Genomic DNA, 901,026 nt, shown 5'->3' with positions numbered 1-901,026 from the left:
CACACATTAGAGGGAGGATCTTACCTGGGAATGACACAAAAACCCACACATACATTAAGCAAAATAGAAATATCGCCTCCCGACCCCACCCCCACCCACCATGGCCCCCTCCACCTCTTCCCCCCTTTTTTCTTCCTAATGTAACCCTAATGTCTCAACAAATGAAACTGGCATATGGAAAATGTAACTTGAAAAAAGAGACGTTGCGCATACCTTTGTAAACCAAGAAAACTTTAATAATTTTTTTTTTAAAAAAATAATCCACCTTCTGCAAACTCAGTGACTAGAAGAAGATGTGCTTGCGGTTGTTATATGCCCTTACGGTCTGCAAGTGCTGAGCTTCGTGCAGCTGTCCAGCAACACGGGAGCAAAGACTGGCAAGTGCCTCAAAATGGCAGCCGTATATTAAGAGCGGATCAGAAAGGGGATATGATTCTTTTGGAAATCATCTCCAACAATGTGACCTCGGGAAGATTTTACGCAAATCTTTTAAGAGGTCGGAGGAAAAGAAGTCATATTTAGGGATGACATCATCAAATTTATGCAACCTGGAGATTTCCCCCAAAGAGTATAATGGAGATATTGGCTCATAAAAAATGTACTGAAAATTGCCAAGGAAATGTTGACAAAAAAAATAGCCCGTAATGAAGTACTTCAGAAGTACTGCAGATGGATGTATATAATTCCGCTGGCCCCAACAGCTGAAACAGAGAATACTTGTTTTGGATTTTTTTATTTTAAATCATTGGCAAAGAAAACTATAAAGCCCCTAGTGCTGTTGTTCTTTCTTAAATTCATCACTAATCCTTTGCACTTCGTTTATGTTTCAGAGAAGTTGCGGGTAATGGCATTCTCGTCGACATTTCTTGATAGGAGATTGTTCTCAATGCCTCCAGGAGACAGCTCAGCATGATAAATCTAGTCCCATGCCATTAAACTCTAAAGGTATTACGGATGGAGTTTTCACAGGAGCCATTTAAGTGGTGCTTTGGAAAGGGGAAATGATCGCAAGTCCCATTTCTCAGGAGGTTTTGCCCCACTGCACAGCTGGGGCCAATTAGACAGACATTTGCAAAACGGGAGAATGAAAAGATGGGCGGTGATGGGGAGGGGGACATAAACAAATTTCTTCTTTTGGTAACACTTCAAGAGCAAAAATAATAAAGGCCCATGAATATACCCAAAGACCATAAGTAGACATCCCTGCGGATATGCATATAGCACAGGGGTCAGCAAACTTTTTCAGCAGGGGGCCAGTCCACTGTCCCTCAGACCTTGTGGGGGGCCGGACTATATTTTGAAAAAAATATATGAACGAATTCCTATGCCCCACAAATAACCCAGAGATGCATTTTAAATAAAAGCACACATTCTACTCATGTAAAAAAAAACCAGGCAGGCCCCACAAATAACACAGAGACGCATTTTAAATAAGAGCACACATTCTACTTATGTAAAAACACGATCTGTCCGCGGGCCGGATTGAGAAGGCGATTGGTCCGCACCCGGCCCACGGACCCTAGGTTGCCTACCCCTGATATAGCACATTCTGTTTTGCTAGGGAAAAAACCAGCAGGATTATTTGTACATCTAATGAAATCACATGCCCCCAAATCTTGGGGGCTTTCAATTAAAGCACTTATTAACCCTGAAACCATTCAGGCACACAATGGCTGCTGGTTGGCATTTAGCATGGCAGTGAATTTTCCAGGAAAAACTGCCCACCTGGGCTAGGAAAATAGGGCTCAAACTTGAATTGCCTGGAGGAACCCTGCAAGCAAAGCAGGACTGCAATGGCACTCTCCTGTTTGTAATCCCTAGCAACTCGTATTCAAAAGTGCAGGAGGTAATGAGGCCTTTGGTGCAGGAGGTAATGAGGCCATCATATCTGGAAACAGACAAATTAATAGACGAGAATCCTTATTCCCTTCTAAAGATGTCCAAGCTGGTGTCATCACTTCATCATGTGATGAAATACTTCTTTTTGGCTGTCCTGAGTCTGTCCGTCACTCAAGTTCATCAAATGAACCTAAATTCTAGTATTGCAGGAGAGGAAGAAGAACATCTATTATCTATCTATCATCTATCTATCTATCTATCTATCTATCTATCTATCTATCTATCATCTACCTATCTATCTATCTATCTATCTATCATCTATCTATCATCTATCTATCTATATCTATCTATCTATATCTATCTATCTATCTATCTATCTATCTATCTATCATCTATCTATCTATCATCTATCATCTATCTATCTAATCTCTATCTATCTATCATCCATCTATCATCTATCTATCTATCTATCTATCTATCTATCTATCTATCTATCTATCTATCTATATCATCTATCTATCTATCATCTATCTATCTATCTATCTATCTATCTATCTATCTATCTATCTATCATCATCTATCATCTATCCACTTTCTCCCTATCACGCATCTATCAAACTGCTGCTCACTCACCTTCAATCAATACCTTTTTGGTTATCTTTTCCAGCTCACTGATATCCTTCCTTCCTGAGGTCCAGCAACCAAGGCGGAATCCAAACACATAAAAAACGCTGTGAAAATGCTTTTTTAAAATAAAGTTTTAAAAACATATATTGAATTTATCATAAGCTCACCATCACCTTCTACTGTTAGATTTGTATAATGCACTTAAAACGCACTTAAAGTGTTATATTTGCAGCTGAGTCCCAGAACTGAACACAAAACATGCCAACTGCAGCCGCAGTCACATCACAGGATGCAACTGCTGTTGGTGTCGTGGTTTGTTATGTAACTACTTTAGGAGTGAGGTACATCTGGACCAAACCCAGAAAGAGATTATGATAACTTTAGGTAGCAAAACACCATTGTCGATTTCCCCTTCATCGGCCACATTGGAGTCGAATCAAACTCAGCTCCACACAGTGGCGTAGCGTGGGTTGTCAGCACCCGGGGCAAGGCAAGTAATTTGCGCCCTCTAACCCGTGGATTTTAGTAGGGGCAGAGAGCTGCGAGTGCGAGCACGCCCCCCCCAGATGTTGCGCCCAGTGCGGCCAGCCCCCCCTGCACCCCCCACGTTACGCCACTGGCTCCACATGTATAACAGAATAACAAGGAGTTCATCCCTTGTTATCTCTTCCCTGGCTTCCCATTTATCCATTGAAATCTATAAAAAAAGTTTCTCTCCGGAGCTGTAACAACCCAACCAGAAACCTGGATATGAGCTTTAAAGTCTTTCAGTAGGAATTAAGGTTTTTGTCCTTTAACTATGAATACTTAAGAGCGATGAAAAGCCAAATAGGGGTCAAAACCCATAAATCATGCTGGGATTATGTTTGAAAGTTGATGACTTGCTTTTTTTTGGCATAGTATGTCTTCCCTATACAAACTCAAGATCAAATTTTATAGGGCAAGACCAAAGAGAGGGGGAGGGGACATACTACTTTTAATCCTAATAGGCACCAAACAGAGTAGTTAAAGCTCTAGGATTTTAGGTAGAAGGAAGATGAACTATAGCTGATTTTGTTAAACATCGTTTTCATGGCATTAATATTTCATTCAGTGACAAAAAATAAGATTTTTGAAAGTGCAAGTGCAGGACTTCTCAAAGCAAATATTAGCACAGGAGGAATGAATCATGTCTTTTCTGTTTGTCTCTTCATTTTAACGATCAAACTGTGCTTTTGTTGTAGCTGGATCAACGGGAAATGATGATGACTGGCTTATATAAAAATGGCAATGACTAATTTTTTTGAGTAAGTGGGTATAAATAATCTTTCATTACAAAATATCAGTGCCCGGTGCCTTCTGAACTAAGATTTTCTTTCATTCTGGAATAAGAAGAACCATGAAAGAAGGAAAGTTACCATCTTTTGTGCAGTCTGTGATTGGAGAAGCTAGACTAGGAATTGGGGACCTCTGATCCTCCTGATATTGGACTACAACTCCTACCATACCCAATCATTTGCTATGGGTGATGGGGGTTGTAGTCCAGCAACATCTGGAGGGCCACGAATTCATCATCCCTGAGTTAGACAGTTTGAAACAATCTGCTGTACATGACACTGGGCTTCTAAAAGTAGGTAAAGGTAAAGGGACCCCTGACCAGTAGGTCCAGTCGTGGCCGACTCTGGGGTTGTGGCCCTCATCTCGCTTTATTGGCCAATGGAGCCAGCTTCCGGGTCATGTGGCCAGCATGACTAAGCCGCTTCTGGCGAACCAGAGCAGCGCACGGAAACGCCGTTTACCTTCCTGCCGGAGCGGTACCTATTTATCTACTTGCACTTTGACGTGCTTTTGAACTGCTACGTTGGCAGGAACAGGGACCAAGCAACGGGAGCTCACCCCGTCGTGGGGATTTGAACCGCTGACCTTCTGATTGGCAAGTCCTAGGCTCTGTGGTTTAACCCACAGCGCCACCTGCGTCCCTTTCGCCACCCGCGTCCCTTAAAAGTAGTTGGAGCCAAACTAAGATCTATTCTACAGCTAGACTTCTTCTAAGCAGAATTGCCTTCCTTCAGACCTCTTGGCACCTACTTATTGAAAAAAAACTTCCCAGTTCTACCCGATTTTATGGATTTACCCTTTCAAGTTTAACTTTTAAAAAAAGTTCTCATAAAATCCAGAAAACTTGACAAATATTGCAAGTTGTATAGTGCAGTTTTGCATTTTTTTAAAAAAACCTCACCACAGGAATTTTAATCCATAATATACTGCTTATGTTATGCATATTAAATCAAAGCTTTTATGCCTTTCTGTGAATCAAGACCTTATCTCACTCTGTAACACAGAACCTAATTTTCTTATGCGTCCACTTGCCTTAGATTCCATATAGAATCATTGCCGTGATCTAGAGCTCCGCAAGAGAACCAGTGACACACAGAGCTCCCACAAATCCACAGATTTTAAAGTAGAAAGAAATCCCACCGTGTGTGGCAGCTTTGTTCCCTCTTCCACAGATATGAATGGGGATGGCCTTGTGCATACAGTAGTGCTTGAGCAAATATTGTGCTGCTTGACTGGGTAAACTATTAACCCAAAATTAAACCATAAGCAGAACCCTGGAGCCAAGAGTCCTGACAGGACGGCTTATGCTACATGTTATTAACGCCTTTGTGCATTAATTAGACTTATGAGGCTGGTTATTCCACACTAAGATCAGTATTTTTGTTTGCGCCACACATATCTTTCTACGTCTCCCCCAAATATCTTAAATATCTTAATTTTCTATAGTACCCCTCAAAACAAGTGTTATCTCCTCTTTTCACTCTGTCCCTCAGCAGTGACAATTTCATTTCAGGAAAGGAAGGAGAAGGGCGAGGAAAACACAGTTTCCATCTGAACATACCATACAAAAGTAAATATTTTAATCTTTATAATGAGTCAGACCCTGATTAAGTTAGTTGCAACTTAGTTCCCACTGAAATCAGTGCAGTGGAAGACATTGCTAATTCTTCACATAGACTTCCATGGGGCCCAATTAACTGATCGCCTGGATCCTGCCCAACGTGAATACGATTATAGCGGAATGTGGCATTTTTGCATGATTACTGGATTCCAGGTGTTAAATCATCATGTTTATACATTAGCCTTGTTTTATTTGGCCATGATACGCAATCCTAACCTTTCAGTGGTGTATTTACTTGGAAATGAGACATACAGATTTCAATAGCATTTACTTCCCATTAAGTGTGCTCAGTATTCAGCCTCAGAAATGGTTTTATAGAACAAACAGACCCATATACAAAAGCAGCCTTCCTCTTCTTCTGCAAAGTTCTTTGTTGCTCTAGGCAGTTCAGTTCTAAGTAAACAGATATGAAATGGGCCAGCTCGGGTGAAGAGAATGCAGATGACATCTTGATTGCCATCTGAATATTATGTTATAATGCTGAGCCAAATCTGCCCTCCAGTTTCTGAAAAGTTTTCCTCCCCTATGAAAGAGGCTACCATTTTTTCTGTTTTATTCTCAGAGCTTTTGTAAAAGAATTTCTTCAGAGTTTCGGTGAATGCAGAGTTTTGAGCTTGCCTTATTGTTATAGGGTGGGTGACGGTTGTATTTTTTTTTCATATCCAACCAACGTTTCTCTAGCATTCTGCAGCACACTTGCCCTTACTGATTTGGGTTATGCAAAGACTGGATCACTTGGGAATCACCACATAGTGCATACTGGTGATATTATTTGAAGAATGAAATAAAAGACATTCATGAATACCCATCAGCCAACTCTGAAGTAAAGTAACAGTGACAAAATATTCTCACACCCTCGAGAATTTTACTGAAATTTTCTCTACCCTTTGATATCAAGAGCGAGCCAGCAGTAAATCACATTGTGCAAGTTGGAGTTAACCCTTTATTAGCAAAAACATGATGTGCACAAGAGTGTCAGGCCTAATGAGCACAGCAACTAATGTCCAGTAGGTCTTGCCCCCATGAAGCAGTTGCTGAGACTGAGCGTCCCCACCTCCCCTAAGCTTGCTTCTCAGCAATCAGACTGGGCATCGCCAATCTCTCCTCCACCCTTTCCATGCCTCTTCTGGTCCTGAAAGACATGGGGGGAAAGGGAGCTTGTCACAGAAGGGGGAGACACCAACCACCTGACTCATCTCTGTCTCTTGATCTCCTTCCTCTTCTGCTTCTGCCTCTGATTCTGAACTGATCTCTGCCACAGATTCTGTCCCAGCTCACTAAGTCCTTTCCAACACCGCCTTTTCCCAGCCTTCTCCCTTTTCTCTCTGTGACCACTCATTGTTGTCCCACCACCACACTCTGGGTTCTAAGCCTTCTTCCTTTGGTGGTTCCCCATCTGTTTCCTCCTCCCGTTCCTCTGCGTCCAACCAGTCCATGACATTTGACAAGTTTCTAATGCGATTTCTTTTCTCACTAATTGCTATAGAATGGTTGGGGGGAGGGGGACAGGTCCGTCTGTCCCCCACAGTGCTATTCTGTTTACTAACCATAATGATCAGATTCTAGACGGTGGTGCAATGACTATATGAGGAAGATTACAGGTTGTATACAAGGCTGCATGAGCAGAGCTCCAATTGCACAGCAAGATTCCACTTCCTCTAGAGGAACTTGCCAAATCTTCTAGATGGTACACAGGAAAGAAGAGGAGCCAGGGGAAGTTTCATTGCTCAATGCAGAAGTCTGCTCCATGAGCATTACGACAGCCTTGGATACAACCTTCTGTATTTTCTTTAGGATGCAGGATTTTTGCAGGTCTCTTGTGGACGAATCAAGTTGCCATTTCCTCATCAACCTCCTCTCTTCCTGTGCTCTCTCTCTCCTCTCCAAATGAGTGATGCTACTGACTTTTCTTTTACTTATTTATTGCAAAGCAGGTAGGAACTGGTCTGATGCCAAGAAATTGCTTTCTTCCCAAAATTTAAAATGACACCAAAATAAGCTAGAAGGATGGGCTAAACATTTAATTTGAAACTACATCAAATAGATTTTTCTTCATCAGGTTGAAGGAGAAGGGAGATTCTTGAACTTGAAAGTCAGTCTGAGATGAAGATTAATTCTAATTAGGGTTTAGGAGCGTGGCAACTTTGTTGATAAATGAGTTTCTTCTTTCTCTTTCACATGCTTTTCTTCCCATCGAAAGATTTCCCTAGGATGCAGTATGGTCTCATTATATACAGAAAGTAAGTCATACACATCATAGAAAAGCTACTGTCAGTAGGAAAGATAGATGACTTCCAAAATCAATGTTATCCAGAGCTTCTCAGCATCATCTTATGAAATCACCTTAACTTGGGCTTAGGGAATGGAATCTTCCTTTGGCTGTGTTTTCAAATATTCTGAACATTTTCTATGTGCAGTTTTATAAAGTCATTTAGCAGTGGTACTCTGTGAACACTTGATGGTACCAGTTTGTAGAGATAGAAGAGAAATTCAATCCAGTATGCATATAAAGGTAAACTCACCTAATTCATCACTTTCCAAAACAAGATACAAGCCGTAGCCCAGGTGTCCTTTGAAAAATTGTGCTTCTCCAAATTTTGCAGTGCAGATCTCCAATCAAGTAATGTGCTAAGATCAAATGTGCAGGTGCTAAGAGCAAATGTGCATATCCATGCACACATTAGTGAAAATAACGTACCCCAAAAAGGCTTTGCATTAGGGGAAGTAGCTTTGCAAAAAAAAAAAAATTGTATATTAAGCAAAAATGCATAGAAAATGTCATTGCGAGAAGAAATTCACACTAAAATGCTGAATTACAGGAAATATAGAAGCTCTAAATGTGATGCATTTCTTTTGGGCTGCATTCAGACAGCACCTTATCCATCTCGCCAACATATCCTTGTCTGTAAATTTTCTCATTTTATGTGATCCTTCATACGATGTAAAAACCACTTCTGGAAATCTACTGGAACCTAGTGAAAATTTAGCACTCCTTTTCATGTAAATTGTTTCCAGGAAAAATGCATTTGCAACCCCATTAACTTGGAAAATTATGGGAGTTTTGCATTGTAATTTCCCCATAGTTTTCGTGATAATGCAGTGTTGCTCACATGACAAAATGTGGGGCAGTATCTTGGCATACAGTTCTTTCCTGATGTTTAAAATTTAGCATGACATGCTAGTACATCAGTCGTAAAGCCACTATTCCATAATGCAACAGGTAGAAATAAGGACAAAAGTGCCAACATTATAAGCAGGAAAACTAACACAGCAAACCCCATGCCAGAATGCACCTTTGGGCTGGATCTAGACACATCAAAGAAGCGATTCAGTTAAACATGTTGTCAACTTCATACAGAGAAATCCTGTTGGCTAAAAATGGGACTCCCCAGCATCATCTGGTGTGACAGTGTTAAAACGCATTATGTTTACAAATGTAGCTGAGTCCTCGCTTACATAGGAGGTTAATTATTTTAACTAAATCGCCAGATTGGACCAAACTATCCAATGATGGCTCAGTGAATTTCCTTCAGTGTAAATGTCACAATGAAGTGCATAATGGCAAGCGTCCTCAATCACCTGTACTCCACAGATACAACGACATCAGTAAAAAGTGAAGATCTGATCATGTCCCTTCAGTGATTGAGTTGACGTGGCTTGGAATCTCAATGCGTGAACTGTCTTACCGAGGACAAAAGATGTTAAATCATGGAAGCAGCTTTCAAGAATGTGTTCTGTTTGATGAAACAGATGTGAAGAAATTTAGAAGAGTAATTTTCCCCCACAGTCTTGAGAACTTCCTTTAATCGAGCTTTGATAAATTTGTGTGCATGTACGTACATGGTCCAAACAGTTGGCATTTCCAGTTTGCACTGAGATGTCCAATTAGCTGAGGATGTGAATGTGATTTGTTCTCACAAACGCTTTCCTAATGAACACAAATGTACCGCTATCATCCAGCTGCAATGCACAAATGCCAGCATGAGAATACAGAACTCAGATCTGCACCCACAAGATGCCAGTGTGGCAGGAAGATCTTCGAGTACAGCAGTTGTGACTGGTGCCAATTGGGACTGGTAGGGCAGGGAGATCAACAATATGTGGAGCCAGAGTCAATGGAAGAGTCAGCCCCTCACTGGCTGAGAGCTGACGGAGGTTGGTTGGGCAGTATCCTATTCACTCTAATAGACCAGCCTCCACTGAAGTATGGAGCTTATACACCCATCTAAACCCAACCAGACCATTCACTGGAGATCCCTTGGATGAGGTCAAGGTATTCCTACTTGGCCTCTGCTAGTGGGTGAACCCCACCAATGAGGTGGGCAGAAACTACTGCCTGTGCAATATCCAACAATGGTAGTCACATACCCTCCAACATTTCAATGATGAAAATTGGGATGTCCCATTCAACAACAAATTTTATTATTCCTTCCCCACCCATTTGACCAGGTTGCCCCAACCACTCTGGGCAGCTTCCAACATATATAAAAACAGAATAAAACATTAATAACTTCAGGGCTATCTTCAGATGTCTTCCATAGGTTGTATAGGGATTGATCTCCTTGGCTCAGGGATTGCATAACTCCATACCCTCCAACATTTCTCTGATGAAAACAGGGTCAACCTAAGGAAAAGTGGGACATTCCAGGATCAAATCAGATAGCAGGACTGTCCCTGGAAGGTAAGGACACTTGGGGGGGGGGTCTGTAGTCATAATAACCCTCCAAAAAAATGAATGAAAAGGAGGTGGAGCTGGGCTGGCATAGGATCTGCTGGATCCTGACCCAGCCCTGCTTCCACCATGTGATGGCAAGAGGCCTAGTCTTGGCCTCTGGCAGCTAATGTAGCAAAGAGGCATTCCTGCCCCTCTTTTCCCTGGAGCTTCTGCTCTGACTGGTTTGTGCTACACCAATTCATTAATCCCCACCACTGCCAGCGCTGGGTTTGGATTAGACATCAGAAAAGGTTTGGGCAACTTTGTGAAGGATAAGGCTATTGATCACTGCCATCCATGACTTGATCATGGATGGAGGACTTGACCTGGCATGTGTAACAGAGACTTGGTTGGGTGAAGCAGATGGGCCTGTCCTTGCCGCTGCTTGTCCACCAGGTTTCTCTTACGCACAGCAACCCAGGTCATGTGGGCGGGGAGGGGGGGGTTGCAGTGATTTTTAGGAAGTCATTAGTTTGCACCAGGCATCCTATTGGGAAGACCCAGTTTTCTGAGTGCATGTTCTGGAAGTTGGGCAATAGGGGCAGTACAGGATTCCTTTTGGTGTACTGACCTCCCCGCTGCACCAAGGATTCCCTGCCCGAGCTGCTTCAGGTCGTGGCGGATGTTCTCCTGGAGACACCTAGTTTGGTTGTCCTAGGGGATTTTAACATCCATGCCAGGGCATAAATAATAAATTATTATTATTATTATTATTGGCTGCTAGCCATGGTGGTTATGTTCTGCCTCCATTGCCAGCGGCTCTATGTCTTGGAATGCTGGTTACTGGGAATTGCAAGTGCAGTTGCACTCAGTTCCTGCTTGCAGGCTTCCAAAGACATCTGGTGCTGCTCTGTAGGAACAGGAAGCCAGATGAGATGAGCCTTTTGACTGATTCAGTAGGGCTTTGATGTTATTCTCTTTATCTCGCCGTGGACTTTTCAAAGGGGACATCAACTGTTGATCTCCATATCTTGGGCCCATATGAGAATTGTTGGAGGAATTGCACTGAAGCTTTAAGTTTAATGCAGATGAGATGGCAGGCCCAATTTCTTCTCTCTGACAAAGCTACACCCCCCCACCCCCCATTGAGCTTTTAAATAACACGGCTGTCAAATATCCATTTGTGGTGAATCGGGTACTGTGCAATGACAATCGTCTTCGTTTTGCTATAATTGCCATTCGTACATCAATCCTAAATTCCACAAAAACTCAGTCAGATTAAAGGAGGACCATCTAATTTCTCTGCAATAAGTTTATTTGTGGGTGAGTGCCGGTACAGTGGTACCTTGGAAGTCGAACGGAATCCTTTCCTGAAGTCTGTTTGACTTCCAAATTGTTTGGAAACTAAGCTGCGGCTTCCAGTTGGCTGCAGGAAGCTCCTGCAGCCAATCAGAAGCTGTGGAAGCCATGTCAGATGTTCAGGTTTCAAAGAACGTTCGCAAACTGGAACACTCACTTCTGAGTTTGTGGCGTTCGGGAGACAAAACATTTGATTCACAAGGCATTTGGGATCCAAGGTACGACTGTATTAGAAAATCATCAGGGTTGTTGTTGTTTTTTTAAAAAAGTTTATTTTGTGATGATGACAAGCAGGGGCGCTAGCTAGTGAGGGTTCTTGGTTTTCCGCTGCCCCATTAATTTTCAAGGAGGGGATTGGGGGCCCTCAATATCCTACAGTGATGTGTTCATGCCTGTCGTATGACATGCTCACGTCACTCGCACACTGCATGACATGTCTGCGCCACACACACAAGCTGTGTGGCATGGGTGTGGCACATCAGCATGTTGTGCAGAGTGCATGTGTGACGTGAGCACTTTGCACAGCGCCAGCCCTCCCAGTTGCCTGATGACAGGTAACACGATCCAATGCAAGCTTACTCATAAGTGAGTTCTGCTGTTATTCCCACACTTACTATCACACACTTAAGAGAGAGAAAGCCCTATTGAATATTACTGAACTTATACCTGTTATATGTATAGGATTGTATGGTACATGCAGGTCACATTAAGTGCTAAGAGGCCACAGTTTACAGGCTTCAGGGAATCAGATCCCTCCCCCGGTGGCAATCCAGAATCAGAGAAATGATAAAAGTTCTTACAAATTATTTATTCAATAATTTACAGAGAATGATGAAGGAAAGCAGCCTTCCTTAATAATGGTGTTGCTCCAAGTCAATTCTCACCCCACTACATCGCCCCTATTCGATGTCACTCCTGCATCGGCTAATCTGAGTTTTCTGCCTCTGAGTTCTCTGTTCACCTACCCTCAATGCCCGTCTGGTCCTGGGAGAAGGTGGTCAGGAATACTTTCCATGGACACTGAGTCTGTCAGCTGTCTCTCCCCCGGTTGTTGTTGTTGTTGTTGTTGTTGTTGTTGTTGTTGTTCTTCTTCTTCTTCTTCTTCTTCTTCTTCTTCTTCTTCCTCTTCCTCTTCCTCTTCCTCTTCCTCTTCTTCCTCTTCTTCCAATATTTCCCAGCTTCTGCCCTCTGCAGCCTGTGAACTATGCCCTTCGGCAAACCACTGTTCTAAACCTATACTGTCCTCCTGTTCTTAGGAAGGTTCATTCCTCTTCAGTCCAGCCCATGACAACAGTCTTATTAAAATTACATCTTCAGCTCATTTTTTTAAAAAAAGGTTGTCAGCCTTATTCTAGTGAACAGATGCAAGGAGAAGTATGGTTTCACACACCATCCATTGCATTGTTGATGTTTCCCTGAACCTGCCTAACCCATTCTGAAACAGATGCTGCTTTCTCAATCAATGATTGCTTCCTGGCATATCGTTCAGTGCTAAAGTGGCTGTGGTGTTGTTGAAAAACACAGCTGACACCCCACATAGGATAATGGACATAGCAACGAAATGGCTGAATCCCTCCAAGTGTGGGAGAAAGGTTTTACAGTCATACCTTGGGTTACAGACGCTTCAGGTTGCATTTTTTCTGGTTAAAGGTAAAGGTAAAGGGACCCCATTAGGTCCAGTCGTGACCGACTCTGGGGTTTCGGCGCTCATCTCGCTTTACTGGCAGAGGGAGCCAGTGTACAGCTTCCAGGTCATGTGGCCATCATGACTAAGCCCTTCTGGCGAACCAGAGCAGTGCACAGAAACACTGTTTACCTTCCCGCTGGAGCGGTACCTATTTATCTACTTGCACTTTGATGTGCTTTCGAACTGCTAGGTTGGCGGGAGCAGGGACCGAGCAACGGGAGCTCACCTCGGTTTGGGGATTTGAACCGCTGACCTTCTGATTGGCAAGTCCTAGGCTCTGTGATTTAACCCACAGCAGAAGTACCAGAATGGGTTACTTCCGGGTTTCGGCGGTCATGCATGCACAGAAATGCCGATTCGCAACCCACGCATGCACAGATGCTCCACTGTGGGTTACAAACACTGCAGGTTGCGAACGTGCATCCCGCATGGATCACGTTCGCAACCCGAGTGTCCACTGTATATCACTTTGTCTAAATGCAAGCATACCCCAAAGCTGCGAAATGGTTGGGGCGAAGTTCAGTGCTTTTCCTCTCTTCTGTCTTGATACTTCTCCAAGAGAGACTGTCCTTCCAATGCCTTCGCCAACTCCATGCTACTAGCACTAATAAAAAAATACTGCCCTACCTTGCAAACTGATATCCCAATACTACAACGCAATTAAGCATGCAGTGCAGCCTATTCTATTGGTTACAATATAATACTACTTTCAAACCTAATTTCAGGGAAGGCTTTTATAGGCTCTGAAGGCACCTGCCTTTGAGAAAGGTGTGATCAACGTTACTGCCCTCTCACAATTAACAGATTGGTTGCCCTCTCCAGCTAAAGCAGTTATTCCACTATTTATAAATAGCAATATAAATAGCAATATCTGAATAAGACTCTCGGAAAGGACAAAGGTTGATGCACTTTTAAACAATCAGGCTTTCACTTACTGTATGTCTTAAATGACAAGGTCATCTGAGAATAGGTCAGTAAAGAATAGCAGTCTATTTAAGGATGTAGCAACTTGGAATTAAGAGTACCAAAAATCACAAGGAAAAGCAGTGAAGGCTGAAATGCTACAGATAACATGAGAAACATTCCCTCCCTCCCCCACCACAAAAAAGTCAAGATATGGCTCATTATTTACTTTTAGGACCTTGTCTATGAAAGAACTGAATGCAAAAGAGACATCTTTACTGTGGATATTTATGTCAGAGATAAACAATGAATACAGACAATCTGCCCTCCTCTCGCACAGAGAACATAAAGTATTATTTAGTATTGCTTCAATATTTAAGGGAAACACTGAACACACCATTATCCCCTTAGGATCTTTCAGCGTTCAGCCGCTCCCTCTTTATAGCTAGATAAAGGCATTTGCAGCTGTTTTTCCTGCAGAACAAAAAATGACCTTCCTTGGCCAACAAGGCTAATCAAAGGGAAGAGGTCCCATAGGACACGGGCACTCCTCTTTCCCTTAGTGCCACAGTTCGAATATATTTGACTCATAGTTACCTGCTTAGCCTATCATCATAATTCTTTAAAAAATTAACATGAGGGCTATTCATAAGTGTACAATGCAGCATATTACAGCTTTTTTAAAAGTTATATTGTTATGTTTTTAAAGAGAGAGCCCTTGGGCTAAATTAAAACGATAACTGGATTCATCCCAGTACTGTCAGGAAATAATTGCGGTAAGAGGTGGTAAATAGGCACTTGGCCAGCCTTATAGTGGCAACCACTCAGTTTCAACTAGACCAATTTTCCTTGGGAAATGTTTAGAAACCTCTTGTGATCATTGATTTATGGAGATTAGCAGCAGCAGGGGGCTAGCTTTCCCAATACAAGTTTCAAATGCATTGCATACTTGTACCATTCCATAATTTTAGTAGAAATAGTTCATTTTAAGTCAGATCCAGATGTCCATCTGACTGGTATCTTCAACCGGGGCAGCATCAGCTGATGGCCAATACACACTGTGGTCTGTGGTGCCCATCAGATTTGGGCCTGTCGCTTTGCAGGAAGCTCCCCATTGCAGAAGTTCACTTCCAATTCAGGGAGAGCAGTGTCCCTAGGAATGGTGACATGATGGAGTGGATAGGACCAGAAAACATGCCCTCCCCTTCACCTCACAGGTTTTAGAAAAAATGTGAGTAAACTGAATGCTTACAAATTTTAAAATCTTTAGCCAGCTTATGAATGAAAACGATGCCAAAGCTTATTAAGAAATAAGTGATCATCATCCTGTGCGCTTTTCCCTTCACAATGTACTCTGTAAAAGTGTCTGAAAAGGTCCTGTTGAAAGAATGGGTTTCCCAAACCCAAAACTGACTGTGAAGGCAGTTTGAAACTGCACCAAAATCCCTATTTTTCCTTAGCTAAAATCCATGAACTTGAGCTCGGAGTCAATGTATAAACAAAAACCCGGCTGGGCTCGAAGCTCTCTCCCTTATCAGTCCGTGGCGGCAAAGAGTGACCTTGCCAAGTTCCAGTAGAGCAGGGATGATGCGTCTGTGCCTTATCTTATGTGCTGACCACAAAAGACGCACAGACTCAATCTGGGAACAGCACCACAGCATGTTCTCGGAGATGACGACCTCTTCCTCCAAGATAAGACTAGGAAGAGGAAGTTACAGATAGGTAGCTGTGTTGGTCTGCCATAGTCAAAACAAAAAAAAATTCCTTCCAGTAGCACCTTAAAGACCAACTAAGTTAGTTCTTGGTATGAGCTTTCGTGTGCATGCACACTTCTTCAGATACTTCTTCAGGTATCTGAAGAAGTGTGCATGCACACGAAAGCTCATACCAAGAACTAACTTAGTTGGTCTTTAAGGTGCTACTGGAAGGATTTTTTTTTTTTTTAGGAAGAGGAAGATCCTTTTATGGTCAGAAGTACAGGAATGAATTCCCTTTTATGGTTAAGAATACCAGAGCAAGAACATATGTGATGTCAACCTGCGTACATAAGCTGACGTGGTTGGATTTATATGGGAAGGAGGGAGAAGGTGCCTGGAGGATATATATACTGCATGAAACTTGTCATTTCTTTGGACTTGCTGTGGACTTGATCACGCAAGTGCCTTCTGCTATCCGGAGAGCAGAATAAACTCTTTCTTTGAATCAATCTCGGTGTCATTTGACTTCCTTCCTCCTGTCCCAGAGCAACGCAGACCCAATCGGTGAACTCCAATAAGGCTACACTGTCACAGGTCAATGCCAACCAGGCAGCCCCCAATGGTAGCGCCACCAGTATGTCCTTGACAGCTGATCATAGGATGGCTGATAATGGGGAAGACTTACAACCAATCCAGGATTGGCACTGTGTGCCAGCTTTCTCTTCTTAATCTATTGTCACATGAACACTGCACATTGAAAGCGCTCTTACACTACTCTAACTATAATAACTCGCCCCAAAGAATCCTCTAGTTTGTAAGGGCCTCCTAAGAAGTCTCAGCACAGCACCCTTAATGAACTACAGTGCCCAAGATTCTTTGGGGAGAAGCCACAGCTCTTTAACTGGTACAGAAGCGCTTTCAATGTATGATACAGATGTGGCCTAAGTGTTGCCCTTGCAGAAACACTGTAGGAAGGAGGACGAGAAACAGACTAGAATTCCTGCGTGTTGCATGCCATTGACTCCGGCTCTCCTTACTCTTGGTGTCCTTGCATTCCACGCTTACCAGCCCCTATGGGCACTAGTCACCATGGGTCCTGTTCAGTGTGACTGCATAGAGAAAATGCATGCTCTCTATTTGCCAAGCTGCACCAGCACAACTTTGGTTCTTGCAGTTCTCAAATGGCGCTAGCCACCTGCCACCCGCGCCTCTTTGTCCACTTTGGTTTTGCATTAAAGACCAGCTGCTGAACTGTAATAATGAAGTGCTCTTGCAAATGCATTGTGACAAAGCAGAAATGCACCCTCTGTCTAGCAAAATGCAGTTACTAAGCCATATTGTGCAACATCATGGCTTTTTATGTATGACCCCCCCCCCCATCCATAAGGTGCACAGTGGAGGATGTGATAAGGGTGCATGCTTCTCTTGCCCCTTCTTTAGGTATGTTGAAGATGAACTATTATTATTATTATTTATACCCCACCCACTCTGGGTGGCTCCCAACAAAATATTAAAAACACGATAAAACATCAAACATTAAAAACTTCCCTAAACAGGGCTGCCTGTTCCACAGGGAGGGTGTTCCACAGGGCGGGTGCCACTACCAAGAAGGCCCTCTGCCTGGTTCCCTGCAACCTCACTTCTCGCAGTGAGGGAACTGCCAGAAGGCCCTTGGAGCTGGACCTCAGTGAACGACGGGGGTGGAGAATCACATGAAATGAATCACATTTCAGAACTATTTTCCCTACTGCCATTGCTCATTAATATTCTTATAAAGTTTTCGTGAGAGAAGGGCTTTCCATTGTTGTTCTTCTTTCCTTTCATTTTAACAAGACAGAATAAGTGATACATTGACTTTGGCTTCTGTGAGAGGTGGGAGGAGGAAGGATGTATGGAAAAGTAATGGTGTGGACAGCCTCACTCCATTACTTTCCATGTGGTTTATTCTGTTGTATCCATTATATCACCCTCGCTTCCAAAAAGATCTACGAACTCTTTTTCTCATCCTTCGCTCATGATGGGGAATGTTATAAACTGCATTTCAATGCTCCAAACAGAATAGGAGGTGTTCAGCTTGTCAGGATTCGAGTTGATTTTGAAACATGGCTGCAAATACAAACCCTAATGCAAATGATAGTTTCAAAGCACTAATTCTATTTCCTCCTTGTGCCGTACAACATGAGGAATATATAATGGCTTGTACAAAACATGGTATGCAACATTCTGTGGAGCATTCTAGAAAGAAAAGAAAAAATCTTTAACAAGGTTATAATTACTTTCTCTGCAAGTGTGACATGCATATAATTTTTTTCTTGCCCAGGCAGGAACATTGTGTGGGATTGTGACAATGGTGAAACCAAGATGGAGACTGGAGTTGGGTCAAATGAGGCCAATTCTTTATTGAGTACAGTGGAAAGCAGAGCTGGCATGTCAGTAGGGCAAGGGTTCATGGTTCCCTGAGAGAAAGGTGAAAAGAAATCCTAACCCAGTAGCCAATTTAGATTGGGAGGGGAAAAAATCTTTTCTGGCCCTGTCAACCAATGACCAAGGATCCCAGTGAGGCTCTAACCTCTTGTGGGGAGCTCACATGAGTGAATGGCCCTGAGTCCTTGTTGTTGTTGTTTAGTCGTTTAGTCGTGTTCGACTCTTCGTGATCCCATGGACCAGAGCACGCCAGGCACTCCTGTCTTCCACTGCCTCCCACAGTTTGGTCAGACTCATGTTTGTAGCTTCGAGAACACTGTCCAACCATCTCGTCCTCTGTCGTCCCCTTCTCCTTGTGCCCTCCATCTTTCCCAGCATCAGGGTCTTTTCCAGGGAGTCTTCTCTTCTCATGAGGTGGCCAAAGTCTTGGAGCCTCAGCTTCAGGATCTGTCCTTCCAGTGAGCACTCAGGGCTGATTTCCTTAAGAATGGATACATTTGATCTTCTTGCAGTCCATGGGACTCTCAAGAGTCTCCTCCAGCATCATAATTCAAAAGCATCAATTCTTCGGCAATCAGCCTTCTTTATAGTCCAGCTCTCACTTCCATACATCAGTACTGGGAAAACCATAGCTTTTACACCTTTGTTGGTAAGGTGATGTCTCTATTTTTTAAGATGTTGTCTAGGTTTGCCATCGCCTTTCTCCCAAGGAGCAGGCGTCTTTTAATTTCGTGACTGCTGTCACAATCTGCAGTGATCATGGAGCCCAAGAAAGTAAAATCTCTCACTGCCTCCATTTCTTCCCCTTCTATTTGCCAGGAGGTGATGGGACCAGTGAGTCCTTGTGGTTGAGGCCAATTAAGGCCTCAGCCTCTTCTACATCTTGTGAAATCCCATGGGATGGTGACACCCCACAAGGTCCCACAGGAACTCATCAGTGGAGATGCAACTCCACCTCTCCCTCTGAAATCCAGGCCCTGCAAAACTAAGCAAAGTTGCCACACATGCAGGTCATGCCCTGATCCAGGCTTCTAAAACTTTAGAGAGTTTGATCTGGAACACAAAGAAAGGGAAGGCGAGAGAAAGAATGTTTCAAGATTGGGCACATTTTTATTGGTTCTGAACCAGATTACCACCTGACATTACAGCGGCACCTTGGTTCTCAAATGCCTTGGTACTCAAACACCTTGGTTCCCAAACACCAAAAACCCAGAAGTAAGTGTTCCGGTTTTTGAACATTTCTCAGAAGACAAACATCCGCTGCGACTGTTGTTTCCGGAGCACCTGCACTAATCAGAAGTTGCACCTTGGTTTTCAAACATTTTGGAAGTCAAACGGACTTCCGGAATGGATTAAGTTTGGCGCTTCTGTTTTTGATATTTATTTTGTGTTTTTGTGGCTTTTTCGGTTAATTTATTTTTGTGACAGTGTGGAACCCAGTTCAGCTACTAATTGATTGATTGAGTGACTGCGAAAATGGATAAAGGCCCCCATCCAAACAATGACTACCATCAGTGCTGCTAAGAAAAAAATGCAATTTTAATTTTTATCATCTACAAATACTGTCTTATTTATTTTATAGTCCAGTACATTGATTATTGCTTTCATTTTATGCATCAGTGGTCTTGTTAGATGGTAAAATTCATGTTAAATTGCTGCTTTAGGGTTGTTTTTAAAAGTCTGGAACGGGTTAATACGTTTTGCATTACTTTCTATGGGAAAGTGCGCCTTGGTTTTGGAATGCTTTGGTTTTGGAACGGACTTCCAGAAAGATTAAGTCTGAAAACCAAGGTAGTACCACTGTATGTAAGTCTTCATTTTAGCCATTTTCTAGGCTTCCTCAGAATGCAGAAATTGCTGTCAGTCATTGACTTCTCTACACACACACACACACACACACACACACACACACACACAGAGAGAGAGAGAGAGAGAGAGAGAGAGAGAGAGAGAGAGAGAGAGAGAGAGAGAGAATATGTTGCCATCAATTGCATGGTTCTTGGGTGTGTACTTTTTTAAAGAAGAAATGCTACCGAAAGTTTGCCCAGTTTCATTTCCCACCAGGCATCAGTGACTGACACAGTTAATCCTGATAAACAAACCCCTCTTCTTGAATATCCTTTTCCAACTTTGCCTGCCTTTGAGGTTTACATCGTTGAGGGGAGCAGATACACTCTCAGCAAATGGGGCAGTCTTGATGCAATGATGCATTTAGCATTGATGCAATGCTAAATATTTATAGATGTACTGGTATAATCTTCTTGGGAGAAAAGCAATGACAAACCTAGACAGCATCTTAAAAAGTAGAGACATCACCTTGCCAACAAAGGTCTGTATAGTTAAAGCTATGGTTTTCCCAGTAGTGATGTATGGAAGTGAGAGCTGGACCATAGAGAAGGCTGATCGCCGAAGAATTGATGCTTTTGAATTATGGTGCTGGAGGAGACTCTTGAAAGACCCATGGACTGCAAGAAGATCAAACTGATCCATTCTTAAGGAAATCAGCCCTAAGTGTTCACTGGAAGAACAGATCCTGAAGCTGAGGCTCCAGTACTTTGGCCACCTCATGAGAAGAGAAGACTCCCTGGAAAAGACCCTGATGTTGGGAAAGATGGAGGGCACAAGGAGAAGGGGATGACAGATGCCGAGATGGTTGAATAGTGTTCTCGAAGCTACCAGCATGAGTTTGATCAAACTGCGGAAGGCAGTGGAAGACAGGAGTGCCTGGCGTGCTCTGGTCTATGGGGTCACAAAGAGTCGGACACGACTAAACGACTAAACAACAACAACTGGTATAATATACAGCATCTTATCCAGCTGTGACCCTGTAAATTGGCTTTTTAAAAGCTTGGTGGGTTGTTGTTGTTGTTGTTTCAAATGCAGTGCTCTAGGAGAAAAAAATGTGGTGTTTTATTTTTAAACCCCTCAGAACTTTAAACCCCTTTAGAATTTTTCTCCTAACACATCAAGGGCTTCCAAAACTTTCCCAAAAATAAATAAATCTCATTGTACCCTTTTCACTAATTGGGAACCAGTGATTTAGAACATTTGGTATTTCCTAACAATTGTAACAACAGCAACAAAAATCCCATGCACTACATGCATTTAAGAACCATATCTGAAGAAGTGTGAATGCACACAAAAGCTTATAACCAGAACACACTTAGTTGGTCTCTAAGAACCATACAATTATGAATCAAATGCATAATCTCTAACAAGGCTTTTTTTCGTAGGACATTTCAACTCTTCGATACTCTGATGAGAAACATTTCTCCTGTGTGACATTAAATGAGAGAGGGAAAGAATCTCAAAATGCTAATGGTTTACCATACATACATTAAAATATCTCTAAATCCCTCAAGAGTTAAAGGGCACTGAATGGGGGTTGGAAAAACTTATTTTAAGAAGAAATTAATAGAAGTGCATAATTTTGAATTCTCTTAAGTCTTGGGTCTACTCCAATTAGTTTTATTTCAGGTTTGAAGAAGGTTAATATTGGACTCTGAGTAGTAAAGCAATTTCCACACACACACACACACACACACACACACACACACACACACACACACCTTCAATCTTTTCCCCCTATCCCTGATGAAAGAGTTAATAGGGCCTTCATTTCCTCTTTCCACCTAAGCTAGCCTATATTTTTGAATGCGAGGGTGGTTTCAAAGTCTGATGTTCTCAATTATGTGCTCTTGTCAATGTAGAACTACAGTCTCCGGCCCCAACTAAAAATGTTCAGGGCAAAACACCTGTTGTGGGGGGACGGGACCTTAGAAGTTTTGCTCAGCATCCTAGTATGTAAATGAATCACCCTTTACAAATACAACATTGTAATAAGTTTAAAGAACCACTTGTCCAATGTGTATGGTCACAATGTTTCACACATGGGGCTAAATGGGGATTTTCTTTTATTTTAAGAGTTTTTTTCTTTCAGAAACAAACCTGACCTTTAAAAGAAAAAAAAGATGGTTGCCAAATGAGGCACCAACGAAGTTCTTTTCAGGGAGGAAAACAAGCTCCGGATCCACTGTCGATGAATGTCACATGAATATTGTCTGATTTCCTGATGAACTTATTTTTGTGGGCAGAATTCATAGCTCATTATTTTCAAAATTGTAGATTCATTAAGGTGAAGACCAAGGACATCTCTACTCTGGGGTTTACAGCTGTTTGTGTTCCCATTTAATTTATGTAGTCTACGTACCATTACCCTCAAGCAATATGAGTCTTGATGTTTCCCCCTGTAAATTAAGGTTTACCCAAGAAGGGGATAATCTGATAAATAGGGGGAAAATAAGTCTCCAAACCACTCTGCTCAGGGTTTCTGCTTCTCAGAATGCTCCCTCCTCTGAGAATGTTTCAGACTTGAGCACTCTTCTTCCCATACATCATAGAAGAAACTTGGCAAAGCTTAAAATTCTCAGTTTTGCCCCAACTCTTCTCCCTAGTCCTTAGTTTCCTAGAACATTTAATAATTCTTCTTCGTTGTACAACTCTTTTTTTCCATATGGCAGAAAGTAGGAAACTATTGAGTGTGCAAACATATTTTTCAAATACAAAACAACTTGACAACTTTTGGCATCCGGCGTGTATTTTAAAACTTCCACAGAGATATATTCTATTATGTCAGGGTTATGCTGTTTCTGCTTAGACAGCTGGTAATTCCAAAAGAATGAGCCGCAAATAAAAAAAAGTATACAGCTGATATTAATGCTGCTGAACATAAGCACTTCAAAACATGGGTGCCAAAATGCAGGCTCACGAGCTGATATATAGGTCCCTCAGTAAATAGCCCCATTTGTTAGGTGTTCCAACAGCCCTAGTGAATCAACTCAAGTCCACATTAAGAGGGACTGTCATGATTTAGGCCTAATTAAAACATGACTAATAGTTTAATCTTTAAAATGCTTGCACCAGCAAATCTAAGTTTTGTATGGTTTGGTTCACAATGTCTCTATAAGATTCCTAGCACTGAAGGAGGGGGACTTATGGGGTACTAATATAAGAACCGATACTCATATAAGGGGAAATGTTCTTGCACACATTTTCAAGCTCCTCCCATACCACCTCATTTCCTTTTCCCAAAACTGCATTGAAGAAGCATAATCGAATACAGAGGCTGAATAGTGGTGAACAGACAAAGGTACATTATGGAGTGTTCTCAGAAGAGGAATTACACACCTCTATGAAACCCCCTTTTCACTCCTGTTTTTTTGGGGGGAGGGGGACATTCAGGTCCACCATACCCAGTGCTATTTTCTAGAAAAAGAGGTGCTGGAACTCACCATGAATACCTCCCTTGTGGCGCCCACCTGAGAGGTGTCGGAACTGAGTTCCAGTGAGTTTCAGCTGAAGAAAAAAGCCCTGGCCATACCTAACTATGAAACTGTCCCACTAGTTCAGGCTTCCTCAACCTCAGCCCTTCAGATTTTTTGGCCTACAACTCCCATGATCCCTAGCTATCAGGACCAGCGGTCAGGGATGATGGGAATTGTAGTCTCAAAACATCTGGAGGACTGAGTTCAGGGAAGCCTGCACTAGTTTATCAAAATAATTTTCTTTTTTGCCATATCCCAAAGTACTTTCTCCTTGATTAACCATAGTATGGCTCTTGCGGGCCTGGCTTTGTAACATATGGCGCACATGAATTCTAACAGGAGTCTGCATTACCTCCTGTACTGAAGAGGGAAGTCTCACTTCGAGAAGACTGAAGTTCTGCCAACACTAACAATTACTTTATAACCTTTTGGTGAAAGAAGAATAGCTGGGAAGAGGAAGGTGTGCAGCTGCAGACATTCCAATTCATTGACTAATTGTTTTCTCCAGCAAACAAAGGAAGATTAATTATAACACCAAAGGTTAAGTATCCATTCAGGCTGCCTGCACCAGCAGTTTTTCATGTGTTCTGTTCACACAGTTCCCTTTCCCTGCCTTCTGTTAAGGTGAGGGCAGCTCTGTCCACATGAGATTGGAGCACATGAGGACAGGGGACGGGACCATGGTTGCTTGGCAACATCAGGCTGTTTCATTCATGAAGCCAATGAAATAGCCCCCAAGGAGAGCTTGCCCGCCTACTCTTGGCAACTTCAGCCAAAACATGGCAACTAGGGATGCTGGATAATTCCAACAGATACAGAAACTGGAGTGGAAATTGTCAATGTTATTCATCCCAGTCCAGAACAGAAATCAGCCCAAGAAACACGATCCATATTTGCTGTTGTTGCTTTTAACTTGCAAATGATAAGTTATTGATTATAATCACTCCCATTTGCATCGTGTTTCCTTTGCTTTGAAAGGAATGGTGTGGAATAACATAAAGACAACGTAATTAAATATGTAAATTACACAAGTTATGTAATTTCATCACAGAGGACAGGGAGCTGGAGAATGCAGTCTTTGGTGGAAGATGAACTGCAGCAAAACAGAAACAGTGCAGTATGAGACACAAACAGGGCAGAATGAAAAATGATACCTTCTTATATCCCAAATGGCAACACACCTTCTATATCAGATTATGGCAGTGTGAAACCAGCTTGATAGGGCCAAGCAGGGTTTTTGCTTTGTCTTTTTGCTCCCTTAAATGAATTGGCCAGGAAGGGAGAGTGGAAATCTTCTAAGATTGATACAGCTCCTGAGCTAGCTCATAATGGAAAAGATTACATTGGCACACTCTAATTTCTAGTTTTCAGCCTTGGTTAATACTTTGTCCTATGTTTTGGACTATGGTTTCCATTGTCCTTCACCACTGTCCATACTTGCTAGGATGTTGAGAATTTAATTCCAAAACATCAGGAGTGTAACAGGTTAGGGAAACCAGGGATAAGAGCTTGAGTAAGTGGCAAGATCAGTCATGGCAGATGATCAGTTGTTCCATAAAGCTGTGGCCTTATTATACCCAAGCTATATAAATATTATAGATGCAGGTGGCGCTGTGCATTAAACCACAGAGCCTAGGAAGGTCGGCGGTTCGAATCCCTGCAACGGGGTGAGCTCCTGTTGCTTGGTCCCTGCTCCTGCCAACCTAGCAGTTCGGAAGCACGTCAAAGTGCACGTAGATAAATAGGTACCGCTCCAGCGGGAAGATAAACGGCATTTCTGTGCACTGCTCTGGTTCGCCAGAAGCGGCTTAGTCATGCTGGCCACATGACCCGGAAGCTGTACACTGGCTCCCTCGGCCAATAAAGCGAGATGAGCACCACAACCCCAGAGTCATCCACAACTGGACCTAATGGTCAGGGGTCCTTTTACCTTTATATATTATGTAACTTCATTAATGGGTAGAAGGTAGGGAGAGACAAAACATTCTATTTTCAGTTCATGTCCATTCCACACATGCTCTTTCACAAATGCATTCTGCTACATTCCTGCATGTGTGTGTTCTGTAAAAAAAAATGCAAACATTTACATTTAAATACATGATTTCTACATTTTATCACAAAACATTGTTTAAATTTGAATTCTATCTTAATGTACACATTTCCAAGATGTATTTGTCCTAAATTACTTTTTTATACATATTTTGATACATTGAGTTGAGAACTATATTGCACAATTCAAGAAGTGCAAAATCTGAAGGATAATTATGCTCTTGTCTACGTATTAACTTTTTAGTAGCTCTCATTTTTGGAATTTGAAAGTTGAAAAATTCAACTACACTGTACTCCTAACATTCTACCGTAGTTACATTCCAGCCATGCCAAAGTTGGAGGTTTCTAAGCACACATCTCTAGGCAAGGCTAGGAAGAGACATTATCACAGCTGAAGCAAACAAGGCAGCCAGTCAAAAGCACACAGGTGTAGCCTGTATGGAGGAGGTTCTGCCTGGAGACAGCTTCTCACCTGGAGAGTTTCATTTGGGATGAAGTAACAAGGTGTCCTCTCCCCACCCCTTTAAGGACTGGTCAGCAGATTGGTCAGGTGTTCGGATCCAGGGTGTGATCACTTATGTCATGTGGTCGGCTTTCATCTGAAACTCATTGACTGAAGCTTGCCCTGTGGATTCTTAGCTTGTTACGGATCTTGTTGCCCGTTCACTCCCTTCGAGGCCCAGTTGCCGTGTGTTTTCATTTCTGGGGTGAGTAATCATTTAGTTAGTGGCATTTCCTTTTGTTTTTACGCTTTGGTCACCAAATATGCAAAAATAAAATAAAATAAATAAATCTTAAAAGCACTCTCATTTCCATATTGCCATCCTTTTCCAAATGGTATAAAGTATGTTGTGTAAGGTAGGGAGCTGTGTGTAGAAATTCCTTGTGGATTTTTGATGGAGTTGCTTGTTGTTGACAACCACAGAAGAGTTCGTCTCCCGAACGCCAGGGGATTCCGAGATTAAGAGGAACTCGTTTGCCTTGACGTTTTGTGATAGCAGAGCTATTTGTTAAGCCTTTCCATGGCCTAAAGCTTTTTCATGGAGTTGCTGCCATGAAAGCAATTTGTTGTTGATGCTAGTCCAAAAACTATAAACAAACCATGATCTTTAGACAAACATTTAAAGATATATCCTAAAATGCCACGATTTATTTATTTTTTTTATTTTTTGCATCGCCAGAATGTATTCCCTCTGCAGCTACCCCATGTGCATTATGCATTTATGTAAAATACACTCACCCTGAAGGAATCCTTTGAAATTTTCATCATCATTCCAAAGGGGGAAATTATGGACTGGGTTCTACTTATGCAATCCAGAAATAGGCTTGCAAGTTACTGTATAATTTAATTCTTTAATTTGCATATAAAGTTAAATGTTGCTATCTTCCTTTGGTTGAAGTTTGATTGATGGCTATAAAATCATCCTTTAACTATTGTCTTTGATTAATTTTCTTTCTTTTTTTTAGAGCTTGCAGTTCCATTTTGTCTTTTCTGTAATTGATTTTTTGAATTCTTTGGCTGTGATTATTTCGGTTGGAGATACTTTTTTACACAGTGTTGCAAGACCACCTTGAAAGCTCATTATAATGTTTAGTTAGAAAGCAGCTCCTTCATTTAACCTACCGAATCCTCAATTATTTTGAACACCATGACATTTAAATTAGAGAATATACCTGTTTGCAATCACTAATCCATTTGCGTTGCCCATTAAGGCTGATACCTACCGCGTTATTTCACAGTCATTGCAGGAATTTTATCTGTGTTATTGGTTTCTGGTTTTTTGACTTATTTTTTTTTCTGTGGCAACAGCTAAATCTGGGATTCTAAATCATATGAGCTGCTGCAAATTATTATTTAGAATGGAGAACACCAACTGCTGCATCAGCACAGCACATTGATCTGCACCATTACACACTAACCTCGGGTGTTGTTTTTGTGCATTAGAATGGATTAATGCTTGCTAGGCCAGCAACAGACTTGGGTGGAGAGGAGAAAGGAGAGAAACATCTGGTGCTCCTTCAGCCCAGCAGTCCCCAGGAATACTTGGGCTCAGGAGACCACATGGTCAAGCAGCTATGCAGCAGCTACCAAGATTTCTTTGACCAGGTGAAAATAATGCAGTACCTCTGCAAGAAACCACAAGCTTATAGCACCCACTGTAGTTGGCAATAGACAGATAGCAATCTTTGGATTTATGACTTGGCCACCACTTTCCTGGATACAACAAATAAATTATCAGCTGGGATAAGTGCATATGGGGTGATGCCATTTTTCTCTTCTAGTCAACTTGACCTGATCTATGAAGCCATTTTCCTTGGCCACTATACCACAGGCTTTGTTGTAGACTTCCTGCATCTAGGAGTTGCTGTAACTGCTTTTGGCAACCATAGCTGGGCAGGCCATCACCGATTAGCTGGACGATGTGGCTTTGTTATTCATGAGCATGAGTTGCTGGGTTTTGTCTACCTTCATTCACAAAGTGAACAGGAGAAGGGCATAGCGCCCAGCACAATTCTTTTGTGAATTAAAATCACCCTAAATTAACAGGTCATACTAAGTTAAACAAGCAGTTCTGCTCCACCTGCTTGCCAAGGATGGGTTGGGCATCATCTCAGATCCATCCATCCATCCATCCATCTCTCTTATTGTTTCAGAGAGACAGACAGAAATTAGGGGTGGATGCAAATCTGGTCATGATTAGACTAGACTCATTGAAATAAATGGGTCATAGGATAAGTTAGTCATGATTAACCATACTCCCACTGAATTCAGTAGGCCTATTCCAAGCATGGGCCAAGCCCTTAGAACTTAAAGCAATTTCAGTGTTGTTGTTGGTACAGTATGGTATGGTTGGGCCAGGATTTACAAGGCTCAGAGAATAGACACTTCATTTCACGGCTATACCTGAACATGAGCAGAATACAGATGCAAAAGTTATTCAAGCTGTAGACTATATTGTTTTATCAATAATTTGACTTTACTTTGCTGCACACTCCAAAGGAAGGATGTTGCTTTAGCTACATTAATGCAAATCACTATACCACTGAGGTTTTCAAATACCCTTTACTTTACTGAATTAATAAGGTCTTAAAACTCCTTGACAAGTAAAATTCTGCATGCATTGAGGGGGGAAATGTCCTGTAAGAAATCTGGAAAGTATAACACGCCACATTACAATACTGTGATTCTAATTCTTTAATTGTACCTTGTTCCTACCCCCCAAAAAAATATCCAGTAAACCCTCTAACTTCTTGTACAGCGGTACCTCGGGTTAAGTACTTAATTCGTTCTGGAGGTCTGTTCTTAACCTGAAACTGTTCTTAACCTGAAGCACCACTTTAGCTAATGGGACCACACCACCAGAGCACGATTTCTGTTCTCATCCTGAAGCAAAGTTCTTAACCCGAGGTACTATTTCTGGGTTAGCGGAGTCTGTAACCTGAAGCGTATGTAACCCGAGGTACCACAGTATATTACTTGAACACAACTCCAATTCCTATGAATGTTTAAAGCAATAGTGGGAACCTTTTTTCTCATGAGGGACACATTTGCTTGAGACTCTATGTCCATATAAGGGAGGTGATGTGGGTTAAACCACAGAGCCTAGGACTTACCGATCAGAAGGTCGGCGGTTCGAATCCCCGCGACGGTGTGAGCTCTCATTGCTTGGTCCCTGCTCCTGCCAACCTAGCAGTTCAAAAGCATGTCAAAGTGCAAGTAGATAAATAGGTACCGCTCTGGCAGGAAGGTAAACGGCATTTCCGTGTGCTGCTCTGGTTCACCAGAAGCGGCTTAGTCATGCTGGCCACATGACCCGGAAGCTGTACATAGGCTCCCTCGGCCAATAAAGCGAGATGAGCGCCGCAACCCCAGAGTCTTTCAGGACTGGACCTAATGGTCAGGGGTCCCTTTACCTTTACTATATGTCCATATGCCAGCAGTGGGTATGGTTGAAGCGAGTGGTAAGCAGTTACCCTCTGTTATCACACAAGACTGCATAGCTGACAAACACTAGAACCCATGCTAGGCATGCCGACGAGTGGCTAAATCAGGTGTGAGGAAACATGGCCTTCCAGAGGTTGCTGAACTTTAGCTCTCACCATCCCTGGCCATTGGCCATGCTTGCTGGGACACACGGGAACTGTACTTCAGCAACATCTGGATGCCAAATATTAAGCAAACACATAAAGGGGTGTCCCCAGAGATGTCTGTTCTAGCCCTTCCCCATCCTCATTTCCGTCTCTCTCCACAACTCGCAGAGTGAACTTCTGAAGTGGGGGGCCTCCTGTACTTGTGGGGGCTCCCTGTGCCTTTTAGAACCTTGGAAAACCGGGACTCTAAAATGTGAAGTGTGCCTCCATATGGGCAGGGTCCCTGCATTAAGGTCCATAAATAGCAACACCTTAGAGGTCTCGGGCCCTAAGGAAGTCAGATTAGCCTCAACCAGAGCCAGGGCCTTTTCAACACTGGCTGGTGGAACGCTCTGTCTCATGAGACCAGGGCCCTGCAGGATCTGATTTCTTTCCACAGGGCCTGTAAGACAGAGTTCTTCTGCCTGGCCTCCAGCTTGGAATCAATTTAATTCCCTCCCCCCTCTTTCTTTTTTTCCTTTCTTCTTCTGTGTTGGAATTCCTATTTGGGGACTTCCCTGGCTTTTTTCTGGCCCATGTAGGACCAGTCTGGATAGTTAACCTTGGTGAAGACTTGATGTTTTTATCCCCCAAAAAGTTTTTGATTGAGTTTCCACTGAAATGAGGCTGCATTTTAATGTTTTACTGTTGTAGTTTAATCTTGTTTTTTAAGCTGTATTTAAATCCATTGTTTTTATATTTGGTGTCAGCTGCCCTGAGCTTGGTCTTGGCTGGGGAGGGTGGGGTATAAATAAATCATCATCATCATTATCATCATCATCATCAGAAGCCCTTCTCAAGACCAAGCACTTTCATTTCCTGGCCAAATGTTGGGAATAATATTTACTTGTTGCTGTAGATACCTCAGGAGGGTCTGTTGCCTGTGGCGAAGGAAAATATACCTGCTCCTATTCCATGTGCAAAAGCTAACAGGACAGGCTGTTGAAACACTGGTGTTGAAACAGCATCACCCACTCTACCTGAGAGCAGCAGAGTAGCTTAGGAGGTGGAGGGCAGGCCCAGGTGGCATGCACAGTCCTGTCTGTCAAAATCTGCCCACTTGGTTGGCATCTGTGTTGCGAGACAATGGAAGGGTGCACCTTGGGGGTTGAAGCAGACAACTCCCTCTGCCCAGTGGGAAGCCTGGCCCTGCTTCCTCCACAGCTTGTAGGAGGAAGGTCTACAGCCAGCAACATCCTTTCCACCAATCGTTATGAGAATCATTGCGCTCGGACCTAAGATGAAGTTGTGCATCTGCCAGACCCGCTCTAGTTTTAGGCAGCTTGCAGACGAACACATATCTTTTCACCAGACTGAGCTGGCTGTATGCTGCTGAGGTATGCCTCATAAAAAAGTGATGATAAATGAAAATGAAAACCCTAGGTGTCCTGCCAAGACATACCATTAGCATTGCCAGGATTTCCTTTAAGTTATAGTCTCGTTTCTTTTTTCCTGTTTAGCACTCTGTGGAGGTGTGGTGTCCTTCGGGATTAAGATGAGCATCATCTCCAAGCATATTATCGCTATTCGATTTAGTACAGTGTGCTGGCGCTGGTTGGTAGTATTTCTTTTACACTCTGCTTAGCTTACTGATGCCGTGTGTTAAGGGAGAGAATGAAAGTGGGGAAAGAGAAAGGATAAAGGAGCCGAGGTGGTAATCAATAATGAAATACAGCAACTGAAAGTCAGTGAGGATGTTTACCCAGGCTTTATAGAAGGAGCAGGCAAGAAAAGTTGGAAATTGATCATTAACTCTGACCAAAACATCAGCCCTTGAACAGAATCATTGTTCTAACTGAACTTTTGGAAAACAGGAGAGCATAGCAAGTGGCTTCCACAGACAGCTATGCAGAAGTGATGTATCTGTACTCTACAGGGAATTTTTTGATAGAACTCTGTTTAGGTAAACTCCGGTAATTCTAAAGCAAGATATCAGTGTTTTCAGGGCCCCAAACAACTCAGAGCTTAGGGCAGCTGCTCCTAGCACAGACTGTACTCCCCTTCTCTGCCTTTCCAGGGACCAGAGAATCCCTGTTTATCATGCAGGGAAGTAGATTACCATTCCCCAACATTTCCTTTATCTTCTTTATCTTGTATCAAGAGCCAGCCTGCGCCTTCAACATCAACAAGGTCAGCAATATTTTGGGGGGCAGTGGGCACATTTTGGAATTTTGCAAAAGTGCTGTGAGGGTGCCAGACACAACATCACGGTTGTTGTGGGGCTGCGGCGTATCACCAAATGGCTGCCATGCAGTGTGCTGCGTAACACAAAACAGTGTGACAGAATGGCGGCCACATCAAAAGGAGCAGAAAAAGAGATGGGAGCGCATAACAGTGTGGACAGGATCCACATCAGCTGCCCCACTAAAGGGGGGAAATGCAACTACATCACACACTGCCATGCTTGCTCACAAAGAGCAGGTCTTTGAACCCCTCTACAGTTCAGAAGAGATGGAAGGATGGACTTTTCCTGACATCTAATGAAGTGTCTCATTGCTCTTGTGTTCAGGAAAGTGTGCTTGTGCATCTGGTTGGCCAGGATCATGGGCCATTAACCTGATCTATCAAGGGCTCCTCTTACATTAACTAAGCAGGAATAGCAAACTGTCTCTACTTTATTGCGGATTTTTCAGGGAATATTTACTGAGAACATTCGCAGGTGCCATAGGAGTTACCAAGAAGGCAGACAGGCACCTGCAAACATGCCTTCACCTACAGTAGCAACCCCCTTGACCAGAGCTAAACAAGGTGGCAGGCTAAGCCTCCATCTCTTCAGCCTAGGTCATGACATTGCTGGTGGCTGGGATGCCAAGTGCAGAATCTTTGTGGAATACTTAGACACTACATTTCCCCACCCCAAGGGTGCTGTTGACTGCATAAAGTACGTTTTGAGGCAAACAGCAGCCAGGTGTGGTGGGTATTTGAAGTGAAGCACCAAATGAGGTTGCTTTTCCATCAAAATAAAAGTGGCAGCATTAAGTAAACTCTTTTTTAAAAAAAGTATAATTGGCATTCCTTGGATTCTGGACCCAAGAAACGCAGTGATTATCAGGCCCACGAACCTTCTCCCCTTGTCACTGATGCAGAAGGGCAATAGTGCAGTGCTGGAGTATTTGCTTTGCACCAGAAGGTTCCTGGTTCAACATCTCTGGCATCTCAAGGTAGGGCTGGAAGTGTGTCCTGTTGAAAACCCTGGGGAGTCACCGCCAGTGTCCAAGCTAGATGGGCCAGTTTTCTGATTCAGAATAAAGCAGCTTCCCATGTTCGTTTCCTAGATCAGCTTGTCCATTTCTATGTGGATATCCAAACTCCCTCACTGCAATGGGCCTCTGACTGACACGATATTCATTACCAAAATGGACTAAGTTGGCCGTCAGTGCTTTCATTAATGGCAGAAAGTTTGCTCTTGCATGAATAAACATGAGGTGGCGTAATTTGACTGATATCAAAAGAGCATCTCACCACCTCCCAAGCAGAATGGGATCATTCTCCCTTGCATACACTATGCCGGTTTCCTAGGTAACATGTGATCTCTTGCCTTCCTTAACAGTCGTGATGCCAACAAACATTACAGACAGTAATAGGTGTTTGTTACAGCTGAAGATGTGAGTACTCTGATGATAGCATGATAAATCTTAATGTGAAAATGGGATGCCACATTAGTGACAGGCTAGCTGTAATTCCCCTGCTCTCTGCTTTTTCTTCATAAGCAGGTTGATGGCACTCAATATTTGCTGGGTTCTTTGTGCTCCACACTATAACTCACAGCAAAGTTTTAAACATGAATTTCCTCGGGAGGAAAACTTTATTCCAAAGCTGAAACAACCCTGCTGGGAAATTTTCACCATACATTACCCCCCCCCAAAAAAAAATCTCAATCTTGCCCTCATGATGGTGTGGTTAAAATACTCTGGTTTTTAAAGAGGGAACTGTGTCTGTTTCATGAATTATTAACAGATATATTTGGAATATTATTTCTTCTTCTTCTTTTGCGATTACTCGTAGCCAAGAAAGATGTCTTCCATAAACACGGTTTTGATAGTGAGTCCTTAAGTGACTGTGGAGGCCAATTCTGGATCCACACATCCTTCCACAGTGGAGACATTGGTTTCCAGGTGGGAGTTAATCACCATGTGGATATAGACCACCTTTCAGCAAAGTTCTTAAGGTGGTTGATAAGGTGACATTCAACACCAGTAAAACAATCTAAAAAGTGAGCTGGGGAGGGAGAATCTTAGGCAGATGAACTGCCTTTCCATATGCCTTGCAGGGTTTCTGCTGTCACAATGGGAACTATGTGTGTAAGGGATCATTTTCCCTTTTTCTACCCTGTTCATTCATATATTTTTCATTTTAAAACACAAAAACATATACATAAATACCATCTCATATATTCCAATGGGTGGGAAATAAACCACACCAGCTCTTGGGCTGACTTAGTGATGCCACATTTGAACACACTAATTGGAGCTACATGGGAAGTGACAAGGTCAGTGTTCACCAAACTATAAACATCCACCTTCATTAGCTTTGGTTTGATCGATACGCATAAATTTGCCAACTTGCATATCTGGCCACACTGTTAGTTCAGCTTTACTTTTTAAAAGTATGTGGGGAAACTATTATCTCAAGCCTAAATTTATGCATTTTATTTCATTCATTAGAAGCATGTAAATTTTTAATTTCCCATTAGCTAGCAATGAAAACCAACTTTTTAAACCCCTCATTCTTATGATTGCAAAGAAAAGAAGCCGACATTCTTATGCTTGGGTGGGAGACAGATTTGTGCCTCAATTACTTGAGATAGGACAGGGACTGAGGTCTGCTGGAAGGCGTCCTGGCCAATGGTGGTTCACTTTGGTGGCTTGGAAATTGGCCTTGCCACCTCCTTCTCACAAACACAGCAGCGTAAACTGAAAGACACAGCTTGGCCCCATCTGTGTAAAACCACAGAGACTTTTTGCTGAACTGCAGTCTCCCTTCAAATTAAGCTTAAGCAATTTTAACATAATAATAACGATAATGTTTTAATTGATTTAAATCTAAAGACCATGACTTTTTATGGTTAAGATAGCGCAACCAATGGCTCCCAGGAGCCTAGATGGACTTCCAGTAGAATTAGTCTCCCTGTCAGAATATCCAAATTACAGTGTAACTATTTTGAAGGCAAAAACAGCTCCATATTTACAAATACTGCAGTATTTATTTAGCATGGCAACTCTGTCTACGCTGAGCTTGATGTTAATTAAGGAAGCCAAGAATAAAAATTGCTTTGGCCTCAGATGTAAGGAGGTTTCCTTTTTTAGCCAAAACATTTTGAATCCTACTGTGGTGCCACAAAGCTTTTAGTTCTGTAAACCATCATGAAGCACAGTTTGCATCAAAGCTGCTATTCCGATTCAAGTGGCAATGTACTGATGATACCATCTAATGGGAAAACTGCACATTTGGGAACTTTCTTCCCTTTCTCTGCATTTGTGCATTAAAAAACTTCATAATCGGACATCCTTTGTCAGGGGCTTTGTTGGTAGGAAAGGAGGAGGTCGGCCCACCATGTTTTGCTGCCTGAGGTAGAGCAGAAAATGATACTCTCGCCTCTCAAGTCTCAAGGCTCAAAGGGCCCAAGAATCTATCAAGGTTCTTTGTTTTTACACCAGAGACAGAAATCCCACAAGTGTGTCTCTTTTAATACCAATATAATCATAATAAATTAAATAACCAACAATTTGCTGAGGCGGCTAACTCACTCTGGCCAAGCCCGAGAAAGGCTCACTTACAGGCCCACTCTTATTTACCGTAGGCCCTAAAACCAAAACCAGAACAGGGAACCTGTGGTCCTCCTCACCTCCCATTCACCTCAATCTGCCTGGTTGATGGACAAGGCTGATGGGCACTGGAGTCCTAAAGGCTCCCCAACTTTAGCCTAAAAAAATTCTAAGCTCTTACAGATCCTCCAAGTGTCCCTATTTTCCAGGGACAGTTCTGGATTTACAGAAGCCATCCCAGTTTTTTAAAATTTGATCTCGGAATGTCCCACTTTTCCTTAGGATGTGCCTATTTTCATCAGAGAAATGTTGGAGGGTATGGTGGGATGTCCCTATTTTGATCAGAAAAACGTTGGTGGGCATGGTCAGTTATGCAAACCCCGAGCCAAGGAGATAAATAACTATGCAACCTTCAGAAGACTTCTGAAGGCAACCCTGTACAGGGAAGTTTTAATGCTGGATGTTTTATTTTAATGTATTTTTAATCTTTGTTGGAAGCCGCCCAGAGTGGCTGGGGAAATCCAGCCAAATGGGCGGGGTACAAATAATAAATTACTATTACTATTATGCTTTTAGGAAGCCATTCAGAGTAGCTGGGGAAACCCAGTCAAATGGGCAGGGAATAACAACAACGACAACAACAACAACAACAACAACAACAATAATAATGGGATAGGACACCCCTCTTTTCATTGGAGAAATGTTGGAGGGTATCCACTTAACCCATTTTTCCATTTGATATGCACCTTGAGGACTATATTTCAGAAACAATACATGGAGAAGAGGACAGTACTCTTTTATTATGACAGTTGTATAGAAGTGAAGTAAAACCAGTGTGTATGTGTTTTCCCTACCCCTGCATACAACAGCTGCCCGCAGCTTCTGCACTTTAAACAGAAGCTGGGCGGAGAAAATTAGCAGGTGAAGCTTAAATATTTATGTCAGGTTGCTGCGAAGGATACAGGAGCAGTGCAAAACAAATGTCCCTCTCTATGGCCAACTGTCTCTTCAACACAGCTGTTAACGTTCCCACAGTCTATTTTTCTGCCTGTGGTCTGTCTGCGTGCCTGATAGCATCATGCAAGCTGTCACGGTCTGACAGGAACTTGTCACGTAAAATGGAGAGCTCTAGGGTTGACCCAAGCTGTGCCGATGTGGCACTCATTGATGCCCACAACGCCATAGTGCTCTTGGCAGGGCCTGCATTTTGGTAAGGTGCTGAAAAGCTAACACAAATAATGCTGAATCTTCACTCCTGAGGAAAGGTTCCATCTTGAAAGCTTGCCTTTTGCAATGTCCTTATCCTTCTTTCAGTGCCTAGTTAATTATTTATTATTTCAACATTTTTGGGCAGGTGGGTGTCCCTTTCAGAGCAGAGCAAAATCAGACCAGGGGCAACAGATTGAAACCAAATCCATATATAAAATTTATATCCTGCCGTCCTTCCCCAAGGAACCTAGGGCAGCAAACTACAAGATAGATCATCTTGTTATTTACGATAAAAAAATAAAATGTAAGTCACAGAGCCAGGCACTAATACCCTGTAAATGCCTGAACAAACAAGCAAAAGTGTTCAGCTGGCATACGAATATGAGAAAACAGACTCCATTGTTATATTTTTGGTGCCCATTGAAGGCTTTCCTTTCAACAAAACTTCTAAGTGAAGATTTTTATCCCAGTCAGTATTTGATTTAAATCTGTTTCTGTATATGTAATGAATTATTTTACATATGCTTTTATTGTATTGTGAAATCTCTCTCTCTTAGGAAGTGTTGCACAATTGGAATTAATTAGGTAATAATAATAATTCATTGCTGTGGGGGGTGGACAGGGAGTGAAATGCTTGTGAGGTTATTGCCTCAGATGCTGAAACAGGAGGGGCTCCATTTCTAGTCTACCTAAGGCAGCAAAATGTGCTGGCTATTTCTTTATGAAGTGAGTGGTACTGGCTGTCCGGTCATTGGTGGTGGGAAGGAAGGGCTTGGAGCTGCCATACATCCTCTTCACACTGCGTTGTGTGAGTCAGCGTGGAGTCATCATTAAAGGGTTAGACCAGGACCTCAGTGACCTGGGTTCAAATCCCCACTCAGCCACATTGCTCACCAGGGGTGGGCCAACTAAGTATCTTTCAGCCAGATCTACCTTACGGAGTTGTTGTGAAAATTAAATGTATGTTTGTGCGTGGGGAATGGAACAGACCCACGGCTGTTGTTGTGACGCCTTGAAGGAAAGTTGGGATATAAAAGGAGTACATATGTGCGTCTCAAATCTTGTTGTTATTTAGTCGTTTAGTCGTGACCGACTCTTCGTGACCCCATGGACCAGAGCACGCCAGGCACTCCTGTCTTCCACTGCCTCCCGCAGTTTGGTCAAACTCATGCTGGTAGCTTCGAGAACACTGCCCAACCATCTCGTCCTCTGTCATCCCCTTCTCCTTGTGCCCTCCATCTTTCCCAACATCAGGGTCTTTTCCAGGGAGTCTTCTCTTCTCATGAGATGGCCAAAGTATTGGAGCCTCAGCTTCACGATCTGTCCTTCCAGTGAGCACTCAGGGCTGATTTCCTTAAGAATGGATAGGTTTGATCTTCTTGCAGTCCATGGGACTCTCAAGAGTCTCCTCCAGCACCATAATTCAAAAGTCTCAAATCTTAATTGTGTTCATATGAGGCCTTGATTCAAAATTCATGCAGGGCTATATATGAGGATGCTCACTTGGTATGAGGGTATGGAGACAAGTTTAAAAAGGAAGGCACTGCTGGGAAACTCTTAACAATTTTATTCAAACCAAGAAAAATGAGGTGTTTATTTTAGGCTTCCAATACTATTAAAAATCTGCACTTCGCAAGCTGCCTCTCTAAGTAAAAGACCGCTTAGCAACTGAGCATGATGAATCTATTTTGACAGGTGATTGCCCAGGCAAATAATACATCATCTTATTTCAGAAAGCGAGAAAGGAATCCTTCTGTTGGCATCTGCCTAGCCTCCCCCCAGTTTTAAAGCACTTCTATTTCACCTGGGTATTGCTAGTTACTTATGAGAACCTTTTGTCCTCTGGCTTTCATTATTCATAAGGACCAGTCCCATAAAAGATTGAAGATACCTAGCAACAACCAAGATTAATTCATACCATTTCATGAAATTCATTTGAACAGGCAGTTGGGGCATGGAACCTTGAACACATGCTAATTATATGGAGGGCAGGAAAATCGGGGAATGTCCAAAAATATGCAAAATGCAGATGAAAATTTAAAAAGCTGTTTCATATTTCTAATATATATATATTTAATGGTCTAGTTTCATGCAGAACCAGAGGGGGTCGGAATCTTCTTTAACAATTAAAAAATGGTCACTGAAAGAGATTGGGAGTTTCTACCCAGTATTTTTTCAATGATTCCAGTATTTTTTCAATGATTTGTAGATTCGTGGTCCAACCCAGCAGTGATTTGATGCACCTATCTCCCGTTGAAGTCAATGGAGCAAATAGTACAGTTAAATAATAAACAAATCTTCAACATGTCCATAAAATAACCATTCTCAAGTCCTTTGTTTGGATTTAGGTTTTAAGTTTATAATTAGTAATCAATACAGTGGTACTTCGGGTTAAGTACTTAATTCGTTCTGGAGGTCCGTACTTAACCTGAAACTGTTCTTAACCTGAAGCACCACTTTAGCTAATGGGGCCTTCCACTGCCGCTGCGCCGCCGGAGCATGATTTCTGTTCTCATCCTGAAGCAAAGTTCTTAACCCGAGGTACTATTTCTGGGTTAGCGGAGTCTGTAACCTGAAGCATATGTAACCTGAAGCGTATGTAACTCGAGGTACCACTGTATATTCCCACTAGAATCTTAGCCCTAGGCCAATACCAGTGTTTGCCTGCTTTCTTGTTTTGAAAGAATTATTTCTCAGATAGAAATGGCCTGATTTTAGACAGGGAAATATTTCCTCAAATATCAATTAATTATTGACAGTCCTCTCTAGAACTGAAATCAAAACTAGCAGTGTTTGTTGGGAATACATTGCCTAAAGACCAAGTCTTCTAAAAAAGGTCAGCTATCATGTGTTCCATCTTGTGTCCTCTGAAGCTATTCCATGCATTTGTGACACATGTGTATCAGGCAAAGGTTTAAACGTTTGTGCTGTAGCTCTGCAGGTGTTAACACCAATATTTCTCTCTCCATCCTTTGTCTCAGTGTCTCAAATAACACTTTATCATTTGTAGCAAATTATTGCCAAATACATTTGCTTACTTCCACTAAGGATCATTTGGCAATCTAAGCACTTGGGTTACAAAAAGTCAATTTAGCAATTAGTTACGGAATAGTGCAATATTGTAAATAATGCATCCATTGCTGTTCAGCAATATTTAAAAAGGTTTGGGAACCACTGAACATCAAGAAGCATCAATGATAGAGGTTTTCCCCCTCTTGGTAATGTTTTAAATATGTTTATGTTTTTTGTTTTTTATTTTGTTATCATAAATCATTTTCAGGCGTTTTGTTTGCAAGTAGCATGCATTCAATAAACCTAGGGTTGCCATATTTAGAAAAGAGAAAACCCGGACACCAAATTTCATGAGCTTTTTTTTGGGGGGGGGGGCAAAGTTGTTGAGCTTTTTGACACGATTTGTGAGGGCCAAATCCTGGATATGCCTGGGAAACCCCAGACACATATGGCAGCCCTATATAAACCTAACCTAACCAACAAGCTGTGGGAACTATAGTTTGTGGGCAAATAACACATTTTGCATGCGAAATGTCCCTGGTTCAATTCCTGGTATCTCCAACTGAAAGGAACTGGTAAGAAGTAATGGGGAAGACCTGTGCCTGATACCCTTGAGAACCACTGCCAAGTCAGGCTGAATAATATCAGGCAAAAAAGAGAAAGGGTTGAGCTATGTTTACATTTCCAGAAAGGTAGCCATGTTAGTTTGTTGCATCAACAGGCCCTACTCCATGAAATCTCATGCTGTAATAAGTTTCTAAGTCTTTAAGGTACCACAAGACTCTTGGGTCTGGAAACCAAGCCTTATGAGGAACAGTTGAAGGAACTGAGTATGTTCATCCTGGTAAAGAGGAGACTGAGAGAAGCGATGATAACTTCCCAATATCTAAAGGGCTGCCACATGGAAGATGGAGCAAGCGTGTTTTTAACATCATCATCAGTTATTAAATTTGCTTACCGTTGCTTACCCGCAGGTCTGGAGGGTAGGATCCAAACCAATGGCTTTGAGTGACAAGAAAGAAGAGTCTGACTCAACATCAGGAAGAACCTTCTGACGGTAAGTTCTGCTTGAACGGATTACCATGAAAGGTGGTTGACTCTCCTTCTGTGGATGTTTTTAAGCTGAGGTCTGACGGCCTTCTGTCGTATAGGATTTAGTTGAGATTACTGCATTGCAGGGTGTTGGAATAGATCACCCTTGGGTTCCCTTCTAACTTTGCAATTCCATGATTCTAGAGTTTGATTTGTAGTTACATGCCTATGTTTGTCCTCTTCATTCTCTGAAGAATCTGCTGCAGTTGAATGCCAATGTAAATTGACATTCAGAAACTTTGCAAATGTATAATAGGGAAGGGGGCTGCATTGTGCATGTGCAGTAGAGACCAGAATTCCTGGACCTTTATAAAAATTATGTTTAAATTGGAATCTTAGAAGCCGGAACATGTCATGTCATAGTACTGCAAGTGCACTGCAGGAACAGCTAAATTGGTAAAGAAAAGGCATTTTATGTGCGTTGTATATGCAATACAACACTGTGACACCAGATGGCGCTGTGGAGTCCAGTCTTTCCCTACTGGATTTCCCTATATGAGTTTACAACACGTTTAACTGAAACTCTTCTTTGATGTGTCTAGATCCAGCCCAAATCTCCACTTCTCTTCCAGGTACGGAATATCACTGTCCTGTGTTGCATCTAATAGTATTTCTTATCTCTGGAGAGACACCTGCACACAATACACAGACAGACCTTGTCAAACAAGTTACCTTTGGAGATGGAAGCTGTGTTCAGGGGTTATTCCTAAGAGGGCATTTTCCAAATCATGTACGGACACATACACCATCCCCCGCCCCCACTACACACCACCCACTCTACTTGGATTTTCCTTGTATTGAGCAAGAAAGGCAGAGTGCAAGTGCATTTGGCTGAAGTCACAACCCTTCCCCAGCTGTCGGGATGCTTATAAGCAGTCAACTGAATATGCCTACAACCTCCATTAAGGCCTGCCTGCTCATCACAGGGAAGCAGAGATGAGGATGTTGAAGGCGGGGTTTGCTTGCATGGTCCCACAGCCCTCTTCATGTGTTCACAATGAATGCCGATGAATGCCGTTTCAGAGGTGAAAACCTTTCTTGGAATATAATTGAAGGGTGATAAAAAAAATACTTACAAATATTCTCATGCACATAAAATGAACAGGGCCGTGCAGGTGAGAGGCTTACCCCAACCAATGCATGTTCAAGCATCTGCTCACGTAGTTCAAACTTTGTTCAACGAATGAGCGTTGGATAGGGTGGGGCTGGCCACTGTGATAAAGTCTCTTACCCTCAAATTGTCTATTTTGCTTGCCTAAGAGCATTTGCAATGGGCTTTTGATGAAGAAAATGAGAAGAGACGTGCAAACCTTTCACACTCTTACACACATTCAAGATTGCATTGAGAACATAAAAGTAGCATATTCATCTGTGTAGAGCTGCAAGAGCAGCGTACCAGATTATTTTTTTAAATTAAATAGCATTTGGATGAGTTGTAATCCTGGTTGTTTGAGAATGGCTGTGTTTAATAAATCATGGTCAATTGTAAACACATTTCTGGAGTTGCGCCGGCCTCTTTTATGGTGCCTAGAACCAAGGAGGCTCTCTAGCCAGGAAACAATTATCCTCTGCTTTGGCCAGCTGTGTAAATGAGACCTAGTCCACGTGTTACCTGGATGGCTAGAGCTGTGTGGTTTTTAGTTCTACATCATGTGTATTAAGAGAAATGGCATTGTTGAATTCAAAGCGTGTGAGTCACACAGTGTGTGTGTTTCGCCAAGACAAAAATAACAAATGAAGGTCGGTCTAAAATCCTATGGCCCACATACGCCACTAATTTTGCCTTGCTATGCTGTTGTTTTAAAGCCATCCAGACCACTTTGTATTCCTGCCGGAGTCTGTGATGTGCTTCCCATGTAAATGACAGATAGAGAGTCCACATTAACATCCACTGGCATGCAGAATTCATGAGCCTGGCCTTCAATAATTATGTCAATCTATAAAATAATAAACTCTTTGTTCTTTCTATTGGCCTGCTGGGATTTGAGCCAAGAGGCTCAATCCTTGAAGCCTATTCTCCATAGAGCTGATGGCTGGAAAATTAATTGTCAAAAAAGGGGGAGGGAACGTAAACTGCAGCTCTTTATATATGCATTTATTTATGGCCATGGGTGTTTGGACTTTATTGAATAGTGTGAAGCTTTCAATAACATATTACATGCTACATTTAATACGGGTACCTTCATATTATTGTTTATCACTAGTAACTATATTGGGTTGTATCCAGTTAAAGGACCTAAGCTAGTTACGTCCATTCATTCAAATGGGTCTATTTTGAGTATGACTACCATTGGATACAGCCCATTGATTTGGATCCCAATATACGGATGTTCACAGAAGAAAATGTTCCCACCCACTTCTGCCGTCACCAGCAAATTTCATTTCATCTTCATCCCATGTTGTTCAGGAGCTGCACTCAATCCTCCAGACACTTTTCTTAGTGAATGCAGATGAGAAAGGGGGATGAGATTTCTTTCTATTTCACAAGAGGAGAGAAATGATGAAGATGATATAGCAACGTTAATGCTCTTGGTGCTTTACAAGTACAAGGTTATAGGACCCTGCCCTGGGGAAATCTAAAACCTGTCTCAACCTGCACACATGGGTTTTCAAACAATATAACTTTTACAAATTTCCTATGAGGGTGGCACAAGGTTCAGAAAATGTATTAAGACCCCCAATGACCCTCACTACAGGCTCAAATAATTCATTCTAGTTAGTAGTCTACTTACCTTTAGGTGGCAACTAGCTTTGCCAGAGTGGTGCTTTTAGAAGGAAATGGAGGCTGGCAGGTCAAAGGCCCAATCTCCTAAACAGACCGCTTCCAAGTCCTGTTCCGACAAATACTACCCAACAAACCTTTTGCTCTTGTAGAATGGTACCTGCAACTCAGAGAGTTGGATTTGACTGTGGGTCTTAAGTTGCTTATCTAGGTAAATAGATAGATAGGCAGACTGCAGAGTAGTGACTCTGTTCCTCAGAGACATATACCGGTAATGTAACTGTTAATTATTCCTCTATAGGCCCTGTTTCCATCCTCAGGTGTCCAGTCTTGATTTCAACATTTCAGAGGCTTGTAAGATATGTTCTCATGGTTTTTCTTTGTTCCAGTTAGAATAAGAGAATTGTAGATTTGGAAGGACCATGAGGGTAATCTAGACCAAACCCCTGCAAGACAGATAACTTTTGCCCAGTGTGGAGCTCAAACCCATGAACCTGAAATTAAGAGTCTCATGAGCTATTGACTGAGCTATCCAGTTACTAGACCTTCCTTCTTATCTTTTCTCCACTATCAGACTTACCCATGTTTTACTGTTTGGATCCTTTGCTTGACTGCTTGAGGGAAGGGCATAACTCAGTGGTAGAGAAAATGGATGCTGAAGGTTTTGTTCAATTCCTTCACATCTGCAGGAGGCTTCATTTAGACTATGTACACCTTTTCCTCCATCTGGGAATGAGTGGTTGGATATATATTCCAACCACAATGTCTCACAATGTGTCTCTCTTCCACTCTCCTTCCTTATGCATAGAAAGGGTTCAGGAGGGCCAATTGCTGAACCAGAGCAGCAAGTTTAGCTTGCACCCAGTCATATGTTTTGTGATGTTTCAATCACATTTTCCCAACATCTACAGTGGTACCTTGGGATGCGAATGGGATCCGTTCTGGAGCCCCGTTCGCATCCTGAACAGAACATAGGCCGTGATTTCGCGTCTCGTTTCTCCGCTTCCGTGCATGATGTCATTTTGACCGTCTGCGCATGCGCGAGCGGCGAAACCTGGAAGTAACATGCTCCATTACTTCTGGGTCGCTGCGGAGCACAACCCAAAAATACTTATCCTGAAGCGTATTTATCTCGAGGTATGACTGTACTTTAAATGCAGGACCTGAAACCCAAAGGGACACAAGTACCTTATCTTGGTACTTCTGTAGCACACAACATTTCCAAATATCCCTTTTGATGCCTGACAGCTAAAGACGGAAATATCATCATCCAGTGGCAAACCACTTTTTGAAATATGTAGAAAACCCTCATTTCATTTCATTTAAAAGGATCAAAACCACCAAGTGGTTTTCTTTTAACTCTTGTTAACAATTTTCTCAGGCAATAGAAAGGGAGGGGGAGCCTCTTCCTCGAGATAGTGGTTGCCTGCTCTCCCCTGAATAGTCATATAGACCATGGATTGACAGTCTGTGGCAGCTTCTTATGTCTTTATAGGTTCTTGATTGATGTAACTAATTTCTAGAATTATGCTATTCTGAATTTTTTATTTATTTAATCAGAGTGATATCAAGAAATGCCACATTTCTTCAGCATATTGCCACAGGTATTTTACAGCTTCCTCCTCCATTTCCATGTTTTTTAGTAAATAATTTATTATGTTCTTTTCAAGGAAGAGGAAGTAACTGTCCTCACCATCTGATGACTAAACAGTCAGTAAGTTGGAGTGCTCTAAGACTTAATAGATGTTGCGAGAAGACCTCAAGGACAGCACAGCATCATCTTAGCGACTCCCGAGCTACCCCAATGAGGTAGTAAACAGGTTCCCATACAGCAACCAGTCATATCTGAAGAAACGACCATGTCAATTTGTATCCATCCCTTGTTCAATACAGTGTTACCTCGGGTTAAGTACTTAATTTGTTCCGGAGGTCCGTTCTTAACCTGAAACTGTTCTTATGATGAAACACCACTTTAGCTAATGGGGCCTCCCACTGCTGCCGAAGCATGAATTCTGTTCTCATCCTGAAGCAAAGTTCTTAACCCTAGGTACTATTTCTGGGTTAGTGGAGTCTGTAACCTGAAGCGTACGTAACCTGAAGTGTATGTAACCTGAGGTACCACTGTATTTCCTTTTTGCTCATCGCTCAACATTCATTTCTGTTCTGTGGCTACCATTTATCGCAGTATCAGTCAGAAAATCTTGGGATGAGTGATGCATGGGGTTAGCAGTCGCATACCACATTTCCAAGATTGAACTTTGGTGGTATGTATGCACGCCCTCCCATCCCCTCCCCAAACCCTTTTTGTCTTAATTTGTACTGTTGGATTTGCAAACATATTACAAATTCTGACCAGCAATGTCCACCCACCGCCCATGCCCTAATTCTCCTTCAGTTTTGTTCACCAGTCCCGTCCCCCCTGCCTGACACCCTTATACCTTTGCTCAATTGTACTCATAGTTTCCACTGTCTACATTGATTCTGCAGTCGCAAACAAAACACCCTTGTACACTTCCATCTTCTTGAGGGATGGTGCTTTGTTTTTAATTTCTGCATACCTAGAAAGTCCCTCGTGTATGCAGAAACCACCATCTTATTATTGGGGCAGCTTCCAAACTTGGTAGGCAGGCACAGGAACACCCAAGTTTGGCGATGCAGAATCCAAATGGCAGTTGTTCCGCTCATTACGCAGAGAGGTTCAGCAAGTCAGCATGCAGTGGGACAATGCAATGCACAAAAATCCTCCACGCGTTCTTAACATTTAGGCTTCATCCTTTATTAGGTAGTGAATAAGAGACATAAAAATGATTGTTTGTTGCTTACAGCTGAAGTCTACGAGAGACTCGTCTGTGTGAGTGAGAGAGAGAAAGATAGGGACAGAGAGAAAGAGAAATGTTTGCATACAGCACTGTGATGACAAGAGAAGGGGAGGACCGGGGGGGGGGGAGGGAGAGAGAGATTTAAGCAACTTAAAAGAGCATGGACCAGCTGATGAAAAGAGTAGGAATGACTCTTTTATTTCTAGCAAAACTTTGATTATCTCTGCCATTTGTACTGTGCCTCCATACATGCCACAGGCCAAAATATTAAAAGAACAAATCTATTCGTTTTGATAAGAGCAGTAGCATGACTTCAGTTTTGCATATTATGCCATATGTGAAAAATCCTTTCCAAGGCAGCTCTGCCTTTGGCACATCCTCAGTACTCTATGGCTAGGTTCTCAGTGGTTTCCTTCTGTGGCCACAAGCTAAGGCTCTATGGGCCAATTTAAAAAAATCAAAAACCCATAAAACTTGGCTTGAAAAAACCACTGCCATGTGTGCACATGCCGGAGTGCTGAGGATATTGTCCTTATTGCAGCTACATTGTAAAAAAAATTAAAAGCCGAGACATATTGCTGGAGCACATCTCACAGTTGTCGTGGAGATGCCATCTAAAACAGCTTCCACATAGAAGATAATCCCTGTACTGGCCACAGTACCTCCCACTCCCATGTCCCCAGTGACTCAGAATGCGGTAACTCTTATCTGTGTGACAAGCACTACAGAACATCCAGGACAGAGGCGATTTTCCCATGGAAAGGCTATTTTCAGTAGCATCCCAATAATAGCTGTAATATGTTCATGCTGTAAGGTGGGGGGGGGGGAGAGGAATATGTGGCCCTCCTTAAGTCATTGGACTCCAGTTCTCATCAGTCCCAACCAGGGACGATGGGATTTGTAAGTCAGCAACTTATGGAAAGAAACAGGCTGTTTTGGAATCAGGGCCAGTTACTGGTCTAATTAGTGTGGTCAGATCGGGTTAATTGTGCTCACTTTTATGGGGCACTGGACCAAGCTTTCTATAGAAGTATTATTTCCAAAAGTGCTATGTTGCAAGATCCCAATGCTTTAGGAATAAATCTGTTCATCAGCTTACAGGGAACTAATGGTTATTCAACATCCTGAAGTACGGATTTTGAAATTCCTCATATTAAAGATGCTGAGCGTTTCGCTTAATGAAAGTGCATGAAGACCACTAAATTCCTCAACTGACTTCCTATATCTGGTTAAAGATTAAGACAGTCCAAAAACAAAACAAAAAAACAAAAAAGGTGCTTTATCTTCAAGGCACAAACATTTGCAAGTAAAATGGGTGATTTTTTTTTCTAAAATTGTTCATAAAGAGCTATCTTTGTAAATTAACATGTAAAAGAAAAATGAATCTCTTTGGATTTTGGAGGCACATAATGGGCTGGATCAAGTGCTCCATGCTGTCAGATCTAACTTCCTCCTGCAGCCCCCATGCCCTTTGAACATCTGCGGCGGGGGGCGGGGGCAGGGTTTCATTGGCTTCAATCCCCTTCTGCAAATAGCAAGTACCTTTCTGAGAATGGAAGAACCTCTCCTCTTCACAAAAGGGCACCTTTGGACCCAACCTTTTATTCTTGGAACAGCACAAACTTCCTTCTTCCTCCTTTTACTTTATCATAATGCATATGTAAAGTGTGTGTGTGTGTGTGTGTGATGGACGGACACGTGTGCACACATACACCCCTTATAAGTGGACAGCTTTTTCTTTAAAAAAAACAAGCAAACCCACAAAAGTAAATACAAATGAATAACTCTTGGTCAATATTCTCTAAGCATAAAAATCCTCAAGTGCTAATATTTAAAAAACATGTGAATGTTTTAGCAAATCTATGGCCAATGTTTTGCATCACTAGCATTTTATGAATAGCCTTTAATCTCCTGCTCCCCACTTAATTCAAAAAATATGGTTTACTTTTTTTGTAGCTAAAATCTACTTGCAGGCACTGCAGCTGCAAATCAGTATGGCTGAATCTGACTGAGCAGATCATCTCATATTATTTATAATATCCTTTTCAGCTCTCTGTGGGGGAAAAAATGTCAGCAGCAAATATCAGAGATTCAAAACATGTGCATTCCTTCCCCATCTTCTCTGCTGTTTGTTGCCAACCACTTATTGACCCATATCTAAAACTGAATGGCTATATATAATTATTATATATATATATATTCTTTATAAGTTTTTTTTTTAACTCTGGCATATATACAGTATAGCTCTATAGATCTCCAATACTTCATTTTTTTCAAACCCTCACAGTGAACATGTGTCCTGAAGAGGTTACTACATAAAGGCCAGGGACAGGGTTTAGGGTTCAAGGGTTCTACCTGTTCCACACAAGTATATGTGACTATCTCATAAGACACATCTTCACATATATTTAAATGGATCATATCAGTAGCAATGTACATTATTAACCCATATCACAACCCCCGTAACAAATGCTCCTTCTTTGTCTGCTCACTTGTGTGGGTTAAAACAAAGTATTTCACAAGCTTGGCTCCCTTTCCTAGACAAGACCAATGCTCAGTTTTATTAGTGTCTGACACAGGGTTCCCCCAAACTTGGGTCTCCAGCTGTTTCTGGACTAAAATTCCCATTAGGAGTTGCAGTCCAAAAACAGTTGGAGACCCAAGTTTGGGAAATATGCAGTAACTTCCATGTAACATGAGGTTGACGTTATCCACTCAGCAGTCCTGAACTGGCTTAGCTGTCATTTCCTCTTTCCACCAGACTTTAGGAGTCTAGTTCTACAGGAGAGCATCCAGGGATCCTCAAAGGAGAATTCTCAGTGCCTCACCAAAGGTTGATTTCCAGAAATCTTTGGCAAAGGCTGTAGCATTAAAGTGGGGACATGGCAAAAAACAACAGCAACAGGTGCAGTCCAAGATAGAAGTTGGCTGCCAGCATCAATAGGTGACCTGAGGTAAGGGAAGGTCCCATGTCCCTGCTGCTGACCATCTGATAGCGGTGTTGCAGGCAAGAGTAGCGAGGCCAGCAATGTGCACTGTCCGCTGCACAGAATGGGTGTAGCTGCCCCTACCTCCACACTGCCACATATTGCTGACTCTTGGCTGAAGAGCAAAGGCCAGTTTCCTCTAGCCTGTGACCTCATAGGTTTCTGCTGATAATGCTAATGCAAGTTCAGATTAGTGCAGGTTAAGGTCTCTATTACCACTGAGCAATTTGCACACACTGTGTCTCTTCAGTAGTCCCCAGGCAAACATGCAGGGAAATTCAAGAGCAGCATCACTTTCTTCTTCTTGCCTGGATAGTGAATCCCTAGTCCCTTTAAATAACGCTGCAAGGTACATTAAAAATTCTGGACAATTTAAAAAAAAGCAGCTTGGGATGATGCAAGAAGGGCAAAATAGAGGGCCTGCTGTTCGAAAAGAAGAGGTCTTGCTGCACATTGCTGGATGGAGTTTGGCTCCAGTGCAGCTCATTCAGTGCTTGCAGGGAAATCGTCATCCCTTTTCTGAACATGACTCATTGGCAAATTTTGAATACGGGAGAGAGACTAACGCTGCAATCCTAGGCATGTGTACTCGGAAGCAAGTTTCCCTAAGTGCAATGGGGCTGACTCCCACACTATGTGCGCATAGGATTGTAGACCATAATTGCTACCTAGGTCTATGATCATTTGTGGCAAACCACTTGAGAAAGAGATGATAACGTTTACTTCTTCTCGGTTTGTGAACCTAGTGGCATACATAGAGACACAATACTAGTGTTTAACAAGACATCTATTGTATCTACTGTTACTCAGATAAATAGGAAATGCTGACTTGGCAGGAGCATTGGTAAGAGTACTACTATTCACAGTGTTTATGTTCCCCGCCCCTCCCCCTTTTATTCTACAGAATTAAGTATTTTATGTACATTGGAACCGATTAATGCCCTTGAGACAATTGTGTTTTGCTGTTTCGTAAGCAGGAAAGACACTGCAGGGGAGATATGTGCCAAAAAAAGCACAGTCGAATATATATATATATATATATATATATATATATATATATATATATATATATATATATATATATAATGGTATAATGGTTACTTCTAAAGTGGTAATATTTAAGAAAAATTCTCATCTGGAGAAAATACTGCCTCTTTCCCCTCTTTAGAATTTGTTCGGGTCTCTTATCAAAAGTCCTAGCTCTTCGATTTTATTTTTATATATTTATTTATATATATATATAGTTTGTTTTACTTTAAACTATAAATTAACACTGCATAGTTCATTGTTCTTGTTTTGCTTTTGCTCTGAAAAATTATTGCAGTACAATTAATTCCTTCCCGGAGTTCAGTACGGAGCAAACAGGACAGGCGTGTGGGTGGTCCGTATAGGCCCCGGCGCAGGTCGAAGGAGTGCCGGAGGGAGTGCTGAAGTCTGAAAGAGGGTCGCTGGTGGGGCTGTTCGAAGACTGAAAGGGGAATTTACAGCCACAGCAGCAGCTGCTGCGGCAGCTGCTAGTGGGTTTGGTAGAATCCGTGGAGCCATTGGTTTTGAAGGTTCCTTTGAAAATACTAGTTTCACCTGTGGGAGAAAAAGGGAAAAAACAAACAATAAGTATTACTTGCGCAGATTGCCCACAATGAAGATAGCTTTTCAGAGGTGGCATTAAGTGGCATTTCAGGCAGAAAGGTGAATCAGAAGTTTTAAAGGAAGACAAAATTGAAGAAAGGATATGTGTGGAAGTTTATCTTTTTGCTACAAATTTGCTTTGACACTGGACAAAATGGGACATGGAATTTTGTTGAGAAAGAGTTGCTTGCTTGCTTGCTTGCTTGTTTTACCTCCCCAAACTGACCACTACATTTTCACTCAGTTAAAAGCACCCCGCATTATCAGCCCTGTGGTCATCATTATTACATACTGGTTATTTTCTGATGCGTTAGTCACATTCCTACTTAGTGGATTTTGACCCACGCCCTTCATTCCTCCAAGCATCTCAGGACAGTGATCTAATTTCAGCTTAATTTCTTCTTCTTCTTCTTCTTCTTCTTCTTCTTCTTCTTCTTCTTCTTCTTCTTCTTCTTCTTCTTCTTCTTCTTCTTCTTCTTCTCCACCATACATTGGAGGAGGGGCAAAAAAAGAAATAAGCCCTGGAAAGGAGTGTGGTGTTCTTCTTTTTAACTCTGCAGCACTCTGTGGTTTCCAGTTGTTGGTGTGCTTCCTGGAATGCCCATAGGAGACCCCAAGGCCCTCCTGTAGATATTCCATGAAGTGTGTTGACCAAGGAGGCCGCATGCAGAGCACTGGAGACAGAGTGTGATGCAAGGAGTTGTTTTAAAAGCTAAAATGAATCTTTTAACCTAAAAAACAAAACCACTGACATTCACCCAGGCCTACAACAGATGGAGGAATCCCTCCCTCTGCTTACTTCACAGTGGGGTGGGGGATGTCTGAAGTTGGTAGGAATAACTAGTTTTATTCTCTTAACAAAGCAGAAGAGGCCAAGAGAACGTGACAATGGCTCCCAGTTAGCTCAGTGCTCTGTCTCTCTATTTTCTTCACATTCAGTATCCTAGGAATTATAGGCAAGCCTCCTCTGGCCAAACTCAAAAATTAATTGAGCTTTGCAATTGCTACAACTGAACACTTGGAGAAACCTCATTGGGAGGCCTAAGTATCAGGTTAGAAAACTTGGAAATGCCCAAGGAATCTCTGCTCTGCTTTCCCTGATAGTCTCTCCCAAACTTGGGAAAATGGAAAAGAGGTAGCCAGTAGCTGATGGCTTCCTTTCACACAGAAGTCCCAGGGCCTCTTCTGAGCTGGAAGTGAAACAATTTGCTGCCTAGGATCATGGAGCTTGACTTTAAACATCATTTTGTAGCCAAGGCAACTCGCAATGTAGCTGGAGATCATGGGGTTTGCAGTCAAGGCTACAGATGGAGCAGGATTCTATTTGGTTTGCTTTTTGCAATATACTGGCAGTGCTCCTTTCTGTCAGAAAGCAACTCCTAGTCAGATAATGCACCTTGATTTTTTCATACAGTTTTTGTGCACAAATAGTGCACACAAAAGAGCATATTCTGCGTTATAAAAATGCATGCAAAACGTTCTTACAAAACACTGAAAAAATGCATGTGACATAGGTGTCCAAAATGTGTGCAAATTAAATGCAACCATTTCATGCATTCTTGTGGTGGGGGTGGGAGGAAATAGCCTTACAGACTGTAGTGAAATGGACCTGTGATTCAGCACCAGACAAACTGAAGCAAGATGGAATTAGGTTGCTCAGTTCATTCCCAGTCAAGCCATATGATCCATGGCTGCAAATGTCCCAAATCTCAATGATGCTTTTAAGTAGTGCTAGGACAACCATGCCATGAAAACAACATGACCAGGATTGTTCACAAGCCCAGCTTCTGTGCCTGTAAAAGTCCTGCCAATACACACCTGAACCAGTCTTCCATTAATTATTATTAGCAGTAGTATTAAATTTTCTATACCACCCTTCATTCAAGGATCACAGGATAGTTTACAATATAAAAACACAAAAATAACTTAGCAACAAGCAAAAACAATACCACCCCCACCCCCAGTCTAAAAGACCATAGATTGTTTAATTGGCCCAAAGGCCTGGGAGAAGAGGAATGTTTTTGACTGGTGCCCAAAGATATGTAACAAAGGGGCCAGGCGAGTCTCTCTAGGAAGAGCATTCCACAAAAGGGGAGCCACCACAGAAAAGGTCCAGCAATAACACCCACCCACACCCACGGGGAGCTTCTCAGAAAACCCATTTGCTTACCCCAAGTGGGTGTGTTCCCTTCTGGAGTTTGTTGTAGGGACTGTATTTGGGTTTCGGGGGCTTTCCAGCAGCTCTGTCTTTGTGCCTTCTACTGCTTATGTGCTGTTGGAAAGCAAGCAGTGTTGTTATTTATTATTGTTATTGTATAAATAACACGCTTTCCGTTGGCTTCAGCACCAAACACCTCTGGTCACCCAAAATCCAATTTGCTCAACCTAGTCCAATACCAAAATTATTAGTCGCAATAGTAAATCCGTTTCATTATCACAGTTTTATATGTTTGGAAAGAGAGCTCTCTCTCTCTCTCTCTCTCTCTCTCTCTCTCTCTCTCGCTCTCTCATGCATCGTAATAATTTTGTTGGCTTATCTGCCATGATGAAAACACCTACATTTGTTTCTTTAATTGATTTAGAGCAGGGTTTCCCAAACTTGGGACTACAACTCCCATCATCCCTAGCTAGCAGGACCAGTGGTCAGGGATAATGGGAATTGTAGTCCAAAACCAACTGGAGACCCAAGTTTGGGAAACCCTGATTTAGAGGAATCACATACAGCCCTTTGCAAAAGCCACAGGATGGTTTCTAACAAGCACATTCTACTTAAGTTAACCAGACCGTAGCTCAGTGTTAACGTTAGAGAGTCACTGCCAGTCAGTGTAGACAGTACTGAACTAGATGGACCAATGGTCTGACTCTTGATAAGGCAGCTTCCTATATTCCTATTGAATTGGAAAATGGTCTAAACAGGAGGCCACCTGGGGACAACATGGAAGCCACACAATTTAGGAGGAACAGCTAAATTGAACGTTCCTCCGTGAACCATTTTGGTATTTATTGTACTGCGGTGTTTTAATTCTAATTGTTTTGTGAGATGACTTGATCCTTAGGGTGCAATAGCAGCAGCAGCCTAAAAAAGCAGGGTAGACGTGAAAGAAAGAAACAGCCACCAATTGTAATCTTGTGCTAATGTTTCTAGGATGGCTATATACAATGATGAGATGCTGCAAAAGAGGATGTTTTGGCAAGTGTAGGTTCTCTCTCCCCCTCTACCGACCTTCAGAACAAGGCAAGCTGAACCTGCCCAAATTTCCTCTTCTACCATAGCAGAAGAGACTGGTGTAACTAATCACTCAAGATGCAGCTATCAAACTTCCCCTTAAGAAGAGCTTATAATACAGACTTTTTCAGGACAGAGAGCTGCCTTGGTCTTTTGGTCTTTATGTGCAGCTTTTGTCCAAGGTCATCTAAGCAGCTGGCTTGAACTGCTCCCAATGGCAAACAATTTGTTTGCAGTGTTTCATCTTGCAGAGGAACCTCCTGCAAGTTCACAACCAAAAGTCAACAATTTGGAGGTCTTATAGGTGGAGGCATTTAATGTTTAGGAAGCTGGTGCAGATGACCAGGCTCTTTCTACTGCTCTTCATGGCAGTGGGTCTACATGGGCTGGCCCATTTGTGTGGGAAAATCCCACATGGGAATGTTGCCGCATGGGGAAATGTGCACAGTGACCACCAGTTTCTTCACATAGTAGGTTGCTGCAGAAACAAGTCGTGATGCCGTTCAGGAGTAAGCAGTTTGGAGTTCTGATCTGTCTAGCTTGTAACGTTCAGCCGCATTCTGAAATGAGTTATCTTCTGGCTCAGATCTGAGAAGAATTCCTCAGCTCTGCCCATCCTTACTGATTTGCTCTTGGCAGCAGCCCCTATTCTTCACCTCCTTCCTCTCTACGTTCCTCCAGCAGTGGAATGTTGCAATTCTAGGTGCAAAAGGACCCTGGAAGATGTAGAATGTGAATGGGATGCTGGAACTCTCAGGTGTGCTGTGACAAGTTTGCAATGCCTTCGTGTTGACTTAGATGCCGTTGTTGTGGCAAGGTGTTTTTAGCAAAATGGCCAGCCGTATGACCTTTAAATCCTTGCCCATTCAGGCCAGCTGTGTTCCTCTGTGTGTGTGTATCTTTGAGGGTCCAGGGTGTGGGAAATACATCCTAAAGAAGTATGAATGAATTTATTAATACGGTCCAAGACCAGCGTCATCCTAAAGAAGTAGTTATATGCCTACTCCTGAATAAACTCACTCTTGACCCAGATATTTATGACAAACACCCATTTTGGGTGGGAGGTGCCTGAGAAAGTAATGCTGGTTCAGCTTCAGACTTTCTTGTAAAAGAACATTATCTGGACCCATTTTGATCTTGGTTCAGGCTTTGTGTTAAGACTTAATTTGTCTTACCCTTTATTGGGAGAGAGGGAGTGCAACCCATTTTCATTCTCCTTGAACTCTCAATGGGTTTTGGTAATCGACCATGTTATCCTCCTGGACTGGTTCTGTGGGCTGGGAGTGGAAGGTCCTCTGTTACAGTGGTTCTACTCCTTCTTTTAAGGCTAGTTCTACAGAGTAGCATTGGGTGACGTTATTTCAGCTCCCTGACAATTGTGCTATGGAGTGCTGCAGGGGTACTATTGGAGCCACTAGGAGCGATCATTGGGGAATTTGGAGCACAGTGTCAACAATATGCTGATGACACCCAGAAGGAAATGGCTGTAAGCACATGGCATCATTGCTTAAATTACTACTAATCTGCCACCAGACTAAGTTCAAGGTGATGCTATTGACCTATAAAGCAGTGGCTTGCAAAAACTATGCTGGGCTCGCAGGGTGCCGCAGGCAGGTGTGTGCCTTGGCCCTGCGAGCCCAGCACTGCTTTTGTGAGTGGTGCAGGACTTGCAGGGAGGGCGCTGTGAGTGTTGCGTCCTTCTCACGGCGCCCTCCAATCGGAGGGTGGCTGAGAAGGACACCACAGGCTTGCACCCTGGCCCCTGTAAGCCCAGTGCTATGGTGCTGCTAGCAGTCACAGAAGCTAGGGCGCATGTCTGTTGCATCCTTCTCACTGCCCTCCAGCAACTGCTCATGATGGGGCATGGCGCCATGATGTGCCCCCTCCCCCCAAAACTGCTCAGGGTGACGGCTCCCTCAGCCCCCCCCCCCATTGATATAAAGCCCTAAACGTCTTAGGACCAGGTTACTTGAGAGTACAGAATCTTATACTGTATATAGATCTGCCTAGTCACTACCTAGTCACTAAGATTACTAGATCAGACTCTCTTGCCTCTCCCAAATCCAGCTGGTGATAACCGGGGAGAGCCTTCTCTGTGGAGGCACCCAGTCTTTAGCAACAACTCTCCTGAGACAGACAAGTGCTGACCTTGACTTATTTTAGGCAGTATTTGGAGATTTACTTATTTTCCCAAGCATTTGCTACTATTAATACCTAGCTTTTAGCATTTCTGTTATCTACTGTGGACATGGTATATTTTCTGGTTTTATTATACTGATTTTTATGGACATTGTTTTGAACTAACCTGAAATTTCTAATGCAGAACAGTTTACTAATGTAATAATAATAATAATAATAATAATAATAATAATAATAATAATACCAGCACATTGTCAGAGGGAGCAATTTAAAACTCTGCACCAACAATTATTGGGATAGCATGCTAAATTCCAATTGTCCTTTGACAAGCCTACTTTATCTGCATAAAAAATTCAACACATTTAGTTTCTATTAATATTTGGGGGAACACCCTTGTCCAGGATTTTTTAAAGCCTTATAAGTTCCAAAATGTATTGGGCTATTCCTTCTGTTCTCTCACACTTTCTCCCAGCATAAAGCAGGTCTGTGTAGCTTCTGTAATAAAATCCCTTGACAAGTCCACCATTCCGAAAGATAGACAAAGACACTGTTTTACAGAAATATAGATTTGCTGAGCTGATTGAAATGCAAGTTGTGTAATGAAAATTTGAAGGTGTTGTTTCTCCAGTCCAAAGAACAATCAATTTACAAAAACAAGCCATACTCCTCGGAGAAAATTATTCAGTCTTCTGCAAAAAGTACACACCTTCCCACACATTTGCGTACACAGTATCGCAAAGCAAATAAAATGACAGAATGTGTGAGACAAGGTATATTGTAGCATTCTCAATGAATACAACTTAGAGCAATTTTCCACATTCATTGACAGTTTTGAGAAAATACACTATAGTGGGATGGGAAACTATATTGAAAATAAAATGAAAAGAACAACGTAAAGAAGTTAAGCATAATAAAACAGTGTTCTTAGGCTATGTTTGAAGCAAAAGGAAGAATATGAAAGTAGTAGGTCATCTGCATGGAGAAGATGGAGAAATGCTATTGGATGACAGGGATGCCCAACTTTGTGATAACAGAATAAATGATGCAAGGAGGGAGCTGCAGCCCAATATAGGAAAAGACATGGTAAGGGAACACCTAAATTCAGATCTTCAGGGCCTGATGAGCTGCACCCAAGGGTACTAAAGGAGGTTGCAGATGGGATCTCATAGATGGAATCTCAGAGCCTCTGTCTATAATCTTTGAGAATTATTGGAGACCAGGTGAGGTTCCTGCAGACTGGAGGCAAGAAAATGTTGCCCCCATCTGCAAAAAAAGGGGGGGCCCAGGTAACTACTTACTGGTCAGCTTGACACTAATACCAGGAAAGGGGGGGCCCAGGTAACTACTTACTGGTCAGCTTGACACTAATACCAGGAAAGGAACTGGAACAGATAATCAAAGAGTTGGCCTGTAAGCACTAAGAACCCAAACCAATGACTTTCAAGTTACAAGAAAGGAAATTACAATTAAACATCAGGCAGAATTTTATGACGATAAGAGTGTAATGAACTCCCTCAGAAGATAGTGGACTTGCCTTCCTTGGAGGTTTTTAAGCAGAGGTTGGATGGTCATCTGTCATGGATGCTTTAGCTGAGCTTCCTGCAATGCAGGGAGTTAGACTAGATGACCATTGGGATCCCTTCCATCTCCACAGTTCTATGACTCTGTGAAATGTGCTGATCATTGATAGGGAACTTGTGGTCCTGCAGATATTTTTGAACTACAACTCCAATCATCCTCGGACCACTGGTAAGAGTTGGAGTCACACATCACCTAGAGCACAGCAGGTTTCCCATCACTGGTGCAGACGACAAACAATAGTATCAAGAGGGCTGGTCCACACACCTAGCTCCCCGAGCACAACAACTTCATGAACATATGGGACCACTGTTGGACCTCATAGTTGGGTTGCACTGAAGGAGATATTCCACTTCTCCATTATACACATGTAAATGCTGTGTCTTCTGTGATAGTGAAACAACTTTCTGGAGCCATGGTGCTGTTGCTGCAGAAATCACAGAGCTACCTGAGTGTCCCCGTGTAGAGGTGCCAGTTCCTGGTGTGCTGATATGGTGCAGCCTAGTCATATTGCTGTCAGTAGCCTCCTAAATTCCTAAAGCAGGGAGCTGGCATGGTGTGTGAACCAACTCTAATGATCACTGAACTTCTAGAGAGTGGGGCACATGTCCCGGGAGTTTCCATACCTGTTTAAGTTGTGTCTCAGAATTTACGTGCACATCACAAATTTCACAGTGAAATGTTTTGTTCTGAAGTCCCGTGTTTCCTTTATTAATGGGTCCTTTGCCTTTGACACCTGCCCTGGGAAAGGCTTTGATTGTTCCACTCCCATTTCGAGCTTCCAGCATAGTTTTGTGCTTTGTGCCTGGAGATATTAGACAAGGAAATAAAAAGTTATTTCAGCAAAGTTGTGTTCATTAGTCCTTTTGTTTTGGTCAACATGTTGCAGGTCTTGCCTCCCCCTCCCAATGGCATCATGGGCACCAATCTGCATTCCCTGTATTACCAATATAATAATTAAGTAATATTTCATTACCTCACATTTAAATATTAAATGATGCCCATGTACGCACTGAAGCAAACTGCCATGAATATGTTGTGACATGGTAGGAGAAGCCAGAGGTGAAGTTTAAATGGATGCTTTACTACTACTACTACTACTACTACTACTACTACTACTACTACTACTATTATTATTATCACCTCCCACTGTGACTGAAACATGTCCTGCACTGAAAGAGAAAACCATGATAATCTCTTTAAGATGTTGGTCTGAGTCATTACCACACTTTTCAGAGCGGTTTATCAACAGAGAGTTGGAATTTTGATGCTGCTGCTACAGAAATAATTGGCATCCTCTCAAAGCGACCTTTCAGAGGAAAATTTGGCTGTTGGTTGGAATACATTCTAGAAAACCTTTGCCTTTAGGGTTTAGGCCCAGCCTATCAAAGGACTATACTCTGCCATATGAACCTGCCCGGGCTCTGAGATCTTCATGAGATGCCCTTCTCTGAAAGGAGCCCATCAAAATGAAGGGAAGCTAAACAGCAGTGCCTTTTGTCCCTTTTTAAGATCTTGTTGTTTCAGTGGGTCTTTCGCAGGGAAATTTTCTAGTGGAGACTTCAGCAAAGGGGTCAGCTCTGCCTGTATTGTTTCATGGTACTATTCCCTCAACAGTGGGGAGTCCAGGGTAGCATTACATGGTCCATTTCCATTTTTATGTGCTTGCCATGGTCTTTTTGTATACAAATGTGTTATTGAACAAGTATTATGAGAGTTATGAAGGAAAGCACAGAGAATCAGCACAGAGCACTGTGAGCACGGAGCATGCAAAGCAACTAGAGTACTCTAAAATCCCCAAAGACTCTTTCTGCCAGCTGAAAGCCTCTTGACAACTCTTCTGTTTTCAAGCTGCTCTCTTTTCCAGGTATCTTGGTCCGCAGTTCACAAAGTGAGCAAGCCTATTTCAGTCTCTGCCTTGCCTCTCAGTAGGTGCAAGCTGAACATACAAATGGCAAGGGTGATCTGCTTGCCCTTTTAGTGATTAAGCCATGGCAGAACCGAAGGGACACTTCAAATTGCAGGGCAATGTGCCTCATATTACCATTAATGGGAAGGAAGGCAAACCTGCAGCAGTTCCAAAACTGGTTCCAGAAATATTGAAAAAACAAAAATAGGAAAGCAAACTACATGAGATTCCGGTTTAAGAAATGTGGTTCCATGAAACAGAACAACAACAACAAAAAAAAACTGAATGCAATATTGGCATTCCCATAGCTGCCAAAATAGCAGTGTTAACACTAACATTATAAAATATCCAGCTAAATGGTGCAATGTCCTCTGAAGGAAAGCACCACTGGTTCTGTATTTGACTATAATGAACTTGTAACAATATACATTATTTCACCTATGATATGAACTATGATAATGACAGACATAGGTGGGTATACAAATATATATGAATGAATGAAATATTTGAGTAGGGCAAATGTTAGAAATGATATAATACTATTGGTTATGATATACACATGCACATTCAAACATTTCTTATTACTAAACCATTTTGGACCTACGGCAATCAGAAAATTTTGGAAATAAAAGTTCCCCTTGAAAATAGAACCAAAACCCAAGCTGCTGGGGCACATTGACATGCATAGAGCACTTATCCTTATTTTAAAAATGCTAATTAAATACATGCTCCTTGATGTACGAGTGTTCATGGTGCAATAACCATGACCAATGAGAGAGGCAGATTGGATATGGAATGTTTTCATAACTAATCAAACTAATTCCACAAACTGATTATAAATTTAGGAGAAAGGCAGAATAATATTGGGTGATATCCAGGTTTAGTAATACTTTGAGAAGACACAATTAAATCCATTTGATTTCAGGGAATCTTCTCTGAGTATGAGTTATGTGGCTGGCATCAATTCGTTTTAAATGTCTGGACTAAGCAAAATAGTTTTACGGAATAAAGACAGATATGTCATAGAGTAAAAGGTGTTGAATTCAATTACAGTTACTTTTGTTTTACTGTAAATGAATTTTAATATCTAAAATGTAGGATGTTTTTGGTCTTAAAAAAGAAAACAACACCTTTATAAAGAGTGAGCAGGCCTTTTGGATTGGCTTCACTGATGCATCTGGTTTAGATTAAAGCCTAAGAGTACTAAAGTACATAGAGAGAGGAAATCCTCAACCACGAGAGAGGTTCAGCGCTGGAAAAACACACTTTGGTTTTGGAGATTGTGGGATTTTCCCCACAAATGTTTAGAATTGAGAGTATTTGCCAATCATGTTTTTGACATAGAGCATTCTGCCCTGACATTATCAAAAGTGTATAGTTCAGATGGCTTAAAAGTGCTCTGCAAAGGGCATATCAAGAGTGGTGCTGAAGACTTTTAAGCTGGGGCATGTCACTTGTGAATGCTCTTAATGTTGAAGAATAAATGGAAAACTGCCATTTTAAAACAAAAATGCATATAGTCAATTCAACTCACTGGATTTTACGATGTGGGAAATGCGAAAGCCACTTCTGAAAACTACCTAACTCAGAGAGTCCACCCCTACCAGATTGTGCATTTCCTTTTATGTGCAGCAATGCCAATTAATGTTCCGTTTGGGACCGGGGACAAACGGAAGTATGCAAAGTAGGGCGAGACAGAGAGCATAAGCAGTCACGCCCTTCCAGAACATAATATTTGGAACGGTTAGAAACGTAAGAAATTTAAGGAAGCGGATCGCTTGCATGAAGCGCAATCACTCATTTTCTCTTTTGTGGCAGATTTTCTCCGTGTTGTTTTTATTCTTCAATACTTAACAAATTCCATGTAATTGCTGGCTTTCCACCACCTCCCCACCCCCACAGCCCTGCAAGCAATCTAATCTATTTGGAGAAGATAATTGCAGGGCTCTTTAGCCAGGAAAGAAATTGCTGTATCTCACCACTGTTGTGCGCCTCCAGTTGTGAGGCGGAGTTGACAGCAACCTTGCATAGTGAACAGTAGAGCAGCCGCTTGGCCTTTTCTTCCTCTGTCTCTCCCAAAGAGCATGTGGTGGTGTTGCTGCTGCTAGCGGCTACCGTGGGGAGTTTTTCAACTTTGGAGGTGATTTCCGTTGTCATGACACTGCTCTTCCGAATTTCGACCGTTGTGGTGGTTGATATTGCTGGTGCCTCTATTGTGTTGCCTGCTTTAAAGATAAGGAGAAGAAGATATAAGCAACAAAATACATCTCATGTAGTGTGGATGAGAATGAGAAAGTGACTGACAGAACATTTTTCCAGGTAAAGGGTTTCCTGGCAGTCGCAATGTAATGTCAACTTTGCAATGAAGATTTACGGCATAGACAACGTGTTCAAAACCACACTGCTGCATTATGTTTATGAATCTGAAAAGGGTGGAAGAGCCCCCTTTCCCCAAGCATGTAGAATTGCAAGGTACCACCCCCTGAATCAGGGACGCGGGTGGCGCTGTGGGTTAAACCTCAGCGCCTAGGACTTGCCGATCGCATGGTCGGCAGTTCGAATCCCCGCGGTGGGGTGCGCTCCCGTCGTTCGGTCCCAGCGCCTGCCAACCTAGCAGTTCGAAAGCACCCCCGGGTGCAAGTAGATAAATAGGGACCGCTTACCAGCGGGAAGGTAAACGGCTTTCCGTGTGCTGCGCTGGCTCGCCAGATGCAGCTTGTCACGCTGGCCACGTGACCCGGAAGTGTCTGTGGACATTGCTGGCTCCCGGCCTATAGAGTGAGATGAGCGCACAACCCTAGAGTCTGTCAAGACTGGCCCGAATGGGCAGGGGTACCTTTAACTTTTTAGCTCCTGAATCAATTAATTGTCCATCTTTGTGAGAACTGGGGGGGGGGGAGAGGGAATGCTGTGTCTGTATCTTTGTGCCTTAAGGACCAAAGCAAAAAGAAATAAATTAACAAATAAAGACATATGGCGACTATTTCACTGCACACTGTTTATAACCCAAAGCAATACGAGTTCGGTGAAATACATTTAAAAATAGGAGTTTTGAAGACGGCGTTGTATAATAATCATAAAATTTTGTAATTAAGTTTCCAAATAATCTAAACTGCGAAGTATTGCCTGCTTTATTTTTCTTTTTCTTTTTAGCTGATAGCAATGAATTTGTTTTAATTAGTTCTAAATCTGAATTTCTCCTGGGACCTCAAAGTAGCAAACTGGTCGGCACGCAATACGGGAGCCAGGAACACTGTTCCAAGTCTGATCAGCAGAAAACAGTGTTCATGAAACAGGAAGGCAACTGATCTTATGTTGCTGAAAGCACGTGCCAAAGAATGTTACTTTTAAAAGTAATATTTATATAAATTTGCTGATAGACAAATGATAGCATCCAATTCCTCTTTACCTGTGGAGTGTGGTCTACCAAAGTAAATTGTAGCTGAGTAGTGTGGCCTGCTAGCTGCTTGGCCACTATGTTTCTGCAAATGATATTTGTATTCTGCTTTTCTCAACAAAAATGTTGAGCTCAAATGGCTCAACAACAACAATTTTAAAAATTAACAAACTGTAATCGTATCAAAACGAAACAGCATATGAATAAGGCAAAACAATAAACAAATTCATCCAATAATTGGTTCGTGGGCAGCATTCAGCCACAAATTTGCAAGCCTTGTCTATTCAACTCATTGATACTTTTCATAGAATAGAAAATAATTCCATGCCCTCCAACATCTTGAGTTCCCAAACCAGGTCGTATGTCTTCCTGCCTGTGCTCCTACATGAGTTGCGTGAGATCATGGAGCCAAAAATATGTGCTTTTCTGGAGCTATGCTAGCATGGTGCCCCAAAACGTACATTTTGGGGTGCCGTGCAAAATCATCCTCCCCAAATGTGTTCGGGGGTGCTTTTTGGAGGCAAGATCTTGGTGCAAAATTATGAGAGATCGTGACACCCAAAATGATCACCGTGCTCTCGTGCGAGAAAATGGGGTGTTCCTTTTTTCCCGGGACACTTGCGGGGTATGTAGTTCTGTATGAAGTATGTCATTTATCCAGAATCCAAGCAAAGAGCACCTAATGAAAGCAGAAGTTTACTGAACGAAATACATCCAAATGGGTTTCAAACCGAACATTCTTTTGCAAAATGCTAGCATTCAGTATAACCTTTGACACAAGGAAAAAAATATCTAGGAGCATGTGTATGCGCACATAAAACATTTATATGTGGGAATCTATTACCACAATCCACCACCCCATCTGAAGAGTGGCTTCCTATTCCACTGATTTATGTTCACTGTATTTCAGAATTCCTCACTATATAGCTTGGTGAAAAGACGCTGAATCACGATAATGTTCCTGAAATATGCGTATGTGTGTTTGTGTGCATATTTTCACATTAATACATGTAAACAAATTGTATGGGTGCACGTTTTTGTCTTTTTTGGCCCGTCTGGAGGTTTATAAGTAAGAAGTAGCTATTTACATATGAGAAACACAAAATACTATGTATATCAGACTACTTCTGGGTTAACGAGAGCTCACTGCCAATACTATGTATATCAGACTACACTGCCCTGCCCTATAGATCAGCTTAAGTAGTAAGCCGCACCGCTATAGCACACCAGAGTATCACAGAAAACCTAAACTCCATCCCTCATCCCAAGTTGTAATCTAGACATGAAGTACACAATAAGTTTTTGCCTCGCTGGTACCAAAGTGGTGCATCCTTCTGTGTCGTTGATGACCCTAGATGCTGCTTCAGTACAGAGCAAGCAGTTCAACACACTATGACTGGATCACTTGGGGGTTGTTGTTTTTTCAGCAGCAAGAGCAGAGATGGGACAAGAGTCAGATCTAAAGATAGTGGCGCTTTACCCTGATCCTGCTGTGCCATCTCCCTGATCTTTATTTATCTGTTGATATTATTTTGTTTAAAATCAAAATGTCTTTGGCTTTCAATCAAAGACAAAAAAAAAAAAACCTACAGTGGAACAGATCAAACGTTACAAATGCAAACAGAGCCAGCAGAGAAGTGACAAAGCACAAAAAAAGGCTGCTCTAAAATAAATGGGAAGTCTGGGCAAGTAAAGATAAGACTTAGACTGCCACTGAAAATTAATCGAAGTAGGTGATGCAGTAGCAGCCAGCATGGTAGGGTGGAGCTGCAGGTTACATGGACAAGGCAGGGGTGGGGCAGGGTGGTAACCTAGTTGGAGATGTGTGGGCGCACTTGCAGGAGCACAGGATTTGCTCCACGGGTGCACCTACACAGTCCCATGCTGCCTTGCCCTGCCTCAGCTCTATCCAGGTAAGTTGCGATAACGCTGGTGTTTGGAGGGAGGTGCTCTGTGTCTCTGCCCTGCTGCAATTGCAGGTAAGCCGCCCTGGGCAAGAGCATTCCACCCAAAAAAGTGTGTTTCCAGGTTGCCTCTGCCTGATTATTTATGGTAGGGACACTCAGATACAGATATTAATGTGCAGCAAGTTCACGTGCAAAGTGGCAACATGTGCACAAATGTTTTCTCCTGTGGGAGAAAAATCGGGAGAATGGTGCATTGGAACATAGGGAGCTGTCTTATACAGTGGTACCTTGGTTTGCATACATCTTGGTTTGCATACATTTTGGATTACAAACACGTCAAACCTGAAAGTGCATGTCTCTGTTTGCAACCTTTTTTTTTTATTACAAACAATTTTGGGGGAGAGGCCCCATTGGCGAAAGTGCACCTTGGGTTACAACCTGTTTTGGTTTACAAACGGACCTCTGGAACGGATTATGGTTGAAAATCAAGGTAGCACTGTACTGAGTCAGAACATTTGTTCGCCTAGCTCGGTACTGACTATTCAGTCCTGCAGTGGATTTCTAGGATATCGGAGAGGGAGCAATCCCAGCCCTGCCTGGAGATGCCTAAGGACTGTAGGCCGACTTGCTAAGAGTAGAGATGGGCAAAAACCAGCCACCCCTAATTCAAAACTTTGACAACTGAAACAGCTCCTGAAGGGGTTTGGGAGCAGCGGCCTTGCAATTCTTAAAGAACAAAAAGCTTCTTGCCACTTCCCCTTCTTTTCTTGAAAATCTCCCCCCACTTTGAAATGTCTTCCCTGCCTTTTTATCATTTAAAGCAATGCAGCAGTAGCAGATCAAGCTGCGACCACTATTATTCCTCCCTCCCTAGCGAATCAATGTGAAGGAAGAATTGTAGCCACCAGAGCTCTGCTGCTTGCCACCACGCTATGGATGCTGTCAGCAAGCCAGTGGCTTTAAAAACAGTTTATTAAAGGGTTACACAAGAAAGGAAAATAGAAAAAAAAAATGAAGGCAAGAAGCACTTCCCATGCTAGAAGTGTAATCCCCCTCCTTTCCCCCCTGAATCACTTTTGGCCTTCTCCCTTAATCATTCTGCCTTTTCTCTTTCATTTTCCTTCTGGGGTTCAGCCAAAATACGCCTCCCCAATCTGTCTGAAGCCCTGAAGTGAAACAAATGAGGACCAGCTTTTATTCTGAGACACTTTGAGTTTGTGGAATGACCTCCTGTGGGAGAAGAATGAAGAGAACTATAATATTTAGGAGTTTTATACTTAGGTTGAAAAAGGCTTTTTTCCTAGAAATATTCTGCAGGTAACTTCCTACCACTGGTAGCACAGAACCAATTCCTCCATTTCAACCGGCAGGAATATACTCTGCTTCTCTTTCCTTCATTCTGTGATTTTCCTTTCGGAATTTTTAGACCTACGGTTTCAACATGATTAAAGTGTAAGTCATCTCTCCATGCAGGGAGACAATCAGCTCTAACAACCCTAGAGGTGAAACAAAAATTGCCTCTATAGGCGGGAGATATAATCATGCAGTATAATTAGAGTAGTCAGTCATGCTCTCTGGGGGAAAGGTGTGAAGCGTAGTAAAAGGAGAAAGAATAGAGCATTTATTCCTTCCTTGAAAACCCCTCCTGCCCTTTTCCATCCCAGTGTCGCTTGATCAATTCATTTGGTTAACATAATTTGACACTTAAAACCACCTGTCGCATCATGCACGTGCATTTCAAAAAGGGGAGCACTGAAATAACATTTTCTGGTCTCAACAGCAAATACAAAGCCTTTGTCTTTTGACAGAAAGCAGAAAAAATTAAAGAAGATGTTAAACTACCACAAGCCCAATTATCAAATGCCTTGGTACCATGCAAAAGCCTTGGTAATGATATGAGTTCAAAAAATCACCCCTATTTGTTCTTCGTCCAAGTTCAGTGCATCTTCAGTTGTGTAGCCTGACCAGCTCATTTAAGAGGATTTGATTAGCCTACCAGTTAAGTCAATTACATTGCAATCTTAATACATATCCAGCCCTGAATGCAGTGGGGCAGCACTGAAAACCAAATGGTACTCAAGTCCCAAGTCAGTTTCACTCTGAGGATCTGAAGAACTGTGTTAGCATTTGTTGCTATGGGTATAGTGTGTCATCCCAGCCCTTGAAGACATAATGCAGTGACTCAGAGATCTGGAAGGAAGTTGGAAATGCATTCAGTACACACGTGAAATGAATTATTTTGGTGATGTGGGCAAGCTGCATCATGCTATTTTCATACTAATGACCTGCAGTAATTATTCATTCTTGCAAGTGTTGCCACTCTGCTTTGGCACTGCCAGGAACACTAATATCACATGGAACAGGATGTCAGCATCCAATAAAGAGGGATGATTAGAATTCACAACAGTTCTCTTTCTGATCTTAATCCTAATATAAACAGAGCTCTTAGGAAGTCTATAAAGGAGTAAACCTTGAATGAAGTGGCAAACATAAATCCAAAAGTTTATTTTCATACTAAAACAGTACCAGAATGTACATAAATAGTATCTGATGCCCCCCATTAAAGTGCAAGACACCTACTAAAAGAGGAACATTATTTAAAGGAGCTAAGCACATAGGATTAATTTTGTGTCCCAAATATACCTTTCTGAATTTTCGTTGTGCTATGAACATAAATCCTCTCTGTGTTTTTTTTTTGCAATTAGAATCTTGCCTTATATAAATTAGTTCTGATCTGGGGGAAAAAACACACCAGAAGATGCTGTGCAGTGTTACAATGAACATTTAAGTCTTTGCCCATTTACCGGTAATTTGGAAAGGGGGACCAAAGCTCCTTTCATCAGGGCATAACAAAAACAAAGAGGAGAGGCTTACATAACGCACATACTGTATTGAAGAAGAGCTGATGCTAGGGATTGTTTAACTGCAGTGTTCAAGCTGATGGAATTCCAGAGCTGCCCCCTAGGAGCCAGGTTCAAACACTTGAAGCTCATAAGAGCCAAACAAGGCCAGTTCATAAGGGATAGACTGTACCTGATTTTGCCTGGGAGCTCCCCATCACTAAACTTAGTCTGCAAGAATAGGTGAGATCTGATTCCTTGCAGTAGCAAATGCTTCAGTCTTAAGGCATATGTTGTCATGGGCAGCTCTAGGAGTTTTTCATTCCTCCTGGCTCAATCTGGTTGGCTCTGACCAGTGACAGGGCCTTATCAGTGTTGGTTCCCCATTTGTGGAATGTCCTCTCTGAAGAGGTGCAGCCATTGCCCTAATTACATTTAGGGAGGAATTTAAAAACATTCCTATTTACCTGGGGATTTGATGGCTGAAAGATACTATTCCTGGCAACCTTGTAGTAATTAGCTGTTTTAATTTTAATTCAAACACTTTATATGCCGCTTAGCCACAATCGTCTCTAAATAACTTACAAGGATACAATACAAAAGGGCAAGAACCAGTTAAAGCTATAAAATTAAACTTCAGTTAGAACACTATGAGGAGTGGGCTGGTGATTTATTTTCATTTATTTTTAACTTTTAACATGTTTTTAAATGTTTCTTTATTTTATTTTTCTGCCCTGGTTTTCTTTGTGAGGATAGAAAGTTAATTAATGAACAAATAAAAATCTGTTGGAGCTCCTGAGAGCAATGGATGCTTCTGAGCAACCTTGGGAGCCTTCAGTTCTGCCAGGACTGGAAAGTTATGGATGAGTCATTGAGTCAATAGAGGTCTACAATTTCTGGCAATAAAGAAGCAAAGGGAAAGCTACTTTTTTTTGCAGGAAAAAAGAATTTTTATTATTTAACCAACAATCCTAACACACACACATAAAGCTGATGGCTGGAGGAATGGTTTCTTCCTGCTACCCCCCGCCCACTGGCAAAGAGGAGTGCTGCTAATGGTTTTGCGCTTCCCCTATGGTGAAGGACCTAGCTGTGCCCAGGTGGGCAGAAAGCTACTGCCTGCAGTTTTTTCACAAGTACCAGCAGATGGAAACCCTGCTCATCAGAGCATGGGATGTGAAGGTAGATCTGCTGCTCCACTCTCCCCCCCCGCCCGACTTAGGATTTTTCCATTACTTTACCAGTTCAAATGTACTACATCAATGTACCTTGCAGAAACAGAAAAAACCCCTGCTTTTTATAGAGGAAACACCTGGAATCGTTAGATATAAACATTGCAATATTACCCACTTGTCTGTACCTTTGAAGAATTTTGCTACTCGTCACCCCTATCTCCAGAACTGTGCGAGATCCCAGGAGTTCTAGGCACTTACCCAGGGTCTGTGTTTCCTTTGGGGGGGAAATGAGCCACAGCAGAGGCTGTAGTGCCATTGTGATATGTGGTTTATTTGCGCATACCTACAACCTGAGCCTACAATGGAGGAGTGCACAGCATGCATACTCCAAGAGGCTCTGGCTTTTCCCATAGGTGCCCCAACATCATTGCTCTCTGACTCTCTCTCTCTCCCCAGACGGCTGCTTCCTAACTGCAATTCCAAAAGCTCTCCCTGAAACTGGCACTATCTTTCAAACAAAATGCTCAGTTGAGGGAGGGAGGGAGTCCACTTATTTGTAAATGAGATTCACCTTTGATTCTTTGTGTTGCCTAAATGTTTTTTTTTTTTTATAAAAATTTTTATTAAGATTTTTTACAGATACATATTTAACAAACAAAATAGGTTTCATAACATCTTTTCATTCTATTGCGGACTCCCTCACGTCTCCCGCTTCCACTCTCATCATTAAAAACGAATTTTTCCAAGCAAATTATCATCTTGTTTATACTCTTAAGTGCAATGTTTAGGTTAAACTCAAATAAAAGATTATAATTTAATGGTAGACAGTTATTTCTGCTCTGGCTTCCTTGTTAGGATTCAACCAAATTACAATACTTTTGTAAATAAATCTTAAATTTCTTCCAGTCTTCTTCAACCCTCTCCTCTCCCAGGTCGCGGATTCTGCCAGTCATCTCGGCCAGTTGCATATAGTCCATCAGCTGCATCTGCCATTCTTCCAGTGTTGGTAGATCTTGGGTTTTCCAACTCTTAGCAATAAGTATCCTTGCCGCCGTTGTAGCGTACATAAAAAATGTTCTATCCTTCTTTAACACGTTCTGGCCGACCATGCCCAGAAGGAAGGCCTCTGGTTTCTTGGTGAAGGTATACTTAAATACCTTTTTTAACTCATTATATATCATTTCCCAAAAGGCCTTCACTTTAGGGCAGGTCCACCAGAGGTGAAAGAATGTTCCTTCATTTTCCTTACATTTCCAACATTTGTTATCAGACGAATGGTGTATTTTAGCCAATTTCACTGGGGTCATGTACCATCTATATATCATTTTCATTACATTTTCCTTCAGAGCATTACATGCTGTGAAGTTCAGCCCGGTAGTCCATAACCTTTCCCAGTCCTCAAACATAATGTTGTGCCCAATATCCTGGGCCCACTTTATCATAGCCGATTTAACCAATTCGTCTTGTGTGTTCCATTTCAGCAGCAAGTTATACATTTTTGAAAGTACCTTGGTCTTAGGTTCTAGCAGTTCTGTCTCCAGTTTCGATTTCTCCACCTGGAATCCTAACTTTTTATCAATCTTAAACACTTCCTTAATCTGAGCATAGTGTAACCAGTCTCGCACTTTATCTTTCATTTTCTCTAAACTCTGCAGTTTCCAATTGTCTCCATCCCTTTCTAGTATTTCCCAATATTTTGGCCAATTGGCCTCCATATTGGGTCTTTTTCGGGCCTTAGCCTCCAAAGGTGACAGCCACCTCGGTGTTTTGTTTTCTAATAAGTCTTTGTATCTTGTCCAGACATTAAATATTGCTTTTCTGACAATATGGTTCTTAAAGACCTTGTTGATCTTAACCTTGTCATACCATAAATATGCATGCCATCCAAATGCATTGTTAAAACCTTCCAAATCCAGCACATCCGTGTCCTCCAGAAGTAGCCAGTCTTTTAGCCAGCAGAAAGCTGCGGCTTCATAGTACAACTTTAAGTCTGGCAGGGCAAAGCCCCCTCTTTCTTTTGCGTCCGTTAATATCTTAAACTTAATTCTGGGCTTTTTGCCCTGCCAGACAAATTTGGAGATATCTTTCTGCCACTTCCGGAAGCACTCCGTTTTATCTACAATCTGCAATGTCTGAAACAAAAATAACATTTTTGGCAATACATTCATCTTAATAGCAGCTATTCGACCTAACAATGAAAGTTTCAGTTTTGACCAGCTATCCAAGTCTCTCTTAATTTCAGACCAACATTTTTCATAATTATCTTTAAACAGACTCAAATTCTTTGCTGTCATGTTTACCCCTAGGTATTTAACTTTCTTAACCACAGTTAACTCTGTCTCTCTCTGAAACCGTTCCGACTCAATATCTGTCAAGTTTTTTCCCAACACCTTGGTTTTTTGCTTATTTAGTTTAAATCCCGCCACCCGACCAAAATCCTGGATTAGTTGTAGTACTCTTTTCGTACTAGATTCTGGCTCCTGTAATGTCAGAACTAAGTCATCTGCAAACGCTTTAAGTTTGTATTGTTTCGCTCCGACCTGTATCCCTTCCACCAACCTGTCCCCTCTAATCGTGTTCAAGAGCACCTCCAGGACCGAGATAAATAGTAACGGGGAAATCGGACAGCCTTGTCGTGTTCCTTTTTCAATTTTAAACTCTTCTGTAACCACATTGTTAACTATCAGTTTAGCCTTTTGTTCTGAATATATTGCATCAATCCCATTCTCAAACCCCCGGCCCACTCCCATTTCTTTTAGATTCCCTTTCATAAACTTCCAGGATATGTTATCAAAGGCCTTCTCCGCGTCTATAAAAATTAAAACAGCTTTAGTATTTATGTCTGTTTGTAAAAGCTCCAATATATCTATAATGTTCCTTGTATTGGCAGACATATGTCTACCTGGGAGAAAGCCTGCCTGGTCTTTATGGATTACTTTGTTTAAAACCCTCTTGAATCTACTTGCCAAAACGTCTGCGAATATTTTGTAATCCACATTTAAAAGGGAGATGGGACGGTAGTTCTTAAGCTGTGTCTTTTCAGTTTCCGATTTTGGTATCAATGTGATGAAAGCTTCTTTCCACGATTCTGGCGCCTTCTTCCCCTCTAAAATTTCATTGCTGACCTCCATCAGTGGTTGTATCAAATAGTCTTTCAATGTCTTATAATACTTGGAGGTCAGCCCATCTGGTCCTGGTGATTTGCCCTGTTTCATATTTTGGATGGCCTGCTCAATCTCTTGTCGTATTATTTTGCCATTCAGATCCAGTGACTTTCCGTAGTGCAGGCCTAGAATCTTGTCCCTTTCCTCCTTTGATCTCAATATTATCAAACAGTCTCTGGGCTTCTCCTTCTTTATAAGTCTTCCAAGCCTAAAAGCAGATAGTATTTTAAAGTCTTTTTCTTCTAAGTTCCAAAACTTGGAAAATTCCTTGGTAAGGAACTCAGTTAAGTTACCTTCTTCCACTTCTGGAATTGAGCGTATCCTTAAATTGGCCTCCCTGTTCCGAAGTTCTGTCATGGAAAAGTAGATCTGGTGTTCTCCTACTTGTTTGCTGAGTGGTCTTACTTCTTTTTCAAGCTGTCCCAATCTTTGGCTAGTGTCTTCCGCCAGTTTCCGATTTTCACCTACAGCCTCCTTCAATTCTCCAATAGATTGAACATTCTGTGCAACTTGTCCAGTTAGTCTATTTAAACTTTCTGTGTTTAAGTCAATTTTAGCTGATTGCTGGTCAGCCTTTCTGTCCAGAGCCTCCAATTTTTCAAAAATTTTCTCCAAAATAGTGCCACTTGCTCCTGAGGCCATATCTTCCAGTTGTAATTCCTCAGTTTCTCCCTCCCCTGATTGTAGCAGGGAGGCCGCTTCTGCCTCAGGAGGCAAAGTAGTAGGCAAAGCAGGCACAGATGATCTACGCTGTGAGACTGTCGGTAAAGTTAACGTTGTTTGTCTGGTTCTTCCCCTTTTTCTTGTTCCACTCATTCCAAAGTTATCTAAAAGCCAAGGTCAAACTGAATTGTTCCCATGAGAAAGTAAGAGCCCAGATGGTAACACTCAAACAGGAGGCCGGGAAAGAGAAAGTAAAACAAAGTCACTGCTGTAAATCCAAAAATCCTCTAGGTGGAGCTTAGAATGTCTTTGGGGAGGAAGTCCAATCCAATTGAAGTTAGTAAGTCTGAATTGATCTCCAAAGATCTTCACAAAGATAAGTTTTAGCAGAGTTAAAACTTAAAGCCAAACATTGTTTCCAAAAGTGCTTAGACCACAAGTGTTTCAAAGTAACAAATTCAAACTCAGTATGTTCCAAAGTTCAGATTCAAAGTATCCAAAGCTTGCAGGCTGACTGCTCAGTTACTCAGGCAGCTCCAGTACCTGGGTTTCTTACTTTTATTTGTAATCCAATAGATCAACAGAAGACAGGTACCCTTGTCTCAATGAAGGTCCAAAAAACAGCCACTTAAAGTCTTTAAATCAGCCAGAAACAACAGTTTAAATAGATGCCAGATCAGTCAATGCAAAAAATTACTCTTTGTCTCCACTCCTCCTGCTCTTTACTTTCAAGTTCAGTGTCAGCGGAAGACGGACTTCCTGTTTTTCGTCACTCCGCTTTCAGCCAAATTCACAATTTTTAGAGGCTTTAGAAGTATAGTGTCCAAATTACTCCCGGGTTGTTGCTTTCCAAAGTTAGCAGTTTCAAGAAGAAAGGTCAGCGCTCACCGGCAACAGCGACGCGGCTTCGCTCCGTTGATCGCGCAACGACCCACAGCGCCGCTACCCCCTCCGCGGTCCGGAGCCCCTTACGGGGTCCCTTCGTCGTTTTAGGGGCTGCTTTTGGCGCCCGCCGGGTCTCAGGACCACAGGCTTCTGCTGCCTGTGGTTTTCCTGGATGGGTCCCCGCTTCGCCGTAGCGGGCGACCCGTTTCAACGGAGCTACCCTCTCCCGTTCAGGAGCTGGCAGCCATTGCCGTTCGCGCCGCCTCCGGAAGTGTTTGTGTTGCCTAAATGGCTCATCCCCAGGCTAACACCTCAAAAGGAAATCTGACATAATTGGCTCTTAACATGTGTTGATTTCCTATGATTTAGGCATGTCTAATACAGTTTAGGAAGTCTGCCTAATGCAATTAGCTTTTCACACATACTGATTCCAGAGGATTAAAAGTGGTTAACACACAGCTCAAGAACACACATGGTTCTAGCTATCACCTACACAGGAGACTAGCCTACCTTAATTAGCTTCTAACACCCCAAGCCTTAATTAAATTCTGGCACCTACAAACCCATAACAGTATTCAATATCTGCATATTGTGAAGAGCACAGTGTCTTGTCCTAAGAAGGAGGAAGGGAGCTTTTACAATACATATTACACTGACAGTCCAAATTCTGCAGGGCTTTCTTAAAACAGCATTCTGGTATCAATTTAGAATTATGATATACAAAACTCTCTATAAACCGTGCCTACGAAGTGCATGTAACACTGATTGTTACACGAACAGATTGCTGTGCAAACCCACAGTGCGTACAATAATACGAATTCATGAACTGAATTTGCCAGAATTTTCCACTTATGTAGAATGCAGATGCAATGCAACAACGCTTTCTACAATCTAATAAAAGTTTAAACAAACTCTTAATCACAAACAGGAAGTTTGTAGTATTTTAACTACAAATTGAAGACACCCCCAGTCATACTCAATGCATACAAAGATCAGCTTGGATCTGGAGCTCCCGAGAGTGAAACTCTGCTCATGAGACTGACCTGCTGGTGGAAGGTGAGGGAGGCAATTTCTACCTATTTCTCTTTCCGCCTGCTGCACCCTTGCTCTTGAAAATCTGCTCTCAAAGCTTGGAGGGGGGGGGGGTCCTCTCAAACAATGTGAGCATTCACATAAGGGACTGCAGGGGCACTGGTGAAACATACAGAACCACAGAACTATAGTTGGAAGGAACCAGGTGGATCATCTAGTTCAAACCCTGGCAGTGCAGGAATCTTTCACTCAACATGGGGCTTGAGCCCACAGCTCTGAGATTAAGAGTCTTATGCTGAGCTATCCTTCATCCCCTACCCTTTTTCCAATTGCTATCAATTTTGGCGGGTGGCAGATGTCCTTTGGTTTGTGAAAAGGCAACTCAGCATGCAACCCATGGCAAGAGCGAGAAGATAATGTGGGCTGTGTGGGAATGCCATTAGCATTTTCCCCCTTGCTGCATGCATGGAAGGAGGTGAATCCTAGAAATGCAGGACATTAACACTAAAAGTATCACATGAAACAGCTCTTGTTGCAAAAAAGAAATACGACAGACCTCCTTATTTTAGCCCATATAGTCTATCGCTGTGTTGGAGGAAAGCAAGGAGAAAGGCAAACCTAGGAGCATAATGACCGCTCCCTGCGGCGTGGACGCTTGCAGCCCCTAATCTGGAGCGGCTTCAACAGCATAGGCTTGGCTTTGCCTTCCCTCAGGTGGGATACCTGGAGGTCTCCGCCTACCTCAGTCAGTTGTCCAATCCCACCTGGGGGAAGTGTTGCCAAGGAGACCAGGCCAGGTAGGGGAGGGATTACCTAATAGAAAGTGCAGGGAGGGAGACAGAAATCCATCCAGGCCAGGAATTTCAGCACCTTGTGCTCTCCAGCGAAACCTGATTTGACTACGTTCTCGAAGTGACTTGTTTTTATTAATTAGTAGTACACAGCTTTGTAATGGAATCTGTATTCTGTCTCAGCCATGAGTCCCTCCAGTTCGATGCACAGTTCATCAATCCTGAAAGAAATTAACTGCAGGAATGGGATGCATACATCCGTGCTGAAGTTAATTGAACGAAACTGGCAGGAGCAACAGTTGGAGGTGAAGAGCTGGCGGGGGGGGGGGAGCAAAGTGAGGAAGGATGAGGCAATTTTATGAATTTGGGGAACTTTTCCGATAAACGTCATTTAAAGGAAGATGACTGCAAACGAGTGAGGAGAGGGGAGGAGAACCAATTTATTCTGGATCTATTTTAAGTAACCTTGGTTTTGACTAGATTTGGAAGCTGTCCTTTCAAGCCTATAATATAGATTTCTCCTCAGTGAGGCAGAAATAGAAACTGCTTTCAGAAACTATGAATGAAAGGCTCTCTCTGCTCAAGGAGCTTTAGGGGAAAGTGTTGCTGGCGCAAGCTGCTGCTCTTGCCATTTAATTAATGAGACTTGTGTGTTGAGGAAGAGGGGGGAAATCAATTTTAAAAATCAGGACAAAGGACAATGATTTGAGCGTTAAAAGTAGAGCTTACAATCAAGAGCAGAGAGGATCATACTCATTTTCGTCCCAGCTGCGCTGTTAAAGAAACACATTTTCAATTTGGACTCTGGCTTCAAGGTTAAACACAAGGTTAAGTGCTGGGTTGAGATTCGATAGCAGTATTGTTATTTGGGAGGCTGCAGTACAAGATTAACCATGTAAAATGTTGGTTTTAAGAGTAGGAACATAAACTCCAAATGGTGTTTTTAATCATACATTAGTGTTACTGTCATAGATTTCTAGGATGCACATCCTTTCTTGCAAGCAACAAGAGGCAGGGGTACCATTGCATTCAACTCAATGTTAAGCCACTTTTCAGTCTCACTTTCCACTCATTTTCTTTCTTTGTACCTCACCCCTCACAATTCTCACAACACAAGTGAAAACATACTTTGTTGCTTTTTCCTCTGGGTGTTCTGTTGGAAACACATACAATAAGCTTGATTTTCAAAACAGACGTTGACCATTTTAAAGTGTGAGCTTTTCTAATTCACAGTGAAATCGTACACATATTTAGCTGGAAATAACTCACACTGTGTTCAATGGGCAACTGCGCATAGGCTTGCAGTCCCCATCAATCAAAATCATTAGTGTGTTGTTGTTTTTAGAGCCCTGTCTTATGGACAGGCAGTTACAAATGGGCAAGTGTTACAGAAACCTGCCTATAGCACTTGAGTGACCATTTTATGTCATACACTGATTAAAAGGGAAGTTATATCATTTTCCTGTGTTGATTTATGAAGACTGATGAGATGTCATAGCAAGAACATCCAAACAGGAGCAAGGCAACCAGAGTAACTGAGTACATGCATTCAGGTGAACACTTTCAGAGGGAAAGATTCAGCTCCCTTGCTGTAGGCACACTTAAAGTGTTGTGACCAGGCTGTCAAGCTGGCTATTCATTATGCACTAAAAGATGGCTGTAATGTTTGATCATAAGTCATAACAAAAAGTGTCTCTGAGGGGTATTGGATGTAAAGAGTCCTAACTGAAACTAAGCTGCCAGCCACTAAATCCTGCCATTTCCCCCATTCTTATTGCTTGGTGGCTGATTAATAGTTCATCGGCTCTGAGACTCAAATCCTAGTTCCCATTTACTGATCTTCTGCTTTGAGTTTTGTTCTTGTGGACATTAAAATACTTTGTCAAGAGCTTCGCCCTTAAAAGATCAAAACTGAACTCATAACACTATTTTGCCCAGGTCAGGGGTGCCAATAAAATATTTGGGGGGGGGGCGTGGAGATCACACCCCTGCTGGACCAGAGGCACTGCTGAGTTCCACCTATTTCTGCTAAGTGATCTACCTATTTCTGCTACAGTCAATCGGACCAAAGTTTCAACAGCAAACCATTGCACTGGTTATACCTGGACAGTTTTCTTTGTAGCTGGAAAGTTTCAAAATAGAAAATTGGTGCTGCACGTCCCAGGTTTGTTTAAAAGCGGCATGTTGTGGATACTATCTCAGATGAAGTCAGTGAAAACATTGACAGTGCCTTGCTCCATTTACTTTTTAAAGCAATACAATCTATGACCCCTTTTGTGCTCCCCTAATAATTTCCATTCCTCTTGCAGTCAACACATCGTTAAGAAAACAGAGTAGATTGATAACAATTAGCCTGCTAGTTACTACTTGAATTTAACTGAACACAAATGTTTACGATTACCCTAGTAGCATATGTTTAGCCCATTTCTTCTGTATTATTTTATGATGGATCACTTTACATTTGCTAAACAAGCTGACCTAAACAACCTTGAGATATATCTATCTCTGGCATAGAGTACAATACTTAAAGCACACCGGTGGCAGAAATGCTAAAACAGCTTCCCTTCCTGTCCTGAGAAATATTTTCTTCATCTGTTCCAGAAGGGGTTATGATTTCTGGAAGGACATATTAGAAGCAAAGAGCTTCTAATAAATTTCATAGCCCTTATGTCATGGGTTGGCAAACTAAGGCCCGGGGTGTGTGTGTGTGGATCTGATCCAATCACCTTCTAAATCTGGCCCGCGGACAGTCCGGGAATCAGCGTGTTTTTACATAATGTGTCCTTTTATTTAACGCATCTCTGGGTTATTTGTGGGGCCTGCCGGTGTTTTTACATGAGTAGAATGTGTGCTTTTATTCAAAATGCATCTCTGGGTTATTCGTGGGGCATAGGAATTCGTTCATTCCTTCCCCCAAAAAATATAGTCTGCCCCCCCCACAAGGTCTGAGGGAGAGTGGACCAGCTCCCTGCTGAAAAAGGGTTGCTGACCCCTGTTTTATGTGAATGAAAATTGATTTCCAGGATCAACTTTTCTTACTGTGCATTGCATCGTGCACTACGGTTTCACAGTGGTTCGTTATATTTGTTTTCCAAACCTTTAGAACTCATTTTGCAGAAGCAAAGGCACTGATATAAGTTGTTTGGCATGTGAATTTCAGAGATGGCAGCATCATGTTTGAAGTTTAATCAAAGTTACACTAACTGATCAATGGCTCTCTCAAGAAACCATAGATTTTCTCCCCACCCTCTGTTGTATGAATGGACTGGAAGACATCCATATTTGGCATCAATTCCCATACTGTAGGTCTGAGGCTCGGACAGCTATTTCAAAAGAGGTTGAAGAGCAGAATTTAAAGGACAGATATGAAACCATGAGAGCAACCATATATACACCCAGGGTAAGTGTGGTTCGTAATGCAAAAAGTCTTTTTAAATCACCCAACGTGTAAGTTGCAAGTACTATTTAGCATATTTATTTCCTCTGCACACACAACTCTAATGAGAAACAGTACATCTACACTGCAGAAACTAGTGGGGGTTTTTTTGTTCCAGAAGTACCTCACAAACTTTATTCATTAGTTTGGGGGCAAGAAGCTTGAGAATAGGTTCCATTAAGGATAACAAGCGAAAGAGCTGCTACTGGATATTACAGAATACTGAATGACACAAGATTTAAAAATGCAATTGCAAGAGGTTATGTTGAAATAATGACAACAAAAATCAGATATATATATATAAATGATTTCTTTTTCTTTATTTAAAAAAAAATCTCAATTAAAGACTGCATAATTGAAATGTTTACATTTTAAATTTCAAATCTAATACTCCTAGGGTCTACTCAACTTGAGCACTGTCATTTCAATGGATGTCAATGTGAAAGTTGAAGATGTACTTAAACCTCTCCCCATTGTAATTAATGGAGTTTTAAAGTGCCTAACTTTGGCTGAATTGTGTGTCCTTATTTTTGAATATGCAGTAAGCTTTTAAATTTGCCGAAACGACTTACTATCTGAGGACATTCATAGTTCACAAATCTTGAGTTTGTTGGGTTTCTGCTTTCTGATGCTGAATATATAGCCAATTGTTCTTTGAAATTCCCTTCCTTCTTCCTTCCTTCTTTTTTATATGACAGTTCCAGTATCTTGCAGGCTGTCACTTCATAACCAATACTTTTGATTTAGAATGGCTGCTGTTAAATCACCTATCAAACTCACACAGCTTTCACTCCATTTAACCTATGGGTCAAACTCGCATTCCACCCATGTTCTGTTAACGTTGCTTAGACAAAGATACTGCTGGGACAGTGGTGTAGCCGGGACTTTGCACATAGTACAATCTTTAGTAGCAATAGTCTTGTTTGCCATGCAGTACAGAGCAAAATGAATTCGAAAAGTATGTTGATGTCTTTGAGTTCCTTAAGCTACTGATTTCTGAGCAAAGGATACTGTATTTCATTTTTAACTTACCAACTAAAAATTAACGTTCTAAGTGCTCTCTCTCTCTCTCTCTCTCTCTCTCTCTCACACACACACACACACACAGAGAGAGAGAAATGAACACTTACAATGATTCAATGAAAGCAAATTAATAGTCCTCCCTTCGCTATATGTATACAGTATATCAACACTGCACCAAGGATTCTCATCCAAAATAATAAGTGCAGTCAACCACAACAATTTTCTGACAAACTGTTATGAAAACCTATTAAATTTATGAGAAAAACACAAACACATGCAATATTCATGGAAGGCTGATGCGTCATGCAATTCCAGCGAAACTAGGCACAAGGCTCCACACCACATTCAGAGCAATGTCAGAACTGTCTCTTAAACTCTGTGTTTGCACTTTTAATAATATAAGAGGTGCTCCAGTGTTCTCAAGATTATTGCTGGTGTTTTATCTGCCCAACCTTAATATTCCTATCTCCCAAGAGAAGACCAACCTGTATTCATTTAAGAAATATTCTGAACGGCTGGAAAGGCAAGGACATAAATACTACGAAGAGTTTAAATAGAGTTCATTTAAAAAAAACCACCTTTAAGAAACCATTCATGTTTTGAAATAATAAGTATAAAGGTAAAGGTACCCCTGTCCGTATGGGCCAGTCGTAACCGACTCTAGGGTTGCGTGCTCATCTCGCTCAAGAGGCCAGGAGCCGGCGCTGTACGAAGACACTTCCGGGTCACGTGGCCAGCGTGATGAAGCTGCATCTGGCGAGCCAGCACCAGTGCCGCACACGGAAACACCGTTTACCTTCCCGCTATAAAGCGGTACCTATTTATCTACTTGAACTTAGGGGTGCTTTCGAACTGCTAGGTGGGCAGGAGCTCACCCCGCCGTGGGGATTCGAACCACCAACCTTACGATCAGCAAGTCCTAGGCACTGAGGTTTTACCCACAGCGCCACCCGCGTCCCCTTTAAGACACCTTTAAGAAACCATTCATGTTTTGAAATAATAAGTATAGTCACTGGCAAAAGTGGTGGGGGAAGACCCCCCAGAGAAAAAGAAAGAACATAAAAATGGTCAAGCAGAATCTATGGTCTGTTTGTGTGTTAAGTCACAACCCACATTTTGTCCAAAGCAACACTATACTTTTAAAGTTGTACCATACCACTTTAAACAGGCATGGCTTCCCCCAAAGAACCCCGGGAAAGGTGCTGTTAAGGGTGCTGACAGTTGCTAGATGATCCTTTTTTCCCTCACAAAGATACAGTTTTCAGAGTGGCTTAATAATTTTATATATATATATATAATATTTTATTGAGTTTCTTTTCTTACAGTCAAAGATATAAAGCTTAAGAAAAAAAGAAAAAGATCAAAAAGAGAAAGAAATATATAAAAAAATCCAACTTTCCATAATGTTTTTTAACAATCCAACTAGACTTCCCCACATCCTCCAAACCCTGCGTTCTTTGTGATAAAAAACGTCAGCAATTTGTTACCTTGTTTCCTAACTTATTGTAACTTTCAATTTATCATGTTTCTAAGTTCATGTTTTGCATCCCAATTCTTGTATATTTAAAATAAACATGATAAAATTATTTCATGATTCTGCCTCTTCTTTCTTATACCTTAATTCTCAGTTCACATCATCAAGTTACAGAAGCTAAATTTTCCTAATCATGCATTTTTCTTAACATTCATACAGCTTATAATGTTTTTGCAAATAATCCTTAAATTTTTTCCAGTCCTCTTCCATTGTTTCCTCTCCCAAGTCTCGGATTCTGCCAGTCATTTCGGCCAGTTCCATATAGTCCCTCAACTGTGTCTGCCATTCCTCCAGCGTGGGTAAATCTTGTAACTTCCAGTACTTTGCAATGAGAATTCTTGCTGCAGTAGTAGCATACATAAAGAAAGTTCTGTCCTTTTTTAACACTTTCTGGTCCACCATGCCCAGAAGGAGGGCCTCTGGTTTCTTGGGAAAGGTATACCTAAATACCTTTTTTAACTCATTGTAGATCACTTCCCAGAAGGCCTTCACTTTTGGGGAGGTCCACCAGAGGTGAAAGCAACACTATACTTTTAAAGTTGTACCATACCACTTTAAACAGGCATGGCTTCCCCCAAAGAACCCCGGGAAAGGTGCTGTTAAGGGTGCTGACAGTTGCTAGATGATCCTTTTTTCCCTCACAAAGATACAGTTTTCAGAGTGGCTTAATAATTAATCCCTCTGAGAATTGTAGCTCTGTGAGGAGACTAGGATTATCATAACAACTTTCAGCTCCCTTAACAAACTACACTTCCCAGGGTTAGCTGTTAAATCACACTAACCAGTAGTACTTGAGAAATCAGAGTTTCTATGTTTCTCTTTTCTTCAGAGCAATTAAAATATTTCATTTATATAGCAAATTGCTTTCAAACAATATACTTTGTTCAACTGTATTGGGGTTGGCAATACAAAGGAATGACAGTGTTATGACTCACATCTGTTTTTATACAATATACTGGTGCATGATTCAACGTAAGCAAAGTACGAACAGGGTTTTTGAGCTCTATCAGTTGCAGAATTATCTCCTTGGTGATTGATCTACAAAACAATCTCCCTTGTGATGTCTCCATATACCCAACACCATCCACCTTTAAAACATTTGAGAGTGCTTCTCATTCCTAGTTGGTATATTATTTTCAGATTCTTCTTCATTATTTATAGTGTAAAACTGCATTTCTACACAAGTCACTTTGAATTTTATTAAGAAAAGTGGTACATAAATGTATTTAGGCTGCAATATTCAAAAGCCATTGGCAGAACGTTTCAAAATCCGAGAACACTGTAAGTAACTTCAAAGGGAGCCTGTGACACCATTGCAATGGATCAAGAGGTTCAATGCTCTCATTTGTGGACTGAACAAAGCCAAAGGCTTTTTAACACATTGTATACATTAATTGGTGCCTGTTGAGGCCTCTCATGCTTGGTCGCTATCCCTGGTCAGTCAGAGCAGAGCACAAATGTCTGGGCGGCCGTTAGGGAAATTCCCCTGCTGCCTGGACATCTGGCTCAAGTTCCTGCCTGATGCAGCATCTTAAATGGGCCAATCGGTAGCCTCCCTAGTGGGTGTGCCTTGCAGTCTGGGAGGGCATTGGCTGCACACCTGCCCTCATGGCTGGCAAGGCATAAAAGCCAGCAGCACTATCTGGCCTCAGCGTAGTCATCCAAAGTAATTTCACGAATTACCTCTGTTAATTACACAAATGTCACTACCTGTAAGGGATGCGGGTGGCGCTGTGGGTTAAACCACAGAGCCTAGGACTTGCTGATCAGAAGGTCGGCAGTTCAAATCCCAGTGACAGGGTGAGCTCCCATTGCTCGGTCCCTGCTCCTGCCAACCTAGCAATCCGAAAGCACGTCAAAGTGCAAGAGGATAAATAGGTACCGCTCTGGTGGGAAGGCAAACAGCGTTTCCGTGCGCTGCTCTGGTTCGCCAGAAGCGGCTTAGTCATGCTGGCCACATAACCTGGAAGCTGTATGCTGGCTCCCTCGGCCAATAAAGCGAGATGAGCACCGCAACCCCAGAGTCGGCCACAACTGGACTTAATGGTCAGGGGTCCCTTTACTTTTACCTTACACTACCTGTATTTTTTGGTATTTCATTTTCCCCTGACTTGGCACTGTTTATAATTCCACTCCACTTCTCTGCCCCCCCCCCAATTTTTTCCAATATACCGGTAAATCACGATAACGCTTCATGAATCTGTTGAAGAGGCCTACAGTCCACAAAACCTTATGCCGTAATACATTTGTTAGTCTTCAAAATGCATTAAGACTCTCTGCTGATTTTGCCACCCCTCTGCAAATTATGGTACATTCACAATTATTCAAGGCCATTTAACAGTGACAGAGTACTATGCCTGGTGAGCAATTCATGTGAAGTTGTTCAACCTCCAGATTCTTGGATTTCCAACATTTGCCAACAAACTGTTCCATAAAGGGGTGTGCAATGGTGTGAGACAGGTTGCGGCACAAAAACAACTTGGCACAGTAGTTTGGCACTAGACTGATTTAAAGGGATGGCAGGGTACTTGCTTGGTTGTGTGAACAGGGGCTAAAAGCAGAAAATAATTGCCACTTCAGCCATAAATATGCAGTGAAAGAAACAAAATCCATCCTTTACCAACTTGGACTGCAAGGATTGTATGTGGTTAAATGGCGTCAACGAGGAATTCATCCGTTTTCAGCAATCATGACCGGGTCCCCTGAGCATCAGACAAGTGCACATTCATGTACTGTGCGTGCTTTACTTTCAAAGCAGAACAATTAAAGGACAAAACAGAAACATCCGTTAATGAGGACACATTGATTCACACATTATTCAAGGAGCATGAAACAATAGCTAACAAAACTGAGTTAATGGATTGCAGGGCTTTTATTAAACAAACTGTACATGTTAAGTGGCAAATGTTTTAAGCTGTAACTGGAGAAGATGCTCCCGTCTTCCATTTTGCCCTTAATGGATCCCAGATGTCAGCTCTGCCCTTCAGCTTCCTAATGAGCCACAGCTGCGAGTTCCTCTTTTCAAAGCCAGCCTCTAAGACAATTCTCATACTGAGACTTCCTCTTTATGAGGTCATCTGGAAGGGAGATGGAACATGACCCCATGCGTAGTTTCAAAAATCTGAAACTGACGGAAAAGTCAATCAAATAACCTAATTTGACCTTTTGCCAAACGGCAGCCCAACTGAAATAATTACCAATACTCAGCTCAGTAATTCACAACTGACTAGTACACAACTTCCAGGAGGCTTTTGAGCTTTGGTGCAAAGATGGCAAGCGATTAGGGCAGGGTCGTTTTGGAGCTGCAGTTTGGGTCATTTGTGTGGGATGCCACATCTATTTTTAGTACCACGCTTGCCTCTAAAGCAGCAACAGCAAAAAAAAATAATGCCGGCCCAGAACTGGATGTTATGAAACCAACTGCCAACTAAAGATGGATCAGGCCCAAACCGTTCAAATGCTTTCACGAAATAAATGTGGCCTGAGAACCACTCTGAAAGGGAGCACACAGGTCAAGAGGCAGAGTACAGCATATAAATGCATGCTTTGTTCAGGGGCTTGTTTCTGTACACATTTGACCTGACTGTAGAGTTCTAAAAGGGGATTTCGCTCCTCTCCATTTAGGGCAGTTGTCTCAATAAAAGTGAAGTAGGTTGCCAATCACCCAACATTAAAACTAAAGAATCTAGGACAATAAACAGGGTAGGGCAGCCCAAAGCTAAGCGCTTTTACACCCCATTGTTTTCCTTGGTAAAATTAAAAAAAAGTAAAGGTAAAGGACCCCTGACAATTAAGTCTAGTTGTGAATGACTCTGGGGTTGCAGCCCTCATCTTTCTTTACTGGCCAAGGGAGCCGACATTTTTTAGCAGACAGTTTTTCCAGGTCATGTGGCCATGTGGTCAGTTTTTCCAGGTCATGACTAAGCCGCTTCTGGTGAACCAGAGCAGCACACAGAAACGCCGTTTACCTTGCCACCGGAGCAGTACCTATTTATCTACTTGCACTTGACTTGCTTTCGAACTGCTAGGTGGGGGCAGGAGATGGGACCGAGCAACAGGAGCTCACCCTGTTGCGGGGATTCGAACCACGACCTTCCAATCGGCAAGCCCAAGGCTCAGTGGTTTACACCACAGCGCCACCCGCGTCCCCGGTTAAATACGTGCTTAAATTATCCTATTAAAATAATGAAAGGGGCAGTCCTAGGGATGTTTAGTCAGAGATGCAGCTCACTTAAATCAACAGTGCTTCCTTATTAATTTGTTTTTTAAAAACGCCTATGCCATAGGTGTTTATTCTATATTGTTTTTAAACCAATATTTTGTTGTCCCTGGAAAATAGGGACACTTGGAGGGTCTGTGTTCTAGAAACTGGAATGCAGTATTCCTGTACTTCAAATCACCCAGTAGTATACACATAAAGCCTCACTTAACCCACCCACTCCCTTTGCCCTTAAGATAGCTCAAAGACATTATTTTTTTTTTTGTTTTTTTGCTATTCAGCTCTTGGAACCTTTTCGTCCTTCTTAAAGTCCTTTCAACAAACCCACATTATACATGTTCCAGATTAGAAGCAGCTGTACAAACAGTGTAGCAAGTACGGAGAGCCTTAATAAAGTAATTTTCCTCCAACTTATACACTACCTTTCTCTACATCAGTCCAATTCTCAATCATGTAATTCTGCCTCTTTAGCTTTGTTTTCATTATTACATGGCCACCTCCCCTACCCCACACTTTGTGGATTTGCTCTGACTGTTGCCACGGGCACATCATTCCTAATTTTGGTTTGTAACTTGCATAACTTTCCAGCTTCTGTGGAGGATTATGCTATGTGCCTCTTCTGTACTTTAACATTAGGGTCCTTGAGGATTTCCAACTGACCTGCAACAGTGAAAATTGACCTCAGTGGGAAGGACGAGACACAGATTTAACACCATGGTGTCCTCCAGATATTTTGGACTACGGTCTCCATCATCCCCAGGCAGCATGACTAACAGTCAGCGATGATGGGAGTCAAACAACTTGTGGAGGGTACCACATTGGTTTTAGAACTTGCAGTGATAGCCTATAGAAGGAGCTCTCTCACCACCTTAGGCAATTCCACAGAGTCTCTCTGTATCAAGTGCCAAAACCCGTCTGGGTAGCAAGAATTCAGAATCTCAGGCTTTCCTGGGTTTTCACTTTCCTTTCTCAGTTAGTTTCTGGGACACTGATCTATTATTTCCAGCTCTGCAGCCAGCTGCCCCCAGAGACACTTCTGACTATCCACCGTGCTTTTAAATATTAGGGTTCATGATGGCCCAAACCTGCACTGAACACACATCCAGAATGAACTGCACAGTACTGTCTCAGGTGCTTTATCTAGCCAGGTCTCAGTAATCAATGCAACATCAAGGGTCTTATTATGAATTCAAATTATAAATAGCTGGTGCTTATTTTATCACCTTTTTTGTTAGAGGGCAACCTGTGACAGGCAGGAACATCTCATGCCTCAATTTCCAAGTCTTCTGTGACCGATGAGGAATGAAACCAAGTGATTTCATCCGAGTTCAACATTATCTGTACTTTGCATAAATATTTTACTGCATCCTGTGTCGCCATAGGTGACAAATGCATGAAATTCTTTCTTGGTTGCTCATTCTTATAAAGGTAAAACAGAAATGCACCCATGGAAAGGCAACATTAGTGTTTAAGTGACCATTTTTAAACGTGGATTTATTTTCTCTATTCTAACATGGGGCTATATTTATAGGCACAAATAACCATAATAGACTTACTACACACACACACACTTACTTTGTGGTGATATCTTATTCATTTGTTTTTGTTTAGCTATAAAGTTTCTATAAATTCTTGTGACAGCATACAATTGACAACCAATTTTTTTTAAAAGAAAAAAAACCCCAACCCAAACACAATTAAAACCCAGTGGAAAATGCTAAAATCAGTGCCAAAGTGTTCTGAAGTAGTTTGTGTGCAATGGACAGTAGGCCTGATTCCATGGGAAGGGAATTCAACAGATGCCAGAACCATTCCAAAATATGGATCTCTCTAGTCATCACCCATGTAACCTCAGATGGCGAGGTGGGAAGATAAACATCTCAATCAAGAAGATAGAATTTGGGCAGGATTTTGATGTTAAAAAGGGTGCTCCCTCAGCCAGGTCCAAAATCATTTAGAGCTTTGTAGGTTATAACCAGCACTCCAAACTGCACTCAGAAATGGACTGGCAGTCAGCATAGCTGTTTACATACCAGTGAATATATTCTCTATAACAAGTCTCAGTTAGAAGCCTAGCTGCAGTTTCAAAGGATTTGGAAAAGGCATCTTCATGCTCAGTGCATTATGTGGTGCGTGGATAACCGCCTCCAGATTATCTCTGTCCAGGAGTGAGAGGACAATGACTTTGTTTTTCAAGCACTTCACAAAAATGGTCACAGCAAGGAACTGGGGATTCCTTTATATTAGGGGGTGGGGGACTTCAGACCTGGGGGCCCCATGTGGCCCTATGTGCCCCTCTGGGTTCTTTTCAGGCCATGCCCCCTCCTTGGGCAACACCCTTCACTGGCCTTGTGCTGAATCCATCTCAAGTGTTTTTGCCTGGCTAGAGCATTTCCTTCAACTGTGATAGCTGTTCTTGCTTGCCTGAAGGGAGCTGTACTAATGAATACATGTTATGTAGAGAAACCTCTGGTTTTTGTGTGACTGGAATGCGGCTTATTCCACAAAGATGAGAGTCACATCTGTTGCCCTGCCTACCTTTGCCTTTCAAACTGCCTGCCACTGGAAGGTGGACACAAGGGAATGTGGTCCTGATGCTGCAAAGGGTTCCCCAACCCTACTTTACATCATCATGGGAGGCCCAACTGGAATATGCCCTGCTCCACTTGGGATAGCTCCATTGGACCACATGAAAGAATTTCAGTGGTAGCAGAAATGGTGGTGATGATGATGATTGATATATTGTACTAAAATTGTCCATCGTAGCAAGAAAAGCACAATATAACTGTTGTCTCGTTTTATGCGTATAATTCACTCCAACAGCTGGAGTAAAATGGAACTGCTTGATTTTGACGGTTGTCACCTCTATCTTATATCAGTTTTAGAAACTGGGTTCTAAAGCAATCATATTGTAATGCGTTAGCTGGAAAAATATTTGCATCTGGAGAAGGTTCACCATTTGTTACCACACCAGAGTTATGACTGCAATGTGGTTACTGTGTGAAAAGATGGGGTTTCAGTGAAGAGGTGAATCCTATCTCAGAAACCCAGATGTTCAGAATTTGTTTCTGGGAACTCGGTGATGACGGGTGTGCACTCAGATGCAGGCAGAGGCTTCCCAACTAATGCATAATATGGTTAATTTAAGCCCCCAACTTTTAACTAAAGCAGATTTCAGTGTAAGATAGAGCTGAGCTGCCACTAAAATTAAGCACTACGGTCCTGAAATGTAACATGAGGAACGTGATTAATATGCACTGTGGGCAGAGCACTTGGTACACTTAACTACCATGAGTTAAACCACTCAATGAAATATAATAGAACAGAAGTAGCCTCCCTCTCGCATCCATCCTTACTAATGATTTAATTTATACTTGAGAGGGTTTAGCGAAGGGAGGGGGAGAAGGGAGCTTGCAAAGACGACAGGCCTGGGCAAAATGTTCCTTGATGTAAATTTAGTGGCAATGACATCAGCAAGCTAATGGATTTAATTGTTACATCTGAAGAATGAAAATTTTGGTATTTAAGCCACTATTGTGAAATGTTTCAGCAGAGCTCATTTTAGTAACTTCATCCCAACAGCCGGGGACTATTTTTAGTGCTCTCTCTTGATTAAACAAACATTTAAATGACGAATGCAAGAGCCATTTCACACAAGCTTTTAGGCTGAAAAAGAACATACTTGTTACAGGAAAGTGTCCAACAGTTCACAGACCTGCAGAGAATTGGTGGTGCAATGAAATTATGTCACATCCACTCAGTCCCTTCTAGCAGCAAATAATCACTCCCTACAGCATTATCAGAAAACCCCAAGAAACAATATTGTGCTGTCTTATGGTATGATTGCTGTGAGGCAATCGGCTGCTCTAAATCAGCAACATATGCAGTATCAATAAAATAAGGGGCCATTTATGAAAAGGTTTAACTTTTATTTGCCATCTGGCCACCGCTTTCTAATAGGTTTACGGGTGGATGGCTATAGGTTTTAATTTGTATTTTTAACTAATAAAAATAAATAACTCTGAAGTCTTAAAATCCCTTGGTTTGGTTTATTTTGATTAAGTGCACACATTAAAATATGATAGTGCTGCCAGCAGTGAGCAGAAGTAGGCATCTGGAAGCCAGATTCAGTGCTGTAAGTTACGAAAAGAGAGCGAAAAGGAATAGATATGCAAGCTCTTGAGAGGAGAGAGTAAAGGCTGCATAAAACGGCGAGCCAAGAAGCAACGAAATGAAAAGACTGGGCACTTGATATGTTACTATTTTGTTATGGGAATAAAACTATTTGTGGGAAATACATGGACCTGAGAATCCAGATTATATGAAGTTCCTCCTTTACAATTTTGGACATAGCAGTAACTGACTTGAATAAAGCTAAAGGTAAAGGGACCCCTGACCATTAGGTCCAGTCGTGGCCAACTCTGGGGTTGTGGTGCTCATCTCGCTTTATTGGCCGAGGGAGCTGGCGTACAGCTTCTGGGTCAACTAAGCTACTTCTGGTGAACCAGAGAAGCGCACGGAAACACCGTTTACCTTCCCGCCAGAGCGGTACCTATTTATCTACTTGCACTTTGACGTGCTTTCGAATTGCTAGGTTGGCAGGAGCAGGGACCGAGCAACGGGAGCTCACCCCATCGCGGGGATTCGAACCGCCGACCTTCTGATCGGCAAGCCCTAGGCTCTGTGGTTTAACCCACAGCGCCACCCGCGTCCCTAACTGACTTGAATACCCCATATCAAACACATCCTGAATGCTATGTTGACTGCACATGTAGCTAATAGCAGAAGTGTGTTTGATCCATCAACAAGATTTCACATAGGGTGTCCACAATGTTGGAACAACCAACACTAGCATTTTCCCCTTTGAAATTTGGCAAAAGGTTGTACTGCAATGACAAAATAGACATCCCCATGCTTGATTCTGTCTGGGGCCACTGTCTGGGGCCACTTCTGTTGAGGTGGAACAGCTTTGTCCTGGTACTTCGGAAACAAAACACAATAAGGATGAAAAGTAAATAGGAAAGGAAACAAGCTAGGGTAGTGTTATCAAAAGTTGTGGTGTGACACATTGGTGTGGCAAGAGAGAACGGAAAGTGTGGTGGGCAGATTCAAGGACAACAAATAAGCTTTTAAACAATTCAGTATAGTATAGTATCAATATACATAGATAGAGCAAAATATGGGTCGATGTCATTTAAAAATGAGGGCAAGAACATCAAGTGATACTGAAGACAATCCTAGTTGTGTTTTCCAATGCATTTCTCATCAATAAAGAAAATTAGTGTGGCATGAGCAATTTTTTATTCTGAAAGTGTGACCCAGAGAAAAATGCCTGAGAACCAATGAATTAGGGGATCAGGGTCAACGTGGCATTATTGTGAGGTATATTTCCTGCTAATTGATGTTATTTGAATGGACTTTGCTCCATAGTCTCTCTTTTGTTGTTATAAGACTGGTGAGAGTGTAGAGAAGGGCCTTAAACAATGAAATGCCCCTTGCACTCTGCATTGCTAAAAACCTTTTTTTTTTTTTTTGCACAGGCTGGTATTTCATGTTTAGGATTTCTAGTATGCACTACTCTTGTTGGACTTATTTTTTCTGAATTTGTTCTTTAAACTTTGCTGTAAGTCACCTTGTGTGTTCAGTTTCTGAACGGAAAAGCAACTCATATACCAACCAGCCAATCTTTGTCCCTACATAGGTGGGATATTTTTTAGGCTGAACTGCAAACCTGCTTTCTTTCAACCATAGAACAGCCATTCTTGTGCATGGATATTTATGATCTGTGATGCCCAATGAAACAACAATTAATTAGGGAGTAAATGTTCCCAAAGCGAATAATCAGGAATGGGTGTTTAGAGCTTATCATGGAATTACAGGAAGTAGCCTCAGTCTGACACAACTGAATTAAAAGGCATCACAAAATGAAGCTACTGGAAAACAGAGCATAACTGGTTTAGTGCTCAAATGACTATAACACTTACTGGATGAGTTGGAAGTTGAAGCAAAGGAGTTTAAGGAGTTAATATCAAATCTGCCATAATTTAGAAAAACTATTCTGCTTTGCCAGACCTACAAGGTTTGAAACTTATTTCACCATTGACAACGCTCTAATTATCTATCATCACTGATGTCCAACAACAGCCTAAATAAACTTGTGAATATTTCCACTTTCCACCTGAAGAGGTCAGGATGTGTCAATATAACCCCTCATCAGGCACTCCAAATAATGTGTGATGGCTCTAACTGAGTAGATGGCAGGTGAACATGCATGATGTCCCTCTCTTCAATATACCCACAAGCACCAGCTCCTCTTCTTCCTCCTCCTCTTCTGACCTCTGTGCATTGAACAAGAAGGTCTTAATGGAAGGTCTAACCACATTTTGCTGAACACAGAATCCTCCTCTCATTGCACAGGATTCCCAATGGCTGGAGGATTCTAACTGTTCAACTTAATGCTGTTAGAATTCCCCTTTATACCTTCATGCTGAATGCGTAAAGGATAGGGGAGGGGGATTGGATGCAGGACTTGTGTTCGTGAGTGTGTGTACCCTCCCCATTTTAAGCCCAGGAACATTCTTATGAACATCTGAAAAAGGCTATTGGCTTCAGAGGATGAGGCCTTGTAATGTTGCTGCTGTCGACTTCTTGGTTGGTTAGAGCATGGTGCTGATAAGGCCTCTCCTCTTCACGGAGGGGAGGTGTTGTGAGCAGGAACCGCTTCCTGCACTCGCAGGGGGTGTAACTCAGCCCCCTGCGTCACTGAATCCTGTGCCCACCACTGACTCTCCCTTCATGTTCCTGGCTTCCTTGGATCACCTGCCCACCCTCCCTTAGGTTTCTTCCTTTGTTTCTTGACCTTGCTATGGACTTCAGTTGCTCGCCTTGGTTGTCCAGGGGGCCTGATAGGATTTTTTTTCCCTCTTGGCAGATTGGCACCAGCCACTTGTTTTTTCGCCTACCTCGTAGCAAATCGTCACAACTTTGTAAAGTCTGGTGGTTAGGCATTGGAAAACGCGTTGTGTGTTCGAGGGGAGGTTGTGGCCATCACCTCCCCTCCCCTTGAAGGGTAGTCAGTTAACGGAATCCGGCGGTTGTGGTTCCTGTCCGACGCCCTGATGGTGGCTAGGGCCATGGCACGATCCCTGGTGACTCTAGGGGAAAGCTTCCAGTTGATTTGCATCAACAAGCTCCCCCTAATGGTTTGTTAACCCTTGTATGAGTCCCAGCAGAGCGGGCAGGAGTCAAGTATAGTCTGTCCAATCCAGTGCCTGAGCCAATACCACTCACATTCTGTGACCAATAAAGTTGTGGCCTTCTTAGCCCATTAACCTATATACTTGTGTCCATGTGTATTATTTTATCTCCAAGCGGGGGCTGGGCCTCGACTCACAATGTCAAGGTTGCAGGTTCGATCCCTGTATGGGACAGCTACATATTCCTGCATTGCAGTGGGTTGAACTAGATGTTCCTCAGTGTCCCTTCCAACTCTATGATTCTATGATTCTGTGCTGAGAAGCCACTAATCCAATGTTATGCTTTTGATGCATTATGGTCTATTTAATCTAATCTTGAGGCGGTCCCTTCTGCTTTTATGCACAAAGACCGTTCAATAAATATGCAAAATTAAGGAGGCAATTAACATTTGAACACAACTCTACATCCTAATTGTGGTGGGCACTAAACTTATAAAATCTGAGGGTAAAAACAACCCTAAACACCACCACAGAGAATCATAAACGACAGGGGTGGGACTAGGAAAGCCACAACACAAAATGCAAATTTCATCATAGCATCAGATTGAAAAGAATTAAAACACGCAGACATTACCAACTAGCATTGTTTGAAAATCATGCTAGCACAAACACAAGCAGGCTTCTGATTTTAAAACCACCACTAAACTCCACTAGAAGGATGCCATGAGAACATATAAACACAGAATATAAAATCACAAAATTTATATTTTATAAGCCCGAAACCCCACAGAACACCATGAAGATAACATGAGTCAAAATCAGTAAAATGACCCATCTACCACTGTATATAAGCAACACACGAGCACAATGCAGAGCAGCCCACATAGCCTAAAGCTGGCAGTTCAAACAGAGACTTGAATGCAGATTTCATCAGTCCTAGTTTAACCCTCATTAACTCTACATACTGGTTCTTCCAATTGTGCCACATCTGATATTGTTGGTGATGTGTTGGAATAGCATTTGGTGATTAATGTACACCCTCGACTGCACCACTATAACCTAAGTGCCCTCATTTCAGACACGGGGAAAATAATCAGCACTAATGATTCTCAGACAAGTGCTTTTGGGCAATTGTCAAAGCGTTTGGGGAAAGCAAGAAAATGCAAAATGCTGCTCTTGCCAATTACTCACATAGCTCATCCTTGATTCCCTCCCCCTTTTAGTTTTCTCATGGAGGTGGCTCATGGAAAGAATGGCTATGTTACTTTAAATGCCCTTCGACACAAGCAGAAAAGGAGGAGCAGAACAGTAGAGGAGCCAGGATGCTAAAGCACAAAGATAGGGCTCAAAGTTTGCTGCAGCTACTAAAAAATTATTGCTCCATAAAGATTGCAGGGAGCGGGAGCTTTGCCCTTGGGTTGGACAGAATTTCTTTGTGTTTTAATGCCAGACTCGCACTAAAACAGATTAGCACGTTGGCACTTGTTTAAGCAATCAAAAGTGAGGCAGATTACTCATGCTGACCCAGGGAAAGGATTTGAAAATGCAGTGGGAAAGAAAGCTTTATGTTTCATTAGCCACTTTGGTATAGTAATATATTAAATGAATAAAGCTATATTTAAAAAACAAACAAACAAACAAATCCATACTGCACTATTCACATTCAGAAGAAAATTATACTGATATTCTTTTGCCACCATGTCCTAGTTTGTCAAAGGACAGAATCTGGAAATTGGTGGAAATAGGGACAATACTACATTTTCTATTCACCTCTTAGATGAAGTAGGAAAGTGGTGGGAAAGAGTGTCCAAGTTCCTAAAACAGGCTCACAACTTCCATGTTTCCTAACGAGCACTGAACTATTTAGACAGTTTAAAGGTAGGAAAAATGGCATTGTAAAACGGGACTAAATGGGTTTGAACCACAGTACTTCAGATTAGCTTGGGAGTTCAACTGACTTAAGTAAAAAGGAGCTAATTACCACTACACACACACACACACACACACACACACACACACACACACACACAATATTAGGTATTAACTAGGCGCAGGGACTGCTTGAGTTCAAATTGAGACCCAGTAATTGGTTACTTGCACATGCAACAATGAGAGTTCCGACCAGCTTTTGTACTGCTAACTAATTCTAGGCTCCTGTTACCTATTTACCATGTATTCATCTCCCAATTGGTAAAGATACCCAACACTAGTGGGGTTTTTTCTGGGAATACTCAAGGGTAGGCAGTACCAGCGTATTATATTTACTTGTTCACTGCAAGGATGGTGAACCTGCAGCCCTCCGGATGTTCTTTGTGCACCTCTGGCCATTAGCCTTGTGGTCCAGCAGCACCAGGAGTAGCACAGGTTCGCCATCCCTGATTTATAGAGCGCAAATGTTTCTATGCAAGTACACAAACACTGAGCTTCTATGCAAGTATGCAAATGCTGAGAAGTGACACACGGTGCAGTCTCATTGATACCCTATCCCAGCTTAGATGCAAGCAGGCTAAAAGTGGGTTGAATACCTAAACACACAAAGAATCCTTTAATTTTAATGCTGGGCTTCTGGAGAGTGAGAGCCGAGGCTAAATACTAGCCAACATGCCAGGCCGTGTCTATAGAAACAGAGCGCCTTCAATCACTGGCTGTTATTGTAGCAAAATTACAACCTGCCAAAAAGCACTCTGCTCTGTCAGTTGCTCTGTGGCTGCAGAAGCAAGGGGGAAGGATTCCTGACCTCTTTCACTGTCCTGAGAACCAAATCTTGTTTACTGGCTGCACCACCTACATCCCCCAAAAGACCAGCATGGAAGATCAGCCTGACACAAACTGGGAGTAAATACCTCTTGACAATTCCACCTCTTTGCTACCATAAATTTGGGTTTTTTAGAAGTTTGCTTCTCCTTTGAGGTAGCATTTTTCTGCCCTTCCTCGGAGTTTGTTCCCTAGCCTGGCTCAAGTGAACTTCTCTGGCATCCCAGTTTGAAATATTAAGTAGTCCGTTTTCCTGGTGCCTACAAAATTTGCACCTGGTACTATCTTTCTGAAACCAGGAAAGTCTGCTGCCCTGGAGAGGTATCAAAATGCCTGGAAATTTGATGGCTGTTGGACACCAAAGTTGCAGGCAGCAGAAAAGCAATTGTGTCTCCTACTGAAATCAGTGACAGACAAGAAATGAATAGGGCTTGCACAATGAATAAATGAATATCCAATGAGTAATGAAAGGGATGTAATTCTAACAAGTAAGTAGTAAAACAAATGAAATTTCCGAAAATGAAAATAAATGGAAGTATAGTGTCCCGATCAAGGGCAGTATCAGTCCTGCTCTATTCTGCCACAGCTGGAATACTGTGTCCAATTCTGGGCACCACAATTTAAGAAGGATGTTGACAAGTTGGATCGTGTGCAGAGGAGGGCAACTAAGATGATCAAGCCTTATGAGGAATGCTTGAAGGAGCTGTGTATGTTTAGCCTGGAAAAGAGGAGTCAGGGGAGAGATGTTGTTGTTGTTGTTTAGTCGTGTCTGACTCTTCGTGACCATGGACCAGAGCACGCCAGGCATTCCTGTCTTCCACTGCCTCCCGCAGTTTGGTCAAACTCATGCTGGTAGCTTCGAGAACACTGTCCAACCATCTCGTCCTCTGTCGTCCCCTTCTCCTTGTGCCCTCCATCTTTCCCAACATCAGGGTCTTGGGAGATATGATAGCCATCTTTAAATAGCTGTTACACGGAGGTTAGAGCAAGCTTGTTTTCTTCTACTCTGGAGCCTAGGACCCGAACCAATGGCTTCAATTTACAAGAGATTCCAGCTAACATCATAAAGAACAGACTCCCATGTGAGGTGGTGTACTGACCTCCTTCCTTGAAGGTTTTTAAGCAGAGATTGGATGGACACCTGTCATGTATGATCTAGCTGAGATTTCTGCACTGCAAGGGGTTGGACTAGATGACCCTCTGGGTACCTTCCAATTCTACAGTTCTGATTTTCTGATTAATTTTTATTGCACACTCTTTTTCATGGATTCTAGCTCATTAATGCTAATGCTCTACTAGATCAGTTGCTTTTATGGTGCCACATGACATGTGAAGGTTTAACTGTTGCAGCTCACCACCAACTTGTGGTGTAATGAAAAAATAATACTGCAACCTTTTAGAAGTGGGGAGGATGCATTTCTCTTTCATCTTGGTTTTAATGTATCTGTGTGGGATTTGTTTTGTGTAGGGTTGCAAATCGCTTTTGGTTGCTCTGGGCTAGATAAAGTGGCTGACAAATTGAATAAATAAATAAAATAAATATGGTGACTATAATGGCAGTTCATGCCAAATGGCTCAACCTTGGTGCAGATATGGAATGTTTATACTTCTGATGGCTTGGAGCACAAAGTTCAGTGACTTGTAATGCTCATTCGATGGCGTACATTGTGACCTATGAATGATTCTGCAACTCACATTGGAACAAAAACACCTCACTCACTCACACCCACCCACCCACTCCCTCACTCACTCCAGCCCCCTTCCTTCCTCCCACCCAGCATTTATGGAGATTTGTCCCATGGTGATGTCATCAGGTGTGCACCAGGATCAGAGTTTACTTGCAACTGGGATTGAAATAAATTACCATACTTTACCGTCTATAAGACGCCCCCATGTATAAGACCCCCCTATTTTGGGGGACTCAGATTTAAGAAAATGAGGGGAGATGGCCCCAAGTTGTTGGGATTCTCCCCCCATGCAGCTGCGGGCACGAAACACTCCCTAGATAGTTTCCCACTCGCAGTGGTATCGGGGGAAATTGCACTCCTGCAACCGTCCAGTGTGTGCACAAACCGCTTCTCCCCTCCCCATGCCATTATCCGTGTATTGGACGACCCCAGATTTTTGACACGATTTTTGAGTCAAAAAAACCTTGTCTAATACATGGAAAAATACGGTAAACTATTTTGTGATGGGGATGGAAATAGCTCAGCTTGCCAGGCCCAATTGCAAACTGAACCATTCACTATTCCCCCATTGATAGTTTCTTTCGTACCTTCAGAATGATAAAAGATGCATGGTGTGAAATAAGCATCTCTACATGAAACACAGTGAACCTATCATGGATGGCAGTTGTTGCAGTGGGAAATGAATTTGGTCCCTTCTGGCTATCTTTGATCACCATGACTACAAGCAACGTAGTGTTATAAGTTTGGGGGGCCGCAAGACTTCCCTAAGTTCCTGGAACCAGGAAACAGAATTTAACCAGATGCAGCAGGAATTCAACTGCTAAGAATGGTTGAGTCATTAAGCAAACAAAGGCAGGGATATGTGCTATTAGCAGAGACTGCATCAGGCAGCAGATGGGTGGGGGCCCTCCTCCAGCTCAGAGTTAATTAGCAGAGTTGTGTTTTAGGATTGCAGCTTGCCTGATGTGAGCTGGGGTGGTGGGGTGGGGTGTCAAGTCTGTAAGCAGCAAACTGGGACAAAGGGCCATGGCTGATTTCTGCTGGCATCCAAGAATGTGGTCCTGGGAGAAGCAAAAACTCTCTTGGAGTATAATGCCGTGAGCCCTTCCACCATATATGCGTATATAAACCATATATCGGGGTCAGCAATCTTTTTCATCCGTGGGCCAGTGGGGGGAAATGAAAAAATTCCTATGTCCCACAAATAACCCAGAGATGCATTTTAAATAAAAGCACACATTCTACTCATGTAAAAACACGCTGATTCCCGAACCGTCCATGGGCCAGATTGAGAAGGTGAATGGGCCGCATCCGGCCCACGAGCCTTAGGTTGCCTAACCGTGCCATCAGAAAGACACCATGGTCTACATTATGCCTCATTTCCAAAGGAGCCCCCTGGAATCTCGCACTGCTGTGGAGATTGGGGTGTGGTGTGTAACAACACTACACCGTGTCATTGCTGAAGTTTCTTGCATTCCATTGCATGTGCCATGTGTTTCTAGCCTGCCAACCATTAATAAACAGAATCAGAGGTGTGCTTGATCAAATTAAACATTTAAATCTCTCTGGCTTGCTTGTTGTGTGCTGCACCTAAGCTGTGTGTGCTATCTGGCTTGAAATCCTGGTGACATCTTTTTTGCAGATGCGTGAGTGAGAATTTCAGGCCTCTGCAAACTAATTGCACAGTTGATTACTTGAGTGCACATACTGCGGACTTTTTTTGAAAAATAAAGCTTGAAATTTACAGTGAGGTATACAAGTAAACTCCTTCAAAACTCCTATCAGGGTTTTCTAGCTTTCATACGAATACTGAGTGGCCTAATTTTTTATTAACATCATAGGAACAAATTAATTTACAGTGAAAGACTAACTTTACTGTAGCAGTTAACACTGCATTTACATGCCTCTATAATTTACTTCACTTAGACTGTCTCCTATATTAATATTCATTATAAAAGCCCTCTCCTAATATTACTTGATTTGACAGGAATGCATTAGCTATGACAAATGCTTTATAACACACTCACACAATATTAACACAAGCAGAATGCATGGTAATTGCAGTTACTTAAACAATAAGGCTGGCATTTCCAATTTGTTTCTATTCGTGCAAAATTCTGCATCTGCGTATAAGTGAAAATTCTGTACAAACATTTCATTAAAAAGTAAAAGCTATCATCAAGAATGATGTGCGAGATCTCTGGCATTTATTATTCTTTGGATATTATGCTTATCAAAGGAAAAAGAAGTACAGTGACGGTTCACTGTGTGTAAAACACAAAAACAAACCTCCCTGAAAACAGAAAACTAGCAGAACAGGCAGTGGGCTGGACTAGCACCATGCTCCCTGATGTGCTAGTTTAAAAAAAGAAAGAAAAAAATCAAGGGAGATTTTCACACAGGAAAAACTTTGTTTTTAATACTGTATTTTATTAACGTTAGGTGCACTGGGCTTTGTATGAGGAAGAGAAGAATACAAAAACAATTAATCAATGAAAAGAATAATAAGTGTCTGATATACACTTCATTTCTCATGTTTTCATTCTAATTGTAAAAGAGGTACTTTTTCATCTACAATAGTGGTTCTCAAACTTTTTGCAGTGGATGGAGCCTTTAAACAAATCTTTCATGGAACCCTTGCAATAAAGTATTCTAAAATGGTTTGGGGTTTTTTAAAGGGGAGGGGGGAGTTGATTATTGGGAGAGCAAGCAAGTGGGGGCCTGCCAGAGCGGCAACATTTGAAAACAGCAACTTTGAGGCTTTGAAAACTTCCCTGCCAGGCTGCTATCTTCTCTGATGGGAAAATTCTTTCACATCCTTAAGGCTCCAGACCCACATATTTAACTCTTGCTGCCGCTAAGCTGCAGCTCAATGGCAGGTGTTAAGAAGGGGATGAGGGATTGTGGGTCCAAGCATAGTGAAGCTGAAGAGTTAATAGTAGGTGGAGCAAGAGAAGGGGTTAGGCAGGACCATGAACACATCTTTATATTCTTAAGGTGCTGCTTTGCACAACTTAAAAGCTTGGTTTACTAAATATATTTTTAAGGTGAATGAGCGATATGTGTGGTCTGACAGAAGAGATCATAACTGCTTGGCTCCTGCTTGTTCTGCCACTAAGCTTAGCATGTCATCTCATCCTGAGCTCAAAGTTTAGCTCTCCCAGACAAACAATGAGCAGTAAACCACAGGACAAACCTTGGGTGAGTGGGTTAAACCATGAGCCTGCGTTCGAACAACACACTAAGCCAAAACATGGCTTAGCACAGCATAGTAGCAGAGTCGTTCCTCCAGAACCTTGCTCATGTATGCGTAGCCATGGTTTGGCTTAGTGTTATATTTCAAACCAGAATACTTTGATAAGATGACAAGATGATAACGCTAGAAGACAAGAAGGAGACGAGGCTCTGGCTCCCGGAGGGTCTCTGTCTAGTAGGAAACATCCTACCTGTCTATAATGATGAGCCTTCTCTAGTACTAATATTACCCTAATGAATTCTACTTTTGGAGCTAAAAACTGGGTGCCTTAAAACCCATACAGCCTTTTTAAAGACCTTCTCCAAAGCCTTTCATTCACTATGTTTCAATCTGACATGTACATTGGTTTGGAAGAACCGGGGAGGTTATTTTAGTCTGGCTTCGAAAAATAATGAGAACATCATGAAAGACTGCATCAGAATGCTTCCAACCATTTAATGACCTTTTGATAAAAATTGTCGGCAGATATTTAACCGGTGGGAGTAGGCTGATGTTGGCTATAGAACAGCAGGCAGGATCACTTAATTGGGTGGTGGATTAAAGGAATAATCGACTGGTAGATGTCTCGGGTGAGTTTACTCCTATTTTGAATTTTTCTTGTAGCTATTAAACCAGCAGAGTAGAAAATAGACACATTTGGATGACAAATTGGGAACGCTAGTTGTAATAAGGAATAAAACTGTAGAACAGATGTCTCAGGACTCCCATGACAAGGTGAATGAGCTAAAAAGCTCATTTTAGAGTAGGCTAGCTTATTGCATGCAAAAATGAGATAGCTTGGAAAACCCAGCAAGGAAATATGATAAACAACTTAGGACTTTTTGCTACCAAAGTAGACAAGTGTCTTGTAAAGAACATACTAATCTTTAGCTCTGCCTTATGATCATCATCTGATCAAAATGCTTACACACACACACACACACACACACACACACACACACACTAGAAAATTAGTAGATAGGATTCTTAAACCCAGGATTTGGGGGGGGGGGAGGAAGTCATGTGCTTGGCACCTGGCACGGGTGAGCTTCACCAGCAGTTGTAATGTCAAGGAAGTGCTTTAAATTACAGACCATCAAACATTAGGCACAGCTGATATCTTGTAGAATAAATTTATTGGGGAAATGTAGGTCAGATGTGTCACACGTGTTTCAGCAAAGAATTCTAAAGGAAAATCAAGAATATTTGAAGTTGCTGCATTAGAGGAAAAATAAGGCAGCTCTATTCAGAGAGCAATTTATGCACTGTGGCTAATTGGGCTGACTTTGATTGCTGCTTAATCACTCTCACTGTGGATATGTGGGGAATACAGGTAAGATGCAGACCCTTGACAGGCAGCTTATGCCCTGGGGAAGGTAATGCAAATAGGTTCCCTTTCCCCTCTAAAAAGCCAAGCCACGTTTCTTCATAGACAACAGTTAGGGGGCCTCCAGATTGCCTCTTTACTGAGCACTCATCATGATTTGATAGTCACAAAAGTTGACACAGAGCTCAAATTATGCCGGGTCTCTATTGAGCATTCATACTGATTTGCTGGTGGGGCAGTTATGCAACGATGAGCATTTATCCTACACTCATCCTGATTTGCTTGCAGGGTATTTATATGTCTTCCTGTTAGTCAGGACTCTTCCACACTTCTGCTTGTTCTGGAAATTCAGGGGAACTCGAATTTAGCACTAAAAAGCAGTTTTCCCCGGGGGAAAGCAGCAGGACAAGAAGAAGTGTACATAAAACCTCAGTTACCCACCCCACACCAAACCACCAAAAGCCCCTTCTTTATAGAGCAGATTCACTGCGCTAGGGCAACAGAGTGCTTTAACTAACCTACTTCAATTTTGCAAACCTAAAGTTCTAGAATATGCTTGAATCCCATAGGTATCTTAAAAGTTTGGGGAGGGGGAAGCAACCAAGAAGTAGGGGGTGCAATTTATCCCTAGGAACATGCTAATATCATCCTTGCATCCATTAAAGCTATATTAATGATGATGATAATGATAATTATTACTGTATATAAATATTTTTTATAACTATATAAATGTAAAGAAGCTGATTTTAGAATACTCAGGGTAGAATTTTGAGTTTAAAGTCCATAAGAGCCACAAATGGCTGCTGAGTGGCAATATTAGCACTGCCCTATATCTCAACTGAATATTTCCTGCCCACTCCTTTCCTTCTCCTACTTCCACTTCTGTCAACTGTTACGCTTTCCTCCATTGCTCCTTTTCAGTCTAGTGCTTTGAAGCAGCAGCTGCTGCAATAGCCTATGTCACCTGAACTCCATTTAGGGAGCGGGCCTGCCAAATTGGTGCTGTGTGTCATTTCAGCCTGTTCACCATCTGTTCACCATCAGTGGCCAGTTATGGGTTTAGGAGAGAAGCTCTGAGTGGAAATGCAGGAAATAATCATGCCTTTTTTCCTTTTCTTTTTAAAGCAGAAAGATGTCTGTTGGCACTGACGGCTTCTCACTTTCTGCCCGGATCTTAAATTTATTTTAAACCCAATTATCTCTGTGTTTTGCAGAATGCCATGGCCCTCATGCATGTTTCCCAATCTCACCTATTGTTTCAGCTTCGACTGCTCCTGTATTTCATTCTTTTCCCCATCAGCACCCACAGGCAAAACTACGAACATATCAACACTTCCCTTGTCAGAAGATAATTTGTCATGGTACAGTTGTTTGAGCAGGAATGTATACCCAGATTATAGTTATAGACTGTGAGAAGGGGGTGGGGGAGAAATATTGCATGCAATTTCTGGGCATTCCTCAGACATTACTTTTACTGCTCTCCAAAGATAAACTTTCCTATTTGTTAAGTATCTGTTATATAAATTTCAGTTTGATCTGGTTCTAAAACTCCAAAGCAGTATCAGGGCTTGTGATCCTGGCTGGATAATGGTCAGGGTCTGTGGCTTTTCCATTGGCCTGTTTTACCCCCTACAGGCCCAGATGAAGACAAAATTTATGAGATATATAAAACTAGGCAGGCAGGCAGGCCAAAAAGATGGCAAAGAAAAGTAAAGAAGGCGACTTGAGCTCATATTTTCCATGGGTGCAAACAGGTATTGGAATTAACACACGTGCACCAATCAAAACCAGATTATTTGATAACTTGGTCCAAAAAAATTGAGTTATGTCTAGATGTGGTATAAAGGTTCAAGTAACTGATCAACCACTCCAAAACATCCAGGGTGAAGGAATCCGGAGTCGAAAATCTTGCAATCAGCAGATCCATGTAAATGCTTTCTCTTTTTTCTTTTGGAAGTAAAGCTAAGAGTCAAGCTATAATTTCCAGACATAGAGTAGGATTTGGAGCCTTCTGGACAGGGAGTTCATGCTTCTGTGGCTGGGCCCATTCACCAAAAGTTTAGTGGTAGTGCCCGTCATAAATAATTGAAGGATACACCAAAGATGGTTTGACAAAAATTGTGGGCATTCCATTAGCTTGTTGGCAGAGCCTCTGATTTCAATGGAAATATAATCCACATGCTTCAACCTCTCATTTAAGTTAAAATAAAAAATAAGCCTCTTTTCCGTCAAGAAATGCACAAACCAATAAACAAAAATATAATCCAAACAAATATAAACAAGCAAACAAACAAATATGAACACAGCATGTCCTATAAAAGTTTCCATCCAAAATAAGCCATCCATTTGGAGTTCAAACACCTGCTGGAGTTAAACAAACAACAACAACGATATGTAGACTACCAGACTTTCATGCACTTAATGGCTTCTGCTTCCCAATGTTAAGTAATTCCGGATCATTCTTAAGCCTTGAATGGAATCCAATGAATGTTAGTGCATTGGCCAGGGTTCAGTATGGTGTGCACCACCAAATTTACCAGGGATGAGTGGGAGAGAAGATGGTCACTGTCATGCCCTTGTGGGGGGTGGGGGCATTGTGGCCATGTTCTCTGGAGCCCCTATCCGTGACTTATCCAGGGCACATACCTGAGTATGCCTTGTGGTGCTGTGAACTTTCTTCCTGAATGTACTTGCTGGGTCACTTGCTGAAGCGGCTAAGTTCTATTACATCATGTAGACATTCCATTTATGCGCGAGGAACATTAAACACAATGGGGGTGACTTCAGAGCAAACATATATAGAATTGTGATGTTAATGTCATTTAAACTGCTGTAGTCTAAAGCATTTTTAAAAATGCACTCCAGGAGATGTCAATGCCCTGATTCAGCGAGTGCTCTAGTATTACTCCATTTGCCTACAGCTCCGCCCAGAATCATTCTGTGCCCCAAAGGCTAATGGTATAAGCAAGATAACAAATGGCTCTTTCCCTTCCTGCTTTGCATCGCACAGGGGCTGGCCTTTCCCATAACCTCCATTACCAAAACATTCAAAGTTTTCTGGTGATAGTTTATCTGTGGAGTCAGTCAACTGAAATCTTGACCAATGTGCTGTTGCCAACACCTCACGCACCATTTAAACATATATATTTTTATACATGATATAGTGGTGGTGATGGCAATAAGACCTCCTCTCAGCTTACTTCAGATCTCACATTAATCTCTCAAACATAGCTTTATAAAGCTGTTTTTTATTTTTATTTGTTTTCCCCAAAGGCACAGGTTGAAAGTACGAACATGATTTCCAAAGAACTTAGCAGGAGGGTTTCCTCAGTAGCACACATGCTTTTGATCAGTATTATCAGAGATCTAAATACCCGCTTTTCTTGGCTACTTCCCCATGCCATGAGGCATTAAAGAGTTGCCTTTTTACAAGCAATATCAACCTAGGCGTCCCCCCCCCCTTTTCTATCTTTACTACTCTGTATAGTGTGTATAGGCAGAAAAAATGATCCAGTACAACAGGATGTACTAAATCAGAAACTTTCATATCATCTCTAGGCTATCCATAGTCTCAAGCTGAGAATTCACTCCCTGAGGCTGATATTTGTGCTTGCAAAACTGAAGATTGCAGAGACTAAAGCTGAACCCAAGACAAATCTAATGTATTTGTTTCTCCATGGAGTTGTAGTCTCTCTTCCATATCTGCTAAGGTTCACCATTCAGGAGTTATTTTTACCACACCACAATAATGAATACAGTGGTACCTCTGGTTATGAACGCTTCTGGTTATGAATGCTTTAGGTTACGAGCTCTGCTAAGCTGGAAGTAGCTGCTCCTGGTTGCGAACTTTGCCCCAGGATGCGAATGGAAATTGTGCACCTCTGGCGCACGTGCAGTGGGAGGCTCCATTAGCGAAAGCATGTCTCAGGATAAGAATGGTTTCAACTTAAGAATGGACCTCCAGAACGAATTAAGTTCGTAACCAGAGGTACCACTGTATCCAGAATCTTTGTGTGTCAGAAACTTTCCTTTTACACCATTTGAGATTTTTTAAAGGTGAAATTTTGCAGGCTTTAGAACCAAGGCTGTAAGGCTTAGAAAGGGTTCATTGTTCCAAATGACATGAAAATACTGTGCAACCCTATTAATCAAAATGCCTTTTACAAGATTACCATCATTTTACTGCTATGCTTTTTTCAAAAGCCCCTTTTTCATTCTTCACTTATATTGGCCCTTCTCCCAGAGGTAAAACTACCATTCATCATTGGCACAAGCTAATTTTATTAATGCATAAAAATTAGCATTGCCCATTGCCTTGCACCGAGACTTTAAAAATTACCAAGTAGATAAGGGGCAAAACCTACTGATTTGCTTTCTGTGCTGTTTTATAGCTGCTAAAGTAGTTAGTCCTTTCAAGATACAGTAACGAGTTTTAGATCATTTCGTGAAATCATTCTTAGCACAGGAATAACTTCCAGTCGTTGATGCCTTTGTTACCCTTCCTTTCCGTGTTAACCACCAAGCCTTGATACTATTCAACCTCTGTCGCAGGCTGTTGAATGGATCTGGCAACATAGAATGCATATAGATAACCTTCTTAAAAGCTCAATAGGAGGAACACCTAAGCCCTATTTGGCCATTCTACTTATGGTTAACAATACACTTGGGTGGGAAGCCGTGCTGCACTGAATAGTCCTTCCCTTTGGCATGTGTACACAGAATGTAAATGTCTGGAGAGAAAGCCTTCACTTGTAGGTGATTTGGAACCCTTGAGGAGCGTGCTTGGATAGGACTTGATGGGAGTTGCAATGCAATACCTTTACCTGGATCCCTTGGGAAACTATGTTCCATGGTCTCTTGTTGCCATTATCTGCAGTCCCCAAAGTTCTACAACATCCAGGGATACCAATGTAGCCACCACTGAACTAAGCAAAAGCTGGTTCATGGTTGATACTGGGTTGAGTGGAGTAGAAGGGCCAGTGTGGATTTCTGTCTTCTTGGTCCAGTGTTTCACCCTTCCTCCTCAAGGAGTTCATGATGTCATTCTTGATTCTCCTCCTGCCATCTTTGTATCTAACTTGTGAGGTAACTTTGTTTGAGAATCTAAGAGGTTCTTGCCCTATGCCTCTAATTGTTCCTGGGTCCCAAATTACCTCCTATGCTATAAGGTAGGGGAGCAACCTAAATACTATTTGGACGTATGACGCATCTTTCCGCTTTATGAAAACTGGGCAACTGAGAAGTACAGAGCCAAAGGTGGAACCTGTAAGTGCGATGCTTTTTGTTGCTTCTGATATAAGCTCTCTAAGATTCAGACTGGCACCTCAGCAGTGGAGCGACTGAGAGGGTAGGAGAGAAATTAGGGAGGATGGCAGGAAAAGGGAAGTAGGCTGGAGGACTAGGGAGACCATGGAGCACTGCAGGAGTCAAGAGAGAGAATGCATGTGCATAGACAAATCAGATGCAGTATAAATTACCCTCTTAAAACTGCATGTTTCCATGGGTCCTGCCCCCCAAATTCCCATCAAATCATAGATCATATATGATTTTTTAAAAAATCCAGTACTGCTGTAATAAAAAACATTTAATCTGCCATGATCCCTGAGATGTTTTTGGACAGACTCATACTTTCTCTCCAATCAATAACTATAGCACATCTGAGAGAGAGTCTTCTTGGGAACTCTGATGATTTTCTGCTGGCAGACAACAACCAAAACCAAACCAAACCAAACCTCTAATGGCCACGGTATACATGCTGGAATTTCCTTAAGTAGTTACTACTAGAAGTGTGCATGCACACAAAAGCTTACACCCAGAACAAACTTAGTTGGTCTCTAAGGTGCTACTGGACATTTTTTAAAATTTTTATTTACTTATCTGTTTTGTTCATTTTATAGATGAGTTTTAACTGGCTTGTCTTTATGTTTGAATTTGCATTTTACTGTATTTTATTCTGTTTCATTATTTTATTTTATTTCATTTTATTGTGTTTGCATTTTATTGCTGTTAGCACCTTTGATTTAATGAAACACAATAAAAATTTGACGGAAAGGCAGAACCCAAATTTAATAAATAAGCAAAACAACAACAACAACAACAACAACCCTATGGGTTAGATTACATAGAGGCTGTGACTTGCTAATTCGTGGTTGATTGAGGAACTGATTGTGGGCTTCCAGTGTGCAAAATGAATCACATTCTCAGTTCGGGAGACAGCACTGAATTGTAACTGAGTTAACCATTAGTAGACCTGCACCACCAACACTGAGAACATCTAGGAAACCAAAGAATCGAACTGCAGAGTCTAAAGGGGAATAAAGGAGCATCTAGGTCAGTGTCCTACCCCAAACTTAAGACCAATCACACACCCAGTAGATGCAATCCAGACCACAAAGTAGCAAAAACACAAAATGCAACTTGTTGAGCAGATGCTCCAAATGATTTCATCAAGTAGGACTAGCCACATGTATAGACTGTGGAAATAAGCACCAGAAGTGTTTTGCATGGTTCAAGAGCACTTTGAAGAGAATCAAACATTCCCGACAGACATGAAAATGTTTAGAAACAGAAATCCTGAGATTACTTCATAATTGGTTGTCACAGTAGCTCTGCTTTGGCCAAAGTGATCAGTCTTTATGATTCTTTTCCATCACCTTTTTCTGTTTTCTACTATTTCCTACTATTTCTATTACTACTTGGTTTTTGTTCTTGTTTCTTTACTTGATAAAACTGCCACAAGCCTGCAATTACAACAATTTGGTATTTTGAGACAGATTCTTTTAAAAATATTTCAAGCCAGTATGATTCAGCTGACAGAATGTTGAAATGATGAAAGATCATAAACATCTGGGTTCCAATCCCCCCTCCCTGCAACAAGTTCATTGCAGAAACCACACTCTCTCAGCCTTCAAACAAAGTTGCTGTAATGACAATTATAGAACGCTGTTTGCTGATAAAATGCATAAGGAAAGAAGGTTGCACCTGTGGATACAACCTTTATTGATAACAGGTATCAACAAGCAAAACCCCTCTCTGATTGCTTGAGAAAAGAAAGCCACACCAACAAACCTAGGAACACTGTTTTTGGAAAGGATCAGTCTTAAAAACTGGGAGCATTCGTAAAAGCAGATGACCATGTATAAAGACTTCCAAACCAAGGCTATGCAAGTTTGCGCTGTGCTAAACTGCACTGTAGAAAATCCCTTGGTATCAAATGGCCTGCCACCCACAGTAGCTACTTGGCAGGGGGTTGGACTCGATGACCCTTGTGGTCTCTTCCAACTCTATGATTCTATGATTCTATTCTATGAAAAAACAAACGACTTGACTCATTTCACATTTCTCTTTTCAGCAAGTCTTTTATGTATGCACTTTATGAGTCTGCATACAACAAGCACATGACAGAAAGTGACAAGATCATGTGCATGTGAGGTACTGCAACCGTCTGCCTTTGAAGTTTCCTGGACAGCGGCTCAGATTTTAAATACCAGGTTACTCAAATTCCATCTCCTTCACTAGCTGCCTGCAATTCTTTTGACTACCAGGAGAAGGAAAACATGCACACACACACACACACACACACACACACACACAATCTGTTCTCAACGCATATTTTTCAGACTCCGAAAGCAACCATAATAAGTAACCATAATAATATATATCAGTCACACTTACCTGTTTCTGAGAAGTGTAGGTATTATCCTGCTTGAAATCATGGAACACCCATTTGAAATAATAATGCAGTGCTTAAAAAATTGTGACAATAAAGCTTTGATAAACAATGCTTTTTATCACAGGCTCCCAGTCTCAATTAGTGCTATTTTTAAGCTAAAAATGTGTCACAGCTGACTGCAGAGAGAGAGAGGGAGAGGGGGGAGAGAGAGAGAGAGAGAGAGAGAGAGAGAGAGAGAGAGAGAGAGAGAGAGAACGGCTGCATATAGACTACAAGTTCCTGAGAATTTCTATTTAATTGTTTGCTTGCCCTAGACATTACTCATCTTACACGTATGCATTCATGCCTGAAATAATGACAAGTCACTTTGTGCACAAGAGAAATCCGTTACACAACTCGTCATGATTACCTTACTCTCATAAGTTTACTGCGAAGAAGAAAGAAATCAATATTACATAGAATGATGGATCAAGCATGAATCAATGTGGCAAGCACATAACCAAACGGACATGGCGGTAAACAAGAAAAACAACAACAACGACAATAACAACAACAAAAGAAATAAACCACAACAGAGATTATCGCTTAACCTGTTTTGTCAGAGCTGGCATTGATGGTATTGGTAGTGATGGAAGTGAAGGTAGTCTTTGCGCTGTCCTTGGTAGTTACAGATTTCTGCTTATTTTTCATGGCTTCCAGTGCTTTGAGCTTCTTGGCATGTTTAGTGCCTTTGTAGTGGGCCGCAGCCTGGCTCTACAAAGGAGAAGAAAATGAACCATGCAATCAGGCTCATTTCTAAACTGGCATTCTCTGTATTAGTACAAATACAGACCACCTTTCAATAATGGGTACCATTCGCCATACCAAGGCAGTGAACCAAACTGCAGAATTATTTTTAGAATTGTATTTTGGAAACAGTGAGCTACTACATTATAAATATTGCACAGGGTTATCTGGCTTTCTCAACCCATATAACAAATTCCTTTCAGAATTTTGGCAAATAATTATTCTTCCTCTCCAGGGAATGGAACAAGGAGACACACTCCCCCCCACTTGCAGTTAGCTATTAACTTGAATATGGATTAAAAGGGGATTTGATTTTAAAGGCAGAAGTGGAAATGTTTCAAGCAGACACAAAAGGGAAATCATGCCTAACTTCGCAATGTAAAAGATAGCCTTCGACCAATCCGAGGCCTTTTTGCAAAATTCAAAATGAGTGACATTGCTTTGTAGCACAGTGCTAAAACTTGCAACATCTCCAGATGGTGAAGCTTTTTGGTGGCGTTAGAGTGAAACTATGACTAATTTGTAGGGGACATAGTGGACACTAATTGTCAAGGGATTAGCTTAGCACATGTGGGTTTCCTACCTGTTGACCGGCTAATGCTTGCATATAGTAAAAACACCTATGGCCTGTATCCAGGAGGGCTCACATGTGGTAAAATAACCCCTTGACATTCACCAAATGAAGCAGCCGTGCTCGCCTACTTCATTCCAGAACTGGCATTCCAAAGTAGTCATGACTTCACTCCAACTCTGTCAATATTGGAAACCTGGTGAGCAACTCTGACTTAAATCTCTTGCCCCGTTGTTCAAACTATCTTGCTAGTGAAGGCCACTTGGTTGCGAAGACCACAACTCAGTTAAAATATATGTGGGTGTGTGGGTGGTATTTGGTACGAAAAAACACAATTTGTCCCTAGCATGAGAAAAAAACAAAATCCAGAGACCAGAATGGAGCTCTGCAGATAGGAACTGGCTGAATTCTAAATGGCTGCAATAATTATTGGTGTAAGAGATAAGGTTAGGTGCCCCTCACATACCTCAATGGTGTATCTGAGTGTACCTCTTTATTTTCTCCAATACAAATGAATGGCTGCCATTCACAACTATAGGAAAACGCAGAATCTTGGGACTGTTGTTATAGAAGCAAATCTTGCCTCTGTGTGACACTGTGTGGCTAAACTTTGCTGACATGGCTCCCACTGCAATACACTTGCAGTGCACAAGCCTTCCCTTCCTTACATGGCAGATACTTTGCTAATTCACTATCCAGGTGAAATGATACTCTCCCCAATCTCACTCCTTTGTACATGCCTTTTCTCCGTGCCCATCCAGTCCACTTCTCTAACCTGCTGTCCACATGTGAATGTAGCGTTTCATTAGGGTTTGCATGTGTAAAATCCAATGCGTGTAGGCTCTCTGGGAAATTGATCATGTTTTTCAGGCCGTCCCCACATTGATCGGGGGAGACTGCTTGGCCTGGTGATCTTGGAGATGGAACAGCCACATGGAGAGGTAGTGAAATCTTACATTTCACCATGCATGGAAGAGCGTACATGAATTGGGTTTGTGCCTTCTTTATACAGAAGTGTGATCGAAATGCTCTGGTTTATACAATGAGATCCATATGTGCATGGATTACTTATTATTCTTTCATGAGTGGAGATGATATTTCAGGGCAAGCTTTGAATACAGCTTGAAATGGGGTTTTGCAGAACATTCCTAAGATTAAAGAGAATAGGCCAGTCATGTCACATGGAACACCATATCAGTACTCACCAAGATATAAGGTCATGCTGTAATCACTGAGCCTATGCTTTCTACGTTTATTCATTTACCTAACAGCTGGATAAACAGTAGTTTATCTACACTACACTTGTTTATCTACAGAAACTGGTCTATTATTCCGAACTGCAATGTAGCAAATCTTTATGTACAAAACCAAATGCTTAAGTAGTGACTATCATTGCTAAAGGGCAGGTCACTTAAAAATTTGTGCAGCTTGACTACAGAGGACTATTCAGCTGTGCTCATAGTCAAAAGTATCAATGATCTTTTTTTTAAGGTATTGTGGCAGGTACCCTTATTGAAAGAACACTGGACAGTGGAGATATTAATTAGAAACAACTTGGAAAAAAAATAGCACAATCATGCATCTTTTACGGTTTTCAAACAACACATAACATTAAGAGACATACTGTAAGCCAAATGTGAACAGTTAAGAGGTGTTAATTGCTATTAAATTGAAAGACCAATGTTAGGTTAGGATGGCATAAATAAAATGGCAGCATATCATAAACATTCACGTCATCATTGCCATGTGTTTGTTTCTGTAGTCCAACAGCGTTGGGGTTTTTTTAAAGCTGTTCTCTAATTGGAACTAGATTTCAATACTGTCTATTTGACTCTGTATTCCATCAAAATAAAACTGTCATAATTTTTCCTGCTTTAATTTCCATATTATTTCATTACTTCAAGTTGTTCACTGTTATCTTTTTTACTAACGGATTATACAACACTTGTTCATATGCTGAGTCCACTCTGATCCCACACCCCAACTTCAGTGAAAGGTACACAGGCATAAAAATACATCATAATGCACTGGATTGGAATTTATCAGATTTATGTCTTCTGAAATATAAAATGAAACTGCACTCAGCGCACAGGTAAAACTGAATAGCAAACGTCCCATGGAGTGCTGGAACTTCCTCTACTCTCAGATGCATTTAAATGCCTTGTGTTAAAGTTTCAGAATGTAAATCTTTAATTTCCATAGGGATATGAAGGCATATAAGGTTGCTTCAAGATAAGTAGAGTTGGCAGATTAATGGTACTTCTATGTGGGAAAGATAGATTGTTTGCCAACAGATTTAACCAGTTTTTAAATAAAACTACACCAGAGATTCCTTCCTGAACCTTTAGAGTTGAACTGGAAATAAATAAATAAATAAATAAATAAATAAATAAATAAATAAATAAATAAAATGTCATTGTGTTTTCCTGTAAAGTAAATTGTAAGAATGGAAAAAGAGTGGGAAGATCGGACAGTGGTGGACTTTCCTTCACTGGTGGTTTTTGAGCAGAGGTTGCATAGCCATCTATCATAGATGCTTTAGTTGAGATTCCTAAATTGCAGGGGGTCGTACTTGATGACCCTCTGGGTCCCTTTCAACTCCACAGTTCTATAATTCTATTATACTGCATTCCCCTATGATATTTGTGCAATACACAATAGTAATATTTGACTGAATAATTTAATTTACCATATTTTTCGCCCTATAGGACGCCCTGGCCCATAGGATGCACCTAGATTTGGGTGGGGGAAATTATTTTGTGCGCAGCTTTGGCATCGCTCTGGGAGCTTGAGCAACCTTTGGGAGCCTGGCGCAGCTTCGCGCCGGGCTCCGGAGGGTTGCGCGGAGCTTCCCTCTTCCCCTGGGAGGGGAAAAGTGCGTCCTATAGGGCGAAAAATACGGTACCAAGTTAAAATTACAAAAAAGGGAGGGGAAGAGACAATAAGCTTCACCATAAAATGCCATCTTCTTGAAGCAAAAGGGCTAAAATCTGACAGATTGGGGGAAAATGTAATTATGCCAGAATGTCATGCAGAAAAGGAAAAATGGAGCCACAGCCTGAACCTGAGTGGAAACCCTGATGCAGAACTGTGGAAGGAGACTGGGTGACTGATTGTACCATTTTATCCAGGGTTGGAAAGAAGCATACATACTGTGACATTCCTTAAGATAATAGTGGCAGAAAATGAAAAGTACATTGAAAAGGAATTTTAAAATCATTTATAGCAATCTTCTAGAAAGACTAGTGCTATGCAAGAAAGCAGTGCTTGCATTTATTTGGCAATCCGCAAGAAAACTTCTGTCACGGTGAGTTTAGAATATATTGTTTAATTTTACCTGCATCTGCGAATCCCAGGCATAATGAGGTGGTGTAAAAATCAAATTAACAAAGGAAGATTTGATGGCTTCTTGTTCCTGCACATTGTGGGACCTCTGTCCCACCACCAGGCAAACAACAACAACTAAGGTATCTACAATGTAGATCTATTTTCATTTTACTTATAATGTGTGTATGAATTATCGATACTTGTTCAGGACTTACAACAAGTGTAAGGATTAGTTCAACACTATTGCTTATCTTTTATTTTTATTCAACATACAATTTCTTTACTCTTTGATCATCTAATCAATAACTTACACAAGAAGTCTTCAACTGAGTAATGACTGAGAAGGTTTTGAAAGATCTTACCCATACCAACATGTCTGCCTAATGCTAAAATTGCTAGAAGGAAAACTGACTAAAGAGTATTTTAAAGTGGAAAAAGACAAACCTAAGTATGAACTCCTGGGACGTGGGTGGCACTGTGTTCTAAACAACAGAGCCTAGGGCTTGCTGATCAGAAGGTTTGCGGTTCGAATCCCCGTAACGGGGTGAGCTCCCGTTGTTCGGTCCCAGCTCCTGCCCATCTAGCAGTTCGAAAGCACGTCAAAGTGCAAGTAGATAAATAGGTACCACCTCCGGCGGTAAGGTAAATGGCATTTCTGTGTGCTGCTCCGGTTCACCAGAAGTGGCTTAGCCATGCTGGCCATATGACTCAGAAGCTGTCTGTGGATAAACACCGGCTCCCTCGACCAGTAAAGCGAGATGAGCGCGCAACCCCAGAGTCGTCCACGACTGGACCTAATGCTCAGGTGTACCATTACCTTTACCTTTAAGTATGAACTCCTACATGACTAAGGCATAAACACTGTGTTGCACTGCTAAATTAAAGGTAAAGGACCCCTGACAGTTAAGTCCAGTCGCAAACAACTATAGGGTTGTGGCACTCATCTCGCTTTACTGGCCGAGGGAGCCGACGTTTGTCCACAGACAGTTTGTCTTAAAGCTAAGAAATGCAGATAAATGCACAGGTGCATAAATAGTTGTTGTCTTATGAGTCCAGGGAGTAAAGATACAAGAAAGGTACAAGGAACATATACTGAAACGTTTTTTGGAAAGACTATCAAGAGTTTATCAGACAAAATTCCGAAGCACTTTCCCTGTGAAAACCTGCCCTTTACTGCTGAACCAGAGTGACCAGCAAAAAGCCTGAACTGCCATTTGCTTTGATTCAGCATTAAAGAGCAAGCTTTCCTGGCGAAAGGGTTGAGGCAAAAAAAGTGCTCAGACAGGGAACTTTAAAGTGCACACCTGTGCCTAGAAAGTGTGGGGCAAAAGTTAAGTGTGGATAAGCCCCTAGAGATCTCTAGATTTCCCCCCAACTTCTGCCTTTCATTTGGTGCAAGAAAGAATCAGCAAAGCAGCAACAAGAAGCCCTCCTACACACACAATTTTCATATTCAGTTATTCACACTGCAGAACCAATGTTTTGCAATTTTGCAGTCATCAGCACTGAGGCTGCTACCCTGAAATTACTATATATTATGTATCCCTCATTCATTTATGGATATTCAAAATGTACTTGCCCTTTGGTACACCCAACCTCCAGACTTTTAAATTAACCGTAATTACATTTTGTTAGATGTGTTTTAATGTCAGAAATATTTGAAACCTAAAAACCTCTGCTATTTCGGAATCAAGTGCATAACCTTAATGTAGGAGGCCCTCCAGTAATGAGCTACTTTATGTATATTCCCCCACTGTTACAGCTCCAGAAAGCTACTCTTCTAGAAAATCAAACTGAACTGGAGGTGGAACATGGGGCCCAGTTTTTTTCTCCCTCACGTAGCAACTGCAATTATCATCTGATTGGCTGATTTATTCAGCCTTCCCTAATGCTACCTTTCTTTGTGACAGTGATTTCAACAAGTAAAATAGCACCTGTTTCAATGGGTGGAAAGTTTTCACAAGGAGACTTTATTAAACACTGGATAAATTGCCAATCAAATGGAAACCTCCATGGTTTCGGCGGGGGAAGAAGAAACACAATTTCAACATACACAGTTCACATGGTCATCTAAACCTTTCATTTATTTTCCTAGTTAAATTTCACTCTAATTTTTGAATTACACATTCGGAAACAAAAACATTGACCTGCAAACGAGGATGTGGTTTTCTCTTTCTAGATGTGAAGTTAGAATTGTGCATATTGAACACCTGTATTCATATAAATAAAATCAAGGAAAACCTCTCTATGTGCATGTTTGGCGGATGGGAACTAACATCCAAACTACAAAACTGGGAACACACACACATTCCTATAACACCCAAGAATTATGAGACATTTCTTAAAATTAATATTTTAAAAGGACAATTTTCTAGAGATGATAGAAGAAGAAAAGCAGCTTATAATTATTATAATAATAATTTTATTATTTATATCTCGCCCATCTGGCTGGGTTTCCCCAACCATTTGTTAATTCTCATTAATTTTAGTTGAAAAGAATATCATGGCACCTTATATAAAACTAATGCTTTCCTGAAACTCAATTTAAAGCAGAAATCTTTGTAACAGCTCCAGCTGAAGCAAAATGGGAGCACACTTACCTGCCCTTAAGTCTATCCTCTCAGATTAGCTGAAAACTTCCTATTGACTGTTCTTTATCTTGTGAACAAAATAAATAAACGAAACTTGAGTGGGTGAGAATAATGTTGCCAACTTGAGTGTTTTCACCTTGTACCTGTTGCTAGGGAAACCACTTCTTTTGTCCGTATACAATCAAAACAGCAGCTTTGCTGAACTTGGAATTAAAGAGCTGTGATTGGGTCTCAACTCCGAGATGAAAAAGGAAGAAAAGTGGCATGAGGAATATAAAAAGAGTATCAGAAATAATGCAGGATCGCTGACAAAAAAATAAATCGGGTTTACTCATTTGTCCTTTTATTCCTTGATTATATGAAAATAAAGGAATGGTAAATCCAAACTAGGATGATCAGGTTGTCCTTTTCTGGTCACCCTAAAACAAGCATTTTGCATACATAAAGAACCCTGAGACACCTGAAAGATCAACAAATTTCTGCAACAAAATGCTTCTGTGGCTCAAACCCCACTTTGTCAGGTACATGAACCTTGCAAGTTGGCAACGAACCTCAAAAACCAACCACATACTAGGCACAAATTCTGAATACTGTGCTTTCTGATTTGGTGCTTAGTTACATTCTGACTGCATGGGCCGTTGATAAGATGCATGCAGCTTGGATTAATGTGTGTTGTCTTAGTTGCTAAGAGACTGCTTTTTTGCATGTTTGGTAGTCTCAGTTTCCATCTGACACCAATGACTGAGTAACAGAACTACTAGAACTGGCATTCTGAGAGCAAACAACATATATATGGAAGAAAAAAATCTTGCACAAATTTAATGGCATCTGGGATGCTTTGAATACAACATGCCATTTGCTATATGACCTGGAGCTCCATCTGACTCCTTACCAGTCAACACAAAAACCAACCCTCCAATAAAATTAATGAAGCTATCACCCTGCATTAAGGCTTGTTAGATCAGACCAAAAACCCATCTAATTCAGCATCTACTTTAGGGTGGTCATGCAAGCTACATTTCGCTGGAGTCCTCTCATCTACACCATTATTAAAGTGCAGGAACCCTGGATTCTTTTCCACATGGTCAGTCTAATCCTGTTCCTATAGTGTGTAATTGGGAGCTTCCAAGAAGCCCACGAGAAAGACCTGAAGGAAATACAGTAACTCTCTCCCTCATTGTTGTTCCCCTAGAATTATTAATGGAAGTCCTAATATTAATGGAAGTTGGGGGTCTCCAGTTTCATTTCAGATTGACTTTTGGCACAGAGAAAATGTTTTTACGTCCACAAGTAGACAGCTTGATATCTATTATTCTAAGGAAGAACAGAACAGTAACTCAATACACCACATGGCATTTATGGCATTATAATGGAAACAGACATGTAATGCACTCACATATCTGATTGTTGAAGCATCTGATCACATCTCAAACTTCCCTTAGAGGAAAATGCAAAGCCAGTGTATGAGGTTTGGCTTACAGAGCAAGGAGAGCTTTTAATATTCTCCCTCCACCACCTGCCAGTCAATATTTGGAATACTTAATCTTCATTGTAGCCTAAATTGCTGAAATTATAGGAGGTTTTCCAAAGGAACTTCAGGAGTGAGCTATTTCCAAATCGTACTTGAATCTGTGAGGACAAAATACCAGCATTCAGACTGAACAAACTCAGTTGGGGCAATTCAAGAGATCGGATCCATACAATCTTTGAATAAGCAGCTGACCTTCTTAATAACAGAAGTGTTCACACCATTCACTGCTGGAAAGAAAATTGTTATATTTTTGTCACTCTTTCTCTGCTTTTGAGGCATTCTGTATTCAGTATATTACCCTTAATGATAAAATGAAATGGCTTCAGCCAGCAAGTGTTTTCCCCTGTGGGTAGGTATTAACAGTTTACTTTTTGCAGAGGAGTGCACAAATATGATTAGCTTTTGCAAATTGCTGCTTATTCTGTTACTTGTAAGTAATTTTAATATTATTAACCGTGTAAACAGATGCTTTTCCCCACTATATATACAGCAGTAATGAGCTAATTTAATGTGTGAAAGACAACAAAGCAACTTCAAGAATGAGCTATTTCCGTGAATATTTTAATTTCCCTTGAAATCTATCATGAAAACCAACCATGAACAAATTACTTGACAAGTCCTCCTGTGTTAAAACTGGGAGTTTTAAAAAGTAGGTGTTCATAAGAATCTTACACAACTTTAAATTAACTGTTCTGAAACATCTAAATCTAAACCTTGCTTTCTCATTACTCACTAAATTCCTCCAGGGGCGGGGGAACAATTGGCATATCTTTTATGAGACACAACCACCCAGAATTGACAAAAATCATGCAGGAGATTTCAAAATCATGGACAAAATGGGAGTTGGGTGGGAATCACAGAATAGCATTAGGAGAGGTATAACTGTTAGATTGTGTTGATGAAAAAGTCTGACTACACCCAATTTTCTTCATCTAGCATTTTGTTTAAGTAGATATACAAAAAACTCTTCAAGTGAATCACCTATACCATTCATTTAAATAATTCGGTTTATGTTTCCTGGACTGATTCCAAATCTTTACCTTAATCTTGATTTATTTACTTTTTAGGACTAGTAGCCATTTGATCCAATAGTATAATGTTGAAACTGGGGGCTTTTAAACATGAGATGTCCTTCCTAGGTTTAGGGCTCGTCCACATTTTTGTTTGTCTCAGGTCTGAGCAGTTTTCCGCTTGACCCACATTTTCTAGGCATGGGTCGGAGTGGTTTTCTCCTTGCTTTGCTCCATTCCCAGGGAAAACCCACTCTTGAGCTCTGAGTCGGAGCAAATGTCAATCTGGAGAAAACCGAAATTGCCATTTGCTCTGATTGAGCGCTAGAGAGCAGTTTTCCCTGGGAGAAAGCAGTGGGACAAGAAGAAATGTGGATAAGTCCTTATTTGTAAGAAAGTGGTCAGACCAAACTAATTTTAAGTAGCTCCACCACTGCATGACATGCAGGTGGTCAAGCTGCTTTCAGTGTTGGATGTCTACACATCTTGTTTATAGCAATAAATCACTCCACTTAGATGTGCAGTCTTACAAAAAAAAAACCCCTCCTCAATGAAAATAAAATATAGCAGTTGTGAAGCCACATTATTTATAGTTGCACAATTTCCTTCTCAGAGGAGCCGACGTGGTTCTTAGATAGTCTTCACTTAGTGGGGGCTGGGGAGATGGTATAGAGGGTAGCTATGTTTGGGGCAATTGTTTTTATCTGTAAGTTGCCTTGAGTCCTGTCAGCGGAAAGATATCCCTATCATCTATCTATCTATCTATCTATCCATCCACACACACACACACATATATATACATACCAGGGATAGGCAACCTAAGGCCCAGGGGCTAGATGCAGCCCAATTGCATTCTCAATCCAGCCTGCAGACGGTCTGGGAATCAGCATGTTTTTACATGAGTAGAATGTGTCCTTTTATTTAAAATTCATCTCTGGGTTATTTGTGGGGCATAGGAATTCATTCATTCCCCCCCCCCAAAAAAATGGTCTGGCCTACCACATACATAGTCTGAGGGATGGTGGACCTGCCCACGGCTGCAAAAAGGTTGCTGACCTCTGATATATATATATATATACACACATACATATACTGCTTCCATTTTGCCAACTGACAAGCGACTGCCAATGTGCAGGTCCTTTTAGACCCAGAAAAGGGCAGAATGGGGCTCAGGTGGGGTGAAACAGGGCAGAATGGGGTGGAGCAGTCTCCACCAATGCACCTGGGAAACAGGAACGGAACCTCCGTGCAAAATGTTTGCTGCCTGTACACACACACACAAAATAGAAAGAGCTGCCACTCAGCAGTGCAGTCATAACCATCCACTTCACCTGATCAACTACTACTGTCTCCCATCCTGACAGCTGATAGGGCTAGACCTGCATCAGCACAGACCCGAACCATGTGCCTTCAGACCACATTCACATAACTGAATTTAAAAAGCAAGAGATAATCCATTGAGAAAACTGTGCTTGTATTAAGTAACGCTCATGTTAGGTAATGATAGAAAACCATAGCACTTGAACACAGCCACTCTGTTCTCAACAAGTATATTCAATGGCACATTGTCTGATATTGTGCAATGTAGTTATTTCCTGTCATTACGAGTTTCACATTAGTCAGGTGAGTGACCAACCTCCACTTTGCAGACCATCCCAAACTCAACCTTACAAACAATGCAACTTTATTATATGGCTTCTGCTCTGCTTCCTCTTGCCCAGTGTCTTCTTCCTCTGCGTGTCTTGATTCATTAAGATAATATTTTACTTTAAATCATTATCCCATCACAGCATTGTAACTGATTAGTTGCACCATAATGTGCAGATTTATCTCTTGGATGTATTTTAGTTTTTTATAATAAACATATTCCACAGGTCTCCTTTCTACTGAAAGAACTTCACTAACAAATGCCTAACCTTGCAGAATATCTCTGCTTACCAAACCACAAACTATACGAAAAGCCCAGCATTCTGGAAAGCATTTTGGTAATAGCAAATGTCACATACTTCTCTCATTAGTTTTAGTGGGTGGGCCTATTAATTAACATTTGCTTTAAGTATTTTTGAAATACCATTCTTTCCAAGTAATAATTTAGCTACATAAAGCACATCTTCCAGAGGTTCTGTCTTCTGTAAAATGGGGAACTGACATTCCTTGCAAATGTGAGTTAGAGCAAAATCTGTGGTGAAACAATTATTAGATATGCACAACACTGTTCATTGTGCTTATCTATTTACTCTTCATAGTTTCTGACTCAGTGGCCTGGTTTGCACTTAGTGTTAAACCATGGTTTACATAAACAGTACTTAATAAAACATGACTTAGTATTATGTGCAAATCCAGCACAGTGCCTTAATTATGTTTTATTTGCTATGGTTTGTTAGCAAAAAAATAACCTGACCTAAACTATGGTTTAATGGGAACTCAGACAGATTCTGAACTATGGTTTAAGTATATGTTTGTTTGTTTGTCCCATTCACATTTCACTGTAAGATATAGAGATGATACCAAGAGTGGCTGAAAAATGAAATTACCCAGCTCTTGCTGGGTGTGTTAGCAAAGATGATGTCATTGCTAGGTCTGCCTGGTAAAATGATCATTTCCTCACTCAACTTCTCTACTTCTGTCCCTTCTTAACAGATTGCATCTCTTTACAGAGGTTTCTTCACTGTGATCTGCCTTTACTGCACAGCTGGGATGTGGAGAGGAAAGCTTAAACAGAACGTTAAAGGGGCTATTGTCCTTTATGACCAGCTTTCATCACTTTACTCAAATGTTTTACTCAAGTTTTAAAAAAACAAACTGCTGCTAGCACTTTACAAATCATGGCTGTTCAAATTAGCATAGTGCTTTAAAAAATGTTTTAAAAGCAAGAATACCTCAACTGAGATAGCCACATTGTTAAGTATGCAACACACCCACCCACCACATATTTATCTTAAGTCCCCCCTCCCAAAAGCAGCAGGGATGTTAGCAGCAGCAGCAGCAGCACAGACTCCCTTGGAACGAACCCAAACTTTATAAACACATGGACACAATGTGGTCCCACCCTTCAATCTTTTCCCTCAAAAGAGAAGAGTCAAGTTATGGGACATGAAATCTTGCCTGCTAAAGAGCTTGAGTTCCTTCTCTTCAATTTTTTTCTTTTCCAGAATGTGTGGAACAATGTTTGATTGTGTCTTCCCAATGAGATATATTCAAACACTTCACTTTTGGGGGGGAGGGGAGTGATTTGAGTACCATCTAAAGGGTGGGGAGTAATGGTACAGAGTAACATTTAAGGTGACAGAGGAAAGAGCTAGAAACTAAGTGGAAACTGGCAGTTTAAAACAATAAGCTGAGAGCTCTGAGAACATTTCGACACCCTTACTCTCAGAGACAGCCAATGAGATGGGCCATTGGGACGTGGTGAAGCCACAGCAGTAGTAAAGGTAAAGGTAAAGGGACCCCTGACCGTTAGGTCCAGTCATGGACGACTCTGGGGTTGCGGTGCTCAACTCACTTTATTGGCTGAGGGAGCCGGCGTATAGCTTCCGGGTCATGTGGCCAGCATGACTAAGCCGCTTCTGGCGAACCAGAGCAGCGCACGGAAACGCCATTTACCCTCCCGCCGGAGCAGTACCTATTTATCTACTTGCACTTCATGCTTTCGAACTGCTAGGTTGGCAGGAGCTGGGACCGAACAACGGGAGCTCACCCCATCGCGGGGATTTGAACCACCGACCTTCTGATCGGCAAGCCCTAGGCTCTGTGGTTTAACCCACAGCGCGGGTGCTGCAAAGATTTTTGGTATTTCAAGTAGAGTGTGTGAAGGAGCAAGAGGTAGATGGTAAGCAGGCAGGAGCAGTGGGGGAACAAGCCACAATTTCACAAAACAACCCAAGGTTTGTTTGATCATCTGTGAGGTTTGTTATATATATAGTGAGGTTTGTTTTGTGAACTATGGTTTAGCTTTGGCTCAGCATCATTTGTGAAGCTGGCCATTGTGCCTATTTATCAGAGGCTCTGCCATGAGTTTAATCTGAACTTGTGTGGTGTCCAGCAGGACCATACCACTAGTGCAAAGTCATTTCCAGTGCAAAGAATGTCCTGGCATCACTTCAACCCACTCATACAACCGTTCTGCCAAGCAACATAAATACTTAGGAGAATACGAGATGTATCTGCACTCTGGCTGCAATGATTCCAATGCAACTTTTCCGCCAAGGCTACAATGCTATGACATTGTTCATTCTTAATGTCCCCAGTTTCTGTCTCCCCCCATGCACCCAGTCTTTAACAGTAATTGCTCCAGATTCTGGATTACTGCCACATCTGCTCACAACTAATAAATGAAAGTCTATCATATTTCCAATATGAACCAGATATTTTCCCTTCCAGCTCACAGACTTAAGATGTATTATCACCTTCAGGCTTCTTATACATGGTGAAACTAATAGGCTTCTTCAAGCGTATCACTAGTCGGGAAAAGGCTTAAAGCTGGCAAGCTAAGCCAGGGGCTTTCTGGTGCAAATTTGCCAGTAGGGCAAGAAGTTGTCCACTGGGAATGAATTAGAATCTACAGCGGAACAGTTTATTCAGCTGAAAGGGAACATTCCTTTCAGCCTACCTAATGCACATGTATTGTTAACTTGTGGGGGTTCCATGAGTTCAGCAGAGGAACTGTGGACTGCAGTTCAAAGAAGGTTTAGTGACAGGAACCTAGGTTTGCACATACAAGCTAGTTCCCTGCAATGAGAGGCAAGCAGGTTTTCTTTTTTTAGGGGTGGGGAAATCTCTCATACGTCCTTACCCCTTCCTTTGTTTCACTCCAGGTCTTAAACTATGGACAGCACATTTTAAAAAATAGCATTGGAACTTCTTTTTCTAGCAGCATAGTAATGTATTAAAATATGCACCTCCACCAATACCAACCCTACTAAAGGTCTTTACACCTCTTGGAACACTTTCCCTCTGCAGATACTAACAGATGTGGGCCTTATTCACCTCTGCGCCTGAGTGGGAAAACACTTAATTCTGTTGCTCTTGCCAGCATTTCGAATTGTCCCGCCTCTTCCATGTGGCTAGAGAAGATCAGCCATGAGAAATTTTAGGATATATCAAAACAATGGACAGGATAGGCACATTTATCCAACAGATAATTGGAAACAGGTAATATCCTAAAGATTATAGACACCCTACAATTCTGACACATCTGCAAATCCTACTTGGTTGAGACTCTACACTAGCATAATATTTAAAATGGTCCTGACTCAAGCTCTTTTATACTTTTAAGGCCCTGCCATCATCCAATTTAGCTTATTAGAACTGAAAGAGCCTGCAGAAGGAACTTATTATCTTTGACAATATTTGCTTCATCCTACAGAACGAATTAAACTGCATGTGCATAGTTGCGTAAGATTTGCAAAGGTTACAGCTCCTCTTCTTCTTTTTAGGCATTAATTTAACATGCAGGTTAAAAAGAAAATTAGAGATAGTACTTCTTGTGTCTGTAATTGATTAAGGGGCTGGCTTTACTTATGCCTGTTCGGTGTATCTCCATTGATTGCAGTGCATGAGCAACACACAAAAAGCATAGCAAAACAGATTAGAAACTGGCCACAAATATCAGTGTAACATTGCCTTATCCTATTTGGTGTTGATACACGAGAATCTCACAAGCAGACACTGAATCACTCCCAGTTCAAAGGACCCCAAAGTGCCAATCCATCACTCATCACTTGGTAAATGCACTTTTGCACATGCTGAATACCCTGTGGTGAAACTAAAGGCCAGCCTTTTACTGCAGGCAATTCATGTTTCAGTACACAGCACATTTAAATGCAGTCATCCTCTGTTAGTCCAGCAATTCAACAAAAACGTGTTGGAAGGAACATAGCGCAGTAGCTCTAGTCGCAACTACTCTTCCCGGTTACAATCAAGGTGTTTGCTTTATAGTGTTTGCAGCATAATGTGGTTGAACATTTTGTAAGAAAGAGAGGTCACATGCCTCAATGCAGAGGGTTGGATTAGAGAAGTGGTGGCCAAACTCGGCCCTCCAGATGTTTTGAGACTACAACTCCCATCATCCCTAGCTAACAGAACCAGTGGGCAGGGATGATGGGAATTGTAGTCCCAAAAACATCTAGAGGGCCGAGTTTGGCCACCAATGGATTAGAGGAACCTCAGGGTCCCTTCCAACTCTACAATTCTATGATTTTAAGTTTCCAAGATGCTGTGCACAAAAATTCTAATAATCAGTGCTTACAGAATTCTCTGTCTCATGGCACATTTTTCCTACCTGGTGAATTTGGATTTCCCCAATCCTAGGAAAACCCAAAATGTACAGCAAAATGCAAACCCTATCTGCTTCCACCTGGTGTGCTGCTGTTTGCAATCTTTTCAGTTAAGGTGGCACCAGAAATATCTGTGTGATCTGACACAAGCAGGATTGCGGTGGGAATCCAGAATTTCTGTTTGTTTGCAGAATGGAAGGGAAAGGAGGAGGGCTTTGTGCTGCTTTCCCAATTCCAGTCACTCACTGTAGACTGGAGAAAAGACCTGGAGGACAAGGCATGGCTTTGCTTTGGATGGAAGATGAAGGTTTATATGCAGACCTTATAGCTTCTTAAACCTTGCTAGCACATTGGCTTTCAAATGCCCTCACAAAGCAGTGGTTTGGGTCCTTTAGGACTCAAAGGAGCCACACTGAATTGGCTGTTTGGCTTGTGAAACTGTGGGTTGAATTCGGATTCCTGCCCTTGTGTGGACCTGCCCTCTGAATCAACATCTAATTCAGAGCCTGTTGAGACTTTCTAAAAGCCATAAATCCAGCTTAGAGCTTAAGAAAAAGCCAAGAAACAGTGTGGACTACCACAACAGGCTAAGAACAAATTAAAATTAAACAGATTTGCATGTCTACCAAAATGCACAAGGGACAAGCTTTGATCATGTCTGGTTTGGACATAATGATAAGCTTTAGGTGAGCTTTGGGCTTGTGTGCTCCCACCGCTTTCTCAAGCACAGCTGTAAGGCACTTTCAGATTTGCCAAAACCAGAAGCAACTAATCCAGTGAGATAGAGCCACAGTAGCTCCTTAACAGTGGCTTTGCTGCAGCTTACTGAGAGGGAGAGCTGGCAATATATTGGTTGTGCGGGCCCAATGGTGGAGCCATTCTGGCACTCCTCCTGGTACCTCCACAAAGTTCTCCTTCCCTCCGCACCACCTTTTCCTTCCGTCCTGGTAACTGGCTAGCATTAATGTTCCACCTCACCAGGTGAGTCACTTCTGACTACAACCATGATTTGTTGAAACAAACCAATTGCAAACCGTAGTCAAAGAAGTTGGCGTGTTCCAACAAGATATAGTTAAGACGAATCAAAATTTAGGGTTCGGCTACAACACTAAACTTTGGTTAAATTAAAAAGGGAGCAGTATATTTCCCTGGCGTGCACAACAGGGAATAGTGCACATGTCCATGCCTTCCTGAGATCTGTCTTCGTAATAATGGTTTAATGTTAAGTGCAAACTGGGCCATTGCCTTCAAACAGCGAACCTTGTGCAGCACGATCCTATTTATGCTTTCAAGAAGTAAATCCTACAGTTTCAGTGAGGTTTATGTTCAAGTATGTGGGCATCAGGTTTAGACATAAGAAGCTACATTTAGTACTGTGTATAAACCATGGATTTGGCCAGGCAGAACCTGAATAATAAACATCAAATGCCTTGTCATTTTTAAGTAATGTTCAATAATCCATCTCAAGGGAGATAAAAATTTCATTTGCCATACTTCATATTTCTTTGCAGCTCCAAATACTGATATTCACTTATTGCTGTTGCTTTGCACCTGCTTATCATTACAATGGGCTTCATTGTAAGCATTTATCACCACATACAATTTTGATAGAAACATTATATTACAGGATAAATAGATGAATAATGACAGATAAATTATGGCAATCTGTTCAACTAGGATTATAATAGAAAAGAGATATCAGATCTGAGTATACAGCAGCCAGATTTATTTTTATTCTTTTTATTTTAAAGAGCAGTGAGGACTGATAGGTCTTTGGAAAAGTAATACAGTTTGCTATAAACTTTTAATACCACAACATGGTCATATTGATTATTAAACCATAAAAAATAAATAAAGTGCTACAAAGTGAAATATGTTTGTGTGTGCAAGTGATGGAACTCTGGTTCAAGGAAAAGATTTACTCAAGAAGACAAATAGTGTTTTCTACCCTGAGATCATTCAATTTCTGTTAAGAAAAATCATCAGGTTAGAATACAACAAAGCAAGTTCTCTGGAGCGAGTGCTTCATCTTTTAAAAATTACTGTATGCACATTACTGTCTTATTAAAAGAAAACATTTGCCAGTGGTTTTATAATATTCTGTGAAACAGAATAAGTGATACTGAATTTTGCAGGTCTAATGGAAATTTGATACCATCTGTTTCCTAGCATTGCTTAAGGTAATTAACATAATTGATCACTGTCCTAAAATATGGCCAGAAGGAATAGGGAAACTAGCTTTTACTAATTAAACCATTTATAGAGAGAGAAAATATGAGATTTTAATCAAGTCCCTTTCTTGTGGTTCTCTAATACTTTAATTTGTCATTTCTACTTGGTGCTTTGGAAATATCATATTTATAGGAAATATAACATTATCCATATTCATTCATTCAATTTTTATACCGCCCTTTACCTGAAGATCACAGGGCAGTTTACAATATAAGAACACAAAAATATGTAACATAGTAACAAACAAAAAACAATAACCTCTCCACACACAGTTTAAAAGGGCATAGATTTCTTAATTAGCCAAAGGCTATATCTTGTGCTTCTGATGTTGTATAAGAATACCTCATGATTTTGTAGCCTGCATTTCTTTTCCTGCTTACATGACCTCTAGAACCCTGGTAAATCTTCACATTGATCTGCATCATTGCTTACAGCAGTAAACCTGTATCAGAATCTACTATATTTAGCAAGTGCAAAACCTAATTAAAAGTTATGTGAGTTCTAAAGTAGAATAAAGCTGCAATCCTATACCCAAAATCAATAGGATCTACTTCTGAGTAGACTCGCCCGCTGGCACTGCAGATCACTTCTTTCAATGGAGCTCTGGCCTATTTGAAACAGATCCATACACAAATACTAAAATATACTTTAGAATAGCCCACAATGAGTTTCCAACACAGCAATACATCACTGGCTCATGAGTCTTCTAGGAGAGGCTCCAAAATAGTACCACAGCTTTAATGTACCTTTAATGAGTCTGTTCTACATCAGGGTTATAGCATCACCTAAGCTGAACTCAGCAAATGATCCAGATTCTTGGATACGTACAAGGCTGGTGACTTCTTGCAAGCACAGGTACTGGGGAGACTGCATGGGGTAAACAGTTCTGTTGCAGTTCAAAGAATGTTGCTGTACAGCCGCTACTTAGTGGAATGGCAAGTGAACTCTCCCACGTTTCATGGAGGAACACTGGTTCACTAACACACAGAGGAAAACAAGTGGCAGGGAGAACCTGCCCCTCTTTCCCCACCAAATTGCCAAGTGAAAGGGTAAAACACTTGCATAAAGAACAGACGCCCCAGTGGTGGGTCAGGTCACTCAACTCAAAAGATGTCGTATGGCAATGCCAGAACCAGTAAGCAGGTAGGCCCAGATGCTATTCCTGGTTTCTCTTGAACTGTCAGTGGCTAGCAAAAGCTGAGAGATGTATCTCAAACATGCAACATCTGGGTTCACGTGCAATCGTGCAGGCATTAGCTAGCTGTCTCTAAGTCCTGTCACATGTATTTGCTGCCAAAACCGTATTTAAGAGGAGTAATACTCCCTACATCTTGCCTGTGCAAATGAACCTGTAGCAGCACCAGCGTTGCCACATTTTTCAGTAACAGTAGGCTCATAATTTATTTAAAGAAATTAATTTACTCTTTAGTCACTTACACTGCCATCCTATAACACTTACCTGGGAAAAAGTTCCATTTGATTCAATAAGTGTGCTTCAGGGCAGACATGTGGAGGATTGCGTTGTTAAGAAATTAAAGCAAGGATCAGCAACATGATGCCCACGGGCACCCATACACCAACACAGATCTTTGATGGTGCCCACGGAATCCCCTGCCTCCCCGAACCAGTGAATTTCGGCTTGAAAGAAGCATTCCATTGTAGCCAATAGAATGGGTTATGATATGTGCTTGGTTGCTGTGTGTGTGTGTGACACCCATAACAGTTTCTCAAGCTGAAATGTGCCTGCTGGCCCAAAAAGGTTAGCGTCCCCTGAATTAAACCTCTGCCCTGCTAGCAGTTACCTAGTTATTTATAGTGAACATTGATTATAAAGTGTTACCTTAACCAAATTAAACCACATCCCTGAGTCAACTCTTAAATATTAGTGAAGATTGCTCCTTCCCTTGAGCAAAAGCACAGTGTCATCTTTTAATTTGTAATTCATGTATTAATAATTGCTGTGATATTTGTACAGTGAAATGAAACATATTGCAACCCAGGATGACATTTCAGTATTCAAATCCATCTAACTAAGAGTAATCTGAATTCACAAGACCTACAATCAAAGAGAAAAGTGACAAGTGCAAGGGGAGTGATAGATAGATGAAAGTACTTTTGACAAAAGCTGTGAAGTGAGTTCCCACTGAGGGATGATTTTCGCTAGTCTCCAGGTATAACATTATGCACACTGATGAGCTGATCAACAGTACAGAACTTCTACCCAGCTGTAATCAAGAGTGATTGATGGTTGGGACAAAAAAAGTTGATTATCATGACAAGACCACTGATGCAGAGAAAATAAGCAGCGCTGGAGAAAGGAGAAATCCTATTCTCAGAATATCCCTAAAGACTTCTTTATAAGGCATACAAGAAGGCGTTTTATGCTTTTAACAATGTGCTTCAGTACAAATGCAACCTATTTATGCAGCAGTGTCCCCACCAACTACACACTTAAACCTGCAGAAACCCACCAGAACAAGATTTGTAAGTCATTTCACTCAAAACTCATTTTTTCAAAGCTCTATCTATCAAGAGTGCAGGTCAATACTATGAATACACCTGTATGTTTGTTCTTGCAGGGGGAAAAAAGCATATTTCTGAGAGCTGCAGGGGACTCATTTGAAACTGCCTTTTTGGATTTCATCTGCAGAAGCAGTGAGTCCCTGATGGCAATTTTAGACCTTTAAATGCTTCATTTTCAATTCATATCAAAACAGAAGCTTAATCCAAAGTGACATACCTTTATAAATATTGTTTCAATGTGAATAAAAATGCACTTAGCTCAAGATAAGCATAGCTTAACATTGGTATTTAGTTCAGTTTCCAAATTGCACTTTTTCAGCAATTAATATGAGCTCTGAGAACCTGAAACACTATTCCAAGTAAATATCGTCAGCAGCGAAAATTCAGCACCGTAGATTTTTGCTCCGAAATTGATTCATACAACTTACAGTATGTCCACCGTACACAAGCTAGCTGAACTGTGGGATTGGTCATAAGCAGGCTGCTCTGCACTGCAAGTCATTATGTACAGAATACTCACATCGTGAATCCAGTAATTTCCTTTGTGTCATCACAATTTTGTACCCTTTGGGGGTACAAAAGGGTGCACTGTGGCATAGACAGGAAAGGCCAGATGAGTCACAGCACATCAATACTCCACAGTTTAGGGTAGTTTTTATGTGACGGCATCTTGTAGTTTGTTCAGGTACATCAATAATTGTTCTCAGTTTAAAACCAGAGAATCTGTTTAGTAAGGACAGCGGTAGCTGCAGACTTCCTATGCTTCAGATGACCTGAAACTGTATCACAGGTAAATATTGCTGGCCAACTCACTGAAGAAATACTAAGATAAATGATGACTAAATGAAGCTGTGGACCTGTGTCAATAATATTGCTATTTTAATAATGAGGAGTATAAACAAACCATTATACACACACACACATACATATACATATATATATATATATATATATATATATATATATATATATATATATATATATATATATATATATGCTTTCGTAGATTTATATATATACACTGCCCATCTGGCTGGGAGGTGGTTTCACAGGATGGGCACCTCTACTGAGAAGGCCCTCTGCCTGTTTCCCTGTAAGCTCACTTCTCACAGTGAGGAAACTGCCAGAAGGCCCACGGCACTGTGTCAGGGCAGAACAATGGGGGTGGAGACGCTCCTTCAGGTATACTGGGCTGAGGCCATTTAGGACTTTAAAGGTCAGAACCAACAATTTGAATTGTGCCTGTTATGTGGTCTGGGTGGCTGCTCCCAGTCACCAGTCTAGCTGCCGCATTCTGGATTAGTTGCAGTTTCCGGGTCACCTTCAAAGGTAGCCCCACGTAGAGCGCATTGCAGTAGTCCAAGTGGAAGATAACCAGAGCATGTGCCACTCTGGCGAGACAGTCTGCGGGCAGGTAGGGTCTCAGCCTGTGTACCAGATGGAGCTGGTAGATAGCTGCCCTGGACACAGAATTGACCTGTGCCTCCATGGACAGCTGTGAGTCCAAAATGACTCCCAGGCTACGCACCTGGTCTTTCAGGGGCACAGTTGCCCCACTCAGGACCAGGGAGTCCCCCACACCTGCCCGCCCCCTGTCTCCCAAAAATAGTACTTCTGTCTTGTCAGGATTCAACCTCAATCCATTAGCCGACATCCATCCTCCAACTGCCTCCAGGCATTTACACAGGACCTTCACGACCTTCACTGGTTCTGATTTAAAAGAGAGGTAGAGCTGGGTATCATCTGCATACTGATGAACACCCAGCCCAAACTCTCTGATGATCTCTCCCAGTGGCTTCATATACATATTAAAAAGCATGGGGGAGAGGACGGAACCCTGAGGCACCGCACAAGTGAGAGCCCAGGGGTCTGAACATTCATCCCCCAACACCACTTTCTGGACACGGCCAAGGAGAAAGGAGTGGAACCACTGTATAACAGTGCCCCCAGCTCCTCTAAACGGTGCGGAAGGATGTCATGATTGATGGCAGCAAAAGCCACTGAGGGATCCAGCAGAACTAGGAAACAGCTTTCACCCTTGTCCCTAGCTTGCCAGAGATCATCAACCAGTGCGACCAAGGCAGTTTCAGTCCCATGATGAGGCCTGAACCCCAACTAGAAGGGATCAAATGGTCCCCATCCTCCAGGCAAGCCTGGAGTTGTTCAGCAACCACTCATTCAATCACTTTGCCCAAGAATGGAAGATTTGAGATTGGGCGATAGTTGGCTGTATCGGCCAGGTCCAGAGATGTTTTTTTTAAGAAGCGGTTTAATGACCACCTCTTTTAGCAGGGCTGGGAGGACTCCCTGACCGAGGGAAGCATTCACTACTCTGCAGAGCCCATCGCCCAGCCCTTTCCGACTCACTTTTATGTACCTCTTGCCATCAGCCCACCCCATCCACAATTTGGCCAAACATTCTCAACTGAGAACTTTTTGCCTGGCTCTAGATGCGGGGGGGGGGGGGGGGAATGAACTGAGCTAAAGTATTCAAATAGTTTTTACAGCACAACATTAGGGCCATCCAGTTTCAGACTGAGTTCAAGTGCTATTACCAGCTTCTAAAATTATGTCTTAGGAAAAATATGGTAATGTTTCAAAATTTGCAGCACATGCCTATAAAAGCAGAAGCCATCGCATATCCAACTGTGCAAAAATGTATTAGGATGTTCTCAAATTAGTTATGTGTTCTGTATAAATGCAGGGCATTGTCCATTATTTGATTAGGCTTCCTAAGGCAGAATATCAAGATGTTCTGATGTTCTATACACTTTCTGTGTTATATTGATAGAAACGTCAGATATTCACTGAGAATATTAACATGAACAACGTCCTAGTATTCCCCCCCCCTTTTCATTACAGTGGTACCACGGGTTACATATCCCTCTGGATACGTAAACTTGCAAACATGGCAAACATGGCACGTGTGCGTGCACAGAAGCGATCTGCATGCTGCGCGCATGCGCAGAAGGGTGCCTCCAGTTATGGACTTTTCAGGATATGGCCAGGTCTCCGGAATGGATCCCATCCGTAACCAGAGGTACCACTATATTTTTCAGTTGCCAATATATACCAGACTTTGTAGAAAAGCAAGAAAATAAGGTTGGCATATTCTGAAGAGCAAAAAAGAGGACACATTTGCTGACTTCTAACAATGGATCGCTATGATGACTCTTCCCATGAAAAAGAGGGTGTGTCCTGGAAAAAGAGGACATATGGCAACCCTAAAATATGCCAATGTATTCCACACATGAGAAAATATTGGGAATGTTACATCCGAGTGGCAAGCCACCGGCCCCTCAAACCATGTCCAGCTCTTCCCCAAGCCTTTTTCCCCTACCACATTTGCCTGTGCAGCTGAAGAGAAGTTTACCAGGCACTGTGGTTTGTTTTCTTCCAGTCGGCCTAGGCACCTATCTGCTCTTTCTTTCCCTCCATGATCAGCAGGCTTCCATATAACTTTATCTATAGCTATATATAATTCAAGCTGTAGAACTGAAATTGCAGAAAGGAGAACCGAAAGAGAAAAGCTGAGCCGATGAGTATCAAGTAATCATATACATTATTGCTCCATAACCATGAGGCAAATGTGAAATAATATCATACAGGTTCCATTGCCAAAAAAGCAAAGCAAAGCAAAAACCCAAACCCATTATCTCATGCATACATATTTTTAAGAAGATATAAATTATCTACTTACATCCGAATTAAATCTCAACTGGCAAATGTTGCACGATATGATTTGCTTTCTTCTGTGAGGAAGAGGAACCCCAAACGTATGATTTATTACAGCTTTTTGAATTGGGTCCATCTGCAACAAAAGGAGGAGAAATAAAAGCTTTTCTATTCTCTTGGAAGTCTGCCAATTCTGCTAACAATGCTTAATGGAATTTACACACTGCCAATGGATCGTATCCAACCAAGCTTTACACAGAGTAGACCCACTGAAATTAACAGACTTACATTAGCCATGTCCATTAATTCAAGTTCATCTATGCTGAGTATGACTCCCACTGGATACAACCCAAAGTCTTATTTTCTTTTTAAACATTAGCAGTACAACCCTTGTAAGTCTTCTTAAAAGTAAGTATCACGGAGTTCAATGGGGCTTTCCTTCCAAATAAGTGTGCACAGGATTGCAGCCCAAGATACCACTTTCTTTCTATCTGTACAGTATAGATGTAGCAATTTTATTTTATTTTAAGCAAAAAATAAAAATTGGGTGTAAATGAAACAAAGAGCTCTGAAGGGCACACCGGACACAAATTTGGAAAATCGCACTGCAAGAAATTGATGGATCTGAAAGAAATGTGCTGAACATTCTGACATGTCAGACTGTTCTTTCTTAACTTTAGTTAGTTACTACACAAGATCTGAATGTTTCCTCCCTTGCTTCAGCGTTAAAGAAACTCACTTCAACTTTCACATATATTGTGTTTTTCTGGCACAGAAAGTGGGATCATTTCTCCTTCTTGGCTCTTTTTAGTGTGTCTGCAGTAACTCTCAAGTGGGAAGAATATGGTGAAAGAAGCATGCTATAAGACAAATTAAGATAGAAGACTCAAGGGAAAATAGAAAGGAACAAGTAGTAGAATGGATTATTGTGTCAAGGACTCATTGTGCAGTTACTTTTAGCTCTCGCTTGCTTCACGAGATTTCTAAATCATTAAGATTTTTTGATGTTTAAATATTTATTATTGAGCAATGAGAGACATATTTTGCATTTTATTTGAAGTGCAAAAAAGGATAAATATATCACAGATGCAAAGAAAAATGACAAGTTCTTTATTTTTGCAACATGGCCAACCTATTTCAGCTACAAATGCTTTCCTTGCTTCTTCATGAAGCAATCTCAAAACTTTCTGTTCTCAAAGACCATGGGTAGGCAAACTAAGGCCTTGGGGCCGGATCTGGCCCAATCACCTTCTAAATCTGGGTCAGGGAATCAGTGTGTTTTTCTATGAGTAGAATGTGTCCTTTTATTTAAAATGCATCTCTGGATTATTTGTGGGGCATAGGAATTCATTCTCTCTCTCCCCCCCCCCAAATATAGTCCAGCTCCCCACATGAGGGACAGTGGACCGGCCCTCTGCTGAAAAAAAATTGCTGACCCTTGTAAGACTAATAGAGAGAATCAGTAATAAAATAACACGAAAGCAGAAAGGCATGGAAGAAGAAACTATCACCACACATGTCGCTACCCATATTGCAGAACACTGCTCCACAGAGGGAAAACAATAGGGCTATGCTTTTCTAAGCAGTTGAAAATGGCCACAAAAGTGGCAGTTGGAAAAAAATGGGAGGACTACAGAGGAAACACAGGAATGAAGTGGATCTGGAGTTATGTCATCTGAATTCTCCAGAACAACTGAATAAGAGGACTGTATATGGAGACCTCCAATTTTCCACCTCCATTTGCTGGTGGTGGATTGGCACAAGCCATTTTGGAGGGAGTGCCAGGCCTAATGAGCACAGCAACTCTTCTCAGCAGATCTGGCCCCTATGAGGCAGTTGTGCAGACTGAAGGTCCCTGCATTCCCACAGCTACCTAAGTCTCTGTCTTCCCTGGGTCTTTCCCAAGCAACCTGAGACTACGCTGGTGTGCCTGTCTCTGTTGCTCCCTCTTCATACCTCTTCTGGTCCTGGGAGATCGGGGTGGGGGGGCTTGTCATTGCACCAAGGGGCGGCACCCTGGCTTCTTCACCAGCCTCACTCATCTCTGCTTCTTGGCCTCCCTCGTCTCCTGCTTCCGCTTCCGGACTTCTCTCTGCCACAAACTCTCCCTGCTCACTAAACCCTGTTACCTCTTCAGCTTTCTACACCACCACCTCCCAGTCTTCTCCCTGTTCTCCATCTGACCACTCATTGTCACCCCCAACACCAATTCCTGGGCTCTGCCTGAGCTCTTTTTCCTTGGGGATTCACCAGCTGGTGCCTCCTACCATTCCTCTGCTTTCAGCCAGTCCATGACACCGGGGGGGGGGGGTGTCAGGGAACTGACATCGGAGCCAGAAGTGGAGGCAGGGCTCCCAAGCGAAGCCGGAGAAGGGCCAAGCAGGGAGAGAGGGGACTCATCAGCTGGGGAAGGAAATCAGCGTAACACCAGGGATAAAGGGGGGGCGGATGGGGGAATCGGAGAGAGGGCTCCAGGACTCTTCTCTGGAGACCAGCGGGGAGAGCACAGGTCCTCCGCTACCCACACCCACCCTGCACAGAAGACTTCCGCGCAGGGAAAGTACGTGTAGACTTGGCGTCAAAGAACTTCTTTGCTGGAAGAAGTTCAAGAAATGCCCACTGACGGATTCTGCTAGCGACTGAACAGCCACGAAGTGGAGGGCTGTCCAGCCAGGAAAGGTTTAACCAGGCTACCTAGCCAGGAGTGGCAGCAACTTACACACGAGCAACCCCATATAACCATTACAAGGGGGTGAGAGAAAGCCTTGTTGTCTCTATGGTAAGTCTCCCGCCCCCACTCCAAATGACAGGAATCGCTTCATACCACCTAGTTTGGGTTCCTTTAACTCCTTTTTTGGGGGTTTGCCTGAAATGCCCATCCCAAATCAGGTGAACCTCAAAACAGTGGCAAAAAGGAATACAGGCCTAGTATCTATTTGAGCCCTAGTAGCAATAACTGCAAGCACCCTTAAATCTGAATTTAATGCCAACACATTGAATCAAATTCTTCATTCATGATCTCTTAAAACAGAACCCATGACCATTTTTCAAGCACAGATATGAAACATATGAGTCAGCTAGCTTTTCTATGTATGGAAGGGATTCTAGGAAAAACAAACATCTCTTGAGATCAAGCACTATAAATAGGACACGAGAACATTTATTATTATGGTACTGATTATGACCCGGGACTGACTGCACAACAAAGGCATAATAATAAAGCCCCTGGTTCCAGAAGATGCCATTCTGCATCCCAACAGAAAAATCTACTGGACTTACCTATATCAACCGAAGCACACAAAAATGTCCTATGCTGTACTCACAAAGTGTATTTCTCTTATTAAGGATCTAGGATTCTACAGGCTACAAAATGTATCTCTAAAATGTGAACCTCATGATTTGTGCTTGTAGTTCTATATGCAAAGAGGTTTAGATGGCAGCCAAAGTGATTAAGAAAAGCCGGTTCAGATGCAGAAATCTGTACTCTGCCAATTGCTGTTTGATACAGCAAGTCAGAATTGCTTTTCCAAATATAACTCCATAAATCCCAGTCCCTAACAAAGTCAGGGCAGACAGGCAAGTGAGGGTGAGTGAACTAGAATTATATTAGGCTCTAGGATTTTCTCCTAGAGTAGTTTTGTGGGGAGGGGGAGGGGAAGGCTGCCAACCCATAAAGTTTTAAATAAATATTAGGTAAGTGCCCAAATGTTTGTTACAGGAAAGGGCTGCTGGCAAGTGGACCACACATACCCTCACCCATACACATTTGTGAACTCTGAGAAACTGAGAAAAAAAGGGCAGGGAATATGAATGGTCTGCTTGAATCAGAAGAACAAAGTAAAAGAAATGGACCATCAGGACAGATAAAGCGGAATATATTAGAAATCTGATATTGATTATTTAGAAACATATTCTCAACAATCTGTATATAAAGATAGCAGGCATTATAGTTCCTTGTTCTTTTCTCTAACTTTTCCAGGAACCTGCCTGTGAAACCCCTAAATGTTTATTCAAAGCCCTTTCCTCTGCATTTGAAATCCTGAAATCCCCTTTTTTGGAATAACCTCCTGGTTTTAGTGCAGCATGCAAATAATCCTGCAAGTTACCATTTTTCAGTCTCATCAAATGGTGTTTGGGCTCTAACCATGTGAAAAGCACAAGGGAATATATGAATGCTATGCTATGAATTGCCAGTAGTATCTTTATTCTGTAATCCCCTCCATCACCACGTTTGTTCCGTTTAGGTGCTTTTTAAAGGTTGGAAGCCTACATGCACTTACGTGGGGGTAAATTCCATTAAACTTAATGTGGCTTACATCTGAGTAGCAGGGAGCCAACAGGATTGGCCTGAGTAAATGTGGCAGGGTAGGCTGTCGTCTCAACACAGGTAAGACAAACACAGCTGTAGGCTTAAACTGGATCATTTACTTAATATTACTTGCTACAACAGAAGAAAGGTGAAAGAGAAACTAAACCCACAAGTTATGGGCCCAAGGATACCCAAGAGTTCCCAGTCATCCTTATGACTTACTTGTAGCTGCCTACAAGGAAACTTCCAAAAATGCCTGCTGACCTAAAGCCAGTAAGACTAAGCCTTATAGCTATGTCTGCCATCCTTGAGATGAGACAAAGCACCTACGCTGCAACATAGAATAAAGGTGGCATGTATTTTGCTCCACTGGCAAAAGCCACTATACTCCACATGGGTCTGCCACTGAAGATAACTTGGAAACATCAACTGGTCCCCCCCCCCAAAAGACCCCAAATACTTTCTGGGGTACCTCGTTTCCAATGAAGGATTTTCAAATGAATGTTTAAAGCCCTAAACAACTTAGCCTCCATCTCACAGAATCAAAGTTGGAAGGGGACCCGAGAATCATCTAGTCCAACCCCCTGCAATGCAGCTGCCCCTTACGGGGATCGAACCTTCAACTTTGGCGTTGCCAGCACCACACTCTAACCAACCATGTAAATCAGGCATAGGCAACCTCGGCCCTCCAGATGTTTTGGGACTACAACTCCCATGATCCCTAGCTAACAGGACCAGTGGTCAGGGATGATGGGAACTGCAGTCTCGAAACATCTGGAGGGTCGAGGTTGCCTATGCCTGATCTAATTGAGGGTGTCCTCCCTACAGACCTTCTGAAATATTAAGATTGGCAGAGGGGGCCTCTTGGTAGTTTTGCCATACTAGGTAGCTTGGGGGGGGGGTGGTAGCCTGGGAGAGGACATTCTTTGTGACATTGTGGAAATCCCTTCCCACTTTCACTATGCAGGTTTTTTGTATGCCTAACTTATCGAATGTCTGCCTGTCAAAAAGCAAGAGCTTTGCTCCCCTCCAATGCCCACCTTGACCCATGTAAACAACTCAAGTTTAATGAGTTGTGAACTGGTTACATCACTGTAGGTCTTTGTTCAATTGCTCCTAGGCTAGCAATGCTACGTTCATTGCAAGATCAGGCATGCAGTTTCTGATTGAAGAGGTCAGGAGTCAAAAGAGAATTAAGATTTACAGCAACCAAGGTTCAGGTGCACATGCTTGGATAAATTCCAGATTAAACTGTTAAACAGCAAGCAGTGTATTCTAAGAGTATGTGTTGTGATTATTTATTTATACCTCATAATAACTGCAGCAATACTCTCAGCAAAGGTCAAAAAGCCACTCTTCTCTTTTGTTCTTTTTTCTATTTTTGAGTAAAACAGGCTTTGAAGCTTTGTCCTGGATACACCCATTTAAGAATTTAAACCAGCAACAACAGCCCATCCCCAAGGATTGGCCTATTTTTCTCTCAAGGGTGGAAAAGCATTTATTCACACACACACACTCCATACGTTACTGCTACGTTACATACGTTACATACATCAACTTCCCCTTCCTACCCTGGCCACACATACACCAAATTTTCTTTATTAAATAAAAATAACCATCACACCAAGAGACTCAGATCCCCCCCACCCCCAAATGTAGAATATCAACACTGGATGAATTTGCAGAGCTGATGTAACTCATTATTCTCAAGCACAATACAGTGGTACCTCAGGTTAAGTACTTAATTCATTCCGGGGGTCCGTTCTTAACCTGAAACAGTTCTTAACCTGAAGCACCACTTTAGCTAATGGGGCCTCCTGCTGCCACCATGTTGCCAAAGCACGATTTCTGTTCTCATCCTGAAGCAAAGTTCTTAACCCGAGGTACTATTTCTGGGTTAGCAGAATCTGCAACCTGAAACGTATGTAACCCGAGGTACCACTGTACCCCCCTCTCAAAATATGGATAGTGATACACTCCCAACATTCTGCACGAAAATAGGGATAATCTGTGGTTTAGAATGAAATGTCTCTATTTTCATGAGGAATGTTGGAGGGTGCTATGGAGGTATGAGTTTTATTTGTATTTTTGAAAAGGTAACGTGGGGGGGGGATTAAATCAAATCTGAGTGGGGAAAACCATGAATTTCTACGTTTGCTGCTCCCTTTTACTTTAGTCACACAGCCATAGCTTTACTGAAATACACCCCAGATTTGTCAATTATTTCTCTGGCCAACAATCACTTCTGCACCAGGAAAGACAGGAGTGCTCGGGTGGGCAGCTTCAAAGTACCAGTAATTCTCCATTGTCTGAATCTAAAGAAAAATCTAGAGTGACCCACATACAAAGGAAGCTCATAGAATGAGTTCAAAACGACACACGTCCATTGTTTAGAGGAAGGAATCCTGGGTCATTTTGAAGCCGTTTGAGGGTTGTAAATTTCTCTATAAGCATTCATCGGCTACAAACACTAAAGGCAGGAGGAGGGCAGAATCTCATACTACATGAATATAATTTAAAAGTACATGGATATCCATGGATATCAAGGATTTCACCAGTACAAAATCGATACGGACAACAACCTCAGCCCAAAGGATGTCCATACCATATATCTCAATAAAGTATCTCCAGCATTATACCTACAACATCTATCAGATGATTTCTTGTCTTTAGTCTCTTCTTCAAGAAAAAACGTAACTATGCAGCCCTGTTCATTAAATGTAACTAACTATAAAAGGTAAAGGTAAAAGATTCCTGACAGTTAAGTCCAGTCGCAAACAACTCTGGGGTTGTGGTGCTCATCTCGCTTTACTGTCTGAGGGAGCCGGTGTTTGTCTGCAGAGTTTTTCCAGGTCATGTGGCCAGCATGACTAAGTTGCTTCTGTTGAAACCAGATCAGTGCACGGAAACACCGTTTACCTTCCTGCCGGAGCAGTACCTATTTATCTACTTGCACTTTGACGTGCTTTCGAACTGCTAGGTTGGCAGGAGCTGGGACCGAGCAACGGGAGCTCACCCCGTCACGGGGATTCAAACCACCGACCTTCTGATTGGCAAGCCCAAGGCTCAGTGGTTTAGACCACAGCGCCACCCGTGTCCCTGTAACAAACTATAGCTAAGATCATTTCCATTGGCCCTATATGTAGAATTTGGAAACATGATCTCCAGATTTTTACTGAGCATGCATGAGGCCAGTGGACCTAGCTTCATTTCTCCCCATCTGCATGTTCATATCCACAGATATGTCACATGAGCAGAGCTCACATAGCTGAATATTAACATTAAGATTTTAAAGCTATCAAACCACAGATATAGCTACAGAGCACGCTAAGTAAAGTTTGCATTGCTAATGAGAGGGAGTGCCTACATTGTGTGCAATCAGCAGATAACCTGGTCTGTCGATCCACATGGTCATGTTAATAATTACTTCTAATAACCCACATAATGTTACCCAGGACATCTCTATGCCTGTGAAACACAGCTGGTTTTCTCAATACTCTATCTACCAGATCAATAATCAACACTGGGAATAAACAAAGGAGCCAGCAGAGGGAACTTGCTTGTCAAAATACCTAATAATAGAAGAAAAAATAAATCCCTATAAACTCATTTTCAATACAGATGAGAACCAATGATGCAAAGCTCTTAAAAATGCATGTTCTAGATGTGCTGTCATGCATGACTCATCCCTTTATAGCTGATTTATTCAGTGTTGCTTCAGTAATTATGATAAATAATTAGGCAGTGATTTGAAATTCTACATAATAAGTTCTAGCATTTTTACATATTTTTTGTGAACCGCTGCTTCTGGTCGTATCAATGAAAAGTTTAACACTATGATAAACTGCTTCTCACACATTTGAGATAGAAATACGTATCTGTTTGAAGCCATCAAATTCAGCCAGGGAAAAAAAATCTGTCATCTATAGATAAAGCAACATAATGAGCAGCTGGTGTCTTAAATGTTCCTCTTTTTGTGAAGGCAATCAATCTCCCCACCCCTTCCGTACCTACAAAGCCACCTCAAACTCTGTAGTGTTCAACTTTTTCATATTAAAGCTCTTAGTATCTGAAGCCTTGTGATAAACCAAGCAGATGCCCTTCATGAAAATGGCGTTTTAGAGGTACTTAAATTATCATATCACTACATCATCAAAAATTCTTTCCTAATTTTCACAACCACTTTCTTGCATGCTTTTAAATTATTACATTAAATGTTAACATTTTGTACTTTGGGTAACACACCTATTAATTCCCATGCTCACAACCACACCATCAACTAAATCCCAGTGTGAACACATGGAAACAGGGGGGGGGGATAAATTTGCGAAGCAGAAGCGTGCTTCTTGTGTTCAGCAAAATGAGGGGACAGAATGCTGGTTCTACCACTTCAAGCTGAAGTTGGGGGGGGGGTAGCTATTTTTGAATATCTCCTTCCATTAGAGTTACTCCCTGTAACAGCAGTGCAGCAGACAAGGGGATGAACTTGAACGTTTCTCCATGATGTGCTAATACTTCAACTGCAGGGAGTTGCTGTTTTTTTATTTTTATTTAATTTTTTAATTTATTTATTTTTTTAAAAAATAATTGCATAAGCATTCAAATTAAGGTGACTAAGGGTCCTGCTTTACAGTGTCCTCTGTTTGAAGTGCTGTCAGAAGACAACCCTCTGTTTGAAGAAGTTCCCTGCACTGTGCAAATCCATGTTCTCCTCGGTACTCTTTTCTTGCAATTACTCTTTTTGGCCATGTGCCACTGGCCACACTAATTCAGGCATCCCTCTACCTGTAGTGACACAGTAATAGCACTAGTCAAAGGTAAACGTCAACCAGTGTGGGTGCAGTCATGATCACATACATTTACTCTCCAACACTTAATTATCTTGTGCATGCTTATGCTATTTGGCTGCTTACTTCAAAGGGTTACTCACTGTAGATGCCAATTAAATGGTACGATGGGGCATATTCTGTTACACACACATGCAACAAAACATCAAAGGTATGACGATTGGATTTCGTCCAACACATCAGAATTCCCCAGAAACTGGCTCCCAAACAAGCAAATTCTATGCTTACTTGGACGGGCAAAAAAATAAGAGATTGAAATAACAATTAATGTGTCATGAATGTTTTCAAGTTTATTGTGAATTTCGGAACAAAAAGCTGCGAAGGGTAATGATCATTACATAACAGTTCCCAGTAGGATGCTTTACATGTGAAAGATCTTCCTAGAGCTAGACCAAATGCAGTAATTGGCTTTTAATGACAGCACTGCCTTTAATCATTCATGGCAAACTAATACAGTATCTTTGCCAGACACAGAACTTGCTGTATGGACTTTATTAATTTCTGTGCAACTGGGCCCTACAGGGAATATTCCTGTGAATGACTAAAGGTCTTCAGGGACCATTTACTATGTACACAGCTACTTCAGAAATGTGATTATCTAAATAGAAATATTGCTACAAACTAATTTTTTTGGGGGGGAAGGGGAGGTCCTACTAGCACCTATGCCTATCATGATTCATACAAGGCTAATAAAATATTGTGCCGTTATTGTGATGGAAATGTAAAATACAGCCAGCGCTGAGTATTTAAACAATGATGCCTATCAATAGGCCAGATGGGATTAGTCTTCAGGGGGTTTTTTAATTGAAAAGTTTTCTAGGCAACCTTTTAGGATCATGTCTCCACAAGACAGCTTCCAGTAGATAAAACACAATACATAAAGTAAAAAACACCACGCCACCAAAATAACACAAAACACCATAAAACAATAGTAGCACCTGACAATCATTAAAATACCTTGTCTGATTATTTCCCAACACATTATGCGGAGGAGGAAGAAGCGTATACCATACCATACCATATTTATTTATAGCATCATAGACTTACTGCAAAATACAACTGAAGTAACACCCAAAATACACTTTACCATCTCCCCCAAATACACCTTAACCTTTGGGAAATTGACCACATGATATTAACCTATCCATGTTGGACTGTTCACAAGTAATTCAGTCCCAATATCACACCCCATATGAACAGCCCGTGGTGTCAGAAGTGAGACAGGCATTAGGTGGAGGCAAGGTGTGTTAGTTTCTGTTATCACTGTGCAGCTGCGTGGAGTCACAGGACTCTGTTTACATTCTAGCGACCTTGCAGTCTCACGGAATAGGAGACGGGATGTGACGTTAGTGGTTTCCTGTTTCCTTTGTTCCTTTGTTCGGTTGCTCTCTGCTTTCATAGAGAGAGGATATCTTTTCTGTTCTGCGTAGATTGTAGCAGTGCCGTAGCGTGGGGGGTGCAGGGGGGGCCGGCCGCACCGGGCACAACATCTGGGGGTTAGGGTTAGGGAAGCAAATCCATGGGTTAGGGGGCGCAAATCCAAGGGTTAGGGGGCGCAAATCCATGGGTTAGGGGGCACAAATTACTTGCCTTGCCCCGGGTGCTGACAACCCACGCTACGCCACTGCAATGTAGCTCATATTGTCTCATCCTTCCCTGTGCTGGGAACTCTGCTGACTGAAGAATGTGCCTTGAAGCTCTTGCTTCTCCATCACACCATTAGAGGAACAGTGAGACAAAATATTGTCTGTGACTGCAAGATCCTGGCTCTTTTCAGTGTCACTGCCATCTACTTCAGGTAGCATGAACAGAAGTGTTCACTGACTCTGCATTCAGCCTAGATTATGAGGTGATTGGGGGTGATTCAGGTGAGGTTTCTACAGTCCCAGGTTGGATTGCATGGTTCACAAGGCATCACAAGGTGGATCAAAGACCACCTAATTTCCTGAATCACTCTATGGTTTTGGGCAGGCATAGGCAAACTCGGCTCTCCAGATGTTTTGAGACTACGATTCCCATCATTCCTGACCACTGGTCCTGTTAGCTAGGGATGATGGGAGTTGCAGTCCCAGAACATCTGGAGGGCCGAGTTTGACTATGCCTGGACTTGGTTGTCCAAAAGAACACAGCAACTTGCCATTTAAAATAGAGTGAACAATGCATCTTGTTTTATTAAAACACACATACACCAAAAAACGAAACAAAAAACAAACTAACCAACCTAGCTGACTAGGAAAAGGTACTAAGCTCTAGTGGAGAGGAGGTGGAGTGGAGAGAAGTAGAGGGATATTTCATTTTGATGGACAGGTCTGTGTTTTAATCACAGTGAATGATATTCCCAGGGCACTGCAATCACAGTGATTTGTAGGAGGGATGTTTGCAAAATTTAAGAGAGTAGAGACATTCTGCCTTTTCTCCCCCTATGTTCAGCTGTACAGCTTCTTGTGATTTATTTGCTCCTTTTCATACTAAGCCCTTTCTGTTTTTCAACAAACATCTGCTTTAATTGTTACTTTTTATTCCATATGTTTTAAACTTCTTAGATTTTCCATACCTCTTTTGCTGCATGCATTTAGTTCACTTTAACTGACATTCAGAAAGGCAGCAAGCTTCATCTCCTCAGAATTGGCAACCAGGCTTACAACTGCATCAAATTCTGGCAGAAACCTTACACTTACGCGCGCGCGCGCGCACACACACACACACACACACACAAATCATGGCTGAATCTTAACGGAATTTGGCAGACTTAATCCACTCTGGAGGAGCTGCAAATTTGCCTGCAAATTTCATCCACTTATGTGAAGAAGCTACAGTCAGTTTTAGGTTCCCCATTATAGTAAATGTGGGAAGGACAGGGTTTTGGCTTTAACAGAAGTTCTTCAGATCCAAATAACTAATCAAACTGAAAAATCAGAGCAATTCCAAATTCACTGTTTTATTTATTTACCAAGTATTAGTAAGACAAAGGAGATGGCGTTGGACTTCTGGAGGAAGAGAGGGGAACCTGCCCTGTTGTATATGGGGGGGGGGCTGTGTGGAGAGAGTCTCCTCCTTTAAATCCCTGGGAGTTTACCTTAGTGAGGATCTTACTTGGAAAATCAACATAACACAGGTGGTCAGAGAGGCCCAACAAAGACTCAATTTCCTCAGAGTCTTGCGAAAGAATAAAGTTAAACAACAACTGATGAACTCCTTTTACCACAATAGAAAGTCTCCTTTCATATTGTATCACAGTGTGGTATGCTGGCCTGACATGCACAGATAGAAAGTCTCTACAGAGGGTTGTGAATACAGCACATGAGATCATGGGCTGTCCCTTGAGTCCACTAGGTAACATCGCAAGGGATCATTGCCTTAGGAGAGCGAGAAAAATTCTCAGAGATGACTCACACCCTGGCCATCACCTCTTTAATCTTCTACCCTCGGGCAGGAGATATAGAAGTATATTCAGCCGTACCAACAGGCTAAAAAATAGCTTCTATCCGTGGACTGTTGAATGGAAAATAACACAGCAAAATTGACTTGCAAGGTAGTGTGTTGTTTGATAAGAGAGTGTTTGGGCGGGGAGGGAGGCTCATTTAATTTCATTGTACACAGGTTGACAATAAAGGTATTGTTGGTTATTTAATTATTTTCATTAATATACTGCCTTTCATCACAAGATCAGCTTCACTATTGATGCCAATATAAGGTGAATCTTGTGGCTGTTGCACATTCCTTGTATTTATACAATTTTTGTATACATATATATTTTAAAGTGTGTGTGTGTGTCCAGTACCTGATACACAGTACCGGTTCACACCTGTGTGAACAGTATACACCTTTGAAGAAGCTGATGTTGAGTGATGTCTCCTGAAATCCTACATAACAACTTGTTTCCAAAAATATGCTCTAAAAATTATGTTAGCTGCCCATTAAATGCCAAAAACGATCAGGGAGACAAATGAAATCAGGCAATATGTGGTTTCTATAAGAAGCAGAATTGAACCCAATGCTTCTAAAGTCCTATACATTCAGTTTCTTTATATATATCTCTGAGCTGACATTTAAAGAAATAAGATTATATCTCTCTTCTTAGCGAAAGAAAAAAACACAAAACGAGATGGTTAGCAAGGGTGAATAATGAAAAGATAGCATAAGGCTTTGATTCTGTGGTTGTATCCAAGATCTGTTCAGTCACAAACTCCTAATCCATTTCAAACTCAACAAAAGTTCTTCTTCAGTTAAAAACCTATTGATAACCTATTTATCTAGCAGAACCATGCTGCTTCTGTTGCAACATGTTTGCCACTCTTCAGTCTCCTTGCAATTAATAAGGTTCAATATGGTAAGGGGCTTAAATAGCATCCTTCCATTCTCTCTGCCCACTATGAAGTGGAAGCCACACAGCACCTATAACAGTTCAATCAGTCGTAAGAACATTCAGCCAAAAGGCCTAAATGGTGCCTAAAAGGCTGGACACATCTGTGAGCCAGTTGGGCAAGAGAGGCAAGAATGGGAAAATCCTTGGCTCTGATTGGTTCATTCTGAAGGTGATCTGAAGAGGCGGGCAGGGCTTGATCCCTATTTAAGGCAGTCTCTCCGTTTGCAGCATCATCTGACCTTCCTCCCTGTCTCCCAGTGTGCTTCAGGATCACAACTAGGGAGCAATGTAGGAATTTTTCTGAAGAAATTGCTTCATTTTGTCTGTCCTGAATCCACAGATGCCCTGGTTATTTCATTGGATGAGCCCAGGTTTCAGAATTCTGAGTGATGAATAAACATTTCTTCCTGCTTTTCCAACACCATGAATCAAAGGTGGAAAAAAATGCATGGCACAAAGTCTCAAAGGTTTTGGTATACATCTGTAAGTACTCTATGTGGTGCACATGAATGGCACCACAGGGGAAATGTTGGGACGCAGAATGGATTGTATGTCCCTCACATAAAACATAGGTTTGTATTTCATATCATGGAAGCATTTCCTTCAATATTCCATTCTGAACAAGTTTCACTACTGACAATGTACTCTATTGCTCTTCCTCCTCCTCCTCTGCTCTTCCCCAAAGCATCCTTCAAATATAGTGTATTAGATCATTTTATCATGTTTTTCAATCAGCTAGAGAAGAAATCTGATTGTCCGTGCCTTGGAATTCTATGTAGCTTATGACTGAAGATGAATTGTACTTTGGTTGCCTGCACGCGAAGCCAAAGACCAGCAACAATGCAAACAAGCAAAATTTATTGTGAAACCCCAGGGATCAGTTTGCAGCATTTCTAATGCTGTTAAGAGCATACAGTTTCCTGGAGAGACAAACTCATCTGAACTGCAAAGGAGGTTCAGTATAGCAATAAAACCATCAAGGATTTATTCAACACAAAAAATTGGACTGAACCAGCCCCCCCCCCATGACCTTTTCATAATCAAACCGCAATAATAATGTAAACAGGGCCAAGAGGCTGGGGGAGCTCTGGCAAAATAAACATGTTTCTGTTTTTCTGTTTCAACATAAAACATTAGAACTGAAGATTCCTAACATATCATGCAGGCTCTGTTTGTGTAGTCTACTCTATGGTGTCAGCCTGCACTTTCCATAATTATTACTGTGTTTACAAATGCAAGGATGTGGGGTCAATCAGATCCCTTGTCTGCTACAACCAGTTAGCTAAGAATGGGTAGCCTGTTGTGAAATATTTTAAAGTACAGTGGTACCTCAGGTTAAGTACTTAATTCGTTCCGGAGGTCCCTACTTAACCTGAAACTGTTCTTAACCTGAAGCACTACTTTAGCTAATGGGGCCTCCTGCTGCTGCCGCACCGCCGGAGCACTATTTCTGTTCTTATCCTGAAGCAAAGTTCTTAACCTGAAGCACTATTTCTGGGTTAGCGGAGTCTGTAATCTGAAGCATCTGTAACTCAAGGTACCACTGTAGTAACATGTTAGGTTTCACTTTTGGAAAACAAAAACAAAACAGCTGCCCTCCACAGGGCAGTAGGAATTCGGTATATGTGCAACATATATAGGTTGTGCTTTTCAGTACAGTATAGAGAGATTTTGGAACTGGACAGGAAACTATGGTGCTCTGAGCATCCTATTATAATTCTGCAGAATGGCGCTATCAGTGTCAGTCTCAGCACAGCACGCTGTCATTATATGGATCTTCCCATCCCATTCTCACCAGGCATATGCTGCTCACATATTCTCACAGGTTAGCCCAAATAACAAATCCAGAATCTACTGAACATTTACACAACCAAGAAGCTTTTTTCAAAGTAGCGTTTTAGAAAAGTAATGCACAATGGCTATGGTGCCACAAGAACTGGTATAAGCTACTGTAATTTTACTAGAATTGTCACCCAAGTTTTCAATATCCATCATATAGCTCCACTTTACTTCTTCTGTGGTTAGTGAGAACAACCCATGGTCACACTATGGTTTCATATCATGCTGTGATATGATATGAATATCGCAAGCTGAGATATCCCAAGGAGAACTGTGGCTAGAGTAGAGCCTTGCAGGAAGAAGAGAGGAAGGAAGGGGAAGTGTGTGAGCTCTAGGCTTGACACAGCTCATGCCTTATATTGAAGGGACGATTGCTTACCTGTGGCCCTCAATATGCTGCTGGACTATAACTCCCATCAGCCCTAGCCAGCATGGCCAATGGCCAGAGACGCTGGGATTTGTAGTCAAGCAACATCTTGGAAAACCATGGTTTCCTATTATGCCTGAATGTAACCATGATTTCAAGTACTCCATAACTTCAGGATCAGACTATGTTTTACCAGGGCTTTTTTTTTTCCTTAGGTGGGCGCCATTGCCATCATAAGAGAACAAGGGAAGCATTCTTGGTGAGTTGTGGTACCTCTTTTTTTAGAAAAACAGCACTGTGTTTTACTACCATAGGTAGCTAAAAAAGTAATTTGGGGTTTTCTTTCTTTAAGTAAAGGTATGGGAGGGATCAGATTTGCAATGCAAGCAATTGGGGGGGGGGGTAATTCCTACTGGTGAAATAGGACCTTCCTCCCACCCTGACCAGGTCTCATTGTAGCAGTGGAGGAGCTTGGGGTCTCAAATGTCAACAACACGCTGGACAACACCAAAATTCACCTCCACCTCTCACACTCCATTCTAAATAATTGTTGTAGTGCCCCCGAGGTTCCACGGCATTCACTCTTTTCTAATTCTGCCACTGATTGCAATGTGATGGAGGAGTATTTTTTGCAGGGAGATCAGCTTGAGAAAGATAGATTAAGCCTACCCTCCCCACATGCTGTGGCCTAGCAGTCTGAACAGGTCTTCAGATCATTCCAACTGGAGCATCTTAAATTATTGAGAAGGCACTAGCTCAGGGGTAGATCATATATGTAGCATTCAGAAGAACCCAGATTGATTATCTCACATCCAACAACCAGAAAATTACAATTAGAGAACACGCGATGTACTAAGAAATGTACAACTTGCTGTTGCATTAATGCTCCTTGAACAGCATGAACATATTGCTAATGGTGGTCAATTACTATACAAATACCCTGTAATTGCACTTGTTAAAAGATGGACATGGTATGCTGCCGTGGAGGGAGGGGCACAAAAATGAGAAATGACTGGTACATGATGCAGGTTAATTGTTAAGAAAGAGAGTATCTGGCTTCTCTTCTCATCGACAGCACTTACACTGATGCAAACAAGGGAAAAACCCAGATCTTCAAACCAGCATGCTGAAAGTCTCGTATTTCTATAATCATGCTTTTGCTGTCTAAGATTAATCAGGCAAGTTAATGATGCAAAAAATTACATTTATAATCCAGTCTGAATACAGCTGTACAGCAAGCTAAGATCTAAGTGCTATTAAGGTAAATGGAATTAATGGGCTGTCCCTGGCAATCTTTCTATCTATCACTTACTAATTAACATTATTCTGTAAAGAATAATTTGTGGTGAGAAAAATATACAACCCAACTAGGCCAAATTTGCAATGGACAGTGTTGTTAATGGATTGTCCTACAGGTTGGTACCAGATGGTACTCTGGGTTTAGTTTGTCAGTTTACAAGAAACTGTCATCTGGGACTGAAATTGGAGAAAAACCTTTATTATAGAGGCAAGTTATCTCCACCACAGATGAACTTGGAGATAACGTCCACTTCAGCTAATAACCAAAGTGTCAAGTAGGAGATGGTGGAAAAAGTAATCTTAGATGTATGCTTGCTATAGTTGGGATCTTATCTTGTTCTCCATCACAATATTCAAGGGGAACCTCGGGTTGTGTTGGCTTGTTCAATTTCTCCACTTTTTTGATCTCATCACTGTGGGGAGATATCAACGTCTGAATCAGGATGTCCCAATTCAGGAGGTTTTAAAAGCTGACTTAATGCAGGTATTTTTCAGGCCCAAGAGCTGGTCTGGATTTTTCATAAAAGTGTTATGGGCAGCACAAAATATCAGTTTCACAGAAGAAAAACTGGTGGTGCTCAGAACCCGCCCCCCTTCCCTCAAAGAACAGGCAAAACACAACCCACAACTAAAACAGACACACACATCCCTCAAAAAAACAACAACCCCAGATACCCAAGTAAAATGCAAGTCACTAGTTTATGAAACACTGGTTTTTCTTCAGAACAGAATCCAAGATTACTGAGATTCAAACAATCCTAATAATACACAAGATACAAATCCCTCTTTAGATCAATCCTCTGTTCTTTTGCAGGCCTGGAAGATATCTCCATTCAGACATTTACGATTATCTGCATTAAGAGGAGTAGAAGTGCAGAGAAGGAATTCCAAAACCAATGTCCCACGAGCTCCCCACTGCTTTGGTACACAGTGTTGTGTGAGCACATTGTTTCGCACAGGGGAGGGACTGTATTGCAGCCAAGGTTATTTTCATTAGACATATTTCTTCTTTTCTTCATGCATGGGAAGTGGTAGCATAGAGAATAGAAACATTCCAGAGTAATTAAAATCTGAAATGAATTATTCAATTCGATTAAAAATGAAAGGAATTATTTAAATGGTTAGGCGCATTGTCTTATATTTTAGCGACACTGACTTTGCATTTAAATTTCAAATATTCGTTGAGTAGAGGCACTGTTGCAAGTTTATAAATTAAAATTCTATTTTAAAAAAAATTAATGTACTTTTCTAACTTTATCCTTAAGTTGCCTTTGGATAAATAAATGAGTAAAGAATCTATGATACTGCCAAAAGAGTCAAGCAAAGAAAAAAGAATTACATTGGCTTGGATTGCACGCCCTGCTAAGCAACAACATGAAAGTATTGCACTCTTGGAAAGGAGATCAGTGTTTTACTCCTCCACTGTCATATTGTTCCTTTGTTGTGCTGTTCTAAGATGAACCATGCTTTGGCTTATTGGTTAGCCTGCAGAAAGCTGAAGTGTGAGTTTGGATTTGGATAACACACACAGCCAAACTATGGCTGAGCTCATTATAGCACAACAGCAAAATGACAGAGGAGGAGCAAAACAGCTGTGATCTCTCCTGGAGCTCGTATGGTCCCATTCACATAATAAGCCATGGTTTGGCTGCCCGTTGACACAATATAAAAGGTAAAGAGACCCCTGACCGTTAGGTCCAGTCGTGGCCAACTCTGGGGTTGCAGCGCTCATCTCGCTTTATTGGCCGAGGGAGCCGGCATACAGCTTCTGGGTCATGTGGCCAGCATGACTAAGCCACTTCTGGAGAACCAGAGCAGCGCACGGAAATGCCGTTTACCTTCCTGCCGGAGCGGTACCTATTTATCAACTTGCAATTGACATGCTTTCGAACTGCTAGGTTGGCAGGAGCAGGGACCAAGCAACAGGAGCTCACCCCGTCGCGGGATTCGAACCGCCGACCTTCTGATCGGCAAGTCCTAGGCTCTCTGGTTTAACCCACAGCGTCACCCGCGTCACAATATAGAGCAGTTCTTATAGCTCTGCGTAGCTTACATGACAAATAAGGGAAACCCCCCCCCTCAATTATTGGCACATCTTGAAAAAAAAGTACGGTTTCATTTATCTGGACCTTTTTTTCTTCGTACTTTATGTGCATCTTTTAAATGAGGCATTCTGTTTATCAGCTGAATTGCCTGATTACTTTCATGTTTATTAGAATATATTCAAGGGCAAGTGCCACAGTTTATGGATTCAGAAGGTTCTGCATGCTCTGTTCATTGCCTCCAGTTAGATGGACCTGTGCAGATAAGGGAACAGCTGGTCAGAGTACACAATACAGGGCGAGACGAACCAATAGGGATGAAGCTTCATAGAGAGGAGAAAAGAAGGCCTGGCTTTAATTGTCAGGAATGATGAGAAGTGTAGTCCAAAGCATGTGGAAAGCACCAGGTTGGCGAAAAGGCAGCCCTGTTCTACCCTGTGGAACTAGAGCAACTACAGCCTAAGAGTCATTATCTGTCATTAGTTTTCAGCACTTTATTTCCCTATACTAGAAATATCAAGGAAATTCTAATTGGATCAATTTTACCCAACCTTCATTAAATCATAGAAACATTTCTCCAAAAGGTATGCGACCTACATAATTTTAGATTGGTTGCCTCCCAGTTTTCTTTCAGAAATAGCAGTGGATGTTCTCAACTCTGCACAGTGACATCACTTGGTGGTAATCCTGACCACCTCCTTCTGTGTAAACTTTCCCTCCCCAAAAACTGGGCTTTTGCCCATTTAATTGAAGCACGCAACAAGCATATGTTCTGCTCAAGTAACTGTGAGAAGTTCAAAGTATCATATCTAAACAGTCTGCAGTCTCTCAATGCCTTCAAGGCACCACACTCCTGGAAATGACTCTTTAATTTGAAGCCGACATAAAACTTTAATTTATTGAAAAGTGCTGCTGCTTTTTGATGGGGAGGCAATTTCTGTGTACCCAGTAGAGAATGATGTCAAGACTTAATTAAAAGCAGCAATTCACATATGAACACCGTCCCTGCTTAAATTTGTCCCGTGTTCTAGCTGCAGGAAGAAGAAAGGATGAAACACCAGTTATTGCATGCAGCACTTACACCAGGCATGGGCAAACTCCAGCCCTCCAGATGTTTGGGACTACAATTCCCATCATCCCTAGCTAACAGGACCAGTGTTAAGGGATGATGGGAATTGTAGTCCCAAACATCTGGAGGGCTGGAGTTTGCCTAGGCCTGACTTACACCATGATCAAATCCTACGGTACAGAACAAAAAGTGTCTTTTAGGTGTGAGACTTGTTCCATACTAATACTGCAGCACAGCTAGACAACTGTTTCGCATCCATCTTGTCCTCTCCAGCATTTTTACAGGCCTGGGCAAGTAATCTAATTAGAACTGAGTTGCATAGAAATGTCCCAGAACGCTTTTTCCCCCCAGGGAGAGGAGAGAATCTATATTTTTTTTTCGTCCCCTCTCAAGATAAAAAAAGTAAGTTTGCATAAGTAAGTTCTCTGAAAGTTCTCCATCCTCTTTTGTGTTCGATGTTACCCCCCACAGACCCCCGGCACCTTTGCACCAGGGCATCATGGTGGATCCAAAAACCATGGCCAGCCTCCCAATGCAGTTGCTGCTGTTACCACTTGGAGCAGCAGCAATTTTAAAAACACAAAACAAAACCTTTTTTAAAAAATGTTTAATTTTATACCTTATGCATTTAAATTTAGATGCAAGGTCCCTGCTCCTGCCAACCTAGCAGTTCGAAAGCACGTCAAAGTGCAAGTAGATAAATAGGTACTGCTCCGGCGGGCAGGTAAACGGCGTTTCCGTGTGCTGCTCTGGTTCGCCAGAAGCGACTTAGTCATGCTGGCCACATGACCCAGAAGCGGTCTGCAGCCAAACACCGGCTCCCTCGGCCAGTAAAGTGTATAGGAACAAATGCTGGAGAAGGATTGCCTACTATGGGAATAAGCCAAAATCTTCATCAAATATGTCTGTTTTGAGGGAGGATAATATAGTCTTGCCTTTCCTTGAAAGGCAGGCTCAGGCTGTGTGTGCAAAAATCACCTAGCAGACTACGTAGCATATTACGTATGTGTGTGTGGCGTCACACCACTGCTGTCGCAGTGAGATCAAACACGGGGAAAGCTTCCAATCCTTCTCGCACCATGGCACAAAGGTGTGAAATCTTTTCACCCTTCCTTGCCCTCACCACGGATGCTTTGGGTACTTGGGTCACATAAAATGTAGTAATTTCTAAGGTGGCTAGTGCGGCAAAGTGATTTTTTCTTGGCTGGGGCACCAATACAGTTCTTTGCCAAGGTACACCTTTGGTTCAAGATGTCAAAAAATGAGCTAATTCCAGTTCACATCGACCTCTTTGCAAAATGAACTAGTTTGGTATGCATTCAGTTCCCACTCCATCCAAACGAACCTTGGCAATTTCCCTCCTAGCATTCAGAAAGTTACAGTGAGCTTTGTAGAACTGGAGTTATGAAAAAAATGCATTGACCAGTTTTAAAGCTCTAAGATGAGATCCCTAAACCCAAATTGCTTTAGCTAATAGAACAGAAATTTTCACTGCCTAATTTCTAAGCACATAAAGATGAAAACAGTAATATTTTAGTGAAGGGGTAAAAAGACTACAGCGAGTGGAATCCAAACATTCCTTTCCTCTGATGAATGGAATCTTTCCATCAAAGGACGACTCCTGTCAGAGAAAGGGAACCTCTGAACCCAACCCTCTGTTTACACAGTTTGTGGGAGAACAGCTATCTAAAGTTAAAACCTCTCATTTAGAACTTCGTTTAAAATGTTCTATTTGTAAACATCTACTTTTGCAGCCAACAATTAATCCATATAGAGGAGCACATAAATAAAAGACAATCAGCTTCCCGCTACAATAGAAAGGCAAATATATATGTTCTAGGCAAAACTAAAGACGTGAATGTCTAGGCTGTTTTCTGCAAGAACAATAGAAATAAGAAAGCTGCTAATTCCTACCCAACCTCTAACTCTCAATGTTCGTACTCAACTTCCAACTCCCCAATTTGGAAAAGCAACCCCCCACCATGTCTCTTTATTCAAAATTATAAAATTGTATTTCTTCAAGAAGCATTGTTCAAGCATCTGTTTCTCTTGCCTTGCACCTTCCAAAGAAACAGCTGAAAGCCTAAAATGAGAAGTATTGCATCACTTTTTTTTTTCTATTAAGACGAGTTTGATGCCCCTATACATATGGATTACGTAGATATTAAATCATATCCGCAAGTATCAGGAAAATATTAGCGTGGCAGGAATTAGTAGAACAATATAGACAGGACACTAATGTACTTAATTATAACTTTTTATACGAAGGAACGAACTATACATGACACTAAATGCAGTGCTGCCAATCCCTGATTATTTAACAATAAACATATGGAGGGGAGGCTGATTTAATCAGCACACAGGGAAAGGAGGTTCTAACTCCTCTTTTCCCAGGCTGTACTGCTATTAGTCTGAATAAAGATCTCATCGTTACTTGCAAGTAAGAGCCACTCTTGTGCTTTTGGGCAGAAGCTTGGCAATTTTTACTGTTTGGTTTCTGGAAGAATATCACATGAAACAAGCTACCAACTTTCAAATTCATAATTAAATCCTAATCAGATAGATATTTTCAAATACCAAATAAATACTATTAATATTCACCTGTTAAGCACAGCCAAATTGCTTAGTACAACTGCATGTCTACTGGAAAATTCTACATACCATTGCATGTCAATTATCACTGCACAGCATCTGTTAGGTAAAGGTAAAGGGACCCCTGACCATTAGGTCCAGTCGTGGCCGACTCTGGGGTTGTGGCGCTCATCTCACTTTATTGGCTGAGGGAGCCGGAGTATAGCTTCTGAGTCATGTGGCCAGCATGACTAAGCCGCTTCTAGCGAACCAGAGTAGGGCACGGAAACGCCGTTTAGCTTCCCACTGGAGCGGTACCTATTTATCTACTTGCACTTGACGTGCTTTCGAACTGCTAGGTTGGCAGAAGCAGGGACCGAGCAATGGGAACTCACCCCGTCGTGGGGATTCAAACCACCGACCTTCTGATCAGCAAGTCCTAGGCTCTATGGTTTAACCCACAGCGCCACCCGCGTCCCTTTTACAGCATCTGTTAAGTACTGTCAAAAACCAAATGCTATCCATGCCAAATATCAAATGCATTTAAATACTAAATAACAATTGTGTTTAAATTATCCATTTATGTCAGGTACTGAAATAAAACATCAAATTTAATGCAAATAAATATCAGGTGTCAAAAAGTGATCTTAGATAACAAATATTTGCACGAGGGAACTGCTCAATAGGTTCCAGTGGGTGGAGTGTGCGAGCAGTAATGGCCGCTTACTGCCCTACCCGGTGAGTCGCGGTTATGGCCCGACACAGCACCTCCTCTCCTTCCTGGCATGCCACACCGCCTTTGCCTGCCTCCCTGTGCCCCTCGGCACGGGTTCCCGCCAAAACCCATCTATTCAAACAGATCAATCCACGGCAGCCACAGAGGGGTGAGGCTGGGCGAGCGGACCTGAGAGAGGCAGGCTTCCCTCAGGTCTGCCCATCATCTATTTAGCCCGGCTGACCCCCAAGCGCAGCACCCGATTGGCCGGGAGTGTCATCTGCATAGGGCTAGTGTGCCGTAGAGCTTCTCTCAGCGTTTGGGGGGTTGCCTGCGTAAACCTGTGTTTTGCAATGGATCCACCCCCAAATACACCCTGTCATGCCTCAGTCCTCCTACAGGAGGACTGAGAGGGATACACACCCAATCCCCATGCCAGGGGTGCCCAAACGTTTTTCAAAGAGGACCAGATTTGATGAAGTGAACATGCATGAGGGCTGACCAAAGCTGTTGACCTTTTCTTATGATTGAAGTTGTTGTTTTTTTAGGAGATAGACTGCCACAGGGGCTGGATTAAACTGACCGGCAGGCCGGGTTAGGCCCCCAAAATGGACTTTGGACATGCCTGGCCTATGCCAAGGCTTCCTACATCTGGAATCAATAAAGCTGTGGCCATTTCAAATCCCAGACAGTTGTCACGTCCATTCATTTACCACTCTATAGTCGGGAGCACTGGGTTTGGGGGCTGTGCGGCTGGGCACGCAATTTGAATCGGCTGCAAATGCCTTACCTATTTCCAGCACTGAATTTCAGTAACAAATTGCACCAAATGTATCCGGTCTGCATCCACATAATACAAGTCCCTGACCGTAACAACAAATTATGTGTATGAATTATTTGGGCAAAACATTTCACACTACTTAAACACCTCCACACACTCTTCTCCTGCATGCACAATTTTGTTTTGTTTTGTTTTAATTGGCAGATGTGAACAGAGGGCTGGTGGCACTCAACTTGCCTGTTGCATTTTCCCTGCTGTAGCACCTCCTAGTAAGACATACTACCCCCCCCCCCGTCAGCAGTACGCTGTGTAAAAGGTAAAGGTAAAGGGACCCCTGACCATTAGGTCCAGTCGTGGCCAACTCTGGGGTTGCGGCGCGCATCTCGCTTTATTGGCCGAGGGAGCCAGCGTACAGCTTCCAGGTCATATGGCCAGCATGACAAAGCCGCTTCTAGCGAACCAGAGTGGGGCACGGAAACGCCGTTTACCTTCCCACTATTTATCTACTTGCACTTTGATGTGCTTTCGAACCGCTGGTTATATTGTTATGCTTAAGGCAACAGAAAGACCCTCCCTTTGGTTCCCATGAGTTTTCAGTTCTGGCTTTTCAGAGCTTCTCTCATGCTTTGACTTGTCGCTACAATATTTTAAATTAATATTTTAAAAGGTGTTGGATATCTGTTTCAAAAATAGCCAAAGTTGCTCAGAGGGAAGGCCATATACATGGAAGAGCAAGCTTTGCCAGTAGCTTAGCTATAAGCGACACTGATGAAATCAGGCAGCTGTAGCCATCAGCTCTGGTATACTTAGACTTCTGGGATTATGTTTTCCAAGTCATGGGAGCGTTCCTGCAATTTGCTCTAAAACTATAACATGTAAATCCATGTCTGGATGTTACAATAAACCATAGTTTACCACCCTGATCGTCCCCATTCCAGGGGATCATGTCCTCCCCTTCTCTCTCCTCTTCTTATATAGCCATGGAGATGTTCTTTTTGGAGTTATCTCAGCTTGCCATATCAATTGAACCATAAAAGCTTATACCCAGAACAAACTTAGTTTATATATATATATATATATTGATTGCCTCAGACCAACACGGCTACCTACCTGAACAAAAAAACCTGGTTCTTATTGACCATGATTTGGTTGAAACAAGAGAGCTTTGAATCCTGGTTTACAAGACTGCCTTGCTTCAATAAACCATAGGTAAGTGCTTAGACACGATGTGAAACAGATTAGCTCAAACTCAGAAGATTAAGCTTCTTATCACCTCTTTGCAGTTGTGCCTGCAGAGGAGGAGGAAGTGCATGGGTCTGCAGTGAGACTACACTCATTCCCATCACAATAAACCATGGTGATTAAAGCTATTAATTTATGGGAAAGCCCTTCCCAGAACCTCAACACACACAAGTCTTTCTTATGGGCAATACTTTCTTGCAGTATTATGGTTGCAGTGGCAATCTATAACTGGTGACTTATGCAAGCTACAGCTACAAAATAAAGCACGCTTAACAGTGTAATTCTCAGTTACAGATAGGTAGCCGTGTTGGTCTGCCATAGTCAAAACAAAAAAAATTCCTTCCAGTAGCACCTTAAAGACCAACTAAGTTAGTTCTTGGTATGAGCTTTCGTGTGCATGCACACTTCTTCAGATAACATAGTGTAATTCTCAGAATGAGGTTCCATCGAGTCCCTGGTTCAGGATTGCAGACTATGTTAATTTTGAGGAATCGCCCTACACAAAGTGGAAGATCCACACGGTAACTGGTGATTCATATTATGGCTCCCACATGGAATCACCATGCTGAAGTTTCCAGTTGATCTCCAAATGGAAGGTTATTTTGAGGGGGTTGCTGCCGTTTTTAGCATATTACGGATAAAAAGACATAAAAAACAGGGTGTATTCTCGTATCGAATTACTCTATACAGTATTATATTACTATAATATACACTACATTATATTACTATATTACTCTATATTGCTCTTCATATTTATTATTTGCAAAAATGCTTGCTTCATATTTTTTTAAAATTGAAGATTAAGTACAACCATTTTATAAAATCAAAGATGATGGGAAAAGCCTATACTGTAAAAACAATATAAAATATTATTTTGCTGTTTTGCAAAACTGACATAGGCACCGCTGGTACCAGCTCTTTGGGAAGTCCTGTCTGTATGAATAATAAAAAAAGATATTCAACAGGCTTTGAAGGGTTGCCACAGGCACTTTACCACTAGTCTTGTTTAGACCAACTGGTACTGAACACATGAGGTGCTCAGTGTTAACGACAGAGTTCAGGTCTTACCGACTACCATATTGTGATTCAAAGGAATTTCTCTTGCACATCACATGGACAAGTGGCCCTGAATATTTGCCTTTCCTTTAACCCACTGGATAAATTTATTGGCCCTTCTTGTATCGAGAGTCTATACAGTGGTACCTCTGGTTAAGAACTAAATTCGTTCTGGAGGTCCGTTCTTAACCTGAAACTGTTCTTAACCTCAGGTACCACTTTAGCTAATGGGGCCTTCCGCTGCCACCGCACTGCCACTGTGTGATTTCTGTTCTCATCCTGAAGCAAAGTTCTTAACCCGAGGTACTATTTCTGGGTTAGTGGAGTTTGTAACCTGAAGTGCCTGTAACCCGTGGTACCACTGTAATCCCACTATAATCCCAATGTTCCTCAGATTCTTTTGCAGCTATTTGAAATTGAAATACTTTATTGTCACTTGTACAACTTGTATACAGTGAGATTACATATTTGTGTTTAACATAAGGAATGCTTCCTCTTACCTATTCCAAACCATAAATTTAGGCTGTCCTGAATTTCATCAGTGCCCAAAATTATAGAGTTTTGAGGGTGAAAGAATAACATACTTTCAGCCATTCTCTTTACATATCATTAATTATTTGGTAATATAAAGATCTGATAGGTGTCACATCATCCCTGAAAATGTTTTATGATTCTTTCCCTTTCGTTTCTGACCTACATTGGCCTTTTAGTTCAGCTATTCTGACACAGATTAGTGCAGCACATAAAACCTGGCTGCGGCTATTTCTTCCCACACTGAATAAATCACTCTAAAGCAGGGTATAAATATATATTAGCAGTAAATTGTCAGGAGATGATATCCTGTTAAAAAGGTAGCTTGCTCTAGAGTATTCAGCTAAAAGCCAGCATGCAGAGACTGCTAAGCTCCAGCTTCCTCTGATTATAAGCAGTGCTGCTTTCAAGGCGGCAAAAAAACTCCATTACTTATAGGACTGTAGAGACTAAGGCTGTTAAAATATCTGCAAAGTACTGTATGTCTTAACCCTAGGCTCCTCATGCAGACCAAGTGCCATCAAAGACAATGGAACAGGACCAGTAATTTCCTCTACTTCAATTGACAGATAAGCAGGTTTATTGATCGGGTGCTTGATTTCTTAATGTAGACAATAATTAATTTGAGGAATTCATTTCCACAGGAAGTTGTGATGGCCACAGCGAACTTTAAAAAGGTTGAGACAAGTTCATGGAAAATGGGTCTGTCAATGACTATTTAATAGCTACAAATAGAACAACATTGTTCAGAGGAAGCAGACTTACTTCTCCAATCAGCAGACTTCCAAAATTAGTCCCTACCTCTTTTGAATCTTCTCTACAGAGAGCCAGCCCTGGCATTTTTTTGGACAAAACTGAGCTGCAGAACTGTGGCCAAGAGATGTGCATGTTCTTGTTCTGAAACTATATAGAAAAGGGAAGAAAAGTTGGAACACAAATTCCCGGAACTCTGAAACACAGTGAATGAAAAATAAAAATCTGTATCATGAGAATGCCTGTTTCCTCCATCTAATTGTAATCTAAAGAGTTGGAAAAGGGGATGTACTTTCTGATGAAATGTTGTGCATTCATTAATAAAGCATATACATTGTATGGTATTTCCACAATCCTTTCTTCAATGATAAAGTGCACACCAGTTTATTTCCTCTAATAAATCCCATTCTGTAGTTCCTTACTTGATGTACTAACTTCTAAGTCTACAAAATATTCATTGTCTTAAAAGGATTTCATTCTCTGAAAGACACACTTTAACAAAGCTTTGTTAAGACAACAACATATGGAGGAAAAAACACATCTCTCTATGTTTTAAATGCACTTCTGGGAAAATGTCAGAAACATTCCATTTATCTCCCACTTTGTAATGCTTGTTTGTGGAAGAGTAACTTTAATTCAAGAGTTACTCAACTCTTATTACATGACAGTGAATAGGCCCTGTCATTCTCCTAATCTAATCCTGCGGGGTGGGGGAGGAGGAGAGAGAGAAATATTTGCAAGGCAGATGGCGGAGGTGATGCTTTTTGACATTATGACTGCAAGACTTTATGTCCATATTGCCTTTGCATATTTATTGTATTCTATTTGAATACAACTTAAGGACTCTACTGTATGATTCTTTAAGAAAGGTATTGTACTTTGATGCAAATATGATTAACAATCCCCCACTATAAAAAGACAAACATAGCTGGCTTAAAATTAAGTAGAGATCACAATGGAAACTCTACACCTAACTTTAAAGTACCATACAGCATAACACAGATTTATGTGTTGACAAGTCAACCAATATGAATGTTTTAATGCAGTTATATAAATATAGCAGATTCATTTTGAACATTATATAGTCACATGTTCATTTATATTTGTTTCTTTGAATTTTGAATGCATTCTCATTGTCATTTTTAACTATCTGTGGCTAATACTATATCCATTAGAGAAGCTCTTACTGTTGAATTATGGCATTTCAACAAGTTGAGCCTTCATGTTTTAACCATAAGCATGTAGATTATGCTCACAAATGGAAAAACAAAGTCCACACCCTCAGTATTGGATTGCATATTTTGCTAACAGAGTAAAATATATTAGCATCTATTTATTACATACAATATGTTCAGCATCTACCGTTCAGGCTCTTGAAATGCTGAACTATTAATCCATCTGTGTCCTGGATGTGATGGGCAAGAACACAGAGAATGTGAATAGATGGTCAATGTGAAATGGGGAATAAGTACTAAAAGTCGATAGGACTGAGGCAAAATTGATATGGGAAAGGATTGCTTTTCCTGAACATTTTATCACTCCCATGCAAAGCATGCATCCATTTTGGGCATTTTGAGGTATTCATGAAAGGAGCAAATCTGTTCATAGACTGTTCACAGTTGAGTGGGATACATGCAGCCCTTTCAATGCCAACAAAAGACTGTGAACAAACAACATTCACTCTCTTGCTCAGTTGAAACAGTCTCTCATTTCAGTTGGCAGGCCTGACTTTTCTGAAACAGAGGTCTCAGACCCTCCAAGTGTCGCCAGCCCCGGATTTATAGAAACCGTCCCAGTTTCTGATTTGATCCCGGAATGTCCCGATTTCCCTTAGGACGTCCCTATTTTCATTGGATTAATGTTGGAGCCAATGGAGTTATGCGACCCTGAGCCAAGGAGATAGGCAGCCTTGTATAGGGAAGTTTTTAAGTTTATAAGTGTTCAATGTTTTATAATGCTTTAATATATGTTGGAAGCCTCCCAGAGTGGCTGGGGCAACCCAATCAAATGGGTGGAGTATTAATAAATAGAAGAAGAGGAGAAGGAGGAGGAGGACGTCCCTAGTTTCATGGGAGAAATGTTGCAGGTTTGTGTACTACAAATAACATTTTCAAAGTGAGCCAACAGTTCTCTGCTCCCTAAAATCCCACTGGTTTTCATCATTGCTCATAACTGCTAGGCACTTACACACTTTGAACATTTTGCTCTGTGCTGTTTGCTCTGTGCTGTTTACTAGGGATTTCCTACTTATTTCTTTGAGTCCTTTCCTTTTTTCAAAAGTCAATGTATTCAAGACCACAACAATTGTGTGATCCTTTGTTCTGGGGTACACAACAACCACTTTCTGTCCAAGAAGTCATTTTTCTTATTCTTTTCAATATTTTTTCATTCTCTTTATAAAAAGCAACTCTTTTTCTTCTCCCAAAGAAAAAAATGGAGCTCTATTTGTGCAGTTTTGAGATAAGTTCGAAGAACAAGTGGAATAATTTCATATTTTTGCCTCTGGAGATTAGACAAACAAAAAAAAATGGAATTAAATTAGATTTCAAGCCAACATTCCTCCAACAACAACAATGAACAGATTGGGAAGAAGGAGGCAGAAAAAAGTTTCTTCCAAATGTGTCACATTGCATTTTCTTTTCTGCAATACCAAATATGATGGCTTAAGTTCCAGCAGGTTTTCCCTTCTTTTATCCAAAAGCCATGGCTGAACTTGCACATACCCAGAATTTTGTATGGCTTTGTAAGCAAAGGTGTAATTTGTTACCTGAGCTTTCATAAATATAACATAATTAAGGCACTTCTTAAACCAATATGAATAATTTTACAGCACTATTTTAGTCTACATAGTCATTTACAATCCACCCCCCTTTGTTCCTCGCAACAGCCACAGCCCACAGGAGGTGATTCAGTTTTGTTGACTCATAGAACTAAGATTGCCGTATTTCCAACAGAGCAAGAAATCCAGCCATTGTTCACTTGGGTATGTTAAATCATGTAAATACATACACATTGTGAACTGAATGGACTGACTTAAAATACTGCATATTACTGCTGCCTGTCATGGAGGAGTGGGGCCCACAGGTGTTTCACCTGGGGCTTCAGTTATCAACTGGAAAGATACCTAATACAAGGTTAACATGGACATATACATGGAAGAAGGTAGCAAGTCAGTAGACTGATGGAAATCAGGTGGGAGAATAAAAATATACAGAAACCAGGATGGTTCTTAGAGAGCAGAACGACACAAAACCCTACTGAGCCTTCCTATGTTTATTCAGACCTTATGACTGAAGAAGCCTTGCCCCTTGGTTGAGAGAACTTAAAGAAACAGCACTCTGTTTCACCATTAACCTCTAAGCCACTCATCTAGCTGTATCTTTTGATGTCTAAATGAAGGGATGCTAAGGTAGTTCAAGAGTGGACAAGGAAACAAGTTGAGATTGTCCACCTGAGTTTTCTGAATTGCTGGTTATGCTCCTACATTGTTTTACCAACAGAGATCTGTGGACTATTGCTATTGAAGACTTACTTTCATCAAGTTTGAGGATGGAAAGACATCTGGAGCTACTTCTTCTGGACTTGTATTTATATACAGGTATGCCTCCTTGGCCCCCAAGGCACTGCATGAAATCAGAGTATTGAAATACACCTTCTAAACGGATTGGGATAGCTTCTAGATTTTCAAGTATCGTTTACCCATACCCACAACTGGCTGAAACCAAGAGCTACATCTACACAGGATCATTATACAAAGGGGTGCAAAAAGGAAGACACCAAGCACTCTCATCATACACAAGTGGGGAAACGGCCATTTCAAACCAATTATACAAGCCGTTTCTATTAGAGCAACTCATTGGCTTGAAAATAAAAGTCTAGGGGTAACAAGTGTCCATATAAGCGTGGCTGATGTGGTTTTTCTGCTAAGAGAACAAATGCTTCTGTACACAGTGCATAATCTGGTTCAGATCTAAAAAAAAATGTCCATGATTTGTGGCCATGCACTCCCCTCCACCCCTCCCCTCCTTCATTTGGTACACCTCTCTGCAGACCCAGGAAACGACACTGGGCTTGCCTTAGACAGCAAACATTCACCGCCTCCCAGAACCACCATTACTGTTGGTCCTTCTCCCAGTCCTCTCGCTCCTCTAACTGCTGCTTCCTCTCCACCAGGGGTGCTGCGTTGCTCCCAAGGATCTTTAAACTTGGTTGGTCCTTTACAGGAATTTGCCACCATTGTTGCAAAGTGGTGCTGGCACTTTGGGTGATCTTGCCCTTAACGTCTCTCTCAGAAAGGACCCCTTTCTCAGCACGATGCATGGAATACCTGTGGCCGCCTCTGACACATAGTGAGGTGGAAGGAAGGAGAGACCAGCAGTGAGAGGAGCAGAAGGGGCAATCAATCTGTTATGGCTGGCCCTGTGGGAGCACACATTCTGTCACCCTCTGAGCCACATGGCTATCTTTGAGAAGGGAGCAATGACAATAAAGATATTATTATTATTATTATTTATTATTATTATTAGAAATATATTGTGGAATGCTGAACCACAGTTTCTCCTGCTAAAACCAGGAAAATATGGTTTAAAGCTGCTGACCCAAATTCTGACACCCAAAATGTCTGTCCGTCTTCATCCTATGCTTTTCTTTCTCTGGATCTACTTTATTGTGTGTGTTTCCTTTTTAAATCCTTTAGACATTTCCCTTTCATGTTACCTTATACTGCCTGTGCAACCCTGTTCCAATGCTGCAGTGTGTTGGACAACACTGCAATGATTGGATTTGGCAGTGTTCCTTTGCCTTTTCTTTTCATTTCAGAATCTTAGCAACATTGGCACCAATACTGGCGTGCTGAAAAACTCTCATTTCATGTATTATATATCCATGCTCCAGTGAGCTGATGACATACATTTTATCCTCACAAGAACTCTGAGGTACATTAAAGAGAGTGGGCAAGGGGAGGGGACTTTTGGTTTGTCTTGTCCTTGTTTTTTATTATGTATTTTGTGTTTTTATCTTGTATTTCTATGCTGTGAACCGCCCTGAGATCTACAGATGAAGAGCAGTATACAAATTTAGCAACCTGGGAAGGTAGCCCATCCAAGAGAAGGAAAACTCTGATCCTAAACCTCTGCTACCTTGCAGGATAGGGAGAAGAAAGGGCTAAAGAGCAAACCCTACACAAATCCAGAGTGGAGTCCCTAAGACAGTTGGATGGTACCTTGTATACCTTGTATGCTTTGGACCACATCAGCAAGGCTGAGAGGAGGGTCTTGTCATCTGGGCACCCCAGGACCTTCCTACACCCTGCCCACGCTTGCGCCCCAGGGAGGTCACTTCAATGCTGCTAACACAGCAGTTTGACTTTACCCCTGGAGGAACACTCCATTGTCTCTTGATACAGAAGGATGCCAGCAACAGGCCACGGCTGAGTTTCAGGGCTGACTGGAGATTTGCCTCCAGATCTCCCTAATCATAGCTCCCTAGTTATAACTCTAGTGACTAGACCACACTAACTCACCTTCCATCTAATTATTATTAGGAAACTAATAGCAGTTTTGGGATGCGGATGGCGCTGTGGGTTAAACACAGAGACTAGGGCTTGCCGATCAGAAGGTTAGCGGTTCGAATCCCCATGACGGGGTGAACTCCTGTTGCTCAGTCCCTGCTCCTGCCAACCTAGCAGTTCGAAAGCACGTCAAAGTGCAAGTAGATAAATAGGTACCGCTCTGGCGGGAAGGTAAACGGTGTTTCCGTGCGCTGCTCTGGTTCGCCAGAAGCGGCTTAGTCATGCTGGCCACATGACCCGGAAGCTGTACGCCATCTCCCTCGGCCTATAGAGCGAGATGAGTGCCACAACCCCAGAGTTGGCCACGACTGGACCTAATGGTCAGGGGTCCCTTTACCTTTACCTTTAATAGCAGTTTTAATAAATTACATTTTTCTACATTAGATGTTTGGCAACTTCTTTGCATCTTTGAAGTAATATAAATGTTTTGTATATCTCTATAAATCTTATCTGAATTCTACAGACAGCAGCAGGGTTCATTTCGAGTTTTATTCAGGTTTTATTCTCAGTGAATGCATGTCACTTTAAAGCAGCACATTACCTGGGTACATCCTGCAAGTAACAGTATCAAAGGTGTCATTTCAACTATGTCATCAGCTCTTTGAATTGTACTTGAAAAAGCATCCAGGGTGCTATCACTAGAAGCACACAACCGAATTATTCTTTATAAATAAATCTTCAGAATACCCTATTGTTTGTATTCCATGGCTATGAGATGGAACGACCTTATGTAAATGCCACCATAGCAGTTTCTCTCACAGGTGTAGCCAAATTGCTTTTCTATAAATGTCATTGCAATGATTACTTTCCCTCCCTTCAAAATGTGCTTGGAAGCCATGGTAGTAAAAAACTTAAGAGGGTGCCGGGTAGAAAACATATAAAGGGCAGGTACAGAAATTACATATGTTACGATTGATACAGAATGTTTACAACTGTGTGGATTCAGTGCTAATAGAAATATCTGTGATATAGGCAGGGCTCCCCCCCCCCCAGCCGGAACTCAGTTCTGGCAACTCTCAGGCAGGCACCATTGCCATTCTAAGAGAACAAGGGAGAAGTTCATTGTTAAGTTGTGGGTGAACATATCAGACGACACAGTGATTCTTCAAACAGCTCTTGTTTATTCACAGGCCAGAACTGAACTGAACTGAAGGGTTCAGCCAGCCTGCTTATATAGAGCTCCAGTACAACGTTGCTGTAACAACTTTCTAAAACTATCCAATCACTGAACGTCACTTTTGATCCTTCATTTGCATAACTATCTACAGTATCCCCCTGCTGGCCCTGGGTGAGAACTTCAGTACATAACACCCATAGTGAGCTCTGGCACCTGTTTTTTCTAGAAAAATAGCACTGAATATAGGTGGGAAGCAGCCATTGCTTCTCATATTTAAAATGAAAATGAAAATCCCTCTGAAATGTTACTATGAAAATTACAACACAAAACCTACTAAAAGTTCAAATATATATAGTTAACATTCAAATAATGTGAATAATGTATTCTAAATACAATCTGATTTTAATAAAGTATGTCACCATTTAGATCACCTATCATGAACTGCTTCACTGTCAATATCAATCACCACATTTAAGCATTTTAAATACAGTGGTACCTCGGGTTACAGACGCTTCAGGTTACAGACTCCACTAACCCAGAAATATTACCTCGGGTTAAGAACTTTGCTTCAGGATGAGAACAGAAATCGTGCAGCAGCGGCGCAGTGGCAGCAGGAGGCCCCATTAGCTAAAGTGGTGCTTCAGATTAAGAACAGTTTCAGGTTAAGAACAGACCTCCAGAACGAATTAAGTTCTTAACCCAAGGTACCACTGTACATGGAAGTGACAATAAGGGAATAATCCAGACTCCACTTTCATTAATTCTAAACAGTCAATCAGTGATTTACACACACACACACACACACACACACACACACACCCTTCACTATTGGCATTCTGTACTTGGATACCTGTATCCGATTCTTCAAATTTTCAAGTTGTACAAGGTCTGGAATTCTAAATTTATCTTCTATTATATAAGTCTGTCTCCCACTGTGTACATATGATCGCTGCAGGGTAGACAATACAAACATATTTTATTTAGTTCACACCAGGAAGGGACTCAAGACGAATGTGTTCCTAACAATGTGTCACTTGAGGAACTCAAACAACCACGGATCATGCCAGTGGGAAGAGAAGACGCTTAAATATTTCAAGTAATTTTGAGATGCAGGCTAATGCATATCTCAGGCATATCTCTCTCTCAGAGATGGGCAGATTCTGGGCCTGCAGGATCTACTTTGCTATTTACTAGAACTCCAAAGTCCGTGTGCTAGATTTTGGGACTTAGGGTCTCTGCTGAAGGGGCCTTGATGTCACATAAGCCCTAAACCAGAGGGCAATGCAGTAAGCATCTCAAGTACAGTGGTACCTCAGGTTACATACGCTTTAGGTTACATACTCCGCTAACCCAGAAATATTACCTCAGGCTAAGAAGTTTGCTTCAGCATGAGAACAGAAATCGTACTCTGGTGGCGTGGCGGCAGCAGGAGCCCCATTAGCTAAAGTGGTGCTTCAGGTTAAGAACAGTTTCAGGTTAAGATCGGACCTCTGGAATGAATTAAGTACTTAACCCAAGGTACCCCTGTATAGTTTAACTTTAGAATCAGAAAACATGCCACCCCGTCTTTTGACAAGCCACTCCTGAGACAGAGGGGTGAGTTCAGCCACCGCGAAAACAGCATGCCAGATCACATGATTCAGCTAGCTCTTATATTCTTATATTAGCATCTGACACAAAATAAGGACTTCCTGTGTGAAATGAGAAAGAGTGAGAAGTCCTGGAGTTTTGTACAATCATCTGAATGCAATGAAAGAGGTTTTCTGGATGGTATCCTGTTTAACCTGGGCCTCCCCCGGCCACAGAGAAATTGGTAAATAAGAATGGTCCTGAATGACTTGCCCCCCCCCCCCTGTTCAGGCTAGGACTGTGGCCCCCTAAGTTATTTCTGTGCAGTCTCTGGACGTTTATAGTCCACAAACAATTATATTTATACAAATTAAACTGTAAAGCATAAAGAACACCCACTTTTTTCTTTTTTTACAAAAATAAAAAATAGACTGTGCATATGCTTGTCTCAGCAACAACTACATTGTGGTTTCCCACTCACCCCCACCCCAGTTTTTACTCTTTTAACCTTTCTGCTTGGAGTAATTAAGTCATTTCTTTAAGCGGTTGCTTTTGACTAATTGCAGCTTTTAAAGAACAGGTTAATAACCGCCATCCATATTTAAACTGCAGATTTTAAGACTGATGCTTATTATGCCATCCAGTAAAGATTTTACAGAATAAAATAACCATTGATCTTTTCCAGCCAGGCACTATTAAAACAAAAGCTGTAAACTCCAGCTGATTAAAACATTACTTAAATGCTTTATTAAAAAAAATTTAAGCATTTTCACTCATCAAGATTTGACAAATCTGAAGAGCACTTCATTTAATTAACTTGGTGAGAACGTTTTGCATGCAAAGCGAGCGCCCAAGGGACATCCAGTGCACAGAAAGTGATTGTGCTATTATTGTGCAGGATGCTACAACTTACAGAGAGCTAGTTAATCTCACTTCCCATTGTGCCATGCCTCCTAGCACATGTAGAAGGCAGGAAGAGATAACTGGAAGAGTCTTATGCATAAATTCTAAGAATTTTTTATATATTGAAAAACCTCATAAAAATATGACTATGATTCTTTCTCATGCCCAAGTCTAAATCCACAGTCCTTCAATTCATTTCCCCCCTACTCAAGTTACTGAAGGCCTTTACAGTAAAGACTTAATGGAAAGAAACACACGCATCACCCTCAGCCACTTTGAACTGAGGAGGTAAGCTCAACACACATAGCCAAATTATGAGGATGTAAAAAAAATAAATTAAGAATTAAAAGTGTTCTAAGAAAGAGAGAGGGAAAAGGCCTTTTGTCAGAGAAATAAAACTATCACGAAACTGGAAGACAGTTCATCCAATGAGCTACATAGGGATTTGAACCCTGGTTTCCCGGGTCTTAGTCCAACATACTACCCAACTATGTCACACCGACTGTAAAGTGCATGGTTTTAGAGGTCAAGATCAGCATCTGAAATTGGGTTAGAAATACCTAGGCAGTTAATATAAGCAGTACAGTGGTACCTCGGGTTACATACGCTTCAGGTTACAGATTCCGCTAACCCAGAAATAGTACCTTGGGTTAAGAACTTTGCTTCAGGATGAGAACAGAAATCGTGCTCCAGCGGCGAGGCAGCAGCAGGAGGCCACATTAGCTAAAGTGGTGCTTCAGGTTAAGAACAGTTTCAGGTTAAGAATGGACCTCCGGAACGAATTAAATACTTAACCTGAGGTACCACTGTACATAATGAGTATTCCCCCAAGTGTTCTAGTTGTTGCATTCTGTACCAACTCAACTTTAGAAACCGCCTTCAAAGGCAGCCTCATGTTCAGGAATTCAAAGCATATAACTCTGAGGCTAAGCCCACCTGCTCTACCTAGGTCCAAAGGTAGTCAGTTATCAGAAATTGAGGCAAGAGGTACTGACTTGGTGGTCCAGTGTATATTGGACAGGGATTTAGTCCTGTTTGTCCCCAACCAATTCCAGGAAGAGTAAGAAAATGAGAAACAAACACACCAACCAACAACAACCACATCAGCCTTTTTACAGTGGTAGACCAGAGTAGGTCAGATTAACAAGGCCATTTTTGCCTCATTTCCCCAGCATCTATGCCTCAGCCCACCCACAATATTCCAGGAACTACATTAACCAGATACAATCCCCTGCATAGGCATGCATACGTAAAGATGAGGTGGTCTAGCAGAGGTTGTGGCGAGGCCAGGAAATTTAAGTCTTCATTTTGTTTATTTTTTAACCCATTAGCTTTTTTGAAAAGGTTTGGTGTCTTGACTGATTCTCCCTCTCCCCAGCCCCCTCACACATAGACTGAGATACAGAAAGAAGGAGATGGAAAGGAGTCATAAACTAATCTGTCATTTACCTTCCCCAATATCCCCCTACAACTTTGCAAATAAGAGGAAAAGCTGATTTATTTCCATCTAGTCCCAAGAAGCAGAACTATCTGAACTAGCACTAGAAACTTAAGGGCTATCTTCTATTAAATTTTAATCTTACTTTCCAAACTTTTTGTTGTTGTTGTCGTTCAGAAACAAAGTACTAAATTCAAAATCTGCTGTGAAAGTTATTTTGAAAATAAAATAAACATGCTTGAAAGTTTTAATCTTGATTGATTCACATTGAGTGAATTGCTAAATGAAATGTTTTAAATGACAGCATTTTGTTTTGCTAGCCTTTTCTTAACTTCCTGTTAAAATAATCCTGTAAGCTTTTATTAAATTGCCTGGGTAATTGTGGAGAACCACAAGTAATAAGAGACAGCAAGCATAAGTAAAGCAAGATGCTTTTTTCTTAAAATATGGCCAGCTCTGAGTACATGATCCAATAGCAAAAATTTCCCCAACTTTTTGGAATATAATCTGACGTTATAGAGATGCACCTGCAATTTTGCCTAGGAATGCAGCAAAATCAAATAAGATTTGACTGTCTTTGCTAATCGAAAAGACAAAAAGTCTCCAGCCAACTCACTATGACCTCTAAACCTTTCCTTTCCCCTTAAAAGGAACATTCAGAGGTAAAAAATATATCTATTCTCTGCAACAGCTCTATAAAAATTATAGCCTTGGCCCAATGATCCTCAGCTCACAGAGGTTGGGGCTTTTTGCTTCCAAGTTAAAAAATTATTGGCAATGATTTTCTATTACCACATACACCTATAAAAAAGAAATGCTGATTTAGAGTAAATTGAAGTCACCACGCTGCATTTTGTCACAGCCATTCCTTCCTGGAACCAGAAAATATTGGCAGAATCTCATCTACTTTGAAGGACACTACACCTACTTGAGGGGAAGTGTCATATGATTCCCTCCTTTCAGTTAACTCAGAAATCATATAAATGTGTCTAAGCCAAAATCTGATAGTTGCTTGTTTTATTGCTTGCTGCAACCATGGTTGGACGTAAATATTTTTTGTTCTTCTACTGCCCTCCCACCACATATATGTTAGAACTCCTGCTCCATGATTGCAGTCATGGGATTTTTGTCTATCACATGACGGTGTATGTTTTGACTCCACAGAGTGGGAAGTGACAGAGACAGGATGTTTGTGTTACTGTGTTCCGTGAAGTGGGACTATTGTCCTTTGTCCTTTTTCTCTTTGCTATCTGAGAGAGAGGGAGCCATGTTGCAGTGCTCCGTGTGTGTTTATATGTAAATAAAGTAGATTAGCCAAAATGCTGAGTTGCTGAGGTCTGTTATGCAAGCTGCAAAGACTCTGTGGATCCCCAAGTGTGCCGATGTCTGTTGGCATCAGTCACTGTGATGTTCGGGCAGAAGAAAGCTTTTGAAGCTCACGAACGAACGACCAGGAGGAAGAGAACATGCCAGTCAGGCATGTGTCTCTGCCAGGGTCCTACCTGAGAGTAGGATGAGCTCCTGACAATATTATCCGTCTGCAAGAGGAAAGGGGATCATGTGGCCCTAGAGATGTTGTTTGACGTCCAACAGCCCCAGACAGCATAGTCTGGGATGGTGAAAGGTGTACTCCAACAGCTTGTGGAGGGCTGCAGGTTTCTGATTCCCAATCCACAGCTGAATAAACACTACAGCAAAAAGCCATTGTTGCAATGTCACTCTGCTGCTATAAAAAAATATTTTAAAGCCGATTTTATGCTGTGAACCACCCTGAGATGGTAAACAAATTTAATAAATAAAATAAAATAAAAATACATAAACACCCTGTAATGGGAAAAGGGGGCTGCTCATGCGTAAGCGTTTAAGCCCTCCAAGCTTTACCATCAGTTCCTAAACTTTCCCAGTCCGCGGAGCCATGGGTGCATGGCTACCTCAATCGCTGGCAGAATCCGTCAGTGGGCGCTTCCGGAATTTACGCCAACATAAGAGTTCCTTGACGGAAACTCTCCTTCTGGATTCTCTGCGTGACAGTTTCCTCCGTGGAGTGGGCGTCCCCAGCAGAGGTCCTGAGCCCTCCCCGCTGTTCTCACTGGAAACATCTTGGAGCCCTTCCTCCGATTGAGTTTCTGCAGGAACTCTCTCTCTCCCCCTAGGGGTTCCTTCCTCAGCATCCGAAGGTCTCCTAGCCTCCTTGAGCCCTTCCACCACCTGACTCTCCGATGGCAGTTCCCTGACACACCCTAAGTCCCACAACCTCTTTTGACAAAGAAAATCAGGTGTAGCCTTCAAATTGTACTTCAATTTATTTTACTACAACTTGTCAGCCATAAAGTTTCTGGTCCAGTGTGATTCCAGAAAACACTGGGGAAACACATTTGGATACTATCTTCTAGGAGAGGTTGGTGCTTTCGGCTGGTGCTCTTGCACAGCGCTGGCCTCACTGCCACCCTGCCCTGCCCCATACCATCCCAGTAAGCAGTCAACTGTAGCCATGCCAGCTTCTTCTGCCATCTTCCTTTGAAGTATACTCCGTGCAGCTGAAAATCCACTTAGCAACACCACTAGCAACCAAACCTGGTCTATTGAAATATATCACTTGTATCAGTTGGACTCTTGTGTTGTCTGCTTGCTAACAAAGCAATAAGCATACAATGATAAAGTATCTAGCCAGTAAGGACTCCAGTATGAGAGAGACTAAATGAGCCGTTACTCAGCAATTTATCAGTTTCTCTCTTTTTTTATTAAAGGACCAGGCATTGCCTCATTCCTATGCAAGCCTGTTAGGCTCTTTCTATAAAAAGTCCCCTTTTAACTCTTCCCCTCTACAACACCCCATAGCTAAGAATTTACTAATGTGTTTCCTCTTCCCAGCCTGAGGTCGCCAGCTTTTTAGTACAGTGGTACCTCAGGTTAAGTACTTAATTCATTCCGGAGGTTCGTTCTTAACCTGAAACTGTTCTTAACCTGAAGCACCACTTTAGCTAATGGGGCCTCCTGCTGCCGCCATGCCACCAGAGCATGATTTCTGTTCTCATCCTGAAACAAAGTTCTTAACCCGAGGTACTATTTCTGGGTTGGCGGAGTCTGTAACCTGAAGCATATGTAACCTGAAGCGTATGTAACCTGAGGTACCACTGTATTTCATCAAATATGCTAAGCCCCTTCTAATGTAAAGGAATCTCTTAAACCTTCCCTTAAGCAACCTGTTCTATCTTCTTCATTTTCTACTATTAAATCCACAGAAGGGACAAACTTCTTTGGCCTCAGCTACGATTCTATATTCTGTGACATCACTTCAGTAAGACTAATCCCGTGATATATATTGGAACCACTGTATCTTGCAGATGTGAATTGTTTTAACTGGTTTAAATAGTGTATTATGGTAAACAAATAGTAGGCTTGGAGTAGCAGCCATGGAAGGGATGGGGGATTTCTATTGGCAAGGTAACCACAGAATGGTTAAACATGCTTCCTCAAACCTTGCATGAAATTCCTGCGCATCACATGGAATTTGGTTCTAAGGCAGGGGTGGGGTAGGTAACAACCCAGATAGTGTAAGGTTACCAGATTTTTTTCAATGAATCCAGGGACACTTTACAACTTCAATAGATTTTGTATGGGGACTGATGTGTAAATCCAGGGACTGTCCCCAGTAAACAGGGACGTCCTTTTTATTATTATTATTATTTATACCCCACTCATCTGACTGCGTTTCCCCAGCCACTTTGGGCGGCTTCCAACAAAGATTAAAATTACATTAAAATGTCTGAACAAAAAAAAAAAATCCTTCCAGTAGCACCTTAAAGACCAACTAAGTTAGTTCTTGGTATGAGCTTTCGTGTGCATGCACACTTCTTCAGATACTTCTTCAGTGTGCATGCACACGAAAGCTCATACCAAGAACTAACTTAGTTGGTCTTTAAGGTGTTACTGGAAGGAATTTTTTTGTTGTTGTTTTGACTATGGCAGACCAACACGGCTACCTATCTGTAATTAAAATGTCTGGTAACCTTAAGATAGTGGCTGATTTCATCTGGCTCTTTGGGATCTCCTCTCACTCACCAGTTGCCCAGCAGGGAGAAGTTGAGACAGAGCAGGGCTTTGATGTTGCACAAAGTGTGCACATGTAGCTCTTTCCTCTCTGAGAATATTTACTGTAAAGATAAAGGTAAAGGACCCCTGGATAGTTAAGTCCAGTCAAAGGAGACTATGGGGTTGTGGCACTCATCTCATTTGCAGGCCGAGAGAGCTGGCGTTTGTCCACAGACAGCTTTCTGAGTCATGCGGCCAGCATGACTAAATCGCTTCTGGTGCAATGGAACACGTAATGGAAACCAGAGCGCATGGAAACACCATTTACCTTCCCGCCACAGCAGTACCTATTTATCTACTTCAACTGGCATGCTTTTAAACTGCTAGATTGGCAGGAGCTGGGACAGAGCAAAGGAAGCTCACTCCGTCACGGGGATTCAAACTGCCAACCTTCCATCAGCAAGCCCAAGAGGCTCAGTGGTTTAGACCACAGCACCACCTGCGTCCCAATATCTACTGTAGGAAAATCTAATTGGTGGTAGAAATGCCTAAGCAAAGAGGCAAATGTCTGTTCATTGAAAACAGGCAAAAAAGTGTCCATCCTGACTACCTGGGAAGCACCAACTCAAAGGATTTGTCGTGTTGGGATGCAGCTTCGGGTTATTGGCCCTTATTGAGCCCATCACTGCATCCATGTTCTGGTCTGCAGACTGTGCAGCCCCGTAATTCAGAGAAGTAGTGCTGGGTGTCATTCTGGATATTGATGACATCTCATTCCAAATTACCTACCCCAGCAGCTTCATACAGACATTAAACGGCACTGGGAACAAGATGGAATCCTGTGGGACTCCACTGCCTAGCCACTGAACAGCAACCTCACAATACCAGTCTCTGAAACCTGCCCTGGAGATAGGATCAAAACCACTGCAACATGGTGCCTCCAATTTGAGGTCTACATATATGGCCCAATAAGATATCATGTCCAATTGTATCAAAAGCCACTGGGAAATTAAGGAGTAGAAACAAGGGTATATTCTCTCTAGTGAAAATATTTATATCAGGAAGCAACAACTGAAAATACATTTAAATGGGTTTCATTGATACTTTAACTGTTGTAATTAGGAAAATATTTGCATTTTATGCTATCTGATTTTGCAGCTATAATGTAATGTAAGCTATTAAATTGGCATCGCTTGTCTCGGGAGACAATTGAAAAGTGTGCCGTCAGGGGCGAAGTCAAACCATTGGAGAGTTAAAACATCTTGAAAATGTACTTGGCAAATGAATCCACCCCCTCCATTCTCTCTCTCTAATATATAGATATATAGATATATAGATATATAGATATATAGATATATAGATATACCAATATAGATATAGATATATAGAGATATAGATATAGATACACACACATACATACAGGTTACGATGAAAGTTAGGAAACAAAATTGTGTGGCGTACATATAGATAAATGCATTCAGAAGTAGAATCAGTAAAATGTTCATTCCTTTCCACTAGATAAACTCTTACTGAACCCATGAACCTGAAACTTCTCCAGGGCTTTCACAGCAGTCTACAGTTTTCAGCTTAAATGGCTGAGTTGTTAACATTTCTTTCTAAATATGACTTGGGGGTACGCATACACTACACAATTAAGCGCATAGCACCTACAAATGTTCCGCTAACCAGATTGCTAATTAGCATGCTGTTTTTATATAATGCTTCATAAAGCTCTACTTAATGCAATCAGATGGCAAGATCATTGAAAGTTACCTCAGTTGCTGCTGTGCAAGAAATCTCTTGGCTTGCACTATCCCCAGAGAAACATTTTGCTAGCCTATTGTTTTCCCCCACATAATATTGATTAATTTCGGAATCAAGGGTGAAAACAGTGGTTGCCACCTCCTCTGTAGGTCTGATCCTCTAGCCCAAATGCCTGCCCCCTCTATTATCACATTCACCAAAACAATAACAGTGACTCTGCATAGTAGTCACAGCGCAGAGTACTTTGTGTAAAACAAAAAATCCTCTTTCTACTTCCAGTAATTATTTGCAGTACTGTGATATCTATAATTCTCTCTATGCTCCAACCCTGCTAGATGCCATACATGGAAAATGGAGGGAAATTATTCCCCTCTCCAGACAGTTTGTTTTTATTTAACAAACTTTATAGACCACTTACTGGGCAGAAGAACCGGTTTATGAAGAACAATATAAAATATTCATTTTTAAGTAGCGATAAAACCAAACATTAAAAACAAGTTGATGTGACATTGGGTGTCCCCCCCTCAAAATATACACAAAACCAGAAATTTAAAAACAAAAGCATGTCATAAAATTACATGCTTGAATAGGCTTGCCAAAGCAAAAACCTTTTTAAAAAAGAAGGCCTTCATTTATTTTATTTAGTTTGTCCCCAAAATCATCACATAGTTGTACCTAGAAACTTTGTCAGAATGTTCACCAATCACAAATAAAGTTTGATAAATAAAAAAATGATCCCAGGGATTACCCTGCTAAATAAGCAGGCCTGGTAATAGGATCTACCCAGCAACTTATTTGGGTCAAGGTTTAGCTAGTTCTAGCAAAAGGGATGAGAAATCTTATGAGGGGCAAATCTCATGTGGACAGGATTTCTTTCTACCTATAAGATATTTCAAGGTCTTTATTGAAGATATTTTAGGTCACCCTTCACTCCTAAAATCTGAAGGGTATTTAATTTAAAATAAAGTAGTAGCAGAACCCTGAAGAGCAAACAGCATCCCAACATAAGTAGGAAGTTAGAAAAACAACTTTTAGGGGTTCACTTTGGTTTTTCAAATTTCAGTAGCACCCCATGCAAGCCCAACATTTAGCAACCCCCTCACCTCCCATTCTGCTCAATTCACTACAACACAGTTGCAATGCCCTCCTGGGCTCAGCACCTAGTGTGGCAGAACTGGTCACACTGCCTTAAATCCATCTCCGCTTTTGGTACAATACATGACAGTTGCACCCAACCACAGTCACCCCTATTATGGCAGGTCATCAACAACCAAATTAAACGTGATGGTTACTTGTTGCATCATATACCCGCCACACCCAAGTTGCAGGCATTGGGGGGGGGGGGGTTTCACCAGGGTTGTAAAAGTGGGAAAGGTTTTTAAACCCTTTCTGCCTCTGCAGAGGTCCAAATGAAACACCCTTCTGCAGCTGCAATCTGCCCTTGGAGCAGCGGAAGCTTCCGTTGGTGACACTGAGAGCTTGTCTCCCAGAGCTACCAGCAACTGTCACAAGGCAGTTCTAACTGGGATTGCAGGAGAGCAGGTTAAATCTTCCCTTCACACGTGTTACCAATCCTGGAATAAATCAGCTACATGGCTACTATTTATTAAATGGTTTTTTTTAAAAAAAAAAAATCCAACAGCAGGAATGTGTTTCATGCCATGCCAAGTTTGGCTCTAAGGTTTTCACTTCCACCTTCCATCTCTTATATGAGACTAGCAAGGTAGCACGATGACATGCAGTCTAAATGGAATATCGGCATCTGCCAGGAAGTGGCATTTCATGCTTTGTGGTGGGCTGATGACCATATGCCGTTATTGCTATGTACTGAATTCACAAGCTCTGAGTGCCTTCTGGCGGTTCCCTCACTGCGAGAAGTGAAGTTACAGGGAACCAGGGCCTTCTCGGTAGTGGTGCCCACCCTGTGGAACAGCCTCCCATCAGATGTCAAGGAGGCATCTGAAGGCAGCCCTGTTTAGGGAAGTTTTTAATGTTTGATGTTTTATGGTAATTTAAATATTTTGTTGGAAGCCATGCAGAGTGGCTGGGGAAACCCAGCCAGATGGGCAGGGTATAAATAATAAATTATATTTATTAATTATTATTATTATTATTAACAGTTTTACCACACAAACAGGCAGTTCAGACATCGAAGGACACAGATTGCATTGGATCACATTTACTTCATTTTAGAAAATGAAGAAACTTTGCTAAGTGTAAACTGCAGCATTTTTCTTTAATTTATCATTGGAGCATGCATAATATCAGAGTGGAACAGTCCTATATATTATGGTATATTTTGGATTTATCACTGGAAATTAAAATGGATGGTTACATTTACTCAGATCAATCTGGCAAGAAACACACATACACACAGAGGAAAATTCTCAGAAGCTATGTAATAAATGTAAAATCACTGTTTGAGGAGTATAAACTCTCTTCAGAGACATTAAAAGGTATGTCCTTGTCAAACTGTCCTGTTAAGTCAAATCTAATTTGTAGCCTATCTTTCCTTAGGCTGATAATGTTCTAGTGAATTTGACATGTCTCCGTAGATTTCTCAGACTGGGATGAACTTACAGAAGCTTCCAGAAATACACGAGACTTTCTCAGCCAATGAATGTGTTTACAAAATGTCATTAACAGGCTTGGGCATCAAAACACAGTGTGGCCTATGTTTCAGTACTATATAGGTCAAAGAGGCAAATGGAGCTCAAAGTGTGATACGGCATGTCAGAAAACTGAAGCAGAATGCAAAGGTCATATTGCTAAGCATACACACACACACTATGGCATGTGTGATGAAGCCCAGAAGCTCCATCCCAAAGTGATCGAATTTCACACAAGAGTATTTGGCTAAATAGCAAAGCAGCAAACTTAGGTAGCTTGTCATCCACAGCACAATCCTGTTTCTAGATACAATAGAACTTCTACTTTCAAGAGTCTCCATTCGCGGACATTCCAAGTTGTGACCACAGCAAACCTGAAAGTAATTGGCGGGTTTGCCACCATTCATGCATGTGCAGGAGCGGTGATCACCATTTGCACCTGCGCAGAAGCAGTGATCGCCGTTCGCGCATGTGCAGAAGCAGGCAATCACTGCACAATGGCGCCTCTCCCAGCGACCCGTTTCATAAGGACAGGCCTCCGGAATGGATTGTGGTCATGAGTAGAGGTTCCACTATTTATCTACTTGCACTTTGATGTGCTTTTGAACTGCTAGGTTGGCAGGAGCAGGGACTGAGCAACGGGAGCTCACCCCGTCACAGGGATTCGAACCGCCCACCTTCTGATTGGCAAGTCCTAGGCTCTGTGGTTTAACCCACAGAGCCACCCATGTCCCATGTACGGTAAAAAAACTGTTCATTAGTCGTACTTTATTTGTACAATTAATGGATATGTTTTCTTTTAAAACTTTGGGTTGTATCCAGACAATCATTTGCCTAAAGACCTCCCCACAGCAACCCCCTGAACATTGTCCCTAGTCTGCTCATGGGGTCAAGGAGTCATCCACAACTGCACCAAGGAAGATACAGGGAATGGCAGCAGCAGCAGGGTTACCATATTTCAAACACTGAACATTTTACCAATTTCTGCTGCTAGAGACAGCAATGTTCCAGATATGTCCGGGGAATTCTGGATGTATGGCAACCCTAAGCAGGAGAGAGTAACTGGCTGAAATCAGACAGAGCTACCTTGCCCAGGCTGGTTTTCAGGATAAACTCATACTACTCTGGTTACAACCCCCCTTTGTTAATAAGAGCTGAGAAGCTGTTTCCATTTTATTTATTTTTCAGATTTATCAGCTGCTCCACAGAAAGAAGCTACCATGGAAGTGCACAACAAGGTAAAATACAAAGATACAGACTCAATAATCTAAAAGAAAAGGCACCCCCCTAAAAAAACTATTTCTACAATTGTACAGTTAATTTTCCATAAAAAGACTGAGAAAGCGTTTTAGGGAAAGTAATCTTAAAGAAAAATGACTTCAGTGGCCACCTAAATATCAGAACCTAGAGACGTGTCTAACATCAGCTGGCAACAGATCCCAAGGGGCTGGAACACTTGTTCGAATTTCAGGAATACAAAGGCACTTCCGGCAACCTTGATTTACATTCTTGTCTTCAAGTGTGTGGTTTACACACACACACACACACACACAAACAATGACCCTTGGCATTCTCAGTCAGAGGTGCTTTGTTTTTGTTTTGTTTTTAGAAATAATAAACTTGCATGCTATCACTCAGGGATTAATCGGCCTGTGTTAATTATTTGTCAGCAAAAATAATTTAAATACTTATTTTGAGCAATTGCTTAGAACCCATGAGCAAACGCTGTTAAATATTAATTCATATTTAATTACTAGAAAATGCAGGGATGGACATGTTCTTTCATTAGCCCCGATAATTTCCATTACTAATCAGACATATACAAATTAGAAGTAAATTACTCTTCTGTGGTATGGGTTTGTTTTCCTGCTAATTCTCCAGGGGATTTGCCCCCCTGAACCCTATAACTGTTGCACGTCAAACAACCACGGGTGGGAGCTGCATATGTGTGAGCACTGATTATCTCTTTGGCTTGAAATATTTTTTTTAAAAAAATATATATGAGGAGTTCAATGGATGACATAAGAGATGGAAACGACATCTGCAGTAGAGTACTTACTGCATTGAAGTTGGGGAAGAGATTGACAGCTGCTGCTGTGTCCAGAGGGAATGGAAGAAAGGGTTTGATATCCAACGGAGGCTGCAGGGCTGGGGCTGGAGGACGTACCAGGGCTGGAAGAGCAGGGCTCTGGCATGTACCTCCTATACAAAGAAAGGAGGGGAAAGAAAAAAAAAAAGTGAAATCATACATAATAGATTTTTTATCTGGTTTCATTGTATTGTAGATAACAGGCACTTAAAACTAAGTCAGTTAAGAGTGTCAGCCATCAGTCTCTTTGGCTTGGCAGCCTGGCAGGAATACACACACACACACACACACACACACACACACACACACACAAGCCTGCCAGGCTCTTCAACTGTGCTGAAGGGCCACTACTCTCTGTGGAGGCAATGGCTCATGTGCCATGAAAACGTTGCTTGGGCAAAGGCATAAAGCACAGGTTTCCATTCCCCCACCCCTCCAATCTAATCAGTTCAACAAAACAGATGGTTGTGTAACTTTGAGGACCTCACACTTTGGGTCTTTAAGGAATGATTCTGTGTTTTACCGCATACCCTCCAAACTTTCTCCGATGAAAACAGGGACATCCTGCCATACACTCCAATGTTTGGAGGGTCTGTTACTGTCTTCCTCTTTCTGCCTGTCTGTGCTTAATGAAGCACCAAATAAGGTCGAATGAAGCCAAATAACCATCTGATTCGTCTTACAAAGCCACACACACATATAGGACTCCATGGCAGAAGGGAAACAGCTTAGAAGACAGGTGGGGTTGGAGGAGAGAAGGAATGAGTGAGGAAAAGAATGAACACATCTCCCATACTTTTATGTTCCATATCACCCCTCCTTAAGCAGTTTGTCTAGGATTTCTTGTTCGAAGACTTGTCCCCCCTTTTTTTTACACTCAAGGGGCTTCTGGCATATCTTCCACATGGGAAAGTAATATAATATGCAACTTGAGTTTTCTATTGTTTCCACAAAGAAGTCCCATTATGAACAGAAAGAAAGACCTCTTGGTTTTGTGAATTTAATAATAATAAAATGAACATTTGTGTTTAGAACACTTTTCAAGGTTTTCTCTTTGCTCTTAATAAAATGAACTAATGTTATTTCTCCAAACTAATTACGACGCTTTACAGTGAACTTTAAAGGCTAATCTTACCAAGCAGCCTGAAGAACTGAGTAAGAACCTGCTCTCTTAAAAAAGAACAAAATGTGGTATTAAGCTATTCTCTGAAATTCTGACCAAAACAGTTCTTCAGTATAACTGACAAGCTCTATAGACTATTGTCACAGGTTAGGGTGATCAAGAATTGCAGTGAGCTAGTGTCCCCTGCTAATGCTGTTTCTGAGCATTTTCTGGGACCCAGATGGAAATGAAGCAATTCCTTTGCATACTGATAAGCAGGCACCTGCTAAACACGGACCTCAATTTTTCTTGTGGTTTGCCCCCATCACAGACCACAACAGTTGTCTGAAAGCTGGGAATATTCAAGTCCTATCTCTGCTTACAATGACTCCTGTATTTTTTTGGTATAGTTCCAGAACATCAATTTACAGCTAATTAAGATTCTTTGAATCCTGTGAAATTCTTAAAATATGCCTGTATTCTCTTAATCTGACAGGCGGGTAGCAGACTGCAAAAACTGGCAAGGGAGTGTCCAAACCCCCACCACCACCTAAACAAACAAACAAACAAACAAACAAACAAACAAACAGAGCACCCCACAAACAAAATGCAATGGTCATTTTCCTCCCTGCTGAAAATATTCCACTGAAAGGTAAAGAATGAATAGAAGGTAAGAAACTTGATTCCTTTATATAAGGTAAGAGGTTCTTTTCCAATTACAATTCTTATATAAAATCATTGGATGGATTCACTTCGAATGTGTTAACTGCAGCCAGAAAAGCTCTTAACCAGAGTTGCATTTTAATACATCTAATTGAAGGCTCACAGTAAATGATTGAATTAACTTGCTATATCAAATTATCAACTCTCCTACTTTTGGTAGGAAATCTGCTGGAGACAAAATTATGTGACAACACGCTTTTACCATCTTTTCAATTGCTCTCTAAAACACCTGACAAAAAAAAAGTTTAGCGAAAGGGAAGCACTGGTCTTATAAATCAAGTATATCAATTTATGGCTCATATTTATTTCACATTGTACACTGACTTCCATGGAATCTCTTGTGATTTACAACACTTGTGAAAGTGGAAATTGAATCCGACCTTTAGAAGAGCGCCATTATGGGAGGGGAAGTGATAAAAGAATAATACAAGTCAGCACTCATCTTAGGCAACCAGACAGTCATTTATCAGCTGCTTAAATATTGGCTAAATTGACCTGGGGGAGTCAGAAGTATTTAAGGCACTGCTGTGAGAAACTTGGCTAGATAGACTGTTACTTTGGTTCAGTACTTCAGTGCAATATTGTAATTGAACAGAAGAGATTAAATAAGAATGACTGTTATAGCATACAGAAAAAGGGCAGCTAGCCCTGTGCCCTCCAGATATTGTCTGATCCCTCTCCCAAGACCCCAAGCTCATGGAGGAGGCCAAATCCAACAGAATCGTGGACAGCCACAGATTGGCCACTCCCAATAAAGAGGGCTGCATCTAAGATCTATGGGTTCTATTTACATTTTCAAAAAAGGGAAGGCTCTTTGGTCACTGAGGATGATGCAAGGGTTGGTTGTAATATTGATTTTCATAAGGTCTTTGTCAGCACTAATCTAATATCTTGGGATTTGACTAACTGAACATTGGGAAGCTTGAGAATTTCCAGGCAGATGGGATAGCATTTTTATAAATCCACAGAGTTCACAGCAAGAAATTCCCAGATATCACCCAAACACTTTGGCCAGATCTCTAAGTCCATGATCTCTTCCGAATTCAGCAGAACACCCAGAGCACCTCATTTATCAGAGCCACTAGTTGCATTAGGTACAAAATACAATCTGAAATTTCAGTGTGCTTGCCTGACTGCTTGGCCCTTGGATCATTAACAAACTAGAACACTCAATGACACACAATTGCCAATACAACTCAAGTGCGTATCTTAGGGTTTATCCAAGCCTTGTCTGACAGTAATGCACTACATCTGTCTGGCTCCTGGACATATTGGTCGTGCCCATGTCTCTGAATGACAAATCTATTTTGGAATATCACGAACTTGGCAAATCCATACCCAAGAATATCACCAATAGTAAAAACTCTCATTTCCTTCTTGTCCCAAAGATTTGCTCCATGCTTCTTACCCAAGTCACAGCAGGTACAGCCATGTGTTACGCTCCATGCAAACCTAATGACTTAAATGTGTGTTAGCTGGCAAATCCTGCCTGTGAAATAGACATAGGACTTTTCTAATCAATGAATGTGAGTCTAAATCTACCTTCAGTTTCTAAAAGATGTCATACTGCTGGCATATAGATAAAATTAAATGAGGGAGATATGCAGGACAAATGAAGCGACAGGACAGCATATCCACCAAGACTCTTTCCTTCCCCATCAGAAATCTGACAGTTTTGCCTGAACTTGAACTTATGATTTATTTTAAAGACATGATGTCTGAATGGCAGCAGGTACAATGACTCACTCTAGACTGACCTTTTCCCAGAGGGAGGGGGAAGCCTCTGTACAATCCCAATAAGCAATATCCACCACACCAGTTGCTGTGCTCTTAGTTTCTCAAGGAAAGGGCAGGGGAACATACTAATAACCTTGATCATTTTACAGCATCAGTACTGGAAGACTCTTCCAAATAAATTAGGAGTTAAGAGTCACACAAAAACATGTAAGGAGTGTGTGTGTGAGAGGGGGGAGGGAGGGAGGGAGAGGGAGAGAAAGAGGTATTGGCATTTACTTCATATACACTATCCAATTGGATAGCGTATAACAACTACACAACTATATTCCTGCTAGGAGGAGCGTGGCATTTTACTATCAATTCAAAATTGCAGTTCTAGCTCTTGGAAAACACAAAACCGTTATGCCTTAGCTGAAGCAATATTGCCTGGATTCTTAACAATGGAGCAATTGTTTGGAAAGTCCCATACCTACATGCCTTCTTACATAAAGTGCACAGTGATTCGTGCAGCAAAATTCTAAGCATGCTTACTCAGAAGCATATCCCATTCTGCACAGTTGGAATGACTCTCAAGAAAGTGTACAGTACATATGATTTCCACATTAAAATGCATCATTTTAAAAAGCAGCATGAGAAATGGGTTTAGGCAAAATCAAACTCTGTCTGAGTGTAGGAGATACTTTACAATACAGTTGTACCTCGGGTTACATACACTTCAGGTTACAGCTGCTTCAGATTACAGACTCTGCTAACCCAGAAATAGTACCTCGGGTTAAGAAGTTTGTTTCAGGATAAGAACAGAAATTGCGTCGCGGTGGCACAGTGGCAGTGTGAGGCCCCATTAGCTAAAGTGGTGCTTCAGGTTAAGAACAGTTTCAGGTTAAGAACAGACCTCCAGAACGAATTAAGTTCTTAACCTCTTAACCCGAGGTACCACTGTACTGAAGGTTCCCTGTACCTTCCAGTGATTCTTTCACTTCTGTTTGATGCTACATCAGGAAACCGAGGGCTGTTGATCTGAGGGCTATGACAACATTCCAACTATGGGATCAGATACAGTCTAACAGAACATAAAATGTTATGAATATGTAAATAAACAAGATGCATGATATTTCCACAGCAGTAACAACTTGAAGCTCCTAAGCTGACTGTGACATTAACAGATATAAAAAAATGCAAAGTGGCAGCAGTTTCCCCCATGTTTATGTAAATTGATTTCAACATACATAATACATGCACACTAAGATAACAAACATTTTAAATGTTGGGCATTTGATTCTTACACAAATTGCTTTTGTTGCATCTCAAGTAATTTGTATTTGCACTATTCAGTTATGTCCATGCGTGCATAATATATTTGCAAATGGCAATCACATCTTTCCATCCTTCTCTAGTTTAAAGGATTATTTCAAGCGCTATTCCAAAGAGCTTGCTACGGCACTCCTCTTTTGATTGTCCTTTGTAAGTATGAAAGCAAAGACAAAAGACCTTTAGGACAAGAAAAGTCCAGTACACTCTGAGTGCATTGATTTTATCATTGTTCATAACTGCTCATCAGTGTTCCACTCTTGTAAAAACTATTCAAGTTTTTTAGCAGTGAGAAGTACTATTTACATCTCTCCCCTGCTAACCATTTGTTAACATCTCGGACAGCTGCATGCACCATTTTCTGCTGTGTGTGAAGTAGATAGAAAGAAGAATTTGCTTCTGGGGAATCTATAGATCCTATCACTGTGAATGTGCCCATTTCTAAACTCTTTCCTGTCAGCTGTACGATTAGTCTCAAGAAGCAGATATCTTATCAGAATCCTTCTCTCAAATATGCTTGCCAGCCCATATTTTGTAAACCCAAGGATTTCAGTCCTAGGATTTTTAAAGTTACTATCCTCTGAAATTCCCTAAAAAGATGGAGCAACCTTATATTGACATTTATATGTTCAAGTCAACCTTAAAAAAATAAAATCATTTGTACATAAGTACGAAGTTTTTAACAGTTGATCACCCCACAAAGCTCAAAATAAATTAGCAGCCAGAAGAACACTAGCTCTGCAATAATAAGACCTATAAGTTTAATTACTTCAGACACTGCAGTTGGATTCAGAAAATGAAGCTTTTAATATCATGAGGAAACAAAGAATGGCTATAATTATTTTTCCTTTGGGCAGAACTGGGTGAAAGTTGCAGGCATAGTAGCCCCTCCTCAGGGGGAGTGGCTTACGAAGGAGAGTGAAAATGGTGCCATCCTGGGTTGTTGGTGGCAAGTCTGAAGTATGTGTACCAATGCAGTACAGTGCGGGCCTGGCTGCTGTTTTAGGGGTCACTTTTCATCATCTGGTTCCTGCTAAGTGTGTTTCGTTTGTTAATTGAGCCCCTCGCTGCTAATCAGAGGCTTCCTGTTAAGTCTGTCCGCTGTTGAATCCTGAGCACCCACGCAACACAGAGGTGATATTTGCGTTTTGGTTTGTGTGGCTTTTTCAGTTTTTTGACTGTGACTTCATTTTATGGGGCTGACCTGTGGCTTGTGGCTTGTGGCTCTGTTTTTGTGACTTGTTTCTGTAACTGTGTGGAACCCAGTTCAGCTACTGGTTGATTGTGTGACTGCAGAAATGGATAAAAGCCCCCTCCCCCCAAGCAATGACTATCATCAGTGCACGTAAGGGGAAAATGTAATTTTTTTCCATCTACAATTCTGTCTTATTTATTTTATAGTGCAGTACACTGATTATTGCCTTCATTCTATGGATCAATAGTCTCGTTAGACAGTAAAATTTGTGTTAAATTGCTGTTTTAGGGGGCGTTTTTCATTGTCTAGAACGGATCAATCCATTTTCAATTACTTTCTATGGGAAAGCACGCCTTGTTTTAAGTCTGCTTTGTTTTAAGACCAGACTTCCGGAAAGGATTAAATCAAGGTACCACTGTACCACCAACAATTCAGAGTCCCCTGAACGCACCATCTCTGCTTCACCTGGCACCAAGGAATGCAGTGCCACCACTCAGAAGGTGCCACTACCTCTGCCTTCCCACTCACAAGCTACAACTAAACCTGTCAAATTGGATAAAACAATCCACTTACTTTGTACTGGGCACCTGGGCATATTCCCTCATAAATAGATCAATTCCAGGATTTTTGTAGAACGAGAGCACTGATATTTTGCTGAATTTCCAGCATAGTTCCCAGTTTTGACTGCATTACACAGTTCTTGAAGGGGAGGGGGGACATTAATACCCTTGCATGTCTAGCATATTGCTGGCATCCGCTGACCCATTTGTTGTATGCAGCTGCAAATCTACATACTTAAAATTAGCATTGATATCTTCCTTATTGCAACTAGGTTATATGTTTGCAACGAAGCTACTTTTTCTCTTTCTCTCAAGTGTTTTCAGTATAGAAAGTGTGCATTTAAAATGTTGCACCACTGTCTCTGTGTTGGATAATGATATTACAGGGGGTGGAGAAAAACTGAGCCACATATTGATTGATCACATGGAGAAGCTATTATTTCCTGACATCTAGCTACAAGTGAATGTGTTTCACACTTGAGAGAGGGAACGAGGGGATAATTTTTTCAGAGGTTGGAAATGGAGCAAGACACTTCAAAATAATAAAAAAAAAAGGATGGAAAAAATGAATGCCATTTTTTCAACCAGTTCTTTTGTTAAACTGAAAACATCTGAAACTTTCAACTTGCCATTGACTTTGTCATCATTGAAGATAAATTATTGTTTTTGACTAGCCTGAGTAAATTTCATTTTTTCCTCTATATATACATAATTAATAATGATGGTTTGGCGGAGCAGATATTAACTTTCCAGCTTTATTTCTGAACAGCTCTTTCCAAAGAACGTGGACAGAAAAAATGTAAAATGTATGAACGCCACTATGGAAAATTTTAAAACTTTTTGGCATTTCCATGTGACATAAATTGTAAATCTACATTTTTAAAATATTGATGTCTAGGATTTGCCAAAATATCAACTTCTATGTCCCTTCTCTTTTTATTCATGACATTCCCTTGTGTCTTAAGAGGTAAGTGAACAAGACTTTTTAGTTTGTTTCACATATACCATATATGCTTTCCCCACTGGCTTCTGATTTAAGGAATCTCAGGGATGGATAAACAGCAAATCTCCAAGATGTTGCTGTGCTATAGCTGCCATAATCCTTGACCACTGTTCATCCTGGCTGGTGCTGATGGAACATCTGGAGGGTCAAATATTTCTATCCAATGTATGCATGCACTTGTAAATGTACTTGTTCACAACATGTGCTGCATGCATGTTTGAATGAACATGATTGTACACACATCTCAGTGTTGATTCACTTGGCATTTTTGGGTGGTAATATCCAGTCTAAGTGAAACAGCTTGGGTTTTGGGTAGATGGCGCACAAAGGAATCACTTGACCATTCACTGGCATCATACAACAACTAAAAAATACTCATGTGAATCTTCAATACCCCTGGCAATGTTGAACAAATTATTTTCTTGGGAAATGTGGCATGACTCATGCTCTTAACAATGAAAATGACATAATCATTATCTATTTGAAACATTCAAACATATTAATATAAAGCCACCTTTCATTCTATTGTCGTTTGCTAATTAGAACGATTGATTGATAGGCATCTGATGTGTTTTATCTTAGCTTTGACTAGAAAATTAAATTAAAATGAATTCATTTCTACTGAACTGAATTAATTTCTAATGGAGCTGGTGTCCCTGTTCCCTTCAATGCTGTAGTTCTTGAATATGCATCTAAATTGGACATTTAAAAAGAATTGAACGCTGAGAACACCAAATCTTCTTCATCTTCAAAAGACAGGAGTTCCACATACATGCACCTATGTTACACAATCCAACTTTCTTCAAGTAAGAAGGAACAACTATCTAGCAATAGCAAAATATTCTCACCGTGTTGGACATCTGGTGTCTCCCCCCCCCCCCGTCATTTAACAAATGCTTAAGTTTCATATTCATCAATTGACAGATAACATGAGAGCTTAATGTAGTTCCTAATCAAGGAGGTGTTTTTAACTGAAAATTTGAAGTGGAGGCAACACATGCTGCTCTTGATCCCACATGACTGTGAAATCATCTGTGAAATAAGGAGATCAGAAGAAGAGCAGTGTGTTCCTTTGTGGACACATTGTGTAATTATTTTGGTTGAAACAGAGCATTGTTCTCTGGGTACAAAAGCAACAATGTTGTTTTGTTTAGGAGAGAGAGGCAAGAAAACCAGAAACATAGTACCTGATATTTCCCAAAACCTCTTAAATATTCTACAGATCGAGTTTTTTAAACAAGGACTGCGTGGCTTTCTTTATGATGAAAGTGTTCCGGATTAGATCCTCTGTTATTTACTCTGAGCCTAAGCTGTGGTTCAGCAAATAAAGCGTTAAGGTAAACTGCAGGGAGGAAAGACGTGAAATAATAGCTATGTTTGCCCTGCACAGATCTTGGCCCTGTCCCTGCTATTTAGGCTATGCCAAAAGGGACTGTACAATAATTGCTTCCCACTGCTCCTTACTCTAGCTCTGCTGTTTGAAGAAGTGCTATTCTCATGGGGGTTGGAAGAAACATGTACTGGCAGGAAATGCTAGCAGCTAAAACCCAGCTTTCACATTCCAAATGGATACTCATCCCAAGGCTTATTAGCATTGTAACTTTATATATATATATATATATATATATATATATATATATATATATATGTATGTATGTATTTTAATTGCCAGCATCCTATCTTAAATATCATTTGATACTTGGATTAGGGTTGCCATATTTCAACAGGTAAAAATATGGACACCCCCCAAAGTTGTTGAGCCAGAAAAGGTTATCTTAGATACATAAATACATCAGACCTGTATTGCTGAAACTGTTAAAAGGAATAGACAAGAAAATGGGTAAAGAAAAAAGAGAAAAAGCTTTGATTTTATCCCCTGGATCCTGCAACACCAAAAGAGGGCCAATGTGGAAGAAAAATACACAGCACTGTAACATCTAATTATCCAATTTTTTAAAAATATACCAATTTATAAGTTACATAACCAGTACAGAATACTGGGCCGGCCAGAGCTGTGCAGTTGAAATGATCAAACTTCCACGCAGTAGCTCATAACAAAAGTCCCACACTTTTCTTCAAAAGTTCTAGTACTTTTGAATGAAAGGATATATACATATGATCTTCAATTAATTCCACTCCAGGGAATATCAGTTCCAGGTCACCTGCGTGCATACTTGTTGATTTCAAGGGGCAAATTCTATGTGTCACACACACACCCTTAACAAACAGAACTTTCAGATTTTAACTCTCACACTTTCCCCCTCTTGAGTTTTGCCAATAAAAACAGTTCAGACATCTGACTGAGAGTCATTGTGTGTAAAACGGTGAAGCAATGACAGATCAGCAATGAACCCTGATGTGAGAGCAATGAGTCGAACTCTTACAGTCATCTGAGATCTAACACAGGGATTGACAATTAACTCTTATTTTCTCTCCTACTCCCACAGGCAACTTAAATAATACAAATGCTAGATTGTTCTTTGACACGCTGCTAGTATATATGACAAAACAGGTGGGCAGAGTAAGCCTGACCCCACAGCTCTACTGGTAAAGAAAGAGCAGAGATTGCAGGCATCTTTGCTGCCTGAAAAGATGAACTCTGTTGGTGGGCAGGCCTCATATGCTGCAGAGTCCCTTGTTATGAATACAGAAAACTCTGTAGGCAAAGATCTACCATGAGTATTCCTGCTGACAATAGCTGGTGTTACAGCACACATTGGGATGGGCAAGTTGAAGGTAGCCTTTTAATCTTATAAGGCCTCATTATTCACTGGTGAGGCGCCCCCATCTATGCCAGCCTAGAATTGCATACCTCCCTCAAGTGTCTTGGGGAAAAACAGGACATCCTGGTTTTCCCCCCTGCAAGAGCACAGTAGCCTTTTTGGTCACAGTGATCGTATGTGATTTTGCACCAAGATTCCCCCCCCCCAAAAAAAAAAACCTGTGGCTTTTTCAGGGCCACAATCTTGTGCAACACTCTGAAAATGTGTGAGAGCACAGCACTGAGAAATGTGTGTCTTTTGGGCTCTGTTATCTGAGATGGGAGCATGGACAGGAAGACATGCATCCTAGTTTTGGGACTCGACATGTTGGGGGGTATTGAATTGGCATAAATAATTATCACACCATTGAAATCTGTGGGAAACAGTTACGAAGAGAATTGGATGCACACAAGGGGAAAACAAAATACATCTAACACCTTAGCTCCTGCTCTAAGCTAGAATGACTTTGGATGATACACCACCCTATAATAATATTTATTTTATATTATTATGGCATTTCATTAGTATGAAGTAAAAACATTTGTATAGCAGCGATTCCACTGGTGGCTGGACTAGATGGCCCTTGGTGTCCCTTCCCAACCTACAATTCTATATTCATAACAAAGAGGTTGCAAATGAGTCATTAAAAATTATGGCTATACACAAACCCACCAAACACTACATGCTCATCTGACTCACTCAGGAATCCTGAAAACTACAGTTTACAACTCGTAGCAAACTTAAAAGCTAGTTACCAGGAATCTTAGGAGGAGGGTGCTTCAAATGTGTGGTGTGTATGCAATGATAATACAAATTCCCTACACCTGTTAAATACACCTTAAATATAAACATTATTATTTTTTTTTTTTATAAAAAATTTTATTAAGATTTTTTACAGATACATATTTAACAAACAGAATAGGTTTCATAACATCCTTTCATTCTATTGCGGACTCCCTCACGTCTCCCGCTAAATACACCTTAAATATAAACATTAAAACCCAAGAAATCTATTGCTAGTCACTGTAATGCTACGTTAATGTAAAGGTCTTGTACTTTGTGACACCTAATATGCAAGGAAATCAAGACCCAGTAAGTTACTTTCTTTCACAGATTGGCTTAATAGATGTTGGAAGTATACCCTTGATGGTTACACTAACATGGTTTCTTAGATTAAGAGAACAGAGTATCAGACAGGACAGCTATAATATAACATTGCATTAGAGAAGGGTTTTGTACAGAATCGCTGGCCTACCTGGCAGCATGTCAGTATGTCAAATCCCTAGTCCAGGGTCAACCAACTTGTCCAAAGCCCAAACCAAAGCAACAGTCCCACAGAGATCGTGGAGTATACAAGCTGAGGTCCATCAACATGGGCAGTTGAGCAGACATAGCACCTCAGCTTTGCTGCCCTTTTGCACTTTGCATGCTGATTGCAGCATCTGGGCTTGGAGGCATGTGACCCTAATCTGTTCTGAGCCTACTTCAGCTGAGGAATCACACACCTCCTCTCAGAGCTAGTGAGCCCTATCTAATCAGCTAGGAAGCTGGTCTATGGGCCTTTGCCTGCTTCAACCAGCCTCTTAGAGAGCCACTCCTGCTGCTCCCTACATGTCAAAGCCTGCCATGTTCGTGGAGACAGGGCCCCCTCTGGCTCTTGGTGATGGGTCCTGCTGCTCTGGTTCCTGCACACTGACCCCCATCCCCTCGTCATCTTCCATTGCCCCGTGAGTACTGCCTATACCAACCTCTTCTTCCCCAACCCCAGCTTGCCCCAGTGTGTCCCACTCATGGCTCCACCCCCTCGCCAGGTTCCTATTGCTCCTCCCTGTTGTTCTGCCAGTTCATGACAGGTTTTCACCAGGTACTAATTATGGGTTTACAATTGAGCATGAGAAGGCAAGCTTAAGTTGTTTACAATTGTTTTGCGTATGTGAAGCAAGCTGTTTCATTATTTATGCAACTGTTGGTCTTGAGTTAAGAAGTATTGCTGTAAGTTATTTCTAGTAAAGTCTTTTGGAATGTATCCACAGGGTTGTTGTTGTTTTTTTAAAAAAATGATCATTAGTGTTGAGATTATTATCTAGTTTTTTTATGTATGTAGCATCTATAATGCTGTTTATAGCTAACTTAAGAAAAACTGAAAAGACCAACATCTACTCTCACATCAGAGTGCAATGTCTGTGTGTGTGTGTGTGTGTGTGTGAGAGAGAGAGAGAGAGAGAGAGAGAGAGAGAGAGAGAGAGAGAGGAGAGACGATGCCTCACCTATTTTCTTCTATTATGGCATTTCGTTGTATTTAACTAAATATTGTAGACATCCAACACAAAGTGGTTTCAAACACATCACACATTTAAGGCACTTTTAAAGCACATGCACTCAGTAATCCTGGGAACTGGAGATTACCCCACCTCCCAATCTGCAATTCCTAGTACTCTTAACAAACTACACTTCCCATAATTCTGGATGGGGAAGTAAATATATAAGGCTGGGGTGCTGTTTATGGAGTTTTTTGTATCTTTATTTTAGAGTTATGTGGAAATGGCTCTTTGGTTTTGTATTTTTAATGTTTTACTTATTGGGTATGACTTGCTATGTTGTAGTTACAGGGGCTTTTTAATGTTGTAAGCTGCCTTGAGCATGGTTTGAATTGTGGAAAGGTGGTATACAATTAAATAATGTATGTATGCCATCAGTGATCAAGACAAATCCCCACCACCATTAAATACACCTTAAATATAAACATTAAAACCCCAGGGGAGAGTTTGCTAGCAAATCTATTGCTAGATACTGTAATGCCACATTAATGTAAAGGCATTGTATTTGCTGACATTTAAAAAGCTTTGACCTGGCAAGTTCCACAGTTGGTTTTTCCTAATATTTTTATAAAGGTCATGTTTATGGTATAATAAGCACACACGTGCAAGAATTGTTAATCAAAGGACTCTTATATCATCAGCAGATTTTCAAAGTTTCTCCTCCACTCTCTTCTGAACATAACTTGCTCTTTCAAGAGAACCACAACGGGATTAAAAAATAAAATTATTTCTTCCTCTCTTATGTTGCTATCATGTCTTGAAATGAGTGCCGTGTTATTGTGAATGGAACCTTACACTATCTACTCAGAAGTAAGTCCCACTGTATTCAAAGGAGCTTACTCCCAGGTAACTGGGTACAGACTGGGCAGCCTTACACTGCAATCCTAAACATTTGTACTTAGAAGTCCCACTGAGTTCAATAGGATTTACTCTCTGGTATGTTCCTGATCATTCTCACAGTTTCCATCATCATCATCACCATATCCCATCTTTTCCACCTGACAGGGATTCAAGGCAACTAATAGCTAAAAAATAATTTCATTATTCCATTTATCTGTGGAAGGTGTTGTATACAATCCCTTCCTTTGCATATTTTTTCTTTAAAACAATCCTGCGAGTCAGGTTCAGCAGAGGGATCCAATGTAGATGTGCATATGACGTCTATGCGTGCAGCAAGATCAAACATGGGAGAAGCTTCCTGATGTAGAAGAGAAGAAGAGTTTGGATTTGATATCCCGCCTTTCACTCCCCTTCAGGAGTCTCAAAGCGGCTAGCATTCTCCTCTTCCCTTCCTCCCCCACAACAAACACCCTGTGAGGTGAGTGGGACTGAGAAACTTCAGAGAAGTGTGACTGGCCCAAGGTCACCCAGCAGCTGCATGTGGAGGAGCGGAGACGCGAACCCAGTTCCTCAGATTACGAGACTACCGCTCTTAACCACTACACCACACTGGCTCTGTAGAATAGGATGTCCCTATTTTCACCTGAGAAATGTTCGAGAGTACTGTATGTAGGATGCCAGCAACTCAAAGCATATAGCAAAATACTAAGGGCAAAATCAAGCCAAGTGAAGCATTTTCAGTCCCTTTATTTCAACAGGAAAGCCAACCATGACCTCAGTCAAAGGGACCTAAAATGGTAGGACTGGGCCCTATGTTTATTCAGCTAGTTCAAAACTATCAAATATTCATTGTTTTTGTTTTGATTTCTTTAGAATTCAGCGCATTACTTTATTAAATACACGCTGTAACTTGAACCACCCTGAGCTGACTAAAATATGGATTAAAGTAGTGTTTAAAGGTATCATTTACAAAGGCACAATAGAGTACTTATCTAACTGAGATGGCGGGATAAGATATTTTGGGGTTTGTTTGTTTTTTACTAGTACTTACAAAGGAAAAACCTGAATGGGGCCAAAGGCTGGATAGATTTCACAATGGGATTAGACATTTATAAGGTTTTTATAAGTTTTGTAGTTAGCTATCACTTACATTTACAAGTGTTATAAACATCTATGCTGTCAGGCATAAACTAGTCAACAATTGATGCGGGTTTCGAAATAGCTTTTTTCTTTGTTCAACAATTGTGTTATTGAGGTTCTGCCAAATCAAGGATCTGAAATTGACTCTCTGGCTCTGGATCTCTCTCAGACTGAACATAAGCCAATAGTTACAAGGCCCAAGCTCAGCCGTGTCAAATGGAACTTCCTACAGGCTTTAACTTTCCCATCTAGTACTCTAGTATGGTAAGCATGAGCTGCTGGTCCTTTCTCTCTCTCAGGACAGGAGCTAAGAGTAGACTGCTATTCCACAAGTGTTTTGCTCCACATTCTGAAAGGTAATGGGTATCTTCTAGGCCACCTCCATGTCTCCATGACAGAAGACGAGGAGTTCCATAGGATAACACAACACAACAGAGAAGGCTGGGACTACAGGGAGGACCTCCCCTAGAGACCAAAAGGCTTGGGCAACACCTTGGATTGGTGATGCAACACCTTCAACTGGGTGTCAAAGCAAACATGCAGCCAACACAGTTGTATTCTGTATTTTTAGTTATGCTAAAAAACCAATTTGCCAGCATACTTATACTGTACTGCAGTTTCATGTTTTATGGTTATTGTATTTTAGTATTATTATAAAGTGATGTACTTTATTATTTTCATTTTGTGAGCAACCCAGTGAGCATTATTATTGGTCAGCCAATATAAATTGCTGTAAATAAAACTTACCAATAGCGTGCAACTATAGAGTTTATTATATCTATACTATAGAGTTTACTATATCACCCATCTCACAGTGCAGGACCATCAACATATTAAGTGTGCAGATCAACTCACACAAGCAGACCACAAGAACATTACTGTGAGGTGCCTATATAAGCAATAACAGTAGATGGTGTGTATAAGTAAACCAAGCTATGTGTTTGGTTGATACCTCTCCCCAACAGGCTGTGGAAAAACTCCACAATGACCTCTTAAAAATGGTGGACTGGCAACAAAACAGACAGTTCAATGTAGAAACACAGTTCAGTGGCAAATCACATGCTTTGTGTGCATAAGCTCCCAGGTTCCATTTTTGACATCTCCACTTAGAGGAATCAGGGAGGTAGCAGATGACAAGAAAGACTTCTGCCCAAGACCCTGGATAACCACGACCAATCAGTGCAGACCAGCCTGGGCTATTATGAACCAATGGGGCTGTTTCATATGTTTACATATGGTTGTTCAGGTTCAATGCACCTAAGTGAAACACAATTTACGAAAGAGGCAGAAACCCCCAACTTCACATGTGCAGCTAGAATTGGCATAGCTAACTAGGAATGACATCTTGACAACAAAGTGGGTAGTGGAATGCAAATGTTAACTCAGTCTGCAAGCAGCAGTGAAAAAGGCAACAGAAGGATAATATGACATTTATATAACCAGTGGTTAGGGCTGTATTTTGCATAGTGTGTACTACTACTACTACTACTAATAATATTAACAACAATTTTATTTATTTGCTCCAGCCACTGGGGGGCTCCCAACAAAAATAGTAAAAACACAATACAACATCAAATACTAAAAAATAGGATAAACGTATCCTATCTCAGATCAATCCTAAAGCTGGAAAAGGCACAAAAGGGACAACAATGATCAAGAGATTGAAGCACTTCCCTTATGACATATGGTTTGGGAGGCTATTCTTTTAAAAGGAAAAAAAGACTACTAGTAAGGACCCAGTGAAGGCTTAAAGGATAGAGAAAAAGGGAAGTACTTTTTCACACAATGCATAATTCACATGGATTTGCTGCCACTAGATGTGCTACAGGCTTAGATGGCTTTGACAGAAGATTAGAGAAGGGGGGGGGGGGAATCATGTTTATTAGGTCAGTCATGGGAAGAGTTGAATGAGAACAGCCAATCTAATCCAGCATTCTGCTTCGCACAGTGGACAACCTGATGCAGCAGTCTTCTCCCACAGTTGTCCCCTAGCAAGTGGTACTCAGAGTCATGCTGCTTTTTGATCTTGGATATAGTATCTATAGCCATCATGATTTGTAGCCACGGAAAGCCTTAAACTCCATGAATTTGTTCAATGCCCTTTTAAAGCCATCAAAACTGGTGGACATCATAAAGTCTCCTGGTAGTGAATCCCATGGTATTATTTTCTTTTTTATTGCCATTATTTTCACAACATTCAGCAGCTACAAGCTATGGTGACAAAAATGGAACCTCCAAGTTCCAAGTACCAGTTGCTTGATGCAAAGAGCAGAAAGGCATGTTCATGCCAAGTCCTTCTTTGGGGTTCCCCCCACCAAAAGTCTTTCTTTGGCCAACAGGATGCAGAACTATATGGACTTTCAGTCTGCTCCAGCAAGGTTTTGCTTATACAGTGGTTCCTCGGTTTAAGAACAGCCCTGTCTACGAACTATTCAGTTTACAAACCCCACAAAACCGGAAGTAGTGTCCCGGTTTGAAAACTTTACCTCGGTCTAAGAACTGAATCCGAACAGTGGAAGGGCACCGGCGGCAGGAGGCCTCATTAGGGAAAGTGCGCCTCGGTTTAAGAACGGTTTCAGTTTAAGAACGGACTTCCGGAATGGATTGAGTTCATAAAGCGAGGTACCACTGTATTCTTAAAATACTAACCCAATTATTCCTTCTGAACTCCAGATAGGGTGATCAATAAGACTGGGTATAGGCAGTAGTCAGAACTATCACAAAGGGAATCTTACTGGAAAGGAAAGCTGAGCTTTATCATGCTTTGCATCAAAATAATTCCCACACAATTTCACTGTAGGATTGTCCTGTAGCAAAACGGATGATCTAATCTCAGTAAGCAGAGGATGCCAAACTTTCCCTACTAAAATCTGTTAAGAGTTCCTATATTAAAATACACCACATTAATAAAAAAAAAACTGATCCTTTTTCTTGTGAAGAATACAAATATGGAACATATCAGTGGGGTAAAAAAAAAAAAAAGCAAAACAAATAGTAATTTGACCAACACTGATATGTAAACGATTTCTTTTTTAAAAAAACAAAATGTACACTAGACAGCATCTTCAAAAGTAGAGACATCACCTTGCCAACAAAGGTCCGTATAGTAAAAGCTATAGTTTTCCCAGTAGTGAAGTATGGAAGTGAAAGCTGGACCATAAAGAAGGCTGATCGCCAAAGAATTGATGCTTTTGAATTATGGTGCTGGAGGAGACTCTTGAGAGTCCCATGGACTGCAAGAACAACAAACCTATCCATTCTTAAGGAAATCAGCCCTGAGTGCTCACTGGAAGGACAGATCGTGAACCTGAGGCTCCAATACTTTGGCCACCTCATGAGAAGAGAAGACTCCCTGGAAAAGACCCTGATGTTGGGAAAGATGGAGGGCACAAGGAGAAGGGGACAACAGAGGACGAGATGGTTGGATAGTGTTATCGAAGCTACCAGCAGGAGTTTGACCAAACTGCGGGAGGCAGTGGAAGACAGGGGTGCCTGGCGTGCTATGTTCCATGGGGTCACGAAGAGTCGGACATGACTAAACAACAACAACGCTACACTCCATAATGAAAGGATATGAAATTGAGAGGTTAACTAAAATTACACAATTTTTATTGAGAAAATGTGCAGATCAGATACAGCTTTCTCCTACATTACCCCAACTGCTACTAAATAACAAGAAGATAATGATGATTCACAATGCTACAAGCTCACGAAGCAAAATGACAAAATACTGTCCCTTCTGGACCAAGGAATGAGTTACTTGAAACACCACCAATTGTTAATGATTTAGAATAAAACCCTTTCATAAACAGGGCTGCTGTCCCTAATGCAGTTGGCACAAAGCGTGGAAGATAGGCAAAGAATTAGCTGACAGCAGAGCAGCATCTGGATATATGAGTTGAGAGTCATAAGAGAAGAGAAAGTGTATTTTTAGGAATAAATATAGCTCAGCTATTGGTAAGTGATGCTCCCCACTAAATTCAATAGCTGATACTGAAGGAGGAAAGGGATAGGGAAGGAGCATACTTTTGACTTACTGCTGGCACCAGCTTCACACATAACGATTTCCTCAGAAAACATTTAAGTGCAGACATTATACATGCATCTTTAAGAACTCGCATTCACATACATGTATCTGGCCCAATCTGTTGGAGTTACAACAGTATATGAGCTGTGTCACTGAGCTTGTATACATATTTGTATAGGCTGCAGGTTGTCTCCAGGGTTACCTGAATATTCCATCTGCTAGTCTCTGGAGAAAGTGACAATATGACAGTTAAACCGTTGCCTTGCTAGCTTGAAATTTATGTTCTTTTCAATGCGTTGTAAATAGTCATTTATGAAGTTTTTAAATATGTACTTCAGTTGCATGTTGAATTTTTTTTTTCTGTCAACACAATCATCTGCGTTTCATGTATCTTTACAAAAGTGTGGGAGGTGCAGGGGGTGGAGAGAGTAGGGAACAAAACAGAAATATTGAGTTCTTATAGGAAAGTGTTTTGGCTTCCACCTTCTTCAGCTGCTGTGATGTAAATTAAAGGGTGTTGTAACTGAGGTAGCAATTATAGAACACTGAGGATGGAATATTCAGCTGTGTTGCATTTGCTCTAACTGCTCTTTAAAGCTGAATTGCAGCAAACACTATCCGAGTGTTCAGTGGATTGCCATTTGCTCCAATTCAGCTTTAAAGAGCAGGTTTTAACAGGGAAAACTCAGGAGCAAAAACAGGAAAGGCGCTCAGACACAGAGCTTTAAAGCACAGACGATGCCTAGAAAATGAAGAGGAAAGTGTGTATGATCCCTGAATTGAAGCCATGCGGTGAGGTTAAGCTGTCAAACCTATATACCCATCTATATTGTAATATCGAGGCTGTGATTCCTTGGGTCGAAGTGGTTTGCAACTGGTTAAACCCCTATCACCATTTCATAGAACTAAATGGTCTTACAAAAAATACATAGTCAACTAGATAATGCATCATTATCAGATTTAATTTATATACCGCTTACTTGCCATACGGCTTGTGAGCAGTTTCCAAATACAGTATAAAATCAATTGCAAAATATGGTGACACATAATTAAAATACACAATAAACAACTGCATCAAAACATTAATATGAGTATCCATAATTAAAATGAATGGGTGAAGAAGCCCATTAAAACAGCATAACAACTAAATAAAACTTTGAATCCTGAAATATAATTATTTGGTACTTATTTCAATAATGCAATTTAGTTTTTTACATGCATATTTGCCAAAATACAAGAAATCCAATGTAAATCTTGAAAGCATTGCAACAGGAATGAGGGAAGCTCCAAAGTCCACTTTCCACCTTCAGGTACAGATGTTCCCCTGGTGTGAACAAGTATAACATACTCCTCTTTGTGTCTAAATCTATCTGATTTAATTTCCATCAGGGGGAAAACTGGAAGTGCAAACTCTTGTACATACTGTGCTGGGGGCGGGTGTATGGTTCGATGTGCAGTATTTTGGACAGTATCTGTGTATTAAGATAGCAATGATGGAAGAAAAAAATTTCTGAACTACTACAGTAATGATTCTTTAGAAGTTTCTTTGCCATTTTCTGTTTCAGTGTTAAAGTAGAAAGTATTAAGTGACTGTAGAGGTATCTGTGTCTGTCGTGTGTGTGTGTGTGTGTGTGTGTGTGTGTTTGCATATTTGCATAACTTATCAGTTTCACTGCTTCTGTTTGCAGCCTTTGCACACAATTCTTTGATCTTATAAATGGTGTGGATTAATTAATTAATCCTGAATCCTGGTGGTGAATGGGAGAAACTAGAGAGAGACACAGTCCCTCCTCCTACAGATGAAATTGACAAGCGGTCTTATAAGAGTGCAGATCAATTTTGTCCACCACAGCTAGGGGAACTCTCTGGATTTTCCTTTCCAGTGAGTGGGCACAATCCAAGTTAACACCTGGCAGCCACATTTCAGACCAGTCTCAGTTTCCAAGTATTCTTCAAAGGCACACTCATGCAGAGCACAGTACAGAATGTATATTGCACAATCATGAATTACCACTTCAGTATCATGTCTATTTGGAAAACAGCACAGCTAATGCTGTCATCAGCTGTCACATGGGAATCCTGGACCAGCGTGGACTCAAGAGCACAGCCAAGTTCTTGTGCAACTAAATTTCTAGAATGGGCAGCTGGATATACAAGCTGTTGGGGCAACGAGAAGGAAGACGGAAGAGAAACACAACCCTTTTCATGAGACTAGAAGGTGCCATTGTAAAAGATGAGTTTCTGTGGATATGTGAAATCATGGAATGTAACAGCAGAAATCTATATGGAAATAAAGGAAAAAGTTTTGCACTTCCCTAATGAGAAATGCATGATTAAGTGAGGGGAAATGTACACAAATGTATTGGCTGCATCTCACTGTCAAGTGCCAACAAGTAGCACCCATTCCATCTGACTGCAGAAGAGGAAGAGATGGGAAACAGGGCCACTCTAGGTTTTCCTCTCCCTGAACTCTTTTCATTCGAGCTGATCATTTTGAAAAGGGTTCAGGGATAGGAAAACTTGCTTGTTTTCTTCTTCTCTCCTCTGCCCTTTTCCTTTTTTGTTGTGTCTTTTAGAATCTTGACACTCCAGGCAGGGACTGTGCTGTTTCTTACTGATTTTATGTAAGGTGCTCTGGAAGCAGGGCAAATAAACAAAAACAAGACATTTACAAAAATGACGGGTTTCTGTTCCTTCAGTTTTGCCCTGCTGCAAGCATCAAATGACAAGCTTTGTCTCTATTCAATTCTGGCCATATAACTAAACTCTTTCTTCTTCTGTAAAGCAGTAAGAAGTTATGTATTCAGAGATAATTCATACAAAAGTGTTTCATGAACAGATGTTAATATAATATTGCTACACATATTCATGAGTAGCTAAGTGCAAAAATGACTGATATAAGAATGAGTGTGTGTGTGTGTGTGTGCATTTGAGTACCTATGAGGTATGTAACATAGCAGGCTAAAGTGAAAAAGTATAGGTACTTCTCCTTTCCTTTATCTCTGCACCATCAAAATACATCACAGTATTATCCTTTCCTTTTTCAACAGCTTTCACCTTAACCAATAAGATTCTATATCCTGTAGCCAAGCCCCCCTCCAGCATTCTCAATACCAGTTTTACTACATATACTATGTGGAGAGGATTGGATATCTGCATGCAATCTCATGCAGAATACTAACCTTCGTAGAATTAAATGGTTTGGGGGCTTTATTTACTAGGAAGTGCCATGAAACCTGCAAAATTTCCATACAGAATTCATGTGAAATCCATCTTTCTGAAACCTTTTACAACTTGGCTTTCCAGTTCAGAAATGCTTGAGGTGTATAGTAATAACAACATAATTGAATCAAGTTAAAATCGTGATTAAAACTATAAAACATGGTAAACATTAAAAACCAAGACTATGATAGCGCAAAGCTGCATGTGCACTTTGAAGAGAGCTAGATGTGCAATCAAATGTGCCTTTAACATTTTTTGCTCTGTTTTACATTGAAAAAATGCCTTGTATATTCAACCATTCATGTTACTCTGGCTGTGTATGTGGGTCTCCCCACCAACAGCTTTGCCATACTGTGGTGTATTCAACGCACTAAATTGATATATAGGTATTGATATCAAAGTGCCCCGAAGCTTGACAAAATGGAAAGCCTTTTAAGTGTCTCTCAAGCTATGGATCTATTGTGCCTTTTAAGGGAGAGAATTCCAGCGCAGGCAAGACTTCAGATATTTAGAGGGGGAAGCAAATCTCACTGAAAGGTCCAAAGGCCTGCTCTTGGATATGCTGAAGTTTAGTTTGCAGGGGGGGGGGTTCCACTGCCTTTCCATCACATTTTTTCATATATTTTTTTCAACTGACAGTGCTCATACCTTTCAGTTGAAAAGCACTACTCCTGAAAAATAATCACAGATAGTTTGATACACAGGATATGGAAAGATTTTTTAATTTAGATTTTTTGTGGTGCTCTGCTCCACATGCCAAAGAAAATGAATCTCAGAAATGGAACCTTGCTGAATCTACAGATCTTAGCAAAGCGGAGAATAAATGGGAGAAGGCGCTTCAAGATATTTAAGGTAGTGTGCAAGCAATATTAACCAACTTTGCAAAAGCGCACAGGATGATGACACAAATGATGAAAAGAGCAATAGGAGTCTGCCCTGGTGTTGAGATTTTTAGGGAAAGCCATTCTCAACGCCTTGTTACCAGGATGGGTGCAATGACACTGGAAAAGGGTGGGGCCTCACTTATAGACTGACCTCCCTCTGAGGTGTGGTTGATGTGACTTCTTTTCAGTGCCAAATATATCTATTTACCCAGGCATGCCAGTTACTTGTGTTGTGCAATGGGATGACCTACAACAGGGGTCAGCAAACTTTTTCAGCAGGTGGCCGGTCCACTGTCCCTCATACCTTGTTGGGGGCTGGACTATATTTTTTTTTGGGGGGGGGGATGAACGAATTCCTATGCCCCACAAATAACCCAGAGATGCATTTCACATAAATCACACATTCTACTCATCTAAAAACACCAGGCAGGCCCCACAAAGAACCCAGAGATGCATTTTAAATAAAAGGGCACATTCTACTCATGTAAAAACACGCTGTGGGCTGGATTTAGATGGAGATTGGGCCGCATCCGGCCCCCGGGCCTTAGTTTGCCTACCCATGACCTACAACATTATGTATTGCTATAGCATGTGTTTATAATCTATGTTTTTAACTGATGTATTTTTATCTGCTCTTGTTCAGTTGTATCTTTAAAGTACCTTTTTTGTTTGTAACCCACCTGATAACAGCAAGAATGAATGGCAATATAGACATTTCTCAAATAAATAATAAACAAAGGTTGCCTGATTTATTTTAACCTAAAGCTCAGTGCATGTGAAGGAGACTAAACAAATAAAACAAGTCATATTTTCACAAATAGCTGAAATTATATACCAATGAAGTTTGCACAGCTTGTATAAACATTTTCCATCAAGGGCTAGCACTCACTGCATTCCAAATATTAAGTGGATTTCAGGTGCAAGTCCAGTCTTTGGAATGAGAGTGGTCTCACGACATTCCAAAGACCAAGTGCATCTCTCTCAAAATATAAAATAAAATTGCTTTTTTGAATGATACTGATCCAGTTCTACACTTCTGTCCCAATGACTGATGGCGCAGTCCCTTGTAGATCTTTGGCTAATTTGCTGCCATTTATATTTGGACAACATCCATAGAATTTCTCCTTGGATAAAGACAGACGTCAAACAGGGAGTGTTACCAGTGCTTTATTATATTCTTTTGACAACTAAATTATACTTTGAACCACAATGATATATGCAGTGCACACAGCTGTTGCGTGTTGCTATGCAAAATCTGTTGCTAACACATGTAGAAAAATCAGCATTTTGCTCTGTGTACCCTGCATTTAAGCTGGGAGGGGAGCATTCAATTGGCTGTGGTGTTTAAGTACATTAGCACACACATCTTCAAAATCAGTAGAAGGAAAGCAAATAAAAGTATCTTTGGCCAAGTAGCAGCAGTGCCGACAAAACTGAGAGTAGGTTTTTGTAAGTGAAAAGCTACAATGGAAATAATGCTGAAGAAAAGGGTTGCCATACATCCAGAATTTCCCGGACATAACCGGAATACTGCAGTCGGAAGCAGTGCCTGGGCGGAAATCAGTGAAATGTTTGGGGAACTCCAGACATGTGTCATTTCTCGCAATTTCCCTTAAAAAGAGCTCAAAAACATCAAATTTTTTTGCATTTATGCCAGCAACTTTCAGCAAACTTAAAAAAGCTCAACAACTTTTGAGTCCAGATTTTCATTTTTGAAATATGGCAACCCTACCTAAACACTTAACACAAACTAGGTAAGGTTCACATTTCATCCATAGACCCACTAATTATGTGTTTTGGTATCACTGAGCATTTTGTGCAATGGGTGAAGTTCATGAATAGTTGACAGATGTTGAATCCCTAGAAATAGGAGAATAATAAAGCTATTTAAATGCAAGCAGATAAACCTAAATTGTTCAGTCTAAGAGGTAGCAGAAAGAAGTATACTTGGCTTTGTCTTGTTTGGCTTACTCAACAACAAACTACTGCCTCTTAATGACCCACATAGTGATGAGCTCAAACACAAATGCTACCTAAGGATATTGAATAGATCAAACACTTCAGAGAAAACTTTTAACCACATTACTTTCATCATCTTTCTCTCTCCAAACAATCTTCAGATATAGCAAGAAGATACTTCTCCATCAGCATAAGATTCTGAAAACAAGCATGAAGGATTAACTAAAAATTAGGTGCACTCCTTTCAGAGATGTGACTTCTTGGGAAACAGGGATGGGGTGATGTGACTGCATTTGAAGCAGAGGAGACTGAAGAGCAAACTCCTCAATGTGTTTGCAAACAGAAAGGACCAAATCCCAATCAAAAGGGCTCAAAATCTGAAATCCAATAAAATGTCTTAAAGTAATGTCCCACTGTCAATAGCCTGTTCTGTGAAGTTATTGGTCTTGTGAGAGGAAACCGAGAAAGCCCCAGTAAATGAGCTGCAGTCCAGGTGATTTTCCACACAATGCTTGTGGAGTTTAATTTTCACACAATGCACAAAAAGGATGTACTTCGTTTTTACAGAGCTAACAAAGAACTTCTTTGATACAGTCATTAAATGGGAAAGCTTGACAATCCAGGTGTACCACATAGAGACAGACAGACCCTCCAAGTGTCCCTATTTTCCAGAGATAATCCTGGATTTATAGAAGCTGTCCCAGTTTCTGATTTGATCCCAGAATGTCCCACTTTTCCTTAGGACAGCCCTAGTTTCATCAGAGAAATTATGGTGGGTTGGTGGGTATCCAACATTGAAGCCATCTGAAGGCAGCCCTGTACAGGAAAGGTTTTTTAATGTTTTATTATGCTTTTATATATATTGGAAGCCACCCAGAATGGCTGGGGCAACCTAGTCATACAGGCAGGGTTTGTTTGTTTGTTTGTTTGTTTGTTGAATAGGGTGTCCCTATTTTCATCAGAGAAATGTTGGAGTGTATGCAGAGAGAGAGAGAGACAGAGTGCTCTTTGCAGAATTTCAATACGGTCTTCATGCAAAAAACTAGATTAGAATGAGAATGCTCAAAACAGTTTAGTGTTTAGAAAGTACAAAATGGCTAGGTAAAATAAGTGTTTCTGGTTTGGTTTTCTTTAAACTACCAGGATGTGCAGATAATCTGCCCTAATCTACCAGGACTTTTATTTTACAATGATATATTGTAACTCTGCTGGTGTTGACAAATATCTCAGACTATCGCAGACCTTGGTTCTAGCTGATTTAACTCATATCAGGGGGCATATAATGATGGTTACATGTGCATTTTTTTGTCACACTGGTGAGGGAAAAAATACCAGAGGAAAAACTAGATGTGATTGAATGTATGATCCAGTCACTTGGACAAGTGTGTGCACAAGCTGAAAACCTAAGAAGTCAAATTTACAAGCTTCCCTCCCACCTCTGTAGTGAGACCTGAGTGGCTCTTTTAGGTAGAGGTGAAATTGGGAAGGGAATTGAAACCCCTTGTCAGTTTCACCTCTGCAGTGAAGGGGCTTCTCTCCACTGGCAGGTGGGAAGAAAGCTTGTCAGTTCTGCTGCTGCTGTTTGCGGCCTTTTTGTGAGAACTGGATAATGCACACTTAGTGCTGAAAATGTAAGTCATGGAGCCACGAATTTGCATATGTAAAATACAAGCGTGCATTTGCCAGCTCTCTCATAACACACGTCCATGTGTACAACCACTCTTTCATGGCTTAAACCAGAGTGTTGTTTGGAAAAGTAAGGATATCCATGACGCCCTATGGGCATTCTGACATTATGTCAGAATCATGGTGATTCTGCAGAAAGAAAGTCATTAGTATCACATATCTCTAGTTCTCTCTTCTTTGCACCGGACCCAGGTATCGCTCTCACACTCTGTGGGGCTGCAGGGTGGGGTTTACTAACAGGCAAACTAAGTCTCTCCCTTGAGCCTCCATTTTTTAGGGGCTTGAAATAGTTGAAGAGGAAAAGGTCACGTCAATCAGGCAATCCACCTTAGCAAATAAGCACTTATGATAAATTCAGTATAAGAGTACCCTTGCCAGTCAAAGAAAGGAAAAAAAACCACATGGAGAAACATCTCTTTTTTTACACTGCCACAGTAAGAATTCATTTCAGCTAGCAAGCCCAGGAGAGTGAGGTGTGAGGAAAGTCCCTACTTTTCAAAGAAATACTGTGCATTTGTTTAAAAAGATTCTATTAAATGTGATTGTAAGTTGGCTCTGATAGAAGCAGACAAAAGGCTATCCAGGCGAAAAACCACAAGTAAGACACTAGCCTAGCTGGAGCTTTATACAGCCTGAGTGTGGCTCCCATACTCCTTTAAAATGCCCCAGGAAAGTTATGGGTCACCCTCAGTTTGCACAGAGAACACTGCCTCAGCTTATATCTGCATTATAGTCCATCATCCCAACACTTTGTGTTGCCTCCTACCAATTTTCCATCAAACAAATATTGCTCACCAGACAGTTCCAAAGTGGCACTTTTAAGTTAACTCTGCTCTGATGGGAAGACATTTCTTCCTAGTTTAAACAATGCAAACTTCAAATACTAAAAGAAAATGGAAAGGGATTGAGTGGGAGACCTTGTCTCTGAATACTTCCAGCTCCCTCTTGAAAGCAGGGGTTGTGTAGTTGTTCTTTCAGCTGTGTCACAATCTCTTTTAGATTACCACCAAACACAGGTAACAATCTGAAGCGAAAACAACCAGATTCCAAGTGAGCATATAGGTCTGGTAGGAGGGTCCCAAAAGGGTTTGACGAATTGAAAGGAGTTCAATACTAGCAAAATATAATTCCTACCCGAAAGTTGGCAGCTATATTGTAAAGTAGGTTAACCTTGAATGTTTAAACATGTGCTGGTGACTGATGAGTGTTTACCATAGAGAAACACACATATGCATACAAGTGCATGGGTGCTTATAGTATCTGCTACGTCTACCACATTCCCATTACCAACAAGAAATGTGGGTATGCCCACCATGGGAAGATACCACAGGTAAGTGGGTAGCCTTATGCTCGTAATGAAGATAATTTATTGCATTTCTGAGATGTGCTGGTAAAAAGCAGATCCCACCCCTCTAGATTAATTTTGACATGTGGCCAAGATTGCCCACCTCTTAGTCACCTGACATTTTCATTATATCAGATGACTGGCAGGTGGCCAGCCCTACCCACCTATCAAAGTTGACCCATGGGTGGAAGAAGACAAAGATCTGGCCCACTCCCAATTTATATGCTAAGAGAGACTCAAGGCAAGTATAAAAAATTAAGGTACAAAATATGAAACTAAGCAACAAGGACAACACAAATACAGTGGTACCTTTGTTCTCAAACTTAATCCATTCTGGGAGTCCGTTCGACTCCCAAAATGGTTCGAAAACCAAGGTACAGCTTCCGATTGGCTGCAGGAGCTTCCTGCACTCTATCGGAAGCTGTGTTGGACATTCAGCACCCGAAAAACGTTCGCAAACTGGAACACTCACTTCTGGGGTGCGGCGTTCAGGAGCTGATTTGTTCGGGAGCCAAGGTACCACTGTCCTTTTAATATGCTAAATGCAGCAGCTGGTTGAAAATGCCCAGCAGAAAAATAACTTGTAAGACTCAGCAGATACTATCAAAAACCATCAAACGCTGGGAAGTAGAAGAAGAGTTTGGATTTGATATCCCGCCTTTCACTCCCCTTCAGGAGTCTCAAAGCAGCTAACACACTCTGTGAGGTGAGTGGGGCTGAGAGACTTCAGAGAAGTGTGACTGGCCCAAGGTCACCCAGCAGCTGCATGTGGAGGAGCGGGGAATCAAACCCGGATCACCAGATTACGAATCTACCATTCTTAACCACTACACCACACTGGCTCTCAGTAGAGGATGTTTGCACTCAGCAAAAATATGTTGCTGTTAATGGTAACTTTCTCCATATCAAAGTCATTAACTACTAGATATTGATTTAGAAAACACAGTCAGATTTTTTTTGCTTTTTGCTTTTTTAAAAGATCCATCACTTATGGGAATATTTATAGATTATAATTTTCAGTAGGAGTCACACCTAGCCTTATGAGGTCCCTCTCCGAGGGTCTTCTGCTGGTTCCCTCATTGCGAAAAGGGAAGTTACAGGGAACCAGGCAGAGGGCCTTCTCGGTAGTGGTGCCCTCCCTGTGGAACACCCTCCCTTCAGATGTCAAGATAAAGTACTATACAACTTTTAAAAGACATCTGAAGGCAGCCCTCTATCAGGAAGTTTTTAATGTTTGATGCTTTATTATGTTTTATGTATTTGTAAGCTGCCCAGTGTTCCACAAGGCTTGACGATCCCTCAGACTTTCTTGTGAAGCAAGGTGGAGTCCTTGGGGCAATGGAAGCACATGGTTTTAAGATTACAAGTGAAAAATCAGGAACTACATATTTCCATTTAAAAGTACAGTTCCCAGGCTCCCCTGCAACAGTGGATGGTCTCTGCACACTCTTGAGCCTCTGTTGTACTAGGAAACTAATAATTTAAGGATTAAATCTCTGCAATTGTCAAATAACATTTAAGCCGTTTGGGAGGACGACGCACCAGTCATAAAAAAGTACTGAGGAAGATCTCCCATGGGTATCTTTCTAAGCTTCCTTGGACTCAGCAACCTCACAGAAAATTTCAACCTTCTCTGAGAAAGCTCAGAAAATCCAATTCAATCCAGAGGTTGCTCATCGTCACTAGTTTTCCAGCTGCTGCTTAGTGCTAAGAATAGACTCTACATCTTAGATTATTTTTAAGAAACTCAAAATTTGGATATTGACTTTGATTTTGAGATCCAAGTTCCAAAAGAACATGGGCATAAGTGGCATAGTTTACATTTCAGATTCAAGTAGGGCATTTTGAAGCACAACCCAACTTTCTTTGGCTATCACCACTAGTGTGAAATTCTGTAAAAGTCACTGGCAATCAGTGCAGACAGTACTGAGATAAAAGGGCCATTGCTCTAACTCTGTGTAGGGCAGTTTCTTAGGGCAACTGCCCTATGAATGCCAGGCAAACCAAACAAATTGTTTTCTGTTCTTCCTTCACATCTCAAATGATGTAAACCTAGCATAGCTACTGATTCATGTAAACAGCAGGTTTTGCAAAAAGCTTAGGACTGAATGGACCTGAAGACAGAAATCTTCTGCCAAACACACTGTGATATAAATAATTGGTTTTCATACTCCACAAGCTTTAGGTGTTAAAGTCACATGAATCTGAATAAATATAATTGATAGATTAAATAAGGTAATGAATACATATTTATATAGAGAAATATATCTTCAATATCTTTACTCTGGGTCGTATGGGGACATTAAGGCTGTTGCAAAATATATTCGTGTATGTGTTCTGAAAAGATTTTAGAAGCGTATCATGGTGAGGTTTGTAAAGTTGAGCAATGTAAGAGATTATTTTTTTCTATTTGCAGTAATCCCTTCCTTCCTAATGGGTCTTCTTATGACTTGATCCTAAGATTGGTTTGCACCAGCAAGTGAGTGTAGTTCTTCCAATTGTTCTACCACCACAAAGTCCTAGAACATGTCATTCTGGTACCAAAAGAATGTGGTGTTGGTGGTGTAAACAAATGATCTTACCATATTCCGTAAAAACAACTACAACAATACACCACCCCCAGTGATGCAACTACCTGAGCAATGCCCATAAGATTTAGGTTGTTATAAGTTGTTCAACTGCAGGTTAAGTTCATGTAGGCACACAGCTGGAGAGTTTGTTGTTTCCAGCTGCAGCGTTTGCCAACAATGCTAGAACAGTCCTAGAACAATATGCTTTTCATCTAATAGTCAAATCCTTGACAGAATAAATGCTTTTGATAAATGGCGAGCCTTGACAGAAAGTGACTGGATTGGCTTCCACAGGCAATGTTGACAAACAATAACCCATTTGCTAAACACTGGACTGTAGAGATAATAGTGGCTCCGATTTGTGCTGAGTAGTGACTCAGCTAAGTGAAAACAAAAATCCAGGGATCTTGAATGCTCTGCCAAGGTAAGTTGCTTGCCAATTTTCCTTCTGCATTTACAGCTAAAAATCTTGTCAAAGCTCCACTTTTAAATCTATTGATCCTTACCATAAGGATGGGGTACTGTATTGGAAAACACAAGCATTATCATCTCCTGTCCTCATGAGTTACTACACTCTATAGTAAGCAAGGTCAAGAAGGGGGGTTGCTTTTTTCCCTGATTGCTTATCCAAAATGTGAAAGCCTTCTCCCCAGGATCTAAAAAAAGATAAACACGTTTCTTGATTTTACACCACTATAGATAGGCCATATTAATCAGATGCAATATATTTTTTTTGATTGAAGTAAAGCATATGGATCTGAAAGAGCCCTGCTAAAATATCAACTAGCTCTAAATGTACTGCTAACAGACACCACAGGGTATTCTTGGTATTGTAGCTGGTGTGAATTGCCATTAAAAACTGAAAGACTTTAGGGTGTAAAAAACAATCAAGGAGTTGTTCAAACTGCATGTAATAGCCAAGATCCAGATTCTCATGCTATTAGTCACAGTGAATAATACCATTTTCCACAAACACATCAGTTGAAATAGACACAGCTCCATGTAAGACTATTTTGAATGGTTAGCATTTAGCTAACCACCCTAGCATTTAGGGTGGAATGTGTTCAGGGCATCAGATATGATTACATTTTAAGGAAGGCACTTTTAAACTGCTTTCTGTCCTGTTGAACTGGACTGTATACAGACACAGACACACACACACACATGTACTTAAAAAGTCCTCTTTTAATCTGAGTTTCTCAGGTGTTCTTTTGAAATCTAGTTCAGAGGTGAGATAGCTTTTTCAACCCGAGAGCCACATTCCCACTTGGTCAATCGTTTGGGGGCCACATGCCGGTGGTACAGGGGGCCAGAGTCAAAAGTAAGCAAAGCAATGAACGTAAATGTGGACTTTTTACAGTTGCTTATCTTCCACGCACACTCACACATCTCTTGGTCATCCACCTAGCCAAGCAAGAGGCATTGGATTTGTTCAAGGACAAATCCAAGCTAGGCAAAACCACTCAAGAGGAGCATGGAGCAGGACCCGTAAGGGCTGTGGTCTCAGGAGAGTCCCAAGAGTCAGACAGAGAAGCCAGGAAGGCCATGTTTGCCCCCCCCCCCAGGCCTAAGGTCCCCAACCCCAGCAGAAGATGCAGTAGACCCATCTCAGGGCAAATCAGGGCTCCATGGGAACCTAGATGTGCCCTGGAAATGGAGGAGATGATGATTAATTGGATGAGGCAATGGGGCAGAGAGAAGCTTTCCCGGTGATCAGAACTGATAAGCTTTCAAAACAGGCAAATTTAAATATCTCACATGGGCCCATTTGTGTCAGCTCATATATCACCCAAAGATAGAGCACTTAATACCTCACTACCAAATCTGTGAACTGCCTCCATCTTGGGGTCAATTGCTATGAAAGCTCTGCCTGTGGCATTTAATCTGTATTTCACATGTGCAAACAACTGTTTCGCGTTGCTTTCATCAAGTGATAAGTATGCCTGTGTGCATCAATTCTACTTGGCAATTTTTTAAAAAAATGAAAAGACAAAGAATAGTGGAGCTTCCTGTGACACAACCGCTGGGTCTGTGGCACGTGGGGCTTGTACAGGTGCGCTGAAACCTGTCCATGTGTGACTCAGTGTAGGAATTGAAGGAAGCCAGGTCTGCATCATCAAACATCCAGGAAAGCCTAAGGCAGAGGACACATTGGATAGGGCAGTGTATTCCTCACTCCACGCAGCTCTTTGCCACTATCACTTGATCAACCTCAAATGGAGCTTGTGTTTGTGTTGCTCATGCCGCTCCCATCTGCTTTGGGATTGCAGAAATATGACTGGGGAAGAAAATAGCTGGTATGGGGAGGGTTAGGTTCTCCTCTATGGTCATTTTCTGCTGTCATTTGCCTTGCCCAAGGACTTGCGTTGACACTGCTTCACTGGACAGCCTAGGTCTGTGACCGAAGGGACAAAGATGAATTGTACCTGCAAAAGCCCTGGGGTGACTTAAATGTAGTGTGGGGCAGAAATGACAAACAGTGCCCAAATCAAAGCACTCTTATACAGGGTGAGCTACAGTTTAAGAACAGGGAGGGAATTGCTGCTGGATCAGACAAAGGGCCCTCCAATCCAATGGCATGGCCTGGATAGCTCAGTTGGTTAGAGCGTGCTGCTGATAACACCAAGGTTGCAGGTTTGATCCCTGTATGGGACAGTTGCATATTCCTGCATTGCAGGGGGTTGGACTAGATGACCCTCAGGGTCCTTTCCTGCAGGTATAAGGTGATGTACAAATTTAAGAAATAAAATAATAAATAAAACTCTACAATTCTATGTTTCTATGTGTTTCCCATAGCAGGCTAACTGGCTCCAATAAGCTTCCCAGGAGTTCATTATGGCAGTGGACACACAACCATGGTTTGTATTCAGTTACACGGTGTCTTGACTTAGTAGTTCATCCATATAGCTGCCACTGCTAATACTGTAGACTTATCTTGCATGATTTGGTTTTATTTAAAATGCTATTTAATTTAGGTTTTTATGGGCCACCCGGACCATCCTCAGTGCATGTCCCCCAGCCTCAACCCTTTACAATATTACCTCGGGTTAAGAACTTAATTCGTTCCAGAGGTCCGTTCTTAACCTGAAACTGTTCTTAACCTGAGGTACCACTTTAGCTAATGGGGCACCCGCTCCCGCCATGTGATTTCTGTTCTCATCCTGAAGCAAAATTCTTAACCTGAGGTGCTATTTCTGGGTTAGTGGAGTCTGTAATCTGAAGTGTCTGTAACCTGCAGTGTCTGTAACCCGAGGTACCACTGTTTTTGTTTCAAAGGAAAAAAACCAGAACCCCATGGCTGATCTGTCTACACTTAAAAATGCTTCTACTCCAAGTCATTCATCCAACGGAGGTCCACAGACTTCATTCAGGTGGTCTGCAGCATGCAGTAAATAATTATACATTATAATTGAGACAAGAGGAAGAAAAAAATCATGAAGTGGTCTGCCAGTACCCTCAGCCATTTTCAAGTGGGAGAAAACGTTTGGGAACCACAGGTCTATTGCCATTGCAGGCAAATCTCCTTGCAAGCGTCTCAGATTCATAATATGAAGCCTTTATCTCATACTGGCAGTCAAATGTGACTACAGGAGATGGTTTTTGGTTCAGTGGCAGAGCGAATGCTCTGTATGCAAAAGGTCCTAAGATCAATCCCTGACATTTCCAAGTAGGGATGGAAAAGATTCCTGTCCAATATCTTAGAGAATTGCGGCTAGTCAGTTTATACGGAGCTAGATGGACCAGTGATCTGACATATTATATTGCAAGTTCCTGTTTTCCTAACTCTTGGCAGTTATGAAAGCAGAACAAATGTCTTTCAGGTCCTGCTGCATTCAATTTGCTTTTGTTTGGGGTTTTGTTTTTAAAGTAATTATTTCCATGATAATTATGAAACAAACTTCATGTGAAGTTTTTTGGAAGCAGCTACCATTCTAATGTGGGTCTGAAACAGCATTGAATCTTTACAAAATTGCGCTGTTGATAATCACGGTGCCTGCTAGCGGTAGCTACACATTTTATTCATTCGTTCGTTTTACATTATACTGCTTTTCTAGGAAAATACTTCAGGATGGTTTCTATGTTCTCCCTAATGGGCAATGTTTGGACAAATGAATGAAATCATCTACATGCTGATGTAGAAATCTTTGCAAATTACATTTTGTCACATCTTGTGGTGACTTCTATGACTGCATATGCCGGAAACTAGTTACTGAAAGCAGTATCACCAAACAAAATAGGGTTTAAATTCAAATAAAAAAATATGGAGCATAGCAGAGCAAAATTGTGCAGGGTAGGTTACGAGAGAGAGAGAAAGAGAATTGAAACAGATCTTCCTTCCTTTCTGTGCAGGTGTGTGTGTGTGTGTGTGTGTGTGTGTGTGTGTTACTATTTCTCGCAAGTTGACCGAAAAAAAATTCTTGCAAGTTGACCTACAAACATATGAGCTAAACATATAAAAATGCATAAATACATAACTTTAAGAACTACCAATAACATTATTCCACTGGATTAACAATAGTTAATCCAACAGAACTTAAAATAGTGTGTAAACAGAATATAAACATCACATCAGTAGCCTCCTTAAAATCATTCCCCCAAAAATTGTAGAAAGAAAAGATAGGTCTTGAAGGCTTTCTTCCATATTTATATGGATGTGACCTGCCTTATCAGGCCATCAATAAGAAAGCCTCTCCCATGTGTCTGCCAATCTTACTGTTCTCATAGGTGGAAAAATAAGCAGAGTAGTCTGGATCATGTTCAGATATGACTTTTAAGGCTGATATCAGGAAAGCCTATAGTTCTAGGTTAGAAAGAGCCTTCCAAAATCTCCACATTTCTCAGGCCCTCCCATGGCTATACAGTGTTACCTCTGGTTACAAACTTAATTCATTCCGGAGGCCCGTTCTTAACCTGAAACCGTTCTTAACCTCAGGTACCACTTTAGCTAATGGGGCCTTTTGCTGCCTCTGCACAGCCGGAGCACGATTTCTGTTCTCATCCTGGAGCAAAGTTCTTAACCCGAGGTAGTACTTCCAGGTTAGCGGAGTCTGTAACCCTAAGTGTTTGTAACCCGAGGTACCACTGTATTAGAGAACAGGAATTTTTCCAGGTGTGTGTGTTTGTGAAGAGCAAATTAGAACATTGAAACAGGGAGCAGAAAAGCTAAGAATCTGGAGATTATGGTTCACAAAGAGGGGTGCAATTTATGTTGGGAAGGATAATCCACGTTCTGTCCTGAGGTTGAAGACTTGACACCCTTCACACAAGAAGTCAAAATCATCTGCTTTGATAATATGATGGCCATGTTAGGGCCTTCCTTTCACAGAAGGCAGAAAGTGCTCCTAGAGCCACCCCACAAGGCCTCATCACAAAGCTTCAATCCAGATTTCCACCAACTCTGCTTGGAATGGACGTCAAGGCATCTGGAAGGTCTTCTCCAACTGAGCTTGGCTGAGCTCTTCCAGGACAACATAAGCTATCACAGGGATCCACTCCATGCCCTTTGGAACCTAATCTTAAATCTGCTCTTTTCTGCCTGCATCTTGCCTGGGCTCCTCCATCCTGCTGCCAATTGTTCTAGATTCAAGCCAAAAGCTGCTATAGAAAAATAAGGGCAGAGGGACCGTATAGTGCATAGATACGACAGGACAGAAGGGCTCAAGCCATGGAGCTCCTCTCAGCATGCTTGGCCTTCATGCAAACACATGACCTTTAGCTTCATTTCATGTTTATTCTTTGTATCTCGTCTTGACAAGTAGTATGGTATTGTTAAACATTCTGTAAGATGCTTTGAACACTACTTGAGCTAACAAAAATTAATGGAGATCCAAGGACTAGCATATGTAATGTACAAGAGTATGTGGGATTGAATAAATTGTGAATGAGTTGGAGGCAGGAGGGGGAAACTGCATGCTCTCCAATATTTCTCCGATGAAAATAGGAACAGCCCATAATGATCGTTTTACTATTTCTACCCCACACATCTTATTGGGTTGCCCCAGCACTCTGGGCAGCTTCCAACATATATAAAAACATAATAAAACATTAGACATTAAAAAAACTTCCCTATACAGGGTTGCCTTCAGACGGCTCTGGAGTTATATAACTCTATACCCTCCAACATTTATCCAATGAAAATAGGGACATTCTAAGGATATGTCGGGAAGGTAAACGGCATTTCCATGTGCTGCTCTGGTTCGCCAGAAGCGGCTTAATCATGCTGGCCACATGACCTGGAAGCTGTATGCCGGCTTCCTCGGCCAGTAAAGCGAGATGAGCGCTTCAAACCCAGAGTCGGTCGCGACTGGACCTAATGGTCAGGGGTCCCCTTTACCTTTAAGGATAGAGGGTACATTCCAGGATCAAATCAGAAACTGGGACAGCTTCTCTCAATCAGGGGTGTCCCTGGAAAATAGGGACACTTGAAGGGTCTGGAACTGCTTCTGACATACCCAAACACATGACAAAACAGAGGGCAGTAAAAACTGGGGAAAGCAGTCCCAAACAACACAGGGAACAGCAATATTTCTGTAGCAACATCTCCAAAATTAATTTCATACAACCAGGCTGCAGTTTCAAATATTTGTTAGGCAACCATTGTGTTCAAACCAGGCTGACCTGTGCTCCAGTGCCCTTCCATATAACGAGGTTAATGAGGCAACTGAGTGAAGCATCTTTCCATACTCAGCCCTAGCAATTTGATTTGAGGGCTTCGGGTCTTGGGTATTTTTGTCCAGAATAAGGTCTCTTATTCTCCTCTTAAGGCTGCCATTCATCTGTGAAATTCAGTTGTAACACTAATCTTTGCAGCAAATTATATGTAATAGCCCACTTCTCAAAAAGCAAGGCAATACAGTTCTTACTGAATGTTAAGAGCATTTCACAGTCTAATGTAAAATGCAAATATTTTCTTCTCAAGGTCAGTTATCTGAGCAAATATGAGTTGTGATCTCCTTCACAGAATTTTGTTTAAAGGAGATAAGACATTGTGGATATATTGAATAATCTGTAACAATTAAAGGAAGGATTGCTAAAATGAGGAATGACTACCAAGTATATCACAGATAATATATATATATATATATATATATATGCAGGTTTTGGTGTCCTCGGGTGTCTTCCCGTGTAAAAGTTGGGGTGTCTAGGCGACGTTTCGACGAGGTCTCACTCGTCATCTTCAGGCTGGTGCTTTCGGCTTCTTGTTACTGGAACAGAGCAGGATCTCAGTGTTTGAGTTCCTATAAATACTGTTGAGGGGGTGTGGTGTATAGCCTCCAATGTTCTGGGCAGAGAGGAAGTTCCCAGGCTAGTGTGCCTTTTCTTCTTTTGTTCCTTAATTACTTGAGGGATATCTTGAGTGATTTCTTGAGTGATATCCTGAGTACCACTTAGGTGGGTCATTAGGTGTGGATTAGTTGCTAAAGTCTTTGTGTCTTGACCTCTTGAACTTTGTGAAGAGTTTTTCTGAGAAGATGGCTGTACTGCACTTAGTTGTGCTCTGGCTTGGCTTCGTGTATAGGGGCGAGCTGTGGTTTTGTGGCCTGTGTCAGCCAGATCTGTGTAGGGATTGCAGGGGGGTGCAGCATCCGGAGGTGCCACCATGGTTTGGCTACTGGATGGTGTCTGTAATTTATCTGTGGAGAGGGTCTGGGTTTGGGTCTGGTGTGGTTGATTGGTGATGGCGTTCTGTGTGCCTCTGGATCTGGTGTCAGTTTTTGTGGGGAGGGCTAATTTCCAGATGTCTGGCAAGCGGGATGTGTCGTCACGCTTGTTCATGTTGTGAGGGTGTTTCTCTATCTCGATGGCTTCCATGATTATTCTCTTGTGGTGATGTTCCATGTTAAAGAGCAATTTGGAATCTGCAAAATTAATTTCGTGTCCTGTTTCTTTCATGTGTTGGAAAAGAGAGGAAGTTTTTTCTTCTTTTTTGACGGCATTCTTGTGTTCTGCGATACGTGCATTTATTCGTCTGTTTGTTTGTCCAATGTACGTGGCTGGGCAGACTTTGCAGGGTATTTCATAGACCCCTTGGTTTTCCAACTGGATTTTATCCTTGGGGTTTCTGAGGATATTGGCTATTTTTTGGTTGGTGCAAAAGGCTGTTTTGATATTGTGTTTATGGAGGATTTTGCTAATTTTATCTGTAGTGCCCTTGATATAAGGAAGGAGGGCCATGCCATTGTTTTCTTCTGTGTCTTGGTTTTTGGGGGGTGTTTCTTTTTATCTCTCTTCACACAAGTGCCCATTAATGAAGCCTTGACAGCCATTCAAAACAAATACAATCCCCCCGAATACATCTTGGACCTGACCAACCACTGCCTAACCAACACGTACTTCATCCACAATGGACAAAGATACAAACAGATAGAAGGAGCACCTATGGGATCACCCCTCTCACCGGTCATCGCAAACCTGTACATGGAACACTTTGAAACCAATGCTTTAGACAAGTCAGAACACAAACCCAAACTTTGGCTCAGATATGTTGACGACACCTTTGTAATTTGGCCACACGGGAAGGAAAAACTGGATAGCTTCCTCACACATCTCAACAGCCTACACCCCAAAATACAATTCACTATGGAAATAGAAGCCAACAACCAACTTCCCTTCCTTGACGTCCTAATCTACAAAAAACCTGATGGCTCCCTAGGACACACTATCTACCGGAAAAAAACACACACCAACCGCTACTTACATGCACAATCACACCACCACCCTGCACAAATAAACTCCGTAGCCAAGACTCTCATCTCCAGAACCAAACGCCTGGCTGACAAAGACCACTTGACAACTGAGTTACAGAATCTCTCAAATGTGTTAATTGCCAATGGATACCAGCAAAACAGGGTTACGAAGCTAATCCAAAAAGAAACACCCCCCAAAAACCAAGACACAGAAGAAAACAATGGCATGGCCCTCCTTCCTTATATCAAGGGCACTACAGATAAAATTAGCAAAATCCTCCATAAACACAATATCAAAACAGCCTTTTGCACCAACCAAAAAATAGCCAATATCCTCAGAAACCCCAAGGATAAAATCCAGTTGGAAAACCAAGGGGTCTATGAAATACCCTGCAAAGTCTGCCCAGCCACGTACATTGGACAAACAAACAGACGAATAAATGCACGTATCGCAGAACACAAGAATGCCGTCAAAAAAGAAGAAAAAACTTCCTCTCTTTTCCAACACATGAAAGAAACAGGACACGAAATTAATTTTGCAGATTCCAAATTGCTCTTTAACATGGAACATCACCACAAGAGAATAATCATGGAAGCCATCGAGATAGAGAAACACCCTCACAACATGAACAAGCGTGACGACACATCCCGCTTGCCAGACATCTGGAAATTAGCCCTCCCCACAAAAACTGACACCAGATCCAGAGGCACACAGAACGCCATCACCAATCAACCACACCAGACCCAAACCCAGACCCTCTCCACAGATAAATTACAGACACCATCCAGTAGCCAAACCATGGTGGCACCTCCGGATGCTGCACCCCCCTGCAATCCCTACACAGATCTGGCTGACACAGGCCACAAAACCACAGCTCGCCCCTATACACGAAGCCAAGCCAGAGCACAACTAAGTGCAGTACAGCCATCTTCTCAGAAAAACTCTTCACAAAGTTCAAGAGGTCAAGACACAAAGACTTTAGCAACTAATCCACACCTAATGACCCACCTAAGTGGTACTCAGGATATCACTCAAGAAATCACTCAAGATATCCCTCAAGTAATTAAGGAACAAAAGAAGAAAAGGCACACTAGCCTGGGAACTTCCTCTCTGCCCAGAACATTGGAGGCTATACACCACACCCCCTCAACAGTATTTATAGGAACTCAAACACTGAGATCCTGCTCTGTTCCAGTAACAAGAAGCCGAAAGCACCAGCCTGAAGATGACGAGTGAGACCTCGTCGAAACGTCGCCTAGACACCCCAACTTTTACACGGGAAGACACCCGAGGACACCAAAACCTGCATTCCTGTACCCGTGAAAATCTACGAAAGCATATATATATATATATATATATATATATATATATATATATATATATACTGGACATACACAAATTAGAAACATAAACCAAAATACTATTCACTTTCAATATATATTACTGTACATGAGGGCTTTTTTTCAGCCAGAACTTGCCAGAACTTAATTCCAGCACTTCTCAGGTGGGTGCCATTGCCATTGCCGTTCCAAGAGAACGAGAAAGGTGTTCATGGTGAGTTCTGGCACCTCTTTTTCTAGAAAAATAACACTGCTGTACATAACAGTCAATGCCCATCGCATAATCCAATGGAAGGATAATGGTTAATATCATGAGCTATGTGCCCTGAAATCATGGGTTCAGATTTCCGTTTTACTCATGAAGTCACTTTAAGGAGGCCATTATTTCTTCAGCCTCTGGAAAACAGTAAGAAGGAATTAATAATACTGGTCTACCTTACAAAGGCTGAAGGAAGGTTTCATGAAACAATATATGTGGAAAAACTTTAATCCCTAAGGAACATTACTGTATAAGTACTGCTTACTATAATTTTATGCATAGTACCATTAGTAGTACTAATAGCATAATGGTTTCCAGTTGGGAGTGGGGAAGTATATTATGGCATGTGGTGCTAATGACAGTTGTAAGAAATTTCCTTAAGGAAAATACAGCTCTTCACTATCACATTTTGTTTGAATAAATGTTTCAAGTTAGAAGCCACTGTGAAGCATGAAACTGTCAATTAATATGTTTGAGCAATTTCGCCACTTGCAAAGAGGTATATTGGGAGTGCCTATTATCAAAAGAATGCATGTAACTTATCTTTTAAACAAACCTCCCATATTTTCATAAAATTCCTGCAGCCAGAGAAATGTCCAATAAACAAGCATGTGATATGTCCACAACACTTTGTAAGCAGAAGATACTACAGGAATTTGTAATGTTTCTGCTTGCTAATGATTATTCCACAAAATGCTTTCTCCCTGTTAATGTATTTATCTACCCCCTATTTCAGAATACACACTTTACATTTTGCAATATGAAACATGCCAAGGGGTATATTTTTGAATTTCATGATTCTCCAACTTGATTCTCTTCAGAAACATTCTTCTTTCGCAATCAACATCCATTATGTATTAACAGCCCAGTTTTATTGCTTACGCTGATTGTAAAATACTGTGCAGTGAACAGCTCAGTATAAATGGTGTCTGAAAGCATTTTATTTTTTAATGTGTCGTCTTAAAGATTTGCTCTGATTCATTCTTCCATACATGAAGATAAGCAGAACTAGAAAGAGGAGGTTTCGCCTGTATATAACCTTCCACAATACACGCTGCAGCTTCTTCTAAACAAATCGGAACTCTTGAAGCACTTTCCATGAAATGGCAAGTGATTTATTTCATATTTCCAATATATATTTTCTTTAAAGTGCCTCTGAGATTTGTGGGGAGGGGGGCATATTTTCTCTCATGACTCATCCACCATGAATTTCTCATTTACGAAACTATGTTAGAAGTAAAAAGTGATATTCAATGAAGGAATATGAAGGCTGACAAGATCATATCCACTGCTGTATTCACAATACTAGAGAACTGGCCCTAGTAAGTGCTAAACTGCATGGGAGAATGTGACAGATTTCTCTGCTGCTTCCATTTACAGAGGACCGTGCACTCTCCCAAAACAGATAGGCGCTGATAGATTAAGCACATTGTTGCTATATATTTCGCCGTAAAATACAGAGAGAGAGCAGCAAGAGTAATGGAAGCGTCTCAAACATGGCAGTACTGCAGCAAAAACAGTTAAGAGGAAAGCATTGCCAGAGTAGGCTGTTCCTCTTGTAGCATCCCTCTTTAGAAGAACATTTCTACAAAATGGGGTGATTTGTATACACGCTGCCATCATTCCGTTGCAGAGGTTATAGGATTTTCAGAGCTAGCATGCACAATCATGTAATTGCAGTATTACCGAAGCATTTATTCTGATTGACATCGTGGCTGGCTCACAAACCCCCTCAAAAATGCCTTTTCCTTCAAGCTACATCTCTCCTGAGCGCGAGGAAAGAAGCGCATGTTGCATTTAAACCTCAGCAAACTCACATGCCACGGGTGAACCTGGGGCCTTGCAATAGTGCTAAATGACGACCCAGGATGGGAGATTGGAGTATACTTTATAATATCGACTGCGCTGTAAGGATAAATATCGGCAGTAGTAGATACTTCATGTCAGATCTATTAAAATAGATGAGGCCTACTGGAAGCAAATGATCTGTCAGTCATAACAGTGTTCCTGTGTGAACCAGAATCTACTGCACAGGAGTAGAGCAAGTCCCCAGGTACCACTTTGTAATATTACCTCCATAGCACTGACAACCACCCACAGTCTTTTTTTAACATGTGGAGAAGGTTCACAGCAGATTCCTTTTCCAGTACTAAATGATTGAGATAATTAACCTAGACAGATGTGCATGTTTTTTTTTAAAAAAAACCAAATCTAATGTAAAATATGCTACAAATATTACTTGCCAATATTTACATGCTTTAGACTTGATTCTTGTGAGAGGTTCTATGAGCGCAACATAAACCACATTGGATCATGTAGTGTTTGGTAGGAATGATCTTTGCCTAAGGCCCGGAAGAGGGGCTGCCAGTCAGAACTGGCAATACTGTGCTGGGTGGGGTAGAAGAATGTACTATGCTATATATAGGAGTTAGAGCTGCACATGAGCACAGTGCTCTAATTCCTTATGGCCCATTAATTCATGGGACATACGTAGGACAACATCTTGGCTGATTGTGCCCATGATTAGACATAGAATCAGAGTTGGAAGGGACTCTGAGGAACACCCAGACCAACCCCCTGCAATCCAGGCTAAGGTGAGCGAAGGTCTCATTGAAATCAATGGGACAAGTTAGTCACAACTTAAAACTTCCATTTTATCACATGGTAGCTAAATTCAGCTAGCTCAGTCTGAATCCACCCCACTGAAAATATCATTAAAACAAACAACGTAACAGTCACCCCAATCTCAACAGAGTCAGTGGGAATAGATAATTCTGCTGCAATTCCACCAGAAGATCAAAGTGATAAACTCTAGTCATTTGAAAAGATGTATGAAAAGATTATGAAGCCAATCCGCATCTGGTGAGCAGAAAATAAAATGTTATCAATTATAGCACATATCGACTACATCCATGATTTTATTAAGAGATGAAAATGGGTGCCCAAAGGTGAGTTTAGAAAGAGGCTATATATGCACAGGAGCAAATTTCAGCCATGAAAAATGTGCATACAATCTATAGAAATGTTTGGAGCAGGCAGAGGAGGTCGGTTCCTAGCTAGTCTGTTTTCAAGCTTTGAAACGCAGTGGGTGGTATGCTGTACCATAACATTACCCTAATTAGAAGCATTTTAATGGTAGGGCCTAGTAAAGTGAATAAAATGTTTACCTGCAGGACAAATTTTCCTGTCTCTTGTAAAACTTTTAACATAGCTTAGCAACACTTTACATAAAGCCACCCAAAAGATGCAGAAGAAAGAAGAAATTTCAAAAGAGAACTAGCATTGCAGTTTTGCAAACCTACATAAATATATATGCATGCTTTTCATACATCTATTTTCTAAATATAGTGCGCTTATTATATGCCATTGTTCTCCTGAAGAAAGGGACCGTGAATGGTGCTCAGCCTTCCATTTGGTCAAGGCTGTCCAAGTTAAGGCTGTTTCATTCTATTCTAGCAGGGACAGGTGAGATTATAAGCTTTAGACTTCTGTCAGTATGAACAAGAGACTCTCCACAATAGCTAGAGAAAATCAAGAAAGCAGGATTTAGGCTGTGTGCTCTGAACATGATCTACTATTGAAAAGGAACTCCCTCCCCTATTTGAACAAGAAGGTCAGGAAGAATAAAGTATGCCCAAAAGCTGCCTAACTGCAGTCTTAGTTACTGAGCCCTCTTAGGCGGCAGATTCCCTATACTGTAAAGTGACATGATGATGCTCCACAATAAATAATTAAAAACTTAAATCAGAGTGCACATCCAGATTAATTTGTGAATGGCTGATCAATGCATCCAGTAAAAGACACTTTGAACAGTGAAACCATGCTGAACAAAACATTAAGCCCTCGGACCCTTATGACACAAGTAAAAGAACATCCCAAAAGATTCATTTTATTCATTACAGAGCAGATGGCTTGCACCTAGTGTCAATGAAACCTGCAGCTGCAGTCATATGTAACATTGATCACAGGTCTTTGCCAAGATCAAAGACACAACTATTGCAAAACTGAGTACAGAGAAATCTATCCTAATAGCTCCCCTAGCAGCACATCTAAGTACCATTATTAAAGGGGACGCCTCCAAGAAGAGAAACATAGGTAGCTGAAATCCCAACTTTTAAAATTGCATATAGGAAAAATACTTTTGCTCACTGAGACCTTCTGGAAAGCACAGAACTGACAATATCAGACACTGCGACGATAAAAGAAATTGTTGCTTCCCCACCTCCTCATCTAACGATGTACAAGAATTTAACACTTCCCCTCTTCAACAAGACAAGATTTACAAAGGAATTAAAGTTTTCTGGGAGATGTGCAGACAACTTTCAATACAGGGTACATTTACTGTATTGCTTCAGGGAAATTGGGGAGGTGGCGGAACACTCTATGAAATACTGAAATGAATGAGGATGGCATGTGCTAGCAGAAATAAAAATGGAATTTACTGGAAATGAAAATGGAACTGACATAAACCTAGCAGAATACGCAAGGAAGACTTCCTCGAAGTGCCAAGTCAACTCTTGGTTTAATATTTAATGAAAGAAAGCTGCTGACCAGCCCAGGATTCCCCTGCTTTCTAGTTGTACATCACTGAACATCATTCAGCTGCTTTATAAACTCTAGCTTAGTTTCCAAGTCAGGATAAGAGGAGATTCCCCCTTTCATGTTCTTAAGACACGAATTCTTTCCTCGCAGCAAGTTGTAGTTTGTATCCTATGGTCTCTGCGAGCTCTCGGCGTTGCAGTGCTAGGCTACTAAACATACACAAACACTTCTGAGCTCCAGCATGTTTCTCTGCTAGGAGACATGCAGTCAGTTGCGGCTAATAAACCCGAGGAAGCTCTCCCATCGGAACTCAGCGCCGCACAAACATTTCGAACCGCTCCAAGATCTTCCGGAGCCTTCTCAGCCCCCACCATGCGTTCGTTGCCTGGCGCGCTGGGCTGGCAAGATCCAGAGATCTGGGAATCTCTGCGGGGGGGGGGAGTATTCGGTAAAGGAGCCAAGAGCTGCGCCGAGAGAGAAAGGCATTGTGTTTCTCCTCTCTCGGAATCGAAGCGAAAGGGGGCTTTTCTATGGGAATGGCTAAAAATAGTTGCGCAGAGACTTCAGAATCCCAGATCGTGCGGCAATGGCTCGTACATTCTGGCATTAAGTTTGCCTCCAACTTCCCACGCTCCGCAAGCCTCGCTGCAGATGGCACACAGGTTCATTTTGGGGTGGGGGCGGTGGGGGACGCCAGCGGGGGGTGGCGATCCTCGCCGTTAGCCGGAGCTATTTGCGCGTAAACAGAGCGAAGGCACGACGAGCAAAGACAGGCGTGCGGAGCAGCCTGAGACAATGGAATCCTCCTTTGCAACAGCTTGTGTGTTTGCGCGCGTGTGTGTGGTGTGTGTGAATGAAGTGGTCTGGCTTCCCGAAGCAGCGAAATGCACCCACGGAGAATGAGAAAGACAAACACACACACACACACACACACACACACAAAACATTCACAGTCCGTCCTGCCGGAGAGAAAGAAGATGCGAGGCACCAGCAGAGACTTACCAAAATACATTATGTTTCTCATTAACCATGCAGCCAGGATCCGCGCGCTGTGCGTTCAGCATTAGCTCCCGCGCCGAGGTGCTGCGATGCAAAGCGGAGCGAGCCGCTTTCATGCTACTACTACATAGTGTGGAAATTTCCCAGCCTCGGAGAGAGAGAGAGACCGAGAGCGAGAGAGCGAGCAGCGTGAGCCTCCTTGGGATCAGGGCTTTGAAGGCAGTCTTCTTCTCCCTGATACAATCCCTCACTGATTTAGCATTGACTCTCGCTGCATGCTGCACTGCCCATTCTTACTGTAATCTGACTCCTCCTTGTGATGTCCTTGCCGTGCCTGTGACATCAAGGCGAGGAGTACTACACAAAACACATTTCTTCCCTCTTCTCCCCTTTGCGTGGGTTTTCTTGCCAAGACCCCGGGTTGAAAGTAACGCTGCCTCTCGCTAAATCTTATATAATAAGGCAGGCGCGCGCGCACACACAGACACACTCACGCTGGCATCAAAGGGAACCACTGACACAGTGTGTTGCAGAAGGGTGGGGTGAGGGCGTGCGAGACAAAGCTGGTATTGTTTTAACATATCTCACTACCGCTAAGGGAATGGTAAGCTCTTAAGTGCCCTGTGTTGGCAGAAGCAGCTCGGTGCCAACGGAGGTGGTGATGAGTGTTGAGTTCTGATGGCAAAGAAAAAGGTGTTGGGGGCTCAAACCTGCCTGGAAGGTCTTACTCACCTGCAACCACAAGCCCACATGAATGGGAACTAACTGTGAATGGGGTAAAAAAGGGACGCGGGTGGCACTGTGGTCTAAACCAATGAGCTGCTTGGGTTTGTGATCAAAAGATCAGTGGTTCGAATCCCCATGATGGGGTGAGCTCCCGTTGCTCTGTCCCAGCTCCTGCCAACCTAGCAGTTCGAAAGCACACCAGTGCAAGTAGATAAATAGGTACTGCTGTGGCGGGAAGGTAAATGGCGTTTCTGTGTGATCTGGTTTCCAGCACGGTGTTCCATTGCGCCAGAAGCGGTTTAGTTCTGCTGGCCACATGACCCGAAAAGCTGTCTGTGGACAAATGCTGGCTCCCTCGGCCTGAAAATGACATGAGCGCCGCAACCCCATAGTCGCCTTTGGCTGGACCTAACCATCCAGGAGTCCTTTACCTTTACTTTAATAGTGAGTGGGAGCAGAAAGGCACTCTGCATATGTTCAGGGTCTGTTGAACATGGCTAAAAGGATAGGAAATTAAGGGCCCAGGTGATAATGTGAGATGGGTGTGACTTGCAACAAAATGTTGCAGTGGGACGTGTTCCTGTTCATGGTCAGCCAGCTAGCTCCTCTTCCAGAATCCTCACTCCATCATACTCCCCACCCACTCAGAGAGCAACCTGTGCCCACTGAGCATGCTCAGTCTTTGCTAGCTGTTTGGGACCCCAGGTTCCCAGTTCCTCCAAGCCTGTTGCTGCCTCATTTCTTGTGCTGAGATGGTATTGTTCTAGCTACATAACAACTCTCACTCTGAGAATGAGTCTAGTATTTGTATATAGGATATGTGCCGCCCCAAAGATGCAATCTTGGCAATTCCTTGGCTCATGCTAAACCCAGATTATGCAAATTAAAAGTTCTATCAAAGTTATTTTAAGCAAAGTATTGCATTTCTCCGCCAATCCCAGCTCCAAATGAAATAAACAGTGCTGGCAGTGCATACCATCAAAGTCTTGTGTGAATCACCTCTCTGTCATCACAGTGCCACACACAGATGACGACATAAGCATCGTATTGCCTAATTATCATAGATTTGTATTGGCAAATCTAATTCCCTTTTAATAAAGAGAAGGGAATAGAGTGATATAATGAGGACCCAGCCCTTTCATTGCTTTGCTCAGGATGCAAGCAACAAGAATATGCTAATAGAAGAAGATGGAAGAAGAAGATCTGGTCTTCTTGTCTATAAGAAAAAATGGATGTCTTAGGCCAGTTCACACATGACCTGAGACACTATTGCAACTGACATCTTGGAATGGGGGTAGGCAGCAGTCTCTGGAGACAGAGATCAAAGACACAGATACTAAAATGCACTTGTACTTCTAAGAGGAGGTGCCCCAGGTCAGATGTGATGCAAATTGACAAGGCAGCATGTGGAAGGCTGCACTGCCCATGTCTACAGGATGTTGTTTTTCATTATGATCAATTGTTAATTCCTTGGGTAGCAATATCAGTTTCAGATATGCTGAAGAAAATAAGAGCCCTAAAATTAAAAGTCAAAGCACATGGAAGTACTTATCTTTAAAAAACGGAATCTAATGGGACGAATGCTTTATTCCTTCAGAAAGAGGATTGGCAGATATAATACACAACTAAGCACAACAACTTAGTCCTAAAGGCGCCAATAAAATAAGCCCTGTTTCATTCCAGCAGTGAAGGAACCACAAACATCTAAAGAGAAGAGAAATCATGGGTGTTGCAGAATCAGCAAGGAAAAGGCCTGCAGTTTATCCCTTTCCTGGTTTGATTGGAGGACTGCAGGGAAGGAAGAGTAGGCGAAGGTATCACACCCATCACTATATCCAGCAGATAAAGTATGCAGATCCATTAATTTTAAATTCAGATGAGGCAGTGGTACTGTCTAAGCATGAAGCAGGTGAGTTTCCACAGAAGGCAGACCTTTCCTTTTGTCTCAAGTACTGCAGACAAAATATCAGCAAGTTTATGGACACCTAAGGCTGGAAGGGGTTTAAGCAGAAAGTTGTTCCTTCAGTCCCTCAACATCACATGCAGGTGCATTCCCTAAATTATTTTTTTGAAGAGAACCCAGAAATAAAGAGCCTTCTAGGTGCAGGTCAAAGCCCCTACTTGCACTGCTTTACACAGAAGCAAACCCCACCCACAAGGTGTCCACAGCCCTGTGTAGGAGGAACCCATCCCTTTGTTCTAGATCAGTACCTCCCAACCTCCGCCCACCACAGACCACTTGGAGATTGCTGAGGGTCTTGATGGACCACTTAATTTTTATCCTTCTTGCAACAGTTGTAATGCACTGTTCTAGATGCTGTACAGTTTTTCATTGTGTTTTTACAGGCATGCCACAAACTACCTGAATGAAGCTCATGGACTACCAGACCGTAGTCTGGGAACCCCCGTTCTAGAATCTAGAATCATTGCCATGATCCATCCCTCACTCAAGGAATCACCAGCTGATTATGATCTCATGCAACACAAACAGCTAAGATCTTGCAAATCTTCAGGACCCAACAAATTAATAGTCCCACAGGCCCTATCCTAGGATTAAGAAGTTTTGAACTCTGTGAACTAGTGAGTAGACATATGCAGCATTGCAGGGCAAACACTGTATTCACTAATTATTGGAAGTCGAGATCAGCCTCACTATGTCTTTTGAACCTTGGTATACACTGCCTTTGTTTTTCCAGTATTTATTTTCCAGTTATGAGGACAAGAAACATGCATTTTTACATTGTGTTTTGGTCCTGGGAACAAAACTATTTTCTAAGTCCTGTTTATTGCTGGGAATGAACATCTTCACCACCATAATAAAGCACAAAAATAAAATTACCAAGACCCACTGCAGCTGCAGAATCTAACCAAAGTCAGAAATATATTCAAAATTAACCATTTAGCGTTGCTGTTTGCACTTCTGTAACGGAACATATGAAAAAGCAAGTCAGCAGCCCATCTTTCTGGCAAAAATTCACAAAACAAATTGAATGCAACTCTGAGCCAGATTCTGTATTTGTTTACTTCTTTGCATCTTCACAGCAATTTACAAAAAAAGCTTCAAATTTTCAATTTAACTTGAGCCAAGTTTCACCCCCTCCACCCAAATGAGTTGCATAAATGTAAACAAAAGAGAATTTGTCCATATAGCAGTCAGTCAGTGATGCATTTCAAACATGCAGCACTTTAAGAAGCAGCTTCCAAGTTCACATTCTTATAATTCATGTAGGGAAGAAGCCAAAAAAACAGTCTCTATACCGAGACATGTGTCTGGGAAAGCTCTTGGAAGATTGCCTTCCATTCAGAAATCTCAGATGGGGTTGAAACCACACGCATGCAGTTGGCTGCTGTAGGTTTTTTTAATGGACAGGTCCATTAACATTTCATTTATATTCCGCCTTTTCTCCAAAGACCTCAATAGTTCTGCACTCCCTACAACACAGCATGCCTCTGAGGTAGGTTAGAGAATGACTGACCCAAAGTTACCTAGTGAGCTCCGTGGCTTACTAGGGATTTGGACCTGGGCACACCCCACCTATTCTGATGCTCTAATATTATGGCACACTGATTCTTAATAAACATTAAAGAGCATGGGTTGGGCAAAGGATTCTGTGAAGGGAAAAGAGATCCAGGGATTAAAGGATGTGTGAGATGGGCAAGAAAACTGTAGTCTTCCACAGCCTTCCACAGCCACAGAAGGTACTGTATTCCTCAATAACTGGCTCAGTGGTATCTCAGCTATACATTACTCAATGCTTGTGATATCACTGGCTGCATCCACAAAACAATACATACAGTATCTTTTTATATTTTATATATATATATATATATATATATATATATATATATATATATATATATATATGCAGGTTTTGGTGTCCTCGGGTGTCTTCCCGTGTAAAAGTTGGGGTGTCTAGGCGACGTTTCGACGAGGTCTCACTCGTCATCTTCAGGCTGGTGCTTTCGGCTTCTTGTTACTGGAACAGAGCAGGATCTCAGTGTTTGAGTTCCTATAAATACTGTTGAGGGGGTGTGGTGTATAGCCTCCAATGTTCTGGGCAGAGAGGAAGTTCCCAGGCTAGTGTGCCTTTTCTTCTTTTGTTCCTTAATTACTTGAGGGATATCTTGAGTGATTTCTTGAGTGATATCCTGAGTACCACTTAGGTGGGTCATTAGGTGTGGATTAGTTGCTAAAGTCTTTGTGTCTTGACCTCTTGAACTTTGTGAAGAGTTTTTCTGAGAAGATGGCTGTACTGCACTTAGTTGTGCTCTGGCTTGGCTTCGTGTATAGGGGCGCCTAGACACCCCAACTTTTACACGGGAAGACACCCGAGGACACCAAAACCTGCATTCCTGTACCCGTGAAAATCTACGAAAGCATATATATATATATATATATATATATATATATATATATATATATATATAATTTGTAAACCACTTTGAGGTTTTTTACCATCAAGCAGTGCATAAATTTTATGAATAAAATGATTTATCCGACTACACTATATAATAAAATTGTAAGGTGCTATCATGCTGTTTTCATTGGCTGTTTTCTAAGAAGTAATTCCCACAGAGTTCAGAGAGATTTACCCTCCTTTAAATGGGTACAGAATTTGAATTTTCTAATGATTCCTAGCATGGAAGTTGTATTTTGCACAGCTGTCCTGCACTGGTTCAACATGAGCTATCCACTACAACCCCAAGGTCTCATTCCTGGTCGGACACTACCTGTTGAGTGCCCAGTTCAGCGTATATGTGAAATTAAGGAAGATTTTGCCCTGACATGCATCATTTTACACTTGTTCACAATGAATTCACTTTGCCATGTTACCACCCATTCACTCAACACGGAGATGTCTTTTTAGGACTCTTCACATTTTGTTTTAATGACCCTGAACAAATTATTATTGGCAGTTCACAATATAAAAAATACAGGATAAAAGCACAAATTTAGTATCGTCAACAAACTTGGCCACCTCACTGCTCACCTCTAACACTAGATGGTTCATGAACAAGTTAAAAAGCACAAGTCCCACTACTAATCCTTGGAGAACACAGGACTCTCCATTAGGAGAACTGTCCATTTATTCCTACACTCTGCTTCCTGTTACTTAACCAATTCCTGATTCACAAGAGGATTTCTCTTATTCTGTGACAGCTAACTTTATTCAGGAGTCTTTTGTGAGATACCTTGCAACACAATCACCTCTGCTGACACACTCAAAAAACTCTAGTTACAGGTAGGTAGCCGTGTTGGTCTGCCGTAATTGAAACAAAATAAAATAATTTGTTTAAAAAATCCTTCCAGCAGCACCTTAGAGACCAACTAAGTTAGTTACAGTATTGGTATGAGCTTTCATGTGCATGCACACTTCTTCAGTCTCTAAGGTGCTACTGGAAGGATTTTTTTTAAAAAAAAATTATTTTGTTTCAAAAAAAAACTCAAAAAGCTTAGTGAGACAGGATAGGATTCCCTTGCAGAAGCCATGGTAGCTGTGCTTCAGCAAGGCTTGTCCTTCTAAATGCTTTGTTATTTTATCTTTAACAATACTTTCCAGCACTTTTACGTGGATGGATGTTAAGCTGTTTATGTGCTAGTTTTTTGAGAAAATCTGGAATGTGTATGCATATAGTACATATATAATCTTATAAATATAATAATGCATGCAATAATGCATGAACTGTTTGCATTTTTAGCAGAACTGGGGTGGGCGGGAGTGAGTTATTTCTCACTAAGGGGTGAAGTGAGAATTGGGGGGAGGGGGAATCCATCCCAAATAAAGGGTTGTGTGGATACAAGTGATGGCATGCCTGAAGAGTTATAAAGAAAGGAGAGCATTCCATTTTTTATATATAATTGCTCACTTTTTTTGGCTTGCAAAAAGTACTACACTTCAAAGGCTCAAAGCAAAGGGCTTCCTATGAATCTTCTTAATGAATTCAAATCCTGTCTTATTTTCTAAACTTCATCCCAACTGATGGCTCACACATTGCCCCATGCTAAGAATAAAAACGTCACTTGCAGGCATGCCTTCCACAAACACAAATTAATATTTAATAAAATTAATGTGCCTGCTCCTCAACTATTGAGGTTTCCTGGAAGCCTCTCTTTTGCTTTTGCAAACTTGCAGGAGGCAACCAATAATAGATCTATCCTTGGATTCTTACTGGTTGCCTATGATGAATTTCAATTTGAGAAGCTGATGAGAAGGTTTTCTGTGAATATGTGCAACAGTGCATCCAGGGACCGTTTTGTTGGCAGAAATGTAATAATGTGCAACAAAAGACACAGGATGACAAAACGTTATCAGTTTAGATGCCTTGTACGGTAGGTGAAAAGTTCTTGCACACTTGAGAGGTTTCCAATTCCCCCCCCCCAAAAAAATCATCTTTTACTCCTAGACAGCTATTGGAAACCTAAATGTACTGTACTGTAATATAAAATAAAAAGAGATTGGCAAAAAAGATTATATTTAATCTTTATGTTTGCTTCTCCCAATCCATTGCTAAAACATTTCGGAAAGTTAAACTAAAATTAACTTTTGCAAATTTTAGTGAAAGAAAATCCATTCACAACAACGTGAGAAGCCAAAAGCAATTGAAAATGTTTCCAAGTGTGCAGAATCTTCAGCTTCAAGTCAAACACAGTAAGTGCCCTGGCAAGATATGTATATTATCTTTGTATCCATCTAGAACTGTTTCAGGAAGAAACTGCAGAAAAAAAATATTTCCAAGGCTCTCCTGAGACTGACAGCCAATAACAACATTTATGCACTTGTGGTCCACTTCCTTTGCATGATGGCACCACCCAAGAATTCACATGTAGCATCATTTGTTTGAAAGTGCTTCTAACATTTTTAAAAAGCAACAACCCTATCTTGCATTCATCACTCACTCTCTCACACACACACAAACCCATTTTTGCAGGTGCAACTTTTGTGTATATTAACAAAATAATCTAATAAATTGGTTAAGATACTTGCATATGTAATCACATCTAATGAAATGTGTCATTCTTTTATCCATTTATATTTAACTATTCACTATATAGCTCCCCGCCCCCCCCCCAAATGGGGTGTTAGGGGAAGGTTAGTACAGTGGTACCTCAGGTTAAGAACTTAATTCTTTCCAGAGGTCCGTTCTTAACCTGAAACTGTTCTTAACCTGTGGTACCACTTTAGCTAATGGGGCCTCCCGCTGCCACTGCGCAATTTCTGTTCTTACCCTGAAGCAAAGTTCTTAACCCGAGGTACTATTTCTGGGTTAGTGGAGTCTGTAACCTGAAGCATCTGTAATTTGAAGCGTCTGTAACCCGAGGTACCACTGTACCTCTGCTGAGAGACTTGTTGTGCTGCTTCTGGGGTAGTTTGTCCACCTTGATCCCCATCCTGCACTGTTCTCACCTGTGGCTCCTAGAAGCTGTCAGCATGTGACAGCATCCACACCCCAGGAAACAGCTTTGACTGGAAGGCTAAACCAGGTGAGGGAACCGATAGGGCTCAAACCCTCGGTGAGTTAGGGACTTCCTCTGCATGTGAAGATAGGCCCTGACAGGTTGAGCAGATGAGACCCATAGTGGGTCCAATGGTCAAGAAGGCAGTTTTTGAACATGCTGTAGAGGGAAGATGGGGCTCATCAAACTGGGAAGTTAGCCCATCTAGGAAAAGAAAAACTCTAATCCTAAACATCAGATGCCTTGCAGCTATACTCATTCATGAGAAAGGCTTCAGGAGTAAAACCCAAAGAAAAATCCATACCTTGCAGGACGTTTTTGAGAGGAATAAACCCCACACAAATCCAGAGTGGGGTCCCTAAGACAGCTGGATGGCACCTTGTATGCCTCCTTCCAGCAATTCCTGAAGCCAAGCTTGTGCCAAACACATTGCTCTGCTTTCCTTTGGACCACATCAGCAAGGCCGAGGGTCTTGTCGTCTGGGCAGCCCACCAGGACCTCCACACACTCCCCAAGAGGTCACCCCGGTACTACTAACACAGAAAAATAAAATGCAGAAGGCAGCAGTTCCAAGTTACTGGTCTCTATTCCACAGCAGGTGCTGTTATTTGGCTACACCTCTGGAGGTGCACTCTATTGTCGATGCGGAGTTTGATGACCCCTGATATAGCCCCTCCACAAAAGTCTCTGCCCACAGGCTTACAATTTAAAAAACACAGTGCAAAAAGAAAAAGAGAAAGGGAGAAGGAAAATGCAAAATTGGGTGCCAATTGTTAAAGTTAAACCATAATCCTCTGTTCAAGAGCAAGATTTCTAGAAGTTGTTCAATTTTGCCAATCCCCAAAGATTAATCCAACTTTGGGGGTACATTTCCACTCCAACGGCATACTTCAGCCCAGTGGCATTTTATAATGGCAATATAGCAACTTGGTTCTGTGCCTAAAAGAAGCACATGCTAATTCCACTTCCCAAATTGCATTTCTTTTCTAGAATCATAGAATACGGGGATCAAACTTGCAACCTTGGCAATATGAGCACCATGCTCTAACCGACTAAGCTATTAAGGCTGAGGCTGCTGAGTTTTTGTGTCCTTTTAAAAAAATTATTTTTTATTAAAGATTTTCTTGATTTACTAGTCACAAGAGCAGTTCGCTCAATTTTCCTGTCCTCACTAGACAAAACTACCAAATGTGGTGGCTGTTGTGTGTATGCTGTTTTTTTTACCCTTGAATCAGAGGTGTCAGTTCTGGAAATCTGCAATATTTGTCACCATGAATACTATTTAACTGCAGCAGTACCCAAAGGAACTCTGTATTGCCGCCTGTGAATACGACTGGAGGGACTTAATTAATCTTCCTGTCACTTCCATGATGCTTTTCATTAGTTTAGCTGCTATCTGATCAACTGGCCCTTTCTCTATTGGAAATGGCTTTCCAGAACCTGTTTCTGCAGCATTTTCAAGAGGTAAACAAAGACTCACCTTTGACGGGAAGAGTCTTTGCAAGTCTTAGCCGTGCAGACTTTATCAGTTCAATTATAGTTCTTGCAGCAGTTATATCTGCAACAATGCAGGGTTTTCAACAGATTTGAGAACTATGAAAATAACTAATATTGAAAGATGTGGAGAATTCTTTTTTAAAGTCAAACTAATATCATTTCCCCCATCTTAATTTCAGATTAAATATTTTGCCACATAAAGTATCTTCCCCTTAAAAACACTACCAAAATTCTCCTTTTCACTAATTATGCCTACTATATCTTCCACTCCAAATTCAGTCAATATTCATGGGAAATAATATTCTTTAGGAATGGGTATTGATCAAAAATGTGTATCAGATGGTGATTTTACTTAATGTGCTGGTAACACTGGTAATTTGCTAATACGGCTGTCTCATGGTTCAATGTGAATCCAAATGTATTTCTACCTGTTTCACACAAGCATGCAGCAATCTGTCAACACTGCTCATGCAGAATATGACCTTCATCACTGCCTGTAGCATCTAAGGGCTCCACAATCATTAATGGATGTTTAGTTTCCCAATGCTCCTGTAAGGTAGAGAAGCATTATCTCTGTGGTGCAGATGACTGACTGATGCACAAAGCAGATTAAAAACAGTGGCAGGCAACACCATCGTTTAACTCTCTCAAGCCCTTCAAAACAACTCCACACAGAGGAATGCTGTAATGCAGCACAATAAACCCCAGGGATGGAGAATTCTCACATGTGAAGTGTCACTTGCCTTTGAATACTCTCGCATCACACGCGGTGCAGACCCAATGGCAGAACCAATCGGATGCTCCTAGCACTGCACCTGCACATTCCTGCCCTGGCTGCTACCCTACCTCACCCCAACACCATCCCAGTAAGCAACAGTGATACCACTGTAGGATGCAGCGTTCCCCGCTTCCCACTGCCCACTCTTCCAGGCTACAGTCCTGGGAATAATTTGCTCGGAATAAGTCCCAGGAAGCTTCCAATAAAATACACACAGGATTTTGCTTTTTATTTTCTCACCCTTCAATCATGGGTAAAAAAACCCCAACAACTTCCAGGTGTTAACCTTGGACAGAAAAAGGTCATTTCCAAACAGAATATCATATTATAACCAGCATGCTTGCCTTGAAAAGAAATAAAGGCAAGGAACCAAATTCTGCTAAAAAATTCGTTTACTCTAGACGAGAGTGAGACTTTAAAAAATATTATTTTGTAAACACCTAGGATTAACTGGTTTTCAAGAAATATATGTAAAAGGTTGTGGGTTATTTGTCTTGTATTATGCCACTAGCTATCAAAACTATTCCCAATTCACTTCTAAAGAATTAACTTGCAAAGGAGAGCTTTTTCTGTGCTCCCACCTTTTCATCTGACTGACAGAGCCTTTTGGCCTCTAATTTTGACAGTTAATTTGCATAGCCAAATACTGGTCTATGTCTGGGCACCACTGTCTACTTATATTCTTTCCTGCAATTCTCTTTTGATGTTCCATGACTCCAAATTTAATTATGACTCCTGAAAATACTCGGCCACTATTTTTGTCTATTCAGTAACTCTATCCTCTTTGCCTTGAACAGATTAAAAAGTAGGACTTAAACATGGTCTACCTAACCCCCACTCCCGGCGATAAATTAGCATCACAATTTATCATTTAAATACTATGCTTCTCGACTGCATGATGAGCAACATTTTTAATCACTAGATTGAGAAGCCTGGTTTTTCAGAATGTACCAGAAGCTCATTCTCTTTCCCCTCTCCTTCTTTCTTTCTTTCTTTCTTTCTTTCTTTCTTTCTTTCTTTCTTTCTTTCTTTCTTTCTTTCTTTCTTTCTCTCTCTCTCTCTCTCTCTCTCTCTCTCTCTCTCTCTCTCTCTCTCTCTCTCTCTCTCTCTCTCTTTCTCTTTCTCTCTCACTGTCTGCCAAGGATGGTTGGTTGCTGTTTCTTTAATAGGAGTTAATTAAGAAGAAATAGATGGGAATCTGTGTGTGCATTCTTGAAAGAGACACACTTCAGAACACGAGGAAAGGGACCTGAAAGTGACCAGGTAAAGAGCAGAGAGTAGACACCCAGGGTGCATATCAGATTTGGATGAATCCTAAGTCAAAGCAGGGTGCCCCAGAAAGCTTGTCATGGGTGAAGCAGGATCTCTATGAGGCAGCATTTGTTGAAGCAGGGATTCCTGAAGCACTTTTTGGTGCCTCACATATCCAGGTTTCAAACAAATGCTACAGGCAAGTTTCTGCTAAAAGCAAAATTAAATGTCTTTAAGGTTACCATAAGGAAGAAATGCACTATTGCTTGCAAGAAGCAGCAGTAATTTCTGCAGTTATTGATTGTGACTGTTCTACTACTTCTTATTACTCACTGTCTCCCTGTGTTGTCTTCACTGACACATCAGTATGATCAGAAGGAATTGTTTTACCCAGGTTGGATCTAGACACATCAAAGAAGCGTTTCAGTTAAACGCATTGTAAACTTTATATGAGAAATCGGGTTAGCAAAAACAGAACTCTTCAGCGCCATCTGGTGTCACAGTGTTACAATGCATTTACAACACATATAATGCACTTTTTCTTTGCCAATGCAGCTGAGTCCCCAGAATGTGAATTTCTTTTAGTTCCTCTCTGCCCCCCATAAGCTTTTATAGGTGCCTATTTTTGTTTTGTTTCTTTACCAAGGAATATTGCTCTCATGTTTGCAATTCGCCAACAAAACACATGGGGGAGATTAAGTCCCTTCTTTTTTACCTGTCCCAAATCTGTAAAGGTTGACCTTGCAAGAAAACCACTTCTAACATTTGACACAATTTATTCCCTCAGAAATGGTGACTTTGCCTGCAGATTTCATCTAGGTCTATCCCAAAATAAACATAAGTTATATATGTTTCCTTAGAAAACGTTTAATGATACCCAGGACAGCAAAACCTGGACCTATTCACCTGTATTTTTGCAGGTCTTATTCATTCTGGAAGGGGTACTATGCCAACAAATTTTATCCACTTATGTAATACAATAAAAAATGTTATAGCCATTTCCCCTCAATAATTTTCCATTAATGGAGTGGGGATAATGCAGACACACAAGGACCCCTGAGACAAAATAGCCAGGCTGTTCTTCAAACACCAATTCAGGGGCTGAACTGAATCTTCTCTTTGGTGCACACATCAAGTATGCATGTGCAAGTGTGCATGAAGAAGCACCAGTTTCACAGTTTGGAAGAGACAGAGGCATAGAGAGAGAGAGAGTGCTGAGTTGCTGAACATACATTGTGTGTGCAGGCCCTCTTTGGAGGGATATTACATTCGTTGTGAACCGCCCTGAGTTCTATGGGTATAGGGTGTTATACAAATTTAATAAATTGTTGTTGTTGTATGTGGTAATGGATCTCCTCCCTTACATGAGTGCCTCTTATGCCTCCACTTTTACTATACTTATGCAATTGTTTTAAAAAAATGCATTTACATTATGTTACAAAATATTACAAAATTACCATTTAGGTCTAGTGCTCTTGCAGCCAAAGGGGGGATAGGTAGCACTGGCCCTAAACCTATCACCACTTGGGGAACTGGAGAGAATGCAACAGACAGACAGATGATAGCTTGATAGAGGTCTTAGTGATGTTGCTACAAAAAAAATTCAAAGGAATAGATGGGGAGAGACCAGGAGCTCACCAAGACAGTAGGTAAGTTACTCTATTTGATTTTTTTGTCACCGAAGTACGCTACAGGATCCTGCCCTTGCTGGAGACCCACAGAGATAAAATAGATTGCTCGCCTCTTCTTCCCTTTGGCAAATGATTGTACTGTTGAAATGGTGACGAGATCGCACTGGCCTATTTATTCTGAATGTTTGTAGGTGATGCCAATAAAGGTTTGATGATGATGATGATGATGGGGAAATCTGTCAATTTTTCAGTTTCTCATTTTTCCAATCTTAAGTTTAGTTCATCCATTTCTGCATACACTTGTGAATGGACAGGCTGCAGTTATATGGAAGGCTGTAATATAATACATATGGTTTTCCATTGTTGGTTGATATTATTATATGTTTTAAATGATGCAACTTGGTCTTTAGAATACATATACACTTATACTTGCTATTAAGTCAATATGTCAAGAAAGGCTTCCACATAGCTTCCTCTCTGAAGAAAATATGGCCTTAAGTATGTTTTTTTAAATGTTTTTCATGTTAATCTGTATGGCTATTGCTTGCCAAGACCCAAAATGGAATGACTGTGTATGCAATATTTACTGTATTTCATTATAAAGCAGTACTGGCAAACATACTCAAGGGACGATACCTCCACACATGGAATGATGCTTCTGCTCTCTCCGTGCCATTAAAATTTATACTGCAGTGAGGTAGAGAGCAACAGGGAGAATAAGCAGGAGACAACTTGTAATAGAATATTTGCATCAACAGCACATGTAACTAACACACACACACACACACACACACACACACTGTACTACAACTCCCCGGAAATCATTCCTGTGTAACAGCTGAGACATGTGGCAAGATATAAAGAGCCCGCGCTGGATCAAACCAAGGGTCCATCTATCTAGTATCCTGTTTCCCACAATGGCCAACTAGATGCTTCTGGAAAGCCCACAATCAGTGATATTGCTGCAGGAATGCTGTGGCTGTATCCGTAAACATCCCTAGTCTGATATTACATCCTTCACGAGACTGTCGCCTTTGGCGGGTGAGGCAGAGTTGTTAAGCTGCATTGCATGGATAAGATTTTGAATAACTGAACTGGCCTAATTGCATCAGTCATCTTTTACTCTCCCCCATGCTGTCTTTCCTGAGAGGTAACAGAGAATTTTGTAAATGTAGTACAGACATTGGGGTAATTGGGGGGGGGGGCAGAGTGAAGAAGAAAGCAACTGAAGTAGAGAAGAGGTTTGCCCACTTCTTCACTGTGAAACAAGGAAAGGGAATACAACTGAGTTTCCAGTGGCCGCACCTACATATATGATAATAATAATAATAATAATAATAATAATAATAATAATAATAATAATTTATTTATACCCCATCCACTCTGGGCAGCTCCCAATCGAATATTAAGAACACAATACAGTGGTACCTCAGGTTAAGAACTTAATTCGTTCCGGAGGTCCGTTCTTAACCTGAAACTGTTCTTAACCTGAGGTACCACTTTAGCTAATGGGGCCTCCGCGGCTGCCGCGCCGCTGAGGCGTGATTTCTGTTCTCATCCTGAAGCAAAGTTCTTAACCTGAGGTACTATTTCTGGGTTAGCGGAGTCTGTAACCTGAAGCGTCTGTAACCTGAGGTACCACTGTAAAGCATTAAACATAAAAAACTTCCCTAAACAGCAGGGCCTCCGTAAAGCCTTTTAAAACTACACTGTTTCAAACCAGGTGGCCCTATGTTGCTCTCTGAATATCTGAATGAGCTTTCTTTTGGTTCATGCACATTGCCAGTGACTGTTGGGTTACTTCTGTAACAAAAGGCTACCATTATCATAATATTTCTGTGGTTTGCCAAGACTACAGTAATGTCAACAGTCTCAAGACCTCAAAACAGTGAGTCCTGCCAATAGAAGCAGGTGCCCAACCAGCTTCTGCAATAGCACAGGAGGAAAGGTGGCTGCTATGGTATCTCCTGGTTTAATTCACGCAATATGGCATTTCCAACATGGGAGTCGATTCTCTGCGGGGGAACTATGTGAAACCTGGGTGGTAAATACACAAGTTTCTATTTTGCCATATGAGCACACTTTCTGCCATGTGTGCTTGAACACAAGTATATTCAAGCTATAAAGAAGAATCTATGGCACTTACTGCACAGAAATAACTTCCCTATGGGAAATACGTCTTTTGTGAAGTGGCCTTCCTAACAGAAGAGTGATCGTGTCTGTGTGCAGCTGAAATTGACTTTGAGTTCTAATCCCCTTCTTGACACATATACCTTTGTCAGACAAATATCTTTGATAATTAGCTTTCCCGGGAGAATCAACCCAAAGGAAAATATTTATATGAGGGGGGAAATGAGAAAACTGACTCATTCAATTTAGAGTTTATATAATAAGCGAGAAAACACAAAAAGAATATTCCCTACAAAAGTGTTTGAATGCACAGGGCTTAACACCAGAAATATTTAAAACTTCAGATCAGAACCATATTAGCTGAAAGAAGGCAAATAATTCAAAAAGCAAGTACTATTTCAAATTCCAGCTTTAGCTTCAAAAGCTTAATGTTAGTGCCCTAGTTTCACGTAGATGCCTCAACAAACTTCTTCAAGCTAAGGTAATTTAAGAATGGTTTGCTAGGGACATTTCATGTATGGTAAGAGCTCTTACATCAAACATATTGCAGTTAAGTACCCAGCACTTTTCTTGGCAACGTTGCACTTAAGACTACTTTAGTTGAGAGCACATAGATCAGAAATGAGGCAACCTCAGAGGGACTTGGCAGAACCAAGATGAATCTAAAGCACTGAAGAAATATTAAGATTCTCTGGAGGAAACAAATTTTCAGGTAACTTTCCTTTTTTGGGTTGTTGTTTTTACCACATAGCTGTTTTGGTGCTGCCTATTTAACAAGACAGTAGAGTACTGCTGCTATCCTGATCCCAATAGACTGAGCAATAAGGAATAAATGAATAGAATACTTTCATGGAAACAACACTAAGAATGTAGGGTATTTTAAACAAATAGGCTTGTAGATGGATCCCACTGACTTGCAATATTGTAACACCTAGTTGTCTCCAACGAGGAAAGCAACCTGGCCTAGAAACCCTCATCTGCTACAACATGATAACAAACTAAGAGTTACGGCAGCTCAAGGATTTTGCTGTTAATATCCATTATTCAGAATACAGAAGATCCACATTTACTTCACAACTGATCATAGAAAGACATATCCTTCCATGCCAAATTTTAATTACGGTAAATAAATAATAATAATAATAATAATAATAATTTATTTATACCCCGCCCATCTGGCTGGGTTTCCCCAGCCACCCTGGGTGGCTTCCAACAAAATATAGTCCATCAAACATTAAAAGCTTCTCTAAACAGGGCTGCCTTCAGATGTCTTCTAAAAGTCTGGTACAGTGGTACATCGGGTTACAGACGCTTCAGGTTACATACACTTCAGGTTACATACACTTCAGGTTACAGACTCCACTAACCCAGAAATAGTACCTCGGGTTAAGAACTTTGCTTCAGGATGAGAACAGAAATTGTGCGGTGGCGGAACAGCAGCAGTGGGAGGCCCCATTAACTAAAGCGGTACCTCTGGTTCAGAACAGTTTCGGGTTAAGAATGAACCTCTGGAACGAATTAAGTTCTTAACCTGAGGTACCACTGTAGTTGTTTTTCTCTTTGACATCTGGTGGGAGGGCATTCCACAGGGCGGGTGCCACTACCGAGAAGGCCCTCTGCCTGGTTCCCTGTAACTTGGCTTCTCGCAGCGAGGGAAATCAGCTTACTGACTCTTCCTACTGAGAGCATTGCATAGCAAAAAGTTTGTTGTTTGTCTATTGAAGGCCCAAAGATGAAAGGACCAAACTACGGTACTTTTGGTGGGAAGTCCATTATTTTTGTTCTTTACATATTCTTAAAATTAATATCAGCTGCAAACTAGGAATTGAGGAGGGCAGAATAATTGGCAGCATGGCTACTCAAGGGAGAGGAGGAATACAGAAAGAGAAGCTGAGAATTTTGATTGGACAAATGAGAGAACGAGTTATGTAGCCATACTGTTGTTGTTCATTAAACAACAGCAACAAGCAGCCTTGAGAAAACTGCAGGATTATTCTTCACAACTACTTTGGGCCAAAGCTAGATATAACCAGAGATGCAATTTCTGGGTGATAGAAATAAGTCTTGGTGACGGTAGAATGGATGTGGAAGTAACAAAAATCCTGACTCTCACTATTTGAATAGAACCTGACCTTCCGTCTTCTTAAAATGACCTTTTGGATAGAGATAGAATGATGACCTTCTAAGAGACATTTTATTCTAGTATTTCAAAGCAGAACCACAGTTTGTCAGTTATTGATTTTAATTGCAGTTTAGCATTTGTATTGTTAAATGAAATTGTCCTCACTAGTAAACTGCCATATCAATACTCTGAACATTCCACTGTATTAGTACTGGGACACAGAAACAAAAATATTGTGCGAGGTCAGATTTTCCTGGGAGCTTTTGACCCACATAATTTCAGTAAAGTTCCCTTGCAAAAAATCTACATTGAGTTAAGATGGGTCTCAAATAGTAAAACAAGCTAAACGACGTCTCAAAAAAATCTAACTTTTCTTAAACTTAGTAAGAAAAACTGCTTATTGTTGATGTTGTTGTTGTTGTTGTTGTTGTTGTTGTTGTTGTTGTTGTCAATTCAATAACAAACAGAAGATGATTTTCTGCATTGGCAAAGGAATGAACTAAATGGCCTTTAAGGTTCAGTCTAATCACTATTCTTGTGTTTCATTTGAACTGATTCCCAACATCCGCAATCCACTCTTCACAATTCACCCCACATTTAAAGCACATCCAGCAAACATTTAAAGTGCATGTGCTTATCCCAGAGAATCCTAGGAAATGTAGTTTGCTTGCAGTACTGGGAATCATAGCTCTGGAAGGGGGCAACTACAGTTGCTAGGATTCTTTGGAGGGAAATCATGAGTTTAAAATGTGTGTTGGGTGTGCTTTAAATATATGCTGTGGATCTGCCCTGAGAGGGTGAGGGGAAGGTAATAAACACCCCCCTTGTCCTGATCTTTCCCTTGAGGAATATGAGGGATGATATGCAAGTTAAGGATCTAGTGCAGGGGTCAGCAAGGTTTACCTCACCTGGGCCGGTTCACTCCAGCAGAGATCCCTCTGTGGGCCAGATCTCGGGCGCACGGCCGCAATTTCAGACGTCTGCCCAGATACGATTTCCGATGTCTGTGCCTGCGCAGATGCAATTTTCGGCATTTGACCATGTGCAGCCACAATTTGCAGCACCGTGGAAGTGAGTCCCCGTACCCCGTTGCGCTGGTTTAGCACAGCACACGGGGACTCGCCGAGCAGGCGGCTTGAAGAAGTAGTAGTAGTAGTAGTTTGGATTTGATATCCCACTTTATCACTACCCGAAGGAGTCTCAAAGCAGCTAATATTCTCCTTCCCTTCCTCCCCCACAACAAACACTCTGTGAGGTGAGCAAGGCTGAGAGACTTCAGAGAAGTGTGACTAGCCCAAGGTCACCCAACATGTGGAGGAGTGGGGAATCGAGCCCGGTTCACCAGATTACAAGTCCACTGCTCTTAACCACTACAGCACCCTGGCTTGGTTCGGGGATGGCTCGTGGGCCGGTTAAACGACCCCTGTGGGCCGCTTGTGGCCCATGGGCCTTAGGTTGCCTACCCCTCATCTAGTGAGCACACACCCCATGCCACAAAGCTGCCACAGAAGGGAACAAAACTTTAAAATACTTCCCGTCGCCTGCCTCAGAGGTCTCTTCAAGAAGCGTGTGGAACCACTCTGTAATTATTTCTATGCAGATTCCATACATGCTGTGCAGAGTCATACGGGTCAGTTCTCCCATCCCACATCACTAAAGAAATACTATAGATGAAAATGTCAACCTGTATTTTTAGGTATATAATGGTATATTATTTTCTTGCAGTCATTAGTGAATGCTTCCCCCCACCCATTAGAAAGCTTGCAAAAGTTGTCAGCTTTCAAACAACAGCTTTGTAATAAATACTCCTGCGCCCTTCAAACAGGCAACATTTTCCAAGCCTTAACACCACATTAAATCATGCTGCCAATAATATCTTTGGGAGGGGAAAAATTGAATTCTTCAAGCTTGAATTTAATTACTTTATGTAAACTAGAAAATGTCCACAATACACTTTGAGCGAACAGCTTATCTTGGCAATTGTTAAATTTTGTTTTGTTTGAAATATTTGCATTTTGATAACTTTGCTCTCCTATACGCGGCATTTATTGATCTTTGTCAGGAACCCATTTTCGGTACACTGTGTTACCTTTATTTTGCATAAAGATTGAACTGGAGCACTTTTCTTATATAGTACTTAAGGTGGGGGTTTTTGTTTGCTTTTTTTAAAAAAATGCTTTTCAGAGAATGCAAGATGGAAAATCAGAAAGTCAAAACATAAGACAGATTTGTGGTGTTTTTGCTGCTTTCCTTTGTGTCAGTTGCTTGATAGCGATACCAAAATTGTTCACAGTTCAGAAACACATTTCTGAGGCATGAATACTCACTGAACTCATGAAAGCCCAGATGACAAGAATTGCACTTTATATTTAGAACGTTGGCCTCTTTTTCCAGATAGCAGTATACTAAATGCTATTTGTTCTATTTATTTATTTTTGTTTGAAGTTATCACTACTGGTTTGCAAAAAAAGCAGATCAGCAAAATCCTCTCTCTTCCCCACCCCCACCCTCTGCATGCAGAATTCAATGCCAATGAGTGTTACATTGTGGAAACAATGGATGCCCCTCCTTTTATCTGACGGACCGAAACTAAACTGAAAAGCATTTTACAATCAATCAAGCAAGACCTGTCCCCACCTGCACTTAATGGTTGCTCTTGAAATCCATGGCAGAACAATTCTTTTTAGTGAATCTGGAAGGGAATTGCATCAGAAACTTTGCACACTACAGTACATATTTCCAGCAAAACGTATAACTCTTCACATCCTTTCTATTTCTTAAATTCTAGAAAGCTCAGGAAGCAGCTGAAACATGTCAATATAGAGCCTGATGCTTACCAAATCAGTAAATCAGTTTTCCTGGCATGAGCGCGGTGTCCATGGGCAACTATTTTGCACACAACAATATTTTTAAAGAAAGAATACTGAAGTGATTTATCTATTTCAGGGGTAGCTAATAAGGAGGTGCCCTCCCATTGTTGTTGTTGAATTACAATTCCTATCATTCTTGATCATTGACCATGCTGGCTTGGGCTGATAGAAATTTTATGCTATTAACTTCTGAAGGGCACCACTTGGCTATTCCAGGGGTGTGTGTGTGTGTGTGTGTGTGTGTGTGATATATTCAGCTCTGTTCTACAAGCCCCACATGCCTATGGAACAGCAGTGATTTCTATTGAAATGCTTCCCATTTCCCCCCAAAAGTGACACCCAGAGCTAAACTCTTGCCTCAGATTAAAAACAAGAGGGCACCTCAGATAAACAGCAGTCATGAAGGATTATCTGGGATGGAATGTGGAAATTTTGATAAGATGAATGCAGCCATGCTGCAAATAGAGTCCAGCTGCATATCACAGCTGATCTGGCTCCAACAGCTCTCCAAAAAAATGGAGCATGGTATATCCCAAAAGGGGACAATTTAAGTACAAAATCACACATGCTTGCACGCTACTATATTTCTGGTGGCTGAAACCACGGAGCTAGCTATTTCAAAGAAAATGTCATTGGATCACTTAGTTGCCATTCTGCAGTTTCTTCAGAAATGGTTTTATTATTCAAAGGAAAGCAGAGAACACACAGTATGACTATGTACAAAGTCTACTGCAAATATTTTCAGACCGCTATGTTGCTTTGGCAATTTTTCCTATGATGTATAGATTACTCCTCCCACCCCAAATGTTGAGCAACCAAGAAAGCTGCTGCCATTGCTTCATTATTTTTTGCAGGCCTAAATAATAACCAGTCTCTCTGTTTGAACCCCATAATGCCTTGAAAACCGTGCACGTACAGACATCTGAATGCTCTTCAGGAGTCACACTACTAGACCACTGTTTATTGCTATAATATTAATAAAAATAATTTATTATTTATACCCCGCCCATCTGGCTGCGCCTCCCCAGCCACTCTGGGTGGCTTCCAAGAAATAATTGCTGCAGGCATTGGCAGACTTTGGGCTCTCAAACTTCAGTGGTAACCTGTGCAACGCTAAAAATTGGCACCCTCTACCAACATTGTTGTGGTGACCCCTTCAGCACGGCAACCTGTGTAGCCACACTGATCTCACAACCCAAAAACCGCCTCTGTTGCATATTCTCTCCACTTCCTTCTCATGCACAGCTGCAATGAGAACTTTCTGCTTCCATTTTGAAATCACTGCTGCTTGTTGTTCATCTAAACCAGGGCTGAATATAGACATATATAAAAAGCACTGTGAAAATGCTATTTTAAAAAATGTTTTAAAATATATAGAGAATTTACCATTAGCTCACCATCGCCATCTAGTGTCACATTTGTATAATGCACTTAAAACACACTTAAACGTTATATTTGCAGCTGTATAGCTGAGTCCCAGGACAAAACTGTGATTAATTCTAACTATGGTTTTGTGTCCCTACCCCCACAAACAAGCTAACTACAAACTGGTTTATAAATGAGGTGTATATAAACTAGGACACAGGAGAAAAGCACAAAGCAAAACAGGAGCAGGATGTGGAGTTTGAAGGGTTGCTATTAAGTGTTAGATTCTGATCTACTTAGTTTAGGTGCATCTTAGAGGCTGGTTTGCCATACCTAGAAGGAAGCTGAACTAACTGGATTTGAATGTATGGATTAGAGCTTTAGAAGAGTCTTGAACTGAATGAGATGAGGATATTCATTTTTTAAAAAAAACATTTACACTAAAGATATGCAGAAGCTGCAAAAGCATGTACATGAGCTTTAAGAACTGACACATATCTATTCAAAATTGCAACATGGAAAAAAAATGTGTTCTGTATAGCTGTGTTATTTTGAGCAGCAGATTCTGCCCACAGAATTTACATAAATCTTATTTAAGAATGTATGAGGGAGCTGATGGGTATCAGGCATCAAATAAAGGCCTGTCAAAGAGCTGACTCTCGATAAGGTATGGCAGCCATTGGCTTGGCAAATCTCAATGTGAAAACTCCAGACGATCAATACTGTATTAATCATTTAGTCTCTGCTAGCTGAAAATACACTTCTTCCCAGGGAAAAGCTCTGGCACCTGTCAATATAGCAAATATTGTCACTTTGGAAAAGCAGGCTTAATAATTATGGTAGGAAGCTCTAAATTGAATTAGTAGAAGGAGCTTTGAAATAACTGTCGGAATACAGGAGCTTTAACTTCTGTGAGGGTTTTCGCACCAAATGGAGGTCAACGTCCCAAGGAGAACCAGTGACAGAGGTCTATGGATTCCTAAGTTCTTCAAGCCTTCCGAAGGTTCCAGAAAGATGGGGGGGGGAGGGACAAGAAAAATGAACAAACATATATTTGCTGTTGTTTATCTCTGCACTGCCGGTTAATGGTTTGTGTATAGGACACATTCACCACTGCAGTTGCAGGTACCTGTATCTCTTAGGATGAAAATATTACACAAAGCTAGTCAAAAGGTTGCATTTGATGACAGAACAGTTATTGACATGACATGAAAACAGGAAAAGCCCTTCCCATGAGTCAATTTGCAAAAGCGAAGTTTTACTGCAGCTAACAGGGTGCCACGGGGCAAATGGATGTGACTATCATAAAAAGGGGTGAAATATCCTTTTAAAAACAACAACAACAACAACAACTTGTGTTTTCTTTTTTCCTCTTCAGAATGGAAAGAAATGGGATGCCTATACAGTTATTGTAGAAAGTTGTAGTTTCAGAGGCAGTATTGGAAGCATCCCTGTTCAATGTTTACGCAACTATAGTTTAGTGTCATGTTTTAACCAAGCCAATATATCTTGCATAGAAGAAAAGGCTGAGGAGAAAATCCTACAGAAATCTAGAGTGGAGTCCCTAAGTCAGTTGGATGGTGCCTTAAAATCCTTCTGCTGGCAACTCCTGCAGCCAAGCTGGTGCCAAACACATTGCTCTGCTTTTCTTTGGACCACATCAGCGAGGCCGAGGGAGGAGGTCTTGTCGTCTGGGCAGCCCACCAGGACCTCCATACATGCCCCAATTAGGTCACTCCGGTACTAGTAACACAGAAAAATAAAATGCCTCAATACCCCATCCCACCTGCCTGCAGAGGTATAGCTGGAGGAGGCACTGGGTGCCACACCACGGGGGCAGCTCTTACCACAGGGCCTGCAGCGCACCCGAGCCACATGTCTCTCCTGGGAGTGACGCGGTGGCTTGGGTGCCTGCAGGCCCTGCACTGCCCAAAATCACAGCGTGGGGCTTGGATCTGCCCTCTGCCTCCCACTCAACCACCCTACAGCTGAGGTGGCAGCGAGGCTCCACGCAGCGCACCCTGCCCGAGTGGCTGGCTACACCGCTGCCTGCCTGACTTTAATAGCATCAGAGGCAGTATATGGTAAAGAACTCCTTCATCACTCTCCAGTATTAATTACAGTCCAAGCCAGACTATAACGCTAGGTGTTATAATTCTTGCCTAAAGTATCAACATACATGGACTATATTAAATTAGAAATAGGAAATTGATGGATCAGAGGTTTGTCATCTAACTTCCAGGGTAGTCCATGATCCCAGGGATCTCTTCATTATTTATTAAGCACACTCAGTCTGTCCCCCACCTCTAGTGCCAACAGCAACAGCAAAACTTTAGTATGCAATGCAGCAGCTCAGCTTCCATTCGCCTGTGTTTAAAATGAGACTCTGGATTCAACATAGTAGGGGAGGACAACTGCCAAAGCCTCTGCTAACTGTTCACAGTTGGAAAGTGGGTGTTGCAGACTTGGCTTGTGCCTCAGCCCATACATGAGTAAGTCAATGGGTGGTGCCAATACATTGGATTTGCCTCCCTTGGCTCAGCTCAAAACGTGATCCCTGTGCAGAATTATCTGCTCTCTTTAAAAGGGAGAGCAGAAGAAAAATCAAAAACAATAAGGATCAGGATTTAAAGGTCCCAAGGCAAAGAGGAGGATGTTCTCCTACATATGCAAGTATGTGTGAGTGGTGCTTATAAAAGGCACAAGACAAGTCACCCACTTTCTGACTGCGAACAGCTAGCGGAGGCTTTGGCAGTCCCAGTGACGTAGCGTGGGGGTGTAGGGGGGCCCGGGCGCAACATCTGGGGGGGGCGCTCGCACTCACAGTGCTAAAATCAGTGCTAAAATCCACGGGTTAGGGGGCGCAAATTACTTGCCTTGCCCCGGGTGCTGACAACCCACGCTACGCCACTGGGCAGTCCTCCTCCCCTATGTTGAATCCAGAGTCTCAGATTGTTGTTGTTTAGTCATTTAGTTGTGTCCAACTCTTCGTGACCCCAAGGACAAGAGCAGGCCAGGCACTCCTGTCTTCCACTGCCTCCCGCAGTTTGGTCAGACTCATGTTTGTAGCTCAGTTGAGTCTCAGCTTAAACACAGGCAAATTGAACTAAGTGCATATAGGATCAAAGGCTTAGAGAACTTTCAGAAGAGTATATGGTATGAAGGCAAGGACACAATGGCTGTTCAACACCATCCCAGTGGCTGTTGCTTGGTACAGATGAAAGCACATTAGCGAAAACAAATCCATTCTCTCCCCCCTCTCACTCTCACTTCATTTTGCACCTTCAAGTGGGGCTAAGGAGCAAAAGAGAAAAGAAGTGCAAAACTGAAACTTACATGAAATTGACTGGAACAAAAGATCAAGAGGCATGCCTGTAGGGTAATTGGCAAACAAACCAAATGTCCCTCCCTGCAAATTTTAGTTCTGCAATTGAGAAAAACATATGATGCAGAGCACCTTGACATTGTTTGAATATCTTCATTGTCTTCATTGTTATAGATTAAGTTAGCATGGATTGTGCAAGGATCCCTTGCCATCCAAACTTTTATGTGTATTTTTAGAAAAGGAGGAAGAATTCAGAAAGATGACCCTGGAGATGGGGGAAGGAGGCAGCAGAAGCTGAAGAAACAGCCACTGAAGGGTGGAAAAATAGGATTCTCACTCTTTTGGGGGAGGTGTTGGGTTTTCTTTTTTAAAATTTATTGAAAACGACTAGCCATAATAACAAAAGCAACTCACCCAATCATAATTTAGCTAACTCTGTTGTGGTATGAACATAGTTACAGATCTAGAGTTAGTGTTAGCAATTAGTAAGCTGATAGAACTTAGATAGTATTTGGAGTATTAAAGGGAAGATCCCATGCCAGTGGAAAAAAACAGACTAGGGCCTCACCTGGTATAGAGGCCATTAACACAACAAAAGTGTTGATGTCCCATCACAGAGAAATCATTGGGTCTGTGCCTCCAGAGATTGTCAAGGTTATGCAGAGTGATGAAGGCAAAGTCGCAGAAAAATTGCTAACTTTAAAAACCAGGCTTGGAATAGGGAGGGTGAGCAGATTGATGGGGAGGAGTTGCTTGGAGCAGAGATTTCCTGCGAACAAGAAATAAAAATGGGCAGAACTGGAGGCAGAGGCCATGAGGGGCAAAACCATCTTAGCAGGCTGGGGCAGAGAAACAGGAGTCGTGTGCAGGATGCCTTGAATTCCGGTGCTGTGCTGCTGTGGGGAGATGTAGTGCTGTGAACTCTCTTCCTCCACCGAGACCCAGGTATATATAGGTGTAAAATATATATTGTATCTTAAAACACTACAGTTGCTGACGTGCCTGGATTCCCAATGGAAACACAACCCTTCGTAAGCGCCTAGAACCCCCTAGAATCTTGGGTTGGGGGGTGGCATACAACTTCTGCAACAATATTGTTGACCTCCACTCCCAATATCCACAGCAGTGCAAGATTCCAAGGAGTTCCACACACTTACCTGGGGTCTGTGCTTCTTTTCGGACAATGAGGCACAGGGGAGACTGTGGTGTCTTTAAGATATATGGTTTGTTTACACATACATACAACCAGAGCCTACAATTGAGGGAAACACAGGTTCTGGCTTCTCTCAGAGGCACAGCAACATCATTGTTCTCTCTCTCTCTCTCTCTCTCTCTCTCTCTCTCTGCAGCCCACAGCTTACTAACTTCATTTTTACATAACTCCTAACTGCCGTTCTAAAACTTTCTCTTAAAACACTGGCATTTTAAACTAAACTCTCATTTGAGGAAGGAAGGAAACCAACTTATTTGCGAATGAGATTCACCTTTGATCCTTTGTGTTGCCTAGATGGCTCATCTCCAGGCGAACAACTCAAAAGGAAATTATCTGATTTAATTAGCTCTTAACACATGTTGATTTCCTATTAAAAGTGTCTAATACATGGTTAAAGTAGTTTGCCAAACATAGCTTTTCATGCATGCTTATTCCAGAAGAATAAAAGTGTCTAACTACACAGCTCAAATGCACACATGGGCCTAGCCATCGTCTCACACAAGAGACTAGCCTCTCCTAATTAGCTTCTAATGCCTCAAACCTTAATTAAATCTACACACTCATATCTTTCTCTCACACATTCGTTCACACCCAGAGAGAGAGCAATGTGATTCTTATTAAGCCAATGGAAGCTCTTCCTATGTGCAGAATTTCAGAGGGAAGACTAACTTGTGCTTCCAGGAAGGGTTTGCTATTCAATGAAAAAGAAGAGTTTGGATTTGCTATCCCACTTTATCACTACCCGAAGGAGTCTCAAAGCGGCAAACAATCTCCTTTTCCCTTCCTCCCCCACAACAAACACTCTGTGAGGTGAGTGGGGCTGAGAGACTTCAGAGAAGTATGACTAGCCCAAGGTCACCCAGCAGCTGCATGTGGAGGAGCAGGGAATCAAACCCAGTTCACCAGATTATGAGTCTAGCGCTCTTAACCACTGTACCACACTGGCTCTAGAACTGACTCTACTGGCTCTAGAACCAACCAAAGGGAGGGGGTGTTCCTTTGCTCAAAGGTGGAAGACCTTCACATAAAAGTTCACACAATGAGAGTATAAACAACATTATCAAAACAAGTTTGTAAGCCACTTTTACCGTGTAAACCATTTGGATAACATTTTTTTTAAAAAAAGCATACAAATATTTCAAATTAAATAACTAAATAATGCTTGAACTCAAGCCACAGCACCAAATCCCAGCTGACTTCTGGGACTGATATTTGTAAAAGCAACTGCCTGCCATACAAGTGGACCTTCTGCTCACAATACTGATCACATGGGCAATGGATTTAGTATGTCACATTCAAATAATACACATTGTTTAAAAATCTTATGGGATAAATCACTATTACTTAACAATAGACCTTAAAGATATTGCGATGGGATTCAGCGTTACAAGATCAGTCCACCTAGTAATCAGTTTCTTCACCCTGGTCCTTATCAGTTCACTACAGGAAATTATTGTCTGTGGTGGCAAAAGTATTTGCAATAAGTATTACAAGTCCACACACACACAAACTCATGTGAAACCTGAAAGCATGAAAAATGAAGGTATTAGGAAGTATGGTATATTCCCTCAATTTCAATACAACCACTTATTTTGCTTTTGGCCTACTTTAAAGTGAACATTACCTTCAAAATCTTTTCTGTCAAACTGAAGACATACACGGATGTCAAATTTGCTGCTTGAATCGCCCGAAATGATGACTAAAAAACATTCAACAGAGTGTAGGTTAGCCAGTATCTAATCTAAACGACATGAAAGTGCTATTTTATGGTCTATAGAAATGGTGCTATTAATTATAGACATTGGAGAAAAAATATTACAAGGTTCTCTAGAGAGAAAAGCAGGGAAAAGATCGCTAAACAGTTATAGTGCTCATGATGTTTCACAACTCTTGCTGCTATAAAGCTAGAAAAATTAGTGGGCTGGGATCAATATTTCACAAATAAAGAATGTGCAAGAGCAGTGTATCTGAAATACAGAGACGTCTGTAAAAGGGTATCTGGAAAATTCTGTTCATTCAGCACACACACACATCTCTTTTGTTCCTTTTTAACAATACAGCCTTTTAAGAAAACAACTTAATTTCTGACCCAAGAATGAGGCAGGTAGAAGGATGGGCTCCCTGAGGCAGCAGCAGGGAGAGAAAAACAAATTTAGGGTTGAAATTTCAAGGTACCTCTGTAGGAAAGTTGGGGTGGGGATGAGGTGGTAGACAAACTACAATATTTGTGAAACTAGCTACTCATAATTTTAGTTATAGTGTTTGTCTGTGTCAGGTTGAACTAAAGCAAGTATTCTACATTGGAATCAAATGTGTTGGTATATATGCCTTCTTGTCATTTATCTTTTTGCCATGCATTTTCTATTAGCCTCCCATCTATGCCTTCTGTGTTGTTTGACTACAAGTAAGAAGAGTTGTGGCTTTCCATTCCTCGAGGTCTATTGAGCCATAGGTTCCAAGCAACTTTGTAAATTTATTTATCATCATCATCATCATCATCATCATTATTTATACCCCACCCATCTGGCTGGGTTTCCCCAACCACTCTGGGAGGCTCCCAACAAAACATTAAAAATACCATCAAACATTAAAAACTTCCCTAAACAGGGCTGCCTTCAAATGTCTTCTAAAAGTCAGATAGTTGTTTATTTCCTTGACATCTGATGGGAGGGTGTTCCACAGGGCGGGTGCCACTACTGAGAAGGCCCTCTGCCTGGTTCCCTGTAACCTCACTTCACACAGGGAGGGAACTGTCAGAAGGCCCTCAGAGCTAGATCTCAGCAATGGGGGTGGAGATGCTCCTTCAGGAAAAGTGATGTCACTTGCCTTTGAAATTGTCTATATTTGTCAAGTGATACCATTGGATAATCATTATCTAAGCAAGCAGAATATTGTCCTGAGACTCCCCCTTTCTTTTCTTTCTTTCGCTTACTGTCTTCACCTACTTCCTAATTGGTTCAGAAAAGACTAGATGCTTATTTTCTCAGTGTCTTAAATTGTGTAACAAAAAGACATCAGTATATAAAATACAGTTCTGACAAGTTGGAAACACCCACAGGGCTTTAATCTGAAATGTTGCAGTCCTGTCAAACATATTCAAAATCATAAATACACTAATTATAGTCACTGTGTTATCCAAAAATCAAGCTTTGCTGGTACTCAAATGATTAAAGAAACACTACTTCAGAATGCCTCCCATTGTGCAATAACTACATTTTGGAAGTATATAGTATGACACATGCCAGAATGATAAGGCCATTTATATCTTCAGTGCTTGGTAAATCATAAAACCGAGTAACATTCTAAGTAATTTCTCAAGCATTAAAGCTTTTTAATGACTGAATAATAGAAGTATGCTAATGAACTAAATCATTTTTGTGTGTACATGCACATTATCTTTCAAACCAGAACCAAATTCCCAACTAAATCTCTGAATATAAATTCTTAGGCTTATGTATGATTATTTTTGTAGTTGTGGTTAAAAATAATAATATTAATTTCAGTAAACACAAACTGCTGGTTTTTAAGCTCATTACAGTAGATGTGCTTATGTTTCTAACAAGTAACTAGTCATTGTCGATTTTGCTTACTTTTTGTTTATTTTTATTATCAGAAGATGACCTTGTTTTTAACATGGTTGCAATTTAAGATGGTTACAATTTTTAATAAGCAGCTAAGAGAAATGTACCATTTGTAGAACAGTAGATCTGACTTGGAAATGGTTTTGCTGCTTTCAGTTACACCTTTTCTTCTCTAAGCTGAGCTCTGAAAAGAAAATATGGTTCTGCAAACTTCAGAAAAAGTTGGCTCTCTCCTTTTTCATCACAACCAAACACAAATGCCACACAGCAGTTAATCAATTGTTTTGAAAACTGTTTCCTTCTTTTAAAAGAAACATTAATTTACACCTGTCATGTAAGAATAAACTAAAAGGGCAGACAGCCCATCTGAAGCTACAAGAAAATGGCTGTAATGCAAGCTGGAACTAAAGTGATTTAGAAATGGTTGTATAGAGTGAATCAATTCTGGGTGACACCATCAGAAAAGGGGGCCATGTAGATGATTTGTATATAGCAGGAACGTCCAACAGGTAGATCATGATCTACCAGTAGATGACTGGACTTCTGTGGTAGATCAATGGTAGATCACTGGCTCCCCCCAAAGAAGCTCAACAACTTTGATCTGAACCCCCCAAATCAGGGCTTTCCTTCCTAAAAAAAAGTTCAACATCTTTTATCTGAACTCCCAGAAACAGGGCTTTCCTTCCTAAAAAAAACTCAACAACTTTGACCTGAACCCCCCAAAATGGGGTAGATAACTGTCAGTTTTTAACACTGCGAGTAGATCTTGGGAGCTGGCCACCCCTGGTATATACCGACAGTTTGTTAGCAGAACACTGCAAAGTAAAGCATACCCTACAAGTGTCCTGGAAAAAACGGGACATCCCATTTTCTCATACAAGAGTACGGTGGCCATTTGGGCTCTGATATATTGCCCCCTCAAAAGCAGTTTTTCAGGGTTGCAATCTCGTGTGGCACCCCAAAATATGTGTTTTGGGGTGCTGTGAAAGCACATCCCTGAAAAAGCATGTCTCATGCAAGTCAAGAGAGCACTGTTGAGAAGATGTGCATCCCGGTTTTGAGGCTCAGTATGTTGGAGGGTATGAGTAGAGTTTGTTCCTTCTAATCAGATTTCTGTGGTTCATTTGTAATTCTGCAAATACCCAGCATTCAACCAACTGAAATGCACATGTACAATGAAAATCCCAATGGTAAGAAAGACGAGCACAAATGATAAGAACACAAAGGACTGACTACTCTTCAACAGGGCAATTTCTGCAAGTTTACTCAGAATCAAGTTCCACTGTGTAAGTATGTACAGGTATGTACATACTTTCCAGGTAAGTATGTACAGTATTGCAACATAAACATAAGTACACCCTAATATGTGTGTAGATCAGATCCAAAAAAGAGAGTATATGGAGAAAATGTACATCAGAATCCAGTGATCATATATATTGGTCTTCCTGCAGACATATCAAAGAGTTAGTACTTATGCAAACCTGAAGGCACTTCTTAAATCCTCACAGATTTTACAGAACAGAAATTTAAGGACAGGAAGATTAAGACAACAGATGACATCTTCCTTGACATGTTTCTGATAATTAGTGTCAAATGCTGTGAAAGGACCATGGCCATCTTACTGTCAGAAGGATCTATGGGATAGAGTCAGCTGTCCTCATGCTTGTCTAAATGTAAATGCTAAGCATTCAAGGCACATTGATGTGGGCACACCAAAATACCAGTCACTGAACTTAAATCCCCAAGTTGCTCCTTTTCAGAGATAAAAAAAATATTAACAGAGAATGAAAGAACAGATCGGTTTTCTTCTATCCCTACTGCTTTCTTACTGTGTGCCCCAAACTAGCGGAAGCGAGCCAAAGTTTCTAGACTGCTTTAGTGGAAAGATAAGTGCATAATTCTGCTGCAAATAGATTTGACATATAGCAATGGCCTCTTTCGCTTGTCATGGTAAGCCAAACTATTGCTTACCAGGACCATGCAAAAGTACTGGTTCCTGGATAGGAGGTTGTACCTGCTCTACCTCCTCCTGGTGCTTTCAGCACAATGCAAGTTAAGCCAAGGTTTGGCTTAATGTATCACCTGAACTCAAGATGGTGGCTGAGGTTTCTCCTCCTTAACCACAATTCATAACCACAGGACAAACTTTGGCTACATATTGTGGTTAAGGAGGAGAGATATTACACACAATCCGAGGACCAGAGAGGAGCAAAGTGGATGGATGATTAGTACCATCACCCTAATGATCCATTGCTATTTTCTTTTATATATATATATATATATATATATATATATATATATATATATATATACACACACACACACACACACACACACACACACATACACAGTGGTACCTCAGGTAAAGAACTTAATTCGTTCTGGAGGTCCGTTCTTAACCTGAAACTGTTCTTAACCTGAGGTACCACTTTAGCTAATGGGGCCTCCCGCTGCTGCCATGCAATTTCTGTTCTCATCCTGAAGCAAAGTTCGTAACCCAAGGTACTATTGCTGGATTCTGTGACCTGACGCGTCTGTAACCCGAGGTACCACTGTATGTGTGTGTATATACATATGTATATATCTATATCTATATCTATCTTCTATCTATCTATCATCTATCTATCTATCTATCTATCTATCTATCTATCTATCTATCTATCATCTATCTATCTATCTATGGAGTACTAATAAATACAGAAAGAGGAAATGTAGGGGTGGATTCAGTTGTCATTTCTCTTGTCAATAGTTTGACAGCACAGCAAACACCCAAGGTTTTCATCTGAAAGTGAAATTCAAGATCCCATTACTATAAGTACAGAACCATCTGCTGGATATGACAAATGTCAGCTGGTCATTTCCCCCCTCTGTGCCAAGAGTGGTCTATTCAAATTATGTGTTCGCTACATAAAATGGTAGAGGTGAGGAAATGCAGCACACAAGCACAAATGCAGCCATTTGTTTGGAAGATTCAATTACATCTCTTCCAGACAGAACCTGACTTGCTATCATCCCCACTGACACACTTTCATATTGTAGAGCCTGAAATTTACAGTAAGTGCTTTACCCTCTTTCTTTCTACACACCAAACCGGAGGACTTTCAGCCACTTCAAAAGCGCAGAGTCAAAATCTGTGTTTAAGTTACTGACATCGTCTAATAAATCATGCAAAGCACTCAAAGCCCTTGGGGTTGTTTGCAGAGAAGATGCAATGTTTACAGTTACATGTCTGGTCTGATTCAGAGTGCATATTACGTTTAATGTATGGTACAGACGCATAAAGCATTCAGGGGATGGCAGTCACATCTAATGAAAATACTCTCTGGGTATATAATGCTAGATACTGTGCTATGAAGATGCATGTTTGTAGTCACTTGCACCCAGAAAATATACTCCTATGTGTGTATATGAAAATACCAAGCTATGACGCAGATAAGTCACACCTTTACAGCAGTACATAACATGTACTTATAAATCTGCAGTGCTGGGAGGAGAAGGACCATCATCCAAGCCACTCCCCACAGAAGCCACTGTGTTGCTCAGACCTCAGCACAACACAGGCACAAAACAGAAGTGATTAAGCAACAGTCCCACCCCAAGGCATTTTCAGATAAAATATTTCTAGCCATTGACAGACAGCAGAGTTTGTACAGATGTAAGTAAACTTCCATATTACTTTGAATTCTACACTATACAAAATGGAAAGGTGCATTTAATGCGAAGTTGAAAACCAATATAAATGCACCAATTAGTGGTGCAACCTGAAATCAGTGTAGCACCTAGCAGAGACTTTTTAAATTCAAAATATTTGTGAATTACTTGTGATTTACATCCAAGCAACATATAGAACCACATAGGTCACACCATGTATTTAAATGATATGGCTTTCCCATGAGGATTATCAGCTCAAACACTCTTAATAAATGCAGATTTTGTGACTTTAGCACCAACCAGATTTTTCTTTACCCCACCCCGACCCCTTAGCAACCTTATAAAGAGCTCTGGAGAACTTGAAAGCTTGTTCACTATTTTGACATGTTTTGGTTGATCTTGATAAAAGTACTGCCTGACTGTAGTCTAGTTTTAGTAATCTATGAACTCAAAGTTATAGCATAGATGTACATAACACCACGGAAGTTGGTCTGATACATCCAGGAACCTCACCAAAATGCTTGAGGGGTTGCATCTCTACAGGCACATACCTGCACAGGTGGTGGGATTGTCCCAAAATCCAACCCTTTTGGACAGCAGTCCTACAAGAAATATGTAAAAGAACTAAACAGGTATTAGAAGCCACCCCACAACCGGCCCAATTGAATATTTTCCAAGACAATGAGGCACACTCACACTATAAAGAGCTTATAACCCACCCACTCTCAGCAGCCAGAAGCATCAGAGCTAGCCACTGGAGGGACCTGTCAGGAATGAACATGGACCACTGGTACCAAACTGTATGGGAAACAGCCTTTCTAGAAAAGCTAACCGACAAACTGAAACTATCAGGGGGACAAATAAAAGAGGGTGCCTTCACCCCAGTGTGGCTCCCCTTTATTACACATAGCCAAACAAGGCAACAGGAACCCACTGACAGCTTGCAAATCAATATGGCGAACTTGACCCAACAACTCCTGACCTCGTACTTGCAAACCAAACTCACCTCAGTCAACTGAAGGCAACCAACCATGCTCTGGACCCCCCAATGTCTCTCAATGCCTATGAAAATGAAAACTTATAAATGAATAGAAAAGAACCTACCCAAGTGACGCCGACACAAAAACCTCACACATACACTATTGCAAAAGAATGAACGTTCACTACCCCCTTCTCCCCACCTCTTCTCCCCCAACCTTATACTGTATACAACATTAAAGTCTCACATCAAATATAACTGACCTGTAAAAAAGAATTGATAATCTGAAAAGAAAGACAATGTATGTACTTTTGTAACCCAGGAAAATCTTTAATAAAAACAAATTTTTAAAGTTACATTATAGTCATTGTGCACAAAAATGATGCCCTAATAAGGTGATCGTGTTTCTTGCTTTAAAGAGGATAATCCCCTTTTTGAAGAGCTATCTAGTCTAAGTTTGGTTTCAGGGCAAAAAACAGTAGGAAGGGACAGAAGGAGACTTAAAGAGTTAATAACAGGACAGCAGACTGAGCAGACAATATAGGTCACTTGCTCACAGTCTTAACCACTATAGTGAGATGAATCATAGTCCGACTTGAACTATAGTAATTATTTCTAAATTTCCATCCATTCATTTAGATTAACACATGCAGATTTTATGCACATCTGTGTGCTCATTTGTCCTCTTTTTAAGAGATGCATTTTCTCCCTTACGGCAACATGTTAAATGGTCAATCTGGATCCAATCTAAACACACACACCAATCAGCAGTTTCGCAGGGAAGTGAGATTGGGACAAACTAAATCCAGCTCTTCTCACTCCCTCTCCAAACAGCTGATTGGCACTGATTGAGCTCTTCTCACTCCCTCTCCAAACAGCTGATTGGCACTATTCAGAGATTTTAACCTCAGTATTTTGCAGCTCCAGCTGGTCAATTGGGATGCGGAGTCGCATGCATAGCTGCTGTTTGTGGTGTGATTTCCCATCCCACCAGGGATACACACATGGAGGAAACCTGTATCTGCATGTGTATATCCAATTGAATTAGGGCGGGCACCCCCAAACTCAGTCCTCCAGCTGTTGTTGGACTACAGTTCCTGTCATCCCTGACCACTGGTCCTGTTAGCTAGGGATGATGGGAGTTGTAGTCCCAAAACAGCTGGAGGGCCGAGTTTGGGGATGCCTGAATTAGGGCAACGGTGAAGGAGTGGTTTATTATACTTTGCCTACTGAGCATTGCTTATAGATATCCAACCCAATTTCAAGGCGCAAGTTTGGACCTATACAGCCTTCCATGGGTTTCAAGGGCCACCTCTTTTCCATATTAAGCTACCCTGAGATCATTACCTGAGGCCCTTCTCAGAGGGTAGCAGCAAGAGAACTGGTCTTTTCTGTGGCAGCTTCTTGCTTATGCAATGCTTTCCCCAGCCATGGTATAGCGTGGGTTGCTAGGGCACGTGGTCACACAGAAGGAAGGGAAACAAAGTATACACATGTGCATACAACTGCCTAATGGCATCCATGTCACCCAGAGATCACAGCTGCAAAAATAAGAAAATAAGAGTCATTTCGTTGTCTGGAGAGGTCATTCCCAAGTTCGCATGGGAAACCGTTCAACGGAACCCAGCAAACAAAGTGTGCAGCTTTACTGAGGCAGCACCAGGTGTTGAAATTTTGTACTCCTAACAATTTTGCACCTGGGCCAACTGCCCTTTGCTCCCCCCCTCCACACACACTCTAACACCCCAGGAAGCTCATCTGGTGTCAACACTGTCATCTTTCCAGTGCCTTTTTTTCTGCCAGGCATTTCAACAATAATGGCTAAGCTTTGCTGGCTGATTTTGGTGTTCACATTGCTGTTGGCTGGTGTGTTTTTGGTATATATATATGAAAATCTACGAAAGCATATATATATATATATATATATATATATATATATATATATATAGTGATATTTAAAACGAACACTTTATTTGTACTGTTTAGTGGATACGTAATTATCACTTTTAATAAATTGCTTCAGGACTTCCTTTGTGATTCTTGTAAATGACGGGCAATTTTAATAAACTATTATCTGGTAACACATCTGGTAATCATCATCTGTAACAAATGCATTTTTCATTTATTACAAAAAACCTTCATGAATATAAATAGGTTAAACAAACAGTGCAGCCGTACGTGTCTACTCAAAAGTAATTCTTTGAGTTTGATGGGGCTTACTCCAAAGTAAGAGGGTATAGCATTGGAGCTTAACTGAAACCATTCTGGGGTTGCCATATTTCAAGAGGTGAAGATCTGGACACAAAAAAGTTGTTGGGCCCCTCCACCACTGCCAAGCCAGAGCACCCCACACCATATACCAAGCCTGAACCAGAGCCCGGGTCGCCCATGCCAGAGCCAGAACCCAGGTTGCCTGAGCCAGGGCCTGGACTATAGCCTCCCACACACAGAAAAATAATTTAAACCCAAAATCCAGGACATTTGCTTTAAAATGTAAATCCCACCCCCTGGATGGGTATGTAGGACCCCCAAAAAAGGACATGTCTGAGAATTTCCAGACATATGGCAACCCTAAACTATGAGAAAGAAGCATTTTTTAAAAAAAAAATACCTACCACAGCAAATATGTCATTCTAAGCACATAATTCAGTGATAAAATCTTTCTTTGAAAACTCTCTTTTTTGAATGTTGAAAAAAAAAGATATGCTTTTCCTGGCAGCTTACAAGTACAGTGTCATCTTCAAAGACAACGGAGCTTTCTCAGTGGTGAAAGAGGAAAATTAATTTGATTTAATTAAAACTAAGAAACACTAGCAAAGGGCTCATTGCTCTTTTTGCTCTCCTGTAAAGTCTCCTCTTTGACCTCTAAGCCATGGAGTGTTAATTTGGTTTCAGTGCAAGCTAGTTTAAAATTTGCATGCATGAAAATGGATCATCATATGCAAATCCTAGAAGTACCAACCTAATACTGCTGAAGGTTTTTGTTTTGTTTTGTTACTTCATCTCACTTTTACACGGATCTTGAAACAGTGTGGCAGACTGAAAAAGACAAATAGTATTGTTGGAAAATAGATAATCCTGCCTGCCTGCTTCCTTGGTGGGATTTGATGCTTGCTACATTGACATTGATCCATGTGTTTTTGCACAGAACCCTGGAAATATCCCTCTGGCTCTTGGGCAGCGCAGAGTTAAGCTCAACTCTTTTTCTTCTGTTTGCCCCTTGGCAAATACTACTGTTTCCAGCTCAGAAAATATGTGCGCAGATGTGCGTTTGCAAAAGGGTTAAGGGTTCATTTCAGCCTGGATCACCAACCAACATTTCTGAAACACAGAATACATGATATGAAGCACAATGTGTGCATTTTATGTCCATGTGACAATGAAATGCACTTTATTTCTTCCGTTATGCTTTGTGCTCCTTTAGAATATATGTTGGAATGTAGACATTATCCGTTAAGGAAATAACCAGTGTGCAATAGACTGGAGTTAGAATTAGTACACAATTTATTCAGGTTTCAAAATACAGCGGCACAGCAAGTTGACATAACACTGTGTTACTTGCCCTAGAGGCATCAATTCCAATTTGCCTTGGATAATAAATAAATTTGGTCAAGTCATCTAGAGCTGTGCATGAGTAAACATATTCAGATGTGGATTTCCTCCCCATAATGCAGAAATGGCTTCATGAATTATAGGCTATTTTTGTAAAAGCAAATGTTCTCTCCCTTACTGAATATGCAGTGCACATTGAAATAATAAATATATAGCATATATAGAATATAATGTATTTATTTGTTGTTGCAGTGGTGGATCAAGAGCTTAAGGAAGAAACGTGCTCATTGTACATTCACAGTCCATTCCTTTTTTGTGAATCAGGGTCAGAAATGTGTCAGGAAAACATTCACTCTGTATAATATGGCGCCAGAATACTCACATTCGGAATCTTGACTGAAATGTATTGAAATGAGCTAAGCTTCATTTCACAAAATTAGGCTGTAATCATTCCTTCTCATCAATATTATCTTCCTGGTTGTTGGCTCCCTCCCCCAATATTATTATTTTACTGCTTTTCTTTTGTAGAAATAAACTATGCAGCATTGTACCAATATATTTAAGAGCTGATCTCCAGACCTGAATGGAATTTTAAAGTGCTACCAGAAAATTAATACGGCAAACTAATATAGCTAATTATTGCTGGTTACAACAGCATGGTGCTAATAACGCCATGGTTGCAGGTTTGATCTCCATATGGGATAGCTGCATATTCCTGCATTGCAGAGGGTTGGACTAGATGATCCTCAGGATCCCTTCCAACTCTACAATTCTATTATTAATATAGCAGTATCATTTTTTCCATATTTAACAGATTAACTGTAAATATCTGCAATATATACCATTTGGTAATACGTTCATGAACAAAATTACTTCATGGCTAGAGCATATTTCTTGGAATCTCTTGATTTCTGTGCTTGCTCTTTTGGTTGCAATCATCGGACACCCACCTTTCCAAAAGAGTGGACTCACCACTTCTTTCCCCTAGGGCATGAAAGACTATCTCAACTAATGTCAACAGTTGGATGACCTGAAACTGCACCTCAATACTGTGACTGTTTCTTTAGAAGCACTCTGTAAATGGGCAAGCCCCTTGGAGTTCTGCCAGTCAGGCCATCTTACGAAGTTACCAAAGGCAAAGCAAATTCAAAAAGTGAGAAGAGCTAGGAACATTTGGGTGGTCTTTTATTCAGATGCAAATAAGCAAAGGATATCAAGCTGGAAAAGTATATGACATGTTGGCACTGCTGCTATTTGTTTAGTTAGGGTGTGGGTGTGGGTGCGTGGGTGTGCGTGTGTCAATAACGCATACCAGAGAGGTGGGGAGGAAGAGGACTAAGTAGTCCATCATCTTGCCTCAGAGTTTTCTGAATTTTCCTACACAATGCTTTTTTAAAAAAAACAACTCAAGTATTTCCAAGATTGGCTTGAGAACATTGGGAAAGAGTGGCTGCAGTCCTCCCTTTCCTGTCAAGCAAAAGATCCCTGACTCTAGAGAAGTAGTATGACAGAAGCACTGGCTCCCCCCAAAAAACAGAAGTGGACACTCTTTGTCCTATCAAAGAAGCATGGGACCTGCATTTCTTCTAATTCCCAATTTTAACATGCTCAATAGTTCTTTGAACTGCTACCTGTTTCACCTATTCAGTTATTATTCTTTTAAAAACAATTCCACATTCCTTCTTAACTTAAAACGAGACTTCTGTCCCATTACACACTTTCTAAAATATTTAATCTTTCTATACATCATCAAAACAACCTAATCCTAAATTACTGAAACATTTGTCACTCATTTGACTTTTGGAGACAAATAATATACATTATAAGAAATGATGGGGATAAAAGGGGGACTTGGCCCAGTGTTGATTTTATTTAATTGGATTGGGGAGGACATTCCAAAAGAAATGGAATATTTAATAAGGAAATTAAGAACGTCAGCAAAAATTGTGTGAGTGTGTAATTGGCAAAGTCAAATTCTTTCTATATGGTAATGTTAGAGCTTGCCCAAAATGGACAAATATTAACAGACTTTATCCCTAGGAGAAGAGGTGGCATTCAGAATTTTATACTTGTTGAGTGGTGGTCATTTAAAAAATATATATTAGAACAGAAAACATATTAATGTAACGCTTGACAGGATTTTGTTTTTGTAAGCATGTTTTGTAACTGTATATTAATAATGATTTACAAACTTAAAAAACAAGGAAATTTGTCACACAAATTCTACATAGAATTTACTGCAGAGATTGGCACCACTTGCTCAGTCCATCAGTATATACTCACTTGTCTTCCTTCTACAGTATATCTGATATGCTTACTTTTTCAGTAAAAGGTACATTATTTGCTGCTTTTCTGCATAATACCCAGCAGTATGTCTTGCTATCAGAAAACTGGTTGGCAACGTAACATTTTTCAAATGCTGTTTAAAATATTCTGCAGAATTACAGCCAAACTAAATGATATGGCAAGAATTCCATGAGGTCCAAAAAGAGGTTTCCCTGGTTATTTCAAGGGCAAATGCTGGTGAATGAATATTCAGATTGGAGTGATAGCACTGGGGTAACTTGAAAGTTTCCTCCGGTAGGTCCCATACAGTCACATTTACCCTTCATGATATCCTTTTGTACATCTCCCACCATCTTATCTAATTCCACAATTAAGAAATTGTCACTGATGTTATTTTTGGCCACCAGTGCAAACTCAACCAAGTATGGGAAGCGGATAACTCTTAAGTCCACTAACAACCAACTACAGATATTGAAAGTATTCCATTTTTGAAATGCAGCTTTAAAAGAGTTACAGGTAGGTAGCCATGTTGGTCTGCCATTGTCAAAACAAAATTAAAAATTCCTTCCAGTAGCACCTTAAAAGGTAAAGGGACCCCTGACCATTAGGTCCAGTCGTGGCCGACTCTGGGGTTGCGGCGCTCATCTCACTTTATTGGCCGAGGGAGCCGGCGTACAGCTTCCAGGTCATGTGGCCAGCATGACTAAGCCACTTCTGGCAAACCAGAAACGCAGCACATGGAAACGCTGTTTACCTTCCCACCAGAGCGGTACCTATTTATCTACTTGCACTTTGACGTGCTTTCGAACTGCTAGGTTGGCAGGAGCTGGGACCGAGCAATGGGAGCTCACCCCATCGCGGGGATTCGAACCGCCGACCTTCTGATTGGCAAGTCCTAGGCTCTGTGGTGAGACCAACTAAGTTAGTTATTGGTATGAGCTTTCCTGTGCATGCACACTTCTTCAGATACACGAAAGCTCATACCAATAAAAAACTTAGTTTGTCTCTAAGTTGCTACTGGAAGGATTTTTTTAAAATTTTGTTTCAACTATGGCAGACCAAAACGGTTACCTATCCGTAACTAGAACTATGGAAGGCACCACATTGAGCTGCATGAAATGGAAGTCCATCAACGTGTGTATCTGAAGAAGTGTGCATGCACACAAAAGCTGATACCAATTACAAACTTAGTTGGTCTCTACGGTGCTACTGAAAGGAATTTTATTATTTAGCTTTAAAAGAAGTTGACAATATCTTTTCTGGGACCCCATGAATATTCACATTTCATAACTTTGAACTGCATTAATAAATTAGAATGTTTTCCACAAGTCCCGCCCTTGCACATCAAATATGGTGCAAGAGTGTATTAACAGAATCCAGTTAACAAAGTATAGACACAAGACAGGTGGCTGCCTTGCAGAACAGATTCAACTCAACACAAAATCAACCTCTGATTTTCCCTAGGGTGTCATTTCTGGCACATGAAGATGGATACCATCTTACAATATAGCAACCTTGACGCTGCTCTTCTATGGGATAGTACAAATATGTGAGGACTGAGTTATGTTCATTCCATGCAAAATGCATGTATTCAAAATGCATGGTTACAAACCTGCTGAATACGTTGACCTGCATGCACACTCAAGCACACATGTGCACTCACACCCCTGTATGCACTGTGTTCTTTCATAAATAGATACAGAATTCTGAGAACCACTTATTTCTTACCACCAGGCACTGGAAGATTTATCAAATTGTGGAATATACTGGAAATGTGAGCAAAGGATATATTGGACTCAGTAGCAACATTTTAAAAGTAATTCGAGTGAAAACTCAACTAGTAAAGCAAAATATAATTATAACAGTAGAATAAAAAATGAATAACCACAGAAGACTCGCATACTCAAATCAGTAAATCAGATTTTGTGGTAACACGTTGCAACAAATGTTATTTCTTTTCTGTGGGCCCTTAGGAGAAGCTTTCTGCTCATTTCTTTACACAAAGGAAGGTCAATTTATGTTGATGATTCAAATGGTGCTCTGCATCAAACTTGGGGTGGGGGGAACCTGTCATTTTATTGAAAAATCATTCAATTATTAAACTGCTTAATGATGCAAGGAGAACAAAATGCAACCCTCACCAAGAATTTACAATACACATTGCATTCCATTACCTTCACAAAATGAGGTGTTTCTGTCCTCTCAAGCTAACACAGGACAGCTATCTTTGCAGCCCATAAAACTGAAAGGGGCTCATGATGACCTGAAAATGTATATTGCTTCTGTCAAATTCCTGACAATGAAGAGCACAGTGAGCTAGAAGACCTCACATTTCAAAAGGAAACAATCAATATCCCTGAAGATAATTTTAATATGCTATGAAGTTTCTCAGCAAGACCCTAAGTTGACATTGTAGAACACATAATCATGTTTGAGATTGTATTCATACTTTAGCACCCTACTCTTCTACCAAAGTAGGTAGCATAAACACACACACACACCGGAAACATTCCTTAAAGTCACATTAACAATGCAATTCTATGCATGTTCAGATAGAAGTCCTACTAGTGGTATTCAGATGTTATGAAAAACAATAGTTTTTTGGTCTTGGGATCATGTGCTTCCTCTTCCCTATGCCTCCTCTGATGTAACGGCAAGAAAGAGATCAGAAGCTTTCACTTATGCAGCTTAGCATGACATCTGAACCCTAAACTGTGGCTGATCATGACTATTGTTTTTGAAGCAAGCCTAGTTGGGTTGTTTCAATAAAACATACAGTGAAATTTTGCAAACAAAAAATAAAAGTCTGATTTTAGCTATCAGTCTCCCTCTTCTGAACCCCATAGCCAATATGAACTAACAGGACGTAGATAAGACTTACAAGTGGTAGAAAGGTAAATTAGTTCTCAGCCAAGTGATCTATTCCTCAAAGAGTTACAATGTTAACTCCATATACATCAACCCGCTCTGTGTTAGATGGTGGGTCTGTATAATGAGGGAAGCTCAGCTCTAGCCCAATGTTGTAGTCTCGTTGCTGAGCAACACTGTGGTAAGCTCAGTGGAGTGGGAGGCCAGCCAATGAAAAGCAACTCTGGGGTGTACTTGCCTGGAGGCAGAGTCATCATTCAAAGTCAGGTCTAGTCCTAGGGCTGAGCAAACAACAATCCACGTGGTCAGATGGTCCAGGGGTCAGGGAATGGCCAAGACAAGCAGCAAGCCAGGACCAGGAACTACAGCCGTTGTTACCAGCATCTGATTGCTGCTGGAAGCTCTGTTTAAGAAGGCTAAAGCCAACTGATTCTCATCATCGCCTTCTCTTCTGTGTCCTTGAAGGCTGATCAGTTGCAGGTGGAATCACTTCGCCTTCTCCCCCTTCAGCAGGCGAAGCCAGCTCCTGGCCCATGACACCCACTATTACTTCCTCTGTCTGGTAGCAGCTCTCCAGGGACTTGGCCAGAACAGATTCCATCACCTGCTACCTGATCCTTTTATAGGTGGACAGGCCTGGCATTGGACCTGGAACTAGCATGTGCTCTTCTACTGAGCTATTGTCCCTTCTGCAAAGGATGGCTACTCGGTGTGTGAGAATGTTAAGGCCTTTCTATTAAAGACACTCTTGTTATTGCTACTGATGACAATGGACCTGACCCGAACTAGGAATACACTGAAAACTGAAATCCAATTATGGTGTTCTGAATCCCCATACATTCTAGATGTCAAGTTTACAAGAACCAAGTGAAACTGGTTGTATCTTCCTCTAATGTAACCCATGCATCCCAAGATTATGTTTTAATGGGCTAGCAAAACAGCTATTTGAAACACAAATTAACTGTGATAGAAAGTAAGCAAGCAGAGATTATGCCTGATAGAAATATTCTCCACACAGATGTGACTTCTTGTGTAATGGAATATAATAAGCATAATTGCTTTGATGTGGTGCAAACCCAGACATAAAAGCTCTGAATATACTGTGGCTGATACCAGCATAATTATATTCTATTTTTTAAATGGTGGTTTCCTTCCCTGCTCCAAGAAGACAGTTACTAACTAAATTGGTAAATGCCTTACCAACAAATATGACGTAGCATGCCATTACATTTTAGAAATGGAATGAACAATATCCAAAAAGTGGAAGGAAAGCCATTATCTCTTTCAAACCAAAAATCTCTTATCATCTATACACACACTCAGTAAAAAAATACGTTCATGACCTAAAAGTACTCATTTTAAGATACTTAGTAAGAATCACACTGTGTAATACATTGTGTTGTTACTGTCCTTGGAGTTCTGTATGTGGTAACCTTTCGAGATCCTGAACGCTCCCTTGGAAACACTGTTCAATGGAGTAACCCCATGAAGGTGGGATCTGAATGACCAAGTGGGTAGGGCTGATGATGTGACTCTTACCAGACATTATGGTGAGATGTGCATGTATGCATTTACATGCGTACTTAGTTAGAATAGCCAGCGCTGAGGGCCTTCTGGCGGTTCCCTCATTGCAAGAAGTGAGATTACAGGGAACCAGACAGAGGGCCTTCTCGGTAGTGGCGCCAGCCCTGTGGAACGCCCTCCCTTCAGATGTGAAGGAAATAAGCAGCTATCTTCTCTTTAAAAGACATCTGAAGGCAGCCCTGTTTAGGGAGGTTTTTAATATTTAATGCTGTCTTGTTTTTAACACTTGATTGAAAGCTGCCCAGAGTGGCTGGGGAAACTCAGCCAGATGGGCAGGGTATAAATAATAAATTATTATTATTATTATTATTATTATTATTATTATTATTATTATTATTATTAGTGATGTGGACTTTGGGTGGGTTCACATCCCAACTCAACCATGAATCTCATTGGGGAAAAATTAAGCTAGCTTTTAGAAATATTAAGCAAGTTCCTTTCGTTTTATCTTTGAGATGTTTGCTAAAAAACCAACAACAACTAAAAACACCCAACTAAAAATAATTCTAAAATGTCAATGAAATGAGTGACATATATGGGCATTTGTATATACTTCAGAACCACCAAATGACTGATATACCAAGAACATGGAAGGATAGATATTCTTATAAAATATTAATGGACCATGTGAATGAAAAAGTTGAGAAAGAGAAAATGGAAGATTTCCAGCAACGAATATCCACTTCCTTTATCTGCTATGTTGTTTTGCTTTATTGTGTTGAGTTATAAGATTTCTATCCCACATTTATCACATATAGCTGCCAGGAGGCTGTGTGCTCGCTTGTGAATTTTCTGTCATTATGGCAGCTGTGTTTGGATGGTCTCAATGTGATTTTTGTGCGGTGACCCGTTAACTCAACAGGAGAAGTGTAGGTAGAAGCTAAACCACTTACAGGTGCTAAGGTGACTAGCAGGCTTTGGCCAAACTAAGACTTAATATCCATTACTTCTTCAATTCAGTGAAAGATAGCCCTGCTATCGGAGAAAGTAAAGGAGTGTTCATTGACAAACTGAACTAGAAGGGAGTGAAATCTCCTGTCTCTGGTAACCAATAGTCTGGATTGAGGTTAGATTTTAAATTCCATCTCACCTATGCCTCAAATTTCAGCCTGTTTCTTTTATTGCATAGAACCCTATAGAACAGGCATAGGCAAACTTGGCCCTCCAGATGTTTTGGGACTACAACTCCCATCATCCCTGACCACTGGTCCTGTTAGCTAGGGATGATGGGAGTTGTAGTCCCAAAACATCTGGAGGGCCAAGTTTGCCTATGCTTGCTATAGAAGTCCAGGAGGACTGAGTCACATCCTATTTACTTAATGTCATTTCTTCACCTTCATTATCCAACCCTAGGCCCCCTTTCTTAGGTTGACACTAGAGTCTAGTGAAACTATGACAGTGTCTTTTAATGGTAAATTTACTTTTTGCATTCAGGAAAGTAGGGTAGGGATCCCACTCCCAATGGTCAGCCTTCCATCCTCAGAGTTCCCTCTTATTCTGCCTCTCATCATTTTCTTCCTTCTTTCCTTCTTCCTTCCTTTCTATCTTCTTTTTATGCTCCAGGATTTGCACCAACCCCTGCTTTGCCCCCATCCCTCAACTATCTCAAACATGGCTACGTAGGAAAGACTGTAAATTGGAAACGCCGCCACAGCACCTTAGGCCACAAAATTATCTAAGATACTGTTGCTAAAACAAAGCAGCAATCTATTATCTTGGAGACTAAACTCAAGAATACTAATAATGAATAATAAAGCAGGCACCACTCTTGTTTCATAGCTGTACTTGGAGCAATCAGGCTGAAAACAACTGTGTTAATGCAGATATAAAACCCGTGTAGGTGAAAGGCCCATTAGACATGCTCTTTTATTTGGAACAGAAAGAGCCAGGTGCTAAACATTTGATCTGTCCACTGCTGTGATGGGGTTGCTCTCTTTATGCTGGAAGTGCTCCAGTAGTTAATGTTTTCTCATTAGTGTACAGTATGTCTCTCCTGGATGGCTATGTTCCTGTTAATGATCTCTCTCCATTAGCGTATAACCACCCCGGAAAGATATAAAAATACACTACTTGATTCACTTCCAATGCTGTCTGTTCACACTACCCCTTTTGTTGTGTGGCAGCATTCCAGGATTTCATCTTTCCATTGTTACTCTTCTCCCCTTTTGGTTGGCTGAGTTCCAGTGTTTGATCTACTGTAACTCAACATTAAGCACTTGATTCCTCTACATCAATTTTGTCCCACCTGGGATGGGTATATTCCAGTACTTAATCAATCCACCTCTCAATTAAGGATTACAGACTTTACTCTCCCTTCTATTTACACCAGACTAAATTAAGTTACAGAAGTTTAAAGGAGGCCAGTGTAGCATCTACTTCTGCTATCAACATTAGATAATCTTGTATTTATTTAATAGCAATTTGAAGATGTACAGATTGGCTAGCAATTAAACAATGGGGTCTCTGCTACCTTCTTTAACTACTCAGACCAAATTATATCATACTATACTAAATACTAAAAATAATATTTTTGTGCCCAAACCAATATTTTGTGTCCATTATGCAAACCAATATTTTATTTTTAAAAAAATATAAACTGAAATGAAATTAAAGAGTTATCATAACAACTTTTCATCCTGATTGTCTGCTACAGTTGTGCAAGCTGAATTTATAGACCACTGAACACTGGTTCGAATGTCACATGCAATCCAAGTTTTGTGTATATCATGTCATTTGACTTGCTGTTGCTATGTGTGATGTGGAATGAAATCCAGTGGGGGTCCTTTTAATAATACAGCAACCTGAACAAAGCCAGGTTGTGTTCATTACTCTTCATTGACCATTCCACTCTTCCATTGATCCTCCCCCCTTGATTTCCAGACACATAAACAGGATGCCTTTGGTGAATCCCATCTGCCAGGAATATGGTAAGCAGTCCCGTTTTCAGCTGACAGCTTTCCAGAAATCATTTCCTAGCTCCAAAAGGTACCACAAGTGCCTTCCTGACTATGTGAATCTCATCTGCTTGGTTGACACCATCTATCTGTGATGCTGGCCACCCTGGCTAAACATGATACGTATGGAATAGGATACCTCTGTTCTCATTCATCTGAACAATTATATATTGGTATTCATAAAAAATACCAGAGGAATTTATAATTGTACGTTAAACCATACAATAAAAATCATATAAAGCTAAAATCAGAAATCAGCTAACTATTGTGGAAATGTATACAGTATTCTTAATTGCTTTTGCCTGATGGAACAGAAAAGTTTTCAACAGGGATTTAAAAACTGAAACAGAAGCCACATGCTGAAGAGTGTTCCACAACACAGGGATGATGACATAAAGTCTTGGTTTCTTATTGTCAAATGAGCCTCACCTTTTCAGGGGGCGAACCACAATACTCCTGCAGATGATCTCTGTGACTGAGCTGGGATATAAGGGTTCAGGTGGTCCCTGAATTCTTCAGGGCTTTGCAAATCAACACAAGGACCTTGTACCTGGTTTGGTAGTAGATGGGCAGCCAGCGCAACTGTTTTAACAATGGTGTCACATTTTCTCAACCAGAAGCTCTCCTCAGAAATCTGAATGCACTAGCTGGAGCTTCCAAACCAGCCCCACTTCCTTTGAACATCCATGGGTATTTTATGCTGAATCTACATCAGTGACCCCTATGTGTGTGAGTATGCGCACTCTTCAAAAGTAACCTTCTTAAACATTTGTTTTACCTTTAACATAAAGTACCGTACCTCTCTGCTTTCCCTTTTTCCCTTATGGCTTATTCCTAATAAAACGTCTCTCCTAATTTGGACTTGAAGCTTGGAGTAAATTAATGACAAACCCAAGGGGCTGTTTTCTTCCCACTAGCTAAGCCACTCGGAGTCCATTTACCTCCTTTTGTCTAAGAGGAGATAAGATGAAAACAAGCTGCACATGCCCAAAATGTCATGAGGGTTCTAGTTGATTGCTACCTTCCAAGCAGATACTTAGCACTTAGCTCTGGATTTCCTATCAGGCCAGAATTATAATTAAAACAGAGATAGTGGCAGGAAACAAAAACAATACCAAGCATGCTCAACTGGTTGATGTCCCAAGGCAGTTTGATTCAAAATAGTATCCAACTATGTTCAAGCATAAACAAAAACCTGTCCCTTGATCTCAGAAGCCATCATGGAAAATTTAGATATATCTTAAGACGTGTCCAAATGCATAGCAAGCAAACAAACAACTTTCCAAAATATATAATAGGCTAGTAGCTTTGTACACATCATTGCTTGGGAATTCTAAGGCTGGGTTCACATGGCAACTCATTCCTTTTTTACCACTTCTCTCTGTTAATTTCTGCATTATATTTGAGCTTTCACATGATGTAAAAGTCGCTTTTTGGAACTACAGTGGAATATAGTGTCGTGTTCATTTCCATGTTACTTGCTTCCGGGGGGGGGCGGTTTGCAAATAATGTGGAAACGACTGCTAAAATTGTACTTCAGTTCCAAAGGTGGCTTTTACAACATGTGAAAGCTCAAACGTAATGTGGAAATTAACAATTTGGGAAATGTTGTGGAAATGGAATAAACTACCATGTGAACGCAGCCTGGGAGAGGAGGGGATAGCGCAATTTTGAAAGATTCACAAAATCATCTTGATTTCAAAAATTGTATCCAACTGTATCAAAAAAATAGATAAAAAGCTGCTTTTTGATACCAGGAGTCAACATGCAAAATCTGGTTACAGTATCTTAAGAAGTGTCCAAAATAGTTAGTGGATTGTAGGCAGCTAAAAAATCATGTCCATAAAAAGCCAACCCAAAACATATGAGGTGAAGGACAAGATGTCGCCTACCACTAGGTGTGGTTTTTCAACACTGTGATATATCACCAGCCAAATATCATGATATACCAATATATCATGGTGTCTGAAATAAGGATGGAACTATGTAGAGGTGAACGGGGTAATGTTCTGGCAACTGCTACTACTTAAGGTTGTAAAACATTTTTACTTACTGGTACCTTTAACATATTGTTACAACTGTTATTTTATAATACAGAGCAACAGGGACGGCAGGGATCATGAGAGAAATGATTACTGGCTTCACACATTTCCCCCCACATTGTGATTTTTTTTACATAGCATATACACAAACACATCTATTGCCATGTCGAATATTATGAAACTGTTACCACGATGTGGATTTCAAACTGAATTTGGTGCCTGAAATCGGGCAGAAATGTTGCCTTGACAAGGTATTCTTAATCTCATGCCCTTGAAAAAGATTACCAATGTTGCACATTTTTTAGTCATACAAGGCCTACTAATATTTGCTATATATTCATTTTCCAATACAGTGGTACCTCGGGTTAAGTACTTAATTCGTTCCAGAGGTCCGTACTTAACCTGAAACTGTTCTTAACCTGAAGCACCACTTTAGCTAATGGGGCCTCCTGCTGCTGCCACGCCGCCAGAGCACAATTTCTGTTCTCATCCTGAAGCAAAGTTCTTAACCTGAAGCACTATTTCTGGGTTAGCAGAGTCTGTAACCTGAAGCGTATGTAACCTGAGGTACCACTGTATCATTTTGAAGCCTTGCCTCTTCTTTTGCCTCCTTTGGGTTTGGGTGCAGCACCTATATTTTCCTTCAGTAACGTTTTTCAGGCTTTTCATGCTTCCAAAGATGTATGCTTCACACAACACAGTCAAGTCAATAATGAAATTTTGCACTGTCATCACAGTTCCCCTCATTTTGCTTAGAGCCTTCTGGCATTTCAAAGCTTGCCAGAAACATAGGTTGTGAACATTTCTTGTACTAGGAAAAGGAAAGGAAACCATCCACCTCTTAATATACTATATATTAGAGCAAGATATTGGATAAAATTAATAAAAAAAAATATGCACAGTACCTGTTCCTCCCATTTAAGAGTTTATTACTGCAACAATAATATGCTATTTGATAGACAGGCATTCAAAACAAACAGTGCACTGCAGAAGACAGCCTATTTGTAAAAGTGGAATGTTTAGTCTCATCTCATGCTTCAGGCAGCTTATAAAAATATGGCATTAGACAGCAGTAAGATCAGCAAACATGCATGACACAGAAAAAAGACAAGTATAGGAAAATATTTGCATACGAATTGATGAAAAGTTACCAGGTCTCTTGTTTATTTTATTTTTTTAAGTGCTTTTTGTCTCCATAGAAATGCAGCAAAAAGCACCGTGCAAAGTAATTAGTGTAAAGATTGATGCAACAGAAAAGAGCTTATCTCATCATTGAAAGATGGTCTGTCACCAGTACTAAGTGTTTTCTAGAGGGAGGAGATACATTGTCAAGCAATATAACAAGGAACTGCACTGCTTTCAAATCTGTAAGTAGAAATTGCTGTCTCATACACGGCAGTTTTTCTGCAGAAAATCTATGGAGGTGAACGGAATCTGATTGTAATGCCAACTCTGACAATTAGAGAACCACTGCATTGTTTTGCACATGTTTGACTAAGGAGCACAAGAAACTGTCTTACACAGAGTTAGATCATTATCAGTCCATATAGACAATACAAAGCTAGGAAGGCCAGAGGCTGTCCTCCCAGATTTTCAAGAATATTTCCAGCCTTTTTTAAAAAAAAGATATGCCAGTCGTAGCAACAGAATAAATCTTTTTTGTGAATAATTATTGGGGAAATCAGTGGGACTCAAAATTATGGAGGCATAGAAACTTGAGGTTTTTAGTAAGGCAAGTCTGACAAATGTTTGACAAAATGTCTTAATGAAGAATCCAGAAGCAGGGATATAATACACTGTGTTAGAAGACCTAGTTAGCTTGTCACATCTGGAATAGCAACACAAGGTGAGAAGTCATTACTGAGGAGAAAGCAAAGATCTAGGGAGCTAATCAGAAAGAGATGCCCCCAGATGGATGGAGATTGCAATACAAGGAAACAGAAGGAGACGGAAAAAAGAACTAAGTACCGTATTTTTTGCTCTATAAGACTCACTTTCTCCTTCCTAAAAAGTAAGGGGAAATGTGTGTGTGTCTTATGGAGCAAATTCAGGCTGCACAGCTATCCCAGAAGCCAGAACAGCAAGAGGGATTGCTGCTTTCACTGCACAGTGATCCCTCTTGCTGTTCTGGCTTCTGAGATTCAGAATATTTTTTTCTTGTTTTCCTCCTCCAAAAACTAGGTTCGTCTTATGGTCTGGTGCATCTTATAAAGTGAAAAAGGAGGTGGGGGAGGAATTCTGGGATGGAGGAACTAGATCTGGAATAACTAAGTAACTGTGGGAGAGAAGCTGAATAAAAAATGGGAGCAGGATCAGAAGCACTGGAGGTCATCTATGCTTGCAAGTTTATGGACCTTCACACGCAAGAACCTATAGCATTATATGTATTGCTTTCAAAGATGCATTGTTCAAATATATATGTTTTAATTCTATTAAAGTTTAATTGTTTTTTATTTAAATAATTGCTTCATTCCTATGTTTTTTGCTGTTTCTATTTTATCTGTAAGCTGCCTTGAGTCCCTGACAGGGGAAAAGATGGGATAAAAAGTACCAAAGAATAATCACCTTGGCCTTATTCAATAGCTTGTTCTTTGCAGGATAGGATTATCCTCTGAATAGGATAATTCAGAGAGATTCTTCTCAAGAAGCATTGGTGTCAGTATGGGAAAACTGGAACGTATAGTGTTTAAGTGCAGCCCATAGTGTTGCTGTGCACAGACATCTAGAGAAAAGTGTGTTGTAGGACAAGGATTGGGTAGGATGTATTGGTCTTTTTGCTGACAAACCAGATGCACATGATCATGTTTGACCTAGCCAGCTTTCTAGTTATGGTTTTCTCTATTAAAAAGGAATGGGCTGAATCCCATTATGATTGACTGCCAGCACAATTTAGCACAATGAAGGTAGATGAAGAATATCAGATAACAGGGGACTGACAAGTCCTTTTGTTAAAGTGTTAAGTTACATTATAAATGAGCGGGATCCTGTTTGTGATGGGTTATGTAGGGTTTTTTATTGCAGAAGATATTGGATATTGCAATGCATTATCCTTTTAGTATGTTTTAATTATATTTTGATGGGAGTTCACTTTTTATTGCTCTAATGCATGACTGACGGTGCTCTTTAGCTGGGTAATAAAGGTTTCTAATTCAAATGAGAAGCATATACAAATCCCAAGTAACATTCAACTATATGTATCTGCAAAGGCTTACAGCATAACCATGTGAAGATTTTAATCTGTGATCAAATCAGCTGCCTGCAGAAACAGCCGTGACTTCCTGATCTGGTCATTATCTGTTCTGCTCCCCAATTTGTTCTTGGGGGGAGGGGTGCTTTTGAGGAGGAGTTGCTCTTTGCTCTGCCACTGAGGCCAAGACATCCAGAAATACCTTAGAAAAGGAATTGGGCAACTCATCAGTGTCACTCCTGGGATGAGTTTCTGCCATCTAGCCAACTTCCTGTAGGAAGAGCTATATGGCAGGAACAATCCTGTTCTCCTCATCTGTACAGTGCTGTATGCTGAGCTCCCAGGTGTGGTCCAAGAGGAGAGTGTGTCTGGTATGGGGTTGCTCTCTGCCCTGCTGCCAAGAACAAAAACCTGAAAACAACTTAAATATAAAAGTGCTTTTACACACACACACACACACACACACACACACACACAGACACACACACTTATTCTGCCTCTCTTTCCTCATATAACCAAAGGCAGCGTACAAGTGGTTCAGCTGCAGTGACCCATAAAGGCACCATTTGAAGAGCTTTTGTTTGAAAGCAGTATATCGATAAATATTTAGGTTTATATTCCCAGTGAACTCATTATTTGTCCTAGGTAGCTTATGAGTAGAATGCATCCTTAATATTGAATAACCATCATGAAGTATCTTCTTAGTTGGTCAATAGTAAATTATTATCCAAGCATTATAACAGAGCTATTAGAAACTTTAAAATATATTTATGCATCTTTAATGAAGCATTCCAAATGCACACTGGGAGCCATGCGGATTTCTTCTGCACTGTAAGCATGTTCGTGCAAAAGGGGGATATGTGCAAGTTGCAGCATATGCTACACCAATTCAGTTACAGCATCACTAAAACTTATAGGTGGGTTGTTTCCTCATTGTGTTCAGATGGGGAGGAAACTAGGGGCATGGCAGTAGAAGCAAAATGTAGCCCTCTAAAATGTCACCACGCATGTCTCAAACTGTCCACCCCCCCAAAAAAATGCACAAAGGAGCTTATTTTTATGTACTGGGTTTTCCAGAAATGGATAAATATGGATTAAATGATTAAAAACTGTGGACTGGGATTTTGATGCCAGCAGCATTTTGGTGGATCATAAAAAGAACCCCCTGAACATGAGTGGCACTGAATCCATAATGCATTTCCGTTGGAAGCCCCTCAAAAGGGTCAACACCAATGGCTTTAAAAATGCATTTCAATTGTCAGATCCCTTAAAACTGATAGCTAAATTCCTCAGTCCCTTTTAAAACTAATGGATCTAAGACAATTTAAGTGCACCCACATAGGCTTAAGTGGTCCTTGGATTGTACTATGAGCAGCAATTCTGCTTCCAGATCTCTACGTTTAGAAGTCAGTCTCTGCAGGACTACAAGTTCAAGACTGTCTGCACCGTCAATCAGCCAATATTTTCTGAGTTCCCCCTTTCAGCCAAGCATCCAAAGTGGAAGCAAAGCCAATTGTTCTTCTTTAAAACAGGTGGTGAGAATGGTACTACACGTAGGAATATTGGCCTCATTCGCCTGTCACAGTAAACCATAGTTGATTACTTACTACAAATACACCTATCTGGCCAGTTTAATCTTCCCTGCAAGTGCATGGGAGAAACAAACTATGATCCCTGGCTGAGCATTATGGCCAAATCATGTTCAGGGTTTGTTTTGCTCCACATAAATCAAGATCTGTAACCCAAGTTTGTGCTCTGAATGAAACAAACCATTAACGCTAGTTCAAATGTAACACTAAGTCAGGGGTCATGGCTTGTTTCTCCAGCACACTAGCAGGAAGGTACAAGCTTGGGCCAGACTGGCATGTTCACTGTGATGCGCAAACTGGGCCATTAACATAAGAACAGAAACAAGCCTAGGTGAACATACAGTGGTACCTTGGTTTAAGAACAGCTTAATTTATGAACAACTTGGAATAAGAACGCTGCAAACCCGGAAGTAGGTGTTTTGGTTTGTGAACTTTGCCTTGGAAGCAGAACATGTTCTGCTTCCTGTTGAGTGTGTTCCATATGTAAATTCAGTCCCCTGCTGCTAATCAGAGGCTTCCTGTTGAGTCTGTCGGCTGTTGAGTCCTGAGCACCCACACAACACAGAGGTGATATTTGGAGCTTTTGTTTTTGCTATTTTTTGCATTTTTGTTTGTGTGGCTATTTCATATTTTTTTTGACTGTGACTTGTTCTTCGTTTTATGGGACTGACTTGTGACTGTGGCTTGTGACTTCATTTTTGTGACTGTGGCTTGTTACTTTGTTTTTGTGACTTGTTTTTGTGACTGTGTGGAACCCAGTTCAGCTACTGGTTGATTGTGTGACTGTGGAAATGGATAAAAGCCCCCATCCAAACAATGACTATCATCAGTGCATATAAGAAAAAAAAATTGAATTTTTATCATCTACAATACTGTCTTATTTATTTTATAGTACATGATGGCATGCAAAACTTATTCATCTCCTAAAACAATGCTCTTGACCTTACTGAATGATCTTTGTGTACTGTTCGGTCAGATGCACAGACAAGGTAAATCATCGTTCATAGGACCAAACCTGGGTAATAACATATCTCAATGTTATTTAACTACAAAAACTTCTTATTACTGATTAAATTGTTCTGGGTTTACACATTGTTCATTTTTTCTCTCCCTATCTAACATTTAGCTTTGATCAATGTTATGTACCAAGTTGAATAGGATCCAAAATGCAGCAGTCTGATTGGTCCACAGGAGCCACCCAATCCAGCTCCAGGTAGAAGTGAATCCGCAACCTGATTGGCCTACAGGAGAATCTTGGAATAGCCAATCACGTGGGGCCCATTGTGTAAATAATTTATATAAAGCAGACATTCTGGGGGAACTTCCATTCCTTCTCACTACTATGAGCTGAATAAAGAGCATGAAATCCACTCTCGACTCTGAATATATTTCAATCAGAAAAGCTCAAGAATTTCCCACTGCTTACAAAAGCTCTTAATAGTGTAATTCTGTACATGTCTGCTAAGAAGTAAACCATACTGAGTTTAATAGAGTTTACTCCCAAGTCAGGATTGTAACTTCCATTTACTTTTCCATCTCCCTCTAGTTTTCAGCTTTGGCCCCAATGAGCATGGCTCTCTCTCCTTCACATCAAACTTTTATGACACCTTCACTGTGTATAGTCCACACCACATATTTAATAAAGTGGACTTGGATTTCCCCCCATTAAAGTAGATAATGTTCTTGGGTGAACAGTTCCAGTTAGACAACAGTCCCAAAATAGGAATGATCCAATTAGAGGGGAATACAATAGCCAGCTGTTCTCAATATCCTTTAGTTTTATCGTAGATGTCTCAGTAATTTCCCCTCCAGATCTAATGTAAACTAGCTCTTTTCCTACATCCTTAGAAACCTTCCAGTTTTAGGCATTCATGAACTTATCATGAACATGCAACAGGGAAAGCAGAAGGTCTTCCAAATGATAATAGCCAATTACATACAGATTTTTCAAGATCACGCAAGCAATCATACTACAAGTGATTTCTCTTCCTCATCATATACACAGTCAATACTTGTATTTAATTGTTGCACAAAAATATTTTCTGAATCAGCAATACTGAAACATTATTTTAAAATATAACAAAAAATAATAGTTCAAATACATTTGCACATTTTAAGAATGTTATTGTGTGTATCCAAATCTTCACATTTTGCTCTTTATTAATATGACAGTATACTAGATTCAGGTAGGTAGCATTGTCCAGTAGCACCTTAGAGACCAACTAAGTTTGATCTGGGTTTAAGCTTTTGTGTGCATGCACACTTCTTCAGATACACTGAATCAGAAATTATCAGACAGTATACTGATTATCTCATCAGTATTGGATCATTTGCCTCCTGTGGGCACTCAAAACCCATAGCTTTTTAAATCGGTATATGTTGTATTCAATATCTATCACTTCAGAAACCAAAATCTTGAAAACACAAAATGGTTCTACATAAATTATTTCTGTCTAAATGCAGAGCCATCATGGTGACAGAGCCTACACTCAAAAGGAGACACAGGGGATCAATTTATTCATGTCCTTATGATATTGCTGCTCTCTGCTATCTTTGCAGCTGCTTTATGTTAATGTAGATATTTTGCATTAAGAATTATGTCCTAAAGCAAATTGCCAAGAAGGGGGAGAATAGATTTTAGGTTCTAGAATACTGCAGAATGCTCACAGTATACTGATATTTGTAATAAATCTGCTTTACCAAGCTTATGTAATATAAGCAAGAGTTATTTTCCAAACAAAAGTTTGGAAACACCTGTTGTTGCTACACACCACTATCTAAGTGAAAGAAAAAAGCACGATGGAGAGTCAAGATAGCAGTTAATTACAATAGAATTTTCTGACCACAAAATACTTGTGGCTTTTAAAAAACTTAACCAGCCCCCAACCACCAGATATCGTCACATTCTAATTAAGATGAAAACAAGGCTGTGTTGGGTGAGTATAAAGATATCCCATTCAGGAGAAGGCGGTGTCTTAGATATATTATGCCAAAACCAGTAAGAGCTTTGCAGGTCAAAAGTATCATCACAAACTGGGCATAAAAACAACAGCTATCCCAGGCAGGTCCTCAAACACTGGAATAAGAGATAACAGAAAATACATTAAATATGATCAACATATATTAGCTGTATTCTCTTTCTGTCCACCATTGAGCTTTTGTTGGTTCCTGAAAGCATACTGAATTCACTGTTAAAAATTACCTTCATTAAGAAATCACTTTGGAAACCTTAGTGATGGCTATCTGGGAATGAGTAATGGGTGCTTTGTTTCCTACCATATTAAAGAAATGACAACAGAACATAGTATGTATCACCAGCAGATTATACTGTAAGTTGATAAGGATGCCTTCCTAATCCATATGGGTAGATTTATGTCACTGATTTGATAGCACAAGACGGCTTCACTGCAAGAGCTCCATTATTTATTGTTTAATGGTCTGGCGCTACAAAGGCTAGGCGATGGAAAATATGTTAAATTTCTTTTAAAGTCCCTGGTGCTATCTAATGTAGATTCATTTTTGCTTTTTAAAAAAATGAGATAGCGCGCAATCTTTTGCTCCCTCTTCTTCCCGCAGATTTTATTTGCAATTTTTCATTTACTACCACTCTTTTATCAACAGGTGCAACCTGATGGCATTTTACAGCACTCATTGGCTGTCTTTTCTAGGATATTTGAGTCTTCCCATTTTCTGGTACTACCTTACAGTATGTCCCTCCTACTGAAGTTCATTGCATAACACTAAGGTAATGATATCAGAATTTAAGAATCAAAAGAGGAAGAGATGAAGGTTTCTTCCCTATCAAAGAAGTCATCACCTCTCATGTTCTCATGCAACAGGAAGCCTAAAACCAACAGTTCTCCTGAAACTAGTCCTGGAGATTTGATCCCTAAACCTACCACCTTGCTGTTACAGCTAGTGTGCATAGAGTACCCAGGTTGATTCAGCAGGTGCTGGTTTTGCCGGTGTGATTTTATAGATCAAGATCATAATGACTTGGGACTCAGCTAGATTGGTAAAGAAAGAGTTTTATATGTGTTGTATATGCAATATGCGGGACTCAGGTGGCGCTGTGGGTTAAAGCCTCAGCGCCTAGGACTTGCCGATCGAAAGGTCGGCGGTTCGAATCCCTGCGGCGGGGTGCGCTCCCGCTGCTCGGTCCCAGCGCCTGCCAACCTAGCAGTTCGAAAGCACCTCTGGGTGCAAGTAGATAAATAGGGACCGCTTACCAGCGGGAAGGTAAACGGCGTTTCCGTGTGCGGCTCTGGCTCGCCAGATGCAGCTTTGTCACGCTGGCCACGTGACCCGGAAGTGTTTCCGGACAGCGCTGGCCCCTGGCCTCTTGAGTGAGATGGGCGCACAACCCCAGAGTCTGTCAAGACTGGCCCGTACGGGCAGGGGTACCTTTACCTTTACCTTTATATGCAATATAATACTGTGACACCAGATGGCTCGGTGGAGTCCCATCTTTCCCAACCGGATTTCCCTGTATGAGTTTACAACGCGTTTAACTGAGACGCTTCTTTGATGTGTCTAGATCCTGCCTCGGGTTCACATCCTGATTTCGCCATGAAGTTCACTGAGTGACCTTGAAGTTCACTGAGTGATCTTGCAGAAACCTTTTCATCTCAGCGTAACCTGAAAGACTCATCACTTTCTTCCATACAGCCACTATCTCTTCTTACTGACCTCTCCTGCCTCTTCCTGTTTGTTCAGAATTGATCCTTCTCTGCTATCCTTTCTGATATTGTGGTGACATGAGATAGACCTTTTTCTGTGGCTGCTTCCACATTGTGGAATTCCTCTTAAAAGAGGTTAGACTGACTCCCTTTTTCTTATCTTTCCACCAGAAGTCCAGGACGTTCCTGTTCAGGCAAACATGTAGAAACTAAGGTGCAAATGATGCTGATTACTAGGCTCTTGCTGAGGAAAAGTGTATTTTAATTGCTGGTTTAAAATATGTTGTATTTTATTTTAATTATTATTATTATATAAGTCAGAGGACCTTCTTGGTAGTGGCACCCAACCTGTGGAATGCCCTCCCATCAGCTATCAAGGATATAGCTGATGGTACCTTGGGTTAAGAACTTAATTCGTTCTGGAGGTCCATTCTTAACCTGAAACTGTTCTTAACCTGAAGCACCACTTTAGCTAATGGGGCCTCCCGCTGCTGCCACGCCATTGGAGCGCGATTTCTGTTCTCATCCTGAAGCAAAGTTCTTAACCCAAGGTACTATTTCTGGGTTAGCGGAGTCTGTAACCTGAAGCGTATGTAACCCAAGGTACCACTGTAACTATAGAACCTTCAGAAGACATCTGAAGGCAGCGCTGTATAGAGAAGCTTTTTAATGTGTCATGTTTTATTGTGTTTTTACCTATGTTGGAATCCACCTAGAGCGGCTGCGGCCACCCAGTCAGATGGGCGGGGTAACAACAACAACAACAACAACAACAACAACATTTGGTTTTATTATTATGTATTTTATACTTGATGTTTCTAAATGTTTTAAGCCACTTTGAACCCCAATTCAGAAGAAAGGTGGGATATGAATATATGTAAATAACAACAACAACAACCCAGAATTGGACACAGTTTTCCAAATGAGCTAGGATCCCAGCTTCCTACCCGAAACCACTTAGGAGTGTGATGTTGATGGTGCTGCCCAGGCCAAACAAACCTAGGTCAAGCTCAGGGAATCAATCTAGGTCTGGGATACAATCCAGAGGTAAGACTGGGGCAAAAGTTCAGGGTAAATACCACAGGGAGTCGAAACATGTTAAAGCACACTTAGAAGGATTGACAATGGTTCAGGAGCAACGATCCAAGGCCCTGTGCCGTTTCCAACAACTGGAAGACGTCAGAGGGAGGCTTTATGTACTCTGGCCTCCTAGAAAATACTCAAGCAACAACTGCTGGTGATGAAGGTGTTTCAAGGACTGCTTGGTCTCAGAGAAACCCCTTAAAATTGCACAGTAGCTCTGCATCCATAAGGTGGAATCTGAATCATCACTTTTCAACCTGGAGCCAGACTTCTTGGCACCAACGTTTTCATGGACTGGGAGGTAGCTCCTCCTCTGACAGCACCAAGGGTTCTTCAGTGGGTCCCCCCATGGAGGGCCTTTCAAGAGCTCCTTAAGTGCTGGTTCCAAAGACCCCAGCTTGCTGCCCCAGATCATTAGACCAGGAGTAGGCAACCTAAGGCCTGGGGGCCAGATGCAGCCCAATCACCTTCTAAATCCGGCCTGTGGATGGTCTGGGAATCAGCATGTTTTTACATGAGTAGAATGTGTCCTTTTATTTAAAATGCATCTCTGGGTTATTTGTGGGGCATAGGAATTCGTTCATTATTATTTTTCCAAAATATAGTCCGGCCCACCACATGGTCTGAGGGACGGTGGACCGGCACACGGCTGAAAAAGGTTGCTGACCCCTGCCTTAGACGTGTGGAAGAGGATTCATTCTCTAATATATTTGTGTCCAGAATGAGGTCTGGGCTAGGCATGTTGCCATATGTCCTCTTTTTCCAGGACACATCCTCCTTTTCAGGGGTAAAATTGAATTTGCCAAAATATTCAGGGAGGTTTCTTTGATGCCAGATTTTGCAGTGTCCCTCCCTGGCGCCCTCCGATGTCAATCTAGTGTATGCGCTCCTGCTCCCACACCCCCTCCCTCCCCCCTTCCCAGGTGCTGGCAAATGTGTCCTCTTTTTTGCTCTTCAAAATATGGCAACCCTGAACTTAGCCCTTACTTTCGTTAACTCTTTTATCTGCAATTTTGTTGCCTGTTCATCAGGCTTGGGGAAATCATTTTGGAGCTCCTCACAAAGCATTATCCCTGCCACTTACTTCCTTTCATTGTGATGACAGCATTTCCCCCTACCTCCTGATTTCAATCTTTTAATCAGTTCTTAATCCATAACCATATCTGCTGTCTTATCCCTATGTCTTATCCCTCTTGAGCAACTCCATTCTTTTCAATAGGGCTTGAAAGGATCAGCTCCCAAGCCAGCAATTCAGTTTTTTACTAACTGTATGAAATTTATCCAGAGAAGGAAACTTAGAGGAAGTTTAAAACTTACACATTTTAATGCTTTATGCTAAAGGCATTTTTCAAATCCATACTTGATAAACTTTATTTGTAAATGAATACTTAAACAATACTTTCATTTTCTTTTCCTTATTTCCCTCTTTTGTTAGAATCAAATCCCATCTTTACTTTGTGTCCATTTGGCATCTTAAAAGGAAAAAAAGTTTCTTAAATTAAGCTTGTGTGTGTGTGTGTGTGTGTGTGTGTGTGTGTGTGTGAGAATCATCTGGATATTAAACCATAGCAATTCCTTGCCACTTAATAAGGCCTGTATGTAAATAATAGGATGCCTTCTCAGAGGATCTGCAATCTTTAAAAATAGTTCAGCATTAGTCACTTAAATGTATCCTGTAGATGGCTGCCTAATTTGCTTCTCCATTTTTTATTTCTTTTCAAGTTTTGTGAACTTTCAGTGTTTAATTTGCCATTAAAAAAACACACACACACATTTCTAAGCCTTTGTTCCTTTCAATGCATTCCTCCATATCAAAGATCGCATTGCATTCTATGTAATTTAAACTAGACCTATTGCATGTTTGTGAGTCATGACTTTGATTACATGCGCTTTACAGATGAAAAGAAGAACTGCAAACTGCTTTCCCCCTTCTAAGCTTAAAATGCAAAGACCGCAAATGACTTTTAAAATAAATAAATACATTACATTATTTTGGCTGAATGTGCAAGGAGAACTAAGGAACTTACAGACATGCCTGAGCCATTTTGCCAAAATTTGCTTAGATTAACCCTGGGCACATCCACATGTCAATTTATTGAGGACTCAGTGTTGCTCATGCATGCAAGTTTTTCACAGTGTCTACATGGTATCACACACACACCCCATATGAATATCATCCCCTATTATTTTCTCATTTAAATTGCTTTTACTATTTCTGCAGAAAATCCCCAAAGTGTAAACAACCCACAGAAAGAGTAAATTGAGGGAGAGGGTTGAGGAAGGCAATAAACTCAGTCCGAGCTGGAATTATAGCACCTTTAAATATGGGGCAAACAGCACCTTAAGGATGACTTTCCATTGAAAAGCAATGCAGGTGGGGGATATTAAACCTGTTTTTTCTCTGCACCACATTCCTAATCTGGACTGCAGTCTCTAGTGGCTACTTTGCTGGTATGGGAGGGCAGAAGACAGAAAGGCAGAGCCAGTGTTTTGGCCCCCGGTCCTGAGCCTATATTTTATTTTATTTTATTTTGGGAAGTCTTTTAGGGACATCTAAGTCTCCTTTTATTGTCAGGCATGTTTCACGCCTAACATGTAGCTCAGTTCTGAAATAATACAGTTAAGAATTCTACAAACTCATCAAATCATAGGGTTGGAAGGGACTCTGAGGACCATCTAGTCGAACTCCTTGCAATGCAGGAATATGGAGGTGTCCCTTACAGGGATCAAACTTGGGAGTAACCCTGGTGTTGTCAGAACCACACTCTAACCTACAGCGCTATTCTTCAGCTCATTCTATGTAATTGGCTCAAGAGGCATGGGAACATAGAGTTTTGCTTTGCTATAACACTGAAGGGCTAATTCCATAGCCTGCCCCTTAATCTTCAAGTGTTGGCATCCACCTTGCCAACTCTGTGATCTTAGGAAGGAGGCCACTCTATCAGACTTGTGCTTAGCCAAGCAGCATCTTCTTAGAAGGAATGTTGTCTGACCAACCTCCTTGCTCCTTCTCCTTTTGCCTCTAGAGCAACGATGGGTAGACTGTGGCCATCTAGATGTTGTTGACTACAGCTCTCACCATCTCTAACTGCAAATGATGGGAGTCCAACAAAAACTGAAGGCTGCTAATTTCCCCATTCCTGCTCTAGGGGCTCGTTTCCCCTGTTTTGAACAGGGGAAATAAGTTGCTAGAAATAATTTTTAAAAAGAGAGAAATCCAGCCATCCAACACCTAGGTAAAGGTAAAGGTACCCCAGACCGTTAGGTCCAGTTGTGGACAACTCTGGGGTTGCAGCACTCTTCTCACTCTATAGGCCGAGGGAGTTGGCGTTTGTCTGCAGACAGCTTCTGGGTCATGTGGCCAGCATGACTAAGCTGCTTCTGGCAAACCAGAGCAGCACACGGAAATGCTGTTAACCTTCCCACTGAAGTGGTACCTATTTATCTACTTCCACTTTCAAACTGCTAGGTGGACAGGACCTGGGAGTGAACAACGGAAGCTCACCCTATAGCAGGGATTCGAACCACCAACCTTCTGATCGGCAAGCCCCAAAGGCTCAGTGGTTTAGACCACAGCGCCACCCGCATCCCATATCTAATACCTACATTCCTCTATTAATGCTTGGCTGAGATGAAGTCTGATATGTCTTACTCCTTCCAAGGATAGCAAGAGGGGAGCTAGAACTTAAAACCTCTCTAGCTATCTCTCCACTTAGGCCTGCTTCAGGAAGGAATATATTTATTTCTACATTTTTAAAAAAAAAAATACCAAGGAATTTAATAAAACTTCAGTTCTGAAATCAAATTTACTTGTGTGGTTTCTCTCTCTTATTCTCCCTCCCTCTCTCCCTCTCTCTCTGGTCAGAATCTCATGCCACATGAACATCCACGTTACGTATGCCCCCCCAAAAATTAGGCTGTATTTTATCCACAGCCTGATCCCCATGAACAAAGGGATGTTATATGCGGCCCTGTGAGTTCCAAAAATAATTCTTAAGGGCCATCCTACTAGAACCAGAAACAGACAACACTCCTGTGCTTATGAATTTTACTATGCAAATACTCACCAGGATAAATATAGTGCGGTGCATGTTTTGCTTCTGACTGCCCCACACACCCTGCTCCATCCAAGTATTTGAAATCAAAACTACTTTCAAAGTCAATCTCAGACTTCAGAAATGTGCATAAAAGCTCTGTGACAAATGAACACGTGCGAGCCGGCTCCCAAAGTTGGCGTTTGGATTAAATGCTAGAAAAACACACTTGACGCTTCAATATGACCCCACATCTTCTTCTAATTTATACTAAAAGAGGAGATGTTTGCATTTCTTCGCCCACCAAAGGCTTTGTGATACAAGATCTCATTTCATCATGTTATCTGAATTATGGCATTATCTGTCCCCATCAGGGCCTCTTGTGCAGAATAACAATGTCAGCACGAACTCTGTGCTGAATTTAGCTTTCTGGTCATGTTATCACAAATTGGTTTGAGTACACAGCTTGCAAGGGAGGTGGGGGGGGGGGAGGTAAATGACAAATCAAATAATCCACAAAGGAAGAAAGAATAAAAAAGATATAACAGGGAAGGAGGCGGGTGGGAGAAGCAGATTTAATACCTTCTTTCTTGTCAATGGATTGTTATGGGATGATGCCAAACAGAATCATATCAGAAATGTTCGCAGATGTATGAACATCACTTTATGGATCGTTAATTTGTATCAAATCTATAGAGGCTAGGTGCTGCTATAATGGAGGACCAGAACAGCAATTTCAGGTAAATTAGAAAAAGAGCAATATCATCACTATCTATGAAAAAGCAAATTTGATAGGGAATCTAGGATATTACAAAGATCTCACCCATTATCATGATAATGTTAGGGGAACTGTATCTGCTCAGTTCTGGCAGATTCAATACTGGCTAGTTCAAATGCTACAAGCAATAGAAGTTTTAATAAGTTTTTTTGGGGGGGGAGGAGAGGAACTCTGCCAAATGATTCCCCACTAGTGGGGAAGACCTTCATATAGCCCACTCTTTACATAGACCATTGAAATAGCCAGGAGAACACACACACACACACATACACTCACACACACACACTAATTCTGCCTTGGACCCTGTCGTATTTTAAATAAAATTTATTCTATTGAATATCTAAGTGATATTCTTACAGTTTTTAGGTAAAGTGTTCATTATATTATTCACTGTACACTGGATGATATTATACAATATAATATTATATTATTCACTTTACACTGTACACCTGTCCATTGCTTCTGAACAATGTAGTTGTGATATAAACTGTTACAGGTAGGTATATTTCTGTGAAACAAAGTAAATATTGTTTGAATACTGTTATACTGAATTGCTTTTGATAATGTATTACTGGATAGTTATGCTTATATTCTAAATTTAAGAACAAAAATATAAAAACCTGTCGTGATCACAGAGGGCACATTTTCTAATCAAACGACACACCATATTTTAAGAATAGATTTCCTGCCCAGTTCTCAATGCATTTCTCAGCATGTTTTCACGGAATATGGGCTCCCTCCGGTGGAGAAGTTAACACCCACGGAATTCCACAGCTGCCGATTTCAAGCTGCATAATCTAATAAATAAATTTTTAGCCATATATACCAGAAAGGGTCCAAAATAGAATGATATGGGCTTTTCCTTAAAATGCCGCACATGGTGGGGCGTTTTGTTGTTTGTTTTGTGTATGGTGTGTCTCGTATTAAACCTAGTGGCTATATTAATCACACAGGAATTTCCTATATGAAGCTTAATTTGAAACAGCCAGGCAGCTTATTCAAAGGAGAAGCAGCTGCTTTTGGTAAAGCAGGTGTAGTGCGATGCCAATAGCCCAGTCTCCAACCACAGATGGGCAGTGCAATCCTATGCTTGTGAACTAAAGACTAAGTCTCACCGTTTTCAGTGGAACTAAAGAGGTCACCAATGTAGCAACCAAGGGTGGTCCTATACTCACAGAGGCCTTTCCTAGTGCCTGCAAGGTCTCCTCCCTGCTCCCTCCTGAAATTAGACTTGACAGAAACATTCTATTGTCGCCGATAGAATAGGTGGTAGTGGTAGTGGTGGTGGGTGGGTGGGTGTGGTACCCACAACAATTTCTCTAGTTTGCAAATGGGCCCATGGGCCACAATCATTTTGTAACCCCACCCTAGCAAGTGTTTTTAAGACTACAGCCTTAATCTCTGAACAGTAGATTACTAGACAGTAGTAAAAATCATTGTGTCCCAAATGAGCATTGAACCTTCCGGGTGAAGTGGCATAGCTGGCCCACTTCCTGTGTTCTCTGGCCAAAGGAGCAGACCTAACAAAGAAAGCGTGTAGACAGGCAAACTGGGGACCTCAGGAGGAGGATAAAAGGAAGAGGCTCCTAACATCCAAAAGGCCTCTGTGCCCCTTGTGTGTGAGAGAAAAAAGAGAGCAGAAAATTTGAAGGAAAGACCAGGAGCTCAAAGTTTAGTCCCCTCCTGGAGACAGAAGGCCAAGGCAAGGAAGACAGAAGACAAAACCAAGCAGGGCCAAGGAACACAGCTGTGTGTCAGGTCCCACTGCATATCAACAGTCAATAGCCCGATTACTCCAAACCCAATGAAGGCCAATAAAATTAGGAACAGTGTTGAATAGATGAAAAAAGGATGCCCTTCCCCAAAGACCAGTCACAGCATATCCTATCCCCCCCCAAAAAAAATCCTACTTAGCCACACATGGTGACTGGCAAAGCCCCACACTGCTCAGAGTGTGAGAGGGTGGGATGCTGAAAAGAGACAAAGAGGAAGTCCTTGGGTCAACAGAGGACATGTGGGGAATCCCTCCCTCCCTTCCTCTGTTGTAAGCCTTTCTCCTCCAAGGTAGGGGGTATATTCACCCCCCCAACTAAAGGCTGGGGTGGGCATTATCACTGCCTTCATTGGCCAATGCCAGTGATGCTGAAATGATAATAATGATGATAATTTATTAATTGTACCCCGTCCACCTGACTGGGCTGCCCCAGCCACTCTGGGTGCCTTCCAGCATATATAAAAACATAGCAAAACATTAAACCTTAAAAAGCTTCCCTATACAGGGCGGTAAAGAGAGACTAGTGTCAGCTAAAAGATCCATTCACTTGTCACAAATCTTCACGCAGTGCTTAAATCCTACACCCTCTGTCTTCTTTTTAAGTGCAGGATCTGAATCCAGCCCAGGCAGGGGCAGAAAAACAGCATGTGAAAGTAATGAAGAGTTATCAGAACCAATACAAGATTATTCCTCTTCCTTTACCTCTTGAAGATGTCCCACACACCTCAGCACAAGATTCCTCCTTCTGCAGAACGAGGAAACTGCTATAAGTTTATAAATATATCTAAGACCAGAGCTATCTAGAACCAGAACTATCTAGAAGTGCATGGGCAAAATTGTGACCTCATACCATTGTTAAGATTGTGCTCCACTGCTTTTAACAAGAATATTGGGTTTTTCTCTAGTTTCATCAGACTCCTGTATAAAGCTGAACTATCTCCAGAGCAGTAAAAGGACATGACACCTGCACATTTGCAAGTGCTACTAAATTAGCTGTCTACACTGGAGAGTTAGTCCAAGAAAAATGGCTCTTCCTCCAGGCAGAACACCACTCTAATATTCTCATAAACTGGTTCTGGGTGTCTTTGACACACAAGGCCATACATGCTTTAAGGACATAAAACTGTATTTGCTTCAAGTACAGAGGCTAAGATACAGATAGGATGTGACAGAAACAAAACTATAAATTTTCTAACCCCAGACTTCACCCGAGATCAGACCCATTCTCAGCAAATCTACAAATGTATGTGACAGACTTCTCTTCCTGCTTATTTGGAATTCCACAGTTGCCTTATATCTTTATGAACTGAGTAGTTGAGTTTCATTTTTGGGGGGTGGGGTGGGGGTGTCATTTTTTTAAATTCTGTAATAAATATTATCTTCCTGTCATGTCAAGATCACAGGTCTGGTTCACCCTGGGGCTTGTTATATCCCATCCTGGAATAATCGCAGCCCTCAAGGTTTGACTTCTTCAAAAGTAAGAGCAAGAGTTCAGCCTTTTTTCAGAAGACATACCTAGACAGGCTAAAAGTCCTTATATTTCATCCTAAGTAAAGGTAAAGGGACCCCTGGACAGTTAAGTTAATCTTGAGTATGCAGTGCTTAGTTGTGGTTACATAGCAGAAAGGAAAAGGGACTGCAAATGCCCCAAAGCCATGGAATTGAAGAGAAGCTTCAGAGCTAAGTCTTGGTAGGCTCTGGCTCAAATTTAGTCTTCTGATATGATCTCCTGCAGGTGAGGAAGGTAGAAGATGGTTGGTGATTAGAGTTGGCAAAAAGTGGGAGGCAAAATAGAAGTACAAGCTGGATGGACAGGCAGGCAAAGTGCTGTGAGGAATCCAGTAGCAGCTTGGACTGTTCCCTACATAGGAGGCACCCAAAATAGGCCAATTCCCAACTTGGGCTTTGACCACCTAGTTTACTGGCCTATTTTAGATACAGTGTATATCCCTGAGATTGCTTATTGATTGCTTATTGATGGTTTTATTCAGATTTATGTATATTTTAAAACTCATTTGATTTTATATCTTTTCAATATTTTAGTGTTGCAATTTTATTCTGCATATAGTTTCGAAATGCTTTGATGGGAAGTGGTCTATAATTTTTTTTATTAAAAAAAAAATACTTTTATCAATCTCAGGAGCCAGGCCAGAACCTGAGGATTTTCAGGGGAAGCTAAAAAATCCTTGTTTCTTTGTGTCACCTAATAAGGCACCAACAATCGCATGGTCAGCGGTTCGAATCCCTGTGGTGGGGTGCGCTCCCGTCGTTCGGTCCCAGCGCCTGCCAACCTAGCAGTTTGAAAGCATCCCCGGGTGCAAGTAGATAAATAGGGACCGCTTACCAGCGGGAAGGTAAACGGCGTTCCGTGTGCTGCGCTGGCTCGCCAGATGCAGCTTGTCACGCTGGCCACATGACCCGGAAGTGTCAGCGGACAGCGCTGGCTCCCGGCCTATAGAGTGAGATGAGTGCACAACCCTAGAGTCTGGCAAGACTGGCCCGTATGGGCAGGGGTACCTTTACCTTTAATAAGGCACCAAATTATTAAGCTCCTTCAAGTCAGTTATATTGGTGGCACCCGAGTGCAACAAAGACCATAGCAGTTCTACAGCTCTCTTATTGTGATCCACCAGAGAACCATAAGAGAGCAAATCACTTTGGACTCACTTTGAGATCCTTTTGCAGGGAGAACTAACAAGGGGAAATCCTGCAACAACCTTTGAAGGGCCAGGTTGAGGCTGTGTGCAGCCAGAAGTCCCATAGGAGTAGCCCTCTGTTAGTTTTTTGTAACACTGATTGCACATATGAATGACTTCCCATAATCCCTCAATCAGCATACAGAAGACTTGATCACAACACGGAACTTAACTACGTCAAATGCATGCATTTAAACGTATTCTGTTCCTAGTGCATATTAAGTACACAACTGCTTACACTAAGTTTATGTGAGCGGCCAACATCCAGAAACACTATACTATTCCAACCTTGTATGCCAAAGTGATGGTTGCTGAACAGCAGGGATTTGGTTTCTGTGGGAAACTATGTTATTTATTTATTTTAGGCATCTATAAGTAGATTTTCTGCCAAATTGGCACTCAAAGTGGTGAACTGCTTCAATAAAAGTGACAGAAAACTCACTTAATTGCACCTTGGAAAAAGATCATGAGATTCTGTACAGCATTTCAGTTAAGTATATAATATAATCATTATAGTCAAAGCTATTCTGTTTAGAGTTCCTGCTTTTGTTTTCCTTAACAGAAAATATCCACACAAGCCGGTGTTATCAAGCCAAAATCTACCGTATTATACAGACGACCCCCAATTTGCTTGGGGGTGTTGTTCTGGGATAGCAGAGTGCAATATGCCTATTATGCCCCTGCCCCACCCCCTTTCCCAGCCACTTCTGGGTTGCCACAATGCACACATGTGTGCAATCACATGTCAATTGGACATGTGTAAATCAGTCATTGCCAAGAGAGAGAGAGCATACATACATACATACACACAACCCCATTGCACTGCATGGCCTACAATGATGTAGAAGCCCTTTTGGTTTCCAATGACTTTCTGGTCTGAACAAAAAAAATTCCTTCCAGTAGCACCTTAAAGACCAACTAAGTTAGTTCTTGGTATGAGCTTTCGTGTGCATGCACACTTCTTCAGATACTGAAGTGCTACAGCCAATGCTTTTCATTCTGTTTGTGAAAAGTGATATTCAACAGCTGAGGGTGCTTTACTTGCATACACTGTGATAAATATACAGCTACTGGAGTCTGTTTATGTAGAAAGACCCTCAAGCCTAACAAGGGCTCATTTTTTATGAGTTGTGTGTTTTGGGGGCTCAAAATATGCCATTGTTGTATAGCTAGAAAGGGACACTGTAAGCCGAAATAAAGCTGCTTGATATTTATCAGTTGATTCCCAGCTTTGTTTTTGCTGGTGAGCTCTCTTAGGGGCTGAGTTATGATGGCTAGATTTGGGATTAAAAAGCCACAATATTGGCAAGGCCAAGGAGCTTCCTTAGCTAAAATGAAGTCTGTGGCTCTGCAGCTTCTTGCACGGCTGCCACATTCTTTGGCTCAGGAGAAAGAAAACATGAAAGGGAAAAAACCAAACAACTCACATTGTATTCACACTTCCCAGGATTCAGTGTGAGATTGTATTGCAAATAATCCAAAACTGTTTCAAGGGTGTCATCATGTGGCTTCTGATTTGCTCCAAACAAAAGAATGTCATCATTGAGGTTCAAGGCACCAGGGAGCCCGGCTAGAGTTTCTTGGATTACATTCTCAAAAATTTCAGCAGAAGACGAGACACCAAAGCTTAGTCTTTGTATCACCCAAGGTGAAAGTGAGAGATAAATATGGTGATATATCTAGAGCCAGGGTGAAACTCAAGCTGCTGATATGCAGCTCTCAGATAAAGTTTGGAGCGGATTCTTGCCCCATTTTGGTCTGAAATAAGAATATGAATCTTACCTTTAAGGTCGTTGCAATAATTCACCCTTTCCTGCTCTTTCCTGTCCTTTTCCTGTTTTCCTTAATGTTACATTTACTTTAATGCCATAATGGTGCCAGACACTGTCAATCTGTTGTTATTATGAGCCCTATTCAGGCATGCTGCTTGCATGTAAAAGCTACACGTGAGCAGGGTGAATAGGACAAAGCACAGTAAGCTCCACGCCCTTGCAATTCTGTACCAGTCACCCTCCACAAGTCAAATGGTGAAGTCTGAAGCAGGGAGCCTCGTCTACTCATGAAGGTTGCCTATAGGATTTGAAATCCCAATTTACAATTGAATGGAAAATACCCACATCAGGTCCAGGGAGCTTTGAGTCTGCAGATCCAAGGCCGCCGCCAGCATCCCAGAACACCCCAATTTAGCCCCTGTTGCCAGTAGAGACCATCAGCAGGCTCCTTCTATAGACCTATCAGAGGCCTCCAGGGCAGGCAGGGTAGGCAGCCTGCTGCAACCAGTGGAGAACATCTCCCCCAACAGAGGAGCTCTTCTGCATAATCCTAATCCTCTCTGGTGAGGGTTAGGATGGCTCCGGATTTTCCCAAAAAGGCTTTTTATTTCCTTTGGTGAGTCACATGACTTCCAAGTGCTTAGCATTTTTGAGATAAAAATGAATATTGTTCCATTTAGAAGAACACTTCTTCATGTGTGCTTTTGCAGTTGGCTGCACAGAGGTAAGAAGGGCTGAATTTAGATTACACCAATTAGAATAAGCCTTTCTGCCGATATTTTTTTTTCAGGCTTCCACTTGTTATTCTTCTAATTCCTTTGTTGCTAAGGAACACTGCCGCAGGAGATATTAGAATTACCTGCTATTAAGGTAATCAAGGGAGCTAGGAGTGGACAAAAGAGTTGAGCCCATTAAATCACTATAAGTAGCAGCACTTAACTGAATGCAAATAAGGGTGCCAAATTTTGTCAAGCTAGGCGGATGTCCACGTCCAAGAAATAATGGTAAGAATAGATGGCAGATTGCATAAAATACCAGGATGATAGCAATCATGTATACAGTAGTAACAATAAAGCTGAATTTATGTTAGCAGAGTTTCATGGGAACCACTCTGGGTCCCAAAGTGGGTAATGTCTAAAAGAAGAAACAACATGGGGCTTCTGAACGATGTAATGTCTTCCCCATGCAGCTACTGACAGTGCTGACATGGAAAGGAGGTACATCATTCACTCAATCCAAATTCTTCCTGCATATGTTACTGGAGTGCCATGGGATTCAAACAGCTAAAAGTGCTTTCCACGCTACTCTGGTTATGAACATAAAAACCACCCCTACATGGAATCTCCTTAAATACATGCACTACTATAAAACACAACTGAAAAATTAGTTTTGTGATGGTACGTTCTTCCACAATCTTAGTTTTGTGGTACATTGTCTTCTATACTATGTTACATGGAAATGAGCCAATTAAATGAAAGATTCATTTGTTAACCCCTCCTATGCTTCCATACACAGCATTGCACCCCTGAAGGGTAATGAAGTGTACCGTACTGACATCCATGCAATGTTATTTAAATTGCCACCCAACCGCCTCACCCTGCCCTGCCCTGTATTTTGCCAGAACAAAGGTGGCAAACCTAGTTGTGTGGAATATCCTCATGTCAGTGCTGTATGGAGATTCGTGTCATTTATGTGAATAAATTCCATACTAAATAATATGCTACACCACGTGAAGAGCCTCTACGGTCAAAGTAGGTCAGCATACACCTTCTGCTTTTCATAATGCAAAATACAAGACAGTCTACAGCTCTTTTTTAAAACCATGAAGCCCACAAAAGGCTACTTGTATTGTACACAGTATTTAAATCCAATTAATGTTACCACCTTAACTGTTTGGTTTTGACATAGAGATTAAAATTAAAGGTCCGCCTTCATGGGGACTAGGTGTGTGTGTGTGTGTGTGTGTGTGTGTGTGTGTGTGGTGTTGTTGTTGTTGTTGTTGGATCACAGTGTTGGTTTGTAATGGTTACTCATGTAATGATCCATCTGTCAAGTTTTTCCCAACAGCGGCTGTTAAAATTAGAAGAGGGTATGTTGTTGGTTATTTTTATTCACAGCCAGATTAATTCAAGACCTAAAGTAATCGGTTTGCATTATATAGCCTTTCATGCAGTTTGCTCAGATTTATAGCTTGGTTGCTTTAGTCTCATACTTGCGAAACAGCTGCTAGGCATTTAGCTAATATCATGCTGTACACAAGTGGATTCTGATTGTTCATTTGAAGTCATACGCCAACAACAACGTTACGGAAAATATGCCATAATGCTAAATCTTTATCTGGGAGGGGAGCATTTACCACGTAATGTCCTAAACCTACAGTGTCCATTACTCATGACACACCATAGTCAACCCTGCGTTAACTCACCAAGTGGTTGGGTTGTGATTCTGGTTCTAGACTATCTATTCATTAGAGCTTCTCAGCTAATCTAGACCAACTACTCCAGGAATAACAAAATTGAGAAAGAAATTAAAATAATTTGATACTTTTAAATCAAAATAATAATACTTTCTAATACCTTATGAATGTACCATACACACATTTGGAGTTAATGAATGACAACGTCAATGAAAAATACTCAGTTTTCATAGCTCCACAACAGTTTTTCTGTTGTCTTTGTTGAGAACCGTAGATGTGATTGAATTAAATAAAACCAATTAAACCTTTCCCTCATTTGATTGTGTTTCTGCCAATGGATCGTATCTGCTAAAGCCCATTCCGCTTTCTCATTAAAATGCAGCTCCTAGCTGAACAAGCCTAACTGGCAAGAAGTCACTAAACATAATTGTTTGAAATATGAATATTTCTAAAAACAGTGCATTTTGATTACAGTCATCTGTTTAGATGAGGTGGCATTTTACTGTGATTGTATTTCAACAGAAAGGGATATTTTATCTTATGGCTAAAGAGGTGATAAATAGAAAGCTTGACAGAAATAATCCACTGAACACAACCTTCAAAACAAATGTACTTTGCACACCAAATGCTACATTTGGATTTAATTCTTTTTTAAAGCATTCTTCCATAATGCAATTTATATTCATAATCAGCATGGCAGCATGAAAGACTAATACACAGAGTGGTATTAGTGTCTCTGTTCATTAAGAAGCAAAGTATTAATATTTTAATTCATGGCATGTTTGGATCCGATTCTCAGCAGACATTCAAGCTTCTTAATCTGAAACACACATTTCAGAAGATAAAAAATAAGGACAAGTGTGGTGATTGAAACTAGGAAAGCAGACTTTAAAAATTTTAATATTACATAATGAAGCACAATCTATTCTCTGTTTATGTTGTTGAATGGCTAAAAACAGTTGCTTGAAGGAATGTAACCAGAGAAACATCTATGCATCTAAACTGGTTCATGCACACGGATGGGTTCTGTCTATGTTTTCAGGATTACAGTTCTTCCTTAACACAAGGTTAATAAGTGAGAGTGGGGGAGAGCTAAGCAGTTAGTTCTCGTAACATTCAGAAAGAGAGGGAAAGCAAGCATGAGTTATTTTCTTGCATTTGTAAGCTCTGGCCACATGGATTTCTCAAATTCCTTGCTTTTCCAAATTCCTAAACTCAATTTGTCTGGAGTTACAGATAAACAGTCTTCCATAGAGTTCAACCTTTTCCGTGAAAAAAATTGAGCACTTATATAGTTACCTTACACACACACACACACAGAGAGAGAGAGAGAGAGAGAGAGAGAGCCCACCTTCTATCTTTAGAATACACAGGTCATCTACTTCTATATAACCTGTCTTACAATGATAGACCAGTGCTGTCTATTTCAACTTGCAGCACTTATTCAGAGTTCAGATTTCCGGTAGATGCCTTCTCTGTTGTGTATATCCCATGAAAAGCCTCTAAGGTGCTTCTGCTGCCTCTCTGATTATTAGTTCAGAACAAAGGAAGCAGTCCAATCAGTAATACATCTGCCTAATAAAGAAGCAGTTACTACAGTGTGGTGTTGGAGAGAGCCAACGTGGTATACTGCTAAGAGTGTGAGATAAGAATCCGGGAGACCGGAGTTTCAATCCCCACTCGGCGATGAAGCGCACTGGGCGACCTTTGGACAATCATTCACTCTTAGCTTAACCAACTCCACAGGGTTGTTAGGATAAAGTGGGGAGGAAGAGACACCTATGTACACTACTTTGAACTCCTTGAGTGTCAAGCTCAGAGAGACCTCCCTTCCCTTTGGTAACTTCACAGATAAGAATTAATGAGCAGTTGATAGATTTATAGTCCTTTTATTGCAGCTTCATGTTGTGATCACAAATACACAGCTCTCTGCAAGGAGGCCAGTTGTCTACTCTAACCCTTCCTTACAACTTCCGCAGCAAGAAAGGCGCCAACTGGAAGTTCCTCCCTCCCTCTGCCTCCTTTGTTCTCTGATACATTCAGACCTCCGAGTCAGGGGACAGGGGGTGGTCCCCCATACTCTCAATTGACGTCTCTCCTAGCTGTCCCCTCCCTTCTGCTTCTCCTGTCATTATCTCATAGCTGGGTAGCTCCTCTATAAGCTGTTCAGCTTCTGTGTCTGTATCTGCCTTTCTCTCTGCTTTTGAAAACCCTGGGGGGGGGGAGAATATTCCCCCTCCTCTTCTGAGAGAAGCTGATCTGCCTGCGACAGCATTCCCCCATCTTCAGATTCAGACCATTCCCTAACACTGAGAAAAGGTGGGATATAAATGAAACAAACAAACAAAGAAAGAATGGGTACTGTGTAATTTTTGTGCAATTTTCTTGGAAGAACTCAGGTCCCAATTCAGTTGCCCAAGGTGAATTGGGGACCTGAGTAAATCTCACATTATCCCTCTGGCCCCGCAATAAACAGTTTTAGTGTATTGACTGGTGTTCCCTCACTTTTTTGCATGGGAGGGGGAGAAGAGGGCAGCATCTTATCCTGGGACGTTATGTAAGCATAACATGTGCACTGTAACCTGTTCATCACCTGTTTTCCAAACCCATCCCTAGTTTATAAGGAGGCAACCAAATGATAATCAACTACTGTCTGTACACGAGTTAAATGAAGAAGCAGGGAAATTTCATGGAGATCCTGGATGTCAGACACCATGTCTGTTCTATGTTGGTCTATTACAGCCTGATAATGAAATTAAGCACAGAAAAGGGGAAAGATGTCATTATTTCACTTTAAGATTTGAATCATGATCTTTATCCCCCAGTTAAACAGCATACAGCTTAGAGAATGAAGACCTCCTTGATGAAAATACCAGGCTGCCTGTGGAGCAAATGGATGTGTCAACTCAATGCTGCTGAACAGCAAGACTGTCTGAACTATTTTATATTTCCTATTGTTAGGTATTGAGAATGTACTTTCTACTGATCTAGAGAGCTGTAAGAAACCATGAAGAAAATAAGGAGTACTGTGTGGACTTTGAACAAACCGGTAAGCCACTGTGGACTAAGGATTTCTATAATTTCTGAATGTAAGCATTGCCCCTGACCCGGATTTCCCACCTGGTCAAAGAAATTACAAAAATCTAATTTTTATAGAATACTAGACGGACACTATACAAATATAACAAATAATCAGCAGCTGAACTGATAACGGCAGCACTGCTTTCTGCCCACCTATAGTGGTGAAAGTATGGCACAGCAGAAAGCAGGCCAGTAGCAACCCCACCTGTGTCCCAACTTAAAAGCTAAGGTCAGGATTTCTGATGTCTTGACCTAGTTTGTACTGCAATCTAGGTAAAGCATGTTCAAAAATAGTTTCCAAAGTGCTTTTTTAAAAAGAACTTCAGTGATCACTGCTGTAAAAATTGTAACATGGGAATAGTTTTGGACAAATGCAGGAAGAATCAAGGATTTTATCAGAGAGAGAGAGAGAGAGAGAGAGAGAGAGAGAGAGAGAGAGAGAGAGCATGAAAGGGAGCATGAAAACTTATTTTGATTTTTCTACACTCATGGTTTTTAATTGAAACTATTTATTCATGGTTTTAATCCTAACAGTTTACTAACTGAATAATAGGATAAGCTTCACAGGCTGAAAAGCATGATATTAAACAAAAAGACGAACATAAGCTGTGAAGTTGAAAAAAGCTCATTGACTCAGATCCACTGTAAAGTAACAACAAATCCTGTTGTTTCTCTTTCTATTTATCAGAGGACTCATTCATTCATTCATCCATTCATTCATTCCAGAGGGGGCACCCTAATGGCGCCATGTGTCACAAGTCTTGGAAGCACCCTCTGGTTGCCACTGAGCTACTGGGTGAAATCCAAGGTATTCATACTTGCATATAAAACCCTAAGTTTAATGGAGCTTACTCCCAGGTGCGTGGAAACAGGACTGCGGAATAAGTAGTGCAGAAATCAGGCCCCAGCAGAACATTATAGCTTTTAACAGCACCAGTGCTTCAATCCATTATGCTGCTCTGCTCAATTGGGTCAACCAGCACTTCCAGGTGTGTTAGTGGAATTAAGCAAACTTGGCACAAAAGTGGAGAAGCGGCATGGAAGTGTCTAGGCAAATAACTGGTGAACAATCCTAGATTATACAGTAGTGGCCAAAATTGTGGAAATCTTTTGGAGAAAGTGTATTTTCGAGGTTTGATGGCTCATAACACCACCTTTTTTTGGAGTAATACCATAAAATAATACCATCTTTCCATTGATATATTATTTTATGGTATTACGCCCCCCCAAAAAAAGTGGTGCTATGAGCCAAAACACGATGACACCTGATTGGCTCTCTAAACACTCCTTTTTCTGGTTATTTGGCTATAACTTTTGATAGAATACAGATAATTGAACAAACTTTGTTGCATTACATTCTTCATTAGATTATCTTTCCATTGATATGTAATTTTATGGTATTACTTTTTAAAAAAGTAGTTTTATGAGCCATCAAACCTCAAAAATACACTTTCTCCAAAAGGTTTCCACAATTTTGGAACTAGTGTACCTATCAATATTATCACAAAGCATTGGTCTGATAAACAGTTACTACAGTTCTGCGACTGACCTGCAGCAGAGCTAGACAAACTGACTCATTTTGCTACAGTGGTATCCTGGACAAATCAGATCAGCATCCTTCCTTCTATGCACTGTTGAAGTTATGCACATCTCTGAATATCAGCTGTTAGGCTAATCCACTGCAATGAACCCATTGGGCAAGGCAGACACCTGTTGTTAATCCACTCTGGCTTTGGCTCTTGGCTTCACTGCAGGCATTTCTTTTGCTCACTAGTGACCTTTGGAGAGTAGCTTTATACAACTGCTTTGTATTAGCAAGTTTTACTATGGAGACAACAGAAACAAGACTTGAATCTCTGTGCTGCAAAACAAAGCACAGCAATACTGAAAAGGGTTATTAATGGAAGACGTCAAAAGTTATTACGAAAATCACTTACTGCTTATTTAAACCCAACACTTACTGCATATATAAACCTTGTCACAGTGCAAGGCTGAAACAAATGACAACTTTTTTAAATCTAGGTAAAGAGGCCTGTAATCCAAAATGTCTTTGATCAATGCTCCATTTGTGGTTCTCACGTCTTTTTAACCATTATTCAGTCTGATGTATTTGACCTTTAGGATAAAATAAGGCCAATGGCTTTTACATTTATTTGCTCCATTGTGTCACTGTAATTGAGTTCACCTAGAGAGACATCTGAAATTTTAATAACAATAATCGCTTAGGCACTAAATTTGGTGCTTTTAATCATAGGGGGCAAATGGCCTCTTTTCAGCTAATCTGCTAAGTGGGAAAAAAATTGAAGTACTGCACTCCTGAGTGATGACCATCTCTCTTATTTTAATGGTACTGTTTGCCTCAGTTTCCATCATCTTTTGATAACTTTAGATTCTGGTAATTTGGGGAGTTATTCTGAATGAGGGGTTTGAACAAAAGATTATGTGTTGCACATTAAACAAGACTGAGTTCTATAGCATAGGAGCTCACAGAACCCTAGTATTTGATGAGGGTGGCGCTGTGGTCTAAACCATTGAGCCTCTTGGGTTTGTCAATCGGAAGGCCGGTGGTTCAAATCTGAGCCACGGGGTGAGCTCCCTTTGTTCTGTCCCAGCTTCTGCCAGTTTAGCAGTTTGAAAGCACACCAGTGAAGTAGATAAATAGGTACCAATGTGACAGGAAGGTAAACAGTATTTCTGTGGGCTCTGGCACTCGTCACTGTCCTCCTCACACCAGTAGCAGTTTAGTCATGCTGGCCACATGACCCAGGCAAACACCAGCTCCCTCGGCCTGAAAAGCAAGGTGAGCGCCGCACCCCACAATCGCTTTTGACTGGACTTAACTGTCCATGGGTCCTTTACCATTTACCTTTACTAGTATTCCATTCTGTTTACTGAATTGGGAAGCTGGTACAGCCAGTGCATGCTGGGAAACACAATTCCTTCAACTTTTTACCTTCACATTGTGTTTGAGCCCTTACTTTAATATATATAGTAGCAAAACAGAGATGACTGGCAAAAATCATGATTGCCTGAGCCAAGACCTCCCAGCAAGTAATCTAGTCAGCTCAGGAAGTAGGATTCTCTCTTTCCCAATTCAGAACTCAACTATGTTGCAGATCAAGGTTTGACACACCTGGTCAAACAGAACAATGCCATTTATACCATACTTCCTGATAACCAAACTCCAGCAGAAAACATGGCTGAGACACGATTACAATCATTAAGCCCACTCTAATTTCCAACTTTTAGTAAGGAGACCCCACCTAACCTCTAAAAGGGTGGAGAAAACTTTAGTTTCTCCTTCTTACTTCATCTTAACCTCACTTCCAGCAGTGGCTGATTTTGGGGAGCTCAAATGGTTTGGTCAAGTTGGGCGCTGAGCCTTGGGGGTGCCACAGGGGCCACTGCAACTATGATTAAAATGGAATGCTAAAAGCGGGAGGGTTAGCAAATTTTGGTGTTGCACAGGGCACCACTGAAATTTGAGACCCCAAGGTCTGCCACTGCTTCCAGGCATTCCTATGAAACTAAATTCCCATAAAACAGATTGGATTTGGGTGCTTTGAATACTCTTCTTTTATCTGAATCCCACTATGTGCTAGGAGCATTTCAGTGCAGCACAGCACACTGGACCAAGAAGCTCTTTGGTAAAGGCATTCTATTGCCCGGCTGCAATAGCAGAGCTTTTTGAGTATAAGAGCTGGAAATCCTACAAAAACCTAAGGCGTAGACTCCCTGGCCCAAGCTTCTGGTTCTGACCAACACAGGCACACATTGCTACCAATTAACAGGATCCCCTCTATGCATTGGAAATATAACTTTAAATCTCCTTTCTGCCTTCTGGAGTTTCATGTCAAGTGGGGACGCTCCACCCTTTTTCATCCATGTCGTTAGCATGGTAATATTTTTACTCTTTTAAGAACTTATTTTATTTAGGGTTGTAAATGTATTAGGTTAAATGTACCCATGAATTTATGTTTATATGCTGCACCACACTTGATTAGCTGGTAACTGAATTCCTTTTCTCACCCATCTGTAATAAACATCTTTTTAAGCGTGCTGTTGTTGTGGGTGTAAATCCCTAGGATTCTGAACTTCTTAGATGTAATTTCAGAGTAGCACGCCGCTGACCCATGTAAAAGATCCCTCTCTTACAGAAGTGTGTGTAGGGGTTACATGTGAAACACACACACACACAAGCTTTTTTTAAAGAAATACATACCACCCAGAGTGGTGTAATAGGCCAATTTCTATGTAGGAAAAAATAGATAATAAGGCAAGGTGTTTCTGGACTTCTGATTGTTTCTCGATTATTTCCAGATATACAGATATTTCCAGATATACAAAAAAAGTAGTATTTTATTCATGATTGCATTCTCATTTCAGTTCTCAGACAAAGTTTCTTCTCCAAAGTACCTGTGACTCTAAGGGATCATCTTAAGTGAAAGTCTAAGTGAACATGTGACTGGGTAATGAAGTAAAGCTGCACTCCATAAACTGAAGGAAAGAAGCAGTGTGTCCAAGCTGAGCCACTTTCTTCCCCAAATCATCTTCCTACATGGATTAATCACCTTGTTTGCCTTAGTTGTGCTTCACTTTGCTGAACTCCCGCTTTCAACAGGGATGCACAGGTGCTACCTCCCTTTATTCACCACTCACTAAAGTATTGGTCTATACCTAACTCAATAAAATGCCTGGAGTCCCCCGTCCCCTGCAACAGGCATCACTTAGCTTGGAGCAGGGATGTGTACTGTCAATTGACGTTGATGATATCATTCACTGCACATAATCACAGCTGCCTGCACAGAAGTGGGGAGCTCTCTTGTGCTCCTCTGCTGGGCTGGGAGAGCAAGAGGAATGGCTGTTAATTTTAGGCCCAGAGTGCTGCATTCATATGCATAATCAACCATTGTTGTTATGCTAGGCAACGGATCCAAGTCTGGAATCCATCAAATCTACCTGACTATTTAGAAACAGCCAGGAAAAATGATATACATTTTGCTTAGATGACTTATTATTATTATTATTATTATTATTATTATTATTATTATTTGTTCTGCTTTACGGTGTGGCTTGGATCCAGCCCAAGTCAGAAGAGATCAGTGGGACTTTTATCGTGACTAACATCTCATTGATTTCAATAGGACCCAAGTTCAACTAACTTAGTCTACCCCATTGTCTCCAAAAGCAACTCACATTACACACACATACACAGAGAGAGAGAGAGAGAGAAAGGGAGGGAGGGAGGGAGAGAGAGAGAGAGACCCTGGTCTTGTTTACAAACCACAGTGGACGCTCGGGTTGCAAACGTGATCTGGGTGGGATGCATGTTCGCAACCAGCGTCTGTGCATCTGCGCATGCACAGGTTTCGTTTCGGCACTTCTGAGCATGCACAAAGCGCAATTTAGTGCTTCTGTGCATACACGACCGCCAAAACCCAGAAATAACCCGTTGCGGTACTTCCGGGTTTCGGCGGTCCACAACCTGAAAAAACGCAACCTGAAGTGGCTGTAACCCAAGGTATGACTGTATAAAGACAAAATGCACAAGGGGGAGAAAGAAAAGGTGGAGAAGATGAATCAGTTTGTTAATGGCAAAATGAAGAGGTAAATTGTGAATAGCATTGATATCTGTTCGGAGACAGGCGGATTTTCATTTGCTGGTGTTCTTTTCTGGATAGAAGGAATTCAACTACCTGATAGCACCTTAGTTCTCTAACTTGTGACAGAGGGCAGGGTATGCTTCCCCTTGCTTCTCCAGTCTCAGGGCAAATGGTATTAAAGATAATGTAAAAAGAGCACATGGGCGGGGGGTGCGTGCATGCAAAAATAGAGCTAGACAATTCACCTTCTACAGATTTTGCAACTTCCTTAGCAGCACTCAGTTTATGCAAACTGGAAGGTGGTAGACTCTCCTTTCAATGTTTTTTAAGCAGAAGTTTGATGGACATCTGAAAGGGATTCTTTGGGGGTACCTTCTAACTCCATGATTCTATGAAACAATAACCCCAAATATGGGAAGTATAATATGGGAAGTATAAAATTCACAATAAAATTTAATGTGTATTTTCACTGGCATTGCTTCTGTTTATAGAGTACATATATGGTGTCTGCCTTTTGGAAAAGTTATTGCTTGTGATAACCTCCTTTCTGTAACAAGCAACATGCAACACATCTATCAGCTATTACCTCTATTTTAATATTTATACTTTCAAATCCAATCTATAGGCCAAACAAAGTTTTCTACTCATTCAGCTGCCTAAGACACAGCCCTCCAGGACCCTTTCCGGCAAAAGTTCAATTGGAACAAATTGGATTTTCAAAAACACTGAGCATCTCTTGAGCATGGTTGCGCACTTGTGCAACTCACATTATAGCAACTGATTCCAGTGGCACTAAACTGACTAAATCAAAATACATAACAATATTGTGGATCAGATTGTACCTATGCCAATTCAGAACTGAAGCTGCTGCAAATCTTAGATGAATTTAACATTCAAACAACCGTACTGATAGCTATTCTGTCAAAGGGGCAGACTGAGGCTACAATCCTATGCACAGTAATCAGAGAACAATCCCACTTAAACCAGTGTGACTTTTTTTTAGTATTCATGCACAGGACTGCGCTATAAATATTATGATGTTGCAGGGAATATAAAGTCAGTTGGTTATCTGTTTTAATTTCTGTGTGGTTTTATTGTACAGATGTATTGTATAGATGTAAACCGCTTTGGTCTTTTAAAAAAGAAACTGTGGTATACAAATATTTTTATAAAGGAAGGAAAGGAATTGCTTAGACCTCACCCTCAAGCAAGTTCTTACACTGCAAATTTGATAACTAACTGCTGCTTTTTATCTCAGTAGGGAAACAAACTTGTGTTTGAGAGTCTCGTGAAAACAGAAATGTGTAGTTTGCCTCTAAAACTAGTTTCATAGCTTATCTCTTACTTTCTCAGCTTATTCTAGTTGAAGCAATTGTAGACACTCTCCCCCTCAAAAAGCCAATCTAGCACTGATCAAAGCATGGCACATTTCTGCATTGTGCAGTCCAAAGTGAATTCTGCAAGACTGTTGCACTTTGTTGCAAAAGGAAACACATGAAATTCCAAGGCAAGAACTATGCTAAAATATAACCAGGATTGCTTGCAAGGAGTGAGGGAGAGGGGGAATTTAAACATCCTTCTGCCAATAATCAGCGAAGCATAATATTGCATTCAAAGAGCAGTCAAGATTCCTAATTCTCTAGCCCACACACATGAAAATGCCTCAGTTCTTAAACTCTTATGTTTGCTAAAATACAGTCAGAATAAAATATTTAAAAAACAAGCCAATAATAATTATGAAAATAATAACACATTATAGGAACTTTATAGATTTCATAATTCTCACCTTTAAAAAAATAAAGGCATACATGCATTAACTTACCCAACAGCATTGCAGTCTCTTCTAATGAAAAGAAAGCTGGTAGTACAAATCTTCTTAAGCCTCCAGTGGCATGAAAACTATTACAGAAATGAATAGAATAAAGTCTCCTGAGCCTTTCCCCTGCCGGCCTGTTTTACAAAAACCAGTAAGGATCACACTGAGAAGTGTCAAAGCTGAATAAGCCACTAGCAATTGGACATATAGCCTCAGGGCAGTTAGCTTTTTCATAGGTGATCATTTGATTTTGTCCAGAAAAAGATGACTCCTACAATATGCAGGGAAACAATGCACAATCTGCTACAGACAGCAGGCTGAGACATGTAGACAAAGAATCAGTTTTCTTCAAAAGACTTGGATGAGAGAGCTTGTCACAGAAAAATAACTCAGCCACCCTGAAATTACATCAAACCAATCCATCTAAATTCTGTCAATCTGCTGCTTTTCTCATTGCATTTTAAGAGCTGTTCAACTGCAGCGTGGCAGAGTCCCTGCATTTATGGTGTAATTTATGATCACAAGAGCACCTCTCCTTTCCCCCTTACATATTCAAATGCATGTTTGAGCACTACAGAAAGCAAGTTGCAATCAAATACATTTGTCCTAGCTCTATTAACCAGGGCTTAAATTTAAGAGCTAGACCTTTATTGATATATTTGTTTAAGGTATTCAATAACCACGATCCTATTCTCTAATCTAGGAGGAATCCACTTCCATACATTAAAAATCGAGTGCATAGCCATGAAGAATTTGAAAGTAAGGGGTTTACAAACTACTACTACTACTACTACTAGGAGATAAAGTGAAATAAAGGCACCCACATTTGCATTTCTATGTATACTTTGCTTGCATGCTTGAACTATTTCTTATTTATAATAAAAAAAAATTAAAAGAGTGTCATTATGCAGACTGCATTGGAAGATTTGTAGTGCCTCATCACAATCCTGGATTTGCATGAAGTCAGAGCTGGGTAGGGGAGCAGAAGAGAAGGCAGGTTGCACAACAGAAGTGGCCGTGATATGGGAATGAGATGAGAGGAACACTGAGGGTGAAAGTAGTGGCTTAAAACAATGGGAGGGGTGTGAATAGACTCAAAAGGGAAGAACACAGGGGTTACAAGGAGAAATAGCTCATATGGGTACAATACAGAAGCTAACACCTTTGAACAGTACTCAAACTTCACCCTCTTCCATTCCTCAGCTGCCTCAGGTGAGATAAATATAGGATGTGGAATCCTCAAATATTCCATAATACCTTCACACAATGTATTTCACTCTTGGTACCATGTATTATCTCCAACACAAAATGCCAGATTCAAGTATTTTATTAACCAGCAAACATCCATACATGCACAACATCAATCAACTGAACTTAACGTTCTTTAACTGAACAATAATGATAATAATAATTTTTTATTTGTACCCCGCCCTCCACGGCCGGAGCCGGGCTCAGAGTGGCTAACATCATATAAATAATACAATATGCAACAAGCCAAGTGACTGGATTGCTATTAAAATTATGTTCATCTAAAAAGATACAACGGCAAATAACATAATGGGGGGTGCAAAGAGGGCTGCAAAATAGGAGAGGACAGGAGACGTGCATGTGGGGGCGATCTGCGTGGAAGGAGGACTTGAGAAAAGGAAGAGGTAGGAGAAAGGGGTGAATGTACTAACAAGGTATGTGTGTGCAAAGGGGAGCTGGGGAATAGGAAAGAGGAGGAGGTGCATGAAAATGAAGGTGGTCTGCGTGCAAGGGGGAGCTGCTTCCGTGGCTGAATTGGACCAGTCAGGAGCAGAACCAGAGCACTGGCTGGCTGGGATGCTGGAACAAAAGAGAGGGAAGAGATAAAACCCTCCCCTCACCCTCTATTGATTCCCCCATGATCCACACCCAACCAACTTTGCCTCCACAACCCCCTCAGCTTCCACCCCAGTTGTATTAAGCCCCCTACAGTATTTATAACCACAATCCCTACGCAACCCCACCTCTTGCCCTTCAGCGCCCCACGGCCAGCATTTGTAGAAGACCCTATTTTGCCACCTAGGAAATGCCCCCCCCAGCACACATGCACATAACACCCCCATTCAGCTCTATTCTATTAACATACTATTTCACAAACCCAATATTAGCATACTACTGAATCCTACCACTTGAATATAATATTGATGCTTAACCACTGTAGTGCAATGCAATCCTGTTCATGGTTACTCCAAAGCAAGTCCATTGTTGTTCCATGAAACTTATTCAAAATCATGGAAACCTAGGATTGAAGCCTTAAGCATCCCAAAATACCAGAGCAATGGGTTTGTGTTAACATGGAATACATATAGAACAAAGGTGGGTGGGTGTGTTTAAAACCATTTCTATAGTATAAGTTACTTCTGGATAAACAAAGGCAGGAAGATATGTTTAATATTTAACAGATAGTGTGACATATAAATTGCCCCAAATGATTGATGCACTATAGTAAGAACTTGGAAATTAATTAATGATTATGTCTGGTAGCAAAGAGCACACAATCAGCAGTCATATATAATTCAGCCAAAACATGCCATTTCATTTTGGGATTTGTCATTATGACGTACATTGCCAACAGCATTTTTACTAACCAGATTAATTTTGCTGAATAAATTGATTTCAGATACGCGCGCACACACACACACACACACACACACACAAACACACATACAATTAGTTTAGAGTACTGAATCTGACTAACACAGAAGTATAAAAAGGCATCTAATTTGAATCAAGCATCCTTTGGTTTGCTGATGAATAGCAAGCCAAAGGCAGCACAACCAACTGCTAACAAAAAGTTATGCTTTCTGTGAATTAATGGGGGGGAAATAGCGAAACACATGTAGCTCTGCATAGCTGGCAATTAAAAAATAAATAAATAAGAAAGTTCAGAATTTCATAATTTACAAATTCATGATGTTTCAAGGAAACTGAGGAGAAGACATGGATCATAGTCCTAGGTGAAGCATTCTAGAACACTCAATTTCAATATCCCTTAAATTTCAAAAAGTACTGTGCGTTATCTCTGTCAAAAAATAAGAGTGATTGCTTCAATAGATATGCACACAGATATGCTCACATCCTGGAGCCATGTGAAATCAATCAATCAAAGTAAGTATAAATATATCTATCTGAACTTTGATGGTTCCACATAGATTGAGGTTTCGAGATAGATTTGCGATTTGAAAAGGATATACAAACTGCACACAGCTTAGTCTAATTGCTACACACTGTTATAACTTTACACTAAGTAAAAGGAAAAGCCACTTGTGTATTGTAAATTGGATTTGGTCTGCTCCCTGTGGGATTGTAATACTAACAGTCAAATCAAAGAGTTTTAGCTCCATTTAATCCTTCTACAATCTGCTTTTTTCCCCCTTCAGTGCAGAGCCACTGAAGCCAAATGATTCCCAGTGCCATAAAGTCCAACTGATTTATCCCCCTGCTGGGGAAAGTCAATAGAACAACCTACAGCCTGATATCCTGCACATCATGCACCCAACAAATCAAAAGGGGTTGACAGCCCTCCAATTCAACCATGCATGTGTTTTCTGCTGGCGGTAGACACTACAATATGTTGCTTTCATTAATGTGCTTTTCATCTAAGTGCACTAATAACAACTATCCCCACCACCACCAGAGTGCTACACTTCTTATGGTAATCCTAATTCTGTGCCAGAAGCAAGCTGGTTTTCATTTCCAGTTCCTTCTCTGAGATTTAATTTTCAGCTGCATTGCTGTCAGTAGCAGACAGTGGGAAGGGGTGGCGACACTCACCTGACAGCTGTGTGACTACTGCTTACAGGGGAGGGACAAGGTGGCAGGCAGGGAGACTGGTGCAGTGCAAATGCACCAGACTGGCTCTGCTGGTGCACTTACACTGCGCCATCCTACCTGCCACCTTGCTCCTCCTCTTCCATGTATACCACTTTGTGATCCTTGAAAGATAAAGGTGGCATACAGGTGCAGCAAGGGCCTTAATTGCCAGAAATTGGGGGAAAAGAATTTGTGCCAACAACAAAAAAAGGAATGGCGGGATAAATTCTTAGATTATACTGAACTGGCCAGATTAACAGAGACAATCAGGGGACAACCCAGACAAGAATTTCAAAAAGAATGGGGGAAATGCAGAGAACACTTTACCAAACATTGCCCCAAAATATATCCCTGGACTTGTTTCGATTAATTTCTACAGGGGACTTTGTGGTTTTTTAAGTCATAACTAGGAAAATTTGTAATAATCACATATAAAAGAAACAGTACACAAGAAGTAAATAAGGAGGCTATTTACAGGATAAATGAAGTCTTTTATTCTTATGTTATATTTTCTTTATGTAAGGGGATGGGAGTTTAATTCTGATAAATTGTCAATGGTGTTGGGTTCGTTTTTTTGTATGAGTTTTTGTGGACTACGTTGTAAACAGTTGCACTCCCAGCTGTTACATTAGCAGTTCAATCCTATGCATGGTTACTCAAAAGTAAAAGGGGTGGCCCACCCATGAGGCAAGGAGAGGCCACCACCTCAAGTGGCAGAATCCACAGGGGCAGCAGATTCCAATTTAGATTTTTATTCAAGGCCAACCCACCCATAAGACATGGTGAGGCAAGGTGAAGAAATTGCCTCAGGCAGCAGGACCCACCAGGAAAGCAGATTCCTATGTTGAACTGGGAAATGGGAGCCATTTTGGGGTCCACCTCAGGTGCCAAAATGTCTTGGCCCGGCCCTGTCAGTGGGGCTTGCTCCCTAGAACTGCATATGACAGAGCTTTCCAAATTTCCCACGTTTGTGTTATAGAAAAAATTCCAGGGTGAGAGACTACTCAACAGCCCAGCTCATTGGGGTGCAAGTCTATGTGGTCAGTAAGAGAAGGAAATTCCAGCCAAGTAATTTGGAGCAAAACAGTGGTCAATAGACCACAATCTTTGTTGTTGCACAACAGGTCCCCACAGGAGTAAGAACCCCGAGCATGGGGTGACATCCCCTTTTAAAACTTCCCTCTTTCCCCCAGAATTCACTTCGAGAAGCATCATTGACACATCATCGCTACATCACTAGCATGTCACAAATGGGGAGGGCTATACAAGGGTTACACAAGTTCAACATTAGGTCACTTTATCAGACACCTTTTCCAACACCTCTTAAGTACCCATCACCAAAAGAACAATAAAACTCTTTACATATCCTTGCCCTCAGAACTTGTCTGGAGATGGGCTTTCAGAACACCTGACTTGCTAAACTGCCTCTGCGGATGTCTATTGTTGCCCTATTGGTCACTCCCTGGGTGGGGTGCCATGTACGCTTGGGGAATTATGGCGGGATGCCCTGTCCCTACTGCCTGCAGTGATTTCCTGCTTCTTGGTTCATGTAGGGAGTTGGAGCCCAAATTCACCTTTCTTTAAGGGTTAGAACAGCATTGGAATGAGGAGAGTCGGTGAAAGTATGGATTTCCTACGAATTTATAAAGCTAGGTTTCTTCCCTGAGCTGCCAAGTCGAAAGGATACATTCTGGCATAATATTTGTTACATTGTAACAACTTTAAAGATGTACCCCCCCCTGTCATTTCCGTAACAGTGGTGACACACTTTTTAGATATGCATCATTTCGCAACACAGTACAGTGGTACCTCGGGTTAAGTACTTAATTCGTTCCGGAGGTCCGTACTTAACCTGAAACTGTTCTTAACCTGAAGCACCACTTTAGCTAATGGGGCCTCCTGCTGCCGCCGTGCCGCCAGAGCACGATTTCTGTTCTCATCCTGAAGCAAAGTTCTTAACCTAAAGCACTATTTCTGGGTTAGCGGAGTCTGTAACCTGAAGCATATGTAACCCGAGGTACCACTGTAATCCAGTTTGACTAGCAAACCAGAGGTTAAACTTACCCCTTTCCAGCCCTGGGAGCAGTGTGGGGAGAGTTCCCACAACACTGCAGTCAACACACTAACGTGTCATGACAAAACAGTTTGGAAAGCTCTGGTACTGTATATGGAATTGCAGCCCAATATTCTTTTAAAGCGAATCTATTTAGTTTCTTTACAAATTTCTGGGACATAAAAGCATTCTTATGTGTACTTGTAAGGCAACACTTGCAGCGTTCTGTAACTAATCCTGACAACCATCTAAAGATCAAACTGATGTATGCAATAAAATACCTAATGCCACTTGGTAGGTCACATATTATGACCACTTATTTCAGTCATCTGAGTAATAGCATGAAACAGCTAATGCACTTCACTCCCTCCCCTGGCCCACCCATTCATTCTTTTAGAATCAGTTACGGTTCCAGAGTTCTTGTGAAATATCTTCTTTGGATATTTATGCAATACACAACTTCTTGCTCTCGTTTAACAAAGATTTAGCACCACAATGGTTTCTGAAACTTATGAGATATGTTCAATCTTTTAACTGGCTTTTAAACTAAGTAATCAATTGAAAGATTGAAATTAATTTTTCCTACTCGTGCAACAAAACTACTGTCAGGGGTTCAGAAGGAGAGACACAGGAGGGGGAGCAAATGGAGAGTGAGGAGGAAGAGGACGAAGGGGGTGCAGGCAGTGACAGTTACCAGAGTCGTGACTCAAGCCTCTCTAGCGAATCGGAGGACTCACAGAAGGGAGCACCGATGGCCAGAGCGAGGGAGGTTCCAGGGGAGAAACCTCAGGAGGGAGGGGCCAGCGGGGAGTCTCTGAGCAGCAGCTGGAAATCGGGACCAGCTTCCCCACCTGAGCGCAGTGGGGAGGGGGAGTCCCAGGAGTCGGGACCAGTGTTCTTGCCACCGGCGGGAGGAGAGGAGGCAGGGTTGGCCACGCCCACATCCGGAAGCGGGGAAACGGTCAGAAGGAAGGTTACCGGCTGGGCGCGCGCGCCAAGTTCAAATGTACAGGCGAGCGGCACAGTAGGGAGTCCGGACAGGGAGCCAGGTCCTAAAGCCCGCCGGAAGGAAGGGTGGAGCTCAGGGGGGTCAGCGTCAGAGGAATCGAGGAAAGAGATAACCCCTGAGGGCAGAAGGACCCAGCGTAGGAAGGAGCAGCGTAGGAGGTGGAGCAAAGCGAGAATCTTAAAGTGGTGTGGCTTTAGCAGCGAGTCAGAGGGGACTTAGCCGATCTAGCGTCAAGACGTGGGGTCTGCGCGCCCAGAGCTTGGAAATGGAAACTAAACTTCAATAAAGACTTTTGTATATAAGATCCACTGGGCGTTGGTCCTCTGTGAGCTGGGACCTAGCGGCAGTCCCTGACAACTACTGTTTGCATCTTTATGCTAGCCAACATTTACTGTATTTTTTGCTCCATAAGACTCACTTTTTCCCTCCTAAAAAGTAAGGGGAAATGTGTGTGTGTCTTATGGAGCAAATGCAGGCTGTGCAGCTATCCCAGAAGCCAGAACAGCAAGAGGGATTGCTGCTTTCACTGCACAGTGATCCCTCTTGCTGTTCTGGCTTCTGAGATTCAGAATATTTTTTTTCTTGTTTTCCTCCTAGGTGCGTCTTGTGGTCTGGTGCGTCTTATAAAGAGTAAAATACGGTACTTACTGACGCCAATTTCCTCTGAGCCCAGTCAGCTTCAGTGCTGTGTAGCAAGAAAGCTTTTTATTTTAAAAACAGAAGCTACTGCATTTAACCTAAGAGACAAACTATCTGCTTGTCTTAAAAAAACCATTTTAAAGATTTATTTTCTTTTTATCAAATATGCTTTAAGGAAGAAGAAAGTGCCACATTCCCTGCAACTTGGAAGAGTCTCCATCAAGTTTTTATCTGCCATCAGTTCCACTGATTAATCAGAAACAAATTTTAATATGCAATTAAAGGTTTAGTCGACTAATTACATTGATTAATCAGCTGAAGTCCTAGTTTTCAATTAAACAGCATGTGGCATATTATTGTAATATAATATAACTCGAGTCTCAGGCTCGGTTTGCATAACTGTTTTAGCCTGCACTAACTTTTCTTGCTGCTGTTTCAAATCAGATCATGGCAATTTCTAGCTTGTGCTTCCACAAGATGACCCTGGAGTGTGTATGCTGATTTTAAAGTACTTCAGCTTTCCTCATCTGGCCGTAAGCACTGCATGTAGTATAATCAGTAATTCCCTTCCTGTCAAGCAGGCCCATAAATACAATCACAAAGAAAAAATAATGTCTTATCTGGAATGTCCATGGTTATAGCTGACACTTCCCAGTGAGAAATCAACATGATCATTGAAGCATCTTTTTCAGTTATCACATGCATTGCTGCCAAGCGCAGCATCTCTGTAACCATTGATGTGCCAGTCCAGCTGCCAATTCCCCCGAACAACTATATCTATCAGACTGCTTCACACAGGAGAATTTCAAGTGTCTCAACCAGCAGCGGTATGCAAACAGTGAAGCCATGTAGTTGACCTCCAGAATATCTTGGATACAATGTTGTAGTTGGAGTAAATTAAACATACCCTCCAACATTTCTCTGATGAAAATAGGGATGAACTACTACTACTACTACTAATTTTATTATTGATACCCTAGCCATCTGACTGGGTTACCCCAGCCACTCTGGGCAGCTTCCAACATATATAAAACATAATAAAACATTAAACATTAAAAAACTTCCCTATACAGGGCTGGTCGGAGAACTCCATACCCTCCAACATTTCTCGGATGAAAATAGGGACGTCCTAAGGAAAAGTGGGATATTCTGGGGTCAAATCAGAAAGTGGGACAGCTTCTGAAAATCCAGGACTGTCCCTGGGGAAAAGGGACACTTGGAGGGTCTGAATCGAATTGTACTGTAAATACGCAGGGAATAGAGGCAGCAAGAATCTTTGTTGTACTGCCATACAAATACTGAATTTAAAAATTTCTGTTGGAAAGAATGGGAGCAGGGAAAAGGCTTAGCTGTCCTCATATAACACCAGGCGGAGATCTTCATCGTATCAGCTGAATGGCATTAACTACAGCAACTGGGTGAAATGAGGTAATGAGAATGTTCAGCATGCTAGTGACCTTATCATGCTAATACACATGTAGACTAATTCATGAATCTATATATAACTTCCAATGGGCAGTGCTTATAGCTACCTGGCACTACACCACACTCAAATAGTTTGTTCGGTACAATAAGCTCTGTTTTCAAGACACAACAACAGAATCAGTAATTGTGTAAGGCCATATGGTATACCAGCTCTGAATCAAAAGCCAAATTACTTCCTTATAATCAATAATAGAATACACTGCCGCCGAGCTACAGTGAAACTTTGAAAATGGCCTTTAGAAGTTTACATCAAAGAATCCACATCTATCAAGGGAATAAGACAATTCCCTTGGAAAGTTAAGGACTGCTCTGAATGTATTTTTGTGTGTTTGCACCTTAAGGGCAAAGATTGCCTCTGAGCAGAGTGTGACTGGCTAATGACAGACTAGGACCCAGCATCAAGGTGATCTTCTGAAATTTCAGGAACAGAGTGATCCCTTCTGAAAAATGGCAATACAGTGGTACCTCGGGTTAAGTACTTAATTCATTCCGGAGATCCGTTCTTAACCTGAAACTGTTCTTAACCTGAAGCACCACTTTAGCTAATGGGGCCTGCTGCTGCTGCCATGCCGCCGGAGCACGATTTCTGTTCTCATCATGAAGCAAAGTTCTTAACCCGAGGTACTATTTCTGGATTAGCGGAGTCTGTAACCTGAAGCGTATGTAACCTGAAGTGTATGTAACCTGAAGCATATGTAACCAGAGGTACCACTGTAGTATGGAATGATTGTAACCCTGAGCAGAAGCACTTGACAACATTGTTACAGGGTCCCACTTGTGTATATGATTAGGTGTGTGGATGAGTGGGTGTGCATGTGCATCTACATCATCATCACCACCACCAACACCATCATTATTGATAGAGTTATGTTCATTCTACATCTCATAACATGAGGACAGGTTCAGTGCTCTGTTCCTTAAAAAGTAAGCTAAAAAGAAAACAACATATTCAGAAACTAGGGGAGGGTGGTACTGTATATTGTACAAATCACACTGCTTTTCATTTTGATGCTTATTTTACAGATGCATAGTGTGCAGAAATTCAAGAGATGAATATTTCCTCGGCATGAAGATGTAGTGATGAGAAACTTCATCCTGCTCAGCTTCTGCTTTTTGTGCAGCTGTTAGAAATATAACAACTACTCAAGAAGTATAACAACTATTCAGAAATTAAAAAGGAGCCCACCATAGCTGTAGCCAGCAACATGCACAAATAAGATGATTTTGCATTTGGAAGTGACGAGTTACTTGGATTGAGAATATTAATAGATGAATCAGTGTGAATCAGCAGGATTAATCAAACTAATGCATTAATCAATTAATGTAGTGACTGCACATCAAAAGCAAAGCCTTGATTAAAGTGCTTAGCTCTGGAGGAAACCAGATCCACATCAATGTACTATAAGGGTGTTCAAGCTGCCGGCACTGTCATTAACGGGCTTAAAAAAAAAAATCTCTTGATTGCTTCGCTATTAAAATGTGGTGTGTTCAGAATCCTGTATGTTTGGATGAGGAAACACACACACACGAGAGAGAGAGAAATATACACAAAAAATATGCCCTGACAGCTGATGGTTTTATGCTGGTCTTAAATTGTATTTAGTTGTTGTGTTGATGCTTGTTTTAGATAGATTTTCTTGCTGCTGTGTTTTAAATATATATAATTGGTATTTTGAATGTCTCTGTAAAACCATCTTGAGAACCTAATTATGTGTTTGAGCACTCTGCTACGCTGGGCCTCAAAGCATCAAGGGCCTTTGCAGAATAGAGTCCCTAATTAGTGGTTTTACTTCCTTCTTGTTAATGCAGGACTCAAATAATATTACAGCGTGTTTTGCTCCAGGCAGTTTAATCAAGGTGTGGAGACATAAGATTATAGTACCAACACTACAAATCCCATGGACGATTTTGCCAGAGTGAAGTTGTTCATATTGGAATTCTGCCCCAAGGCTGGGTAATTATATTCAAAACTACATTCCTTACCCATTGCCATTATTGCAGAGTTTTCTTTTTTTAGAATAGATGCTGGGGGGGGGCATTCTAAACACTGTGTACTATAAGGAAGAGCATGTACAAATGTACTAGCTCCACCCACCATTGCCATCCCTGTTGCCCTTCAATGTGTTTTTAAATAAATCTTGCTACAAAAACATATACTGTATTTTTTGTTCTATAAGACTCACTTTTCCCCTCCTAAAAAGTAAGAGGAAATGTGTGTGCGTCTTATGGAGCGAATGCAGGCTGCGCAGCTATCCCAGAAGCCAGAACAGCAATGTGTACCATCTGCCACTGTAATCTGTGTCAGTTTGTATAACTGCTTTTTTCTACATAGGGCAAAGAGGAGGCAAGAGCACAATTATGCATGTGCAGGATTTGTTCAGAAAAACAACCGTTATCTGAGACAATACTCACACTTTCTATGATGAAATAGGGAGGAAAGGCAGACTACTCTACAAAAATTAAGTGACAGGTTTTGCACATTTCTATATGTGGTGCTCACTACAAGCCCAAACAATATTTCTCCTCAGAAGTAAGTCCCAGTGTGTAATTGTGTATAAAACTGTCACCTCAATATGAGAGATCTACATTGCTTGTGGAGGGTGGGGAACTATTTAAAAAATCACTACTACTATCTTCTTTGGACAGGATCATGAATTTTCATTTATACTGTAATAGCTCAAAGTTCAAAACTTCTTCAGAAATTAAAAGGGGGGGGGGGAGATAGTTTGAAGAACAGAGTTTGATGTTCATAATGATAAGGAATGTTCTTAATTGTAGAAAATGCCTCTTAGCCGCAACATTTATCAGTGAAAACTGAATAGCAAACAGTTAAAATCAACAGCATTTTTGAAAAAAATATATGAATATAATTCCTAGTTAATCTTGAAGTACGGTAAAAGCATGTGATTGGCAGTACAGCAACAATAAAAACAAGAGATGGAGGTTTACCTTTATTACACTGTTATTAGTTCACTGTTCAATGGTAATTAGATTCCATTTTGATACCAAGTCATTTTTTAAAGTATTTGGTCACCAAATATTTACCAAATGTAACATTTTCAAAGGCACTGCTCATTTTAATGAGAGTAGGCCTTTTAATCTTGCCTGCTAAATGAAGTTGATAGAATAAAGGAATCTCAACAAAGGCAGCATTAGGTTTCTACGCTAATTTTATGCACTTGCAATCCTGTTATGAAATATAAGGGACAGAAAGTCCAAAGAGAGAGAGAGAGTATGTAAAAGCAATTCAATAAAGAGTTTTCATTAGTTAGGAAACTTAATTTAATATGAGAAGTTTAATAAAAGTGGAATTGTGATGTAATGGTAAAAGCATTCCTATGAAAAACTTAAAAAGTGTATATACCATGAACTGTCTTGAGGTAATATACCACATGACTAACAGAGCAGCCTAGACACAGAGTTACAGCCATTAACTAATTACTGATTACTAAATAAATTACGTCTTGTTTTCTTGAATTTGAAAACAGAGCCTACCAAATACTACCAAAATATGACAACATCAGCATATTTTAAAAATGTGATGACTGAATGCTTACAGACTTCCAACTGTACGAATTAATTCAACAGGAACCTCAAAAATCTTGGCATTTGGAGTGGTAACATATGGTTTTTGAGACTTTTTTCTATTTAAGTCTGGCTCACATACTTGCATTTCTAGAGAAACTGACTCTGAACCAACAATGTGTGAATGTAGCAGATAGGACCACTATCAGAACACCAGCAATCATATCTATTATCTGTTCAGCTGAGAAAAAGAAAGGAGGGAGAGAGGGGGAAACAATCTCCACTCTTCATTCCAAACAACTTATCATTGTACAGTGGACCCTCTAGTTACGTACCGCTCTGGATATGTAACTTTTGGGTTACGAACGCAGCAGAAGCGCGCCGTGCGCAGAAGCGGCACCTCTACTACGGACGTTTCACATTGCGGATGGACCCCTGGAACGGATTTAATTCATATCCGGAGGGTCTACTGTATTTGATAGTTTTCTGATTAGGCTATAAGCAACTGGATCAACAGTGGAAATTTTCTCCACAGCACCTGTTTGTAAATGCAGAATACACATATGAAAACCCTGATGCTTTCTCATATGTCCCTTAGCTACATATTAGTTTGATAGGGGGAAATGAACACTTAGAAGCCCAACAACAGGCTTTGTGACCCCACTTGTAAAGAACATAGAATCGGATCCATCCAAATTTATCCATATTTAAGTCCCATTGTCTTAAGTACAACTTAACCCTCTATTCGGAGCTTTTTCCCCAGGCGGAATTCACAGGAACTCAGTTCCGGCACCTCTCAGGTGGCCACCTTTGCCATTCTAATAGAACGAGGGAGGTGTTCGTGGTGAGCTCCGGCACCTCTTTTTCAAGAAAAGTAGCACCGCCTCTATCCATAGCCACATGGTTTTAGCCTCAATCCATATGCATATTGTAGTTTCTTTAGAAATGCAGCCGTTTGATATATTTCCCTGTTAGTATTTCATGCCACCAATGCTGCACATGAGATTGGTGTAAATCGCATGCCTGTCTGGGAAGAGTGTGGGAATGGAAAACAGTCTTATCTCTTCCGCTGTATGTACTACAGTGGTACCTTGCAAGACGAATGCCTCGTAAGATGAAAAACTCGCAAGACAAAAGAGTTTTTCATTTTTTGAGTTGCTTCGCAAGACGAATTTCCCTATGGGCTTGCTTCGCAAGACGTCTTGCAAGTTTGTTTCCTTTTTCTTAAAACCGTTAATACCCAGGGTGCATTGCTTGAAGAGGTGCAGTTGCGACTTGACTTCGAGGAGCAACTCATAGCACGCGGTGTGGTAGCCTTTTTTGAGGTTTTTGAAGACTTTGGTGATCCGTGCTTTGCAAGACGAAAAATTCGCAAGACGAAAAAACTCGCAGAACGAATTAATTTCGTCTTGCAAGGTACCACTGTATTTGTACTGTACTTTTGCTTTTACTTCTGCCTGTTCTTCTCTCAGAGCAGGAGAGAGAGAGAGAGAGAGAGAGAGAGAGAGAGAGAGACCATGATTCTTGTCTCTGTACATAGTGTGTAAATAAAACACACTATCTTAGATGAGCTCTACGATGTCTCACGCTTCTTGCTATGTTATGCTAGAAGATTAGTGTACATATATCATTTGATATATGTCGCTGAAGCGCACTGGAGAAGAAGGGAAATGCCTTTTCCAGAGCTGCGTATACCGGAGGACGCTCGGAGTTCGGGGGCTGCAGGGGCACCCTAGCTTCCACCCAGTTTGAAAACACAGGCTATGGTTAAGCTGAGATAGGACACCTTTCAGACAGCCATCGAGCATGCACAGCTGACAGCGCATGCACAGATAAACAACATCCTTGAATAGGAGTTCAGTAGGGGGGAATCAAAGCAGGTAATTTGCATTGGGTGAAGACACTTTACCCCCTCTCTGGTGTATACAACAAGTGCATATATGACTTGAAATTGGAGCACAGGGTTGGGGAATGGTGGGGGGGGGGTGACCTAATTGTGTTTTAAGCCACTAATGTGCAGAAAGCATAGATCAATTTAGGATTGCCACCAGTGCAAATGCTAGCTTTGGTTTTGATAGGAAGGCAGGCTCCTGAACAACGTATATTGAAAAATATGTTTAAAATGTCAAACATGAAGGTTTAGAAAATGGCAGGTATAAAAGAATTGCCTGTGTTTATTGCTGCCATGCTATTTTTATGACTTGCATGAATTCTTTATGCTTCAAAGCATTATAAGACGTCATGGTAAAATAGAAAAAATGAAGATGTTGATTTAATAAAGCCTGGGGTGCTTTTTAAAAATAAGGTGTGCCTGCTAGGATGTCTAAAACATCCGTTTTTGACACTAGGTTATAATTTGGATACGAAATAAAGATTTGTGTTGATGTGTGAGATTTGTGTTAAACTGCAATACTTTATTCAAGCACAATGAAAGAAAAGTAAAAATATTACATAGAGATACACATACAGAATCATATATGTGCAATAGAAACACACATATAGAATCATAAAATTGGAAGGGATCTTAAAGATTATGTAGACCAGGCATGGCCAAACTTGGCCCTCCAGCTGTTTTGGGACTACAATTCCCATCACCCCTGACCACTAGTCCTGTTAGCTAGGGATGATGGGAGTTGTAGTCCCAAAACAGCTGGAGGGCCAAGTTTGGCCATGCCTGATGTAGACCAAGCCCCTGATCTAGGAGGATACAATTACAGCATCTCTGACAGATGGCATACAGCCTCTTCTTAAATATTCTAACCAAGGTATTCAAAACGTAGACCAAATGAAATCCTTGAATAGTCAGCCTCCATCAGTGCAAACGGTAGCCAGCAGCACATAAAGCATTTGGCATTCAGTGTGGGTCTTTATCCAGACAACATGACACATTAAATTTTCTTATCTCAAAGCCCTCTAGGAACTCACAGGGCATGTTGGTCCACATCTGAGAATTATTAAAATGCCTTTTTTCTTTTCCATTTACAGACTTATTCAAATATGCAAAAAAGCACTCCCTTATTTTTGTACGCCTGGTTTCTCTTCCAAAGTGATATGCCTCCAATAATTTAAGTTCCCTTTTAGTGGGAATTATGATACAACTGCAAATAAAATGGCATAAGCAGAATTTAAATGTTGTGGCAAATTGTTTTAATGTGAACTAATTTGGGCTACCTTAAGCAGATGCAACAGAGGACAGGTCAACTGTACCTCTAATAGCTGTATAGGAATTTTTCAAGCTCATCGTATCACAGTGCTATATGAGTAAACAGGGCGGGGAGAAGCAACACCTGCAAAGGGGTATTTTTACCTTCTAATGGAAGTGACCATGGGGGAAACTAGCAATCATAACTACATGATAGAACTGGGATAATGGGGTTTAAAATCCACTAGCTCTCTTCCAAATGAATGTCGTTTACATATTCATGCTAGGACAATGTAGTATCACCACACTGGATGGATTAAAATGTATTTTGATCTATCACAAGGTCAAGTGATTTACAAAAGGGGGCTTTAATGCATTGTGAAATGTGATATTTGTGCACGCAGGTAGTAGCACAACTGACTGTGCAGCTAGCTATTAAGTGGAAACAGCTGTTTCCAACCTCTAGAGAAACCTCACACCTGACTTCTGATTAATATTCCGGCTCCACTATATGCAGGCTAGAGTTATTGTAATGGACACAAAAATAATTCATTTGGAAATAGAGTGAAACAAACTAAAAACATACAAAACTGTGGTGTGCTCGATTATTACTGGTGTGGGAAGGAGGGGGGTCTGGCTACAATCCAGTTCCCAGCAAAGGGAATTTATTTGTCCAGTCAAATTCACTACCTAAAGGATAGCTTCCAAATACATTGTGTCATCACCACTGAATGTTATTTCTGAAGAATACCAACTGCGTGTCAAATTTGTACTGGTATGAAGAGTGCTTAGGAACAAATTGTTTTTGTTCCACAGACAGAAACATGCAAGTATCATGTGGGTTTCCTTCCAGGTAAAGTAGAAGCTCTAGCAGATTCAGCGGACAAGACCAATAGTGGGTCTAACTGTTAAGAAGATTGTTTCTGCATGTGCTGTAGAGGGAAGTGAGGGGCAGATGGGGCTTGGGAAGGCAGCCCAACTAGGAGAAGGAAAACTCTGATCCTAAACCAGTGTTTCCCAACCTTGGGCCTCCAGCTGTTTTTGAACTACAATTCCCATCATCCCTGACCACTGGTCTTGCTAGCTAGGGATGATGGGAGTTGTAGGCCAAAAACATCTGGAGGCCCAAGGTTGGGAAACACTGTCCTAAACATTGGCTGCTTCATAGGACATCTTCAGGAGAAGAAAAGGCTAAGGAGTAAACCCTATACAAGACGGCTGAATGATGCCTTGCGTGCCCCCTTCACCAACTCCTGCATCCAAGGTGGTGCCAAATATATTGCTCTGCTTTCCTATGGACCACATCAGCGAGGCCAAGAGTGGAGTCTTGTTGTTCGGGTAACCTCCATGAAGTCTGCTCAGGCTTGCACCCCAGGGAGGTCACTTTGGTGCTGTTAATGCAACAAATTGACTTCACCCCCAGAGGGGGCACTCCATTGTCTCTTGAGACAGACAGATGCCAACAACAACATATTCAATGGCATTGCAGGTCAATGCCTATATGGGACAGCTGCATATTCCTGCTAATTCAGGGGGTTGGACTAGATGATACCGAGGGTCCCTTAAAACTCTACAATTCTATAGTTCTCTGGCAAGTTCTATCACCAGGAAGAGTTCAGCATCCAGTGGTTTTCTCAATGAAACCTGGAGAGAAGTAGGAAATACTAGTGGTATAAAAAGGGGGAGGAGGGACAGGAAGGAGGTAAGAAGGGATGGCAAACAAAAAAGGAAGGTGGAAACACACAGGAAATGGGAAGGTTTAATGTGGACCAGGACTTATTGGAATTCAAATAACCGGAGTGTCATCTTTCACCTTAATGTTACAGCTGAACAGCTGTGGCTGAGATGTAAACAATTTACTGAAGACCACACAATAGCAACAATGAGACTGGAACACAGATCTGTCATATATGCTTCATTCTGCTGGGCTAAACTTGCTCATAGGTCCCACAACTTTTGCGAGTGACCATTTGTTGGGAGAGGGGGTTAAACACGAGACCAGGTGTAATATATTCGTGGGAAAATATAACAATAATAAATAATAACCTTTTCAGAACATCTCCTAGCACAAACACACATTCTCTCACTCTCTAACTCTCTCTCTCTCTCTCTCTCTCTCTCTCTCTCTCTCTCTCTCTCACACACACACACACACACACACACATTGTCATCATAGTCATCTGTAAAGTATTCATTTCTTTCAAATCATTATATCATCCTGAGTTGACCTACATGTGGAAATGTTATGAAAATAAACTAGGCAAAGCTGCTAAACGGTTCTCCTCCAATAAGCAACGAAGATCAAGCCCTGGGGTTGAATTTTAAACTATTTTTGTTCTGCGATACATCATACACCAATTGCCCTAGAGAGCTGCACAAAACAGAGTAAGAAATAATCTGGAAATGTCTGCAGATAATTGTTTTAACAACAAGAAAAAGGAGGAGAGGGGGAGGAAGAGGAGACCCATAACTCAAAACCAACAGTACTTTTAAGCCAAACACTACCCATGGGAACTAAAACTGATGATTCTGTTAGATACCCAAATGTATGGTTATTGTATTCTAGAGAACAGAACATCTATGTCATTATGGATGTATACATGAAACGTGTATAATAGGCTTTGGTTACTCTGAGCTTCTGGAACTCTGCACCAATAAATAACTTCTGTGATGAGACCAAAGTTTGAACACTGCATTAGAATTTATACATTGCACTTTAATGGGTTTTTATTGTGCAGAATCTTTCATTCCTTTTACTTTTCACACAAACAGGGAAAGAAAAATTGAGACTTGTAGTACATTAGGCAGCAACAAAGATGAAAGTGAAATAAGTGGTGGGAACTTGCAGGTACCTGTCCTATTGCTTAGAAGCCTCTGCAAAATCATTCTTTTTTTCTCAGGACTGTTTATGTCTGAAGGTCAGGGCTGGCACCACACTTCAGGGAGTCTTCGACACAGTGCTGAAAATGCTCCCCCTGAGCCTGTCAACTCTGCCTACTGTTGCATGGGAGGGTGTTAAGCACCTTCTCTCCCAACATCACCTCCTCACCAAAACTAAGGGCAGGACACTATTTTGTGTGAGGGCAGCAACAGCACACCCTCCCACTGGTCTGTATCCACTACCCTCCCTGTTAGGACCCCAAAGCTATTTCAGCACCACTGCTTTTGAGCTTGGCCCAAGGTCAGCTCCCATCAGTGTTCGAAATTAGCCAGGCGCAAGGCGCATTTTGCACCTGGCTATTAACCACTTGTGACCAAGTGAAGATACCTGGGTGCCAGGATCATTGGATCATGGGTGCATGCCTGGGGATCATTGAATCTTGGCTCTTTTCACACACTAATACCACATCCTGTAGAATTCTATCAGAAGAAGAAGAAGAATTTGGACTTGATATCCTGCCTTTCACTCCCCTTAAGGAGTCTCAAAGCAGCTAACAATCTCCTTTCCCTTCTTCCCCCACAACAAGCACTCTGTGAGGTGAGTGGGGCTGAGAGACTTCAGAGAAGTGTGACTAGCCCAAGGTCACCCAGCAGCTGCATGTGGAGGAGCGGGGAAGCGAACCCGGTTCACCAGATTACAAGTCCACCACTCTTAACCACTACACCATGCTGGCTCCCAGTATCCATTATATTTTATCTGCACGATCAGAATGAATTTCAGAAACCAACATGTTTTTTTCTCTGCAGGAGCAGGAGTGAATAATGTTATAGTTAATTGTTGTAGCTTGACTTCACTCACCCCGCTCCACTGCCCTGCTCACAGTTGTGAAGAACATTCTTACAATATGAGTTTATTTTTATTGTTTTTCGAGAAAGCTTTTAAGCATATGGTCTGGTTGCCTCTACTATGTAAACCCTGTTGTATGTCTGTCTTTAAAGTATTAATAACAGCAAGAGTCCTGTGATACCTAAAATGGTGTAGGCTTTCATGGACTACAGCCCATGTCATCAAATGCACGATGTAAGATATTAATAAAGGAAATCCCTGACTAGAGCCATATTTCAAACACAAGAACAGTCAGGAACACTGAACATCTACCGTCTGTTTCTAAATATATAGATACTACATGTTCTATGATGTTTATAGTTGACATCTCGCTAACTGTTCTAAATGCTGGGGAAACAGACAAAGTAAATCTTAGGTCCAACATTTTATTCCCTACTGAACATTAGGGCATCATGATGAGTCCCATGCCTTCCTTTGTGGCATGCTTTGACCTTACCAAGCTGGTGAAATGGAGGTGGGGAGGGACTTCACCTTGGAAAAAACTAGTCAGTAGATTCCTGCCAGTAAGTTTCCTACCAAAAATTGAAAAATGTTGGTTTTCAAGAGAGCAATAATAGAGCAATGCAAAGCATGCATTAATTGGTAGATGCATAAAAGTCAACATGTGCAACTGTAATCTGGACTTCTAAAAATATTTGAAATACTAATTTCTAATGGAACAAATGGAATATATTCAAGCTTGGTTGCTTTTGTCCTTTTGATTCTGGAACTCATTCCTGAGCTTGCTCTGCACAAATGCCAGAATGCTTTATTTTGCTTCATCACAGATTAATTGGTTTTATGGCAACTACAAATAGATTACTTCATCATCAGGATAACAGAGTACCAGGTTTCAGCCTCACAAACTTGTTTTGATCCTTTTAAATGAGAGGGCTATAAAACAGAACGGTTAAGCATGCCACCTGTCAAGAAGCAGATAGACTTGTCTTTCATTTCAATCTAGTACGGTTGGTAACTTAATATAACGTATCTGCAAATCCTCAAGAAATTTCACTGAGGTTAGAAGATAAAGTACAACAAGTTAATGTGCAATAAGAATCTCTTTGTGCCGTTTGCATGACTACATGACATCAGCGTGACTAAGAACGTGAGCTGGTGCAATCTGTTCCCTTTATAAGTTACTGGATCATTGAAAAAGTCTCTCCTCCCCACCCTCAATGAAGGGAGGGGGGGACAAGAACAGGAGAAAGCTTTGTATCCCATGCAGCATAGTTTATTGCTAGCAAAATTTCCAGCCATGGCTGAAGTCCTATGAAACACATATTTAATATTCATGCTTATTTTTCTGTACAGGATTACAGTGGGCTATGTCCAACTAAGTTCTCCTTAGAGTAGTCATGTCCATTAATTTCAGTGTGTCTACTCCAAGCATGAGTGGCACTGAATTTAACAGAGTATGCATACAAATTATGTTTTCCTAGAAATGAGTGGGAAATTTATGAAGGATTATTAGACTTTGGTATGAAGATACAACTGGAGGCTGCCTTTTCATCAGCGTTTTATGGCCATAAAACCAAGGGGATGTGATTAATGGTTATCAAAACCATGGGAATGTGATCAATGGTTATCAAAACCAAAGAACAGTTAAAAGCTCCAGTTTCTCAGTGCAGTTTGCCAAGACCTGCAACTTCTTCCCTCTAAATGGCCATGTGAGATCAAGTGCCCAATGAAAACAACAACAGTAGAAGAGCCAGTGGACAGCAAGAGAACACATGAATTCATCATTATTGGCTTACATAAGTTTCATAGAATTATAGAACAGTAGATTTGGAAGGGACCCTGAGGATCATCTAGTCCAACCCCCTGCAAAGCAGGAATATGCATCTGTCCTGTAGGGGGATCGAACCTGCAACCTTGGTATTATCAGCACCATGCTCTAACCAACTGAGTTATGTTTCTTTAGCTTTCATAATTTGTCAGTAAAATGCTAAAATCCTGCCATTCCTTTACTCTTCCTTTTTCATATTTTAAACTTCCCTGCTAGTTCGAGCTCTTATCAAAATGGCAGTCCAAATTCTTTAGTATAAGTGAAAACCTATCCATGGCAGTACCTTGGAGCATTTTAAAGTCAAAAAACACCTATTAATTATATTGAACATTATTTGTGCTATTGTATATTCTTTGGAGTTTTTTCATGAAATTACTGTCATTGTATATTAAGTTTTGATTCACTGAAAATTATATTTAAAAAATATACAACTCTAGGATGTGAATCCAAGTATTGATATAATTCAGAACCAACATTCAGTAAAGCAAGACTCTGGAGTTGTATCATAACAATTAAAACAATTTGCATCAGACCACCAGAGACCACCAGTGGTCTGCAAGCCTCATTCAGGCCGTCCGCCACATGCCTGTGCATATGTGGTTGAATATAGGAAATGGAACATCCATCACATTTAATATTCATATTTTAAATTGCATTTTGATTGCTTATTTTATTTCTTGTATATGTATTTTATTAGTTTGAATTCTATGAAATTACAATTAAAATACAACTAAAAATCATGCAGTATCTAGCACAATACACTGCAATTGCAGCACCAGGCAGAACAACCATTAAGTTGTCTGCCAATACCTTTAGCGATTTTCATGTGGTCCATGGGAAATAAAAGTTTGAGAACCACTGATTTAGGCACTTCATAACTTATTTCTAATGAGGCTATGTGAAGTTTGAACTTTTATATCCGTATGAAAAATCGACCATATATATTACATTGCTAAGATACCATTGTAAAGTTCCCATTTTGAAAATGTCCCAGGTTAGCTTATCTAGCAAGATTTTCCAAATCAGTTGACTATTTGTTAGTTCCTCAGCCCGTAAAGCAAATCACTAGAGATCCTCAAAATCAGCTTTCCACATTCAGCTGCTTATGGAGGCCTAGTGACTCACTGATGTGTAAATAATTGACTCATCAAGCAAAAAGACACAAAAGCAAATAGATCAATATCCCACTTGCAAACTTGCTTACAGAGCTCAGAAAAACCTCAATTCACTTTATTTCCTTTATTTCATTCAATGAGTCAATTAACTCTGCAGAGCCCTATGATCTAATTCAGCATGTATAATGATCAACAATTGCTGACACTTTTGATTAAACTTTTAAATTGCCTCTTAATATAATATAATGTGGGAGGGTGGGGCAGGGGCACAGCTATTGACTGAAGTATTCTAAAATGTAAGACACTGACTCAAGTTCTGAGAAGCCCAAATAGCCACTTCAGGTGAAGGGAACCAATAGCTTTTAACGTTATCTCACATCAGCATCACATGAATTTTGAGCAAGGGTTTGAAGGATGCTTCAAACTCACACATACACGAATAATCTCATTACGCCACCCTTGTTTTCTACTGATTACAGGCATTATTCACATTTCTCTACAAAAATTTGCAGACTTCCACTGACAGAAGGTGCATAGTGGCCCAAAGCTTGTCAGCTAAATTGCTTGCTTGGATGAATTCAGGAACATGTCACCCACCATCATTAACCAGGACAAAAATCTGGGGACAGGCCAAGCACTAATCCCCTCCACCAACCTCCCTTGCATGCCAGGATGTAGTATGGTATCTGGATGGAAGTGATCCTTTTCCATCTCTTCTTTCATTTAGCCCCAGAAGAATGCATGGAACAGAACCTGCAAAAGATCAGCTGTTTGGGTCACCACTTTGGGGATACTATGAGTGGAAATGCAATGTGTTTATAAGTAAACAAAAACAAATAGCTGCTATCCTCTTCTTGCCTGTTTTCCATGTGACTGGTAAAGTTTCGTTAAAATGGTGCAGAAATCTAAAACACTTAGTGAGATATTTGTCTCTTAAAAATCAGAACTTTCTTTTAAAAAAACCCCCAACCCCCCCAAAAACATAGCTGTAATGGTTGTGAGGGGTTACTTGTGCGTAAATTGCCTTCGGTTTAGTTAGTTTGCTTGCCCAACCATGCTTAGGGTCAGAGCTCGCCCTCCGTGACCTGTTAGTCACTTGCAGAATCCGTCAGTGGGCATTTCTTGAACCTCTTCCAGCATAAAAGCTGTTTGACCCCGAGTGTCCTCCTATGTTCCCTGCACGGAACGCGTCTGCGCAAGTAAGGGGAAGGCAGGGGCGTGCCAGCGCTCTCTCCACTAGTTTCGGGTGAAGGGTCTTGGAGCCCTGTCTCCAATTCCTCCATCTCCCTCTCTTCTCTATTGGTATTACCCTGAATTCCTTCCCCCCTGCTGGTCCCCTCTCCGGCATCGCTCGGGCGCCCTGCCTCCGCTTTTCACTCTGATGTCAGTTCCCTGACAATAGCCTTCGAAAGGACAGTTGTTAAAGTAATAAAGGGATAAAGTTAGGATGGGTGCCTGGGGAGACTGTCCCACACATTGCATGTAAAGGGTAGATTTTACTGTGGAAGGAACAGAAGTGACCTCATCTGCAGGTAGACCTGCCAAAGCATAAGTTACTGGTTGCAGTAATTCTTCTTCTCCATGCCCCTTTGTTTCAATAGAATCCTTGCAAGTGCAAAGAACAGACACTTTGCCATCTGCATGGTGAATACGTCAGCCACACTTGTTCTGGAGGGGGGAAAAACAAGAATAAGGGGAAAGAAGCCTTGGGAACAGCCACCAAATGTAATCAAGCCCCTAGCTTTGACCCTAACATTCTCAAATGTTGGATTTCTTAAGTGCATTTGACCTGAGCCATCTGACTGCTGAGCTATCACTGTGTAACACAGTTCCTGACACCATTTACAGAATGTTTCCTGCGCCTCTTCTGGGTGGTAGCCCAAAGTCCAACAATAAATATAAGAACTTGGCTAGGGTTGAACATTAAATTGTACAATTGAAGCCACAGACCAACAAAATGTTCATAAGCTTAAGCATACATTCATAGAAATGCAGGGAAATCATGGAGGAGAATGTGTTGGATCCTTGCTTTTCTTAATCTTTTCTTCCATGTCACCGTCTGTATTTATGCATACTACGAAGAAAAAGAAGAAGAATCCCAACTGAAAAACCCTGTTTCGTTTGTCTTCTAGGATCTTGCCATGCACTGACAACAGCCAACCCCTGAATTTCTAGGCATGTTTAACTGATTGCCACACTTAATGCGCTGCAAAAAGACCCCCTCCACCAAAATACAACCCATCACCAAGGGAAGCCAAGAAATCACTTGCGACTAATGACTGGCAACACTCCACTTAGCTGGGCCTTTTTCCAGTCCCCACCCCCCAAAAAACCCCGCTCATAATAACCTTGTGTCTTTTTGAGTTTTTAAGAGAAAACAAATAGGTGAAATATGCCTCTTCCTAGAGCTGGCCTGCCCATGAGGTAGACTGAGGCAGCTACCTTGGGCACTGGAATCCTGCAAGGGTGGTGTCCCCTCAAGTGTCCCTGCAGCCACCCCCAAAGAAGGAAGGAGAAGTGGCGGCAGATTCTGGAGAGATCTTGCAGTTGCCACCACTTCTCACTTCTCCCGTGGCAGGGGGTGCTGCACCCATCTGCCCCCACTACCATGAAAGATAGAAGTGGCTGTTGCTTCCAGGGATATCTCATAGACTTCTTGTGAGATTTTGCCAGAAACCACACATTAAGTATAATGGTTTAATGGACACAGAAATGAAGAATGGCTGAAGGTATATTGAAAAGGTTTAACATGTTGTTGTTGTTTTCCCATGAGACTATATCAAAAGCAGCGAGCACTTTGAGCTCTTGCTAAGTTAATGATTAACTAGCTGATTGTTGTTTTTCTGGTAGCTAACTTGTAACCTTAGATCATGTGATAAAGGTATTGAGTTGCATATCTCCATTTTTAAGGGAGTTGCCTTTTTGTCTTTTCTCCCAAACTCAATGGAGTGAAGATGTAAAATAAGCTCTTCTGAAGGGAGAATAAACAGCCTGGAGGCAAGAATGCAGGCTGCAGGGAGAGAGAGAAACCTATGCTTTTATGTGTGTTTGGATTATTTCATATTTTGTAAGATGCTGAGCCTGTGCTGGACAGCACAAGACATTGCATGGATATTTTGGACATATCATTTGATGTATTCTGCTTTATTTTAAAGAGTTCTGTCAGTAAAAGTTTGAATAATATTTTTATGGGTCTGAGCAATGATTTATTCCAAAAAGGAATGATTTATTCCGTTCTTATGCTTCCAGTTGCTTCAAACTGTGCATTATTAATATCTGCAACACCACAGCCATGAGACCCTGGTAAGTGAGGCTTCAGCGGAGGGAAGGCAAAGCAGGATGGGCCACCCCTGCCTCTTCCACCCCAGTTTCCCTAGTCCTTTCCCAAGCAAGGAACTCAACTGTTGAGAAGGACCAGAGAATAAGCAGGATGAGGAAACAGAATAAATACAAGAATGATCTTGGCAACTTTTCCTTAACTGGAAATGATGCTGCTGTGAGTATATTCAGGAACACCATTTGGTTGTCCCCACCTCCCTTCTCAGGTGCAAAAGTTACTGTTTGTAAGGAGGGGTCTTGCAGGAGATCTGTGTAGTGTAGAGGCAAATTCAATTATAATAAAAAGAGCCCAAATTATTATTATTATTATTATTATTATATGTACCCCATCCATCTGACTGGGTTGTCCCAAGCCACTCTGGACAGCTTCCGATATATAATGTCTCGGCTTATTTATCTTTTTATATAAGTTCTGAGTTATGTCTCCTCCAAATAAAACTGAAACTCTTAAGGACTTCAGATTTCCTTTACATCTGAAGGAAGAAAATACGAGAGGGAGAGAGAGAGAGATTTCATAAAAAGAGAAAATCAGTGCAATTGAATGTAAATGTTTACTGTATTCTAAAGTAGAAGCCAAATATAGAATAATTCTGATTCCTCTCCACACCTCTTACAAATTCTGTATTTTTGGATCCCAGCAGGAGCTCATGAAAACAGATACTTTGAAACTTTGATATTCCATTTCTGGATTTCAGTACCGATAGGACAGGAAAACTGTGTAGATAAATTTCTTTAATCTTAATTGCTGAGTAGATTATAAGATTTAAAGTAACCCCCCTGAAAGCTATATATTAACAGGACATAAATCCTCTTTTTCCTATTACTAAAATTTAAGAGTGGATATTTACATGTTATTCAAGAGGTTACGGAAACCTCTTAAGTGTAAGTACTACATGTGCATTATGAAATGGATTATTAATAATACATCCTTATCTGTCTTCAACAGAAAGAATAACCACAAGTATCTATGTCTCTCTTATATCTGTCTCAAGTACTGCTTGCATAATGCATAGCTCCTCTAACTGTTAGACTGCTTCATTGGTTAATTTATTGTTCAGAAGAGAGTAAGTAAGAAGCTATATAATGCTATAATACTTTCAATTGTATCCTCTACTTCACCTGATGTCAGCAGGCTTGTTTAAGGGGTGCATGTCAGGCTGTGTGGCACACACACCTCTGTTCTTCAACAACTCGTCACTGCTGCCCAGTCCCCAGAAGCTGCCACCTGAAGCAGCTGAGCTGCCTCACTCTACCTGACAATAGAGCTGGTCTGATAGCGGATATTCTTCATTTAAAATGTGGTTTTCTATCAGATTTTATAAAAGTACACAAGTGTTTTACAGAAATTGCACATTGGGCATGTTTGGGGGAGTAGAGCAGTCTAAAAAATTATTTGTGTCCCTCCTCAACATGAGGTCTGGAGGGTGGCAACACAAGAACAGGCCTTCTCTGTAGTAACTCCCCATTTGTGGAATGCTCTCCCCAGGCAGGTTTGTCTGGCGCCTAGATTATATATTTTCAGGCACCAGGAGAAAAACATTCCTTTTCGACATGGCCTTGGGCTGATTAATATTCTACAGCCTTTTAAATGTGCCTATGGGAAGGGGGGGGGTATTATTTTGCTGTTTTGTTTTACTTATTTTCATGTTTTTATCCTGTATTTTACTCTGTGAACTGCACTGTGATCTTATGATAAAGGCGGTATATAAATCAACTAAATAAATAAGTAAATAAATAAAATAAAATAAAATAAAAATATGATACTTTGCATTGGAACCCCCTTCCACAATTTCTCCATAATGAATCAGATCCTAAGTGGAAAACACATGAGTCAGAATTCTAAAATGCCAAGTCTTCCTCTCTATAAAGGAAAGTTCTACAGACCAGTTAAATTATTCCTTCACGCCATCTCTCTCCTCCCCACTCCTGTTTCTAAAAATAGGCAAAGATGAAATCATCTTCACATAGGCCTAGTTCAAATGTAATGTGAAAACTATGGTTCCTTGCATTGATGAGGAATCTGTGGCCCTCCCTATGTTGTGGGACTCCAACTCCCACCAGCCCCAGCCAACATATTCAATGGTCAGTGCTTGTAGTCCAACAACATTTGGAAGATCACAGGTTCCCCATCCCTGGTTTAATGGGAGTGAGTGGTATGCTGGTACACACTGCTCATCAGATCTCACTTCAGTTCTGCCTTTGCTGCACTGGGAGAAAACAAGCCACAGACTGACTTAACATTATGTGGCTTTGTTTCTTTCCACGCTTGCCCTCACAACCCAGGATTAAGACTCACCCACTATAAAGTTGGAATACACCGTCACAACTTTATTAACAGACCAAAAGGATTTGCGTCAGGGGACTAAACATATGTGGGATGAATTTCGGTAGAGAGAATGGGAATGCCTTGCTCTCAGTGTTTGGGCAACACCACCCTGGCTCAAACCCAGACCACATCTTTTGAACAGAGAGAGGCTTTTTTTCACTGCTAGCTGCCAAGAAGGTGAGGTGAGGGGGGAGCCTGTTTCCCTACAAAGCCAAGCTCTCAAGTTGGCTGGCAATGCAAGGTGGGTAGACAAAGAGCCTTCCCAAAATGTGAATCAGGATGCTTAGCTTAAAGCCAAATTCCTCCCCAGCCCACACAAAATGCTATGTTGTGACAAAGCAGCAGCCATTTAAGCCAAATTAGCCACACATCCCAGATCAGAAGAGTACCTCGGGTTAAGTACTTAATTCGTTCCAGAGGTCCCTTCTTAACCTGAAACTGTTCTTAACCTGAAACACCACTTTAACTTATAGGGCCTCCTGCTGCCACCGCACCGCCAGAGCACGATTTCTGTTCTCATCCTGAAGCAAAGTTCTTAACCTGAAACACTATTTCTGGGTTAGCGGAGTCTGTAACCTGAAGCATATGTAACCTGAAGCGTATGTAACCCGAGGTACCACTGTACATAGTAAGAGGCGAAATGCACCTCAAGCAGCTACAGCGTTCCCAGTCAGTGCCTAATGGCAACTGGTTAATCCTGCACTGTCCAAAGGGTGGGTGGGTTGCTAAGTGACAAGCAGCAGAAGGGAAGAGCTCCATTTATGCAACACACTTGCCCACCTCTCATTGGCCTAAGGTGGCATGATGAGCAGCCTAATTCTCCTCCCATCCAGGGGCAGCCCCATGAGCTGTCTTCTTTCCAGGTGGGGTGGACAATCTCACTGCCCTCACAATAAGCAGTGGAGGGACCAAATTGCAAGCTGAAGCCAAGACTCGGTCTTAACTTACTGCTTCTGGTTTGTTTGAAGGAAACAAACAAACGGTTTGATGCTCATTTGCCTTACCGTGGTTAATTTTAATTATGGTTTAATGTTTCACATGAACCGGGTCAAGGACTCTATTGACTTTCGAAAGGAGGCATGAAGAAGAAGTTATCCAGCCAAGTGCCCAAATTTACATGGCTGAGGTATCTATTCCACTTGAAAGGACATTTGCAAAACAGCTGCTCATTGCACCCAGAAGCCTCCACCCTCAAAGCTGTGCCCATCACCTACAAAAACATACCTATTTGTGTAAATTATTTATAACCCAATCTTCTCAGACAATTGCTCACACATTGCCATAGTGAGGAACAACTTACAACAGAACAATATACCATTTAAATGAAAGAAACAGCAACAGGATTTTCTGTTAATAGAAATATGCCTGGTCTTTAACTTCAGGAAAGGCGGAACATCTCAAAGTACAGGAAAAAGAATTAATAAGCTATAATATATACTTTAAGTAACACAGGAAATGTTTTCTGCTAAGTTGTTCAGCATTAATGTAGGACTTTGTAAGCAAAGCAGGCAGGGATTCTTTGGGGTTTATTTTTATCTAAGCTCACTTTGTTAGAAAGAATGTATCCACAGACAAAAACTGCCTTTATTCGGTGAAAAGGAAGTGAATAGCAAGAGGTGTTTGTTGCTCTGCATAAATCCATTATCTATAAATATATCCTCAACAGTTTATTATGGAGTGTGCTAAAGTTGTCAACAAAGCTACTGGGAGGAAGCACCCTCAGTAGAACTGGGAGAGCTTATCTACTTGTACATGTAATGCCCAGATTAGCTAAAACCAGAAATGTTTCGGTAAAGTTATTTCTCAAGTTCATTTCAGAGCAATTGCTTAATACTCAGGTTTGAAATTCCTAGACTCTTTGGAACCAGGGTTCAAATCCCAGTGAGATCACATCTTCCTTTCAAGATATAAATAGAAATATTTGCCATTTCAAAAGTATTTTGGAAGAGACCTTAAAACACAACCAGGCATTAAAATCCACATGCAAAATATCATCAGATTTACTTGAATTTGGAATGGTGGCAACAATGCCTTCAGTTTTATACAGAACACTATTCAATTGCTGCCAGCCACTGGGGGTAAAATGATATAGTGAAATAGCAGGAGGGCCCAGTTACTTCAATTTAAAGCTATAGGACATGCATGTTCAGAAAATATATATGCAAGAGATTTCCCTCCCTCTCTACTTCCTTCCATAGAGTAATGATACTCCTAACACACTGGATATGGGCAGAATGTAAAAGTCCTTGAAGTGCCCTTCACCACCCATCCATACAGCCAGATTTCGGTTATTTATAGAAGGAACTCAGTTGTCAGGGCTCTTTCTTTCCTCTTCATCCTGTGTAGCAACGAAACTAACAAGGCTTTCACATTCTCAGGCTGCCAACATGCCAGCATTCAGTTTTACAATACAGTCATGAGTATGTATAGCAGTAGCCAATTAGGAAAACTGACAGAAAGATAATTGATGCTCTGGCACCAATTGCTAGTTACACAATTAAAAGGAATTTATTCTACGCTTAAGAGAGTGCAGAAGGTGAACATTTCCATTCAAAACAGAGCCTTGATTCAAACATTCAGACCCCCTCCAGGCCACCATAAAGACAACGTCAATGCTCTTATCACACATTCAGTGAATGCACGAGACGAGGTGGGAGGGAGGTAGAACGGCAACAGCAGTTCCCGCGCCAAACCTTCACGGGTTCATTTTGAATGTATGAATCAAAACCCGAAGAATACAAATACACATAGTCAGGGCTTTCCTGGGATGACTGAAAGCTCTATTTTCAACTCCAACAGCACCACCACCCGGTTTGCCTATCAAATGGAGAGAGTCCTGTGCTTGTACATATAATCTCGCTGCTCATTTATTCAAAATGAATTATGTGGGTATATGCTTAGGACAGGGAGTGCCAGCACAGTCTCATTTCCACCACCCCTTCCTCCTTAGACCTGCATTGAACAAGACTCCTTTGGGAGCGTCCTGCACATCTGCCTCTCCTGCAGATGTGGAAACCGACTATGGTTTGTCAGGAGCAGCTCAAGATTGAGATGAACTATGGCAGGGACACATCACTCTCTATGCCAGCTTCGCTAAGCCATTTCAGGAGAGTTTAGAAATGCTCCCTCCATAATCACATACGGTTACTCTCTATTTCTACGTCTTCCAGTATTTGTATTTCATTCCAATCCGTGAGAAACATATTGAGTGAAGTCAGCAAAACAGAGAAACGAATGAAAACCCAACAACCACATAAACAGTTGCAAAAAAAAAAAAGGAGAGGGGAGAATGTACAAAAGTAACAGTGACTTTATTCTAATATCAGACTGATGCTAATACACAGTAAGATTCTTTCAGAGCTCTCAGTTCTTGAGTAATTTACATTGGAGCACTCCAACCCATTTAACAGGTCCTTAGTGCTGCAGCAATACTGCTCTGAGGCTTTTTTAAAGTTATGCAAACTTAATATGCGATGTCCATAAAACTTTACAAGCTTAAAACTGTTCTCCAGACAGTATATTTATGAGTAATACATCTTTAAATGCCATCTCTCTATGTCAGTATTATATATCATATAACACATCAGGCACTTCAAATATCTTTTCTTTGGCTTTCCCAGCTAGAGCCCAGCCATCTGTGTGCATCAAGGGTCACTGACATCAAAAGAGTAGAAGATAAAAATCAAATAAAACATAATGAAATACTATGGCACCTATTTTTAAAACTCTCTGTTCACATGTAATATTTCAAAGCATTATCGTGGGGCTTTGGAAAGCATTGTTAATGGCTAGCATTCCATGAAACACAAGTGTAAGGCTTTCTCATAGCCGGCTACAGAAAACTGAATATTTAAGCATATTTATGCAGACACCACACATGTGCAAATGTTGCCAGTTCTACAGGGGACCACTAAAACCAGTGTGTGTGCCAAGATCTAAGCCATATCATTTATATGCAAACCATGAAATTTCAGCTAGTCACACATTGTCAGGTAAACAGACTCAAACATTTTTGTGATTTGCTTGAGATTTTGTCACGGGACCAATACAATACATAGCTATATAACATTGCAATCCTGTGCATTTCTACTCAGAAATAGGTTTCTTACTCCTAAGTAAAGGGATATAGGATATAGCAGAGCTCTTTTATCTGTATAGTTGTTTCAAATGTTTTCCTTTACAAATTAACATGGTGTTTAGAGCATCAGGCTAGGAGCAAGGAGATTAAGGTGCAAATCATCCTTTCAGCCATGAACATCACCAGGTAAGCTTGGGCTGATCGTGACTTCTCAGTCTAATCAAGTAGCAGCCAATGTGGCAGTACAGGGCTACAAAGCCCCCTCCCCACACCAGTGTTGCTACAGGCTACCGCCATCTTCCCTGCCCCAGCCTTGTCCAGGTAAGCCTTTGCTAGGAAGCCACCTTTGTAGCTTGGGGGAGAGATGAAGGACAATGCTTGCCACCCTGAACAACCTGGGAAAGGGAGGGAGAGATTAATACACAACGAGTAACAAACTCCCAGCAGCCCTGATCTTTGGCTGTGCTAGCTGGGACGAATGGGCACTGAAGTTCTACAAGATCTGTAGGGCTTAGGGCAGTCCTGCCATCAGAGAAAGTGAGGCAACTGCCTCAGTTGGCAAATGTTCTGGGACAGCAGCAGCAGCAGCCCCTGGGCATTTGCTCCTGAGCCCTCAGACTTAACCCCTGCTGCCACATGGCCTCTCCTGGGCCACCTGTTCTAACCTGCTGCCTCACGTGTTGTGGAGGATGTTATCCCATCACTGGGAGACTGAAGCTGGGGAGAGGAGGTTCTCTCTTATCTCCAACTACACTCTTATTTTCAAGGAAAAGGAATGAGTGTGCATGTGCAAAATTGTGGTGTGCGTAGTTGCAGTGTGTGCACTGTAGGTTCTCCACTATGCAAATGTGCCCACAGGCCCAAAAAAAGAGATTTGCAACCCCTGACCTAAAGAAATACTCTATCAAATGAGAATGGCACACCTATGTGAAATTAGGCAGCCTATCTTTGTTTAAAAACACAAGAGAGGTTTCTGGGAAAGGATCAGTCAGCCACTGCTGAAGTTGTAACTGGTTATTTGGGATGTATATATACAAGCACTATCCCCAGCTAAGCAACACAAATGTATTTTGTATTTGGAATGAGAGAACATTTTGTACTCAGGTGTGATAAAACTGAACTGCTAATCGGCCACCAGAGACTGCAATGGGGCACCAGGGAAAAGATGATCTCTTCTGCTCTAGTTTGTTGATTAGGACCAATATAGAACTGCATGTATCCCACAGCCATGCCCAACAGATTGAAGGCCATGTGCTTATTGTCACCGCTGAATTTGATCTGGTGCTTTCTTTTAAGTTACAAAACAGAGCCCTGGATTGGGAACTGCACCAATTGTTAAACCATGGAGAAGACAGAAAAATCAGTCAGGAAATTCCCATGCTACATAATCATCACCCGCAGCAGGCTAATTAAATAAAATAGTTCATTACCATGCTCAATTTTTACTTCGGCAAATCTACAGCCTTATTTTTTAGTATTTTAACAGGAGAGCAGGCAGTCTCTTTGGGACTCTTTAAGAATGTTTTAAATCTTTAATTTTCATGAGTTTTACAACTCACCAAATAGCAAGATAATAAAGCTTTGTCAGCACCAACTTTCAACAGTGCTGCACCTTGAAGATGCTTTGGCTGCTACACTGGAAAGTCTAGAAACTAGAAGCCTGTCTCAAAATTATACCCAGTTATTACTGGTCAAAAACTGAGAGCAGTACTGGTACGGGGGATGAGATGGAACCATTCTCCGGACAATAATGTCACTGCCGATAACCTGAACTGTGACTGGGGTATGGTGGAGCAACAGTGAGCTTGGGACTGCATGGATACACTGGAAGGGCCAACTAAGCACTCCAGTTGGTTTACCTGAACAACCCCAAAGTCACTGCTGGCCCAGCCCAGTAATGACGGCAGTATCCGGAGGGTGGATCCTCAGCTCTGCCCCATGCATGTGCCAGAGTTGAATACAAAGGGGATATAAAATGGAGCAGCCACTGGAGCTCCAGCTTTAGGGAAGGTTGACAGAGAGAAGAATGGGCTGTGCAAAAGAGTTCTGATCACCATGTGTGATTGATATATGCATCCAAACATAGTGGCGTAGAATGGGTTGTCAGCACCCAGGGTTGGGTGGGAGGGAGGTAAATGAACAGAGTACGCATGCGCATTCAACTGCTTAATGGAGTCCATGTCACCCAGGAGATGGCAGCCGCAGAGATAAGAAAAGAAGAGTTGTTCCATTGTCTGGAGAGGTAACTTCCTGGTTCACATGGAGAATCCATTTTCAATGCAGCCCAGCGACGGAAGTGCATAGCTGTATTGAGGCAGCACTGAGTGTTGAAATCTTCTGCCCTTAACCATTTTGCACCCCAGGCAACTGCCCCTGTGGGCCCTCCCCACGTTGCTCCACTGTCCAAATGATACACTACTAACTCCCCTAAAATGTTACTTAACTGGAATTAAAAAGGGCAGTGTTTGTTCAAATGATAAAGGAACAAAGCTGGTAATTGTTTTCATCCAATCTATTACACACAAAATGTCAAGGCAGAAAAATATGTCATTATTAAAAGGCAGGCAGGCAGGCTACCTTCAGAAACTGTAGGGAAACCATAATCATGACATATAATTATGAAGCCAATGAGACAAGTAGAATTAGAGCAGATGTCATGCCAGCCATACTAGAATAATTTAAAGAGTTAAAGCAGTGAGTGCAGCTGTCACCCCCAGCACCCACTCAGAAACACTCCTGGTGCCACACTTAGGGCAAAATGAAGCATACTAGACCTTCTTTAACCTTCATGTGGCACATGAAGTTGGAATGCAACCTTTCCTTTGGCCATGGGTGAGATCTATAAAACTGAGTTATTGGGTTTTTGATAGACATCTCTGTGCTTGGCAAGTCACAAGTTGTTCATCTTAAGTTTCACAGACAATTCAGTTCCGTCCCACTGCAGCAGAAGTTCTTAGATTTCTAAAACAGTTTTGGCATGTGGAGGGGAGTTTCTGAGCATTTGCAGAACAAGTGTATTTAAAAAAGGAGAAACTGAAGTACAACACTGTGGCAGATAAAATTAGAAGAGACTGTTCAGCGCAGAGCTGTCAGCACAAATATTTGAAGTCGGAAAAATATGGAGAGAACACTGAAGGTGGCACATTTAGGATAAGCAAGAGAACCAAGCTCTGACTGAGAGAAGAAACTGGGCACAGCTTTCTTATATGCCCAAGGAGTGGACCAGAGAAGAGAAGCAGGGTAGCAAACAAGAAAGCTACAAAGCTTATGTGCACCACTTACACAACGTTGATGTCTGCTGTACCTAGAGGTGTGCCAGCACATAGCAATTCTATTTTGAAAGGCATAAATAGAAGAGAATATAATTGCCACAGTTCTTCAGACCATAGTAACAGTGGCCGGTGAGGCAGCATGGGTGGGGCACCATTGTTTTCCCAGCTTCCCAACACAGCAGGTTATGCTGGTGCTTAAAGATAAAGATAAAGATACCCCTGACCATTAGGTCCAGTCGCAGACGACTCTGGGGTTGCGGTGCTCATCTCGCTCTATAGGCTGAGGGAGCCGGCGTTTGTCCGCAAACAGCTTCTGGGTCATGTGGCCAGCATGACTAAGCCACTTCTGGTGAACCAGAAGCAGAATAGATCCGTTGAAATGAATGGGTCCATAGACTCTTAGGTCTAATAGTCAAATATGGCCCTTTATGTCCGAGCTAGGGTCAGAGCAAATATTTTACCCTTTTCAATTATTGAGCTGAAAATAAGTAAAAAGTTATCTCCTGCAAATTTTAGAATATTCAGTTATGGATAAAGAACTCATTAGTTTTGAACATACTCGATTTTGACCCTCAATCCCATCCACTGCCATTGTTTTTGCTAACTGCTTCAACAGCTTTTTTTCTTGTTGCTGACTTCTTCTTGCATTAGTCAAGTAAAGTATGTGACCTGAGCTAAGAAGAGATAATTTAGCAAAGATCACCACCTAAGAATTATGACTGGGACATGATGATGTCAGTGAGGATAAACAAAGCCAGAAATCAGCGTAACGGAGGGACAAACGTTTCTGCAGACGTTGCTACAAAATCAGAAGAGGACAGTTTTTGACACTGCAGAAAACATTCCAAAAACTTATTGAATCTATTCCAAGGCTGACCTGAAAACCACTCATTCTATTTTGCTGCCCCACTCACAGGCAACAAAATGGGGGGGGAGTGGGGGGGAAATGGGTGGCTGCCATTCACCCCATAATTCCAATAGGAATTATGCCCTCCAATTTTTTAAAGCAGTAAACTGGGAGCTAGATTAGTTCTAGCGTGATCCAATATAGTAAATGATACGTTTTGTCTCATTGTGCTGCAATGAGCTCTCTTATACCTAGAGAGTAATTTGGCTCAGACTTTTTCTCAAACAGGCACCTAGCAAGTAGACTAACAAATACTCACCTAACGAGAAGGACAGACATTGTATCAGAGCTTATTTCTTCTTTTTCCAGTAGTCTGTTGCAACTTTGACAAAGGCTGCTGATTCCCATTAATCATTTCTCAGTTTTTACTATCCCATGTTACAAACCCCACCTGAGCTTTCCATGTTGTGTGGAAATAATTCACATCAGAAACAGAAAAAGGAACAATCGCATCAACAAAGCTGCCATAGAGCATTAGTTTCAAGAGCACATAAGTAAACATCTGAAAAGACAACAGAGAAGCTTGAGCACTTAGATAGAAGCAAATGTGTTCTAGAACAGATGGTGGCTACACTTCACTGCTCCAAGAAGACCTGACATTTTCCCCTGTGGCTGCTGGTGTGCGGCTTAGTAAAATGCCCACAAAACTAATATTTTACAGTTGCTCCTTCATAAAACAGCTAAATCGTGGCTATTCAACAATGAATAATCGCATCCAGTTTACAGATTTTTAAAATGCAATTATCTAATTTACAAACATCTTCAGGTTAGTACTACAAAGGTGGATAGTGATTAAGCATCAGTTGTTTCAAAATTATGCAATTAAAGATCAGTTCTGTCAGAATAAGGCATAACACAAAGAGAGGATTACTTGCAAAGGGCCTCAAACTTTGATTCTGTGGGTAGCGAAAAAGTTAACAACCCATGTCAGGATTTCAAGCCCATGATTATGGACTGCTAAATGGATGAAGACTTGCCAAATTGAGCCCTTCACAAGATATTAAAATTATTCAGTAGTAGGCTGAATATTCACAATGGTTTATTTTCAGTACCAAGGTTAATGATCTAGGTAGGGGAAAAGAGGTTCACCCACATGAAAACCTACTATTTATTTTATAATTTATTTTCCATGCCAGCTTTCACCCACTCTTCTGCTATCGTTCTGCTGCTTCAGAACCACTTTTTAACTTGGAAGAGCTTCTTCAACACATGTTACCATGGGCCATGTGGTTATGACTTCACTCTGCACATAGCCAATCAGTCTGGCTATCTGACAACTTCCCTGAGGACAAACAAATCTCTTACCATCTGTGCATTATCTCACTCACCAGAGCAACCCTTCCTGAGATAATTTCATTGACTGTCAATTTCCATGAACAGAATTTAGTCTATATCCACCAACAGTGACTTACGATACAGGGCTAATTGCTGCAGAATGTACACCTGAATGCACATCCTATTTATTGCATTATTGTATTGTATTAAAATCTGTATGTGAATGTGTCCCTATCCATGTTCAGCAGCAACTAAATATGTGTGACTCGATTGCAATCAGTGAACTGTTGCCTTGATAACATGATGCAATCTCTTGCAAACACTTTCACATACCTTTACCCTTTGCACATTTTGACAGGGAAGGAAGTTTATGAAATATGTATGCCACCAGATAGCAAACTGCAGCATTTTACACTAGCTGATGCTTTAGGACAATCTTCAAGGAAAGCTCCACAGAGAAAGCACTGTAGTAGTCTGGACTGTAGATTTCACAAGCTTGAATAATGGTTGCCAAATATTATTCAAACAATCTCACAGCTTACAGATCAGGCACAGCAGATATGTCATCAAAGCCACACTAATGAATATTTAATAATAATTTGAACCATAGCTTCTACTCTTAAATCCAAATCTTAATATCTCTGAAATGTTTAAAATATAATATTTTACTTTACACTACTCTTCTAAATTCTAGATTCTAAACCACAGGGCCTAGGGCTTGCCGATCAAAAGGTCAGCAGTTCGAATCCCTGTGACGGGGTGAGCTCCCGTTGCTTGGTCCCTGCTCCTGCCAACTAAGCAGTTTGAAAGCACGTCAAAGTGTAAGTAGATAAATAGGTACCACTCCGGCAGGAAGGTAAATGGCATTTCCGTGCACTGCTCTGGTTCGCCAGAAGCAGCTTAGTCATGCTGGCCACATGAAAGATGAGTGCCACAACCCCAGAGTCACTTGCGACTGGACCTAATGGTCAGGGGTCCCTTTACCTTTACCTTACTCTTCTAAATTATGCAAGACATCAAAAATGGATTAGCCATACTTAAAAGTGGAACCACCCACTGCCAACTTTTTAAAAAGGACTCAAGCACCACTTCAAAAGCATACCTGATGCACTTTCACATGTGAATCTCATAGACAAGACAGAATATAGCAAATAACTTACCATTATCAGTTTTTGGATTTCCGTTGCTGAGCTGCTTTAATCTTTTCTGATGTGATTTCCCATTGTAGTGGATCTGTGCCTGAGCAGCAGAGTTCAGTTGAATGTTGCACACATTGCACAAAGTAAAACTGCTGTGTTTCTTCTCTCTTTCTTTCTTTTCCTCACTGTCATCAGGTGTCAGGTCTGCCTCGCCTTCTCTTTCATGAAAACATGTGAAATTTGCAGTATACGGTACATTGTCTTGAGATGGATTAGGACTCCAAGGTTTCTTCATAGTTTCTAAGATAAACAAAAGAGAAAACTATGAGTGATGTGCGTACTGCACATCTAGCACTTTTGTCCTGTGGAAATTTGGTGGTCTGCACTTAGTGTCTATGGAGCAAAGCTGTGTTTCTCACATGGTACCAGCAATGCCTGGTTGGCTAGTTAGTGTGGCTCCCTGGCCCTAATGTCAGAAAACTCAACATGCCATAGGGGGGCCAATCAGTAAAGTCCCTTCTACACATATAAAGACACAATTACAGATCTGGTGGGGAATCATATTTTTGACTGCTTCCATTTTCCCTTGATGGCTTAGTATTCTCTTTACAGTGAGATTATTTAAAATAGAAGATCATTAAAAATTGAACCCATTGTTTGTAGTTTGAAAAGACACAGTCAGTTCTGTTACTCCCACTAATTCTAGCGTATGGAAAGACTCGACCACAGCTGTAACAGAAAAAACACACTATGTGGAGTAGCTTAAAGGTCTTCATCCAAATCACAAATTGAGAAATCTGATTTCTAATAATGAATTAAAAAATTACAGACATTGAAGGTTATTAATCTAACTCACATTTGAAGATAGTCTAATTAATAACTTATTTGAACTGCTCACAGTGTGATCCTATACATGTCTGCTCAGAAGCACCACCAAGTTCAATGGGACTTACTTCAGGTTTAAGGATTGCAGCCCAAGACTCTGCTTTATTCAAGAAATCTTTACATGTGCATAGCACAGAATGGATGGCATTTTAAACACTTCACACAGTAGTGCACTAAACTTTACAATTCTAACACAGTAGATCTTGTGATATTTGGAGTTTTTCCCCAATGCTGTCATTTGGTAATCATAAATCTCATTAGCTGCAGGGAAATGCTTCAAAATATTAAGTGATTGCATCTTAAAGGCTCAGAATCCAACAGGGAAATTTAAAATGTACTAATCCCTAGTAATAATTAGCAGTTCTTTATGAAATAAGGCCAGACTCCTGAAAGCATAGGCATGTGCTGCGATACTGAAGACAATGTGATTTGTGCACATTTTCAGGATAAAGGCCCAAGAAACGAAAGTGTTAGAGTTTAGTAACTGGTAAGTTAAGTTGCAGCCAAGAAAGACAGACTCCAGCTGCAGCTCTGCTGGAAAATATCTGTACAATTTGGACAAGTTACAATATTTCACATCAGTGTAACCAGAGTTACATACTGTGTAAAATGGAGCTATTATCCATTTTCGGACACATAAAACACTGTGAGAAGTACAGATGGAGCTTGTGTTAATACCGAGAATTACTGGAACAGATAGAATTTTCAAACACCATTTTTGATGTGCTTCCTTGTGGGAAAGGAAAAGGAAGTAAACACTGGAAAAGACAAATATGACAGAGCTTTTTCTGAGTCATTGCTTAAACATACAAGAGGCACTTCAGACAAAACACTTATGAAGGACACAAAAATTAAGTCAGCCAACTTACCATAACTGGTAAAAACCACAAATTATAGTTGTGTTTACAAAAACATGTATCATTAGTGTCCAGGATTTCAGATATTTTGGTGAACAGAGCTCACAGGCCAGCTAAAAGCAAAATGTTAAGGAATAAAATGGTCTACCCCTTAAACCAGATATTCTAAAGCTCTTTAACTGCAAATTTATGCTTCTACTTTCTTCTTTGTCAATCACTCATAGCCGAGTAAGATTGTCTTTCATCAATAAGGTCTTAACAGTGTGTCTGTAAGTGACTATGGAAGCCAATTCTAGATCCACACGTCCTTCCACAATGGGGACATAGGTTTCTGGGTGGGGGTTGATCATGGTGAGGGTTTGCCAAACATGCCTTCCTCTTAGCACGTTTCTCCCTTCTGTCCTGAGTTCAACGCGCACAACACTTTTGGTAAAGGCTGTTCTCCAATTAGAGCATTCGCAAGCCAGTGTTTCCCAGTTGTTAGTATTTATAGTACTAGATTTGCACAATTACCAAGAAGTAAGTCCCACTGAATTCAATGGACTTTACTGATTCAACAAAATAGGATCATGTTGTATCTCTGAGATCAGTCATGATTTTTTTAGATGATGTCAGAAAAACATATCTCTTTCCATCTGCAAAATGGGGGAAATGCTATAGCTTAGGTGTACGCTTTGTGTCCCCATTTCAGTACCCAGCATCTATAGAGTGGCTTGGGGAAAGCTCCTATACGAAATCCTGGAGAGCTGCTTCCAGTCAGTGTAGAACAGGGGTAGTCAACCTTTTTACACCTACCACCCACTAATGCAACTTTCTTGATGGTAAAATTTCCTTACCGCCCACCAGCGCTCAATGGAAGGAGGATTTAGCTTGTGCCATAGAACCCCCTACCATCCACCTAGAATCCTGAAACGCCCACTAGTGGCACCAGGTTGACAACCTCTGGTGTAGACAATACTGAACTAGATAGACCAATGGCCTGACTCACTATAAGGTAATTTTCTATGTCTCCATATTACTATAAAAGGTGGCTGTAAAAATTATTGAAAAGTTAAATTAATAGCTCTGAACTCTAAAAAAAACACAAACAACCAGACCTCTGAAAAATGTCTTTTTAAACATTTATTATTGAGCTTTCAGCTTTTATTATTTGGACTTCTTGTGTCCTACTAGGTCGAATTTAAGGTGCTGACTTCAGTCTGCAATGTTCTATACAGCTTGGGGCCCAAGTATTTGAAGGTTCATTTTCTCTATTACCAACCAACTGATGCTTTAAGTGGAGGAGGAGGTCCTGCTCATAGTTCCATTTTCCGTTGCAGTCCACGGTACATGAGCATTTCTGCTGTGGTACCCCTGATGTGGCATTCCCTCCACACGGAGATACAGCTGTCCCCTATATTAAATGCCTTTAGGTGTCAGCTCATGACACATTTGCTTCATTAGGCAAATATCATTAATACCTAAATTGTTACTAGCTCCTTCTGACTTATTTTATTTTTTAAAACATACATATATTTGGTTTTAAGACCTTGTATTCATGTGTATTTCTTTATGAATCATTGTGTAGCACCCTGATGACCTTTGGGTTGAAGGGCAGGATGCAAAATTATTTATTATTATTATTTATAGCATGCCAGTGTGCATGTTGCCATCTGGAGCTCTATGATCAATTTACAAAGTTCCTGATCACAAGGAGTTTATAATCTAAAACCGACAGTGGAGAAACTATGAGGTAGGTAGAGATCAGAAAGTCGAGAATGCCTGGATAAAAATTGAAAAGGAATGAAAGTATATAAAGAACTTCTCAGAGTGTTTTTTTCCTGATTAAGCTTGTGCTGAAAGAGCAAATATTCCCTGAGGAAGGCAGCAAGGATTCTATATCTACTATCTCTGGAAGAAGGAACAATAGAGCTATCGACTGTCAAAGGAATATTTATTTATTTATTTATTTATTAAAAGGTTAAGCCACATCTGCACTAGAGTTTCCCAGGAAGAGGTATCGACTGTGAACAAACTCTGAGACCTATAGCTCTGAGAGGGGAATAGGGTCCTCCTAATAACTATCAGCATCCTTAACAAACTACAGTTCCCAAAATTATTTGGGGGAAACCAAGACTGTTCAAAGTAGTATCATAGTGCTTCAGATGTATAGTTCAGATGGGGCCCTAAAAAAACTTACAAAAATACTATTAGGAGGAGGACAAGCATAAACCTTAAATGCAAATAATGAAATAACATCAGCATGCCTGTTTCTGTTTTTCAACATCCATGCATCTTCTGCATTGAAAGCATTCCCCACTAGAGAGCAGTATGAATTTAAAATTACAAATACTTTGTGTGTGTGTGTATATATATATAGGATAATAACTATGTTTTCTATACAACCGCACAAATATTTCCTAATCTTTTGAGTCATTTAAAAACCTAATATACAGGATAAATTATGTACATTTTGTGGTTAACATGAGCCAAATAGAAAATGTGCATAAATACTGATGGTTGTGCATTCACATGAAGGAGTACACAAATAGGCAGCATTAACATATTGTACATAGTTCTGCCAAAATACAGAGTTTCCACCTGAAAACTGCATATTGATCAGATAATATACAAATTCTTGACATGAATTCACATTTTACCAGCAGCATTTGAGTCTATGCATACTGATTGTTTGTGCTGCTCATTTGTGAAAATTCATGTAAATGTATGCAACTGCAGGTCCAGATTTTGACTGTTAAAGGTTCAGGGATCAGTAAAAACAGAAGGGAAAAAAATCTTTATGGGATAAGGGGATAAGCAGAGAGTTTGGTGGAGTAGTGAGGTAGAAGAATGGATGAAGTGGATGGTAGAGTAACTATTGAATTCACAGCCCCTGTATGGATTCCTTTAACAACATTAGGATGTGCAGAAAATATTCAGGTGACAATTGGCATGGACATAAAGTTAGGGGTAAAACTTCGTTTTCTTAATACCCATACTGGGGAAAAGAGGCATCTGTTAAATTCCCCTGTGTCAAGACAAAACAGATCCGGAGGGGGGGGGGGGAGTGTTGGAAATCAATGGACATAACAAAATAGCAAGTTTTTTTCAGAAGTAATTGTAATATTAATAAATGAATGTTCCTCCACTGGTCTGGTGAAAGAGCCCATGGGGCAAAGGTGGCAGGTCAGGACTTTAAGCACCACGGAGAGCTCCAAGTGAGCAACTTGTTCTAGCCAAAGTTAAAAGCAAACCAAGGCTGTGTACACATTACCTGCTTAAAACACAACTAGGTACAGTGGTACTTCCGGTTATGAACTTAATTCGTTGCAGAGGTTCGTTCTTAACCTGAAACTATTCTTAACACGAGGCACGCTTTTGGCTAATGGGGCCTCCTGCTTCCGCCGCATTGCTGGTGTGTGACTTCCACTTGCATCCTGGGGCAAAATTCACAACCAGGAGCATCTACTTCTGGGTTAGCAGAGCTCATTACCCGAAGCATTCGTAAGGAGGACGGTACGTAACCCAAGGTTCTACTGTAATTATTTTCCCCGCAATTCAGATTGAAGCTGGTTGGAGGTGGGGCGGGGGGGGGGAGAATAAAAATGTATTATTTTCTTAAAATAAATGAGAAGATAGATACAGGATAGGTATGGATTGTGATAAATGTTGTGTTGTCTGCCACTTCCCAAATCAGTGGTGGGAACACAGTGGATTCAAAGCAAATAGGAACATGTACACGGCCTGATTCCATTTAAGTTTCTGCCACCAGACTTCCTCTCCCAGGTGCTGTCCCCTTGTGGAGAACTTCTGGCCTGCAGACAGTTACTGCTATGTTTCATGACCTTCTGCTATACATGCTCCCTGTGCTTCTGGACCTTTAGAGGACTGTGAGAGACATTTGGTTTCTTGGGCTGAAGGGAAGATATCCATGAAGATGCTGGCTCTGGCTCCAGAGGCCCAGGTGTTTTGGGAGGTTGTTCTGTGGGCTCCTCCTGTCAGTCAGGCTCAGTAGTCTCTCAATCTCTAGCAGCAGGCTTAGAGCCCCAAAGTTGATGACTCTGCCTTCTCCAACACTTTTCCTCACTTAGGTATTAGCATAAGAGTTCATTCTCAGAACCAGAGGATAGGTGATCAATTTTTTAAAAGATTTTTTTTCTTTATATACCGTATTTTTTGCTCCATAGGATGCACTTTTTTCCCTCCAAAAATTAAGAGGAAATATGTGTGCGTCCTATGGAGCGAATGCAGGCTCCTTGGCTTCAGCGATATCAACGCGAAGCCTCCAAAGTGCAGAGAGAGCGCTCCCTCCGCACTCCGAAGGCGTTGCTTTCACTGAAGCCTGGAGAGAGAGGGGGGTTGGTGAGCACCGACCCCTCTCGCTCTCCAGGCTTCAGAAGTAGCCGCCTGAAGCCTTTGGAGCGCAGTGAGACCTCGCACTGCGCTCCAAAGGCTTCGGGTTCCTTTTGCTGAAGCCAGGAGAGCAAGCCGGGAACTCGCACTGCGCTCCAAAGGCTTCGCAACCTTGCTGCCACTCCCGGAACTGTTCTGGGGGTTGGGGTCGGGGGAAGATTGGGCTTGCCCTGCCCCAGCCCCGCAAGCTCCGGGAGCTGGGGCAAGGCTGTGTGCAACCTTACCATCACTCTGGGACCTGTTCGGGTCCAGTGCGCCTTATGGAGTGAAAAATAATTTCAATTTGCTTTTTCTTTCAGATCTGTTCAATAAATAAACAATCCCTGTGCTATGACTGGTACAATGCCTACAGCTACGCATAACAAAAAGAAAGTATTTTGTCTTTGGTGCCTTGTGGCAGATCATTAAAATTGTCCAGGGTGGGCTGTCGAACTTGGAGCAAATTCTATGCTGCATCTCTGCAATCAGCGGGCATTCCCAACCTATAGCTAAGTCCAACAAGTTTAATCTATGTTTCAGCAATTTATTTATGCTGGAAAGCACCTTAACGGAAGCCTAATTGTGTTAAAATATGCTGCACTCATTTATTTAATTAAGTTCTATAAAAAGAGATGAGCACTAATCTATCACATATGTTATTTAATTAGCAATACATATCTTTTTCATAATCCTTTGTAAAAGAAACAGAGCACTTTCAGTGGCTTATAAGCAGATTTATAAGCATCACCATTCAAATTCTAAGAAGTTATGCCGCAGTTACTATAATTTCTGCAATACCTATATCTGTGCATGTGACCATCTTATTTCCCTTAGCCTCAGGATCCTAACGAAAACAACTGGAGTTGGTCTCAGTATGAAGAGAAAATGTAAAGCTGTCTGTGTTATATTCTTTTAGAATATTAAAGCTCCTATGTACTTAACTGGGAATAAGCCTTATTAAAAACAATAGGACTTAATTCTGTTGCACAGGATTGCACCATAAATTTACTACCTTAAAAGGACCCAAGGAGTTCAGCTGATACTATAAAGTAGTACTTGTTGAATAGAAATAACTACAAAGAAGATTGCTTTACAGACTTTGGGTGGAACTGAACATTGCACTATTTATGAACGTTCCATCTGTGCAAGCATTTCAGTTCACCAGATGGACCAATCCCCCTTCTTCCCTGTGCACTCACAGTTCTGGGGATTTCCTCAAACCCCAACAAGCCAATTTCAGAAGGCACAGCGGATGTGGGGGAAGCCCCATTACTCAAGCAGATTTCTTTGTGCTTTGGGCTTCTGCTGATGGAGCTCATGGGCTTGGATCATAACTAGGCTTCCATGAGCAGAAAGGCTCCATCCATACTTTGTTTTAAATTTTAACTTTTGTATGTTTTAAAGTTAAAATGCTGAAATTGATTAAAATTACCACAACTTTCTAAGCATTTGGGTAAGTTTGTCTAAACTAGAATGTTTTTACCAGGCACCAAAAAGAGTACTTTAGTATGGTTTACTCCTCCGTAAAGTGTAACTTATTCTACTTTGGTTATGCTGGGAACCCCTTTCCATTCCCTGGTGTCCATTCCTTGTGAGGTTTTCAAGTGAAGTTCTTACATTCTTTCTAATGGACATCAATACCTTAAAAATGATTTAAATGTGTATCTGAAGAAGTGTGCATGCACACGAAAGCTCATACCAAGAACTTAGTTGGTCTTTAAGGTGCTACTGGAAGGAATTTTTTTTGTTTTAAAAATGATTTTAAGAGAAAAAGCAAGTAGGGGGATTGTTTTCTTTTCATGCTCCTAGAAACAGAAGCAGGAGAAACAAGGCTCTTCTGTACTGTTCTGAAAACATCAAATGTAGACTTGCTTCTCTCCTCCCACTGGAAAATGTTGAAGGTAACTGGAACAAAAGCCTGGAAGCTACTGTTGTAATGAAGCTTTACTCTCTTGCTTAGGCTCTGTGGAGTGCTAATGCTAGCCCTGCTGAGTGTGCAAACTCCTTCCAAGGCCCTGTGGCTCATCTAAGCACAGTCAGTAAACTCTTCCAATATGCCTCACTAACCTCAGACTCTGTGGAAAAGCAAATACTTGCATCGTGCATGAGAGAATTCAGAAACTTCTCCTGAGGTTTGATTGAATTAAACTTCATTATCCAAGCCAATTGAGAATAAGACACAGATAAACTCGCTAAAAGTCCTTTGTGAAGATTTCTGTTAGCTGAAATACTGCCCTCCAAGCAAATATCCTATTAAAGACTGAACTGCAGATGAGAGTCATGTGGCTGTGAGAGCTAGCTCAGCGAGCCCTCGGCAATGGACGGACACATTCAAATGATCGTTATCTCAGCCATGTCGCCACCCTGTCCTTTATGCACCTCCCTTTGCTGCAGAGTGCAGTTGAAGCAGGGTGCCTCTATTTAACCATAGTTTCTCATTTCACCTTTGCTAGTAAAATAGGGCTATCAAGATCCGAAACCAACTGCAAACTATTGTAAGGTTACCAGATTTTTTTCAATGAATCTGGGGACACTTTAAATAAATAAATAAATAAATACTACACATTCGGGACGTTGGTGCTGCAGCAATGGCAGGGCAGAGGGGCCGCCGCCGCCTTGACCTCAACCGCCATGTTTCCCCTTCCTCCGAGGCTTCTATCTCCTTTCTCCATGAGCCTGGGCAGCCCCTGAGTTGTGGTTCTTCGATGGTGGTGGTGGTGAAGCGATGCACGGTGGGTAAGGCATGGAAGGCAGAGGAGAGCCAAGAGCGGTGGTGGCGAGGCTCGGGCAGCATGATGCCTCCCTTCCCATCGGAGCAGCCCCAATCCCATTCCTACTTGCGTCCAAGCAGGAGGGGGCAGGGATCTCTCAGCTGCGAAGGCATGCTTCCCATTGCCTAACTGAGAGATCCCTGCCCCCTCCTGCTTGCACGCAAGCTCTGATAGGCAACGTGAAGCATCCCTTCACAGCTTAGTTGCTGGGGTCATGGAAGGTGGAGGCAGCCCAAAAGCTGCATCTTAGAGCCCCTGCATCACCATCATATGGGGACTTCCGAGCTGCTTCTGAAGCCAGCCAGAGCCTACAGCTCCAAGCTGCTAAGACTGCCGTTGCTGCATTTCCTGGAGACATTAGATGAAATCCGGGGACATTCCGGGGATGGAATTTGTCCAGGGACTTGTTCGCAAATCCGAGGGCTGTCCCTGGGAAACAGGGACGTCTGGTAAACCTAAACTATTGTTTAATATCCTAAATAAATAAATAAGCATTTATTTATTTATTGCCAAACACAGGTTTGGCAAAAACAAGAAATTATACTTAATTAGAGGCTTCCTAGTTGTATTGTGGCTCCACAATGGAAGGAACCAAATGTTTAATACATAAGTAAAAAGACTTGTGCATACTTCAGTCACTAAGCCAAACTATAAAAATCTCAACTGGGTCAGGGTTCCTGAGGATTATCGCTGAAGTTACTAGGGTTACTAGGTCCTAACTCCATAATTTGCTTGACTCTTTAAGCCTGGTACCTTAAAGCAGAGTTCAGCCACATGAAAGCTTAAGCAAAAGTGATTTTGTTAGCCTCCAAGGTGCCACAAGGTTCTTAGAGTGCAATCCTGTACAGTGGTACCTTGGGTTACATACGCTTCAGGTTACATACACTTCAGGTTGCAGACTCCGCTAACCCAGAAATAGTACCTTGGGTTAAGAATTTTGCTTCAGGATGAGAACAGAAATTGTGCTCCGGCAGCACGGCGGCAGCAGGAGGCCCCATTAGCTAAAGTGGTGCTTCAGGTTAAGAAAAGTTTCAGATTAAGAACGGACCTCCAGAACAAATTAAGTACTTAACCAGAGGTACCACTGTACATGTCTATTCAGAAGTGGTACAGATAAGTATAAATAGGACTGCAGTCTCCTCTGGGCTTGATTTTTTCTGCAATAGGTTTTTCCCCCATGTAGGTGAATTCTAATAGAGTATTATGAACGTTAGGCAAAACAAAGCTAAGGATTGTACCCTTTGGTGTATGTCATAGATATTTCCCCAAAATGGCTTCCCTATATTCCCTATATATATTCCCTATATTCCCTTTTGGTCCCAGGCTAAATCCACTGTCATCAACAGCTTTTCACAAATCGCTTGATTATTGATCACTATGCTTATCGTTCCTCACTGACCTAAACATTTTACACTGCCATTCTCCTGCTGCCTCAGCATCTCTCTGACATTTCTATGGTTGCAAGCTCTCACGTGCAGCGACCCTTTCCTAAAGACACCTTATGGCCATTTAAAGATTTCAATTTTTTTCTGCAATGGTGTGCATTTTTTTTTTCCTTGGAGGAAAAAGTGCCTGGGTTGCAATTTAAACTTTCAATCTTTTTATTCATAAAATTTGAGGAAAATCTTAAGTCAAGTGCTTATGTTTTCCCTGATATGCCATATTGTTACATATTGTAGAAAACTGAAACAAGTTGAACAGCCATCTGCTAACTGCTTTAAACATATACGGTATGTTCCAAACCAAGACAGAGATCAAGCTTACATACACATAGCAGATGTGGATACAGATGAGCAATGCTAACTTCCTTCTTCCATTAAGTCACTAACAGCCACCTACTTTGAGTGGGACTTACTTCTTGGTAGACATGCAAAGGACTGTGCTGTAAAAGTTAACCTGTATGCTGCTGCTTTGGCTATATCCACAATCTGACTTTCCTTTTTCTGTTTTGTTTTGGGTACTTCAAAGTAAGTAAACCATACATCTAAGTTACAGGGCTATGTGATATGCTTCAATAATTTTCACCAGTATATCAATTATTTAGGTTTTTCCCATTTTCCTGGTAAATAATACTTGTTTCTTTAATATTTTTTTTGTAAAAAAAACCTACAAAACTAATTGCACCCAAGAAATTACTGTTTTGCTTGGTTTTGAATGAAGCAAGTGGGTGGTACTCAGTGTAGATCCACTGAAAACAATGAACATGACTAAGTTGGTTCCATTAATTTCATTCTGTCTACACTGAGTAGAACTTAGCTGAATACCATCCAGTGTTTTAAATTTTCAGTCTTTGCTTGGTCAAGAACTTTCTACCTCTGTTTCCAGCTATAAAACGGAAGCAGCAGCAACTCATTTCAAAGGATAACTGAGTGGATGAATAAAAGAAATTCTTATCTACCTGAATCTATAAAGAAAAGAAGGAATGGCTAACCAGGATCACAGAGAAATGTCTTGGTCCTGTTGCCAATCGGCCTTCCATGGGTGATCCTACAAGATCTCAGTATACATAGCATGGTCTCCCTCAGCGCATGTTTTAAAACTGGGACTTTTTATTAAAAAAGAACCTTTTTTGCTTTCATTTTACAGAGAGTTACCTTATGAAATGTGTGATCTCAATGAGAAATTATAATTATCAATAATGTAAAACCAGGAGCTTTTCTTTCTGTTCCCAAAGTGTATGAAATAGCCAAGTGCTTAATTGTTGAATGTCCAGGAATGTTTGATAAGATACGATTTGCAGAGCATAATGCTTCTCGGATTATCTATTAAAGCAGCAGCAATTGCTGCTCAGAAGGCAGTGGATGAGGATTTTGTGCACAGTATAATCATACTGGACTTTCTTTGCCCCTTGAACCCCACTTACTGAGTTTCTACAACATAGTGACTTCAAGACATGGTTACAAGGGCATTTAAGAACAAGGTAGCATATTGAAAAATGCATAGTATAAGCACATTCAGTTCCTAAGATGAGAAACTGGTCAATAAAGCCATATGGCTGCTAAGTGCCTTATGATACGGTTGTTCAGGAGGTGTAAGCTTTTGTGCCTAAGTGCACATCATTTAAACATTCAAAGATTGGACGGGGTTAAAGGTAAGTGACCCAAAATTCATCATGTTTACAATTTTCATAGAACTTGGCAACTAATCTAAGAGAAAACCAATGCAAAAAGCCTTTGTTTAACTGTGATGTTATTTACCTGCAAACAGATTTTGGATTGAATCGTATTTTTAAAGTGGTGTTCACTGCAATAATTTTAAACCAAAGTCCTTTTGATTTTTCCACAGTAACACACTTTAGATTGCAGCTAGGGATAATGCCATTTTTCTCATGTTTTGCTCACCAAGTTCATTCCAATATTCTCAACCACATTATCTCCATTGTTCTTAATAAAAATATTTATATACAATTAGTTGGTTTTAAAAAAATCAAAGCAGTTTTAAACAAGAATATTTATAGACAATAAAAATCATGTGAAAACTTTAAAGCAGAAGCCATCAACCAACTCACTGTGGTGCAATGGGTTAGTGCATCTCACTGTCAACTAGAAGGTTGGTGGTTCAAGCCCACCCAGGGATGGCTGTAGACAGGGTACCTGCATAGCAGGGGCTGGACTACACGACCCTTCCAATGCTAAAATTCTATGATTCTATGAGCTATTTCGGAAAGACACTCTCTTAATTGCCTGCTGAATCTCTAAAACATTAGCTGAACATTCCACAGGACTGAGCCAATGACACTAAAAGCTCAGCTTCTTGTTGCTGTCAGATGAGCCTCACCAGCTTGAGGGACGACTAGTTAAGCTCCTGCAGGTGACCTCAGTGATCAAGCCAGGATATAAAGGTATAGGCAGTCCCTAAGGTACCTCAGACCTAAGTTGTTCAGGGCATCGTAAATACAAGGACCTTGAACCTGGCTTGCTAGTAGATGGGCAGATTTAATGGATTAGAGGCATCATGTGATTTTTAAGAATAATGACCGTGGAACGGCTAGAACAAAATGCTAAAACACAGTTTAGCATTGTGAGAACAAGCCTAGTCCTCCTCCCATCTCCTCCTCTAGTGGACCCATAAGGATATAAGAAACTTCTGCATCTATTTTTTATTATTATTAACCACTGTTTAGCATTGTATTTGAAACATAACCTGTGGCTGATCATGGTATGAAGTTGGCTTGTTTCAACTAACCAATGTTTGTCTGGATTTGGAGAAGACACTAAACTTGCATTTAATTAAAAACGGAAGTAAAGCTTCCAGTATTCTCCTAGCAGCTGTGCTTGAGAAGGAGAGGGAACAGGATGTGTGAGCCCGAGGCTCTTTCAAGTAACACCAAATCATAATTTAGCATTGTGTCAACATGAGGCCAGTTCCATCCAATTGCAATTGGATAATACTACAAGATTTGAGAGAGCGGGAAGCTAAAAGTGAAGCAGAGCAGGGCTCATTGTGCTGCCTTAGCTGTGTATTAGTGTATTAGCTACTAAAGCACAAAGTACTGTTCACTCCATAGGAGCTGAAGTTGCTACATAGTTCTGACACACAGAACTAGCTGTCCTTCTGCATTTAAATCCTTTTTGGTCATCTGCAAAAAGAAATTATTCAAATGCATCACATTATTTGCATGCACCCAATTTGCCAGCTATTTAAGCAATTGCCTCTGGCTATTCTAGGATAAAGCATTCAGTCATTAGGAATGAAAAGATAGAAGATCACGATGCATGTTTGGAACATTCTCACACCCAGCAATATATCTTCTTAATCTGCTAAAGAGATTCAAAAGCATTTATGTTTCCATAATGGGTGCTGAAACACACTTTGCTTCAGAGTTAAAACAATTCTTTGCTTTTACTTACTCAGCCGTTACACAATACATTTGTCAATTGCTTTGAATATTAAAAAAGCTCTCCAGAAAGTACTCAATATTATTACTTCCATTAATTCTATAATACTGAGCTTGGTGCATTATGAAATTACCCTTGCTGGAGAAACTTGCAATAACGAATAAATTATAGTTTCTGAAGACTGACTTTAAATATTCCACAGTAGCATGATGATAGGTGAAGGACATTTATTTCAAACACTTTTAAGTGTCCTTTAATACTAATTTTGCTCTAGCTAAAGCAAGTTTTACCAGAAAGCTAAAACCTTCACCCAGTTAAGCTATTACTGGGCTTGTCAGACTACTGTTTTTCATATTACCTTACACAATTTTTGCCACGAGACATTCCAGTAGCACATAACTTGCCTAGTATTGGGACCCATGCTTTTTTACTTGGTCTAGCATGGGTCCCAATGCGGAGAGGTAACCATGGAGAGGTAACCACAGAGCACCACGATCATACCAAATTGTTCAGGGTGGTTAAAACAAAAAGGGATCATGAAGAGCTCCAAAATGCTATCTCCAAATTGGGTGAATGGGCAGTAAAATGACAGGTGCAAATGTTGGTGGCAGGGGGGTGATACCTTAATTTCATATAAACACTAAAGGGATCTGAACTGGTGGTGACTGACTAGGAACAAGACTTTGGGGTCATAGTGGATAAATTGGCAAAAAAAATTCAACACAGTGTGCAGCAGCTGCAGAAAATGTGAATTTCATGTCAGGTATAATCAGGAAAAGGGTAGAAGGTAAAAACTGCCAATAACCTAATGTTGTTATCCAAAACTATAGTGCAACCACACTTGAAATGTCGTGTATAGTTCTAGTTACCTCAACTCAAAAAGAATATTGTAGACTTAAAAAATTTCAGCAACCGGAAATGATCAAGGAGCTGAAGCAAAGGTTGCAACATTTGGGGCTTTTTAGTGTAGACAAAAAAGAATAAGGGGGAACATGACAGAGGTGTCTAGAAGATTATGATGGGGTAGAGAAAGAGCAGCTTTCCCCCCTCGTTTATAATACTATAACCTAGGGCCATCCACTGAATTTGAATATCAGAATATTCAGGACAGACACACAGACAAAAAGAATACTTCTTTACCCAATATGCTCCCACCAACTGTGGTGGCGTTAAAAGAGTATTGGGCAAATTCACAGAGCATATGTGGTTACTGTATGCTCTTCCTCTACTGTCAGAGGCAGTGTGCAGAGTGCCCATCCTTAGCGTCAGCACGGAGCGTCAGCACGGAGTGTGCCAAGAGAACAGAGAAGGACCAAACAGCTCTAGGATGGGTCAGGACTCAGCTAGATTGGTAAAGAAAAAGCCATTTATATGTGTTGTATGTGTGATATAACATTGTGCCACTAGATGGCAATGTGGAGCCCCATTTTTCTCTACTCGTTTTCCCTGTATAAATTTACAACGCTTTTTTTTAGAAAAATAATTTTTATTAACCGACCAATCAAATCAAATCACATCACATAAATTCCGAATTACAAAGCCAAATTTTAATTTTTTTGTTGGGGGTACCCATATTTCAAGGCCCGAAGGGGATTCCAATCATCTTCTTGCTGCTGCGTTAATATCCACAAATCTGTCCAAATAATGTTCATAGTTCTATCCAGTCCCATCTTGCTGTTCCCACATCTCATCTTATTCATATATTTTTCTTTTTTCTTTGTGATCTCTTCTGATAATATCCTTAAGCAGGTAAACACCAGTTGTAATCCTGTGTGAATTTTTCCGTTCGTCCAATCACCATATCGAGATGGTTTCCATATATCATCACTTCCATAAATAAAAGCACTCTTTCCATCATTAATCTTTGCAAATCTGTCGCCTTCTTTTAGTCCTCTGAGGAGGCTCGCCCGCAATATGAAAACAGATCCATTCCTCCTCCCAGACATAAGTCTTTTGACAGAACTTGCCAAAATGGCGACGCTATTTTTTACTGAGTCATCCCAAAGCTCTTATACTTTCCACGATCTAGTTAAAACATGCTTTTGGTTAGAAATTATCTCCACACAGTCTTAAATCATCAGCTTAGGTCATTTAAGCCGCATTTCTGACTTGGGGGGGGATTCTTGGTTAATCACATAAAGAAAAGAAAGGAAAGTTCCCCCCCCCCATCCAGTCCCGTTGCCGACATACTGAGCCTTGGTGTGTCTTCTAATGATATATTCCTGTTTATCCGACCCGTCTTCTTTCTCAGAGATCTCTTCAATTAGCTGTCTTTACTCCCCATTCTTCCTTGAAATATGTGCATTTGCTTCCTCCTAATTGTTTCTTTTGAAGTTGCTGCAGCTAGTGGCGCGAATCAGAGACAGCGTCCAGGAGAGTCGAAGTCCACACAAGGGCTTTCTGCCTAGTGCCCCACCCCCTTGAGTTTGGGGGTGGTATAGGGCACAGCAGGCAAGGGCAGTCCCCCCCACTCACTTGGGGGGGCAGGGAGGCTGCTTACTCCCACCACAGCCTCTTAATTACCTCGTGTGGGTCGGAGAGATGTTATTATCAGCCATCTTCCAATGTGCCCCTAGTGCCCCCCCTAAATTTACAACGCTTTTAACTGAAATGCTTCTTTGATGTGTCTAGATCATGGGTAGGCAAACTAAGGCCTGGGGGCCAGATCCAGCCCAATTGCCTTCTGGATCTGGCCCGCGGATGGTCCAGGAATCACCATGTGGATCAGCATGGGGATTCTGATCATTCAGGCTGTGCCATTCCCCTCACACACACCATGGCAGCACCTCCTCCCTCCCTCCCTCCCTCCTGGCTTCTCCCTGCCCTGCCTAGAGGGGGCTGGGCTTTGTTGAGCCATAGTTGGCTGAGCGCCATTTTAAGCAGCCCCTCTCCATAGCCAGCCCTTACATGCTGCTCATTGTCCCCCTGCCACCGCCGCCGCCAGCCCCTGCTGCTCACAAGGCACAGGTAAGCAAGGCACAGGGCTCGTCCGGTGCTGTGGAGAAGGGAGAGGAGAGTCGTGGGGGGGTCCCCAATATATTGTCTGCCCCCCAACGTCTGCAGGACAGTGGACCGGCCCCCTGAGGAAAAAGTTTGCTGACCCCTGGTCTAGATCCAGCCTCATTTGCATTACTGACAGTACAGTGCAGTTTCAGTTACATACAGTATGCTCCTTACAGCATACACAGGCTATGCTCTGGTCAAGGGCATTGGGCCAAGAAGAAACTTACTTCAAACACAACAGCATTTATACTGTATATTGTGATGAGTCATTCTCACATGCTTAACTAGCTGCAGGTGCAGGCCATAAACATGCCCAAATTAAACAGCACCCTGAAATTAACCCTTTCTTGTCCTTTTCCCTCTGCATGCCTAAACCCTTGTACATTAAGCAGCATGTCTCGAGCACCGCTTTTTGGGAATGAGGAGACTGCTGTTGTGCTCAGTTCCTTCTTGTAGTTTATTTTATAGTTATTGTGACTTTTTATATTAGATCTGATTGTTGTTATTAATGTCTGAAGTTTTATTACGTTTCTATATGAGTTGGAAGCTGCCCTGAGTGGCTGGGGCAACCCAGCCAGATGGGCGGGGTATAAATAGTAATAAAATTGTTGTTGTTGTTCACAGGTTAGTCACTGTGAGAACAGCATTTCTCCTGTGGTACAGAAACTAGATGTAGGCTCAATGACTTTTGAAAATTAGGCTCTGAATACATCAGACCTTTGGTGGGTAGTGTGAGGTATCAGCCTTTGTAGGATTTGTAATTGAATTAAAGTATGTGATCAAACTCCCATATATTACATACACACACACACACTCCCATGTCCAGTTGCCCGAGGGCAGTCAGTTAAGAGAATGTGCCACAGATGGACCATCATATGACCTAGTCTCGGACTCTTGTAGTGTTAAACTATCCTATCTCATCAATATGATCTGTCAGAACAAACCAATGAGAGCAGGGGGGGTTATCAAAATAACATCGCAACGCCCCCATTTTCATGTGTTATAAAAAGCCAGAGGCAAAGAGCCAACATCTCAGTATGTTTAGGTACTTATTTCGGTTTTTAACTTTCATCCCTGCTACAGCAAACCAAATAACCTTAATTGCACTGCTGCTTTCTGCGCAAAAAGGCCCTGTTTGCATTTTCAGTCATCAATGAACCTCCCTGCGCCCACTTCAGTCTTACTACTATTGTTTCTCTCCAATGATTTTTTTGCCATTATACTATGCCATGCAGCTCTTTCCCAAGGCTAGGGACACACACAAAAAGAAGCAAGTAACACATGTGTGTTTGTGTAGGCATAAGCCTACACTACTCTATGACAAATGTACTCAACTTTTTCCCCAAACCTGTAACACTTTGGGGGCAAAGTAGACATTTAAAAATATGATTGCAAATCCCCTGTGTTATTTCATTGATAAAAGGCAGACACTGCGAGGGGACATAATCATGTAGACAAAGGCTTAGCCCTTTCCCTCTAATCCATTTTCCTGACTTATATTGTCCCCCAAATGTTTATTAAAATGGGAGGGGGGGGGGAGAAAGACAAATATTCCCATAGCACAATGTCCTGGAATGATTCAATGGCAAACAGATCGAGTGATCTGATCACATATTTTCCCCGTGTCACACCTAGTTTGGCCCCCGAGAACTCAAAAAAGAGCAAAATAAAGTAAAGGGGACCAACAGAGAAGAATAAGTAGAAATAAGACTGATGTTATATCACAGCAAAGTCTTGTACTTCAGGATCGAGATGAAAAAGAAGCTCGCGTCAGAAGACCTATTCAACACATTAATGATAATAGCAGAAAAACGCCAGTTGATTACACCTCTTTCCTTTTTTTTTTACAACAATATTCTCTCACCCTCCCCCCCACTTCTTCCCTAGTAATTTGTTCCAGCAAAAAAGGCCTCCTCTTCCTCCAGTCTCCTAATAGCACATGCTTTCACCACAGCTGGATATATAAATTATAAAGAAGCATTTAGCAGTGATAAAGGCATCTGAACGCATGAGACCTCAGCATGACAACTCCAACAAGGACTTAGAATGAAAAACCGCATAGAAAAAAAGCAGTAATATAACAAAACAAACCCTCACAGAAGATACTCAAAGCACTTGGACCATGGCAATTTGTCAATAGGGGAAACTTTCTCAGCTTTCACACTGCTGCATTCTGCCCCCTCCCAGATCTCCCCCCCCCCAAATACAAGCACTAGAGCTTCCTCCTGTTCACACCAAATTAGCTTGGAAATATTTCCAAAACTGGGCTTGCAGTGTTCTAGCTCTGGTTCTCTGGAATCGGTTAATAGCCAAAATTCAGGGGTCTGTATCATGCTGCCTGGGTGCCCAGCAAAGAAATTTTTGTGTAAGAAATCTTTTCCTGAGGTGTAACCCAGTCATTTATGGGGTATCAGTTAAATATATATGTATCTGCAGAAATGGTTTTATTGTTTTGTTAGAATTTGCAATGATGGTTTTATTGTTTATATGGTTCTCTGAAATGATTCCATTGCTTTCAAAACATGTGTCTTACTCAGCTTTTAGTTTGTACACTGTTTTGATGGCTTTATGCTGTGCAGCAGCCTGCAGATTTGTTAAATAAACAAATAAAACAAAACCATAAATAGTTTTCCCAGCTCTAATCCAATTATGCTCAGCACCCACCATAGTTCTGATTCCTATAATAATTACACATGATAGGAGGGAAGAGGGAAGATTTTCCTGGCCCTCCCTCCCCTCTTTGGTGTGCTGCACAGGACAAAAAGCTCCACAGGCCCTTGGGAGTTTTGCAGTTTCCAGTGGTGGTGCAAGCCGTTCAGGTGACTGGGGTGGCGTGCGTTTTTCTGCGCCCTGGGCGGAGCCAGCCGGGACAGGATGCTCCGCGGGGTCTCTGAGGAGTCTGCTTGTCTCCTCCCACACAGCCGCCCTACAGTTGAGGGGGAGGCAGTCGGTGCACCATTTGGGCACGCCAATAAATAATAATAATAATAATAATAATAATAATAATAATAATAATAATAATAATAAAATTATTTATACCCTGCCCATCTGGCTAGGTTTCCCCAGCCACTCTGGGCGGCTTCCAACAAAGATTAAAAATACACCAAAATGCCACACATTAAAAACTTCCCTGAACTGGGCTGCCTTCAGATGTCTTCTGAATGTCAGGTAGTTGTTTATCTCTTTGACATCTGATGGGAGGGCGTTCCACAGGGTGGGTGCCACTACCGAGAAGGCCCTCTGCCTGGTTCCCTGTAGCTTTGCTTCTCGCAGTGAGGGAACCGCCAGAAGGCCCTCGGCACTGGACCTCAGCGTCTGGGCAGAACGATGGGGGTGGAGATGTTCCTTCAGGTATACTGGGCATAACCCTAAGCCACTACGTCTCTCCCAGGAGAGATGTGTGGCTTGGGTGCACTGCAAGCCTCATGGTAAGTGCCACCCGGCATTTTGTCACCCCCCTCAGTGGTGACACCCGGGCAATCCCGCCCCTACCGCACCCCCCTTCCTCTGCCCCTGGCAGCTTTTGAATGGAAGGGAAGGGGTCTGCTGAATTGCACCAGGATTTCTTTTCCAGCTCGTACTTTAACCCGAGTTGGAGCAGAACTCAGAGGCTTCATAAGTCATGATGCTCATTTTTGAGGGGGGATAATAAGCCCAGTAAGCTTCACTAGCATCTCTAATAAACACTATTAAGCTCATGGCTTTGTGAACACTATATATCTTAAGCATTTTTATCTGATTGCATAGCCCTTAAGCCTTAACTTGTAATGTTTAAAATAACATTTCTGTCTTGCGAGGCTTTTCTCTTCCGTGCTTTTACTACAAAGACTTTGTGCATAACAGAAACATTGCTTTATCTGCACACAAATGTACTTGTAATCCTTTGGAGTCTTTGTTAATGCTATTAAACACAAAGCAAGAAAGCCCCAAAGTACTGGAAGAATCACAGAGTTGTAGCATTGGAAAGGGACTGCAAGGGTCATCTAGTCCAACCCCCTGCAAGGCAGGAATTTTCTGCCCACAATTTCACAAGCATATGAGGAAAATAAAAATAAAAGCAACTTGGTTAAGGTTAAGGAAATTAAAGGGAAAACTCAAGATATCTGCAGCCCTAGAAATTTGGTGGCTGAAACCAGGGGATTTTAAAATTTTATACAGTCTTATTCAGAACTGGTGCTTTCTGGAGAACCTGCTGCTGATATTGAGGCTCAAGTGAACAAATGTGATTTCCTCCTCCCCTGCTGTGTCTGTGTGCATATATGAATTATGTATGTTCAAATACACTGTTAATTTTAAGTGCTGGATAGCATTGGCTTAATCTTTACTGAGCGAGTGCATGTCAAAAATAGAATGAAAATGTGAAGCAAAACATATTGCTTTATTTTTCCAATATCTTAGGTAGATACTTTGGCAAACTTATAATTGCTAAGGGTTTTGCAGGTGCTTGCTTCACTAATACTGAGAATCTATGTGCTTGTGCATTGTGAGATAAATTGCAAGTACAGCCTATAGGGAGGATAAAGAAATGACTGCAGGCGCTGACCCAAATCCAGATTTCATATAACAGTGCAGAATTCAGGGGACAGCAGGCAACAGTGACCATAGTTCAGAACTGGTAGGGCAAAAGATTCTGAATCAAATCTTGCAGGATGAGCCTTTTAAAATCCTGTGTGCTCCTGATCAGCTACCTACATAGAAAAACAACCAGCAGGTCAGAGGGGAAACACAGACACACCTCCCCCTTCACTGCTGAGGTCTGCATCACTTTGGACGTGGCTTCAGCAAGCAACAAACAGAGACCAAGTCCTATCTATAGTAGCAACAGCTGCATTCCAGCTGCTAGACCTGCCTGCACTGGGAGGTGCTTGTTCAGTTAAAGGGGCCGAGCCTGCTGCATAATTCTTCTGCTGCAACAGAGCAGGGGAGCTTATGGTCTCACTGCGTATTCCGGTATGGAGCCCCCTGTGTCCCAGGAATGGCAGTATCACATTCCCAGGCTGGAGGGGCACTGGCCCTACAGGGCCATATAGTGAAAGGGTCCTCCTTAGTCCTTGACCTCCAAACCAGAACTGGAAACTATTGTTTAATGCAGGTTTCTAATTCAGAGGGCAACAGCTAACCAACTTGGATGCCATGCCAAACTGTAATTAGTACTAAACAGGAAATGGAGAAGGAACCAACACAAGTCCAGATGGGAGGACACAAGTCACTGCCTGTTCAAGAATTGTCCACATCTGAATTGAGAGTGTTTTCTGTGGGTTACAGTAAGAAGGTCAGAAGGGAATAGCTTAGTCGGTAGAGCATGAGACTCTGCATCTCTGGGTCATGGGTTTGAGCCCCACATTAGGTAAAAGAGTCCTCCATTGAAGGGGTGGACTAGATGACCCTGGTGGTCCCTTCCAGCTCTACCATTCTATGATGAACTCTTTGAACTGTGAAAATAAGCAAGCATCATTTTCAGTACTACCCCTTCTCTTCTTTGACTTATGCTATAAAGGGAGAGAACAAACTGAACATTATGTTTTGCATAAGATAGAAAACAATACAAAGAACATTATTATAATGCCACTGCCATCACAAATCATTTTAAAGATCTTTTTGAGTAATATTAATACTGCGTTCCTGACAGGCTTAAAAACTAGAATATCTGAAAAGTGAGACACTTGGTAAGACGAATGACAGAGAAGACTACCCTTCATGAAGAAATTATTAATGTAGCTGCCTTGATAGAGAGAAATAATGGAGGAAAATATTATCTTTTTCAGAGCAAAAAAGAATGTCTGAAATATAAGGCCTGCACAATAAGAAAATGCCCTTTTGCATTGCAAACACAACAAACCAAGGACAAAATGCATGGAAGTTAAAAGTGGTTCAACTTTCTATAAATCAGTTACTAGCCAAGAGACTTTACATTCATCTTTCTTCTAAGAAAAACTCTGCAGGATGCCAAGGACTGCTGTGCACTGTATACTCAATGATGTTTGGTAAGATTTTATTTTAAAAGGCATTCAAGGATAAACATTTGTATTTGAAGACCTAAATCAATATTCCACTACAAAAAACACTCTTATAGGGAAACTATTGTATAATTGCCCATTTTGGATCTTTTGTTCCTTTTCTGAAGCTTCTGGGACAAGCTTATATTTGACACAAGATGGTGACCTGTAAGAACCTATTTTTAGGAAATCTAGATATCAGAATGTTCCAGGAGACTGGAAAAAGCATAAGCAGTTCCAAGGTTTACAAAAACAGTTTCTAAGGAATAGGATGTAAATTAGGTGACTAGAATTTTTAACTTCCTTATTAGGACAAGTCAGTGGAGAATTTTATATCTAATGTAATTGCATTATTAGAACAATACCACAGGTATAGGCATCAGTTTTCAAAAGGGCACAGAGGTCAGTTAGACAAATCCACTCATCATATTAATGGGAAACCATTAGGCTAGATTGCAGCAATCAATATATTTAATAAATCTGGAGTGTGAGGAAACAGCTTCCACCATACTATAATACTCAAAACCTAATGTTGATGCAGCAAAAACCACTCGATGATAAGTAACAGGGAATTCTGACCCTATTGAACGACTCTTATAGTCAAATACCCGGTTCAGAAATAAAATGAAACCATAAAGGTAAAGGACCCCTCACAGTTAAGTCCAGTCGCGAACAACTCTGGGGTTGCGGCGCTCATCTCGCTTTACTGGCCGAGGGAGCCGATGCTTGTCGCAGACAGTTTTTCTGGGTCATGTGGCCAGCATGACTGAGCCACTTCTGGTGAAATCAGAGCAATGCACGGAAACACCATTTACCTTCCCACAGCAGCGGTACCTATTTATCTACTTACACATTGACGTGCTTTCGAACTGCTAGGTTGGCAGGAGCAGGGACCGAGCAACGGGAGCTCACCCCACCGCAGGGATTTGAACCGCCAACCTTCCGATCGGCAAGCCCAAGAGGCTCAGTGGTTTAGACCACAGCGCTACCCGCATCCCATAGTACTAAACAAACAATTTGTTTCATGTGATCCCAATCCTGTCCTTCCGTAGTGTGGCCACAAGGAGACTAGAAGCATCCATTTCCTCATTTAGAATAATCATTCTTTATGGTTACACACCCCCCCCCAAAAAAAAAGGCAAACTGTGGTGGGTTTCACCTAAGGATTATTGAAACAGTGGTTTCATGACCTTGGCTTCTTTCAACACACCATGATTTAAATTAACTGGAGTTCAGAGTTTGGACAAAACAACAAGTCTGGCCATGTTGAAATCATATGCTTCTGATCTCCTCACATCCATGCTGGAAGAGGAGAGTGGAGCACTCTTGCCTGAGGCTCAAGTAGGCTCATTTACTGAGCACTAAACTATGGATTAGCAACTCCAAACTGGGCCATCATTCCCAACAGAGATAGTAGCATCCAACCAGAAAGCAAGAGGAAGTAGCTCCAAATAAAAGGTATTCCTTGCTGTGAGAGTTCAAAGCTACCAGAGCTGTTCTCAGCAGACCCTGAGAGACTTCTGCTGCATTCAATACTGTTTAGTGTAGATAGCGCACATTACCAGTGCTGAAATTTAGATTGCAAAACCCTGTGTCTGGAAACATTCTAAAGAACAAAGCTCTCTAGGATGAATGAGATCAGACATTTATCATTAGCAACAGTATAGAAAGCAAATAGGTCAGAAGGAAACATGCATGTTGTCTGTGCAGAAGTCACAAGAGACATGTGGCTGTCTCCCCAAACAGCGGCCCTACACCTGTTAAAACTAAACTGATAAGTTGCACCTCATCTATTCATTGCCCCGAGTAGCCACCACAGTGTTCTGAGTAAATAAGTAGGATTCTTCAATAAGTATCGGACATCATGCCATGTATTCATGTTTTCTCTGCTCAAAGAAGTGAAATAGGAAAACTTGGGAACAGGTGATACAATTTATTTGTTAAACCTAGGAGTTCTTAGGCAATTAAGTACAGGGACTGAAGATGAGTTTTCTTCCACAAATTCAGATTCAAAACTGTCTAGTGTTCTCTTCACTGAGGTCTTCTGCTGTTTACAGTCAGCATGGATAATGTCCAACGGAGTTATACTGCAGCAAGTTCTGATATGTCAGACACATATTGAAGAATGCCTATTTATATTTCATGAGCTTACTCAGCATGTCGCCAATGGCTACTCATGACCATTTTAGTTAATATATGCTATTAAGTTATACTCGAGTTCTTATTCAATAGACGGTAATTTTAAACCAACAAGACTGTAAGAATATTTGCTAACACCAAATCTGAAGGAGATACCACCACATTCTCTTCTGTTCAGTCAGAAAGCATTCAATGGCAATATCTATCAAAATCAGACGCTCTTAAACTCTTCCACATACAACCTTAGTCCATGATTGAAGCTGCTGTAAAGAAGCACTTTAATCAACTAAGAATCACATTAAATTGCCTTCTGGAATATTCACAAAGGTATTGTTTTTAGAGTAAGTGCCAAGGCTCAGTCTGAGCTTCTTAGCAGGCAGCTTTGCTTTACTACTACACATCTCATTTATACTGAAAATGCTAAAGTACCTGGCAGCTGCTTGACATGCAAGATTCTCAGGCACACAAGGCAAGCTACATTATTGCACTGTGCTGGCAAATAGCATCTCCACCATTTTGGGTAATGAGAAGTAATTTTTCAGTCACTCACTCTTTGCAGGCACTTGGAACCTTCTTTTCAACGACGACAAACAAGAAAAAAAGGGCTTTCTTTTTGGCTGCAGTTTGTGCTACATATGTTTTGCCCAAAGGTTCGTTTTTGTAGCTATTTTAAAATTCCATTTGGTTACTTATGAGATATCTGAGCCTGGATTAAAAGCACTCTTTTTACATTCTGGCATTTTTCTTTTCAGTTCCTTTTTGGAGTCTGATAACACAGTGCATTTTTAATACTTCAGACCTGGCTGCCTATAGCAGTCTACACAATTTTTTACTAGAGCAGAGCAGAATTGCAGCTGTTCAGGACTAATTTAGACCTTTAATTTCTCTTCATGCTGTAAACCAGGGCTAGCCAACATTATACCCTCCAACAGATGCTGTTGATTACAACTCTCAGTTCCAGCCAATTGCCAGGGATGATAGGGTTTTCGTACACAACATCTTACGGACACCACATTACCTATACCTGATGTAAACATTAGTATGACTTTATAACACTTAATTTTAAAATAAGGAAACACTCCAGTCTTTACAGTAGCAAATGGTGAGAGGGGAATTAACCTGTCATTGTTCATAGAAGTCTATAGGTTAAAAGGAGGACAGTGACTGATTTAGACACATGTGGGGATGGTTTCAATACGTCATTCCTCATAGGACGGTTTAAGTACTCCATTTCTGCCGTTTTTCTGTATCTACCTCATATGTAGATGAGAAGCTGAACTATTCTTCCCTGTGGCTGTGGGTGAGGAATTTATAGGTGGGTCATGATGCTAAATGTAGAGTGGGATTTGCAACTATGAAAGAAGAGATTAAAAAATCTGCATCCAACTGCAGTGGAAGTGGGATGAAGAGACATAAGGGTTAAGGTAAGAGACACAGAGAGTTTTTGGGAGCCCATTGGTCCCTTGGTGAAACAGTAGGTGTGGTCACTTGCCAATTGAATGGGAATAGAAGAATGTGGTCCTCTCAGCAGAGGGACAGAGGCACTGGAAGTTATTTTTGAAGGAAGCTGTACTCTCCCCCCCCCCCCCGGCTTTCACTTTGTTTCCAATCTTTCCTTTCCTTTCAACTCCAACATGTTCACAGTGTTAATAGTTCCCCATGTCCATGAAATAATGACAAAGACTCTCCTCCCTGCAAGAGAGGGGAGTGGTTGTGGCTGGGAGCCGGACTCCGCCTCAAGCAGCGGGCGTTTGCCCCCTGCCTCCCACTCACCTGACTGGCGCCCATGCCCTCAGCCAGGCACCCAACCAGGTGCCTTCAAGGGGGCGTGTACAGCAGCCTAAATTGCTGCGGCGCCAGCCTCCAGCCCTCACTTTTTGTCATCCTGTCACGAGTCAGCCACCCTCCACTCCCTTAGAGCAGGGTTTCCAGTTTTCTTTTGGCCTTGCTATGGACCTTAGGTTGGTCACCCTGGTTGTCCGGGGGGCCTGGTAGGAATTTTTCCATTTGGCATTAGGCTTTTTGGTTTTTTCGCCTACCTCGTAGCAATCGTCACAACTTTCGTGGTATTGGTGGGTAGGTTAGGCATTGGAATAATGTGTTGTGGTGTTGAAGGGCTAGGTGGGGCCATCGCCTGCACCTTCAATTTTTGGGTATTCCGTTAAAGGAATCCAGCGGTCGTGTATTCTGTCCGATGCCTGCTTGGTGGGAGGCCATGGCACGACCCTCGGTGACATCAGGGGAGAGCTTATAGTTGGATTAGCATCAACAGGCTCCACCTACTGGTGAATAAACCCCCTTTGTTTTTTAGACTCACCCCTCTCCAAGTGGGTGGAGTCAGCTGACGTAATCCAATGCCTAAGCCAATACCTTTTCACTTGCTGTAATCAATAAAGTTGTGGCCTTTTCTTGCCCATTAACCTTATATCACGTGTCCTTGTGTTTCATTCCACTGCGCGGGGTTCGGGTCCTCGAACCACAACTACAGATCGAAATAAATAATTTTTATGGCAGAAGAAATAGAAATTGAGTGGGAGGTCATTGCTGTTTCTATTATCTCTTACATGTCACTGTATCCAAATAACTCTTTTCAACTGAAATACATTGTTTGGCCCAAATTTTAGGTCCCACAGAGGTGATGTATGTGCAATGTTCTATTACTTGATCTGCAAACTCTCACAAACAGCAGTTACAGATGCATTCATTCCATAGTCAAGCAGCCAAGCTTTGTAGAAAAGTGCCTTAACCCTTAGGGATTTGATGGTACTATTAATGTAAAGTAAATGCATTAATTAAATTAATTAAAATGAAAAGGAGTGAGATCACTTTCTGCCCTTAGAATATGGAATGGACATTAATATGGCATAGCTGTTTTGCTGTACCATCTTCTCCATCCTGAAACAAGCCTCCAAACCTGATGCCAGCATTGAACAAAGAGCTTGATATATACAAGTCTCTACACAGACATAGTAATAAAACTGTGTCATCAAGTATGAACAAGGGGACACACAGTATGGTTGTCAGGGGAACGATGAGTTTGAACTTCTTGACTTGTGAGTATAAATCTCAACAGTACAGCTGCCTTAATATAGCTCTTTGCATTTAACAAGCTCAGGTTTACAAATAAGAAGTCACTGCAACGGCAGACTGTTCTCCAAAAAACACTCCCGGCAAGTGAAGTTCATAAATGCAGGCTCACAGATGTGCAGTATAAGCAAAACCACTTTAATTGCAACAGTCCTTGGGGGCTGAAATGGTTGAAGAGGAGGAATGGTTGTGCAACCAAAGATGACTGCCACATTGCACACCACAAAAAGATGTACTGCAAGAGTACAAAGACAGGTATCTTAGCCATTTCTTGTTATTACACAAAATTTGCCTTTGCTGCTACTATATTTATTATAGTGTGACAATTTATCATTTTTAGATTCAAGAATAACTAACTGTGCATGTCTTGTGGCACCTTAAACACAAACTGGATGATTAAGGTTTCAAGAAGTATAATGCAAACTTATCCTCATTTGGCATACATATGGAAACAGGGGTATAAGAAATAGAGGAGAAACTACTTATAAACACTTATAGAGAACACACTATGGGCCCCTCAACCACGTATCTTCTTGCTACTATGCAAAATGCACAAGGTAGGCAAACTTGGGTGGCTCATTATTTCCTGCAACTGATATAACAGCACTGCAGTTATTTGCTGAACATCACTCACTTAGTAAGGAAACTATGGTCTATTAACTAGTCCATTCTGAACTAGTCCATTACATCTGAATACCATTCTGATGTAATGGCTCTCTGTGATATTTATATATAAAGATAAAATTCAGGCAACCAGAACTGTTCTCCCTGATGATACCATGGTATATACCTGGAAGTTTAAGCAGGCTGGAAGTAATTGAATAGGATGGTTGGGCACCATGTCCAAGTCATGTACAGTAGTATCCTGCCAAGGAACTGTGGCTGGAAAAGGTGGGAAAACTCAAGGATGCCCTATGGAGATCCGTGACAGTAAGGCTCCTTTAAGACCTGGGCTTGAGGAAACGAGGGGTTAAGGTGAGTAGGCAGCTGCAGAGAATGTAATGGTAGAAGCTGGGAGGCTAATTATGATTCAGATCTATTGTTGTAAGCTTACAACAGTTTTTAGCTTTGTTCCCCAATACTTTACAAGGAACAATACCATCCCCACCTAAGCAGAAGTGCACACATGAAAGGGAATAGATCGTGCTCATTATCTATAAAATGCATATAAGTGAATGAAGCGCTATTTTGAGCAGGCAGTACTATCATTAGGTTGTCTGAGCTACAAAGTAATGAATGCAGTTTGATAGCGAAGAAGTCTGACATGGATTCTTTGACTGATGTAATGATTACAGTATTAAAAACAGGCTGATTGATAGAAAACAAAATCTATGTGCTTCTTACTTGCAAATAATTGAATAAATATCAATGCTTTTCAATGAATGTGCTCCGGAGGACATTGCTATGGTTGGGAGCTACCAGCGATAATTCCAGTTACAGTGTGGGTTGTAGCTTAGAATTTATAGGAGACCATTTGAGTGCCAACTGGCCAAACTGGGCACTGGTAACTGGGAAATATAATGATTTGCACATCCTAGTTTTGCACATCTTTTATATTAACGTCCAATATATCATAAGATGAAAAGTTGTGCATTTTGTCTCCTGTTCATCAAGGATGCATGGGGTGTATATACTGAAGAAATGGCACGGGGGAAGGTATTAAAGATACACAGGACTGTGATTTGCTTTTACTTAAAAATAATAATGCATGGGAGTCAAGTCAAGGCTCTCCCAAGGTCATTTCTAGTTTGACCCAAATGATGCCTTTTCATCTGCAAAGCATCATTTGTGAAAGCCTCATGAGAAATAATGTGCATCCTACTTACATTTGTGGAAAATGCCCTTTGCTAGTGCCTCAACCCTTATCTGATTTTGCTACAGGGTAAATATATATGGGGTAGCCAATCACAGAACTCCCAGTTTGGTCAAATCCAGTTTGGTCCCAGGTATTGCACGCAACCTGATTTGAAGCCTACAACAAAACTAAAAGACATCTGAAGGCAGCCCTATATATGGAAGTTTTTAATGTGTGATGTTTTACCGTGGTTTGATAATTTGCTGGTGCAGAATACCCTCAAAACCTTTTACACATGCACACACATACTTGCACCCACACTTATTTCCTGGGTGACTTACTTTTGTCACCGTTCCCTGATTCCCCTCCCACCATTGGGTCTTGCCCAACAGTCTGACATGAGTTTTAGAGAAACTAAATAGACTTAATTTTCAGTCCAAAAGGTCAATTCATATAATGAGAATGCAAGTTGGGCTGAACTGCGCATCTGACTTCTTCATCACAACCATATACCAACTAAACATGTGTTTCTTTTCCACCACACCCATATACATTCATGCATTACTTTTTTCATTATAGTACTCTGAAATGTTTAGGACGCAGTTATGACCTTGGGTGACAATGGAGTTCAGACACCACCTCCACAGCTCTAGCTTTGCGAAGATTTGTACAATCAAGAAATTGATTGAAGAAGCCACCTTTTCACAACATCATCATCTTGGTCCTGGTGGTTGAAAATTGACAGCACAAAGATGTTGAATAGCTGGAGAGGCGGACAAGTCACCTTTCGGCTTAGTGCACTAATCTGGAGGTGAAGTGCGAAAACGTAAGTTGTCAACATGAAATAACAAGCACCATCAGGAAAGAACGATAGAAGCATACCTGTTTTCATTTGGGATGTTCTCTTAAAGAGATTAAATAGTGTGTGAAAGTTCTTTTGGAACATTTTTTTTGGGGGGGCGGGGCAGAAATCCCATATTAAAAATGCAACTCTTTTTCCTGTAGGAAAGACTGACATTATTTCATGTAATAAAAATTCCAACCAGCTGCAAATTACCATTGCAGTGTGTGAGTGTGTGTGTGTTGCTTTCATCCCAAAGCAGGGAGCAGCATATGAAAACAGAATATAGAGTATAATACAGGTAAAATTCTAATAATCAACCTGTGGCAATCTTTCTTCCAGAGGCTTGTTATGCTTTGGACGTTATGTCTCTCTTAGCACGTGTCTCTCCCTACACCACAGTGTTAGTTCCATGTAATATGGAGATCAAGGCATAGGCGCCGACTCCATGGGGCCTGAGGGGGCCCGAGCCCCCTCAAAAATTCGTTTGGGGGGGCTCCGCCCCCCAATAATTTAAGAAAATTATTAGTTATATTATGCTTTGTAAAATCACAAAATTATGTTGGTATTTTTTATTATCCTTGTTTGACGATAGTTACCTTTTAAAATACATTCAGTAATGAGTTAAAACAAAGCCACTCCCGATCTAGAGAGGGGGTGGGGTTGCGGGCTCTTGACCCATCAACAATCTCGCGAGAAGCGGGGATTCCCCCTAGCTCATTAATATTCACCGCCCACGGCGACAGCCAATCGGCTGCCGCAAAGGGCGGGCCCTCACAGGTTCACTTAAGGTCGGGGCAGCCCGGGGCTCGCCCCTTTCGTTCCCCCAGCAGCAGCGGTTTGGAGGTCTTGGGCCCCCCCAATATTTTTTATAAGTCGGTATGGGCCCCCGCCCCCCCAATATTTTTTATAAGTCGGCGCCCCTGGATCAAGGAGACCTAGGAGAGCCCTGAGTGCTGTGGATAATAAGAGCCCAAGAATTAAAAGGGAAACTGTCTATGACATCCTTGAGTTTCACATGTTTGGAATGACCTCCTGATTCACTGCAATCTCCTTCACTTCTCCTGCCTTGTAATAGGTGATATTTGTTTTATACTTTCTCTGTCTCTCCCCGGTTCTCATACTGGCACACACTCTGCCTTGCATCAGTGTGTATCTTCTTCCAACATCCCTCTTTATCCTAATTCAGCTCCATACATGCCCTTCTGGCATCTTATCACCTAAATTTAACATCAGGCTATCTCTGCCTTTACTACCCTTTAGCCCAAACCGAAGAGCTGCTTGTCCAGTTGGAATACTGCCCCTATGATCATTTTATTTTTTTTTGCAATCTTCGTATTTTACAATAATTCGTATATTCTCTGTGCTTTATTTAAACATAATTATGCAGAGCAGAAAGAAACAATGCTAGAAAATTTGACGTTGACACAGGTTTCTGCAATAACAGCTTATACAGCATTATAGTATTCTGAGACTTCACGAGGAATCACAGATTAGTTAGGTCAAGATATTTAATTGCAATTCATTCTTACGAGTGTAAGAGTGCAAGGCAGAGCAGCATCAGAAAAGTATATGAGATCTGAAGTGAGGATGTTCATCTATTGATCTTCCCTTGCCCTGCAGGAATAATAAGGCCACTTGAATGCAGCTGGGTGCAATTACAACTATTTAAATAGCAAATTTTGATACATTAATTGCAATTATTTGAATGGCTAGATTAATGTTGAAATCTGAGCATGCAGCCTCTCAATCTTTACTGCACATGACACGATTTAAAGTAGGGAATAATTAACAAACATGTTTAAACTATGTCCAATTAAGCAGCTTTGAAGCCTTTAAAAAAATACTTTCAAGTTTGTTCTACATATCAGCTAACTAGAATGGGAAAAAATTGCAATATAATTCAAATTAAGAATCTGTTCACCAATATCAATTTTATTAATATCATATTGCTGGGTTTGTATGGCACCCTATGTGTTTACAGTATATCCCAACGAGCCAACCCCTAAGCCCAAGAAATATGTTGGAATATAAATAAATAGTATTTTATTATGGAGAAACACTGGGTGATATCCAACAAAGTCACACTCAAGAGGTGTCACACTCTACTCAATGACTCTGCTTCAAGCACAGCTAACATTACTATGGTTATCACCCAGTTCTATTATTTGTACAGTAGCAACATTTTTTTCCTAAAAATGAGAAATAGTATTGTTTCAACTTAAAGGCTAAGACATTTAGTGCAGTCCATTAAATAACAGCTCTCTGGTGTTTCCATGCCCTCAGTCCTCTTGCTAGGGGAGGCGTCAGTCATTGTCCTCTCATGAATAAGCTAATCTCTGCTTAAATGCCAGCCCATATGAATTGCTATGTAACATTGACCTCTAAAGTGTTTATTTAAAAAAAAAAATTGATTTGCTCCACTTCCAGCTTGTAAAGAGGTCAGATTTACTCTAACTGCACTTTCAAGAGTGGATTCATACATTTCTTTCTTCACTTAGGTCTGGTTCATACACACAGTGGGGTTGCTGTGTGCAGGCTCCCACTCCAAAGTGGTAACCTCTGGAGCTAAGTGGGTCAGGCAGATGATTCAGCCGAACATCAGCCTCACTGACAAATCAAAGAGAAAGATAACACTGTTTTAAATAACCACATCTCTTCTGAGCGCCGTGCAGTTTCCAGTTCCAAACGTTACAACTGCAGGTAGGTTTCTAACTAGGTCTTATTCTTAAGCAAGCGATCTGCTCACAGTATTTAGCAACAATAATTCTACGTGCATAAGGTGGTGAAATGTCCTTCTTTACAGAAGGCAATCTTCTATTTGAAGGAGTCCTCTGTTTAAAGCGACTGTCCAGTCTAATTATGGCTCAAAAGAAACATAAGAAGGAAGTACAAGGGCCTTCAAGTATCCTTCCAACAGTCAGCACCTAGAAAGCAGACTGAGGAGGCACACAAGTCATAGTCTCCCCCACTATGATGCAAAACACTCTATTTCAATTTAAAATTACAGCCATTACAGTGGTACCTCGGGTTAAGTACTTAATTCGTTCCAGAAGTCCGTACTTAACCTGAAACTGTTCTTAACCTGAAGCACCACTTTAGCTAATGGGGCCTCCTGCTGCCGCCGCGCCGCCGAAGCATGATTACTGTTCTTATCCTGAAGCAAAGTTCTTAACCTGAAGCTCTATTTCTGGGTTAGCGGAGTCTGTAACCTGAAGTGTATGTAACCTGAAGCGTATGTAACCCGAGGTACCACTGTATTGCTAAATTTGTGCAAATTAACAAATAAATTAGCATATGCAAATATATGACCTCTTTTATCCCTTTTTTGTTGATGCATTTCCTTATTTTTGAAAATGTGTAAGGGCTCACCCTACCAGCCCTCTAGAGCTTCGCTGATCACAGATAATAGAAGTTACAATGGTTGAACATAAGAGCTAAGAGCTTGAACTTGAGAATAAACTACCGTTACTTCCACACACAAAAGGGGAAAGAAGCATCCCAAAGTAGAATGTACGGTCTAGATCATTGGGAATTATTATTATTATTATTATCATCATCATCATCATCCTCATTGTACATGCTGTTTTACAAAGCAGTGTAAGCAAAATTGGAAGGCTCATTCTTCAAGAAACTTGCTGTCTGAAATTTGACAAAGAAATAAGAAATAAGAATGGGAAGCAAGAGGAGGAAAGGAGATGCAAGGGTAAAAATTGATATTCCAGCCTTGCATAAGATAGAAGTGGGATTTCAAAAAGTATTCCAATGCATACCTTTCTTTTTTTGTACAAAAAGCAATAGCTTTGATGGCACATCATTAAATATTATATATGCCTGCTTAGTATTTAAACACTGCAATGTATATGTTTATATTTCTATAAAGGATTTTGGAATGCTAATGCTCTTGTAATACAAACATTTCATCCATTTGGAGCCATTTTATTTCTCTCTACATCCAATTACATTCCCTGTAAGTACTCTCTACAAGAGACAAATTTTTATGTAAATTTATTTGCAGTTCAGGATTGTGCTAAATAATTGCTAACAGAAATGTATTATTTAGCTGCAGGCTATCTTACTGCATTAGAATTAAACAGTAACTGTTGCTCTTTCAGCAATGGCAAGAAACACCAGGCTGATGTCAACATCACTTGGATTGCCATTATCATGGTTTCAAAGTAAATTTATATCTCTACCTTTCTGGTTCATGGAAGGAAAATTTGTTATTTCTAGAAGTCCCCAGCTATTTTCAGCCTAACGGCATGGGAGGGGGGATTCTCAGCTTATATTTTTCCTGGTATTTTAATTAAGCACATTTTTATTAGCCATGATTATGCTATTATTTTACTTAGGATTTCACTGTTAAAGTACCGTATTTTTTGCTCTATAAGATGCACTTTTTCCCTCCTAAAAAGTAAGGAGAAATGTGTGTGCATCTTATGGAGCGAATGCAGGCTGCGCAGCTATCCCAGAAGCCAGAACAGCAAGAGGAATCGCTGCACAGTGAAAGCAGCGATCCCTCTTGCTGTTCTGGCTTCTGGGATTCAGAATTTTTTTTTTCTTGTTTTCCTCCTCCAAAAACTAGGTGCGTCTTATGGTCTAGTGTGTCTTATAGAGCAAAAAATACAATAATAAATATTTTGCATTGATCCATTATAATTTTTGAGGGGCTAAAAATATTTCCTGGTTGATGGGGCAGAGTTCAAACGGTGGTGTTGGTGAATCAGCACATGCAGTCTGGCCATAGAAACCACCTATACGTGTTGTTTGGACTACTGTAGTGAATAGTAATGTTGTTTGGACTACATGGGGCTACATTTCAAGGACATGCCCTCCAACATTTCTCCAATGAGAATGGGAACGTCCTATTCCATTAGCAGTAGTAGTAGTAGTAGTAGTAGTAGTAGTAGTAGTCGTCGTATAAATAGTAAACCCAACCACTCTGGGCAGCTTCCAACATACATAAAAACATAAAAAACATTAAACATAAAAAACCTTCCCCATACAGGGCTGCCTTCAGATCAGGCATCCCCAAACTCAGCCCTCCTGATGTTTTAGGATTACAATTCCCATCATCCCTGACCACTGGTCCTGTTAGCTAGGGATGATGGGAGTTGTAGTCGCAAAACATCTGGAGGGGCGAGTTTGGGGATGCCTGCTTCAGATGGCTATGGGGTCGGATAACTCCATACCTTCCAACATTTCTCCGATGGAAATAGGGACGTCATAAGGAAAAGTGGGACATTTGGGGATCAAATCAGAAACTGAGACAGCATCTCTAAATCTGGAACTGTCCCTGGAAATTAGAGACACTTGAAGGGTATTCGGAAACTTCAGAATACCCTTTAAGAATTCTGCAGCCAGAACATTGACCAGGGCCAGTCTTGTAGCTTTAGTGGCTGGGTCCACATCTGGACAGAATTCGAAGTACTGATTATGACCTACAAAGTCCTACATGACTTGGGACAGGGTTACTTTTTTATTTTATTGTATTTTGTCACATTTCCAGTGTTGTTTACCATTTTTATCTCCCTGCTTATAAACTTGTATGGTGCTCCTAATATGCAATACTGTTTTAAAGACATGATGGGCTTTATTACTGTATATATTGAGTTGGTGTGTTTTAGTGATTCTGTAAGCCACTTAGGATTTATTTATAAAGAGAAGTGAGGTAGACATTTCTTTATAAATAAATGCCTAGGTTGCAGAGCTCTGATCACCCAGAACTGATGCTCCCCTTATGTGTGTCAACCAAAAAGCAATGTCTCAAAATCCTAGAAATATGACTCATGTGCTTTTTGCGAGTAACTACAGTGCTGTAAGAGTTAGAGAATCCCTTTATTTTAAGTGGACAATAATATTACAGCCTCAGAGAACTACTTTGTTGCACAGTCCTTAATATTTTTTTTTACCTGCATTATATTCACAAAGTATTTCGTCCCTCAAAAGAAAGTTGAACCACACACAATGGCCCTGAACTCCACAGCCAGGAACTAGCCAAACTTTCTGCAATGAAATGGCCTGTTTAATTCATTTTGATGAGTACTTTATCCACAATCAAACAGGAAAAAGATCCAAAAATTAAAGATCTGATTAATGCATTCTGTGACGTTAAAACAACTCCTAAATATTAATCAAATCTTAAGGACAAGCATTTAGTTATTCTCAAAACTCATAACGAAGCACCTGCAGTTTGTAAGAGGGAAAATAATAATTATTAAAGCCTATGAGTTACAGAGGGTGCTTTGATTAGTCTGAGACTTTTCCCCCCTTCTGCCTTCTGTAATCAAGTTAATTATTGCATGCAATAACTCCTGTAAGGATTACACTGTATTTAACAAAGCAAGCCTTGTGCGCGGGTGCTTATTAATTATGACAGCTCCCTGCAAAACCCTATTACTAGTTAATGCTTTATTCTATAAAGAGATGTCTCCTACTTCAGAATCTAGTTCTGTCTCAATTCGCTTCTGAAGATATTGGCATTACACCAACCAGTTGTCTAAGTCAGTTTTAGCTCGATTCGAGGGGTGGGGCAGCGGTGAGGGGAGTCTGGAAATCTCGAATTCACATTGAAAAGAAAACAAGGGGTGGTTCTTGTTTTCGCTCACCAACCAGTTAACACTTTCCTGTTCAAAGAACCAGTAAATCACTTCAAAATGTTTCATGAACTTGACCTATCCATTTCAAAATCAACAATATATTTTAATTATTAGGGTCCAATTCTGCATTGACTGCATCTAATTTCTTTGCATAAGGCATGTGTAGTGAGGCCTTACTCCAAGCGAGGCATAGGCAAACTCGGCCCTCCAGTTGTTTTGGGACTATGATTCCCATCATCCCTGCCCCCTGGTCCTGTTAGCTAGGGATGATGGGAGTTGTAATCCCAAAACATCTGGAGGGCCAAGTTTGCCTATGCCTGCTCCAAGCCAACCTGGCATTCAGCAACAGCAGCCAGAGATCTGAGGGCTGGCTGAAGGACAACCATAATTCCCAAGGATGAAGGAGGGGCTGGCCCATGGCATAGTCACTAGCTGCCTGTGCCATGTGCTCTTTACCCGGTCTGCCCCACCACCCACACCATACCACCCCCTACCCTGCACCACTGCGATTGGGGCCACTAATCCTGTGAGCAGTCTGGTTGTTGCATTTTCCACTAGCTGAAACTTCTAGACCAGATGCAAGGGCAGCCTCACAGAAAGTGCAGTAATCAAGCCTTGAGCTTACCAATGCATGGACCACTGCAGTCACAAATGAGCACCAGCCCAAACTGGTAGAAAACACCTCTTGACCACAAAAGGTAACTTGGGCTTCTAGTGACAGAGATGGAGTACCCCACTATGTACCTGCTAATCAGGAGTGCAACTCTGTCCCAAACAAGCAACTGATCTATGTCCCAGGTAGACAAATTGATTTAGCAGTGCCAGGATCAATAACAATTGTGTGTGTATGTGTGTGTCTACCATCAATAATATAATCATCACAGTCTGTACCTTCTGCATTTCCTTTCTTTCTGATTTCATTCTTTACAACACACACACACACAACTCAGGATAAGACATCATGCATCTAATGAAACTGACTTTCATGTGGTCCATTTTAAGATATGCAATTTGTTGGTCTCTAAGGAGTTGTTTTTCTGCAACAGAGAAGCATAGCCATTCTTCTGGGAATTATTAATAATGTGTATCCTTCTAAATAGTCATGTCCCTTGACAACAATATGTACATGGTGAGGCACAGAGCCTTTTCAGAGTGTTTTCAGAAAATAGTTCCAAATCTTGCAGGCCATATGTTATCATCAGTTTGCAGCATGGATGGCACAAATATTCTTTTACTCACATTTTTATTGTGTTGGCAGCTGCCTCCCTGCTTAATTTACTGGTATGCTTCCATCCTGTCTTGTTACGAAGGTGCATGCACCTCGCGCTCAAGCCTTCCAGAGTATTCGTTTCCTGTAATGAAAAACAAGAGTGGTGCTTTTGCTGTCCTTACATCTTACTGTGTCTCTATCTTCTTAGCCTGCAAGGAATTCCTTGCACCTGCTGAAGTCCCCCCCCCCCCGAAAAAACTCATATTGAATGTACCTACATTTACTATGGTTTAGGTACAATTTTATATGACTGCAGATGCGCAAATGCATTTTCAATGCTCAAGTCTCTCCATCCAGCTCATCACTGGTGCTCCTCTTTTATCCTAATGATAGTACTTACCATAAAATACCTAATCTCCAAAGTACACCAGTACTGAAAGGTTAAAGGAGTGGACGGGGGGGGGGGCAATATCCCTTCTATGTTTTCAGAAACACCCGTATCTGTGTCTATACTTGTTCTAGTCTCTATGCCGACGTTGAGTATCTTCTGTTTGGTTTGGAGCATAATGTAACAGCATAAACGTCTTGCCAAGTCAGCCCATGCAATCCAACATTCTGTATGTGCTTACAAACTGGCAGGTGCTGACAAAGGAAAGTCAAAAGCAGGTCATGGTAGTGAGAACCATTGTCCTGGTCCTCCATACAGGAAAGTAGTGCCTTTCAAAGGGAGGCCCACTTGTCTTTTGCTTTTGTTAAATGGGAAAAGTGGGTGGTTTGAGTGTTCCTAATGGTGCAAATTAACCAACCACACAATCCATTGTTTTGGATAGAATTCCATTTATGTTTACTTAATTTACCTGAATTTGGGATGCTTCCTTGGAATTGTTTAAAAGCTGGAAGAGTAGGATGGTTCATACAGCAGTAAGCCAGAAATATATGCATTTTGTAGTTTAATAATCAGGTTTTGATTTGAAAGGGGCACACATACACACACACATTTAATTATAAGAATGGATCTTGATAAAAATTGAAAAGTGTAGGGAGCACACAAAATTAGATTTAGTATTTGAACAAATAGGAGAGATTATATTGATTTATCTGTTCATTTCCATATTCAATTCAATAAAATGTATCACTTGAAGCTTAATGGGAAGGAGAAATACCCTCAGACCTCCACAGGATTGGTGCAAAGTATTTTCAACATGTCAATACCCTGCATTAACTTTATCTAAAGCTTCCTCAGATGCAGCTCTAAGCAAAACAAATTGCATTAGGTAATTAATTTCTTATGGACTGAGCTGAACTTTCGGTTTTGCAGAAATGGTGTATATCAGATACTAATGCCTAAAAACACAAGTTAGATATTTATCTGTAAATATTCTGCTCATAACATTGATATTTCAAGCAAGCACTGTGACTCATGAACAAAGTTTATACAAAATCGAAACTAACCTATTTAATAAATGAAACAAATCTGTAGAATGAAAATATGGCAATTTGCCAGGATTTGGTGGGTTTTTTAATCACAAATTTATATGAGAAATTGTGTAGAGCCCCAATGGGAGCTTTGCTTCCATTGCAAATTGTTGGCATGGTGGGGGACAATTCTGATTACCATCACAGCTAGGGCAGTGAGTTAAAGCCCCTCTTCCCCCAAACCATGCTGCCCATCCATCCTGGACCCTCTTGTGCCAGCTACGCAAAGCCAAACCTCAAGACAAACATCTACTTTGTCTTCAAAATGCAAAACATAGAGCCAGAAAGATATAGTCCCATAATCTGTGTCATATTGTCTGAGTTGTGGTCTCCATTTACATATCCTAGTGACTGTGTGTGCAGTGATTTAATGCAGACATGCCACATTCAGTGCTCTGTGGTGGTGATGTGGGTGTGGCAGTTGTCAACATAGGGTCAGGTCCATCTCAGGTGTGAAGTTATGTCATCACTGGGGTGCATAGATAGTAGGTACTGTGTAATGAGGTGCTGTGTAGAAGGGCATGAACAGTGCTTGAACCATGCAGAGTTTCACATGGCTTGAGTTAAAGAGTACTTAAGCTCTGCAGCTGACAGCAGCTGCACTCCAGCAAGGTTCCTTCAGGGCCATAAATTGCTTTGCCTGTAAAGAACCATCGTATCTTAAAGGGTTGTTAAAGTGCCGTGACACATGAAACATACAGAAGTGAGTGCGTTTTTTTGCATCTGAGGTCTTATTTAAACTGGGCAATACTTTTTAGAATATTGCAAGATATGCACAACAAATTTTACATATGTGTGTGTGTGTGTGTGTGTGTGTGTGTGTTTAGGTTTTCATTTTTAATTGTTAATGTAAAGTGCTTTGAGTTACCACAATTGATTTCTGTCTGTAACCAAACTTTCTGTCTATAAACAAACACATTTCACCCAGTTCTGTGTAACTTTCCAAACTGTTTTAATGCAAACAAAAAACGTGTGCGGAGAGGCAATGCTGATTAATCCCTATCAGTCATTTATCGCTCAGAAAAAACCACTCCTCCCAGCTAGATACACGAGTTTACATCCTTTTCTTGAGGAGAAAAGGTTTCTCCAAAGTTTCCCCTTGAGGAGTACTGCTGTGCCTATCCCTGCTTGCTATTTTCACAGACCCACTTCACATTTTCCTCTGCCTTGCTTGCAGGCAATGGGAAAACCTAGTAAGTTTGAACCGCAGAAAGAGAGAGAGAGACTCCTTTGGTCACTGCGTTCAGTTATTAGGCTGAGCACAACCCCACTGCAGCACAATTTTCCCCCAAGTTCTATAAAGAGAGGGGCGGACAGAGGGGGAGAAGGCTGCTTTAGAATATCTGTACAGGTTCAGCACAGCATAGTTGATCCAAGAACATCCCTTTTAACTGTACAGCACATATTACTCGCCACACTGCAGAAGCCAGGATGCATAGGGGAAACAAATTAACCACTGAAAACACACTGATACTGGCTGTATCAGCAAATGACTTCTCAGCTCACTCTCCAAAAATACTGTAACCATCTCACTTTATGGCCTGCCCTGCCAAGAAAAGATTTTCAGTCTGCAAACTGAATCAGGACAGTGAAAATCCAGCTCAATATTATCAACAACCCCATTAGTAACTAGAGGAAGAGCCAAATGACATCATATTCATGCAGCCAATCATTAGCAGTCTCTAGTTTGAGCCAATCTTATTTTTTAAAATGCATATTGATTGTAAATATAATAATATATATTGCCATTGCATAGAGAAGGAGGAAATGAATTGTCAAGTTTAAAAATATCAACTCAAATAAATTATTCAAAGATAATACCAGGACCTTATAGTATTAAAATTCTATAGTTTTACCAACATTAAAAAAGTAATCACTGTTATTTCAAATTTGTGAAATAAATAAGTTATAATTTACATACAAACACCTGAAATACCAATCTTTATGATCCAGTTGTATATTTCAAATAAATTATATTTCATATTACACACCATCATATTTCAAATTACATCTCTCACCAAAAATCTGCACAATACATAAACATTAAAAAACAAGAAAGGAAGATACATAAAAGGTGTATTTTCTCCCCCCTCCCCCCCATTGCTATAAACTAAACACAACCTACCCTCCACTTGCTATCAATTTTAAAGGATTTTTAAAGAAATTATAACAAGTATTGTGGTAATTTGTATTCCCAACTATTTACTAAGTAATTGACACAATTATGGAACCATCAACTGAAATGTGAGGTTTGGGGAGGAAATGTTTTGCTCACTACAGAAATGTGTTTGTAGTCATTCACATGATCAATAGGCATATGAATAACCATGAATTACTTACAGTAATTTTTACATTGCTCGTACTAGCTTTGGTATCTAGTTACACAAATATGACGACCACAATCCAACTCAGGTTAAATCATGCATACGATTATTGAAATCAATAGGGTTAAGAGCACTTTACTCTGTTCAGTTGCAGCCAATAACGACCGACAAAATAATCAGTATTGTGCAGTTGTTAGGTTTGGATATTTTATTTTATTTTATTGCTTAACATCAGCAACTAACTAAGCTTTGGTTTAAACTATGGCACATTTACAGTTCTTATCCCTCACTTGATAGACTTCAGCACATTTATTTTATGCACAGTTCATTGATCAAAAATAATTATTTAAGAAAAGTATTAATTTAGCTGCAGGATGCAACATGAAAGCAGCTTCCTTAGACTAAGCGCAAAATTAAACCTAAGTGACTGGAACTAACGTTATTTGTCGCAATTATGCTTCACTTTGTTGTAGCTGACATTCATTTTCTATTTTTACACTTCATAACATTTACTAGGGATGCAAGTTCCAAAAATCAATACTAATAAAGTTTGGTCAGTATTTACCCTCGTTTTATCCCAATCAGTTGTGGCCTACGGGCCATGAGGTCCTCAGAGTGCTGGAGAAGTAGTTATGAGTAAAGGAAATAAAAACAAGACTTTGGGGAAAGGCAATATGCCCTTACGTTTGTCAGCATTAATTTAATAGTGCTAGGTCATATTTTCAGGGGGTAGAACTTCTAACTCTCAAGCGAACACAATACACCCACACTTCATTTTCACAATAAAGGTTTGCTTTACGCCATGCTCAGGTTCATTCATGATTCACCCCAGATGATATCTGGCTAAAGGGGAATATAGCAGTACTCACTTTACTACTAAAGTAATTCAGTTTTTGTTTGGGTAGGACTGGGGGAGAACTTGCTTGCTAAGCATAAAGGAAAATCCTCCATAATTTCATCTGTAACCAGTTTAGCATTTATCTTTCAGGAGTTGCATGCTCCTGCACACCTAACTTGTCTCTTGGGCCAGCTATAAACAAAACTATTTCTTTTACTCTCATATAAACCTGCACTGGCTCCCACTAGTTATTTGGACGTACATGGCTTTTATGACTATCCCAGGACATAGCTTTTGCTGTTTTTCAGGTTCTCGCTGCAATGCAGCTGAAATGTAAACTTGCTGCCATTCTCTGTTTCTTTCGCAGTGTGAGCAGCACTTCTTTTAGCTGTTTGGCTGCAAGCGCTTACTGCTTAAAATATATGTAGAGTGAATGCGTCATGAAAAGTTAATTTTTAGTCAATAGGATTGTTCCCTGTATGCATTAATAGTCAAATATGGTTATAAGAATAATTTGGGAGGGTTTTTTTTCTGTTGTTTTTTTTTAAATATAGCTCTTAGCCAGGAAGGAGCCAAAGCAAATAATGATGAGCAAACATCAGTGTTATTTCAGCCCCAGCCACAAATCTGAGCTAGCATCAAGGGAATAGAGCTTTTACTTGTCAGAGCAGGTTCTTTGATAGGTACTTAGTACATAAACTAAAAGCCAGACATGTTGAATCAGTTGAATCTGGGAGAAAATGTTCTTAATGTGAAGAGCCTCTAATTTGCAGCATGATGGAGAATCTTTAATGTGTGTCAAAGGGCAAGCCAGAATGTGGGTGGCACAGCTTAGCTTGATCAAGGGAGAATATAAAATAGATTGGGCAGGATTATGACCAGGCTAATTCAAAGAATACAGGGGCTCAATTCAGGGCATATAAAACAGTTCTGATCATGTTTGTTTATTTTAGGGAAGTTTCTAATGTTTGATGTTTTATCGTGTTTTTAATATTCTGTTGGGAGCTGCCCAGAGTGTCTGGGGCAACCCAGTCTTATCAGTGGCATACAAATATTACTACTACTACTACTACTACAACTATTATAATAAACTAAAAGGCCACAGATCACAAAGGCAGCATAATCAATCAAGAGGATGAACATTTTAAATAAAGAAGTATATATTTATTTTCTCAATTTGCCTGGCATATCTGGATAGAGTGCGCCACAACTGGGCTGCTACACTGAGAGGGCACTCAGTAAAGAATTAAAATAGCCAGTAGAAGGGACACCACAGGACAAAGCAAATAAAACAAAGTAATGAATTTAGGGAGGGATACAACAAAAAGTTTAGGGATTCATGCACAGGACTTAGTACATTAATGAAACTTCATGCATGATCCATTCACTGTACCCTCAGCTATGCAATAACCAACAACACTGCATTGGATGCATTATTATGTCCTGGCCATTTAGGATTATGAAAGTTGTCCCAGCTTCCAAGACAAGGGGCGTAACGGGCTTATGCGTGCTGCGCTGATGCACAAGGGGTTCAGGAAAGTAAACCCCGTGCAAAACGGTTGTTGTCTGTACTTCTCTCCCATGGAAGGAAACAGGACATACATTAGCCACGGCTAAGTACTGACAAGGATTTCAATGGACATAAGAGCAACTAACTTTAATTGGAATCCAGCCTGCAGTTCTAAGCTACTCACGCTGTTGAATGTCACTACTATTTATAGGGGGGTGGGGACTGCAAAGCCTGTGTTGTTCATTGCAGTCACAAGGCTGTGGTGAACATAAAATCTGAAAATTGCATGTAAAGCACACGACCTGGGATAAATAAATAAACAAATGCACACAGCACTGCACAGTGTGTTGCACTGGTCACCTCACTTCGATCTGTCCCAACAGTGGCTTTGATGTAGCTACGGAGAGAAGCAATTCTGTCCTCAAATGCCTAGCAGAATTGTCACAGTAGGTTTCTGCGGCTTCCAGCATACTATTTACTGGGGCAGATGTTAATAGGCGTTGTACCTCTTGGCTGCATGGGTACCTGAAGACTCAACAAAGGTAGCAAAGCATACCTTTACTGCCTTCAGGGCTGTTCAGCAGGCACAATATATGTTCCATTATCATCAGAATTGTTTCCTCCCGATGTATATTCTTTAAGCCTAAAGTAGTCCAATAAGCCTGAATCACTCCATCTAACTTCCCAGTTTCCATATCATCAATAATCATAAAATCCATAGAACATTAGAACCCCCTTGTTTTTAAATTCTGAAACTTGCGTAAATAAACCCAGTTTTTATTATTTAAATCCTTAAACTCCTGGGAATTTGATTCACAACACTCAGAGAGGGCACTGGCATGTAAATCAAATCAATATATTTCCATTTCAGTTTTTATTGACGGAGTGGTTGTTACAGCTGACATAAATCCAAGTTTAGCTCGAAGTTGTGATCATTCTTTCCTTGGGTAAATGTTGTGAAAAGCTGACAATATAAAGAAAAACTGTCCAGACAGGTTGGTTCTTATAAAAATCTGTTTCACACTCTGATGGTGCTAATTGATTCTTAATGGGTTATGGTTACGGTGTTATTTGATATTAAGAAGAAGAAAAAACCAAACCATGTTTTTATAGGAAGAAAGGTTTGAAGGTTGGGGTTGCAGAAAGGGGAATTATATTTAATCACTAGACATGTGGGAGGATTTCAACCTGGCAGCAACTGCTCACATGGGAATCCAACAGAAAAAGCTTCTCTCAATGAATTAGAAATTAGCAACAGACAAACTTGAAAAAGATATTGTACTTATATGGCCCAATGCAGAGGTTTCCTGGTGTTCAAAATGGTCGTTATATAAAACATAACAATTATCCCCTGCACCCAGTCCTCCAGCCTAGACTAGGACCTGGACCCTACAATTATAATCTGAGGCCTTTTTTCATGTGCCCCCTCCATGAGAGATCTGGAGAGCGGAAACATGAGAATAGGCATTTTCTGTGATGGCTCCCCATTTGTGGAATGCTTTTCCCAGAGAGGCTTGTTTGGTACCTTCATATCTTTAGGCACCAGGTTAAAACATCCATCTTCACTAGGGCAGGGTGATATATCAAAATATTGTCCAAAGCTGGTTTGAAGTCCGTATCATGATATCAGTTTCATAATTTTTGACCTGGCCATATATCATGAGTGTGTGTGTGTGTGTGTGTGTGTGTGTGTGTGTGAGAGAGAGAGAGAGAGAGAGAGAGAGAGAGAGAGAGAGAGAGAGAGAGAGAGAGAGAGAATGGTGCAAAAATCACAATGTAGGGAAAGCCAGCCAATGCCTCTATATAGCCCCATCCTTATTTAAGACATCATGATATATTGGTATATCACAGTGTTTAGCTGGTGATATATCACAATGATGAAAACCAGATATTGCCCAGCCCTACTCTTCTCCTAGGCCAGCCATGTCCAAAGTCCATTTGAGGGGCCTAATCCAGCCTGTTGTTTGACTTAATCTGCCCCCCGTGGCAGTATTTGTCATGGGTTAAAATCCTAAGCAACTTCAATCCCAAAAAAAGCTGAACAAGTTTGTGCTAAAATTGTAAAAAAAAAAAAGTTCAACAACAACTTTGGTCAGCCCTCACACATGTTCATTTCTTCAATTCTGGCCCTCTTTGAAAAAATGCTGGGGCACCTCTGACCAAGCCTTTGGCTGATGAAACCATCTATGGTCTTTTAAACTGTGTGGAGTATTGTTTTGCTATTATGCTATGTGTTTTTGTGTTTTTGTACTGTAAACTGCTTTGTGCTCCTTGGATGAAGGGCGGTATAGAAATTTAATAAATAATAATAGACTAGTACTGCACCAAATCCCCAGGTGGGCATAGCAGAGTCAGGTCAATTCCACTCAGTTTGTTCGCTCAGATCTTAGTGATGATACACGTCTAGATGAAATAATACAATGTCATATATCTTAGGCAGCAATTTTATGCACAGGTCGCTGACAAAGGCGAAGTTACTTCCAAGTACATATGCATAATTTTACACCCACTGTCCTTGACTTAAAGTTTAACAGTAGCCCATGGAAGACTGCATGTTCTCTTCTGGGCCACGGTTCTTTGTAGCAAAACAAAACAAAACGGGGGGGGCGAGGCATGCATACGAGTAGGATGGTGATAACATGTCTTATGCTTCCCTCCCCTTACCCAGACAAGCTTTTCCACAACAGCAAATAACTACCAGAAAAGCAGAATAATATAAACCAGACCTTCCCAAAGTTCAACAAGCAGCAGCAACAGATGAAAAGCCTTTTTCAGGAGCCTACTCCAATGCCTACTTCAATGCCTACTCCAAATTCATCTTACAGGCTTTTCACTCTGAGTGATAGAGCAGTACTGATTCTAGCAGCTAGCTGCTGGATTTCCTTTATTTTTAAGGACGTATATTAGCATTCCCTGTTCTTAAAAAAATAATGATCTTGGCTTACAAACAAATATTTAAAAATCACAGCTAAGTTACATGAAATACCATGCTAAAAATATGCCATTAGCAAAGAAATGAAATGAGCATCAAAACACCCAGGAAGGCAGCCTAGAAGTTAAATATTTTTCATCTGTGGGATGTGTGGCAGATGCCTACCATGGCTACTATCCTGAACAGGGTTCGGACATGAAGCAGCCCAGAATGGCACTCATAAAATATTCTCGGTAAACTCCTCACTGTTCTTCCCAATTGAATTTGAAGCAGAATGCATTATCTCTTTTGATGGATGCCAAACTAATGCCGAGAGTAACTAGAGCTTCTCTGGCATGTCTGGGACAGAGGTTGAGAGGAGTTTTCATAGGAGTCTGCTGAATGTAACCAATAAGCCTGCTCCGTACTCCTTTAACCTTTTCAACATCCAGCTACTCACACCTACACTCAAGTGACTACTGTATCATTATCAGCGTTTATAATTTTAGGACATATACTCACCAAACAGCCCTAACGTATTTAATTTGCCTCATTTCCAATACATTTTTTATTTGGAGAAATGGCTTTGATTTTTCACATCATCTTACTAAGAAACATTGCCAGTAGGCAACAGTTATTCTGGCTTCGTTTAAGATGGAATACATGAGGCATTTTACATTCAGGGGATGTTAAGATTTTGATTTTTCTTCTGAGGACTCGCTGCGACACTGTTTTAAAACTCCTGTGCTAAATAGATAGCAAAGCTGATAAAATAAAAAGCTTTTCATAGGCAAAATATAGTCAACACAAGGAAGTACATCACTCCAACGTTCATGCAATTGTGATCCTGTAAGACTTGACTGCCATCAGCATTTTTATATTTCCACATGAGATATGGGCAAGAAGTTACTTTAGACATGCTCTACCATCGTTAAAAAATAATCTGACTATATGGCATAAAAACCTCCGCAATTTAGTTATTGCGGGAGGAAACAGCACCTAAGGTACAGGCCTCTAAGGGGCAGGAAGTCATTTCTACTGAGTATGTTGGAATTTTATTTCATATACTTTCATTTCAGATTTACAGGAATCTCTCCCTATAACATCTAGAGACATATGGTTGTTGTGATCTTAGTTTGGGTGTTATTAATTAACATCTTTAGGCTTTGTATGCCCTGCCTTTAATTTGATATATTAGGAGATTTTTGTTATTGCTCTTCTGTCATCATGACTCTATAATAATTTGAAAGCTAATAAAAATGGAGCCTGCCCATAGCTGTTATTCTTTTCACCTGCCCAATGATAAGCTGCCATCGTTAGAGATTTGTGTGGCTCGTATGGAAAGGATTCTGTCCTGCAATTATTTTTTCAGCCCATGCATGATTTTGACAATTACGGGGTTTGGATACTTGTCAAACTCCTGCGACTTTACGATTTAACCACTTGGTAAGAATTCAGTTTCAGTGTAAGGGATAAAGAAATGGTCATCAAGCAAGTTAAGAGGGCTATATTTGATCTTGTCAAAAATGTTCAGTTCCTTTCCCATCTTCTGTACTGTTCACAGGACAATCAAATGAAGCTGGTAGAGGTAGTTTTGTTGTTGTTGTTATTGTTTAGTCGTTTAGTTGTGTCTGACTCTTTGTGACCCCCTGGACCAGAGCATGCCAGGCACTTCTGTCTTCCACTGCTTCAAGCAGTTTGGTCAAACTCATGCTGGTAGCTTCAAGAACACTGTCCAACCATCTCGTCCTCTGCCGTCGCCTTCTCCTTGTGCCCTCCATCTTTCCCAATATTAGGGTCTTTTCCAGGGAGTCTTCTCTTCTCATGAGGTGGCCAAAGTATTGCAGTCTCAGCTTCATGATCTGTCCTTCCAGTGAGCACTCAGGGCTGATTTCCTTCAGAATGGATAGGTTTGATCTTCTTGCAGTCCATGGGACTCTCAAGAGTCTCCTCCAGCACCACAATTCGAAAGCATCAATTCTTCGGCGATCAGCCTTCTTTATGGTCCAGCTTTCACTTCCATACATCACTACTGGGAAAACCATAGCTTTAACTATACGGACCTTTGTTGGCAAGGTGATGTTGGCAAGGTGACTTTTTAAGATGCTGTCTAGGTGGTAATTTTACCTACTGTCAATTCATCAGCTGTAGCTATAGGCCACAGGGCAGTTAAAAATAAATAAATAAATCAAGACACAGTTCCAACAGTGTTGCTCCACCACTCAGTATTATTAGAATAACTTTATCGTTTTTAATATTATTAAAATAGTGTCATTGAATATGTGCAAAGGCTAGTAGTTCAGAGGTATGCCAGTGGTTGTACAGGTTCAGTTAGGGTTTCCTGCAATTAGTAGCAGCTCAAGCTGCACTGTGCAAGGAATTGTTTGGAAAGCGGATGCAGACCAGGGACAAGGGTTAATATGAGGAGTGTTTGAGGAGTATTTGCTTCACACCTGATCTTGCTGGGCACTGATGGAAGCTGACATTTACCCTCTGACTCTCTGCAATGTTGGTGCTGCAGAGCAATGGAAATCAAGTCAATAGCTTGGCTTACTGGACATTGCCCTGGTGGTACAGTGAAATTGGGGAGGGAGGCCTGTTACTACACTTTCTTATTCAAAAATCCCAGCACCTTACAAAATGTTATATATTTGTTACATTGGATGTTGACAATCCAGGATATTCTCTATATGAGGTCTCAGAGATACACTGCAGAATGTTGACACATGCTTAAATGCAGTTGCCAGAATTCACTAGTGTGTGTAGTGTTCAAGAAGTAGAGAGATATCTTTCTTATTTTGACAATTGCTCCATTCATATGGGATTGTTAGCATTCACCATTTGGGGGGCATTGACTATAATATGTGCACAGCGTATCCACAGTACACCTTAACATTATCTCTGTTTCCTCCCTCAAACCACAGAAACTGCAGGCCAGTGAAACAGGCATAGATATATTGTTCTCTCTTTGCTTTAAACTTTAAATGTGCTGGTTAATAACTTGTTCTCTCTTCCACTCTACCCCATTTTTCATTTTTTTATGCACACTTCAAAGACCATTTTGCTTGCTTCTCAGCAAGAGTGCAATTTTCTTTTACCAGGCTATTCTGGTTCATGGGCAGCCTAACGCTACATGCACTAGGAGGATTTTGTACCGTCCAAGTATTGACCTATGGAGAGTGCCATCTGTGTACTTTATAATCCTTGCGCATATAACACAGATGCTAAGCAATACAAACTTCAAAAAGTGAAAAAGGAAGAAAATGGAACAGCTTAAGTTTCAAAGCTTGCTGGAGGGGGAACGGACGAATAATAATATGTATTTGTGGCATTATATATTTTGATACCTTTTCAAAGTTGTCCTTTCAAACAGCTTTGTCACTGCAGTTTACTTGTACGATATAGTTACTTGATTTTTTTGTTTTATTAACAATCTCTTATATCATATGACATATTTCATATGATATATTTCATATAGCATGTCCTGTATAACATATACATATGTATTGTACATCTTCTTGAGTAAACATATATGTAATCTGTGTAAGCAAAAGGAGTTACTTGCTCAAAACATGTAACATTTCATTCCAAGCATCTAGTTTGCCAGGCTCACCACAAGAGCAGTCATATGGCATATAGGTGTACCTGGGAAATGTCAGTAGCCTGGAGAAAAAAAATGTGCAATGAGCTGGTACAAATTTATCTGAAAGCATTCTTTAAAAAAAAAAAATCCACCCTTTTCAGATCCCATTGAAATCTATGGCATAGTTTCCACTGACACAGGTGAAAATAAGCCAGAGCTGGAAAAGGCACCAACAAGTTTTATACCAGGCCGTGTTCCAGCAAAGCACTGGAACATGCTCTCAACAATAAACATATGGCTGTGGAATGTTTGACATGGATTGTGGTACACATGTCTTGCACATTTCACAGACGCATAGGCCAAATACCCAGCAGGGGTAGGGAAGATATTGGCTACGTTGTGATTTAGAAATTCGGCACTACTGGCTCCTAGTGACATTCAGAGTCGTATGTGTATTGAGACAAAATATATAATATAATATATATATCATTATATACCTTATTTTTCCGTGTATAACATGAGCCCTATTTTTGGGGATTCCAAATAAAGAAATCCCAAGTATGCACTATCCGTGATTAAGACAACTCCCAATCTTAAACTTGAAAAAATAGGGGGGGGGGATATGGTCTTATACATGGAAAAATACGGTATATAGTATAATATATAATATAAAGTTATGTGTGTTCCTCTTCCAATACAATCTCCCAAACACTCCACACAATGTTATCAGAGGAACATATAACATGATACTTTGCATAATTTCTGCACCTCATTGCAGCTAAAGGTAACTTTAGGAAAAGAATGTAAATACGTCACACTGCTGCTCATGCCAGTTTTACTTCATTTCCTAAAGGTGATCCCATAGTTGTAAGAAATTAAAGAACTCTCCATGGAAATCTACACAGCAAACATGGGTGCCTCAAGTGTTTCTCCAGTGCCAGAGAGCAATGACATCAGTACTTGGGTATAAACATACCTAGTGGAAGAAACTTGACTGGAATGCCCTGCATTACCCTTGAATGAAACAGTACCTTTACATAAAATATGAAGATATGTATTCCTCAGGGGAAAGCTGGTGCTCAAATATTTCACAAGACATTCTGTAGATTTACCATGCAATTGGCTGAATTTCTACAGTATTCTAATTTGATTTGTATTTCACCAACCACCTTTTATGTAGAAACCCATATATTGGATGGCAAACTATAGAGGGGATCGATAAGAGCTGGAGCGCATCCTCTCTCAGTGGAATAAGAAAGAAGCCACAGAATCAGAAAACATTTCATTTGTGAAAAGTATCTAGGTTGCAAATATGTTGAACACTGCAGTGTGCTAAAAGACTGGTGGCTGTGTGAAACCTGAATTTCATGGAATAACATAACAAGAGTCCTGAAACCAAAGGCCTATCTATCCCAGCATCCTCTTTCCCACAGTGGCCAACCAGTTGCCCATAAGATGCCCAACAGCAGGACATGAGGACAATAGTGCTCATGATCCCCAGCGACAGTATTCAGAGGCATGCTACTTCTGATACTGGAAGTAGTATACAATCATCATGATGATCAGTCATTGGTAGACTTATCCTACATGCTGCGGCGTAGCATGATTTGCTGCCGCTGGGGTGCGGAGGGTGAATGGAGCCTGCTGTGGCAGCCCAGCCCTCACCAATGCCACTGGAGCAATGCCAGCCTCAAGCCTGGGACAGCAAGGCTGGGACAGCGGCGTAGCAACCCCCGCTGGTGCCTGGGGCGGACTGAGGTTGTTGCACTCTTTTTTTAGGAAATCAAAGTTGTTGAGGTTTTTTAAAGACCCCTGTGCCACCCTAGGACACACACACCACCCTCTGGCTAGGATCACAGGACCCTTCTTGTGCTACCTTGACAGCCCCAAGCTGCTTTGTGAGGCTGGGATCATACCAGCCTCGCAAAGCAGTGCAGGGCTGGCAGGGTAGCATGAGCAGCAGCACCCCCAAAAAATGTGCCATTGCCCCGACAGCCACTCCCCTCCCTGAGGCTACTTCCCTGCCTACATGCATCTGTCCAATTCCATTTTAAAGTTACTGAAGTTTATGGTCATAACCACATATTGTGGCAAGGAATGTTATGGTTCAGTTATGTTTTTGTGATACACTTTTTTTTGTCACTCCTGAACCTCCCAACATCCAGCTTCATTGAATGAACCAATATTATACTATCACGGGAAAGGCAGGAAAAGTTCTCCCTATCTACTTTTTCTACATCCTGTGTAATTTGATACTCCTCTATCATGCTTCTGCAGAAAATCAGAATGAATTAATTGAACTGCAGAAAATTATTCACTGCCACACTTAGAAAGTTAATAAAATAACTGTTTTTCTTTGGGTTTGTTTGTTTTTGTTTTTACTAATATGCTCCACAAATATACAACATCCATTAATGTCCACTTGCATTTATTTTTGCCAAATTTGTGTTCCTTCTTGTTCTCCTCGGTGGGGCAAGCCTTGCATGTTTTAAAGTCTTCTCCCCTCAATTAACTTAATTCTGCTTGTTAAGCACTTCAGATATTGCAAGGGATGTGAAGTGCAGGTTATGTTCAAAGCCACAATCATTACAAATACAGATCCCAGAGCCTGCGAGGTTCCTACTGCTTCTTTTTCCACAGTGAAGAAGTCTTATTCAGAATGTATCCAGTGGTTTTCTTCCACTGACAGAAGGCTCCTTGAATTAACAGAGGATTTGTGCAGTGGAACAGCCAGGGAAATGATTGCCAACAATTCCCCCTTTAGTTGCCAATTCATGCCAACTCCAGTGCCATTCTAAATAGTCCTCAAACCCTTTGAAGCAGATGTGGGCAACAGGACTTAAGACCGAGGGGAAGAGAGTGGAATGGAATGCTGGGTGAAGCTAGAGTGAGTGACAGATAGAAGCTGTTGGTCAGAAATGAGAGTTGAAAAATAGGGCAGCTGAAGAGTCCGTGAGAAAGAGGGCATGAAGTGGAAGATAATGAAAGTGCACATGAAAACACATAAATTTTAAGAGTTAGAATGGGGCATTAGAACTGTGAGTACTCTGTATAAAAATGACTACTTGTTCTGGATGCTATGTTCCTTAAAACATAAACATTAATTTAATTAGCTGTCTGTATTCCGGTCTGGGATTCTAAGGTTAATATATTTCACCCGACATGTCTGGTAAGGATGTACTCAAGAATATAAAGTCAGCAGGTGGCAGCAGGTATTTTGAGGGAAGTCTGGGCTTAGCAACTGAGCTAGTGACCATCCTCAGACAGACCTAGGGAATATCACAAGCAGTTTTATCCAATTTGTTGACTACAGTGTTTCATTAAAAGGGAATTGAATTATTTCCTCACTTAAGCCCCAAACACTGCTAAGCACAAGGGCCGTGATGCTGGGTGTTTTTTTCCAGGACACAGAGAAGCTCCTTTAGTAATTCGGGAACAGGATACTGCGCTTGCTTGCTTCAATAATCATCAGACAGATAACCTTGTAAACAGATGCACTTAGGAATGGCCAAGTGAATTACTGACACTGGACAGCTATAACCTTCAAAGTCATGCACATCAACCACAGAGAATTATGCTCAAAGGAGAAAGAAATTGCAACCCCATCTTGTTATAGACACTTATAGCAATATATTTACATCCACCCTGCCACTGTCACATGTGATCATAACTCTATGATCTGAAGAAGAAAAAAGATTAAAAAGGCCACTGGGAAGCAGGAAAAAATGCAGTTGATAAAATCTGGACATGTGAAATAGACATAAAAGGAACATCAAATGTTAGAAACCAAATAGGTCCTCCTTAGTCATTAAATTAAAGTATCTGGAATATGGAGTGAAATATATTAACTCGTCCATAATACTGCAAAAATATCCCATGTTTACAAGTAATGTGCTATTTATACTAAATGGAGTGGAGTGATCATTATACTAAGCAGAAATTCTAGCTGAGCCTCATTGCTTTATTTCTCAATGAAGCTTTGCTTAGCATACATTTCTGAAAGAGTGGAGAAGGCGGTAGAGCCTGTGTTGCTCATGGAATTTGAACGTAATGCTACATATGTACATTTACTGTAACAGTATTTGGACAGAAATTGTCAGGGAAAATGTGTGCAGCTGTGAACTGAAGAGAAAGCATTCCATGCTCTGAAAAATACATAGAGCAAAATAAGAAAGTGCAGGTCTGTGTAGGCTGGCTCTCTTGAATGATTATGGCACCAGGATTTACAGTCTTTGGGTCCATCTCATCAGCCAAGCAGTTATTTGCAGTCACCAAAACTTTATTCATCTCCTTGTTCCTGATCTTCTGCTGCACCCTCCATGTGAGTTCAAGGACAATGCCGTTCCCCTTCCTGATCTCCAACCTTCAAAGTCCTTGTTTGTTTGGTCCCACGGTTCCAGTATGCTCTAGGCATTTTAACAACACAGCAGTCCAAGAAGCCTATGCCACCAACCCCAGCTCCAATGATCAACAATAAATTATGGCACATCAACTTGTACCTGCCCACTCAACAGCACATCCCAAACACATATTGTCAAAATTACTCCTAGAGTAAGGTTATGAGCTACAGCACTTGTGCAATAGCTCAGTTGGTTAGAGTGTGGTGCTGATAATACCAAGGTCTGAGGTTTGATTCCCTCAGCTGCATGTTCCTACATTTCAGGGGACTAGATAAACCTTGGGATTCCTTCCAACTCTACGTTTCTATAATTCTATGAAATCATGACCTTAGAAAAGCATTGTAAGGACATTAAAAAGTTATTGTACATAGGTTTCCCACATAAAGACTAGCAACTGAAATGTATGTTTTTCAACAATCTCTACACAATCATACTAGCATTAATGATTCTATCTGTTATTTCTATTGGCTCATTATAGTGCTCACTCCAGGAAAAGTCTTTTTATTATGGTTTTAGTAATTGCATTTTACTGATGAAAAGCAAGAAAGGATTTTCCAGTGGAAACATACACTTTAATGCAATACAAATATTATTGTGTTGTGTGTAACAATGTTCTGTCAACTTCAACTGTATCATTAACTAAGGCACACTCAGTGGTTCCATGGACTCAGCTATACAGCTTCAAATCAAACGTTTTGAATGTGTTTGAAAGTGTAATATACAATTGTGATACTAAATGGCGACTGAGCTATAGCAAATTCAATGCATTTTTCAAAACAATTTTTTAAAAAGCAATGTTTTTAATCACCTTTGTGTCTTATTCATATTTCAGTTGCCTTCAGGGATTTATTATAACCAGATTGCATATCTTTAGGAAAAAATAGATAAAATTATCAAGTTTCCATTTCAAACATCAGATGCAGGCTCCTTTGAAGAAAATGCTACACATAGGAGAGGGGGGGGGGAGTTCTTCAAATGTAAGTTATGGTTACGTACATTTCTCAGCAGCAAACAGCAAGAAAAAAGCAAAAAAGCAAAATGCTTAAGGGTCAAGCATTGGATGATTTAATAGTTCATGAAATGCAAACCACAAAAAGAGATGAACAACAAGATGACAAACCACAAAGAACATAGCGCTTAATTGGTTATCATAATGGAATTCACAAAATTCATCATATTCAACGTCCAGAGATATTCAACCATGTTGATAAGCCTGTCTGTTCTGAGTTAGTTATCCAAATGTTCACAAAGGTGGTGGTTACCAGATGCACTCATAGAACAAAACCAGTCTTATCTTTAAAATTTGGATACACACGGAAAGAGATATTTAAACTTCCCAATGATATCTTCACATTATTATATAGATGTAAAATGAAAGAGGAGAGAACGAGCAATAGGCAGAAAGATACAGAGGACATGGACTGGGACCTCTTCACTCTTCCTTATTCAACAGAAACAGCAATGGTGTAGCAACTGAATAAGGAAAATCAGCAAATTACATTTTGTATAAAATTCTCATGTGATTAAAACAAAATAGCACATTTGCCTTCATAATTTATCTGCACTCTTTTTATTTCAAATGCATAATTACATATTCATGAGTTTATAAAACTGGATTATCCAATGTCATAAACTGAACTTGCACATTATATTTAAAAAACTGTTCTGCTTGTGCAGTTTTAGCCTCAGTAGAAAGAAATTCAAGTCTCAAGACTAGAGAATCTTGCCCATGGGTCCCTTCTGAATCTTTCCTAAGTTTCTAGTAAACTAAAGCATTGGTCCTTTGTGCTCTATACCACTGCAGACACAACAGAAGTTAGTGGGAGGTCTTCTTTTTGGGAGGTTCAACTAGCCATGCACATGATCCCAGTGAGGTATGTGTTCTTTGAAATCCATAACATAACATTTAAGCATGTGCCAATATTGTTTGCACTTCTAGTTTTTGCTTTAGAGAGAATATACCTCTAAGGGGCAGAACTGATGATATGCCTAAATTCCTTGGCTCAGCTGGTCCAACTGAAAAGAAGAACCAAAACTAGCTAGCTACTAACATTAGTTTTAATGGGAGAATAATTTAGATTAGCTCTTGCTTGTATGCACTGCGAACACCCAAATGGATTTTCCCACTGAATTTATGCCCGCATGGTGCCCATGATGACTGCACATGTGTCTGCCAAGACTTTCCCTAGTACCCACAACATTCTCCTTTTTCCTTCTCCCATTTCAATACACTTCTAATAGGACTTTGCTTGTAACTAGCAGAGGACTAAGTTTAAACCTAATGGGGTGTTGCAGCTGGGGAGGGAAAGGCTAGCTGTTCCCTCTGCAGCTGAGAGCCTTCTATTGGCTACAGAGTGAGTGAAGGACAGGTCAGTGTTAGAAACTGAGATATGAAAGCCAGGAGCTAAATGGCACCTTAAACCAAGGTTATGGGAGCAACACCAGAATGTCTAGGTGTGCTTTTTTAATAACAAGAATACAAAGCTGAAAATGAATGAACTGCAGCTAAAATATTGTGTTCATTTTTCACATGGTCCAACCCTTCCCCTGCCCACCCCCCTAATATTATTAAAATGGTCTCTTCTCCAGTTCTCAGAGAATAGCTGGAAGTGGGGAGGCAGAAAAAAAGGTCCTCCTTTCCTTCCACTCTGCAGTTTTAATCTGAAATCTTAGGCGCAGTACTGAGCCCAGAGCTCAGAAACTGCTTGCGCTAATGAAATTCCCTGTTGCAAAGTGTGCCTAGAACAATGGGAGTTTTGAACACTGGGGCAGGTGTGGTTACAGGTGTGGCAGAGGGGGTTGCTTGTGGTGCCTATGAGTTTCTCAGGTTTCCATATGTGCCCCAAGGCCTAAAGAGGTTGAAGACTTCAAAGCCATCACACATACATATCTTTAATGCTGATATTTAGTAGATGATCATGCCCTATATGTCTTTTGTCTTTTTCTTGCACTACCATGAATGCCAAAAGGTAAAGGTAAAAGGACCCCTGACTGTTAGGTTCAGTCGCGAACGACTCTGGGGTTGCGGTGCTCATCTCGCTTCACTGGCCGAGGGAGCCGACGTTTTTCCACAGATAGTTTTTCTGGGTCAAGTGGCCAGCATGACTAAGCTGTTTCTGGCAAACCAGAGCAGTGCACGGAAACACCGTTTACCTTCCCGCTGGAGCTGTACCTATTTATCTACTTGCACTTGACATGCTTTCAAACTTCTAGGTTGGCAGGAACAGGGACCGAGCAATGGAAGCACACCCCGTTGCGGGGATTCGAACCGCTGACCTTCTGATCGGCAAGCCCTAGGCTCTGTGGTTTAGACCACAGCACCACCCGCGTCCCCATGAATGCCAAACTTACAGCCAAAAACTAGCCACATTTATTCAGTAAGGCCCACTGGTTTCACTAGGACTGAACAAATGAAGCTGTGGGGCGTAGGAACCCAGTTATGTGACCCCTTAGGGCCTGCAAAGCTTACAGCCTCTCAACCTTTTTCAAACACTCTCCCTTGTGGAGTGTTCCCTCAGCCTCTTCTCCTCTCCTCTCTCCTTGGCAGTCCTCCAGGCAGCCACTCCTGCTGCCCCTGGTCTCTGTCTGAGCTGCCCTCCCAAGACAGGTGCCTCCTCACACCACCCCACAGGGGCATGGGCAGAGGATTCCCTGAGCCTTAGTGGCCCAACGGAGACTGGCCAAAGGTAAACGTGAAGCCAGCACCTTACCTTGGGCAGCAACAATGGCTGCAGCAGGGTTGCTGTACCAAACAGCTGTGCAAGCCTTTGGGAGGCAAGGATGCAAGAGGGCATCAGAAGAGGAAGGGAAGGATAGAGGGACAGAGGCCAGTGTTGCCCACAGCACCCCTGAGCATCACCCACACCACCCCAGAGTTCCATGACACACTGATGGAAAACCACTGTTTTAAGGATATTTCTTCTCCCGCAAAGGAGTAGGGCTTGTGAGAAGGTCAGATTGTGGGACTATAGAGTGACTAGCCTTTTTCAGAACAGGCTGCCTTTTCCCTTGGACTTGTCCAGGGTTCTGAAAGACCTGTCTTTGGCTGTTCTTGCATTCTGACCTGTGACCTTTAAGAGCATTCAAACTCATTGCCTGTTATTCTACTCTTACAGCTCCCTACTCCAAACCCCTGCCTCACCTGTTACCAAAGACTGGACAACATACAGGGAACTAAATAAAATCAAGGTATATCCAAATGTTGTGATGTCTTATCCTTCTGTTGCTCAGAACAACACTGTGTGTAATCCAACCCAAATACATCTGGGAAAGTGGTTGAGTTGCCAAGATTCCAACAAATTATTATCGCAATGTGATGAAACAAATTCAGAATGCCTAGGCAGACATTCCAAGTTTAGTTAATGGATAAGATGATTCATTGTTATAACATAGCAAGTCTGAATGGAAAGACAAAAGCCTGAGACTGTGTGCAAAATTCAAAGGTTGGAAACTTCCAGATGTGAGTATAAAATGTTACTGAGCCAGAGGTTCCCAAACATAAAAAGCAAACCATCAAAATTTTGGAGAATAAGCTCATTCCTAGAACCTTTTCAGAGAAACCATTTCACTAAAAGAGGGATGGGGAATTCTATCATAATTCAAAGCTCCCTCTGCCAAGGCTTTTTTTTGGGGGGGAGGGGGTTCCACTGTGAGAATCATGAACGTGTTCAGACTTTTCAGGAGTCATTGCCCTGAATATATTTTATTTGCCTTTACAATCCTGACAAATTCCATGCAGCTCCCCTCATTGTAAATCAGCTTCATTTGGTCCATATCAGCCTGTAGACAAAACTGAAAGGCTATATCATCCCACCCAGATTGGCTGGGATAATTCTATGGAGGAAAATGAACTTCTAAGCCAAAGGGGTGAGAGTGCTGAAATTGTGCAAAAGCAGCAGCAGATCAGCAGAACAATGATAGCTAACAACAGAACAGCATTACTCTGGGAAGTTTCCATCAGGATTTTAAGAGCCCTATAAATCAAAACAGGAGCTATTCAACAATGCCCTAATAGGAATGATTCCTGTGATCTAATGCAAGACATGCAGATTGAACATACTTCGGCTCCATTAAACTGCCATCATCATGTTGACTCCAGTACAAAGGAAATTTCCCACTGCCTGTGCAGCTGCTAATCCACCTCTTACCCTGTTTCTTGCTCCCATGTGCCTTTTCCCACCCAATAACTTTTGCATGTCACAATTTATTGTCCCCATGCATTGCCTGTGACACGATTCCTTGCATGGTCATATCATTAACATAATACTGAACAACTTTTCCAGTAAGTATATTTCAACTTCACATACTCCATTGCACAAAACCTCCATAGTTTCCTTTGTTGCAAGAATCTTCTCTGCAAACAAAAGAACACTGTGAGACCATCCAAGACTACTTACTTGATTTATACAATAATTCCAATTTTTGTATTTCAGAAGAGTCTAACCCAATAGTGTTGAACCACTAATACCTGTACACAACAGTGTTAGAAACTCAGATGCATAAACTAATTGCCAAATAACACCTTAAAACTAGGTTACAGTCACTACAACGGAATGTCTAGGAGACTTTTTTGCAATTGAATTTGTTGCTATTATTATTTTTATCATTCATTTCATTTCTATACTGCTTTACATTTTAAGGAAAAATCTCAAAGCAGTTTACAACACATTAAAACATCAAATAAAACAAATTCAAACTTAAAGGAAAAGACTTCAAATTCTTCTCTAAGGGACATTTTGCTTTCCCCATATTTATTTACCTACTTAATTTAAATAGCTGCCTATTGATGACAGAAGTACTCTAGGAAGGCAGTGTGGTGTAGTGGTTAGAGTCAGACTAGTACCAGGGAGATCAGGGTTCAAATCTCCACTCAGTCATGAAGCTCAGTGGGTGACCTTGGACCAGTCACAGCCTCTTAACCTACCTCACAGGGTTGTTGTAGGGATTAACTGAGGAGGGGGGGGGTGAACCATGTACTCCTTGTAGAAAAAGGTGGGATATAAATAAGCTCTTCAGTTTACTTCCTTAAGAAAGCTGGAGGAGCCAGCCAGATGGAGATGTCAGTCGCCAACTTGGCACCCAGAGATCTCCCCATGGTTGCAATTGGACCAGCAGTACTCACAGAATGCAGCTGGCACCTGGGGAATTTTGAACACTGTACACTTACAAAAATAGAGGGGAAATTGTCAACACTATGAAACACTGATCACTTTACTTGAAAATGCCATATGCCCCAAGATTTGAGGTGGTAAAAGTTCCCATCGGCCAAAAGCAACAGTTTTATATGAAATAAATCAGCCTTCTGTGTAATGCACACTTACAACTAGCAGGAGAAAAAGATGGGTAAATAAATATGCTTACAACCCATTTCCAACAGTTTTTGTGACAGCATATAAATACTTAGGTTGGATCAGCCATTCTGTTACATGCACAGCTATATGCACCGGAACAGCTGTGCAAATGACTTCCATGGAGGAACACCAGCATTGCGGGAAAATATGGTGGTAGAGAGAATATTTAGGGCTCAGGTAACAATATGAAAGAACAAAGCAACACCGATCTAACTACTTAATTGTAGCAAAGTAAAAAAAAGAACTCCGCTAAGCTCATTGAATTCCTGCTGCTTTCAGAATAAATGAAGCAAATTTACATTGGGCGATAATGCAGAAATGGGTTTACTCTGGTGTCAAAACAAATGCAGAAATTTAGAAAGGACTCATACAATTTCCCAACTAACTGATTTCTATTTCTTGTATCTTCCTTCTCTCTGCTCTGGATTCTGAGTTGTATTAGCCGCCCTTAGCATCCCTGCAAATGTCATTTCATATTTCCATTCATGCATCAATAAACTAAAAACCCAATTCTGTTTATAGCTTTAAAATACTGCTAAATCAAGCACTACTGAATTCATTATAAGTCAGATAAATACTAGTTTCCATTTTGTCACCCCTGTGGGTTTTTCTTTAATAAGGCTATTTCAAATAAAACCACAATGCTGATAAAGGGAATCATCAGCATTCTTAACCAAAGCTAAAATTTATTTGGAGAAGTCACACTTAGAGGGTGAAGTGTTTCTTTGACGTTGAAGACTAAATAGAGTAACTTGGCTAAGATTCTGATAATCATTTGTTCAGAGTTTTGGGTTCAGTAGATAATACAGAAGTGCTAACCTGATGCTCAAAACTTCAACATACACCTTCAATACATCCTTCAAGGTTATTACCTATTTATCTATCTATATCTATCTATCTATCTACTGTATTTATTTTTTTTAATTATTATTACTTGTATTTTTATTATGGCCTTCCAGCAAGGTAAAAGTGGCATTTAAGCTCCAGAAAATTATGTGAGGTAAGTTAGGTTCAGAAAGTGACTTTTCCAAAAATAGCCATACTCCTGGACAGGGATGTGAATCTCAATTTCCCAAATCTAAACCCAACACTAAAGTCTGCAAAAGCTATTCCTATAATTAAAAGTTATTTATCAGGAGAAAATAAATGGTCTTTAAAATAATGTAAAGGACAAAAATGTGTAAGAAAACAACAGTAATATATACTTCACTGGTTTGAAAACCAATAAACATTTGGTGTTGTTGTTGTTTTTAAAAAAGTATGAAACGTATTTTGATATTACTATTTGCTGCATCATGACTGCATAGTACTTTATTATTTTAGTAGGATGCAGGAAACCACCAGCTATGGGCTGGGAAGCTATTCTGTGCATCATCCCTCCCCCCCCCCCCCGCAAGCCATCATCTGATATCAGATGGCTGACACCTGCTGAAGTTCACCTGCAGGAGTGAGGGGAGACACTTCAAAGGGCTTATTCAACCCTGTGCAAGTCCTATTCTTACCTGCCCCACACCTGATGTCATATATGATGCCAGGTGTAAAGTAGGTGGCAGTGGCTTGTCCAAAACATCCTTGCAGACCTGGTGGGACACATTTGGTTCCCCACCCCTGATTTAACTAATGAACATTACTCATACAAAGTTAAGTTTAAACATTTCTAATAATGCATATGCATACTTTCTAGTGAGTCTCCCCCCCCCCCATGAACTCAGCAGGTCTTACTTCTGAATAAATGACTGGGATTGCACATCGTATCTGTAATCCTATGCACACTTACCCAAGAGAAATATCCCTTTAGCATAGTGGAATTATTTTCAAATAAGCATACATCTGTAGGATCAAGCAGAAAAATCCCAGCGCCACCTTCACTACTAATTAACCATCGATTGCTGCTTGGATGTCACTTTTGCATGTATAGCAGATCGGAAGCCCTTTCCTGTCCACACGCCATCTCTAAAGTGCAGTTACCAAGCACCTATTCATAGGACCCCAAATCCATCCTCTCTAGAAGGAACCATTGTTCTGCTCTTTCTCCCACCATAGGGAGAACCTCTCAAGACTGTTAAATAAAGTGTGTTATCTTATACCTTATTCCATCTGGGACGTCCGGGTACAGGGCGGTATATAATTTCAATAACTAAATTAATAAATTCTCAAATGCAATTGTAAGTAACTGCTTTCTCAAATCTTGCAACCAGAAATAAGAATAAGAACGTTCCAATTTGTGTAGTGCACTCTTTTCCTTTCAACTGATTGTCACAACCACCCCTTTTACTATGTCCTTCTGCTCAAATGACTTGATTGTAGTTTCTCAGCTGTTCTGGTTTTTTCTTGGAAGAATCCAAGCTAGCCATTGGCTGTGTGTGATGCATTTAAAGTCAAAATACACAACCTAAGACCCAACCTTCTGCTGTTGCTTTGCCTTTGGTTCCTGCATCTTTTAAGGGACAAATCTGAACGTGACATTACAGCTGTATGTAACAAAGTCCCAATATATCTATTTTCCTTGATAAGTACCGGTAATAGGAGGGTAGGCAAGAAAGGGATGCTAATCCTTTCCTTTCCTAGTTACTTATTCCTTGAAACATTCTTTCACAAATACACAAACAAAGAGAGCGTGCTGCTTTCATCCTTCAGGCCACCACAGCTATATTTGCCAGATAAATGCAAGTCTGGAACAAAAGCAGCCAAGCCAATTGCCCCCTCCTGAGGTCAGTTTGCAATGGATAAGGCCCCACTGCAGCTTCATGGCATGTAGTGGAGTACAGCATGTAGCTTGCTCACAGAGAGGCTAGCAAAATTCTCTGAGCTAGGGCTTGGGAACATTCTATAGGGCTATCCTCAAAAAGCAGTAAATTTTACAAGCACCAAAATTAACCTTCTGACTCAAAATAAAATCCAGCTGAGGTAAATATTTCCAACTCCCCCACCCCTGCACCTGTTGTGATCCACCTTCCCTGTCAATCCACACTCCCCCATTCCCTTTTCAGAGGGAGGGTTCCCCCCACCTATTGCAGCAGCCTATGGGAGAACTACACATCCCATGTTGATTGGTCTTTGTGCCCTGGTGTTCTGCCATCTGGGATAGAACTGCCCCTTCTCACTCTGGGCACCCCTGCTCTTGCTTCCACCATAGCAACTTGCATATCAGGAAGGAAAAGGATAATGTATTTAGAGGGGGTTGGTTTTCTGTGGGGAATGGGAAAGATGGCAAATATGGGTTTGGAGAAATCATAGAAGATCTGAACTTTTTAAAAGTCACTGAATCATGGCCAAGTTAATCTGATGCAAGCTTGAGAGAACTTGCATGTATCTATGTGCCTGTGGTAATTTATTAATTAGTTTATTGAGTAAGATTGGCTGCAACGCTAAATATATTTACAAGGCAGTAAACCACATTAACACAATGAAACTTACTTACAAGTGAACATGTATAGGATTCTGCCAAGAGGGTGGCTTGGTTCAGTACCTGAAAGGTTCCTTACTGAAATTTGCTTCGATTTGCTTCACAAGTACAGTCATTTATGTGATCAGCTGCCTATAATGCAATTATACAGGCAGAGTTACACAAAATAAGTTGTTTGTGAGAGTAGCTCTCCACATAGCTTATAGGGAGTTTAATCACACAGGAACAAACCTTCAGTTTTTGTGGGAACACAGGAATCTGCCTTTATATAAGTTGGTCCATCTAGCTCAGCATTGTCTACATCAGCGTTTCCCAAACTTGTACCTCCAACTGTTTTTGGACTGCAATTCCCATCATCCCTGACCACTAGTCCTGCTAGCTAGGGATGATGGGAGTTGTAGTCCAAAGCCGCTGGAGACCCAAGTTTGGGAAACACTGATCTACACTGACTGGCTCTCAGGGTTTCAGGCAGGGAGTATTTCTCAGGTCTACCTGGTGGAAAACCTGGGAGCTTCCACATGCAATGAAGAGACAAGGAATTTCCATCATTTTAGATACCGCCTGCAAGAAATTCCTCTTGGTTTTGTTGTCTTCCTGAAGCTAAAAAAATAAAACAGGAGGTTGTCAAGCTCATGATTCAGCACAATACATGGCTGGTGGGCTATGTTTAGTGTAGTGAGAAACATACTGGTCTACAATTGAAACTGTAGCCAATTTTAGTTGCATTGCCACTATTGCTGTGCCCTAGTCAGGGGCATGGCTAATGCTAAAAATCCTAGACTTGGCTAAGGAAGGGATTTGGATGGGAGAAATCACAAGTGTTAACAAATCTTCTGTTAAATATAATTCACACCCCACAGTTGTGCTACCCACCATGCCTAAAGCCACATGGACAAAGCACATATTTCTGATAGTTTCCAGGAACACACTAAAAGCCAACACACCAGAAGCTTGTTTGCCTGCTGGCATTTTAAAAACTTTACAATAAAGTGGCTTTAAAAGTTTGAGATTCAGCAAACCCTGATTCAAATTCTGCTAAGCTTCAAAATCCAGTGCATAGTATTGGGCAACTTTTGGTGTTTTGGGGGGCAAGGTGTTTTGACTTTATGAAAAACATGAGGTACAAACATTAAATAAACTATGTATTCCTTAGTACAGGCATCCCCAAACTCGGCCCTCCAGCTGTTTTGGGACTACAACTCCTATCATCCCTAGCTAACAGGACAAGTGGTCAGGCATGATGGGAATTGTAGTCCCAAAACAGCTGGCGGGCCAAGTTTGGGGATGCCTGCCTTAGTAGATATGCATAGGAGTGGACTGTAAATAACTCACTTTAGATGGTTGTGAAGGCTGCAGCCTTACATGCACTTACTTGAGAGAAAGTCCTAGTGAATTCAGTGGAACTTTCTTCTGAGTAAATCACAGGTGCCCTATTTGACCTCAGGGTTGTGCCACATATCTGTGTCTTAGCTTCCATATAGCTATGGAACCATGTTAGAGCATGGTGCTGTTAACACCAAGGTTGCAAGTTCAATGCCTGGATGGGATGACTGCATATTCCTGAATTGCAGGGGGTTGGACTAGATGATCCTGCAGGTCCCTTCCAACTCTTTGATTATGAATTGCCCATCCATCTTAAACACCTACTCAGATTTTAATGGGTTTCCCTTTTATTTTTCTAAGTATCAACTGTCTAGGGAGTGAAGTGTAGGTAAAAGAGAGTTAGCAGTGCTTGCCAATGTCTACCCCCAAGAAGTCCTATTTATTTATTCTTACTATTATTTATTAATTTTGTATTGGCCCCCCAATCCAAAGATCCTGGGGCAGTTCACAAGAGAAAAATACAAAATGAGATTACAAAATATATAATAAAACAAAAACAAACACAGACCATCTCAATTTAGTCAGTGGGTGTAGGCGTGTAGCCCAAATGCATCTTTCCTTTAACTTTGTACTTTATGCATTGGATAGTTCATGCACAGTTATTTTCTCAGAGCAGTCACTTAATGCTTGACGCATTTGTATGCATTTCACAAAGTGACAGTGTAATGAGAAAGCCACAGTAACTGAAAGTAGGTAGGAGGCAGGTGTAGGTGCAGGAGGAGGACTATGAGAAACCGCTGTAAATTTTCCTTTTCCAAGAGTCAAAAATCTGGCTCTAGTTAAGTCCCATGACAATTACGCCATTTAATAAGCAGCGTTAGTAGTGCCAAGTCCCTGCCACAGGATCACCACCAAATGTTAACTATTTTATACCTTTTCTTAAAGCATTTCCACACTAACTTTCCCCCTCAAGCACCAAAGTTACTTTCTGGGGAAAGACATTCAGCAACAAACAGCAAAATGTTTTTTCCCATACTGCAGCTCCGTAATTTTTAATTATTCATTTTGGTTTAATTAATTGCTTTGTGTTTGGTACAGTTAAACAGCAATCTTGGAAGACCAATGAAACGAACCAGAAAGTGTCATTCTCTCTATGGATGTCATGCCAGTAGCTTAATATGTAACTGGTTGTTTACATCAGCATATATGACACAGACAGGAAAGCTTTTATTAGTAAAAAAATAATAAGCATCCTTTGCTCCTACTGTACTAACTATAGCTCACCTATCAACAAACACTAGGATCTGAAATCAGAACCAACTGTTTTTCTCTTGCTCCAGGTTCTGCAGAATTCTCACCAGATAAGCCAACAAAACACACCTCTCTCTTCCGCCCACAGGGGGGAAAAATGTATTATTTTAAAAATGCTTTCCAAGCATTGAAGCTCCTGAACGTGCTAGCCAGTAAGGTTTGGAGCGCTCCCTTTGAGATTTATTGGCATTCCTAAGTGCTTTTATAACAAATCACTGGCTCAACTTATTTTAGCCATTGCTCACCAGAGTTCTCAGTCTCGGGTACCTGTTTCCCGTGCCAGGACTCATCATACGAATTAAACAACAACAACAACCCGATGCCTCGGAGCACAGATAGAAGGGCACTGCTCTGAGATTCAGTGGAAAGGCAGGATCCAGTTCAGAGGGTGAGCTTGGGAGGTTTCAGCTGCAGCCCTTTCCCATCTGAGCTAAGGATGCACTCGCTACCTCAGGGGGGACATGCAGTACAGTACAACCAAATCAAAGGTCCTTCAGCTTAAATGCATGGGAGGCAGAGAGCGAGCAGGGAAAAGAGAGTTTCGTCCTTTAGCAAGAACTATAAAGAAAAGCCACCAGGAGAAACAAAACAGTTCAGGAGCCCTTTTGCGCACCAGCAGGTCCCACCAGCAGAGAGTCACAGGGCGGGAAAGCTCGGGGCAAATATTCGCCCAAGTCCCAGGCGTCGTGGAGCAGAGCAGGCGAGGGGGCTCTGGCGCGTCTCTGAGGAGGCGCAGTCCTTCTTCCCAAGGACCCCAGACCCACAGAACCGCGTCGACCCCCCTCCTCCATTCTCGCAAGGAACGCCGAATTGTTCCGACAACAATTCCAAGACGCGCTTCTTAATTTGGAAACTTCCATCTGCCCAGCGTCGCCATTCATCTCTACCGGGCCTCTTTCCCCCCCCTCAGCCCACCCCTCCCGTTTTCGCGCCTATTTTTGCCGCCTTCGCGAGAGGCGCCTCAAAGCAGCGGGAAGACCGCCGCGCAGATTCCCCGCTGTCCCTCTTCCCGCCTTTTAAGCCCCCAGAGGGCAGGTTCCGTCTCGCCTCCGTGAGGGAGAAGTGCGTGGGGATTGTTGTCCCCTTTCTCTCCCCCCGCCCCCCCAAACCTGAGAGGAATATGGACGAGGGCGGGCGCCGAGGCTCCCCTCGCGAACTTACCGTTCCCGGGCTGGGCTTGGGCTGCGAGCAGCTTCTCCTCTCTCCTGCCACCAGCCGAGCTCTTCTTCATCCTGCGGGAGGCTGTCCCTGCGCGCCCACCGAGCCGCCCTCAGCCAGCCATGCGCCTGGAGGGAGGGAAAGCGGGGCGGTGAGGCGGGGTGGGGGGGGGGAGAGAGAAAAGCAGCCCGGCTGGGACTGAGGGGAAAAGGCGGGCGCGCGCGCGCACACGCCGAGGCGAAAAGGAGCAAGCCGGCTGGGCGAAGGAGCGAGGCGAGCGGGTGGGAAGCGCCACAGCTGGAGGGGTCTCGGGGCGAGTCGGCCGGCTTCCCGCCGGGCAATTCGCCTCAGAAAAGGAGCGTCCCCGGAGAGCCTCGTGAGAGGAGATGGCCGATGGCCGGCCACTTGCTGCCTGCTGCCTTTCCCTCGCGTCGGCAGCAAAGAGCGAGCGATAAGCGAAGCAGCGCCTCCTGACACGCGCGAGGGGGAAGAAAGTTGGCAGTGGGGGGCAGCTCGCCCCCGAATGGCCGCCCAGAGAGCGGCTGGCAACGGAGGCAGCAGAGGTCCTGGGCTGCCATGCCCGAGCCCAAGAGAGCGAATGGGGGTCATCGCAGCATGTTTATAATCAGGGGGAGGCTGGCCGGGAAGTCAGACGCTCATTTCGTTCCTTTATAAATGTCCTTTGTGCTTATTCCCAAGTAAGGCTGAAAACCTCCCTTACATGGGAGTAAGCCCTATCATATTCCATGAGGCTTGCTGCTTAAGTAAACACAGTGAGGATCGCAAACGAAATGCACCAGAAGCAAACTCCCGTTTTGCTTTTGCAGCCGTGGTGTGATTTAACAGGGTTGAACGTGCAAAGCTTCCCATGGTCAAGTCTTCCTTTCTTTATAAAGACTCAGGATGGGCAAACCTTTGCTCATGTCATTGCTCTAACAGAGAAGTGGGCAACTCCAGCCTGCAGATCAAATCCGTCCCATTACGGGTCCAGTTTGGCCTGCACAGCAGTTGCCACAAGCCACCTGACATCATATGAGACCTAAGGTGTGTGGCAGGTAAGGACATGGCTACAAAGATACAGCTGGGGGCTTAAAGTGAGCTCCTGGTTGTTCCTCTGTAGGCATGGGCTTGCTGATGACAAGCCCCACTGGGATCCACTGTATTAGGAGGAAGAGGTTGAATCTGCCACCTTAGGCAAATGGCTTCACCTCACCTCATGCATGGACCACCAATAACTAGCACCAGCCAAAGGTCCGTATAGTTAAAGCTATGGTTTTCCCAGTAGTGATGTATGGAAGTGAGAGCTGGACCATAAAGAAGGCTGATCGCCGAAGAATTGATGCTTTTGAATTATGGTGCTGGAGGAGACTCTTGAGAGTCCCATGGACTGCACAAAGAACAAACCTATCCATTCTGAAGGAAATCAGCCCTGAGTGCTCACTGGAAGGACAGATCCTGAAGCTGAGGCTCCACTACTTTGGCCACCTCATGAGAAGAGAAGACTCTCTGGAAAAGACCCTGATGTTGGGAAAGATTGAGGGCACAAGGAGAAGGAGACGACAGAGGACGAGATGGTTGGACAGTGTTCTCGAAGCTACCAGCATGAGTTTTACCAAACTGCGGGAGGCACTGGAAGACAGGAGTGCCTGGTGTGCTCTGGTCCATGGGGTCACGAAGAGTCGGACAAGACTAAACAACAAAGCTGGCCTCTGAGAAACCAGTTTACTGGGTCTATCGCTCCATTGTTTCTCAATGGGTAGATTTGCTGTCCATTTACAGATAGACCCAACATCTGGATGTCATCTTTCCACCCACAGATGAAACTCTGATTTCTTTCCCTGGTTTCCATCACTCCCTCCAGCCCTTAATTAATTGTACAGCTGAGATCATCAACTTCACAGCCCGCCTCCATTGCAAAAAAAGAGAAAGTGTTGTGATAACACTACTCTTAACCTCCTCCTTCCAAACAAAATGAGCTGCACTGTATTTATAATTTTTAATCCAGAGGCACAATTCAACTCTATTTTTCATTCACTACAGTTGCTGCTTCTCATTCCACCCACCAGTATATGACTTTCAGGCCACCTTAAGCACTGATCATTCTCATTTTAGAAAATAAACCCTGTCAGCATTACATGCAATGCACATCGTACAATACCAATGAGATAGGCCATTTCTACAAATTTTCCACCAAGTTACTGGCCCCAAGTACACATGTGACAACATTAAGCCAAACCATGGCTTAGCATGAATGGGTTCCTCCAGCCACTTTGTTCTCTCTGATCAATGGGTTGTTATCTTGAACAAAGCCATAGCTGGGTGTGTCATCTGAATGTGAACTTGTGGTTTACCACACTTCAGACAAATGACAAGCTGTGTGATTTGCAACTCATAGTCTGCCTGGAGGAGCTAAAGCTTGGTTTAGATGACATACTAAGTCAAACCGCAGAGCAGAGCAGCATCAAAATGCTCAGGGAGGAGCAGAACATCCATGGTCTCCTCTTTGGGAGCCCACATGTTGTGATCATATCTCCCAAGAGTTTGTCTTATTTTTTTCTGAAATGCAGCTATGAGTTTGCTGTCCCTTTATTTCCTCACTCATCCATCCAGTGAGGATAACAGCAGTTCCAATAATAAAATTTAGATTTCAAAGATGGCACAGCAAGGGGAAAAGAATTAAACAACCCCCCACTCCTTCTGCCTGTTCAAGTGCCTAAGCAAATTGGCCACCCATGTGTAAAGTAGCCAGATACAAAAAGGGACAGAGTCCTTTAATGCTTCTGTAGAAGATGGAATCTCAGCAAGTGTAGCTTATATTCCTATTGAAACCTGCTGAAATTCCTACTACACAACTATCAAGTGTGAGTAACACTGGGAGATCTGACTGCAGGTCTCCCACATCACACATAATTTGGCTCTAGTCCTCACGGATCATAGGGGGAGGAGGTTCAGCACAGCCCGACTTTAGCTGAATCAAATCTGTGTTGAACTTAGTATGGGTAGTTCCAGATGGGGAGCTAAATTTGCAATGAGTCACTGAGATATCACAAATGGTTTGTTGGCAACATACATTTTTTAAAAAAATTTACTATACTGGGCAAATCCAAATTGAAATGGAGTGGGTGGGTTGGGTTACAAGCTGGCATTTTTAATGCCAAAAGCATCATGTGGGTAATGCAAAAACAAAAACCTTGTATGCATGAAGAACATCATTCCCACAATAAACACCCATCTGAAGCCACCCAGCACTCAGTAGTTAGACATAGAAAGGATAAATACTTTTGCTGAAAGGCAGAACATAAATATTCTTTTAAAAACACACACACAAAACACAGATTGTTATGTTTTACATGCAATTCATACAATATTTTCTCTGGTTAGTTTTGTTGTTTTGAATTATGTTTATAATATAGTCATCTTTCAGTTTTTGTTAGATGTGAAAGCAACGACTGTTCAGTTACCATACAATAGGCAAAGTGGGACAAAAAATATTGTTTCATACTAGTCAATGGGATAAGTATGCAGCTCTAAAATATGATAGTGTAACTATGAGTAAAACTCAGAACACTTCATACATCAGATTTGTAACCTGAGTGCTAATGTTATGTAATACAAGCAACTTCTAAGTCATTCCTACTAATGTGTTTTCCCCCTGTGTGTCAAATTATAGTAATGACAGCATTACCATTAAAAAAGATTTCTATGGTTTATGTTAAAACAATGTTCTGCTCAGTGTCCTCAGTGTATTCTTTCATTTGAGCACTCATGAAAAAAATTCTCATTAGTCTATTTAAAATTCTTGTTTAATGTACTTTTATGTTCCATTGTGGGGGAGACTTATTGTGAATGCACCCATGCACCTCTTTTTGTGAAACTATATTCACCAAATTCTGCAGCTACTTTTAAGTTTTAAAAAAAATAGTGATGATCTATCTCTGACATAGTTTTGCCACCATCCGTCCTCTGACATATTCTTAGGAGCATTTCAAAAGCAAATCCTTTTAAGCAGTCCTTACCCTTACAAATGTACTGAATAACTAAAGTGCAAAAGAATAGCCAACATGGTTAGATACATTGTTTATCAGCACTGTTAATGTAATAACTTATTTTTATATACTAAGCTTTAAATTGATACAATTTTTCCAAAAAAGGGCAACTTCTGTTGCAAAACATACTCAGTTTACCAAAATTCAATTGGACCATCAAGAGTATCAAATGTTTTTCTTCTTTTTTAACCTTTGCATTTGTCACAAGAATTCACTTCTAGAAAACATTTTAATGCACTGTTTCCTCCCCATTTTCTTTGGCAATGTCTTGAAACAAAATGCAAACAACCTTGAAGTTTGTTGATATTTGCTGTTGTTGAACATAAACATACTTACTTATTTCTGATCATAAAGTAAGTGGGATCCGAAGGTCAAGATTTTCTAGCTTCTAAAGCCTGAATCTATTTAATTATGTACATTAATCAGACTGGCAATTAAAGAACAAAAAGTTATTTCATTAATTTTATTTAATTGGATTACTTTAAATGTAGCAGCTATAAAGCTCTGCTGCTGATCACAGTTGTCTTTGTATTGTTAGCCATGATTTTATATATGGAGACTAAGATATTATTCATCTTTACTTGTGACAGTGCAGGATTTCTCCCCACTAAAAGAGCTCTATAAATCATAGTATATCATGCAGTATATTATCTGTATATGACACAAAATATTCACACTGAAAACACGCAGTAGGATCATTTGCATATAACATTGAACATTCTGATGCACTGTGGTCAGTGGAATGTTTGGCCATTTTGTATGCACAATAGGGAAAGGTGCGTTGATGCTCGCGACAGTGCGTCTAAATCTAAAGATTCACAAAATATCACTCATTTTTCTTTTCAAAGTAAAAGCAGCAGTTTTGATGGGTGCAGAAATATGTCCTGGAGCGAAAGCATGTGAAATCAATCAAGTGTGGGCAACGCGTCCTGCATCGATCACACAGGTGATTCTACCCAATTGGGACCATCTAGTGAAGGAATTATGTCACAAAACTTTATAGCCAATAAGACTTGGATAAATGCTGGTATCACTAAATACAATACAATCAATCTGTGGTTCTATTCTATGTGATGGACACAGCAGTGGATCAAGCTGGAGCTTAATAGCAAGAGTGAAGAGTTTGGCCAAGATGAGTCAGGCAAAGCAAAGCAGGACAAAGTCTAGGTTTTATCATTGATAAAGGTGGTCCTGGGACAGAAATGTGCCTTTCTTGGTTGCATAAAAAAGAAGGCTTACCAGAAGTTGAATCACATCCTCCCATCCATCTAGCTCCCTTTACATTTTCCTTATTGGTGAAAGTTCTCAGGTTTTTCATGTTCATCATAGCAGTCCATAAAATGACTTGGGGTATGTTAGTATCTGTTCAATATTGTTCCAAGTGGTCCTTGTATCAGTTGACAAGGATTCGGTGTAGGGAGTTGGGTACGTTTAACCTGGATAAGAGGAGAGTGAGATGAGAAATGACAACCATCTTCAAATATCTCAAGGGCTGTCGCATGGAAGAGAGAGCAAGCCTGTTTTCTCCTGCTCCGGAGGGTAGGACTTGATCCGATGGCTTCAAGTTACAAGAATGCAGATTCTGACTAAGCATCGGAAAGAATCTTCTGACAGTAAGACTTGTTCAATATTGGAACAGACTCCCTCCGAAGGTGATGGACTCTCATTTTAGGTTCTTAAGCAGAGGTTGGATGGCCATCTGTCATGCAGGCTTTAGTTGAGATTCCTGCACTGTAATCCTGTGCTGGATTAGACAAACAGCAGGCTCTTGAATTGCTTTAATAAAGTTGTTGCTTGTTTTCCAAGCCAACTCTAATGTATGTCTTTTTTTTATTATTCCCCACTCCCACTGCAGGTACAATATGCAGCCTTCAAAATTCAATTGTTAATAATAACAACACCTATAGAATGTAACCTAATGCTACTATAAAGCCAGAAGTGGAAATACATTGTCACACATTAAACTGCCCATAAGTTTTGTTACATATTACAAAAGGAATCATACTGAAAGCCTTAATGGAATTCATTGTTGAGTGAACACACACTTATCTACTCCCACAAACACACAGGGTGATAATGGAGAACCATATGAATCATCTTTATTATCTGGTAATACCTCCTTTGAGCAAAGATGTCCTTATTTTATCATGTTTCTATTCAAAATACAAGTTGATAATTAAAGCATTTTTCATTGGGCGTGTATTGCTTGGTTTCATTTTTTTTAAATCAAAATGCACTCGTTGGGTTTTGAAAGAAACAGTATGAAGATGTGTCAGAAAGATGACTGGACCTCTTGAACAATGTGTTGTGAATGAAGTTATCAGTGTGTAGGAGGTATAGAAAACTTGCCATTTATATTCAGGAAGATGTTGAGACATTTGCAGTCCACAGCCATTATACAGATTGCATTAAAAATTAAATTAAAAAGGCAAGTGTGTAAGTCCATCTAACCCACCATTTTACAGGTTTGGATATGAAGAATTAACTTTATAATTATCTGTAACTTAAGTATACCACTCTGCTCTAACTGTCCAGGAATCCTTTACCTTTACCTTTAAGGTAGCTATGGAGCTCTAAAGCAGTGATGAAGCTGGAACTGACTACAGGATAAGATACCATGCCATATCAATGTTACCTAAATAACATCTGTTAAGGATGAGGGCTTTAACACCTATAATTTCCAGGCATTTTGGAGCGTTCATGAACATGTTACCTTTGCCCAGTGCTGTTAAGGGTGAGTAGTGTCATGAAAAAGCACTGCCTATGCCTGTCTTTAGACACCAACCTACCGGTAGGAATCTGGGCTAAGGCCTGCTGATAACCCTTTCCCCTGTAATGAGCTCCTCTCGCAGCCCCAGAGTGTTCAGTTTGGGGGATGCTTCCTGAAGGCTGCTCAATGCCTCTTTTCAAGGTGCCCTGATCCATGGTACACTATGAGAAAGGGATGCAGGTGGCGCTGTGGTCTAAACTACTGAGCCTCTTGGGCTTGCCAACTGGAAGGTCAGTGGTTTGCATCCCCATGATAGAGTGAGCTCCCGTTGCTCGGCCCAGCTCCTGCCAACCTAGCAGTTTGAAAGCACACTAGCGCAAGTAGAGAAATAGGTACCGCTGTAGCAGGAAGGTAAACGGAGTTTCCATGCACTCTGGTTTCCATCACGTGTCCCATTGCACCAGAAGAGATTTAGTCATGCTGGCCACATGACCCGGAAAGCTGTCTGTGGACAAACACTGGCTCCCTCGGCCTGAAAGCAAGATGAGCACTGCAACCCCATAGTCGCCTTTGACTGGACTTGACTGTCCAGGGGTCCTTTGCCTTTTACCTACACTAGGCGAGTCTTTTTCTCTCTCCCACCCCACCCCAGCCAACTTAAGCTATCATCCCCTCTATGGCTCTCAACTATTTTTATTATTTTTCTCTTCGGGGCTACATAGACACTAGCCACTTCCCTTCACCAAGCCAATCTTGGGGTTTACATGGCACTTTGTAAGTTCTGATGATCTGTGCTTTGCAAAAACTAGTCACCTGACATCACTGTGACCTGGTGACGTACAGGTGTGTGGAACCACCCACCTGTTAAGCTTGATCGATGGGAAGTGGGGGGATTGGTCTACGAGCAAGATCCAGTTCCCCACCTCGGAAACTTTCTAGCCTTTAAACCAGGAATAACTGTTTGGCCCAAGGACCACATTCAACACTTAAGAAGCTTCATGCCATAACCACATACTCTCATACATATACACATGCATGCTGTCCTGAGCCGACCCACACACATCGCTTGTTATTGCTCCTGCTTCATTCACTATATGATTACTCTGTTATGAAGGGCCTTGGGGGTGCTGGATCAGGCCCCCAAACTAGGTGTTAGCCTCTCCTGCTCAAACCATTGCTGTGCTGGTGTGTTATCACCATCACCATCACCACCACCACCATCATCACCATGGTGTTGCAGTGAAATCCAACTTTCTGCTTACCTACACATCGTGTGTCTTCACTGTCTTCACTTCTATCTACTTATTTAATTTCAGGGGTCTGACTTACCTTAACTATTTGTATGTGAGCATTCTCACTGTTTTGTTTTCTTTAGTCTCCTTTCAGTTCTTCTGGTTTTAAATGCCTAAGCCCAGAACTCTATATATGACAACATGGGTATGACAGTTAAATTGTAAAAATGATATGAATAAATATTATGCTTATAACGAAGTATGCAGTTATAATAAATATTATGCTTATAACGAAGTATGCTAATTTCCCTAAGCATCTGTGGCATACAATCACCTCCAGTAAGGATCCCCAAATTGGTAGTACTATAAACATGCATGTTAGATCTGAGTTTTCATGCACATGTGTATAAATAATGAGAAGGTCTTGTAACACTGGTAACTCAAGGCTGCCATGAACTGTGCCACCTTACAGAATTTCACTGATGATATAACACACTGAAAAATGTAGCTATCCACCACAGTCCACTCAGAAGTGACATCCTAAAGAAAGCCCACACTGCTATATCAGATATCTAAGACTCATCCTTTTACTTCATTTGAATTTTACTTTTACTTTTGGAATGCCGCAGATTCTCAGTTTATAGTGATGAGCTTGTAAAAATATTGCTATTTGTAGTTACAAATTAAACACATGTAGCTCAAGATTGGCTATTTAAATACCCTATATGTTTAACTTCCACTCTCAGTATATGAAATATTCCACCTAAAAGATGAGAGGACAAGATTGGTTTTCCATGAAACTACATCTGGCACACTTTCATGAGAATATTAAATGGAGCACATTGGTTTAGCATAAAAATATATATTTCTATCATAAATGCTGACCTCTGGGTCACTGATGAGTTGTGGAATTACTAAGCAGAAAATGCAGGAGAATTTTAAAGATGATCAGACCTTCTTCTTTCTATTTGAAAGCAGCACCCCCATGAAATAACTTCCTACTTTCCCAGCAATTTGTTCATAAATGTAAGGGTAAAGGGCCCCTGACAGTTAAGTCTAGTCGCGAACGACTCTGGAGTTGCGGCGCTCATCTCGCTTTACAGGCCGAGGGAGCTGACGTTTGTCCGCAGACAATTTTTCTGGGTCATGTGGCCAGCTAAGCTGCTTCTGGCGAAACCAGAGCAGCGCACGGAAACGCCATTTACCTTCCTGCTGGAGTGGTACCTATTTATCTACTTGCACTTTGACATGCTTTCAAACTGCTAGGTTGGCAGGAGCAGGGACTGAACAACAGGAGCTCACCCCATTGCAGGGATTCAAATTGCCAACCTTCCGACTGGCAAGCCCTAGGCTCAGTGGTTTAGACCGCAGCACCAACCACATCCCTGTACCATACTCCTTGGTAAAAAAATATATATATATTTGTGAGGGGTTTGGAGTCAGAGAGAAGAAAGATCCCAATTCTGCTACGAAGGTAACCAGAATGATCAAATGTTCATCCCAATGAAAATACTACAATGCAGAGAAAGCATGTCCTCACTGAGATGTGAATGTGGTTCCTCTGCATTACATTAATTTCAGTGAGATACATATTTGAATGGGCATTCCAGAAGTACCATTGGCTCAGGATCCTCAACAACAGGGGGAAAGTTTCTTTTCCTGTCCCAAGCAGCAATGGATGATTATATTGAAAATGGTTGCAAACTGGTACATGTATTAAACTATGCCAAAGAATGGATGATAGACAGTCGGTGCATCAGTATTTGGAAGCAAAATTGAGTGGTTCTCAGTAGTAGCCTCACTTTAACCCTGCAAAATCTTGCAGTTTCTTTAAAACACATACCCTCTCCAAAACTGGCCAACCTATACACAACAGAGCCATAGGTCTATAAAATAGATTTGCCTATTGCATTAACAGAAAAATCACCATCTGCTGACACAGATGAATATTTAATATTGTTCATAAATTAATAGGTTGTTTAATAGCATTTGTAAATGGCATTTTACCTACTGCTCTTTACAGCATATTCTGCTTTCAGTGACTCTCAGATAGATACTAGTAAGAATTATTTTAAATTAACATTTTGTGCTGTATCTAAATTCTACTCACAGTACAGCCATTGAAATTAATGGGCTGAAGGTACACATGCCCTTTAATTTCAATGGGTTTACTCTGAGTAAGACTAACATTATATAAAACCCCATGACTGGTGCTGTTAAGGGGTGAGGTAGATTGTTAGATCTGCAATTGTATGAAATGTGTCTAAATTCAAGAAGCTTCTGTAACAGCCAAATGAGAACCTTCAGAAGCAGGAAGAACCCTCAATGCATTCTGGGTAAGCTGCCCTCAAAATGCAGAGCAGGTTATATGACCAGGCTGAATTGCAAAATCAAATCAGAATTTCCAGTCACTGGTGACTAGGGCTGCCTAGAGCCTCTGCTGATCTTAATGAAATACACTCAGTTGAGGACATTTATGAATGTTCATCAATACACGTTCTCTTTTCGTGAACATTGCTGGAGGCTAATTAGAACTTCTGCAGGCATCCTACATGACACTGAAACCTTGTGTTTCAGAGAGCTCTCTCAAAAAATGAGTAAAACCAAAATATCACCCTCCTCACTTCAGAAAACAAAAATGGGTCTGAAAACAAGAAGCACAAGACACCATTGCAACAATCACTTACTAATCTATAATTCAGCATCTACCTATTTTTTCTATTTTGTGTTGCTTTAAAATACTTTGGCCAATTTATCATTCGTACTTCAGACAGACTAGCTATTTGCCCTCAATATGAAATTATGGAGGAAAACAATATAGCTTTTGCTATTATGACCAAATTGCTAACAGCATGGAGCCTGATCAAATTAGTGTATATATCTTCTCTCAATATTTCAAGCTAATTATCTGCATTACCAAGTAAAGATAAGTAATAATATTAGTTTTAATTAGGTCATAAATGTTTGTGGGGGAAATATAGCATTATAAACTTTTTAAAACTTTTATGGGGAAATTGGCAACTGAATCATGGTTATGTAAATTATACTTAGTAATAAAAATGCTATGATCAACTATTGAGTTAAATAAGAAAGTGCACATGCATATCCTTCTGGATGATTAGAGCAATGGGAATTATTGCGGTCATGAACACAATTTCAATCAAAATGTAAGTAAAGATGTGCAATTTGATCCATATTTCTATGTGCTCTCTAATGTGCACAAGGAGCCTTCATGTGTTGAGCCAAACTCATTTACATGGAGAAGAAAAACAAGAGGGAAACCCTGTGCCTAAACAGGAAAATTGCTTACAAAGCTATTTCGTTCTAAAATGAGTTTGAGAGATATTTGTAAACAGGGATGCTCTGGGTAGCTTCATTTATTACAACAAAGTGAAATGGAAATGGAGAGGAAGCTTATGATAATTGATTCTTCAGGTTGCCCTTGTAAAATATCCAGAAAGCAACTGTTCAGACTAAGATCTGCAAGCTCCTGATCCAACAGTAGCTTGCATGTCACATTCTCACACGTTCCATTTCTATCTATACTACAATGCACCAGTGCTTTGTCATCTGCAATTGCTTCCAGCCTATTTGGGGGTCCAATTCAAAGTCCTGATGTTGACCTTTAAGGCCATTCATAACATGAGGACAGAGTACCTGAAAAGTCACATATCTACATAGCCTCTTTGGAGGCTTTTCTCCAGCAGGTGAGGAAAAGCTGGTGGCTGCTAGTGAAATGGCCTTTAGGTGGTACCACCCCATAACTTTTTGTTGGTCTTTTTTTTAAAAAAAATGTTATGGTCTGGACCCCAAAGACAGGGCTTTTGAACTCGCCCATAAATGATCTTGAGTTAGGTGTGAGTAGTTATGTGGCTAAGTTTGTTGATGACACCACATTTTTTAGGGGGGTAAAATGAGAAGGGTTTACCAGGAGTGCCAAAAGGATCTATCCAAATTGGGTGGATTGGTTTAAAATTGCAAGAGTGGTTCAACACAAGGAATTGTAAAGTGATATGCAATGGGCCAAAAAAAGTTTTCCCTTACTTCAGAGGCGAAGTAATGTTGTCCTCCAGGCTTCTCTACCTGATGGAGTGTCTCCACCCTCATCATTCTGCCCGGACACTGGATTCCAGCTCTGAGGGCCTTCTGGTGGTTCCCTCCCTACGAGATGTGAAGTGGAACGCCCTCCCATCAGATGTCAAGGAAATAAACAACTATCTGACTTTTAGAAGACATCTGAAAACTGTTTGATCTTTTATTGTGTTTTTAATGTTCTGTTGGGAGTTGCCCATAGAAGCAGGGGAAACCCAGCCAGATGGGCAGGGTATAAATAAGTTGTTGTTGTTGATGATGATGATGTTGTTACTCTATCTGGCCCTCAGGATTCTTCCCAGGTCACACACTCTCCTGAACCACACTGCTAATCAGCTCTGCTTTGCATCTTCCTTGAGTGTTTTTGCCTGGCTGGAATAAGTCCCTGAACTCTAATAAAACTTCTCCCTTCCTTAGATGGAGAATATTATTTATTTAACATAATTTATATGTCACTTGATTGTAAGAAAACCTCTAAGCCAGGGTTGGCAACATTTTTTGAGGCTTGGCCAGTCCATTCCCTGGCAGACCGGATCGGAAGAGTGCCAGAAATAGTGTGTGCACATGCGCATGAGTGTTCCTCTATCCCGGAAGTGCGCTGGAAATAGCATATACGCATGAGTATGGGCGCTCCTCCAAGTACACATAGAGTTGTCATATTTTGAAGAGCAAAAAAAGGGACACATTTGCCGACTTCTACTTTTAACTATGGATCACTATGACGACTCTACCCATGAAAAAGAGGTCATGTCCTGGAAAAAGAGGATATATGGCAACCCTACTTTAGATCACAATGGACAGCTCAAACCAGCCAATGTGAAAAATGTAAATTCCATGCAAGACATTGTCAGGAAAGGGGTGAAATATGTCAAAGTACCACATCCAGTACTAGTTTTCGAGCTGATTAGAAAGAACGAAAGCTGTTGTTCTCATAACCTGCTTGTGTGCTTGACTGTTATGTTATGGTTCTGCAGAGAAGCCCACAACAAGGCAGATTAGTCATTTCAGCACCAAGGAGAGCTCAGTGAGCAAGTTGCTCTAGTCTAACAAGGGTTAGAATGGTCTCTGCCGGGGTTCTGCTTCTTCCATGCTTTACCCATTTCTGGGAAACTGGATCTCTTAATGGGCTAACTCTCTGGCCAGATGATGGACACTTCTCCGTGGCTCCATTACAGTTTACAAGGAGTTATATTAGCACCCCAGCACTGGGAGCACCACAGCTGCCATTTGGCATCGCTACCTGGTTGATAATTTGGGTAAGAATGTTTTGGATAACAGGGAATAAAAATGTCCCTGTGCATATGTTCTGTTACCATTCTGTTATGCAGTATAAGCCTGTATTTTTCTGGTATGTATCAACTTTCTATATATGTATTGGAAATGCTTGCAATAGACACGAAGTTTAGCTTGATAGGGCTAATATGTTAATATATCTTTAAGAAAGGAGCAACAATTAGCTCCAAGAATATGAATATGAAAATCTCAAATGGCTTTTTGAAATAAAACATGGTGTATTCCCTTTAGGCTATGTTTCCCTTTGAAAAGGGGGCTCTAAACACAAGGAAGTCTGTGAAAAACTAGACCGATATGCTCAGAGGGATTACATTAATATTAAAAGACAAGCACAGGCATCAAGCATTTTTATTTCAGTATGTTAGACAGCAATCACAAGCTTCCTTGTTTAAGACCAGGATTTATTCATTTTGAACAGAAATTGCTAATCCTGTTCAAGGAAAATCTTTTCAACATAATTTTAGAACATTTTATCATACAGAATTCTGCTTTAAGTGTAAAAGAGCATATTTCTTCTTTGTTTTAAAGATTAGTTTTCTTGCATTATTCTAGTCATTCAAAAATCACCGGGAATGATTCAGCACACATAATCCACTATGCATCTATTTGCATAATATTAAGCACAAGCCAATCATACAGTCATACCATTGGGATGAACCCAGTGGACCATCTTGAAGCAGCAGATCCTGACCTATACCAGTAGTTTATACAGTGCTTTGGGGGGGGATGCAAGGGTGCGCATACCCCTAAACATTTTGTGAATCTATATCTAAAATATATCATTTTTTAGTTTCTTCTCTAGCACAGTGAATTGTCAGTTCCATTGCTACCCCTGCACAATGTTTCCTGAGTCTCAGGTGAAAACAAATGTTTAATGTGTGAAGTAGGAGTTGGAATCTAGCATGTTATCACCTCCGATGGCAGCTTCATTTCCTTTCCCAGAAAGGAATCAGGAAAATGTTAGTGCACACAACTTCATGCCAATGTGGAAGTTACCGTGAGCTGTCTGCTGTGTAATATGAGATAATGCATGTTCTTTGCACTTTTGTCCATTTACTGTATTTATTTTCCCCAATTTGAACTATAAAATGGTGATTTTCTTGAGTCAAAATGAGAGTACCCCTAAACATTTTTTTTAGATAAAAATCACTGAGTTTATATAATAAGATGCTCATTGTTATTGGCTAACTGGCCTAGAAGTTAATATTTTTATCCGAAGCAACTGCCTCTTACTTCATCACTAGTTGAACAATTGCTGTGCCTGTACTTTCAAATTTCCAGTCCCATTTGCACTGCGGGTGATAGATATGATCAAAACTCATGTCTTTGGCACATTGGAAGCTGCTTGTTTTATTTAAAACCATTTCTAAACTACTTAATATTTAAACATATCTAAGTAGTATACAGAAATGCAACATAAAAATTCCAGATAAAATGGTATCATAAAAACACCAATACAGCATTTAAAACCAGTAAACTGCACAGTACTGTGAAAACAATAATGGGGGCCAATTTTGCGGGTCAGGGAAAACCTGGGGGGAAATATGTTTCTTTACAAGAAGCCTCCAGACAGTGGACACAATGCATCTGAACTCCTACTTCCTGTCTGTCACCATTACTTTTATGATTACTTTATATCTTTTCTATTAACTGGGATAGATTGGTTGAAGAATATAAACCAGGTAAATGCTGAAAGGCAGCTCTGTTGCTCCCAGTGATAAGGCTTCAGAGCAAAAGGGGGAAAAGAGAGAAGAGTGGAGAGGTATTAGAGATTCCTTCCTGGATAAAGAACAGCTAGCACAGTGGCATGTGTCTGTCACTTTCTGATGTGCAGAACCATCCACTCCCAGTCTTCCAACTCCGGCTTGAACTATCTTATCTAGTGTAATTCTGAAAATTTAATGGGAGCATCATATCATTGCTTCAGCCACCAAAATCGCTCTATGGTGTTTTCCCTCTTATCTTTAGCCTTCTCAAGGAAACGAAGAACAGGTTTGTTTTTAGAAGCCTAACTTACACTTCCAGAAGCACTTTTCTTCAAGGTACCTTATTTTAAGGAGGTTAATCTGGCATTGTAAAAATACAAGAACACAAAGCACAAAATAAGGGCTGTAAATTCTGATCAGCTCAGTCGGTTGGCTAATCAAGTAAAACTTGAGCTAACAGACTAAATTATGGCTCCTGACTAAGCAGTAGGTCCCTCCACCCTATACCAAACATGAAGTATTTTTCCTCCTGTTAATATCCAAAGCTCGCGTGTATTTAACACGGCTGGATGAAATTGCTGTGATCTCCCACCCACATAGCTACTGTGAGTCAATTTTCATACCACTACATGTATATGTGCATGTGCATGTATATCTAAATCGGCATCTTCAACAATACTAATGGGTTTTGAACTTGTTCATCTATTATATCCGTTGTTTTTCTGAACAATATGGCTAAGGGATGGGGAACTCACATTGGTGTTGGCTATTCCCTGTATCATGTCTAAACCAGTTCAGCAGCTTACCAATTGCAGTAGGATTTACTATCACCTATATGAGAGCATTTGTCTACTGCTAATCATTATTTTTTTTAATCTGCTAAAGGAATTTCAGAATAAATGTTTACATGTACTTCTTAATAAATGTTTACATGTACTTCAAATGACCCAGGTTAGAGTAAACAGATGGAACTATTCTTGAATTATCCTGAATAGAACCATTATGCCTTTTGCTGATTTGGTTGTACACTGTCAATACCTCCTCCCTGATGGAGAACTGATTTTTTTAAAAATCTCTTTGCTCCCAGCACAGATGCAAAATCTACAGTATATTCAGCTCTGAAATAAGAAAGCCCAGCTAAAAGACATTCTCTCTGAAATCAATATTTTTTTTGTCTGCCTTTATTCTGTAGTGAACATTAATATATTATAAGCCTCATAAAGCATCAGTGAATCTAACAAGCCTAGAGCTTAGCCAACAAAAGTTGTCCTTTTTTAATGGCTTTTGAATTGGGGTGCAAGCACCACTTCCCAGTAATTGGGGAGAAAAGAGAAGTAAAAGTCGGGTGTCATGTTGAGATAAACAACCACAATGTAAATATATTTTATTATGTGAATATAAGATAGAAAATAATTAGGAAGGAAAAACAAGCTGAACGGTTTAGAACCGACTCCTAAGCATGTCAACAATATTCCATTGATCATATCCTTTACAAATGGTTACCGAAAACCTCAAGACTTTATGCCTAGGGTGGCTGACCTTTTATGGTCTGAGGGTTGCATTTACCCTTGGCCAAACATCAGGGTTGGTCACACGCCAATGGTGGAGGCAACCACCTCTCTCTCTCTCTCTCTCTCTCTCTCTCTCTCTCTCTCTCTCTCTCTCTCTCTCACACACACACACACACACACACACACACCCTACATGCAGGCACAAAGCCTCCCCCGCATTAAATTGATCCACTAAAGAGAGAACTGTCAACCCCTCTCTGCCCATCAAAGGATCAATCTGGTGACCAGGGAGAAGGCGATTTGCTCCCCACCAGGATGTTGACCTGGGTACAGATGTTTGTGAGCCGGGGGGGGTCATTAGAGGGTTTTGGCCATTGCTGCTCTGTGCTCTTTGGCTGAAACTAAGTTCCATAGAAATCAGCAATATCTAAATGCAACCATAAAAGGGACAGCGTAGCTCAGGCATATCCAAAGTGCGTTTTGGGGGCCTAATCCAGCCCACTGGTTGGTTTAATCCGACCCCTGGGGTATTTCCTGTGGTAAAATCCTAAAACTTTGGTCGGCCCTTTGGTCGGCCCCCATAGCTGTTCATTTCATCAAATCTGGCTCTCTTTGAAAAAAGTTTGGACACCACTGGCATAGCCGATAGCACACAGAAGTGCTGCAGACATGGGAGTTCAACAGTATGTTTGTTGCAGAAGAAAGCGTCTTATACCAAGTTGGACCATTAGTCCATCTAATTTAGTTCAGCCTACAGGGTTTCAGACCAGGCTGTGCCTGAAGGAGTCAGAGATGGAACCTGTGCATAGCAAGAGCTTTACGTCTGAGCCACAGTGCTCTGCAGGAAGATTTGGAGGTCTGACCAAAAGAGGGGCAGGAGGACGAGGAACCTGTGATCCTCCAGCACTTGTTAGACTCCAGTTCCCAGTCTCAGCCAACATGATCAGAGATGCTCAGAATGGTAGTGGTCTCATGCAGCTTATAAAAATGCATGAAACCATGGGGGGCACATATTCCTTATACCTGAGCTAAATTATCCCCTATTGTATTATCACCATTACTGATTACATTTATCTGTCACTTTATAAAAAAGAAAAAAATCTCAAACTTTCATATGATGGCCTTGCGTTGACTGTTATCAACTGCAATGTAGCCAGCCAGCCACTGTTCACCTAAAGGTTTGCAGACATGTGCCTCTAAGCCAGTGTTTCTCAACCTGTGGGTCCCCAGCTGTTTTTGGAGTACAAGTCCCATCATTCCTAGCCAGCATGATCAGTGGTCAGGGATGATGGGAGTTGTAGTCCAACAACATCTGGGGACCTACAGGTTGAGAACTGCTGCCTAAGCAATCTCAGAAGATGGGATCTTCATATGGATGGGAATGGAAATACCTTCCTCACTCCTAAAGAAAGTTAATAAGAATCATACCATGGCAAGCCACAGTCCCTTTCAGAATGGCTGACTGAGGCTCTACACATTTCAAAGGATTCATATAGGGCAGGGCAACCTTTGACCATCCAGATGTTGCAATGGTCAAGATTGATGTGAGCTGTAGTGCAGAAACCTCTGGAGGGACAAAGGGTTGAGGCTGCATGGCCGACACATTCAGCTCTGGCCCTGGCTCCGCCACACGTCCTGACATCACGTGTGTGACGTCAGGACATTGTGATGTCACAACATTGCCTCCCCCCCATCACCCTCGTAAGATGGCACCTCTGATGTCACTGAGATCAATTAGACTTCTGACCAAGAGTATATTGTTGGCAGTGTGCATAAGTTGTACATCTTCCCACAACAGTGTTAACAGTTATTCTTGAATATTCTATCAGACAAGGTTTGCAACCTTTCAAACTGGAGAAACTTTTTTTAAAATAGAGAACATTTTGAAAAAACAATGAAAAATTGCCGCATAACCTGACTTCGCAGTTGATTCAATAAAAAACAACCACTTTTTGCCATTTTCAGAAACTGAAGGTAAATAACAAGAGGTAGTGTTATACATGAGGTGTCAACTATATTGCTGCTTTATGTAATATGCAATGGTGTCTATTTTTAGATATTTGAACATGTGCTGAATTGCTTATCAAAGGGCTTCATAAATCTTCTATATGACCGTGGCTGAGTTTTACATAAATTTCAACCAAGCCACAGCCACACTATGAAAACAGAAGCCTTACTTCTTTCATATGATTTCACTTCAGCTCCCAAGGGCAAGATGTTTGGAGCTGTAGCAAGTGATAAAGGCTACGAACTCTGGAGAATAAAAGAGAGAGGGAAACGAAAAGGGGAATCGATTTGAGGGAATCTTCCTGAAAACTAAGGTAATATCTACACCATACACTGAAAACACCTTTATATTACTTTAACAGTCATGGCTCCCCCTGCCCCTGAATTATGAGAATTGTAATGGACCTCTCACAGAGCTACAATTCCCAGCATTCTTAATGATTTAAAAAACCCTTACTTATTTTTCTCAAACGTCATACAATGGGGTCAGGACTGAACAAACAGAAATGCTTGTATAGAAGAGAAACATCTGCTTAACCAGAGCCCTCTCTTCTTGGTCCACCTTTGCAATTTCCACTTCCAAAGAGAGAAGCAATTTATTAAGAAATCAGTGGCTTACTTCTTCAGCACTGGGGGGGGGGGGGCACAATGACAACAGCACACAAAAGTTGTAACATGTGTGCAGCTTTCTCCAAGGTGTGTGTGTCCTCTTTTGGATTCTAGACTCGTGTGGGACCTGTATTTATTTCAAGGTTTTCAGAAGCTCCCTAGATAGCCTTTTAAAGGAATTCAATAGAATAAAAATATCAGCACATACTCTAACCCAGAGAAACCCATTTGTCTTTAAACAAGGATGGCACAATTACAGCAATTAAATGCAAGCTTAATTATAGAGCTAAACTGGTTATAAATAACCAAACTTGAAGAAGAAAAGTTCGCGTGTTTCCTAATGTAGCTTCATCTCTGTAAAAAGGAGGAAAAGACCCCACAGAATCTCACAGAAAAGAAAGAGAAATGTATGTCAACAAGCGAAAAGAAAAACAAGAAAGGTGTTCACAGTCGAGCATTCACATCCCTTAGATTCAAAGGAGTATCTTCTACAAAAGGCTTGTTATAGATTCATCAGCTGTTCTGTATTACAAGAGGTGACTGAAGTGTGACTTCAAAGTGAATACTCAAATATAGAACAACCAATAGAACTAATGAGATTTGAGAGCTATATAATACAGTGCTACATGAGCAGTGGTGTAGTGTTATGTACACAAGCTTGGGCCTTGTGAACTGCTTTCCTTTTCTAGTGCAACTACATGAAAGAGACTGGAAGCTTTCATTTCAAATTTTAACTAACCACGGTTTATCATTATGTCTAACCCAGATGAACTGTGGTTAGATTTAAATATGATTTGTGGACAAAAGTGTGGTTTACTTTGATAACCTAAATCATGTTGATGTTTAACCCTTGTTTGTGGCCCATATATAATAATAAATCATATTTAATTGAAAACGGAATCAAAAACATAATCTCTTCCTTACAGCTGCATTGGAAGAAGAGAGGAAAGGAAGAGGGCACCAGTGCCAAGCTCATGTACATATGAACTAGATTTTTTGGTATGATTTTTCAACTAGCTGTGACAGGATCTGTCAGAATTATCAGCTAGCTCACATTTAACAATTTTGCTCACCAAAGTGTAGCAGGGTAAGTTTGTCAAATGCAAGACAAATTATGTCAATAATATTCTCATAGTCCTCTAATTTAAAAATGATAATTTGAGTCTGGCAGAAATTTATTCTGGACCCATCCATGATAGTTTCTACTAATAACTGCATCGTTATCAAGATTATTTCAAACAGCTTCCATTATCATCAGTTCTAGCATCTTTCCTGGAATCAAAGCTAGATTGCCCATAATTTTGTTTCCTCTTTTCTCCCTCTTTTGAAGACTGGAAAATTTGCACAGTTCAGTCTTGCCATCATTTTCAGTCTTGTGGTGGCACCTCACCCCTTTCCCAGGATTTTTGCAAATATTATGGTTCTGAAAGTACTTTAGTTCCCTATGATGCAATTCACCTGGCCCCAAAGTTTCAGACTCATTCAGATAGCTAGGTATTCCTTACCACCTCGCTATCAACCTAGAACTACAATCCTGACTCCTCCCCAGTCATAGTACATTTGAAAAGCTGCACACAAATCATGTTTTGGGAGAAGACTGAGGCATAATAGGAGTTGACCTGTGGTGCCTCTTCCTTGTCAACAGTTAACATTTCACCATCCATACTCCACATTAAGCCTGCTGTTTCCTTCCTCTTGCCTTAAACATAGAAGAAAAGCCCTTCTTGTAACTTGCAAAATCCCTTACCAACCTCAGATTGTTCTAAGCTTTAGTTTTCCTGGTGCTGCCTCTACAAGTATTGGCTCTTCATCTGAACTTGTCCTTGGTGTCCTCTCCTTTCTTCCATGTATTATATATGTCCCTTTTTGTTTTCTGCTCATCACTCTGCTTTTTTGTGTAACATCACTGTCATTTTAGATGTCTCCCTCTTTTTTTTCTTTTTTTTTTCGTTTCTCATTGGGATTATTTGTGATTCTGCCTCCAGGAAATCAGCCTTTTTGGGCTTCTATTCCCATTAGGGTATCTAGCCATCAAATCCTACTTAGCTTTTCTCTGAGCTCCAGCTGTCCTGAAATTCAAGGCACATATTTGACTGTGCTGACCTTTCGTTTTCAATAAGATCCAGAACTCCAGCCCATTATTCCAGTCCAAAAAGTCCAACATTTTATGGGCACAGTCCCCGCAAAGTTCCCACTACATTGAACTCATCGGCTAAAACTTCCCTATTGATTAGAATCAAGCCAAGGATAGCCAATCCTCTCACTCCTGAAAGAGAATGTTGGCAGCAAGGCATGCCAAGAATTTGTTGGAAAAACCCATTGCATAGCGGAGTTTGTCTGCTTACAGATATCAGAGTTGTGATAGGAAAACATTATTTATTGCAATAATTAGCTTGCCCTTTCCTAAGGAGCTCAAGGCTGCAAATATGATACCACCCACCCTCCTTTTACCACCTCATCAACCCTGAGAGAGAATAGCTGAGAGTTTGTGACTTGCCCAAGGTCACCCAGTGAATGTCATGGTTGAGCAGGGATTTTAACTACAGTCTTTCCGGTTCTCTTCAACACCCCGTCAACAACACTACACTGGCTTATTTCTAATACAAAGAGATGCGACTCTAATGTAGAAAAACATTTTCCAGGGCATCTTTTTTAAAACTAGCATTTTAACAGTTATATAACTAGCCTAGTTTGACATGATATATTGCCATAGTTAGCTAGCTCCTCAACCAACACAGATGCCAGAAACCTAAATGCCAGGAAATACAGGGGAACACTATTTCTAGAGCAAACAATAAGTACAAAACACCCCACCCTCTGATCCATTAAAAAAGCCTTTTATAAAAATAAGATGCATGCTTTCAACAGGCCTTGTGGGCAGCTACAGCTGGTAAAAATAAACATGGCAGGATTCAGTGAAAATTTCTCCCTGGCTAAAATAGGGTTCTGAAAGATGTGGCACCTGTTTTATTAATAACAGAGTGTTGTCAATAATTGTCCTATGCGGGTAACCCCCCTGGGTTCCACGAATCTTTTAAAAATGTGAACATCAGTTTAAAACGCACATCAGTTATTTCTCTAAGCATATATTTTTGTATTTCTTGCTTTCAGCAAGAGACTAATAAATATTAGATTTCTTACCGCAAAGATTCTTCTCCCTCTCTTTTACTTCAGGGACCATCTCCAGAGAGACAATGAAACTAAATCTATGAGAAAACCACAAGCATAAAATGTAAGCAGTTTTACTAGAAGAATGCCTAAAGACAGACACAAATCTTGCAGGACAGACACAACAAGTACACAAACATATTCACAGACCATTTTATACATAAGGCAGCCAGAGAAATAGGGAGCATTTGGTACATTAGAAGGTCACAGTTCTCTAATGTGGCACTACCACCAACCTATTGCTTTTTATTTTTTTGACATTATAGATTCACCTTCTCACATAAAATGTTCATTTCTTTCTTCACTTGAGGCTGACTGAAAGGAACTGTCTCATGCAGACTTCAAAGGCAATTTATTTTGTTATTTCTATTTATTACTTGTTTTGTGGAAGCTTATAGATCTGTACAAAGTAAAACTAGCTATACTTTATATATTTTATATTAGATTTTATCTCATGTCATTTTTGTAGGTCTGTCACAGCAGTATGATAAACTGTATAACAGACTAAAAAGTTATAGGCCCATTCATCATCAAGTAATTCAAAGGAAACAACATGGATTACTTTCCTTTTCTTTTTCTTGACTAAAGTATCACACACAGAAAAGGAATCAAAACCAGAGAAAATCTTAAGTAACAAGATACTCAGGACCCTACATTTGGGTTGGCTCAAAGATGATTAGAGTAGATCAACTGAAACCAGTGGAGCATAAGTCATGACTATTGCTTTGATTGGCTCTACTCTAAATGTGACTAACTCTGAATTCAACATTTTATTAACATGTTATGCCCCTTAGGTTTTGTTTCAATGCTGCAAAGTGAATACGTAGCAATTAACTCAGGTTACATTAAATAAACTGTTGGATTTACTTATTTTTCTTTCTTTCTTTTAAAGGACACTGTGTCCTTTGAATGCACGGAAGAAGTTATAGATGAGTTTGGTGACAGCAAATGACAGGCACTGCACTTGGATCTCAGGAAGCCCTGATAATAATGGGATGTGACAGGCACCCTTCAAAAAAGTAACAGTTCTGTTCTTGGTAACAGGTCAGATGAAGAATGATGGAACAGAGAAGTGGAGTCGTCACCACACCCGAAGCACTGTCAGGGCAGAAGGTTGGGGTAGAACACATTTTTTGCTCCATTGTATTATTACTACAACTACTTTGAACTTTGCTACCCGCCCTTTGCCAGCAGGTCCCAGAGCAGGTTACAACAACTCAAAAATTAAGAATTAAACAACAGTTAAAACAGGAAGAGGGTGGGCCCTGAAAACACACATCTGAGATGTCAAAAGCCAGGGTAAATAGGTGTGTTTTCAGCATTCATTGAAACTTGCATAGTGAGGAAGCCAGACACAGCTGGTCTTGACACCAAGTGGAAGGACCCCTGCTTCCTGCACTCCCACCAGCAGCAAGAGATGAGCAATAGCTGGGACAACTGCAAAGCAGGTAAAACTTCTGGCACCATCTCCCTGCTTTGCTTTTCTATTGCTCCCGCTGAAGAGAGAGGAGAGATGCTTGGAGGAAGACCTCTGGACCCCACCACAACTGATCTGCAGCAGCTGGCCTGGTGACAGACTGTCAGGTGAGCTGGAGAGATTACTGGGGAGGGGGTGGTTTAGGTTTTGAAGTGTATGGCTTTTGGTCTAGGGAGGTGACTGAGGTTTCATTTATCTGCTAACTAGTGGGTCGGAATATTGCTTCATTTATTGTTTGACTACATTGCTAATGTTGTTTGTTACTGTTTATGGGGCTGGTGTGTTGTTTTTGTTTTCTTGCATGTTATATGAAATGTTAATGCAATATATGGTCCCTTCCCCTGTGTTATTACTTATCTGCCTTTATTTGTCTTTAAGTTTCTTGGAAACTATTGGGTGACATCCAACTAATAAGGTAAATAAATGAATAAATGTAAAGTCTTCATCATGGTTTTGGATTCAAGTCATGTATGCTGCTAGCTAGCTATTGATTGATTGATTGATTGATTGTGCTCCAAAAATCGTAGCCAGATACAAAACAGGACAGGACTGCTACTCCTCCGATAGATGTGTAGAGCAGAGAATCCCCGCTAGTCATACAAGGAATAGTAAGGGTAGGTGGTACCAGTATTGCTTCCCCAGAACACCCAGCATCCTCTCCCTGAGGCCGCTGCCACACTCTGCCTATTATCAGAGCCAGCACTGGCTGTTTGTTAGCTCAATAGGATGGCCAGACAAAAAAAAGGAGTAAAGGCTCTAATCAGGTAGAAGAAGAAATTCAGCAGGTGAAGTTTACATAACAATTCCCTCCTTTACACAACATTCATAGAGCAGGAGTCTTGTCTTCTTTTTGATCTGGCCCCTGTATATCAAGTCATTCTAGCCAAGTCCTCTTCTTGCTCTTCCCCCAGTGCCCGCTGTCATCCTAGCACATGGTTCAGCATGCAGTTATTCAGGATGCTCTAGTCCTAGCCAGCATTTCAGAGAATAAATTTGTTATAAACACTCCCTAGCATGGACCAACTTCCCCTTTCGCTTTAATGAAGCTTCTCCTGCACAAGCTTTTCCTCCCATTCAATCAAAATAAATAGGGAAGGCCAGCATTTCAGGAAAGAACATTGGTGTGTAGAGGGTGTTTCGGGCTAAGATGCTGAAAATCTAGTCAGTGTTGATTTCAAGGATAAGCAAGTCTCAAACGATCCCATCTTAAGATGAAAGAGCTACCAGTTAATAGTCATTAGCTAATATGCGATGAAGTCACAGCTAAGACTGAGTTTTCTGTCTCATTTTGCCAATGTTAGTATTAGAGTAGGCACTGGAGTTTCCTCTTAGCTCAGTGTTTGGTACAACATTAATCTCACTGTAGTGACTATGAAACAAAACAAAACCAGTAGCATACACACACACACTTTCACTCTTGATGGGAGCTAGCTCCAGAGCTCTTCTTCAGATCCCTGGGGAAGATCAAGACATAAGACTCACCAGAGTTGAACTAATCAAAACCACTGATGGCACAAATTACCCAAGGCAGTCAGCACAGAGGTCACTGCAAATAAAATGATCAAAGGTTCAGGACGATCATGCAGCTAAATAAAAATGTCACAGTGATCTGCACTGAGTAAATATGAAAAGAATGGAAGTGAACAAAAAGCTAGAAGGATTTCAGAGGCAACCTTCTGGCAATGATAGTTTGAAAAGAAGAATTGGATTTGGAAGACATTTTTCTAGTATAAGCTTTCTGCATGATCCGCTTACTTCCAGAGGAGTCTCCTCTCTGTGTCTTACACACACACACACACTTTTACACTACAGATACTTCAGCTTGCTAAAATAAATCCTCATTTCTACAAATGTTCTATATAAGTAATCATTCAATTGCTGGCAGAGGCAGAAATCAAATGGCGTTTTCAACTAGATTTTGCTAATACATTAATAATCAGATTTCACAGTGCCGTTTACTGGCTTTGACCTCACAATGAATTATGCACAAAGAGGTCCCACTTGGCTATGGATGTCAATATTTTCAACTGCAAACCACTGCATGACCAGTAATGGAAAGTTCTGGTTGTACTCAGGGCAGGGCAGAAGTCCAGGGCCCCACATAGCAAAATGAGCAAGACATTACCAATTACACACCCAATCTTTTTAAGATGATTCTTTCCTAACCTGATGCTGCTATTTTTGATGTTTTTAAACTGATGTTTAAGGTGTTATCTCTTCTGCTGTTTTCAATTCCATTACTTTGAAATTCTTCATTTAAAGATTTAAGATAAATAAGCAAACTTTTAAAATTAACGGACGTGCAGGGCAACCCTATACATGTGTTATATATTCAGTGGTCTGTGTTTGTCTGAGTCTGGATTAAGGATTATGAGCTCCTGTGTTCTGATTCGATACATGACATCCAATCACAGAACATTTCAGGATTTGGGCCTCTGCCATTGGCCCTTAAACTCTGAGTTATGATTCGCAGCTTGGAAGTTTAGAAAGCCAATCACGTTGGGAGTGGCTGGCCCAGGCCTTCAGAAATGTATATAAGCAGTTGCTCTGCCCCTGATGTCCAGTTCTGTTAGTTCAATAAAGGTTCTTGTTGTTATCACTGTGTCTTGCCTTGTGGGAACCCACCTACACATCAACATGTCTACTCAGAATTATTGAGTTTCATGGGACACACTCCCAGCTACATGAGTATAGTGCTGCATCCTAAATAATAAAATTAGACTCTAATCCTGTACCGTTTCCTGGGCTTAAACCCCATTAAACTCAGTGGGACTTCCTCCTGAGTAGTAGACATGTGTAGGATTGCATTGCCATATTGTTCAAGCTACTTTTGTAAAACTTGGGTTACTCTAGATTTACACCACTGGAGCAAGAAACAATATCCGATCCGTATGCATTGCTTTTCAATACTATTTTTATTCCATGACCTATTTAAGCAGTTGCCTTTGTCAGAGGAAAGAAAAGCTGTTGCTGTTAACACTGAACTATGCATTTCACTGTCACCTTCTGCATTCTTGACAGATGATTCCATAAATGAGAAAGAAAGAAAGAAATAAAAAAAACCTGAGGACAAACAAATAGAGGATTTGTTGCATCTCATAGCATTGCCTGTAAAGCTTGAGAAATATTCAATGTCACCACTCTGCCTTTCTTACTTAAAACATTGCCATTCCATCTCTTCACCAGACTCTCAGGGCGGAATATGTATTAAAAGTCACAGCAATATATAAAATAAAAATGTTTAGTTAATGAAAAATACACCAGTATACAGAATGTCCATCTGTCCCAGTGCCATCCTAGCTATCTGATCAGCCACTGCATTTCCCCGAAGCCCCATGATCTGGAACACACCAAAACCAAAAACAGAAGGGAAATGTAGGGAGCCATGATGGTAAAGTGCTTTAAATGGTGTAGGTGTAGCTGGCTTCAATGAAGAAAAGGCCAGCAGCCCTTCCCTCTGGCAAGCTAACAACATGATCCAGAGAGCAGTGGTGGTATCAGGGCAGGACTCAGATGCAGAAGTCCCAACGCCTCACTCCGCAGAATAAGCAGCAGGGCTGGCTTGTGACATTTTGAAATGAATGAAGTAAAGTGCGTGGCCATCTAAAGGTGTTTGTGTGTCCCCAAAAGACTGTTATGCCCAGAGTCTAAAACTACCCGCACCACAGCCAGAGAATAGATAGATAGATAGATTCTTTATTGTCATTACACAAGTGCAACATTGCACAAGTGCAACGAAATTGGATGCCATCCCTTAAAAACAACACAAGCAAAACAACAACAACAACCAAACAAACCACATTCCAGCCACACCCACACCCACACCCATCAAACTCCCAGGTCACACTATCGAGTTACAGCATTCAAAAAGGCCACAGCTCTTGGATAGAAACTATTTTTCAGTCTATTTGTCCTTGACTTGATGTTTCTATATCTCCTGCCAGAAGGCAGTAGTGCAAACAGACTGTATCCCGGGTGAGATGAATCCTGCAGGATGTTGTTTGCTTTCCTAAGACAACGGGAACCGTACAGTTCTTCCAAAGATGGGAGAGGATGACCAATAGTCCTTTGGGCTGTGGTTATGACCTTCTGGAGCACCTTCCTCTCCCTAGCTGTACAACTGGAGAACCAAGCACAAATACAGCATGCTGATAGAGCGTTGGGAGCACTGTTTTAAGTTCAACATGGTTGAAGTCTCCCGCAATGATGTGCACAGAATGAGGTATATGTGTCCTGATGTCCAGAGATCATTATTGCTAGCACCTTACAATCCTATGCACCCTGTCCTGGAATATGACTCATTGACTCGTATAGTAGGGCTTACTTCTGAACAAAAATATATAGGATTTCCATGTAGAACCGGCCCTATCATTAGGCAAAGTATGGCCGCTGATTTGCACTTTCATGAATGGGCACCAAATGGTTAGATTTTTGTCTAACATCATCATCATTATTAATACCCTAGTACCTCAGCGCCTAGGGCTTGCTGATCGAAAGGTCGGTGGTTCGAATCCCCGCGGCGGGGTGCGCTCCCGCTGCTCGGTCCCAGCGCCTGCCAACCTAGCAGTTCGAAAGCACCCTCGGGTGCAAGTAGATAAATAGGGACCGCTTTCTAGCGGGAAGGTAAACGGCGTTTCCGTGTGCAGCTCTGGCTCGCCAGAGCAGCGATGTCACGCTGGCCACGTGACCCGGAAGTGTCTTCGGACAGCGCTGGCCCCTGGCCTCTTGAGTGAGATGGGCGCACAACCCCAGAGTCTGGCAAGACTGACCCGTACGGGCAGGGGTACCTTTACCTTTACCTTTTACTATAATGAATAGGGACGTGGGTGGCGCTGTGTTCTAAACCACTGAACCTAGGGCTTGCTATTCAGAAAGTCAGCGGTTTGAATCCCCATGATGGGGTGAGCTCCCATTGATCGGTCCCTGCTCCTGCCAACCTAGCAGTTCAAAAGCATGTCAAAGTGCAAGTAGATAAATAGGTACCACTCTGGCGGGAAGGTAAACAGTGTTTCCGTGCACTGCTCTGGTTTCGCCAGAAGCGGCTTAGAAGAAGAAGAGGAGTTTGGATTTGATATCCCGCTTTATCACTACCCGAAGGAGTCTCAAAGCGGCTAACATTCTCCTTTCCCTTCCTCCCCCACAACAAACACTCTGTGAGGTGAGTGGGGCTGAGAGACTTCAAAGAAGTGTAACTAGCCCAAGGTCACCCAGCAGCTGCATGTGGAGGAGCAAAGACGCGAACCCAGTTCACCAGATTACGAGTCCACCGCTCTTAACTACTACACCACACTGGCTAAGTCATGCTGGCCACATGACCCGGAAAAACTGTCTGCGGACAAACGCTGGCTCCCTCGGCCAGTAAAGCGAGATGAGCGCCGCAACTCCAGAGTTGTCAATGACTGGACCTAACGGTCAGGAGTACCTTTACCTTACTATAATGAAATATTTAACTTAAATGGCCTTGGATACTATGCACCACAGCTTGGATGGGGAAGCACCACTTCCTGCTCCCCCTCCAGCAACAAATCTGTGGTTACTTCTGGTCATTGATCTGTCAGATTTAGTCCCATCTCCCACCCATCAAAACGCAATATTAATAGTCCCTCAGGGCTGTTATGGGGGTGAACGTTCTGATTATGACTACATAGCAGGTTGCACATTAAAGTGTGCTACAGTTATTAAAATCAAACATGTGGCCGTAACACAAGGTGAAGAAAACCATTTTATCTTTTGAAATTTCTAAGATGAAATAGTCTGGCTACTGATAGTCTCAGAACATCTAAAGCATAGAAACATCTGAAGCAAACTGAAGCCTCAATGAGTTCTGTATTGATTTTGCGTGTCAATGCTCAAACAAATGCTTGTTTTTGTCCGGGAGTAGGGTTCGTTAAATGGACACACGCTGCGTCTTAGACACTGAATTATAGGCAGGTTCCTTGTTCGCCCAGCTCCTATGATTTTACGTAGGTTTTCGAAAACAAACAATATTTGGTGTTGATTTAAAATGAACAATAGTGTAAATCAAACATATTGACAGAGCGGGAGCCAGAAACCTGCATTTTTAAATGACAAAGGATCATGCTAACTTTGCAAACTTTGCCCGGTGTAAATGGAATGCTGACTTCTTGCAAATATGGTTTGCAATTTGCACATAGAGAGGCAAACTCCAGAAAGCAGGATCCTTTACTCCTCCCCATGCCCACCTATGTCCCCCAATGCAATCTCAGCCCTAAGTGGATTAGTGTTTCATCTACACAGAAGCTAACCAGAGTTCTCATCCAGGGTGCAGTACTAACCTTGGTCGCTGCCCATTGAGGCTTAATGGTGTAGTGAGGAGACTGCAGTATTCACAGTCCTGCCAGCCAGGGCAGAAGGTGGAACAGCAGACAGATCACTATGTCACCTGGGATCCAGTCCAGATCATGTTTGGCAGGTGGAAGGGGCAGGAGATGCTGTCATTACTCCACAGGTGTAGGACCGTGGAGGTCAGCAGGATTGGACGGACGACACCTCTGCCCAATCCACACATATACCAGAATATAGGGGGTTTGGATTTCTCAGCTGAACAAGGATTCAGCTGGGATACCCTCACATGGCTTCAGTAAATATTCTTCTTCTTGTGGAGAAAAGGTAGAAAATATATGCCTAAATTGACTGCTACAGATGCATGTAGGGCACATTATCTGCAATGATCTCCACATGTACGCACACAGAGGTACATTTGTGCAAATTCTGATCAACAAATTCTGACCTTGTCCTAGGCAACAATTTGCTGTTCTATATTAAACAGTTTTGCTAGATGCCCATTTTGTTATTTCTCTTTCCTTTGGCAGCTCTGATTGCTTCAGAGTTTAGGGAAAGAATTTCAAATGAAGTTGTTACACGATACATCAAATACATTCTCCCCATTTCCCGCAATTGACAGGTACTGCAGCAAATTTCCCATTGTGAAAGCCTCATAAACCAAACAGATTATTCCATTTCTTCAAGTCATTTTGAAAGAACCAAATGACTGGAGCTATTTAGATGCTATTTTGTATTGTGGGTCTCCTCCCCCCCCCGCCCCCCCGCCTCGCCTCGCCCGGCATCCGCTTTTGTTGTTGTTTCATATAGTGGTAAAGAAACATACTGGGGGAAGGGAGAGAGAGAAAGGTGGCCTTTTATGTGCAGATGCTGGATTACAAATTCATTTTGGCACTCCTCTCAGCTACAATCAGTGCAAGAACATTGTCATTGGAAGTGCAACATTCAACTGGATGAACATATATGCCTACCTGTGGCCATTTTCATCTACAGTACAATGTGGCATGAGAGGCATAAGAATGGTCTACAGTGGTACCTCGGGTTAAGTACTTAATTCGTTCCGGAGGTCCGTTCTTAACCTGAAACTGTTCTTAACCTGAAGCACCACTTTAGCTAATGGGGCTTCCTGCTGCTGCTGCGCCGCCGGAGCATGATTTCTGTTCTCATCCTGAAGCAAAGTTCTTAACCTGAGGTACTACTTCCAGGTTAGTGGAGTCTGTAACCTGAAGAGTCTGTAACCTGAGGTACCACTGTATTGTGTTTCCACAAGCAGAACAGGAAGGCACCAATCCTCCCCATTGTTTGTCCCAGTATTTAATATTACAAAGTACACAGAATGCCAGCATAGCATTGTCTAGTGCTCTACAGATATCATGGCACTATAGCTCCCATTATCCCTACTGGGTGGGGCTGATGGGAGTTGGAGTTCAACAACATCTGGAGGCACCACCTTGTCTACCCCCTTAGTTGTGAGGATACAATTGGGTGGAAGGCGAACCACAGACACCTCCTTAAGCACCTTGTTATAAGTAAGTATATTTGCTCCTCCGGTCTAATGTACTTCACAGTGCTAATGTGCTTCAGCTCGGTTTTCAGCATTCTTAAGGTTGTGGGGAGAGCCAATTCATATTCCAAATTCTTTTCTGGCTCGAACCAATTTTCATATACTAGCAGGGCCATCAACAATCCTTTGCATCGCAGAAAAGTATATAAACAGCTGAACTTAAAACCGCCGAAAGATGAGTTCCAATGTTTACAAAACGATTCTGTTTTTGTTAGCGGGGGACTCTGGGGACTGGCTGACATACCATTCCCATAATGTCCAAGGAGCAGCGTTATTTGAGACGAGACTGAGTTGACATGACCATGTAGAAAAGTATTAAATTGTGACCTTTCTATGGTCAGATTTAAGAACACTGATCAGGTTAATCCATCAGTGGTAACTAAATCTTACAGATCACATATATGAACGGCAACATTCCTCTCCAAAGTTTTCTCACTGAGATTTCTCATCTGCCCAGTTGTCTGGCTCTGTAATATACTTCCTGGTTGCTTTTTAAGATGGGACGAGTGGCTGTGACAAAGCCTTGGCAATAGGCAGCGCTAGGAGGATGGGAGTTGCCATGTGTGTTAGGATGATCAGGGTCAGATCTAGTTCGCAGAACTAGGGCTGGTTCAAATCCAAGGAAATCACCATAGAAACTCTAGAGATGGCCCAAGAGACTTCGGATATAAACAGATGCATCTATTAATGGCTAGCAAAGATTAGGCAAGCAGGAAGTGCAGTAGAAAGTGAGAGATTGAACTCTTACAATTAGAGACATGAAATAAGGCACATAAGGCATTTCCACTGCTGAAATGGGGCTGGTTTGTTTCCTGCATGGCACATAACACACACAGGTATTTCTGAGCTCTTCTATGGATGAGCAGCACATTTAAAGGACATTTATACCACCAACATGCCTTCCCACGAAGAACCCTAGGAACTGCAGTTTACCCCTCATAGAGCTACAATTCCCAGCACCTGAACCAATCTACAGTTCCCAGAATTCTTTGAGGAGAACCATGTGCTTTAGATGTACAGTGTGGATGTGACCTAAGTATCATTAGTAAAATAAAATAAAAAATGCAATGCTGTTGCAGACATGCAGAACTGGGACATACTTTAAGGGCGGGGGGGGGGAGAGAGAGAGAGATGGTTGATACCAATAGCTAGTCAATCAGAAACAGCAAAGTGGTTTGGGGGAAAGACAAACTGCAAGCTTGGCTGCAGACAGACTCGCTGGGTGGACTGAAGCACTCCTTCTGTCCCAGTTTTTCTTCTGTGAAGGCAACTAGGAGAGGCAGAAATATATAGCCATAACAGATAAAACATTAGCAGGGTGTGTATGGCAAGTGACTACTCCCTTCCGGGGATTGGCTCATTTCCACAACAGCCAAGTTGTAGATCAAAGCCCTCAATCCTGATAGTTCTGCTAAAATGAAACTTTTCAAAATAATCCCAGAGAAACATGATACATGGGGATTGTAGCAAAGGAGAAACTTAAATGAGCTACCTTTGTACTCGATCAGAGCTCATGAAGAGTCAAGACTAGCAAGTGCTGTAGGGGAAGGAGAAATTTAATGAAGTCACAGTTGGGACATCTAAAAAAGAGAGAATTAGGAAGAACATGAATACATTTAAATAAGAAGAAAGAATATTTAAACTTGGAAGACAGGACTCCTCACACAACAGAAATTGAGCCTTGGGCACTAAGCCATTCTTTAAATGATTCAGCAGTCAACTTGGCAGTAAAGCCAGAGTTTTGCCACTGTTGAGTAATATATTCCGTTTGGGGATCATAGACTTATATCCATTATACCTAGATTAGATTTGATTTTATACTAAGACAACAAATTATGTCGTAGTAAGCTTTTTCTTCTCTTGTTTTTCCTTGCCATTCCTGTAAGTTTGCTCATCATTTCTAAAAATAAGCACTTTCCAAAAGCATTGCTGATGTTTCCAAATGGCTTAAACTGTACATATTGAGAAGAGGAGGGGGTTTATCTGGAGGAGGGAGATATTTCATGGAAACTGCAGGACAACTGCTCATGTCAAATCCTACTTTGAATGTAGAGGCTGGGGGATTGTGCTTGAATGCATGAAGCTGCCTTGTATATAACCAACCCAGGCCTGCATCCCCAATGATGGACATTTTTTTTCAACCCTTTGATGGTGGGAACTGTAGTTTAGCATGCCATTGGCTACGCTGATCTACCCTGATGGGCAGCAGGTCTCCAAGGATCTGAGCTGGTGTCTTTCCAGTCCTCCTCCTCGGATTATTTTAAGTGGAGATGCAAATGGGATGGGATCTTCTATATTCAGAGCTCCACAAATGAGCTACAGGGCCTTCCCAGACTCTTAACAGTTGAAGATGTGATGGTTTCTACAATGTCAAATGAAAGAAAATGAGAGGAGGAGAAGGAGGAAGAAGAAGAAAGGTCGGTATTACATGTGAAGCTGAAAATGCAAAGTTTCAGGTAAAAACATTGATAAGTACTCTGTGTGATGCCAGTTATTTTAAACAGTTGCACATTAATTCAAAACCTACAGAACGGAGGGTTGGAATTTACAATTCACATGATTAATAAGCAAAACTGTCACACTAGAGGGGGGGGAATGTATGACATTAAGACTTCAAGAGCCACATTTTGGTAAAGCAAGAATATGTCACAAGAGCTATCTTCAAGGTCCTCAATCCTCTTAAAGATGCCAAATCTGGTCTATTATGCTGTGCGCCACTTAGAAACGGATTTTCAGCATCAGCAAACTAGCTAATATTTTTTCCCCAGCTAGATAATTATTTGAAAACTTTAAGAATGTAAAAGGGTTTTCAAGAAATGCCCTACATATGTATTAGAAATATAGAGCCTTAGCTGAAGGTCTGACTTCATTATGGGTTTGCTTGGGAGTTTTTTGTTGTTGTTGTTTTTTGTATTTCTTTTTGACATCAGGTTTTTCTGCATTTGGGATTTACCTTTTTCTGTCCATACCTGGACATTGCCCTGGGGAAGTAATTGACCCACATCCATACAATATTTCTTGGTTAGTCACAGGGATTGAAAGGAAATTTGATTTGGACTGGATTTTAATGTGAACCCACCCAGTTCTCACTTTCTCAAACAACATGTGAATGAATGACCACTTCTCAGAATTTTGCGACATGGTTCTCCAGCCAACCAATGGATGCAAAAATGTGTATATTAGGAGAAAGTGTGCATTAAAATGCATAAGCTAACAAAAGCATCCAGTGAAATGCATTATGTTAGAGAAAGTTGCTTGCAAAATGTGTGTTATTGGGCAAAATTGCATACTCAAATGTATATACGAGGAGAAATTTGCACCAGAACACTGACAAATTTTCACGAGGACTAAAAATAATAATAAAACATCAAAAATACATAAATGTGGTGCTCTGAACTTAAGACTGGAAAATGATAAATAGAGAGAAACCAAAAATGACCAATTTGTCCTTCCCTGGTTACTCAATGCATGTGGAACCACTGAGTGTGAGATTTCCCCCCCTGACCAATCTTGTGCCTGAGTCCCATAATACACATGGTACTTGTTCCAGAGGCATAGGGTGGGGTGCCAGGGGGGGGGCATGGCCACAGGTGTACATTTTTTATTGGGCGCAATCAGGCACCCCCACAACAGGCACAGAGCCATAGCAGTTGAGGTGTGGCAGCAGGTGGGTTTGTTTAGTGGGCAGGTGGAGGCAGCAGGTGAAGAGCCTGTTGGGAGGCAGGCTCTGTACACCCTTCACACAGGCTCCATGCATGTGCCCCCACCCCAGTTGCCCAGTCCACCCCCCACCCCCCTGCCCACACCTGTCCCATCCCGGGCCCCAGCAACCCACGCTATACCACTGACTTACTCTATTATGAGAAAGTCACTACATACTACAGTAAGGCTGCAACTTACGTAGAGGTTACATTCTGGGGGTCGTGCCTAAAGACAAAATTGCATATTGTTAAAATATTTTGGGTGCAATGGCAGGTGGGGCTGCCAAAGTTGTTTTCCCCCAAACACCTGCCCTCTCTTATTTTTTAATGTTTGCAAAGTGATAAAGTTAAATGTGCATAAGCTGCGAGTGTAATGTACTGCAGATCAGCACTACAGACAAAAATAAAAATATGAACCTATACTGGGGTGGGAGGAGGAAATGAAACCAGAGTTCAGTTGTGTCATCACATAGCTAGGGTCTGTACCACACAAAAAAAACAAATTCAATAGTAAAGTGGTACGCCAGTGGTTCTGTAAGGAAAGAGAGTGCATTTTTTTCATATTTGGTGGGAATGTTGGAAAGCAAGGAAACATTAGAGATATCACTATTATTAATGAAAGTATTTGACTAAATTTAGTTGCTAATCACTATTGTTCCTTTTAATTTACACTAAAGGTTCTTGAGTTCTTGGAGAATTTCAGACATAAGTTTTCTATATAATTACAATTGCAAGAATCCTTTAAGACCAATACTGGAAGGTGGATCATAAACCAATTAAGCTAAGTTAATTACAAAGTTGTGTGAACAGCTGGGGGTCACTGACCATAAAGTTAGAAAAGCAAGAAGCATATTAAAAAATACTGAATAAATGGGAATCAGTGGTCCAATTTGTTTGCTTTTTTAAAAGACTTGGGAATAACTAGTGCAGGAAAGAATTAATGTGTGGTTTTACCATCTAGATATTTAACTTTAACTCTTCTGTGATCATGATTAACCCTCAAGATACTATTTAATGACAATTAAAGTATGCTTTCAATGCAAAGTGTGTCACATCAGGTCTGCCAAATTATAATCTTACACAACTTAAAAGGGTTACATCAGTACTTGGCTCCATGGCTACTAGCCATGATGTCTCTGCTCTGCCTCCACAGTCATACCAGTCATACCAGTGAATACCAGTTGCTGGAAACTGCAGGGAGGGAGAAATTTTTTGTGCTCAGGTTCTGCTTGCAGGTTTCCCACAGGGCTCTGGTTGGCAACTGTGAGGATGGGACCCTAGACTAGTTCATCATTTCTTCTTATGTTCTTATTGAACCATCCAGAATCTTGACACACTCAGAAAACTTCAGCTGAAAAATGTTAAGCAGGGGACTCAGCTACGTTGGCAAAGAAAAGGCTCTTTATATGTGTTGTTTATGCATTCTAAAACTGTGACACCAGATGGCGCTGTGGAGTACTGGTTTGTGCCATCCTGATTTCTCATGCAAAGCTTAAAACATGTTTAAGTGAAACGCTTCTTTGATGTGTCTAGGTCCAGCCAAGGATGGGAAACCTGTGGCCCTCAAGATATTTCTGGGCACCCATGTCTGGTGGTCAAGGATGGTGGGAGCTGGATTCCAGCAAGATCAGGAGGACCACAGTTTCCCCATCCCTCCTGTAAATGCATAAGCACAACCAGACAACATCCTTGTATTGGCTGGACTCCAACCCCACAAACATGTCAGCCGGTCTTTGTTGATTAGATTTATATCAGCAAACCAGAATCTGAAAGATGGGAAAGCACTTGTTGGCTTTAGTATCACATCTACATGAATTGCTCGAGCCTGGGAAAAAATACATATATCGTACAGCTTTATTAGGCATATCACATTTGTGGAAACTATATCTGCTAATGATTTACAGAACTATTATAGATCTGAAAATTAAATTAAGAAAACAGCAGTAAGGGGAGGGGTAATAAAGAACTACAGAAATGAGAAAGAGAGAGATTTAATAGAACAGAGAATAGCTGGAGAGTTGATGAAAATAATATAGCCACTGCAAGCTACGGAATCTATTCTCCTAGAGGGAACACAATATATGGCTATGCAAACACTGGGCTATAATTTCATTTTTAAGCTGTGCCAAGGTAACCTTAATTCTGTGCTAAGAAAAAAAAACTTACCAGAAAAGATTGAATTCTGTAACTGGAATAAATTATACACGCTAAGCAGATTTACAAAAGGGGTTTGTGTGTGTGTGTGTGTGTGTGTGTGTGTGTAATGTAGTGCGCTACCACCAGTCCTTGGAAGAAGCTAGGAGTTGTTTAAGACACTGGAGTCCCACCCTTGACTGGTGGCAGTCATATTTAGAGTTTTTTGTAGGAAGTGGCTTTAAACATCTGTGCATATATTCTCAGCCATGAGAGGTAGAAACCTACCTTTTAAAACAACACACAAACACTGGGATTCTTAAAAAAGATTCCCTGCTTTGTCTAGCTTGCACAGAACTGCAGAATGCATGCAATTCTGGAGATATATTATAGCTGCAACAGGAATTGGCTTCTCATAATCAGAAGGTCCAAAAGCTTTTTCACCTGAAAACCGCATTAATGTAATTTGGTCTTTGTTCGCATCCACAGATTGGAGGTATCTTGATGGATAGCGGTGAAGAAGGAAAAAGCAGAACAAAGAGGATCAATAAAAGATGAATTTGTATAGAGCTCTGAGTAGGAGAATGGGAGGTTTTGGGTCAATCTATACAGCCATTCAGTCCGGGAATACTTGAAAATCCTGTGAGTCAGTCAACTGGATAAATGTAGCCCATAGTCATAAGTTTAAGCTTTTCGGATGCCATCACAAATTTTGATTTTAAATAATTGCAGGCAACTTCTGCAAATGCACATGACTAGATAGCCACGGGGAGAGAAGCGATGTGCATGATTTTGAAACAGTCACCATGCAGCCAATTCCAGTGGGTTGACTCCATTCCAGTCTAAATTAGGTTACCTTAGTGCCCACTGAAATCAATAGAACTAGTTAGTCATCATGACAGAAGTCCCATTAATTATCCACTACCTTAGGCTGAATCCACACTAGGATATGTATTAGTATGTAGACTGCTGTTTCCATTTGTGGACAGGAGTACTTTCAGGCCCCTGCAAAGCAGTGTAGGCACAGAAAATGCCTACACATGGGAGACCTGATGGGCTGAGATCTCCCCTTGCATTGAGGCGATCTATTTATTTTCTATTTAATTTATATACTCCTTTTTGCTTGTGTGGCTTCTAAGCAGTCTACAGCTGTAAAACCAATTACAAGAAAATGTGCTGGAACGCGCATAACATGTGGGTAGTGGGCGACACAGCCAGCAGTTGCTGGATTGCACACCAATGCGTCCAAACACCCTTTGGGCTACTACTCATGACTGGATAATACTTCCAGGATAAGAGACAGTATGTAATGTATGCAATGTAATGCTGGACGAGATAAGCCTTTGGTCTGATCTAGGAGGCCTCTACATCAGTTCTTATAGTTAGATTGCTTGTGTGGGCATTCACTATTCCATATTGGGATGGATTCTGTATATCGTATCACCACTAGTGGCACATGGTTTGCTTTATCGTGGAATTGTATTCACACTAGCAGAAGCAGCCCAAGTCATTTTGCTGCCCTTTCATGAAACCCAAGATGTGCAGCCACGACATTCTGCCCAATGGTAGGCCAAACCCTAAACATTAGCTAATGTCTGCTTTTGTGCTTGCTTTATCATATACATGTTCTGCAAAAGGACTTGACACCGCCAACAATATACCGCCAATGTTAGAACGATCATTAAAAAAAATCATTTATGTGAAGCTATAGAATCTGGCATGAGATAGATAAATCATATGAGGGTCTAAAAGCAGAGTTTCAAAAGATTTGTTCTAATTAATAAAATCATCAATTGTGATAAGGGGAATTGCTCATTTCCTCTGTAAAGGCTTCCAAAGGTTTACTAAGATGATTAATCAACAGATCAAAAGATTAATCAACTTTTGTGCTGGCTTGAAACACACCTTTCAGTCTAAACTGCAACCATTCTTGCACTTTAGGGCTATCAGGCCTCTGTTATCCACAGCACTTCCAGTTGGTGTTCCTGATACCCACCTGTAAGGTCCATGTATCCTACTAAATTAGTTCCAACCTACTATTATTGTTTCTAGTGTGCAAATAAACATGGCTTTATTTATTTGTTTGTTTGTTTGTTTGTTTGTTTGTTTGTTTGTTGAGCATATTTATAGCCTGCTCTTCATCACACTAGCTCCCAGGGTGAGGCACAAACAACATTTGCATGAAACCAACTAAAGCAATCCTGAACTATAAACTGAAACACAACAGTCGCAGCAGCTAAAATGACAACGCAAAAACTGTGTGAACAAGAAGAGGTTTCAGTTATTTTTAATCCTGTTTTCTCACTGCCACACTTTTACAAGTTCCTGCTATTTCATCTCTTAATATTTGGAGCTATTTTAGATGATACAGATGTAGCACCTGAAGGAGGCGAAGAAATGTTAATACCCTTTTAGACATGTTGTTTTGTCGGTTGAACACAGAAAATGTGCAGCGGCACTTTCTCCCCTTCCGGGACCCTGAGTATTAATTATCTTCTTTGGGAACAGGAGCTGTCTGCAGTACAAAGACTGACCGGACATACCCACCTTGCAGAAACTATTTGCATTCTCTGCTAAACATTTGTTTGGAGAAAGCTACCTTTTCTTCCCCACCAATCTCAATCTGTTTTATGACCTGAGATGACTTCTTAGTAAAGCAGGGGAGTGGGGAGGCAGACGAAACTAAATATTTCCAACTACATTAAGGCATTAATAATGTATCACTTCCTCTAGAACAGGTTTTCAAAGCACTGCCTGACTGGCCTGGAGCAGAATGTAAAAAATTTACTCGGGAATTAAATTTAAGCAATAAAAAGGGGAAAGGCGCAACAGTTTCTATCTCAAAACTAACACATGTTGCGTAGCCAATCTGCTGTAACTTCCAATCAAGGTGCTGTCCCCACAAATCAGGGCATTCTAAAAGAAGAAGTAGTTTAAATGCAGCCACAGTTTGTGACTAGAGTTCATATCCAGAGCTCCCATTTGTTAGCATTCATAGAAAAATCTGCAATACATATTTGCTCTCTCAACTTAAAGGGCATGCTGAGTTAATTTTTCAGAAAGAATCAAGTCAAATGCCAGTATAATCCCTGTGGGGAATTATCTCTGTCACTGCAACACAATACATTCGCCTGGGCATATCACGCTAACTAGCTATCTTGCTGCATTTAGCAGAAGAGACTGCCAAATTACTGTTTAATTCAGTGCAGATACACATCTAGGCAGCACATTAAGATCATCACATTGGCTTGCAGACTGATTTAAAATGACAATTCTAATGTGCTCTTACATAACCGGAAAATAACGTGAGATTAATAATATAGTGTATTCATTCCTGGGCAAAGTTAGATGCCAGGTGACATACTGTCCAAAAGAATTTAAGTAGAGGGGACAAGAAAAGAAAGCGTGGAAATGTAAGTCAAGTTCTGGAGTTATATTTTCCTGATCTGCATGCATAGCAAGAAGCGAGGGCTCACAACCTCCAAGAATGCTTTGTCTGGGTGCTTATGGCAGGGAAGGTTAGTCCATTAGAACAAATGGGGCACTGTCCCACCAAGCTCAGTTTGCCCTCAGCTAGCCCCTGCTGCCTGCCTTCTTTCTTATGAACAGCCTGGAGGGTGGCAAAGGCTGTTAGCTTCCTCTTGTTTAGTTATAGTGCTACCTCTGGAGAACGTAGCAGAACGTGATTCAGGAGTCCCTGGTCACCAAACTAAAGCTCAGCACCAGCATCCGTATCTACCATCTCTGTGGGTTGTGCCAGCTCAACATGCTGTTTTCCCTGAGCTGGAGTCAAGTTACTGCTGGACATCATGGTGATGATGACATCACTATATCATGTACCTTCTCGTGTTTGTCTTCCTGCAGGTTTTCCACATTCCATCAACAGGGAAAATAGTCTATCCACATTAAAAGGAGGGATAGGTAAACAAGGGGGACCTTGTCATGAACAGGGGTGCATTTTGCCTTTCTTTCTCAAAACATGGAAATCAAAGCCTTGTGGATATTTCCAACTGTATAGCAGGGCAATCTATGCACTTCTGCAACTGGCTTCACTGCGGCATTTCTCCCAGGTAAGCACATGTGGAATTGGAACCCGAAGTTATTTTTAAATGCTGAGAAATGTCAGGCCTGCTTTCTGCTTGCTTGTTTACCAAGCTTTCAGGTCAAAGAACTTTGGAAATTAAATTATTTCAAACCAAATAGGTTCCTGGAGTGTTACAGCTCTGATTAAACTTGGCAATTCTTATGAAATGTACAAAAAGTGCAAAGTTAACGAGATTAGCCCAGAGCTTGGTGCTACTTCGGGCCTTCAAAACTTCTTTTTAGTGATGTTAAAAATTTATTGAGCAGAGGTGCATTTATTTACTAGGTAACAACAACAAAAAATCCTGCTTCAAAAGGAAAGCACTGCATTAAAACACTTGGCTATTGGAAGGTACAAACAGATATGCATGAAATTGTGTAGAAAGCTAAGGACAGTCCCCCCTGGATCAGACCAGATCCCTCTAGTCCAATGCTGATTCTCCAATAGCAGCTAGCATAAGCTGGGCAATGAAAATGACTTCTGCAAAGGCAACAGGGTTGAAGTGACAGGGGTTGTGGTCTTTGTTTTCCTCCATTCATTAAAGCTCCAGTCATTAAAGCATTGTTAATAATAACAATGATAATACACATGTAATTCTTTTTATTGAGCACTAGTCAGGAGAAGCCACAGTACAGTGTCAAGAGAGGAAGCAGATGTGGTGGACAAACTGCAATATGCAAAGTCCAACCATGATCTTGTTGGCAGGGCAGAAGTGAGCAATGAGAGTTCTTCTTGCACTCCATCCTTTCTCCTTGTGAGCTGAAACATTTCCCCATTCACTGCTTCCCATGGGAGGAAGTCAATATACATCAGCTCCAAGGGTGGCTCAGGCTTATCCCTCTTTTAAGGGCGAATCAGGGGACTGAGAAGGCTATGAATTCTTTCAAGCCATGCCTTCTCCCAATTTGTCCCCAGCCCACTCCCAATTTGTCCCCAGCCCACTCCCGATCCATCCCTACCAATCTCCACCAAGTGTGAGTCAATGGTGAAAGGTTCAGCAGACAGAAGGGGCCCTATGAGGTTGGATTTCCTCCTCTGAAGTCATACCTTGCATCCTTTAGACTCTCTCTGTGGTGGAGGGACCTCTGGAGCATTTGAGAAACTGCTGTGACCAAGTGGCTACACACTTTGAGGATAATGTTGCTTGACTCTGGAATGACCTTAATTTTGCAGCTGTAGCAGTTCCAGATGAGTTCCAGAGTTTTAGCTTTATGCAGTCAGCTGATGTGGCAGGGTGCTGGCAGCTATACTCTTGGCCACCTGCCCTCTTGATCCCTGTCCCTCTTGGCTTATTAAATCTAGCTGAGGGGATTAGACTGGTCGGGTACACAGCGTGGTTAGTGCTTCATTGCATGAGGGGAGAATCCTTGCTGCCCTGAAAGTGGTGTGACCACTCATCAAGAAAGTATCCTTGGACCCTTTGGACTAGAATAACAACTGACCAGTTGCAGCTATTCCCTTTGTGGAGAAGGTGTTGGGGTGGGTTGTGGTAAGGCAGCTGCAAGCCTTCTTGGATGATATAGGTTATTTAGATCTATTCCAATCTGGGTTCAGACCTGGCCATGGGAATGTGTCAGCCTTGGTCACCCTGACAGGTGGCCATTGCAGAGAGATGGACCTTACTCATACTGCTAGATCTCTCTGTGGCTTTTGATACCATTGACCATGGTAGCCTCCTGGACTGGCTCCATGGAATAGAAATTGGGAGCACTGTGCTACAGTAGTTCAGAGAGTTGGGAGAATGCTTTCCAGCCCCCTGGCAGTTACACTATGGGGTGCCACAGGACACCGATTTCTTCCCAATGCTATTTGGTATTTGTGGCATTCTGGGAGAAGTCTTTAGGAGTTTGGGGGCAAGGCAACATTAGTTCAGTGATGACACTCAGCTCTGCCATAACATCTGAAGCAGGAGAGGCTGTGTGGGCCTTGGACTGCACAGTACCATTGGTGGGGTGGACGGCTGAGGGGAAATAACCTGAATTTGAATCTTGGCAAGATGGAGGCGCTATGGAGGAGTGGTTCCCATCTCTGATAAATTTCTCAATTGCTTTCCCTAGACAGGGTTACACCACCCCCTGAAAGAGCAGGTTTGCTTCTGAATCCAGCTTTGTCACTGGAAGCCCTGACGGCCTCAGTGGTCAGAAGCAGCTTTTACAAGCTGTGCCTGGTCTGACAGCTGGCTCTGCCATGCTTTTTGCTCTTTTGCAAGTTGTGTCTCTGAGGAACAGGAAAGTTATAAAAGAGTTCTAGTGGCACAATTGGTGCCAAAGCTTTTCTTTTGCTTAGGTCCAACCCAGTCCCTCCCTTTACCCTTCTGGTCTCTCTCAAATCCTACAGTTCTCTTTCATTTCTTCCTTTTTATTTAATGTTGCTGTCATTTATGAGTGCCGTGCTGCTTGCTTGCTTGCTTTTATTTGAATTAGCAGACCCCTCTGGCTGGCTCAGACTATGACCCTGGGTTGAAATGGACAGACTCCCAAGCTGTTTTTCAAAGCACCAACTTGGGAGTCTGAACCAAATCTTCTGGGTTCTCCTAATAAACATGTGTCTCTTTGGGATGTCTTTAATCAAAATGCACTTCCCATATATCCCTTATCTCCATCAGACTGATCTATACAGTATAATGTTCAGAGATGGTTGGTGCTCATTAGATAGGTAGGGCGAAGGCAAGGAGACTCAGAAACTGGAGCCAAAAATCAGTGGCAGGCAGAGGTGCCCCGAATGAAACCTGCAGGCACCTGGGGGTTGCCTGAGGGCAGACTGAGGTTGGGGTTGATGGGGCACTGCTCCATTCCCACACATGAACCAGCCTCCGCAGATCATGTTCATGCCTGTAAATCTATTACCGCATTTTTCGCTCTATAAGACGCACCAGACCACAAGAGGCACCTAGTTTTTGGAGGAGGAAAACAAGAAAGAAAAATATTCTGAAACTCAGAAGCCAGAACAGCAAGAGGGATCGCTGCGCAGTGAAAGCAGCAATCCCTCTTGCTGTTCTGGCTTCTGGGATAGCTGCACAGTCTGCATTCGCTCCATAAGACGCACACACATTCCCCCTTACTTTTTAGGAGGGAAAAAGTGAGTCTTATAGAGCAAAAAATACGGTATATCTCCTGCACTGTAGTACAAGGTACATTCTTCTAGAAACACATTTCAAAAAGTCACAAGTATCCACATTTTTAGCCCAGCTTGACAAGTTTCAGTCACCTTGTATTTCAAGAGGGCAGATGAAAGCTTGTCACGTCTACCGAAGTTCTTCACACAGTTTTCCAGCCTTTTAAAAACAGGCAAGAGCAAAAACCTCAGGAGAGAAATGAGCATACTAATGGCGACCGATCTATTTATTTTACTACTGAAGTAAAAGCACACAGAACACATTGTGAAGTACAGGAGTTGCTTGATTCGTACTCTGTTGGGTCTCTGATTAAACACGACTCAATTTAGTAGACGTTCTCTCCACTCCACTCAAAACACACACCCTCGTGCATTAGTTTGCCTAGCAGGCCCACTTTACGCCCTCCATTTTTTAATTTCCTTTGGGACTCATGTTGACAGCCGTCATAGCTCTGCAAACAGCAGGGGCTGTTAACTGTATTGTGTGCCTTAATGCCAAAAATACAACAAGCTGGATATCTCCTTGTTCTCACAGCCCTACACAGTCACAAAACAGGAAAGAGATACCCATGCAACCCATACCTTGTTTGTCACTATTTTATACATGAAGAAACTGAAGCGTAGGCAAGTCAAGGAAAGGGGTAAAAAGAAGAAGAAAAGCTTTCCAGGAAGGCAGTTCAAAGTCATCAAATCTGAGCATGTCATGTACTTATAGGCAAAGGTAGAATCACACGGTTTATGTAGCAAACATGGGGGTGCAACTACCAGGGATTGAAAAAAATCTCTTTTCATTTCTGCCTTGTGAATTGGGACCTGTGGTTTGGTTTGGGTTTTGGGTTTTTTACAAACAGTAATCAATCAAACAGTAACAGTGTTTGCCTCCCGTAGTCTAGAAATATAAGCCAAGTTGCACATACCCCTAACAGGGAAAGGAAAAAGGACAAACCAATGAACTTGGAAAATAAATAATTCTTGCTTGCTTGCCCTCCAGGACCCCACCTCCCCCAAATGACCTTTTAAAGCTTTAACATCACATTAATATTCATTTTTAGTATTTTGAAAAACCACCCTTCATTCTAACAATTCTAGAGCAGTGTACAAGTTGCCCTTGGTTGCCCTGATCTTTGCAGAGAGTAGCAGAGGGGAAATGCAAGCTTCCTCCTGCTTCTTGATCTCTCAGTGGCTTTTGATACCATCAACCATGGTATTCTCCTGGACCAGCTCTGGGGAATGGGAATTGGGCACACAGAGTTACCAATCCTACCGTCAGTACTGGATCCAGAGGGTAGCATTGGTAGAGTGCCTTTTGTCCCCCTGGTGGCTATGCTATGGGGTGCCACAGAGCACTGCCCAAGTGTGCAATCTGGGGGGCAAGGGCCCTCAAATTTTCAAAAAGGGGGCTGGGAGCCCTCAAAATTCTGTGGCAGCCATGCACACACACCGCAGGGCATGCTCGTGTCATGCACACAAGCCATGGGGCGTATTGACAACAAGTCTGCATGCCCCACAGCATGCATGACTGATGCCAGCGTGCCCTGCAACATGTGTGTACAGCGTGCTGATGCTTGAAGAGGGAATACAATTCTGGAGGAAATGGCAATTAAACAGACAATCTGCTATGAAAAAGTGGCGGACACAATACTACAGGATGCTATTAAAAGCAGCAGGGAAGCAACCGCCAGCTAAACATGTGGAAATCAGAGGAGTGGGGTAGAGAGTTATCTCAGAACACTGACAGAAACAAGTCATGCTGTGGAAATACACTGAGAATGTGCTGTACTAATCTTAGGTAAAACAATAAGACAGATAATGAGCCACAATAAAACAAAGCAAAATGTGTAGGAAATTGATAAGGCTATTTCTAGTTGCCGAGGTATTAAATTAACCAGAAGAAAATCAGGCTTGTGGTTGGGGAGGTGAGAGGGAAATAGTTCTGCACACTGTTAGAGAAAGATATAAAATGCAATTTACAACCAAGATGGAACTCTTAAAAGACAATAATAATAGGGCATGAAACTCCAGAGAAGTCTAAACGGGCTTTGAAATGTTGAGCCTGAAGAACAAAACAAAACAAAACAAAACAAAAGCCAACAAGTTTACAGGGGGAAAGTCATACAGCATTCAATGAAACAGCTTAGAGTAAGCCACTGCAAGAAAACCAGAGGATTTGTTGTAGAATTATTATTATTATTTTGGGAGTGGGACTCAAGGGAAGAGCTTCTTAGGAAAACGTGTGGTTCCTAATAGTCATTTTTAGTTTATGTTCAGATATGTATTTCCCAGTCACAGATTATAGTTCTGGAGCTGGCATTTAGTGAAATTCAGGAGCCAATCCTTGTGTGAAAAGAAAAGAAAAGAAAGGAGCTCACCCATGAGCTGTGTAAACTTTCACGTTTACTCTACTTCTTCTCTCGTGTCTGTATCGTTCCATTCTTCTGCTCCTTGCTTCCACAGAGAAATAACCTACTGAAATATGTTAGGTAGGCACTTCTGAGGTACGGAGTAAAAGGTAAAGGTAAAGGTACCCCTGCCCGTACGGGCCAGTCTTGCCAGACTCTGGGGTTGTGCGTCCATCTCACTCAAGAGGCCAGGGGCCAGCGCTGTCCGAAGACACTTCCAGGTCACGTGGCCAGCGTGACATCGCTGCTCTGGCGAGCCAGAGCTGCACACGGAAACGCCGTTTACCTTCCCGCTAGAAAGCGGTCCCTATTTATCTACTTGCACCTGAGGGTGCTTTCGAACTGCTAGGTTGGCAGGCGCTGGGACCGAGCAACGGGAGCGCACCCCGCCGCGGGGATTCGAACCGCCGACCTTTCGATCGGCAAGCCCTAGGCGCTGAGGCTTTTACCCACAGCGCCACCCGCGTCCCCGAGGTACGGAGTAACATTTATTAAAAAGCCCAAACTACGGAGCTCATCTTCATTTACAATCCAAGCAAGTCTCCTCTGGAGAAAGCTGACATGTAGCGCCATGTGCCCCTACTTGAGATACAGCTTTAGGTGGAAGCAGGGCACATAGAAAATCAGAAAGAACCACCTGACTCCCAATTTAATCTGAACTGGGATTCCAGAGAATCTAGCAAGAATCCACATAGCAGAATATAACATTGCACATGGTTTTGTGCAAGTAATGTGTTTCAGATCTTGAGAAGGAAGTTCTTGCTCATTGAAACCCAAAAGCATAGCTTGATTCTGAGGGTTTGTGTGCAGTGGTGAGGCTCACACCCAGGAAACTGTGGCTGTTATCTGTGGAAGATTTATTCACTCATTACAGTCTTCTGGATGAATGTGTCCAAAGCGTGGTCCTTTTGAAATCAGTGGAATTTAAACATGCTCAGCTCAGCCCAAAGTTACATCCTCAGGGATGCAAAGATTCAGGCTGGGAATGAGATCACTTCCTCACTCAAAATATGATGCTAAGATAGAAGAGAATAGAGAGCAAAAGAGTCAACAACCCTTGTTCTTTCTCCATGGATGTACCTTCAATTTTGAACTCTCGTAAATGGCCTTAAGGAATCTGCTGTAAAAAATGGAAACAGTAATCATTTTCCTCACAGGATTATCATAAGAATGAGTGGTTTAAGATTTATAAAACACTTTCTGTACTGAAAATGGTATAGAATGAAAGATGGCCCCTTGCATATGTTTAATTCTAGCCTTGGCTGCTGGTTTCCAATTAATTTTCCATATCTTTCCTAATGGCTCTTTATTTTTAATCCTTTCCTAGTTACTGGGATACTTTCACATTCCTGCTGAGCTGGCATTTTTAAAGTAGGCCTTCAGCAAAAATACCAATCAGCTGAAGTGAGAGGGTGGAGAGAATTGGAGAAGGAAAGCTAAAGAAGCTGTGCTGAACAATCCAATTTTTATTTCATTTTATTGTTTGCTTCATAGCGATTGCATCCCTGACCTGCGATTTTATATTTTGCAAGCGTCCAGGAATTAGAGCCCTGCTGAAATTTAGTCATTCTTGCTGAATAAGAGATAACTGAGACTTTGCTGGTGGAAGCAAGGATAACAGCATGCGTTGAAAAGATAGCCAGATAGAAACTGGCAGGGTCAACAACAGCATTTGGTAACAAGATCTGTGGGAGTGGTGGTTTTTTTGAGATTACAGAAATTTAAGGCTGCGTCAGGTTAAACAAAAATAGCCCTTAAAAAATCATGTCAGAAAGTTACCTTTCCCAGGGTGATGCTGTCCTTGCCAGCAGTCACTTCTCTCACTCTGCAAGTACTCTCATAACAATATAACTTGTGGAAATCTAATGAAGCTGAATGTTGGAAAATTCAGGACAGATATAAGCACTACAGAGTTAAACTATGGAACTCACTGCCATAGTCCCATTGCTGAGCAAGCAAGGATAGGTGTCTCTGAGGAACTCTTGCCTGAGAGCAGAATCCACATACAAAGTCAGACAGCCCAGAGGTCAGGGAGTCCAGATGGTCACAGATCCAAGAGTCCAGATGGGACCCAAGGGTGCAGATGGAAAGCAGGAAGCAACAAGGTAGGGCCGGGAACAACAGACGTTGTTTCCAGTATCTGACTGCTGCTGAGAACTCTGTTTAAGAAGACCAGAGCCAGCTTGTTCTCACCAGTGCTATTCAGCTCTCATCAGTGCCTTCTCCTCTGTGAAGGCTGATTAGCTGCAGGCAGTGGCGGAGCTTCATGCTCCGGCACCGGGGGCGGGGCAGAGAGCAGGCGGGGGCGTGGCTGGCACACATCCCGGGGGCATGGCATGTCACCCGCAGGGGCGTGACATGCATCCTGGGGATGTGCGCGATGGCACCCCACCAGGATCACACTGCCGGGGGTGGTACGCTCCCCCTTGCACCCCTCTTCCTCCACCAGTGGCTGCAGGTGGAGTTACGCCACATTGTCCCCCTTTAGGCTGATGAGGTCCAGCTCCGAGGGCCTTCTCGGTAGTGGCATCCGCCCTGTTGGAACGCCCTCCCACCAGATGTCAAAGAGGAAAATACCGTAACTACCAAACTTTTAGAAGACATCTAAAGGCAGCCCTGTTTAGGGAAGCTTATAATGTTTAATAGATTACTGTATTTTAGTGTTTTGTTGGAAGCCGCCCAGAGTGGCTGGGGAAACCCAGCCAGATGGGCAGGGTATAAATAATAAATTATTATTATTATTATTATTATTATTATTATTATTATTATTATTATTAATTTTCAGCAAGCGAAGCGGACTCTTGGCCCATGACACTCACCCTCACAGGAGGCAGTGATGACTACCATACTACATGACTTTAAAAGAGGATTAGACAAATTTGTGGAAGGAAGGACTATCAAAGACTACCAGCTGCAATGGCTATTCTCTGCCTTCAAAGTTGCAGGCAGTAATTCTGGAAACCACCAAAGGGGGAGTGCTCTTGTGCTCAAATCCTGACTTCAGTTTTCCCACAGGCATCTGGTTGGCCACTGTGAAAACATGATCCTGGTCCAGATGGGCCGTTGGCCTCATCCAGCAGGCTTTTTTATGTTCTTAAATGAAATCCCAAGAGAGAAACAATAAAGGAGAGGGAAAGGATTAAGTAAATAAACTTGAATAAATCTTACAGCATTATTAATTCTTCAGATAGATGAATGCAATACACTAGTTCCCCATCCTACATAGGATACAGAAATAAAACTGATGCTTCAAAGACTTGCCAGAATTCACTAAACAGGAGAGCAATTCACCAAACTTTCCATGGGAGGACTTTTTCAAAAATATATTTTAATAAAGATTTTCTTAGTTTACAAAAGTATGTGATTTTTAAGGAAGGAAAGGTCTGGAGGAGGAGGCATTGTCACAAACCCCAAATCCCCTCAGATGGAAAAACAAGCAAGCATGTTAAAGTGACAGTTGCAAGTACAAACTGCGATATTCTGTCACTGTTAGTCCCTGCTACTTGATGACTCTCTGAAAACTCAATAGCTGCATAAGCACCCTTTCATCCTTCACTAATTATTTAATGTGGAAGACACTTAGCAGCTCCGTCAACTACTCTCTTGACTCCCACATCCTCTTAATACTTGTTAAAAGCAGTTTTTGACAAACAGCTGCTATAATCCAATGCAAACATACCTGGGAGTAAGTCACCAGGCTGCGGAGCAGTGAGATGTAAGGCCCCCAAATGCTAGTATATCGTGTGCATGGTATGAGATGGGAGATTTTATGGCTCTTTGGTCCTAAGAAAGTGCAACACAGAGAGGCAAGGCCGTGTTCCCCAGTTGTTGGGAACCATGAGTGAAGTAGATGCTGTTGTGCTCATGTCCTGCTTGAAGAAGAAGAAGAAGAGAAGAGTTTGGATTTGATATCCCACTTTATCACTACCCGAAGGAGTCTCAAAGTGGCTAACATTCTCCTTTCCCTTCCTCCCCCACAACAAACACTCTGTGAAGTGAGTGGGGCTGAGAGACTTCAAAGAAGTGTGACTAGCCCAAGGTCACCCAGCAGCTGCATGTGGAGGAGCGGGGAATCAAACCTGGTTCACCAGATTACGAGTCTACTGCTCTTAACCACTACACCAGGCTCCGCATAAGCTTGAAGGCTCTCCATAAACTGTTGGTTGGTGACTATGCGAACAGGATGTTGGAGCAGGTGGGCCTTTGCCCTGATTCAGGAGGGCTCCTCTTAAACAGCTTAGGATTCTTAATTTCATATTTGCTATTGTCTATCCTGTACTTCTTCTAATTCCAGAAGAATGGCCCTGAAGCACAAGTCTTCTCCTTCCATTGTCTTGTTTACTTGGTGTTTGGGTGTGGCAGATGTATTACCACAAAGTATCTGCTACTGCAAAAACATCACCCGGGCTGCGTCCAGGAGGCAGCAGCAAAACTGAGAAACTATACACACATTACCCTTGGGTAGGTAATCATTTGCAGCCTGGTCACTTTATTCCTCCAAATCCAACATTCCTTTATTTTTCCACTGTGCACACCACTCAATACTATATCTATGCATGCAGCTTCAGGTCTCTGGGAATTTCATTCCACGATTTCTTGGATTCCTGCTTTTAAAAAAGCAATGTTCAGATAGCAGGCACACAAGCATTGCTGGGAGCTTGGGGTATAGGAGAGAGATATGGAATTACAAATATCTAAATATTAATATAAATGCAAATGCAAATATGGGCAGATATTAATATAAACACAAGCATTTGCAGCTATGCATCACTAACCTGCGCAGCTCACAGTGAAAGGTACCAATTAAACTATGTTCCTAGTCAGAAGCATAGGATGCAACCCTGATACCAAGTTAGACAACTGTGCCATCTAACTCAGAATTGCCTATAGTGTTGTTGCACACACCCCAATCTCCAACTGGGAAGAAACTCTGGTGAGAGACTGTGGTGAGTTCCACAGCTTACCCAGGGTTTGTTTTCCTTGGTAAGAAAGTCAATGGAGACTGTGGTGTCTTTATGATATATGGTTTCATTTATACATATATACAAACTGAGCTTGGGTTAGAGGTGCTCACAGCATTAACATTCCAACCAAACTTCCTAGGAGATCCCCAAACCATAACTTGGGTCCAGCAGAGAGCCTCTGTGTCCCCAGCTTCCTGCACCAGCCAAAACTCATGCAAACACACAAAGCCCTGACTTGGACTAGTGTTCTCCACCCTAGGACAACATGACATCCAGAAAGGTGGGGTTGGAAAAGCCCTGCCCATTTGTCTCTATGGCAACATGTAAATGGCAGTATCTGGCCAGCTAAGGCCATTACTTTAACAAAGGAACTTGTTTGGCTAGGTCGGCGGGTACACTCTTATAGATTCCAACCTCACAGATACAGGTTCACAGGTTTGGAAGGTATCCACGGATATCACCCAGACCGACCTCCCAAACCTATAACATTATGCTCCAGAGTTTAAAAGAGTTCTTTCCCAGCCCAACTGGAGATGCCATGATTGTCCCTATAAGTTTCTGCATGAAAAGTATGTGCCCTACCACAAAGCTACTGCCTCTCTACCTTGTTACCAGTTACAGTTGCAAGCCTTGTGACAACCACCATCACACACACACATACCTAGAGCAGGGATGGAAAACCTGTGGGCCTTCAAATGTTGTTCTCCAGCTCCCACCAGCCTCAGCCAACCAGCATGGTTAATAGCCAGGAGTGACATTCTTGTCCTGGTGAAATGCCATAACATTCTTATGATGGAACACCCTCAGTCTCAACACTAATGTCCACCTTTTCTTTGTCCTGCTGGAAGGATCTCAGACACCAGCCTGCTTGGAAGCTAAAAATGCCAATGCAAGGCTAGGTGGAAGGAAGCCAGAAAAGAAATAGACAGAGAACACCAAACCAGCTCAAGCTCTTAAGAGAGCAATCCAAAGAATGAGAAAACAAACTATGGCGAATGCTGAGCCACATCCAACATACCGTCGCAGAATTGGGTGCAGGTAGGAATATTTACCTCAGCAAAATAAAAATACGTACTTTAACAATTCCCTAGCGGTATCAAAATCTGTGCCCTAGCTTAAATTGAGAGCCATCTTCAATAATAACAAAAAGCCTCAGATAGCCGTTTAAACAGAGGGCTGTGTGCTCTGTGAAGTAGGCCACCCTACAATTAGCGGATTTACTGTTTAATTTGAAACGATATGAAAAGTACTGCTAGATATAGACCAGTATCATTCTGTCTTCTGGGAAGAATAATTTGAGAGCAACACTCACCTTCTTGCGGAGGCTGTCAACTGATGAAAACTTTACTTCAAGTAAAGATAGAAGAAGGCTTGCAAAGCACTTTGGGAGAAGGCTTCCTAATCAATCCAGCAATTATAAGAAGCTCCCTGCTGAATCAGACCAAAGGTCCATCCAAGGCATCATCAGGTTTCCTACAGTGGATCAGTCAGTCTTCTCTAAGAAGTGCAACTTCAGGGCATGAATGCAGTAGTACTGCCCTGCTGTTTGACAACAGACAATTTGCATCTATTCAGTGGCATAATGCATTCAGAGGAAACTGGGTTTTTTTAGATCCATTTCAATCAGGGTTTACGCCCAGTTTTGGCACAGAAACTGCTTTCATTGTATGATGGTGATGTCAAGAGAGGTCATCAGGAGAGACAGTCCTTTGGCTGATTAAATGATCTATAGGTCTTTTAAATGTGTTTTTTGGGGGGGGTATTGGTTTGCTTTTGTTTGCTATGTTTTGTGTTCTTCATCATCCTTCTTGTTTTGTAATTTTAAGTTGTGAACCATCCTGTGGTCTAACAACAACAACAACAACAACAACAACAATGATAATTTATTATTTATAACCCGCCCATTTGGCTGGGTTTCCCAGCAAGGTGCCAGCAAAGGGAAGGGAGAGCACCAGGCAGGCACATTGTTGCTCCCAAGTGTCTAGCAAAGCCCACAACAACCTACTGAAATCATGGCTCAACTTGCCATGGATGTTACTAGCCCCTCCACAACCACCTGCCTGCAGTTTTGAGCTGGCAGCCTCTCCTCTCCCCCACTGCTTTGCAGCATACACCCAGTAAAGGTGTCTAGCCTTCCTCCCCCAAAATTGTGGCAAAAGTGTTCATTCCTTTTTACCTCCACTGAAGCTGTCACTGAAAGAAGAACATAATGTGGGTGTTGCAGAGGCAGATAAAGAAGAAGTGGGTGGTGTGTTTAATAGGAACCCCATTCCCTCTGCATGCAGAGTGTCTGAGAGCCTCCCATGACAACCCCATTTACTGGTTTGCATCTAGCAACACTTTTAATGTTTTGTTTGCCTAGCTAGTCACTAGCTAGAATCGAAGGAGGCATTAACCGCAGGAGAAAAAGCTCTGAAGGTTCTTGGAAAGATGAGTCACCAAATGTATTCTTGAGCCTGCTGCTGTATTCAAACAATGCATTTATGCCCTTTTAAAATAAAGCCAGCGCTGAAGCACTGAACTCTACGTGAAATACTGTTGAGACAAAACAAATGAGAGAGCAGAACATTGGTATGCTTTCCTGCTTGGCCTTCTACATGAAGAGACTGGCACGCTAGGACCAGCGCATGCCATTTACAATTCATTTTTCTGTAAAAGAAGGTTAATTGCACAAAGCACTTCAAGGTAATATTTGTGTGGAACATACCGGTAGTTAGAGGGAAACACTTCTGCTACTGAGGCTGCAATTCTATGCATACTTGCCCATGAAATTGTTGGGGCTTATCTCTGAGTATATCTGCACAGGGTTGCATTGTAAATGTATTAGTTTAAGGTGCCACAATATGCATTTTTATCTCCTGCGAGTGGCTAAAGCAGCTGCCCCTCTAGAAACAGTTGCTGACATAATCTCTATACTTATGGTTGTATATGCAAAGTAGCTGCCAGTTTGTTGCCAGCCCCAATTCAAGGTGATCATGCTACTATTTAAAGCATGGGTAGGCAAACTAAGGCCCGGGGGCCGGATCCGGCCCCATAGCCTTCTAAATCAGCGTGTTTTTACATGAGTAGAATGTGTCCTTTTATTTAAAATGCATCTCTGGGTTATTTGTGGGGCATAGGAGTTCGTTCATTCCCCCCCCCAAAAAAAATATAGTCCGCCCCACCACAAGGTCTGAGGGACAGTGGACCAGCCCCCTGCTGAAAAAGTTTGCTGACCCCTGGTTTAAAGCCTTATAACAACTTAGGCACCAAATATATGGAAGACCGCCTCCTTCCCTATGGACCATCTGGGGTGCTAAGATCAGCAGAGGGGCCCCTCTTGATAGTTCCACGACCCTCGGAGGTTTGGGGGGGTGACCCGGGAGAGGTCATTCTCTTATAAATTGCAGAATTCCATCCCAGCAGTGGTGTGTCTGGTACCTTCCTTGTACAGCTTTCATTGTATGGTGAAGATGCACCTCTTTGCTCTTACATTTGACACTTAAGAGAGAAATTTTTGGACTCATCCTATTATTCTGATTGTAATTTGTTTTCACTGTTTTTTCATGCCATATTTTATGTTGCTGTAACCTAGACCCTTGTGGTGAGGGTCAAGTAACAACAACAACAACTGATATGGCTTTGGCCCAGTATATCTGAAGGAGCATTTCCACCCCCCATCGTTCAGCCTGGACACTGAGGTCCAGCTCTGAGGGCCTTCTGGCGGTTACCTCCCTGAGAGAAGTGAAATTACAGGGAACCAGGCAGAGGGCCTTCTTGGTAGTGGTGCCCACCCTGTGGAACGCCCTCCCGTCAGATGTCAAGGAAATAAACAACTATCTTACTTTAGAAGACATCTGAAGGCAGCTGTTTTCCTTCAGCAGCTGAAGGAAGTTTTTAATGTTTGAATTAATTCTGTTGGAAGCCATCCAGAGTGGCTGGGGAGACCCAGCCAGATGGGTGGGGGAATGAATGAATGAATATTATTATTATTATTATTATTATTATTATTATTATTATTATTATTATAGTGTGGCAGCACTCACACTTTAGAACTCCCTGCCTATTGACATCAGACAGGTGCCTTTACTGAACTCGTTGGGGTACCTGTTGCAAAGGATCCCACCTACCTACTCAGCAGAGGAGTAATCCCTACAGAGTTTGTGCCCCCATCACAGGGGTGTTTTGCCTCAAGCGCCGAAGTGCCTCAGGCTGCCCTTGACTAGACAGCAGCCTACCAAACAAAGGTTAGAGTGACATCCATTGCCCCACTCCTTTCCCCTGAGGAAACCCAATCTTTAGTGCTGAATGGCAATTGGGTTTTCCACGGATTGCTGTTTGTTCTGATTTAGCACAAAAGAGTGGGCTTTCCGGGGGGAAGCAGCGGGACAAAACTACTCAGACCCATGCCTAGAATAGGTGGGACAAGTGCAAAAGCACTCATAACCATGCTTTCTAGGCATGGGACATGCGGGAGTGTGGACGAGCCCTTGGGCTGCGAGAGAGAGAGAGAGAGAGAGAGACCCCTGCTATAAAAGGAAACCCATGCCTTATGAAACTGGCAGGACACATTCTTTGATGAAGACAGGGATGCACATCCCCATCTGGAACCACCAGCCATTGTGTCAGGCTAGCTACATTCAACAAGAGATGGAACTGGGGCATCAACATTAATATTTTAAATCAAATTGGCTTAAAAACCACTAACATTCCACTAGTTTACATAGTTTGGAAAGCTATACAGAAAACAATGTTTTATTATCATTTTATTACTTATACCCCACCCATGTTATTAACTCAGTTCTATATTTCTATATTTGCATATATTTCAGCCTACATTTCTGCAGTTTTGTTCTTTCCTCTTGTCCTTTAACTTTAAAATCCCTTTCCTGTGCTCTAAAGCCCACTTTGTGTACCTAAGCATTCAGAATCCCATTCGCCATTGTCATCTTATGCTACCATGCTATGTTTATGCACAACCTGAAGTGACAAGTTGTCCTTGGATGTTCAGTGTTATCAGTACATAGTGTTTCCTTTAATTATGTCACTGATTCAGACTGCAACAGAAGAGAATGAAAAGCTCTGTCCTTTGGAATTTACCTGCGGCATAGTCCCACAATTATTCAGGAAATATACATTATTTACAGAAGTAGCTCGCATTAAAACAGGCTGTAAACAATGACTTTGGTTCAATGTGTCAAGAAATTTGGGTGTTCTTGTAGAATATGCTGTATTTTATCCAGTATAATTAAGCCTTCCAGCACTAGAGATGTCCTTAAAGAATGCTTTGGGTTATTTTTTGGTGTTTTATATAGAAATATCTATTCTTATTGATACTTATCACAAGATATACAAAAGTTCATACCGAACACAAAGTATCTTTTTTATGATACACCAGAATAAAAGAAATACTTTTAAAATCTAATCTAAAAAGGAATAGAAGCAAGAAGAAGAAGAAAGTTGGGGGAAAGGAAAGAAAGACGGGAGGAGAAAAGAGAGAGAGATAAAAAGAAAATGGAAAAAGATAAAAAGACTTCCAATAGTATTCACTCATCAACATCCAACTATTCTGTTTTCCATAAGCCAATATTTTTTCAATCTTCAAATCCAGATATTGCAAGCTTATTTTATCTTTCATGTAAGAAGTCCGTGAAAATTTCCAGTCCTTAAGAAATGTCAATAATATCAGCCATTCCTGTATTGTGGGTGGAGCTGTATCTTTCCATCTCTTTGCATATACCAGTAATTGTTATGATTAAACAAAGCTTTGTAATAAACCAAGGGCCAACTCATTGGGCCAAGTGAATATATGATGGGTAAGGAAAATGCTTCCTGTGCCTAGGAATTGAGCCAGTTCATAGGAACATAGAAAGGTGTCTTATACCAAATCAGACCAGTGGGACTTAAAAGCACCCTGTGAGTAAGTGGGGCAAGTAAGTGACAGCCAGTGCTTTTACCCCCCTAGAAAAATAGGGGCCAGTACTCACCATGAAATTAGTGCCACACTTTTTAACAGCAACAAAGAGGTGTTGGTACTTGAGTACCCCCTGGAAAAAAAGCACTGCTGACTGCATAGTTAAATCCATTAAATGCTGCCTGAGTGGTGCTGGTGCTGGACAGGTCAAGCCTGTCTTCACAGATTCATAACCCTTTTGGATGTTTTGTTTGTCACAGCAGACATTATAAACTTAAGAAGCTGCCTTATGCTGAGTCAGTCAATTGGTCCATTTGGCTCAGTACCGTCTACTTTGGCTGGAAGCAGTTCTACAGGGTTTAAGAGAGCTGCTTTATACCAGCCTTACCTGGAGATTCCAGGCATTGAACATGAGACCTTCTCCATGAAACCCAAGATGCTCTACTACTGTCCTATGGTCATTTCCCAGAATGACTCCTCCCTCAGAAGGTTGTGGACTCCTTGGAAGTTTTTAAGCAGTGGTTGGCCATCTGCCATGCATGGGGAAACTCAGCCAGATGGGCAGGGTATAAATAATAAATTGTTTTTATTATATTATTATAGTTGGGGTCCCTTACAACTCTACAATTCTGTGTTTCTATAAATCACCCATGATAGCAGATCAGGGAGAAAGGCTTCACATTTAAACATATATCACATGCATATGCAGCCTGTAGGCAGAAGCAATTTATCACACGGAAAATGAAATCTTTCTGTGTTAACTGGTCACGTTAATCAGCTTTTAAAGGACAGCTGACTGTGGATAAGGATAGGAGCCATAGATGTTCATTTTGCTATCTATCAAGTTGAAATATTTTTTCTAACGCTGACCACAATTGCAATATGAGACAGTGGTTCAGTTCTGTTCCATCATACCAAATAGATTTTTAGACCATCACAAGTTTATCGATTATCCACTGGATGTCTGGCAAACATTGGGGGGTTGGGATGGGAATGAGCTTCCATTTGTGCTGCTGAGCTTCCACTTTGAGAAAACAACTGAGTGAGAGCTGAGGAGGTGCTTTTTAGAATCCTCAGTATTGCTTCTCAGCCTGCTGAGTTCTCCAAAATCAGCTACTTAATTCAACTAATTGTCTGAAGGTTGGGGACAGTCCATCCTCTGAGCATAAAATATCTGGGTTCTATCAACAGCAAAATGTTCTTGTGAGCTGAGACTAACAAGCAGTTTTGGGAAACCCAATCCCCCACCTCTTTTATGAACTTTGCAGCAGCCATCAAAGATGAGGGGACATAGATGCTACTGCTGCAAAAATAGTGTGTTTCCAGCTCACTAGGATGAAAAGTTGTTCTTTCTTGACTGGTTCGCTTCTGTGAGGAAGGACATACCAAAGGAGAACTAGTGTAAATGTGCCAGTACTTTGAATTGGTCCAAAGGCATGTGCATTGTTTGCTTTTATTCTAGGTTCATTATCTGTGGTGACGTTAACTCTCATCTTAGGCTTATTTAACATTTGCACCCACAGCTTTATGCATATCGCCAAAAAATAATTTATTTATTTTTTAATGGTGTAGAAAATTGTGCACACAGAGGGGGGAAATAAGAAAATGGTACAAAAGGGTGTGTTGGTATGAAAGGAGGCAGGAGAGCAGGAAATAATAACCAGAAGCCTTCATGAGAGTGTTTGGATATGGAAGAGGCAGTTGGAGAGGGTGATTGGAGGAGGGAGACTTGTGGAGGTATTTGTAGAGATGATGATGGGGTGCAGAGTGCAGAGAAGACAGATGGCAGAGTCTCAGACTGCAAAATGACCCCTAAATCCAAGGCGGCGGCAGCTATTGAGAAACCAAAGAAGTGCAAGATAGCTCCCACGCTGGAAGAGACATTGGCTATGTTGGACTGCTTGAAGAACAGCATGTCTGTGTGTGCAGTGGCACACAAATTTGGCCAGAATGAGTCCAGTATCTGTGCCATCAAGGTGCATGGGAAGGAGATCTGTGGGGCTGTGGCAGCAAGCACACCACTGACTGCAAAAGTGACGAGTCAGGTGCAGGACAAGGCTTTGTGAAGATGGAAATGGCACTGAACTTGCGGCTGGAAGACAAGGACCGGAAGCATGGTCCTGTGGTTGGCAGTATCTTGTTCCAAAAGGCTCTGAGCCCCTCTGACCATTTCAAACCTTCCACTACAGATCGGGACCAGCCTGCCAAGAAATTTAAAGCCATCTCCGGTTGGGTTAACAGCTTTAACATCCGCTTCAGCCTGAAGAATGTCTGAGTGAGAGGGGAGGCTGCATCTGCAGACAAAGACGTACCCTGTGCAACTAAAGAGGCTGCTGGACGACAAAGCATATCTTCTAGAGCAAGTCTTCAGTGTAGACGAGACAGGGCTTTTCTGGAAGAAAATGCCTGAGTGGATTTGCATTGCCGAAGGTGAAAATCAAGCCCCGGGCTTCCAAGCTGAAAAGGGTCAAGTGACTGTGCGGCTCTGTAGCAATGCAACTGGACACTGAATAAAGCCAGGTTTGCTGTAGGGGTCCCCAAACCCCCAAAAGCAAGAACAAGAATCTGTTTCCTATGTTTTGGCGATGCAACAAAAAGGCCTAGGTGACTTTTTCATCATTTCTGGACTGGTTCCACAGCTGCTTCTTTTGTTACCTCGAGAAACCCTTGCAGTTTAAAGGGATGCTGTGTGTGTGTGGTACTTTTCAGGTGATCAGTCTAGCTTGTACAGCAAATATCTTCTGAAACAGAGATTTGATGAAATATTCCACATTTGACGACTCTTTTACCATAAAGGTACAACCATGCAAATTTACTCATCAGTAGTGCCACTGACTTTAGTGTGTCTCCTGGCTGATGTGCAAATTTCCATCTGCATGCAGCTTACACTGCAGCAAGCAGCTGCAAACCAGAAATGCATGATTTTGCAAACACAATTGCACCCATGGGGCTCTGGAATGGAGCGGCTACATGAATAAAACCCTGTTGGGCTTTTAGCAGTACAATCCTATAGATGTTTACTTAGAAGCAGGTTTGATTGTGTTCATGTGCTCCCTAGTCTAGGTGTGTAGGATTGACAGCTAAAGCACTATTCAAGGTTTCAAGTAGCTCTTGACAATATAAGACAGGCATCTTTAAAGGAAGAGATAAAGAAGGAGATCAAGGACACTGTTACTGCTTGAATCCTATAAAATGCTTGGCAAATACTAAATTCATTTAGCGAAAACTTGAAAAACGACTCTTTAATAATAAAAGCAGAGAACGTTAATGGAGTGTGTTCCTTGTCTCCAACCATTATTGATTTTGCAACAGTAAAAATCGAATGAATACATACACTTTCAAATTCTTTGTATATTTATCAGGAGTCCTATTGTACCATGACGAGAATAATTACATCTTTATGACCGATTCCTAAATAGAAGCTTTTTCTGCTGAATGTACATCATCACACTACAGAACTAATAATTTACTTTTTCGTCATTGCGATACAGTCTTGAACCAAATGAATATATACAGAGAGAGATGGAGGAAGATAAATATATATTTCAAAATACCTTCACACCATCAGGAAAACTGTTAATTGTACTCTTAGAAAGACCAATTCAGAGCAGAAAATTTACATATGCTACTTACTCCCCACTATTTGCATATCATAATCAAACAGGACCTGAATTATAATATATACTCAATTATTCACATTTGCTTTTGAATGATATTAGCATGCAATTAATTAGTGAGCAGTCTAAAATATGGTAGAGTACAGTGCTATCCACATACTGATAACTGCAGACCTAGCCTTTCTTTTCTCAGAGAGGCTGTGAAGGTCTTGAAAGTGTCTGAGATAAGAGATAGATGATGATAGATAGATAGATAGATAGATAGATAGATAGATAGATAGATAGATAGATAGATAGATGATAGATGTAATGGTAATTTAATAAAAAATAAAATAATAATAATAATAATGTATGTGACCTAAAAAAAACCTTAGGGCCAAACAATATATACGTGCTCTGTCCCAGCTTTTGCCAACCTAGCAGTTCGAAAGCACACCAGTGCAAATAGATAAATAGGTACCACTGCGGCAGGAAGGTAAATGGCGTTTCGGTGCGCTCTGGTTTCCATTACGGTATTCCGTTGCGCCAGAAGTGGTTTAGTGATGCTGGCCACATGACCCAGAAATCTGTCTGCAGACAAACGCCAGCTCCCAAGGCCTGAAAGCAAGATGAACGCCACAACCCTATAGTCGCCTTTGACTGGACTTAACCATCCAAGGGTCCTTTACCTTTACTTTACCTTACAATTATTCTTTTTGCAGAACTAGCCAACGTGGGAGAGCCAATCCAGATCAGCACCCTGCTTGGGAGTCCTGATGCAGACTGTGAGGGTGGCGCATTCCTGCCATTTGCCTGGGAGCTTACCCTAAACCCTCCAAGTGTCCCTGTTTTCCAGGGACAGTCCTGGATTTATAGAAGCCTACCCAGTTTCTGATTTGATCCCAGAATGTCCCACTTTTCCTTAGGATGTCTCTAAATGTTGGAGGGCATGTTACCCACCATCCAAATTGTGGACTTGGGGTCCAAACCCGATTGGGTCCAACCCACATACATGTATTAGTTTAATGGGATTGCTTTATTGTACGTTTAATACAGTGTCTTTTTAATGACAGTTTCATTGCACATTTTAACTATGGAATTTTATATTTAGCTACCTTCACAGTATTGTTTCATTGTGCATTTCCACTGCACATTTTACTTCTGGATGCTTATATTTTATTGCTTGTGTAGTTGCAAACCGCTTCAAAGCCTATTTTCGCATTAAACAATATACTAATTAATAATAAGGCAGTGTCATGGGCCCAGGAAATCTTTGTTGGCATCCCAACAAAGCTCAGAGTAAAACCTGACAACAAAAGCCACAGTTTGGTTCCTTTCCTTTTGAAAGTCAGCCTAAATTTCCATCTACACATGTATGTCAGCATATGAACATTTTATGAAAAATCCCTCCCACCACCCCAGTTCTTAAATCCCTACCTGCATCCTTGGAACAGAGCTGTGTCTGACACTATCTTGTCACAATTAGCCTCTCTAATCTCTCTGTATCCACCTTTCAAAATCAGTCAGTCCCAAATTATGATTTAGCTTAGTGTCATAATGAATGAACGTGCAATGCGAGCCAAAACAAATGTGTATGATTTGCCTTGATGCACACAGGCATCGAATTAAATACACGGGAGAACCCTTTATTGTGACTAAGCACTTTTTACAAATTATATCCTCTTCCATCGGCTTCAAGGCAGGAGCTCATGTGGCTCGTATGACCTTGGACCGTTTGTGTTTCTGTAGGGCAAGATCAGCATCGGAAGTTGACTAGAGGATGTCGGTGCTGCAGCTGGAGTGTGGGAAGAAGATCTGATATATTGCTCTACTGTGGAACATGCTGAGTTATCCAGCTTCTTGATTTCACCTGGGGTGAACTTTTTACAGTAGGTCATAGGGAAGCAAATTACAGTATTGATCTGTGCAGGAAAGGAAAGGAGTAAGATTATACTGTGACTATATGACTCTGGTTTGATTACAGTTCATTAGATACCCGGCTTATCCATGCTTATTTTTCCTCCGCTCTTTCGAGGCACTGCCTTATGCTTTAAAGCTTTCATTTTTATCGTTTATTTGTTTGTTTTATTATTATTCTGCTCTGGAGCTTTCCCCAGGAAAACCCACTCTTTACCACCAGATGGGAGCAATTGGTAATCCGCAGAAAACTTCCATTGCCGTTTGTTGTGCTTTAGCTTTAAAGAGCGAGCTTTCACGAGGAAAGGTCTGGAGCGGGGGGAAATAGTGCTTGGGCACAGTGGCACAGGGTGGTGAATGGAGCCTGCTGTGCCAGCCCAGCTCTTGATGCCACTGCAGCAACCCCCCTCCCCACTGAAACCAAGTGGGGCTGGGCTGCACCACCTGCTCGCCTCCACAGAGGGAAGCCCGGCTGGTCGTTGTGGCCCTTGGGGGGCAAATCCCCTTGATGCCTACAGAAAAGAGTGATAGGCTGGGCTGCAATGGTGTCGCCCCTTGCCCAACTCCCTCCGTGCATGCCCGCTAACCATCAGGGGAATGCACTGAGCCTGCCAGTGCTGGCCAGGCCACCATTCAGCAACAGGCCTGGGGACACAATGGTAAGGTCAGGCCAGGCTCTGGGGCCCAGAGACCACTGGCAGTAGCAAGGGAGCCAGGACTCACTAGCATGTGCATGCATGATAGGGATCCATACGGATGCTGGCGTCTGTGTGGGGGTGCCTGGTTAATGCCCCTCAAAATTGTGTGTCCGGGGCCACAGTCCCCCCCCCCCAGCCCCTGCTCAGACACAGAGTTTTAAAGAGTGGGCATGTGCCTGGAAAGTGTGGGGCAAAAAGTAAGTGTGGATAAGCCTACTGCAAGAGCTGGATTTAGAAGCCCTAGACAATGGAAGAATTAAGGCACCCCCATACGTAATTCAGAATAAAGACAATGAAAAATATATAAAATAGGTGTTTTTTAATGACACAAAACCTACATGCATGCTGAAACAGCTCAGGACCACAATACCTCAAGGACCGTCTCTTTCCATATGAACCTACCCAGACCCTGAGATCATCTTCTGAGGCCCCTTCTTTGTCTGCCTCCTCCTCAAGAGGTCCAGAGGGTGAGAACACCAGAGGGTGCCTTCTCTGCAGTGGCTCCCCATTTGTGAAATGCTCTCCCCAGGGAAGTTTGTCTGGCACATTCATTATACACCTTTAGGCACCAGGCAAAAATGCTCCTTTTTAACCAGGCCTTTGGTTGATTTGGTTGACGTCCTATGCCCTTTTAAAATGTGAGTGTTTGGGGGAGGTTATTGAGTTCTTGTTTTTATTTTGATAATATATATTGTGGTTTTTGTTTATCTTTTGTGTGTACCGCCCAGAGATCTCTGGGTATAGGGAGGTATATAGAATTAGTAATAATAATAATTAATAATAATAATAATAATAATAATAATAATAATGTCATGCACATGACATAATCTGATTTCCTTGCATTAATTTAATCTGCATTAGAAGGACGTCCCCTGCGGATATGTGGTAAAAAGAGAACAGAAAAACAGAGGAAGAGTGTGGAATGGAGTCCTCAGCATGTGCTTTGTTAGCCCACTGGGTAATCCTGCACCGTCTACCTCCATGGGAACATAAGTGCTCTTCTGGAACAGGATAAAGTTCCCACATCTAGTCTAGCTCAACATTCTGTTTTCAACTGTATGCTTCCAGGAAGCTCCAAACCCCTTGCTTCTTACATGGAGGTTTCGGTTTGTCACTATGACTAAAAACGGTTAATGCATCTGATCTGAACACCACAGCTCAGTGGTAGAGCATCTGGTTTGCATGCAGAAGATCCCAGGTTCAATATTTGGCACCTCCAGTTGGGGCAGGACATATTTCCAGTCTGAAACCGTGAAGAAGCACCACGAACCAAGGTAGACAGTACTGAGCTAGATGGACCAATGGCGGCTTCCGCCATCCCTGTCTATTCTTCATGAGCTGTTTAAATCCCCTTGAAAGACATCTAAGTCTGTGGCCATCACCACATCCTGTGGCAGTGAGTTCCATAAGTTAATTATATATCTCTTTTGTCTTGCTGCAATTTGACTGGCTAGCCTTGCAGCTCCTAAATACAAATGCTTCTGGTGGCATTTGTTGACCTCACATCCACCTAGGAAATAAAAAGCCCCACATTTCTGACACCCCCCCTGCTCTAATGGCTTGCTTTGGCTGACTGAGGCTGGAACTACACTGATCTGTAAAAACGCTGTAAATAAACCCATGTAATATAGCTCTAAATGCAAATTTCCACTGACAGATAGCTGCTCTACACCACCCTCAGGTGCCACATTTTTATAATGCATTTTTAACGTTTTAACTGAACAGTGTAGGTTAGTCCTGGAATCCAATAATCTGGGTGTCCCCAAATGCAGGGACTTCAGCAACCTGCTCTATGTCCAGGACCTGATAACCGATAACCAGCAATGAGCACTGTGCTGACAGTGGAGATGGGTCCCTAAGTCCTAAGAATAAAAATAAGAATAAGAATAATTTATTTATACCCCACCCATCTGGCTGAGTCTCCCCAGTCACTCTAGGTGGCTCCCAATCAAGTGTTAAAAACAATACAGCATTAAATATTAAAAACTTCCCTAAACAGTTGAACCCTCAAGTTCCCTTTTCAGACTAGAAAGCACAGCAGCAAACAATGTCCCCCGAAGTTTTAGGCCTGAGTAATGCAAGTGAATAAATATCTTGGGGTACAAAAGAAATCCCAAAAAGAGGTCTACTGGGTACCCTGAGAAACCAGTGAGACATGGCACTTGCCAGATAATGGTGCCACAGTAGTGAATGGCTTCTCCCATGCTTCCTCCCATTATGAACAACAGGTTGGACTGGGATTGGGGAGAGCAATTCCAAGTGGGATCATGGTTGGGGACAAACAGCAGATGTGGTGAAGATGGACCGAGACTTGCCTCCCACATCAGCATCTTGATCGAGCTCCACCGCATCAGCTATTTATTTATTTTGTCTAAAACAGCCATGCAAGGGCAAAGTACATGACATATGTCACATCTAATTTGGCTCTTTCCCCATCTTTCAGCAGAGTCGGAAATTCCACCTGAGGCTGCTGAAGGGCTGTGGCGTTAGTTCTGGGTAAGTGTGCATAGGATTGCAGCCGCAGAGATCTTATTTTTAGCAACTGTTTTAAAATAAACAAATAAGAAGGAATAAAATGAATGCTGCGTAACATCGACAAGGGAAAAAAGCCTTCAATCCCAATGTATCCTGGCTTACAGAGCTGGAAAATTCCCATGGAGAAGTATTTCTGTGTAGGAATTAGCATGCAACCCACGTAAACAGCATGCATACCTGAACAACACTGCACATGACAAAGAACTCATAAGTCACTTACTCTCAGTGGCTAGAAATATCATAACTAGACACTGGAAGGATCTATAGGGAGTGAACATAGACTACTGGAACCAAAATGTGTCGAAAACTGCCCTAGTAGAGAAGTTAACCACCAAACTTATATTAGCACGGGGACAAGCAAAGGAGGACGCCTCCACCCCACTGTGATTCCCCTTTATCACATACATGGCACAACAAGATAATGACCCATCTCCCCCAACAGAATATGATACACAAGGGCTAATCTGACCCAACAATCCTACTCCCTCATGCACACAAGCAAACCACACTGCAACCAGCTGAACGCAACCAGCGAGGCCCTGGACCTTCTAATCCAGCCTTTCTCAACCTGTGGGTCCCCAGATGTTGTTGAACTACAACTCCCATCATCCCTAGCTAGCAAGGCCAGAGCTCAGGGATGGTGGGAGTTGTAGTCCAACAACATCTAGGGACCCGCAGGTTGAGAACCGCTGCTCTAATCTCTCACAATGCCGATAAAAATTAAATAAATGAACAAATAAAAGACCTACCCACGTGATGCTGACACGATAGCGTCCCATACAAAAAGTAAACGAATTGTGAAAAAGACCCGTGCTGATTTCGACCAAGTACTTTCAATGTAAATGTGTCAGATTTGAACCAAAGGATGATTTTCTGAGTTTTGTCAGCATCGGCATTTTTGTAAGCCAGTATCAAGTGGACTATAGCTTTACAGATTGTGAAGGCTTGTAAGTACAAAAGAACACATTTCTGGCAGCAAAGGAGGCTAGTGTAGTTGAGGACGCTGGCCAAGGACTCACAGAACCTGGGTTCTATTTCCAGCTGCACTGCAGTCTTATGAAGCGATTGTTTCACCCCTCTGCCCTCCGCCCTCGCACGGCCCATGTCTGCTAAATCCATGCCCAGTGGCAACAGCAGCTGCTAGGATATTGCCACTTTGGGTCAACAGCCGATGTCACTAGAATGTCACATTCTGATTGCTTTGCCTGACTAGGACCGCTGTCCTATGCTCACTTACCAGGAATCAAGCACTACTGAATACAGTGAGACTGACTTCCGAGAAGACATGTAGAGGATTGTCCTGTTAGAGGAATTTCCAGCAACATTGAATGCTAGGAAAGTATTGCTGCGGGGAACTCCAGATGTCAATTAAATATTTACAAGATTAAAATCTCAATTATTTTCAGGTCCTAAGCTTCTACTGGAAGAATCCATGCTTTAAATGGGAAAATTAATCAAATTATAAGGTGTGTGTTCTTAAGCACTACTATATAGAGCACTAGTAATATTGCAAAATTTCATAATTATATATCTCAGGATACATAGGCCCATAAAAACTCTCCCTCTGCTCAAAATCAAATCTGAGTACCTCAGAGTATTTGGCAGTAATAATTTGATACACTTGAAGCGACGACAGAATGGTCAAGAATAATATTAAGAATCAGATTTAGGTTCACATCTCAAGAATGGAACACTGGCCTGTTATGTGTCAAGAGAAAAGGTAGAAGCCAGCTGGTCCATGAAAAATAAAAATAAAAATCCTTATTCCAGCTGGCAGGAAAGCAACAGTGGTGTTAACTTCACTATTTGACAAAAGGAACAGAATTAAGCAGCAACATTCTACATCTAAATAAGCTTCCAATAAGTTTCCACCCAATATGGATTTGTCATTAGCCCCGACTTTGTAATTTAGTTTTTCTGAATGTTATCCACTAGAAAATTGAACCATTGCTCAGCTGTGGTTAACTCTCAGTGCGTTTGGGATTTAAGGATATAAAGAACTGAAAAGTAGGAGTGTTTTTGCTTGTTTCTCCCTATCCATACACATCCAATTGTAATATACACCATAGGCATCTCCCTTTAAACACACACACATGCAGAGACACTAGTATGATTCTAGCGTGAACCACATTCATCACGTGGTTTCCTAAAGTGCAGGGGTTTTCTTTCACAAATACCAAGCAAGAGTGGCCAGATCTTGAGCCTGGCATGGAAGTAGAGAACTTTAACAATCCCACCCCCACAGTCAGTATTTGGATCAAGTTCCCCATGCCAATTATTTCCATGGAGGGATAAAGCTCCCACTGAAGTGGGGCACATGCCCACCTGGAGTGTGTGTGTGTGTGTGTGTGTGTGAGAGAGAGAGAGAGAGAGAGAGAGAGAGAGAGAGAGAGAGAGGATAAAAGTATGCCTACCCCAATGCCAAGGTTCTAATCTGGTCTGCGTCCCCCACACTAGCCATTTGTGAAAGGAAAATCCTATACTTGAGGGCAAACTACATAATCAGCATAATGCATCATCTAGCCCTGAGTTCTCATGGGCTCTTTCCCCGACTCTCCCAACTTCTGTGAAAAGGTGATGGGGAGTTCTTGCTGTGGAATTTGTGGGATCAATGATTCATGCCACACAGGGAGTAAGGTAAAAGATAAAGGACTCCTGGATGGTTCAGTCCAGTCAAAGGTGACTATGGGACTGCGGCGCTCATCTTGCTTTCAAGCTGAGGGAGCCAGTGTTTGTCCACAGACAGTTTTCTGGGTCATGTGGCCAGCATGACTAAACTGCTTCTGGTGCAACGGAACACCGTGATGGAAACCAGAGCGCATGGAAATGCTGTTTACCTTCCTGCCACGGCGGTACCTATTTATCTACTTGCACTGGCATGCTTTTGACTGCTAGGTTGGCAGGAGCTGGGACAGAGCAACGGGAGCTCACCCCGTCACAGGGATTCAAACCACCGACCTTTTGATCAGCAAGCCCACAGGTATTTGGTTAAATTGGAAATTCTAATTGCTGTCCTCATTGTAATTTAGCTTTGAGATGGAGCTGGAGCTGGAGCTGTTAACTTGGTTTGTTTTTATAGATTTTGTAATCCTTGTGTATTGTTATCTTTTCCATTCCATTCCATTCCAATATTATATATAATTTCTTTGTTCCCGGCCCTGGGACTGAAAATATTCAATGAAGATCAAGTTATAAATACTTCAAATGAACAAAATAAATGAGAAGTGCCTGGAGAAGTGGCCTTTTCTGTTACAGCATCCAGCTGTAGAATGCTTTGCCTCAGGAGGTTTGCCTGATGTCAATTCTTATTGTCCTTATGGAACCAGGTGAAGAATGATTATATATGCATTTTTAGATCAATTTTATTATGGAGCTACTTTCATTGCAGTTGTGCTGGTGCCAATGTTTTCAAGTGAGTAATGCGGTGGAACCAAAAGCATTACAAATTCCCCATTATTCCATTCTTTCTGAGTTTTGTTGAGAGGGCACTGCAGTGTTATGTTATGTTTTTCATTTCATTTGTGCCTGGTTCCTCCTTCTCCAGCAATAATGTTCACGTTGATAAAACACTACCAAAAATAGCAATCTTGATGCAATTGTATGTAGCAATACAATTTTTGTGCAGCATTTCATCAACAGCTGTGTACACAACATTTGGGAAGAGCAGCTTAGCCCTCATAGCACTATAATTCTCAGCACCTGTAAGAAACTTCAGTTAGTAGGATTATTTGGGGAGGAGGGGAATGTGTACATACCATGCATTTAAAGCGTGTTGTTGTTGTTGTTTAGTCATGTCCGACTCTTCGTGACCCTATGGACCAGAGCACGCCAGGCACTCCTGTCTTCCACTGCCTCCTGCAGTTTGGTCAAACTCATGCTGGTAGCTTCAATAACACTATCCAACCATCTCGTCCTCTGTCGTCCCCTTCTCCTTGTGCCCTCCATCTTTCCCAACATCAGGGTCTTTTCCAGGGAGGCTTCTCTTCTCATGAGGTGGCCAAAGTATTGGAGCCTCAGCTTCATGATCTGTCCTTCCAGTGAGCACTCAAGGCTGATTTCCTTAAGAATGGATACGCTTGATCTTCTTGCAGTCCATGGGACTCTCAAGAGTCTCCTCCAGCACCATAATTCAAAAGCATCAATTCTTCAGCGATCAGCCTTCTTTATGGTCCAGTTTTCACTTCCATACATCACTACTGGGAAAACCATAGCTTTAACTATACGGACCTTTGTCGGCAAGGTGATGTCTCAGCTTTTATCATATTTCACCCCAAAGAATCCTGGGGGCTGCAGTTTGTTACGGGTGCTGAGAAGTGGAGCTCTGTGTTGAGTAAACTACAATTCCCATAATTCTTGGGGAGGAGAGAATGTGCTTTAACTGCATGGTGTTTACACAGCCAAACCTCCCCCCTCCCCAAAAAAGCATCTCAGCATGGTGGTGAAAGCAGCTGTGTAAAGATTGTTTTTATGTGGCATTTTAAAGGTAAAGGTAAAGGTACCCCTGCCCGTACGGGACAGTCGTGTCCGACTCTGGGGTTGCGTGCTCATCTCGTTTAAGAGGCCGGGAGCCAGCTCTGTCCGAAGACACTTCCGGGTCACGTGGCAAGCGTGACGAAGCTGCTCTGGCGAGCCAGCACCAGCGTAGCACACGGAAACGCCGTTACCTTCCCGCTATAAAGCGGTACCTATTTATCTACTTGCACTTAGGGGTGCTTTCGAACTGCTAGGTGGGCAGGAGCTGGGACCGAACGATGGGAGGTCACCCCGCTGCGGGGATTCGAACCACCGACCATAGGATCTGCAAGTCCTAGGCACTGAGGTTTTACCCACAGCGCCACCCGTGTCCCTTATGTGGCATTTTACCTGTGTGCAAATGCATGTAGGCATCAGTAAACCACCTCACAAAAAAACCACTAATGGAATCATATGTATTGCATCAATACTGGGTTTTTTTTACTGTGCTATAACAATGGACACAGGCACAGAGGGTGGGAGAAGGCAATGCAATGCAAGTGAGTGGAAGGATTAGAAAACCTCAGCAAACTATGCATGCCACAATTCCTAATTCTCCTTATTAGGTCAGAATTCAGAATGGAGTGAAAGGTACACTGGCTACGGTCACTGAAAAAGAAAGGAACCTAATCTGGTGTGAGGGAAGTTTAATTATTAAACTTCCTTCTCTGGTCTGCATGAAATTCTAGTAGTCGGCTTCCTTTCCCTTCTTTTTCTGCTTTCCTGTCTATACAAGTGACACACACTTACCGAAGATCATTGGCAACACTAGCATCTCTGTTTATCGTTGGAGGGAAATGCCTATGGGCAGAATTTTGTTTCCCTCCATAAAGCATTTCCTAAATCGCCAGGACAGCTTCAGCTGGTTAATCCACCCCACAGGAAAGCAAGCCCCAAGAGAAACTGCATCCTACGATGCCCTCAAAGTGCAGCCTTGCTCACCTTTCTCAGTTAAGTCAGATCACAGCTAGAAGAGTTGGCATTTCTAAAGAGACTTGAAAACTGAAACATCTGTAGTCCTTGGCTTCTTATCAGGCAGTCCCAGATCCCCTCCTGGGGTAAAGTTCCCTGTCTGCTCTTTTATTATTTTATTATTATTATTTTTACAAATAAGTGATTTCCCCCCCCCCCGCCTTATTTTGATCAGTAAGGAAAACTGCATCCTTGAAGATGGGAGAAGTCAACAGAAGGCACTATCAGGCTCCAAAGTTAGCATCCTAAATCCCCACTCCCCCCCCCCTCTCTACCCCACCTCTCCGGTCTGCTTTCTACCAGTCACACCGCAGGACTGCAAGATCCAGGTCCCTGCAACCTGACTCTGCATTTAATGACTGTGTCAGTCAGCCAGGCTTTGATCTCAATGAAGCATGCTGAGGAAGACTGCTTTTGACAGCAATAACAGAAAGTCAAATTGAGAAAGAAAGAGATATTCTCATAACAACAATTTCACTTGGGAAAACATGGCTGCATGAATGATATACACCTGTTTATTCCTCATGTTTTAGCCTGCCTGCCTGCCTTCCGTTGCTTATTTATGTGCCATAAAACTGTAATTCACCAGTGAGAAATGAAACACTTTTACTGAAGCTCTCTGTACACTATTTACACTTTCCACATCAGATATCCCTTTTTCATCATAACAGGACACACTGGGAATCCCAGAGCTATAAAGATTTATGAGGCATACATATGCATTGGCAAAAATTGCATGGGGAGCTTAGCAGAATCTCACAGTGAATGGTGTCTTGTAGACTTTCATATATTAATTAACATTTCCAAAAAACTTTACTAGAGGCAGTCAGTGTTTATAGTGCCACCAGTCTTTGTCAGCTGTCATTCCCCCAGAACTATTCAGGAGGTTGCCTCGAACAGAATCCAGTGGAACTCTAAACACTGTGACTCTTTTAACTTGTCATATTTGCAAATGTGGATCCTCCAAAATTCTCCTTTGCCACTTAACATGCGTTCATGCCTCCATTTCTGACCCAAACTAGGTATTTATTAGATTGGTAAACATACTCTAAAAGGGGTAGGGAAGGAAGATCAAAGGAATGCTAACTTACACAGTGCATAAACGTTCTGAAACAGAACTTTTATTCTACGGGAAGCTGTGCAAGGCACACTAGATCCTTTGCAATGTTAGCATATTAGCTGAAATTTCACAGCTGTAAAGATCTGATTTTATGCCCCTGTAAAGCTATTTGAGAAGAAGTGGGCCAGTACCCATTTAGGATTCTGTAACTGATTGGTTTAAAATAAAAACAAAACATACTGGATTTGCAGATAGTTTGGCAGCTGAAAGGCTACGTTTGTCTGACAGGAATAGTGTGAAATCTGATCTAATTTAAACTGCATTTGGATTTTGCATTTTGGGGGTGGAGAGTCCTTCTGCAGAGTCACTCTACTTAGGTATCCTTTCTTATTGATTTTCTTCAACAGTCTGAACAGTTATGCAGAACAGTACAGTCACAAGCAAACAAATTCTTTCTTACACCAGTTGTGACTCTGGCCTTGCCCACTTGTATGTGGCCCCTAAGGGCCCACACACCTCCACATGTGGCCCTCAAGGGTGGAAAGGTTGCCTGCCCTGGTTTAGGTAAAAGATGCAAGAAGACGGGAAGCCAAGACCACCACAACACTCTTCACACTTGAAAGGTTCTCCTATTAACAGTCTTATTTCCACAGCCTGGTGCCTTCCAGGACTACAATTCCTATCATCCCTGGCCATTGACCTTGATGGCTGGGGCTGATGGGAATTGTAGTCTCAAATATCTGGCAGTTGCCAGTTTGGGGAAGACTCTCTTTTTAAGTGGGCTATTTGGTTGGGGATGAGCAATCTATACACAAGATTCTCTGATTCAGAGTTGATATCCCCCTCCCCAAAGGCTGAAGTTCAGTGTTAGAGCATCTGCTTCTTCTTAAGAAGGTCCTAGGTTTATTCCATGGGCACCTCCAGGCAGAACTGGGGGAGAGACTCCTTTCTGAAATCCTGGAGAGTGGCTGTCAGTCCATGCAGATGATACTGATCCAGATGCATCAATGGTCTGACTCGGGATAAGACAGCTTCCTAAAGTGCCAACTTTCCTCTAGTTCCAAACTCGCAGTTGGTTACGTTGATATCTCACCTGTCTTCCAAGGAACTCAAAGTATTTCACCCCCACATTTTATCCCCTTAACAAGCCCTGCAAGGTAGGTTAGGACACCCACTGAGCTCCATAGGTCGCTGGAGATTTGAAACTGGGTCTTCCCAATTCTAGCCAAGCTTTCTTGCTGCATTCTTTCAAGAAGGTGGGTACACTTTTGAACCACCCTGACCGTGAATGTGAGATAGTAGCGAAAGGGTGATCAGGCAGGGGTATCTAATCTATGATTTTGAGGCTTTTCCCTCGTGGAGAGTGAAACAGACCGAGAGACAGAGAGCAGCTGGGTGTTACCTTGAAGTGCTGAGCATAAGATGTTCCTATACTGAAGATTAGTAAAAAAAATCAAATTAAAATGGGTGCTAATATTTGCAATCCAAGATCAGCCGATAGCTTTGCCTCTCACATTTTCATTTCAGCAGACTCTCTTGCTCTCCAGAAAAGAGGGAAGACATGAAAAGGCAGTAAAATCAGCATGTCACCTTCTTAAAAGTCCTTTCCTTTCCCCCCACCAAAAAAAAAAAAAAAAGGCTCAGAAAGATTTCAGTTCTTTCCATCCAGGCAGATTAAAGCAGCATGTGTCACTGGCACCTGAACCACTGCCTGAAATATTTTGCTCTCGCTTGAATCATCTGGCCATACTGTGAGTAATCCAAAGTGCCTGATTTCCAACTGTCCTCCCTTTCTGTCTGTTGTGAGGGGAAACCAACGCATGACACAACAAAAGAGTTTTAATCATTTATTAGTGGGAAAGTACATTTAAACTGCTCCTGCGGGGAGAACGCCAAGAGAATTTAGCTCACCAAAAAGGAAGAAGAAGAGGCAGCAGGCGTGGAGAGGGGAAAAACAGGAGGAGGTCAACTGAGAATGTAAAATATTTAAAAGGCAGGTGGGTTGAAGAAATGGTGCTGGCCTGGTGGAGTTTAAAGGCCGTCCTGCATGAACTGAAGAGAGTTGCCTATGAAACCTAGGAGCCAGTGTGGTGTAATGGTTAGAGTGTTGGACTAGGATCTGGGAGAGCAGGGTTCAAATCTCCACTCAGTCATGAAGCACACTGGGTAACCTTCTCCTGGCCTAACCTACCTCACAGGCTTGTTGTGAGGGTGAAATGCGGGGAGGAGAACTATGTACACCACCTTGAGATCCTTGGAAGATAAGGGTGGTATATAAATGTAATAAATAAACAATAATAATAAATAAACAATTTAGATGGAATCTAGACTAAAGCTGCATATGCACCATTCATCAAAAGCATACCCCACCCCTCAACAACCCTGGGAACTGTAGTTTAAGGGTGCCAGGAGCTGTCCTTTGAGGAAAATTACAGTTCCAAAGATTCCTTGGGGGTTGCTGTAAATGTATAGGATGAGTGCAGCCTATGTTGAGTTGTGCTTGGTCCCCAATGAAATCAATGGGACTTCAACTGAGTCATAATTAAGTGCAACTACCTTGGTGAATTATGGTGCTGGAGGAGACTCTTGAGAGTCCCATGGACTGCAAGAAGATCAAACCAATCCATTCTTGAGGAAATCAGCCCTGAGTGCTCACTGGAAGGACAGATCGTGAAGCTGAGGCTCCAATACTTTGGCCACCTCATGAGAAGAGAAGACTCCCTGGAAAAGACCCTGATGTTGGGAAAGATGGAGGGCACAAGGAGAAGGGGATGACAGAGGACGAGATGGTTGGATAGTGTTCTCAAAGCTACCAGCATGAGTTTGACCAAACTGCGGGAGGCAGTGGAAGACAGAAGTGCCTGGTGTGCTCTGGTCCATGGGGTCACAAAGAGTCAGACACGATTAAACGACTAAACAACAAGAACACCTTGGTCCGGACTCCATGTTTATTTCTCATTCATTGTGAACAGTCTGCACATCTTAGCTTCCTGTTTCTCCTCTGTTGTAGGTTCCAGGTACGATATTACTTACCTGGAAATGGCAGAGGCTAGGAGTCCCACGAGTCACAAGAATAGGGTCGGACCCAAAAATATCTCTCAGGTGTCAAAGGCTCGGGAAAAGAGGTGTTTTCAGCATGCAACAGAAACTGCATAATGAAGATGCCAGATGCACGTCAGTGGGGAGGGAACTCCACAACTTAGGGGATGCCACAGAGAATGCCCTTCTGTCAGGCCACCTACTGTACACCCCTGAGCTTCCAAGGGTGGAAGAAATATCAAGAGACCCCCTTCTGCTGACCTTAACACACAAGCTTTGTAAGAAAGAACGGTTAAAGCCTGGTGGCTGAAATCACATAATTTCCCACTTTCCGCCATAATATGTATGCTGCCATGTTGAACAATTAAGTAGTCAAATACTTCTGTGAATCCTTTGGCTCAAGAGCAACAAAATGCAACCTATTTTAACCAATCCTAATGGACACAGGAGCTTTCTGTCTTCTGGCTATATTGTATGTCAGACAAAAAGAAATTTTTTTCCTCTTGATTACAGATGGACAGACCTGTTGAAGTTTGGTCTGTCTCAGTTTTCAGAGGGGACAGGACTACATCCATCCCATTTCCTGCTGGATTTTTAGGGGGAATCCTTCCAGAAGCCCTTCCCACACAAAAACAACTTACTAATTGAAAATGACTTATGAAGTGTTCCAAGGGTTGTGCACTGCCTTTTTACCCTCCCTGCCCCATTATTTTTGCTTTCCTTTTTTTATCTAAGCCATCACAGTCAGAGTGCCTAAGTCTGAAGGGCATTCTAGTTGCTACACATCTTGAACATAAAGCAAGTCCCTCTGCTAAGTGATGGTGTTTTATGACCTTCCATCACACACAAGGTGAATTGTGCAGAAAAAAATGGCTGCCCCTGGTGTCTACGTGCTATTATGTATTATAGGGAGGGGGGAATCTGTTCTAAAATCATGACAATTTAACCATTTAGCTGGTTAAATAACTTTCAGTTTATTATTTCTCATATTTTACGGTGTTGTTGTGATTTTTATTTTTATTTTTTAAAAATTGTTTTCATATTGTATTGAGATTTGATTCTTACGTATACCACCCTGGAATTAGCAGCTGCATACACACCAAACACTGAAAGCACATTTTCTGAATGCATCCAAGAATTCTGGGAACTTTCAATTATCCCTCAAAGAGGTACAATTCCCAGCACCCTTGACAAACTAAAGTTCCAAGGATTCCTGGTATGGGTTGGGAAGCGTGCTTTAAATGGACACAGCCCATGTTTTGGATGAAGGTATATATCAGACATTTTCAAATTCAAATAAATGCAAATGATAATGTTGGATTAAGTTTTGGAGTGCCATTTCGCTTATTATTTAACATCACTTTTTCCAGGCTGTTTCTGGAACCATAGGGGCTAGCACGTCTTTTTTTTAAAAAAGAAAGAAAAGAAAATGAAAACAGTATCCTGCAGGTGAAACAGGAATGCATTGGGAGTACCCCTATCTGTGATAAAGTATGTCGCTTATGAATATAAAGTCGAAGGCCACAGGAATAAAAAAGAAACTGCCTAAAAGATCTAAGTCTTGCCCTAAGGTTTGCATATAACAGCTTCTTTGAACAATTCTAAATTTAGCTAGCACACTATAAAAGGAAAAACCAAAAGCATGGCATATCAAACATTTGTCACCAGCATTAATTTAAACCACACTGTGGAGTGAGCTATATAAATAGACTTGCCGACCTACTTTTATATCTCAGCACTTTGAAAAAAAAGAAAAAGTGAAACATTAACTTAGAAAGCACAGATCTGTTTTCTCTTACAAATCATGTTTTATGAGGGTCTTTCTGCCCAAGGTTTCCTTTTGTGAGTTATTTTCCACCGTATGCAGGCATGGCTTGATCTGCAAAATGGAAGAGGATGGAAAAGTATTTTAATGCACTGTTGCCCAGAGGTAATCCTCAGGATCTGACATGTTGGAAATCATTTTGCTTATAGACAGCCCTTCCCACATCTTCTGAGCCATCTAAGAAACAGCACTGTGCTTGCCTGCTCAAGAAGAGAACTCAGCATTAGAAAAGAATAATGGATAGGTGGGTGGGTATTGTGGTTTATAGACAAAATTTACAAGATTCAAACTAAACAATTCTTCCCTCCTTGTCTTCTGACACCTTGTACAGGCAAACACAGTCTTTGGGAGGAACCCTGTAAAGAAAGCAGTTTGTCTTCCTATCAGTGCAATTGCTTGCAGTCCTAGTGGGCAAGAATTGCCACTATCTCCTGGTACTTTGCTCACTCTGCAGTCCATTATGCGGGTGGAGTGTCTGGATGGGATGCCTTTCCCTCCACATCCAAACTGAGAAGCTGAATGAGAAGAGCCCCATGGAGGAAGCAGAGCTTACAGAGCAGAGGGACCTTGATTCCATGGTAGATAGCCCCCATAACAAGGTCTGCCGGGTGCAAAGAAACAAGGGAGGAAGTGAACCTGAAACAGGTGCCAACAGGAAGTTTGGGTTGTTCTAAGGGCTTCAATGAAGTCTTTATGAGGCATGTGCTGTGTCAGCCTAAATTCTTTGGATGTTCCCTTTTTGTCAAAGAAGAACTTGCAGTTATTTCTTCTGCCAAAAACTGGTAAAATGCAGACTGGACAAGGTAACTGTTAGGTGGATTTGTAGCTGGTTGACTGACTGAACCCAACAAGTGCTCACTAACTGTTCCTTGTCATACTGGGGGGAAATGAAAAGTGGGGTGCCACTGGGTTCTGTGCCGGGCCCCTTGTTGTTAAATATCTTGGATGAAGGTGCTGAGGGGATGCTCATCAAATTTTCAGATGACACCAAACTAGGAAGGGTAGCCAATGCTGCAGAAAACAGAATCGGAATTCAATATAACAGATTGGAGAAATGGGCCTAAACTAACAGAATGATTTTCAATGGATTTCAAGCAATACACATGAAAAGGATGTAGGGTTTTTAGTAGACCACAGCCTTAACATGGGTCAACAGTGTGTTACAACAGCAAAAAATAAGCTAACGCTTTTCTGGACTGCATCAAATAAGGTCTCGATCAAGGAAAGTAATATTCCCGTTCCATTCTGTCTTGATCAGACCACACCTGGAGTACTATGTTGAGTTCTGTGCACCACAATTTAAATGGTAAAACAGACCCTTCATCTTCCACTCAGAAGACAAGGGAAGACACTATTCTCCTTTTAGCTGGTCAGTACACCTGTTCCCTGATTCAAGATGTGGAACAGAATTGTCACTGTACTGGGCAACCATTTCCTTCTCCCTCCCTCCAACCTTTTAATTTCCAAATATAAGAAAAAGAAAATGGAAAGAAACATCTTCGGCTCACTTCAGCAATAAAATAAAAATAAAAATCACCAACCCTAACATAAAAACGTGTATTAATGTAAGTAGTCCATATCTCCAACTAGATATCCAAACCAGATTGACAATAACCATATAAGATATAAGTTCAACTGTAGAAAGGGACAGTGAGATCTTTATAGTACTGAGTAATGTGTGGTGGGTATTTAGCCTTCCAGCAATGAAGTACAAGTCTCTTTGCAACTGTAAGGACCCATGGGATTTTGGTCTCCACACCACAGTGATTTCACTGAAATGCGCATGAACATTGACAAATATTAAGGATTTTACCAAAATGGAAGTTAATGTGAATTCTAATTTCTGTCCAGAAAAACGACACAACAAGAGACACCCACATCATATGCCTGAAAGAGGCACTGTCAACATTACCTTGCCGTCATCTATCTGACTCAGCCAATTCCTCTTGCCCTTTCCAATTCCTTTTTCATTCCTTCTGCTTTTTAAAATTTCTTGTCCATGACTGATTGAGGTTGGCTTCTTTGCCTGAGCCTACCGGTACTTTAGAACTCAGTGCAAAGTTCTACATTCCCACTATCTGGTATTTTAAAAGCATTTAATAAGAGAAAACAAAATAAACAAGTGAGACTGCTGCTGCTCTTTAAAACCCTAAATCCCCAATTCATTCTCATTTAATTGATCACCAAGGTCATTTAATGCACAATAAAGACTTTTACATTAACTAGCATGGATACAAGCAGAGAAACTTTAATGGAGGCAGGAAAGACACTAAAGACAAGAGGCTCTGGAGACAGCATTGATATACTGGGCATAACAGAAATGCGATGGACTAGAGACAACCAGTGGGACACGGTTATCTCTGGATATTATAAACAGTATAAGAAGGTAAGGACATACTGGAGGTGATGTTAACTGTATGTCAATGAGGACACTGAGTACAGTGCTGAAAACAGAACTATATTATATATACACAGCTCTGAAATGTGTTGAAATTTCAAAAATGTGTATTATTTAGGGGGATCCTTTCATGATCCCACATAAAGACCCTAATTTGTTTCAAGTTTTGATTCTAACTGTAAAAGTTCTAATAAATTAATTTGTCTTAACCTTGATTCCTGGAGTAACTCATTGTTCCCCAGAGATTTCAAGAAGACCCAAACACCCATCGTATATTCTACCCTGAGCAGTATGGTGTTCTTCTGTGAAAAAAATGTGCAGATATAGCACATATTCTGTGGTCAGAGGAGTCATGGAAGAGGATAGAACATAGAATTGTAGAGTTGGAAGGGACCCTGAGGATCATCTAGTCTCACCCCCTGCAATGCAACCATATGATCTCCTCCAAAGAAATGCCCAAGAATGATCAAAAAATGATGATGCGAAAGGTTAACGAACAAAACAGAAAAACAAACCACCATGGTTTGTGACAAGGCCCAGAGTTGTGTGTGCTTAAATTCAATTTGATATCAGTGGGACTTAAGTGTGTATTTTCCTGTAAAGGACTGTAGCCTCTCCCAATTTTAATTTATTTTTAAGCAGATTTTAAACATAGACTTGATTCTTCCTAGGGCTGTGTGAATGATAACATCCAATTACTTATCTACATTGGCTTTTTATAATCGAGCGCATTCAGAACTGATCAGGGAACTATAATGGAACCAAACAAAGCTCAACGCCAAGGTTTCCCTGGCTGAAAGAGCTGCAGTAGGGCAACTCATCTCGTGAGCTGCCACTGTCTATTTAAGTTAACCTAATTGGTTGCCAATTGTTTTAAAATGCATTCCTTCTCTTGTGCCCCAAAGCATATATTTGGAAATTTATTATAAAAAATAACTGTGCTTTGACTTCATGCCAGATAAAATACTAATTATGTGTTTCTCTTAAATGGCTCCCCAATTGCTTACTATATTCGTTTGAATGACCTCAGCTAAACTGCTTCCACGGGGAACTGATGCTTTATCGCTAATTACTTGTTGCAAATTGTTGACCAGCCAAGTGGAAAAATGTAGTATGGGGCACATATATGAAATCATTGCTACAAGTCAATATATTTTTTTGGGGGGGAGGGAGAAAATTTTAAGGTTGTTGTCGTCTTTATCAGCCAATAGCATTGCTCACATTTGGCTGTGAGGGGCGGGGAGAGAAATCTTTATTACAAGAGGAAGAAAATCACACAATTCAGTCTTTGCTGAGCAGGCTTTATTCCATATACAAAAGCATGCCAGTCAATTACATTAAAACAATTTAATTCGGGTCACTAAACATCAGAAGGTAGCATGACTTAGCGGCAACTGCATTTCGTAGAAGTCCAGGGCAATTCAGGGGGTTTCAAATGGAAATGGAAATGGCAGCATAGACATGTATTAACAGTAAGCAGGTAAAACAGCAGGGACTCCCTGCACTCTGAGAACACTGTTGGAGTAATAGTGCTTCCCCCCATCCCCTCACACACACACACAATCCCTTGCCATCCATGCAAATTTATGTTTGAAATTCAGAGCAAATTAATTTAATCATGAGCTTTGTATGAATGATATGAAAAATATAAAGGAGGAAGGAAATAATTGCAATACATTTCATGGTTGTAGATTCCTAAAAAGCCTGTATATTATTCTCGCCTGTAATTGGAGGGTCTTTGTGCATGTTTTTCTTGAAGTAGAAGATGAATTTTATTCTTTTTCTTTATAGAAAAGAATTAGCTTCTATGAAAGGCATTTTTGTTTAATGAAGATGGGGTGGGGGAACCAGTGTGTGTGTTTTTTTTGTATTCTGTCCCCATTGGATAACAGCTTTTATAATAGTAAAGAGCCCATTTACTACAAGCTTTTAATAGGCAGCAGATTGTTGTGACAAAGTGGGATATCTTTAATGCAAACAAATGTTCTTTGATTATTGCAGAATGGCAATGATTTCACAGGAGGGGAACAAAAGGCACACTATATATGTCAAAATACATATTTTAAGTAAGCAACAGCCCAACATGGTCCTATAATTTAAAACTTAAAACATATACATAATCCAAATGGCTCATATATGTCAATGCTCAATCATGATATGAGAATCTACATGATGATAGAAACGTAGGTGGGTTTGAGTAATTTCTAATACTGAATAAACCCTTAATTTCCAGCCTAACCCAATTGGGCTGCAATCCTGCATAACAACTGAATGTTAAACTAAGTGCAGTTAGTTGCAAATGGAAGCTAGAACCTGCAAAAAGGGGAGGAGAGCATAAATTCCAGAGCACGTCCAAAGGCAGGCATAGCTCAGTGGGAGAGCACCTGCCTTTAAAGCAGAGGGTCCCAGGTTCAGTTCCTGGAATCTCCAGGTAGGGTGGGGAGAAACTAAAAATCCTGGGCAACCACTGGCAGTCAGTGTAGACAATACTGAGCTAGATGAAGCAATGGGCAGACTTGGTATGTAGGGCCATAAGAAACACACACACCCCAAACGAGGTCCACCAGGAGAACAAGGCTGGCATTGAGGGGCCTCTCAAATGTTTATGATTCAAAGTTGTAAAGAGATAAGGAGGATTCAGGAATGCCCGTTGCTGTGATGTGGAGGGGGCAGGGATGAGGGGGCGATTCATGGAACAGAGCATAATCAGGATATGCCCATGTAAGGATATAGAAACTTACTATAACTTTCGATTTCCCAGAAATCGGGTGGTTTAGAAGAAATCAGGTGGCATTGTATTCTGCAAATGTATAAAAAGCTGGCACGCTCAGAACTGGGTGTGCAGATTGCGAGCTTATTGCGCTGCACCTTTGCTATGCATATGCATTTCAAATAAACCCTGTTGTATCCTGCAAGGTCGTTTGCCACTTTGTGTGGATCTGTGCTCCGGGGACCCAATAGCAGATATGGAACAGGTCCAACAGGTACAAGGCAGCTTCCTGTGCTCCTTCCTATGAATGATGGACCAGAGTTCTCAGGCCCAAGAAGCATGGGCAACATCCCCATCAGCAGTGCCAGTAAACCCATGGGACTCCACTTTAGAAGAAAGTATGGCTGCTTCACTGGTAGCACTGGGAATACTGCTAATTCAGGGGTTGCCAATATTGCACCTGTGAGCACCAGCATGCCCACCAGTAGCTCCTCTGGTCCCCACGAAAGCTCTCATGAAATATCACCCCAAAAATCCACAATACTAGAGAAAGTGTTGAATCTTCCTGCTCAGTTCGTTTGCACAAGCTCAGGCTATCCGACATTGAACATGCTCCCTTAGACATGCCCATAACTCATTGGATGCCTGGACGGGACTCCCTCCTTCCCATCTGTCCTGAACAGAGGAGAAGTGCAAAGGGCTTATCTCCTTGAGGGAACAGGGCAATGTCAGGTGTAGGTGCCTTTTTCCACACGGATAGGGGGCCAGGTGGACAGGCTTGCCCCCACCACTTTGTGGCTCAGTCTCTTTGTCTCCTCTTTGACGTGGCAACCATTACGTGCCAGGCCCTCACAGCAGACATTTTGCACTGAATTTCGGCACCTCCTCAAAATGCCAAATGCACTCATTGGCCGAAAAAGGGTGTCAACCCCCAGGCTAAAATACCTAGAAATTACTTCAGTATTTAACATATTACCTGTATGGGCCCTTTCAGTTACAGGGTGAAGAACACATATGCTCAGTGAAGTTTTCTTTCTTGGAGTGTTTTCTGCTTGTCTTTACTTAGTACAGTCATACCTCAGGTTACAGGCGCTTCGGGTTGTGTGATTTTGGGTTGCGCACCATGCCGAACCCCGAAGTACCAGAACGGGTTACTTCTGAGTTTGAGTGCTTGCGCATGCGCAGAAGTGCTAAATCGCGACCCATGCATGCACAGACACAGCGCTGTGGGTTGCAAACGTGCTTCCTGCATGGATCACATTCGCAACCCGAGTGTCCACTGTATTGGTTGCTCTGGAGTTCAGACCCAGCTTAGAATTATCTAAATAGTAATATACCCTCCAAGTGTCCCGATATTCCAGTGACAGCCCCGGGATTATGAAAGCCATGCCAGCTTCTGATTTGATCCCAGAATGTCCCTCTTTCCCCCATCGGTGCTGCTGCAGCCGAGCTCAGGGAAGATGAGCCGGCGCTTGTCTCGAGGCGGCAGCTGTGAGGGAGCATCTTGTTGCCTATCCATGGCTACCACTGCTGGCTTCCTCCCTTGGGCAGCTCATAGTGGCTGCCCATGAGTAGGTGAAGAGGAGGAGAGGCTGCAGCCACTGAGTTCCAGCCCTGTGTGTTGAGCTGGCTGTGGGGACAGGCAGAGGGCAAGCCAGCCCTGGGTAGGAAGAAAGGGAGAGTGAAGCGAAACGCAAGGAGTCTTGATTTAAAAAAAAAAATATTTGTGTGCTCACATTTAATCTTTCCCCTTTCTGAAATTTATTTATTGGTTTGTGCTTTTCTTTTTGTAAATCTACCAAAGAATAAAATAAAATTGGCATTAAGGGTTGTTGTTTTTTCAAGTCGATGAAGGACGTGTGTGTTGTGTACTGTTGGTGTGATGGTACCCCACTCGCTGGGTCATCCCCTTGTCATGGTGAGTGGGCTTGCATGTTCCTATGACCCTTGTGAGCGAAGCCGTCGGGAATCTCGTACTCCCAGCAGGGTCACCCAAGGCGGTAAAGTTAAAGGGAAGGAGCCAGACAAAGAATGTTCCAACAGCAAAACAGGCAGATGATAACAAGCGGTATGTTACAACGGCTGTGAAGGCGGATGAAGGCTGCAGCAGACAGGAATCTACTGGTTTGTCGTGACTACTTTATGCCATCGGAACAGAGCCCCACTGCGAAGACTGTGTGTTGGTCAGCGTGCACTGATCTACACACATAAAACAAATTTACACACAGGCGTCTTCCAAAACCCCAACTCAGTCTTACTCGACTACGAGTGATCGCCAAAGAGAAGAGAAGAGTGGTGGTAGCAGCACTCGTCTGTCTCCAGATAGAAAATGATCGGGGGGGATGACAATAAAAAATGGGGGTTGAGGAGGGTCATTTGGGGGGAAGTGAGAAATGTCCCTATTTTCGTCTGAGAGATTTTGGAGGGTATGTATTAAATTTTGAACCCTGAACGGCTTGGGCCTATAAGCCATGTATTGCAGATTATTGCAATATTTATTTATAATATATTATTTTTGCTGCAGAATTTTTCATTTACCCTTTTTATCCCTCACAATTGGAAGGAGAAAGAAGAAATAGGCCTTTACATCCTCAAACAGCGCAAAAGACACAGACATCCGGGCAAGGATCTGAATGACATTTTTTTATTATTACTGAGTGTCGTAATTACAGAATATATTAATGTGCATATTTATTCATTTGCCTCTGAATCAGCATCCATATTACTCCTTATAGTTTGAATCCTAGTAGAAAATAAAGAGGCTACACTTCCCCATTCCAGATGGCACTTGTGATCTTGTATCCTTGCTGAATAAGCATAGGTCTGACATTTACACAGAAATTTGCTAAGTACTTGCCAGCAGCAAATTGATATGTATGCAATTAAACAGTGACTCCATTCTCATTCTGTACATGCTGCAAATCATACTTTAAGATATTTGTGTTGCCCTTTCATCATTGTCTGCATGTTTTATATGCATAAGGTAGGATGAATATGGTATGTTTTGTAGTTTTGTGTTAATTCTTGTTTCCCACATCATTGTTTAAGAATCTTGATGCTTTGGGACTGGGTCACAAGAAAAGAAAAACATATTGAACAAATAAATTTGAGCAGGTGGTGATCCCATTAATATTTTTCAATGATTCAACAAGGGCATTAATAGCTGTAGGAACAAAATGGCTGTAAAGGGGGAAGCTCAATTCATTATACATTAGCACTATTTGTAGTCTCTGGTAATGTGGCCATGAGAACAGCCATTAAGCGCTGGCTTTTGACATTTCCTACAGTTGTATAATGTCCTGCTTTCTGTTCTGTGACTCTTCGATCATTATAGCATGCAAGAAAAGTCTACTGTATAAAGAGAGGGAGAGATGAGATATATTTTGTTGAATCTTTTCTTCTATTAAAATATGTCATGTAAGAGATCTCAACAGAAGTAAAACAAACTTGTAGCAATAAGCAGAAACTATATTTATAGTTCCAATAAGGCTACAGTTAGAACTGGATATGGAACAACTGACTGGTTCAAAATTGGGGAAGGAGTACGGCAAGGCTGTATATTTTCTCCCTGCTTATTAAACTTAAATGCAGAATTCATCATGTGAAAGGCTGGGCTGGATGAATCCCAAGCCGGAATTAAGATCGCCGGAAGAAATATCAACAACCTCAGATATGCAGATGACACAACTTTGATGGCAAAAGTGAGGAGGAATTAAAGAACCTTTTAATGAGGGTGAAAGAGGAGAGCGCAAAATATGGTCTGAAGCTCAACATCAAAAAAACGAACATCATGGCCACTGGGCCCATCACCTCCTGGCAAACAGAAGGGGAAGAAATGGAGGCAGTGAGAGATTTGACTTTCGTGGGCTCCATGATCACTGCAGATGGTGACAGCAGTCACGAAATTAAAAGACGCCTGCTCCTTGGGAGAAAGGCGATGGCAAACCTAGACAGCATCTTAAAAAGCAGAGACATCACCTTGCCAACAAAAGTCCTTATAGTTAAAGCCATGGTTTTCCCGGTAGTGATGTATGGAAGTGAGACCGCCGAAGAATTGATGCTTTTGCATTATGGTGCTGGAGGTGACTCTTGAGAGTCCCATGGACTGCAAGAAGATCAAACGCATCCATTCTTAAGGAAATTAGCCCTGAGTGCTCACCGGAAGGTCAGATCGTGAAGCTGAGGCTCCAATACTTTGGCCACCTCATGAGAAGAGAAGACTCCCTGGAAAAGACCCTGATGTTGGGAAAGATGGAGGGCACAAGGAGAAGGGGACGACAGAGGACGAGATGGTTGGACAGTGTTCTCGAAGCAACAAGCATGAGTCTGACCAAACTGCGGGAGGCAGTGGAAGACAGAAGTGCCTGGCGTGCTCTGGTCCATGGGGTCACGAAGAGTCGGACACGACTAAACGACTAAACAACAACAAATAAAGCAAGGCAGATTAATATGTGTTGCTAAGTGGCTGGTCCCAATATCATGAAAGAGACAAAGATAACTCTTCCATATATTGTCCAAAATCCAAAATTAGGGCACTTTCAGAGAGTCACTATTTTTAGGTAGGATTGAATCACATACCAGCAAATTCAGTTTGCACAATTAAAGCTGATTTGGAGGTCTTGTGCAACAAACCGACTCTTCTCCTCCCCCCCCCAAAAAAAACAACAACAAAAACAGACTTTTTGCAATAAGGAATGTGATGGGAAATACTCTAGAAAACGTGGGATAATGTTTGTTGATGAAACATTGTCTAACCTCTCCATAAACAGAATGAAAGGTAATTAAATAGCCAACATCATCCAATCTCCTGGCAAACAAATAAAAGAATGCTCAGTAAACAAGTCATCTGGAAGCAACCAAAGCTTGTTGCAATTAATTAAATTAATGACATGTTTGTTCCAACTAACATCCCATTTATCTTAATGAGGCTGATGTGTGACTATCTTTCTCTAGACCGGGACCAAGAACGCTAAAGTTGCAATACTGAACACATTTATTATTTGGGCTGCTCTGTACAGTACATCCATTCATTGCTTGGGACATACATTTTACAACTGGGAATACAAAAAATATACAAATGACCCCAAAAGGCCTGCCAGAATTTAACAGAACTTTTACTTGTAAAAACTGGAAGCACCTGATTTGTGGAATAGTGGGCTGTATTTCCTTTGAGTGTAAGATCACAAGCAGAACAGGCCTGTAACTAAATGGGGAAATGAAACTTTTTAAAAAGGCAAACCACTGTTTGGCTTCCAAATGTAGCATCCAGCGTTCTAAAACGTTTTCACTTATTCAAAGCTTAAAAGGAAACAAACTAGGTCAGGTTATTAGAAGTCCTCTTGATTCAGGCACAAGCCCTAGAGGCAAATGTCGGCAAGAGTGCTGCAAACATTGTGAGCTTGCTTACACCATGTTTCCAGAGACTGAGACTTTAACTAACTTCAGATGTTGATTTAGTTATACCTTGCAAGAGTTACCGAGAAGCTGTTACCAAGCTTACCAGTGTCCCTGTTTACATATGACCATGAACTCACATGTAAAAAGATATACAAAAGATTTTAAAAAAAAATTGAAACAACAACAACAACCCATATATAAAATCAATTTGAATCCAATGCACATAGCAACTGGGGTAAAAGATCCTGAGGAAGCCTACAAGAGGTTATTAGCTCCGCACCTCTTCCTGTGAAGTCACTTCCTGCCATGTGGCCATGGGAAAATTACAATTTGGAAACCACTGGAAATCCTAGAACATCTAGCACCAAGATGAAACTGTTCAACCTGTGAGATGGGTTTTAATAGGTAGGAGAAGCTGTATTAATTGCAATTTATCCTTCAACCCACATGTGTGGGTTGAACAGACAAAAACATTAGCCTACCACTTGCATTTAAACAGGGAGCTGAGCAGAGTTGTACGTCCCATCCTTAGCAGCAAACTGAAAGCATAGGAATTGGGCTGTGAAGCCTTCCTTAAACAAAACCTCTCCTCCTCACAGAGGGGAGGATTTATGAACGGGAACCGCTCCCGCGGCAGCAGGGGGCGTGTTCGGCCCTCTGTGTCATCTTCCGGCTGCCGCGCTGCTCCCTTGGCTGACCAGCCAATAGGGCTAGTCTGGGGAAGGGGTTTAGCCACATTCAAGCGGCCGCAGCAGCCTCTGCACCTTATTCAGCCCCCGGAAGACGTCGGATCACCCGCCCGCCCACCCTTTAGGCTAGGTTCATGTTTTCAGCCTTGCTATGGACTTTGGTTGGTCACCCTGGTTGCCCAGGTGGCCTGGTAGGAGTTTTTATCCATTTGGCTAATTGGCACCAGCCTCTTGATTTTTTGCCTACCTCATAGCAATTCGTCACAAGGTTTGGGTATTGGTGGTTAGGCATTGGAATATGTGTTGTGTGTTGGAGGGCGGGGTTTGGCCATCACCTACCCCACCCCTTGTAGGGTATTCCGTTAGAGGAATCCAGCAGTCATGGATCCTGTCCGATGCCCTGTTGGTGGCTAGGGCCATGGCACGACCCCCGGTGAAATCAGGGGAAGCTTCCAGTTGCATTTGCATCAACAAGCTCCTCCCACTGTTTGTTAACCTACAAAAGACCCCCGCTGCATGGGTGGGGTCATGTATAGGTTGTTTTATCCAGTGCCTCAGCCAATACCACTCACATGTTGTAACCAATAAAGGTTGTGGCCCTTCTCAGCCCATTAACCTAAAATTCTTGTGTCCTTGTCTTTTATTTACCACCACGCGGGTTTCGGTTCCTCGACTCACAAGTCCAGCTGCAAAGCAAGCTGGCTCCCCTTTCTTACCCCACTTAACACAGAATCATAGAGAGACTGAGAAGTTTAAAATACGATTTACTTGCTCATAATCATGCTCAGCAAGAGCAGCAGTAAACACTATGCAGGTAAATATATATTTACAGTAGAAACAGCAACAGGCATATGCCTGAGCTGGAGCAGGTGGGTATATGTCTGTTCCCACCACTGGTCAAAGAGGAGAGAGGGGGACGGGGGGGGCGGGGAAGGAAAATACTATATGCTCCTTCCCTCTCAGGAGAGATGTGGAAATGATATCACACAGAGCCATCTCTATCACATTTCACATTTCTGCGGTCCGAGTCTCTGCCAATGGTGTGCAGAGTTCCAGCTGAACCAAGTTTACCAGTAACAAGCGAGAAAACAGCTGGTAATTAATTCTGGGTTCTGGGCTGTTTCCTTTAGGGATTAATAATTCCAACAGCAAAACAATGGTCATTATTAACTAACGTATTCAAATTTAGTTGGAATACAAAGTTGGCGCAAGCATAAAGTGACCCAAGAGTACATCAGGACAATAAAGATATGTATAGCCTTTGCCTTACTCATTTAAAGAATTATGATCATTTTAGATAAGAACCCTTTCCTAGATCTCATTGTTATAAAAGACCCAGGGCACAAGGGACACTTAATTTTTGAATATATATTTTTCTGCATTGTCTTTAGTGAGAGTATTTACCCAGAATGGATAATTAAGATGCACAAGTTACCAAAAATTTGTGTCAGAATTAAGCAGTCACTACATGGCTTTGGGCAATAATTGTTGTAAACTCTAAATGTACATTGGTGAATACAAAGTGTTCTTATAATAATTGTTCAAGTACTGCATTGATTTTCAAGTGAATGTGTGCTCTGGAATCACCTCCCCCACCGCACACACACACACACGCACACACAAATACCTCGTAACATCAAGCAAACCAAACAGGATCAGGGGTCTCATTCTGAATAATTAGAAGTTGTGTTTAACTGTAAAAATGTTCCCAAGTGACTTACAAAGAATTCCATGGTGTTTTCTTAGAAAACTAGGCTTGAATTCAGAGCAAGATGTCCTATTTTAGCAGGCATTAAAAAAAACCCAAACAAATTCTAATCACTTACAGATCAAATCTAATGAGATCACGCATAAGAGTATTTGGCAGAGATAGAAGACAAATAGACACAAAATAAATTATAGTGATGATTAATAAATTGCATAATTCACTACACTAGACAGGAGGAAAAGATCTGCTTTTATTATTCCCTATGTAACTATGAAGACTAGTTTGTGTTAGTATGACATGAATTACAATGCTAATTTTAATCATTGTAATGGGCAAAAAATCCACATTGTGTGTAGATAAATACTTATAATTAGGATACTATTCTTTCCTAACAGTGATTTTTTACATTTTAATCAAACACCAAAATCTTCTAGAATGGAAAAAATGCATTTAAACATCTCCATTGTATTAAACAGCTTATTATACTAATACCTATAGTATATGGAAGATATAGCTAACGAAACCAAACAAAATTTTCATTTGCAGATAAGGTGACATTAACACTTCCAACAACTTTAAAGCTATTTTGGAAAACTAGTTGTTCCTGGGTAGAAGCCCTACATCAGGCACGGCCAAACTTGGCCCTCCAGCTGTTTTGGGACTACAATTCCCATCATCCCTGACCACTGTTCCTGTTAGCTAGGGATGATGGGAGCTGTAGTCCCAAAACAGCTGACCTCTAACCTTCAAGTAATATTGAGAGGTAACCTTCAGTTCCTGGAGCTAACTATTCCTTACAGTGGCCACATGGGCATCCTTTCTGGTTTAACCCAACAACATTCAATAATGACATTAGCAAGCTATGTCAGAAAAAGGTAGCTGCCTCAAGATGCAGGCATACAGCAGTGCATCCAAAGCAGTGTCCTTGCTCCAAATATGGTGGTGTTCCCATCAAGAAAGAGTCGGCTTTTAGAATGCTCCGTGCCATCGTGACACTCGGTTATTTTGGCTTGCTCAGCTACTTCAACACACATCCTAACTGGGACTTGCGGCTTCCTGATTCAAGTCACGGTTTAGAGCTATTTAAAGCACATGGAATCCACATGGTAGAAGCTTTCACTGTTATGTTATGTGTCAGCTCAAACATTTCCATGGCCTTCTTCCCCCTATGTGCCTGTTTTCCAAAGGTACCCAGCTGAAGATAAAATGAACCATTTGCAAGCAAAGTGAATGATGTGCTTAATCATTTTCTATATAACTGAATTCTATTCTCCTTCTGTCTTGTTTCTTTGAACTTCACATTTTTCCTTTCTGTTTGTTGCATACCATTATATTTCTCTCCCCCTTTTGCCACTCTGTCCATATTGTATGCCTTGCTCACGACACTGGCCTTTACAGCACTGACAAATTTAAGCATCACACACATACACACACACCAATCTTCAGTGAATGCAGCAGCACTAAATCCATTTATCAGTCATATGTACTCAAGAATAAGACAGAGTAATAGCAATGTGCCCCATCTCAAATCATTTCCCCAAATTACTAAATGCACTATGCTTTTCTTTCACATGAAAGATGATGGGGAGTGGATGATCACTGAATATTACTGCAGGTTAGACAGCCTGTCTGGAAAGAAATAGCTACATTTGCCTACAGTCTGCTGGTAAATTCTATAACATATCAATCACTTTCAGTATATAATTTTTCTGTAATAGTTTGTCACAACACGTGCTTTGCTAACATCTACCTAGGAATCCAGAGCAGCAGTTTTAGAAACATACCTTTCAATATTTCGTAGAAACAATTAAGCTTTTATGCTTTACAAAGTTGTCCTAAGTTTTTTTTTTTTAAGAACCCCACTCATAGAAAGGTTCTGATTACATTGTACTCTAATTCGAGCAAAATTACAGCAATTTGTTTCTCTCCCTTGTTTCATCTTGCCTCTGACTAGTATTCTCTCTATTCAGTCATGGTGACACACACACAAAGAATATATTCATCTTTGCAGTGGTGGGAGGGGGGGAGCTGTTAGCAAATGTCTGGAATAATAAAAGAAATGACATTCACATGTTGAACATTACCGATTATCATGTAACAACTGTTTTGCTGTGGTCCCCCCCCTTTAAAATACACACCAGATAAACACCAGCACTTTGGTCCATCTGGTTTTCAATATATGTGTTTTTAGTATATTGTGTGACAAAAGCACTTTGGAATGGTTATGGCAGATTCATTCCATGATCTAGCCCAGCAATGTCGGATCCAAATATTGGAGAATGTCCTCAGTGACTCATCTCTCTGAGTGGGCCTCAGGTCATTCCCCTTCCTGATTGGGGCCAGGACAAGAGGGAGAGAGCAAGGTGAACAGAGACTGTTGCTCCTGCTCTTTGCTCCTCTCACAGCTCACTTGTTTGGAGGGATTAGGTCAAGGGGCAGCCACTGCACAGAGGAGCAGAAGCATGAACAGGGTCAAGGGACCTCAAGAGTTGGCAGTGTGTTGCCGGCTGTGAAAGAGGCCACAGCATGTGCCCATCAATGATGTCCCCTAATGGAGAAAAAACTTTAAATTCTATGTGAACCGCTCTGAATCTTTTCTGTGAACCTCCCTGAGACCTCCAGGTATAGGGTGGTATATAAATTCAATAACTAATAATAATAATAATATGTCTATTAAGCAGTAGTAACTCCATGAAAATAACACAGAGAAGTGAACCGGGGAGGGGGGATGGTATAGGTCAGGATTCACTGCCAGACAGGGAGAGAACTTGAACAAGTGGGAAAGAACATGATTTTTCTCCTAGCAGCCAAGCAAAATAAGGCATTTTCAGTTTACTTAGGTGTTAAATATTTTTAAAACAGCAATGCTTAAGTGTCCACAGTACTTTTGCAAGAGAGGAGGATGGAGAAGAAAACCAGAACTCTCATTGGCCACTCCCCTGTGACCTCTTAGTGGGCACGCACTGACTGGCTGTAAGGTCACACCCACACCATGCATTTAAAACACATTGCTTTCCCAAAGAATCATGGTAACTGTAGCTTGCCACGCACACAGCTACTGTAGCCTTATTGGAGTTCACCAATTGGGTCTGCGTTGCTCCTGGACAGGAGGAAGGAAGTCAAATGACACCGAGGGTTGGTTCAGAGAAAGAGTTCTTTATTTCTGCTCTCCGGAACAGCAGAAAGGCACCTGCGTAGTGTATCCACAGCAAGTCCAAAGAAATGAGAAATTTCATGCAGTATATATATCCTCCAGGCACCCTCTCCCTCCTTCCCCAGGAATCCAACCACGTCAGCCTATACACGCAGGTTGACATCACATATGTTCCTGCTCTGGTATTCTTAACCATAAAAGGGTATTCCTTCCTGTACTTCTGACCATAAAAGAGTATTCCTTCCTGTACTTCTGACCATAAAAGGGTATTCCTGTTCCTACTCTTATCTTGGAGCAAGAGGTCACCAACTCCAAGAACACACTCTGGCACTGTTCCCGGACTAGGTCTGTGCGTCAGGACATAGGATAAGACCTAGACATGTCACCCCTACTCCACTGAAACAGCCAAAGTCATCCTTGCCGTCATGAACTGATAAAGGGGATGACTCTGAGCACTTGTTTATACAGCCGGGTTTTTGTTTATACATTGACTCAGAGCTCAAGTGAATGGATTTTAGCTAAGGAAAAATAGGGATTTTGGTACCCGTTTCAAGCTGCCTGCACAGTCAGTTTCTTCACTACAATTTCCTGCACCCCCTTGTATGGGAGAAGTCACATGCTTTGAAGTCAGGTCCTTTGTACACTGACTGGAATTAGGCTTCCTCAACCTAAGCAGCTGCATCAGAAGATGAGGGTAAACTGGATAGCTGTCTGTCAGAGATGCTGCAGTTAAAGCCAGAATTGTGGATCCTGCACTCACTAGATGACGTTCAGCTCCATATATCTATGACTCTAGGAAGAGAGGAAGACCTTACCTGAGACCCCCAGCAATCTAATTATGAGGAGGGTTGAAATTCTGTGCACCATTTTCTGGGAGTAAGTCCCCTTGAATTCACCACAACTTACTCACAAGTATAAGTGTATAGGACTAGGCAACATCTCTGCTAAATATCAGTTTCTTGATATCGCACATCTAAAGTGCTGCACGAAGACAAGCAAACTGGCAGAAACATAAACCCCCTTTGCAGATGCGATCATGGCAGTGTTGACAGGAGCATAAATGCGATCTTTCTCTCCACGGTGGAATTTGAGAGACATCTATTTGCAGTGAGTTCAGGGAGCTACAAGGGATAAACGGCACAAGTCCGCTCCCACCCCATTTCACAGGAAAATCTTCACTCCATTGGCCTCAATTGCAAAACTGCCATTACAGCAGCACAACTAAAAAATCACTCATCAAAGCCTTGGCAAAGGAAGAAAGCAAAAGAGTTTTCCATTCTGACTGAAGAATATGGTGATAGTCACCAGGCTGATAGATTAAGTGAATAAAAGTGGTCTATTTCCCAAAGTGTGCTCTAGACATTTCTTCCTGGTTCATTCTTCACATGCCATTTCCCAGGGAGCCATTCTGCAGAGAAGCTGGCAGGCTTTCCTCACTGAAGCCAGCAGAAAGAGCAATATTATGTGGTCCACTGGGAGCTTAAACACCAATCTGTCTTCTGTATACACAGTCTCATTGAACTAAAGTGCCAAGGAGATGAAAGCACTCCAAGCAAATGCCTGATAAGACTCTGCTTCGCTCTCCCTCCTGGACTTATTGAACTGCCCAGATGTACACCCTCAGAGGGAAGATTCAAACACTGAATTTTACTTTAAAGGCTGACTTTGCTGGAAGCTAAAATCAGAGATCCCCACTCTTATTTTTTTAATGTATTGTTAATGTTCTCTAAATGGCATCTGAAGATGCATTTCAAAGAAGCATCATTTATTTAAGTCTTCCCTTATCAAGCAAATATAACAGAGGAGGAAGAAGAAGACAAACAGCCAATTCCCAAAACCACAAAGATGAGTTTGTGTTGGAAAGGGTAGTATTCAGGGCAGAGCACCATAGGCAGAAAATGCTCAGGAGGAGCACAGACGGTCCTCATCTTCAATGGTAGAGCTCTGTGTGTCATGCAGCCTGACCACATACCTTAAAGTAGAATGTACAGGGTATGGTGAGGAGTGATGTTGTCTCATTGCCAGTGTTGTTGAAGCAGTGTGGATTCTATTCAACTGCCAATCCATCTGGCTTCTCATGGGCCAGCCCTGGTGGTAGCATTAAAAATAAGCTCACTTTGTGACTGCAGCCTATCAATATCTGGCTCATCATATATACAGCTGGAGGAGTTTCATCATGGAATTGTGGTTTTAAGCAGTGGCTGCATAGTAAGCAATCTTTTCCAGCTTGAATTAAAACTCCATACAAAAAATGCCTGCAGTATGGTGTGAAATCAGCTTCTCAAAGGATTCATTTGGATTATTCCTTATTTAAATAATTAGATGGTAGGTTACCCATGAAGAATACATGGGCAGCCTTAGTAGATCAGACCATGGGTCCATCTTCTAAGTCAACTTGCCCCAATCTGGTATTTCCGGGTGTTTTGGACTACAGCTCCCATCATCTATGGCCATTGGCAATACTGTCTAGGGCTGGTGGGAATTGTAGCTGAAAACACCTGGAAGCTTCAGGTTGGCAAAAGATGATACTGAAGTCCAGCATCCTAGTTCCATTATTGTGAGTCAGAAGCCTCCAGAAATTCTTAGCGCAAAGTACAAAGGAAATAACCTCCCTTTTTCGCCCCAAGACCTGGTACTCAGAAGTTTACTGCATCTAATGTAGAAGTCCATTTTGCTATCACAAATATATCTGTTCAATGTTTTTTGGTTTTTTTTCAAAATGTCTATGGTGGTAGCTATCACAACTCCAGTGTTGCTCTTTCTGGGTAATGGAGGCAGTAGCATGGGAGCTGAACACAGGATATAACTGGACAACATAGGAAATGTATTCCAGTTCCATATGCAGCTTGCCTGTCTTGTGCCAGGTCGGTTGTTCCGTGGCTAGCTAGTAGATGGATGTAAGATGCAGCAGAATGCTCCCATCAGCCACCCACTATCAAGGATCCCTCAAATCGTTGATATCAGCTGGCATTGTTTATGTCACAAATCCAGGAAATGTTGGGGGGGGAGCGCCACTGGAATTGTGGCTACTGCCACTTGTTTCTCTAGTACTGATAATGGTCCATAAACAAAATTCTTTGTGTTGACTCTGTACCAGGAATAAGGAACCCGTGGCCCTCCAGATACTATTGGATTGCATCGTCTATCACCTTGACCACTGCCCATGCCAGCTGGGGTTCATAGGAGTTAAAGGCAGACATCAGGCATATAGTGTTGCTGGTCCCATGCTGCAGAAATCTCTTCCAACAGAGATTCAGCAGACACCCTAGTGTTTGACTTTTAGGCATCCCTTGAAGAACTCTTTATGATGACAGGCCTTTGTTGCTGGTTTTTATTATTTTTATTAGCCCATCAGTGTGTTGTTTTTAATGGCGTTCCATGTTTTAATTTTGTACACCGCCTTGACATTTTATGATATGGTGGTGTGGAGTAGAAATACTTTTATAAATAAATAAAATTATGTCCAATGTCATCTAGAGGGCCAGTTCCCCATTCCCTGATCTATGCAAAGTGATGCATCCAAAATAAGATGCAGGATGGGACGTGAATGCTACTGATTTTGTGTATGAGTGAAATACTATCAGTGCCCAACGATAGATCATATTAAGATTCTGGAATGATGGGCAGATCTCCAGAGCATCATCACCTTATTCATCTGCTAAGCCTGAACTTCATTATAGCAGGCTTCACTTGATATTATTCTGTTGTCTTTTTAATCAGGGCTTGTTTATTTGAGCAAAAGCACAAATGCAGTTGGGACCTAAATCAAAAGTTATTTCTGAACATACTGACAGGGCAGGTGACGGGAACCATTACGCGTCCCAATATGTTTGCACAGAAAAAGAAAATGCTGCTATGCATTTTTTTTTCCCTGAGAGAAGAAAGAGAAAGTGCCATAGTTCAAAGCAGGACTGAAGCCCTCCATTTAAAAGGAGGGTCATGAAGGTCTAATTTATAGCCTGGGTACCTAAGGACAATTACAGCAATGTGGTTGTGGTGCACTGTGGAAAGAACAAATAGTCTCTTTTGTGTGATGCTGAAATAAAACCGTAGATAGGAGTCATTCTTTGATGCCTTGCTACTCCATACCCATGGGATTGGGTTCTGAGCTACAGCTGGAGCTCCTTTTTGCCCTCTCTATTTTGGGACACACACACAAATTAGCTAAAAAGCAGTGTAGAGGCTATAAAGGATGATACAAATGTCTGGCTAAACACACTGATAGACAGGAAATAGGTCAGAATGCATTAGACATTTTTTGAAACTAATTTAAAACTGCTCAGAACAAGGCAAGCGGGGGATAAGAACTGTCTTGCCGAAAGCTTAGAGGAAAAGAGTGCAAGTCTAGAGAACAATATAATGTGGGTCAGAGATAACACTGCACAGGGAACTGAAGTGCTAAAAAGAGAAATTTAGCAAAAAGTCAGACAACTTTAAAAACATGATATGTTCTTACAGGAAATATAAGTGCCTCCCAAAATCTAAACACAGCTGTTTGCGACTTGACTACACAGTCAAAAATACCTGTGACAAATCTTCTTAAAGGCAGGGGGTTGCAAGGTGCTTAAAAGATTCAGAATCTATAAACAACAGCAACAACAAAAATATCTATTTTCTTAAATTAATCATTAATATCTCGCTCTTCCTAAGAAGACTGTATGGTAAAACAATAACAATAATGTAAACAAGCGAAAGAAAACAAGTGAAAATAACTGAGAGCTCAAAAACTATGTTTAAAAAGAAAATATTTAACTTCCCTCCAGAAAGAGGAATAAAGACCAGAGATGGTGGGGCCACCACAGAAAAGACCCTCTTGCATGTTGTCACTTGATGAACAGATGAAGCGTGGAAGATCTCGGTTCTCAGGCAGGAATATATGGAGGAAGGTAGTCGTTCAGCAGTCTAGTCCCAAACTGTTTCAGCCTTTATAGATAAAAATCAGCACTCTGAATTGTGTTCAGAGGGGGTATGAAAGAAGACATAACATCAACCATATATCCAACTCACGTTAAAATGCCTAACTGCAGCATTATGAGCTAATATAAGTTTCTAAACAGTCTTCAAGGGCAATCCCACAATTCATGTTACAATAATCGAGGAGAGATGACTAAGACATAGTTCACCAGATATGTTGGAAGGTTCCAGAAAGGAATGCAACTGGCTCACTGGTCTTGATTGTCTAAAGCACTTCTGGCTACAGTCAAGACCTTGAAATTTGACTCTAAGGTCAGTTCCAAGAGCATCCCTAAACTACCAGCTGAAAACTCCACAACACCATGCTCAGTGTGCAGTTTCTGTAAATAAAGTAGGCTCACATCTGAGCATTTGAGTGGATATATATCTGATTGTATATTTAGGATGATAATCTCGTAAGGCCAGCCTATTTTTGGATTTCCTACATCAAGCAGCAGATTAGATGACAAGGGCCCTCCAACTCCATGATTCTATGAATGAATGCTTCCTCCAATCTGAATCTGCCAGAGAAAGATATATCAGCTGCTCCCAAAGTGGCTAAAATAAATATTAATGAGAAGATTTATGATTAAGTCAAAGTGCTTAAGAGACTCTTCCTTGAAATGAAAACACCACGACGTTCCAACTGATATGAAGTGCATAAAAATATTACAAAATTAATCAGTTCAAGCTATCAATTAAACGTGGTGCTTGAGTCCTTGCCCATTTGTACTATTTGTGGGAGAAGATGATGGAATGGATTAAGTGCTGCTTTGAATGTAACAAAATTCCTACAAGGGTCCACAAATTCCAATGCCAGGTTGTCACTGGTGACTTCATCCTTCAGCCTGGCAATAACATGCCACAAGAGACTGGCAGATACAGTCTCATACCTAACCTTGCACTAGGATTTGGGGGCAGCAGCAGTGAGGAGTCTCCCTCCAAAGATCAGTGTGATGCCAGACCCTCCTCCCCAAATCTCACACGTCTCCCTGCATTTCATACAGGAAAGGGGGCAGAGACAACTCCAAAAAATATGGATCACTGATTCCATTGCAGAAAGCGCTTTAATGTATGAAAGATAAAGAACTCCATATGTGATTGTCTATTGAGCATATCCCACTGTTTTATTCCGCTGGAGCAACGTAACTTCACAGCTAACTCTGCCTAAACTTACTTTTTCAACTGAATTGTAATGGAAGTAGGTACAGTGCACATAGGAAGAAGACTTGTGAATTAAGGTTACAGATAGGTAGCCGTGTTGGTCTGCCATAGTCAAAACAAAAAAATTCCTTCCAGTAGCACCTTAAAGACCAACTAAGTTAGTTCTTGGTATGAGCTTTTGTGTGCATGCACACTTCTTCAGATACCAGATGTGAACACTTCTTCAGATACCAGATGTGTATCTGAAGAAGTGTGCATGCACACGAAATCTCATACCAAGAACTAACTTAGTTGGTCTTTAAGGTGCTACTGGAAGGAATTTTTTTTGTTTTGTGAATTAAGGAATAGAGTTGGACTTTGTGAAAAAGTGTATCTTGCAGAGATAGCTAACTTGTTGAGAAGCCCAGGTGTAGTGGCCTGCATAATCAGCCAAGATGACTCCTGACACAAACTACTTTAGCCCTGATGTTAGCAGGAACATCTGTTCTCTTGTGGGGAGAGGATGGTGGGAAGATGCCCAACCGAAGCTGCTCACAACCCCAGCTGCTTATACTATTTCTTCCTGCCTCCATTCCTATGAGCCTTCCTCTATGCCCATCATGCCACATTACCATTTCTACCCATTCACTCTTGGGAACTACGTATCTCAAAACCTTGTGAATAATTTTGAATACAGAAGCATTGCTTCCCTCAATCTATGCCTCATTTGGATAGGAATCAAGTTTCAGCTATATTGACAAAGGATCGGTCTTTGGCATGCTGGAGAGGGTGAAAGGCAATTCGTACAACTTTCCGTAAATGGTGGACATGTGAATTAGTGTAGCCATTTTGGGAAAGGGTATTTACAGAAATAAACAAAATTATGAACCAGGAACGTAAGCCATGAATAGGTTTATTAACCATTTTTAAAGAAACCCAACTTAAATTGGTACACAAGGAACTTATCACTTTTATTCTGACAGTAGCACAATTATTTATAGCAAAAAACTGGTAAGGACTTGATCATGTGCATGCCACACAATGGAAACAGAATGTATGGACAATTGCTTTATCTGAGAAATTAATTAAGAGAGTGTGTGCTCTGAATGATGCATCTGATGCTGACGATTTTATAATGAACACCCTGGTGACTGGCACTCACTAACTGCAAATAGAGGTTTATGGAAAAAATTGATGCATTAATATTCTGTTCTGGGGGAGGGCAGGGAACCAATTGATTTGATAATGTTGATAATGTTTATGTTCATGCTTCTATCTGCTCTTGAAAATTAATTTTAAAAATTACATTATTTTAAAAATCAAGTTTATACAGTGAGATTTTAGATGGTCAAGCCTGAAGCCTTATGGATGCAAGGCAAATCCCACTAAGACTTCAGGTCACTTCAAACTCCCACTTTCCTGAAGGCAAATAGGATGAAGAGATGGGAGGAATTTTTCCTCATTGATCTTGGAAACTGAAATTTGAAGCAAGAGATTATGCTACCATTGCCAAGAAAGCCACAAAATAGTTAGGCACATACAGAGCTCTGCTAACCTCTGCAGATTCAGGACACTGGAGGCAACAGCCCTTTTCTCTCCCAAAGCAGCACTACAAGTAATATAAATCACAATATACCGGTATGTGTGGTACAAATATTGGCAGCAGGTGCCAATCACAATACACCACCACCAATATCCTTTCATATGATCATGCTTATATCTGTTCACATCTGGTTTTAAAATACATGTCATCTGTTATGCCTATCGGCTTGGTTGCTCAAGAGTGAACAGGCAAGACCCCCACTGGTCTTTTCAAAGGCTTTATTATTGGTGCAAAAACATTTACAGTGCAGAACAGCTCAATTCCATGTCTTGCTCAGTCACTAGCAGAATCTGAGAGTGGGCGGTCCTTAAACTTTCCCCAGCAGAGTAGTCTCTTGACCCCCATCCGACACCTCCCTTCTCTGCACGAAAACCTACTGCGCAGGGAGGGCATGGGTAAAGGGGGACCTGCTTCCACCCGCTTTGCTCATGTACGTGTCTTGGCTCTTTCTTGCATCCTCCTCCCTCCGGCCCTGAGGAAGTGCTGCTTCCCACAATCTTTGGAGACTCCCTGTAATCCAGCTGCCTTTCCACCTCTCGCCTCTGAGCTGATGGCAGCTCCCTGACATCATCTTAAAATTCCTGGTCTCGGTAAATAATAACTTGTTGAAGCTCTTTTAATTGAGAATATTCACTTAGTTTGTGTCCCCCCCCCAATTAATTACACTAGTGCTTTAATGGGTTATATTAAATGTGTTAAAATTCAAAACATAACTTGATTACTTATAAGCTCAATATGAGAACTTAATTGTTTTACTTAATTGGTTAATGATAACAACTTCTCGAGGAAGTTGGTATCTGAAGCTGGTTTAGGTTAAGTGGTAGATTCCTTAAACTACAAAAAAAGAAATGGTCACAAATATTCACATTCAATGCTGTTTATAATTGGGGTGGTGGTAAGAGAATTAAAACCCTTTGTCTAGTATATTTTATTGTGGAAATTATTTCAATGCTAATGAAATAACTTTGGAGCATGTATCCAGAGACAATTCTCCAACCAACTATCAATTCAAATCTAAAGGGAAATGTGTACAAATCTAGGTTTACTCTGAGTGTTTACTTGAATAATATGTTTGCCTGTGAAATTGTTTGCCAATGCTAAGCCTATTAGCCAGAGTTTATCTACCTCAAAAGGCTCTGCTTTACAAGAAAATGAACACAATACAAGGTTAAGGGAGACAAATCGCAACCAGAATTAAATATGGTTTGTTGGGATTCAGCAGGACTGATTGGCGGATTTCTTAAGAATCAATGCTAATCAGTTTCTTCCAACAGTTCAACAAAACTAATAGGAACATAAATTTTGGAAGCAGCAGTAAAACTCTCTTTCTCCATTAGGGCAAGATAAAGGTATTTGCACAGGACTACTCTATGTGTCTATGACAATGCTATTACAACCAAGCCTCATGTAAACATGAACCCTCTCCAGGTGTTTATTTGTCCACACAGTTAACAAGTATGGATGAGCACACTTGCTCCACTCCACCCTGTTCATTGCAGTCCTCAGTACCTTCTACAAGTTGGATGATGAACATCTGCAATGGGGAGCTTGCTCTACTCTTGTAGGCTCCTCAGTCCTGATGCTTCAGGGCCTAAAACTCAGTAGCAGATAGTATGGTGTGGCATTGCCATTCACCTGACCTCTGGTCAGTTGCATTTCTGCTGCTTACTAGGACATAGAGGGGAAGAGGCAAGGTGGTAGGGGAGCCAATCCAGTACTCCTGCCAGTGAGTTTGCACTGTGCCAACCTCACTACCATCTCACCCCAGTCTTGGTAAACAGCAGCAACACAACCTATGATAGGTCAGGTGAGTGACAGCACCCTACCGCACCACCCTCTACTGCTGAAACTGGCACAAGCAGAGGAGATTCCCCATTGCAGTTGTCCTACAAGTTGCAGAGGCTGTGAGTGTGCCAATCCCTAAACGGCCTTGGCCCAGTATACCAGCTCTGAGGGCCTTCTGGCAGTTCCCTCACTGCGAGAAGTGAGGTTACAGGGAACCAGGCAGAGGGCCTTCTCGGTAGTGGCATCCGCCCTGTGGAACACCCTCCCATCAGATGTCAAGGAAATAAATATCTGACTTTTAGAAGACATCTGAAGGCAGCCCTGTTTAGGGAAGTTTTTAATGTTTGATCTTTTATCGTGTTTTTAATATTCTGTTGGGAGCCGCCCAGAGTGGCTGGGGAAACCCAGCCAGATGGGTGGGGTATAAATTTTTTATTACTATTATTATTATTATTACTACTCCTTCCTTCTCCATGTGATGCTAACTGTATGGTGAAAGGAATGCCTGAAGAGAACTAATAATATGTGTGCTCAGTCTGAACACAGCCATTACAAGAACATCTTGATTCTATGATCTAGAGCAATGTGGGAGCTTCAGGTCTGAGACCCAAATGTGCTCCCCACAGACCCCTCTACTTCCATGTCACACACTCCACTGCCTTTCTTTGTATCCATTTAAGAGTGATTTTGTCTGGCTGGAATATGCCCTAGAGTGCTCCCAATGAATTTTGTGTGCTTGGATGCAGGACAGGTGTGTGTGTGTGTGTGTGTGTGTGTGTGTGTGTGTGTGTAGAAACCAGCCTACTTTGCAGAGGTAAACATTTGCATCAATTGCTCTGCTCACTTTAGGCCTGCTCCCCACTTGCATGTGCCCTGCCCCAGTCCTGGAAAAGTCTAGAAATGCATGCTGAAAAATATCACCACCCCAGCTAGAGGGTAAAAAGAAATCGCTGCTAGATTTTTAACATATTTTGGAAAACAGATTTCAAGATAATTGTCAATGGACCAAATAATTCACTGACAGTCAATTTCACTTTAAAAACAGCATCGAGGGGAAGTGGGAGTGGGAAATGGATGGTGATGGAATTATAGACAGCAGTCAAATTGAAGAGTTTACCATCAAGACTACATGCCATGATAGGCAGAGTAAATTTCCTATTCCTTCTCCTAGCTAGGGCTCAAACCTGAAATCAACAGACATACTGACAGAACCCACTTAAAGGCAAAATACTGTTGATGTGCCAGCTAAAGAAAGCAGAATCTCAAGCCTACTAGACTAATAAACGCTGCCTTCATGTTCTACTCTGCAAATCAGTGTATTCAGCAAGAGAAAATGTTTGCTATGGAAAATATCACTTTCCCTGTCTTTCCTTTCAGTGGGATTAAACCCCTGTAGACTCCAGTAACGTAAGCTTTGAAGAAACCCTTGCAAGTTCAAGGGGATGAGCCACACATTAGATTTGACTGCATTGCTTTTTAAAATATTTATATGCAGGCGGTGTTCTAATGATGAAGAGATATGGTGGACTGGAAGCAATAAGGAAATGGAACTTCCTAATAACCATCCATCATATGAATGACAACAAGAACCCCTTGCTCATTATACCTGTCCCACATTCCTAAACCAGAGGAATGTTTGGTGTTCGTGAACCAACAAGACACCTTGACCTGATTAGGGCTTCTTCCTCTCAAGGAGCTAGGCACATAAACTTTCCTTCCCCAAAACAACCTTATAACTGAGAGACCCAATACGACAACAAATAATTAGGCAAACAGGCAGAAGTGGTGTGAGCTGGAATGAAGGCTGGGAAAAGCAATAACTAATAGGATGGCTCACCAGAGACAAACAACATGAAACATCCACCTACATATAACCACCTCTTGCCTTAGAAATAATTGTATTATGTCACCCTCTCCATGTCTTTCAGGCAATGCAGATCACTTTGTGGAAACATTTTGAATTTAATAACCTGCATCACAGCATCACTCATTATGTCCACTAAAAAAAAAATACAAATCTCCTACAGAAAGAGAGAGAAAATAATGTAACTAGGGAAACCTGCAACGTTTACAGCAGTAAAGAGCTCTTCAAGATAGAGTTACAAGGCCAATTGTATAATGGAGGAAAGTAAGCTTATTATTAGGTGTTCTGAGATAAATTGTTGGCATGAAAAAGAACAAAAAATATAAGCTAAAATATAGTCTCACATTACTTCTCACACTAGTCCTCTCTACACTCAAAAACATCTTTACTGATACACAGACTGCCTCCATAAACCTGTTAATTTACTTGCTTATGAAGATGATAAGATCCTCAGATTTCCTAACCTGCATGCTCCCCTGACCTCAGTAGCTGACACCCATGGAAACACCTCCAGCCTGCCACCACTCAGGTGTTGTGTGCTTACTGTCAGACTGCTGGTAAAGAAGCTGCTGGTGACCTATTCGTGGACCACAACTGGTCCTGATGTGGTACTGGCTCCTCCTCAGTGACCAGTGGAACCTGAGAAGGATCCTATCTGGCCCCACTGGAATGATGACTCAGGGCCATGCTGTGTACCATGGGGCACACCAACACAACCTTGGCTACCTTCTCAGATGTCCTAGTCATATAGTGCTGTAGTGGAAACAGAAGCACCACTTCTTCAATATCCTGAATTCATGCCCCCACAACCATGTATATCACCTGCTGTGCCTGTCTAAGCACAGGGCAAGTGGGATGGGGTTTCCCCCAGCCCACTGTGTAATGAATAGTTTCTCAGATATTATATCCTCCTGCCCTTAGGTGCCACCTCTTGTAGCTATAGGAATGTGTGTGCATTTGGTTGTTGCTCCCTGCTGATGCTTCAGTACCCCTCCACCACCTGTTTGCTTTCTAACTGGAGGGTGCCTTCCTTTGGTGGTACATAACTTGGGGGTACTTCTGCATCCATTGCTGTCACTTGAAGCTGAGGTGGTGGCCAAGCTGTACCTTTATCTGGATGGGGGATAGCCTAACGTCAATCATCTATGCTCTGGTAACCTCTAGGTTAGATTACTGCAACATGTTATACATATGAGCCACCCCAGACCCTGCAATCATCATCTGAAGCCCTTCTTTGTGTGCTTCCTCTGTTAGAAGTCCAGAGGGTGGCAACACAGGAATGGGCCTTTTCTGCGGTGGCTCCCTGTTTGTGGAATGCTCTCCCCAAGGAGGCTTGCCTGGCGCCTTCATTCCATGTCTTTAGGCACCAGGCAAAAACATTCCTCTTCTCCTGGGTCTTTGGGCGAATTGAATAATCTATGACATTTTAAACTGGTGGGTGCTGGTTGTTTGTTACTGGGTTATCTATTTTTGTCTTTTTAGTGTTGTAAACCACTTGGTTATCCTCAGATGAAGGGTAGTATAGAAAACAAACAAAACTATTTTACACCTTTTCTATTTTAATGAAATGAAGTGTGTTTTCTTCTCCTGAGTACCTAAAGGGCAGAGCAGCTGTTCCATAGGTGTAGAGGCAGTATAGCTTCCTCCTCACAGCATCATTTGATTGCAGGATTGGTCTGCCCAAAGCTGGCATCAAGCCTGGCGATTTGTTACTTCCCAATTTGCCAGGTCAAATTCAAGTTAACATTAAAAGAATTGAGCAATCTGGTCCGGCACAGCTGTGGCATTCCTGTCCTACAGCAAATCTTCCCCGCTGCCAAGCACCAGGTTTTGAGCAACTTCTTACAAATGACAGAAGACAAGTCAAAGCCCAGTTTGAGGGCATGGCAGGCATGTCACAAACTCAATTGAAACAAGGGATGTAATTACCCTTTATCCTTCTAAGGCAGAAGCATCTTGCTTCTTCTTTTTATTGACATTCCAAAGCATATTTGAGAAACAAGAAATCTACTTTTTAACTAGATTTCCAGAAGATATATATCACTTTTTTTTCCTTCAGAGAGAGGAAGAGGATTGTATTTCCCAAAGTCAGGTTTATTGATTAGTCTTCTAAGTACATTATAAAACTAAAAGACATGTTCACTAACGGCTGTATATACGCTGACTCTGCAGACCACTCGAGATCGTATGGGATATATTTTCACCTTCTAAAGGCCCATGTTCAAGGTCACTAAGGCTATTTCTGGTGAGCTTTAATATCATACTTCTGCACGTGCTAAATCCTAGATATTACGCTATTGACTTACAAAAGAATGACTTTTTTTCAGCTTGACTACTTTCCATTCACGGAAATTTATCGTCTTTGCTTCAGTGCTTTTATTGGAGGCACTCGGCAAAGTGGGAAAGCTCCAAATGAATTTTGCAGGCACCCGTTTATGCAGCAACAAAGTGCAACTTTTCTGGAATGCATTTCTTCAAACTTTTTCTGACCCAGGATAGAAACTGTATTCGTAGAATGGGGTGGGGGGGTGGGGTGTGTGTGATATCCTTTCTGCACAACGAGCTCTCCGGCACCAAGGTGCCCTCCACACATTGCAGAAAGCAGATAACCCAAACAGAGATTACACATAAAGAAGTGTTGTCACACCATTAATCCAGCTGCCTCTGTACTGTCTGTCTAGTTTTCCTTGCAAAGGCTCTTTGGGGTCTCAAGCAGAGCACTATTTCGCGAGATCTTTTGACTGGGGATGCAAGATACCAAAAGATTAGGACTTAAGGAAAGCCCCATTCCCTTTTAAAGGCAGCCAAAGGACAGAATACTTTTCACCAAATGTACAAAATTTCCAGACAGGAAGCAGTGATATATAAATGTATCCACTTGATAGAAAGTGGTAGAAATAGCAGCAGCTTATGAATGGAATCACCTCCTCAACAAAATACAGCTGTGCTTTCAGTGCTTACTGAAGACCTCTCTGTTCATCCAGACACTGTCATGCATTTTAATGTGATGGTTTTATTGGAATTTTATTGCACTGTTGTGAATCATCCTGGTATTGTTGATGAGGGTAAGAATAGAAACTTTCAAAATAATTATCTGATTTAAACTTGTATGTTTCAGACGGTGGTCCCAGCAAGAGGAAAGGGTTGTAATTCAGTGAAGCTTTTGCTAGGCAGACTCTAGGGACCTTCAGACAGGGCCCAGGGGAGGAGGGTGTGGGGGGTGCATCATATCCCTGTCCGGGGTCAAAAAGGGGTGTGTGGGAGCCAAAGAAGGGAAGCCAGAAGTTCCTGGGAACTCAGAAACCGCTTGCATATATTGTGTGAAGACTAGCATCTACATTCTGTGTAAACCAACATGAAACACTATGACACTTCTTCTCCTGCCCAATTCCTCTTCTGCCAACTACCTACTTCTCCCAGAGAATCCAGAGAGGTGGCGCTGAAGTCCCTTGCAAGATGGTGCGAGAAGATGGGCTTGCTTTTCCTCTCCTGCAGGTGACTCACTCTACCTACTGAGGGGACTGCCATCTGCCAGTGAAGGGCAGCAGCTGTCAGTGCTAACACGCAGGGGTCAGCAAACTTTTTCAGCAGGGGGCCAGTCCACTGCCCCTCAGACCATGTGGCAGGCCAGACTATATATTTTTGTGGGGGGGGGGGGATGAATGAATTCCTATGCCCCACAAATAACCCAGAGATGCATTTTAAATAAAAGCACACATTCTTCTCATGTAAAAACACCAGGCAGGCCCCACAAATAACCCAGAGATGCATTTTAAATAAAAAGACACATTCTACTCATGTAAAAACACACTAATTCCCGGACCGTCCGTGGGCCAGATTGAGAAGGCGATTGGGCCGCATCCAGCCCCCGCGCATTAGTTTGCCTACCCAATGCTAACAGCAACTCGCCTTCGAGCTGAGGAGGGCGAAACAGCGCATTGCCACCATTTTCATCATGAACTGGTGAAGAGCTGACTATGTCTGTTGAAATTATCTTTTCCAAACAACTCTCCTAAGAATCAAGAGGTAGTTAATATTTGCACTGATGCAAATTATATTTGTAAAGCTATAATAAAAGCAAAACAACAACAACCCACTAAACAAATTTTAAAAAAAAACCACCACTAAGATATTTCATTGTGCTTTGCTTTATTAATACTATGAATAGAAAATTGGATAATTATTCTCTGTATATTTTAATTTGACGTTTTCTGACAAAAGGTGTTGTTAATTTGGAATTAATGGTTAATCTAAGAAACAGCGTTGCTTAGATATAACAAACAAAGAAGCATTTTACAACTGAGTACAACTCAAGTTTTTTCGGCCAACTTGCAACAAGCTGCAAAGTCTGCAGGGGAGCACTTGCTGCATTGTTGTTTCGATCAAGCAAGCACAGCTTTGTGATTCTTTTATTTATAATATCGTTTACAAATAAAATTGAAACTGACAGAAGGAATGGTGAAGTCTGGAGAACATTTTTAAAGTTGAACAGAGGCAATAGCGGACCTATATTTTTGAGGCCCTGAAGCCTGAACTGTTTTGGAGGCCCTTTTGCAAACACAATGAGGTCTGGGTGACCACTGTTATCTTCTTCAATGGGGTTGTTTTCAACAACCTTTAAAACATCTTTGCTACTAACTCTCAAACTTTGGGATAATATATAGAGCAACAAAAAATAATCAAATTGACTCATTCGCTGAGACCCATCTATGAGTCTCAGCTCTATACTTAGTAAAAGCTGAGATCTCAGCAAGAGGTGCCAGAACTCACCATGAACACCACCCTTGTATAATGGCAACAGTGCTCACCTGAGAGATGCCAGAACTGAGTTCCGGCTGAAAGAAAAGCCTTGGTCCCAAAAGCAGTAAGAACATGACTCGTCAGAAGTTCCGGTCAGGAGAGAAAGAGATTGTTTTGGGACAGTTTTGGAATCATGGAGAAGCCTGCTAGAAGAGGGCTTGAAGAATGGAGCTGGTGGTTCTCAAGAATGAGAAGCCATACTGTGAGGTGATGGTGATGATTCCTCAATCAGGTATAATAACAATAATCATTTATTATTTCTACCCCAGCCACTCTGGGTGGCTTTCAACAGAACATTAAAGACAGAATAAAACTTCAAACATTAAAAACTTCCCTAAACAGGGTTGCGTCCAGATGTCTTCTAAAAGTCGGATAGTTGTTTATTTCCTTGACATCTGACGGGAGGGCATTCCACAGGGCGGGCGCCACTACCGAGAAGGCCCTCTGCCTGGTTCACAGGTAGCACAACCCAGCATCAAACAGCAGTCTAACCACAGGAATAATTTCAGTAGGCAGTCCTTGTAACATCTGAACCATCACTGAAGTAAGAAGCAGCAGAAAGAGCTGGAAGAAGAGGGGAAATGCTATATAGTATCTAATCCTGGTTTGGCAGGGATGAAGGTTAGGGAAATCTTGCCTGAAGGAAAACCTATTGAGAGTTTATTTAGCCGAGGAAAACTCTTAAGAACTGTAACAAGCAAATTTAATCTTGTTTAACTAAGAACCGTACAATTAAGCAATCTTATCCTGCCATCTGAAAGGCAACACTTTATTCCCTTATGTAAACAATTCTCTTAAATACGCCATATCAGTTTTGTTCATCTTAGAACAGCTTGTCTCTTGTGGTGGTGTCAATCTTGTGTCAATGCCATCTGAACCAAGCTCTTAGGCTTTATATTGGGTTTATTTTGGCAACAAGGGTCAAACCTTCTCTAGCTAATGAAGCATTCCCTAGTGGAGACAGTCTGGGAAATGTGGCAGGGAGTTTTAAGCCTCAAATGCCATTAAAAAGGGAGGTGCCCGCTTAGTTTCATTATAAGCACCCTAAAATTGTGCCTAGAACCGAGGTTGCTGCATGTGTCAGGATTTAAATTTCTCCTCCTGTTTGGCTTTTAAAAAAACTTCCGGGGCTCCCAGGCTCCAACAGCAACAACAAAGCAAGCAAGTCTGATTAAGAACTTTTGTTTTTAAATTTATTATTTTCATTATTTGTATTTATATAGAAAAATAAAAACTTACTAACAAATATCATTTTTGTCCAAACTAAAACATTAATCTAAAGGCAAAAAGGAGAAAGAAAAGAGGAGAAAAGAAAAAAGAAAGAGGAAGAGATAGAGAAAAAAGAACAGAAAGAGAGAAGGAAAAAGTTAAGAAGCTAAAGAACTTCTGATTATTCATCTGACCAAATAAACCTTATTCATTTCATCCACTCCAGTATAACACCTAATAAAGCCACTTTCTATTAATCATTATCTTTAATCCTCAAATTGAAATGTCATTATTTCCTTTTTTTTTTCATGCAAAAAGTCTATGGGAGGTTTCCAACCTTTAGTAAATGTTGACAATGCACAAAGATGGAAAGACTCATCATTACCAACAATTGCTAAAATTAGTGGAATAAGCTGAAATGGCAAAATTGACATATTTAATCTGATTAAGAACTTTTCCATGTACTAGAAAAAGTAGCAAAGCAGAAATCCTAGCTGCCCATGTAATTTGGAAGCTTTGTTCAGAATTTAAAATAAGGTGGTGGTGGGAAACAACACAAACCAGAATTCCAAGAAGAAATGGCACTTTAAAGTATTTTATACATAATAACTGCAGGGAACATTATGAATATTAATGCAGCTTAAATACTACATATGTATTTTCTTTTTTGGCATTAATCTTTGCCTGCTATCAGTCGATTACCCACACCATCGGTTACGCACGAAATTACATTTTTAAATCTAAGCCTGTGTAAACACAACTATCTTTCCAAAAGAATATGCAAACACAAAAACTTTCTAAACATGCAGCATTCAGCAGATTAATGTTCCAGAGCATTAATTCCAGTGGAAAGCTAAATCCCAAACCAGCTAATCGTGCTAATCGTACTGCACTCTATCTGGTGTCAAACGACAAGCGTCTGGATTTTAGCTACGCTGGCATTTGCTCATGAAAATTGGTGAAGGGGGGAAGAACAAAAGAACGACAAAGTTCCCTCTGGGCTAAACAGAAGAAGTAACAGCAGAAACAATAGCAGCTTGTTGTTATGGGAGTTTAAGAGTCAGGGCTCTGTAGTTAATTGGCTTGCTCTCACTAGCAGTTCGTGTCGCTCCAAGAATGGAAATTAAGATCAAAGAGAAAATGGAAACTTTTAAAAACAAATTAACAGGGTCAGACACTGGGACACAACCAAGACTTTCGGGTGCCTGAGGCAAAGGACAAGATGGTGACCGTACCTTCAAAGCACGACAGTACCACTTTAAGCAGACATGGCTTCCTCCATGGAATTCTGGGAGCTGTGGTTTGTTAGGGGAGCTGTAAGTTGTTAGGGGACTCCTATTCCCCTTCCCAGGGTTCTAGGGGAAGAAGGTTTGATCAGCAAACCACTAAAACTTGTGATCCATTGCAAGATCTGAAGGAAGACCATTTCCCTCCCTGAATAAGCAACCCTGTAGCCCAGAGTTGCCTAAACTTGGGCCTCCAGCAATTTTTTGGGACTACAATTCCCATCATGCCTCACCACTAGTCCTGCTAGATGGGGATGGTGGGAGCTGTAGTCCAAAAACAGCTGGAGACCCAAGTTTGGGAGACCCTGCTGTAGCCTATGTGGCTAGTCAAGCACAAAGACCAGCTCCTCCCTCTGCAGATTCAAGTCAGGTCCAAGGATGCAGTAGTTGCAAGGCATCCACACCTGTCCCACATTCTCCAACTCCTTCAGTGGTGGGGGCTTTCAGGAAACCACTATGGACTAAGAACTATCCCGAAATGCAAAATTCTTTCCCATCTGGCAATTGGAAAACGATACTCAAAGATTGGCCCAAAGTGTCCCCCCAGTTGTTCAAAATTCAGCCGAGCCGCTGAACCACAAATCCCTCAAGCACAAATGTCTTTGTGTACAGATAGTCGTTGACTGCTTGGGAAATGGCTTTAACCTGCACTTGAAAAGGAACCTTTCACGTTGAAACCCCACGTGGTGATTAATGTAGCTATTTCCATTCCTTGCAGAGCACAGTATGTTCAAAAGGATAATTAGCACAGCGAGGAGTTCTACACCTCAATACGGCCTCTGCAATGCAGACATTTTAGCTATATTACAGTGCAGCAGCTACCCCCCCCCAAAAAAAAAAAATCTAATGAGAAGCAGATACTCATAAACCATCAAAGTATTCTTTTTGACAAAATAGCTACAGACAGTGCAGACAACGCTCGGCCATTATATAAATATCGGTGTGATGACAGAGTTGCTTGTTTTCTGAAAGATTTTCAGAATAGAAAACGGCCTTCTCCTGATCCTTGTGTCAGAACCTTCAGAATTAAGTGCAGCTCATATAGTCATTCAAGTGACAAGGAAGCAACGTGGTCATGTTTCTTAGCCGTGGGGATATTTCAAATCGTACTAACTGCACAATACAAAGCGCAGGATGGCCGTGATGTTTGCATCACAATATGGCACAGGGCTGATTCACATATGCATGGGCATTGCACAGCACAATGGCACTGGATGAGGTACAGCTGGAAACTGACATCATTGAAATGTGTGTGTGAAAGCAGGTTTCTGCACCCAGTTATGTATTTGGATACACATCTGCAGTGCCATGCTTGTCCCAGCTTAATTGAACCGGCTGCATGCGTAACTAACTTCTGAATCAGGAGAGTTGGCTCAGGTGCTAGGCCTGGAAGTGGTGATGGGTTGGAAGAGTTTTCAATAAGATTTATGATCATCAGGGATTGGGATAGCCATGGGAGCAGTCTTGAGTTGTGTTTTAGACCAGGGTTTCCCAAACTTGGGTCTGCAGCTGTTTTTGGACTACAATTCCCATCACCCCTCACTAGCAGGACCAGTAGTCAGGGGTGATGGGAAGTGTAGTCCAAAAACAGCTATAGACCAAGTTTGGGAACCTGTTTAAGTACCCAAAACTGATGCTCTTCTTGCTGATGCTCTGCTTGCTGATGCTTCCTCTTTCACTTTTATGTACCTTTCAAGGGGGAGAAAAAGGTGACCAGTCCCACCCACCCATTATAAAGAAGGCGATGAGCAGAAGGTTGCAACAGAGGTTTTGTAGGCTCAGGGAAAATTTGCAGAGGCACCATCACACTGTGGTAACAACCCCAATCTCGACATACCAATGATCCCATAAAGCAACTTCCTATTTTCCTAAACCAACACAATTTTAAGAGCCACAGAAACTAGACCCATGACATTGCATTTCTTTAAATTCCAAATTATTGAAAACAGGTGCTCGCAACATTGCTCACTTTTTGGTCCTGGCCACTTTTAACTGAACCCCTTACAGAACACCAAAGAAGCAATATTCACTTATGAGGCCACCTCCTATGCTGCACAAACCCATAAACTGCTCATATGCTGCCAGAAGCTGAATATTCTGTCATATCTTTACCACATAGTAGTGAAGACAGAACAATTCTTTACACCTACCTTGGTGCTTCCAGAACTTTCCTTCAGAAACTTCAAGCTGACTGGAGTGATTGGTTGCTTCATAAAAGACATTTGCTTCCTGTGCAGCAGAAAAATGCTTACTCATTTTTCGAGAAAGTAAGTGGAAACTGCCTCAAGAGGGGGTGTTCATCAGTTTCTTGCTAGTAAAGCTGACATGATTGCCTCTTTACCTGCTGATATTACTTTGCACCTGAAAAGATGAAAATGTAAATGACACATTTTGCAAAAGCACATTTTCAGAAGAACCTGGTGCTCTTTGAAGATCATCTACTTGGGATATGCCTGCATTTTCCTTAATCTGTTCAAGGGGGCCAGAAATTGGTAAGGCAATATCCACTATTGGTCAGGCAATTTGACAATGAGATGACACATTCTGTGGTTTCTAAAATGAGTCTAAAATCCAAATACATTTTTTCCTCATGCAGACAGCGCTTCCAGCTTCTGGCATGAAGATTTACAGATGGGGGAAAAACTCAGCCATGGCTGATGATGAAGCAGGTGCTCAAACAAAGTTAAAAGGCTTTCTGCACACTTATTTTTTTCCTTATTATAAACGATTTCCCAGAATTGTTAAACATTTAAAAACAATTATTTTAAATAAATGATCCCCCAAATTGTGCCTTGCTCATGTTGCCATAATGAAAATGTTTTAGTAAAGCACTTCAGACAAAAATATAATCATAAAGTAATTGTAGCAAGGCATTCTTAATTCTATGTACTGCATGGATTAGGGCCCATTTGTTGTTGGATCTAAATTTTCATCAGACCCAGCCCAGGGATGATGGAATTGCCCATTCAGATATTGCTGAACTACAACAGTTTCCTCTATTGCAAGGTAATTCATACATTCTTCTCTGTGGATTGTGTGTGTGTGTTTAAAAAGTTAAATACATTATAATGGGAATAAATGATCACCCTGCACAGGGCTTTCTTTTGCAATTTGAGAAGCCCTTCCTTAATATCAGTTGTCATGTACCACCTACACACTATGCATAGGCAATTTGATTATGATTCATTATGGCTAAATTGTGTTAAGTGTTTGATAGTTAGCCAGACCATAGCTATCACCCTGTCATAAACCTTAACAAGATTAAATTCCCATCCCAGCTGTTCATTTCCCACAGGTATGTGTCAGAAAAAGTTCTGAAAATTTACAATGCAATTCTATGCACGTGTGCTCAGAAGTAAGTCCCTCTGTGCTTTACTCCCAAGCAAGGGTGTATAGGGTTGTAGCACTCTGGATCTTCAGGTTGCAAACACATTTCTGCCTGTTTTCAACTGGAGCAAGGAATTTAGACAATTAGTGGGGCTGGAGAGCTGAAAATAATGCCAATATATTTCACATCTGGCAACCAATGCACTCCTTTGGTTTCAGATAATACATGGGTAAAAAGGTAAAGGGACCCCTGACCATTAGGTCCAGTCGCGGCTGATTCTGGGGTTGCGGCACTCATCTCGCTTTATTGGCCGAGGGAGCCAGCGTACATGGGTAGAAGAGTCTAAAAAGCACAGGGCACAAATTGTCATAGCCCTCTAGGAGGCTCAGTTTGCTCAAAACTGAGTACACACTTCTAGAGTTAATGCTGAATACAATGCTTTTGGTAAATGAGCCACCATAGCCATGAAAATTTGTGTCCCAGGCTTCTTAGACTTGTCTACCCATGTACTATCTGAAACCCAAGAGGTGCACTGCTTGTCAGATGTGAGCTTTTTTTTCAGCTCTCCAAGCCCACTATATAATTTACTCTAATTCCTCTTCGATGATCCTTTGAAAGATGCATGTGGCTTTCCTTCACAACGAACGAAACAAAATACCCTGTGTTTCACAGAAGGGTTGTACAATAGTGACCACAAGCTTTGGGGGCAGCACAAGAAGAGAGAGAGGAAACACATCATATCCAGTCATCTTACATCTTGGCTTATGCTAAGGCCCTAAACGGCCTCGGTCCAGTATACCTGAAGGAGCGTCTCCACCCCCATCATTCTGCCCGGACGCTGAGGTCCAGCGCCGAGGGCCTTCTGGCAGTTCCCTCATTGCGAGAAACAAAGCTACAGGGAACCAGGCAGAGAGCCTTCTCGGTAGTGGCGCCCACCCTGTGGAACGCCCTTCCAGCAGATGTCAAAGCGATAAACAACTACCTGACATTCAGAAGACATCTTAAGGCAGCCCTGTTCAGGGAAGTTTTTAACGTGTGATATTTTACTGTATTTTTGGTTTTTATGGAAGCCACCCAGAGTGGCTGGGGAGGCCCAGCCAGATGGGCGGGGTATAAATAATAAATTATTATTATTATTATTATTATTATTATTATTATTATTATGCTTTTCAGAGTCTGACACCAGCCTGGCCCCAAACAATCCATGATCCAAAATCATGACCACAAAGCAGTGATTGCATACTTTTAACTAGGAAGTAGATTTCCACTTTGATAAGATGTCCAGGTTCCCCAGCAAGAGGATGTAATTATACAACACTTAAAATGCTCATTCAACCAGAATCCATTTATCAACTTCCTGGGAACATGGCAGAGTTGCCTAAGCACCCATTCACCATAGTTAAAAAACTGAATAAGGTGGAAATGTGGGCCCCTATGATCCAAAAACAGAGTTCATTTTATTAAATGTATTAAAACTGTGTCCCATTCCTCCTCAAGGAACAACTGTTATCCATTCTATAACCCTGTGAGGTGAAAAGCTTTGTTTTGTAAGGAAGCTAGGAGGGTGCTTGTGAAACATGCACCACTCGTAAACGCCATCTCCAACTCCTCGAAAGGTTCCATCAACGGTGTCTCTGAAGAATTTTACACATCATTTGGGAAGACAGGCAAACTAATACCAGTGTACTGGAAGAAGCAAAGATCACCAGTGTCAAAGCAATGATTCTTCAACATCAACTTCGTTGGACTGGTCACGTTGTGAAGATGCCTGATGATCGTCTTCCAAAGCAACTACTCTATTCTGAACTTAAAAATGGAAAGCGTAATGCTGGTGGTCAACAAAAGAGGTTTAAAGACTATCTCAAGGCAAATCTTAAAAAATGTAGTATAAACAGCAACAACTGGGAAACACTGTCTTGTGAATGTTCTAATTGGAGAACAGCCTTTACCAAAGGTGTTGTGCGTGTTGAAGACACTCAAACTCCAGACAGAGGGGATAAACGTGCTAAGAGGAAGGCAAGTTTGGCAAACCCTCACTGTGATCAATTCCCGCCTGGAAACCTATGTCCCCACTGTGGAATGATGTGTGGATCCAGAATTGGCCTCCACAGTTACTTACAGACTCACTGTTAAGGCTGTGTTCATAGAAGACAATCTTACTTGGCTACAAGTAATTGCCAAAGAAGAAGAAGAAGCTCTCTGTTATAGTCAGAAAATGTTTGCTTTCAGATCAGGTTTAGGAGTGATGCTAGCTGGCACACTTTCAGTAGCTCCTCATGCATCTTTCATTGAACACCTGAAGAGGTCTATAGTCTCCTCTAAAAATCCAATTTATCAACATTGTGAATGGAATCATTAAAATAAGGAGGCTTTTCCCAGCTCAACTATCTTGTCTCATGTATTAGCCCTTCAGCCCCCTCACATCAACAATCAATGCAAGAAGGTGGTGAGTTGGTTAAGCACTTTTTGACCCTGGGAAACTGAAAATAACCCTAATCACAGAAGTGCCACATTTGGCACATGCTCCCTATGTAAAATGAAGCCTATGACCTTTAGTGGATTGTATCAGAATGAGTGGTAGGGAGAATCACAAGAGGAGAGGAAGTGCGACTGCACAGGAGACAAGAAGATGGTGAATTGGTGGCTCTCCAGATGTTGACTCCAACTTCCATAAGTCCCAGGCAGCATGGCCAATAGGATGGAGGGTGGAAGACCACAGAATCTCCAGCCCTGCTGCAAAGAGTTAGAATTTGGGTCTGAAAGGTTCCCACATTAGACTGCAGTCCTAAACATACCAAGGAGAAGGCATGGAGCAGAAATTTGATTCAGATCAAATTTAAAGGCAAGGCCTACATAATCTGCATTTCCCAAAACAATATGTAAATAAAATACAGCCACCCTTCAAAATTCACACTTCTCCAAATTTTGCAATGCAGCTCTGCAGTCTAGGAATGTGTACAAAAATGCATATACCAAGGTAAAGTGTGCACAAAAAGGTATTTATGTGTGAAAATAACTTACAGAAATGCAATTAATTAGGAGAGATTTATCTGGGGGGGAACACTGTATATTAGGCAAAATTACATGTATAATGTATATTAGGAGATATTTGCACTAAAATGTGATGAATTTTCATGAGGACATTAAAAAGAATTGCAAACTGATAGAGGAAAAATAAGAAATAGAGAAACAGAAATAGACACATTTGCCTACTCCTAGAAGGGAAAAAAAGCCCCATTGAGCACAGTTGGATTTCTATGTAAACATGCATGGGGTAGGGCTGTTAACAATTGCAGTCATGCAACTGTTTGCCGATGCTTTTCTAACCAGTTAGTTTCACACATAAAATCCTCCTCCAGTTACATAATCTTTTAGCATTGTAGGTGCATTAGTACATAATTTATTGTGAACCCACAACCAATGACTGCTTGAATTATACACAATGGTCACTGGGCATTTGGAGCAGCAAACTTGCCGTCCATGAACAGAAATACATTTGATGGGACCCGGCATTTTTCCAAGGGAAATATAATGGATCATAACAGTTTTCTGAAAGCTTTATTATTCTGTACTATGACTGGCTATGCAGTCAGTTCCATTTATTTAAAAGTACACTGGAACCAAATCTGCAGGCATTTAAAGAAGTTAAAGCAGATTACATAAAATGAGAGGAACAAAAGTACTTAGAAGTCAGCCTAAAATTATTGTCTTTAGAAGTTTTCAAACTGAGACTCAGCATTTCTTTCAGTAAGTCAAAACTATCATTTCTCCCCAGTTATCTGGCATCTTCACTTTCAACCAATTTCTTCCTATTGATCAGAATTAAATCTAGAACAAGGGTTGCTATTTCATTTCATTTTCTTTTCTTTTATTACAGTTGGTGTATTTTGTTCCTTCCTATTACACCTTTTTTTTTTCTTCGTTCCTTCCTGCTTTCTTTCATTATCAATCTACTTTACCTGGCAGCAGGTTTCAAACAGGAGTCTTTCTCAATCCCACTTGGAGATCCTAAGGAGTGGATTTAAGAAGTTTGGCATGCAAAATTGATCAACTGAGAGAGTGTTTTTACTAAAGCTCTCAAAGCCCTGGCATTGTTAACCATGCTGCACAATAACTGCAACTCCTAGATAAGATGGTTTGCACCTGTGATGGCTGATTGGGGAAAGCCAAAGGGAAAACCAGGAGGCAGGATCAAGTCAGAAATCAGGACCAAATAGAAGGTAGAATAACCAAGGACACAGGAACATTGCAGAGCTCAGGAAGACAATGTGGCTCATGCAAGGCTCAGTTGAAAAAGGAATCTCTTTACATTTCACCCTTCCCAGAAGAACCTAGTGGTTAACCTGTGTCAGCCTAGTGGCTGAGGAAGGGGGCCACCTGCTGTTCAGAAATTCACTACATGGGGCAGCCACACATAGATCCAGCAACTCCTGAAACTGAGAAATGTTGTGTTGGAAAACAGCCTGAAACATCAGCAAGAATGTGTTGCACTGATAGCACTACTCAGTGCTAGCAGTCACTGCATAACTAACTAGTGTTGCAGCTGCCACTACCAAGGAGAGAATTACTATGGTAACTGCTGCATCACAGCATGAGCCTATCACAGTGGCGTGATTCAACGATGCTGGATCATTTGAAGCTGAATTTCTCTCAACCTTATTTAATTTATTTACTTATGAAAATATTTATTTACTTATCTATTTACTTTATATACTTATATATTTATTTCATTAAAAACATATAAGTGGTTTACAAAAATACATAAAACCATACAGTAACCATATTGGTTGCCATCTGTCTCGGAAGACAATAGCGGAGTGCGCCATCGGGCATTGCTGAAGAGTTACAGCACCTGCTGTGGCTATAGAAGAGAGAGATGCTTTATTGCAGCTAGGGCACATGAAGACATCTGGTTGTGCTGATACAGGTGTACCATGGCATTTCTTCTTTCTGTGCCCCTCCCAGCAGTTATTACTCCTCTGGTCACTGATGTGAATGCAGAACCTGATTGTCTCCAGGCACTGTAGTCATCTACAAGGGATTCACACATGGCAGGGCTGGTGTTACCAGCCTTTTATGTCACATTTTCAGCCACCTTTGTAATGGAAAATTGCGTTGCCAGTGGGTCTGGTGCCTGAAGCCAGCTCCCCATAGGACACGTCCTTGGAGATCCTGCCATCTTCCATTCTGTGGGCATGAGCAAGCCAGCGAAGATGTCGCTGAGACAGGAGTGTGAATATGCTGGGAATGTGGGCTTTGCACTGTGATGCCCAAAATCTTCCTGACGCAGCACATATGGAAAATGTTGAAGCGTCGCTCCTGGTGGTGTAAGTTGCCCATGACTCACTTCCATAAAGCAGCATGCTCAACACTCAAGCCTGGCAGACCTTCATTGGTCATCAGCATCACATTCCTCCATACCATTTTGGAGATGCGAGCCATTGCTGTAGCTACCTTGTCAGTATGCTTGTCCAGTTAACCACTGACGGAAAGGTTGATAGTTCTGGTGGTTGATAGCCCAGGTAGACAAAATCGTCTCCCACCTTAAGCATGCGGTCACCAGTGCTGATGCACGGAGTGCTGGTGACATCCTGACCCAGAAATGTGGGTCTTCATCAGACTGGTGGTAAGGCCAAACTTCATGCAGGCTTGGGCAAAACAATTGATGAGACTCTATAGAACTGTGCTGTCAATGCTGCATCGTCTACAAACCACAGCAAAAAACATTGCCTGCAGCATAGGTCTGGCTGAATAGAAAAGTTTCCAGCAAGCATTTCAAAGCTGAAACCTTAATGCATCCATAACAAAGCACAGGTTCCACTTTATATACTAACTCAATTAATCTTCTTCTGTTCAGATATAGTTTTAGAGGTTTACAATTATAGGCTCATTTCTCATATTTATTGCACATTAACACCCAGTTGTATCTGTCTCCTTTGTCTTTTGCCTCGCTTTCTGTCTGTGGACAAACGCTGGCTTCTTCGGCCAGTAAAGCGAGATGAACGGCGCAACCCCAGAGTTGTCCGCAACTGGACCTAATTGTCAGGGGTCCCTTTACCTTTACTTTTTTTTTAAAGCAGCACAAACAAGATATAAACTGTGGATTGTATAACTTCATGTCCTTCTGCTCACACAAGTCCAGCAAAGTCTTCCACCAAGAGAAGCAGGAAACAGTCAATATAGCTAATCCCCCTTTCATCTGAAGATTCCCTAGGTGGGTGGACAAACTTGGATACTGTGGCTTGCAACCCAGTTTCAAAAATGTGATTTCAGACCCAAAGCCACGAGAATGTTGGTTTCTTTGTTTTGACATATTTGACATGTATCAGTGTCCTAGAAAATATTGGGTTGGATCCGGAGCCACACTTTGGAACCACTGAAATAAATGAGACTTAAATGAGTTAAACTGATTCAACAGAACCTAAGTGTGACCATCCTACTCTGGATCTAACCAGTTATCTACAGCTCAAAGTTCACATTTTAAGTGCATATGGGAAGGTAGGCTGGGCATTGCATGGCATTTTAAGGCCCATAGGGATGTGTTTACTTTCAGGGCACTAGAGACAAGATGCAGCCACTCATCCACCAACTCAGTTCAACTTATTGAAAGCCTAAGGAAGGAGACTTGAAGTTACAGCCCCAGCAGCTCACCCTAACAGCATTAGGAACAAGGCATCCCTAACTGGCCAAAACAGGACAGCAATTTATCAGGCCGGTTATCAGGAAACAGGAACTGCCTCTTGTAAATAGGAATAGTCAGAGTGCATGTTGTCATAAATTACAACTGCTTTGGTTTAGTTATGCTGATTAATAGCCGAGATAAAAGCTGAGCCCTACCGTGGTACAGCAGTAAACCTGTCAATTAAGATAAATGCTTTTTTATGTCCCTGTAGAATGTTTTGTTCACACCAGGTAACAGCAGTTGTGAAATGTGATAAAAGAATGATTACAAATAAAGAGAAGATGTGGTGGTGTACTGTTTTAAGAAACTCTTCCAAAACTTGACACACACACACCCCAAGATGTTGTTGGGACACCAATTCCCATCAGGTAACATGGCCAATGAGGGTTGTACAACTCTTGACAATATTATTGGAAGGGCACCAGGTTGGGGACAGCTGTTTTAAAACATTTTCAATGGCTCCTCAAATGCGGACATCATCATTTTTATTAGATTTTTAAATAACAAATTTAACAAAAGGAAAAAAAATAGAGAGAGAAAATGAATTTTTAAAAAATCTTCTCCCATTATGAATACAATAATTATCAATGCATTCATCTTAATTTAAACGTATAAACTGATATTAGTCACCTAAATGTGCAAACAGGTATCCACCCAAAATTGGTAGTAATAAAAAATGTGTTTAAATGTCGGCGGTGAGATCCTGGGAGCATTGTGCAATAGGTGATGGGTTTTATATCTATCCAAGCTCAAAGTATAGGTCTCTTAGCAACCATAAGGGCTCACAAAATCTACTTTTGTTCTCCTGCTGTTAACCCCCATACTACAAGAATGTAATTTAAAAGTACATGACAAACTGCAAACATCAAGGATATCATCAATACAAAAATTGATACAGATAACATCAGACCAAGAAAAATATATCACGGACATGCCCAAGTCACATGACTTAAAATCATAGAATTGTAGAGTTGGAGGGGTCATCAAGTTCAAACCTCTGCATTTGATAAATGTCCAGAATTATACCTCAGGAAAGACTGGAGCCACTGTACAACAATAATCCCAGTATCACCTGCCACAAGGCAATCCAGAGGGATACCATACACATTTCCCCATGCCATCAGTTTTCATTTACTTTTGATAAGAAATTGGAAATAGTCCACATTCCAGTGAAATTAATGGCCAACCACCACATTATTAATGCTTCTGGATTACAACTTTTGTGAAGGTGCCATTAAATAGAACAATATATTGGTGGGTTACTGTGGCAGCCATAAATATATGTACCTATGTGGGAAAATTAATCTCTGTGCAGATAGGGTGAAATTGGAAATTATTGTTTAAAGAATGAACAACATCTGGGCAATACAGATTGATTCACTGCACTCAAGCAAATATTTAACAGTGAATGTTTTTGTATCCTTGCCAGGGCTATGCGGCTCCTCTGCCAATTCATAAACAGATTAATAGATAGGGAAATATTAAATTTCGGGAAATGTAGATATGCCAGGCAACACTTTAGCCTTCATTTCATGTTTAATTTCTTAATCTCAAATAGTTTAGAATCAAAATTCTGCTGTTGACAGCACAATCCTATGCATGTCTACTCAACCTAAGTCCCACTGCGTTCAACAGGGTTAGCTTCTGGGTAGATGGGTATAGGACTGCAGCCTGAAATCCCCAAATACCTGCAATACTAAGGGCAATTATAGGAAGGGAAAACTTTATGTTCTCCAATATGCCTATGCAAATTGACCAGTAAGTGCCTCCATCATAGCATACAGATAAGGTAAAAGAAAAATCAAAGGGAGCTTAACTAATCAGTTTCCTGCTATCTGGAAGTAACAGCTGGAGAAATATAATGCCCTAAGCTCTTAATATCGCTGAGATGATGTGATCTTATCCGATGGGTCTGTCAAACTGATTTCTGGTATATTGAACTTTTTAAGAAGCACACCAAAAACTGATAGAACGGTTTTGATGTAAGCTCACAGGATTCTATATCTTCAGAGGTAAAGAAAGGTTTAACTTTCACAATTCTTTGCTGGAACAGAGAAAGTTCACACGGTCAGACTCCAAAGCGCAGCTCTGACTCTCTGAATGAGTTTTTATTTTCCGAAAATAAACCAGGACCTCATTTCTATTGTAACTTTTTTTGCTGACGTCGATCTACCAACATGTGTTCCAAATGTTATTACCAAAACAGAAGAGTGCCTGGGAAGCCCAAGAGGTATATCACACAGAAGGTGGAATAAACTCAGATCGCCTCCACCAAATAGATGGAATTCAAAACATGCTTCATTTTTTAGCTACTTTTCACTACCAATACTAGCAAAGAGAAATGTTGGGACTAGTCCTTGGTTGGTACTAAACCTTGCTGCTGATTGTTAGAAGACCTGTGTATGTATATAACCCTTCTGCACCCAGCACACCACAATGGGGATGATAACACCCCATCCCAGTTAAGGGAGTCGGGAGGGGGCATGGTCCATCAGCTCTAGGTTCCTCATCACTATGTTGTATCTTGTAGCATTTAGTCTATGGTGAATTAGCTTTACCCAGGGCTGTTGTCTTCTGTCCCCAACTGATACTGAAAAGTAAATGGCACATTGGTTACAATTTTGGCAAATCTGTGAATGGCTTCTAGTCATTGCTAGTCAAGTCGGCACAGAATAAGGATAAATGCAGCAGTTGCCTCCTAGAGAAAGACTGAGCCAGTATGGAATAGCAGAAATGATATTAAACTAGGATTGAGGAGACCACAGTTCAAATTTCCAATTGGCCTGGAAGCTCACTGGGTGACCTTCAGCCTGTCACTCTCTCTCAATCTAACCTACTTTGAAGGGTTCTTCTGAGGACAAAATTGAAAAAATCATGGGTGCTGCTTGGGGTCCCTTTGAAGAAAGGAGATAAGAATAGTTACAGTCTGTGCATAGGAGATAAGAATAGTTACAGTCTGTGGAAAAAATCAGGATCAAAAAGATATTTAAGTAGCAGTGTCAGAAAGAAATTATAGGCTGTGTGTGAGCACTTGATGTTTTTTCTAGAAAATTCTCCATCTAGAACCTTGTCAATGGAACATGCTCAGGAGTATTCTCCTAGCCTAGAAATTATATCCCTAGTTTAATTTCCTGCCAACCGTGCCTCTTCCTTTGCAATCTTTTTATATTTGTTAAGGGCATCCAATAATCACAAAAACCTGGTTTGTATACACAGCAAACTTAACAGCACACTCCCAATCTGCAGCGAATCAAGATATAATCCTAACTATTTATTGAAATACGCATTGCATACCTTGCCAAAGGCTTCCTCGTTGTTGCTGCTGTTACTACGATTCATTTGGTGAAACTGCATTGTCCAGATCTAGTTCTTACAAATAGGTACAATTCTTGTCATTTGCACAGGTTGTGATAGAAGGAGCCTGCAGACAAATGTGGCCAGACTCCTGTCAATTATTTTGTAATTTACTGGCCCGTAGCTAGACTTAATTTGGCTCCATTTATATACCTGATCTTTTCACAAGTGACAAGGTGTCTCTTCCTATCAATCTAATGAACCTATATGCCGTGCTTATTTATATAGCTTACTAACTAAATCTCCAATGAGACAGATAGGAAAAACTCAGAAATCTGCAAGGAAAAAAAGAATAGAAAATAATGTTGCATAGCTGATAAATACATCAGGGTTCATGCTGAATCCTAATTTTGATGAATGGCACCTTCCATAAAGTTGGGAAAGTCTGACAGCTCCAAAAGAGGAAACACAGAAATACATGGGTGTCTGCTATACTGTTTCTTGATGCATAACAAAAATATATATGATGGCTTTACAATGTTTAACAATAGGAAGCCTCTGATTTAAAAGGGCCACTCCTGGCATTGAAAGAACAGAAGGTACTTTAGCTAGCACATGGATGGCGGTCCTTAATTTCTGCCCATTCCTCCCTGATTGCATCACATGTGTGTTTTGCAAAGGGTCCTCTGGTCCTCAATTGTAGTAATACAGAGCTGTAGCATGGGGGGGGGGGGGAGAGAAAGGAAATCCCCATTATACACACAGGCCTTGACTCATGCCTCTCTAGATCCAAGGACGTGTGTGTACATGCATGTGCACATATGTGTATAACCTAGCTTCCAATCATTGCTCAACTGTAAATTCCTAAAGTAGCCTTGTAAAAAACCATTGCACCTCAGCTTCAGCTTCCTGTGTGGGGAAGTGGAGCAGCCACTTATGGTGTGGCCAGTGTGGTGTAGTGGTTAAGAGCGGTAGACTTGTAATCTGATGAACCAGGTTCGTGTCCCCACTCCTCCACATGCAGCTGCTGGGTGACCTTGGGCTAGTCACACTTCTCTGAAGTCTCTCAGCCCCACTCACCTCACAGAGTGTTTGTTGTGGGGGAGGAAGGGGAAAGGAGATTATTAGCCGCTTTGAGACTCCTTAGGGTAGTGATAAAGCGGGATATCAAATCCAAACTCTTCTTCTTTTTCCTGTCAGTAAATACAAAGGATACTGCCACTCAAGGGAACTTCACACACATTCTCTACCCAAAGAGAGAGGCAGCATTGTCATTTTTGACAGGACTGTCAGTTCGGGATGGATGGGAAAATGAAGACCTTCCTCAAACTAGAGACACACAGCACACCATTCTGCATACCTCTGAGTGTTGGATGACAGGAAATTTCCTCCACACTCCTTATACAGAGATTCATGAAGCTGCCTTGTACCAAGTCAGATTTTTTGTTCATCTAGGGCAGTAGTATCTACTCTGACTGGCAGCCACTCTTCTCGAACCTCTGTTAGTCAAAGGCCTTTCCCATCGTCTGTTACCTGATGCTTCAAACTGAGGATGCCTGGGACTGAACAAACCTGGACTCTTTCATATGCAATGCATGCTATCAGTACCATAATCATAAGTAGAAGCCTGGTTCCTTGTACAGATCATTCTTACTGGATCAGGGTGATATCTGTGGAGCTCCTAAGAGAGGCAATGAATCCTGTATTGCTGCTTGAGGTGAAATGGGTTGAGCTACTCTGCCTTGCCGCCTCTCCCACCACCACATCTGCTGCTGCTGCTGCCACCATCACCAACACTGCCCGCTCGGCTGCCGCTGTGCACCCTGTCAATTTTAGGCAAGAGTGCATTGATTTCAGGCAAGCTCTTTCACAAAATGGGTGTGATCTTGCCCAAAATTGGTGCCGCTAGCAGCAGCATTTGTCCAGCACTGGCAAAGGCAGTGGGACAAGCTTGTGCCACCTAAAGCAGTGACCTCACTCTGCCCAATGACTGGGCCAGCTCTGTCCTAAGGCTACAGTTCTAAGCTCACCCATCTCGGAGCAAGTCTCATGGCAGTTACTTTGATCATAGTCAATCAGGATCATAATAAAATAAATTGGTATTTCAACAGTGTTTCCGGTACAATCCCTTGCATGCCTCCTCAGAAGTAAGTCCCTCCGAGGTCACTCAGGCCTAGAATTGCACTGTAAAAATTCTACTGAAATGCTGTTTTATTTTGTTGCGATACTGATTGGAAATGATTTATGGGATTACCATCTCAAGCCCAGAGCAATTACACAGACCAGTGAAGGGATTGCATTATCCTCATCTAGGGCCATGTAGAATACTGAACACAATTGTATGGACTAATTTAACAGTTTGCGCGTCAACGTATTTGCTCATGTATTTGTTTGCAAACCTCCAAATCTTAGCGCCGTCTCTCTTCCACACAGGTCAAATGGTGGGCTGTCATTTCAATTATTTAAAAACATGCTCCTAGGCAAGGGTGCAAAATAATATTCTGTGTAACTAAGTGACTCTGTCAACATTATATATATATATATATATATGCAGGTTTTGGTGTCCTCGGGTGTCTTCCCGTGTAAAAGTTGGGGTGTCTAGGCGACGTTTCGACGAGGTCTCACTCGTCATCTTCAGGCTGGTGCTTTCGGCTTCTTGTTACTGTTCCAGTAACAAGAAGCCGAAAGCACCAGCCTGAAGATGACGAGTGAGACCTCGTCGAAACGTCGCCTAGACACCCCAACTTTTACACGGGAAGACACCCGAGGACACCAAAACCTGCATTCCTGTACCCGTGAAAATCTACGAAAGCAAATATATATATATATATATATATATATATATATATATATATATATATATATGCAGGTTTTGGTGTCCTCGGGTGTCTTCCCGTGTAAAAGTTGGGGTGTCTAGGCGACGTTTCGACGAGGTCTCACTCGTCATCTTCAGGCTGGTGCTTTCGGCTTCTTGTTACTGGAACAGAGCAGGATCTCAGTGTTTGAGTTCCTATAAATACTGTTGAGGGGGTGTGGTGTATAGCCTCCAATGTTCTGGGCAGAGAGGAAGTTCCCAGGCTAGTGTGCCTTTTCTTCTTTTGTTCCTTAATTACTTGAGGGATATCTTGAGTGATTTCTTGAGTGATATCCTGAGTACCACTTAGGTGGGTCATTAGGTGTGGATTAGTTGCTAAAGTCTTTGTGTCTTGACCTCTTGAACTTTGTGAAGAGTTTTTCTGAGAAGATGGCTGTACTGCACTTAGTTGTGCTCTGGCTTGGCTTCGTGTATAGGGGCGAGCTGTGGTTTTGTGGCCTGTGTCAGCCAGATCTGTGTAGGGATTGCAGGGGGGTGCAGCATCCGGAGGTGCCACCATGGTTTGGCTACTGGATGGTGTCTGTAATTTATCTGTGGAGAGGGTCTGGGTTTGGGTCTGGTGTGGTTGATTGGTGATGGCGTTCTGTGTGCCTCTGGATCTGGTGTCAGTTTTTGTGGGGAGGGCTAATTTCCAGATGTCTGGCAAGCGGGATGTGTCGTCACGCTTGTTCATGTTGTGAGGGTGTTTCTCTATCTCGATGGCTTCCATGATTATTCTCTTGTGGTGATGTTCCATGTTAAAGAGCAATTTGGAATCTGCAAAATTAATTTCGTGTCCTGTTTCTTTCATGTGTTGGAAAAGAGAGGAAGTTTTTTCTTCTTTTTTGACGGCATTCTTGTGTTCTGCGATACGTGCATTTATTCGTCTGTTTGTTTGTCCAATGTACGTGGCTGGGCAGATTTTGCAGGGTATTTCATAGACCCCTTGGTTTTCCAACTGGATTTTATCCTTGGGGTTTCTGAGGATATTGGCTATTTTTTGGTTGGTGCAAAAGGCTGTTTTGATATTGTGTTTATGGAGGATTTTGCTAATTTTATCTGTAGTGCCCTTGATATAAGGAAGGAGGGCCATGCCATTGTTTTCTTCTGTGTCTTGGTTTTTGGGGGGTGTTTCTTTTTGGATTAGCTTCGTAACCCTGTTTTGCTGGTATCCATTGGCAATTAACACATTTGAGAGATTCTGTAACTCAGTTGTCAAGTGGTCTTTGTCAGCCAGGCGTTTGGTTCTGGAGATGAGAGTCTTGGCTACGGAGTTTATTTGTGCAGGGTGGTGGTGTGATTGTGCATGTAAGTAGCGGTTGGTTGACACAGGCCACAAAACCACAGCTCGCCCCTATACACGAAGCCAAGCCAGAGCACAACTAAGTGCAGTACAGCCATCTTCTCAGAAAAACTCTTCACAAAGTTCAAGAGGTCAAGACACAAAGACTTTAGCAACTAATCCACACCTAATGACCCACCTAAGTGGTACTCAGGATATCACTCAAGAAATCACTCAAGATATCCCTCAAGTAATTAAGGAACAAAAGAAGAAAAGGCACACTAGCCTGGGAACTTCCTCTCTGCCCAGAACATTGGAGGCTATACACCACACCCCCTCAACAGTATTTATAGGAACTCAAACACTGAGATCCTGCTCTGTTCCAGTAACAAGAAGCCGAAAGCACCAGCCTGAAGATGACGAGTGAGACCTCGTCGAAACGTCGCCTAGACACCCCAACTTTTACACGGGAAGACACCCGAGGACACCAAAACCTGCATTCCTGTACCCGTGAAAATCTACGAAAGCATATATATATATATATACACAACCCCAAGGGAAAATAATATAGTAAGCCAGAGCTTTACATCATACTAAAGTATAAAATTGACTATGCAAAAGCCTTTGACTGTGTTGACCACAGCAAACTATGGCAAGTTCTTAAAGAAATGGGAGTGCCTGATCACCTCATCTGTCTCCTGAGAAATCTCTATGTGGGACAAGAAGCTACAGTTAGAACTGGATATGAAACAACTGATTGGTTCAAAATTGGGAAAGGAGTACGACAAGGCTGTATATTGTCTCCCTGCTTATTTAACTTATATGCAGAATTCATCATGCGAAAGGCTGGGCTGAATAAATCCCAAGCCGGAATTAAGATTTCCGGAAGAAATATCAACAGCCTCAGATATGCAGATGACACAATATTGATGGAAGAAAGTGAGGAGGAATTAAAGAACCTTTTAATGAGGGTGAAAAAGGAGAGTGCAAAATATGGTTTGAAGCTCAACATCAAAAAAACGAAGGTCATGGCCACTGGTCCCATCACCTCCTGGCAAATAGAAGGGGAAGAAATGGAAGCAGTGAGAGATTTTACTTTCTTGAACTCCATGATCACCGCAGATGGTGACAGCAGCCACAAAATTAAAAGACACCTGCTTCTTGGGAGAAAAGCAATGACAAACCTAGACAGCATCTTAAAAAGCAGAGACATCACTTTGCCAATAAAGGTCCGTATAGTTAAAGCTATGGTTTTCCCAGTGGTGATGTATGGAAGTGAGAGCTGGACCATAAAAAAGGCTGATCGCCGAAGAATTGATGCTTTTGAATTATGGTGCTGGAGGAGACTCTTGAGAGTCCCATGACTGCAAGAATATCAAACCTATCCATTTTGAAGGAAATCAGCCCTGAGTGCTCACTGGAAGGACAGATCCTGAAGCTGAGGCTCCACCTCATGAGAAGAGAAGACTCCCTGGAAAAGACCCTAAAAGACCCTGATGTTGGGAAAGATGGAGGGCACAAGGAGAAGGGGACGACAGAGGACGAGATGGTTGGACAGTGTTCTCGAAGCTACCAGCATGAGTTTGACCAGACTGCGGGAGGCAGTGGAAGACAGGAGTGCCTGGTGTGCTCTGGTCCATGGGGTCCTGCAGAGTCGGACACGACTAAACGACTAAACAACAACAACAAAGTATAAAAATCAGTGAAACCAACAAGTAGGGGCCCCTTTAAAAATGGTTTTATTATGCATTCATGATTATTTATATTAATGGTGGTATCGAGGCAATTAGATATTATCTTGCTTTCAATACTAAAAGTGCCTACAAAGCTTTTGAGGACATACTGCTTCAATTCCAGTAAGTGCATATTCTGTAACTCCCCTTGAAATCCTGTAACTTTTATACCATAAATGTTCCACATGGGGGGTTCACTCTTTGTATATAAGACTGCCCCTTCAGACAGCAATATTCTTGTTAAATACTGGAGAAACATCACAGAGCTACTAATAAAGCAGAATTATATATGGACAGCCTAGTGTAAATCCACTGCAAATGCACTGCAAACCCACCAAAACAAAACACCATTCTGGAGGGATCTGAAAATGATTGCAGGAAATACTAGTCTAAAGGGACCCTTTTAAAGAGGAATTCATTATTAGCATTAACAGTTTGAAGTTGAATCAATAGTTTATGTAATGTCATATGACGTAAGAGTGCTTGAAGGTCAAACTCTGAGGACACAATTTTCCTCCAAGAAGCTGCGGAGGTATGAAACACTTTTCCTTTTCTCCCTTTCCAATTAGGCCCCCTCCCCACAATGGCTTTTTCTCCATGGGGATTTAATTGTCCCTCATTTAAATTTCAATAGAGGGAAGCTGCTTGGCAGGGCAATAAATGGTTAAACATGTCTCATTTTCCCCTTCTTTTGCTGCTACTCTAGTCTCAGGTTTTCTCTCCAAAATTTGTTTTTCTGTTTCCCAAGGGGGGAATCAGGATAATATTACAAACTTCTGCATGAAACATTCACTTTGGCCATGAGCAGCAGCATCACTTTTGTTCTTACCAGTCTGGGCAATTTCATTGTAAATTGGGGAGATTTTAGTGGATTAATTTTCTTGTTTTCAATAGATCAGTTATAATATATCTGACAATCCCTTAACTAAATAACAGAGACCAATCATTATCAATTTATTATTCTTGTAAGGGATCATGTGGCCCACTGCACACCCTCCAATGTCGAAACATGAAAATAGGGACTGTTTCTTGAATGTGCTTATGCACTCAATGTCCATAAAAGAAAGTTATAGCAGACAATGAAGGAGCTGGCTTTAATGCTGCATTAAACCATTTGAACCATTTCAAGTTAAATGAGTCCTGGAATATTCGTTGAAGTAAACCTAAGGGAAGCCAGTGGAACTAAAAGAGTATATTAATATTACTGTTGAGTCATGAGAAAGCCACCTAAAAGCTAATAGTGTGTCACAGTGTGGGGAGGTGGACATCATCAATACAGGCCTAAACAATTTGGGACCAACCAAGCTAAAAGCAGACCGCCATAAGGACAGCTAAGATACAGCAGAGGCCTCATACATAAGCTATAAAGCAACCACCATTCAGTTCTGGACCATCTGAATTGATCCTTAATAACTACTAATTACACATGTAGTGAATGGCAACGGCAACAACAACAACAACTACTTTTGTTGCAAGGTAAAGACAAACAAAAAAGGATGAGACCTACAACCAATTCTTGGAAACAATCCTATACTCATAAAAGTAACTGGAGAGAAACTTATGGCTGTGTATAGGCAACTCCCTTACCATTGACAATTACAATGGTACCTAGGGTTACAGATGCTTCAGGTTACAGACGCTTAAGATTACAGACTCCGCTAACCCAGAAATAGTACCTCGGGTTAAGAACTTTACTTCAGGATGAGAACAGAATTTGTGTGGCGGCAGCGGGAGGCCCCATTAGCTAAAGTGGTACCTCAGGTTAAGAACTGTTTCAGGTTAAGAACGGACCTCCAGAACGAATTAAGTTCTCAACCCGAGGTACCACTGCATAGTGTAATCCAAATGCAGTCTACTCAGAACCAAATCATACATAAATCAATTGACTTTAATCCCAGATAAATGGTGTTAGGAGTACACGCCTTAATTTAATTTGGAGTTAGGAACCGCACCTTTCCACAAAGCCAAATGCTACTATGCCCCTTTAAAAAAGCAACAACTATTTGTGATCCCAATTGTACAATCCATCACATCCAGGGTACTTCATGTAAATTAATGTTGTATTGAGAATTAAGTGCGTATCATATGAGCCTAACTTATTAACTATTGTTATTGTTGTTAGTATTATGTAAATTGCTTATATACAGTTTAATTATCAAAGTTTCTAAGCTGTGCACATAAAAATTAAAAAACATAACATGGATAAGAACTATTAAAATTAATCATAAAAACAAGAAACTTCCTTAAAATGCTTGTTGAAATAGAAAGGTATTTGTTAAGCACCTGGAGTTCAACAGAGAGCAGGCCTGTCTAATCTTAGTCTGGAAGAAATTCCATACAACTCCCAGTGCAAGGCGTATATGAGCTGTGCATCTGACTTCAAGGTAAATAGATCTGAACAGGCATAGATCTGAAAGTCAACAACATTTGGAAACCTCTTAGTGAATATTTTAATTCTATGGACACAGGAATTTAATTCAGGGAGACAAATGGAACATGATAAGATAGAAGAAAAGGAACTCAAATTAAATTTTGATTGCGTCAACCAAAATTCTAAGCAAAATTTGATTGCTTAGAACAGAGACTGTTGGCTTTATGCACATTACAGAAACACAGTTTGCTGTTGTCCTCCATTTATGCCTGCTGCACGTATCACCACTCGTATATTGTGAGTATCTGTTTAAATGGAATTTTTTTTACCTGCCTACTCTCCCCCTCCTTTGCTTGCTTCTACCTAGGCCTACACCTGATGAACTGAGTTTTACCTCCAAAAGCTCATGCAGAAAACCAACTTGTAAACTATTAATCCAGTGCTACTTGTCATCACTCCACAATGCTGTCAGGATTGGACTTGGGTTGTCAGGCACAGGAGGAGGAGGAAATAGGGGGTGCCGGTTGGTGGGAACCAGGGTTGGAACAGAGGGCTCTCCCCACTGTTCCTTTACTTCATCTGTTTCGGAAGGGGGAGCAGGGATGCCAGCTCCTTCCCCAACTTCCCAACTAAGTGGAAAGTCTCAGTGGAGGTTGTAGGCAACCATGGCGGGGGGAAGCACCTTAGGAGGAGGCAGCAAATGATGAGAAGCTTGAAGAGGAGAGTGCAATATTGTTGCCTGGAAACAGGCACCACCTCTGCAGAGCAGAGCACTTGCAGCCACCTCAGAAAAGCATGTCTTTTCAATCCCAACATTCCCACAAAGTGAGTGAGTCTCATGAGTGAATGCATCACACCTCACCTTCAAAAGCTTGGCAAGTGGGGTGTGGAAACTGTTGGGACATCTGCATTGCTTCCATCCAGTTCTGAACATCTTGACTGATACCTGAACTCCTGAACGGGTCTGCTGCCAGGTCTGTACTGTTACTTGCCTGAATAAAAATCTCTTTCTTACTTATACATAGAAAAACCTCTGTCTGTGTGGGTTTGGTGAGAGGCAGGACACTGCTTCACACTTCTACTGATCTTCATAAAAGACTAATGTCACAAACACTAAAAATTTGAATTTCCAATACTTTCAAAATAAAGAAGGTTATGCAACACTAACTAAACCCATATCCTAGTACAGTGGTACCTCAGGTTACCTACGCTTCAGGTTACAGACTCCACTAACCCAGAAATATTACCTCAGGTTAAGAACTTTGCTTCAGGATGAGAACAGAAATCGTGCAGCAGCAGCGCAGCAGCAGCAGGAGGCCCCATTAGCTAAAGTGGTGCTTCAGGTTAAGAACAGTTTCAGGTTAAGAACAGACCTCCAGTACGAATTAAGTTCTTAACCAGAGGTACCACTGTACATGTAAATTTGGAAAAAGTTAAATGAGTAGCAAGTTCCACATTGCAAAAGTGGAATCCAGATGACTGTCAATGGACACATGTGATATGTTTGTCCAGGTATGTATATAAGTTGCTGTCAGTTTGGTTAGTGCCTAGGTGAATTCTTTGCAAGTCATAAGTAAAATAAAACTTATTCCTATTCAGGAAGGATATTCCATGGGATGGGGGAGGAAGGCACATATGTGAGGATAAAGAGCAATGCTGATCATGACTCTTTCTATGCAGAAGAAGAAAAATATTATTAAAACACATTAAAAGACCCTTTAGAACATCAGCAATATGTAGCCACTCCTGATTTGCTGTGTTCTACTGTCCTCCAATGGATGCTCTTGATAATACATTGCTGATCTATAAAACCAGCAAGTTAGAATTTCAGCTTCATGCTTTAACAATGCTATAATGCGAGATGGAGCATAACACTAAACTGAACTGACACCTTAAATTATTCTTACTGGACTCTGAGAGTTCTCTTAATTTGAACAAGTGTCAATTAAACATTCATTTCCACAAATATATGATTAGATTTATATTTTTAGTCAAATGGGTAAAAAGAAAGATGTCTGATAAAGCAGATAGGTGTTTTGACTTGATAATCCTGGAGGAAAAGACAGAGAAAGCCCTACTCATTCTCTATGCCTACTGAAATTTTTGAAGCTATGCTTTGCACAGTAGCCTTGCTGCAGCACAATTTAGCCTGGGGCATACTGTGAATTCGGCATTGAACTGGCAGAAAATACTGATGCCCAATTATTCACCAATATTGTAAAACAGTGACCTATAAGATCAGATCATTAGTCACACTACTTTCTCAGACTGAGTGGTCACATTTAGATCTCTCAGCAAACATGACAACATGCTTCAGGAAGCATTGGGCTTGTGCATTCCCCACTCCTTTGTGTATGTGCCTCATACTCACACACTTCTTCGTTTCTTCCTTTCCTTCATAGTTTGGAGCAGCTTTCTATTTCTATTTCAGATATTCAGTTTAAAAGCTAGAGTGTCAAATCATAGTTCAATCGTCTGCTTTCTTAACTAGCTATGGTTTTTGCAAAGCAGAGTTTCCCAAATTTGGACAAAATGGGAAATGGTGGTTTGTTCCAAACTACAAGGGAAGCTTTAAATTACCTCCTCATTGGTGAATGAGGAAGAGAGGGTGAGAACTTGAGCCAGCCCAGTGCTCATCCTCATAACCATAAACCATGTTTTGTCAGTACATCTGAATCAGGCCAATGGTGAACACAGTTTGTCAAAGCTCAAACTTTTATAAATTTATATACACTCAAAAATGTTGCAAAAGACACTAGTTGACTTGGCAACTATATCAACTGAACATGCCCAGGCACCAGCACTTGACCTGAAGGAATTGGTGACAAAATTTGCAAAGGAAAATGCACAGAAAGTGTGGTTTTGTGTGCCTGAAATTGAATTTTTTAAGACTTCAGTTCACAAGATTATTCAAAATGATTTGTGTGCTAAAACATTTTCTTTTGTATTTGAGAAACATAATCAAAGACTGTTGTATTGCTAATTCTTCCAATGTAAAATAAATGTAGCAGTTTCAAGTTTTGTGCTTTTCCAAAAAAAATACAACCTGTTTTTAAAAACCATAGTTAGCATTTTTTAAAGGGGGCTGCAAGTAGCTAGCCTTGCCCAGGGAGCAAAATAGCTTGGCACAAGCACTGTGTGGAGGTAAGAGAAAAGCAAAGTCTGGTGGTGTCTCCAAAACACATATATACACAATTTAGAATATGAATTTGGTATTCATGTATGTATTCCAAATCAGATGCTATTTGCCTAATAGTTATTCTCCAGTTTAGATAATAACCTGAGCCAGAGAAATATTGATTCCAGTCTCTCCTGCCACCATTTACCTGCTAACTGCAGCAGTGGCAAAAAGAAGACTGTATTTCTTATGCCCTTACCTCCACATTCTTGGGCCTAGAAAGCTGCTACAGCGTTGATACAGCTACCAAAGACCCTGGGAAATTAAATTTCTCCAGATCACACAATGTGTATGGCTATATTTGATAAGAAAGATAAAGGACTGGAAGCAAGTTGGAGTGGATTATTATTATTACTATTATTATTATTATTATTATTATTATTATTATTATTATTATTTATCATCATCAATTATATTAATTTATATACTAATTAATTGCAAAATAGTTTTTAGGTGACTTGCAAAGCATGAAAACAATTACACAAACACTGAACTAAACATATTCATAATTAAAATATACAATAACATAATAGCATTAAAACAGCACAACAGTTGTCAGATTTTCTGCTTTGGGAGCTAAAGGAACTTTCCCTGAACATTCTCCAGTTTCATAATTGCTATGCAAATTCCCAACCAAATGAAGGGAGTTTGCCCATCACTGAAAAGATCTAAGTGTAACACAGTTTGAAAGAACTAGAGGGGAGAAGGCAAAATGGATTTCCCTTGCTAGTCTCAAAACCAGTAGAGGCTTAGGACTGTAGATGCTCATGCACCATGAGCAGCAAAAAGCATACTGAATTAAATATATACCTTCTTAAAAAATGAAACTGCCCGAAACCTCACAATTACAAAACCGCCAAGCATCTTGTAAAGATTTAATTTGCACTGATGCCATGTTGTTATTACATCACAATAAACTTGATTTGTTCAAATGTTGTCCATTGTGGAAAACACGCACTCCATGTATATCTTCTAAAAGACCTGATACGACATACTGTGCAGCCTTATAAAGGTTTGATAGAGTCAGAGTCTACGTATTTCAAGCAGTTGCTTCCCACACCCATCTTCAACGAATAGTCACTTGTGACTGTCAGGAACACAAGAAAGCAAACTCTGGTGTCTGCAAGAGTTGTTGCCAAGATCTTATTATTGGCTGAGATCACAGCTTCAAATGATAAAACATCGTAGAGGAGGCCTTGAGGGGATGGGTACTGTTGCCCTTCCTTTGATGTGTGGAAGGCTGGACAGCACTGATTTCTTTCCAGCATTCTCAAAAACCTAGCTTAGATGGCTTTAAATGGAGAAAGACAGCCAAATGTTGGCTTCAGTGTGTCTGGGGACAAAAGCAGTTACGTTGTCTGTACAGAACACCAACATATGGCAAAGTATTTGTGCTTCATATATGCACTTTGGACCTTACAAGCTGTCCAAGAACTGATATTACGGTATTTATGAAGCTACGTAGATGTAGTTCAATCAATTTCTTAGATGGGGTACCACTGACAGCCCCATGTAAGTATTTCTATATTACATATTTAAAGGTTTATACTTTACATTTGGTATATTGGTGATTAGAGATAGCACTCCTCTAAATATCAAAATAATTGGGGGGGGGACCACTGGGAGAAGCTATTGCCCATGTTCTGCTTTTTGAGCTTTGAATAGGCATTAGTTAGCATATTACAAGAAGCCGTATTACAAAAGGCTAGACAGGCTTTGGTCTGATCTAGGTAGGCTCATCTTATGTGCTGAGTGGAATTTCCCCAAGTATTTGTACCACTGGGTTAAACAGAAAGCTCTGGGTAATCTGTTTAAACTGGTAATTTACATATTAAAATATCCTACCCTATTTATCCCCATCAATGTCCATAAATAAAAGGCTTAAAAACACACCCGCAGCATCATTTGTTGTCTGCCTTTGCTCACAAATGTCTCTTTCAATTATTTTACATGGAACTCCCTTTCTCAATTAGCTTTCACTTTCCTCTTTTCACATTCAATCTTTCAAGTAACCTCCCAAGCTCTGCGCGCAAGTCAAGTGGGAATGGCATAAATTGGAGTATCTAAATTTAGCTCCGTAACTAAGAGTTACTATAGCAGATGATTAAATTCTCTCTTTAAAAATTCTAGACTTATTGGCTTCCTTGGGAAAATATCTGTATAAGTAGGTTCATGGGGCATCAGTGGTGCTCATCACTCTGAATGCCATGTATGTTTTAGATAGTCGGCTGCACAGTAATGTTAAGCTGCTGTTTCCACCTAAAAAGAAGCTTCTTTCAAATGGGTTTTGTAGGTTATATAGTGGAAAACCTTGGAAGGAGTTTCAATAGAGCTTTGGCATGCCAGTAAGGACCAGTCCCATTCAACTCGCATCCCACAAACAAGACAATGTTTATTGGAAATGTTACCATATTGGTCCAGCTATAAGCCTCCCATAAAGCCTGTCTGTAGCCCTAACATGTAACAGGCACCTGTGCAGAAGGACACGTGATGCTTTTCCTAAAACTGCCCAAAGTTCCATGCATTTCCCAAGGTTTCGTCTTAAATTAAGGCTGCTCTACCTGTAAGAGAGCAATTATAGGCCACACTCTGGTTTGATACAGGCCAGCTTTATGGAGAAAGTGTGGCCTCAATATGGTACATTTTCCTGACAAGCATATTCTATCATGATAAGAAACATGTCATGAGAAATGTATGTATGCCTGTATACTTGAAGGAGCATCTCCACCCCAATCGTTCAGCCCAGACACTGAGATCTCAGCCTTCTGACAGTTCCCTCATTGAGAGAAGTGAGGTTAGAGGTAACCAGGCAGAGGGCCTTCTTGGTAGTCGCACCCACCTTGTGGAACGCCTTCTCATCAGATGTCAAGGAAATAAACACCTGACTTTTAGAAGACATCTGAAGGCAGCCTTGTGCAGGGGGGTTTCTTGAGATTTTTTGTGTTTTAATAATTTGTTGAAAGCCACCCACAGTGGCTGGGGCAACCTAGTCAGTAGGGCAGCATATAAATAATATAAGCATTATTATTATTATGTTACATTCCCATTAAACTTGCCCCAAAGGGCAAAAATGTGTGAAGAGGGAAACTTCCCTCTTGCCAAAAGACCCATAGGGAGGTTTTATTCTGAGTTCCTTATACTCAAGAAATAAAACATGCTAATAGAATTTTTCCAGCTGGCCTGCAATAGATATACTGGTGCTGGGTTATCATGCATTGGCCTGGAATGGATATGCTGGCTCAGTGCCTAATTAAAGAAAGGAAAATTTCCCTGGAAATGGAGTGAATTGTGACAGGGGAACTCTGATTTATATTTTATTCAGGCAGTGGCACAAAGGCACAAAATCAAAACAGTGCGTTCTTTGGCTCCCCCCCCCCCCCGCACAAAAAAGTCAAAGAGAGATCTAAGCAGGGTTACTTAATTAAGCTGAAGGGTAGCCCAACGCCTCCCTTGATCTGCTGCCTCCAGTGAATGCAAGAAAATAATTGTGGCATTTCCTTTAGTGAGCTCCAGAGAAGGAAAGCAACTATTAACAGCCTTTCAAAGACGTTATTGTTTTAAGGGATTTTCTCTGGTGTTAAAGCTAAACTTCAGGTCTACTGCCCAATTAATGAAATGTTATATCCAAGTCTGGTGCATGTTTACCCAGAAGTAAATCTGACCTTCTTCAATGGAGGCATACCCCAAATAAGTATGCCTAGGATCTGAGCCTTCATTACGGTACTGTAGTTGTATTCATGTTAAGGTTGGTTGTTTTGAATAATGCTATAATTCTGAACAAAAGAAAGCATATCTTTTTTTAAAAAAGGAAAAAGGCTGTCCTTTTAGAGCCAGGACTCAGCTACATTAGTAAAGAAAATGTGCTTTATTTGAATTATAACACTGTGACACCAGATGGCGCTGTGGAGTCCTATCTTCCTCCAACGGGATTTCCCTTTTAACTGAATCGCTTTTTTGATATGTCTAGATCCAGGCCTAGTGTGGGGGGGACGGACACTGGTCCTCCAGACCACATAGAATCATAGAGTTGAAGGGATTACAAGGGTCATCTAGTCCAACTTCCAACAATGCAGGAATCCTTTGCCCAACATGGGGCTCAAACCCACAACCCTGAAATTACAAGTCTCATGCTCTACCAACTGAGCTATCAGGTCAAGATGTTGCTGAAGTACAACTCCCCAGCAAGCATAGTCAAAAGCCAGGGATGATGTAGTTCAGCAACATCTGGAAGGCCAATGTGAGCACCATATTCCTCTACACACCTGCACATATGTGCAGAATCATGAAGAAACATGACACATTCAAAACAAGAGCCAGAAGATATGTTTTTAATATGGGTGCAGCTTTGAAACCCTGTCCGTATCTGTTACTAAAGAATCCTAAAGTAGTCATCTCAAGTTTGGGGGTTTGGAAACCGCCCTAAAGAAGGAAACCCAAGGAAGCATACCTGGGACTAAACCTCATTGAACTCAATGGAATTTAATCCAACGTAGAGCAGCAGTATTAAGGAGCCAGGTGTGAGCCAGGTCTCTAACTGCTACCTATTGTGAAATATTAAAAGATGATCTGTATTAACTGTGGCTGTTCAGCTGAGATGGACATATTCTGAAATGTTGGTGCTGTAAGCAGAGTTTTATATATATATATATATATATATACACACACACACACACACACACACATATACACACACGCCACAGAACAGAGCATTGTTATGGTTGAACAATAGTTCTGAGTGGCAACACCTTTGAGTAATTTCACTGTGATTTAACATATATGCAAATTCCTCGAGTTTCTGACTGCATAATAGAGCAATCAGGAGAGAGAAACGGCAGAAGTGTTGCCCTGTTGCCGTCTGTCCATCTGTTACACTTGGCAAGATAGTGGATGCTCACTTATGGTCTGTGTTAGGTCTGCTTCCTCCAATGTCGAAAGCAAATGCAGGAGAGACCAGAAACTTCAGTCCTCCTGAATTATTCCTCTTTCTTGAAGTTCTCACAGTAATACCAATAAGCACAAATCCATTGGAATCCAGGTTCTGATTTTTACTGGTAAGCTGTAAACTAAAAGACTTCTAGAAGATTCACTAGAAAATGGCACAGTCCAGTGATACTACTTTATTCTCAAGTAAAGCTATGAGGCCAGGTTATCTCCCTGAACTATGTATGTTGCCTGAATATGTATGTTGCTCCTTGTCAGTTTGTAAGCATGATGTCAATATCAACAATTGTCCTATTGTGGCATTTGTTAGTTTTCGTTTTTACTCATTTAAAGTTAGTTTTCCTTTTTACTTATTTACTTCATACAAAATACCATACCCTCTAACATTTCTCTGGTGAAAATCGGGAAATGCATGTCATTTTGGATCGCCCAGTCCTTGTCTAAGGAATGGGGCTTGTTAAGCCATTCCATGAACCAGTGCTTTTTTTCTTTAAAAAACATTTAGGGGTACTCTCATTTTCCTATTCATATTGAAATACTGCCCCTCAATGAGGCCAAACTTAGATTCACAAAATGTCTAGGGGCATGTGTATACCTGTGCCCCCCCCCCGAAAAAAGCACTCCTTTGAACCATTCTAGTATTGGTGGAAACCCATTTGAAACACAGTACAAACTTTCATCCTCTTGAAATTACCTCAGGGCGAAGCTTTGATTTGGTTCTGGGGGAGCAGGGCAAATACTAATTTACCAGCACCCTGCCAATTAGCATGAAGACCAACATGGCAGAACCTCCCCACAAAAGCTTAGCTGGTACAATCCACCTGACTTTTGCTATTCCTCTGTTTTGGTTACTAGCTTCTTGATTTAGGATTGTATTCTTCAAGTTCTTTCCATAACAATTATGTGATTCCTCATTTACCACCTGCCATGTACCTGGGAATGCCAACACAGAATATAGTATATTCCTTACTATAAAAATTGTTTAATACTCCTGAGTTTACCGTAACAAAATTAAACTTTCTGTTTAAGCATACTCATTTTTTTAAGAAAACATATACACACATTGCACTGAGATTAGTTCAAAGGACTCACATATTATGTAAACAGATCTTCCCACTGGAAAAATGTATGTCCAGATTCATCTGTAAGAATAATTCAGTCTGATACTTTAGCTCCTCCTTGTGGCAAGCCCTTGGTTATTATAAAGTAAATATATCACATAAAATGTTTAGGAGTTGACTAACTTCAGAGTTCTTATTAAAGAACAATTAAAATCAATGTTATAATACAGCAATGGTGGTTTTTTTTAATGGTATAACAAAGGGAGCATTAATACAATGTGTACTGTTAACCACACAAAATAATATTCAAAGTGTGGTGGTAGAACTAATTCATATTTTTTATTTAAAAACTTCTTTATAGGCAAACAGAATCAGCAGTCCCAAAACAGTAAACTGACCTGAGACATATTTGCATAGAAATGATCTCAACACAGACTCATTGTCTGATTTTAGAATAGCCAACTCTTGAAATAAAAAAAATGAACTAGGGTGGGATACAGTTTTTTTGTCAGGGGGAGCAGGTCCTGGGGCTGAGTGAAGCACAAAATTTGTCCAGCCATCTAAAGTGCATAACCTTTTTAAGTGAGGTGAGATGTAGGCCAGGTTGAGCTTTTCCTCCCTAGTCAGTTAGCTCCCCATCCTTTTTAATTAAACAAAATAAAACAAATTTCAATATTTATACTGATTCCCCATTGTCTCAAATAGGAACTCACCAACTGGTAGAAGGAAAATTTGTGCTGTATGCATTTAATAGAATCCAGTCTGAATAGGGCCTTCAGCATGTTATTCTCCCCTTGAGCTTCAGAACTGCTGTTCAAAATATTAGACAGGCACTAGGCATAGATAAGAGACTTTCCAGAGATAAATTCAGAATGAAAACTCCCAGGCTGGCAGTGACAGCTGATTCAAATGTAGTTGAGAACCAATAAAGCAATAATGTATGACACAGAGACACATATGTCATAATAAACCTCAGATACATAGAATAAAAAGAATACGTTAAAAATGAGAGTTGTACAGATAGAAATAAAGATAATGTTCAGCTCAAGTTGAGAAGCAATTTCTTAGTATTCAGCTCAGCAGGCGGAGAGCAACAATTTTCAAACACGATGCAAAGTGACTTAGAAATATATTTCATTTCCAAAGCGCCATAATCTGAATCAATGCTCTATAAATAAAGAATAGTTAACATCAATACTTTGTTACCAGTTATTCCAGCCAAAGCAAGCTGTATAGCAGGGGTCCTCAAACTATGGCCCATGGGCCAGATCCGGCCAGCCTGCAAGGCTCAAGGCAGGAAGAGCCCTGAGGTAAAATCGTGCGCGTGTAACAAAGCCCTGGTAACGCAGTTGCTACCGCCCCCACCAGCTGCTTGATAACAGCGCGCTGTCCCTTTAAGCCACTGGAGGGTGGGACGACGGCGAAGGAACCCCTTCCACGCCAGCCCTTACCAGAGCTGTCAACTTACAGATTTGAAAATAAGGGAACAGCAGCCAAAATAAGGGATTTTAAACAACCAGCTAAAAGACGAAGTTTAAAGGGACCAGATAATTTTGGAGAGCAGCGCCGGTTTTTAGCCCTTCATTTCCAGAGGTTGCTGCTCAAGCTGATGAAACACTGCAATTAAATAACTATAAGCAGCAACCACTTTTTGTGCAAAACGAAGTCCAAGCTACGAAGATGCTACCCCAGGCAAAGACACTCAGTTCAGCGGCCACGAGGAGGATGGTGGCGGAAGGGCCCGAGGCTCCCACCAGTCCCAGCGGGGAGGGGCTCCCAGGGGCCGAGGCTGGTGAGAGGAGGCCGGAGGGGGGCAGGCCAGGCAGCCAAGCAACACAGTTGGAGCCTCCCTCCCTCCCTGGCCAGCAGGAGCTGCTTCCTTTGAAACCCGGGAAATTTAAGGGACATCATCAATAAGGGATAGCAGCGGGACACGGCGCTGGGATAAGGGAGTTTCCCACCAAATAAGGGACGGTTGACAGCTATGGCCCTTACCCTCCTCCCTTCCCCTCAGGCCAGCTCCTTCCTCGCCGGAGCAGCGCCTCGCCGGCCAGTTGCCTCCTTAATGCGCATGCAGGTCCCATGTGGCAACCTTAAAAGTTAGGGAAGCACCAAAAACACAGGCAACACATGCAAATAGAATTAGCAAGAAGAGAAGTCTGAATCGCAAAAGTTTGTCGTACAAGGGAATCTCCATGTAAATAGTGGTGGGTTAATCTTTAAAATAAAGCTCTCCACCCAGACTTCCCCAAGTTTGAAAATAAACTTCAATGCAGAGAAAGTCATATGCATGAGGGACAACAACATCACAAATAACCCAGAAGAAATGAAGTATAAAGGTGGGGTATAGGTGATTTATACTATTACTGATAGTGCCTGTTGTGTGTCTGTTCAGGATATTATTTCGAAACAATGTTTTTATAATAATAATTTTAAAAATACATGAAAAAGAGCATGTTTCTGGCACCTTTTTAGTCCAGCCCCCAACAGTGTCTGAGGGACAGTGAACTGGCCCCCTGTTTAAAAAGTTTGAGGACCCCTGCTGTATAGGGACCGATGGCTGACCATTTAATTCCCCACAAAGCCTCTGATGAAGCATCATTCCAGGGCACTGTGGGAAACCAAAATGCCCACTAGCTGTCACCTTCAGGTAATCTTTTAACTAAAATCCAAATCAAGGGCTAGCACTGGTGAGACCTAGCAGATACCTCAAGTTGCTGGATGCTGGTGCCAGACCTGACTCCAGTTGCTTTTAAATTATGCTTTTCTTCTCCTGACCATATTTATCATTTGTCACCCTTCCCCCATCCAAATGTGACCAACAGCCAAAACGCAGCATTCCTTCCTTAACAGGCACTTTTTGCTTCCAATAGTAGCAACTATGACAGCAGCAACCATTCTTAATAAAAGTCCTTCTTTCTCTGCTTATAGCACCTTTCAGGTAAGTATGTTCTGGGGTCAAAAGGTAAATTAAATTTTAAGTATCACATTCACATGTATTCTTCTCTTTATCCATAATATCCTTTTGTTATCCAGAATATCATGGCTTTATTAGAATGTTTTGGCTTTCCTTCAGAAACCTTCAACACTTATTTTATAATTTATTAAAATAATTAAGGAAGGTGTTTTCAGAAAAAAATAACTAATGTCAAAGGAAAAGTGTCACACGTACCTCCACCTTCCACCAGGTCAAGTGAGCTGGGGAAAATGGCTCTTACCCCTTGTTTTCTCCCATATCCTCCCCTAGACATTGAAAAAATGTATGAAATGCATGGGTCCCCTCCAAAAAAATAATGCTTTGATAGAAATATAATTTCTTAATTAAAATGCAATAGTTAATGGATACCTCAGAAGTCAGACTGATAACACTTCCTCCACTCTTTCTGTATGAACATTAGAGGACACTTTATAGCCTTGGGGTGAGGATAATCAACCCCACAATGTAGTAATATTTACGCTTCATTATTCTTCCTAAGCGATACTACTCTTAAGTTTCATTTTAAGTCAAATTTCAGTGAACATGGAACGTGGAAGACTGTCAAGATTTAAGGGGAAATTAATTTATATAAAGAGAAAGGGAGGTGAACGGCCTTCCATAATCTCCACTAATTGTATTTCCCAAAATTCAGATGCTAATGAGTTAGTGGATATCGAAAGAGAAATAACAGCTGCAGCTTATCCCGCTGTGTTCTTCAGTAATGACAATGTTATACCACATTAGCAATTGTGACATTAATAAAAAGAAGCCCATAGGATTAACAGGCGACAGCTGACTTTAGTCAAATGTAGGTCATGCTTTGTTTGCTCAGAGCTGGGTAATAAATTTCCAGGTAAGTGCTCTCATGTGTCACACATATACACCAGGAGCATAATTTCACCCACACTCACTGATCCACATTCTTGTATTTTTGTAAGCCGTTTTTGAATTACTGTTAAGCATTTAATTCCACCACAGCATCTCACGAGCTTTTAAAAAGGTATTAACTCACATGACACTGATGCATAGGTTTATTCTCTTTCTCCCACCCCAAATCACCACCAATACCAGTTAATAGCATCTAGATCTTGGCTTCCCTTTCACCCGAGGATAGCAGCAGCTCTGAAGTGTGAGCATTTAATAAGAAGAGATATTTAGCATGTCTCCAAACCCAGAACACTTTCCAGCTTTGGATAAAAAGAGGAAAACACTGGTTTGGACTGAAGCCAAGCAGCAGCAAGATCGCTTCTGCCACAAAAGGCAGGCTTTGTGTCAGGAGAAAATGTAAAAGGGAAAAAAGGCGTAGCCTTCAACTATTCTTCAAAACATCAAGCGCGCTTAGCATGGAAAGTCTTCAATGTTAGGATTCAAGCGTATCACCTAACATGAAATATGTTCATTGCAATTTCAATTCTTAAAACATGTTGGCACACATATAGAATTCTTTTAGTGTTACAGAAAGCAGAGCCTGGTGTGTGTGGACACACAGAAGCACAAGTCAAAGCTTGGAGAACTGAAGATGATCCATAAAGTATAGGACATAAAGTATGCAGTGAGGAGGTGAAAATACGTAGCAAAGTTGTGAGAAAGAAGGGATTTGCTTTTTGTTAATAATTCTCAAAGTGTTCTCAAGAAGGCATAATTTATTCACAGATCCTGCCCTCCACACAGATCTAGGAGAGCATTAAGAATGGATTGGTATGCACAACTTGGTTTAGCTTAAAAATTAAAAAGCTGGTGTCAACGCCCTGATTTCTGATGCGGTCAAGACATGACTAGTAGTACCAAGGAAGTGAAGAACTTGGGCACATTAAAGGCTTTCTGTGAAATTTGACTCTTTTCCAGGGCCTCTTTTTATTGCCTGGATTCAGTTGTGAGAAGTAATATTTAAAAAGATGGCCTTTAAGAATGTGCAGGTGGTTTTCTGCAAGTTAAGTACAACTAGTTAATTATCAGGAACTGCTTGTACCTGTACCAGAAGTTGCATCAGCATTGATGCTCACCAGGAGAGAAATAATCTAATCGTAGAACAATGTGTTGCAAGGAAACCCAGGTCCCAACTTTGGCCCTGATATTTATTGATTTGTATAAAGATGTACAGGGACACGGGTGGCGCTGTGGGTTAAACTTGCCGATCAGAAGGTCGGCGGTTCGAATCCCCATGATGGGGTGAGCTCCCGTTACTCGGTCCCTGCTCCTGCTAGCCTAGCAGTTCGAAAGCACGTCAAGTGCAAGTAGATAAATAGGTATCGCTCCGGCGGGAAGGTAAACGGCGTTTCCGTGCGCTGCTCTGGTTTGCCAGAAGTGGCTTAGTCATGATGGCCACATGACCCGGAAGCATGACCCGGACCCACTCTCTTGGTGCGCCCCCCCCCCCATTGAAGGGGGGAAAACTGGATGTACATTTCCAAAATGTAAGATATGTTAGGAGAGATATCGATCTTGCCTTATCGATAGAGCCGCAACGTCAGACAGCTTTACGATCCGCATCAAGGTAAATGGTGGTCCGCATCAAGGTAAATGGTGTTTCCGTGAGCTGCTCTGGTTTGCCAGAAGCGGCTTAGTCATGGTGGGCATGACCTGGAAGCTGTATGCCGGCTCCCTCGGCCAATAAAACGAGATGAGCGTCGCAACCCCAGAGTCGGCCATGACTGGACCTAATGGTCAGGGGTCCCTTTACCTTTTACCTTTATAAAAATGTATACCTCACATTTCCAATACAAATGTATTATACGAGGCAGCTTTCAGCAGTTAAACCCCTGGTCTAAAAATATAGCAGCTATCAGCAAAATAAAAACCACAGTTTCACTAGTTGAGAACCACGCATTGCAGCACAATTTGACCTGTTGTCTCTCAGGGTCCTTTCCAACTCTACAATTCTATGATTCTGTTACAGTATTCTATGATCACCATCACAAACATGGGTGTTGGGGGAGGGAGCCTTGCCCTTCGCCCAGAATGCTAAACGTATTTATTCATTTTAGTGTACACAGACACCCACACATCCAGCTAGTCAAGAAGAGGCTTAGAGTGAACTCAGAGAGATTTAAAGGGATCCTATTGAGAGTAGATGCCAGACTTATGGACTTCCGGAGGCGGCGCGAACGGTAATGGCTGCCCGCTCCTGACAGGGAGAGGGAAGCTCCGCTGAAACGGGTCGCTCGCTGCGGCGAAGCGGGGACCCATCAAGGAAAACCACAGGCGGCAGAAGCCTGTGGTCCTGAGACCCGGCGGGCGCCAGAAGCAGCCCCCAAAACGCTGAAGGGACCCCGTAAGGGGCTCCGGATCGCAGAGGGGGTAGCGGCGCTGTGGGTCGTTTCGCGATCAGCGGAGTGAAGCCGCGTTGCTGTTGCCGGTGAGCGCCGACCTTTCTTCTTGAAACCGCTAAATCTGGAAAGCAACAACCCGTGAGTAATTCGGATCCTACAAATTTTAAGGCTTTTAAGACTGTAAATTTGGCTGAAAGCGGAGTGACGATAAACAGGAAGTCCGTCTTCCGCTGACACTGAACTTGAAAGTAAAGAGCAGGAGGAGTGGAGACAAAGAGTAACGTTTTAACTAACTGACCTGGCTCCTATTTAAACTGTCTTATTGGGCGGATTAAGGACTTTAAGTGGCTGATTTTTTGGACTTATACTGAGACAAGGATACCTTTCTTCTGCTGAGATATTGGATTACAAATTAAAGTAAGAACCCCAGGTGCTGGAGCTGCTAGAGCAACTGAGCAGTCAGTCTGCAAACTTGGTTACTTTGAATCTGAACTTTGAAATATTCTGAGTTTGAACTTGCAACTTTGAAATACTTGCTGTCTAAGCACTATTGGAAACATTGTTTTGTTCTAAGTATCAACTCTGCTAAAATTTATATTTGTGGAGGTCTTTGGACACTGAATTAGATTTACTAATTTGAATTGGACTTGCCTTCCTCTCTAAAGACATTTTAAGCTCCCCCTAGAGGATTTTGGACCTACAGCAGTGACATTGTTTTACTTTCTCTTTCCCGGCCTCCTGTTTGACTGTTACCATCTGGGCCGTTGCTTTCTCATGGGAACATTTCAGTTTGACCTTGGTCTTTAGATAACTTTGGAATGAGTGGAACAAGAAAAAGGGGAAGAACCAGACAAACAACTTTAACTTTATCTGCAGCCTCACAGCGTAGATCATCTGTGCCTGCTTTGCCTTCTACTCTGCCTCCTGAGATAGAAGCGGCTTCCCTGCTACGGTCAGGGGAGGGAGAAACTGAGGAATTACAACTGGAAGATATGGCCTCAGGAGCAAGTGGCTCTATTTTGGAGAAAATTTTTGAAAAATTGGAGGCTTTGGACAGAAAGGTTGACCAGCAAACAGCTAAAATTGATCAAAATACAGAAAGTCTGAACAGATTAACTGGACAAGTGGCACAGAATGTTCAATCTATCGGAGAATTGAAGGAGGCTGTAGGTGAGAATCGAAAATTGGCTGAGGATACTAGCCAAAGACTGGGACAGCTTGAAAAAGAAGTAAGACCACTCAGCAAACAAGTAGAAGAACATCAGATCTACTTCTCTATGACAGAACTTCGGAACAGGGAAGCCAACTTAAGGATACGCTCAATACCAGAAGTGGAAGAAGGCAACTTAACTGAGTTCCTAACTAAAGAATTCTCCAAGTTCTGGAACCTAGAAGAAAAAGATTTTAAAATAGTATCTGCTTTCAGACTTGGAAGACTTATAAGGAAAGAGAAGCCCAGAGATTGTTTGATAATATTGAGATCAAAGGAGGAAAGGGACAAGATTTTGGGCCTGCACTACGGAAAGTCACTGGACATTTTGGACAAAAGAATTGAAATTTACAAGGATATTCCTAAACAACTGTTGGATCTCAGATCTGATTATTCGGAACTAGCAAAATTGTTAAGGAGCAACTCAATTATCTTCAGGTGGGAGTTCCCCCAAGGATTATCGTTTACTTTTAGAGGGAGGAAGATCAAAATTAGAACGCCGGAGGACAGAGACAAGTTTTTGGCGGCACACGGAGAAGACCTTCACAAAGGACTCGGATTACCTCCAGGGCCTGAACCTTCAGGGGAACCTGCACCCTCGGATCCTCAAGAACCGGAGAATAAGGTACCTCCACAGCAAGAATAAACAGATTTATTCAGGATGTCTCTGCAACTTTTGAGTTGGAACATAAATGGCTGCAACATTCCAGAAAAAAGGAGAAAAAATTTTCACATATTAAATAAGGAACATTTGGACATTATCTGTTTACAAGAAACACATGTGATTAGGCTCCACAGAAAAGTGTTAATAAATAAAAGACTTGGTCAGGAATTTATATCTTCGGACACAGTAAAAAAGAGAGGTGTGGTGATCTATGCAAAAGAGAGCCTTTCACCTAAATTTCTGTTTAAAGACGAACTTGGAAGAATTTTGGCAATAGAAATACAATACCAAGGAGAAAAAATCTTGATATTAGGAATTTATGCTCCAAATGAAGGGAAATCGGAATTCTACAAGAAATTGCACGAGACTATGCTGGATTATCTGGACTACAACAACATCATCATGATGGGAGATATGAACGGAGTTGTATCAACCAACATGGATAAGTCACAGAACCAAAATATTACCAAAGATGGGAGACTACCAAAGACCTTCTTTGAAATGACAGACAATATGGATTGGATTGATATTTGGAGAGTGAGAAACCCCTTGGGAAGGGAAGGAACATTTTTCTCTGAAGCCCAACTGACTTGGACAAGAATCGACCAAATATGGATAACTAGAGGTCTGGCACCCAAGATTAGAAAAGTGGAAATCTGCCCAAAGACATGCTCCGACCATAACGCACTGAGAATGGACATGACATTGATCCCAACCGGTTCCTTCAGATGGAAGATGAATGATGGCCTGCTTAGAGATCAGGAGATTACTGAGAAGGCCCAAAAAGCTTTAAAGGACTACTTTGAGATCAACATGAACACTACAGTGGAAAAAAGAACTATCTGGGACGCAAGCAAGGCCGTGATGAGGGGGTTCCTGATACAACAGAACACTGTAAAGAAAAGGAAACAAAATGAAAGGAAAGATAAAATTCTGGAAAAAATTAAGGAGTTAGAGAAGAAGCTAAGATCTAACCCGAAGTCTCAGCCGATTCTGAGAGAAATTAAACTTTACCAAGCACAATATTCTAAACTGATAAACCAGGAAATAGAATGGAAAATTAAATTAATGAAACAAAAAACTTTTGAATCGGCTAATAAATGTGGAAAACTGCTAGCCTGGCAGTTGAAGAAGAGACAAAAGTTAAATACAGTGACAAATTTAGAGATTGAAGGAAGATGTATCCAGAACCCCGGAGAGATTAGAAAGTGTTTCCAGAGATATTTCAAAAAATTATATACTCAAGGGCCACAAGACGAAACTGAGATTAAACAATTTTTGGAGACAAATGGACTAGCAAAGTTGTCAGAAGAAAACAGAACAATCTTGAACAGCAAAATAACACGACAAGAGATTGAGCAGGCCATCCAGAACATGAAACTGGGCAAATCTCCAGGACCAGACGGGCTGACCTCCAAGTATTATAAGACACTGAAAGATTATCTGATACAACCACTGATGGAGGTCAGCAATGAAATTATGGAGGGGAAGAAGGCGCCAGAATCGTGGAAGGAAGCTTTCATCACATTGATACCAAAATCGGAAACTGAAAAGACACAACTTAAGAACTACCGTCCCATCTCCCTTTTAAATGTGGATTACAAAATATTTGCAGATGTTTTGGCAAGTAGATTTAAGAGGGTTTTAAACAAAGTAATTCACAAAGACCAGGCAGGCTTTCTCCCAGGTAGACATATGTCTGCTAATACAAGGAACATTATAGATATATTGGAACTTTTACAAACAGACATAAACACTAAAGCAGTTTTAATTTTTATAGATGCGGAGAAGGCCTTTGACAACATATCCTGGAAGCTCATGAAGGGAAATTTAAAAGAAATGGGAGTGGGCCGGGGGTTTGAGAATGGGATTGATGCAATATATTCAGAACAAAAGGCTAAATTGATAGTTAACCATGTGGTTACAGAAGAGTTTAAAATTGAAAAAGGAACACGACAAGGCTGCCCGATCTCCCCGTTATTATTTATTTCGGTCCTGGAAGTGCTCCTGAACATGATTAGAGGGGACCGGTTGGTGGAAGGGATACAGGTCGGAGCGAAACAATATAAACTTAAAGCGTTTGCAGATGACTTAGTTTTGACATTACAGGAGCCAGAATCTAGTACGAAAAGAGTATTACAACTGATTCAAGACTTTGGTCGGTTGGCGGGATTTAAACTAAATAAACAAAAAACTAAGGTGTTGGGAAAAAACTTGACAGAGATTGAGTCGGAACGGTTTCAGAGAGAGACAGAATTAACTGTGGTGAAGAAAGTGAAATACCTAGGGGTAAATATAACAGCAAAAAATCTGAGTCTGTTTAAAGATAACTATGAAAAATGTTGGTCTGAAATTAAGAAAGACTTGGATAGTTGGTCAAAACTAAAACTTTCATTGTTAGGCCGAATAGCTGCCATCAAGATGAATGTATTGCCAAAAATGTTGTTCTTGTTTCAGACTTTGCAGATTGTTGACAAAACGGAGAGCTTCCGGAAGTGGCAGAAAGATATCTCTAAATTTGTCTGGCAGGGCAAAAAGCCCAGAATTAAGTTTAAGATATTAACGGACGCGAAAGAAAGAGGGGGCTTTGCCCTGCCAGACTTAAAGTTGTATTATGAAGCCGCAGCTTTTTGCTGGCTAAAAGATTGGCTACTTCTTGAGGACACGGATGTGCTGGATTTGGAAGGTTTTAACAATGCATTTGGATGGCATGCATACTTATGGTATGATAAGGTTAAGATTAATAAGGCCTTTAAGAACCATATTGTCAGAAAAGCATTATTTAATGTCTGGACAAAATACAAAGACTTATTGGAGAACAAAACACCGAGGTGGTTGTCACCCTTGGAGGCTAAGGCCCGAAAAAGACCTAATATGGAGGCCAACTGGCCAAAATATTAGGAAATTTTAGAAAGAGACGGAGACAATTGGAAATTGCAGAGTTTAGAGAAAATGAAAGATAAAGTGCGAGACTGGTTACATTATGCTCAGATCAAAGAAGTGTTTAAGAATGATAAAAAGCTAGGATTCCAGGTGGAGAAATCGAAATTGGAAACAGAATTATTAGAACCTAAGACCAAGGTACTTTCAAAAATGTATAACTTGCTGCTGAAATGGAACACACAAGACGAAATGGTTAAATCAGCTATGATAAAGTGGGCTCAGGATATTGGGCATAACATAATGTTTGAGGACTGGGAAAGGTTGTGGACCACTGGGTTGAACTTCACTGCATGTAATGCTCTGAAGGAAAATGTAATGAAAATGATATATAGATGGTACATGACCCCAGTGAAATTGGCTAAAATATACCATTCGTCTGATAATAAATGTTGGAAATGTAAGGAAAATGAAGGAACATTCTTTCACCTCTGGTGGACCTGTCCTAGAGTGAAGGCCTTCTCGGAAATGATTTATAATGAGCTAAAAAAGGTGTTTAAGTATACCTTTACTAAGAAACCAGAGGCCTTCCTTCTGGGCATTGTCGGCCAGAACGTGTTTAAGAAGGACAGAACATTTTTTATGTATGCTACAACGGCGGCAAGGATACTCATTGCTAAGAATTGGAAAACTCAAGATCTACCCACACTGGAAGAATGGCAGATGCAGCTGATGGACTATATGCAACTAGCCGAGATGACTGGCAGAATCCGCGACCTGGGAGAGGAGAGGGTTGAAGAAGACTGGAAGAAATTCAAGATTTATCTACAAAAGTACTGTAATTTGGCTGAATGCTAACAAAGATGCCAGAGTAGAAATAACTGTCTACCATCAAATTATATTTTATATTAGAGTTTAACCTAAATTATTGGATTTAAGATTTTAAACAAAACGATAATTTGCTTGGAAAAAAATTCTTTTTAATGATGCAAGTGGAAGCTGGAGGCGTGAGGGAGTCCAAAGTAGAATGAAAAGATGTTATAAAATTTATTTTGTTTGTTAAATATGCATTTGTATGAAAAAATCTTAATAAAAAATTATATATAAAAAAAGAGAGTAGATGCCAGACTTATGAATCTGCATTTTCCTGGGCCAGCAAGCAGTTTAGATTAATGCTACTTGCTTCGATCAATAATGCTGCTTTGCCAAATATTACAAGATTCAGAAACCCTAGAAATAGGATGGTGTTATAAATAAAGGAGTTCTGATGTTTTTCTGTGAGGGGCTAAAAGAAGTTGAGGATCATTTTGACCAACACTCTTGAAGACTCCCTTTCTTGTTTAAAGAATGATCCACGGAGGGTTGCCATGGTGTCAAGGTTACTGCGGGTGTATGAGGCCCTGCGAGGGCCAGAGTTCCCTGGGCCGGGGGCCGCTGCACCTGACGGGGGTCGCCCGCTCCATGGGGGCCGGAGGTATCCCCAGTGATGAAGAACAGGCTACAGGAATGGAGAGGAAAACCATGAAAGCTTTAGAGAAGGGGCTGGATCCTTACAACATGCTACCACCCAAACAATATGCTGGTACAAAGGAAGACCCTAACATAGTCCCTTCAATTACAGAAAAGAGGCTTGTGGGCTGCATCTGTGAAGAGGACAACAGCACTGTGATCTGGTTCTGGATGCACAAGGGAAATCCCCAGCGCTGCCCCTCCTGTGGAGCCCATTACAAGTTGGTTGGCTACCAGTTGCTCTGATTTGGCTTCAAAGCTTTGCTGAGCTCTCCGTTTATGATTTTTGGATACAGGGCTGATCTACGTAGCTGTTTACGTCATGATGTATCATATTCCTTGAAACCTAATAAAGTCTTTGACTCATAAAAAAAAAAAAGATCCACTTTGTATTATGTTTTTCTTTATGTTATGAATCCACAAACCACTGCCCCCCTCTCCCCAGGCAAATTCCATCCCCCTTCCCCTGGTGAACACTCACCAATGTCCTGCCAGTCCCTGAAACAAGGTGACGAAACCTTGGAGCCATCTGAGAAGATACCATCTTCATGATACCATTGGTGGTTCCAGTCAAAGAGTAGAGTCCATAGGTCAACTGTACACCTGATAAGCAACTTATCCCAGTCGGCTGATTCACAGATTTACATTTTAAAACAGAGAAGTCCATCAATAAAAGTTTTTCTTGACCTTCAATGATGATCATGCTACTTTACTGTAGTGATGTTGACTGGCTTAAACAAAAGCAGCACATCCTTAACTAAAATAAACAGCAAATTGTGGATCAAGTCTTACTTAAGGAGTAGGTACTGTATAAACATAATTTCTCCTTTCAACAAGAAAACTAATTACTCCTATGCTAAAGGAAGAGCTATTGATCTGGATTGTAGAAGTTGGTATAATATAGTAAAGAAAAGACCCTTTGTAGCATCTGACTAAGAAAACTACACAAATTAATGTTGTGTTCCCCCTAAAACAAACAATTATCCAGTGGGATATGACATCAGCTGGCTGTAAACACTTCAACAGCATTTTGAAAATATGCTAATAATTTATCATAACATGATACAGTGATGATTACAGTAAGCAACCTGAAACAGCTATCATAGTGTGTGTCATTACAGATGCTGCTGTCTATTTTTAGTTCAAGTGTCCAACCTTGAGAAAATCCATTCAAACAGTGTACTATACCAAGGCACAATTCCTGCCTAATGACTTTGCATCTTTGTTAAGAGGAAAAGAGTAGCAACAGTGTTATCTGAACAATCCAGAGAGGAAGTGCAAACAACTTCAACATTACTTCAAGCATCAGAAGTGCATTTGACAAACAAGTGTCAACAGGTTTTACCAACAATAATATTCATAACATACACACTACATTTTTACAGTTAAAATGAAAAAAATATATAAAGCACAGGTCCTGACAACAAAGCACACTGCTAACTCAAATAAAATAGTACATGATGCAGCAGAAACAGTGGTATTTCATGGGTTAGAAATTGTACCTGCAGATCTCCCTATTTTAGATCTACACCAGAGATGGGAATCCCTTGCAGATGACTACAGTGCCTGGAGATAGAAAGTCATCTATAGCAGTGACCAGAGGAGGAATGACCGCTGGGAGGAGCACTGAGAGAAAAAATGCCATGGTGCATCTACAGCAGCACAGTTGGCTGCCTTTGTTGGCTTCAGCTGCCACAAAACATGTCTCTCCCCTATTGGTCTCTATAGCCACAGCCGATGCTGCAACCTTCCAACAGTTTGACTCCATCCCCAAAGGGATCCTCCTTTGTTTCCCGAGACAGATGGATGCCAACTCAGGAGTGGGAAACCTATGGCCCTCCAGATCTGCTGGACCACATCTCCCATCATTCCTGACCATTGGCCCCAGTGGCGTAGCGTGGGGGGTGCAGGGGGGGCCGGCCGCACCGGGCGCAACATCTGGGGGTTAGGGTTAGGGGGCACAAATCCACGGGTTAGGGGGCGCAAATCCATGGGTTAGGGGGTGCAAATTGCTTGCCTTGCCCCGGGTGCTGACAACCCACGCTACGCCACTGATTGGCCCTGATGAGACTTGGAGGTCTGCAAGATATGGAAGGTTGCAGCTTCCCAACCAGTGATCTCTACAGTATTGTTGAAAGGGAAAACTCTGAAAGGGAAAAGGAGGACATTGTTGATTTAGGAAACCACAGGTTGCCTCATTACATTGTGGGGAATTATGGGCTAATTCAGTATGAACTAATGGTATCTGCTATCTCAATCAATGTCAGCAATACCCCTTCTTTAGGATTCTCGTCAAAGGAGCAAATGGGAGTTTCCCCTCCCTCCCACCATGCTAATACCAGCTGCAGGGCCCTCAATCAAGAATGGGATCACAGCAGGGGTCAAAGATGTGGACTCTCCCACCCTCCAGGACATGGTCACGATCCAACTTAGTACCTCCTTCACACCCTCATCATTTGTGGATGAAAATCTTCCACTCAAGGGTAAACAGACGAAGAATGGAATATGCAGTTTGACCCTGAATGAAACAGAACTGCAATAGGAAATCTCATTCTTTAATGGGTGACATTCATATAAAATATGCCTTTCCCGTGTCATTTCTGAACACAACATTGTTTCCTCTTGTCCCATGGTGTGAACCTAATGAGGAGACTGAACATTTTATTAGCTGGAAGTGGCTCATCACCTAGATAACAGCCATTAGTGAGAAACGAAGGGAGAGGGATTTTGAATTCTTTTGTCCAACAGGCAAAATTCCTGATTGCATATAATATTTACAGCTGAACAATGATCCAATACCCTTAAGTTGCTAGACAGCAGTTATTGGCATAAGGAATTAAAAAGCTGTCAAGCAGACAATAATTCATTGCCTAAAGATGAGTACGAAGCCTTTAGATTATGCCGTCTTGACAACTGTCATGAGATGCTAGCAAGAGGGCATCAAACTGTACTTCTTTAATTAACCCAAGTGGCAATAAACTGCTGCTCATCATTCAGGCACTGAAATAATATACTGCACAGGAATTGTGCTGTAGCAAAACAAAATGTTCCAAGGTTGCCAATGTTTGGATCCTTGAAAAGCAGTAAGCCTGCGTTAAAAATTAAGTTCTGTGCTTCAAACAAAAGCAGGGCTGGAAGGAAACTGCAGTAGTATTCGTAATGTATTACATTTTATTAAATAACTGGTTTATTATAGAACTAAGTTTTCTGGTTGCTGGCTCTTTGTTATGCATGAATATTGTGTGGTCCATTATTATGTTTATGTGCATTGTAGTAAACAATTTTTTCACCTTTCTCCAGCCCAGGCTGTAGTTGCCCGTTTTACTTCAGGGATTATTATGATTGGAGATGAGAAATATTTAACAAGGAGGGCTGGGTAATAAAGTGCTGAGAATGATATGTCCCAGTGGTGCTTTCAAGCAAATCTTGCTTTCCATGCTCAGGTTAAATGAAATGTTTCCATATATCTATTTAGTTCAAATAATGCTAATCTACCCTTCTCAACACATGGCGTTTGGAGGTGGGGACAGTAGGCACAATCCAGCTCCCCCTCTGATTTGATATGTAGTTTGAAAGTCTGCTTTTAAAAATGCCCCTTCCTGGTGAAATGTGGACCTTTGGGGTATAACAGCCTTGATCTTTTATTTTTTACTAAAAACCAGTTTTACTTCCCTTGTTACGTTTTATGTATTATGTCTATACCATCAGTTTTTTTATTAAAAAAAATCATCCTTGATCTTAGAGATATCCTTTGAGACAGCGAAACCATGATCAACCAGTTTATTGTAGAACAATGCCAAAAACCCATGTAGCTGAATTTGTAGATGCCACAATTAATCTGTAGGAAAAAAGGGTTTTATTTCTATAAATACAAGCTGGTTTTCATTTTGTCCCTATGCACTTTTAGCTTACTTAAAATTCCAGGAACAACCTATTTAATTAATTTGATCTTGGAACTTTACAAATTTCTGTAATAGTATGTATGTTGTTGATAAACTATTTTGATTGGAGGGGGAGAATTTAAAGTTTTCTGTGAACTGATCAGAATTCCATTCAGTATACTCATGTCAGCAGCTCAAAGATGAAAACTGAGTAGCATTATTGCCAGTCGCTTTTCATTATCACATCTTATCTAGAATGTGATCCTAAATAGATCCAGTAAGTTACAGATGACTACCATACATATAAGTACTATATGTATACTTTCCTTTAGCTATGACACATGTTTGCCATCTACATGCAATTAATTCTTAGGCTCTCTTATACAAATATTATGAATGCCTACTGTCATGCTTCAGAGTAGCTGGTTGATATTAGGCACTACTTTTACTGATATTAACCCTTTTATTTATTTAAGGGTGTTGAGCCCTCTAAACAAGAACAAATTGAAGAATATGTCTGTTTCTATCTAGAAATGCAACACACAGGAAAGATGTGTGTAACTTGCCACTTTATTTTGTTATGTTTACTGGTTTAAGAGTTTTGTATACAGCCCTTGACATCAATACCGGTATATCCTAGGGTGGTTCACAATAAGAAGTAACAATAAGAACAATTACGTTGTGAAAATGCTATCTAAAAACACAGCCAAAATGCAGCATTCTGTACTAGCTGCAAATTCCGAGCCAACATCAAGTGCATTACACGAGTCCAGTCAAGAGGTTACCAAGGCATGCAACACTATGACTATGCTATTGCTGTTATGGGAATTGGTTTTGTGTGTGTATATTAATGACTGATAGGGTTTTTGTATGTTTTTAAATGGTATAATGTAGCCATGTTATGTTTTTAGCTATGTTTTATGTGTCTAGAACCTTTATGATCCAACAGTAAATCATATTCTAGTGACTTCAGCCCATACTAGATTCTGCTGGTGACATGTTTTTTACAGACACTTACATTTTCAACATAGTTCTAGATCTTATCAGATTGCCACCTTCCAGATTTCATATTGATGTTAAATCAAATGCTGATAATGTGCCCTGCAGATGACATTTCGAGTCAACATTAACTTAAAACCTTGAAAGTCAAAATACCATATGTTTTCAACACTTCCTTTCAGGGGAAATGTCATAGGTAATCAGCTTTTCATTCATTATAGCATTAAGACCAGGCCAAGAAGTCATGTTGCAGATTTCCAGGTGCAGTGATTAATTAAATCAGTCCTGACCTCTCCGTGTTGCTGTACAAACTTGTCAAGTGACTTACAACCACCAAGAATCTAGACTGCCACATGTTACAACTGTTCCCCACCCAACACACTTGTGCTCTTTCCACATACGGCCTTAATTTAGAATCTTCCAAGTACAACATGGTTCTCTGCACCCAGGAATGGCTCTTCACTATAGAACAAAGTCTATGCATCCAGCTGTGACACTCTACCAGCTTAGCTTATTGCATTTACTGAAGAGAGAGAGAGAATAAACACATGCATGAATGAGTCACCAGTCTTAGGCCTGCAATTTGGAATTCAGAGTTGGGTTTCAAAGGTGGTATTCTATTCTTTTGGACAGTTTTCAGAGACATCATGTGTGACGTTGCAAAAACATTGATGGGATTCACTAGGAAGACAAGGATGTTACATAAATTACCCTAAAGTTCACATTAGTTAGTAGCATTTCATCAGTAATATCAGGTTTAAGTCCATATGATGAACTCCAATATTTCTACACAGCTCAACAGCACAACTAGAGTGTCTGATATTTTATTCCTTACATATAACCTTGAATAGATAGCTATCCACTGTATTGTTTTGGAATATGCATCTTCAAGTTAAACCTTTCTTTACAATGGCTTGGTTGGTCTAACACGGCCAGGCAAGGAAAGTTCAGAGTCAGAAGTAAAGTCTACAATGGTAATCTGGTTGATCAAAGTGACATCATCTTCCCCTTTATGGTTTTTGCATTTCCTTGGACTCACAAAACAGACTACTGAGATGGGACCTATTTTGTCATTGGGACAAACAAGGCAGTCAGCTATCACTGTTCTCAGATTCCCATCAGTAAGTAAGGTGTCAAGTCTTTATTTCCCTGCATTCAAATGATCTCTCTTAAAGTATCTCTTCTGCAAGGAGCTTTGCATATGCTGAAGCATATGTATGTATGTTACATACGCATGTTATATATTATGTAACTACCCAGTCTGACTCCATTGTTTTTATTTGTAAGCTTGTGTGTTGAGAGAGTTGCCTTCCTATTTCCACCTAATAATTTTTTAATATATCTTGACATTTGGCTTCAGTGGTTTTAAAAGGCAATTATCTGGAATCCCACACTAAAACCTACCCTTGTGTGCAAAGACAGCACAGCTAAGCTACTTTTAAAAATTCTAATCATAGCTCACAAGGTTCTGTAAGGATTGGGGCTTGGAAAACATAAATCCAAAGCTTCCCTCTTTCTAAGTCTGGGCTGGTGGAAAAGGCCTAGGAGAGTAAGGTTCATAAACTCACTCACCCAGCTAAGCAGTCCAGGGAACAGCAAGATGACCATCCCACCTGGTAACAATTGCAATGTGGGGGGGGGGGGAGAGAAAGACTCTTATACAAAAAAGGAGTTGACCAGTAAGTGAAAGCCCTCCTCCACAGATCAGTCCATGTAGGAAAAGAAGTCTCCCATCACATATTTGTTCTTGTAAAGACAGCCAGCTCACTTTCTTTCTGGCCCAGATATGCAAGCAAGCAGCAGCAATAAGAGAACATATCCAATGTAAGTGTTATGTGCCACCCCAGTGGCCCCAAACGCAATGCAATCTATTTTGATAAGGCCTGTTTTTGTTATAGTAGAATGCAACCTGACAAGTATTGCAGTATTTGATTATTATTTTTAAGAAAACCTTGTTTATCATCCCACTCTTATCACTGATGGCACCATTTTTCACATGATGTTGCACCCAAAGGAATGGCATTGTCATATGCAAACTGCTGGCAGGCAGAACAGATCATTACATAGCAATAGGTCTAGTGCTTAGAAGTCAACAGGATGACATAATTTTATGTTGGAACACTGGGAAGTAATGGAACAGGATGCAAAATATCTGATATATTTTGAGCATTGAGCACCAGATAGTTACAGTGACAATTGCAAAGGGGAGCAAAGTACAGTGGTACCTCGGTTTTCGAACATCTCCGTTGATGAACATTTCAATTTTCGAATGCCATAAACCCAGAAATAAATGCTTCGGTTTTCAAACACGCCTAGGAAGTCAAACATGCCATGCACCTTCTGCTGAGTGCAAGATCCTGAGGCCTAGCTGTCACCTATTGAGTTTTCGGTTTTGAAACGTTTCAGAACTCAAATGGTCTTCTGGAACAGATTACATTCGAAAACCAAGGTACCACTGTATTTGATGAACTTCCACAAATTGTCCCTGATGTTTAAGGCACTGCACGTATGTGTATTTAGGTTCAAGGATGGCATTATGATGTATTCTGAAGTCAAGTAAAAGTTGCTAGTTAGAACCTTACTCCCATAAAACATGACCCCCTGCTGGTGATGGCTTTGTGGACCTCTCTCAGTCCTGCTTGAATCTTAATCAAACATTTCAGAAGTTGCTCATGGCCTCCTGCCAACACAGTGAGGAACTGAGGATGGGAAAAGTTCCAAATGTCTGGAGATTCACTTCAGCAAGGCAGGCAGAAATGAAACTTTCCCAGACCCTTGCGCAGACACCACTCTGGCTGAAGCTTACTAAACCAATGAAATATGTTTGAAGCAGTACAAGTAAACCTAATCATTTCACTGCTGTGGTACTTTAGGGTTTATAAAGCTCCTGTCAATTTTCTAGTCTTGGTACAAGAACTATGAAATGCAGGCCCTGTCTGCCAGATTATAAACAAATAGACACAATGACCCAGTCTAAGGGAAGTGATGGCTAAGTAAAATCTTGGCGGCTTCACTCTTAAGGCCCTGCTACAACTCTGCTATACAGAGCTAAACCATGGTCTGTCTTAGTGTTAAGTCCAAACCTGAGCTCTTTGTCTGGGGGAAACAAACCACCCAATAATAAATATTGGCTACAGCTCGTGGTTTGTCAGGAGTGAGACAAACTATGAGCCCAGATTTGGATATGAGGTTAAGGTGAATCATGGCTTGGCTTTGGGTAGCATCATAGCAGCAGAAAGACAAAAGGAGGAGTAACACAGTCATGACTTTTACATGCAAACTAGGTAAAGGTAAAGGGACCCCTGACCATTAGGTCCAGTCGTGACCGACTCTGGGGTTGCAGCGCTCATCTCGCTTTATTGGCCAAGGGAGTCGGCGTTTGTCTGCAGCTTCCGGGTCATGTGGCCAGCATGACTAAGCCGCTTCTGGTGAACCAGAGCAGCGCACGGAAACGCCGTTTACCTTCCTGCCGGAGGGGTACCTATTTATCTACTTGCACTTTGATGTGCTTTCAAACTGCTAGGTTGGCAGGAGCAGGGACCGAGCAACGGGAGCTCACTCCATGGCGAGGATTCGAATTGCCAACCTTCTGATCGGCAAGTCCTAGGCTCTGTGGTTTAACCCACAGCGCGACCCGCGTCCCCTTCATGCAAACTAGAGGAGTATAAAAATAAAGGTGTAGCAGTAAATAAACCAGCTACACTTGCAAGTCAGTCCTCTGCATATCTAATCAGAAATAATTTTTCTTGAATTCCCAGTGAAGTATGTATAGGATTTCAGTCCCAAATACCAATTTTAAAATGAAGTTTACATAACGACTATGATTACTATACAACTCTCAAATCAGAGGTTTTGTGTATAGTAGACTTTACAGTCAAAGTATTCTGCCTTTATTAGTTAGTTCCTTATATTCAGTAAATCCTTCCCAATAATTTGAGAGGTTTTAATTAATTCAACATACTCCTTCTCTTTTTCTGGATTTATCAGTTATTTTACAGGGTTGTGGGGGATGTAGATAGGTATAGATATAGAGTAAACCATATTACTATATGTGAACTGAATGAAACTGTGATTCCAAAGCACAAAGGATAGGAAAACAAGTAATCTAAAGGTGTTTGCATTAAATCTTCTTATTGCTTTAATCATGTATTTTATGAAAGGAATAAATACTCACTAAGGACTTTTTACAAGCCAGAACTGAGAGTCTGGAGAATTAAAACATCAGAGATAGAATTAGATTGCAGTAAAATTGCAACATAAAAACAGGAAGCACAGATAAAATCAAGTAAGCTATTACTTTACCCTAGAATTGCAACATAAAACCGGTAGTCAGATGTATTCACACCACTGAAGGGAATCAGAGCTCAGTTTAAAAGTAACAGGGCACAATTTAGGAAGAGATATTCCAAATGTTTCTAATATTGATTTAGCAATAGTGGACATACTATAAAAGAGATCCAATAGTCAAAGTCCAGGTAAGAAGAGTTGGTGTATGCATGCCATATTTCAAACTTAGCAGTTCTCAGAACCAAAGTTTGAAACTATATTTTGATTATTGACAGTGGATATCAAGAATACTCAGCCCCAACATCCCGACTTGACACCAAAAAGCACAATGTTATTATTACTGTTACTAGTAGTTGCATTTGTTAGCAGCTTTGGACAAAAGAAAGGTCTCAAAGTGACATAACTTAAAATGTAAACAGATAAAAATCAATTTAGAAGCCAAGGTAAAGTTTAGACCAAAATTCCTTAAACTGCACATCCAAAATGCCACAACAATAAGAGCAGCAATCAAAATTGTGCTTACCGGTGTTGGGAGTGCAGCCAGAGAGATCTTCTGATGCTCTGCTGAATCAGGTGCCAATCCACCAATCACAGCTGAGGCCAGTGGTTTTTCTTCACAACATGTTTGGAGAAAATCTCCCTGTCCTTCTGAGAAATCCAACTGTCAGGAAAAAAGAAAGCCAAAACACTTTAGTGCATTGATAACAAACTAAGGCCAGGGGGCCAGATTTGGCCCAATCACCTTCTAAATCCGACCTGTAGACGGTCCAGGAATCAGCATGTTTTTACATGACTAGAAAGTGCCCTTTTATTTAAAATGCATCTCTGGGTTATTTGTGGGGCATAGGAATCTGTTTATTATTATTTTTCAAAATATAGTCCGGGCACCCAAAAGGTCTGAGGGACAGTGGACTGGTCCCCTGCTGAAAAAGTTTGCTGACCCCTGATTTAGAGTATGGGTAGGCAAACTAAGGCCCGGGGGCTGGATCCGGCCCAATCGCCTTCTAAATCTGGCCCACGGATGGTCCAGGAATCAGCGTGTTTTTACATGAGTAGAATGTATCCTTTTATTTAAAATGAATCTCTGGGTTATTTGTGGGGCATAGGAATTTGTTCATTACCCCCCCCCCCAAAAAAAAAATATAGTCCAGTTCCCCACAAGGTCTGGGGGACAGTGGAAAGGCTCCCTGCTGAAATAGTTTGCTGACCCCTGCTTTAGAGCACATGATCAAATCATAACTTTTAATTCAAAATGTACAAAGTTCTCTTCTTTATTCCAGACGCATATAAAGTTAGAATTGTGGCATTCCAACCCTCCACTGGTTGCTGAAAACTTCCTGCTCTGGTTTATTAATTCCCAACTCCCTATCCCCCATCTTCTTCCTCAGAACACTAACCAATCCTCCATTCTCTGCATTTTAAACAAAGCTCTCTTATCCACTTGTTAAAGTTTTCCTATATGCCTGTAATCACAAGCAGCTCCAGCCCACACCAGATGAGCACACATACAAAACTGTGACATCCTATACAGGTTGCAGAAATCAGCCTGAGGTCTTGCATGTCTAACTTTGCTTTGCGCAAGGCCTCACAAAATATCTCTTTCTCTCTCTTTTGGCTTAGTGATTGATGGGTTCCACCCAGTTGTCTTAATCATGACATAATCCTTGTAAATATATAAGTACATCAATCAACGGAGCAGTGGTAAATTTTGAAGTGCAGGAGTTTATTAAGACAGCCTCCTTAGCTATGCACCTAAAGAAAGTCCAAAAAATGCAGGCAGTTGTGTTGGCCATAATGCAACACATACACACACACACACACACACACACACACACACCCATTGACTGAAATCCATTTTAGAGTTTTCTGGAAGTAAACTCCATTGAACTAGTAGTGCTTGCTTCTGACTACATAGCGTTAACGCAGCAAGCTTTAACAAAATACGTACCTTCAGCTAGCTGAAATTCATCCTTTAGCTTTTGATGAGAAATGCAAGCGATATTGCAAAGAAGTGCTACCGTTTAAAAGTACAAGCCGCATAAGAGAAAAGGAATATAGTATCTATCCTCTGCTTGATTGTGTTCCTCATCCTATGACTCACTCCTCTATGCTAATCTGTCACAAACTAACCTGAATGCCTCATTATCACCTCATTCCCTTGCCAGAGCAAGAAGATCTGTCAAGTACCCTCAAGCAGATTACAGCATCAGCTCCTGCTTTGAAAAAGCCCCAGATGGGCACTCTCCTGTGTCTCCCCTCACTACACATTACCAACATCCACGCAGATCATAGCCACTTAACCTACACATAGCCATAACATCAAAGGAAGATCTGATTTTGCTTTCTTTTGTTTGCTTATCACATTAAAATCAACATTAAAATTTCCCATAGCACAATTATGTTTCGGTACAGCACACTCCTAAGCATATTTATTCAGAGGTAAATGCATAGTATTCAGAAGAAACTGGACGTGACATTAATTGCATGATTATTATTAACATGCATGGCTTTTGTTATGTAAATAACAACCACAGGGAAGCCTGAGCAGTCCTGGCCAAAGGGGGGATGGTGAGAGGGAGTTTAACTCTTTCTCCCCCTAACACAATCTTGAAAGATGTTATTTGCATTTCAAGGAAAATCTCCACTACTGGGACTATGGTGAGGAAAGAACCCACCCTACCCCAGTCCTACGGGTGCTATTTACATACAAAAGCCACACATGTTAATTGCATTCACACAATTAACATCATGTAGAGTTGGGCTGTCAATGGGGCTTGTTCACAAGTAAGAGTGCATCAAACTGCAGCTCAAGCAGAAATCTGGTAGGACTCTGGGCACTAAGCATGCCACTCTTCAAAAGCTGTTGGGAAAACCAGAAACCACATTCTCCCTCTTTACAAAGGGTAGCAGAAGAAGGGGTCAAAAGGAATGGCCTGCTATCCATGAAATTCTTAAAAAGCCACTCTGCTGCAGCCACTCTCGTGAGTCATGGACCACAGAAAAAGAATCTCTTTTCAGCAGTAGAATCACATCATTTTGCTTTTTCCAGCTTGAACTGAATACATAGTTTTAAAAGAAAAATCACAAATGAAGGAAGGATGTCAAATTGGATAAAATGATCCAGATCTGGATATACTTTTCCAATGAAACATTTCAATCTATTCACCTAGCACAAAGATATCTTCTATATTTTCAGCACTGATGTATATCTATGTTATTAAGGGATACCATTTCAGGTTTCAAAGGGGTGTGAAGACATTGCAGAGTGAAGGCAACACTCAAAGTGTGTTCTTGGATATACTATACAATAAGATGAAAAATAAAAATTATTAAAAATTCAGCACATGTACTGTTTTGTTTTGTTTTACTCTTCATTGCTTGACAATAAGCTGCAGCTAAATAGTTGGTCTTAAGGGACCGACAAATGTGTCCTGAAATGTAGATTCCATCCTCCATTCTATGTTGTCTTTCACTTTTTATGCATAAGCCAGGAGCAGAACGCACAGTGCAAATAATTACTCAAAAGAGGCTTGCTTATTATGTGGCTGGCTTCCACCGATCCACCACCATCCACAACTCAGCTACATTATTGTAAAACCTACACCTTTAAGAACTTTCCAGAATGTTCCGAAACAGGCTTGCCTCCATGAAAATCCTTACACATTGTCCCCCATTTCAGGTGTTGACAAATGCTTTAGTTCCCACATAAAACCTCAAACGTTTTTCCAAAATAATAAATTTATATATAGTGTGTGAACATGTGAGAACATTCATAGAGTAGCCCTGTTTGCAAGAGTCGAAATGTATATTTGCAGGGAGTCTGGAGAAGCGGGCTATGAGCTGCTTTTGCATTCCTCAGGTTGTGATTGGTCCAAGCATCCATTGTACTTGAGATTCATGTGTGCCAGCTGTCAGTGAGCTTGCCAGGAGATATTATAGCAGCCAGAAGCAAAGCCCAATTTGGCACTGCACAGCTCATATGGTTTTTTTTCCCCAGCCAACACTGGAGACATAAGGAGAAACTATAAGTAACTATGAAGGTGTAATATTACAGTTTTCCAAATTTGTAAGGTTCAACATCCCAGGACAAACAAACAAACAAACATTTGCTGAAGGATTGCATACTGGAATAGGCATACATTCATAGCAGTGTATAACACATGTGGAACCCAATTCAATTTGGTTATTCCTTGGCCTTTTTAAAACGCAGCACTGAACACTACAGCTTTATGCATGCTCACCATCGAGATGAGTGTCAATTACTGTATATACATAGTCCTTAAAGGATTTATCATACTGCATACTTCCTTCTATTTGACACTGCCACACATCTTGTTTTATTTTGTGTATATCTCTTTACTCATTTGAATTCTGCCACTTTGGTTAAGGTACTTTTTATGAGTAATTCATGCTTCATAGCATTGCATTTACATTATTTTTTACCTTCTGTGACAAGGTTTTTATACACAGAAACCAAGCTCTGGCAAGAATGGCCTGTCAAGAATACTAACAGCTTGATAGCTAAATCTTTCTCTCGGGAAAATGATTCATTCAGACAATATAGTCAGGCCCCTTTGGAGAAATATGGAGCAAATGGCAAGCCAGTTTAGTCTACAACCAAGAAAAATTCTGAGCTGATGGCAGTTGTCACCCAGAAGAGACCGTGATACTACTTATAAAATAAACACACCCTCACAAAGGCATCAAATGTAACCTTTTCCACTATTGTTCCAAATACCAGCATAGGTTCATGTCTCTGATTGCTTGCAGACAGATATTTGACAAATAATTATATGTATCTTTATAAGTGTGTACATTATATTTATTTATTCTAGTACTTTTAGGTAGCCGTTTAGGACAAAGCACTCCCAAGGTGGCTTGTGTAAAACATAAGAACACAACAACAACATATGTGTGATACATCTATTTTGCGATCTCTTTACATCCTTCAAAAAACTACACACCTTTAAAACAACTGTATCATCCAAGAAGAGTAACAGCAACAATAGCAACACACCATTAAAATCAGTTTAAGCACATAAAACATTTTTAGCATAGCTTTAAGAGAAAGCAACAAAAACCTGTTGAAATACCTGTATTGTTTCTGAGCCATCTTCAAAAATGGCCTCATAAAACCTGAATGTCCAGCAGCTAGCCTGGATGTCAGATGTTCATGAGTAACCAAGACTAGATCTGCTCTCGCTAGGCATGTCATAGCTGGCATACCAACCAAAGCTAGGGGGAATGACCAAGCCCTTCAGGGGAAGTGCAACCCTATCCAAGACCAGTTGCAAACCTCCATCCAGATTAGTCAGGTTTCCCGCCCACTACATCTCTATCTTGTCTCAATTAAGCCTCAGCTTGTTCGCCCTCATCCATCCCCAAACCGCCTCCAGATAGCAGTTCAAGAGTTCAACAGACTCCCAGGAATGAGTGGGTGAAAACAAGAGGTAGAGATATGAGTCACCCACATATTGATGACGCTGCAGCCCAAAGACAGGATTATATATTTTGTATATATACAACACAGATGTTTAAACTGGTTCTATAACTGCAGATAAATTGTAAGAGACAAAACTCTCAGCAAAACCCACAGTAGCTACAGTCTCCCTGGTCGAAAATGTTCTAATTCAAAGTGAGAATATTTCTACACTGCAAGAGAAATTCATATCCAGCTTTCCTGGCCTCCAGTTGAACCCCGTGAATCAGATGATGGAACAAAACATGCCACAGCATATAGGAGCGGGGAGTGTTTCTTTGAACTCTTCCTTTGCATTGTTTACCAACCTAAACCAAAGTCTTCAGGACCTAATTATTCCAAAGGGATATTTACTTGTTTTTCAGCAGCAAAAGCTTCAGAAGAAAAGAGGCTGCTGTTTCTCTACCCTCTTCCCACCAGAAAAAAGAAAAGTGAGAGTCTCACAGAGGTGAAAAAACTCACTGAACGCGGACAGCTGTAACAAAAATTTACTTGGCTCTGAGATATTTTCAATCAAGGTTCTTTATTGAGGAACTCTGAAGGGACTTGCAACAAAGGACTGATGCTCATACCTCAAGAGGTATTCTGTTGAGAAAGCGGTATATAGATTTTGCTTATATAAATAAATAAGCAATGCCCTTTTTCAAATGAGCAACATTATGTAGAATTCTTAATATTGCCATAATAAAGATTAGACTAGATTGTTGTCCTCTTTGGTTTATATTAAAATTGCACTGAGAGGTGTACTAATTTAATAGTCTGGATAGATAACTTAAAAAAAAAATGTGCTAAGGGTATGTGCTGCAGAATAAGGGCCAGAGCTTATGTGGTATGTAATAAACATCATCACAGTATAATTGATTTAAGCAACCCAGGGACTTTGAGAAGAAAAATAAGATTATCTTTTAAATTATAAATAGTCCACTAATTACTTCTGGCTTTAGATTATCTTTATACAAATCTCATAAAGAGACTGTGATATTTCCCTCGTCTGCAAGAAATCAAAGTGGCCCATGCAACAATTTGCAAGGAAATTATATACTTAAGGTAGAACCAGCCGTCCTACCCAAAGGGATCTGTTAATAATTATGCAAATTCTCTCACCTCAGTATGCACATATTTGCGTAAAATATGTCTTGCTGCTATGCATATGATAACGTTTAATGCAGAACAGTTTAAGCAATATAATAAAATGGTAAAGCTTAATGATTCTGAACGTATAACTCAATGACCAAATATAATGGCTTGTATCAATGCAATAGTAAATTCCTATACCCTCTAAAGAGCTGTCAGCTTAATTTGTTTATTTCACACAGTTGATAACTTGCTTGCAATCCTGGCTAACTAGATTTCAAATGGATAGCTGCCTACAGCAATTATTTTAATAAAAGCTGAACATCTTGAGGCAGGGGAAACAATTAAGAGGGTGCTTGTTGGCTTCCCTGTATTTCAATCACTCTAAATTCCTCACTTTGTCCCACAAAAACACGCTCTTCTTCAGTAATTTTGCCCTGCTTGTGATGATGGACAACAACTAAACCAGAGCATGAAACTGTTGTTTTAATAAAGGCATTCAGGAATGTCTTCTCTTTCCCCAGTTCCACAGCATTTAGGCACGTGCCAGACCATTAGCGCACTTAGCTCAGTGTCGTCTACCCTGATTGGCAATGCCTCTCAAAGATTTCACACAGGAGTCTTCCCCAACTCTGCCCAGAGATGTCAGAGGTTGAATCTGGGACCCTGCACTTGCAATGGATGTGCTCTATCACCGAGCCCATCCCTTCCTCTTCTGTATGCTGTTGCAAGGAACATAGCAGTCAAAATGACAGAGAAGTGCAAAAGAAGAATGAGTGAAAATGCAAGGGGTATACAGTAAAATGTACGCAGGATTAGCAGAGTGCCACCTGGAATAGAACCAGGTATTCTCACTGCTCCTTGCAGTTGCCCTATGTGGAGAGCCACTAGATCTGTGGTTAGTGCAGTATTCTCAGGATCCAAACTGAGCTGACCTTTGGACTTTCCTGGACAAGGTTTCCTGGGCTGAGCAACGCCAAGCAATACATTCCAGCTTGATCCAGCCAAAGCGAAAATGTGCTTTGGATTTCAATGAGTACGGTATGGACCATTCTTCAACTCTCGCCTATTGAAATCAGTTAAAAGGGCTTAACTTAGTCTGAATTGTAAATTTAGTATTGTCCTGCACATATAGTGTTATCTTGGGGAACACAACCAAGTTATCTCAGTGACAAGGAGGACTGCATAAAGGGAAGCGGGTGTTTGCTTGGGGTGTCATACGCACAAGCACAACTTGCAATTAGACCCTTGTAGGTGATGCCTACAGAACAGTGAGGCTTTTTCCTCAATAACCGGTGCCGGGGAGTGGGGAATGACAGGGGGTGTTAAGAGGACAGGCCTAGATACACTACGTGGCCAGCCCTTCATCCCGTAAGCTAGGATGAAATAAGTGTTGCAAGTGTTGCAGTAAGATTCAACTGCCGGTCTACTTGGCTTCTGCACATGTGCACCATCTGGTCCATTGTCTCCGGCAGCCAAGCTTGTGTTGGGCCAGCTCTGACAGCCCCATTGCAAAGCTGCTGAAAGTGGGTTGACCAGGGTGGTGGTCAATGTGGACTGAACTACAAGGGTTGGTTGTGGTGAAACACAACTCCCAAGCCCAGCTCAGCTAGCAATAAATTCAGCCCACATTTTCACCTCACCAGCTTGAACTGTGAACAAGCCCTCAACCACCATTTTACTTAGACAGCAGGAAACAGCGCTCCCCAGGAGTCATCAGTTCAGCTTCAAACTCCAAAGCAAAAATGTGGCTAGTAAGCACTCGCTGTGGTTTCATGCAGCATTGTACTGAAGAGCCTTAAATCTGTCTCGTATGCAGCTTTTGGACTTTAGAGCAGATCTAAAGCAGCTAGATTCAGGAAGACCTGGCAACATAACAACCTGCAAAACCTTGTACATTTTAGGGTTAAAAAACTGAACCAATTTCTGTAGGATCTCTTTTCAGTAAATTATTCAGCACCATTTAAAACTGCTCAACTGCCAGATTGTACAATCCCCAATGTAACTTTTTGTTAGAAAACAAATGTTTAAAGACAAGCTTGGCTGCAGAAAGTGCTAATGAACTTGCATCTGGTTGGGAGAGGCGTAGCAGCAGGAGCAGAGGGCAGAGGAGATAACGAAACCCTTAACAAGGGAGGCATCAAGTCATAAAAACAGCAACACTTCTAAATGACTTCTTTGTTAGCCACAGTGCTGCAGCCCCATCATCTGCGTAGCTAGAGCAAAATGTTGCTGAGAAGGTTGTAATCAGGCTGTTACAGACTGTTTTCACAGCTCTTCATAGGACTAAAACAGCAACTGGAGAATCAGACTCTGGCATCAGATCTTAGTCTAAAAATTTACAAACACCCGATGCAACTATGATGTGAAATAACAAGTACCTGCATGTGTGAGGATGAAGAAACAATTTATGGATAACATCCCTGCCACTGTCCTAGGTTCTGATACTTTCACACTGTTCTACCCTATGTATTCTCATTAGCCATCCCATTCCCCAGACAGCGGTATGGGGTGGGGGAGAGAGGCTTGAAGCTTATGCTGCCCCCTCACCCCACAAACAGATTTCCTCATTATTTCCAGAGGGACAGCTATCTTTGTCTCTTGCAGCAAAAGCGGAAGAGACTTGTGGCATCTTAAAGAGGAGCAAATTGATTACCACATACATTTTTCTGGATCGCTTTATCAGATGCATGGTTCTGTCCTCAGTTGCAGGTATTTGTAAATGTGGTGTGTGTGCATATCTATATGTAGGGGAGGAGGTTGTAAGCAGAGAGGTCAGAAGGAGATGAAAGCTGGAAAAATAAGGACAGTGATAATTACCATACCTTAGTAACAGTAGCTATTTACAAAAAGAACAACCACAAAAAAACATTTTACTATAGAGACATCCTGGAATTGTAAGCCAATTGACACATGTAGTGTGATAAAAATCCATTGTGGAGATTCAATCTGCAGCTGATGGTGCTGAACCTCTTGATGTATTGTAATTCAGCAGCCTCCCTGCTGCTGTCTCCCTTTGAAGATCTTTTGTTCAAAGAGGGCCATCTTAAGATTAGTTACAGAGTGTGTGCTGGCAGGCTGAAATGTTTCCCCACTGGCTTTCCATTTCTGAAGACACATTTGTTGCCTCCTCCTTCTGGATATCTGCATTTTACAAAAACAGGCCAAAGGGCATTGTTGGCAAATAATTGTTTACACTTCATCCTTAGATGCTGTGGAGGAGATTATCAGGTCCTGTAATAGTGCTGTCAGGGCAGCTTTCTGGGCAGAGCTGGCATCTGGGTCCATAACTCTCTTGAGTGTCATGTTGTCGCTGGTAAATAGCAGGTTTAGGTTAAGAGGCTGTTTGCTGGTAAGTTTTACCCTGTTTGGATTTTTAATTGGATTTTTAAAATGGTTTGTGCTGTGTATTTTCCACCTTGGATAAAGGGCAGGTAAGAAAAATTATGAATGAATGAATGAATGAATGAATGAATGAATGCAGGTCTGGCATCCAAGGCCTGTTAAAAGGAAATGTCATTGTGCAGGACGGACTGTAAATCATTGATGGTACAGCTGAGTGGTCTTAACCGTTGACTGTAAATTACAAGTGGTGGTCATTTTCTCTTCTAGGTCTGTTCTGTAGAAGATTGTTCCTGGGTACCAATCTGACCTTGCTGGCCTGTTTTTTCACTTTGTTTGGTGGGCACTGTAGATTTCATCACAGGTAATCTATAACACAGTTGTCACAATCTAATGATAAGGAGTTCACATGAAGCATGTATACCGACAGTTAGAACCATAAAATGTGTACAGTCTTTTGTTTACTGTGTACCATACTGTTAAAATTCTTTCTGGAAAAAATACTAATCTTTTATGATTTGTTTGTTGCTGAATTAAATTTTATTCTGAAAAGTCATGCAAGGTGAAACTTTTTTCTAGTGCATATATTGTAATCCCTTACAAACAGCTTGCTCTTTAATTAAACAATTAAAACAATTAAAAACAATTTTGAACGCAGAAGCAAAACTGAATCCAATATAGGCACAGACAGATCTCCACTTAAAAGGCTTGTTGCAAAACGATGGTCTTCAATTGGCACTGAAAAGACAATAGAGATGGTGCCCATCTGATATGTAACTAGGTAAAAAGGTAAAGGGACCCCTGACCATGAGGTCCAGTCGCGGACGACTCTGCGGTTACAGCGCTCATCTCACTTTACTGGCTGATGGAGCCGGCGTCTGTCCGCAGACAGCTTCCAGGTCATGTGGCCAGCATGACTAAGCTGCTTCTGGCAAACCAGAGCAGTTCATGGAAATGCCGTTGACCTTCCTGCCGGGAAGCACACTTTTTGGCGTGCTTTCAAACTGCTAGGTTGGTAGGAGCAGGGACTGAACAACAGGAGCTCACCTTGTCACAGGGAATCAAACCCACCAACCTTCTGATCAGCAAGCCCAAGAGGCTTAGTGGCTTAGACCACAGCGCCACCCGCATCCCTAGACTAACTAGAATAACTAGAGGGAGCTCCAAAGGGAAGGTGCCACTACACTAAAGGCTCAATTCCAATATCTTGCAGAACAGACCTCTTGATGAAATGATATGTGCAGGAGGCCCTCTCCTATAGAGAACAGTGATGGTATCCTTTGATAATCCATGGCACATCCTATATCCTCAAACTACAGATTGATGACATCTTTGATAGCTAAAATTATGCCATGTTTAAGAGACTCTCTAACATCTCTCTCTAACCTCTTTCCAAGCTCTTACTCTTGCAAAAATGTTATGAAAAGAAATATTATTATTTTGAACAAACTAATACTAAGTTATGTTTAAATCTAGGGAAGGAAACATAGCCATCTAAATATAATATGTTATGCAAAATGATGGCAAAGCCACAAATATTCAAAACTTGGACCTTGAATCTTTTTGCTGCCCCCTAAAAAGAAAATGCTTCAGAGCTGAAGGGGATAAATTGGCACATGTTTTTGAGCAAGACTGCAGGGAATACTAATAACAAAACATGTAATTAATAGGACTACTATAAATTAAGTTATCCCCCATCAGATGTCTTAGCAAAAACACAGGCATAAAAACAATACACCTCGGCCACATTTTTAAATGACTGAGCTCTAATGTACGCAGCTTGCTACATCTGTTATTTTTGTGCCATCTTCCAATCCGTACTGGTGATAAAAGACTGTACAAGACGTAGTAAATTACTGTCTTTTTGATAGGAAACACAGATCCAAAATACCAGTCTGCCAAGGAACAAAAGCTCTATAGAATCTAAGGAACTATTTTGTAAGCACTTCAACCATATGCAGATAAAGTACCTGAACAAAAATGATGGGAACACATCAAACTGTAGGACAGAGAGCTTGTGGAATTTAAGTTGTTCGAGATCACTTATTTAAGGGGCAGCCTTTATTCCAAAAGCAGGGGTGGGAAACCTGTGGTCCTCCAAATGTTGCTGAACTTCCACCACCCCCAGACAGCATGTCCAGTAGAAATTATGGGAGTTATAATTCAACTCCACATCTGGAAGACCCCAGATTCCTCCCTAGTCATGCTTTATTCAAAGGAGCTGCCTTCATTCCAGAGCACTGCAATCCCATGCTCAATGTTGCTTGTTTCGAATGCTACAATATTAAAGTGCCCTTCATTTCTGAACTGCTTAGTTAGCAGAACTCAGGTATTCATAGGAATTCATATTCCATTACAGGCTGAATGGTAGAACCATCCCTCAGAATATATATATACAGTGGTACTTCGGGTTAAGTACTTAATTCGTTCCGGAGGTCCGTTCTTAACCTGAAACTGTTCTTAACCTGAAGCACCACTTTAGCTAATGGGGCCTCCTGCTGCTGCCGTGCCGCCGGAGCACGATTTCTGTTCTCATCCTGAAGCAAAGTTCTTAACCTGAAGCACTATTTCTGGGTTAGGGGAGTCTGTAACCTGAAGCGTATGTAACCTGAAGCGTATGTAACCCGAGGTACCACTGTACAGAAGTGGGAAACAGAGGAAACAGACAACCACTCAAGTTCTTAACCTGAATTAGGTACTTAACCCGAGGTACCACTGTACTTTTGAGAAAACTGGCAAAGCCACTTTTGGAAAGTGCTACATAAGTGTTTAGTTTAGTGAGTCCTGCAGATGTAAAGAAGAAACCTAGGCCTTAATCCCTTCACATTGCTGTGAGAAAATGTCTAAAACAGGAGGTTAAACAGAATCAGTTTATAGGAAGCGTTTATGCATGCTGTTTGAGAAAATGCACTTGTTGCCTCCTGATTCTTTTTAAGGTAAAACTTATTTTTTTTTAAAATGTCAGTACAGTGGTACCTTGGTTCTCAAACCGCTTAGTTATCAAACAAATCAGCTCGTGTTCCTGTTTGCGAACGTTTTTCAGAAGCTGAACATCCGACGCGGCTTCCGCTTGAGTGCAGGAAGCTCCTGCAGCCAAACGGAAACCACACCTTGGTTTTCAAACGCACCTTGGATTCCCAGAATGGATTAAATTCGAGAACCAAGATACCACTGTACACTGCTTGCATTGTGTAATTAGTAAAACCTACTTGAAACTTGTTTTGAACAGATCTACTTAAAGTGTTCATTGTAATTTGATGTTTTTAATGATATTTTTAGGGATATCTTTGTGAATTTTGTTCTTATATGTTGTATTCCACATGTATTCCACATTTTAAATGAAAGTGTGGATTATACATTCATAATTTTTTTAAAAAAACGCCAACTATTTTGCTTTAAAAATAAAATGATTGGCAAAATATGATTGGCAATAATATGATTGGCAAAACTGCCAATATTTGTTGACTTTCTTAATTATAATAATTCCAGGTCATACTTATTTTCTGGCCTGACTCATTCTCACTCTTCACTACAGACCATTTAAAGCACATTCAACACAAATGTAAAGTAAATAGCTTCCCCCAAAGAATCCTGGGAACTGGAATTTGCTAAGGGTGCTGAGACTTTAGCTCTATGAGGGGTAAACTACTATTCATAGGATTCTTTTGGGAAAGCCATGTGCTTTAAATGTGCAATGGATGTGTTGTAAATCTATGGTGTCAATCTACATGAAGTCCCTTTGCTGAGACAGAACTGAATCTTATAATAACTCATTTTATCTCTTCATTCAGGTGCGTGGGCATAGCCGGGAGCAGGCTTTATGTTGCAGGGGGCAGAACTGAGTTATCTGTGATGCGCTTGGTCAGTTATTTAAGTATTTTTTATTAATTTACTTGATTTTGGGGACACAGTTGCCCCCTGCCCCCCTTTGGCTACACCCAGGTTTGTGTGGCTGTGGGTATTTGTGGCTGAAGATAGAAAACAGCACATCCGTCACACTGAATGTTCATATTGATTTTTAACTGCAGTTTTATCACTTCTTTTATTCGTTACTTTGAATTCTAAGGAATTGCAATTGTTACAACGGTCAGAACAATCACTAAGTGGTCTACCCAGACCCTCAGCAATTTTCAAAATGTCCATGGGGGAAAACATCTGGGAGCAATTGAACTAGGTGGTTAACTTTACGACAGTTACTTTAAATACAAATGTTTACAATATTTGGTTACTGTCATTTTAAATGGTACATCAAATACAAAAGAGGGCTGCTGCAACTAAGAGGATAGTTATGTGACTTTCAGTTCCTTTCCCTTAAAATAGAGGAGGGGGGGCTTTATTTGGCACCATGGGCCAGATCCTTATTAAGATCAGTTTCCTTTCCTTCTTGTTTTTCCATCTAAAAATGTTTCTGTGCCTGAAAAACTGACTTAATAAAAATAATCTATACAAAAGAGTACCAAAAAAATCATTTTTTGTGTGATCAGGGCAGAAGGGAAGAAATCTGTTGTGTGGTTTTTCTTTGATTACTGATGGAATTATGTAACACAATGGACATGAATGGGTATGGATGGATGGATGTACAAATAATAGCTTGTAGACCACCTCCCAGTCGCAGCTGCCTGGAACACTCCCTTGGTTATTTCCCAACATTCCATACTAACAATTATTATTATTTATATGGAAATACTGCATGACGTATTTTGCCTCCCACCCCCATCCTCACATTTTTCCTAACATGAAGAACCAAAGGAAGAATGAGGCAAAGGCAATAGATGAAAATCCAGCAAGTTACCCACAATGGAATCCAACCGAAAGCAACAGAAAGAGGATTAAGTTGTTCTGACTAAGTTCAGTATCTTTTATTTCATTGGCATTTAGTCATGACTAACTTTTACTGGATTGTGCCCAGGGAAGAGGAAAATCAGTTAAAATGAGATGACAGACTAAGAGCCAAGAAGATCAGTCATACAACAGAAATCCCAGGTGATCCCATAAAGGACATCTTTCTCCTTAATATTAGTTTCCTAGTTTCTGTAGATTTTTTTTATGACTGGAAACAGTAAAGTTCATAGCTTTTCAATGCAGTAAGCAAATGTGAACTCTGTTCCAGATGCCAGAAGTAATTTATTATAAAATAAATAAGCAAACGTGTCCATGAAGTGACAGACACATCAAATTTATAACACACCATCATCTGCTCTCTGAAAATGGAAAACTAATTTATGCCTTTTTGTCACTTGCTACATTCTTCTTTACTTTCTTAACTTCTGGTGAAGTAAGGTCTTGCCAACATCTGTAGAGGAAGCAGATTTAAACCATTCTCTCCCTGCTTCCGAAAACTAATGCCAGAGACGGCTTAAGTACTTTCATACGGTACATGTCCACTGTGTGTGTCTTGGGCCCGTGCAAGTAAATAAAGCAAAGTGTAAAATCATGATTCATTTCTTTCTTAAATCTGTATCTTTACTTTGTTGCAAAGCAGCCAGATTTGTTCTCTGGGAGTTTGATGGTTGTTCCTTCTGAATGTGCAAAATGACAAAGATAAGTGTAAGGAGCTGTGATATGCTGAACATTTTGCAAAGCTTGATTGTTACTACAAATGTTCCTGTTTCAGAGGATGCTAAAATATTCACACTCCAAAAACCGACCTTCCACTCCTGCAAATGTTTGCATCTATTTGTCTCCCGGTGTACAGATGCAGTGGTGCAATTTTGTCCTTAGAATAATAGAACTGTAGGGACCACAAGGGCCACCTAGTCCAACCCCTGCAATACAGGAATATTTTTGCCCAACAATGGGCTCAAACCCATGACCCTAAAATTAAGAGTCTCATGCTACCCCAGTGGCTTTGAAACAGTTTCTTCACTATAGGATTCCAGCCAAAGAGGGAACATATATTAAACATCTTGATGTTATTGTATCCTGTGGCTAGTCAAATTTGCCTATATGAACAGTTTAAGTATTTGTTTCATTTTAATGGATTTTTATTGCATATTGTATGTTATTCTTGCAAATTGCTTCGGGACTTCTTTTGTGCACAGCAATACATAAACTGACTAAATCTAATCCAATCTAATCTATATGTCACTTTCACTGAGAGTAAACAAAGTGTCCCATTGCCCTCACTCTAAATGTGGGAGAAGATGGAACATTTCCTCATTTCCAAGGCTGGTGCTTCCTCCCTTGTCACATTGCACTAGTGTTTTCATTGATCTTCAGCGCTATGCCCCCGTCCACCTCTAGTTGTGTGTAGCGAAAATATAATATAGAGAAAACTGCATAATCAGATGCACAGCTGAATGAATATACAGACATACCTCGGGTTGAATGTGCTTCAGGTTGAGCACGTTACTTCCGGGTTTCGCTGCTTGCACATGTGCAGATGCTCAAAATGACGTCATGCGCATGCGCAGAAGGGGGCAAAACGAGACCCGTGCATGCGCAGACGCACCGTTGCGTCTTACGTTCCATTCAGGATGTAAACGGGGCTCCGGAACGGATCCTGTTCGCATCCCGAGGTACCACTGTACCTAGATAAGAATGTGTGATTAAGCTAAAGTGAAGAAGCAGTTTCCCATTTGTCTTAGCAGCAGGGACACATTTTCCCAAAGATCAGACTCCTTGCAAACAAACAAACAAACAAACAAAGCTGCCCAGGAGGACTCCCCTACTGTGAGTACCTGCAGGTCCTGTCCCTGCCACTCACTACCTGGCCCAGGGCGGGGCCTGACAGGCCTCATAAGGACGGCTGCCACTGCTGCCGCCCAGGAGAACTCAAAACAGCGCAGAGTTCTTTTTAAAATGTTTTTAAAATTTCTTTTTTACCTTTTAAATTCTTTTTGGTTTGGGGGGTGGCATGGATGTTTAGTCGGGTTTGGGAATTTGTTTATTTCACATCATATGTAACCAATATATGAAGAAGATTTTACAACCCGAGAAAAGTAACAATGCACATATTTTTGTAAACATATGAAGAAGACTTTACAACCTGAGTAAAGTAGCAATGCACATACTTTTGTAAACAAAGAAAGTCTTCAATAATAATTATTTAAAAAGAAAAAGAAAATAGTCATCATGGTCAGTAGTGCCAAGCCCTAAAATGTTTACTGTTTACCTTTTTTAATGAAAGCATGTCAGCATCAGCTGCAGCAGGAATAGGAAAAGTTCAAAAAGTTGTTAAAATAGTTTGAGAATGGCCTAGAATTGATCTTTTAAAAATTGAGAAGTTAATTTGTCACTTTTCTTTTTTGTTGTATTCCTTTCAAAGAGCTTTTTTGTTCAGCCACACAGCTGAGGTGTTCTACAAAGCTAAGGTGTGCTCCACAAATAAGGCCTTTAAGGAAATATGAAACTGCAGTACAACCACAGGGTCCAGTAACATAGCGTTTTGAGTATATTTTTGTGGCAGAACAACAGCACGGAACTATCAGATGAGCTAATAAATTAGTTTGTACTGGAAAGCTCTTCACATACAAGCCTACATGTCAAATCCAGGATTGGGAAAGTCTAGCTCAAAGAACCTTGTTGGGGCTTCAGTTAGAGATTCTTGACATGCAAAATCTGTACCCTTATTGTGCTTTGAGATCTTCTACCTACAATGGCAAGGTCGTCACTGAATCGCTTGTTATTGCTGAACTAAAACTGGAAAACAGAGTATATGGATATTTCATATCCTGCAAAATCCTTCCTTGGCAGTGTCCCACTTCTTTGCAGAAGGGTGCAGAACTGTGTTTGTTTGTTGCAATAATAATAATAATAATTTATTATTTATACCCCGCCCATCTGGCTGGGTTTGCCAGCCACTCTGGGCGGCTTCCAACAGAATATTAAAATACAATAGTCTATTAAACATTAAAAGCTTCCCTAAACAGGGCTGCCTTCAGATGTCTTCTAAAAGTCTGGTAGTTGTTTTTCTCTTTGACATCTGATGGGAGGGCGTTCCACAGGGCAGGTTCCCTACTTGGTTCCCTGGAACTTGGCTTCTCGCAGTGAGGGAACCACCAGAAGGTCCCCGGCACTGGACCTCAGTGTCCGGGCAGAACAATGGGGGTGGAGATGCCCCTTCAGGTATACTGGACCAAGGCCGTTTAGGGCTTTAAAGGTCTGCACCAACACTTTGAATTGTGCTCGGAAACATACTGGGAGCCAATGTAGGTCTTTCAAGATGGGTGTTATGTGGTCTTGGTGGCTGCTCCCAGTCACCAGCCTAGCTGCCACATTCTGGATTGGTTGTAGTTTCCGGGTCACCTTCAAAGGTAGCCCCACATAGAGCGCATTGCAGTAGTCCAAGCGAGAGATAACTAGAGCATGCACCACTCTGCAGAGACAGTCTGTGGGCAGAATAATGTTGGGGAAGAAGAAAAAGGAGAGGAAGTGTTAAAGTTATATTCTTATACTTAGTGTTTATGTGGGGGGTTTTATGTCAGCATCATTTGGGTAGGTTCTTTTTCTGTTTGTTCATTATGTTTCCTCAATGGTGAAAGTGGTTGGGTGGGGACCCTAGGGCATGGTTGGTTGTGTTTAGTTGGCTGCAGTGAGATTTGTTTGCGTGGTGTGAGGAGTTGTTGGGTCAAGTTAGCCAGATTGTTTGTATGCTGTCGGTGGGTTCTTATTGTCCTGTTGGGCTGCATACGTGATAAAGGTAAGCCATAAGGGGTAAAGGTATCCTCCTCTATTTGTCCCACTGTCACTTTCAGTCTATTGGCTAGCTTTTCTAGTAAGGCTGTTTCCCATACGATTTGGTACCATTGTTTCATGTTCACTCCTGACAGGTCTCTCTCCAGTGTCTGGGAATTGCAGGTGGGCAGAATGCTGTTTCACTCAGGTTCTATTTGCAGGCTCCCTATCTGGTTGGCCACTGTGATAATAGGCTGCTGGACTAAATGTGTCATTGGCTTGATCCAGTAGGGCTCATCTTTCCTTACGAGAAGCACTAGGCAAGGTGACTACAGCCACCACCATCTTTATTCCCTTCAATGCTTCTGGGACCTGTTCCTAAAGTACATAACATCAGGGCTCAGTAGAATTAGTGGCGGATACTACAACTGCCTCATCTTGCACTTTTTTCTGCACCAGACTGAATACTGAGCGGCCAGAACTGCCCCCCCATTTCTGATAAGCTCTCCTTCGTGAGGATTACAATAATATTACTGAGGGCCCTCCCCCTCAAAATTGATACTAGCACTGAGTAAATATATGTCAGTTCCTTTAGTACTCAGATGCAACTCAGATTCAAGAATAACAAGGCCAACAAAAACACTAACAATAGCTAATACCAACATGCACCTTAAATGCTCTCTGAATATTTTAAAGCTCAAGTAGGTAGATGCATCTGTTTCAGAAATTCGCACTTATACAGAAGTGAAAAGGTGTGAAAAACAAAAAGGATGATATAACACTTATCTCTCACTTGTTACTGAAATTAAAATGGACCACATCTAAAACAAAGAGCAGCCCTACAAGCTTTATGCTTGGATAATGTAATTCAGCCATAGTCTTATAAGCAAAAGTAAATAAAATTAAATGACGTGTTCCCTCTGTTTGTTTGGGAAGCGTGTTGTCAAATTATGCACAGCACATATAAAACGTTTTACAGTGGCAATTGGTCTTTTGTTTTTGTTTTGCTTTGGTTCTTGTCTGTTTTTTGTAAGTTTTGGCGGTTTTAAATTTGGAGGTTCAAGTACATTATGGTGGTGTGACGGGCCAATGGCCGTAATAAAGATCAATCAATCAATCAACGTATATCAAAGCTTACTTGAAGAAAATGGGGGATCTCTATGTTTACTTCAGTTAGATTAAATCCAAGGTGAAGATAGCCATCTTTCTATTAGCCTCCCCTCTGTATGAAGAAAGGGGAGGAAATGTGTATCCAGTGTATCCAGTTTTTCTGTTTGTCTTACTCTCTGTACACTGACCAATCCACAACATTACAATTCCTGGCCAATTTCTGGCTCATTACTGGCCTCAGTAAGCAGAAGCAGCTGTGATACTTATAGTTTTGTGATCCTTCACCTCATGGGAAACGTAACATAGCAAGCCATTTAGCTGATCTCCACTGCATTTGGACAAGCAAAACAATACAATCAAAGTGGAAAGATTCAGAGAGTTGAAACACTTTCAAAAGCAAGTTGTATTTGTTTTCTCAAAAGGAAAAATAAACTTGGGCTCAGTGGTTACAGGCTGGAGGAGTAGTTGGTGTCAGTCAAATATGTATTATCTAACCAGTTAGATAATTACAAGTACAAGCTAGTGACTCCAAAAGACTTAGGATTGCATAAATCTTGATAATCTTCTAAAGCTAATCCCATCACAGCTTCACTCACTTCTCCCTGACCTATCCAGAGCTCCTTCTGCCTGCCTGCACCACTTATACAAATCTTTCTTATCAACTGTGATAAACAGAACCTGCATGTGCAGATGCAGTATACCCCTGAAAACCAGTTTCTGGTTTAATAAGGAAATACTATGGCTCTCATACCCTACTTGTAAGCACTCTAGTATTTGGCTGGAAACAGAATGCTGAACTAGACATAGATATACAATCTGCTCATAGCCAGAAACTGAGTTCAAGGCAGAAATGTGGTGTGAAAGCCAGTTCCACCAAACCACTCATTCAATCTCACATCTCCTGCTGCAAAATCCATTTTACTGATGCTAGGGTGGCGCTGTGGTGTAAACTGAGTCTTGGGCTTGCCGATTGGAAGGTCGGTGGTTCAAATCCCCACAACGGGGTGAGCTCCCATTGTTCAGCCCCAGCTCCTGCCAACCTTGCATATAAAGATGAGTATTTGGGGGAGGGGAGAGCAAGCTGAAAATAACTGTGAACAGGTGCCTCTCCCATTTGCTCTAAGAAAGAAGGAGAAGACTTATTCTACGGATCCACTACCACTTGTTGATTTGTATGGGAAACAATTCAGATTACTTTTGGTATCTTCACTTGTAATTAGCAAATTACATTGTTTGTGCTTTAATTTACTTACTATTTTTATCCTATCCCAAGCGCAAGAATTAGGAGATATTAGAATATAAGAAGTTCATTTTCTCCAAAGTTCACAATGCACTTTGGGTTTCATTCAAGAGGGTTTTTCCATTTTTTCATCCTGACCAGTATAATCCATTTTGATGTCTTCTTCTCTGATACACCATAGGCCAGGTGTGAGGCACCTTTGGCCCTCCTGATGTTGCTGAACTACAACTCCCATCAAACACAGTAAGCATGGCCAATAGCCAGGGAGCTATTGTCTGGAAAACCAAAGGCTGCCCACACCTGGCATATACAATTAATAACACAAATTCCTGCCATCTACTCATTACTATGCCCCATGGTTTAAAATACACCACATTCTACCAACCAGCTTAAATCTGTCCCCACATGCATATCACCTAACATCCCACGCAGGGGTCCCCAAACAGCATTGTGTGGTAACTTGTAACATAACAGCTGAAGCCTTAATTACTTGGGATCCATTTGCCCGCTTACCCAGGACGCAGAGGTGACAAAGAAGCACCAGGGATTCAGTTCCTTCGGAGAAAAAGTTTATTGTGATCTGCGCAGAGACCACCAGCGGAATTATTTCCAAAGGCTGGGGGCCCCTAAAACACGTAAGCAAGCAGTTTTTATACCCTAGCAGCACCTCCCAACCACCCCACCACCAGTAACGTATCATATCATATTCCCCCCTTTGCCTTATGGCCTCATTGGGTGTTGCCAGAGCATTTTGGCAGTGCACTCCTTTCGCTTATCAGTCAAACCTGCATATCTTATTTGCTCCAGATGCATTTCTCCTCCTGCTCTCCGGGCGTTGCCTTCCAACTGTCAATGCACCCCCCCCTGCCCACTCCCTTCATTTCCCTCCTCTTCTTCTGAACAACCTAACCCATAGGTTCGTTCGCAGGGATAGGCCTATACTCTCGCATGAGGGCAATCACACGGGGTCCCATCATTCGGGACATCATTTTTTTGCATCATCTGTTGCAAAAGCAGGGAATACAGAAGCAGAGCAAAAGCAAAATTAGCAAAGGTCCCATAAGCATAGCAAAGAGCCCCCGGAGCCACCCTGTTGGGAGGAAATTGTCTAGTAGGACATATCCCATCCTTCCTTCCCAAGTTTGTACAGGAACATGGGCTACTTTTTCTGCCAATTGAAGCCACTTGTTATAGAGACTCTGAGCCCCCTGTCTTCTCATTTCATGTGTGGGGAAAATGCTATTACGATTTAAGGCCTGGAAGCATTTGGCCTTGGGAGTGGATTCTCCCACCATAAATAGGAGAAGGATCATCAAGGGGATGGAGGGGGATCGCTTCCTTCCAGAAAACCTATGGCGTTCGTGCCAACAGAAATATAACAGCATCCATATAATCAAGGCAGTACATGTCACCCCTATCCACCATGCCCGATGGTTCCAAGGTTCCTCCCACCATTCCTTAATCATGATAAGGGTCTGGGGAAGGTTTTGGCCTGCCTGGGCGTTCAGGGCGATCAGGATAAAAGGGGTCGTGGAAACCTCCAAGGATCAAATCCTATAGTATGCAAATAGAACCCTTCTAGTCCTGCGGGGTGACTATATCCTTGGTGGGTGGAGGGCAAACACAAGCCCCACGGGGAAGGAGCCCAAGGTTGGTAGATTACCACACACCCACAAGAGTAGGTGGCACTTGGTGTCAAAATACCCACGGGCTCTTCCTCACACCAAATAATACACACTAGAGTTATTTCGGAATTTAAAACATTATCAGGTGGTGTTACTCAAACTGCAGGCACGCTGGGAGCGCTGCCGGCGGGCGCTCCTCCCATCCACTTCTTCAGCCGTGCCTAGAGGTCCGGAGTGATACCAGCAGAGCGGTCGTCCGCTGGGCGCCTGTGTACGTACATACTGCCACAAGCAAATAATGATACAATCCACATCGAGGTAATTCAGTAAAGTCCACAACAAGGTCCTCCATGGGTGCCGTCCCACTGTGCTGAACTCCTGGTGGAGCCAAGTGTCCAGTTCTAGGGTTGTTCCTTTGGCACAACATGCATTTCCTGGAAGCTTGGGCAGCCAGTTGGTAAAGGTTGGCCACATAAAAACACTTTTCCAGCTGCTTGGTCATGTCATCAGGTCCCACATGGGTGGACTCATGGTACCGCTGAATTACTTGCCGGGACAATGATCCTGGGATCCATATCCTCAGCATCTGCAGTAGCCACCTCATGGGCAGAGTACCTTGGTTTCAAGGTGCTATCCAGAATTTCTTCTGGTACCAGGGCCCCAATGAAAGGTGTTGGGGATGAACCCCGGGCTGCTTCCTTTGCTACCCGGTCAGCCAGGCGGTTTCCCCTGGCCTCTTCACTAGGTCCAGTTTTGTGTCCATAACAGTGTATCACTGCCACTGCTTCAGGTTCCCAGACAGCGTCCAGAAGGTCTAAGAGCGCCTGAGGGTGCGCCACTTGACCCCCTCTGGAGGTGAGCAGACCTCTTTCCTTCCACAGTGCCCCGTGGGCATGCAGGGTGAGGAAAGCGTACTTTGAGTCAGTATAAATATTGATCTTTTCCCCTTTTGCTAGACACAGGGCCCTGGTAAGTGCCGTTATTTCAGCCAGTTGGGCTGAGGTTCCCAGTGGGAGTGAACTGGCCTCAACCACGTTGTTTTCAAGGGCTACCACTGCATATCCTGCCTTTCGCTGTCCAGCCTCAACAAAGCTGCTTCCATCCACAAACCATGAAGGCCAATGTGGGTTTGCCTCATCCTTAAGGTCAGGCCTGCTGGAATACACTTCATCCATGACCTCTACACAATCATGGGTCGGTCCCTCACCTTCTCCTACCGGTAATAAGGTAGCTGGGTTAAGGGCTGTGGTAACCTGAAACTTCAGGCGTGGATGTAATAACAACATCTGGCACTTCCTCATTTTTGCTTGTGATAGGAAATAGGTGCCTTTCATGTCAAGTAAGGCTGGGACTGCGTGTGGAGTCACACAAGTGGTGTCTTGTCCGAACGTGAATTTATCTGCCTTTGTGAGTAGGGTGGCCACTGCCACAACTGCTCTCATACAGGGGGGCAACCCTTGTTCTGTTGAGGTTAGCCTCTCTGACAAGTATGCAACGGGTTGCTGCCAATTTCCCAGTTTCTGGCATAAAACTCCCTTGGCTACCCCCTGGTCTTCATCTATGAACAGGGTAAAAGGCTTCTCGGGGTTTGGGATGCCAAGCGCTGGGGCTTGTTGTAATGCCACTTTGAGATCCCGAAAAGCCTGCTGCTGTTCCCTGCCCCATATAAAAGGATCCTTCTCTGTTCCCCTAGTTGACTCATGCAGGGGCCGAGCAATGCTGCTGTAGTTAGGTATCCATATCCTACAGAACCCTGCGGATCCCAGAAAACCACGGAGCTCCCTGCGGTTTTTTGGCTCTGGTATTTGGATAATAGCCTGTTTTCTTTCCTCCCTTAGAGTTCGCTGTTGGTGAGAGATGTCAAAACCAAGGTATTTTACAGTTGGTTGACATATCTGCGCCTTCTTCTTGGATACCCGGTATCCAGCCTCAGCCAGGTGGTTTAACAAGTCCTTGGTGGCTTTCATGATTCTGAATCACTTCCCTAACTCTCATCACCTACGGTCTGCAAATAATAACATCCTCAAGGTCCCAGGCCTCAGAGAGGTCAGGCTGGCCTCAACTAGAGCCAGGGCCTTCTCGGCTGCGGCTCCAATCTGGTGGAACGCTCTGTCACAAGAGACTAGGGCCCTGCGGGACCTGACATCTTTCCGCAGGGCCTGCAAGACAGAGTTGTTCCACCAGGCCTTTGGTCAGGGCACAGCCTGACTCCCTCCTCTGGCAACCTGCACAGAATCTTGCTTAATCAGTTGCCATTAATTTGATTTCAATTGATTTTTATAATGAAATATTTTTAGAATAGTTACAGATAGGTAGCCGTGTTGGTCTGCCATAGTCAAGACAAAAACAAAAAACAAAAAAAGGTGCTACTGGAAGGATTTTTTTTTTTTTTAGAATGTGCAATTATCTGATTGTTTGATTGTTTTGATTGTTGTTAGCCGCCCTGAGCCCGGCTTCGGCTGGGGAGGGCGGGATACAAATAAAATTTATTATTATTATTATTATCAAATTAGTAGGCTTCCGGGAGGCCCGCCTTATCCCAGTCAATACATTCAAACAATTTTATAATTTTCGCTGGGTTCTCCTCAAAAAAAAAAAAAAAGGGGTTCTGATTGCGCCAATTACATACATCTGCACTTGAGAAAGGCACATGTTGGACCGTATATGTTCGTGGCGCTGGCGCCCCGTTCACCCCTGGGGGTCCCGGTGGGTCATAAACCCGGCGCAGGGGGGCTATCTTCTCTGCTCTCTCCTTTTGTTTCTTGGCTGCCTTATGCAGGGCAGCTCTATCCCAAGCCTGTTCCCAATGTCTCTGTTTCTTCTTCCATTGCTCCCTTTTACACTCTGTGGCACTCACTAAGTGCCCACTAACGTCTATTTCTTCCTTAAAGTCATTTACAAAATCTCTAACTCTTTTCCTTTGTTCTTCAGTCCACCTCTTTCCACCCTTTGTCAACTTTCCAATAGTCTGTCTAAACTCCTCATCCTCTCCCTTTTCCTCATCTGATTCATCATCTTTGGCCTCCCCTGGCACTGCCATTGGTGGGGCATATGGGGGAGGAGGTCTCAATACACCTTCTTCTTCCGGGTCCTGTAAGACCTGGGGTTTTGGCTTCGTTCTGACCGCACACAGGCGGGCGCCCTGGTCTATTCTACTGCGGCAGGATTCCAGCCACGAGGGATTTTTTCCCACATTAGTTTTCCAGGTGGAAATATAAGGAATCTGGTCCGGGTGAACATTAACTATATTTTGCCACAGGGGGTCTATTAACTGCAGGTCGAGAGTGCCCTCTGATGGCCAGCCAGTACTTCACATAAAGTTCTAAGTCTCTCTTTCAGCAACTTAAAACCCCAATAGTCATGTTTTGTAGCTGTTCTCCAGTTATCCAGTAAACACTGCAAAGGGGTACATTTACTGCCTCCAGATCCCATGTCTAACAAAATACTCTGCTCCTATACGGGACTTCTCTTCAAACACACCGGTTTTGCTACAGACTGTGGCTTGGCGAGCTCGCGCTGCCAAGAAACTCACAATCCTACACACGCTTGGCCATGGGGACGCTAAGCCCCGGCCTCACATATACATTCATCCTTTCACACCACACACAACACAGGCTCCCCTCTGTCCTCCCCTCCTACCCTCCTGGCGGCACTTTTACTGCCACGGCCAGGTGAGGTTGATCAAGCCTCTAGCCCCTTTCCCTTAGAGCTCACCTTTCTCCCGTTGTGGGTCACTTTCCTCGGCCGTCGTTTTTCTCCCTTGACCGGGTGTCTCCACTTTGGGACGGTGTGGCTAGCTCCCCCTACAAACTGGCAGGGTGCGCGCTTGGAGCTGCGAGCACCAGCCCAAGCTGTTCACCGCGGTCGAGCCTGGCCTCCGGTCCAATGGGTTTGGGCAAATCCCGGACGAGCCCCCAAATCTGAAGCCTTAATTACTTGGGATCCATTTGCCCGCTTACCCAGGACGCAGAGGTGACAAAGAAGCACCAGGGATTCAGTTCCTTCGGAGAAAAAGTTTATTGTGATCTGCGCAGAGACCACCAGCGGAATTATTTCCAAAGGCTGGGGGCCCCTAAAACACGTAAGCAAGCAGTTTTTATACCCTAGCAGCACCTCCCAACCACCCCACCACCAGTAACGTATCATATCATATTCCCCCCTTTGCCTTATGGCCTCATTGGGTGTTGCCAGAGCATTTTGGCAGTGCACTCCTTTCGCTTATCAGTCAAACCTGCATATCTTATTTGCTCCAGATGCATTTCTCCTCCTGCTCTCCGGGCGTTGCCTTCCAACTGTCAATGCACCCCCCCCTGCCCACTCCCTTCACAGCAAGTATGGAAGAAGGATGTGGTAAAGGAAATAAATCAACTTTCTCAGACTTGATGACAAGAAACATCTAGGCCTTTAGAAGTTTGTCTTTTTATATGCTTCTTCACAGATTAGATCTGTCTTTTTTCTCAGGTTTCTTTTGTTCTAAAACCATTGTCCTCAGCCCTCAACCACGCATAATCTGCCTGACTTCCTCTGAAACACAGCATCATATAGGATGATACGCAATTGGAATCAACCATTCTTTACAACAAGATAGAGAAATATAAGTACTGTTTTTTAATCAAGAGTTTTGATCATATACTTCAAGTTACAAAAATATAAGCAAAAATAGCTAAAGACAATCCGTTCCTCTGAGGATTTTTGTATTTCCGTCTTCCTTCTGCTCAGAGGGGGGAGAACTTTTAGTTCCTATACTTGATTAAGGGACAGCTAATAGTCTGAAGACAAATTATCCAGTTATACTTAAAAGGTAAGGGTCCCAACTATGGAGAAGGTTCTCCTTTTTGCCCCACTATTTTACTGATTTCTTGACACTAAATACTGATTTATTTTATATGCCAGAATTTTGGTGAAGCCATCAAAACATGTTATTTATACCACCCACTTCATCCTTAATATATTTTATCTTTATTCTTTAGGATGCTGCTTACTTTGTATAGTACTTGAAAACGGTGAAGCTTACTGATTTCACATTGTTATTCAAGGGTAACTCTCCCTCCCCATTGTGGTTCCACTTAAATAATACTTGATTGTGAAACTGCTTTCTGGCAAAGGAGAGGAGGAGCAGCAGAAGATGCTTGAAAAGAAAACTGTGAAAGATTACTATGATGTTGAACAACGCTTGTCACGTTTGCATTTTTGGATAATTAATGTTTTTGACTAATTTTATGAACAAGTATAATCTCGTATTTCAGTGCTTCTGAACAAATTACGAAGTCAAAGACAACATTTCTGTACACCTTTACATTATTTAAATCCCCTATGCTTTGCTTAAAGATTCTTCTTCCCAGTGGAAATTAGATACTAATTACTTTTGGTGAGGAATCTTTTTTTAAAAAAATAGAAGGTACTTCTTCTGTTTATTTATATTTATAGCCATGTACTAAAAAATGTTCTCCAATGCTATGCTGTTAGCAGTGACACTTATTGAGTAAAGTGATGTTAAAAAAAAAATCAAAAGTATACTTCAAGCATATCACAGTAAAAATAAACTTCTAATACACTTGTCTCCCAACAAAGATCACCACCAAACCCATCCCCATTCCCGCTATTATGTACTGCAATTCTGAAGGTTCTGCCTCAGTATGCTGTGCTGACTTTATAATAGCCTGTTCAACAATGTTTTTGAAAACAGAGTATTATTTTGGTTAGAAATAGACTAAGAAAACATCACTGTACTGTTGTATTAATAACAGTTCAAAATTAAGCTTCCAGCTGCAGCACATGATATAGCAGCCTCTAAAGCACTTTAGTGTGTGTTGCGGGGGGGTGCAGTCTAGGAACACATCTCTCCCATGCTAGTTAAATCTTCTGGAATCCCTGAGAAAAAAGAGCTGAATCAGGAAGAATGACCATTCTAGTTCCAGACAAGATTAAAATTTGCATGTATTTAAAATAATTATGACACCCATAAAATTCAACACAATGACAAACAATATAATCTTAATATTTTGCAAACTTCCATGCACAACAGCCTAGGCTATAAAAAAATATATCCAAACAGATGGCAAACTTAAGTTGAGACACAAGAGGTTTGCCCAGTGCCATCCAGCAAGTCTCAAATGCCCACACCTAACAGTCTGTCCTCTTGTCCATGTTGCCTTTGTCTTGCATCTGGGGCTTTCAGCCACCTGCTTAATTTTGGTTGCGGCTTCTGAAAACTGACTCCGCCTAGTTTATTCTGTCATTCAACTGTTTATTTATTCAGTCAAAAGTTCTGTAGTCTAATTCAGACATTATATTTTGTCATCAGGGAGGGAAGTAACTAACAATCATCTTTTCCATCATTGATTTTCCATGCAGCTGCACATGTGTGGAACTAATTTGTTCTTACCTCTTGCAAATATGAAGAGATGGCCTGCATAGAAAGAGTTCATCTCAAGGTAGGTGGACTGACTTTCCATTCTGCCCAATTATTCTTCTTTCAACTGCTTTCCCAATATTGGGGTCAGGGGTCAGCACTGTGGCACAGCTACCTTCAAGCCTGATATTCAAGAAGGCCCACTTGGGATGTTGGGGGCTTTGCTGGCTGAGTAGGGGTTCTGCTCTCTGCCAGGAACAACACCATCACATACCCTCCAACATTTTTCCGATGAAAATAGGGATGTCCTATTCATAATGATGATTTTATTATTGATACCCCGACCATGTGACTGAGTTGCCCCAGACACTCTGGGTGGCTTCCAACATATATAAAAACATAATAAAACATTTAAAAACTGCCGTATACAAGACTGCCTTCAGATATCTTTTAAAAATTTAATTGTTACTTATCTCCTTGGATCGGGGAAGGGGGTTGCATAACTCCATACCCTCCAACATTTCTCCAATGAAAATAGGGACGTCCTAAGGAAAAGCGGCACTTTCCGGGATCAAATCAGAAACCGGGACAGCTTCTGTAAATACAGGACTATCCCTAGAAAATAAAGACTTGGAGAATCTGCAAAATGCAGGATGGTACAAATGCACCGCTCAGAGAGAGGGGCCTCTGCTGATTTCCTTACTCTCTTTCTCTAGGGTGGCACAATCCCTATTTTTGATTATTTATTTAACAACATTTCTATACGGCTTGATTGTGGGAGGGAAACCTCAAAACGGTTTACACTACAGTACCAGAAAACGAAAGCGATAGGCAAGTGAGCACAATCTGTGCTTGTGCAAGGTGTAGCCACCTCATCTTCTCGTGTTCTCACTTGCGTACTCTCTGGGTGGTGCACTGGTGGAGATATGGGGCCCAACCCTCCCTATTGTGCCACCCACAAAGAAAGAGAGGGTGAGAGAGCAGAACAGGTAGATAGATGATCCTGCAGCAGCAAAACCTTTTGCTTGCTCACGCTGCTTGCACCAGAGAGTCTTGACAAGCTGATAGAGCCTCTCTCTGTGTGCATTTCCACAGGCAAAAAATCAGAAGCAACAACTGCCATTGCTTGCCACCGTTACTTGCCCAGCCAGCCTTGGCATGCTACTAAGTAAGGGTGAAGACCATTATTCAGGGGCATCAACTGTTCCCACAAGGATCAGCCTCTTCCTCCTTCTCTGTCTTGTGTGCCCTCATTAAAGGCAGCACTGCAAGCGAAACTGAACCAAATCTCCACACCACTTCTTGCCCATTTGCCCTTGATCTCTGGGCTGCATACTGGGGAGGAAGGGGCAAAAAAAATGGCTGCAAGGAGCAAACGCTGCTCTTCCTCTGCCTAATGATTCTCTGCTCTCTGGACAGAGTTACTGAGCGAGCAGAAATTGCCACCGCTGCCTATACTTGGTTGTCTCTTTCCTGGCAGCACAGCACGGAGGACCCTCACTGTTTCACCCAAAGAGCGCTAAAGCGACCCAAGGGCTGGCCCAATACATTTTGATACCTGAGGCAGACCTGAAAACGGCTTCCCCCACAGCCGCCAGGGAAGATCTATAGCCGTGGTTCCCAACGTGGGGCACACGCACCACAAGGGGGCAATTTGATTTTTAAGCGGTCAATTCGAGAATGACTTAACAGTTTTTTTTTATTTTGTTGCATTTCTTATGGTTCTACTTATTTTGAGGTGAGTTCAAATTGTATTTTAAATTTGTTAGGTACCTTAATTGTATAGTAATTAAAATGATCAAAGTGTTACAGAAAAAGTTTCTGTTAACATTATTTTATATTTGTGCATTTCAGTTCCCTATTACATGTTTTGAAGCTTTATTTGCTATTTTTCATATTCGTATTATTATTAACAATTTCTTGGTGATTTCTTCCTCGGTACTTCAACTGTCCTTTTCTGTTTCTCATTCATGGATGTCATGTTCTTTGGAAGCTTGTTTAGACCAAGTTAATGGCCTTTTAGACTTCCTCCATGTGAATAGGAGTTCACTTTTTGAATAATAAGAATTGTATGTCGGGGGGAGGGCAGCAGGATTTTAGAGATGCTTAGGTTAGGCATGGCCAAAAAAAGGTTGGGAACCACTGATCTACATCAAGAACAATGGGGACAAGGGAGCCATTAGGATCTCCTGAGGCACTCACCTCACCCCGGTGGGCCTTGCTTCTTGTACAACCAGCCGCCCCTGTCTTCTGAGGCATCTAGGTGGCCGCCATGACAGAACAGGGGGTCTGGCCTAGGTGGGACCCAGCAGGTCCTTCTTGTGCTAGTCAGAGATGGCAGCTCTCTCAGATCAGACCCCCTTCCACACCTCAGGGACATACAGGCAGTACAGTAGTACCTCAGGTTACATACGTTTCAGGTTACAGACTCCGCTAACCTCGGGTTAAGAACTTTGCTTCAGGATGAGAACAGAAATCGTGCTCCTCCGGTGGGAGGCCCCATTAGCTAAAGTGGTGCTTCAGGTTAAGAACAGGTTCAGGTTAAGAACGGACCTCGGGAACGAATTAAGTACTTAACCTGAGGTACCACTGTAGACCCTTGCAAGTGTCCCTATTTCCCAGGGACAGTCCTGGAATTCTGGAATGTCTTGCTTTTCCTCAGGATGTCTTTAATTTCCCTCAGAGAAATTTCCTCAGAGAAATGCTGGAATTGTTGGACGTCCCTATTTTCACCTGAGGAGAAATGTTGGGAGTTACGCAGCCACAGAGCCAAGGAGATAGGCAACAATAAAACCTTTATAAGTCACCCAAAGGCAGAAACTTTTTAAAAAATGTTTCATATTTTGTTTATGTATACATATGTGTGTACTGTGTCTTTGTTGTTGTTTAGTCGTTTCTGACTCTTCGTGACCCCATAGACCAGAGCACACCAGACTGTATCTGTACTGTGTCTACATCACCTCCAACACACACACACATATATATATATACACACACAGTACCTCCAAGTTTATATATATAACATATGTGTGTGTGTGTGTGTGTGTGTGTGTGTGTGTGTGTTGGAGGTGTAGACCGCTAAATAGTCGCTTTGCTCCAAGATATCCTTGGTTGGTCCCTGTTCTTCTCCGACCGATAGAAAACCTTAGTGGTCTCTATACGGGCTTCTTGGTGAACCTCATACAGGGAAAGGAACAAATTTTATTTCTGTAACAGGCCACCCAGAGTAGCTGAGGCAACTCGTTCAGATGGAGGGGGTTGTTGTTGTTAAGTATTTTCATCGGTGTGTGAGAGAGAGAGGCTGAGAGAAAAGTGGAAGAGCCCGACGTCTCCTGGAAGAGAACTGTGGGCTCTGGAGGTCGAGCAACCAAGCGCCCCCTCTCCCCCTCCGCCCTTAAACTGGCGCCCTCGCACGCCACGCTTCCCAACCGCCCTCAGCCTGGCCACGCCCCTTCCCCGCCGCTCACCGCGGCTCTGCCCACTCAGCACCTCGCTCCCTTTTCCTTTCTCCTGCGCTTTACCCAGCCTCCTCCTCCTCCTCCCCTCAGCCTCCCTTTCCCTTTAAAACTCGTGCTTCCCCTGCCCCCGCCCTGCGGCCGCGCGCGCAGGCGCGTTCTCTCTCCTCTTTCATTCCCCTCCCGCCCCCACCTCTCCACTCGCTCCCGGCTCCTCAGCGACTTCGCCTCAGCTCCGTCATTCTGCGAAGCCAGCAACCCAAAGCGCGCCTCCTGTTCTTCCCCCTCCTCGCTTCGAACTCCGGGCTTAATTGGCCCAGTCGGGAGCGCGCGCGGGGGCGCGCGGCGGCTGGTTTACTTTTCTTCAGGCGGCGGCGGTGGAGGAAGCAGCAGCAGCTGCTGGAGAAGTCACCGCCGAGGGAGGGTGGAAGGAGGAGGAGGAGGAGGAGGAAGAAGAAGAAGAGTGTCGGGCGCGCATGTCTCGCTGACCGGCGCTGAAGAGGAACTCCCCCACCCCCTTCACCTCCCGACCCCCCCCCCAACCCAGCCCAACCCTGCTGGGCGCCCCCTCCTCGCGACGAGGATTTGACACGCCGAAGCTGGAGAGCCAGAGACCCGCGCCTGCCCTTCCTCCCACAGGTAAAAGCGCTTCTCTTCCTCCACACGCTCCCCAAACCCCACTCCTCAAAGTGCCCCCCCTCCTCAAACACAGCTGCCGCCCCCTTCACTACGAAGCCCTGCTCTCGCCCCCCCCCCCGCGCGGTTGCCCACCATGATGCTTTATTGCCCAGGAGGCAGGACACCCCCCCTTGAACCAGCCACCCCCCCAGTGGTTTCATTGGGTGGGGGTGGTTCCATCCAGGATTCTCCCAAGGTTCCAGTTAACCCCCCCCCATCCTTTCTGTTTAGCCCATGTTTCGATGCTGGCAAAATAAGTACTTGCGCTAAGGAGTCCTCCCCACCTCACCTCCCTCCTTTTTTTGCCCAGTTCTAGGGCAAATATTTCTCCTGTTCACCCCCCCCCCCCGCCTTGTGCTTAATTCTTCACCATCCATTCCTCTGCTTGCCATGCTGCCCCCACTCTCCTTCAGTAGAATTGGAGAGTTGGAAGGGACCCCAAGGGTCTTCTAGTCCAACCCCCTGCAATGCAGGAATCTCTGCTAAAGCAACCATGACAGATGACCATCCGGCCTCTCCTTAAAAAAACCTCATGACCATCCTGTTAATGCCCTCTCGCCACCTTTTAGTTGGGAAGGGAGAAAGGTGGGTCTTGAATCCCCGATCATTCTGGGCTCGGTTGAGGTGTTAATTCTGACCCACAATAGTGGCTTTGTGTGCTTCAGTACTGTATGTTGAGGCACCTGAACCAAATGGCTTCTGTTCCTTGGAGATACACTTATATGGCAGACACTCCTTTTCTCATGCAGCACATCTCCTGTTTTAGGACCTCCTACCTCACCACAACAAAAATACTGCTGTTGCCTGTTCAACTTCCTGTGGCAGACACCCCCTCTAAACTAGTTTTTGCTACAGCATCCCTGACCCACCCAAGCAATAGTTTCCATGTTCTGCTTTTATCATAGCTGTGTCGTGTCTAGTTCTAAAACAGGGCATGTCCCCTAATATATGACCCTTTCCACAGCCTTTTAGTCACTGGCCCTGATACTCTGCAGTAGGCAAACCCTCTGCACAGTGTCCTTCCGAAAGTTCTTAATCCTCTCAATAAGTCCTTTGTCCTCCTAGCTGCTCATGGTTTCTTAAAATATAGGCCGTCAGAAATGCTGTTTGAGTGCTTTATCGTGCTCATCGCTAACTTGACCTCATCAACTAAAGTTTTGTCCTCTGAAAGATCCACTTTATAAAAGAAATGGTACCACTCTCAAGTTTAGCTACACACACACCTCTTCCCAATATAACAAATATTCTCTACAATAATTCCATCACTCTGAGCCAAAGCTCTCATTAGGATAACTATGGCAAGGACTACCTCAGATGTGAGCAACTTTCTATATGATTATCCCTTAAAGGAAATTATATGACTCTGTGTGTCTGTGTGTGTGTGCGCGCACACACACACACACACACACATGTCTGTGTCATCTAAGGTGATGGATAGACTGTTTTATTGCGTGGAACTCTCATGTCATGCTAATGAAGGAAACATTGCATATTTGTAATGGCTAATAGCCACGTGTGTGGATTCTTACACCCAAGAGGTTCTGTATTGGAAATTCATCATGTAGAACTCAGTGTTTGTTCCCACTTCCTGAGAAAATCCTCCATATAATATACCACAGCCATCAAGTGTCCTGTCATAACTCAGTCATTACTGTCCTTCTGTGCTCTTGGTGTGCTGCTTTTCATCATCACCAGTAATACCCCAGTAACTTCTTCATTGCACCATACTACTGACTCAGCCAGATATATTTCTCTTCCTTAAAACAAAAGGCCATCCCCTTGAGATTTTTGCATTGTTCCCATCATTCTCCCTATTCTTGTTGCTTAGCCTTCTATTTTCATTGTTAAAATAAATGGAACCACCAGACCTATTTCTGAATCCAGTTTCTCCCAGGTTGCTCTGCTATTGCTGGTGTCGCTGTCCCATTAGCATTTACCTTCTTTGTCCTAATTGCCCCTATTCCATATGCACAAAGTAAATTATCTTTTTCCTTTCAGTTAGGGAGAGAAATGCTTTATTGAGAAGTACAGCACCAATTGCTCTCCTTCATTATTACTGCCTTAAGTTCTCCAAAAGAGGAGGTGGTCAAGCAACTTCCCCCTTTCCTGCCCCTCACTCAAAACATGTAGCGAGAACAAGTCTGTAGGCTTTTGTATGCTTAGCAGCATCTTCTTTGTAGCAAAGAAATATCTCATACCTCCCACCCACTCCTTTTTCTGGAATGTCTCCAATATGTATCCCAGGCCTGCCTCAAGCCTCTCTTTTTGGTTGGAAAAAAACCACACCGTCTCCTTCCTTCCATCGTCCACTGTCTGTGTTCCCCCTATTTCATTTTGCTACATTTTATGTAGCAAACCACCCTGGTTTTCTCTTGTTTCTGCCTTTCCAAGAAAGTGCCTGAGAAGGAGAGGATGTCACATTTTAAAAGTGTCCATTTCAACCTCTTGCCATTTCCACTACTGCATAATTATGTCTATGACATGTGGCTCCCCACCCCCTCTGGGGAAATAGAAAAATAAGTGACTTGTATGTATCTATTCTGTGTGTCTGTGTCTGTATCAGTCCAGAGCAGCTGCTTCAGTCTCTTTCTCCCCCTTCGCCCCCCGCCATACATTAGAAACCTTGGCCTAGTTGGTTATAAACCATATTCCCCTGTTCTCCTACTCTCCCCTCCCCAATGTTTTGATCATTTCACCCTGATTGGCTTCTAATGAAGATGAAGTGAGGTAATGCTTGCTGCTGCTTTTCACGAACCCAGCAGAAATGTTCAATTCATCTTCGCTTATATGAAATTAAAGGCTGCTGTAGAAGACATCATCAGTGTCTTTCCTTGCCATTTGAATCCCAGTTTCTAAGGTTCTGTTTATTCTTCCTTGAGTTGAGTGGGGAACAAGGTAGAAAGGGAGAGGACTTGAAGCTCCTGTTCTGTGCATTTTTATGTAAGTTCGTAGACAGCCCAGATACTTTCATACTCATGTTTCTCCTTCATTATCTTGTAGTCTTGGAAAGACTTTAACCTCTCTGACCCTTGTGCATCCCTATGTGTTTCTCTTACCAGACGCTTAAAAGCCTTTCTCTGGATGTGGAGTAATTTAATAGAAAAGGGATTTAGGCAGTGTCTCTCTCCCCCCCCCCCATTTTTTATGTTTATTGCACTATGACCCAACCTTGAGGCTACTTGATTGTGTGTGGTATTAATAACGGCAATAAAATACTTTCCTATAGTGTCACTCTCCCCTGTTGATTTTCAGATTGTTTGTTGTTTTGTTTATTTTCTTTTCTTTTGACCACATGCAAAAGGTTAAACTTCACAGGCTAAATATGTTTTTATCCCAGTTATATTTAGCTCTAAGCTCCTTCAAATAAAATATAACTTGACGTGTAGTTTAAATGTATGCAGTTTATACCATAGAAGTGTGTGAGAGTGTGTGTGTGTGTGTGTGAGAGAGAGAGAGAGAGAGAGAGAGAGAGGGAGAGAGACATGACAGATTAAAATATTTATTTTCTGTTGTAAAAACTGGCATTACTTGTTAAAGTAATGATATGTTATGGACTGCTGCTGTTATGCATTTATCTGATGAATGGTAACCTGAACTTCTGAAATACAATATAGTTCTTTTTCAACAGCAGTAATATTTATAGTACAATTGTTAGGGCAAACGTGTGCTTGGAATTCACTAAAAGGGTTACTGATGTTTTTTTGGAAGTCACTCCGAAGTATGTGCATGTTGTGCCATCATTCCTTTCAAAACGTGTTATGTAAAAGATCAATAGTTTTTAGGAAAGAATAGCTAAAATAGGAAGGCAACTCTGTAACCTCTCCTCATATTTTTTAAAAAAATATTTTCTAGGGCTATCACTTGATTGATACAGTCTTAGCAGACTGATATAAATTTGTATATGAGAAAATAGTTGTAAAGGAAGAAAAGCCATAATTTGAAGCACACAGAATAAGCTGTTGCTTTTTCACACAGAGAGAATAACTCTTTTAAAGTGTTTCTTGTCATTTGATTTGTCACTGATAGCTTGTGTTAAAAATTATATTTAAAATCTGCTTCATTCATCTGCTGTGCCTTTGCAGTGGATCAAAATGTTTTTAATTTAATTGATTGACTTAAGTGTAGCCCAAATATTTCCTTTATTTTTTTAAAAAAATAAAATAAAACAAGGATTCAACTGATTCCCGTAACCCAAATCCTGTAACATTTTTGACATAAAAATGCTAGTCTTATGCTACTTTTTAATCAATGGTTGTAAAAAAAATATATCTTGCTTGATCTGGTCATTGTTGCTTAATGTCTTAAATCCTAAGCCAATTTTGCTTGCAAGTTAGGGCTTGTACAGATGAGGCAGCTCAGTAAAAATTACTCACTTACTGACTTCCAAGAACTATTGGTGCCCACATTGTGGCAAAATCAAAAGACATCATAATCCAACTGCAGTGTATGTGTTTTTAGAGAAATACTGTAATCTAAATTGTTTCCCCTGCCTCCCTGGGCAGTATTTTGTATTTGTGGCAAATATTGCAGGATGTTTACAAATTGCCTATTGTTGTTTCTCACCATGAGCAAGAGGGGCAGTGAAAGAAGTGTACTGTCTTGCTGTGGGAGAAGAGACGATGCTAGATTTTTCTTGCTTGACCCATATCCATCATGGCTGGCAATAGCTTGCTGTGAAGAAACAGTGGCCTGGTTCCAAAAGTTAATTTCCTCATCTTATATAGGGTATTTTTATCCTGTCTTTCAATCTCACAAAAGATTCCCAAGGTAGCTTTCCAATTAAAACATAAGTCTTAAAGAAAAGAAAATGGCAGAATCTGCCTAAAATCGGATTAAAATTAACAGTGATAAAACTATAGAGTAGTAAAATTCTGTAATACTTGTAAGAGGAAACATTAAAGTTCACTTAGATAGGCACCGTTTCCATATACGTTGCAAGAAGCTCTTGTAGATTACTGATTTTTTTAAAAAAATAACTATGTCCTTCTGATTTTATATGAAGGTTGCAAATTTCACTGTTTTAACCAAAGTGGAAGAGCAGTTGGTGGTACTGTTGATTCAGACTCTTATTGGTGAAAAGGATTTTCTGTATCTGCTTTCACCTGGTTTCTAACCTGGTTTTGGGAATAAGACCCACTTTACTGTTCTTGTAAACTCTTTTGCTTTGAGGAAAAGTTAAGAGGCATGTTCCTGTTTACTCTTAAGAACTTTCTGATACAGCAATCATACCCTTCTGGTTTAGCCTCAGGTGCTGGGAGCTGGAGTCAATACATTGCAGTTGCTCTGTTATTTCCCAAGTACATTTCAGAGGCTGGCACTGGGAGATTACTATTTTACTGTATGCAGAGTTATTCAGATTCTTGTTGCTACAGGGTTCCACGTTCGTGTGTACCTTATGATGTAATTAACGGTCCTCTCTACCAGTTTTTGGAGGGACCAGAAAGGGGCTTAAATCCAACAAAGTCCGTCAGATTGGATAGTCTGCACATTATTCACATGATTCCCCAACCAATACAGCTTGTTACATCTATGTACCTCATGATCTCATTATTAGTCCAAGGAAAGAGTTTTGGGGTTGCCTTACTAAAAGCTCTTGCAGTTGTGCAATTTTGGAAATGCCACAACATTGTAAGACGTCAAGATGGCAAAAGCTTTTGTATCATGACATGCATTTTTTGACACTTGCTCCTGGACTATTGGGTTTAAAGATAAAATAAAAACCAAATGTGCCCACCCCACCTCCCATTCAAATCAGAACCACAGGTGAGACTTAAGCTTTTCCTCCCCTACAGTGTTATTGGATATATCACCCCTGTGTGGCAAATTGTAATAGTCAAACTCCCCCAGGTTTACAGGGGTGTCCAGAGCTAAGTCTTGTCCTTGTTGGATGAATTTTAGTTATTCAGGCATGAGAATGTTATGTACAATATTATTAGACACGTACAGCCTGCCACCTGCATGCTTGACCTTTGCTTCTCTTGGCTCATTGATGGAATGACTGTCTGGAACCAGGAGCTGGAAAATGCTCCTTATGAGACTGAGTTGCCCTTAAGGAGGCAGTAAAAAAATATTCCTGGACCTGGAAGGTTGTAATCGGTGTTAGAAACTGAGATGTGAAAGCTAGGAGCTAAATGGCACCTTAAACATAGGTTATGGGCACAACAACGGAATGTCTAGGCACCTTTTTTATAACAAGAATACAAAGCAGAAAATGAATGAACTCCGTTTCTTTCACTCTGCAGTTTTAATCTGAAATCTTAGGCGCAGTACTGTGCCCAGAGCTCAGAAACTGCTTGTGCTAATGAAATCCTGTTGCAAAATGTGCCTAGAACAATGGGAGTTTCGAACGCTGGTTGTAATAACTACCAGCTTGCTAAATTTCTTTTCCAAGGAAACAGTTTAAGAGCCAGGGAGATGGTGCAATTCCATTATCACTTGGAAGAGACTAACTATTTGGACCCATTTTGTTGAGTTTTAGACCCAATTTTGGCTTTGAAAGCACTTTGGCCATCCTGATACATTATCTGTGCTGGGGAAGAGACAGGATGAATGCAGCTCTTTTACTCATCTGCATCTCTTAGCAGCTTTTAATACCATCATGGTATCTTTCCAATAGGCTGTCTTGGGTTGTATCATATTTTATCTTTATGATGCTTTATTTTTTTTTTTTTGTAAGTTGCCCTGTTAAATTTTACTGATGGGTAGAATAGAAGTTCTGTTAATAAATAAAAAATAAATCCAGTCAAAATAAAAATAAAGCTCAGTCAAAAACTGATCTATCCACTGTTCTATCCTGCCTTCCTATAAAATTAGAATTGGTATTGCTCAGTCTTAAAGTAGTCCAACTTGTACCCTGCTGTGCAGTTTGAGATTCTTGGCTTTTATATATTGCTATATTAATGTCCCTTGTAGATTACAGATCTAACCAAAGTTAAAACATACTGTATTTACTATGTTTCAGTAATAACGTTAAGAATATGTTTAAATGCTATGATCTGAAATAGCTTAACTTTAGTTGGATTGTGCCCAGGAAGTTTTTAAAAATACTGTACCAGATTGTTGTAACTAATGCAGATTGATCCTAAGCATGTTTATTCAGAAGTACCATTGTGTCCAGTAGGAGAAAGTGTACATAAGATTGTAATCTTGGTGTTATTTAAAGGTACTGTAGGGCTTCCATCCAAATTTAAGTGAATCCAAATCTCTACATTTTTAGGCCTTTCTTTTAGGTGCCAGCTTCTTGCTGTTTGCAGCTGTGAGTTTAAGGCAGACATGTGAGAGATATTAAAACACTAGGTTTTACATATAGAGTACTGTACTAGGTTGAAGATTATTGATCAAGTGAGGCTGCCTTCTAATTTCAGGTGCATGTTACATGAACACACTTAGAATCATGCTTTTTATTACTTAGGATATTCTGAGGGCTATCTCCTAAAAATAAAATAAAAACAAAACAAAAACAAATTGAAAAGAGTCTTCACCATAGAAGAAGTTGAGGAAAGAGTCTGGAGATTAGCATAGGTATTGGCTTGTGGTGGGTATTAAGTTAGGTCAAATCTTTTTGCTCTTATTTGAGGAAAGAGAATCCCTGTACATGTTATCCCAAAGAATGGAAAATAGTCTATATGATTAAGGAAATAGATTAGGGTTGCTATATTTCAGAAAGTGACGGATGAAAAAGTTGTCAACCCTAAAACAGATAAGGTGATTATTATGAGTTACTTGCTAAAACAATAACTCTGTAGTGTTACTTCAGGCTTCTAATTTATATATTTAGCATTAGCTCTCCTTTCATTACCCTTCTTTTCACAATAGTTGCTTATCCTATCTGATTTTTTTTCTTTTTTTATCTAATACAAGTGAAGACATATAAGGATAAAAGTGGAATGCGTATAAATGAAGTATTTTTCACATTGTGACATTGGAACAAAAATCCCAAGATTATTATTGAAGAGTTTTGTTCACTTTTAAAAGCAGCATTACAAAGCAGTATATGAACAAGAGCAAGGCAAGATGATCCTTTACAAACCCTGGCCCCAAAATGTAAAGATCAAGACCAACACTTCAAATTATGACCAGAAGTTTAATGTGGCTGGTGCAGTTGGTTTAAAATTGGTGTTAGGTTCTCAAATTTCCTTGCTTTCCACCATGTCCTTGCTTCCCAGCATCTGGATCATCTTAAGAGGCAACTGCATGTGCATTGTAGGTATGCTTGGAGATAACTAGTATGTGGATAACTTAGGCCAATGTGTGACACCCGCTTATAGGGTTGCAGCCAGCATACAAGCTGGACTTGCTACCTGTGTCTCACCTGACAATTACAAGTTTACAACAGCTTTGCTAACCTGGTGCCATCCAAAGGTTTTGAATGATAATTCCTTTGCCTGCCCATGATGGATGGGAGTTGTCCAACACACCTGGAGAATGCCAGGTTGGGAAAAGCCGATCTTGGAGTACCCCAAACTTCCCAACCCACAGATTCTTTGTCTTCCCAAGATGAATTTCAGCTTCGGCTACCCAGATACATTTCCTAAAAATTCTGTTGCCTCCCTTGGATTCTTAGGTTGAAAAAAAGTGATGCAGCTGTATGTCATCTGCATGATAGTGACATCACAGTCCAAACCTCTGGATGCTTTCCCTCTCCCAATGGCTTCATAATTTGTTTGGATGAGTAATAACCAAAGCTATGATTTTATTTATATTGCTTGTTTGTTTTCCATTTAGAATCTAAGATGTCCACTGAAGGGCAAAGAGTTGACGATAGTCCAAGCACTAGTGGAGGCAGCTCTGATGGAGATCAGCGGGAAGGTGTTCAACAAGATCAAGAAAGAGAACAGGTTCAGCCCAAGAAAAAGGAGGGCAAAATATCTAGCAAAACAGCTGCTAAACTTTCAACTAGTGCTAAAAGGTACTTGCTCTCTGTGGACTTTTTCTCTACCTATCCTGTTAATTAACATCATTAGTAGGCATCTATTCACCTGCTGACTATTTTATTACTCCACAGGGTTGTATGTTTGTGTTAGCCTTAGTATGATCACTGGTTGGTTGACTCACTGGCTCTTAATCCAAATGGCTATAATAATAATAGTTAATGTAAATGCACTGACATTCCTATATTGCTATTAAAATTGAGGCAGTTTTGTACCTTTATACATAGATACGCACACTTGCGTTTATGTGATTGACTAGTTTTCAGATTTGTTGGCATAAGTTAGCTAAATACATTTTGGACATTTCAGCAGTTCAGTGTGATAGAATGCTATAGTAATACTTACTGCTGTAAAATATGATGTTTTCCTTTGCTTGCTTGGTTAGGTAAAATGTCAGTATGACTGAAAATGCATTTTCATTTCATAGTGTTAAACAGCAGACCTCCTTAGTACCTTTGGCTTTCTCGTTCCCAAGAGAGAAGGTAGATTTGGTGAACAGCTACTTAAGAGATCTTAGGCTGTTGCATCAGTCACTTCATGAGAATGATTGGTGTGCTTAGACTCTGCACAGATGGAGCCTGCATTAATAGTTTCCCCGCAAGTACATGGCAGCATAAGCCTGAACAGAAGAATTCAAATTCTATTTCTGGGGAACTCAAACCAGTCATGGATTTAAAAAACTAAAACTTATCTAAAGTATCTAACAGTGTGACTGGTTAAATATATAATTAATTGTTAAGTGTACCAGCTACATTGTGACATTACTGCTTGCTTTTCTATTGCTCCATGTTATTGAGTCGTTCTTCATTCTGGCAACACCAGTTTTGTCTAAAACATTGTTAGCGTTTCCTCTGCTCGGTGTAGCTACTCCATCATGCACATGAAACACTGCGTAAGTAGCTACTATTTGGTTCACTTCGTTGTGTGCAAAATATTCCTCAAAACTCTGTGTATGGCAACCACTGAATAGAATATATGCAAATGCACATTAAGATTCCTGTGGATTTCTCAGTTGATAGCTTTATATGCCCTTTAAATAATGCTCATTCTCAGTCCTCTTAAATTTTGGGTTGTTTTAGGGCAACAACGTATGCTTTTAATGCTTGATCCACAACTAGCCAGAAATGATCGCAGGGAGAGCAAATGACTTGTTTCTTAAAAGGAAACAACGTTTAAAACAATGGGCCAAATGACATTCATGGTGTATTCCTATTGTTGATAGTGTTTCTTACTGTATTCTCATGGTAATGCTTGTTTATACCATTGTAAACTGACTGGTATGGATTAGGCCTATAATTTGTTTATTAAATCATGTTTATTTTGCTCTAGTTGAGGACTGAGGAATCCTTCTCCAGGCTAGCTTTTCAAACACCAATATATAAGCCAGAAAATATATTTGTTGGGGGGAAGCAACAGTGTAACACAGATAAAGGTAGCATAAAGCATTGGACAGTTCACAACTCCCTTACACAGCAGTTTTTGCAAGTCTGGTCAAGGTGTCCATTGCAGCACCTTCATATATTTTATGGGATTATTTCAGTTTATGTGCCCTGATGATGTGAACAAGACATTTGCAATGATGTGACCAGCTTCTTACTTAATTGACCTCTGTTCATCCTGGCTGGTGAAAGACAGTCAGCCGGGTGGGATGTCTGACCGGCTGGGTCCAGGGTGTTGTGAACACATCTCAACTTAATGGACTGGTGCTTGCTGCTCTTAAACAAATACTGGTAACCTCAAAACTTGATTATTGCAGTATATTCTATATGGGGCTGCCCTTTGTGCCTGGTCCAGAAACTCCAACTGCTGCAAAATGCTGCAGCTAGACCATTGATACACAAAGATCTTAACCATATGAGTCTAGGGTAATCCCTTATAAAAAGGTGAAAGGCCCCTGGACAGTCCAGTCAAAGGCAACTGTGGGGTGCGTCACTCATCTCGCTTTCAGGCCGAGGGAGTTGGCATTTGTCCAAAGACAGCTTTCTGGGTCCTGTGGCCAGCATGACTAAACTGCTTCTGGTGCAACGGAACGTGATGGAAACCAGGGTGCACCGAAATGCCATTTACCTTCCTGCCGGAGCAGTACCTATTTATCTACTTGCACTTTGATGTGCTTTCGAACTGCTAGGTTGGCAGGAGCTGGGACAGAGCAACAGGAGCTCACTCCGTCACAGGGATTTGAACCGCCAACCTTCCAATTGGCAAGCTGATCCCTTCTATCCCAGCCCAAACACAGAGATCCTGGGTGGAGTCTCTTTGTTGGTCTCCTGTGGCTCAGATGCATGGCCAGCAACTACTAGAAGACATGTATTCAGTGTAATGCGCCCCAAACTGCAGCACTTTCTCAGCTGAGATAAGGAAGGCACTCTCCTTGCTGAACCTCAGACCCATGATTAAAACTTTCTGTCTCAGCAGGCATTTTAAGTAGCATTCAGGTTAGTGATACATTTTTATTGTCTCATTTTCTGAGACAATAAAATGTCTTAAATGTCTTAAATAGATAAATAGTACTGTGCATAATGTAGGAGCTAGCTCAGTTGCTAGAGCAAGGTCGTGGGTTTGAGCCCCACTTTGAGCAAAAGATTCCTGCATTGGAGGGGTTGGACCAAATGACCTTTGTGGTCCCTTCCAACTCTACAGTTCTGTGGTTCTATTTTAACTGTATAATACTACAGACACTTGTGAGTAAGTCCTATTGAACTCTGTAGGCTTTTTGAGTAAGCAAGCATAGATTGGATCTTAAGTCTTTTTAACAGGTTAAGTTGGCATAGCCTACTGAAAAGATGAAATGTTTTCTTTAAAAGTTTTGTTTTTCATAACAAAACACATTCATTTAGTGGCAATTACTGCTAACAGCATAAGAATGACAGTTTGCAAAAGGCTTGGAAGTTACATGGACTTATTGCTTATGGTTTCACAGACAGATTTTTCCTTGCCTCTTTGATTTCTCATCAAAAAGGTTTTGCAGGTTTTTAAAGCCCCACAAACACACTGTTTGGCAAGAGAAACATAATACAACAGAAGAGGGCACCTACAAGAAACTGTGCTTTTGTCATACAATATCTGAACAATTATATTTCGCCTAAATTTATAATGTAATGTTTTCCTTTTTAAACGGCTGTATATGTGGAGAGACACTTTTGTCTGTAATGGTCTCAGTAATGCTAATATCTTTATGAAAATGTTGGCATACCTATGTTAACTATAGCAAATATTTCATTCTAAATAATAGTTATAATAATCTTGTAGATTGAGGAGTTAACTGAGCCAGAAGAGAAGATGAAACAGCTGGTAGTTATGTTAAGCTTTGTTCAAGATGCACTAGTTTATGCCCCAAACAGATAGCACTTGAAAGCAAAAGCAATTTATAAACTAATTACTATTACCTGTACCTCAGACACAGACTATTTTCTAATGAAAAAAGAAGACATTCTTTAAAAATCCATGCACTCATGTTAAGTTAAAGTACAGATTTTTAAGAATAAATGTGTTTTTAAGATTAAGGGTAGCAGAATTTTAAATAATTGTTATCAATTACTTTTGACTTGAATATAATTGTACCAACAGTCCACTAATGTTGGCTTATCCACTTAGCCCATATGGTTGATCTTGTATTCCTATTTTGTGCCCTAGCTACTGGAGGTTTGTTATATGTACATTTTCAGATTATGACTGTTTATAACTCTACCAACCAAAGAGCACAGACAGACATTGCATTCCATTATATGTAGAGATGATATTATGCCAAGTAACTATTAGCCTTAGCTTCTGAAAAGTTACTGGCACTTAAAAGCCCAATCCGCTGTTTTTGAAAAGGCCTTACTTCGAAATAAGTGTGCAAAGGATTGCATCCAGAGCCTTCAAATTGATGATCTTGCTTAATATCCTTGTGGTATGTTGAGAAACGGCTAAATATAAATGCCTTGTTTCTAAACAGATACCAGTCTGCAATGCTTTGATCTTTTGTTTTGTTTTGTAAAAAGGCAGAGTATATGTGCTAAGCATGAATGAAGAATTGTGCCCTGCATACCGAAAGTGTTGTATTTGTAGCCAGATTCAATAATGATTCTATTTAGTTGCAAACCAGTATGTTTTGTTGTAGCACCCAGCTAATACTCATGCTTGTTCATAAAATATACAAAAATTTAAATGAAAAAAAAGATGATGTGCAGCCATAACTGTATTATATAATTCTTAATATAAAACTATGAGGCTCCAACGAAGTCCTACTTGGAGTAGACTCTTTAAAATAAGTGGCCATGGCTAATTTAAATCCATTGATTTCAATGGCTCTACTCTCAAGTATGAATTGGTTGCGTACAACCTTTGATTGATAAATACTAGTAGAAAATCCATCCAGTATGAAGGGAGGTGAATGGAAGGATGGTTAGAGAGAAGAGAAGGCCTTTCAAAGAGTCCTGGGGGTTTGCAGCCCAGCCCTCTGCAGGATCTCTGCTGATAGGGGCTGGGACACCCAGTGTCAAAAGTTTCACCACCATTGGTGTTTCTGCAAGGGCACTGCATGGGATTTAATGACAGCTACCTGTTCGAGTAGAGGTATCTTTTAAGCTACTTCTATGAAATGCGACTGAGTTTATTTTCCTGGTGCTAACGAATGCTCCCTGTTGCTATTCATTCACAGCATCAGGGGGTGAGTTGTTTGTGTAAATTCAATATTGAGTGATCACCACAGTCGGGATCAGCAGGACATAGCTGACTTCCCATGGTAAGCTGGGGTTGTCAGGGGTGGCAGTCTCTAATTTTATGTTATGCCATGTTCCCCATCAATAGCAGCTATTTTTTATTGGTGTCCCCAGCATTCTCTCAGAATTTGAAATGTGCTCAATGATCCCAAAAGGTTTGGTGACCCCCAGTGTAAAGGCTATCCATTTCCCAGCAGTTGGTGACCCCAGTTGGAGTGTGCAGTAGATTCAGCCCCTTCTCAACCATGTCCTAAGTTACAAACTATTTACTTACTTTTATACAAGTTTACTGTATGGCCATTTCATAGAAACTTGGATTTGCCATGGACTATACATTAAACAGGAAATTTGAAGCCACATCTACACTTCCACATTTTAAGGGTACCTATAAAACATCTTAGGAATATGCCTAAAAATAGTCTGTTTGAAGACATGCATTTGGCTATGTTCTTGTTCCCATCTACATAGCCTATCCTGGTGTTTGTTTCTTGGTCACACTAGAGCAGAGCTTTCCAAACTGTGTTGCGACACGTTAGTTTCTCAGCTGCAGTGTGTCATGTGAGCGCTCCCCACGCTCCTCCCAGGACTAGAAAGGGGTTAATTTAACCTCCAGTTTGCTAGCAAAACTGAATTACTGTGTCGTAACATGGTGCATGTCTAAAAAGTGTGTTACCAACATGAAAAGCTTGGAAAGCTCTGCACTAGCATGTGCTGGAACCTTCATGATTGAATGCAGAAGTGTATTTATAAAAGTAATTTGCAGTGATCAAGGGTTATAAATATCTACATACCCTCTGTTCTAATGTGTTTTTTCTCCATTAATGGTTAAGTTTTAGTTCAGCATTGTCCTGTGCGGTTATGTTAAAGAGAGGAAGAAAAAAACCTGAAAGCAAGCTAGTTGCCATTGTTAAATACCCTCTGGAACTAGAACGAGATAGGATTTTTAAAGTCCTTTTTTCCTTCCTCTTGTGAGATCGAGTATTAGCCAAAGAGGAAGATCTGTTTTTGTTTAAAATACAGTTTTGTTTTTCTTGGTATCTGCAGCTGTGCTTATTTGGATGACATCTGAAAGGCAGAATTCTTGAGTTTCATTACATTTCAAATTCTGTTGAATATATTGAGGTCTAGTTGTAAATGGAAATATAAGAGTCCAGTAAATAACTTCAGCGGCATACACTTAAGTTTTATAGACACATTTGCACATCACACTGAACCATAGTTCATGCTTAGCTATGGTTCAACCTGAACAAGCAGCATGCTAATGCATGTTGCTCAGAAGTTTCTGTTTGCTGTTCTTCTGCTCCAGGAGCAATATCCTACAAGCCTTGCCTTGTCATCTGAAGCCAAGCTTATGGTTTGTTGCCCTCCCAGCAACCCAAGCCAAGAACAAACCTTTGGATGGCTTGTCGTTTATGGTTGCCAGAGAGGGGAGACTTCTAAGCATTAGCACACTGCTCATTAATGTTAAACCATAGCTAAACATTATCTGCGGTTTAATGTGACTTGTGAATCAGGGCATGCTATACAGTGGAACCTTGGGTTGAGGTGTAATCCGTGGTGGAGGCACGTCCGCAACCCGCAGCGTCCGCATCCTGAGGTACCGCGTATGCGCAGGCGCGATTTGGCGCTTCTGCACATGCACGAGCAGCAAAACCCGGAAGTAACCCGTTTCAGTACTTCCGGGTTTCCCGCGGTCCACAACCCGAAAACATGTAACCTGAAGCAACCATAACAAGACCTATGACTGTATACCAAAGAGGTTTTCCTGTTCTGCTGGGTTAATTATGTGCAGCTTTTCACACATACACATACAGAATGCAAGACTTGTGGGTCTTTTTTTAAAGAGAATATAATTTTATTAATTTGTAGTAAAACAACATGGATCAGTTCCAACAAAACCTGTACAGTGTTGTGTGCTTATATTAATCACATACAAAAGGAAAAGTTGAACTGGGACAATGTCAAATAACTGAATCCTTGAATGCATTCTTCACATTAACACATATCCATGTGTGGAATTTGTGGTTGCTTATCTATTATTTAGTTTAAATGTATTCAGCTAGAACAGTCTCTTGAAGAATTCCATTTCTCAGCCATATACGAAAGTGCCAGCAAAAAGCCTGCCATTTATAAAAAACAGCAAGCTTTAATATTTCTCCAAAGTCATGTTTTAAAGGGTACTTTATTTTTATTTAATAGATTTATATCCTGCTCCCAAATATAATTGTTAAGGATGGGTTCTGTAAACTTCCATTAAAATAACATTATAAAATACATAAAACCACTATAAAAATAAACTGCAGATGATGCAGCATAAAACCAATGCAAATTCAGATCCAAGAGTTTTTGAAACATTTTTTACATTGTACTGAGTGCTTCTTCTCTTCTGAAATCTTGAAATAAGAGTAGCTAAAGAATCCTGATAATATATATTGCTTATGTTTTCCTATGTGAAACCAGAAAATGCACATACTGCAGTTGTTAGTACTTTCTTTCGGGACCATGGGTAAAATGTACAGACTGGCACCTTGTAAATTGAGAATACATTCTCTCACGCATACACTTAACTGCCAAGAGCATATTTGTTCAGGGACTGCGTACACATTGTACCACGAAACTGATCACTTTGAATAACCAAATATACTTGGCCAGATAACCTGTCTTATGATAAATACCATGTACAGGAATATTAATTTGGATGATCAAATATTTTCAGTTTCCCAGCGTCAATTGGACAAGCAGTAGAAAACACAAAGAACTCATTTTACAGCAGCTGCAGTCTGCAGGAAAATTTCTCCTGAAAGTCCAAAAGATCTCAGAAACCCACTCCACAGTAACTCAGAGCAGAGCTTTTAGTGTGGCTGCCCTGTTTTGTAAAAGAGATCCAACAGACTTTTCCAGCTGATTAAATGGGTCTCTTGTCATGAGTGTTTATTTTGTATTGGCTGTTTCTTTTTTGTATTTAACAGTTTAATTTTTTTGTTCCTTTTTGCTGTTTTTGTTGTACATCACCTTGAGACAATTGTGTAGAAGGAGATACAATGAATAATGTTCTTAATGAAGTTTAGTTTCTGCAACCAGTGGGACTTGAGCTAGAATCCTAAGTGTGGTTTCTTGGAATGAAGCCGGATTGAAGTTGATTTACATAACAGTTAAAATTAAGTATTTAAATGTGCTATTTTAGCAGGAAGTGTTGCCAGGGTACATGTCAAATTCCTGATATCTAAACCATTTTTCAGGCTTTTATTGATACTTTAGCATAGCAAAAGTGGAAGCTGGGGAAGGGTGTGCCAGATTCTACTCCTTGATTTGTTAACCATGCCTATCAGATATAAGTGTTATATTGCTCCACCACCCAACCCCCCCCCCCACTAAGTCACAGTGAATATACAGTCGTACCTCCTTTTGCATCCGGGATCCGTTCTGGAGCCCCGAACGCTTGACGAAAGAGACACTCGACAAAGCGCCTCTCTGCGCATGTGCGATGTAGTGCTTCTGTGCATGCGCGAGCAGCAAACCTGGAAGTAACCTGTTCTGGTACTTCCGGGTTTGCCGCAGACGTTGGATGAAATGGACTGTAAACGGGGCAGACGCAAAAGGAGGTACGACTGTATGTGCTCAATGAGTTGCATCCGTATTCAATTAGTTGCATTTAGTTCCTGCTGAAATAAATAGGACTTAAGTAATGACTCACTACTTCACATTGTAGGTTTCCAGAAGAGAGCCAGTTAAACAAGCAAAACATCTTCTGGCACCTTAAAGACTAACAAATGTATTACGGCATAAAGTTTTGTGGAGTACAGTTCACTTTGTCAGATGCGTGAAATATTATCTCTCTCTGTGTGTGTTTCTTTTACACATACACAGTGGTGGTGGTTTTAAATAGTGAGGTTAGAAAGAAATGAAATGAATAGATATGCCAGCATTGATAATTATTAACAGTGGCTATTCACAAAAAAATGGATGAAGGGGGCTGTAGTTTATAAAAGTTTATGCTATAATGAATATGCTAGCTGATTCCAGTGAAGTGCAAGTGCAACTACTTTAGTCTTGATCCAACCAATTTTGTGTAAATGGATCTTTTTACTTTGATTGTGTTGCAGTATCTAAATTATCATGGTTTTAGAAAATCAGATTCTTTACGTTATGGCAGATGGGCAGACTGTAAACTTTTAGCTCTGTAAACATGTTGATTCATTACCACTTGCATAGCGTTTCTCAGCTAGGAACCCATTTTTCTTTCTAGGTGGCTTAGTCATACACATTGAACATCTAAAAATACTGAGTAATGATGTAAGATTAGCTCAAGGTAATCCAAATGTGTAGTCCATTTGCCTTTTTGGAATTAAAGCATGTCCTGTCAGAGTAACACAATTCTTTTTATCTTTATCTTGGGAAATCAGGTTTTTGTGCTTGTACACTGTCTTTATAGGATTTGTTGTGCTTTGCAAGGTATATGTGTGCTCAGAATTCACCTCCTTGGATAAAGCATATGCTTGAGCAAAGGGAATTTGTTATACAGTATAGATTTTTTGTGGGGGGGGGGATTGAAATGCAAGAAACGAGGCAAGTAGCACATAAATCTGGAAAGCATGTTGAGGCAGTGCTTGCATTTATTTCTGCTTGTGTTTGTATACACACACACACTGATTGTGCCCATGTCCATTTTGCATGCCAACTCTGCCTACCCACCATGTCCCCTCATAGCTCCTACTAAAAGGTAAAGGGATCCCTGACAGTTAAGTCCATTCAAAATAACTCTGGGGTTGCAGCACTCATCTCGCTTTACAGGCCAAGGGAGCCGGCGTTTGTCCACTTCCGCAGAGAGTTTTTCTGGGTCATGTGGCCAGCATGACTAAGCCGCTTCTGGCGAAGCCAGAGCAGCGCACAAAAATGCTGTTTACCTTCCCACTGGAGCGGTACCTATTTATCTACTTGCACTGCATGCTTTCAAACTGCTAGGTTGGCAGGAGCAGGAACCAAACAACAGGAACTCACCCCATTGCGGGGCCTCGAACCGCCAACCTTCCGATCGGCAAGTCCAAGTGGCACAGTGGTTACAACCACAGTGCCACCCACGTCCCTAGCTCCTACTAAACTCACCCCAATTCCTTATGCTTGCCACTCAGTAACAGGAAGTTATTTCTTCCTTTTGCTACCCACTCCACCTATCTGGGCAGGCAGCTCATCTGCCTGCTGCTCATTCACTCCTGCCTGCCTGCCTGGGCTGCCTGCTTCCAGGGAGTGGGAGCACAAGGGGCAGAAAGACTTTCTCCCCTCCATCTCCCTGCTTTGGCTGAAGCAAGAAAGCCTGCAGTTTTGAAGTAGAGCCTTTATTCTCTCCTTGGCAGCAGCAATGTGGCTGCTGTTCTCTTTTAGTCCTCCCCTCCCCAGCCCACAGGATAGTTGATGGTATGTGGGTCGTGGAGCGATGGGGGAGATGAAAAATCTACTGAACTGTTGGCATTGGCTTCTTGGTAAGCTGTTATGCCTTTTGTGTGGACTGATTTTTAAACCTTGGAAATTTTTAAACAGGAACTTTGGTTCTGTTTTCAAAAATGAAAACTGTAAACATATTTGGGGGGGGTATTTGAAGTGTGTGTCCCCCAGCCAATTAGGATCAACGTGTAACTTAATTTTTTGTGGCATATTTCCTGTACCATAAGAACTTAGTTTTTACACACTGGTGTTAATTTTTTAAAAGTTAATAAATTGGAGGGAAAAGTAACTCTCTCCCTTTAACTTCTATCTCTTTTCTCTTAAGAATTCAGAAAGAACTTGCAGAAATTACATTAGACCCTCCTCCAAACTGTAGGTAAGTTTTGAAATGGATTTTATTTATTTGGAATATATTTGAAAATTTCACCAGAGGTAAATTTTGTCTTGTTTCACTTTGGTCTGCTTTGTTAGGTTTCTGGTATAAAGGTTTGCAATTACTATATTTTAGGAAACTTTCATTAATTACTTCAGAAACTATGATCATAATGCAATGCTAGAAAATATTAAAACAGGCCAGGTTCAGTTAAGTTTATTTTTAAGGCTTGGTTTTGCAGTTTTATGTTAATTGTTGATGTATTTTGTTGGTGAATGGTTGTATTTTTAGCAAAAGAGAAAACTGCCAAATTCTAGGTTTGCTCTTCCTTTTTCTTTGGCATCATGCTCTTGTGGAAGCTTGATGAAATAGATTGTCAAATAGTTTGGTTTTTTGTAGAAGCAGGTTTTGGCTATTTGCATTTTCCCCTTTGAATAAATAATTTGAGCATGTAAATCCTGATCTGATATATTTCAGCAAGACTGTTGCCATGCTACTGTGATTATCTCTCTCAAGTTACATATTTGCCAACTTGACATAAGTTCAGTCTTGGAATTTGGCCAAGATTGTACTTCATTGTTTACAGAGGTGCTTGATTATTGCACTTCTAGCTATGGAAGTAAATAATGTATTCAGCTATATAGTCAGTTGGGTCACTGTTGCTTTTTAGCTATTGCTTGTGAGATATTATAATGAGATTAATGGATATTTGATTTCAGGAAGTCTCTAACACAGATTGCTTCTTATTTCAGATTTGAAATCTTGACAAAATTATGTTTGTTAAAACTTGAAATATTTCTGGAAGACTAAGCACAGTCTTGTAAAGATGATCAAAAAGTATTTCAGGCTGTTCTGGGGATTCTTTGCAGGCTGAAAGATCTTAATGCCCATCAAAGACTTTGCATATGCATATCAAAAATGTTTGGCCAGTCTTTACTTCGGCTTGCTGAGAGATGCCTGTTAGTGGATTGATAGTATTACTAAACTCCCTGTGTGCTGCAGAGGAAGTTGTAACTTAAGAATTATTTGATTTTGAAAAGTTTGCTGTTGCTTTGTGAATTTGTCTCTGTTACAGGAAAGCAGTTGTACCATTTTTTATGCTTGGCATTGCTGTTGTGGCAAAATAGTATGCTTTAGAGCACATCTGTGCTAGGAAAATCAAAATATTTGCGTGAAGATGGGGCATTTTTCAACACAATATTATAGTTAAACTTGTGCATTTGTAGCTTGCTTCTGTCTAACTTCTAAAGATATAGATGCTGGACTCTAGTATTCACATAGAACATGCACATTGCAAAATATGTGTCACAATGTCTGCCTGTCTTCCTTGTTATCAACTTTGATTGAAAAGTACTGTGGATTTGTATGACAGTGTGAGCCCCACTAATCAGTCTCTCTTGTAATCCCCTGGCCTGCTTTTTGTGTTGTTTCATTCTTTTATGCGTTAGCCTCCTTTTTTCTTTTTCTTTTACCAAACTTTTGGTTTTTAACAGCAAGAAATCTGTACAGAACAATGAGGTTGTTTTAAACAGGTAGTGCAGTGAAGCTCTTTCATGTCTTAGAGTCCAACACTGCAAGCTTCTGGTTGGAAGTGATGCTTGAAATTATTTTCATAGGAAGGATTTTCCTATGTCAGGTGAATGTTCTGTATATAATCAGGACAGGGTAGAAAACTCGTATGTTTCATTACTTGTTATGTGTCAGGTGAATTCGAAGGCCCTAGGTTTGGTCTTCAAAGAGTGTTTGTTTTTTGGTAACAGAAGGAGCTTACTTTTAAAAGCAGGGTTGAGATACTCTTGCGTTCATAGGATACCAGATGCTGTTACTTAAAGGAAAAAACAAAGATCATAAGGGCCTAAGGAAAAACAGAAGTGTAAAACGCTACACATTGAACAAAGCACTTCAGTGATGTTCTGATCTGGTATATCTTAGGATCTCCTGAACTCTTACAGGGGCAGGTTAAAAGAAAGATTGTGGAATAAGTTATCAACTACTGACCCTACTTCAAGATGAGGTGGGTGCTAAAAGAGCATGGTGAAGAAATTGGGAGACGGAAATTGTTTTGTAAGAAGCCTCAGTTGGATAGAGGGAATGGTTTGTGCTGTTACTTTTCTCAGTATTTCCTGTGAACAACAGCTGAATGTGAGAACTGCAGATTACACACCCATTAATACATATGCCTGTGCTAAGGAGAATGCACATTCTTGAAAATGAAGGGAAAGAAAAAACTTGGACCTGGGTTACCGGCATGCCCTAGTATTAGAAAGTGGCTTGCTACCACAAGCTCTATGTATTGGTCCCTTCTGATCTCTCTTGGATCTCTGCCACAACTGCAGAAGGAGGAAATAATACTCATCCCCACACGCAGAAGGACTGTTCAGAAACACAGTAGCAGAAACAGAGCGAGTATAGTAGTAATTTGAAGGGTACTGGTATAATTATTTTCATTTGTATGGATAAACCTGTCTCCAGTATCTAATAAAACTGGACGTCTGTCTAATAAAACGTCACTATCAGTGAAGGCAGAAAATATCTGCTGCTCCACTACAGCACTTATCATTTCTGTAGTCGTGCTGTATTTTAAAAAAAAACAGCTGTGGGCTTTTGAACACGCAGTCCATCTAGGCTATTCCATTTCTACATATTGTACAACAGGGTTGCCACCCCAGTGCCTGCAGATGCAATGGCATCCATAAAAGCTTCCAGGGCTGCTCTTGAGCAGATGCCCCAGGTTCTGAGTTTTTGGTATAAAAACAAAGCAAGTGTCCAGCCTTCATAGAAAGTTATTAGGCAAAATGTAGCGGTACCCCTTAAGCAGTTTCTGTAAAATGAGAGTGATGTGGCTACCTTGCATATTTTTTTCTGATAAGTGCAGCAAATCCTTTCCGAAAGTGGGGATTGCAGCCATCGCAACCAGCTGGTCGCTGCCAACTGGTCTGTAAAGGAATAATAGAGAATGTGATTGGCTCCAATCATTAACAGACTTTTTGTAGCCTATGAATAGCCAGGTTTACTGCATATATGCCATGGTTATGATATTGTCCATGAGTATAATGCTCCATATTTTATGATGGCAGTCTCACAAAGACAGAGTGTGGTATGCAAAGCTACATAAATGGATGACAGCTTGCTCAACAGGGCTGCCCTGCCCTGCCTTCTGCATCGCTTAAGCTACTTCTAAAAAAGGCTTGGATTGATGCATCGGTTCTAAGCCAATGTTGGCATATTTTCCTTTCCAAATGAATTTACTAAACAGTTATTGTATCTAAGTCCTGCAATTCTAAACCATTATAAATTTTAATTATCCCCTTATTTAAACATTTTAACAGTATTTCATCAGAATGTCAATATTATAAAGTCTAATACCTAAATGTCTAACTCCAGTATTCCACTTAGCATATTTTTCTGTGTATAACACAACTACATGTATAAGACAACCCCTGTTTTGGGGGTACTCTAATTTGTTTGATTTACACGACAGTAAGACAAATTGCCAGATTAATTTAATATTGTCATCAAATACACCAGTGAAAGGTATGGGTTGCACATCTGTATGTAAATCTAGTTTTTATTAATAAAAACCCACCTTCAGTCCGTCGCTGTGAACCGCTGTTGCCATTGTCTCAATATAGTTATTAAACATAAGAAGGGACAGTGAACTACACTGGCTCAGTTTGCACATAATGCTAAGCCAAATCATGGCTAAGTGTCACCATGTGGGGTGGCGCTGTGGTCTAAACCACTGAGCCTCTTGGGCTTGCTGATCAGAAGGTCAGCGGTTTGAATCCGCACAATGGGGTGAGCTCCCGTTGCTCTGTCCCAGCTCCTGCCAACATAGCAGTTTGAAAGCATGCCAGTGCAAGTAGATAAATAGGTACTGCTGTGGCAGGAAAGTAAATGGTGTTTCCATGTGCTCTGGTTTCTGTCACAGTGCTCCATTGCACCAGAAGCAGTTTAATCATGCTGGCCACATGACCCGGAAAGCTGTCCGTGGACAAACACCAGCTCCCTTGGCCTGAAAGCAAGATGAGCACCGCAACCCCACAGTCGCCTTTGACTGGACTTAACTGTCCAGGGGTCCTTTACGTTTACCTTACTTAGAATAAAAACCACAGCCACTTCTTTCCTGGTATCCTGCTGTTGCACTACCCAGCTGTTATGCCTGACCAGGCTCGTAGTTGGTCTACCCAGACAAACCAAAAGCATTGAGCCAGGAACAAACTTGGGTACAGATGCAAGCTGGGCTTCATATGTAAAGCTAGTGAGACTACCATTCGAAAAATCAGACTTTAGAGCCATGTTACCCAAAAATGGCCGCTAGAAATTCCATTTTGGCAACTGTAACCTTCGTTTAAGGAACCGTTTGGCACCCAGTTTTGAGTTTCTAACACTGCTTGTAATGCAACCTTTGATTTGTTAGCTGTCTTTGTGTCCTGAGAGTTAAAGAGAATGTACTTAGTTTGCTTGTGGTAAGTGATGGAAAGGGCTAATCTAGAGTCTAAATATCATAAAATTGTCTTAGTTTAAACTTCTTATAACCACGACATGCAAAAATAATGCCCACGAATAAAAATGGAAGTTGCTGTACATAAAGGCTTCAGTAAAAATTTGGAGAAGACTCTGGACAACAGACAGTACTGCATTAATTCTCCATGCCTTGCCATGAAATCCTTATTTGTTCCAACTTTTCCAAAGAAATCTGGAGGGAGGTGGAACCAGGTTTTTAAAAGCCTTTTTCAAGTTTGCCAAAACAAACAAACCGCAAAATAGTTGCTCTCCTCTTTAGGGGAGGGGGAGCCAGGGGGGTGTACAATACTTTAAGAAGTGTGTTTCTTTGTATGTTTATAACTGGCAGTAGAGAGCTTGCTCTAGAAGAGAGGCCTTCATTGTCTTAGATTGGAAATGGCATTTCTGAACTCAGGTGTGGTGCTTCTTGCTAGAGAGCATAGGATTTGCAGTTCCCAGATGCAGTTTATAGAAGAACACAAATCCCATGTCCCTACAAGGAAGTGATGCTTCGGAGTACGTTCAAAAACAAAATTTCCAATACGTAGAGGCTAGCAAGGCCTGTTCTATTTCCAGCAATTGCTCTTTTTAAAAAGAAATCAAAACAAAAAATAGCATATGTAAGTAAGGCCATAACATGACATCGGGGTGTGGGTGTGGGTGTGTAATTCCTCAAGGTTTGCAAAATGCGTTGGTATAAATGATGTATTATTAAAATGTTACCTGGTTTCTGCTGATATTTCACAACCTGTGACTCTAGTTTCTCATATTAAAATTGGTTTAGACGATCAGACAAAAAAATTTTTGATGCATGTTGTGGGCAGGAGGACTATACCTATATTGGATCATGACCAATACACTTAAGATGATGTGACTTCTAGTTCATGGAAGAAGAATTTTAATCATCTGTATAATTTCCCTACTCTTAGCTTCACAAATAGACTACTTGTGTTGGTAGTATTTTGTGGAACTAGCTCATGGTCCGTTGCCAAAACTGACTAGATTCACAGATTCTGTTTCTGTATCCATTCTCATTTTGCTTACTTTGTTGCAGTGAAAGAGTCTGTAACTATATTACTCCAATTTCTTGAGTTGTTATTTCTGTCTTCCCAGGAACGCAATACGATTTTTAGCTATATTTTAACTTTGAATATTTCATCAAGGCTGAGCGATGATGATAGCTCAAGTGGATTGTTTTCATTTCCACTTAGTTGTAAAGCTGCTTTGATATGATGCAGCATCGGAAGTCTTTTGTATTTTTTTCATTATTAAAAACAAGACGTAAACAATCCCCTGAGCAAACATGAACTCTGCTAATCTAAATACAATGAATAAACAATAGGGACTTCTCAGCAGGGTTTGCCAAATAAAATAATGGAACTATAGATAAAAATGTTTAGAAAAAGCTGTATAAAACAATATAATTGAAGTATAATCACCTGAATTAACAAATTTCTGATAGAGCTAGCTTGGAGTTTCTTAAAGAAATCTGAAGAAGCCTACAATAGCCAGCTGCATAATCATATGCAGGCTCTGAATATGACAGATCTGAACTACTTTGTGCATTTCTTGGAACATGCAGTGGGCTGTTGTTGATTCATGTGCCCCTTCCATGCCTCCACCACACAATTGGAGGGAAGATTACACTGAGGTACTGCCATTGAAATTGAGTGCCTGTTCTGGTGTGTTAGTGGTTGGTTGCTTCCATTCCTCATCAAAAGGGATGCATGGCCATGCCCTTCATGTTAATAACGTAAGGGAATTTCTCCTTTGTTCAGTTTCTGCATTCACAGCAGCCCTGTTGGTTTAAACAAGTTGGCCCTGAGTGACCTTTATTGTAATGCTTTTAATAAGTGAAATCTTTTCTTCTAAGTGATGAAATAAAAAGGAGTTCTGTATATACAAATAAGTGAGTTTCAGCCTATGCTTGTCTACAAGGATTTAAGTAGTGGCACGTAGGAAGAAAAATATACGTACTTTCTTTCCTGGTTTCATGTGGTGCTGCTAAGCATTTAGATAACTTTTTACTACAGCGTTAAAAAACTCTGAAATGTTTGATATTAAAACCTTCAACCTTCGCATACTGTAACCTGGGTTATGCATTATGCTATTAATAATGTTGTCTAATTATGAATAGTTGTTTGTGAGGGACTGATTTTGGAAAATAATTTGCTTTTATACATTGCTAACAAAGTTGCAAACTTGAAAATAGTGCTGTGCCAGAAATGTGAATCAAAGGTTGTTGTTATTCTTGGGTATCATTCTATGTGCATTACAGTGTATTTGTTTTAATTATACATTTGTGGCTTTGCAGGCTTATTCAAGCATCTAATTGGCTACAGCTTTGAATTATATCAAAATACATGCCAAATGTTTCTTAATTACAATTAAGTTATCTACATGAAATTATCTTTGTTTTCAATTTCTTCAGTTGTCGGTTTACTTTTTACCTTGTTTATATGCTCTTTTCCCAAACAGCTTTTATGAGTTCCTGAGTTTATTTTTGTTTCAAAGATACAGAATTGGATTAAGCTGTCTTTAAAAATGCTTCCATGTTGCTTGGCAGGAAGCCAGTTACTATATTGTATATCAATTTAACTAAAACCATACATCATACACAGCAGGTTATTTTTATACTATTAACTAAGGTCAATCCAGAAACCTATATTTCCTCTGATTTAACCATAATAAATAATGAGCAAAAAGTGTGTGATTGTTTGTGCATGCTGGAGGATGAGCTATCCATAACTTCCCAATTTAACTTGTGCTCTGCACACAAGCACCATTTAGGTGACCTCTTATAATTTTGGGATTGCTTCTAGAGATCCAGATGACTGATAAATATGTGGTCTTTACTTTTATCTCCTGGTATTTATTGCTTGAAGTATTCAGCTTTGCTTTTGGAATAAAAACAGAGTTTTGGTTTTGTCCTCACAGCAGGGATTAGTTGGCATAGATAACAGTGCTACTCAAAACTTAGATGTTACTTTTTTATGAAGTGAGCTATGGATTCTTCTACTTTGTGTGCTTCTGTCTGGCACTTATTCTTGAGCAGAAGTAGCTACTTAGTCTGCTTCTGTGTAAATAAAGCCTAAAAGAGAGAGGAAGATGAATGCTTTATGCTTCATAAGGGGGGAAAATGCAAGGAGGCCATTGTTTTTGCTTAGTAGAGAATTCATTGCCAGCAGTGACTGAAAATGTGTCCCCAACTGTGTGATCTAGATAATGGATACACATGTGTTGTGGAGCCTCATGCAGTTGGCAACAGTCTCATAATAAAAGGGCCACAATTATATCTATTTCTATAGTCAAGTCAGATGAAAATGGAGTGCAGTGGGGAGAGATGGTCTGTTATATAAGCGGTCACCAAATATGAGGTACTAGCTTTCCCTGCAGAAATTGCTCTCAGGTAGACTGCTCGTACCTACCTAAGGGGACAGCTTGTGCAGGAGCCCAGGTTCAGCAAATGTAAATCCTTCTTTATAGCTGCCCAGAATCTTCAGGGTAGCTCAGCTTTGCCTGCAATGATTCAGTTTGCAAGCACCTCCCTTGCTCTGAGCAGATCCTTATCCTGGGTCTAGCACAGGGGTCAGCAACCTAAGGCCCATGGGCCAGAAGCAGCCCGTGTAGGTCATCTGACTGGCCCACGAGCCTCCCCCAAACTGAGTTGCTGCTTGTGCACTGCGCTAAATGAGCACAGCGGGGGGACACGCTTCCGTGGCGCCGAAAATAGCATCTGCGCAGACGCCGAAAATCACGGGCACACGTGCTCACACACACGCATGATCTGGCCCATGGAAGGATCTCCGCGGGACAAATCCTGCCCAGGCAAGATAAACCTTGCTACTCCTGGATTCTAGCACTTCTTCCTGAAGCTTAGATGAGATAGAATCTTCTCCCTTCTCCTCCCTATTCCATCCAGCATCAAAGCTGTGACAGGTTAACCAGGAAGGGTCTACTGGGCTATATTGTAGTTTCACAGATGATACCCCAAAAGAGGTGAAAACATGCTTCTTCTCAGTCAGTTGATATGGCCTGTAAAAGAGAAACAATTTATAATCTAAGGGTAACCCTATATTCAAGTGAGAGTGCTTAGGACACACTGTTCATGCAGGCCCGATAGAGGCAAGTCCACATATGCATAGGCTTTGCAGAATCTTGTAAGAACAGAAATTCTGTGTCTTGTGAAATTCCAGCCTACTGTGTTCTCACAGTAACAGGCTATCCCTGGAACTGAGAGAGCCCCATCTGGCTGCCAGGGTAAAATCAGAGAGAGACCGCCATAGCGTTTAAGACAAAGACCTCATAATAATTCATTATTACAACAAGTCTGTAGTGTACTTTTGCCATAACTACCTGTGTGTGGCTTCTGGACTGTGTGCTGTGAAAAGGTTCCAGAATGGCATATTTCATTTTAAACAGCATAAAGATTATAGTCTGTCCACTCTTGCATGTAAATACAAGGCAGTCTTTCCAAGTAGTCCTCTCACAAGTACCACATCATAAGCTGAGTTGCAAATTCCCCTGAATTTAAAGTAGCTTTGATGTAGCCAGGGAAGCTGCTGCTCATGGAGGGGCCAACAGAAATACCCCCCCCCCACTGTGTATGTGAATTCCATTGCCTTTGTGAATGATACTTGCTGTAAACAAGAAGTCTTAAGGATTTCTTCTTGTGTCATGCAACAAAAGTGTATCCAGAAAACAGAACCTGTACTCTCCTTGAATTGCACCAGTTTGTTGTAAAATGCTAGCACCGTATATAGGGTTCAGCCCAGATTCTGCTTGTAGCATGTGTCTTGAAACACTCACATGTGCTGCATAAGCTTGCTCTTGAAAAGTAATCTCTAATTTAAAGTGTGTGTGTCTTACCTTAAATAGTTGCATTCTTGCTGTTTCAGTTCATTAGGTTGACTATAGATGATTTTAAAAAGCATCCTGATTCTAGTGTGGTTCATAGGATCTCAATTAGTCTTGCTGGTCTTACGTAGCTAGTCTGACATTGGCAGTTCCTGGTATGTGCTAAAAACAGAGTTTTCTTTAATTAGCTGATTAATTGAATAGCATACAGCGTGACCTCAACAGCATTTGGTAAGAGAGGGGGTCTGTAGGGGTCTTGCTGCAACAGGAGTCCCATGAGTATGTTTGTTTGATTCATTGCTATGCGGCATCATTTCCATCTAAGAGGAGAGAGGAGCATAAGCTGTGACATCGGAAAGGGCATTTTACTTGGCTGATTGGAGTCTCAGCCTGTTGAAACATTACCCACTAGCAGAGGGTGATAGTTATTTTTCTAAGCTGCCTCATGGCCCAGCTTTTCTTAACCCAAGACACTGATGGAAGTCCCTTCAGCATAAAAATCAAATAATGTAGACAGCTTTGGGGGGGGGGGACCCCAGTATAATTAGTTCTCTGTCTTGATTGGTGTTTTTCGGAAAATAAAATAGCATCTGTCTCTTTATTTTTAGAAGGGGTTTGCTTTACTGCCATATCTCATTCACAGAAATGTCTTGTTAATTGCAACAGGCACTGAGAAACACATTGATATTACACACACACACACACACACACGTGTGTGTGTAAACATTTTCACAGCTGCTTTTGTTATTGCAAGCCTAAAGATATATATTTTATAAAAGAAATTAAAAGATTTATCTTTCTCTAACTTCATTCCTTCCCTGTTTACAAAGGATGAAGGCATCTGCGCAGTGTGACCGTCAAATATACAGTGACTCACTTCTAAAGTGAGCATGTGTGTATATAAACCACACACTTAATTTGATGTACATTTCTCAGAAGACATGCAAAAATAAAAGTTACATGCTTGTTAATAATGAGGATTGAGTGGGCAGAAAACAGTTTCAGTTCTCATTGAAAATTGGCTTTTGTATCTATCTACACGGTGCTCTCTTCTCACCAATAGAACACTGCTATTAAAATTACATAACATGTACAATTACCACTTCTGTTACTTTGAGTCTCAGAGCAACTTCTCATAGCTGATTATTTTCTTGTATCGATACATCATTTCTGTATCATGTGAGTTTCCACATGAACACATTTTACCAGTACACATCTGTCTAACAGATGTATTTGGCTTGTAACAAAACAGATAAATGTGAAGTTGTGTACATTCACCTTCACACAGGAAAGTAGTATTTGTAGGACGTCCATCATGCATGAAGCAGTCAGTATTTTATTTGCTAAACCAAATGTTGTGGGTTAAAAAAAACCCAGGAAGATAAAATCCAACTAAAATTCAGCACAGAAATCCAAGATGTATGATTCAACTACATGAAAGCATGGCATCATTCAGTACAGAATAGCTTTATACCAAGTGATACTTTGCAGGATATAGCAATTGATCTAACTTATATGTACTTAAATTTCTCACTTATCATTCTATTCAAAGCTACTTTATAAGTAACATTTATCAATTTTAATCTGTTTTAGTATTTTAACTTTTGTATGTTTAAAAGTATGTTTATGAATTCTTCTTGCTTTTATTGTTTCGTAAATTGCTTTGAATGCTTTTGTAAACTGCTTTGAATTTTATTTTTTTTACAGTCAAGCAGTATATTAATTTTATGAAATAAATAAATGCAAGCAAATAATTCTGGTGAAGATATGCTAACCTAGAAAAATTGTTAAATAAGGAGTTGATCCTGAAAGATTATATATTTATAATTGCATTTTTATCCTGCCCTTCTTTGCAGAAGAGCCCTGGATGCAAACCAGCACAAAATAGTACTTCCCTAAACTTTGCTCATGTAAGAGGTTGATTTCCAGAAAGACAACAGTTTATAGCAGGAATCTGGAAACCTCTAGCCCACAGGTCAAACTTGGCCTACCAGGGGTTCAAATTTGGCCTGTGAGTTAATTTTCCCCAGACTCTTGCCTCCTGGTGTCCTGTGATGTTACGTATAGCAGGTATAGGTGTGGCTGCCAGGGCACAATCAGGAAAAGTGTCTCCCAATTGTGCGAGCTCCTTTATGTGCCCAATGGTTAGGCTGCACCCAATGGTTAGGTCCTTCCTTCAGGACTTAAAAACGCACAGTCACCTGATGTCAGGTAATTAACAGGTGGGTGGGGGTACTTACCTGTCAAATTTGATCCACAAGGATATATCCTAATAAGGATCTAGCCTCCAGAGCCAAAAAGGTCCCCTATGTCTAGTTTATAGAGCAGATATTTTATTCTAGATTTGGGGTTTTAGGGGTTTCAGATTTCACAAAATTGAGGTTTCTAGAGATACTCGTTCTGTGAAGATATAATATTGGAATATATTTTTTGAATAGCTGTTACACAGTCTTTTGCAATTTGACCTAATACATGATTAAAGCTTTGTTTCCTAGCACTAATTAAGGGAAGTCTTACTTCAGCCAGTAAAATGGTATACTATCAGATAGCTGATGAAATCACCTCTAATAGGTTTCTGAGCATTCAGTAAGGAATTAAATACTCTTCCAACCAAGGACTGATAAGTGGTGTGCTAGGAGGATTCAAGAAATCTTCCCATATAAGAAAAAGCAGTCGATGGCAGGGCATCACTTATTCAGACTTACTAAATGCTCAAATAGCTTTCCCAACAGTATTTGGAATGCATAGACCTCACATAAGAAGATAAAAAAATATTCTTTTAAACCTCTGGCCAAGAAACACAGAAGTTTGTACTTCCCAGCCGTTAATGCTTTTGTATGTACTTTGTAAGTTCACTGGTTTTTGAGGTGGTATAATAAAGCTTTGGCATCACTATCCCCCAACAAACATGGAAAAAGGCCAAATTGTAATTGCTAGTGCAAGTTCCATAATCAACCATGTACAGTTTGTTTCTCGGAATTGGACCAGTGTTTCAAAGAGAGCATGCAGAGATGATTAGCAAATAACACAGCACTACTGTGATATGAAGCTACTCTGCTATAGAAATGTTATAGTGGAGTTATTCATCTGAGTACTTAAATGCATGCTTACATTTTTCTTATCATAATGAGCACCAGTAATGTTTAATTTTAGTAGCCATTTGAACTGAAATGCTGTAAAGGAAGCAATTATTGTGTGTGTGTGTGTGTGTGTGTGTGTGTGTGTGCTCGTGCACACACACACGCATGGTATGTTATACAGGTATAATGAAAGCCATCTGGTATTTGCTTTCAGATTGCTTAGAGCTTTATGCAAATGTGAAATACTGTGAAGAACTGAAATTCTTCTTTGGAGATTTGCCTTAACAGTTTGTCAAGTACATGTTTTAGTTATGATCCACAGTGCTACACTGCACCAGTTACAGTCTACTGACTTTGGAATACTCTTTATAACCCCCCCCCCCAAAAAAAACACAACCTGTTTGTTGACAAGGCAAATAGTAGTCTGAGAGCACCTGATCCAGGAGTGCTGTTGAAGCTAAATGGTCATGTCAGCTTCCTTTGAGCTGTTCATGGGAACTACAGGTAAACCAGAGCTGAACAGTTGAACAATGTGATACACAAAGAGTGTCAAATACAGTATACAGAGTCAGAACTAATTAATCCCAGATGTCTCCTTTCTCTCTCCAAAAAGACTGGTTAGAGCAGGTATTTAAATCTGGTGTTCCTAGTTCCTGAAGCTCAATGTGAAAAAGTGAACTATCTTCCTTTTTCTTTTTCTCTTTTGGTAAATGCCATACTTTGAAATATGATTAGTATTTTCAATCACTTAGAAAGAAGAATATCTCTTCAGCCAGGGATGCATTAGAATTTTTTTCTTTATGAATTCTGAACAAATTCCAGTACAGACTGATATAATACAAACCTTCTGGACTAAAGTTATGTATGGTGTGTCCTCAGAGTGCACAGAAACATACTTACGGATTTTGTGCTTCTCTAAATTTTCCAGAGCAGTTCGCAGAATATATATATATATATATTCATTCTGCGAACTGCTCTGGAAAATTTAGATATATATATGTGTGTGTGTGTGTGTGTGTTTCTTTTTTAGATAAAATGAGAGAAATTCATTCTATGTGAGGCAGTTTGTTCAAAAATATGTATTTAAATGCAGTGGAACTGGAGTGGAACAGACTTAGGAATGAACACGTTCAAAAATGACCTAGATTGGAAATAGACTAATATTGCCATCCCTGTGTTCAACAGAGTTTGGGACTAAACCATTTTAAAAGCCTACAAAATGGATTCAAACATAGTAATCTTACATGAATGCACTGTAGTTAAGACTTCAGTTCCTCTTATCTACTCTTTCCCTTTGAAAACTTAACCTATAGCTATGCTTGTTCAGTTAGATGGCTGGTGTGCAGAATGGAAAACTGCTAAGTTCACCAGAACATACTTGACTGATTATATAGTAAAATTCAGAAGCTGTTTCCAAAATTTTGCGATCTATTTCACAAAACAAGAAGACAACAGAAGTTGCCATGGGATAAATGTGAGCAAATGCAGTTACAGTAAGCCCATAATTTACGCGGGGGTTACATTCGAGGGATTGCGCATCGTGCATAGCCAAAACCCATTGGATTCAGTGGTGGAGGAATCGCCAAAGTTATTTCCCTCAGAAACCCCTCCCCATTCCATCTCATACAGCCATGTGGGTAAATTGAATGTGCGCAAGTTAAATGTGTGGAGGTTATATGTGTACTCAAGTTTAATTACAGTTAAGAATTATGATTAATGTTTAATTCAGATACTTACAGAAAGGGTAGGCATTGAAGGATTTACTTGATGGTGGAAGAGAAGTTACAGTACTACCAAAATCAAGTTTGCAGTACACAAATGAATAGAATTTTACCTACAGAATATCATTGGATGCCATGTGACCACCACCTACCTCCAACCTTATGGTTATTGATTAGGCATTTTTTTGCTGCTTGTTATACAGTATTTTGTATTAAATAGGCATTATGTGGCTATGCAATTTAAGTCATTGCCTACTCTTTAGTTTTCACTTGTTAATGAAAGCAGGGTGGATCGATTAATACTTCTTTGTGGTAGCATTCCCCATCTTCCTCAGTTTGGTTTTTGGATCATTACAACAGAAGCCAGAAAGTGTAATCTGCGACGAAATGTCAACTTGGGTGTTATTTCAAATATTCAAGTAATAATTTTAATTACAGACATTTAGAAGGTTTGCAAAATTAATTAATGTGTAGTTAAAGAAATATTTGACGAAACCAAGCTGCTCTTAGTACAAGTGCTGCTTCTGCAAGTAATTTACTAGGCCAACAGTGTGAAAAGCCTTGTGCTTTTCCTTCTGAAAGGGAAAGACTTGCAAAAGCCCTGGAGGTTAGCTTTCAGTTTCAGTTAGCTTCCATGCATGAAGCTAATAACAACTTTAATACAGTTACGGTGGTATTTTATTTTATTTTTGGAAAAAAGCAGTACTCCCCTTTTTGTGTGGAGCAGATCTGTCTGAATCAGGGTAGTGAGCCTGTGTTGGGCTGAAACAGACCCACCAAGCTATTTCAAATGGTCCACCGGCTCCATTCTTCCTCCCCATTGAAGAGTGGACTTGGAGGTGAGGTTCCTGTCCTCCCAGTGCAGTGTTTGTACAGGGAGAAAAACTGCAGTCTCTGTTTAAGAGCAGAGCCTCTTAAACCTTTCCAGGGAGCCCAGCACTGCAATGTGCCAGTGTGTGAGAGAGAAATCAGCATGTGTTTATGCATGTCTGCCAGTGTGTGTAGGTGCTAAAGACAATGGGTGCAGTTTGGCCACTTCAACTTCAGCAACACCCACTTTTGCTTTGGCCATGTCCTCCTTTGACAGGCAACCCGCAGAGGTTAGCCAACAGCAAATGCAACTTAGGAGCCAAAAAGCTTAGGCTGGTAGTTTTCAGTTATTTTGTTACATATTCTGTTATAGGAGGAAGTTGATTACATCTCTATATATTTCATGGATACAGAGTTTGATGATGGCGTAGGTGTTTGTATACATTACAGTTAAGTTTTTTAAGGCTGATTGATTTCACTGGAAGAGCTAAGCACATGCCTAAATAGCTTGTTTGTTTTCCGAGATTTATATTTCATAAATGTCACCTGAATGCCAAATGTCTATTGATCAGGCATTTAATCTTACAAGATTTTAAAGGCAATGTTGTTATGCTTGAAATGCTGGATTTATCCATTTGTTAGGACATTTCTATATTGCTTTTCACTGCCATGAATAATTATGAAAGAGGTTTGCTATTAAAACAGCTATACAATAAAGCAGCATAAATTCAAATCAAAAGTTGACAAAATAATCACAAGATAGACACCAGGAACTAACATAAATGGTTAGAGTGATTGGGTAAATAGGGAATATCTATGGGTGATATATGTTGTCATTTTAACATAAGCTAGAGGTCTTCAGTGGTTCAACTGTTTAGCAATATTGTTTAGCTACTTTCTTGCTGAGCTACTTGCTAGTAACAAACGCAAAGAAAAACAAAAACCCTGTAAAAAGTCATTTTGTAATATTTTTCACATAGAATCCTTGTTTCCAGCTATATACTTTATAAGTGGTCAAATGTTATAAAGGTGCCCATTACTAATCTTAAAATGGCTGCCTCTGGGACTTTTTATAAGGCAGTATAATTGATGTTGGCATGTAATAAATCTGTAGTTCTTTGAGTCTGATTATGTAGCAAGACTGATAGATTAGACTGCCCTGAGAATTGACTTGGGAGAACGGATAGCCTACTGCGATAGTTTTTGTCAGCTTTTATCTTGTGTGTTAAAATAAATTAATTATTTCACCATAAAATAGTTTCAAAGCCACCAGTGTATGCTCACGTGTGTGTGTGTGTGTGTGTGTGTGTGTGTGTAAAAATGCACAAAAGGTGAGTTTGTTTTGGATGACATTCATGCTGCTCCGTTAACAGAAAAGTTCTTGATCCACTATTAGTGGCCACTAATATAAAAGAAGAAGAATTTTCTACGGAATCACTCTTCTAACTGTAACCCCCCACAAACTCAAAAAATTACTTCCAGAGGGTTGGGGATTGTCCAGAACAGCATGTAAGGAGGCACAGGGTTGTGGGAAATGGAAAATAAGCAAGAATTTATCCCATTCTTAAGGGATGCCACATTGGGGAAAATCCAATCTAAATATAAAAGCAACAGTGTTAGGATAAAACATATTTTTATTCCAGCTGAATACTTTTTGTATATGATGATACAAAATACAATTTGAAGTGCTTCTTTTTAAAATTGTATGTTTCTTATAGCTAATGTTCATGATTGTTTAAACTAAAAGACTGTATTCTCTTTGATTTATAGAAGCACTGCTGACAATAACAACAGCTTAAAAGAGGAATATTTCTTTCATCTCTGTTTTTCTTTATTTGCAATATGTATATAAGAAATATATCTGTGTTTCTGTGTGTGTATGTGATCTTTTTATGGTATATATGTAACCATTTAGACACATCTAATTATAATTCAGAGGGACGCGGGTGACGCTGTGGGCTAAACCACAGATCCTAGGGCTTGCCGATCAGAAGGTCGGCAGTTTGAATCCCCGCGACGGGGTGAGCTCTCGTTGCTTGGTCCCTGCTCCTGCCAACCTAGCAGTTTGAAAGCACATCAAAGTGCAAGTAGATAAATAGGCGTGACCCGGAAGCTGTACGCCGACTCCCTCGGCCAGTAAAACAAGATGAGCGCCGCAACCCCAGAGTTGTCCACGACTGGACTTAATGGTCAGGGGTCCCTTTACCTTTACTAATTATAATTCATGCATGTGTAATTATAATGAGAAAACAATCCTTTGCCACCTTTTTCAGAGATATCTCCACCCTATCCCCCAGCCATTGGCTGAACTAATTAGATATCATGAATCTGCAAATTCTCATGAGTCAAGTCGTCAATAATAGAATATTTGCAGACAAAAAGAGTGGTGTTAGCTTCTGTGTGAAGTGAAAAGTCAATTGCTCGCAGAAGGCTTGAAAAACAAATAAATGGAATTCAAAAGAAGTGTGGCTGAGGGCTGTAATCATGGTGAGGGACAATGGAACCCAGAATGTGGAGAAGATACAGGAGAGACAGACTGCCTCAATGTTAAATGAAGGGGTTGTGGGTTGAGAAACAGAAATCAGTAAAATTACGTCAATAAAAACAAATTCCAAATCAGTGAATCTTATTAATAACTCAAATTAACTGTATCACTCCTTGGAGAAACAAATATCCTTAAATAGCAAGACATGAAATTAATTAACATCAAATATAATGTTGTTGATATATTTTGTATGCAGCTTAAGGTCCTGAGGGGCTATGCATTGTTGATAGCAAAGGACCTAAAAGACAAGAGAATCTTGGATGTTGAAGAGCGAACTGTGGAACAGAGAAAACAAATGGGGCAGGGAAGGGGGGCTGGATTGCCTCTTCATTTGAACTAAAATGCAGAGTCGTAAAGGTTTGGAAAAATGTCCTTGCTTTGTAACTTTCCAGGAAAAGGAGTACTGTGCAGTGTAAATGCTGTCTCAGAAAAGGCAATGTCAGGGATATCGACCATATTAAGCCTCCCCAAATTCCCTTTCTTAAGCATTTTGTTGTAGAACATCCCTTTTAATGTGCTTTCCCTGATGGCCTCCAAAGTAAGCTGACGGAGGCGCTTGAGAGGTCACCTTAATTCAGAACTTTTAACTTTTCCCTACGTATACTTTCTACTTCAACACACACACCCCGCTGTAATTCTCCATGCACCATTAAGGGTCTGGTTGCAAGCCACTAGGATAGATTCAGCCATGCTGTTGTATCCTTACAGTTCCTTATCACTGCATAAAACTAAGAACATACAAATGCTTAATAAGTGATTTTTTTTAAAAAAAAATATTGATATTTATTGATATCCTTCCCTCAGAATTCCATAACTTGGTACGCTATTACTTAGAAATTAAGTGTATATATCTTTTAAATGAAAGTTTGGGCTTTACCCAACTAAAATAGAATTTGATTGTAAATATTATTCTAGTATATGCCATCATGAAAACGGCTTCAGTATGATTTATTTATGGCTTGCTGGTTTCTTTAAGAAAGGCCACTTTGATTATTTCATATGCTTATTGTGATATTATGCCACATGAGTGATGCTGCTTGTTTTAAAACTTTATACGCTAGCCTGTTTTTAAAGCAAGCGTTGTTTGATCTGTGTTTATAATTCATGGCAATGATGTACATAAACAAGCAATGTGAAACTACTACAGCCATTTATAAAACATGGCTTGACTTGCTGCCACACTTTATATCTGGAGTTGCCTTTGAAAATGCCTGGGAAATTCATCTGGTCCAGAATAAAGAAGTAAATTTACTTCATCAGAGAATAGATTATAATGATATTCCTCCCCCGCCAATCAAAATGCTGGCATTAACTTTTAAAGTCCTAAATGACTTGAGACCGGACTTTTCCTAAATATCCAGACCCCCATATTCTGAAGCCCTTCTTTAGCTGTGGCTGGCTATGTAATGGATGGTTACTAGAAAGAGGGGCAACTTTAATTATATACTTTAATTATAACTTTAATTATCATTAAAGGTAAAGGTAAAGGTACCCCTTCCCTTACGGGCCAGTCTTGACAGACTCTGGGATTGTGCGCTCATCTCACTCTATAGGCTGGGAGCCAGCGCTGTCCGCAGACACTTCCGGGTCACGTGGCCAGCGTGACGAAGCTGCTCTGGCGAGCCAGAGCCGCACACGGAAACACCGTTTACCTTCCCGCTAGTAAGCGGTCCCTATTTATCTACTTGCACCCAGGGGTGCTTTCGAACTGCTAGGTTGGCAGGCGCTGGGACTGAGCAGCGGGAGCGCACCCCGCCGCGGGGATTCGAACCGCCAACCATGCGATCGCCAAGTCCTAGGCGCTGAGGTTTTACCCACAGCGCCACCCGCGTCCCTTATCATTATCATGCCACAATATGGAATGCCCTTCCCAGAGAGGCTTACCTGGCACATACAGTATATTTTTGGCACCAGATACCCATTTATCACCCTTGGTTTTCCAGTCTTAAATATCTTTAAGGTGATGTTCTACGTTGCTGATCTTAAATTTTATGTTTTGTTGTTATTTTAAGTTTTTTTATTTTAAATGTTTTTATTCAGATAACTTTTTGTTATTGGGTGGTATATGAAATTTGTCAATTTAAAAAATATATATAACTAACAATCCTATGCATGTCAACTCATAAGTAGTGTCTTCAGTTGGACTTGCTCCCAGCCAAGTAGTTCTAGAAATGCAGCCCAAATAATGTTATGCATGGTAGCCTCAGTGTCCTTAGTGGGTGGGTAGGGGGTGTCTAGGCTTGTTTATCTGTTTTAAGCAGATCTTGTGTTTTGCAAGAAAATGGGCATTGGGGTTAGTGTACTGCGGATATCATGTATCTTCACTTAATATTATTACTGTTAGGCGCAATAGTGGTAATTCAATTTACCCTTCCTCCCAAATGAGCCTAGGGTGGCAAACACACAAATGATAAAAGATCCAAGAATGATTTCCATTAGAGTTAAATACTGGGAAAGATCTCTACTTGTTCTAAGAGCAAGGCCTTCAGTAGGTGCCAGAAAGGCAACAAAGAGAGTGCCTAATATTTAATGGGAATGAATTCCAACACTAAATGCCCAATTCTTTGTACAGAATGAACCTCCTGATAAGATGGTGTCTACAGGAGGCCCTCACTTGCAGAGGTTTTAGTAACTGACATTATCACATTGATTAACTCTGCATGGTACCATAATCATGTTACACCGTGGCTGACAGCTGACAGAATACTAACTTAGTAGTAATCAAACTTTCAATGAACTACACTGTATGTGAAAATGAAGACTATAACATAATACTTCTTATTGTCTAGCTCTTTGGGAAGGGGTGAGGTGTATTGGGAAGACTGTATACTTCAGTCACTCCTGCTGTCTTTTAAAGGTGTCCTGAAATTTTTATTGAATGTTTTGATTATTAGTTGTATTAATAAATTAGTTTTGAAGTTGTAGTTACACCATGAGGCCGCAAGGCTAAAGGTGGATTATAAATTATTATAATAAATCATTTTTTACTTATACATATGATGAAATTCAACCAAATTTTTGCTGAAACTGCAACAGTCTCAAATCTGTACAACTTGGTGCTCCAATGGACTTTTTTTTACTGATAATTGAAGAGAAAGTCTCGGTAGTTTTGAAAACTTTTTACTTTCTTTTAGCACATATTAATTTTTTTTTAAAGTTGCATATGTTAACTTTAGGGAAATCGTTTTTAAAAAGTGCTGTATTAGACTCATAACTAAGTATGTTTCTGTGTACACACGTAAATATCCTCCAGTTTCTGAGCAGCTCAAATGCTGTAATAGAAGAAGTACTTCGAAGTGTATGTGAGGCATATTATTCTAAACCAGCTGTTCAAAAACTGGGGTTCCTAAATGTTGGACTACAACTTCCATAATAACTGACAGTTTGGCCATGTTGACTGAGATCGAGGGAGGGCATAGAACCCACATGTAGGGCCACAAGTTTAGAGAAGAATGTGCCAAACCACAGCACTATGTGAACCATGGTTTTATAACTAAAATTGCACACCTTGGTTACAAATGAGCCTGGTTAGTATTATTTACTCTACATAACGTAGAGGAGGCAAAATACATATTTCAGAAACTGGCGCCTAACCATGGGAGCTAGCATCTGTGGCTGCATGTTGATACCACTCCATTTGTCTGGTACCATGTGATATGAAAACCAAGTTCTCTGTGCTAATTTTTCAAGAAAATAAAAGTGTTTAAAAGCTTGGAAATATAAACTGTTTTCATCTTGTTTAACTATGTGATGGATTTTTCTTCTTCAAAGCTTAACTGTGGTGATTTAATTTCTGAACATTTCTTGTAATCACACCTTTTGGAAGCTTTTCATTTGCAACCTTCATATTGGTCCTTTCTCGAAATACCTCTCCGTAGCAGCCTGTGAGCTGGGTTACTGAAATATAATGACTCACCCAAATCCTGTACCCAATTTATGGTTTTTGAAGGTGAACAGAAATTTGGAAGTAGGATTTGTTTCTTCCATGTAAATACGTGATGTATTCATCTTCTAAGGTAGCTTAGTACTTTTAAGAATATAGCACCAAAAGTGCATATTCTATGTAATTCAGCATTTTATCTGATATATAGTATCAGTTCAGAGAGAGTGGCTGCTATTATTGTAGAATTTAGAATAAATAGCATAGAACTTACAGTGCAGTGTGCATATTGAATAGTGTAGGCTCAGCAAGTAAACGATAGTGAGGTTTTCAGAGTATTAAAAAGAATGCTTTCCATGTCTGACTTAGCTATCTATTTAGTTCACATATAATAACATTTGAGTTGAAAGCAGAAGTCATTTTATCCTTTAATGTATTAGTTAATTATTTTTCTGGAAAGCATGCTTGCTTGCCACAAGAAATGATACTGGCTCAGCTGTGTTCACACAATGCATGTTCATTGTTTTAGTTGACATTCCTGGCACACACACAACTCATTATAATGTGAAAAGAAAACTTCACATAAAATGGATACTGGATGACAGGCTGCCACTGGCAACATACATAATTCTGAAAGTACAGGCTGGGTTTTAAAAGTTGCAGACAAAAGCAATTCAGTAGGATTTAACTGCTATAGCTGTCACTACTTATAAAGGCTCACTGAATTCTCCCTAAGTAACATGTTAGGGAGGGGGGTAATCAATGCTTGTTAAAGTGTGTGATTATTAAATTTCGAGGTTTGTCATTAAATGCTGTGTATAAGGAATATGTTCAGTATTTTACACCTTTGCATCTTTGAAATTGCAATGTACACAATTAGAAATTACTGATTTTACTGCACAATCCTAGGAAAATCTACTTGGACGTAAAGTCTTAGTGAATTTAATGGTGCTCAGTCCTAGTTAAGTGAGATTATAATTGCAGCCTTGGTTTACTTTTAAAGCCAAACCTTGTTAATAGAATGATTGAACTGTAGAGTTGGAAAGGACCCTGAGGATCATCTAGTCCCATCCCTGCAAACTAGAGCATTGTCAGTCAAAACTGGAAGAAAGGATTAACAGTATTACTTCAATTGATTATGTTTAGAACAGAGCCTGACATTATTGATGTGGGGTATACTTATGTATATGTTGTACCACTTCAGACTACAAATCGGAGTTTGCATGATATAAAGTAGTACAAATAAAAACTATTGCTTCACTTATGCAGCTTTTTCACTAATTTTTTTGGTGGAGCCTCAAGGATTCCATCATGCAAGCTTTTGCTGCAGTCCGTAGCAGTAGGCAGCCCAAGCACAGGTATATTTTCTCAATGATAACTAGGTTACAGTTTTGTAATTAAAATGTTGCACTTCTGCAGCTACGTAATACCCAAGAAAAGCAAAGGCAGGTGAAAATGCCTATTCTTACTTGAAACCTTTCTATTGACCCTTTGTGGTTTCCTTTGTGACATGCAAGAAAAGACAACGGCAAGAGGCAAAGGACCTCAATTGATATTTCCTTTGTATCAGTAATGTACTTTGCATTTTTTGTTGGAGGATCTTAAGTTCCATGATAAGGCTGAACTGCACACTTAAGGGGGGGGGAACCACTCACCCTCCCAGTGGGGCGGAGTTGCAGGCTGGCCACGAGCATCCCCCATGTACAGTGGGGATCATGGCGATGCCTCCTGCGTCATTGGGAGTCCCGGCTGCGTCATGCCCCACAGCACGGTTGGGTCAACCGTGGGGCGTGCCTTACCGGATTTAAACCTCCACGTGGCCAGGGACCATTCTCCTTTTCTCTCGCTGCATCAGATCTCCTGCCCTATTTTCATGCGTTCATCATCTTGGCCTTGCTGTGGACCATGGTTGGTTGCCTGTTGAGGGGACCAGGTAGGACTTTTCCCACTTGGCAAATTGGCACCAGCCACATGGTTTTCGTCTGCCTTGTAGCAATCATCACAACTTTGTAAGGTTTGGCAGCTAGGCATTGGTAAACCTGGTTTATGGGAGGGGAGGTTGTGGCCTCACCTGCCCCTCCTCTTTAAAGGTATTCTGTTAAAGGGATCCAGGGGTGTGGATTCTGTCCGAAGCCCCATCAACAGGGCTCCCCTACTAGTGGTTTACCCTTATGAGACTACCTGCATGACGGGCAGGGGTCAGATATAGTCGGTTCAGTTCTAAATACCACTCACATCTGTAACCAATAAAGTTGTGGCCTTATTTATCCCATTAACCCAAAATATTGGTGACTGTGAGTTTCATTATCTAAGAAATGGGGTGGTGCTCAGGGCCTTGCCATGCAATAAAATTCTACTGAACTCTGTGGTTTGTGATTTTAGATTGCAGTGCATGTAGTTCTCAAGCAATGCAGTCTCATGTAGGTTGACTTGAAAGTAAGTTCCACTGATGGAAAAGGACACTCCCAAGTAAGTGTTTTTAGGAATGTAGCCAAGGAGTGCTTTTCCTGGGAGTTTCCAGGAAGGCTTAAGGAAAGTACTTCAGCACATTCAATAGATCAAATTGGTAAAGAAGGTACCGTAAGTGTTTATCCCCTGAAGAGGTAAGATACTATTTTAAAGTACCGGTAAGGCTATTTTAGAAATGTTTGTCTTTTTGCCAGAGATGGTTGAGAGAGAACCAGATGAGACTTTATCTGATGTAGCTGGACACAGCTGTCTGTGTACAAATTCATTGACTTTTACAGTCATATAAGAATATATATAAAAAGGATAGCAGGCTACACAGTGAATTCTTCAGTGAATCATTGCCCTTCTTTGAGAGATACTGTATTATGCATGTCCTAGACTGAAGTATTTCTTTAGAGCTGCCTTACTAAGTCGGACTGCTATCTTACAGTAAGTTATTTTGCACCATGAATCAGACATCAATTGAACCAATTGCTCTCTTTTTTACTTTCCTTTATAATAAAGCCTGCATGGAAGGCATCCTAGCATTACTGTATCAGACAGTGCTGGTTGTGTAACATGCTAGTAATTTGCAGTACTCCAGATTTGTTGTACAAATTCTTTTTTAGCTTTCTTTTAGGGTTAAGTAAGGGACGCGGGTGGCACTGTGGTCTCAACCACAGAGCCTAGGGCTTGCCAATCAGAAGGTCGCGGTTCAAATCCCCGTGACGGGGTGATCTCCCGTTGCTCGGTCCCTGCTCCTGCCAACCTAGCAGTTCAAAAGCACATCAAAGTGCCAGTAGATAAATAGGTACTGTTCAGGCGGGAAGGTAAATGGTGTTTCCGTGCACTGCTCTGGTTTGCCAGAAGTGGCTTAGTCATGCTGGCCACATGACCTGGAAGCTGTCTGTGAACAAACGCCGGCTCCCTCGGCCAGTAAAGCGAGATGAGCGCTGCAACCCCAGAGTCATCCACAACTGGACCTAACAGTCAGGGGTTAAGTACTCAATTTAAACTATAGCTCTGAGATAATTTAATGCTAATAAACCTTCTATGGCCTTTTAAATGTGTTTGTGGGAGGGGGGTATTGGCTTGTTTTTATTTTATTAAGTATTTTGTGTTCTTAGTTTGTATTTTTATGTTGTGAACAGCCCTGTAATCGTCAGATGAAGGGTGGGATATACATTTCAATTATTATTAATTATTAATATTTATTATTATTATTATTATTATTATTATTATTATTATGTCCAGTTATATGGGCTGTCTTCAAATTTTCATATCAAAAGTGAATCAAAGCCACACACAGGATTTTCGGGGGGTGGCGCAGCTAATAGGTTTTATAAGGTATTTAATAATAGGAAGTGGGTTGGAGGTAGGGAACATGTTTCTGGTATATTTCCAGATATCTCAATACAGAAAAAATGGGGTGGTAGTGTCTTTTTTATGATACCTTGTTACTAGGGTTTCAAGAATCTACATTGAGGACTAAGCAGAGTGTACATTAAAAAAAATGAACTGGAAAATCGAGTAGTCTTCTTGTTTCTCCTTCCTCCCGTTATTATAGTCTCTACATTAGCCTACTTTTGCTAATATTCCCTGGTGTAAAAGCTATTTAGTTTTGGGAAAATACATACAAATCACCAAAACATCTTATATTTGACCTAGCTTAATTGAAGTAAAGGCCAAGTGTGCTTTAATGATACTAATTCCTTTACCCACCTTTCTGTGAGTATAATTATGATGAAATATTGGCTAAGAAGATTACCAGCAGAATAATACAAGAAGGGGTGTGGATGTATGAGGAAGGTGATATGGATATATGCTTTATTATCACTCTAGGTAGGCATTGCTCAAGAAGGAAAATGTGATGTTGCTTTGAAGGTAGAAGAATTGGAGTAACGCAAAATATATGTGCGAGCAGAACTAGTTCTCCAAGCTCACTCTCACGCCTCTCACTTCCCAGGCCTGCTTAGCTATGCCAAGGGCAACAGCTAAGAGGCCAGCATAGGATTTCTTGCCCTGCATCTCTTCATCCACATTTCTGTGTTGGGCCTCCTGTCAATGACCAGCTGTTTTACTTGGCCTCAGTTTCCTGCCAGTATTTATAGTTACATAGATGTACTGCATGAAGTCAAGGTGCTGCATTCTTATGCATAATTTGAATTTCTTCTGAGTTGTGCTGGAAGTGAAGAGCAACCTTGCCCCTATTCCTTGCAAATATATACCTTTTTCCTTTTAGAGTTGTGTTTTCCATAGAGCATTGACTATTGCTATTAATGGTAATGTTCTGTGATCATTTATGTGGGCTCTATTTCTATGTTTATATTTTATAACAATTCATTTATCACTTTGAATGGTAATGTTCTCTAGTAAATGAGTTTTGTGTGTGGCGTTCTCAGATACCACCTATGGTGCTTTTGTAATTTTCTAATTCGCTCTCATGGGCTTATATAACTCTGTTCCTTTTAGTTCTGAAAGCATTTTTATTTTCCCTATCCCATCCTAGTTACATGGTAGTTCCTTTCCTTTCATTGCTGGATAACTCTGCACAATTTAATTTTATGTTAGTGTATCAGAAGAAATGGGATAGATATGGATAAGACTTCACAGAAAAGACTTCACTTAGACAAGACAATGAAGGTCTGATGACCACGAGCTTGTTTGTTCTGTTCATTTTCAGTTTGTGAATTTCATGTGATTTAACCTTTGGCTACAATACTTCAAAAGTAGATTACCACTTGCAAAACAGCAAAGGAAGAATGTTCATGAGGAGCACTTTAGTGTCTGCCATAATCATATTAGCAGTGCATAAATACGATTAAATGTATTGGGGGAGGTTGGGACAGTAAATATAATACCACATGACTTTCTGTTTAAAATATCAATGAAACAGTTTTGTTTTGTTTTAAAAAAACTGCAGTGTTTTGCAAGCAGTCATTTTAATGAGTACTCAAATACTTGCATGAACAGGACATCACCAGATTAGATAAATCCCTTCAGAGGACACAGAATAGCAATTTCACCTGGCTCTTTCTGTATTCCTGCCACATCTGCAAGCCATTGATCACCAGCTTTCTTCAACCCATTTGAAATAAAAATTTAATCTAGGATAAAACTGTCTAACAGTGTCATGAAAGGGATTGCATTGGCCAATCATAATATTAGGTATTATAATATTGCCTCTTTGACAGTAAGCCTCTTTTTCTTACTCTTCTAAATCTCTTAAACTAGATTTATTCCAGTGTGCTTTAAAGGTAGTCTCTTTCAATTTAGATCTTATGATTGCAGCCCTTGGCTGTGATCCAAAGAAGTGATACATTTGTGCAGGAAAGAACAGCGTGCACAGCTGGAACTTCACTTTCTTCTCCTACTGTAGCAGCTTCCACAGCCAGTTGCTTTTAAGCAGACCAGTAGATGGTTCCTTCCACAGTGAGAACTGCCGTGCAGAAACATAACACATTTCCAGCTGTATGTGTGGTTCCCCTCATGGTTACAAACTTTAATTTATTTGGATCATAGTTTTTTTTGCGAGTTCATCTGCTGCCAACGTACAGAAATGTGTACAGTTGGGGGGGGGGGGAATTCCAGCCCATGAGGATTTACTATTTTATTGGAGCACGTTGACTTGTTTATGTAATAGACAAATGGAAATGGAAGGTTCTTGACCTTTTTCATACGGCCGCCAGTTTCTCTACATCAGAGTTTGGGAACCTTTTTCAGACTAAAGGCTGCATTCTGTTCAAAGTAATCTTCTGGGACCCAGCGGCCGAAGTGGACTGAGCAATGCAATTAAACGTCACCTTTATACAGTAGACTAGTTTCTACATACAACCACACACACTGATCCAGGAAAGCAAGATCAAAAAAATGCTCAAGGTGCGTGTGAAGCAAGGTCAATGAGGGGTGTGGCTTGGGGGGAGAGTCCAAGGGCCGGGGGGGGGGGACATTTCCTGTTTATGATGCATCTCTGCTTCCACTTGTATCTTCTCTTTTAAGCATGTAATGTTTAGGCAAGCCCACCTTCACCCAAAATGCATCCAGTTTTGGGAGGTGTCTAACTCAGGCCAATTTTATTCTCTCTTGCCATTTCTGTTTTAAAAGCCACGGTAATTATTTATTTTGGCATACAGTATAGGAATTTTTATTTAAATTGGTTACTCAGATTGTTGCTTTGTTCTTGGCACCTGAACAGCAGTCTAACTTGGTCAAAGAAGAATTTACCTTGTCTTCATTTCACTATGGAATTGGTTACAAAAAAGTGAAGAACCACTGCCGAAATGCATTACATTTCCGTAACCAGACAGAGGGCCTTCTCGGTAGTAGTGCCTGCCCTGTGGAATGCCCTCCCATCAGATGTCAAGGAAATAAACAACTACAGTGGTACCTTGGTTTATGAACTTAATCCTTTCCAGAAGTCCGTTCTTAAACCGAAACCATTCTTAAACCAAGGCATGCTTTCCTTAATGAGGCCTCCCGCCGCCGGTGCCCTTCCACCAGTTGGCTTCCATTCTTAGACTGAGGTAAAGTTCGCAAACTGGGACACTACTTCCGGTTTTGCGGAGTTCGTAAACCGAATCGTTTGTAAACAGGGCTGTTCTTAAACTGAGGTACCACTGTATCTTACTTTTAGAAGACACCTGAAGGCAACCCTGTATCGGGAAAAGTTGTTTTACAAAAAAAAATGTTTTACAAAAAACAAATGTGCTCTAAGCCGCCCAGAGTGGCTGGGGAAACCCAGCCAGATGGGCGGGGTATAAATAGTAACATTATTTTTATTATTACATGTTCTATGTCAAATACCAGATACTTAGATCCTATGTCTAAAATTGGACTGTTTAAATTTCGTCAGCAGCCACAGTGTGACAGAACTTGAGAGTTCATGCGGAACAACAGAGAGAGTCCCTTATTGCACTTGTGTGCTCAAGTTTATGCTTCCAGTTGATTGTGGAAGCAGCACTGAAGGGTCCTAGTATAGAAAGGATTCCTGATTCAGTTATGATTCATTGATTTTTTTAAAAAAATCTTACTCAGCATTGTTTCAGCTGAGTTTGTAATGCATTTGGCTTCTCTATGACATAAACTAACCTGGTAGTTTTACTCAACCCTATGGCATCTTTAATCTGCAAGGGGAAATAGGTTTGTCCCAAGTTATAGTATATAGGTCACTGAGAGCTTTCTGGGAAGGCAGTGTTGCCTGATCTGCTTAATGTGTTCTGCATGCGGCCATATGTGTGTGTTATTATATGACTTGCTTTTACTTTTTCACTCTCAGTATAAACTCGCTAGATGTTAAACTCTAAATTGATGGCTCTGGCACTTAGAAGGTGAATTGGGGGAGGCTTTTGCCTTTGGCTGAGTATGCACTGATGAATCTTTTTTCATCTCTAGGAACTTGCTTTACAAGCTGGCAAGGGAAAATACTAGATGCTGATAGTGGTAGCCTCTGTAGTTCTTGGAAGCTAAGCAGTCCAGCCTTAAGAGTCATTGAGAAGAGTGAAGAGCAAGAGACCCATGAAGAAATGACTTTGGACTGAAAGAAAAGCAGACAGTAGCAGCCTGCTGTTGCGGGGTTCCTGTGTGGTCTTATCTAAAGTCACACTTGCAGCAGCAGTGTTAGGTTCTCACAGCTGTCAATTGCCTGTACATTGAATGCGGGTGTGAGGGTGCATAACAGGACAACGTGTCTTGTTTATTATCTACACAACTAAGAACATGGCCTTGGTGAACTCAAGTAGTTATAGTGTTAAGGGCCTACTACTTTGAGTTGAATTTCCTCCCTCATACTATTTGTGTGGATTTGACTTGTTTGCAACCCTCCTGAGTACACAGGCAAGTAACTAAACAAAGAGGATTTAGCTACTTGTCCAAATGTCCTATCTGACTTGTATTCAGAATTACTGTATAGATTTGAGGGGGAAAGCCAGTTAGCTTGAATTGCTAGTTTGAAGGTCACCCAGCTTCGTTGTCATTACTGCAGATTTCATATTATTGATCACTAGAAATACATTTCTCCAAGTACAGCAGAAGGTGTTTTTGGTATGACTCCAACAAAAAACTAATGGTGGTTTAGCAGAATAAAAAGTTGCTTAAAACTAAAAATCAATTGAATGGAAACTAACACAATCTGTCCTTAACGTTGCCTTGTCCCTCTCTATCTAGCAATAATTATTCGGGCCATTCTGTTAAGGTTGGCTCTAGAATACAGTACTTCTACTTAGTAAATGTACTATAAGTATAGCTTGTTTTGTAAAGCACCGTGTAAATAATTATTTTGTATTGGAGTTTGCTTTTTTCCTTATTCCTCTCCACCCTTTTTTCTATATGACTAGTGTCTCTTGGTTCAGTGGTGCAGAAACTTCAGGCTGTATGATCTACTTTGAGGTTTTTGCTAGAACTCCCAAAATTCACCAGCCAGACCTGGTGGAATTCTGAGCTCAGAAAGTTGTTTTGAGTCTCAGAACCGAATTGAATTGACTGTTTTTTATGTGGAAAGACTAAGCTTTTTCCAATTTACCTGTGTAATGTAGAGTGGGATTTAGAAATCCTTGCTAATCTACTTGAAGTCACTCAGGCATATGAGTGGATCAGCATTTACTTTCTGTTTACTTCTGTTTTGATTGTAAGCCTGAATGCAAGGTCTGTCTTGTTTTTTATTTACTTGTAAGGCACTGTAGGAGCATTTTCAGCTGAAGAGTAGAATAAAAGCATAACGTGATAATATAATTAAAATGTAAGCTGTTTCGAGTAAATATTGTATGTTGAATAACTTTAAATGGAACAATACAGATCACAATTTAAAGTCTGCATTTCAGCTTTATTTAATTTTATTTATTTAGTGTATTTCATACACTAGACGCCATTGAAACCATAGAATAATTCTGTGTAAATAACAATATTTTGGTCAATAGAATTCTTGTTTTATAAAAATGGAGAATGTTGTTCTCTTAATGTTTTGTGTTAGTTTGAGAAACATAAACCATTGCTTTAACACTACATTTCATACTAATTGTCAATTCTACTATACCCCAAGGATATTTAGAAAGTAGCACATAAGGGTTAATGTAATATGACATAAGTATGCTATGTAAAGATTAATCTCTCCTTCATTATACTCTTCCATGACTTACTGTAAATACATTCTTCATTATCTTTTCAGGACTATAAGAGTCTTGGATGCTTTCCAAGCTTTAAGCATTGAATGTTTGTTTCACTTGTTTGCTTTTTATTAAAGGCTTTGTGAAATAGGTGATGGGAACATTGATTTTGTTGTCCTCTTTGTTGATTGTGAATGTATGTACAACAATTGACTTTCTGTCCCAATTGTAAAGTATAAACACATTATCTTATTGTATAAGGTAATCCCATTGTTTAAAAGTTTTTATGGGAAGAGTGATTAAATGTGCTTGTTTGTTACACTGCCAGTCAGAGTTTAATCTAAATAGGGAAATACACCGCAGTACTGCAGTTTATGAAATAAGCCCACGTTTTTCTTGTTGTTGAGCTTTTTTGGGGGGTGGGAATTGACCAGGGGACACCCAGCAATCAATAATCAGTAGATCACGATTGACTGTTTGGACATACCTGTTCTATGTTCTATACCATAGTTTAGCTATATGCTGTGCCTGCTTGGTATTAGTGTGTTTTTTAAGATACAGTGGGACTATGCACTTCATATTTAAAGCACCACATGTCCGGTTTTTTACATAGGTATTTATATCATTGTGCAAAATTATTCAAGGATTGGTACCAAACGACACAAAAATTCCTAGTCTTCTTTTCCAATCTGGTGGATGTTAAATGTCAGGAATTCTGTTCAGTTTTTTAAAAAAAGAAAAAAGTTCTGCACCATCTCTGAGCATTTCTTATGCTTTTGCAAATGGTTTAGAATTTTCAAAACAATTTTACAGACTGGAAATAGTGATCCAGTACAAGATAATCAAGTCAATTGCTTATACCTCTAGCATAAATACAGGGCGCAACCATTTTAGATGCACCCAATTGATGTGCGGTTGCCGACACATGGGTCCTTTTGGACCTGAAAGAAAGTGGAATTTCTTTCTGCCGTATAAGTGCAGGAGACTCCCTCTCTCTGTTTATGTTGGAATTCAGAATATAGTACACAAATCATATAATTATAGAGTTGGAAGGGATCCCTAGGATCATCTAGTCCAACTGCCAGCAATGCGAGAATCTCAACTAGATCATACATAATGGAACAGATGACCATCCAATCCCTGCTTAAGAGCTACATCTGGAAGGTACCACGTTGACTACCTCAGTTCTAGACTATTCTTACTTCTGTATCAATACTTTTTACTATGCAAGAAGCTTCTGTGTTTGAAACTTTTTCTTTGTTGTTATTACAATAATATATTTTTTTAAAAAAGGTAAAGGACCCCTGACAGTTAAGGCCAGTCGCGAACGACTCTGGGTTGTGGCACTCATATCGCCTTACAGGCCAAGGGAGCCGGCATTTGTCCGCAGACAGTTTTTCCGTGTCATGTGGCCAGCATGACTAAGCTGCTTCTGGCGAAACCAGAGCAGCGCACCGAAACGCCGTTTACCTTCCTGCTGGAGCAGTACCTATTTATTTACTTGCATTTTGACGTGCCTTCAATCTGCTAGGTTGGCAGGAAGTGGGACCAAACAACGAGAGCTCACCCCATCGTGGGGATTCGAACTGCCGACCTTCTGAGCGGCAAGCCCTAGCTAGTTTCAGTGGTTTATACTACAGCACCACCTGCATCATATAATGTAACATAAATTCCTGTTACCCTTCAGAACAAAAGTGATCCAATTTGTCCTTTGCCTTGGAGCTTCTTTCTCTGTTATCAATTTTGAGACCTTTTATTCAAATATACAAAAGAGTTTTTCTTCCCTTTCCATGTGAAACCTTCCCTCCTACATGCCAGAACCAGCTAGCCAAAGGTTGGTTTACTGTCATTCAAGCTACATGTGCTGAATTGCCATCTTCTGCACAGCTACTAAAGATGCAGGAACCCTATCAGGTTTTATATCTGGCCTGACCCTACTCTCCTTGTGTTGCTTTCTTCCATTTTCTGTCTTAAGGGACCCACAATGAAATTTGCATGATGACTTCAGTCTTTTCAAGATAGTCCAAATTCACAGAATACGTGGGCAACATGAATAGTATGTTGGCGAAAATCATTTTGTGGATTTTTCTGAACAATGCAGTTGTATTCCATTAGTGAAAATAATTGCTGCTAGGATTTTCCCATTTTTGTCACCCATCAGAATACATGTTAGGAAAATGTTACGTTAACAGCAGCCAACATAATAAGTTTTTTTTAAAAAAAAATAATTAGCTGTTGCTGATCTAATTACTATAACTGAAAGTTCTGTGGTTCATATTCCTTTACACTGAGAAGGATGTGCCCATTTTTTAAAAGCATCAGTAGTGCTAGGCTTCCCTCTTCTTAAAAGCTTCTGGGGAAATGTGTCCTTTTGTTGAAAAACTAATAATAGTAAAATGATTTTATCTTTGAACTGAAAAAGCAACTGCCTGAATTCTGCTATGTATTTCTCTGATAATTCAGTTTCTTCTGTCGGCCTGTTGCTGCCATGGGACTTACCCCTTTTCCTTTTTTATGCATCAGTTTGTGTGAGCTGAACTGTATATTGTAAACAATTTCCCCCGTTCTTTAAACCATGTGGATTTTTGTTATTTTTGACGGTTGTACAGTGGACTCTCCAGGTACAAATTAAATTCATTCCGGGGGTCCGTACTTAACCCGAAAAGTACGTAACTGGAGGCGTCGCTTCTGCACATGCACGTGGTGCAATAGAGCGTTTCTGCACATGACCGCGCGGCGAAACCCGAAAGTCTACACTTCCGGGTTTGCCATGTTTGCAACCCGAAAGTTACATATCCAGAGTGGTACGTAACTCGAGGGTCCACTGTATACGGAAATGCAGTGTCACCATACCGCAGCTATTTTTAGCAATATATTTCCATGAGCCCCAATCTAGTGCTGATTATAGTGTTCAACCCATGTGTGAAATGTGAGAAGGGGTTGCGTTTCTTTTTTAAAAAAGGTAAAGGACCCTGACAGTTAAGTCTAGTTGCAAATGACTCTGGGGTTGCGGCGCTCATCTTGCTTTACAGGCTGAGGGAGCTGGCGTTTGTCCGCAGACAGTTTTTCTGGGTCATGTGGCCAGCATGATTAAGCCGCTTCTGGTGAAACCAGAGCAGTGCACGGAAACGACATTTACCTTCCTGCCGGAGCGGTACCTATTTATGTATTTGCACTTTTTGACATGCTTTCGAACTGCTAGGTTGGTAGGAGCTGGGACTGAGCAATAGGACCTCACCCTGTCGCGGGGATTCGAACCGCCGACCTTTTGATCAGCAAGCCCAAGAGGCTCAGTGGTTGAAACCACAGCTCTACCCGCGTTTCTTATTTGCTGCTAATTGTCTCTTCTTAGCTTACTATCCTACCGCATCACTTTTTTCCCAGAGTCCTCTGCAAACTTCAGCAATAGTGTGAGACAATTTGCTTCCTTTCTTCCAGAAGGGAGCCTTCAATGTTATGCTGAGATTTGAAGCTCAGCAGAACAGAAAGGTATTTGAGCATACAACCTGCTCCTAGGCTCAGTGCAGTATAACAGGCTTTCTTTCACCTTTTGTCACCTGAGTCAGGAAAGGAAGTCATATTGCACTGAGCAGGGTCTGCACTGAAGGACCAGGTGCGGTTGCCTCTGGTGTGTAGATTTGGAGGCCTGCTTTCAAAGAATAAACAAAAACTGAAAACTGATGAAATGCCATTAGAGGGGAATCTCCACTTATGCAGGGGTTCCATTCCTGGCTGCCACTGTACAACCTGCTGGGACACACACCCAGGGTGGATTTGATTTAAATCAAATCAATTTAAATCACTAGTCAGTGATTACAGGAAGACTCATTCTTGCTGGTATAATCTTAATATTTACAACCAGATAAATGTTTCATTTGTGGAATAATAACTTTTCAGAGTAGTTTTTACAGTTATATATCAAAAATTACTGATTTGGTTATACTGTTAGAAATATGTAGACCGATATTATGAAATTATTGTGAGGTTTAATAAGTTAACTTTATATTGGACAACTTTGCTGCTGTACTTTATTGGAAGGAGAATTTCCTTAATAACAATTTAGACAATTTATTAACTAAAACAATAACATTATAGCATATGTATCCATGCTTGTTAACTGATGTGGTTAAACAATTTAAAACAAAAACTTAGACTGAGTTTTAGCACATATGAAAAACTTAAAACAAATCCTTATTTTCTGATGAATAGCCTTTGGACTATAATGTAACTTAAATAGAAAACTATCTTTAGAAGGATTTTTTCCTCCAAAAGCATTTTATTTTAAAAATACAATTTAAATAAATAAATAAAAAATCATTGATTTTTATCCACCCTGCACATGCCAATGGGCAGTCCCCCGTTCCACCCCTGCCCCTCTTTGGCTCCAAGAACGACACATGTGTCAATGGGAGCACACATGCTGATCGCGCACAGGTGTGCTCCTGTATGTAGCCTCCTAGCTCTTCACAGCTTCTGCTTGTTTCAGTAGTGCTAGAACAGCAAGCGTACTATGAGACAATACAGGAAGATGTTTTATGCTGCCTTTTGAACCTTATTTTTAAAGTTATAGTTCTGCCGCTAATCATTCATTTAATTTGCTTTTATTGATTCCCTCCCCACCTTTTGTTTTTGCAAGAAGTGGGATATGTTAGGTTGAGCTACTGGCACAAGGTCACTCACATATCTGTGAGCCAAAACAAGAATCTGCTTTAGATAATATATAATCATAAGTCTATGTATTATGGGATTGGGATATCCCATTTGCCCAAGTTTAAAATATAGCACATCTGGTACTGATATAATCGTACACAGGAGCACAATTTGTCGTTAGTACACAGGAAACAGATAACCATCTTGGTATCGTGGGTGGTATTCAAGTAGGTTTGAGTAAGACCCATTGAAATTAATGCAACTAAATTTAATTTATTAACTTTGGTGGTTCTACTCTGTGAAATGCTTACTTTAATACTGTCCATTATATGCAGGATTTGGCAAAACTATCTAGTTTGCAAAGTGCCTGGGTAAGACAGAGGTTAACACTTTTCTTTGTATGCATATTCAGTATTATGAAATAATGATATTTGGAAAATAGTGTTTTGAGGTATGCATATAAATCTAATTTTCCTTCACCTTTTGTTCTTTCTCTCTCTCTCACTCACACAAACAAACACACAATCAACATTGCAAGAAAGTTAGAATATCTTTGCTGGGTCAGACAAAAGTTCCATCTTGTCTAGCATCCTGTTTCGCATAGTGACTGACCCCTTGCCTTTCAAGAAGCCTCAAGTGTGACATTTATTTCCTCTCTATTGTCTTTCCTGTGGTTGCAACTGGTATTTATTGGCATAGTTCCTCTGACTATTAAGGTTCAGTTATAACCATCATGGCTAATATTGATTGATAGACCAATGTTCCATCACTTTGTGTAATTAACGCCTTCTCAGACAGTATCTATCACTATATCTTACTGTACCAGTAAATTCTATAATTAAGCATTGTGTGAAGAAGTATTCTATTATTGTCTGTTTTGAATTTGCTATCCATTTTAATTGAGTGACTCAGAATGAAACTACGTGTCTCAGAAATAGGTACTTCCATAACATCATGTATCATTTTTAAGATGCATCCTCAACACCATGTTTCATTTTTTATGTTTTCCCCTCTAAATGTTTCCTCCAAAAGCTCAACAGACTCAAACCCCCTTTAATCTACTTTGCAGGTCCCCTTGATTTTCTTTTTCCCCTAATAATTGCTAATATGAAACTTGCCATTTTGGGGGGAAAAAACCACTGTTGCCTACTGCAGCACCAAATATCTCTTTCCTGGCTAGTCAATGAGATGCCAGATTTCATTGATTTATTTGTAGTTAGTATCTTTTGCCCCAGTGTACATAACTTTATGGTTACTTTAACTGAACCTAAGTTGTCATTTTGTTGGCTTTTCACCAATTTACTTAGCTCTTCGGCAATCTCCCCATTCTTCAAAAATCCCTTTACGTATTCCTTTTGTCACCTCAACAGTTTTGACCACCTTTCTAACTGGTTTAGTGCCTCTGGTGTATTTAAATACTGTAACTGTTTACTGCTTGTCTTAATGTTTCTAGCAATATGCTTTTAATTCCCTTTTTCTTGCTTTCTGTACTGTCAGCTTACACTTGTTTTGCCACAGTCTGCGAAGCTCTGCTTCTTGAGCAGCCTTTTAAAAATAAAAAGCTGTCACAGCATTTTGTGATTATTTTCTCTGCACAATGGTGGATAAATCTTGTTAGTTTTTGTTACTCATCCATTTTCTGCTATGGTTGGCCTGGTTCTATGATAGCTTCTTATCCAGTCAACTAATACTCAGTTTATCCAGAAAAAATGATATACACAAAGTTGTCAATGAGATTGATAGCAAACCTATAGAGATCAAGCCATAGAATAAGAATGGGCAACCTCTAGATGTTGCTGAGCCAGTGTGGTGTAGTGGTTAGAGCATCCCACCTTTTTCTCCGAGCAGTACATGGTTTACCCCCTTCCTGAATTAATCCCTACAATGACCCTGTGAGGTAGATTAAGAGGCTGTGACTGGCCTCATGACTGAGTGGGGATTTGAACCCTGGACTCTGAGGTCCTAGTCTAACACTCTAACCACTACACCACACTGGCTTCCTAGCAGAGTACTTCTGCTATGGAGCAGCTATATAAATTAAGTGGGGAATAAATAAATACAGGGAAAGCAGAATGTCACTAAAATCTGAAATATTTTCCTTTGGGGTTTTTTTGTTTGTTTGTTTACTTTGAATTTGTCTTATTTTGGATGGTTTTATTAGATGTTTTAATGTGTTGTAAACTGCTTTGATATATTTTCTTTAACATATAAAGTGGTATAGAAATAATAATGATGATGATGATGATGTACCGGTAATTGGGGCGAAAGATGCTTAGAAATTCTGTTGTGGCAACTTTAACCTACGTTTGGCAAGTAGTGCATATGTCTGAGTTTCTAACACTGGTTTTGGGATAATATCTGTCCTACTGCTTTCCATATCTATCCTTGAGAAAGCACTTCTTGAGCTGACTAAATCAACTAATCCAGTGGTTTTCAACCAGTGTGCCGTGGCACCCTGGGGTGGATTGAATGATGGTCAGGGGTGCCGTGGCCAACACTGGCCTCTGTCCTTCTTTCCTTCCCTCCCTTCCTCTGATGTCCTCGCATATGTCTGCCCCCCAAAGGCTTGCCCAGCTGTTTATTTATTGCAGCAGCCTTGACTACAAGCTCCCCAGGGGAATGATGCCTCTGGGACTGGCCAGGGGGTGCTTCCCAGACCTCTGTGGGGCAGTGTTAGGAGGCACCTCTCTTTGGGTTGGGGGGCAGCTCAGAGACCAGAAGCGGCAGCTGCAGCTGCCCAGAGGATTCCCAAGCAGATGAGAGGATGCTGAGGGAACACCCCCAAGAGAGGGTGTTCAAAAAGGGGTGAGGGGCTGCTGGCTCTGCAGACAAGGGGTGACATTATTGTGTTCCTGAGCCCCACAGGGGTGCCGCAGAAAGAATGTAGTTGGTCAAGGGAGCCATGGAGTCAAGAAGGTTGAGAACCTCTGAACTAAACTGTTCTATTTCAAGCAGTAGGAAAACACTACTATAATGTTAAGGGGGAAAACTCTCTTCAGTACAGGATGTGTCCTTGTATCTTTTGTATTATGTAATTTATAAACGATGATCCTATAAACTGACACTCAAGTTTCAGTTTGAAAGCCCCTCACAAAAGTCAATTTGTGGGAGTTATGAGGATGGTGGTGGCATTAGTAGGGATACTGGGTTGGTGAGCGTTAAACCAATAATCGGTTTGTTTTTACATATATAGTTATATTGGATATTTTTATTTTTCTGGTATGCTTTAAATAGGTTTTTTATATCCTCTTGTGCATTGCCCTGGGCTCCCTTGAGAGGAAGGGCAGTTCAGAAATATAACTAACAAATACGTAAAATAAATTGTTTACTCAAAAAATGAAGCATTCATAAGTTTGCAACCTTAGATAATACAGCTTTTCATTCCAAGCAGCTGGTGAAACTGCCTCCAGTATGTAAGCCTCTGATAGAGCTGGGATCGCTGACTTGTGCAAGCTTAAAACATTTACTATTTTTCCTTGATGTTAAAATAATACAAACTTCTTGAACAGAGCTGAAGTGATAATTTCCATGCAGCATGAAATGCAGGAAACTGGTTTCTCAGTAGTGGCGCCCTCCCTGTGGAATGCCCTCCCTTCAGATATCAAGGAGATAAATAATTACGCAACTTTTAGAGGACATCTGAAGGCAGCCCTGTATCAGGAAGATTTTAACTTGATGTTTTTAATGTTTTTAGATGTGCTATAAGCAGCCCAGAGTGGCTAGGGAAACGTAGCCAGATGGGCAGGGTATTATTATTATTATTATTATTATTATTATTATTATTATTAGCCTGCTCTTCCTTCTAGTTAAGGCCAACCCACTAGTGGAAAAGAGGGGCAGTGATAGCTGTCCTGTCCTCTTTCTGTCCCTTGGGCCTCCCCCTCCTAATATCTCTCTTCATTTGCATCCATCTGGGCTCACCAAGCATCAGTATCAGCTGCCTTCTCTGGCAATTTGTCACTCATACATATAGCAAGAATGGACCTGTCACACAACCTGCCTATGGGCCAGAAATTCCCCAAGCTAATTCTAGGTAGCTGAAAGTTCTGTATCCCAACAAAAACTATTTGCATACTTGGCTGAGACACATTTGTCACCATTTGAAAATGCAGCAGAGAAATATAGCCAGTTTCACTTGTGTGATGCATTGATTTGTATAAAACATAAAGAAATGGATCAAAATTAGAATCCTTTTGTACTTTTAGGAACTTGTGATGTCACTTTTCAGTGGATTAAATGTTTCTGGCCCTAGTAGCTTTTAATAAAGCTGTGTTTTTAGAGTTCTAGAGAAACTATTCAAATATTTTATGGATGAGCAAAATGCTTTCATTGTCATTTTATTCTCCTTCCAAGGCCAGTAAAGTAGCTAAAACCACCTGGTTTTACAAGCAAAGAGATGGAAAGCAGGACTAATTAGAACAGAAAAAACCTTCCTGAAATAAATTGTCTACAAAATATGTTATAAACAGTGTTGAGGCAGTATGGCATAATAAAGTTTTGATTAGTGCTTGTACAGAATAATCTAACTGCATTAATGCAACTACCCATGACCTCTGTATGTAGACAAATCTTCCAAGCTAGAAGCTCATTATCAACATTTTCTATACATTCTCATAACTTACACCTTCAGTGAGCAATAAAACAATATAGCAGCACAAAGATAGGCCTGGTTCACACATAATGCTAAACCATGGTTTAAGCATATTTAATCCATCACAAGTTACCCATGAGTTCTCCTATGACATGCATGTACAACACATCAATTGTGATCAACCAGTCGATCACAGGGCATTTCTCCGCAACCTTGGATGCAGCAGCTGCTGCTACCACTGCCAGTCTCTACGGTGATGCAAATCTGAGCAACGCTGTCTTGTCCTCCTCCACCTCTTTCTCGAGCCAAGCCTCCTTCCTCCAAAGCCGACTTGCCTTCCTTCCCGCTCTGCTTTGTGCTCTCAGGGTTTAGACCTGCAGTGCCCTGAGGGGCAGCTGGGGTGTGTGTGTGGAGGGAAGGTGTTCCCGCGGGTCCTAACTTAGGGGCGAGGGGCATAACATGTTCGGACTCCAGCTGGTCGAAGCTCTGACTTCCCCCTGGCTGGAGATCTGGAGAGTGCCTCTCCTTACCTGCTAGAGAGGGGAAGGTGGTCTCCATTCCTGCTGCTCACGTTGATCTGGTCACCGTGTGTTTAGGGAGAGAGAGAACTGGCTCCTCAGAAAGAGGACTTTTGCCTCCCTTTCTTCCTCCCCCTCCCACTTAAACTCCCCCCTCCCATGTCCAGTTAGCTACCTCCTTCCCCACATGCACCCTGCACATGTATGATGCACAGGACAGACCAGTTTGGCCTGGAGGGGGTCTAAAATAAACGCAACAAGTACACATTTGTTGCGGGCAGGCGGGCAGAGAGAGTATGTTTAAGTTGAAGAATGACAATGTGAGAGTGTGGTGGATCACTGCCAGTTTTTTATACTGATTAGTGAATCAAAGCCTACTTGGAATTGGACATGCCTGTCCTATGATAAAGCAAAGCATGACTTGTTTCCCCAAAGTGTTTTCTTTTCCCAGCTGCTCTTGCATTCTCTAGTTTGTTGATAGTCAGGCAAACCATAGTGAAGGAAGGGTGCTGGATTTGCATGTAGCACCAAGCCAAAGTTAAAATAAACTGAAGTTTGTAAGCCAGCAATGAACCCTGGTTTCAGATTGCAGTTTGCTGGCAGAAAACAAACCACTGTTAAACTGTAGGGCAGGATTTGTACATTTCTAACAATGGCTTAGCATTATGTTCAAACCAAGTCATAAGGTAAAATCTCAGAGGTAGTGAAATAGCCCTCACCTGCGACAGATGCTTGTTTAATCTGCAGTATAATTGGCCTGGCTTCTATAAACAGGCAGGAATAATCATGGATTGGTTAAGCAAGTATTAGATGACAGTGTCACAGGGAATAATTCCTCCGCCCCTTGCAGGTTCAACTATTATTGCTGAAATTTGCATAAATGAAAAACAAATGATATGTCCACACATTTTTTCAAGCTAACCCTAAAAATACTAATGTGGGCCAGTCTAAATGGTATGGCTTCATGTATAGGCTTCTGCACATTATTTTCCTTTAGGAGCTCTCCATACAGTAGACATATTATTTGAATGTCCTTATGGTGGATATATTTCCAATGTAATCCTTACTAAAAATGGAAAGGTTTAATTCAAACCAGTCACATGCGTACCATCTTTTAACAAAGTTTATTGTTTAAATGTGTGTTGTATTAAAGGGAAAAACTAATTATTCAAATATGAAACAAATTAAACCATAACATTTGGTTTTCTCTTATTTCCTAAATGGCTTAAATAGCATTCATTGTATTTTTATTTTCACTAAACTAGCAAAAATGTTATGTCCTGGGATACGTGCAGAATGCTTTAGTGATGAAGCAGAATTTTTTTATGGCTTAACACTAAAAAGTCATTGCTAATGTGCTATAAAATACTATTTAAATAGAGATACTATCATTATTAAATTACAGCTGATGACCTCCAGTTGCCTCATCTGCCTTATTCAAAGATAATAGACACACAGAAGCTGTGTTTTAATTATCACCTAATATTTGTTCTAAATTAATTTCAGTGCTGTTGGGCTGAATCTGCAATGATGAAGCAATTAAAACCATTATCTGGTCATTCAAAGTATCAGCCTTCTAGTTAAACTCAATAGTATGTGATCTTTCTGGGAGTTAATGCCTAAAGTAATGAGCTAAACATTACCAGAAAAGTTTTAAAGAAAATGTTAAATAATTCCATAGAAATTGTGCTACACTCTGATATTTTGAGGTAGTATGAATGATCAAATCTGTGCTGTGAATCATAAATTATTATTTATCCTGAAAAATTGTGTCATGTGAAGTGCCATGATTCATAGAGGCGTCATGTTTTTCCCCCTCCATGACTTTCAATTTTGTTTTTTGAGGCGGGGGGAGGAAATGTGAAGGAACACTGATAAAACCTGCTATGCATTATTTTCTCTTTTGGAATGAATTAATTGCTTTTAGGACAAAATTTCATCTACATGTGTGTTGTATGAAGATTTTTATGTGGAACAGTTTCATAGCATTTGAGAATGATATTCTGTGTCCCAATAGTATATACACATTTGTAATACATACAAAACTTAAAAACGAGATTCAGTACAAGAGGGTGCTGCTACCTTTATACAAGGAATAGATAAGTCCCATATTTCTTAACTATTGCCTGCCTTCTTTTTGTGACTTCGTTCTAGCCTGCATCTGCTGTCTTGTTGCTTAAACAAAATTAAGGTTTCAATCCTAGAGATGCTTACCTGGGAGTAAGTCCCACTGATCCATTGGGGCTAATTTCTGAGTAGACATGTATAGGACTACACTGTTAAGTCATTTATACTTTTGAGGTTGCAAGCCTATGGATACTTAAGCAAGCACCACTAAATTACATATGAGCATACATTGCTTTAGGACTGCCCTGCAAATTTCATGTATAACTTAGTGTTGTACTAGCCAATATACAGTCGTACCTTGGAAGCCGAACGCCTTGGCTCCCGAACAAATTGGCTCCTGAACACCCTATCACGGGGATTCGAACCGCTGACCATTCAATTGGCAAGCCCAAGCAGCACAGTGGTTTAACCCACAGCGTCACCCATATCCCTAACCACTGTATTAGTAACACATTTAACATTAAAACAATAAATTAAAGTTCAGTACTGCCCCTATTGCAGTCCACCCCCCCCCAAAAAAAAATATGTGACCATGTTGAAACCATGGATGTTACTCCACCCATCACCTTGAGTATTTTGTCACATGATACCTACAACTCCTTCCACTTATAATGTTTCTTTTATCACTGGAAAGTTATTCCATTCAGTGGATTTGTCACTGGAAGTATTCCCACCTCACCTATGTTTGTGAAGTGGCTACTTCTAATGCACACAAACAGGTAGACACTTCCCCTTTGACTCAGGGCTCTCCTTTGCACACTTAAATGCCACAACACCTGACCCAACCCAACGGTCGCGTAATGGTGGTGCCAGGAACTGCTGCTATTCCTGTTCATACTTCCTCTTTGCAGCAACCATCCCATTGGCATTCCTAGTGCTGCACATGCCTTCTCAAGACCTATGAACCTCAGGGCTTGCATGACCAAGAAGCATGTCTCTGTCATATTGGCACTGGGACTATTACTCCCTGCTCTATTAATTTCTGTGTTGAAACAAGTCTACATCTTTGTTGCCAGGGCAACAGGGCAGAAGTCTTCTGTTGTGGCTTTGATGCCCATTCAACCAACTGAGTCACTCTGTTCTGCTGCAGTGGTTGCTGCCACACTTCAGAATGGTGTGTGTGCGTGTATGAAGGGAGAGAGGGCTAGGAATTATGAAAGCCCCTGAATTAATATAGCTCAGTGTTATTCAGTCAGGTTTTAATGTTCTTTGGTTAACTTTCAGTTAAGTTACAAAATTGCAGCAATTCGTTTTTCACAATTAATGTTTAACAAAAGACTGCCGGTAAGAAATAAATGATTATGAAGAAGGTGCAAATGCTTCAGGAGACGCTCATAATAGTAGCTCAGGCATTGTATGTTATGAAAAGGGGCTGCAACTGAAGTATAATATTTCGGGCCAGAGTTAGCATTTCAGCATATACATTAATTAGGAGGAAAACCGGTGTACAGTGGTACCTCGGGTTAAGTACTTAATTCGTTCCAGAGGTCTGTTCTTAACCTGAAACTGTTCTTAACCTGAAGCACCACTTTAGCTAATGGAGCCTCCTGCTGCTGCTGCCACACCGCTGGAGCACGATTTCTGTTCTCATCCTGAAGCAAAGTTCTTAACCCGAGGTGCTATTTCTAGGTTAGCGGAGTCTGTAACCTGAAGTGTATGTAACCTGAGGTACCACTGTAGTTGAAAAAATCATCTAGTAATGTTCCTTTGTCTGCTTTTTTTAAAAAAGTAGAATGCACTGTTACTTCAGAAAACAGACTCCACCCAAAGTGGTTATTTTTTCTGTGCCTTGTTTCATTGTTGGCTTTTAGCACATGTAGCGAGAAAGAGAGAGAGAGAGACTGTATCTGTATCTGTATACTGTATATATGAGTGAGAGAACAGGTTTGTTATAAGAAAAGTTAACATGACATTAAAACTGCAAAAATTGTGGGTTTATTTTCGCACTTTGTCAGGGACTCGCAGGACTGTGATGGGTGTGCACCAGGAGAAGAGGGGATGGAGTCAGACTCAGGAGAGCGGGGCAGTGATTTGTGGTGAATTGTACTGATCAGGAGACAAGAGTTGGAGGCAGGGGAAACTTCAGAGATGGAAGGTGGAGCACAGGATGGGTTGGAAGAAAAGGAGGAAGAGGCAAGTCAAGCAAGTGAGGGGACGATGCTTGCCCACCCTCTTCTGCACCACTGTCCCAGAACGAACAGGCTGAAAAGGGCTGAACAGAGAAAATTTCCATGTAGGCTCAGTCTTCAGCTATGTGTGCACAGTCTATTGTAGGAAGGTACATAAAAGTGGTAGCAGGGGAGTGGTCCCCTGTTGCTGCAACTTCTCCCTAGAGCACAGTCGTGTACAAATATCCAGAGCTGCAGAAAGGGCTGTAAGTGCTATCTTGGACAATAAAGAGTTAACTATCTGCCATTCCTTTGGCTGGGGCGTGCTCTTGACACACTTAGGGGGCAAAATGTTTTATTTGTTTGTTTAGTAAAAAAATATTCATATACGCGCTGTGTTATAAAATATCACAGTGTTTGCAACCATGTAAAAGCATAAAGCCAGACAATAAAATCATAAAAGCTTAGAAACAGATTAAAATCAAATAGAAATTAGAAACAGACACCAGTGGAACATTGTGGGGGAATATACGCTTAATTGGCTGCATAGGCCTGGCAGAATAGAAAAGTTTTCAGCAGGCATTTAAATGTTGGCACAGAAGACACCTGCTGAATTTCAATCGGCAAGGTGTTCCACAGGACTGGGTCGATGACACTAACGGCTTGATTTCTTATAGAATGCAGTACGAAATGTGTGTGCGCATCCAAGTCTTAAACACACACTGAACCCTGTATAAAGGAGCAGAAATCTTTTGTGGGATTAAGGGCTTTAGAGTGTGGTGTTCGGTTTCTTTGACTCAGGTGGGATACAATGGATGCTGACTATATTGGAGCACTGTTTGCACATGTTTCAGTCACTGCTCAGGCTTAGTTTAAAGGGAAGCATATAGCTAAATGCTGAGGATCTGTAATAAAAGCAAACATTTGTTGCTGAGCTGTAAATCTGTTAAAGCTACTCTTAAGAAGACTAAATAAATGATGCTTTTCCAGGCTCCCCTCAAAATACGCCTGCCTGTGTGATGCCTATTAATACACATACAAAGAATGCAAAGCGTTGCCAGAAATAGTGCATCCCTAAAACACCTTTTTATGCTGCAATAAATTATTGCTTGTCACTTTTATTTTACATATTTTAAAAAGTTCTGCCCCACTTTTCACCACATATTCCAAAGCAACTTACTGGGGGGTGGGGGGGGGTGGAACCATATAATATGCAAAAAATTAAGCATACAACATTAGAGAGTAGGATATTAGAACAATATTCAAAGTGCAAAGGCCTTTTGAAATAAAACTTTTAGCTTTGTGACAGAAACTTAACAGTTTTATTGCATCATGAACATACATGACACTTTAAAAAGTAAGAAAAAAGTAAGATACCTAACCAGGTATACAGTTGAATAGCTGAGAAGGAAATGAAGATAGCCAGGTTTTTAAAAAAAATCATTACATGTATTTAGGCTTTATTTCAACAGGGTGGTTCAAAGTATTTACTATATAATTAAGGAAAATATTATTAACATGTAATATGTATTTGTAAAATTAATATCACTGCAACCACCTTCCTGGAGAATCCCATGTGGTATCAACTCTCTCTTCACATTTCTCATCACAATCCGTATTTTCTGCTGAACCTTAATTCTTATTTCCAGCTATAACCAAGTTTGAATGTGTATTGTCTCTCTGTCTCTCCCTCCACTTTCCCTGTTTCCTTTCTCACTGTTCCTTTAGATTGTAAGCTCCTTTGGGACATACAAGTTGCATGTATGTTGATGGTGGTACAGCCAAAATAAAATTTTAAAAGATGTAGAACTGTATACATAATAAATGTGTATAAGTAAGTTAATAAATGTACTGTCCAGCAGTAATTTTCTTCAGAAGGCGTTTGTCACATTTGTGCAGCATTACCAAAGTCTTTACAAGCACGTGAACTGATAAATATATTCCTAGTTATTTTTCTGATCTTCGAACTTCCTCCCCGTTTTGAAAATAATCAATTCCTCTTCTAATGTGTGAAATATTATTAGCTGTATTTTTCAGTGCATCTGCATTTGAAATCTTTAGTTCCTCTGTTTAATCTGTCCTTGTTTTTTCAAAGGCTATGTTTTTCTTTTCTCCCCTCCCCCACTGCAACTGCTTAAATACTATAATCTTTTAAGAAATGCAATTTTCTCTTCGTATTTCTGACTCTGAAAAGTGTGGGAGGTTAATTGACTCTGCTGAATATACACTTGAAGTGGAACAAGTGGAAAGATGAGATGGGTCTTTGCAACAGGGTATGTTCAGACGTTCCCCATGTGTTTTGCAGTTGCTGCCTTAGTAGGAGTCCTTATTTACTACAGCATGCAATAGGCTTTAAGGTTATTTCCTACACATGTGCACCCAAGCAGAGAATAGCAATAAATGCAGAATGTTTGGGACAGGAAGTATAGTACAGTAGGAACATGATGCTAAGATAAGATCTGGATTCTGTTTTCCTACTTGCAATTGGATGGTTGTCTTAACTTGGGCAAGTTTAAATAACTTTGGGTTCCACTAATATATAACAGAACAAAATGACTGAGTAGTAATCCAGTGTACTAAGGCTGCAAAGTTATTTGAATGCAATAGCAGTAGTTGTCAACCTTTGGGGTCCTGTGGGCACATTTTGAATTTTGAAAGAGTGCTCCATCGCCTTAGGTTGCTTTTTTCTCTCTCATCTCCTAGGTCACTCCCATCCCCCACTGTCCCCTCGCCCCAACAGAGAGGGAAAAAGCAAAGAGATAGCCATTTGCTTTACCTGGAGCCCAGGTAAATGTTAGATCCAGTAGAATTGAAATATGTCCTTGTTTAGAACCACAGTAGTCCTAGAATGCTTGGAAACACAGATCAGTCAGTCAGTCAGTCAGTCAATCAATCAATCAATCAATCAATCATTTTATTTGTATGCTGCCTTTCCAAAGTTAAACCCATGCTTAAGGCAGTTTACAACATAATAAAACATAATTACAAACATAACAAAAGTAGTCACAAACACTAAAAACAGCAAAAAGCACACACAAACTTAGTATCAATAACAGCAACAACCCCACCCACCCCTCAAAAAACCCTAAACAATAACACCAGCCCAAGAGTCTGTTCAATATCCTCAGCTTTTGTAGCTGGAGTCAATCAGGTCCCCACCCTCCCAGGCCAGGCTGAAGAAGCCCTGCAAGGCAGGGAGCAGCTCTTCCAAGACTCAAAGCCATGATGGTCCTCGTGAATTTCCCCCCATTTTTACATAGGTCACCACTGCCATCAAGTCACAGAACACATCTGTGGGCACAGAGGGCACATAGGATTTTGATAGTGGTTTTGTGAGAATCACTTATAAAAATTATGAAACTCCATGCTTCTGATCCTTGTTTTTTGCACAATGCAACCATTTCAGACCACCAGATCCATAACCACCAGATCTTCCTACCCTCTCAGTTGCTGCCCAGCTGCTCAGGTACCAATCTGAGCACTGAAACCTGAACTGAAAGAAGAAGTAGGCGAGAACACAACTGAACATCCTTCAGCTCTGTACTTTTTTTATTGGAGGGAGGTAACCACTTCACAATGTAAGGAATGTGAGAGCAGGAGATCACAGACATCTCATGTGCCAGTAGAATTTCTCCAGTGGCGTAGCGTGGGTTGTCAGCACCCGGGGCAAGGCAAGTAATTTGTGCCCCCTAACCCGTGGATTTGTGCCCCCTAACCCGTGGATTTGTGCCCCCTAACCCCAAGATGTTGCACCCGGTGCGGCCGGCCCCCCCTGCACCCCCCACGCTACGCCACTGAATTTCTCAAATGTCCAACTGAATCAGTGTTGGGGGCCCTAGGATGTAAATACATAAAAACAATTAGGAAATAGCTTTGTTCAGGCTTTCTCACGCAGGTACAATCAGCAGCAGTTGTCATTCTTTCGCAAGAAGTCACACAAGCAGACCTAACTTGTTTTTATTTAGTTTCACTTCTTCCTGATACGTTCTAGCACATGTTGCAAAATAGCACTTTTATGAGCAGTTCCATTCAGTTATATCGTGCATTAGGTTGCTCAGAACTATTCACATATGTTATTTTGTTCGCAATCCAGAAGAACCCTGGAAAGTAGGTCAGCAGATGGGGATTCTGAGACAATACATGATTGCTTGCCTACATGGTGAGTTCATGTCAGAGGTAATCTTTGACTGGATATATCTTTATTCATTACTCAATCACTTACTCACTATGCAGCACCCAACTTGCAAGACACAGGGGTGTTCATAGTTGAAGTCTAAATCTAAAATACAACTTGATGAAAACATAAAAACGCAGGAAACAAGGTATTAATTTGCTGTTATTTTTCTTTATTGTAAAGGATGCAGGGGGTGGAGGATGCGGGGAAGTCCAGTGGATCATGAAAAACTGTTTGTTAAATGTGATTTCTTTCTTTCTATAATCTTCTCTTTTATTCTTCTTGTAAAGTCGCTTTTGTTGAACTATTGACGATGTATTTGACCTTGGAAAAAAGCAATAAAAATATTAATAAAAAAAAAACCATAGTTGAAGTCAGATTTCTAGTTCCAGCCCTTGATCTTCAGTCCACCCACTACCCCCAAAAAAATGTTTACATTCTAGTACAGTTTGGGATGTGGGTGGCGCTGTGGTCTAAACCACAGAGCCTAGGGCTTCCCGATCAGAAGGTTGGCGGTTCGAATCCCCACGACGGGGTGAGCTCCTGTTGCTCAGTCCCAGCTCCTGCCAACCTAGCAGTTTGAAAGCATATTGAAGTGCAAGTAGATAAATAGATACCGCTCCAGCAGGAAGGTAAACAGCATTTCTGTGCGCTGTTTAGTCATGCTGGCCACATGACCCGGAAGCTGTATGCTGGCTCCCTCAGCCAGTAAAGCGAGATGAGTGCTGCAACCCCAGAGTCTTTCATGACTGGACTTAACAGTCAGGGATCCCTTTACCTTTTTACAGTTTGGTTTAAGAAATGTTCTGTATCGGACCTTTAAATCCAAGTTATTTTTTGTTACGGTGAATGTACCTCCTATATCCTGAGTGACCATTTATGCACGGCTCCAGTTATATTTTAGTAGGTGAAATATTATTAAATTGCTTATTAGAACTGCTTTGCCTGTTAAAAGGTAGCAAGGTGGTGTATAAAAGTCTTGCCCGAGCCTGCTAAGAAGTTATTTCAGTCTTACCTCTCATTTGAGAACAATTTGTTTGTGATTGCACGAACATTACTCTGTGCCTGTTTCATCTTTTCTGTCTAGCCCAGCCTTGTAAATAAGCCCACCTGCAAAAAAATAAAATACTGGTCCTGCAGATGCTGACAGAGGTGTAGCAGAGTGCTACATTTCTGTGCTGGTCATAGGAGGGACAGAATGCTCCATTTTTCCTCTGCTAGGCCACTCGCTTGCCTACATGCAATTCCTGGTCACCTGGGGGTTTTAATACAAGGCAAGGTCTTTCAGCAGATTTTAGTAAAATAAGCTGATTTTCAAGTGTATTTGTATTATTATGCTTGTAATCCAATTCCGTCTCTTAAAGTGTGATACACCACAACCAACAGTATTTTAAAGCACATAAAGTGGAATACCAAAGGGTATGCTTATTTTATTAGAGTTGAACTTCATTACTATGTTCAGCCACCATTAAGTTGTTATAGACAAGGTGATATTGCTCTAACAGGCATTATATTTTGCAAACAGTTTCATTTGGTAAACCAGATGCTTTCACAGATAATGCTGGCATGCTATTTGTTAAAGGCTCGTTTGGTTTTCTGGCTTTGATTCAGCATAAACAAAAGTGCTCCTCTACTGATACATCAAAAAGTTATTTCATATAACAGCTTATGTTTTCAGTCAAGATATTCCTTACTCTGCTGAGATGCAAAATAAAAATGTACATACTAGCCAATAGCAACAACGGCAGTTGGTGTAGTCAGCTCCACTTTTCCTTATTCCAGATGTGTGTAACTATTTGCAGTATATATATTGCAGGACAAAAGTGATGTTTCTACCAACCCAGCTATTTTGTAGTATGGTTATTACAGTATCACTTCATCCCAAATACATATTATACAATCTGGAATACTTTTAGCAGAATAATCCTCAGCTGCTTCATTTTCAGTGTGGTGTAGTGGTTAAGAGCGGTAGTCTCGCAATCTGGGGAACCGGGTTCGCGTCTCCGCTCCTCCACATGCAGCTGCTGGGTGACCTTGGGCCAGTCACACTTCTCTGAAGTCTCTCAGCCCCACTCACCTCACAGAGTGTTTGTTGTGGGGGAGGAAGGGAAAGGAGAATGTGAGCCGCTTTGAGACTCCTTAAAGGGAGTGAAAGGCAGGATATCAAATCCAAACTCTTCTTCTTTATTTAGATTTATATAGTCCACTGCATAAGTTACAAGACAGTGCAACAAGCAGAATAAAACGAATGCATAAAATCCATAAAATAACACAAGCATTAAACTTCACAACATCACAACTCGTAACAGTTCACTAAATAGTCACTTACTAACTAACAACAGTGGCTGCTAATCCATGTATCTGATCAGGCCTCCTCCGCCTCCTACAAATGGACAATGAAAAAGGTGCATCTTAAATGGCTTTTCTCATTTTAGACAGGAGTTTTCTTAAGTATTTATAACTATGTGCATTTGATTTCATTTGTTTTCACAAATTTACAGTACAATCATAGGCATATTTACTTGGAAGTAAGTCCCTGGTAATCAATGGTGTAAAATGCAGTTGTACCTGGAGCAGCAGATCAACTCACAAGCCAAACAAATCAGTTTCAAGTTTTAATAAAACTTTGGACAAGCTGAATACATGTGGCTTACATAAATCAGCTGCTTGAGTGAAAGACTGTTCTCTGATATGGCAGGGATCTATTTGTGGTGATGTTTGTTCCTTGGCCAACCAGAGCAATCTGATAAGCTAATAAAGAGAACGGTGCTATGTTTGCCTTAGTGTAACATCTAGTTACATCCTTATGTCAACTGAAACTGGCTCACATGACTGCTTTCAGTAAATATCTGAAGTTATAATCTGGGCTAACCTCCTTTTACACTTTCCCCAAGGTCTACGATTCTGAATATTAAAATGAATCACTCTGTAGGCTAGAATGGTTGTAGCTGCTTCTTAAATAGATTTTTTTTAAGGAAAAAAACCCTCCCCATAATAGTTTATAAAAGGCTCTAAAGCCTTATAGAAATTCTGAAATTATTTTCTGTGGCAGAATAAATATCATTTATCTTTTTAAATATCTCAGAAGAATCCCAGCAATAACCTTCTTCTTCTTTTTAACAAAAAAGAGTTGTGGTTTTTAAAATTTCCAAAAGAGCTTGGCAGGAAACAACTTGCCTTGTGTTTTAAATACATGCAATTATTTTAAATATTCTTGAAAGTAAATGCATTTGCAAGTATTCACTATTGTTTAAAGGTAATGTACAGGTGTTTTGTCTTGGTATCTTCTTCTGCTAGACTTCCTCATTATTACTCCACCAATGGTTCCTAGTCCTCCTCTGTTTAACACCTTAATTACAATTTCGGAGCAGGAGGGTATGGCAAATATACACATATTCTAAGTACAGGCGTACCTCGGCTCCCAAACGCCTTGGGAGTCAAACGTTCCGGCTCCTGAAAGATCAAAAACTGGAAGTGAGTGTTCTGGTTTTCGAATATTTTGGGGGGAGCTGAACATCCTATGTGGCTTCCGCTATTGTTTTCAGTGTGCCTGCACAATCGGAAACCAATCGGAAGCTGTGCCTTGGTTTCCTAACGTTTCGGAAGTCGACCGACTGTACTCTCTTAATATAAAATTCATGCATGTTTGCTTGCATTTTAATAGAATATTGTTTTTATTACTATGCAGAAAAATAATTTTGATTAAGTTCAATGGGACTTACTCCGACATAAGTGTATGTATAAATTGGCAGACTTAGTCCTCCACCTCTGCTGCATCAGTATGTATGCTGTTGTATGCTGTTGGTTAGCAGTTCCATAATTTAAGGTTTGGTTTCGTGTTGGTGAGAGGAAAATTTCCAAGCATGCCAGAGGTACTGCCCCTTCCCTTACACTCCCCCCAAATGTGTATATTTTCTTATATATAGTGATGAAATTGCTTAACTGAAAGGGATTTCCAGATTGGGTAGCCCAGTTCCTTGCAGTGAGACTGTCTCCCGTCCTCAGATATTCTTAAAATATTTGGTCTCATTTTCCATATGATCAGTAAATGAACTGTAAGCAAGTTTCAGGAGCAAGCAAGGGTAATAAATCCAGATGTAAACTGCCATACAGTGCTCTACTGACGCCAAAAGCTAGTTAAATGGGCAAGTAAGTGTTAACTCAACTGTCAATAGCATGCCACTTTGAAAATTATGAATGCACCCAAAGCTGCTCTTACCTGAATTTCTCTTGGAAGCAGCCATTGTAGCAACATATTAAAGCGTGTAACATAGTTTTATGGGTCTCTTATAGCATCTGTCTAGACTTGAAATATAGAAATAGATATTTAATGCTGTGTTTGGCACTGTTGCAATAAATAGGATGCAGTGTCATTATTCTGAACTCCTTTCTTTTTAACCTTTCTGCTCAGTGACATCCATTTATCATGAATAAATGGCCAAATCAATGGACTTGTTCTGTGGCAGGATAATAATTATATTTTGACATTTTACCTATAGTAATAGTTTTCTGAGAGATTCTGATAATTGTCCCATTGAATTTGGAACTTTCTCTTTTATTTTCCAACGACTCTTCATACTTACAATCCCAGTTTAAGAAAGGAGGTAAACTGCTATTGTATTGAACATCCCTTTTTGAGGCAGAACTGTATCCCCAGGAAACTCCTAACTCCTCTGTCTCATTTAACAGGGACAGAAGATACCTAAAAATCATATCAATAAGGCAAGGCCATTTTCCCCATTGCAGCCATTTTATATTGCCTCTCAGGCATGTGTGCACTGGTTTTCCTCTTCGAGCTGTTTGCACCTTTTTGCCTAACCTGGGAGAGCTAGTAGACAATAGTCTTGTGGCATATATATTCATAATGATCAATACTTCCATGGTCTGCAAAAGCTTTGTTATTTTTGCCACAACAGATTAATATATCTACCCTTCTAGAAACTGAAGGGGAGAGGAAGCATCCTTGCTTACTTGCAATTAAATCTTCTCCTGGAAAGCATTCAAATATCAGATTTCGACCTAATGCAAATTGCACCTTTAGAGGTATTCTGAGGTAATACTGCTTCAGTTAATGCTTCTTGTAGCAGCAGGTGCTCACAAAAATGAAATGTTTTTGCAGAAATGAATAATCACCATTCTCCAATTTGGGGATAGATGAGTTGTACAGATGCTTATCTTCAGTGCCTTTAAGCTCACAAGATGTGCTAGCAAACTGTACACCTTTTAGAGTAAGGTCTTTGCTACAGCAAATTGAAGAATTCATTTTTATTATTTATTTGTTTTGTTTTTAGTACAATATACCATTCTTAATAGCTTTTTCAGCATGCAAGAAAATAGATGGCTCAAAAAGACTCTTTCACAATACAGCTTTAAGAATTTTTTTCTTTAACTCTGTAAAGATTAAGGGAGTTACTCATCCCTCTGGCTATTTAAAATGCTGTTGGTGGTGTGGAATCATGCTGTGCTACATGGAGATAAACATGAGGATAAGTTAATTCCTTTAAAAGAATTACTAGTTTATACAAAGAAGTTTTATACTTAAAATCAAAGATGCTTTGAAGTATCTTATAAAGATCCATTTCTTTGTGGGACAGCAACATATCCTAGGTATATGAGAAGCAAACATTTTGTAATGTAAACGTATAAATCCAGATTGAGTTATTCAGTTGAAAAAGGTTTAAATGGTTTACAATTAAGTAATTTGATTGTAAATTAAACCAACTGTAAAAAAAATCACTGCAGGAGTGTTGGTGTATAACTTTTACAGATTGCTATAAAGCAGGGTGGTCCAACATGTGGCCCAAGGGCCACATGAAGCCCTCAAGACTTTTTTTGGCAGCCGTCAGCAACATTTGATGCCCCTACCCAGCCCTCACACTGCATTCACAAAGCCAGATAAGTGAGCCACTGGTTCCTAGAGTCTGCACACCCCCTTCCCAAAGCTTAGTTAGCACTTACCCAGCTTTGGGAAGGAAGTGGGAAGGCTCTAGGACCCTCCCAGAGCCTTGTGCCTCCTTCCCAAAGCCCGTGTGTGGCCCACGGCTTCCATATTGAAGTACTCCTGCAACCCACTTGGTAGGAAAAGTCCTGCTTTAAAGCATTTTCCTGAGACAATGTGTCTTTTAATTTCCTTTATCAGAGTTGTTAGTCACTAGCAGTTAACTAGTTAGTGTGTTGTCAGTAGCTTTTCTTTTGCAAGGAATCCGTTAAATAACAAAACAGCTCTCCTGTAGGCTTGTAGAGGAATAAATGTAGCTTAATTCAGATTGGGGCACAGGAACCATTTCCCCAGCTGAGTCCCCTGCCCTGGATCTGCTGTTTGCCTCCTGTTGGGGATAATGTTGCATAGTAGGAAAGATTTCCACCCCGCAACTAACTGTGGCCACTGTCTGAAATTAGGTATCTCTGTGGCTGCATTTGCCATTCTTAAAAAGACTAGATTTCCCATTATCTTCTTCAGTTGTACTTAAAGTCAGGAAGAAAGGCCGCATCTTGAAATAATCATAGACTTTTAAGAGTTCAGTGGGACCACAAGGATCATCTAGGCCCTGCAATGTAGTATAAAGAGCAGTGGGAAGAGTGTTGTGTGTCAGTTTGCACAGACAAAAAACTACTGTAATACAGTAAGGCAGGTAAGAAAGAGGGGCAACTATAGTTTGAACAGAATGAAGGATTTACTGGAGAGATGTAAACAATTTAAAACAACAATTTTTCTTAAGGTCATGCTATTCCATGTCCATCTGCCTTTTCCCCCAACTATCACTGCTGAGCTCTGAGTGTGCTTCTATGAGTTACTGAAGATAATGTATTACACAACTACAAGTGTCATCAGTTGTGAAGCAGATATGACATTAGCTTCAACCCATATGAGTTCAGCTGGAGTTTTACCATTGAGTTGCATAGGAGAAATGGAAAGAAAAGGCTAACATGCCTTACATCTTGCAAGGCTATTTAAAACTTTTAAATGGACTGTTTTGAAATAATTGCAATGGCAGATAATACATTTAGCAAACTGAACCTGAATCTTTTAACAATTACAATTAATTCTATATTTCATGTAGGCAAGTTAAAATTTAATTCCGTACAGTTAACATTTAGCTCTGTGAAAAGAGCTTGTATTACCCCTGTGTGACATTTGGATCTATACTTCATCTTTGTGGCTTTTAGGATGAGATTGACAGTGATTACAAAGATTCCCCTGCCAATTATTTGTTGAGACTAGGAAAGGGGTTCTTAAATATTCCATGACCTTGATTATTAAAGCAGAATGTTGCAGGATATGCTTCAATCTTGTCACTGTCTAATCTTTGTTTCTCTAAGCTATACATAGCTAGTTCCTTTGGGGGCGTGTTATGTGCTAGTTTTCCAAAGCCACTCATCTGGATCACAGTTCGCTTTCAGATTTTTTTTATAAAAAAAAACAAGCAAAAACTAGAATATGGTTTTGCTGCTGCAGGAGCTTCATCGTTAATATTCTTATTTACATATATATTTCATCCTTTCTCCAGGGAGCTCAGAGGAAGTCTGGTGCTTTCCATATGTTTGCCCTCATTATAACCCTTGAAATCGGTTACGCTGAGAGTTTGTTAATGGCTCAACATCTTCCAGTGAGCTTCATGCCACTAAGTGGAGATTTGAATCCAGGTCTCCCCAGTTCTAGATCTATCACTGTCTAACCACTGTACCACACAGGCTCTCTCACTCTTGCATAAAGTGCTTCTTACTGTAGCCCAGATAACCTATGTAGTTTTAAACAATCATATGCAACTGTAGATTTGTGTTTAAATTACAATCCATTAAAATACCTGGTTGTTTTCAGTGATGCTAGAACAGTGGTTCCCAAACTTTTTTTGGCCATGCCCCACCTAAGCATCTCTAAAATCCTGATCCCCGCCCTTCTTGACGTAAAATTCTTATTATTCAAAAAGTGAAATCCTATTCCTGTGGAGGAAGCTTAAAGGCCGTTAGCTGTTAATAACTCAATTCTCAAATTGCTCCCCTTAAAAATCAGATTACCCCTTGTGGGGCATGCCCCACGTTGGTGCTACAGCTTTAACAGTCTCTCAAGTGCATCATTTGTGCACATTATTTTTCTTATCAATATATACACCTTCAAATGTATATAAAGTGGTACCTCAGGTTACATACGCTTCAGGTTACAGACTCCGCTAACCCAGAAATATTACCTCGGGTTAAGAACTTTGCTTCAGGATGAGAACAGAAATCGTGCTCAGGCGGCGTAGCAGCAGCAGGAGGCCCCATTAGCTAAAGTGGTGCTTCAGGTTAAGAACAGTTTCAGGTGAAGAACAGACCTCCGGAACAAATTAAGTTCTTAACCCGAGGTACCACTGTATTAACATCATAATTCTGTTGCCTGCAGCCTAGAACAACATTTCACAAGGACTATTTTGAATGTATTTCCATCCGTGTCTGTAATTCCTCCTAACTTTATATCATCATACTTGCAATTTCTTCATTCAAGTAATTATCAAAGATATATAAAAACAAAGTGCAAAGCAAGCTCCTTTAGAGTACCAATTCTGACACCTTTTCTATTTCATGGCATCAAAATTATTGACATTTGGCCTGGAAAGTTCCACTGGATTGCCTCATTGCAGATTGGATTATCTGTTTCCAGTGCATATTTGAACTCAATATGTTATTCCTTTATTCTCCAAACCAGCTGTCCTCTCAAAGAGGGAAATTTGGTATAATGTTTTGCCACGGCTTGTTATCCACAAAACTTTGTGGTCTGCAAGTCCCCTGTTTTCTTCTACATTTTCTTCAATATGCTGTTTTGCACTAATGTTCCTGAGATCAAATATAAGTAACATTGTTCTAAGAAGCACATTCTAGAATTATGGAATAGTTGTGGTAGTGACAACGTCACCATCCTGTCTACCATGTCACCATTTTGTAGTTTTTGCTGCTTATCATGTCAAGACACTTAACGTTCACTTTCTCCTAAATTACCAGTATGTAAGAATACAGAAATACTTCTGAAGTGCCTCTGATGCACAAACAGCACCCCATTAGAGCCATGAAAGTGTGTAGTGCAGCACATTTGTATCATGAGGGAGGAGAAAGATGCTCAATTTAATGCTAGCGACAGTATTTTTACGCTTTGCACTTGTATTGATCTACTTTTATCACCTTTTTGAAAATGAGCACAATGACTGACAACCCCCTCCCAGCTTGCTGCAATTTCCCCTTGAAAAAAATGCTTATATTTTTAGATATAATTTAGTAGCCTAACCCCCATTTACAAGGTACTTTACTTTTATACTTTCTCAGGGGCTTTGTTTCAAACTCTTCTCCAGAAATGAATTTCGTAGAGGCCTCTCTGGCAACCAGTTTCCTGTGCTACAAGAGAAAGTTGGCATTTTGGATCATTGGCATTTTCCATTTCCTATCTATATACTTATCGTAAATTCCTATCTCACAATATTTAGTTTTATGTAATGATGCCTTGAACCTCTTTTAAAGGAACAGCATGCTATGACAGTCTCCCAGGCAGAGAGACAAATTTGCAGTAATCACTCTTCACTGGCATCAGAGTTGTTTTCATTGACTGTAAAAAGGAAATAATATTAGCCAAGAGATCTTTAATTGCAGTGTTCTAATAAGGTAATTTCACTCAAGGCTCATTTGTGACAGTAATTGTACAAATTCAATTGAATCTGTCAGACGTTACAAAAATATTTATGGCTCTTCCACCTTGGATTTATTTGCTTTGTAAACTGCCTGTACAGCAAAGAGGTGACAATTAAGAGCAAGCTCTCAGCACTGGAGCCAACCTTCTATGCATGCTTGGATTTAGCAGAACGTCCCCCAAACAATACAAGCCATCCAGAGAACAGTAAAGGGAAGATACCAAGACTCTTTCATGGTACAGTCATACCTCAGATTACAGAAGCTTCAGGTTGCATTTTTCGGGTTACGGACCGCCGAAACCCGGAAGTACCGGAACAGGTTACTTCCGGGTTTTGGCAGTTGTGCATGCGCAGAAGCGTTAAATCGTGCTTTGCGCATGCCCAGAAGAGCTAAATCGCAACCCACGCATGCGCAGACGTGCCACTGTGGGTTGCAAACGCTGCGGGTTGCGAACGTGCATCCTGCACGGATCACGTTCACAACCCAAGCATCCACTGTACAAGGAATCACAACAATCCTAAAGAATACCCTTCAATCAGCAATATAGCCATACTATCCAAGAACACAATGGGCTAGGCAGCAGAGAGTGTCCTATCTTGAGGACTTGTCCTGGTGTTCACCGCATTCACACAGCTCTACAGTGATATGGAGATCTATTTCTACGGTCCAGTTCAAAGAGTGCTTCTGCCACACATCTCAATAATGTATCAGCCCGCAGTGACTATCCTTTTAGTTCTTCCAAATAAAAAAATACCCTGTATGACTTGCGTTATAGCTAACTTCTTTTCCTGTCACAGTAATTCAGAGTGAGGAAAATGCAATGCAGGAAATACTCCCTTACTCTGCATTGGCTTTGTTTTTCCTCTGACCCCATTCCACAGCAAAATCTACCTATCTGGAACCACAATTTCTGTGGTCATTTAGGGAAGAAGAAAGAAAGAAAAGGAAGAATACCAGTGAATCAGGGTATGGAGGCAGGAAAGAGAGAGATGAATGGGCAATGAAAATAGAAGCAAGGGGGATTCGATTCAGTTTACGTTCTGGATCCAGAAACCACCAATTACATGCAGTTGAAAGTATTTAGCAAAGCCTTAAGAACTTTTAACCTATTTTTTTGAATGTAAAATGTATTTCTCTTTACATAAGTTTTCATCTGGACTACTCTTCACATTTTCAGTGGTTTGGCTGCTAATGTTAATATTCTGGAAAGAAATATGGAATCTTACTGATGGCTCTGTGTTACAGTTACAGCAGTACTGATGTTAAGTGGCAAAATGTGGATACTATCGCATTTGCTAGTGACTGTCTAATGTTAAAATACTACTAGTGGTAAAGATGCTAGATTATAGGCTTAGCACCTATTCTAATCTTCCTGGATTTTTATGGTACCATATATTTTTTTCTAATTAACTCTTGGGAACATGAATGCATAATGTGTTTGCCTGAACGTCTCCGTATTATGAATCATTAACTTTTCAGTTTGCCTTTTTCTAAATGTTTAGCATTATAAGCAGTTTTATAAAACCTTAAACTTGTCACAATTTCTTTATAAAGCATCTTTTAATATTTTTTTAAATATCAACTCTCTTTCTGGGGTCAGTTGTTGGTGGTGGTTTTGCATGTGTTTCCAAAAAGTGTTATAGAAAAGAGAGATTTAGGCCACAGGAATGTAATGGGAAGGCACAAGGAGGAGCAATGAGGAGCTCTGTCCCCTGAGCATTTCAACCTAGAGTATTTTGGTGGTGATGCCAGCATATTTTCAAAAAGGTCTCTGCAACTAAAGGACAACAACAAATCCACAGCGCTGCAATATCACATAGCACTAGAAGCACTGAAATATAACCTGTCATAAAATTGTAGAGTTGGACCCTGAGGATCATCTAGTCCGACCCCCCTGCAGTGCTGGAATATGCAGCTGTTCTATATGGGATCGAACCTTCAACTTTGGAGTCAGGCCATTGGTCCACCTAGTTTAGTGTTGTGTGTGCTGAATGCCAACAGTTCTTCAGGGATTCAGACAGGGGTCTATGCTAGCCTTATCTGGAGATGCCAGGCACTAAACCTGGGACTTTTTGCATTCATGGCATGTGCTCTACCACCAAATATGGTCCTTTTCAGCTGCAGTGCTGAATTCCACAGATATTTCCGTGACTGGGAAGAGCATTTTTACCAATCTTCAACTAAGAACTACAAGCCTGTAGGTGCCCATTCTTTGACTGGAGGTTGTTAGGAGTCTGCTCTGTTTCAGAACCTTATCCCTTAACCAGAGAGGTGTCAGTGGCAGTGGTCTCTATCTCCCAGGTGTTCTTGTGGTATGCTGAGAGTTGACTTCTATGCTATTGCTGGAGGCAGAGGCGCCAACATCTCAAGATGATTGAGGGGGCTGGACACAACATCCTGACATCACAAGTGTGATGTCATGAAGAGTCAGGGGATGGAGCCAAACATCCTTTGAATATTGAGGGGGCCTGCCCCCCCTAAAAAAGTTGGGGGCCCGAAAGTGCCTCGGTCCCAGGAGCTAGCGCCTATGACTGGAGGGGTACATCTTTGCTGCATATATGGAAAAGGTTGTGAATCATGCTCACTGGCATTCATTATTTAAAAAGAGAGCATAGATTCTCATAGTTCTAGTTCAGTTTTCAGGTTTGTACAAAATCTCTGTGCTCTGCACAATTCCAGACCCTTATCATGTACCAGTTATACCAATCTGTTCCTCTTTTCATATGTTTCAATTAGTAATTGGACCAATATACACTGAGATATACAATTAGTCAAAGACCATTCTGCACTATTCCACTGGCTTAATTATGTTTTTCCAAGGTGGCAAGCAGAACACTGTAAAACAAAATATAATTTTATAAATTAAAATCACAGTGTAACCAGTTGCATCCAAAGCCAGCATTGCCCTCAAAAATTTAAAATTTCAACCCACAGCCAATTAAAAGAAGAGTGAGCAACAAAAAGGAATCCTAATTAAGTGCAATCTGAAATAGAAATGTGTCCAGGGCTCACCTAAAATACAGCAGAGTAAGAAGTACCATAAATAAGCACCCCACTCCCATCCAAAAAAACACTGTGTCTCATGTCTGCCATCCTAAGTGCCCTATTGGCAGACACATGAACAGGGCCTTAAAATTACACCAGAATAATTGCAGTTCTCTGTTGCCAGAGAATGACTAATCTGATGTGCTTCCAGATGGTGCAAAGGTATTCTCAGACTTTGAGCTTTGTGTCCAGACTATAACCTAGGAAGCTAATGTCAAATTGAAACAGAGATGACTGTTGATATAGTCCTTACATTTCTCACCATTCACACCATGATTTGCAGAACAAGTCTCCTGGGTCATGTTTCTGTCTATCTCTTGAGATTTACACATTTCTTGTTTCAGCTCAGATTTTCTTCATCTCTACTGTTAAAAGACCAGTTACCTTGATCTAGACGAATGCCAGCAGCTGCATGAATGTTTGTAGAAAAGCACAAAATATCACAAAGAGGTTCACTTTTTAGGCTGGAACTTTTATTAGTGAAGCTGCAGAAGTCGCATTTGGATCTTGTGTGTATGGACTCAGGTCCTTGATGCTGCACTTGTGTTCAATGAAATCTCATTTTATCTATAGTATGCAAGAATAAAATTTGGGGAATCCCAAATCTTTTGATGTTACCTAATATCTCATGTTCCTTTCTGTATTTTCAGTGCAATTTTTTTGGTTGCTGCACAACCGATTCACATTATGACTTGACTCCAAAGTAATGTGAACAGAACTCTGAACACACACACACACTCAGCGGTTTCCAACAAAAGATTAAAATACATTGAAACATCAGTCATTAAAAACTTCCCTAAACAGGGCTGCCTTCATATGTCTTCTAAACCAGTGTTTTTCAACCTTTTTTGGGCAAAGGCACACTTGTTTCATGAAAAAAATCACGGGGCACACCACCATTAGAAAATGTTAAAAAAACTTAACTCTGTGCCTATATTGACTATATATAAAGTAATTCTCTTGAATAGGAATCAAATAAACACAAAGAAAGTATTTTATAATTACTTTATTATGAAATAGTAAGTAAACAGAAATATGAAAAATTATAAAATACTTTATTTTTAAATCTTTCGAATTTTTCCCATGGCACACCAGGCAACATCTTGAGGCACACTAGTGTGCCGCGGAACAGTGGTTGAAAAACACTGTTCTAAACATCAGATAGTTGTTTATTTCTTTGACATCTGATGGGAGGGCATTCCACAGGGTGGGCGCCACTACCGAGAAGGCCCTCTGCCTGGTTCCCTGTAACTTCACTTCTCGCAGTGAGGGAACTGCCAGAAGGCCCTTGGCGCTGGACCTCAGTGACTGGGTTGAACAATGGGTGGAGACGCTCCTTCAGGTATACTGGGCCGAGGTCATTTAAGGCTTTAAAGGTCTGCACTAACACTTTGAATTGTGCTCGAAAACGAACTGGGAGCCAATGTAGGTCTTTCAGGACAAGTGTTATGTGGTCTCGGTGGCCACTCCCTGTCACCAGACTAGCTGCCGCATTCTGGATTAGTTCTGGTTTCTGGGTCACCTTCAAAGGTAGCCCCACATAGTGCGTGTTGCTGTAGTCCAAGCAGGAGTTAACTAGAGCATGCACCACTCTGGCGAGACAGTCTGCGGGCAGGTAGGGTGTCAGGCTGCGTACCAGGTGGAGCTGGTAGACAGCTGCTCTGGACACAAAATTGACCTGGGCCTCCATGGACAGCTGTGAGTCCACAGTGACTCCCAGGCTGTGCGCCTGGTACTTCGGGGCACAGTTGCCCCAGCAGGGGGGCTTTCCTTAAGTGTAAGTTCTAAGTACAAGGCTATGCTTCCTTGCTTTTATTGTGTATGAAACCACAAATTCTTCCCCACATTTATATTGATACTGTATGTTTGGCAATAGTTAGATTTCTATTTTTTTTAAAGAATATTTATTAAAAGGCAATAGTTAGATTTCTAAGGCACATGATCCTGGTATTGTGCATGATACAGATTAACAGTCCCTCTTCACACACTCTTCATCACAGCCTGCACCTTAGCTTCCAGGTGGAATCCTGCCTTACAAAAACAATAGTTTATCCTGCCGTCTTTTGAACTTATTGGTATGGCTATGCCTTGGCATCTTTCCCAGATCATCATCCTTCTGAAACATCTGCTGTAGTGTAGTGCAGAGTGTGATTTCAAATGCAGGAAAGAAACAGATATGTATGTTTTTTCCGTCACTTCGACGCTTAAAATAAATGTGTAATTTCTCAAAGGGTATTTTGTCAGTGTATGGAAAAGCTTTTTGTTTGTTACGCAAGTAAGTAATCCTGCACACACTCAATTTTCAGTTCTATTAAAACAATTTTGTTTTGAGTACGCTACACATGGACATAAAGATTTCAGATAGTCTCCAACTGCTTTTTCTTTTTCTTTTCTTTTTTACTTTCTGAGTGTAATAGATTGGACAAAATAGCATTGCTTTTTGAGTGGGAGTTAATGCTTTTGAAAGCAGCTAATACACTTAACTACAGAGTATTAACAGTGGGCGTTCTGCTTATTTTTATTGCAAGCTTTAGCACTGTGCAATTTCCTTGCAACATGTTAACAATAATCCACTTCATCCTGGCACTTAAATATTTGTTGAACATTACAGTAGAAAAGTTATGGGAAAAGATAGATAAAGAAAACAAATTACTTCCCAGTGTGGCATCCTTCCTCTCATAAGAAGCATTGAAGAATATTAGGGTTTTGTTTTAAATGTAGCAATGTGAAACACATTTTGAGCATCAATTGCAGTTGTTCTCATGAGAAATGAGGGTTCTGTTCTGGAAAGGTTACAAATAAATTACACATGTTTGCGCCACATTTACTATACAAAAGGGATTTTAAAGCAAAGGAAAGTTTACAAATTCACAGCTCCAGGAAGTAATTTTTCACCATCCTTCAAATAAAACTCAAAATATTTATTTTTTTAAAGTGGGAATTGTCCATTCATCTTTAGAATGCTTTTCTATGGCATTTATTACTTGTCAATATTTAATAAATAATTTTAAGATATCCACATTTTCCAGTCTGAATCATTTGGCCCACAAGCTAAATAGGGAAGTATAGATCATCTTAGCATGCCTAATGTGGGTTTTGACTTGTGTTTTTATTCTTTGCATATTATTATTATTATTATTTAAAAAATTATGCCCTGCTCTTCATCTGAGGATGGTTCACAAGATAAAAATTCAAGATAAAAGTATAAATAAATAGTTAGAACTTTAAAAAATCCTCCCTTATACAAACACATTTAAAAGGCCACAGCCCCCTAGCTTCCACCTCAAAGAATATGTGATATGATTTTGGGAAGGGCTGTTATTCCTCCTGAAAATGCACAGACCCTTGAATGTGCCTAAATGAATTATCTGGATTATGATCTTAATGTTTGGATCCAGAGAAAGATTTTGCATCTCTTGGCTGTATTTAATCTAAATATATCCATTTGTTGAAGTTTGGTTTGTTTATGAACCAATCGATTCTTCATAAACCTGATGTATATGATTGATGTGACTCTTCTCAACCATGGACAAGCCCAGCACCTACCAGGCCCCACATACTACCAGACAACTGCAGCAGAATGGAGCAACCCAAAACTACCACTGGATGCTGGTGGTGATAGTAGCTTCTGCCTGCTCCTTCCTTGATATTGTCACTGTCCACTCTTGCTTACTCCTGTTTTCCCTCTGGTCCCAGACTGGCAGATGCTGCCCCTCCTCATCTCATTTTCTGCACATGCCCATAACACCTCTCTTAAATTCCCATGAGAAGTCCATCACACTAACAGGTATTCTGTTGCTCCATCAGTCTCTGTCTGAGCCTGCATTGCATCACTAGGGCAGCAAGGCGTAAGCTTTCCATCATTCTGCATAGCTTCAGTTTCATTGCCTGCTTCTTGGGTAACCCATCTCAGGTTGCCATCAGGATGGCTTGGCTAAGTGCTGTTCTTTTGTTTCTGTGCTGGGCAGAGCAGATACATGGATGTTAGCGAGTGGAAGGAACATCCAGTGCCTCACCCTTCAGTCACACAGAAAGCAGAAAATGTGTAAGGAAAGGGTAATGGTGACTGTTGCCCATATCTTGCCCAGAACCCATAAAACCCTGGAGTCAGATATGTCCAGAGCCAGTTCTTTGCATGAACAGAGACTGATTGATCAGGGCCAGCCAGGCATTGAAGACAGCACTTAAAGGGAAATCACAGCCCACCGTGGGTGTCTCCTGTGCAAACGTTGTGGTTCATCATTTGTTTCAGGCTTAATTTTTTTATTTTAAACTAGGTTGGCATTAATTTGAACAGTAAATGTGTTGACTGGCAAAAGGAATTGTCATTTTCCCCCCTTAAAAGATTGTTTATTAGTCTGTTCAATGCCTGCTTTCTATCAGTTTCATGTCAAGAAAGAACTTAATAGTATTGAAGGTAAATTCTATACAACATAATTTGATTTTTTTCTTATATATGAAATGAAACCAAATTAAATTAATAAGCAAAATAATCCATTAAGATGAAAGCCTTTGATAGGTTGTGTGTCCATATTTATTTGACGTAACATCTTTTTTAACATCTCCCCAATGATTCTATGATGGGTAAAAACAATCTGTATGACTCAATTAGCAAAGATTTATAATAAACTGTCAACTGACAAGAGAATTACACCTAAGGAGAGGGGCAAGACAGTAGGGGGCCTGTGTCAACATTATTATTTACTTTAGCAATAGAGCCCTTAGCTTGTGCAATTAGAAGTGACACACAGAGATACAAGGAATAAGAATGAGAAATGGCCAAATTAAGATCTTACTATACACAGATATGTTATCTTTCAAAAATCCAAGAATATCTCTGTCCCAAGTATTTCATGTAATACGGTCTCTGTCTCTGGATACAAGGGTAATTAAAACTGAGGTCATTGCAGTTAATCTTGACATACAGGATAAACAGCAGATCACACAACAATGTGAGTCAAAGGTAACAAATAAAGCAGTAAAGTATGAAAGGTGTGAAACTGGTGTAAGATGTCAGTAAAATTGGCAAAATAAGTTGTGAAGTTTTCGGCAGGGCTGCGAAGTCTGCTATAGTTAGAGCAAGTTAAACTGATGGACTGCAGGGATTAATGCCATAAAAATGGTTATCTTGCCAAGATTTTTGTTTTGTTTACCACTTTACTCCTCTCTGTAGAATCAAGAGAATTTAAAAGCTGGGTGAAGAGCTTAGAGAACTTTATTTGGCAAGATAAACACCCTAGAATTGTCAGTAAACTATGACTGTGCAAGCATCAAAGCACAAAGGAGGTTTAGCAGTCCCTAACCTAACTATACATCATGAGGCTGCACTGCACAGCTAACATGGTTGAAACTATGGATATCGCAAAAGGAAGAGGAAGATCTCTATCAACTTGCAAAGCTATTTATTGATGACCCCACTGCAAATCTGATGTGAACACCAAAGAGGAAGGAGGTCTTGAAATAAAATTTAATCCCCTTCTCAATTGTTTAAAATGTGGGACTAAATATAAAACAAAACTGTGCCAGGAAATCTCATATATGTCATCTGCGATATGGCATCATATTTTAAAGGAGAAATCAGGTATCAGATTTTATGAATTGGCAGTGGAATGAGATGTCAAGAATTAATCCAAGATGGGCATGAAATCTCATTGAGCTATGCTGGGTGGAAACCATGTTGGTACAAGTGTTTCCAAATCGGAAGTGACCTGTTGAAATTACTGGTGCCAAGATGGGCATGTAGATAGGAGACAGCTAAGGAGCGAATTATGAAAGCAGGTGCAAAAAAATTATGTGAAAACTACACATAATTAATAGGGAGAGAAGAACAATAAACAAAGTGAAATGGGAAAGACTGCACGGAGCAACTCTGGATTAAATGTGGATTCAGGTAGATAAACCTTCAGATAGTTTATCAGTTAAAGAAGCCAGTGGTGTAATATCTGGTTGTGTAAAAAGATTTACAGTACTGTTTAATTTTATTGGTGAAGACGTACATAAAAGACTAAAACCACTAGTCTCTTTTTTAATAATGGCTACAAATATCATATGAGCCAGAAAGTGGAAGTATTGAAATATCCCAACAGTCTCAGAATGATTAATAAAATGTTTTGAGCTGATGGTTATGAACAAATTGATAGAATGTGTACAAAGGAAGAAAGGAAAAAGGAGCAGGTTGTAGCCTGTACAGTGATTGAATTGTTTTATAGATTATTTGCATGTACAATAGGGCAATGAGAGACTGGAAAAACATTTGTTTATGTAGCGATGAGGAGGAGGAGGAGGAGGAGGAGAATTTAAAATTTATACCCCGTTCATCTGGCTGAGTTTCCCCAGCCACTCTGGGCAGCTCCCAACAGAATATTAAAAATGCGATAAAACAACAAACATTAAAAACTTTCCTAAACAGGGCTGCTTCAGAATATCTGTGCCATAGATAAATTAATAAATAAAACTAAAAAGTCTGTTCATTTAAATATCAAATTCTTTAGGATTTATATGGAAAAGTAAAATGCAGGTGTGCAAGTGTGGCATCAAAAGTCTGGCTGCAGATCCTACTGCAAACACTGGGCATATTGTGACACATTGGTAATAGAATACTTTTTATTAAAAGCACAGGAGTGGCAAATCTGGGGCCCACAAAACCTTGCGCTTTGAATGTGTGGCACATACAAGGAGTGTGTGTTGGCCGCTTTGACCATGACCACCACTCCAATGCAGTCCTTGAAGCATTAGCTAATGCTCAGCACACCTTTTGGGTTAGAAAAGGCCAGCCACTTCTGTGCTAACATAATCATCTTGTTGTTCTAATGATAACAGCTATTGATCCCAGACACTCTAATGAGCTAGTATAGATGCCTGGGGAGAGTGATTTTTGCAAACTGTTTTCCAGAGTGTGTGTAAAAGTTTTGGCCTCTATTAGTTCAATCTATTTAGATCTGGTTTGCACATGATGCCAAGCTAAAACTCACAGGGGGGAATTGTGGGCACTTCATTTGTCCCTGGTCCTGCTGCCACCATGCTATCCAGAGCTTAGCCATGGTTTGGCTTAACTGCATCCACTATGTCTGTCTCCCTCCCTATGAGCTATAGCCAAGGTGTATTCTTGGTTTATTGAGTATGGTTCGTCTGGAGGAGGCAAAACATGAGCCTGGGTGAGTTGGGGTGTACTGCTAAGCAGTATCATGGCTTCACTTTGGGTAGTGAGGCAGCATAACTGGGGGCAGAGTGAAACAGCCATGATGTTTGCTCATTCACAGTTAGCCATGGTTGGCCTTAGTGTAATGTGTAAAGCTGGCCAATATGCGTGAGTGTGCAGTTTTAAAGCCAAACACAGATTTAAATTGATGCCTATTTGACTAAGCTCTCCCAGGGGAGATTTTTTTGTTTGTTTTCGACCTATCCCTGGCTTCCTTTTAAAGCATGTCTAGGGTTCAAAAGACACCTAATCCTAGGGAAGTTGCTTATTGTCTGTCAGGTCAACAGGCTGCTCTACGGAAACAATTCCGTGAAACCTGAATTGCCTGAAGGTCACAAAAAGGGTCTTGCTTTGCTGCCTTTGCACATAAGAGTTCGTATTCTGTAGAAAGATGAAGTCCGAGCTGAATTGAATGTTTTTATTTGTTATTGTAAAGCTCTTTTTCTAAGCCTTTGAAGGCTTCTAGGCCCACTTTCCAATCACGGGAGCCATTTGACCTGGTGTTCTGTCGGCGGGAGAGACCTCCAGCATCAAATGAAAGTTAATATCTATTTGACAGTTGCCAGGCAGATGACATGGTTGTCACAGAATTATAATTACTGAAATACTATCTATTTAGAGGTCACACAAATTACAAAGGAAGTGTGATGTATGGAGGAATAGCTGTCTATCTGCACTGGACCTTATGCCTGGAGTTTGAGTGGTTGGACAAATTACTATGCAAGCCCACAGAAGAAAGCACTTGTTGTGAAAGGAGCCCTCTAATTTAGTTCTAATTAACACTTGACCGGCAGCTATTGAAAAAATGCATTGCATTTTGTTTCCTTAAAGTTCTTATTTATTAAGTTGCCCAAAGCAATATGAAAAAAATAACCAGAAAGTCACACAATTATTGTATAGTGTTCCCCAAAATATCAAAATAGTTTAACTGTTAATTTGCATGTGCCATTGTTTGCTTGGCAAGAGAGGGTTTGTTTCACTTCTGTAGATGACATAGGTATTTAGCTGGGTAGTTCAAAGAAACTATTTAGCTTAGCTTAGTGTTAAAGAAAGTGAAGATTTCTCCCCGCTTTCCTTTTATCGAAATTGTGGATATAATTATTCCCCCAATAAGTCTACTGTGTGTGAACACTGGGATTCAAAAATATATTTTTAATGTATTTAATGTATCTCATAGTATAACCATTGTGCACAGTTCAAGGTTTTTTCAGACTAAATTTCTGCTGCAGCTCTTCAAGCCCCCTCAAGTGCTTAGGGAAAGAACAGCATATGATACGATAATTTGTGACTCTTATATGTGCACAGAAGTGCTTTCACATTGTGTGCGCAGAGCTGTTTGGACTGCAGCCTGGAAACGTAAAATGCTTGCTAATGTGAAGCTTGCTTTTTAAAAAAGTGATTAAAAAAATACAGAATTCTGTTTTAGTTTCTTTATCCACACAAACTGTTTAGTAAATCCTTGTCCTTCTATACTTGTATCAGATTTGGACAAGGAAGGGCTAGAGCTGTACATTTCATTAAATGTTTCCAGACTCTGTTCTGATTCTGCAATCTTTATTTTTAATGTAACTGACTGAATATCAGTAATGTTTCAGTTGTATTTTCTGTTTAAAATGCTTTCTTATTTATATGTGTTAAGGGGAATGTAAGTTGAGCGGTCATTGTTGCATAATAACCAGCCTTTGAACACATTCACCAGGCAATAGTCAGCAGCAGTTATAACAGTAGAGAGCTAGCAACAAGTACATTAAGCTTGCCCTACATCAGTCCCTGCAGAAACCCAAGGATGAAAAGAAGGCTGTCCTCACCATCAAAAATAAAACCCCCGAACCAAACAACTTGGACCCAAAAGCAGTTTCACCAACCTAGGGAATTCACTCCATAAAAGTAACATAGAACCAAATAATCTTCTAGAGGATCAGTTTGGCACACCTGCTGAACCACCACCTGCAAATCGAATACCAGTGAACAACCCACAGTTCTCCCAAGTCATGGATATCACCAGGAGCTGTGGTTAGCTCAGAATGAACAGCATCTCGTCATTACATGAGCAAAAGAGGAGGGTGGGGAAGAAGCGGGACTGGACTCTCTGAGCCCATTGTAGTGGGGAACCATGGTTTCTTGTATCTGAAATGATGCTATTTCCTTTGCACATCCAGCTGGACATGGGAGCATGAAGTTTAAAAAGAAATGTCATTAAAAATTGTCTGGTCTTAAAACTAAACTGCTTTCATTTATTTAAAGTCAAGCAAGTACCATAAGTATACCATGCCTTTAAAAACCTGATCCATAGTATGCCCTGCTCTGAAGAGAATAAGTCTTATGTTTATCTGGGGGAAAATAATTTGCCTTGGGTCTATGTGGGATTTTATTGTAGTCTGGAAACTATTGTAAAGTATGTATCCCTTAGTACTATGCTACATTCTGGTAACAGCGGCATGATTAAATTTTTTTGCATCATACAGATTTGTTTTGTCTATGTTGATACTTTTTATCGCACTCTTCTTTGACATTTCACTCACGTTATTTTTGTCTTTAAAAATGTCTCCTCCTATAGTCAACATTAAGCTACATTCAGCTGCAGAAGAGTTTAAATATACCCACAGGATCTGTGGTCTTAATCCTATGGCCTCCTGAGCATAGTGCAAAGATCTATTGAAGAGGGGAAAGTTAAATGCATGAATCTTATAAGTTCCTGTTTTGCAGAGACTAACTTTAACTTGTCTTTCGTTAAAGTAGCAGGTCTCTATTCTCTGAGATGATATAAAATTTAATACATATAGCTATAGTATTTGTATGATAATCCTAAATTAGAGTAAGATGGATTGTTGGTCATAGGAAGTACAGCATCAGTGTAAAGAGATTGATGATCCTAGATTAAGAGAGGCAAGCAATACTACCTATATTGTAAATGTTGGGAAAGAATGTGAAAAGAGCAAGAAGATAGTGAATTATTTTGAATTATATGACAGGTTCCTGTGCATGTAGTCTTAAAATCAGTTTGCCAGTGTCACAAAATTATTGTTGTAATAAATTAATAGTGTCATTGGAAGTGTAATCTGGGCTAAGTTTTTGTTGGATTCATTCATGTATAGAGTGTTAATATAAGAAAAAGGTACCCTAAGGCTATATCAAGGGTGCCACTTCTATATGTAATAAATATCACCTTTTTTTTTTACTAAGAAGTGGCTCTGAATAAGAATTACTGTGACACAGCAACAAAAGATAATTCTGAAAACAGAGTAACAGCCTTCCTACTAAAGTGTCATTGAAATGAATGATGCTTCATGGGCAGCACATGATGGATTGTTCCCTTGCTTTACAAGAGATGATAGTATGAATTCTTTAACATTTTCCCATCCTTCATCCACTTGCATAACTAGCTGTTAGATACATGTAGGAAATATTGAGGAGCGATGCTTGTATAAAAAGCATAAATCCTCGCCTGTGTATTCATAAACCTTATGATAGTTAACTAAAATAATTTTTCAAAATATTTATTTCCACTGCTGATACTGTTCATTTATCATTCGTATTTCATACGGTGCTTACATACCCTACTGTGCTTTTCAGTGATGGTGTACGTCAAAACCCTGATACTTCTACTTACGTTTCCAACTATGAAGGTAGCTATGCCATAAGTGAGCCATATTTGATTCATGGATCAGACCCATCCATCCACATCATTTTCACAGCCTGGTTTTGGGGTTAGGGTGGGCAGAGAGAAATGCAATTTTGTCACATTTGACGCTTATGTCCCTATCTTTATATGGGCTTATCTGTATTGTATTCTCATATGAATCAAGTGAGTTCAGTTAGACTGATGTCTGGCCCAAGGTGAACTTTAGCAAAGCATCTGGTTAGTCTGCCTTCCCTGTACTCAGTTTCCAGGTGTCCATGGGAGGAAGGTGGTGCAGCATGCATACCTTAAGAGCAATTTGGAGCCAGGCATTTAAAAGTATAGGCCTCTTTCATGGGTGGCAACCAAATAACTTGGATCTGGTGGTTCTGCCTTTCTTTTCTTCTTTGTAGCTGATAAATCAAGCACTTTTCCAGTTCTGCCCTCGGCATGAATATTCTCTCTCAACTGCATCTCTCTCTTAAGAATGCAGCGCACACATGAAATGAAAGCTGTGTTTTTATTCTATTATCTAACAAATCGTTATGCTATGAAAAATAGATTACTATTAATAAACAAAATTTTCTTCTAAAAGCAAGAAATATGCACATCGTTGTAAGGAAGCAGCTGCTCTCCCTATTAGAATGGGGACTTGGCAAGTAACATAAATTTTAAAAAAAGCTTACTTCTAAAGAGATCAAAAACATTGTAAAGCTCCAGAATCTTGTCTGAAATATGCAAACATAAAAGGGAGAGGGGTTGATTCACTATAATATGAAAGTAGTTTCTCTCTTTTTTGGCATTTTATTTTATACAGTGCAGAAGATGCGATAGTTTGGAAAGTTGGAAATGAGTTAGAGGCTTGTACATTTCATTCCTGCTCTTGTGCAACAACCCTTTCTGCCTCTTTTTAGCTTTGTGAGTGGGAATTATTTTGGGGAAGAAATGTGTTTTAAATTTATGACATGTATGTACCCTCACATCCATCTTTGCATTTGTTTGTTGGAGAGACATTTTCACAAAAGAGGCTCAGGCTGTGTACACACAATATTTTATTCTAGAATCAATGTTGACTAAATATTTGTTTTCTATATAGTCCACACAGAATCTATATCTATATCCGTGAGTGCTGAGCTTACTCAGGAGTCTTTGGTGAGGTTGGCTGCGTACTTACTGTGAAAAAGCTTTTGACAGTGTCAAGTGTCACCTCTATCTATATGCTTGTTGACACACTCAAAGAACTCTTAATAGGTTATCCTTCCTGAAGCCATTCTCGTTTGGCTTCAGAAAGATTACCTATTCTATCTGCTTTGTTTTCCTGGAACATGCTTTTCATTTAGAATAAAAGGTAAGGAAGACAAAATGTGATAATGCCACCATAGGCATTAATGCAGCTCATTAATTCATAGGAATTAATATGGCTTAGCATGCAACCTCTCCCGTGTGGTCCTAGGTGGTACAGTTAGTACCAAAGCTGAATCTCCAGACTGGCTACCCATTATTGCCACCAGTAAGAAAGAGAGACAGATATTTTCTATAACTAAATGTTAAGCAGATCCATCAATATGAAGCCCTGAATGCTTGCCTCCCTAATGAACAGGAGATGCTATCTTAATGGTTTATTAGGCAGGGAGGAAAATATTTTCTAAAGCCTTACATGAGATTTATCAATGTGATGTGGTTTAGCAGTAAGAATAGACACAAAGATTGTGAAAGGCTAAAAGCGATAAGCAAGATTAGAAAAACATTCAGTGCGATTGATTGCCATTTCAATCTCTCTATTAAACAGAAGGATATCATGTTGTGCTGAGATAAAAGTTCCAGTACGACTGAGTGTAGGTAGAATACAAAGCAAGAACAGTGTAGGGTAGAAACACACAAATAAAAACATTAAAAAGCAGATGCAGACTGTGATCCTAAGCAGCCTTACTTGGACATTGTATCAGAAAAACTTCAGTGAAGTTCATAAATGGGATTTTACGTTGTCCCAGGGAAATAGGAAGTAGCTCTTTTGATAGTTCACAATCTAATCAGTGGTTTTATGATTGTAGGATGAGACAAGCCTTCAATAATACAAATATAAATATAGTGAGAAGATACACAGGATAGTTTATCAGAACCCCAGTGATATTCTAGAAGCGCTTATTTCCCCCCTCCTACTCCACATTTCTCACCCAAGTATGCATCCTTACCCACACAGCAGCAAGGTTGTGAAGTTTCAGTTGTGCACAGAAGTATGCAAGTTGTAAAATATATAAAAACAAAGTTCCAACAGACATTACAGTTCCACATACAGCTTGCAAATGCTACTTTCAGGCTCAGCTGACAGTGTAGCACCATAAACTTATAAACCATCATAAAAAGGAAAGGTTTCATGGTGAAGTTACACAGGTTTTGCACAACATTCCTATCACATGTTACAGTTTTGCAGTACCACCACCACCCCAGCCGGGAAGTTTACAGTGCATTTTTCTGGCTGCATGAAGTCGTGGTATCTTTAGCCATTGATAAGGCAATGGGTCATTAACATTAGTTTCCTTACTGGGACGGGGGATAGAGGGGATAGAACCAATTTCTTCTTGGTTCGTACATGTCCTAGTTTATTGTCTAGGATCATTACCACCTCTGGGTCTCAGTATTTGCTGCATCATGAGATACTGAAGTAGAGGATTCAGCCATTCCAAGAAGACACAGTGAAGAAGCTGTCATGCACTTTTTTTTAATAAATAAGAGCTGTTTGATTGGAATAAATAGGTTTCTCTAGTAAAGATTCAGAGTGCAGGGCAGCAATTTTTGGTAAGACATTCAAGCCTGTGTTTAACAGAATAGTAGACCTCTATAATTTAAATCCTCCGGGTCTTTTCTATCCTTAAAGAAAATGGGATTCATCTATCACTCTCTTCTTTCCCCTAAAGCTGAGTTCAGCCATTTTTATCTACTAGTGGTACAATATGCCCCAGGGTATAATCTTTTATATTATGCATTATTCTACTGGTAATAACAGAAATGTTCACCCTCACACACAAAGAGAGAGCTATATTTGAAAGTATGAAAAGATTTTCTTCCCATTTTGTGTTAAATGTGGAATGTTTCATTTACTCACAAAATTAAAGTTAAGCTTTAATAGCGCTTCAAATCTTAATTGTTAGCATTATTGGGTACCTCAGTTGGAAGAGCATGAGACTCTTAATCTCAGGGTTGTGGGTTCAAACCCCACGATGGGGAAAAGATTCCTGCATTGCAGGCGGTTGGACTAGATGACCCTCCTGACCCCTTCCAACTCAACAATTATATGAGTATGATTTTATTATTAAAATTAATTTCAAAAGTGGCATACTTAATGAGTTGTGGGATCCTTTACACATCTTGTTATGCTTCTCAAAATAGATTATATTTTCTTAATTTATTAATTTAGATTATATACCGGTACTGCATTCCACACAAATCACACAGCACTTTACACCTTAAATATATGCATCGTATTCTACAGTGAAATCTGGTACTCAAAAGTAATTTCCATTGAGTTCATTGGGGTATACTACCAGGGAACTAGATAGCAAATTGAAGTCGAAACCACTGAAAAAAATGGGAGCTTAGATTTCAAGGAAGTGCTTATTTTGTAAAGGTAAAGGTACACCTGACCATTAGGTCCAGTTGTGGACGACTGTGGGGTTGCGTGCTCATATTGCAGACAGCTTGACAGGTGTCTGCAGACAGCTTCCGGGTCATGTGGCCAGTATGACTAAGCCACTTCTGGCAAAACCAGAGCAGCGCATGGAAACCTATTTATCTACTTGCACTTTGACGTGCTTTTGAACTGCTAGGTGGGCAGGAGCTGGGACCGAACAATGGGAGCTCACCCTGTTGCGGAGATTCGAACCGCTAACCTTCCGATCGGCAAGCCCTAGGCTCAGTAGTTTAGACCACAGTGCCACCCACGTCCCCCCATCAGCCTCTGGCTCATTTCCAACTATCCAAACTGATGTTCTAGAAAGAACTGCTGAACTTTAAAAACAAAACTCATGGTCAAAACAATTAAACAGAATCCTATCAAGTTGATATAATAATAAACTACTTTCTTGGCAGAAATACTGCACTGTCTTGGAATAATGAAATCCATAAACTAATATTTACAAAACTTAATTGCTAAAAACGCTCCACAGACGACGATATGTAGACGAAACATCAAGCCTTGTACTGGTTCAAAACTTTTGTTTGGAGCTGATCTCTAATTTTATTTAATTTCAGATGACTCTCAAGAGGGAAGGGGAAGAGAAACCTTGTGTGTTTCGTATTGACCTACTTTCCTAATGCAATAGCAATAGTGATATATTGTCACTGTTTTATTTATAAAAACTGCTTCTTTTTTACTTGCTTTAGGTGTGGCACAGAAATACTGGCTCAAGTCTCATGTTTCCATCCTGGCCATAAAGTCAGGGTTGCAGATTTTTCCATACATTTATTCTCTGAGCAGTAGGTTTGTAACGCCATACAGAACAGACATAAAGTATAAGAGCATAAGAGGAAACTGCTGGATCCCCTATGGGAAGCCCCTATGGGAAGTCTGCAAATAGAACCTCAGTACAGTAATTCTAGGGACGCGGGTTGCGCTGTGGGTAAAACCTCAGCGCCTAGTACTTGCCGATCGCATGGTCGGCGGTTTGAATCCCCGTGGCGGGGTGCGCTCCCGTCGTTTGGTCCCAGCGCCTGCCAACCTAGCAGTTCAAAAGCACCTCCAGGTGCAAGTAGATAAATAGGGACCGCTTACCAGCAGGAAGGTAAATGGTGTTCCGTGTGCTGCGCTGGCTCGCCAGATGCAGTTTGTCACGCTGGCCACGTGACCCAGAAGTGTCTGTGGACAGCGCTGGCTCCCGGCCTATAGAGTGAGATGTGCGCACAACCCTAGAGTCTGGCAAGACTGGCCCAAACGGGCAGGGGTACCTTTACCTTTACAGTAATTCTCTCACCTCCTGTGGTTTCCAGCAATTGATACTCAGAAACACACTGCCTCTAACGTGGAGGCATGAGTTTTTCTAAACCTCCATGAGTTTTTCTAAACCACCCCGCACTACGCAGGCAGGTGGGACCGATCCAAAGGGTCCGCCCCTGCCACTTAATGAATCCAAATGCTTTTTAGAGAGGGGTACGGGACATTTTATCTCATGCTGATGGCTTCCCTGGTGACCCGCTGGAATGCAGAGTTAATCAGGGCTATCAACTGTCTGGCTCCGATGCACCCTCTCTGATCAGCCCCATGGTTTTCCCCAGAGCTGAGGGCAATGAAAACTCATTCTGAATTGGGCCAAACACTGGATAGAGCTCAACGTCGAGCCTACCAAGTAGCGATAGCAACGGCAAAGAGGACCTCCTTTTCCACCTCTGTTGCATCTGCAGAAAATAGCAGCAGGAGACTCTTTCAGGTGGTTCACAATCTATCTGAACCACTGTTGTCATCAGGGCCAGGTGATAACTCCAAGATCTCTTGCAATGATCTTGTGAAGTTTTTTGCAAAGTTGTTCAGATTCGGAAAAAGGTAGACTCCACTGTGGGAGCAGGGCTGGGGCAGCGGAGTGCTGGAATCCTGTCTAGTCAAATTATGTGGGATCAATTCCAATCTGTTACCTCTGAAGGTGTGGACAGGCTGCTTGGACAAGTGAAACTGACCACCTGTCTTCTTGATCCTTGCCCATCCTGACTTATAAAAGTGAGCCGGGCAGGGCTGGGTGATTGGCTCCATGGGGTGGTGAATGCTTCCCTCTGTGAGGGAGTCTTCCCAGACCCGCTTAAAGAAGCTTCTTAAAAACTGCTTGTTAAAAAACTATTTTTGGACTCAACTATCATGACCAACTATCGCCCAGTCTGAAATCTTCCATTCTTGGGCAACTTTAGCAGTTGGTTGCTGAGCATCTCTAGACACACCTGGAGGATGTGGACCATTTGGATTCCTTCCAATCAGGATTCAGGCCTCATCATGGGACTGAAACTGCCTTGGTTGTACTAGTTGATGATCTCCGACAGGCTAGTGACAGAGGTGAAAGCTGTTTCCTGGTCCTGCTGGATCTCACAGTGGCCTTTGATGCCATCAACCATGGCATCCTTCTGGACCATCTAGAGGAGTTGGGAGCTGGGGACACCGTTATACAATGGTTCTCCATCCTCCTGGGCTGTGTTCAGAAAGTGGCGTTGGGGGATGAGTGTTCAGACCTCTGGGCTTTCACTTGTGGGGTGCCTCAAGGCTCTGTCCTCTCCCCCATGCTTTTGAATATCTATATGAAGCCGCTGGGAGAGATCATCAGGGGGTTTGGGCTAGGTGTCCACCAGTATGCAGGTGATACCCAGTTCAACTCTCCTTTAAATCTGAACCAGTGAAGGCAGTGAATGTCCTGTGTGAGTTTCTGGAGGATGGATGGTGGCTAACAGATTGCGGTTGAATCCCAACAAAAGTACTTTTCTTGGGAGCTGGGGGGTGGACTGGTGTGGAGGACTCCCTGGTCCTGAATGGAGTAACTGTGCCCCTGAAAGACCAGGTGCAGAGTCTAGGAGTCATTTTGGACTCACAGCTATCCCTGAAGGCACAGGTCAGTTATGTGTCCAGGGCAGCTGTTTACCAGCTCCATCTGGTACGCCGACTGAGACCCTACCTGCCCTAACATCATCATCATCATCATCATCATTATTATTATTATTATTATTATTACTCATGCATGTTGATGGCCATCAGTTCCTTTGTGGAAGCAAATTCCAGACTTTATGTGCTATGCAAAGAATTACTTACTATTTTCTGTTCCATATCCTTTTCTGTAAACTAAAAAATCCTAAATCCTGCAACATTTCTTCATAGGGGAGTTGATCCTTTTGGTAATCTGTTTCTGAACCTTTTCCAGCTCTACAATATCCTTTTTCACATGAGGTGACCACACCTGTACAGTATTCAAAATGCAGTTGCATAATTTGTATGAGGGCATTATGATATCAGCAGTTTTGTTTCCAGTTCCTTTTCTAATGATCCAAGCATGCAATTCTGCTTTCTCACAGCTGCTGCACTGGGTCAGCATCCTCAATGAATTCCCCGCTACAACCCCAAGGTCTCATTACTGGCCAGTCACTGCCAGTTCAGATCCCATGAGCATATATATGAAATTGCAATTCATTTACCCTGGCATACTCCACTTTATACTTCTTTATGTTGAGTTGCATTTTCCTGCCAAAAGGATGGATCCTTTTGAAGCTCTTCACAATGTATTTGTGTTTTAACCACCTTGAACAATTTAGTATCATCAAGCAATTCTGGCTAACTCACTGCTCACTCATAATCCTAAATCACTTATTAAGAAGTTTAAAAGCACAGATTTTTGGAGGGGTCTCTTTCATATCCCAACATTGAAGGAGTTATCCATTTATTCCTACTCTCTGTTTCCTTTTTCTTAACAAGATTGTTGTTAAGTCGTTTAGTCGTGTCCGACTCTTCGTAACCCCATGGACCAGAACAAGTTACTGATCCACAATTTATTGATCCTTTTGCACAGGTATATGGCCAGCATGGCCAATGGCCATGGATAATGGGAGTTTTAGTCCAATAATTATAATGTATTCACCTGGAGAACCACAGGGTTCACTAATCATGTTTTAGCAGAAATCCTGTCTCCCTGCTGTCATCCTGGTTCTGGTTATTGTAATCTCTGGTGAATAATGAACATAGCCACAATAATGGTTATTTCATATGCAGACCAAAATGGACTGGAGAACATCATTAAAAACAAGCAAAGAAAGATTGGTGGCCAACCATGTACATGGAGTTGACCTGAAATCGGCATATTTTGCCTTGACATATGCTTTCCTTTTTTATTTGGATATCAACAGTGAATATATTATATTTAAATTTACCTGATAGGTGGATTAATTCCATGATAATCCCTATGGAAGAAACTGCCAACTGACTGACTTGAAAAGGTGGTAATTTTTTCTACAAATTACAGCTCTGGTTAAAATAAACATCTGTAGCATTGTCATTTCTAGGGGAAATACATATCAGTTAAGGGAAATTGTAAAATGCAGTTCTGTGGAGACTTTTGCAATCAGTTACATAGCTTGCTAATCTTAATGATTACATTTCCACACATATTTATTGAGTGATGTCTTGGATAAGTAACTTTCCAGCAGGGGTTTCCTTCAAGAAGCTACTAGCTTAAAATGCATTGGTTTGCGAATCATACTAAGTCAAGCCATAGCTTTGAAAAAAAAATTCTTGGTTTACAGCTCATGGAGAGAACTGGAGAGAGCTAAATCTCAAGTCTGGGGTTAGATGATAAAGCCAGCCAACTCATGGTTTAACTCAGCACAGCGCAGGAGCAAAACAACCAGAGTGGAATGGAGTGGCTGTAATTTCTTCCCTGGGAGCTTACATGGTCACATTAATACATGCTTTGGTTTCACATGATGTAGAAACCAGCCCATTGATGAAACCGAAAATATTTAACCTGGGTAGCTACATTTAAGATAAAATTGATTTTATTTTCAATGGTTTACAAATATTTATTCTATTAACCCATCCCACCTGCAGTCTGGACCTGTATACACCACATAAGGTATTTATATTGGCCATGGACCCAATCTTTTCTTGGTGCAGAATGTTTGTTTCCTTGCTCAGGATGTGTTAGTGGGTTATTATTAGTATGTGCACCCCCTGTTTTGGCCTATTTCTCAGTCTTTTTGAGGGAATGAGGGCCACGCTTCAGTTAAATATACACTTTATCAGTCAATGAGATTGCCAAAAAACCTGAGAATTTGCCTCATAGTGTATGGATATTTAGGAATGTAGGGAAGAAACAGAAACAGAACGTAGCATTGACTGCAATTCTGAAACTGTAGGTGACCTTCCATTTGCTAGTAATGAGCATTGTGCTTTTTTCAATATTTACCGATACTGCAAAGAGCAAAGGTGTAGCTCTTTCAGCAGAAGCTTCTCTGCTAAGTAGAGTTGACTTGAATGCTTGACTGCAATTGGCATTGGGTGTTTTGTCCCTGCCCCCTTTTGTTACCGTGTCCCAGAAGAACTACCCCATTACCCCATGTCTTGGTACCATTATGCCCGATTTACTATTGTAAACACCTCTATTCATTAGTACCTCTTTTTATTTGTTCTCAGATAGTGTTGGAATTGGGGGGGGGGGAGGATGGTTGGAGGCAGACAGATGAGAGGGAAACTACAATCTTCTTTCTCAAAACTAGCCTATCAGCTTCTTTGGCAGCATTCTGAATCCTGTATTTGTTTATGTGTATTTTGCTATTAAAATAGCCACATGGTATTTTTTAGCAGGGTTACCCTGCAAGATGGCAGTATACTGCAACCTTTATTAATGTGTGGAACTGGCACACCACAGTTTGTTGCTATTTCAACATCCCCAGTGAATACGATATAATATATAATAGATTATATCATCTATTTTATGAGACGTGTAGCTGTAGATAGCATTTTCTGACAAGTCATTGCTGATACAAAATCTTGCCTGATCATGCTATATATAGACTCTCCATTCTGTGTTGCAGCTTGTAAGGAGCAATCTAAATATTAGAAGGATACATCTAAACTCTTTAATCAGTGCTTACATGAACCGACTTATCTTTATGGTTCAGCCATTTCCAGCTGGATCTACAGCAGGGAGCTTTGTCTTGCTACTGAAATTGATTAATTTAACTGAGGTTGACAGCAACAGCACACATAAGAGCTGGGACAGTTCAGTCTTAGAAGGATTAGCTTGCCCTTTCTCAAAATTGGTGTCCATCTGAATCAGTCTATTGAAAGATAATATCATTTCAAATGCTGAGATGATTCTTTGCTTTCACTGAGGTCTGTGGTTTATTCGCCAGCACAATCAGCATTGAATGGCTGTATAAATCACATGAAATATAAAATGCTGGAGCTTCAGCATATTCGGCAGATGTCCACACAGAGAAGAGAGCAATTAAATTCTCCTGTGTTAAAGCAGATAGAATTATTCTCCTGCAGAGGACTTGCACATATGGGAATTTTCTCTGGAGAAGCCTGGTGTCTTGTCACTCCCTTGGGGATTGTGAGTGTATAAATGGCTTAATAATTGTGAAAAAGCATTAAAGAAGAAAATGAAGCATTATTAATTGCAAAAGAAAAAGTGTGGTGCTAATCATTGCTATCTGCTTTTTGAATGGAGCTTATTTATTTTGAATTCTTCTGTAGTAACGTAAAAATATGCAGAAAGCTTCAGTGCAATCTTAAGCATGTTTACCCATTGAATTCTGTGGTGCAGATAAATACTCATAGGACTGGACTGTTTGAAACATGTGCAAATGTACTAGTATTGATTTGTATTGCTAAATTATTAAATGCATTTAATGAATTCAGTGATTAATTATTGAAACACTGAAAATCTTTTACACAAGAACAGAGGAAGAGGTCTTAAACAGAGGTAGGTCCCTGTAGCTCAGTATTGTTTACAGTGACTGGCAGCAGGTCTCTTTTCAGACAAGTGTCCCAGAATCAATCATTCCGGAAAACCCTGCTTCTTGTGAGCATATGGGGGTCTCCAAATACAAAGGAACTCCTTGGCTGATGTTGAAATTATGGCGACATTAATAATAGTGTAGCTTTTCCCTAAGATACCCTGGGCCCACCTCAGTTAGGGTTTTACCTTTCAAAGATGGGACATTGAATTGGGATAGTGAGCTACTGATGGAGTTGTTTCTACAATAGTCGTCGTCTTCTTCTTCTTCTTCTTCTTCTTCTTCTTCTTCTTCTTCTTCTTCTTCTTCTTCCTTATTTGGCGATCACTCGTAGCCAAGTAAGATTGTCTTCCATAAGCACAGCTTTTACAATGAGTCCATAAGTGACTGTGGAGGCCAATTCTGGAGCCAAACATCCCTCCACAGTGGGGACATTGGTTCCCGGGTGGGAGTTGATCACGGTGTGGATTTGCCAAGTGTGCCTTCCTCTTAGCATATTTGTTCCTTGTGTTCTGAGTTCGAGTGTCTTCAAAGCCCATGACACCTTTGGTAAAGGCTGTTCTCCAACTGGAGCGCTCACAGGCCAGTGTTTCCCAGTTGTCTGTGTCTATACTACATTTTTTTAGATTTGCCTTGAGACAGTCTTTAAACCTCTTTTGTTGACCACCAGCATTACACTTTCCATTTTTAAGTTTGGAATAGAGTAGTTGCTTGGGAAGACAGTGGGAGCCCAATATTTTCAGTACCAGGGCTGAGTCTTCAAATATGGGAAGAAAAGAAAGTATCTTTCAGAGTTTTTCTCTCACCACTCAACCACTGAAACCTCCTCCATCCACTTAGAATTTGAGAGGGGGTTGCTCTTCAGTTCATGGTTGCCAGTATAAAGTGGGAATCCATAATCTTTTCACTACAAACACACACACACTTCCAGGTTTCCTCTTCTCAATCCTGGCCTCTTTACCAGTTTACCAGGCATCAGCACTTTTTTTAAAAAAAAACTCCATCTTAATATACTTTACCAGAGCATTAAAGAATTAAATGCAGTGTGGAACTAAGCATTTCCTTCATCCAAAGTTGTCTTACCAACCATCTCTCCAGTCCTAAGATCTTTGGCTGCAGCTGCAACTGGTTTTCCACAATATCTGTGTAAGGCGCTGAGGGTTTGGAACATGGGACTCTGCCACCAGGGCAGCTGTCGTGCAGATGGAATAATTGGGCTGAAGTCTTCTGCAATTTAGCCACACTCATATAATGCCCAGAGATACTTCTGCTGCTCTGAAGCCCCTCTGGAATGGGTGACCCAAGGAAACAACTGTTGTCCCATACTTGGTTTTTCAGGCTGAGCAGTCTTGAGTAGTCTGGTCCAACCAGGCCTGCTTTACTTGCTTTACCTGAATTTGACCCAGCTGTCCTTGACTATGCCCCTGCCTTACTCCAACCTCAACCTTACCTGTTTGGAAGTATGCCTGCCCCTGGGCCCTTGAATGCTGATTTGCAAGGTCAGGCTGGAGCAAGCAAATCAATGCCAGAGGAAGTGTGTAGCCCAAGGCAGTAGCAACAGATCTTGTGCTACAGTTCTGCCTATTTGGACCATGCCTTTGTTTCAGCATCTGCCAATTAATAGCAGCTCCCTGCTGAGCCTGACAATAAGTGAGCTGTGAGAAGCAGACAGAACTGGCAAATAGTAGAAGCATTTAATTGCATTTAACATTGAGGCTTTGAGGAGGAAAGTTGAGAAGCAAGAAAAACAGCAAGCATATTTAAAGACGTGTTTTATGCCAGTTACTTTGCTTCTTTCAGTGATAACATGGATTGAAAAAAGACAGAAATAGAACACAACTAGGGAACCTATGGGCAAATCCCATCAAGACCAAGCCAGTGCTCAAGGACTCTGGGAGTTGTAGTCTAAAGGGCCACAGGGTCCCAATCCCTGAATCAGAATGTTTTATTTGGTATCTTTGGATCAGTGTTCGAAATTTGCCAGGTGCGTTTTGCTGTTGGCGCGGGTCCAGGTATGACTATGTGGAGATTTCTGGGCACCAGGTTGGCAACCACAGTTTAAAAACCTCTGCCTTAGTCCATAGTTAATACCATTTCCATTTCCACTGTGTGTGTTTCTCTTTCTTGCATACAAATGAATTGTCTCAAGAGCAAGCTACAGTCAGGCAATGTAGTTGAGATCATAGAAATGTAGCATTGAAAGGGACACTGAGATCATCTAACTCCCTGGTGTTCTCATTTGTGTGACTTCATTTTAAGTTTCTCTCTACAATACCAATAGGTAGTTTTCCCAGTAATTATATCATGGAAAATCTACTAGCTTGACCATCTGGTGTTGAAGGACTATGCATTTCACTTCTTACATTTTATATATGAATTGGGGGGAGGGGGCCATAGTTCAATGGTAGAGCATCACCTTTGCATGAAAAAGGTCCCAGGTTCAGTTCCCAGTATCTCCAGGTAGTGCTGGAAAATATTCCCTGCCTGGTAATCTGGACTATAAGGCAGCTTCCTGTGTTCCATTATTTCTTGTTTACAGGGTCTTTCTTCTTAGAAAGTGCGCTATGGCTGTGGCACATCCATTTTTTTTAGGTTGATAAAAGAGTACAGTTAGCCACCTTTTTGGTTCAGTAACAATTAAACTTTCCCAGTCAAGTTGTGATTGGTATTTCCATGGATGGCAGAAGCCCCTTTCATTATTAATTCTCTAGTTTATTTCTTATAGCAGTCTCAGCTGTGCTTTATTACTCAAAGGTTAATGCAAACTGAGAACTGGGTAAATTAAATTCCATTTGGCAGCTAGTTTCCTGATATAGACATTGTCAGATGCGAATGAATGGCAATGCTGTGTCTGTTTCAATTGTTTAAACAGACCAGTTTTCCCTTTAAAATAAAAAAAACTATGTTTTCTAATCCTTAAAAGATTTCATAATACAATAAGATCAGCATCCCACTTTATAAGGAAAGTATGCCATTTAGAAATCTGTGAAACGTTATCAGCTATTACAGAAAATTAATGCAGATACCATGACTAATGAACTGATACACTGCTTTAAACAGTAGTCATCATTCAGTTATATGCAAGAAATCATCCACTTGGATATTTTATTGAAGAGAGCCTAAGGAATAACAGTTAAGAGGGTTTTATTAACTTTCAGCACACAAAATGAATAGTTGAGCATTGAACACGACATGATGCCATGTGATAATTGCATGCCTTGGTTATATTGCAAGGCATGGAACATAGCCAAAAGCCTTCATCTGTTCTGGATATAGTTATTTTTTACACTCTGCTTATTGAGTACATTATTGCAGTAGTATTATTACAGTTGTAGCTGGTACTATTTCATAAGAAATGCCCTGAAAATATATTGCCATATTGTGGCTAAATCGAATCTTATTTCTTTCTGCTGAATAATAGTGAGCAGCAGTTCGCAACAGAACCACCATCAGTCTTGACTGACAATAATATCTGATATTATTCATTTATTGTGGTGGACAACAAAGCTAGAGGCATATTGTAAATCTTTCAAATAGAAGAAGGTTTTACTTAGGAACAAAGTGAAATAATGATTTAGACATAAATATTTTATTCATCAATCTTGAATTATAGTAATTAAAAGAGGGGGGACAATTTTCCGTTAATGTTAGTATAGTATACATTGCAGCAGAAGATCCTGCTACTAATTACATACTAAATAAAAATATGGTATCAAGGTAGATTACACTTACTGATTACTGATTCCTGTTTGTTTTTTTAAAAGCATATTCCCCTCTACTTCCAGAAAAAGAATGCAGTTTTACAATGTTCATTAGTAAAAATCTTGTAAAGAGAGTAAAGAGTGGTGGTAGCTGTACAAGCGGGGGCCACAAAAATCAATAGCAAAATTACTGATAATTTTAGTAATTAGGACTACAGGTTGTTTAGAAGAGGAATTAAAATCAGCACATTCTGTTAGGAGGTTATTAGGGCTTGTTTTTTGTTTACTTAAAATAATAACCATCAACTTTGTTCTGTGGTTTTTTTATGCAGTATTTTTTGCAGTATTTTTGGGGCGCTTTGTAACCAGGTTCTCTGGGAGACTTTCAGCAGTTACTGCATTAAGACTGAAGCGGGGGGACGGGGGACACTAGATAATGAGGCTGCCTTTTGCCTGTCCTTCATCAGGAGCTCAGTTATGGGGCCAAATTATAGCCCAACACCGCAGTGACAGTACTGTCCCAAGATTGTTCAAAAAGTTATGTGATTGAAACCTTGGGTTTCCTGACCACATAAGCAGTGGTTCTGATTAGTCAGAACTGGAAAATAACCTTTTGAATATGTAAGCCACAATTGTTCTCCTGGGAAAACCATACCCAGTTGCCTGGAAAATGTTTAGTCATTCCCCAAAACTTTTGTTGGCATGTTCAGTTGGGGGGGTGGATAAATACCCTAAAATCCTTTGCAACCCCTTTCGAAGCAGCAGCTACCACTTCCATATTGAGAGCTGCCTTCTACTTCCTTGCTAAGAGCACTTCCGCAGCCCTTAAGAACGTCTGCGTCCATCAGGTTCTGCAGGCTGACGCCTGCCAAAGAGATAAAATCTCTTGCAATCATTCTTGAGAGCAGCCAAAGCTACAGGAAGCACTTATTGAGAGCAGTGGGAGATCATATTTCTTCGGCAGGCATCAGCGATGGTTATGGGGTGGAGCAGAGCAAGCCAGCGATTTTTAAGAAGCGGGTGGCAACTTCAAAAAAGAGAGTAAGCATCCCCTATGCTGAAGCCAGCATAAATTATTGGAGGGAGAGTTGGGTGCACAAATTCTTCATAATTCATTAAAGGACCCCTGATAGTCAAGTCCAGTCGCGAACGACTCTGGGGTTGCGGTGCTCATCTTGCTTTACTGGCTGAGGGAGATGGCGTTTGTCCGCAGACAGTTTTCCAGGTCATGTGGCCAGCATGACTAAGCCGCTTCTGACAAAACCAGAGCAGCGCACAGAAACACCGTTTACCTTCCCGCCGGAGTGGTACCTATTTATCTACTTGCAGGAGCAGGGACCGAACAACGGGAGCTCACCCCATCGCTGGGGTTCGAACCGCCGACCTTTTGATCGGCAAGCCCTAGGCTCAGTGGTTTAGACCACAGCACCACCCGCGTCCCACATAGTTCATTAGTAAGTAGTAAATGGAAAGGATCCTCTGGCTTGCAATGGAGGAAGTGTGTGGAGACGCTCTTTCTTAATGAATTAATGAACTGATAACCTAATGAATTTAAGGATACACTGCTAATAATAATGAATGATAACTTCAGACGTGCATACCTTTGCACTTTGGCCACACTTGCTTCATCATGTGACCTCCATAGGGTTAGCTGTGGGTCAATGTGGCCCTTAGGCTGAAAAGAGTTAGCATTCCTGGTTTAAACCATTGATCTTCAACTGGATACTTGGGTCTTGCCCAGATTTGACATGTGTTGCACCAATGACACCCTCACTGTTTTCTTCCTCTGTGGTTGTGTGGGATATCATTAAATTTATGTCCCTCCCTCCCAAAGGGGAGAGAGGGAATATTTTTCTATGGGTATTTTCACCCTGCATGAAAAGCACACTTTACAAAATTTCTCTTCAGTTTTAAATATTAAAAATATAGGACACCCGCTTCCTTTGTATCTAGGGTTTTAAAAAAATGAATACAGTCGGACCTCATTTTGCAGCCAGGATCCATTCCGGAGCCCCGTCCTCTAGCCAAAAAGGACACTGGGCAAAGAACCGTGTCTGTGCATGCGCGTGGAGTGTTTTGCAAAGCACAATCTAGCGCTTCTGCGCATGCATGAGCAGCAAACTCAGAAGTAACCCGTTCCGGTACTACCAGGTTTGCTGCAGACATTCACTGGAATGGACGCTAGACAAGGCGGATGTTCGTGGAGGTATTACTGTACATTGCAGTTTGGGATTGAGTGCAGGTTCTTGGTCTGAAAAGCTTGGAAGTAGACCAGGGTTTCCCATACTTGGGTCTCCAGCTGTTTTTGGACTACAATTCCCATCATCCCTAACCACTGGTCCTGCTAGTTAGGGATGATGGAAGTTGTAGTCCAAAAACAACTGGAGGCCCAAGTTTGCATGAATCCTAAAGTAGACAGATGTAAGTTTTTCATAAGAACACTGTCCTTGCAAATGTCACCATATATTTTATAGGAATTATTATAGTTAAATATAGTTACAGCTATAATTGTTTATTGTGAATAGTATCAGAAGTGAAAGCATCCATCAGAAACACAGTGTAATTTAATTTGTGATACTCCAGGTTCCCATCAGTCTCCAACTCCCATCAGCCACAACCAGCATGGGTCGTTGGTTTAAATGAGTAGAAAGGGACCCTGAGGGTCATCTAGTCCAACCCCCTGCAATGCCGGTATCTCAACATGGGGTCCCCCATCCAATCTGAAACCATACCTGCTAGCATTGCAAATGTGCCAGCAGTTTTCTTGCTGCACCTCCTGTATTTTGAATGTTTTTCATTATTACAGATAAAATCTCATTATTGCTTATTCTAAAATAAAAATAAAGATGGTGGTTATTTTAAAAAAAAAAAGCAATGTGTTACGATTCATAGGGCTGTGGTTTTCATATTTCGGCTGTATGTAATGAGTATAATGTGCATAGTTGTGGGGTGGGATTAGCAACAAGTTAGGCTGTTTCTCAACTGTTTACCCTCAGAGTGTAAACTTGGGGAAGGGAGAGTCTTGATACCTAGACTGAAATTACCACATAATTGTGTGTGTGAAAGAGAGAATTTGCTGTTTTCTAAACTTACTTCTGTGTTTCCTTTACCTTTTATTACAAGAACATGAGTTTTAGATGTAAGTTGTGATAATCAGAATTCTTCAAAGAGTTTGTAAGGTGTGTATGGATTTGGTTTATGCACTTGTGTTTATTACAGACAACATCTTTCATAATTTAACTGGCCTGAGCATCCTTTCTTGAGCTTAGTTTCCACTTCTCAGTGCATTATGTAATAATTGTGGGCTGCAGTAGCCTTCTGTTGCTAGAATGATCTAGATATCTGTTTTAAAATGTTGCTTGTCATGATGCCTGCCACCTGTGCTTATGTACATTAGGAACATCTTAGTTGATAATATGTATGTGAGAGAGACAGAGAAAAATCATTTTTGTTTGTGTTTGTTTTTACTTTGAATACATAGTGTCGTAATTAAGGAATAAAGAAGTCATCTGTTACTGGAATGGCTTAGGTGTCCAGAAACAATGTTGTTTGTCATGGTGCCAAAGTTTTATGGTAGCATATCCTCCAAAATAATGTTATTACAATGCCACCTAGTGATAAGGTGAATGACAAGGTACATTAATAGAGAATGTCTTAACTGGTCTTTTTATTTTTTTTTAAAAAGGAAACAGAAATTGATAACGTGAATGACAATATAAAGTAATACAGAATGTCTAACAACTGTTTCTGGGGGTGGGGAAACCTACTTTAGGGTAAGGAAATGACCTCATATACACAGTAAACAGGTCCAAAAATGTGATTTATTTTCACTTCTAATCCACTTTGAAAACAATACTTATGAAAAATATAACTGATGTGCTGCACAAGTGTTATTTTTCAGTTATTAAATATGTTTTACTTTATTTTACAGTGCTGGACCTAAGGGAGACAACATTTATGAATGGAGATCAACTATACTTGGGCCTCCAGGTTCTGTGTATGAGGGAGGAGTTTTTTTCCTTGATATTACCTTCTCACCAGACTATCCCTTTAAACCACCCAAGGTAAGGGATGAGTAAAATTAATAATTTATACTGAAAAGTAAGTAGTTTCAGAACCAGTCTTGATACACGTGTAGAATTGTATTATGTACAAAAGGAAATGAACAAAATACTTATAAAGGTGCATGGCTGCTTTTAAAATTATAAGAAGAAATAATGACCATTATGATCTGAAATCTGTCAGGTGATGTCAAAGACCCAGAATCCAATCTCATTAGACAGAATTGACAAATATTTCAAGAACAAACCTTGGTTATTGCTCATGGTTTGCCTTTCTTTCCTTCATTATAACTATTTTTTAAATATTAAGGCTGCAGTCCTATGCATCCCTAGGAGCAAGAACCAATGAACACAGTGGAATTACTTACAAATAGACATATATAAGATTTCATTGTTCTGTGTATATATTTTAAGGAAGTTCTCCAAGAAATAAAGTCAAAAACTGTGGGTTTGTGCAAGTGATCAAAGATGGGAAATGTTTTAAAATTTGGTTAGATTCTAGGATTTTTCCAAAATTGCGGTGGAGGGAAATAAAACAATGGCTTTCAAAAGTATTTGCGATGTTAGGGTTGTTATGTATTAGACTTTACTTCTTTGTTGTTTTAAAAGCCTACTATGTCAAATCCCATTGGAAGACCTCATGGTGTTTCATGCAACTAGAGTTCACCAAGTCTGAGTTGACAATGTCATCTCTTGATTCTATAGAGGGACTGTCTGGAGCTGAGGATTTGTGGAAAAGTGTAAATCTGTCCTATACCATGTCATGCAAGAACCTAAAGGTCACTCAGCATACAAAACTATGCCTCTGAGGATAGTTAAAACTATCTCTCCCTCCCCCCCCAACCTGTTTTAATTTAATCAACATTCAATTTTGCACTATTCATATTGCATTGTATTATTTATATTAAATTATGTAAATATTTATTCAGACAGAATAAAAGCAATTTCCTGCATATGTTAAGACATAATAAACATCAAATACTAAAAAATAATTTTGAAAAATGCGCATTATAGAGCACCACAATTAACAGGTAAGTAGGGCATTCCCTAAAACAACATTCACTATAAAAATACAATAAACATTTCACATTTCAGGACAACATAATTAACAACTCATCAAAATATCTTCTGAAACATCACAATTGAAACATCACAAATAAAAGCCATGTATAAAAAAATAAAATAAAGATGCCACATTTTGAAACAACGTAATTAGCAACCAATTGAATGAAAAATAAAACCACTCTTTCCAACCCACCATATGTGCAATCCATCATAAAGTTAAGCAAGGCAATCCAATTAAATTCCCAGCCCCCTATACAACCATAAACGCAACTTAATGTAACTACATCTAAAAATGCATTCCACTCAGTTCCTCTCAAGCATACTCTTACATAAGATACTCAGACATCACTCTTCTAACACCACCTCCAATCCGCTCTGCAACTACCCCCATAATTCAGTCTCATATCCTCAACCAATGACCCACTCACATGCCTACACCACGAGACCCAGACAAATATATACTGACATAGAAAGCAAGCAACAGTACACAAATAAAAAACATATTATATGGGATTAAAATATTTATATTATATTTCCTTCTTTATAAAATGTTTATAGTCAGCCAGCTCCCATGAAACATCATGGTGGTGTACAATAATGTATGCAACTGGCACGACGGATGTTAACCAGAAGGCTGGTGGTTTGAGTCCACCCAGGGGTAGCTGTGGCCAGGATTCCTGCATTGCAGGGGGTTGGACTAGATGACCCTTGGGGTCCCTACATTTCTATGATTCTATGGAAGCACCATAAAAACAATACAAAATAATCATTAAGATGACTGGCTAATCAATAAAGTTTAAATAGCTGCACAGGCCTGTTAGCATCAAAAGGTCTTCAGGAGACACCTGAAAGTCAGCATATATCTCTTCTGAAAGAGAATTCCAATGCTTGGGTCCAGTGATACAAAATGGCCCAACTTGTTCAAGCCAATCAGGTCTCTGTGATACCACGTGGGACCAGCCACAATGCAGAGAGCCATGCTCTCTTCCATTCCACCCACCTGTTTTTATGCTTTTTCCTGTCAACAGTCAGTCAGCAGTCCATGCTAAGCACACTCAGGACACATTGGGCTGCTTTGACTCCTCCCCCCAACACACACACACAAACGTGGTTCTTCTAAAAATTGCTTCTACTTCTACAAACATTAGGGTCCCCCTAATCCTGCTGATTGGACGCAGGTGGTGCTGTGGGTTAAACCACAGAGCCTAGGACTTGCCGATCAGAAGGTTGGCGGTTCAAATCCCCGCGGCGGGGTGAGCTCCCATTGCTCGGTCCCTGCTCCTGCCAACCTAGCAGTTCGAAAGCACGTCAAAGTGCAAGTAGATAAATAGGTACCACTCCGGTGGGAAGGTAAATGGCGTTTCCGTGCATTGCTCTGGTTCGTCAGAAGCAGTTTAGTCATGTTGACCACATGACCCGGAAGGTGTACGCCGGCTCCCTCAGCCAATAAAGCAAGATGAGAGCCGCAACCCCAGAGTCGGTCACAACTGGACCTAATAGTCAGGGGTCCCTTTACCTTTTAAGCCTGCTGATATCTTCCTCTTTTATGAGAATGGTGCTGTTTTGACTATGTAAGGGCCAGAACTTGGACAAATTAGAATGCTTTTTGTTTATATGATGGAATGGAGTGGAAATCTTTATTAGCTTGGATAATTGTTGGTTTGTTTAGTCCCTGCCTTTCACCCTAAGATCCCAGGCTGGGTTACAACATTAAAACACAAAATAAATAAAAACAGTTTGAAGCAAGTTGTATTTATTACGAATAGCAGTATATATTTTATTTATTATAAATAGTAGGATATATTTGATATCTACTCAATTGTTCTTGGTTTTCCCCAGGTCACATTCCGGACAAGAATTTATCATTGTAATATTAACAGTCAAGGAGTGATTTGCTTGGATATTTTAAAAGACAACTGGAGTCCAGCATTAACCATATCTAAAGTCCTTCTTTCAATCTGCTCACTTCTTACAGACTGCAACCCTGGTAAGACTTCTGCGCTGTATTGTATATAGCTGGATGGTGATATAACAGATTTACATCTTCAGTTATCCATGAAAAGCTACTACAGTGATTTAGATTAGCAAATGGTTAACCAAAAGTACCTGTGTTGCAGGTAATGAGTGCATTCATAGAGTTGAGCCTTTTGCCTAGCCCTGCTACTGTGTTTTTAACAAAAATCTGGCATGCAGAAATTGAGCATGCTGGGGAAAACTTTTCCTGCTTAATTGTTACATTTCAGGCTTCTGTTAAAGTGCAGGGCGACAGGGCGTGGCATCTCTATTCATTCAGTGTCAGCTGTCAAAAATATTAATAGATGGAGTAGTTTGTCTGTTTTGCTAGCAATACTAAAATCTATTTAAGTCAGTAACATATTTTTATTTGCAATAATAAGTACTTCATACGTTTCGATGGTAAAGATAGCAGCTATTGATTTTTCTATCTAGTGTTGGGGGGAAATCACCAACAAATCAATTGAATTGCTTTTTGCACTGAAAAGATTTTCTGCTGATTCAGCCACCCTGGAGTTTTTCTCTTAATTTAATACCATGGCTCAAACATGGTTTGGCACTAGGGAACAAGCTCAGGCGTCGCACACTCTCCTTAATTTCTTCCTCTCTTTGTGTATTCTACTTAAATAGTTAATTTCTGATTTGCAGCAAAACATAGTTTAATGATGCATTGATGATCTGCAGCATACCAGAATCAACCCTGGTTTACATTCCTGGTTTAGCAGGGTGAGCACAAACCATAGTTTATTGTTTTGGGATACAAGGTCAAGTTGTGGTTTGCTGCAAATGAGAAAGTTACTAACTAAACAGAGCTCATGCAGGGAGGAGTGAGCATCCAAGCCAGGGGTTCCATCATAATAATAATAATAATAATAATAATAATAATAATAATAATAATAATTTTTATTTATACCCCGCCCTCCCCAGCCAAGGCCGGGCTCAGGGCGGCTAACAAGCAATAATAAAACAAGTTGAATGAATGCAGCTTAAAAACAAGATTAAAAAAACAACATTAAAATATTGAAACAGTAAAATGTTAAAAGTGCAGCCTCCATGTAATGTGAACTAACCCAGTTTCTCAATACTTAATTTACGTTTAAACTACTCATAGGAAGTGATGGACTTAATATTCTACAGCTGGTGTGAGCTGGGTTTATCCGACTACTTAATGCCAAATTCATACGAAATGCTTTCTTCGATTTTTTCCTTTCTTGCCTGGATCATTTCTTTGTTTATAACAATTGTGCATTTGTGAGATGGTGTTTCCTCATTAAAACCAAAACAGATTCATACAGGGACTTTTAAGGGAGAACTCACGATGGCATGATGGAATTTTATTTTTTAAAAAATAAATTCTGGCAGTGCTGTTTTCTGGCTTTAGGCCCATTTCTTTTAGACCCAGTATAGGTCTGGTGCGATTTTAACAAATTGTCAGATTAGTCATGCTTTGTAATCTGATTTTGAACATGGAGAAGCAAATTGACTACCTTTTTTCTTTCAGTGGGGGAATTGCTTTGAGAATACCCCAGGCACATCTCAGAGAAACACACACACACACAGAGTGTTCTCTGTTCTCTGTCAGCTGGAAGCAATTTTCAGTGCCCTCTGTCTTCCCTTCATCTTAGCCTGCCCCAGCCCACTTTAAAGGCAGAAACCTGGCGGGGGCCCTGCAATGATAAACAACCTTGTGCTCTTTGTTCACTACTCATCTAATAGGCAGAAGCACATCAGGTCAAATGGAAAGGCAGCAGCGAGTGCTTCCACAAAAATATAAATACAAAACATGCAGGTTTTCCCTCGTGAAGGGGAGGGGGACGACATGTATCAGTTACCCAGTAGGCTTGGATTTATGCAAATCTTCATTAGAACAACAAATAGTAATAAGAATGGCAGCTAATTAACCTCCAGCCATACGCAGTGATTAAACTGAGTTTGACGCACAGCTGCAGCTTCATTGGCAAGCACCGCTGTTCTTCTCAAGCAAGCCGTGCCGAGGAAATGAAAAAGAGGTATTTGCTCCTGAAACTTCTGACGTTCTTGCGGTAATGTGCAAAAGATGTAGAGGAGAAGATCTTCCCTCTCTGGCTTTACATCACCAGCCTTTTATTTCTGATCACTCAAGGCAGGCACGTGCTCGTCCCTTTTTAAACAAGCGTCGTGAGATTTGACTTGTAAACTGTGTCAGCACCACCAGGGAGCAAATTGTAGTTAACCGCTTTCTGATTCTTGCTAGCAACTCAGTGGATTTATTGCTGTGTGTTAGTTTATTCATTTATTTTATTAGCTTTATATACAGCCCTTCATCATAAGATATCAGGGCGGTTCACAGAATAAAATACAGGATAAAAACAAGGAAATAAGTAAAACAAATCAGCTGAACAATAATTCCCCCCACCTTCCTACCTTGGCGGAAGAAATAAATGAAGTAGTCGTGATAGAGGAATAAGAAATTATAAAATGATAGCATCTGCATTATTATTATTATTATTTATTGTTATTAATGTTGTTGTTAATTTGAAAAAAGTAACGCCATAAGAATGAGATACCTTGTCTCCGGTCCCATTTACAATTTTGCATGGGAGTGAATGGTGCATGCATGAAGCTTGCTGGTATTTCAGCCTTCAAATTCTGCATTGTCAAAAATGGCAAAAATGGTAAGGCAGCCTTGGGGTGGGGGAAACACTGGATTTGCATTAGGACAGGTAGAGTGGAAGTTTTGCTCCTAAACCCACCAAAGTGCATCTCGCCATTTGCTAGTAAAGAGGCGAGGCACCGAGGTCTCCATGAAACCATGAGTCACTCCTGCATCCAAATGAAGGCTGTCTCATTTACCTGCCCATCAGAAATGCAAGTAGGGTTGGGTCATATCAGATATATATTATTTATTGTAGACAGTGTACCATGAGTGTGCATAGCACTTTGCAAAATAACGTAGAAGATGATAGTTCCTGCTCCAGAGAGCTTTGCTGCAAACTACATGTAACATGGAGTACTGTGATTAGAACACCCTTCAGAATCAGGGGGGTCAGTTTGGTTTCTGTCTGTGGCACAGATGATAGGGCACAGTCTTCCTCAGTCAGTGTTATTCCTTTATTCTCACATTCAGATCTGGCATCATGGGTGCTGTTGCTTTTGCATTGTGGCCTGAGTGAACAATTCACTTAGAGCATGGCAATTGGTTGACTGGTTTTCTCCCTTTGCAGCTGACCCCCTGGTTGGAAGTATTGCTACTCAGTATATGACAAACAGAGCAGAGCATGACAGAATGGCCAGACAGTGGACCAAGAGATACGCTACATAGGAATCTGCTGTGGAACATGCTGGACCTGTGCAAGCACATTCACCAAGTGCATCAATAGCCCTCCCCTTCTTATTTTTATTACGTTTGGAAGCATTTTGTGACAAAGTTGATTGCCCTTTTCCCCTGTCCCCCTTTATTTTTATTCTTTTATTTTATTTTTTTCTGTTCAACTTGAAAACTGTATCTTTAAAATATAGATTGGGAATTTGGGGTTACAGTGCAAGGAATGTTGGAGCTGTAATAGTATAGAGCTTTGTCACAAAGCTTTGTATTAATGTATTTTTTTTCTTTGTTGTGTCTTTGGGGGGAAAAACAAGCAAACAAAACTCAGAACTATATATTGTTTCTACTTAAATGTAGTGTTTAGGGTTATTTTTTTGTACGGAAGTCTTTAATGGTGGGTGCATGTTACTGGGAACCGGTTTTGTATTAAAAAAAAAAGCATAAAACTTAAGAATCACTGTGCATTACTAAGACTGTGTTTTAACACCAGCCTGCTCTTTTCCCAAACACTAGGCTGCTGGGTTGAACCAGATGATACGTATTTTGATTTACTTAAAAGAAAAGTGCTTGTAAATTTCTTAGGGACCTGCCACTTTTGACTGTGGATCAGTTGATGTACACTTGTATTATTAAAGCACTCAATAAAAAAACAAAACACTGTGGTTGATAACATGCACTTCTTGTAATGCTCCTTGTGCAGTGGACCCAGGTCAGCTCCACATGTTTCTGAATTTGCATAAAACTAAAGAATCTACAGTTGCTTTTAGTTCCGAGTTGTTCTTTTTCCCCTGAGGGCCAGCTCCAGTATGCTATTTGTGGATCAATTGCCACGGGAAAAGGGAAGCACAATGATACTGTTAACACATCCAGTGTTAATGTCCTTTGTTAAAGATCATCATCTCCAGGGTGACATTGGCAGGGTTAAAATCCGAGGTGTCTCCACTGCCCTACAATAAGAAGCAATTCCAATACAGCAGCTATGTAAAAGGCAATCGCTGTTGACATACTCCCTGATTTTATCTGGGATGGCGTCTACTTGATTAGCACTTGCAAACATCTCTCGATCTGCAGTGGGATGCGTAAATTATGTTGTAATAAAATTTGTTCATACTGTTCCACTTTTCACAACAAAGCAAATCTCTTGTCATACAGTATGTGTCACAACATTATCAAGGTTTACAACACATGGCAGCTTACACTGGATCTTTTAAAAAAGGATCAATTGTTTTTTGTAGGTAGCAATATCTTAACACTATATAGGTTATATCATTCACCTTATACCAAACAAAATACGCTCACGTCGAAGAGCATACTGTAATTTGTTGTGTCGTTTTATGCTTATCAGTTATATAGAATCAGCAGCTCTCCTAAAACACAGCTCTTTAACTTGGCACTGTTTCACCTTGTCTTAGGCTCATCTAAGGTGTGTGTGTGTGTGTGTGTGTGTGTGTGTGTGTCACTTGCAAATGATCCACGTTTAACATGCGCTTTCAACTTTACACAGTTCACAGCAAGCCAGTTTAAAAGCTCATTTTGCACAAGGTTTTCCCAGTAGAAATAACTTTTGGGGGAAGACTCATTCAGTGCAGTGCTCCAGAAGGTAAGATTGCTCATAGCGGGCTGGTTCTAAAGTGGTGGTTTGAGTACAGTGGAACCTCAGAAGCCGAACGCTTGTAAACTCGGAACGTTTTGGCTCCTGAACGATCGAAAACCAGAAGTGATTGTTCCGGTTTTTGAATGATTTTCAGAAGCTGAACACCCGGCACAGCTTCCAGTTGACTGCAGGATGCTCCTGCAGCCAATCGGAAGCTGTGCCTTGGAAGTCAAACAGACTTCCGGAACGGATTCCGTTTGACTTCCAAGGTACGACTGTATAGGCATTTCTGCATATTTCCCACAATGTAAGCCCAGTGTAAGAAGCAAGTGACTTGTAATCCACATCTGAATTGCATCCTCAGCACTGAAATCATATTGCAATCCTTGTAGGTCCATGAACACACAGTGTTACCATGCTTAAATTTTTTACTGGTTCAAAAAATGCAAATCTCTCAACTTCAACCTATTTTGCAGTGGAAATGTTTGTGAGGACAGGTGTCCTGTGATCACAACTTTGAGTATAGATGATGCCATGAAGAACAGTAACAGTGGGGGGGGGGGAGTCTGAAGAAGCAAATATAAAAAGGGGCGATCACAAATGTGCAACAAGGGAGACTTGAAGGAAGATGAAAAAGGAGCACTGCCAAGCATCTGTAGGAACTGTGGAGGGACAGCTCAGCCCTTTAGTGGAAACTGGTTGCACTTCTAATTCCAGAGCACTAGAAGGAATGGGACCAAACAAAATATTGTCTGTTGTCAATGACATGCTGCCTACAAGCTGGATAAAAGGAAAGAAACCCAAGTTCAGACATAGCTGGGAAATCTTTGTCCATGCAAGCACAGGGCACAGCACTATTTATGTTCAACCCACGTTTGAACATACGTTTGGTCTTATCCATCCTTGGATGCAGGAGGTTTTTACTGCTGTGCCCTGCACACTAAACCTGCACTGAGTGTGCATTGTCTACGCCGTCTCGTCCGTTGCCCCATGGATTGTGTTTTAAACTTTAAAAGCAACACTCGTCCTTACTAAATCCTTGTTGTGCTGTTCAAAAAAACAAGTCTACTGCACTAAACACTTCCAGCAAGGGTACTTGTGGCAAGGCTATTTCTACTCAGAATTGACCTTCAAGCTAATTTTAGACATGTCAGTATGGAAGAAAATACTCAGCTAAGTGGGTGTTGTGATTTGGAAAGTATAAGCTCCAGTATTGATATTTAAATTGTATTTGTTTTTCAGATGCAAGTTTGTTGCCTCTTACAATTTCACAATGTTATGATTTTACTTAATTTAAAATAAATATACAAGACAAAAGTGAAATGAAGTACCAAAAAATACAAATTCAAAAACCATTTCTGCAAACTATAAAACAATCATTCCTATAAACTCTAAAACAATAAAAACCAATCCTGTAGATGTACAGTAAATCTTGATACATATGTTAAGGCAGTCCTGTACCTACCTCTGTGAAAGTAAGCTCAGTGAGACAAGAATAAGAGCCTAATATATCAGAATCTTGTATCATACTAACACTAGTCTTATTCAGGACAAGGAAGAATGAGAGAAGGAACTTTGTATAAAATATTGTTAAGTAATACAGTTTTTGCAGGAATTTTAAGTATATACGTGCAGTATTTATCTTGTTGGGACGCAGGTGGCGCTGTGGGTTAAAGCCTCAGTGCCTAGGACTTGCCGATCGAAAGGTCGGCGGTTCGAATCCCTGCGGTGGGGTGCGCTCCCGCTGCTCGGTCCTAGCGCCTGCCAACCTAGCAGTTCGAAAGCACCTCCGGGTGCAAGTAGATAAATAGGGACCGCTTACCAGCGGGAAGGTAAACGACGTTTCCGTGTGCGGCTCTGGCTCGCCAGAGCAGCGATGTCACGCTGGCCACGTGACCCGGAAGTGTCTCTGGACAGCGCTGGCCCCTGGCCTCTTAAGTGAGATGGGCGCACAACCCCAGAGTCTGTCAAGACTGGCCCATACGGGCAGGGGTACCTTTACCTTTACCTTTACCTATTTATCTTGTTACTTCCTTAAAATGTAAATCATGTTTTAATCTTGTTCTAATACTGATTGCATTTTATATGTCTCTTGGTAAATTACATTGGTAAATGTAAATTCAAAGGGGGGGACTTCTTGATTCAGTTTGATAGGTAGCTCTAGAAAATTAAGCGAGATCTACTAAGTAGGGCTACAGGAATCCTTGTACAAGAAAGATGATTGGAAATATTTGGGGACTAATGTCAGTCTGTTTGTCATTTCATGGCCATTTGGCTTAAATGTGCTCTCTGAAAAAACACTGGAAAAGATGGCTAAACGATACATCTGTATTCATTCCCATTAGCTATGCTTGCTTTTTCCTAATTATAATGAAGACAAACAACATGTTCACAGGCAAAAATCTTGCATTCGGTCACCAGCTCTGCTGTTTGGTACTTCAGGTGAAGGTAAATTACAATCAATAAGGATTATGTCTGCATTTAAAAATGGTGTCAAGGCAAAATGTTCAAACAAGCACCAGGAGGCAGGATGCTAAGGGAAGCAATTATTGGAAGCAATTCATTGCCTCATAGCTTCTACTCCTCCACTCTTGCAATGCCTCCAGTCACATTTGCTGCAGACTTGTCGCTAGCCTTTGGCAAACACAATCAGGTTAACATGATAAAGTTTGTCCATATGTTTTGTATGAGACTTTATGAAGTCAGTCAATTATTTCGTTTAAACCTCAGAATAAACCACTTCTCAATCCTCTTCACACTGTATGTCTATGGCAAATTAGATCTTGTTTCTCAGTGTATTCCACAACATTTATATGATTATGCCATCATTCTGACATCTTGAAACGCCTGGCTTTCTCAGATGGCAGAGCATGAGAATTTTAAGATCCAGATCAGAAGAATATTTGCATCAGCCACTAGCCATAGCAATAAAATAAATGTACTGAAGATAGAGGTAAAAACTTGACTGTACAAAATACATTTTGGAGGTTTCCATCAATAATCAAATAAGAAGATCTTACTGCTCCTGCTAAAAACCTTGCAGTTTTTGCTGTCACCTGATCATCTTGATCTGCTAGACAGGGGTCAGCAAACTTTTTCAGCAGGGGGCTGGTCCACTATCCCTCAGACCTTGTGGGGGGCCAGACTATATGGGGGGGTGAATGAATTCCTATGCCCCACAAATAACCCATAAATGTACAGTGGTACCCCGGGTTACATACGCTTCAGGTTACATATGGTTCAGGTTACAGACTCCGCTAACCCAGAAATATTACCTCGGGTTAAGAACTGCTTCAGGATGAGAACAGAAAACGTGCAGCAGTGGCGCAGCAGCAGCAGGAGGCCCCATTTGCTAAAGTGGTGCTTCAGGTTAAGAACAGTTTCAGGTTAAGAAGAGACCTCCGGAACGAATTAAGTTCTTAACCCGAGGTACCACTCTATTTTAAATAAAAGGACACATTTTATTCATGTAAAAACACACTGATTCCCGGACCATCCACAGGCCGGATTTAGTAGGCGATTGGGCCAGATTCTGCCCCCTGGCCTTAGTTTGCCTACCCATGTGCTAGAAGAAAGGACACAGTAGCAATGTTGAGTGACCTGGCATGGACAATAATAGAGGGCTAATAACCTCACTCCTCAAATCTTTAGAAAGAGCCACTGACTCAATACTGTCGTCTCCACATGGACATAACCGTTTTCCCAGTGGAATTTTTTGAAATCGACCCTCAAGCATAGCTGAAGGCAATGTATTCAATCTTGCAAAAATGAAAGCGCCCCTGTATTTTGGAATTGTTAAATTTTGTAAATAGGGTGCCAAAGTGTCAAAATGACTAGGTGGGAAATAATCATACCATGGACAAAATTTCCTTAGCGTGGCCAAATTATTCTGTTGCTCAATATCCTATAGGTGCTGTCTAATCAAATTATTTGCTGAAGCCCATAACCGTTGCAGTGATAAACCAGAAAAGTAAAGGTTTTGGTTGACAATTTTAGTCTCATGACAATCTTGTGATACTAAGGGTAGTAGACGAGTGGGGTTTGAATTTAGGCGAAGCCAATAATTAAGTGTCCTACACAAAATCTGTAATTCAACAGAGTGGAGAATAGCCTCCAAGTGCAATGAAGCATTTGGAATACGGGATGGAGCAGGAAAAAATTGCCTTAGGAACTTAGATTGAACAGCTTCTGTAGTTCCAAGGCGAGTGCCTGTCCAGATCTGAGCCCCATATAATAACTCTGTTAGGGGTTTAGCTTTAAACATTTCAAGTGCCGATGGTATGTGATTGCCACCTTCTGTATGGTAGAACATGAGATTGCTGTGGGTTGGACTAGATGATGCTTGTGGTCCATCGCAACTCTATGATTCAAGCAGAGGCCCAAATCAACTTTCTCAGATAGCTACCACCCTCCAAGTCCTGGTGGTAAACTGCCCCAGACAGACAGCTGCTATGGGAAAAGGGTTTCTCACACACGATCACCGCGTATATGAATTAGCCCTATATAAAGCTTTCGGCTGATTCAACGTGACAAATGTTCTCATATAAATTCCATTTTGATCCAGTGAACCCTGACTTAGCCATACAATAAAAAGCAGGAAACATCTTGAAGCAATAAATCAACAGAAGGGGGGGAAGTATATCTCTTGAGGAAATTAATGGGCGCTTTTCAAATCTGCTTGTGAATTCGTAGTAATCAACTTTGTAGAGCTGACATGTTTAGCTGTGTATTAATATATGGAACCTTTATGCCCTAGAGCAGAGTCACTGAGGGAACAATATTAAGCGAGGGAAATAAGACATGCTTAGAAGTAATTCTCAAACATTATTCCACTACATATAAACAGTAAACTAAACCACACATTTAAACTCTGCTGAAAGGGTCTAGTAATCTTAGTTAAAAGACAGCTAAGGACGTCCTGTACCGAAACACTTCATGCCAAAATCCTTGCCTTTGATGTTGCTGCCAACCACTTACAATCTCTCTGAGGTGACTCGGAGGAATGCTAGCCTGTAAACAAGTGTGTGCCTTCGGTTTCTAGAGCTAAAGAAAAGGCCAGTGTTTTCACACATCATTCAATCCATGGTTTTTGGTTTGCTGCCTGTTTAAAGCACCGCTTCTTTTTCAGCGTAACGTTGGACCCTTTTCTGAAAACGCATTTCCCTCAATTTACAAAGGAGAAAGAATTGCTGGCAAATTGCATTGAGCGTTACAAAATAAATAGAATTAGCTCTTCCAGATTAATGAGGATACGGTGTAGGTACCGTTGTGTGAAAAGAGAGAATTTGGTAAGCACTGGGACCTGAGAGTAGAAATGCCACACTTTGCAGCCTGATGTCTTTAGTGGCCTTTTCACACATGATCCTAAACACTCCTTTGAGCTTCCCTTGCAGTTTTGTGTGCCTGTGTGAATGTTGCTTATGTGGGATACAAAGGTGAAGAGAGTCATTTAAATCAAGCATAAAGAGTAAAGGTAAAGGGGCCCCTGACCATTAGGTCCAGTCGTGACCGACTCTGGGGTTGCGGCGCTCATCTCACTTTACTGGCCAAGGGAGCCGGCGTACAGCTTCCGGGTCATGTGGCCAGCATGACTAAGCCGCTTCTGGTGAACCAGAGCAGCACACGGAAACGCCGTTTACCTTCCCACCAGAGCGGTACCTATTTATCTACTTGCACTCTGACATGCTTTCGAACTGCTAGGTGGGCAGGAGCAGGGACCGAGCAATGGGAGCTCACCCCATCACAGGGATTCAAACTGCCGACCTTCTGATCGGCAAGTCCTAGGCTTTGTGGTTTAACCCACAGTGCCACCTGTGTCCCTAATCAAGCATACAATGTCGTTAACACAGGTCTTGCATCTTAAATTTTAAGAGCCAGAAAACTATGAATGAGACTTGTGTGAAAATGAATGCTTTTAATTGAGAGAGGAACAAAATCTCTTGAATGCCAAACGGCGGTTTTAAGCAGGGGTGGTTTTTATAGCAAAATGTCCCGTATATGAAGGTGTCATTCATATGCATTCCAGAGCCAAGCTACATGTTACTGTTTCACCCTTTTAGAAGTGTGCATAAAAGTGGCCATTTTTACTTTGAAGAAATAACTTGAAGGACCTCAGTTTAGAACATGCTCGCTATGCCAGCCGGGGAGCCAGTTTCCTGCAAACCGTAATAGCAAGAGGCATGTTTGGGAGCAAATATGGAGTACGTATTGGATTGGAGCCACATAACTGCTTTTCACTTAAAAATAGAATTTACAGGTTCAGTCATGTTGCTGTGTGAATGTGAATAATGGCCCAGTACGCACATTACATTAAACCCTAGCTCAAAACAAACTATGGTTTATGTGTTTCATGCTGCTCAAAAATACCCACAGTGCTAGCTCAGTCGGTAGAGCACGTGACTCTTAATCCAAAAGGCATGAGTTTGGGCCCCACATTGGGCAAAAGATACCTGCAGGGTTGGATTAGATGACCCTCGGGGTCCCTTCCAACTCTACAATTCTGTGATTCCTCACCTGCTCCTGCTGCTGCTCTGCCACAGACAAAGAGGCCAGAGTGTGGATTAACAGGACACCCATACCCAGTGCCAGATTTACTTATAAACTAAACAAGGGGGGGGAACTGGATGTACATTTCCAAAATATAAGATTTAAAAAAACACAAACCTACTGTGATGGCCTGGGATTCGAACTCAGAGGCTGAACCTGAGGAATCGTAGCATGCACAGGAGTCCCCGCCTCCAGAACCAGCTGAGCCGGGGCTGGGGCCCGAGCCTGAAGGGTTCTCACCTGTGCTGGATCCTCAGGTGCAGGCATCAGCTTAGTCTGCTCTGCCCCTGAGGTGATGGAGGACCCATTGCATGCACGTGCTCCACTCTCAGCCCTGCCAGGGGAAGAGGAGGTTGCCTCTGGGTCCGGTAATCCTCCAGCCTCTCCTGAGCTGCAGAGACTCAGGGCAGAGAGGCGGAGGGAACCAAGCTCCTGCAGGAGGAGTGCTCGCCTCCAGGCCAGGAGAGGCGAGTCACCTGTGGGCCGGGGCTGCCCTATGCCTCGGGGCAGATAAAAGCCAGTCAGCCCCAGTCCCAGGTTGCAGGAGCAATGTTGTTGCTAGCCTGTTCCTGCCTGCACCCTGTCCTGCTCTTCTGCCAGAGTTCCTGATCCCACCTGACTCCCTGCCTTGGACCCAGCTTCAGCTTTGATGGACAGCCTCCATACCGCACCATTGACCTCGGAATGGACTCGGTTAGCCCCCGGGACCAGCACACCTACATACAGCAACAGTGTTTTGTTTTGTGTTGTATAGGCTCCTATGATGTAAGTAATGGGCCCCACCTGCTAGCCTGCTCCCTAAAATATAGCATATATTCAACACAAAAAACAGCGACAATTTATTGTTAACAAAGGACAGCTGGGCATATAAAGGTCCTCATTACCTTCAGTAGCGTAGGGCCTCATCAAACCTAAATCCGGCTCTGCCCATACCAAGACTCCTAGTAGACCCCACCTGCAAACCATGAGCCAAGAAGACTTTGACTTGCTGTGTTCAAAACACAGCAGCAACTAATTCACACCACTCACAAACCAGCGCCATCAATTACCTCCTTACCTTGAACTGTGCCAGCTGATCACTGAAAGAGCAACTGTTTAAGAATTGATGCCTGAGTTCTTTTTTGTGGGATGTGAAACACAAGAGCAGTCAAGTACAACATTCCTAGAGTCAACATGTTTACACATGGGGAGGAATGTTTGTCCAGCCCGCAAGTAAACTTCCTGTTTCCTTCTGGGCTGGGACAGACTTCCTCTGCATGTGACTAGAGCTGGGCGTGGCCTCACCTGTGCAGGTAATGACAAAAGCACAGGGCAGGGCAGCCATCTTTCTCTCTTTGACTACATGCATCGAAGAAGCAACATCTGCTTAGCCAAAGATGCTCTCTTGGCTTCCAGTCAAGAGAGGACAAAGGACTGTCTCCATATGAGATAGTTTCCAGGTGTAAGTAACTTTTCTAAATTAAGCCTGCCTTCTGGGATCCAATTGTGAACAGAATGTGAGTAAACTCTTTTTATACTTTTATAGAAGAGTGTCATGTCTTATCTTTTATGAGGGAATAAGGGGAAAATACCAGAACAGTTATTATAGAGGCTTTAGTGAGCCTGAGCAAACGCATCCGCTGTAAGTTTAAAAAGGGGACTGTTACTCTGCTAAATTGTGAACTTATTAACACTAGTTGGAAAGGCTATAATCAAACAATATATCCTCTCCTCTATCCCTGAACATTCCCACATTTTTCTCCCTATCCCTTTTCCCTTGTGTGTTGTGTTTTTCAGACTGTAAACCTGCTATTTTGTTTTAATTGATTGTATATAAGCTACTCTGGGAGATTTGGGGGCTGAAGATTGGGAGTACCAAACGCTCTAAAACTACATAATGTACAATATAATGTACAAATTGGGCCATATTAATGTGTTGTTTGGCTCCTTACCGGTTCTGTAGTGTCCAAGGACAAATGAAGTTTCCCATTTCTTTCTCTTTAACTTGTATTTTATTTTTCTCGGTTGTGGCCAAAACTGATTGATTTTATGATTTGGAAACATATTTAACTAACTGATGAAAGTTTGCAGCCAGCAACAAATAACAATGGCAGTTTTGCAACGAGGTTTCTCATCTGCCCACTATAATTAGCACTTCTACATGCAATTTGTTTGGGCCTGGATTTGGAAACAGTGTTGACTCTATCTTTCCTAATTGTTTGCAAAGGCTTGCAGTAAGATGCTTCTCATTTTCTAGTCTCTCAAACCATTCAGAGAGGGCCAAGCTAGAGATGATGGTAAATGCACAGATGTTGCTGAAATCAGCCACCATATGCCTAATTCTGCCCTCTCCTTCCATAATATTTAGCAGAATTTAAGTACAATCATCACATCATGACATTCCATGTTTCCCCATTCTTCGCCATCTGCAACCAATGATGTATTGCAGAGTAACAAGAATGTTGTGTACCTTAGAAGACTGTGGCGTCACAATATGATGAAAGTATAATTTTTATGGAAAAGGATGTGAAACTAGGAGTGTATTTTTTAGTGCCAGCCGGTATTTTATCATGCTGTCTCCTTTGGGCCTAAATTGTTTTTTTTAATGAGATATAAATACACTGTTTTGAATAAGTTAAAGGGGAAATCTTTCTTCATTTGAAGGACAAGATGATGGCAACAAATATGGTTTTGTCTTGTAGGAAATGCGTATCTACTATCTACATAAGAACAGCTTTTGAAAGTTCTCGAATATACATATATTACTAAAGGACTATTTCCTTTAGTACTATTTAAAGTTGCATTTTCCAGTAACTTCTCTATGTGACCATCATGAATGCCTAGATATTTGTGAAAATATTGCTAGAATAAGACATTTGCAGGGGACAATTTGCTTGAATAAGACATTTGCAGAGGGCCTTCTCGGTAGTGGCGCCCACCCTGTGGAACACCGTCCCATCAGATGTCAAGCAAATAAACTATCTGACTTTTAGAAGACATCTGAAGGCAGCCCTGTTTAGGGAAGTTTTTAATGTTTGATGTTTTATTGTATTTTTAATATTTTATTGGAAGCTGCCCAGAGTGGCTGTGGAAACCAGAAGGGCGGGGTATAAATAATAAATTATTATTATTATTATTATTATTACATCCACAAAGATTAGTTGCAGAATTTATCCCAGTATCAATGTGCCTTAACAGCTGGCAGTTCAAATTATATTAGAACTCTTTTAGTTTACCTTGATTGCAGATACATTTACAATACACCTGAAATATGTGTATATACATAGCTTGAGGCTGAATTTAATTCCAGTTGCTATAGTTAGGGCTGCAGTCTATTGCTATTGCAGTGTTTTGCTTGGCTTTGATGAAAGTCCCAATCTAGAAGCATAATATCAGTCCACATGCCTTCTTACACAATTAACGAAGCTTTGTGTGAGCTAAACGAAATATCTGACTGCAGTATCAATGTTTTTACTTCTCCGCCACTTTCAATGGTTTCATTTTGTATATGTCTGGAAAGATGAAAAATGTGCTGCTGCTTTTGCAATACGCAATTCAGCTCCTAAGGTCAGAATGAGAACAGAACAAGGCAAAAACTGCTAGTTGATTACTACAATTAATTGTTGTAATTTGTTGATTTCAGCTTGAAATGGATTGTAATTAGGTTTTAATTGGACCTGTAGCCCATGTAAGCCTGTTGACTATGGTTATGAAGAATCCACAAGCATTTCTTGACTCAATGAGTTCAATGTGACTGTAAACTGTATAATTACTATGTCGGTGTCAAAGCTAAACATTTAACAAGTATAAAAAAGCCACTTAGAAAACTTTAATTAGTTATAGCTAGTATGATAAGAACAAACAAGAAAAGTAAAATATTCTGGCTTGAGTTTTCCATGACTGAAGCGGAATAAAGAATGAGAAGACTGAACTGGTAACAGAAAGAAAACGTATTTCCCTGTTGTAATTATTAGACATATATTACTACTATCAGCAACTTTCTCCCACCGTCCAATAATTTGTATCCATATTATATATATGAACTGAGTACCGGGATAGCTGTTCATCACTGGAACCAACTGTGGTTCTGTGGGCAATTAGATTCTGGCAGGACCATAGATGTCAAAAACAGCATGAAAATCTCTTTATTAGCCTCCCAACCATCAATTGGCTTCTGATCTAGGCCTGAGTTTGTGAGCCAAAGAGGGGAAATTGGCTAATTCCAGCTGGGTTGTTAATGAGAGACAATTAAAGGAAGGGCCTTAAGCCATAAAATTCTTCAGCCTGCAGATGAGAGAGAGAAAGAAAGAAAGAGAACAGAGTTTGACTGCCTACTATCCTGTCTACCAATGGAAATTCAGTTGTAAGAAATCTTTTATTCATTTTCTGACATCGGTGCTTTAACCTTGATCATGCCAATACTTATTGCACTTTGCTGTTAAGGTTTGCATGTTTTCAGCCACATTCTGGTTGCATCAGCCTCCTGAAGTCCCAGGACTTCTCTGACAGCAGGGCATAAATACCAATAATTAATCACTGCAATATACAGAAAGTTGGGTCCAGTGGTAGTCCTCTGTTGATTGAAGGGTCTGTAAATCAAAAAGGGGTGTGGTGGTTTTCACAAATCCCCACTTTCTCCTGGAGCCCCCCACCCCCTGATTGCCACCTCCCACTTAACTCCAAAGGGTTCCCCACCATCTGGAGCAGATAGGAGGAAGGGGAACTGCAGGGAATGCAGGCAAAAGGGGGACTTGGTGAAAATCATGACCACAGAAGAATGCATTGGATCAAAGCAATAAATTAGGAAGTGCTTTGGCAGGTTTTGGAACAGTTATAGAACAAAAACCACCTGTTCATATGATGCTCCAAGGCACACGATGCAACAACCTTGCTGAAGCAAGAAAGGTGAGTCTGCATCAATGGGACTAGTGGATAATAATAATAATAATAATAATAATAATAATAATAATAATAATAAATTTTATTTATACTCTGCCCTCCCTGGTCAGAGCCAGGCTCAGGGCGGCTAACACCAGTAAAATTACATTAAAAATATAATAAGAAAAAATGGGAGGGATAGGAAAATGAGGGGAGCCAATTTAAAATACAGGTTAAAATGCAATTTAAAATGCAGCCTCATTTTAAAAGTAGCCCATAGATCCAAACCATAAGGGGAGGGAAACATAAGGGTCAGACTGAGTCCAAACCAAAGGCCAGGCGGAACAGCTCTGTCTTGCACGCCAAGCTGGTCTCCAGTCAACCCCAATCCAACCTAGTTCCTATTTTACAGTGGCTGAAGTAATTGTTGTGAGTTTCCTCTCTGCCAGAAACACCACCCTTTTCTGAGTCTCTTTGTGAATTAAAATTACCATGCTGGGCATTGCTATGCTTATTTTCATGCATAGAGAATCCCACTTCCTGTGTTCCACTTCCCTTTCTTAACCACACAGTCATAAGTTACAGTGTGGGCTAAATATGTGTGTGTGTGTGTGTGTGTGTGTGTGTGTGCGTGCATGTGTGTGTGTTTTTAAATACGTTAGAGCCCACACCTGCTATATCACATGTAACAACAGATACATAGACTTGGAACTGGAAGCTGGCCAGAAAAAACACCTGGATGGTAGTGAAAGAACACAATAATTCCACCACACCAGGTTAATATGATGCTCTATTGAGAATTTGGTTAAGCATAATATTTCTCTCTCTCTCTCTCTCTCTCTCTCTCTCACACACACACACACACACACACACACACACACACACACCTTGTTAGATCTCAATAATACATACAAGTTAGATGCTTAATCCAAAATCAGGTTTTGGGTTGCTGGTGTTGTTTTCGAGACCAGCCGGGCATCCAGGTAGCAGTATCTTCAGTCTCAGCAGGCTGTTGGCATGGTTACTGAAGTGTCTCTGGGAGAGGGAGGTGGTCCTTAACTGCTAAACCCATCTTCTCCTCCCATGACCCATTTGCATCCCACCACCAGTTGTTTCACGGCCATAGCACAAGGAAGCAGGATGCCTCCCTTCCCATCCCATCCCAGAAATCCCCAGACACATAACACCACCAAATAATTTCATCCCCCCCCCAAAAAAATGTTACCATAAAGAAAAGAATTACAAATAAACAATCCAGAGCAACTAAAAAGCAGGGGAATCTATCAAAAAAACAACACGCCTCATGTTCAGTTACTCAAAGCTGCTACATCTTTGTATGTGTGTGTAATTTTTATTGGTTTCTTTTTTAACAGAATATTCCCAGCATTATCCAAACAAACAATTATACCCTTTGCTCTGCCGAGCTAAAGCTGCTACATTTTGGCTGAGTCGAGAAAGCCTTTCTGTGCACCACAGCGGAACCAAATCATCTTCCAGTTGTCCCAAGTCCTACATCAGTTCAGGTTGCTCTGTGTAATAACATCATTTACTAACTGTAAAAAGTAAGAGAGGGAGAGAGAATCACAATAGGTACGGCCTTCTTTTTTCCAGATTGCAAACCTTTGAAGAACCTATTTAAAGAACTTTAAAGAACCATTGCTCTGACAATGAGCCGGCAGGAAAGCCCTCATGGTGCCATCTTTGTTGCTGCTAAGGCTCTAAGAGTTGTTTAACCTGTACAGAAAGCTCGTATATTGTTTGATGTGGCCAGAAGGAGCTGCCCAAAGATATAGTCTGGGTGTTTTAACTACCACATATTTGACTAGGCTCAGCATCAGTCCTTGTGTTACCAGGGAGAAAGGTGAAATCCACAACTCTTGTTCCCTGACTCCCCACAAAACTTAGCCAAATCACAACCTTCTGAAAAACAGTAGGGCTGCGGACACAAAAATTAAGGATTCCCTCACTACGGGGCTTTTTTTTCCAGCCGGAGCTCAGTCCCAGCACCTCTTAAGTGCGTGCCATTGCCATTCCAAGTGAACAAGGGAGGCGTTCATGGTGAGTTCTGGCACCTCTTTTTCTAGAAAAACAGCATTGCGCCTGCTAACCCCTGGTAATTTGAACCCACAACCGGCATGAGGAGCAGTCCTATTCCTGGGTAGGGTAGTGGCCCCCTCTCTCCCTGCGGAACGCCCTCCCACCAGATGTCAAAGAGAACAACAACTACCAGACTTTTAGAAGACATCTGAAGGCAGCCCTGTTTAGGGAAGCTTTTAATGTTTGATGTATTACAGTATTTTAATATTTTTTTGGAAGCCGCCCAGAGTGGCTGGGGAAGCCCAGCCAGATGGGCGGGGTATAAATAATAAATTATTATTATATTATTATAAGAGTTAGTGTAGGCTCCTCCATTCATTTAACACCATTCCCATTTCTTCACCTGTTTGGGGGGCTGCGCTGACACAATTGCACTGGCACACTGACTGGGCTAAAAATTAAAAATTAAACCTCTGCCCTGCGCCAGCACAGCCCTGGTAGCTTCACTTCCCTACTGGTTATTTTGCTGACATCCACGAGATCTGGGACCAGTCCTGCTTGGCTCGACCAGGGTGACTTGGCACCATTAGGTATACAACCCTTTTTAAATAAAACCGAGAAACACCCAACCATGTAGAAACAGGAGCCTCAGCCACAGTGTAACATTGCGTATGTAAATTCAGCTTGACTCTCAATATTGCTGCGCATTTAACAGCAGGCTGGGAAGCTAGAGAGGACAGCATTATTTATGCATCTGTCACAAGCGATTTGCCAATCTAAATAATGACGAGGCCCTTTGGACAGCTCATGTTAACTTCCATTTCCAGTCACATTTCCTCGTTGCGACGAAGAGAAAGGAGGCAAAACTCCGTGGAACTTTTTAGCTTCAGGTTTCTGAGGCAACTTTTCGCTGGAGAAGACAAAAGGTATTGCTAGGAAGCCAAAACAGCATGTGGCCCAAGTGTGGTTTTTTCAAACCCTGTATTAGATTTGTAACCTACCGGCAGGGTCAAAGGGGTATTATGAGTAGGTCATGGGAAGCTCATTGCTCTTGAGTCTTCCTATCAGAAGGGATTTGGTCTTGTTACAGAAGCTCTGACAGTTCAGCAATGTTCGCCATCATATTGTGCCCACTGTGAAAGGTCAGTCACCGCCAGCTCTCGCTTCAGACAAAATATTTCCAGCAGGAGATCTCCTGACAATAAACTCGAGATTTATATATATATATATTGGTCTTGCCAGAGCTAAGCATGACTGGAGTGCACATCATTCCATTGGAAATCTTTAATCCTAGAATCGGAGAAAGCAAGGCGTTTTCTTTTCCACTCACGGCAAAAACTGATCATTTCATCCGCAAGCTTATCTCGACACAGAGAGGAGGATGAGACAGGTCATTACAAAACGAGACGGTTTGTTGTCAGTTATTAAACACCTGAGTCATTAAAATCTCCTGATTACCCAAATTAACGAGGGCTGCAGTTCCGCACGCGGGTTTTTAAATGCCGTTGTCTTTAACGGGATTTCGGCTAGCCGAACGGCACACAGAATTGCAGACACTGTTTCCACCAAGCGGCCTTGTGTAGCCCTATGTAAATGTCATTCATATTTTCTGAACTTCAATCAGAGTGTTTTGGATCTCCCCTTGAGCCTTTGTATAATGAGGCAGTTCTGTAATTTAAACGTGACGCCTTGGGACTGAAATAATAGAATTACATTAATGGGGATTTCGTGTTTGCAGAAAAAAGGAGGAGCTCCTTTGGCGCGTTAGCTCTTGCCAGTAACTTCTTATTTGGCCTCTCCGATAGTTTCCATTTACAGTGATCCCAGTCATTTTAGCTCTCAGTTTCTCAAGAAAAAAACCCCCAGCAATCTCATTCTTAATCTTCCATTTTGGGTGAATGAGGGTAAAAATCTAAGTTAATGCTATCAAACAAATTGGAGAGGGTACTTAAGTCCTATTCAGAGTTCACCCATTAAAGTTAATGAACCTAAGTTAGTCGTGTCTATTAATGCCAATGGGGCTACTCAGAGTAGCATTAGCATTGAATACCATTCAGTGTATTTGCAGTGCTATGGGAAATTATTATTATTGAGGGGGTTGTTGGTTTTAAAGACATTTCTGTTGTGAGTTGCCTTGTCCTAAAATGTAACTTGACAAGAAGAAAGGAAGAAAGAAAGAAAGAAAGAAAGAAAGAAAGAAAGAGGGCACATAAAATTGTATCCTTTCTTTCTATCAAATGATTGCACTCAGAATGTTATCCCGTGGTCTTGAGTAGCTCTTTCCATTTGTAATCCATTGCAGACACCAGCTTGGGCCCACCTACCTTCTTTTAAAGGGGGGGGGGGCGTCTGTTCTTTGTTCTGCTATAATATCTAAGGCACAACCTTTGTGATTATACCATTAGAGGGAATTGGAGCTTTCTGCAAAGCATATAGGGGCATAAGAAGAGCCCTGCTTGTGACCTAACAGCATAGCCATCTGCCATGGATGCTTTAGCTGAGATTTCTGCATTGCAGAGGGTTGGACTAGATGACCCTTGGGGTCCCTTCCAATTCTTTTTTTTTTAAAAAAATACATTTTTTAACATATCAGTTCCAACAGTCATACAACATAACTTCTCATACAATATTTTTGGACTTCCATCAACACCTCTGATGATTTTCCGTGCTTTATCACTTATTCTGCATTTCTTAGTTTCTATATTACATTTAATTATCCTTAACTAATAATTCTCTTCATAGTCTTTCTTGCAATATTTCAAATAATCCACCTTACAAAACTCCTTACTGTCCTACTAGCGTAATCTGTTCATCACAATTACTTTTCAAATATTTCATATATTTACTCCAGTCTTCTAAGAATCTCTGATCCCGCAGGTTTCGAATCCTTCCTGTTAATTTATCTAATTCTGCATAGTCCATCAACTTCATCCTCCATTCTTCTTTAGTCGATAATTCTTCTTGCTTGGGGTCCCTTCCAATTCTATGTGCAAAAGGTCCAATCTGGACTGCAGCTCTGGAAAACTTGAAGGTGCGACACACTTTTGTGATATTTTTGTTCATCCCTGATTTTGCTCCCCCTACTCTCAGTTTTGGAGCATTTTCATTACAGTGTTCAGTTTTTTGTTTTTCAGAAAGTGCACACTAGATAAAGACATCAGCCAGATGTCTAAAGGCACAACTTGCTTCTGAAAATCTAGTCTGAATTGTCACCAGGGAGGAGTGTCTGTAAGTTGCTTGGATCAAATCACCTGGGGGAGCCTCAGTGAGTCCCTGTGAGCTCCTCAGAGGAAGATCAGGGGAATAAGTGTTGCAAATAAACAAATAGGCTGCTGAAAGTGTTGAGGCAGGGCTGGTCCACCTGTGAGGCAAGATGAGCCGACTGCCTTAGGTGGCTGATTCAACAGGGACAGCAGATCCCAAATGAGATCTTTATCAGCCCCTTGTTTCTTATGTAGATCTTCGCTCACCCCATCTTCCCTGGCAGGGAGGGGGCACCATTTTGTGGTTCCCCTCAGGTACCAAAATGTTTTTGAGGACATTGGATTTGGCTGTGTTTGACCTTTGGGGTATTTGGGGGTAGATCTTGATGCTGACCTCTGTTTATGGCAGATACAGTTTGGAAGATACAGGCTGATCTGTGACAAATTGCAGTGGTACCTCTGGTTAAGAACTTAATTCATTACGGAGGTCCGTTCTTAACCTGAAACTGTTCTTAACCTGAGGTACCACTTTAGCTAATGGGGACTCCCGCTGTCGCCACGCGATTTCTGTTCTCATCCTGAGGTAAAGTTCTTAACCCGAGGTGTTACTTCTGCGTTAGCGGAGTCTGTAACCTGAAGCATTTGTAACCCGAAGCATTTGTAACCCGAGGTACCACTGTACTTTTATCACAATGAGGAAAATAAAGGAAACTGCAGCACAGATGCAAGTAAACCAAAAAATAAATAGCAACAGGTATATTTTAGGAAGCTAGACATGGGTGGACAGATTTGCACAACATGCATTTTTTTCTTTCCTTTTTTAATCAAGGATTTCGGAAATGCACTGGGTGTTTTGGTTCTGTTTCATGAATTGCCACTGTTCACTACATAATTATGTGTACTTTCTGCATTTTTCTCTGACCTCACTGTGTATAATCCCCACCACCCAAAAATCATGTTTATATATACCTGCAAACTCAGCCAACACTTCATGCATCTGATTATGTGAAATTTGATCCGCAAAAGTTTATGCCACAATAAACATGTTAGTTTTTAAGGTGCCACAAGACTGCTGATTTCACTGCAACAGGCAAACACAGCTACCCCTCTGGAAACTTGTTCTGTATCTCTGGAAACTTGTTCTGTAAGAACGAATTGTATGAAAAATGTGGAAATTATTGAAGCATCTCTTTATTCACTGCGGCCAGCAAAATTATTGCAAGGATCTTAGCAAATCGTCTCCTAATTATATCCAAGGATTATCATCTTCCAAAGCAACTACAGTGGTACCTTGGTTTTTGAACATCCTGAAAGTAAAACTTTTCAATTTTTGAACGCCAAAAACCTGGAAGTCACTGCTTCGGTTTCCGAACACTTTTCGGGAGTGAAACGTGCCACGCGGCTTCTGTGTTAGAGTTTTCCGTAAGTAAATGCTTCTGGAAATGTATGCTTCAGTTTTCGAATGTTTTGGAAGTCGAACGGTCTTCTGGAATAGATTACGTTCAAAAACCGAGGTACCACTGTACTCTATTCCCAACTTAAGGATGGAAAGCGAAATATCAGTGGACAACAAAAGAGATTTAAAGATGCTCTCGAGGCAAAACTAAAAGAATGTAATATAAGCACTGATAACTGGGGAAAACTGGCCTGCAATTGCTTCAGTTGGAGAACGGCCTTTACCAAAGATGTCGTGGACTTTGAAGATGCTCAAACTCAGGAGAAACTAGCTAAGAGGAAGGCACATTTGGCAAACCTTCACTGTGATCAACTCAAGCCCGGAAACCTATGTCCCCACTGTCGAAGGATGTGTGGATCCAGAATTGGCCTCCACAGTCACTTACAGACTCACTGTTAAGACTGTGTTCATGGAAGACGATCTTACTCGGCCACAAGTGATAACCAAAGGAGATGAAGTCAAGCAAAATGTGACAAACAGGAGATCTGAAATCAGAAACTCGTAACAGTTTTTTAAAAAATTAAAAGCAGCTTCAGGAGGCTCAAATTGACTCATAACTATTGGGGGGGTGGGAAGCATCATTTAACCTTGTACTGACCCTTCATATTTTCTTTTACATGGGGAAGTGGTAAAATCCCAGGTATTCTATCATTCAGCACAAAGCTAAAACCAGAACCAATATCCTGGGCAGCTTTTGGGATAAGCTTCCTAGTATACACTTCCATAGATGCCCTACTGTTTACCAAGCCTTAATTTTATTTCTCTCCCCTCCCTCTTTTTTTGGCAGGAGAGGAGGAAGGGTGGGAAACTACTGGAAGATCTTTGGGTCAATACTCTAAAGCTCTTTTCTTTTTTTGAGAGTTGCTGTTGTAATCTACCTTAAATTGATCTGGATAGCTGCAGGCGCAGCTGACTCCAGCGATTCAGCTTTATCCACGTTACCTGCAACAGCTAAGATACGCTTGGTTAGCTGGGTATCTTGGGCTGAATTTGGCTCTCAGTCATGCTGCTTCATATCTGGAATAATTCCATTGGTTACAGCCATATTACTCTGGATTTGCACAAGGAAACTGCGAGCAGAATTTAGCTCTCCCCTTTTTCTGTCCAATTGCTTCAGCAGCTGTACGCTGCAAGCTGCATAACATTTCCACATCGCAGGTACCGTTCAAAGACCCAAGGGGATTGGGAAGTCACAGAAACCTAATGTTATTTGTATTTACGCTGAACTCTCTAAGGAGATGAGATATTTCTGCTGCAAGATTTAATTTTTGTTCGAGTCAGGGAGGGGAAACGTTGAAAGAGGCTAGCTCTTCTGGCAAAATTCACCAGCTCTAAAAACTGACCACCGACCTTTGGTATGAGAATACAGTGGTACCTCGGGTTAAGTACTTAATTCGTTCCGGAGGCCCGTTCTTAACCTGAAACTGTTCTTAACCTGAAGCACCACCTTAGCTAATGGGGCTTCCTGCTGCCGCCACGCCGCTGGAGCACGATTTCTGTTTCTCATCCTGATGCAAAGTTCTTAACCTGAAGCATTATTTCTGGGTTAGCGGAGTCTGTAACCTGAAGCGTATGTAACCTGTAACCTGAGGTACCACTGTATCAAAGAAGCTTGCTTGTGAACATTTGAATAGAGAATGAATGGCCACTAGTTCTTGCATGGGAGAACACATATAGATTTAATTATAATAACTTGTTTCACTGTGAAGCTGGACTCACACAGGAACTGATGATTTTATAGATGGTAGGAAGGGTGAGTTTACATAAGGCCCTGAGTCCAGACGTTGGTAAGAAGAAGAAGAGGAGGAGTTTGGATTTGATATCCCGCTTTATCACTACCCCAAGGAGTCTCAAAGCGGCTAACATTCTCCTTTCCCTTCCTCCCCCACAAAAAACACTCTGTGAGGTGAGTGGGGCTGAGAGACTTCAGAGAAGTAGGACTGGCCCAAGGTCACCCAGAAGCTGCATGTGGAGGAGCGGAGACGCGAACCCGGTTCCCCAGATTATGAGACTACCGCTTTTAACCACTACACCACACTGGCTCTCTTAGGTTGGTGACGCCTGGTCTAGTCCATATAATATCTTCAACAGTGACCTCTTGTCTCTCTCTCTCTCTTTTAAAACCACACTCTTTTACAGCCTTCTGCCAAGCAGCTATTCTGTTTTTCTGGGGAAACTTTTTCTAATTCAGCAGCGACTTTAGCAGGAAATAGATACACTTCACAGCACATTATTTTTCAGGCAACAATCACTTCTCACAAGTACTTTTCCACAAGCACTTTAATGCAAAAAGAAGAAGAATACCCGACTGCTTTTGCCAGTCCCAGAGTGCATTCCCTATTTGTATCCTATATTGCGAGAGACCCAGATCATAGCTATGACCTCTTGTGGCCATTTTCTTTATATAAGCACTACATTGTCTCATCAGATAAGCCCCATGCACTTGAATTAGATATGGCTGATTATTTTTGGGTCAGCCAGAGATGCCACCTTTAGAATTAAGCGGAGCCGATTCGCAAGGGATCATTGTATTCAGAACCAGGCAAAAGCCGGCTCTGGAGAAGCATAGCAGAATTTATTTTATTTTGCTATTGCTTTTTCATGGCAAGCACTCTTGCAATGAAAACAGCGGCTTTCAGGAATGCCCCAGGTGCAAGCCCCATTTCTTTCAGCAAGCATTAGATCCACTTCAAAACTCCTGGCCAATATTTAAACAGCATCAAATACAACAACCCCCTGCTGCTTTTTTTTAAAAAATAATATTTTTATTACATTTTCAACTAAAATAGCAAAACACACACACGCACAAATACAATAACAACCACAAAGAAAGAAAAATATACACAAAAACAATATAAAATCCATAAAATGGGTTTCTCCAAACCCCGTAACTCCACCCCCCGTTCCTTAAATTTTCTTTTCAGCTGCATATCACTTCTACTCCAAATTTTATTTTTACTTCAGATTTCCTGTACTATTTCTAAAATTACAAGTGTTTATAAATTCCTGCCGACGTATTAACTTGTTTGCAATACTTTTGCAAATACATAATAAACATTTCCCATTCTTCTTAAAATTTCCTGTCATCTTGATTTCTGAGCTTTCCAGAAATCAACCCCTGCGCTGCTTTCAGGTAGGATCTGTTCCACTCAGGCTGCATGCGTGCCATACTTTTTAATGAAGTTTAACAAACACGACTCCCCCCCCCCAAAAAAATAATAATAATTCCGGGAACTGCAGTTTGCTGAGGGTGCTGGGAATTTCAGCTTCACGAGTGGTAAACGACAATTCCCAGTGTTCTTTGGGAGGGGGAGCCATATGCTTTCAATGTACAGTGGTACCTCGGGTTAAGTACTTAATTCGTTCTGGAGCTCCGTTCTTAACCTGAAACTGTTCTTAACCTGAAACACCACTTTAGCTAATGGGGCCTCCTGCTGCCGCCACGCCACCAGAGCACAATTTCTGTTCTCATCCTGAAGCAAAGTTCTTAACCTGAAGCACTATTTCTGAGTTAGCGGAGTCTGTAACCTGAAGCATATGTAACCTGAGGTACCACTGTATAGTATGTACACAGCCTCAGAAACTCTCGGTTGCAACTGAAGTGCCCAAGATGACCTGATCCTTGTCAAAAACAGTGGAGGTGACATTTGACGCAAAACTGAAATAGCAGCTCATACAAGCACAGCTGTGCTGGAGTGCACAAATTAGATGTGGGTCCTCACTGCCCCTTTGTACACCGGATGCAAAGCCTGCTGCTTTAAGCCAGCTGACAGCATATCAGGTGACTGACAGATGGGCAGTCCCATCCACCTATCAGATGTGGCCTCTGGAAGGTTGACCTCTTTTTTTTATCTAGCCCACTGGAGGAAAGTGGTTCTACTACACCAGGGTTTCTCAAACTTGGGTCTCCAGCTGAAATTGGACTACAATTCCCATCATCCATGGCCACTGGTCCTGCTAGCTAGGGATGATATATACTGTATATATTATTTAGATCCTGCCCTTCCAGGTTCAGAAAATCAGGCTCAGGGCGGCTAACAACAAATTTAAAACACTTAATTGTAGAAGCAGAATAAAATACAGTATAAAAACATGAATAACAATAAAATTCAAAGTTCAGAAATCAATTTGGGGGAAATCCATCTAATTAGCATAAGATAGTCACCAGGGCTAGCTGGTTGAATTAGTCCTACTTGGGCCAGCGAGGAGACCAGGGAAGAATTAGCTGTGGGGTCTCAGAGCGGGTAATCTTCATAAAAGGGGAGGGGGAGGGAAGAGAAGGGAAATAAAAGATCAGGCTGAATTCAAATTAAAGGCAAGGTGGAATAGCTCTGCCTTACAGGCCCGATGGAAGGAGGTTGAATCCTGAAGGGCCCTAGTCTCATGGGACAGAGCATTCCACCAGGTCGGAGCCATCACTAAAAAGGCCCTGGCGGAGGATAGTCTGACTTCCTTAGGGCCCGGGACCTCTAAACTATGGTTATTCATGGACCTTAAGGTCCTCTGCAGGGCATACCAGGAGAGGCAGTCCCGTAAATACGAGGGCCCTAAGCCACAAACCAGCACCTTGAACCTGACCTTATACTCCACCAGGATCCAGTGCAACTGGTAAAGCACTGGGTGAATATGCTCCCATGGCAGGGACCCCGTGGGGGTTGTAGTCCAAAAACAGCTGGAGACCCCAGTTTGGGAAACCCTGCTTTAAGCCATAGCCTTCCCCCAAGAGAATGAGTCTCCCTCATCCCTTGTCTTCCATAGCAGAAACTCTTACAAAGATTCCAGCTTAGAGTTTCTGCTATTTTCCTGCCCTCCTGCAAAATTCATCATCATCAGTTTATGCATAAGCTGTTTCTCCCCCCACCCCACCGATTATGCTCAAAGACCCTCACAACAAATGTAGGTCCAACGGAGAATCGTGAATATATGAAATATATTTCAAAATATCATATCTAAAGTTACGCGGGCAAGCAAAAGAAACCCAACAACGCTACCGTTTTAAAATGTCCCTAAAAGTATTGCTTTTGTAAATAAGAACGGTCACAAGTGTTCACTGGTAGGTATCAAACCCTTTTCACAAGCTCATCACACACAAAAAATCTGTGTTTTAAGAAAAATGGAGAAATTATATGATGCAGTCGACAAAGTTTGATAATGGAAACCATGGAGGGCAGGAGGGGAGTCTAAGTATTCAGGGAATCCTAAATGTTGATTATGATTACTGTTTGAATTAAAATGTATAGTGTAAAACTGAAATAATAATAATAATAATAATAATAATAATAATAATAATAATAATTAATAATAAAAATCTGTAGCAAAAAAAAGTGCACCCGTGTCAAAACATTAGCATTCAAACCAGTTTAAATTCAAAGGTTTCTATCCAAACATCAACATGGCAATAAAGCCCAAACCAAGGCTCCACGACCACCAGTAGCAGCCGCCTTTGTAGCTGGGGTCCATCAGGGTTCTGGCCTCTCAGGTCAGGCAGAAGTGAACCAGATAAAGAACCAGGAATCTCGTCTTACAGGACCCACCACAATATGGTCCCTCAGCACCTTCTGCATCAAGACTAGTCTTTTCACACCTTTATCCTCTAAAGGTCTTACCAGCCCTTCCCTGGCTCTTTCCCCTGTTTCCTGTGTACTTAAATGTTAGTTGTTTGTTTTTATGCCTTTAGCAATTTGCTGCTCCAGTTCCTCCTTTGCTTGCCTTATCACCACCTAACACTTGTTCTTCCCAGAGTTTGCATTGCAGCAAACTCTGATTTGAGCCAAACTTGATTCAGCAGCTGAAAGACGGGAGATGGGGAAAGTGGACACAACTAACAGTGCAATCCCAGTCACATTTACTCATAAATAAGCCCCAATGCATTCACGACCTCACTTGCCAAGTGGGTGCAAGGATCATAGCTGTCAACTTACAGATTTGAAAATAAGGGACCAGCAGCCTCGAAAATAAGGGATCAGCAGCCCAAATAAGGGATTTTGGCTTAGCTTATTCAGAAATCCCGCACTGATGGAGCCATGCTGCTTTGGCTGCAACTGACTGTGTTTTGCAGGGGGTTGGACTAGATGATCCTAAGGGTCTACAACTCTGACCAAACAAGAATGGCAGACAAAACTGATGAACGACGTTGAGATGGCAAAGCTTACAGGCAGAACTAGAAACCAGGAAGAGGACCTCTTTAATAGAGAATGGGGAAAGTTTATAATTTATTTGAAAAGCTATTGTAAAGAGTTACATACATTGGTAGAATTGACAGAAAACTTGTAGTAAAAATTTGAACTATGGATGGACAAATGATTTATAAAAATAGAGTTATGAAAGGGATGCAGAGGGGGAAATCACTACATTAAGAGGCTGCACTAGTTGGAGGGTATGCTAAGCAGCATGTTGGGGCTGCTGTCGTCCTGGGGCGAGGAGTTCCATCAGCCCTTCCCCGCCAGAGAGGAAGGGAGGGAAGGAGGGAGAGAGATACTCACTGCCGCGAGCCCGGCATGAGGTGGTTGTGGCGCTGTGGCGGCCGCTGAAGCGCTGCCCTTCTGCCCTCCCAATCCCCTCCTCTTCCTCCTCCCTCAGGCCGCCTCCTCAGCCGCCACCACCGCTGCCGCCTCCGGCTTCCCCTGGCAGCGCGGCGGAAGTCTCGCAAAAGAGGGGCTGCCTGCCTGCCCACCACCACCAGTCTCCTCACAACATGCCCCTGAGGGGGAAAAGCGAGAGATGGAGACTCGGCAGCTCGTGCGCACACGCTCTCTCACGGCGGAGAACCCTGAGCCGCTGCTTCCCTCCCGAGCCGGGTGAGCATGAAATCCGGGAAATTTAAGGGACATCAGCAACCCGGGAAAGCAGTGGGAAACGGTGCTGGGATAAGGGAGTTTCCCGCCAAATAAGGGAAGGTTGACAGCTATGGCAAGGATAGGATACTTTTAGAAAATACACCATTCCTTAGAGGCCGGCTTCACAGAATTTGGCACAGTGAACTCATCAACAAACTTGCAAATCTTAGTTTCCAGTATGCAAAGAAAGACCATTGATGAATTCATCTTGGTGCTGAGACACTTTCTGTAGAAAATCTAGACTGAAATTGTTGTTATTTTACACCGCCCGTCATCCGAAGATCCGAGGGTGGTTCACAACAGAAATATACAGAATGAGAATCCAAAATATATAATAATAATAATAATATATAACACTAGCTCCTCCCAAGTGCTGCAAAATCTTACCTCCAGTTGTGCTACCAAAAAAGTACACCAAAAAAGTACACCTTTTTGGGCGCCAAGTCTTAGGACTGATAGACCTGATCTCTCCCCAGACTTTAGGGATAAGGAAGGTTGCACTCCTTGCTGAACTAAATCTCCCATCACCCCCAAGCATTGGCTCTGCCATCTGGGGCTGGAGTTCAACAACATCTGGGAGGCTGCTGATTTCTCATCCCTTTTCTGGGTGGAAAGTATATGGGCAATCTATCCAGAAGATAAATTGTACATTGAGGAGTTAGTGACCTGACATGGTTGTCCTCTTCTTGCCTCTGTTCCTTCCTCCTCTCCTTGTCTCTCTTAAGTTTTTTGATGGCATGAGAACAGCCTATAATGTCCTAATCAGTTAGGAGGAAGTGATAGTGATGAGTACCTTCTTTGATGTTGGACATCCTTTCGAGAAAGTGAGGCATTGGGAGGGGGTGGCTAATGAATGACCTTTACGTACCCAGTCAGGAAAGCCACACAGGCTAGCTATCTATAAATCGGATGGTTGTGGGCATTTTTTGAGACGCTCGTGCACGGACTGATCGGCCGTGCAAACTAAAGGCTACCTGGGGGAGTCACTTTGCCGCTTCTTGAGGGCTTCCAAGTAGCAGATGGAAGTGCTTGCTTAGTGTGTATATATTGCTTGCTGTTTAGAATAAAATCTTTAATCTGCTCACTCCCTTGTGTTTTGTAGCGCTTCTCAATCTCATTTTAAAAGAACCGCCTTGCATTTGGCAAGACAGTAAGCCAAGCTGAGATAGAATCCAGACTTCAAAACCACTGCTCTTCTGTTGCGTACAGCGAATCTCTTGGCTCAGCTAACTTTGCCAGCCCTTCTATATGCCCCATCCCTTCTCTTTACAATCACCATGCCTTCCTGTTCCTGGGTCATCTTCCTGAAAGCAACAAAGCCCTTATTAGATGTGCAACTTGCAGATCCCTAAGAAATAGGGACAGTTTATTCTAGATCAGTAGTATGTCCCTGTTTTCTGAGGAATGCTGGAGGGTATGTGTTTATCCTCCTTGCTCCTCTTCCATTCCTATTCATGCATTCTTAGTAAGGATCCAGGTGCCTTGCGAAGCGTATCCATTATTTTCCTGACAGCCCTAGAACTGGCAGACCTATCAGCTGTTCAGGTTGAGACCCGGATACGCTGCAGTCCCTCAGAAAAGCTTCCTACTCATAGCCATTCAAAGGTATTTAAAATGCGTGCAGCACAATGGAACATAATTATTACTGTCAACTGGTGCAGTATGTGGAAAAGACCATTGGCACCTTTGTATTGTCTACAAAGTCACGTCAGCTTTTCTGTGGTTGAGAACCCAAGCGTAGACTGGGGGGGGGGAGCTTTTGATGGCAGCTTTTATTCCCTCCCCACCCCCAGTTCCCACCACTAAATCTGAAGCTGACGCCTTGATAAACATCCCCACTGGATCCCTGACAAAGCCAACCAGTTAAGTAAATCTAATCTTCTGCTCCACTTTACTGAAGACAGGCGTGGCAGTCAAACGATGGCATCACTCTTCCAAATGATGACTTGGACATGGGTTATGACGCCTCTAGACAGCTTTTCTAGTGGCCTCAGAGATGTGGCCTGAGGGGCTCTCAGGGAGTGGGGAATAGGATGTGTTTTGCGCAGGGTGCACCTGCTGAGGAAGCTCAAAGAATTCCAGTATTGCTTTGGCTTCCTCTGTCACCCATGTTTGCAGACCCTCCAAGTGTCCCTATTTTCCAGGGACAGTCCCGGATTTACAGAAGCTATCCCCGTTTCTGATTTGATCCCAGAATGGCCTGATTTTCTTAGGAGGCCCGATTTTCATTAGAGAAACGTTGGAGGGTATGGAGTTATGCAACACACACACCCCGAGCCTAGGAAATAAGTAACTCTACAGCCTTTAGAAGACATCTGAAGGCAGCCCTGCATAGAGAAGTTTTTAAATGTTTATTGTTTTGTTATGTTTCTATGTGTTGGGAGCCACCCAGAGTGGCTGGGGTAACCCAATCAGATGGGCAGGGCATAAATATTATTATTATTTATTATTAAATAGGAGAAATGTTGGAGGGTATGTGTCTGCCATGGTTCATGAATGAAAACAGGAGCCCTCCCTCCCTAATGTTAGGTCCTTATCCTTTGACCTTGCTATGGACTTGGTTGGTCACCTTGGTTGTCCAGGGGGCCTGGTAGGAATTTTTTCCACTTGGCAAATTGGCACTAGCCACTTGGTTTTTGGCCTACCTCGTAGCAATTTGTCACAACTTTGTAAGGTTTGGCGGTTAGGCATTGGAGTATTCGGTTGGAGGGGAGGGGAGGGGGCAGCCATCACCTACCTCTCCTATTTTAAGGGTATTGCGTTAAAGGAATCCGGGGGCGTGTCCTATGTCCAAAGCCCAGACAGGGGCCAGGGCCATAGCACGACTCCTATACCCTGGGGGAATTCCTAGTTGATGTGCATCAAAAGGGCTCCCCTATTGGCGGTTAACCCTTACTAGACTGCCGGCAGACGGGCAGGAGTCAGATATAGTCATTGGTTCCAGTGCCTAAGCCAGTACCACTCACATTCTGTAATCAATAAAGTCGTGGCCTTTTTCAGCCCATTAACCTAAATTCTGGTGTCGAGTGTCTTTATTCTACAATGGGGGAGGATTCAGGACCTTGCCACGCAAACACATGCTCAAGTTGTCCATACATTACAGATCTGCCATGGCAGCGTCTGTAGGGTCTGTGTGCCAAGCACACTGCAAAGATCCTTCCTTTGCTAATGCTATTCCATTATTAAAGCACCCCAGTTCAGAAGGCTCAATGCAGGAAATCCTAATCTTAGATAATGCGCCCTGAAGGAGATTTAAGACCCAAGGCCAAATGCCTCTTCGTTTCCTCATTTGACCACAACAAATCAGAGCAGAGGTGAGAGGTAGGATGTGAAATTTGACCGCTGCTTCCTGTGCTTACCCTTTCAGACTTGCTTTCTTAAGAAACACATGGAGAAACAGAAAAGGCATAAAAATGCGTTTCTGGTGCTTTCTAAAAAATAAATGCTCGCGTGCGTATTTTAACTGCATTCCCACATCATCACCAAATTGGCAGGGTGCAGAGAGAGAAAAGGACCCCGAGAGAGACAAGGGCTGGACAGAGGGAAATATATTTTTCCCCCACCAGCCTCATCACCAAATGATAGCCATATGCTTTCCCCTATTGTTAGTCTCTTTTGCTGGTATGATGCGGAGGGGATTTTATACAGTGGTGCAAAATGTAATCCCCTGCTGGAGACAGAAGTGCCATAATCCCAGAGGGACCCTAATGTTCAAAACAAAACATAACAATGGAGTTAATTAGCACTGCGTGGTTCACAAAATCCCCTTGGGAGGGGGATTCTTTGCAGCTCTAAATCATCAGTTCCGGGAGACATGGAAATGGTCCCGCTGGGAAAGACCCCTTTCACAAACCTCTAATAGATATTAGCAACATTTCCTTCCATCTTCCTCCATTGGCTTTGGGAAATCTACCCGCTGGGCCAGAATAACCCACCTGCATGGGAATCATTTTGAAATATTCTCCAGCTCAACTGCAGGATTAATTAACCTCTGGGTAGACATCCTAACATTGCCTCTTTGCCACTGGTATTGAAGCTAATCTGCCATTCCTTATTGCTGTCTCAGTAGTTCCCGCCTCCCAGCCCCTCACCAGCTACCCCACTTCAGGAGATTCCTACACTGAGTGTTTCCAGTCTGCATGGGACTGCCTTTTAATAAGTAAGATGCCTTTTCAGCCTATGCAGTGGTACCTTGGTTCACAAACACTGAAAACCCAGAAGTAAGTGTTCCAGTTTTTGAACGTTTTTCGGAAGCCGAACATCTGATGCAGCTGTCGGCTATTGTTTCCGGGGCGCCTGCACTGATCAGAAGCTGCGCCTTGGTTTTCAAACATTTCAGAAGTCGAACGGACTTCTGGAACGGGTTAAGTTTGGCGCTTTTGCTATTTATTTTGCATTTTTGTTTTTGAGGCCTTTTTGGTTAATTTGTTTTTATGACTGTGTGGAACCCAGTTCAGCTACTAACTGATGGATTGTGTGTCTGCAGAAATGGATAAAAGCCCCCCATCCAAACAATGACTATCATTAGTGCAGGTAAGATTTTTTTTTTCCAATTTTCATAATCTACAATACTGTCTTATTTATTTTATAGTAAAGGTAAAGGTAAAGGCACCCCTGCCCATACGGGCCAGTCTTGACAGACTCTGGGGTTGTGCGCCCATCTCACTTAAGAGGCCAGGGGCCAGCGCTGTCCGGAGACACTTCCGGGTCACATGGCCAGTGTGACATCGCTGCTCTGGCGAGCCAGAGCTGCACACGGAAACGCCGTTTACCTTCCCGCTGGTAAGCGGTCCCTATTTATCTACTTGCACCCGGAGGTGCTTTCGAACTGCTAGGTTGGCAGGCGCTGGGACCGAGCAGCGGGAGCGCACCCCGCCGCAGGGATTCGAACCGCCGACCTTTCGATCGGCAAGTCCTAGGCACTGAGGCCTTATTTATTTTATAGTACAGTACATTAATTATTGGTTTCATTTTATGGATGAATGGTCTTCTTAGAAAGTAAAATCCATGTTAAATTGCTGTTTTAGGGATTGTTTTTAAAAGTCTGGAACGGATTAATCTGTTTTGCATTACTTTCTATGGGAAAGAGTGCCTTGGTTTTGGAACGCTTTGGTTTTGGAATGGACTTCCAGAACGGATTAAGTTCGAGAACCAAGGTACCGCTGAAACTGCCTACTGTAACTGCTGGCAGCCACTGTCAAGGGTCTGAGTCCAAGGTCCTTCTTCTTAGCTGCTACCCGATCCTTTAAACTGGTTATGCCCAGGTTTATATCTGTGATTTTCTGCATGCAAGCCATGTGCTCTATCTACCCCAAGCAATGGCTTCTCCCATAGGCCAGCTATATGGTTCTCCCTACAAGCACAATACCTAAAGAATCAATGGGGTGTTGCTTCTGGTGGGGGATACATCGTGCTCCTTCCGCTGCAATTTGTTCACCTTGCACTAAGTTCTCACCTGTCGGCATGTTACAGCAGCCACACCATGGGAAACAGCTAAACTGGCTAAACTGATGAGTCTCAAACTCTGATCCTAAACCTCTGCTGTCTTGCAGGATAGGGGGAAGAAAAGGTACCTCTGTTGGCATCAACTGGGGGGATTTCCTTGCAATGCAAATTCTAATTTTAGAAGAAGGATTATCCTCAGGCCCAGAGAAGGGCTTAAATTGCTCTCCATAGCAGTTGCAATCCTAATAATTAATTTGCACATAGCTGCAGATGCAAGGAGATGCCTTCTTGTCTAGGAAGAGCTGGACTAAGCTGTCTCTGATTGCTTCCCCCCTTCCCTTCCTACAGTTTTTGGCATTGGACTAAGAACAATCCCTCTGTTATCCTCACTTAGATGATGGATGGCATCACAGGTAAGAACTTTTAAAACAACCACTTAGCAGTTGGAATCATCTAGTTGTGTTGTCATTAAGCATGCAAACAAAAACAAAAAAAACCTGGCATGTTTACTGCAAACTCTCACTAGCCATGTCTGATACCCTATTCTCTCTCTCTCTCTCTCTCTCTCTCTCTCTCTCTCTCTCTCTCTCTGTGTGTGTGTGTGTGTGTGTGTGTGTGTGTGTGTGAGAGAGAGAGAGAGAGAGAGAGAGAGAGAGAGAGAGAGAGAGAGAGAGAGAGAGAGAGAGAGATTTGTTGTGGAAGATTTCACATCTGACAATTCCCTTACTATTTCTACTTAACTACATTCTGATTTGAAAGGGCCAGGGGGTTGCCTGCACACTCCAACAAATGCTTTTGTTGACAAATCAGTTTCTTTTTAAACAGAGCAACAATTCCCTTTTCTTTAAAAGAGGGTATCAATAGCAGCTAACTTAGTTACAGCTCTGGAACGTCAGATGTTTACTGAATCAGGCAGTGGAGGTAAAAAAACACACACAAAAAAACCCCACGGTTGGCAGACTCCTACAAATCTCTTTGAGTTTTAGTAGTGACTACCAGAGTAAATAATGTACCGTAGATACAAAAGGATCTCTGAATCCCACACACACCTGTACAAATGAACTGCAACTGTCTTGGTTGTGAGTCCTGGAAGGCCTGCTCCCTGCCTTGCTGGCCCTTCCCCACGTGGCTTGGGTGAGCAGGGCTCTGACTGACTCCAGCTACAAAAGCTGAGGCTGCTGAACAGACTCTTGGATTGGCAGGGGTGCTGTTGTTGCTGTTGGTTTTTTGTTTCTTTATTTTATATCTTACGGATTATGTGGCAATTGCTCAGCTTGGTTGTTTTATTTCTAGATGTTTTATTTATTGTTTACGACTACTTTTGTTATGGGACGCGGGTGGTGCTGTGGGTTAAACCACTGAGCCTAGTAGTTGCCAATCAGAAGGTCGGCGGTTTGAATCTTCGCGATGGGATGAGCTCCTGTTGCTCGGTCCCTGCTCCTGCCAGCCTAGCAGTTCAAAAGCACGAAGTGCAAGTAGATAAATACAGTAGGTACCGCTCTGGCGCGAAGGTAAACGGCGTTTCCGTGTGCTGCTCTGGTTCGCCAGAAGCGGCTTAGTGCTGCTGGCCACATGACCCAGAAGCTGTACGCCGGCTCCCTCGGCTAGTAAGCGAGATGAGCAACGCAACCTTAGAGCCGTCCGCGACTGGACCTAATGGTCAGGGGTCCCTTTACCTTTACTTTTGTTATATTGCAGTTGTTATAATTTTTCATGTCATAAGCTGCCTTGAGCATTATTTGAACCGTGGAAATAAAATTATGTACAGTATGTACGTAAGTCTAACTCTAACCTGAATGCCTGAATTGGGCCTTGGTAGATAAACATGCATAGAACCACCATTATACCAGAATCTAATCATTTAAAGTGCATGTGTGTGTGCGCACACACACACACACACACACACACACACACACACACACAGAAAGAGTGAAATATACATAATCAACACTTTAACAGTGCCATCCTTGGATGTCTACTGAGAAGTAAGTTCCATTGGTTTCAATGAGGATTAAGTCTTAGAGCAGTGGTTCCCAATTGGTGGTCTGTGGACCCAGAGGGTGTGTGTGACCCAGCCAGGGGTCCGTGGCACTTAACAAAAACTACCATAGAGACATGGGTGTAGCCAAAGGGCAGCAGGGAGGGGCAGCTGCCACCCCACCCCCCAATCAATAAAAATCAACAGCAAACTGAGGTTCTACCCCCCAACAAAAGGCCTCCCCCCCAAACAAAAATCCTGGCTACGGTACGTCCATGCATAGCGATATCAAAATATTCAAAAGTGGGGGATCAGTGGCTTGGCTTTTGAAAACCAGGGGTCTGCAGTACTTAGCTAATTGGGCACCATTATCTTAGAGCATTGCAGCCTTCCAGCAGCTATCTCAAGATTTTTCTAACGCAATCAGGAGCTGCCCAGATTAATGTTAACGTCTCTCTGGGGCTGTCTTTGCGAGACACTGACCCAGAGTATCTTTCCTTGTTCTCCAGAGCCTTCAGAATGTTCAGCACGTTTTCTTCTCTGAATCAAGCAATGTTTTCTGAATGCAATGTTTTCCACGCACAAAATGCGCCCTGGTTCATGCACATCACTCTTAGTGTACATTGGACCTCTTTGGAAACATTGTATTGAAACCAATGGTTTTAAAAGTAGGAAAGAAAGTAGCCTACTACTGGGTGAAAATAATTGTATACAGTGGTACCTCGGGTCAAGAACTTAATTCGTTCTGGAGGTCTGTTCTTAACCTGAAACTGTTCTTAACCTGAAGCACCACTTTAGCTAATGGGGCCTCCCGCTGCTGCCGTGCCGCCACCGCACGATTTCTATTCTTATCCTGAAGCAAAGTTCTTAACCTGAGGTATTATTTCTGGGTTAGCGGAGTCTGTCACCTGAAGCGTATGTAAGCTGAAGCGTATGTAACCCGAGGTACCACTGTAGATGCAAGCCAGGAAAGTGTCTGGCCCTGCGGAGGGGTTTTCCCCAAGGGAGTACCCTGATACAGTCATACCTTGGAAGTCAAACGGAATCTGTTCTGGAAGTCCGTTAGACTTCCAAAACGTTCGGAAACCAAAGCGCTGGTTCTAATTGGCTGCAGGAAGGTCCTGCAGCCAACTGGAAGCCGCGGAAGCCCCCTCAGACATTCGGCTTCCAAAAATAGTTCGTAAACCAGAACACTCACTTCCGGGTTTGCGGCGTTCGGGAGCCAAAACATTTGAGAACTAGGCTGTTCGAAAACCAAGGTACGACTGTACAAATTTTATTTTATTAGTATTATTTTTTTATTGCAATATGAAATATGCACGTATTTTAAATGATGTACCTTATGCAAATGAGCTGCACTCTTGTTTTGCCCTTCCCCAGACGTCCAGGGAAACTGGTAACCATCCAAATGGGGCCTTAGATTGTCAATTGCTGATCTTTGATCATTCAGTTAATTCCCAACCAGGCAACATATCCCCCCCCCCCACTTCTTTTTTTTAAAACTTTCTAGTAACCTTTGGCTTGCATTATCATCCGCTTTAATGTACTGTCGGGCACTCTTAACCTTGGCCTGCAGCAGCAGCTGGGGGGGGGGGCATTTGTAATCTAGGAATTTCACAGCTAAATCACTGGGAATCCTGGCAGGCCCCCAAGGCCTACTGTGTGGAGCGGCATTCGTTTCCCTTGCAACTGGAGATGGAGGGCTGCTCTCGATGGAGGAAGAAAGAGTTCCAGAACAAGGGAGGGGAAAATAAGCAGGTCGCTAGGTAGGATTTTCAACTCCTTGGCAGGACAGTAATTTACTGCTCCTGCAGCTGCTGCTGATCCACGGCTGGCTAGTTGCCAGCCTACTGTGTGCTCTCATTGTTCCGCAAGTGTTTGTCTTAGCAGACGGCTTAACCAGCCCCACCTTGCAATTAATAAATATGTGTCAACACTCCGTGCAAGCCTAATCATTATCATTACCCCAAAATTAGAGGGTTTGGTCTGTGCGCAGCCGCTGAGCTGGCAAAGGGCCCGATCCGGCTCGGGGAATCGCGGGAGGTGCTCAGCATCTTGTGGAAGCGGCCCGCTCGGAAAGTCTTGAATTGCAAAGGAACGGCTGTTGCCAAGGGAGAAAACACGAAAATAAATAACGGCACTGCCAGCCTCCCCGTCTTGTGTAAACTGGCATCTCTGAACGGCAAGCTGGATTCCGCAAAGCTGCGATTTGTGGGTGTGCGCTGGAGAATAAATTGTGCGTTAGCCATTAAAAGAAATATTTGTGTGCGTGTGTATCCGCCCTCTAACAATTCCCCCTCCCTCTTCTGTGGCCAATCTTTCTGCCTCCGTTCCGGTTTCCTCCTCAAATAGCATGGGGGAAGCTGAGCCAAATGTTGAAAGATTCTGACAGCAAGACCCTGGAAGGTGAACGCCAAGGTCAGCTGGGTCTGAGGCACAAGTCCAAAGAAACGAGTGCTCAGCCCAGAGCCGTCCCGAGGCATTTTGCTGCCTGAGGCGATGCAGCAAATGGCAGCCGCGCCCCTTACTCAAAGTGTGCAGTAACCAAGGTGTATCAAGTTATTTTGACACCTGTGGCAGAAATGCCACAAGCGCTCTCCCCCTCCCTGGCAGTAAAAATGCATATCCTCCAACATTCCTCAGATGGGGACATTTCCTCAACTGACCCTCCTCAAACCCCCATTTTTTCCCATCCCTCCACAGAGCATTTCATATCCCAAAAAGGCACGAGTGCTGCCACAACCACACCAACGGTACACAACATACACACCCTCCATCGTCTTGGTAAAAAAACCACCTTAATCCTGATTTTATTTTATTCTTTGGTAGCTTTAAAAACAAAACCACACACCAATACATAAATTTTAGAAAGGGGCAAGTTTAGATACAGGCACACAAAATCAAGATTCCTTGTGTTTACAAAACGGTAGTACTAGTAATGAACACTTACAGAAGCTCCTAAACTCTTCTAAGCCCAGTACAGATGTTAAAAAGCTAATACAATTACTCCCTGCAGACTCGTGATAGAGCAGACACGTCATAAAAGGAAAAAGGAATGGGAATGGAAGAGGAAAGCAAACACTGCAGCAGCTGTTCCTTCACCATTCAGTGAATGAGGGCAACCTGGTCTCCCCTTTGCCATGCTGCTGTTCCTGGCCCTTGCTCCCCTGGCCAGTGAGGAAGGCCAGACAGAGTGTGTAAACTTTCAGCTCTGAAGTCATAGGATTGTGGGCAGGTGGAGCAGACTGTCCTTTCAAACAGGGCTGGGGGGAAGCAGGCTCCCTGCAGCTGCTTTCCTTTATATACAGTACTGCAAGTACTGCATAAGATCAGTCAGGACAGCCTCTGCCTGCAGACCTGCCATGGCACAAGACGAAAAAGGGATGAGCAGGGAAGAGGAAAACTCAGGCTTTTAAGTTCATTCTTATGCATTGAGCCCCCTTCTGCTTTTGTAGTGGTAAGTAATTCTATTTTGCTTGGATAATCAGAAAGGCCTTGGGTAAAGGTAAGGTAAAAAGCTAAAGGACCCCTGGATGGTTAAGTCCAGTCAAAGGTGACTATGGGGTGTGGCGCTCATCTCGTTTTCAGGCCGAAGGAGCCGGCGTTTGTCTGAAGGCAGCTCTCCGGGTCATGTGGCCAGCATGACTAAACTGCTTCTGGCACAACGGAATACCGTGACAGAAACCAGAGCGCACGGAAACGCCATTTACCTTCCCGCTACAGTGGTGTCTATTTATCTACTTGCACTGGAATGCTTTCGAACTGCCAGGTTGGCAGGAGCTGGGACAGAGCAACAGGAGCTCATCCCACCATGGGGATTCGAACCGCCAACCTTCCGATCGGCAAGCCCAAGAGGCTCAGTGGTTTAGACCACATCTTCATGACCTATTAAGCAATCCAAGGAGGTCGGTGGCACCAGTCTCAAATAGGAAGAGAGATTCCCTGGTTTATTACACATTAAGCTTTCGGGAGCCAACTTCATCAAAGGCATAAAGCCATCTGAGAACATGGCAGTGTATATAAACCATTGGTAGTTAACTGCCTGGACAAGGTAATGTGTCAGAATTACAAATGTTAAACTTTAGGGCATGAACTGTACTCGCAAGTCACTCTGTGGAACAGAAGAGGTTTCCAGATTATTAGCTGGCAGCATCTGTTTCACTCCTAAGCAATTGGTAACCTTAGGCAGCATGCCAATAAATATAAATAAACAGCTTAGAAACCACACTAAAAAAAAAAAAAGTACTCCCTGGCGCAGTAGGAGCTAGCAGTGGAGAAGATGTGACAAGAGACACCTGTTGTCCTGATCACAGAGTGCTATTTGGGGCAAGATTTGCTCTGCGAAATGGGAATAACAACTATCTCTGCTATATGCACCTCATCCATTGCTTCTCTTCCAAAGTTAGCAAAACAGACAGCCCAACTATCCCACTTTCATTCATAGCTTGGTGGAGCTGACACCATCAAATAATTTCTTTGAAATGCAAATCGTCTCCTGTCTTGCATGCTTGTAAAAGCTGAGCATTAATTGCTGATAACATCCACATCTCTGACGCTGGGAATCTGATTGCATTCCCCTGCTGATAAGATCTTGCATGTCGTCACTGACATATGTTCAAGAAAACCCAGTCTCTAGATCACCTTATGTTCCAGAGCAAGGGTGTCTTTGATACATGGCTGTCTCCCTTTGGACTTGTCGGAGTGGTTTGCAGGGTTCAGGAACCTGTTGCCATTACATGATGGTCTTGCTAGAAACTTGACCTCTTCAAAGAGAAAGACACATTTGACTTCTCCATGTGGAAATCTGTGATTCTGTAACAAAACGTAAAACATGTCCTGGCACTGCAACCAAAGTGTTGAATCTGTGCATGTTTGCACATCTTTTATTTTGTACGGTACTAGTCAACTTGTACCTGCCGTTATTCAAGAATTTGAAGAGGAACAAAACAACCCAGTGCAGTTTTGAAACCAGAGCTTAAAATCAGTGCCGTTTTGAAAGGTTTGGTCTACCATCTTGATTCAAAACGTGTGAAAGCCTGCTCCTTGATCTCTGGATCCATCCCACAAAATATGGTTATGATATCTTAAGACAGAGCTTTCCAAACTTTTCATGTTGGTGACACCCTTTTTAGACATGCATTGATTTGTGACACAGTAATTCAGTTTTACGGTACTCGCAAACCGGAGGTTAAACTAACCCCATTCCAGGCGTTTGCGCAACACACCTACACATTGCAGCCGACACTCTAATGTGTCGTGACACACAGTTTGTTTTAAAAGGTGTTCAAAAGAATTGCAAGCGGACAAGCAACTTCCCCAAAGCTATATTAGACAGTAGCAGAGCAGGGGCATCTTACCCATAGAGGCTAGTGTCGCGGGGCTCCTGGTCACCAAGTTCTGGAAGGTGCCAGGGAAGAGGCGGAGGCTGGATGCAGCGCCTCCTGGCATCAGCTTGCCACCCTCTCCTGCCTCTGCCATGCCGTGCCGAAGCAGCACCGCGCCTGGAGCCTCCTTCTGCCGTGGCCACCGCGGCACGAAGCGGCCAGCTGAGCCAGAAGGCACTGTGTCCAGCCTCCCACTCTTCCCCACCAGAGGAGCTGCCCTCCAGCCACTGCCCGCCTCCTCCAGCCCCGCCGGCAGTGCCGTCCTCCCTAAATAAAGGAGGACAACTCTGGGAAACGGGGGGGGGGCACGTGTCGGAGCGAGCTTTGAACCACAGCACCAGATATGCTTAAGACGGCCCTGTAGCAGAGCCATAGCTGGGGGGACGGACTAGCCAGGTTTTTTTGACCCGAGTGAAGCCTCATGAGGGGCGCCATTGAGGCACCCAGCCTCTGTGCTTGTGTTCCAATAGCCAGTACAGTGGTACCTCGGGTTACATACGCTTCAGGTTACATACGCTTCAGGTTACAGACTCCACTAACCCAGAAATAGTACCTCGGGTTAAGAACTTTGCTTCAGGATGAGAACAGAAATCGCACAGTGGCGGCAGCAGGAGGCCCCATTAGCTAAAGTGGTGCTTCAGGTTAAGAACAGTTTCAGGTTAAGAACGGACCTCCGGAACGAATTAAATGCTTAACCCGAGGTACCACTGTAATCAGAAAATCACAATAAAGAAATAAAAACTTTACCAAAGTTAGAGTCCAAAGTGATAGATATTATACGTGCGTGGCAAGGACCAGCCTTTGTAGTGATAGAGTAACCTTTTGTCAGTAACTGCTGATGACTCACTCTTTGTGGATTTAAAACATTTTTCAGCTGCCTTCTGCAGTAAGATTCCTTAGCGTGTCTTCTCGCCGTTTCATATGCAGATTAGCCATGCCAACACGGTGGTACTAATACTCTATAAATGGAACCGCATTAGCTGGCGTAACGTTTAGCATTCCATCTTTACAGTATTCACAACAGTAAAAGATTATGGGTTTTTAAACAAACAATCCATTTTCTGAACCAACAGCTCATCTGTCTGAGTTTAGCTGCTTGGTGATGGAACAGAGCTGGTGGTAATGTGTTTGCTTATGTGATCAGTATGCGATTTTCTTTTCATCACCTTTATGATTGGTTTCCTTGCTTTACAATATTGAAGGTTTGCAAATGAGGCAGTCTATGTTTAATATAAGATGCTCAGGCTTCCCCTTTTTCAAGGGCTGGTTGATTTGCGTAACGTTGTTACGGGTGCATCCTATTAATTCAGAACTTTGAGCAAGACTGCTGTGCAGTCCTGCCCATTGCAGTAATGCTACCTGGGTCTGGATTAGTCTCAGCAGCAACGGGGAGGAACAGAGAGTAAAAGCATAACCAATGAAAACGACAGACTCAAGGCTGTAACCGAAACAAATCAATCTGTTTATTTGGTGAACAAAGATTAATGGCATTGCCCAGTGCTTTTTTTTATAAAAAATAAAATAAAATAAAATAGTTAAGGGGTACTCTCGTTTTGACTCCAGAAAATCACCATTTTATAGGTCAAATAGGGAAAAATACAGTAAATGGACAAAAGTACAAAGATTTCACAAAATGTTTAGGGTTATGCGTACCCCTAGGGACACGGGTGGCACTGTGGGTTAAACCACAGAGCCTAGGACTTGCTGATCAGAAAGTTGGTGGTTCAAATCCCTGCTGCTCCTGCCAACCTAGCAGTTCAAAAGCGTGTCAAAGTGCAAGCTCTGGTGGGAAGGTAAACGGCGTTTCCGTGCGCTGCTCTGGTTTGCCAGAAGCGGCTTAGTCATGCTGGCCACATGACCCGGAAGCTGGACGCCGGCTCCCTCGGCCAATAAAGCGAGATGAGCGCCGCAACCCCAGAGTCGGCCACGACTGGACCTAATGATCAGGGGTCCCTTTACCTTTACTTATGCATACCCCTGCGTACCCGCAGCCCCCCCCCCAAAAAAGCACTGGCATTGCCCAATTTAAATAAAATTAAGCAACTTGCAGGCAGGAAAGCACAGCTATGTGATATAAATTACATAAATGAACTCGTGATTTAGTAACGGTATGAACTGATAATGGCATTGACAGAGCAATCAATTAAAATGAGTAACGTTGCGAACAGAGTCGTCGCCTAACTTCCTCCAGCCCATCCGCTTGTAAATCACTAGCATCTTAAACTGGAATAAAGTTCACAACTGCCAATCAAAAGCAGTTGGCCAGGACCTTGTGGCCTTTTAAACAGGCCAGGTATGAGGCATCCGGAAAGGAAATTCCGCCCCCCCCCCCGGGGATGCCAACTTGAATAAAATATGAGGGGGGCAGGTAAGCCCCAATCCACAAAATTGATCACATGATGCTCACACACCTTTTGAATGGCAATACTCATCAACCTTTGTGGGGCAGACCCCCACAAACATTTTGGGGGGAGTCTGAAGGTACCGACTCCTGGCTAATCCCAATAATAATAATAATAATTTATTTATATCCTGCCCATCTGGCTGGGTTTCCCCAGCCACTCTGGGCAGCTTCCAACAAATACAGTGGTACCTTGGGCACAGTGGCAGCAGGAGGCCCCATTAGCTAAAGTGGTGCTTCAGGTTAAGAACAGTTTCAGGTTAAGAACGGACCTCCGGAACGAATTAAGTACTTAACCCGAGGTACCACTGTACAATGGTCTGTTAAACATTAAAAGCTTCCCTAAACAGGCCTGCCTTCAGATGTCTTCTAAAAGTCTGGTAGTTGTTGTTCTCTTTGACATCTGGTGGGAGGGCGTTCCACAGGGAGGGTGCCACTACCGTGAAGGCCCTTGCCTGGTTCCCTGTAACTTGGCTTCTCGCAGCGAGGGAACCGCCAGAAGGCCCTCGGCACTGGACCTCAGTGTCCGGGCAGAACGATGATTATCTGTGCACCTTTTTAATATGGTGAAGAAGCTGACTAGGGGGAATGCACTCCCCCCGCTTTTGCCATAATTTCATTATTCCTGTGGGCAGACGCACATTAGGCCATAGACTAAATTATCACAATTTATCTCGGAAGGGAGGGACAGTGTAGGCGAGATCCCACGTGGGGAACTTTGACACACTGCAGCCCTGGCTTGCCCAAATGTGTTATGCGCTCATTTTTGTTTTGGCTTTGCGGTTGTTTCCTGCCTCCAGGCCTTATCATCCCTCAGGGTAACAGGCAGCAAAATCTAGCACAAAGTTCCAGGCAGCCTGCGCAGAAAGCACAGAGTCTCATCCATTTCCATCTGTCATGGCTGCTCTGCTGTGTGCTATAATCCTCCGGTGGTTGCTGGCTTTGCAGACCTGGCAGGGGCCAGATTAACACACTCAAATAAATCACAGCCCTGGAATTGTGTTCACTCATAGTCCGAGATCCCTCCGCCAGGAGAAAATACAGTGGTACCTCAGGTTAAGTACTTAATTCGTTCTGGAGGTCCGTACTTAACCTGAAACTGTTCTTAACCTGAAGCACCACTTTAGCTAATGGGGCCTCCTGCTGCCGTCGCGCTGCCGGAGCACGATTTCTGTTCTCATCCTGAAGCAAAGTTCTTAACCTGAAGCACTATTTCTGGGTTAGTGGAGTGTGTAACCTGAAGCGTATGTAACCTGAAGTGTATGTAACCTGAGGTACCACTGTAGAGAAGTGGGTCATTCCCACACTTCAGCCTCAAAATAGGAAATAAAATGTTAACCTCCCCCCCACTTGGTTGAGATACTTCTAGACCACAGTGAACACCGGTTTTATAAAATATTTAATGGAGGAAGTTTGTAGGTTTCTCCCTAGAAACAGAGGTGAAAAGGACTACAGTAATGATTATACAGTGGTACCTTGGTTCTCAAACTTTGAAAAGTCCGTTCCAAAACCAAAGCGTTCCAAAATCAAGGCGCGCTTTCCATAGAAAGTAATGCAAAACGGTTTAATCCGTTCCAGACTTTTAAAAACAACCCCTAAAGCAGCAATTTAACATGGATTTTACTATCTAACGAGACCACTGAACCATAAAATGAAAGCAATGATCAATGGACTGTATTATAAAATAAATAAGACAGTATTGTAGATGATAAAGATCAGGGGGGAAATTCCTACCTGCACTGATGATAGTCATTGTTTGGATGGGGGGCTTTTATCCATTTCCACAGTCACACCATCAATCAATCAATCAACCAGTAGCTGAACTGGGTTCCACACAGTCTCAAAAACAAATAAACCAAAAAATTAACTCAAAAACAAAAACGCAAAATAAATTGCCAAAACAAAAGCACCAAACTTAATCCGTTCCAGAAGTTTGTTTGACTTCCAAAATGTTTGAAAATCAAGGCACAGCTTCTGATTGGTGCAAGCGCCCCAGAAACAATAGCCGACAGCCGCATTGGACATTTGGCTTCCAAAAAACATTTGAAAACCGGTACCGCTGTAGATACAACACCTCCAACCACTAGATGGTGCTGCTCTATGTTCTATGACTTACTTATTACAGTCATACCTCAGGTTACAGACCCTTCAGGTTGCACATTTTCGGGTTGTGCACCTCTCCAAACCTGGAAGTACCAGAATGGGTTACCGTACTTCTGGGTTTCGGAGCTCGTGCATGCGCAGAAACACTAAAGTCGCAGTTTGCGCATGCACAGAAGCGCCAAATCACAACCCGTGCCTGCACAGACCCGGCGCTGCAGATTGTGAACGCTGCGGGTTACGAACTTGCCTCCCGCACGGATCACGTTCACAACCCGAGCGTCCACTGTATTCAGTTTGTACAATATCTGCTAGCAATATGTCAAAAATATTTTTTTCTTCTTAATTTCTAAAAAGGCAGGTGTTGGGAAGCAAGTTAAGTTGTGACCTGGGAAAATCAAATCCATGATCCCAGATGCCCACGTTATATTTGACTGAAGAAGAAATAAACTCTGTGCTCAGAGGCACTTAATTCTAGTATTGCGTTGAGCTCAGATACGCCAGTGCTAGAATGCAATCCTATTTATAAGAGGATTTTTTTCAAAGACATTTAAAAAAATTTTTTTAAAATAACCTGTCTTCTTTGCAAAGAATTTTTGAATCCATTCCTAGAATATTGGGGAGCTAGGGAGCAACACAAAAGTCTGGACCCATTGAACAGTGACATCCTCAGAGTTTGAATTTTCCCGTCTGTATGGAATAGATTTCCCTGCCACTGTAAACAGTTACTGGGACTATGCCCATTGAAATTAAATCTGGCTATCTTATATTATTATTACTATTTATGCAGGCAAGTTACTGATTAAACTTAGTCATACCTTGGTTTTTGAACAGCTTAGTTCTCAAACGTTTTGGTTCCCGAACGCCACAAACCCAGAAGTAACTGTTCAACTTCCAAGGTACGACTGTAAATGTAAACCCCATGGCACTAACAGTGTTATCTTTTTCGTCACATCCACCCTCATACATTTAAAGCACTCTAACAACACTTTGAAAGTCAGAGGGAATCTTGGGAACAGTTGTTTGTTAAGGGTACAGGGAACTGTAGCTCCTTGGGGGGTCAACGTTCTCCACAAACTACAGCTCCCAGGATTCTTTGGTGCTAAGCCATGACTGTATAGTTAAAGCTATGGTTTTCCCAGTAGTGATGTATGGAAGTGAGAGCTGGACCATAAAGAAGGCTGATCGCCCAAGAATTGATGCTTTGGAATTATGGTGCTGGAGGAGACTCTTGAGAGTCCCATGGGCCGCAAGAAGATCAAACCTATCCATTCTGAAGGAAATCAGCCCTGCGTGCTCACTGGAAGGACAGATCGTGAAGCTGAGACTCCAATACTTTGGCCACCTCATGAGAAGAGAAGACTCCCTGGAAAAGACCCTGATGCTGGGAAAAATTGAGGGCACAAGGAGAAGGGGACAACAGAGGACGAGATGGTTGGATAGTATCTTCGAAGCTACAAACATGAGTCTAACCAAACTGTGGGAGGCAGTGGAAGACAGGAGTGCCTGGCATGCTCTGGTCCATGGGGTCACGAAGAGTCGGACACGACTAAACGACTAAACAACAAGCCATGACTGCTAAGTGGTAGGAGAGTCAGGGCCATAGCTAGGGGGTGGTGAGGTGCCCCCCAGGGGCGCAGGTGAGGCCCCCCCCCGCAATATTGGCTAAAAAATATGTCCATAAATATGTGTATAAATAAAAATACTGATTAGTGTGTGAGGAATTGAAGCGTGTGAGGAATTGAATGGGTGGAGTGGGCGGGCTGGAGGTGAGGTGGAAAGAAAAGCTATTTGTCTGTGGCTAGGGGGCGCAAAATCACCTAGCTATGGCTCTGAGGAGAGTCCTTTAGAAATGTGGTTCAGATGTGGCCTCCCTCAACTTTTATGGGAATCTCTCGGGTTCAGAAACAGCATCCCATGGTCCACCAGGTCACTCGCCAATTGCTTTATAGTCATTGGATAGAATTGGCCACACACGAGAGCCCTGCCCCCAACGTCTGCTGCGCTGATAAAAATGTCTGCACAGTGGGGGAGGGGGGGACGGGACGCAGGAGCCCAGTAGGAAAATGAGCTCTGGCTAATCTGTGCATTGGCATTTCAGCCTCAGAATGTCAAGCACTTTAGATCCTGTTGACATGAAGCCTCGGGCCGTTGTTACATCTCCCCCATTCCCCTCACGTTAAAAAACACTCAGAATGATAAACCGGGAAGCATGTGGAGTCAGGCATTGCTGGGGGGGGGGTGTCTTTATTACCAGTTTCAACCATCAATATTATGTCTGTCTAGGGATAAGTATTTTTTGTGGAGGGAGGGCTGCACAATTCCAGCATTTGTTACAAGCCGTCTTCCCCTCTCCCACCAAAGTTATATTTTTGCCACTCCTCACTTCAAGGAGAAGGGAGAAATGCTTGCAAACGGAATCTTTAGCCAGCAGGCACACACAAATATTTGTTACTGTTTCCCATCTTAGGTTCTAGGTTCTCTCTTTTTTAGATAAAGTACCAAGGAGAGCAATAGAATACAGTGGTACTTCGGTTCTTGAACATAATCCATTCCGGGAGACCGTTCGAGTTCCAAAACCGAGGCGCAAAGGGCAGCCTGCAAATTCAATTGAGAAAACTGAAAAACACGCAGCGGAAGCCGTTCGACTTCTCAGGCGCGTTTGAAAACCAAAGTATATACTTCCGGGTTTTCAGCGTTTGGATTCCAAAACATTTGTCGATGGAGACGTTTGAGAACTGAGGTACCACCGCACAGTGGTATCTCAGGTTACATATGCTTCAGGTTACATACACTTCAGCTAATAGACTCCGCTAACCCAGAAATAGTGCTTCAGGTTAAGAACTTTGCTTCAGGATGAGAACAGAAATCGTGCTCCGGCAGTGCAGCGACAGCAGGAGGCCCCATTAGCTAAAGTGGTGCTTCAGGTTAAGAACAGTTTCAGGTTAAGAACAGACCTCTGGAACAAATTAAGTACTTAACCCAAGGTACCACGGTAAAACCAAGTGATTAGCAGTGTTAGAAATCCCCCAGGCGCCAGGTGCGTTTTGTGACTGCTGCAGGTCCAATTGTGACCACGTGGAGAAATCTGGATGCCAGATTGGCCTCTGACATCTCCACCTGGCTGGCCCCTCCAGCTTTCTTAAGATGGTAAGCAGAATAGCTCATTTATTGCATTTATACCCCATCTTTTCCTCCAAGGAGTACATGGTTCACCCCCTCCTCCATGAATCCCTAAGGTAGGGGTAAGAGGCTGTGACAGGCCCATGGTCACCCAGAGATCTGCATGACTGAGTGGGGATTTGAACCCTGATCTCCCAAGTCCTAGTCTGACACTCTAACCCAGGCATAGGCAAACTCAGCCCTCCAGATGTTTTGGGACTACAACTCCCATCATCCCTGACCACTGGTCCTGTCAGCTAGGGATGATGGGAGTTGTAGTCCCAAAACATCTGGAGGGTCGAGTTTGGGGGTGCCTCCTCTAACCACTACATCACACTGCCTTCCTAGAGTACTTCTGATACGGGGCAGCTATAGAAATATAGTAGATAAGTAAATATGGGGAAAGCAAAGTTTCCCTTACGGAAGGATCTGAAGTCTTTTCCTTGAAGCTTGAATTTGTTTCATTCTGTATTGTTTTATTTGATGCTTTAATGTGTTGTGAAATGCTTTGAGGGTTTTTTTATTTAAAATATAAAGTACCACTGTACTAGAAGCCAAACTTCCTGGATTGCGGAGCTACTATGGTGGAGTAGAAGGAATGCTGGAATTGAACGAAGGAGACTGCTTTCAAATACCTTGCGAGTCATGCACCCTGACCTACATCGCAGGATTGTTGTAACGTATGCCACCTTGAGGCCCTTAGGAGAGAGGCAAGATACAAACCAGGCAAATAAGGCAACAAGTTGATGTTGCCCGGTCGGTTCTTAAATGTGTGAATCCCGAATTCCTTTCTAAGAGGGAAAGGGCTGTGCCTTTATTCAACCTACAGTCCACTGAAATTCCTTAGCTACAGCACAAAGTCAACAGCACTGGCGAGAGCTGCTCCCTTTTGCAACTTTAGCTCAAAGAGCAGGACACGCCAGTTATCAAATGCAAATTCCTTTTGGTGTGTCCGGACCTGTTGGAGTCTCCTAACAGTGACAAGCAAGAAATCAAGACCGCCTGGGATCAATTAAAACATGTGGGAGGCTTCCACTGCTTTGAAGAACTTCTACTTTCAAGAAAAGTAGCGCTAGAACGAGCTGGACAGGATCTTCATTCTGTTCATTCTTTTTGAGCGATTCTCAAATTACCCAGTTGAGCATTGCTGGCAACTTGGCAATCTTTAGTGCACGGCATTAAGCGGGAAAGGATAAAGAAAGGACTGGAATGAAGCAAGGAGTCTTGCTTCAAGAGGCCTTGCATCATTTTTATGCACCTCCCCCCACCCCGCTCAATCTCCCGTTGTTCACAATATTCCACAGAAGAGCTTGAAAATATTTGATCTGCCTCCCTCACGCCACCCCACTTTTCTGACTTCTGTGTGGCGCAAATGGGTTTTACTTTCAGTGGTGCAGGAAATGAGCTTAGCTCTTTCTTCATAAGAGAGCCAGTGTGGTGTAGTGGTTAAGAGCGGTAGACTCGCAATCTGGTGAACTGGGTTCTTGTCTCCGCTCCTCCACATGCAGCTGCTGGGTGACCTCTCTGAAGTCTCTCAGCCTTACTCACCTCGCAGAATGTTTGTTTTGTAGAAGGAAGGGAAAGGAGAATGCTAGCCGCTTTGAGACTCCTTCGGGTAGTGATAAAGCAGGATATCATATCCAAACTCTTCTTCTTCTTCATAAACACCACTGCAACGTGCAGTTTTGTGATGCTTATCAAGGATCAATGTTTGTGCTTTGGCAGGCCCAGTTAAATTATTGATTGGACATTATTATTATTATTATTGTTGTTGTTATTGTTATTTATTATTATACGGCCAGAAATAGGGCGATAAAAGCAACATGTGTGCTGTTTTGTACCTACGTTTTGCTTCCCCAGGATTCTTCCCTAAAGATTTAAGATGGACGCAGGAAGCCCTGATCAACCTCTTATATTTTAGTTTGTTACTTCCCCCATTTGCTGCCAGTCAATCCATCTGTCTGTCGTTTTCTTTCTCATATTAGGCAGCTCCCTTTGAAAAAAAAGCCTGAGAGCTTTTGTTTGTTTGTTTGCTTAATTCAATCTTTATTAGTTTAAAATCATCATAGACACACAAAGAAAACTTAGGAAAAGGGAAAAAAGGAAAAAAGAAAGAACAAAGAACAAAGAAAAAAAACACAGTACATCTCTTACAAACAAAAAGAAAATAGAACAGTACATCGCGAATACACAAAAATATTCCAGCCATTAACTTCTGACTTCCTTGATATGGGTTCGTTTCCTTAATTACTTGCCTCTATTTTTCAACAAACTTGATCTTTATTAAATCTTCTGTGTTCTTTATACCTTATTCAGTTCTGAGAGTTCTTCAAAGCATTCTAAAGTTTTTATATGGGGACACTGTTCTTTTAAATATTGTCTATAAATCTCCCATTCCCTTTTAAACTTTTGGGTCGGTTGATCTCTGATCTTTTCTGTCATGTGTGCTAGTTCCATGTATTCAAGAATCGCTTGAAGCCTGAGAGCTTTTTATGTAAGACCTTAAAGTTGAAATGAACAGAACTTGCATGGGAGAGCTGTGCAGAGCAGACTGTGTCAGTGCATCTGGCTGTTAACCAGAAGGTTGGTGGTTCAAGACCACCCTGGGAAGGCATGGGGTTGGACTAGATGACCTGTGGTGACTGTTCCAAACCTACAATTCTATGACGTTCTACCAGTGACCTTCCACATGGCTCAAAACCTCAGCAGCTCCTTGACCGCCAGTGGCACCTTTGCTTAGTCCCAATAACTCCATGCAACAGCATTTCCCAAATGACTCCTAGCTAGTTAGCGTGAAGAATTGGGCTCCGATCTTTTCTTTATTTCCTTTGCCCTAAGACAGAAATGCCCTCTGTTCCTCCTAATTACATAATGGCTAATATTTTTTTTATGAGCACACATTCATTACCTATTGAGTAATGCGAACACATTACATTTGGGGGGATTTTAATGTGACCTAAATGGTGGAATGAATTAGACACAAAATACTTGGCTTTCATTGCCATTACTCTGCTAATCATACTTAGTTCTTCCCTTTTTTTTCTTTTAGAAAGCAAGAGAAAGAGAAAGAGAGGGAGATGTTTTTTTGAAGCACTTTGCATTAGTTCTATCTTTCCAGAGATGGCAGCTGAGAGATGATAGCTTGCCATGTAATCGCTTGAAGACTTGGAGACCACGTGTTGAGATTCCTGCATTGCAGGGGGTTGAATTAGAATACCCTCTGGGTCACTTCTACAATTCTATGATTCTGTGAAGCCACCAGCAGTTCCTAACTAGGTGCCTGCTTTTTTACTGGTGTCACAGGTCCTAATCTTGTGCCTCAGTACCCTCCTTTGGGATGCGGGTGGCACTGTGGCCTAAACCACTGAGCCTAGATCTTGCCGATCAGAAGATCAGCGGTTCAAATCCCCGCAACAGGGTGAGTTGCCGTTGCTCGGACCTTGCTCTTGCCAACCTAGCAGTTCGAAAGCATGTCCAAGTGGAAGTAGATAAATAGCTACCGCTCGGGCGGGAAGGTAAATGGCGTTTCCATGCGCTACTCTGGTTCGCCAGAATCGGATTATTCATGCTGGCCACACGACCCGGAAGCTGTCTGCAGACAAACGCCGGCTCCCTCGGCCAGTAAAGAGAGATGAACGCCGGCACCGCAACCCCAGAGTCGTCCACAACTGGACTTAACGGTCAGGGCTTCCTTTACCTTTACCCTCCTTTGAGGAGCTGTCCTGTTGCTGAAAAATCAGTGGTAGCCTTCATGCAGTCGGGTATTGCTTGTCTCCTCAAACGCAGTCCGAGAGAACCACCATTTCCGAGAGAACAAACATTTAAAGGACGCCTTTGCAATTTGGGGTTGTTTCCTGGGCTCTGTCATCAAGTGGAGCAACTCCTTAAAGGCAGAAGGGCATGAAATTGGGCTACCACTTCAAATGAAAGCAAAGCTTAGTCGGGCAAGTGGCTTGGCTTATTTGATCAATGCTAATTAGTCAGTTAACACCAGTCCCAGAATGACATGCTAGGTGTTAGCTTTGTTATCCTACAGTTTTCCTCTGGATTTACAGTGGTTTAAAATTTATTGACTCCTGAATTCTAAGTATTCCCTGGACGAGATGACTGCTATTCCATGGCGCGGTCTTGAAAGCTTACCACAAGTGCATGCAACCACATAGGAACATAAGTTGTCTGCAGTGTCCTTGCTTTTTATAGCTCTGTTTCTCTTTTAAACCTGCAGGTGTGGCAGTAGATATGCCAGACTTATGCCTTGCCTCCTTAATTGACTGGACAACAACAACAACAATTTACTTATACCCCACCCATCAGGCTGGGTTTCCACAGCCACTCTGGGCGGCTCCCAACAGAATATTAAAAATACAGTAAAACATCAAACCTTAAAAGCTTCCCTAAACAGGCCTGCCTTCAGATGTCTTCTAAAAATCTGGTAGTTGTTGTTCTCTTTGACATCTGGTGGGAGGGCGTTCCACGGGGCGGGTGCCACTACCAAGAAGGTCCTCTGCCTGGTTCCCTGTAACTTGGCTTCTCACAGCGAGGGAACCTCCAGAAGACCCTCGGCACTGGACATCAGTGACTGGGCTGAATGGTGGTGGTGGAGACGCTTCTTCGGGTATACTGGGCCGAGGCCGCTTAGGGCTTTAAAGGTCAGCATCAACACTTTGAATTGTGCTCGGAAACGTACTGGGAGCCAATGCAGGTCTCTCAGGACCAGTGTTATATGGTCTCACTGGCCACTCCCAGTCACCAATCTAGCTGTCGCATTCTGGATTAGTTGTAGTTTCTGAGTCACCTTCAAAGGTAACCCCATGTAGAGGGCATTGCAGTAGTCCAAGCGGGAGATAACTAGAGCAAGCACCACTCTGGCGAGTGGTCTGCGGGCAGGTAGGGTCTCAATCTGTGTCCCAGATGGAGCTGGCAGACAACTGCCCTGGACACAGAATTGACCTGCGCCTCCATGAACAGCTGCGATTCCAAAATGACTCCCAGGCTGCGCACCTGGTCCTTCAGGGGCACAGTTGCCCCATTCAGGACCAGGGAGTCCTCCACACCTACCCATCCCCTGCCCCCCCCAAAACAGTACTTCTGTCTTGTCAGGATTCAACCTCAATCTGTTAGCCGCCATCCATCCTCCAACTGCCTCCAGACACTGAATGAAAGCCAATAAACTGAATCTCAGTCCAGATGAGCCTGAGACACTGCTAGCAGGCGGTTGGTTCCCTAGACGGGATGGCTTGCTCTTATGGGGTTACACTCCCTCTGAAGAAGGACCTTGTGTGCTCCAAACAAGGTTGCTGAGCCCTGATCATTCACACACAAGATTTTGGGGAGGCGACCAGTTTAGAGTTAAATGTTTTGTATGTTAGAAGTCGCAGATTCCGTCCTTGGTATCTCCAGGGAAAAGGTTCAGGTTGCAGGCGATGGGGAAGACTCTGGGAAAGCAAACACGCATCAGAAATCAACTGGTGAGTGAAACACATAAGGCCTAAAATAGCCAGCTTCATGCAAATCATATCCCCCTCTCACCCTCCCTCCAAATGGAAGAATATTCTCCTGCCCACCTCACACTAGAAAGTACTGTCTCTCCATCCCTCCATATAAACAGCTGCCTAGCACTGGTCCAGACTGTTGGTCCTTTGACCTCAAAGCTGCTACAAGTTTTCTGAGGTCTCAGGCAGGGCTCCTTCTCAGCCTTGCTACCTGGGAATCTGGGCCTTTGCAAAGCACACAGCTACAGCCTCTGCAGCCTCCATTTGCAGACTAGACAGCAGGAAATCACGGACAGATGCAAAAACAAAGTTGACAGGCTGCCTACAAAATAGTTTCCATCCCCGGTTCTTGGCACTCCTCCTGCCCTGATGAATAAGAACGGCTGTTTTTGTTCCTCCGCCATCTCCCGGCGAGATCCCGACAGCCGCTGTCCACTGCTTGGCTTTTCCGCTCAGGCGGCTGAGAATATGCTCCACTTCATTAGAGGAGGCTGCCTGCAAACATCCTTCCTTCCTTCCATCCATCCATAAGCAGCCTTTGAGCTATCATGAACTGCCATGGGGATGGTAGTTTGGTTCGACGGCAGCAGCTACCGCACGGGTTAATTGTCTCTGGTCAAGCGGACAGGCTTAAAGAAAACCAGGGAGGCTAGAGAGCTTGCTCATCGAGTGGACAGTGCAATGAAAACATCCCCGCTGAGCCCACTCTGTGCCACAAGTAGCCCCACTGATTCTCTACAGTTTGCATCCTATTTTGTAGGCGTAGAGGATGTGTTCGGTAATCTGTCATTGAGGATGCCGTCCCATAGGAAAGGAAAGCGGCTTAGATAGTACGCTGGAGCTCTCATGGTCTGAGATGATAAAGCTGGCTGGCACCACCCAGTGACAGAATTTGCCAAGCCATAGCCGTCTTCTGAAAGAGCTGCATCTCCGAGAATGAATGAATGAATGAATGAATGCCCAAACAGTAACAACCGCAGCGAAGTGTTTTCCTATCTAGGCATCTGTTTAGCACAGTTTCTCGCAAGCCAGTCCTGGGCACATTTACTCGGGAATAAGCCCCACCAAACCTAGACTGCATCTTAAAAAGCAGAGACATCACCTTGCCAACAAAGGTCCGTATAGTTAAAGCTATGGTTTTCCCAGTAGTGTGATGTATGGAAGTGAGAGCTGGACCATAAAGAAGGCTGATCGCTGAAGAATTTATGCTTTTGAATTATGGTGCTGGAGGAGACTCTTGAGAGTCCCGTGGACTGCAAAAAGATCAAACCTCTCCATTCTTAAGGAAATCAGCCCTGAGTGCTCACTGGAAGGACAGATCGTAAAGCTGAGACTCCAATACTTTGGCCACCTCATGAGAAGAGAAGACTCCCTGGAAAAGACCCTGATGCTGGGAAAGATGGAGGGCACAAGGATAAGGGGACGACAGAGGATGAGATGGCTGGACAGTGTTCTCGAAGCTACCATCATGAGTTTGACCAAACTGCGAGAGGCAGTGGAAGACAGAAGTGCTTGGTGTGCTCTGGTCCATGGGGTCACGAAGAGTCGGACACAACTAAACGACTAAACAACAACAACAAAGCCCCACCAAACAAGCTGGAAGTTTCTTTGCAGTAAATGTGCCTGGGGTTGCATGGTAAGTGTGTCTTCAGGCCTGCCCGCCTTGGAGTCACAAGAGAGAAACAGAATGTGAGTCGAACCTAGTGGTGTAGTGGCAGGGGCATGCAGGAATCTTTTCGGAGCAGGAGAGATTACATCCTTTGCTGAAGGACAGCTCTCCTTGCTCTGGCAAATGGTTGAGGAGGCAACAAGGCTTTCAAGTTTTCCTGTCCTTTCTGACAGCTTAGCAGAGGGAAATGAGAGTAGGAGGAAAATAATGAAGCAGAGGCTGGATATTTCTCCCCTTTTCTTAGATAGGGTTCTTACTTCACCCCAGTGCTTTAAAGTGTAATGCTTCTTTGCAAGATTGTTGGCATTTCTAATTAAAAGCTCTGTGTGTTTTACAACTTGAACTTACACATCACCACCAAATTCACTGGAGTTTATTTCCAATAAAGATTAGAGCTGTGCTGATCCAAATAAATTAAGGGATCTATATCATTTATCTATCTATCTATTATCTATCTATATCTATCTATCTATCTATCTATCTATCTATCTATCATCTATCATCTAGCTATCTACATCTGTCATCTATCATCATTATCTATCTATCATCTATTTATCTATCATCTATCTATCTGATTTATGTGGGTGTCTTGGAACATAATTTCTCTGGGCAGCTTGCAAAGAAGAAAGAGACCAAGAAGAGAATATTAACATTCAGCATAAAACAATAAAAACTTTGACATGTTGATTTTTAAGAAATCCAAAACACAATTAAAACACGATTTAAAGCTCAACTACACCCACCCACCCACCTAAAGTGGATTAGCACACCTCTGTTGGATTTTTTTTACTCTCCTCCTATGGAAGCTGCCCAAATAATCTTCCAAACTTAGCATTTACCATTATGCCATGGGTCATCCATAAGTCTGCTCCAGAGGTAGTCCCTCTCCCCTCAAAAAGCACACACACACACACACACACACACACACACACACACACAATTGTAGAAATATTGAGAGCACTTAAATCAGAAGTGAATACTGGTCATTGACCAAAATAAAGAGATTGATTGATTGAATCAGAAGTATTTTGGCTATATCTCTTCCAGGCACAAGTCCATTGAGCACATGGAAAGAAATCAAATCTGGCAATTAATTCATACAATCCAAGGAAGTTGCCATTGTTGGGTAAAGCAAATGTTTCATCATCTCCCCTAATTGCCAAGCCATGTTCTTCCCAAAGGGAAATCACTGCAATTACTCGCTGAAATACGTGCCTCCAGTAATCCTGCTCTGCAGGGTGTGAGCACTTGACCATGCTTTCTTGTTAAGTATGTTAGCATAGAGTTCATGTGATTTTTAGAGTTTCTGTGGGTTGGAACAAGGTAAATGTGGTGCCAGTCATCAAATCCATCAGAAGCTAGAGCAGTAGTTGACGTAGTTTGGTTAGGGAAAGTTTGCACATTAAAACAGTAGATTTTTTTTCCTTTCGTGGGAGAAGAAACTAGCCATTCTCAAGGGTAAGTTTCTCCATTTACTTTGTCACAATAGAACAAACTCTTTGAGCAGAACCAGGCTTGGTTTTTCTATGTTCACTTCAAAGAGGCAAAAGTTCCATCCCATTGCTGACAGTCCACTCAAATGCATATTTCTCAATCCAGAATGATCATTTCCTAGTTATTCAATTTGCCATGAGTGTTCAAAGGAAGACCTGCTCCCTGATGCAAGGCCCATTTCCACCTGGCCTTTGGGAGGCAGAGCCCAGACTCCCCCTGAACAGCTAAAAGAGGCATGTGGGAGGCCAGAGGGACATTGCTGGAACAACTCTTGGGTTGGGGCAACTGACTAAAATGTTTTAAATGGTTTTAATTTTGGTTCCTCTGTTTTGTTTCTATTGGGCTGAGGTTGGTTAAATGTTTAGTTTGGGTTGGCATTTATTTTAAATTTGGGTATAACTCTAAATTGTTGTTATTATTAGTTTATATTGATTTATTGGTTTATTTATAGTCTGTATAAGATATTCTTTTTTTAATGTTTGATTTTTTAAAATAATATATGCTGTAAGCCACCCAGCCAGCTAGGCGTAATAAAAATATTAATAATGATAATAGTATGTCCATAAACCTACATCATTATTTTCTCTGAAATCACTAGTGGTGTGAACAGTTGGTATTTTTATGTCTGCAACACTAGGGTTTTCACTGAGATCATTTGCTTTGTTTTCCAATTCTTTAAGACAGTTATGTGCTTGAACTGCTTCTTTTGGTGTAACCATCTCATGGCAATTTCCTCCAGTGTCTTGTGTTAATTCTTTGACTGTAGGTCCTGTCATTTCACTGCCACATTCTCCAGAGTTTTCTGTAATCGTGGTGGTAGCTACTGACCACATTGATCCTTGGGAGGTTGCGTTCTGTACAAACTGGTCGCTCTTCAGTCTGCTCAGTGTAGTCTTTTTGATTTTGCTTCTGTTTGTAAACACTAATGTTCTGTCCCAGCTCCTGCCAACCTAGCAGTTCGAAAGCATGCCAGTGCAAGTAGATAAATAGGTACTGCTATGGCAGGAAGGAAAACGGCATTTTCGTGAGCTCTGGTTTCCATCACAGTGTTCTGTTGTACCAGAAGCAATTTATTCATGGTGGCCACATGACCCAGAAAAGCTGTCTGTGGACAAACACCGGCTCCCTCAGTCTGAAAGCGAGATGAGTGCCACAACCCCATAGTGGGCTTTGACTGGACTTAACCGTCCAGGAGTCCTTTGCCCTTTCTTTACCTGTATACACACACACACACACACACACACACACACACTTCTGCAAACTTTGGGGTTTCCTTCAATCATGCTAATACCTTCCTCTGGTTTCTCAGTGCCCCCTATTTTGACTCCATTTCAAGAGCAGCCAACACAGTGCTGTCCAGATGATGTTGGACCAACCATTCTATCGGATTATCACTCGGTGACTGAGAAGGAAGTGGGCCTTTGCTGCAATAGGACCCACCCTATGGAATACCCTCCCTTGGTTAATTTGTGAGGTGGAAACAAGAAGTACCTTCAAAAAGTTCTTTAGAATGTCAAGGTTTATCTATGCTTTTCAGGACTTTTACATTTTAACTCTGTGATATGTAGTTTTCACTCTTTTACTTAGGTTTAGGAAGTTCTGCTGATGTTTTTGTTTGGCGTTTTCATTTTGTTGAAAGCCGCCCAGAGTAGCTGGGGCATCTCAGTGAGATGGGCAGGGAATAATAATACTAATACAGTGGTACCTCGGGTTAAGTACTTAATTTGTTCCGGAGGTCCGTACTTAACCTGAAACTGTTCTTAACCTGAAGCACCACTTTAGCTAATGGGGCCTCCTGCTGCCATCGCGCCGTAGGATGCTTCTCATCCTGAAGCAAAGTTCTTAACCTGAGGTACTATTTCTAGGTTAGTGGAGTCTGTAACCTGAAGCGTATGTAACCTGAGGCATATGTAACCTGAGGTACCACTGTACTAATACTAATACTAATAATAACGGCTATTTTTTCTAGATAAAGAGCTGCTGGAACTCATCACAAACACCTCCCTTGTTCTCTTAAAATGGCAATGGCACCCGTCTGAGAGGTGGATAGTAAAATCTGCCTGTTTTGTTTTTTAAAAAACCAATAAACTTTTTTTAAAAAATTGAAAATGACAAGAGGCAGAGACCTTTCTAGATTTTGAGGCCCGGGGCTGCAGCCTGTATGTAAATTCAGCAAAACCATGGATAGTGAATCTGTGACATTGCAAATGTGATTAGATTACCACCCCCATAATCCACGGCCATGCTATCTGGACTGCTGGGAATTGCAGTCCAAGGATATCTAGGATAAGATTCCCAGCCCCTGTTAGTCCAGTGCCCCCCCCCCAAAAAAGCATTTTGAAGCAAATGTGATTTGCCATAGATGAAATACATTAGCCTTCCCTCACCTATGAACCAAAAACAGCTGCCAAAACTGGCATCTAATAGTGGAAGACACAGCCATATCTCATCCCTACAGTGGTACCTTGGGTTACAAACACTTTGGGTTACAAACACTTCAGGTTACAGACTCCGCTAACCCGGAAGTAGTACCTCGGGTTAAGAACTTTACCTCAGGATGAGAACAGAAATCGCGCGGCGGCGGCAGGAGGCCCCATTAGCTAAAGTGGTACCTCAGGTTAAGAACAGTTTCAGGTTAAGAACGGACCTCCATAATGAATTAAGTTCTTAACTAGAGGTACCATTGTAATTTGTCACAGATCAGCCTGTATCTTCCAAACTGTATTTGCCATAAACAGAGGTCAGCATCAAGATCTACCCCCAAATACCCCAAAGGTCAAACACAGCCAAATCCAATGTCCTCAAAAACATTTTGGTACCTGAGGGGAACCACAAAATGGTGCCCCCTCCCTGCCAGGGAAGATGGGGTGAGCGAAGATCTACATAAGAAACAAGGGGCTGATAAAGATCTCATTTGGGATCTGCTGTCCCTGTTGAATCAGCCACCTCACAGGCGGTTTACATACGCTTCAGGTTACAGACTCCACTAACCCAGAAATAGTACCTCGGGTTAATAACTTTGCTTCAGGATGAGAACAGAAATCACGTGGTGGCGGCATGGCGGCACTGGAAGGCCCCATTAGCTAAAGTGGTACTTCAGGTTAAGAACAGTTTCAGGTTAAGAATGAACAAATTAAATCCCTAATCCAAGGTACCACTGTAATTTGGAGAATTATTTTCCAAACTGAGCAGATTTCTCTGTCGCAGGGACCTGTTCACCGTACACAAAAGCTGCCAGCGTACACATGCAGACTCTAGACTGTGAGCCTTACATGGAAACGCTTCTTTGCTTTAATTCTGTTCAGCGCATGTCACACATTTTTATGCGCAGGATACTTGGGGGAACCCCACTGCCACGCAGAACAAATGTGCTCTTTCCTCTCAGCTCGTTTATGTTCCTCTGGCAGCTTCTGTTGATGGGGAGCAACGAAGGGCAAATTTACATGACCTCTGGAAGAGCAGCCATGCTTGTCTGCCTGTAGGAGGGGGGGAAACCCCAGCAAAGACTCCTCCAGCACCTTAAGGGCTGAAAAAAACAGGCTTGCATCCAGCACAGCATGCACTGAACAGCTGGGGCTGAGTGTGCCAAACCCATTTTTTTAAAAAACAACAACACACATTTCAGCTGCTTGGCAGGAGAGCAGGCAAGGCTGAATCCGATCCCTCATTCCCTCTCTCAAATAGCTGGTTGGTGGGATTTGTGCTTTTTGAAAAAAAAGGTTGGTTTTGCCTTCTTTTTGATGGCACAGAAACACAGGAGTCTGCCTTCTACTGAGTCCACCTAGTTCAATACTGCTGACACTGAGTGGAATTTTCCGTCCTCTACCTGGAGGTGTTAGGGATTCAACTTGGATTTTTATTTTTTGCAGGCCAATAGATGCTATCTCGTCGAGCTATGGCCTTGTTCATTACCAGCTGCATAATCCTTTGTTTTTATTATTATTTTTATTGCAGGCTTTTAGCTTGCTGGTAGTTTCTATTCAGCTGTATCCTCTAAGCTGCCGAATTTGATCCCTATTTGATGTTTTTAGTGTGTGTGTTTTAGATCTGCTGTAAGCCACTTTGGGTTCATTGTGTGGAAAAGGCAGGAAATAAATATTTATACATTTAAACATTTTACATTTATACACCCCGCATGGGCCACGGGTGGCACTGTGGTCTGAACTACTAAGCCTCTCTTTGGCTTGCCAATAGGAAGGTTGGTGGTTCGAATCCCCGCAACGGGGTGAGCTCCCAGTGCTCTGTCCCAGCTCCTGCCAACCTAGCAGTTCGAAAGCACACCAGTGCGAGTAGATAAATAGGTACCACTGCAGCGGGAAGGTAAACGGCATTTCCGTGTGCTCTGGTTTCTGTCACGGTGTTCCGTTGCACCAGAAGTGGTTTAGTCATGCTGGCCACATGACCTGGAAGCTGTCTGTGGACAAACACTGGCTCCCTCAGTCTGAAAGCGAGATGAGCCCCAAAACCCCGTAGTCACCTTTGACTGGACTTAACCATCCAGGGGTCCTTTATCTTTTACCTAAATGTTTATAACTGATAAATGATAAACAATAAAAAAGCATGCACATACCCAGTAGTTGGCTTGGGGAGGGAAGGATTTTCCCACGGTTCCTCTTCTAGCTGGGAATATATTAACATGGAAAGCAGCCTTCTGCAGGCATTTAGGCTCAGATTGGGGTATTATTTTGGCATGAACCTGAGCCTAGAAAAGAATTGCCATCAAGGTTGCAAAAGCACACAACTCTTAGCATGAAGGTAAGATATCTTGCATGTTAGTCTAAAGCAACATTTCTGACACCTCTTCTAATCAAAAGAAATTTAAGTGAGTAAAATATGTTATACAGTATCTGGCAACAAATTTTGCCTGATTTATGCTTCAAGCTACAATCCCAATACTTGAGAGTAAGTTCCATTGAATCCAATGGGATTTACTTCTGAGTAGACACGCAGAGGCATGCCATTGGCTTGATTTTACGCTGACATTGTAACTGGTTGGATTTTCCAAAATGATTATGACAGCACTCGGAAAAACAGCCACTAGGTTAAACCAGAGAACATGCTATATAAGTTTGTTAAGCATGTGAGATCTGAAGGTTTGCCAGGCTCTCTCCTTCTAGCTGTCCACTGATTTATATTGTCTTTTCCCCCAATTTCTTTATCTTCATTCCTGAAGGTAAAGGTAAAGGGACCCCTGACCATTAGGTCCAGTCGTGACCGACTCTGGGGTTGCGGCGCTCATCTCTCTTTATTGGCCGAGGGAGCCAGTGTACAGCTTCCGGGTCATGTGGCCAGCATGACTAACAAGGAGAGATAAAGCAACGAATGTATTTCATTTTAACACCTTGAAATGGCTAAATAATTTACTAAGGTTTGCTAAGACTGTTTTTCTTTTATTTCGGTTAGTTTTAGGAATGAAGAAATTAATGTCCTGTGCTTATTGAAATGAAAGAATGGCCCCAATTCTGGGTAAGAATTTCTCTTCTTCCATTTTAGACATTACTGCTGCAACTTTTTACATACTTACCTGGGCGTAAGCCCCACCGAATTCAATGGGATTTACTTCAGAGTAAACATGCCTAGGAAAGCTACTGCATATCAACCTAAGCAAGTTGTGCTTCCTTTTTCTGGTGATTTGGCTATAATTTTTGATAGAATACAGATAATTGAACAAACTTTGTTGCGTTACATTCTTCATTAAATTATATTTCCATTGATATATAAATTTATGGTATTGCTCCAAAAAAAGGGGGTGTTATGAGCCATCAAACCTCAGAAATACACTTTTTTCAAAAGGTTTCCACAATTTTGGCCACTACTCGCCTCTGGAAATCAATTAGACTTTATTTTTATAGCATGGGTGTTTTAACTTTGGCTGCTGCACGCTCACGAATAGAATAATGGAATTATAGAGCTGGAAGGGTCTTCGAGGTCAACTCCCTGCAAAGCAGCCCAATATGGTGCTCAAACCTGCAGCCCTCAGATTAAGAGTCTCGTGCTCCACCAACTGAAATAATGCAGTGAGCCTGGCATATTTTAACCAAGTTGGCAAATGAAGTGCAAAAAAATATGAGATGGTAAATAGTTTGGCTCACATGGGTGTCAGATGGAGCCGATCAGCAGACTTTAGCAATGTGGCCCCTTCTGGAACACTTCCAACAGATTGCATCTCTGAATCGACACTTGGCACGGGAATGGTTGCCTCCACAGCCGGCACATTCCGATTGGCCCTTGGACTTCTGTTTCAACTTCCTGCACTCCTGCTTTGTCTGGTGCACGTCATCGTCTTCACTGGAGGATGCCTCGTCACTGTGGCCTCCTCAATGGCTTTCTGCAGCGTGAGGTCTGGCTTGGGGAGGAGATGCCGTTGCAGACGGATGTCCCGGACCACACAGACGATTCGATCCATCAGGGCATCGTCTACGTCTTGGAGCTTGCAGTGCATTGCAGCCTATCGGAGGGCGGCAGTGTAGTTGTTAATTGACTGCCCCTCTGCCTGGTTCCGGTGGTAGAACACATGGCGGGCAGCAATCTTGGACGGCTTTGGTGCGTAGTGGTTGCAGAGCTTCTCTTGAATCGTGTCCCACGGCCCTGCCTGGACTGCTAGAGGCACAACCAATGCTTGGGTCGTCATGAACACTTTGGGGCCACAAAGGCTGAGGAGAGGCCCTGCTTCTGCTCTACAGACCCTCTTGTCAGCTCATTTGCTTGGAGGTAGCAGTCGAACCGAGCGAGGTAGGAGTCCCATGATTCAGAGGCTGGGGCAAATGGTGGTAAAGGCACAAGTGAAGCCATGATTCCGATGCCGACATGGAGGGCGATGGATGGAACACAGTGCTCTAGCCAGACGGTCAGCTCTGAATTGGTTCTACTCCATGATTTTGCTCAGTGTTTCAGCTCCATGATTCAGCTCAGCTCAGAGGGAGGGTGGCCGCATCTGCCTGTGCTCTGATGTCCATCGATCCCATCCTCGTCGCCAGTGTTAAGTTGTGGGTAGACATAGCAGATGACGCAGCAATTTCTCCAAAGCAGCTCTTTATTTGTAAGCTGGAACAGAACTGAACAGCAAACAGCTCAGCCAGCCGGCTTTTATAGGCAGCCGGCTGTCAACATTGTTGCAACAACAACCCAGGGTTTCCCGCCTAAAGTAACTGACGTGGACCTATACATCATACTCCTGGTGGCCAGGGTGAGAACTTCAATACATAACACACAGTTTCAAGAAAATTGTTTTAGTAGACGCTCATTTTGATTCTGGGAAAAGCCTTACAGTGAGAGTCAGTAGAGCATGAGACTCTTAATCTCAGAGTCCCATGGTGGGCAGAAACCAATTCCTGCGTTGCAAGGAGTTGGCCTAGACAAGGGGTAGGCAACCTGTGGGCCACGGGGGTCATTTAAACGGCCCATGGGCCGCCCCTGAACAGAGCTGCCCGCTCAGCAAGTCCCCACGTGCTGCACTAAACCAGTGCAGCATGGTGCAGAGACTCACTTCCGCGGTGCCGGAAATAACGTCTGTGCATGCTCAGAAGCCGGAAATTGCATCTGCACAGACGCAGACACCGGAAGACGTGGCTGCACATGCTCACATGTGTGCGCGATCCAGCCCACAGAGGGATCTCCGCTGGAGTGAACTGGCCCAGGCAAGGTAAATCTTGCCGACCCCTGGCCTAGACGACCCTCGTTGTCCCTTCCACCTCTGCAGTTTTATGGTTCCTATCACTGCTGTGTGCTGCCACCTATTTCAGTAACATGCAACCTAGACAGGCATCAGCAGGTGGCGCTGTGTTAGGTATTTTCAAAATGTGATTTTTTGGGGGGGAAGCGGGGTTGCGGACATGTGCTACAGTTTAGTACAGTGGTACCTCGGGTTAAGTACTTAATTCGTTCTGGAGGTCCGTTCTTAACCTGAAACTGTTCTTAACCTGAAGCACCACTTTAGCTAATGGGGCCTCCTGCTGCTGCCGTGCCACCAGAGCACGATTTCTGTTCTCATCCTGAAGCAAAGTTCTTAACCCGAGGTACTATTTCTGGGTTAGTGGTGTCTAACCTGAAGCGTATGTAACCTGAGGTACCACTGTATTGCTTGAGTACTGTTTATGTCTCTTTGGCAATAATACTTAATATTTACATATTTACTTCAAGTCTTCAGGTAGTTTCCAAAGCAATTACCTCGGTGATCTTTGTCATTTGCCTATCTGGTGAATTCACATTTGTGGTTATTAATGAATTGATATAACTTGCTTTGCAAAACATTTCTGTAGTAATCTCGGGAAATTACAAACCCATCATAGTATCTGTACACATTATTTAGAATTACTAGCAATAAGAGCAGGTACTCCCAAACATTCTCATAATTCAAACAAGACATAATTTATTAGTGCATAATTTGATCCTTAAACAGGTGTCCTATTTGAATCTGGTCTTGTTTTCATTTAGACGAACTGTAATTTGGGGTTGCCATGTGTCCTCTTTTTCCAGGACACGTCCTCTTTTTCAGGGGTAAAATTTCTGTCTGGGTAGATTTTTAATATTTGCCAAAATGTATCTTCTGCGAGAAGTGAGGTTACAGGAAACTGGGCAGAGGGCTTTCTCGGTAGCAGCGCCCACCCTGTGGAACGCCCTCCCATCAGATGACAAGGAAATAAAGAACTATCTGACTTTTAGAAGACATCTGAAGGCAGCCTTGTTAAGGGAAGTTTTTAATGTTTTATTGTGTTTTTAATATTCTGTTGGGAGCTGCCCAGAGTGCCTGGGGAAACCCAGCCAGATGGGCAGGGTATAAATAAATTGTTGCTGTTGAGTTTGAATCATCCAGCAGGGACAGGAGCAAAGAAAACAGGCGTTCCTGTGCCACCCTCTGGGCTGCAATGTGGGGGAATTGCAGAAGTGCTTCCTTTTGTTCTTGACCATGGGTAGGCAAACTAAGGCCCCGGGGCCGGATCCAGCCCAATCACCTTCTAAATCCGGCCCATGGGAATCAGCGTGTTTTTACATGCGTAGAATATGTGCTTTTATTGAAAACGCATCTCTGGGTTATTTGTGGGACATAGGAATTCATTCACACACCCCAAAAAATATATAGTCCGGCCCCCCACAAGGTCTGAGGGACAGTGGACTGGCCCCCTACTGAAAAAGTTTGCTGACCCCTGTTCTTGACTTTCTGCTGCATTTCTGAGATGCAGTATGAGGCCAAGATACCGCTTTCTGGGTCAGTGGCATGTCTTGTCAAGGGGGGGAGGAGAGAGGGAGGCTTTCTGCCAGTTTTGGCTCTGGTTCTGCCAGCGATCAGCCCCACCATTGACTTTTTCTCCTGTCGGTCTTCTATAGAGAAAAAAAAGGTTTCCCCACCTGTCATTTTTTTGTTTACCATAATATGACCACCTGGTGAAACTGTGCCTTCCTAAAGCGACGTTCATTTGTGGAAATAGATTTTCCAAAGTCTTCCCCACCCAAAAAAAAACCTGTTCAGTGCAATCAACATACAATATATCCCAAGGTTGCCACACATTCCTGTGTGCTTTTTACATTTTGCAAAATGCCAGAGCTCTTTGCCCAATAGTCCATAATCCAGATCTGTTGGATATTTTCCACTGAGTAATAGAGCAAAGCTCACAAATGGCTTCCTCATCTGCATCTGATTATAGCTGTATCAGATTACATTACTTTGGTGATCCCTAACTTTGTGCTTTGTGGAGGGCCGGAGTGTTTTCCCCCTTCCACCTCGGTCTGCACCTCTTGAGTGTATGTGAGGTTTGCTGGAGCCAGCAGCTGGCTCTAATATATGGGGCAGAGCGTCAAAGTTGCAATTGCGCCCCAGAGCTGTAATGCTATCAGTACAGTGGTACCTCAGGTTAAGTACTTAATTCGTTCCAGAGATCCGTTCTTAACCTGAAACTGTTCTTAACCTGAAGCACCACTTTAGCTAATGGGGCCTCCTCCTGCTGCCGCGCCGCCGGAGCCCGATTTCTGTTCTTATCCTGAAGCAAAGTTCTTAACCTGAAGCACTATTTCTGGTTACAGATAGGTAGCCGTGTTGGTCTGCCATAGTCAAAACAAAAAAATTTCCTTCCAGTAGCACCTTAAAGACCAACTAAGTCAGTTCTTGGTATGAGCTTTCGTGTGCATGCACACTTCTTCAGATACACTGAAACAGAAGTTTCCAGACCAGTCTATATAGAAGGGTCTGGAAACTTCTGTTTCAGTGTATCTGAAGAAGTGTGCATGCACACGAAAGCTCATACCAAGAACTGACTTAGTTGGTCTTTAAGGTGCTACTGGAAGGAAATTTTTTTGTTTTCACTATTTCTGGGTTAGCGGAGTCTGTCACCTGAAGCGTATGTAACCTGAAGCGTATGTAACCCAAGGTACCACTGTAATGTGTACTGTACTTAATTCTCGTTGACTTCTGAATACCTATATGCAGTGCTTTTTTCTTTTAAAAAATGTTTAGGGGTACTCTCATTTCCCTCCTTATATCGAAATACTGCGATATTGCAAAATTGCATTCTTATGCAAACTGACTGCACATCCAGGTGCTCAAATAAAAGGTGCTTGCAATATGGATATAAAATTTTAGGAAATAATGTGAGGTATCAGAGCCATGGGTGAAATCCAGAGCATGAAAGCAAACCCCTGGCATGCAGTGATTATCCACGGCAACTGGAAGTGATCTAGTGTTGATTACTGCTCTGTTTTCTCTTCTGTTTAAGGATCCTTGGTATTCAGTATTGACTGTGGCTGAAAAAGAACCTTTATTCCTATGCCCACTGACCTAGTAGCAATGCCCTTAATTCTAGATGCACGGGGAGTGAGTGAGCTGTGTTTCTTTACTGGCCAGGGACAGCTACTCTGCAGAGCTCCATAGAACTCTATTCTTTTTTTATTCATCCAGTTTCAGGGCTGAATCCTGAAACTGGAAATAGGTTCCTTGATGGAGCCCATAATTAGTCCTTCTGTAAATTTTTGTTTCTGCCCTGTCGCTTCCTCATCGCTACCCTCAATATATTAGAGAAAATAGTGCCTAGTCTCAAAGATTTTCTGAGATACATCTTCTGGGAATATCCCAGCAAAAAATAAAAAATAAAAAATGAAGTATCTTAAATAAATAAATGTGGCGTCGTATGAAATGCAGAAGTTTCACCAGTCCCTCTATAGTGAGCTCAAGTGGTTAAGTGTGACCTCCAAAATAAGGAAGTGGTTTATTTTTAATTGGGAAACTCCCCTGGGACATAGAAGTATCAAGATATAGAAGTTTGTAAATTAAAGCAAAAGTTAACTTACCAGCACTTGTAAGGTTCAAAGACTTACCGGTAAATAACATGGATGGCAATCGAAAATATAGAGAAAACAAGAATCTTGGTACAAGAAACCAGGAAGACTCAATGAGTCTATCAATTATGTCCATGGTTGGGAGCACTTAAGGCATGAATGTTGGACAGCAGAGAGAAAATAGACTGCAGGGGAGAATGGAAATTGACTTTCTCAAGTTCCTAACAGTTTACAGTGGGTATTCTGGACCAAAAAAAAGTTTAGATTTTATTGTTTTATTGTACTGTATTTAAAATATTTTGTTGGGAGCCGTCCAGAGTGGCTGGGACAAACGCGTCAGATGGGTGGCATAGCTCCTGCCAACCTAGCAGTTTGAAAGCACGCCAGTGCAAATAGATAAATAGGTACCGCCATGGCGGGGAGGTAATCGGCATTTCCATGCGCTCTGGTTTCCCTCACAGTGTTTTGTTGCGCCAGAAGAGGTTTAGTCATGCTGGCCACATGACCCGGAAAGCTGTCTGTGGACAAACACCGGCTCCCTCGGCCTGAAAGCAAGTTGAGCGCCATAACCCCATAGTCACATTTGATTGGACTTAACTTTCCAGAGGTGCTTTGCCTTTTTACCTATCATATTATTATTATCATTATTAGAGATGGGGATGGAAATGTGCACTGTGATTTTAAAAAACAAGAAAAAACACAACCGTACTATCAGAGAAACTATCCACTCCCCAGACTGCCCCTTGCCCAGCCGTCTATTCTTCCTACCCCAATATATCTAATGCATATATTCTCAGGTTCCAGGCTAGAAGCTGTCTAATGCTCCACTACTTAGCAGGCGAAGGCTGGCATGAATGAGGGTGAGGGGAAGTGTTGTTTTCCCTTGGGCTCTCTCGTAAAACTCCCCATCCCAGCTCCTAGCCTAGATGAGGCTCCGAGAGGACTCCAAGGCTATATTGTTCCAGAGTCCTGAACAGGACAGGGCATACGCTACCACAAAGCCTTTGAGCAGAGTTCAGTGGGGTTATTTTTATTTTATTTTATGAAATGTTAATTATAATATATACCTTACATATTGGTGCAGATTTCCTAAAATAACTTCTTAAATGCATGCTTCTTAGACCTGAAAGATTACATGTTACAAGCCAGGCACCCTGGGATGAATCGAACTCCAGAATGCATGCTGCAACACAAATGGCATCTTTTATAAAATGCCGTACCATTCCATGTGGATAATTACATTAACAAAAATCTGGTTAACAGCAAGTTTTAGAAGAAGCCAGTTATGTCTGCTGGAAAATACCCTTGTTGGGAAAGAAATGTTCCAAAAAACAAACCCCAAACAACTGCAAAAAATTTCAAGAGCAGTTTTCACCGTCACCTAGAGCTACAGAGGCAAGTCTAGTTTCCAGGCTCTGTGTTTTAAGTACTGCCTTGATCCAATTCCAGACCATCGAGTTCCAGAGATCAAGCTGAAATAAAGCCATGGGGACAAAAATGGGGTAAAACCAGAAAAGTACTTTAATGGCACCCTTGATATTAATAACTGCATGAAACAGGCAGGAGGTTGACAAGTGTGGTAAATCTATACCAGTCAATAATTTCTCTCACATGGCTGCTAATAACACAGAGGTCCTACCTGTCCAAAAGATGGCAACCATAGTTTACGTATGTTGGCGGTAGGGACGCAGGTGGCGCTGTGGTCTAAATCACTGAGCCTCTTGGGCTTGCTAATCTGAAGGTTGGCGGTTCGAATCCCCGCAATGGGGTGAGCTCCCATTGCTCTGTCCCAGCTCCTGCCAACCTAGCAGTTCGAAAGCATATTGAAGTGCAAGTAGATAAATAGGTACCGTAGTAGATAAATAGGTACCGTTCCAGCGGGAAGGTAAATGACATTTCCATGTGCTCTGGTTTCCATCACGGAGAGGGAGGGAGGAGGTGTTAAAAAAGCGGGGGAAATGTAAATATATATTTTGATTGATTGATTGATTGATAATCTGCTTGTTACAATTTTTCAGTAATTTTTTTTTTTTAATGCTACTTTCACAGAGGGAAGACTGGGGTCTGTGGCTGAGGGAAGGGAATCCTACATTGTGGCAGGGAAGAATGGGGGTAAGAAAGGGAGATGTTGCCTTCCTGGGGTGTGGGGTGAGGGAGGGAGGGAGGCTTGGGAAGGAAGCTGCACACCTGCCAGCCTTATGGTTGGCGGGGTGCAGCTGGTGGGCGTGCAGGTAAAGGGGAGGCTGCCAGCAAAGCCACACAGCTCCCCCACTCACTGGGGTGCCCCTGAGAGGCCGGCGCCCTGGCACAACACTAAGCCCTATGGGAAAGACGGCTCTGGTGGCTGGGGCAGCCCAGTCAGATGGGCAGCATGTAAATATTATTATTATTATTATTATTATTATTATTATTATTATTATTATTATTTTAAGCGGTGCTCCCCACTATAAGTGATTTCACATCTACGTGTGGTACCCAGGGACGTAACTCCTGCCTAAGTGGGGAGACACCTGTACAAAGATAAATTTTACATCCATTGCTCCTTCTATTTTTACTTCTTGCCTTGTCCACCATGGACATGTGGCCTATGAAATGTTTTGTAGAATGGAAGAGGCATTCAGGCTGAAAAATGTTTCCTCCCCCTGTCTTAGGGGAAAGCTACTGACAAAGGATCAGACCAGGCCAGACGACAGAAAAAAGGGTTCCTTCTTGCTTCCTTCTCCCACTGGCACAGCCCAGCCATCATCTCTCGACACTCCCTGGTTTGCCTGCACAGTGACCTTCCCCATCCTGGTCCGCATTAAGGGGGAAAGACTGCTGCCTTGTCTCCCTCCTGCTGAAGCCCAGCCTGTATCTTGCGGAACTTGGCTTTCCGCCAAAGAAGGCGAGCTGCCACGGCAGGGGGACTTCCAGAGCAATGTGGCCTTTCTGATGCAGGTCAGATTTTGCATTTGGGAGCTTCCATCTTCCCAGGTAAGTGTTGAGTGCACAGTTGAAAGACCAAAACCCAGCCAGTCCATACAATGAGAACTTCTCTTGGTTGTCATTAAAAGTCACTTGGCATTTCTGTTACACAGCAGCACATCAGCTTGCAGCAGTTCAGACAAGAGAAGAAATCCAATGAAGAAAATATTTCTGACTCAGCGATCAGCTCCCGAATTACTAGTATATTTTAAAATAAAACCAGATTTTCCTTCAGCCTCCTGCCAAGCTTGGGGGTCTTCATAATAATAATAATAATAATAATAATACTATTATTTATACCCTGCCCATCTGGCTGGGTTTCCCCAGCCACTCTGGGTGGCTCCCAACAGAATATTAAAAACACAATGAAGCATCAAACATCAAAAACTGCCCTAAACAGGGCTGCCTTCAGATGTCTTCTAAAAGTCAGATAGTTGTTTTATTTCCTAAGTCTGATGGGAGGGCGTTCCACAGGGCAGGCACCACTACCAAGAACGCCCTCTGCCTGGTTCCCTGTAACCTCACTTCTTCCAGGGAGGGAACCCCCAGAAGGCCCTTTGAGCTGGACCTGAATGATGGACGTGGAGACGCTCCTTCACGTATACTGGGCTGAGGCCGCTTAGGGCATTAAAGGTCAGCAAAACCACTTTGAATTGTGCTCAGAAACATACTGGGAGCCAATGTAGATCTTTCAGGACTGTTGTTATGTGGTCTCGGCGGCCACTCCCAGTCGCCAGTCTGTCTGCCACATTCTGGATTAGTTGTAGTTTCCGGGTCACCTTCAAAGGTAGCCCCACGCAGAGCACATCGCAGTAGTCCAAGCGGGGGATAACTAGAGCATGCACCACTCTGGCGAGACAGTCTGCCGCCAGGTAGGGTCTTTGTCTGTGTACCAGATGGAGCTGGTAGACAGCTTCCCTGGACACAGAATTGACCTGTGCCTCCATGGACAGCTGTGAGTCCAGAATGACTCCCAGGCTGCGCACCTGGTCCTTCAGGGGCACAGTTACCCAATTCAGGACCAGGGAGTCTTCCACACCCATCCTCCCATCCCCCCAAAACATTTAGGTCCCTGAATGGGACTGATGACATCACAGACTAACAAAATGATGTCACCCACATAGAACAATGAAATTGTGCTCTATGGGATGGAACAACCCAAAAGCTAATGAACAGGATGAGGAAAGAAGCTAAAATCAGAGAAATGAGACTGACCATCAATGAATGCTTTACAAAGTAGCAGTGCGTTCCTAACCATGTCTACTCAGAGGTAAGTTCTATTGAACCCAGTGGGGCTTATTCCTAGGTAAGTGGGGTTAGACTAGCCAAAGTGTCGCTTGTCAGATAGGTCTCCTTTCAGCTCCTATCCCCTCCAGATAAATGACATTAATGAACACTTTAAATGTTTTAAATACATCACTTCATCTCCTCTCTATCCCCTTAGGAAGGGATGGTTCTTAAACTTGCAGCTTGCCTGCAGCCCCTCTCCAAGGCTTCCACTTGCAGGATCGTGACCCTGAATGTCTAATAGGTGGCTCTGCAGGGTTGGAGGTGAAATGTTTACGGATGCTTTTGGATAAACAAAAAGAAATAGATGTGAAGTTAAAACTACAGAAGTGAAGTGGGTGGAAAAGAGGAATTGCTGGGCGTTTTTGGCTGTTTTTGCTACCTTTAGAGTTTGGACAAGCAGAAAGCTACTTGCCCTAAGATAAGAAAAAGAAGTTTTTTTCTAACAGGACAGGCCTGTTGTTTTGGGACTCTGCAGGTAAAAATCTACTGAGGCCATCCCAGAGCCAGGACAGGTGGTTGCTGTTTCTGCTGGAGAAAGTGAGTGAAGGTGGGGGGAATTCACGCTCCTGAGGCCATTATCAGTCTCTCTCTCTCTCCTTCTGTGCTTTTAAAGTGAGGAAGAAATAGGTAAAACAAGAAGAAAAGGCTGTTTCCTAGGAGCCTTTTGGCGTGAGGTGGGCTGGGGGTGGGGGGAGACACCTGATGGTGTGACTTTTCAGAGAAGGTGCCCTTGACCTCCAACCCCCACCCCCAAAACCGACATGCCTCTCATTCTCATGATTAGGTTTGGAAAGGTCCCCCCCTATAGTACTGTGGTTCCCAATGTGGGGCCCACGCAGTGGCGTAGCGTGGGGTGCAGGGGGGGCCGTCTGCACCGGGTGCAACATCTGGGGGTTAGGGGGCGCAAATCCACAGGTTAGGGGGCGCAAATCCATGGGTTAGGGGGCACAAATTACTTGCCTTGCCCCGGGTGCTGACAACCCACGCTACGCCACTGGGCCCACGGCCCACAGGTGGGCAATTTGATTTTTAAGGGTGTCAATTCAAAAACAAGTTATTAACAGCGAAAGGCCTTTTAGGCTTCCTCCACGAAGTTCACTTTTTGAATAATAAGAATTATATGTCATGTAGGGGGGGGATTAATCGGGATTTTAGAGATGCTTAGGTGGGGCATGGCCCCCCAAAAAGGTTGGGAATCCAGTAACTCTGGATCCCTGCAGCACCCAGGTGCGGACTATTTGCCCGGCTTGCTCCAGGTGGCCCCCCCATCAGAGGCATCTTTTTATCCCTCTCCCCGCCCCACACCTCCAAAGGGGGGACAGAGACAGGTGAGTGTGTGGGGGTGGCATGTAGAGCCATCGTGGCCCCGGGAAAGCCCTCTTTCGATGGGGTGCATGTGTGTGCTTTGGGGGGGGCACGACCACACTTTGGTGGGAAGACAGAGGGAAGTGTGTGTGTATATACATATATGTTTGTGTGTGAAGTGCTTTTTCCTCAAAAAATGTTTAGGGGTACTCTCATTTCCCCACTCATATTGAAATACAGTACTGCCGCTCCATGAGGCCAAACTTAGATTCACAAAATGTTTAAGGGTATGCGTCCCCCTGTGTCCCCCCCAGAAGAAAGCACTGTGTGTATGTGTGCATATGTGTGTGTATACAGTGGTACCTCGGGTTAAGTACTTAATTCGTTTCGGAGGTCCGTACTTAACCTGAAACTGTTCTTAACCTGAAGCACCACTTTAGCTAATGGGGCCTCCTGCTGCGGCTGCGCTGCCGGAGCACGATTTCTCTTCTCATCCTGAAGCAAAGCTCTTAACCTGAAGCACTATTTCTGGGTTAGCAGAGTCTGTAACCTGAAGCGTATGTATCCTGAAGCGTATGTAACCCGAGGTAAAAAATGTTTAGGGGTACTCTCATTTTCCTACTCATATTGAAATACTGCCCCTCCAATGAGGCCAAACTTAGATTCACAAAATGTTTAGGGGCATGCATCCCCCTGCGTCCCCCTGAGTGTGTGTGTATGTGTGGTGTGTGTGTGTGTGTGTGTGTGTGTGTGTGTGTATATGTGTGTGTGTGTGTGTGTGTGTGTGTGTGTGTGTTCTATATGTGTGTGTATAGCGTTTCTTGTACACTGTAGTGTAGGGTGACACCGGCTGTCTGTCCCCCCTTCCCCTTCCCCTGCTTGCGGGAAGGCGGCGGCGGCGGCGGGCGGGGGGGGGGGGCGGCAAGGCAGAGCGGCAGGCGGGGAAGCCATTGCCTGCTTAATAGTTGCTGTTGCAGCACTTCCGCTTCTCTCCCCGCGAGAGAGACACGAGTGGCCAGGCCCAGCCGCACCGAGGAGGAGCGCCAGACACAAAGGGAGAGAGGTAGGGGGAGAGGGGGCGCCCCGACTCTCACCCTCGACGGGCGCAGACGCCCCCGCCGCGCCTGGCCTCCCCCCGAGAGCGCGGAGGAGGGCGGCGGGGGCTTGGGGGCTTCCCGGGGGGGGGGAGCCGAGAGGAGATGGCAGCGGGGGGAGGGAGGGAGACCCGGGTGGGCAGAGGAGACGTCGGGGGGTGGGGAGTATTTTCAGGGGGGAGAGCTGACAGGTCTCGCCCCGCACCCCTGGGAGCCGGGGGAGGCCGGAGGGTGCGCGGACGGGGGGGGCAGCTTTCTCTCCCCTCCCCACCCCGTCTTGCAAACCGAGAAGGATGAGGTGGTGGGGAGGGAGGCGTGTTGTTTTGGGGGGTGGGGAAGGGTAGTAAAACAAAAGCCAGGGGGGGCGTTTAGAAGTAGAGGAGGAAGAAGGGGCGGGGAGCCCCTTGAGGAGTAGCTAGCTGCTCCCCCCCCCAGGTTGGAGGGGGGTATACTCTATAGACACCCCCTGCCCACAATACCGATTCCTCTTTCGCACCCACTACGGATTTCTCCTCTCCCCCCTCCAGGGCATTCCCCTTTTTCCTGGGTCATCTCTGCCCCCCCCCAGTCCCTAATTACTAATCCCCATTATGCGCCTTCTGAAAAGTATCCCCCCCCCAACCCTCACTTCCTGTGGTGGTGAGTTTTCCACCTCACCTCTTTCAGCAGCCTCCCAGTTTTTCCTAGTACTCCACCCCCCCCCGAATTTCTTACTTCGCCCCAACCTTGTAGAATACCAATGTTTCCACCACTCTCTAGCCTCTCTTCTCTGACCCCTTTATCTCCGTGTGTCATGGATGCTATTTGGAGGGGGAAAGCAGGGGGTCGGGGGGGGGGGTTCCTGTGTGAAAAGGTTAGAGGAGGCATGTAAGGAAATTGCTTCGTGTCCCTAATCCCAGTTTCCCCTTTTATTAATTCTTGTGGTCTGCGCGTCCCCCTGGCCCCCATTTCCAGAGAGGAGCTGGCACTAAATGTTGCTGAAACTTGCGGGTGGGGGCTTCTCTTTGAATCTATTCATTCTTTCTCCCTACGAAGAGAAGTAGAAAATGTTTTCTAAGAGCTTGACCCAAGACCCCCGTGGCTCCTTGTCCAAGTGTTAACTGTCCCCCGTTTCCCTCCCCCCTCCCCGTTCCTTCTGGTGTTTTTACTCCAGGTTTGGGGTACGTAGTGTGGGGTAGCTATGTCGGATGACGATTCGAGGGCCAGCACCAGCTCTTCCTCATCTTCGTCTTCCAACCAACAGACCGAGAAAGAGACAAGCACACCTAAGAAGAAGGAAAGTAAAGTCAGCATGAGTAAAAATTCCAAGCTCCTTTCCACCAGTGCCAAGAGGTGAGACTGTCCTTAGCATTCTCTTCCTTATAGTTGTTGCGATGGCTTTTCTTCACTGAATACCTTTCTGGCATATGCTCTTTCTGCAAAACAATTACAGCCCACCCCCCATCAGCGTTGTTGCCCACTCCCCAAGGGCATTATTTTAATTTTAAAGAATCTCTGGTTATTTTACCTAACCATATCTCTAACCTTCTACTTGAAACTTGTCATTATCACTTGTATCCACCAGCAGAAAAGTTCAGAGCCGGTGACTTCAAACCAAGAGTACCTCAATTCCTGCCTTGCTACCAACTTACTGCGTAGCCTTGGGCAAAACTCTTAATTTCTTCACAAGCTTTCCTGGTGGGTGGTGACAGTAGTCAAGTGTGCAGGAGTGTGATATAGATTAATTAAGATTTGGTATCTGCATTGAGTTCATCCAATTAGGTGTTAAAATAGTAACCTCCCAGGGAGAAAAAAATGCTACTTTCTCTCTCGCATTTAGAGTCAATCTTTTCTGTTTTTTCAAATTCATCACAATTCAGCTTTCAAACTTTGATGCAAAAGATCATTGTTGCTTCAATAAGACGAGTGTTCTTATTGAAAACGTACAAATCTCACCCTTATGAACCTCCTTGTGTAGCTAGGATTTGAATTGGTATTTCCAAAAAATTGTCTGATGGGTCCAGCACTCTCCATCTTGTTTCTACTGAAATTAATGTGTGACATTGGTATGAAAAGAGGAGGAGCCTTTCATGAGGAATTTTACAGAGGGTAGGGCACACACTAGTATTTGTATTGACTGCCAATTAATTTTGGGGAGGGAGTAACAAACAGAAGGAATATGCTCTGAACATACCCTTCCTTTTGCTGCTTAGTGATAAAAATCAGTGGCAATTTTGTCGCTGACATCGTTGATGTTTGGATTTCTTCTGTTGTGGTTAGTGAAGGGGAACTCTGTACTATTTATTTTCTCATACCTGCGATGGCATTAAGGTGATCCAATTGGAATGTCATTCGTTTCTGCTGCTTCTGTGGGGATCTAGTATGTTTCACTGCACAGAATGCTGGACTTGACCGAAAGTTGGCATGAGTTTTGGACTCATTAATTTGAGCAAAACAGTGTATTTTGCCCTGTGCTTCTGACTACAAAGCAGGTATAATAGTTTCAGTGTTATGAAGATCACTAAGGTTTAGAAATAATGGACCTGGATCAACCTTAGTAGATTTATGTAGCTTGCCCTTTATCCCTATCAATAGTATTTGGATGTTACTTGGGAAAGTCATACCGCTTTCATCTCTTGAATTCCCTGTGTAAGATTTGCCTTCTCTTTTGGTTTCTTGCTGTAGGATTCAGAAGGAGTTGGCTGACATCACCTTAGATCCACCTCCCAACTGCAGGTATGTGTTGATCCATCTTTTCTAATGGCTGGACTACGTGTTGCAATTAAGTGTGGCCACCTCCAACCTGTATTGCCTCCCATGTTTAGTTAAATAAGGCACGTGACACGGCATGATATCATTGCACTCTGTGTTTTCCTGTGTGCAGTTGTTGGCTGCTGCTTCCAGAAGGGCAGGGAAATAAATGCATCTTACCAGTTAAATGCAGGACATTTTGTGGGGTGGCAGCTACGATGGTAATGAGGAAGACTGGAGAGCACTTGACGGGTTATTACTTCTAAATATAATTTTTGGTTCTGAAATGTTGATGCAGAGTATATTTTCCGAATGGCTTGGAATAATTCCTTATGGCCTTTGAGGCTCAGGAGGTGAATTCCGGATGTGAATATTCTGTTTCTTATGCTTGTTTTTATTGTACTTGAGAAGTTATTGCATTAGGAGTGGGTTGCATCATTGGTTGTCATGCTGTGTGAATGTATATATATTTCTGTGGCTGGGCAGTTGTGACGGATATGAAAGCGCATGTTCCCGTCACCCCTTTTGCATTTATAGGTATTATTCCAAATTGCATCATGCTTATTATTGCATTCAATTTGTGGTGGGGGAGATGGAAGACCTGTTGCTGCTTTTTCAAGTTGTTATGCCTCTGTGCGGTGCAATGTTGCATGCAATAGGAGTGAGATTTGAGTTCCTAGCTCAGCATATGCACCTTAAGAGCATGCATGTAATCTGGTGAAAGCACACCCCGGGGGATGTCATTGCCTTTTATAAAATGAGTGTTTGAGCTGTGTGTTAAAAGATTTAGACACTTTCTGAAAGTACCTGCTAAGCTGCTTCTTAGGTTATCACTTAGCTTTTGTAGCCCCTGAGCATTTAGATATGGGGTAATGCAGTATAGATGGTCCATGGTTGCCCCTTGTTAATTAAACAGGAAGGCTACTTTCAGCACATGCTGTCACAGTTGAGGTTGCTGTTTCTAGAGAGCATCTTTATCTGTCCAGGCTCCTAATAACCACTTTTGAGCCAGTTGCTATTGATGGTGAAACGATCCGTCTTTTAGAACACTTAGGGTGGATCTTGCTTCCTCCACCTGCAAGACGTTCCCTTTCTGAAAATATGTGAGGAGAGCAGAGGTCTGGGCTTAATGAAGGTTTGCCCTGTTTATTTAACAGGATCAGCTAAAGACGTATTTCCTTCTATTGGCCGAAGTCCCCATTGCAAGGGGATCAGGAACATTATCAGTGACTGATGCCTGGATGAAAGAGGGGAGATGACTGATACAAATGTATTATGATGTTAAAGGTTTTTAGTCCTTGGTGTTTGATAAGAGAGACTTTAAAAACATGCATGACAAATGGCTTTGTCTTGTTGCTGAAGCTTCATGCGGTTTAAATTAATCATGCTTGTGAATTTGCTATGTGGGTTTTTGGAATCTGCTGTTCTCAGTGTTGCATTCTTGTTAATGGCTTCCCTCTTACCCTGCCTGATCGAAGTGTATGTCCAAATCGTCCAAGTAATCTCGCAACAGTTATCTCTCTCTAAACAGCTTGTATACGAACTTGGTGCCTTTCAGGGCTATCCTAGCAAATTACCTTGTCAGAATATAATGACTGTAGATGTGGCTTCTTATTTCACTAGTGCAGTCCACCGGGAATCATAAACTTCGAGGCACAATACAGAGATGTTTGCTTTGCTCAAGCCTTTTGAGGGGCAAAAATTGGTTTATGCTACAAGCACTTTAAACTACCTGGTGATCAGAGGTAGTTTCGTATATGTGAGCAGAAGTTTGGATGTTTTCAAGTTTCCTTTTCCTGTGGATTGTGTTGAACTTGAGAGAAGTATGCTAGCCTTGATTTGGCTCATAATTGGTAGTGAGAGGAGGAGGAGGAGGAAGTGGGGGGCGGGACCTAGAAACCTTGAATCTTGAGTTTTAGAGTAACTTCATTGTTGGCACTTATTTGCTTGGGGGCACAAAATTGTGTCTCAAAACATTGTTCTCTCTTCATTTGCATCTTAAATCTGTTATGAAAATGACGGTGTTTTGGGGGGATGTGTTTGCTTTGTCACACAAAAGAATATTTTAAAGTATTTTGTAGATGTGTGAATATGTTCTCGTGGAAGAGAGCCATTTCTCTAGCCCATGTAGGTGTTGCGTTAAAATCACAGGCACAGCACAGGCTACAACAGATTTAAGCATCATGTGTGAAAATAGCCTATGTGTTGCCATTTCCTAACACAGGAGTAACCATTGCGGTTCACCCGCTGACCGTTGGTCATGTTGGCTGGGGCTGATGGGAGTTAGAGTTAACAACATTTGGAGGGTAACACATTGCCTACCCCTGCTTTTATGTATTCAGTGTGAATCCAGCTGTTAGCTGATGCTATGGGAAAGAGCCATACCTTTACACCAGTAGCACTGGCCTGGCAAGGTTGCTTTCTCCTAGTCTCATGCTGCTCTCATTCAGGATTGGAGACTGCTGTAGCGGCCCATTACAGATGTGAGAAACACACATTTTTTTAGGGTTTTGCAATGTGCCACTATGATTTCAGGGGACGCAGAGCCAAAGAACTCCTTGTTGTCTTTTTAAAGACAGAATGGAATCACATTTCACCCCACCTAAGCTGCTACAACATAGCTGCATGCCCTGAATATTATTGGTGACGGGGGCCTGTAGGTTTATTCCTCATATACTTTTTGCTTCTTCTAAGAGTTTTCCCAACAAGGCACCTTAAAGCTTTCTGTGAGCCCATGAGGTCCTGCATCTCCCCTTTCGTTTGATGTGTTTGCCTTCAGGACAAGGTTGAGCACTGCCAGTCAACCGCCTGCCTGTGTTTTGTCTTGGTTACGCTCGAGAAAGCTTGGATTGTTGCTTTTGTTCCTTGAGGGGACTCACCGTGAAGCCCCCTGCCATAGGCTGCTTTCACAAGTGACACTAAGAATGCCTTTTTGTCCCTCGCACTTGTGGATATGGTTAATGTGGGAAACGGTCTCTTTTAATTTGAGTGATAATCTTTGGAGCTGCTAAGGATCTGGCGGACGGGCATTATCTTATTCCTAGGAACAAATATAGTCTTTAAAATGCACCATCGCACCAGTTGCTGTTTGGTTAGAGAAGTATGCATTCAGCCTCTCACCGTCCGTGATAACTACAGACAAAGTATTTGGAGGAGAGCAGAGATGATAATACAGTGGTACCTTGGCTTAAGTACTTAATTTGTTCTGGAGGTCCGTACTTAACCTGAAACTGTTCTTAACCTGAAGCATCACTTTAGCTAATGGTGCCTCTTGCTGCTGCCGTGCCGCCAGAGCACGATTTCTGTTCTCATCCTGAAGCAAAGTTCTTAACCCGAGGTAATATTTCTGGGTTAGCGGAGTCTGTAACCTGAGGTACCACCGTATATGGATATGCATAGTGAAGGTTGCATGTGGTGCTGTAACTGTGCAGGCATAGCAAATGTGTGAAAACTGCTGAAGCAGTTCTTGTGAAAGTGGCCATTGGGCCTAATTTGCTTTGGGCAGTGGCTCAATCCTTCTTTTGTCAGGTTTTATGTATATGTTTGATGGTACAGTCAGACCTCGGTTCCTGAACGGCTCCGTTTTGGAACGTTTTGGCTCCTGGATGCTGAAAACCCGGAAGTAAATGCTCTGGTTTTTGAACGTTTTTCAGAAGCCGAACATCCAATGCAGCTTCCGCTTGAGTGCAGGAAGCTCCTGCAACCAATCGGAAACCATGCCTCGGTTGTCGAATGTTTCAGAAGCTGATCGGGCTTCCGGAACGGATTATGTTTGTCAACCAAAGTTAAAGGTAAAGGTAAAGGGACCCCTGACCATTAGATCCAGTCGTGGCCGACTCTGAGGTTGCAGCGCTCATCTCGCTTTATTGGCCGGGTCATGTGGCCAGCATGACGAAGCTACTTCTGGCGAAGCAGAGCAGCGCACGGAAACACCGTTTACCTTCCCGCCAGAGTGGTACCTATTTATCTACTTGCACTTTGACGTGCTTTTGTACTGCTAGGATGACAGGAGCAGGGACCGAGCAACAGGAGCTCACCCTGTCACGGGGATTCAAACCGCCAACCTTCTGATCGCCAAGTTCTAGGCTCTGTAGTTTAACCCACAGCGCCACCCACGTCCCCAACCAAAGTTAGACTGTACTAAAATAGTGCGGCTTCTTCTGGCTGCTCTTATCATACCAGACTGCTGTTGCATCTCCTCCTTGATAACATGCGAGATCGCCTTCCTTGTCCCCAAGCTCCCCCTCTCCTTTTGCTCCATACCTGATAAGGATCTCCACGGTTGTTGGAAGCAGCCCCCTTGCATTCAGATGGCAGTACTTTCCAGGGGATCAGGTTTCACACGCTTTCGCTTTATGGCCTGGGAATGAAACCTGACTTGAAATGCTCCAGATGTGTACAGAAAAGTGCTTTCTTTTATTGACTCGGTGCACTTTGGGAATGTGCACCGAAGGCTAGAAATCGCCCCCAGTACACCCAGTTTGCGTACGCAACAATTACTGCACAACAGACTGAGGAGCAGCAACAAACATGGGCAAAAAGGAGCAGCGGCAAGCCCTCGCAAGCAGCTACAGTGGTGCCTCGCAAGACGAAATTAATCCGTTCCCGTGAGGCTCTTCGTATAGCGGTTTTTTCGTCTTGCGAAGCAAGCCCATTGACAGCTTAGCGGATTAGCGCTACAGCTGTCAAGCGGCTTCCAGCGATCAGCTGTTAAGCGGCTTATCAGCGGAACAGCTGATAAGCGGCTTAGCGGCTTAAGAAAAGGGCGAAAAAAACGAAAAAACCCGCGGGGGGGATGCAAGATTTTTTTCGTCTTGCGAAGCAACCCCATAGGGGAATTCGTTTTACGAAGCACCTCCAAAACGGAAAACCCTTTCGTCTAGCGGGTTTTTCGTCTTGCGAGGCGTTCATCTTGCGGGGCACCACTGTACACACCAAACTTTCATGAGGACCCCTAAGAAAGGGAAGAGGGCAAATTGTTTCTCAGAAAGGGGCTTTGTGTAAAATCCTTAGTCTGACAGTGTCAGCAATTTTTATTTTATTTGCCATTTTTTGTTTGAGATATTTGTGTTCTTTTAAATGCCATCTTTCTGGGTAATATTGCAGTTTCTCTTTGTCTCATGCATTTTGATGTGCTAACTTGACACTTGCTGGAGAGTTTCCATGGGAGGGTGAGCAGTTTTCCTTGTCCATTTGTGAAATTGCTTGGGTTCTTGCTTGGCAGTTATTACGAGAGAATTGAAGACACGTTTTGACTGGGGCTTAAATAGAAGATAGGGCTTTGACGTCCAAAGGATCACATCTGGCTAGCAAGAAATAGTGCTGTTTATTGGCATTTCAATAAATGTCTCTTTTAAAGCGCTTAGTAGTAGCATAGAATTTCCTTAAGACTTGTGCAAACATACTGGGCTGGGCGAAGGAAAACAAAGTGGGTGGTTTCCCCCCCCCCCACCTATTTGTGTGTTCAGAATTCTGAATTTCATAGGTCGCAGAAGAAAAAATGCAAATAATAGCATAGTCTCACAAAGTGCAGTTTGGACTTCATAACTAATCTAACGTTTTGTCTCTCTAATTCTAACATGAGCATTTTAAGGATGTTTTTCAGGTTTGTGTGATTTAGAAACCTTCAGGAAAACTAATAGTAAAACTCCTATTTCAAATGTGCAGAATATGCATGAATCCTATTAGTTTGTCCAGATGTTGTTTCTTGTAACTTTTCTCTCTCCAAAAATGCCTACAAACCTTTTGACCTGAAATAATAATAAAGGAGGGGGAGGACTAGAGAAATGTTAATGTCATGCCACAAAGTAATACATAATAAAAATGCACAGAAATGAATGGGAAATTATCTGTGATTTGCAGAAATGGAACTGAGAAATTTGAATTCGATTTCACAAGTTGTGCAGCAATAAATTATTGGTGTTTTTTTCAGTAGCCCTAAATCTCCCTTTAAACTCAGTGAAGGCTTAAAAAAATATATCTGACAATAGCACTGAACTCTACTTTCATATATTAATTAATCTGTGCCCCAATATCTTAATTCTTTAAAAACTTACACAGATTTGGTCTCCTTAATATCAGTGGAACTATATGCAAGTGCATATTTTTAAGAACCAAGGTTTTAAAATACACAATTTTTTATTATTTTGCAAGAAATGCTATATGAACGAATGTGTTCCCTTGAGCAGCTATTGCCTGGGCAAATGCGTTAAATGGGCTGCTTTCTAGCGCTCCATAATGCAGGAATACTCTGCAGCTGTTTAACCAAGATGAGAGTTTGGGTTTTTCTTCCCTTTGTTCACTGGCTTGAAAGAGACATTTGTGAATGCCAAGTTCATTTTGCATATGTATGCTTTCTGTTTTTTGTCAGTGGTGACGTGCTATGGAGAGTACTTTATAAATGTTTATTAGCTGAAAAATTCCTACATAATGTGGAGCAAATACTTAAGGAACAGTGTACAATAAGGTTCATATGGAGAAATTGGTAGTTAAACCTATAGAAAGACCTACATTAGCTTCTTTTTACTTCTTAAATATAAAGCCAATAATGATTAGAGCCTGTTCAGTTAGCAAATGTTTCTCTCAGGCAGATTTATCACTTTTTTGGGAAAGCTTTTTGCAAAACATTATCCAAATGAAGATATAAAATTCCTTTCTATATTACAATGCCCTCAGTACTGATCAGCCTTTCAGGGCACAGCTCTGAATAAAATCCTCACTTTTAATCTTCTGTTAATGTACTAATCCTGTGCTTTCAGATTTAATTACCGCATCCAGTTCACGCAAGAGTTTGATTATTTCATTTATTAGAAATTAAGCATTGCTCTTGGTGGCTTTACCTGCAAAGATGAAAAGAACCTCCTGCTTAAATGCAAATAAACGTTAAGTGCTGCTCTGCATGTGCAGAGTGCCTTTGCCTCCTTTGGCCATGGGCAACCGCAAGCAGCAACCATATTTCTTGGGACTGGGGTAGTGGCTCCCCAAACAGGGTGGACAGAACAGCTGGATGGAGCAAAAGCCCCAAAGTAATTCAAGATCTGCATGACAGTAATGAACTCTTTCTCAATCAGCAAAGATCTGTTTTAGAAGAGATTCAGTGGGGAGGGTTTGAAGTTTAAGGATCTAGAGTTTTAAGATGTGTGATGGCAACAGCAACTGCTTGCCTGCCTATTGCATCTGGTTGGGGGTCTTGGAGGGGCTCCATTGAAGGTCTGGGCCCTTTGCCATTGCCCCACCTGGTCACTCTCTAGCATTGGGCCTGACTGGGACGGTTGCTAAGTACCGTATTTTTTTCTCTATAACACGCACCCAACCATAACACGCACATAGTTTTCAGAGGAGGAAAACAAAACAAAAAATATTCTAAACGAAACAGCGGATGTATGATTTTTGTGGTTCATGCTGTGGCCACAGACATGTGATCTGACGGTGAGTTTGGGGTAGCCCAATGCAAAAATCCTGAGGATCCATGTGGATCCATGCTTTGTAACCACGCTTTAAGTGGGGAGGGAAGGAAAAGCACTCAAGGGACAAGGAACATGCGTGGGGTGGGTGGAGAAGGATGTTGTTAGTAATGCAGAAGAGGGGTATAAGAGGAGAAGGCTCCTCTCCTCTCCCGCTTTGCTCCTTTAAAGCAAGCAGGCTCTCTGTCCCTCTCTCCTCCCCACTCAGCGGCTCTTCTCTCGCTTTGCTGTTTCAAAGCAAGCCACGGAGGAGGGAAGGAAGGGGAACCATGGATCACGACTGCAGCAGATCCCCCACCATCCGTAGGCATTCGCTCCATAACACGCACAGACATTTCCCCTTACTTTCTAGGAGAAAAGAAGGGAGTGTTATGGTGTAAAAAATACGGTAATTGTCATGCTTATGGTGCATTGGATTAACAGCATCCTGAACAAGGATGGTTGGCTTGGCCACAATTGTTCTGCAACAGTTTAATTCCAAAATTAAATGCAGCAGTAGGCAGCACGGAGCATGGGCTGTGTTTGATCAATGTAATTTTTTTGGCACTTGTCCATAGACGTGTGGAAAAACTAAGTTGCTGTTGCTGTCTGGTGGTTGTAAGGTGAAAAGGTAAGGGACGTGGGTGGCGTTGTGGTCTAAACCACTGAGCCTCTTGGGCTTGCCGATCAGAAGGTCGGCGGTTCGAATCCCCGTGGCGGGGTGAGCTCCCGTTGCTTAAACCCAGCTCCTACCAACCTAGCAGTTTGAAAGCACACCAGTGCAAGTAGATAAATAGGTACCACTGTGGCAGAAAGGTTAACGGCATTTCCGTCACGGTGCTCCATTACGCCGTAAGCGGTTTAGTCTAAGGTTACCATATTTTTTTCAATGACACTTTTCAACTTCAATGGATTTTGTATGGGGACTGATTTGTAAATCCGGGGACAGTCCCCGGGAAACGGGGATGTCTGGTAACCTTAGTTTAGTCATGCTGGCCACATGACCTGGAAAACTGTCTGTGGACAAATGCCAAATGAGCGCCGCAACCCCATAGTCACCTTTGACTGGACTTAACCGTCCAGGGGTCCTTTACCTTTACCTGTAAAGGTAGCTGTGGTAGGCTAGGGGCCACTTGCCACACAGTGTCTACTGCTTGTCTAATAATGTGGCAGACAGCTATGCCTTCCATGGGCATCAGGTAAGTCATTTGAGAGAGATAGGATGTTGCAATAGATAGGCATTTGGCCTCAATTAGCAGCACTCTCCTGAAATATTTGAGTAAGCACTTCAAATGGTCATCCACTGGAAATGGCACGATTTAAAAAACAGTAATAATTGAGCCTGTTTCCTTTTAAACCGGCATCCTCGTTTCTGATCATTCAGCACTATTTCCAGCACACTTTGCAATTTATCTCTGCCCCTCTGTCTGTGCCAAAATGTCTTGGGGGCTGCACTTGTTCTTCTGGGTAGGGGCTGTAATACAGTGGCAGGACACGAGCTTTTGACGTTCAGCTTCTATGCCTAACATTTCTCCGTAAAACTAATCTTGGGTCCCAGAGACCTTGGAGTGTTGCTGAGGGAGATAGTATTGGAGCTAGACAGACCAGTTGGTCTGATTGAGTACATCTACTTCACCTGTAAAGATCGCTTTACAGCAGGATGATAAAGAAACAAACTGGGTGATATTTCCTGGGAGCCCACAATTACTTAGAACAGCAAACAGTTTCAGTTGATTCCTTTCTTCTTTTTTAAAAAAACACCTCCCCAAAACACCAGAGGGATAGATACTAACGGCAGGGTTTGTTTAGTTTAGATCATGTGGCAATAGCTAGCTTGGTTTTGTAGTGATTTTCTCTTTGGTGCACCCTTTCTAAGTAATTCCCTAATGAGCCTGCCAAATATGAAAAATTTCAGATTTTGGAAGCTGCTTTGGCAAAGAATTGACGTTTGAAATGTCCAGATTACCACTTACCTATCTTATTTTAACTGTCTCTGTGATCCGTTGGCAACACATTTTGATAACGCTTGCGGTGCTGTGAGCATATCTTACTTGCTTCTTGTGTGCAGGGTGGGGGTTACAGTAGAAACCAGGATGTGGAAAGCCTTATGCCAAAGTAATCACATGCAAACAGTGATTTTGTTTATGTAGCTCAGCTTATCTAAAACCTTGGGATGTTTCCTGGGCTATTTTGATAAACGAGATAGTGCTATTGTCGAAGATACATCTGTTGCACTGCATAGAAGTAGCAGAAACTTTGGAAACGATGCAAAAAAAATGTACTTACTGAGTGCAAACAGTCTTTAGTGGCAGCTTTTTGTGCAGGTTGCGAAAGTTTTCACATAGAAGACCACACATGCAGTTTGTTATCAATTCAGATAATCCATGAGATTCATAGCATTGGAATTTCTGATATTGTATCTGTTTTAAATGCACAATTTTCAGACTTTGCAAAGAAGAGCAGACAATTTTTACAGCCATTCTATGAAAATACAGCACAGTCCAGAACTGTCCTTACAAGGGCCAAACTCTGTTTTGCACAGGAGACCTGTGATTGATCTCCCATCTCTCTCTCTCTCTCTCTCTCTCTCTCTCTCTCTCTCTCTCTCTCTCTCTCTCTCTCTCTGAAATGTGTCGGTAAAGGTAAAGGGGCCCCTGACCATTAGGTCCAGTTGTGACCGACTCTGGGGTTGTGGCGCTCATCTTGCTTTATTGGCCAAGGGAGTCGGCATACAGCATACAGTCATGTGGCCAGCATGACTAAGCCACTTCTGGCGAACCAGAGCAGCGCACTGAAATGCCATTTACCTTCCCCCCAGAGCGGTACCTATTTATCTACTTGCACTCCTAGGTTGGCAGGAGCAGGGACCAAGCAACGGGAGGTCACCCCATTGCGGGGATTCGAACCGCTGACCTTCTGATCGGCAAGTTCTAGGCTCTGTGGTTTAACCCACAGCGCCAACCACATCCCTAATATGTCTGTAGGAGACTCCTAATGTGTACTGAGCCTCAGTTGAGGAAGAAGAGGTGTGTGCTTAAACCTTCTGGTTTCCCCAATCAAAATCCTGCTCTTTCCTCTCCAAAGCTTCTGTTTGCTTTTTGAGGAAAACAAAAGTATGTTGATACCTTCAAAAAGGAGAGAGGCTGCTGTAATAGTTGAAGCAAATGTAGTAGCTGCAAGTGAAAACTACCGCTTATGTGTTGTTTCATGCGCAAGAGGTAGACTTTTTCTTATGCCAACCTTGCACATAGCACATGCAAAGTGCCTTCTGCCCATTCCTCCTATTCCTTTCTCACAGTTTCCAGCTTTCTCTACAAGCTACTGCCATCTGTCTGGTCTGGAAAAAGCAGCAGTGGGCTGTTCCAAGTCCCTTCTCTGAAATAGGGGAAGGTAACTGACCTTTTTTGTAGTTAGTAAAAAAGTGCTGCTGATCTTGTAGGGCATATGTAGGCAAATGAAGGCCCGATCGCCTTCTAAATCCGGCCCACGGATGGTCCGGGAATCAGCGTGTATTTACATGAGTAGAATGTGCCCTTTTATTTAAAATGCATCTCTGGGTTATTTGTGGGGCATAGGAATTTGTTTATTCCCCCCCCCAAAAAAAATATAGTCTGGCCCCCCACAAGGTCTGAGGGACAGTGACCAGCCCCCTGCTGAAAAAGTTTACTGACCCCTGTAGTAGGGCAATCACAGCTGCCTTCCAGAAGCTGGGAGAGAGTCAGGATATGCCAACACTGGTGTTTGCAAAGGCTGCAAAGAATGGTGCAGTACTGCACCACTCTGTTGTAAGGGCAGGAGATGCGACTGCTCTTAATCTGTACTGCTGTTTCTTACTCTGAGAGAGTAAGGCGGGTTGGGAATAGGAATATACTTTGGTGATGGGTTGGGAATATAATTTGCCACGACTAATTGCTGACAATGTGGCGGCGGGGGGGGGGACAGGATACTTGCTGTTGACCCTGATGAGCAGGCAGGTGATCAATTGGACCTCTGTTCTATCCAGTTCTTAAACAGCAAAGATTTAATATACTTAGGGAGTATAGTAAGATTTCCTAAGCCCATATAGATCTAGATTGGGTGCCATATAGGTGGTAGGTTATTTAAAAGAAAGCCCTTGAAAGTTCCAGGTTCCACTGTACATGTGGGGGAGAGGAAATCTGGATAGGGCCATTGGTTAGAGCTGGCATGGCCAAACTTGGCCCTCCAGCTGTTCTGGGACTACAATTCCCATAACCCCTACCACTAGTCCTGTTAGCTAGGGATGATGGGAGTTGTAGTCCCAAAACAGCTGGAGGGCCAAGTTTGGCCATGCCTGGGTTAGAGCATAACTCCAGGGTTGCAGGTTCGATGCAGGGACATACCGTATATACTTGAGTATAAGCCAACTTTTTCAGCACATTTTTTATGCTGAAAAAGCCCCCCCTCAGCTTTTACGCGAGCGGCGGAGGGACAGGTGGCCTGAAAGGAGACCTTTTAGTCTGCTTGTTGTTCCACTGCCGCTGCCACCACCACCACCAGGTTTGTGGTGTGGTGAACTGGTTTATACTTGAGTCAATAAGTTTTCCCAGTTTTTAGTGCTAAAATTAGGTGCCTTGGCTTATATTTGGGTCGGTTTATACTCAAGTATATACGGTATTCCTGCATTGCAGGGGTTTGGACTAGAAGATCCTCAGCGTCTCTTCCAACTCTACAATTCTATGATGTAACTTACCTACTAAAATAATTCATGCAAAGTATGAAAGACAATTTGTGATGGCAAAAAAATGTGATGTTGCCTGCTCCGAGCACTGTAAGCTATAGGAATACAGTACTTTGCTTTCAAACTGTGATGTTCCTGAGATGCTTCTTTTACCAGCCCTATGAAGTGCTGTGTAATATATTCTTTCACATCCATTTGAATGATACAATTTCCCAAGTACAACTTCCTTGAATTTTAAAAACCAAAAGGCAAGTGGAAAATAGTGGTGCTCACGACGCCACAGAATATGGCATCAGGACTTGCTAACAAAGAAATAAACATGCTGGTTCTAAGACCAAAAATAGCTCCCACAGATAACGTTCCTTGATTAACTCTTCCCTGAGTTACAGAAAGGAAAGACGGTGCTGTGATAGCGTTGCAAAAGCATCTTGCATGGTAAAATAATCTTGAAATATAGGTTCCACCTCCGCCACTCACCCACGCGCACACATCTCAGTTTTGGAGTATTTCTGGAATTGAAGGGAGTATTTTCGGTCCGTGTGGACAGAATTTTTTGACAAGGGAAAATTTGAAATCTGGTTGTTCTGGAGACATTTCATTTAGGAAAAGTGTGTCACGTACTTCTGGAGCGTTAACATGCGATGATGACCCCTCATGTATTATTATTATTTTTTTACTACACAGGGTTTACATCTGTTTCCTAAATGGAAGAGCTTTTGCATAGAAAATTAATCATGTTTGAAGCGGCCCCAAAAAATGCTTTATAAGGCAGGGGAAAGTGGCAGTGTGTTTTAATTATAATAGTGCTTAGCTGTAGAAGATTAGTTTGCAAGGATGCTAAAATGATGTGGTCATAAAAGTAATTATATCAGTCTTATAGTGTACCACAAGGGGTCATTTAATCAGAGGTTTCTGATCCATCTCATTCATTCATACATACATATATATATATATATATATATATATATATATATATATATATATGTGTGTGTGTGTGTGTGTGTGTGAGAGAGAGAGAGAGAGAGAGAGAGAGAACATTATTTTAATCTGAATTTAAATAATCCACTGTAATTTATTCTACTTACATGTTAAATGTTTAGAAAAGCCACATTTTGGCCATTCTTCCTTTCCATCAGTAATTCTGGACAGAATATTTAAACAATAAAAAAATCGGGGTGAAATAGTTGCTTTTACCAAGTGGTGTTCTTTATAGAGAAGAAATAATGGGGTTTCCCTCTGCTCTGTCAGTGAAATTATTCTTGGTCAACTTTCCCGTATTCTTTTAATCTCCTGGATCAATCCTGACTTTATCACAGGTGGTGCAAACTAGTTGTGGGTCAGATTAAATCTGTAGCTGCACACTTGAGTCTTTTCTTGCCAGGTGACAGGGCACACGATAGTGTCTGACTGTTGATTTTAACCGGCTCTCTTTCTTACTGTTTACTTCACCTTTTCACCAACCTAAGAACTATATTGTGATATTTTTCTTGGTTCTAAATGTGTACAAATACTCTATTTCAGATCCACACAAACTTTACCTTTCTGTTGCTTCAGACTGGAGAGACTCTCATGAAGCTCTGTGAGCACGCTTGCCTATCTGCAGATATTTTTGTGTCTACTGCACTTTCGGTTTGTGGTTGATGACTACATTGTGAGAAGGTTTCAGGTCCGCCACCCCTTCAATTTAACTAGTGGTAGATCGCCAGCAGAGTGGCTCTATTCAAAATTGGATTTGTACAGGTTCTTACCAATAAATTTGCATTCTTTCAAATACACATTTCAGAGACGGAGCATTTCACATTCTTGTTGCTTTACATTAGTCACAGTTGTGGTTTTTTTTTTTTTAATTGTTGCATCTTAAATCCACATCTGCATCGGAAAAAGCAACTGCAAAAGAATGTAGTGGATTCAAGACCTTTCGGGACAGACTGGAAGGGTTCATTGTGAACAGAACTTAGAGTGGATGGAACAAGTTGGATTTTGGGATGTTGATGGTTGCAAAGAATTCAAAAACTGTTTTGTCACCAGCCTCCATAATCTCATAGCTTGTAAACAGACCTTGGTGTTGAGACAAAGGGAGCTGAGCTTTTCTTCACAGTTTCTAGCCCATTTCCTCCCTTCCCTCAGCTGTGTATTTTATCTGATAAAATGGTGGTCAGTCAAATAAAGGTAAAAGGGACGCGGGTGGCACTGTGGTATAAACCACAGGAGCTTCTCTGGCTTCCTGATCAGAAGGTTGGCGGTTCGAATCCTTCTCTGGAAAAAAACCACAAATATGTCTCTGAGAGATACATTATGGTTTTCCATTTAATATCTGAATAAATATATTGCACAAACATGCATGAATTAGTCTTCCACAAATAAGTATTGCAAATACTATATTGTGTCTTTCAATTAGCATAAATGCTCTCAACTATAATGGGCTAATATAAATATTGCCTAATTAGACGATTTAATGCCAGATCTTGTGTGCTTGTTTGTAGGCATAAGTATACAGCTTAAAATGGCATCTAAAACACATAATGATCGTGTTCTCAAAATAAGAAATTGTAACCTGTCTTAAGGATTTGAATCCTTGTGAAAAAGCTTACAGACATCACCTTGAAATTACCTATTTTATAAGTATATCAATGTGGAACACAAATGCCAGTTTCATTCTTGGAAAGCTTCCTAGTTTAGCTTATCTAAAGCATGTTGAAAATACAACTTTTTTTTTTAAAGTGTCTTGGTCTTTGTAAACGTTTGCACACTTCTAACGCTTTTTAACCTAGGGATATATTTTTAATTGTTGCTGATTTATACACGTAGAAACAGCAGCAGCAGCAAAAACCATGAGGTTGTAATTATGACTTAAAAGAGTCCGGGTTTGGTGCTGTTGTGCCATTAACGAAACAGACAGAAACAGTTGTCTGTCATGCTGCCGTGACATATAACAGCAGGCAGTGACAACTTCTGCCAGTGCCTAAATACTGGCCAGCAACATTTTTAACTGTCCCTTACAGGCAAATCTAGGAATTTTCCTTTGTCTCCAGTCCTTTTTGCAGGGAATCAGTATGGCAAATATGGGGTTATAGATTCTCTCCCTGAGCACAAATTTGAACTCCAGTCTTTTCTGTCCAAAATCCAGCGCTTTCTTTGCATTGATGTCACATTATATTGTGTGCCTGTGCTGAGAAGACATGAGCCTTTAGCAGAATAGAGGAAGCCCTGAACCTACAGAGGTTGTTGGCCTCAAAATTCCCATTAGCCTCAACCAATACTTCCAATGGCCAGGGATGATGGGGACTGTAGTCGCAACAGGGGAGCTGCAGGTTCTCAGCCCTGCTTTAGCCCTTGCTTAAAATGTCTGCCTGCCATTTTCTAGAAGTGAAATCCACAAGGTACCAGACTTAGTCACACAGAGGACCGTGGCTTGCGACGTTGATCACTTCCATTCTGTGGTTCTGCTTCAACCAGTCTCTGCTTGACTAGTGCACCATTTAGGTCAGGCATAGGCAGACTCGGCCCACCAGATGTTTTGAGACTACAATTCCCATCATCCCTGACCACTGGTCCTGTTAGCTAGGGATTTGTAGTCCCAAAACATCTGGAGGGCTGAGTTTGCCGATGCCTGATTTAGGTTGACTCTAAACAACAAGACATTGTGTTAATGTTAAGGATGGTGCTGTGGTCTAAACCACTGAGCCTCTGGGGCTGTTTGAATTCCCATGATGGGGTGAGCTCCTGTTGCTCTGTCCCAGCTCCTGCCAACCCAGCAGTTCGAAAGCACACCAGTGCAAGTAGATAAATAGGTATCGCTCCAGCGGGAAGGTAAGCGGCGTTTCTGTGTGCTCGTCCTCCGTGCACCAGATGCGGTTTAGTCATGATGGCCAGAAAGCTGTCTGCGGACAAATGCCAGCTCCCTCAGCCTGAAAGCGAGATGAGCGCCGCAACCCCATAGTCACCTTTGACTGGACTTAACCGTCCAGGAGTCCTTTACCTTCTTTTTTTTTTACCTGCATAAATTTGACATGTGCGTCTCGTATATACAACTGACATTCAGATAGCTGAGTGTCCTTTTTACTTACTACTTTTCCTTTTTTTATTACTTTACTATTTTATTACGCCTTTAATATTTTTATATCTGTGTTATCTTTTCCTTTATTGCTTTGTTCTTGCTTCTGCCGTGCTCTGTTGCTTTGTGGGTGTTTTTTTTTAATCCTCCACTCAGGGTTAATGAAGGGTTTGCCTGCAGATGAAGCTGTCGGATGGTTGGCAAAGGACCCTAAGTGAGAGGCAGGCAAGGGAAGCTCTCCCAGGTGAGAGCTGAGAGGGTTCACCTCTTTCCTTGTGGGACAAGTTAAGATCTACCTACGAGAGAGGACTTTCCGTTCTTTTTGCTTAGATTAGTGTTGTTGTTTTTATTGTATTGTACTATGAAAGGTCATAATAAAATCTGATTGGGGGAAAAGTTGGTGTGTGCTATAGAAGAGTTTTGAACTCCTTGATGCACAAAGCTGGGATAGCTCAGTTGGCAAAGCATGAGACTTTTAATCTCAGGGTTGTGGGTTCGAGACCCACATTGGACTAAAGATTCCTGTATTGCAGTGGGATGGACTAGATGATCCTGGTGGTCCCTTCCAGCTCTACAGTTCTGTGATTCTATGAAGCATTGCCCATTGGTCAAAGGAGCTGTCTTTTACTGAGCCAAACCTACGGAAATGGTGGGGAAGGTGTTTGGAGGGGGGGGTCAGCTTCATTTTCTGGGACGCGGGTGGCACTGTGGGTTAAACCACAGAGCCTAGGACTTGCCGATCAGAAGGTCAGCGGTTCGAATCCCTGCCACGGGGTGAGCTCCCGTTGCTCGGTCCCTGCTCCTGCCATCCTAGCAGTTCGAAAGCATGTCAAGTGCAAGTAGATAAATAGGTACCACTCCAGCAGGAAGGTAAACAGCGTTTCTGTGCACTGCTCTGGTTCGCCAGAAGCGGCTTAGTCATGCTGGCCACATGACCCGGAAGCTGTACGCCGGCTTCCTCGGCCAATAAAGCGAGATGAGCGCTGCAACCCCAGAGTCGGTCACGACTGGACCTAATGGTCAGGGGTCCCTTTACCTTTACCTTTACTTTTACCAGCTTCATTTTCCCTCAGAGTGACTTGGAAGTGTCTTGTTCCCTATTTGAGGACAAACTGGTTCATATCTGTATCAGTCCAAGGAGGTTTGCAGGATGTTCTGGGTTGGGGGGGTTCCACCCACCGCCACCCCTACTGTGTGCTACTTCTCCCCCCGATACCTACATGCACTCCTTGATGTTACTTCATCGCATGTGTTGGAATCGTAGAATTGTAGAATTGGAAGGGACCCTCAGGATAATCTAGTCCAACCCCCTGCAATGCAGGAATATTCAGCTGTCCCATACGAGAATCGAACCTGCCACCTTGTTGTTAGCAGCACCATGCTCTAACCCAGGCACAGGCAAACGCAGCCCTCCAGATGTTTTGGGACTACAACTCCCATCATCCCCGACCACTGGTCCTATTTGGTAAGGATGATGGGAGTTGTAGTCCTAAAACATCTGGAGTGCCGAGTTTGGGGGTGCCTGGTTTAACAGCTCCTGTAAGTGTCCCCCGCCCCCCATCTTGAATACTACAGTGGCACCCTTAGGTTACAGACACTTCAGGTTACAGACTCCGCTAACCCAGAAATAGTACCTCGGGTTAAGAACTTTGCCTCAGGATGAGAACAGAAATTGTGTGGCAATTGGAGGCCCCATTAGCTAAAGTGGTACCTTTGCCTATGCCTGATCTAACCAACCGAGTTATCCAGACAGTTTAGCTTTGGTTTGCTTAGTTTCTTGTCTTGCCGTTGGCTTTGCGTGGTTTTTGGAGAGGTGAAATATACATTTACAAAATAAAACATCCAGCCTGAGTTAATGGGGTCTGCAAGCAACCTCTTCCCTTTCCACAGCACCCCTGCAGCCATTGTCTGCGAAACCCCGAGCCTTGGTTATTTAAGAGACAGATTACTATCTGCTCTTCTAGTTTGATTATACAAAAGGGTAAAGGTTTACATGATGAAACCACCAGAAATGTTAAGGGGAGCAAGGATGCAGTAGTTTTGTGATCAGAAGGAACATTCCTCACTATTAAAATTCTGAAGGCGCACGAAATATGAGGTTCAAAGTAGGATTCTAACATGCAAGTTGGGGTACTGGGCTTTGACGCTCTCTCTTTCATTTTGTGCTGATTGAAGAAGACTGCTCACTCTGCTCAAAAGACAAGGTAAACTAAGTTTGATGCTATCTGAGACCATGGTTATCATGTCAGGGAGTTTAAAATATTTGTGATCTCGGATGCTTTAGAGTGCCTTTTATGGACACTCTAGCATTTTTACGATTCTTGCCTTCACAGGAGCTTAATGAAACTCAGTCCCGTTCCCTGTGTATAGTAAATGGTGATATGCTCGGATTCACTTCATTTCCTTACTGATGAGATTTATTCTCCTTATTCCAAATTGCAAGAGTTGCTGAGTGCGCTATGCTGGCTCATGGTTTTGATTTTGATTTCGGCGGCGTGTTGTTGTTCTTTTCTGGTGGTTTGTTTTGTAATCGCCTTAGTCATGTCAATAAAAAAGCTGTCCGGCTTCTGAGGTTTTGGCCGAGTTTAAGCCTAGGCTTTGACAATGAATCACCGAAAGGGTGTGATGTCCAAAAATCTCTTGCGGGATTGGCGTTCTTGAAACGCACAGTGGAGATTTCAACAGGTGAGGTGGGCCTCTGTTGTGTTAAATGAACAACTCTCTTTTTTAAATCTTTGCCCAGGCTGGTCCACAAGGAGGATCACCTGCCTCCAGCCTGCTTGTGTAACACTGTGCCCTGTGCTTGTGTAACACTGTGCACTCTCACCTTCCCAGACAGGCAGGGAAGTAAATCTGTGAAAGTAGAGCTATACAGTGGTACCTCGGGTTACATACGCTTCAGGTGACATACGCTTCAGGTCACAGACTCCGCTAACCCAGAAATATTACCTCAGGTTAAGAACTTTGCTTCAGGATGAGAACAGAAATCGTGTTCCGGCGGCTCGGCAGCAGCAGGAGGCCCCATTAGCTAAAGTGGTGCTTCAGGTTAAGAACAGTTTCAGGTTAAGAACGGACCTCCAGAACGAATTAAGTACTTAACCTGAGGTACCACTGTAAAACCAAGTGAGAAGCAATGTTAGAAATCCCCCAGGCGCCAGGTGCGTTTTGCGACTGCTGAAGGTCCAATTGTGACCACGTGGAGATCTCTGGATGCCAGATTGGCCTCTGACATCTCCACCTGGCTGGCCCCTCCAGCTTTCCTAAGATGGTAAGTAGAATAGCTTATTTATTGCATTTATACCCCATCTTTTCCTCCAAGGAGTACATGGTTCACCCCCTCCTCCATGAATCCCTGAGGTAGGGGTAAGAGGCTGTGACGGGCCCATGGTCACCCAGCGATCTGCATGACTGAGTGGGGATTTGAACCCTGATCTCCCAAGTCCTAGTCTGACACTCTAACCCAGGCATAGGCAAACTCAGCCCTCCAGATGTTTTGGGACTACAACTCCCATCATCCCTGACCACTGGTCCTGTTAGCTAGGGATGATGGGAGTTGTAGTCCCAAAAACATCTGGAGGGCCGAGTTTGCCTATGCCTGGGCTAACCACTACATCACACTGGCTTCCTAGAGTACTTCTGATACGGGGCAGCTATAGAAATATAGTAGATAAGTAAATATGGGGAAAGCAAAGTTTCCCTTACGGAAGGATCTGAAGTCTTTTCCTTGAAGCTTGAATTTGTTTCATTCTGTATTGTTTTATTTGATGCTTTAATGTGTTGTGAAATGCTTTGAGGGTTTTTTTATTTAAAATATAAAGTGGTATAGAAATGCGATGATGACAGCGATTATGATATTTCACCAGGGATAAAAAGGTGGCACCTAGACATTCCGCTGTGGTGACCATAACCTAAGCTTAAGGTGCCATTTGGCAATTAGCTTATACAGTCGTACCTTGGAAGTTGAACGGAATCTGTGCCAGAAGTCCGTCCGACTTCCAAAACGTTTGGAAACCAAAGCGCGGCTTCTGATTGGCTGCAGGAAGCTCCTGCAGCCAATCGGAAGCTGCAGAAGCCCCGTCAGACGTTTGGGTTCCAAAGAACGTTCGCAAACCGGAACACTCACTTCCGGGTTTGTGGCGTTTGGGAGCCAAAATGTCCTAGTACCAAGGTTCTAACACCGATGAACAGCCAAAATAGTACTGGGTAGTTGGGGTCTGGTGGCTCTCAGAAACAGCCTTTTCCTGGAACTACTCACTCACGGGATCCAGAGTTGGTGTGTGACTTGTCTCTACCTTCCCAGTAGACCAGGTGGGCTGCTAAGCACTCCATCTCTGGACCTCAGCTTTGACTCAGGCCCATCAGTTTTTCCATTTCCGAGGTCTTGGGTCCAGAATTAGGAAACAAGGCATGAGAAGAGGTGGTGGAGTCCCCTCTGTTCAAGCTCCTTTGTGTGGGGTGTCATCTGGGGGATGTGGCTTCTGGTAAGGAGTCTAGTGTCCATGCCACAGGACGCTGCTTCCTGTTCTCTTTGGAGCAGATCTGGTCAGGTCCGAGGTCCAACCACTCAGGTGTCAAGCTGCTGAGAACAGAGCATTGCCTTCTCAGCCTAGGACTGTCTTCTCCACTTTGGTAGAACTCCATTCCTGTTTACTTTAGGAGCCTGCACCAGGGGATTGTGGCAAATGCAATTGCTCTCAATAGGCATGCATTGCTTCAGTGTTGGGGCCAGCTCTGCACGTATATGGTTTCCTGTGTTACGAAATCAGTTGCGGTAGGAGAGCCCGCTTGTGTGGAAGTTGTGTGTGTGTGTGTGTGTGTGTGTGTGCAACAGAGCATGCACAGATCTTTGGATTCAACTCTTCCCGGGGCTCGCTCTTTCTTTTGTCTGATCTGCTTGCCTCATGCTTGGGATAAAAGCGAGTCTAGGGAGCTGAGTCATTTCATGAGTACGTTTGGCAAGTTGAAAAACTTTCCCTGGCTGGGAGGTTCACCACGACAGAAGTTAAAGCTTCCTTTTATCGTGTTTGTTTCTGTTTTTGCAGGGCAGGGACACGGTTGCCAAGGGTCCAGAATTTGGCTAGCCTTTTGGAGCTCCTGTAGAGCTGCCAGAATTAGTCTGTGCGTGGTTTCGTTCTTACTTTTGGCCCAACCCCACCCCCCGGTACACTTAAAATAATAATAATAATAATCTGTGCAATGCATCCGAGGCCACAGGGGTCAGATTATTGTGTACGTACAAGTCTGCCCAGTTTGAAATGGTCACTGGTCGGCACCTTCTAATTGGGTTCCTGCTGGCTCCAAGCTGTCTCTTCTTGGTCCAGCTGTTCTACCTATGCTTTGGCTGCTGGTGAGTCAGACTTTGAACCTGCTTTCCAGCACTCGGTTACAGCAACTTTGCAGCGGTGGTGACAGCGTATAGAAGAAGGCAACCCTATTCTCTCCCCTGAGTTGGCTCTGGCAGCCTGCCCACCCTTGGAATGACATGATGGGCCAAACAGCTTCAAGAATGCAGAGCAGCAGTGCTGATAAAGTCCTTCCCTGTGCCCAGGGTGAATTTGATTTAAATCACCATTTAAATCACTTGTCAGTAAGACTTGCTTTAAACCATTTATTTTTTAACAGAAAGACTCATTCTTGCTGGTATCGTCTTAATATTTACAACCAGAGGAAGGTTTCATTTTTGGAATAATGACTTTTCAGAGTAGTTTTTACAGTTATATATCAAAAATTACTGATTTGGTTATACTATTAGACCGATAATTACGAAATTATTGTGAGGTTTAATAAGTGTTTATATTTGGACAACTTTTCTGCTGTACTTTATTGGAAGGAGAAAAATAATCATTTCCTTAATAACAATTTAAACAGTTTATTTAACTAAAACAATAACATTATAGCGTATGTATCCATGTTTGTTAACTGATGTGGTTAAACTTTTTTTTTAAAAAAGACTGAGTTTTAGTACACATGAAAAACTTCAAACAAATCCTTATTTCCTGATGAATAGCCTTTGGACTGCAATGTAACTTAAAGAGAAAACTATCTTTAGAAATATTTTTCCTCCGTAAGCATTTTATTTTAAAAATCCAATTTAAATTTTAAAAAATGATTTAATTTTTAAAAAAAATAAAAAACCCATTAATTTTTATCCACCCTGCCTGAGCAACTCTCTTCTGTCAGTCAAGTGTCTTTTGATCTGTGTATATTGCCCTGTGCCCTTTCCGCTCCATGCTTCCTGTCTCTAAGGCCTGAATCTTGTATTATCTGTTTCCTTACACCAGCTAGGTTTAGGGTTGGTTGTGGTTAACGGTGCTTTTCTGCAGCTTCCTTAGACCAAGTCCTGGTCCGTCCGTCCCCGCAAGTCTCTGTATTTCCCCATTAGTTACTTTTAGTGTTTTCTAAAATGTCTTCTAAAGGCTTAATTCCTGCACAATATGCTTACATGTTCATGTCTGTATGCATGGTCTGTAACTGAGCTCACTAGTTATTTCCTCTGCATGTGCTTCTAAGTTTTTATGTGGTGTTTGTGAGAGCCCACCCTTTTCTAGGGGTAGCATTCAGCCCACATTCGTTCATTTGTATACATGAGCAACAAGACAGAAAGAGCAATACTGGCCTTTTTGATAATCATCAGATATACAGTGGTACCTCGGGTACTTAATTCGTTCCAGAGGTCTGTTCTCTGTTCTTAACCTGAAGCACCACTTTAGCTAATGGGGCCTCCTGCTGCTGCCACACCGCCAGAGCACGGTTTCTGTTCTCGTCCTGAAGCAAAGTTCTTAACCTGAAGTACTATTTCTGGGTTTGCGGAGTCTGTAACCTGAAGCGTATGTAACCTGAGGTACCACTGTATTCAGCTTTCACTACACTGCAGCATTAAAAAAATGGCCAGTTATACAAAATTCAAAAAAACTAGCATGTTCAAGCTTTTGTTCGTATTGCTAATAAAGTTTGCAGTTTTATTCATCTATGCAGTACCCTCATATATGTCTTTTTAAACAAAATGACATTGTCCTTGAAACTTGTACTTTTCCAAGTTGTCATCACCTGCTAGTTACTGCAGAGGATAGTGGTTTTCTGTTCTGTTACATTAATAGTAAAATAAACATTAGAGTTTCAAAATAGCTGAGCTTGCTGTCTGGAGTCGAGACTATGAAATCAAGGCAAGAATCTATTTGCTCAAAAATGTTCATGGTTGCTAAAGGTGTTTGTATTATTTCAAGGAGTAGCATGTTTGTCCACACACAGCCCGTTTAATCAGTGGCCCAAAATTAACAGGAATTCCTAAAGCACAATCTTAGATTCCTGTGATAAGCACAAGATAATGATAATTCTTCAAATTATCTGTTTTACCCCACAGTCTTCCAGTAAAATCAGTAGATTACTTAAAGTGAAACAGATAGCTTCAGTTTATTCAAAAGTTAAAACTTTTTCAGAATTCCCATAATTTACACTTGAGCAGTAGTCTGTTTGTCTTAATAAACTCTTGCAAGGCAATCTCTTTATTTTTCTGTAAATTTGTGTGGATCTTTGCATTGGGTCACCCCAAATTCACCATCAGATCACATAGCATGTCCATGGCTACAGCCTGCACCAAAAAAATCATGCACCCACTGTTGCGTGGGGCCGCAATGGTGCAAAGATGTGGTTACAAAGCATGGATCCACATGGATTCTAAGGATTTTTGCATTGGGTCACCCCAGATTCACCATCAGATCACATGTCTGTGGCCACAGCATGAACCACAAAAATCATACATCCACTGTTTCATTCAGACTATTTTTTTTCTTGTTTTCCTCCTCTAAAAACTAGGTGCGTCTTAGACCAGTGTTATATGGTCTCGGTGGCCACCCCCATCAGTGCCCATTTGCACTGTCTATTTTCTGTACCTTAAAAGAATAAAAGAAAAATCAAGACGGAGCCCTCGGCTACTGACCTCTAAATCAGATAGGCCTTTTTTTTTTAGTTGAGACCATATAAAAATGTACTGCAAAATAGGCAATGAATGCAAGTTTTACATGTGAATATTCTTTTTTCCCATTCTCTCTGTGTGTGTTTTCTGTACCAATTGCTTAATTTTATTTAAAACCGTGTTCCACTGGCCCTTTCCTATCTTCGTATTCCTTTCAGAACAGAGTCCTTCACTGCAAGCGATGTCTCCGCGAGGTGCTTGTAAAAGCCCTATAGAGTTGGCTTGTAAAGTGTTGAATAGAATCCTAAAACCTGTTAAGAATTAATAAGTTGGGGGGGGGGAGAGAGAGCAAGGGGGCATGACAGTTAAACTTAAGTACACACTTTTGGGAGAAATGGCTGCTCTTCTGAAAGAAAGTGATGAGGGAAGCAAGCACTTTATAGCGTTGGGTAACTGCCGCATCTTGCCATTTTATTAGATGGTACTTAAAATTATGAAATTAATTGCCCAGAGAGCAAAAAATATAAGGGGGTGAAGCAGTAAACGTGTTTAAAAAGGTTTGGCTATTGCAGTTGACATTTATGTCAGAGGATCTCGGAGGAGTATTAAAACGTACACGTCCTGCTCTTAGAAAAGGCTATCTCTTGTCGCTCTGCTTCATTTGTGGAAAGTTTTAAAAGCAGCTGAGAGAAATTTAATATGAGCAATGATTAGTTATCTTTTGGCACCCGGACAAGACATCCATTGTGTAGCTGTTCTCTTATTGTGAACTTATGAAAACTACCCTGAATATATTATGTCGCTTGAAAGCAAGGACTAAGCTTGCCTGTGTGTTCTTGCCTTTTTCTTGCCTTCCTTCCTTTATAGTCTCGGGGCCGCACTTTCGTTCCGTTACCTCCAGAGGTAAAAAATGGAAGGGTTGAAGACACACACAAAAAAAGCATGTTATTTCTATAAGGAGGACAAAAGCTGGCAATAATCTGATAGCAAACGTCCATACATAACGGGAACAAAACTTTCAGGGTCTTGCGGCCTTTTAAGGAGAGAGTTACAGGTCACTTAATTATTAACATTAGTGGACTGAGGTTTGGAAAGGAAGGAGGAAGAGTTTTATCAGTGATTAACAATGGAAGTGGAACGAAATCTAAGGCATACTAATATTCAATCCAATTTGTAGTATCAGTTGAGCATTCCTAGGGTACCAAATTAATATTGGCACCTGTCTATCTCAAGAGGCAATGGAGTGTACTTCCTGGAGTGAAGCCAAACTGCTGTGCTAGCAGCACCGAAGTGCCCTGCTCAGGGCACAAAACTGGGCAGGGTGCATGGAGGTCTTGGGCTGTCCAGAGGACAAGACCCTCCTCTTGGCTTCGCTGGTATTGTCCAAAGGAAAAGCAGTTTGGCACCATGTCTGCAAGAATTGGCAGAAGGAGGCGTACAATATGCCATCCAACTGTCTTAGGGACTCCACTCTGGAGTTGTATCGGGTTTCCTCCTTAGCCTTTTCTTCTCCTGAAGATGTCCTGCAAGGCAGCAGAGGTTTAGGAGCAGAATTTTCCCTCTCCAAGATGGACTACCTTCCCAGGTTGACAAACCCCACCTGACCCTCACTTCCCTCTACAGCAGCCTTTCTCAATCTTGGGTCCCCAGATGTTGTTGAACTACAATTTCCATCACCCCTAGCTAGCAAGGCCAGAGCTCAGGGATGATGGGAATTGTAGTCCCACAACATCTGGGGACCCACAGGTTGAGAACCGTTGCTCTATAGTATGTGCAAAAACTGCCTCCTTGACCATTGGACCCATTCTTGGTCTCATCCACTCAATCCACCAGAGCCTGTCTTCAACATTCAGGGGAAGTCCCTAAACCACCAAGGGTTTGAGACCCATTATCAGTGTTTGAAATTTGCCAGGGACATTTTGAGTTCAGTGGGACTTCCTCCCAGGTGAGAGTGTATAAGAAATCAGTGGTACATGGCTTAACGCCCATTGATTTTGGTGACTTCAGGCACTGATCAAGCAATATGCCTGAACAGAAACTCTTGTGTGTAGGAAGCACAGAGCAGAATGTTGCTTGGCCCCGTGCCTCCTATATATGCAAAGAGATTTCCTGATGAGGCATAAGGCCTGAACAAGGCTTCTGCCTGGACCCAATCCAGTGAAATGCTGTCAGTGCATTGGGAGCTGCTGTCCTTTGGGTAAACCCTTCTGACACTAGTTCAACCTCAGGTCTCCCTAAAATAACATTTCCTGCTCTATAGTTTTTACAACCACTAGAAAGTCTGCTAGTGCGCACCTCCCATACAAATGATTGTGTCAGAATGCAAGCTTTTTATTCCCTCCCCCATCCCGGAATGTATTAATATTATATATACACCCACCCACATAAATTACACTTTACGTTCTTTAGTAAAAGGAGATGATTCCTCTGGTTTTATTTGGGGTGAGTGTAATCTTTATTGGTGTCAACATTGGCCTGATTAACACACAGTTACACAACTTGTTAGGCAAGTTTGTCCCAGCACTTCTCATTCTCATGACTAATAGAAGCTTGGCAAGGCAGGAAGATTTTTTTCAAAGGGGATCTCTCTGCTTCTAGAATGTGGCTGTCATGCGCTTAGCTTATTAAAAACAATTGAAAGACTTTTCAATTTTTTTATGCAGTAAGTGAATGGTGGAGAGATGATTCTGGACCTTTTCTTTGTTTCTGGGCATTACCAAGGGTAAGGTAAAGGTAAAGGGACCCCTGACCATTAGGTCCAGTCGCGGACGACTCTGGGGTTGCAGCGCTCATTTCGCTTTATTGGCTGAGGGAGCTGGTGTACAGCTTCCGGATCATGTGGCCAGCATGACTAAGCCACTTATGGTGAACCATAGCAGCGCATGGAAACGCCGTTTACCTTCCTGCTGGAGCGGTACCTATTTATCTACTTGCACCTTGACAGGCTTTCAAACTGCTAGGTTGGCAGGAGCAGGGACTGAGCAATGGGAGCTCACCCCTTCGCGCGAATTCAAACTGCCTACCTTCTGATCCTAGGCTCTATAGTTTAGACCACAGCGCCACCCGCGTACTTACCGCATATTGCAACTAATACAGGTGTTCCCCAGTCCAATCTGATAGCATTTACCTTCCGTTCAAATGAGGTGTGATGGGTGTGGCGCAACTTGAGAGCATTTGCTGTGGGGGCATGCCATATTCGATGAATTAATATTCAGTGAGATTGGCTCTAGTAACTTCCTTATTGGGGCTGTGCCAGTTAGGGTACAGATTTTTTGTCTAAATGACTGGCCACAACATACTCCAAACAGTTCTGTTCTTTAAGATCCACAAAGAATTCCCTTTTCATTATTCTGCGAAAGTGACACTTTAATACTGAAAGGGTTTCCCAACTTCGTGAGGGCAGGGAATTTAAAACCCATCTCCCAGTGCCGTGGCTAGGAGTTCCAGGTGTGCTTAACCAAAACGAACAAAGATGTTGGGACTTCCAGTCACAGACTAGTGTTGCTTCTCGTTTGGCATTTACGTGGAGTGGATTCTGAGTTTTAATTCACTTTATATATCTAAACAATTCAGATTAAAGTTTTCATAATGGAGGTGCATTCACACTTTAGTTGTGACATGGAGTCTGACCCAGAATATCTGTGGAGCTTTAAAACTTGCAGTCCTACCAGCGCAGTTGCTACACTAAAAGAGAACAATGCAGCCTCTTATCATTATTACACACCTAAAGCATTACCTCTGGTCTAGGTACACTGGATAATATAATTAGTTATTGTTCAAAATTACATACCATAATTAAGAGGCCACACTGTGGGTGTGCTTTTCTAGGTTGTACAAAAAGGACAGGGAGAGGTAGTAGCTGATGAGAGGAGATTCCCGGATGGTATTTTGCTCCTTGACAGTCCCATACTCAACAGAGCTCATCTTGTTGTTGTTCTTCAAAAAGCTTTGCTGATTCTGTGTGTGTGTGACTCACTGCCAACGTGTTTACCTGAGAATAAGCACTTTCTGTTTATACATGTGTGGGTTATTTATCCCCATGTCACTGGAAAATTAAGGCACATTGACCTGCACTCAGAATGTTTGTTGAAGGAAGACCTTTGTGTAAATCTGGTAGTTGGGTCATGGGTCTTGTTTACTGGCGTTTAAAGTGTCACTGATACAGTAGCTGTCTGCATTAACACCTCACTTACATGAATTGAGCAGTTTCCCTGGGTTTCTGCACAATCCTGTATACCTAGACAATTCAAAAAATTCGCAGTAAGCATACCAGCTTGGTTTGGGCTAGACTATCACGAGGGCTTGTTCCTAGCAACCTTTTTTTACATGCTGGAAAAATAATAGTGCGAAACCAAATCGTATGTGTGACATTTCTAAACTACAAAGGGAATTACATTTTCTCGCCAAACTTGCTAGGCACTTGGAGGTGGAGTGCTTAGCAGTTAAATACAATGACTTAAAAGTGATAACCCTGCATACTAACGTGAGATACGTGGATCCCCCTTGCATTGCTGAGCTGTATATACCGGTAATTTGTCGATCAAGGAAAACTCTTGGTGCATTTGGTGAAGTGGGCTCTGGCCTATGAAAGCTTTCGCTTTTGTTCATTTTGTAAAGTTGTCACCAGGCTCTTGGTTATTATTGCGATACGCAGCGTGAAAATAAGGGAAAGTGTGAGTATTTGGCACACGTCCTAAGTTGTCACTATTAACTTCATCTTTGCTTCCTTTGAAAGCTGGTTTGTTTGCCTCTTATGACAGTACTTTTGTATTCCAGCTATTCTGCAGACAGATAGGAAGGGAAGTATTTCTAAGGTAATCTGAGAGGAAATAACTATGTTAATAGATTTTTTTTCATTAGGGTGAAAAAGTAAAAGATGATGCTTGGAAACTTTGATGTGCATGATTAATAGAAGCAGTGCTATTAAAGTCTACCACACCCCCAGGAATATTGGAAGCTATTATGCTGTGATTATAATACATTAATTTGGCATACACTTTTTACTGGAAAAGTGTAGCTTGCTTCTCGGTGGTGTTTTCTGAAATGATGGGCTAGATTAACGAGTGGAATCTGCTGTTAACCACAGTGGGGTTTGTTCAAAATAAATTTAAAATAGGTCTGTGGGAAGCACGAGAGCCTCTGCAGAGCTAAAGGATTTATATAGATTTTAAACCAATTGTGGTTTTAAAAGCAGCACAGTATTTTTATAGCAGGCAGGCATGGCTACTTTAGACTGTGCAGCAGTCTGTACCGTTACTGAAGCTGGTGTGATACTGCCTCATTCCTTCACAATATACATTTTTGCTTTAAACAGCATATTCTTCATTAGACGTCTAAAGCAGATGCCTTGAGCTACTGGTGTAAAATCTCCTTGAAGTGTTTCTCATTGCATTATGGAAGGAGCGTTTGACTCCAGAGACAGTATGAGTGTTGATTTGTTGCCTTGTCTAAAGTAAGTTCCTTGTGGAGTTTGATGGTTTTTATCAATTTACCCGGAGTTCAGCAGTTTTGCAAGTACCATGTAATGCATAATTACCTCTCTGGTGTTTACTAATGTTAATTGTTAACAGTGAAATCTGATAAGAGTGAGAGATCTGATAAGCAAACTACACTGCCTATGCCTTAAGGATGGAGTTCAATACTCCTCAAATGAATGTATGCTCTGCTGTTCCCCTGCTGAAGGAAGAGGCTTAGTGGTCATATTAACAAGTTTGCAGGAATTAGGAGTACAATATAGATTATAGAACTTAATTATTTTGATGCTTAGCTTTTATTTTCCTCCACTCCAACCCCCAGCGAACACAAAGAAGATGATCTTTCTTCCTATGATAGAAAATAGAAAACCACTTTGGGTGGTTTACTTCTTAATTGTTTAAGCCAGAAATTAAGAATAAAATGGTCCTTTAAAACAGTGTTTGGGAAAAGTGTTCAGGTCTACTCTTGAATGTTGAAAATCTCCCTTAAGCAGGTTTTTATTACAGACCACAGTACTGATTATATCAGCTCCCCACCCCCACCCCCGATATCGGCTATTTAAAGTACCTTTGCAACTGAGACAGTTGATCTGTTCCACTTAAAAACTAATGAGGATTTACATACAGGTTGGTTATGTGCTTCTATGTTAAAATAGTTATTATTATATGCTGATATTAAATAGCATGAATTACTGGGCAAGCAGTATTCTGTATTGTTTTCTGTTTTGCTGTTTCCCACACAAGCCCTCTTAACTTCTGAATAATAATAATAATAATAATAATAATAATAATAATAATAATGCAATAAAATATCAAACATTAAAAACTTCCCTCACTTCTGGTATATGCACTTGATGGTACCTGAATGGTCTTTCACACACTTTGTGGTTGTCTATCTTTCTTCTTTACATCTGCCTTCTTTCCACACTACTGTACTGTTATGCAACTATATTTAGGGGTCCAAAAACCACAACAGCACTGGCACCTAAAAACTGGGTCTGGTAACTGGCATCTTGCCAATGGCTCTCAGGCAAGCTTTGAGCCCCCAGCACGTCTCACTTAAGTGCTGCATGAAAGGAAAGGCAACAAACTGAAAGCAGCAACAAGAACAACCTCTCTTATCTCAGTGATGCGCTGGTGTCCCTGACTGGCAACCTTTGGATTAGAGGGAAGCAATGTTTTTGGGCCAGTGGGCACATTTTGGACTTTGAGAGAGTGCTGAAGGCACCAGACACAAAATTCCTTGGAATGACACAAAATGGCTCGGGGGCTGGGTGGCCTGGTATAACACAGAATTGAGAGAGTAGAGTCGTACCTTGGTTTTCGAACAGCTTAGTTCTCGAATGTTTTGGCTCCCGAACGCCACAAACCCGGAAGTGAGTGATCCGGTTTGTGAATGTTTTTTGGAAGCTGAACATCCAACGCGGCTTCCGATTGAGTGCAGGAAGCTCTTGCAGCCAATTGGAATCTGTGCATTGGTTTTCAGACGTTTTTGGATTCCGTTCAAAAACCAAGGTACGACTGTACAGGCATAGTGAAGTTTTCCCCATAATTGTATTTCCGTACTAGATAAGGCTTAACTGATTTCTGCCTTCCATAGGCCCAAGAACCTTGTTTTCCCCCCAGTATCAACCCTAAAGCAAAGCCTAGGCTGCCATCCTGTACTCACTTAATAGATTAAAAGGTAAAGGGACCCCTGACCCTTCGGTCCAGTTGTGGACGACTCTGGGGTTGCGGTGCACATCTCGCTTTATTGGCCGAGGGAGCCAGCGTACAGCTTCCGGGTCATGTGGCCAGCATGACTAAGCCGCTTCTGGCAAACCAGAGCAGCGCACGGAAACGCTGTTTACCTTCCCGCCAGAGCGGTACCTATTTATCTACTTGCACTTTTGACGTGCTTTCAAACTGCTAGGTTGGCAGGAGCAGGGACCGAGCAACGGGAGCTCACCCTGTTGCAGAGATTCGAACCGCTGACCTTCTGATCAGCAAGCCCTAGGCTCTGTGGTTTAACCCACAGCGCCACCCGCGTCCCATACTTAATAGATTAAGCCCTATTAAACCCAAGGAGATGTACTTCTGAGTAGATTGCACTCTGGTTTCTAGGGGGAAAGCAATGGCAAACTACAGAGATACCAAGGACAATAAGACAAGAGCAGGAAAATTGCGGTGAACGGGAGGGATTCCTGTTGCCTCATGCCCAAAGAACTCATTTATCAGCCCCACCTCTGACTTTGGTCTTTGGCCAAAAACATTGACATTGATGGGAGCAGTATGGCTGTCTCATTTCCTAGATCTCGCTTTGAAGGGTACCTCCACATTTGGCATCATAACTTTCTAAGAGGCCTAGAGGCCTACTTTAAAAGCTCACAGTCTAGGGGCACCAATGAAAGCCATTGTGGGTGCCAGGGGACCAGGTTGGCAACTAACGATCTAATCTGGTTCCCAGGAAATTTGTTTGCCTCACGTTTCAACACTCAAATTCAAACCGCACCCTGAGACCAACCTGGATTTTTTACTTCAAGTCTGCAATCCAATGTGCACATGCAGGAGTAAAAGTCCCTTTCACCTCAATAGGACCTACTTCCGAGTAAGCTCGCCTGGGGATTGTGCTGCGTATTATCTTAGCGTCATGTGGGCACCTCACAAAGTGTAAACCTCACGCTCAGCAGACTGACTGGAGCTGTGCCACGTTTTTTGGATAGCTTTTTACCTGGCGACATAGGGAATAACGTAGCCACATTTTTCATCCTATCTCTTGCAATAAAAGCATGCGTATATTTGCAGTTCTTCCTGTGCTCAGTGAGCATCGTTTCAACCTTTCAACGCACATTTTTAAATTTTGTTTTCTACCTGTCTGTTATTTTTATGATTTATCCGTTTGCTAAGGGACGCCAGGTGAAATGTGGAATAAGGCAAAATACCGATGTTTTTGTAAACTTGTAGGGGAAGTTAGAATCTTAAATAGATGGGAGAGGTTGGCGAATCCACCACCACATCTTTTACAAGAAGCCTCACTGATCTTTGAGGCCTGTGAGCTTCTTCGGGTCTGGGAAATGGGGAGAAAAACCAAGTGTCCCTCTCTTCCCACCCCACCCCACTTTGGTGTGTGTTTGTAGCTCTGTTGCTTCAATGGTCAAGGAGAGGGAGTTTCTTGCTGCAGAAGCTTGTGGGAAGCAGGAATTCATAGCTCTGCTCAGGGAGAGAGCCTGCCTGGGTTGGGGCATCGCTAAGTTGCTCAAAAGGCACAGAGTGTCTCTTGGCACAAGAGCAGGGGTCAGCAAACTTTTTCAGCAGGGGGCCGGTCCACTGTCGCTCAGACCTTGTGGGGGGCCGGACTAGATTTTGAAGGGGGGAAAATGAACGAATTCCTATGCCCCACAAATAACCCACAAATACATTTTAAATAAAAGCACACATTCTACTCATGTAAAAACACCACGCAGGTCCCACAAATAACCCAGAGATGCATTTTAAATAGAAGGACACATTCTACTCATGTAAAAACACGCTGGTTCCCGGACCGTCCATGGGCCAGATTTAGAAGGCGGTGGGGCCAGATCCGGCCCCCAGGCCTTAGTTTGCCTACCCATGGTCAAGAGTGTGAGAGACAAAGAGGGAGGGGGCTGCTCTAAGTGGGGGGGAAATGTGGGGGTGGAGACAGTTTTCAAGGCCACGAGTGGTTATTTAATCAGTTACAGTATTTAATAGGTTTGAATGTCTTGCGTATGTTTTACATGGTTACTTTGAAAATTTTTAAATTTTGCCATTGCAGTTATTCTTGTTTACCAATCAACAGAATTGTTAATTTGTTGCCTATTGGACCAGTTTATGTGAATTTTTAAATTGTTGTTTTCCCTCAGTTTATTTTTATTACTTTGTCCCTTGTTGTGGGATTGGAAATATTCAACAAGGTAGAAATGCTGTTTAAAAAATGTGGGAAATTATTTCATTGCTGTTTCAAGAGTAGACTTTGCATGTTGATGCAAACATGATAATTTATGGGATGTATGCTATAATTGTGGATTTTTTTTTAAAAAAACATTTTTTTGTAAGGTGAAGCACTGTTGCTTATATATTAAATAAGCTTCTGGAATTGAATAGGACAAGCTGGGGAATTAGGGGCCCCTTGCGGAATAGAACTGCTTGATTTTATTTTCTATTTCAAAGCCAATACTAAATGGATTAATTTCTCCCGAACCATTTTTACCAGGGCTTGCTTCTAAATTGAAGTGATTATTGCTGGACTAAGTAGAGGTTCAGTACACTCTTGAGAATAACTTAGCCATCCTTCTGACCTCACCCAGAAAAAAGGCTGTGTATTTTGTAAGCCTTTAAGTATGATGTAGAAATTGAACTATTTTATTTTTAAAAAAACCGCTGTGCCATTGAATTGGCCTTTTCACAAAAGTATTTGCTTTTTAATCTGTTTGCGCCTCAAAAAGCATGCTGCTTATAACCAAAGGAAAAATATTCTCAATTACAGTTCAATTTGTGTGAGTGCTATTGCATATAATAATGTAATTCTAGTATTTATATAGCACCCTGACTACATTGTCAGACTGCTTCTCATAGCTTGGTAAACCCTACAACAGCCTAAAAAGGTAGGCCAGTATCAGTGGTGATGATGATGATGAATTAAATTTATAATTCATCAAAAGATCTCAGGGCCGTTCACATACCACTGTTTAGCTTTCTCTCTGCTCTGCTCTGGCCCATAATGGCGTGTCTTAGACCATCCGTTAAATTCATTGCTGAGGTGACATTTGAATTGGGTGCTTTGGCCCTTAGTCTATGCTCTTAACAGCCAAACTAATTTGCTCTCTAGTCTTCAGCTGCTGCCTTGTGAATATCAAGCTGCTCTCAAGTAATTGCTCAATTGTGTGTGCGCTTTCTTTTTTTTTTTTAATGTTCTAAAGTATATTTATACCCTGCCACATAACCCAAGTGGTCCTCTAAGGGCAATAGTAATTCAGTAACACGTACGACTAACCACGAAGAAACACAGGCACATAGCAGATTCACATGCGCTCCCGAGTGCTTTATCTGCCTAGGGGAAACCAGCTGGTATTAGTACGAATAATTCCTTATAATAGATGAGCCTTGTGTAATATCCAGTTTCGTTCCCTCTCCATCTTCACTTCAATCCCTAAACCCTTTGTAGACACTATATAAAGAAATTACAGGCATTGTTATGGCAGAGTAGAGAACTGATTATTCTACTACAGTAATAAGACAAACGAGGGCGCGCTGTATTATAATAATGTATCTTAATTTCTGGAAATATTTGCTGCCGTGCGCCAAACATGGAACGTGTAAGTGTGAGAGAGATGTGGTCTAGTGTGCACAACAACTGCTTGAAAATAGCTTAGATCTTATTTCAGTGCTTGTTTATAGAGTTGAAGTCCACGCCCTTCATTGTCTTTTAATTTACTTTTAATCGGTTTGCTCCTTCCACAAAGGGAAGTGTGGTCTCTGACTCAGCAGAGGTTCTTGCTGTTTGAGAGAAAAGCAAAGGAACAGATTTTTAGTGATTGCACCCCCACTCCACCCTACCCCACCCCAAAAAGCCCCTTGTACTACCTACTGGAGGGTCTAACCTCAGAGCAGGTTTTCTTTAGGGTGGGAATAGGGAACTGTAGTGGGAAAGAGGAAAATCTCCTCTCCCTCCTACCTATGGGAGCATCCATTCGATTTCCATTACACTACAGTATAGCCAATTCTGAATCCAGTCAAGGTTGTCTTCTCTTTTACATTGATTGATAATTCAGAGAGGTTTTTTTACAGTGCAAATATATACTTCCTCCCACCCCCATTCTCCCTCCCATTGTATTGCCAGGAAACTCAGAATTCGGAAGTATTTACTCTTTATAATGACTTGGCTGTATCAATATTTTTCGAAAGCCATTGTAGTCTAAATAATGCTTTAAGATAGTGTAAATATACAAATATATAGTCCATTTTACAGATCAGATAACTATAATGGCAGATTCAATCTGTCATGCCTCCCTCTACATTGCAACCCGGCGAGTGTGTGGTGCAATATGGTATATCCATTTACCTGTCTTCTCTGCTTCATCTTTAAGCGTTTTAGGTGCTAAAACATTAATTGGCTATTAGTTCCCATCAGAAATCTAGCTGCGCGCGCATACTATTTTCAGTGTGTGTGAGAGAGAAGTTTGCTCCTTGATTAACACAGAGGGGCCACTTCACTGACGATGTCTGGTAAAATAAGCCCAGAAGTTGTTCCTCTACAGGCATCCTCAAACTTGGCCCTCCAGATGTTTTGGGACTACAACTCCCATCATGCCTAGCTAACAGGACCAGTGGTCAGGGATGATGGGAGTTGTAGTCCCAAAAACATCTGGAGGGCCGAGTTTGAGGGTGCCTGCTGTAAAGGCATCGAGATCTCATTCCTTTCTGATGTCATAAAATCAGCCTAGAACAAATTTCTGTCGAGTGGGTGGGCAACTACTGTATATTTGACTAATCTTAATAATAGCTTAAGACCTACTTCCTCTCCACGTTAAAGTCAGAAAATAGACAGCCTCTCTTCCCCCAATCTTTGTCACCTCCCCCATGCTTCTTCAAGACATTTCTTCCCTAGACAATTCATCAATTTAGTTTAATCTTGGCACTGAAGAACAGCATGGATCTGTGTGTAATGGAAGTGGACAAACATTGCTCTATTCCATGTTTTGCTTGTCGCTTGATTGATTGGCATGTTTCTCCTGGGCTGCCGGAGCACAGCAGTCTAAAGGTGTTTGGGTGTTGTTTTTCCAAGAGGTTTTTTTGGGGGGGGGCAGGAGGTTGCCCCCTTGATTTTCTACACTTAGCCTAAAATTAAGACCGATCAAAAAGGACAAAATCCTATTGGTGTTTAATTACTGTTTTCAAGCAAGGTGCTTTACAATTAATGGCCATAAGGCATCATTTTGACCCATCCAGGCTGGTCAGGTTCTTTATCGTAACTCCATGAGGTTTGGCTGTGAAACACTGTAGAATCAAAACAGACGTAAAACACACAACGCTGAAAAAGCTGGCAAATTGTGGCTCAGAGCTTGCCAGCGCAAAACCTGTTGTGGAAGAAGAGTTAGAAGAACAACTGGAAACTGGTTCCTCCTCCTCACATATGTACAGGAATAGGCTTCATGCCAGCTCACATTTCTTGATTTGTGAAATCTAAGGTGGGAGGTAGGCAGCAAGACCTTTCACAGGCACCTCTCTGTTGTTCCTAAACCCAGGTCTGCTGAAAGTCTGCCCGTACATCTCAAACAAGTGTCAGCTCTCAAGGCTGTGATCCTTGGAGATAGGGAAGGCAACTGTTCAGGTACCTCCATCATCCTGAGCTGTTTTTGATTTTAAGGGCTTATTTTGTGGTTTGATTTTATATGCTCATAGCTACGTCCAGAGCCAGTTTTCAACTGAAGAGCAGAATAAGGTTACAATACAGTGGTACCTTGGTTTGCATACGTTTTGGATTACAAACATGTCAAACCTGGAAGTGCGTGTCCCAGTTTGCAACCTTTTTTTGGATTACAACCCAATTTTTTTATTATTATGGGGAAAAATTTTTTGGAGGCCCCATTGGCTTCCTCCTTGGGTTACAACCTGTTTTGGTTTACAAATGGACCTCCGGAATGGGTTATGGTTGTAAACCAAGGTACCACTATACAATCAGGAATATCTGTATTTGTACTTGGGGAGGGGGCCATGCATCTTGTCAAGGTTTTCCGGCCTCCAGTGATGGTCATGTTGCATAAAAGATGCAAATCGTAGGGATGGTTTCTCGTGTGTGCTCACGGAAGTTAACAGTGAATGTGGTTTGGCCAAAAATAATATGAAAAATATTGCATAAATATGTAGTTCACTTTTATCAAGGCCACAGAGCCACCCCGCTCTTTCAGGAATGGTAATGATCCAGAATAAAGCACATGACATTCATGCTCAGGTGTTATTTATACCTAATATGCACTAAGTGGTTGTTTGTCACAGCTAAACACAGGTTCACATATATTGTGCCTTGAATATGATTCTTCATACAAAGGCAAGGTGTAAATGCCGGAATAAATAAATCTGAAATATTCCCCTCTCCCCCAGGAAAAGTCACAAGCTCTATAGAGAATATTTGACAGCTGCCGTAAAGTACAATGAACGTTAGCTTTCTCTTTTTTTGGCTTTAATACTTTAGTTTTCTCTAAGTTGGCCATGTGTTTGACAGCTTGATAGAAATGTGATAGTATGGCACATTCAGCTTAACTTGAGTGTAATGACTGAAGCTCCTAAAGGTATAATTTTGTATTCATGTGTCTACATAATCTCATGTGAAATGGATTATCTGCATGGATTTACCAGAATATCTCTAATGCCTCACCTACGGTGTCATTTTAATGTGTCTGCTACAGATAGCCTGGTGACACTCAGCGGAAATACTATTGCTTTTTTCAATAAAGCAGCTATTTCATTAAAGGGTGAGCAGCCTTCGGCCCGAGTACCACAGGCAGGCTAATTCCATGCAGGTGCTGGGGGTCGGGAATGGGGGGAAAGAGAGGGGCAGAGAAAGAAAGTGGGGTTCTCCTCCCACTTTTGGCTTCAGCCCTGGACACCTCCAACATGTGGCCCCCAATTCTGTAGCCCGCAACAGGAAAAAAGTTTCCTCACCTATGCTATCAAAGGATTTGAAACAAAAAAAGTTAAATGCCTTGGTAGCTTTTAATGTGAATATTAGTGGTTCTACATGGTATGCCCATATATGCATATCCCTATTCCATTCTTTTCATTTTTAAGTTTGAAGTCATAAATTTTATGTGGACGATAGATAGGAACTAGGCAAAACAGACAGACCTTTGCTCAGTGCTCATTTTAATGAGAAATAGTTTTGTTTTTTTGTAATTCTTTCAGCATGCAGAGTACTTTTAATGCCCTGCTACATAGATAGCCCATACTCCCATTTGCAACTGAAGAACTTTCATCAAAATATACCTGCTAAATGTGTAGTTGATTATGGATTTGAACTCTGATTTCTCAGTTTCTTTTTGTTGTCTGATTTGATTTTAACGTGTTGTGGAGAGGTAATATAGTATTCCAAATGTGGATATTCATTTGGTATTGTTATAATTCTATGCTTGTAAAATCAAATTAAAAATATTACTACACACACACACACACAGAGAGAGAGAGAGAGAGAGAGAGAGAGAGAGAGAGAGAGAGAGAGAGACCTTTTTATAGCCACCGTGGATCTCCCGCTTTTTGGAAATGGACTCTGATTTAGATGTGAGAGATTATTGACCATATTTATTGCAGTAACATTATTCAGTTGGGAATGCTTTGCTTTTGGCAACTAGAAACTGTCTAAAACAGGTCCACAGAAAAGTGACAGCATGGGGGGGGTAGTCAAGTTCCCTTGTGCATTAAGTTAAGAGTCCCTGTTGACAGTCCCAGTTTTCATGTAGCTGCACTGGATTGGTATTAATGAATCGCAAATACTTGTTCCACACTGTAGTTCCATCGGGAGATAGTTCCCTAATTCAGTTTGAGGCAATGGTAGTAGTATTCAGCAGCATCCCATTTACACGATTCCTTGGACTGTTGGCTAAGGGTACTCAAGAGATCTGTTTCTCAACAAGTTTACACAGCTAGCCCTGGTGTCTGTCAAGGCTGATGGTGCAAGTAAAGTAATGTTTACAGCCCATTACATCTCCAGTAACTTCAGAGAGTATATAGATCTGGAACAAGACGCAGAGAAATAATTAACGGAGAGATGCGGAGTATCATGAGTCCTTGGGGTACATGGGGAAAGGATGTTCCAAGCTTGATTTCACTGTGAAGTTTTCAAGAGAGGGAAGGCTATTGAAATTAAAGTACAGTGGATACTCGGGTTGCGAATGTGATCCATGCGGGAGGCACGTTTGCAACCCGCAGTGCCGTGCCTGTGCATGCGCGGATCGTGATTTGGCGCTTCTGTGCATGCACAAAGCGTAATTTAGTGTTCCTGCGCATGAGCGAGTGCCGAAACCCTGAAGTAACCCATTCCGGTACTTCTGGGTTCGGCGCAGTGCGCAACCCGAAAACACGCAAGTTGAAGCGTCTGTAACCCGAGGTATGACTGTATCTTAGCTGTTGTGCTCCATCTCAAAAATGTATGTTCAGCCTGTAAGTTGGTGCTTCTGCATTGCAGCTCTCCTCATACTTCCTCTATAAAGTACTCTTGGTCCATAGTCTGAAGGACTGCCTGGTCCTGAATGGGGTAACTGTGCCCCTGAAGGACCAGGTGCGTAGCCTGGGTATCATTCTGGACTCACAGCTGTCCATGGAGGTGCAGGTCAATTCTGTGTCCAGGGCAGCTGTCTACCAGCTCCATCTGGGACGCAGGCTGAGACCTTACCTGCCCACAGACTGTCTTGCCAGAGTGGTGCATGCTCTAGTTATCTCCCGCTTGGACTACTGCAATGCGCTCTACATGGGGCTACCTTTGAAGGTGACCCAGAAACTACAACTAATCCAGAATGTGGCAGCTAGACTGGTGACTGGGAGTGGCTGCTGAGACCATATAACACCAGTCCTGAAAGACCTACATTGGCTCCCAGTACATTTCTGAGCACAATTCAGAGTGGTGGTGCTGACCTTTAAAGCCCTAAGCAGCCTCAGTCCAGTATACCCGAAGGAGCATCTCCACTCCCATCATTCAGCCTGGACACTGAGGTCCAGCTCCGAGGGCCTTCTGGTGGTTCCCTCACTGCGAGAAACAAAGCTACAGGAAACCAGGCAGAGAGCCTTCTCGGTAGTGGCGCCTGCCTGTGTGGAACGCCCTTCCATCAGATGTCAAGGAAATAAACAACTATCTGACTTTTACAAGACATCTGAAGGCAGCCCTATTTAGGGAAGTTTTTGATGTTTTACTGTATTTTAATATTTTGTTGGAAGCCGCCCAGAGTGGTTGGGGAAACCCAGCCAGATGGGCTGGGTATAAATCAATTATTTAGATGATGAAGGTGCATGAAGCACCAATCTTGCTTTGTTTGGTCAGTGCTAACAGAAACCCCATGCATGCCTCCTTGAGTTCCATCATGCTACATAGGAAAGAAATGCAAACAATCAACAATTTGTTGTTGTTACTTGGCCTCTTGTCTTCCTGTGCCAAGGGATGGCAGTGTCTATATGTGATGGGAGGAAATCCAGAATGTGAAGCTTCTCCCATCATTATTACATCCCTGTCAGGGAACTGCCATCGCAGCTAGCAGAGGCGGCGAGGCTCAGCAGCGATGCTGGAGAGGGGCCAAGCAGGGAGAGAGGCAGGTCCCCGGCTGGGGAAGATAATCAGCGCTACACCAGGGATAGAGGGGGGGCCGATGGGGGAAGCGGAGAGGAGGCTCCAGGACTCTTCGCAGGAGACCAGTGAGGAGAGCACAGGTCCTCCGCTGCCTACGCCCACCCTGCGCAGAAGACTTTCACGCAGGGAAAGTAGGCGGCGACTTGGCGTCGAAGAGCTTCTTTCTGGAAGAGGTTCAAGAAACGCCCACTGACGGATTCTGCCAGCGACTGAACAGCCACGGAGTGGAGGGCTGTCCAGAGGGAAACGGTTTAACCAGGCAAACTAGCCCGGAGAGGCGGTAACTTATGCACAAGCAACCCTTAAAGCCATTACAATCCCACAGATGGGAAAAGCTTCACTTGCTAATTTACCGCTTCAAATGCCTAAAAATTTCTCAGCTTGCATCTTAATTCATTAACCCATTAGCATGGATTCTGATTTTAAGCCTATCCTGAGGAGTGGGTGTATTTAATTTTTTTTTAAAGTGTATACTCGTTAATTTATTTGGTACATATGTGAAAGGCAATTCATAAATACAACGGCAACAACGATAACTTTCTAGGATAGCATGTACTCAGTGGAAGCAAAATTGCCAAGCCTCCTATTTGCTCTTTAGGTAGTGTTTTAATTTCTTAAGAGGTTTAGGATCTGGCAGCAAGTAGGTGTGGGTTTTTTGTTTGTTTTCTTCACTGTTCTGCTATTTATTGGCTTGGGAAAAATCATATTGGGTGTTCATTTTTGTTCTCTCGGGGAAATAGAGAAGTGTTGTTGTTTTATATTATCTGTTCACATAGAAAGTAATAGTTCTCTATCCCACAAAGCAAGACTTCTGAAAATTGTATGTTTTGCTGATGGTTTGTGCTGCTGAATACTTAAATCACTTGTCCCTGTGCCTTTTACTTACTTGGAAGGAGGAGCCATGAGCATAAGGGGGGGCAGCTGCCTCCCCCAAATTAAGTCAATAAATAAGAATACTTAACTAACAGCTTGGTTCTGTCCCCCACCAACATAAATCCTGACTAAGCTCATGGGAGCAGCAATATTTCCCTGCTCTTCCATCTTCAACATCACTAAAATCTGCTTAGATGAAATCTTCCTGCAAGCCGTGCCCTACACTGTTGTCATTGCCTGTATTACAGCCTTAATTTTATATCCTGCATATCCTTGCGGAAATTGAACTGTTTTTCTTAAATATTAGAGGCAAATCTCTGTAAAGGTCTCCTTCCCCCCCCTTGTGACTTCACAGTGCTGGCCCCAAGGGTGACAACATCTATGAATGGAGATCGACTATCTTAGGACCTCCAGGCTCAGTATACGAAGGCGGAGTTTTCTTCCTCGATATCACATTTACACCAGAATACCCTTTCAAGCCTCCAAAGGTAAGAAAAGCGATGCACAGTTAATGTTTGCTTCCAGTGTGTGATGCTCCCACTTGTTGATCTACGGTAAACAGGTATTCAGAGGCATACCCATAATATCTCAGGGGATCACAGGGCATTCTGAGAAAGTGAGTGAGTGGCTGAAGGCCACCTCTTTCCTTAAAGGTAAAGGGACCCTGACCATTAGGTCCAGTCGTGACCGACTCTGGGGTTACAGCGCTCAACTCGCTTTATTGGTTGAGGGAGCCGGTGTACAGCTTCTGGGTCATGTGGCCAGCATGACTAAGCCGTTTCTGGTGAACCAGAGCAGCACATGGAAACGCCGTTTACCTTCCCGTCGGAGCGGTACCTATTTATCTACTTGCACTTTGACGTGCTTTTGAACTGCTAGGTTGGCAGGAGCAGGGACAGAGCGACGGGAGCTCACCTCATCGCAGGGATTCGAACCGTCAGCCTTCTGATCGGCAAGTCCTAGGCTCTGTGGTTTAACCCACAGCGCCACCCGCGTCCCTTCCTCTCCTTACAATACACCTAAACAAAAAATGTGGCGTACGGGCTCATGTGACTGGAGGGGGTCCCATAAGAGTTTGCGGTGGCCACAGGTGCTGTCCTTGGGAAGGCAGGTATGTAGTAATAAGAAGAAGAATAAATATTTTATTTATTATTTATACCCCGCCCATCTGGCTGGGTTTCCCCAGCCACTCTGGGCGGCTCCCAATAGAATATATGAAACATCATCAAACATTAAAAACTTCCCTAAACAGGACTGCCTTCAGATGTCTTCTAAATGTCAGATAGTTTATTTCCTTGATATCTGATGGGAGGGTGTTCCACAGGGCGGGCACCACTACCAAGAAGGCCCTCTGCCTGGTTCCTTGTAACGTCACTTCTCGCAGGGAGGGAACCGCCAGAAGGCCCTTGGAGCTGGACCTCAGTGTCCAGGCTGAATGATGGGAGTGGAGATGCTTCTTCAGGTATACAGGAAGGGGCCGTTTAGGGCTTTAAAGGTCAGCACCAACCCTTTAAATTGTGCTCGGAAACGTACTAGGAGCCAATGTAGATCTTTCAAGACCGGTGTTATGTGGTCTCAGCAGCCACTCCCAGTCATCAGTCTAGCTGCTGCATTCTGGATTAGTTGTAGTTTCCGGGTCACCTTCAAAGGTGGCCCCACATAGAGCACATTGCAATAGTCCCAGCGAGAGATAACTAGAGCATGCACCACTCTGGCGAGACAGTCTGCAGGCAGTTAGGGTCTCAGCCTGTGTACCAGATGGAGCTGGTAAACAGCTGCTCTGGACACAGAATTGACCTGCGCTTCCATGGACAGCTGTGAGTCCACAGTGACTCCTAGGCTGCATGCCTGGTCCTTCAGGGGCACAGTTGCCCCATTCAGGACCAGGGAGTCCCTCACACCCACCCTCCCCCTGTCCCCCCAAAACAGTACTTCTGTCTTGTCAGGATTCAGCCTCAATCTGTTAGCAGCCATCCATCCTCCAACTGCCTCCATACATTCACACAGGACCATTGTACCCTTCGCCTGCTATATTGGACAAAGTGGGACCGCGTCGGCAAGAAGGAGTTTTGAGATGTTAGATTACCCATGAAGTGTCATTTTGTTTTGTGTTTTCTTACTCTTTGCTTCAACAGCAAAGATGGATTTAGCCTTGTATAACTACAAAGCACTTCGCTACCCTCACATTCCGGTATTTTTCCATTTATTATTTCCGTTGTGGCTTAATATATAGTCTCTGCTGTCTTATTCACTAACATATTTCACCTTTTAGAAGATATCTTTTCAATAATTCCAGTAGGTTTGGCAGGCAAAGATCCAGTTCCATAGTTCAAGTCAGACAAAAACTGCTTATATGTTACTTACAAACAGCAATAACTTGTTGCTGTTGACTACTTTTGTAATCTTTCTATTCAGTTTGCGCCTTTAAATCATGTTTATTGATATTTCACAAAAATGATTTTTACAATTTTCATTTTTTTTTAAAAAAAACCCTTTCAAATGCTCTGAACTCTTGTTTTTCATTTTATTTTTAAAATGTTGTTTACAGTAGTACTATAAAAAGCATTTAAACAGTGCGCTTCATCTATTAGGATCCCAAGCTTCTTCAAAAACTCTGAAATAGCTGCGCTTTAAAACGATATATCTTGTTAATTGCCTTTGAAAATGCAGTTGCCTGGTCAATAAAACACAGCACTCGATAAATAATTTACTCAGTTAAGAAAGACCTAATTTAGCAAAAGGCTTTTAAAATTTTAGTTAATCCTAATTTTATTAATGTTTCTGGTGTCCTCATTGTATAACAAAATACTGGATTATAATCTTTGCTGTATTCTCCCCCCGACCCCAATTCTAAATCGGGATTCTTAAATTCTCACACAAATATCTTCTGCTGCGTGAAATGGGAGGTATTCCATGTGTGACATTGAAATCGTATTCTGTGTAGATTTTTCCTTGGCCTTCTGCAACCTTCCAGGGATGTTCCCATACTTCAGAAACTAAGGTTGGATCTAGACACATTAAAAAAGTGATTCAGTTAAACACGTTGTAAACTTCATAAAGGGAAATCCCGTTGGCAAAAGACAAGGCTCCACAGCGCCATCAGGTGTCACCGTGTTATAATTCATATAAAGTGTTTTTTCTTTACTAATCTAGCTGAGTCTCAAGACAGAAATAAGTAAATTTTGAATGAATGGTTTAATCACCCCTGCTTAAGCCTTGTATCTTATGACTCTAATCCAAATGAATGGACCCTGGGCGGATCTAAACACAGGGGGGAAACACTACACATAAGTAAGAAATTAGATGGTTTTATTTTTTATAATAATTTTAATTAGTTTTCAGTTACAATAATTTAGTCATAGTCTCATTATAACAACGTCAAATTATAATACAATTACTAATACCAATAATTCAGATGCCAAATTATAGAATTTAGGTAGCCCCCCGTGTATTAAAATTGATGGTTTGATGATTTACTTTATTTCTTCATTCTAAAATCTTACTAATTTCAGTTACACTCCAGTCAAAATAATCCCTTAAACAACAGCTGCAATTTTAACGACTTCCAGTCATATTGACACATTAAATGATTTATTATTCTACAGGCAAAGCATTCAAACTATATCCTTGTTCTTTCCGTGTGTGGCTAGAAGTTAGATCGTTTTAACAAAAGAAAAAATCTCTATGGAAAACGGCGCTTCAAAATTTCCTGCTCTCTGGCGCCATCTGGTGTTGCATGTTTATAGTGCATTCAAATCCCTGTTACTTTAGTAATGTAGCTGATTCCCCTGTCCTGCTACATCTCTGGATCAACCAGCAACCATTTTCCTTAAAGTGGGGTCAGACATTTCTGTATTGTGGCCTACGCTGGCCTTGTGCGGACTACAGAATATGCTTGTGAAAGACATTGTGTGTTTTCTATACGAACACTGAGAAGGTGAGACCAAATCAGAGTTTAACTATCATGGCAATAAATGAGAAGTTGCTCTGGTGGGTCAAATTTTTAAAGCAGAATAATTTTTATTTGTATCAGCCACTAGCAATAAAATAAAACATACTGAAAATAGAGGTAAAAACTTAACTCTAGAACAGGGGTCAGCAAACTTTTTCAGCAGGGGACCGGTCCACTGTCCCTCAGGCCGAACTATATTTTGAAAAAAAATATGAATGAATTCCTTTGCCCCACAGATAACCCAGAGATGCATTTTAAATAAAAGGACACATTCTACTCATGTAAGAACATGCTGATTCCTGGACCGTCCGCAGGCCGGATTTAGAAGGCGGTTGGGCCGGATCCAGCCCCCGGGCCTTAGTTTGCCTACCCATGCTCTAGGAAATACATTTTGGGGGTTTACATCAATAAACAAATAATATATCTTATTCTAATTGCCCCCACTAAAAACCTTGCAGTTTTTGCTGTCACCTGATCATCTTGATCTGCTAAAAGGATCTTGATCTTTCGATCAGAAGGATCATCTTGATCCTTCTGATCGGCAAGCCCTAGGCTCAGTGGTTTAACCCACAGCGCCACTCACGTCCCCGGCATGAACAATAGTAGAGGGGTAATAACCTCACTCCTCAAATCTTTAGAAAGAGGGCAGGCCAGAAGAACATGAACCACTGACTCAATACTGCCATCTCCACAGGGAAATAACCGTTTCCCCAGTGGAATTTATTTGAAAGCGACCCTCAAGTACAGCCGAAGTCAGTACATTCCATCTTGCGAGAGTGAAAGCGCATCTGCATTTTGGAATGGTCAAATTTTGCAAAGAGGGTGTGCCAGAGTGTCAAAAGGACTAGGTGGAAAATAATCATGCAATGGACAAAATTTTCTTAACGTGGACGGATAACCTGCATTCAGTTAGCATAAGCTGGATCCAACCCATATTACTTAATTACTTTTATCTTCTCTGCTGCTCCTGAATAACAGCTTTGCTGCCTCACCTCCAGGGCCGGTGCAGCCTTTAGACCGGGGGAGGTTGCCACCTCAGGTGACAGAAGTCTCCGAGACGGCACCCCGCCCCCGGAGTCAATTTTGGGTGAGATCTTGCCCTCTCTCCTGAAATTCTTTGCCAGTGGTGGGGGGGGGGTGGCAAGCAGTGAAATGGGATGTGCTGCTCCTGCTCACCTCTGCAGACAGGTAAACTACCTTCTTAGAATTGTAGAAATATTTTGCCCAAAGTGGGGCTCAAACCCACATCCCTGAGGTTAAGAGGTTAAGAGACTCATGCTTTACGGACTGAGCTATCCCAACGGGAGAGGAGAGATATTGGAGGTATGTTTTGAGTGCTGGGAGATCTCGACAGTTGAGCTATTCTATTCTTGGACACAGAACATCCAGAATCAAAGTTAGCCTGGAGACTGGACCATGATAGGAACTTTCTGGATATCTGACAACTTCATTGTAGCACATAAAAATACTTTTGTGCAGTTAATGCAGTTTCCAGGAGACTTATTCCAGACAACTTCATCCAGTTTAGTTTCATGTTACATGTATTGCACATTACCCCCAAGCATATGTTTGAGTAGACTACTCCTGGCATCTGTGCAAGCAAGCGCTTAAGGCTTTAAAGGAACTCAAATTGTGTTGCAGGCATACGCATTTAACAAGTATACACACACCCTCCACACACGCTTTTTTTACAGGGGCTTTTTCTTGGGTGGGGATGCAGAAGTAGGCAAGACGTGAGTGCTTTCATCTCACTCCACAAAAACTCAAGGCTTTTTCCACTGTGGAGTTTGAAAGTGTGTTTGGAGTTACATAACACTTCTCCACTTATTGCAAACCAGGCATCATGCATGCAGTTAGTGGAGAGGAGAGGGAAACAAACAAGCTTTTTACTACCCACCCAATTCTGCTCCTCATACTACCATATTGGCCTGAATATAAGCCGCACTCTGCCCCCCCCCCCAAATTCTGACCGTGAAAAGTTAAAGTGCGGCTTACATTCGCAACCTTACGGGCGGCAAGGCAGCGCGGTCCCCCCCCCCCCGGAAGCAGCACAGCTTTTGTCTTTTTTTCTTTCCCCTTCAATTTTAAAGGTGCGGCTTATTTGCAGAAACGGCTTATATTCGAGCCAATACGGTACTTTTCTTCTTCCCTCCACCTTTGCAGCAGCTGGTGTGACTGGCAGGGATCCCAGATTCAGCAGATCACAATCATCTTAAGACAGGAATCTGCTGAGTGCTCCAGATTCAATGCAGCCTGTCATATATAGATACAGATAAAGATGTATAGTTTTAGGCATACATATTTATGTGATGTCTAAGCCTCAGTCTGAGTCCACAAACAAGTTTTTCTGCAGGAGCCAAGTGTTCCTTTTGTGGGCGGACGCTTTGCTAACCGGCCTTCAAATTTCTGTACTTTGTCATCTCTATGTAGACTAGCTGCTTCAGAAACAAGAGCACAAATTAAGTCATGTATCCTGCTCTCGAGTCCCCGGAGGAAGAATGTGGTAAAATGTGACAGATAAAATGAAAAGTGCGCTTGAAATGTCTAATGAGAAATTCTCCCGTGGACATTGACATTTGTGGCAAAAGGTTACCAATTTCTGTTCTTTAATCAGGCAACTGTCTGCAGGAGGCATGTGGTGCATAGGTGCACTGTAAATTACATGGTTGTTCTTCTGCGGCCTCGGAAACCGAGGAAAGTAATGATAGATTATTGCTGCAGCAATCCCAGTGCACCTTTTAAACCTGTGTAAATCTGATGCAATAAAGAGAGTTGACACAAGAGGGCAGCAGCTCGCCATTAATGTTGATGTTCGGCCTTATTCTTGTGACTATTCTAATTAGTTTCCAAGGAAGAATAATAGTTCTCACACTGGTGATAAAACCATTAGACTAGTAATAGCTCCATAAATTATACTGGGTTCAAAACATGAAACTTAATTTCACTATTTGGAGCAGAGTTCAGTAATCATTTTAGCAAAGATCCATGTGGGCAGGGTCTGTATTTCAGAAAAGTTTGGGGATTTTTCAGTAAAGTAGGGGATAGCAGGAACCCAGAGACTTCATCAACATTTGCATGTACAGTATTGGAGTCACAAAATCATGAATTTTAGAAGCACCTATTGTAACTTTCCCATTTTTAACTTGTAATAAATACATAACCCTCCAATTCTCAGATGAAAATAGGTGTGTTCTATTCAATCACCACCATCCTCTATTCTGGGTAGCTTCCAACATAGAAAAACATAATAAAACATTTTTTTAAAACCTTCCCTATACAGGGCTGCCTTCAGATGTCTTCTAAAGGTTGTACAGTTACTTATTTCCTTCGTGAGGGGGTCACATAACTCCAAAGTGTCCAACATTTCTCCAATGAAAACAGAGATTTCCTAAGGAAAAGTGGGACATTCTGGGATCAAATCAGAAACCAGGAAGGCTTCTGTAGACCCAGGACTTTTCCTGGAAAATAAGGAGCAGTCTGTGATTTTCTCACGCTACAGATGCTGACTGTAGACATTCTATTACCCAGTCATTTTATATAGGTTAGAGAGCCGGGCTTTCAAAGCACATAAAAGCCAGTCACTTAACGAGACACTAATACAGCATGTCAAATCTAAGTTGTGTGTATTTTTTTATTTCTTCTTCTCCTTTGGCGATCACTCGTAGTCGAGTAAGATTGTCTTCCATAAACACGGTTTTAACAGTAGGTCCGTAAGTGACTGGTGGAGGCCAATTCTGGATCCACACGTCCTTCCACAGTGGGGACGTTGGTTTCCGGGTGGGAGTTGATCACGGTGTGGATTTGCCAAGCGTGTCTTCCTCTTAGCACGTTTCTCCCTTTCGTCCTGAGTTTGAGTGTCTTCAAAGCCCATGACACCTTTGGTAAAGGCTGTTCTCCAGTTGGAGCGCCCGTAGGCTAACATTTCCCAGTTTTCGGTGTTTATAGAGTGGTACCTCTGGTTACGAACTTAATTTGTTCCGGAGGTCCGTTCTTAACCTGAAACCGTTCTTAACCTGAGGTACCACTTTAGCTAATGGGGCCTCCCATTGCTGCCACTCCGCCAGCGAACGATTTCTGTTCTCATCCTGAGGTAAAGTTCTTTTTTCTTTTTTCCCCCCAAAATTTTATTGGTTTTCACAATATTATAAACAAACAAACAAACACACACACAAGACAAACAAGACAAACAAACAAAACAAACATAAATCATAGCCTTATTAAAAATTACAGTTATTAACTTTCTTAAGCGACTTCCTCGCTTCCCCTTGGTTGAATTTCATTGCATGTCCTTTTAACGGTTGGATGTTAATGTTTAAGTTAAATTTCATAAAAATTGGGATTTGGAAAACCGTTAAAAGGGCATCCTGAGGTAAAGTTCTTAACCCGAGGTACTACTTCCAGGTTAGCGGAGTCTGTAACCCAAAGTGTTTGTAACGTGAGGTGTTTGTAACCTTAGATTTGCTTTGCCTTGAGAAAGTCTTTAAACCTTTTTTGTTGGCCACTGGCATTATGCTTTCCATTTTTAAGTTTGGAATAGAGTAGTTGCTTTGGAAGACGATAATCAGGCACAACATGACCAATCCAATGGAAGTTGATGTTGAAGAATCATTGCTTTGGCACTGGTGATCTTTGCTTCTTCCAGTACAATGGCATTAGTTTGCCTGTTTTCCCATTTTATTTAGGGCGTTCTTACTCAGAATGAACGCAGGCACCAAGTGAGCCAGGGGGAATTCACAGCCTGGCCTATGTGAGGTTGATTCTTCATTTGGCATATTTCCAGTCACCCCAAATTTACTTCACAGCTCCCAATACAGGTGTATAAGAGTAGACTCAAAATTCCAGTGCTTACAGCAAAGCAGAACTATAAGAACAGCAGCAACGAATTTGCTGTAATACTTTTGGCTGAGGCCGAGTGTGGAGGAAATACTGAGGAGTCTGTGTGTTATGATTCTTCTCTAGAGACAAAGCCAGGTGAGGTGATATTGAGAGAATAAGTGTAACTTTGAAGAAGTTAACCATTTTAGCAAGTTGAGAAATTCCACACACTTCAGGTCCAAACAGATGTATGTTAAGAGATGCTTAAGTTGATTGTACAGCCATTATTATTTTGGGGCAGCATGCCCCCCATTTTTTGTAATTTACTAAAAGACAAGTCTTATTAACTCAGTAGCCAAAGCAGTGTGGAAATGCCTGCTAAGCTAACTTTGAAGATGACATTCCGTTTTTCACAATAGATCAAGACAGATTAGTGATTTGTAGAAGGGCCAGTGTCCTCCGTTTAGCCCTTGCTGCTACAGTGGTCAAAGGGTAAAAAACTTTCCTGCCACCCCCTAAAAGAAAGAAAAAAACACTCTTAAAATAGTTTTGCTCATAAATGGATGCATATGGGAGAGCTCAAGTGAGAATCATCTTGCCTGGGGCTGTTCAGAGCACCTCCATCTTAAGAGCTTGAAAGATTAGGGGAAACAGAATGATAGGTAGGCAGGAAATGAAATTCACCCTGCTGTGTAGGCATCTGCTTTTTAGGATATGAAATTCTTGTCTTTTAGCAGACCTCCAAAAACAACAACAGCCTGCCTTTGTGTCAGTTTGGCAGATGGCAAGCGGTAGTCCCTGTATTTTGTTGTTGTTGTTTAGTTGTTTAGTCATGTCCGACTCTTCGTGACCCCATGGACCAGAGCACGCCAGGCACTCCTGTCTTCCACTGCCTCCCGCAGTTTGGTCAAACTCATGTTGGTAGCTTCGAGAACACTGTCCAACAATCTCGTCCTCTGCCGTCCCCTTCTTGTGCCCTCCATCTTTCCCAGCATCAGGGTCTTTTCCAGGGAGTCTTCTCTTCTCATGAGGTGGCCAAAGTATTGGAGCCTCAGCTTCAGGATCTGTCCTTCCAGTGAGCACTCAGGGCTGATTTCCTTCAGAATGGATTGGTTTGATCTTCTTGCAGTCCATGAGACACTCAAGAGTCTCCTCCAGCACCATATAAATCATTTTAACTATATTCACTCACCCATGAATGTAAAATCTAAGAACTGATAGTGCTTTGTTGAGATAAACTTGGACATATCATGGAACTTGGTTTTTTTTTTTTTAGTCCTTGGTTTTAGGACTAAAGGCTATAGCAGGACATTAAAAAGAGAATGCCTCTCTGTGAGCAGCAACAACATATATATATATATATATATGCAGGTTTTGGTGTCCTCGGGTGTCTTCCCGTGTAAAAGTTGGGGTGTCTAGGCGACGTTTCGACGAGGTCTCACTCGTCATCTTCAGGCTGGTGCTTTCGGCTTCTTGTTACTGGAACAGAGCAGGATCTCAGTGTTTGAGTTCCTATAAATACTGTTGAGGGGGTGTGGTGTATAGCCTCCAATGTTCTGGGCAGAGAGGAAGTTCCCAGGCTAGTGTGCCTTTTCTTCTTTTGTTCCTTAATTACTTGAGGGATATCTTGAGTGATTTCTTGAGTGATATCCTGAGTACCACTTAGGTGGGTCATTAGGTGTGGATTAGTTGCTAAAGTCTTTGTGTCTTGACCTCTTGAACTTTGTGAAGAGTTTTTCTGAGAAGATGGCTGTACTGCACTTAGTTGTGCTCTGGCTTGGCTTCGTGTATAGGGGCGAGCTGTGGTTTTGTGGCCTGTGTCAGCCAGATCTGTGTAGGGATTGCAGGGGGGTGCAGCATCCGGAGGTGCCACCATGGTTTGGCTACTGGATGGTGTCTGTAATTTATCTGTGGAGAGGGTCTGGGTTTGGGTCTGGTGTGGTTGGTTGGTGATGGCGTTCTGTGTGCCTCTGGATCTGGTGTCAGTTTTTGTGGGGAGGGCTAATTTCCAGATGTCTGGCAAGCGGGATGTGCCAGACATCTGGAAATTAGCCCTCCCCACAAAAACTGACACCAGATCCAGAGGCACACAGAACGCCATCACCAACCAACCACACCAGACCCAAACCCAGACCCTCTCCACAGATAAATTACAGACACCATCCAGTAGCCAAACCATGGTGGCACCTCCGGATGCTGCACCCCCCTGCAATCCCTACACAGATCTGGCTGACACAGGCCACAAAACCACAGCTCGCCCCTATACACGAAGCCAAGCCAGAGCACAACTAAGTGCAGTACAGCCATCTTCTCAGAAAAACTCTTCACAAAGTTCAAGAGGTCAAGACACAAAGACTTTAGCAACTAATCCACACCTAATGACCCACCTAAGTGGTACTCAGGATATCACTCAAGAAATCACTCAAGATATCCCTCAAGTAATTAAGGAACAAAAGAAGAAAAGGCACACTAGCCTGGGAACTTCCTCTCTGCCCAGAACATTGGAGGCTATACACCACACCCCCTCAACAGTATTTATAGGAACTCAAACACTGAGATCCTGCTCTGTTCCAGTAACAAGAAGCCGAAAGCACCAGCCTGAAGATGACGAGTGAGACCTCGTCGAAACGTCGCCTAGACACCCCAACTTTTACACGGGAAGACACCCGAGGACACCAAAACCTGCATTCCTGTACCCGTGAAAATCTACGAAAGCAAATATATATATATATATATGCGCAATATGATAGTCACCATCTCATCTCGATGCTTGAGTTCTAATGAGAGAAATGCTAGAGGGCCTGTCTGGAAAATCCCAGACAGAAAGCTATTTATGGCTGGGTCATTTTTGAGTTGAAGAGGCTATAACCATTGATTTTTGTGTGTGTTTTTCTTTTTTTCTCCTGCAGGTTACCTTTCGGACAAGAATCTATCACTGTAACATTAACAGCCAAGGGGTGATTTGCCTGGACATCTTAAAAGACAACTGGAGTCCAGCGTTAACCATTTCTAAAGTCCTTCTTTCTATCTGCTCACTTCTCACAGACTGCAATCCTGGTAAGGCAGCCAAAACGGGGCAGTGGGCGAGAGAATCTCTGTTCTGCAGCAGGATACAGAGAGAAAGATTTTCCGTTTTTTTGCAAATTGGCTTTGGACTGAATAACTTACATTGTTCCACACATGCTTTTCAGAATGTATGTATACATGGTTCTACCTTCAGATCAGTTACACAAATACTGCTTTGGGTTTACAGTGGTACCTCGCAAGACGAAATTAATTCGTTCTGTGAGTTTTTTCGTCTTGCGATTTTTTCGTCTTGTGAAGCACGGATGCACCCTGGTATTAACGGTTTTAAGGAAAAGGAAACAAACTTGCAAGACGTTTTCGTCTTGCGAAGCAAACCCATAGGGAAATTCGTCTTGCGAAGCAACTCAAAAAACGAAAAACTCTTTCGTCTTGCGAGTTTTTCGTCTTACAAGGCATTCGTCTTGCAAGATACCACTGTATTCAAGTAAAACAGGTGTGTAGATGTAGCTGATGAATTCTCATGGAACAGTTCCACATGGAAGACATTCATCTTTCGCTTTGGCATCCATCAAATCATTTTAACATCAACATTTGTCATGACTTACCCACTTTACTATATTAGGAACCACTTTCTTGACAAGTAGTGTTTTTTTTCTGGGGGTACGCATACCCCTAAACATTTTGTGAATCCTCGTACTATTGTCCATTTACTGTATTTATTTTTCTCAATTTGAACTATAAAACGGTGATTTTCTTGAGTTAAAATGAGAGTACCCCTAAACATTTTTTTACGGGGGGAGAAAGCACTGACTACAGTTGAAGTAGCTTTGGGTTGAGCGTTTTCAGGTTACGCTCCACGGCGACCTGGAAGTAATGGAGCACGTTACTTCTGGGCTTTGCCGCTCGCGCATGCACAGACGCTCAAAATGATGTCATGCACGGAAGCGGTGAATCGTGACCCGCGCCGACGCGGTTTGCGTTCGCTTCAGGATGCGAACGGGGCTCCGGAATGGAACCCGTTCGCATCCAGAGGTACCACTGTATATGCATAGAAAAATCTGACTGCAGAATCTGAAATACGCACATTTAGAATCTGAAATATTCCAAGCAATTCTAAATTTAGAATTCTAAATTCACAGTGACAAGAGCTGCACATGTTTGATACAATACTTAAAATGGTCCATGGACTGAGAAGCAGCAAAAGAATCTGGGGGGGAAAAACCCTCTTATGAACTAAGTGTGTAAGAATACGAGAAGTTTCCTTCTTTCGAGGTGCAATTCTCTTTTGTTTTGAATGAATATTAGAGGTGTGCTGTATCTGTAGAAACACCAACAGCCTGTTCTTATGCATATTTACTAAGAAATAAGTTTCCAGGGTTCAGTAGACCCTACATGTGGCTGGAGAAACCCAGCCAGATGGGCGGGGTATAAATACTAAAATAATAATAATTGCAACTAAAACTTCAGTTCAGTCACTGAACAGGTGGTTTTCGGAGTCCCCAATGGATTTAACTTCTTTTCTTGTGATATTTCCTTTTTTTTTCCTGCCCCAAAGATCAATGATGAGCTGGAATTTTCTTTCTTCCTTTTCAGCTGACCCCCTGGTTGGAAGCATTGCTACTCAATATATGACTAACAGAGCAGAGCATGACAGAATGGCCAGACAGTGGACCAAGAGATATGCTACATAAACTGGAATTTTTCTCCAACCCTTGCGTTAAATAGTCTGTGATGGAAAGAGCTGCTTATGATTTTGAAGGGGGGGGGACACCGGGGGGGAGGGAGAGGGGAGGAACTGAGAAAAGAGTAGGGTATTTCTATAACAGATTTTATTCAGTCTTTTATTTCCTAAGATTTTTGTTGTTGTAACTTAAGGTATCTTGCTACAGTAGTCAGCTAGAATGGGGAATAGCATATTTTAAAGACTGTCATTAGTTCAGCAATAGTAGCTCTGAATTATAGCACCAAGAAGAATGTAAACTACTTTGGCAATGGGAGGGGGGAGGAAATGGGTGTTTGGTTAACTTGTGATAGGTAAAAGATTAAAAACAGCTTAATTTTGTACAGGTACATATATTTGGCATTTATGTAAAAGTTCTTTCAAGAAGACTTGCTATATGCTTCTTCTCTTTTAGTTTGGTTTTATTTTGTAAAAAGATGTTGGGAATATTTTCCTTTTTTCCCCCATGGGAGGTGGGAGAATTTGGTATTTAACAGATCCCTTTTAAAAGTCAGCCATCTCATTGGTTTGAATTATGGGGTGGTGGTGGCTGTTTTGTTGCCTCACCTAGAACAGGGGAAGTAGTTCATGTATATTCATTTTTCTATGCCAAGTTAACCTTTGTGAAAACGAAAGGTTTTAACTAGGACTTAGGGCAACCTGTAGTGAAATACCTTAAGCTGTTTAACTGTAAGGCGTGAAATAGGAGTCACTCAGTGGATTGGTTGTATGTTGTGGGCTACCTAAGTCTGCATTTGTTACTGTGCTAATAAAAATATGTACAAAAAAACCCCCACCTCTCCTTCTGTCTAATTGAAATAAAGGTTAGTACAGTGGTACCTTGGTTCTTAAACTTAATCCATTCTGGAAGTTCCAAAACCAAGGCGCGCTTTCCCATAGAAAGAACAGTGGTACCTCGGGGCTCCGCTAGGGGTGCCTTGGAAGATGGCCGACAATACCATCTCTCCAGTTCACACGAGGTAATCAAGGGGCTGAGATGGGAGTAAATCAGCCTCCCGTATTTCTTCCCGGTGGAAGGGAAGATGCAGCCTCATCTGCGGTTGCCCATAAATCACCCCCGAGTTTGAAAGAAGGTGGGGGTGAGGGCACTGGACGGAAAGCCCTCGAGCGAGCTCGGATCTCCCGGACGCTGTCTCCGAGAGCGACCCAAGTTGCATTTCTTAAGATGAAAAATTGGATATAAGAATTATTGCACCTGCTTCGAGCGAAGAAAAGGGTACGTTAGCTGCTAATTAAGCCTGCCACTGAGAAGTTAAGAGTGATGGATTGGATTGGAAAGAAGATAACATCAAAGAACAGCATCTAAGTCGGTATGTTGAAATGAAACAGAAAGGGGGGAGGATAAAACTTTTTCTTTTTTTTATTATGATACTGCCTAACAACCCCCCTCCTAGAAGAACCGTCAATACAACCTATAGGAAGTGAGATGGGAAAATAAACTGTGTGGAAATAACACCGCCGGGCTCCCACGGCTTGCAGAGAGCTGCCTGCATCCCGAAGCCTGGGCGCGCCGAGCAGTCGCACCTGGGCTTCGGGTAGCTCTGCGCAAGTCACGGGAGCCCTCCCACCGCTTGCGCAGAGCTGCCTCTATCCCGAAGCCTGGGAGCGCTGAGCAGTTGTGCCCCGGGTTTCGGGTAGCTCTCCGCAAGCGGTGGGAGGGCTCCCACCGCTTGCGGAGAGCAGCCTGTTCTGGGGACTGGGGAAGCTCGGGGGGAATTTTTTTTCCCTTTATTCCCCCCCCAAAAAAAAAACCTAGGTGCGCCCTATGGGCTGGTGCGCCCTTTGGGGCGAAAAATACGGTAACTGGGTGTTAGTATTCCTGTTGCATGCTGTAAATATGCACTGCTCAAGAGCACATCCGTGGTCGGGGGGGGGGTGAGCCCTAATGGGAGGCTTTTGAATTTGGCAGCTGGCTCTAAAAAGATCCCATAAGCAGTAGCGAGGGGAAGAGGAATTGTATAGGAGGAGCACAGCTCTGAAGTCGAGACAGAAAAAGCTTGATAGACCAAATCCAGAATTTGAGCCAGTAGGGGAAGGAAATGTTATGCACTGATCCCTGCTTTAAAACTGCCCTGCTACTCTTAAAAACCTGTAAGCTCTATATTTAAAGCTCTTCCCAACATCAACTCCAAAGAGGTGTCGTTTTCATACAATTCTCCCTTGCCTTGGTAAAACTGGTGTGGGTTATCTGTAAGGGTGATGTACCCCTGATGGGCTCACAACTCTTGATTGCGTCTGCTTCTGGACAGCATCTTAAACATTCGAAGCTGTGCATCTAGAACTCGACTGCTAAATCGTGAGCCCACTGATGATAGTTATAGAGTTACAGATAACACTTCAGGCCACAGTGACTCCCTTTTGCGCAAACTGACATTGTGCCAAAAATAACACTGGGAGCACTGAATGGTTTGCTCAGTTAAACCTCGGGGCCTTTTGAAGGCTGCCAGTCTCACATCTAACACACTCATCTGTCACACCTTTTTGCAGATACACTAAAGGTTTGATCACCTGCTTTTAACTGCCTTTTGCAATCGGAACTTCCTTAATAGTGTGTCATTGGAACAACCTGCCTGAGGTTTCAAGCCATTAGTGCCTGATGTATTCTTGAGCAGGCAATCTAAATAGTTGAGAAGTGTCAGTACACCCTGTTTTCTCTCTTGTAAACAACCCCACTTCCTCCAGCCGCTTTTAGCCTCTGAATAATTCTTAAGAGAGTTGTTTCCAAGTTAGCGGAACAGAGTAAAGCAAATGAGATCTTAAGCGAGTGCCGAGCAAAGCAGTGCCATTATTTCCTGTGTCTCGGAAAGGATAATTCTCTAAACGCAGCCCAAAACGGCGCTGGCATTTTAAAGCTGCAGCGTTACATTGTTGGTTTGCATTTTGTGGTTCTCAGTAAAGTCTCTGGATTCTCAAAAGTGTTAATCTACTTTGCATCAATCAACAGGCAAGAAGATAAAAAGGGCCTTGTTTGAGTGCAAGTTGGAGGCACCCAACCTAGCACTGAACCAGTTTAAAAAGAAGCAGTTGTAGCCAAGTTAAGGAGAAAAGGAGATTTTCCGGTTATGTAAGGAAGCAGATATAGGGACACGGGTGGCACTGTGGGTTAAACCACAGAGCCTAGGACTTGCCAATCAGAAGGTCGGCGGTTTGAATCCCCGCGACAGGGTGAGCTCCCGTCGCTCGGTCCCTGCTCCTGCCAACCTAGCAGTTTGAAAGCACGTTAAAGTGCAAGTAGATAAATAAGTACCGCTCTGGCAGGAAGGTAAACGGCGTTTCCGTGCGCTGCTCTGGTTCACCAGAAGTGGCTTAGTCATGCTGGCAACATGACCCGGAAGCTGTATGCCGGCTCCCTCGGCCAGTAAAGAGAGATGAGCGCCGCAACCCCAGAGTCGGTCACGACTGGACCTAATGGTCAGGGGTCCCTTTACCTTTAAAGAAGCAGACAGTAGACAACTTGTTAGGAAGCAATAGGAGTATGCTGCACCTTCCTTACTTACGTGGCTCTTTCCCACTTCATACATGCATTTTCACCAAGGGCCAGAACTGTAAGGAGAGCAGCAAACGGAACAGCAGAACATATCAGAACCTTCTTTGACCCTGAGAGCCAATTCAGACAATTAGGAGTGGAGATTTCAGCACTTGTTCGCTGATCTGGAAGTATAAATTACTGGACTTCTCAGTTGGTTAGAGCATGGTACTGATAATGCCAAGGTTGCAAGTTCAGTCCCCATAAGGGAAAACTGCGCTGCAGGGGGGCTGGACTAGTTGATCCCCACAAGTCCCTTCCAGCTCTACAATTCCACGATTCTATGAATTGGCCCACAGTATGAATTGGTCAACATTCCATATATAGGAGTGTGTCGCTGCTTTGCTGCAAATTCAACACATATCCAAAGCCGTCTGTGTTATGTCCTGCTCTTCCGGTGGAGCAGAACAATTTGGCAAAGAGGAGAAAGAGGGGCGCCACTGGTTCTCGAGGCTGAGTGGAGGGTATATACACCTATGTGACATGGGTGAGATAGCACAGTTATGCGTATAGGATTTGCCTAAGTTCCAAAATACTGGAATCTGACTTTTTATGCTAACAGCTTGTGTCTCATGTTTTGAGAATTCCATCATGTAGTACAAATGTCACTTGAGGCAACTTTTTTTTAAAGATATTGAGATGTGGGATCATTGAAAATGTGGAATGCAACACTGAGCTAGCTAGCTAGCTAGCTAAATGAATGGATAGAGATAGATAGATAGATGATAGATAGATGATAGATAGATAGATAGATGATAGAGAGATAGATAGATAGATGATAGATAGATAGATAGATAGATAGATAGATAGATAGATAGATAGATAGATAGATAGATAGATAGATGATAGATAGATAGATGATAGATAGATAGATAGATAGATAGATAGATAGATAGATAGATAGATAGATGATAGATAGATTCAAACTCCAATCCTGCTTTTTTCCACTCAGAGCAAATAAATCATCATCTGCAACACTATTGGAACATGGAGAATGGAACAAAAGGAATTTGGTACAATGCATTGAATGAAACTGCTAAGCAGGTGGGGACAACACATACCTAAATAAGGACCACTTTCAAATAGAGGGGATTTCTTTAAAGCTTAACAATAAAAGGGGAAGCAAAGTAGATCACAACTCAAGGCTTGGTATCGTTAGAAAAACTGCTAACAGGATCTGGAGGAGGTGGAACTGTAGTTCTCAACTGCAACAGACAACCTTGCAAGTTTTTAGCGGAATACACCAAGAATTTGGTCACTCCCAGAAAATGGCAACCAATTCAGTCTGTAAGCGATTATATTCTTTTCCAATCACACTCACTAGGTAAAGATTTTTGATGACCACTTAAACAAGGAAAGACACTTTTAAAAAAATAAAATGGCATATATTTTAATTAGAATTTTGAAATCTTCTCCCTCTTGGGCTACTCGAGGTAAATTCACAGGAAGAAGAACCAAAGCACACTGAGATGTTGCATTTTGAAAGGGTGTTCCAAGAAATGAGAAGACTAAATCAACAATCCTGGAATATCAGCAAAGGAGGCTTTACTAAATTCTGAAAACACAAAAAGGAAGTTATTTTACAGGACACCTCTAAGCTGCCTTCTGTTTGTTGTTGAAGACTGGCACACCCTCTGTGATGTCTCCTAGACAGCTTAGGCACACGTTGGCGTCTTGGCTGGACTACTGCAATACATGATACTTAGGACTGTCATTGAAGATTTCCTGGAAACTCCAGTTAGGACAAAATGCTAGGTTGCTAATTGGGACATACTTTACCTGGTGCTTGCATCATCTGGGCACAAGAGAAAGTGATGGGCATTACTTAGAAAGTAATTGCTTGGGACCTTATTTGAAAGACCTGTGCAAATGCTTCATTCTTCATTGGAGGAATCATCTGAAGTCAGGAGGGTGGTGATTGGGGAAAAGCCTCTTCTGATTGCAGAAAGGAGTATCTCTTCCAAACCAGCTCATCTTTTATGCCCTTTCCATATAAGGGAGGACTTTTATTTGCTCAGGTATTCCAGCATGCTTTATTAACTGTTTATAACGCTTGTTTTTTCTGGATCCAATAGATTTTATGGCTGCTGCTTTTTTCTCTCTTTTAATGTTTTATATGGACTTCTATTGTACCTGCTACTACTTAAAACTATTCGCTCCCCTGGGAATCTTATGCTGAAGAGCAGCTAAAAAAGCCAATGCAATTCTGGGCTGCATCAATAGGAGTATAGCATCTAGATCAAGGGAAGTAATAGTGCCACTGTATTCTGCTCTGGTCAGACCTCACCTGGAGTACTGTGTCCAGTTCTGGGCACCACAGTTCAAGAAGGACACTGACAAACTGGAACGTGTCCAGAGGAGGGCTACCAAAATGGTCAAAGGCCTGGAAACGATGCCTTATGAGGAATGGCTAAGGGAGCTGGGCATGTTTAGCCTGGAGAAGAGGAGGTTAAGGGGTGATACGATAGCCATGTTCAAATATATAAAAGGATGTCACATAGAGGAGGGAGAAAGGTTGTTTTCTGCTGCTCCAGAGAAGCGGACACGGAGCAATGGATCCAAACTACAAGAAAGAAGATTCCACCTAAACATTAGGAAGAACTTCCTGACAGTAAGAGCTGTTCGACAGTGGAATTTGCTGCCAAGGAGTGTGGTGGAGTCTCCTTCTTTGGAGGTCTTTAAGCAGAGGCTTGACAACCATATGTCAGGAGTGCTCTGATGGTGTTTCCTGCTTGGCAGGGGGTTGGACTCGATGGCCCTTGTGGTCTCTTCCAACTCTATGATTCTATGAAATGAACCCTTTATAAATGACTTATTATTAAAGAGTGGTTCTTTTTCTCACCTACGCTGCCCTACAGGAGAGCAACTGCTTGCTTAAGTACTTAAGCCAAACCCTGACTGCTTTTTATGTGGGCTTGAATCTCCCTTGTGAAAATCTGGTCCCATTACTCCATGATGTGCATTATAAAACAAACAAGTTGGATCTGCAACAAAAAGTCGCAGCGTTAAATACTCCTGATTAGCGTTTCAGCTGGCCATGCCCTTTTCTCCATTCCATCTCCTCCCATTTTCTGTCCCTCAACCCCATTTAGCAGACAGCATTTCATGCACCCTAAACCTTCTCACTCCTCACTACCCCTAATTTCCCCCCAAAATGTTTTCACCCTCCTCCACTTTTGCAAATCTTGGGGTTCTCCCGAGGCTTCTGATGCCTCCATCTCATGCACAGATTTTGGCCAAAAAAATATGCAGAATCAAAGTACAGATTCACTATTAGAATACACAGGATGTGAGAGGCCTGCCCTGTGAGAATGGAGCGTTTGTAAATGGCTCACTCTTACCAGATTTTTCTAGGTGTGCAATTGACGGGCGAGTATCCACACCCTCCCCATCTTTTTCAGTCACAATGTTTTATGGCTTGCTGTCCACACCAGTGGGCAAAGTTTGAAAGAATTCATCGGGTTCTCTCAATCCCTCTTCCTCCATCCTGAACACCCTTACATTCTGGGCAGGTATGCAAGTATTTCTATAGCTTGCTTGTGTACATCTTTTTTTTTTTTTAAGGGCTATTCATCCCCTTTAGAAACGAGAGCCGAGAAACTGCATACACAACTTTACTAACTGCAGCATCAAGCTCTGCGAGCACTTGAGGAAGCACAAAAGGAACAGCGTAAAGCACAGACCAACAACTCAAGACACTCCTCCCTGGTTGAAATGCCTTCAGCCGTCGTCATTATTGCCTTTGGGCTTCCGCCCGGGCAAAGGAAAAGCCGACTTGTTCTGGGCCTGAGAGAGTTTGCTCGCCAGCACGGCGAAGGGCTCGGCCAGCGTCCTTCCGTCGGTCACCGTGACTTCCCACAGCTTCACCTTCTCGAGTTTGGCCCACTGTTGAGCCACGGCCGCCTCGACTTGCCTTTCCTCTACCAGGTCGGCTTTGTTGCCTAAGACAACAATAGAGCCCTGAAAAAAGGAAGGAAGGAAGCAATCCGTCAGAAATGGCAAAGCACAGGCTTGGCATCCGGTTCGGTCAAGGAGCAGAAAGCTGCTCTCTCTCCTATGAGACCTCTCATTCTAAGGAGGCAACATTTAGTTCAATGGACCAGTGGGTCAGATTGCATTTTAATTCTAAGGTGCTGCCTTTGATGGAATCTGTATACCACAGGTAAGCTACATAGTGCCCTCCAGTTCTTGTTGGACTACAAATCCCATCACCCCTGTCCGCTGCTCTGCAAGTTAGAGCTGCTGCTGCTCGCAATGGTCAAGGACGATGGTTACTGTAGCCTAGCAACACCTTGTTGGCAATGGTCAGGCATCATGGGTGTTGTAGTCCAACAACACTTGATGTTGTTGGCAATGATCAGGGATCATGGGTATTGTAGTCCAACAACACTTGATGTTGTTAGCAATGGTCAAGGATCATGGGTATTGTAATCCAACAACATCTGCTGGGCACCAAATTGGCTACGCCTGCCATATGTCAATCCGTGTAATCTGTTGCTAAAAAAAAAAGTCAGACGCTACTAAGATGGTATTAGGTTTCAAGAGGAGCCCAAGATGCCAGCGAAGCAAGGAATTGCTCCCAATTTCTAAAGCCCAGTGACTAAGATTGCTTGTGCAAAAGTATCCTTGGCATGTTGTGAAGTATTGAAAAATACAAGCGGCTGCAAGCCCAGAAACAAATAGTGGCCAGGAAACCTGCAGGTGAGCATATTAAATTATAGCACTTAAATACGGCTCTTCTTTCCTATGAAACATGATATAGGGAAATTGCTATGAGCTTTGAGATTATTCAGGCAGGCTACACCAAATCCAGAACACAGGCATGCCAAAGGCTTTGGGTGTGTTCAGCTCTGCAGTTATGTAAGACTCTAATACTGAATGTTTTTCCCAACCTCCTTGTAAGATGACGAGGTGTATTACTCAGCCTGCAATAAGGCAACCCTCTTGCGTCTTGGGGCCCAGCCTGCTCATTTTGCTGAGTAGGTCTCTGACATCTGCCCCAAAGTACGATGGCAGCACTGGCTGCATTGTGGCTGGGCTGGTTTTGAAGCAAGTTGTGATCAAGGTTGTTCCTGGCTGGTTTTCAACCCGCATCCTCCTTTTAGATCTTGCCAGTCTAACTGCAAAGTTAGTTATTCTCCTTTTCTTTCCTAAAGCGATTACTCCAGTTCTCAGCTTTGCTTCGTTCTCTGCTTCTCTCTTCAGTTCTGCTGCCAGTTTTCTTTCCTTTTGGATCTTCCTTCCCCCAGTTCTTTCCTTTATGGTACTGATGTGCTTTGGCTTCTTCTAAACTGCCTTCCCTTTTCCCTATTTGCCTTATTACAGTCATGGCTGGCGCCCACTGGGATTAATAAGGCAGAAGGCAGGGAGGTCAACAGTAGGTGGCACCAGAGATGAGTAATTCTACCCTTGTCCCCAGCCTCCTCCCTACTGAGTCCTAACAAGGCAATACTGACACAACATTTAGAGCGCTACGATTCCACTTTAAACAGTCATAGTTTCCTCCAAAGAATTCTGGGTTAAAATTCCCTGCATTCCCTGCGAAGAGGGCTTGTGGGCTTTTCTGGTTTTGTGCAAATCTGAGGGATTGAAGAGGGGGATTGTATAATTTACAAAGACTCTTTTTAATGCCAGCAGACATTTTAACTGAATTTTTATTTTATAATATTAAATTATTTTTATTTACATTGGATCAAGTTTCTTATTATACACCACTCTAATTATAAGTAAGCGGCATATAAATTATTGAAATAAAATTCTCTAATGTCGCTAATTATAATTCTCTAATTATAAATTATTGAAATAAATTAGTAGCAAGTTTCTAGCAACCATGGTTGCTTTTGCATTGAAAAAGCAATTTTCTCTAAAGGCGCTGAGACAAGGCAGGATTTGGGGAAAACTTCAAAATGACCAGGGTAAGAGAGTAGCTGTTCACTTTTCACAATTTGCTTCTTTTGTGGGTTTTTAAGATTATTCCTTTCCTCCTGGTTATTTTATCAAATCCCTACTGTTCTTGAATTTGCATCTAAGGAATCAGGAAGTAGAATATATGGCACTATTCAAACAACCTGTTCTCTCTTCCAAAAGTGAGCAACAGAGACAGTGCCGAACGTCAACTGTCTTAACAATATTTGCATTGTTTTGATTTACGGTTTTGATTTTGAGATGCACTGAATTACAACCACAGATGAAAGGGTATTCACAACTCGTTCCGTCCTTTGTTGTGTCGAACTACAAACCCCATGGGAATGCAAATACTGCTTTCAAACCGCTAACATTAAAAGAGAGACAGAGAGAGAAAAATCTATTCTGCCTTACAGTTAAAACGAAACGGAGGAGAGGAATCACAAGGGATCTTTATGTGCAGCAAAGTGACTCAGTCGATTGCTTGCTCACAAGAGAGGCAGCCTGTGTTTCCAGGTTCTTTGATGCAATGTGTGTGTGTAGTCAAATTAGGAAGCCGTATCCTAAATAGCACTTGCTATGACAACCGATTATATAATTGGATTAGGAAAGAAACTTCGTAGTAAACAAAGCAGTTACTGTGCTGTTAATAACAACCTGATTCACTTTTCTGACTTATTAATAGCTGGTTGTAATGACTCACCCTAGTCCAGCAACATATCTGGGCACATTGAGGGGCTGCCCTTAAGATAGCCCTGGTGAGAGAATCCGCAATACCACCAATCAGCTGTTTGGGGGAGAAAAAGTGGGGGTTAAATTTAACCCCTTTCAAACAGCTGGTCTTGTACTGTATTGTTTTTTTCTGACTCAGTCAATATGGATCACTGGGGTTCTTCAGGGACACCATGGGAACCTCATATATCTAAGTTACCCTGTCCCTCCCAATTCTCAGTTTTATTTTAAATCAAGGTCTTTTGCTTTGGCCCTACGCATGCAGCAGAATTGGACAGGTGTTAAAATGGACCATCCTACTTTGGCTTACAAGTGAAGCACACAACTTTTGAACGCTCTGCCATGTTGTTGTTGCTTTATATGTATTTTTCTGAAGTTTTTATTATTATTAAGTTTTCCAAAATTTCACACATACATTTCAATACATAATAAAAACTCTCCCTCCTCGACTCCCCCCCCCTTTCTATGTTTCTCTCTCTCAGCTGTCTTCTATCGCTTAAACCTTGACAAAACTCTGGTAATTTTCAATCCCTTCTGTTGCTCATAGTTCAAATCCTCCTTGCTCATCATATTATAATATCACTCATCATATTATAATATCACTCATCATATTATATATATTTTTAATAATCCGAGAAGCGTTTCCATTCTTCCACAAAACCTCCGTCATTAGGTTCTTTTATTTTAGCTGTTGACTTTGCCAATTCTGCATATTGCTCAACCATTCTTCTTCAGTGGGTTATTTCTGCCTTTAAAAGCTGCCTGTTAATAGAAATTAGCACTTGGGGGAAGAAAATGTTCCCTCGTCCTTACTTTGTTGAGTCTTTGACGCAGGGGAGCATTTGAAAATGCGATGTGGTCCATTCTACTCCCTTACGGGTCCCGACTGAGGTAAGCACTGAAGGATTACTTCATAGAATAGGATTAGACTCCTTCTAGAGAGCCAGTGTGGTGTAGTGGTTAAGAGCGGTAGTCTTGTAATCTGGGGAACCGGGTTCGAGTCTCCGCTCCTCCACATGCAGCTGCTGGGTGACCTTGGGCCAGTCACACTTCTTTGAAGTCTCTCAGCCCCACTCACTTCACAGAGTGTTTGTTGTGGGGGAGGAAGGGAAAGGAGAATGTTAGCCGCTTTGAGACTCCCGAAGGGGAGTGAAAGGCGGGATATCAAATCCAAACTCTTCTTCTTCTTCTTCTTCCTTTAACCTCACTGAGTTTTGTGGTCTGTATGTCAAAGTCAGGAACGCTACGAAATTTGCAGTGATGAAACAGAAGCGATTGGCTGTGCTGCGGGCAGGCCCCATTTTCAGGGAATGCTGGGAATCCACTTCCTACTTTACACAAGGCTCAGGATACACAAAGGAGAACACTGAGTAACAACGCCTCTGACTGCTATATTAAGAGTCCATGAAAAGGTAGCAAAGGCCTCTTTCCGATGCAACCTTAATCGATGCAACCGGCAAGCCCTGAGTTACGTAAGAACTTTGCTCTGACAACAGCCAAACATTACATAACTGCAGCCTTGTGCTGACTTGCTTTAAATGGCCCCAGATGAATGCTTCCTTCCTTTCTTTTTTTCTTACAGGCACTTAGTTAAGAGATCCATTAGGGATTCACTCTCTCTTTACATATAGAATTTATTGCAGGAAAATACACAGAGCCCTGCATAGTTGATATTGTTCAGCTTGCTGAGCTGCAGCAGTCGATTAGCAAACATTGATGAAGCCATTTCCCTGGGAAGGGTCTGATTTAGTAGCCGCGGTGAAACCCCTAAAAAAAACCCTGATTAAATCCATTATCTTAGTATTACTGTTATACAGTGGTACCTCGGGTTCAGAACTTAATTTGTTCTGGAGGTCCGTTCTTAACCTGAAACTGTTCTTAACCTGAGGTACCACTTTAGCTAATGGGGCCTCCTGCTGCCGCCGCCGTGCGATTTCTGTTCTCATCCTGAAGTAAAGTTCTTAACCCAAGGTACTATTTCTGGGTTAGCGGAGTCTGTAACCTGAAGTGTCTGTAACCTGAAGCATCTGTAACCAACCCCCCCATAAAATATTTGAGGGGGCTGGGACCCCCCAAAGTTGATGGGCATTGTGAATAGGAGTTCACTTTTAGAATAAGAAGAATTGTACGTCACAGGGTGGACGGGCATCAGGAATTTAGAGATGCTTAGGTGGGGCATGGCCAAAAAAAAGGTTGGGAACCACAGCTCTAACCATTATGCCATGCTTCTTCTTTTGCAAGGAAAGATGGCGTAAAGGGCCTCACCATTTGTTATCAGCCAACGTTTTGTGAACGACTTCTGTTAATTATGTAATTGACACCGCCTGTACTTTCTGCATTTCATTTCCCTGTGACCTCACTGCTTAGTGTGTTTTTACAAGTTGTCCCAGCCTAAAACAGTGGATTAATCTTATGCCTTAATAAATGGATTGTTTATGATGCCAAAAAGACTTGCAGTTGTTTCCGATACAACAGACTAACAAGGAAATACTTACGGCGGGTTTTAAGAACCTTTTACAACCACTCTTTTCAAACACTGCAGCTCACATTAAGCCTTGTGACTACAAGACCTTGCTTTTAACTTGGCAGTTACCCTTTGCAAAGGAGACACACATCTAATGTGAAAGGAGAGACACTAAAAGACTAAAAAATGCTGGTCAGCAGAGCAAGTGATCCCTTTGCTGTTTCCTACAAGGGGGTTATTCATAGCAGAGGCCTTTTACTCCTGTCCCATCTCTGCACACAACTACACTGACCCCCGGCACGTGAAAAACTGCATTATCTGCAGGTAAATAAGTACAGTGGTACCTCTGGTTACGTACTTAATTCATTCTGGAGGTCTGTTCTTAACCTGAAACTGTTCTTAACCTGAAGCACCACTTTAGCTAATGGGGCCTCCTGCTGCCGCCGCGCCGCCGGAGCACGATTTCTGTTCTCATCCTGAAGCAAAGTTCTTAACCCGAGGTACTATTTCTGGGGTAGCGGAGTCTGTAACCTGAAGCGTATGTAACCCGAGGTACCACTGTGGTTTGGAAAACCTGCTTTTTAGGTGATGAGCTCATTTTCCCTCATACATCATGTTCTCCTTATCGTATCTCAGACGCGACTGAAGGTATTGTGTGTGTGTGTGTGTTACCTCTCTTTTGTCTCTACACTTGTCAATCTCCTTCTTGAGCCAGTCAGCTCTTTCGAGGGATTCCAGGCTGTTCACGGCATAGACGAGAACAAAGCCGTCTGCGAGGGAGAAATAATGTTTGGGGAACTCCTCTCCTTCTTGCACCCCCCTGGTGTCGTACAGGCGCAACTGTTCTTTCACTCCTCGGTCCGTTTCAGCCAAAGCCACATAAACGTCTTCGCTTGTCGCGTTGCATTCTGCACCTGTTGTTTTCAGAAAAGGAGAAACAGAGTTCTTAGCAAACACATTCAGAAACACATCTTGCGTGCCAAAGCTGCTTCCCTTGCGCCCCGAAAAAATATGTTTCAATGATTAGTAACTGCATGGTGGTGTTGACGCCTTGTTTCCTACTGATCAAATCATGGCCTGCTTCCCCCTTGTAATCAGCTCTGGCCTGGACAAATTTGCAAAAGGTGCATCTATACAAGCAATTGTTTTGATTCGGTTTTGCATTTGGTATGAATACCTTCATACTGTTGTGGCTTACGGCCAAACAAGTACACACTTACTCAAGACTCATATTAACGATACTAAATGCAAAAGGTGTGACTCTCCCCCCCCCCGCCCCAAAGTCGAATTGAAAATACAGTGGTACCTCGGGTTAAGTACTTAATTCATTCCCGAGGTCTGTTCTTAACCTGAAACTGTTCTTAACCTGAAGCACCACTTTAGCTAATGGGGCCTCCTGCTGCCGCTGCTGACGAATTCTGTTCTCATCCTGATGCAAAGTTCTTAACCAGAGGTACTATTTCTGGGTTAGCGGAGTCTGTAACCTGAAGCGTATGTAACCCGAGGTACCACTGTACACTGGCTGGCACACACTTCTGTGACTGGCACACATTTTGACAAGCAACAAGTTTGCTACTCGTCATCAACAAGCAACGTTGAGAACCACTTTACCGGCGCCATCCCAGCCATGCCATGATTACGGTTTCGGATTATTTGTTAAATAAGAAAGGCAGGCATCTGTAAGCGTCTCTGGAAGGGCAGAAGGGGAACCACGTGCATCTCTTACCCACATCGTGCTTGCCATAGAGGACCTGCTCCAGAATGGCGGTCTTCCCCACCGAAGCCATTCCGCAAACCAGCACTTTGTAGCCCTTCCCCATCTTCTTTCAGGCTGCCGAGACTGGGCCCGGGGAGCAATCCTGTCCAAGCACCACAAAAGGTCAACGGCATTTACAAACTGCCATCCAGCAAGAAGCCAGCATTGGAGCATGGCTGCGTTCACACACACGAAGAGGAGGTCACAGGCTTGCCAGGTCAATCCAGCAGTTTCAGCCAATGTCTCTCCTACCTTAGCCCAAGGTATGTCCAACAGGTCATGGCGAAGGAAGAGAGAGCTTTACTACTCTATTGGCCCAAATATAAGCCGCACTTTTCCCCCTCCAAATTCTGACTGTGAAAAGTTAAAGTGTGGCTTAAATTCGCGACCTTACAAAAATTGGCTTTTGCGATATCGCTGCTGAAGCAGACATACGGAAAATGGAACAAATAATGTTTTCATGCCGATTTGCAAGCTCGAGACCATTGTGCAATTAATTCTAATGTCATTCGTCGCTTTCCCCTTACTTTACAGTGCAGTATTGATTTTTTAATTTGCATTTACGGTGCTACGATTTACGGGCGGAATTGTAGCAATTGAAAAGCGATTTTAGCGATTGTATGGTGACTTTTGAGGGCTTGCAAGATCAAAGGCTTGAATTGGCTTGGCATATGGTAAAATAAAACCACTATTTTAGTCGCTGAATTTAATGGACTTTTTTCTTTTTCTCTTCAATTTTAAGGAAGCGGCTTATATTTGGGTATTGTCTTTCCCGCCCCCCTTCAATTTTAAAGGTATGGCTTATTTGCGGGTGTGGTTTATATTTGAGCCAATACAGTACGATCCCAGGTTCAGATGCTGCTGATCTCAAAAGCCCAGCAGGAACAATGCAGCTGCAGTCACAGTAAGCCATGTTCCAGCTGCTCTCTGGGACATGCGAACCAGGCCAGTGAAAGGCAGCCATTTCAGACATGGCGCTTTCCCAGCCCTGTTTAGGAATGCCAGGGATTCTACATGCCAAGCATGTGTGCTAACACTGAACTATGGCACTTACCCAAAGGAATAGGGGTCCCTTCTGTTTCTAAGGGGTTGCATATGCACAGACTCCAGATTAAGGATGCGATAGTGGCGTCAAATGGATTACCTCTGTTGCAAGGACTGTCAGGTATTGGACAATAACAGACTATTAAAAGACTAAAGGCCGTGACTATTTTGCATGTGTACAACTGATGTGCAACCAACGTGCAAGAGGGCAAAACGGGGTGTTGCTGCCCGTATTTCAAGGAAATTCACTGAAACACAAACACAAGACTAGCTGTGGTATATGGGATTTTATCAAGAATGGATTGTATTTGGTTTGAGCAATAGTCTGGAGGCAGAATTAAAGGGAATCAGACCTTGAAGTACAGCACGTGGGAAGCCACAAAAAATTATAACTATTGTGAATTACTCTTATAAAAATTATTTCACAAATAAAACAAAAACAAAAAACATTCAACCCGGGATGAATTTCGAGTTCACCTTGAACTAAGAAGGCAGACGCGACCCCTTTTTTCAATGCCAAGTCTCAACCCTGGAAGCTGCAAAAAAAGAAAAAGAAACAAGTAGAGGTGAGAGTTCCTCTGAGCGTGTCCAGAGCGCACTGCTCAAAGCATTATTTCTGTATTGTTTGCATTTAAGGAGAAGTGTTCTAGGGGAAATTACATGACTTTCCGGGAAATCTAAGGTAGACACTGCTCTTAGCAGGAATCCAGGAATCTGCGGAACGAGCAGGCGGGGCCGCGATCCCTCCGGCGTTTTCTTCCAAGCCTGCCAAGGCACGTGGCCTCTTGAACTACATTTCCCAGCAGGAACCTTGAACGCAGCCCTTTCCCCCCTCCTCCTTCCGCTTGGACGTCACGGCGTTGCCGCAAAGCCTTGTGGGAAAGCAGGCCTCTTCCTTTCCGGCTCCGGGCGCCGCTAGGTAAGGTTGACGAGCTGGAGGCCGCCCGTAGTTTAATCCGTCGGCATCCTAATTCGGGGAGGCCTGCGGGGGTCCGCTCGGGGCGCCGCCCCACGGTCGGTAGCTGGGGGCAGAGGCGGGTCGGGGTCTCTGGGCGAAGGGAGGCCGGGGAGGCGTAATTCCGCCGGGTTCGGTTGGGAAGGCGGCGTGGCCTGGGCCTACAGACGGAGACGGCTACGCCAGACGGAGCTTGCAGAGGCCGAGGGGGAAGACGGAGAGAATCATAGAGTTGGAAGGGACCCCGAGGGGCATCTTGTCCAGCCCCCTGGAATGCAGGAATAAGCTCGTGAGGCCTAAAAGGCTGGAGCGCGGGCGCTGCTTGCTCCTGAGTAAACCTCCGAGGAGGGACCATTGCTCACATGCTTTACGTGTAGACGGCCGCGGGTTCCAGCCCTGACACCAACCAATAAATGGGGTTAAGGTAGCAGGTGATGTTGGGAGCCACTGCCAGCTACATCAGATGGTTTATTTATGTATTTCACATCCCTCTCTTTTAAGATGGTTGGGCAAGTAATTGCTTCCAGCTTTTTGCTTCTGCAAAAGTGGGGCATGCATTGTGCGAAGCAAGTAGATAATAAATGTCCTGCTATGGTCTCAGGTAGCTTATTGTTTGTGCCCATGCAACTGTGAGAATTCTCTGAAGTTACAAGTTATTCACCTTTAGGCACCAGGCAAAAATGTCCCTTTTAAACCAGGCCTTTGGTTGACCTGATCCTATACCCTTTAAAATGTGGCTCTTTTTTGCGGGTGGGGGGGTGTTATTGGATTATTGTTTTTATTTTGATTCTATATATTGTGATCTTTTTTGTGAACTAAGACCTCCAGGTATAGGGCAGTACGTATATTCAATGAATGAAAGCCTGTGTGTTTGTGTTCTGAATGGGTAATTGGGTAAAGGAGTGAGTTTTATAAAAAGAATTGGGATCATGTAGAGCTGGAAGGGACCACAAGGGTCATCTAGCCCAACCCCCTGCAGCACAGGAATCTTTTGCCTGATGTAGAGCTTGAGCCCACAGCGTTGAGATTGAGCCTCATGCTCTACCAACTGAGCTGTTGGGTGACTGTTCTTTCTGGATTGAGGGGATAAGGTACAGCCCCTGGATGCTACAGGAGCTTGCATTTGCTGAAGTTATTGCAAGGGGCTTCACCAGGCTGGAAAATCATGCAAATCCTTAGTTGTTGTGGGCTGTCATGCCATAGATCAGTTGCAGGTCAGTGGTAGATCACAAGCTTTGCGTGCAAAAAGTTCCAAGTTATGATCCTGGCAATTCCAGCAGCAGTGGGAAACATTCTAGTCTGAAACCCTGAAGAACTGCTGCCAGTCTCTGTAAACCAGGGATAGAGAACCTGTGGTTTCCACATGTTAATTATATTAGCAAGTTTCATCAGCCCCAGTCATAGACAGTGGTCAGGAATAATGAAAAGTTGTAGTCCAGAATGCCAGAAGATCTGGATCCCTCGCATAAAAAAATGATAGGTTAATAGTCTGACAAAGTACACAGCAGCAAAGGAAGCTGCTTTTTATCTCATACATACTATTTAAATGTTAATGACATATTAATGAAATCAAGCACAGTATAGATCAGTAGCTCAGAGGGGACAAAGTTGGTTTTGAGAGGTTTATGAACAAATGTGTTTCATTATGGACCACTTTTATTACTAGAGAATAGAAAACACAGTTGCTTTTTTGTTTCCTGAGAGCAATGAAACGCAGTGTGATTTAAACATGTCACTTTTTTGCAGATAAGCCAGAATGGGTGCCTACAAATATATCCAAGAACTATGGAGGAAGAAACAGTCAGATGTGATGCGCTTCCTCCTGCGTGTCCGCTGCTGGCAGTATCGCCAGTTGTCTGCCCTGCACCGAGCTCCCCGTCCCACCAGGCCAGATAAAGCTCGCAGGCTGGGATATAAAGCTAAGCAAGGTAACTGCAACCCAAAGCATGTAGCAGGTGTGAACTTGCTCTAGTCACTTGGTTATGCGCTAAGTCTGGTAGTCCTGAGCAAAGATAGCAATTACTTATTGTAATTGTAATGTGATAAGATAAAAGTAACCTTGCTTACCTTCCATGCAAGCATATAGGCAACTATCCCAAGCTACAAGAGCATCTCTGATAAGTCAGGATGTTAGAATGGAAACTTTGCCTAAGACTATCATGAGACTGAAAATCTTGCCACTGTACCTGCATTGACACAGCTGAAACACAATTCCCATCATTTTTCATGCTTTGTGCAATTTCAGATGAACAAAAATAGATTATAAAAGCACGGGGTTGTCCAGTAACTGAAGTAGAGTATTTGTGGCATCATTAGCAAATTCAAAAATATTGCTAGAATGTAAAACGCAAATGCTAAATAAACGTTCTCTTGTAAAACTGCAGATTTCTTAGCTGCTTTAACACTTTATCCTGTTGTGTCTTAGGTTACGTCATCTACCGCATTCGTGTTCGCCGTGGTGGTCGTAAACGTCCAGTCCCTAAGGGTGCTACTTATGGTAAACCAGTGCATCATGGTGTCAACCAGCTGAAATTTGCCCGGAGTCTGCAGTCTGTAGCAGAGGTGGGTATTGCTTGTGATCTGCATCAGTCTTTTGTATTGCCCACTGGTCCCACTGAAGCTTGATCAAATCTGTGTCACATTGGTTTATCTCCTTTAACTCATGCCAAATTAGAAGAGTATTTGATGTGTATGAATCAGCTTTTAATATTGTTGGTAAACTGATGGAGTAGCATGTTAAGCAGCATTTATTGTGAGAATAAGGCAGTATGGTTAATGAATAATTATTTCCTACAGCAGTTTTTTCAGTGTCAAGTTGTCATTTTGGAATTCTAGTTTCTAGGTGGCATATGGAAGTATTTTGGTTTGCAAGATGCTGTAGCCATCCTCTCTATAGAGACAAAGAACTGTCTTTGTTGTAAACTGAAATTAGATATGTACAGAAATTAGTGAAAGAGCCACTGCATAAAACTATCTTAACAGATTAAAGTGATTATCCTTTTTTCAGTCAAATTGAACGTCCTTGGTGGTCAGATTTTCAGTTACTGCCATTATATTTATGTACTTGTTACATTACTTGTTCTTCAGATGTCCACACCACAGTGGTAGAGGTACAGTACAGTGGTACCTTGGTTCTCAACCGTAATCCATTCCGGGAGTCCATTTGACTACTGGAACTGTTTGAAAACCAAGGCGCGGCTTCTGGTTGACTGCAGGAGTTTCCTGCACTCAAACGGAAGCCATGTCGGATGTTCAGCTTCCGAAAAAAGTTCACAAACCGGAACACTTCCTTCCGGGTTTGCGGTGTTCAGGAGCCAATTTGTTTGACAACTAAGCTGTTCGGGAACCAAGGTACTACTGTATAGTATTTTGGGAAATAAAGCACAGGGAAGTATTTTTTTCAAGAAGTAGGATAACGTCACGTATGGCAGCTAGGTGAGTTTAGTTGTGCCATACAGTATTTGCTTTCCCCATTTCTTGGCCATATAGCATCTCTGTAATGAAGTAGATTGAAATGGTATGTTCTATTGTGGTAGCACTAACAAATCAATTTTCCTCCACAGGCCAGTTTGAAAGATAAAATAGTTGTTCTTAGAATGGTAGAGTTGGAAGGGGTCCTGAGGATCATTTAGTCAAACCCTGTGCAATGCAGGAATATGCAGCTGTCCCTTACTGGGGTCGAATCTGCAGCCTTGGCATTATCAGCACAACGCTCTAACCGACTGAGCTATCCATCCCTGTAAGGAAAGAGTTTCTCTATGGAGAAGTCTTTGTCACTGTAATTCTTAAACATCATGGCTGAATGTTTGGTTCCTTTGTATGAAACTTGTCACCTTGTTTTATGTGCTTACGTGAGGTTGTTTTTTCCCTGCCAGGAGCGTGCTGGCCGCCACTGTGGAGCCCTGAGAGTACTGAACTCTTACTGGGTGGGTGAAGATTCCACCTACAAGTTCTTTGAAGTCATTCTGATTGATCCTTTCCACAAGGCTGTCAGACGCAACCCAGACACCCAATGGATCACCAAGGCAGTTCACAAACACAGAGAGATGCGGGGGCTGACCTCCGCTGGCAGGAAAAGCCGTGGCCTCGGCAAGGGCCACAAATTCCATCACACAATCGGTGGCTCACGCCGCGCTGCTTGGAGGCGACGCAACACCTTGCAGCTTCACCGTTACCGCTGATTCTTTTACATATAATTTTCTCATAATAAATCAGCCAGAGTTCACATTTCCACTGTCTTGTGTTTTCATTGGGCACTGGGTGTACCCCACATCAGCTCCTTTTAAAAGAATTAAGAATCTAGCAACATATCCAGTATCTCTTCCATTACAGTTGTCACTCGAATAACAGGGTTATAAAAGTTCTGGTGAAGTTGAAAGCTTTTTGATGACCCAAAAAAAAAAAATTGCAGTATATACTCATCCAAAAATTCCCAGAAAGGTTTGTATAACTTAAAATGCATATGTTCAACTTTAGACCTACTCGGCATAACTAATTGAGATTAATGAACATTACTGACTGCTAGTAATTTCAGTAAAAGTAATTTCTGAGTAAAAGTTTAATTCCACTATCCGTTGTGTGCAAGGTAACTGCCGTTTTATCTTCTCTCATCTGTAATAGTCACCACAGTTAACACTAATAAGATTGCTTAATGATAAGAAGCAGCCTCAAATCTTCATTAAGAGGGGGCCCTTGTTAAAGCTGGCAGAAGAAACAAGTTGGAGGATAAGAACATACAATCCCACTGTTCCTAATACTTCATTTTGTGATGTGTTTTCAAAACTGCTTGCTTTTAGATGCTCATTTATTTTTAGGTTGTATTTTGTACTGCATTGATTTCGCATAAGCCACCTTGGGTGCATTTGTAAGAAAGCAAAGTATAAGTTCATAGTATTTCAAATTTTACTAATGAACCTAATGGAGTGGCTATCAGTGTGTGCAAACTGACGGTTGACTGATTACAGTCTCCTGTAATAAAGTGCTTGTGTCTTAGCTTATATGTTGCAAAATGTGCTTATTACAGTTGTTTCATTATTATTATTATTATTTACTAATTAAGTCTAGATTGTTCGTATAAATGACTTTCACAGCTGCCCAGCAAAGCTAGTTTAATATCAAGACAGTGCTTAAAACCCAAGCTAAACATTGGGTAAGGTGCTATTCTATTAAGAGCAACATAATGGAAAACAGCCTCCCACGTAGTTCATAACCTGAGCGTGTTGAATAGTATTGGAGCGCAGGCTCTTTCAACATTGCAAGTTTTCATTATTAACCATTGTCCAGCCTTTTCATGCGGGAAACTGCACAGACTGACCCTGCTGTGTTAACTTGTGTATTTCTACAAGAGCTTTCATTAACCGGTTCTTCTCAGAGAATGGGTTATACAATCTTCATTCTGTTAACTAAATGTATAGCTGATAATTAGGTTTTTCCAAAAACAAACAGCTGATTTTTAAAAATAAAAAGTTGGGCTCTTTGTTCATGGCTATAGTAAAGTACAGTAAGAGCCCTTAGAAATTGGTAAATGTGAGATTCTTGTGCTTTGTTCTGTCAGGCTAAGCTAGTGACATGAAATGGTGTCTAGGAGTGAGCTATAGCTTGTCTCATACCTAGTATTATACAGTCATATCTCGGGTTACAGATGCTTCAGGTTGCGCACTGCGCTGAACCCATGAGTACCAGAACAGGTTACTTCCGGGTTTCGGCTTTTGCACATGCGCAGAAGTGCTAAATTGTGCTTTGCACATAAGCGCCGAATTGCAACACGTGCGTGCACAGATGTGACGCTGTGGGTTGCAAATGTGCTTCCCGCATGGATAATGTTTGCAACCCTGTAATGCAATTCCTACAGCCAAGCTGGTGCCAGATATTGCTCTGCTTTCCTTCGGACCACATCAGCAAAGCCAAGATATGGGGTCATGCTATCGGGGCAACCCAGGGCCTCCATACACCCCAGGCTTGCATCCTGGGGATGTCACTAAGGTGCTGCTAATGCATTGGTTTGACTTCACTCCTGGAGGCGCACTCCATTGTCTCAAAACAAATGGATGCCAGCGACATTTTGCATTTTAGGGATCAATTTACCGGTAATTCATTGTATATGTTTCCATTATCCATACATAGCAGTAGCTGAGAGTTATACGAGACACATAATTAGCATTTTTTGAGAATGGGGGTGTGTGTGCTAGATTTTACCCTTTATTACAAGGGTGAGGAGCAGATAGCACCCGAGATCCTGAACACCACCGCAAGCCCATTTTGACAGCTGGCCATCTGTGAATCACCTGACATCACCAAGAGGTCAGCTGACCCAAACTAAAAAAATAATAATTCATTGGCAGGGGCATAGCTTGAATTTTGACTGCAGAGGGGGATCCTTCCTCTGACCAGCATCAATTTGAGTTAGTGATGCCAATGAATATTTGTGCTTACAGGAAACCTTTGGGCATCATCATCATCATTTTTAATTTGTATACCGCCTTTCTATCTTCCAATAACGCGGTTTACAAGCTGAAGAAACAAAAAATGTACATCTTATAACAATCTAATACAATACAAAAATGTGATAATAAAACATAACTTTAAAATAGGCAGCCTACATCAAAACAGTAGCAATCAACAATCAATCAGAATAGTATAAAATAGGTAAAGGTAAAGGGACCCCTGACCATTAGGTCCAGTCATGGCCGACTCTGGGGTTGCGGCGCTCATTTCCTTTATTGGCCGAGGGAGCCGGCGTACAGCTTCCGGGACATATGGCCAGCATGACTAAGCCGCTTCTGGCGAACCAGAGCAGTGCACGGAAATGCTGTTTACCTTCCCACCAGAGCGGTACCTGTTTATCTACTTGCACTTTGACGTGCTTTCGAACTGCTAGGTTGGCAGAAGCAGGGACCGAGCAATGGGAGCTCAGCCGGTCACGAGGATTCGAACCGCCGACCTTCTGATCGGCAAGTCCTACGCTCTGTGGTTTAACCCACAGCGCCACCCGCGTCCCTAGTATAAAATAATATCAACATAAAAGCTAAACAGAAATCCACTCAGCAGTTACAATAATATCTAAACTATAATCAATAAAACAACGGCAAGCCACAGTACATAAAGCAATACAGTACCCATTGAGAAGCAGAGGGTGGGCCAAGGCAGGTGGAAGGAGGCCTTGTCTGATGGAGTCTATCCCTTCACAGTTCTTTCTCCAGGACCAGCTCCCTTATGAGGACTGGTTGCTCTACGGAGTCCTCCACTGCTATCATAGGAAACTTGCTGTCAATGCCAATCAGCGAATGGGCATTGGCGGCAACCTTCAGTTGCCAGGGAACCGTTAGGATCCCTTCAAGGCTCCCAATTTTACACTGGCGTTCCAGTGTAACTGCCCCATGTCTGACGTCACATAGGATGCAAGGTGTGGAGCAGCTGTCCACACATTGAGCAAAATAATCTTGTGGTGCCGGGCTTAGGTCAAATGTGGCCTATGGGCCAGGGCTTCCACCATATCTGCTTTACTATTATCCCAGCCCAGATCAGGACCCTGTGCCATCGGTGTTCTGAGGTGAGGAAAATAAATTGCATGATTGTATTTCTGGTGGAAGCATCTGTCAGTGCTGTGACTCTGCAATGATACTGTGACTGAAAGATGACATAGCATTAAAGTTAGGTGTAATCAATGTTACATTGTGAAAATAATTAGCAGCAGGGCACAGGCTATTTTGCAACTGAAAAGGAGGTTGAGTATTTCCACGCTGAATATCGTTGGCAAAACTGCAATCTGATAATGTATAAAAGAGAATCTGGTTTCAGCATACAACTGTTTTATATAGGAAATAAGCATTAAATATGGATAAACCCAGAAGAGTAAGTTGTAACTAAACAAAAAAACTCGTGTCTGACTCACAAAGTTTGTATTTCAGAAAATAACCAAATACAATGAGATGTTTCTGTAATATAGTACTGAAAACTGCAATGCAAATTGTTCCAGTGTTAAGAACAAATGCACATTTTTTTTGTCTGCAGGAGGTATTATAGCAATATAGCCATGTTAATGTTGTAAAACATAAAGCAAACTAAAGATGAGTTGGCAGAAAACATGTTAAATATTTGCTTTGATTATTCTCTCAACCTTTCCCTGAATTTACGAATCTCCACAGAGGCTTATTTAAAAATAGCTATGCTTTGTTGGGCGGTATTTAGCAAGCAACGTTAATTCCATCCTACAGCTCTGAACAACTTCTCCAGGTTGCAGGAAGCTTCAGCCACAAATATTTACTATACATTTCACATCCGAGTGCAAAGCTTCTTATTTGTTTATTAAAACATTTCTATATCTCCTCCCTGTGGAACGCCCTCTCATCAGATGTCAAGGAGACAAATAACTACATAAACAACTTTTAGGACACCTGAAGGCAGCCCCGTATTGGGAGGTTTTTAATGGTTGATGTTTCATTATGTTTTTACAAGTGTTGGAAGCCGCCCAGAGTGGGCGGAGTATAAATGAAATAATTATACTCTACTCTACAGTGGTACCTTGGTTGTCGAACGTAATCTGTTCTGGAAGACTGTTTGACTTCCAAGACGTTCCACAACTGAGGCACAAACAGCAGTCTCCAAAATCAATGGAGACAACTGAAAAACACACAGTTCAACTTCCAAAAAGCATTTGAAAACCGAAGCAGTTGCTTCCAGGTTTTTGGCGTTCAAAAACCAAAATGTTTGGCTTTCTAGAAATCCGAGGTACCAATGTACTATACATAATAGTAATAATCATCATCATCACATTAAAACACAGGAAGAACTCCAATTGAAAAACTAGGATTGAGTTAAACTTAAAATATTCTGAGACCATGAATCTTTGAACTTCCTTGGAGGTTTTTAAGCAGAGGTTGGATGGAGATTTGTCATGGATGCTTTAGCAGAGTTTCCTGCATTGCAGAGGGTTGGACTAGATGAACCCTTGGGTCCCTTCCAATTCTGTTTCCATGAATTCCTGTGAACTCCAAGGTCATTACTATTGCCGGCCCCTTTCCTAAGCTTTTATGGAGATTCTCCCTCAAGCACCCTGCCTCCAGTGCAGCTAGTATTAGTCACGACCGATTGCATTTTAGAGGAACTTCGATGCCCTGATCTCGTGCGTAATTGCTACCGTGCAGCCGGAGACGCGTGTCCGTTTCATCACACATGACTGACACGTGACAAGGGGCGGGTCGCTCGCTCTCCCCGCCTCCCCGAGGGACGGGGAAAGTGTGTCACTGGGTTGAAAGAGAGCCGGAGGGGAGGCGGGGCGAGCTGGGACGCCGCTCGGTGCAGCGGCTGTTCCGACGGCGCGCGAGTGGGCAAGGCGAGGGCGGCGACGGGGCGAGGCACGTGGTGGGCGCCGCCCTCCCGGTGACTCTCCCCGTCCTCGTGCGGGGAAGGGGGAGGAGGAAGGAGCCGGCAGCCGCAGCCCAGCAAGCCATCTCCCCAGGAAGGCTCGACGGCGGCGCGGCGGCTGCCTGGCCTCCTCCCGCCTCGCACACACGAGGCGCGTCCACGCAGCAGCCGGGGGAAGGCGGGAGGCGGGCGCGGCTCGCTTGGGCACAGCTGCCGCAGCGGCTCTTTCGGCACAAGCGGAGAGCGAGGCAGGCAGGCGCCCCAGCAGCCCGGGAAAGCCGTCGGTGAATGATCCCGGCTCTCGGAGGCAGCTGCGGGGAAGAAATCGGGGGACGCCATGGAGGTCAATGCAGGTAAGTGAGGCTTTGGGGTTGTCAGGGAGGTCAGAAGCGAGATCCGACGTGATGACTGCGGAGCAGGGAGGAGGGAAAGGCGGATCAGGCTTGAAAGCCTTTTCCTTCCTTCCACTGATCCCGGAGGGTCACGATCCCCCCCCCCAATTTCAGCCTCTTGCTGCTCCGACCCCCACAAAGAGAGCGGCTTTTTCTTGCGCGGAATGTGCGCGCAACGCGGTGGTGGCAGAAGCGAAGCTGCCGTGCAATTTACCGCGCCGTAGCGTGGGAAGGGAACCCCCAGGGTCATCTAGTCCAACCCCGTGCAATGCAGCGGGTTCGGTGTGGATTGGCGTGCGCGCCCTAGGAAGGGCTTCCGAGGACAGGATGGGGGGTTTTGCATGCCGGGAGGCAGGAATCGGCCGGTGCGGGAAACCGGGGCCGAGGGGCTTATTCCCTCCTTCGGGGCTGACTGGACTCCCCTTTCCCTGGACGGGGTGATGGGAGACTCCGCGAGGCGGCGGCGTCGAGGGTTTCCCGCGGCGCCTTTTCTCTCTCTTTCCCCGGCCGCCCGTCCATTTCCCATCCGGCCGGTTCTCAAAAGCAGCCGCTCACATGGACCGTCGGGCGAGCCACGTGCGCCGCTTTGTTTACGTTCGGCGCCGCCTGCGCGCTGATTGGCTGTGACGTCGGCGATTACACAATCGGGACGGGGCGGCCGCCTCCTGCCGGCGACCGCGTGGAGAGACACGTGAAGGCGGCGGCGGGAGGCCCTTGTTTTGGTGACCTACATCCAGGGGGCGGCGCGGGGAAAGGACACGTGGGGAAGCAGGCAGGCAGGCAGGCAGGAGCCGGCAGAGCGGATGGAGGAGGAGGAGGGAGGCGCGTTGCAAAACTGCGCCCAGCAGACTGGGGAATCTCCCGTCCCTTCCTTCTGCTGCCAGCCGGGGACTCTTCCCTCTCCAGCCTTGCCGGATAGGAGGAGCCGCCGCCTTGCGAGGCAGGCGCGGCCCCAAGGCGACCTCGCTCCGCTTCGGGAGATCCGAGTGCATTCGAGGTTGCGGGGCGGAGCTTCGGCGCTGCTCTTTTGCAAAAGCTGCTCTGCCGCAAGCCGGGGATCCTCGCGCCTTCAAGCCCCTCTTTGAGTTCAGACAGATCTAGTAGGACCGCCCCGATCCTCCTCCGAGGCTACCTAGAAGTGATCCTGGCCCTGCACGTGGCTGCTACCCCAGATGTTAATTCCCCCCCCACACACACCTTTTTAATGGAATAATAGGAGGAACCCCTAGCCTGAGGCTGCGATCCGAAACAACCGCAATTACTTGCGAGTAAGCATCACTGAATCCAATGAATAGTTTCCGAGTAGACGGGTCAATGGCAAGGTCAATGCGGCGACGTTTGCATGGAGAATCGGATCAAGGAAGAGGCGCGCGCGCGTGTCTCCTCGTCCCCAAAATAGGGGGTGCTATGGGCGCATGTTTGGGGGGGCAGGCTTTACGTAGGGAGGGACAGAACCTCAGTTAAGATTTATTTTTACTAGATTTAGGGCTGCCCCCCTGGCGTATTTTTACTCGGAAGTAAAGCCTGTGCTCGGAGAGGTTTACTCTTTAGTTAGTGCGCATTCATCGGGTATCTGAACCTTAGGGACGCTGGAGTTCCTCCTCTTCCTCTGCCGGCTGCTCCGCAGCTGCCTTAATGCTATGGAAATCGAGGCGGGCTATTGGTGCAGCTGCTTCTGGGTGCGCGCATCCATGTGACACCGACCGCCTCGCTCTCTCACATGTACAGACGACCCATGTGCACAGCTTCTCGAAATGTAACAGGTCGGAGGAGAGTCATCTTCCCTGATGGCTGAGCTCACGGAATAGGCAAGTCAGGTGGTGCAACACGAACAGATTCCGGAGGGACTTACATAATAACCACGGAGGTTGGGCAGTTTGCCTGAGGCTAGGAGGATAAGAACGGTGTTATGTTTTATAAAAGTCTTATTCAAGGACCAGAGGGGAAGTGCTGCTTCTTTCACCAGTCCTGAAGCCGAAGGAGACAGGAAGGGATGGGAATTACGAAATTCCCCCCCCCCCCCCCAAAATCCCTGTAATAAAATAGACTGAGCTGGCAAAATTCGCGGAACACTGATTATATAACAACATGTACCAGCTTCCTAAAGCAATGAACTTTGTGATGTTCAGTATTTATGACTACTTTTGTTAGGTTTGTAGTTGTGTAATTTTTAAAAATATGTTGTAAGCTGCCTTGAGCATGGTTTTAACTTTGCAAAGGTGCATACAAATAAACTGATTGATTGAGCCAGGGGGAGATGTTGGATGACTTGAAAAGGCTTTTAAGCCCAATAATAGCAATCAGGTTCTCTTCAAAATGTGTTTGGTAGGTCTCCTAGATAGCAACAAACAATTAACAAGGTTAAAGCCACTTAATACTGTACCTCCAAATAATTATGGGGCGGATCCTCTCCTGCTAACTTCCCCCAATTAAATATAGTGCGACCGCCTTGAGGTACACCAATTACACCAATTTCTACAATTTACCACAGATTATCTAGTGGGGAAAACTTAAATGATTTAGAGTCTCAGGCAGGAGTTGATCAAAGAAACAAGAAATGTTTTATTAAACAAAAGGAAGTTCATGGAACCAAGTGCGTAAGGAAATGCATTCTTTCAGATAGAAGTTAATTAATTTATTTTAACTATTAAGATGTGTCAGGTTTAAACAGAATATTATAGACACAACTCTTCTTAAACTTCAGTCACTAGAAATCAGTTGGTACACTTCAGGTGGTTAAATATTCAGGTTTACAGAATAGATCCCAAAATGCTTAATTCAGTTTCTATCACTTAGATATGTTAAGTACTTTCAACACCGTACCGCTTCCCTCACAGCTAAATACTTTGGTTCATGAGCGAGGGCACTTTTCCTTGGTTACCCACTCTCTTAATCAGGCATCCCGAAACTTGCCCCTCCAGATGTTTTGGGACTACAACTTCCATCATCCCTAGCTAACAGGACCAGTGGTCAGGGATGATGGGAATTGTAGTCCCAACATATGGAGGGCTGAGTTTGGGGATGCCTGCTCTTAACCATCCCATACCTGAGGTCTTCTAAATGGTATAACAGACCTAGGGAATCACCCCATCCTTTGCTACTGGTTTGGGAGTTGTCTGGTACCTAGAAGAACTCTCCCCTTCTGGCTACACTGACACCCAGGTAGCCTGAATTCCCACAGGATCTACCTCTCCCGACTCAAACTCAGCCCTCCCAGAACACTCCTGTCTGTATCCCTTTCCCTCAACCCAGACCCTCAACCTGGTCTCCCTATCCAAGCTATGAGTCTCTGTCCTCTCGCTATGGATAATCAACTCATTGTGTATGTTTAACTTAACTCAGAACCAGTTCTTCCTATCTCACTCCCGGTCGCCCAACCTGAAACCTGTCTAACATCTCAAATCCAATCCTACCCCTCTTCTCAAATCCAGCCCTATCTTTAATCTTAAATCCAGCCTTTTCTCTCATCTTAAATCCAGCCCTAACTAACTCACTCCATCAGAAAACGTCTCCTTTAATTCCTACCCCCAAATTGCTGTTCCTTCTAGCTGACTCTGTAGCCAGAGACTCCTGGTGGAATTTTGGGGGGACTGTATCACCAGACTCTGGTCTGGCTCTGCTCACCCGTCACATGTGCATGTATAACAAAAATAGGAAGAGCTTTGCAGGATCCGATGGAGGGGCTTATCTAGTTCTACTTCCTGTTTCCAGTAGTGGCCAATGATAGTTTATGGGTTTTCCCCCTCTCCATTAGCTGGCATTTGGAAGCACTCTTGACTATAGACCCAGGTTTCCCAAAGTTGGGTCTCCAGCTGTTGTCGGACTACAACTCCCATCATCCTTAGCTAGCAGGACCAGTGGCCAAGGATGATGGGAACAGTAGTCCAAAAACAGTTTGAGAAACCCTGATTTAGATTATCACATCTGGTAGACTTATCCTCCATGAAACTGTCTTAACACAAGGGTGGTGGGCAGCCTATAGCCTTCCACGTAATGTTGGACTTCAAGCACCCACCAGCCCTAGCTTGCATGACCAATGGTCAAGGATGATGGGAGTTGTAGTCCAGAAATTTCTGGAGGGCCATACATTCCTCATTTCTGGTCTAATCTTTTTACGGCCATCTTAGCTAGTAAACACCAACCACATCTTGTGACAGCAGATCCTCTGTGTTATTTATGCATTCCATGTACTTTCTGCCTTACGTGCACTGTCAGTTAATGTAATCAAGTGGTTCCAAATTGCGGTGTTGTGAGAAAGAGAGAGAAATGTCCTTATTTGCTTTCTCTACACCAATCACATGTTTGTCATAGCAATGTAATGTTCGTGTTCTGTCCTGGCCAACTTTTTTTTCCTTCCGCTAAAATGAAAGTGTTCTGAATCCAGCACTATGGATGTACATAGCACTGTGTGAATATACATAGTGCTTTACAAAAAGCAGTCTTGACAGGTCCCTAAAAATAGACACAGGGAAACAGGATGAGAATCACCTTGTAAAAGTACAAAGCAGAGGAGAAAGCATTATGGAAAGGTACAATGCTAATGGCCATTTTATTTTCACTCCCATTCCTAATAATTCTTAAAAACAGAGTTTGCCTTTCTTGCTGCTATTGCAAATCTAGTTGATGTTTTCACAAAGCTATCTACCGTGACCCTACTAGGATCCTAGTCACACCCAGTTAAGGTCCCCTCTTGTGTATGTGTGAATTTATTTTCTCTGCACCGTTCTCCGTGCACCATTCTACGTTTAAAGTGAACCGTGAACTTCATTTGCTGTTTTGTTGCCCATTCATTTAGTTTGGATAAATCCTTTTAGAGCTCTTCATAGCCTCTCTCTCTCATTTTCATCACCCTGAGCGGTTTGTTGTGAGCAAGATCCTTTGTGAATATGAAACAGCACCCCTCCTAATAGAGATCTTTGGGAATGTAAATGTTTGCTTGGTCCCGGGGGGGGGGGTCATTGCCCTATAAGTCCCAACTCCATGCTTCCTATTATTTAGCCTGTGTGTAGGTTGTTAAGCATTTTCCCTGCCTGAGTCATTCTACACATTTACACATGACTGCTTATGCGTATGTTAAACTTCCTTACTAAACTGATATTGAGACTATGCTAGTAGGTTACATAATGACTTCCTGGCAAAGCACATGCCCAGTGAGCTATAATTATAATAATTTGCATTATTCTGTGCACATGTGTCAATGTCTTTTCACACATAATAGTAGCATTTTTCACATGACACTGCTAGGATGTGGGTTTATACATGTCCAAATTTGAACGCCGTTGAAAGTTTTGAAAGCGTTTCATGTTTTATTTGAAATGGGGCTTCTCCTTTGATACAAAGCTTCATTACCAAATGCGTCACTGGAATGCTAATAATTCTCTTAAATATAAATAATTATGGAGCCCTAAGCCTTACGCGGGTGGCGCTGTGGGTAAAAGCCTCAGCGCCTAGGGCTTGCCGATCGAAAGGTCGGCGGTTCGAATCCCCGCGGCGGGGTGCGCTCCCGTCTTTCGGTCCCAGCGCCTGCCAACCTAGCAGTTCAAAAGCACCCTCGGGTGCAAGTAGATAAATAGGGACCGCTTTCTAGCGGGAAGGTAAACGGCGTTTCCGTGTGCGGCTCTGGCTCGCCAGAGCAGCGATGTCACGCTGGCCACGTGACCCGGAAGTGTCTTCGGACAGCGCTGGCCCCTGGCCTCTTGAGTGAGATGGGCGCACAACCCCAGAGTCTGTCAAGACTGGCCCGTACGGGCAGGGGTACCTTTACCTTTACCTTTAAGCCTTACGTAATTTTCATTGCGGCCTGAATCTACTTCTTCCATTGGTACTATCGTGGTTACTTATGAATTAGAGATTTCCCATGACAAACGTTAACCTGGCATATGTGAAGAGGTTAGGACTGTGCCATGATTTTGTAAATTACTCCTTGTGGAGGGTAATCTCACTGTGAATATATTTTCTTAAGGATTCTTGAGAATCACAATGTTTGAAGGACATTTAGACTGCGCATTTACTTAGGAGCATGAATGTAAGAGGGAACATGCTCCCTGAAAATATATTTTACCTGTTTTCTTCTCCCCAAAATACTTCCTAGTAATGCTGCTGTAGAGTACTGATAAAATGTGAATCTAATAGGTCATGAAAGCAGTTAGAGAGACATTAACACAAAAGCAACAGCCTTCAATATAATGCCTGATCTCCTCAATTTCAAGTAAGCATGTTCCAGATTGCTGCCTTGGGGCTGATTCACACATAACAAATGCCACATGGTGGCTGTCACCATGTTGCAAGCTATTCCACAGGCGGTGGTGGCGTGCCCTGAGAATGGGGGTGATTTTTCTTTCTGGCACTTCCAGGAACCTGGAGAAAATGGGCTCAGTCTGCAAGATCAGCTCCTGCACATCAGTTGTTGTGAAGAAGCCTATATGATATGATAGTAGCTGTAGACCTAGGTGTGCGTCGGTCTCACACACAAACACAATTGCACCAGTCTTTGTTTTAGGAAACAGCTAATGTTGGGTTGTGGGGTACTTCCAAATGGGGCTGAATTTGTAAGCAACTTCATTTAATGCGGGACACGGGTGGCGCTGTGGGTTAAACCACAGAGCCTAGGACTTGCCGATCAGAAGGTTGGCAGTTCGAATCCCCGCGACGGGGTGAGCTCCTGTTGCTCGGTCCCTGCTCCTGCCAACCTAGCAGTTTGAAAGCACATCAAAGTGCAAGTAGATCAATAGGTACCGCTCCGGCGGGAAGGTAAACGGCGTTTCCGTGTGCTGCTCTGGTCTGCCAGAAGCGGCTTAGTCATGCTGGCCACATGACCGGCCAATAAAGCAAGATGAGCGCCACAACCCCAGAGTCAGCCATGACTGGGCCTAATGATCACGGGTCCCTTTACCTTTACCAGTCATTTAATGCAGCAAATGGTTTGTTGGCAACAGGGTTTTGGGTTTCTTGTTTTTATTTTATTTCCCCCGGGAAGAGGAAGTCTGCATTAAACAGGGAAGGGGAACATACTTTGATGTCCTCCAAATTGTAGTCA

At 41.7% G+C, this 901,026-nt stretch overlaps 6 protein-coding genes, 3 long non-coding RNA genes and 1 pseudogene across 34 annotated transcripts in view; 8 read left to right on the top strand and 2 right to left on the bottom strand.

Annotated features, from left to right (window-relative positions):
* Nucleotides 1-33,752: 33,752 nt before the first annotated feature.
* Nucleotides 33,753-167,547, top strand: LOC309353844. Of its 8 annotated transcripts, XR_014162060.1 has the most exons (6): nt 36,331-36,612; nt 40,593-40,675; nt 150,122-150,165; nt 152,020-152,142; nt 165,466-165,563; nt 166,784-167,547. It is a non-coding gene; the product is annotated as an uncharacterized lncRNA (long non-coding RNA). The 8 variants fall into 8 exon arrangements; XR_014162066.1 differs by lacking the exons at nt 165,466-165,563; nt 166,784-167,547 and adding an exon at nt 148,041-148,183 and having other exon boundaries at nt 152,020-152,492; XR_014162061.1 differs by lacking the exons at nt 36,331-36,612; nt 165,466-165,563; nt 166,784-167,547 and adding an exon at nt 33,753-34,121 and having other exon boundaries at nt 152,020-152,492.
* ZNF385D (zinc finger protein 385D) lies at nt 46,184-595,918 on the bottom strand. Of its 13 annotated transcripts, none has more exons than XM_081883280.1 (14): nt 595,783-595,918; nt 587,097-587,234; nt 536,324-536,534; nt 443,662-443,726; nt 421,318-421,442; nt 352,354-352,632; nt 183,026-183,168; nt 161,978-162,115; nt 134,204-134,314; nt 110,248-110,410; nt 61,699-61,944; nt 58,437-58,615; nt 53,038-53,139; nt 46,184-50,819 (listed from the first exon to the last, which is right to left on the bottom strand). In XM_081883280.1, the coding sequence occupies exons 5-14, from the start codon at nt 421,385-421,387 to the stop codon at nt 50,586-50,588; spliced, it is 1,665 nt and encodes a 554-aa protein (XP_081739406.1). In that variant the 5' UTR covers nt 421,388-421,442; nt 443,662-443,726; nt 536,324-536,534; nt 587,097-587,234; nt 595,783-595,918; the 3' UTR covers nt 46,184-50,585. The 13 variants fall into 13 exon arrangements, with proteins under 13 accessions (XP_081739406.1, XP_081739414.1, XP_081739413.1 ...); XM_081883288.1 differs by lacking the exon at nt 421,318-421,442 and adding an exon at nt 390,754-390,866 and having other exon boundaries at nt 595,783-595,914; XM_081883287.1 differs by lacking the exons at nt 443,662-443,726; nt 536,324-536,534; nt 587,097-587,234; nt 595,783-595,918 and adding an exon at nt 390,754-390,866.
* LOC309353885 lies at nt 232,522-242,823 on the top strand. The gene is made up of 4 exons (XR_014162114.1): nt 232,522-232,570; nt 236,549-236,640; nt 240,864-240,984; nt 242,657-242,823. It is a non-coding gene; the product is annotated as an uncharacterized lncRNA (long non-coding RNA).
* On the top strand, nt 439,597-452,104 carry LOC309353823. 4 transcript variants are annotated; one of them, XR_014162026.1, is made up of 5 exons: nt 439,599-439,738; nt 443,695-443,752; nt 444,733-445,272; nt 445,544-445,580; nt 451,999-452,100. It is a non-coding gene; the product is annotated as an uncharacterized lncRNA (long non-coding RNA). The 4 variants fall into 4 exon arrangements; XR_014162027.1 differs by lacking the exon at nt 439,599-439,738 and adding an exon at nt 439,763-439,878; XR_014162028.1 differs by lacking the exon at nt 443,695-443,752 and having other exon boundaries at nt 439,597-439,738; nt 451,999-452,096.
* Nucleotides 577,290-577,652, top strand: LOC309380845 (cytochrome c oxidase subunit 5B, mitochondrial pseudogene; annotated as a pseudogene). The gene has a single exon. The product of its transcript is annotated as a cytochrome c oxidase subunit 5B, mitochondrial pseudogene (transcript).
* Nucleotides 595,919-619,031: 23,113 nt separating the features above from the next.
* On the top strand, nt 619,032-736,911 carry LOC309353797 (ubiquitin-conjugating enzyme E2 E2). Of its 2 annotated transcripts, XM_081883471.1 has the most exons (6): nt 619,040-619,505; nt 628,269-628,452; nt 638,942-638,992; nt 729,726-729,858; nt 732,760-732,907; nt 736,137-736,911. In XM_081883471.1, exons 2-6 carry the CDS (start codon nt 628,277-628,279, stop codon nt 736,232-736,234), a joined length of 606 nt encoding a protein of 201 aa, XP_081739597.1. In that variant the 5' UTR covers nt 619,040-619,505; nt 628,269-628,276; the 3' UTR covers nt 736,235-736,911. The 2 variants fall into 2 exon arrangements, with proteins under 2 accessions (XP_081739598.1, XP_081739597.1); XM_081883472.1 differs by lacking the exon at nt 638,942-638,992 and having other exon boundaries at nt 619,032-619,505.
* A 72,708-nt stretch (nt 736,912-809,619) lies between these two features.
* Nucleotides 809,620-867,822, top strand: LOC309353799 (ubiquitin-conjugating enzyme E2 E1). The gene is made up of 6 exons (XM_081883474.1): nt 809,620-809,778; nt 810,963-811,141; nt 812,474-812,524; nt 854,675-854,807; nt 865,996-866,143; nt 867,707-867,822. Exons 2-6 carry the CDS (start codon nt 810,990-810,992, stop codon nt 867,802-867,804), a joined length of 582 nt encoding a protein of 193 aa, XP_081739600.1. The 5' UTR covers nt 809,620-809,778; nt 810,963-810,989; the 3' UTR covers nt 867,805-867,822.
* A 7,156-nt stretch (nt 867,823-874,978) lies between these two features.
* Nucleotides 874,979-895,773, bottom strand: NKIRAS1 (NFKB inhibitor interacting Ras like 1). Of its 2 annotated transcripts, none has more exons than XM_081883476.1 (5): nt 895,253-895,773; nt 883,758-883,816; nt 882,207-882,339; nt 881,153-881,394; nt 874,979-875,340 (listed from the first exon to the last, which is right to left on the bottom strand). In XM_081883476.1, the coding sequence occupies exons 3-5, from the start codon at nt 882,298-882,300 to the stop codon at nt 875,101-875,103; spliced, it is 576 nt and encodes a 191-aa protein (XP_081739602.1). In that variant the 5' UTR covers nt 882,301-882,339; nt 883,758-883,816; nt 895,253-895,773; the 3' UTR covers nt 874,979-875,100. The 2 variants fall into 2 exon arrangements, with proteins under 2 accessions (XP_081739602.1, XP_081739601.1); XM_081883475.1 differs by lacking the exon at nt 895,253-895,773 and adding an exon at nt 883,941-884,086.
* RPL15 (ribosomal protein L15) lies at nt 885,982-888,462 on the top strand. The gene is made up of 3 exons (XM_081883468.1): nt 885,982-886,163; nt 886,661-886,797; nt 888,111-888,462. The coding sequence occupies exons 1-3, from the start codon at nt 885,992-885,994 to the stop codon at nt 888,414-888,416; spliced, it is 615 nt and encodes a 204-aa protein (XP_081739594.1). The 5' UTR covers nt 885,982-885,991; the 3' UTR covers nt 888,417-888,462.
* Nucleotides 893,533-901,026, top strand: part of NR1D2 (nuclear receptor subfamily 1 group D member 2) — a 25,443-nt gene continuing 17,949 nt past the window's right edge. The window contains exon 1 of the mRNA XM_081883269.1: nt 893,533-893,951. Within this exon, the coding sequence (XP_081739395.1) occupies nt 893,936-893,951 (16 nt within the window). The 5' untranslated portion in view covers nt 893,533-893,935. The remainder of the gene's footprint in view (nt 893,952-901,026) is intronic.

The sequence above is a fragment of the Podarcis melisellensis genome (assembly GCF_964234715.1).
Source record: "Podarcis melisellensis genome assembly, chromosome: 12".
In the NCBI taxonomy this organism is placed as follows: domain Eukaryota; kingdom Metazoa; phylum Chordata; class Lepidosauria; order Squamata; family Lacertidae; genus Podarcis; species Podarcis melisellensis.
This window is presented reverse-complemented; position numbering and strand designations above follow the sequence as displayed.

Bases quoted from the DNA above. Each gene is read 5' to 3' on its own strand.
- ZNF385D (XM_081883280.1), bottom strand. From the start codon at position 421,387: ATGAAGAAGAGCTCGGCTGGTGGCAGGAGAGAGGAGAAGCTGCTCGCA. The intron at 134,315-161,977 runs GTAAGTCTGCTT...CTTTTGTTGCAG, and splicing joins GAAGTCTGCTGATTGGAGAA to ATGGACCCAATTCAAAAAGC. The intron at 58,616-61,698 runs GTGAGATACAGC...TAATATCTCCAG, and splicing joins ACTGGAGGCGCACAACAGTG to GCACAAAGCACAAAACTATG.
- LOC309353797 (XM_081883471.1), top strand. From the start codon at position 628,277: ATGTCCACTGAAGGGCAAAGAGTTGACGATAGTCCAAGCACTAGTGGA. The intron at 628,453-638,941 runs GTACTTGCTCTC...TTTTCTCTTAAG, and splicing joins CTTTCAACTAGTGCTAAAAG to AATTCAGAAAGAACTTGCAG. The intron at 638,993-729,725 runs GTAAGTTTTGAA...TTTATTTTACAG, and splicing joins GACCCTCCTCCAAACTGTAG to TGCTGGACCTAAGGGAGACA.
- LOC309353799 (XM_081883474.1), top strand. From the start codon at position 810,990: ATGTCGGATGACGATTCGAGGGCCAGCACCAGCTCTTCCTCATCTTCG. The intron at 854,808-865,995 runs GTAAGAAAAGCG...TTTCTCCTGCAG, and splicing joins ACCCTTTCAAGCCTCCAAAG to GTTACCTTTCGGACAAGAAT. The intron at 866,144-867,706 runs GTAAGGCAGCCA...CTTCCTTTTCAG, and splicing joins TCTCACAGACTGCAATCCTG to CTGACCCCCTGGTTGGAAGC.
- NKIRAS1 (XM_081883476.1), bottom strand. From the start codon at position 882,300: ATGGGGAAGGGCTACAAAGTGCTGGTTTGCGGAATGGCTTCGGTGGGG. The intron at 881,395-882,206 runs GTAAGAGATGCA...TGAAAACAACAG, and splicing joins CTATGGCAAGCACGATGTGG to GTGCAGAATGCAACGCGACA. The intron at 875,341-881,152 runs GTAACACACACA...TCCTTTTTTCAG, and splicing joins AGTGTAGAGACAAAAGAGAG to GGCTCTATTGTTGTCTTAGG.
- RPL15 (XM_081883468.1), top strand. From the start codon at position 885,992: ATGGGTGCCTACAAATATATCCAAGAACTATGGAGGAAGAAACAGTCA. The intron at 886,164-886,660 runs GTAACTGCAACC...GTTGTGTCTTAG, and splicing joins GGGATATAAAGCTAAGCAAG to GTTACGTCATCTACCGCATT. The intron at 886,798-888,110 runs GTGGGTATTGCT...TTTCCCTGCCAG, and splicing joins GTCTGCAGTCTGTAGCAGAG to GAGCGTGCTGGCCGCCACTG.